Below are 891,609 nucleotides of genomic sequence, written 5' to 3' on the forward strand. Positions count from 1 at the left end.
GTTTTCCATAGTGGCTGCACCAATTTACATTCAGGACACGAGTGTTCCCTTTTCTCCACATCTTCGCCAACACTTGCCATTTGTTGTCTTTTTGAAAACAGCCATTCTTACAGGTGTGAGGTGATATCTCATTATGGTTTTGATTTGCATTTCCCTGATGATTAGTGAAGTTGAGCATCTTTTCATGTGCCTTTTGGTCATCTGTATGTATTCTTTGGAAAAATATCTATTCAGGTCCTCTGCCCATTTTTTAGTTGGGTTATTTCTTTAAGTTTTGTGTGTGTGTGTGTGTGTAGTTGTATGAGTTCTTTGTATATTTTGGATATTAACCACTTATCAGATATATTATTTGCAAATATCTTCTCCTATTCAGTAGTGGCCTTTTCGTTTTGTGAATAGTTTCCTTCACTGTGGAAAAGCTTTTTCATTTTTTGTAGTCCCATTTGTTTATTTTTTCTTTTGTTTTCCTTGGTTGAAAAGAAATATTCAAAAAATATTACTAAGATTGATATCAAAGAGAGTACTGCCAATGTTTTCTTCGAGAAGTTTTATGGTTTCAGATCTTACCTTTAAGTCGTTAATCCATTTAGAATTTATTTCTGTGCTTGGTATAAGAGAGTAGTACAGTGTGATTCATTTGCATATAACTGTCCAGTGTTCTGGACACCATCTATTGAAGAGGCTGTCTTTTCCCCATTTTATATTCTTGCCTCCTTTGTCATAGAATAATTGTCCATATTAGTGTGGGTTTATTTCTGAGCTCTCTGTGCTGGCTGTAGTGTCTCCATACAAATTTTAGAATTATTTGTTCTAGACCTGTGAAAAATGTCATTAGAATTTTGATAGGGATTGCATTGAATCTGAAGATTGCCTTGGGTAGTATGGTCATTTTAACAATATTAATTCTTCCAATCCATAAACACAGTACATCTTTCCATCTGTTTGTGTTGTCTTCAATTTTTTTCATCAATGTCTTATAGCTTTCCAAGTAAAAATCTTTTACCTCCTTAGTTACATTTCTTTCTAGATATTTTGTTCTTTTGGATGCAGTTGTAAGTAGGATTGTTTCCTTAATTTCTTTTTCTGGTAGTTTGTTGTTAGTGTATAGAAATACAAGAGATTTCAGTATATTAATTTTGTATCCTGCAATTTTACCAAATTCATTGATGAGCTCTAGTAGTTTTCTGGTGGTATCCTGAGGATTTGCTATGTATAGTGTCATATCATCTGCAACCAGTGACAGTTTTACTTCTTCCCTTCCAGTTTGGATTCCTTTTATTTATTTCTCTTATCTGATTACTGTGGCAAGTACTTCTAATACTGTGTTAAATAAAAGTTGTGAGAGTGGGCACCCTTGTCTTTTTCCTGATCTTAGAGAAAATGCTTTCAGCTTTTCGCCATTGAGTATGATGTTAGCTGTGGGCTTATCATATATGCCCTTTATCATGTTGGGGTATGTTCCCTCTCTACCCACTTCATGGAGAGTTTTTATAATGAATCGATGTTGAATGTTGTCAAAAGCTTTTTCTGCATCTATTGTGGTGATCATATAATATTTTTTCTTCAATTTATTAATGTGATATATCACACTGATTGATTTGCAGATATTGCAGCCCTGGGATAAATCTCACTTGATCATGGCATATGATCATTTTAATGTATTGTAATTTGGTTTGCTAATATTTTGTTGAGAATTTTTGCATGTATGTTCATCAGTGATATTGGCCTGTAATTTTCTCTTTCTGTGGTATCTTTGTCTGCTTTTGATATCAGGGTGATGGTGGCCTTGTAGAATGAGTTCAGAAACATTTCTTTCTCTGCAATTTTTTTGGAACAGTTTGAAGGAATGGGCATTAAGTCTTCTCTAAATGGTATAAAATACTGGTGAAGCCATCTGTTCCTGGACTTTTATTTAGGGGGGAATTTTTTAATTACCATTTCAATTACTGGTAATTGCTTTGTTCATATTATCTATTTCTTCCTGGTTCAGTCTTGGGAGATTATACATTTCTAGGGATTTGCCCATTTCTTCTAGGTTGCTCATTTTATTGGCGTATAATTGTTAATATTAATCTCTTATGATCCTTTGTATTTCTGGCAGTTGTAACTTCTCCTTTTTCATTTCTGATTTTATTGACTTGGGTCCTCTTTCTTTTTTCTTGACGAATTTGGCTATATGTTTATCAATTTTGTTTATGCTTTCGAAGAACCAGCTCTTAATTTCATTGATTTTTTTTGTATTGTTTTTTAAGTCTCTATTTCATTTATTTCTGGTCTGATCTTTATTTTTCTATCCTTCTATTAATTTGGGGTTTTGTTTGTTCTTCTTTTTTTAGTTCCTTTTGGTATAAGGTTAGGTTGTTTATTTGAGATTTTTCTTGTTTCTTGACTAGGCTTGTATCTTTATAAACTTCCCCTTAGAACTGCTTTTTCTGTATCCCATAGATTTTGGATCACTGTGTTTTCATTTTCATTAGTTTCCAGGTATTTTTTTATTTCCTCTTTGATTTCTTCTGTGACCCATTGGTTGTTTAGTAGCATATTGTTTAGCCTCTTCATGTTTGTGTTTTTTGCAGTTTTTTTTTCTTGTAGTTGATTTCTAATCTCATAGCACTGTGGTCAGAAAAGATGCTTGATTTGATTTCAATGTTCTTAACTTTGCAAAGACTTGTTTTGTGGACTAGTGTGTGATCCTGGAGAACGTTCCATGTGCACTTAAAAAGAATGTGTATTCTGCCCACTTTTGGATGGAATGCTCTATATATAGCTATTAAATCCAGCTGGTCTAATGTGTCATTTAAGGCCAGTGTTTTCTTACTGATTTTCTGTCTGGATTGTCTGTCCATTAATGTAAGTAGGGTGTTAAAGTCCCCTACTATTATTGTATTACTGTCAATTTTTCCTTTTACATGTGTTAATATTTGCTTTATGAATTTAGGTATGCCTGTATTGGGTGCATATATATTTGCAACAGTTATATTTTTTTGAATTGATCCCTTAATCATTATGTAATATCTGTTTTTGTCTCTTGTTACAGTCTTTGTTTTAAAGTCTATTTTGTCTGATATAAGTATTACTATCCCAGCTTTCTTTTGATTTCCATTTTCACAGAATATCTTTTTCTATCATCTCACTGTCAGTCTGTATGTGTCTTTAGGTCTGATGTGTCTTTTGTAGGCAGCATATATATGGGTCTTGTTTTTGTATCCATTCAGCCACTCTATGTCTTTTGATTGGAGTATTAAGTCCATTTACATTTAAAGTAATTACTGACTGTTATGTATTTATTGTCATTTTGTTAATTGTTTTTGCAGTTGTTTTTTGTTCCTCTCCTTTCTTCTCTCGTGATTTGATGACTATCTTTAGTGTTATGTTTCAATTCTTTTCTCTTTATTGTGTGTGTATCTATTACAGATTTTTGGTTTGTGGTTATCATAATATATATATGTATCATAATATACAGATGATTACTTGATATCTGATTATTCTAAGTTGCTGATCTCTTAAGTTCAACAACCTTGCAATTTTCCTCCCCCTCCACGTTTATTGTTTTTGACATCATATTTTACATCTTTTTGTTTTGTTTATATATGACTTAACTACTTATTGTGGATATAGATTATTTTGCTTCTTTTGTCTTTTAACCTTCCTACTAGGAAAGTTACATATATGGTTGATTTACTACCTTTACTGTGTATTTGCCTATACCAATGAGATTTTTCCTTTTGCAATTTTCATGTTTTTAGTTGTGGGATCAGTTTTTCTTAAGTGTTCCATGAGTGTTTATTCACCAGTTATTGGGCACATTTTTCTCTACATGTTGATGAGATCAAGTTTGTTAATTGTGCTGTTCAAATCTGCTATACCCTTGCTGAATTTTTTTTCATCTACTTGATTAATTATAAAATCCCTTACTAAGATGATGGTTTACTCAAACTTTCCTCATATTTCTGCTAGATTTTGTTTTATATATTTTGAAACAGTATTATTAAGCACATGCATATTTAGAAGGTTATTGCTTTCTGGTTGAAATAAAAAACCTTTTGTCAATATATAGGGACCCTCCTTATTTCTAAAAAAATCTTCTTTTTCTTAAAGTCTATTTTATCAAATATATAGATACACCAGCCTTCTTTTTTTTACATGAATGTTTTCATGAAAATACTACTTGTTTTCATGACAATACTATTCATGAAATAAACATGAATAGTATTTGTCTGGTATATCCTTTTCATTAATTTGACTTTCATTTTTCCTGTGTCCTTTGTTATAGCTGTGTCTCTTATAAACAACATATAGTTGGATGGTTGTTGTTGGTTTTTTCCCTTAATCCTGAGATTCTTTGTCTTTTAACAAAGTTTAATACATTTACCTTGATAACTAATGTAATCAATTTTTACCTCTACCTTCTTCTTTTGTGCTGTTTTATTTCTCCCACTTTTTCTTTCTCCCTTCCCCTTCCTTGTTTCCTGGTATAATGTGATTTCTATTGAATAGTCAACCATCAGTCTAACTCCTTTTCCTCTGTAGGAGGTTGATTCACTCATTTTTTCTTTCAGATATGTGTGAGTACATACTATATGCCAGGTACTCTTCCATCTGGATAAATCAGCTAACAAAATGGGCAAAATTCCTGCCTGTATGGAGTTTACATTCTCATGGTGATTCTTTTCTCTCTGGCTGACTTTAAGATTTTTAGTAGCCTGTAGTTTCACTATAACTTGTCTGGGTAGAGATGACTTTTTATTTACTCTGTTTGAGAGTCTTCTGGCTTCCTGAATCTGAAAAGCAATATATCTTTCAACAATTCTGAAAAATTCTCAGCCATAATCCTTTTAAACATTTCTTCTTATCTAGTCTAATATCGCTTTCTAGAATTCCAGCTGGACTTTTATTACACCCTCCCAATGCTCTATATCTCTTAATTTCTCTTTTACATATTCCCATTTCTTTGTTTCTCTGTTCTGCATCTTGGGTAATTTATGTGGATCTACCTTCCAGTTTACTGTCTCTATCTCTAGCCAGATCAATCTGTTACTTTATCCATTGTGTTTTTAATTTCAGATATGTGTTCTTATCATGGATTTCTATTTGAGTCCTTTCCAAATCTACTTATTCATTCCCTACAATCTTTTGGTCCCTGCTTATACTTTCAAGCTTTAAGGGTTTTTTTTCTTTAAAGATACTTTTAAAATTCCCTATCTAATAATTCCAGTGTCTAAATCTTTATGTGCTTATTGCTGCTAGCTTCTTTTTTCATGCTCATACATAGAGTGCCTTGCTTCTTTTTGTGTTTTATAATTTTTTTAAGGTGAGTTCATGTTCCCTGGAACTTTAACTATGGAGATTCTCTCAGGCCCATGTCGAAGTTGTGTTGCTCCCAAGAGGATTTACATGAGCTTCTACCAGTTGAGTATGGGAACAACCCATTCAGGATCACTTTAATTAAACTCTTCACCTGATGTTTTATATCACACAGCTTGCTGCATTAGATACACATATATCTGGAAATATAAAGGCTCAGGAAGCAGAGGTAGGGGGTGAGGAGGAAGAAATAAAAAATTTTAAGGATTGCTGTTTTAAAATATTTTATTACAATCAGAAAAAAATTTTTAGATCTTTAAAAATAGTTGACAAAGGACCTAAGAGATGAGGGGTTCAGAGATCATGGTCCAGCCTCTATTTCCCCAAAGTTTATTCTGAACCTTCAGTAACAAAATTTTTGTGTAAAATTATCTGCATATGCAGATCATTTTATTCTGCTACAGTGTAAGGGACAACACCATTCTCAGGAGCAAGTGGAAGATGCAGTTCTCCTCCTCGGGGCACAGTTCCTTTCTCAGGAGAAAGAAATGAGGCAAGCATCTGCTTTTCCTTTTGTTTCCAGCTGCTGTTTAACCCACATATGTTGCCGTTTCTGTCCTTCTATAACACAAGACTGACAGCACATCTTACTCAGCAGACGATGGCGAGAATTCACTGAGGTAAATTGCAAAACTGCTGGAACAGAGCCTGACATATAGTAAATGTTCAGGAAATGCCCAGACAGCACTGTCAATGCTATTTAATCTGGAGTAAAGCTTCTGAAATTAGGGTAGCCAGGTGTTTCAAAGTAGTAATGATGGTCTCATGTATTAATTTTCATTACAATTGCATTGCACTGTTCTTGGTATGTGACTCAGATTGCATCGAGTGTGATAATACTGGTTACCTTGTGCTACTTGAAAGTCTTTGATTATAAATGTCTTTGATTAATAAAATGGGGAAAATACGCTTGAGTAAAATACAACTTTTTAATATGAAAGAACAAACTAATAAATGTAGCCAGGCAGATTAAAAGTTTCAAAACAGGCTCCATAGGAGAAAAAACATTAAAGTAATTCTCGGTGATGCCTCTCAGGGGGCCCATGGAGCCAGCCCTTTCCTCCTCCCAGGGGACAGTCATGAACAGGATGTCCACCACATGCCAGGACTCGAATCCTCACCACGACTCGAGGAGAGATGCTGTTATGCATTTCACAGAGGAGCTTGCAGAACAGGTCCAAATGTAGATCCATCTGGCCACCTATAGAGCCTAGGCTTTTCCTACCAGGGTTCAATGGCCCCAAAGGAGACATCGCTGCTTATTTTACTACAGTTGGTGATTTCCTGTCCTCAGACTTATCCTCTCTTCTCATACATGGGTGACATGGGGTCCAGGCCTGAGCCTAGTAGGTATTCTGACAAGTTTGGACCCTTCTGCAGGAAAGGCTACCGGAGTCTGTTGATGCAGAGGATTCACCCCAAGGAAAGGCAGAACTGGGACAACTAGTTTGGCCAGGAACTGAGCTTTCATCATTAGAAACCAAGAGAGGAGAGAGTGTTGTTGCCGCTCAGATTGGTCCTTGGTCTAGCCCTCCATGGACACCTGTTCAATGCTTATAGAAAGGGAGCTTGAACAAAATCTGAAAGGACCATCATAAAATCTGAAAGGATCCTTCATCCGAAGTCCTGTAAGAAACGAACAACCCCCAGTAGGTCTATTACGTTCCCTTCCCTTGAAACTCAGGCATTAGACTGAGCACTGGCCTCCCCCTGGGGGAGCAGTGTCACCTTGTGTGATTCAGCACCTGTCCCTCCCCAGGTGTGCACCTCAGCTCAGTGAGCGCTTCCCCCCCAAGTCCCCAGCGGCCCTCAAGTCAGACATTTGTGTGGGTCATGAGCAGTCTGCAGCAGTCCCCTGTGACCCTGCACCAGCTGCAGGGCCAGGTGCTGGGCCCTGCGACCCTGTGACAAGTCAGGCCTCAGCCACCCAGGGCCCCGGGTTGGGCATCTGTTTGCTCCCACTTGCTCATTTAGTTCTCAGCATAGCAGCTCAGGGTGAGAGGCTGTGAGGAAACAAGTTCCTTCTGGCAGGACGAGGCCAGCACCAGCTAGGGAGGGACTCCAGCTCCACAGCCCTTCGTAGCATGTGGGTGCTGCATGACCGAGAATGTGCACCTGCTGGAGAGGACCAGGTCAGCATCCAGGAAAGACAAACTTACATGTTAAGCACAGGTGATGAAGATGCTAATAACTTGTGAGACAGACACAGAACTCAGAAGATGGGTTAAGTATAGCTAATTAGTTAGTTACCTGTGAGACATATTCAATATAGATAAAATAAGTAGAGCACATGCGTGCTAAAGAGCAAGGATGGATGGGAAGACCAAGGAGGCACGTGAAGCTGCAAATATTCATTATACACTGTATGATACCCTGGAACTCCAAATACCACAATACAGTAAAACACATTTATTTTTTTACCAAATATTTTACCAAATACCACAATACAGTAAAATGCGGCCGAGGCACCAAAACTCACTAGACATGCAAGATGTACATGAGGTACTCAATAGTCATGAGTCTTAAATTGGTCACTGTTTTTAAAATGTACCAGGTATGATAAGACACGCAGACACAGAAATGACTGTCCTGAAGGAAGGCATCTTTATACTCACAAATCCCTAGAAACAGGCATGCCAGGCCACATGCGGAAGCACCTAGGTGAGTTAGGAAGTAGAATAAGTGAGGAGAAAGCATGGGCAGGAGGCTTTATTGTAGTTTTCCTAGAAAGAAACAGGCAAGGCAGGGTAGGCAAACTGAGCAGGCAGAGGATTAGATAGTTTGAATAATTTCGGCAGGCTCTGGGCTATAGGAGCAGTCCCTCATCTTTCCAGTGCCTGGCCCTGGGGTGATTTGGGGCAGGGGGATACTGTCCCAGCCCTGGGGACCTATAGACTCTGGATTATTTGCATATCAAAGGCGGGCTCACAAGCAAAGTTGTTGGTGATTTCAAGGAATTGGCTAACGCTGGGAGCAGCAGTCCCTCCCCAGGTTTGCCAGGCCCCAAAATGTCAAAGCATCATACAATACAGAAAAGGAAAAAAACATGACTAATACAACCACCCATTGGTGACACCAATCGGCTCCAGCCTGCCAGGCAAACTCTCCAGCGATTCTGTAGGTAACGGATGAGCACAGCTGTGGCCAGGGAAGCTCGTCCTGCATCTCTCCTCAGCAGAGTGAACGTTAACCTCAAACATCTTCACTCTGCTGAGCCACCTTGCCCATCCTCAGCTCTGGTCCTCACAACCCCACCATCAGTGGGGTGAGCCAATGTGGCAGAGAGAGAGAGACAATGGGATTCTCCGTGGAGTTAATGAAGCTTAAGCTTCAGGGCCCCTCACTCCCTAGACCCCTAGTGTTCCAGGTGGGGAGGGAATCCAGACTGCTCTCCTGATGAACACTGCATAACTGTGTGCTCTTTCCACCCCACCAGTACCCTATCCCGTGTGTTACCCCATCTCGTCCTCCTTGCTTCAGGCTGTGTGTTTTCAAATGATTCAATACACTGTGTCTCAGCTTGGTCTGTGAGCTCTGTTCCTTGGCCTGGGAAAGCTGGCTTAGAGGTGATCACCGGTCAAGGTTGCCTTCCCCTCCCCTGGCTGCTTCACAAAAGGGAGCTCTGGGGCAAGAGACAGCCTTCAGTTTGCAATTATCCATGACTGCCAGTACAGGTTGCAGGGCCTGAAGTCTACGCAATATGAAAGTCAGTGTGTATATAGAATGAGAAAAAGAAGTTAAAGCAAATTACAGTAAGTCCCCTACACACGAACGAGTTCTATTCCAAAAGCGTGTTCATAAGCCCAGTTTGTTCATAAGTCAAACCAAGTTAGCCTAGATACCCAACTAACACAATCGGCTATATACTGCTGCCTTTACACTTGCTTCCGGACATCCTGGGCTTGAAATAGAGATACTGTACTATTGTACTCTATATAGTATTGTACAGTACATTACACAAAAGCACAACCACTTGTAGAGGATGCACGCACATGACAATGTATGCCAGACATGTGAACTAACTTACGTGATTGGACATGCGAATGCACGTTTGCATCTTTGAGAAGTTTGCAGCTTGAAGGTTCGTCTGTAGGGGACTTACTGTACTGGAGTCTCGGAGATTCTGGCTCTTTAGTTTTTGTTTTGTTTTTCAGACCTCTTCAGTCAGTTTACCAGAAATGCGTGCATGGAGAAGCTCCCTGATCACCTCCCACTTCCTTCCCCACCTGGACACTGGGGACCTGGCCACCCCACCTGGACAATGGGGGCCTGACGCTCACGCCTGTTGCTTGCAATGGGAGAAGACAGGGAACATTCATTCTAGTCCCAGCCCTGACATGTGGGACAAGGTCACTTCCTTTCTCTGAGCCCAGTTCCCTCCTCTGTAAAAGGAGGGTATTGCTGCTCCCCAAGGTCACTTTCTACTGGTTCAGTGTAACATGCATAGGCAGCTTCCACATAGGCTCGGGAAAGGTCCCACCTGGCCCAGGAGGTGGGCCTGGGAGAGAGAAGAGCAGGTGATTCAGCGACCCACCGAGGCCTTTCCCCACAGCTCCCACCCCTCCAAGGTGATCCCTGAGTTGCAGGCCTAAGAATCTCCTGGGAAGTTTAAAACACAGATTCCCTTAGGCATTGCTTCCCAATAGACTGAGTCAACAGATCCTATGGACCCCAGGAATATGCACGTCTAACCAACACCACAGTAGGTTCTGACTCAGGTGCCAGCCAACCGTTCTTAATGGAACGCTGGCTTAAGGAAGAATGGGGGGTGGGGGGGGACACAGGAAGCTTCCTCCCCGAACCTGTCTGGGCTGTGTTACCTCAGCTCAAGTAGTGTGGGCCTACAAGGAAGGAAAGCAAGATGTCCTGAGCACCTCGGTGCACCTTTACGTCATCCCATGTAATCCTCACAGCTGAGAGAGAAAGGGAGGTTCTGAGGAATAAACATAACTGGCCCTTGGTAAAGCAAAGAGCCTGGAGACCAACTCAAGTCTCCTCTGAAGCCTGTGCTCTTTCTTATGTCTCAGGTGCCCTGGGAGAAATGGAGAACGTGTTTACTGAGCACCTACTATGTGCCAGGCCGTCTCCTGTACATTTCTTCATGTAGTCCTCATCTAGCCTGTATGGATGTCACTATCCACATTTTAGAGATGGAAAATTGGGACTCAGGAAGATTGAACAACTTTCCCACAGTCAAACAGCTGGTAAGAGGCAAGCAGAGCAGATATGCAAGCCCACCACGACTGGCTCTCCCATTTCCCACGTGCTGCCTGCCCTCCAGCTCTGTCACTTGGCTCTCTCCATCGCTCGCTTGCAATTTCACTGATGCTGACAGTCTTCCCTAAGGCCGCCTGGTACAGCCTGGCAAGGAGAGAGACTACCATTTCCCACACTGTAGGTGCCCACTGCACTGCACTGCCAAAGGATGGAAGTCAGTCAGGAGACTGCACACCATCCATGATCAACCGCTTCATCAGCGAGATGCCAGTTAGCAAGCAGCCTATTGCTAACAGAGCTTCAGGGGTGGACCAAGGATCTGCTGGACTTGAAAACCGCATCATTCTGACCTTATGGGACTGTCATCATCTATCCTCACACAGTGCTTACTGGGTCTGTCCCCAACCCCTCTGTCAGGCCATCTGCAAAAATTTTTGGCTTGAATGGCAAGAAAGCAATAGAGATCACTCTTTACTTATCTATCATTTATCTTCCCTTCTTCTCTAAAATTCTCTCTTTAGCGAATCAGGGTTCTCTAAACCCCACATTTTATTTAGATATTCAACTCCCTGAAATGTTGACCTTATTCCCTGGGCCAGGGGTAAACCCTGATAGTTTTATTCATTAATGGTAACCCCATTCCCCTTCTGGCCTTTGAGACAGAAGTGAAGTCTGCTGGGCGACTCCGAGAAAGTCTTCCTTCCTCTTATGAAGAAGATTGGAAGATACAGTCCTCCTCTTCTTTTGGATGCTCTCATATTTAAAAGATACATGGGAACTGCCATATTGCGTCTAATAGCCTAAAGATAGAGAGGCACAACACCAAAGAAGGCAGAACATAAAGATGGAAAAACTTGGGTCTTTTATGCTTTAGTGAGCTGCTGATCACCCAACCTGGAACTGGTCTCCCTGTGGGTTTCTTATAACGTGAGATAATGTCCTTATTTGTAAGCCACTTTGTTTTTTTGTTTTGTTTTGTTTTGTTTTTTCACATATAACATTTTATTTTAAAAAATTCACAGAAAGATACAAAGTAATAGACCCATGACCATTTCCCCATCCTCCGCCGATATTAACGTTATATGTAACTGTACTATAATATCAAAACTAAGAAACTTACATTAGTACAGTATGTAAAACTTATTTATATTTCACCATTGTACTCATGTGTCTCTCTGCGTGTGTAGATCTGTACCATTTTATCACACATGTAGCTTTGAGTATCCACCACCAAATCAAAATACTCAACGATACCATCACTACAAGACTTCCTTGTGCTACCCTTTTATAGTTGTACCCATGCCCTCCCCACTAATCCCAGGCAACCACTAATCTGTTTACCATGTTTACAATTTTTCATTTAAAGAATGCTGTACAAGTGGAACATATAGTAAGTATCCTTTTGAGATTGACCTTTTTTCATTCAACCTAATTCCTTAGAGGCTCAATTAAGTTGTTTCATGTATCAATTGTTCATTCATTTGTATTGCTGAGTAGTATAGCATGGTACAGATGTATAACACTTTGTGCATCCATTCACCCATTGAATGACATTTGGATATTTTCCAGTGTTTGATAGTTATGAATAAAGTTTCCATAAACAATTGTGTCAAATTTTCTGTTTGAAAATAAGTCTTCATTTCTCTGGGATACATGCCCAAAAATGTAATTGTTGTGTCATATGGCTATACACCTATCAAAAAGACTAAGATGAAAAATAGTAATAACAAAAAATTCTTGTGGGAATGCAGAAACCTGGTCACATATACATTCCTCTTGGGAATGTAATATGATACAACCCCTGGGGAAATAATTTAAGTGGTTCAATTGTAAGCCACTTTGAATTGAGTTTCTATTGTCCAAGCCAAAAGCATCCTAACCCATCCATCCAAACAGCCCAGGGGTCAATCTGGCTTTGGGTACAGCTTTATCCTATCTTCTTAGCTAAGCTCATATGATGTGTCAGGACCCAGTTTCTCCCCATTTCTCAGCTCCACCTCCTCAGTACTGGCTGCAGTCTCAGGCAGGCCCTCGCCTCAAGGTGCCACTATGGCTGCAGCATGGGTGGGCTACAGGCATCCTCATTTGGGGCCAGCAGAAAAGAGCCTGTGTACCAAAGTCTGCTGTGACTAGACCCACTTGGGAAACTTGCCCATCCCTGACCCAAACCCCACAGCCACAAAACGGAATAGGTTGACTGGCTTAAGACAAGATCTCAAACAGGGGTACATATTAGAACTAACCAGAGCAATTTTAAAAATGCATATTACTAAATGAAAGAAGCCAATTTCAAAAGACTATATACTGTATGATTCCAATTATATGACATTGTGGAAAAGATAAAACTATAGAGACAGTAAAAAGATCAGTGGTTGTCAGGAGTTTATTGCCGGGGTTGGGGGGAGGAAGGGATGAATAGACAAAGCACAGAAGGTTTTTTATTTTTATTGGAGTATAGTTGATTTGCAATGTTGTGTTAATTTCTACTGTACAGCAAAGTGAATCAGTTATACATATACACATATCCACTCCTTTTTAGATCCTTTTCCCCACGTAGTTCATTACAGAGTATTGAGTAGAGTTCCCTGTGCTATACAGTAGGTCCTTATTAGTTATCTATTTTATATATAGTAGTGTGTATATGTCAATCCCAGGCTCCCAATTTATCCCTCCCCCCACACAGAGGGTTTTTAGGGCAGTGAAACTACTCTGTATGATACTATAACGGCTGATACATGCCATTATACATTTGTCAAAACCCAGAGAATTACAACACCAAGAGTGAACCCTAATGCTGTAATCAAGCAGAACCCTATGGGGCCTTCCCGGGGCAGGCCCTCCCCCCATATCCTCTGCTTTAGCTCCTCTCTGAAGTATGCACATTTCCTGAGTTGTTTTACAGATGTGAACCGCCCCGCCCTCAATCCCCACCAAATGGAAGACGCTAACTACTTGATGACCATGAGCACGCAGCCCCCAGGCCTCCTGGAGCCTAAGGATTGATAATGTTAACCCCTGTGACACCGCCCTGTTACCTCACCATCAGCCAATCAGAGAATTATGCATGAGTATATTATGATCACATACCCTGTGACCTCCTTCCCTCACCTGGCCTTTAAAAATGCTTTGCTGAAAACTTTCGGGGAGTTTGGGGTTTGGGGGGGGCATGAGCCACCTGTCTCCTTGCATGGCCCTGCAATAAACCTTTCTCTCCTCCAAACTCCAATGTTTCCGTTTGTTTGGCCTCACTACTGGGGTGCACGCTAGCAATGTAAACCATGGACTCTGGGTAATAATGATGTATGAATGTAGGGTCATCAGTTGTAACAAATATTCCACTCTGGGAGGAGATGTGAATAATGGGGAGGCTATGCATGAGTGGGAGCAGAGAAGGGCTAGACGGGAACTCTGTACTTTCTGCTCAGTTTTGCTGTGAACCTAAAACTGCTCTGAAAAGTAAAGTCTATTAAAAAACAAATCAAAAACCTATGCCCAGACCCAACCCATGACAATTAAACCAGACTCTCTGGGGGTGGAGTCCAGTGCTTTTTAACTCCTCAGGTGAATCAGGATTGAGAACCACTGGTAAAGCCAATCAGAACCCATCTCTGGACCTGGGAGTAGGGTCAGTTGATCTTTTGCAAACCTAATGGCTGAGACTAGGGGGAGGGGGTGTTCTTACCAAGCAGCATGAGAAATGAATACTGAGCAGCCGCAAGCACACACCCATGAGAGATGAGGGCAACTGTCAAGGACAACCTACCCAGCTGGATTCCTATTCCATCAGCTGACAGCTCCAGAATTAAGCAAGACCGTGTCCCCCACTGTCACAATGTTGCTGACAGGCTTCTGTTTTGAATATGGAGATAAGCATCCTGACCTACAAGTATGGACTTTTCCAAGAGGAAGAACAGGTCTTGCATTCCTCCATACCTCCTCCCACCCCCCCAGATCCTCTTCGGGTGAACACAGAGACTAGGAGTAATAGTCTGGGGGCTCTAATAGAAAAACAGAATAGTGTATAAATCTGATTGCCCTTTCCAGGTATACAGCTTGCAGCAATGGCTTCTTATTAACCCTATTCTAACTGAAGGTATAATAGAATTAAACCATTAGTTCTGACCTAATGAAATCCCTGCTTGTGGTTTCCAATTTCATATCACTTTCTGGGGTCCATAGATCTGCCTTAAAACAAACAAACAAAAAACGAGACCATAAGCAGCTCCATCCAGCCTTGGAGGGCTGGGGTCAGGGATCTTGCCACAAGGGGGCAATGAGGCTGGCGGCAGGGGATGGCGTTCCAGGCCTGCATTACTTACTAATCCCAGGATTCTTGTAATGAGACATTACACGGGAAGGCATTTTATAAACTGCCCCTATGTAGAAATAGAGCATTATTCAAAATTCTAGTATATGAAGATGTGCATTCTTTTTAAAATTTAGGGAAGTGTTTGCCACACAAAAGAATTCCTCAGTTTGCGAAAGTGTTTACCTAAGAGTCCTTTGAATGACAAGCTGTCTGCTCTTTTAAGATGATTCAGTCAACAACAGGTGCTGGGAAAATTGGATATCCTTACACAGAATAGAATGAAGTTGGACCCTTACTTTATGCCATTGTCAACGATAAACAAATCCAGACATGAGTTAAAGCGACGAAAACATTTTATTCAGTTACTACTGAAAATAAGGGAAAGAGCTGAGCTCTATTCTGAATTGGCAGAGGTGACTGGGCATTTTAAAGGGAGACTGGCGGCGGTGTCAGTGGAGGCAGTTGGCGGCACAAGTGACAAATGACAAAGGGTTCATCAGTGTCATTGTGATTGGTCAGTGTGACCTGAGCAGCTGTGTCTGCTAACTGGCAATTACTGAAGTTAGGAGGGACTGGGAGACAGAGCCCTACCCTTCCTGATGATTACATTTCAAAGGAATGGCTCTCAGGTCCCTGAGAAAGATGCTCCTCAGTTGTAGGAGATAGTTCTACATCTCAAAGAAACAGAGGAACATTCACAGTTATAAACTTCCTTTAGTAAATGCTCTAAGGAGAGGAGGTCAAGGGCCTATCTTCAGGTGTTGGCTAGAACAAACAATAAACTACTTTGACAGCCCTGAGCTTTTCCAGACAGGAACTCAAAAGGGGACTGGGTGTCCCAGGGAAGTAGCTTTAGGTGGTTAGAAGTCACGTTCAAGTTTGGCCAAGTCTCCTAGGACAGGGGTTTGAATGGAGAGTTTTTGCCATTCTTAACTATATACAAAAATGAACTTAAAACAGATCAAAGACCTAAACATATGAGCTAAAACTATAAAACTCTTAGGAGAAAACATTGGGTTTGGCAATGATTTCTTGGATATGACACCAAAAGCACAGGCAACAAAAGAAAAAAATAAATTGGACTACACCAAAATTTAAAACTTCTGTGCATCAAAGGACACAAATCAACAGAGTAAAAAGGCAGCCTACAGAATGGGAGAAAATATTCTCAAATTATATATTTTATATGTATATATAAAGAACTCCTATAACTCAAGGGAAAAAAGTTCAATGAAAAAATGGGCAAAGGACTAGAATAGATATTTCTTCAAAAAAGATATACAAATAAACAATAAGCACATGAAAAGATGCTCAACATCACCACTCACTAGAGAAATGCAAATCAAAACCATGATAAGATTCTACCTCACACCCATTAGGATAGCTACTATCAAAAATATAAACAAACAAGCAAACAGAAAATGTTACCGAGTAAGGGCTTGCTGACCCTCGTACACTGAAGCCAATACTATGGCACCAGTTTTTGAAAAAAGAAAAAGATTTATTGTGAGAATGACTGACAAGGAGACAGGAAACAAGGTTCAAATCTGTCTCTCTAATCCAGGATTGAGGTGAAATTTAAGGGGTTAGGGGCAGAAGCTGATTGGCTAGTCTCTAACCAGTCCATATATGCAGTAACCAAGATATTCAGGGTGCTTGGAAGCTGGATTTTCCTTATTGAAGGACTTCTAGCCTGTGGCTCTGGGAGCAACAGTTCTATTCTTTGAGTTCCATAGATCGAAGATTCTTGGTTCTGGGGTCATCCTAGAAACATGGGTCCCCCTCTTGCACTTGGGCAGTGCTATCTCTGTAAAATAGCTACAGGTTTGATTAATCAACAACCTGTTTTAAGGAAGCAAAACCAGTTTAAGCTGGTCAATGTTTTATGTGCTGTTTCAATAACAAGCAGTGAAGAATTCAAGAAGCTGGAACACTTGCGCTGTTGGTGGGAATGTAAAAGAGTTCAGCCACTATGGAAAACAGTATGGTGGTTCCTCAAAAAATTAAAAATTGAACTACCATATGATCCAGTAATTTCACTTCTGGGTATGTACCCAAAAAATTGAAAGCAGGGTCTTGAAGATGTATTTGTACACCCATGTTCATAGCAGCATTATTCATAATAGCCAAAGGGGAAGAAACCCAAGTGTCCATGACAGATAAACAAAATGTGGTATGTATATACAATGGAATATTATTCAGCCTTAGAAAGGAAGGAAATTCTGATATATGCTACAACATGAATGAACTTAAAGGACTTTATGCTAAGTGAAATAAGCCAAGTGCAAAAGGACAAATACTGTGTGATTCCTTTTTTATGATATACCTGGAATAGTCAAATGCATAGAAACAGAAAGTAGAACCATGGTTGCAGGGGCTTAGGAGGGAGGATGTAACTGAACTGAACTTTGGTCTGCTCGCCTACCATGCAGCAAAGTCACTGGGTTACTGGTGAAGGAAAGTACAGTGTTACTGACACCGGGTTTTGGTGAAGGAAAGTACAGTGTTTATTGCAAGCACCAAGCAAGGAGAATGAGCAGCTCGTGCTCAAAAGACCTGAACTCCTGAATGGCCTTCAGGGAAGGGTTTTTAAAAGCAGCACTTGTGGTAAGGGCTGCAGGGTGCATGACTTTCTTTTGATTGATTGGTGGTGAGGTAACAGGATGATGTTTCAGGAATCTTAATCATCAGCCTCCTGGTTTCAACCAGTCTGGGATCTAGTGCTTGTACTCAGCGTGTAGTCACCATCTTCCAACTGGGTGGGGTCTTAGTTCCTACAGAACAACCCTGCAGATATGTCAGATTGTTATGTAGGAACTAGGACTCTGTTTTATCACTGAACTATTGTTATTACTTTTCTTGCTTAACTGCTTTTCCTTTGTTTCTGTGTTCCCTCAGTCCCCAATTAGAAACTGCTTGTGCCTGCTCATTGGACCTCAGGGAAGGCCTAGGAGACTAAAGCCTTTTTTCTACAAACAAGAAACAGGGGACGTGGAGGAGCTTTTGTACCTGGAAAGGCCCTGCAGGATCCTGCTAGGTTTCAAGGGGAGAATGGAAAGTTGTTGTTTAATGGGTACAGAGTTTCAGTTTTGCAAGATGAAAAGGGTTCTAGAGATGGATGGGGATGGTGGTTATGCAATAATGTGAATGTGCTTAATACCACTTAAAGATGGTTAACATTGATCCCGGGTGGCCTCAGCCTATAGCAGCTTGAAGCAGGATTTCGGTCCCCTGGCCAGAGATTGAAGTCAGGCTGTGGCAGTGAGAATGCTGAATCCTAGCCACTAGACCACGAGGACTGGTGACAAGGCCCTGGCCTGTCGGCTTTGTAGAAATGAATTCCCACAAAGAGACGGAAAGTAGTGAAACAAGTAAAGTGTTTATTAGGAGGAAAAAGGGTATGTGTGAATAGATTCACATGGGCAGACTCAGAGAGAGAGAGTCGTGCCCTTGTGGTAGTTTGAATCACTTATATGGGGCATTTCTTCCAGGTTTCCTCTGGCCAGTCATCTTGCTTGCCTGGCACTGGGTCCATATTTGGTTTATCTCAGGGTCCTCCCCTGTACGCACACACATGTCTTAGCCAAGATGGAGTCTAGTGAAGAGGCCTATGGGTAGGTTGACATCACCTCCTATGGGTGGCGCCCCCTCCCTTTTTGAGCCCTGAGGAGCCTTTCTGTGCATGTGCAGTCGGAAAGGTCTCCTTGACCTCAAGAATTAGAAATATGTGGTCTCTTTATCTTTTATCTGGGCAGGGCTCAGCTCATCTTTCATCTTAGAGTATCTATCCACAGGGGGCAAACTCCAGCTACTCAGCCTGAGGCCCATCTATCTCCTGCCTCAAGATGATACATTTTATGTGTATTTTACCACAATTAAAAGTATTTTTTAAATGATTCAAGTCACATAGTGGTTGTCAGGAATATAGTGTTATATAAATGTAAATAAAGTCTACCTGTACCCCTATAAATCAGATTGGGGGCTGGGGAGGCCTCTTAAATCTTACCTCTCTCCCTTGGCGGGAAACGGCTGCCTCACGTGCCTACACCTGGCCCTCTATACATCCCTTGGAGCCCCTTGGCAGAGCGAAGGCTCTGGAACTCTGAGCGGGTTGGCCTATTAGTGAGCTGACACTCCTCCCCTTGGGCTCCTCAGTGGTAACCCACATATACAGCCTCTCTCCTCTTCTCTTTCAGAGGGTAAAGCATTTTAAGATCTCTCTTGAACACTCTCTGAAACCCAATAGGACCCTGTGGGGCTCTCCTGGATACAAAAGCTATACCGTGTTTCTTGTTTGTAGGAAAAAATGCTTTGGCCTCCTAGACCTTCCCTGAGTTCCAAAGGGCAGATTCAAACAGTTATTAATTAGGGAAATGAGGGAATGCAGAAACAAAGGAAAGGCTGTCAAAAAACAACAGTGCAGCAATAAAGCAGAGTCCTAGTTCCTCCACAAGACATGACAATATATCTTTGAGTTCTACAGGAACTAAGTCCGCCACCCAGCTGGAGGATGGTAACTTCAGGCTGAGCACAAGATTCCTGGAGCCTCACCCTGTTACCTCACCACCGACCAATCAGAAGAAAGTCACACACCCTGCAGCCCTCACCCCAAATTTTGCCTTTAAAAACTCTTTCCCAAAAACCATTGGGGAGTTCAGGTCTTTTGAGCATGAGCCATCCATTCTCCTTGCTTGGCCCTGCAATAAAACCTTCTCTGCTCCGTACTCCGAAGTTTTAGTTTGTTTGGCCTCACTGTGCGTCAGGCACACAAACTTGGGTTCGGCAATATCTTCTCTAAGAAGAACCCCCGGCATCATGGATCTTCCCCCTTGGTTCCCAGCCACCACCCAGAACTCAGAGTTCAGAGCTCCTCAGGAGGCTGACGTCCTTCTCCAAGGAGGCACTGATGGGTGGGGGGACAGGCCTCTCTTTCCCTCACCAGCTCCTTCTTTCAGGCTCCCAAGACCACCGTGGCAGACAGTGCAGGCATGCCAGGCCCTGGGTCCTCTGGTCAGTGGTAAGCCAGAGTCCTGATAGTCAGAGCTCTTGTATTCATCCCAGGCCACAGTCTGGATGGATCTACTTAATCTGGACGTTACGTTTTTTTTTTTTTCCTTCAAGATCAGAAGAAATCTAAACCATGTTAGGACGGGAAATAATTCCTCACATACCAAGTTGCCTTACTTTATCACTGGAGTCAATGAGCTCCCAAAATTGTGGAGAGTAGGCTTTGCTGTCTTTTTCCCGTTCTACCTGGAATAGAAAAAGAGCTACCTTCATTGGCAGCTCCGTTACTTGAGGAAAAGCTCTGAAATGATGACATTCTCCTTTCGGGAAGGGAGATTTTCCATAGGAAAAGTTTACCAGTTTCCCTCATGTGCTTTCACTTGTTCTTTAACTCAATAAGCATACCTCCTATGCACCAGACATTTATCAAATAAAATTTTCTATTTACAAAGACCTTCCAGCATCACAGCATTTCTTTTTCTTTTTCTTTTTTTTCATCTTTATTAGATTATAATTGCTTTACAATGGTGTGTTAGTTTCTGCTGTACAACAAAGTGAATCAGCTATACATATACATATATCCCCATATCCCCTCCCTCTTGCATCTCCCTCCCTCCCACCCTCCCTATCCCACCCCTCTAGGTGGTCACAAAGCACTGAGCTGATCTCCCTGTGCTATGCGGCTGCTTCCCACTAGCTATCGATTTTACACATAGTAGTGTATATATGTCCATGCTACTTTCTCAATTTGTCCCACCGTCCCCTTCCCGCTCTGTGCTCACAAGTATCACAGCATTTCTGATCTATAAACTGCACAGAACTTGAAATAAGAAATATTGTTGCCAAGTCTAAGCTTGCTCTGCTCGCCACACAACAGGCCAATAAATCGGGAGACGAGGTGTTGAGGCAAAGAATATGACTTTATTCAGAAAGCCGGCAGACCGAGAAGATGGTGGACTAGGGCCCCCCAAATCCATCTTATCAGGGTCTGGATGCCAGTTTCTTTTCTAGAACAGAGAGGGGGAGGAGGTGAGGAAGTAAAGTAAAAAGGCCATTTATCTTGCAAAACATCTCTTCGCATGGATTGCATGGGGAGGGGATGTGTTAATTTCTTCTTTTCTGCAACCATTCACAGGTGGGCAGGGTCAGAATGTCTCTCTGTGAGCTGAACAAAGGCACTTTAACAGTCAGGCAGAGGGGCAGGGTTCCCTGTGGCAGGCCACTATGTATGCTTACAGCTATAGACAGTGATTATAATAACAAAAGCAACGAAAAGCAAAGGTTAAAGTAAAAGAAACAGATCCAACATGGAGTCAGAATTGGCTCTTCCCTGTTACAATATATCTAAATCCCTGTTTTGCCATTAGAGGTTAGTACAACCTCTCTGAGCCTGGTAGTCCTTTTTAAAAATGTGGTAAGACTGCCTGCCCTGCCACATTCACAAGACTGCATACAGATGAACATGGGAGTAATGACATTATTATAAAAAAAAAAAGATTTCTTGTTAAAGAGGAAGAAGGGAAGCAAGATAGAAAGGTCAAGCCACCTTTTAGGGCGAAGCAGTCTAGAAACCCCATCTCAAGGCATACAGGGTATAGCATTGGCAAGGACATCTTCCCTCTGGATGCCCACCTCAGGGCTTACCCACGATGATAGCCACTAACTCAAACTGAACATCTCAATATGGTGTCTGCCCATGTCCATTTGTCCACTCTAGTGCAAACTACACAGCCCCCAGCCCACCCCCACTGCCGTTTCAGGGAAGCAATTTAAGTTTCTCTTAAACAGGGGCTTGGACAAGGGGTGGACCCATTGATCCAAAGGCAGCTAGACTCTAGACTGGCTGGCCACCCATGGAGTAGCCTGGCTTCATCCACAGGAACCATGGTAATTACCTGTCAATCAGACCATGTCCTTCAGACCTAGCCAGGAGAATACAGAACAACTGGCTATCAGTGGCGAGAAAGGAAGAGGGTGGATATGATGGGAGGGGGCTCAGGAGTCCCAGAACTGCCTCAAGACCTATGGTCTTCTGGATCCTTACAGCTAACACTTTTCCCCTTGAAGTGGCCTGAGGCAGAGCTACCTTACGGAAATCTGGGGTTAGAAAAGCCTTGGCAAGAGGCAACTAAAAGAGCTTCACTTAAGTGAAGACCCAACCTGACTTACCTCCTCTGGCCAAGAGACATGCTTGGAATATCTGCAAGCATGGAATATCTGCACCAGAAAACACTCAACCAAAAATGGCTGAATATGAGGCACTGCATTTCTTTTTATTGGTTTTTTGCTCAAAGGAAGATGGGATATTGGAGGAGGAACAAGTCACAAGCTGGTACTACTCCAGCCCCAGAAGATCAGAAGTTAAAATCGTCACCATGAAATACTGTAAAATTCCAGGGGGTGGGGTATAATGGGGGAAGAGACCACCAGCAGGTACTTTACCCCAACACCTTGCTGTAGCATCTACACCCAACGGCCATGTTTCTGCTGAATTTGGGCTTTGGCAAGAGACACCTGCTGGTATATCAGCCTACCAAATCTAGTAGAAGCTACCATTCTCTTGGTCTGAGAGGAATTCATTATAATCAATGGCCAGGAGGCACCAATCGCAGGTGAACAGCATTACCAAAAATGTAAGACTTTGTGTGTAAGGGTGAAAATAGGAAGACAGAGGACACACATTAAACCACCATAATAAATTCTCTAAGTTAAACATTTACATTATTCCATGTGCTTATACACAAAGCTGACGTGTGCGTGTGTGTGTGAATGTATCCGCGCAGACCCAGGCACAGTCTAGACCAATTTCCTTAGCCTCGTGAAGAAGAAGTATTGTAGAGGCCACGGACTGTCAGTCAGATCAAAAAAGGCATAGCTACATTCAAATTAAGGATCAGAGAGAATTAATTCTGCTTTAATTTGGCTCTTTCCTTTCTGAAAGAAATAAACCCAGGAAACATTAAATAGTTGGAATTTCTTATATGTTATTCAACAGCACCTCTGTTCCAGTATTTGAAGATTCAGCAACTTGGTATTCTTCTAATGGTTTCTCCTTTTTTTAAATGCTTTTTTTTTTTTAAAGATAGCATTCCTTTTTTTTTTTGTAATTTTATTTATTTATTTATTTATGGCTGTGTTGGGTCTTCGTTTCTGTGCGAGGGCTTTCTCTAGTTGCGGCAAGCGGGGGCCACTCTTCATCGCGGTGCACAGGCCTCTCACTGTCGCGGCCTCTCTTGTTGCGGAGCACAGGCTCCAGACGTGCAGGCTCAGTAGTTGTGGCGCACGGGCCTAGTTGCTCCGCGGCATGTGGGATCTTCCCAGACCAGGCTCGAACCCGTGTCCCCTGCATTGGCAGGCAGATTCTCAACCACTGCGCCACCAGGGAAGCCCTGGTTTCTCCTTTTTGGCCTCTTAGTTTCAACCCCTCCAAGCAAGGAAGATTCCATCAGGCTGCTCCCTATGGATGCTGCCAAGCATCTTGGGATCCCTGGTCCAATCAGCTATAAGGCAAGAAAGCCCCACTGGTTTCCTTATAAGGATGGATGCTGGCTATGAGGCTTAATGGCTTTTCTGGTGAAAATGTATTCCCCTATCACAAACCTATAGAATAATTTAAGCTGTCTGGACGATGCCAGGAATAAAGAAATTAGTAAAAGTACAAAATACACCTAACCTCAATTACAGAGAATTCTGTCCTGTGGGGCCTCCCTTCCCGGCCCCAGCTTTCCTGCCTCTGCCTTGTTTTCTCTGCAGTTCCCAGTTTCCGAGGTTCCTGTCTCGGGATCCCTCATTACTCCCCTACCACTGCAATGAACTAACCACGTGGTGATCCTCCATGCCCACCCTTCCCCAAAGACTGACTCTCTAGGTCAAGGGCATGGGGAGACCCCTGGAAGGCCTCAGGAGCTCCCCAGCGACATCAGCAACAGCAAGTGAAGCACTTGGAGACCCACTGCTCAGTGTTTCTAGTTTGCTAGTTTAAAGGGAGGTTTTGGCCGGGTGGGGTGGGAAAGGAGGACTGTAGTAGGATGGAGAGCGGTCTGGGAGTAGCCCGGAGAGAGAAAATTATACCAGTTTAATAAATACGTTGACTGCGTAGAGCTCTTTCAGTGTACTTTGAGCACTTTCACTTCCAATATTTTACTTTCACCCCCACAGGCCTGTAGATCCAGAGTATCGTTAGCAAGTTTTTATTGATGAGGAAGAGGAAGAAGTTAAAGACCCACTCAGGAGTCTCCCGGATTCCTCTCCCTTTGCACTTTTATGTCCAGCACAAGTTTTCAAACTCCCCCATCCAGCCTCCAGGCCTTGGTTCTAATGTTGGTTTACACGGGTCCATAAACGCCTGTAAACAAAAGATCAAAGCAGAGTTCGCTCACGTTGATGTGGAGTGAAGACCTCAAGCAACCCTCTTTAAAAGAAAAAAAATTTTTTAATCCCAGAGGGCCTGGCTCCAATTGAAGACCCCTGCGGCTCCCAGCTCTTACGTGGGTGTTTAGGGAGAGACAATGGCCCCCTCGGGGCAGCAGCAGGAGGGATCCGGAGGCCTCTGCAGCTACTGCTTTCCGGCTCGGTTACTGCATCGAGGCCCCTGCCCGAGAGAAACAGGAGGACGGAGCCAGTTCACTTCACCAAAACCTCAACACGGAGTCGCTTGGTTTCAAATGCATGTCAACACCCCCACCTCAAAAAAAAAAAAAAAAAAAAACTAGGTTCTTTCATTCAAATGGAATTCGGTTTATTTTCATTTCTTGTCTTTACTAAATGAAACGAAGCCAAAGCTCCGGGTGCAGGGGGCGGGGCGGGGCAGGGTTCCCGGCGGCCGCGGCCTAGTCGCCGACCTGCGCGCGGTGCAGCGCCAGCAGCGGGATCTCCTCCAGCCTCTCGGGCCGCTCCCCGCGCCACAAACAGCGCCGCCTCCACACCGCCAGCTTCTGCAGCAGCCTCCGCAGGCTCGCGGGGCCCCAGCGGCCGCGCTCCTGGGCCGCCGGCCCGGGCCGCATGTACCGGGCCTTCTTCCTGCGCGCACCGCGGGCCGCGCCCCGCGGGAAGAGCCGCCGCCAGCACCACCAGCCCGAGCAGGAGCCGCAGTCGCCGGCCGCGCGCCGTCCCTCCGCCTCGGGCTCGGCGAACGGCGGGCCGCCCCGCTTCAGGCGCGCCATCCTCTCCAGCAGCCCGTGCCGCGCGCCGCCGCGCTGGGGGCCGCTGGACCGCGCGTCCGCCATGCCAGGCCTGGGCCTCTCCTACGTACAAGCGCGCCGGGCGGGGGCCGCGGCCCGAGACTCGGGAACCCAAGGGCCGGGCGGCTCGGCGGAGGCCTCAAGACGCGGAAGGGCCGCTCGAGTCCTTTCTGCCGCCTCCCGGAGTGCGCCCCGCGGCCTTCCCCAGTAGGCGTTGCCAAGGAGACCCGAACGCTGACCCCACAATGCCCGGCAGAGGCCTCCGCTCCGGGTACCGAACGCAAACCCCCAGCCCCAGCAAGTGAGGAGACACCAGGATCCAGAGTCCCAAGTGATTCCTCGGTCCACCAATAAGCCAGCCGAATTCGCTGTTATCTTCAGACATGGCCTCAAACAGACCACAAGGGGCCTAGGAGGTTCCTGAGGTCCAGAGCCACGTTTACTGTATTAGGCGTCGACCCAGAAGGTGGCTGCACAGCCTTCACCAGATCAAGGCTTGGATCTCAGTCCCACGCTTGTGTTGCCCTGGAGGCTTCCAGTATTTTGTGAACTGGTTCCAGGCGTCCTGTATTTTTCGGCCAGCGGGGAACCAGAGTTTCAGGAAAGCTCTCAAAAAAACCTGATTTTCTTCATCTGCCCTCACCTAAACGCCTCTAGCCTTGTAGGATTATGATTGATTTTTTTTTTTCAATAGATTTTTCTGATGGCAAACGTAAGATTTTTGTGGAATTTTTGAAAAACACAAATACAGAGAAGAAAACATCTTTTTTTCCTGCTTCTTTGTACACTTTTTCACACTTGTTAATTTTGTCAAATTCAAGTAAGGAAAAGCTAAAATAATAGCTACCATGTATCGTGCTTATTATGTGCTGAGCACTCTTCCTAACATTTTGTATAATTTTTCTCGTTTATTTTGTAGCCCACTGACAAGTGAGCAGGACCAGGAGTGAGTCTGCCTGAGTTTGAATTCTGGCTCCCACAGTTACTAGCTTTAACCTTGGGCAAGTTACCTAACCTCTCAGTGCCTCCAATGCCTCAGTTTATTCATCTGTAAAATTGGTATAATAACAATCCTACCTCTCCAGGAGTTGTTGTGAGAATTAAATGAGATAAGATACATAAAGCATTTAGCATACACTAGGCAGACAGTAAGTGCACAATGAGTCAATTATTTATACAATCCTCACAACAACTCAAGTGAAGTGGTTCCCAACTGAAAAATTCCCACTTTGCTGACTGAGAAAACTAAAGCCTGGAGAGGTAAAATCATTTACCTGAGATGACATAGCTTTTAAGTTAAGGAGACATGATTTGAACCCCAGATTCTTTGAACCCAGGATAATAAATGACTCTGCTGCTGTTGAGCTTTCAACTATTTGCCCTACCAGTATAGCATGCCTTCTTCTAGTACATTTATCCTCCAGAACACCCACAGTCAATAGTTAGGGGTCAGCATTTAATATTTGTGTAGCCTTTGGATGAAAAAAACAAAACAAAACACAAAACAGGAGGGGGGGGGGGGGAAACCACAAACAGCTATCCAGTCCTTATTTCTAGCAATTTTTAAAATTTCCAATCACCTTGGCAGGAGCCTTTCAGTTCCCATCACCCTTGAGTACACCCTAACGGTAAGTGTCCTTTGTGTGCCCCTCACCTGGGCATGACCACACGGGGCCACCCCCCAGAAGCCATTCCCCTTTAAGAACTGCTTTTATGTTTCATTTGCCTCTTCCCCAGCTCTCCATGGGTGCCTCCTTGTATTCAGGCTGTCTGTGCTTCCTGCCCCCTGAACCAAAGAGTGAGCGCAAGGTAAGTCCTGGCAGATATGGCTGGTAACAAAACAACAAGCCCCAACTCTGACATATTGCTTATATGAACAGTGCAAGGAAGAGCAGCCAAAGATGCCAACTCCCCGCAGCCGAGCACAGGGCAGCACTGAAACAGAAGGGCCAGATGACTGCAACGCAAATGGAGGGGCACCCTGTTGCTGAGGAGCTGACGCCAGGCTGCAGCTAGTTTACAGCCTGCAACTGTGCCCAAGAGCAGGGAGGACAAGGCAGAAAGTCTCATGCATCATGGGAACCTGAGAGGGGAGGAAAAACTATCTCACAACCACCTCCCAGGAAGATAGGAGGCAAGTAGAAAATGGTCTTGCAGTTCCTTACAAGCCTCACATGGCCTCACGCTCCAGCAAGATTACAGGCTGTTCTGCCAAGATGTGGCTTCAGCTACAATTCAAGCCTGGCCCGTGTGGCCTATGTGGATGTGTACGAGGTCCCCAGGGCACCATGACAGAGCCATTTCCCTGCACAAACCAACTCACATGCTTCCTGAATATTTTTCTAGCTGTTATGGGCTGAATTTTGTGCCCCCGTAATCCATATGTTGAAGTCTGAACCCCTAGAACCTCAGAATGTGACTATATTTGAAGATAGGGTCCAAATAGGTAATTAAGTTACAATGAGGTCACGAGGGTGAAGCATAATCCAATATGGCTGGTGCCCTTATATGAAGATCAGAACACAGACATGCAGAGAGGGAAGACCATGTGAAGACACAGGAAGAAAGTGGCCTCCTACAAGCCAAGGAGAGAGGCCTCATAAGAAACCAAACCTGCCAACACCTTGATCTTGGACTTCCAGCCTCCAGAATTGTGAGAAGATAAATTTCTGTTGTTTAGCCACGCAGTCTGTGGTATTTTGTTAGGTGGCCCTAGCAAACTAATACGCTGGCTGACTGGCTTTGCCTCCTATTTTATTCTGCCTCAAGCCCCCTCTTGTTCCTCGGTCACTCCACTCTCGAGACACCAGGAGGCACCTGCTTGGCACCCCTGTGTGCAGGCTTCTCCTTACACAGGTTCACTGAGTGGAGGCTCTTGGTGCAGCTCCTGCCGGGCCTGTGCAACTGCCACTGCTCTCGGGGCCCCCAGTGTCCCCAGGCCACCAGGGGAGGTCTGGGCAGCCTCAAACAGAGCCTCAGGCCTGGCTCAGAGATTGGAGTCTTCAGACACTTGTCACCATGCACAGCCATTGAGTCGTAGAAGACGCTGGGTCTAGGGTTGCCAGAGAAAATACGGGATGCCCAGTTAAATTTGAATTTCAGGTAAACAACAAATAATGTTTTAGTATCAGTATATCCCAAATATTGCATAGGCATACATACACTAAAAAATTATTTCCCTGAAATTCAAATTTAACTGGGCTTCTGTCATTTCATTTGCTACCCTACCGGGGGTCCTGGGAGAGTCCAGGGCACTCTCCATTAAGGCACCTTGAGGGAGTTCCCCAGGTCCCTCAGCAGATGTCCTGGACCAAAAGCTGCAGCACTCTCCACGGCCCAGAGCCCCAGCAGAAGCAGGCTTCTCAGGCCCGCCTTGTCGCAACCCAGGTACCCAGAATAGCCTCAGAGACCTGGAGTCTCCGAAATTAGGAAGAGCAAGAAGGGCCAGCAGATTTGGACAGAGTCAAACCCAGAAAAAGAGGCAGAATAGCATCGTTAAAAGCGTTAGCTTTGGGGTCATACAGAACTGATTCAGAGTTAGCAACGTGGCTTAAGTCGTGGGTGCTCTCGCAACCTCAGCTGTCTCATCAGAGCACAGGCTGCTGCTCCCACCTAACACTCGTCTGTCACGAGGAGCGAACGAGACAGGTCGTGTCGGGCCCTAACGTACGGCCTGGCACAAAACAGGTGCTTGAGAAATGCTAGCGCTGCTGAGGTGGAATCCTCTCCATTTCCACCTGCTTACATCTCCTGCCCTAAACACTCCTAGCAAACACAGGTCCTCCCAACGTGAGTCCCAGCAGGGCCTTTGTTTCTGAAGGCCTGGAGCTAATGGCAAGCTCTGGGAGCTCAAACTCCTGGAAACTTTCCCAGGAAAATTTGGGATGCAGAGATGTGGGGTATGAAACAGATGGCTTTGTTTTCTGTGGTCTGGACAGAGAAAGGTCAGTTAGCTCTGCAGGAGCGAGCACTGTGCCAGCGGGACCCGGACCATGAGAGAGTTGTCCTCGCTTCTATAGCCTAACACTCCCCTGTCTCAGACACCTGCTGACCATGCCACCAGGTACAGGTGGAGCTGCACCAGCCGAGCCCTAGGATTAGAAGATTACATCAGCGCTCAGTTCCAGCAAGGCTGAGTCCAGTGACATCAACCCTGTATATGAAAGGTGACACATTTGTAAGCAGAGACATGAAGTGGGAGAGTGAGATCACCAAGGGTGACCCCTGCCATTACCCAGATAACTGGGCCAGAAGTGGGGTATATACTGAACAAAACAGAACAGATTTTGCCTCTTCTCTTGATGGATGTTGGCCTCATTCTAGTATATAGATTTTACCAGGCGACTGTTTCAAAATTGCTTTTTATTATAAGAACCAAAGTTTTATCCAGATATTTTGAGATAAAATTTTGATGACATAAATGCATCCTAGGAAAAGCCGTATTAGGAAAGTAAATTATGTATCCAAGGACATTGGATAATTACACCTCAAACGTTTGTATGCTATTATAGTGACTATGAGGGAACCAGATTCTCTTTCCTTTACTGTGCATGGGCAGATCCTATCATCAGTATGTCAAGGCTACTGCAATGTTAGTGCAACCTTGATGTCAGACAGGACCACCCCTTAGAAGCCCCCCAAAACCATGGCCTGTGGAAATCCAAAGCATTCTCCCCAGGATTTCTACAAATCCTTTGCCTCCTAATGTTCTCCTCTCTCTGACTTTCACGAACTTCCTCCCACATAAAGCATGAAATGTTCTGAAATATGTAGACTTTTGAGGAAATTTTGGATCAGGAACTGGATAACAGGCTCACAAACCGCAAATTAAAAATACAAATGACTTCCCAGAGGACGCTAAGTGTCAAGGTGTCCACCTCTGTGGAGCCTCCGTGGCCTTCCCCGACTCTCTCACTCTTCCTAGCTCTTTCCAACCCTGCCACTCTCTTCTCTGCTCTCTACTTCTCTTTTCTCTCCTCTTACGAACTAAGAAAAAGACTATTCCTCCCTCTTGTTCAAAAGCAAAGTTTTCCCCTTTCCACTGATACCTCACTACCTGTAGATACCTGACTCGAGGATCTTACCCAGCTTCAGTCAGCTTGGAATTTTCCTACAGAGAGATATCGCCACCTAAGAGAAAACCTTTTCACCACCCTACATTAAGTCCGTCTCTATTGTTACCATGTAGACCTTTGCAGGATGACTACCCTGTGAGATCACAGGTGGTGGGTGGGTGAGTGAGGGAGAAGGAGGAATACTCCTGACCCAGCAGCATCAGAATCATCACCTTTGTCACCGTCAGCATCACTATCATTCATTGACTCTTGCCATTTTCTGCCACACTGTAATATAAGGATATTATAGGCACGATTTCATTTCAGCCTCACAACAAGCCTATGAGGTAGATAGAAACAGTATCCCATTTCACTGACGAGGACACTGATGTGTACTTTGCTGTGGAAGGATCTATGGCTGGCAGAGACATCAGGCTACACCAGGAAAGGCTTGTGAACTAACCCTGCCTGTGGATCGACTGAGAATTTGACTTACCCTCCCAGGTGGAAAACCAAGTACTACCAGGGCAGGGTAGAGGGGGCTGGAAGGTTTGAACCAGGCAGAGGTATGGGTTTGCTTGGGTTTTGTTTCAGTTTTTTTGTTTGTTTGTTTTTATGAGAGAAGAAGCTTTCATAGTGTTCTTGGGGAAAAACAATATACACAATTAGATGCTGTGTTGGGAAATAAGAAGGCCCTGACCCCATGGAGACAGGGAGCTGGTAGGAAAGGGACCAAGACAAAGCTGCACTGAGTTTCTGGGAATAGAATACAGTTTTCTTGGGCTTCCCTGGTGGTGCAGTGGTTAAGAATCCGCCTGCCAATGCAGGGGACACGGGTTCAAGCCCTGGTCCGGGAAGATCCCACATGCCGCGGAGCAACTAAGCCCGTGCACCACAACTACTGAGCCTGTGCTCTAGAGCCTGCGAACCACAACTACTGAGCCTGCATGCTGCAACTACTGAAGCCCGTACACCTAGAGCCTGTACTCTGCAACAAGAGAAGCCACTGCAATGGGAAGCCCACGCACCACAACGAAGAGTAGCCCCCACTCGCCGCAACTAGAGAAAGCCCACATGCAGCAACGAAGACCCAACACAGCCAAAAATAAAAATAAAATAAAATAAATTTATAAAAAAAAAAAACAGAATACAGTTTTCTTAAACCAGGGTGTGCAAAGGAGCCAGGTCTGTGTGCTTCTTAATCACATGAGTCTGTTAGTGTAGGGTCAGGGACCTGTTGTTTGTTAAGATAATTTTGTATAGTCTTTGAGTTATTTGTGTGGCTTTTTCATTTCAATTTTTCTTTTGCTGTCTTTGTAATATTCTTTGAGATGATGCCAGCCTACTTTGTTATAAGGAAAATATAAAAAGGGGGGATTTTTAAATAAATTTTTTATACAATTGTAAAGGCTACTTTCCATTTATAGTTATTACAAGATATTGGTTATATTCCCCATTTTGTACAAGACGTCCTTGAGCTTATCTTACACCCAATAGTTTGTGCCTCGTACTTCCCCACCCCTATATTGCCCCTCCCCCCTCCACTGCTAACCACTAGTTTATTCTCTATATCTGTGAGTCTGCTTCTTTTTTGTTTTATTCACTAGTTGGTTGTATTTTTTTAGACTCCACATATAAGCGATATTATGCAGTATTTGTCTTTCTCTATCCGACTTATTTCATTTAGCATAATGCCCTCCAAGTCCATCCATGTTGCTCCAAATGGCAAAATTTTGTTCTTTTTTATGACTAATATATATATATATATATATCTCACATCTTTATCCATTCATCTGTTGATGGACACTTAGGTTGCTTCCATATCTTGGCTATTGTAAATAATGCTGCTATTGGGATGCATGTATCTTTTCAAATTGGTGGGATTTTTTTGGATATATACCAAGGAGTGAAATTGATGGGTCATATGGTAGTTCAATTTTTAGTTTTTTGAGAAACCTCCATGCTGTTTTTCACAGTGGCTGCTCCAATTTACATGGGGGGGGGATTTTTTTATAGTCACTAGGACAGAATTTTAAATGGAAACTGTAACTTATAGCCACGTGAGGTAATGGCAAAGGGAATCCAGAGAGAATTTCCAAAGGAAAAGCGAAATTCAGAGGGAAAGGGTCTGAGTCACTGACGCAACCACTCTCCTCCATCCTCTGCCCTGAGCTCTCCACTCATAACTTTAAGGTCAAAACAACCAAACACAATGAGTGGACCTTGTCAATTTAAACAAATCTACTGTAAAAGGAGAAATTTGAATATGGACTTGGTATTAGATGGCACTAAGGAATTCTTGTGAATTTTATTTGGTGTGATAGTGGCATTACTATTTATTTTCCAAAAAAATTAATTTGGGGTGCATACGGAAGAATTTAAGTGTGAAACACGATGTCTGGAATTTACTTTTAAATATCTAGGAAAAAAAGAAGGAGGATGGGGAGATGAAACAAGTCTGGCAAAATGTCAGTGATGGTTAAAGCTGGGGCGGTAGACACATGGGGATCATTATGTTCCCTCTTGTTATGCATATTTGGAAATTTTCAAAGAAAAAATATGGAGAGGCTATAGCATAAAAAGAGTTTGTCACTGTGGCCCCTAGTGCAGTGTGATGGGGAAAATAGTCACACTTATCCATGTGATTTGAACAGAAGTTTGAAACCACCTACCTCAACTATCAGCCATTTCAGGAGCAAGTGCCTGAGTGACTGACCTAGGTTTCCACCTAATCCAGCACAGTGTGCAGCCCAGAGGAAATGCCAAGAGGTAAGATGTCAGAGGAGGAAGGTGTGCCCCTCCATTTACCACAGAAGGACCGCAGGCTGTGGAGGCCAAGCCAGCCTATTTGTGTGTACTTCCAGAAACCTAGAGAATGACTTTCTCACGGCACTTGGAGTTTCTAAATCACAAAATGAAAATCATTACCATAAAGTCAGGTTACTTTCTCTTGGTGTCTCAGTTTCCACACCTAAGGGAAAAAAAAAAGTGAAATAACAGTTAAGATGGGGACAACCAAAGTTGCTCCATTTCAAGGACAGCTGTGAGGTTCTCAGAGATAGCCAGCTGGACAATAATTTCAAACCATCCAGCTTCTTGTTGGCCTTTGGCACCAAAGACTTTGCTGCAGATGTTAAGTAGAGGATTGCAGCAGTTTGCTGCGTGGTTCTGTCAGAAACCCCTGAGGCAGCTGGGCAGAAAATTCAGGTGATTCAAACAAACGGGGCGGGACCTAGATGGCTAGGAGAAGCAGCTTCGTTCCAACCTCTGCTAAGGAAACCCAAAACATTTGTTTCAGTCAACAAATTCCTTTTTAAACACTCAATAGCCTAGCAGTTTCAAAAGAAGATATTTGGATGCGTGGATAATGTTGTTTCTGAAAAGAAACAAGGGCTGAAATCTCTGTGGTTTAGACACTGGCCGGTAAAATTTTAGGGCCAGGTACACTTTGGAGACTTTCCCACCCTGTGGGGGTGAGGAGAGGCGATGGGACGTTGGGAGAGGTCGTCTCGGTAAGGCTTTCTTTTGCCCACGGGAGTCGGGTTCTCCCAGCCCTCAGGAGCAGCCCCAGCTCTGCACGTTGCTCTGTTGCCTGCACATCATCTTCAGACCTGACAGCCCACCGCAGGGAAGGCTCAGGGAGGTGGAGATGGATGCTTCTTCCCCAGCCGCCACCTCTCTACGACTCCAGCCCCCAGCCCTCATATTAACTGATCTTACCCCTCCCAGGCCACAGAGCCTAGAACCCAGATTGCATCAGAGAAATTGTCTCACCCAGAAACTGGAACTGGGACAGAGGTTCTTGTCAGGTATGTGTGGGTACAGGACCTGGAAAGTCATGTCCATTCAAGGGTGAGGGCACTGTCTTTCCTAAGCTTTACATATATATAAATGTGGAAATATCTATCTCTTCAATGTGCTCAAAACCCTTTCAGGCAAGGGTCCCATCCGTTCTCATGGATAGGACAGGCTAAGATTTTTCAATGGACACGTGAAGCAATTTCTCAAGGTCATACAATAACTCTCCAGAAAATCGAACTGGAATTTGGTTTTCACAAATCCAAAGTCAACTTATGCCCTATGAATGAGAACAGCCGTCTTCCTTGGAATGCCACACACCCATACCTTCAATTACCCAGATAACATGAATTAAAATGTCTGACAGTACTGTGTGCTAAGCAGCATTGTAACCTGAAAAATTTGGGGGGATTATCAAAACAGCTAGTATTCAGCAGAAAATTACCAGCCCCTGAAATCACTGTACGTGGCAGACCTTCCAAATTATGTATATTTTAGGTTACAAATGTTATCTTCAGCTCTATTTTTAGCTTCGCCCTCCTACAAAAGCATTTGTAAGAACAGAGAAAATCTCTGTGACAGAATCTATTAAGTGTGAAGTGCTTACCCGGTATTTCTGAGGCAGAAACACTACAGTTTCTCAGATTGCACTTTTTTTTATTTTTGGAAGGTAATACAGAGAGATTTTTAAATTTTTACTTCATAGTAGGCTACTTAACACTTTGTAATTGGAACATTCCTCAAGGTCTGTAAATGAAATCATTAACACGTAGTTTTTTGCAGGCATGAAATTGCTGAGAAGTCTGAAGAAATAGGATTTGGTTTCCCTTGCCATCCAAGTTTTAAAACTGCAGAATGGTGTTCACAACAGAGTATCAAGCTGGTGGCTTAGCTTCTCTAAGGAGTGCATCTCATTAGTATCTCCCTGCAGTGGACAAATCACCTGGAGTCCCCCTAAGCACCACATGACCCAGGCTGAATGCATCACTTTCCACTCCAGCAGCTTCGGCACAGAATGGGTGGAGATAATCCATCTGAGGAGTCAAGATTCAGGGAAATGAAAACTGCAACTAGGAAGTTAACTGAGCAACAGAAAGGGGTGGGGGGGGTTCCTCTGGGATATTTGCCCCAGTGGGCCCTGAGAACTGTGGCTCTTCCACTACCGTGCACCTTTCTGGAGGCCAGAGCTGCTTCCCCAGACCCGCAAGTCCCCACAGGCACCAGTCTAGGATGACCGCTTTATGCTACATTTTGAGGATTTATTTCCTTGGAGGTTATAAAGGGAGCCACATTCAGCAGCACAGGGGAGAACACACTCCGTGAGTTTCTCCGAGCTGCCAGATGGCACTGTCACCGTCATTTCTAACCCCTGGGCCACCCTCATGGGTCTAAGTAGGGAAGTCAGGGCCCTGATGAGGCCATAGCTCCACCACCACCCCTGCCACCGCTCACAAGGGGCATCAGAGAAACTGACCCCCAGCAGTGGGTCAGAGGGGCCGCCCCGGCACCAAGGTGCAGCCCAGGACCCGAGACCCGCGGATGCCACAGTGGACAGACAAAGGGTTTGTTTCCAAACCCCGGCTCTGCTACTTGCCGGGGCCAACTTTCCTCCCTTTTCTGTGCCTCAGTTTCTTCATTTGTGAGACAGAGATTATTATAGTATCATCTTCAAAAGTGTGGGAATCAAATGGGAAGCACAAAAGTACTTCACTAGGTGCAATAAAATGTGAGATAGTATTATGAATTCGTGGGGAAACTGAGGTTCACTGTAATATAGTCACACCCAGCACATGATCCTGTACGTAGGAAATACTTAATGCATACCTGAAGACCAGGAGGATGATTTTGATTATTTCAGAGTATGCTGATCTCCACCCTCCCCACCCACACAAGCAGCAGACCAGGGGATGAAAGAGAACACAGGTCAGGAAGCGCAGGGGAGGGGGGGCGTCCTCTGACCTCTCCTGGGGGCTGGAGATTCCCGGGAGTGGTCTTTGGAAGTAAGTGGGAGCAAGAAGCCCACGTGTCAGCCTGCTATAGGTATCGATGCTTTCTTTCCTTTAAAAAACAAAAAAGTAAAAATTTAATCAAGCTTTAGTTTCCAGGCAACCGTGTTCTATTGAGTCCCATGTTTTGGCAGTTCTTTGATGCGTGAGTCATATTTATGGTGAACTGCAGCAACTCCATGCACAGGAACACAGCTTAGACCCAAACTGAGAACTTAGTTGGGTTTCTTAACCTCTTCTGTGCCACGGACTCATTTGGCAGTCTGATGAAGTCTGTGTGGACCTCTCAAGAATAATGTTTCTAGATGCATTAAAAGTAAAATATCAGTACATAGGCTTATAAAGGAAGCAAATCAAATATTTTAAAAATTTGTGATAAATAATCTATTTGCTTCATTATCAGCATATTTAATAGCAAGATAGAGCAGCAGGTCTACTCTAACTATCAAACTTGTGAAAGTGATGGGTGCAAACTAATTCTGGATATCCAAAACAGCCGATGTGTTATAGAGCATCTGTGGGTTCTGCTGGTGTCAGAGTCACAGGGACTGCTGGAGCTGCTGGGGTTTGTTGCCTGCATTTATAACGGAGGGAAGTGCTGGATTTTAGTTGGAGGTTAGTAACTTCCTAAATCCATGCACCTCATGAAACGTTTCCATAACCCCCCGGTTAGGAATCCTTTCTAAGGAAGCAAGCAATTCCAGGTTCTCAATAACTTAGAGAGGATTTCCCTCCCAGCACGGCAGGACCAACTCATATATTATTTATTCGTTGGGTCACGAGGAGCCTCTTTTTTTAATTTTTGTAATTTCTTTAAAAAAATTTTTTTTATTGAAGTCTAGTTGGTTGGCAATGTTGTATTTGTCTAGAAGCCTCTTCTAAGCAGAACCTCAGGAAGCCACAGTGGTGGTGGAGTGTGGCGGCATCACGGTAAGAATTAACACGGAAGACAAGAGGATGATAGCGGGAGAGGAGGAGGGGGCTGCCCAGGGAAAGACACGAGTCCAGACCCAAGAGAACCTGTAGCCCACCCCAGGGCCCACCTCACTCTGATTCTAAGCAGGGCGCTCAGAGAGGGGCTGCCTCAGGAAGGGCAGAGCCCTTTCCTTCATGCCTACAGCCAATGCAGATCAACTGCTTCAAAAATGTTTCCTTTTCGCCTTTTCATCTCCCATCCCTTTGCCCCTCCTAATGCAGACATTCAACATCTGGGCCTGAGTGACAGCCGCTGCTGTCAGGTTGGGCTTCCTCGGGTGGCTTCTCAGAGGTACCTCCCTTTCTGCCTAGAGAAACCTGCTGGGACTGTCCGTTATCACTGGTCTAAGGTCCACACCTCTTTCTGGCTTTTGGGGTCCTCCATAATCTCACCCCATTTTCCCAGCCAAGTTTCTTTCTCATCAGTTCTCAGCAAGTGCCCGATCTCCTCCTGGCACACGTGCACACACACACGCACGCACACACGCGCACACAGCCCTTGTCATGCTCATTACTTTGCTGATGCTGTATTCATACTCTGAACCATTCTCCTCCCACCACTCAGCCAAACCAAATCCTTCCCAGCCTACAAGACCCACCTGGAGATCCATTTCCCCAGCTGAGCAGCACAGCTATGAGGTAACTCACATGAGACAGGCTCTCAACCCTCACTGCCTGAGTTACCTCATAGCTTGGCACTGAAGTATTTCCCATTTCATGTATACTGTCTCTCCAGCAGGACTCTAAATGCCTTGAGGTTAGGGAATCATATTCTCCTATATTTTCCCTGGGTGTATTGCTGAGCATAGAAAATTCATGTCATTAGTCAAGTTACAATGAGATGGGGAAATGTTTATTTCCTTAGATCTTTTTGGGAAGGTGCTGTATGTGTTTGGAAGAAATACTTTGACAAGCTCCTTGGGGCTAAGAGTGAGACCTCCCAGGCATTCTCAAGCAACACAAGGTGTTTGTTAAATTACTACCCATAAGATCAGAAGAGTAGTTTATGGAGCTTCTGAGAAAGAGGAAAAGCAAAGTGGGGATAGGGAATGAGACAGGGACACAGTACATTGTATTACAATGAGCCCCCTACTCCAAATCCTTCAGCAGAATTCTGTTAAAACTCACAAAATTGTTGGTACAGATGGATTTCCAGTGGAAAACAGTGAAGGGGCCAAGTTTTATAGCAAGGATAATGTGACATTATATAAATGCAGCAGCCAGATGGACAGGGAAGCCTTGATTAGCATCTGGATCATATTCCAATAAATGATTGACCTACTGACCAGTGTGGACAGTTATCACGGAAATGCTTGGGAAGGCACCCCAGCCCCAGATGTAGTTTTGTCCCCCCTCCTCCATCCCCTATTATCTATCAAGGACGTGTTAACATGAAAGCCAAGTGGGGCTCTGTATGTAGGATGACAGTCACAAGTCTTCATTGGATAAAACTCACTTTGCTACTTTGAGTTGGGTCTGGTTCTTCATTCACCTCCAGATTAGGTAAATCATCCATTCAGTGAGCACAACTCTGACTGCTGGCTTGGATCCAGGTTTTCAGCCCTGTGCATTCAGGGTCCAGGTGGAATTTTGCACTTACTGGTTCCATCATTTATAACTGTCCTCATTTGGGGAGGCGTGAAGTCTCAGCTAGACTGAAAATGGGAGGTACGTTCCTCTGGAGACCTCCATCTCACCAAAACTATAATCCAAGAAAAAATACAATAGGAAAAATAAGCATTTCATTGATAAGACATGACAGATGCTAGATAAGCACTCCGCATACTCAGCTCAAGTTTGTTAATTAACACAGACTTTGTTCATTACATTAAGTAAAAGTATTGCAAAAGCAAGCAGGGTATGCATTACTCAGGGTTCTTTAGAGAAACAGAACCAATTAAATATCTATATAGGGATTTACTATAAGGAACTGGCCGATTGTGGAAACTGACAAGTCTTAAGATCTGCAGTCAGTGAGCTGGAGACTCAGGATTGCTGAAGGTGTAAGTTCCAGCCCAAGACTCGGACATTTGGAGACCTGGAAGAGCCCATGTTTCAGTTCGTGTCCAAAGACAGAAAAGCCTTTGAGTCTCAGATGAAGACAGGCAGGCAGGAGGAGACTCTGCTCACGCAGATTTTTGTTCTGTTCAGGCCTTCACTGGGTTGGACGGGGCTCACCCTCACGGGGGAGGGCAATCTGCTTCACTCCATCTACGGATTCAAATGTTCACCTCATCCAAAAACACCTTCACAAACACACCCAGATAATGTTTGGGTTTTGTTTGTTTGTTTGTTTACCCAGAATAATGTTTGACCAAATGTCTGGACATCTCACGGCCCAGTCAAGTTGACACATAAAATTAACCATCACTGGGTACAACAACGTATTCCAATTATGTGAAGTAAAAACACAGGCTATTCTGTAAAAGGTCAGGAGAGGGGCCACTGTGGAGGGGCTTCTGGTTAGTGGCAATGTCTTACTTCCTGAGTTGATGTTGGTTACACAGGTGTCTCATGCTGTGAACATTCACTGAGCTATACACTTGGGATTTATACCCTTTTCTGAATGTATGTTATGCTTCAACTCCACATATTTTAAAGAGGGGGTGAGTGGGAGTGGGTACATGCTCTATTGGAAACATCCGTTGAAATGTCCTAGGAGATAATCCTGTTATAAATTCCTTCCATGAAACATGTTTTCTTGGCTAGTATCTTTCAGCCTCTCAAGATTCCTGGATTGGGAACAGAATCCTACAGCTCCTGCTTTGATTCCCTTAAATTAAAACCCAGTTGGGTTGAGAAGCATCTCTTTTGCCTCACGTGGAGCTCCTGACAGGTAGGACGGGGCACGCCCTGGCCACGGGACCCTCACACTACTGCCAAAAACAATGGACTCCGGTCTAATCGAAGTGAGGCCACAGCTGGCAAATCTTGACAAAACTGACTGCGTTGAGGTAACATCGTGCAGTAAATTTTCTTCCATTTTTGTTCCTGTCCTGCTCTCCCTGAGTCTCCTTCTGAATATTCTCGCTTTGAAATTTCTCAGCAGAAAGAAATTGATTTAAAACCTGATTCATATCTGACTCTGGGGAAAAGCCACAGCACAAACAAGCTTTGGATGATTTTTTGAAGATATACTGTCCAAAGAAGTTTTTTTCCTCTTAATTCTTCCAAGTGCATATTCTTTGAGACTCAAATCCAGACGCACCCAGGGAGATAAAAACTGACTGGTTAGGTTAACAAAGGCAGAGAGCCAATCTAAATTATTTAGCCTTCAAATTAAACTTCTGGCCTGAATCAAGTGCCTTGTTAAAATTCTTCAAATTGGGTTTCTCCTTTCGTTTGGTTGAATATATATTTAGGTGTCATGTCAATGACGTCTGACCTGGTATGGGGCTCTAGCTCGGCCACCCACTAGCTGACTGACCTTTGGCATATTATTTAACCTCTCTGAGGCTGTTTCCTCAAACTTGAGTGTAGTGGGATGGATTAAAAGTATATATACAGAGTGCCGAAACCATTTTACTTACTCTGATGACTGATATATATTCATCATCATCGTCGTTATTTCAATATCCTGAGAAATTTGGTGTGGTTCTGGCCTAATGAAGTCAAGATAGTTGAGCTAAAATAAAGCATAAACTCCTTTATTCTTCAGGAAGTTTGTAACTTCCCATTCAACAGCATTTAAATAGAATCCAAACAAGGTTCAAATCATCAATAGGTCTTGAATCTACCAGATTAGAATATTTTTGATTAGGTATGCTTGTCTTCAATAAAATGGAATAAATGAAATCTATTTTAAAATATCTGTATTATGCCCGGCTTGATGCTTGTATTATATTTGATTGGTCCTTTTGATGACATGAGTGGGTGGTAGGAAAGTAGTGCACTTAATTGTTTTTTGATGAACTTATGGATTTTTAAATCTTGATAATCATAATTCAAAATGACAAATATAATTCAAAAATACATAATGAATGTATTTTAGAATAAATATTAACAGTGAAGAAATCTTGGGGGTGGGGCATAACAATTTAACCTTCTTCCTAGCCTTAGAAAAATTAATTTCTTACATAGTAGGTTACAAAGTGTAATAATAACAGTACCAAGGCTGATTTTAAAAAGCATTTTGAAAATGTGATTACTGAAGAATATAATGAGGTTTCTTTCTCTGCAGGAAGGAAAGTTTCTCCTCCTTAAATTATCATGTCAGATAAATCCAAGGCATAAGCTTAAAAGAAAATAATTATGTAATCCCTCTGCTTCATCTTATCTCCTTTTTAAGGAATATAAACTATTAGTAATATACTAGAGAGACTTTTAATATGTGAGTCATAGCCTGTGAATCATAGTAACACATCAAAAGGTTCTGATTGGGAAAAACTGAATTATATTCCTATTCCCACACTAAAATAATAACTCCCTTCCCACAGGGGCTAAAAGAAATACATTGTTTTTCAGCAATGAACGTTAACTTCTTTTCTTTATTTCTTCCCAATTTGATTTTTATGGGAATCTGGTCTAGGATGGCTGGCTCCTTGAAGACTTACATTATTTACGGTCTTCTTCTATCCAGGATGTAATTCACACTCGCTCGCTCTCCCTCTTGAATTTCCTTCCCTCATTTGCTGTTATTTCTACAAAGATAACAAAATACTAACGAGTAATTTTTTTTAGTTTCAAAGCATTTTCATAATTATCTCATTTGATCATCTTAGCAACTTTATAGAATAAGTGTTTCCCCATTTCTAAAGACCAGGAAACTTAGGCATGAGAGGTTAAGTGACTTCCCAAGGCCAATGCCCCTTTATACCAAGTCAAGTAAATCAAGTCCCTCATCAGCTTGATGGACTACAGCCTGCACAACTGTCCCAGCAGGAAGAGGGAGCAAGGGATGGTGAGTTGCTAACAGACAGTAAGTGCACGGAGACTTTCTTTCCTGGCAAAGAGCACAAAAACTTACAAAGACGGCTGCATAGTGCAGGAGAGGAGAAGACAAGGCAGCACCCTTCCAGGCAGAGAGAGGAGCTTCCGACCTGTGCAGGTCCCCAGAGAGGGACAGCTACTCAAAGTGAGGACTCCAGTGGACACGAGGAGCTCACCTCAGCTACTCTCATGGGGCGGGCGGGATGGGTTATACCTCTTCCATCCTGCCCTCCCAATATACACACACACGTCTGCCCCACCTCACCTGCCCATCCTGGAGCAGGACACGTTCCTCTCTGCTCTCCAGCTGCAGGTTCCTAGTGCAAAACAAACCCAGCAAAGTCTCCTGAGGCCAAGGAAAGTGAAAGTTCATTTCCCGGTCATAGCATCCTTCAGCAGGCCCTGGCTTCAAACCAGCTGTGGCTTCAAGGCTGCACACAAACTAAGTGAGTTGATCAGCCATTCACTCAGACTCATCATCTATTGCCTGTGAGTATGTAGTGGAAGATACAGGCATGCAGTCAAAATCGTAAATAACAGTGCTCAGTGCGAAAGCAGGCTTTGTTCTGCTCCCCTCTCCTCTCCTCTCCTTTTTGCTCTAATGATCACCTCTGGGGCCCCTTCCCCAAACAAAGCTGCCGGTGCCTGCGTACAGGAGAGCAGAATGCTTCCTAGAAACTCGCTGGGTGGACAGAGGGGCCACACTGGCCTACAGAAGCCCTGGTCAGCTTGGCCTGGGCTCCCCAGGCCCTGGACCTCCTCCCCTCCTGTCTCACCACAGCCAGAGTCTGGCCCTTAACCGTGTCACTACCAACAGCTGCAGCCTGTTCATATCGCACTCTCAGACCGCCTCTCCTCTCTGCCCAGCTAACCCAGTCAATATCCCAATTCCAACAACCCTATGACCCCACTGAGACCTACCATCTTAAAACCTAGAGACCCGCCCCCCCCCAGCTTCCTCATGTCCTCCCTTCTCTCCTTACCCACCTGCTTCTGTAACTAATCACAGTGATCACTCACTTGCTCATGGCTTCCACTCCTTTGCCCCTCTCTTAATTTGAGGCCTTATGATGAAACCATAACCGTGGTTAATCTAACTCTCCACCTGCTCTGGCCCTGCGCCTCCCAATGGCTGGACAAAAACATACAATCAATGCCACGTAGCACGACCAAAAAAACCCAAAAAACAAAAAAAACCCACAGTCACACTCTCTAGTCACCCTTTAAATTCATGATAAAGTCAGGTGGGACCAGAATGATGCCCTACAAACATACTATACTTACTAGTCTATTCCGTCTCCCACTCCCAGATGATGATTTCATACCCTCTCTTTGTTCTCCAAACGTTCAACACCTCCTCCCCAACCTCCCTCTCAACAACCTTGCTTCCTACATCACCAAGAAAATAGAAGCCATCAGAAAAAGACCTCCTCCACACTCCCCCCACCCCTGCCCCCCACCCCCCCCCCCCCCCCCCCCCCTTCCCGTCCCCCCTCCCCACCCCTCCCCCTCCCCCGCCCTTTCCCCTCCCCCCTGCACCTGCGTCTGCGCACTCAACCTACTCTGCTATTACTATGGTGAACCGCCCCTCTCAGACCAAAACCCCGTCATGTGAGGGGGTTCCACACACCTCACCCACTCAAGGCAGTCACTATAGCCCATCTCTTCTCTCTCCTGCACCATCACGTTTTCTCTCTACTGAACCATTCCCATCAACGTAGAAACATCTCTCTTTTTCCCATCAATTCCCCCTCCAGCTACCAGCCTATTTCTCTTCCTTCCTTTACAACAAAATTCCTTGAAATAATTGAACACACTGTCCTTCTGCCACCCCCGACGTCTCTCCTCTTGTCTCCCTTGAATCTACCACAACCAGGCTTTCACCCTCACCACTCCACTGAGTAGCCCTCAAGGTCACCAGCAAAGTCCTGTCGGCTATCAGCCCTCTTCCTGCTTGACCCATCCGTGAAATGTGACACAGCTGATGTTCTCTCCCTCTAGAATCTCTTTCTTCTCTTGATGTCCAGGACACCACACTCTCCTGGTTCTCCTCCTATGTTTTAGCCCCTTTTCTCAAGTCCTTTCGTTGCTTCTTTTTCACATCCATGGTCTTTAAACGTCAGCGTGCTCCAGGACTCAGTATTGGGACCTTTGCTCTCTTGTATCTATAATCAGTTCTGAAGGACTCTTATATAGTTTTATGGCTTTAAATACTATGTGTATGATGATGATTCTCAAATTTTTATCTTCATCAGGAACATTTCCCCCAAGCTTCGTACCCACTTATCCAACTGCTACTTGAAACTCACTTGGATGTTGAAGGAGCCTCTTAATAGGCCCCAAACTGAGCTCCCAATTCACTCGCCAGCCCTTCTGGCAGTCTTCCCTGTTTCAGGTCAAGGCAACTTTATTCTTCTAGTTGCTTAGACCAAAGATATTCCTACGATCATTGACTGTTTTCTTTTTTTCCCTTTGCACATCAGTTTGTTAGCAAATCTCATTGACCATACCTTCAAAGCATATCCAAAATCCAACCACTTTTCATCCCCCACTGCCACCACCCTCATTCAAATCACTATCATCCCTCGCCTGGATTATTGCAATTGTCTCCTAACAGGTCTCACTGCTTCTGTCCTTGAGTCCCTACTGTTGATCCTCAATACAGCTTCCAGAATGATCTGGTTAAATTCCATCACCCCACTGCTTAAAACCTTCCAGTGCATTCCATTTCTTGGAGAGAAAGCCTTAGCATGGACTACAGCCCCCACCTGACCTTGCCCCTCATCTCTTCACCCTCCTCCCCTATTGCCCTCTTCACTCACTCTGCCCCAGCCTCACTGCTCTCCTTGGCCACAAGCCAGGCATCTGCTTTAGGGCTGGTACTTTCTGCTCCCTCTGCCTGGGAAAAACACTTTCTCTAAACCTCAGTTTCTTAGTCAGTAAAATGGGAACAATGACATCTATTTCATAGGACTGTTGAAGGATTAAATGTAAAGTACTTACTATAGTGCCTGACACATAGTAGGCACTTGGAGAATGGCAATTATTTTTGTTAGTAGTGAGAAAAATTATAGGAGCTACAGGTGCTCGGCCTGGAAAGTATTTCACTGGTAATTTGAAAGGGGCTTGTCTATTATCAAAGGGATGCAGACAGGTTGCTTACCATCTCCACAGAAGAAATACGCTTTAGCTACAACAGAGAAGGGTCACATTCAATCTAGGAAAGGTGCGCCCAGTTTTGTTTTGGTTTTTTTTGGTTGATTTACAATGTTTCAGGTGTATAGCAAAGTGGTTCAGTTATACTTATATATATCTATTCTTTTTCAGATTCTTTTCCATTATTGGTTATTACAAGATATTGAATATAGTTCCCTGTGCTATACAGTAGGTCCCTGTTGTTTATCTATTTTATATATTGTTGTCTGTATCTGTTAATCTCAAATTCCAAATTTATCCCACCCCTCCTCTTTCCCCTTTGGTAACTGTAACTTTGTTTCTATGTCTGTGAGTCTGTTTCGTAAATAAGATCATTTGTATCACTTTTTAATTTTTTAATTTTATTTTTTATTTTTTTATACTTTTTTGGCCGCACTGCACAGCATGTGGGATTTTAGTTCCCTGACAAGGGATCGAACCCACGTCCCTTGCATTGGAAGTGCAGAGTCTTAACCACTAGACCGCCAGGGAAGTCCCTGTGTCATTTTTTTTTAGATTCCATATATAAGTACTATCATATGATATTTGTCTTTCTCTATCTGACTTACTTCACTTGGTATGATAATCTCTAGGTCCATCCATGTTGCTGCAAATGGCATTATTTCATTCTTTTTTATGGCTAATAGTCCATTGTATATCTATACCACATCTTCTTTATCCATTCATATGTCAATGGACATTTAGGTTGCTTCCGTGTCTTGGCTATTGTAAATAGTGCTACAGTGAACATTGAGGTGCATGTATCTTTTCGAATTAGAGTTTTCTTCTTTTCCAAATATATGCCCAGGAGTGGGATTGCTGAATCATATGGTAGTTCTATTTTCAGTTTTTTAAGGAACCTCCATACTGTTCCTCATAGTGGCTGCACCAATTTACATTCCCACCAACAGTGTAGGAGGGTTCCCAAGATGAGTCCAGTTTTAAGAGGAAGTAACCATGGAAGTAGGCTTTTCTAGAGGGGCTGTGACATCTCATTGATACAGATTTTTTTTTTTTTTAATCTAGTCAGAGACATCCTGAACCTTTCTGGTTGAGAAGTCCAAGATCGGAAAAGAGCCACAAACATGGCTCTTCCTTAGAGAGGTTGCGAACTCCACAGCAAAATGGGGCAGCTGATCAGACCTGTGTAAGCTAATAGGGGTACATGGCAATTGCAAAACATTGCAAGTCCCATACTCCATTTGTTAATTCCCTCTCTGCCCTTTTTAAAATCTGTATTTTAAGTCTTTATCTTCTCAGCTTGCATTTTTCCACCTCTCCAGGCTCACTGATGGAATTCAAGCACTTAGCTTTGAAAACTTCAGGCTCTTCTAAGGGCTGGTGAAAGACATCAAAATGAGGAGAGAAGCGTGCCCTCTTTTCTGGAAGCTGGAGAAAAGTAGATGCTCTTCTGCATCATAAACTATCCTTGCAAATATTAACTTCAAGCAAAAAAAAAAGCTGTTATGATCCTGGGATTTCAGAAATTGTCTTGGAAATAAACTTTAGCCCCCAAATACTGATTATCTCACTGAATACTTTGTTCCTTGGTAGTAATTCTATTAAAACTGACATCTGTTTTCTAAACACGTGTGAGTCTCATATGCTAAGCAGGAAGAGGATTATCGTCCTTCTCCACCCACGTGCAAGGAGGTAAAAGAAAACTCGGGATTTCATTGAAGTTTTATTTAAACAACAAGTTTGAAAGTCTGTGTCTCACTTGAATTAATAGCATTAGCAGATCAGGGTGACCAGATCCTCAGCTTCACCTTATAAATCAGTGGTTCTCAGCCTTGGCTGCACCTTAGAATCACCTAGAGGTGATTAGCTGGATGAGCGATTAGTGAGTAGACTTACTAGGAAGTTTAGTCTGGCTCCAGCCTCGGCCAGTTAAAATTAAATCAGAATGTCTGGAGATGGGGTACAGGTACCAGTGTAGTAGTAAACAAAACCCAGATGATTTTAATGTGCCTCCTGGGCTAAGAACCAGTGCCACAGCCAAACTAACATATCCTTGTTATTGGAGCAGAGTTTTACCACTCATTGGTCAGGGCTTTCTGATTTGCCAGGACTTTCTTGACAAATAAAAGAAGGCTCCATTAGCAGAAAGAGACTATAAGATTAACCCAAACTCATGCCATTTACAACTATAGTTCCTTTTATTATTTCCAAATAATAAAAGCCCTTTTATTTTGGTGTTAAAATTTTGTTTAATAACATCCTATTTTTAGAAAAACAATCCTCAGATTTCTCTTTTAAACACTCCAACTTTTTTCTTTACAGTGAGACCTTTGCCTGGTGGGTAAAAATTTTAAAGGTAATTTACCCTCTTCCTCCTCATAAGCAAAAAAAAAAAAATACTTTAATTTATTTAGAGGATTTACTGTCCCAGAGCAGACGTGTCTCTAATGTGGGAGTCCTTTGGTGTCTGTGTTTCTATGTATCCTTTTTTTAAAAACTTTTATTTTGTATTAGAATATAGGTGATTAACAACGTTGTGTTAGTTTCAGGTGTACAGCAAAGTGATTCAGTTATACATATACATGTATCTATTCCTTTTTCAAATTCTTTTCCCATTTAGGTTATTACAGAATATTGAGTAGAGTTCCCTGTGCTATACAATAGGCCCTGTTGGTTATCTATTTTAAATATGTCAATCCCAAACTCCCAATCTGTCCCTCCCCCTCCCCCTTCCCCCCTGGTAACCATAAGTTCGTTCTCTAAGTCTGTGAGTCTGTTTCTGTTTTGTAAATAAGTTCTTTTGCATATTCTTTTTTTTAGATTCTACATATAAGCGATGTCATATATTTGTCTTTCTGTCTAACTTACTTCACTTAATATGATAATCTCCAGGTCCATCCATGTTGCTGCAAATCTATCTATTCTATATAGAGCTGCACTGATACTGTAGCCAACTGTCACATGTGGCTCTTTGAATTTCAGTTAGTTCAGATTAGAAATTCAGTTCCTCAGGAGGACTAGCCACATTGTAAGTACTCAATAACCACCGGTGGCTAGTGGCAACGGTGTTAGGCTGCCCAGATGTCAAATGTTTCCATCATTGCAGAAAGTCCCTATTGGACAGCACTGAACTCAGGAGTGTGACTTAGTTCGTCCAGCTGTTGCAGGAAGGGGCCCAAGAGTGGGCTCTTGTCCAACACTCAGAAATGAATTGTCTGAGGCCCAAGTACTGACAAAGCAAAAGACTATTGGGAAGGGTTGGCTGGGCAGAGAGCAGCAGGGTGAGGGACCTCAGAAGAACTGCTCTGCCACGTGGCTCGCAGTCTCGGGTTTTATGGTGATGGGGTTACTTTCCGGGTTGTCTCTGGCCAGTCATCTTGCTTGGCCCATATTTGGTCTGACTCAGGGTCCTTCCTGGAACAACTCTCAGCCAAGATGGATTCCAACGTGAAGGATTCTGGGAGGTCAGCAGGACACAGGGGCTGGCATCTCCTCCCTCCTGCTTTTGGCCCCTCCCAAATTCTCCCTGTCAGTTTTCAGAGGCAGCGCCGTGTTCTTTATGGAGACCTGTTGTGAGACAACTCAGGCAAGCGGTTGTTAGTGTGCCTGGCCAAGGCAGGCGGTTTCCGGCAAGGGTTCCCTAACACGACCATGTATGGTTTTACTCCTGAACTTTAATGGAAAACAGAGGATCACCATCCCTACGGAAGAAGGGTCAACCTCTCCAGGCCTGGGACATGAGGTGATGACCGAAGTGAAAGTCCTTTTCTTCTGAACAGTTGTCTTCCCCAAGTGCTAGTAATATCGTATGTGTACCAATTGAACTGAAAAGCTGACCACGCTGTCGGTCGAGAGTGCAAGGTGATCAGTTTAGCTGCAAAGACTTTACCAGGAAAACAAATGTAGCCACTGACCCACTGTTCATTCCTCCCCCCTGACTGACCAGGACCTCGGCCATGAAGACGGGAGGGAGGCGCGGTGACCGGGTTTCACCCCGACCTCAACGCACTGCGTGCTGGCGCCTAGACAGACTGACCTGAATGCCATTAGACAAGAGAACCGAATACACAGGAGCCCCTGCTCAGCCCAACATTCGTCAGAGCCGGAAAAGTCACCACCCTTGGTTTATTCCGCCGCTCTGCAGGAGGGATTCCCAAGCGGCGAAGGCCAGGCGGCCCCTTGGTTCTGCTCTGAGCTTTCCTCCCAAGGGCAGCACAGCTCTGAGGGCACGCGCTGCCCTCGGGGCCCAGAAACGCTGGCTCCAGGCTGCGGTCCACTCCCTGGGGAGGCATCCTCCTGACCGGGGCTGCAGTCAGCCCTGCACACGGCACAGAAGTCAGCCCTTTGCAGAAGCGAAATGGGAGCAGTGATACTCCCCAGTCCTTCCCGTCACGGCTATGGAGGGTTTCTGCCTCTGTCAGATGGAAAATCAGATGCATATGTGTGTTCACACACATTACTGAGACTGTCGCATCAGCAGCTCTCTGATGACACATTTTTCCTGTGAGTTAACAGTGGGAATATACCTACATTTCCCTACTTTAAAAAGTGTGCAAATGTTCAGAGGAAAGGAGCTTGGTCCTTGGCAAACTGTTGAATGGCAGGGATTGGCAAAGTGTATTGATAAAAAGGACTGAGGTGGCTGAAGGCGATAACATGGATGGGGAGACCCTCACTGCAAGGGAAATGCAGAGTATGTGTGCCTTTGAGACTCCAGAGGTGTGAGATCTTTGGCTTTGACCGCGAAGGAAACTAACCTCAGATAGCTCCTTCACTGAGGTAGTAATTAGCAGAGCTTGGGAGAAAAGCTGACCCTCCCAGTCAGCTTATTAAAAGAAAAACTCTGCTCAGCCCAGGAGCCCAGAGCTTGGTTCAGGATTCCAAATGTGTAATGACTGGAATGTCAAAGACTTAACTCATCAAGGTAATAATGACAGCTCTAAAAATGTGGTGAAAGGGCAATTAAGTAGATAAATAAATAAAGGAAATAAAAGGTTTCCAATTGGAAAGGAAGAAACCAAATGATCTCTTTTTGAAGATGACATAATCTTACACATAGAAAATCCTAAGAAATACAGTAATAAAGTATTAGAATTAATAAACAAATTCAGCAAGGTTGCAGACTAGAGATTAATATACAAAATCCGATTAGTATGTATTCTATACAAAATCTGTTTCAATGAACAATACAAAAATGAAATTAAGAAAATTTCATTTACAATTGCATCAAAAAGAATAAAATACTTAAGGATAAATGCAACAAAATAAATTAAAAACTTATACTCTGCAAATTACAAAACTTTGTTGAGAGAAGTTAAAGAAGACCTAAATAAATAGAAAGATATCCCATGTTCATGGATTGGAAGGCTTGACACTGTTAATTTGGCAATACTCTTCAAATAAATCTATAGATTTGATGCCATGCCTGTCAAAATCCCAGCTGACTCTGTGCAGAAATCAATGTTGATCCTGTCAACTACAAATTGGCACTTGCCATGGGCACTTGCCATCTACCTCTACGAGGATTAAATCACGTGCTGCTGCAGCTGCTGACCTTCAACACCCCCTGAAGGGAGTTCACAGTGGAGAGCAGAAATGAGGCACTCTGTGCTCTGGAAAAACTGGCAGAACAGGTATTCAGATAGTTAGCTATTTCAGGAGCTGATTTTATGAGCCCAATTCTTGCATCTCCTCATATCTAGAAAAGCACTAAATTCCTTCATGGTGATGTCTGCTCCTCGTGACTAGCAGAAAACTTCTACAAAATATGTGCTTGATTGCATGTACTCCCCCCTTCACAAAAATCACATGTATACTGACCTTCCCCCTACCTCTTTGGAGCAGTCTCTCAGAGCTATCTGAAATGCTGTCTCCTGGGCTATAGTCCTCATTTTGCACCAAAGAAAACTTAACTCACAACTCTCACATTGTGCAATTTTTTTAAGTCAGCAATCCCAAAATTCACATAGAATTGCAAGGGACCCAGAATAGTTCAAACAATCTTGAAAAAGAAAAACAAAATGGAGGACTCACACTTCCCAATTTTAAAACTTAGTACTGAGCTACAATAAGCAAGACAGTATGATACTGGCATAAGGATAGACATATAGATAAATGGAATAGAATTGAGAGTCTAGAAATAAACCCTCACTTTTATTATTGATTTTTTTTTTTTTTTGTCAGTCAACTGATTTTTGACGAGAGTGCCAAGACAGTTCTATGGGGAAAGAATAATCTTTTCAACAAGCTGCACAGGGTTAGATAGCCTCAACCACCAGAGGGCAGACAACAGAAGCAAGAAAAACTACGATCCTGCAGCCTGTGGACCAAAAACCACAGTTACAGAAAGATAGAGAAGATGAAAAGGCAGAGGGCTATGTACCAGATGAAAGAACAAGAAAAAACCCCAGAAAAACAACTAAATGAAGTGGAGATAGGCAACCTTCCAGAAAAAGAATTCAGAATAATGATAGTGAAGATGATCCAGGACCTCGGAATAAGAATGGAGGCAAAGATTGAGAAGATGCAAGAAATGATTAACAAAGACCTAGAAGAATTAAAGAACAAACAAACAGAGACCACCAATACAATAACTGAAATGAAAACTACACTAGAAGGAATCAATAGCAGAATTACTGAGGCAGAAGAACGGATAAGTGACCTGGAAGACAGAATGGTGGAATTCACTGCTGCAGAACAGACTAAAGAAAAAAGAATGAAAAGAAATGAAGACAGCCTAAGAGACCTCTGGGACAACATTAAACACAACAACATTCGCATTATAGGGGTCCCAGAAGGAGAAGAGAGAGAGAAAGGACCAGAGAAAATATTTGAAGAGATTATAGTCAAAAACTTCCCTAACATGGGAAAGGAAATAGCCACCCAAGTCCAGGAAGCGCAGAGAGTCCCATACAGAATAAACCCAAGGAGAAACACGCCGAGACACATAGTAATCAAAGTGGCAAAAATTAAAGACAAAGAAAAATTATTGAAAGCAGCAAGGGAAAAATGACAAATAACATACAAGGGAACTCCCATAAGGTTAACAGCTGATTTCTCAGCAGAAACTCTGCAAGCCAGAAGGGAGTGGCATGATATACTTAAAGTGATGAAAGGGAAGAACCTACAACCAAGATTACTCTACCCGGCAAGGATCTCATTTAGATTTGATGGAGAAATCAAAAGCTTTGCAGACAAGCAAAAGCTAAGAGAATTCAGCACCACCAAACCAGCTCTACAACAAATGCTAAAGGAACTTCTCTAAGTGGGAAACACAACAGAAGAAAAGGACCTACAAAAACAAACCCAAAACAATTAAGAAAATGGTCATAGGAACATACATGTCGATAATTACCTTAAACGTGAATGGATTAAATGCCCCAACCAAAAGACATAGACTGGCTGAATGGATACAAAAACAAGACCCATATATATGCTGTCTACAAGAGACCGACTTTAGACCTAGGGACACATACAGACTGAAAGTGAGGGGATGGAAAAAGATATTCCATGCAAATGGAAATCAAAAGAAAGCTGGAGTAGCTATACTCATATCAGATAAAATAGACTTTAAAATAAAGAATGTTACAAGAGACAAGGAAGGACACTACATAATGATCCAGGGATCAATCCAAGAAGAAGATATAACAATTATAAATATATATGCACCCAACATAGGAGCACCTCAATACATAAGGCAACTGCTAACAGCTATAAAAGAGGAAATCGACAGTAACACAATAATAGTGGGGGACTTTAACACCTCACTTACACCAATGGACAGATCATCCAAAATGAAAATAAATAAGGAAACAGAAGCTTTAAATGACACAATAGACCAGATAGATTTAATTGATATATATAGGACATTCCATCCAAAACAGCAGATTACACGTTCTTCTCAAGTGCGCACGGAACATTCTCCAGGATAGATCACATCTTGGGTCACAAATCAAGCCTCAGTAAATTTAAGAAAATTGAAATCATATCAAGCATCTTTTCTGACCACAACGCTATGAGATTAGAAATGAATTACAGGGAAAAAAACGTAAAAAGGACAAACACATGGAGGCTAAACAATACGTTACTAAATAACCAAGAGATCACTGAAGAAATCAAAGAGGAAATCAAAAAATACCTAGAGACAAATGACAATGAAAACACGACGACCCAAAACCTATGGGATGCAGCAAAAGCGGTTCTAAGAGGGAAGTTTATAGCTATACAAGCCTACCTAAAGAAACAAGAAAAATCTCAAGTAAACAATCTAAACTTACACCTAAAGAAACTAGAGAAAGAAGAACAAACAAAACCCAAAGTTAGCAGAAGGAAAGAAATCATAAAGATCAGAGCAGAAATAAATGAAATAGAAACAAAGAAAACAATAGCAAAGATCAATAAAACTAAAAGTTGGTTCTTTGAGAAGATAAACAAAATTGATAAGCCATTAGCCAGACTCATCAAGAAAAAGAGGGAGAGGACTCAAATCAATAAAATCAGAAATGAAAAAGGAGAAGTTACAACAGACACCGCAGAAATACAAAGCATCCTAAGAGACTACTACAAGCAACTTTATGCCAATAAAATGGACAACCTGGAAGAAATGGACAAATTCTTAGAAAGGTATAACCTTCCCAGACTGAATCAGGAAGAAACAGAAAATATGAACAGACCAATCACAAGTAATGAAATTGAAACTGTGATTAAAAATCTTCCAACAAACAAAAGTCCAGGACCAGATGGCTTCACAGGTGAATTCTATCAAACATTTAGAGAAGAGCTAACACCCATCCTTCTCAAACTCTTCCAAAAAATTGCAGAGGAAGGAACACTCCCAAACTCATTCTATGAGGCCACCATCACCCTGATACCAAAACCAGACAAAGACACTACAAAAAAAGAAAATTACAGACCAATATCACTGATGAATATAGATGCAAAAATCCTCAACAAAATACTAGCAAACAGAATCCAGCAACACATTAAAAGGATCATACACCACGATCAAGTGGGATTTATCCCAGGGATGCAAGGATTCTTCAATATACGCAAATCAATCAATGTGATACACCATATTAACAAATTGAAGAATAAAAACCATATGATCATCTCAATAGATGCAGAAAAAGCTTTTGACAAAATTCAACACCCATTTCTGATAAAAACTCTCCAGAAAGTGGGCATAGAGGGAACCTACCTCAACATAATAAAGGCCATATATGACAAACCCACAGCAAACATCATTCTCAATGGTGAAAAACTGAAAGCATTTCCTCTAAGATCAGGAACGAGACAAGGATGTCCACTCTCACCACTATTATTCAACATAGTTCTGGAAGTCCTAGCCACGGCAATCAGAGAAGAAAAAGAAATAAAAGGAATACAAATTGGAAAAGAAGAAGTAAAACTGTCACTGTTTGCGGATGACATGATACTATACATAGAGAATCCTAAAACTGCCACCAGAAAACTGCTAGAGCTAATTAATGAATATGGTAAAGTTGCAGGATACAAAATTAATGCACAGAAATCTCTTGCATTCCTATACACTAATGATGAAAAATCTGAAAGAGAAATTATGGAAACACTCCCATTTACCATGGCAACAAAAAGAATAAAATACCTAGGAATAAACCTACCTAGGGAGATGAAAGACCTGTATGCAGAAAACTATAAGACACTGATGAAAGAAATTAAAGATGATACCAACAGATGGAGAGATATACCATGTTCTTGGATTGGAAGAATCAACATTGTGAAAATGAGTATACTACCCAAAGCAATCTACAGATTCAATGCAATCCCTATCAAATTACCAATGGCATTTTTTACGGAGCTAGAACAAATCATCTTAAAATTTGTATGGAGACACAAAAGACCCCGAATAGCCAAAGCAGTCTTGAGGGAAAAAAATGGAGCTGGAGGAATCAGACTCCCTGACTTCAGACTATACTACAAAGCTACAGTAATCAAGACAGTATGGTACTGGCACAAAAAGAGAAACATAGATCAATGGAACAAGATAGAAAGCCCAGAGATTAACCCACGCACCTATGGTCAACTAATCTATGACAAAGGAGGCAAAGATATACAATGGAGAAAAGACAGTCTCTTCAATAAGTGGTGCTGGGAAAACTGGACAGCTACATGTAAAAGAATGAAATTAGAATACTCCCTAACACCATACACAAAAATAAACTCAAAATGGATTAGAGACCTAAATATAAGACTGGACACTATAAAACTCTTAGAGGAAAACATAGGAAGAACACTCTTTGACATAAATCACAGCAAGATCTTTTTTGATCCACCTCCTAGAGTAATGGAAATAAAAACAAAAATAAACAAATGGGACCTAATGAAACTTCAAAGCTTTTGCACAGCAAAGGAAACCATAAACAAGACGAAAAGACAACCCTCAGAATGGGAGAAAATATTTGCAAATGAATCAACGGACAAAGGATTAATCTCCAAAATATATAAACAGCTCATTCAGCTCAATATCAAAGAAACAAACACCCCAATCCAAAAATGGGCAGAGGACCTAAATAGACATTTCTCCAAAGAAGACATACAGATGGCCACGAAGCACATGAAAAGATGCTCAACATCACTAATTATTAGAGAAATGCAAATCAAAACTACAATGAGGTATCACCTCACTCCTGTTAGAATGGGCATCATCAGAAAATCTACAAACAACAAATGCTGGAGAGGGTGTGGAGAAAAGGGAACCCTCTTGCACTGTTGGTGGGAATGTAAATTGATACAGCCACTATGGAGAACAATATGGAGGTTCCTTAAAAAACTAAAAATAGAATTACCATATGACCCAGCAATCCCACTACTGGGCATATACCCAGAGAAAACCGTAACTCAAAAAGACACATGCACCCGAATGTTCATTGCAGCACTATTTACAATAGCCAGGTTATGGAAGCAACCTAAATGCCCATCAACAGACGAATGGATAAAGAAGATGTGGTACATATATACAATGGAATATTACTCAGCCATAAAAAGGAACGAAATTGAGTCATTTGTTGAGACATGGATGGATCTAGAGACTGTCATACAGAGTGAAGTAAGTCAGAAAGAGAAAAACAAATATCGTATATTAATGCATGTATGCGGAACCTAGAAAAATGGTACAGATGAGCCAGTTTGCAGGGCAGAAGTTGAGACACAAATGTAGAGAATGGTCATATGGACACCAAGGGGGGAAAACTGCGGTGAGGTGGGGATGGTGGTGTGCTGAATTGGGCAATTGGGATTGACATGTATACACTGATGTGTATAAAACTGATGCCTAATAAGAACCTGCAGTATAAAAAAAAAAAAAAAAAAAAAAAAAAAAAAAAAAAACAAGCTGCACAGGGACAACTGGATGTCCTCTTACTTACACCATACACAAAAATTAACTCAAAATGATAATAGACCTAAATGTAAGAGCTAGAAGTAGGGCTTCCCTGGTGGCGCAGTGGTTAAGAATCTGCCTGCCAATTCAGGGCACACGGGTTCGAGCCCTGGTCTGGGAAGATCCCACATGCCGCAGAGCAGCTGGGCCCGTGAGCCACAATTACTGAGCCTGCGCGTCTGGAGCCTGTGCTCCGCAACAAGAGAGGCCGTGATAGTGAGAGGCCCGTGCACCGCGATGAAGAGTGGCCCCCGCTCGCTGCAACTAGAGAAAGCCCTTGCACAGAAACGAAGCCCCAACACAGCCAAAAATTAATTAATTAATTAATTAATTTTTTAAAAAAAAGAGCTAGAAGTACAAAACTCTTTGAAGAAAACCTAGGAGTAAATCTTTGTGACCTTGCGTTAGGCAAAATCTTCTTAGATATGATTCTAATAGTAAAGCAACAAAAGAGAAAATATATTGGGCTTCATCAAAATTAAAAACTTTTCTGCTTCAACTGATACCAACAGGAAAATAAAATGCCAACCCACAGACTAGAGGAAAATATTGGTAAATCATGTATCTGATAAGGGATTTGCATCCAGAACATATAAAGAACTCTTACAACTTAATAATGAAAAGACAACAGAATTTTAAAATGGGCCAAAGATCTGAATAGACACATTTCTCCAAAGAAGACATACAAATTGCCAATAAGCACATGAAAAGACATTAAAGAATGTCTCATTAGCCATTAGGGAAATGCAAATTAAAACCACAAAAAGATATCACTTCACATCCTCTCAAAAAGTACAATAAAAAAGACAGATAACAAATATTGGTGAGGATGTGGAGAAATTGGGGCCCTCATACATTGCTGGTGAGAATGTAAAAATTGTGCAGTCACTTAGGAAAGCAGTTTGGCAGCTCCTCAAAATATTAAGCCAAGAGTTACCATATGACCCTGGATTCCATTCGTAGATATATACCCAAGAGAACTGAAACATGTCCACACAAATACTTGTACGTGAATGTTCATAGCAGCTTTCTTCATAACAGCCTAAACCTGGAAAAAACTCCAAATGACTGATGAACGGTTAAACAAAATGTTTGTATATCTACACAATGGAATATTATTGGGCAATAAAAAGGAATGAAGTACTAATACATGCTACCACATGCATGAGCCTTGAAAATATTATGCTAAGTGAAAGAAGCCAGACACAAAAGATTACTATTGTATGATTGTATTTGTTTAAAATGTTCAGAATGGGCAAATCTATAGAGACAGAAGGTAGATTGGTGGTTGCCTGAGGATTAAGGAGTCGGGGAGGAAAGTGACCACTGATTTATAGGGGGAGTTCTTTGGGATGATGAAAATATTCTAAAATTGATGATGCTGATGGTTGCATAACTCTGAGTACACTAACACCATTGAGTTGTATATAAAATGGGTGAATCGCAGGGTCTGTGACTTATATCTCAATAAAGCTGGTAAAAAACAAAAATAAAATATCTGGTAAGGCCTCCCTTCTGAGTGCTGGATGCCCATCAGCCCCCACGAAGTGCTAACAGACTCCCTCTTCAAGGTGTGGAGGGTGGACCTGCAGCCTCTCAGGTCCATCCCCGGCCTGTTAAATCTGAATGTGCATATTCAAACATCCCAGGTGATTCCCATGACCATTAAGGTTGGAGAGGCACTAAAAGGCTTCAGACTCAGGAAACAAAATCTAACGTGAGCTAATCATTGATAAAAATCAAGAGGATGTACTTAACTTATACTTAGCTTTTCTATTTCTTTAAATATTACTTTGTCTTTTTATTTTGTGAATCAAGGGCAGTGCTTTGAGATTTAAATGTTTATACTTTTATTCAGACATAACAGACTTGTTCATAACTGACCTCCACTTAACCAGTTCATCCCATTGCCCCTGTTCTCCATTCCTGTTGCAACATGCCCTACCAGTGTTGGGAGCACCTGGAACCTCTCTGTGGTGAGATTGCTCTTCTGGACCCCACTGCGTGTCTGACCCCTTCCAGCTAGAAGCATCCTTGGCTGATGTAAATTGGTTGTTTGCAAACATCCAATTTTGTTACTCACAAATTTATTTATGCTAATCTCACTTATTATAACTTTATAACCTAATATATATATACCAATGACACATTAGGGTAAAAAGTTTCTATGGAGTCTAAGTGGAAAGCTTTGGAAAAACTAGATATAGATGAGTTACTTTTTTTTTTTTTTTTTAGTGCTATCTATGGGAAAGATACGTATCAAAATAAAAGGAAGAAATTGTGACAATCTGGAAGGATTTGGCACGCAGATTATTTAGCATCTGTCTACATTCTTGCTCCACTTAAGTAACCGAAACTGGATACTGTTTATAATGAATTATGAGTGTGGTTTACTCAAGAAATCACACAGAACTCCAATCAACTGATTCATCCTCAAAAAGAAGGCCTTACCCTGTACCAAGAGATCAGCAAAGCAATGTCCATTTTGTGTTTTAGGTTCAAATATTTGATATAGATCTTTGTTCATTTGCTTGTTTGTTTAAAACATCACCAGTATAAAGCAACTTCTTTTCCTTTAAAATTGAAGTATAGTTGATTTACAATGTTGTGTTAGTTTCAGGTGTATGTACAGCAAAGTGATTCAGTTATATATATAATATGTATTATTTTTCAGATTCTTTTCCATTATAGGTTATTACAAGATATTAATATAGTTCCCTGTGCTATACAGTAGGTCCTTGTTGTTTATCTATTTTATATATAGTAGTCTGTATCTGTTAATCCCAAATTCCTAATTTATCCCTCCCTTCACTTTCCCCCTTGGTAACCAAAAGTTTGTTTTCTGTGTCTGTGAGTCTATTTCTGTTTTGTAAACAAGTTCATTTGTATCATTTTTTTAGATTCCACATATAAACAATATCATATGATATTTGTCTTTCTCTGTCTGACTTACTTCACTTAGTATGATAATCTCCAGGTCCATCTATGTTGCTGCAAATGACATTATTTCATTCTTTTTAATGGCAGAGTCATATTCCATTGTATATATGTACCACCTCTTCTTTATCCATTCCTCTGTCATTTAGGTTGCTTCCATGTCTTGGCTATTGTAAACAGTGCTGCAATGAACCCTGGGGTGCATGTATCCTTTTGAATCATGTATTTCTCTGGATATATGCCCAGGAGTGGGATTGATGGATCATATGGAAGCTCTATTTTTAATTTTTTAAAGAACCTCCATACTGATGTAGATCTTTTTGTTAATTCATCAACTACTGATCCTGGTCACATTAGAGGAGAGAGCTTCTACTGTAGTTATATTTACCTTAAAAGAGATTGTTAGCTGGCCCTCATTTCTTCTTGCTTTTCTCAAATTCATCTGCCTCAAGAAAGCCGTTGAGAGGCACTTCAACCTCAAAAAAATGCATCACCATTCACTGCAGGAAAGTTCTGAGGGGAAACTAGCCTTCACAGTATAGACTTTAGAGTTTTCAAAATTAATTCTGTGGTATTAGTTAAACAGAAATTCACCCATTTTCACAGAAGCTTTACTCATAATAGCTAAAAGGTGGAATCAACCCAAGTGTCCATTGAGGGATGAATGGATAAACAAAGTGTGGTATATCCACACAATGGAATATTATTCAGCCTTAAAAAGGAAGCAAATCTAACACAGGCTACAAGACAGATGAACCTGGAAGACATATGCTAAATGAAATAACCCAGTCACAAAAGGACAAACGCTGTATAATTCCACTTACATGTGGTATCTAAATTAGTCAAACTCATAGATATAGAACATAGAATGGTGGCCTCCAGGGTCTGGGGAAAGGGGAAATGGGGAGTTATTATTTATTGGGTATAGAGTTTCAGTTTTGCAAAATGAAAAATTTCTGACTAACAATGTGAATATACTTAACACTAGTGAACTGTGCACATAAAAGTGATTAAGGAGTAGCCCCGAGACTCGACCCGGAGATGAGGCTGCTGCGACTATTGCACTTGAGTGGGCGCCAGGTGATCCTCGGGTCCGCAGAGGTTGCGCTCTGGGGTTTGAAGTCAATAAAAGGAAGCTGCAACAATTTTTGCACTGCTATTTGTAAAGATGTCACTTATATGGAACTTAAAAACCTCTTGAAGTCCAAAAAAATTATGTTAATTGATGTTAGAGAACCATGGGAAATTCTTGAGTATGGAAAAATCCCTGGGTCTGTCAATATACCATTGGATAACGTAGATGAAGCTCTACAGATGAACCCAAAAGACTTCAAAGAGAAGTACAATGAAGTAAAGCCATCCAAATCTGACAGTCTAGTGTTTTCTTGTTTAGCCGGAGTGAGAAGCAAGAAGGCTATGGACACAGCAATATCTCTGGGCTTTAACAGTGCTCAACACTATGCTGGAGGATGGAAGGAATGGGCAACCTATGAATTTTCGGAGAAGAAACAAGGAAATTGAATTTTGGAATACAAGCTGGCCCTTTCCTTGTGTACGTGCAGCCTAGGATAGTGGAATAAGCAAAAGAATCAAAATGTAGCCCTGGAACCACTGGTTAATGGGAAGGGGATTTTGTGTAAGTCAATTATTTGTTGAATCTTTTTCTCACCTATAAATTGGGAATACCACTTCTCCCTGCCTACTTCCAAAGGCTAATGAGGCTTGCTGTAATGTATGTGACTTGCCATGGAAACATAAGGGTTGGGATTCTAAAAATTAATTTTTAAATAGTTTAGTATAGTTCAATAGTATTCCAAAAGACCTGGTTACTTGTACTACCTAATCATAATGTGTGACCACTTCTGTTAATATAGTGTCTATACTCTTCAAAGAGGCTATGAACTAGACCAGTCGATTAAGAAGACTTCACCTTAAAACACCAAGAATCTGGGGTGCAGAAAAGTAGGTGAAATATCAACAATGAAAATACAACATTAGCAATATCCAAAGACTTATGGCACTGTGACCAGCATGGTAGTGATATAATTTGCAGTTTAAAAAAGTAATATTATCCATGGGGATAGTAATCAGAACAGTGGTTGCTTCTGTTGAAGGAAGGAAATTAACAGGAAAATCAAGGAGGAAAATTTCTAGGGTGATGGAAGTGCTCTATATCTTGATTGAGGTGTTGGTACATAGGTATATACATTTACCAAAACTCACTGAACACTTTAAAACTATACATTACCTGTAATTACATCTCAATTAAAAATAATGAAAATTTAAAAAAGTTTAAATGCAAAAAAAAAAAAAAGTGATTAAGATGGTACCTTTTATGTTATGTGTATTTTACCACAATTAAAAATAAAAATAATAAAATAAAAGAAAGTCACTTGAAAAGTATACTACCAACTTAAGGCAATCATGTCATACACGAAAACCACTAAAACTTTCCCAAAGGCTACTGACAGTTCATGATCCCTTTAAGCTCATCTTAGCTGTCTCCAGGGTCCAGGATTTTAACAACACTAAAGTTATGTTGGTGGTATCATAATTTCTCTGAAATGAACATGAACACAAAACACTAACAACAGAATGTGCCCAACATGACTGAAAAGGGTCACATGAGGAGGGTGACAGAATCAAATATGAACAGTAGCGATAGCATAATTCAATATTTAGTTCAAATAGTGGAATATGTAGAACCAGGCAATAGTGATCATTGGAAATGACTCTCAAATATTTTGTTTTTCAGGTGGAAAATCAGAGGCCCATATGAGGAAGATTATAAAATCTTGAAAGGCTTAAAAATTATCTAAGTTAATACTATGCTCCTGGATTAAAAGATTTAATATTGTAAAGATGTCAGTTCTCCCCAGTTTATCTATGATCTTAACGTACTTAAAACCAAAATACCGAGGAGACCTTCAAGATGGCAGAGGAGTAAGATGTGCAGATCACCTTCCTCCCCACAAATACATCAGAAACACATCTGCATGTGGAACAACCCCTACAGAACACCTACTGAACGCTGGCAGAAGACCTCAGACTTCCCAAAAGGCAAGAAACTCCACACGTAGCTGGCAGTGTGGCTGACAGGGTCTTGGTGCTCCGCCTGGGTGTCAGGCCTGTGCCTCTGATGTGGGAGAGCCGAGTTCAGGAAATTGGTCCACCAGAGACCTCCCAGCTCCATGTAATATCAAACAGCAAAACCTTTCCCAGAGATCTCCATCTCAATGCTATGACACAGATCCACTCAATGACCAGCAAGCTACAGTGCTGGACACCCTATGCCAAACAACTGGCAAGACAGGGACACAACCCCACCCATTGGCAGAGACACTGCCTAAAATCATAATAAGGTCACAGACACCCCAAAACACACCAACAGATGCAGTCCTGCCCACCAGAAAGACAAGATCCAGCCTCATCCACCAGAAAACAAGCACTAGTCCCCTCCACCAGGAAGCCTACACAACCCACTGAAACAACCTCACCCACTGGGGGCAGACACCAAAAACAATGGGAACTATGAACCTGCAGCCTGAGAAAAGGAGACTCCAAACACAGTAAGTTAAGCAAAATGAGAAGACAGAGAAACACACAGCAGATGAAGGAGCAAGGTAAAAACCCACCAGACCAAACAAATGAAGAGGAAATAGGCGGTCTACATGAAAAAGAATTTAGAGTAATGATAGTAAACATGATCCAAAACCTTGGAAATAGAATGGAGAAAATTCAAGAAACATTTAACAAGGACCTAGCAGAACTAAAGAGCAAACAAACAATGATGAACAACACAATTAATGAAATTAAAAATTCTCTAGAAGGAATCAATAGCAGAATAACTGAGGCAGAAGAAAGGATAAGTGACCTGGAAGATAAAATAGTGGAAATAACTACTGCAGAGCAGAATAATGAAAAAAGAATGAAAAGAATTGAGGACAGTTTTAGAGACATTTGCACCAACATTCAAATTACAGGGGTCCCGGAAGAAGAAGAGAAAAAGAAAGGGACAGAGAACATATTTGAAGAGATTATGGTTGAAAACTTCCCTAATATGGGAAAGGAAATAGTTAATCAAGTCCAGGAAGCGCAGAGAGTCCCATACAGGATTAATCCAAGGAGAAACACGCCAAGACACATATTAATCAAACTATCAAAAATTAAACACAAAGAAAAAATATTAAAAGCAAAAAGGGAAAAACAACAAATAATATACAAGGGAATCCCCATAAGGATAACAGCTGATCTTTCAGCAGAAACTCTGCAAGCCAGAAGGGAGTGGCAGGACATATTTAAAGTGATGAAAGGGAAAAACCTACAATGAAGATTACTCTACCCAGCAAGGATCTCATTCAGATTTGACGGAGAAACTAAAACCTTGCAGACAAGCAAAAGCTAAGAGAATTCAGCACCACCAAACCAGCTTTACAACAAATGCTAAAGGAACTTCTCTAGGCAGGAAACACAAGAGAAGGAATAGACCTACAATAACAAACCCAAAACAATTAAGAAAATGGTAATAGGAACATAATCGATAATTACCTTAAATGTAAATGGATTAAATGCTCCCACCAAAAGACATTGACTGGCTGAATGGATACAAAAACAAGACCTGTATATATGTTGTCTACAAGAGACCCACTTCAGACCTAGGGACACATACAGACTGAAAGTGAGGGGATGGAAAAAGATATTCCATACAAATGGAAATCAAAAGAAAGCTGGAGTAGCAATTCTCATATCAGACAAAATAGACTTTAAAATAAAGACTATTACAAGAGACAAGGAAGGACACTACATAATGATCAAGGGATCAATCCAAGAAGAAGATATAACAATTGTAAATATTTATGCACCCAACATAGGAGCACCTCAATACATAAGGCAAATGCTAACAGCCACAAAAGGGCAAATTGACGGTAACACAATCATAGTAGGGGACTTTAACATCCCACTTTCACAGATGGACAGATCATCCAAAATGAAAATAAATAAGAAAACACAAGCTTTAAATGATACAATAAACAAGATGGACTTAATTGATATTTATAGGACATTCCATCCAAAAACAACAGAATACACTTTCTTCTCAAGTGTCCATGGAACATTCTCCAGGATAGATCATATCTTGGGTCACAAATCAAGTGTTGGTAAATTTAAGAAAATTGAAATTGTATCAAGTAACTCTTCTGACAACAATGCTATGATACTAGATATCAATTACAGGAAAAAAATCTGTAAAAAATACAAACATGGAGGCTAAACAATACACTGCTTAATAACCAAGAGATCGCTGAAGAAATCAAAGAGGAAATCAAAAAATACCTAGAAACAAATGACAATGAAAACACAACGACCCAAAACCTATGCGATGCAGCAAAAGCAGTTCTAAGAGGGAAGTTTATAGCAATACAATCCTACCTCAAGAAACAAGAAACATCTCAAATAAACAACCTAACCTTACACCTAAAGCAATTAGAGAAAGAAGAACAAAAAAACGCCAAAGTTAGCAGAAGGAAATAAATCATAAAGATCAGATCAGAAATAATTGAAAAAGAAATGAAGGAAACAATAGCAAAGATCAATAAAACTAAAAGTTGGTTCTTTGAGAAGATAAACATAATTGATAAACCATTAGCCAGACTCATCAAGAAAAAAAGGGGGAAGACTCAAATCCACAGAATTAGAAATGAAAACTGCAGAAATACAAAGCATCATGAGAGTTTACTACAAGCAACTCTATGCCAATAAAATGGACAACCTGGAAGAAACGGACACATTCTTAGAAAAGCACAACCTTCTGAGACTGAGCCAGGAAGAAATAGAAAATATAAACAGACCAATCACCAGCACTGAAACTGAAACTGTGATTAATAATCTTCCAACAAACAACAGCCCAGGACCAGAAGGCTTCACAGGTGAATTCTATCAAACATTTAGAGAAGAGCTAACACCTATCCTTCTCAAACTCTTCCAAACTACAGCAGAGGGAGGAACACTCCCAAACTCATTCTATGAGGCCACCATCACCCTGATGCCAAAACCAGAGAAAGATGTCACAAACAAAGAAAACTACAGGCCAATATTACTGATGAACATAGATGCAAAAATCCTCAACAAAATACTAGCAAACAGAATCCAACAGCACATTAAAAGGATCATACACCATGATCAAGTGGGGTTTGTCCTAGGAATGCAAGGATTCTTCAATATACACAAATCAATCAATGTGATACACCATATTAACAAATTGAAGGAGAAAAACCATATGATCATCTCAATAGATGCAGAAAAAGCTTTTGACAAAATTCAACACCCATTTATGATAAAAACCCTCCAGAAAGTAGGCACAGAGGGAACTTACCTCAACATAATAAAGGCCATATATGACAAACCCACAGCCAACATCATTCTCAATGGTGAGAAACTGAAACCATTTCCACTAAGATCAGGAACAAGACAAGGTTGCCCACTCTCACCACTATTATTCAACATAGTTTTGGAAGTTTTAGCCACAGCAATCAGAGAAGAAAAATTAATAAAAGGAATCCAAATCAGAAAAGAAGAAGTAAAGCTGTCACTGTTTGCAGATGACATGATACTGTACACAGAGAATCCTAAAGATGCTACCAGAAAACTACTAGAGCTAATCAATGAATTTGGTAAAGTAGCAGGATACAAAATTAATGCACAGAAATCTCTTGCATTCCTAGACACCAATGATGAAAAATCCGAAAGAGAAGTTAAGGAAACACTCCCATTTACCACTGCAACAAAAAGAATTAAATACCTAGGAATACACCTACCTAAGTAGGCAAAAGACCTGTATGCAGAAAACTATAATACACTGATGAAAGAAATTAAATATGATACAAACAGATGGAGAGATATACCATGTTCTTTGACTGGAAGAATGAACATTGTGAAAATGACTATACCACCCGAAGCAATCTACAGATTCAATGCAGTCCCTATCAAACTACCAATGGCCTTTTTTACAGAACTAGAACAAAAAATTTCACAATTTGTATGGAAACACAAAAGACCCCAAATAGTCAAAGCAATCTTGAGAAAGAAAAATGGCACTGGAGGAATCAGGCTCCCAGACTTCAGACTATACTACAAAGCTACAGTAATCAAGACAGTATGGTACTGGCACAAAAACAGAAATATAGATCAATGGAGCAGGATAGAAAGCCCAGAGATAAACCCACTCACATATGGTCACCTTATTTTTCATAAAGGAGGCAAGAATATACAATGGAGAAAAGACAGCCTCTTCAATAAGTGGTGCTGGGAAAACTGGGCAGCTACATGTAAAAGAATGAAGTTAGAACACTCCCTAACACCATACACAAAAATAAACTCAAAATGGGTTAAAGACCTAAATGTAAGGCCAAACACTATAAAACTCTTAGAGGAAAACATAGGCAGAACACTCTATGACATAAATCACAGCAAGGTCCTTTTTGACCCACGTCCTAGAGAAATGGAAATAAAAACAAAAATAAACAAATGGGACCTAATGAAACTTAAAAGCTTTTGCACAGCAAAGGAAACCATAAACAAGACCAAAAGGCAACCCTCAGAATGGGAGAAAATATTTGCGAATGAAGCAACTGACAAGGGATTAATCTCCAAAGTGTACAAGCAGCTCATGCAGGTCAATATCAAAAAAACAAACAACTCAATCCAAAAATGGGCAGAAGACCTAAATAGACATTTCTCCAAAGAAGATATACAGATTCTAATACATGAACGGATGCTCAACATCACTAATCATTAGAGAAATGCAAATCAAAACTACAATGAGGTATCACCTCACACCGGTCAGAATGGCCATCATCAAAAAATCTACAAACAATAAATGCTGGAGAGAGTGTGCAGAAAAGGGAACTGTCTTGCACTGTGGTGGGAATGTAAATTGATACAGCCACTATGGAGGGAGAAAGTACGGAGATTCCTTAAAAAACTGAAAATAGAACTACCATACGACCCAGCAACCCCACTACTGGGCATATACCCTGAGAAAACCATAATTCAAAAAGAGTCATGTACCGCAATGTTCGTTACATTTACAATAGCCAGGACATGGAAGCAACCTATGTGTCCATCGACAGATGAATGGATAAAGAAGATGTGGCACATATATGCAATGGAATATTACTCAGCCATAAAAAGAAACGAAATTAATTTATTTGTAGTGAGGTGGATGGACCTAGAGACTGTCATACAGAGTGAAGTAAGTCAGAAAGAGAAAAACAAATGCCGTATGCTAACACATATATATGGAATCTAAAGAAAAAAAATGGTTCTGAAGAACCTAGCAGCAGGACAGGAATAAAGACGCAGATGTAGAGAATGGACTTGAGGACACAGGCAGGGGGAAGGGTAAGCTGGGACGAAGTGAGAGAGTGGCATGGACATATATACACTACCAAACGTAAAACAGATAGCTAGTGGGAAGCAGCCACATAGCACAGGGAGATCAGCTTGGTACTTTGTGACCACCTAGAGGGGTGGGATAGGGAGGGTGGGAGGGAGACGCAAGATGGAGGAGATATGGGGATATATGTATATGTATAGCTGATTCACTTTGTTATAAAGCAGAAACTAACACACCATTGTAAAGCAATTATACTCTAATAAAGGTGTTAAAAAAAATACCAAGAGTTTTTCATGGAAATTAATAAACTGACTTTGAAATTTAGAGAGATAAGTAAAAGGCCAAGAATAGTCAAGACATCTCAGGGTGGAAGGCTTCCCTCACATTATGACAAGACTTATTACAAGTCTATAGTTAGTAAGACGGTGTGGTACAGTGCAGTGATAGACCAGTTAACCAGTGGAGTAGACTAGAGAGCCCCGAAAGGCAAACACAATTACATAGATCTTCAATATAAGACAGGGATAATATAGCAGATTTGTGGGGATAGGAGTCTCTATTCAGTAAATGGAATTGGGGGAACAAAATGGTCACACACACACACACACACACACACACAGATGTACCTACACACACAAAAGAAATTAGAGCCCTACCTTTCTCCATATGCAAAAATAAGATCCAGGGTCATCAAGACTTAAATGTCAACAACACTTAAAGGAAAATATTACGTGAATGTATTTGGGGCCTTGAGATAGGGAAGGATTTCTTAAGGTACAAAGTACAAAATATTAAAAAAGGACATTGATAAATGTGACTGTATTAAAATTAATAATGTTATTCATGAAAGACATCTTAAATAAAATAGAAAGATAAGGTACAAACTAGGAAAATATATTTGCATCAAACTAGTATTAAGGATTAGTATTGAAAATATATGAAAGAACTCCAACAAATCAATAAATGCCAGCAACAATAAAAAGGACAAACAATTCAGTAGGGAAAAAAGACGTGAGCAGGAATTTCAGAGAAGAGGAAACACATATGGCCAATAAACATATGAAGAAATGTTCAATCTCATTAACAAATGCAAAATTAAGACCACAATGTGATCAATTTTAAGGGCATTCAAAGGACGAGAATTATGACTAACAATACTCAGTGTTAGAGAGGATGTGTATCAACGGGTTGTGTTACTCATTGCTAGAGGGAGCATGTATTAGTAGAGGCATTTTGAGAAGCAGTTTAAGATAATCTTGTAAAGCTAAACATTTATGTATCCTGCAACCCAACAACTGCATCTTTATAAATATACTCAAGAACACTCTTACATTTTTATACCAAGAGATATGCACAAAAATATTCCTAATAGCAAACCGTGTGAACAACCCAAGGCCCATTGTCAGGAGAATGAATAAATAACCTGTGCTTTGGTCCCACAGTGAAATAGTAGTCCACACCAACCTCATGCAACAATATTGTCCAGTTCTTTATTACTAACAAACCACCCCAAGACTTTACTGGCTTAAAATGTAATTGCTTAAAACAGCCACTTTATTATATTTCAAGATTTTGTGGATCAAGAATTCAGGCAGGGCTCAGCTCCACGTGGTACTGAGGTCACTCATTCAGCTGGTGGATGGGCTGATCTGGAGGGTCCAAGGCAGTTCCATTCACATGTGTGACACGGTGGCAGTGGTGGCTGGAAGACTGGGTTCAGCTGGGAATGTCTACCAAAGAGCCTTCCTTTGGACTCTTCAGCACAGTGGTCTCAGAGTAATGAGATGTCTTGTATGGTGGCCCAGGGCTCCCAGAGTGTTCAAAGAGACAGGAAGTGAAAGTTGCCAGTTTCTTAAGACGTGGACCCCAAAATTGACATGACATCACTTTATTGGTCACAACAGGCACAGCACCTGCCCAAATTCAAGGGAAGGGGCCACAGACTTTTCTTCTCAATGGGGGAAGGGTTAAAGAATTAGTGACCATCTTCTATCTTCTGCAAATATAGATAAATCTTTTCACTCCAAGTTACATCAAGAAGGTTGCCTGATGGGCATATATACACTACCAAATGTAAAATAGATAGCTAGTGGGAAGCAGCCGCATAGCACAGGGAGATCAGCTCGGTGCTTTGTGACCACCTAGAGGGGTGGGATGGGGAGGGTGGGAGGGAGGGAGATGCAAAAGGGAAGAGATATGGGAACATATGTATATGTATAACTGATTCACTTTGTTATAAAGCAGAAACTAACACACCATTGTAAAGCAATTATACTTCAATAAAGATGTTTAAAAAAAAAAAAAGAAGGTTGCCTGTATTTGAAAGTGAAGTGATTTTAATACTAAATCAAAATGACATTCCTTGAGTTTTACTGACATTTCTATGCTGATAAGACAGATGAGTGATTACAGGACCATTGATCAGTCACCAGTTTGTGGATGCCATAAACATAAATGACATGAAAGTAAGCTATTTGACCTTCTAAAGGTCAAGAAAACACCAAAGCCAGTTAGCAGATTTGGGCCAGAAACTGAAACCAAAGCCCAATTTGCATGCATCTTTTGACCTAGAAATCCAACTTCTGGGAGTTTATTCCAACTGTAGGGGACAAATGTTGGCTTTGTTCAGCATCCATCCTTGTGGGGACTTCCCTTGGGGAATTTTTCCTCCTCCTTTTCAACCAGGTGGTTCTGGTGAAGGCTGCCAATCATAGTGCCCACCCTGGATACAGTTGGTCCAAAGTGGGTGTCCACTCACACCCCAGGCCAGAGCACTCAGAGCCCTTTCTGAGAATTTCTACATACTGGGGTGGAGGTCAAGTATGTTCTCCTCTTTGGGGTTTATGATTTAAGATCCCTTAAAGCTGGATCTACCTCAGGGCACATCCCTGACTCATATAGGAAGATTTTATAGACTCGGAGAAAAGGAGACCAAGCCCAGAGAGAAATGGACAGGACAGAAAGAATTCCTTTGAGCCCTTGGGACCAATCAGTCAACCCTGAGGCAGCTCTTCTTCTGTCCATTTATGGAAGCAAATACATTCCATTTTTGCCTCAAGCTAGTTTGAGTTGGGCTTCTGTCACTTGCAACTGAGAGATTCTTATTAATATACTAAGGAAATTATCAGAAATGCACACAAAGAATGTTCATATATTGGTATAATTGCAGGAAAAGAAAAGAGAAAAAGGAAAAGGAAAGAAAACCTAAGTACCTGGTAAGGGGGACAGTTAAACAAATTATTGTTTATCCACTGATGGAATAGTATGTAATCTTTAAAAATTGTGGTTTTTAAAAATATTCAGTGACGTGGAAATGCTTAATGTGAAGTGAAAAGCAAGATACGAAACTAAAACAATAAATACTTTATGATTCTAACTTGTATGGACACACACACACACACACCCCTATCTATATGAAAGTGGAATATTTCTGGTGATTTTCATTTTATTCTTTATAGTTTGGTGTCTTGTCATAATTTTTAAATGTTAGTATATATTATCTTTATAACAAAATTTAAAATAAACAAATTTTTTTTCAAGGCAGCAATAAATGCTTGCAGTTCATTTTCACATTCACCAGTATATACATTGTTTGAACCCCAGAAGGAGTATGTGTGGCTTCACATAATCTGAGAAAACTCAGTAGAAACCGTGGCTACTTTAAGATCAGTATGATCTCTCTAAGACATTACTGATTCAGTAACAGTGGTATCAAGTGGGGAAGACAAAGCAAAACATTATACATTTACCCACAGTGTTTCAGCACCAAGAAATGGGACCTGAGGAAGCAAGTCAGAAGCTAGAGGTCTTCTTTCTTGTGACTGGCCAGTTACAAAGTCAGATTCCATCTGGAGGTAGCAATAGTCAGAGTCACTGAGGATATGTCAGCCTCAGAGATAAACTGTGACAACCTTCCCCTCCTCTCCCCTTCTTCCCAACTCAACCCACCCCTCCACCCTCCACTCAAAGGGACAAGACAAGATGGCTCTTCTTCAGAGGTCTCTCACACAGCCTGTCCTGCCTGCTCTGGGTCTTCCTACATCCGGCTCCCTTCCCCCAGGAAGGCCCCTTCTTTTTCCCTTCCACCTGATCCCACTGCCCTCAGGAGCTTTCCCTACATCCTGCCCACATAGCTCCCTCCCTCCCGTGACAACTTCTGATAGCCTTTGGGGGACTCGGTGATGTCCCCACCCCATCCCCCATCAAGGGCGACTCATTGTCCCAGCTGCCCTAGGCTGTGGGACTCTGCCACAGGGAGCCTCTCAGTCCAAGGTGAAAACTCCGCAAAGGGGAGGGGTGCTGTCCCCACAGGGGTGGACGCCAGACAGTCAACACTGTCCGCTGCAGTTAGAATAGACTCCTTGAAGTGGGATCTCTAGGTCAAAAGCTACATGCAAGTGGGCTTTGGTTTCAGTATCTAGCTCCAGACTGCTAACTGACTTTGGTTTAGTCTTGACCTTTGGAAAGTCAAATAGCCTACTTCCATGCCATTTACGTTTGAGGCATCCAGAAACTGTGACTGATCAGTGGTCCTGTGATCACTCAACTGTTTTACCAGCATAATGTCAGTAATAATCAAGGCATGCCGTTTTGATTTAGTATTAACATTTCCAAGTGCATTTTCAAATATTCTCCCATCTTCTGGTGTAGCCCATATCCACTGCCGATACCTGCAGGAGTATGAAGGTCTAGAAATCTTGGCTCAATCTAAGACATCTCCGATGGCCCTTTCTAGTTCCAGAACTCCCATGGGGGGAGCCGAGGCTGTCCCTGGGCCTAGACCCCAGCTTGCCTTCTCCCTCTGCCCAGTCCAGCTCTGACCCCTCCCTTCCATCCACGCTGATCCCAAGGGCACTGCGAAGTAAGCATTCTGCTCCCCACAGAAGCCTGCCTGCGACACAGCCCTTAGCATCGGAAAGGCCGTTTTGGTCCTGGATCCTAAGTTGCCTTGTGTACTTTGTTTTCACAAGGGCATTTTTATCTCTGCAGGTAGACTGTGAGTTCTTGAAAGTGGAAACTGCCTTACATTCCTTTAGCATCCATAGCACACTTCCCTCACCTTCCATCTCAGCAATCTTTGTCCTGAATTAAACTCAAATATTTGGTAAAGGGGCTTTTGAAAAAAAAAAAAACCAATGTACCCACATTATTTGAAAATCACAATGGGAAAAGTATTATGGACACTTGTCTTAGTCTGCTCGGGCTGATATAACAAAATACCATAGACTGGGTGGCTTAAACAATAGAAATTTATTTCTCACAGGCTGGGAACATCAAGATCAAGGTGCCAGCTAATTAGATTCCTTGCCAGTGCTCTCTTACAGATGGCTGCCTTCTTGTTGTATCCTCACATGGCAGAGAGACAGAGAGGGAGAGAGTGAATCTCAAGTCTCTTCCTCTTTTTAGAAGGACATTAACGCCATCCTGAGGGCTCCACTCCCATGACTTCATCTAATCCTAATCACCTGCTAAAGGCCCCACCTCCAAATACCATCACTGGGGATTAGGGCTTCAACAAATGAACTTGGGAGAGATACAAACATTCAGTCCATAGCAATTTTTTTCTAAAAAGAATTATAGCAATGAAGGTCAAGCATCTAACTTCTTTTACATGTAAAGTCAACTGCAAAGTAGAAAAAAAATCCCCTCTTAACCGTGGTTCCTCTTTCACTGGTCTTCTCATAAAACGTCACCTTCTTCATCGTTTTAATCCTCATTCTACTCTCTGGGCTGTTTCGAGTTACATAATACACATATAAAATTAGCTGAAATATCAATCCTTGGTGAATGTAGTAAATTGGGAATTCACCAATGGAAGAAACACGTGTAAATGTACTATGGCGACACCTGGTGGTAAGATATGCAATAACATCTTGAGCTTTCTGTAATGGAGGATTCCTGGTTTATTCCTGAAGAAAATTACATTAAATGGAAATCTTAAGAAACATTCCACAGAGTTAGCAACCAAAAGAAGAAGTGTATTTGTGAACATGCTTGCGTGTGTGTGTACTTCCCCTTGTGCAACAAAAATAGAAAGGATCTCTCTTTCTACGAAGATGAGAGCTTGATCAAGAATGTGTCATTTATTCCGCTGCTTCTGTTCTGACCTCATACAAGATACTGAGCCATTTTGGGGCTCGCTTTCTCCTCTACAACATAGGTAAATTTAATAATCCCTACGGAGTTCACTAAACAGTATTAAGTGAAAAGTGTCTTGTGAATTGTATGAATATTACGTTATGCTATGCAAATGTTAGCTCTCGGCCACAAATTTTCCCTTCAAGGAATTTTAATATTGCTTAAAGACAAGACAGCATTAGTCAGGACTGGCACCTTACAACAAGTCCCTTTCGCTCAGGGGTTAACTGCTTAAAATTACAATGTGCCAAATCATGAGGGTGGAACCGCAATTTCAAGGGCAGTGGTTCTCAGTCAGGGGTAATTATCCTCCAGGGGACAGTTGGCAATGTCTAGAAACATTGTGGGTTGTCACAATTGGTGGGGAAGGGGGCAGGGAAAGTCTTACCGGCATCTGGTGGGTAGAGGCCAGGGATGCTGCTAAACATCTTACAAGGCACAGGACAGCCCTCACAACAAAGAATTATCTGGCCCCAAATGTCAACAGTGCCAAGGTTGAGAAACCCTGGTTTAGGAAACAGGAGGGAGAAAGTCCAGCCTTCTCTTTCCCTCCTACTGTCCTCATCACCACCGCCACCAACTACAAAGATCGGATGGTGGATCATAAATGAGAAATTCTCCAACACACATGTGCAAGAGAGTTCACAGAGTTTGCAGGCTGAATTTTATTAAGTGGGCATTATGAAATGTTATCTACTGTTTGTAATCCATCTCAACATGGACACAGTTGGTCACATTATTTCCCCTTCTTTTTACAGGAAAGTGAACCTGAGCTTTTGCTGGAGAGACATTGAGATAGACTAATGGTAACCACTAAATGCATAGTTACTTGTAGAATTAAGTCCAAATGAGAGTTAAGAGAGAGTGAGTATAATTTGTAGCGGTCATATGGTCTGACAATGTAGATATAGTACAGCTTGTTTTTTTTCAATGGCGCAAGAACAGGGTAAGGGAGCATACCAAAAAAAGGTTTTTTTTAACTTTTTAATTTATATTGGAGTATAGTTGATTAACAATATTGTGTTAGTTTCAGGTGTACAGCAAAGTGATTCAGTTATACATACACCTGTATCTATTCAAAAAGGTTTTTATTAAAAAAACTCTTTAGTAATCATATTGGCCGTAGTAGTATTAATTTTGTTGCTCTGAGATTGTTGTATGAGTAATAGAGGATAAAGCAAATGAGTGAATGGCTGATTCCTGGTTTGAAGCAGGAAATATACACATTGACCCTTGAAGTATCATCTCGTCAGATCAGATCACAATGAAGCTATGGAAGACACTAGGTCTTTTTTTTTTTTTTTTTTTGCCTGCTTTGCGGAAATGAATTTAATCAGATAGTTATTACGGCATTTACAATTTTTACGGAAGGACTCTGGCGGTTAACTCCCTTCTCCAGCTGCTAAAGGGCCATCCCAGATCTAGAGGCGGGTTTCCCGGAGGGCTCTGGCTGGGCTGCCGTGGACTCCGGGGGCGTAATGATTTCACAACGGTCATGAGGGAGGAGAGCGCCAACCGCATCATTTCTAGGAAGGCCTGAGCCGGCCAGGCCGCGAGAGCGGCCGGGAAGAGACGCTCACATGCCGGAAAAACTGCATAACTCAAGACACTAGGTCTTATAAAAAGGATGCAGGAGCCAATTGGAAGAGGCATTCACTCATCAAAGATGGGGCAATTTATGCTTCAGTATACCAAGGGATTGAAATTGCCTAAATCCCTTTCTAAAATTATATATTATATATATATATTTTAAAATGTAGTCATCATGTTTGGAGAATATTAGAGAACCAATCTTTTATCTTGAAAAACTATACCTAATGGGAAAGAATCAAGCATTTTTCCTGCCTTTCCTACATGAATTGTACCACTGGGTAATGAAATGATAAATGAAGGGAGACAACTCTTTATGAAAGTATTACAACTAATAAATGAAAAAGAAGTGATAGAATATTACCATTTTTGCAACTCCCAACAAATTAATGGATTTAGGCATTAAGCATCAGTGCTTAACTTATCATAACAAAAGGGAGTCAACCAGACATTTATGCCTCCGGATTTTCAAGATCACATCACCACCTATGGTCTTGCCAAAGAGATTGAACCCAAGTCTCAACAGCACTCACTTTGGGGCTTCCCTGGTGGCACAGTGGATAAGAATCTGCCTTCCAGTGCAGGGGACACAGGTTCGATCCCTGACCCAGGAAGATCCCACATGCCGTGGAGCAACTAAGCCCGTGCACCACAACTAATGAGCCTGCACTCTAGAGCCCATGAGCCACAACTACTGAAGCCTGCACGCCTAGAGCCCACACTCCGCAACAAGAGAAGCCACCGCAATGAGAAGCCCGCACACTGCAACGAAGAGTAGCTCCCGCTTGCCACAACTAGAGAAAGCCTGCGCACAACAATGAGGACCCAACGCAGCCAAAAATAAAAATAAATTAATTAAAATTTTTTTTAAAAAACACTCAGTTTGATCCAGCTGCAAAAAGGTAGGAAATCCAGAACATATTGAACTGTACTAAGAGTATGTTGTCAGCAACATCCAGACTGTAGGAAATTTTACAAGTCAAGGGATTCAGGTTTTTCAACAGATAAATTGTAAGGCTGAGAAATGGATCAAGGGGAAACTTAAGATTTACAGACTTAGAATCATATCAAAAATTTTAAGAAGACAAGTATAGAGTCCCAGGGTATTTACTTGGGTGAAAGAACTACACTTGAGTTTGGATTCCTTTTTCTTTTCTTTTGTGTGTATCTATTGTAGATTTTCAGTTTGTGGTTACCATGAAGTTTTGATACAGCAGTTTATATATAAACAAGATTGTTTAAAGTTGCTGGTCTTTTAATTTCAAAAGCATTTCCAATATCCTGCATTTGTGGTCTCCTCTTCTCATGATTGCTGGTTTTGATATCATATTTTTGTGTTGATGATTTCCTACCTTTACTTTATGTTTGCCTTTACTGGTGAGCTTTTCCATTCATAATTTTCTTCTTTCTAGTAGTGGCCTTTTCTTTTCTGCTTAGAGAAGTTCCTTTTGCATTTGTTGCAAAGCTGGTTTGGTGGTGCTGAATTCTCTTAGCTTTTGCTTGTCTTTAAAGTTTTTTGTTTTTTATACAGCAGGTTCTTATTAGTTATATATTTTATACATATTAGTGCATATATGTCAATCCCAATCTCCCAATTCATACCACCACCACCACCACCCACTTTGCCCCTTGGTGTCCATACATTTGTTCTCTACATCTGTGTCTCTATTTCTGTCTTGCAACTGCCTAGAGACTGTCATACAGAGTGAAGTAAGTCACAAAAAGAAAAACAAATATCGTATATTAACGCATATATGTGGAATCTAGGAAAATGGTACAGATGAACCAGTTTGCAAGTCTTTAAAGTTTTTGATTTCTCCTTCAAATCAGAATGAGAGCCTTGCTGGGTAGAGCATTCTTGGTTGTAGCTTCTTCCCCTTCATCACTTTAAATATATCATGCCACTCCCTTCTGGCCTGCAGAGTTTCTGCTGAAAAGTCAGCTGATAACCTTAAGGGAGTTCCTTTGTATGTTATCTGTAGTTTTTCCCTTGTTGCTTTTAATATATTTTTCCTTGAGACACAAAAGACCCAAATAGCCAAAACAATCTTGAGAAAGAAAAATGGAGCTGGAGGAATCAGGCTGCCTGACTTCAGACTATACTACAAAGCTACAGTCACCAAAACAGTATGGTGCTGGCACAAAAACAGAAATATAGATCAATGGAACATGATAGAAAGCCCAGAAATAAACCCATGAACCTATGGTCAATTACTCTATGACAAAGGAGGCAAGATTATACAATGGAGGAAAGACAGTCTCTTCAATAAATGGTACTGGAAAAACTGGACAGCTACATGTAAAAAAAAATGAAACTAGAACATTCTTCAACACCATACACAAAAATAAACTCAAAATGTATTAAAGACCTAAATGTAAGACCCAATACTCTAAAACTCTTAGAGGAAAACATAGGCAGAACACTCTTTGACATAAATCACAGCAAGATCTTTTTTGACCCACCTCCTAGAGTAATGAAAATAAAAACAAAAATAAACAAATGGGACCTAATTAAACTCAAAAGCTTTTGCAAAGCAAAAGAAACTTTAAGCAAAATGAAAAGACAACCCACAGAATGGGAGAAAACCTTTGCAAATGATGCAAACAACAAGGGATTAGTCTCCAAAATTTACAAACAGCTCATGCAGCTCAATATCAAAAAAAACAAACAAGGGCTTCCCTGGTGGCGCAGTGGTTAAGAATCCGCCTGCCAATGCAGGGGACACAGGTTCAAACCCTGGTCTGGGAAGATCCCACATGCCGAGGAGCAACTAAGCCTATGTGCCACAACTACTGAGCCTGTGCTCTAGAACCCGCGAGCCACAACTACTGAAGCCCCTGCACCTAGAGCCTGTGCTCCACAACAAGAGAAGCCACTGCAATGAGAAGTCCATGCACTGCAACGAAGAGTAGCCCCCACTTGCTGCAACTAGAGAAAACCTGCGCACAGCAACAAAGACCCAACACAGCCAAAAATAAATAAATTTATTAAAAAAAAAAAGTCTTCCAACAAACAGAAGTCCAGGACCACATGGCTTCACAGGTGAATTCTATCAAACATTTAGAGAAGAGCTAACACCTATCCTTCTCAAACTCTTCCAAAAAATTGCAGAGGGAAGAACACTCCCAAACTCATTCTGTGAGGCCAGCATCACCCTGATACAAAAACCAAACAAAGATATCACAAAAAAGGAAATTACAGACCAATATCACTGATGAATATAGATGCAAAAGTCCTCAACAAAATACTAGCAAACAGAATCCAACAACACATTGAAAGGATCATACACCATGATCAATGGGATTCATCCCAGGAATGCAAGGATTCCTCAATATACACAAATCAATCAATGTGATACACCATATTAACAAACTGAAGAATAAAAACCATATGATCATCTCAACAGATGCAGAAAAAGCTTTTGACAAAATTCAACACCCATTTATGATAAAAACTCTCCAGAAAATGGGCATAGAGGGAACCTACCTCAACATAATAAAGGCCATATATGACAAACCACAGCAAACATCATTCTCAATGGTGAAAAACTGAAAGCATTTCCTCTAAGATCAGGAGCAAGACAAGGATGTCCACTTTCGCCACTATTATTCAACATAGTTTTGGAAGGCCTAGCCACGGCAATCAGAGAAGAAAAAGAAATAAAAGGAATCCAAATCAGAAAAGAAGAAGTAAAACTGTCACTGTTTGCAGATGACATGATACTATACATAGATAATCCTAAAAATGCCACCAGAAAACTTGTAGAGCTGATCAATGAATTTGGTAAAGTAGCAGGATAAAATATTAATGCACAGAAATCTTTTGCATTCCTATACACTAACAACAAAAGATCAGAAAGAAATTAAGGAAACAATCCCATTTACCATTGCAACAAAAAGAATAAAAAACCTGGGAATAAACCTACCTAAGGAGGTAAAAGACCTGTACTCAGAAAACTATAAGACACTGATGAAAGAAATCAAAAGTGACACAAATAGTTGGAGAGATATACCATGTTCTTGGATTGGAAGAATCAATATTGTGAAAATGACTATACTACCCAAAACAATCTACAGATTCAATGCAATTCAAATTACCAATGGCATATTTTACAGAACTAGAACAAAAAATCTGAAAATTTGTATGGAGACAAAAAAGACCCCAAATAGCCAAAGCAATCTTGAGGGAAAAAAACGGAGCTGGAGGAATCAGAATCCCTGACTTCAGATTATGCTATAAAGCTACAGTAATCAAGACAATATGGTACTGGCACAAAAACAGAAATATAGATCAATGCAACAGGATAGAAAGCCCAGAGATAAACCCACACACCTATGGTCAACTAATCTATGACAAAGGAGGCAAGGATATACAATGGAGAAAAGATAGTCTCTTCAATAACTGGTGCTGGGAAAACTGGACAGCTACATGTAAAAGAATGAAATTAGAACACTCCCTAACACCACAGACAAAAAAAAACTCAAAATGGATTAAAGACCTAAATGTAAGACCAGACACTATAAAACTCTTAGAGAAAAACATAGGAAGCACACTCTTTGACATAAATCACAGCAAGATCTTTTTTGACCCTCCTCCTAGAGTAATGGAGATAAAAACAAAAGTAAACAAATGGGACCTAATGAAACTTAAAAGCTTTTGCACAGCAAAGGAAACCATAGACAAGATGAAAAGACAACCCGCAGAATGGGAGAAAATATTTGCAAATGAAGCAACTGACAAGGGATTAATCTCCAAAATATACAAGAAGCTCAATATCAAAAAAAACAAACAATCAAATCAAAAAATGGCCAGAAGACCTAAATAGACATTTCTCCAAAGAAGACATACAGATGGCCAAGAGGCACATGAAAAGTTGCTCAACATCACTAATTATTAGAGAAATGCAAATAAAAACTACAATGACGTATCACCTCACACTGGTTAGAATGGGCATCATCAGAAAATCTACAAACAACAAATGCTGGAGAGGGTGTGGAGAAAAGGGAACCCTCTTGCCCTGTTAGTGGGAATGTAAATTGATACAGCCACTATGGAGAACAGTATGGAGGTTCCTTAAAAAACTAAAAATAGGGCTTCCCTGGTGGCGCAGTGGTTGAGAATCTGCCTGCTAATGCAGGGGACACGGGTTCGAGCCCTGGTCTGGGAGGATCCCACATGCCACGGAGCAACTGGGCCCGTGAGCCACAACTGCTGAGCCTGCGCGTCTGGAGCCTGTGCCCCGCAACGGGAGGGGCCGCGATAGTGAGAGGCCTGCGCACCGCGATGAAGAGTGGTCCCTGCACCACGATGAAGAGTGGCCCCTGCTTGCCGCAACTAGAGAAAGCCCTCGCACGAAACGAAGACCCAACACAGCTAAAAAAATAAAATAAATAAATAAATAAATAATGTAAAAAAAAAAAAAAAAAAAAAAACTAAAAATAGAATTACCATACAACCCAGCAATCCCACTACTGGGCATATACCCAGAGAAAACCATAATTCAAAAAGACACATGCACCCCAATGTTCATTGCAGCACTATTTACAATAGCCAGGTCATGGAAGCAACCTAAATGCCCATCGACAGACGAATGGATAAAGAAGATGTGGTACATATATACAATGGAATATTACTCGGCCATAAAAAGGAACAAAACTGGGTCATTTGTAGAGATGTGGATGGACCTAGAGTCTGTCATACAGGGTGAAGTAAGAAAGAGAAAAACAAATATTGTATAGCAATGCATATATGTGGAATCTAGAAAAATGGTACAGATGAACCTATCTGCAGGGCAGGAATAGAGATGCAGATGTAGAGAACAGACATGTAGACACAGTGGGTGAAGGGGAGGGTGGGACGAACTGGGAAAATAGAACTGACATACATACACTACCATGCTTAAAATAGATAGCAGGTGGGAACATGCCATAAAGCACAGGGAGCTCAGCTCGGTGTTCTGCAAATACCTAGATGGGTGGGATGGTGGGGGGAGGGAGGTCCAAGAGGGAGGGGATATATATATACGCATAGAGCTGATTCACCTCATTGTACAGCAGAAACTAACACATATTGTAAAGCAATTTTACTCCAATTAAAAAAAATTTTTTTAATAAATAAAATAGATAACCAGCAAGAACCTACTGTATAGCACAGGGAACTCTGCTCAATATTCTGTAATAACCTAAATGGGAAAAGAATTTGAAAAAGGGTACATGTATATGTATAACTGAATCACTTTGCTGTACACCTGAAACTAACACAACATTGTTAATCAATTATGCTCCAATATAAAACAAAAGTTAAAAAAAAAAAAAAAGAACTACAGTTGACCCTTGAACAACACAGGTTTGAACTGCACAGATCCACTTACATGTGGATTTTTTTTCAATAAATACATATATGTACTGTGAAAGTATTTTCTCTTCCTTATGATTTTCTTAATAACATTTTCTTTTCTCTAGCTTACTTTATTGTAAGAATATAGTATATAATACATATACCATACAAAATATGTGTTAATAGACTGTTATGTTACCAGTAAGGCTTCCAGTAAACAGTAGGCTATTAGTAGTTAGGTTTGGGGGGAGTCCAAAGTTATATGTGGATTTTTGACCCCCCAGTGGCACCACTAACCCCAGTGTTGTTCCAGGGCACTCCATAAAGAAACACAATTAAGGGATTATTTTACTGGTTACTTGAGGGAGAAGGATATGATTGGGATGGGGCACATGGAAGGTCTTCTCAGTGGCTGGCAAAATTTTATTTCTTGACCTGGGTGGTAGTTATAAGGTTGTTATAATGATTCATTAATATATGTCTTATAATTAAATATTAATATGTTAACTGTTAATATAATATTGTATCAATATTAAATGTTAATAACAGATGTTAATTTAACATAAATATTAAATTAAATAATAATATATGCCTTACAGTAATTCATTACATTATACATTCATTTTTCTGTGATTTTCTGTATCTGTGCTTTGTTTTCCAACAGAAAGTTTTAAAATAATATAAAGAAATTGCAAAGCAGAAATTTGTGGAATCGTCTCACATCAACACAAATACACAGTGGGTTTTTGTAACTTTGTTTTTACACCTAACTTTAGAGCTATAATGTAATGATAATTACTGGAGTTAGCCACTAGGGTGTGTTATTTGTTGCCCATAGCATCTGTGTTTGCACTGAGAAAAGGGGTTTTTTTAATGTTCATGTAATGCCATGTACGTATTAGGATAAAGCAAGCAATTATTCATTGTCCTTTGATTACAATCTACATAAGTGAGTGTCAGTGCTGGCAATTTTTATTTGGAAAGTTAGATTCAACATGTAAATACAATGTATGTACTGAAAATACTACAGCTTTCTCCTCCTTTAAAAAAAGCCTTAGTTTACTTAATAAGTTATAATAAGGCCTCATAAACCATCATAACAAAACATTAGGACCTAACATGTGGAGAATGAAAGGTGAGACGCTTTCAGTGTGGTCTTCTAATAAGAGATGATAGCCCACTGGTAGGGGGAACAGAGACATCGAGGACTATTCAGAAACTACTCTCAAATATGTTACCCAGCTCCAGGCGGGCAGAGAATAACACAGTGCACCAGCCAGGTTTTCAGGGCCAATCAGGAATGAAGGATGGTCTTTGAAGCACCAAGGCTTAGAGCAAGGGTGAGGCCACTTGTGACTGCTAATCCAAAAACCATCTTTCTACCATTGTAAAGCAACTATACTCCAAAAAAGATGTTAAAAAAAAAAAAATCTTTCTTTATGTGCAATGAGGAAAGGGCTGCTTTCCATAGGATTTTATTGATATGAGCTCAGGCTAAGCTTGACAGTCCTGTATCTTAGGTCAGAAAGAGTGGCTCTCCTGTAATAGCGGGAGAACAGGTGATACAACCTCTTTTTGTTAATAAATCCTGGGCCTCAGCTGCTTTGTATTGCATTAATAAAAAGCTTATGAATTGTTCATAGGTTGAGAAAAAAAGATGCTTTGAACTTTAGAATTTTTCTACAAGGCTGCAATAGATAGTACAACAATAAATCTTAACCTTTAACTCTAATTGTTATTATGGCATTTGCCATACCTTTCCAGCCATCCTAAAGGTGTGATACAGTGTCCGTGGGTGTATATGTGTACGGTATATATTTGTTAGAATGGATTAGAATTATTCATTCTGGTTCCTTTTTGAGATTTCCTGTATTAGTTCATTAGAAACACCTTAAGGTCACATATCCTTCCTACTGTGATGACAGGATCTTAGTGGTGAAGAGGTGGGATGCCAATCAATAGCGAAGAAAGGGAAGTGGAAAGGATGAATGGGCAGGATCACATTGGGAGGGTCACAGATTTTAAAATTTCCACTTGGGTGGACATCGTGTCTTTTCCCAAACCCCTAGTGCTCTTTAGGGACCCCATGCCTCACCCCCAGAGCCAAAAGCCAGCCTCTCTCATGTTAGAACATCCCCAGGAGCCTCTGGAACACACTTTGCCCCAGGCTGGCCCCTGGTTTAAGTCCCCCACGGTGTTCCCAACCTCTCAGCTTCCTCCCCACCCCACCCAGTGCCAGCCTCACACCCCAGATGGCTGCCTCCTCCATGCTCATCTCCTGCTGCATTACGCAGTGGTTAAGCAAATGGACTGTGGCCTCAGAGAGAACAGAGTTAGAATCCCAGTTCAGCCACTTTCATGTGACCTTGGGCAAATTGTTTAACCTCTCTAAGCCTCGGTTTCCTTTGCCATTAAATAAAGACGATAAGGATAATAATATTGGCTTAATATTGATTTTTTTTTTCAAAGCAAACACTCCCCTGTAACCGACTCCCAAATCAAGAAAGAGAAGAGCTGGCACCCAGCACTGCCATCCCCTCCCATTCACTGACCCCTCCCCCCAACTTCTAGATGATAGATTTATCTTGGTTTTGAACTTTATATAAATGGTAACCTACAGCATACACACTTTTACATCTGGCCTTTTCCACTCAACCTTCTATTTCTGAGATTCACCCAAGTTGTCACATTAGCAGTAATTCTTTCGTTCTCATTCTACTGCTGATGAGTAATTGGATTGTTTCCAGTTTGGACTATTACCAAGAAAGCTTCTAGGAACAGGCTGGACGTAGCCTTAAGCAGTAGAAAAGAAACATGCTAAACCTTTACTGAAATGGGATGGAACAAAGTTCTCGACTTAAATTTACACATATTGAGTTATTACTGACAGGTAATGAAGCAAAATGGAAAAGAAGACAGGGTTTTAGACAAGGCACACTTGTGATAAATTCTGGACTTTCCACTTACTAATTGTGTGACTTAAGCAGTTGCTTTACCTCTCTGAGAATCAATTTATTCATCTGCCAAATAGTAATAAAAATATCTCCCTCATTTAGAGATAGAAATGGTCATACAAAAAGGTGTCTGCAAAGGCCATGGCAGGGTGCCTAGCATGCACAAAAGTGACTCTGAAGCATTTTAGGGGCAGGAGAGGAGCACAGGTACAAAGGCAGGAGGCCCTTCTCTCCTGGATGCATCAACTCAAGGTATTTATTCAAACATATCTCCTAGAAATATTTTTATTATAAAATTAACAAAGGGCAGGGAAATTTTTAAAACTTCAAAATATTTGACCAAGTGAAACAAATGAATGAATCTAACCGAATATCAAGTTGGTGGCATAGCCACACAAAGAAAGACTAAAAGACAGTATTGATGGCACACCCCTGGCAGGGTATACTCCAAGGACGAAAAGGAGATAGGTAGGTAGGTAGGTAGATAGATAGATAGATAGATAGATAGATAGATAGATAGATAGATAGATAGATAGATAGATAGGGATAGATAGGGAAAATCATTATACTATCTTAGGAACCAAGATTTTCAGCATAAAAGAAAAGAGACAGGAACATAAAATCCAGAAAACATGAGTAAAAATCCTGTAACCCATTAATATGTACTATTATTTGGTATACAGTAGCTATCTACAAAAAAGGTCAAGAAACAATCACACCTCATGGCAATGAGCATCCCTAGTGCCCAGATTGTAAATGTCCTAATTTGAATATCAATATAAATTCATAATTTAACAAAATTTTTCTTTCCATCTCTGCCCACTGAAAGAGCCTAGATGCAATGGCACCCCAGTAACAGAGAGGCCACATTGTTAGATACAGGAACCAATTCATGGCCAAAAATGGAACAATTTGAGTGTCAAAAGGCTAGTGGCTACAATGGATTGAAAAACAACTAAATTATAAAAATCCAAGTATTTATAATGACACTAATCATCCCCACACACACACACCCAAAAAACCATTTCTTGTCTTTGGAGGTTGCTACGGTACCAACACATTTTTCTGAAAATTGCTAAATGAAGGAAAAGAGCCAAGCATTTATCCTGCCTTCATATTCAGCCTGTTTTTCAAGGTAACTAAATAGTTGATGAAGGAAAGTTCTTCTTTATAGAAGTCTGGTTAATAAATCTGGAGGGAATGGTAGGCACTAATTAAATGAGGTATTTGGGTCACAGTTATCAATAACTACTAAAACCGTCATCTGGAAGGTTGATGAGGAGCTTTAAGATAGTGGGATCAGGTTGACAGCACCACAATCTCACTTGGCCAGTCTTTGAAAGTGAGAAATGAAGTACATGGCACCACAATGAAGTATTCTTGCCAGCAAACCTGAATCTAATCAAGCCTCTGGTTGTAACTACCAGTTTACAGGAAACAGGAGGGTACAGGAACAAGTAAATGAACCAGCAACAATCAGTTAGCCAAATCCAACAGAGGGGAAATTCTACAGGCAAATAAACTGGTTTCTTCAAAAAATACATGTCTTGAAAAAAAATGGCAATTATTAAAATAGATTAAAATAGACTCAAAAGAGATAGCCACCAAAGGGAGTTTGTAAACCTTGTTTGGGTCCCAATTTGAAGACATCAACTGTAAAATGACATTTTTGAGACATTCAGGGAAATGTGAATATAAACTGGATTCTTATTCATGTTACTGGTAGTAATTTTATTAAACGTAATAATACCAATGAGGTTATTTTTTTTTCTAAATGCTCTTATCTCTCAGAGATAGCTACTTTAGTATTTATGGTAAAATAATGCAATGTCTGTGAATTTTTTTTTTTTTTTTTGGCTGTGTCGTGTCTTAGTTGTGGCATACAGGATTTTTCGTTGTGGTGCATGGGCTCTTCATTGCAGCGTGCGGGCTTCTCTCTAGTTGTGGCATGAGGGGTTTTTTTTTTTTTCTCTCTCTAGTTGTGGTGCACGAGCTCCAGAGTGCATGGGCTCTGTAGTTTGCAGCACGTGGGCTCTCTAGTTGAGGTGCTCTGGCTCAGTAGTTGTGGCGTGCAGGCTTAGTTGCTCCGTGGCATGTGGGATCTTAGTTCTCTGACCAGGGAGTGAACCTGCGTCCCCTGCATTGGAAGGCAGATTCTTTACCACTGCACCACCAGGGAAATCCCTTCAATGTCTGTGATTTGCTTTAAAATATTCTAGCAGAAAAAGGGGATGGAGTGATATAAATGAAATGATAGGTCAAAGGTTGATTGTTGAAGCTAGATAAGGGATACTTGAGAGCTCATTATGTTATTCCCTCTATTTTGGGGTATATTTGAAATCTTTCAAAATAAAAAAAAAACTTTAATTCTACTTAGAATTTAAATTTATGTCAGTGGTGTAAACTATAGTAAATCTCATTAATTTGGAGTAGTGGCAATCAAGGCCAGACTAAATTAATTTTTAAATTCTAATTTTAGTATAATTGTATTTAATTTCAACAGACTGTATCTTTATTGCTTATAAGCTGATGCAATGACTTGGACTGAGAAGTTTTAAAGAGTTTGTAAATAAAATATCAATTATTGCATACAGATGTTAAATGTAACCTTTCTCATTGTCAGAGTTTCAGCAAAGGCCCCAGAGGCCAAATATCAATAGTAAACAATAAGTGTCAAGTTCCGCACTTATCAATTGAGACACTGACTAGACTAGACCATCTACACCAGACTTGTGAAGGGCAAAATCCAAGCTAGTTCCACCAGCATTAGATCACCACCCTCTTCTAACCTTATGAAGAGGGCGAGGGAATTTCTTTGGTGCTGAGCTGTGTGTCCCCTCCCATTCCACTGTGGGGGAAGGGCTGAGGGTCCTCCCTTCTCACTCAAGCTTGTGGAGGGGCTCCAAAAGGCCCCTTGAGAGAGCATGGAGCTGGGGAGACGTAAAGGTGGGCATTTGAAAGGTGAGAGGCCATGGCACAACTGCCCCACAGAACTGTCTGTGGGCAGAGTGAGGAGAATCACTTAGAAATGAGCTGTAGAGACCTTCAAGATGGCGGAAGATTAAGACGTGGAGATCAACTTCCTCCCAACAAATACATCAGAAATACATCTACATGTGGAACATCTCCTACAGAACACCTGCTGAACGCTGGTAGAAGACCTCAGGCCTCCCAAAAGGCAAGAAACTCCCCACGTACCTAGGTAGGGCAAAAGAAAAAGAAAACACAGAGACAAAAGAATAGGGACGGGACCTGCACCTCTGGGAGGGAGCTGTGAAGGAGGAAAGGTTTCCTCACACTAGGAAGCCCCTTCACTGGCAGAGACTGCGGGTGGCGGAGGGGGGAGCTTTGGAGCCAAAGAGGAGAGCGCAGCAGCAGGGGTGTGGAGGGCAAAGTGGAGAGATTCCCGCACAGAGGATTGGTGCTGACCAGCACTCACCAGCCCGAGAGGCTTGTCTGCTCACCCGCCGGGGCAGATGGGGGCTGGGAGCTGAGGCTCGGGCTTCAGAGGTCAGAACCCAGGGAGAGGACTGGGGTTGGCTGTGTGAGCACAGCCTGAAGGGGGCTAGTGCGCCACAGCTAGTTGGGAGGGAGGCCGGGGAAAAGTCTGGACGTGCCTAAGAGGCAAGAGACCATTGTTTTGGGGTGTGTGAGGAGAGGGGATTCAGAGCACCGCCTAAACGAGCTCCAGAGATGGGCGCGAGCCGTGGCTATCAGCATAGACCCCAGAGATGGGCATGAAATGCTAAGGCTGCTGCTGCAGCCACCAAGAAGCCTGTGTGCAAGCACAGGTCACTCTCCACACCTCCCCTCCCGGGAGCCTGTGCAGCCCGCCACTGCCAGGGTCCTCTGATCCAGAGACAGATTCCCCAGGAGAACGCACAGCGCGCCTCAGGCTGGTGCAACGTCACGCTGGCTTCTGCTGCCACAGGTTCACCCCGCATTCCATACCCCTCCCTCCCTGCGGCCTGAGTGAGCCAGAGCCCCCGAAGCAGCTGCTCCTTTAACCCTGTCCTATCTGAGAGAAGAACAGACGCCGTCAGGCAACCGACATGAAAAGGCAGGGCCAAATCCAAAGCTGAACCCCAGGAGCCGTGCGAACAAAGAAGAGAAAGGGAAATTTCTCCCAGCAGCCTCAGGAGCAGCGGATTAAATCTCCACAATCAACTTGATGTACCCTGCATCTGTGGAATACCTGAATAGACAACAAATCCTCCCAGAATTGAGCGGTGGACTTTGGGAGCAAGGATATATATACTTTTTTCCTCTTTCTCTTTTTGTGAATGTGTATGTCTATGCTTCTTTGTGTGATTTTGTCTGTATAGCTTTGCTTTTACCATTTGTCCTAGGGTTCTGTCTGTCCACTTTTGGGTATTTTGGGGTTTGTTTTTTTGTTTGTTTGTTTTGTTTTATTTTTATTTTTATTTTTTTAGTATAGTTTTTACTGCTTCTAATCATTGGTGGATTTGTTTTTTGGTTTGGGTGCTCTCTTCTTTCTTTCTTCCTTTTTTTTCTTTTTTTAAATTACTCTTTAATTTTTTTATTTTTAATAATTTTTTATTTTTTATTTTAATAACTTTATTTTATTTCATTTTATTTTTTTCTTTCTTTCTTTCATTTTTTCTCCCTTTCTTCTGAGCCGTGTGGCTGATAGGGTCTTGGTGCTCTGGCCGGGTGTCAGGCTTGTGCCTCTGAGGTGGGAGAGCCAAGTTCAGGACATTCGTCCACCAGAGACCTCCCGGCTCCATGTAATATCAAACGGCAAAAGCTCTCCCAGAAATCTCCATCTCAATGCTAAGACCCAGCTCCACTCAACGACCAGCAAGCTACAGTGCTGCACACCCTATGCCAAACAACTGGCAAGACAGGAACACAACCCCACCCATTGGCAGAGACACTGCCTAAAATCATAATAAGGTCACAGACACCCCAAAACACACCACCAGATGCGGTCCTGCCCACCAGAAAGACAAGATCCAGACTCATCCACCAGAACAAAGGCACTACTCCCCTCCACCAGGAAGCCTACACAACCCACTGAACCAACCTCACCCACTGGGGGCAGACACCAAAAATAACGGGAACTATGAACCTGCAGCCTGAGAAAAGGAGACCCCAAACACAATAAGTTAAGCAAAATGAGAAGACAGAGAAACATACAGCAGATGAAGGAGCAAGGTAAAAACCCACCAGACCAAACAAATGAAGAGGAAATAGGCAGTCTACCTGAAAAAGAATTCAGAGTAATGATAGTAAAGATGATCCAAAATCTTGGAAATAGAATGGAGAAAATTAAAGAAATGTTTAACAAGGACCTAGAAGACCTAAAGAGCAAACAAACAATGATGAACAACACAATAAATGAAATTTAAAATTCTCCAGAAGGAATCAATAGCAGAATAACTGAGGCAGAAGAACGGATAAGTGACCTGGAAGATAAAATAGTGGCAATAACTACTGCAGAGCAGAATAAAGAAAAAAGAATGAGAAGAATTGAGAACAGTCTCAGAGACCTCTGGCACAACATTAAACACACCACCATTCAAATTATAGGGGTCCCAGAAGAAGAAGAGAAAAAGAAAAGGACTGAGAAAATATTTGAATAGATTATGGTTGAAAACTTCCCTAATATGGGAAAGGAAATAGTTAATCAAGTCCAGAAAGTGCAGAGAGTCCCATACAGGATAAATCCAAGGAGAAACAAGCCAAAACACATATTAATCAAACTATCAAAACTTAAACTCGAAGAAAAAATATTAAAAGCAGCAAGGGAAAAACAACAAATAACATGCAAGGGAATCCCCATAAGGTTAACAGCTGATCTTTCAGCAGAAACTCTGCAAGCCAGCAGGGAGTGGCAGGACATATTTAAAGTGATGAAAGGGAAAAACCTACAACCAAGATTACTCTACCCAGCAAGGATCTCATTCAGATTTGATGGAGAAATTAAAACTTTCACAGACAAGCAAAAGCTAACAGAATTCAGCACCACAAAACCAGCTTTACAACAAATGCTAAAGGAAATTCTCTAGGCAGGAAACACAAGAGAAGGAAAAGACCTACAATAACAAACCCAAAACAATTAAGAAAACGGTAATAGGAACATACATATTGATAATTACCTTAAATGTAAATGGATTAAATGCTCCCACCAAAAGACATAGACTGCCTGAATGGATACAAAAACAAGACCTGTATATATGCTGTCTACAAGAGACCCACTTCAGACCTAGGGACACATACAGACTGAAAGTGAGGGAATGGAAAAAGATATTCCATGCAAATGGAAATCAAATGAAAGCTGGAGTAGCAATTCTCATATCAGACAAAGTAGACTTTAAAATAAAGATGATTACAAGAGACAAGGAAGGACACTGTATAATGATCAAGGGATCGATCCAAGAAGAAGATATAACCATCGTAAATATTTATGCACCCAACATAGGAGCATCTCAATACATAAGGCAAATGCTAAAAGCCATAAAAGGGGAAATCGACAGTAACACAATCATAGTAGGGTACTTTAACACCCCACTTTCACCAAAGGACAGATCATCCAAAATGAAAATAAATAAGGAAACACAAGCTTTAAATGATACATTAAACAAGATGGACTTGATATTTATATGACATTCCATCCAAAAACAACAGAATACACTTTCTTCTCAAGTGCTCATGGAACATTCTCCAGGATAGATCATATCTTGGGTCACAAAATCAAGCCTTGGTAAATTTAAGAAAATTGAAATCATATCAAGTATCTTTTCCGACCACAATGCTATGAGACTAGATATCAATTACAGGAAAAAATCTGAAAAAATACAAACACATGGAGGTTAAAAAATACACTACTAAATAACCAAGAGATCACTGAAGAAATCAAAGACGAAATCAAAAAATACCTAGAAACAAAATCACAATGAAAACACAATGACCCAAAACCTATGGGATGCAGCAAAAGCCATTCTAAGAGGGAAGTTTATAGCAATACAATCCTACCTCAAAAAACAAGAAACATCTCAAATAAGAAACCTAACCTTACACCTAAAGCAATTAGAGAAATAAGAACAAAAAAAGCCCAAAGTTAGCAGAAGAAAAGAAATCATAAAGATCAGATCAGAAATAAATCAAAAAAAAATAAAGGAAACGATAGCAAAGATCAGTAAAACTAAAAGCTGGTTCTTTGAGAACATAAACAAAATTGATAAACCATTACCCAGACTCATCAAGAAAAAAAAGGGAGAAAACTCAACAGAATTAGAAATGAAAAAGGAGAACTAAAAACTGACACTGCAGAAATACAAAGGATAATGAGAGTTTACTACAAGCAACTCTATGCCAATAAAATGGACAACCTGGAAGAAATGGACACATTCTTAGAAAAGCACAACCTTCTGAGACTGAACCAGGAAGAAATAGAAAATATAAACAGATCAATCACAAGCACTGAAACTGAGACTGTGATTAATAATCTTCCAACAAACAATAGCCCAGGACCAGAAGTCTTCACAGGCGAATTCTATCAAGCATTTAGAGAAGAGCTAACACCTATCCTTCTCAAACTCTTCCAAACTATAGCAGAGGGAGGAACACTCCCAAACTCATTCTACGAGGCCACCATCACACTGATGCCAAAACCAGAGAAAGATGTCACAAACAAAGAAAACTACAGGCCAATATCACTGATGAACACAGATGCAAAAATCCTCAACAAAATACTAGCAAACAGAATCCAACAGCACATTAAAAGGATCATACACCATGATCAAGTGGAGTTTATCCTAGGAATGCAAGAATTCTTCAATATATGCAAATCAATCAATGTGATACACCATATTAACAAATTGAAGGAGAAAAACCATATGATCATCTCAATAGATGCAGAAAAACTTTTGACAAAATTCAACACCCATTTATGATAAAAAAAAAACCCTCCAGAAAGTAGGCACAGAGGGAACTTACCTCAACATAATAAAGGCCATATATGACAAACCCACAGCCAACATCGTTCTCAATGGTGAAAACCTGAAACCATTTCCATTAAGATCAGGAACACTCTCACCACTTATTTAACATAGTTTTGGAAGTTTTAGCCACAGCAACCAGAGAAGAAAAAGTAATAAAAGGAATCCAAATTGGAAAAGAAGAAGTAAAGCTGTCACTGTTTCCAGATGGCATGATACTATACATAGAGAATCCTAAAGATGCTACCAGAAAACTACTAGAGCTAATCAATGAATTTGGTAAAGTAGCAAGATACAAAATTAATGCACAGAAATCTCTTGCATTCCTATACACTAATGATGAAAAATCTGAAAGAGAAATTAAGGAAACACTCCCATTTACCATTGCAACAAAAAGAATTAAATTAAATAGGAATAAACCTACCTAAGTAGACAAACGACCTGTATGCAGAAAACTATAAGACACTGATGAAAGAAATTAAAGATGATACAAACAGATGGAGAGATATACCATGTTCTTGGATTGGAACAATCAACATTGTGAAAATAACTATACCACCCAAAGCAATCTACAGATTCAATGTAATCCCTATCAAACTACCAATGGCATTTTTCACAGAACTAGAACTAAAACTTTCACAGTTTGTATGGAAACACAAAAGACCCCAAATAGTCAAAGCAATCCTGAGAAAGAAAAACGGAGCTGGAGGAATCAGGCTCCCTGACTTCAGACTATATTACAAAGCTACAGTAATCAAGACAGTATAGTACTGGCACAAAAACAGAAATATAGATCAATGGAACAGGATAGAAAGCCCAGAGATAAACCCACACACATATGGTCACCTTATTTTTGATAAAGGAGGCAAGAATATACAATGGAGAAAAGACAGCCTCTTCAATAAGTGGTGCTGGGAAAACTGGACAGCTACATGTAAAAGAATGAAATTAGAACACTCCCTAACACCATACACAAAAATAAACTCAAAATGAGTTAAAGACCTAAACGTAAGGCCAGACACCATAAAACTCTTAGAGGAAAACTTAGGCAGAACACAGTATGACATAAATCACAGCAAGATCCTTTTTGACCCACATCCTAGAGAAATGGAAATAAAAACAAAAACAAACAAATAGAACTTCCCTGGTGGCACAGTGGTTGAGAATCCGCCTGCCAATACAGGGGACACGGGTTCAAGCCCTGGTCTGGGAAGATCCCACATCCCGCGGAGCAACTAAGCCCGTGAGCCACAACTACTGAGTCTGCGTGTCTGGAGCCCGTGCTCCGCAACAAGAGAGGCCACGATAGTGAGAGGCCCATGCACCGTGATGAAGAGTGGCCCCCGCTTGCCACAATTAGAGAAAGCTCTCGCACAGAAACGAAGACCTAACACAGCCATAAATAAATAAATAAATAAATAAATAAATAAATTTTTAAAAAAATAAACAAATGGGACCTAATGAAACTTAAAAGCTTTTGCACAGCAAAGGAAACCATAAACAAGACCAAAAGGCAACCCTCAGAATGGGAGAAAATATTTGCAAATGAAGCAACTGACAAGGGATTAATCTCCAAAATTTACAAGCAGCTCATTCAGCTCAATATTAAAAAAACAAACAACCCAATCCAAAAATGGACAGAAGACCTAAATAGACATTTCTCCAAAGAAGATATACAGATTACCAACAAACACATGAAAGAATGCTCAACATCACTAATCATTAGAGAAATGCAAATGAAAACTACAATGAGGTATCACCTCACACCAGTCAGAATAGCCATCATCAAAAAATCTACAAACAGGAGCTTCCCTGGTGGTGCAGTGGTTGAGAATCTGCCTGCCAATGCAGGGGACATGGGTTCGAGCCCTGGTCCGGGAAGATCCCACATGCCGTGGAGCAACTGGGTCAGTGAGCCACAATTACTGAGCCTGCGCGTCTGGAGCCTGTGCTCCACAACAAGAGAGGCCGCGATATTGAGAGGCCCGTGCACCGCGATGAAGAGTGGCCCCCGCTTGCCACAACTAGAGAAAGCCCTCGCACAGAAATGAAGACCCAACACAGCCATAATAAATAAATAAAAGCTTTATTTAAAAAAAAAATTTTTTTTTAAATCTACAAACAGTAAATGCTGGAGAGGGTGTGGAGAAAAGGGAACCCTCTTGCACTGTTGGTGGGAATGTAAATTGATACAGCCACTATGGAGAACAGTATGGAGGTTCCTTAAAAAACTAAAAATAGAACTACCATACGACCCAGGAATCCCACTACTGGGCATATACCCTGAGAAAACCATAATTCAAAAAGAGTCATGTACCACAATGTTCATTGCAGCTCTATTTACAATAGCCAGGACATGGAAGCAACCTAAGTGTCCACTGACAGATGAATGGATAAAGAAGATGTGGCACATATATGCAATGGAATATTACTCAGCCATAAAAAGAAACGAAATTGAGTTATTTGTAGTGAGGTGGATGGACCTAGAGTTTGTCGTACAGAGTGAAGTAAGTCAGAAAGAGAAAAACAAATACCGTATGCTAACACATATATATGGAATCTAAAAAAATAAAAATAAAAATATGGTTATGAAGAACCTAGGGGCAGGACAGCAGTAAAGACACAGATGTAGAGAATGGACTTGAGGACACAGGGAGGGGGAAGGGTAAGCTGGGATGAAGTGAGAGAGTGGCATGGACTTATATATATACTACCCAATGTAAAATAGATAGCTAGTGGGAAGCAGCCGCATAGCACAGGGAGATCAGCTTGGTGCTTTGTGACCACCTAGAGGGGTGGGATAGGGAGGGTGGGAGGGAGACGCAAGAGGGTGGAGATATGGGGATATATGTATATGTATAGCTGATTCACTTTGTTATAAAGCAGAAACTAACACACCATTGCAAAGCAATAATACTCCAATAAAGAAGTTTAAAAAAAAAGAAATGAGCTGTACTTCCCCGATGGCAGAGCAAGGGAAAATGTTTCCAGGGATTATATGTGGACCCTATGATGGGGTGGTGCCTGGAGTTATGTAAGGACTTCATCTAAGAGCACACCCAGAAGTGGGACCTCCTAGACAGGAGGTCAGAAGGTCACCTAAGAGCACCAGCTAGAGGTGGGGTCAGAAGGGCCCCCGTTGTGCACACCACCTCCACAGACAACCATCGCCGCACCGTGGCCCAGTTACAGCAGCACCGACCACTGCTCTCTCCCCCATTCCACCCTCTCCTCGATCCAACCCAGAGGGGTCAGAAACTGCTGCCAGTTTTCCAGCCTGAAGTAGGCCCAAGCTCAGAAAGGGGGGAAATTTAGAATTTAAATAAATTTTGAGTTTCAATATTACTCAATGGGATTTTAGGCTATTCAAATGACAGATGTAGAAACCAAGAAAGCTATGGGACATATTCATAGTTTCATCGACAGAATGAGTCCACAGAGTAAGGTTAATTCAAATTACCTACTAAGTCCAGTTTTTTCAATAAACCACTTAAAATACTTCTAAACTCTTGGCAATAACTTTGAGAGTGAGGAGGGAAATGGCATGCATGAGACTGAAAAATTAGGGAAGCCCAGTACTAAGGATTTTGGTTCCTTATCCTAAAAGCAATTAAGAGCCACTGAAAGGTTTTAGGTGGTGGATTACAAGACAGGATTTTATATGTTGTGGCCACAGTGGGCCACGTGGTTTAGGGTGGGGTGGGTGGGAGCTGGGCTGGAGTGGAAGCAGGAAAACCAGTTAGGAAACTGGTAATCCAGCGGAATGATAATGGTGACTCTGATGGAGATGCGGAAGATGGAAAGACATGAGCGGATATTAGACATATTCAGATGATCATATCTACAGGGCTTGTTCATGATTAGCTTCAGGGTCGGGGTAGGGGACAGTTGGGGGGAGCAAAGAGATTATTCCTCGGTTTCTGGATTGAGCACCTGGGTGGGTGTGGTGCATTTTAACAAAGAAGAATACAACAGGGGAGGTTTGGTGGGAAAGGTGGTAAGCGTAGTTCTGGCAAGTTGAAGTACCTGTGAGAGATCCCGGTAAAGCTGTCAGGTAGGAGATGGAGAGCAGAGCCTGGAGTTCAGGAAACAGGGTGGGACCACAGGCTCCACCGGAAGTGGGTGGTGAGTGCAGCCTGGGAGGGCTGGACTTGCTGGGCCGGGTGAGAAGGGACAGCAGGGCCAGAGCCCCAGGTAAATGAGGGGATGGTAGAGGAGATAAAGCCAACAAGAAAATTTCAAAGTACAGGCCAGAAAGCAAACAAGAGGAGTGAAAAAGAATGATGACTTCAAAGTTTAGGGAGAAATAAAACACAATGTTAGATGTTATTGAATGGCCAATCAAAATAAAGACTTAAAAATGGCCTTTAAGAATTCTTTTTTTTTTTTAATTATTTATTTAATTATTTATTTATTTTTATTTTTGGCTGTGTTGGGTCTTCGTTTCTGTGCAAGGGCTTTCTCCAGTTGCGGCAAGCGGGGGGCCACTCTTCATCGCGGTGCGCGGGCCTCTCACTGTCGCGGCCTCTCCTGTTGCGGAGCACAGGCTCCAGACGTGCAGGCTCAGTAGTTGTGGCTCACGGGCCTAGTTGCTCCGCGGCATGTGGGATCTTCCCAGACCAGGGCTCGAACCCGTGTCCCCTGCATTGGCAGGCAGATTCTCAACCACTGCGCCACCAGGGAAGCCCAAGAATTCTTATATTTTTGAAATATATACTGAAATATTTTGGGATAAAGGATATGATACCTGGTATTTCCTTCAACATAATCCCAGAGTGGGTCAAGCAGGTGGGAAGTTGTTAGTTGTGGAAGCTGGGTGTTGAGCACATAGAAGTTCACTGCACTGCTCTTCCTACTTATACATGTGTTTGAAATTTCCCATAACAAAAACATTTATTTTCCCATAATAAAAAGTAGCTTTTGGATTTATCATCACGGAGATCAGTAACCTCTGCATAAATAGTTTTCATGAAGGCAGAAGCCAGACCGAATGGATTAAGCACTGGAGGCAAGAAAGAGATAGAGAGTAGACAGAGAAAGATGTGGGTTTGGAAGAGGATTTTTTCTTTTTCAGAGTTGAGAGACTAGAACTTGGTTATATCCTGATATAGCTGAGCCAGGGACAGGGAAAAGTTGTTGAATACAGAAAGAGCCTGAGAGGGTAGGAGGAGATGGAATGGAAGATTCTAGATGAAGAAGCTGACTTCAACTCTTCCTCTGATACAGAAGAAAAGGAGAGGTGGGCGAGGGCGCAGGAGGCCAGAGATGAGTGGCAGGAGGCGCAGGGCCTGTATCTTCCTCTCATGTAGACAGTGCGGGCGCCTACTGAGCTGGGGAGGGAAGGTGAAGGGCTCAGAGATTTAAAAACGGTAGAGAACATTTGGGAAGGAGAGAATTCTCTAGGAAAACATTGTAGGGTAGTGTTGAGGGTCCAAATGACAGTGGTGAGCATGAAAACTGCTTTGTGGGTTTGTTTTTTTTTCAGCAACACTCTGTAGCCTGGGTCTGAGCTCACAGAAGAAGAATGTCCAGGTTCGTCAGGTTGTCGGAGGTTGGCCAAGGATGCCAATGGAAGAAAAATTGAACACAAGAGTTTAGGACTGTCGTAGATACCTAGAGTTGCAGAACAAATTACCCCAAAATTCAGCAGTTTAAAACCGCAAGCATTTATGGTCTCACACAATAGCACGCCAGCGTAAAACGGTGCCATTTCATAGACTCACCACAATTTCAAATTATTCTACTTGCTTTTGCCCGTCTCCCCTCAATAAAAGGAAGCTTCCTGAGCGAGGGGCAGGGCCTGTCTTGCTCATTGCTGTATTCTCTTGGTGTAGAGGAGTACCAGGCACATAGCAGATGATAAAAAAATCTGTGAATAAATGAGTGAGTGAATGAGTGAAACCCACCAGGGAAAATTTTAGTTTCAATTTAGTGACAAAGTTTTTTTTTTTTCTTGAGGGAGGGATGGAGTTTCCAAGGGCTAATTTATTAGTTTGCACAGACTTTCAATGGCTCCCTAATTTTATGCTACTATTTTTTACCCTCTTCTTTTTCTTTTTCAAATATAATTAGTTTATATATTGCTGCTAGTAAAACAGTTCTCGTTTTGTGCCATTGAAAAATCACCCTCAAATACAAACACAAATATCCTATTCTGAATGCAAAAGATAAGTTCCACAAAGGATTTCTAAAAAGAAAATATCCACTTAAAATCCTCCTTTCAATTCACTTTCTATATAAAATTAGAAATGAGTCTTGGCAACAATGACAACAACAAAAAATTGGTCCCTGAATGAATACAAGCATACTTAATGGCTCCAACAAACTTTTTGAAAACCACATATCTTAAGGGAAAATCCCCTTCTGAAATATTAATATTCAAAATGTTAACCCTAGTGAAAAAAATAGTAATACCTTACACTTTATTAGCTCCGGGGTTTATACCCTTATGCCACCACCCCATCCCCCAGGACTGTCTGAGACAGCAGGTGGTGAGGGCCACAGAGAGGCTGGGGCTGTGTGTGGTTAGGACCAGTATCTTGGGCTCACTGTCCCAGCTCTGCTCTCTCTAGCTGTGTGATCATGAACCAGTCACTTGACCTCTCTGGGCCTCAATTGCCTCCTCTGTAAACTGAGGTGTTCTCAGGGTTGTGAAGGTCAAATGAGAAGCCCTTAGAACACCTGAGATGTGTGAGTTAGCTAAGATTGGCTGTTGTCTCTATTTTTACAGATTAGAAAACTGAGTCAGAAATGTTCAGAGATTTGCTTAAGGTTACACAACCAGGAGGCATCAGAGTTTGACTCATCCCCAGAATTTGCCTCCAAACTGAGTGCTCTTTCTGCCTTACTACAATTATCTCCCATTTTAACAATGAGAGTATACGGCTGTGCTTAGAAAAAGTCAAAAATAAGAATACTAAAATTATAGCATACATACAGTCAGAAACTGACAGTGAGAATAACTGTTTTTACGTTCTCGCAGTGTTCCCATCCTGGAGAGAGCAATCACTGAAGCTTTAGAGATTTAACTAAGGTTTTACCAGCAAAAAAATACCATCATACTTTTTTTTTTTTTTTTTTTTTATTTATTTATTTTTGGCTGTGTTGGGTCTTTGTTTCTGTGCGAGGGCTTTCTCTAGTTGCGGCGAGCAGGGGCCACTCTTCATCGCGGTGTGCGGGCCTCTCACCATCGTGGCCTCTCTTGTAGCGGAGCACAGGCTCCAGACGCGCAGGCTCAGTAGTTGTGGCTCACGGGCCTAGTTGCTCCGCGGCATGTGGGATCTTCCCAGACCAGGGCTCGAACCCGTGTCCCCTGCATTGGCAGGCGGATTCTCAACCACTGCGCCACCAGGGAAGCCCTACCATCATACTTTTAAATTACAGCTAAATACTAGTTCTTTTAGGGACTGGAGCTTGTCTCCATTTTTTAACATCACTCCCTCTTACTTGCCTCTGGAACCAGATGCAACTCTGCAATGTGTTCCCCAAACACAGGTGATTCTCATTCACCACAGTTGTGTTCTATGAAGTCGCCAAGGCTGAGTTAGCAAATTCCTAGGGGAAATACAGGGTTCTGTTCCTGTGAGCCTCCAGTGACAACATTTTTGTCAACCAATCAATACAGAAACTTGTTTTATGCGCCCTTCTGTTTAAAGACACCCCATTTAATAGATATTGTTGATTCATTCACACTGAACTCACGGCCAACCACACTGTAACTCATGCTTGAACCAAGCTTGTCTAACACACATATTTTTCGCCATAAGGCACATCACAGGCTTCTTGTGCTTAGGACACTAGACAGCACTGCAGCACTGCACTTGGGGGCCATTTTAAACAGTATAATCAACAACAAAAAGCACAAAAATGCAAAAAAATGGCATTAAAGAGACCACGAGGACTTGCCTGGTAGCACAGTGGTTAAGAATACACCTGCCGATGCAGGGGACACGGGTTTGATCCCTGGTCCGGGAAGATCCCACATGCCATGGAGCAACTAAGCCCGTGTGCCACAACTACTGAGCAGCGCTCTAGAGCCCACGAGCCACAACTACTGAGCCCACACGTCCTAGAGCCTGCACGCTGCAACTACCAAGCCCACGTGCCGCAACTACTGAGCCCACACGCTGCAACTACTGAAGCCCGCAAGCCTAGAGACCGTGCTCCGCAACAAGAGAAGCCACTGCAATGAGAAGCCCGCGTGCCGCAACGAAGAGTAGCCCCTGCTTGCCGCAACTAGAGAAAGCTCGCGTGCAGCAATAAAGACTCAACGCAGCTCCAAAAAAACGAGACTATGAAAAGGGATGCTTTTTACAGCATTAGAGCTATTACAGGATGGCCGAGTGCAGCCTTGTTCAGCCTCAGCTGGGAACGTGTGCAGTGGCAACTTGGAGTTTCAGCCACTCTGTGTATGGCTATAAACGACTGTAAAAGTGCCCCATGTATTAATTTGGGGGTTACAAATAAATTTTAGCAAGGAGGTGAATTCACAAATATGGACTCTGCAAATAACTATAGGAAAGACGGTACATACTTGGAGCAGAAGGAGGCCGTGTGAAAGAGCCAGAAGCACTGAGGCTGCTCTCCTGTTAAGAGGTGAGTGGACAGGTGCCCTAGTTGGCCTCAGTTCTCTTGCCTGTGATGTGAGAAGCCTGGATTAAAGGGGGTCTACATTTCCTCCCAGCAATAACATTCAGTGATGCAGATAATGATCCTCATACAGGCATGGAACATACAACTTTATGCTGACTATAAAATATATGGATTATGGAACCAACTCTGTGACTCTAGGCAAATACTTAACCTCTCTGAACTTCATTTTCTTTATGAAATGAAAATATCTATCTTACAGAGTTGCTGGGGAAAAAAGAAATAGAATAATAAATAAAATCACAATGTATGCAAAGTACCTAGAACATAGTGAGCACTAAAATGTTAATTCTTCTTTCCTGAAGATGTGTAAACCCTGCTTATTAATATAAAGTTGTTCAACTGTATGCTGGGAAAAAGGGCTGTTTAATGACTTCGTAATGTCAAAGAATGATCAATGAGCAATATGTTTTATCAAGAATTTATTGTCTTCTAAACTGGCAATAAAATATGCCAAGATTGTTCCTGAGTTATCTGGCAATTAGTAGATTAAATGTGGCCACCCAGCCACAGCAAGTAGTCAAAATTCTCTGCCTTACTCATTCAGTGATTCACTCATCCATGATTCCACAAATGTTTATGGACTACCTACTATGTGCCGGGCACTGTACTAGGCCCTGGAGGTAAAGCAGAAAACAAAATAGTTAAGGCCCTGCTTTCCAAGAGCTTATTATAGTCAAGTATATGTGACAGCAGACAGTAATCCAATATCTCATGAAACATCTGGTGACAGTCAGGGTTAAGAAGAAAAAGTGGGCTAAAGGGATAGAGAGCGGTGGAAGGGGGAGTGCTCCCTGAGAGAAGGTGACCAGAGATGGCCTCTTTAAGGAGCTACCTCTGAGCAAAGACCTGACGGTGGGCGGAGAGAACCAAGAGAAGATCCAGGCAGGGGAGGGAATTCTGGGCCGTGAAATCAAGAGTGAGCTGTGCGTTGGGTAAACACCGTGGAGGCCATGGGGCCAGAGTGTGGGCTCAAGAGGGGAGAGCAGTGGATGAGACCAGCGCAGTAACAGAGGCCAGATCGTGAAGGCCAAGGAGGCTGTAATAAGGGCTTCGGACTCCATTCTGAATACTACAGTGAGCCAGCCGGTGGTGGTTGGGAGTAGGTGAATGACTTTTCTGATCTGTTTTGAAAGAATAACTCTGGGTGTTGTGTGGAGAAAAGACCATATGAGGGTTAAGAGAGGAAGCAGAAAGACCAGCCAGGAGGCTGCCCAGTAACCTAGGCTGGAGACAGCGGGGGCCTGGATCAGGGTGGTCAGCTCACACGTAATAGAGCTGGTGCTGGATAAACCATGCTCACTACAGCCACGGGGCATGGATTATATTCACTCACAGCTGGTATGCAAGGGGAGTAGAAACCCTGCACCCAAGTTTAGCTTAAACAAATTTGAGGGAGGAAAAAAAAAAAGCACAAGTTCTCAAAATCACCCCTTTTTCCGCTTTCAGATTTCTTCTCCCCAGTTTAATGGAGTTCTTCTCCTCCAACCACTGTGCCCTCACCCTGCAAAACTTTAAAAAGTGCAGGACATATTTGAGACTTACTTCATGAATTTTTAAAATTTGGGTAAATTTATACTGGATGAATTTAAATTGCTTTCTAAATGTGATGTAAAAAATATTTCAAACTTTTAGAAAGCATAAAATACAATTACCTGGGACTTCCCTGGCAGTCCAGTGGTTAAGACTCCACGCATCCACTGCAGGGGGCATAGGTTCGACCCCTGTCAGGAAACTAAGATTCCACATGCCATGCAGCGCGACCAAAAAAAAAAAAAAATTACCCGTTTGTCACCCGATGAAGTAATAATAAACTATAAAGTAGAATAGAATCCTCTTAGTTGCCTCTCCCCAGTCACATACCCCTCCCTCCCCACAAGAGGAAACCCTTGCCTGAATTTGATATCATCATTTCTAAGTGTATCTTTATGCTTTTACTAAATGTATATGCATCCCTACATAGATACTATTATTTTGCATAATTTTAAGCTTTATGTAAATGGCATCACACTTTATATATTTTTGTGCTACTTACAATTTGTTTAGCAACATCTTTGTAAAAATCATCCATGTTGATATGATACTATAGATCATGTTCACTGATAATGTATATATATAATACACATTTTTTTAACATCTTTATTAGAGTATAATTGCTTTACAGTGTTGTGTTAGTTTCTGCTGTACAACAAAGTGAATCAGCTATACGTATACATATATCCCCATATCCCCTCCCTCTTGCGTCTCCCTCCCACCCTCCCTATCCCACCCCTCTAGGTGGTCACAAAGCACCGAGCTAATCTCCCTGTGCTATGCCGCAGCTTCCCACTAGCTATCTATTTCACACTTGGTAGTGTATATATGTCAATGCTACTCTTTCACTTCGTCCCAGCTTACACTTCCCCCTCCCCGTGTCCTCTAATCCATTCTCTACATCTGCATCTTTATTCCTGTCCTGCCTCTAGGCTCATCAGAACCTTTTTTTTTTTAGATTCCACATATATGTGTTAGCATATGGTATTTGTTTTTCTCTTTCTGACTTACTTCACTCTGTATGACAGACTCTAGGTCCATCCACCTCACTACAAATAGTTCAATTTCATTTCTTTTTATGGCTAATATTCCATTGTATATATGTGCCACATCTTCTTTATCCATTCATCTGTCAATGGACACTTAGGTTGCTTCCATGTCCTGGCTATTGTAAATAGTGCTGCAATGAACATTGTGGTACATGACCCTTTTTTTTTTTTTTTTTTTAATTAATTTATTTATTTATTTTTGGCTGTGTTGGGTCTTCGTTTCTGTGCGAGGGCTTTCTCTAGTTGCGGCAAGTGGGGGCCACTCTTCATCGCGGTGCGCGGGCCTCTCTCGTTGCGGAGCACAGGCTCCAGACGCGCAGGCTCAGTAGTTGTGGCTCACGGGCCTAGTTGCTCCGCGGCATGTGGGATCTTCCCAGACCAGGGCTCGAAACCCGTATCTCCTGCATTGGCAGGCAGATTCTCAACCACTGCGCCACCAGGGAAGCCCCATGACCCTTTTTGAATTATGGTTTTCTCAGGGTATATACCCAGTAGTGGGATTGCTGGGTCACATGACTTAACCATAATTAATCTATCATTCTTCTGTTCAAGAACATTTATGTTTTTCTCAGTATTTTTGCTATTACAGACATACAACTATGAATATTCTCACATATGCCCCCTTTTACACATGAATCAACGTTGAACCTAGAGTGATGCTGTTCAAAGCGTGGTTCCAAGCTCAGCAGTATCAGCATTTCCTGGGAGCTAGAAATGCAGAGTCTTGGGCCTTGCATCAGACCTACTGAATTAGAATCTGCATTTTAACTATACTCCCAGGAAATCTGTATACACAAAACAAGTCTAAGAAGTATTGGTCTAGAAGGAGTAGTACTTCTCAAACTGTCCATGATAAATCAGTTCTGTTTTCATTTTTAAATTTTCAATCTGTTGTGATATTTTGTAAAACACAAAAATCATATGCTTGGATATTTCAGCAATGTGAATGCTACACAGTTTTCTCAAAAGGTACTCTCAGTTTCTGTTCTTACCTCCATTCACACCAGTAACAATCATTTTGTGGACTGGCGGGGGGTCAGCAAACCTAGCCTCTGGACTTAGAAGTGGAATCACTGAGTCATCTGGGGCTCTCATCCTTAACCTTATTGGATAATCACAAGTTGTCTTCTAAAGTGATTGTATCAATACACACTCCCACCAGCAGCATATGAGAATGATGGGTGTGAAACAGTATCTCACTGATATTTTAGTTTACATTTCCCTTATTTTGGAAGACTATTTGACAGTTTGCAATAATGTTTTTCTAATGCATAATCTTCTTGTATGTTTATCTTCATTACTCTGATTTTTAATTATTTCCGAGTTATAATTACATTATTGTTGTGACTACCCGCAACAATAAGGTTCAACCATTGGAGTATGGATATTGCTAAAAATATATGTCCCTTCTGTTGCTTAAAGCAACTATCCCATTCCATTTTATTGGTTTTTCAAACATGCTTAATCCACCTATATTTTAAAATATGCACAATGTTCAGTCTTTTAGGTTGTATGGGAGTATTTAAAAGAGTTACACTCTAAATAAAGCATAAGCTTCTTTTTAAAAAATGAGATTCTTGCCTTATTTTACAGTAAGATTGAAAATAATAATACAAAGTAGCACTAAGCAGATACATTATTAAAGTAACGAGCTGTAATTTCCTTATAGACTATTGTATAAAATAAATTAATTTTTTTTTTTTTTTGGCTGCGCCAGGAGGCATGCAGGATCTCAGTTCCCTGACCAGGGATTGTGAACCCATGCCTCCTACAGTGGATGAGTGGAGTCTCAACCACTGGACCACCAGGGAATTCCCTAAATTGAATAATTTTAAAAGAGTTATGCTTTAATTTTTTGATAAGGAAATGAGAAAAGACTCCCAAACTTGTAAAATTCTGCAACATCTTAGAACTCATCCATGGGTTACCTTAGGAAGTACGTGCTTGAAAGCCATGGGCCCATAGCATGCACTCACAGAAAGCCATTCGAATGAGGTTCCATCTTGGAAGCGTTTAAGAAGCTCTACCTATTTCTTTGCTGAAACCTAGGTATGTAGAAAACCTCCTCTCTCGTTTGTGGCATCCCTTAATCCCTGTTCCCACCCCTAAGCATCCAGAATAATCAGTTTTAGACATAAATCTCAAAGTGTCACCGAGCTCCTAAAATCTTTCTGTGGCTTTCTATCACACTTTGAACAAGACCCAGACTCCCAGCTGTGGCCCCAGCCCTGTGGTCCTGGCCCTCCATCTCTCCAGCTACATTCCCTGCATACCCTGCAACCCACCTCACTTTAGCAACACCAGCCCTTCAATTCCTCCACAGTTTACTCCCACACGGGGTCCCTGCACCAGGTTTTCCTCTTTCTGCTTTTTTTTCCCCAACCAATTTTCCCAGGCTGGCCCCTTGTTATCTGTACCTTCAGAGTGACCTTCTCTTACACACAATCAGAAGTCACCATGAGGCACTGTAATTCACAAACACATTTTAATTCTATGCAAGCCCTAATGTCTTAGTTATACTAACTTGCTTATCATCCATCTCCCCAGACCAGCAAATAAACCCCAGGAACGCAAGGAACTTGTTTGTGCTGCTCAATATTGTATACTAATTTGCAATCCACTGCTAGGCTCAAAGCTGGCACTCAGTACATGGTGCTATATTGATAGGGAACCATTTTTTAAGTTTCTAGGTATACTCAGTTACCTGAACGAAAGAGCATTGTATCAGATGAATGTGGAAGAAAAAAGGCAAAGGCATGGTTTCTGCCCTCAAGGCAACTGGGAGATGACAGATTCAGCGTGAGGAAGCTAATAGTTCAAACTAGCAAATAATCTCCAAGTCAGCGTTCAGTCAAGAGGTACTCTGCGAGTTGAGACAATAATTTATTAACCATTTAGCTAACACTATGCACTGCTGAACACTTTACATCATTTGATTCTCACAGTAATTATAGACAGGGAATTATTATTATCCTCATTTTACAGCTTGAGAGATTAGAGAAGTTCAAAGTCAAAGAGCTGGTAACTCATGGTTACCAGAATGCCCACTCTTTACCATCTCTCAGGAAGAGAAGGGATCACTTCAAGTGAAGGTGGTCTGGGAGGCTTCATGGAAGAGGGTTGGTTGAACTTGCCCTTGAGAGCGTGGCAGGATTGGGACGGTGCAACAGGAGGTGGGAACCTGCCCATTTCAGATAAACGTTTCTGATGTGATTGGAGGACAGACAGTGCAGAAATGTCTACATATGAAATAGGGTAGTTAAAAGAAGACTCCGCCTCATTTGGTTATACTATGTAAGGGTGAAATCAATCTGAGAGATTTGAATAGAAAAAGTAATCACATTTAAAAACACAAAGCTACATCACACAGGGAGATGAGCTCGGTGTTTTGTGACCACCTAGAGGGGATAGGGAGGGTGGGAGGGAGACGCAAGAGGGAGGGGATATGGGGATATGTGTATACATATAGCTGATTCATTTTGTTATACAGCAGAAACTAACACAACAACGTAAAGCAATTATACTCCAATAAAGATGTTAAAAAATAAATAAATAAATAAATACTAAAAATAAATAAATAATAAAAACACAAAGCTATAATTGAACCACTTGGGAGCTATGATCCACAAAAACAACGTATTCTTGAAGGTCCCTACTATGGGAATGACTCCAACTCTTGAGACCGTGTCCTCGGCATGTATTAGGTGCTACAGCGCCTTCTTGGAGAAGCTCGACAACACTGCGTCCACTCACTGCTGGAGATGGAAATCAGTGGTCGTGTTTGGCAGAAGAATAAATAAAAATCTTTGATTCAAACGGTTTATGGAGTACATTAAGTGTTCTTAGACCAGTTGAACCTCCTACTTTGCCCTAGTTTCAAAAATAATGGGACAAACAAATTAGCAAATCAACAAAACAGAATGAAGTAAAACAGCATTATAAGGCCCAGGTCAACGTCTGAGCCTACTGAGACAAATACTCTACTCTGCCTCTTCAGTGAGTTTACGTAGGTAACTTGGTGAAGAACAAATGTCTTCTATCCACGTGTAATACTGCTCATCTTTTTACCTCAGGGCCTTTTACTGAATAAGAATAGCCCCATCCATAGGCGCATACAATCTAGACTCAAATGTTTTAATTAACAAATACCCACAGTGCACACGCGTCTGTTCAAAGGATAGGAATGAGAGAAAGATTTATGGGATTACTCTTTAGCACCTAAATATTTCTAAAATTTTGTTTGTCTCGATTATTTCATAAGGAACTCAGCTTATTTGCTCCCATTTGAACCACTTTACCTCTGAAAATTTAATTATATCCAGAAAGAAGGACACTGTATGCTGGTTTATCTTATGATCAATTTGAGGAAGGTGTCTGTTTTCATATGCACACATAAACCCAATGTAAATGTATCTTGGCTTAGGTGGGAAAAAATCATTTGTAGAAAAAGGAACTATGTTGAAGCCTTTAAATACTGATGTGTTAGTAAGTTAATAAGTATTTTCTCATCAGTGTTTAATAAATTTATAAGAAATATGAGTAATATCTGTGCACTTTGAGATAACCTCAAATTCATACGGATAGATATCAGAAAAGATTGTTAAACAATAAACTGGGGGGACTTCCCTGGTAGCACAGTGGTTAAGAATCCACCTGCCAATGCAGGGGACACGGGTTCGAGCCCTGGTCCCGGAAGATCCCACATGCTGTGGAGCAACTAAGCCCGCGAGCCACAACTACTAAGCCCAAGGGCCACAACTACTGAAGCCTGCACGCCTATAGCCCATGCTCTGCAGCAAGAGAAGCCACCACAATGAGAAGCCCACGCACCACAACAAAGAGTAGCCCCCGCTAGCCACAGCTAGGGAAAGCCCGCGTGCAGCAATGAAGACCCAACACAGCCAAAAATAAATAAATAAAATAAATAACTAAATAAAAATAAACTGAGGAGGGCTTCCCTGGTGGCGCAGTGGTTGAGAATCTGCCTGCTAATGCAGGGGACATGGGTTCGAGCCCTGGTCTGGGAAGATCCCACATGCCACGGAGCGGCTGGGCCCGTGAGCCACAACTACTGAGCCTGCGCGTCTGGAGCCTGTGCCCCGCAACGGGAGGGGCCGCGATAGTGAAAGGCCCGCGCACCGCGATGAAGAGCGGTCCCCGCACCGCGACGAAGAGTGGCCCCCACTTGCCGCAACTAGAGAAAGCCCTCGCACGAACCGAAGACCCAGCACAGCCAAAAATAAATAAATAAATGAAAATAAAAGTAGCTATAAAATTAAAAAAAAAAAAAAAACTGAGGAGTTATAAAAATATGACTGAGATTTTTTTTAAAAAAAAGGAGAAGGGAAGAGAGGGGAGACAGTGATGATGATGGAGAGAGCAGAAGTTCTCATACAACCCGGGGCCCCCAGGCATAGGCAGAATTCCTAGCACACAGTAACAAGAATGAACTGAGAACTCTGCTTACTCATTTTCAGAGAGGTATTTTAACCTACTTTTACAAATATGAGGCCTAAGACTATCCAAGATTTAGTTTTAACATGGATTGAAGAAAATAACTGTTGGAGGTATAATGATTTAATTCTATGTTTAGCAATATAGATTAACATGTGTATACAAAGCATAACTAACTTGAATAAAATTCTATCAATGTTTTTCTTATACTTAAAAAAAAAGATTCATCTCAAGTGGCTTTAAGAAGCAATTTAATCCCCACTGAAAGGAGCATGAGTTCTTTGAAGAAATGGTTGATTACAGGTCTGGGGCAGGGAATGTACAAGGAAGTGCACTGAACATCAAAAAGAATGACCTTAATTGACTATAACACATTAAATAAATAAATTTTGTAAATCCAGAGACGTGAGGAGCTCTTCTTTATAGACCAACGTCAGCTAATAAATGGAGATGAATTCACAAAAATAAGAAAATCCAGGGACTTCTCAGGTGGCGCAGTGGTTAAGAATCCGCCTACCAATGCAGGGGACACGGGTTTGGGCCCTGGTCCGGAAAGATCCCACATGCCGTGGAGCAACTAAGCCTGTGCGCCACAACTATTGAGCCTGTGCTCTACAGCCCACAAGCCACAACTACTGAGCCCGTGTGCCACAACTACTGAAGCCCACGCTCTGCAACGAGAAGCCACGGCAATGAGAAGCCCGAGCACTGCAACGAAGAGTAGCCCCCGCTCACTGCAACTAGAGAAAGCCCACGCACAGCAACGAAGACCCAACGCAGCCATAAATAAATAAATAAATTTATTTTTAAAAAAAGAATTAAAAAAATCAAGGGCATGAAAATGTTCATTAAAAAAAAAAGAAAAGAAAATCCACCTTTTGGCAACCTCCGATGTAATCATGGATTCAAGGCAAGGATCATCAAAAAATGCTAAAACCATTAGGTGAATAGATTTTTGGTAACAGAATATTTGCATGGATTTTTAATTACAAAAAGAGAAGTGTATTTTTACAATGGTGAGTTCTGGCAGTCTCCACCTTAACTGAGGGACCAAAGTTAGCATCACTTATAGTGGAACAATATGTGCCTCCTGATATGATGCAATTTGAAATACACAACAACAGGGAGCTCCCTGGTGGCCTAGTGGTTAGGATTCCGGCCTTTCACTGCCATGGCCAAGGTTCAATCCCTGGTCAGGGAACTGAGATCCTGCAAGTCGTGAGGCCAAAAGAAAAAAAGAGAAATACACAACAACATCTAGAAGTATTCTTGCAAAGAATGTTTAACCTGAATTTAATCAAGCTTCTAGACTAGCACATGTCATTAAAAATATAATGTGAGCTATATATGTAATATTAAAATTTTTAGTAGCCACATTTAAAAAGTAAAAACAACACCAAAACCCACAGGTGAAATTAATATAATAATATACTTTAACCCAACACATCCAAAATATTAGTGTTTCAACATGTAATCAATATTAAAAAAATTAACATTTTACATTCTTTTCTGGTACAGAGTCTTCAAAATTCAGTGTGTATTTTTACACTTAAAGCACATTTCAATTCAGATACTAAATTTTCATTGGAAATACTTGATCTGTATTTAGATTTCATAAAATTTACAGTTGAAGCAGTAGATCTGCATACCCAAGTTGTTCCAAACCTACTTAAAAATTTTCCACTAATGAAATTGAATGAGCCTTTAAATTTATTTTTTTTAATTAATTAATTTAGTTTTTTGGCCACGTGGCATGTGGGATCCCAGTTCCCCAACCAGGGATCAAACCCATGCCCCCTGCGTTGGAAGTGCAGAGTCTCAACCACTGGACTGCCAGGGAAGTCCCTGAGCTTTTAAATTTAAATTCAAATTAATTCAAATTAAATTTTAAAATCCAGTTCCTCAGTTGCATTAGCCGCATTTCGGGTGCTCAATAATCACATGTGGCTAGTGGCTACCACATTGAACAGTGCAGCCCTAGACTAAACTTCTATTTTATAGAAAACAAAGGGGATAGACAAGCTAAATGACACCGAGACAATCCAGAACGTGGGACAGTCTACAAAATAACTGTCTCAGAATTTCTAAAAAGTCAATGGCATAAAAGAGATAAGATAGGGAGACTGTCGTAGACTAAGAGAGATTAAAGAGACATAATACCAAATGCAGTGTTGGATGCTTCTTTGAAAACAAAAAATAAAAACAATGTACAATTGGGGAAGTTTCTTGAAAAATTGTGGAACTTTGAATATGTAGTACATTCTAGATGAATTATGAAATTACTGCTAATTTTCTTAGGTGTGATAATGGCATTATGATTATATAGGAGATTGCTTTATTTCTAGGAGGAATAATAATTCTAGTGGGAGAATAATTCTAGAAATGCAACTTTAACCAAATATCAAAGCTGTCAAGAAAAAAAAATGTTTAGGCATGATGATCTCAAAATATTTACCTTCTATGCAAACTTTTTCCAGGAAGCCACTGGAGGATGTACTCCTCCGAAATGAGGGAGTAAGCCAGGAAAGGGGAAGATGAGGAATTGAGGAAGCAGGTGATTTGGCATAGGCATGAGGTGATGAGAAACCCCAGGATGATGTCTGGGAATCAGTCTTAGAAAGCAACCATAACAGACTGGACCAAGAGGAGACAAGCTCCAGGAGAGATGTCTTTAAAAAAAAAATGACAGGCAGATCATACAATGTTTTTTACTATATTGTGGAGAGTTTTATGACTCTGTAGGTGAATTTATGACTCTGTAGGAGAGAAAAATCAATGACAGGTGCATTCAGTGGTATATTGGTAAACCACCTGTTTGAAAAGGAAAAAAAAAAAGAAAGAAAGAAAGAAGCACTGATTTGTAGCATTTGTTGATGTCTATGGTATAAATAATTCCACCAAAGCCAAATTTAAGTTACCAGGATGAAGTCACTGAACACAGAGTTGGCAAGAGATGTCTACAACTGGCTCTTTAGAGCTAGTAAAGGGAAAAAAAGAGCATGTAATACACATTTGTCCCAAGCGCCAAATGTCCCATGAGCCAAATGAGTATTATACGCTAAAATTTAGATAATCTCTTATGGAAAAGGAAAAGAAAAGAAAAGAAAAAAGAAAAGGAAGGAAGGAAGAGTCAATAAGAGCTAGCTTTAACAAAATTTAGCAAACAAACAAAGCAATTATTAACTCCAGGAAAAATTTTAAATTTTACAAGAAAAGAAATGAAATCATAGTACCCCACACGGCTCAGCTATGACCATTTACATTGCCATAATAACGTACATGCTGAATGCTTATTTAGCTTTTTAAAATGTGACACGACCATACTGAGAGGATGAGGGGGAGGGAAAGGAGTAGAAAAGAGTGATAAATTTTCATTATCAATAGATAATGCCTAAAATTGAAAAATTAAGAAATAGGAGAATGAGCATTTTACTTAGAAATATGAAGGTAAACTACCAGAAGAATGGGCCAAAAGAGATAAAAGTCATTGCCTGTGGGGTGCAGAACTTCAGAACGAAGAGAAGTGTGGTGGAAAACAGCTGGTTTTCTTTACAAGTCCTATAGTACCATTAGACTTAAACACATGCTCATGTGCACACCCACACGGACACACACAAATAGGAAAGAAGAGCAGGAAAATTCAAACTTCTGGTTACAGAGGGCTGATTGAACCCAAGTTTTTGTCACCCCTTCCTCCAAAACCTATTGAAATGAAAAAGGAATATAAAAATAAAAATAAATTGATACTTCTGCTGGAAAGACAGGATAATGTACCAGCAGCAGACCAGGACAGTTAGGAACTTCTGAACGATACAGAGAAGCTGGAATCAGACTGATTATTAAACACAATATTCGTGATTAAAAAACAACCCCACACAAGCGTAAGAGAGAACCTCGAAAAGCGGGTTTGCCAGCACAGCCCCACCAAATCCCTAAAACGATACAACCATTTCACCCCTCACCATCCTGCTGCCTACAGATAACTATTAGCTTTCTAGCGTGGGATTACTGACACCAGACACTCTCTCCCAGATGAGAGGATGAAAGCAGGCACTCGAGGCCGTGTGCCAGGGGATTTACAGCCACCGTGAGAGAAGGAACTCTGAAAGAAGAGTTTTTCTGGCCCCAACTCAACCCACTGTGCTAAACTACCCACTCATTCAGGGCATCTGCATCCACTACCAGACAAACAGGGAGTCTTGCAGCAGACAGCATGGTTGAAAAGCAAAGCACAATAGTAGAAATAAGACTGAACAGGCCATCACTGTCATCCTGGAAAGCCACTCCTTTAGTTCTTGCTATCAAGACCCCCGGGACTGTCCTGGACGTTGTCCTTTTCAAGACCTGACTCTTAAACTCTTTATCAGTTCATTGAGCTTCTCCACGTCTTCCCAATAAATTTCTTTCTTGTTTAAGCTAACTACAGTCAGTCTGTTGCTTGCAATGAAACAACTCTTACCATGAAAAAAAGACAGCTGAATGGCAATTAATAAACTTAATTTATGTTATTATCATATAGTTATATATTTTATATATTTATAATGTATACAATATACTATTATAATGAATAAGCTTAACAATGCTAATATAGAGAATGCATTCTTTTCAAAAGCATATGGAACATGTACAAAATGATCTCTTAGGTAGTACACACACACACACACACACACACAAATAAAAAAAATTCCCCAAGAGTAGAAATACATGGGCCACAGTGTAAAACAAAACACCTAAAAATTAATACCAAAAGCATATCCAAATTTATTTACTTGAAAAGAAAGAAAAGCTGAAATTATAGAAAATTTAGAAAAGAATGGTGATAGGAATATTACCTGTCAAAAATCTGTGACAACATATGATAAAATGATTCTCAGAGGAAATTTTATAGCCTTAAATACAACTGCTACAAATCAAGAAAGATGGAGACTATGTGAACTTAAGTAGTCGATTCAAAAAGAAAAAAGACAACAAAATAGATACCACGTTAATAGAAAAAATGTAAAATATAAAATGAAATAGAAAAAAATAGCCTTGGTCAATAATACCAAAAGTTGGTCTTTTAAGAAATAGGAAAAGAGATAATCAAAATTATTAATGAGAAAGCATATGACAATTATTTTCAAATATTTTTTTTATTATGGGAGTCAAGAAGGCCTTAAGGCCTCAGGAAGACACAAGATCAAAAGCCATAAAAGAAAACACTGACATATTGGACTCCATAAAAAAATATAATAAAACAAAATAGAAAGTTGTTTGAAAAATGAAAGACTCCATAAACAAAGTTAACAAGTAAGTAAATTTTTAGGAAATGTTTAGGAAAAGAATGACTAATAAACATTTGAAAGAATACTCAGCCATCCTAGTAATCAGGAAAGTTTAAAAGCAATCAAGACACCATTTTTCACCCATGAGATCAACAAAAATTTTTAAATATGATATTATGCAGTGTTAAGAATGTTGTGAGGAAACAAGCATTCTCATACATTGTTATAATGGGGAATGTAAATTGGCAGTAGTTTTGGAAGGCAATTTAAGAGTATGTATTAAAATTTTTAATGCACATACCCCTTTGAATCAGGCCATTTCCAGAAATCTATCCTACAGAAATACTTGAACCCGTGCACAAAGATATATGCATAAAAATGCTCATTGAAGCATTTCTTGGACTAGTGAAAAAAAATGAAACTGTCTAGGTCAATCAGAAGGAAAATGATTAAAGGATTGCTGAGCAGCCATTAAAATGAATGAGAATCTATAGATAATTACATGAAAAATTTTCCATAACATAGTGTTAAATGGTAAAAAGTAAATTGTTGAATGCAAATTACATACTGTAGCCATTTAGATATGTGTGTCATATACAGACACACTTGTATGGGGGCAGGTATGGTATAAAGAGACTTTTACTTTTTAGTCTATATTCCAGGGTTGTTTTAATTAAAAAGAAGAGAAAAAAGAAAACCGTTTGGAAAGAGCCGTATTAAACTGTTAGTTGTGTTTACTTTAAATAGGGGAGAAAAAAGGGTGAAAGTGAAAAAGATTTTTGCTTTTCAGTCCATAAACTATGAAAATAAAAAAATAAACAATCAAACATGCTATTTTTGTGAAATTAAAAAATTTAATATAAAGAAATAATGTATGAAAATACTTTTCAAAGACAAATGAAACGGACCCTAAGTTTACCCTAGCAATTTTTCAAAGTTACAATAAGAAATAAAGTAGGATGGCCCTGGTACTTTCCAGTTCTCCTCCCTTTACAACATTATTAGGAATCACTTCAAGAGAATTCCTCACTCCTTTATGGAATATTACTGCCTTAAATATTACCTTCCAGACCAAGAGTTCAAAGCATAGTTAGCGCAAGATTTCCAGCTAAGAACCCCAAACTGGCAGGATATCGTGGGCGGGGTGACGTTTATTCTACTTTCTAATTAATATTAGAGCAGTATGTTAGAGCACTTTAATCTCCCCCAAAGTCACTTATTTAAAAAAACACACACACACACTTTAAGTCGTAAATTGTGTGTTTTACTGGGTGTGTACAAAGGTATTAAATGATCATGAAAGCATAAGGAATAAGAAAACACCTCACTGGCAGCTGATAGCAAACAAGCACCGCGAACCTTATCCAGCCCTTACTGTGCACAGCAGCATGAGTCTGCACAATGACACACTCTAAAGCTTGAACATTTTCCCAGGAATATACTTTGAAATATAAAGGTACATAAACAAAGGAGGCATAATTATGGCTTTGATAGGGACATTTTCCTTACGGTGCAAAAAAAAAAAAAAAATACGGGAAAAGGAATTGTATTGACTTAAGAGGGCTGAGAAAGCGGTCAAGCCCTATCTCACACCAGACGACTGCTGTCTCCAATACGCAGATTTCACGCTAAGTCGCAGTTGTAGGGCGGAGTATACGTGGAACACTACCTAACATTCAAAAACGCGTGTCGCAGGCCTTTTTTTACTTCACCCCGCCTGCCTTCCCCGCCTGCACGGCGGGCACAAACGTCCTGACGCGTCTTCACTGACAAGGTCCTCCCTCCATTTTGTCCCCAGTCTCCTTCAGGCAAACCGAGTGGCGCTATTTTAAAGCCCCTCCCAGATGAAACCAAAGAAGGGAGTAAGCGGTGTGAGCGCTGGACCACACTTTCGCTCGGGGCGAAACGGTGGCTGGCGCTGGGTGGAGCTGCCGGGGTCGCCCAGGACTCGTCCCGGGGCGGGAAGACAAAGGACACGAAGGGGACGCGGGCCGCAAGCCAGTACGGGCCGACTTCCGGGCCGTGGGCTTGGGGGGGGCGGGGTGGGGGCGGGGTGGGGGCTCCCGTCCCCAGGACAAAGCGGCGGCGGCGCGCACGCCCCCTCCGCGCGGCCCCGGCCGCCCCGCCGCGCGCGCCCAGCGCCTATGCACGGGAGCGAGCGCACGCGCGCGGACGACAGTTAGAAATGGCGGTTGGGGCGAGAGGAGGGGCGGGGGCGGAAAAAGGCGCAGCCTCGAAATGCCAAGAGGCCGGGTGCGCGGTTGCTTCACGAGTCCTCCTCCTCCTTCTCCTCCCCTGGTCCAGGCCCTCGGGCTGGGGAGAGCCCCGGTGGAGGAGACGTGATCCGTTCAACTGAACAAAGGAAATGGCGGCCACACCAAAGGCAACCGGCTCGGCCGGTGCTGCTGCCGCGGAGACTGGGAAACGTTCCCTAAAATGGCGGACAGCGCGAACGCAGGCGCGGGCCGGGCTGGCCAGGGCGGGGCGGGGCGGGGCGTCCGCTCACGGCGGCCCGCGGCGGCGACGGGGCGGGGGGGAGGCGCCGACTGTTCCCATGGCGGCTGCGCCGGAGGCCGGAGAGCCCGGGAAGGGGAAGGTAATCCGTGCTGCGGCGGGGTGCGGCGGGGCGCGCGGAGCACGGGCGGGCGGCGCCTAAGGACGCGGCCTCTAGAGCTGGGAGACCCGGGCTGGGAGCACGTGTCATTAGCTTCTCTGTAATCGAACAGGTCCCCTCCTCCCATCCCCCGACATTTTTATCTTAATTGCCATGATTTAAGTGACCCAAACTAGGAGGATGAGGGGACCGGTACCGATAGCTTACTGCAGGTCACAAGACGGATCCCTTTGGAAAGAAAGTTTTGTTGACAGGGGCCTCGTATTGTAATTTACTAGCAAAGAGAGGGATTTAAAAGCTGAGGACAGGTGCCTTGTCTTTAAGGCTGTATACTTCACAACACTTAACAGAGGAATCGGTAAATGCTGAGGAATGAGAACTTGGTTATATTCGAGTGAATTTATATCCAGAGCAGGAGGGTGATGAACAGACTGAGATTTTTTTCCCGTTAACCTTGTTTTCACTCGACCACGTGGAGTATGCAGTATCATTTGTAACCAATAGCTTCGCTGGCTGGCATTCATGTCTTCCTGCCCTGCCTTCCTCGCTTCACCTTCCACAGTCGTCCTTGGGGGCTACCCTGTAAAATGCATAATTCCACCTCTCTGCTTAAAACCAGTCGTAGCTGCCCATTGCTTTCAGGATAAATCCCAATTTCTCGGCCTGTGATACAAACCTCCTCACCTAACTAACCCTAACTGTTCAGGGACGTGTGACTCTTCTCATGCTTTCTTCTCCGGGTGTATTAAAGCTAAACAGGGTTATCTCCGGTCTCCCCTGAAGGGCTTCCCGACTCCTCAAGAGAGACTGAGGTGCTTCGGCTCCTATCTCCCGGACACCTTGTACATTGCTGGATCATTACAGCATTATACTGGAAGTTAATTTGTGTCTTAAGAGCAGGGAACCCAATTTTTATATCCTCAATGCAGAGTAAATAAGTGTTTAAAAAAGGCAATGGAAGAAGAAAGTTTTAAATAGTAAGCCATAGATTAATGTTGGATCAATTAGATTCACAAATATTTACTGAAGACCCACACTGTGTGCCACACTGCACCTATAGTTTTAGGATATTCTCTGCTCAGCTTGAAAATTTTGATCACTTATTCAGTGTTCTTGCTTCTCTGGGGAATTTTCCATCTAAATTTGGCCTAGATCATCAAATGGTTATGAATACATGTTGGGTAAATTGTTTCCATATTTGTTTTCAAAAAAATTTTTGTCAATTTATACACTGTTGGTGCCTTTTCTGTTTTTGAAGTCTCACATACTATTTGGAATATGCTTACTTCAACAAAATGTACCCTTGTTTGAAACGTGCATATTTCCAGGGGCACCATAACTTCAAACACAAAATTCTAGATTGTTTTGTGAGAACACTGGGATCTTGAATGGGGCTTTCATCCTTTTTGTACCTTTGATAGGAGATAACTGCTGTCATTTTAGGGTCATGAGGGTGGCTTAACCCATTGAGAATCAAGAAAAATATGAAAAAATTTTTTGGTTAATACTGTATTTGAAGCCAAAGAAAACGTTTCAAAAACAAATGATTATCTGTGCCACATGTGCTGAGATGTAAAGTATGATGGATTTTGCAAAACGATTGTCTTTTAGAAAACCTCAGTGGTGCTGTTTCCGTCGAGTGCAGCTGGTAAATGTCTGGTTGAAGCAAGTTAAAGGGAGCGTAGGTTTGTAAGTGAAGAAGCACACACAGGTAACTTTAGTTTTGCAGTGACAGGGAACAGAAAAATGGGATGGTGGCTTGGGGGGAAAGGGTGTCAAGAGAGGGGGATTTATTTTGTATGTTTCTAGACTGAAGATTAATAAAAGGAGGAAAAACAAGTAATGCAAATGAAAGATGGGATAACCACAGAAGCAGAGGTCTTTTGAGTGGAGAAAGTAATCAACTGCAAAGTGAGGACTAGTTTTAAATAGGAGTAGGGCCAGTTCCTCCTTTGAAACAAAAGGAAAGGCAGAATATGAGCACTGATGCAGATACATTTAACAGTGGGAAATGAAGTAGCTCTAATTTGATCTGATGTTTCCTATAAATTATTAAATTGGCATTCTGGCTTATAAGTTCCTTTTTGAGCTTCCCTTAATTCCATCAAGGTGTGTTGGTAAGGCTGCCTTTCTAAATCTAAGCTTACCAAAAGTCTAAAATTTTAGTTTACATTTAAAGGCTTTGTTAATAGCAGGTGAACCTTGAGTCTGCAGACAACTAGGGAATAAAAGAGGAATGTTAAATGCCTTGAACATTACAAACATAACTACTTCAAAGTGACTTCAGGCTTAGACTCTTTATATCCATTTCTGAGAATCAAAGTTAAGTGTACTCTCAAAAATATTATATAAGCTGAAGACTTCATTACAGTATTCCGTACTTGCTTTTAAGTCAACAGCAGTCTAAACTCCAACTTTACCAGGAGGTTGAAAATTCCCTACTAGTAAAGGGGAAAAAGTCTTTGTACATCCTTACCCAGTTTTGATACAAATTGCAGATCTACAGTTATGTACTCAGTTCTGTTACTCTCTATATGTGAACCTTGGTGTTTACTAAAAAACCAAAGGGTTAAATGCTGCAGTGGGAATGACAGGCTTTCAGGGTCAGACTGACTTCCACTTCCTCTCTGCCAGCACTTACTAGCCTTCTACTTAAACCCTGAGCCTGTTTCAGAGAAAATGTCACGAAGAGGTTGTAAGAATTAAAAACAAGGGATATAAAGGGCCGGGCACTTAATAGCTCCTTGGCACCTCTAAGTTATGAGATTAGACAAGCACTGGCTTCTCAGCCTTGGCGCTGACATTGACCAAGGCAGTTTTGTAGGTGATACGTGCATTGTAGGGCATTTAGCAGTAGCATCCTTGGCCTCTAACCCACATTGTTGGTTTTAGAAGGTACCACTTAAAAAGGATATGCTTATCTTTCAAAATAAACTGGATTATTCCATTATCTGCAATTTCAAAATTTTTACTTTTCTAAAATCTCTAAAGCAGTGTTTCTCCCAGTCTGGGGGGTGGGTGGTTTCCTAAACATAAATGCCTGGGGCCTATTGAGTCAGAATCTGAGGGTGGGATTTGAACATCTCTAAAAAGCTCAGAAAGTTACCTACCTAGCTGATTTAAACAAACAGCACCATTTCGGATGTTCAGCAAGTTTATTTTACACACTTGGCAAAGAACTGGGGCTGATAATTTTATCCAAATGCCCTCCCCCGCAAAGTTTGCAGATTCTGGTGTATCCTGGGGTCACACTAGGGCTCCATTATGGAACGGAATCCAAATGAAAAAGCCCAGAAGCCTTGAAACAAGTGCTGTCTTTGGCAGAGATGTGCAGTGTTTGGCATGCTGCGGCCAACACTTGATGGTTCCTTTCTTTTTCTCTGCTTAAATGTGAAAGCCATCTTAACATTCTACCCTGTGGTAGAAGCTGCTGGTCTCACTCCCGTCTAAGATCTGACGTTAAACACCACCCCCCATGTCAGTCTACTTAGCATCCTTCCCCCAGGGCAACGGCCTAGCTGCAGAACAGATCACACCCTCCTTCCCCTCCGGGCCATAAATTCCACCTGGCTCTTGACCTGAGGGTGAGAAACAATCATCTTTTGCTAAATTAAACGAAAAGCCTAGAAGCAGAATTAAATCCCAACCTCTTTGTCCATGAAGATTTGTACTAAAGAGCCTTTTAACATTCAAGTCTGCAACTTCAATGAGCACCTGCTGTGTTCATGAAGTAAACATGTTGGGGGGGGGGGGGACAGGCAGAGGCAAAAAAAAAGGAACATAATGATCCAAGAGTATGTAACTTTTGCTTTATTAGGAACCAAGTCACATTGTCTTTCCTGCAGAAGCCTGAGCCAAAGCAAACGCAATACCTTCATGTTTCAACCTTTAATCTGACTTGCCCTTTACTGTCCTTTTCCCATTTCTTCCACTCTTTTTCCTTTACAGTATATTACCATCTAGGTATATCTCATCCCAAAGAATGGACAAGTGGCTTCCTTTTTAAAAGCTACATTAAATGAAAACAGTACCTTAAGTTTTTTTTTTTTTATGAATAGGAGAATGCTGTAGCAAAACATAAGCATGACTTATAAAATTCTGTCCTGCCCTCCCAAAACCCCTAAGTACAGAGTGAGAGTGAGAAGACATTCAAGTTGAAAATGTTATGCTTAAAGTGGCAGTATTTTTTAATGAGGGAGAACAAATCCATAAATCCAATGAAGACTATATGAAGAATTTTAAAACCATTCATTTTAGCACTTGAAGGAACTTAAATTATCACCTAGCTGAACCCCTTCATTACAGATTGCAGGCCAGATAAAAAAATATGTCCTACAGGTTACAGAAGTTAGTGGCAGAGCTGAGAATAAAATCCAACCCTCTAGATTTCCAGCTTTTTTCATCACACCTAGGTGTGGTTACCATGTACTATCAACAAAGAAATACAATCAACAGCAACTTCATATCACAGGCAAGAAACAGACGAGATTTGTCTCAACACAAAGCATTTATTCTTACAGACACACCGATGTGTTGTTACTAGTTAACACAGAAAATCTGCAGTCCTCCTTAAAGGAATTTAAAACAGCAGTATACTAATATTATAAGCAACATGGTTAGGACAGTTTCACTTTGCCCATCTATGCGTCTCAGGTTATTAGCAGGAAATTATGCTTTTAAATTTCAATGATAGCCAAATCCCCAAATGATTTCATACAGATATTTAAAGAGCTCATAAAATAATGTATGCCCTTACCTTATCTCCAAACCAGTTAACAAATTATAGCATAACCATGGTACCATAATCTAGGTTTAATTTACCCTACCTGCTTAGGACTTTCTGGTCAAATTCTCAGGGTTTCCATTTTAGATTCATATTATATACCAAAGCAGGATGATTAAAGATGGTTTTAATCTTTGCCAAACCACCCTAAAATAAAATATTCTCTTGTCCAATCTACGTTTTTTTATTTTTCGTAGCCCTTCAAGCTCCTAGGAATTTTAGATGTTGAAAACATCCCCTGTGCACGGGATTCGACATTGTATGGCTCATTAGGATCTGTTGTGGCTGGCCTTGGACACTTTTTGTTAACTAGTGAGTATCTACTTCTCTCTATGCATAAAAAACATGTTTCTCTGAAGTTTTTTTCCTAGATGAAGTATTATAACATGCAGTGTATTAGTGTTTATGCTTCCTTTTGACAGGTAGAATTAGAAGATCATGTGACGTTGGAATAGGAGGATTTATCTTGGTGACTTTAGGATGCTGGTATGTGTGCTAAGTATTCAAGAAGATCCACGACTGTAATAGGTTTATCTAGTTCCAAAGCACATGCTCCACTCAGAGCAATCTCCCACTGAGATTCCCCACCCTCACTGAAATTTATCTTACAAAATGATATTGCTGGACTGCCTTTAATCTTTTAAATATGTATATATACACACACATTTTGTGTTATTTGTCAAATGAACAGATGAATGCATGACATTAGGCACTGCATTAATGCCATGTCAGGTTTTATACTTCCTTTAGGAAGGTCTCAACCTTTTATCTTATCCTAATGCTCATTTCAATCCCTGCCTATGGCATAACATCTGAAAATGCTACCTTAAGAATGTGTTCACAACCACTGACAGTCATCTGTAAGCATTTAAAAATTTTGATTACAAATTTCAAATTAGTTTCTACAGGTATGTTATATCAATAATTTATTCATGTTCTCATTACTAGGTTCCATTGTAGGTATAATTATGCAAAGCTAAGAATCCAGGAAAGACTTGCCAGAGAAGGAATTAAAAACAAGATTTTATATGAAAGTACCCACCTTGATCCTGAAAGAAAACAAACCAACAGCGGCAGCAGCAGCAGCAATTGAGCAGTCTTGAGCACAGAAAACCCAGATACAACTCACTTCGGTGTGAACAAAGCCGAGATCAACTATAGAAAGCATTTTATATACCATAAGGCTTTCAACCAAGTAAATAAAGTATGTGTAAGTTGTAGTCTTTTTTACATGTGTATGAATATTTACAAACTTATTCTGGCCCTGTATCTACTGTCAGTATAGCACATAGTGGACTCGTACTTAAAATAAACCTTGTGTTTAACATGCTTAGAAAAGTGTTTCCTTATAGTAAGCAGTGAGTACACCTGACGTTTGAAGAAATAAAATCTCAGTTCGATGTTAAAACTTGCCTTAAAAACAAAAATCACAACTGTATTACCGTACCCTGTTAAAAATGAGGGGATACTTTCTGATTTCGAAAGCCAGTGATGTTGTATCAGACTTAAAACTAATGGGTCATCACTTTGCAATTGTTATTTTAAAAATGTACCCATTGCTTGACCCTATTCTTCCACTTCAACAGGTGAGTCACCTCTCAGAAAGTAAAGGTGGTTTTTAGCTGCTCTAAATATTTTTTGGATGTATACAGAGTTTTTATTTTTAAGTAGAACTTAAATATGTACATGGCACACATAAAAATATTTTCAGAAACTTGCTTGGTGCAAAGGAGAATACTGCAGAATTACACACATATTGTTCCATTAATGTAGACATTTATAATTCAATTGGCTGCCATTTAAAAAAAGCACCCAACACCCAACTAAGTCCACAGCATTTATTCATTCATTCATCATTTTTGGTTTAATAAATATCAACATTACTTAAAACACAGGCTTAGAGACCTTTCTGGTTAAGAAATGATAAGTATGAAAGAAGACACCAGTGGATAGGATTGTGGCATTATTACTGGTCCTACTGATTATCACGGTGAGCTAAACAGATCAAGGAAGAGATGTTTTGAAACTTTATTTTGTTCTGAATCCGTTTTCAGGATTGGTAGGGGCCTGCTCCAGTTCACAAGAGAGGTAGCATTTTCCCTCCCATGCTCACCTTCTTATGGCTGTCATTATAAGGGTTAGGGTACACAAGCTATGTGGTTTACCAAATGCCCTATCATGAGTGACACTGTCAAGCATATATGTTCTAAGAGATTTTTATTGATCCTAATCATCTGGCAGCCACCAAAGGAAAGACTTGGACATTAACAAGGGAAGGTTATTAGAAAAGAGAATGAAGTTTTTTCAAGATCATCTGCCTGCCGTTACTGACACAAATCAAAGCTGAGTGCAGTCTATATTATTCAAATTGATCTTAAACAAGTATGTTAAAAATTCCATGTGACAGTCACTCATGTTTTAAAAGGCATGAGTTGGGGTGGGGTGGAGGAATTGATGAGTACTAATCAAATTTGATATTTAACAAGCTGTGCAGGCCACTTACGTTCTCAGCTTCAGTTTGATAACATGTAACATACGAAATCAGGCAAATGGATTAAGTAAGTCAAGTCCCTTCCAGCTCTAGCACACTATGATTACATCTTACCCTGAGTAAGAGAAAAATCTCTCAGCTGGCAAAAATTTCCAAGGCCTTCAATGATAACAAGGTTAGTTCATTTTCACAGCGGAATGACTGCATAAGTTGGAGACCTGGATAAAAACAGAAATTTAAATATAATTACTTATTTGGATTACTTTTCAAATATCATTTCATAAACTTAAATCATTAGCACTTTTTCTTCTTTACCTATTAAAATGATACAAAACGCATTAATGAATTATTGGACCATTCAACATGCCCTAGGCCCTTAAAACATTGGTACCAGACCTCCACGGCCTCCACGCTGATCCTGACACTTCCACTTCTGGTCCCTCCAGTCCCATCGTCTTCCACTCTGCCACCCAACTTCAAGTTCAAACTGCCAAGTTTTGCCAGTCCCATCTCCAGTGTACCTGTGGCCACCATGAACTGAATTCATACCTCTGCTCAAATGTTTTCATTTCACTTATAATGCCCTTCTCCTACCTCCTCTCTATAACCTTCCACTCTCTTGCTCACTAACTTCTAGAATTAGGATCATCACCTTCTTTTAGGCTCTCATACTACTTTGTTTCACGTTCCACTAACAGTAGTTGGCACTTCCATTCGCCACTGACTTGTGCTACAAGAACCCTATCAATTTTTGTCTTTACGTTCCCAATCAAGTGTCTGGTATAAAGCAGTCAACACATGTTAGTTTAATTACTAAATGTTCACTAGTCCCTCTCATCCAAAAGCTTACACTTTCCAAATTTAAGCAGAAAGAGTAACCTACCTTCCAAGCCCACTTGAAGCCTCCAGCTGCACTGCTTCCTTCATTATTCCATTAAATCCGAAATTTCACACTAGGTGATATAGCGGTAGGTACCAGCTAAATAGCTGATTAAAATAGAATTGTGGCAATTAGTAGGTTTAAAACTTTGCAGCTTATCATACCTACTTTAATTAACTACCTCTAAGTGCTTTATGCAGTTCCCCCCCTTCCCTCACCCCTCCCTCTTTGTTTTTCCTTGACTACTTGCTTTACATCTCAGTAAAAGAACCTCAGGGAATTTAAAATTAACTAGCTTTTCTCTGGACTTGTGATTTCTATTGACCAAGTTTGCCAACAAGAAATTTGACTATCCCTAATACCATTATTTGATTTGCAAGCATCTCTTCAGTCTACGTACCTCTACTCCATCGCTGGTTTCCCTTTGCTTCGATTTTATAATGCGAGGAGGTCTATATAATAAATTCAGGATTCCTGTTTATGCACTTTTCAGCAAAAAGCTAGGGATCAAATAGGGTTTGAATCCTTCTATTCCTAGGTAAAAATCTGTGGTGGATGGGGATTAAGACACCCCTTTAAAAGTGATGTTAACGTAAACTACTTTGGGAAAGCAGAATACCTTAATGAGGAAAGTAGAAAAATTACTGATTGCTTTAACTGTGGTTTTTAATAGTACTCTAGAATAAAATCTTTGGGAAGCATCTTAAAAGACGGTCCATTGATCATCAAATCAGGTCAGTAATTATATATAACAATATCCTCTACCACCCAAATACTGGTATCTTACACAGGTTATTTTGTGCATTAAGTTCCATATTTAAACTTTCTTTTAAGACAAGCTTTATTTAAAAACTAAGCTTTTTTGTCCCTAAAGTATTACATTTTAAAGTTCGTAATGTGAGCACTACTGATCAGTGTTGCAAACATGAGTCTTTTCAACCACTCTTTATTTTCTAGAGATTAAAGATGACTTTTTCCAAGTATTTTTATCTTGAGAAAGCTACCAGTGACTATAAGTACTAAATTAAAGGTTTCTACTGTTCACTAAATGTTCACATGGACTCAACAGGCAGCTATCTTTTCTACCCTTTTCTAGGAATAACTTCTACTAAGTTCTGTAAGTTGTAAAACACCTATTATATGGCCTACCCTTAGGGGATTCAAATTTGCATATACTGGTTTCTTAAAGGGTTTTCATAAAAATGTCTTCCCCCTTAGACCACAAAGACCAGTCACATGAAATGAAACATGTTCTACTATCTAAATTCTAAGTTTGCTTTAAAAACATTCTAGTTTATGTTTTTTCTCAAATGAACAGGCTTTAAGTTTTTACCTTTTACTCTAAGTTGTCTGCTCTTCAAAAGTCTTTAGAGATTGCTTTTATTTGACAGAGTAGAACTGTATTTCACTGAGGAAACCCTGGTAGTTATATTTTCAGTCAGTACAGCACCCAAGTCCTCTCACTTCATCAAAATACATTATTCTCAAGTATGTAGTGGGGAAAACTAATTTCTTCTAAGCTTCTTATTAAGTCTTTAAATAATTTCAGGGCAACAAGAAAGTACATGCTCTGGACTAGCATAATCAAAGTCCTTGTCTTAAATTTCACTTCCTGATTTTTCTGTACTTTGATGTAAATTTACATCACTTCATTATCCAGAAAGATCATTTTCCAAGTTATTATAAGCTAACAAAAAGTATTTGTTCATTTAATACAGATGCAGAAAGATTCTGGGAACCCAAGGACATAGGTATCCTAGATATCTCTGTATTAGAATATTGTAAGGAAGTATTTCAACTCTACAAGTAGGGAGGGTATTGAAACAATGTCTTACATAACATTAAATAGAAGGAATTTGAACCATTAGAATAAGGATTTAACCTTAAAGGGACTTGGCTCTATTTGCATGTACTGCCTTTAACCTATGCAAGAGGACCACCAATTGCTAACATATCACCAAATACCTCACATTTCAGGTATGCAAAGGAGATACTAGAGAACCTTTCTTTCCTGTTTAAATCTATGCACCTAGTTACTAATTTCTCCCTTTCCCCTGCCTTTTTAAAGTAAGAGGAGTTCTAATTAAGGTGATCCTGGAAGCCCAGTATAACATGTGTTAAATGTACAAGCAGCAATTAATTTGGAATACCTATTGGAATCACTGGAACACATTTACTTGGACCCTTTTACTCTTCCACACAGCACATTCACATGGACAGACTAAGGAAAAGGAGATGAAATTTAAATCAGCACATTATTTTTTGCTTTATTTTTTCAAAAAAAAAAAAAAGTAAGTTGGAACCTTTCGTTGTTCTTGACCGTGACTCTCCCATCTCCCTTAACTACAGACAACTGAAAGGATACCTTATTAACAACTACTGTAAAAAGTTATCCTGTCATTCAAGTAAGCTTCAACTGTTCTTCTGAGGTATTAACTTTATCTCACTTTCTCTGTACCTCTTTTTTCTTTCTCGTGAAAGCCACGCAAGTTAAATGTCTACAGTGGCCATCTCAAAAGTTCTTGATTGCTTTTGCTTTTTTAAAAAAAACAATTTTGGCTGATACTAATTTGTGGCAGTGCTTCTCAAGTGCTTGGCAAGTATAAAATATATCTTACTAGGCAAAACTAATTTTACTTCCTGTAAGATCACGGAATGGAGTATTAGAGGACTGGCAGAAAAGAACATGCCACAACAGTTCAGTGTTCACAGGTTTTAAACACTATGCTAGCTTTCCAGGCCTGTAGTCCGTTCATAACATCCAGCTGTGCAGATACCCAAGCTGGGCATGCTCAGGAATAACTGCTGTGCCATTGGTGTAGCACTGTGATTGTAACTGAAATATCTGAACAAATTAACTGAACCTTTCCGTAAGACTTTTCTCCATTTGCCTGGACTGGTATTCCCACATCACTTTCAACTAGAATAGTTTCTCATACCCACAGATCCAGTTTTGTTTAAAAGCAAAACCCCTGTTCCTTGTCAAGATGCAAGTATATGTTGATTCCTGGCATGAGAAGGAGAAAAAAATTGTAATACTCCTAGGTGATAATTACAAATTACATATTAAACACACGATTAAGTTCTTGTCCCAGTAACTCACCTAACCAAACGGATTACAGATGTCCTGGCCTATCAGTTACCTGCAACATTTACTCCCCTAATACTGGATCTACAATCACAAGTGAAAGGACCAACTATCTACATAATGCCAAAAAGTTGTACTTATTCAGCTTCCCAGGTGGACAGCACATTCCCAACCTAATTGCACAATTTACAGGTGTTACATTTTTTTGAGTAATTCTGGTTAACATTATGAGTAATATTCCCACCTATTTCCAGTCTACCATTCCTCATGGACTAATTCCTTGGGCAAACTAATTGAACATATCCTATCACCTTGTATCTTTAGTCAGTCGGCTAAGATGTGAAAGTATATATGCCTACTTAAGTATCTTTGTTAGCCATTTCCCTCCTACCTAAAGCTCTTATTTTCTGAGATCCAGCTATCTGTATGGTTGAAATTTACTAAATGTGACCACCAAATAAAATGGCATACCTAATCAGCAAAATACATAAAAATTATATGTTAAGGTAGGTTATTTCCTGTTCAAATTCACAAGTTTGTAACTTAAGATTAATGTTAAGATACTTGGGGATGCTGGTTTTTCATTTTTTTCCTACCTCAACACACTTGGGGACACATACTACCTCAATCAGTACTGTAGGTCATTTCCAAATTCTTAAGGATTTACTTTTTAAACATCAAGATTAGTAAGGATTAATAAAACAAATGTCACTTCAACAGGAGTTAGGTGGACAATGTATTTTTACTATATGTCTTGTAAACATGTACCTGTAGTACTAAGTTAAGAACTGGGGATTAGAGCAGCCTAAATAAAACTCAAGCACTGAACTGGCTAGATCTATTACCTGCATGTTTTAGCACAGAAGTTGTGGAATGACAGGGCCAAAAAAAGTCACATCTGAAAACTACCCAAGATAAAGGCTCTCCACATCACAAGGATATTGCAGTTTTACCTATTTTTTAGTTAAGGCAATTAATGATTTGAAGAAACTGTGGTTTAACCTAATAAATCCAAATTGCTGTTTAGAGATGAGGCAGTTGGTAAGCTTCTAACTCAAAGCACTAATTTAACAGTCCCTTAAAACTCATGCATAAGCAAGAGTTCCAATACATAAACTAAGCATTGCAACTTATTGCCAGGCCACTGCCATTAACATACACCCTTACTTTCATTGACTATTACTAAAATGTTAAAACCTAAACCCATTTTTATAAAGTCCAGAGCCCCAGAAATATGAACAACGACCAAGTTTAGATTCAAACCATTTCAATGTGTAAGAAGGAAATTATGGAAACTAATGATTTTAAGATGTGTTTTATGTCTAATACCAGAAACTATGACTTGACTGAAGATACAAGTTTACGCCTTCCGTATTAAGTTTATTCTGGTTTAGGCTTTTAAAGCACATCAGAAATACCCTTACAGATCTTTACATGTGAAAGATGTCTATACCATTGCCTTACAAGCTATCAAAATGTTTCCTCATTTGTGCAATGGGACGGGTTATAAAAACAATTCTAGGATAAAAGCCAATTTATATTAAGTAAAAGTTCATAGAAAAATGTCAATTTCCACAATTGAGGCAAATACAGAAGAGTCTGTCCATGAACGTAAACTCCACAGGAGGTGAAAAAGAAATACTGAGTTGCCTTTCCTCGAAAATAGTATTTTTTCAAGGAAAACTGTCTTTAAGAAGCTTTAAAATCCTGTTAGTATCCAAGACATCTAGTTCCATATTTATTTTCAGACAGGATCCTAGGCAAATGACAGCTTATCGTTTCCTAGATTTAATATGGCTTCTTATGGTCACTTCAATGTCAAATTGATTTGACTCATACTTCATTTTAAGATTTCATCTTGCTGTCTGGATATCAGGGCCAGAAGCTGGTCTCAGCCTCCTAGGTCAGAGCCAGAGCCCTCCACCAAAGGCTAGACAGGAGTAATAAGGTGTAACCTACCAGCAACAAAGAAAACTTTTTACAGTTCCAGTTACTTTATGATTTCTATCTTAAAGCACTTTCTGTTCTTTCCTGATTAACGTCTTCGTAACCAACCTAATCCAATTCTTGCCTCAGGATGATAGGTATTAAGTAACTATATGCAAAAGTTTCTAATGAAAGCACCCCTTAAACCAACAGCAATCTCACAGGTGAGTTTTCTCAGGGTGTAATTGGGATATCTGTTCAGATAATTTTTGTTTATTCAGTGTTTTGCTTGCCACTGAGGGGAGGTAGGCAAGGGAAGGGGTGAACAATAAACCAAGTTTCTCATTTACAGATCTCATTCTGCCAAACTTGGCATCAACTTTTTTTCTCTTATTTGCTATATGGTGCACTCCCTCTTCTTAATTTCTTAAATACTCTCTAGGATTATTTCACTTCATACAAATGCAGGTGTTACTATAATTCTGACCTTGAACCTGCTTTTTAAAACTTAACATTTTCCTGGGCAACATCTTTATCTATCCCATCTCTCTTCCCAAAATTTTCTGTGCTACACAGGCATGACAGCCTACCAAATGTCACTTGGCCATCACTCTCCCACTGCGATGATTAGAATATGAATTCTTTAATAAGCAATTTTAAGCTAGAAGGCATATCCAAGATTTTTCAATAGCACCTAAATATTTAGGACACAAACACTGATTAGCAACAAAGCTTACTCCCCCCCCCTCCCCATAAGTCTATACAACCCCAGTAATACTGATGTATACTGAAAAGCAGACTCATGCAAATAGCTGCTAGCAGTAAGTTAATTGCTAAAAAGACAAAAGCCCCTGAGGCACTATCTTGTACTGTTAAGTATTCCTATGGTAATTGTAGGGTTATAGGCCAAAAAATTCTCAACTGAACCTACACCATCATCTGAAACTCAACTCCAGCTCATCTTTTAGCAAGAAAATTCCTAGGAGTATAAATAGTTAAAAATCTGATTTTAAATGGCTAAAACAAAAATCTAAGCAGTCAGAAATGTAAACAAACCTATACTTACCAGAAGCAACCTAAAACACCAATGAAACACTAAACTGATGTCAAGTTTTAGTTCTACAGTTTGACTCCTGATTCCTCACCACATGAGTGAGGGTCCTTTAGAAGATTAAGTGTTCTGTGCAAACCCAATAAAATTACAATTAGGGGATCTAATGTTATCACATAACTACGGTTAAGTTAGCAGTGTTGTGTAGTAGTGACTGGCTTGCATGATGGCTTCTAAAAGCATCTGTTCCCAGAGTTTCATGTATTATATAGATGTATATATAATTATCAGTTGAGGACAGCCATTAGCATTTTGTAAAGATGATAAACTGAGTGTTAACTTCTCCCAGCCAGTACCTTTTCCCCTCGTTAAATGTTAAAAGTCATCTGGGCGGGGAGGGGAAGGGAAGCATTCAACTTTACTTCATAATTTAAAAAGTCAATTGTCAGTATACATTTAAGTTTTTAAAACCTAAATGTTCCAAGTACAGAGAATAAGCTGTCCAGAAAGCACACACTTAAATTTTCTCCTCTTGGGAGTTTCATAAAGGGATTTTGAACCTTGATGGCGAGAATCCCAAAACGAGAGTAAAATGAATTCTTTTTATTGCAAACAAACGTCTAAATTAATTTCTCCACCCACTTTCTTTAGAAAGAAAAAGAAATCAGCAGGCTAAGGAGATACCCATTCAAGAACTGACATGATTAAAAATTAAGATATAAATGGGTGACTCACAATTTCATTAGCTTACAAAGATGGTGGAGTTAACTACTACAAGCACACTAGTTATACAGTATTTTGTGGGAGAAGGGCATACAGACATAGCTAACTTCATATAGATCCCATTAGACAACTGGATTTACAACAAGTTTTTTTAATAAGAAATGGGCAAAGCCAGCTTTCTTTTCAGAATCAAAATGCAGAACAAATGGAAAAATTATGGTATTTAACCTTCACAAGTTTGAGCCTCCACAAATAATGCAACCAAGTTTTACATTTTTAACAGCCCTTCTACATACACTCCATCTTCTCTATCTTAGTTCCAAATTTTATCTTCATTCCCAAATATGCCAATTGCATTGTTATTTAAAAAGAAAGAGCCTTCCCAGTTACTGTCAAAAACTACTATTTAGCTTACCCCTCCACTACTCAGCAAACTACAGAGAGGATGGAGTGTAATACGAGCAGTACAGAGTCTTATGCAATTCATGAGGACCACTTAGTCCTTACATGAATCTGGTTGCTAACATTTCTATTATATTGTGACAATAACTCCCGACTGTTATCTCTGAGAAATGGGGGGAGTAAATTCTTAATAAAAGACACCAGGTACAAAGCAACATTTTACTTTTGTTGTGATAAAAAAAAAGTCACATTTTACAGATAAAATGTAGAACCCTGAAATACTGACACATTCTCTTATCGTGCACAATGCTGAGGTTCTCTTACGATTCACTTTAAAACTGCAATTAAAAATGTACAAAAAAGAAAAGAAAAAAAAAAAATCAACCCACAAAGCTTCTAAAAAAGGAACCCGCAGGCACTTCCTCTTGTGGAATGTTTAAAAAGTTAGCCTACTAAAGAAAACAGTCGACTTCTTGTGAAGGTTTTGGAGAAATATGTATCAGTTCGTTTTATTTGGGTATTCAATAATATCCTTGGTGATAATGCTGACTCCATGGCTTCTGACCCCAGAATTGCTGTAAGAGAAAATTTTTTTTTTAAAGAAAAAACATCAATAAGCCACTCAAACTGCTTTTAGGAAATGACAATCTAATTCAGAGTAATTGCTGGAGACAAATTTATACCTGTCATACCTCTGATTTATCAAGCCAGATTTAGTTGGTATTAATATCCCATTATCAATACACATTACAAAAGGAAACACATTATGACTTGGTTAGTTTATACAATTAAAGCTAGCAGTAAAAAGAACCATGTATTAAATACTATTTTATTTAAAAATATTAAGTTACAGCAAACTCCAACCTATTTTGCCTTCAAAAGATATTATGGCTACAACTGCAACACAATTCACACCTTGCCCTGTAACACTTATAAACACTTCAATCCCTGGACAAGATCTTTTTTCAAGATTGACTCTTATGAATTCAAAATACAATTAAATGTACAAAAAAGCACATAAGGAATTACTTACACCCTGCTGCCACTGGTTGTAGCCCTGAGATTGATTTTTGTAGCCACGATTGTTTCCTCGTCCTCTGAAGTTCTACAAAAAAGAAAAAAACCTTTAAGAAGAGCACAAGTTGTTAGGTTTGTATATGGGGCAGGGGAGAAGAGGAGACACAGCCACAGAAATAGATAGATTGCCAGTCAGCCATTAACCCCTGAGCACTCTCTGCTGCATTTGCTCTCAGGTGATTAACTTATTCGTTATGAGACATCACCTGACTTGCTGCTAGTTAATGCACTTGAAAAATCAATATAAATGAAATTGACTCATTTTACCATCACTATGCATACATGCTGTGTTCCTCTTACTGAGGCTGCACAACATATGCCTTTAACTTTCCAGACTAAATTATACAGAGAATCAGTGTCCGCAGGAATCTTAAATCATTACCTGGTTGTAGTTCCCTCTGTTAGGCATTCCACCTCTGTTGTAATTCCCTCTGTTTGAATAACCGCCTCGGCTGGGAAAAACAGGGCCACGAGGATATGGATAGCCAATTCCACCACTTCCGCCACCGCCACCACCTCTCTGTGGCATATTGCCCCTCCTATTATATCCACCACGATTCCCAGGAGCTAAAACAAGAGACGTTTCATTTAATAGTGTGTTGTTATCTTCTTTACACACGACTTAGGGTTCTTCTGGACCATTCCTTTATTTTATGAAAAAAATGTTTAATTTAACCATTCAACATAACCTAGGTGTGTTTACCATCAAATCGCATGAAGTATTTTACTATGGTTACTAAGACAGCTAGGACATGAGGATCAAAAACTTCCTATGTTAAATTCAGCAGAAAAACATACAGACCCAAACTAGAAGATTACAGATTACCACTTGTTTCAACATTGAACCAAATAAATAATACTCAAAATTAACTTGCCTCCTCCTCTGAAATTTCCACCACGCATATTGAATCCACCGCGCCCTCTATGGCCACCACCTCTGTTAAACTGGTTCTTGCCACTCTTATTTTTATTGCTCTTCTTTGAGCCTGTGTTCTGTTTCTTTTCCGGTGGAAGAGCTTTTTTGCTTTCTTCCTTATATTGCTCCAAAAGCTTTTGGGCTTCCTCCTTCTGAAGCTCAACATACGTTATTTCATCAAAGCACTCAGCTACTTCTGGCAGAGTAAAGTTTCCTACAAAACATTAAATCATATTAACCTACAAATCCACTACATACACATTCACAATCCTAGAGCCTACAACTCTCAAGCAGCTTAATTCCTGCAAAGCATACAATATCTACTCATGTTTTAATTACATTTCCTTAAACAAGTGAAGTACGCTCATTTACAGAGTTAACTCCCGAAACAGTATTACTGACACAAAATTTAAGTTCACAGATATAAATCACAGAAAGATATTTAACATAACAGTAGAAATAAATTTCATGCCTTTCATTTTGAGGACTGCATGTTCCGGTAGGTCTTTTCCCTCTACTTCTGCTTTCTTCTGTGTTCTTTGCTTATAGTCTTCATCTTTTGGGCAAACTACAACAGCTTTTCGTTGGAAGCCTGCGAACAGGCACATTTTTCTCCTCTGGGCAGCAGCAGACACATTTGTCTTTAAAAAAAAAAAAAAAAGTTAAGTTTATAACCCCAAACATTAATTCTATAATTATCAGTTACTTTTTTCAATCTCAAGGCTGCAGCTTACCTGATCCAAAATGAAATTTCGCTTCTTACGGGCAGCAATCTCAATAAACTTTCCAAGACACTGTGGAGCTCTCTGCAACAGCGTGTTTAGTTTCCCAGTATCTGCCATTTGCTTCTTAAAACCTGCCACCTATTTTTAAAAGTTAAAGTTTCAAAATTTAAATATTGCCTTTTCCCACTGCTACAGAAAAGGATATTTTATCCTGTAACAACACCCAGTGCCTTCAATTCACTTTTAGCTACTGGATAATCCAAGTCCAAAAACCTTCTATAGGAAAGAGAAGGAAGCCTAGCCATTGGAAGGCAGTTTACCTTACAGGTAAAGAGCCTGCTTAAATAACCAATTTAACTGCCCAAACTCCTCTCTCTAAGATACTAACAAAATGGATAAAGACAGACAAAACGGTTACCCCGAATACATTCTAGTCTTAAAAAATGCTGAAATCATGCCCAATTTACTTACCATCATTTTATCCATTATGGTGTTTGTTCCAAGAATGTTGTATTTACCAGGATTTTCTGCTGCATGTTTAGTAACCCAGGTAGTTTTTCCAGCTCCTGGCAAGCCAATCATCATAACCACCTACAATGGAAAGAATTCTTTAAATATTTTTTTTAAATGCACAAAAGCCCAGTTTACATATCTGAACTTTCACAGCCTTTTAATGGGAACAACATGTATGGCAGTTAGTAAATTAAACAGACCAGCCATCCAACTCTTCTTAATGTCATTTTTGCCAAGCAAAAGCAACCTTCAAAATTCTTTTTTTTAAAGTGACTTACTTCACAATCTTTCTTCTCTTCAGGCCCCTTTGGTCCTCTAACTCGATCCTCCAAGGGGACATTCTGGATAAAAGTATAGTCTTCAGGTATTGGAAAATATGGCTTTTCCTTCTGACCAAAATTAAACTCAACCGCACAGTTGTGGCACAGAACATGCGGGAAGAGTGGTCGTCCAGCAAGAACTTCCTTACTGATTTTGAAGGCAATGCCAAGATCTTGTCCATTCTTTGCATAGGAGAGTTCTACTTCATCACTTTCAAAGTTCTGTTAATTGGAGAAAAAAATTAATGGGTTTTAATCTGCTTCTTATAACACTTCTTTAAAAAAAAACTTCAAAATTCAAGTTAGGAGTGAAGCTTTATCCTGTAGAAAACATATTTAGGTTATACGTTAAAGAGCTTTAATATTTGGTTATATACAACTAGAACACCTATATCCACAAGCAGAAATTAATATTGCCCTAAAAGACTAGATTTTCGGATCAACTTCACATTAAGTAGTTTTCAGTCAAAATGAATTAGTATTGAAAGTTGACAATGATATGTTAAAATACTCTTATCTACCAACTTGCTATTTATATGTAGAAATTTAACTACGACTTACAACAAAACATGTAATCACATCATTTTCATCAAACTTCTCTCCATAATCTTCAGTCTCACAGTTGCATGTTTTTATTCCTTTTAGAGAATACCCATAAGAAAATTCTTCTTCACCTAAGAAAATAATTAACTTTCATGAAATCAATTTTTCAAAACAGTCCAATGACCCATGTACTTTAACATTCCAGATGTAGGGTTCAAAACTATACTGACTTTATACTAGATATAAAGTTAATGAGAGCTAGGTGGTTATATAACTAGCTGACAAATTGCATACCATGGATAATATTCTATTTCAACCATCAGTCATAAACCAAGTAACCACAAAGAAAGAAAAGCTAAAATTTAGCCAGTGTCCATGTTACTATTATTCATCTCTAAAAACAGGCAAAAAGTTTAGAATGCCTTCTAGTCTAACTACTGAAATCAAACCCTGAACACTCATGAGTACATAGATACTCAAATGGAAACTTTACCAAGCAACATTCCACTTGTGGTTAGTGACCAGCCAATCCGAACTTCGTGTATGTCAATATCTTTTGTATATAAATGCCTTACTGGGATCTTCTCTGTAACCTGGAAGTCAAATCATAAATGATTAAACTGTAAACGGAGGAAAATAAACCACTGAACCAACGCTGGTTTATTTCATTCGGGCAATGGGCTAATTTTTCTCCAGCTACAAAGTACAGAAAGACACCAACTCTACTCTTCCCCCTAACATTCCACAAGAACTTTAACAACTGATGTAAGAGCTTTTAACTTGAAACAGAAAATGGTTAAGTACTTAGTTAATTCACGTTTAAAAGAAAACGCTGAAATTACATATTCTCAATACTCAAAACCAACTAAAGTATTCCTTTAACATGTTTTTTCTCTGGAACAAAAACAGGAGCCTAACCAAATTTATTTTCAAACCCATGGTGGGCCTTTCAAGTGCCTGATAAAAAATGAACACTCTAAATAAAAATTAGGCTGGCTCTATATGGCAACTTCTAATATAACAAACATCCTAAACTGTTACAGATCATAGATTCCAAGTCCCACAAAAACTTGAAAAATTACAAGTTCCAGTGACATCTAAGTGTCAGGGAAAAACTCACAAAGGTTCGTAAGGAAAAAAAAAGACACAAGATTGCATTTACCTTCATCTCAAAACAGACTTTGCCTTTCGACACACCATAGGATGCCCTTCCTCCAGCCCAAAGAAAAGCAAAACTCTCCATAGTAAGGGAAGAAGCACTGAGGCGATCTCTTGATATTTTAAAATGTAGATCACAATTATCTGCAATTATATCAAATACCATATTATTTCTTTTGATATCCAATATAAATGTATCTGCTATATAGACAAAACTTTATTAAATTTTCTCATATTTCTTAATGTTGCATACATTTTTACAGATCATGCTGTTGTTCGAATTTTCAGTTCAAGCCCCGCTCCCACCAAGTCAATTCTTGCCAAATTATGAACTACAGCGTACACTACCTGTGCAACTAACCAATATCGAGGTTTAGTATGTGTATTTTAAGTATATAAAATAATCAAGACAATGTGACATTAATACATACCCGCTCTGCTCTTTACCTTGATTTAGAGGCAAGCAGTAGAGGATAGCAGGAAATCAAAGTGAAGCATGCCAGACCAGGCAGAATTTACCAGGGCCACAATAAAACTGAAGGGAGGCCATGATCAAGTATTTTAAAATACGAGTATGAGCTGTTGATCCTGCACCTTACAGGGGTTCTAGATCTTAAATTGTTTGCTAAAACTTGTTAAGGCAGTTTCAATCTGCAAAATTCAAACCTGGTCATCTAATGCTGTTACTACTACAGCATTTTAGGTCCCCTTTCCCCAGACTTGCCTGTTAATCAATACCAATAGGGGATTACACACTTTGGAATAATCCAAATCCAAAACGTCTTTAACCTAGCTACCTTCGGGTCACTGGCTCATTAGCATGCACCTTCTGAGTTCTCAGTCAAGGGAGCACTGAAGTTAGAAAGCTACTGCTGAAATGAAATTAAATCTACAGTTTGGAATTCTCCTTGAATTAGCTTTGCTCTTTTATTCCCGATCATCACTAACAGAATTTTCAATTCAACCAATTGTGTTTGAACCCAATAATGCACTTAAATTGATATCCCTAGGTGAGGAGCTAAAAGCCCTTTATAATAGCATTACCTTGCCGAATCATTGCTTCAGTATCTCGCCAATATTTAAGCAACTGAATTTAACGTAAAACATTCAACTACTCTTCCATGTTTAAGTCTTTAAAAAAAAAAAAACACTCCACTATCTCAACTATGTGGTAAAGCGTATACAATAAGAAACCAAGACTTATATTTACACTGCCTTACACATCTAAATAAAAACCATATGTATTCCAAAACATGAGAATCTAAGCTTCAACTCAGATCTACAGGACAAGTTGACACCTTACCTCTAAGCAATTATTTCTACCCTTTGTTCTATCACAGAAAGAATTGTACTTTCTGATCACAACACCAAACAAACGATTTTTCTTTTGTATTAGAAAAACTAGGAATCTGACAGCCAAGGCCCATTTAGAGGTTTGCAATACTTCCTCATACTCAATTGCAACCCAACTGGGTAAAGTAGCAGTATTTACAGCGCTGCCATTGATACCATTCGCTGCTGAAGAAAGCTAGTGGCCCAGTGAGAGCCCACTGCTGCTGCCCCAGGTCTTTGGAAGAAATCAACTTAGCTTAAAGCAGCAGCTACTGAACTGGAATTGAGAACAAAAGAGCAGTTATTGAAAAAGTATTATTACAATCTTTTAGAATAGGGAATATAATGGCGTGCTAATGGGAAAGCCATTAATATTTAACTAGCCCAAAGAGCTCACTTAACATAATTCCACAAAAAAATAACATTACTTTATCGTAGAAGCCTAAATGGACAAGTTATAAGTAGTCTTACAAGTTTCCATTAGCTAGACAGTCAAATGTTGGCATTAATTTCACATTCCTACAAATGAGAACTTTAAAGCCATACCAAAAAACTTATCAAATTGTTAGAGCCTGTAAAATTATCAATACAACTACTGTACTAAATACTAAGTGCCCAGAATCTGAATTTAAGCCATCATCTTCCTACTTTTATTACAACTGTTTACACGTGTTAAGTTTTCTAATATTTTGTAACCAAAAACCACATTTGACAATTGGGGGAGGAACGGGGGAGAAACAGCTTCACTTACAAGTATCAAGACAAACCACTGTGTCGTCGAAGTGCTCATCTTCTTCTTCAACAGGTGGCTGAGGAGATTTGGCTCTGAAAGACAGAATTGTCTCCTGATACAGCTTTCCCCACCAAAGCATAAAAAACAGGTGACAAGTAACACTACGTTAGCATCCTCTACCTGCTATACTTGTTCTCTTCAATGTACTCAAAATAGCCACGGCCATGATCTTCTCGAGGTCTTTTAACACCTCTCTTTTTATCTCCGCCTTTCTGTTCTGTTTTGCCGTCTCCTACAATACACGACACCCCTTTATAAGAGACCACGCCGCAACACAACAAACAAAAGAACCTCTTCTGTTTTGACGCCCCAAAATAGCTCTACTTGCCCTGTTCATTTTTTTAAGTGTTTTCAATCGACGATTCAAATGAGAATTCAAAGAAAAACCCGCTTGGAACTGGACTATAATTAGTGACGCAGTCTAAGGACATTGCTAATTTTGCCAGCCTACTCGAATATTCGAAAAAGCTAATGAAAACTTAGCGCGGCCCAGGCCCGAAGCCCACGTGTATCCCAGAGAGAGTTCAGGAAGGGGGGAGGGGCTGAAGCGCCCCGCCCGCACTCCCCTCCCCCACCCGGGCCCGCGCTCCCCGCGGCCGCATTGTACTGCTCGCCGCTGGACCCGCCCGGCCCCGCCCGCCGGAAGTGACGTCACGCCGAGCCCGGCGCGCCTTGCACAATACCGCGGCCCGGAGCCGCCACAGCGCGCCGCCGGGGCCCCGGGCCTCCCCTCCCCCCGAGACATGTGCCCGCACTGCGCGCACGCAGCGCGGCGGCGCCACCGCGGCTCCTCCCCCTCCAGCGGCAGCTGCAGTTCCCCCCCCCCCCACCCGCCAACCACATAATGGAGGCCCTGCCGCCGCCGTCACACACCGAGCGGAGGCCTCACGTCTAATCCGGGATTTCCCCCCCCACCCCCTCGCAGAGGCCCCCGCCCCCCCGGGGGCGCCCTCCCGCGGCGGAGCTCCCTCCTCCCCCAGCGGGGCTCCGGCAGGCCTGGGCACGGTCCCCACCCCGCGCGGGCCTCCCGCCGCGCGCAACCAACCACGCAGCACTCACCCGCCGCCGGAGCCCCGGGGCGACCGCCGCCTCCGCCGCCTTCCGCCTTCTTCTTACCTCCCGCCTGCTGCTGGCCCTGCCTCGCCCCGGGCGGCGCCACCGTCACCGCGAACAGCGACGTGGGGCCGCTGCTCTTCCCCGCGGCCTCCTTGGCTGCCCCGCGCTGCTGCTGGGGCTGTTGCTGCGGCGCCGCCGGCGGTTGAGGCTGCTGCTCCCCGTGCCCGTTCTCGTCGCCCGCGGCTTCCTCCTCGTCTCCGAGCTCATCCTCCCCTTCCTGGAAGCCCTGGTCGTCGCCGTTCTCGTCCTCCGAGGCGGCCTCCTCCTCCTCCATCGGGCCCGAGTCGGCCGCCCCCGCGGCGCCGTTCTCCTCCCCGAGCTCCATCTGGTCGCCATCCAGGGCGGCTATCCCTTCCTCCTCCTCCTCCTCTTCCTCCTCGTCGTCATCGCCGCCTGCCGCGGCCTCCTGCTCGAGGCCTGCTCCCGAGCGCCCGGCGGAATCCCCGCCCAGGTCTAGGCTGCCGTTCCCGGGCTCCATGGCGGGGCGGCCCCCGGCCTCCTCGTCGTCCAGCGCGGCCTGGAGACGCTCCATGAGCTCGGCCTTGAGGCCCTTGTCGGACAGGCGCCGCTTTTTGAGCTCCTCCTTCAGCTCCGACACCTTCAGCTTTTTCACATTAACAGGCGAGGAACTCATGGTGAGGCCCCGATTCACCGCTAGGCGCTGTCTCAAACTCGGCTCCGCTCACTCGGCCACTGGCGGCGGCTGAGGCTGCTCCTCGGCCCGGGCGGCGGCTGCGGCTGCGGCTGGAGGTGGGTTCCTGCTGCAGAGCGGATCCGCCTGGTGTCGAACGGCGCCAATTCCTTTCACCGAGTTCGCGAGGGAGACGCGGAGACTCGCCTGGCGCGAGCGAGCACGCAACGTCCTCTCGCAGGGGCGGTGCCGCGCACGTAATATAGCCGCCCCGCCCCTGCGCCGCCTGAGCGCCCGCGCCCGCTCCGCCCCGCCCACGCCTGTTCCCCCCGCTCCCACCCGAGCCACGGGCCGGGAGCGCGGCGCCGCGCACTGCGCTTCCAACTGGGGCCGAGCTGATGGAGGAGGAGGAAACTGCCTTCAGTTAAACCGACCCACTGCAACATTTATTGGCCTTTCCAGATCTTTGGTGGCAGTACTCGTTTGCTATTTGCCTTGCCCGGAGGCTGCTTCTACCGAAATGCTTTCGGTCCTCAAGTTGGCATTTTCAACTCGAATCCAACACCTTTTCTTCCATTTTATATTTGTCGTATCTATTTCTCCAGCTATTTGTTTAGAACGCCCTAAAATTTTATTTCAGTTTTGATTTGTACAACGCAAGTTGGCAGTTACTCTACGTAGGGGATTTTCTTCCGTTTAATATTTGGTTTAATTTTCCTAAGTCCTGCCTTGCGAATTGAATTTTAAACTCGGCAAGGGCCTTCCTTTTGTCTTTCCCATGACCCCTGATGCAGGGTTTGGGAGATAAAAATGCTTGCTTTTGGAACGTGTACTCCACTCCATACTGCAAAGCGTATACTTTACAGGCCTTGTTATGGCACTTCTAGCCAAAGAAGTCATGTAAGCCTCAGAACTGCAATTCTGTGTTTTCTTTACCTACCAAAAAGACGGATCACCTTTAAGATTTATTCTATCCAATTTAGGACCTGGTCATCCAGTTACGAAGTCCCCGTAGTTAACAATGAGGATGAGACCCAGCTAGGTCACACACTTTGATTCTATTACTTTTCCTATAGGAATACTTCTGGCCAAATTATGATGAAACCCTCATAAAATCTCATGAAAAATAAAGGGCTGTGATTTTGTAAAAAGAAAACGATCACTCTCGAAAGAAATGTTATTTTGGTGTGTCTTAGACGTTTAATTTTTCTCTTTACTAAGTAAGAGGTGTGTTATGTTCTTCAAGTTTTAGGTAGGAGTGCCAGAATTTAAATATGTGATAGAGGTGAACGTCTTAAACCCCAGAGAATCTGCACAGTGGCTTGCCAGTGTTCCAGTCTAGTCTATCTCTGACTAAGGAGGTCAGCTATACCCACTGTTTGGTGCTTTAGCTGTCACAATAATGCTGCCCCAATTTTAATTCGAACTTTGGAAAAATAAGCATGTGAACTTTCTCCCATGGGCTAGTATGATTTAACTGATTAATAAATTTTATTTTTAAAGTTCTTTTCAAAAGCTTTTAAGACTCATGCATTTTACCATGCAGTCATATATAAAGATGAAAGTTTAACATTTGTGAAATGATTTGAGTTGAAATTAATGAATTATGTATAGTACTAGTAATTCTCAGTTCAATTTAATGAAGGTGGAAGGGATAGCACCCAAAATAGGAACTTCCTAATGGTGCCAAAAACTCATTTTAGCCCTTGGTTGTAATGTCCTTGGAGCTTATAAACAAGTGACAAACTGGAATTTGAGCTTTTCAAATTCTTTGCCCTTGTTCAAAATAGGAAGAGAACTACAGGGGGCTTAAATGTTCACAAACTGGATAATTAGTCCCCTAATGAATCAGAGTTAAATATAGTTATTATGATGGTCACTTAAGTTTATGTGTCCTTAGATATGATTTACAATTTTAAGTATTAGTGATATGAAAACAATTTCTATTTAACTGGAAAAAGCCTATGAAAAATGTATATCTAAATACCGATTTATAACAATTGTTCTTAAATCAGTTGTAATTATAAACATGAAATATAACTTTAGATGGGCATGAGAAAATTCCATGGCTTTGCCTCCAAGACCTTTGTAACCTGGAGATCATCTTCAGTCTGCTCATTTTATAGCCCAGGAAGCTGAGGTCCTCCCCCCACCCCAGGGTTCTTTTCATTACACTGGGCCTTCTTACACCACATTTAACTGAGAAACAGTTTTTGTAAATGCTCAAACAGCCATCATCTTAACTGTTTGTCCTTTTTACAAACAGCTGAAATCTACCATTCAACATTTTATTTTACCACTTGAAAGTACAAATAGTGACTTCATTTTAATAATTGTTTTTTCTTCTTATACTTTTAATGCTGTTATGATAGTCCTGTTCTAGGGAGACCAGTAAAAGTACAGATCACTTTCTCTAAATTGCTGAGGGACCTATAAGGAACTTGAAATCCCCCCCTTTTTGAAATCCTGGAGACTACCAAGAATACAGAGTGGAAAAGGGGGAAAATTAATTCTCAATAGCAAAAAATGATTAGTGAATTACCCATGGGTAATAGACCTATGACAGGGCGTTAGAGAGTTATAGTGCTCAGAATATATAGCTAACATTTTGAGGTTGAAGCAAAGGCACATACCTGAACCTGTAGTTTGTCACATAATTCACTCAGCAAATATTTTTTAGCACCTTCTCTAAGACAGGCACTAGGAATACAGCAGTGAACTATGTAATTATGCCTTCATTCTCTTAGAGTTAGCCAATAAATAAAATAGAGACGGTAACAAGTACTGCAGGGAAATGTAAAACAGGAGAGGGGCAGGGTGTGCTGCAGCCGGGGGAGATTTTCAGTTATAAATGGGGTGATCAGGAAAGCCTAAGAAGTAAGGTAACATTTGAGGTGGAGGGAACAAAAAGTAGGCCTGAGGGGAAAGATAGACAGGGAGATCAGGCAGGTTAGGGAGAGGAGGGGAGATACAGATTGCCAGCAGCCTTGCCGGTGGTTTTGTAAGGACTTTGGCTTTTGCCTCCAGTGAGAAGGAAGAAACTGAAGGCTTGTTAGCAGTGAAGTGACATGAACTGACAAGAATGCTAAATTCAATGGACTCAAGATGCTATTCCATTGATTCATTGTTTTTTGGTATACACAATCAATCCCAATTTAATAAAAGTAGCATGAAACACACTGAGATACATTTTCCCATCTTCTTACGAAAATATGAGAAGTCACAAGTACCTCCAAATTATTAAGTATTAAAAGTACACTTTCATATAGACTAACAGGAAAGCACAATCAGAAGGCAGGGTGTTTCAAATTCTGGTTAAAAGTACAAGGTTAAAAATCAGACAGACCTGGGTTGCAGGCCCAGCTAGACCACATAGTGGCTGTGTGATCTTGCACAATCTATTTATCTCTCTATACCTGAGAGTACTCATGTCTAAAATGATACCTGCCTCATGAGGTTGTTGGGAAAATTCAGCGAGATAATGTAAACTCTGAGTACAGGGCTGGAAGCACAGTAAGAGCTCAGTATATATCAGTCTTCATTAGCTATGTCGAGCAATTTAATGAACTTAAGAAAATCTAGAGTTGGATTGTTCAATCTTATTTAGGAAATTATAACAATATGTATTTTGTAAATTGTCAATGAATTGTTCATGGTGAGATGTCAGTCTGGGAAAAAGTGAAATGAAGTCTGGGCAAGAGAGTGCAGGCTTCACTGCTAGGCCTGGCACTGTCACCAGCTGTGTGACCTTTGGCAAACTGCACCATCTCCTCTGGATGTTCGTTTTCTCCTCCATAAATGAAGCAGAGCAGACTAGAAGATTTGTAGAGCCTCTCCAGGGAGAACCTTCTATGAGTTTCCTCTTTGCTGACTCTAGGCTGTCAATGGAGGAGCACTGTTGAACTTTGAAATATTGGCTATTCATATGCAGGTTTTTACTTGTTACATTCAAAACTTTGCATGAGAGTCTCAAAGCGTTTTATAATTAATTAGTAGACATGAAATTTGAACTAGTGTATTACAGTTTTTGAATTTTAAATGGTACAAAATACTCCCATTTACTTTAGACTTGGATACCACAACAGGCTAAAAGGTTTAAACTGAATGGTTTCTCCAAAAGCAAACCAGAGTCCCAACGCCATGGCTTGCTGTGCTTCCGGTTACTGCCGCAGTGTCCACACCGGCCCTGCCACCACAATCTGCTCATCTGAAAAATGCTGCCGATGGGGCGTCTGCCTGCCCAGCATCTGCCCACACACGGTTTAGTTACTGGAGCCAACCTGCTATGACAGCTGTCCCCCAGCAGGCCACATTCCTCGGCCCTGTGTGCCCACCTGCTTCGTGCTCAACTCATCCCAGCCTCCCCTAGGCCTGGAGACCCTCAACCTCACAACCTTCACTCAGCCCTGCTGTGAGCCCTGCATCCCAAGCTGCCGCTGACCGATGACTGCCTCACTCAGTGCCTGGCGATAACACCGAAGCTATCTATTCAGCATTCACTTGCCTCAGTAGTTTATCAGATACTGAGGCAGACCAGACGGCCTAGATATGCACAACCTACCTTTCATCTTAATGGAAAGAAAATCAAGAATTTTTAATGGTTATTTGGCTGAGTAACCATTTGGTTCATTTGGGCAGGTGAATGTCATCTATTATCAAAAGTATTGATATCTATAAGACCTCAGACTGTTTGTTTGTTTTTTCTGGCTGCACAGCTTGTGGGATTTTAGTTTCCCGACCAGGGATGGAACCCAGGCCCTCAGCAGTGAGAGCGTAAAGTCATAACCACTGGACCGCCAAGGAATTCCCCAGACTGTATTTTGTTGGTCATGTTGCTTCCTAGATCCCATTTCTTATATTGAGTATTTTCATAGAGGAAAAATAATTTCTTGATGGGTTTTCCAATAAACTTTATTTCTGTGGCAATAAATAAATAAAGTAAATGGTTACTGTTTGAATCATCTCGTCTTTGATGTTATGAATCTCTGTCTTCACATAAATTATATAGCTTCTGTAGAATAAGATGTGCCCATTAGAAAGCTGCAGGAAAACTAGAATAATGTAGTTAATAGTAAGATATCAGGGCTTTTCTGATAACTAAAATATTTACCAGGTTAAGACTAATTAACATTTACCAAAACTTATACCGAGGCAGGTTGAGCAATGAGGAGTTTATAGAAAGTGCACACTATCACACGTTACTGGTGGCTGGCCAGTATCACAGTACCTAATAAGAAAAGGTGAAGAAAATATTTAGACCATCCTGAGCCAAACAGCCAAGAATGAGATGAAAGACTAAAGGGATTATTACCTCATAAGCTCTCACCTTCTACTTGCGACATAATCATCTGTCTCGAAGTTAGTCTAAGTTCCTTGAGGACAAGGAGAGGAACTTGACTTTTCCAGCACCTGTACAGTGTCTTCCATCAACATTCACCGAGAGGGAATTCCCTGGCCATCCGGCGGTTAGGACTCCACGCTCTCACTGCCAAGGGCCCAGGTTCAGTCCCTGGTCAGGGAACTAAGATCCCACAAGCCTGCAAGCTGTGTGGTGCAGCCAAAAAACAAACAAACAAACGACCCCAAAACATTCACCGAGAGCCTGGCACTGCACTGGGGAACAAGATGGGGGCTCCGAAATGAAAATATCCTCTAAAAATGTGTGAACTATACTGCAACCCTGACTTGAACTAAAGGACTCTTGGTTGTAAGAGAGAGTTATCAAAAAATCAAGCAGAGGCTGTAATAATAAGTTTTATTCAGCAGAGTCTTCTTGGCATAACACCAGCAAAATAACTAAATAAATAACAAGTAAATTTCTTTGCAAGCTCGGCTTTCCGCTTAGCTAATATTATTGTGGACACCATTAGTGAACAACACCAAGGTTCGTCAGTGATCCTAAACTAAACTCTTAGAACTACTGAACAGATTTTTTATGGCCATAGATTTTAATTACATGTCCAGGTCCTCCCCTCTACATTTATAGTGTACTGCCACAATGCTTCCATCTAGAAGCAGGATTGTGTTAAAAAACGGATTTCATACTCATGTTTAGAGGAGCCAGGCCCCAAGGCTGTGTAGTCTATTTCTCTATTTTAATGCTCCATCTTCCCTTATCCATTTCCTTGTTAGATAGTAGCAACACAAAGGTAGGGACTTCATATTCTCCATAACTCCAGCAGTATTGCCAAGCACCAAATGCTCAACAAATTTTTTTTTACTTTATTTAGAAGGTTGTATTAGACTATTAAGAAAGTCTTCCAACTCCAGATATAAGTACCATGCAAAAGTATCATCCAGAATCTATCAGTTGACTAGGATCTGGAAAAGCACATAGAGATGACACACAGGAGATTATTTACCAGCGTTAACCAATACAGTTGCCACAGGGTAGCTATTTAAATTAAAATTAATTAAAATTAAATAAAATTAAAAATTCAATCCCTCAGTCACATAACCACATTCCAAATGTTTCATAGACATTGGTCTCATACTGGACAATGCAGAATAGAATGTTTCCATCATCACAGAAAGTTCTTTGGGACACTGCTGTTATAGACTGCTTTGAAAGTACAGCTTACACCAAGGGACCAACTCTAGTCTATATGTGGCTCAACAGCCAGACTATATGGAAAGCTGGCCCCAGGAATTAGAGTAAAAGTGTGTGTGTGTGTGTGTGTGTGTGTGTGTGTGTGTATCATACATTTATAGATATATACACACAGAGTCAACTCCCAATTCATCCTTTTATCTACTTAACAAATATTTACTGAACACGTACTATGTACCAAGTAGTGTACTATGTTCAGGGAAAACAAATATGAATGACACAGTCCCAGACCTCCAGGAGCTTGCAGTTTGGACATTAATACAAGCTATAACCAGGATGCTATGGGACACTGGTACAGCTACATGGGGATCCAGCCATGTTGACCATTCACTGAGCCACTGTCTATAGCGTTCCCATGGTATAGGTCTGTACACATGCTTGCCCACCCACAAACGTTCACACGTGTGAAAACAAAACAAAACCTCACATACACCTTCAAGAAGTCAGTTGTATGACATTTGCAGGTAAGCAGTAATTAGCTAAGATTATCTTATATCATATTTATTATTCCATATACAGAGCTGCCTATCATTTGCAGACTTCTGCCAGATGATAATTAAGTAAGTCTTTCATTAAAAGCTGTCAAGAAGGGACTTCCCTGGTGGTCCAGTGGTAAAGAATCTTCCTTACAATGCAGGGGGCGCAGGTTCAATCCCTGGTCAGGGAACTAGGATCCCACATGCTGCAGAGCAACTAAGCCTGCGTGCCACAACTACTGAGCTTGCGCACCTCAACTAGAGAGCCCGAGTGCTGCTGACTACAGAGCCCATGCACTCTGGAACCCATGCACCACAACTACAGAGCCCATGCACCCTGGAGCCTGTGAGCCACAACTAGAAAAGAGCCCGTGGGCCTCAACGAGGATCCCACGTGCCGCAACTAAGACCCTACGCAGCCAAAAATAAATAAAATAAATAAATAAATGATAAATAAATCTTTTTTTAAAAAAAAAGCTGTCAAGAAAATAAGTCCTGGGGATGTAATATATAGCATGGTGACTATAGTTAATAATACTGTATTATATATTTGAAAGTTGCTAAGAGAGTAGATCTTAAAAGTTCTCATGACAAGAAAAAAGTTTTTTTTTAACTACGCTTGGTGATGGATGTTAGCTAGACCTATTGTGGTGATAATTTTGCATACAAATATCAAATATATAAACTAATATCGAATCATTATGCTGTACATCTGAAACTAAGATAATGTTATATGTCAGTTATATCTCAATTTTTTAAAAAGCTGTCAGGTGTTTAGGGGAAAAATCAAACTAAAAACACCTTCTGCACTGTCTTAATTGCCTAGATACTGTGCGTATACTCTGTGTCTGTATAACCTTTCCTTCTTTTCACTGCTTTCACTTTGGTCCACCCAAGCACACTTTATTTTTTTTAATTTGTTTATTTATTTTTGGCTGCACTGGGTCTTTGTTGCTGTGCATGGTCTTTCTCTAGTTGTGGCGAGTGGGGGCTACTCTTTGTTGCGGTGCACGGGCTTCTCATTGCAGTGCCTTCTCTTACTGCAGAGCACGGGCTATAGGCACGTAAGCTTCAGTAGCTGTGGCACATGGGCTCAGTAGTTGTGTCTCACGGGCTCAGTAGTTATAGCACACGGGCTTAGTTGCTCCACGGCATGTGGGATCTTCCTGGACTAGGGCTCAAACCTGTGTCCCCTGCATTGGCAGGCAGATTCTTAACTACTGTGCCACCAGGGAAGCCCCCAAGCACACTTTAGTTGGGCTATCTTTTAAGTCTGCTGTATTTTGTCCTGATTCATTTATTCGTGATATCAACTGCCAGTTATTGAGTGCCTGCTATGTACCAGCCACTGTGCTAGGCATTTTATACAAAATATCTCTAATCCTCATAGTAATCTCATAAAGTGGGAATTATTAGTCTCAATTTATATATATGGAAACTGAGAAACAGAGGGATTAAGGAACTTATCAAGTTTAGTAAGTGGTAAAGCTGAGATATCAATTCAGGGCTGCCTGACTTCCATGCCCAGACTCCTTCCTACACCAGTGATAGAGTTTCAAAGTCAGAACTGACATGTTCTAATTCCAGCAAGATTTCATAGTGTATAGTATAGGAGAAAGAGACAGCCAACAGTTATATTACAAGAGTAGTATATTATGAGAGTGCTACGATAGTGGTGTGTATTCACTTTGGGAAATGGGTTAGGGGGCTTCTTGGGGGAAAAGGCACCTGAAAAGGTTGACTCTTCAAAATTGAGGAGGTTGAGAGAGAAGGAAGGACACTCCAGGCAGTAGGAACAGCCTCTGCAAATGCACAGAGGTGAGAATCATTGCTATAGCTAGAATTCAGTATGGCTGGAGTATAAAGTTTGGGGGAAGGGGGCATGAGCAAGGGTAGGGGTAAAGGTAGGGAATGGTTATAGGGAACAAAGAGGCAGATTGAAAAGAACCCAGCCAAGCTAGAAGTTGGAGCTTCATCCACTGATAAAGAGGTGGGGAGTGAGGGCACTAAAGAATTTTAATCTGAGAAGTGGCATGATCGGGTCCAAATTTTAGAAAGATCATGTAAGGCAGAAGAGTATAGAAAACTCACATGCCTACAGGTTCTAGGCAGGATATATAAATGAATGAAGAGATCCAGGTGTAAGAAAAACTGCAGTCATGATGAGACACATAAGTGTCACTTGGTCTTAGGTCAGGGGCACCTTGGGAGTGATGAAGATTTCAGAGAACTAGGGCGAAGGACCCTATTTAAAGGGTCCCTATGACTCTATGACCATGTGGGAACAGGACTCAGGATTGCCAGGTTTTCCCATTTTTAAGGGACATGGGAAATCTTCATTTTTCTATGACACCCCCTGAATTTTGGAAGTGGCCAACACTATGCAGGCCAAAAAAACTACGTCTTTGTCCATGTGTTTGTAAGCCCTGGCTAGAGGGTCTTGAAGCGAGCATGGGCGAGAAGAGCAGGTAGGAGGCTATTTCAGGTGAGAAGGGATGAAGGCCACTCTGACAAGGTCAAATGGGTTTGTATCGTCTTGAGAAGGGTAAAGGAGCTGTGAAGAAAGATCACTTAAGATTCTGAGGGTTTTCTTAAATGACAGTGATGTTTATTTGGACTCTGACATGACCATGCAGTCTTGGTAAATATAACTATTGGGTTAATTTTCTAAACAGTGCTGACATTAGAATGGAGGTGGGATATTTTGTGGGAGGGGGCACAGTCTTTACTAAGGGGGAGAAGTTGTGCAATGCCTAGCTTTGGGGGCTTTTTGGGACAAGTATACATAAAGCATTCAACCTCTAACCCGTTCTTTTCATCCAACTCACTCCAAAAATGGTCACAAACAGATTAAGAGACACATGAATTAAGTCATAGAACCAAAGAAAACCTTAGCAACACGTCAGGTCTGGAAACTTGTTCCAATTCCCTCTACTTATTTATACCACTGAAACAGGGTTAAACTGAATATCCAGGAGAGTTCTGAAGAATACAGGATCACAACAGGAAATTTGTAATCCAAGGGGAGGTGATGTGTGGGAGGAAAGCAGGCAGCCTTGATAGGTAGAGCTTAGCTGTCAAGTGGTAGCCCAGTTACAGGACCACGTGGAGAGACAGAGACAGAGACAGAAAATGTATGTATGAGAGTCTTTACAACTTTTTGTTTCTTAGCAAAAAGTAATGATGCTGTATTTTCTACGGGTCATCTCCCTGAGTCACTGTCTAGTTGCATCATCGCATCATTTCTTAATTACTTATCATATATTACACATATAAATATTATATCATTATCTCATCCTCACAGTGATAATGAGATTGTATAAGGCTAGGACTTGCTTATTCTAATATGTTTAAGATTCAGTATAGGTGTCACCTCCTCCAAGAAGATCTTCCTGATTGCCAGCACCAACCCCCCTCACCTTTTATTGTATTAGGTATGCCTCCCCGGAGCTTCCAAAATCTCCAGTGCTATTCTTGCCCCATGGTTTTATGATGATCTGTTTCTGTGTCTGTCTCCTACTGACTGACCTTCTCAAGGGGACACTGCTGTATGTCTAGTTCATTTTATGTTCTTAGATTAGCCTGAGAGGTAAGCATTCAGGACACGTGACATGTGGAATAAATGAGCCTTTGTAGATAGGCATAGCTCAGCAAATGGCTATATCCCTCACAAGCCAGGTACCTTAGGCAAAGTTGCTTCCTTCTTTCAACTTCAGTCTCTTAACCTATAAAATGATAATGTCCTTACAGATGGCCAGTAGACACATGAAAAGATGCCCAACATCACTAATTATTAGAGAAATGCAAATCAAAACCACAGTGAGGTACCACCTCACACCAGTCAGAACGGCCATCATTAAAAAGTCTACAAATAACAAATGCTGGAGAGGGTGTGGAGAAAAGGGAACGCTTCTACACTGTTGCTGGGAATATAAATTGGTACAGCCACTATGGAAAACAGTATGGAAGTTCCTCAGAAAACTAAAAATAGAATTACCATATGATCCAGCAATCCCACTCCTGGGAGTATACCTAGACAAAACTATAATTCAAAAGATACATGCACCCCTATGTTCATAGCAGCACTATTCACAATAGCCAAAACATGGAAACAACCTAAATGTCCATCGATGGAGGAATGGGTAAAGAAGATGTGGTACATTTATACAATGGAATACTACTCAGCCATAAAAAGAATGAAATAATGCCATTTGCAGCAACATGGATGGAACTAGAGATTATCATACTAAGTGAAGTAAGTCAGAAAGAGAAAGACAAATACCATATGATATCACTTATATGTGGAATCTAAAATATGACACAAATGAACCTATCTACAAAACAGAAACAGACTCATAGACATAGAGAACAGACTTGTGATTGCCAAGGGGGAGGAGGGAAGGGAGGGATGGATTGGGAGTTTGGGGCTGGTAGATGCAAACTATTACATTTAGAATGGATAAACAACAAGGTCCTAATGTATAGCACAGGGAACTATATTCAATATCCTGTGATAAATCATAATGGAAAAGAATATAAAAAAGAATATATGTATGTGTATAACAGTCACTTTGCTGTATAGCAGAAATTAACACAACATTGTAAATCAACTATACTTCAATTAAAAATAAAATAAAATGATAATGTCCTATCTATCCCTGAGAGGTGAAAGTCACGTATGTGAAAATACTAAACTATAAAATGTCAATGTATGGTATACATGTAATTATTACTTACTTATGAAACATAGACTTTTGGGGAAAAAAGAAGGGGGAAGTTTTTATCTACCTATCTCACTCTGAAATTGAGTGGTAATAACATAGTGTTTCTTGAGTCTTTACGATTTAAGTTTGATAGCTCTAGGAATAAGATCATGGTATTGGCTGGGTTAATAAGCTACCCCTCTTCTCATTGGGCGTTTGAGACCACGCTCAGTTTCATCTTTCTCCTGGAAGTAAAGTCATATTTAAACAAATAGTCCAGAGAGATTCTTGACTCTTGGATGCTTATCTGTGCACAAAGTTCACAAGCACCCTTCTTGCTAAAGGAAAAAGATAACCAGGGTTGCCTTATTCACCTTACCTTCTGCGGAAGCATTGTTATTATTGTAAAAAAAATTAAAATATTAAAACTGATAAAGGCCACTAAAAAAAAAGAGTGCAGTGCTTTAAAATGTGAAGACAAAGTCACTGGACTTGCGCATCCACTGGTGATGAATGAGCTCGCCATCCACCTGGGATGGATATTGAGGCACTGTCGGCTGAGAGCTGCACAATCTAACGGTGCAGAATGGAGTTTCACCTCAGAGGCGCTTACCTTATCCATGTTTTCCCCTCCAGAAACTGAAATTCTGAACCTGGCCTTTATTACCTAAATAGTAGAGCAGGCCAGCAGTCCTATGACTGATGAGTTTGAAGCAAATTCACTCTCAAATTACAATTGATCATTTTGCCTAGGCAAGCTAATTAAGCACTTTGTAAACAGAATCTTAATTTACGTTTGTCCAGGAGGAACTGAGGGAATTGACACAAATCCCCAAGTTGAGAGACGGCGGCCAGTTCTGTTTTAGGCTCACACTTTGTGTGTATCTGAAAGGTGATATGATTTTTTCCCAACCTAGGGGAGGTGTGTTGGGGTGCAAAATGAAACTAATTTCTAGTTTTATCTTTCATCAGACCTTGAGTCAGGTTATATCGTTTACTTAAATGTGAATTCCCAGAACAGGAACTTTCAAACACAAGTACAGAAAGATTTTACAATGTAAATACTAGTGGGTTTTCTATCACAGGTGTTCAAAGTTAGCAGTACTTGCCATCAGCATGATAAAAAAGAGCTGCAGGGAAGTGAATCACTCATTAACAATTCACAAGAATGGTGAATCTTTTTAAGGCCCAGCTTAAAGCACTTGAGTGGCTTACTGCTGCCCTGGAGATAGAGCGGGGAACCCTCCCGGGCCCTCCAGGAGGTGGCTCCTGCCGCCTCTGCAGTCTTACCTCGGGTTTCTCCGTACTTCATCGGCCTGGCGGGACCCATCTGTTCCCAGGGCCAGCCTCGGTGTCCTTCCCTGTGCTGGGAAAACTCTTGGCTTGGCTAACCCCCGACTCAACTTTCAGGTCTCAACGTAATCCTGATGCCCTGACCAAGTTCTATCCTCCAGACTGAGCTTTATCCCCCATGGCGGTCGCACCTCCCTTGTCCTAACACTTGTTTGTAATACAGACCTACCTCAAAGGAGCACTGCCAATGCAAAGGGTCCGCCGAGTGGCGAGCGATGTTGGCTCCCCACCTGTCGTTACTGTCCTGCTAGTCTCCTTCCCTAGATTGTATCTGCAGGAGTGCAGAATACATCTGTCCTGTTCATTCTGTAACACAGACCTCCCACAATGAGGAGAATCGGGCTGAATTATAGGTGCTCAGTAAATATTTTTTGAATGAAGGAATACATAAAAATGTGTTGAATGGGGGGATGGGGAGTTATTGTTTAATGGGTACAGGGTTTATATTTGAGATGATGAAAAACTTCTGGAGATGGATGGGGGTGATGGTTGTACAACATTGTGAATTGTTTTTAATGCCACTGAACACTTAAAAATGGTCAACTGGTAAATTTTATGTTATGCATATTTAACCACAATAAAACATTTTGTTGAATGAATGCATCAGTAGTTAAGTATTTTGAAGCAGGTCCTATCCATCTCTAATATTTCAATTCGATAAATATTCATAGAGTGCCTGCTACGGGTGACATAAAGGTGCACTCTTGGACTTATTTAATAGTCTGTGAAATACACTCAAAATTCAAACCAGCCACCCTTTGTATGTAAAACATGTTTTCACTAGATAGACTGGTCATATTTATCTTTGTATTCCAAGCAGCTAGCAGCACTTAATATGTGCTCAATTAATGTTTCCTAATTCAAAAATAGGACGTTGACAGTAACATAGTGTTTGTTTAGGGTTTTTCCCATGACCAAATGCTTCCACCAACAGAATCTCATATTATCATAGAGGCTCCTTCACTCTTACCCTTTCTTCTCTTTTCGCTTTCCTTCATATTCTTCATGTTAAAAGCCATCCCTTCCTGACTTTTTGTTGCCAGAATCAACACAGCTTTCTCAGTTTCTTTATCCTTGTTTTACCAACTATTTTCAACTGTTCATCTCTAGCTCTCATTCCCACATGTCCAAACAAATTTTGCTATTTTATACCTTCAACAAAGTCCAAGTCCTGGGAAAGAGTTACACTTGACTCTGGGGTAGAAGACACATTACTGGGATAAGGACAGCTTAGCAGAAGGTAGATTGGGCTCTGTACTCTAGAATCCTGAGAACCCCCTACCCATTAAAAAATCTTTTGAGCATCCTTGAGAGTAAATATTACATATTTCACTTCAAAAAGGAATCACACATTGTTTGTACATAATCTGAAGTTTGCATGATGGTCATGTTTTCTGGTTTCCTCCATAGTTTTCCACTGAATAAATGTCAGTCTTTTTATAATGTAAGGAAGTAGATAAGAAGATACTGTATAATGAAAGGAAACATTATAAAGAGAAGGGAACATCGAAAGTATGAGGCTAATCAGAGTAATAAATAATAATCTGGTTTTCAAGGTCTAACGTCAGCGTTACCACCAGGAGCAAAGTCTTGCATAGACCCCGGCTTTCGATAACAAACAAAATGGAAAAAAGTAGAGAGATGACAATAGTCGGATTAGAAGCTAGAGACCTCATTTGACTTCCACCTACCTGATTCCTTTGACACGTGGGCAAAGTTTCCATCCTAATATTCCTAATAGATGCAATATAGCAGAGTGGTTCAGGGCACAGAATTGAGCCAGGCTGCTAGAGGTAGAACCCTTTTCCCTTTCTTACTAGCTTTATGCGGGGAAGCAAATTTCTTAACCTTTCCATGCCTGTTTCCTCATCTTTTTTTTTTTTAGCCTCACAGCTTGCAGGATCTCTCCCCGACCAGGGATTGAACCCGGGCCACAGGAGTGAAAGCCCAGAATCCTAACCACTAAGCTACCAGGGAGCTCCCAGTTTCCTCATCTATGAAATGAGGATAATAAGAGACACTTATAAAGTTGTCTTTCTTTCTTTCTTTGGCTGCGCCATGCAGCATGCGGGGATCTTAGTTCCCTGACCAGGGATCGAACCCGTGCCCCCTGCAACGGAAGCGCAGAGCCCTAACCACTGGATCTCCAGGGAATTCCCTCATAGAGGTTTTATGAGCATTAGATAAATTAATATTTGCAAAGCACTTAAAACAATGGTAGGCTTGTATTAAGTATTACATCAATGTTTGATAAACAAAATCACAAATATAGTTAATTCACATCTCAGCACCTTATAGCTTGCAAAACAATTTTCATGTACATAATCTCATCAAATTCTCACATTCTGAGATAGTTATTATTATCTCCTTTTTATGGATGGGGAAATAAGTTTCCCTAAGTGTTTTTTTCATTTGTTTTTTTCTTTAACTTAAAGGCTTTGACACAAAGTTGATCAAAAAGAAAAATGAGGGACTTCCCTGGTGGTCCAGTGATTAAGAATCTGCCTTCCAGTGCAGGGGACATGGGTTTGAGCCCTGGTCGAGGAACTGGGATCCCACATGTTGCGGGACAACTAAGCCCACGTGCTCTAGAGCCTGTGCGCCACAGCTAAAGACCTGACACAGCCAAATAAATAAAATTAAAAAAAAAAAAAGAACAATGAGCATTTCATATCTTTTATTTCTTACCCTTTCTCCAAGGGAAAGGATCAGCTCTCTTCTTCCCTAATTCCACAGCAAAGGGAACGGTGGTTAATCACTTAATTGTTATTTGATGGCTACGACAAAAAACAGAATAGTTATCATCAAAATAAAATATAGTTTGTATTCATGATATATGGCGTATTGCATGTCTAAGAACATTATCTATTGGTAAGTCCTTCGTTGCTTAAGGGAACAATATTAATTTTGTACATATTAGTCTTAATGATGTGCATTACACTTAGGCTCCTAGGTACAGTTCAGGCTATCAGCCTGTAGAGAGAAGGTCGTTGTACTTTGGATTGAGAGAACCTTCCTCTTCTTTTCCCAGTACACACCCATACCTGGAGTTATGTAAGAAGTTTATTTTCTGCTGTGCAGTTATTAGCATTTCCTACTTTTTTTAAATTTTTAAATTTTTTGGCCCCGCAGTGCAGGGCTTGCGGGATCTGAGTTCCCCAACCAGAGATCGAACCCTGGCCCTGGCAGTGAAAGCACGGAGTCCTAACCACTGGGCCGCCAGGGAATTCCCAGCATCAACTATTTTAAATAGGATACTATGCATGGGCAAAATTCTCAGGGTAGCAGGATGAAGAAGAAGGGCAAGATTGCCTTCCTTCTCATGCCCTGGGTGGCCCTAGACACAGCAGAATGGTGTTAAATATACAGACTTAGGAGCTAGGAACTGGCCTGTCTGATTTTAAATCCCAGCAATACCATTTTCCAGCTGTGTGACTTTAGGCAAGACACTCAATCTCTCGCCATTTCCTCATTCACAGCATGGCGATAATGGAAGGATCTAGTGTATTGATAGTTGGAAAGATTACACAAGTTAATGAATGTTAAGACTTAGAATAGGTACACTCATGGCAAACATTCAGTAAATGTTAGCGGTTAACATTATGTTCTATTTTACTTAACATTCCTATCATCTTCTTGTCTAAGTCAATGGCTTTCAAACACTTTTGCCCATGACCCTCAGTAAGAAATACATTTTAAAGTAAGAGAGTAGCATTGACGTATATACACCACCAAATGTAAAATGCATGGCTAGTGGGAAGCAGCTGCATAGCACAGGGAGATCAGCTCGGTGCTTTGTGACCACCTAGAGGGGTAGGATAGGGAGGGTGGGAGGGAGGCTCAAGAGGGAGGGGATATGGGGATATATGTATACATATAGCTGATTCATTTTGTTGTACAGCAGAAACTAACACAACATTGTAAAGCATTTATACTCCAGTAAAGATGTGGGAAAAAAAAGAAAAAAAAAGAAATACATTTTATATCACAATCCAGTATACTCACACATAAAAAACTAAATTGAAGTTTCACGAAACACTAATAGTCTTAGTATACACACTGTACTCTATTAATTTCTATTCCCCTTTAAAGAAAAAGTACTGGTAGTAGCCTATGAAATTCATTTCACAGCCCACTAATGGGTCCGTTTGAAAAGTTCTGCTCTTTGATACCTGTAATAGGCAGAATAATGTGTCCCTCACATGTCTACAACCTAATCCTGGGAACCTGTGAATAGGTTCCTTTAGGTGGCAAAGGGAACTCTGCCAATGTGATTAAGGTTACAGACTTTGAGATGGGAAGATTGGACTCTCCAGGTGGGCCCTGTCTAATCTCATGAGTCCTTAAAAAGTGGAGAATCTTTCCTGACTAGGTGGAGAATCTTTCCTGACTATGGTCAGAGAGAGATATGACGATGGAAGGGTCAGATATGCAAAGAGAGAAGGACTCAGTGTGCCATTGCCGGATTTGAACACAGAAGAAGTGGCCATGAGCCTAGGGATGCAGGTATCCTGGAAACTGGGAAAGGCAAGGAAATAGATTCTTCCTTAGAGCCTCCAGAAACGAATGCAGCCCTTTAACACCTTGATTTTAGCCAAATGAGACCCATGTCAGGCTTCTGACCTCCAGAATGGTAAGACAATAAATTTGTGTTGTTTAAGACACTAGATTTGTGATAATTTTTTAGAGCAATCATGGGAAACTAAAACACTACCTAATCCAGAAACCTTGACTTCACCTTTCACAACTCTCTCCTCCTAGCCCCACTCATTTCAACAAATCACCTATTCCTTCTGCTTTTACCTTTGAATATCTCTGGAATAATCCATCTGCTTTCCCAATTTTCGTGGCCACTGCCCTCATTCAGGACCTATTCATCTCTCTCTTGGGCTGTAAAACCTCCTGTTTTCCCTACTTCTGGGCCCTAACCTGTCTCACAATCCCCTCCTTCTGGCTTTCATAGTTAACTTTCTTTTTTTTTTTTTTTTTTTGGCTGCACTGCATGGCTTGTGGAATCTCAGTTCCCCGACCAGGGCTTGAACCCCGGCCATGGCAGTGAAAGCCTGGAATCCTAACCTCTAGGCCACCAGGGAACTCCTCATAGTTAACTTTCTAAACTACCGATATGCTTACCTCTTTGCACTTTTGATGCCTCATCATGTCTACAAAATAAAATCTGAGGTCTTTAGAGTGATATTCAAAGCTCTTCAGATGACAAATCTGAAAGGACACATTTCCCTATTACAATTTTCCCTATTCTGGCTCCTCAGAATATTATATTTATAAAGTTATTTTCCATCTCATTTTATTACAGATGGTTGTTTAACTTTTTTTCTTTTTGTCTTAAAAAAATTCCTTCTTGGGAAACAAAGAAGGGAAAAGAAAGAGCCCTGCCAGTCAGCCAGCTCCTCCTGCATCCCAACTAAGACCTCAGAGTTTGTCATTTATATTATGGCTCTCCAACCACAATATGTTTTATTTTTTCAATTAGGGCGTTAGTGGCATGGGGAACTGTCTTTGCTTGGGAAAAATAAACAAATTCACTAGACAGTATAGTCTTTACTTGCATCTGTTATTTTAACAAGTCTCATTAAAAATTTGTATCCATCTATGCATTAGAAAGGTCCTGCTGGACCTAACGTTAAAATGTGAACGATAAAGAAATGCATGATGTTGCGCCCTCCTGCCTCTGGGGCAAGAGTGTGAAGAACTTCCTTTCAGTCCCATGGGTAAGAAGGAAGCCATTTCTCCAATGGAAACCAAATTCTTCTGTCTTGACCCTGCCCCTAAGGTTTCTCTGCTACTGTGCTTTTTCCAACGCAACCCTTTGGTTTAGCCAACAAAGTCAGATCAAGTACGGGGTTAAGTTTCACCACAGCCAGAGAGAATTTCAGATTACAAACTACACACTGTAGTAGTACGGTGTATTCATCTGCTAGGGCTGCCATAACAAATACCACAGACTGGGGGGCTAGGACAACAGAAATTTATTTTCTCAGAGCTCTGGAGGCTAGAAGTCCAAGATCAGAATAGGTTTCTTCTGAGGCTTCTCTCTTCATCTTGCAGACGGCTGTCTTCTCCCTGTGTCCTCACATGTACCCCCTGCTGTCTCTCTGCGTGTCTGAACTCCCTCCTCTCATAAGGACACCAGTGAGATTGGATTAGGGCCCATCCTAATGCGCTTATTTTAACCTAATCACCTCTTTAATGTCCCTGTCTCCAAATACAGTCACATTCTGAGGGGCTGGAGGTTAGGATTCCAACATATGAATTTGGTGGAGGTGCACACAGTTCAGCTCATAACAAACAGCGCGGGTATTACTTCCTGACACTCAGCCTTGCATAGAGTTCTAACAAATTCCCTCTAGGTGCACCTCAAAGCCTCTGTTATGGCCCTTCTGTTTGCATAGTACATCTCCTTTTTCTAGTCTCAAGGCTGGGCTCTACGCCACAGCCCTGACCGGTCTCTCGAGGAATCACGTCTTTTCATGTGGAGCCTCACACGCCTACCCACGTTCTTTGGTTATAACTGCTTCACGGTCACAGCTACCCCATCATCAACTCAGCTTGCCTAGCACTGCCCTGGAACCCTGTTTTCTCTCCCTTCTTTCTGTCATTTTGACCTGGATTCTTTTGAAGGCTATCCTAAGCCCTTTTATTTGCAAAGGACTTTCTGAGATTTGTGTTCCACTCTTTCCTGCCTTTTTTCTCTATGCCTTTGTTTTCTTTAAAGCAGCTTTTAGAATTACTCAGTTCTCTGCCATGCAGTCACTTAAATCCCACTCACCTTCACACAGCTTGAATCCAGATTCCCAGAAACATTTTCTTTCTAATCAGAAACTCATAAAGATCATTTTCAATGAAGCAAGCAGCACTGACTTCTATTAAACATTTCAAGAATATAATTTGGGAACCCTTCCTCTTTTTCCTCCTGCTTCAATTTATAGCTCATGCTGCTTTGTTTTGTTTTGCACGTGGCACTCTTGCTTCATAGACCAGATTCAAAATTGAGCAATATACTTGGCTACCCAGGAGTGATGTCCTAGTCCTTGGCTGTGGTCTGGGAATAGCAGTAGCTCCTCAGAAGGAGTGACTCTGTGGCAGAGCAATGCAACATCCTGGCAATGGGAACAGATTTGGGCAATCATAGGCTCAAGTTCAATGTCCTCTCTCGGGAGATTCGTGGTTTGTGCAGGTAGATGTTTAGAGGATGGACAAGGGTTGCATTACTAATCTAGGCAGAGCCTTATTTATTTATTATTATTTTTTTAATACTTATTTATTTTCTTTCGGCTGCGTCGGGTCTTAGTTGTGGCATGTGTGATCTTCATTGAGGCACGCGGGAATCTTTCACTGCGGCGCGGGCTTCTCTCTAGCTGTGGCGTGCGGATTTTCTCTCTCTAGTTGAGGTGTGTGGGCGCAGTAGTTGTGGCGCGTTGGCTTAGTTGCACCGCGGCATGTGGGATCTTAGTTCCCCCACCAGGGATCGAACCTGCGTTCCCTGCATTGGAAGGCGGATTCTTTACCAATGGACCACCAGGGAAGTCACAGCAGAGCCTTATTTAAAAGACTTTTGTTTTTGTTTTGTGTTTTAGCCTGGCAATTGTGTGTGTGTGTGTGTGTGTTTTAAGTGGGCATTGAAAAGTCCCAGCCTAAGGCAGAATCACCCTATAGGACACTAAGCGTAACTCCAATTCCAGAGTCTATCCCCTGAAGAACCAAATTCAATTTTCAGGTGCCTGAAGCGTCACATTAAGCATCATCAGTGTCTGCTTTGATCTTGCTTAGTTGAGGTCTGATAAATTGCGTTCAAAGTCATACTAATATTCAGGTAAGGCTAAAATTGCTGAGGTTGGAGAGCCAGTGTACTTGTTAACTACTGTAATTGAGGTAGACTGTGATCATTAATATAAATGACAGTGACTCTCCTTGGTCATCTGGTTAGCAGTAAAGAGCTCTGAAGTAAGAGCGAGGGGTCTGGTTGAAACCCTAGCCCTGTCTCAGGAATTCTCTTCATCTCTCTGACAACATTTCCCTCATTTGCTAGAGGATAAGAGTATCCTCGACACTTAATTTGGATTTTTATAAAAATAACACACACACATTGTTTGAATAGTCAAGTAATACTACAAGGCTTATTACAAAAGACAGCAATTCCCTACCTATGATGGAGTGTATTTTCCAAAGATGGTCACAACGGTATCTCCTATCCCACAGTGCTCTTCTTCCAATGAGACCATGACATTCCCCCCAGGGAGTGGTGTCCATGCTTCCTGCCCTCTAACCTGGGTCGACCCTTGTGACTGCTTTGACTGGTAGAGCAGCACGGCAGAAGTGATGCTGTATTAGGGTTCTCCAGAGGAACAGACCAATAGGGGAGATATATATATATTTATAATAAGTCATGTATTTACAATAAGTCATTTATTTATAATAAGTCATGTATATGACTTATTAGAAATTATGGAGACTGGGAAGCCCCTCATCTGTTGTCCAAAAAATGGAGACACAGGACGGCCAGTGGTGTAGGTGTAGTTCAAAGGCCTGAGAACCAGGAGCTCTGAGAGCAAGAGAAGTTCAGGCCATCAGGCAGAGAGCAAATTCATCTTTCCTTTGCCTTTTGTTCTATCCAGACCCTAAACGAATAGGGTGACGCCCACCCACGATGGCGAGGATAATCGACGTGACTCAGTTTACTGAATCGATTGCTAATCTCTTCCAGGAGCCCCCTCAACGACACGTACAGAAATAATGTTTAACCAGGTATCTGGACATTCTGTGATCCAGTCAGATTGACTCAGAAAACTATCATAGGTGCCATGTGACATCTTGCTCTCTTGGGACACTCACCTCTGGAATCCTGAGCTGCCATATTAGCTGTCCAAGTGCCCTGAGGTCACCATGCTATGAAAAAGCCCAAATTAGCTGCCCTGGAGGGATCCTGTAGCGAAGCCGAGATGACAAGAAGGCAGAGAGAGATACCTGGCCAGGCCCCGCTGCCCTAGCTGCTCCGCCCCTGCTGCTCTAGCTCCAGCTCCATTTCCTGCCTCTGATAGCACAGCTCAGGCTTCATCTGCAACTGCCCAGCAGAGCCCTTACTGAAACCCCAACCCACAGAAACCGGGAGAGAGAATGCAGAAAAGGGTCATTACTGTTTAAAGCCACCAAACATGGGGGTGATCTGTTACCCACAATAGTAACCAGAAGACTTCCCAACCCTTCTAATCCTTCAGTTTCAGTCTTCTGAGAGCAAACTCTTTCCGTTCTTTTAGCTGGCTCTTCTCACTGTCTATAACTCCATAAGAATTAATATGCTTATACCGCTACACACCTCAGACGTATTACAATTGGACTTTATGATTTTGGAAGATGAAGGTACCATACTCTTATATTATCCCACCTTCCCTCTTCTACTTCCAGAATCACCCAAACGTAATTATATAAATGTTCATTAAGTCAATATTTTTTACCTTATTATTACTGTGCAAGTCTTATTTACTGTTGAGCCAATTTATGCATAACCATTATATTCCCTTTCTTATACTACTTAATTTCTCATTTGCTTAATTTCCCATATTATTATTACTACTTCTTTCCACATTCTCCAACTGAATTGAAAAGCCCCAGAACAAGATTTTCTACATGGTCAAGCGCATCAAGTTAAGTCTACCTATTGGTGCCCCTTCTCCCCTGGATGTCATCCTGCTGGCGCCTCTGTCCCTGGGCTACATGGGTTGGGACTCCCCAGGGGCAGCTTCTGTCCTGAGGCTTTCTTCCTCCTCTCTCCTGTGATGGATTCCTTTTTTTCCTGACTCTGTATCCTACTCTTTACTGGGTTACGCCCTCATTTCGGTGGATCTTCTCCTCTAGCGGCTTCCTAAGGAAGGATGTGCAGGAACTAAAAGTGTTGAAATCTTGCTTGGCTGAAGACGTCTTTTTAAAAAATTTTTTAAACTTTATATTGGAGCATAGATGATTCACAGTGTTGTGTTAGTTTCAGACATACAGCAAAGTGATTTAGTTATACATATTCATATATCTATTCTTTTTCAGATTCTTTTACCATGTAGGTTATTACCGAGTATTGAGTATAGTTCCGTGTTGTACAGTAGGTCCTTGTTGATTATCTATTTTACATATAGTAGTGTGCATATGCCAATCCCAACCTCCCAATTCATTCCTCCCCCCCACATTTTCCCCTTGGTAACCACAAGCCCACTCTAAGTCTGAGTCTGTTTCATTTCTGTAAACAAGTCCACCTGCATCATTGTTTTAGATTCCACATATAAGTGATATCATATGATATTTGTCTTTCTCTGTCTGACATAACTTCACTTAGTATGATAATCTCTTGGTCCATCCATGTTGTGGCAAATGGCATTATTTTGTTCTTTTTTATGGCTGAGTAATACTCCATTGTATATGTGTACCACATCTTCTTTATCCATTCCTCCATCGATGGACATTTAGGTTGCTTCCATGTCTTGGCTATTGTAAATAGTGCTGCAGTGAACACTGGGGTGCATGTATCTTTTTTTTTTTTCTAGATTATATGTTTTTTTAACGTCTTTATTGGAGTATAATTGCTTTACAATGGTGTGTTAGTTTCTGCTGTACAACAAAGTGAATCAGCTATACATATACATATATTCCCATTTCTCCTCCCTCTTGTGTCTCCCTCCCACCCTCCCTATCCCACCCCTTTAGGTGGTCACAAAGCACCAAGCTGATCTCCTTGTGCTATGCAGCTGCTTCCCACTAGCTATCTATTTTACATTTACTAGTGTATATATGTCCATGTCACTCTCTCACTTCATCCCAGCTTCCCCTTCCCCTTCCCCGTGTCCTCAAGTCCATCCTCTACATCTGCGTCTTTATTCCTGTCCTGCCCCTAGGTTCTTCAGAACCTTTTTTTTTTTTTTAGATTCCATATATGTGTGTTAGCATACAGTATTTGTTTTTCTCTTTCTGACTGACTTCACTCTGTATGACAGACTCTAGGTCCATCCACCTCACTACAAATAACTCAGTTTCGTTTCTTTTTATGGCTGAGTAATATTCCATTGTGTATATGTGCCACATCTTTTTTTTTTTTTTTAAACATCTTTATTGAAGTATAATTGCCTTACAATGGTGTGTTAGCTTCTGCTTTATAACAAAGTGAATCAGTTATACATATACAATATGTTCCCATTTCTCTTCCCTCTTGCATCTCCCTCCCTCCCACCCTCCCCATCCCACCCCTCTAGGTGGTCACAAAGCACCGAGCTGATCTTCCTGTGCTATGCGGCTGCTTCCCACTAGCTATCTATTTTACATTTGGTAGTGTATATATGTCCATGACACTCTCTTACCCTGTCACATCTCACCCCACCCCCTCCCCATATCCTCAAGTCCATTCTCTAGTAGGTCTGTGTCTTTATTCCCGTCTTGCCACTAGGTTCTTCATGGCCTTTTTTTTTTTTTTCCTTAGATTCCGTATATATGTGTTAGCATACTGTATTTGTTTTTCTCTTTCTGACTTACTTCACTCTGTATGACAGACTCTAACTCCATCCACCTCATTACAAATACCTCCATTTCATTTCTTTTTATGGCTGAGTAATATTCCATTGTATATATGTGCCACATCTTCTTTATCCATTCATCTGTCGATGGACACTTAGGTTGCTTCCATGTCCTGGCTATTGTAAATAGTGCTGCATTGAACATTGTGGTACATGACTCTTTTTGAATTATGGTTTTCTCCGGGTATATGCCCAGTAGTGGGATTGCTGGGTCATATGGTAGTTCAATTTTTAGTTTTTTAAGGAACCTCCATACTGTTCTCCATAGTGGCTGTACATTTCCACCAATGGTGTAAGAGGGTTCCCTTTTCTCCACACCCTCTCCAGCATTTATTGTTTGTAGACTTTTTGATGATGTCCATTCTGACTGGTGTGAGGTGATACCTCATTGTAGTTCTGATTTGCATTTCTCTAATAATTCGTGATGTTGAGCATCTTTTCATGTGCTTTTTGGCCATCTGTATGTCTTCCTTGGAGAAATGTCTATTTAGATCTTCTGTCCATTTTTTTATTGGGTTGTTTGTTTTGTTATTGAGCTGCATGAGCTGTTTGTATTTTTTGGAGATTAATCCCTTTTCAGTCGCTTCATTTGCAAATATTTTCTCCCAATCTGTCGGTTGTCTTTTTGTTTTGTTTACTGTTTTCTTTGCTGTGTGAAAGCTTTTAAGTTTCATTAGGTCCCATTTGTTTATTTTTGTTTTTATTTTCATTACTCTAGGAGTATCCAAAAAGATAGTGCTGTGATTTATGTCAAAGAGTGTTCTGCCTATGTTTTCTTCTAAGAGTTTTATAGTATCAGGTCTTACATTTAGGTCTTTAATCCATTTTAAGTTTATTTTTGTGTATGGTGTCAGAGAATGTTCTAATTTCATTCTTTTACATGTAGCTGTCCAGTTTTCCCAGCACCACTTATTGAAGAGACTGTCTTTTCTCCATTGTTTATTCTTGCCTCCTTTGTCACAGATTAATTGACTATAGGTACATGGCTTTCTATCCTGTTCATTGATTTATGTGTCTGTTTTTGTGCCATACCATACAGTTTTGATTGCTGTAGCTTTGCAGTATAGTCTGAAGTCAGGGAACCTGATTCCTCCAGCTCTGTTTCTCTTTCTCAAGAATGCTTTGGTTACTCAGGATCTTTTGTGTTTCCATACAAATTTTAAGATTTTTTTGTTCTAGATCTGCAAAAAATGCCACTGGTAATTTGATAGGGATTGCCCTGTATCTGTAGATTGCCTTGGGTAGTAAAGTCATTTTGACAATATTGATTCTTCCAATCCAAGAACATGTTATATCTTTCCATCTGTTTGTGTCAGAAGATGTCTTTATTCTATACTCTCACTTGAGTAAGAGTAGGGTAAGCGCGTTTGTTAACTATTGCACAAAGTTGAGAATTCTAGGTTGAAAGATCATTTTTCCTCAACATTTTGAAGGCATTGCTCAGTTGTGTTCCAGTTTTCAATGCTGTTCTTGAGAATTCCACTGCCATTCTGATTCCAGAATCTTTATTCTGAGATTTATTTTTGTTGTTGCTGTTCTATAGAGATTTTTACTATTTGTCGTTATCTCTGGTGTTCTGAAATATTATGAAGATATGACTTAGTGTAGATCTTTTTTTCATCCATTTTCCTGGATGGGCCCTTTGAATCTTGAGGCCTGCTCTCTTATTCTGCAAAATCCTTTTCTCTTATTTCTTTAATAATTTTCTCCTCTCTATGTTCTTTTTCTTAAATTCCTATTAGTTAGCTACTGGACTATCTGAATTAATCCTCTAGTTTAAAAAATCATTTCTCTCTTATGGCCCATCTTTCTATGTTATGGGAAATTTCCTCATTTTAAAAAATTTGCTAACATTTTATCCTATCTCTCTGAGGATACCAATTAGTTTCTGAGGGTTGTTTCCCGTTTCCTGCACTGCCTTTGTTTTCTCCAAGTTTTTTTCCCTATTTGTTTGTTTGTTTTAGTTCCTGTCTTTAATGTGGGAGCCTTCACTCAAATGTCCAGGAATTCTTGCATGACCATTTGCATTAAACGTTGACGCACTAAAAAGCTGAAAGGAAACACAACTGAAGCTTGGTAATGTTGAGCTTTGCTAGAGGGTGATAGGACCGCCTCTCCCCACCAGCAATTTAGTATTTTAGCTCAACAGTTTCTCCAAGGAGGAGTCATTCTTCTACTGAGGATGAGGGTGAGGCTATTACACTCCTGGATGACAGCATTGTGGGAACAGGTGGGGGCAGAGCCTTGATGCACTGTCACATAACCCCCTCTTACTTTTAGCCCAGTGCCTCACTCCTGCTTTCCAGCATGTCAGCTAGTCCTGAGTCTGGACCTCTACAGTTCAATTCCCCAGAAATCAACCTCTGGACTCCTGGGCCTCGGGGCTGGGGCAGGGTAAGGAATAGGATTTTTCACCCGGCTATGTGGAGTAGTGGAGGGGACATGACAGGAAATCTTTTACAGATTTTGAACCAGTTCCTCTGTTTTCCGCCCCACTCAGCAGATGCTGGTCTCTGCCAGTCCTGAGCCTTTCTGGATTCTGCAGAGCATATCAGTACCCTCCTCTGACCTAGTGCTGCTTTTCCCTTTTGATGTGAGTCACCTCCCTTCATCCAATTTCCATGTTCACAAGATGTATTGCCACACCTCATTCACTGTTATTTTCTCTTCTGTTCTCTTTGACCCTATAGGTTTATGCTATTTTCATTTCTTTTCTGTCATTTAGCAGAACTTCAGGAGGCAGCGAAGATGAACCCTTGTATTGACTGGGCTATGTTTAATCAGCAATCTCCCTTTCTTACTTTGTAAGATTATCGTGGGTACCAAATAGGACAATATATGCAATAGTGCTTCACAAACTCTTAAAATGTCATACAAATGTGATTTATTATCATTTGGTTCCTAAGATGCCTTGATAGATCTTTCTGTTGTGACTTTCTTCTTGCTACCTTTGACGAAATGAGCACTTTGGTAATGGTAGCCACCCATTTAGCAATAATCCTTAAAATCTTAATCAAGATGAAAATAAGTAAAATGCTCTCAGTTATATGTGTTATACAAAACGACTTGAAAATACAATACTCATTTGTAACCTGAAGGAAATGCATCGTGCTGGGAGTTCCAGCAGAAGTCTCATAGACTCAGCTCAGGGCATCTGCTCCCAGGAGCCCACCTGAAGCCCTCAGGCGAGTGGACTGCTTCTCCCTGTATCTCATGGCCCCCTGTGTACAGATTCCCTCACAGCACTTCCTGCCCTACTGAGCTTGCTTGTTTTCTTGTTTGTTTCAGCCTCCAGGTATGGAATGTGTCAGGTATGGAATGTGTCTCATTCATCCCTTTATCCCCAGCACCCAGCACAGGGCCTGACATACAGAGGTTCCTGAGTGTTTGATGAAGTGAAACACTGCAGACAAACTCATTCAAATATTACTTTTAGTCTTTGGGGAAATAGTTCCAAGGGTCTGACTAGATATTCCACTTTAAATATTAAGAAAGCAAAAGTCAGAAATTCTTCCTCCCTTATAAAGACAAAAAGAAAATTGTGGGTATGTCTAACAGATTGCTTCATCTCTTCATGCAATGGGAAAAGAAGGGTAGGGAAATAAACCTACCGTCCTGGCAGCACCAGACAGCCCAGACACAAGTGTTGAGCACAAAGGGGGAGGCAACGTGGATCCTGGCAGCTCTCGTGTTCCATGAAAAACACCTGCTCTGCTGGCAACCGGGAAAGAAAGACCCAGAATAGCACAAGCACACCCACTCGAAGAAACACAGGAACTCCCCTGTACTGTAGGCAAGGCGGGGATGTCAGGAGAGAGGTCTCGCGAAGCTGACTTGAAAATTTTACCCAACACCATTAAAAGGACTTGAATTTCCTCTACAATGTAGAAAAAATGAATTTCAACCCCTCTCTTTCTCAGAGTCAGCGAGGCATGCTCGGGGCTCACAAAGTGGGTATGGCAAGCTTGCGGGAAGTGTATAAGCATGCAAGTTACTCAGCTAGGACCAGCCACACACGAAGCACAGGGCCAGGAGGCCATTGAGGGAGGCTGTCGTCACCACACAGGGATGAAACTGCCATCCCTCTCTTGCAGACACCCCACGGTGAGCACTGCACTCTCAGTTCTAGGGGAACAGGCCAAAGTTTGGAGATGAAGGTACTGGAGGCGATGAAAGCTGCAACCAAAACAAGCAAAAGCAAGGAGACCATGAATAAGGAAACAAGGGGACAGAGGCAGAAGCTGAGCCTGAAGACCAGCTAGTTAGCCACCCTAAATGACTCTCCCATGTCTTCTGATTCGTGTCCAAAACAGTCCCTTCAGATGTCCCTTAAGAAAAGGGTCTTGTGGTCACGGAAGTTTGGGAGATGCAGCATACAGGAAACCCCCTTAGGGATTCACAAGGAACATTGGCATCTGCAAGGCCTGGAAGTGTTCTTCATGAAAGGAAAAATAACAACAACAGCATCAACAAAATGTTTTACTTTCTTTATCTCAGGGATTCCCAAATACTCTCTTTCCAGTAAGACCTATTCACATCCTGCAGACCTAGTGCTCCATCAACCACAGAAGGAGACCGCTGTTACACCCAGGCCTTGACACTTGAATCTTGCCTTTGGTACTGTCACACCTTTCAGAATGTTATAGTGAAAGATGGGTTTAGTTATAAAATTCACTCTGTGAAGTTTTAAATCTCCTTTCCTCAAATAACATGTCAGAGTGGGAAATTCACCAAGTTTCTTAAATGTTGTTTTGTTTTTCCAATTAGCTTTTCCTTTAAAAAATAAATTTTATTTTTAAGGGCAGTTTTGGGTTCACAACAAAATTGAGCAGAAAGTACAGAGAGTTCCCATATACCCTCTGCCTCACCCACCATCAACATCCCGCACCGGGGTGGTACATTTGTTACAATCAATGAACATTGACACATCATTAGCACCCAAAGTCCACAGTTTACATTAGGGTCACTCTTAGTGTTGTACATTCTATGGCTTTGGACAAATGTAAAATGACATGCATCTACCGTTGTAGCATCCTACAGAGTAGTTTCACGGTTCCCCTCCTATTTATCCTTCCCTCCCCCCAAACCCTTGGCAAGCTCTGATCTTTTTACTGTCTCCGTAGTTTTGAATTTTCCAGGATGTCATAGAGTTGGAATCCTTGTAATTTTCTGTTGTTGTTAAATCTTATCATATTTCTAGGTAAAAGGACATTTTTTTTTAAAAGGGGAAAATAAAACTTCTTCTATGGCTGGAAGGTCACTGGCTTATTCTTTACCTTATAACAATCTTGACACAACTGACATCTTGGACAGATAATTCTTTGTTTTGGGGGGCTGTCCTGTGTATGTTTATGTTATATGTTTAGTAGCATGCCTGGCCTCTACCCACTGTATGCCAGTACGATCACCCTTCCCAAGCTGTGACAATCAAAACTGTCTCAGATGTTACCTAATATCCCCTGGTGGGCAAAATCACCCTAACTGAGACCCACTGGCCTAAAGTGGACACCTACACTTCACCAGAAAATCTCAAAAGTATTTTATACCTGATTATTTACCTCTGGTAAGCATTTGGTCACCTATAATGTTTGGTAAGGAGAAGCAAGACTAGGTGTAAAGACCAAAGAGTTATGGAGGTTCCTCAAAAAATTAAAAATAGAACTACTGTATGATCCAGCAATTCCACTTCTGGGTATTTATCCAAAGAAAATGAGAATACTAACTCAAAAAGACATCCTGATGTTCATTGCAGCATTATTTACAATAGCCAAGATATGGAAATAACATGTGTCTCCTGATGGATGAATGGATAAAGAAGATGTGGTATATATATATATATATATATATATATATATATATATATATACACACACACACACACACACACACACACACACAAAATGGAATATTATTCAGCTGTAGAAAAGAATGAAATCTTGCCATTTGCAGCAACATGGATGGACCTTGAGGATATTATGCTAAGGGAAATAAGTCAAAGACAAATACCATATGATCTAACTTACATGTGAACTCTATAAAAAACAAACTGAACACAGACAAACAAACCAAAAAACTAAGCTCATAGACAGATACAGAGAACAGATTGGTGGTTGCCAGGGATGGGAAAATGTTGTTGGCGGATGGGGGCAAAATAAGTGAAGGGGGTCGAGAGGTACAAACTTTCAGTTATAAAATAAATAAGTCATGGGGGTGTAATGTACAGCACAGTCACTATAGTTAATAACACTGTTTGCATATTTGAAAGTTGCTAAGAAATTAGATTTTTAAAGTCCTCATCACAAGAAAAAACATTTTTGTAACTATGTACGGTGTTGAATGTGAACTAGACTTATTATGGCGATCATTTTGCAATATATACAAATATTGAATCATTATGTTGTATACCATATAATGTTATATACCAATTATATCTCAAAAAAAAAAAAAGGATCAAAGAGTTGCTGCAGAAACCTACAGTCTGACCAAGAACGTGGCCTTTTTAACTCACATAACAAACTATGAGCCTTTGCCTGGGACAGTACATTAGTAAGTCAGATTATAAGGTCAAAGGCAAAAGAAGAGATTGTTTTCTCCCTGGAGCTGTTAAATACTTGAACTCTCATTTTTGGGTTGTTTACATGTCTTCTCTTGATTTGAAAACAGTTTGGTTCTATTCAAGTGTTCTTTTAAATGTTCATAGAGGGGAAATATTTGCTCTCTTTAAGAATTAAGATGGGCGACAAACATGTGAACAGATGCTCAACATCACTAATTATTAGAGAAATGCAAATAAAAACTACAATGAGGTATCACCTCACACTGGTCAGAATGGCCCTCATCAAAAATTCTACAAACAGTAAATGCTGAAGAGGGTGTGGAGAAAAGGGAACCCTCTCACACTGTTGGTGGGAATGTAACTTGGTACAGCCACTATGGAGAACAGTATGGAGGCTCCTTAAAAAACTAGAAACAGAGCTACCATATGACAAAACAATTCCACTCCTAGGCATATATCCAGAGAAAACCAGAATTCGAAAGGATTCATGCACCCTAACGTTCATTGCAGCACTATTTACAATAGCCAGGACATGGAAGCAACCTAAATGTCCATTGACAGAGGAATGGATAAAGAAGATGTGGTACATATATACAATGGAATATCACTCAGCCATAGAAAGGAATGAAATAGTGCCATTTGCTGAGACGTGGATGCACCTAGAGACTGTCATACAGAGTAAAGTAAGTCAGAAAGAGAAAAACAAATATTGCATAATATCACTTATATGTGGAATCTAGAAAAATGGTAGAGATGAACTTTTTTGTAAAGCAGAAATAGAGTCACAGATGTAGAGAACAAACTTATGGTTACCAAAGGGGGAAGGGGGAGTGGGATGAAATGAGAGATTGGGATTGACATATATACACTACTATGCATAAAATAGATAACTAATGAGAACCTACTGTAGAGCACAGGAAACTCTACTTAATGCTCTGTGGTGACCTAAATGTGAAGCAAATCTCAAAAAGAGTGGATATATGTATACATATAACTGATTCAGTTTGCCACACAGCAGAAACTAACACAACATTGTAAAGCAATCGTACTCCAATAAAAATTAAAAAAAAAAAAATTGGGACTTCCCTGGCGGTCCAGTGGTTAAGACTCCATGCTTCCACTGCAGTGGGCAAGAGTTTGACCCCTGGTCAGGAAACTAAGGTCCTGCAAGCCATACAGTGTGGCCAAAAGTTAAAAAAAAAAAAAGATTAAAAGCTAACACTTGGGGGCTTCCCTGGTGGCGCGGTGGTTGAGAGTCTGCCTGCCGGTGCAGGGGACATGGGTTCGAGCCCTGGTCCGGGAGGATCCCACATGCCGCGGAGCGACTGGGCCCGTGGGCCACAACTACTGAGCCTGAGCGTCTGGAGTCTGTGCTCCGCAATGGGAGAGGCCGCGATAGTGGGAGGCCCGCGCACCGCGATGAGGAGTGGCCCCCACTCGCCGCAACTAGAGAAAGCCCTCACACAGAAACGAAGCCCCAACACAGCCAAAAATTAAAATAATAAATAAATAATAAATAAATAATTAAAAAAAAAAAAAAAGCTAACACTTGGTATAACCATCTTAGACTATAAATTTAATCTGAAAAAAGTCTACTAAAAGAAAAAGAAACCTATTGGAAATTTTGGATGAGATACCTCTGGTCTAATAAAGTGTAGTCAAGGGAGCGAGGGCATACACTAAAAAGTGAACAAACATCCAAGGGGACTCTCACTGAGCCACTCATCAAAAAGCAAAAAACAACAACAAAATTTTTTTTCATGGTATCTCCTTGCTCTAAAAGTCCAAAATCCTTAACCCTTAACATGGCCTACCAGGCCCTGCATGACCTGACCCCTGCCCATCTTGCCAGCCTCTTTTCACATCCCTCCTCCCCACCCCAATCCCCATTTTTCAGTCAGATTGGACTTCACTCCACCTCAGGGCTTTTGCATATGCTATTCCCAATGCCTGGAACACACTTTCCTCCTCTCGTCCCTTTCCTGTTGCCTTGAGAATTCCTGCAGCTCCTTTAGCTCTCTGTTTAAGTGTCACTTCCTTACCCCCAGTGTTTAGGTACATCTGTTATATTCTGGTAACACCTGTACTTCCTCATCACAGTAGTTTGTGTACTTGGAATTAACTAATCATTTAGTGATAATTTATTTAATTTTTTGGTCTCCCTCACCCAACTTTAACCTCTGTGTATTAGTTGTAGTGTGTTCCCAGTGGCTAACAGTACCTGGCATATAGTAGGTGTTCATGATGCACCTGACTGATGACTTAGGTCATTCCTCTTTGGGCTTCTGGTTTTGATTTTGGCTAAAAATGTTACAAAAGTAGATTTTTCCCTTATTAATTCAACGTGTGTCTATCTAGCTTCTGACTCCAGATTCCTGATTTTTCTCTATTTCCTCACCTTCAACTTTTGCCAAGAAACTTCCTGCAGACCAAGGACTGTGTCCCTGGCCTCAGCCCTTAATTTTTTTCAATCAGTACCTCTGAACATTTCCTACCTGGTTTTTGTATTCTCTTTGGCAATGGCAGCATAGTATTTCACCATGTGGATGGTTTATGTAACCATTCCCTATTGAGAAGCACTGGTGGTGTTTCCAACTTTCTAATCATATGAAAAATGCCACAATAAAGATGCTCATACATAAATTTTTCTACATCACTGATTATTTTCTCAGGATGAATTTCTAGAAATGGAACTAAGTCAAAGGGTATGAAAATTTTTTTAAGACTAAAGGCATATTTTGTCCAGTTTTATTCCATTATAGTAAGCTTGCTTTTCATACTTCACTCAGTGTTCATGACAGTTATCCTACTGACTCTCTACCCACCCTTTACTTTTTCTCATTAGGCAGCTCCTTCATCTGCCCAATTTCCTGGATTTTTTACTGCTTCCCAGTTGGTAGCCGCGTTGCTTGATTTCCATGTCTCATTATTCTTTTTTTCTTGAATTTTATTTATTTATTGATTGATTTTTGGCTGCATCGGGTCTTTGTTGCTGCACGCAGGCTTTCTCTAGTTGCCGCGAGCGGGGTCTACTCTTCATTGCGGTGCGCAGGCTTCTTATTGCTGTGGTTTCTCTTGTTGCAGAACACGGGCTCTAGGCTCGTGGGCTTCAGTAGTTTCAGCAAGCGGGCTCATTCGTTGTGGCTCGCGGGCTCTAGAGCGCAGGCTCAGTAGTTGTAGTGCACAGGCTTAGTTGCTCTGCAGCATGTGGGATCTTCCTGGACCAGGGCTCGAACCTGTGTCCCTGCATTGGCAGGCGGATTCTTAACCACTGTGCCACCAGGGAAGTCCCCTCATTATTCTTTTGATTGATTTGTTCACTGAATAAATATTTACTGAACTCTTACTATGTGCCAGAAACTGTCCTTGACAAAGTGAAGTAAACAGCTAACCAAATAATAACAGAAAGTGGTAAGTGCTCTGAAGGACTTTAACAGAATGCTAGAACAATAAGAAAGAGAATAAACCTTCTCTCCTTAGATAGCTTGTTAGCAAAGTCCTTTCTGAGAAGATGAAACCTGAAGGACAACAATAACCAAGTAGTCAACAAGTACATGAAAAGATGCTCAACACCATTGGTCATTAGGGAAGTGCAAATCAAAACCACAATGAGAAACCACTTCATAGCCACTACGATGGCTACAGTAAAAATAAATGTGGGAAGGTGGATGGATAAGAAGTGTTGGCAAGGATCTGGAGAAATCAGAAACATCATACACTCCTTGTGGGAATGCAAAATGGTACAGTTGCTGTGGAAAATAGTTTGGCATTTCCTCAAAAAGTTAAACCTAGAGTTACCATATGACCCAGTAATTTGGCTCCTAGGTATATACCAAAGAGAACTGAAAACATATATTCATACAAAACTTGAACACGAATGTTCATAGCAGCATTATTCATAGTAGCCAAAAAGTAGAAACAACTCAAATGTCCATCCACTGATGAATAGGAAAACAGAATATGGTCTATCCATACAATGGAATACTATTGAGCCATAAAAAGGAATGAAGCACTGACCCATGCTATGACATAGATAAACCTTGAAAACATTATGCAAAGTGAAATAAGCTAGACATAAAAGGCCACCTGTTGTGATACCATTTATATGAAATGTTCAGAAGAGGCAAATTCATAAAGACAGAAAATAGATTATCAGTTACCGCAGGCTGGGGGAGGGGAAAATGGGAAATGACTACTTTTAATGCGCAAGGCGTTTTTCAGAAGGTGATGAAATTGTTCTGTAAATAGATAGTGGCGGTTGTTGTACAACATCGTGGATATGCTTTTAAAAACCACCAAATTGTACACTTTAAGATTGTTTAAATGATGAGTTTTATATTACAGAAATTATTTTTTATTGAGGTGAAATTCACATAACATAAAATTCACCATTTTAAAGTGTACAATTCAGTAGCATTTAAAACATTTATTAAAAAAATTAAAAAAATAATAAATAATAAAAATAAATATATAAATAAATAAACAAAACATTTACAAGGAATATGAGGGAAGACTATACTCACATGTAACCCGTGGAAATAATGTCAGCCTTTCCGTTGCCATTTCACTCACTTTTTAAAAGAACTTTCTGAGAACAATATTACAAAAGATTATTGCCAGGATCTTGATTTTGCTTACAGGCGGTAAAAATTGTGAAGTTGTAATACCAGTCCATTTGGAATTATGTTATGCTGTTATGAATGAAATGATCTTTTAGATATCAAAAGTGCAGAGTGGGTCACCATCAATCAGAAACAGCACGGTACGTCCAGAGTGACAAGGGCTTTTTCACCACAGCTGAGCTGAGCATGGGTGATGCAGGAGAGTGAGGCAAATGGAAGGAACAGGAGCCAATCGAATACCAGCATTCACAGGTGCACGTACATGGGGACTGATACTGCCTTGTACTTTCTCTTCCTTAATATGCTCAACATTTCCAATGTTACACTTTCCATTATGGTCTCCTAATTAAGTCGGTTTCTTTGCACCCAGAGACCATTCCTCTGGTGTATTCTGATGATTGACCCTTTGCTCAGATCAGTAGGAACACAATGAAAAATGAGGTTGTTCACCCTTCCATCCATCCCTCAAGCCATCCATGCAGGAAAGTATTATTGAGCAACAACTATATATGAGGCACATATCATTTAATATATGGAGAAATGGCAAATGGAAAAATGGCTAGGTTGATGGCTAGAGTGAAGAGTCACCGCAGCAGCATCTGTGTGGAAATTCTATCACATGGCCGGGCAGAAAGACTTCGAAAAGCAACACTTGCATGAGCTTGGAACAAAGGCCTCTGCTGTGAATTACTTGCAAAGATCGTTCTCTAGGAGAAAAAAGAAACCTGACAAGATTTTTATATTTGTGTCACTTTGTTGATTTCCAATGAAATTCTTTTGGGTTTTTTGTTGTTGTTGTTGTTGAAACTGAGTTAAGTGTCTAGGTTAATTTGGGGAGAATTGACAGAGTTTTAACATTAAATCTTTCCTACTGGGAAAAGGACATGCCTCTCCATTTATTCAAGTCTTTTGTGTGCTCCAGGAGAGATTTTCAGTTTCTTTCCATACCTAGACATTTTATACTCTTTGGTTGCTATTTTTTTTTAATTTATTTATTTAATTAATTTATTTTTGGCTGCGTTGGGTCTTCGTTGCTGCGTGCAGGCTTTCTCTAGTTGTGGTGAGCGGGGGCTACTCTTCGTTGTGGTGTGCAGGCTTCTCATTGTGGTGGCTTCTCTTGTTGCAGAGCACAGGCTCCAGGTGCGCAGGTTTCAGCAGTTGTGGCACGCGGGCTCAGTAGTTGTGGCTCGCGGGCTCTAGAGCGCAGGCTCAGCAGTTGTGGCACACGGGCCCAGTTGCTCCGTGGCGTGTGGGATCTTCCCAGACCAGGGCTCAAACCTGTGTCCCCTGCATTGGCAGGCAGATCCCTAACCACTGCGCCACGAGGGAAGCCCTGGTTGCTATTTTGAATTGAACATTTTCCCATTATATTTTGTAACTGGCTTATAGGAAAGCTATTTTTTTTAATACTGACTTTATAACCAGTTACTTTACTGAATTCTCTTATTCTTTCCAGCAGTATTTCAGTTGACTCTCCTGGGATTTCTAACTACACAAACATAGCAACTACAAAAAAAGAGGAGAAAAGAAGAATAATCTCTTCCTTTCCTATAATTAGGCTCATTTTCCATTATCTCTTTGATTGGCTAAAACTGGCAGAACAACCTTGAATAACAGTGGTGACAGGGTACACACCTTACACATTTGTTTCAGATTTTTAAATGAATGTAGTGTTTACCACTAAGTACGATGTTAGTTGTTTATTTCAAATAGAAAAAATTGTATCACGTGAAAGAAGATTCCTTTTATTTTTTCTTTACTAATGGTTTTCCAGTTTTGTACTTATTGCAGTTCCTCTTACCAAAAGTAGTTTCCATAAAGCCCCACATATCTCATTTTGAATTAATATATATTATTTAATATACATTACTGAATTTACTAATTAGTAATCATAATTTGCATAATTATTAGGACCTGAAAATATGAAGCCCCTTTTTAATTCATATGGTGAAAATTAAATTCAGGAAAATAAGTATTATACATAAGTGCCACGTGTAAGGCATTTTATTAGATGCATCAGAGCAGTGTTTCTCAGAGAGGGGTCCAAAATTCACTTGTGGTACTTATTTGAAGTACAAATTGAAGAACTGTACCCCAGATACATTAAAAGAGAATTTATGGGACTGGAGGCTGGGAAGCTGCATTTTCAAGGAGATCCCCAGGTGATTCTTATGCATCTTACTGTTTAAAACCCTGCCACAGAGAATCAAAGAACAAGCAAAACATACACGAAAAAAATGAAGAGGATGAGTATATTTGAACTTGGCATCACAGGGTGGCATAGCTCAATTCATCATGCTGTAGTGAATAAACTGGTTGTGAGCCTGATGGGACAGCTCAGCCTCTGCCTACTCCAGTTACTGTTTGTCTAGGCTTAATTCTGACCATTTCCTTTAAATCACTGATTTTTCCAACAGTGCCATAGAGATTCCCATATGGAAACATAGAGGAGGATGAACTGCTGGAATCCTATTTTTCAACTTCAAGCAGAGCAGCTCCACTTTTATCTGTTACATGTTTTAGAGTTCTGAGCAGTATTTTAAGACTAAAAGTTTGCAAATGGCTGATTTATACCCTTTAGCAACATCTTAATTTTACTACAAAGTTTGATCATTTAATGTTGGTGCACGTGATTAAAATAGAAAGGCTCTATTTGAGCAAGTTTGACAAAGTCCCTTTTCTGTTTTTTCTTACTTTATATATTTGTCTCAAAAAATGAAATCTCTTCTGTACCAGGGACCATGATTTTGGATATAATGTGTAAAATGCTTCTACAAATCTGAGGACATTCTAATAGCTGTTTATTATTATTATTAATCAGGAATTCTCTAAAACTTGTATTTTAAAGGTTTTGGAGAGGGAGAAGAAACCAATAAGATAAATAAGGGATAATTAATGTAGGCTCTGCCCCAGCGAACTGGGCCCAAGACTAAGACAGGAGCTGGGGTTTCTGTCTGGGGCACTCTGATCACCTTCTGTTGGTTTTGGTGGATGTCCTCACACCCCTCTGGGTCTCAGTTCCTTCCTCGATAAATTAAAGATGCTGGAATGAGATTTCCAAGATTCCTTCCAGCACTAAAAGTTGATGACTTCTTTGCCTGTCAAAGAATTCAACATACTTAGATGAGTGCACACTGCAGTATTGCAGGCTCTCTGTCATAAACAAGAACAATTTTCTGGTTAATTATCAGGCATAGAGTAATGTCTTATACTGGTATATATTAGGACTATTTTATTCTAAAATTGATTAATTCAGCACAATAAATACTTATGTGTAATTAAAAGCAAATTATTTTAAGGGATCCTAAGATAATCATTATTTTTTTTTTTTAACAAAAGCACAATAAATTAACTTCTTATGTTCTTTAAGGTAACCAGTTCATCATGACAAGGATGCCACATTAAATCAAGCCCAGTACTTCATTTCTCCACTTTAGGCTTTAGTTCTCTTTACAATTTTTTTTTTTTTTTTTTAGAATGAATGCTTTTTTAAAAATATTTATTTATTTATTTATTTTATGGCTGTGTTGGGTCTTCGTTTCTGTGCGAGGGCTTCCTCTAGTTGCGGCAAGCGGGGGCCACTCTTCATCGTGGCGCGCGGGCCTCTCACTATCGCGGCCTCTCTTGTTGCGGAGCACAGGCTCCAGACGCGCAGGCTCAGTAATTGTGGCTCACGGGCCTAGTCACTCCGCGGCATGTGGGATCTTCCCAGACCAGGGCTCGAACCCGTGTCCCCTGCATTGGCAGGCAGATTCTCAACCACTGCGCCACCAGGGAAGCCCCTACATTTCTTTTTCAAGACAAGTTATTTTTCCAGGTAGCACTTTCCTCTCCTCCCACAGCCTCTGCAGAGCTGAATCTTTAAATGTTGTCTTTTCAGTTGTGCTCCATGATATTTCACCAGTGCCCACTACTTATAACAGAAATGAATTAAGCTGAATCATGAACCTTTCATCTATTTAGCAAATATCTCCTGAGCACATCCTGCAGTCTTAGCAGTGTAAAGGACATTGGGGCAAGGAAGGAGAGGGGATGGCCATGGCCTTGAGAAGCTCACAGCCTTCCTGATTAAATGAAGAAGAAACCGTATCCAGCATATTGATGTCATGACAAGGATGATCCTTAACAAATGATCGTTTTTACTTTTCAAACAAAAATTCCTTAGCAACCGTTGTATGTGAACTATACATTTGAAAATTTAACAATATGGTACTGGCCTGAAGGAGAGCCTTAGTAACATTTCTTTGTGGTTGCAGAAACAAATTCAAAGACAAGATAATGAATGGATTGAAGAATTAATAATATTTTGGTATAAGCACCACTGGAAAAGCTGTAAAGGCAAAAGCATGGAAATGACAACTGTTATACATAACTGTATTTTCCCTCACCCCCCCCCATCCTATTTTACTATTTTATGAAGAGAACTATTGGGGTTAGGCATCTTAGAGAAAGGAAAAAAATATGCAGATACAACATACAAAAAGAATTTTTATCTTACTTTTCTCTTCATCCCAGTTTATTCTTTGCCTAGAGATTGTAGCATAGACACTGTTCCCAGGAGGTTGGGTCCCACAGGGTTGGGCAAAATAACATACTTTAAACAATTCTTCACAGTCAGACTTTCACATTGCATTTGGATGTGCAATGCACTTTGTAAGCCCATACTTATACGTATACATGCGGTTCTCTTTGCTGTTCTTTCCCTTGTGTTAAAAGAGATACTTGATAGTGTTTTGCGGTGTTTATCCTCATCTCTCAGCTCCCTCACTTTTGCAAATTAAAGTTAGACGCTGCTGCAAGGTTCTTTGGTTCCTGCTTTGTTGGGAAAGCTTTCAGTGGCAATATCTGTGATCACTGGTGTATTAAATGTCAGGCTTGGAATAATCATTCTGCCCTGGGCTGGTGGTGAACTAGGGGACTTATCTTTTACTTTTCATCCTGTGCGAGGAGAATTCCCTTCAGATTCAACATACACAAGTCAAAAAAGCTCAGGCTCAACTCCAATGTGTATCCCACTCTACCTCTCCCACCCCACCCCCCAAAAATTGAATTCATAGAACCTAGGCTAAATACTATCGTTAAGAGGAAATTGCATTCACCACATTTCCACGAGAATGGCAAAGAGAACCAAGATAAATGCCAGAACACATCTTGGATCTTTCCTTACTGACGTGCCAGGTTGTGGCAGAACTTAGAAGAGCAGGAAAAGATGTCACTTCTGCTCTTCAGGATGAATTTTTTTTTCAAAATTATTTTAAAAGTATTATTTGGTTATTTCTTTTGTGCATTTGAAAACGGAAGTAAATTGAAGAATCCAGTGGACTTTGAAATTTTCCTATACGTTAAAATTGTTTATAGTCTCTCTAATGTAAGCATCTAGGGATCATTTTCGTATTGTAATTTAATTCCTTGGGACTCATGTACTTTTCATGAGATCTCTGAAATAAAATTCAAGAAAAAAAGTAGCAGCGTTCTTAAGCACAAAGTGGAGTACTAAACAACTCCAATTAAACATGCAATACGGTAGGCACTGCCGGCCAGCTGGTCATGTTTAAGAGTTGTGGTTTTCAAAATATATGTTATTAAGTTATCTGTGAAAATGATATCCGAATCTGCCTGCCCTTACTCAGGAATACAGAATTTGACACTGGAGAATAGGAGGAAGCCTATGGCCGTTGGGTTTTCGCAGCCCGCATCAAAAACACGCTCAAGGAAATAATGAAGCAGGCAGCGCGCGATGGGCCCTGCCCTCCCTGGGAACCGCGCCGCTGTACCCAGGGGACAGGCAGGCACCCTCTTGACCACTTCGCGCGCGCACGCCGCTCCCGCAGCTCCCCACGCGCACCCACGACCGCCTTCCTCGCGTGTCCCGACGCTGCAGAACTCGCCCCACTGCTGTGGCTTTTCAGAAATACAGTTCCGTTTCTCCTTTCACACCGACAGGGATTCTTTCTTTTTTTTTAAAATTATTTATTTTATTTATTTATTTTATTTTTGGCTGCGTTGGGTCTTCGTTGCTGCGTGCAGGCTTTCTCTAGTTGTGGCGAGCGGGGGGCTACTCTTCATTGCAGTGTGCAGGCTTCTCATTGCGGTGGCTTCTCTTTGTTGCGGAGCACGGGCTCTAGGCACGTGGGCTTCAGTAGTTGTAGCACGCGGGCTCAATAGTTGTGGCTCGTGGGCTCTAGAGCACAGGTTCAGTAGTTGTGGCTCCTGGGCTTAGTTGCTCTGCGGCATGTGGGATCTTCCCGGACCAGGGCTCGAACCCTTGTTCCCTGCATTGGCAGGCGGATTCTTAACCACTGTGCCACCAGGGAAGCCCCGACGGGGATTCTTGACAGATGATTCGGCTGTCAGATGACAGCTTGCCAATGTAACATCATTTTCTTGAACACGGTAACAATATATTTTAAAGGCATGGCATGTGTGAACACAAGTTCATCTTATATATCGGGGCCAAAAGGTCGTCCATGCACATTCCGAAGTCTAAAAGCCCTGTGTACTCTGCAGCGCTCACTTGTCATACGCAGAGCTATCCTAATCTCAGGAATGTAATGGTTCTGAAACTGGGGGGACTGCATTTACTTACTGGAACTGTTTTAGGTACCCACATTAGGAGGTGCCCGGTGTGACATGTGCCTTGTGACTTTTGTTGGGTTTTCATTTAGTATTTGCTCATTTGGGGAAAAAAAGAATAAATGTTAAGAGTACAAACTACATTTAAGGTAATAGTTGCCAAAAGAGGCTTAATCAGATTCGAATTTTTGGCATGAATACTTCACAGGCTGCACATTTCCTACTATGTCATATCAAGGGTACATAATACCTGGTGGCTTTTCTTTTTGCGATGACAGTGTTTGTTGACACATACTATTTACCTGGTATGTTGGTTATAAAGTTGCCCACCAGCCCTACACCTATGGTTTTAGTAGCCCTTGATAATCATTTCTTAGATACTTTATTCATTAAGGGTTGCAAAATGGCAATATTTTAACTGTATCATCCCTTCTTCATTTATCTGCAGGATCTCTTCTCATTAATTGCTTGATTACCCCAAGATACAGTTCATACAGGAAAGGCAAAATGAGTGCTTGATTCTTTATTTTTATCTACCCATTTTTGGAATAAAGAGTTGCTTCCTCCACAACCTTCAAAGGTGACCGATGAGTCTAGTTTTAGAGCATTACTATGAACCTGTGGATATTATCATACTTGATGTAGCTCAGTATGCTGCAGTTATTTATTTACTTATTTATTTGATGCTCAAAATATCCCAATTTCCTGCCAGTGCTCCTGTGTCTATCTGACACCACCCTAGACATCTTTGACAGCTTCCTTGCTTCCGGTACAACAAGATGTTCCAAGGGTCAGAGGAACATATTAAATGACATCACGGGAATGTCAGCAACATTGAGAATGAGAAACTCTCCAGGACAAACTATTCAGTGTCTTCAACAATAAATTGCAAAAGGGAAAGGAAGGAGGGTGTGAAACCCATAGATGGGAAGAGACTGGAAAAACCAGATAAATGCGATGACTGGACCTTGTTTGGATCCCAATTTAAAAAAAAAAAAAAGCTGCAAAAGAGGTAATCAACAGGGACAAGGATAGCACAAGGAACTCCACTCAATATTCTGTAATAAGCTATATGGGAAAAGAATCTGAAAAAGAATAGATATATGTCTATGTATAACAGAATCACTTTGTTGTACACCTGAAACTAACACAACATTGTAAATCAACTCTACTCCAATATAAAATAAAAATTAAATTTAAAAAAAAACTGTAAAAGATTATGTATGAGAAAATCAAGGAAATTTTAATGCTGGTTGGCATTTTGGTGATACTAAGGAATCTTCATTAAAACTTTTAGATGTGGTAGTATGATTGTGATTATGTTTAAAAAAAGACAATATTTTAGAGATACATACAAAAGTATTTATGGGTAAAATTTTACAATATCTGACATTTGTTTCAAAAGAATCTAGTCAGAGAGGAGAGCGAATGTAGGTGTGATGGAGGTGGAGTAATCTTGGCCATGTGTTGATAACTATTGAAGCTGGGTAATGGATACACAGGGAGGCCCTGTGTTATTCTCTCTGGTTTTATATATGTTTGTTTGAAAATTGCGTAACAACAAATTTAAAATTTATTTTAAAATAGAAACCACCCTAGAAGGAAGCCGAAGAGGAACTGATGATTGTAGAACGACACCAACTCCATAAAGTCTTGCCTCATTCACAGATGTGCTAGCCACCTGCCAGCTGCAGTAGCTGAGCAAGGGGAGAGACCAAGCAAGGAGAATGATGCTCTCCTGTGGTACTGAGGTACGCCCCGGACCTGTGCTTGGTGCTTGGTGTGCATTTAACTCCATCCTCACAAAACTTCATAAGATTGGTGGTATTACTGTAATATCTATTTTACAAATGGAAAAACTGAGGTTTGGAGAGACTACCCACTTGATAAACAGAGATAGGCTTCAAACCACTTGGTCTGTCTCTAGAGCCCATAATAATAAGAGTAATATAAATAGCTCTTAATAGATGCCATCCCTATTCACATAAGTGAATAAGTGCTTCACATCTATACATTCATTTAATGTTCACAACAATAACCCTCTGAGGAAGATATTTTCAATAGACCCTTTTCACAGATGAGAAGATTGAGATATAACAGGTGAAGTAACTGGAGGGCCACACAGCAGACCCTGTGAGACTCTGCTGCCGCTCATACCCTTAGCCGCCCGTCTACACTGAGAGCTATCTGTGCAGGGGTCCTTCCTTCCTGGTTTAACACACATCTGTTGAGTGCATGCAAGAGGCTGCCTCTGTCAGAGGTGCTGGGATATGGGGATGAACCTTTTGTGTGTGTGTGTGCCTTCTAGTAGCTTACAGTCTCCTAGTCCCTGAGTCTCCGGGGAGCTACTTAGGAGATGATGGGGCTACAACTCAGAAGATCATGCTACCTTGTTGACACCTCATTATCTGAAGTTGAATTGGAAAGGGGACTGATCCAGCAGCCCCAAGAAGGCTTCTCCTGAACCTTAGAATTTCTGAGGTGAGGCTCTAAAGGAAGTTGCCTGTGAAACCTATTGCTTCACACTAGGAACCTCCACTGCTGGGGGCAGCTGGTCCCTGGCTCCCAGGACACCACGCTCACTCCTGTCCTAGAGTCTTCTCTCTCCTGCTGGGTTCTGTTCACAGCTCACCTCACCTCTGCTTTGGCTCTCGGTAACCTCCCTTCTCTGAAATCTCAACACCCTTACTGGTTGCCCTAATCAATTTTGTACTTAATTATGTACAAACCTCAGTTGTTACCTAACAGTTTTACTGTGTATATCTTGCCTCTTTGCTTCAGTTGTAAATATTTGGAAGACAGAGAGTAGGTCTTACACTTTACTGATATTCCTCCAACAAGCCCCAAACCATGAAGTGGGCGCTCACTAACTATGATTTAAAGGGATGTCTTTACAACAGTACAGTGTATGTTAGATAGCAATGCACGTAGAATGGTCAAGAACACAAGCTCTCTCTCTTACTAGTTCTGTGTCCCAAGGCAAATTATTCACATCTTTTCTGCCTTAGTTTTCCTGTCTGTAAAATGGATATAGATAATAGTTTCTACTTCATGTGCGTAGGGTGCTTAGCACAGTATCTGGCACATAACAAATGTTTAATATGTTAGCAGCTGGTATTTTTACTATTATTCTAACTGCTTAGCAAAGTAAGGTTTTATTGACCAACCAGAGCACTTTTTTCCTACATGTGAAGTCATTAAATCAGAGGTTGCTTGGTATGCATGATTCAGTTGCCTGGGGAGGCTGTGCAGTGTAGTGGGAGAAGAATGGGCACTAAATTCTTTGTGGAATTGGACCAGAAATCAAATCTCTCCTCTCACATTGGCTGTAAAACTTTGGCTTTTATGAGCCTCAGTTTGTTCATATGAAAAATGGAATTAGGGCTTCCCTGGTGGCGCAGTGGTTGAGAATCCGCCTGACAATGCAGGGGACACGGGTTCGAGCCCTGGTCTGGGAAGATCCCGTATGCCGCAGGGCAGCTAAGCCCGTGCGCCACAACTACTGAGCCTGCACTCTAGAGCCTGCGAACCACAACTACTGAGCCTACGAGCCACAACTGCTGAGCCTGCGTGCTGCAGCTACTGAAGCTCGCACACCTAGAGCCTGTGCTCTGCAACAAGAGAAGCCCCCGCTCGCTGCAACTAGAGAAAGCCCGTGTGCAGCAACGAAGACCCAACACAGCCAAAAAGAAAATAAGTAAAATAAATAAATTTAAAAAAAATGGAATTAATAATAAGTAGCCCACTGGGTTGCCGTATGGTTCAGAAAAATGAATATAAGGCACCTAGCCCAGAGTTTTACACAAAATGGATCTTAAACAAACCATTCCCTTAACGTCATGAAGCCTGTAGTGTTCCTCTCTGCAGAGATTATGTCTGCTTAGTAGATGAGGCATTTGTGGTCGTCTATTGACCCTTCTTTTCCAGGAAGTTCTAGCCCTCTAGACTAACTGTAATATTTCTGTCCCTCTGAATTCTTGCTATTTAACTATACCACTTCCTGTTATATTCTCCCAGGAGTATACACTTGGTACATGCTAGGCACTTAATGAATTTATATTGAATGACTCAACATCCTACTTTTTATAAATGCATATAGACCATCCCTCTTCTGTTAACACAATCTTTCCCAGTTTATCAAGCTTTCAATCCACTGTTGACTGATCTCATCTATTACATTTTGGTGCTTCTTCATGTGGTTCAGAGGATGACCTTCACTCTAGTGCTTCTTTGTTCCACCCACCAGTAAGATTTTAGGTCAGATAGGAGAGAGGACATCCCAGGCTGGGTGAATGATGTTTTTGAAGGGATTAAGGAATGCCAAGTGAATAGTGCTTGAGGGGAACCAAGAGTACAAGGTAGAAAAAAATTCAGAGATAAGAGAGGGTGGAGACAGATTGTGGAGACACTTCATGGTCAGGCTGAAGAATTTGACTTGACATATCAGGCAGTTGGCAAAGCCAAAGTGTTGTTTGTATAAGTTATAATGATTTTTAAATTTAGTTTTATACATTAAAGAGTCAAAACTGCTATTAGACTTATAATTAAAACAGCAGTCTCGGGCTTCCCTGGTGGCGCAGTGGTTGAGAGTCTGCCTGCTAATGCAGGGAACACGGGTTCGAGCCCTGGTCTGGGAGGATCCCACATGCCGCGGAGCGGCTAGGCCCGTGAGCCACAATTACTGAGCCTGCGTGTCTGGAGCCTGTGCTCCGCAACAAGAGAGGCCGCGATAGTGAGAGGCCCGCGCACCGCGATGAAGAGTGGCACCCCCTTGCCACAACTAGTGAAAGCCCTCGCACAGAAACGAAGACCCAACGTAGCCATAAATTAAAAATAAATAAATAAATAAAAATTTTAAAAAAAAAAAAGTTTTTTTTTTTTAAAACAGCAGTCTCCACACTACTATATGTAAAATAGATAACTAATAAGAACCTACTGTATAGCACAGGGAACTCTACTCAGTACTCTGTAATGACCAATATGGGAATAGAATCTAAAAAAGAGTGGATATATGCATATGTATAACTGATTCACCTTGCTGTACAGCAGAAACTAACACAACGTTGTAAATCAACTATACTCCAATAAAAATTAATTTAAAAAAATAAACAATGCAAATAATAGAGAAAAAAACCCAACAGTCCCTTGTTTCACCTTTCCTACTCCCCTGTTCCCACTCCCCAGAGGTAACCACATTGAATTCCTTTAACTGTTTCTTCTGGTTATTTGAATCTACTTGTTTTCTTTTATGCAAGATGATCCCCAACTCTTGCTCTCCATCTTCCCAATACAGTCACATCATAATTTTTTGTTAAATCAATATTTGCAATTTATATTATTATGAATGTATAAATATAGTTCACGACTAATTTAATTTTCTTTCCTACACAGTTTTTCCTAGCTTTAGTTATTGCCTCATTGTTTTATTTACTTAATTTGCTGTGTACTTACCACTAATTGAACCCCAAACGCTTCAGCAAAGATATAAGCTGATCAAATACATTAAACAACCTATTGGATTTTTCTCAACGTGCCATGTGGAACGAAGATCACAGAAGTTAATATTTTGTAATTTTTATAATAGTATTTTCTCTAGGTTATCTTCCTCCAACACTGAAAAAATAACCAAAAGGTGAAATGATTGAGTGAACCATCATTAAGGGATACTGATTAGGGCAAATCCTCAGCTAATTAAGCTGGTAAACAAACTAGGATGGTGAGTGCAAGGAGCCTATAGAAAGAAGGCAGGAGGTTGTGGCTGCTGAGGCAGTTCCCCAAATAATGCTAACCTGAAATGATGTTCCCCTAATTTAGTGGATTCATTTCTACAGTTTACCTGTTCTTATTCACCCCTGTATCCCCAGCACGTGGGCCACTGTTTGATTCCTAATGGGCAATGGATATAGAACTCTGGGAAGTGTCCCTGACACAGAGAAACTAGTGAATATTACCTCTGAATATGTGTAACACACATCATCCACTTAGAAACTTTGTTTGCATTCTAGTTTTCTAGTGACCTTTGTAATGGAAAGAATTTGTATGCAATTGCTAATTTACCCAAATATTTTCAAATTCATTATTTTCACTTGATCCTCAAAGCACCCAAAGAATTAGACTGATTTTGAAACCTGGCTATAGTGCTTACTGGCTGTGTGCAAGTTATCTAATTTCTTTTCTCGTTTTTCTTAAAGAAATTGGGGTAGTTGTAAGGATTAAATGAGATAATCTCCAAATATATATGTTAGCTATTTTTATTGAGGTAAAGCATTATTAACCTATTTGCTGATTAGACAAACCAGAACAAAGAAATGAAGTGACTTGTATTGTTTGCACAGTGTGTTAGGACAGACCTGGGCTTAAAGATCAGCACTGACTGTATCAGAGTACAAGTGTCAGGGAAGAGCTTGATTTATACTCTTGTTCACTGCTGCACCCCAGTGCCTAAAGTAGTATCTGGTAAATAATAGGCACTCACATATGTGATGAATATATCAACGTAAACACAAAGTTTTAGACGTGGAAATGGTCTCCAAAACTTGATTAAATGAACTGATTTTTCAAATAGGGAAACTGAGGCCCAAATACTTTTAAGTGAGCCTTGGGCATGTTTTTTGTGCTTTTGTTTTTGTTTTGTTTCTTTGTGTCTACAGAGTGCTTTTTAAAAAATTAAAGTGGCTGCCAGCTTAAGCTTGGCCATCTCTGAATAGAAAACCCAATTTAGTGGCTTAAATAAGATAGAGGTTTATTTCTCTCTCACGTAAAAGAAAAACTAATGGTGGGCAACTCAAGGTGGTAACTCCAGAGTCAGCAGGATCCTAGGCACTTACCCTTCTGCTCTACCTTTTTTTTTTTTAAGTCTTTATTGAATTTGTTACAATATTGCTTCTGTTTTATGTTTTGGTTTTTTGGCCTCGAGGCATGTGGGATCTTAGCTCCCCAACGAGGGATCGAACACGCACTCCCTTCATTGGAAGACGAAGTCTTAACCACTGGACCGCCAGGGAACTGAATTTTTAACTTCATTTATATTTTAATTAGCTTAAATTTGAAAACAAATGCTCAGTTCAGTTATTGGAAAAAATGTTAAGTATATTTGGGATAACTTGGGTATGTGAATGTACTTTTTCAGCTATAAATTTTGTGCAATCTGAATACAGACCAAGTACTTCTGATGAAAATTTAGCATCTGAATTGAGATGTGCTGTAATGGTAGGTTGCCCAACCTACCGTTCTTTTTTGTTTGTTTGTTTTTAATTAATTAGTTTATTTATTTATTTATTTTTGGCTGAGTTGGGTCTTCATTGCTGTGCGCGGGCTTTCTCTAGTTGCGGCGAGCAGGGGCTACCCTTCGTTGAGTTGCTTGGGCTTCTCATTGTGGTGGCTTCTCTTGTTGCAGAGCACGGGCTCTAGGCATGCGGGCTTCAGTAGTTGTGGCCAGTGGGCTCAGTAGTTGTGGCTCACGGGCTCTAGAGCGCAGGCTCAGTAGTTGTGGTGCACGGGCTTAGTTGCTCCGTGGCATGTGGGATCTTCCCAGACCAGGGCTCAAACCCATGTCCCCTGCATTGGCAGGCGGATTCTTAACTACTGCGCCACCAGAGAAACCCATGCTCTACCATTCTTAACACATGGCTTCCATCATATATCTATATATATTGGCCACGCCACTCGGCTTGTGGGATCCTAGTTCCCCGACGAGGGATTGAACCCGGGGTCCAGCAGTGAAAGCACTGAGTCCTAACCACTGGATGGCCAGAGAATTTCCTCCATCTTCTATATTGTGTTATGGTAAAAAGTGGCTGCTGGGGCTCCAGCCATTTGCATTCTGTCGGGAAGGAGGAAGATGGGGAGGAAGAAAGGGGCACTTTCCCGCTGAGCTGGCCCAGGAGTTTACCTGGACTTCCCACACAACTTCCCTTTTTTATCTCATTATCCACCCACAGTGAAAAGGAAAATGGAAAATGTTATTATTATTATTATTTTTAATGTGGGAGACTTGCTGCCTGGGTTGAAGCAAGGTTCTGGTTTTGTTTTGTTTTTTTAATTTATTTATTTTCGGCTGTGTTGAGTCTTCGTTGCTGTGCGCGGGCTTTCTCTAGCTGTGGCCGGCAGGGGCTACTCTTCGTTGCGGTGCACGGGCTTCTCATTGCGGTGGCTTCTCTTGTTGCGGAGCACCAGCTCTAGGCTGGCGGGCTCAGTATTTGTGACTTGCAGGCCCTATAGCGCAGGCTCAGTAGTTGTGGCGCATGGGCTCAGTTGCTCCACGGCATGTGGGATCTTCCCGGACCAGGGCTCGAACCCGTGTCCCCTGCATTGGCAGGCGGATTCTTAACCACTGCGCCACCAGGGAAGCCCAGGGTTCTGTTTTTTTAAAAAAAGAAGGAAATCATTACTGGGTAGGAAGTTTCTGTCGGAGTTGTCAACACTTTAAAAATAAAAAAAAATTCACATAGAAATTTGGATTTCTCTTGTAAAAATCAGAAGATGGAGCAGAGTCTTGGGCCAAGGAGAAGAGCAGATTCAGCTGGATTGGAAGGGAGACCACATGACATGGAGGAGCCCCATGCAGCCTGGACTGAGGAGAAAGGAGGGAGTTAAAGTCCCAGAACATGATGAGTGATTTGGAGTTCGTCATTCTGGTCTGATGAAATTAGTGTTTTGAGAGGATGAGTCTAGTAATGGTGTAGAGTGATGAGGACGTAGACTGACAATAGCAACAGAAATTCAGTGCAAGCTACACACATAACTTAAAATGTTCTCTTGGCCACATTTTTTTTTTTTTTTGGCCGCATGGTGAGGCTTGTGGGATCTTAGCTCCCTGACCAGGGATTGAACCCTGGGCCCTCAGCAGTCAAATTTCGGAGTCCTAACCACTGGACTGCTAGTAAATTCTCTTTATTGGCCACATTTTAAAAAGGAAAAAAAAAATTCAGGTGAAGTTGACTTTCATAATAGATTTTTCTTATCCAATATGTCTAAAATATTATTATTTGAACATGTAATCTATATAAAATTATCAATGGGCTGTTTTATATTGTTGGTTTTTGTATTGTCTTTGAAATCCAGTATATATTTTGCACTTATAGCACATCTCAATTCAGATGCTAAATTTTCATCAGAAGTACTTGGTCTGTCTTCAGACTGCACACAATTTACAGCTGAAAAAGTACATTTACATACCCAGGTTATCCCAAATATACTTAACGATTTTTCCAATAACTGAACTGAGCATTTGTTTTCAAATTTAAGCTAATTAAGATATAAATGAAGTTTAAAATTCAGTTCCTTGATCATACTCACCTCATTTCAAGTGCTCAGTAGCTACACGTGGGCAGTGGCTTCCGTCAAACAGCACATCCCAGACAGGAAATGAAGACAGAGAGAAAGGATCCAATCTGAGACACACGGCTCATAAAAGATGTTCCTCAGATGAAGTATGTCTGACAATACTCGTATTAGCACGATCCTACAAGAGCATGAAACTTACCATTTTGCACATTCCCTAGACTTGTCAGATCATTTTACATATCCTGTCCCTTCACCCGAACTGCTTTCCCCCTTCTTTTTGTTTTTTCTTCGGCTGCGCCACGCAGCATGCAGAATCTTAATTCCCCAACCAGGGATCAAACCCGTGCCCATTGCAGTGGAAGCTCGGAGTCCTAACCACTGGACCGCCAGGGAATTCCCTCCCCTTGTTTTTCTGCTTCTTTTAAAATTTTTATTGGAGTATAGTTCCCCCTTCTTTTTTGATCTGAAAAATACCTGCTTACCTTTCAAGTCTCCATCCAGAGGTCATCTCTGTGAGATTTACCCCAGGTCTCTCAGGCCTTTTGCCCCATCTTATTTTATGCTTTCACAGATCTGTAATAGTCTTGAGGTAGAGGACCATCCTAATTGTCTCTGAATCCCTAGTACATAGCACAGGACCTTATAGGCTCTTAATAAAGGTTATTGAATGAAGACGACCTTCAGTTTAGCCTAGACCTTGCTTCTCTATTGGCACCTTAGTCTGCTACATTTTAAAAGGATATGTTCAGCTTTCTTAATTCAATTTTTGCTTTGTCTATTTTAATATCATTGGACACATGTCCTTTCCAAATAGCATAGTTCAAGGATGGCTTCTGACTTTATGCCTCCATGCATAAAATCTGCCTGGTGCAGTTTTGTATAAAACTTTCATCTTTTTTAGACTTAACCTCAGTTCACACTGCTGCACTAAATAATACATTTGAAATTAATGTGTGTCTTTTTGACTGTTGCCTTTTATGAGGACAAATCCCAGCTTATAACAGTTCTTGAATGACAATCGCAAGAACTTCTCAAAATGTACAAGGTACTCATTTCAGTGTAACCTACTTGAGCAAGGGTCTGTAAAACAGACTGACAGCATGACAAGACACACCTTCACTTCCCAGGTGATGAGGGATAGATTCCATTAGGTACTTTTAACTTGGGCACAATCAACTTGACTGTGATGGAGTTACTGACCTTCAGTGCAGCCAAATCCACATTGGTTACACATTGCCATGCTTTAGATGGCAAGAAACAGAGTGAGCCTTAGATGACCTCAACTGTTAGGGAGGCAGTTTGGCAACATCTATTAAAATTTTAAGTGTGCATTCCTTTGACTCTCCAAATTCTACTTTTAGGAATTTATGATACAGAAATATTTACATAAATACATAAACATGTGTGGGAAAGGGTGGCTTTTGTATTTGTATTGTGGTTTTTTGAAACTTTGAAACAGGCCCACAGCCATTGGTATCAGATTATTGTGGTTAATAAAAAAGTCAAGGAAATTCCCTGGCTGTCCAGTGGTTAGGACTCTGCACTCTCTCTGAGGGGGCCCAGGGTTTGATCTCTGGTCAGGGAACTAAGATCCCACAAGCCATGAGCCGCGGCCAAAAATATAATAATAAAAAATAAAGGGACTTCCCTGGTGGCACAGTGGTTAAGAATTCGCCTGCCAATGCAGGGGACACAGGTTCGAGCCTTGGTCCGGGAAGATCCCACATGCCATGGAGCAACTAAGTCCATACAACACAATTACTGAGCCTGTGCTCTAGAGCCCCCGAGCCCCAACTACTGAGCCCGTGTGCCACAACTACTGAAGCCCGCGCGCCTAGAGCCTGTGCTCTGTAACAAGAGAAGCCACCGCAGTGAGAAGCCCATGCACTGCAGCGCAGAGTAGCCCCCGCTCACCGCAACTAGAGAAAGCCCGTGCGCAGCAAAGAAGACGCAACACAGCCATAAATAAATAAATAAATAAATAAATTTAAAAAAAATAAGTAAAATATAGTATATGCATACGATGGAATACAATGCAGCTGTTGCAAAGAATAAGATCTGGATGGATAGATAGGTAGATAATTTTTTTTTAACATGGAAAGGTGCTCATGATTTATTGCTGAGTAAAGAAAGCAAGTTACAGAACATGATTTATTAAAATAAATGTGCAAGGTTACCTTTGGGATCTTAAAATGGGAAAGCATGAGTTTTCATTTACACCAACATATATTTCTTTATTGTTTGAAGTTTGTTCAATGTACCATATTTTTAATTTTAAAAGTTTTTTTAAACATATAAGAATACCAGGAAAATAAAGAAACAAGAAAATGTCTCAGCAGCAGAAAATCCAAGCTTCATAAAGAACAGTAATTCTGAGTAATATCTTGTGGGAAACAATGGCAGCTCTAATGACATGGTCATCTTATTTTCTCCTCTGAAGGAGAAGCCTTTCGTACCCTGCTTTAGTGGCACGTCCATACTCATTTTCTCAGATTCGGTTTCTAATGCCTTCTCTCTGGTTCATATTCAAAGTTCCTCGAGATAAATGATCTGATTAGGTTGGCCAACCACTATGCAATCTGGATTACTCCTATTGGGTAGAGTTCTTATACAGGCCACTTCATGGGCTTATATTCTCCCTTTATGGCTCACTGGCTTTGGCTAGAGTTGTCTCATGGTCAGTGGGACCAAAGTTACAGGGTTATATGACACAAAGCAAGGTCACATGCACAAAGAACACCCACATCTTAGAAGAAGAATATGAGCAAGACACAAACGTAGCATTACATGGACCATCCACTATACGCTCTCTTTGGTTTTATACAACTAAAGAGAGAGAGGCTAAGTGGAATCAACAGTCATAGTTGTTACTCTGTCATTAGGAAAGCCAGTCAAGAACCCCTCTAAAGACATCCTTCTGAGTGGAGAGGAGGTTCATCTACACCGTGTTTCCCTGTGGGTCAGTTTGTGTTCCCCGGACTGCTGGTTTGCACCGTGCATGCATGCTTAAGATCAACAGAGTAGATTTCAAAAGTGACCTTCTTTCACCACTTGAAGTTTTCTTTTCATTGAAAGATTAATGGATTGATGAAGAGGGAAAAAAAAAACACTGCTAATGTTTTTGAAGGCATGACATAAGTCACAGTGTTTGTAGGGATGAAAATGCAGCTAAAATCTTTATAGAATCTGGGATTCACGTAATTCTGTACTTTTGAAATATTTCAAAGCCCAGTCTGGGCACCTATTTTTAAACCTTAAAAGGCAGGTCATTCAAACCCTCCAGAATAAGGGAAAGAAAGCAAAAGAATAGGTGCATCCCAAAAGAATGTAGAGATGAACATTTTTCTTTATCCTCTTTAATTTAAAAATAGACAGCTTCAGACCATTAAGAATATTGTTAGTCTTTTCTTGATGGCAAAAGGGCCATCTGTCTTTGAAAACCCATATAAGATGCATATGTGTTTACAATACCTGGTAATGTCCCTATTTCCTGTGGAAGGTAGTGGCAATACGGAAGGAAAGCTATGACGTCATTCATTTTTCTACACCTCAAAGCAGGAAGACCAACTTGCCAACGTATATCTGGTCGAACTGTTGGGTCAATGAAGTTTTATTATTATGCAAAGTCTGTCACATATTTTTTATTCTCAGTGTACCCCTCACCGTGTCTAATATGATTTTATATGAGGATTTCAGTTTATATTAAGCAAATGGATATTGAATATATCTATCTTGTACCAAGCACAGTGTTAGGCACTGGGATGCCAAAGTAAGTAAGATGTATTTCCTACCCTGAAGTTACTCATATCTAGCAGGGAAAGCAGCCCTTTTGACAATCAGCTGTAACGCAATGCAACGTGTGCTTATTAGAGATATGTGCAGCCTGCCACCTAAACCCAGGAAAGGGAGAGGTTACCTTATTTCACCGATTCCAAGGTGCACATTAACATCTCCGAAATTCAGATGCATCTTACAATTGATGGCATCTCACAGTTATTATTGGCAGGGTTTTTTTTTTCCTTAATGACACACAAAACAATGGTGCATCTTACAATCAATGGCATCTTCAATGAAATACACTGTGTCCTAGGGTCACACAGAGATGAGAGAAGGTGATTCTTGAGCTGGGTCTCTGAAGAATGAGCAGGATTTTCGCTAGGTGGAAAAGCAATGTGCTATGGCAAAATCCACTGACTAAGCTTTAGAGTCGGAAAATCCAAGTGCTAACTTCTAAGACTTTGGGCTGTTTGTTGTTTAACAGTGAGAGTGTTGTGAGGACAACAAATAACAGCTAACCCACATTCAGTGTGTGCTGTGTGTCTGGCAATGTTCTGAAGGCTCTAAGGGTATTAACTCATTTCGTCCTCAAAACAAGCCTGGGAGATAAGATGTTATTATTAACTCCTTTGTAAAGAGGAGGAAACTGGAGAGGTTAAATAAATTGCACATGATTACAGAGCAAATAAGTGGTGAATTAAAACCCAGTCACTGGGCTTCCCTGGTGGCGCAGTGGTTGAGAATCTGCCTGCCAATGCAGGGGACACGGGTTCGAGCCCTGGTCTGGGAAGATCCCACATGCCACGGAGCAACTAGGCCCGTGAGCCACAACTACTGAGCCTGCGCGTCTGGAGCCTGTGCTCCGCAACAAGAGAGGCCGCTATAGTGAGATGCCTGCGCACCGCGATGAAGAGTGGCCCTTGCTCGCTGCAACTGGAGAAAACCCTCACACAGAAACGAAGACCCAACACAGTCATAAGTAAATAAATAAATAAATAAAATAATAATAATAATAATTTTTAAAAAATAAAAAAATAAAGAGGAGGAACCTGGAGAGGTTAAATAAATTGCGCATGATTACACAGCAAATAAGTGGTGAATTAAAACCCAGTCACTGAAATGAAGCTCTCAAATGAGTGTTTATCAGAAAGCCTCTCTTCGTGAAGGACAATGTGTCATATAAATGGTAGTTATTAATTATTGCAAGGAAGAGGGCTTTTCAGGTTAAGGGGACAATCTGAGCAAAAGTCACAGTCTTTTAAAGCATTCAGGAATTTCTTTTGGCCAAAGGCTTTTGGGAGAGAAAAGGTTGGTATGGGCTGGAGTACCCCTAGGCAGGAAGCTAGAAAGTTATATGTCAGATAATAAAGTGCATTGTAGTAGAGTATTTTGGCTTTTGGACTTTATCTATAGGCTATAGAGAAGTGTTAAATAGTTTTGAGCTGGGGAGTGACTCAATCTGTCATTTAGAAAGATGATGGCAGTGGGGAAGACGGACTCAAGTGGAGCAGGACTGAAGGCGGGGAGACCAGTTAGGAGGCTGACTCCTTTGCGCAGGCCAGGCAATTAAGGCCCGAACTTGGGCTGCAGCAGTTCAGATGAAGGATAGAGGGTCAGAGTGAGAAACATGACTAGATGGAGATCCTAGTCAACCCAGATGAAGACAAGATTACTTGTCCTTAAACAGCTTGTGGGAGGGATGGATATGTATTATAGAGGGCAGGCAAACTAGCCAATACAGGAGAACAGGGCAAGGATTTGGCATCCATGTACTGCCAGGTAAACCCAGCTGATTCACCAAGATGTCCCATAGAGATTGCTTTTTTGTTTGATTTTGTTTTGGTTTGGTTCTTAATTTGATATGCAGAGAACAATGCTCTAATCATGACCATGCATTACCTTATGTGTTCACAAGCTACCTAGAGTGGTCATGGTGATCTTGTGGCTATTAGGTGACCTGGAAGTAATGGAGTGGAGTGGCCTACACTGGTGGCAAAGACTTCAATTTCCAGAGGAGTCTGGTACGAAGAGATTCCACTGATAGTCAAGAGTAATTGAGTGATCTTTGTGCCCAGAACACCAGGGTAGAGACTAAACAACTAAGAAAGAAGATAGATAAGCTCCTTTGGTCATCTGGGAGGTCAGAAAGTGAACACCTGAAAAAGTACTTTGAATAGCATATTAAAAAATCAAATGAAAAAATGAGCAATGCAGCACAAACTGAGTGGAGAGAAGCAGTTGCCTCTGCCACGTGTGGGTGTGGTATGCACTCTGGTTGGCTTAAGCTGGATGGAGGCTTGAGTGGCCTTAGTGGAAGCACTGGGTATTCCAGGCAGGGTGCTGCAGGAGTGGATTGGGGCTGAAGCAGATTCCTGACAGCTCCCTCAATTGCCTTTGGTTCAATTTTCATAATCCAAAAACTGTTGCAAAAAAAAAAAAAAAAAAAGGTGTGGGTGGGGACAGACAATCTCACCAAGAATCTCTGAATTTGGGAGTGTAATATTTACAGCTCTGTGATTCTGTTCCTTAAGTTCTGGGCCACCATCCCATGAGCCATGGCTGGTTCCTCATTAAACTAGAGAGCCCTTCCTCCACCATCTGACCCCCACAGAGCAGTGGGATGGTGTCATTCTGTGTCACCCTGAACATGTTCTTGACCTGGGATTACCCCCATGATCCTAACGGAGGGATCTAGCCGTATCTAGGGATAGCAATGTGCCATTCACCACCAGGGCAGGGTGGAAGCTGGGGCAGGCAGGTCTCCCCAACCCCCCACCTCAATTTTCCAAGCAGTTCTAAGCGCTTCCTGAAGCCACCTGAGCAAAGGAGAGGGAAGGTATAGGATTTTCTGGAAAACTTGGTCTGCCTAGCCCAGCACTGTCTAATAGAACTATAGTTTGAGCCACACATGTCATTAAACAAAACTTAGCAGCTACATTATAAAAAGTTAAACAGGTGAAAATATTATCATTTCAACATGTAACTAATAAAAAATTTTATTAATGAGGTATTCCACTTAGTTCTTTTGCACTAGTCTTGCACTTCTAGTATGTAATTTGTACTCACATCTCAATTTGGAATAGCCACATTTTAAATGCTCAGTAGCCAGATGTGGACCCCCCCGCCCCAGGTCTGGACACCTACACTTGGAAGCAGTGTAGGTGTCCAGACCTGGGCGGGGGGGTCCACATCTTTGCAGCAAGCAAAACAGCCAGAAATGTTTCTCTGGTTTCCCAGGGCAGAGGCTAGAGTTTTCTCTTCTGCACAGGGGTACCTTGAAGCCCCTCATCCTCTATACTGAGGACTGCACTGCATCCCTCTCACGTAATTTGCCAAACTCTGAAAACTTTCTTAAAAGATTGAAAGGGAAAAAATGTATTTGCGTTTCCAGATTTGTGACATCCAGGCCCTTCAGGACAGGGTTCTGGGCAGGGGCCCTTCTTGCTCTGGTCTAAGGCTGGTACTGGAGGCTGGCTTGGTAACATTATTTCAACTCCTAGATCAAGCCAAGCCAAAAGCCAGTTCTGCCTCTGGACATTGCAGTTGTGTGTGTCCTCTTTTCTGCTTGAGGCAGATTATGAAGGTTTTCTTTCATATATACCTGAGGGCCTCATATTTCCTTTCATGGATCTGGGGCTGGACAATCACAGACGGCCTTGTCAAAATCGCTCTGCTGTTGGTGCTATGCCAACAAGTTACTTTCTGATTGTCAATTATCCTATAGATTTCTCTAATGGTAGGTAAACAGGTACTCACAAGTTTGTTGCATTCAGAAGCCTTTTAGACAAATGTGTATGTTATGAAAATTCTCACTTCCATAGCATTCTTCACTCATTCCAAATGTATGTCAAGCCTGTAAAACATTTCCCCTGGAGCATAGTAAAGAACAAAATCTCAGGAATATGAAAATTCCTGAACATAAAGAATATATTCCTGTTTTTTAAAATGGCATGTTTCTATACACTAACAGTGAACAATCAGAAAAGGAAAGTAAGCAAATAATTCCAATTTCAATAGCATCAAAAATATCAAAATAAACCTAACCAAGGATGTGAAAGACTTATGCTCTGAAAACTACAAAACATTGCTGAAAGAAATTAAAGAAGACACAAATAAATGGAAAGACATCCCATGTTCATAGATTGGAAGACTTAATATTGTTAAGATGTCAATACTACTCAAAGCAATCTACAAATTCAATGCAATTCCTATCAAAATCCCAATGGCATTTTTTCCAGAAATAGAAAAAAACATCCTAAAATTCATATGGAATCTCAAGGGACCCTGAATAGCCAAAAGAGTTTTGAAAAAGAAGAACAACATTTGAAGACTCATGCTTCCTGATTTCAAACATATTACAAAGCTACATATTACAAATCAAAACAGTGTGTTACTGACATAAAGACAAACATAAAGACCAGAATAGAATAGAGAGCCCAGAAATAAACTTTAATATATATGGTCAAATGATCTTTAACAAGGGTGCCAAGACCACTCATGGAGAAAGGATAGTCTCTTCAACAAATGCTGTTGGAAAAACTGGATATCCATTTGCCAAAGAATGAAATTGGACCATTATCTTACACTATATACAAAAATTAACTCAAAATGGATTAAAGACCCAAAATTAAACTCCTCAAAGGAACATAGGAGAAGACTTTATGACATTGGATTTGGCAATCATTTCTTGGGTATGACAAAAGCACAGGCAACAAAAGCAAAAACAGACAAATGGAACTACATCAAACTTAAAGACTTTTGTGCATTAATGAACACTATCAGTAGAGTAAAAAGGCAACTAACAGAATGGAAGAAAAATATTTGTAAATTATATATCAGTTAAGGGGTTAATATCCAGAATATATAAAGAAGTACAACTCAACAACAAAAAAATCAAATAGTCCAATTTAAAAATGGGCAAAGGGCTTGAATGGACATTTCTCCAAAGACAATATACAAATGGCCAACAGGCATATGAAAAGATGGTCAAAATCACTAATCATCAGAGAAATGCAAATCAAAACCACAATGAGATATCACTTCACACCCACTCTGATGGCTACTATTTTTTTTTTTAAAAATTGAAAATTATAAGTTTCGGCAGGGATGTGGAAATTTTGGATCCTTGTGCAGTGTTAGGATTATAAAATTGTGCAACCACCATGGAAAATAGTATGACAGTTCCTCAAAAAATTACAAAAAGAACTACTATATGATCCAGCAACCTCATTTCTGGGTATATACCCAGAAGAATTGAAACCAGGGTCTCAAAGAGATATTTGCACATTTATGTTGAAAACAACATTATTCGCAATAATCAAGAGGTAGAAGCAACCCAAATGTCCACTGATGAATGAATGGATAAACAGTATGTGGTATGCACACACAGAATATTATTCAGCCTTTAAAAAGGAAGGAAATCTTGTCACGTGTTTTAACATGGATGAATCTTGAGGACATTACACTAAGCAAAATATGCCAGTCTCAATGTATAACTCTATCTATATGAAGTATCTAAAGTAGTCAAATTCGTAGGAACATAAAGTAGAATGGTGGTTACCAGGGACTGGAGGGAGGAGACAATGGGGAATTGTTGTTTCATGGGTATAGAGTTTCAGTTTTACAAGATGAAAAATTTCTGGAGATCTGCTTCACAACAATGTGAGTATACTTAACACTACTGAAATGTATTCTTAAAGTGATTAAGATGGTAAATTTCTTAAAAAAGAAAGGTAGTCTGGCTCTTTTCCTTTCTTAATGTGCCTGTGGTTCATTAAGGTACACATTCTTCCATGAACAATGTTACTTTCTATTAAGCAGTGGAGATACACATAATTATCAATTCATGGGCACGTTCTGAGATATTTTAAGGCAATATCTGTTTATAGGTAGGAAGACAGGCTGGTGCCTTTTTTTTTTTTTTTTTTTGGTCCATTCATTATATACCGCATGTCTTTTTTGTAACCTAATTTCTCAGTGACATCACACTCAAAAGGGAGGGAATACACAGGGTGGGAACACCAGGAGGAGGAGACCATTGAGTGCCACCTTAGAGGCTGCGTAACATACTAGTGGACTATTGTTTTAAAGCTATAGCTTTAGGAACTTCCCTGGTGGTCCAGTGGTAAAGAATCCACCTCCCAAAGCAGGGGACGTGGGTTTGATCCCTGATCAGGGAACTAAGATCCCACATGCCGCAGGGCAACTAAGCCCGCACGCCACAACTAGAGAGAAGTCTGCGCGCCACAATGAAAGATCCCGAGTGCCACAACTAAGACCTGACACAGCCAATTAATTAATTAATTAATTAATTAATTAATTAAAATAGTAAAAAAAAAAGCCCTCTCGGTTAAAAAAGCTACAGCTCTGTAGCACTTGTGCTTGTCATGTTCTTTACCATAGCCTTTATTAGGTACTTTAAATGACCATTTCTTGTGGTTCTTCCCATTCTACAGCTGAGTGTGTCCTGTAATTTGTTCAGGGTCACAGAGCAGTAACCATGATTAGATCTCATAGGTCTGAAACTATTAGGTGTTCTATTCCATAAGATATCATTTTATTACTATTAAATGCAAATCATCTTCTTATTTAACATTTATGGAAAAATCAAAGGTGTGCTTTATGGCACTATATAAATAACAGGTTTTGGAGAAATTGTTTTCTTTTTATTTGTTATCTGTAAATTTACTCGTCTTCATATATCACAATTAGTTTATTTGAATCAGAATCCAGACAAGATGTACACATTACATTTGGTTGTTATATCTCCTAATTTTCTTTTTTTCTAGAGTGACCTCCTTCCCTCCTCCCTACTGATTTTTTTAATGTCTTGACTTATGGAAGAGACTAGATTAGTTGTCCTATACAATGTCCCATATTTTGGATTCGCCTGTTTGCTTCCTCTTGGTGTCATTTAACTCATTCTTCCATTAACTCCCCCATTTCCTATAAATGAAAGCTCAAGAAGCTTGATTAGATTCTGTTTCAGTTTCTTTGGTGAGACTATTTCAGAGGTGATACAGCCATTGGTAATTTAATATGTTTCTACAAAATCAAGCAATGTTGGATTATTTCAGGAAACATTTGGAATCTTTCCTAAAGATTCACTATGATAGGCCATAAAGAGCCCTATCCCACCACTAGCTTCAACCTTTTTTTCTGCTCCTTGCTAATGTTGGATGGCAGTGATTACCTATTTTCATCTGAGTGCCTAGTTGATATGCAATGTGTGCTAAGAAAGAGTAGGTAGGTATCCTTCTGGTTCTGGTAAGCAACAGAAATAAACTCTGCCTAACTTAGTACTGAATCAAAAGGATATAGGATGGTTTATAGAATCTGTAGGTAGGCTGAAAAAGGGACAGGCTCAGAAAAGGGACAGAAACCCCAGAAAGCTAGGCAGAAACACCCAAAACCAAGGTCACCCCACAGAAACCTGCTGGATGCTCTGCTTCCACCACCAGCATCAGACCCTCCTGCCATCTGCTGCCCCTAGACCCTGCTCAATGAATGAATTCTAAACCATCCCTTTGTCTTTGTGTTACTTGCTCAAGGTTAAGAGTTCCAGGCAGGAGCCACTAATTTGCCATTTTGGCTCACATGTCTATACCTTGTTCCCAGAGGATTGGAAGAGGGAATATCTGGACCCTTTGGCATCCACAGTGGGACACCTTTTCTACCCTTAAGACTCATAAAATGGAAGACAAATGCTAATAGAAAGGAGGTTTGGAAGCTGTGTAGCCAAAACCTGACAAATATCCATTGCACAAGATGAATTGGATTAATGGTTGGACCTGGTCAAAGGATAGATGAATAGGAATTACTGAGGGGAAGGTAGGTTTTCAAAAAAAACCTGCAATCAAGGTTTTTGGTTAAACACCTACATCTGATGATCTATAATGGTTCTCAAATATTATCGTGCATCAGAATCACCTGGAGAGCTTGTTAAACTACAGGATGCTGGGCCCTACCTCCAGTTTCTGATTCCATAGGTCTAGGATGGGGGTACAAGAGTTTTATATTTCTGACAAGAACCCACGTAATGCTGGTGCTGCTGGTCTTGGGTCCACACTCTGAGTCCCACTGATTTAGCTTCCAGGTCAACAACTCTGTTATGCTCTCGTTGAGATATGTGTAAAAGTTATAATCTGTGATTCAAGCTATAGATGGATAGGTGGGTGAGATAACCTCTGAGGATTCTTCAAACGTGTGAGTCTATGGTCCAGTAATATCCTGTAAATATAGTTTCTTTTCCATATACCATTCAAGTTTTCAAAGATGGCTATCGTGCTTTCCCAACTTATTTTTTTCTAAAGTCCTTAATACCATTACTATACTTCTTATGTCACAGATTTAACTCTGTTCATCACCCTAGTCACTTTCCTATGGATTCTTTTCAGATGGCTATTGTTCCCATTAAAAGAGAGACCCAGAGTTTGCAACATTCTTGATGGGGTCTGACTATTGTAGAGCAAGCACAAGAAATACCCTCCTTATTTTGTTCCCTAATTGTCTGTTAATTTCATTCAGTAGCTATATCGTATTATTAGCCTGATTTTAAGGTTCTTATTCACGAAAAGTACAATCCTCCCTCCCTCCTTCCCTTCTTTCCTCCCTTCCTTCCTTCTTTCTTTCCTTCCTTCCTTCTTTCTTTCCTTCCTTCCTTCTCTACTCTTCCTTTCTTTCACACTGAAAGCCTTGATACCTATATCTTCTCATTGTAAAATCAATTATAGTAGCCTAAGTTTAGGATTTAACATTTATCCTTATTAAATTTCATTGTTTTAGGCTTGACCTATCACATTTGCCTATAATGATACTTTAATTTTAAATTTCCTGTTTGATATAATTATTGCAACTTGAAATTTTGTGACAGCTAAATATATGATTAGCACAATCATTCATTCATTTATTCAATAGGTATTTATATGTCCTACCATACCATAGTCACTGCTCTGGTTCTAAGCATTAATAAAATGTTGATCAGAACAGGGCCAAGGATGGAGCCCTGTTGTACCGACTCCCAGAAGTACATGGGCTGCTAATCAACACTCTGAAGGATATGGTTATTTTATTCATTATCACCTCACCTAAATCTATTTTCACCTAGTTTCCCTGACTCTACTTTGTTTACAAATGTGTCTTCAGGCTTCTGACACATGCCTGATGAAATGAGATCCACACCGTCAAGCATCACATCCTTTTTCTAGACCAGGAGATTTGTGTTTCAAATAACATTGTGGGTCATGTCTTGGGTCCTTAGAACTAGATATGCACCCCAGCTTTGCACTTACTACTTGAACCTGTGGCAAGTCACTTCAGTTCTCAAAGCCTCAGTTTCTTCATCTCCAAAGAGGACAACAAATCCAATCTTGCAAGGTTGTTATGAGGATTCGACCTAATATATTTAAAATGTCCAGTACATTGTATTTTTTGAACTTGGCGTATGAAAAAAATAGTAAGAAGAGCAAGATTCCCAGTGAGGGGAAACTAGATTTTTTCAAATCCTGTATAAATTCATGAAAAGCTTTGATTCAGGAATTTGAAAATTAGAAAATTAAACAGTATATACAAAAATGATTATCAAATAATTAAAATTTTTTTTCTGTTTTTGGCCTCGAGGCTTGCGGGATCTTAGTTCCCCAACCAGGGATCGAACCCTGGCCCTGGCAGTGAAAGCGCCGAGTCCTAACCACTGGACTGCCAGGGAATTCCCTAAAATATTTTATTATAATCTTTAACTTCAATGCAACTAGTTTTCTATTTAGTTAAAATATACGATATGGTCATTTTGGTTATTTCCTTCATAATCTGTAGCAGAGTTTACTTTATTATCATTATTGTATTAATGTATAATAGAAAACTTTCCTAAGGGTCAGAGAAAATAAACAATTTTTATTTTCTCTGCGCTTCATATGTATAATAAGGGCTTTATATAGAATTCTGGAAGGATTATATGCTATGACATTTTTGGGGTTACTCAAAAAGGAAGGTTAAAAAGGCATTAATAAAAATGTATATATATTTGCATCTGGTTTTTTAAAAATAGAGAAAACCAAAAAACTGGTAACTGTATTTAGGGAGAGATATTAGGTTGGTGGAGGACAGGGAGGGAAGGAGACTGTTTTCCACTATTAAAGCCTTTGTACCTTTTGATTTTGTGCCATGCGCATATATTACTGATTCAAAAAATAGTTAGTCCTTTTTAAGCAATGGAAAAAAGAATTTTTTTTTTGGCCACGCCATGCCGCTTGTGGGATCTTAGTTCCCTGACCAGGGATTGAACCCCTGGCCACAGCAGTGAAAGCGCCGAGGCTTAACCACCGGACCGCCAGGGAATTTCCAGAGAATTTTAAATTATACTATCCTTTTCACTGAGAGCTTCTTTTTATAAATTTCAAAGCTTTGAAAACAAAAAATCCAAACTAAATTCCCTGAAAAGTCCCATTCAAATCTGATAATATATATGAGTTAAACCAGTTAAATGGCCGCATTAAAGCCAATTTACTTTATAACAACTGCTAAACTCTGCCTGCTGGGCATTCAAGTGAAAAATACATTATTTCTGCAAAGATGCCTGATCCATTGCAAAAACTCTAATGAGAACATCGAATTTTTAAACATGGACACTTTTAAAATATAACGAGCAGGATAGTAAGCTTGATTTAGATGTGAAAATATTAAAATCTATTTTTTCAAAATTTTGAGTAACTATTACATTTACATATAAAATTCTTTTTGTGGTTATATACTTGATTTTTGCTGGCAAAATTGTATCATATGAACAATCAACCATTTACATAAATCCTGACTGCCTGTTTAAGGCAAATAAAACAATGGTTTTCCAAACAAGACTGTACACAAGAGAGAGAGATTTAAAATATCAACCATCTCCAAGGACTGCTTAGATCATTTAGTTTTATGAAACAAAGTGAGAGCCCTTCACTTTGTAAAATTCCATGCAAAAATACTTGGAAAAATGTTTATCTTGAAGTATTAGACAGCATCATTGAAATTTTCATTGCCCTAGCAACTGCTATGAACCAGACACTATGACAGAGACTTATTTTAGGTGATTTGGGAAATGTCAAAATTCTTGCACTTCAGGAGTAAATAAATACCTGAGGGTATAATCATCTCTTGAGAAAGTCCATTAGAACCTGTGAAGTATCGGAATCAGACTGTCAAAATTACATTCTACAAATATTTCTTATACGTATATTGTGTTGTAGAAGACATGGATTATCAGTGAACTTTCAGTGCAAGATGACTCTTTTTTTTTTCATTTTGTTCAGATAACCAAAGAAAATGATTTGTTTCTTGTAATAGTCACATAAATTTTGCTTTTAAACTACATGTTAAATTTCATGCTAAGCAAACAGTTGGAGGAAAAACTTCCCCCAATTTACCTGTTGCAATGCTACCTTCATTGTGAAGTTTCTGGCACAGTAGTAGGTGTTCAGTGAATGTAAGACCTCTTGTCTCCTTCCTCACCAACTGCAGCAGCCCAGGTCTCCCAACTCCTGCCCCCAAATTAAAGGAACTATATCAAGTCCTCTTAAGAGGACAGTCCAATTGCAGACAGTGGAGAAGACCACACCAAGGGACTACTAGAGCAGGAGTAGGGGAACCAAACCTTCTTTTTCTGTTGGCATTCAGGGAAAATTCCAATTCACAAGGTGTAACCTCAGACCACCCAGAAAAGCTCTAGGTGCCCTTGATCCAGAGAGCATCTAGTACATCTCCCAGAGAACATTTCAGGGGTTCTGAAATCTTCACCTGGTGGTGTCAACTCAGACCCAGTTGGATGTAGATGTGAGAGCCAACGATTTCCCCTGAAGGTGTGTGTAATGCATTGCTGCTCTTCAGTAAGTTGTGTCATGACCAAGCAGACAAAGACACACCCCTCAAAGCTAATATTCTGTTAAACAATTATCAGGACTCACTCATGGGGTTCCAGCAGATGTCTGAGCACTCCCAGGGGCAAAAGGCCCCAATCAAAAGGTATGGCAGTTGTTCAAATGCCACATCAGGTTACTGCAGCACCTTCTAGCCATGCAAATTGAAACTGCTTGGGTCAAACAGTTGTAGGAGCAGCTTAGTGATCCTTTAACTAGCATGTGTCTTCCAAGCTCTTTGATCTTTTCTTTTTCAGGACAGAAAGAAACTCACTCAGAATAATAAAAAAATAACGATAACTACCTTTTACTGTATTGCTTTGTGCCAGACAGTGTATAAGTGCCTAGTATCCTACACCAACACAATATTTCTTCACAACAACTTATAAGGAAGTATTATTTTCATTTTGCAAATGAAAAAGCAGAGGCTCAGAGGGGTTAGGTAATTTGTCCAATTTCATATAGATAACAAGTGGCAAAGATAGGATTTGAGGACTTCCCTGGTGGCACAGTGGTTAAGAATCTGCCTGCCAATGCAGGGGACACGGGTTCGATCCCTGGTCCCGGAAGATCCCACATGCCGCAGAGCAACTAAGCCCGTGAGCCACAACTACTAAGCCTGCGCGCTAGAGCTCATGAACCACAACTACTGAAGCCCACGCGCCTACAGCCCATGAACCTAGAGCCTGTGCTCCGCAACAAAAGAAGCTGCCGCAACGAGAAGCCCGCGCACTGCAACGAAGAGTAGCCCCGCTTGTCACAACTAGAGAAAGCCCGTACACAGCAACGAAGACCCAATGCAGCCATAAATAAATAAATAAATAAATATTGGCTAACGTTGTATTAGGGTCCCTACATCCTAGATATCTTCTTTTTTCAAAAAAATTAATTAATTAACTTTTGGCTGTGTTGGGTCTTCATTGCTGCGTGCAGGCTTCTCATTGCGGTGGCTTCTCTTGTTGCGGAGCACGGGCTCTAGGCATGCGGGCTTCAGTAGTTGTGGCTCTCTGGCTTCAGTAGTTGTGGCTCATGGCCTCCAGAGCTCAGGCTCAGCAGATACGGCACACGGGCTTAGTTGCTCCATGGCATGTGGGATCTTCCCAGACCAGGGATCGAACCCGTGTCCCCTGCATTGGCAGGCAGATTCTTAACCACTGCGCTACCAGGGAAGCCCCCTAGATATCTTCTTAAAAAAAAAAAGATAGGATTTGAACTCAGGACTGACTGGAGTTAATACCCACGCTTATTCCACTCAGTACACAGCTTTATAATTACATGTAGAGTCACAATATGCTTGGTGAGGCAAGAAGTCTCTAGCAACACAGGCTTTTGTTGTTGTTGTTAGTAAATAAGAAAACATGAAAGTACACAGCCTGTTGCCTGGCATACAGTAGGAACTCAGTAAATGTTTATTTTTTAAAAATCATTATCTTACGTCCTGGAACATGTGCAGTGGAGTGGGATAGGCACACAGTAGTCTTCTACAGGGCTTTAAATGGGTTCTAGGGATGACTATTATATATTTAAAAATAGCAACACTCACATGGTTCCATATTAAGTCAGTTGGCCAAGATAAAAATAGTTTCTAAACATAGCAAGAGCAGAAATTCAATCTAAGATACCAAGTCATGGAAAGCAGTGACAGCAGTTGCAACAACAACAAGAAAAAGAAGAACATGCATAAACTGATTATGCATTTGTATAAAATTATCTATCTTCGGTTTCAGGTTCGGTACATCCTTTCTCTACAGCAGAAAATACATATATACATGCATATATCTACATGTGCAAATAAATAAACTAAGGTGATATATTCTTATTTATTTGTCTGCAATAGCATCAGTTACAAACCTATTAATTTTGAGGCTTCAGTACTTAACATACTAATATGCATTTTCTTAAAATCTTTAGGTGGAGAAGAGAGGACAGTTGATGTTACAAATGTTTGGGGTGCAGATGCACACATGGCTAGACTGGTAGATAACTAGAAAGGATGGGGGACAGAAGCTACGTTCATAACTATTCCCTCTGTGTTCAGTAGATTTACAATGGCAGACTTAGAAACTTGGGTTAACACTCTGTCATTGTCATTTGAAACCCTGGGAGCTGGTGTGTCAGATAAAAACTCTTGTCACTGTGCCCAGGACTCATTCCCCAGGACCAGAGTGGCTTTCAGGAGAAGGATTGCAGCTTAGGGCCTCCTTTAGTGCCCTACTTTTAAAATGTTGTCTGGAGCACACAATTAGTTGCTAGGGTGCCCCAGCTGTAGGCATGATTATTTAGGGAAGAAACCATGAATGTGTGTCCTTAAACCATATAATCTTATTCCATGAACATGAAGAAGAGAATGACAGACGGTTATTGTATTATAACTTGAAGTAATGGCACATCACATCAAGCAAATCTTTCCATAAGAATACAAATATAAAAACAGATACATTTTAGGAATGCATGTTTTGAGTACAATACAAAGGATTGAAAAAAACTCACAGAAAGACTCACCATAAAATTGGTTTATAAATTTAGGAACATTAACCTTTCTCCTTTGGAAAATAGTTATAAAGGTTTATTTGTAAAACATGATGCAAAATAGGAGAATTAGGGACAAAACCATAGGAGAGTAGCAATAGCACAGGTTTTAGGGTCAGACTACCTAAGTTCATGTCTCAGTTTGGTCAAAAGACAAGGAATCTCACTTCTCTGGGCCACAGTTTTCTAAAACATCAAGTGGGAATAATCATAGCATATACCTCATAGGATCACTGTGAGTGTTAAAGTCCTGTATGCTAGCTGTGGGCCTAGCACCATAGGATTCTGAATATTAGCTATTGTCATTTACAAAAGTAACAGAGGCAATAGGTATTACTAAGTACCTGAAAAAAGTGGATTACTATAATCAAGGACTGATAGCTCCCAAGAGCTAAGGGAAAAAATAAACATTCTTAGCTCCCTAGAGCTAAGAAACAATAAACATTCATCAGTGAAGACTATCCAAACTTAATAGGAGGTTATTAAATGAACCTTTAAATACAGGACATTGCATGGAATAGCAGATATTTTCAACAGCAGCTTTGCACACCACAGAAATAATTATTCAAGTAAGGCACCTTCTGTCCACTCTCTAAAAGAGTACTATATTATAACTTATGGTTGGGAACTGAGACACAATCCAAGTTCTTTGCCTTCTGATTTATACCAGTAGAGCATGGAAAATCCAGAAAAATGGACAGATGAAAGAATTTCAAATGACTGATATTTTAAGTGTATCTTTAGCAGAACAGGATCATGGTTTATTCATAATTAACTTATTTCAATTTTTGGCTCAACAAGTATCTGTTTCAGGCATTGGGCAAAGATACATGGGTTACGGAGATGAATAAAATGCATTACTCTTTTTGGCCTTATACGTTCCATGTGTGGACTAAAGAAAGAGTCACATGCTTTAGACACTTGAGGTGACAGAGGAAGCCTTATACTGATATAAAAATGAGAGTCAAATGTCTCTTCTCCTCCCAAATAAAAAGCCAGTTCAGTTGGTGCCATGCAGAATGGAGTTGCCTACTGATAGAATCATGACAGCATTTTACTTGAGAAAGAGCTGTGAATTAACTCAAACACTAGGATAAGTTCATGGCTAATTTATCAAATTACAAGCCATACAATGTGAGGAAATTGTTAGAGCCTGAAAAACTTTAAAATAGATTTAATTAGCCCTTCCCTTTATTCACAAATTGGCCCTGTAGATTTTGTCTAATTTCCAGAAATAGTGAAGGTATTTTGGGATTAGATTTAATTGCGCTGCGCTCCCTAACTTCTTGGCATTTCTCTAATAAAATACTTTTCTTATTGTATTGTCTTCCTCCTGTAAATTCTAAGTTTCATTAATTGAGCCAAATTATTTAGAGTATAGATCACAAAAAAGAGTTGTGGGACACAGCCCCACTTGAAACAATTTCTCAAATGGGTTAGTACATTAATTAATCCAGTGTTTCCCAAACCTTATTCAGTTACCCCGCCCCACCCTAGCCCTGCGCTGAGCGGCTTATGGGATCTTAAGTCTCTGGGCCTTTGGCAGTGAAAGCGCAGCAGAGTCCTAACCACTGGATTGCCAGGGAATTCCATGCTCTTTACTTCTGGTTTTTGTCATATCCCTGTTACTTCTATAATTAGATACTTAACATTTTCCTTAATTTGACATAAATTAACTAATTTAAAAAACCAAAGACCAATCTCATCTTAAGCGATGACATTTGTGAAATCATGGGTCCAAGGTACTAGACTTTTTAATACACACTAAAATAAAAACAGAACTAAGTAAAAAAAAACAACAACACATACACACACATATTTGAGCCACTTAAAATAGTCTTCTACTCACTTTGGGAACAAGGGATTACAAAATTAATGAAAGAATGGAAAAGGACTGTTTTAGCTTTTCTAATCCATCCCAGAATTTCACAGAGGTGAAGAGACACAGCCAAAGCTACTAACCAAGGGAAGTTAGGGGTAGAACCTCAGTCTATAGTTTAATGTTACAAGTTTAGCGCTTCCTTTATCATGTTTGGTTACAAACTGTGCCCCCAACTAGCTGAGTAGCCATTTAAATATGGGAATTCTTACCGAATAAAATAACTTTAGTCTGTGTGTAAATGGTGCCAAAGAAATTCTGTCAGTAGCCAGCAGGTCAAACTCCTTACGATCACGAGAATACTTATTTTCTTATTCACCAAAGCAATAGCTGTCTTCAACTATTTAAATGTAATAAAAAAGAATATATTAATGCATGATTTTAATAGTAGGGGAAACTGTGTGTAGAGGGAGCTAAAAAGAGGTATATGGGAACTCTACTTTTTGCTTAATTTTCCTGTAAACCTAAAACTGCTCTAAAAAATAAAGTCTACTGATAAAAGCAAAGAATGGTATTGAGGCCAGTTGTTTAAAACTAGGATTATATCTAGCTGATATCTTTCTCATTCACTTTATTTTAATAGTGATATTTTGCTATGGGGTATAAAGAAGTATTCATTGCCACGATAGCTCAAGACCAGACAGAGATGAGAGTACAACAGATTTGGACGGCATATAGGTGTACACACCCTGGATTGGATATAAAATTTGCTTTTCACATTATGAAGATAAGATAGTGATCCTATTCAACATGTTTGATCCTCAAATTCTGTTTGTGGTGTTACTAGGCAAGTGATAATGAATGGAAGAGATCATAATTCTCATCCTAAGATTTCAGAGCATAAGTGGTAAAAATGTTATACTCATTTTAAAGAAATGGAGGCATAGAAGTCTAATAAATCCACAGAAATTCCAGCAGTAGATATTCCTAAATAACATTAGAGCAAAAATAGAAATAAAATTCAAGATCTTGCGCCTGGCTATCCCATTACGCTGTTCCTTCTTAAAGTGATTATTCTTTAAAAATAACTAATGTAAAGAAAGAACACAGTCTACTGGACACTCATATCACTCACGTTTTAAAGAGAAGGCCATTAAAAAGAAGATACGCTTTAAGCCTTACTTCTGTATAGGCATAGTTATTTAAGATCATCCAGGGAGGGTTTTGTGTTTGTGGACATCAATTTTAAAAGTATTTATTACATTCTTGGTTGTATATTTTTTTCCATGAAAAACATCATCGTATGATTACGATATACACTCCCATATGAGATGTAAGCCATAGTTAGTACTAAATTTCTAGTTAACATTCTACTTAGTTAAAGGTCTATGAATTCAAAGGCCTTGGGACCCACTCCAGGCACTGAAATAAAACAACCTAGTGAGGGACTTCCCTGGCAGGCCAGCAGTTAGGACTCCACGCTCCCAATGCAGGGGCACAGGTTCAATCCCTGGTTGGGGAACTAAGATCCGCAAGCTGCACAGAGCGGCCTAAACAAGCAAACACACAAAAACAACCTAGTGGGCTTCCCTGGTGGCGCAGTGGTTAAGAATCTGCCTGCCAATGCAGGGGACACAGGTTCGAGCCCTGGCCGGGGAAGATCCCACATGCCGCGGTGCAACTAAGCCCATGCTCCACAACTACTGAGCCTGAGCTCTAGAGCCCGCAAGCCACAACTACTGAGCCCACGTGCCTAGAGCCTGTGCTCCGCAACAAGAGAAGCCACTGCAATGAGAAGCCTGCGCACTGCAACGAAGAGTAGCCCCTGCTCACCGCAACTAGAGAAAGCCCGCGCGCAGCAACGAAGACCCAACACAGCCAAAAATAAATAAATAAATAAATTTATTAAAAAAAAACAAACCTAGTAAATAGACTTAGTCAAATTAGTTAAATTTGCAACCACTTATCTCCTGGAGAATAGACACCATTAGTTCAATCCAATGACACAGTTCTATGGTGTTCTGGATAACTAATAATTGATCACACACTGTAGATACAAACCATTGTTGGGTACGCTGAGACTATAGGAAGGGTATAGTACACACTATACATCATATGAAGGAGAAAGTAGCTTTGGTGGGTGGGTATTTGAGTTCTGTGGGCCAATAATTTAGTAAACTTCGGGACCAAGAGATTGGATGACAAAAAACCCAAAAACCCAAACCCCCAAAATTGCTAGTTTCTTTATTTTTTTTGGCCTGGCCACAAGGTCTGTGGGATCTTAGTTCCCTGACCAGGGATCAAACTTGTGCCCCGGCAGTGACAGCACCAAGTCCTAACCACTGGACCGCCAGGGAATTCCCAAAAGATTGCTAGTTTAACACTACCAGCTCTAAAAGTATCTCAGCAAAAGGAAAGCAGCTGTCAGCTATCATGTTTGGGTACTCCCTGTTATGCCTAACAGACCGTCCTGCACACAGGACATAAAATATTCATAAATACTTTCTGATAACTGAATGAAACTTCCTTCTCCAAGAATGGAGAGGGAGGCTAAAATGAACAAGGTCACGCCTCCCACCCAGGAGTTCGCAGCTGCGTTTCTTTCACTACTTGGTGAGGAAGAATTGTGAACATGTAGGAAGAAACAAGAGGGACCAGAGGACTAAGTAAGCCCTTCCCCAGTTAACCAGCTTTCCCTTGGCTTAGCCTCCCTGCACCCACTCCCTGTATGTAATTGACTTTCCCTTCCCCTCCAAGCCTTCCTAAAAATAACTTCCTAACCTCTCTTTCCTGTCACCGCTATTCACTCCCAATCTCACACCTTCCCTTACCTTCTTGAAGATATAGCTGACTTGAAAAAGAAAAAAAAAAAAGTACAAAGAAAAACCCAGCAAAACCTGTGAAGATTTAAAAATCTTTTTATGTTTGTATTGTTTTGCTTAGTGGTATTCTCTCTTGGGGAAGGGGTTGCAGATCTCTGTTCTAGGGCAGTTACTAGATAATGCGGAACTTTTTCAAGGAGTTAGCCTCCAATGCAGGAGAGTGGGCAGTCTCAACTGATTGCTATTCACAGGCATTTTATTAAGGGTAAGTGGCCATAATCACAGGCCAGGCCTACAAAGTCATGATGAGGCACAGCACTGAGTCATTTTCTGCTCAATTCTAAAGCTGCAAACAGTATTGGAATTATCTATAATACAAAATAATAGTATGAACTTACTTGTCAGTATCTGAAATTTAAAAATCCATATGTCTCTCAAAGACAAATATCATATATCACTCATACGTGGAATCTAATTTTAAAAATGATACAAATGAGCTTATTTACAAAACAGAAGCAGAGTTACAGATATCGAAAACAAACTTATGGTTACCAAAGGGGAAACATGGTGGGGGGGAGGGATAAATCAGGAGCTTGGGATTAACTACTATATATAAGATAGATAACCAACGAGGACCTACTGTGTAGCACAGGGAACACTACTCAATATTCTGTGATAACCTATATGAGAAGAGAATCTGGAAAAGAATGAACATAGGTATATGTATAACTGAATCACTTTGCTGTACACCTGAAACTAACACAACATTGTAAATCAACTATAATCCAATAAAATTAAAAAAAAATCCATATGTGTACATAAAACTATCTATCTCCTAGGCTTTAAAATTTTTATTTATTTATTTATTTATGTCCTGCAAGAGCCACCTGGACTATTGTTAATCTGTATAAACTCTGGGAAGGAAAATTAATTTCAGTAGTGGCAGTATTGGAATGGCAGAGTGAAGGAAGAGCCAGGTGTGCCAGGCACAGGCTCTTACCATCTCAGAGAGTGTCAAGAGCTTTATATATCAGGAACTATGTCTGTAAAATTTTTCTAAGTTTCCAGGACGTTTATAACATCCCCATTTGTTAATTTTATTATCCTATCTCTTTCCCCATAGGTCAGTAGTGCAACCCTTAAGATTAAAAAAAAAAATAATGTCTACATGGTCATACCAAGGGTGGCAGGGAAGGTGGAGCTAGAGAGATTGGGATGCTCCAGCCCCCTCACATCCCGCCTCTTCACCTTGTTGACTGGACAACCCCTCCTTCAAGAGGCAGGAAAGCAGTCGTGTCCCAGTGGTTTGTTATAAGGAGGAAATGGAACATCCAGACTAAGGTCCTGAGGAGGCATCTCAGGAAAGGCTTTGGAGCTCAGCAGAGGAAAGCCACCTTTCCTCTGAGAGAAGAAATTTTGGGATCTTAACTCTGGTTTTCTTCATCTTTAAAAGGGAACCATATCAGTGTCTTTCTTATAAGGTTACTGGGATGATGTAAAATGCTGGGCATCGTTCCGAGAACACAGTAAATGCTCCAAATATTATCACTATTGGCCCTAGAGTCAGCAGAGAGTCGCGTGGCCATAGTCTCAAGAAATTAAATCAGTCCAGAAGTCAAGGGAGAAGCAGAGGTGGCCTCCATGTCTCACCTGGTCAATCATCTCCTTACCTCCGTGTAACCTCAGATGTGGAAGCCCAAAGTCATATAGCTAATGAACAGTGGACTGAGGTTCAATCCTGGGTCCATTTACCTCCTAAGGCTACATGCTTAATTCTTCTATACAGTTCTATCTCCTAATGTAAACACGGTAAGAAGTGAAAGTTGAGTTCAAAGATTTATTTTTGAAGCTGGAACTAAAAAAAATTATTCCAAAGTCAATCACCTGTATAATTCTAGCTTTTCCTCTATTTTCACACTTAAGGGGTAAGAGGTTGTATGAGAGATCATGAACATTTTTTGAATCTCTGGGTTAGCTACTACCCTTCCCCTTTCAGGTCTGATTTTCAATGAATAAAGAACAGGGACCCATCAAAAGTTGCTTAGCAATGAGTGTCCCTGAAAAGTGCTGCTTAGAACAGGAAATGCTTAAGCAATGAATTAAACAGTAACTTGTTGTGTCAATGTGTGTTCTTAAGGGAAATAGAAAGAAACATGTACTTTTGCCAGAAGTAGGGCCAGGAAGTTATTTTTCCAAATGCTTTAAGAGTTGTGGTTTCATGTAAGATTTACTTTCAAGCTGCCCCCAAGTGCTGCAGTTCCAGCTTCCTGCTCTGGGTCTCCCTGAAAAGCCTGAAGGAACTCTGGCACTGAATATGCTCTTGTCCAGAGCCAAGGATTTAACACAATTCTCCCTCATTACTGAGAGACCTGAAACCTCAATTTGCAGGAAGGTGGGAAGGAAAGAAAAGAAGGTGAGCAGACCACTGAGGCGCGGTAGAAGAGTGGGTTTCACTTCCTCTCCTGCTAGGCCTTTAGTTTAATTCTTTGTCCACACAAGGACAACATGCATGCCATTATCCGGTTGCTTTAAAGTTCCTAAGAGTCTCTGCCAGTTGCTTTGGTTGATGTTTTGAAGCAGTTAAAAAAAAAAGTGAGGGAGGAAGGTGACAAACTCCCCCCAGAATTTTTGCCCTTAACATTCCTCTCTAAATATTCAGGTTACTAAATAGAATATAACAACGATATCTTACATTTATAAAGAAGCAGTATAGCAGAGTGGCTCTGGAATCAGAACTAGATTCCTAGCCAGCTCTCTTACCAACCAGCTTTGAAACCTTAAACAGGCCATTAATGTGAATATATAGCTTTTTCATCTGTAAAACGGAGATACTATCAGCCTCATAAAGATTAAAAGAGATAATATACACAAAGTATTTAAAGAGTTATTTTTATTATTGTAACTGTAATGAAACTGTACTCTTATCCTGTTGTATTCTACTAAGTTTCTCCTTTTGAGATCACAGGGTAAGGTTACTTGCCTTATGGGTAGGGGTAGTGTAGGAGTAGTGTCTTCCTTGAAAGGCTGGACATTCTTGATGTTAATCATCCAGGGAAGGGACGCATCTTTCATTAGAAAACTGGAATTAGACCAGAGAAGTAACACCATGCCTCTCATTTTCCTGGGTCTAGAGCCCAAGGAAGCTAGATATGCTTAAGGCTGCTCATGCTTGGTAAGATTTAAAAATGGCAAGGTGGAAATCAGGAAGGGGCCACAAACTTAAGATGAAGCTCTATCATGTAAGCTAGATCACATCAGGCAGGCAGCGGATTCTAGTAGGAACCTGTGTAAGACCTGGAGTCAGACCACCTCCCGTGGTGTAGCTGAAGCACTGGAAAAGGAAACTCTCCAAGTCGAAGCTGAATCTCAGAAAAGAAGTTGGGGTTTGACCTCTAAGTACTCCTTCCTACATGGAAGTGGGGATTCCTCGCAAGTTCTCTAAAATTTTCAAAGCTTTCAGTTATATCTATTCAGTCTCATGAAAACTCTAAGGCAAGGAGCTTGGACATTGCTATCTCCATTTTTCTAAGTTAACTAAGTTTTAAAGAGATTACATGCCTTGCCTAGGATGATGAGGTCAGTACAGGGCAATGGCTGAGGAAAATCCAGTTTAAAAAAAAATTATTCCTAGTCCAAGGAGATGTCAACGATCTCCATACCAGGACAGTAAAGGTGCTGTGAAGATTTTTTTACTGTCATTTTGTGTTATTCACACCACTTACCCTTTCCACTTTACCCACACCTTAGGTAAGTGAGTCAACTGTATTCAGAAGAAACATTTCTGTGTCCCTCATGGGCACAGAACAGATGCCTGTGAGAAGAAATTTAACACTATAAATTCAATCACGCAAAAAAGACATAACCTGTACACATCCCTCTGGCCCCACTGATTGGCAGAGTGGGCTTAAATTATCACCTGGATAAACATTTTTTTTCACTTTGTGGAAAGTTTTCCAGAATCATTACAGACTTTTATATCTAATCAGCCAATTAGTCAATTGGAAAGTACGTATTAAGCTCATAGTTTGTGCCCCAAATTGGGATAGGTACTGTGGGTATACAAAAGGTGCATATATTAGGATCCAGTCTTCAAATCTAATTGGGGGGAGGAGTTAATTAACATAAACTTTTTTTACTCATCCAAATTTAGAGAGTGTTGTCTTAAATACACTGTAGGAGTTCAGAGTAGAGATTAACATGGCTTGAAATAATCTAGACAATAAAAAGCTTTGTTTCTTCATAAGTCATTGAGAAGACTAAATTCTGTCCTAATTTTAAAAATGCACATTATTTTAGACATAAACATTGAAAAGCTGTTCTAGGCACTGCGGATATATGGACAAATAAAGCACTTCCTGTCCTCAAGAGCTTACAGTTTGTTAGGGGGAAACAAGTCACTGAAAATCAATGTGATTTGGGTCTACAGTATGGCTATGGTACCTCAGAGTAACGGGTTGAAAGGGAAAGCTTCAAGGAGTGCATGACCTTTAAGGAGGTCACTGACAACAGGGAGGGGACATTTGTGTGTCTGTGGGAGGGTGAATGTTAGGGCAGAGAGAGAGGAGGGAAAGTCATTCTGTAAAAAGGAAACAGAAAGCAGCACATGAAAAGGCACAGTAGGGGGCCTGAAGACTAAAGCTGGGGTTTCCCACGTTTATTTCAAAGGCCTTCATCGTCTATATGGAAAGAGGGGTCTTTAAAAAACCAATAGCTAGACCATGATGACTATGAAATTTAAATATACATGAGTGCTGATGACTACTTTCCCCTATTTTTCGGCATTAAGACCTTACTGTTCACGATTGTTTTCATTTTATGTAAGTATCTATCTTCTAATATGAGCCATTTTGTGAAGATTCAATTGTTTATAGTCAATTTCAGAGAGAATGCTGATCACAGCACCATATATCTTCTACAGAAAAAATATTTTAATAAAGAATATTAGTTTTCTTTAGGGTTTACTGAGGGATTATAGAACCAAAATAATATGAGCGTAAACACTCAGTAAAACCATTAAATACCTTTTATTTTGAAGGCCTCTTAATACTTAGTTGTTTATAATCGATTTTTACATAAAATCAAGTAATTTAAATTAGTACACACATGCATTTAAATAGCATCTAAATCTCGTTTAAAAAATATATATTTGCTTGAACCATACCATGAGGCATATTACTCAAAAATCATTTTTAAAAGAAAATATTCTAGTATAGTGAACTTTTCCTTAAAATGAGACAAAAACTTAACATCATGCCACGGCTTCGAAGTTTTAGAAAAGCGAGATTTAAAACTCTCCTTCCCAGTAATTTTAACTGGAGGTCTTGTCAAATTTCACAAGAAATTTCATGTACGTAACAGTGAGCATAAGATGGGCACGTTTTTGTTGCTATGAGAACCTTCTATTTTGTATCAGAAATCGCAGCCTTGACGACGCAGTGTTTGCGCCGATTTTACACATGTTTTTCTACAGCGATTCCGCTCCTCCAGTAATAACGGTTTAATGGCTCTGGTTTCCTCCCGCGCCGGCCCAGTTTTCCGTCCCAGCTCCAGCTCTCGCCCGCCGCGCAGTCCCCGTCTCTGGGAGCCGGCGGCGAGCACTGGACGGGAGAAAACGGGGGGCCAGAGGTGGGGCAAGTCCGGCCTCTCCGCGGGGTGCGGACGGGAAGGAGAGGCGGTGGGATTGCCGGTTGGTTCTGTCAACCCGGAGCCGAGTTCTGCACCCATCTCTCCAATTGCGTTTTAAAATATGCAGTAAAAAAAATCGAGCAACGCCACATCCTACAAACTGGAGGGGAGGGGGAGAGCATTGTGTCCCCAAATGGATCATAAACAAGGGAAAGGAGGGGTTCGGAACTTTATTATTAAATACTTCCTCCACGCCAGAAAAACCAGGGCTCAGGCCTCGGTACTGAAGGAAGAGGCTGAAGCCCTGGCCCCGGCTCAGTGGTCGCGGGCTGCGGGTCCGGGCTTCCGGTCTCCTGGGCGCCAAGGGTCATGGCGGGAAGGGGGAGGGCGCGCGCTCCAAGCTTTCCCTCCCCCACCCACGCCCAGGGTCTTCTTCCTTCGGGATTCGGAGCCGCCTATCCTCCAGGGCCGACTAGCCGCAGGGCTGCAGGGGGCCAGGACGCCGCGACCTAGCTTAGCGACAGGGCTCTCCCCGGCGACGGCGCCGCAACAAGATGGCGGACGACAGAAGCAGGGAAGGCACAGGTAAGAGGCGCCGCGGGAGCTCAGCCGTAGCCGCCCGCCGCGATCCCGGGCCGCACCGGGGAGCTCGGGACAGGGTGGGTCACCCTATCTCTGGACCCCACCCGCAGGGAGAGGACTGCCCGAGCCAGGTCCCGCCGCCCGCCCTGCGGGGGAGGCCCCCTCCCCTGTTCCTGCCGCCTCGCCTCGCCCCGCCCCTCCGCTCCCGCCAGGCAGTCATTCCGCCCCTCCCGCCCCTCCCGCTTCTCGGTTCCCGCCTGGCCCTGGTTCTGACCCCCTTCCTCGTCCCTTTTTCCGAGCCCCGAGCCTCGCTTCCAGGGCGGCTTGCGGCCGAGGCGCTGGCAGGGGAGGGCCATAATGGCGTCCTCGTTCACGGTCTCGGGGACGCCGCCTCCAATCCCTCGACCCGGCTCTGGTTGCCGCAGGCGCCACGCCGGCAGCTTCTCGGACTGTGGGCCCCGGGGCGGGCCTGCGTGAGGACCGATCCAGCCGCCGGAGTCTGGCGGGCTCCTCCCCTGCCGTGCCGAAACCCCGCCCGGGCCAGCGGGCTGGCGTTCGCGACCACCATTTTGCCTCCGTAATGGGGACGTAGGAGGACTGCCTCGAGGGCACTGCTGCTCCCTCCGAGTCTCCAGGCTCCGAAGTGCCTGCTGGGTGGCCGGCGCTATGCTACCCGCCTGGTGTCTTGTCTTAAACAAAAAAACAAAAAACAACTTTAATAAAGACGAAAGAGCAAACTCCAGAGGGAACTCGTGGAGCCTCGTGCGCTGGCCTGGTCTCTGCTGCGGTACCAGCCGGACCAGCGCGCGCGGTCGCGTCGGCAGAGGCGGGACTGGGCTTCGCGGCGCCGGGGCGCCATATCGGGGAGGGGGGGGAGTTGATGTGCTTCATGTGTGGGGAAGCGAAAACCCGGTTATCCATGTTTAGTTGCAAGACCATTACGTTGTTTTAATTCGGCGGTTTGCTTAAAAACTTGATCCTTGGTTACTATCCTACGTTACTCAAAAATAATTGTTTATTTTGGTAATTGGCGAACTCATCACAAAAACATCAAAAAAGCCATGAAACTGTAGAGGTAAACATCTTAGAAATGAAAATAATACTCCACCTTTGTTCTTTTCTTGAGTGCTTGAAACATCAACATACCATTTTTCTCAGCATGGAACAAAGATGTAATCAGGTTAACAAGTAATATTTACAAGCGTAGAAGCCAGCCCTAGATACTTAGTCACTTGTCACGGTGATCACAGAAAATCAGCGGAGAAACCCACAAAACTGCAAAAGAGCTACCTACTGATGGCAATAATACTATTTGATTTTTTTATGGTACCGTTAATCTAAAAGTCAGACTTATTTTTTACATGTTACCTTTCCTAAGATGTCCTTATAATTTTATCGTGGTGCTTTAAAAGTATAAGGTACATCCTAAGAAAATGATTACTTTTTTTTGTATTAGTTTTAAAACTTCTCCAGAAAACCAGATGACTTACTTTGATTTATTAAATTGTTATTTACAAAAAAATGGAAGAATCATTAGAAGATAATTTTAACAAGTTAATCGTGGATTTTTAAAAAAGATGATTAGGTCAGCCTGAGGGAAAAAAAGCGCTGTATTATGCTGCAAATACAATTTTTTTTCTTCATTTAAAAAAAGTAGATTGAAAGCTGTTTTGATTTTTCAGTTTTCAAAAATACTTCTCTATTTAAAGTAAGCTAATTCAAAGAAGAAACAATTCTGTCTATAGCCATAGAAAAAGTATGAATGTCAAAGCTGGATGTCATTCATTCAGTTGGCGTGTGTTTAATGCCTACCATATGGAAGGCATTCTGATTAGGTTAGAACTTCGGAGGATACAAATACTGAAAAAAATATTTTTTTCTCCCAAGGAAGGTGAGATCAGTAAGGGAGATAAGACATGCATAAATGGGAGGGAACAGTCAGCTGGACTGAGCAGCCTGTCCCCTCCTGCTTTGGGCAGCAGCCGCGTATCCCTGGGAGCTTATCAGAAAGGAAGGAGCTCAGTCCCGGCCCCTGACCTACTGAATCAGAGTCTGCATTTAAGCACACCTGCAGATGATCCACATGCACATTAAAGTTTGAGAAGCACTGTTGTATATCTCATTTACTCCTTTTTTTTGTTTGTTTTCTTTGAATTTTATTTTATTTTTTTATACAGCAGGTTCTTATTAGTTATCTATTTTATACATACTAGTGTATATATGTGAATCCCAATCTCCCAATTCATCCCTCCCCCCACCCCTGCTTTTCCACCTTGGTGTCCATACGTTTGTTCTTTACATCCGTGTCTCTATTTCTGCCTTGCAAACCAGTTCATCTGTACCATTTTTCTAGATTCCACATATATGCATTAACATACGATATTTGTTTTTGTCTTTCTGACTTCACTCTGTATGACAGTCTCTAGGTCCATCCACGTCTCTACAAATGACCCAATATCGTTCCTTTTTATGGCTGAGTAATATTCTGTTGTATATATGTACCACATCTTCTTTATCCATTCGTCTGTCAATGGGCATTTAGGTTGCTTCCATGACCTGGCTATTGTAAATAGTGCTGCAGTGAACATTGGGGTGCATGTGTCTTTTTGAATTATGGTTTTCTCTGGGTATATGCCAATCGTAGGATTGCTGGGTCATATGGTAATTCTGTTTTTAGTTTTTTAAGGATCCTCCATACTGTCCATGGTGGCTGTATCAATTTACATTCCCACCAACAGAGCAAGAGGGTTCCCTTTTCTCCACACCCTCTCCAGCATTTGTTGTTTGTAGATTTTCTGATGATGCCCATTCTAACCAGTGTGAGGTGATATGTCATTGTAGTTTTGATTTACATTGTTTTTTTTTGATGTTTTCTGGCTTTATTTATTTATTTATTTATTTTGGCTGTGTTGGGTCTTCGTTTCTGTGCGAGGGCTTTCTCTAGTTGCGGCAAGCGGGCGCCATTCTTCATCGCAGTGCACGGGCATCTCACTATTGCAGCCTCTCGTTGCGGAGCACAGGCTCCAGACGCGCAGGCTCAGTAGTTGTGGCTCACGGGCCTAGTTGTTCCGTGGCATGTGGGATCTTCCCAGACCAGAGCTCGAACCCGTGTCCCCTGCATTGGCAGGCAGATTCTCAACCACTGAGCCACCAGGGAAGCCCTTGATTTATTTTACATTTCTCTAATAATTAGTGATGTTGAGCAGCTTTTCATGTGCCTCTTCGCCATCTGTATGTCTTCTTTGGAGAAATGTCTATTTAGGTCTTCTGCACATTTTTTTGAATGGGTTGTTTGCTTTTTAAATATTGAGCTGCATGAGCTGTTTATATATTTTGGAGATTAATCCTTTGTCCGTTGATTCGTTTGCAAATATTTTCTCCCATTCTGAGGGTTGTCTTTTAGTCTTGTTTATGGTTTCCTTTGCTGTGCAGAAGCCTGTAAATTTCATTAGGTCCCATTTGTTTAGTTTTGTCTTTATTTCCATTTCTCTAGGAGGTGGTTCAAAAATGATCTTGCTGTGATTTATGTCAAAGAGTGTTCTTCCTATGTTTTCCTCTAAGAGTTTTATAGTGTCCGGTCTTACATTTAGGTCTTTAATCCATTTTGAATTTATTTTTGTGTATGGTGTTAGGAAGTGTTCTAATTTCATTCTTTTACATGTAGCTGTCCAGTTTTCCCAGCACCACTTATTGAAGAGACTGTCTTATCTCCATTGTATATCCTTGCCTCCTTTGTCATAGATTAGTTGACCATAGGTGCGTGGGTTCATCTCCGGGCTTTCTATCCTGTTCCATTGATCTATATTTCTGTTTTTGTGCCAGTGCCATATTGTCTTGATTATTGTAGCTTTGTAGTATAGTCTGAAGTCAGGGAGTCTGATTCCTCCAGCTCTGTTTTTTCCCCTCAAGACTGCTTTGGCTATTCGGGGGCTTTTGTGTCTCCATACAAATTTTTAGAATTTTTGTTCTAGTTCTGTAAAAAATGCCATTGGTAATTTGATAGGGATTGCAGTGAGTCTGTAGATTGCTTTGGGTAGTACAGTCATTTTCACAATGTTGATTCTTCTGATCCAAGAACATGATATATCTCTCCATCTGTTTGTATCGCCTTTGATTTCTTTCATCAGTGTCTTACAGTTTTCTGCATACAGGTCTTTTGTCTCCCTAGGTAGGTTTATTCCCAGGTATTTTATTCTTTTTGTTGCAATGGTAAATGGGAGTGTTTCCTTAATTTCTCTTTCAGATTTTTCATTGTTAGTGTATAGGAATGCCAGAGATTTCTGTGCAGTAATTTTGTATCTTGCAGCTTTACCAAATTCATTGATTAGCTCTAGAAGTTTTCTGGTGGCATTTTTAGGAATATCTATGTGTAGTATCATGTCATCTGCAAACAGTGACAGTTTTACTTCTTTTCCAATTTGTATTCCTTTTATTTCTTTTTCTTCTCTGATTGCCATGGCTAGGACTTCCAAAACTATGTTGAATAATACTGGCGAGAGTGGACATCCTTGTCTTGTTCCTGATCTTAGAGGAAATGCTTTCAGTTTTACACCACTGAGAAGGATATTTGCTGTGGGTTTGTTGTATATGGCCTTTATTATGTTGAGGTAGGTTCCCTCTATGCCCACTTTCTGGAGAGTTTTTATCATAAACGGGTGTTGAATTTTGTCAAAAGCTTTTTCTGCATCTATTGAGATGATCATATGGTTTTTAATTCTTCAATTTGTTAATATGGTGTTTCACATAGATTGTTTTGCATATATTGAACAACCCTTGCATCCCTGGGATAAATCCCACTTGATCATGGTGTATGATCCTTTAAATGTGCTGTTGGATTCTGTTTGCTAGTACTTTGTTGAGGATTCTTGCATCTACATTCATCAGTGATATTGGTCTGTAATTTTCTTTTTTTGTAGTATCTTTGTCGGTTTTGGTATCAGGGTGATGGTGGCCTCGTAGAGTGAGTTTGGGAGTGTTCCTTCCTCTGCAGTTTTTTGGAAGAGTTTGAGAAGTATGGTGTTAGCTCTTCTCTAAATGTTTGATAGAATTCACCTTTGAAGCCATCTGGTCCTGGACTTTTGTTTGTTGGAAGATTTTTAATCACAGTTTCAATTTCCTTACTTGTGATTGGTCTGTTCATATTTTCTATTTCTTCCTGGTTCAGTCTTGGAAGGTTATACCTTTCTAAGAATTTGTCCATTTCTTCCAGGTTGTTCATTTTATTGGCATAGAGTTGCTTATAGTAGTTTCTTATGATGCTTTGTATTTCTGTGGTGTCCATTGTAACTTCTCCTTTTTCATTTCTAATTTCATTGATTTAAGTCCTGTCCCTCTTTTTCTTGATGAGTCTGGCTAAAGGTTTATCAATTTTGTTTATCTTCTCAAAGAACTAGCTTTTAGTTTTATTGATCTTTGCTATTGTTTTCTTTGTTTCTATTTCATTTGTTTCTGCAATGATCTTTATGATTTCTTTCCTTCTACTAACTTTGGGTTTTGTTTGTTCTTCTTTCTAGTTTTTTAGGTATAAGGTTAGATGGCTTATTTGAGATTTTTCTTGTTTCTTGAGGTAGGCTTGTATTGCTGTAAACTTCCCTCTTAGAACTGCTTTTGCTGCATCCCATAGGTTTTGGATCGTTGCGTTTTGTTGTCATTTGTCTCTAGGTTTTTTTTGATTTCCCCTTTGATTTCTTCAGTGATATCTTGGTTATTTAGTAATGTATTGTTTAGCCTCCATGTGCTTGTGTTTTTTACTTTTTTTTCTCCATGTAATTGATTTCTAATCTCATAGCATTGTGGTCTGAAAAGATGCTTGATATGATTTCAGTTTTCTTAACTTTACTGAGGGTTGATTTGTGACCTAAGATGTGATCTATCCTGGATAATGTTCCGTGTGCACTTGAGAAGAAAGTGTAATCTGCTGTTTCCGGATGGAATGTCCTATGAGTATCAATTAAATCTGTCTGGTCTGTTGTGTCGTTTAAAGCTTGTGTTTCCTTATTAATTTTCTGTTTGGATGATCTGTCCATTGGTGTAAGTGAGGTGTTAAAGTCCCCCACTATTATTGTGTTAACTGTCGATTTCCTCTTTTATAGCTGTTAGCAGTTGCCTTATGTAGTGAGTTGCTCCAATGTTGGGTGCATATATATATATAATTGTTATATCTTCTTGGATTGATCCCTTGATCATTATGTAGTGTCCTTCCTTGTCTCTTGTAACATTTTTCATTTTAAAGTCTATTTTTCTGATATGAGTATTGCTACTCCAGCTTTATTTTGATTTCCATTTGCATGGAATATCTTTTTTCAGCCCCTCACTTCCAGTCTGTATGTGTCCCTAGGTCTGAAGTGGGTCTCTTGTGGACAGCATATATACGGCTCTTGTTTTTGTATCCATTCAGCGAGCCTTTGTCTTTTGGTTGGACCATTTAATCCATTCACATTTAAGGTAATTAATCGATATGTGTGTTCCTATTACCATTTTCTTAATTGTTTTGGGTTTTTTTTGTAAGTCCTTTTCTTCTCTTGTGTTTCCCACTTAGAGAAGTTCCTTTAGCATTTGTTGTAGAGCTGGTTTGGTGGTGCTGAATTCTCTTAGCTTTTGTCTTTAAAGCTTTGATTTCTCCGTCCAATGAATGAGATCCTTGCTGGGTAGAGAAATCTTGGTTGTAGTTTCTTCCCTTTCATCACTTTAAATATATCGTGCCACTCCCTTCTGGTTTGTAGAGTTTTTGCTGAGAAATCAGCTGTTAACCTTATGGGAGTTCCCTTGTATGATATTTGTTGTTTTTCCCTTGTTGCTTTTAATAATTTTTCTTTGTGTTTAATTTTTGTCAATTTGATTACTGTGTGTCTTGGAGTGTTTCTCCTTGGATTTATTCTTCCTGGGACTCTCTGCGCTTCCTGGACTTGGGTGGCTATTTCCTTTTCTATGTTAGGGAAGTTTTCAACTATAATCACTTCAAATATTTTCTTGGGTCCTTTCTCTCTCTCTTCTCCTTCTGAGACCACTATAATGCAAATGTTGGTGCGTTTAATGTTGTCCCACAGGTCTTTTAGGCTTTCTTCATTTCTTTTCATACTTTTTTTTTTATTGTGTTCTGTGGCAGTGCTTTTCACCATTCTGTCTTCCAGTCACTTATCCGTTCTTCTGCCTCAGTTATTCTGCCATTGATTCCTTCTAGTGTATTTTTCATTTCAGTTATTGTATTGTTCATCTCTGTTTGTTTGTTCTTTAATTCTTATAGGTCTGTGTTAAACATTTCTTGCATCTTCTCGATCTTTGCGTCCATTCTTATTCCGAGGTCCTAGATCATCTTCACTATCATTATTCTGAATTCTTTTTCTGGAAGGTTGCCTATCTCCGCTACATTTAGTTGCTTTTCGGGGGTTTTATCTTGTTCCTTCATCTGGTACATAGTCCTCTGCCTTTTCATTTTGTCTTTCTTTTTGTGAATGTGGTTTTTGTTCCACAGGCTGCAGGATTGTAGTTCTTGCTTCTGCTGTCTGCCCTCTGGTGGATGAGGCTCTCTAAGAGGCTTGTGCAAGTTTCCTGATGGGAGGGACTGGTGGTGGGTAGAGCTGGGTGTTGCTCTGGTGGGCAGATCTCAGTAAAGCTTTAATCAGCTTGTCTGCTGATGGGTGGAACTGGGTTCCCTCCCTGTTGGTTGTTTGGCCTGAGGCGACCCGGCAGTGGAGCCTACATTCTCTTTGGTGCGGTAATGGTGGACTCTGGGAGGGCTCAAGCCAATGAGTACTTCCCAGATTTCTGCTGCCAGTGTCCTTGTCCCTGTGGTGAGCCACAGCCATCCCCCTCCCTCTGCAGGAGACCCTCCAACACTAGCAGGTGGGTCTGGTTCAGTCTCCTACGGGGTCACTGCTCTTTCCCCCTAGGTCGTGACATGCAGAGTACTTGGTGTGCATCCTCCAAGAGTGGAGTCTGTGTTTTCCCCAGTCCTGTTGAAGTCCTGCAATCAAATCCCACTAGCCTTCAAAGTCTGATTCTCTGGGAATTCCTCCTCCTGTTGCTGGACCCCCAGGTTGGGAGTGAACTGCAGTGGGTGGACTTTTGTGGTATATATATCCTCCAGTCTGTGAGTCACCCATCCAGCAGTTATGGGATTTGATTTTATTGTGATTGCGCCCCCCCTTACTGTCTCACTGTGGCTCCTCCTTTGTCTTTGGATGTAGGGTATTTTTTTTGGTGAGTTCCAGTGTCTTTCTGTTGATGATTGTTCAGCAGTTAGTTGTGACTCTGGTGCTCTCACAAGAGGAAGTCTCATTTACTCTTTACAACAGTTTTATGAGTTAACTAGCTGCAGTTTGAAGGGCATGATGAAATAGAAGTATGTTGTCTGAGGATAAACTAGAGACTCATGTGCTGATATTATCTTTGTATACACATATTCCACTCCTATATTTGATTTTCAACACTTAAGTTTCAGAAATTACGTCTAACTAATTAATAAGAATAGACCTGGCTTTGAGGATTCACACAAGCTAACTAAACTTGTGAAGAGTGATGTGCAAACCTGAGTAATGATTTATTAATTTAAATAGGGGTATGTTGATACATTGATCAGAAAGCTGACCTCTGCAATATCATATATTGTTTTATGTGTATTAAGCTTTTGGAGAGGGCAAATCTATATTTCTAAAGTTTCTTTATGAGCATGGAATCACACAAAAGAAAAAGGATAGTTTTGAAGGATATATCCATTACCTTATAAGCTCCAAGAGGGTGGGGAGATCACTTCTTTGTATTCAGTGTCTTGCAGAGTATACAGCACATGGTAGGAATTCAATAAATATTGTTGCATTCAGATCATTTGAATTAATTAAAAGTGTTTATGTTTTAATCAAAGCATTACTTACTGTTTCCCCAAAAATCTACACCTAAAAGCACATAAAACTATTGTTAGGGGTTTTTTCCTTTTTCTTTCAGGTAAGCTATATGCTTTTATTTCATCTGGCTCAACAAACATTTTTTGAGATCCATGGTGTTCATTGGCATGTCTTTAAAAAATAAAAACATACATGTATTTTGAATTGTTCATATTTAATCTTGAATTTTTTTAAAGTTGTAAAGGAGGATTAAGTTTCTGGATAGCCATCACACCTAGCTCTTCTTCAACATTTAGGGATTAATCTTGATACAAGTAGTGAGAATACTGGTAAGGAAAAGTAACTAAATCTATGATGGGTTATTTTGCTCTCTTTATAAAATTTTTCTGTAAGATTATATACAGTGAAATCATGCTTATTTGTAGCATTTTTGTACTTTAACATAGTATAACTTATCTCTTTTCCTAGATTAGAAAATGTAACATAGTTATGTTAGCAAATAGAAGAATTAAAAATGTTATAATCAAGTTAAATTTTTTAAAAAGGACTTAATTTTATTTGTTTTACTGAAAGGGGAATTTTTGAAATGGGATAGGAAAAATTATTTTTGAATTTCTGTCATTTCTGTATAAGTTTCCTCAGCCAGAGCATTATTGTTTTTTGTTTTTTGGTTTTCTCTTCTGTTTTGTTTGTTTAAAATGGAGAATCAATGCAGTTGTTGATTATTTGGATCTTTAAATCTTATTTTAATGTTTCTGTCTCCTAGAGAATTTTATGTAAGACTGGAAGGATCTTCTACTTGTGATTAAAGTCATGTCTAGGAAACAGACTGCTTAGGAATAACATTATAATTTTTGGCAGGCCAGTGAGCTTTGGAAGGTGTGTCAGTTTTTTTTTTTTAAACAAGCCTCAGATACTCAAAGTTCTTTCTAGGATTTACTATTTTTGTTTATATTAAAATATTCTTTTGACTTTGCATGCTTTGATAATATTGCTTGGTAAAGTGCTTCCAATTCCTTATCAACTCCTAGATGTCTTTGAAGTTTTACAAGTTTTTTTTGTTTTGTTTTGTGTTTTGTTTCCCCATATTGTGTCATTCCTCTCAAAACCCAACATTTGGAAATCTAAAGTAAAAAGTAGAAATTACAGGTGAATATTACTTTTTAAAAAGTGAACTGTTGATAGTACAGAGCACAGTATGGAATAGTAGAAAACGTGAGCTTTGGAGTAAGATTTGAATTTGAATTACAGCTTTCTCAAGCTGTATCTGATCTTAGCCAACATGCTAAACCTAAGGATCTTCAGGTTTCTCAAATGTAAAGTGGGAATAATTATATCTATTTCATAATATTGTTGTAATGTGGGCAGTATTTTCTTATTCATCCTTATACCCTCATCACCCCACAATGCCTGGCATTAAAGGAATGCTGAATAAATAGGAAGGAAAGTGGTTGGTGTATTCTAGGGAGTTAGTGGCTGTTTAGATTAGTAGATTCTATATGCATGACATGGAATCTAAGGGTTAAGAAAAACTTTGTCTTACCAATTATTGCTCACACATGATGCATTCATGCATATTTGGGGGCCACTTAATAAGTTTTCTCCGTATTTTAGACTGATTAGCATTCAGGGAGAGACTAACTGAAGAAGAAAACTAACTTATAGAAACCTAATTTGCTTCCTCTAATTCTGAATTAGTAAGTTTGGAGAGGAAATTCCCTGGTGGTCCAGGGGTTAGGACTCTGTGCTTCCACTGCTGGCATCCTGGGTTCGATCCCTGGTCAGGGAATTAAGATCCTGCGAGCTGTGTGGCGCAACCAAAAGAAAAAAAAAAAAAGAAAAGTTTGGAGAAAAATTGGACTGAAATTTATTTGTACTAACCTATAAAAATTTGTCAAGAAGATTTATAATTTAAAACATCAAATGGACATACCCGTTAGGATGGCTACTATAAAAAACAACAGCAACAACAAAATAATGTATTAGTGAGGATGTAGAGGAATTGAAGCCCTTGTGGACATTTAACTGGGAATGTAAAAAGTAAAATGGTGCAGCTGCTGTGGAAAATAGTATGGTGGTTCCTCAAAAAATTAGAAATTGCATTGCCATATGATCCAGCAAATCCACTTCTGGGTATATACCCCAAATAATTGAAAGCAGGAACTTGAACAGATATTTGTACACTTGTGTTCATAGCAGCATTATTAACAATAGCTGAAAGGTGGAAGCAACTCAAGTGTCCATCAGTGGATGAATGGATAAAGAAAGTGTGGCATATACATAAAACTAAATATTATTCAGCCTTAGAAAGGAAAGAAATTCTGACATATACACTGCATGGATGTATATGTTCATGCGTATTTGAGGACATTTTGCTGAGTGAACTTATCCAGTCACAAAAAGACAAATATACTTTATGATTCCACTTCTATGAGGTATCTAGAGTATTCAAATTCATAGTAGAATGGTGGTTGCCAGGGGAAGGATAAAAGGGAGGTTGTTGTTTAATGGGTATGATGCCAAAAACTCGGCCTTTGTACACCAGTGCCAAATTGAATCTCGGAGACAGAGTTTTGGACAAAGTAGAAAAGAATAGCTTTGTTGCTTTGCAAGGCAAATGGGGACACAGCGGGCTTGTGCCCCTCAAAACTCTGTGTCCTTCCCCAGGAGGATTTGGTGAGGAGTTTTATAGCAGTGGTTCAAGGGTAGGGTTGCTGATAAGGATTAGGGTGTGTGAAGGGCCTGCACTCCTTTAATCTGGCCTTAGGTGATCTGATGAGTTTCTGTGGTTCCTTTAATCTGGCCTCAGGTGTTCTCTTGAAGAACTTCTCTGGTTCCTTTAATCTAGAATGAAGAATGCTAACATCTTCCATTTATTGGGGGATTTAGTTCTGTAAAGAGCTCAAAGATGTTATGTGTATCCCTTGAGGAGGAACCAAGACCCTGCCGCACCATTGTTTCTTGACTGCTCCTCCCTTGTCTCTGCATCCCCTCCTTTCCCTGATTAGCAACTGTTCAAATCTGTCCTTTGGGCCTCTGGGAAGGTTGTGGAGGCTGGAGTCTATTCCCTATGAACAAGAAATGGGGGACACAGAAAGGCTTCTGTGCCCAGGAGCCCCACAGAGTCCTGCTTGGTTTCTCTCCCCCCTTTTCTTTTATACTCCTCAATCTTGAGAACAGATGCTGGACAAGGAAAGGAATAATCATTTTGGATAGAAACAGTCATAAACTTGGCAGATGAACTTTGTTTTAGGGGGGATTCAGTTTTAATCCCCCTTTTCAGTTTTATCTTTCCCCAAATCTTTCAGGGAATGGGGTTACTGCCACTCTGGCTACTTACTGCTGAAATGGGGTGCAGTCCTGCCTAAATTTTGCGGAATGGCTACCAAATTAAAAATATTTTGAGTTCCAAGTCCTGGATCCGAGTCTTGTATTGCTTAAGATCTCATTCCCTTGGTCCACCATTTTGGTGCAGCAGACCCAGTTAGAGGTAGGAGGAGTGACAACTGGAACTTCCACAATGGTCACTTAGTTTTACCTTGGATATCTGAACCATAGTTATTCCATTTTGACCTTCAAATGTATTCTCCTCCTCAATGGCCAGAGCAGATGTACAATGCATGTCCAAAGGGCCACAAAATAGGCCACTTTTTAAACTTAAACCATGTAGAAGCCAGAGTGACTTCCCCATACCTCAATACATACAGATTTTTTTTTCTTTCATCATTTCCTCTTTTGATTGCAAGTCTTTCAATAGAAAACATTGAGGATCAAAATATTTGTCCCTCGATGCTGGGGTGATTCAGCTGTTTGCTCTGGGTGTAGATGATGTCCCTTGGTGCTATGCCTCCTTTATATTTGCCTAGGTAGTCCACATTGGGGGAGAACTGATCAGGTATCGTGAATAAGCTCAGAGGTATGTTAATGAGGAAACACTTTGTAGACCATACACTTTATCGTTTATACCCAGTTGTTACACAAGCATTGTACATGTGCTTTTAGCAGTAGACCCAGTTCAGCAGTGTGATGTGAAATTTATCAGAGACCTGTATTTGTCAAAAGGGTCCTTCACATAAATCCTCTTGAAGATGAAGCACTTTGCAAAAGTATCAGAGTATAATAATAACTGTCTATAAATCACAGAAAGACTTAAAAAGTCATGGTTAAACATTTAGTCACAGTGATTGACAAAAGAAACTTAGTTATTGCTGTGACATACAACATTTACAAATAACTAGAATAATGACTGATAAAATTTTACCAGGACATACTACATTTTTAGGAATTACTCAGCGACAGTGCTTCCCATGTAATTTAACATGTTAATTTAGTATTTCTCTGAGATGCCTCAAGGTTCCTCTGAAGCACCTAAGTTGGCTGGAGGTCAGAAGAACTTTTAGAATCTGCCAAACAATACTTATTTACTTAACCAAAGTGAAAAGATTTCAAAGGCAAATACAGATCACTTAAAGGCAAAGAAACTCATAAGCTGTTATCAAAATATTCCCAGAAAACTTTGGAGGGAGAAGCCAAATCCGTTCTTGCCCCAGCCCACTCCCAGCAAAATCCATTTACGCAAATAGATTTAATCTAATGTTAGAAAATCCTGATCATGCACAACTCTTCTCAGTGTCCCTTTTTCACACACTTTCCATCACATTCTTCATCCATATTATTTTGTCCCTTATTTTTTTCCCCATTCAGAAACAACCAGCTCTAGGACAAAATTATTTTCTTTTCTCTTTGTACCATCCTCCTATTACCTTACTGTTCACTTTCTTTATTATGTAGCTGCATGAATGCTTGAACATACAAAATTCCTCCTGTCTTTTCGTTCCTGTGACAAAACAACTCTAGCTGGACGATAGTATGGTAATTTAGGCTACCATTCAAAGATCACCTTTCCTCATTTTCAAGAATGTATGTTGCCCAAACAGAATTACAATAGAACCTCATTCCTTTTTCTTAGTCATAGGTTTATAACTATAGGTCCACCAGTCTACCAGGATTTTCCCCAGGGGGCTATCAGATGGAATTTAAGAAGAAGCGCTTCCCATGTTTGACTGATAGAACACTCATGTGTGGACTAAGAACAAACCAAAATCCTTGCCAGCAACAGAAGCCTCGAACCAAAGAAACCAAAAACCAAACAGAAACTAAAAACCAGATAGCACAAGGCTCAAATTGGCTTCCAAGTCCCAACTTAGCCTGTGACCTCTGTCCAAGCAGTGTGCCTTCCAAATGGGATTTCCCAGAATAAAAAATCCCTCAAATGGGAACCAAGGTTCCTCTAAATGGACAGGGCCATAGGGGCCTCGGACTGCATGCCAGGGGACGTACCACATGCTGGCTGAGGTATCACGACGTCCCAGACACTACTTTTCTCCTTCCCCAAAATAATTCCTTAGAGTAGGACATTCAGGTCGTCATGGGCAGGAAGAAGAGAGGAATGTTCTTGAGATGAAGATGGCCTCAGCGGCTGCTGGGATGGTCCCGCTTCCTCCATCTGCTCCTGCCTGGGAGTTCCAGCTGCCGGGATGGTGGAATGGGTATGACTGGGGCTCGGCCTTTCTAGGCAAGGGTCCCAGGTGATCTGGCCTTTAAAGGAATTCTCCAATCCTTTGCTCTCTTGAAAGAGGCTGATGTGGAGAAAACCTTGGAGTGTCCAATCCAACCAGGGGCCCCCCCCATGGGGCTGTCCGCAAGTCAGCCCCATGTTGGGTGCCAAATTTGATGCCGAAAACTCGGCCTCTGTGCACTGGTGCTGAATCAAATCTTGGAGACAGAGAACTGGGTGAAGTTCTCTGTCTTGGCAAAGAATAGCTTTATTGCTTTGCTAGGCAAAGGGGGATACAGCTGGCTTGTGCCCTGAAAAACTGTGTGTCCCAACCCGGTGGGATTTGGTGAGGAGTTTTATAGCAGTGGTTCAAGGGTGGGTTGCTAATAATGATCAGGGTGTGTGCAGGGCCTGCATTCCTTTAATCTGGCCTCAGGTGGTCTCCTGATAAGCTTCTTGAGGTTATCAAACTGTGACCCTCTCTCTGGAACATCTTCCATTTGGTGGTGGTTTTAGTTCTGCAGAAGAGCTTAAAGATACAGTAAGTCCCCTACATACAAACAAGTTCTATTCTGAGAGAGCGTTTGTATGTCCAATTTGTAAGTCCAACAAAGTTAGCCTAGGTACCCAACTAACACAATTGGCTACGTAGTACTGTACTGTAATAGGTTCATAATACTTTCCACACAAATATATAAAAAGCAAACAAATATGAAAAATGAAGACATTTTTAACCTGACGGTACAGTACACTGAAAAGTACAGTAGTACAGTAAAACAGCTGACATACAGGCGCTGGCATCGAGTGAACAGACAAGAAGAGTTACTGACTGGAGGAGGGAGAGGAGGTGGGAGATGGTAGAGCTGAAGGATCGTCAACAATAGGAGCCAGAGGGCAAGCTGCAATTTCACTCATGCCTGATGTTGATGGAGTGCACATTCGCATCTTTGTAAGTTTGCAACTTGAAGGTTCATATGTAGGGGACTTACTGTATGGTTATGTGTATCCCTTGAAGGGGAACCAGGACCCTGTCCCAAGGCTGCACTATTGTTTCTTGACTGCTCCTCCCTTGTCTCTGCATCCCCTCCCTTCCCTGATTAGCAACTGTTCGAATCTGCCCTTTGGGACTCAGGAAGGGTCATGGAGGCTGGAGTCTGTTCCCTACAAACAAGAAATGGGGAACACAGAAAGGCTTCATGCCCAGGAGCTCCACAGGGTCCTGCTAGGTTTCAGGTATAGTGTTCAGTTTTGCAAGATAAGAGTTCTGGAGATTGTTTGCACAACAGTGTGAATATCCTTAATGCTACTGAATAGTTAAGATGGTTAAAATGGTTAAGATGGTTAATTTTTTGTTATGTCTATTTTACCATACTTAAAAAAAGTCAAATGGAAATGTTTCATCCAAAAAAAAAATTGTCATTGTTTTTGGAAGGCACTTTGGAAATTTGTATTATTTAAAGTTTTTTATAAATTTGGAGACTTTGATAAAATCTACTTGTCTGACAAATGGGGATACAAAGTAAATTGTTATGTATTGACTTGTTGGATTGTAGCCATTTAAAACCATATAAAAATTATGTGTGTAAATGTGTAAGAATGACAGGGGAAAACAGAAGAAGATGATATCAGGGTGGTCAGATTTTTCCAGGGGCATTTATTTTTAAAGAGTCTCATACTAATGTCGTTTCTACAAAATTTTAAGACCCACTTAGCAACTATTTTTATATTTTAAAATCTGAATGCTAATTATAAATTATTCTTACCCATTTGTGAAAACATATTTACCAAGTCCAATACTTGACAATGCTTTATAAACCTCTAGTATGGACTTTTTTAGATATTAAGAGTGTAATAAAATAACTTATTTTAAAAATGTAGCATTAGGACTTCTCTGGTGGCACAGTGGTTAAGAATCTGCCTGCCAGTGCAGGGAACACGGGTTCGAGCCCTGGTCCAGGAAGGTCCCACATACCGTGGAGCAACTAAGCCCGTGCACCACAACTACTGAGCCTGCGCTCTAGAGCCCGTGAGCCACAACTACTGAAGCCCGCGCGCCTAGAGCCCGTGCTCCACAACAAGAGAATCCACTGCAATGAGAAGCCCGTGCACTGCAACAAAGAGTAGGCCCCGTTTGCCACAACTAGAGAAAGCCTGTGCGCAGCAATGAAGACCCGAGGCAGCCAAAAATAAATAAATTCATTAAAAAAATAAAATAAAATGTAGCAATAAATTTGGAGCCTAAGACCTGGGCTTGAATTTGGATACTGCTTTTTTTCAGATTTTACTTGGGCATGTCACTTAATTTCTTTAAACTTCAGTTCAAAGAGTTCTCAGTCTAATGAGCACTTTGAAGTAGGCACTGGGCTAAATATTTTACGTGAATTATGTTATTTAATCCTTCCAACAAACCTATGTGGGAGATACCTCTTTTATCCCCTCTCTACAAATAACAGGGGCTTGGATGGTAAAGTGGAATTCCAGTTTCAGCTCCAACAGGTAAGAGCTTGGAAGTCATCACCCCTGTTGCCATAAACTGGAAGAAATACTTGGTAATTTTGGTGAATAGCTGATGGCTCTGTGGAGGCTGTGTAAATGAGAAACTTCTGGGAGCCTACAGTCTTGGGAGGTCCCTCACACTTCCTTGGGTTTTACTTCCAGGAATCCCACAAGGCTATCTGGTAAAGTGTCAAGAAAGACCTCCTTGTTGCTCTAGCAGGGAGGAGGGAGAAACTAACCATTTTGAAATCTCCAGAACATTCTTCATAGCAAAGATCTGCTCTCCAGGAGGAAAAGACCTTACCAGAGCTTTGTCTTACCTATCTTTATTTAACCAACTCCAGTGCCCTGTAGCCTTCCTGTCTCATCTAGGAGGATGGGGATAAGCTAAAAAACACTTAAGACAATTAACAGTTAAGAGACCTGGGTCCATTAAAAAACTGAAATTTAATCATGAGACTATAGAATGCTTTTCTTCACTTACAACTTGTCACCACATCAACAGGGCTACAGTACAATAACACTGGATTACAACTGAAAGATGTGTGAGATGCAAACTGTGTTTAAGGAGGAATTCTCAGAGGAATCTGGCACCTACAGCTACAGCAAACATTAAACACACCCTATTCTTAGTCAAATTGACATAAAGCCTCACACTAATGATCTTCTGTCTCAGTTCCTGTTACCTGATTCATCACGTGTGGTTTTTAACCAAAAGTTACAAGGCATGCTAAAAGGCAAGAAAAACAACGTGAAGAGAAAGCAAGCATCAGAACCAGACTCAGATATATTATACAGATTTTGGAATTATCAGATAAAAAATTTAAGAGCTATGACTGATATGTTAAGGGCTGTAATGGAAAAAGTAGACAAAATGCAAGAACAGATGAGTATTGTAAGCAGAGAGATGAAAACTCTAAGAAAGAGAAGGAAATGTTAGAGGCCAAATGCAGTGTAATGGAAATGAAGAATGCCTTTGATGGGCCTATCAGTAGATTCAACATGGTTGAGGAAAGAATCATTGAGCTTGAAAATGATGTCAATAGAAACTTCCCAAACTGAAATGCAGGGAGAAAAAATGAAAAGCCAAAGCAAAACCCAGAGCATCCAAGAACTGGGACAATTAAAAAAGGTGTAAAATACACATAATTGGAATTACCAGAAGGAAAGGAATCAAAGAATGGAGCACAAGAAATATTTTAAGTAATAATGGCCAAGAATTTTCCAAAATTAATGACAGACAGACACCAAACCAGATCCAGGAAGCTAAGGGAACACCATCAGAGTAAATAGCAAAAAGCTATGCCTTGGTATATTGTATTCAAACTGCAGAAAACCAAAGATAACAAGAAAATCCTGAAAGAAGCCAGAAAAAAGAAACACCTTACCTAGGCTTCTTGTCAGAAACCATGTAAAGCAGGATAGAGTGGACTGAAATATTTAGTGTTGAAAGACAGGTAAAGCAATGTGACCAAGGCCACTTAGCTAAGTGTTGAAGCAAGGACTCCAAAGCCAGTGCTCTTAGCCTCTATACCCCATATAGAGAAGTCAAGGGGAATTTTATATAAAAGGAAGGGAAAATTGGCCCCTGATCTCATTATTTAGAGCAGTAGTTCTCAAACTTCAGTGTACATCAGCATCACCTGGGCTAGTTAAACCATAGGCTGCTGGACGCCATTCCCAGAGTTTCTGAACCAGTTAAGTCTCGGACGGCTGAGGTGGGATTGGGGGCCCGAGAATTTGCATTTCTAACAAGTTACCGTAGGATGAGGATGCTTTTAAAAAAACCATTGATCTAGAATCTAGAGTAAAATTTGCCATTTTAATATATTTCCTTCCAGGTTTTTTCTAGGCAGATTTGTATTTTTTTTGTTTTACAGATTTGAGATTACCTTGTATACAGTTTTATGTCCAGCTTTTCCACTTACTATTATAAGCACTTTTTCATATCATAAGTATTTCTCAAACATTATTTTTAATACCTGGCATTCATTATATTTATGAAATATATTTAAGCTTTCCCTGACTGTTGGATGTTTACATTGTTTCCAAATTTTCTGTGCTATAAATAATGCTGCAGTGAATATTCAATGAATGCCTTGTGTCAAGAATCTTTTGACACAGCTTTGATCCCCACCCTCTATCCCCTTTGGAAAAATGATTTCATTCAATCTTGTCTTTGTTGGTTCTTACTAGTTATAATACTTAGGCGTTACAGAAGATAATCTAATTTCTAAATTCTGTGAGTACCTTGTTGTGATTCTTTTGTACTACTTACATTATTTTCTTTTAAAAATGTTTAATTAAAGATACATAATTGTCAGTCAGCTTATGATCAGGGTAAGATACATCTTTTTGCTTATTGTTTGTCTGTCCTTTTATAGTGGAAACTCCATGAAGTCAGAGACTTTATTTCACTTACTGTTTAATCCCTGGAATTTGGAACAATTGTAGGAGGTAGTAGTCAGCCTGTAAATATTTGTTGAAGGAATGAATAAACCAGGAGTAACACATTGAGTAAAGAAGTTTAATGTCACCCTGCATGGTCTTATTATGGGTAAATGTATTTTTCTGTTAACCTTCTAAAAATATTGAAAATAGCTCAGAGTTACCCTCATTACATTTGCAGAGGCACTCAGATTGGAAATTACATATTTAATCCAACCTCATCATTTAAACAGCTAGAATGGCACTTCCACTTCAACATGATGATTGAGCACCCCTTTATTTTTATCCTTTCTGAAACCCCACTAGAATGACAGTAAAGGAAAAAAAAAAAGGCATAGACTTACAAAGATAAAGAGAATAGGAGAGGAGATAATAGGGGTTTGTAAAAAGACATTACTCAAGAGGTAATAAATTATTAAATTGATGGATAAGTGGCCACTAACTTAGCAGAACCAAAGAAAATAAACGTAAGCCTATAGAGGAGGGAGCCTAAAAGAAACAAACCAAGTGGAGCTGTAAAATCCTGGAAGGGCAGCAGCCGTCTCTGATGGCCTGTGTGTGGAGTAAGGCTAAATTTGGGAGGTTTGGATGAAAGTCATAAGGCAGATGGTTGGATCTGTCATCCCTTGGAGTAACCAGCTGATAACTTCCCTTCCATCCATGCAGAAGACTGGAAGTTTACTTTAAATCAGAGAGATTTAGGACTTAGGGATACCTGGCACAGTTGATGGTAGGGGGTGATGTGCCATGATTTTTACCAACTTTGATAATAGTAGCTGAAGTACTAACATTTGTATTCAATTTGATATTACCACATAGATTAAGTACTTCTGAGTAGGACCCAAGATAATAAATCTGAAAAGTGGTAGTATGTCTAATAGGATGTCAAAGAGATGGGGATTTGAAATTCTTTTAAGATCTTCATTAGTAATGAGGAAGAGGAGCTATGTACCTCTTTAATTGGTTGGTAGATTTGCATTGGTAACAACATTATAAAATAGTATAAGCACTAAAAGCTTCAAAAGAAGAGTGAAAGGGAATTTAGAGATTAAAAAACTTCAGGTGAAATCAGTAAATGAAATTTCATAGAAACTGTGCAATAATAATGAAATGAGAGGGAAACTGTTTCAAATGTGACTTCAGTTTCAGTGACTTTTTAATCTCCATTATACTTCAGCTGCCCACTCTCATGGCCAAACTGTATATTGCATCATCTAGAATTGTGCCGCCTCTGACATCTTAAATTCAGATATTTTATTCTTGAACTACCTTCTTATTCAGCACTGATTATTTTTAAAAATAATTTTGTATAATAATTCTGTGAAATAATTTCAAATTTACAGAAAAATTATAAGAATAGTATAGATATTCCCACATTCCCTTTACCCAAATTAACTAATTTCAACATTTTGTCACATTTTTATCACTCTCCTTATCATATACATATATTAAAAATACATATTATGTATCTATAATATATGTATTTTTTGCTTGAAACATTTGAGAGTATGTTACATACAATTGTGTCACTTTATTCCTTAATACTTTTGTATGTATTTCATAAGAAAAAAGATAATCTCTTATGTAAAATCTCAATGAAGTTTAACTTAGATACACTTTTTTTTAAAAATTGAAGTATTCACAATATTGTGTTAGTTTCAGGTGTACAGCAGTAATTCAGTTTTATATATATATATATATTCAGATTATTTTTCATTGTAGGTTATTACAAGATATTGAATATAGTACCCTGTTCTTTTTTTTTTAATTATTAGCACCTTTAATTATTATTTATTTATTTATTTATTTTTTGGCTGTGTTGGGTCTTCGTTTCTGTGCGAGGGCTTCGTCTAGTTGCGGCAAGCGGGGGCCACTCTTCATCGCGGTGCGCGGGCCTCTCACTATCGCGGCCTCTCTTGTTGCGGAGCACAGGCTCCAGATGCGCAGGCTCAGTAGTTGTGGCTCACAGGCCCAGTTGCTCCGCGGCATGTGGGATCTTCCCAGACCAGGGCTCGAACCCGTGTCCCCTGCATTGGCAGGCAGATTCTCAACCACTGCGCCACCAGGGAAGCCCAGTACCCTGTTCTATACAATAAATCCTTATTGCTTATCTATTTTATGTATAGTAGTTTGTATCTGTTAATCCCATACTCCTAATTTATTCCTCCCCCCTTTTCTTTCCCCTTTGGTAACCATTAGTTTGTTTTCTATGCCTGTGAGTCTGTTTCTGTTTTATATATAGATTCATTTGTATTACTTTTTAGATTCCACATGTAAGTGATATTATATAATATTTATCTTTCTCTGTCTGACTGACTTCACTTAGTATAATAGTCTCTAGGCATTCTTTTTTATGGCTGAGTAATATTCCTGTGTGTGTTTGTGTGTGTGTGATTCTATTTTTAGTTTTTTAAGGAACCTGCATACTGTTTTCCATAGTGGCTGCACCAATTTACATTCCCACCAACAGTGTAGGAGGATTCCCTTTCCTTCATACCCTCTCTAGCATTTATTATCTGTAGACTTTTTGATGATAGCCATTGTGACCAGTGTGAGGTGATACCTCATTGTGGTTTTGATTTGCATTTCTTTAATAATTAGTGATGTTGAGCATCTTTTCACGTGCCTGTTGGCCATCTGTATGTCTTCTTTGGAGAAATGTCTTTTTAGATCGTCTGCCCATTTTTTGATTGGGTTGTTTGTTTTTTTGATAGTGAGTTGTACGAACTGTTTGTATTTTTGGATATTCCCCTTGTCGATCACTTTGTTTGCAAATATTTTCTCCCAGTCCATAGGTTGTCTTTTTGTTTTGTTGATGGTTTCCTTGTGCAAAAGCTTTTAAGTTTGATTAGGTCCCATTTGTTTATTTTTGCTTCTATTTCTTTTGCCTTGGGAGACTGAGAAGAAAATATTACTAAGATTTATGTCCAAGAATGTTTTGCCTGTGTTCCCTTCTAGGAGTTTTATGGTGTCATATCTTATATTTAGGTCTTTAAACCATTTTGAGTTTATTTTTGTATATGATGTGAGGGAGTGTTCTAATTTCATTGATATATAGGCAGCTGTCCAGCTTTCCCAACACCACTTGCTGAAGAGATTGTATTTTCCCCATTGTATTTTATTGCCTTCTTTGTCATATATTAATTGACTGTAGGTGTGTGGGTTTATTTCTGGGCTCTCTATTCTGTTCTATTGATCTGTATGTCTTTTTGTGCCAATAACAGGCTGTTTTGATTACTGTAGCTTTGTAGCATTGTCTGAGGTCTGGAAGGGTTATGCCTTCAGCTTTGTTCTTTTTCTTCAGGATTGCTGTGGCAATTCTGGGTCTTTTGTGGTTCCATATACATTTTAGGATTATTTGTTCTAGTTCTGTGAAAAATGTCTTGGGTATTTTGATAGCGATTGTATTAAATCTGAAGATTGCTTTGTGTAGTATGGCCATTTTAACAATATTAATTCTTCTAATCCAAGAGCATGTGGTATCTTTCCATTCTTTGAATAATTTTCAGTTTCCCTTATCAATGTTTTATAGTTTTCAGCATATAGGTCTTTCACCTCCTTGTTTAAGTTTATTCCTAGGGGGTTTTTTTTGACACAATTTTAAACGGGATTATATTTTTACTTTTTCTTTCTGGTATTTCATTGTTCGTGTAAAGAAATGCAACAAATTTCTGTTTATTAATCTTCATCCTGCTCCTTGCTGAATTCATTTATTAGTTCTAATAGTTTCTGTGTGGAGACTTTAGGGTCTGTGTGTAGAGTATCTTGTCATCTGCAAATAGTGACAGTTTTACCTCTTCCCTTTCGACTTGGATACCTTTTATTCTTCTTGTCTGACTGCTGTGGCTAGGATTTCCAGTACTATGTTGAATAGAAGTGGTGAGAGTGGGCACCCTTGTCTTTTTCCAGAATTTAGTGGGAAGACTTTCAGCCGTTGAGTATGATGTTAGCTGTGGGTTTGTCATGAATGGTTTTTATTATGTTGAGATATGCTACCTCTATACCCCCTTCAGTGAAAGTTTTTATCACGTATGGATGTTGAATTTTGTCAAATGCTTTTTCTGTGTGTATGGAGATGATCATGTAATTTTTGTCTTTCGTTTTGTTAATGTGGTGTAGATACACCATTTTAATTTAATTCAGTGGTCCATATTCCAATTTTGTCAGTTGTCCCAGTTGTCAGTGATGCCTGTTATAGCATTTTCCCCTTCTAGTACAGATTTCAGTCCAGGATCACATATTGTATTTAGTGTCATGTCTCTTTAGTCCCCTTTAATCTAGAGCAGTACTTTAGTCTTTGTTATCTATCATGACATTGATAAACATTAACTGATTCAAAAAGAGTTTGGATCATCTATATCAATTCATGATCTTATATCTCTAATTCCCTCATTACCCTATTCACTGTTTCACTGATATGGCAGGGAAAATACAAGCCATAAAATAGAAACTCCCTCAATTTCCTGACACATACACATTTACCTGCATCTACTGGATTATTGCAAAAGCCTCTTAATTGTTTTAATTATTTTCATTTACTGTGTTGAAATCTGGTTATCTGGTGATGTATTCTCTGTTTAAAACCTTTTAATGTTTTCCCATTGCCTTAGGACGGTCTCAGCTGTAGCAGAGCAGACTATGATGTTTTATTTCTCCAGGTTTTTCTCTAATCACGAGTCTGGTAGGTACCATCCTCCATGCGTTCTATACTTCACCGTAATGAACAGTTTGAAAGTTCCTGTAATGAAAGTACTAAGCCTGTGCATATATTGTTTTCTCATCCTGGGCTTCATTGAATAAATGGTATTGCTTAGTGGTTAAGAACATGAAATCTATAGTAACTGTTTATGAGTTCAAATTCCAGCTCTGCCACTTAAGAGCTGGGTAACTTTAGGCTAGGTACATAACTATTCTAACTTCCTCACATGTCACGTGAGGAGTATAGTAGAACCTACCTCATATGGTGGTAAAGCATGTAGCAGAGAGCTTCACATGTAGTAAGAGCTCCATACATGTTACCACTCATTACTTATTGTGTCAGGCACTATGTTGGACATTGGAGAATAGAACATATTTGGGCCTTACCCTCTTAGAGGTTATATACTGTAGAGGAGAGAACCATACTTACATAACATTTAATGATATTTGGGGTAAGTTCGAAAAGTTCCAAAAGAGGGACTCCTGACTTTTTTCTTACTTCAGGGGCTTTGAGTGTGGCATTCCCTATACTGAAAAACCTACTAGTTTTCAGCTAAAGGAACTGCAGATTTAAAAGCCCAAATAAATAAAGGAGCATGGCTTATTAGAGGCATTGAATATAAGGGCCAGTGTAGCTGGAGTGGAGAGGTGAGGGTGGGTAAGACTGTAAGACTGTGAAATGAGGTTTATAAGTAGACAGAGGCCATACCTATTAGATGACCAGGTCAGGGGTGCTGACTTCTATCCAAGAGCAAGAGGAAGTCATTAAAGCCTTTTAATTAGGGAGATAATACAGTTCAGTTTGTGTTTTTAAGACGTCACTTGCCTGCACTGTGGCAGATTGGACCAGGGCAAGAGCAGATGATGATGGTGGTATCTTGGACTAGGTGGCAGCAGAGGAACTAGACAAGGTTTTAGAGTCTGGAGATTCTAAATTTCTTTGTGACTGCATGCTGAGATTTGGAGGAGAGGGTTATGGATGAATTAACACCTCTCCATTTCAATTTCTGACTATTTCTTCTGGTCTCTACCTAAGTCCCGCCCTCAAAACTGAGTTGGGTGCCACTTTTGTGCTCCTATAGTACTGTCTGCATACTTTGCTGAGTTTTAGCACATCTGCTGTTACAGTTTACTATAGCTTGTTTGTTTCCCTTTTAAATTAAAATGTATTTGTGGTAGATGATCAATAAATATTTGATAAATGAAAGTGTGTTAACATAAAGCTAGATGATGAGTGAATACAGTATTTTATTTTATTTTATAAATTTATTTATTTATTTATATTTTTTATTTTTTGGCTGTGTTGGGTCTTCGTTTCTGTGCGAGGGCTTTCTCTAGTTGTGGCAAGCGGGGGCCACTCTTCATCGCGGTGTGCGGGCCTCTCACTATCATGGCCTCTCTTGTTGCGGAGCACAGGCTCCAGACGCGCAGGCTCAGTGGTTGTGGCCCACGGGCCCAGTCGCTCCGCGGCATGTGGGATCTTCCCAGACCAGGGCTCGAACCCGTGTCCCCTGCATTGGCAGGCAGATTCTCAACCACTGCGCCACCAGGGAAGCCCCGGTATTTTATTTTTAAGCCAGGTGTTTTGGTGGTATATTGTTTTTGGATCAAGTCGTTTATAAAATAAGAATTCATTTAGAACTCCTTCTCCTCCCCAAAAAACAACTTAATTGGGTCTTGACTTTTTTTTTCTTTTAAACAGCATGTCTCTGGAAAAGGTATTGGCATTACTTGGGTCAAATAGAACAACAACATTATTTGTACTTCTAGTTAATTAACCTGGAATGCATTTCTTTACCTTCTTTGTTCTGTGTTTTAAGCAGTTCTCATGGTAAGGATTCCTCCTGGGGCTTATTATTTTCTCTTCATTTCTGCAGGTGGGGTTTTGAGTACCTAGTTAAATATTTAAATATGTATACAGACATCTTAGCTTTAGAAAAAAAACCAGCTGCACTGTTTAAAACCTCTCTATTTTCTTAGGCAGTTTGACATATATTTTGGTTAAGACAGCTCCCTCTGTATTTATTATCATTAATTTCTTCTTTTGAAATTAAATGTTAAATTGTTTTGGTTTTTTCTTTGTATGGTTTGATTTTAACTTGGTATAATAGATAGTTTTTAGCCTTAGCGTTTCCATTGCTGAAAAACAAATACAATGTCAAATTGTTGGCTTTGGTAATGCCTAATATGGTAAGAAGGAAAAAGGAATTACTGTGTAATGATATAACTTGCCTCTGAGATTTCACCAATTAAAAAGCATTGTATTATGATATATTAATTTAGTTACATTTACTTTATAATAAAGAAGTCTGCTGTATGCTTTTGTGACCTAGAAGAGTAGGAACAACTAAGAATAATGTAAAGATATATTTTTAACAGAGTATGAAATATATAGTTTTATTTAGTATTTTAGAAAAGATGATTTACATATCTAACCTGATATAATAATTATAGTAATTACTAGTTCGAAAAATATTATTAGTGAAATACCAACAGATTCTAGTAAGGTTTATGACTTCATGAAAATTAATGCTAATAATCCTGGGTGTGAAATTAGATTTTTGCCTTTTTTCTCTTTCTTTATATGTTTCATAAATGAGTACAGTTTACCCTTGAACAATGTGAGGTTAGGGGTTAGATATTTGAATATCTGCATATAATTTATAGTTGGTCCTCCTTCCAGACGCGGTTCCCCCATGTCCACGGTTCTGCATCTCAGATTCAACCAACCATGGACCATGTAGTACTGTAGTATTTACTGTTGAAAAAAATTTGCATGTAAGTGGACCTGTGCAGTTCAAACTTCTGTTGTTCAAGGGTCAACGGTAACAGAAAACTTAATTTCTCTCAATCAAATCTATGTAACTTACTTTCCTGAGATACTAAGCAACTTCCCCCAAATTAGAAAAAATTAGACTAATAATGGATAACTTTTATTGAATATTACTGTAGTTCAGGTAGTAGCTTTCAAAACAACCTTGTGACGTTAAGATAGCGTTGATACCTTTTTACGGATGAGAGAAACTGAATAACTGAGCATACCTGTCCAAAAGGTTACAGAGCTAATAATTGGTGGATCTGATCTTTAAACCCAGGTAGTCTGGTACTAGAATCTGTGATCTTAACCATTATACTGTGCTGCAACCTAGAAATGGTGGCAAAACTTTTTCAAAGTAAGATGTTAATAAAGTAATTTTTTTTATTACCTAAAGCCATACTTTATTCAGATTTTCTTAATTTTTACCTAATACCCTTTTCTGTTCCAAGATCCCATCTCCGATAGTACATTACATTTAGTTGTCATGTCTCCTTACACTCCTCTTGGCCCTGGCAGTTTCTCAGACTTTCCTTGTTTTTCATGACCACTTTGACAGTTTTGAGGATTAATGGTCAGCTGTTTTGTGCAATGCCCCTCTGTTGGAATTTGTACGATGTTTTTCTCATGATTAAACAAGGGTTATGGAATGTGGGGAGGGAGACTACAGAGGTAAAGTGCCATTTTCCTCACATCATATCCAGGGTACATACTATCAGTATAATTTATATCACTGTTGAAGTTTACCTTAATTACTTGACTTAAGGTAGTATTTGTTAGGTTTCTCCACTGTAAGACTCTTTTTTCCCCCCTTTCCATACTCTACTATTTGGAAAGAAGTCACTATGCACAGACCATACTTAAGGAGTGGGGAGTAATGCTCTGCCTTCTTAAGGGCAGAAAATCTACATAAATTACTTGGAATTCTTCTGCACAGGAGATTTGTCTCTTCTCTCCTTTTTTTTTTTTTAAATTATTAGCACCTTTAATTATTATTTATTTATTTATTTATTTTTTGTTTGTGTTGGGTCTTCGTCTCTGTGCGAGGGCTTTCTCCAGTTGCGGCAAGCGGGGACCACTCCTCATCGCGGTGCGCGGGCCTCTCACTATCGCGGCCTCTCTTGTTGCGGAGCACAGGCTCCAGACGCGCAGGCTCAGTAATTGTGGCTCACGGGCCCAGTTGCTCTGCGGCATGTGGGATCTTCCCAGACCAGGGCTCGAACCCGTGTGCCCTGCATTAGCAGGCAGATTCTCAACCACTGCGCCACCAGGGGAGCCCTCTTCTCTCCTTTTTATTTGTTTCATCAATCATTCGTTTGTGTCAGTATAGCCTCATGGATATTTATTTTATACTTTGGGTTATAATCCACTACTACTTTATTTATCTTGTTGCTCAAATTCTTCCAGCTTTGGTCATTGGGAGCTCTTCAGTTGACTCCTGTGTCCCTTTGATGCAGTCCCATCAATGTGAGGGTTTTTTTTTTTTTTAATTAAAAAAAAAAATTAAAGCACAACCTTACTTTCTGACAACAAGATACTCTGGGCTCGTCCTTTATATTTCTTACCCCAGTCCTAGAATCAGCCATTTCTCCAAAGAACCCTGGTTCCTTTTATTGGAGAATGGTATTAGAAACCAAGATCTAGGTTCTAGGTGTTCTCACTGCTACTGGGGTGTTGTTGCTTCTAGGTGCTCCTCGCTGACAGAGCAAGGAAATATATGTGTTTACACTAACGTGTGTGTGTGTGTGTATATATATACACACACACACATAGAGGTATATATATGTGTGTGTGTGTGTGTGTAACAGTATCAATATTAAGCTGAACATGAGTTCATATTGATATTTCCAACTCTAATCCATTATTACATGGATCATTCTAACATCCTACTATTGCTTATCAGTAAATTTCCACTCTGACAGTGAGAAACCTGGCTCCCACCATACACTATGCATTTACTTTATTGTTCAGTTTCAGCATACATGTATAGCAGTGTCAGATTGTTAATTCATATCCCCATGGGAAACAGCTTTGTCAGCTGGGGGACAGTGCTTATGTGCCGTTTGTTACTTTTGTCTTTAGTCTTACAGATCCCACTCATTTCTAAAATTACTTAGGTCAGCATCTTTCCTCCCCCGTTTCCTTCAGTGAGATTGTTTCATACATTTATAGTACAGTTTCTTTTGTCACAATCTGCATCCCATCCTGGGATTGCCTCCACCTCCTAAATGTTTTTCTTTGTAATTGGCATACATTAAGGTTCATACTTTGTGTTATATAAAGTTCTGTGGCTTTTGACAAATGCAATGTCATGTATCCATTGTTATAGTATGCTAAAGAATAGTTTTACCACCCTAAAAAATTCCATCACTTATTCAACCATCTCCCCCTCTCTTTCTTTGTGTTTTATTTTTTAATTTTTTCTTTTTTAATTTTACCCACTCTCTTTAAAACCCCTGACAACTGATCTTTTTCCTGCCTCTATAGTTTTGATTTTCCAGAATCTCACATTATTGGAATAATATTGTATGTAGCCTTTTTAGACTGGTTTCTTAGTAATATGCAAGGTCACTACATGTCTTTTCATGGCTTGAAAGTTTATTTCTTTTTTATCACTGAATAATATTCCAATATATGTATGTGCCACAGTTTATTTTATCTATTCACCTATTGAAAGACATCGTGGTTGCTCCCAATCCTTGGCAATTATGAGTAAAGCTTTTGTAAACATTCAAGTACAGGTTTTTGTGAGGACATAAGTTTTCAACTCATTTGGGTAAATATCAAGGTGTGTAATTGATGGATCATGTATGTATGGCTATGTTTACCATTGTGAGAAACTACCAAACTGTCTTCCAAAGTGACTGTGCAATTTTGCATTCCCACTGGCAATGAATGACACTTCCTACTGCTCCACGTCTTTGTCAGCATTTGGTATTTTTAGTTTTTTGAATTTTAGCCATTCAAATAGGTGAGTAGTGGTGTCTCACTGTTTTTTTTTTTTAATATCTTTATTACAGTATAACTGCTTTACAATGTTGTGTTAGTTTCTGCTGTATAACCAAGTGAATCAGCTATATGTATACATATATCCCCATATCCTCTCCCTCTTGCGCCTCCCTCCCACCCTCCATCCCACCCCTCTAGGTGGTCACAAAGCACAGAGCTGATCTTCCTGTGCTATGCAGCTGCTTCCCACTGCAAGTGGCATTATTTCATTCTTTTTTTGTGGCTGAGTAGTATTCCGTTGTATATATGTACCACATCTTTTTTATCCAGTCATCTTTCAATGAACATTTAGATTGTATCCATGTTTTGGCTGTTGTGAACAGTGCTGCTATGAACATAGGGGTGCATGTATCCTTTTGAATTATAGTTTTGTCTGGGTATATTCCCAGGAGTGGGATTGCTGGATCATATGGTAATTCTATTTTTAGTTTTCTGAGGAACCTCTGTACTGTTTTCCATAGTGGCTGTTCCAACTTACGTTCCCTAAGGACGCCACACAAAAACTACTAGATCTAATAAATGAATTCAGCAAAGTAGCAGGATACATTCAGAAATCTGTTAACATTCAGAAATCTGTTGCATTCCTTTACACTAACAATGAAGTATTAGAAAATCTGTTGCATTCCTTTACACTAACAATGAAGTATTAGAAATCTGTTGCATTCCTTTACACTAACAATGAAGTATTAGAAAAAGAATATAAAACAACAATACCTTTTAAAATTGCACCAAAAAAAACGCAAAAAAGAAAAAAAAAAACCTAGGAATTAACCTGACCAAGAAGGTGAAAGACTTATATGCTGAGAACTATAAAACATTAATAAAGAAAATAAAAGAGCATTCAAAGAAATGGAAAGATATCCCATGCTCTTGGATTGGAAGAATTAATATTGTTAAAATGGCAGTACTGTCATTGTTATAATTTTTAACTCTCTGATGACACATGGTATTGAGCATCTTTTCATATATATGTACATGTAGAGAGAGAGAGAGATGAAAATGCCCATTTTTGCCCATTTTGGGTTATTTTTTTCTTGTTTAGTTAATAAAATAAATTTTAGTGGACATTTTTCTGTTTGGTATTAGTCTTCCTGATTATTATTCTGGGTACATTATTGAGAGCTTGTTTACTATGAGCCAACTTCAATATTTATCTCTTTATATACATTATTATACTTAATCTTCATAACCACTCTATGAGGTATTATTCTCGCTTTATAGATAAAGAAATAGGCTAGTAGGAGGCAGGACCTGTTTGATCAAATATATAGTTAGTAATAGGCAGGGCTTATGCTATTACCTGCTATTTCAAACTTTTATATTAATGCTCCAAATTTTTAGAAAATCATGTAAATAAACATCTTGACATTTATTTAAAATCAGGAAATGAGTATCTGTAAGGAAACTATGTTTTTTTGGTCACTCTGGTTTTCATAGTGCAGAAAATAAAGAAAGCTGTTAAAATTGACCAATTAATTCAAGAAAAAAATCAGTTGAATTTTATAGAAGGCGTTTTACATTTTGTGACTGTGTGTTTTAAACCACAGCAAAAAACAGAGATAGGAATAGCTGATGGGAACTGAAAACTGCAATAAGCTTTCTTCTAAACCATAAAGTACAGTTGATAGACATCTTTTTATAGATATGCCTGTGATTGCACACTGTTTTTAGGCTTGAAAAGTTTTTCATCAAGGAAAAACTTTCCTTAAAATTTGTAAAAGCTGTTTACAATAAAATAGCAAACTATGAAAAGATAGAAACCTATCCAGCTCATTTTAAAGCTAAGTTGGACCCTATTTTCCTTAAAATGCAGACCACAGCAGCAGTGGAGCACAATTTAGTATATGTTTAGTGAGTAAAAGTTTTTTAACACTACTTCCAAAATAATTTTTCAAACTTTAAATTCTTTATAAGATTTAGATAATGACAAACCCAGATGTGAGAGAGAAGGGAAAATAAAACTAATCAGATTTAGCAAAATTTGTGAAGCAACTAGGATTACAGAAATAAAGGAATGAATTCAACATAGTCCCAGTATTAGTTAATTATTGCTGTGCAACCAATTACTTCCCCAAACTACCAGCTTAAAACAACTCACACAATTTCCAGATGTAGCTTTACTGGGGGACTCTGGCTCAGAGTGTCTCACAAATCTTGGGCTCACTTACATGGCTTTTGGCAGGAGGCCTCAGTTCCTTACTGGTTGTTGGCCAGAGGCCTCAGTTTCTTGATGCATGGGAGTCTTCTTAGGCCATCTGAGTGTGCTTATAACCTGGCATCTGCCATCCCTCAGAGTGAGTCATCCAAGAGACAGATAGAAAGACAGATAAAGACAGAAGCCACAATAGTTTGTATGACCTAACCTCTGAAATGGCATACCATTATTTTTGCCATATTCTATTGGTGACATCACTGGAATAATGGTGGAGACAGCTACACAATGGTGTGACTGCCAAGAGGTGGGGATATTTGGGAACCATCTTGGAAACTACCGTAGTCTTCCCTCTGGTCCCCAATGATTCAGATTCTTCCCACATATAAAATATTTTTACCCTCTTCCAAGATCCACCAAAGCCTCATCCCATTTTAGCATTAGGTAAAAGTCCAAAATGTAATATCTAAATCAAGCCCAGGTGTGGACGAGGTTCTATGGTACAGCTCTTCAAGTATAATTTCTGTCCATCTGTAGACTTATGAACTAAAGAAACAAGTTATTTGCCACTTACCACCTGACATGAAATGGTGGAATGGGTAAAGAATAACCTCCATAGACACTTCTCTTTAAAAAAGGTGAAAATAGGAGGCACACAGGAGTTACTGGTCCATAAAATCCAGCAGGGCAAATTTTGGTAGGTTCTTGATTAGGACCTGGCCCTATTGACCAGAAATGATTCTAGGTGGCTTTTAGCTCAGCCCTCTGGGCTCTTGGTTATATTCTCTTGTCATCCTTAATTTTATGAGAGATGGTAAATGTTTTCAGCTAGTCAGTTTTCTAAACCTGTTTTCTGTCAATAGAATTTTTGGGAGTTAAAGACTTTTTTCATTTTGTACTGTCTTTATCCCCTTTTATTCCAAGATGGAGGTGTTTCTGCAAATATAAATCTCTTAAAATCTTCATGGGCCACCTATGAATCTTATTGTCCATTAGATAAAAGCCACATACACAAATTTGAGATAAGCCATTTTTAAAAATATTTATTTATTTATGGCTGTGTTGGGTCTTTGTTGCTGTGCGTGGGCTTTCTCTAGTTGTGGTAAGCAGGGGCTATTCTTCGTCGCGGTGCACGGGCTTCTCATTGCTGTGGCTTCTCTTGTTGCAGAGCACAGGCTCTAGGCGCATGGGCTTCAGTAGTTGTGGCACGCGGGCTTCAGTAGTCGTGGCTCGCGGACTCTAGAGCGCAGGCTCAGTAGTTGTGGTGCGTGGACTTAGTTGCTCTGTGGCATGTGAGATCTTCCCGGACCAGGGGTCGAACCCGTGTCCCCTGCATTGGCAGGCAGATTCTTTACCACTGCGCCACCAGGGAAGCCCAGAGATAAGCCATTTTTTACTTTGAGCTTCTGCTGAGAGAGCTGAGAGACATTAAGCTTCTTTCAAAACTCTATTGTTTGATTGAAAGGGTCTGTGACACCCTCAGACTCTTTAGAGGTTGTTTTGCTAGTTCGAATGGTGCCCTGAGGTCAAATATTTGATCATTCTGAGGTCTTAACAAAGGATTTTACAGCCACATAGTTTGTTTTATGTTTAGACTGTGTTTTCCTGGCAGCTCCAAATTTGATCTTTGCCCAGAAGCCATTTCTTATCTTCAGGGGCAGGGGGAGAGTGGGAGGGAGGGAGAGAGGGAGAGGGAGGGAGGGAGAGAGGGAGAGGGAGGGTGGGAGAGAAAGAGAGAGAAAAAAGAGAAAGAGAGAGAGAGAGAGAGAGGGAGGGAGAGAGAGACTACAATAAAAGCCTAATAATGGAAGTGACATACTGTTATTTCTGCCATGTTCTATTGGTTGTACAATCAACGCTGGTATAATGTGAAAGGGGACTATACATATGAGTGAAAATCAAGAGGCAGGAATCATTGGGAGCCATCTGGAGGTTGTTTACCATGTTTGTGCCTTTAAGAATTTCATAGTGTAGTGAGCGTTTATTAGTGCCTACAGGTTCTAAGCACTGTGTTAGATAGCCACATGTTCATTTGGTATTTACAGTCCTGAAAGGAACTGCTACCCCCTATTAAAGCTTAAAGAGATCAAGTAAGTTGTTCAAGAACTCAATAGAGAACATAGATTTTGAACCTAAGTTTGGGAAAAAAAGACTTGGGAGCCTAGGCCTTAGATAAAAGAGTAGGTAAATAGCCCATAGGATTATTGTCTTTGTATTTAAATATGAATTTTCTTCAGTATACTTATGTTCAGCAGTTGGTATTTGACTTTCGTTTCATAGGTGGACATCTCTGATCAATTATCCTTTTTTGTATTCCCTTCTCTATATAGCTCTGACCTTATCCTTCTGACTTCTTCTCACCACGTTCCGTGGAGTCCTTTGAAGCCTCAGACTTCTTCTTTTTTTTTTTTTCTGCCTTTTTACTTTTATTTATTATTATTTTTTATTGGAGTATAGCTGTTCCACAGTGTTGTATCAGTTTCTGCTGTACAGTGAAGTGAATCAGCTATATGGGTACATACATTCCCTCCCTTTTGGACCTCCCTCTCACCCGCCTCCATCCCACCCATCTAGGTCATCACAGAGCACCAAGCTGAGCTCCCTATGCTGTACAGCAGGTTTTTTGGAGCCTCAGACTAATTCTAAAGTAAATAAACATCCTTCACATCTCTTACTTAAATTAACCCTGGCTTTTTTTTTTCTTTCTGGAATACCACTTCTTTCGGGGCCATCTTGAGTGAGGGCTATTCATTGCCCTGTGTCTTTTTGTCTTCAAGTAGGAAGTTGAATCAGCCCACTTCCAGTTCCAATTCTCATTTACTGTTGTATAAAAATTCTTCTTCCTTTGAAATTTGTTCCACATTATTCAGCTTCTCTCTTTGTCACTGTCATTTATCAATCTCCCTCTAGTTTACTCTTTGTTGGTCAAAGCCTTTGGCACTCTTTATCAGTTTTCTCTCCATTCCAAATTCTACCGTCATTCTGGGTAACTTCAGTGACAAGGTTCATTCATCTAACACACTGGTTTCATAATTTCTTGTTATTTTCAACTTCAGTGACCTTCTGCCCCTCTTCAACATCCTATTCTCATGGCTAAACCCTGTGAGACACTTTGAAATCTTTACTTTTTCATTATATTGGCCAGCTACAATCTCCTAGATTTCCAGTGGTGTTCTGCTTCCTTACATATAAAATACCTGCTGTTGGATCTTATCAAGACCTCTAGTTTTCTTGATTCTTCTCTCCCCTTCCCTCCTCTCAGTTTATTAATCAAACAAAACTGATTCTGGCTAATGTAAGTAGAAAAGGAATTTATTAGAAGATAGTGAAGAGTTCACAAAATCAACAGGAAAGCTGGGAAACCAGCTTGGACAAAAGCACAAGAACCAAGGAGGCTCAGCAGCCTATACCACAGCTAAAGTCATGCTATAAGGACAATCTGGTTAATGTGCCACTGCCCTGGACCACTGGTACTAAATTCTTGCTGTTATTGCTTCTGCCATTCCCATAAATAATTTAAAAATTATCTCTACATTTTTGTCTTACTTCCTTAAGATTCAAAAATCCTGCACAAGAACATCTGATTGGCTGAGCCTAGGTCACATGCCTGTTCCTTTGTCACCAGAAGACTAGGAGAGGGAAGATCTATCCTTTTTGACTTACTTAGTGAGAGAGAGAACATTGTATTCTGCTAATACTATATACAAAGGGATTCTCTCCAAGCAGGAAGAATTTTTGGATTCTGGGTGTGAAAAAAAATGAAGAGGAAAAGGAGAGGAAGAAGAGAGAAAAAAAGATGGAGAAGGGGGAAGGGGAAGGAGGAGGAGGAAAAGGAGGAGATGGCAGCATCCACAAAGTCTACTTTAGCCTAATACTGGCTTGGGGATTGGGGAAGTCTGCCTTTAAGCCATCTGATCCAACTTCAGCCTCTTTATTCTCAGTAGATGATCTTGATTGTATTTAAAAAATGGTAGCCATCAGACCTGAACTCTCTTAACTTGTTGCCTCTACCTATAAACACACTTTCATCAGCACTCTCCTTTCCCACCTTCCTTTAGTTATCGTAATAGAAGAGCTGTTCCTACTCTTGTTCAAGGCTAATTTTCTCATTTGTATTCATGATCTCATCATGAATGAGGTACTCCAGGACCTTCCTTCATTAATTAAGCCTTGCTCCCCTTTAGTTAAGATTATTTATTAATACCTCTTTTATGCCAGACATTGTTGAATGCCAGAAGATATAAAGATGAATTTGATATAGCTTTGAAGGACTTCGTATTTAGTGGGGGAAAGACAGGCACAAACAATTGATTGCAGTGCAATGATTTAATCACAATTATTTGTGTAGTTTGTTTACGACTAATTTTCCATTAGATTATGAGCATGTTTGTTTTGTCCTACACTGTGTCTTCAGCATCTAGTACATAGTAGGAGCTCAATGAATGAAGAGAAGGAAGTAAGTACAGGATGCCATGGAATCACTGAGGATGTGTTCTTGGCTCAACATAGAGAATGAAGGAAGGAAGATTTGCTTTCTGCATCTAATTGGTTCCCGGTTTTATGTTTATCTTAGTTTAGTATTTAGAGTTTATTATCATTGTTAGAGTTGTTTATTGATTTGATTGCTCTCTTCCTTTTTTTATATATATATATATATTTTTTTTCCTTTTTCTCTTTTTGTGAGTGTGTATGCATATGCTTCTTTGTGTGATTTTTGTCTGTATAGCTTTGCTTTTACCGTTTATCTTAGGGTTCTGTCTGGTTTTTTTTTTTGGTTTTTTTAAGTATAGTTTTTAGTGCTTGTTATCATTGGGGGATTTGTTTTTTGGTTTGGTTGCTCTCTTCCTTCTTTCTTTTTTTTATTACTTTTTAATTTTTCTATTTTTAATACTTTTAAAAATTTTTTTATTTTAATAACTTTATTTTATTTTACTTTCTCCCTCCCTCCCTCCCTTGCTTCCTTTCTACCTTTTCTTCTGAGCCCTGTGGCAGACAGGGTCTTGGTGTTCTGGCCAGGTGTCAGGCCTGTGCCTCTGAGATGGGAGAGCCAAGTTCAGGACATTGGTCTACCAGAGACCTCTCGGCTCCATGTAATATCAAATGGTGAAAACTCTCCCAGAGATCTCCATCTCAACGCTAAGACCCAGCTCCACTCAACGACCAGCAAGCTACAGTGCTGGACACCCTATGCCAAACAACTAGCAAGACAGGAACACAACCCCACCCATTAGCAGAGACGCTGCCTAAAATCATAATAAGTTCACAGACACCCCAAAACACACTACTGGACGTGGTCCTGCCCACCAGAAAGACAAGATCCAGTCTCATCCATCAGAACACAGGCACCAGTCCCCTCCACCAGGAAGCCTACACAACCCACTAAACCAACCTTAGCCACTGGGGGCAGACACCTAAAACAATGGGAACTATGAACCTGCAGGCTGCGAAAAGGAGACCCCAAACACAGTAAGTTAAGCAAAATGAGAAGACAGAGAAACACACAGCAGATGAAGGATCAAGGTAAAAACCCACCAGACCAAACAAATGAAGAGGAAGTAGGCAGTCTACCTGAAGCAGAATTCAGAGTAATGACAGTAAAGATGATCCAAAATCTTGGAAATAGAATGGAGAAAATATAAGAAACGTTTAACAAGGACCTAGAAGAACTAAAGAGCAAACAAACAATGATGAACAACACAATAAATGAAATTAAAAATTCTCTGGAAGGAATCAATAGCAGAGTAACTGAGGCAGAAGAATGGATAAGTGATCTGGAAGATAAAATAGTGGAAATAACTACCTCAGAGCAGAACAAAGAAAAAAAGAATGAAAAGAATTGAGGACAGTCTTAGAAACGTCTGGGACAACATTAAATGCACCAACATTTGAATTATACGGGTCCCAGAAGAAGAAGAGAAACAGAAAGGGACTGAGAAAATATTTGAATAGATTATGGTTGAAAACTTCCCTAATATGGGAAAGGAAATAGTTAATCAAGTCCAGAAAGTGCAGAGAGTCCCATACAGGATAAATCCAAGGAGAAGCAAGCCAAAACACATATTAATCAAACGATCAAAACTTAAACACGAAGAAAAAATATTAAAAGCAGCAAGGGAAAAACAGCAAATAACATGCAAGGGAGTCCCCATAAGGTTAACAGCTGATCTTTCAGCAGAATCTCTGCAAGCCAGCAGGGAGTGGCAGGACATATTTAAAGTGATGAAAGGGAAAAACCTACAACCAAGATTACTCTACCCAGCAAGGATCTCATTCAGATTCGACGGAGAAATTAAAACTTTTACAGACAAGAAAAAGCTAACAGAATTCAGCACCACAAAACCAGCTTTACAACAAATGCTAAAGGAAATTCTCTAGGCAGGAAACACAAGAGAAGGAAAAGACCTACAATAACAAATCCAAAACAATTAAGAAAATGGTCATAGGAACATACATATCAATGATTACCTTAAATGTAAATGGATTAAATGCTCCCACCAAAAGACATAGACTGGCTGAATGGATAGAAAAACAAGACCTGTATATATGCTGTCTATAAGAGACCCACTTCAGACCTAGGCACACATACAGAGTGAAAGTGAGGGGATGGAAAAAGATATTCCATGCAAATGGAAATCAAAACAAAGCTGGAGTAGCAATTCTCATATCAGACAAAATAGACTTTAAAATAAAGACTATTACAGGAGACAAAGAAGGACACTACACAATGATCGAGGGATCAATCCAAGAAGAAGATATAACAATTGTAAATATTCATGCACCCAACATAAGAACACCTCAATACATAAGGCAAATACTAACAGCCATAAAAGGGGAAATTGACAGTAACACAATCATAGTAGGGGACTTTAACATCTCACCCTCACCAATGGACAGATAATCCAAAATGAAAATAAATAAGGAAACACAAGCTTTAAAGATACATTAAACAAGATGGACTTAATTGATATTTATAGGACATCCCATCCAAAAACAGAGGAATATACTTTCTTCTCAAGTGCCCATGGAACATTCTCCAGGATAGATCATATCTTGGGTCACAAATCAAGCCTTGGTAAAGTTAAGAAAATTGAAATCATATCAAGTATCTTTTCTGACCACAACGCTATGAGAGTAGATATCAATTACAGGAAAAAAATCTGTAAAAAATACAAACACATGGAGGCTAAACAATATACTACTTAATAACCAAGAGATCACTGAAGAAATCAAAGAGGAAAACAAAAAATACCTAGAAACAAATGACAGTGAAAACATAATGACCCAAAACCTATGGGATGCAGCAAATGCAGTTCTAAGAGGGAAGTTTATAGCAATACAATCCTACCTCAAGAAACAAGAAACATCTCAAATAAACAACCTAACCTTACACCTAAAGCAATTAGAGAAAGAAGAACAAAAAACCCCCAAAGTTAGCAGAAGGAAAGAAATCATAAAGATCAGATCAGAAATAAATGAAAAAGAAATGAAGGAAATGATAGCAAAGATCAATAATACTAAAAGCTGGTTCTTTGAGAGGATAAACAAAATTTATAAACCATTAGCCAAACTCATCAAGAAAAAAAGGGAGAAGACTCAAATCAATAGAATTAGAAATGAAAAAGGAGAAATAACAACTGACACTGCAGAAATACAAAGGATCGTGAGAGATTACTACAAGCAACTCTATGCCAATAGAATGGACAACCTGGAAGAAATGGACACATTCTTAGAAAAGCACAACCTTCTGAGACTGAACCAGGAAGAAATAGAAAATATAAACAGACCAATCACAAGCACTGAAACTGAGACTGTGATTAATAATCTTCCAACAAACAATAGCCCAGGACCAGAAGGCTTCACAGGCGAATTCTATCAAACATTTAGAGAAGAGCTAACACCTATCCTTCTCAAACTCTTCCAAAATATAGCAGAGGGAGGAACACTCCCCAACTCATTCTACGAGACCACCATCACCCTGATGCCAAAACCAGAGAAAGATGTCACAAACAAAGAAAACTACAGGCCAATATCACTGATGAACACAGATGCAAAAATCCTCAACAAAATACTAGCACACAGAATCCAACAGCATATTAAAAGGATCATACACCATGATCAAGTGGGGTTTATCCCAGGATTGGATATGCAAGGATTCTTCAGTATACTCAAATGAATCAATGTGATAAACCATATTAACAAATTGAAGGATAAACAGCATATGATCATCTCAATAGATGCAGAAAAAGCTTTCAACGAAATTCAACACCCATTTATGATAAAATTCCTCCAGAAAGTAGGCATAGAAGAAACTTACCTCAACATAATAAAGGCCATATATGACAAACCCACAGCCAACTTCGTTCTCAATGGTGAAAAACTGAAACCATCTCCTCTAAGATCAGGAAAAAGACAAGGTTTCCCACTCTCACCACTATTATTCAACATAGTTTTGGAAGTTTTAGCCACAGCAATTAGAGAAGAAAAAGAAATAAAAGGAATCCAAATCAAAAAAGAAGAAGTAAAGCTGCCACTGTTTGCAGATGACATGATACTATACATAGAGAATCCTAAAGATGCTACCAGAAAACTACCAGAGCTAATCAATGAATTTGATAAAGTAGTAGGAGCAAAATTAATGCACAGAAATATCTTGCATTCCTATGCACTAATGATGAAAAATCTGAAAGAGAAATTAAGGAAACACTCCCACTTACCATTACAACAAAAAGAATAAAATACCTAGGAATAAACCTACCTAAGGAGACAAAAGACCTGTACTCAGAAAACTATAAGACACTGATGAAAGAAATTGAAGATGATACAAACAGATGGAGAGATATACCATGTTCTTGGATTGGAAGAATCAACATTGTGAAAATGACTATACCACTCAAAGCAATCTACAGATTCAATGCAATCCCTATCAAACTATGAATGGCATTTTCCACAGAACTAGAACAAAAAATTTCACAATTTGTATGGAAATACAAAAGACCCAGAATAGCCAAAGCAGTCTTGAGAAAAAAAATGGAGCTGGAGGAATCAGGCTCCTGGACTTCAGACTATACTACAAAGCTACAGTAATCAAGCCAGTAAGGTACTGGCACAAAACCAGAAATATAGATCAGTGGAACAGGATAGAAAGCCCAGAGATCAACCCATGCACATGTGGCCACTTTATCTTTGATAAAGGAGGCAAGAATATACAATGGAGAAAAGACAGCCTCTTCAATAAGTGGTGCTGGGAAAACTGGACAGCTGCATGTAGAAGAATGAAATTAGAACACTCCCTAACACCATACACAAAAATGAACTCCAGATGTATTAAAGACCTAAATGTAAAGCCAGACACTATAAAACTCTTAGATGAAAACATAGGCAGAACACTCTATGACATAAATCACAGCAAGATCCTTTTTGACCCACCTCCTAGAGAAATGGAAATAAAAACAAAAACAAGTGGGACCTCATGAAACTTACAAGCTTTTGCACAGCAAAGGAAACCATAAACAAGATGAAAAGACAACCCTTAGAATGGGAGAAAATATTTGCAAATGAAGCAACTGACAAAGGATTAGTCTCCAAAATTTACAAGCAGCTCATGCAGCTCAATATCAAAAAACAAACAACTCAATCCAAAAATGGGCAGAAGACCTAAATAGAATTTTTCTAAAGAAGATATACAGATTGCCAACAAACACATGAAAGGATGCTCAACATCAGTAATCATTAGAGAAATGCAAACCGAAACTACAATGAGGTGTCACCTTACACCAGTCAGAATGGCCATCATCAAGAAATCTACCAACAATAAATGCTGGAGAGGGTGTGGAGTAAAGGGAACCCTCTTGCACTGTTGTTGGTAATGTAAATTGATGCAGCCACTATGGAGAACAGTATGGAGGTTCCTTAAAAAACTGAAAATAAAACTACCATACGACCCAGCAATCCCACTACTGGGCATATACCCTGAGAAAACCATAATTCAAAAAGAGTCATGTACCATAATGTTCATTGCAGTTCTACTTACTGTAGCCAGGACATGGCAGCAACCTAAGTTTCCATCGACAGATGAATGGATAACGAAGATGTGGCACATGTATACAATGGAATGTTACTCAGCCATAAAAGGAAACGCAGTTGAGTCATTTGTAGTGAGGTGGATGGACTGAGAGTTTGTCATACAGAGTGAAATAAGTCAGAAAGAGAAAAACAAATACTGTATGCTAACACATATATATGGAATCTAAGAAAAAAAAAAAGGTTCTGAAGAATGTAGGGACAGGACAGAAATAAAGACACAGACATAGAGAATGGACTTGAGGACATGGGGAGGGGGAAGGGTAAGCTGAGACGAAGTGAGAGAGTGGCATGGACTTATATATACTACGAAATGTAAAATAGATCGTGGGAAGCAGCCACATAGCACAGGGAGATCAGCTCGGTGCTTTGTGACCACCTAGAGGGGTGGGATAGGGAGGGTGGGAAGGAGACACAAGAGGAAGGAGATACGGGGATATATGTATATGTATAGCTGAATCACTTTGTTATAAAGCAGAAACTAACACACCATTGTAAAGCGATTATACTCCAATAAAGATGTTATAAAAAATAAAAAATAAAATAAAGGAGTAGGTCTTCCCTGGTGGTGCAGTGGTTGAGAATCTGCCTGCCAATGCAGGGGACACGGGTTTGAGCCCTGGTCTGGGAAGATCCCACATGCCGTGGAGCAACTGGACCCGTGAGCCACGATTACTGAGCCTGTGCTGTGCAACAAGAGAGGCCACGATAGTGAGAGGCCCGTGCACTGCGATGAAGAGTGGCCCCCGCTTGCCACAACTAGAGAAAGCCCTCGCACAGAAACAAAGACCCAACACAGCCAAAAATAAATAAATAAATAAATTTTTAAAAATAATAATCTGTTAAAAAAATAAATAAGTAAAATAAAGGAGTAGACTGAATTGGCCAGTAGTGGAGAAATCACACTAGCCTGTTTAAGAAGTGGTGGTGTGAGCAAATGGCCCATAGGCAATTATAATTCATAGGGCCTTCCATCTGTAGATGGATAGAAGTTCTGATAGAAAATCAGTTTGGTTTTGGATAGCTTGAGTTTCAGGAGGTGAGATATGTAGTAGAAATATAGGACTGTCACTTGGGTGAGAGAGGGCTTAAAATTAAACAAATAGATGTGCTAGTCCACAACATGAAGTCTTCAGACTCTGAGAGTGTGTAATTAATGCATTAAATTCATGAAATATTTTTGTAATAATTCATATATTTGTAGTTCTTTATTTTTTGAAAACAAATTCTTCCACTAAAGGCATGACAAGTATATCATGAAAAGTTTAGTTTATCATGACATATTATAATTTAAAATTATATAAGGGGGAAATCCCTAGTGGTCCAGTGTTTAGGACCTTGTGCTTTCACTGCCAGGGCCTTGGGTTCTGTCCCTGGGTGGGGAACTAAGATCCTGCAAGGCACATGGTGTGGCGAAAGAAAAAAAAGATTCAGTTTGACTTTGGTTTGGATCATAATCATATGAGACCCTCCCATATGGTTGCATTTTACTAAAATAAAAAGCACTAAGTCCCTTTGTATATTTTCTGTAATCCTTCCATTTTCTGTGTGTTTTCTATTCAAGCTGTATTTTCCTCAGTTTAGTTTTTCTATTCATTCTAATTTTCTTTTCATTGCTTTATTCCCTACTAAGTTGTCTCTATTAAAGAATGAGAACCAACCTAATTCTGTTTTTTAAAATTTTGGGTTGGGAATTCCCTGGTGGACCAGTGGTTAGGACTGCATGCTTTCAGTGCCTAGGGTGCCAGCATGGCGTAGCCAAAAAATAAATAATATTTTGGGTTAAGTTTTTACTGTTTTTCTTTGTTTGCTTGCTTTCTTTTTGTTGTTATGAAATGTTCCCTGAAGCTGGGTAAGCAGAAATATAATAAAATAAAACTTGCTTACAATCTTTCATGTCTGGCTAGAACCCCCATTGTAGTATGTACGTGACCTGTAACTTTTAAGACCCTGTGATGGAATCATGTTAAAAATAGGCTATACTCTATTTACAATAGCCAGGACATGAAAGCAACCTAAGTGTCCATCGACAGATGAATGGATAAAGAAGATGTGGCACATATATACAGTGGAATATTACTCAGCCATAAAAAAGAAATGAAATTGAGTTATTTGTAGTGAGGTGGATAGACCTAGAGTTTGTCATACAGAGTGAAGTAAGTCAGAAAGAGGAAAAAAATACTGTGTGCCAACACGTATATATGGAATCTAAAAAAAAAGACCTAGGTGCAGGACAGGAATAAAGACGCAGACATAGAGAATGGACTTGAGGACATGGGGAGGGGGAAGGGTAAGCTGGGACGAAGTGAGATAGTGGCATGGACATATATATACTACCAAATATAAAATAGATAGCTAGTGGGAAGCAGCTGCATAGCACAGGGAGATCAGCTCTGTGCTTTGTGTCCACCTAGAGGGGTGGGATAGGGAGGGTGGGAGGGAATATGCAAGAGGGAGGAGATATGGGGATGTATGTATATGTATAGCTGACTCACTTTGTTATAAAGGAGAAATTAACACACCATTGTAAAGCAATTATACTCCAATAAAGATGTTAAAAAAAAATAGGATATAAAAGTGGTCACAGTTGGAACAGTTATCTTCAGTAGGAAACAAAAACTTAGGACCCCTAAGTCCTATTTCATTGTGCCATATATTAATGTAAAATTATACAATTTGTTGTGTCTTTTTTTACAACTATTACAAGCATTATAAAACTTACACATGAAAACATTTCAAAGATTCAAAGCTTCCTATTATGCAGAATTACAGATATATCAATCTTAAATGCCAGCTCTTGTATATGATAATATTTATTTATAACCTAAGCAAGTTTTTAAAAACAATGAGGAGAAGAGTAATGTAGCTAAAAGAATAGAATCTTTGAAGCCATACAGACTTAGGCTTGAATCTTTAATTTCTCATTTACTAGATATTTGTCCTCAAGTCACTTATTTAACTTTTTAAGCCTCAGTAACATCATCTTTTAGGTAAGGATATTAATGCCTAATCCAGATGATTTTTGTGGGAAGTAATTATAGCAGCTCACACCTAAGAAGCACTGTTGTGTGCCAGAGTCTCTATATACATTGTTCCCTTTAATCCTCTCAGCAGTGTTGCGAGGTAGTTGTCGTCATCGTCATCATGATCATCACCATCGCCCCCACTTTATATATGAGGAAACTGAGCCTTAGGGAAATTTGGTAATTTGCTGTAGCTAGTATGACCTTGTGGATTCAAGCCAGTTCTCTCTGATTCCAGAGCTCTAGCTTTTAAATAAAATCATGTATATAAAACCCTTGGATCTGATATATATAGTACATGTATAAAATTTGTTCAAACCTATTCTCCATACCCATCCTGCAAATGAAGCTAAAATGTTCCATAGTTCACATTTTTGGATACAAAGTAAAGGCAATCCCCAAGTTACAAATTCCCAATGTAACAGAATAAAAATAGCTTACGTTTTTGAGTGCTTACTGTGTGCCCAACACTTTACATAAAGCATTTAATGCCCATGGTGGCTCTGTGGAATAGGTAGCTTTCATGAACTCTATTGTACAGATTGAGGACTAGAGCACAGAGAGGTTAAGTGACTTGTGCAAGGTTACATACTACCTTGGCAAAGATGGGATCTGAGTAGTGAGTCCAGAGTGTATGGACTACATTATTTACAAATATTTTAAAGAATACAGTGCCTAGTATATAAGGGGTGTTCAACAAATATTTGTTGAGTAAATGAATAAACTAATGAATGAAACAAACATGGGCTCTCCTTTACCCTTTTCACTCTAAGCCTCCAGTTAGTAACTAACTTATTCTGGAAACACCATCTGAAATTATCTGAACTACTGTTTCTTTCCCATCATCTTCTTCATTCTTTCAGGAATTATATAATTGCTGTATTTAAGTTCTCAAATGTGGCTAAATATGGTGGTGTATATCTGTAGTCACAGGTGATTAGGAGAGAAAGGCTAGAAGCTTGTCTGAGCTATAGAATGCAATGCTTATTGGGTATTTGCATTAAGTTTAGCACCTATATGGTTATTCTTTTTTTTTAAATCATTTAGTCATTCATATAACAACTTTTATTGAGCACTAAGTACCCACTATGTGTCTGCTTTGTGCTATGGCCTGGGGATATAAACGTGATGAGAACAGATGAAGCCTCTGACTTTACAGAGTTTACAGTCTAATGGGTGTCGGCGTCTGGGGCGGGGGAAACAGTCAAACAATTACAAAGTTATGGGGAAGCATAGGGCACAGTGAGGATACGTTCATCATCTCTTCTCTGGATCACTGTATGAATCTTCTAACCATTTCTTTGCTTCCAGTTGGGTTTTCCTCGTAGCAGCAAGAGTGATCTTCCTTGATTATAAATCTAGTCTGATACTCCCTACTTTATAAATCCTAACTTGATACCTATTGCCCTTAGAACAAAATCCAAATTCCTTTAATACGTCTTACTAAAAACCACCCTTAATAATGTCAAGTTTGTCCCCACCTTGCACTCTCTCTTCTAGTTACATCCAGTTATAAGGAAGTAAAGGAGCAAAAACTTGAACTTTTCCTTATGCTTTTTAATTTCTTTTCTGAAACTGTAGTACAATTTTGTTTCTTGTTACTTTGAATTACTTTTTAAGGAAGAGAAAAATAATTGACCAAAGTTAACATAAAGGATATGATTTTTTTTCTTTTTTGTCCTCTGAGGCATTTTATTTGCACGTACGTATTACATCCCTAGAAAAAGAATCCAAGGATTTTCCCTCCTGTGTGTTTTCGTCTTCTTCATGGTCCATGATGCCAGCTGAGGTTGTCAGTACACTGAAACCAAACTGATGGGATGGGAGCAGGTTATTCTGCCATTTTTCTAGATCTTTGAGTTGCACATCAAACCTGGGGCTGATCACACTACTTAGCCTGCCTGTGAGGTTCACAACAATTTTCCCAGCCCTGTGATCATCGATGATTTCAAATTCGCCAATGTAACCATGCTTCATCATCACAGTTAGAAACCTGACGATGACTTTGGAGCATGACCTAATAAGAACCTGTCGTTTGCCTCTCTTTTCGGCATTGTCGATACTCTTGAGAGCATCAGCCAGGACATTCATGCGCACCATTATGGCGGCATGGAAAGATGGTGGGAAGAGCAAGGATATGATTTTTAAAAGCACAGTTAATTAGTATTAAGAATTCATGGGAAATGGAGGGTACACAACAATTGAAAAAAGTATTCCTGTTTGTTGACACTCCTAAAAATACTGCTAAGATTCTTATTTTATCAAAATAGATAAACCTTCCATCAGTATACAATATATTTAAAAATATATAAGATACTCTGACATATATTACAGTTGTTCTGTTATAAAAATGTGCTTGTTAACTAGTATTTCTGATATTATTTCATCATCTGACCATCTTGTAAAACTGCTTATTTCCACATATGGTCATTCCATATTTTGCTAAATGGGCACTGTATAAAAAGTAACATTTTTTAGAACACCTGCTGAACATGACATTTCTGTGAAATTAAATATATTCTTGCTAATATTTTCCCCAAGCTTCACAAAATTGCATATACCTTACTGAAAAGTTGCATATTATATTTTAGCTTTATTTAATTTTTGAGATAACGTTTATGATATTGAATTAGATGTAACCATGAATTAAATAGACAGAGTTACTTGGATTATCAACCAAGCTTTTTTTTTTTTTTTTCCTGGCTGTGCCACACAGGGGATCTTAGTTCTCAATCAGGGATCAAACCCGGGCCATGACAGTGAAAGCACCAAGTGCTAACCACTGGACCGCCAGGGAATTCCCAAGCATTTTTTGACATATGTTAAAGTTATAGTTTAAACATATTCTATAGCAAGAGATTTGTTATTTCCAGAGCACGTTTATGAATTATGACTTTACTTTTCTATTGATATGACTAATAAAGAGTTAAGTTTAAATGAGACTTTGTGCCTTATGAAGGAGAACTGTGTATGGATCTTTTTTTGTTTCTTTTTTAAGACCTATGTAAACACATTTTTCATTAATGGTAGCCTTGGTCAATGCAATGCTTCTTAAAAACAAAAACAAAAATAAGTGATTAGTCGACAGTACAGAACAATAAACCAAACCCTGATCCATGACCACATAAACACATTTCAGAGGGAATTTTCCCATTAGTTGAAAGGGCTACATGACTTCTAAATTTTCTTTCCATTCTACATTCTGAGGTTTTTAATTGATTTTTTTTTCTCTAATGACCTAAATATGTCATCAGCCAAACACTTCATGGAAGTTTCTCAAAAATTTGCCTAAAATCTTAATCTGGTGTGTTAATAACTAATGAGCACATAATGGGCCAACTTAAGTTAAATTAGTACCAACTTACAATAATGTTACATACACACAGATTTATAGAGAGAAGTACTTTGATTACAAAGATACTTTTAAAAATTCGTGATAACACACTTGATCACATTACATTTAATTTTAATAAACTTATAGGTAAAAAAAATCTATTTCTTAAAACATAATCATTTCCTTAAGTACCTCATTTGTTATATTCTAATAATCCTAAAGATTTTTTTCCTGATAGAAGTTATTTTTCCATAAAATATTTTAAAATCAGAGACATTATTTCCATTGTTGTTTTGAAATATTGATTTGAACAATGTAAGTTGCCAAATATTTTTGGCAAACATTCACATCCATTGTTGCAAAGACACATTGTTGTACTTTCATTTAATTTGAATAGTTTAAATATATTTTTTCTGACAACAGTATAACTTTTTAAAGCTTCCATTAGGCTGTCAACATGAAAATAGTTTAATAGCTTTCTGACTTGTTACTATGGTATTTTAGCCCTATATGATGAGGCCAGATCTTATATTTTGGCAATAATATACACAGTCTGGCTTTTTTATTTTCAAGATGAAGAATCTAAATAAATAAAAGAAGTCAGGGATACTTCAAAAAAAAGATCACTAGTCAGAAAAGGGCAAGAAAAGGAAAGTGATGCTTTCGTTTTAGCTTGTCGGTTGGCTTAACTACCTGGAACCTTGGATAATAGTATTCAGAAGGAGTATTAGAATTGTTAAACCCACTTTATTCTCTAAAATATGTATGCCCTTTAATTTTATAACCAACAAGACATTTGAATTAGAATGAAGTGTATTATTTACTGTGGTGTCTACTGTATTTAAGATCTGTTTTTCTTACTTGTTTTGAAATACCATAGGTGCTATTTTCTTCTTGAGCTCTGGGTTTACTCTTTCAGGTAGCATTGTCAGCTACCAGCAATATATAAAAAGAATTATACATCACAACCAAGTGGGATTTATCCCAGGTATGCAAGGCTGCTTCAACATTCAAAAGTCAGTTAATGTAATTCATCACATCAACAGACCAAAAAAGAACAATCACACATTCATATCAATAGATGCAGAAAAAACATTTGACAAAATCCTACACCCATTCATGTTAAAAACTCTCAGTAAGCTAGGAATAGAGGGGAACTTCCTCCACTTGATAAAGAACATCTACAAAAATCTACAGCTAACATCAGACTTAATGGTGAGAAACTTGAAGCTTTCCCACTAAGAACAGGAACAAGGCAAGGATGTCCCATCTCACCACACCTTTTCAACAAGATACTGTAAGTGCTAGTGCTATGGTCTGAATTTTTGTGTCCCCCACCAGATTCACATGTTGAAATTCTAACTCCCAAAGGTGATGGTATTAGCAGTTGGGGCCTTTGGCAAGTGATTAGGTCACTCGTGTGGGATTAGTGCTCTTATAAAAAAGATCCCACAGAGCTCCCTAGCACCTTCCACCATGTGAAGCTACAATGGTAAGTCTGCAACCTGAAAGAGAACCCTCACTGAACCATGCTGACACCCTGATTTCAGACTTTCAGACTCCAGAATTGTGAGAAATAAGCTTCTGTTATTTATAAAATACCAAATCTGTGATACTTTGTTACAGCAGCCCAAGTAGACTAAGACAGCTAGCTAATGGAACGAAACAAGAAGAGGAAATAAAAGTTTAGATTGGGAAGGAAGAAATAAAATGGGCTGCCTTCACAAAATTGTTAAAAATTGCATTAATTGGCATATATATATTTTTTAATATTTAATTTTAGTAACTTAAAAAAATACACACATTATTTATTAGAATAAGAGAAATGTTTACTTACATAATTATCTTCCCTGTGAGTGTAAGAATTATAATATCCCTTCCATCTTTTTTAATAGCAGCTTTATTAAGATATAATTCACATACCATGCAGTTCATGCTTTCGAACTATACAATTCATTTGTTTTTAATATATTCACAGATATGTGCACCCATTACCACTATCAATTTTAGAACAATTTCATTAGAATGGTGGGTTCTTTTTTCTTTCTAACTTTGATTTTTAGGATTTTTTAAAAACCATTCTAACCATTTAAAAATGCACAATTCAGTGACATTAAGTACATTCACAGTGCTGTGCAACTATCACCACTATCCATTTCCCAAACTTTTCCTCATTCCAAGCAAAAACTTTGTACCCATTTGACAATAACTCCCCATTCCTCCCAGCTCCTGGCAAATTCCTCCCAGCTCCTTGCAACCACCATTCTACTTTCTGTTTTTATGAGTTTGACTATTCTGGGTTTCTCATATAATTGGAATCATACAGTATTTGTTCTTTTATATCTGGCTTGTATCACTTAGCATAACATCTTCAAAGTTCATCCATGTTGTAGTACGTGTCATAGTTTCATTTCAAGACTGAGTGATATTCCACTTGTATATATATGCCACATTTCACTTATGCATCTATCTGTCAATGGCTATTTGGGTTGTTTACACCTTTGGGCTACTGTGGATAATGCTGCTATGAACATTGGTGTACAAATACCTGCTGAGACACTGCTTTCAATTCTTTTGGATGTATACCCAGAAGTGGAATTGCTGGGTTGTATGGTAATTAGATTTTAATTTTTTGAGGAACTACTGTACTGTCTTCCACAACAGCAGCTGTACCATTTTTTTTTTTTTTTGGCTGCACACGGGCTTTCTCTAGTTGTGGAGAGTGGGGGCTACTCTTCATTGCGGTGCGTGGGCTTCTCATTGTGGTGGCTTCTCTTGTTGCAGAGCACAGGCTCTAGGCGTGCGGGCTTCAGTAGTTGCAGCATGCGGGCTTCAGTAGTTGTGGCTTGTGGGCTCTAGAGCGTAGGCTCAGTAGTTGTGGCGCACGGGCTTAGTTGCTCCACGGCATGTGGGATCTTCCCGGACCAGGGATCGAACCCGTGTCTCCTGCATTGGCAGGCGGATTCTTAACCACTGCGCCACCAGGGAAGTCCCTAGCTGTACCATTTTATATTTCCATCAGCAATGCACAATAGTTCCAGTTTTTCCACATCCTCACCAAGACTTGTTATTTTCTGTTTTTATAATAGACATCCTAATGACCATGAAGTATTATCTCATTGTGGTTTTGATTTGCATTTGATGACTAGTGATGTTGAGCATTTTTTCAGGTACTAATAAGCCATTTGTATAACTTCTTTTGAGAAATGGCTGTTCAAAGTTTTCATATTTTTTAACTGGGTTGGTTTTTCTGTTGTTGTTTAGTTATAGGAGTTCTTTGTATATTCTGGATATTAATTCCTTATCAGATAAATGCTTTACAAATGTTTTCTCTCATTCCGTGGGTTGTCTTTTCACTCTTTTGGTAGTGTCCTTTGATTCACATAAGTTTTAATTTTGATGATGTCCAACTTATGTATTTTTGGGGTTGATATTTTTGTGATATTATAAATGGAATTTTAAAAATTCCTTTTCAGATTGTTTGTTTTTATTGTATTGAAATTTTTATTGTATTGAAATGTGACTGATTTTTGTGCGTTGATTTTATATCCTGCAACTTTGCTGAATGTGTTTATTAGCTCTATCAGGTTTTGTTTGTTTTTGTTTGTTTTTTTGTTTTTTGGTTTTTTTTGGCAGAGTCAGGGTTTTCTACATATAAGATTATATCACCTGTGAACAGAGATGATTTTACTTCTTCCTTTCCAACTTGGATGCCTTTTATTTCTTTTTCTTGCCCAGATCATCTGGCTAGAACATCCAATACTATGTTGAATAGAAGAGGCAAAAGAGAGCATCTTCGTCTTATTCCTGATCTTACAGGAAAAGCTTTGTCTTTCAGCATTGAAAATGATATTAGCTGTGGGTTTTTCATATAAGGCCTTTATCATGTTGAGGAAGTTTCCTTCTGTTCCTAGTTTTCTGAATATTATTATCATGAAAGGGTGTTGAATTTTGTCAAATGCTTTTTCTATATCAATTGTCCTAATCATGTGGCTTTTCTGCCTTCATTCTATTAAAGTGGTATGTAACTTTGATTGATTTTTGTATGTTGAACCAATCTTGTGTCCCTGGAATAAATCCCACTTGGTCATGATGTGTTATCCTTTTAATATATTGCTAAATTTGTCAAACACTGCATTTTACTGTCTGTCATTTTGTTATACTACCTTAATTCTTTCCTTGCCAATTTCTTACCCAACAGATAATTCTCTTGTTATACAAATTGTTCTATAACATAGAAAAAAAATTAAACGTTACCTAGTTTCATTATATGAAGGAAATAAATATAATTCTGTTAATACCCAACAAAACACCAAAAAGGGAAATTGTGAATTGTCATAACCAAATGGGATATGGATTATCTCACATGCAATTATTAACTATTTAGTAAGCATTTATTGAGATTTTAGTATGTTCCAGGCAGTGTCAAAGTTGTTCTCAAGGTATTTACAAGTATGGAAGGGGAGACAAATAAGTAAACCACTGATTACAACACAGTTTGATATAATATTATAATAGAGATATCCATGGATGCTACATGATTACATAGGAGGGTACCTAATTGAAAAAGAGGATGAGGGTAGCCTTCAGAAAGGTGTGTGTTACTCTTAAACTGCCTTGAATGATGAGTAGAATTAGCCCGGAAAAAGGAGAGGACTGTTCCATACAGAAGGACTATCAATCACAATGACAATGAAAAAGCATATTAATTGAAAAACTACAAAGATTTTCAAAGTGGAGAATCTGTATGGGAACGTGCTGAGAAATGGCATTTTTGAGATAAAAAGGGGGCAAGGTTGTAAAGGGATTTGTGTACCTGATTAAGGAGACTGAATTTTTTTTTTTTAAAGACGTTGGGAACCATTGAAAGATTTTAAACCAGGAAGTCATATGAGCAAAGTTTTGTTTTAGAAAGATCATCCTAGCAAAATGTGGACTATGGTTTCAAGGATGGAATGGGAATGGAGGGAAAGGAGACTGAAGGCAAAAAGACAGGAAGTGACTGTATTAATCCAGTTCAGAAGTGATGAAGGTCTAAACTTAAGCAGTGGCAGTGGAAATGGAAGGAGGGAGACAGATTTTAAAAGACTTTAATAAGTGGAATCAAAAGGTGTTGATGATCAAATAGAACTGTGAGGATGGGTTGTTGGAAACTGAATTAGTTGGGGTGATAAATTTGGAGGAAAGTGATCAGAGACTCAATAAAAGACAGCAATGAGAAGGCGTAGCAGGTGATATGTCCTGAAGGAATGAAACTTAATGGAGAAGTAGTTTTTTAACATGAAGGTGAAACAAGAACTGCTATCAGACAAGTCCAGAACGTAGGACATTTTATAAGACATTGCATAGCCTGGTCTCTTCCACAAGCTAATTTCATAGGGGGATAGGAGACTAGGGAAGGATGAAGGACTGTTGTAGTTTAAAAGAGACCAAAAAATATTAAAACCAAATGTAGTACATAAACTTTAATTATAGTGTAAGTTGAAAAAATAACTATAAAAAAGACGTTATGGTACAATTTAGAAATTTATATATTGAATAGATATTAGATGATCTTAGTGAATTTTTGTTAATTTTTAAGGATGTCATAATTATATTGAGGTTACGTAGGAGGATGTCCTTATTTTTAGGAGATGCATGTTGAAGTATTCAGGGATGAATAATTGTAATGTCTGCAATTTACTTAGAGACAGAGACATAGGGAAGAAGCAAAAAACGGCAAAATATTAGTCATAGTTTGATACAGGTGATGGGTATAGAGTTGTTTACCATACGAAGCTTTCAATTTCAGATTCAAACTTGAATTTGCAGTGTGCCCAGCAACTATTTATATAGCATTTACATTGTATTAGATATGATAAGTAATCTAGAGGTGATTTAGCATATATGGGAGGATGTGTGTAGGTTATATGCAAATACTATGCCATTTTATATAAGGAACTTGAGTGTCCTCGGATTTTGGTATCCGTGGGTCCTGGAACCAATCTCCCTGTGGATTCGAGGGATGACTTTTTTCAATTCCTGATCAGATTTTTAAATATAAGCTCCTCAATTTTTGATAGTTTATTACCAATGGGAAACTTTATGTAAAAATGTAAAAGTATTTTTCTCAACCACTAAAAAATTTAAAACAGTTGAAATTATATTTATAATCTCAAAAATGTATCCTTTTTAAATTGAAGTATAGTTGATTTAAAGTATTACATTAGTTTCAGGTGTACAACATAGTGATTCAGTGTTTATAGATTATACTCCATTTAAAGTTATTACAAAATAATGGCATATTTCCCTGTGCTGTATAATATATACTTGTTGCTTATTTATTTTATACATAGTAGTTTGTGTCTCTCAATCCTATAGCCCTGTCTCACCCCTCACCCTTTCCCTCTCCCCACTGATAACCACTAGTTACTAGTTTGTTCTCTATATTTGTGAGTTTGTTTCTGTCAAAGACTCCTCCTTTAATTAATAAATATAACTTAGAAAATTTTGTGATATAATGCAAATGGTTTTTTAATCCAGTTGAACTTTCTCGTATCAGTTATTTAAAAATAATGGTGAAGATTTAATTTATATAACATGTATGTGTTGTTAGAGCCATGAAGCAGGCTTGGCTGATACTAAAAGGGCACATCAGCTGCACAGGGATAGAATTAGCCAATATATGTGAAGATAAGGATTGGGGGCTGTTTCTTAGAGCCACAAGCCTCCTCAGTCCCAACACTGGATTACATATTATGTTCCATGGACATGTGGAACACGAACTATTCCAGTGGCTCCATGGGTTCCTTGTCCATGGTGAGCAGTGGTGCATTTGATTTCTGGCTTCTGAAATAGGAGCCCATATGGTAGATCACCTTCATGGCAAGTGTGGAGCAGTGGGTACCTGATAGCATTTGTTGCGCTTGCCACCTGTGTGACCAAGGTACTTGCCATCAGATCCTGTACTGCTTTGAGCCTCCTGCTAGGAAGCCCTGGAATAGTTGCGTTTTGCTGCCCAACCTCGACCTGGCCACACTGAGAAATGAGAGGATCAGTATTTTTGGATGCCCCTGTAATCCATTCACATCATACCTGTGTCCAATGGGTGAGGATTCCTGAGTTAGAAAAGTTCCAAATGTCAATTAAAGCATTATTTATTCCTGACAGATGACAATTGGAAAAAGGAGATTCCATGATCCAGTAAATTTGGAAAATGCTGCATTAAAGTTAACAAGTTTCTTTAGAATATCTCAAAGACTTTTTTAATTTTTATTTATTTTAATTTTTGGATGCGTTGGGTCTTTGTTGCTGCACACGGGCTTTCTCTAGTTCTGGCGAGCGGGGGCTACTCTTTGCTGCGGTGCACGGGCCTCCCACCACGGTGGCCTCTCCTGCTGCGGAGCACGGGCTCCAGGCACTCAGGCTTCAGTATTTGTGGTTTGTGGGCTCTAGAGTGCAGGCTCAGTAGTTGTGGCACATGGGCTTAGTTGCTCTGTGGCATGTGGGATCTTCCTGGACCAGGGATCGAACCCGTGTGCCCTGCATTGGCAGGCGGATTCTCAACCACTGCGCCACCAGGGAAGTCCCTCCCAGACATTTTTGATCATTGAATCCTTTTATTGAGAAGCACCTTGCGGAATGAGTGTGAAACAGAACACATTTTAGAAAACTTAGAAAATATTGATAAGAGGTTGTTAAAAGTTAGTAACTGTTTTTAATATAAAAATGTAGGCACAGGAATGGAAGAATACTGCCTTAGATTTATTAGTAATACCTATTTCAAAACACAAGTCAGCATTATATTTACTGGTAAAAGACCAGTATTCTAATCTATTAATGTTTTTAAAAAGCAAGGATTATCATTATCATTTTATGAATTAAATTTGTTTTGGTAGTTCTGGCCAGTGTCATAAGTCATGAAGGAGAAATAAGAAGTATGCATTTTGGAAAGAAGAGACAACATAAATTATCAGAAAATACAAAATAATCTACTGAAAAGGGATTATGAAAATAAAATTTTCGGGAAATAGATGGATATAAGATCAATAGCAAATTTTTAGAAATCAATATTTACCTCAACTTCTAGAATTTCCAAGGTTTCCAAAAAGATTCCTTCATATATCCACAAAATTCCTTAAATACTGAGGCGTAATCTTCTTGGAGAATTTGTGTGTGGCTTATATGAGGAAAGCCATAATACATAACATTTAACTTAGAGATTAAAAACAGGCTATATAGCTAATATGTATCTCTTAGATGTGAAAATTATTATTATTTTTTAATAAATTTATTTATTTATTTGGCTGTGTTTGGTCTTCGTTGCTGTGCACGGGCTTTCTGTAGTTGAGGTGAGCGGGGGGCTACTCTTCTTTGTGGTGCACGGGCTTCTCATTGCGGTGGCTTCTCTTGTTGTGGAGCACGGGCTCTAGGCATGCGGGCTTCAGTAGTTGTGGCACGTGGGCTCAGTAGTTGTGACTCACAGGCTCTAGAGAGCAGGCTCAGTAGGTGTGGCACACGGGCTTAGTTGCTCCGTGGCATGTGGGATCTTCCCTGACCAGGGCTTGAACCCGTTTCCCCTGCATTGGCAGGCAGATTCTTAACCACTACACCACCAGGGAAGTCCAAAAACTATTTTAAAATGTTAATTCTTTCTCAACATACAGCCTCATTGCAATAGCAATAAAACTCCCAATGGAGTTTTATTTGGAATTTCTAAATTTTATTTGGATTTCTAAATTTCATTCGGAAGAATACACGGGTGAGAATATTAAAGAACATTCCTAAAAGAAGGCCAATAACAGTGGTAATAAGTATAATAGGATGGTAATGGTGTAAGACTAGAAATGCAATTCAGAATGGAATTGATAGAATAGACAATAGAACTAGTCTCCATCACATAAAGGATTATAACACATTACAAAGTAGGAGGAAAACTCAAGTGCTTAGTAAATTAAAAATTACTAAAATAAGATTAGAAATTAATCTTTCACTTTGAATCATGACAAAATAACTTTCAGATGGATTTAAGAGTAAGTATATTTTTAAATTGTAGACGAAAATAGAATTGAGTATTCACCAAACCTATAGAAAAAGGATGATTTTCTCCCTCTTTTGGTGGTCCTTTCAAAGGATATGTTTCTAAACTTTAAAGGATGAGAAGAAATCTTAACAGATGTGACTAAAATAGAAATAAAAGATAATGTACTTTAAAAAATAATCTTAAATTTAAAAAGCAAACATCAGCTTTGTGCAATGGCAGTATTATAACCAGTGAGATTTTCCCAAGGTACTATTAAGACTAATAAGAGCCTTCCCAATATCTAACACAAATTCAACTTATTGTATTTCAGCGAGATAATAAGACAAATGCACAAAGACAAAGTGGGAAGAATGGTTCACTCAAGAATTATTGTAAAAACAAAAAAATTGGGAACTACCTAAATGTCTACAATTAGGGAGTTGGTTTAATAAATTATAATAAAGTTCTATAATGGAATATCAGACACTAAAAATTATAATGTAATAAATTTTGAGAATAAAAAGATGCTCACAGTTTATTGTTGAGTGAAAAATTAGAGGACAACATTAAGAGTAGTTAACTCTGCATGGTAGGATTTGAAGTGGTTTTAACTTAGTCTAAACTTCTTTCACTTTTTTTTTCTTCAGTAATCATGTTTGATTTTGGTGATCATAAAGGAGATGGAACTGTTTTCATTTTAGGAAAACAAATGAAAACAACTGACCTGGAAAATTGTTTTCAGTAATCATGACATAGGGTTAAGTCTTTATTATTTAAAGAGCTCATACAAATTGTTAAGAAAAAACAGAAAATCGCAGTAGGGATGAGCAGAGAACATGAACAGACAATTCATAACATAGAAAATAGAGGTGGTAAACAAGCATAAAGGATCGTTATTTAGACTTACTTGTAAGCAAAGAGCCGTAAATTTAAATAATGAGATAACACTTATTTGCTTATTAAACTAGTGGAAGTTTGCTGCCATGTTATTTATTATAATAAAGAAAAATTAACACTATCAATAAATTATTACATTCCTTTGGTACTGTTCAGAATTGAAGGTTATGTTGCAACCTGGAAAAATAAAACATTTCAGTGAAGTAGTTAGGAGAATGAATGGTAGTTATAAAAGGTTGTGTACGAAGAAAGGAAAATACAGCAAAATGTTATGTTAGTGGTTATGTTAGGGTAAAGGGAATATATTTATAATTAAAATAATTATCTAAACTCATACTTAATCTCTCCCGTTCCACTTTTTCTAGAAAAACTATTTGTTTTTCAAATAGTAAGTACAATATTCTCTCATCTAGAATATAGCAATATCCTCCTAACTGGTCTCTTTTCTTCTATCCTTGTTCCTTTCCAGGGTATTCTTAACATAATAGCCAAAGTGAATAGAAGCCAGACCATGTCACTTCGCTGCTTAGAACCCTCCAGTGGTTTCTCACCTCTTTCAAAGTACAAGACACCGTCCTTAAAGTAGCCTGCAGAGCCCTTATAGAATCTGTCCCCACCCCCAAACTCATACCTTTCTGACCTTATTTCCTACCATTCTGCTTTTCTTGTTCTCTGGCTAAAAACTCTTCCTGCAGATATTTACAAGGCTGGCTCTTTCTCCTCCTTCTGGTCTGTGCAGCTGTCACCTTATCACTTAGGTAGGCCTTCCCAAACCACCATCCCATCCCATTCTCCCCTACCCACATTGCCAGCGCCCATGTCCCTTCCCTGCTTTATTTTTTCTAGCACCATTTGACTTACTGTGTATTTTACCAAGTGTGTATAAGCTTATGTATCTCCCCCACCACACACAAAATAGCTCCACGGAGGCAGGAATTTTTGTCTATTTTGTTCCTTGCTCTAACCGTAGCACTTAGAATAGTGTGTGGTACATAGTAGGTACTCAATCGATATTTACTGAATAAATGACGTTTTAATTGTTTCATCTAAGTAAGTTTTAGTCTCAAAACTAGTTTGAAAGTTTTTTGAGCGAGTGTAACATGTTGCTTTTGTATGCCTCCCACTCCCCAATTTCCATCCTCCTCAAGCATAGAGTAAAGCAAGACAGGTGGACACACTAGAGAAACACAATATCTGTGGCATTGGATTCCTTCTGCTTCTCAGGCTAGGATCTACCCAAACTGAGATGGAAGATAGGCTGGTGCTGGGAATGTTCTATACTTTGATCTGGGTGGTAGTTCAGCTCTATGACTATATACATATATAAAAACTCAGTAAGCTGTGTACTTGAGATCAGTGCACCTTTGGTACTTTCTTGTTTGTGTATTATGCCTCAGTAGAAAAGTTTAAAAAAAAGCTCCATTCTTTGAGCTCTCTAGAGGAAGTTAAACATGCCAAATGATACATTAAGAATATTAGGATATACCATGTTCTTGGATTGGAAGAATCAATATTGTGAAAATGACTATACTACCCAAAGCAATCTACAGATTCAATGCAATCCCTGTCAAATTACCAATGGCATTTTTACAGAGCTAGAACAAATCATCTTAAAATTTGTATGGAGACACAAAAGACCCCGAATAGCCAAAGCAGTCTTGAGGGAAAAAAACGGAGCTGGAGGAATCAGACTCCCTGACTTCAGACTATACTACAAAGCTACAGTAATCAAGACAATATGGTACTGGCACAAAAACAGAAACATAGATCAATGGAAAAAGATAGAAAGCCCAGAGAGAAACCCACGCACCTATGGTCAACTAATCTATGACAAAGGAGGCAAAGATATACAATGGAGAAAAGACAGTCTCTTCAATAAGTGGTGCTGGGAAAACTGGACAGCTACATGTAAAAGAATGAAATTAGAATACTCCCTAACACCATACACAAAAATAAACTCAAAATGGATTAGAGACCTAAATGTAAGACTGGACACTATAAAACTCTTAGAGGAAAACATAGGAAGAACACTCTTTGACATAAATCACAGCAAGATCTTGTTTGATCCACCTCCTAGAGTAATGGAAATAAAAACAAAAGTAAACAAATGGGACCTAATGAAACTTCAAAGCTTTTGCACAGCAAAGGAAACCATAAACAAGACTAAAAGACAACCCTCAGAATGGGAGAAGATATTTGCAAACGAATCAACGGACAAAAGATTAATCTCCAAAATATATAAACAGCTCATTCAGCTCAATATTAAAGAAACAAACACCCCAATCCAAAAATGGGCAGAAGACCTAAATAGACATTTCTCCAAAGAAGACATGGAGATGGCCACGAAGCACATGAAAAGATGCTCAACATCACTAATTATTAGAGAAATGCAAATCAAAACTACAGTGATGTATCACCTCACACCAGTTAGAATGGGCATCATCAGAAAATCTACAAACAACAAATGCTGGAGAGGGTGTGGAGAAAAGGGAACCCTCTTGCACTGTTGGTGGGAATGTAAATTGATACAGCCACTATGGAGAACAATATGGAGGTTCCTTAAAAAACTAAAAATAGAATTACCATATGACCCAGCAATCCCACTACTGGGCATATACCCAGAGAAAAACGTAATTCAAAAAGACACATGCACCCGAATGTTCATTGCAGCACTATTTACAATAGCCAGGTCATGGAAGCAACCTAAATGCCCATCAACAGACGAATGGATAAAGAAGTTGTGGTACATATATACAATGGAATATTATTCAGCCATAAAAAGGAACGAAATTGAGTCATTTGTTGAGACGTGAATGGATCTAGAGACTGTCATACAGAGTGAAGTAAGTCAGAAAGAGAAAAACAAATATCGTATATTAACGCATGTATGTGGAACCTAGAAAAATGGTACAGATGAGCCGGTTTGCAGGGCAGAAGTTGAGACACAGATGTAGAGAACAGACATATGGACACCAAGGGGGGAAAACTGTGGTGGGGTGGGGATGGTGTTGTGCTGAATTGGGCGATTGGGATTGACATGTATACACTGATGTGTATAAAATTGATGACTAATAAGAACCTGCAGTATAAAAAAACAAACAAAACAACTAAAAAAAAAAAAGAATATTAGGAAGGGGGGAAAAAAGTAAATTGCAAACATCATAACATTTCACTCTTAAAGAGTTCGGTGTGCCTCTCCTAAGCGTAAAGACATTCTCCTACATAGCCTCTCCCCCGCCGAATAAAAAATGTTAGGAAGGAGTTCTGCCATGTTCTTCCTTCCTAGAATTTCTAGTTATTGAAATTTTTGTTTTGAATTTAAAATTAAAATAATTTTTATTTACTTTTTCTTTTGCAGAGACAGCAGTAGCAGAATTTCACAAAAAAATCAAAGAAGCTTTTGAAGTATTTGACCATGAGTCAAATAATACAGTGGATGTGAGGTTTGGAAATGTTTTCTTCTAATTCTAAATTGCTGATACAACTTGTAAAGTAGAAGAGGGTTCATTCTCTTCTATTTGCATTCTTTGGATTTATTATGCTATTTAAAGTACTTATTTTTCTGTGCCCTGTAAAAGGTCTTTTCTATCTGTTGCTTCGGATCAATACTGTTTCTTATTCTTCATAATCTGGTGGAAAGAATATATATCCACATTGCCTATTCTAACCTATAGACTAAATTCTGTGAATGAGGCCAACTCTACTATAGCTTTAGTACTAGACACATAGTTGGCACTCAGTGTGTATTTGTTGGGTGAATGCACAGAATTTGCTTTTAAAATACATAGGTATGGGGACTTCCCTGGTGGCCCAGTGGTTAAGGATCCACCTGCCATTGCAAGGGACACGGGTTCAATCCCTGGTCCAGGAAGATCCCACATGCCGCAGAGCAGCTAAGCCCGTGTGCCGCAACTACTGAAGCCCGCGTGCCTAGAGCCCATGCTCTGCAACAAGAGAAGCCACTGCAGTGAGAAGCACACGCACCACAAGGAAGAGTAGCCCCTGCTCGCCACAACTAGAGAAAGCCCACGCGCAGCAATGAAGACCCAACACAGCCAAAAATAAATAAATTTTAAAAAATAAAAAAATAAAATACATAGGTATGTATAATCAAGCTATGAATGGGATATTACAAAGAAGGATTAATAATACTTAAACATGATACACTCCTCAAGTAAAATAACCAAAAGAACCAAAAGAACATAAAAAGGTGAGAAAAAGACATGAATACTGGTAGATCTAGAATGGAGGACAGGAGACAAAGAATAGTGTGAAGAAAGAAGAGGCAAAAGGTAGAGGAGATTATACATGCATATAACAGAAGCTGTAGAATCTATGCCACATATGTACATCAAAGAAAGGCAATGATACCATTGTTCCAGGAGACCAAGCTGAATGAGGAGTATTTGATGGGATCACAATCTCAAGAGTCAGAAACTAGTAGTACAGAGGCCAACAAAACAGTGGGAAGTGACTAAGTGCTTTTTTTTCCCCCTGCGTGGCTTGTGGGATCTTAGTTGCCAGACCAGGGATTGAACCCAGCCCCTCGGCAGTGAAAGCACAGAGTCATAACCACTGGACTGCCAGGGAACTCCCAGGACTAAGTGCTTTAAATTTGAGCTAAACTGAATGAACAATAGGAGGTTTTATGTATGACAAATTGTAGCTACGGTCGTCCCTCGGTATCTACAAGGGCTTGGTTCCAAGGCACACCCCCACTCCTCCCCAACTCACCCCCAACCCCTCACCCCTCGAGGATACCAAAATCTAGGGATGCTCAAATCCCTTTTAAAAAGTGGCATAGAATTTGCATATTACCTACCTACATCCTCCTGTATATTTTATTTTTTTATATATAAATTTATTCATTTATTTATTTGTTTGTGTATTTATTTATGGCTGCATTGGGTCTTCGTTGCTGCGCGCGGGCTTTCTCTCGTTGCGGTGAGTGGGGGCTACTCTTTGTTGCGGTGCGTGGGCTTCTCATTGTGGTGGCTTCTCTTGTTGCAGAGATCGGGCTCTAGGTGTGTGGGCTTCAGTAGTTGTGGCTCACGGGCTCTAGAGTGCAGGCTCAGTAGTTGTGGCGCTCAGGCTTAGTTGCTCCGCGGCATGTGAGATCTTCCCGGACCAGGGTGCGAACCTGTGTCCCCTGCAGTGGCAGGTGGATTCTTAACCACTGCGCCACCAGGAAGTCCCTCCCGTATATTTTAAATCATCTCTGATTACTTATAATACCTAATACAGTGTAAATGCTATGTAAATAGTTGCCTGTGGCATGTGGCAAATTCAGATTTTGCTTTTGGAACTTTCTGGGGTTTTTTCCCCCAGTATTTTACATCTGTGGATGGTTGAATCTTCGGATGTGGAACCCACGGATATGGAGGGCTGACTGTATATGTATTCCTTAGTCTCTCACACCTGAAGGTACAAGGTGCGATTGCAGGAAAGGAGAGTGATAAGTTCAGTCAGTTTCATTACTTTATAGTAACACCTTACAAAGTTTTGTTTGGTACCTCAACTATGTTTATGGGCTTTACTGCAGTGGATAAGGTAGAGAATGGAGTTAACTTGAGCACTGCAACTGTAGTCGCCCTTGTGGGAGCCTTGGCTCCGCCATTGTCAAGGAAGTGTGAGGGTAACCTGCAGGGCTGAGCACTGCACAGCTCCAAGTGGCGCCAGCCTCGCTGCGCGCATTGTGAATGACACTCCGTAGTGTGCGCATCCTAGCGGGAAACTGGGTGGGACAGTAGTGGTGGTTGATAGGCTTTGGGATGGGGTGGGGAGCTTACGACTCTTGCCTGCAATTTGAATTACTAAATATATGGATGGCACGTGCCTTTACCTCAGACCTCTCACTGGAGTGGAAGGGTTCTCCCTGTCAGAGAAGTCAGGGAAAGTGCAAGAAGAACCAGGATAGCTTTATGAAAGAGAGGGGGAACAGAGAAGGGAAACCAGCATTTACTCAAGCCTTGCTCTCTGACGTCTACCTATAGTTGGGTGCTAAGGGTTTTTGTGTACATTACCTCATTTTAGTCTTTTTTATTTGTACGGTAAGGGTTGGCATCTCCAGTTTTTGGAGACTAGGAGAAGGTAAATAGTTTGCTCAAGGTCACGTCAGCGTTTCTCTAATTCGGTGTCTTGCTGGGCTGTGCCGCCCCCTCCCTCCCTGCTCCCCTCCACCCCACCCTTCATGGACTTCGTGGGCTCGTCTCCTGCTCTGAGGCTTCCTGAAAGTAGCAGTGAAGAGAAACTTTCCCAAATCCCTTGGAGCAGTGATGCCAGGCCTTTTTTTGATAGAAGGGCCAATTCACGGGAAATAAACATGTTTAGGGGATGCATCGTTTACCCATTCAGAGTTAAAATAATTGTACTGAGGCCCCGAGGAAAAGTGTATGTTCTTAAAATGTCTACTTTATAAAATAAAGTTACTAAGAAAATTGGCATTGTTTTTAGCACTAAAATATTAATGCTAAGCATATCTGAGTGGTAGGAACATGGATGAATGCAATTTCTAGTCTATACCCCTTCTGCTAATTTGTGTAGCACTTTCAAGTTTACAGTGAGTGTTCTCATGCTGCAGGTGTCATTCCTGTCCACTCTTTATAAATCAGAAATTAAGGACCAAGAAGCAAAATGACTTGTCCAAGATCGAATAATAGGCTAGCCACAGAGCTGAAACTCAGATTAGTTTCTTCTGTTTGGGGCAGCTATGCCGCAGCCCTGGAAGAGGCCTGGGGATGCAGTGCTGAATAAGGTCTGGTCCTGCCTTGCCCAGCCTCAGCAGGCCCCTGTATTTGTAAAAACAGTTCATCTAGCTAGAATTTATTTTGGCATGTGATTAAAAGTGAAGGTCTAAATAGATTTTTTTTTTCAAATTGCTAAACAGTTCAGTTTATTTACTTCTTGAATTATTAGATCCACTTTATAATGTACTGCATTTTCTATAATTGAGTCTAATTTAGGCTATGTATTCTGATCTATTGCCTTACCTCCTGATCATATATACTAGGACAATCCTATATTAATTGCTATCAATTTATAGTATGCTTTACTATCTGATAGAACTAGTCTCTTTATTACTCTTCTTTTTGAACATTTTAATTAAGAATTGAAGGCAGTATTCTGTGTAGACTGAATGGTGTAAGGAAGGGTCTGAATGGAGTAAGAGTTCCAGAGACAGACATAATAGCTCGGTTTGGAAGAGACAGCTGTTTCTTGAGAGGCTTCCAGGGCATTTGGCTATTCCTGCCCTAATGTGCTTGATCCCTCAGTGACGCTGTTTCCCTTGAAGGGCAGACCGGCACCCCTTACCTCTGCTTTGCATGAATTAAAAGATTTAATTTGAAATTTTAGCACATTAGGTGGAGTGGAGGTCTGGTATTGTGACTGCCAGGCAGCCAGTGGGTTTTGTTTAATCATTATGTAAAACATTATGAAATGGGCCCCTGCTGCTTTCCTCCTGGCTCTGAGGGGCAACCCTGGGGATTGGAATCAGACTTTCTGGGTTCATTCCTAGCTTTGTGACTGTAATTTATTTATTCTCTCTGTGCCTCAGTTTTTACATTTGCCACATAGGATTGATGTAAGTAAGTAGTTCTCAAAATGGTTTGGAGACCCCTGTGTATCCGCAGGACTCTTTCAGGGGTCTGTGAAACCAAAACTATTTTCATAAAAAATCTGAGACAGTATTTGCTATTTTCATTCTCATTTTTCACAAGTGTATATTGGAGTTTTTCAAAAGCTACATGTGTGATATTGTAACAGATTGAATGCAGAACCAGATATGAGAATCCAGCTGCCTTCTGTTAAGCCAGACATTAAAGAGATTTGCAAACATGTAAAACAGTGCCATTTTTCTAATTAAATTTATTTTTTGTTTTGGAAAATATAGTTATTTTTCATAAAAATTTTATTTATGTAGGCATATAATGGGTTTATCATTATTTCTAAATGAATTAGTAAATAAATATTTTTAAACTTTGAGGTTTACTTTTTAGTATGGTAAATATAGATAAATATAACTCACACAAACAAAAGCTCTTTGTGGGTCTGAATAATTTTTAAGCGTGTAAAAGGGGTTCTGAGACCAAAAAGTTTGAGAACAACTGTTGTCAGTGGACGTTTTTAAAGCTCTTAGAACAATATTAACTTGGAATGAATGAGTTTGGGATTTAAAGCTTAGAACAATATTAGCTGGTATTATTATTCTACTTTATATTCTTGAAGTACATAATTTAGGTTTGTTTTTCCTCTATTTAATCTGGATTAACAGTGTTATATTTTACTCTCATAAGAATTTTTACTTATATCTGGGTGTTCTGTTTTGATCTTTTAAGTTCTGAAGCAGTTCATTTTATTTTCCATTTTCCTTGTTAAATAGTTTTTGAAGGTTGCATCTTGAAAAACATTGAGGCAAGTTTTCAGTAGCATTAATTAGGGGCATTTTTATTTTTCCTCATACAAAACATAGACCATAATACATTTTGACTTATATACATTTTCCTGCTCTGTGTTCAGATTTCAATCAATAAGTGTGATTAAAAATTATATTTTTGAATAGATAATATATACACATGGGGTAAAATTCTAAAGGTACAAAGAATATATAGTGATAGGTAAATCTCTTCACTTAGCTGTCTGGTTCCCCTTTCTAAAGGCAAGATTTATTATAAGTTTCTCTAATTCTTCCAGAGATAGTCCATGCAAGTACAAGTGTGTGTATGTATGTATGTATGTATTTTTTATTGTGGTAAATATACATAACATAAAATTTACCGTTTTAACCATTTTTAAGTGTATAGTTCAGTGGTATTAAGTACATTCACATTATTTCCATCCATCTCCAGAACTTTTTTATTTTCCCAAACTGAAACTCCATACCCTTTAAACAATAACTCCCCATTCTCCCCTCTCCTAAGCTCCTGGCAACCACCATTCTACTTTCTATCTTTATGAGTTTGAGTATACTAGGTACCTCATGTAAGTGGAATCGTACAGTATTTGTCCTTTTGTGTCTGGCTTGTTTGACTTAGCATAATGTCTTCAAGGTTCATCCATGTTGTAGCATGTATCAGAATTCCATCCCTTAAGGCTGAATAATATTCCACTGTGTGTATATAACACATTTTGTTTATCCATCCATCTGTCCATGGACATTTGGGTTGTTTCCACCTTTTGGCTCTTTGAATAATGTTGCCGTGAACACTGATGCACAACTGTCTTTTCAAGTCCCTGCTTTTAATACTTTGGTTGTGTAACCAGATGTAGAATTGCTAGATCATGTGGTAGTTCTATGTTTAATTTTTTGAGAAACCACTGTACTGTTTTCCACAGTGGCTGTTCCATTTTACCTTCCCACCAGCGAAGCACAAGGCTCCAGTTTCTCCACATACTTGCCAATACATTTTGTTTTTTAAAATAACCATCCCAGTGGGTATAAAGTGGAATCTTGTGGTTCTGATTTGCATTTCCCTAATGATTATGATATTGAACATATTTTCATGTACTTATTGGCCATTTGTACATCTTCTTTGGAGAAATGTCTACTCAAGTCCTTTTCCCATTTTTAAACTGGATTGTTTGTTTTTTTGACATTGAGTTGCAGGATGTGTGTGTATTTTTACCATAAGTGGTGAGATATTATATAAATCACTATGCACTTTGCTTTTTTCACCTATAAATATATTTTGGTGACTATTCTTTATTAGTACATAAAGAGCTTCCTCATTTCATTATATGGATGTACCATAATATATTGAATTAATCTACCCTTGATGGATATTTAGGTTGTTTCTAGGCTTTTGCTATAACAGTCCATGTTGCAAAGAATATCTGAGTATGCATGTCATTTTGCAAAACTGAGACTTTTTCTCTAGGATAAATTCTTGGAAATATGTCAAATTGCATGAATATTTTTGGTAGGTGTTGCTATCTTGACAATATATTCTCTCGCATCATTATACAAGCATGCCTATTTCCCCACTCCCTCTTAAAGTTTAATTATCAAACTTTGGCACTTTTGCCAATCTGATATGTGAAAATTAGAAACTCAGTGTTAATTTTCATTTCCCTAATTATAGACATCTTTTTGCATGTCTAAAGACAATTTGTATTTCCCTTTGTTTGAACTGGCAGTTCATGACCTTTCCCCATTTTTCCATTTAGTGATTTATCTTTTAATACATGAAAGATCTTAGCCTTAGGCTGTGAAATGTATGCCATCTATTTTTTGACTATTTCTACTTTCATGTATTCAGAAATTTTAGAAAAATTAATCATATGACACACCTTGTGAGTATGGATTTAAGTTTTGGAAACAAAAGTCATTAGAGTAGTTTTAACAGAATAAATTTAATTTACCCTGAATAAAGCTAGTTTGGTAAAAAATAAGGCACACTCCACAAGGAATACCCCTAAAGTAAGGAAGCTTGAGAGTTTCCTGGTGGTCCAGTGGTTAGGATTTGGTGCTTTCACTGCCATGGCCCAGGTTCAATCCCTGGTTGGGGAACTGAGATCCTGTAAGCTGCAGAGCGCAACCAAAAAAAAAGGAGTAAGGAAGCTAATTTTTCCATGTAGCTGATAAATTTAATTTGAAAGTAGCTCTAATCTTGTTCACAAACATATCTAGTTTTTATTTATTTATTTATTTTTGGCTGTGTTGGGTCTTCGTTTCTGTGCGAGGGCTTTCTCCAGTTGCGGCAAGCGGGGGCCACTCTTCATCGTGGTGCGCGGGCCTCTCACTATCGCGGCCTCTCTTGTTGCGGAGCACAGGCTCCAGACGCGCAGGCTCAGTAGCTGTGGCTCACGGGCCCAGTTGCTCCGCGGCAACCAGGGCCCAGGACCAGGGCTCGAACCCGTGTCCCCTGCATTGGCAGGCAGACTCTCAACCACTGTGCCACCAGGGAAGCCCCATGTCTAGTTTTTTATAATCTATGTTCTTTTCATCTTTGATTCTAGCAATAAAAGTACACTAGAAGTCAATAAAGTCAGTTGCTGGCTCTATCAGTGTTTTTTACAATAGGCCACCTCTTTTTATTTCATTTTGCTTATTTATAAAATTGAAATAATAATACCTGCATGACTTAAGCCACAAGAATATTGAGTATCAAGTGAAAAAATATGACTTTTGAAAAGTATATAAAGTTAGATCAACATATACTTTTAAACACTCAATTTTAATCAATTCCGGAACAGACTGATACTCAAGAATTTGGTGAACAAAAGTGAGGTAGAGTCCAATGCTGGTTTTAAAAGTTCTAGTCTTTCCGTTTTCTCCAGCCAGATCCATCTGAGCCATTCCTAAGCTTCAGTGCTTTTGCAGAGTGACCTTATTGTTAGTATTCCACACTATTTTGTGTTTATTTTATACCTGCCACATCTATAAGAGAGTCTTCCTAATATTTCCTTGTTTTTTTAGTCTTTAGGCAAACTTATGCAGTCTAGCAGCCTCAGGTATCCTTTTGCTAATGCAGAGAGTCTTTTTTTCACAGCTTTCATCTCAACTCAGCATGAGTCTCTGGGGGCATGCAACACCCAGTATTCATTTGTTTTACTGATAAGGAGACAGGTTTCTTAAGCAGTTGGCAAGAACCTTAAGTGTATTAGATCTTGTCTAAAATTCAATAAGATATAGGTAATAAGAACCTTTTTGTAATGATTTAGAAATAACTCTTCCTAAGAGGACTGGAGGTGCCATAAATATTACTTGTACTTCTTCACTTTTTAAAATTTATTAATTAATTTATTTTTGGCTGCATTGGGTCTTTGTTGCTGTGCACGGGCTTCTCATTGTGGTGGCTTCTCTTGTTGTGGAGCATGGGCTCTAGGCGTATGGGCTTCCGTAGTTGTGGAACATGGGCTCAGTAGTTGTGGCTCACGGGCTCTAGAGCACAGGCTCAGTAGTTGTGGCGCACAGGCTTAGTTGCTCCGTGGCATGTGGGCTCTTCCTGGACCAGGGCTCGAACCCGTATCCCCTGCCTTGGCAGGCGGATTCCTAACCATTGTGCCACCAGGGAAGTCCAACTTGTTCACTTTTAATACTGTTTTTGAAGAGAAGTTAATACAACATTTCACAATTCATTTTTATCAGGTAGTAACAAGTGTGAGCAGTGTGGAGAAATGGCATGGACAGTTTCCCCAAGCAATTATTACCTGAGAAAGCTTGGGGCCACTCAAAGAGCTTTTGAAAAACTGCATAGGTAAATGGGCCTGCATTTTGTGGAATGGAAAAGTATATTTTAAAAGAGGAATGGGATTGTTGGACCCACAGACCCCTTGATAGGGGATGAATTTTTATAATTTTATTCATACAATGATAATTCACACACATGAATAAGATAAATGATGAAATAAGACTACGTGAGTAACTTGGATAAATTTCAAAAATAATGTTGAGTTTAAAATACTGCAAAAGGAAGTGAACATTATGATAAACTGCATAATGTAAATTTTAAATATACAAAGTGATAGTCTATTGTTTATGAAGACAAATACATGCATGAGAGTGATAAACATTATCCTTAGAAGAGTGGTTGCACCTGAAGATGGAGGGAGAGGGATGAAGACTGGAATTTTAGTTGTTTCTGCAATGTTTTATTGTTAGGGAGCAAAATCTGAAGCAAATAAATGTGGCAAAATGTTAACTTCTGTTAAATCTTGGTATTGGATATAAGGCTGTCTGTAATTTTTTTGGGGGGCGGGTGGGGGCACACCGCGTGGCTTGTGGGATCTTACTTCTCTGACCCGGGATTGAACCCAGGCCCTTGGCAGTGAAAGCGCAGAGCCCTAACCACTGGACCACCAGGGAATTCCCTGTAATATTTTTTTCTGTACTTTTCTCTGAAATAGTTCACAATTATACATAAAAATAAATATTCTTAAAGAGTGGTTTATATCTTATTTCACCGTCTCACTTTGAAGTCGCTTTGTAAAAAACTGGTTTGCTTGTAATAGTCCTTCTGATGAACTGTGATTAAAGAATCACTTAAAGTTTAAAAAAATTATCCCGAATTCTACCTCTTGAAATAACAATTATTAATGTCAGAGAACTATTATTCTAGATCTTTTTTATCCATGTGTAATAGGATAAGTGGATAAAAGGGTGGGGAGTTAATAAGAAAGAAGGAAGGAGGAAAGGGAAGGAAGGAAAAAGAAAGAAATTATGGAAGAAAAAAGTCTAGCGTATAATCTCCACAAGGACAGGGGTTTCTGTCTGTTTTGTTCACTGCTGTATTTCAGCACCTAGAACTGTGTTTGGCACGTAGTAGATCACCAATAAAACTTATTAAATGAAGGAAGAGACTATTCCTATAAAAATAAGATCACAATAATCATGGTCTTTAAAAATAAAAGTATTAATTTTACTTGAATGTAACACAAGAAAAAAATTAATTTAAATTGAAGAAATTGTGTAACCTCAAATGTTTGTTAGCCATGAGAGACATTATGTTAAATTCAGAAAAGATAACAAGAAAATCATTAAGAGGTTGTAGTCACTGTGTTTTTTAAAAAAACTACCCATTTCAAATATAAAAGTATCAGCTGACTTCCTGCTGTAGAAGATGAAGGTGTTAGTACTTTCAAAATTCCTTCTACTTTTTCTCCCTCAAGCCCCCACCACCCCGGTTTATCTTAGGTATGTTATTATTAATATTTTTACATTGACAAGGTAGAATGTTCACACTTTAGTATTCATGCAATCTTTTAGTATATTTTTCCCACAGTTCAGTGGAATTTCTGCTAACCACCATTTCCTCCTCCATCCTTGAATTCCTTGATTTATTTCTGTTGTCTAGATTCTCTTGTTTTGTTTTTTTTTTCAGTAAGTGCTCATGGGTATTTTTCCCTGAGTTCTTTCGTCTTTATTTTATTTTTTAAATTTTTATTTTATATTGGAGTATAGTTGATTTACAATGTTACGTTAGTTTCAGGTGTATGGCAAAGTGATTCAGTTATACATATACATATATCTATTCTTTTTCAGATTCTTTTCCCATATAGGTAATTACAGAGTATTGAGTAGAGTTCCCTGTGCTATACAGTAGGTCCTTGTTGATTATCTATTTTATATATAGTAGTGTGTATATGTTAATCCCAAGAGTTCTTTCATCTTTAAAACATTTGCTTATACTTGAATACTTTGTATTTAAATGACATTTTATAAATTTATATTATTATTTTTAATGGCTGCAAGGCATTTCATAATTTTTCATTCTCCTAATTTTGGAAATTTGGGTTATTTGTGATATTACATTACCATTGTATCAAGGCTAAAATTATTCATGTGGAATTGTTCAAAGATTTTATCCCTTTCCTAGAATGCCAAAAAATAAATCCTGTAAGCCCAAGTTATTTTTTACCTTTTCCTAAATAGGAAGATTTTTATTATTGTTGCTGGGAGATAGGGTATTTTGATCTACATAATTAAATTTTGACAGTAGGATGGTGGAGAGGGTAAATAAGAAACTGCTATGGTCTGAATGTTTGTGTTCGCCCAAGTTTCATGTGTTGAAATCCTACCCCCCAGTGTGATAGTGTTTGAAGGTGGGGCCTTTGGGAGGTGATTACGTCATGAGGGTGGAGCCCTCATGATTAGGATTAGTGCCATATAAAAAAGACCAGAGAACTAGTTCATCCCTTCCACCATGAAAGGTTACAGCAAAAAGATGGCTAACTAGGAAGCAGATTCTCACCAGACACCAAATCTGCCTATGCCATGATCTTGAACTTCCTAGCCTCCAACTGTGAGAAATAAATATATGTTGTTTATAAGCACTCAGTTTGTGGTATGTTGTTATAGAAGTCTTAACAAAGACAGAAACTCACTCTGTGAGATTGAAAGAAGAGTTTGTTAAAGATGTTAAAGGAGAAAGAAAGTAAGATTTGAGGGAGAGCAGTGGATCTTAAACAGTTACAGGATATGAAGAGAATAATCAGGAAAGGGAGTTAAAATTTGTTTTGAAAAATATTTTTGAATAGCTAATATATTCACATGGTTAAAAATTGAAAGAGAACAAAGTACAGAGAAAAGTCCCTCTAAGCCCCTTCCACCAGCCATTCAAAACCCCTCCAAACTATATTAACAATGAAAGTACTAGTTTCTAGGGATCACCCCAGAAATATGCTATGCATATACAAGGAAATGCATATATATTATTTTCTTGCCTCCCTGTTTTTTTTTTACTCATATGGTTACATACATGATAATGTTCTCATGGGATGGGGTCAAACCTGTGCTGAAGTTTATTTTTATGGCTTCTCAGTGGCATTCAGGAGTCTGGAATGGATGTAGTTCTCCAGTTAATCTTAGGCTGAGTGCATAAATGTATTGGAGGGCATCAGAAGGGGTGTGGGGTTCTAGGTATCCCAGTAAACTATGTCTCAGGCTTTATAGATGGAAGTTGATTAATATGATGGCATTGTGACATAAAAATAACACTTGGGTTCGGGCTATCCTGTTCAGGGTACTTAATTGCCTGTTTTTATAAAGAAGGCTTTTTGTATTTTATCTTTGGAGGTCAACTTTTCTTGACTCTGGACTGTAGGTATCTGTCTGTTGTACTTATTGTTATTATCTAGATCAGGTGCAGGGTTTGCTGTGTGTCTACAAAAATTGGGAGCCAGAGGCTCTCTGAGTATCGGTGGTCTCAGGGAGTGTACTTCCTGGGGCCTCTGGGCATATAATTCCTGTGGCCTCTGGGTGTGTACCCTCTGTGGCTTCCAAGTTCGTACTTCTGTGGCCTTAACCTGTTCTCTTTAACATCGAAATAAAATATTGGTTTCCATTTGAAAACTGTCAGCATTATTAAATGTGGAAGACTTGATGCAAATGCATAACAAAGGACAGTTCATGGCAGTATCTTCATTAGCTTTGAAAGTTAGAGGGGACACACCCAAGAAGCATTACTGTCTGCTCAGATAGCCACAGGCATGTTTGGAAATCTGGCTCCCTGTCATCATTCTGTTGGTTGCACTCTTTCAGGTTGCATGGGACCAGATAATCTTTTAAGTTTTCTTAGTTACTGAAGGGTATTGTAAGGATCTATTTGGAAATAAGTGATATAAGAAGTAATTATTTCTTATAATCATAAGGAATAAGCAAAAAACTGACTGCAGTGCATTCAAGCCTCTTAGCTCACTGGAGCGACATTTGTTGCTGTTAAGGGAACACAGGGCACTAGTATTTCAGCAGTCACTCTGTGACTCCACTTCAATTCCACTTCTGGCAGCCTAACACGCTGGTGATTTGACTCATACACTTCTTCTTTTTTAAATTTTTATTTTATACTGGAGTATAGTTGATTTACAATGTTGTGTTAGTTTCAGGTGCTAGTTTCAGCAAAGTGATTCAGTTATACATATACATATATCTATTCTTTTTCAGATTCTTTTCCCATATAAGTTATTACAGAATATTGAGTAGAGTTCCCTGTGCTATGCAGTAGGTCCTTGTTGATTATTTTATATATAGTAGTGTGTATATGTTAATCCCAAACTCCTAATTTAGTGCCCCCCACACCTTTCCCCTTTGTTTACTCATATACTTCTATTCCCTCTCTTCCAGATTCTTCTTCCTACTTTGCTACTGACTAATTTAACCTCCGCTGTGTGTCTCCTGTCCCTTTGCTTCTACTTACTCATGGCTTCTGATGCCTTCTGATTCTGCTGTTTTCTCTCTCTCTGTTATTCCTCTTCCATCTCTCTTTCATCTGTATCTCTCTCTGTTTTTCTTCCTTTAAAACTCCCAAGGAAGAAGAGAGAAAAGGCCGCTTTGGCTATTTGTCAGTATTGAGTAGAGAGTGCTTTTGTTGAGCAGTGCTCTTGCAGTAGACAACTTCATAGGCCTCTCTTTTGTAGGCCTATAGAGAGAGAGATCATTTTTTGGTTAAGTAGCCATCTCTGGTTAAAGCAGCTGTGCTTAAGGAGGCGGATCAAATGGTATAAAACATAACAATATATACACTAAGAAACTCTCAGGAAGACTGTGGATCTGTCAGGTACCTTATTGCCTGTCTGGTATGGTGACCCCCAAATCCTGATGAGGTTGTATAAGCCTAATATTAGGCCATTCCAACCCAATTTCTAGGCCACTGGGAGCTCTGTGATAAACTCACTGGTTTCTTAGCACCCCCTTTCCCTGGTAGTGCTAGGGATTCATGTCATTTTGGTCGACTGTGGTGGAGATTGGGTGGTCTAATTCTGTTTGCTGTCTTCCTGAACATGGACTAAACTATAATTCCTGGAATCTCTTGCAGATACAGGGAGGCTGGGAATTATGACTGAGTTTTGGCCAGTGGGATGTAGGTGGAAGTGATGTGTGCCACTTCTAGGCCTGATCCATAAAAACCTCCACGTGTGATCTTTCAGGCTTTTTCCCCTTCTAGCTTGATACAGGCAAGCACAGTGACGTTGGAAGTCATGTATTGAAAATGATAGAACCAGAAGATAGAAGGAGCTGGGTCCCTGAACGATTTTTTTGGAGGAAAGCCACCTATTGATCAGGAAAACTCATTTTGAATTTAATATAAGCCACTTCTGTGACAATAGTATTATGCCACTGGATGTTGGTGTTTGTTATAACAGTGACCATTATCCTCACAGATTGTCCTTATTGAATTTTCTTCACAGGAACTCAAGGAAGGCTTTGGGGCCCCTAGGTATCTTACTAAGCTATGTCCTAGGCTGAATGAAGTTGGTTGATGGGGTGGCCCCTTCAGAGGGGGCTGCTGGGGTAGAGAAGAAGAGCCATCATTGTTTTGCTACTCCAGTCAAGCATGACATGAAGAATGTCTCCCTTTAAGACTTCTTCCACAAATCACAAGTTATGGATATCAGATTGTTTGAAATTGCCGCAAATTTAGTTGGAGGGCAGTAGGCGTAACTAGTGGTTCCACCTTGAACACAGAGCAAGTAACTTTGTCTAAACTGTAGTCAATTGCAGCAGTGGAATTGAGTGTTCTATGTATTCTAGATAGAGTGAATGACAGAAAGTGCATCCATTTCATCTACAGAGATAATAAGGCAAGATGTCTAAATCTGTTCTTTCCCTGGGGGGAGGTGAGAAAGACTAGACAGGTATGGGTTCTATTCAGGTGGCTATGAAAGGGAGAAGATTCGGTTACAGTAGCAGGGTCCCAAGGAGCATGGGAATTCATTATTTTTGTCTTTGAAGGATTCAGAAACAAGTGTTAGAGGTGCCACTGTATAATGCAGAAATGAAACCAGGCCAGAAGCCAGGCCGTAAGCACTGTAATTCAAGGCAGCTCTTGGTTTATTTAAAGGCATGGTAGCCACACCAGCTCCTAACCCATTGCCTTCTTCTATTTTAGTGTTTGAATTACTGAGAAGTGGCACTCAGATGTCTACTTTTTTCTGAAAACTAGTGATGCATTTTGTAAGAGTTTCTAACCTTGAGAGCTCATTTTAGGTTTTCCTTTGCTAATTTAACTCTAGAAGTATTTATATTTTTAACTGAAAGCTTATAGTCTTGTCTCTCCTAAGTTATAAACTTACTAAAGACAAACCTATTTAATATTTGGGTTCTGTAACGTGTGCAGCATTGTCTGTCTATATACAGCAGCAGGTGTGTAACTAGTTGTGAGGAGTTATTAGGAAATGCATGTGTAAAGGTGGGTTAGGGGCCAGAGAGTGATTATTCGCTGCCCTAAGGAGACTGGATTCAGTTGTGTAGGCAAGATAAATCCATAAACGCAGAGAATTGATAAGACTAGACTCGGGTTTTTAGAAAGGAAATTAGCTACAGGATGGTGGGTAGGTTGGCATGTGGACTACAGCAGTAGTTCCTAGTGCTGGGTGCACATTAGAATCACCTGGGAAGCTAAAAACCTGGGAAGCTAAAAAACCACAGAAAAATGAGCAGATTTGAACCAGAAACTTGAAGAACAAACTTCAATGCTACAAAGTCTCACAGCAGCAGGTATAGACAGGGGTATATGGAGCAAGAGGGATTCCCATACTGTGCTCAAAGGAATCTTAATTAGAGCTTGGGAAAATTTTTGGATGACTGTGTCTGTGCGGTGGCCTTACAGAGCTGTCCATAATACGCCCCGGTTGTTAGGACTGCAAGCGAAAGAGCAGCATAGAGCTGGCGCTGAGAGCTCTCCAAGCTAACAAGGCCTGGTGGCTCTCCTGAGCACATGGCCTAAAGCCAGGCAGAAACAAGGAGGTCTCCACAGGGGCAGGCATGGATAGTGTAGGTGCCTTAGCCACACTCTCACAAGTAATGATCCCTTTCCATAACTAAGCTTTCTTTGGCATTCACCTTGATCTCTGTATTCTGCTGAGTTATCCTCTCCCTGAGGCAGTGAACTTGGAATGCCCTAGCTGCCTAGGTTGGGGGAAGGGTACAAAGAATTATGGATGGAAAAGCCTCCATTATTATTCTAAACTACCCCACTGCACAAATGTCTCCCATATAAAACAAAAACAACAGTTAAAACTTCTACCCAGTAACCCCCACCCCAGCTTATGTTCATTCGTTGTCTTTCTCTTCATAGCTAAGAATCTTAATAAAAAAAGGAGTTTGCTTTAGTGATAACCTTCACTCTGTTCATTCTTCAACATGCAGTTTGTAATTTGACTTCTATCTACCAACCCCATTCCCATTCTAACTGTGTTCCCTGAGGTCACCAATTGTCTTGTCCCTTGTTTTCCATGACATCACCTTTTGTTTTCATCCAACATCTCCAACTTGACTCTTCTTCTTCGCTCCTTTTGGGGACAACTATCCCTCTATTTGGCTTATTAATGTCCACCAGAGTTTCATCTCCATCCATCTTTTTACTTTACCCCCTTTCCTGGGAGATCTCATTCACACCCAAATTTGGAGCTCAACCTAGAAAAAATTTAAAGTCTATACACAATTCTTAGGTCAAAGGGGAAATTTTAGAACCATGAAATTGAAAACTTCTTGAAAATAACTATAATGGAAATGAGGTATGAAAATGGAAATGACATCAGAATCTATGCGATATAATCAAATCAAAACTCATTAAATGCCTATATCAAGAAAAATAAAGGCATAAAAAAATGAATAGGACATTCAACTCAAAAAGCTAGGGAAAAAGGGTAAACTGAGAGAAAGCAAAGGGAGGAATGAGAGAAGATAAAAACAGAATTAACGGGGCTGGAAATCAGGGAAATAGTAGGAACTAATAAATAAAATGAAAAGCTGTTTTTTGGTAAAAGGCTAAAAAAAAGATAAACCAATGGCAATTTTTTTTTAAAGGAGACACAAATGCACAGATGACTTTGTGGAAATAACCATCAAAACAGAGGAAATTTTAAAATATCATAAGAGAGTGGTTTGTACAACTTTATAAGCAAATTTGAAAATCTAGCTGAAAAAGGGAACTTTCTAGTTAAATATAATTTGTCAAAGCTTATCCTAGTCTTGTGTACCTGGATTGGAACACTTAATATTGTCAAGATGGCAATACTCCCCAAATTAATCACCATATTCAACACAATCCCTATCAAAATCCCAGCTGCCTTTTTTTTTCTTTCAGTAATTGACAGGCTGATCCTAAAATTCATATGGAATGGCAGGGGACCTAGAATAGCCAAAAACAATCTTGAAAAAGAAGTTGATCTCACACTTCTTATTTCAAAATCGACTTCAAAGCTACAGTAATGAAGACTCTGTGATTCTGGCATATGGCATAAGGCTAGACATGTAGATCAGTGGAACAGAGTTGAGAGTCTAGAAATAAACCCTTACATTTATGGTCAATTGATCTCCAGCGAAGTTGGCAAGTCAATTCAATGGAGAAAGTATAGGCTTTGCAACAAATGGTGCTGGTACAACTGGATATCCACATGCAAATGAATGAAGCATACCATATACAAAACTTAACTCAAAATAGAGGAAGAAACATAAACTCTTGGAAGAAAACATAGGTGTAAATCTTTGTGACCAAGGATTAGGCAGTGGTTTCTTAGATATGACATGTGAAGCATAAGCAACCAAGGAAGAAAAAATAGGTAAGTTGGATTTCATCAGAATTCAAAACTTCTGTGCTTCAGTGGACACCATAAAGAAAACAAAAAGACAGCCACAGAATGGGAGAAAATATTTGCAAATTATATATCTGATAAGGGTCCAGCATCCAGAATATATAAGAACTCTTATATCTCAATAATAAAAATACAAATAACCCATTTATAGAGTTGGTAAAAGATTTGAATAGATATCCCTCCAAAGAACACATTTAATGACTAATACACACATAAATATGTGCCAAACATCATTACTTGTTAGGGAAATGGAAGTCAAAACCACAATGAAATACTACTTCAGATCTACTAGGATAATTTTAAAAAGTAAAGTAACAAATGTTGGTGAGGATGTGGAGAAATTACAACCCTCATGCTCTCTTGGTGGGAGTCTAAAATGGTGCAGCCACTTTAGAAAACAGTTTTGTAGTTCTTCAAAAATATAAAGTTACCATATGACCCAGGAATTTCATTCCTAAGTATATACCCAAGAGAAATGAAAAAATATGTCCACATAAAAACTTGTGTATGAATGTTCATAGCAGCATTATTCATAATACTCCCAAAGTAGAAACAATTCAAATTTCCGTCAACTGATGAATGGATAAAGAAATGTGGTATATCCACATAATGGATATTATTCAGCCATAAAAAGTGAATGAAGTACTGATACATGCTACAGCATGGATGAACCTTGAAAGCATTATGCTAAGTGAAAGAAGCCAGACAAAAAAGGCCGTATATTGTATGACACTTATATGAAATGTCCATAATAGGCAAATCCATAGAGACAGACAGTAGATTAATGATGGCGAGGAGGTAGGGGGAGAGGAGAATGAGAAGTGACTGCTAACAGGTATGGGGATACTTTTGGAGGTGATGAAAATGTTCTAGGATTAGTAGTGGTAATGGCTGCTCACCAATGTGAATATACTGAAAACCACTGAATTATACACTTAAAAAAAAGTCAATTGCCGAAAATAAAAAGCAAAACAAAACAAACACACAGAGAAACTGATCCCAGTAATGGTAGAAAATCTAAACACACTAAATTACATAGAATCAGTAGGCAAGTTTTCAGAAAGCTCTTTCACAAAAAGGCTTCAATCCAGATGGTTTCATAGAATTTTTTCAAACCTAAAAATATTTTACTCCCAATGGTACTTAATCTCTTCTGGAAAATAAGAAAAGAAGGAAAACTTCCAAATTATTTTTCTGAAGTGACTATAATATTGATACCCAAAACTTAATAAAGATTGCATTAAAAAACCCTACAAAACAATCTTACTTATGAGGCTCTATACAAAAATTATAAATAAAATACTTGCAACAAAATGCAATAGCATATTAAAGCAAAATGGGATTTATATCAGGAATGAAAGAATAGTTCTATGTTGGGAAGTGTATTAATGTATTTCATCATATTAGTAGACCTGAGAAGAAATAGCATAGGATCATATTTATAGATACTTAAGAGCATTTGACAGAATTCAGCACACATTCATAATTTTAAAGACATGTATATCTTTAAAATAGAGAGAGAAGGAAAGAGAAAGAGAAGAGGAGATTTATTTTAGGAATTGGCTCATGTAATTATGTAGGCCAAGAAGTTCCATGATCTGCCATCTGCAAGCTGGAGAATCAAAAAGCCAGTGGTGTAATTCATTCTGAGACTGAAGGCCTGAGGACCAGGAGGATGGTTGTCCAAGGACAGGAGAAGATGCATGTCTCAGCTCAAACAAAGAGAACAAATTTGCCCTTCTTCTGCTTTTTTGTTCTATTCAGGACCTCAACAGATTGAATGATGCCCACTTAAGTTGGGGAGGGCAATCTTCTTTACTAGGTCTACAAATTCAAATGCTAGATTCTGGAGACGCCCTGACAGATACACTCAGAAATAATATTTTACCAGCCAACTGGGCATCCCTTAAGCCCAATCAAGTTGACACATAAAATTAGCCATCACACTCAATGAAATAGATTTTGAGGAAATAGTTCCGTAACATGAAATATGTATATCTCAGCCTAAAATCCAGTTTCTTACTTAATGAGGACACACAATCAGCATTTCCATTAAATTCAGGAACAAAATAAGAATATCCATATTCCCCATAATTATTTAGTATTATAGGCTTTAGCCAGCAGTTAGACAAGTAATAACAGAGGCATAAATATTGGACACAAAATGGTAGAACGTAGAAAAGGTAGAAGAAACAGAACTGTCTCTATTTGCAGATATGAAATCATGAAATATCCAGAAAACCCAAAAGATCAGTGGAAAAATTACTGCACAGAAAAAGTTTAATGAAGTTGTAGGAAATGAATTTAATGTACAGAAAGCAAAAGATTTCAATTATACCAATAATGACCAGTTAGGTGATATAATGAAAGGTAAGACCCATTTACAATAGCACCAAAAAAGTTAAAATGTATAGACATAAATATAACAAAAAAATACAGTGCTACATTAGGAAAACCTGAAAAATATATAAAAATAGACTTGAACAAATGGAAAGACGTACCGTGTTTTTGGATAGGAATACTTGAAATCACAAAGATGTCAAGTAGTCCTAAATCAACTTATAAACTTAATATAAACACAGTTAAAATACCAACAAATTCTTTTCTGGAGCTAGACAAGTGAATTTAATGTTCATATGAAAAAACAGATAAGCAGAATGGCCAAGAAAATGCAGATAAAGGAGAGCAAGGAGGTAAATTTAGCTTTATTTGATATTAAAACATATTACAAATCCTTTACAATTAAAAGAGTATGGCATAACAGACCAATAAAATAGAACAGAAAATTCAGAAATAGTCCCAAGTGCCAATGGAAAGGTAATACATGATATAGGTGACATCTCCAGTAAGTGGGGAAAAGATAGACTTAACAACTAGATAGCCATTTAAAAAAATATAAAATTAGGTCTGTACTTCAGGTTGTATACCAAGGTAAAGTCTCTATGCAACAAAAATCTAAGTGTAAAACATAAAATCTTACAAGTATTAAAAAAATATGTGGATGAATTCCTTTATGAACTTGGAGTAGAGAAAATGACTCAAAATAAAATCCAGAAGTAAAAAGATTGACACATTCTGCTTCAAAGTTTTTATCAAGCTAAAAACACATTGAAAAATCAAGCGATAAATGACAACTTGAGAGAATGTTATATTGCAAATGGCTAACATCCCTAATATGTAAAAGTGGTAACTCTTTAAAAATATCTGATTAACCAGAAATCTCCATTCTTTGCCCATAGAGAAAAAAGGAACTTAGTATGCCACTATTTTAAAATTTAATCTTTTTGATGTTTTAAAAAACATTTTATTTTGAAATTAATTTTAGAGTTACAGAAATGCAAAAATAGTACAGAGTTTTCCTGTGTATCCTTCAACCAGCTTCTTCTAATGGTCATATCTTCTATAACCATAGCACAGTTATCAAAATCAAGAAATTAACATTTGTTCAAAACCATGAACTCCACCTATAGATCTTACTGATTTGTACCAGCTTTTCCACTAATCTCCTTTCTCTCTTCCAGGATCCAATGCAGAATCCTGTGTTGTATTTGCTTATTGTATCTGTTTAGGTCCTCCATTCTGTGACAATTCTTCAATCTTTCTGTCTTTCATGACTTGATACTTGTGAAAAGTCTTGCTCAGTGATTTTGTAGAATGTCCCTCAGTTTGGGTATGTCAGATGTTTTGTCATGCATAGATTGAGGTAATGCATTTTTGGCAAGAATACCATAGAAGTGATTTTGTATTTTTCTCAGAGCACCATGGCTGGGGTACTTGATGTTGATATATCTCAGTGCTGACGTTAACCTTGCTCTCTTGGTTAAGGTAGCGTCTGCCAGGTTTTCCCCACTATAAGGTTGTTATTTTCCCCTTTGTAATTAGTAAATATCCTGGGGAGATATTTCAAGGCCATGCAAACATCCTGTTTCTCCTCAATATTTGCCCACTAATTTTAGCATCCATTGGTTGACCTTATCCATAACAATGATTACTGTAGTGTTTGCCCAATGGTGTTTCAGTGTTATTTCTTAAGCTTTTTATTTGTTTGCATTGTTTGGGCAGTGAGCAGCCATTTGGCAGTGTTGAATTTGGAATTATTTAGCCCTTTTACAACAATGAAAAATGTTTTAGTCAATTAATTTAGTAAACATTTATTAAACCCTTGTTATAACCAGAACATCCATGAGAAAAATGCAGAAGGCATAGCGATTCAGATCTGCATCTGAGTCTTTTTCTCTGTCACTACTTTTCATCCCAAATTACACTAACCACCATGATTTGTTCTAAGAAGGTGTTATTGCCAAGAATGCTGAGAGACAGAATCTCAGGAGTCAGAGGAGGGGGACCAGCCTCCAGTTCTGCTCCATACTAGTCATGTTCCTATAGTGGGTCAAGTGGCTTCTCTGAGTTCCAGTTTCCTTATTTTTAAAGTGGGTATTATAATATGGATTGATGTGAGAATTAAATGAGTGAATGTATAGAAAAGTATTCATTTATTATTCAACATATATTTACTGAGTCCCTATGAGGTGTGAGCTCCTTCTGAGTGTTGAAATACAGCAGTGAAAGGCTTCTGTCCTTATGGAACTTGTATTTTAGAAAGAAGAGACAGACAGTATACAAGCAAACAGATAAATAGATATAATTTCACATAGTACTAAGTGCTATGAAGTAATTAAAACAGGATGAGGTAATAAAATGTGCTATAAATTAAAAATAGGATGATGTATTAGAGAAGGAGGGGTGATTAGGTGGGATGGAACAGTTTAAACATTCTGGTGGGGGAAAGTTTCTCTGGAGGTAATTTTTGAGTTAAGATCTTTAAGATTAGGAGACAGCCATGTGATGAACTGGGGGAGAGCAAATATGAAGGCCCTATGAAGAGAAGGGGTTTGTGTGTTGGAGAAAAGCGAAAAAAAAAACAATGTAGCTGTGAGGAGAGTGGTATAAGATCAAGTCAGAAAGGTCAGCAGGGGCCAAATTATGTGGAGCCTTGTAGGTCATGCAAGTGAGTTTAGATTATCAGTGCACTGGGGAGCCACTGGAGGGTCTTAAGCAGAGGAAATGCATGCTCTGGTTTTCACTTTTGAAAGATTGTTCTGGCTGCCGTGAGGAGAATGGGTCGAGGTGGTTGGTAAGAGCAGAAGCCGAATGACTGCCTGAGGGCTGTGGCAGCAGTCCAGGCAAGAATGGTGGTCAGAGAATGATGGTGGGAGCAGGAGTATAGTAATAATTATTATTATTGTTACGGGCTGAATTGTGTTCCCCCACAAGTTATGTCTCCAGTGCCCAGCACCTCAGGATATAATCTTATTTGGAGATAAGGTCTTTAAAGAAGTGGTTAAGTTAAAATGAGTGCATTAGGGCAGGCCCTAATCTAATCTGATTTGTGGGCTTACAAGAAGAAATTTGAACACACAGAGAGATGCCAGGGATGCAGGCACACAGAGGAAAGACCATGTGAGGACACAGCAAGAGGACAGGTATGTGCGAGGCAAGGAGAGAGGCCTCAGAGGAAACTAAACCAGCCAGCACCTTGATGTTGGACTTCTAACCTCCAGAACTGTGAGAAAATAAATTTCTGTTCTTTAAGCCACCCAGTCATGGTATTTTGTTATGGCAGCTCTAGTAAACTAATACAGTTATGACAATGATGATGATGATGATGATGGTGGTGGTGGTGATGGTGATTTCTTTTTTTTAAAAAAATAAATTTATTTATTTATTTATTTTTGGCTGCGTTGGGTCTTCGTTGCCGCGTGCGGGCTTTCTCTAGTTGTGGCGAGCGGGGGCTACTCTTCATTGTGGCGCGCGGGCTTCTCGTTGTGGTGGCTTCTCTTGTTGCAGAGCACGGGCTCTAGGTGTGCGGGCTTCAGTAGTTGTGACACATGGGCTCAGTAGTCGTGGCTCGAGGGCTCTAGAGCGCAGGCTCAGTAGTTGTGGCGCACGGGCTTAGTTGCTCCATGGCATGTGGGATCTTCCCGGACCAGGGCTCAAACCTGTGTCCCCTGCAGAATCTGCATTGGCAGGCAGATTCTTAACCACTGCGCCACCAGGGAAGTCTGTGATTTCTTGATAGTATTTATCACTGCCTAAAATTATCTCATACTTATTTGTGTGTGTGTGTGTGTGTGTGTGTGTGTGTGTGTGTGTACTTTCTCCTGATTGTGAGTTCCATGGTTAGAGCAGGGACCTAGTCTATTTAATTCATGACAGTAACCACAGTGCTTAGGGCAGTGTCTGAGCCATAGCAGATGTAAAAGTAAAGATGTCATTAACTTATTTATTTATTATATCTCTCTCTATAATGTCCAATATTTTATAGAGCCTTTTTTTTATGAATACGCAGTAGATCCAGAGTTCCTCATTTGGAGGCTGTGAACTGTAGCTCATAGGAAAATATAAGAAATAACAGAAGGTTTTCAGAAAGCATATTTTAGCAGTGGAAAAATGATCCTCACTTATTATGGGGAACTTTGGAGAAAGAGGCCTTTTCTTTTTTCTCTTTTTTTTGGCTATGCTGTGCAGCATGCTGGATCTTAGTTCCCGACCAGGGATCGAACCTGCGCCCCCTGAAGTGGAAGCGCAGAGTCTTTTTTTTTTTTTAATTCAAGTATTTTATTCACAGCAAAGTGATTCAGTTATACATATATACATTCTTTTTCGTATTCTTTCCTATTATGGTTTATCATAGGATATTGAATATAGTTCCCTGTGCTATATAGTAGGACCTTGTTGTTTATCCATTCTACATACAATAGTTTGCATCCGCTAATCCCAAACTCCCAATCCATTCCTCCTCCACCCCCCTCCGCCTTGACAACCACAAGTCTGTTCTCTATGTCTGTGAGTCTGTTTCATAGATAAGTTCATTTGTATCATATTTTAGATTCCACATATAAGTGATATCATATGGTATTTGTCTTTCTGACTCACTTTGCTTACTATGATAATCTCTAAGTCCATCCGTGTTGCTGCAAATGGCATTATTTCATTCTTTTTATGACTGAGTAGTATTCTGTTGTATAAATGTATCACATCTTCTTTATCCATTCATCTGTCGTTGGACGTTTAGGTTGTTCCCATGTCTTGACTATTGTGAATAGTGCTGCATGAAGTCTTAACCACTGGACTGCCAGGGAAGTCCCGAGGCCTTTCTTTGAACAGAGTAGTTCTGTTAAATAAGGAGATGAGGCATTATTTCAGCTTCATGTCATGGCTTTGCCAAAATAAGCTTAGTCTGTGAAAAAATGCCTTCCACAAGGCCAAGGTCTTTGTTTTGTTTTCTATTCTACCTGACACATAGTAGTGTTCAAAAATATTTATTGAATAAATAAAAATCATTTTCAAATCCTACTTTGTTCCTTCTTATACATTTTTGAATTGCTTTAAACATTTTCTCATACTTAGCCTAGTGTCAGCTATTTCATGGAGGAGGTACAATATTTTGCCTATTCTTTTCTCCCTTAGAATTGCAGTTATCCTGAATCAGGTTTTCACTTTGTGGTCTTTTTGACCTTAGACTGCCCTTAAGCTGAAGACTCACAACCTAGCTCAATGCCACTGGCTCCACCTTGTGTCAGGAACATGATACTGCACTCACCAAAACGCAGCCTACCAAGAGCCAGCCTGCCCCTGGCCAAACATTTTAAGTGGTCCAATTGCCGTATGTAAATTAAATGATGATGCCACTATTGGACAACCTTATTGTGACTCATTTGTTGTGGAATGATTTCACCTCCATATCTACTACTCTGTATATAGTGCAGCTATGGAAACAAATTCTTAACCAAAGTTAAACCAGTATTTAACCAAAAAAGCTTTTGGAGTTAGTTTGCAGTTCTTATCAACGTAAGAGAAATCTACTCTGATAAAAGAAATGTCTCTGCAGATTTTACGGACTTTATTTTTTATAAATGTATTTATTTATTTTTTCAGCTGCGTTGGGTCTTCGTTGCTGTGCACGGGCTTTCTCTAGTTGTGGCGAGAGGGGGCTACTCTTCATTGTGGTGCGCAGGCTTCTCTTGTTGTGGAGCACGGGCTCTAGGCACATGGGCTTCAGTAGTCGTGGCTCGCGGGCTCTAGAGAGCAGGCTCAGTAGTTTCGGTGCACGGGCTTAGTTGCTCCGCGGCATGTGGGATCTTCCTGGACCAGGGCTCGGACCCTTGTCCCCTGCCTTGGCAGGCGGATTCTTAACCACTGCGCCACCAGGGAAGTCCCTCATGGAATTTAAAAAACATTACCAACACCTCAATTTTGGTAGGGCTTTCAGAGAAAATGAAAATCAGTTGTTTAACTTCAAGTCCTTAAAATCGGACTTCCCTGATAAAAGTCCATGAAATTGATTTAAAAGGAAGAAAATTTTTTTTCCAAAGGAAAAAGTTTTTTGTTTTGTTTTTTACGTAGGTTGTATTCGTTTCTGGTTTGTGTATATGGTAGAACACTAAGTGAGTTGGTCCTAACCACGCTGGTTGTTCAGGAGATGCACCTGTCTAGAGATGGCAGGGCAGAAGTCACTTGACCTGTTGAATGACGTGGCTGGGACTCACAGGATCAGTGGTGTGCTGGAGTGAACTCATGTTGACTTGTACCAGCTCACAAGAACCGATGAGTAAGTTTTCAGGAATGCTGCAAGCCACTGTCAAAACCTAACTTACAAAAAATAAGTTATAGGGCTTCCCTGGTGGCGCAGTGGTTGAGAGTCTGCCTGCCAATGCAGGGGACACGGGTTCGAGCCCTGGTCTGGGAAGATCCCACATGCCGCCGAGCAGCTGGGCCCGTGAGCCACAACTACTGAGCCTGCGCGTCTGGAGCCTGTGCTCCGCAGCAGGAGAGGCCGCGATAGTGAGAGGCCCGCGCGCCGCGATGAAGAGTGGCCCCCGCTTGCCGCGGCTGGAGAAAGTCCTCGCACGGAGACGAGGACCCAACACAGCCATAAATTAATTAATTAATTTAAAAAAAAAAGATGACTTGCTTATAAAAAAAAAAATAAGTTATATAAACTTACAAGTAAATGACACTTAAAGCAAATGTGCTCGCGTGGGCAGCACTTAGGCTAAAACTGCAATGGCACAGAGAAATTAGTGTGGCTCCTGCACGAGGGTGACACACAAACTTATAAAGCATTCTATACTTTTCCAAATTGTTCTATGTAAAATGTAAAATAAGTATTTTTATTACCAGTGAAAAATAACAAAATTAACAAATACTCAAAACTTACCACTTCCTAATTACTCTACTATGTTTTTGTCTTATTTATGCTCTGGAGATGATTTATGTCTCCTGTATGGTGAGGATACCATGTGATGGTGTGCTATTGTGCATCTCTTCCCAGCTCCGCCTTGAGTGACGTCAGATTGGCAACTTTAAACTGCCCAATAGAGATACAAATGCTCCTGATCAGGGCTTTTCCTCCTGAGGAACAAGTTGACCACATGCACACTCCTGTACACAAATGAGTTTGTTTATGCCTTCTCTCTCTCTCTACTCTTCCAAAAGCCTAACAGAAAGACTTCAGAAGAAATTATTAAAATTTAAAAACTGTTTTAATTTTACTTTACTACTTTGACGTCAATATGTTTTTTAAATAGTTTTTTTAAAGGTGACTTTAATAATTTTAAGTACTTTAATAATTTTAATAATACTAAAATAATTTTAAAAGGTTACTTTAACATAATTTTCAATCAATTCACTTGATTCAAAATCTCATTCAGTAGAAGTTAAATAGGTTAATCAGCCTTAATATTACATATAATTCTATCAATTACTTTCTTATTTCATATTTTTATTTCATTTTCTAGTTCCTGTCTACTATCTTATTTCCTCTTACTTCTGAACTTCTTTCTTTTATTTTCATTAAGCTTTGACATTTCTATTCCTTGTCTCCTAAAACTATATTTTCACCTCTTTCAGTGTTTTCTTACGTTTTCCTTTTTAGATCTCTTCCTTTTCACACCTCTCTCTTCCCAAAAAATTAATGACCTGGTCTTTTTCTGGCCTCTATTCTTTCTTGCATTTCTCCTTTTTTCTTAGCTCACCTTTAGGAGCCTTACAACACATGGGGCTGAATGTTCACAATATGGTTTTCTTCAGAATGGCCAGGATCTCTGTCCCACCCAGATCCATCTTGAGTTCTTCAGAGCCCACCTGACCCCTTCTGCTGCGTCCCGTGTTCTTGGCACTAGGATTATAACGTGAGAGGAGCCCAGGGGATCATTTGGTCTTTGGTGCCTCAGGACCTGCGAGAAAAAGAGAAGCTCCGAGTTACCTTTGCTTCTGCTGTCATTGCCGTTTACTGTCCTCTTGAGAACTCCATTTAGGAACCCAGGAGGCCTCTTGAAATATGATACCTCATCCGGTATCATTTGAAGAAAGAGCACACAAGAGAGGAAGGGGCTATGAGTATTTAAACATCACCTCCCTTCTCCACCTCACTTGCCTTTGCATTATTTTCTTCTCCGTCGCCCTCTCTGTGGCTTTTACAGGGCAGTGCAGTAAACCAATGGCCACAGAAAGCCACCTCTCGTTGAGCTGCCTTAAGGGTCAGAAGCTGATCCGACTGTTCCGCTGGGACGTGCTACTCATCTTTAGAGAGCTTGAGCCCAGAGCTTGTTAGAGTCACTCACAAGGGGCAGGACAGGAATAAAGACGCAGACGTAGAGAATGGACTTGAGGACACGGGAAGGGGTAAGCTGGGAAGATGTGAGAGAGTGGCATGGACATATATACACTACCAGTGTAAAATAGATAGCTAGTGGGAAGCAGCACGGGAGATCAGCTCGGTGCTTTGTGACCACTTAGAGGGGTGGGATAGGGAGGGTGGGAGGGAGACCCAAGAGGGAGGGGATATGGGGATATATGTATACATATAGCTGACTCACTTTGGTATACAGCAGACACTAACACACCACTGTAAAGCAGTTATACTCCAATAAAGATGTTAAAAAAAAAACAAAAACAGCCCTTTTCCTGCAGCAGCAGGAACAGTTCCCCGTGCTGCCTTCTCATTGTTTGGTCGAGGGATGAAAAGGGCTCCATCTGTTTCATACGCTTTTCTTTTACCTGAAAGAGTGGTAGACTGGTATCCAGCTTCACCTCTGCCTGGACTCCATGAAACAGAATACTTTACATCTATCATCTTGCTAAGTTTTCAATATTAAATTCTAAAATACTGAGGAAAAACGTTGTAACTAATATATTTTATTGTGAAACTGAGGGCGAAGACATCCTTAATGTCATAATGGCTTTTCAAGCCAAAATGGTAAAAATAGTATAACATGAAAGAACAAACTGTTTTATGAATAGTTTATACAAGGCAGAATTTCTTACTACTTTGGTTTTGATTATGAGAATGAAATGAAGTCTAAAAAACTTCAGGCTTATGGACGAATAGTAAATGGTACACTGAACCCTTGTGTACTTTAGCTTAGATTCGCCAATTTTTAACATTTTGCCACACTTGCTTTTGATTGTGTGCACTTTCTCCATATATATGTACATACATATTAATATGTATGTACAGGTATATATTTATATGTATGTATTTATGCATTTTATTATTATTTTCATTTTGCTGGGCTCTTTGAGAGTAAGTTGTAGGCACTGGGACCTTTTCCCTTAAATACTCCAGTGTGTATCCTCTGAGAACAAGAACATTCTCTTTTATAAGCCACAGGTTTTGTGTGTCTGTGTTTTTAAAAATAATCTTAGAGTCAGACCACTTGGGAGAACTCTAAGAAGCCATTTGGCTCCTTCCCCTGCTTCTTGCAGGTGAATTCCTAAACAGTACAAAATTGATATTTTCCGGGAGTGATGAACACAGGTTCCTACATAGACCGGGCCTGTAATATAAGTGTGTGAATCAGAAGTGTAGGACAGTTCTCATGATATTTATGTATGTCCCCTCTAAACAAAGAAGCAAACCAATGCTATGCTAAACAAAACCTTATCTGAGGGCCACATTTGTTCTTTGGGTCATCAGTTTGTGATCCCTGGATCTATCTTCAAGGCTCTCATAGGGTGGCATATCCACAGCTTTATTTAGAAGCACCTTGTTATAGTCAAGAAGTTCTCCTTTAAGCCTAACTAAATGCTCAGTTGAGATATATGATAGACAGCAGTGTGCAGTGGTTAAGAGTATAGATTCTAGCTTGTGTATGTCTGAATCCCATTTCCACTATTTACTAGGATCTTGGGAAATTTACCTGATGTTTCTGTGGTTCGGTTTTCCTCATTTGTAAAACAATAGTACCTACCACACAGAGCTATTGTGAGGAGATATTTTTTCTCACATCCGTACAAATCATGATCGTAGTATAAGGGAGATGAGTGAGATGTGAAGTCTATTCTTTCTAGGAGTCTTAGAGGAGATGTCCATTCCTAAACCAAAAAGCTAATTCATCTAGTTTTCTCACATCGTGAGAGATTTTGTTTCTGTTCTCATCCCCATTCTCTACTTAGCCCACTTGTCAGACTTCTCCACAGCTGCCGAGATTTCCCTAGTCCTGAGGAAGTCGTTGCTTTAACATATTGGCTATATGTGACCTCAGGCAAGTTCTTTAACACCTTTGGGATTTAATTTCTTCATCTGTAAAATGGAGATAATAGTAGTACCTATCTCATAGGGTGACGAGGATTAAATGAGTTAATATATGCCCTGTGCTAGAATGTGCCTGGCACAGAGTAAGTGCTGTGGAGCTGTGCCATTAGGTGTGACATGCATTCTCTTCAGTAGGCATCCTCCTCAACTGTGTATTCTGTACTTGTGGTCTAGACTTTCTTACCACTAGCACTCTTGGGGGCAGGGGGGGCAGTTCTCTTCCTCTCTCCTCTGTAAGTGCTGTTATTAAGATACCAGTGGTCTTCTTTTTGTCCAAATCTAAGATACTTCTTATTCTCTTAGCCTTCTGTAATATTTTTAACAGTAGAGATCATCTTGCAAATAAGGGTACTGGGCAGGGGACACTTAAGGGGGCTGTAGGAAGAAGAGAGGGTCAGATGAAGATAAGGAAGGGAACATGGGAGTGAGAGAGAGACATGGACTGATTGATGGGTTGAGACCCAGTGATGGCAGGATTTTGCAGAGAGGTTAGGTGTGGAGTGGATGAGTGGGAAATGGAATCGACAGTTACAAGATAAGTAATTTAGAAGAAGTATTGTGATAGCAAAAGGAAGCTGAGAAATAGAATGGCTGGAGGTGGTAGGGCACCTATCAGAAATTTTTTCAGGATAAGGAAGATATGTGAATGTTTTACAGCAAAAGAGGAAGCAACTAATAAAGGAAAAGAGTGAAGATGGTGAGAGAGGCAGGTGCGTCAAGAATAAGAGCCAAGACTGGAACTAAGAAAAACTGATAAGGGTTAGCTTTATTAGGAGGAGCACTTTTTATTCCTCCAAGGTTGAGACTGTAAGGAAGGGGGTATGTACATACTTCTAAAGTGGTGTGAGGGAAGTGCCTGGAAAGGTGGTGGTATGAACTGAATGTTTGAGTCCTTCTCAAATTCATATTCATATGTTGAGGTGCTAACCCCCAATGTGATGGCATTTGGAGGTGGGGCCTTTGGGAGGTGATTGGGTTTAGATGAGGTCATGTGAGTGGAGCCCCCATGATGGGATGAGAAGAAGAGGGAGACCAGAGCCTGCTCTCCTCTCCTCCCACCCTGTGAGGACACAGCAAGAAGGTGGTTGTCTGCAAGCCTGGAAGAGGGCTGTCACCAGACCCCGAATCCGCTGATGCCTTGATCTCTCAAGACTTCAAGCCTCCAGAACTATGAGAAATAAATGTTTGTGGTTTAGGCCACCTAGTCTGTGGTGTGTTGTTAGAGCAGCCTGAGCTGACTGAGCAGGTGGTCGGAGGGTTGGTGATGGTGCCAGCCTTAGCAGTTTTCATCTGTTCAGTGAAGGAGGTGACAGGGTTTTCTGCTGAGATTAAGGGAGTCAGTGCTTTGGAGCTTGAGGCAAGAGAGGCTTCAAAAGAGCTGTTTTGGGAGGCGTTTTCTAGGGAATCAACAGGAGATGAAAGAAAGGATTGTCGTCAGGTGACGTCCAGGACACTTGATGCTGGATGGCATGAAGTTGTAGTGGGCCATGCTTGATTTGTTTTGTTTTTTGTTAATTATTTTCTTCCAGCAGTGCTTTGCAGGAACAGGAAAGTAAAAGTTAGAGCTGCTCAGGGTTCTGGATCATTAGAGCAGGCAGGATGGAAGTTAAGGGGCCCAGAATCCAGGATGATGGTAATGGCAGTTTTGAATGGTTGACTATAGAATATTGAACAACCATATGTGTAGATTAATTAATTGCTAAACACAGCTGCGTGAGTGAGCCCAGGGGAAACCAGTGGAGGAACCGTCCAGCCAGCCCACAGAATTATGAAAAATAAGAACTCATTGTTGTTTAAGCCCCTACGTTTTGGGCAGCATGTGACCCAGCAACGGAAACCTGCAATGCTCGGCCTTGAGTTGGACAGCTGCAGCCGGAAGCCTGGCGCCAAGGGAGCCAGTGCAGTAGGAGGTCAGGCCCGCAGGGGGTGGAGCAGGAGAAGAATGGAGAGGGGTTCTGGAGGGGCACCCAGAGAATATGCAGTAGAGCAGGTGAAGCACAGGCTTTAGAGTGTGAGAGCGAGGGCCGGGCTCGCCGTCTGGAAAATGGGTGCCTAGAGAGGCAGGTCGTGGTGGTGAGTGGCAGATGAGAGCCCGTGCCTCCCCATTCACTCTTGGCAGAGGACCTTGCCTTTCCACACAGAGGCGAGGCAGGCCTTCATATCCCACTCCCAACCACAAACTAGGCTTACAGATATGAAGTGCTTGGTAGCCTAGAGGAAATAGATGTGTCACATTTCTGTATTTTTCTAAATCTCATCAAATTCCATTTTCCCATGTGCCAAGACCAGGCAAAGTTCAACATTAGCAGTTCGTTGGCCCCTCCTCCTCCGCTCTCATATTGTACTGGGATCCCAAGGCTAATGCAGTCTTCAGGAAAAACAAGAACAAGGAAAATCACTGTGCTGCTGAGATGTCGAGGCCGGAAGGCGGGGGTAGCATCACCTTCCTCTGTGCCAAGTTCAGCCGAAGGGATCCCGACCACAGCTTCCAGAGCCCCGGAGCACAGAGGAAGAGGTTAGCTTTCCACAGGAGGCAGGGTGGGTGAGCTAGCAGACCTGTTGTTTGTGTACAGGCGAGCTCTTGAGTTTTGTATTGTTCTTTAGGCCGCTGTGGACTCATCAGCCGAAGGGTCTTTGCCCTTTTCTCTTATATCATCAGGCCTTTGTGTTTCAGGACTAGAGAGAAGGAAGTTTCTTGATGCTTAGAGGACATCATTAGGCTTTGTTTTCTGTGGTCTGCGTAGGCAAAGTGTGACAATCTAGCTAGATGCACTCAGAAGAACAGAAGATGGTGATAGGTTCTTCAAAGGGAAGTAGAAAGAGGGATAGAGTAAAATTTTCTAAGCCTGCGAGGAGGATCCTGCCACCCTCTCACAGGTAGCAACTTGCTGGTGGCAGGACCTCAGATCGGATGGCTGTGTGGACACAGCACTAAGCGCCTGGCCCAGCCCTTCCCACCTCCTCTGGAAGCCCACCTGCTCAGTTGACGGTGCCCTCCTCAGCCTTCTACTTTGCACTGGCTCATTCCCATTGGTATTAAAACATGGTCACCTCTTTCTGGTCTTAAATTAACCAAAAAAAAATCTTCCTTGACACCATGTCCCCCTCCAGACATCTCTTCTTCCCCTTCACTTTATAGATCCATCTACCTCAACCCAGTGCAATCTGATTTCTCCCCCACTTTCAAGTGAAACATCCTTGATCAAAAATCAGAACTGATTTCCTTCTTTACTAAATCCAGTGGACATTTCTCAGAACTTGTCTTACTCGACCTCTCAGCAGCATTTGACACCAAAGATGACTCAATCTTTCCATCTCTTTCCTTAGCTTCCGTGACACCACCGTGTCCTGAATTTCTGCTTACCCCCGGCTCCTCTTCCCTGTGTCTAGTGCAGGTACTAGACCATTGTGTCAGTGTAGGTACTCTGAGCTCTTCCTGGCTCGTCATCTCTTCCAGCCGGGATACTCTTCTTAGAGGAGCTCTTCTGCTCCCGTGGCTTTGTTACCAGATCTGTGTTTCCAGCCCAGATTTTCTCCTGTGCATCCGTATACATGTCAAGTCTATGGTTTGCTTTTATCCCCCTTGAAAGCTAGTAAGTTAGTCTGTTACTGTTTCATAGATGTTGGCAGAAGACATGAGACCTGGGTCAGCGACAAAGGAATTCATTTAAGTGTGGTTGAGGGACTTCCCTGGTGGTCCAGTGCTTAAGACTCCACGCTTCCACTGCAGGGGGCATGGGTTCAACCCCTGGTCGGGGAACTAAAATCCCACATGCTGCCAGGTGCGGCCAATAAATAAAGAAATAAGGTTGAAAGTTTCTCAGAGCAGCACAAGGAGGGGATTGATTACGTTGCTGACACAGCGCAATGTAATTCTAATTTTCTCTTTATGTACTGTACTTGTCTTTGCAAAGTGTGAATCAGGATGGCAGCTATTGCCTAGAAAAGTACCATCAAAAGGAGTATTACACATATAATTTAAAATTTTCTAGTAACCATATTTTAAAGAAGTAAAAGAAAGGGCATTTTAACAATATGTTTTATTTAACTGATATGTCTAAAATATTATGATTTCAACATGTAATCAATTAAAAATTATGAATGAGATATTTTACATTTTTTTCACACTAAGTTTTTGAAGTCCGTGTATATTTTTTACTTAGAGCCCATTTCAGTCTGGATTAGTCACATTGCCAGAGCCCCATAGCCAGATGGAGGTAGTAGCTACGGTACTGCGCAGCTCAGGCCTGAAATTTCTCTTTTTCCCCATCCCACCTCCCTGAGATTTCTAACCTGCAAGGGCGTTCAGGCCTTTCCCTCCTCCTTTCCCTACACTCCCTTTGTTTCTGTGAGTTAAGGAAGCCTTTATTCTTGTCCTGCCGAGTCTGGAGTAGAAGCAGTTCTCTGATTCGAAGAACAGAAGGCCTAGAAGGTTACGGAGGGGATAAATCTGTGAATACTTCTCAAATTATATTTTTTGTCCCTGCCTCATTAACTGTTTGTTCTAATGTATGCAATAGCCCCGTCTGATGTTACAAGAACATTACTACATTGGTGTTAGCCAGTTTCATGGGTCATCTTTAGGGGCTTCTTGAGAGAAAGTATAATCTCATAAAATATTTTTAGCGTCTAGTAGTAGCATCATGTTCAGATCCTGCCTCAATGAGGGCTGTGGGCATGAAAAGCAGTGCAGAGGTGTTGAGCCTAAGGTGCTCAGGGAGGTGTGAAATAGAGTTGGCGTGAAGACCTTACATGTTTAGCTGGCCTTCAGATCAATCAGTGAACGTCGAGAATCCTGTCTTCCACAGTTACTGACTTTAGGTTTTTCTCTTAAGTTGATACTCATCCTGCAGCCTCCTTAAGTGAAGAACTTAAAAATTCTTATTTAAAATATTTTCTCAGTAAAATAGAGAGTAACTATAACACCACCAATATTAGCCAGAATGGTAAAGAAGCTAAATGTTCTAGTTAAGTGAATATTTGTGAAATTAACATTCAAAATGTCACAACTTTTTAATCTTTTTAAGTGGGAATATTTAACAATCTATTATAAATCCTCTGTCTCAGCACCCAGGGAGTACTGAATATAATTTCTACTTTCCTTAGGCCATTTGTTGAATTGAATTAAATTACCATGGGGCGGGGTGGGGAGTAGCTGATATTTACTGGGTGGCTGCTCTGCCGAAAGCTGTGCGTATGTTACGATGGCTCTTTGCCCTTAGACTGCTCCCAGTCTAGTTCTGAGTATTTCAAGGGAGATACTGGGTTTTACCTACCAGGCAGGATTATGTGCACAGGGCTTAACCTGCCCAGTCTAGCAAATTGCGGGGCTGGAGTTTGAACCCTAGCAGTCTGCCACTAAAGCTCATGCTTTTAGGTTCTCTGCCACTAATGTAGACTTCACCACATTACAAATTATCATCCCCAGTTTACAGATGTGGAAACTGAGGCTCAAAAGAATTAACGAACACTTAAAGCCAGTTAGTAAGTGGCTGACCTTTCTTTTTCTTATTTCTCCCTCCTTTCTTTTCCTTTTCTAGAACTTTTGGATTTTGGCCCAGGCAGGGCTTGCACTTGCCAGTCAACACAAACACTTCTTTCTTCTCTCTTGGGTTCACTTGTCTGCCTTTTCCTTTCCTCAGAAAGTATCTTCCATCCTCTTGAGGCAATATTTATTGTATGACTTTGTTTGCTATGCTACATCTGCTCTGAAATAATTTAGAGAAATATAGCACTTGTCTTTTCAGAGTTTATATTCTAAAGCAATTGACTGCTTTTTTCCCCAGAGAGATCGGAACAATTATCAGGTCATTAGGATGCTGCCCTAGTGAAGGAGAGCTACATGATCTGATTGCAGAGGTAAGTCGGGCTAAGAAAGTTCCATTCAGCAGACTCTCTGCGCGACTCCATCTTCTTGTAATTAAAAAAAAAAAATCCTTACCTGAAGTGAAAAATGCCCTAAACTACCAAATGTGCTCAGTGAAGACATTAGGACAGCTATATGAATTAGCAAATCAACAGGATCTGCAAGAATTAATATCAGATCTTGAAGAAGTGTTTATGACCAGGTAATGCAATGGATCAAGTAAGGACCTCACTTTAGATATTACACACTTTATAATTAGTTGAAGAAAGGCCGGTAGACACAGGGGACTGACTATATGCAGAGGGAGTATTGACAGGTGAAGGAATATAGTAAATAACGTCAGTTCAAAGGGGATAGAAGCAGTAGAGACTACAGAATATATTTGGGGAAATATAACTAACTTTCAGAAGCAGTAGTAAATAAAATAATAACTACCTTGACATTGAATTTTGAAAATGCTTATTTGTAATAGTGTAGATGAGTTGCTGGAGGGAATTATCTCATAAAGCGGTGATGAACAGCCCAAGACCAGAGAGCTTCATGCCCTGTTTGGTTTTCCAGAAAAGTGTCCAATCTGATTTCAAGTACAGCTTTCAGTTCAACAAGGCAGAGACCTAAAGGGGAAAAAAACTACCTGGGCAACCACCAGGAGAAGAATCTTTTCAGAATAGCTTATCTAGGTATGTGGGTTTTGGTGGAGGCCAGGGATCAACAAAGAGAATAAGGAGAAAGGCAAGGAAGTGTGATTTTATTTATCTCCTTCTTTCTTGCACCCAGCACAGTACTTGCTTGTTCAGTGTTACACAGAAGAGAAGGAGTTGCAACTCAGTGAGTCGCTTAACCTCTGTGAATATCAGTTTCTCCATAACGACACCTACTTCAGAGTTTGCTTCAAAGATAAATGAAATAATGTATAAGAAGACATGTTTTGAATCCTAAAGCACATGGAAGATTAGAAAGATGGCTCTGTTGCTCCACGTTAGCATTTTGATAACTAAAAAGAAGTACCAATTTTTCATTAGCATTTAAAAGTATTCGTAAAGCAGGAAATTGTTTTTTCATTTTGGGATCCAGTAAAGGTATTATTACTGAGCAGAGGGGGAAAAAAAATCTGTTTTCCTTCATTGGTCCTCACTGTTTAAAAAAAAAGGTTTTGATCACTCCCGTAAAGTGATTATCATCAAAGCTAGAGTTTGTGTTAGGGAGAGGAAAGTTGGCACTGTGGAAGACCTAGGAACTGGAAGATGAATTTACAGTGAAATCATAATTATTGTGTGTAATTGAGTAGAGTAAGGGAGCAGTAATGAAAATGTCTCTGAAAGTCAGTAGATGAGAAACTTTAGAGCCTAATTCTTTTATGGTTTGCTTGTATGTTTTAATCTGTAGCAGGGATCAGCAAACCACAACCCCTGGGCCAAAGCCCCTGGGCCACAACCCCTGGACCAGTCCACCACCTGTTTTTGTAAATAAAGTTTTATTGGAACACAGCTAGACTCATTTACTTACATATTATCTATGGCTGTATACTTACTACAAGAACGGAGTTAAGAGACCATATGGTTTGCAAAGCTTAAAGGATCTGGCCCTTTACAGAAAAAGTTTGCCAACTCCTGATCTATAGGTTTCTCTGGCAAAGTAGAGCAAATACCACATCTAGTGTCAGGAGATCTAGGTTCAAATCCCATAGCTACCACTTACGGCCATGTCGCCTTTGGTGAGCCACTTAATCTTTCAAAGTCTGGTTCCACATCTGCAAAAGGAATGCCACAATACCATAGTGTTTTTATGAGGATTAAATTTAATAACTGTGAGGAATCAGCTGTTACTTTGTGGGCCCTCAGTGCATATTTGGGTTTGCTTGCTCTGTAGGTGGCTCTCTACCAAAATGCCCCCATGGGTTTGGGCAGTTAACCACAGTAGGTGCTCAGGTCCCAATGTTTTATTTTGTCTTTACCATTTTCTTAGGTACATTGACACAACGTTTGAAAATTACAGATATTTAGAACAGTTATGGACCAATAGGGATCACTGAGCTGCCTAAGCCCATAAATGTTTTTCTATACTTGCTCACAACACAGTTTATTCAGATTAAATTCTAGCCAAGTGCTTAAAAAGCTTTGGGTGTGACTACCCTTTTTGAAGTTTCCCAAATAACTGAGAGGAAAAAAGCATGTAGATATTTGTATGATTCAAATACATTTAGAAAATCAAAGCTACATAATAGTAAACATCTAGGGGTAAATGTCATATTGCTAAATGCTCTGTCATAGTTTCAGAACTGAAACTGTTTCTGCCTCATTTGCTCTGAAATGAAATAATGACTATGCTTTAAAATTCTTCTGTAAAAAATTGAAATCTGTGTGTGGTTCTCTAGTTGTCATTTACTTGAATTTTAGTGTCGATGCATACTAACTTTCAGCCCTCCACTTCCTGGAGATCAACTTGAAATCCGATGTATCTCTTGAAATAGATCATTTAAAAAATCACTCAGCATTGATCCCTCCACTTAATATTCTGTACTTAGCCACTTGCCCCAAATAATCTCTGCCTGTTTGGAATATCACAAAACCCAGCAACTGTGAGAAACGTTAATAAAAATTTTGCCAACATACAGGTTACTAAACAATTCTTCCTTTAATATTAATTTAGAGCTATCTAGGATCTTCAGTGTGCAAGAGCTGGGAGGAGATAATGGCATTTTAGTACAAGTGGAAAGGATATTTAGAGGTCTACATCCCTTAAAGTTCAAACCTAAGTGGTATTATGGAGAATTTAAAGTAATTACAAAGGAGAACTAAAAGATGTTTGGAAAATAATACCAATGTTGGTGAGATTATTACATTGCACAGTGATTTTAAAAAAAGGTCAATTCGGGCTTCCCTGGTGGCACAGTGGTTGAGAATCTGCCTGCTAATGCAGGGGACACGGGTTCAAGCCCTGGTCTGGGAAGATCCCACGTGCCGCGGAGCAACTAGGCCCGTGAACCACAACTACTGAGCTTGCGCGTCTGGAGCCTGTGCTCCGCAACAAGAGAGGCCGCGATAGTGAGAGGCCCACACACCGCAATGAAGAGTGGCCCCCGCTCGCCACAACTAGAGAAAGCCCACGCACAGAAAGGAAGACCCAACACAGCCATAAATAAATAAATAAATAAATAATAATTAAAGGTGCTAATAATTTTTTAAAAAGGTCAATTCATCAGGAAGTTTTAAAAATCATAAATGTCTACGTACCTAATAACAGAGCTTTAGTATACAGGAAGCAGAAATGGACAGATTAGAGGGAAAAACAGACAATTCCACAATCACAGAGGAAGATTTCAGTAACCCTCTCTAAGTAATTGATAGAACAGCTACATAAAATATCAGCAAAGATATAGAAGATACAAACAACACCATCAACCATTCTGACCTAATTGATATTTATAGAACACTACCCCCAACAACCACAAAACACATATTCTTTCCAAGTGTACATGGGATGTTCATTAAGATAGATTAAGTACTGGGCCATAAAACAAGTCATAACAGATTTTTAAAAATTAAAATCATACAGGATATGTTTTCTGATACCAAAAAAAAAAAGAATTAAATAAAGATCAACTGAGAATAATATCACTAGGAAATCCTCAAATACTTGGAATTAAGCAACATACTTTTTTTTATTTAAGATTTTTTTAATGTGGACCACTTTTAAAGCAATACTGTGCTACAGTATTGCTTCTGTTTTATGTTTTGGTCCTTTGGCCCTGAGGCATGTGGGATCCTAGCTCCCTGACCAGGGATCGAACCCGCATCCCCAGCATTGGAAGGTGAAGCCTTAACCACTGGACCGCCAGGGAAGTCCCTAAGCAGCATACTTCTAAATAACGCACGAATCGAAGAAGAAATCACAAGGGGAATTAGAAAATATTTTTCCCTGAACAATAATGAAGATACAGTGTGTCAAACTTTGTGTCATGCAGGTAAAGCAGCACTTAGGGGACAGTTTACCACTTTAAGTGTTTATATTAGAAAAGACAAAAAGATCTAAAAGTAATTATCTAAATTCTCATCTTAAGAAACCAGAAAAAGAAGAGCAATGTAAACCCAGTATAAATAGAAGGAAGAAAATTATAAAGTGCAGAAATCAGTGAAATACAAGATGAACAGAGAAAATCACTGAAAGCAAATTACTGGTCTTTTCAAATACAATTGATAAACTTATAGCTAAGGACATCAAGATACAAATTACCAGTGTCAAGATTAAAGGAAAGCACAGGGAGCTATACTCAATATCTTGTAATAACCTATAATGGAGAAGAATCTGAAAAAGAGTATATATATATATCTATCACTTTTCTATATACCTGAAACTAACACAACATTGTAAATCAACTATACTGCAATAAAAATTAAAAAATAATCTTTCAATTCAATTATGAAATTTCCCTTCTACCAATTCTTAATAGTATGAGATCTGTAGTCACTGGTCCCTGCTTCTTGAAGCAAAAATTAAAGAGTAACTTCTGTGTAAAAAAAAAAAAAAAAGATAATGGAGGGGTTATCATTATCCTTCAAACATTTTAAGAGGATAATAAGGAAACATTATGAAAAACTTTATGCCAATAAATCTGGCAACTTAGATAACTGGACCGATTCCCTGACAGACAAAAATTACCAAAACTGACCCAAGAAAAACTGGAGAATTTGAATAGTCTCATATCAATTACCAAAATTAAATTTATAATTAAAAATTTCCCACAAAGAAAGCTAGAGATTCAGATGACTTCACTGGTGAATTTTCTCAAACATTTATGGAAGTAGTACCAATTCTATACAAAAATCTTTCTGAAAATATTATAGGAAACAACACTTTTCCAACTCATTTTCTGAGGCTAGTATTACTCTGATACCAAAACCAGACAATCATATTACAAGAAAAGAAAACTATAGACCTTATTAACATAGATGCAAAAAATCCTTAATAAAATTTTACCAAATCAATTTCAAAAATATGTTAAAAAGGATGATACATCTTGAGCAGGTGGGGTTTATCCCAGAAATTTAAGGTTGGCTTAACATCAATCAATGTAATTTACTACATTAACAGGACAAAGTAGATAAACCATATGATCATTTCAGTAAATACAGAAAAAAACACTGAAAAAATTCAACACCCATTGAAGATAAAAATATCCAGCAAACTAAGAATAAAGGAAGCTTCTCAACCTGGCTGAGGACCTCTACAAAAAAACCTAAGGCTAACATCTTACTCAGTGGTGAAAGCTCAATGCTTTTTACCTAAAATCAGGAATGTCTATGTTCATCACTCCTATTCATCATAGTACTTGAAGTCTTAGCCAGTGCAACAAGGCAAGAAACAATAAAAAATACACAGTTTGGAAAATAAGAAGTAAAACTGTCTTTATTTCAAACAACACGATTGTTCATCTAGAAGATCCTAAGGAATTTACTAAAAGCCATTAGAACTAATATATGAATTTAGCCAGGTCACAGGCTACAAAGTCAACATACAAAATTAATTATATTTCTATAAACTAGAAATTAACAATTAGAAAAATGAAGTTAAGCAAGCAGTTCCATTTACAATAGCATAAAAAGTGAAATAATGAAATTTAACAAAGGTGAGACTTAAACACTGAAAACAGCAAACATTATTGAGGGAAATTAAGATCTAAATAAATGCATAGATATACCTGTTTGTGAATTAGAAAGCTCAATATTTTTAAGATGACAGTTCTTCTCAGATCTATAGATTCAGTACATTTTCAGCCAAATCACAGCTTTTTTGAAGAAATTTACAAGCTGATTCTAAAATTTGAATGGAAAAGTGAAAGACCTAGAACAACTGAAATAATTTTGACAAGAAAGGGCAAAGTTGGACTTACACTACCTCATTGCAAATTTACATGAAGCTGCAGTAATCAAGACAGTATTTTATTTGTACACATATTCTGTGGTATTGTGCACAGTGTGATATTGTGTACACTGGTCTGATTGCTGTGGCTAGGACTTCCAATATTATGTTGAATAAAAGTGGCAGGGGTAGGCATTCTTGTCTTGTTTCTGATCTTAGAAGAAATACTTTCAGCTTTTTACCATTGAGTATGATGTTGGCTGTGGGTTTGTCATATATGGCCTTTCTTATGTTGAGGTATATTCCCTCTATACCCATTTTATTGAAAGTTTGTATCATAAACGGATGTTGAATTTTGTCAAAAGCTTTTTCTGCATCTATTGAGATGATATGATTTTTATTCAGTTTTTAAATGTGGTGTTTCAAATTGCAAATTGATTGATTTGCAAATATTGAACCATCCTTGCATCCCTGGGATAAATCCCACTTGATCATGGTGTATGATCCTTTTAATGTATTGTTAATTTGGTTTGCTGACATTTTGTTGAGAATTTTTGTGTCTATGTTCATTAGTGATACTGGCCTGTAATTTTCTCTTTTTGTGGTGTCTTTGTCTGGTTATGGTATTAAGGTGATTCTGTCCTCATGGAATGTTCCTTTCTATTCAATTTTTTTGGAATAGTTTGAGAAGGATAAATGTTAACTCCTCTTTAAATGTTTTGTAGAATTCACCCGTGAACCTTCTGATCCTGGACATTTGTTTGCTGGGAGTTTTTATATTACTGATTCGATTTCATTACTGGTAATTGGTCTGTTCATATTTTCTATTTCTTCCTGATTCAGTCTTGGGAGATTGTATGTTTCTAGGAATTTATCCATTTTTCCTAGATTGTTTATTTTACTGGTGTAAAATTGTAATCTCTCATGATCATTTGTATTTCTGTGTGCAGTTGTAACTTCTCTTTCATTTCTGATTTTATTTATTTGGGCCCTCTCATTTCTTCTTGATGAGTCTGGCTAAAGGTTTATCAATTTTGTTTATCTTTTCAAAGAACCAGCTTTTAGTTTCATTGATTTTTTTTTTTTTTTTTTACTCTATTTCATTTATTTCTGCTCTGGTCTTTATGATTTCTTTCCTTCTACTAACTTGGGGTTTTGTTTGTTCTTCTTTCTCTAGTTGCTTTAGGTGTAAGGTTAGATTGTTTATTTGAGATTTTTCTTGTTTCCTAAGGTAACCTTGTATCAGTATAAACTTACCTCTTAGAACTGCTTTTGCTGAGCCCATAGGTTTTGGATCATCATGTTTGCACTTTCATTTGTCTCTAGGTGTTTTTTTATTTCCTCTTTGATTTCTTCAGTGATCCACTGGTTGTTTAGTAGCATATTGTTTAGCCTCCATATGTTTGTGTTTTTTTGCAGATTTTTTCTTGTAATTGATTTCTAGCCTCATAGCACTGTGGTTGGAAAAGATGCTTGATATGATTTCAATTTTTGTAAATTTACCAAGGCTTGTTTTGTGGCCTAGCATGTGATCTATCCTGGAGAATGTTCCATGTGCCCTTGAAAAGAATGTATTCTGCTGCTTTTGGGTGGAAAGCTCTATAAATATCAATTAAGTCCACTTGGTCTTATGTGTTATTTAAGGTCTGTATTTCCTTATTGATTTTCTGTCTAGATGATCTGTCCATTGATGAAAGTGGGGTGTTAATGTCCCCTACTATTGTATTACTGTTGATTTCTCTTTTTATGTCTGTTAATATTTGCTTTATGTATTTAGGTGCTCCTGTGTTTGGTGAATATATATTTACAGTTGTTATATCTTCTTGTTGGGTTGATCCTTTTATCATTATATAATGTCCTTCTTTGTCTCTTGTTACAGTCTCTTCATTTTGCCTAATTCTCTTTGTTTATTTCTATGTATTAGGTAGGCCAGTTTTGTTTCCCAATCTTGGAGTAGTGGCCTTATGTAGGAGAGTCCCATGGGGCCCAGCAGCACAGTCCCCTCTGGTCACCAGAGCTATATGCCCCCCTATGTGGGCTGCGTGTGCCCTTCTACTATGGCAGGGCTGACTACTGTGGGCATGCTGGTAAGCGGGGCTGGTCCCCAGCCCAGTTGGCTGCAAAGCCCTGCCTCCTGCAGTGGCTGTGGTGCTGCTGGAGGGTGGGGTAGGCTTCCTGTGTGGTTGGCTGAGCAGCCTGGTGAGGGAAGGCAACCGCTGCCGGCCCACTGGAGGGCAGGGCTTGGTCCATCCGAGGCTGTCTGTATGGCCTGGGGAGGGGCGTTAGGGAGGGGCTGCTGCCAGCTCACTGGTGGGTGGATAAGCCCCCAGCACGAATATGCTAGAGGGAGGATTCCAAATGGCACTTGCCGGTGCTGGTGTCATTGTGGTAGAAGAAGCTCCCAGAAATGGCTGCTGCCAGTGTCTTCATCCCTTGGAAGTCCAGCTGCTTCCTGCCTCTTTGAGATGCTCTCCAAGATTAGCAGGTGGGTCTGACCCAGGCTTCTTTCAAACTACTGCCTCTGTGCTAGGATTCGGAGTGTGTGAGATTTTATGTGTGCCCTTTAAGAGTGGAGTCTCTGTTTCCTAAAGCCCTCCAGCTCTCTTATACACAAAGTCAGACATTCTGGGGGCTCATCTTCAGGGGTGCAGGACCCCTGAGCTAGGGAGCCCAGCATGGGGCTTGAACCTTTTGCTCCTTGGGGGGAACCTCTGCAATTGTGAGTATCCTCCTGTTTGTGGGCTACCTACCTAGGGGTATGGGTTCTGGCAATACAGTGTCTCCAGCCCTCCTACCTGTCTTGTTATGGTTACTTCTTTATATCTTTAGTTGTGAAAAGTCTTTCCTGATAGTCTTCAAATAATTCTCATAGGGAGCTGCTTTGTAAGTAGTTGTAATTTTGGTGTGCCTTTGGGAAGGTGTGAGCTTAGGGCCTTCCTACTCTGCCATCTTGGCCACACCCCCAATCCATCACCTTAATATAATCCTTGTTAGTATTTCAGTGCGCTTCCTCCCATATTATTTTCCTGTACATGGTTTTAACATGACAGTAATCTTATAGTACATTTCGGAATATACAGTTTTGAACCTTGCTTTTTTCCCTAATTATATCACAACGATTTTCCATGTTATTACAAAAATTTCATTATTTAAAAAAATACATGCTGATTAAAATTGGACAAGAAAAAAGTAGGGGAGTGATCTCTCTTGTATCCATCACTCGAACACAACCATAATATTTTACCTTTTTTGCTCAATATTACATCAAGATGATTCTTCCATACTATTATCTAATTTTTAAAAAGTAACATTTTAAGAAGGAAATCCTGTCATATACAGTAACATGAATGAAACTTGGAGATATTATGATATGTGAAAATGCTAGTCACAAAAAATACAAATACTTCATGATTCCACTTACATGAGGTATCTAAAGTAGTCAAACTCTTAGAAACAGAAAGTCTAGGGACTTCCCTGTGGTCCAGTGGCTAAGACTCCATGTTCCCAATGCAGGGGGCCCAGATTTGATCCCTGGTCAAGGAACTAGATCGCACATGCCACAACTAAGTGTTAGTGTACCGCAACTAAAGATCCCGCATGCTGCAACGAAGATCCCACATGCCGCAACGAAGACCTGGCACAGTCAAATAAATAGATTAAATAAATAAATAAATATTTTAAAAACCCAGAAAGTCTGTTGTTGAAGATACGTAGAGAGTTTGAGTAAAATTGCTTCATAAAATATAAACACAGTGATATTTTTAAATTAACATGTTGTTATAAATGTGATTTTAAATATATCTATGGACCTAATAAAGTTTATACAGTATTTGCATATTTATTGTGCTAACCAAATCTTAACCAAATCTCAACCCAGGATAGAGCTTTTCCTCCAGTCTTATTGCAACACAATTTTAAACAATTGCTTTTGATATAAATTGGTAGGGGATTACCTTAGTGGTAATTGCTTCAATACTTACTGCCTCTGTCAAATAGGAGAGGGCTCTACTAGGAGTAGGGAGGGACACTCAGTGCCTCCGTGGAGAGAAAATGAAACTGAAGGGTGTGAAACAATTAGTGTAGCTGGAGCCTCTTACCCTCCCCACCCCAACCCTGACCTGAGGATAAAATGGGGAAATTAATGGCTTGACAGCCACTGAACTCCCCCCATCGCTTCAAATTATAGAAACTTACAGTTGGAAGGGACCTTACTGATCACATGGTTTAGCCTCCTGTTGATTCTTAGACTCTCTGATAGTCCAGCCAAAAGATGATTCAGTCTTTTTTGATACTTCCAGTACTAAGAAAGAGACTTATTACCCCAAAGAAGTACATATCCCAATTTTTACACAACAGCCTCTGGAATGTTTGGAGTAAATAATTTTTCTAAAGTAGGTAGCTTTCAGGTTTTTTATTTGTGAAGATAATATAATTGGCAAATGCCAGTGAATTTTTGTTATTATTTTATTCTATCCAAAGTAGAGAAATATTTTCTAAATTGTATTTGTGTTTTGGTTTTGAAACGTGATTTATGTCCAAATTTGTATATGTGGTATTCAAGTCGAACTTGAAGTATCTCCTTATCTCCTTGTTTTTATATTTTTTACTATAAGTAGTTTTAAAAAATCATGTGTGTATCTTATTTGGTGACCTGGAGCTAGATGAAATGTATGTGCTTTATAAACCATCTTAACTACTGGTGTTATCTTGCTTTCTTGAAGCATGAAATAGTTCAGTTTATTGACTGATTGTATGTCACTGGGGAGAAATGAATTTTCACTGTGTTTTATTATACCTATCAGTGAGTTCAGCATTAAAATAAATAATGCTTTAATGAGAAAAGAGATGGCCTGATGATTTCACTATGGGAATGGGAGAAAGAACCCTGGGCTATGATCCCATCAGAACACCTGACCGACTTTGAGGACCAAGATAGGCACTTCACTTCCCTGTGCCCGAATTTCCTCAGAAGCAAAACAGATTAAGAAAATTGACTTTTACCAAAGTAGAGTGAGAAACAGTATTTGCCTCGTGCTTTGAAACTTAGATAAATGTTGCTTTTAAAAAAATATCCCACAGTATTTACGTATTTATTGAGACTTCTCTGTATTGGGCACAAGGATGCAAAGAGACTGTGGACTGTCTGAAGGCACTATGCTAGCTAGCCTTGTGGAGGTAGCCCTTTTGTGTAGCAAGGAGGCAGTGTCTTCAGGTCGCCTCTACCACCATAGTTCTTTGGAGGAGGAGAAGCCAGGTGTATCAGGGCGGACACCTGCTGGCAGGCTATTAAGATGAATTCACTATAAATGGTACTTGAAGGCTAAGCTGAGGATCTTCCTGCAAAGAGGTTTTATTTCCTTTGCATTCATAAATGCTACTGAGGTTACTTTCTAATTATTACCTCCTTTCAAGCTCATAAGCCTTTCTCTTAGATGAAACAGACTAGATTATAATTTACTTTGCCTCATTCATGTTTGTAGTAACAAGGTATATTTGTTTTGTTTGTTTTTGTCTTTGAAGAGGAGGGAGGTGTTTGGTGGCTGTCTATTACTCTCCTTCTCCTATCAGTCCAAGAAGCATGTAGGGGAACAGCAAAGGTGGAGACATCACTGCTGCTAATCCGCATACCCTGTCCTCTAGGCAGGGATCCAGGGCTCGAGGGACAAGATATTAGCCCAGCAGTTTAATACATTCACGTCACATTCCATGTGACATTTTACAGATAGGAAGCAAGATCAAACTTCTGTAAAAAGTTAGGTCCATATGGTGGGTCAAGGAGGATGTGTCTAAAATTTTAGCACCAGAGATTGATTCTTTTCGGATGAGGTATCTTTGCATGATATAGAATCAGAAGTGTGTACACTATTGATTGAAATAATGATAATCATAGTAATTCAAGGTTCACAAAGAACCTTTATGTCATATCTCATGTAAGCTTCACAACAATGTGCGTGTGTGTGTGTTTGTGTGTGTGTGTATAAAGTTTGCTAGAGCTGCTGTAACAAAGTACCACAAACAGTGGCTTAAACAACAGAAGTTTATTGTCTCACAGTTCTGGAGGTTAGAAGTACAGAATTAAGTTGTTGGCAAGGTTGGTTCCTTCTGTTGGCCATGAGAGAAGGATCTGTTCCAGGCCTTTCTCCTTGGCTTGTAGATGGCTTGTCTTCATGTTCACATGACGTTCTCCCTGTGTGCTTGTCTCTGTGTCCAAATTTCTCCTTTTTATAACGACGTCAGTCATATTTGATTAGGGCCCACCCTAATGACCTCATTTTAACTTGATTACCTCAGTGAGTACCCTCTCTCCAAATAAGTCACATTCCGAGGTACTAGGGGTTAGGACTCCAACATATGAATTTTGGGAACATACAACTCAACCCATAACTCTACCTATCTATATATGTATATATACAATATAAAGAATGGTTCAATATTTGATATATTTCTATTAAATCTTAAAGGCATTTTAATATGTGGATTTAAATAATCATTGAGCCATCATTGCATAACATTTCTAGAAAGTAGTGTTTTTGTCCTGTCTTACTCATGGCCTCATAAAGTTAACTAGTTTGTCCTGCACCAGAAATAATAGAACCACCTCTTATCCTCCCTCTACCCACTCATTTCCAGATTGCCAAGAATGGTATTCTACCCTACTCTTCTTGTTTCTCTTTTATGGTAGAGGAATGTACCAGATTTTTTAAAATGCCTTTTATTTTTTTAAACTTAACTTATTTATTTTATTTTTACTTTTTGGCCATGCTGCACAGCTTGTAAGATCTTAGTTCCCTGACCAGGGATTGGACCCAGACCGTCGGCAGTGAGAGCACAGAGTCCTAAGCACTAGACCGCCAGGGAATTCCCTAAAATGCCTTTTAGAAAACCAATGGAATCCAAATAAAGCATAAAGTTTAGTAAATAATAATGTGTCAGTATTGGTTCATTAGTTGTGACAATGAACCAAGTATAGTTGTCCCATAGTAAGGAAAGGGTAAACAATAGAGGAAACTGGGGCGGGGTGGGGTGGTATATGGGAACTCTCTACTATCTTTGCAAGTTTTCTGTAAATCTAAAACTATTCAAAAATAAATTTATTTAAAGAATAAAAAACTTTTTATAATATAAAGTAGTATATAGTGTATATTATACAGTTCATTAATGCTGTATTTAGAAATATCATATAATTGTATTGTTTTTATGCCATTGCTTGTACGTCTTTTAGTACAAAAGAACAGATTAGATGTGGCCTCTAGAGGACAGTGTTGAGTCATAGAAAGATTTTCACAATCTGCCCAAGTTGAAGATGGACTTACACATTTTTTCTTCTTACTTTTTTTAACCCCAAGTCCCCTGTTTGTTCATTATCCCTCTTTAAAAAAAAAAAAAAAAAAAAAAGCTAAGGAAAATGTATGCCTCATCTGCTATCCTGATTTAGTGGAGATTTGCTTTAACTTATTATTTTTGTGGAGTTTTGGGTCTACACAGATCTATCAGGCCAGAATGACCTGCAACATTTTCACCCATGTTCAGAGCACCAAGGGCTTGTGGAAGTTGTGCAGGAGCGTGGCGATGGGGGCGAAGCATTATGAGGCACATAGTATGTGTTTGTGAATTCTCATGTGATGGAGAGAGTGCTGTAGAGTTGAACTCCCTTTAGAAAAACTAAAAACAGTTTGTAGGTTAATGAGGATGCTCAGAAATTAAAGAGGAGCTTTGATCTTTCAAGGTCAAGACTGTTTGCTCTGCAGTGGTTTGTTGGGGGTAGGGAAAGGGAAACAAACCATTGCTCTAGCTTCTGGAACAGATTTCTGGATTAATCAGAATAGAAACTCAACATTGTAATTTAAAAATTATCCCTCCAGCGGCAGTCTCATGAGATGGACATTTTATTTTTAAGAGGCTTGTGGGGTTGGGAGTTACAGAGTGCTACTCAGGCACATCGGAGCCATATGAACCTTAATTTGCAAAAAGCTTGCCTTGGATCTAGAGGCAGCTGAAAATAATTGTTCGCGTATTGGTGGGCTCAGAAGTTCTGAAACACGTCATTCTGTCATTAGATGGATGACATTTTTTGCTGATAGTGGAGTCCAAGGGCTTCGCTCATACTAGGTAAGAATCTAGTATAAACATTCAAAAATAGTTGTCATCTGATGACAGTGTGTTCCACTTAGCAGCACCTATAGATTCCTTATCTTTTGCTCAAAGAATAAATCTTTAAAAATCTCCACTGTTGAACTGGGATGTGTGAGCCTTTTAATAGAATTTTTGAAAGGGAGTGGAAAATTTACAGCCCCTCATAGATAGCGTGACATGAAAGTTAAAGTCAATAGCGTATTGTCAGCCACACCATCCAAGTTGAACCTTGTGGGCATGAGTCTTCCTCATTCTCATCTAATGGTGCTGGGTACCAAAAATTCTCTTAATTAGTGGTGATATAACAATGTTCCACAGGCCATCTGGCTATTTAATAAATATTACAGTGATTCGATAGATATTTTAGTCCTTGAGATTGAGATTGGTCCCCTAACCTGGTCTCTTACCCAGTGTTCCTTATCTCGGGGAAAAACATTACTCCATCCCATTTGTGCAAGTCAGAATCCTGGGAGTTGTCCTTGACGCCTCTTTTTTTCTTATCCTTGCACTTAATAGATGCTGCGCCAGGTTTTACTGATTTTACTTCTTAAATATTTCTTGAAAGCACCCACTTCTCTCTCCATGGCCACCACTCTAATCCAAGCCCTTGTCATATCTGCTTAGACTACAGCAGAAGCTGCCTCACCTACAACCAGTGTGATCTTTCAGACACACATCTATGAGACCTTCAGTAATTTAGGGTAACAGTGTCTTAGGTTAATAACCAAAGTCACTTTCAAGGATGGTAGCGCCCTGCATGTTCTGGTCCCTGTTTCTCTCTCCAGCCTCATCTGAAAATATTCTGCTCCTCGCTCCCTGTGCTCCAGCCTCCTGGCCTCCAGCGCATCCCACAGGGTCTTGTAATCTCATCTCCCTGGGAGCGTCTTCCCTGCTGTCTTTGTCTGATTATCTTCTACCCTCCTTTATAAGTCACCTCAAGTGTGATTTCTTCATGAATGCCTTTCCTGATGATTTGGCCCAGAAAAGTTTTCTTTATTCTATGCTCCTTTACTTCATTGTACTTAACATAAACTTATAATTAGACACTCAGCTTTGTTGTTTGTTGATGGATATATGTCTCTACCCCCAGCATATAAATGCTGTCAGTGGGGACCATGCCCAAGGATGCTCATTATCAAATCCCCAGCACTTGGCACAGTGCTTGGAAAAAAGTAGTTGTTCAATACATTTGTTGAATGAATAAGTGGCTATTTTTTATTGAATGTTTAGGTGGAGGAAGAAGAACCCACTGGATACATTCGATTTGAAAAATTTCTTCCAGTGATGACTGAAGTACTACTGGAAAGAAGGTAAGAAAATAAGTGCAATTGTCAAGGTAAGGTAATGATTGGACTTGCACTAATTTCAAAACACTTGGCTTTTTCACTTTATATGTTATACTCAACCAATATTTATCATAGGATAGCTTCCTTCTAATTTTCCTCTATACTTCTGAACTGCTGGTTGGTATGTGCTCCGAAGTATCAACCACTTCAGTATTAATCTAATAAGCAAAGTGTAATTAAACAGCAAATAAGCTGCAAAAAGCATAAATCAACAACATTCTTATTATCTTCTGTTTTGAATTATCAATGATAAATAAGAATTAACCCTAATTATTTTTCTGGAGAAAGTGTAGCATTAGCTTACCATAGTTGGTTTACTGTAGAAATTTTGTTCCCAAATAAACAAAAATAACCAAAGTCACTTTCATGGATGGTAGCGCCCTGCACGTTCTGGTCGCTGTTTCTCTCCAGCATCATCTGAAAATATTCTCCTCCTCGCTCCCTGTGCTCCAGCTTCCTGGCCTCCCGTGCATCCCACAGGGTCTCAGTGCATGTAACTTCATCTACCTGGGAGCAGATAATAATGGGAACAAGTTTTGTTCGGATTATTTTCCACAATAATGAAAAAGCTAACAGATAACATCAAACATTCCAGTGATTTTTGACTAAGTGTTCCTTGTGGGTGTGGAGTACTTTCAACTTTATCGTCTAGGTATCCAAAAATATTTCAGTGCGGGAAGTATTATTAAATATCCTAGTATGTTAGCAGCTTTTTTTTTTTTTTTAATGTGATCATTTGTTACGTAGAGACTGAGCTAAATACTGTGGCATTTACTCCTTTTATTGCATAATTAGATATAGACCAATTCCGGAAGATATCCTTCTTCGAGCTTTTGAGGTGTGTAAATTCCAGATTTTATATATATTTATATTTACGTGAAAAATTCATCATGTAGAATTTATTCACCAAACAAAAAATATAATATCTATCTTTTCTTTCCCCCTAGGTGTTAGATCCAGCTAAACATGGGTTTCTTTCTAAGGAAGAATTGATCAAGTATATGACTGAAGAAGGTGAGAGTGATTTATTACTTACCTTATAACAGTAAATTATTTAAGTGATTAATAATTTAAAAACAATTAGGCAAAAATTTAGGGGATACTTTAAAATCAGTCATTCCAGTTAAAAGGAGTTATTTCCCCTTCTTATTATTTTGGTTTCGGTGTGGTTTCTGATTTGTAGGGGGTAAGAGGGCAAAGAGTAAGTTAAGCGGAGATGGATTATTGCCTTACAGGATTTTGTAAAGTATAATGATACTTCTATAAATTGAAGTCATTCCGTTCACTTAGAGTATTTCCAGAATAAAGGGTATGCCACCAGGAAAAAATGAACTTTCAATCACTATAAATTAGTGCTTGTTACTAGATAGAAGATTTGAATTGGAGTCTATGAAAATTCCTTTTTTAAAAAACTTTTCAGTTGGTGAAATTAGGGATAATACATCCTCAAATAAATATGAATTCACATAAAATTTTTCAGTTTTTTATGCTAATGGTACCATATATATTTGCTTTGCACTTGAACTGTGCACACATGCATGCACACACACACATGCACACACACACATACATGCATATATATGCACACCTATATATGCCAACATATTTCCTTTAGGAATTCTCTCTGCTTAGGCTGATGTGTAAATCTGTTTTCCCCTGAATGTCAGTAGCCTAATGGACATTCTTTTGAAGCCATTCTCATATTGGTCACTCCCCCCCTTCCTGTATAAAGTTAGAGCTCTGTCTCTGTTCAGTTCACTAGTTCATAGATGAGTCCTGAATGATTCAGAGTTGCTAATCACTTGAGACAATCAGAAGTGCAGGGAATTTTGAGTCGGGAAGATTAAGACTGCATCTCCACGTGCCACTGATTGGACCATTTTTGACTTGATCCACCGTTAGGTGAGAATACAGGGGGTGAGAGTAAGAGTGGCATGATCGTCATAACTGCCATCCAAGAACTCATGACCTTGTTAAAATTATCTTAGGGGTTAACTTTGATGGAAATGTTATGTTTCAAAGCACCAGCCTAGGAATTACTTTAAGGGAAGTAAATCCTAGGTTATATTAGGCAATATGGATTTCGTCAAAACAGCCGAAACAGTTCAATGTCATTAGTATGACACTGTGTAGGTGAGGGATACCAAGCACAGCGAGAGGTAATGATACTAAAATCGGCTCCCTTTCTCAAGGAAATTTATTGGAGGAAATAAAACCAACTTATAAAACAATTCAAAATATAAGACAGTAGAAAAAAGTGAGTATCAGAAGATCAATGTGGGCTGGACCAGCCTGGAAAGCTTGGTCTGGGAAGACTTAAAGAGAAAATAGGTTTGTTAAGATGGTAGAATTCCCTGGGTGGGTTATTGAGAGCAGGGGTAAAATCTTCCGCATTGTAGCACCTCCCACGCATAGTAAGTCTCAGCGAATGTTGGTTGAATTAATGAATGAGTGAGGAGGTGAATGTAGAATGGGTGAAGGGGCTGAAGAGGGGGAGACATAGACTGATAAAAAGTATGAACAAAAACTGGGAGGTGGGAATGAGCACGATATTTCGGGAGCCTGTGAGAAGACAGGGCCCAGAGGGTCTTGTTGGCAAACGGTAGGAAATGAATCTAGGTCGATTGACCGGGACTAGACTGCGGAGGCCGGGGCTCAGGAGCATTCATCCTGCGGGCAATGGAGAAGCATCGTAGGGTTCTGAGCAGGTGAATCACACAATGCAAGAGAGATTGTGGGAAGGTTAATCTGGTGCTGGTAGGTCTGTGAGATGAGCGAGAAAGAGGAGAGACTGGGGAGACCAGTTAGGAGGCTAGTTCAGCATTTTGAAGGGCTGTATCTGGCAGTGGCAATGGGAATGGAAAGAAGGGACTGATACAATAGGACTGTCTACAGAAGGATCCACAGGTCGTGGTGAGTAACAGAGTGCCGGGGATGAAGATGGGAGCTGAGTCAAAAGTAACAAGGCTTTGGCCTGGATGACGGGTATTACGGTAGTGCTACTGACTGAAACAGAGGAATCAGAAACAGACTGCAGTGGATACAGAGACAGTGCAACTTTTCAGTGTCCATAGAATATTAATCACTTTGAGAATGTGCATTCTAAATGCCCAGGATGTTGTATGGTGAACATAATAAATCACATAGAATCAAGTTCCTACAAGATAGAAGTCCACATGTGTCCAGGTATGTGTATTGTGTCAGACAGCATTTAGCAGCAGGGAAGATCTTGAAAAAAACTTTTTGAACAAACACATATTGCTGCCTATGTGCCAGGCAATGTTCTAAGTGCTATTCAAATAATAACACTTAATTCTCATAACAAGCCTATGAGATAGGTAGTATTATTATCATCTGCATTTTACAGACAGGAAAACTGAGACACAGAGAGGTTAAGTGACTTGCCTGGGGTCTTAAACCTAATGAGACAGTAGAGCATTTGAACCCAGGCAGTCTGGCTCCCAAGCTTGTGCTTTTAATCCTTAAGCTGTTTTCCTCCCATCCTTAATCAAATACTATGTATCTCTTTCCTTGCCTGAGGAAGCAGTGACCACCTTCCGTATTTCACTGTGAGCAAAACCTTGTTCCAAGCAGTCAAGTGTGGGTCCTGGACCTCGAGTTGGACTGCTAGCGTGCAGATCCAGTTCCACCACTCACTGGCTGGGGCTGCCTGCCTGTCTTCTGTGTGTGCTGGTGTCCTCAGCTGAAAGTGGGGGTAATAGTTCTTACCTCTCATGAGGTGGTTGGGAGATTAACTTAGTTAATATCTGTGAAGCACTGAGATCAGTGCCTGGCGCACGGTAGTTCTCGATAAACGTTTATTGTCAGTATTCTCATAAGGACTTACATGCCCAGCAAAGTTCATTTGCAGTGGATTTAGTATTTAACAATCAGTTTATAAGAAAGATTCAGGAATTGTCTTTTTAGGCATTTTAGGCATTCTTTCTTTCCTTAGGACGTAAACATGATTTCAGAAGAACTCAAGCACGTTCCCATTGTTTGGTAATACTATCATCATTGTCATAAAAATTCCCACTTGAATAATTTCTGTATTATTAACTGAGTTCCACCTTAGAAAGCGTTGTTTGTAGTGGCAGGTGACAAACTCAGAAGGTAGGTAATTCTCAGGCCTTAGTAATTTACCTGCTTGGATTAAGACTCTTTAGGGGTGAGGTGGTGATTTGGATGTTTCTGTATTTTTGTTTAATATCAGCACAAAGTTCTATCTTAAATAAATGACAGTGTTTCCAATGTTCTTCCTGAATTTGCTTTTCATCTTGGTGAAACCAATATCCAAGATGGCCTTCAGCTATTATCTGAATCCAACTAAAGCCCACAGATTTTCTCTCCAACTTGTGGTTTCATCTGACAGCAGCACTGGACCAAACTATAACAAAGAGGACTGTTTTGAAATGGCTGATGAACGCATCTGTCCCTGGGTGCAGCTGGATCACTAGATTGACCTACCCTGGTTAGAGAATATTCGTAGACATTGTTATAGCTTAAACCTCTGTTATCTCTTCTTCAGCATTTCTGCATAGCAACCAGTTAATCCTTTCTTCATACCCTTACTAAATATAATGATTAGACTCCCTGTAAAACTATGACTTCAGGTTAATCCTTGGGCAATTTTAGTGGTTTTAATTTAAGTAAATAAACAACCTTATTTATGATGTTTTCATGTCCTCCTGCTGTTTTGGCTGAAACGATTGATTCTATAGGTTGCTTGAGATACGATACCTGCAAGGTAAAATAACTCCAGAATTTGCCAGGGGTCCAACAGCGTGCTCTTTGAACCTCTGGACTGTCATGATGTGCTGGCTTTATGGCCCCAGGGAGAGTAACTAGAGGCACAATGGGGGATGGTGGGGCTCCACGGCAAGTAAGTGGGCTAGTGGAAAGAGAAAGAAAAAAAATCAGAGGATTGTAAATGATGAGTTTCCCTTCTTGTTCCTCCTAGGTGAGCCTTTTTCTCAGGAGGAAATGGAAGAAATGTTGTCTGCTGCAATTGATCCAGAATCAAATTCAGTTCATTACAAGGACTATATAACAATGATGGTGATAGATGAAAATTAAACACTCTACAGACTTCATTTCTAATTGAAAGATCATTTTAAGAATTGCTTGTCCTTGTTAATTTCACATTTTATTTTATAATCCCTACATATTGCTAATGAATGCCTTGTGACAACTATTTCAAGATATTTTGTTTTTTTAAAGGTGATCATAACAGTTTAAAACACAAATTTATTTAGTATGTCTAGCCCTATGGAATGACAAACTGCTAATTATTTTAAAACTATTCTTAAAATATTTAACATTATCCATGGATTGTTACTAATTTTCTACAATAAAACCCAGGTTACTTTCAAATTAATTAAGCTGACAAAATGAAGAATGATTAGAATGACCCAAAGTTTTGCATATAAAGATCTTGGGTTGGGGCAGAATGACCATAAATTGAAAATGAGTAGTAATGTGATGACAGCTTCTTTTTAAAACAGCAAACACTTCAGCAATCAGAATGTGGAAGGAAAGTCATTGAAATGGATATTAATAATTAATTCCTTATGAGTGCCAATTACAAATCTCATTTGAGATGATAGTAACTTAGCATAAAAATTTAAATTTGCTGATCTAGCATGTTACCTACCATTTATGGAATAGCTAAAGGAGTTGAGATAATTGAACCTTGAGAAAAGAAGACTGATTGGAAATTTGTAATGTAAGGAAGTGGCAGTTCTCTTGTGGTCTTTAGAATTCTTAACCTATTCATACCATTCAACCTAGAATACCTGTCATGAGAATATTGTCCTGAATACTGAGTAAGAAAATTGAGAAATTTTATGGGGTGCAGGAGGTACAGCTGTTGAAAGAGCGGGATAAAGTTATCTGAGCACAAAGAATCACAGTGGAAAAGCAAAGGGGAAAGTAAGATAAAGGAAAATGAATAATCTTCCATAACCTGTATCATTCTTTCATACACACACACACAGTGATCTCTATTTAAAGATGCTTCACCACTACATGTGCCTATATATACATATAAACATTTAGTGTTGCTTGTGATTCTTCCTCCTAGGCATGCAGGGGGCTCCTACTTAAGAGACTCCATCATTGTTCATTCGTTCATTCATGAAACATTTGCTGAGAATTATTAGATAATGTACTAGGAACTGGAGTTGCACGGTGAATCAGTCCCTAACTAGTCGAGATCACAGTTTAGTGAGGGAGACCTGGAAGTCAATCAGCAACCACATTTCAGACAGGGCACGTTCAGGGCCTCTAGTTGCTTTCTGAGTGAAGAGGACGGTGGTAGGTTACAGAGCTTGAGGAGAATGGTAAAATTTGGCAATATCTCTTGTGGGAAATGGGAGAAAGAGTTGAGAAAGAGCCCATGTAAGAATTTCAAGAAATCCTGGAGGATTTTGTTCAGTAACTCGGGCCCAGGAGCAAAAATGATGGATTGTTGGATTGATTCGGGGTTAAGGTTTGTCATCTGAGTGAGATGGAGGCAACCAAAGGTCAAGGGAGTAGAGGAATTCACAAGAAAGCAGTTGTAACAACACTCTCTGGAGTCTGAGTATTAGAGATACATACAGGTAGAAGCGGGCTCTCAGACTGAGAGACGGAGGCAGGGCCTCAGGACCTCCAAAGGGGCAAACAGTTGTGCAGCGGGAGCGAGAGATGATGGGCTTTCCTGCCATTCCTGAGTAATTACATGCTTTGCTTGAAATTTGACTTCACTGTGTTTTTAGAGTGTTCCTTCATTCTCCTATGTTATTATTATAATTAATAATAATAGCTAACATCTGGGGACTGCTCGCTATGTGCCGGGCACTGATCTAAGTGCTTTTTATATATTAGCTGATTGAATCCTCCCAGCCACCCAGCGATATGGGTCGCAGCTATAAGGGGTTGTATTCATCAGTTTGTGCTAGGTTATGCTGTGATACCAAACAACTCAAGAGCTCAGGGCTTACTACAGTACGAGTTCTTTTTTGTTCATGTTTTGTGTCACCTGGGGTCGGCTGGGACTCTGCTTCATGTGTCGTCTTCATGCAGCTCAACTACTTCCTAAGCAGGGTGACCATGTGTCTTGGGTTACCCAGGGTGGTCTCAGCCTACATTTGTTGTCCCAGTGTAGTTGTTAATAGATCTCCCTCTTAGAAGTGTCCTGGTTTAAATGATTAATATGTGGTCATCCCATTTGAAAACTAGTGAATAAAAATGATGCTGAGGAATCATCATTTATAGAAGGTTTTATGAAAAATAACCACAGAAGTGTAGTAATGGGAGGCATTTCTTCCTTCTCTAGTGTCCCGAGATTATGCCAGGGCGAGAGCCAAGTGGAGGCCTGATGTGCCACTCACTCAGCCGTGCTTGTCAGAATCACCACCCAGAGATGAACATGAGCCACATGCCCTTAGGCCAGGGCAGAGAAGTATGAGGAAGGGGGTGTGGTGACCCCCAGAGCTTTAGCAGACAGGTGGCTTATGATAGGCGACACACTGCAGCCGGAAAGGAGGGTGCCAGAGACATGAACACCCTTGAAGGTGGAAGTATACCCAGAGGCATATCGTTTGGCAGCAGGGGCCGGCACCAACATGTAGCATGAAAGCGTGTGCTGGTGCCCGACACATAAGCCCAGGCACGGACTTGTTCGGAGCCCACAAGGCAGCTCTGAGTTGTCTTCTCTAAGCCCGTTACCCTGCATGACCCTGGTCATACCAGAGAAGTACAGGCTGGTGAATTAGCCCCAGTCTCTTCATAAGTGGTGATATCATATTCTTGTCTCGGGAAGGATGCCTCAGGATTGGGTACCCCCAAGTCTCACCTTCTAGAATTCTTTCAAAAGTTCTGACTGATGTCAAACTTCACACCCCGTCTCTAGGAAATACTATCTCTTCGGTAGTCATAAGAGTTAGCTTTATGGAATATGATTCACTTTAGCACAAATTTGTTTTTATAAGGCCATGAAAAAGTACAACAGGCTTCCCACAGAAATCTCATCTTTATCTCCTAGCTGCAGAATAAATGTGGCATATTTGCAAAAGGAACACTCTTCTTTATACTCTAACCATTTTGATTCATATTTTACCTCTTTTCACTCGTCTTAGCCCTCAACATCCAATTTAAATCACAATGGCATTTTCCTGGCAAGAAGAGTGCTCGGTCTCCTGTGTAGATAGTTTGCTTGTCCTTACGACTCTGGGCTTCTGCAAAGCCTGCCATACCAGGCCCTGTGGAAAGACAGGTCCGTTCTCACACCTCTGGGCTGGGGAAGCTGCATGACTCAGGGTCCAGGGTGCAGGCCTGGCAGTCTGGAGATCCTTGCACCCTGATCTAGGCTTTGCTTGTGACTCACTCTGGATCAGGTGCTTCCCTCCTGTGCATCTGTCTGGAAAATAAAGAGCCCAACTCTAGTTCTTCTTCCACCTTCCAAAAGCAGGGCAGATGCAGTCCCCTTTGCAGGTACCAAATGTCCTAGTGTCCAATGGTAAGAGATTAAGAAGAATGTCTGAGACGACAGGCTGGTTGGGATTTTCACGGGCAGGATTATTTTCTGTGGAATGAGGTGCGTTTAGAGCTTTCTCTCCTTCCTTCCTGCTTTCCTTTCTTTCCCTTTTCTAACTGCTTCCAGTTAAGAAAGGACCTTGTTTATATAGCCAGTTCCCTATAGAAGATCCATGTCACTCCATTGCCCCTTCTGGGCAGGTTAAATAAGCAGAGATCCTCATGGTCACATGTGCCCTGCCTGTGCCAGGCGTGGCCGTCTCCGAGGCCTGCACATAGTGAAAGTGTAGGTTACTAATCGCCTGCTTAGATGCACCTGGGAGGGGGTGCTTGTTAGAAATTCAGACTCCTGGGTCCCATTCCAGACCCCGAGAATAGACTCTCTGGAGGTGGGACCCAGGAACCCACATTTTCACAGATATTCCCAGGGGAGTCTTATGCATGCTCCAGTGTAAGAACCACTGTCTGGGGCAGTGTTACGTTGTGAACGTGTGGGATTTGGAACTGGGCTCTGCCACTTAGTGATTAGGTGATTGGTGCACATGTTTAATACTGCTGGGTCTCTGCGTCTTATTCGTAAAGTGGAAAGAACACCTACCTTACAGGGCTGGTGTGTAAATGAGATAATGAAAGTGAAAATTCTTTAAAGATTAAAGTGTGACAGAAATGATTATTTACAGGAAAACAGCAAGGGAGGGAGAGAGGAAGGGAAGAAGCAAAAGGAGAAAGAGAGGGCGTGGGAAGGAAGGGAGAGACAGACAGGCCAACCTGCTGCCTGGGTATAGACAGAGAGTGTGGGACTGTAGGTAGATAATACTATGATCTATGGGGTGAAGGTGATGAGCCACTGGAGGTACTGGTGGAGATACCAGGAGATTCGCTATCGTCGTGTTATTAGTTATAAGCGGTCATGTTTCTTTCTAGAAAGTGCAATTAGGAGATTTTAGGAGGTGGTTTGTCTTTTTTTTTTTTTTAATTGTAGTAAAACCCAGCTGGCATAAAATTTACCATCTTAGCCATATTTAAGTGCACAGTTCAATAGTGTTAAGTATATTCACGTTGTTGTAAAATAGATCTCCAGAACTTTCTCATCTTACAAATCTGAAATACTATACCCATCAACCAACTCCCCTTTCTCCCTGCCCCCCAGCTCCTGACAACCACCATTCTACTTTGTTTCTATGAGTTTGACTACTCTGGGTATCTCATATAAGTGGAATCATACAGTATTTGTCCTTCTGTGACTGGCTTATTTCACTTAGCATAATGTCCTCAAGGTTCAACCATGATGTAGCATGTGACAAAGTTTCCTTCCTTTTAAAAGCTGAATAATATTCCCTTATTTGTACATACCATATTTTGTTTATGCATTCATCCACTGGTGGACACTTGAGTTGCTTTCACCTCTTGCCTATTGTGAATAATACTGCTGTGAATATGAGTGTGCAGGTATCTTTTTGAGACCCTACTTTCAATTCTTTTGGATATATATGGGTAAGCGAGATTGCTGGATCTTTCTTCTTTTAAAAAAAAATTGCTATCAGTCATAGTGCTTTTAGAGCAACATGAATTATTCATCTCACCTACTGGAGAAAATGCTCTTATTCATTTGAGGAAAGGTGTTTTATTTTTCTGAAAAAAATATTCACAAAGTTGAAAACTTGGGGCCAACTGTAGTTCTTTGGAGAAGGAGATAAGATAAAGCGGCACATTCTGAAATTCAGGACATAGTTTTAGATGAGTGACTGTACAAAGTGCCAAATATCTCTTGGTACTTTCCTAGTAAGTCTTCAGCTACTCAGTAAGAAATCTTGAAAGAGGCTTCTAACCATTTATCGCTGATTATGAAATTTATTAAAGCATGGATTGAGTATCACCTGACTCTAAGTATAGCTTTTAAAATGTCTAGGTTTATTTTTGTGTTCTGAACGCTTAGTTTCTAAATGTCTTGCTAATTATGATGGCTCCATTCTGAACCTGGTTACCTGCTCAAGGCATGATATTTATTTACTTAGGCAGAGTTCATTGTTAGTGATAGTAAAGGTAAATCTATTTTCCAACCATTCTTCTTGATAATTTACAATATTTCTTAGTTACTTCTCATCAAATTGGATTAGACTGTCATAGTTTTTACCTTGGAGGAGAATTGTAGCTCTGCCATTTTCTTGAAGTTCACTTCTGTTTAGAGTCTTAGTATTATTTTCAATTCAAGGTTACTTTGTAGGAAACTATTTTAGCCTCTTACCAGTTTATTAGGGCTAGTTTTGTCAAAACTAGATAACACCTGTGAATCCTCCACTTACCTGACACCCATAAAATTAGTAAGACCACTGCACTGAGCGAGGTGAAAGTGTGTATGGGAGTGAAGGCACCCACATGCTGCCCTTGGGACACCTGCCTGCCTTCCTGATATGTGATTGCCTCACACACAGATCCAGTGATAATGTTAGTGTCCATCCGTATTACATGTTGGTGAGCTCTCATTCTGATTTTGAAGATAGCGTATAAATTAAAATAGAAATTCTAATTTTCTTGCTGCACCCTAATCAGTTATCTCAGTTTCAACGTAAAATGTAAAATACTCTGAAAATTGTTATGGTATTTTTAAAGCAAATTGGAAAATACCAGTAAGCAAAAAGAAGAGAAAAGCCAAGAATATGTATCTCTATATAACTTCTTCGGAGTATCACTATGGAAGCCATCAGTTGGAGTTCTTGGACTATAAGGACAGAAACAAGCCTGCTTAACTGAAGCAAAAGGGGATTCACAGGCTGGTACCTTGGCTGAGGAAGGGGTGTTCACAGAGCCCACAGGAGCCAGGGGAGCCAAGCTCAGGGCAGACAGGAGCCAAGCAAGATTCTGGAGGCAAAGAAGCAGGGAGCAGGACATAGCAACCATCTTATAACTGGCACAGCCTGTCAGGGGCCACTGCTACAGGGGTGGCCTTGCACTGACTCAGGTCAGGGTCCTGGGAGAGGCAGCCCGGGGAGCTGAGGAGGTGGGGGGTCATCCTAAGAATCATCCCACAAACAGCTACACTCAGTGAGGGGGAGAAAAGACTCCAGTAAGAAGTCAGGTTGCTATTGGAGAAATAAATAAACACCATGAATATTTATTATAGGTTCATATTACACATGCCGTTATATAATCTGCACTTTAATACCTCATGAACAATCTTTCTCTGTTAATGTATATTCACCTAAAATATAAATTTTAATCACTGAATAGTATCTAATTGTTGGGACGTACCTTAATTTATTTAACTAATTCCTTATTCCTGGTTATTTAAATAATTTTCAAATTTTCTCTGTTATAATAAATTGTTACATACATCCCAGCAGTTAAATCTTAATTTATTTGCTTAGAACATATTCCTAGAAATGGAACTGTTGGGTCAACTTTAAAGAGCTGGGAACCTTTTTAAAAGCCTATTGTTAATGTGTTTTCAGGCTCTCCCAGAGGAAGATTGTTCTCATATCCCAAACCCTCATCAGCATTTTTTTGTTTGTTTTTAATTTTGCCAATTTGATAGACAAACAATAATCTCATTGATTTTTTTGAAATTTGCATTCTGTTGATTACTTGAGCTTTCTAAAGGCTCACGACCATGTATACTAAAGAATTCAATTGGATTAGCTCAAGGAGGCACCAAATTTGAACCTCACAGATTGTTTTGTGTCAGAAAGAAGAACCCCTCTGGTCGCTGTGAAATGGATCCCACAAAGCACAGCATTACAGGCAGAATCTGAATTCAAGAGGTACTCTCTTTCATTCTGAACGATTTTCACTCGGAGGAGGTGATTGGTGAGAATGAGCCACTGTTGCACAGAACAGTTAGCAGGAGACATCGCAGATATCCAAGCAAAGAAATAGCACCTGGGGAAATAAACATGCAAATGAGAAGTGAGGAACGATCACCAAAGCAAGAACGAGGCCCCCACTGGCCATCTGCTCCACTACCCACTTGGGATGGGAATGTGTTTCCCAGTGTAGTTCATTTGCTCATTCAGTCAACATTTATTGAATTCCCACTACATGCCAGACACTGTTCTGGGCACCAGGGGTGCCGAGATGAATAGGAGACACAGTCCTTGTCCTTGAGAGATTTCAGTCTTACGGGAGAGACAGCGAGACAAGTAATTATAGCAAGGGACAGTTGTTCAGCAATGCTAGCAAAGTGCTTTGGCATCAGCGCAGAGAGCAGCCAGCTCTGCTGGTGGCGCTCACAGAGTACTTCATGGAGGAAGTGATGAGATGAACCACAAATGGTTTCTGTGCTCATATTGGCAGTATTGCTGCCTGTCCAGGGTGGGAGAGAATGTTCCGGAATGGGATGGCTCGAGGCTCCTGCTAAAATAGAATTATAGCATGGCTTAGGGTGAAAAATGGGCCTGCTTTTGGATTACAGCTGTGCCAGGTACAGGACCTGGGAAAAGTCATTGATGCGTCTGTACCTCTGTTGCCCAGCTATGAAATGCCAGTAACCATATCTACCTTATAGGGTTATTCTGAGCATTAAGGGCTGCCTGCACAGGAGTTGATAATGGTATCTACAGCACTCAGTAAATATCTGTTGAATGAGGAGTATAAATATTTTCTCTATATTCTAAATCTTTTAAAATTATATAATGAGGTTGGGTCCAGATACTTGTAGGATTTCTGGGAATAAGAAAAGCTGTTTTCCTAATCTAGTGACCTCAGGGATTTCATGGAAAGGATTTCCATGGATTTCATGTCATTTTAACTTCATTCATCTCATAAACATTTATTTAGTGGTATTCCATGCTAGGAACTGCTCTAGTAAACAAAACAAAGTCCCTGCCCTTATGGAACTTAAATTCTCTTTGGGGAGATCAACAATAAATCAATAGATACATCTGTCACGTGGGGATAAGCACTGTGGAGAAAAACAAAGCAAGATAAGGGGTAAGAGAGTGATGGGGTATTGTTCTGGCTAGAGTGCTGTGGACGTCCTCTCCAAAGAGGTGATGTGTGAACAGACCTGGAAGACAGGAGGGAGTACTGGGGATGAGCATTCCCTGCAGAGAGGACCTCAAGTGCCAAGCGTTTGGCAGCCTGAAAGGACAGCAAGGAGGCCCTGGAGGCTGTGGTAGCCTGAGTGAAGGGAGAGGTAGGAGCTGGGGATGGAGAGGTAGGCAGGGCCCAGGCCCTGTGTGGGCAGGGAAAAGGCCTGGATATTTGCTACACGTGAAGAGAAGCCATTGAGTGCTATGGAATGAGCTAGTGGGCTGTCAGGTGGGAGGTTGTGTCTCAGACCTGAGTGATAATGGTAGATGTGGTGAGAAGTGGTTGGATTTGGGATCCATTTGAAAAGCAGAATCAAAAGAATTTCCTGGCGGATTAGATGTGAGTGGAGAAAGAAATGTCAAGGAAGACTACAAGGTTTTGGCCCAAGTGACTGGGTGCCATTAGTTAAGGTTTAGGGGGGAGATGGAGAGTGTGGTGGGGGCCATGTTAACACTGAGAGGCCAATTAAACATCCGGGTTGACTGTCCAAGCCTGGAGCCCAGGGGAGAGGCTAGGCTTGGAGCAGTCAGTAGATAGATGACGTTTAAAGCCATGGGTTGGATGGGATCCCCTAAGGAGGGAGCGTGGGTAGGGAAGAGGAGGGCTCTGAGCACTGAGCCTGGGGGCAGTCCACATTTAGAGATAGGGAGGAGGAGCAAGGTCAGCAAAAAAGACACAGGCGATCCCAGAGCCTACTGTGTCCCTACCCACCAGTGCCACTGAGGGCCTCTGTTCAGACTCTCACCCAGTTCTTTCTGTTCAGTGGTCCTTCAGATTACCTGAGACAAACTGGACTTAACCCCGATTAGAAAATACTACAAGTATTTTACATCCAACTCAATGACAGCTCCAGTTTTTTTACTTGCTTGTGAAATCTATTAAATCTCCTTTTATCTCATTCTGAGCGAACTATCCTGATCCCCATGATTGCCTGAACTTCTTTTAAACTCTCTTGATCTTCGGTTCCAATCACCATTCTTATCCAGGCGGAAGCGGGTTGAGGCAGGGCCTGATTGACATTGTTTTGGGGCTGCGTTAGAAATTAAAGGGGCTAGATCTCAAGGAGCCAGTGTGGTACCAAAAGTAAGCCATCAACAAAAGTTTTGTGTCTAAAGGTAAGTGGAAAGAGATTGGGGGTTCTTAATTTTATAATAATTCAGGAAGGAAGGAATGGATAATATGTGACTCTCAGGTGTGACAGGCAACCATCACACTCTTGTGCCTGAAACATGACTTCGTTCTTCTAGATCAGGTCTGGCCCCAAGCCCCTACTGGCCAATCATGTTAGGAAGAGCCCTCAGTTGACCTTGTGTCACACAAGAATCTGGGCACTTACATGGTACCTCTAAAATCTAACAATTTTTGCCAAGAACATGACAATCATTGAACATCAAAACTGACTTCAATCATTGTCATCCCCACCTATCACCACCTGACAAGTCCTGTCACCTTCTCAGGAAAACTAGAATGACCCTTGTGAAAAAAACGATGGGCACCCGAGCACATTCTTTAAAAATAGAGCTTGGGACTTCCCTGGCCGTCTAGTGGTTAAGACTCCGAGTTTCCACTGCAGTGGGCACGGGTTCGGTCCCTGATCAGGGAGCTAAGATCCAGCATGCCACATGGCACAGCCAATAGAAAGAAAAAAAAAATAGGGCTTTTTCGACAGACTTTTAAAGGGAATATTTATTATTTATTTTTATTGAAGTATAGTTGATTTACAATGTGTTAATTTCTTCTCTACAGCGAAGTGATTCAATTATATATATATATATATATATATATATATATATATATATATATATATATATACACACACACACATTCTTTTTTTATATTCTTTTCCATCACGGTTTATCACAGGATATTGAATAAAGTTCCCTGTGCTGTACAGTAGGACCTTGTTGTTTATCCATTCTATATATAATAGCTTACACCTGCTAATCCCAGCCTCCCACTCGATCCCTCCCCTATCTGCCCTTCCCCTTGGCAACCACAAGTCTGTTCTCTATGTCTGTGAGTCTGTTTCTGTTTCGTAGATAGGTTCATTTGTGTCATATTTTAGATTCCACATATAAGTGATATCGTATGGCATTTGTCTTTCTCTGTCTGACTTACTCACTTAGTATGATAACCTCGAGTTGCATCCGTGTTACTGCACATGGCATTATCTCATTCTGTTTTATGGCTGAGCCCTATCCCACTGTATGTATGTACCACATCTTCTTTATCCATCAAGGGAATATGTTGACGTGAGGGTTGTTAAGACTGTAGTGAAACTGTAGCAGAGAAGGCTGTGTGAAAGCCAGACCATGGAGAATGGGAAGTTCATTTCCCTCCCGACTGCCCACCAGCCAACAGCAGAGCCCCGGCAGCACATACCTCCTGACATTAGAACCTGATGGGGGTCATAGGTCTACCTCTCCTGCCTTCCCGCTTCCCAGGCCCGGAGACCACCTGCATTCTCCAGACAGGTCAGCTGTTTGTTTGTTTGTGTAAAGGCTTTGATTCTGCCACGTTTGCAAAGGAAGCCCAGTTCTCTGGGACTCAAAGCACAATTTGCCCTCTTGAGGGAGTGGGCGTCGTGGAGGAGAGGACGAATTCTTTTTCTTTTTTAACAGCGGTAATAACAACAACAACAACAAAATAATAACTCTGTAAATTGTCCTGCTAGGCAGAGAGGATCCTCCCACTTTCAAAAAGACTCCGATACACATGTTTTTGTGGTGTTTTATCCTGGAGAGTCAACAGGCAAAGGTACGATGAACCCCACGTAGGATCTCCTTCCTCGGCAGCCGTCGGCTCAGGGCTGACCCTGTCTCCATCTGCTGGTATCACTTCCCCCTCATTATTCTGCAACAAATGCGAGACATCATTTCATTTCATCCATAATTTTTCAGCATGTATATTTAAAAGATAAGGATTCTTTAAAAAAAAAAAAACACACACAGTCACAATACTATTATCACCCCTAAAGAATTATAATTTCTTAATATTATCCATTATCCAGTGTTCAAATGATCAGTTTTCCCACAAATGTGATGAGTGGCTTTTAAAAAAAACAGTTTATTTGAATTAGAAATCAAATGAGATTGATTGCATTGTGATTGGCTGGTATGTTTTTAAAGTTTCCTTTGACATTTAGTTTTCACCTCCAAACTTCTTTTTTCTTGACACTTAATTATTGAAGGAACCAAGTTGTCCTGTAGAGTTTCCCACAGCCTGGATTTTGCTGGTTGCACCCTCTGGTATACACGTAGTTGAACGTGTTCCTCTGATTTCTGCAGTTGGTAAATTGGCCGTTGGATCTAGGCTTGATCAAATTCAGCTTTGATGGGGGGGGGGGCGGGGCAAGATGACTTTTTAGGTGTTATGTCCTTCCATCAGGAAGTACATGGTATCTGGTTGTCTATCTATGATGTCAGTGCTGTTATTGATGAATGCTGGGTTTATTAATACATCAGGGGCTGTGAAATGGTGATAATCTAATTCTGTCATTCTTTCTTCACTTATCAGTTGAAATTGTTTTTAAAGAAAGGTATTTCTCATCTACTATTCAGTTACCCTGTGGTACAGTCCTATAAGAAAAGGCAGGATAAATGTTTGAATATTTTCCTTTATTTACCAATTTTCAAAATAATGATTTGGCCTCCTAGCATTCTCTAACAGTGATCAGTGTTTTTAGTATCATTGTAAACTTATGACTATTTGGTATGTTTCAATCCATTATAGTTATTTTGCTTACTGATGCTCACAGTCTTTGGTTAGTGAAAGCCTCTCAGGTTGGCTTCTGAGCACTTCCTAGGTGTATGATATAATGATGTTTTAAGTTGATCTTGTATAGTATTTAGTTTTTAATGACATGTTGTCAATCTTCAGTGACCTGAAATCAAGGCCAACAGTGGCCTTTTCTAATGATGTGTTATTAGACAATAAGTAGAAGAAGAAGAGTTTGGTTTGTGTTAGAGATTTGCAGGTCCCCTTACCTGCTTTTCCATCACAGTTCTACATAATAGTACACAGGCACAAAACTCACCGGGTAAATGGGGATCAAAGACATCTCCAGGACAGTTTATGAGCAGCCTAATAGTTTCTGATGCTAGAAGGTAGATTGGAGAATGTACCTGGAACCTGAGGCCAAAGTGTGGGCCTCTTTCTCAAATCAAGATAGGATTCGTCTATGGGGAAAGCAGTGCATATAGAACCTCTGAATCCATTGTTATGATCTGTGTAATAAATGACTTTTACATCCCAGTGGCAGAAGGATTTATTGGTTGCCTTAATTTTCTGTTTGTTGGTAGAACAAAAAATACAGGAGAGGCAGGCCCAGTACAGACTTTTCAAAAAAGTGGTAAAAAGCAGTATAAGCAAAGCTCAACACATACCCTTGTCTGGGACCAATCAGATTTGTCTTCTTCATAAGGGAAGGACCACGTTAGCAGTTGGAGACAGCCAGGGTTGTTACTGTAGTACTCGACCTCCGTAATGAGGAGGAGGATTGCAGGTGTTCCTCTCCACAGGTAGGAGGGTGAGACCAGACTGAGGAGGTCTGTGGACCACCGCTTGGCTTGGAACTCCCTGGTACCAGGAGCAAGACCCATTGAAGAAATGTGAACATAGGAAGAGTGGCTATGTGTAGAGTGGGCTGTTACAGGCTGGCCAGAGGGTGACGGCAAAAGAAGTCATGTTCATGGTCTAAAATCCATAAAAATAGACCTAAGGAGGGAGGGTGGGTTCGGGAATAGGACAGAGTAAAAATAGGCAGGGGGCAGTAGACTGAATATACAGAGCCAGAGACAATGACCAATTGGTTTCAAGGGCCTTTATGGGGACATTGGAAATAAGAGGGGGTGCTTTGATGGAGAAGGTGGGGACATGAGGGAAGAGTCTTTGGATGGAGCACAAGCAAGTTTAAGTTGCTTTGGAACTACCTTTGCAACGGACTCAGCAGCAGTTTAGGTGATTAAAAAAGGACTTTCTGTTAAGAAATTTCAACACAGAAAGAATGGGGTAAATGGACCCCCATGTATCCATTACCCATGAATCTTGCTTTATCTACTCCCCCTCCACAGTTTCCCTCACCTCCACCCTCAGTCCTGCTGGATTATTTCAAAACAAATTCCAAACATCACATCTGTAAGGGCTTTGATATTACCATTAGCAGATAAGGATCTCCTCCTCTTTTTTCCACACAACCATGAAACCATTATCATAACAAAAAATTTAACAGTGATTCTTTAATATCATCTGATACACAATCATTGTTCAAATTTTCACAGTTGTCTCATGTCTTTTTACTACTGATTTCTTCCAATCAGGATCCAAACAAGGTCCATACACTGAGTTTGGTTAATGGGTCTTTTAGTCTTTAACACTCCTGTCCACTTTTGTTCCTGCTCTTTATTTGTTGAAAACCCTGGCCGTTGATTCTGTTCTATTTCCCACATTTTGGGTTTGTCTGATTGCATTTCTGTGGTGGTATTTGACATGTCCCTCTCTTCCCTGTATTTTCTATTAGACCCATTGTTATACCTAGAGGCTTGATCAAATTCAGGGTCAGTTTTGCTTTTGTTTTTGCTTTTTTGTAAATCAACTTCGTCAGAGGTGGCATATTTTTATCGCCTTCGCACAGGTGGCATGTAATGTCTGAGTTGTCTCTCTTATCATCACTTGCTCAGGTTCAGTTGCTGTCAGTGTGATCCAGCCAGTATAACGTTCCCCATTAACCTTTCCCTAATGCTTGCCTATAAATATGATTTAGTAGGAGTTGTGAAATGGTGATTTTTAAAAAAAATTCTATCATTCTTTTTGCATTTATATGCTGGAATTACTCTATTTAGGATAATTTTCCTTCAAGGGCCATTTGGTTTCTTTGAAATGCAGTATGTACAAGCAAGGATATAGCAGTTCCCTTCATTGTTTTGTTTAAATTTTCAAAAGAAATATTTCTTGATTTCTTTTCAAAACATGCACTTTATTTTTATAATTGTGTGTGTTACAGGTGGGGCTTGAAATTGCCTGTGTTCTTATCAGAAGTGTAAGCCCCCATTTGGCACCTATGCCAGCCAAGTCTACATTGGGTAACATTCTTACCTTATTATTTTCTGGCATTTACAGTGTTTGCGTTAGCATTTACACTGCTGTTTCTGTCACGGTGAATCTATCTTTTCTTGAATGTAGGTGGAAGTGAAGTGTTTGGGTTTGACTTGCCTTAATAAAGCTGTTGCAGTTTGATAAAACAGGTTTCAAAGATCATAGGGTTATAGGGAAAAAGATTTAAAATAACTATATAAATAATAGCACAGCAAGAATTCATAATAATTCTGAATATAATTCTTCCCCAACTAAACACATTAAATAATCAACTAACACACATATATTTTTGTGTATTTTGATATTTAATATATTTGTTATATGTCAAAATAACATATACTGAAAAATAAGAAAATCACCCACACAACTCATTTGCAACTTGTTATTACTATTTCTTCCACTTTAAATTTGGTCATTCAACAACACACATTGGTTACCACTGAATTTGGAGTTGTAAGCCAGGTAGAAATTTGGGTTAATTTCTGCAATAATCAGGATTAACCAGATATTTTTAAAATTCTCTTTATCTAGCTATTAAGAATTCATATGATATAGGAAATAGAACTATTTCCAAACAGTGGTAACCTAACTCCAAAGAAAGATTGCATTTCTAATTCCTGGATGGACATTATCCAAATACATGGCTAAGATCCAGGCCTCGGCGTCCTGAGAGCAGTGAAGCAATAGTGGGGGTGAGTGGGCAGGGGTCAGCACTACCTACAGAGAGAAGTGGGAACCATGGGCCTAAAAGGGAGACGCGAGGCACAATCAGTAACAGTTGAAAACCGTGCTGGGAGGAAGGTGACTGGGGAGTCATTCCACCAAGTGGATATGGACACCGTGAGACCTACAGGGCGCCATGCCGGGGAAGGTCAGCACCAGGAGTTTTATTGGCTTTAGGTGTTTGCAAGTTGCAAAAGTGGAGGTGGAGCCAAGAGTCAAGATGTGGAAAAGGAAATGTGTGTGCATTCGGGTAACAGACTTTACAGAGCCAAGTGGGCATCAAGCTGTTCACTGGCCCAGGCCCTCTGAGACTGCACACTGCATCCCATCATTGACCTCCTTAATCAACACGAAGTCAAAGGCTGTTCCCGATCTTTGCAACTCTTCTCCAAGTTCCTCCCCCACCCCTGGGCCTTCTGATCGGAGGACCTGGCCTCTTATTTCACAGAGAAAGTACACCCTTAGGCTTGCACACTCTCCAGTCTCGCTCATCTAAGACCAAATGGCACCTTTAAGATCCGGGGCCAGAAGGTGCAGATGCCAGGCAGGGATTGTCCCGGGAGTGTCTGCTCCTTGGGTTTGGCCCCAGCACCTGCCTCCCTATTGCCCTCTCCTGGTGCTCAGGTCCCTTAGTTCACAGGCCTTCAGAGTTCTCACTGCCCCCCACTCCACTGCTGCCCAAGCTCCTAAAGCAGCCCTTTAATTCCTGACACTCTCCATTACCAACCCGCGCCAGCCCAGATTCCCTCTATGTGCAGCGTGCAGTCCTCTTAATCTCTAAATTTACCTTTGTTTTTACTCATCCCTACCTCCTACCCTCATTTTCAGAAGCCCTCACACTCTCTTCAAAGCCAGCTTCCTCCTATGCAGTTGTCCCCGCTCCCCGGTTGTATCAGTGCTGACCTTCCTCTATCAAATATTCTCTTTGTCCTTTTAGCTTTATCTTTATCCATGTGCTTATTTCTCTCAGACCATAATCTTATTCAGGTCTACGCCATCTTTTAAAAGACAGCTTCCCTTCCCTTAGATGTGTTTCCCTCGCCCCCACCACGTCCATGGTCCCTCTGTCTCCCTCCGGTCACCGCCCAGCAGTTTGAAAGAGAGTTCCATCCTGTCTGAGCTCACACCTGCACCTCTCTGTGTCTCTCCGGCTCCTGCAGTCTGCCTTCCGCCTTCATCACTCTACTCAAGCTGCGGTGGAGGTCACCCCCGACATAGCAGTTGCCAATGCCAGTAACCTTGTTCTAGGCCTTAATCTGTTTGAATTCACTACAGCATTTCCTGCTTTTTGGATTCAAAGACATACTCATTCCAGATTCTCTCCTTTCTTGTTGATGACTACTTCTTACCTTTGACCGATGCCTCTTTTTATTACTATCCTTAAATATTTAGTGTCCCCAGGATGCTAATCTTAGCTTTTCTTCCTTAATCCTCTCTCCACGTGGCCTTATTCATCCCTATGGTCCCATTTACCACTTACAAGCCAAGAACTGCCATACGTAAACCTCGAGATCCAACCTTTCGCTGAGGTTTTCACCAGTGAATGTCCTGCAAGTCCCTCATATGCAGCAAAACCTACAAGAGGAGGCTCTTCCTCAACTATCTTGTTTGCCCAACCTAGACCACATGCATCAGTCACTCAGGACCTGCCTCACTGTCTCTGGAGTGTCCCTTCCACTCTACTCCTGTAATACAATATGGTTCAAGCCCTCATCATCTCGCTCCTAGATTATTGCAGTGGTCTCCTAACTCTGCCTCTAGCTCCACCCAGTCCAATCCATTCTTCATCTGCTTCAAGAAGTATCTTTCTAAACAGGTAAGGTCATGGCACACGTCTTAGTATGGGTTTTGTCAAAAGTGGCCCTGAGGGCTTCTCTGGTGGCACAGTGGTTAAGAATCCGCCTGCCAATGCAGGGGACACGGGTTCGAGCCCTGGTCCGGGAGGATCCCACATGCCGCGGAGCAACTAAGCCCGCATGCCACAACTACAGAAACCTGCGTGCCTAGAGCCCGTGCTCCACAACAAGAGAAGCCACTGCAATGAGAAGCCTGCGCACCGCAACGAAGAGTAGCCCCCACTTGCTGCAACTAGAGAAAGCCCACGGACAGCAACGAAGACCCAATGCAGCCAAAAATAAAATTAATTAATTAAAAAAAAAAAAGTGGCCCTGAGACAAGGATTCTGGTCCTTGATTTATTTGGGAGGTGATCCCAGGAAATGATACCGTGGGAGTAGGGAAGTGAGATGGGAAAGGGAAGCCAGCCAGTAAGGGATGTGTTGTCAAGTCAGATACCAGTGTGAGTAACTGGAGCTGAGTACTGCTGGGGAACCAGTGGAGTCACTGTGGAATATATGCCTCAGATTTATCCCACCTGAGGGGTGAGAGAGCTGGGGTATTTATACTCCAGCTCTCATCAGGCATTGGTTGGGGTTGGGGAGAGGTGCCAATTCTGCAGCAGTTCATGGCCCTCCTGCAGTGCTTGGAGGCAGGGAGCCTGTGAAGCCCTCAGACATGGAAATCAGACCAGCTATTAAAATGGTAAGACCCAAGGGACTATGTGAGGGGCACAGATAATGTCTCCTCATCACCCTCCTGCTTAAACCCTCCACAGGTCCCCACTGCCCAAAGACTGCCTTTCCAGCCTCCTCTCCTGCTTCCTCCCTGCAAGCCTTCCCCTCCATGCACACGGGCTCTCAGGCTCTTCCCAAAGAACACAAGAGCTCTCGTGCCTCCACCTTCATGCCTTTGCACATGTTCTTGTCTCTGTGTCACCTTTCTCTTTTAGGTTAACTGATAACACTACACTGTTAACATATATTGAGCATGTGCTACAAGCAGGTCATTTATTTATGTTAGTTTATTTAAGGTAACCCTTATAATAACTTTATACACTGACTTTTTAAAAATTACTGTCTCCATTCTACAGGTAAGGAAATTGAGGCTCAGAGAGGTTAACTAACATGCTTCTGGCACAAAGCTAGCAGTGGCAGGGCCATGTTTTGACATCCAGGATCCCTCTGCTCCAAAGTCTGTGTTGTGGGTTAACCGCTAAGATGAACTGCCTCATGCTTCTGGACTCAGCTCAGTGGTGACCTGTCCTTACTCTTTCCATCTCCACTAGATATTCTCTCCTTGTCTTCCCATACTGTGCTGTACCTTTATATATGTATGTGGTTTTTTTTTTAGCAGGAGTCATTTTGTAGCACAGTTATTTATTCATTCATCTGACTTCCCTTTTAAACTGTAAGTCCCTCATGTTTCATCTTGAATGCCTGGCCCACTGCATACCTTGGACTAAGGCCTTCATTAACTTTTAAAATTAAAATTAAGCTGAATTAATATTAAAATTCGACTTTTAATATCATGCACACAAACACTGAGGAATGAAACTTCTTAAAAAAGATAGGGACCTGTTTTGACTTTTCCAGACATACTTTGCTGGGCAGGAAAGAAAGAGGTACAATAACTCTAATGGCGCACGGTTTCCATCCTCTGGAAAGTGACCTGAAATATTAGGTGGCTTTCCATCTACGCAGTGTTTCCCCCAAGGGACAGAGGCAAGACCCTTACTCAAATCAAGGGAGAGTCTATCTGTTTTCTTCTTAGTTTATGCACAGAAGACCAAAACATTAAAAAAAAATTCCTTAAAGCTCTTAAGTCTCTGTGATTTGGAGCGCATTTTTAAAAATTGTGGTAAAAAACATGTAACATAAAATGTACCATCTTAACCATTTTTAAGTGTACGGTTGTTATATTCACATGGTTATGAAACAGATCTCCAAAACTTTTTAATCTTGCAAATCCGAAATGGTATACACCCTTTAAACAACAACTCCCCTTTCTCCCTGCTCCAGCTGCTGGTAACCACCATTCTCCTATTGTGTCTATAAATTTGGCTACTCTAGATAACTCACATAAGTAGAATCATACAGTATTTGTCTTTTTGTGACTGGATTATTTCACTTAGCATAATGTCCTCGAGGTTTATCCATGTCGTAGCATATGTCAGAATTTCCTTCCTTTTTCAGGCTGAATAATACTCCATTGTATGTACATATATTTTGTTTATCTGTTCATCTTGGTTGCTTCCACCTTTTGTCTGTTGTGAATCGTACTGCTAACAATGCGTGCGTGCACATGTTTCTTCAAGAGTCTGTTTTCAGACGGTTCTGGGTGTACTCTGATGCTTTCGCAAAAATGTTCCTATCAAAGGGTTTCATCTTCAAGGAATTCATGGAAAAGACTGACAAGTACAGATTTCTGGTAACTGACTATACTGCTGAACTGAATGAAAAAGCATTTTCAGAACTCTAATGGAAAACTGATGAATTCATAAAAAGTGCTAACAAAAGATCAAGATGAAAAAAAATTATGTGGGGCTGAGTGAACAGATGAGGATGATTATAATTTTTGTGACTTTCTGTTTGAATAAAAAAAAAAATCCCACAAGGACTCAGAGGCAAAAAATATACAAATCAATTTTCACTGCAAAGTAAAGGAGCTGTTACACTGGAGGATTACTGGACTGAATGTCAATATTATGACAAAGTATGAGTGTGTTTCGTGTTTGGTAATTGCAATCATTGTTGCTTTTGTTGTGGTCATCCATTTACAATGCTTGGTGTCAGTTTCTTTATCTCTTGTAAAAATAAAATACAGTGTGTGTGAGTTGTGAAAAAAAAAACAGAAAAAAAAAGGAAACTTTTAAATTCCTGAAAAAAAAAAAAAGAGTCTGTTTTCAGTGCTTTTAGGTATATACCCAGAAATGGGACCTCCGGATGATATGGTAGTTCTATCTGTAATTTTTTGAGGAACTGCCATACTGTTTTCCATAGTGGTTGCACCATTTTACAATCCCACCAATAGTTCACAAGGCTTCCAATTTTTTTCACATCCTTTTCAACACGTTATTTTCTGTTTTTTTGATAGTAGCCATTCTAATGAGTGTTTTGATTTGCATTACTCTGATGATTAGTGATGTTGACCATCTTTCTGTATCCTTGTTGGCTACTTGTATATTGTCTTTTGGAGAAATGTCTATTCAAGTCCTTTGCTCATTTTAAAATTGGATTATTTGATTTTTTTGTTGTTGAGTTGTAGGAGTTCTTTATATAGTCTGGATATTAACCCCTTATCAAATATGAGATTTACAAATATTTTCTCCCATTTTGTAGGTTGCCTTTCACTCTGTTAATTTTGATGCACAAAAGTTTTTAAATTTGACGTAGTTGTACTTGTCTGTTATTGCTTTTGTCACCTGTCCTGGGCATGTTGATAGGACATGTTTGAGTCACGCTGACGGTGGCTTGTGGCCACAGAAAGGCAAAAAGAGGAAATGTCAGTGGACAACTGCCCCTCCAGAGCCCTGCCATCTTTGCTCCTTAAAAGGCTATTGAACTGACATAGCCAAAGGGGTTTAAGGTTTTAGTGTGGACTTATCCACCCTAAAATGGGAGGGAGAAAGCTTCTTACTGGGAAGAAACTTCCACCCAGGTCCAGTGTAATAGACTAGCTTACAGAGTGGTGAGGAAAAGGATACTTTTCTCTTTAATAAAAACAACAGAAAAGAACTGCATGTGCAGACTTGTAAACACCCGACTACACAATCATATACTGAACCTGCTAATAAATATATCGTAAGAAAACAAAGACCAAAAAACACAGACTTTGCTGCTAAAAATTAACTTTATAATTTACTTTCTGGCAATAGGGGATAATGAGAAAGAGCAGCAAAGACATAAGAAAGACAGAGGGGAGACAGCCTTCCCCCTCTTTCTTCACCCTTTCCTGGGTGGGTGTTTGGCACGTGTGCGCACTGTGCTGAGAGCACCAAGTGCGTGTGGGTGGGTTGGTGCCAGGAACTGAGGGTGACCTGCAGAGGACAGCGGTGCCCAAGCCCCTGCCCTCTTGCTGACTGCAGGGCAGAGTGATTGTAAAAGAAAAGCATGGCTCTCTCACCCCCTCGGTCTCCCATGAGTCATTTGCAGAAAAAGATGGAGCTATGAACAATTTCTTTGCAGTGCACTTGGACTTTTCTAGGGCTGCAAAAAGTAAGACTAATGAAGGTGACATGAATCTTTTAGTTTCATGATTTCTATGGTTTTTGGCTTTCTTACCTCTTGAAAGTATTTCCAGTGCCTACTTTCTTTGTCTCTCTTCTCTTCACTTTCATAAAAGACAGCTTTTCCCTTCTGACTTTGAAATTTCCTGTATAAACAATGTGCTACCTCTTGTACCTGAGCCCATTTAAGGGAACGTAACAAGAAGCCTGGAGACCTCCTGAAAGCCCTGTGGTCCACCAGCTGATTTGAAGGATTTGACTATGATTGTTTTATATGAATGATCCTTATTACTTTAATTATTTCATTTAAGGTCATCCTTAAATATTGGAGTTTAAAAGAGATATCTGTAGCTGAGTGAGACAAGGTCAGTGCAAATTTTATATATGTGTGTTCATATGTTTAGAGAGCTGTGTGAAAGCATGTGATTTTCAAACTTCTTTATACTCTTTTTTTTTTACTGTGGTAAAATATACATAACACAAAATTTACCACTTTAACCACTTTATGCACACAGTTCAGTGGCACTAGGTACATTCACAATGTTGTGCAGCCATCACCATTGCCCATCTCCAGAAGTTTATTATTCTAGACTGAAGCTCTGTACCCATGAAACAATAACTCCCTGTCCCTGCTTTATACTTTGAGTGTGATTTTTATAATAAAGGCTAATATTTTGAGAAACAGAACACATTTAACCTTGTTCCTTAAATAACGTTTGCTCATTACGCTGTGTTTCCAAGATTATTTTTTCTGTGAAGTCTCTCCCCACCCCTCCGCCAGCCTTGAAAAGCTCATCACAGTGTCTTACAAGCAAGTCAGCCAAATGAGACACAATTGAAGCAAGTCAGCCAGATGAGACACAGTTGAAATGCTAGTTTTATGAGGTTTCCAGGTACTTCTCCATAAAGCTTCTGAGAAAGCTATTAAGAATGTACCTAAAAAAAAAAAAAAAAAGAGCATGAAGAACCTAGTGGCAAGACAGGAATAAAGACACAGACCTACTAGAGAATGGACTTGAGGATATGGGGAGGGGGAGGGGTAAGATGTGACAGAGTGAGAGAGTGGCATGGACATATATACACTACCAAACATAAAATAGATAGCTAGTGGGAAGCAACCGCATAGCACAGGGAATTCAGCTCTGTGCTTTGTGACCACCTAGAGGGGTGGGATAGGGAGGGTGGGAGGGAGGGAGATGCAAGAGGGAAGAGATATGGGAACATATGTATATGTATAACTGATTCACTTTGTTATAAAGCAGAAACTAACACACCATTGTAAAGCAATTATACTCCAATAAAGATGTTAAAAAAGAATGGGCATCATAATTAACACTTAACTGAAGATAGGCATTTATGTTGTTTTAAAACTCAATTAATAAAAATAAATTTCCAAAGGGGGGAAAAAAAAAAAGAACGTACCTAGAGTTACTTTCTTTGATCTTTACTCAATTAGTGCCTAGGTTGTTGATCGCAGGTCATGTCTGCTGCATGGACTATACCCTCGCATTACTCTGTTGTCGTCTCACTTTTTTTTTGGCCACGTGGAATGTGGGATCTTAGTTCCCCAACCAGGGATCGAGCCTGTGCCCCATGTAATGGAAGCGCAGAGTCTTAACCACTGGATCAGTGGTTAAGTCCCTCTTTTCACTTTCTTATATTTGGTTCAGTACCATTTTATAAGGCCCACTGTCTGCTCTGCAGTGTACCAGGTACCATGGGAAATATAAAAGTCAAAAATGTGATTACCACTTGGTACAATAATGCAGTTCCTTGGGGAAAAATGCAATAGAAGGAGGACATTCATTTAGAGCTGGCCACCAAAAACATGGTGATTTGCAGTCTAAAATTAATATGCCACTTATGAACATACAACTTGAACATTAATATGTTCCGATATGAAGACAGAACTGAATTCTGAAATATTAGCGTACTAACGATAATAATGGTGTTAACACTTAACAGTCTGAGCATTAACCACGTGTCAGACACCACACTAGGCACTTTACTCATGAAACTTCACAATTGGTTAGTGTTATTATCCCCATTTTACAGTGGAAAAGGCTGACACACAAAGAGCTTAAGGGCATGGTACTAAGAAGTGATGAAATGGGGATTCCAACCCAGAACTGACTCCAGGGACCAAGCTTATGTCCGTCACTGTTGTTGTTAGGCCAACCATTGGTACACCATTTCATCATATGGGATGTCTGGTTTGGAAAGAAAAGAGAATTGATTTTGCACTTTATATTTTATTTTTCATTGAAGTGAAAAAGAAAAGGGAGTAATTTATTAAAAGAGCATCCAAAAAAGATGACATAAGGTTTTTTATAATATAATCCTTGGTCTCACCTGCCAAGTCCCTCATTAGTCTCCATGCCAAGTTTCTTTTTTTAAAACTGTCTTCCTAGGCTGTCTCTAGATCCCTTCATGTATACCTTTCCCGTGGAAATCACCATGCAAAGCTCAGTGGTTGTCCAGAGGCCCATTTCCGCCATTCTTGTTCAAGAGGATATTCAGTGACGCTTGAAGAGCATGCCTGATTGTATGGTAAAATATGGTGGAGTTTTCATGTCTTAAAAATGTATTAAAGGGAGACGCTATCAATCAAGTAATTTAAATTATTATTTTAAAAAATTATTGCCCACTCTTTATCAATGGGAAGGAGGAGAGTTACTTCGTGGATCCTCAGGAGGGGCTGTTACATCTGGGAAGGCAGTTCTCACGAGTGATACCAGAGGTGTGCTCTTAAGTGGAGTGGTGCAGCTGGCGGGACCTGGCAGCTGGTGACAACTGATTTATCTTTCCCCAGCCATCTGCTTGCCGCCTTTGACGTGTGTATCTCATTCAGTCTTTCAGTCACTCACTCATTCATTTATTTGTTCATGAGTAAGCTCCTTCCTTGAGTGAGGCACACCAAACTGTGTAGTGGGCCTTAAAGATTACTCCACAGAGCCTACCCTCACAGGGCTTGCTGTGTAGTGAGGGAGACAGACGTGTGAATGGGTGAATCACAACACCCATGGCCAGTGCCCTGGTCGAGTGATGGTCAAAGTATGGCTGGAGCACAGAAGACAGAGCAGCAACCCTGGCTTGCGGAGTCTAAAAATTAGGAGGTGACATCTGAGCTGTGTCTTAAAGGATGAGTAGGAAGTTTCCAGACAAGTGGTGGAGAGGGAAGGTTGTTTCAGGTAGAGATAGCACTTGCAAGGGCACAAACTTCCGGAGCCAGCTAGCTTAGGCCTCCTCAAACAGGTGCAAGCGTCAAAAACGAGAAATCTACTAGGGGCAGAACAAAGTGCCTGGGTTTCTTGTTTCTATTTTGTACTATAAGTACAGAGTCTTTATTTATATTTTTCTAAAGCTTTCGGACACCTTGAGTATCTGGCTAAAACCTTTCTTTGTCTTAATCTATAGACACAAAGATTAATGTTGTCAAAATAGCATGAAAGCTGGTCTTGTAGAAATATTTTATCAACTAAATACATGGACGAACTGTATAATAATATCCTGGCTCTTTAGCTGTGCGCCGTGTGGTACAAACTATTTTGTTTTTGTCTCTCTTCTTGTGGCTAATACTTATAAAGGCAGCAATGATCTTATCTGACATTCAGAAATATCAATGGAAAAGCCTCTAAACCCTGTAAAGAAAATTCCTGTTTTTCTTCATTCTTTTCACCAGTTTTGAGAAGCTCCCAAAGATATCCAGTGTTAAGCAATTTGCAGAGAGCTTGTTGTCACTGAATCTGGCTTCCTTTTATTGGTAAATGATAACAGCGAGACTAAAGCACATCCACTTAGTTTTTAAATATGCCTCAAGTGGGAAATAATGACTGCCGGGCAGGGGGATGGTTACTCAAGCAGATGCCGCAGTTATGGCACACGAGGATGAGCAAAATTTGAATAATTTTGAGGCTATGGGGTGAGCTGATCTGCTCTGCTCCGTATTTAATTATATTGGCAAATATATTGGCAAATGAAAGATCCTAGAGTCCAAAATATCCAAGATCTGCCACGAGACATAGATGAGAAGGGAATTAGAACAAACTATGACACCTGTACTGCATTTTTTGAGATTGAAATTGCAGACCAGTCTCTTCCGGGAAACCATTAGTAAATCTTGAAGAAAAGGGGCCAAGAACAATGTGAGGGCAGGTGGACTGAGCAGAGCTGGTGAGGAAGGTTGTGAGGTTTCCTGCTTCGCCTTGAAGTTCACCCTCCAGCTTCCTCTGGAGAACTGGGAAAACCCTACTTACCAGCTCCCAGGGCTTTTTAGAAAGCTTTGATTGTAGCAGACATTATATAAAGAAAAGATTGTGTCTACCCGGGGACAGCTGACCAGGTCCTCAGCTGGGAGAGGGGAATGATTCACTCACTCAGTGAGGAGTTGGGCCCAGGTGGCAGAGAATTGGGTGCTCTCGGGTTACTGATGGCTATGAGGTGTTGGCCGAGCCCGACGCATGCCTCTGGTTAGTGTGTGGGGATGGGAATATTGGAGTTTGCTAAAACCATTAACCTTCTAGTGACCTACTGGTAGCAAGAAGAGAAATTATGGGTAGGTTTACAGTCTGCTATACTAAGTGCTTCTAATTAACAAGTAGGAAAAATGAATGAAGGAATAAATGAATGAGTAAATAAATAATGTGGATTATTGACCAAGGTATAATCATGATTGCCAGGTAAAATTATTTCTCACTTCTGATAACTTTAATAATAATGACCAGCCACCAACTTAAATGTAACATTTAAGGGCTTATTAACCCAAATTTCCTCCATTAGAAGGAAAAATACAGGAAATTGAAGAGGTGATTTCTTTTTTATACTGCAAGTGACCATTATGAGTAAGGAACTGATCCCAGTGTGTATGCTGGGGCCTTAGAGGGGCCTTAGAGAGGCTGTTCACCATTTAGTTAAAGAAATATGGATGATCATAACCTAAGGAGGTAAAAATAATAAATTATCTAATTATTTTTTGAATGAATAAAAATGCACTTGTTACAAAACTCAAAATGTGTGAACGCTCAGAGGGTAAAAATGAATTCTTTCTTAGAAACCTTTCCCTCAACCACTCAGTTCCCTTTCCCCTGTGTTCACCAGTTTGGGGGAGTTTGTGTCAGTGTGTAGGCAGGTAGCATGCTTTATGCATCTTTATACATCACACTTTTTCACTAAGCAAGAGATCCTCTACATTCAGTTCATAAATATCGTGGGATCCCAGCTTTTTCCTTATTTCATTTGCCTGGTAGTTTTTTGCTCATACTTTATTTTCAACATTGCTTAAGCATTTTGTTTTGGGTGCATCTCTTGCATAGTCAAGCGATAATGGTGACATTTCCAGCAATTGCTATAATTTTCCATTTTAGATACAGAGACATCTGTCACGTAGAACATCGCATGAAAAGCTTCCAAGCTAGTTCCTGGGATGGGAAGGCCCCTAGAAGCTGATACATGAACTGTGTAATGCAATCTGGGTGGATTACAGGTAAAGAGCGATGCTGGGCATGGCCAACTTTGACTTGCAGCCCACTAAACTCCAAAACAACATGGCACCTGGCTTCCTACAGAAACCAAATGGTGGACATGTTGACAGGATTGGTGTTAATCCAGCTCTAACTTGGGTTTGCCAAGCTTAGACTTCTATTTTCAAAATATTTAAGGCAAACACAAATCAAAATTAATTTTGTCAGTTACATTTTTCTTCAGTTTTGAAACCTTTATGGATTTGTGTTAATTATCATGAAACCCAGACAAATATTTCATAAGCAGAATTTTCAGGAGGTTTTATGCCCCTTTTTATAAACCTCTGATAACGAAACTAGTAACATAGTAGGGGGATAGTAAGGTGTATTTTGCACAGTCTCTGTACTCTCAAACATTATCACCTGACCATAGATGTGATCTTTGCTGCTCCAAGTAACAGAAAGCTCAACCCATAAAAAGGAATTAATTGGCTCATATAATTGAATTGTCCAATAGTAGACAGAGCTTTAGATGCAGCTTGATCCAGGGCTCATGTCAGAATTAGTATCTTGGGTTGGTTCCATTTTTCAAACCACTTCTTCCCTCATATTCTCAAGATGGCTGAAGGCAGTTCCTGGACTTTCCCTCGCAGAGATATATCACCAGGAAACACTGTTTCCATCCCCAGTCACGGAACAATAGTCTTGGACTTTATTCTGACTTGACACACTAAGTCCTTCTCGGGACCATCACTGATTAGCTTAGTTGTGAGGCAATGCCCCACCCCTATAACCAAAGACTTTCCATGCAGTGTATGAGCTGGGTCAGGGAGAGGTACATATCTGAACATAACTAAGGATGGGAGGCTGGGAAGAAGTTAGCAAATATCTCTACAGTCCCCATGCCTCTAACGGGAGGAAAATCAGCAGGTCCTGCCTTCTGGCCCCCCTGCCCCAGATACCTCTAGGAGCCACAGCTCTCAGGCTTCTCCTAGTTAATTCTTGATCTAATTTTTTGCTTCCTTAATTCTTGATCTCCTCTCTGCATCTCACCTTGTGTGGCTGTCTGCTTTTCTCCATATTCACCCAAACACAGAACGTCACTCTTTTCCCTCAATTTGCTTTAAAGTGTTCTAACAGAGACAGCGTATGTAGTAGTCCTTAACTGAAGGTTGGAGTAATGAGAATGAGTTACTTAGTAACACATTACAGCAAACAATTTAAATTTGAATATTAGCTCATAAAAATAGCTTTATAGATGTAGTTCATACACCATAAAATTCACCCTTATAAAGTGTACAAGTCAGTGGTTTTTAGTATATTCATGGCGTTGTTCAACCATCACTACTATCTAATTGCATATCATTTTCATCATCCCAGAAAGAAACCCTGTACCCGTTAGTGTTCCCCTTCATTTCCCCCTCCCTCCATCCCCTGGCAACCAATAGTCTGCTTTCCGCCTCTATGGATTTGCCTATTCTGGACATTTTATATAAATGGAATCATACAACATGTGGCCTTTTGTGTCTGGCTTCCTTCACTTAGCGTAAGGTTTTCAAGATTCATCCATATTGGAGTATTTATCAACCTCATTCCTTTTATGGCAGAATAATATTCCATTGTATGGATATATCGCATCTTGTTTATCCATTCATCTGTTGATGGACACTTATGTATTTCCCACTTCGGTTACTATGAATAATGCTGCTATGAACGTTGGTGATAGTAGCTTGTTTTAAAGATGTCTTCACCACATCTGCTGTGGGGAATTTCTCACTGGCTCTGTCTTCTCTTTGTACCACAGCCTCCCCCCAGGTTTTGTACCTGTGCGACTGTGATGATAGATCTGCCATCACAGAGATGATGAAGTCGGCAGGGGGACCAGCCTTTGGAATGATCAGCCAGAGTGGGTGTGCGATGTGTTAAGTGTGGGACGGCTACTAGCCGTCTAAGTGGAGATGTCAAGAAGAGAGTCGGACATAAGGGTCTGGGGTCAGGGCAGGAGTCATCAAGAAATGGAGGTACTCAGAGCCATGAGCTTGAATGAGACCACCAAGCAGGGGAGAGTAGATGGTGAAGAAGAGAGGACTGGGTTGAGACCTGCATGCTTCATCCTGAAGAGGGCAGGGAGAAGGGAAGGAGCCGGCAGAAGTGACCAAGGGAGTGGTTGGTAAGGCGGGAGGAGCCAGAGGGAGTGTGGGGTCCTGGGAGCCACCGTGTGTCCGGGAGGAAAGGGTGACCAGCCGTGCCAAAACAGAACAGTGCCCAGCACCCAGCAAGGGCCCCATAATTAGGAGCTTGTTCTGGTTTTTATTAATATCGTAGGTGGGAGGAAGCAGAGAGAAGAGGGCTGAAATTCCATGCATCATGACACAGAGTGAAGAGCCAGTGTCTAAAATGGATAAATGAAGAAGTGGCAGAAATAACAGTATAAGCATCTTTTAAAAAATGGAGATAACTGCCTCAAGAGGTTCAAAATTGGCGCCCCAGGGGAGAGGGGCACAGGTGGGGAGTGGGGCAGAGGAATTGTAAAATTAGCTTTGGATATTTGATTTTAAACTATTTTACATACATTTCTTTGACAGAGAAAATTTAAAGGACGCAAAAAGAGGAATTTTGCATGTGTGCGTGCACAACACACACACACAAAAGGTGACTTCTGAGTGGTGTTTCGCCAGGTGAGCCCTGCTGTGCTGGGGGCCTCCAGCTCTGGTTTGATGACTTCCTACACTCATCCTACGTAGCTAGGACATTTTACTCTTCATTCACTAAGCTCTTTTCTGGCTCAGTGAAAGAAATGCAGAGCCCCAGAAGGGTAGGAATAACACAGGCTCCGGGGAAGAACCCGGGAAGGAAGTCATTAGAAATCTCTCCTTTCTCCCAGGTGCTGTCTGCTCTGTTTACTCCCTTCTGCTGAGGGTCGGCAGAAAGTGGGGTGATGCCATCTTGCCCCCATCCCTGTCACACTGTAATCTCCCCCAGCACACCAACCTCCTGCACCACCCAGGCTCACCAAAGACGATGAGGCCTTTCTATTCCGGAAAACGAGAATTCTCAGAAGACCAACAGAAACGCATGTAGAAAATGACTGAAATTACTGGTTATCAGGAGAGATGATGACCTGAAAGAGAAAGAAGATGTGGGAGGTGAGTGGATAGGTAGAGGGCTAAGATTCTCTACTGACATGATGAGTAACTTCTTGCTTATTTCCTGTGGCTTTTGCTCCAAATGAGAGGTTTCAGCTCCCACACGGTGAAGTGTGCAGTATAAACCCAGCATTCATCACGGGGGACTTTCAGGGGGGGAGGTCCAGAGGTGCCACTGGCATGATGAAGCGAGGTTAGGAATAGTGGGACCCAAACCAGGAAGAAACAGTAAGAAGCAGAAAGAAAACAGAAAGGTGGAAAGGGGACTGTTATGGACTGAATGTTTATGTAACCCACTCTCCCCTGTGTGATGGTATTTGCAGGTGGGACCTTTGGGAGATGATTAGTCATGAAGGTGGAGCCCTCAGGAACGGATTACTGCCCTTATATGAGGCCAGAGAGCTAGCTTGCCCTCTTTCCACCATGTGAGGACACAAGGAGAAGTCGGCAGTCTGCAACTTGGAAGAAGTCACGAGAACCCGACATGCCGGCACCCTGATCTCGGACTTCAGCTTCCAGAATGTGAGAAATACATGTTTATTGTTTAAGCCACCCAGTCTGTAGCATTTTTTATGGCAGCCCACACTGATACAGGGACTGAAAGGTAGAAGGTGGGAGAGAGGAAAGCCAAGTAAGATGGGGAAAGGGAGATGATTTTTTTAAAAAGACATAATAGGAAGAGAGGAGACTGGCTGAAAAACTGGGTTTGGGTGTCATTTGGGGACTGATACAATGAGTATTAGTATTAGTTTCCTGTGGCTGCCATAATAAATTACAAACTCGATGGCTCCAAACAGCAGAAATTTATTCTCTCACAGTTCTGCCGTTAGTCCAAAATCAAGGTGTTAACAGAGCCACGCTCCCTCCAAAGGTTCTGGGGGGTGGGGATCCTTCCTTGCGTCTTCCAGCTTCTGGTGGCTCCAGGAGTTCCTTGGCTTGTTGCAGCATCACTCCAATCTCTGCCGCCACCTTCACATGGCCCTCTCCCCCATTTCTCCTCTGTGTCTGTGTGTCTCAGATCCCTCACCAGTCATTGGATTTAGGGCTCACTCCACGTCCAGGATGATCTCCTCTTGAGATCCTTTACTTAATTACATCTGCAAAAGCTCTATTTCCAAATTAAGTCACATTCACAGGTGATGGGGGAGCGTTAGGTCTTGGATGTATCTCGTCGGGTGCCGAAATTCAACCTACTATAGTTATCCTTGTTTTGACTTAAGTGGGAGGGAGGATTTCTCAGGAGTATTGGACAAAATTTAAAGTTCTTTTTTTGTTTTTGTTTTGTTTGGTAAAGAAGTAAAATGAATGGGTCAATAATAAGATATTAAAACTATGGAATGGGACTGAGAAAAAACAGGGCAATTGAGAACGTGAAAGTTAATACAAACCTACGATAAAAGTTGACGTGTTTTTTCTGTTGTCTCATTGGATTTTGTGTGTGATAATACAAATGATATGTAGCAGGCATAGAGCAAGGAAACGAATATGATACTGACATTTCCAGGAGTCCCTGTGCTGAGTGATTTTCTAGTTATATATTTGACTCACATAAATGATTGTCTTATCTGTTCATTGATTTAACTAACTTTGAACCCTAAAGACTCGTGTCAGGCCCTGTGAGAGGAACCAATAAGAATGTGACTGAACGGTGCCCTTAAAGAGTTCATGGTCTGATAGGAGAGAAGGACCTTCTCACAGGAAAGGAGCCCACAGCAGACAGTCACGGGGATTTGGAGAAGATAGTGCATCCAGGTGGAGGGATCAAAGAAGGGCTTCCTGGAGGAAGTGGCATTGAAGCTGGACATTGTAGGAGGGAGAACTGAATATATGGTGATAGGACGAAGGCCATTCTAGGCAAAGGCAAAAACAGATGCATGGGTGAGACGTTGCACAGTGTGTGTGGGGGGAAATAATGAGGGGCTCAGCTTGGTTGGACGTTAGAGTGTGTGGAAGAAAGTAGTTGAGATTAAGTGTGGAGAGGTTAGGTTGGGGCCGGCTCAGGGAGGGCCTTGAAGGTCACGCAAAGGAGTTTGTTGTGCAGATCCATCGTTCCCAGATTAGGAGGGAACACACAGCCCCAGGAGGGTGGTTTGAGAGTCTCCAGGAGTGGAGGTAGTTGGAAATAGCCCCTCCAAAAGGTGTCATATGTCCACTGAGCCATCCCTCCTACCCAAGGACTGATGCCCTAGAAAAAAGGGACCGTTAAACTTCTGAGCAGGGGGTGATTCGTCTGCATCTCCTTGTAAGACTTACTGGGGTGGGGCAAGACCAGAGGCAGAATCCTGTGGGGCCACCACCACCAACACCCTAGTTATGAGGAAATGAGTGCTGACCAAGGGGAATGGTCATGGGAAGAGAAAAGAGGAAAGCAACTGGCTCTGAGACCTTCTCTGTGAACAGGGACTGAACTGTCAGGCTCCAGGGCCGGATTCGGTGGGAAAGCTTTCCTTGCTGACGCTCACTCTTTATTTAGGTTGAGATAATGTGTACAAGATTCTCTCAGCATCTTATCTTGTAGCATTTTAGTTGGTGAATTGCCGACTCTGAGGGTGTGTAGATTGGTGACTGAGATGCTCGTTTGTTCTCTGACAGTGTTCTTAGACTCTTGAGTTGTTTTCTGTTTCACTGACATTGGGGGAGGGCAGGATGAATGTCAAGATCCTCCTTGTTTCTTTCATCTGGATGATGGAAAGATTTAAATGTTTCACCAGTCCCTTGTTGACACAGCAGCTGTAGTGAGGCCCGTGAGGTGCTGAGGGCAGGAGTGGGAGGGGTGAATGGGATGGGAGAACATGCTGCAAGGGAGACACTGCTGTGGGCTGATGTATTAGCTCAGCTTTCCACAAAGTATTCCCTTCATCCAGCTCAGGTCAAAAAATCTAGGAATCGTTCTTGCCTCCTCTTGCTCTCTCTTCCTCATTCAGTCTGCCAAATCCTACCTTCAAAACATGGCAGCCAACAAGGAGAGCCTTGAGGACATTATGCTAAGTGAAAAAAGACAGTCACAAAAAGGCAAATACTGTGTGATTTCATGTGGATGAGGCATCTAGAGTAGTCAAATCATAGAGACAGAAGGTAGAATGGTGGTTGCCAGGAGCTGGGGGGAATAGGGAGTTAGGTGGGTACAGAGTTTCAGTTTGGGAAGACGAAAAAATTCTAGAGGTAGATGGTGGTGATGGTTTTCAACATTGTGAATGCACTTAGTGCCACTGAACCGCACACTTAAAAGTGGTTAAGATGGTAAATTTTATGTTATGTATATTTTACCACATTTTATGTTATGTATATTTTACTTTTTTAAGAAAGTGCACCTACACATAGATTCCAAGAAGATAGGCAACATGGTCAGCACTGACCACCTCCACGGCTACCAGCCTGGTCCAGGCTGCCTTTATCTCTCATCTGGGCTATGGCAACAACGTTCTACCTGGTCTCTGCTTCTGCCTTGGCCCCCAACTCTCTATTCCCAACGTGGTAGTCAGAGCGATCTGAATGAAACATAAATCAGATTGTGTCACTCCTCTGTTTGAAGACCTCCAAATGGCTCCTCATCTCACTTGGAGATGCTGGGCTAGCTCCCTGTACCCCTCTGCAGTCACTTCTTACTGTTCTCCTTTGCTCTGACTTTGCAGCCGCAGTGAGGCTTGACTCTGCTATTCCCTGAATAGGCCAAGCACCTCAGGGCCTTTGTTCCTGCCGTCTCCTCTACCCGAAGTACTCTGCCCCAGATAGCTACATGCCTGTTCCCTCATTTCCTTCAGGTCTCAGCTCAAATTTCACCTTAGCAAGGAGCCTTCCAGGGCTACACTATAATAGTGCCCCTTACCCCATCCCACACTGTCTGTCCTCCTTGCCCTGAACTTATCAACCCCTGCCATATTTGTTTGTTTACTCATTTATTTCCAGTATGTTGCCCCACAAAAATGTAAGTTCCAGGAGGGCAGGTCTTTTTTTGGTTTGGTTTGCTGCTGTTTTCCTAACACCCGGAACAGTGCCTTGACTGTCTTAGGTACTCAATAAATAACTGTTGAATGAATGAGTATGTTGAGACTTCTCACTCCTTAGGCAATGAACCAATCAGGAAAACAGAAACCACTCTAGGTATTTCAAGCAATAAGAGACTTAATACAAGGAATAGAGGGCTTGCAAAATCTCTGGAAGAGTGGAGGTATAAAGGTGAGGGAAAACCATCATGAGCGCTCAGGCCCACCACTAGCTTATGGAAAATCAGGAAATTTCAGAACCTGCAGGAACAATTGCCAGTATCACATTTGCCTGCAGCACGGAGGCGGGCCTTTACTGGGGAAATGTGTGAAGGCAAAGCTCATGTTTGTGGGTCATGTTTGCCTGTTCCTGACGGGGGAGCAACGAGATTGCTTCCTTCTCCCAAATATCACACAAGCTAACCTGGAATCCTCCCGGTTGGTATGGTGGAAAATGTAGTCCCCAGGTTTCTAGCCCCTGCTAAGGGGGAATATACAAGAGTAGAGAATGCGGCTGAAATTCCATCAAAGGCAGAATATGTCCACTTTCTTTTCTTTTCCTGCTTTCCCCCCAATTATACTCTTTTAGTGGAAGAATTTCTCCAAGAAAGAGATCATTGAAGCAGACTGAGTGATTTCAAGGACTGAGGTCTGTCAGACTTTGTTGTCCCATGTGATAGGAATGTTCTGCATCAAATTATCAAAAGGTAATGATTATAATCTAAAATTTATGCAGCTTGTAAATCCACTATATGTCAATAAAAAATTAAAAAGAAATTTGTGGAGCTATCTGCATCAAGCACTGTACTAAGCCTCTCATAGACATCACTTAACTGAGCCCTCATGAGGTAAGCATTATTATTCATCCCCATTTTATAGATGAGGAAAGAGGCTAAGTAACTTGCCCCAGGTTACATAGCTAGAATTTGAGTCCAGGTCATTTGACTTTGGAGCCTGAGTTTTTAACCATTCGATCACTCCTCCCCGCCCACCCCGTGCCCCACCCTAAGGAGCGTGAACACTAGTTCTGAGGCTCTCAGCTGTATGAAGGTGCGCGAGGAGGGAACAGTTTTGTAAGTCTGGGTAGATTTGTCAGTAACATAAAAATAAAGGCTATTCGAATGTAACGCCTGGGAGTTTGAAACATGAGCTGGGAGCAGGTCTCAGGAAGCATGTCCTCTGGGTCAGGGAATCCTGGAACAGCATCGCTTGCTCACTGTAGCAAAGAGGGGGTAAGTAGAGAAGGATGGTTTGTGATTTGGAAGGCTAATCCCTTCTTTGCTACTTTAACTTCTTTTGTGATGTTGGGCATATCATTTAGCCTTCTTGTGTTTTTGGGGCATCTCACCAGTGTAAGTGAAATAACTATGCCAATGTTCCTCGTAGAAGAATAAGGGGTGAAGGGGATACTAATCACTTGGTATAAATTATTCTGAAAACCCAGCTGCTAAAGAGTGATGTTCTGTGCTGGCATAGAACTGAATATTGGACTAGAGGGTCATCCAGGTGTCACTGAAAATTCAACAGTGAAGGGCTTGCCTCCAGTAGCTAAGGGAGATGATTACACAGTCTGCTGGATTTCTCAGTCATTATTTTTGCCTTGAAAGCCTGCACTTTCTTAGCTCTAATCTAAACCCATCACTCCTAAATCTTAATCTCCTAGAACGAGGTATATTCCTGTCCTTGTTCTCACCCCTGGAAATGGACTTACTGAAAACGGTCTTGTTTTACCATAGTTATTTTTATAATTACTTGTGATTGCTCACTACATTTGTCTTTTGGGCTGTAAGACGTTCGGAACAGAATGCAGTGTTCAAGGTAAATTTCAAGTGACCTATTTCACATGAAAAGCGCAGCACTCAGATAGCGGTACACATTCATTTCCACCATACACATGTATTAAGAGCCACACCCAGCACCGTGCTGAGTGTTAGGGACATAGAGATTAAGGATGTGTCCACTGGTCTTAAGAAGCTCATCATCTAACAGGCGTTGTGCACACAATTTTGAAATATTAAATGGATGCCCCACATCTTGAGTTGGAGCTCTGTAGTTAACAATCATGTTGCACCTTAGCACTGCACTGTGGCTTTAGAACTCTTTAGGAGTAATCCATTTAACAGAGAAAAGATGGCAACTGAAAACAGATACATGGATAGCTCATGTGTACTTATATTGTTATAGAGCTATCTGCTTAACGCTTAGTAATTAGGGGTATTGGGAGGATAAGACTACAGTCTCAGAGAGGCTGTAGAGAATGTAAGTTGGACTAATTGGGAGAAGCTTCCTGCAGGAGGTGGGTCTGCTTTAATATAGCAAAAGTTTATATTAATTCTGAGCCTATTATCTCTTGCTTGTTTTTTAGGGAAAACTTCTTTCTAATTGTCTACCATTCAGAATCTGGATTCAAAATCTATCTCCTTGATGGAGGAAGTTTGCCGTTTTGGGCTTGCCTTTGTGCTTTTTATTTTCTCACACTTTTGAGATTCTGCATTTTCACACGTTATTTCACTTTTTTCAGGACTGTTGGCAACACCTCTCAATTTAGCACAGCTCTGTATTTCCCTAGTCCTCGTTTACTCCTCCTTAAAGATCACTCATTAAGATGACAACTAAGGCCTCAGGCCTCCCTGCCTTAGGACTGTGGGCCACACGTCACATTTTGCAGCTCAGAACCCTGGGTTGTACTTTCAATCCATGCACCAGGGTGCGTCTGAGAGATGAGATTTGCTAGGATTTGCTTCAGTAAAAGCTTTATCAAGGTAAATACCTGTCACCTCTTGTGGGGTCTCTTCATCTGTCAAACAAGTGGAACTCTCCAAAGGCAATCTTGTGTGCTAGGCTTGGCTTCTGTTCTGTAAGACCTAGGTGTTTATTGCCCCTCATTCTTCTGAACCACTGGAGGAATATTTTTCTTTCTTTAGTATATGTTCAGAGTTCTGGACAGGTAGTGAAGTTGGCCATATGAGAGACCCATTGAACCGAGGCTACACAGTATTTCTTCGTATCCCCTCCACTAGGAACACTGAGGCCTCTGGTTTTTCTTATTGCTCCTTTAGTTGCCTGTGGCTCTGTCCTTATTGTCAGGGGCCTGAAAAAGCACACTAGCAGGACCCAGCGTGCAGGAGGCATGAACTGATGACTGGTCTCCCTCGTGTACTCCAGGCAGCCCTGGGACTGACCTTTCACCCTGCTGCCTGCTGTTCCGTGGACAGTCAGATTAGCCAGTTAGCCAGACGGCCACGGTTTCTCTGGGCACATTATTATTATTCTCCTGGGACTTGGTTTCCTCATCCTTAATGTGGGACTGAGAAGGCGGCCTCTTGCACAGGTGGCTGCAAGGAATTAGAAACCAATAAAGGGATTGCTTAGCATATGGCTGAATGTCAAGGGCAATAGAGATGCTTAATTTCGTTTATTTAATAGTAGTTGGATGGCCACGTGAACGTTGCTGTGGAAACCATAGTTCCTGAATTCTCTGACACTTATCTGTGTTTTGCTTTTAAGTGAGGCTTTACATTTAAATCCTGTGGGTTTTTTTTTATATTAGGAAAGTAGCAGGAAGGATCACAGCTTGATCTCAATCACAACCTTTTTATAAGAAACAGTGTGGGCTGCCACTGCTTCCCCACCAAGGAGCATCTGTTGTCCAGTTACTCTCACCTGATCACTCTTTTTTTTTCAAGGTCATGTCTCCATCCATCCATCTATCCATTCATCCATCTATCCATCCATCCATCCATCACACTGCATTTCCAACTCATGAGTTGAATGGGGCAAATGCAAGTAGATCAGAACTACTGATTTTCTAGCAGGTATAGGACGGAGAGGGTGTCTTTGGTGATGCAGATGTGTGATGGCAGATCTCGTAGAAGGTGAGATCACCTGGTGAGATCAAGGGGGGTGGGGGGCAACAGAGGGCGTGGTTGCAGTGAAAGTGGAGGCTTCAGCAGTTCAGAGGACCAGAGGCTCCTCAGGCTGGTGCCCAGGGCTCAGGCAACACATAGCTGGGAGATGACCATCTAGGGTGTGGGCGACAACAGCACTGGTTAGAAAAATTGGTCTTGATTCTAAGCTCTCATTGGAGGAACTTGTGGAATCCCACATCTCCTGCAAGTGCCTCTCTCCCTCAAGCAGGAGCCTCGTGTGGCCACCTGTCCTCCACGTGGGCTGTGAAGTCCTCCCCTGGGCTGCGTGTGCCTCTCTGCCCATCACCTCCTGCGGCTGACTGTGGAGCTCGTTCCCAGCACCTGCTCCCAGCCACTCCTGCCCCTGCCGACGCTCGCTCACTCCCTCCTCCCAGCCACAGTGACCCTCATCTGGCAGTTCCTTACAGAGACCCTAATATCACAACTGTTTTTCTTAAGCACATATTCTCAGTTTTTTTCATGGCCCTTCTATTCCCACCAGTGGTCAGCCAGGGTCTCTTGATGTTCTTCCCAGTGCTGGTCAATGTGAAGAGAGACCCTATGGGATTCCAGCTGGAGCTGCCGGAATTCCTGAAGTGGGCACACAGGTCAACCCTCCCTCTGGGAATTTTGCTTCAGAGGGAAAATGCAATTGGATTATTGTGGCTATATCTTTTCTAAATCAAACACATCATATTCCTCCCATTTTCCTTGTTGTCGAAAATGCTATTTCAGCTCACATGCCTGAAAATCACCCTTGACTCCTCAAGTTTCCTCCTTCCATTCGTTTGGTTTCTAAGCTTAGCTGATTGAGTGCTGATAGCCCTGAAACTAATCCCTCATTTACATCCCATTTTACCTCTCCCATCACTTTTTTTTTTAACAGTTAATGCTTAATATTTATTTATTTGCCTGCATCAGGTCTTAGTTGTGGGCTCTAGAGCACACGGTAGCCCCGTGGCATGTGGGATCTTAGTTCCCCAACCAGGGATCAAACCGCGTTCTCTGCATTGGAGGGCGGATTCTTAACCACTGGACCACCAAGGAAGTCCCTCCCATCACTTTTTAAAAACAGCTTTAGTGAGATATATTTTATATTTATATAATATATTATATTTATATGAATTTATATAATAAAATTCACCTTACACAAGTGCACTTTTTTTTGATAAATTTACCGAGTAGTGCAGCCATCACCACAAATCAGTTTCAGAACATTTTCATCACTCCAGTAAGATCCCTCATGCCCACAGTTAATCCCTGTTCCTAACCCCAGCCCCAGGCAACCACTAATCTGCTTTGTGTCTCTATAGATTTGGCTTTTCTGAAAATTTCATATGAATGGAATCATAAGATATATGATTTCTCATGTCTGGCTTCTTTCACTTAGCCTAATGCTTTTGAGGTCCGTCCACGTTGTAGCCTGTATCAACACTTCCTTCCCTTTTATCGCTAAATAATATTCCATTGTATGGATATACTACGTTTCGTCTATCCCTTCACCAATTGACGGACGTTTAGGTTGTCTCTACATTTTGGCTATTACGAATAATTCCACTATGAACTTCTGTATGCAAGTCTTTGTGTGGGTGTATGTTTTTATTTCTCTTGGGTAGATACTTAGGAGCAGAATTGGTGGGTAATACAGTAATTTTATACTTAACTTTTTGAGAAACTGCCAAACTCTTTTCCAAAGTGGCCACATCATTTTACATCCCACCAGCAATTGTATGAGGGTTCCCATTCCTCCATATCCTCAGCAAGAGTTGTTATTGTCTGCCTTTGTGATTATACTCATTCCAGTGAGTATGAAGTGGTATCTCATTGTGGTTTTTAATTTTCATTTCCATAATGACTAAGGATGTTAAGCATTGTTTCATGTGGCTTATTAGCCACATTTATATAGCTTTGATGAAACACTGTCCATATCTTTTGTCTTTAGGTTGGTTGTTTCCTAATCATTGAATTCTAACACCTCCCATCACCTTTTACCTCCTAAGTGGTATGCCTGCTTCCATGTACTTTTTTTTACAAAGTGCTACCAGATTAATGTTATGTGTGGCCTAGGCACTGTTCCTCACTTACTCGAAACCCCAGTGTTCTCCATTGCCTGAAGTTCAAACTCCTAAACTTGACATTCAAACTATTACACGATGTGGTTGCCTCTCTCCATACTCCCACAGGCACTCTGAGTTCTGGAAAAATAGCTCACTTGTGACCTCTCTGCCCTTTCCTTCTGGGTGTTTTGTCTCGTGTCTGATGTCTTTCCCACCCTCCTTAATCTCTGACCCACCCTGCAAGGCCTAGTCAAGTCACCTTCCCAAGGGTCCCCTCACTGACTCCTCCTGGGGGACTCTCCCACCTTTCTCTGACTACCCTGACTCCTTGTTTCCTTTGTCCTGCTGACCTGCTTACCTGGCCTGCCTCTAAACTGAGTGCTGTTTCAGAACTTTTAAATAAAAATGTTTCCCAGCACCCAACACATAATGATATTCTGCTCCAGCTCTGTTACAAGTTCATTGGAACAGTCATCAAATAGATAGGCAGTGGTTCTGTTTTACTTTATGTCCTGGACTTCATAGCCTTTTATTTATTTATTTTTGGCTGCATTGGGTCTTCATTGCTGCACATGGGCTTTCTCTAGTTGCAGCGAGCGGGGGCTACTCTTTGTTGTGGTGCACGAGCCTCTCATTGCGGTGGCTTCTCATTGCAAAGCATGGGCTCTAGGCATGCGGGCTTCAGTAGTTGTGGCACATGGGCTCAGTAGTTGTGGCACGCGGGCTCTAGAGCACAGTCTCAGTAGTTGTGGCGCACGGGCTTAGTTGCTCCACGGCATGTGGGATCTTCCCGGACCAGGGATCAAGCCTGTGTCCCTTGCATTGGCAGGTGGATTCTTAACCACTGCACCACCAGGGAAGTCCCTTCACAGCCTTTTAAAGTCTCACCTGTCACCAACATGTGCTGCACCTCTGATCCTGCGACTGTGTGTGGCTCCCGGTTGGGGACCAAAGAAGGGCCTGTGTTTCCTTCCTGGTGCTCCGCCAGATGGATCTCTGTCTTGGGCAAGTCACCTCACCTCTAAAGGGCTCTGGGGTCCCCCTCTTATATTCCTAACTCCAAATTTAGAAAGTTGTAAAAGATAAATGTTGTATGATTATTTTTTTCTTTTTTTTGGTAAAGTGCTCTGAAGTCTTATTTTGTTGTAAAATATTTTTTATTTTTTTAAATTAATTAATTTATTTATTTTTGGCTGCATTGGGTCTTCGTTGCTGCGTGCGGGCTTTTCTCTAGTTGCGGTGAGCGGGGGCTACTCTTCGTTGCGGTGCGCGAGCTTCTCATCGCGGTGGCTTCTCTTGTTGCAGAGCATGGACTCTAGGCATGCAGGCTTCAGTAGCTGTGGCTCACGAGCTCTACAGCACAGGCTTAGTAGTTGTGGCGCACAGGCTTAGTTGCTCCACGGCATGTGGGATCCTCCCGGACCAGGGCTTGAACCCGTGTCCCCTGCATTGGTAGGCGGATTCTTAACCACTGTGCCACCAGGGAAGTCCCAAAATATTTATTTTTAGTCATCAATATTCTCTACCCATCTCTCTCTCCATCTATGGTGGTTTTTTTGTTGTTGTTGTTTGTTTTTGTATCCTGGCTTTGACTAGGGATGCAGGTACGTGTGTGTGTGTGTGTGTGTGTGTGTGTGTGTGTCTGAACAGTTATGGCCACGGATGTTCATGGGGCACCCACATCCTTTACCCTCTAGCTCCTTGTGATTACTTTTCTAAAAATTGAAACTTGCTTTAATTTCCTTTTTTTATTTTAGTAACTTTTCTTATAATAATAATAATAATGATGATGTTAAACTTCTCTCAGAAAACATAGAATTGGAAACTCCCAGAAAGAGCTGTTATACTCTTAATATTTTGATGCTAGATTCTAGTCTCTTTTTTTCTGTTGCATATATAATTTTCTTTTGGTTTCACTGAATTATCATTATACTGTACATACTTAACTTTTTAAAATACTTAGCACTATGATATCATCAACATCTTTCCATTTTTTCCAAAAAATTATTCTTTTATGAAAACATTTTAAATGGCTGCATGGTATTCCATGGTCTGACGACTGTAAGTTATTAAACCTATCCCCTACTGATACACACGTAAGTTGTTTCTCTTCCTTCACTGTTATAAACAGTGATGCATAGGATGCTGTGATCTCTTTCCAAAGCAGGCTACTTCTTGTGATAAGTGGCAGCACAGTCCATGGTCATCACATCTGGTGCCCAGTGTCAGTGGGCAAGCACTCATTGTCTGATCTTCCTCTCTGTTTTTAATAATTGGTCTTTTCTCCCCCCGCCCCCACACAAACCAAACCAAAAAAAAAACCTCTAGCCACACAAATTTGGTTCACACCCTTTCTCTTTCTATACCTTTATTTTCTGAACTGTCTGAACTTTGGACAGGAATCAAACTTGGAATTTAGCATGAAAGGAATTCATGAGCATAAAATGATTAATGATTGAAATGATCATCCAAGAGTGGAAAGCCTTCCTTAGCTCGCAGGATAACAACCCTTCTCTTGCAGTGGCCAAGTACACAAATTAAAGTTATCAGCTTGCTGATGACTCTTTGGCAGCCCACACGTGGTCATATGGTTCCCCAGAACACCAGTAGATCATATGCAAATATTGTTTGCATATTCATCAAGATACCACATGGACGGTGTAAGCTGCTTTGATTCTCTTTCAAGGAGAAATGCAGGCGCCTCTGGCACATGCACTCCACTGGCTCCGTTGGCATGTTGGTGCCTGAACCAACATGGAAATTATTCAAAAGAAAAATACTAAAGAGGAGAGAAATCTATCATAGTCTGCCCTCTGCTTAGCAATTAGAAGTTGCCAGCCTGATTTTGGTTTTTTATTTCTGATTTATACTTTTAGGCTTTCAAAAACATGGTGACATAATGTATTTTAGCTATAAAATTTATTAGCTACTCACCCCCCCTGAGGTATAAATAATGAGAAAGCTAAATTGCATTTTCTGAAAATATAAAAGTCCCACGAAACACTGCCAAAGAAGTTACATCTGTTTAATAAGTAAGCAACAAGGAATATGGAATAAGAATTTCATTCTTAGCCAGGTAATGGACCTTAACTTTTTTTTTTTTGAACCTTGTACTTATAGCAGGGAGATACTGTTTTTCACCCAGGGGTATCAATGGAGTAAATAAATTTGTGTTAATAGAAGCTCTGGGTTTTTGGAATCCAGTATGTAATTTTTTCATTCATAAAATGAGTGGGTTTTTTTTTAACCTAAATCTTGAAGTAATTCCACTAACACTCTCAAATATACAAGCACACCTAATTTTACTGTGCTTCACATATAATGTTTTTTTTTTGTTTGTTTTTTGTTTTTTACAAGTTGAAGGTTTGTAACCCTGCATTGTCAGATGATACATTTTTAGCAGTATTTTTATAAATTAAGGTATGTACATTTTTTAAACATGCTATTGCACACTTAATAGTCCACAGTATAGTGTAAAGGTAACTTTTATATGTACTAAGAAACCAAAACATTCGTGTGACTCACTTTATTGCAATATTTGCTTTATTGCGGTGGTCTGGAACTGAACTGACGCATGCCTACATAGATCTAGAGATTTCTATCTATCTATCAGTGAGGGCTTGGGTTGCATCATTAAAAAACTTCAGTTAGATAGAAAATAAAATTATAGCTAGTTTCTTTAAAGACTAACTCTTTAGGCTGCTAACTCACAAAATAAAAACTACAAGAATTCTGAAAACCTAAGGTCAACTTGAAAAAGCCACCATTAAGCTAAAATTAGGGAGTGCTTTATATACAATTGAATTTCCAAAAGAAAACAATTACAAGCTGGAAAACAACAACAACAAAAACCTATTTAAAGGCACTGGAGAGTGGCCAAAAGCAGGCAGAGACTGGAGGGGATTCAAGGATTCAATCCTTGAAAGAAGGGTTACATGGGTTTTTCCAGTCTGCTGGGCACAGTGGCTATAACTCAAGGTGAAAGCCAGTCTTATTGGTTAGAGGCATTACATGGTGGAGTTCAGGGCTGTAGCTGGAAAGGAAGGAGAAAAATCCCAGAAAGGAGAGAGTCAAAGTGAGGCAGCTCTAAAATCCACATTTCATTTCTCTCAAATCCTTGGCTGATATTTTTGAATTTTGCCTACGTGGAAGAGCTACAAGAAGTCCAGGGGAAAGAGCATCTAGAAGCTGAAAGAGTTGAGCAGAGACTTCAGCTGCTATCACTGCAGGGGAGCAGAGCTTGGAGTTTAAGTCCTTAGTTAGAGGGGCCTGGTAAGCACTTTAGACTTTCCACCAAAACCCCAGAAGGGCCATACTTTAGGGGTAAAGAACAAGTCCCAGGACTAAGGGCGAAAACTAAACAGAACTAACTGCTCTAACAAAGTATAAAGCCAAGCCTCTACAAGTTTAAGGTGACCCACCACTAACTTAACTGTCTACTAGAACAAAATCAGTACTTTTCAAAGGAAGATAATAGAATCTAACATCTCTATGATGTAATATCCACAATATTCAGCATACAGTTAAAATTTAGTGGATATGAAAAGAAACAGAAAGATGTGATTCAGAGTCAAGAGAAAAATCACTTAATAGAAAGGGACCCCCAAATGAGCCAGATGTTGGAATTAGCAGGCAAGAAATTTAAAGCTGTCATTATAACTATGTTCACAGATTTAAAGGAAAAAGAAGCAGAGAAAGGGAAACTATGTACGTATATATTGAAAAGTACAGTATCTGAAATGAAGAATTCATTGGATAGGCTTGACAGAGATTGGAGATAGCAGAAGTAAGGGTCAGTGAACTTAATAAAGGGTCAATAGAAAGTATCCAGTCTGAAGAATAAAGGGGTAAAGATCGAAATAATTAACAGAGCCTCAGTAACTGGTGGGACAATTCAAATAGTGTCATAATATACATGTAATTGGAGTCACAGAAGGAAAGAAAAGAGAGAATGGGACAGAAAAATTCCATAAATAATGGCTGTAATTTCCCCAAACTTGGTGAAAAACTTACAGGTCAAGTTATAGGTCCTAGAAATTCAGCAAACCCTAAGCAGGATAAATAGAGAGAGAACCACATCATAGCCAAACTGCTGAAAACCAGTGGTAAAGAGAAAATCTTCAAAGCATCCAGAGAAAAAGGACACATTACACATAGGGGAATTCCCGTAAGAATTAATGCTGGCCTCTAATCAGAAGCAAGGAAGGCAATGCCTTCTCTAATCTGAAGGCAATGAATGACATCTTTAAAGGGTGGAAAGAAAAATAACTGTCAACCAAAAACTCTGCATCCAGTTAAACTATTCTTCAGGCTCAAAAGTGAAACAAAGACATTTTCAGATAAGCAGAAGCTGAGAAAATTTGTTGCCCAGAGACCCTCAGTATAAGAAATGCTAAAGGAAGTTCTTCAGTTTGAAGGGAAATGACCCAGCTGGAAAGTTGGCTCTATAGGAAAAAAATGGAGTTCCCCAAATGATAAAATTGGGTAAATATAAAAAACCACATATTTAAAATGTTCTAGTTTCACTAAAAGACAACAAATTGTTTAAAGTAAAATTGAGAAGATTGTATTATGGGTTTTACAATGTATGTAGATATAAAATACATCAAATAGTAGCACAAAGGAGGGAGGTAAAATGGAATTATACTGTTGCAAGTTTCTTACATTTTAGGTGAAGTGGCACAAAGTTAACTCTAAGTAGCCCAAGTTAAAGATGCATATTATAATCCTTACAGCTAAAAGGCCAATAGAGGGATGAAAGCGGAATACTAAAAAAAATCAATTAACAAAAAGAAGGCAGAAGAGACAGGAATGAAAAACAGAGTACACACAGAAAACAGATCGATATTAGCAACAACATGAAGCTCGAAAACCTCACGTTAAGCAACAAACGCCAAACACGAAAGAATACACACTGCATGGACTTTATCGATAAAAAGTTCAAGATCAGGTGAAACTAATTTATGGTGATAGAAATCAGAGCTGTGTCTGTGTACGAGGGATGGGGATCACCTGGGAAGAGGAAGGTAAGAACTTTCTGGAGTGATGGAAATATATAACTTGATTGAGGTGGTGGCTTACCTGGGAGTGTACAGTTATCAAAATTCATAGAATTGTACACTTAACAATTGTGCGTTTCACGGTATGTAAATTTCACATCCATTTTTTAAAGCATCAAATCAAACTCTCTTGCGGGGCTTCTGGTTGTAAACTTTGATCGACAGAGGGCGCTCCGAACTCACCAAACACTCTTTGGAGCCCCAGCTACTTTGGGATGCAAATCAGACCAACTCGGGTCTCCTCTGTCTCCAAGGTGAATCTCCCAGCTCCCCAATACTCTTTGTCGACACCTCTCCTTCCCCACCCGCGGCTCACTGGCTCCTGCATTTCACCTGGCCACACGCTGATTTTCGGCAGATGAGCAGTGCGTAGCTAATGGCTATGCTATTTTCGCAGCATCTCCGCGGAATTCAGATGCGGATGGAAGCTGGCTGGTGTTGCCCGGGGGTGTACCTGCCCCCTAAGGTCTTCTCTTGATATGATCACTTTTAAGTGGGAAGTAGGAACGTAATGGAAACTTCCACACTGTTTTCGACATCTACATTTTGACCTTCTTACCTCGCTTTAGTGCCTGTGAAACATTCCCACGCAAGGGCTGCGGCGGGAAGGGGTGGGTGGAGGGCAGTGCGAGGGATGCGCGGAAGGAATTTTCCCTGAGGAAAGCAGGTGTGGGGCGGCGTTGCCACAGGGCTCCAGCACCCCAGGATATTGTCTTCCTGCCCCCTCCATATCTCAGAGGGAAGCTAGAGGCTGGAAAGCCCCAGGCGTCCTTTGCGCCCTCGTATGCCCCCAGGCCCGGTCCCTCCCGGGCGCGGAGATGCCATTACACCTCACGTGATCCCCGCACGGGGCCGGTCCTTTCAAGAGGCGTCTCGCGGGGTGTTAATTAAAGGTCACAACAAAACAGACAGACCTGCGGGCTCACCAGAAGAAACGTCCTCCCGGGAGATGAAAAATGACACCCTGGAGCAGCTACGTGTGGAGCCCGGCAAATGCCGGCTTCCTGCGCTCCAGGCTCTGCGCCGGGGGCCGGAGGGGGACTGGAGAGGGCGATGACCGGGGACTCCCGGGACACGGCGGGCCCTGCGCGCTGGAAGAGCAGGAAGGGGGGTGCCGAGGGGACCCCCGGCCGAGGCGAGGCCAAGGCCAGCTTGCACACACCCCCTTCCAGGCCCGCGCCGTCTGTGCCGAGCGTGTGCCGCGCGGCGAGTCCCTCAGTTTCCCTGCCTGGCGGCGGCCCTTTGCTCCCCGGGCTCGCGCGTCCCAGCCCTGGGCGGCTAGACACAGCGCACACTGGGTCGCGGGCGGGCGGGGGCGAAGGACCTGTTCTCCCGCTGCGCTTGGGAGGTTGGCCCCCAGGCCGGCCGGGCTTGGTAGGGCAATTCCAGAAAAGGTTTGCAGGGCAGGTCTAGGAGAACAAAGGCCGGGGGGAGGACCCGGCATATTTGTGGACTTGTTTGTGACTCAATCCCTCTTACACGGCGTTTCAAAGGCAGAACTGCAAGCCTTGCCAGGAAGAGAAAGAACTTGGGGGCGGGGAGGCTCGGGCGCATTTCTGTCCGGTCGCGCTCGCGCGGCGCTGCCCCCAGCTCCAGGCTCGCGCAGTGCTGTTTCATTAGAGCCCTGGATCCGGGCCACTCACCAGCAACTTCCCCGCAACAGGCGAGATTTACGACCCCCTCCCCCGGCTCTGGGCCTCGCAATGTCAGGCAGGAGCGCCGCAACATAAAATGGATCCCGGCAGGCGCGGCGGATGCAGCCAGGCGGCGGGCTCTCCGGCCGGTCCGCTGTTCGCGAGGCTCCGCGCTGCGCCCCGGCGCACACGCGCGCCCTGACCGCAGACGCCGGCCGGGGCACCCCGCCGGCCGGGCCACGCCGCCGCCCCTCTCTGCTCTCGCGCAACTGTCAGGCAAAGCGGGCCGGCGCATATTGGCTCCCCAACACGCCGAGGCTCCTCCCCGATCTGGATCTTTATATTTTGGGAGAATTTCTTTGAACTCAGTTACCAAGCTCCGCGAAGGAGACAAGTTCCCAGAGCCGGCTCGCCGGCGGAGGCGAGGCGGGGGGCTCGCCCACCTTGTCTGCAGCTGCCGTGTGCCCCGATTGTACTCGTCTTTTCCTCGTGGAGGAAAACGGACTCCTAGGCTGAGGAGAAGGCCAATTATCTGGATGTGACCGTGAAAAGAGAACGGGTGGCTGGAGAAGGCAGAAGAGGAGGAAAAGCATTATTTGAAGAGAAGAATAAACCAGGCATTCCAACCTTTCTGCAAATTAGTGCTGTTACTTCTGGGGTCCATCTGCTTTTATCCCCCCGCCCCCTTCAGTAAGAAACCTTGACTTGAGGGCCAAGAGACAGCCCCCTACAACTGGATACCCTTCTGGGTTGGAAGACCTTTTGGATGTAGCGTTGGTGGAACATTTAGACACTCTCTTCTGGAAAAGCCACCATGAATTCGGTAGCTGGGAATAAAGAGAGGCTTGCAGTCTCCACCAGGGGCAAGAAATACGGGGTAAGTTGGCGGAGACGCGTTACCGGACTCTTCCCGGCCAGGGTTCCCCTTTCCGGGTAACGTGCAGCCAGGGCAGGGTGGCCCCGAGCTCTCCTCCCGCTGCTGAGGCGCCTCGGCTGGGCCAGCCCGGCGTGCGCGCGCGGAGGCGGGTCCGCCAGCAACGACGCCAGCGCACTCGCCTTGCCCTCGGAATTTCTGCAGCCCTCTCGTTCCTTCCCTTCCCCGCATCCCTAACTTTTGCAGCATTCCTGCACTTCCAAGCAGAGTTAAGCCGAATGGGAGGGTTTCCTACGATTTCTCTGCTGTTCTTAAGGGACCGTTTTCCTGGAGCCGGGAGAACCTTTCATTTACCTTCAGGATCCGGAGGGCCTTGCCCTGAATGAATAAAAATCCGAAAGTCATAGACCCCCCCCCCGCCCCCCGTCATCCAGGATCTTAAAAGTGAGGTCCTGCTGGGATGGGTACCGGGTTCAAAAGCGCGGGGAGCTGAATCCGTGGGTTCCTCTAAAGAAGCCATCGAAATTCCCTGAGCGAGTGAGTCCCTCTCCTCCAAACCGGAGGAGTCCGCCGGCTCCCGGGAACCCGTGCAGGGGTCACCCGGGCGACGGGGATTCACTTAAACACAATTAACCAGACATATGGAGGCAGATTTGGCCGCAGGGTTCACAGCGGTCCCTAAAGTGCTCCCGTGGGCGCTCGGCTGGGCCCTCGGTGGCGCGCAGGTCCCCGGGCAGGCGGGAGGGCGGCCCTGGGCAGGGGCGCGGGAGCCAGCCGCCCTGCGGCCCCTGATACCGTGTGTCTCCCCCGCAGGTGAATGAAGTCTGCTCGCCCACCAAGCCCGCGGCGCCTTTCTCCCCCGAAAGCTGGTACCGGAAAGCATACGAAGAGTCGCGCGCCGGGAGCCGCCCCACTCCCGAGGGCGCGGGCTCGGCGCTCGGCTCGTCGGGGACGCCGTCCCCCGGCTCGGGCACCTCGTCCCCGAGCTCCTTCACGGGCTCCCCGGGCCCCGCCTCCCCGGGCATTGGCACCAGCTCGCCTGGCTCCCTGGGCGGCTCGCCAGGTTTCGGCACGGGCTCCCCGGGCTCGGGCAGCGGCGGCGGCTCCTCCCCCGGATCGGACCGCGGCGTCTGGTGCGAGAATTGCAACGCCCGCCTGGTGGAGCTGAAGAGGCAGGCTCTGAAGCTGCTCCTCCCGGGGCCCTTTCCCGGCAAGGTGAGCGCCGCCGGGGACAGGGCTGGGCGGGCAACAGCTGAGCGCCTCCCTGCGGCCGTGGATCGGGGGACCTGCGGCGCTGCGCGCTGCTCGGTTCCGGAGAAGGCGCTGGCCGAGCCGGGTCAGCTCCCGGCCTCGGGGCGACCCTGCGCGTCTCCCCCGCCAGACCTTCCCCGGACGCAGTGCTTGGATGGTGCGTAGGCGGTTCCAGGCCTCGCCGCCCACCGGGGCTGCCCAGGTTATTCTTCCTGCTGCCCTCCACTCCTCAGAGTGCCCTTTCTGTGCCCCCAGCACTCGCCCATCCATCCCGTTGGTCCCGCGCGGTGCTGCCTTCGCCCGAGACCCTCTTCCCGCGCGTCCACAGGCCTTTGCCGCGTCGCAGGCCGGGGACACGCTGACACCAGCTACTGGGATTCTTTCCTTTCCGCGCCCCCCTGCCGGGGCGACTCCTTAGATTTTTCTCCCCACCCCCAACCGTGATCATTCACAAAAATGTCGGAGGGAGTAGTAAAAGCGGGCTGATATTTAGGAGTTGGCATTTCCCATTGCCTATTTGTGGTCCTTCCTTCCCAGGGCTACCAAAACAGAAACACGTATTGGAAAGCCAGCATTTCCCCCTAACCTCTGTGTGTCTATCAGAGGAATATTAAGGGGTGAGTAGTTCTTTGAGCGGGGCTCCCTCCTGCCTGCACCAGCGCTGAGCACGTTGGTTCCTCCATGGCAACCCTGCCAGCGCTGTGTGTCCCCAGAGTGTAACACAATGCAATTGTATTTGCACTGTTCGGCCTAAGTACTATCAAATGATAATATTTACTCTTTCACTTCAAAGAGTTTTTATCAGTGCTTAGAGAGAAATATCAAGAACACAGCGTGAATTGCTGTAGAGAATTCTGACACTGTTCAGTGGCACTTTCTGATTTATATTTCTGTGACTTTTGAAGTGAAATGTGATTTTGAGTAGTGGAGTTTAGGAATAGCTGCATCTGCTTGCCGTTTCTGCTTATCCAAATATACACACATTGATCTTTTCATACGCAAGGGTTAAATTAAACAAATACCCGCAGGAGTTGTAAAATTTTAAATGTGGAAAATTGCCACCAAGAGAATTGGTTTTATGAATCCCGAATTTATCTCAAGAATAATTAACTTGTAGATTGTTATCAGTATGCCATTTTCGTAGTTTCATAATAAATCTGTCAGGACACCCCTAAAAATAAATCTCAGGGACTCTAAAAGCTTATTTCACTCTTGCATGCCATATCCTCCGATTTAACACTCTCTCCACTCACAGATTTATTTACTCTTGTGATTGTTTATCAATATTATTTGATTATCTACTACACTCAAGGAAGTGTGTTAGGCACAGCAATAAAATAACAGGTACACGCTGTCCTTGTCCACATGGAGCTTATATTCTAATGGAGGGTAGAGACGTTAACCACAAAATGCACAATTCATAATTTGTTTCCATTTGCGGTGAGTGCTACAGAGGAAGAGTGTGGGATGCTGTTAAGTCTGTATAACCAGACTAGACCAGCTGATAAATTTTGAAGAACTTTGGTTCTTAAAGATATATTTTTGGCAATACTAGTAAGTTACAGCCTACCAATTTATTCTAGAACATTCTTGCAGGCCTGTTCTTACAATAGCTTCTTTGTGTTGTTGAATGCTCCGTGTGTGCAAAGGTAAAGTAAAATATACTCTTTTCATAAAAGTGGAGGGAGGAAAGGAAAGCTATAGGAAGAAGAAACAAATGTTGAAACTTAAATGCATCCATCATGTCTTGTGGAGTCATGTGACAAAGTAGATTTTTGGCTTTGTTGAAGCAGCCTGGAAAATTCATTCACAGTGCAATAGGAGGCAGCTTGATATATTTGACAATTTTATTTATGTGATGAAATAAAAGTGATGCTGGGAAACTGATTATATTATCAGAGTGATGGCTCCAGAGGAAACGCTGGGTCTGGGGAACCTCAATGCTCTACACCAATTTAAAGTGATCCAGGCACATCTAGAGAAGAGCTGTCAGTCTTGGGGACAGTCACATGGGGTCACTTTAAGTGCACACATGAATTTGCGTGGGGTTTAGGATGTGATGTAGCACAGTGAAACATGACATTTGGTGCAGGGGAGAGCATAAGACTTAGCCAGAAACAAGGGTTGTTTGGATGACCTCACTGTTAGTAATGAGGTATGGGGCCAGAATTTAACTACCAATCCTCTACCTGTCTCTGGGAATAATAATTTTAGGGTTTTTTTCTTTTTTAAATATTGGTACCCTCAGGTAATATTTCCATTACACCTTTAAAGTTTGCAGCATTTTTTTCTTTTTAAAGTTTGCAGCATTTTAACCAAACAAGTGTTGTGTTCTCTCAAGCACCATGGATGGAGGCCCATGTAACTCCAACACAAGGCCTTTCTTCTTCCCTGAGCCAGATTTATGAGCAAACTGTGGACTTCCATAGCCCTCAGGCACAGAAGGAGTTAAGTTTCATTAGAACAAGAGAGGTCATTGTGACTCCAACATGTAGTTTGCCCTGAAGAGTAAGGGTCTGGAAGATAAAGGCATGTTTTTGAGAGGTAATTAGCAAAAATCATCTTTGTAATTCACTTAAGATGCTTAGCTGTATCTGGGGACTCTTTTCTTACATGGAGTATTACATGCTGTGAGGTGGTATTAATAGTTTCCTCGGTAGGCATTTAAAAGTCAAAGGCAGAATAGTACATCCAGGAACCTTACAATTTTAGGGGGGATTTGGTTTTAGTTCTTTCTCTACCACTGATTTATTTTGTGACAGTGAGTAAATCAGTTTTCCTCTGTATTTTAACTTTCCCATTAATACACTAAGGAAAAAATGATTCAGACTCTAGAGGATCTTTTAAATGATTAGAATGTCAGAAAAATTATTTTAGATGAGGCTTGAAAAGTGCCTCCATTCTTTAGAGAAAGAGGTGAAGGTTTATTTTTTATTTTTTATTTTTTTTGGCTGCACCGCGGAACTTCCCTGACCAGGGATCAAACCCGCTCCCCCTGCAGTGGAAGCATGGAGTCTTAACCACTGCACCACCAGGGAAATCCAAGATGTGAAGGCTTATGATTATTAACTAGACAAGAGTCTATGGGATTTATGTTTTACAGAATTTAGGGCTTTTCTTGCAAAATATTATCCACTTTCAGTTTCTGATTTCATCAGTACATTTCCCAAATATCATTTTGCCATATGAATTCTCACATCATGCCCACTGGTAGGTAGCCAGCGCTGTTGAATTCCCCCAGTTTTGTCTCTGAAACAGTTGGTTAAGGAGGGGAGGTAAAGTGCTGGCGGGCCCATGCAGGGGTGTCGGGCTGGTCCCAGGAGTTAGACAGTGGCTCTAGTGGCCTGAGGTGTGACCAGCCCGTTCCGAGCTCTCTTAGTACTAGTCATGTGTCCACTGGAGAATGAGACTTCATGGCAGAAGGCTACACGGCTCGGAGGTTTCTAGCTTAGGTAACTGGGTGGGTGGGGTAATGTTAACTGAGGCAGGAAATGGGAGGAGATACAGATTTGGGGGGAGCTCATAGAGAAAGATGATAATGGATTTGGAAGAGATAGAGAATAAAGGCAGATTTAGGAATGAAACAGACTGAGGAATGTAGAAGGGACAACTGTGACCTCACATAACTCTTAATGATGCTCTGGACCCAACCTTTCAAATAGCAACTCACCTGAGTGAGTCAAGATTTTTGCCTGGTGACAGACTGTAAACCATTTGGATTGACTGTTATTACTTCAGTCAGTAAAAAAAGTACTTATTGGTTTTATATCATTTCTTTTCTAGGACTAGTAAGTGGAAGTGGTCAGATAAAAGGAAAGAATGTGGTTTTGTAAAGTCTTGGGGTTTTAAGTGAAATCAGTCCTTTTACCCATTGTAGTGTCCCACTGTGTAAATATAAAACCATTTCATATCCATTGGCCAGAGCATCTTTCCTGTTTTATACACAGTCAAGGCACGAAGCCAGAAATGGGGGCCAAGGAACGAATCTCCCATTTTGGGGCTATCCTAGATCATTTCGAGATCTGTTACAGAACTTTTGAATTGACAGTGTAAGCCCTATGAAACATCAGCCCCAAAGAACTCCCTGGGGTAAGTAGAAATGTTCCAGGTTGGCAAAAGGTTATCAGACCTCTATTCATTTCCATATCAAGAAAAGAAAATCTTTTATATAAAAAACAGTACAGAACTACATTCCTAGCTGAATTTTTCCCTGGTCACATATTCTGGGTCCATTTATGCCCCAGAAATATCAGGAAGATTAGCCAGACATACTGAGAAGAGTGGCCAGGAATCACAGAGATGAAAGAGAGGAATGTGTCAGGGGGTTTAAGAACACCAAACGTAGACTCTAAATAGCCAGGGCCCAAGTAAGTCTATATATATATATATATATGTATATGTATATATATATATTTTTTCCATATTTTTTCAGTTCCAAAACAGGAGTATGAAAAAATAACTCCATTTAGAATATCCCCTAGAAGCCAATGTAAGACTCTTTATAAATAGATACTGAATTTTAGGTACTTATTAATTATGAGAAAATTCTATCGGAAATCTTTTTAAGAACACATGGCTGTTTTCAGAAATCTTCATTTGAATCTTTTCCATTTCGGAAATATTTTAGATAAGGGATCAGCTAATAGATAATATTGGTAATGAAAAAGTCCGGTAGCATTTATCATTAAAACATTTCTGAAACATTTTAGGTATTATAAAAACATTCCCAGTAGAGACATATGAGCAGTAATATCTTCTTTAAGGCTTAGTAAGCTATGGCATAATTGCATTTCATTCTACCAGACTTTTAATTGTGAACCAACAGGGTCAGTTTTTTTTTTTAATTAAAAGAAAAATTTTATTGTATATATATTTTTGGCTGCTTTGGGTCTTCGTTGCTGCGCTCGGGCTTTCTCTAGTTGTGGCGAGAGGGGGCTACTCTTCGTTGCAGTGCCTGCTTTTCTCGTTGCAGTGGCTTCTCTTGTTGCGGAGCATGGGCTCTAGGTGCGCGGGCTTCAGTAGTTATGGCACGTGGGCTCAGTAGTTGTGGCACATGGGCTTAGTTGCTCTGGGCATGTGGGATTTTCCCAGACCAGGGCTCGAACCCATGTCCCCTGCACTGGCAGGCGGATTCTTAACCACTGCGCCACCAGAGAATTCCCATGGTCAGTTTTTATAGTGATTTAATTCACTTTGTAAAAATCCCTGGCCTGTAGTAATTTCTTCCACACTCATTGCAGATAGTATTATTGCATTAGAAATGTGATTTTTAAATGGCTGAGCCTGGTAATTTGTCAACATTTAGAAGGATTAAGTCAATAAAATAGGCAACATCAGTTGCTCTTTGGCATTATATCACAGATCAAACTGAACCATTCATCAGCTAATAATAATGGTGATGGTAATAACAATGATGATTATAAGTGGCTAACAATTATCATCCTTAGTATGTGCTAGGCACTGTACTGATATATACACACATACATACATACATACATACATTCATAAAATCTCATGTAGCAAAATGAAGATGAACCCGATTTCTTTCCTTTACCCTGGAATTCCAGGTGATTGATGTGGTTCACGTCACAAAAGGAAGTATGAGTAAAGGTGCAAGGAACAGAGAAATCCAAGGATGCTTCTCCCCCTCTAAAGCCATTGAGGGTGTTACACTATTAGAGTAACTGCCTGAGTGGAGACCCTTGCTTGAGGGAGAAGGTTGTGGTTATTTTTCCTGGTAACTTCACTTTCAGGATGGGGGGAAAATGTGTGACGTGGTCAGGACCCTGAGCTGAGTAATTTGCTTGGCTGGAATGTATTGGAGGGGGCAAAGGAACTTCCTTATATTTATATTCACTTGGCTGAGGCTGTTGTCAGCCCTTTCTGAAAAGCCCTGCCCGAGGGACCTGTGGGGACTGTCTGAGAGGACATGTTCTTTAGCTAGACCTTCTGTGCTGCATCAGCGGGGCTGCCAGCCTCCACTCTGTTTTGTCCCCGCAGAGACTGGTGCAGAGACCACGTGCACGCCGGTGTCTGTGAGTGTTCCCAGTCTCTTTTCAGGAATACAAAACTAATTTCCTTTTTACCAGTATCTTGAGTCACAGGCTGATCATAAAATTCTTTCCTTTTTTTTAAAAAAATCTCCTGTGTGGTCTTATTGTGGCAAAGAAACACTGTTTAGAAAGGGCTCCCAATGATCTTTCAGACTCAAATGCACCAATCAGAAATATCTTAAACGTGTATTTGTGTAGGTGCAAAAAGACTGGCGATACATCTCTATTCCTAAATTGCTTTTGAAATATTAATCAGAATAGTGAATCAGTTTGTATTCATCATCCTGCTTCCCATTGCCTTTGGGATGCTCTAGAACCCATCTAAGAAAATTGGATTTTGAATTATGGTTAGAAAGGTTGTCTGTCCACCTTTTCCAGGTTCTAAAGGAATTCCCCTATGTTTTCTTTGAATATTTGTAAGGTTTTCTTTCTAATAGTTAGATCTCTGATCCACTGGGAGATTATTTTGGTATATAATGAGAGGTATAGATCAATTTTATCTTTTTCTAAATGTCTATCCAGTTGTCCCCAAACCCTTTATTAAAACATTCATCTTTCCCCCATTGATTTGAAATAACCATTATCATAAACCAGATTTTCAGTACTTGGGTCTACTTCTGGACCTTCTGTTATGTCCCATTTATCTGTCTTTTCATGTACCAATTCCATACTATTTTAGTTACAGAAGCTTTGGAGCATGTTTTAGTATTTGGTAATGTTAGCTCTCTCTCTTTCCCAAACAATGCCTTTCCTTTCTAGTAGTTTCCTGGTTATTCTTCCAGACTCTTTTCCCATATGAACTTTAGAATCAACTTGCCTAACTCCATAAAATTTTTTAAAATTGGGACCATGTTAAATTTATACATTAACCTGGGGGATATTTGGCATCTTTATGATGTTGACTCCTTCCCAAGAACATGGAATGTCTTTCCATTTGAACACATCTACTTTCAGCAATTTTAAAGGTTTTTCTCATAGAGGCTTTATTTCTTGTTAAGTTTATTTTTAGGTATTAAAAATACTTTTTGTTGCTATTATAAAGGAGCTCTTATCTTACATTATCTCTTCTAATTGATAATTGTTAATATATAAGAGGGATATTATATATATCTTATATATATATATCTTATATATATCTTATATCCTATTATTAAATTCTATTACTGTATTCATTAGTTTTTAAATTGGTACTCTTGGATTTTCAAAAGGATTTATCTTCTACAAATAGAGATAGCATCTCTCCTCTCCTTTGCTAATTTTATTCCTCTAATAGTTTTCTCTTGTTTGTTACGTTGATTTATGCCTCCAACACAATGTTAAATGGTAATGTATGGTGGGCATATGTACAGTTTTTCTCACTAAGTAAGATCTTGGCTTTTGGACTGAGGTCTCTATATATTTTTAAAAGTTAAGGAAGTATCCATCAGTTCCTGTTTTATTTACTGTTTTTCATCAGGAATGGGTGTTATATTTTGCCAATGTCTTTTCAGTATTTAGGAAGATGATCATATGATTTTTCTCCTTAGATCTATTAATATTGTGAATTATTATCATTGCTTTCCTAATAATGAACCATCCTTGCATTCCCATAATAAACCCTACTTGGTCACAATGTATTTTTTAAAATATGCTGCTGGATTCAGTTTGCTAATATTTTATTTATTGTTTTTGCTTTCATATTTGCATGCCATAAGCATTTTTGATTCCCACTCATGTACCAGCTACGGTACTATGCCACATTATAACCAAGATATGAAAAAGAATAAAAATTCCTTTCCCGGAGCAACTCCCAGTCTAGTATTAGAGACAGACAAAGAACCAAAGAGTTAGGGTGCAGCATATTAAATACTGGACCATGGGCTGGGGCGGCTGATAGGAAGCAAAGAGAGGTGAGGCTCGAGCTGGCTTTGGAAGAGTGAGTAGGAGTTCAGCATGTGAGCGTGGTGAATCACCCGCATTCCAGGCAGAGGGAATGGTGAGAGCATTAGGCACAAAGAGGTTACGCACACTCAGTGTCCTGGGGGAACTGCAGTGGTGCGTTGCCGACATAGTGCAGTGTGTGCATGGGTGAGTGACAGGCTGGAGAGGTGGCAGGGAGAGGACGAAGGGCCTCGTAGGCTAAAGAATCTGGATATTATCCTATAGGCTGGGTGGCCATTGAAGGGCTTTCAGGAAGGGAGTGAAGTGATCAGATATTCATTTAAGAAAGATTGCTCTGATAGGGAGAGAGAAACTGGATTCGAAGAGTGGTATCATGGAGTTCAGTGGAGAGGCCCCTCGCCGTGGCATCAGTGAAAGATGGTGCAGACCTAACTAAGGCAGTAGCAGTGGGAATGAAGAGGCAGACTGGCCCTGACAGATTTTGTACATAGAAAACCCGTGGCGGATGGCAGCTGAGAAATGGGGCAGGAGCGAGAGGAGGAAGATTTCTGGCTAGGGCAAGTGTGAGGGTGCTGCCGCCGTTAATTGAGATGGAGAATACAGGCAGAGAGGGGTTTTTTGTTACGGTGGGTCTGATTTTCAAGGATGGGTGTGAATACTAAAATTGGTTTGGGTTCTCTAGAACTTGAGGTGGAATGTTCCAGTGGGGTCCAGTGGGGCTCTAGAGTGGATTCAGAGCTGGAGCCATGGATCTGGGAAATGTCAGCATGAGGAAGGTGGTGGAATCCACAGATGAGGTGAGCTCTCCCCGGAGGATGTGTAGAGTGACAGACGGTGAAGTGTGGAGCTGTGGGACCCATTGACGTTGAAGGGAGAGGCAGCCTGAGGAGCCAGGAAGACAATTCAAGGAGAGACCAGAAAAGGGGGAGGAAAATAAGAAAAAGTGGTATCATGGAAACGGAGGGAGGGGTGAGCTTGAGAAGGTAGGGGTGATGAAAGGTCAGATACCTTGGAGAGGTCAAGGAGGTAAGGACTGAGGTTTCCACTGAATCAGTAAATAGGAGGTCACTGGGGATCTTTGTTAGAAGTTTCTGGCACCCTGGAGAAAGGCAGGCAATGACAGTGTGTCCAGGAGTGATGGAGAGGTGAGGACATCTGAGGCAGCTCAAAGTTGTTGAAGACACTGAGAGGTTAAGAGAGATTCATTTTCTGAGGCTCTTATGACCTTAAAACATGAAGATCTGGGGTCAACAACTTGGGTGCAAAACTAGGCTGCATCACTGAGTGTGTGACCTTGGGCAAGTCACTTAGCCTTTCTGAACCGGGTTATTCTCACCTTTACAATGGGGGTGGGCTTCCCTGGTGGCGAGTGGTTAAGAATCTGCCTGCCAATGAAGGGGACATGGGTTTGAGCCCTGGTCCGGGAAGATCCCACATGCCGCAGAGCAACTAAGCCCATGCGCCACAACTACTGAGCCTGCGAGCCACAACTACTGAGCCCATGTGCCACAACTACTGAAGCCTGCGCGCCTAGAGCCCGTGCTCTGCAACAAGAGAAACCACCGCAATGAGAAGCCCGTGCACTGCAATGAAGAGGAGCCCCGGCTCGCTGCAACTAGAGAAAGCCCGCACACAGCAATGAAGACCCATCGCAGCCAGAAATAAATAAATAAAATAAATTTATACAATGGGGGTAATGTTGGGGCCCTGCCAGGGTTGTTGTGAGGAGGTGGTGAAATTGTGAGATGATATCCAACCATCACTTTCTGTTTTATTCCAATGATGCCCCACAGGAAGTTGAATTTTATGAAAATTCCTTCCTTTCCTTCTCTCTCTCTCTTCCCTTCCTTTCTTCTTTCTTCTTCTCTCTTCCTCTCTCCCTCTCTCTCTCTTTCTTTTTCCTTTTGCCAGTGATCTGACACCAAAACAGAAAAGCAGTTGTCAGAGAAGGTGGAACCATTAAGCTCGTCTCCTTTCCCATTTCCTCACCTCCAAGTGAATAAAGCATCTCCTACTTATTTATTCATTTGTAGGGTGGCTCCACAGAACCAGGAGAGCTCGGTTGATGAAAATAGCTACTCCTTGTAGTTGAGATGCCATGAATATGGATTGAGATTCTTTGTCACAGATGGAAATCCCCCCTTTAAGCCCTGCCCCTCTCAGAGGCCCCCCAGGGAGCACTGCAGACACCGAACTTTGCAGTTCCGCTTTGGTGAGTGTGGGAGAGCAGACGCCCCCCAGTGACTGCACATGCAGTGTGCGGATCTGAGCGGCATTGGGAATTTGGGCTTATCTGCCTCCCGATCCAGTTTTATCTTTCTCAGACAGTTTTCTTTGCAGTCATACTTTGCTGATCCTATCGCATCGATTCCGCCCAGGCCCTGTGGAGAAGTCTGGAAATAAAGACACTTCCCCCCCACCAAGCAGTATTTCCTGCACATATCCCTGCTCTCGGAGCTGGAGCTGCCCTGGGTAGAGTGTGTTCTTGTAAACGCTTCTGTAGAAAGAGTCGATATCCTCATGCTGCTCTATAGGTGAACATTTCAGAAGGCTCTGGGGTAGAGTAAGTTCTTTTGATAAGCAGAACTGTATCGAAATATATCTTAAGTGTTATAGACTAACTTACAGCTGACGGGCTATTTTTATTCATCTTTTCTGCTGAATGGAGTTTAAGCTCGATGTTGTTGCTGGCCACAAAAAGTGCTTGTTAAAAGTTTTAGTTCTCCACACAGCATGTTTTTAAGATCTTTGCTAGTTCTTACACACGAAATGTTTTTATTTTTAAAGCATGAACTGCAAATAATCAGTTTAAATCGACTTTGCCACCACAGGGGTGAAACATGTAAACGTTGAATAATTCTTTATCTAATCTGAGTGATGTCTGGGATTTGCAGTTGCTAACTAAGGATTTCTTCTAAGATAACATAGGAATTTATAGGGCCTGAGATTTTTCTGTGAAGGAATTCCATCTTTTAATTAGCGGTGGTGAGCAGCTACACTTTCCCATGAAACGTGATCGTCTTATTTATAGTGGTTGCTTTCTTTAGAGTTGTAATCACTGCTTCCCTACTCCCTGCTCCATCTACCTGGTGGTTTCATGCAGCTGTAGGAGACTTACTTATTACCTGATTAGAAACCATCACCACCACCAACAACAGCCAAAAGCTATTGAGCTATCTAACCAAAGAATTATACAGAAAATACACAGTTGAATTCAGGCAGATGACTAGTAACTGCCATTATTTAATGAAAAATAATCACTTGCCTGGTTCGGTTGTGTGTCTTTTCGTAGAGGGATGTCTTGGTCCTGAGCACGGCAGCTGAAGAGGTGGCCTTGAATGTCTTCCCTGTGGGCCCACAGCTGTGAACTGGAGCATCGCTTGTTTCCATCGAGCCAGGCGGTGTGGGGATAGAAGGGAGGGGAATAAGAGTGATGGGAGTAGGAGGAGGAAGGACAAGAGAGAGGGTGAGAGAAACAGAAATAAAAGGGTGGGTGGCTGGTAGGCATTGGAGGTTGTCCCAGATATTGAGGTGCAGTCCCGCCTCTGGCACTAATTAGAACCGTGGCTTTGGGCGAGTCACCTAGTCAGCTTGTGCTTTGTTCCTCTTTTGTAAACCGAGAAGAGGGAGTTGGTGGTCTCTAAACTCCTTCCAAGCCTGCAAGTCTTAAGGAGCCCAATCTCTGACCCCAAATTCTAGAGGGATGTGCTTGACAAAGTCTTAGATGGATTTCTGGCTGAACCTGGAGGCTGAAGCTGTTCCATGGGTTGGCACACCTGTGGGAATCCCACCCCCAGCCAGCCAAGGTGTGTCCCCCCTTGTTTGCCATCCAGGTGAAGGTACTCACTGGCATTGCCATGGCTGATATTTCTGCCTTTGGAATTTGGATCATAAATTGACTCACTAGATTCTTCCTATTTCTTAATGAAGCTGTTTACTGTCTTCTGTATTTGTAAGCAGAAATAAACTTGGGCAAACAAAAGGACAATTGATTTTATAAGAGCAATTTGGTAAGGGATGTTTGAGAAAAAGTATTGCCTTAGATATAAAGACTGCTTAGAGTTAGTGTTCCATTAAAAAAATCTGCCATATTCATTAAGAATTAGAAATAATTTGTGGGGAGTTCTCCCTGGATAGCAATGTAGAAACACCAGAACTCCAAACATTTTATTCATCATTCTTTAAAAAATTCTACATCTTAATTTTTTTGAAACCCTTTTTGCCCCCTTTGCTTTCTCCTTCTCTTTTCTGCTTCTTCAAATATCTAGACGAGACCACAGTTACTTAGACCAATACTTACGCAGCCCACGCCCATGACTTGGGTGTAATAATCCTCTCATTTGGATGCTGTGGTCTGCAAAGGAGATGGCAGGTAGCAGATGCTGAGTCAACGAGACCCATTCAGTTATTATCAATTTTATTTTTCATCTTTAGCACTAGCCTAGGTTGCCTCTTTTTAAAAAAATTTAATTAATTAATTAATTAATTTATTTTTGGCTGCTGTGGGTCTTCGTTGCTGCACGAGGGCTTTCTCTAGTTGCGGTGAGCAGGGGTTACTCTTCGTTGCGGTGCGCAGGCTTCTCATTGCGGTGGCTCTCTTGTCGGGCTTAGTTGCTCCACGGCATGTGGGATCCTCCCAGACCAGGGCTCGAACCCGTGTCCCCTGCATTGACCGGTGGATTCTTAACCACTGCGCCACCAGGGAAGTCCCCTAGGTTGCCTGTTTAAATTGTCTGCTTCCTGTGAAATGTTTCCCTAACTCTTCTTTCAACTACAATAATTTATATTTTTGTTGTAGTCTAAACGCAACTCAGGGAGCACAGGTATTGAAAGCAGGCCTTCATTTGGCCTTTCCCAGCCCAGAGCACATTAGGACTTGGGGGCAGACACAGTGAGAGCAGCCGGAGAGCAGAGGAGCTGCAGGCACGCCCCTTGTCTGCCTCGGATGCCTGCAGGCACGGCAGGGGAGCACTGACAGAGCGTCCTGCAGCCCAGCACACCCTCCACGTGTCTCCCTTGATTCTGTTCTCAGATACCGTATCCTTTATTTTTCCTCTTGTTCTTTCCGCCTAAGTTCACTCATGTAATTATTTGTGAAATTTCTAGGGAGAAGTCTTTCTAACGGGCTGTGCGTGTGTGCGTGCATGTGCACACTTGGCAGGAGCCCTGCAGGAAGCCTACAAGTTGATGACACGGTAGACATCCTGTCTCAGGTTTCAGACGTTGTTAGGCCGAAGCTTTTATTGGAGGTCAAGGCAGCTAATAAAGTGGGGTGTGCAATTAAAAGGGCATTCAGCACAGAAGGACGGCTAACTGTCTCTCAGGCTGGGAGTGCAGGGAGGGTTGACAGCTGTGAGTCTGCTAATGATGGCTTTACAAGCATATTTTGCAGCCAGGGTGGTAAATGTAATACAAAGGCACGGTTTTCATGTGCCTAATCAGCTCTCTGCTTCCTGTGAGAGGTACCCACTTGGGGAAGGAAGTTGCCGGTTGTGGGCATTTTTGTGGTGGTAGTTTGTGCTAATTGACTTTTTTAAATAGAGTACTTGCCATTATTAGTGATTCTTCATGATGCCCCTTTATGGTGGTCAGGAAGGAGATTGCAGAATGATGGCAAAGGTTTAGGAGGCTGGCCCAGGGTCACCCAGAAAACCTCGGGCTCCTGACTCTCCATCAGGTTCTAATAGGATTTATTTATGCAGTTGTTTTGCCCATGTGGATCTCCTGGACTCTGAACCCTGGGAGTACAGTCATCCTATCTTATTAATTTTACCCAGTAGACAGTAATTATTTTCTTGAATACATGAATTCTCCAAAAATTTCTGGCCTTTTGGAAAAAAATCTTACCACTGCTATGTAAGGACAGCATCACTGGGGAGGAGGGAAGGTGACAGAGGAGGGGATGCAGGCAGTGTGTAGGGGGTGGGAGGTGATGCCTGGATTCGTCCTGGGAGGTGGCAGGATGCTGTCCCACTGCCATGGCCTCCTGTTCTCTAGGAGAGTGAAATCCACAGGGATCAGAGTGCAAGCAGCTTCTACATCTGAGTGGATCTTGGTCTGGGATTTATGGGTTGGCTAGTTTGGAGGGCCTTAAATTTCTTGTTAGTTAACAAGTCCTTATTTTTGCTCAGTTTAATGTGGTTGCGTTCACGTCTCGTCTGGCAGAATAAGAGAAGGTGGGAACACTCACTGGTCCCAGGTATTCAGGGAGGAAACTTATTAGTACCACCGGAACTAAATTGAGAGGGCCGCTCGAGACTACTTCCCCAGACACTGGTCCCTCCGATTTAATCTCTTCCTTCATCTGATAATTGATACTGCTCAGTTGGTGCCACACTGCCGCCGCTACTTGGTGAGATGGTGACACGTGATCACATCCAGGATGGAGGAGGGTCTGGAGTGATAAAGGAATCTCTCCCTTTAAAGGCTTGGAACTGCCTCAGTTTGACGTGAGAGGAGAAATGCAGTAGGTTAAGAACCTGGTTTTCAGTCATTCAGTGCAGAGTAACAAGGAAGCAGGGTGGATTTTTGCATAGACATTAATGGTGTCCTGATAATTCTAGAAAGAAATGGAGTAGTGTTCATCACTGCATTTAAGGCACCCATTTTAGTATCTTTTTTAGTAGGATCATGGGGTTTCCAAACCCTCTTTATAATTCTCACATAGGGCAAAAGTCAATATAATATGTCAGGTTAAATGGATGCCATTATTTTTAACATTGTACACCTCCTGGAGGCTTCAGAATATCCTTTTTAATCATTAGCATTTTATAATCATAGAACAAGAGCATAGAAGGAACCTTAGAGGTTATGCAGCATTACATTACTTTTGTAATTAAAAGCCCGGAGCCAGACCATCTGGGTTTGAATCTTTGCTCTGTCATTTATCAGCTCTTGAACTTGAAGGACTTACTGCTTTCTGCCTCAGTTTCGTCACTTATGTAATGGTGTTAATAGCTGCTTCATAGTGAAGTGAATAGACATTTTTCCAAAGAGGACATACAAATGGCCAACAGGCACATGAAAAGATGCTCAACATTGCTAATCATCAGGGAAATGCAAGTCAAAACCGCAATGAGATATCACCTCATCTGTCAGAATGGCTGTCATCAAAAAGAACATAAATAACAAATGTTGGTGAGGATGTGGAGAAAAGGGAACCCTCCTGCACTGTTGGTGGGAATGTAAATTGGTGCAGCCACTGTGGAAAACAGTATGGAGGTTTCTCAAAAAACTAAAAATAGAACTATCATATGATTGAGCAATTCTTCTCCTGGTACATTCCCAAAAAACCAAAATCACTAATTTGAAAAGATACATGCACCCCGGTGTTCATAGCAGCATTATTTACAAGAGCCAAGATACGGAAGCAACCTAAGTGTCCATCAGCAGATGAATGGATAAAGAAGATGTGGTACATATATGTGTGTGTGTATATATATATATGTACACACACATATACAGACACACACACACACAATGGACTACTACTCAGCCATAAAATAGAATAAAATTTTGCCATTTGCAGCAACATGGATGGATTTGGAGGGCATTAGGCTAAGTGAAATAAGTCAGACAGATAAAGACAAATACTGTATGATATCACTTATATGTGGAATCTAAAAAATACAACGAACTAGTGAATATAACGAAAAAGAACAGACTCACAGCTATAGAGAACAAACTAGTGGTTACCAGAAGGGAGAGGGATAGGAATAGTGGATTAAGGGGTACAGATTATTAGGTATAAAACAAACTACAAGGATATATTGTACAACAATATATAACCAATATTTTATAATAACTATAAATGGAGTATCACCTTTAAAAATTGTGAATCACTATATTGTACACCTGTAACATATAATATTGTACAGCAACTATACTTCAATAAAAGATGTATTTAAAAAAATAGAAAAATAAGATTAACCATCAAAAAAATTGCTTTGTAGGCATGTTTTGTTTGGTACATAGTAGGCATTCATTAAATGGAAGTATTCAAACTGCCATCTTAGAGAAGAGAAGAGTAAAACTTACATATCTAGACAGTGACCTCCTTTTCCAGGATTGATTCCACAAAATTAACATTCGGTTTATTCATTTTTCATTCTCTCATCATCCATCTCTCTATCCACCTATCCGTTCATCTGCCTGTCCAACATTTCTTTGGCCTTTACCGTATAGGTATATGGTCCTGGACTCAGTGCTGAGGCTAGAAAGATGATTAAGACACAGTCCTGCCCTTGCGTCTCTCCCAGCCTGGTGGGTGGGGTGGGTATGGAAACGATGTGCTGAGTGTGGAGTGAGGGGCAGACAAGGAGCAGCCTCCGCTGCTTCAGGCCACTGTGCGGGACTGTTGCCACTTCCTTTTCACAGCACCCCTTTAAGATGTGTCATGGCAGGATGTGGCGTGGAATGAGATGGTTTCCTAGAAGAGGTGACAGCTGAGTTGAGGCTAATAAGATGGGTAGGAATTGGTGAGCGAAAGAAAGCTGAAGAAGGTGAGGCATTCCAGGGGATCTCATGAAGAAAGAATAAGCCTCGAGGGTCTGCCTGACCCCTGATAAGTGCAGTATTGCCAGACATAGTGTCCAAAAAGGGTAACCAACCACATTGCCTTCATAAGAGGTTAAATGACAACATTAGATTTATATACCGGTATTAACAGGTGATGACACCAGGTAATACATCAAGATAGCAGTATAACACCCATGTTCATTACAGCATTATTCACAATGGCAATCCAAGTGTCCATCAATGGATGAATAGACACACAAATGTGGTATAGACACACAGTGGAATATATATATATATATATATATATTTTAAAATATTTATTTATTTATTTATTTTTGGCTGCGTTGGGTCTTTGTTGCTGCGCGCAGGCTTTCTCTAGTTGTGGCGAGCAGGGGCTACTCTTTGTTGGGGTGTGCGGGCTTCTCATTGCAGTGGCTTCTCTTGTTGTGGAGCTCGGGCTCTAGGTGCACAGGCTTCAGTAGTTGTGGCGTGTGGACTCAGTAGCTGTGGCTTGCGGGCTCTAGAGCGCAGGTTCAGTAGTTGTGGCGCACGGGCTTAGTTGCTCCCAGGCATGTGGGATCTTCCCGGACCAGGGCTCGAACCTGTGTCCCCCGCAGCGGCAGGGGATTCTTAACCACTGTGCCACCAGGGAAGTCCCCACACAGTGGAATATTGTTCAGCCTTAAAAAGGAAGGAAATTCTGACACAACAGGGATGAGCCTTGAAGACGTTATGCTAAGTGAAGTAAGCTGGTCACAAAAGGACAAATTCCACTTATATGAGATACCTAGGGTTGTCAAGTTCATAGAGACAGAAGACTGGTTGCCAGGGCCTGGTGGGGGGAGGGGGAGAATGGAAAGTTGTTGTTTAATGAATAAGGAGTTTCAGTTTGGGAAGATGAAAAAGTCCTGCAGGTGGATGGTGGTGATGATTGCACAACCGTGAAAATGTACTTGATGCCACTGAAAAATGCTTAAAATGATCAATTTTATGCATTGTGTACCACACACACACACACACACACACACAGATAGCAGTACGAAGTGTGTCACAAAATAGTGTTTTGAGGGATGAGATATCCCTGTGGCCTGCCTGAGCAAGGAGATTTCATCCAGTAAGGGCTCCTGAAGGGTAAACATGATAACATTTGTCGATCTAACACTGGACGCTTCTAAGCACGTTATGTGCAGTATCACATTGAGTCCTCACAGCCACCCCAGGACCGGGGTGCGGTTACGGTCCCCACTTTTACAGGTGAGAAAACTCAGCGAGGTTAGGTATCTGGGTCAGCGTCCTCACCCCCTCCTTACCCCCTTCACGGTGAGCCCTATTCGAGCCCCTCAGGGGGAGAGGGGAAGGTATTGCAGAGGCGGGCCCGGTGATTGGCCTGTGGAGGGATGCAGGAATACCCCTCACCCTTTCTCTCTTTTCTCTTACTTCCACTTACCTTCTGAGAAGGGGACTGGCCGTGGCCAGCCAGGAGCCTGACAGCTCCTTCGTCTGCATTTGATGTGGGAGGGCGTGTGTCACGGGCAGGACCCACGTTACCCTGTGCTGCAGGAACCAGCACAAAGCAGTTGTTTTATTTGTGCCTGTAATCGTTTGAAAAGTTTTACGTGAGCAGTTGTCATCACTGGGTAAACACATTAAGCTGGTAAAGAAATCTTTGTGAGGGCAGCACATTGAATGGTTCCCTGAAAAATAGTTACTAATACGTTACTATAATTGCATTGTACATTTTGCAGTAAACTCCAAAAAACATGACTTATTAGCTCTTGGGTACTTGACAGCAATATGTTCAATGGCAGCATCACTTTTCCAAATTTGCTAACACATTTTGTGTGTATCGCTTTTTCGGAGTTAGACCAAATAGACCCTTTTAAAGATCAGATGAGTTAATAAAACCTTATATTTATATAGTTGCTTTCTTCAGGTGACTGTACTGGGCCATTGCCACTTTCCCCCTTATTTCTCACAGCTTCCCTTTAAGGAATGTCATAGCTGGATGTAGGGTAGTCTGTCTTAAATTCATTTAATAGGCAAAAGAGAGACCAAGAAGCTTTTTTTTCCCCATCGATTCAACAACAGTTTATACAGCAGCTGCTCTGTGCCAGTCACCATTCTAGGCCTTGGACTCTTGATCAATGTCACCAGCGAGCTCAGGTCAGAGCCTAAGACTCCTGCCGTTTCTGGAGCAGTGATGCTCGGAGTTTATGGGATTTCAGGGGTTATTGAAATACCTGCCTTTTTACAGGTGTCTGTTGAGGAAAGGGAATTGTACCATAGCATAACATACCTGATGACTCTGGCCACAGATGAGGTTCTACAGCCATCAGACTGTAAAGCATCTAAGCTTTTCTTGCAAAGGGCCCTTCAAACCATTTTCATGGACTCTTGCTAATTGGGAGTTTCTTTTGGGGGCCCATTGCTCATTCCTTGCTGCCTTTCCTGGTTGAGGCTTCCCACAAGAATGAAAAGCTAGAACAGTGGCTTTTGTCTTAAGCAAGGCCATAGATGGTACAGTAACTGCTTTCAGATGCTGCTGATGTGGCCCAGATTCAATATTGTGACCCAGAGGTGAAAGGCTACATATTCTATTACAGCTGGGAGCCAATCAGCCTCCAGACTCCAGTGCATTTCAGCAGAGAAAGGAAGCAGGATAGGGTGACATAACACACTAGACAGTGGCTAGAAATAGGTATGCGAAAATCAGGAATGGAGCTTCAATTTCTAGAAATGTTTTTGTAAAAGGCACCACTTATGTTAATGTTAATACAAAAATGCCAGTGATGTAACTCTATATTCCTGGAATGTAGGCTGCATATGGCTACAATCTATATTACATGTGAATGTATAGAGTGGGCATATATATGAATTACAAAGTACTGAGGTTCAGATCCCCTTTTTTTTTTTCTTTCCCTCCTACAGTTTTGAGAAAGGATGAAATCTTAGTTAACATTGTTTAGCTCTGAGTACAGTTCTGAAATAAGAGTCTTAGAAGGTTGAAACTCATTTCCTTTCCAAGTCTTAGGGTGCACCGTTCAGGCTCATTCATTATGGGTGGCTAGTAGGTCACCTGTGCTATGAGCATGATTATGTTGGATGACTCAGCCAAGGTGGTGACATGAACACAGAGGCCTAGAACAGGGAAGTTGGAAGAGGGAAAGTGAATAGGAGGCAGGGCTGCCTTTTTATTTTGAGGTACTAGGTGATTCTCTTTACGAATGCCAGCCAAGGGCAAGTTTCCATCAGCTGAGATCCTTTGAGATTCCATCAAGTAAAGATTTGGGGAAAAAAAAAGGTACAGGATGGGGCTTTCCTGGTGGCGCAGTGGTTAAGAATCCACCTGCCAATGCAGGGGACATGGGTTTGAGCCCTTGTCCGGGAAGATCCCACATGACGCAGAGCAACTAAGCCTGCGTGCCACAACTACTGAGCCTGCGCTCTAGAGCCCACGTGCCACAACTACTGAGCCCATGTGCCTAGAGCCCGTGCTCCACAACAAGAGAAGCCACTGCAGTGAGAAGCCTGCACAACGCAACGAAGAGTAGCCCCCGCTCGCCACAACTAGAGAAAGCCCGCACACAGCAACGAAGACCCAACGCAGCCAAAAATAAAATAAATAAATTTATTTTTTAAAAAAGGTACAGGAATTAGAAAATATAATTTTGTGGCAAAGTGTAGAAAGTCCAGCCATGATTGGAAAATAACAAAGAGGCCATGATCCAAGTTTGAAGATCTCTTTTATTGTATTAATGTTTCCTCAAAAGCCCCTTTTTGTTTGTTCCACTTCTGATTGTTTTCTCTTCCTGTCTAGAGTTAAAGGGAGAGCCGTGAGCATGGAAGCATGATTTTAAAGTGGTGAAATTTTATCCTGAGAAATTTTATCTCAGTGTTTATTCCCTGTGAGACATTGGCATTCTTTTTCAAAATATATTTGTTTGGGGGACTTCCCTGGTAGTCCAGTGGCTAAGACTCTGTGCCCCAAAGGCAGGGCGCCCAGGTTTGATCCCTGGTCAAGGAACTACACGCCGCAACTAAGAGTTCTCATGCCACAACTAAAGATCCTGTATGCTGCAATGAAGATCCCACACACCACAAGGAAGATCCCGCGTGCCGCAAATAAGACCCGGTGCAACCAAATAAATAAATAAATAAATAAATATTTTTTTAAAAGAAAAAAAAAATTTGTTTGAGAAGAAATAGTTTCAGATCTATGAAGGTCATACCAGAATTTGCTAGTAAGTAGAGTATCATATTCTATGGAAAAGGACCAGAGAGTTCAGGAAAGATGCATCCTTTGGGTCTATCATAAGATTTTGTCTCCTTCTCTTTCTGTGTCCCAGCTGGCATCCAGGATCCTCCTCCCCACTTTCCGCACGTGTTTGCTGTAGTTGGGCCTGTCTCCAGGAGGCAAAAACTCTGGTCCTGGTGTAGTCTGCACCCACCCCTGTTAATTTCCTTGATTAAGCTGCGTGCTTTTTTTTTTTTAAATTGCAGTATAGTTGATTTACAATGTTGTCTTAGTTTCTGGTGTACAGCAAACTGACTCAGATATATATATATATTCTTTTTCATATTCTTTTCCATTATGGTTTATTACAAGGTATTGAATATAGTTCCCTGTGCTATAGTAGGACCTTGTTGTTTATCGATTTTATATATAGTAGTTTGTATCTTAAGCTGCACACTCTTGATGTGAGCCTGGCAGTTGAAGGCATAGAAGGTGGGGAAAGTCCTGACAGGTGTTGTATAATAAGTCATATGTTAGCTACCGCCCCCAGAGACACCAGATAGGCACGGGGGTCCCGTTCAGCTCTTTCATGCTCGACATAAGGGCTTTAGGGACACCTGGTATGTCAACTCATCCTTTAACTGTACCTTCAGCTGCAGTGGAACGAATATGGCTGACAGGATGGGCCAACAGTCCTCTGGGCCCTCTGGATTTCAGATGATTCTTTCTGTGACTTTTGTAGGTAATGTTTACTTCTGAATAGAACGCAGTCTGAAGCATTTAACGCTCTCTGGGACTTTTGTGAATAGGTGGTTTGCAGAGAGCTCTGCTGTAACTTTTGCATGGACACACAGGGGTGTGGCCTCTCCTCCTATTTTTTAAAGAAAGATAACACAGTCTTTATTGATCCCTAAGGTCCTCTAAGATAACACTATCTCAATAAAAGAGTAGTGCTAAGTAACCCTATTTAGGGCTTTTTTCCGGGGAGAGGACTGTGGGGTGTCAAGCTTATGAAGAACCTGGGCTGTTAACATGACAGTGCACATGGCTGACACTGATGAATGTCCTGTGAGCAGCTGGGGCAGCCTGACAGCCTCCTCCTGGGCCCTCTGTGTGAATGCTGTCTCACTCCCTGCGACACGAGGGGGTAGGATTCATGGCCCATTGGTTTTGATTTGCTTGCCTTGGCACGAGTGTGTGTGTGTGTGTGTGTGTGTGTGTGTGTGTGTGCCCCTTGCCTTCTGGTGATGGATATGTAGGCAGTGGCTGGGCCTGTTTCTCATTAGCACAGCAACCCTTCAATGAGAAAGAGAGACAAGCGCTCTCCAGAACCTCCGGAACCTGCAAGTTTAATGGCCTCAGGTCCTGTGCGCTTAGCTGAGAAAAGGAGAGACTTGCTGTGGGGAATCAGTTTTTTGTTTGGGGAGAGGGTAGAGGGGTTACAGTAAGCGCTGGGCCAGGGGTGGGCTTGGAGCGGCTTCCACTCAGGGAGGAGACCCCCGAAGGTGAGGGCGCAGGCAGCAGGGAGAGCTGGCTCTGGCAGGGGCTGAAGGAGCGTCTACGATTTCGTCCCTGAGGGCAGTCCCACCTGGAGGTCAAATCTCACCACCTCTGCCCTGTCCCAGGAGAAAGGCTTGTGCACCTGAACGATTGCTTGAGCCACTTATTCAAATGATTCCAAGAACATTCAGGAAATATTTAGAGCACCTACTGTGTGCTGGGCATTTCGTTAGGAGCTTGGAACTTTCAGGTACAAATACTGACTTTGACCCTGGAGTTGTTACCATGATCACGGGGCCGCATTTTAAAATAAGAGGAGCACCATCCTTACAGCTCTGGTTTCAGTGCAAGTGCTTTTCTCTTAGTCCTTTCAGTGAGCGGATCTTGGGCTGTCCCTTTAGTCCGAAGTCTCCTGGCGCTCTTTATTCTAAGTTGTTTCTTTTTTTTTTCTTTGGCCGTGCCCTGCGCATGGGGGATCTTAGTTCCCCGACAAGGGATCAAACCCGTGCCCCCTGCATTGGGAGCATGGAGTCTTAACTACTGGACCACCAAGGAAGTCCCTAAGTTGTCTCTTTTTAAATTGTGGCAAAATGTACATGACATAAAATTTACCATCTCAACCACTTTTAAGTGTACGGTTCAGTGGCATTAAGTGTATTCACCTGTTGTGCAACCATCGCCACCATCCTCTCCAGATCTTTCTCGTCTTTCCAGACTGAAACTCTGAACCCATCAAACAACTCCCCATCTCCCACTCCCTGCTCTACATTATTTTGAAGTAAAATAGCATTTGGAACACTCCAGAGAATGCTCTAAGGAGAGAGACCCAAATGACTTCATTAAAACTCTTACTCACATGTTCATTCCTCAAACATCTACTAAGCTCCTAATGTGTGCCTCTACAGCTTCAGAAACAAATGAGATTCAGACTTTGGTCTCAAGAGGTTTACCGACTGCTAGGGGAGAAAAGGGTGTAAATAAACAAGCCCTCAGCCGGTTACGATGGCTGTGGGGCAGGTGTGGAGGGTAGAGAGGAGCAGCTGAGGCGGTGTCAGGAGGACCAGGGTGGACCCTCATCGGAGCCTTGACAACAGAGGGGGAGGAGGGCATTCCGGAGAGCGGCCGCTGTGGGAGCAGAGGCGGGGGCGCATCACGTGTGCGGGCGTGGTGGCCAGGGCGAGACGGAGGTGAGCACAGGTGCAAGGCCTTGTGGGCCTGGCGGAGGACCGGACTGCATTTTTTTTGGAGGATTTTCTTTATTGTGGCATTTTATTTATTTAAAAAACTTTTAGTTTTATATTGGAGTATAGTTGATTTACAATGTTGTGTTAGTTTCAGGTATACGGCAAAATGATTCAGTTATATGTATAAATATATCCATTCTTTTTCAGATCCTTTTCCCATATAGGTTATTACAGAATATTGAGAAGAGTTCCCTGTGCTATACAGTAGGTCCTTATTGGTTATCTATTTTATATATAGTAGTGTGTATATGTTAATCCCAAACTCCTAATTTATCCCTCCCCCCCTACGTTTCCCCTTTGGTAACCATAAGTTTTCAAAGTCTGTGAATCTGTTTCTGTTTTGTAAATAAGTTCATTTGTATCATTGTTTTAGATGCCACATATAAGTGATATCATATGATATTTGTATTTCCTTCTGCGTTTTAAGCAGGGGACCAGATCTGTGCTCTAGCGTAATCGCTGGCAGCAATGAGGAAAAGAATTGGAGGGATGCAAGACCTCAGTGCACCCAGCAGGAGACTGTTGTGAGATTTTAAAGGAATATCTTGCCTTTGAAACATTTGGTTTCACTGGAACTTCTGTTTTCCTATGAAATATTTTGTGGATGTCAGGTCCTCGTCATTTCTAAGTGTGGGAGGGACTCGTGTCTCTCCTGGGGTTGGACATTCAGCTTCAGATGCTGGAGGCTGTAGAGATGAGTGGCTAAGAGAGGGGATTTGTAGGCACTTTTTAAAACGTACAGATCTGCTCATGCAGTGCTGAGGAGGTGTACAGTTCATGGGCCAGTGGTTACCAGGGAAACAGTAAGAGAAGGGAAGCAGAAAGAACCAAACCACAGAAATAGTCACACACTTGCTCACCACCAGAGCAGCGCTTGGGGTCCTCTGGAGTCAGTGCGTAGATCCTTTTCTCTATTGTGGGGAAATGGGGTGGGGGCCATGTGCCCTCCCCTCCCCTACCCCAGCCTGTCCGACGACGTTGAGAGGCCAGAGAGTCCCAACAATTACTGTGCCAGCGAGGAATTTGCCAGAACACTCAGCGTCTTTCCACAGTAAAGTTTCTTCTCTTTATCTCGTTCACACACAAATTCAAACCCTTTTTTTCCTTTAAATCACTTTTGTGCTGTTTAACCTCTTTACCCTGATTCTTCCCCCTCCTGTCTTGCTCCTTTTATAGTAGTTTCCTGCTAATGGATCACCTGGATAAGATTGCCCCTGGCTTTGTGAGAGCGGCAATTAGTGCTCGCCCTGAGAAGGCGGCGCTCAGCGGCCTTGGTGTGGAGATGGATTGGGCCTGACTCCTTTCATCTGAAAGTAGGTTATCGATTAGCACGGATGCCAATTTACTGCACAGGCTCTTGCCAACCCCTCTTGATCTCATTATGGTGTAAATTTTCAAGATTGTATCACATTAGCTCAGGAGAATTCAGGAGAGAAACATGTAGTAGTAAAGTAAAAAAAAGAAAAAAGTCACAGGCTTCCCTGGTGGCGCAGTGGTTAAGAATCTGCCTGCCAATGCAGGGGACACAGGTTCGAGCCCTGGTCTGGGAAGATCCCACATGCCGCGGAGCAACTAAGCCCGTGCGCCACAACTACTGAGCCTGCGCTCTAGAGCCGACGCGCCACAACTACTGAAGCCGCGCGCCTAGAGCCCGTGCTCCGCAACAAGAGAAGCCACTGCAATGAGAAGCCCGTGCACCCCAACAAAGAGTAGCCCCTGCTCTCCGCAACTAGAGAAAGCCCGCGCACAGCAACGAAGACCCGACACAGCCAAAAAAAAAAAAAAAAAAAAAAAAAAAGGCAACAAGAAGATGACCATTTCTTTCGTTTTATTATAATCCAGATAAAAATAATCATGGCTTCACCTGGCGATTTTCTGAGACTGTGGTGTGCGTGTGTGTGTAGGTGGGTTGTTTATAAGGCATGGTGACACCCAGCGACAGGTTTTAAAGTACTTTACGTCTTTGGTCTCTTCTTTTGATTCTAGGATTGATTTTCTTGGGAAATTATGATTTTAGGGAGAAGATGAGACTGTCAGGTAGGTGTATTTGCTCTGGCAAGACTCTCCTAGTCTCAGCTTGAGACGCTGAGATGGCAGAGGAGGGCGTGCTGGCCACCGTGGGCTGGCTAATGCTGATTCTGTAGGCCAGACAGTTTGTGTGTAGGCCAGACTTTGGACAAGTAGGAATGTGAGATTGTTCTTTTCTGTTTTTAAATAGCTTTATTAAGATACCATTTACATGCCATACAACTCGCCTGTTTTAAATGTACCAATCAGTGGATTTTAGTATATTTCCAGAATTTTGGAGCCATCAAATTTTAGCATATTTCTGTCACTCCAAAAGGAAATGTGTCCATTATCAATCACTCCCCATTCTCTTCATTCCCTCAGCCATAGCATACCGCTAATCTACTTTCTGGACATTTCATGTACATGGAACCATACAATATGTGGTCTTTTGTGACTGACTTCTCTCACTTAGCACAATGTCTTCAAGGTTCACCAGGTTGTAGCGTGGATCAGAACTTCATACCTTTACTGCCAGATAGCATTCCATTGTGTGGATACGCACATGTTATATGTCCATTCATCAATTGATGGATATATGGGTCATTTCCAGTTTTTCACTATTAGGAAAAATGCTGTTATGAACATTTGTGTATCAACCTTTGTGTGAACATAGGTTTTCTTTTCTCATGGGTGGATACCTAGGAGTGGAATTACTGGTTCTTATGGCAACTCTATGCTTAACATTTTGAGAAATTTTCAAACTGTTTTCCAAAGTGGCCGCACCATTTACATTCCCACCAGCAGTAGATAAGGATTCCTTTCTCCACGTCCTCTCCAATAGTTGTTATTGTCTGTCTTTTTTATTCTAGTGGATATGAAGAGGTATCGCACTGTGGTTTTGGTTTGCATTTCACTGATGACTAATGAGGTTGAGTGTCTTTTCATGTGTTTATTGACCATTCATATGTTTTCTTTGGAGGAATGTTTAATCAAATCTTTTGTCCATTTTTTAATTGGGCTTTTTGTTGTTGCTATTGTTACTGAGCTGTAAGAGTCCTTTATATACTCTGGATATAAGTCCCTTATCAGATATATAATTGGCCAGTATTTTCTCCCAATCTTTTCACTTTCTCGATGATGTCATTTGAGGCACAAAAGTTTTATTTTTGATGAAGTCCAACTTACTAATATTTCTTTTATTGCTGTGCATTTAGTGTCATATCTAAAGAAATCATTGCCTAACTCAAGATCATGAAGATTTATTTTTATATGTTCTTCCAAGAGTTTTATAGTTTTAGCTCCAACTTAGGTCTATGATCCTTTTTTTAAAAAAATTTATTTATTTTATTTTTGCCTGTGTTGGGTCTTCGTTGCTGCGTGCGGGCTTTCTCTAGTTGCGGTGAGCGGGGGCTACTCTTCATTGCGGTGCACAGGCTTCTCATTGTGGTGGCTTCTCTTGTTGTGGAGCACAGGCTCTAGGCACGCAGGCTTCAGTAGTTGCAGCACGTGGGCTCAGTAGTTGTGGCTCACGGACTCTAGAGCGCAGTCTCAGTAGTTGTGGCGCACAGGCTTAGTTGCTCCACGGCATGTGGGATCTTCCCAGACCAGGGCTCGAACCCATGTCCCCTGCATTGGCAGGCAGATTCTTAACCACTGTGCCACCAGGGAAGCCCTATGATCCATTTTGAATTAAGACCATTCACTTTTCCTGCAATAAAAAATTTTCCCAGACTCATTGAAGGTTCAACAAGATAGATTTAAAATACCATTGTACATTTTCTTTTCCATTCCTTATTTTTTAACAAAACATGCATGGTGGCCATCACATGCTGGGTAATCAGGACTGCAGAGACTGACGTGAGAGTTGGCACACGAGCAGGCAGGGGTGTAGATCCTGCCAAAGTCTCTAACACATCTTTGGAGGGGTGGGAGAACTGTCACACAAGCAACTTGGAGGTGGGAGATGGACTTCAGGACCTTAGCACTCAGCACAAGAAAGCTTGACCTCTTGACCAGCCTCAGAGGTGACAAAGCAAATAAGCCATCAAAGAGAGGCCTGGTGGCATGGCACAATTAAGTCATTGTGGTACCAGGGCAGCCTGCCAAGTGAGCTGTCAGAAGGGCAGACAGTGATCAGGTTTTTTGCTGGTGTGCTGTCATGTAGTTATTTGATAAAGCTGTCTCTCCATTCTTGCTTTCGGTGAGTTTTTTTTTAACACCCTATCCCTCACCCTCCTGCAAAAGGTACAGGAGGTTTCTTAAGCACAGCTCTGGTTTTCTTCCCGAGTCCTCCAAGGATCAGATATGACTTTGGGGGGATGTGGGGGAAGGTGAGATGCTGGCCATATTTTTACCAAAAACCAAGACTAGTGACACAAGATGGAAGTCACTAGATGCAGTGACCTCATAGTATGTTCCCTCTTGCGGCATAAATCGAAAAGGCAAATTGAGTGGTAGCCTGTTAAGATGAATTTTAATACTCTGTAACTTGAGCTCCAGGCCAGGTCTCAAAACACTTCGGGCACATTGCCAGAAGTAGCTTAGTCCTACAGTGAACCCGAGTGATCATGGAGAGTGATTGTGGGTTGGCCTTAGGTACTGATCTCGTCCACACACTTGAATCATCTGCACACACAAGTACACCCTGTGTGCATCTCCAGGGAAGCTGGTTCACGTTTAATGTTCTTCCAGCCACCATTTGATTTTAAAATCTTGGGGGAAAGTATTGAAGATCGAATGTATTCATCTCTCCTGCATAAAAATAAGAAAAGGCCACTATTTAAAATTCTGAGTTTATGCAACAAATTAAATACGGAGCATCAGTTCTCATCACAAAATGATTTATCCATGGTTTACCTTTAGAGAGCAGTTTCTCCTTGGTGCAGTTGAGATGGACTTCTCAGGAACTCTTTTATTAGGTATAGAAGTGCGCCTGCACCTGATCTCCCAGGGGGCAGAGGCTGTGTAAGTGCGTGGTGGACAGTTTTTAGCAAATATGGCTGTTTGGTTTCTTCCTCCTAAACCTGAGAGGATTGATGGATGTTTATTACTGCTGCAGCAGATAGAGATGTATTATTGAACATGTCTCTTGTCTGCACTGAAAAAGCCTGTCCAGAGCAAGAAAACGTTTCTCTGGGTATTTACATCCCAGTACGATGGGAAACCGTATGATTCTAGATTGGAATCCAAGACACTCAAGTCCACAGTTAATTTTCAGAGCCAGATTTTTTTATATTGCTTCTCTGGGATTAGGCAAATCATCCAATACACATTCAAGTCAACCCACATTTTTGAGAGTCTGCTGTGTGCTAAGGCAGTGGAGATACTTAATAAGACCTGCGGTTCCAGCCTTCAAGAATAGTATAAAGAGGGGGAGAGTCTGGACAATATCCAGAGGCACAAGTTGTTTTGGGACTAAGTGACTCTAAACGTCCTTTCTAGGTCGCCTCATTACTCTGAACATAAGCTTTGTTCTCAGTCAACAACACTCTGGTCTCTCTTTTCTCTCTGCAAAGCCAGAGGGGTAGCACATTCCTTATGTCACAGGAATAGGCAGTCATCTGGCAGTTTAATGACCAACATGAAGAATTCCATTTGCCACCAGTTTACTTGTATTTCTAGCATTTACATTTTCTCCTCCCCTCCCATGTATGCTAGTTTTCTAAATAATAGCAACAACGACAAAATTCCCTCGTCAGTAAGGCGCGGACTGAGATGGGTTCTGGAGATGCTGATCCCCTGGGAGCTGTGTGAAATCTCCTTTGGTAAAGCAAGGGCCCTGCTTCTCTCACCTCAGGGTAAGTGTCCTCCCACTAGCCCCCTGACTGAGTTTCTTCCTTTTCTGCTTTATCCGGGTGCAAATGAAACCAGCTAAACAGCCTTGGTAAGTTATCCTCTGGGATGACCTCACTGTGTCTCTGAGGTAAGAGAAATTTCACTAACTTTATGGTTGACAGGAGTTGTTTTTAGAAAGTGACCCTGAACGGCAGTAGGAGCTGAGAGAGGGAGGTCACAGGGTCAAGAGTCAGGACACCTGGGGAGGGGTTCTAGTCCCACTTTCGGCTCCGAGAGCCGTGTGGTAAGTGACTTACCTCCCATGTGGTCTTCTGTAAAGTGGGAGTCTTAATACATGTCCTGGTTACCTTTTAGGCAAAAATCAAATGTGGCAGTGGAAGTGTCTACTCAATAGAGTGACATCATTGTTAACCATCATCACCGAAAGAACTACGATAGTCCTAGACAAAAGGTCCAGCACTTTTCTAACAATTTATTTCTCCACAGTAAAAGATGATAAGACCTGTGGATAACTGGTGCTTTGGCTAATGAAGTGGAGTGTTTCTGTGGTCACTTGCTTTTCACCAGCCTGACAAACAGGAAAATTGATGATTCAGGTTCCTGTCTTGACCAAATACTGAACACATTCATTCGTACTTTAGGAGAATATGGATTGGAAGGCTCTTGGTATTTGAGTTTTGTGAGTGGGGATGGGATGTTGGGAGGTGATGAAATGGTGACTCAGCTTTCATGGCTTACTAGATAATATTAAACAATTATTAGAGCATTTATTAGTCACCTGATAGGGTAAGTGGGTTAAGGGCCATCTTTGCCAATAAGCAAACGACGTGGAATTGATTAATATTCTCGAGCTTAAGAGTGAGATAATGAAAATTGTGGTTGAGGATTACTTTTCAGATCTTGGAGAAATTCAAGTTTGAATGATGAACATCTGAATGAGGATAGCCAACATTGCAACAGGAATCAAGGGGCAGATTTAAGACACTGTAGAACATAGATGTGGCTAGTGAGCTGGGCGAGTGGGTGGGAAGTGAGGCCACTGCAATAACCAGCAAAACCCACCTCCCTCTCTGAGAGCCTCTGTTTGTTCCAGGATCACATTTTCATACTGTCATGTTTGGGTTTGATTTAATAGCTCAATTTAGGAGAGACACTTTAACTTTCCCATTATGCTTTGCAAACTAGTGACAAGAAAGGTTTGTTTGGTTTTTTTTTAAATTTTTGGCTGCGTGGGTCTTTGTCGCTGCGCACGGGCTTTCTCTAGTTGCGGCGAGCGGGGGCTACTCTTCATTGTGGTGCGCGGGCTTCTCACTGCGGTGGCTTCTCTTGTTGCGGAGCACGGGCTCTAGGTGCGCGAGCTTCAGTAGTTGTGGTGCACGGACTCAGTAGTTGTGGCTCGCGGGCTCTAGAGTGCTGGCTCGGTAGTTGTGGCGCATGGGCTTAGTTGCTCCGCGGCATGTGGGATCTTCCCGGACCAGGGCTCGAACCCGTGTCCCCTGCATTGGCAGGAGGATTCTTAACCACTGCACCACCAGGGAAATTCTGACAAGATAGGTTTTGAGAAACTAGCTGCCAAGTAAATTCCACCAACAAAAATCTTTAAACTTTAAAATTGTGAACTCTTGTGCCTTGCGGGTGGGAATGTCATATGGTGCAGCTGCTATGGAAAATGGTATGGTGGTTCCTCAAGAATTAAACATGGAGTTACCATGTGATCCAGCAATTCCACTTCTGGGTATGTGTCCCAAAGAATGGAAAGCAGGGACTCAAGCATATATTCACACAGCCACAATCATAGCAGCTTTATTCACAATAGTCAAAAAATGGAAGCAACCCAAGCATCCACTGATGGGTGAATCGATTATATACCACAATAATATATCTTGTTGTGATGGTAGCACAACAATGTGAATATACTTAATGCCACTGAACTGTACACTTACAATGGTTAATATGGTAAATCTTATGTATATTTTTACCACCGTAAAAATATAGTGAACTGTTATCTTGCACTGGTGATTTTTTTCTTGGAAAAGAAATCTCCTGGAAAATATAGATTATAAAAGTCTCTTCTTATGTTATTCCAGCTCTGGAAAGTTAACTATGGTTGTTCTTTTCTTTTTAATGTCATTTGCTCTAAGAAAACAAAAGATAATGATGTTTCCTGGGCCAAGCACACCTTCTTAACACGTTCATGACAAAACAGCTAAGTGTAATTTAAAGTTTATCTCACCCTATTATATTGTTAAGCTGCAAGGAAGCAACATTTACCTCAGGTTTGATACTAACGATTGGACTGTCTTTAAAAGTGTGTTTGCTGTGCCCTCGGGGCTTCGTGGGCCTAAGGCTGTGGCAGTGTTTGGGTTCTAGATGTCTGCTGAGGGTTTTCTTTCTGAAGGAGCCCCTAAATTAAAGGTAATAAACCTTATCCCTCCTGTGTGATGCTCGAGAAGTTAGAACTTTGGGGGCCAGGAAGAGCATCGTCTTCTCTAGACTTGCAAGAGTGTTGAGGGGAAGTGAAAGGCAGGGTAAGGACCACTCCGCAGAAGGGGCTCGTGGGCAGCTGCTCGGATCCTAGGGCTCACTTGCCACGAACCCCTCCTCCTTTTAGGTATCATCAGAATCAAGCCATTTGCTTGCTAACTTTCCATGTAAGACTGTCTACTGGATCTTTAGCCCAGAATTACTGTGTGGTCTGGATTCTGTAGACGGGAGGGTGCAGGTCAGCAGCCTTACACTGCCGTTAGTACACCCTGTAATCAGTCACAGGAACCCTGGCTCCATTGAAAACAGGCTCTCGTTTCCCCAGGAGCAACTCTGCCGATTTTGAAAACACCGGTTCCTCATTCCTGTGCCAGTACCCGTTTTCCTCTTGTATATAGGATGTCTTGTCCTGTAAGTTTCCCAAAAGAATTCTCTTACTTTTCTTGTCACTAAAACTTCAGCACCTTTGTAAAACGCTCTTTGATTTGAAGGAAGTGGCCATTTTCCCTTAGTCTCATGATGCCTTAGTCTTGCTATAAAAAATAAGTACCAAACATGTATAAATATAAACATTTGTTTATTTGTGATCCTGGTATTTCCTGTGATAAGATGCCACCAAAATTTGGGAAGAAACTTGAGAAGTTACCTCCCAACATAGAAAGTAGTAAAGTCAACACCTAATAGATGATGTTATCCATGTGTAGAAAACCTTCAAACAAACCCATCTGAAGAAATGATTGATCAGGGATGAGCTTGTACGGCCAGGATGTGCTCTCTGGAAGATATGACTGTATTATTTTTTAAATAATTAATTAATTATAATTAATTAATTTTTGGCTGTGTTAGGTCTTCATTGCTGCATGATGGTGCATGGGCTTCTTGTTGCAGTGGCTTCTCTTATTGAGGAGCACAGGCTCTAGGCCTGTGGGCTTCAGTAGTTGCAGTGCACGGGCTCAGTAGTTGTGGCTCGAGGGCTCTAGAGCACAGGCTCAGGAGTTGTGGCGCACGGGCTTAGTTGCTCCGTGGCATGTGGGATCTTCCCGGACCAGGGATCGAACCCGTGTCTCCTGCATTGGCAGGCAGATTCTTAACCACTGTGCCACCAGGGAAGCCCCTGTATCATCATTATGAAGAGGAATTTATAATCAACTCAATTGTATTGTAATATCTGGCCATTAACTGATGGTGCCATGGCTGACCAAAGGAAAGGAGAATTGGGTGGTATTTGTTAGTGTGCCTTACAAACTTCCAAGGGTGAGTGTGCTTGACAATTGGTTATAATTATCCCTGGAAGTAGGGCAGATACTCAGCTGCTACCTACCAGTAAGGCTTACCTGGTTGTTTATGGCCATTGTCCTTCTTGATCCGTTGGGTATCTTTTTTTATGGGTTGAACATGCCTTCTAATTATGATCAGTCAGGGACTAGGTAGCACCAGCTGTTAAGTATTTTGACTATCACTCCTGCTAGAGGTACAATTCACTAACCAGAACTTCTGCCTCTTTAAACGATGATTAAATAAACACTGTTGATTAATTTTTATTGTGGTAAATGTACATAACATAAAACTTATTATTTTAAGTGTATAATTCAGTACCGGTCATGGCCTGTTAGGAACCAGGCCGCACAGCAGGAGGTGAGCGAGCAAAGCTTCTTCTGTATTTACAGCCACTCCCCATCGCTCACATTACCACCTGAGCTCCGCCTCCTGTCAGATCAGCAGCGGCATTAGATTCTCATAGGAGCGCGAACCCTACTGTGAACTGCGCATGTGAGGGATCTAGGTTGAGCATTCCTTGTGAGAATCTAATGCCTGATGATCTGAGGTGGAGCTGAGGTGGTCCCATCACCCCCAGATGGGACCATCTAGTTTCAGGAAAACAAGCTCAGGGCTCCCACTGATTCTGCATTATGGTGAGTTGTATAATTATTTCATTATATATTACAATGTACTAATAATAGAAATAAAGTACACAATAAATGTAATGCGTTTGAATCATCCTGAGACCATCTCCTGCCCCACGCCCCACCCCCAGCCGGTCCGTGGAAAAATTGTCTTCCACGAAACCGGTCCCCAGTGCCAAAAAGGTTGGGGACCGCTGGCATTAAGTACATTCACTGTGTTGTGCAACCGTGGCCACCATCCACCTCCAGAACTTTCTCATCTTCCCAAACTGAAACCCTGTACCCATTAAACAGTAACTTGTCACTACCTCTTTCCCCCAGCTGCTGATAACTTTGTCTCTGTGAATTTGCCTATTCTATGTACCTCATACAATATTTGTTCTTTTGAAAACACTGTTAATTTTACAAAAAACTATTAACTTAATCACCTTAATAATTATCTTAACATTCCATTAAATTGCTGTTACTATTGTCCTTAAGACATAATTAAAATACTATATACTAAAATAAATGGTAAATAGATAAGAGAATTAAATGTAAGAAAAAATAAAAAAATAGGAAAAAGTATAGATGATTAATCAATGGATAGAGAAATTTCTAAGCTTAAGAGAATGAAAGGCTACACCTTAAACATATACAATGTTATGTGTCAAATATGTTTCAATTAAAAAAAGAAAGTAAAAGAAAAGAATGGAAGGTATGGCAAGAGAAAATAGGGACAGGTTTGACTACATAAAAATTAAACTCTGTATAGCAGGAAACAGCTGGACATTTGATCAATAAAATCAATCTGCAGAGGAAGTAAAAAATTACAACAAAGTGTTACTATACTTAATATATAATTTTTTATACAAATTGTTAATATAAGCAGTAAGAGCCCAATAAATAAAGGGACAAAGTTAATGAACAGACTTTGCAAAAGGGGAAACACAAGTGGCTAACAAATATAACAAAAATTGTTCAACCTCATTAGTAATCAAATAAATGCAAATTAAAACAATATTGAGATACCAAAAATTGACCTGGCTTAGTGAAAGTTTTAAAAAAGTGATGTTCTTTCACATAGCAAAGGGTAAATTAATACAACTATTCTAGAAAGCAGTTTGATGTGTCTTAAAATTATTCTTTGCCTATGACCTAGTACTTTCACCTCTAAGAATCTATCTTAAGGGAATAATCATAACTACAAAGATTAATGCATAGATATTTCCTCAAGCATTATTTATGATTATAAAAAATTGAAAAGAAGTTGCATGTTCAGCATTATGGGAATGATTAAATAAATTATGATCAATCTGATCAAATACTATGGGGTCATTCAAAATGACATTTAAAAAAATTTCCAGTGTTTCAGGGAAAATGCTCATGATATAATTACGCTAAGTGAACATTAAGATGTACCATGGCGTATGGAGTATGTCCTGGTCTAGACAATTAAAAACTTCTCAGGGGAAAAAAAAGTGATTGCTTGCTAAAATCTTAACAGAGAGCAATATGGATGGCTGCTAATCTCCTGTAAACTGTATTCTAAATTTTTTACAAAGGGCATATATTACTTTAAAAAATATTTAGGGACTTCCCTGGTGGTCCAGTAGCTAGGACTCCGCGATCCCAATTCAGGGGGCCGGGTTCGATCCCTGGTCAGGGAACTAGATGCCACATACATGCTGCAGCTAGGAGTTTGCATGCTGCAACTGAAGATCCCACATGCTGCAACTAAGACCTGCCACAGCCTAAATAAATAAATAAATATTTTAAAAAAATATTTAAAATTTGGTTCATTTTGTAAAAATTTGATTCTCACATATCGTTTTCTGGGAATCTCTCTATTGTATAAACCATCCTATGAGAAAGTTACATAGTTTTCAAACTGCATCCTGCAGAGTGAGCATCTATACTGATGACTTTTGAAAATAGTGTAATCTTCCAGAAGAGAGGGAAGGATTGTGTTTATTTTAGGGGCCTGCACTGCCTACAGTAACTCTTTCCTTCAGGGAAAAGGAAGCCAAAGATAAGTCACCAGGCATGAGTTTGTGAACTGTCATCTCTGATGTACTTGAATTCTTAATGCCACTGTATTCACTGCCCTCATAATCAGATATGATGCAGTCTATTTCAATTGGTTTTGTAAAAAGAAAGCTTATGCTTTACTTTTAAATAGTTTTTCCCCCTAAATTCTATATTTCTTCCCTCATTTTAGGGAAGCAATAAATAGAGCTTATTAAGAGTTTATTAAGAGCCATGTCCAGTTCTGAGCACTTCATGTGTGTTATATCACTTATTGTTCACAGCAATCCTGTGAAGATGGTACTGTTATTATTCCTGTTGTGCAGATGAGGAAACTGAGGCACAGGGCAGTCAAGTAAGTGGAGAAGCCCGTGTTCAAACCCAGGTAATCTGACTCCAGAGTCTTTCCACCGCTGTGCCGAGTCTGTTGATGATTTACATGTACTTTATGAAGGAATCAACTCGGGCATAGAGCGGCCAAGGCTGGCATTTGATGAAGCATCTAGCAAATTGACGGCAGAGAGAGATTTGGAGCAGAGATATGGCTGTGTCCATTTATCATTCGAGGAGCTGAGCTGCGTGAAGCTAGAGAATTACATCTGCACTTGAAAGTTTCTTTTTGCTTTAAAATGAACGTTTATGAGTTTTCCATAGACTTTTGAGAATACCCAAATAATACTAACATAATTGTTAAAGCAGTCCTTGCAGGATGCTGGGTAATTTGATTGTTGTAGGAAGAGAAATAAGGTAGTTTCTTCTATGTAAAGTTCTGATCTCCTCTTTTAGCCTCAGTTCTGCCCCAGTTTAGCTTTGGAGATGACCGAATTCCTCATCTTCATGCTAAATGCATTTTGAAAATTCCCCCCTTGTTTTGGAATTGATTTGGAGTTTCACTTTGCATAGATAGCTTGATGCAGGAGTCCGTTATGGAAAGGGAGGCCATCCCTGGGCATGTTGCATGGGATTAGAGCTGTGTAGACTCTAGTAAAATTGTGACACTGCAAACTCGGTGTATGGAAATAACAAAATATTTCATTTTTCACTGTTGAAATTGACATTTTAGCCTGAGAGTTTTAACAAGGCTTAACTGATTCAGATGAAAAATGTTGGCCTGGGTGCCTGTATACCCAGGAAAGTAAAGATGTTTGTAATCAAGTATTGCTGTTTTCTTTTTCTTTTGAATTTTATTTTAATTATCTTTCTATACAGCAGGTTTTTATTAGTTATCCATTTTATACATATGTGTATACATGTCAATCTCAATTCATCACACCACCACAACCACCCCCCCCGCCACTTTCCCCCCTTGGTGTCCATACGTTTGTTCTCTACATCTGTGTCTCAATTTCTGCCCTGCAAACTGGTTCATCTGTACCATTTTTCTAGGTTCCACATATATGTGTTAATATACGATATTTGTCTTTCTCTTTCTGACTTACTTCACTCTGTATGACAGTCTCTATATTCATCCACATCTCTACAAATGACCCAATTTCGTTCCTTTTTATGGCTGAGTAATATTCCATTGTATATATGTACCACATCTTCTTTATCCATTCATCTGTCGATGGTCATTTGGGTTGCTTCCATGACCTGGCTATTGTAAATAGTGCTGCAATGAACATTGGGGTGCATGTGTCTTTTTGAATTATGGTTTTCTCTGGGTATATGCCCAGTAGTGGGATTGCTGAGTCATATGGTAATTCTATTTTTAGCTATTAAAGGAACCTCCATACTGTTCTCCATAGTGGCTGTATCAATTTACATTCCCACCAACAGTGCAAGAGGGTTCCCTTTTCTCCACACCCGCTCCAGCATTTGCTGTTTGTAGATTTTCTGATGATGCCCATTCTAACTGGTGTGAGGTGATACCTCATTGTAGTTTTGATTTGTATTTCTCTAATAATTAGTGATGTTGAGCAGCTTTTCATGTGCTTCTTGGCCATCTCTATGTCTTCTTTAGAGAAATGTCTATTTAGGTCTTCTGCCCATTTTTGGATTGGGTTGTTTATTTTTTTAATATTGAACTGCATGAGCTGTTTATATATTTTGGAGATTAATCCTTTGTCCGTTGATTCATTTGCAAATATTTTCTCCCATTCTGAGGGTTGTCTTTTCATCTTGTTTATGATTTCCTTTGCTGTGCAAAAGCTTTGAAGTTTCATTAGGTCGCATTTGTTTATTTTTGTTTTTATTTCCATTACTCTAGGAGGCGGATCAAAAAAGATCTTGCTGTGGCTTATGTCAAAGAGTGTTCTTCCTATGTTTCCCTCTAAGAGTTTTATAGTGTCTGGTCTTACATTTAGGTCTCTAATCCATTTTGAGTTTATTTTTGTGTATGGTGTTAGGGAGTGTTCTAATTTCATTCTTTTACATGTAGCTGTCCAGTTTTCCCAGCACCACTTATTGAAGAGACTGTCTTTTCTCCACTGTATATCTTTGCCTCCTTTGTCATAGATTAGTTGACCATAGGTGCGTGGGTTTATCTCTGGGCTTTCTATCTTGTTCTATTGATCTATGTTTCTGTTTTTGTGGCAGTACCATATTGTCTTGATTACTGTAGCTCTGTAGTATAGTCTGAAGTCAGGGAGTCTGATTCCTCCAGCTCCGTTTTTTCCGCTCAAGACTGCTTTGGCTATTCGGGATCTTTTGTGTCTCCATACAAATTTTAAGATTTTTTGTTCTAGTTTTGTAAAAAATGCCATTGGTAATTTGATAGGGATTGCATTGAATCTGTAGTAGTATGGTCATTTTCACAATGTTGATTCTACCATTCCAAGAACATGGTATATCTCTCCATCTGTTGGTATCATCTTTAATTTCTTCATCAGTGTCTTATAGTTTTCTGCATACAGCTCTTTTGTCCCCTTAGGTAGGTTTATTCCTAGGTATTTTATTCTTTTTGTTGCAGTGGTAAATGGGAGTGTTTCCTTAATTTTTCTTTCAGATTTTTCATCATTAGTGTATAGGAAAGCAAGAGATTTCTGTGCATTAATTTTGTATCCTGCCGCTTAACCAAATTCATTGATTAGCTCTAGTAGTTTTCTGGTGGCATCTTTAGGATTCTCTATGTATAATATCATGTCATCTGCAAACAGTGACAGTTTTACTTCTTCTTTTCCAATGTGTGTTCCTTCTATTTCTTTTTCTTCTCTGATTGCCATGGCTAGGACTTCCAAAACTGTGTTGAATAATAGCGGTGAGAGTGGACATCCTTGTCTCGTTCGTGATCTTAGAGGAAATGCTTTCAGTTTTTCACCATTGAGAATGATGTTGGCTATGGTTTTCTCATATATGACCTTTAATATATTGAGGTAGGTTCCCCCTATGCCCACTTTCTGGAGAGTTTTTATCATAAATGGGTGTTGAATTTTGTCAAAAGCTTTTTCTGCATCTATTGAGATGATCATATGGTTTTTATTCTTCAGTTTGTTAATATGGTATATCACATTGATTGATTTGCATATATTGAAGAATCCTTGCATCCCTGGGATAAATCCCACCTGATCATGGTGTATGATCCTTTTAATGTGTTTTTGGATTCTGTTTGCTAGTATTTTGTTGAGGATGTTTGCATCTATATTCATGAGCGATAACGGTCTGTAATTTTCTTTTTTTGTAGTATCTTTGTCTGGTTTTGGTACCAGGGTGATGGTGGCCTCATAGAATGAGTTTGGGAGTATTCCTTCCTCTGCAATTTTTTGGAATAGTTTAAGAAGGATGGGTGTTAGTTCTTCTCTAAATGTTTGATAGAATTCACCTGTGAAGTCGTCTGGTCCTGGACTTTTGTTTGTTGGAAGATTTTTAATCACAGTTTCAATTTCATTACTTGTGATTGGTCTGTTCATATTTTCTGTTTCTTCCTGGTTCAGTCTTGGAAGATTATACCTTTCTAAGAATTTGTCCATTTCTTCCAGGTTGTCCATTTTATTGGCATAGAGTTGCTTGTAGCAGTCTCTTAGGATGCTTTGTATTTCTGCGGTGTCTGTTGTAACTTCTCCTTTTTCATTTCTAACTTTATTGATTTGAGTCCTCTCCCTCTTTTTCTTGATGAGTCTGGCTAATGGTTTATCAATTTTGTTTATCTTTTCAAAGAACCAGTTTTAGTTTTATTGACGTTTGCAATTGCTTTCTTTGTTTCTATTTCATTTATTTCCGCTCTGATCTTTATGATTTCTTTCCTTCTGGTAACTTTGGGTTTTGTTTGTGCTTCTTTCTCTAGTTCCTTTAGATGTAAGTTTAGATAGTTTATTTGAGATTTTTCTTGTTTCTTGAGGTAGGCTTGTATGGCTATAAACTTCCCTCTTAGAACTGCTTTTGCTGCATCCCATAGGTTTTGGATCATCGTGTTTTCATTGTCATTTGTTTCTAGGCATTTTTTGATTTCCTCTTTGATTTCTTCAGTGATCTCTTGGTTTTTTAGTAATGTACTGTTTAGCCTTCATGTGTTTGTGTTTTTTATGTTTTTTTCCCTGTAATTGATTTCTAATCTCATAGCATTGTGGTCAGAAAAGATGCTTGATATTATTTCAATTTTCTTAAATTTACCAAGGCTTGATTTGTGACCCAAGATGTGATCTGTCCTGGAGAATGTTCCATGCGCACTTGAGAAGGAAGTGTTTTTGGATGGAGTGTCCTATAAATATCAACTAAATCTATCTGGTCTATTGCATCATTTACAGCTTGTGTTTCCTTATTAATTTTCATTTTGGATGATCTGTCCATTGGTGTAAGTGAGGTGTTAAAGTCCCCCACTATTATTGTGTTACTGTCCATTTCCTCTTTTATAGCTGTCAGCAGTTGCCTTATGTATTGAGGTGCTCCTACGTTGGTTGCATATATATTTATAATTGTTATATCTTCTTGGCTTGATCTGTTGATCATTATGTAGTGTCCTTCCTTGTCTCTTGTAACATTCTTTATTTTAAAGTCTATTTTATCTGATATGAATATTGCTCATCCAGCTTTCTTTTGATTTCCATTTGCATGGAATATCTTTCTCCATCCCCTCACTTTCAGTCTGTATGTGTCCCTAGGTCTGAAGTGCATCTATTGTAGGCAGCATATATATGGGTCCTGTTTTTGTATCCATTCAGCAAGCCTGTGTCTTTTGGTTGGAGCATTTAATCCATCCACGTTTAAGGTAATTATCGATATGTATGTTCCTATGACCATTTTCTTAATTGTTTTGGGTTTGTTTTTGTAGGTCCTTTTTTTCTCTTGTGTTTCCCACTTAGAGAAGTTCCTTTAGCATTTGTTGTAGAGCTGGTTTGGTGGTGCTGAATTCTCTTAGCTTTTGCTTGTCTGTAAAGCATTTGAGTTCTCCATCGAATCTGAATGAGATCCTTGCCGGGTAGAGTAATCTTATTTGTAGGTTCTTCCCTTTCATCACTTTAAATATGTCATGCCACTCCCTTCTGGCTTGTAGAGTTTCTGCTGAGAAATCAGCTGTTAACCTTATGGGAGTTCCCTTGTATGTTATTTGTCGTTTTTCCCTTGCTGCTTTCAATAATTTTTCTTTGTCTTTAATTTTTGCCAGTTTGATTACTATGTGTCTCGGCGTGTTTCTCCTTGGGTTTATCCTGTATGGGACTCTCTGCGCTTCCTGGACTTGGGTGGCTATTTCCTTTCCCATGTTAGGGAAGTTTTCAACTATAATCTCTTCAAATATATTCTCGGGCCCTTTCTCTCTCTCTTCTCCTTCTGGGACCCCTATAATGCGAATGTTGTTGTGTTTAATGTTGTCCCAGCGGTCTCTTAGGCTTTCTCCATTTCTTTTCATTCTTTTTTCTCTATCTGTTCCACAGCAGTGAATTCCACCTTTCTGTCTTCCAGGTCACTTATCCATTCTTCTGCCTCAGTAATTCTGCTATTGATTCCTTCTAGTGTAGTTTTCATTTCAGTTATTGTATTGTTCATCTCTATTTGTTTGTTCTTTAATTCTTCTAGGTCTGTGTTAAACATTTCTTGCATCTTTTCGATCTTTACCTCCATTCTTTTTCCGAGGTCCTGGTTCATCTTCACTCTCATTATTCTGAATTCTTTTTCTGGAAGGTTGCCTATCTCCTCTTCATTTGTTGTTTTTCTGGCGTTTTATCTTGTTGCTTCATCTGGTACATAACCCTCTGCCTTTTCATCTTGTCTATTTTTCTGTGAATGTGGTTTTCGTTCCACAGGCTGCAAGATTGTAGTTTTTCTTGCTTCTGCTGTCTGCTCTCTGGTGGATTAGGCTATCTAAGAGGCTTGTGTAAGTTTCCTGATGGGAGGGACTGGTCAAGTATTGGTGTTTTCTTGAAGAGCGAAAATCTGCCCACAATAGAAATATCAGTAATTTCCTCACTCTGTGGGGTGTATGTGTGTGTGTGTGTGTGTGTGTGTGTTGGGAGAGGGTTGTAGCTTTTAACAATTGACCATAGTTAGTATCTAGTCCAAACATATTACATAAGGCTCCAAAGCACTTAGCATGTGGGGAAAAGTGAAAAAGAGACTCTGGTATTAAAGGCAGCTACTGAGGAGGTCTCAGTGATTGTTGCCCTTTGTGGGCTCCTCGAGGATTTTATGTAGGAACCAATGTCATATGGGTGGGGGTGGGATTTCTTAGCAGACCACCTTTGAAAAGCCACCATTGTGTTCCTGTGTAGTTGCTGTTGATGTGTATACCCCATACGTCTCCTTTCTCCACCTACAACCTAGGCAGAAGTCTGCTATGGCATGTTGCTTTTCCTCAAGTGAACAAAAGTTGTTCACAGCAGCATCTTCAGATTATGCCTGTATTTTCCTACTGTTTACTTGGCACCCAGTTAGGGGAGTCTTCCTCTTTCTGAGGTGGGAATAACATCATTCTTTTGCCCTCCCTCCATTCACCATCATTTAATAGGGGGTGTGCAGCAGTGGTGGGGAGCAACCTTGTTCCCACCTCAGGTTGTGAGATGTGCTGGGGGGCTTACAGTCTTTGAGCTGCACGTTTCTTGAATTCCTTAGGAAGAATTAGTCACATAAACATGAACCTGTGATATTTTTTTTAAGGATTGGGTATCTGCATTTCTACTTCTTAAATCCTTGCCTGTGATCTTCCCAGATGGATCTTATTTGCCCCCTGGGCTCCTCCTCATGGCTGAGGGAAGGAGGCCTGTGTAGGATGTCTTGGGGAAGAGCCATTGGCTTGTCACTCTCCCTTATGGGAAATGGAGCGATTGGAGCCCTTGCTTGGAGCCTGAGCTTCTCTTCCACAGCCTTTCAGGAGGTCTTTCTGAGGAAAGAGGATCCTGGAAGTATATGCTTCCAGTCTTCTGTTGTCAGGCTTTAGGACCTTATATATTATGTTTAGAGATAGGACACAGTGATTAGATGCTGTCCCCATGGCAAGACCATGGTATTTAAACCAATAGTGATTTACCAAAACCACTATTCTCCCAGTCAGTGAGATTTAAAATATAATGTTTGTGTGTGTGTTTTTTTGTCTCCTTCCCGGCTACTCTGTGGCCAAATCAGAATTCTGTTGATTTCCACTTTGCAATGATTAGCATATCAGTACCTGTCTCTTAACTTAGTACTGGGGTACCTCCTACCTGGTCTCCGTAAGCCCATTTTCTTTCTGCTCCTAATGGCTTTAAATACAACTTTCACTGTGTTTTTAAAGTATATTTTCAAGCATAGCTCTTAAAATATCACTGATTTTTCTCAGAAACCTTCTTTGGCTCTCCACTGAATGGTGAGCTTGGTGTAAATTCCTTAGACCTCCAAGTTTCCTACCCACCTGTCCAAGGTTTATTCCCTTCGTGTGTACTGTACTCTAGGCCAGTCGTTTTTCAACTTTAGCTTGCTCCAGAATCACTTGGAAGACTGGTTAAAACAGAGATTGCTGGGCCCCAGCCCCAGAGTAGGTCTAGGATGGGCCTGAGAACTTGCATTTCTAACAGGTTGCCAGGTGATGCTCTGAGAACCTCCGCTGTAGCCACACTAGACAGTTGTAGTTTAACAGACCTCAAAATTCTCCATTGAATTTCTCTTTAGTGCTCTTCCTTCACTTTGAATACTGTCCTTGGCCCATTCTACCTGTCAAAATCCTACACGTCCATCAGAACTTTTCCTAACGTCACCCTCTTATGGAAGTGATTGCCAATCCCTCTGAATGACCCAGAGCACACCCTCCTTTGACTGAGCATGATCCTATTACCTCTTTCATCAGAGCCTCTCATGTGCCATAGTTACTTATATTCCACCTTATTTTCCCCTCTTGGATGGTAAACTCTTTGAGAGGAACAAAATATAACTCCTTCAGTGTTTGGTGGAAAAACAATTTTTAAGATAAGAAACCTTACTTTTAGTTGATTCTGTTCTGCATTTAAAGATTCTGGCAAGTGCTTTGAGACTCCTAAAGGGCAGAGATTATATCTTATTTGTGTTTGAATCCTCTGCAGCACCTAATTCCTTGCCCATAGTAGGCCCATAACAAATATTAGTTGAATGAATAGCAAGCTTAAATACTCAAGATGTTGCAGGCCTGAGAAATCAGGAGGAAGTTCTACATAGCCTTCTTGCTTTTATGCCTGTAATCCTCTTAGGAACTGTGGGTCTTCTAGGAGAACATTTATTATTTTTAATGAACTGGTGTGTGGCATAGTTTAAACCTATTTATTATCCTTCATCCCTTAGCCTTGAATAGTATCCATCAGCCAGGAAGATCTGAGGAGGGGTGGGGCACGCTTTATCCCCAGGTTATTACTTTTCCAGAGGAGAGCACTTTGAAGAGGGCAGTGAAGACTGATCTTTTATTTTAGCTCAGTATAATTATAATAACCTTGTTCTTCAAAACACACACACACACGCTTCAGAAGTTGCTTACGGCCAGTGATGGTGGCTGTGTGCTTACCCATTGAGAAGAAGATTGGAGAATCAGGGACAAGCAAGGGAGAAGAGGTATATGTTTTTAAAGATTTATTTTTTAGTACTTGATTTAAAAAATTTATAAAAGTAATTCATGTTCATTACAAACAATGAAAACAGTACAAAAATAGGTAGAGCCAAAAGTTAAAGTACCGCTGGGGAAGTATAGTTTTGTAATTTAAAGTGACATGTAGAGAGATTTTGACATTTTAATGCCTCAAAAGTAAAATAAATGATGTTCACAATATAGACAACAAACAGCTATAGTTTTGTTACCCAGGATAATCACTGTATGATTTTTCTGATGTTTCCAAAATTATTAGCACTCCTATACATAGCTGAATTTTACAAGTATGTTTCAGTTTCTCATTTGATTATTTCCCAGTGGTTTCCAGCCTCAGCCAGCATTCTCTCAAGCAGGTGCCGTTAATCAAATTGTGGGAAAGAAAAAGCTAAGGAATGAGATCCTCTTGTGATTCCCCCCCTTTCTTTCCTTCTTCCTGCAGATTATCACTGAGTACTTACTCCATGCTGCCTCACTCAGGCACTTTGCCAGGCATCAGGGGTACAGTGGTGAGCAAAAGACCCACTGCCTGCTTTTTTTGGAGGTTCAGATCACGATAGCAGTGTCAGTGCAGTCTCTGGAGCCAGATGGCCTGAGTTCAAGTCTCACATCAGGCACTTACTAAGCTGTGTGTACTCAGACAGGTTACCTGTGTCTCTGGGCCTCAATTTCCCCATCTGTAAAATGGGAATGATAAAAATACCTACCTCAAATGTTATTGTAGGGATTAAAATAAATAATACTTGTAAAATAATTAGAGCAGAGCCTAATTTTTGGTAAAAGTTCAATAAATGTAAGTTATTATTTATAATCAAGGTGGAGGCAGACATTAAACAAATAATAAATAAATATGAAGTAATAAACTGAGATAAGCTCTGTAAAGGAAAGGTGAAGGATGAGAGAGAGAATAGCAGGGGGTTCCAGTTTAGACTGGGAGGTCAAGGGAACATAATGAGCAGCTGGGGGTGGGAAGGAGGCCTGGGTGGCAGGGGAGGAGGGGGTAGGGAGGGCGTGTGAACTGAGGCTGGAGTCCCAGGCAGGGACAGACTGTGCGGGGGCCCAAGGGCATCTAGTTCACTTCATTCATGTTAGAGATGAGGAAACTAAGGCCCAGAAAGATTATTGCTTTTCCCAGGTCACAAGACCAGTGACAGAGCTAAGGTAAGACACAGGTCTCCTTCCTCTTAGAAAACCCTTTACCCTCAAACTTTTATCACTTTCAGTTCTCACCATATGCAAATCTAAATGTCCTTAGACTTGTGCCTGGTAGGGTGGCAGGTCCTCATACAAAAGAGGGCAAAATATTAGTGAATTTAATATACCTCCCCCTCCCAACATGCACGCATGTATATACTTCCTTCCCTCCTTCCTTCCTTGGATGGTAGGGCTCAGAAGTGTACATTGGATGGTAGTGGGTAGCTGAGTAGGGGAGAATTCAGGCTGCTCCTTTGTTTCCAGATTTAAATCATCTGATCCGTATGTCTCTACATGCATCTCTCATTCTACTCATCCATCCATCCATCTACTTGTTCATTCATTTATTCATGCAATCCACAAATATTTATTGAAAGGCAGCTATGAGTCATGCATTTGTGCAAGGTGTATTTGATAGTCAACCAAACAAACCTGGTTTCTGCCCTCATATAGTTCATGGTCCATCAGTAATACACTTGATATGTGTTATCAATGGCTATGGGATTCAAAAAGTATGTGAGATGGTCCTGACCCCCACAAGTAATGAACAGTCTTGTTGATCCCACTGGGCTGTTTTTTTACTGGCTTATTTATTTTTAATTTCCAGGATAGGGGTAATGATAGTCCCAAATCTCATTTCTCTCCTAAATCTCATTTTCACAAATGCTCAATGAAGGATTGGGAGACTATTGTAGCAGCACATGGCAATCAACGAGGAACAGAATTTCATGAACCGTTTTTTATTTCCCTTCTGGTCTCTTGAGTCTGGTTGATCTTGTCTAGAGCCCTGGTAATCTCTGAGACAAAATATTTAAATCTTCTGCAGCTCTAGGGACTTTGAGGAAGGAATGTTGTGGCTGAAATCCTAAATTTTTGGAATATAATTAATGCAAGTGTTAGCAGGTGCTGTTCAGCACAATCTCCATCCCAAGAGAATGTGTCAGTATCTTTGTATATGGAAATGTACATGTATACTCATAAATTTCTCCAGCCTCCCAAATATGTCTTCCTTTCCCCTTTGGGCCTACCCCTTATGTTCCTCCTTCAGTCCCTGGTTACCTTAATATACATTTTTGTCTTTGATTTCAGAAAAGGATGAAAAATTGTCACTGTAAATGACTGACAGAGGCTTTAATTATTATTGTATTTCTTCCAGGGGAACTTGCTTTTTCATAGAAATCAAATCTTTAATCCAAAGGAATGACTCTCTAATTGTTGAATTTCAGATGTGGGCAGGACTGATTTTGGAGTAGTAGGACTTCCCAAGCATTCTTGAAATCACAATGCGTATGCATAGGCATAACACTGGTTGCATTGGTGAGGCTATAGTGCTGGGCATTTTTCAAATAGGGTGAAGACCACTGTGCTATTGCCTCTTTATTAAAGAGACATATTTATATGAGGCATTGTGTCGATGCTTCTTTATTCTTATTTTGTGGAAAAGGTAACAGGGTTAAAAGGTAACCTTTTTAGAAAAAGGTTTATTAATCCCATACCAGGTGCCCAGTATCATCCCTACAAGAACCTGAGAAGGAGGCTTGTTATCTTCATTTTTACAGGTGAGGCAGCTAAAGACTACAGCAATTAAGGGACTTGCTCAAGGCCACATGGCTAAGAATTGGAGTTGGGCTTGAGACCGGGGCTCTTGGGTCTGGATCACCGACCTGAGTGAAATACAATCTCAGTATCACCGCTGCCTCACCTCCTGATTTTCAAGTTATTACAAGTTAAACATACAAATAGGCCGGGTCAGTTCCATTTTGAAATAACATAGCTGTTAGAATATAGATAATACTACGCTCGAAATGAAACAGTTCTGTCAACAGAGCAAGCACAGTTACCTGCCTTAAGATTTATTAGTAGAGAGGATGCAGAGATCTTTGGGTGCCAGCCAGGGTTGTTATGTTACTGGGTTCTGAATTCTTGGCGTTTTCAGATTTATCCCATTTGCCTTCTGATGTTCAGCTCTGCTTGTGGTTTCTTCCATGACCACTGGAATTCTGAATTCAGAAAGGTTATTAGCCACCTGGATAATTGCACCTTTATAACTTTTAAGACAACCACCTAGAGGCAGAGGATAACTACAATAAATGACTTGTAATTCTAGGTCTTAGATCTTTGCTTTAACATAAAACCAGCTTTCCACTTCCTGAGATTCACAGCCTGAAGAAATCAAAGCTAAACATTACCAGAAGCCATTATCTACTATTTAAAGTATGTTCTAAAATGGAAACAAGCCTCCTTTTTAGGGGCGAGTGGGGTAAGGGGATCCATTTCTAATTTTGCCATGCTTCTGTAGGGATTTTTTTAATAGGGAGAATTTTTACCCTCAGCTATTTTTCACCACAGGGGTATGATTGTATCTGAGAAGGCAGCTTGACTTTCTGCTTCAGGGAGAAACATTTTATTTCCTGTCAGGGTTTTAAAGTTGCTCTTGTTTAGGTGATTGCTGTTTTATAAGTCTGCCTGAATATTGAAAGGCAGGAGGCTTGTTGGTCTATGTTATGTTGGCCTTGGGGCATTAGAATTACAGAGCAGCTTTATTTAGGATTGCTAGGCAGGCCATATGTACTCAATTATCCCATTTTGAACGACTTGGTCCTTTGTACCACGTCTCCCCCAAGCTCTTCCGCACAGGCTGCCACTCACTGTCATTATGCATCTTCAGTAAGACCTGGGAACTGTTGTCGGCAGGGAGAGCTCAAATTTATGTCACTGGTCCCTCTCAACACTCCCCGGCGTCCTCACTGCAGAAGGCAAGCTCTTGTGCCCCTCTACCTGTACTAAATTTACTCCAAGAAAATGATTGAAAAGTTCCCTTACACTGGAGGACACGGACTCATAGGGTTTGGTGGAAAGAGCGTGGGCTTTGAAGTCTGGCAGATTGAGGTCCAAATCCCGATCTAGTTGTCTGAGCTTGGAAAAATTACTTAACTTTTCTGAACCTCAGTTTCTCCACTTGAAAGTGGGTTGAAGTTACAAGGAAGCTGATTTTGGTGCCCATAAGAAAAATGGGCATAATGATAGTTGCTTCTTGCATAGGTTGTCATGAGGATGGTTTCTGACACCGTAGACGTTTAATACATATACATTATTTCCCCTCCACCTACTTCTTTCATAGATTTTTACTCAGCAAATATTTATTGATCGTCCTATGGTGTTTCGAGATGGGTACCTTTGAATTTTCACTGGGAAAATGCCGTAACAGCAAGGATTTCAAGCTGTCACAAGAGACCATGGGGCAGATATTTATGGTTGTGTGTGGAATGCATTATGGGACCCCCAGTTACCACACAACTAGCATTTGTCCACGTTTAAAGATTGAAAGATTTTCTTGCCTTTGTTTTATCTTGAGTCGGGAGGTGGACTTCTTCTGTCCAGCGCTGTTTCCACGATGCACTTCCTCCTGCCTCTCCTGGGGGTGCAGCAGGAGGGCATCTTTACCCGAGGCCCTAGCCTCCCTCTCCAACCCTGACTGTCGGCAGCCAGTGTCTTGGCATCTCTGTTGTGTCATTTATTCCAGCAAATCTGAAAATGTTCTGAATGCTTTGTGGCCACGTGCATATTCCAGTGGCCAGAGCCCAAAAGAAGCAGAGGAGGGTTGGTGCTGCTACGTGAACTTAAGTAGTTAGAGCTTATGGGTAGAGCTTTCATGGGAATTGATGTCAATGAGAGCTTCTTGGATGTAGTTGGGAACTGGGTCCAGTTCCCGAGAGGAGTGTAAATCCCCATGCTGTTCATGCCAGGGCACAAATAGCTTGCAGGGAGTCAGCAATTAGCTTACATCTTTACACAGAGATATTTTAGGTTCATTTCGTATATCCTTCTGCAGTCATTGTCAAGCCAGGCTTGGATGCCAGTGAAACGGAAATGATGGGGCCTGTTTGTCCCTGGAAGGAGGGACAAACAAAAACCACAGTGGAGCTTCACGGATGATAATAATTCATATATGAAATATTCCAACTAAAGCCCTAAGTATAAATACTACTTGGAACATCACCCTAGAAACTATTAATTTCAAGCTGTAGTGAAATGCATCTTATGTGTTGTAAGGATCTCTTAAATTCCTCTTGTGGCTCTGTTTCAACCTCAAAGCAAATAGTTCCCCTTAAAATTTCAAGTTTTTATCTTTTTCTTGTACGGGACTTTGGTGAGGTATTTCATAATTGTTCATTAACAGCCTTAATTGGGGTAATAAAAGGAGTCAATGTGTTTGTTCAGCATCCGCTGTAAATTCAGGCCACTAGTGTACCTACTAGCTCACAGCCTCCCTAACACACCGGATTGGGTGCACGCCAGGGTACTAAATTCTGTTAAAAAGACCATTACTATAGGTAATTTTTTTTAATAATGCAGTTTATTGTTAGAGTATGCCAGAATTATTTCTATAATTCATAGTGATTATCATTGTGAAGGTGTGTGGAAAGCATACTAATTCCTGTTTATCCTATAGGATAAAACAACTAAAGCACAGAACTCATACTGCTTTATTGAATCTTCTCATAACAATCTATGGGAAATAGTGCTTGAAGTACACAATAATAATAACAATAATATGCTCAACCAGCAACACTAATTACCATAAGAATGATGTGGTCCCAAACTACATTTCCTCAATAATCAGACAACGGCTGCATTCCGTTGGGAAAGCAAAACAGCCCTGTGACGTTGCTGGTATAATAGCAAGCAAATCTTCCTGTGTAAAACTACTTCCAAGATGGTCCCAGCACCGTATCTCATTCTGGGCTAACGGAACAGAGCAGCCTTCCCAAGGAAACTTTTCTGAATTCAGACTTTGCTGTGTTCAGAGAATCAGGCAAGGCAGCCAGAGTTCGTCTCTGTTGGGCGCTCTACCATGGTTGCTCTCATGTTTATTCAAACTCAGTGTCCTGAAGTATAAGGAGCCCCTGCTCACTCTCCAGCTCCCTGGACAGGCTGAAGGCATAACTGTGACAATCTTTTGCTCAGGTGGGGAGACACGGGGTTACTGGGTACAGAAACGGGGTGTGAAGCCTGGGACCTTCCTCGTACCTGCGCCCAGTGTGGTCTCCACTTCTTCCACTGTTGGCATCTGTCCCTGGCAATCTCCCCGCTCCACCCCTTCTTCCAACAAAGGATAACGCATTTCATGTGATATGTCTTAAATCGACTTTCTGGTGAGCGGGGAAGGGGCGTGGGAGTCGAATACAGTTGTTAAATCAAATACTGTGTTTTCTTCATGCGATAATATGTTCTTGACATTAGAAGAGCAACTTCAGGCTGGGGAGTACCCTAAGGCGCCATTGCACAGAGTGATGTAGGCAGTTACTGATCTGAAGAGTTAACCTCAATGGCTGCTTCAAGGAATAAGACGAATCTCTGTTGAAGGAGGCCGGGAGAATCCTGCAGAGTGTCTGGACACATCGCCTCTAACCCTGGGTTGCGATGCTGCTATCGACTGCAGCTGTGCAGGTCCGTTGTGCCTCAGGTGAGACTGTCACGAGGCAGGACTGGCAAATTCCCACAAACCCTCTGACTGCAGGCCACTTCTGTTACCTTGTGCTTTGCTCTTTTAGAAGTAAATATTATATTTCTTTTTTTTTTAATTTAAACAATTTAATAGTAAGATGTAACAATTTTAATGGTAATCATAATACCAAGGATAAATAAGTATATAGTAAATCCTTTTTTTTTTTATACAGCAGGTTGTTATTAGTCATCAATTTTATACACATCAGTGTATACATGTCAATCCCAATCGCCCAATTCAGCACACCACCATCCCCACCCCCCCACCGTGGTTTCCCCCCCCCTTGGTGTCCATACGTTTATTCTCTACATCTGTGTCTCAACTTCTGCCCCGCAAACCGGTTCATCTGTACCATTTTTCTAGGTTGCACATACATGCGTTAATATACGATATTTATTTTTCCCTTTCTGACTTACTTCACTCTGTATGACAGTCTCTAGATCCACCCACATCTCAACAAATAACTCAACTTTATTCCTTTTTATGGCTGAGTAATATTCCATTGTATATATGTACCACCTCTTCTTATTCCATTCGTCTGTCGATGGGCATTTAGGTTGCTTCCATGACCTGGCTATTGTCAATAGTGCTGCAATGAATATTGGGGTGCGTGTGTCTTTTTGAATTATGGTTTTCTCTGGGTATATGCCCAGTAGTGGGATTGCTGGATCATATGGTAATTCTATTTTTAGTTTTTTAAGGAACCTCCATACTGTTCTCCATAGTGGCTGTATCAATTTACATTCCCACCAACAGTGCAAGAGGGTTCCCTTTTCCCCACACCCTCTCCAGCATTTGTTGTTTGTAGATTTTCTGATGATGCCCATTCTGACTGGTATGAGGTGATGCCTCATTGTAGTTTTGATTTGCATTTCTCTAATAATTAGTGATGTTGAGCAGCTTTTCATGTGCTTCTTGGCCATCTGTATGTCTTCTTTGGAGAAATGTCTGTTTAGGTCTTCTGCCCAGTTTTGGATTGGGTTATTTGTTTTTTTAATATTGAGCTGCATGAGCTGTTTATATGTTTCGGAGATTAATCCTTTGTCCATTGATTCGTTTGCAAATATTTTCTCCCATTCTGAGGGTTGTCTTTTCGTCTTGTTTATGGTTTCCTTTGCTGTGCAAAAGCTTTGCAGTTTCATTAGGTCCCATTTGTTTATTTTTGTTTTTATTTCCATTACTCTAGGAGGTGGATCAAAAAAGATCTTGCTGTGGCTTATGTCAAAGAGTGTTCTTCCTATGTTTTCCTCTAAGAGTTTTATAGTGTCCAGTCTTACATTTAGGTCTCTAGTCCATTTTGAGTTTATTTTTGTGTATGGTGTTAGGGAATGTTCTAATTTCATTCTTTTACATGTAGCTGTCCAGTTTTCCCAGCACCACTTATTGAAGAGACTGTCTTTTCTCCATTGTATATCTTTGTCTCTTTTGTCATAGATTAGTTGACCATAGGTGCGTGGGTTTATCTCTGGGCTTTCTATCTTGTTCCATTGATCTATGTTTCTGTTTTTGTGGCAGTACCATATTGTCTTGATTACTGTAGCTTTGTAGTATAGTCTGAAGTCAGGGAGTCTGATTCCTCCAGCTCCGTTTTTTTCCCTCAAGACTGCTTTGGCTATTCGGGGTCTTTTGTGTCTCCATACAAATTTTAAGATTTTTTGTTCTAGTTCTGTAAAAAATGCCATTGGTAATTTGATAGGGATTGCATTGAATCTGTAGACTGCTTTGGGTAGTATAGTCATTTCCACAATATTGATTCTTCCAATCCAAGAACATGGTATATCTCTCCATCTGTTGGTATGATCTTTAATTTCTTTCATCAGTGTCTTATAGTTTTCTGCATACAGCTCTTTTGTCTCCCTAGGTAGGTTTATTCCTAGGTATTTTATTCTTTTTGTTGCAATGGTAAATGGGAGTGTTTCCTCAATTTCTCTTTCAGATTTTTCATCATTAGTGTATAGGAATGCAAGAGATTTCTGTGCATTAATTTTGTATCCTGTAACTTTACCAAATTCATTGATTAGCTCTAGTAGTTTTCTGGTGGCATTTTTAGGATTGTCTATGTATAGTGTCATGTCATCTTCAAACAGTGACAGTTTTACCTCTTCTTTTCCAATTTGTATTCCTTTTATTTCGTTTTCTTCTCTGATTGCCATGGCTAGGACTTCCAAAACTATGTTGAATAATAGTGGTTAGAGTGGACATCCTTGTCTCGTTCGTGATCTTAGAGGAAATGCTTTCAGTTTTTCACCATTGAGAATGATGTTTGCTGTGGGTTTGTCATATATGGCCTTTATTAGGTTGAGGTAGGTTCCCCCTATGCCCACTTTCTGGAGAGTTTTTATCATAAACGGGTGTTGAATTTTGTCAAAAGCTTTTTCTGCATCTATTGAGATGATCATATGGTTTTTCTTCTTCAATTTGGTAATATGGTGTATCACATTGATTGATTTGTGTATATTGAAGAATCCTTGCATCCCTGGGATAAATCCCACGTGATCATGGTGTATGATCCTTTTAATGTGTTGTTGGATTCTGTTTGCTAGTATTTTGTTGAGGATTTTTGCATCTATATTCATCAGTGATATTGGTCTGTAATTTTCTTTTTTTGTAGTATTTTTGTCTGGTTTTGGTATCAGGGTGATGGAGGCCTCATAGAATGAGTTTGGGAGTGTTCCTTCCTCTGCAATTTTCTGGAAGAGTTTGAGAAGGATGGGTGTTAGCTCTTCTCTAAATGTTTGATAGAATTCATCTGTGAAGCCATCTGGTCCTGGACTTTTGTTTGTTGGAAGATTTTTAATCACAGTTTCAATTTCATTACTTGTGATTGGTCTGTTCATATTTTCTATTTCTTCCTGGTTCAGTCTTGGAAGGTTATACCTTTCTAAGAATCTGTCCATTTCTTCCAGGTTGTCCATTTTATTGGCATAGAGTTGCTTGTAGCAGTCTCTTAGGATGCTTTGTATTTCTGCAGTGTCTGTTATAACTTCTCCTTTTTCATTTCTAATTTATTGATTTGAGTCCTCTCCCTCTTTTTCTTGATGAGTCTGGCTAATGGTTTATCAACTTTGTTTATCTTTTCAAAGAACCAGTTTTAGTTTTATTGATCTTTGCTATTGTTTTCTTTGTTTCTATTTCATTGATTTCTGCTCTGATCTTTATGATTTCTTTCCTTCTGCTAACTTTGGGTTTTGTTTGTTCATCTTTCTCTAGTTCCTTTAGGTGTAAGGTTAGATTGTTTATCTGAGATTTTTCTTGTTTCTTGAGGTAGGCTTGTATAGCTATAAACTTCCCTCTTAGAACTCCTTTGGCTGCATCCCACAGGTTTTGGATCATCATGTTTTCAATGTCCTTTTTCTCTAGGTATTTTTTGATTTCCTCTTTGATTTCTTCAGTGATCTCTTGGTTATTTAGTAACGTATTGTTTAGCCTCCATGTGTTTGTGTTTTTTATGTTTTTTTCCCTGTAATTCATTTCTAATCTCATAGCGTTGTGGTCAGAAAAGATGCTTGATATGATTTCAGTTTTCTTAAATTTACTGAGAATGTTCCGTGTGCACTTGAGAAGAAAGTGTAATCTGCTGTTTTTGGATGGAATGTCCTATAAATATCAATTAATTCTATCTGGTCTATTGTGTCATTTAAAGCTTCTGTTTCCTTATTTATTTTCATTTTGGATGATCTGTCCATTGGTGTAAGTGAGGTGTTAAAGTCCCCCACTATTATTGTGTTACTGTCCATTTCCTCTTTTATAGCTGTTAGCAGTTGCCTTATGTATTGAGGTGCTCCTACGTTGAGTGCATATATATTTATAATTGTTATATCTTCTTTTTGGTTTGATCCCTTGATCATTATGTAGTGTCCTTCCTTGTCTCTTGTAACATTCTTTTTTTTTTTTTTTTTTTTTTTTTTTTTTTTTTTTTTTTTTTTTTTAATAAACATCTTTATTGAAGTATAATTGCCTTACAATAGTGTGTTAGCTTCTGCTTTATAACAAAGTGAATCAGTTATACATATACAATATGTTCCCATTTCTCTTCCCTCTTGCATCTCCCTCCCTCCCACCCTCCCCATCCCACCCCTCTAGGTGGTCACAAAGCACCGAGCTGATCTCCCTGTGCTATGTGGCTGCTTCCCACTAGCTATCTGTTTTACATTTGGTAGTGTATATATGTCCATGACACTCTCTTATCCTGTCCCATCTCACCCCACCCCCTCCCCATATCCTCAAGTCCATTCTCTAGTAGGTCTGTGTCTTTATTCCCGTCTTGCCACTAGGTTCTTCATGGCCTTTTTTTTTTTCCCTTAGATTCCGTATATATGTGTTAGCATACTGTATTTGTTTTTCTCTTTCTGACTTACTTCACTCTGTATGACAGACTCTAACTCCATCCACCTCATTACAAATACCTCCATTTCATTTCTTTTTATGGCTGAGTAATATTCCATTGTATATATGTGCCACATCTTCTTTATCCATTCATCTGTCGATGGACATTTAGGTTGCTTCCAGGTCCTGGCTATTGTAAATAGAGCTGCAACATTCTTTATTTTAAAGTCTATTTTATCTGATATGAATATTGCTACTCCAGCTTTCTTTTTGATTTCCATTTGCATGGAATATCTTTTTCCATCCCCTCATTTTCAGTCTGTATGTGTCCCTAGTTCTGAAGTGCGTCTCTTGTAGACAGCATATATATGGGTCTTGTTTTTGTATCCATTCACCAAGCCTGTGTCTTTTGGTTGGAGCATTTAATCCATCCACGTTTAAGGTAATTATCGATATGTATGTTCCTATTACCATTTTCTTAATTGTTTTGGGTTTGTTTTTGTAGGTCCTTTTCTTCTCTTGTGTTTCCCACTTAGAGAAGTTCCTTTAACATTTATTGTAGAGCTTGTTTGGTGGTGCTGAATTCTCTTAGCTTTTGCTTGTCTGTAAAGCTTTTGATTTCTCCAGTGAATCTGAATGAGATCCTTGCCGGGTAGAGTAATCTTGGTTGTAGGTTCTTCCCTTTCATCACTTTAAGTATATCATGCCACTCCCCTTCTGGCTTGTAGAGTTTCTGCTGAGAAATCAGCTGTTAACCTTATGGGAGTTCCCTTGTATGTTATTTGTCATTTTTCCCTTGCTGCTTTCAATAATGTTTCTTTGTCCTTGATTTTTGCCAATTTGATTACTATGTGTCTCAGCGTGTTTCTTCTTGGGTTTATCCTGTATGGGACTTGCTGCGCTTCCTGGAATTGGGTGGCTATTTCCTTTCCCATGTTAGGGAAGTTTTCGACTCTAATCTCTTCAAATATTTTGTCGGTTCCTTTCTCTCTCTCTTCTCCTTCTGGGACCCCTGTAATGCGAATGTTGGTGTGTTTAATGTTGTCCCAGAGGTCTCTTAGGCTGTCTTCATTTCTTTTCATTCTTTTTCTTTATTCTGTTCCGCAGCAGTGAATTCCACCATTCTGTCTTCCAGGTCACTTATCCATTCTTCTGCCTCAGTTATTCTGCTATTGATTCCTTCTAGTGTAGTTTTCATTTCAGTTATTTTATTGTTCATCTCTGTTTGTTTGTTCTTTAATTCTTTTAGGTCTTTTTAAAACATTTATTGCATCTTCTCGATCTTTGCCTCCATTCTTTTTCCGAGGTCCTGGATCATCTTCACTCTCATTATTCTGAATTCTTTTTCTGGAAGGTTGCCTATCTCCACTTCATTTAGTTGCTTTTCTGGGGTTTTATCTTGTTCCTTCATCTGGTACATAACCCTCTGCCTTTTCATCTTGTCTATCTTTCTGTGAATGTCTAAAAAGTAAATATTATATTCAAGTAGGAAATTAAAGTCTCTCTGTTTATAAAAGTGATATCTACCTATTATAGAGAATGTGGAAAATATAGAAAGAAACCAAGTACATAAAATCATCTATAATAACACCAGACAGAGACCACAGAATTAAGAGTCCAGGTGATTTTGACTGGCTGGAATGATCAAGTCTGAATCAGCATGATGACATTTTTAAAAAATTTTATTTTATTTTATTTTATTTTATTTTAATTTTTATTGGAGTATAGTTGCTTTACAATATTGTGTTAGTTTCTACTGTACAGCAAAGTGAATCAGCCATGTATATACATATATCCCCTCTTTTTTGGATTTCCTTCCCATTTAGGTCACCACAGAGCACAGAGTAGAGTTCTTGTGCTATACAGTAGGTTCTCATTAGTTATCTATTTTATGAATAGTATCAATAGTGATATATATGTTAATCCCAATCTCCCAATTCATCCCACTCCCCCTTCCCCCTTGGTATCCATACGTTTGTTCTCTATGTCTTTGTCTCTATTTCTGCTTTGTAAATAAGATTGTCTATACCAATTTTTTCAGATTCCACATATATACATTAATATACGATATTTGTTTTTCTCTTTCTGACTTACTTCACTCTGTATGACAGCATGATGACATTTAATTGGGATCTCAGCCCAGCTCCTCAACGGGAGGCGCCTGTGGCCCTGAAGGCTAGTGCGGTGCTGGCACGGAGAAGGGGAGAGTAGAGTGGGCTGAGCAAATGAATGAAGCAAATGAATAGAATGCATGGAATTAAGGCAGGACTCACCATAGGAAACATGATAGAATTTCTGGGGTATTCACGTGGAATGAGACCATAGAATGGTCTACATTCTAACGGGTTTGGGAACTTTTCCCTCCTCCATGCTGAGTTACTAGTTTCCACTTCCCACAGCCCACCTTCCCACAACTCCTCCAAAACACACACAGAAACACACACACACAGACACACCCATTTTTCACACATCACATTTTTACCATCCTTTCTGGTAAAGAAAAGCATACATTTCTGTCCTGCATTGGTCAGTTTCTCACCAGGTGCAAACACCGTCAGGTCTGCTAGAAGATGTAAAGCAAAAAGGAGCTGCAGCAGGAGGGAGCAGCAGAGAAGGGCGTAGCCCTTCCCTTTGCTTTCTGGCTGCAAAACCATCTGGGAAACTGATGCAGAAATCATGCGAGGTGGGCTTTGCAGCTGGAGCACTGCCTTGGCGAGACCCTCTCTGGTTTCCTTTTTCAGCTGTTTTCTTTTCTCTACAGATAATTCTCTGTTAGCTAATCAAGGGCTCCTCGGATGGAGCTCCCTCTTCTATTCTCACCTCTGTGCCAGGGACATTTTCTTGGCAATGGAAACCAAAGCGATAGATTGGCAGTGGGACTCTACTTGGCTAGGGGTAAAATAACCAATGATTGCACATAATTGCAGAAAACAATTTTGAATTTTATTAATGAGGTGCTTTAAACAACATCTTTTAGCCCATTGTCCCACTTAACAGCCAATTCACTGGAGTTCAGTGAGCTGTAATTTACATTTATCTTCCCCCATTGACAGCACCAGGCCCTTGTATTCTGTAATTGACACAAGTTGGTCATTTTCAGTGGTGGTTCTCTCTCTAAGGATATAAAATAAAGAGACTTGTTGGAGAGCTGCATTGATTTAGCCTTCTCCCGAGGGCCAGTTGGCTGCTTCTGCTGGAGCTTATTTTCTTTCCTGGGGAGAGGTGAGATAGGCACAGAAAGTCCTTGGGGTTAGTGTAATTGAGGAAGAGGCTGGGAGAGGTAAGGGAATATCTCTATTTACAAAATTATACTTCTTTCCTTTCATTTGCTTCCTTCCACCCAGGGTCCAGCATCTCCAGGTTGATTTTTAGGGTACAACAGCGAGGTTTCTGGGGTAGGGATAAAGGTAACGTGGGGGGACAGTTTGCTGGAATGGCCATAGGCTACTGTTTCCCTCAGTGTCACATCGAAAAATATGACACATGTGGGTCACCACCATAGGTCACTATGAGCTTGGCTAGCCCAACTCCTTCCTTTCGATATGCTTGCAACCGAAACCTGTGACTACGTTCAAGTGCTTCATTGTGGCCATCTCCTGCATTCTGGGCACTCAGGGAATATGAAGACGAGACCAGTTGTTGCTGTTTATTTCCCAACCAGACTGTAAACCCCTTGAGGTCAAGGACCTTGTCTTCCCTGTCCTGTCTTTGGATTTTCTACAGAACCTAGAACACAGTAGACACTTAGAGGGCGTTAGGAAATGGATTAATCTAACGGAGGAGAGAAGACAAGTATAGACATAGATGCAAAACTGGAAAAGAAAAAACACATAATGAGGCCTCCAGAAGGGTACAGAAGGGGTGTTAGGACTCACACAATGAAGGTGCCCCTTTTGTCTGGGGCGAGCCAGGAAGGCTCCCTGGAGAGGCTGCCTGGAGGATGGGTGAGATGTTGACAGGAGAGTGGAGGCTGGGCATTGCAGGAGTAGATTCAGAGAATGTGTGTACATGGAGGAAACAATGCGAGGCGCCCCTGGCTTTGATTGAGAATTAGATATGTGCCGAGAAATAGCCGTAGGTCACAGGGGAAATGCAGGTTGGAGGCAAGTCACGGGGGTCTTGAATGTCCGCCTAAAGATGGACTTGATTCATTGACCATGAGGTTTTTAAAAGGGTTTTGAATGTCAGGTCATGTGATCATTCATATAGCGTGGTAGAGCCTAGGGGCCTTTGTGGAAGATGGAAGGAGGGTAGCGATCTACCCTCTGGACTGTTTTCAGGCTACGCCAGGAGCCACAGGAAGGAGGACACTTCTTAGGCAAGGCGGAGGACAGGGACCCTTAGAGAAATATCTGGAATGAAGAGCCAATATTCTCTTGTTTGGGGCATTCTGTTTTCTTTCTCAGCAGAGTTCAGCGTGTCCTCATGTCAGTTCTGAGGACCAGGGTCAGGTCAGAACTGAAGCTGGAGGATGAAAGCATTTGCAGAGAAGGTTATCACGAGGGAGGAGGAGCTGGGCTCACGGAGCCTGGGAGCCTCTGAGGTTCACAAGGGCTCTTTTTGCCTCCGTCCTGGTGAACTCGGCAGGTTGCAGAGCAGGGCCCCGGGGCAGTTCCCAAGGCCCTTCTCAGATGCTTCTGTGCATTGCAGGAGCTAGGCTCTTCCCGAAGAGGTGCTCAGAGCAGCCAGGTCTGGAGCTTTTTTCTTCCCCGGAGAAACCTCCCAGACCTAGGAAATCCTTTCAGAAGACACATCTGCCTTCTGCAGTTTCACCCTCTATTCTTCGCCGCTGGTGACGTTCATTTCTCCTCTGGATACCACAGCCCTGTTTGGTTGTTTTTCTTTTTTTTTTTTAAACATCCTTATTGGAGTATAATTGCTTTACATTGTCGTGTTAGTTTCTGCTGTACAACAAAGTGAATCAGCTATACGTATACATATATCCCCATATCTCCTCCCTCTTGCCTCTCCCTCCCTCCCTCCCCATCCCACCCCTCTAGGTGGTCACAAAGCACCAAGGTGATCTCCCTGTGCTATGCGGCTGCTTCCCACTAGCTATCTATTTTACATTTGGTAGCGTATATATGTCCACGCCACTCTTTCACTTCGTCCCAGCTTACCCTTCCCCCTCCCCGTGTCCTCAAGTCCATTCTCTACGTTGGCGTCTTTATTCCTGTCCTGCTGTTTTTGAGACCAAAAATATATCCCGGGGAAATATGACAGTTTTAAAAGCTCGCACCAAGGGAATGTTTGTACAGGCTTTGTGTTTTCTTGTGGTGGTGTTTCCCAGCGATGGGCCTGAAAGAAAAAGACTAGCCAACTGTTGCTAAACGCCGTATTCCCTTGTGACTGAAAAGGCCCAGCTTCCAGCCAAACCAGGGGCCGCTTGGCTGGCATGGGATGGGAGCAGTCATCACAGGATCCCCAGATAGCTGTCTGAGCCCCTGTGTGGCCCGAGGCTCTCCCATCAGCAATGCAGTGGAAAGTGTCTCCCTGCTGAGATCCACCATCCAAAGGCGTGGAGCAATCTCCCTTCCCACCACAGCCGTCTAGCTTTCTGCCTCTTGAGGGAACCAAAAATGATCTGGCTCTGGAGGCCAGCCTTAAAACCCAAGGCAGCTGAAAGGCATGGTAACCTGTAGAATCCCACTTCTGGTCTGAGCTGGGGCTCTTCCCTGTGTACCTGCACGGGGCCTGCTCAAGGACGCGCCCCTGGCGAGGGCCTTCTGATGTGGGTACATGTTGTTCGTTGTATTTTACTTTATGCTCCTTTGTATTTCTGGCAGAGTTCATGATAACTTTTCATAAAGAAAAAAATATCCTCTTTGCTTTCTCTTGTCCTCCTCTTCCCTTACTTTACCCACAAACAACGAAAGAACTCTCTATCAGGAACTGTTTAGTTCTCTCTTGGGAGCAGTCTTTTCTTCTCTGTTTTTTAGAAAATACAGTCTGACTTCTCGTTGGCACCAAACCACATCACTTGTGCATTTAGCACGCAGCCCTGGAGGTGGGGTACTCAGGAGAGGGCCTGAGGCCTGGGGACCAGCGGGAGGGGAGCACACCTCAGTCATGCCCCAAGGTCACTGACCCCCCCCCACACACACACACACAAGATAGTCTATCTGGAAACTTCGAGTGGAAATGGGAGATGGCTCGGCCTCTGGGGCAGTGCCTGGTAATAGTGCATGTGGGGCGTTCCATGGTGGAAGCACTCTCCCAACATCCTGTTTGGGAGAGAGGTGTGCTGTTTGTCTCCATTTTAAAGGGTGGGAATTGGGACCCAGAGAGAGTAAGTGGCTCCCTCATGATAACAGGAGGTGGTGGAGCTGGGACCGGAAAAGCTGTGTTCTTGCCGGACACCCCGCCTCGCCTCCAGCCCTGCTCTCCTCTTGTGATGGATACACATCCTTTAGGCTCCTTTCTATCTTCTGCTCCATTCCCCACAAGTCTAGGGCCCTCTCCCATTCCCCTCCGTGTTGGCGAATAGGTTGTCATGCCTGGAGTGAGTTTAGAGGGAAAAACAGATGCAGGTTTTCTCTCCCTTCCTCCCGCCGGGACACAGCGTTGCCCCAGATCCTCCTGGGTGACCTGGCTTTGTCCTTCTCCTCTGAGGCATTGAAGGGCGGCAGCCCAGTCGGCTGCATTCAGCGGTCCTGCTGGCGTGAATTCAGAATTTGCCGTAGTTTTGGAGCCAAAGTCTGCACACTTGATGTAACTTTGCATGAAGTCACCAGAGAGGTGTCGCTGGGGCAGGACCGAGCTGCGGGCTTGCATCGTCCTACTTTACCCCGTCACTATTCACCTGGACCGCAGGGTTTCCTGATTGGGGATGGAGCCTGGGGCCACCTTGAGGTAATTGTGGCACAGTCGTTATACCGGAATGCAAATCTTTCTAAAATTTGAAATCTACAATGCAGTTTCTTTCTGTCCATACAGTAAGACTCCCACAGCACTTCTGTACCCCTTCCTATGACATTGTTTTTTCTTCAGAGGGACCAGAAGCTGAAACTTTGTTAGCAGGGAAATCTGTTTCAGAGGAATGAAGGACCTGGAGATGGTACCTACACACCTGAGTTTATAATTTGGTGGATACCTGAGAGATGGGAGGGCCCTTTGAGACAGAGGCTCAGTGGCTGAGAGTCCCGGGGCCACCTGTGTTTAACACTGCCCGCTGCACACCCCAGTCTCCCCACTACTTAGACAAATCCTCGTGTTCTTGTGTGTGCAGTATCCGGACCACAGGCATCACAGAAATGCCCACACCCGGAAAACTATTCTCTCTGTAACTGATTAGAAGTCTCCCCACTACTTAGACAAATCCTCGTGTTCTTGTGTGTGCGGTATCCGGACCACAGGCATCACAGAAATGCCCACACCCGGAAAACTGTTCTCTCTGTAATTGATTAGTAGTCTCCCCAAGGTCTGGGCATGTTCCTTCTGGAGATTGGTACCTCCTCTGCCTACATGCCTGACAGGTTTGCACAGCTCAGGCCTAAGTTGGAAGCACAGTTTGTTTTAGGAGCGCAGTTTCTGTTTCCTAGTCTCTGTCTCCAGGGGGTTGGCCTAGCATTGTCCATGCCTCATATGGCAGCTAATGTCCTGTATTAAGGAAAGAGAACACCCAGCAAAGGCGACTCTTTAGCCTTCTCTGTAAGGTGAAGGAGCTTAAAGAATATGGTCACAAACCCATTTTGCATTCACACCAGTATACCTCTGTTATTTCATTCTGAGCAAAGTATAATATGTTTTTCCTGCCTGGTAGAACTCTAAAAACAAGTTATATTTGAACAGAATTGACTAGCAACTTGAAAGAAATTTTAAGAGAAAAGCCTTTTCCCACCATGAATGTATGTTGCTCTTATGTGACCAAAATGATCCTGTTTTTACTGAATTGACTGACGCTGCTCTGTCAGGTGTTATTTTAGCTCCGCCTTCTCTAGCCTCTGAGGTCATGTGGAATAGCAGTCTCTGATATTGGTGTATATGGGTTGCTATAATATTCTGACATGAAAATTAAAAGGAAATTAACATTTGTATTTCTTTCACTTTCTGGTTTGATCGTGTTTTATTGTTTTTCTTCTTTTGGTGCCTCTTACCTTGATGTTTTGTTTTTGTTGTTCCATCTTCCTTTTATTCTTTTCTTAAATGATTGACATATAGCTTTAGTCCTATTTTTCCTAGAATTTTCCAGACTCTCTCATAGTTTCCAATTTGTTTCTGTCCTTCTTTCATTCTCAATTTCAACTTAATTTAAATCAGTAAATATTTTTTAAGTGCCAATCATGTTCCCGCATGACCTAAAAAAATAGGAAGATGAGTAAGATGTAGTCCTGTCCCCGTGAAGCCTGTGGTTTATCGAGGTTTTGGAAGAAGAAAGCAAGTGCATAAAAAACTGTAAGACAGACTATGGTAGGTGCTAAAAAGAGAAATGCTGACCAACAAAATTCAGCTCAGAACAGGGAGGCATTCTGTCTGCTGAGCTGAATTCGGAAAGGCTTCATCAAGAGGGTGACTTTAAGTCGGACCACACTGAGGCTGCCGGGGTTGCCTATTTTCTTCCGCTTAAATCTTTTTCCTCAGTCCTTCCCTTTCGTTTCTCCTCCTTTTCCCAGACCAAAACTCTCCACCTGCTGTGTATACTCTACTACTCTCAGGTTGTGATGGAAGATGTCCTCAGGTTCGGTTTATGCTGGTGCTGGATGGTGGCACCAGTGGAAGCTTCCTCGGTGACGTGCCAGGTGCCCTAACCGTGACATGGTCCGAGGAACCTCGCTTCACTGGAATGTTGTGTGGACGTTTGCAAGAATTCCTGTGAAGAGGATTCAGTTTCTGAGGAGAACTGATCTCCCTGAGTAGTGAACAGGCCTCTTGGAGACTAGGGTGGCGATGGTGCTGGTCACAGAGACGGTGCCTCCTCAGGTTGTGCAGAGACAGAACTTTGTTCCAGAAGCCAGTGGAGGCGTTTCCTTCTCTGCGGATTCATTTCATTTGTTAGTTCACTCACTCACTCACTCACTCACTCGTTCATTCCTTCAAAACATATTCATTCAGTGTCTGCCCTCTCCCAGGCATTAAGCTCCAGGATACAAAAGGGAATCGGGCCTGGTTTCTACCTGAGAGCCTTACAGTCCTTTGAGGATGTACTTTGGACCTGGGAAGCTGGGATAGTAGAAATTGGTTCTCTGTGTAGCATCTTTGTATTTCTGTGTTTCTTTAGAGACTTACATAACCAGTGTCTTTTTGGATGAATCATGTTAACTCCTTAGATAATTTGATAATGTGCTCTATACCTTCATCATTTAGAATGGCATAATTTTGGCATGCCCTAAGCTTCCTTTCAAGATATCATAATATTTATAAAAGGAGTCAGACCACAACATGATAGTTATACTACTCATTATGTTTTAAAAGAGAAATCCCGTCTCCTTGAGTTCCATTTTCATTGGCATTACTTGCTTAAAAAAATGAAGTAATACGTCAAAGCCCCCAACATTGCCCTGATCGCTTAGGAAGATAAACCACAGTTTCTTTTAATGAAGCTCCTTGCAAGAGCAGATGTATCTGTGACAAAGACAGGAGCAGGAGAAAGATCTCGTGCCTATGCTCACCAGTGGGGTGAACTCAGCGAGTGACAGCCCTTTACCCCACCCTGCCCCCAACCTGTCCTCGAGAGCTCCTGAAGAACAAAAGGCAATTCACGTCGCAGAACATTACTTCTGTCACCATAGCACCAAACCATTAAAAATAAAACTGTCCCTCAAGGCAAAACATTTCATTTATTTTCCTTTGAATGAGTAACTTGTTTATTAAGATGAACTAAGTGGCTAAATCTAGATTGTACACAGGCAAGAAAAATTGATTTATTGTAGCCTTTCAAAGAGTGTGCTTTATGTTCTCAGGAATTATCTTTGGATTTTAAATGAAGAAAACTCGTCTAATCGGCTGGGGAGCCGATCCCCTGGAAACACCCATAAACCAGCTCTGCAGTGGGTAATGCAGTGGCTGACCTTTGTTCTTTGGCAGATTGGTTCTTTTGGAGCAAGTCAGGGTATTGAAAGATTTAGCGAGGCTTAGCGATCTTCAGGGGAGGCTATATTCCTGCCTCAACTGTGACTACAGTTTTTTTAGCTGTTTAATATGAAAATGTTTCACTTTTGCCTTTTCTTCGTGTCTGAGACCATTATATCACTATATCCATGGCGCTTCTGAGAGGGCTGCGGCTTTGTAGTTCCTGACGCAGCCCAGAGGCATTCCCGCCGCGGGGAAGCATGTTTGTCTCTGCAGGGAGGTCCCCCACTGCTGTCTGCTCATCTGGGGACAGAGATGTGATGGCCAGTTCCCCTCTGACTGAGGCCCCATTTGCTCTAAACTGTTGGAACTCAAAAGGAGACAAAGGTGTAAATGGTTAAAAAAACAAGAAAAGCCCGCACACCCAATTTAGCAATGAAACAGGACATTTTGTGTTGAGTAGAGAGGTTTCTAATTCTGAAAAATTTCTTATCTTCTGTTTAGTTGTAATTTTTCCTTTTAACATTGCAGCACACATGTTATTTCTATATGTAATCTCATGGCACCCCCGGCCCCCCAAGAATCCTGAGTTGTTGCCTGGTAAAGATTATTACCTCCATTTTCAGATGAGGAAACTGAAGCTCAGAGCAGCTTTGTGACTTGCTCAAGGCACGTGCTTAATGGTAATGATGGTGATAGCTACCCGTCATTGCACACCTGCACACACACTTCCCCACGCCTCCTTATGAATAGTTATGGCGATTGTCATTGCCCTTTTTCTGACCTCATTTGGTTATCACTACCTTGCCAATTAGGTTTCAATATCGCCCCAGTTTTACAAATGAAGACCAGAGGCATCAGAAGAATACGTGAACTGCTTGAGATTAATTAACTGGTGGCAGAACTCAGACTTAGTCCAGTGTTCTTCCCCAAATCCCAATTTGGTGACACAATATTTGGGCACTCTGATTTGTCGCTTTTACACGGTACCTCTGAAGAGAGCTGACCACATAGATCCGGTGCAGGGGACAGAGGGCTGAGGCCATGGCTGGGACCCCCAGGACCCTGAGGCTCTTAAGTCCAGGGCAGTCCAGCTTTCTGCCTGTGTGTTCGTGTCTCCTGAGCAGTGAAATCAGGTCCCCGGGGGCAGACCGAGCCTGTGGCTTCTCAGTGGGGTGCACGACTGTCACTTCAGGCCCCTTGGTCTGGTTTGTGTAAGGTGAGCAGGCACAGGATTGGCAGCTGCTCCCCAGGGGAGCTCAGGTGAAAAGAGAAGAAACCCCAGGGCACTTTTTCTCCTCCCTGCTTACCTTTCTGTGCATCTGAAAGACGGAGAACAGAAGAGGGCGAGTGAGAAAAAGCAGGGGGGTGTTGGTTATGGGGCCTGGTTATGGTTTTCACGCAGCCAGTGGGAGATCTGAGTATTGACTATCTAAGGGGGAACAGGAACAAGGTTTCCACCTTGGCCCCATTTCCAGCCTGGGTGAGCCCAGCGGAGCTGGGTGTGCTCTGTGGTGTGCTGTGTGGGACTCCTAAAGACGGGGCTGCCTAGGAAGGGACAGTTTCACTGTGTATTTCACATGTGGGCTCTAGATAAGAATTTAATAAGCAGATAAGCATTGTACCTTGCTGTAGGGGGGCTTTAGATTTCCAAACTGATGAATTAATAAATAGGCTGAGCCTTTTTAAAAAGAAAGCTTGGGGCAGAATGAACCACCAAAAAGTGATTGGCTCTTTTTTTTTTTAAATAATGGCTGTATTTCCCTGTGCTGTACAATACATCCTTGTCGCTTATCTTTTTTTTTTTTTTTAATTTTATTTATTTATTTATTATTTATTTTTGGCTGTGTTGGGTCTTCATTTCTGTGCGAGGGCTTTCTCCAGTTGCGGTGAGCGGGGGCCACTCTTCATCGCGGTGCGCGGGCCTCTCACTATCGCGGCCTCTCTTGTTGCGGAGCACAGGCTCCAGACGCGCAGGCTCAGCAATTGTGGCTCACGGGCCCAGTTGCTCCGCGGCATGTGGGATCTTCCCAGACCAGGGCTCGAACCCGTGTCCCCTGCATTGGCAGGCGGATTCCCAACCACTGCGCCACCAGGGAAGCCCGTGATTGGCTCTTAACTCCTGCTTTTTGTACATCTGACAAGCTTCTCTGGGCCAGACCTGGCACGCTTTTCCCAGCTCCCGCTGGCGTTTCTGCCTTTGCCGTCACGATTTGCAGGAATCCTCCCGAGACCACGTGTGCCAGGGGGGAGCATTCTGCATCCACACTGTTTTCTGGGAAGGTGCCCCTTCCTGAGGGTGGCGAACGTCTGACCTTGGGTTTTTTTTTTTTTTTTTAATTTTTTTTATTTTTTTTTATTTAATTAATTAGTTAATTAATTTTTGGCTGTGTTGGGTTTTTTTTGTTTCTGTGCGAGGGCTTTCTCTAGTTGTGGCTAGCGGGGGCCACTCTTCATCGCGGTGCGCGGGCCTCTCACTGTCGCGGCCTCTCTTGTTGTGGAGCACAGGCTCCAGACGCGCAGGCTCAGTAGTTGTGGCTCACGGGCCCAGTTGCTCCACGGCATGTGGGATCTTCCCAGACCAGGGCTCGAACCCGTGTTCCCTGCATTGGCAGGCAGATTCTCAACCACTGCGCCACCAGGGAAGCCCTCCTTGGGTTTCTTTATGTCTGTCTGAGAGGTGAAAGCGCCGTCAGCACAGGAGATATCGAACACCTACTTGTATTGGAAACCAGAGCACCAGCTGTGTCTTCTCAGCTTTCACCCTGATCGCCGCTTTTCCTGTCACTCCCCTCTTGCCAAGCAGAGCTGGTTGTGGTGGGAGAGGGCAGCGACCTCCACCCAGGGCGCTGGGACGGCCCCATCTAGGTCTCAGGAGGCGTTTGGGGTTGGAGAACATCCCACTTTATTTCACTCTTCTGAACAGCTTGATCAGCCCAGACTCTGGCGTGCTCCCTCATCTGCTTTTGCAGGAGGCCTGGTGAGGCTGGCCTTCCAGAGGCCAGGTTCTTCCCATGGAGCTTCTTGGCATCTCTCCCAGCAGCACGTTGTCCATTTTGCACTGAAGGCCAGTGAACAGTCTGGGGGCGTGGGACCAGAAAATAAGAATAGGGCAGTGTTTTCGCCCTTAAGAATTCTTTGTCTTCCCCTTGACAGTTTAGACAAACAGTAGTAATAACCACCACTATTAAGTTGTACTGATCAGTTTAAGTCTTTCATATAAGCTCACCTTTCTCACAGTAACCCTTGGGGGGTGGGGTTAAAGTAAGAATTATTATTATTACTGGTTCCATTTTTCACAGATGCAGGAACTGAGGCTCAGAGAGGTTAAGTGACCACAGGATTAGAATGCAGGTTCCACTGTCTTCACATCCTCTGCCCTTTTCAGCCCTCCTCTAGCTTTGGGTGTGAGAGCCTTGTCTCCCAAGCTTGACAGGTAGTCCCATTGCTTTGGAGTGGAGAGTGGTGGGTGGGAAGGAAGCGGGTGTACACTGTCACTGCGGGTGGTCATCTGCGTCGGCTGCGGGAGGACGAGGGTGCCTCACTGAACAGCAGGCCGAGATGCAGCGCACCCCTCTCCAGTGAGGCGTCTAGAAGGGGTGAGATGTGTGACCGCGTGCCGTTCCAGTGAAGTGTGTGTGTGTGGCCGGAGGTGGGTGGCTGTGTGTGGGGGTTGAGATACCTCCTTTGGGGCATAATTGCTGTCTCTTGCCAAAAAAAAAAAAAAAAAAAAAAAAAGGTTGCGATTTTACAGCTGGTTTTCTTTAACTACCAGCAACACCAGCATTGTTTCGGAGAGCCGCAGAATTTCCAAACACAATGGAAATTCCAGGAGTGTAGGGTGTGGGTTTTGGGGCCTGGGGTGGGTGTGGACAAGCTTGGGGAGGGAAGACCACAGCCTGAGCCGTTTTGTCCTTCCTCGGTAATGAATTTCACAGGGCTCCACTGTCCTTGATTTTGTCTGCGGGATGTTCACATTTAAGCCTGGGAAAGAAGGGGATCAGGAAGGAACAGGCCCCAGGGATTAGCAGAGGCCATAAAAGCAAACGTCAGCCAGGGCAGCCCCATTTGGCGGGACCTCTAATGACTGCTTTCCTATCAGCTGGGAAAGGCACAGGCCTGAGGAGGCGCACGCTGCCAGTGAAGGTCCAAAGAGACACTGGTATATGTAAGTTAGTTAATGGGAAATGAATTTTTCCTCTCCAGTCTTAAAAAATATGCAGTCTGCATCCAAATATTTTCAAAATAGCACCAATATTCACAGTAAACAGGGGAGCTAATGTCACCAACAGGTCTTGTGAGGTCAAACCCAAGAAACAAAAGGAATAAAGGAGCAGGACCCACAGCACCATCTTCGGAAACCGTTTCCACATTCCTGGAAGCACCGGGCAACATGTATAACAAGGCTTCCGGGGTCAGAGGTGGCCCGACTGTCTCTGAAGTTTGAAGGGAGGGGAAAAAACCTTTTCTCGATCTGCTCCTGCTGTTACTATTCCTGCTTTGCCCTCTGCATTTACGTTCATCTTTTCAGCTGACAAACTCAGGCAGCCTTACCAAATAGCTCAGTAGCTGTGAGAGTCAGTGTTGGGTTTTCAAGGACAATCTTAAAAATGCCTTTGTTATCCTTTGAAGCACAAGGAAGTCAGGAGCCCTGGGTTCTAGGTCTGGCTGTTCTATGAATTAATTGGAATTTATGGCCTATCAGTCAGCGTAGCCAGACATATGTACACGAAGAACACATACAAGGCAGGATGTGGTGAAGGCTGTGAGGACAGAGAGAAGGTGAATAGTAATCCTTCCAAGCTGTGGAGAGTGTAATTCGGGAGCATCTTCTCAGTTCTCTTGTTTGTAGGGAGAGGTGTGTTGGAATGGTTAAGAACTATTACGTGCCAACTTAGGGAGGGGAGATAGAATCTCTTCACAAGTGGTTCTGGAATGAATAATGCTGAATACCAACATATACTCCAGAGGAATTGAATGGTTGGTTGTAGAAAATGAAACTCTGAAAGGACAAGGAGAAAATATAGGTGAATTTCTATCTGATTTCAGAGTGGGGAAACCCTATCTAAATATGACAGCAAAGGAAGGAAAATCAATGAGTTAGCAAGACTGATAGATTGAGTTACAAATTACATACACAGGCATATTCATAGGAGCACAGCAGCAGGACCTTGAAACAACCCACGTGCCTATTGAGAGGGTGATGGATAAGCTATAGAATTTTTCACACAGTGGAATTTTTATAACCAGCCAAAATTAATGACTACCATGACATACAATAATATGTGTACATTTTAACAATGTAATATTAAGTGCAAAAAAGATTGCTCACAACACAATAGCATTTAAAAAATTATTTATTTTTAAATTGAGGTATAATTGACATATAACATTATGTTAGTTTCAGGCAGACAACAAAATGATAGCATTTTTACTCCAAATTTTAATATGAAACATTTCAAACGCTAAAGTTGAAAGAATTTCACTCACAGTGAACACCTGTACACTCACCATCGAGTTTCTACCATTAACGTTTTACTATATTTGCTTTATCATATACAGTATCCATCCATCGTTCCCTGTCGTGCAGCGGTTCCCGATGGCGGTGGGTGGGGTGGGGCCTGACTTTGCCCTCAGGGAACATTTGGCCATTCTGGAGGAGGAGTGCTATTTGCATCCAGAGGGTAGAGACCAAATGCTGCTCAACATCTTACATTGCACAGGACAGGCCCACCACAAAGAATTATCCAGCTCCGAAGTTCATGAGTGCTGAGGTTGAGAAGCCCTGCCTTAATCTATCTTATTTCTTGATGCATTTCATAGAACGTTGGCGACACCATAGGGAACATTTTCATTGCCTCAGAAAAGTCCTCTCACGGTTCCTCCCAAGCCAAGACCCTCAGACTGCCCCGTCAAGGCAACCACTGTTCTGATTGTTTCCACCATAGATTACTTTTGTCTGCCTTAGAATTGCATATAAATGGAATCATAAAATATATATCCTTCTGTGTGAGACTTCTTTCAAGTACGTAACACAGCAGTCCTTAAAGTGTTTTGTGGATCTCTGGGAGTATCTAAAGCCCTTTCAAGGGGTCTGGATGTCACAGTAATTTCATAATAGTACTGAGACTCTTTTCACCCTTTCCACCGTGGTTGACTTTTACACTGATGATGCAAAGGGGATGGGAGGAAAGCTGCTGGTGCCCGAGTGTGAATCAAGGCAGCGACACCAAACTGTACATAGTTATTGTTCTTCACCTGCACCTGTAGAAAAAGAAGCCAGTGTGATCTAAGAATGCCTCCGCTGAAGCTGTAGAAATGATAAAGCTTGGCCCCTGAGTACATGCCCTCTTAGCATTCAGTGACAAAATGGGAAGCACGCTTGCAGCGCCACTGCTACATTCCACGATTGTCGCCAGGAACAGCGTGTGTACCGTTATTTGAGTTGTGAGCTGAACTAGTTTTTTTTTTTTTTATGAGTATCATTTTCACCTGGAAGAACAAATGGCAGGCAAACTTTGGTTTAGACTTGAGTATGTGGCAGAGGGAACCTGTCACTTGAAATAACTAAACAGTCTTTGTTACTATTGATAGAACTTGAGCCTTCAGATAAAAATGAAAATTTTGGAAACTTGTGTCACCATGAGCTTGATAGCTTCCCAACACCTCAAGGCTTTTCTGATGAGATTGGTGGTGATTTTAATAAATGTGATTTTTGAAATATTGTGTCATGACATGCATCAACATTCGGGAATTCTGCATAACTCAGTGAATCCTTATTTTCCAAATGTCCTGTGTATGATGTTACATCAGATATGGGTAAAAGGTCCATTCCAAGTGTCAATAGACCAATGAATTTTCATGTAACAGAGAACGAAAAGCTTATTGATGTGGTTTCAGGTTCCACATTACAACTAATCTTTAAGAAGCAACCACTTGTGAGGTTTTGGTTTGTATCAAAGATGAATAGCCATAATTATCTGAAAAGACTATTAAAATATGCCTCCATTTTTCAACTACATATCTGTGTGAGGCTGAATTTTCTTTATATACTTTAACCACAGAAACTTATCACAACAGCTTGAATACAGAAGCTGATATGAGATCTGACCTATATTCTATTAAGCCAAACATTAAAGAGATTTGCAAAAATGTAAAAAAAAAAAAAAAAAAGGATGGGGCCGTTCTCATTTTTGTTTTTTGCTTGGGAAAATATAATTATTTTTCTCAAAAATATGTCAATTTATAATAGACTTATTATAAATTTAAATAAATTATTATTTATTTAATAATTATTATTTATTTATTATTTATTTATAAAGCTTATTGTTATATTTAAATAAATTAATACATATACTGGAATTTTCTCATTTTAATTTCCGTTGCTATAAAATATAACCCACATAAACAAAGGCTTTGGAAGGTCCTCAGTACTTTAGAGTGTAAGTGGTCCCAAGACCAAAAACTTTGAGCACGGCTGACTTTGCATTTACGATGTACCACGTTACTGTATCGGTCGCTTATTCCTTTTTATAGTGAGTTGTATCGCATCGTGTGAATATACCACAGGTTGTTTGTTCTCCTATTGATAGACATCTGGCTCCTTCCAGATTTTGGCTATTATGAATAAAGCTGTTATGTACACTCTTGTACAAATTGTAACCGAGCAAGTGGGCTTGTTGCCCTCTGCACAACGGAAAGGCTAAATACCAAGACAACTGTGTTTTTCGGAGAGAAGAGTCTTTATTGCAGGGCAGCCAAGCAAGGGGACAGGAGGCAATGTTCAGATCTGTCTCCCCATCAGCTTTTGGGGGGGGGTATTTATTGTGGAAGTAGGGAGTAAGAGGGGGAGGGGGCTTGGAAATGATTGGTGGGAAGGAAGTAAGGGGAAGTTTCAAGAGTTCTTTGCGTGGGCACGACTGTCCTTCACGCCTCTTCATGGGTCACACGTGCAATTTCGGGGCGGGGGGAGGTTCTGTATGTTACATGCGGTGGATTTTCAGCCTGTGATGTCCAGAGTTCACTATAAGTCATTGCACCCTCAATGCACCTGTGTGATGCTCAAGCAAAGGGGCTGTCAGCAGGTTGTCTCCACATCTGCAATTTCCCTGGTCCTCTGCAGAACAAGCTTCGGGCTCTCAGTTAATCATTTTGTTTCTACGTTATAGGCCTTGAGTGTGTGAGCTATAGGGTATGGTTTCCAGATCTTTTTGTGAACATGTTTTTATTTCTCTGGGGTAAATACCTAGGCATTGAATTGGACTAGTCATAGCATAGGTGTATATGTTTAGTGTGTAAGAAACTTCCACATGGTTTGCCAAAGTAGTTTACTATTTAAATCCCCACCACAATGTATGAGAGTCCAATAGCCTTTTTATAAGGTTAAAACAGCAAATCTCTCTCTCTCACACACACACACACGATTTCAGAATTCATGTAGATGAAATAATACTATATAAACAGGAAAGCAAGGGAGTGATGAGCACAGGATTGCAGATGACAGCGATCCTGGTGGGGGAGGCAGGGAAATGGAATGGGGAGGACTGCACAGCCAGGTGTAAGGCGTTGTCAAGCTCTGTTAAAGCACCGTTTTATAAAACAAGGAGAGGGATACCAGGTAGGGGGCTCTTTCTAATAGAAAAACACTTCCCAGAATATCAGTATCTGTGGCAGCAACGTGGCCACGGGCTTTATTTTACTGTCCAATCTCTGTGCATCTAAGTCTTCTGAAGCTCCAGATTTCTATGAAGAGCATCTCTGACCTTCTGCAGGAGGACTAATGGAGAAAACAGGCTTCTGCTGCTTACATTGGCTGCATCAGGCGAGAGGAATGGGCCTGTTGCTCCCGCCATTTAATAATTCCTATTGGGAATCAGCAACTACTTTTCTGTTGGGCTTCCCTCACTCATCTAAGTCCTGGAGTTCCTTGCTGTGGATTTTCCCTCTGGCTTTGAAGTCCTGTGCAGGTGGCTTGAGGCCAGAGAGAGTTCTCGCTTAGCTATGATCAGAGGCACCTCCCCACCTCTAGTCCATAGGGGACAGAAGGGTTTAAGCCAGAGTTTATCTACCCTTAGCAAAACAGAACTAGCTTTTATGATGATGATGATGATTATTATTTTAGGACTTGGGGTAAAAATGCTCATAAAAATGAGAGCATAAAATAGCTTTTACTGAACAAACATTATGTTGATTTATTTGTGAGTGAAATCTGAACCATATGGGGGTTCAGGATTAAGGGAACAGGCACTTGGCAAATTTGTTTTGTGTTTCACTGAACATGATGCGTTAAAAAAAATAGAACAAGGGTGCTTGTTGGTGCTCTATTAGTGGTCTCACAATCATTGAGTGCTCACTGTGTGCAGGAAATAGTGCCTGGTGATTTACATCCATTATCTCACTTAATCTTCACCATCATCCAGGCACTTGGGGTGGGGGGGTGGGTGTGGGCATTCCCTACTGAGCCCAGGGTCCTTATTACCTGCAGGAATTTTGGACAAAATGGGGAAGATCTGGAATCCAGGCCTTGTCCAACGGTGACAACTTTTCCTCCTAAAGTCCCCCGACAGGGAAAGAGGTGAAATGGAAACTGAGGACATGAACTTGAGGCCTGCAGATTAGCTGGGCTTCTCAGATTCCGGAGCCAACTGCACATTCTCTCTTATTTAACAAGCTCTTCCCAGCTGAGACTGAAAGCAAGATCTTCCCGAACCATCAGGGAGCGTGTTTTCTGTCTTGGTCACTCTTGCCCGGGAATCTCAGCCCCGAGTTTGTATTCCTGGGGAGCGTGCATCTCTTGGAATTTTGGAAAGAAAAGGGCGTTGCAGAGTCACATGCTGCTGCGTAGTTATCATGATGATGTCATGGGTTTAAGCTTCTAATTTGCCATAAGAAAGCCCAGAGACCTGCCCTCTGCCCATAAAGGTGGCCTAAGGAAACCAGTTTGTTTCTGTTCTCCATTAGGCCCCCCACAGACATCCGGTTCCATGTCACTGGTTTGTCAGGTGGCATTTTTCAGATTCTTGAAATACAAGCAGTTTGCTCTGAATGAACTGTAGAGAATGGTAGGCTGTGAACTCAATCCCCCCTAGAGTGAGCCAGTCCTATGTCACTTTTTAACATATTCTAGGGAAACTGCTTGTTTAGTACCAGGCAACATTATTATCAAGATCCAGTTGCTGAGGGGCTTGCATTCCTGGTTGAGCTGAGCCATGGACAGGTCTGAAAGGAAGGATAGATGTCCCTGTGATGGGATGAGTCACTATTTACCTACCTGTATGGTAAAGAAAAGAAAAAACCCTTTCGTTCCACAGCCAGAGAATTTCAAGCCTGCTGAAATCAACAGCATAACACAGGCTTGCATATGACGTGGTACATAGCAGCAGGTACACCAACATGATAGGGAAGCCCAGCTGTGTCTCTGTACCCAGGCCTGAGGCTGTGGCCTCCATTCTCGTCCCTCATCGCTCTCTCTTCTTTCCTTCTTACCCCGTTCATGCGGCACTTTGATGATGGTTGTGCATCTTGGATTCCTTGTGTACAAAGCCAATGCCATCTCAGCTTGCTCTCTGCTTTGGTCCAGTGTGTGGAATTTAAAATCAATAATGACAGGAGAATAGGAAGAACACCATTAAAGTTTTAGACACATTGTTTCCTGAGTCACTAAATGTAGTAGGTTTTGTTAATTTGGGTTGTTTTCTAAAAATCCTTCTGTAGTTTATTCTTTTTAAACTCACTCTGACTGTATTTATCCATGACATAAAATTCTTAGACCTGCCTTCAGAAGCCATATGTACTAGCAGGGTCATATAAAGTGCACCTATCACTTTATAACATAGATTCTATAGCAAATTGGGTGACTGGGAAGGCATTTCTCTTCACTCTCCCTTGCTCCTTCTACCATCCTAGCAGCTCCTTAGTGGGCCCTCTTTATTTTCTTGTATACTTTGTATATTGTATATTTGTATATATTGTATATTCTCTTGTATATTCACTTGTATATTTCCATAACTGAAATCACCTTTGTAGCTAAATGTTCGTAAGAGCTATCCTAGGTCCATATCTTCCCATGTGTTCTGAATTAAGAAACCAAGGTCAATTTCTCCTTTTTAATTATAAAGTTTCCTTTACTTATAATTAGGACTAGAGGAAAGAGTAATGATAATGTTAATAATGGAAACAAAACACTGGCAGTTGTTGAGTGCTTACTCTGTGCAGGAAATAATACTTGGTGATTTACATCTGTTATGTCTCTTAATCTTCACAATAATCCTAGGAGATAATGTCACCCTCGTTTTACAACTGGGACTTAGCAAAGTTTCTTTTTTCATTTTTCCCACTCAGATCTCTCTTTTATTTTATTTTTTTTAACATCTTTATTGGAGTATAGTTGCTTTACAATGCTGTTAGTTTCTGCTGTATAACAAAGTGAATCAGCTATACAAATACATATAGCCCCATATCTCCTCCCTCTTGCGTCTCCCTCCCACCCTCTCTATCCCACCCCTCTAGGTGGTCACAAAGCACCAAGCTGATCTCCCTGTGCTATGCAGCTGCTTCCCACTAGCTATCTATTTTACATCTGGTAGTGTATATATGTCAATGCTACTCTCTCACTTTGTCCCAGCTTACCCTTCCCCTCCCCGTGTCCTCAAGTCCATTCTTTACGTCTGCGTCTTTATTCCTGTCCTGCCCCTAGGTTCATCAGTACCTTTTTTTTTTTTTTTTTTTTAGATTCCATATATATGTGTTAGCTTACGGTATTTGTTTTTCTCTTTCTGAATTACTTCACTCTGTATGACAGACTCTAGGCCCATCCACCTCACTACAAATAACTCAATTTTGTTTCTTTTTATGGCTGAGTAATATTCCATTGTATATATGTGCCACATCTTCTTTATCCATTCATCTGGTGATGGACACTTAGGTTGCTACCATGTCCTGGCTATTGTAAATGTGCTGCAATGAACATTCTGGTACAGGACTCTTTTTGAATTATGGTTTTCTCAGGGTATATGCCCAGTAGTGGGATTGCTGGGTGGTATGGTAGTTCTATTTTTAGTTTTCTAAGGAACCTCCATACTGTTCTCCATAGTAGCTGTATCAATTTACATTCCAACCAACAGTACAAGAAGTTTCCCTTTTCTCCACACCCTCTCCAGCATTTATTGTTTCTAGATTTTTTGATGATGGCCGTTCTGACTGGTGTGAGGTCAGAACTACTCACTGTAGTTTTGATTTGCATTTCACTAATGATTAGTGATGTTGAGCATCCTTTCATGTGTCTGTTGGATCTGTATATCTTCTTTAGAGAAATGTCTATTTAGGTCTTCTGCCCATTTTTGGATTGGGTTGTTTGTTTTTTTGTTATTGAGCTGCATGAGCTGCTTGTAAATTTTGGAGATTAATCCTTTGTCAGTTGCTTCATTTGCAAATATTTTCTCCCATTCTGAGGGTTGTCTTTTCTTCTTGTTTATGGTTTCCTTTGCTGTGCAAAAGCTTTTAAGTTTCATTAGGTCCCATTTGTTTATCTTTGTTTTTTATTTCCATTTCTCTAGGATGTGGGTCAAAAAGGATCTTGCTGTGATTTATGTCATAGAGTGTTCTGCCTATGTTTTCCTCTAAGAGTTTTATAGTGTCCGGTCTTACATTTAGGTCTCTAATCTAGGCTTTAAGTCCCGGCCCGGGACTTGGGTGGGGAGCTCTGCCTTGCAGTCTGTGGAGGTCTCCCAGGTCCCACTGCTACCTTGCCACACCCACTTGTTTCTGGGAGCTAGAGGACCAGGCAGGGGAGTTTTCTCAGCACAGTGGGTGAGCATTGCTGGTAAGAAGCAGTGTTTTCTGGGCCTCCTGTGAGCAGGCCTGGGTGGGGAAACAACCCAGAGCTTTGGTGCTTCCTGGGGGTTTGCAATGAAAAGAGGGAAAGGGGGAAAGGGCCCTGAGTAAAAACCTGCTGTGTTAGAACTCTGTGCCCTCTACCAGCCTGGTGGCCCTCAGGCCCACTTGGCAGGGGGTGGCCATGGCCTCCCTGCCTTTCAGAAGGCAGAGTGGTCCTGAGGAGATAAGTGGGCTTTGCCACACTCCCATCTGGTGAAATAGCTGTGAAGTGTCATGTGACTTTTTGGTCTCCCTTCTCTGCTCCCCACACTGCGTTTAGCTGTCTGTGGAGGGGCAAACTCTGTACGTTTCTTTGCAGAGTTGATGTATTCAAGGAAAATATTTGTATATGTTGGAATTTAGTAAATTAGATCGTTACTCTCTTACTTTAAGGTTGTGCTTTAAAGGCCACGGTTAATTAGAGGTCGATGTCCTTTGCCATTCAAAGTGAAAATTTATATCAGTTAAATGAGATTTGGGTCCACAGAGTTTTGTTTTTGTTTTCTTTTACTTATTTTTTACACAGCAGGTTCTTGTTAGTTATCTATTTTATACATATTAGTGTAAACATGTCCATCCCAATCTCCCAATTCATCCCACCGCCTCTCTCCACCGCCACTTTCCCCCCTTGGTCTCCATACGTTTGTTCTCTACATCTGTGGGTCCACAGAGTTTTGAATGACTCGGTATTGTGATGTTGGAGTACCGTATAAAGATCCTGCAGTAGTCACTGTGGTAACTGGGAACCGTGTGTGCAATTTTAAGGCGTGTAAGTGAAAAACGAGGTTTATCATTTGGGTAGGTTTTTGAGTAGTTAAGAAAATGCCAATTGCCTTCCCCAAACATCACCACCACCACTACAAGATGCTCGCACACATTATATAATTTACGTTTTGATGGGCAAAGTATGTACAGGTAAGAAACTTAAGCGTGTAAATGCTAACTTCTTATCTTGGTCCCATCATTTATTTACCAGCTGTGGGTCTTTGGGCATCTTAGTCTTAAGCTCATTCAGCCTCAACTTTTTCCAGCTATAAAACGGGAATGAGATGTTACCTTCATCACAGGCTTGTTGTTGAAATTAAAGGATATTGTATATGAAATAGCTTGGCACAATGCCTGGGACATAACTGATGCTCGATAAATGTAATTGCTAATAAGTGAACTACAGGATTTATCATTTGAATGAACCTTGAAATGAATTCCTTTATAAATTTATAATGTTAACAATCAGCTCTGAATTATATTTGTTTTATAAGTTAGAGTTCTGGCGTAGTCAGTTTTCTTAAAGAATATCTGGTTTGCTTTGTATAATGCATGATACTTGGTTTTTCCTTGTTCTTTCTTATTTTTGGTAAAAAAAAAAAAAAAATCTAAACCTAAAAGCACTAGAGGGTAGAAATACAAGTACACGATATGGAGTCCTCGAATGCTAGAGCTAGGGGGAGGGAAGAGCGAGTCTCCCTGGCTGTGAGCCCACCACAAGGGCAGGGACCCTGCTTGTTTTACTCAGAGCACATGGTAGATACCTAATAACTGTGTTGCCTGATTAAACTCACGAGATCACATCGCTCAAAACTCTCATTTTGCAGATGGAAAAATGGGGTACAGAGGCGTGAAGTGACTGCTCAGTGTTACTTAAGGCAGAGATGGGGCGGTCAGTGCTGACGATCACAAATGCTTCTGTGGGTACAGAGCAGCTGAATTCCTCGGAAATGAAGCTTGTGACGCCCTAAGCGACACCATGGCTGGCTGGATGCTTAGCTTCCTCCCTTCCACCCTCCCTCATTCCCTACTTCCTTCTTCCTTCCTCCCATGCTATTGCCCCTGGTGGTGTGTCCTTTGCCAACACCAGGACTCAGACAAAGACAGATGTGACCTACAGGTCGATCTCCTACCATGCGCCTCTGAAGACCATCCTTGGACTAAGCCTGTAGCAGATGTGGGCATTTAACCTCCCTTCTTTATGGACAGATGGCACATTCATATTTCTCTGATAGCAAGTCTGCTTTCCTGCCACCAATTTCAAGGTGCCATTGGTTCCTGGAGGCCAGCTGGATGGAGTTTTCATGATGGGGAAAGTGCTTCTCCAGCACCCAGGAAACCTTGGGTGGGTAATGGTGCCAGCGATCACTCGACTGTGGTGAAGCCTGTTTCCCTGGCTTTGGGAAACTGTGCCCTGGTGAGTTGTGATGCGGAAGCTGGGGCCCAGGGGCCCATGAACATCAGGGACTTCGCAGTTTACTGCTTCCAGCTTTTTGGAAACAAACACATTTCCCCCCATTCTTTGCTGGCAGAATCTTTTGCGGGCTATCTTTTGAACAGAGTGCTTTACTTTGGATTATTCCAGGGAATCTGCAAATTTCTGTGCAAATAGGAAAATCATTATTTGAAAGTTGCAAAATACCAGTCTTTTTAAATGTTCAGGAGTCACAGAGGGCAGCACTTCCTAAACTCTCTGTGGTGAAGGACCAATTTTAATAATTTCTAATATGTTGCATATTAATACATTTAGAAAATACAATAAAAATACTAGAAAAATGAAATAAGAAGCCTAAAGACATATAAGCCCCCATTAAAAAAAATTTATTTATTTATTTATTTATTTGGCTGCACTGGGTCTTAGTTGCAGCACGTAGGATCTTAGCTGCAGCACGTGGGCTCTTAGTTGAGGCATGCGGGATCTAGTTCCCTGACCAGGGTTCGAACCCGGCCCCCCTGCATTGGGAGTGTGGAGTCTTAGCCACTGGACCACCAGGGAAGTCCCAAGCCCCCAGTTTTTTTATGATTGGAAACAACAGATATATTTTATATTCAAATTGCTACAAAAGATTCTAAATGCTTCCCTTTAATGTCTATACTTATCTCTGGGCGTCAATAAACTGTCTGCAGACATGACTTGGAGTAGCCCTTAATGTGGAGATATGGCTTCTTATCTCAAAATTTGTTTTCCACCATTTGCTAAAAGCGTTTTATTTTCTGCCTCACTTCCCCCTTCCCCTCCCAATCCATTGATTTTACTTCCCTGATCTTAGAATGGCCCTTGTGACCAGGAAGCCCATGACACTTAGTGGAAGACGGAGGTGGGATGGGAGGAAATGCCGTTGCTTCCTGCTGCAGTTGGCTTGTTCCCCCTGAGAATGAGTTCCTGTCCTTCTTTCATCTATGCAGATATTTAGCTGAAATCCCATGGAAAATAATGATACTGCACATAGCAAAAAAGGAGCTATCCACATGAGATCAAGAAAAAAGATCATCTGATCACGTTCCAGAAGAGCTACATTTTAGTGATTTACTAGGAAATTAATTTTCTTTGCATTGACTTCTATCAAAAACTTAGAAGAAATGCCATAATAGGTGACTGGAACCAATTTTGGATCCACTGATTAGGATTATGGTCAGTACGATGATCTGAATGTTTTTGTGTTTTTCCATCCAAAAGTTATCTTTCCTGACGGTGTACTTTTCTTTGCCACATAAAGAGTTCCTTCCTGTGAAAGTCACACCACTCTCCTTGATACGCAGGAATTATTCTGATGCCTAGTGTCTTCCTGAGTCCACTTTGCAGTTTCCATTACCACATTTTCTTTATTTTTCTTTCCTTGGGGGGAGGGTGAAGGCAGTGTGTCGTCATGGTAACTAGGAGAGTAGAGTTGCAACATCACCTTATTAGTACGTGTCTTAACGTCGAAATTCCTGAAAATTGTCATTTCAGGTTGGTAGAATTAGTTCTCTATTTCATAAACCCTGGAATTTGAAATCTGCATTATTTTGAGTGTGTTTAGAATAATGTGCATATATGCACATGTGCACACATGCGTGCGTGTGCGTAAGATTACTTTGGAGAAATACCATTCTCCTCAAACTCTTGTGTTTCTATGTAGTCTTTTCCCTTCTAGGGGAAGCTTTCAAAAGGCAAAAGGGGGCTCACAGTATATTAACTCTTCTACCAAGAACTCCATTAGGGCTAGAGGTGAGTGGGCAGCCAGCAGGGAAGAAGAGCAGCGGGGCAGTTTGGGTGAGATGGTCCTATCAGCAAGGCATGTCGGTGGAAGCAGGAACGTGTTCAGAGAAGCCAGGAGCAAAAGACGCCATCGGGGAGGAAGGTAAAAAGCTCCTGGGAGCTGCCAGGGGGAGGACGGAGGCTGCAGGTTGGTGGCACAGGGAGGGTGGAGGTGGGTCAAAGCTGTCTGGGAGAGAGCCCCAGGGGACTCAGGAGAGAACCTGCTTCCTCTGCGCCCTGATGGAGCTGGAGGACTCTGGCCCGGCCCCAGGGACCTGCCCCAAGCTCACCTCCTGTGGACCCTGGATCTTCACTGTTTCCTGTTCTTGGGTCCTACAGGGCATCCAGAATATCGCTGAATTTTACTAAGCAGCTCTTCCTGGTCTCGGAATTTTTCTGTCAGAGGAATGATAATCAGTAGTGAGGATTGTCTTCCCTTGACGCCAATTAGTGTCAGTATTTCCTGAGTGGCTCCGGAGGATTTGGGGGTGTCATTGCCACTGAGAGAAGCAAGGGACAGGACGTGGAATGACCGTGGGGGCCAGAGCCTGGAAGGGGCAGCTGGGAACGATGACAAAGCCTGAGGACTCCCAGGTGGAGGGGAGGCCGTCGGCAGGTTTTCTATGCTCATTTGACCAACGGGAGCCAGCAGACCAGCTGTCGTGCACAGACGCAGAATCCCAGGGCCCTTGGGGGTGGAGCAGGGCTCCCAGGTCACTGGAGGCCACAGTCCACGGCCTTGATCAGTGCTGGCCCCAGCCTCCTTTACCTTGCAGGGTGAGGGCCTCAAGAGACGGTGACCCACCAGTGTCCTCCTGTTTGGACCTGGGGACTGCCGCAGGGCTGTGGGGACAGTGGCCACGGCAGGCTCTGGGGCCCAGGGCAGGTGCTCGCGGCAGCAGTGGCAACAGGAGCTGTGTCTGATCAGTACTTGCTTTGGGACTTGGCCCCAGAGGCCTCCCTTTGCCCGTGGCACGAGCTCCAGCCACATCCCTCAGGTGGCCTCCAGGGCTCATGTGTGACCTGGCAGCCTCAACTGCGGCCACTGGAGATGCAGGGGCTTACTTGCCGTTCCTTGAATTTCCCAGGTATTCTAGAACCTCTGTGCTTTTCAACATGCCTTTCCCTCTGCTTGCCATGTCTTTCCTTGCTGAGGAATCAAAAGAGAAAAATGCCTGTGAGATTTAAAATAGCATCATGAAGTCCATGGTTATTTTTAAATAGTGCAAACATATAGATAAGAATAGAGAATCACATGTTGAATGTCCATCACCAGTTTTATCAGATCTCAGCACGGTGCCACATTTGCTTCAGGCCCCACTTTATTTTAGAGAATTAAGGTGATAAAGATGGATCTGAGGCTGTCTGCGCTCTTTCCTGCTCCTGGTCTCCTTCTTTAGAAGTGGTAGCTTTGCAAGTCATTTGTGGTTACCCTTCCCACATAGGGTGTTCATGTTCTAGCTGACAGATATTAGCATACATAATTATAAGTATTAAACAGTTGTATATAAAACGGTGTTAGTTTGTGTGTGGCATTCTTCAGTTTGCTTTTTCACTCAATATTGTATTTTTTAAAATTAATTAATTAATTAATTAATTTTATTTTTGGCTGTGTTGGGTCTTCGTTTCTGTGCGAGGGCCCTCTCCAGCTGCGGCGAGTGGGGGCCACTCAGTATCGCAGCCTCTCTTGTTGTGGAGCACAGGCTCCAGACGCGCAGGCTCAGTAGTTGTGGCTCACGGGCCTAGTTGCTCTGCGGCATGTGGGATCTTCCCAGACCAGGGCACGAACCCGTGTTCCCTGCACTGGCAGACAGATTCTCAACCACTGCGCCACCAGGGAAGACCCTCAATATTGTATTTTTGAGATTTATTCAACTTGATAGGTACACAGTATTAGCTGCTGTATAGTTTTCCATTGTGTAAATATCTGCCTTAAATTAGTAATCTCTGATTTAGGGGTTTTCCCCTCTGTTACCTACATTGCTGCTGTGTGCATTCTTGTATATGTCTTCTTTTGCACCTATGTGGAAGTTTCTATTGGTATATTGAGAGAGAGAGAGATACAGAGAGACAGAGAGAGAGAGAGGGAGGGAGAGAGAGAGAGGGAGAAAGAGAGAAAGAGAAGAAGAGAAAGGAGGGAGGAATTGTCAGGTCATAGATTGTACATGTCTTCAGTTTTACTAGTTATTACCAAATTGCTCTCCAAAGTGATTGTTCCAACAACACTCCCATCCTGTTTCTCCCCTGCCAACACTTGTTGTTGTTTCTTTTTCATCAAACTTTAAATTCTTGCCAATCATATGAGTGAGAAGTGATGTGTCATTGTTGTTTTAATTAGCATTTTCCTGATTCCTGGTGAGATCATCATCATGGCATATGTTTATTAGCTATTTGGAGTTTCCCCCTCTATAAACTGCCTGTTTATCTCCTTTGCCTATTTTTCCATTAGATGCTTGTTTTGTCCTTATTGATTTAGGAGTTGTTAATATATTCTAAGTAATAATCTTTTGTTGGTTATGTGTGGCATGTTTTTTCTCCCAGTCTGTGGTCTTTTCATCATGCTTAGTCTTTTAAACTTCAATGTAGTCACATTTACCCATATTCTTCTGTATTGTTTTTGCTTTTTGAGGGTCTTATCTAAGAAAATTCTTCCTTAAAAATCTTTCTGTATTTTCTCCTAAAAGCTCATTTGTTTCATTCGTCTGAGAAAGACAATCCGAGATATTTCAGAGTCTCTTCTTGAGAAATGCAGAATAGTATCTTGAATATTGTCATGGTCTGTAGTTGACTATGGCAGAATCAATAAAATTCATGAAAGCTCTGCGACTGTGGGAAGGGCTCCATGGGCTTCGGCCACAGTTGGGAAGGACTTCAGCTGTGGGCTGCTGGCCGAGTCCAGACCCATCCTGTGGTGCTCGGCTGAGTCAGTGAGGAAGGCAGATGCAGAGTGGGGGGACGTTTATGTCACAGTCACAAGGGAGGGTCATGGGCACGTCCAGAGGCCCACGTCTCTCCTGACCTCTCTTCTCATATTGCTGTCTTAGGTGTTCATTATGGCCAGATTCCAATCTGCATAAAAATGTGAGAGGAGACACACACACATGTGCGCACACGCATGCACCACGCTGGGATTTGCTTTGGACTTGGATGCTTCTAGTTCTTCTGTGATTACTGTTAGTGATCCCGTCTGGTCTCCCCGGTCCCTTCCACAACTTGGCAGAGAGGGGCTCAGAGTGAGGGTCGCTTCATCCATATCATGAGTCAGAGGGTAAAATCAGGATGAAATTTTTAGCTTTCAGTCATCTCAAGACTGAGCTCTGTTGTTCCTTTCTACGTATGTCAGGTGTAGGACTTCACACCGGGGCGCATGAACCTCAGAATGCTTAGAAGGAAGGAACGGTGGCTGATGAAAGACTAAGAATAGAAATTAACTCGTGATGGAGACAGTTGTCTATTTAGCAAGTGGGTCTGGATGACACGACTGAAAGTCTGCGGAAGCCAGGGCTGCCCATGGCTTCATCTGGGGTCTCTCTGAGCTGTCTGGCTTTCGTTCCTAACTGCCTATCTGTCTGTGCATCACGGTTTGTGTCCCTGAGATACCATGCAGGTGGCCTGCTGAGGAGCAGAGCCCTTGACTGTGGTCCTGCTGTCATCCCACGGTTGCGTCCCGAGACGGGGAGTTTCAGGAATGCTGGGCCTGGCTGTCACCTTGCAGGATGGGGTGATGCTATAGGACCGAGTCCCATTTCCCAGCACGTGTATTTACGGTTCTCAGCAGAAGGTAAGCCTTTGGAAGACTCTAAATTCACACCCCTCATCCCAGCCCGCAGATTGCAGACCTCCGGGAGGTTTGGAGTAACTTTGTATAGTTTTCTGGATCCATCAGAGGTGGATTTAAGATTTACAATAGAATAAAAGACTTAAAGGTGCAGCCTTGGAATTTTGTTTTTCAGAGGTCACTCTTGAAAAATCCCTCTCAGCAAAGTTCCACATTTTATTTATTTATTTTCAGTTTTGTGACTTTGCCTTTTTATTGTAATAAAACATAAATAGCACAGATTTTACCTTGTTAACCATTTTTAGGTATAGAGTTCAATGTCATGAAGTACATTCCCATTGTTGCACAACCATTACCACCATACGTCTTTATTTTTTTTATATCTTTATTGGAGTATAATTGTGTTACATGTTGTGTTAGTTTCTGCTTTATAACAAAGTGAATCAGCTATACATATACATACATCCCCATATCTCCTCCCTCTTGTGTCTCCCTCCCACCCTCCCTATCCCACGCCTCTAGGTGGACACAAAGCATTGAGCTGATCTCCTTGTGCTATGCAGCTGCTTCCCACTAGCCATCCATTTTACATTTGGTAGTGGATATATGTCAGTGCCACTCTCTCACTTTGTCCCAGCTTCCCCTTCACCCGCTGTGTCCTCAAGTCCGTTCTCTACGTCTGCGTCTTTATTCCTGCCCTGCCACTAGGTTCATCAGTACCGTTTTTTTTAGATTCCATATACCACATTTTATTTTTATTATTTTATTTTAATTGAGGTGTAGTTGATTTACAGTATTATGTAAGTTTTAGTTGTACAACATAGTGATTCAGAATTTTTAAAGATTATACTGTTTATAGTTACTATAAAATAGTGGCTATGTTCCCTGTGCTGTACAATATATCCTTGTAACTTACTTAGTTTATACATAGTAGTTTGTATCTCTTAATCCCCTACTCTTATCTTGCCCCTTTCCCCTTCCCTCTCCCCACTGGTAACCACCACTTTGTTCTCTATATGTGAGTCTGTTTCTTTTTTGTGTATTCACTAGTTAGTTGAATTTTTTAGTTTCCACATGTAAGTGATATCATACAGTATTTGTCCTTCTCTGTCTTATTTCACTAAGCATATCCAAGTCCACCCATGTTTTTGAAAATGGCAAAATTTCCTTCTTTTTTATGGCTGAGTAGTATTCCAGTGTGTGTGTGTGTTTGTGTGTGTGTGTGTGTGTGTGTGTGTGATATGTCCTGGAGTGGAATTGCTCTGTCTTACGGTAGTTCTGTTTTTAGTGTTTTGAGAAACCTCCATACTGTTTTCCACAGTGGCTGCACCAAGTTATATTCCCACCAACAGCGTACAAGGGTTCCCTTTTCTCCACATCCTCGTCATCACATTTGTTATTTGTGTTCTTTTTGACGATAGCCATTCTGACAGGTGTGAGGTGATATCTCATTGCGGTTTTGATATGTATTTCTCTGATGCTTAACGATGCTGAGCATCTTTTTCACGTGCCTGTCAGCCATCTGTATGTCTTCTTTGGAAATATATCTATTCAGCTCTTCTGTACGTTTTAAAATCAGGTTGTTTGTTATTTTGTAAGTCCCACCTTTTAAACATTAGCCCAGGCTACTTAGATGCCACCTGACTCAAGACTCTGCTCTTTTGAATCATCATTTCTTCCAGGGGTGGGTGATATCATTTTCCTCATCACCCTTATCTTCAATAGCATCAACAGCAGGACTGCTGTTTAGCTGGTATACATATGCATGGCCACACTGGTTGTTAAAATACTGAAATACCATCACACACGTTGGTTAATAGCTGCTGTCCTGAGTCCACATCCACCCCACCACCCAAGCCACTCCTGTAGGATTTCTAGGACCTCCCTACAATCAGCAACTAAAGGGTTAACACCTGATACAGCAGGAGGTCTCCAGGGCCCCGCTCATACTCAAGACTCTGGCTGGTTCATATTCTAGTAGGGAGACAGACAGCCTTACCTCCCCACACACCCTCACACATGGTCGCTGAGAAATCTATTTTGATTGATAGGTGCCCATGCCACAATAGTTATTAAACATCGTGAATATCAAAACATCATAAAACAAAATGTGGGCCCTTTTCTGTGGTTAGAGGACAAAAGGAATTTCATTGTATGCAGAGCTGTGTGCCACCTTATTTAGAACCCCTATAATAATAGATGGTGCATGAAAAGCTTGCTTGTCAGGGCGGAACACACACACACACACACACACACACACACACAAACTTAAAGAAGCAGTGCATCACCATGTTGACACTGATGTAGAACACAGGTGCTGAGGGGTCGGAGAGTAAAGACACAGCCAGACTGCTCTGAACGATTTTCTTTGTGTGATCTTTATAGTGCCTGCCACTGTGGCTGCATAGGATTTTTAGTAAATATTTAAAAATGTAATTGATTGGAGGAATATCAAGTAAGTGAATTTTTAAGGCAGGGCAGGTTGGTGGGGAGAGAAGAGAGGCGAACACTGTGGATGAGGAGAAGGGCCTGGGCAGGGGGTGCGGCTGTGGGCCATCACAGTGGTGAGGTTGGCTGGGAGGCGGGTTGTTTGTGAGAGTCATGGTCAGTGGGCCCGAGGGATGCAGAGGGCGCTGGCAGGACCCTGAAGACTGGACACTGGGTTTTGGATTTAATATGAATATCGGTAAGAATTCCATGGTGAGGAAATAACCAGCCACCCCTTAAGTTAGAGGGTGGGCTCCTTGCCCCAGAACAGTTAAAACTCACCTTTTTGGAGGAGCAAGGATGCAGAAGGAGGGGCCCTTGCCTCAGCCACATGTATCCACATCCTGCAGAAAGCTTTGCCCTCTTTTCTTTGGCTCCATGTACCTTTCTGAACTCCTTTGCACAGAGATGTCGTGGCAGATGTCCGCAGCTCACCAGCGCCCACATTAGCCCTGGTTCGAATGCTCGGTCTCGCTGCGGGGCCGGGCTGGAAGATAAGGGAAAGCATCTTCTATTAGTCACACCACCAGCGGTGCAAACGCTGCCATGAACATTCAAATGGCTTCATTATCCTCTTAACATCCTGGGTGAGTTTGAGGCTTATAGCTACGATACATTACTTTTTTTCTTCCTGTGATAAAAATGCTGACAGTAGACTTTTTATACCCCAAATAACTGAGTGTCTTGACAAAGATGCTGAGACCTACTTGGGACCGTCAGCAGTATCACTTGGAGCGCTGGCTGGCTCTGTAGTGGAAGGAGCCTCTGCAGGGGCTGTCCCCAGAGGTCTGAGAGCCAGTGTTCACTCAGTCACCTGCTGGCCTGCAAGAGGGAAGAAGGATCTCTTAGGTTACTCAGATTCCTCTAGATTCTCACTGTGTTTCCATGACTGTTTTAGAAGAGCTTTTAACACATGCAGATGCCTATGTTTGGCCAAAGACTGGACTTAGGCTGCTTCCTGAACTTGGGAATAATACCCAAATCACTCATTTTAATGATTATCGAAGAAGTGTGCTTGCTTTTGCATGCTCCACCATCATGAAAGTTGTAAGTGCCAAGAACTAAATGGTAATGAGCTTAAAATGCTCATGTGTGCTTCACAGCAGGGATCTAGGCTTAGATAACACTTTGTTGTTTTTATGGTTAAGCTCTTTCATAAAATCTTTCTTTAAGCTAACACGTGATTATCCCCCAATGTAGTTTAAACTGAACTTGATTTGCGGATTTCCTTATTTTCTCTTTTCCGTTGAGATATTTGTCAATATCTCTGACATAGCTTCTCCCGTGAAAATGAACACTAAATGACATGTCAAAGAAATCAAGTGTAAACCGGTCTGTACCCTAAGTGGAAATAAGTTGTTGGGATGTGAATAAATTTAATCTTCTATTCTCTCTCTCTCTTTTTTTTTTTCATTGAAGAAGGCTTTGTGGAGATTTAGTATCTCTGGAAAAACTTTAGATTACTGTGGAGAGAGATGCTTGAATTTAGGACAAAGGAAGTGATTTTGCTTTAGCTTAGTAAGCTAGGAGGGCAAGAGGAACAGTGAAGGAAGAAGCAAGGAGGCAACTATACACAGATGGAGCAGGATGAGTTTCAATGGCCAAACGGAAGTCCTGTCTTATAACAATGACGTGTCAGCTTCCTGCTTTGTGGATATAGGTTAACACAATTTAATTTAGATACTGAATCCACAGAACTGATCTGGGAAGCATCACTTTGTTTTAGGGTTTATACAGGACAGGTTAGAATAACAGTTACATTTGGTCTGACAGCAATCTTAACTAGTATATCTATAAATTGATATACTGAGAAACTGAAGAAATCCTATTTTCCCAACTAGTAGAAGGTCCTGTAACTATCTGTGTTGACTATTAACCTCCAAATGTCTACCATTTTTTAAAAATTGAGAAATATTTCAAATATTTAACTCTACAGGAAATGAAATTATATGATCCATGTAGCTTTCATCCATATTTGGCATTGCCATATTTGCTTCAGATGCATTTTTAATGTAATAAAACATTATTGTGGAAGGCTTCCCCTTCCATTGCCCTCTCTTCTTCCCTAGAGATAATGGAAATTAGCCTCATCTGTGCTTTCATGGATAACTACATAGCTTTGTATGTAGGAGTATCATATAGTAGCAATGTTTAATGCTGTATGTTTTGTGTATTTTAAAGTCATTCATAATGGTAGCATACTCTACATACCCTTTGAGAACTTGCTATTTCACTCGATGAAAGCTTCAGGATTTATCTGCTGATTTAGTTTCTTTATTTTAAATGTATAACTGAATGACTATACCATAGTTCACTTAGCCATTCTTCTTTTGATGGACATGAGGTTGTTTCACTCTTACAAAAGATGCTGTAGTAAACATCCTTGTGCATTAATACTTCACACATATCTTGCTCATGTAACATGCAGGCTCACAGGGTACGCACCACTTTAGCTTCACCAGATACTGCCAGACTGTTCTCCAAAGTGGTTTGTCTACAATCTCACCCTCACTCTATGTTTTCATACTCTAAAATTTTGCCTGTCGGATGGGAATGAAGGGTGTTTCATTGTTTTAATTTGCATTTCCCTGATCACTAGTGAGATTGCGCATCTTTTCATAGTTTTATTAGCCGTGGAATTTTTCTCTTCTAAAAATAGTCTGTTCATAGCCTTTCCTCATTTTTCTCATTGTATTACTTGTCTTTTTCATATCCATTGGCACAATTGAATTTTAGGAGGTTTGAATGTACATCTTTGTTGGTTATTGTGTCCAGGGTCCCCTGTGACCAGGAGCTCAGAGGACTCAGAACAAAGTCTTATAGCAAAGATTTATTACAGCCAAAGGTTACAAAGAAAAATTAACAAAGGGAAAAGGAGCATGAGGTGAAGTTCAGAGGAAGCCAGGCACAAGTTTTGAGGACTTCCATTCCTGTGGAGTCACATGGGATGTGCTTAATTCCTCCAGCACCAAATTGTGACAATAAGTGTGAAGTGTGAAGGCTCCCAGAGGGAAAGCAGATGTTCAGCATAAACCACAATGCTTGAACAAACAGGTTAGGCACAGTGAGCCACTCTTAATAGTTCTGGGAATGGTGGAACCCTCCTGAAATCCAGGTTCCCAGATGCCAGCCAAGGGCCAACCTTACAAGGAGTCCTTTTGAAGGACAGTAGTCTCAGGTCTGCTATGTTAATTGTAATTTCAAATATCTTCCCCTAATCTGTGTTTATATTGTCTTTTGTCATAAAGTAGTAATATCTATTTTTTCTTCAATGGTTTGTAATTTTAATGTTGTACCTAAAAACATCCTTGCTTAGCTTATTCATAAAGGTAGTTCCTTATATATTTCTCTAATAGATTTTACATATTAATGAGATATGTAGCAACCTGGCTGAACTCTTTTATTAAGCCTAATACTTTGTGGATTCTCTTGAATTTTCTGGGTAGATAATCATATTATCTGCAGTGATGACCATTTGTCTCCTTCTTTTCTTTTTTCCTCTTGTTGATTTTTCTTGTCATACTCTTCTAGCCAGTTTCTCTAGTACCATGTTGAATGGGAGTAGTGATAGTAGGCATCCTTGTTCTAAAGTTTTTAAGGAAATGCATCTAGCATTCAACCATGAAATGTGATGTTTGTTGTGTGATGTGGGTAGATATCCTTTACCAAGGTAAGGAAACTTTTGTCCCAGTTTGCTAATATTTTTAAAATTTTGTGAATGGGAATTGAATTTTATAAAGTGGCTTTCTACATCTATTGAGGTGATTATACTTTTTATCCTTATTATTTAATGGGGGAGCAACTTTAAGATATTTTCTAATGTTAAGCTATTCTTATAGTATTTGCACTAAAGATGCTTTGGTTATCATCATTATTTTTTAAAATATATTGCTGGGTTTGACTTGCTAAAATTTGTTTAGGAGTTTCACATCTGTGTACATGAGTAAATGTGGTCTATAATTTTCTTTTCTTGTACTGTTCTTACCTGGTTTGGTTTCAAAGTTATAGTAGCTTTGGTGAATGAGTTGGGGAATGTTTCCTTTTTTTCTATGATCTGGAAGAGTTTGCTTAAGATTGGATTGATAAAATTTTGTAGAATTTGCCTATAAAACTATTTTGACATGGGGATTGTTGTTGTGTCAGTTTTTAACCACTCATTTAATTTTTGAAAATGATTATAGGACTGTTCAGTTTTTCTACTTATTCTTTAATTGTACACAGATTTAGAAAATTTTTTTGATTATATTGTGTATGGAATTTTAAGTCCTACTTTTTTCCTTTAATATTATGGGCATTTCCTATGTCATTAAAATTCATCAAGAAGGTGGCTTTTAAAGCATTTACTTTAGCAATGGTTTTTTTTATGAATAACTTTATTTCTAGAATTTCATAAGATTACATATGTAACATACATAAGGTAGCATAGCTAGTAGTGCTAGGCACATAGTGGACACAATAATTTCTGCTAGACATTGCACCCAGAACTAACCAGGTATTGGAACTTTCCAGAGCAAAATGCTGGAATTTCCTCATGCTTTACAGAGTGAGGGTAAAGGCAATTCTACGAAAATTAACAAAGGGGGGGGGTTTCCTTTTTGCAAAAGGAAAAATAACACATTCTTTTTGAATGATGACTTATCTTTGAAACACATCCTGCCCGAACTGATGAGCTCAGATTCCTAGGCATGGGCAATTTCTGTTGAAAGACATTTACAGAAATTTCCAAAGTATATATAAAGGTGGCAGATTCTTAGTTCTGGGGGAAGAGTAACCTGGGGAGGAAATTTTTCCCCTTTTATTGATTGCAGTTTATATGGCATAGCACATAACTTTTCATGGAGCTGTTCTTGATGCCACACATGGGGCCAGCACCTTTGCTGCAAGTGCATTCTCAGAGAAGCTGCACATGGAACTACAAAGACAGCTGCCCTTCGCTGGGTTTATGCAATGCCCATGTCAAGTTTGGAACTTTTGGACCCTTTCAGTGCTTAGCTTAGGACATAGCAATTATATTTCTTAACAAAACAAAACACTCTTGCCATTTTGAAAGCTCTAAAAGCTTTTCTTCCATACCTTCCCCCACACCCATCAAAATTAGTTAAGTGTTCAGAGTCACTGCAGCCAGTGTCCTTCGGAGAAGAAGTCTCTGAAAACTAATGTAGAGTTTCCCGATTGGAGCTGTGTGTAACCCATTTAGGTTGAAACATGGTCAGGCTTGTGAGTTCTCCTTTTTTTTTTTTTTTTAAATTAATTTATTTATTTATAGCTGTGTTGGGTCTTCATTTCTGTGTGAGGGCTTTCTCTAGTTGCGGCAAGCGGGGGCCACTCTTCATCGCGGTGCGCGGGCCTCTCACTATCGCAGCCTCTCTTGTTGCGGAGCACAGGCTCCAGACGCGCAGGCTCAGTAGTTGTGGCTCACGGGCCCAGTTGCTCCGCAGCATGTGGGATCTTCCCAGACCAGGGCTCAAACCCGTGTCCCCTGCATTGGCAGGCAGACTCTCAACCACTGCGCCACCAGGGAAGCCCGAGTTCTCCTTTTAAAGAGCCCTCAGATACATACTCTTTCTCAAAAGCGCTTTCTACGGCCATGTTTTGTGTATGTTTTCTGCTCAATGCACTTATTTAGCCTTTTACAACCCACTGCCCACAGGTGAGCTGAGCCGGTGGCTTTGTGCTGTACCAGGAGCACAGAAGACGGTGCTGCCACACTTTCTTATGAAAAGCAATTTGGCTTCTTTTGAGACATTCCTGTCTTGATTAGTTTAAAAAATAATTCTTTAAGGTGTATGCAGAATGATCTGCATATGTAAAAATCTAACCTTTTAATTAAAAATTTTTTTTAAGATATGGGCACATGGAAAAATTCCTTTTTTCTTTTTAACAAGATGTTACCTCTAATGTTTTCTTCTCTCTCTCTCTCTCTTTTTCCTCCAGAGTAGCAGTTTCTAAATTGTTAGACATGGTGCTTCTTTGGTTTCACATAACCCATTTCTTTATGGTACTCAAAGTTAGCGAATGGTTGAAATATTTCTTTGCGAAGTAGAAATGGGGAAGCATAGAGGATTAAATGAGTCACTTAAAGTCATCCTAAGTCTGTTTTTCTTTTTGTGTTTTTTTGGTTTTCTTTTGCTTTTTTTTTTTTTTTCTTTTCTTGATCTCCTGTTGCTTAAACCCTTTCCTTCTCCCCCTCCCTGTGCTGGAAAGGCCATTGAACCTGGGTGAGCCCCTTCCCAGTTGTATGACCTTGAACAAGCTGTTTGACCTCTCAAAATCTCAGCTTTCTCATCTATAAAATCTAAGATCCCATCTCTTCTAAGGGCCAGTGAATTTTTGAAAAAATTTAAGCCCTTAGGTCACCAATGCTACAGGCCAGGAATATTACCAACATTTGGGGATTTGACATGAAATCCTGATTTGCCTTGCTGTAACCTGGGTCCACGCACGTACCGCGTGACATCTGTTAACTGCAAACATGAAACTGACATACGTGTTTTCATGACACTTCGAGGCAGGTGTCAGCGTTAAATCAGGAAGGCACTGTCACCTTCACCCTGTCCATTGGTCTCATTGTCCCGGTGAGGAAGCTGAGGCCCAGGCCATCCCTGGAGACTGCAGCGCTGAGGGGAGCGGCGGTCGCTCCCCGCCAGCACTTCTCAGCCTCCCCCATCTTAGGAGTGTTTGGTGACATTGCTTGTTTACAGGTCACGTGTGGATTCACGGGTTAGATCGCCCACATCTGGCCAGTACGTGGTGAGTCTCAAATGCTATCTCCACTCACCTCTCAGCTAGTGGGCAGAGACTGATGAACTTTCTTTTCTTTGCCCTGAAATTCTTGTCCTGGTCGAGTGAAAGGCCTTGCCACACGGTGGCCTGGCCCAGGGCTGGAAGCGTTGCCGTGGCGGGGTCTCAGGTGACACAGGACCCAAGTCCGGGTTTGTCATCAAGGCCGTTGGTCAGAGGGTTGTCCTACTTCACACACTCTCTGGAGGCGAGTTGGCAGCTGCCCAGGCCTGGGGCCCTGGGGCCCTTGGTAGGGCTGCTGTTTTGTGCTGTGCTGTTTTCCTTGTCATTTCCTCACCACTGTCATCACCCCATCTTCTTGGAGGCTGCCGTCCTAGAAGGCAGGACCAACGCATAAAGATAAAAACCACACTAGGCCACGTGGGCCAAGTGAAACTCAACCTTCGGGGGCCAAAGTGCACGGGGAGGAGTCTCGGGGTCCCCTGGGAATGAAGGGGGCCTCACTCCCGCCCTGCCTTGCTCGCCGCGCTTCCTTTGCTCACCGCCGTGGGCAAACGGTGCTGTTGGGCTTGGAGCGGGATCAAAGCTCATTCCTCGCTAACCTGCAGACGTGAGCAGGTAAACAGACGGGAGCCATAAAGTAGAGAGAGACTAAAATGAAAGTTTGTCTCACTGTGATTAGCAGCTGGACCCTTTCCAAATTCCACCTGCTCTGTGTGGAGCTGCGAGGTCTCATTCCAAGTGTCTTCTCACAGCGCCTGACCCGGGGCCTTGGGTAACAATACACTGGTGTTTGCCAAGGATAACAGTGGCAGAGCTGTTATCCAGGAGCGAGGCATCGGGGGGCAGCGTGAGACCAGAGCCGGGGGGGCCGAGGGCGGGGGTGAGGACAGCGGCTGAGGCAGAGGCCACCCCGGCGGTTTCTGACTCACCACGTGTCTGGGAGGTTCCCCAGCCCTCTCTGCTCCGCTCTCCCCGTGTGTGAACCCACTTTAGCGCTTGGCATGTTAACACGCCCGCTGGCATAAAAGGTAAAAGCAAAGCTGCGTTGCAATCACAGATGCCCCTCATTTTATGCCACAGATTTGTGTCAGTCAGACTTTTGCAACAGTCCTCCAGTTGCCAAACCTAAGCCGCCCCCTCTGCGGGGGGTGGAGGGCAGGTTATCGGGTGATAGAAATAGTAATGGCTCAGGAGATAGTAGACTTTAAGCTCTGCCACTGGCCAGGGGAATTTGGGGACGTCACACCTCTGTCCTGGGCCTCACTCTGCTTACCACTAAAAGAAGAGATGTTGTTGGATTGGATGATTTCTTAAGATCTTTCCCAGCTTAGGTCTGTTCATGTGTCCAACTTGGAGCATAGCCCTGATCGCTGCTACCCAGTGATGGGACTCGAGGCGTAGAAAAGACCACACACGCCCTCCCCTGTCTTCTCTCCCTGGCCCTGCTGGGCTCCACTGCGTCTCTCCCTGTTGGGCAAGGACTGGGCCCCAGCCACTGGAATGTATAGGTGTTGCTGGGCATGGGGCATTAGGGTCAGTTCCCATGAACTTAAATAGCCTCATCAGATTAGGTTTCTGAATTCTGGAGAATAAGGCCTAGGAAGTAAGCTCATGGAGACTACAAAATGGGGTAGAAATGCCCTGGGCTTTGGTTGTACCTGGCCACTAAATGCAAACGTCACTTCCTGGGAACCTGGAAACAAACCTCTCATAATGTGAAGAAGCCTTTTGTGATATTGATAATAACTGAAAAAAGTTCTTTTTTAGGTGAGTCTTCTCTGCTGAGTTTATCGAAGTGCAGTGCAGCTGGGGTCCAGCACGGCAGGATGGGATGCTGTTCGTTTGCTCTCTGAGGGGTTTGTTTTTTCAGGGGTGCTGGGGGTAGAGAGGCAGGAAGGTGGAATAAAGCACTGATGGAGTTGGGCTCTCCTGGTGGGCTATTTGCCTGCCCCTTGCTGAGTTTCCCATGGAGTCCAGGAGAAGCTCGGCCTCCAGAATCAGGAAACCGCGTTTGATGCTCTGTGAGTGAGCAGCACCCTCGGTCCTTTCTGTCACTGAAGAAATGTCATTCAGGTCTGTGCAGTGAAGCGATGTGGGTGTGGGTAGGGGCCACCAGGTGCTTGGAAGTTACCTCAGCTTTTCTTCCAACTTCCTGTGTAACCCAAGGCAGTCGCTTAACTTCACTGGGGTTTGGGTACCTATAAGAAAGGAAATGAGAATGTTTGACTCTCCCTAGAAAGCTGGAAAGAATATTGAATAAGAATGCTTTGATGCTTTATAAACTTTTTTTTTTAAAATAAATTTATTTATTTATTTATTTATTATTTTTTTTAGCTGTGTGGGGTCTTCGTTTCTGTGCGAGGGCTTTAGTTGCGGCGAGCGGGGGCCACTCTTCATCGCGGTGCGCGGGCCTCTCACTATCGCGGCCTCTCTTGTTGCGGAGCACAGGCTCCAGACGTGCAGACTCAGGAGTTGTGGCTCATGGGCCCAGTTGCTCCATGGCATGTGAGATCTTCCCAGACCAGGGCTCGAACCCGTGTCCCCTGCATTGGCAGGCAGATTCTCAACCACTGCACTACCAGGGAAGCCCTATAAACTTATTTTTAATATAAGACTTCAGTGAGGCCTATAGGATTAACAGCGTTTGAAGCTTGTGTACTGGTTGCCTGTCACACTACCTGGTGGAATGTCCTTCCCTTGAATGGCAGGAAGAGGGAAGCTCTTCTCACCCGTCTATTACCTCTGGCCAAGTATGAATGTCACGCTGGTATCTGTGCTGCGCCTGGGCGGGATAGGTGCTCACCTCAACAAACACAGACCCAGGCTCCTGACTAGGGGTGTACATCACTTAGTCAATGGACTTCAGATGCAGCATTTTTGCTATTAGATTATTGGCTCAACAGCCATCTTGTCTCCTACGTTCCTGTCTTCTATTCTCCGTGGCACCTAGCCCAGGGCTGTGAACGTCCACAGATGCTTAGTGATGGCTGGTTGACGAACTGTGCAGTCTGAGCAGTTAACCCTTGAATTTCCTGATGGTTCTTTATGTGCAGAATCTGAAATCTGGGAGCTATCAATCATCTCTGGATCTAACATTAAGATCATCTCTCTCCACAGCAACTTGCCTTATGTTCTTTTGGTCCCTGAGAAGTGTGGCCAACATTTTTCAAATATCCTGTCTGAACTGGGGCATGAAATACTTGAGGTGGAGTACAGTATTGCCGCTGCTTCCCATGCTGGCAGACAGCTTGGTCCCGTCTGTATGTTTGTTCTTGGAGAGCCCTTCTTTCCCTCTTTGTAATGTATACATCTAAATGCACAGGGCTCAAAATTATAAGAAGTATAGGAGACAGCCACCTATCAAAGTAAATGACTGAAGAAAAGACCAGGGGTGGCTAAGTTTGATTACTTGTAATTTTGCTTTGTATACAATTTTATTTCCTTGGTCAGACCTCCTTCTTTACCTCCTTGTTGACTCTTAAGAGACATCTGCCTGTGCTTCACTTCTTAATTTCTTTTCCAGGTGGTGTCCAGTGAGAGGATGATTTCCTAGTGGGGCCTCTCAGGAGTCTCACTCTGGAAGTAGAATGGACTTTTTAGAAGGATGGAAGACAGATGTTCATTTCATGTACCCACCCACCTGTCCGCAACTGATATCTCAACCAGTGTTTAGGGTTTAGTCAGAAAGAGAACTTCATCCTCATTAGTTCATGTGTATGTATGTGAAAGCCCTCAGAACCGTACCTGGCACAAAACAAAAACTGCAAGTATTCGTTGTTCTTGTTATTATTATTATTATCATCTTTTACTTCTGGTCAGGGTTCCATGTCAGGCAGCAAACAGGAGAGTCATGATAAGGGAACTTCAGAAGCCTCCCTCTGACTAACCAGCCCCTGCTTTTGTAGCCCCAGTACAGGAGGAGAGTCATGACGGCAGGTGGGGGAGCCCTCCTTAGTAGTGATGAGTGGCTGCACTACTTCTTCTGACCCGTTCATTCTCCTGACCCCTTGTGCCTCTTTACCCATGAGTTCACATCTGCAGTTGCTTGCTCCGATCTGGAGAGAAGGTGGAGGGGCTTGCATCTGAAGTTATGCCTCTGTCACACACGCTGCGTCAAGCTCTAGGTTGGGTTCTGGTGTTTTAATGCTCCCTCCATACTCTCCAGGCACAACAGTGGCATGTGTGATGAACTGACATGCTCTAGTGAGCAGTTCTCAGAGTATAAATCGAGGCCTTTGTAGAGAGATTTGCAGATACATCTCACAAACGCTGATTGAGTACTTAGTATGTGCGGGGCACTGGGACAGGCACTGGGGACAGAAAGCTAAGAGGCAGACTCTGTTGTTGCAGATTTCATCTGCATCCTGCCCTCAGGAGCTCGGGCTGATTGGTCCAGGAGCCAACAGACTTCCCAGACCCGTTGGGAGATATGTGACTTGTAAGATCCATTTCCTTAAAAAGCATAATTATTGTGGAGGACTCTCTTCCTAGAGTCGAGCATCAGTCATTTAACGTCTGGGTGATACCAAAAAATTCATTTGGAAAAAAGAGAAGCACAATTAGTTAACAGATGTCACAGTACTAAATAACTGGTTTGGCCGACTTCAATGAGCTGACTAGTTCTTTTGTCATCTTGCAGCCACAGTCTGTGTGCGTCTGCCCAGCTTTCTTATGCTGAGGCTTTTCCCTCAGGATCATCGTCAGTTTTTTCCAGTATTTAGATGATTAAATTCACAGATGGCAGCTTCTAAGTTATGATGCCACTAATTAAAGAATTGTTAAGGCAGATTTATTTCTCTAAATACAAACACATGCAAAACTGAGATTTTGGCCAAAACTTTGCTAGACACAATAGTGCATTGTTTCTCTCTTCAAGATGTATTTCGTTATATCCCTGTGTTATAAAACAGCAGTGCCTGGCATTTACATTATGGTGTCTATCTCCAAAGAGCTCTACGCTCTTGACCACAGCTTTAAACAGATACTCAGTTCCAGCTTTTTCTTCTCCTTTCTTCCATGGTCACCAGCATTCTTAGATGTGTGAATGTAGGTGAAGCGCTGCATTGCATATAGTGGATGCTCACTAATTCTGATTATTGTCTTCATCAATAATCTGACAAATGTATTAGTGTTAAACATGCATGCTCCTTGCCCCACATTACTGCATCTTTTTCTTTCTTTGGGGGCAAGTAGAGAAACTGGAGTTCGTTGCAGGCTCTTCCCTGTGTCCTGTTAAAGTGTTATTCAAAGAAAATGGAAATTACTGGTCTTGGTCTCATGGCATCTAGTTTCGAATTATTGTTCTTAAAAAAAATAAAAGCACTGTCATTATTTTGTATGAAAAATCACCTCTCCAATTGATAAATAAATTATTAATTTAATAAAAGAGTTTATCAAGATTTCTGGGTTCAAAACCAATTTATAAAATTAAATCGTATTTATTTATATCTCCAATAGTTTGCTAATGAAAAGTACCCAGGAGTAAATCTAACAAATGATACATAAAATCTCTATGGAGAAAATAATAAACTTTTTTCAAAAGGCATTAAGAATTCTAAAAAATGGAGAGTCAATACCGTATTCATGATAGGATGACTCGATATTGCAAAATGTCAGTTCTCCACAAAATGAGCTAAAGATTCAGAGCAATTCCAATCAGAATTACAACAGGCTTTTGGGAGAGGAGGATGTGATACATTGATTCTCTTATTTATATGAAAAAATTGAGAGACAAAGGGAGACTCATTATAAAGCTATATAAATAGTTAAGGTAGCATGGTATCAGCACAGGGAGAAACAAATAAACCAATGAACAGAATAGAGAGCTAGAAACAGACGTGTACATGGGGAAACTTAGCTTAGGATAGACAACGTTGTGGAAAAGTGGGAGAAGGAAGGATCATTCAATAAATAGTGCTGAGACAACTTGAAAATAGTACAGGAGGGTAGCAGTGAAATCAGATCCCTACCTTCACCATATACAAAAAAGTAATTCCAAGTGGATTAAAGACTGAAATGTGAAAAGCAAACTCTAAACAATTTAGGAAAGAATATTGGAAGATATTTTATGACCTTGGGAGTAAGGAATGACCTTTTGAAGAAGACATAAAAAGCATAAACCATGAACTTAAAGAATGATAAATTTGACTCTATTTGACTAAAAACATCAGTTCATCAAAAGACACTCTAGAGAAAGTTAAAAAAAAACCCTACAGACTTACAGAAATTATTTGTAATATATATAACTGAAAAAAGATTAATATCCAGAATATGTAAATACTACAAATAAATAAGAAAATGATGGATAATTCAAAAGAAAATGGGAAAAGGACTTGAACAGGCATTTCAGAGAATGGAAAAGAGGAATAGCTAATAAACATAGGAAAAGGTGCCTAACCATCAGAATTTAGAAACTCCTAATTAAAACCATAATGCGATACCATTTTAGATCAGCCAGACTGGAAAAAATATGTCTGACGTTATTACGTGTTGGTGAGGGATGTGGGCCAGTAGGGATCTCATACATCACTAGGAGGGCTGTAACTTGGGCCAGTGGGGATCTCATACATCACTAGGAGGGCTGTAACTTGGGCCAGTGGGGATCTCGTACGTCCCTAGGAGGGCTGTAACTTGGGCCAGTGGGGATCTCATACATCACTAGGAGGGCTGTAACTTGGGCCAGTGGGGATCTCGTACGTCCCTAGGAGGGCTGTAACTTGGGCCAGTGGGGATCTCATACATCACTAGGAGGGCTGTAACTTGGGCCAGTAGGGATCTCATACATCACTAGGAGGGCTGTAACTTGGGCCAGTGGGGATCTCGTACGTCCCTAGGAGGGCTGTAACTTGGGCCAGTGGGGATCTCGTACGTCACTAGGAGGGCTGTAACTTGGGCCAGTGGGGATCTCATACATCACTAGGAGGGCTGTAACTTGGGCCAGTGGGGATCTCGTACGTCCCTAGGAGGGCTGTAACTTGGGCCAGTGGGGATCTCGTACGTCACTAGGAGGGCTGTAACTTGGGCCAGTGGGGATCTCATACGTCACTAGGAGGGCTGTAACTTGGGCCAGTGGGGATCTCATACGTCACTAGGAGGGCTGTAACTTGGGCCAGTGGGGATCTCATACGTCACTAGGAGGGCTGTAACTTGGGCCAGTGGGGATCTCATACGTTGCTAGGAGGGCTGTAACTTGGCACAACAACTTCAGAAAGCAATTTGTTTTTACCCCTATTATCCAAGTAATGGGCTCACAGTCCTACCATTCGACTCCGTGGCATAGACCCTGATGGGAAGAGAATGAGCTTTGGAGTCAGACAGGCCAGGACTGGGACCCCCGTTGTATCATCTCCTAGTTGTATGACCTTGGGCATATGACTTTCTGAATTTCTTTATCTGTACGATGAGAGTAACTAGAATGTTAGGTATAATGACAGAAAAATCCTGGCACAGAGTAAACCTCACTAAATGGCAGCTATTTTTATTAATATCTAACTGAAGGGCATTCCTGTACTGCCCATTGTGGGCAGTAAAGGCAGGTTTGATTTGGATTTGCAGGGTCTCCACGGAATGCCTAACTCTTACTCTCTGCATTTAATTCTACGCAGACCTCCTTGCCCCCTGCCACCTCCACGCCACATGCAAGAGGCAGCCATGGCATTAACCCTTAGCCAGTAGTGTATACATTCAGACCACAAAAGGTTCTTAACGCTGGGAGGATGTTGCTTCTTTATTAACGGATGCCTTTAATGCATCTTGAAAGTTACAACCCCGGCACTGTGAAGAACAGAGGGCTGGTGTGTGGATGGAGTCGAGGCATGCCCCAGTGACCCTCTCTCAATGCAGCAGTCTCCGAGATAAATTTACTTCTTTCTGAAATCTCCTTTCTTATATTGGCGTGTGCAGGGAAGCTCAACTGTAGTCACCCGTAAACTCGGGCAGGTGTGATTGCTGTGGCCAGCCGTATAGTATTAGAATCAGCTAAGAATGGATACTGCTGGTGGCGTCTAAGTATCATACAAATAGAAAAAAAAAAAGATAAAGAGGCAATGATTCGAAGTGAGTTTCAAATTGCAAGGACTTGACAAATTCTGAGGAATTCTTAAATTGAGGCTTTCAGGTAAGAATAAATATTTTGACCACTTAAATGTTTTGGAGTGACAGGTATTTGTGAGTTATAAGAGAGATTTTTAGGAAACTTAAAGAATGAATTCAGGAGACCTGGGACCTGATGCTGGTTGTCTCTCCATTGTTGGGAGGGGGCTTTCTTATATTTATATCCAAGCTTTTTGTTGCACCACAAAGGTTTGAAAGCTCATCCTCATTGCCGTGAAGATACTTAAAGAGTGACAGTAAAGACAGAACTTTAGACCACTGAGAGGGAATAAGGGCATGGCCCTTTGTGTGCCTTTCCTGTCTCACAAGTTGGGCCATCCATGAAGCCATGTTTCCAGTGCCATGCTGGGACTACTGTTTGAGGTGAGATGTATAAGTCAGCACACAGAAATCAGAGCCCAGGAGGCTTAGATCTGACCTCTGAATTGGTCTGGGCCTTCTGCCCAGGTATCTCCTTTTCCTCCAGCCTCTGAATTTTAATTTCTCTTTTGTAAACACCATGTTAAAAATCCACGTGTTTCTGAGCCAACACTAGGATGACCAGGCATCTGGTTTGCCTGGGACTGAGGGTTATCCTGGACGCAGGACTTTCCGTGCTAACATCGGGAGAGCTCTGAGCAAACCAGGACTGTTGGTTGCCCAGCCAACACCTGCCTTGCACACCTGGTGCAGGTGAGCCATAGCCGTGTGTCCGTGCATAGTGGGTTGAACAGTGGCCTGCCAAAAAAAGATCTGTCCACTGGAGCCACAGAATGTGACCTTATTTGGAAGAAGCGTCTTTGCAGATGTAATTAAGGTAAGAATCTTGAGATGAGATCATCCTGTATCAGGGTGGGCCCTAAATCCTTTATAAGAGACAGAAAAGGAAGAGACACAGGGGAGAAGGCCATGTGAAGATGGGGACAGAGAATGGAGCGATGTGTCTGGAAGTCAAGGAACGCCAGGGATTGTCAGCAACCACCAGCAGCTAGGAGAGAGGCACAGACAGATTCTCCCTCATAGCCCTCAGAAGGAGCCAGTACCTTGCTTTCAGACTTCTGGACCCCAGAACTGTGAAAGAATGCATTCCTGTTGTTTTAAGCCAGCAAGTTTGTGGTGATTTGTTACGGTAGCCCTAGAAAACTAATACAACGTGGGAAGTGAGTTTGGGACTTTTACTGCGGGAAGCCTGGGAGGGGGATTTCCGACCTCAGCAGCCCAGCCTCCTTGCTCCAAGTGAGGCAGGCTCAGTCTGCGGCTGTCATCTACACGGCTGCTTGGTGGGGGGCTTCTGTTCGGTAGTGCCCGACTGCACTCCTCAGTGCCCGGGGATCCCAGGGGGTGCCCTAGGGGCTGCGTGGTAGGGAGTGTGCCAGCAAAGGCTGAGCCCATGGGCTCCAGATCCTGGACCTCCTAAGCCAAAGCAACTCTGTCTTAGGTGAGCTATTTCTGCCACTTAAGAAAGAAAATAAAAGAAAAAGAAACCTCATGAAATCCCTACAGGTTGCATTCTCTCTCTCCTTTCTCTTCACATGCCATTCTCGGCCCCTTTCCAGGCAATACCCTTTAGGGGCTCAGCAGCTCCTACCGTCCAAGGACTTGATGATTCGGAAATGGAGGGGGGCTTAGAGCAGAATCTCTGGGAGGACGGGGGTCTGAAGAATCCCCCGCGCTTCAGATAAAATCCCAAGGAGCAGCTGCCCTCCCCCCTTTCCCTCTCATGACCAGTATCCTGCAAGTATTCCCATGCAAGGCTGATGTCTCAGGTTTACTGATGGCCTCTGGCAAAGCGCGGAGGGTGGGAAGGGGGTGGGGTGAAATCATTAAATACAGCAGGGTGGGGAAAAGTGGGCAGGCAGGAAAATGGTTTTAAAAGGGTTAGGGGGAAAGGGAGGCGGGGTAATAGCAAAAGGAAAAACCGTACTTACATTAGAGTGCTATAATTTTCCCCCAGTACTGCCATAGAAATCGCACTTCAGACTCTCCTCCACGCATAAATTTGAGAACAATTTACCTGCATTGTTCACGCTGTCTCATCAGCATCCTCTTCCTCGTGGATCAGTCAGCAGGACTCATTTCGTACATTATCATCTGATACTGTTGAGTGTTCATTTCTTTGCACTGATTTTGCTGCCAAAATGTCCTCTTTTCAAGTCATGGACATCATTAAGTACACTTTTTATTTTACATCACTTCTCATTTTCAGAGCTCCTTTATTTCATTACTTTGTATTCAGCATTTCAGGCTTCCATCAATAGCCTTGACATAAAGGCAGGTCCCTGCTTTCTCTGTTTGGCATTAGCAATTCCTTTCCTGAATCAGAAATTTCTTCTTCTCTCCAGAAGTCCGCTGTGGAAAATAGCATACTTAATATGTCTTGATTTATTAGCAGGAAGGATGGGGATAAGAATGGGTGATGAGAGTTCCCTATAAGCGGACTCCATCTACTTCTACCCCCAGCCATTCTTCAGTGCCTTCTTGCACTCTGTTCCTTCCTGCAAAGAACAGAGGCTTGTGCGTGGGACCCGTGTACCTGGGCTATGAGGTCCAGCCCCAACTCTGCCACACGCCTGAGCTCTTAGTTAACTCGTCTTTCCATATTTTCTCCTATGGAATGGAGACTCACTGAATCTTTGGGTAATATTGTGATTGAGGAACTACCACGTGACCATCATGAGACGCACCGCCAGGCGGGCATGATGGTGAGTCTCAGACCAGTTGCCCACGAAGCCTTCAGTTCAGGCCCTCCTCTGATTCCTTCTGTTTGGAACCTAGCTTCCTCTCAACACGTCTGGCTGCCGGTTCATGTGAGGCCTCTCCTGTGCTCATGGAGCAGGGGGCCCTCTTGAAGTCACCGGAGAAGGGCAGTGGGATGTTACCTCTGATCCCATGAATGGCACTGTGCTGGGAAATAAGAGGTCCCAGGTAGTCTCTGAGCTGTATGTGTCTGAAAAGAACTCACAGGTAGCTGGTCTTCTTACGTTTTCTCCATTGTCTCAGGCACTTATGCTCATCCGTGGACTTCCTTGGTTACCCATGAGGCTGAGGAGGCATGGCGGGGTTAGTGCCGGTGCTTCTATTCTGTCTGTGTGAAGTAGTGGCAATGTGGACCTTCATCAGAACTGACTGTTCTGGGCTTCCCTGGTGGCGCAGTGGTTGAGAATCTGCCTGCCAACGCAGGGGACACGGGTTCGAGCCCTGGTCTGGGAAGATCCCACATGCCGCGGAGCAACTAGGCCCGTGAGCCACAACTACTGAGCCTGCGCGTCTGGAGCCTGTGCTCCGCAACAAGAGAGGCCGCGATAGTGAGAGGCCCGTGCACCGCGATGAAGAGTGGCCCCCGCTTGCCGCAACTAGAGAAAGCCCTCACACAGAAATGAAGACCCAACACAGCCAAAAATAAATAGAAATAAATAAAAATGAAAAAAAAAATTATAAACAAAGGTTACTCTATATTTAAAAAAAAAACAAAAACAACTGACTGTTCTCATTTCTCCCCAACTAAGCAGTTCTCAACCTCCCATGTGCTTTCGTGTTAAGAGTTGCTCCCCAAACCGATGATGGTGAGGCCTTAGACCATCTGCTTTCTCTTTTCACCCACTTGGAAAAGAGAAATGCCTGGCCGTTGAGAAACTTGCTGGCCATGCTGAGTCGAGAGTACCCAGGCTGGGCTATAGGCAGTCGGGGCCTGGGCAACCTGTCTCTCTCTTTAGTTTTTATCGTAGAATATGTGTGTAAAACAGTGTGTATGGTAGAAATGGAGAGTTTAAAGAAGAGTAGTGAAAGAAACACTCATGGGACTTCTCCGGTGGTCCAGTGGTTAAGACTCTGTGCTTCCACCGCAGGGGGCATGGGTTTGATCCCTTGTCAGGGAAGTTCTGCAGCCCAAAAAACAAAACAGAACAAAAAGAAAAGAACACTCATGTCCTTTCCAGCAAGCATAAGAAATAGGATATTATAGTACTCTCGAAGCCCATATATGAAGCTCCCTCATTGTACCTTCCCCTCTCTACCCCCTGAATTTAGTGCTATCAACCCCTTGAGAGTAATATACCTTTTATCATACATTATACATTTAAATAACGCATTGTCTAGTTTTTCCTGCTTTTGAACTTTATATAAATGGAATCATACCGTTTGCCTTTTTCTGCAACTTGCTAGTTTAAAGTTTTTTTTAAAAATTGTGTTGATTTAGTTACAGTAATTTTCTGAGAGGGATTCATGTTCCTTATAATTTCATCTCTGGGGAATTTTTGAGTCTTGGGTTTAAACAACCTTCTTCCAGAAGGTATTTGGGTTTTACTTTTCCAGGTACTTGGATATGGCATGTCAACTAAATTTGTTTATTTTTTTTAAGGAACACACAGGTAGTGTGAATTCTGATTCAAACCCCAAATTTAGGTGAGACGTTCTGCATTTCATCCATTCCACCTGGAGTCAAGTCTGAGAGAGGTGTATATGTCTGTAGTTTTCTTCTGTGGGGCAGGTTTTTGTTCTAGCTCACCCACTGAGGGTGTCATCCTTCGGGGAGCCCTGTTTTCTATGGAGTTCTCTCATTTGGATTCCTACACTTCTGAAAGTATTAGGCCTGGTATACAGGAATAAAACAGTAAAATGGATATTGGTTATCTGTTGTCACAGTGGTGCCACATGACAAGCTACCACAAAACTCAGTGGCTTAAAATAATGCTCATTTGTTCTTTTTTTTTTTTGAAAAAGAAGGCTTTTTTTATTATCACTGACAATAAATACAATAATTATGATTTTTCTTGAGTGTTTTGTTCTGAATTCTTTTCCACCAATGCTGTACATACGTAGTTGTCTATATCATCTTTTCTTTTTTAAACTGATTTTTAAAAAAAATTTATTTATGTTATTTATTTATTTTGGGCTGTGTTGGGTCTTCGTTGCTGTGTGTGGGCTTTCTCTAGTTGCGGCGAGCGGGGGCTACTCTTTGTTGTGGTGTGCAGACTTCTCATTGTGGTGGCTTCCCTTGTTGCGGAGCACGGGATCTAGGCATGTGGGCTTCAGTAGTTGTGGCATGCGGGCTCAGTAGTTGTGGCTCGCGGGCTCTAGAGTGCAGGCTCAGTAGTTGTGTCGCACAGGCTTAGTTGCTCCGCCGCATGTGGCATTGTTCTTGCTCCTGTGCCTGGGAAGTCGGCTAGGGTCTGCTGATCCAGCTGGGCTCAGCTCAGCCCGCTGCCCAGGGGAGCCCTGGGTGCAGTCTGCTCCGCGTGGCTCTCATCCTCCATGGAGCAGGAGAGCATTTTCTTCTCATGGCTGGGGCAGAAGTAGAAGACTGCTGGGCGAAAGATGCCATGCCTCTTAAGGTCTAGGCCTTGCGTGCTTTGTGTCTGCCCATATACCATTGACCAGAGCAACTCACATGGCCCCCAGTGGGGTAGGAAATCTATTCTGCCTTCAGTGGAAGGAACTGCAAAATCACATGGCAGATACAGGTAAAGAATTTGGAATAATAGTTCAGTTTACCAGGGATATCACTCTCCTTCATGTTTGTCAGTGTGTGTGGATCTGTGCTCATTGAGTTTATGCTCAAAAGTTTAAATCTCTTGAGGGTTGAATTTATCACTCAAGTGTGTTCATTTTTACCCCTGAGGTCTCTCAGGTGGGATATTCCAGATAGGATGTTTCTTAAAATTAAAAAAAAGAAAAAAGAAAATCAGAGGAACACTAACTCAAATGGACCACTACTTCCTCCTGCTTTACTGCTTCCGGAGGGTAGGGCACCTGAGAACAGAATTCATGTGGCAGCCTCAGCCCTTAAAACTTACTTCTCACAGGCCAAGGGTGTCACCTGGTCTGAGGAGTACCTGAGCGTTACCTGGGGCTTCTTAGGCTGGAATGGGTAGGAGAAAGTGAAACAAAACCCAAACTCACATATTTTGGACATTGCTCCTTAAGCCACTGGTGAACCATATCATAATTCTGCAGAAAATTACTGGGATATGAATTTGTCCCATTTTTAAGATATCTAGATATTTGGCATATTTATAAAAAAGATAAATGGTGGTGGCTATTCATACATGAAAGATTCTTCACTTTATAAAAGGAGTCGGTACAAGTAAATTAAGTAGCAAATTTTTTCAAAACATTTAAAATTTTTTGTTTTAATTATTGATTTTCTTACAGCTTTTCAGAATTTTCTTTTAAATCACATATAACAGGAAAATCTTTGCAAATCTGGAACTATTTTTCCTCTATGGTGTTCACTATATATTTTTAACTATTCCATTTAATTTTTATTTTTAAAAAATGTTTAAGGATTCATATATGGGTCATTTTACACACTTGTTCATTTCTATTACTTTAAGTCATTAGATTTTCATGTTAAGCAGGATATAGTAAATGTCTTAAAATTGGACTGTGTTGGCATATTACTTTATCTCCAGTTTTTCAAAATCTGTATAAATGTGGTTTTTTCCCCCCAAATCATTGGGATTTGACTCTATTTTCAGTCTAAGAGATTATTGCAACCTGCCTTTTGGTGGGCTGGCACTTTTAACACATTAAAGAGATCACATGATTAGTCGGAGCCTGTGATCTGAGGATCTCTGAGTGCCATGTCTCTTTACTGAGACACGCCCAAGAAAGAGGAAGGAATTCCTAATTTCAATGGTAATTTAGGATTTTGTTGAAAAGTAGCTGTTCCTTTTCCTCTCCCCATCTTTATTTTTCCCACCAGCTTCTGGATTTTGATAATTAACTGTTGAGTGTCCCAATCATACTATTATAGGTTTTTAAAAAGATAAAAAGAATGATAAGAGAAGGAAACAGAAAATCCACCGACAAAGTCAATTTCTGTGTCCCAAATTATTTCCTTTCACTGTGCCATCCCTTCCTCCCATGCTTTTTTAGTACTGAGCATTATTCCTGGGAAGAACTTTTGTATTTTCTAGGGTCCATCTGCTCTTACTACTTATCTCCCACCTGAAGCTATAATGTTCCATTCCAAGCATCGTAATCATTTTCACAGCAACTAAATGTGATTTCACACACAGCAGATTATGACCTCTGTGGAGAGTGAGCAGTGTAAAATTATTAACCCCTTAGGACAGGGACCCCATTTCTCACTAATCTCCTTAGCAACCAATGTAAGACAGAAAAATGGACAGCATAAATGGATTGAGGATAATACAGCATCCAATTTAATAATCTGTTCTAAATGCCTCCAGAACATAATCTCAATGAGAAATTATAGCTGACATGAAACAGTACTGAGCAAATTTCCCCGGAAAAGGTGGCACTCATGTGGTGAAAGGACATAGGAATGTGTACCATAAAAATGAGGATTGGGTCCATCGAAGATGAAGTCTTGCCTGACGGTGGTGGACCAGTTGGCCAGTAGGATTCCTAGAGAGACAGCATCACAAGATGGATGACAGGGTTCTCAGTCAGTTAAGTCTGAATGAGTTGATTCTAATTTATGTCTAGTTTCCTTGTGTTTTGAGCAGGAAGAGCTATACAACACATAGAACTAGATCTGTGAGTTAACACTTACAGCCTCCCTGTAATTAACAGCAATAAGAGTAACCCAAAGGTCTTTATTTCTTGCCCAAAGACCTGTAACATCCATGACAGTTGAATACCATGTTTTTAGTTCACTGTTGCTACTTCAAGGAAGGGGGTTTTATCAACAAGAGGAAAGTCAGTCCAGATAGGACAACTATTTTTTTATACCTGCCGTGTATAAGACGCAGACAGCTACTGTAACGGGCTCCATCGTATTTGATTATGTCTGAGATTTGTGCTACTTTTTTATATATGACTTACATAGAAAAGAAAGCTGTTGGAATTGGTGGCTAAAAGTTGCTCAGAAATAAAATATTTCCCTCTGAAGTGACAGTAATTTTGGAATCCTCTCTGTAAATGATTGACCAAGTCAGACAACCTTCTTCATAAAATGCAGTGAAATTGAATTTTGGTTTAATCATAGATATGGTTATAGGGTGGGGTTTGAAAGCATCCTCTGCACCTTGAATAGAAGACTATCATTGAAAAAATTACTAACAATTTATAGGAATCCAGACATCATAGAACCCTTCTATTACCCCATTCAATTATTATTATTGTGATTTTCTACTCAGCAAGTGTATGGGCTTGAAAAAATCATCTAATAAACATTTATTAGTAGCCACTGGATGCCTGATAGCAGAAAATTAGAAGGAACCAGATGCACTCACTTTAATTAATTGGTGTAATCAGGAGTGGTATGCAACCTCAAGGGTGAAAATTGCTAACTTAAATTGTGGCTTTGTGGCTCAAATGAGTTTTTGCAGTCTCGAAGTTTTTTTTTTTTCCTCCTTGAATATTTAGAGTTTCTATGTTTTCCTTTCCCATCTAGCTGAAAAATTTTCCTTCTTTTTGGAAGGTGGGAGGGTGTTCAATTAAAACTCTTTTTATGGAGTAAGAGGTTCTAAATTGCCAGTTATTCTGCAGGAGAGTTGGGAGTTTAATCCCTGAGTTTTCTCAGTTCATTCAAAAGACCAATAAAGAGAGGAATAGCATCAGGAGATGTAATGGAAATAACACAATACATGTTATTCTCCTTTTGACAATAAGTAGTACAGATTGGAAATGTAAGTATCAACCCTCTGCCTAGAAGAATCTTCTGTTTTTCCTGGCTAAATGTGCTCATTCCTCAGGGCTCTGCTTAGACATCATTTCCTCTGGAAAACCTCCCCAAACTGCCCCCCTCTACCCACAATCCTACTTCCAACTCTGTTAGGTTTCCTTACCCCTGTCTTAGTACTTAATACACTCTATTTTGGAATTGTCTGTTTATTGTCTCTATTCTCTATTACTGTGTCTTGTCACCTTTATATCTCCAGCTTTAATACAGAGCCTGGCATTCATTTAGGTGCTCAATAAAACCTGTATCAAATGAGTGAATGAGTGAATGGAAATAGTGTCTGTCTCACCGAGGTGGTGGGCTCTTCCGTACGGCATTCACTTCTGCATCCCCAGTGCTCCTTGGTGTATCAGTTATCTATTGCTGCACAACAAACTGCTCCAAAACTTAGCGACTTAAAATGACAGTCATTTATTCCGCCGTGATTCTGGGCTCAGCTGGGTAGTTCTGCTTTTAGCTGAGCTCCCTCCGGTGTCTGTGTTCAGCTTCCAGGTCAGCTGGGGGCTTGTGCTCTTTTATCTTCCAAAAGGCCAACCTGGGCTCGTTCAAGAGGCAGCTGGGCAGGGTTCCAAGAGAGTGAGCAGCAGTGTGCGTGGTCTCTAGAGGCCTGAACTGGCATGGTGCCACTTCTGCTGTGTTTTATTGGCTAAAGAAACCACAAGTCCAGCCTAGATTTAAGGGGAGGGGAAATAGATTTCACATTTTAATGGTGGTGGTGGGGAGAGCTGCAAAGTCTCACTATAGTGGGTCAGGGATACAGGGGAGAGAATAATTGAAGACAAAAATGTCTTCAAATATTTTTGCAAGCAACCTACCACACTTGGCAGAAAGTAAGTGTTCTAAAAAAAAAAAAAATGCTTGAATTGAATTAAATCTGAAGAGTATTAGATGTAACCAAATCGGGAAAATCTTTCAAAGAAGAAAACGTTTCTCTTTGGTTCCGTTCCACATCGCTTTTGTCATCCTTCTCCCACTCCCAATGGCGCTACTCCACTGTTTTTTTTTAAATAAATTTATTTATTTATTTGTCTATCTGTTTTTGGCTGTGTTGGGTCTTCGTTTCTGTGCGAGGGCTTTCTCTAGTTGCGGCGAGCGGGGGCCACTCTTCATCGCGGTGCGCGGGCCTCTTACGGTCGCGGCTTCTCCTGTCGCGGAGCACAGGCTCCAGATGCGCAGGCTCAGTAGCTGTGGCTCACGGGCTTAGTTGCTCCGCGGCATGTGGGATCCTCCCGGACCAGGGCTCGAACCCGTGTCCCCCGCATTGGCAGGCAGATTCTCAACCACTGCGCCAGCAGGGAAGCCCCTCTACTCCACTGTTACAAGTACTCAGGCCTTTGTGTTGCCCATCAGTGCCCAAGTCCTCCTAGTCAATTGACAGGTTATTTGTTGGGCCCCTATGGTTCTCTTGAGCACCTAGTATAAGCCAGACTCTATACTAGGAATACAGCAGTGAGCAAGTGAAACGTAATTTGTCCTGTAGTGGTGAAGATATTTGAGTAGAAATTACAAGTGCGATTAGTTACAGAGACATGTAGGATTGAAGAGAACAGCTAACAACTGACCTGTTGGAGACAAGATGTTTAAGGTGAGCCTGAAGGGGTCAGTTGGAGATGGCTGACCTGGGATCATTTACAGACAGAGAAGGGGACGTGGAGAGCGGAGGGGGGGGCGGGGAAGGGGAGGAGGACAGAAAGGCTGGAGCCCTGGGGCGAGGGCGGGAGGGTGTGGAGAGCCCAGTCTCCCAGGCTCGCAGGCCCTAAAGGCTCTTTCCCAAGAGATAGGAGAAGCTGTTGAAGGGTTTTAAACAGGGAGGGAGATAGGACCCAATTCACTTAAAAAAAAAAAAACTCTTCCTGGGCTTCGTAGAGAATAGATTAGAGGAATGCAAGACTGGATACAAAACCTACTCCCTTCTCCACCATCCAAACGCCATACCCAGCATGCCCTTGGGAAGAAAGCAGAAGGACTAAACCGAATCCTCACTAGTTATGATAATCTTGTCTGTAGTGTTTCTTCAAATACATTTTTTAAAAAAATATTTACTTATTTGGCTGCGCTGGGTCTTAGTTGCAATGTGCGGGATCTTTAGTTGTGGCATGCGGGATCTATTTCCCTGACCAGGGATCGAACCCAGGCCCCCTGCACTGGGAGTCTTAACCACTGGACCACCAGGGAAGTCCCTCGAATATATCTTTGATGTGCACTTTTAGAGTCATCCTGAACCCAGGGCTCCACAGTGACTTCTCAGCCTGTGGGTATTGGAAGTGAGGGGACAGGGAGGGGCTGGGTGGCTTACTGTGGCTGCATAAGTCCTCAAACAGGTTGAAGAGGCTGATCCGCCCCCCCTTTTTTTTAACCCTTTTATTGGGGGTCATTTTTAAAACTTGGCAATGTGTCAGAACCTCTTGCTACTTAGGGCACCTGGTTCGCAGGGTGAAGCAGATGTTGCTTGTCGTGGGTGTGTCTCTAAGCCCCGCCTCACCAGCTTTGCTGTGTTCTGGGAGGAGCTGACAGACCTTTGTCGATGCAGTGAACCAAGTATGTCTTGCAAGCAGATTTCCCTTTCCAGCTCCATTCAGTCCTCGGTGGGTCACAGAAGCAGTGTGTTAACCAGCCAGCTTCTGCCTGATACGTTGACGGCCTCTCTCTGGCCAACAGTTCATTCACCAGGTGGCCTGAGTGCCACTCCTGTCTTGTCCCCCGCTCCTGAATGTCAACATTTGGAGTTTTCTTTAAAGCCCATGATTTCTGCTTATCAATCACGTTCAGTATCGGGTTACTTAGAGAATGGAGTTATTATCTTTAATGTTTAATAACTTTGCCACAAATATAATATAATAAAATCCAAGAAATATAATTTACAGAGGCTTTCAACTCAGACCTTACGTGTGTGTGTGTGTGTGTGTGTGTGTGTGTGTGTGTGTGTGTTTAATCTTTCTTAATCCTATCCTCAGGGCTAAGCAAAACCTTGTTTTCTCTGTCTTCTGCTTGTGCTGTCCCTTTTATTTTGTTCTTGTTTTTGCTTGACGAGGTCCTGATGGTCTGGGTCGTGCTTCCTGAGTGTGGGCAGCTGGAGTGGGAGTTGGTGGCAGAAGTGGAGCGTTGCGGCGCTGGGGTCTTTGCTCTGGTTGCAAATGAACTGTGTGCACATGTCTCCTGGGTGATTTTACTGATTCTTCCGAGCCTGAGCGGCTTCGGGGGCTTTCCAGACAGAACTTAGCTTCACAGCAGATGGATGGCTCTTAGCAGTGAAAAGATTCTTGGGGTAAAAGCGTGGCAATGAATAAGGAAGATCTCTTTCTTTTTATTTTTCTGTTTAAGAACATGCTTAAAATTGAATTTAATCATTCGGATCTGTCTTCTCAGAAGAAGCATCACTATGAATGATAGTCTTTGAATTTGCAAGTTAAAACTCTGATTTCCCGCAGGCAGAGTCCCCTTGAGAAAGAAGGCAGTTAGACTGCTTTGGGTTCTTCCTTTAAGGAATATAGACCATAATGGTGGCCCTGTTTTGTATCCTGAGGGGCTGCGGACTGGAAGCCTATGACGAGGTTCACAGAACATTTAGAGCTTTCTCAGAGAAAGGAGCCATAGAAATGTAAGGCGGTACAGCTGTGTTGGAAACCTCCCACCGTCTCCAGGCTCTCGTTTCACCCTCAGTCATAAAGAGAGAGGATCTGTAACAAACTCCCCCCACCCCTTACTCTGTTCTCAAGGAAAGAACCAAAGGATCAGATTCTAACTATACACGAGGATCCTTCCAACAGTTAATCCGCATGGTCTACCTCTTACATACTTGAAGGAGTAGGGTCGCTCCCCTCTCAAATTTTCCTTTTTCTGAATTGCTTCATATATCATGAGCTGACTTGTCTTCTTAAGGAGTCGGAGTTAACAAGGCTACCCTTGAACAGCATAAAACTGAATCAGGTACATAGCAGGCATTTGCTTTCTCATCTAAATGATTGAATTTCTCTTTCAGGTCTATTTATGTTGGGAATAGAGAAAGGAGATGAGGAAAAGGGTTGAAACTAGTTCTTAAAGGAAATGTTCTTAAGAAAGCCAGGTTTGAGTTCTATGGATACTCCAGTTTTTGACCGCTGTGATGTTTTCTTTTTTTTTTTTTTTAAAGAGATCTTTCTTTTTTTAAAAAATTCTTTATTTTTTATTTATTTATTTTTGGCTGTGTTGGGTCTTCGCCTCTGTGTGAGGGCTTTCTCCAGTTGCGGCAAGCGGGGACCACTCTTCATCGCGGTGCGCGGGCCTCTCACTATCGCGGCCTCTCTTGTTGCGGAGCATAGGCTCCAGACGCGCAGGCTCAGTAGTTGTGGCTCACGGGCGTAGTTGCTCCGCGGCATGTGGGATCTTCCCGGACCGGGGCTCGAACCCGTGTCCCCTGCATTGGCAGGCAGATTCTTAACCACTGTGCCACCAGGGAAGCCCCTCTGATGTTTTCTTAAATATATCCTGGTCTCCTTCAACTCGTGGGGAAAGATGGCAGAGAGAGCCCAAAGTAGAATGTCACACCCATCGAGACATAGATAATGAAGCATAGATGTATTAAAAACCTTTATTGGGAATGCAGGGAAATTATTCCTTTTCAAACATTAGATACGACTCCGTATATTCCAGGGAGATGTTTATACACACCATTGGTTTAACATTTTAACTGAATTAATTAGACACTTCAACAAATGGTCAATTTAGTTAGCTTCCTAATTGATTCTTAACAAAACCGAGCCAGTCAGCTGCTTGAACCAACTGGTCATTTGTGTGATATAGACACAGGCCTAGAGTAACAAGGTAAGTGGTTAAGTCTTTACTGGAAAAGAAAATCAAACTTAAGGAAGAGTCAGAGAACTTGAACCATGGAGCCAGACCAACATCTCCTGAAATAATAAAATGAAATCATAATCCCCACTCCTCCAGGTCTCATCTGACTTCACATTAAGTGGTGTTTTCAATCCATGTTGAAAAGCACATGAAAAGATGTAGACACATTTGGATGAGTGACAGGCCATAAAGGAGGTAATGAGAGTGAACTTTCCGGAGGCAATTTGGACATTAGAGATGATGATGCTATTTAGTATTTTCCTAAGTCCTTTTTGGAAACATTACTTTTCAGGGACTTGAAGTAATTGAAAGAGAGATGTCCATTAAGTATGTTTAGAAAAAATTTTCTGTCTAGTTTTGAGTATATGGATCTGCCTGAGAGACTTTTTTTGGGACTTTATTCAGAGACTGGCTTGGGTGGATTTGCTTTGACTTGATGGCTTTGGGATATAAGGAGACCTGAATGAGTGTGAAGATGTTTTGGGAATTTACGTTTGCCTAAGACAGCTCTGGTTCAGACTTGAACTTGTGGAGACTTCTCTGCCTTTCCATTACTCATCTTTGTACCCCTAGTATCTAGCCTAATGTTGCTCATAAGGTATCCAATAAATCTTCAGGTTTGGTTGTTTGCCAGTCTATAGCCCTTGAGTTGAATGAATAAATTGCATTGGGCTCAATTTGCTGTTAAGACCTGTGGCTTTGGGGAAGGAAGCTTTAGGGTCCTAGAAGTTTTGATGTGTTGTCATTTTTTTTTTTTTTCTTTATGGGCTGAAAAATTTACCCTAAGCTCAGAGAACAAGGAGGGTAGGTGTTGTACATGGTGCCTCCCCTTTAGGAGCAAGTGAGGAGTGTCCATGCTGCTGGCTGAAGTCTCTTCCCTCAGTTCTGTGCTGAAGAACCATCTTTGCAGTTGACATCCTGAGTCTCCATATTACAGGCTAGTGCCATTTAATCCCAGAGGCAAGCAGAACAGTCAGAGGTGTGGGTAATAATCCAAGTGGGGGTGATAAGGGCCCAAAAGGCAATGCAGTCAGGAAGTGGGTCTGGATCTGTCCGATGTGCACCAGGGTTAGCCCTGTGGACTTCTGATTGAAGGACCTTCCTGTAGCATCTAGACTCGGGCGCCTCTGCTGGCACAAGTCTCGATGGGATGCCTATAATGTTAGGTCAGGAACAGAGCCCTTGGTTAGCAAAGTCCACCTTATGTTTCCCTGTCCGGCTACTGGTTTTCACCTCCCCACCTTTGTTATCTCTATGTCACTTGCCCAGAATTCCATCCCCTCTTCTCCTGGAAATTCACCCCTATCGCTTTCCTCAAGGGCCCAGTCAAAACTCAGCTCTTCCAACATTCTTTTTACGGCCTCGCCTCGGTACCGTGTAATTTTGTACTTATTCTGCATGTACCTTGTAAGTGTTCTTTAGTCACTTCATTTATGTTTTGACTTCTTAGCACACTTAAGAGTGTTTGTACGCCCAAGCAAGTAGAACTGACCTATGCACACTGAATTGTATGAACCCCCTTACATTAACATTCAGTTTGGGGGGGGGGGGACAGTTATTATTATTTCCATTTCCAGATGATGAAACTGAAGCTCAGAGAGGTCCGGTGACTTAACCAAGGTCACACAGTCAGCGGCAGAGTGGGATTTCAATCCTTGTCTTCTGACTCCATGGGCAGTATCCTTGCCACAGCTGCTCACTGCCTCTTAGCTTGATGGAGCAAATAAATTCTGCCTTCAAAAAAGTAGAGTCACAGGTTTTTAAAAAACGGAAGCCTTCCTTAGTAGAAATATCCTTCTGAACAGTATGTCTTTTTCTAAAAGAATAATTTGACTTAGAGTAAAAGGGTAGGCTCAGCCTTCAGAAAAAAGTGTTCTCCAGGTTTGCTTGTTCCTTTGTGAGGTATTTGTCAAGGGCCTGTCCTGTTCTAGGCATCATACTGGCTGATGGGAATGGGAACAGTGTCAGATGAGACATGGTTCCTTCCCCTCCCAGTCTCACAGACTAGTGGCTGGGAGGTGGGACACCAAGGTGGCTAATCTCCTGTGTGCTTGTGAACCTGGAACATTGATGCCTAATGTTGCAACTGATTGGCAGATTTGACCTTCATTCACTACACGTGAGCTTATATGATACAAAAAGTCGTTTCCAGAGTGCTTTGCTGGCTGAATGGATAAACTAATACCTACAATGGAATATTATTCAGTGTTAAAAATCAGGAAAATTTGCTACATGCTAGAGCATATAGCATGAACCTTGAAGACGTTATGCTAAATGAAATGTCAGACACAAAAGGACAAATATTATATGGTTCCACTTATATGATAGGCAAATTCATAGAGAGAGAAAGTAGAATAGAGGTTGCCAGGGGCCAGGAAGAGGGCAATGGGTGCAGAGGTTCAATTTGGGATGATGAAAATGTTCTGAAGATGGATAGTGTTGATGGTTGCAAAACAATATGGATGTACAATCAATGCCATTGATTTGTATACCTAAAAATTGTTAAATTCGTGAAGTTCATGTTAATTATATTTTACCACACACAAAAGTTAATTTTCCAGAATATTGTCATATTATACTTATATACTTATAACTTATAAACATGTTTAAGACAAGAGGAAAATGGAACTGGCTATGGCACAGTCTTGGGAACGCAGAGGAGACTCTACGTCACCAACTGGTTTTCAGAGTGCAGAAAGCATCGAATGGACAGCCTTCTTGTGATACAGGAGCTGCTTCGCTAGTATTCAGAGCAGCTCTGGCGAGGGCAGCAGCTCTGGACCAGGATCTGGGTGATTCTTTCACAGTTGATTGGGTAATGAGAAGAGCTGGTCTCAGAGAAACGAGAACATGTGTATTGGAAGGCTGCCTTTGCTTAATGTTCCACATGATCTAGGAGGCCAGATGGCATTTTATGTGGTTTTCACAACTGTGATTTTGGATTGATTACCAAACCTGTTTGTGTTCCTAACCCAGCTCCCTGCCTCCTGCCTGGCTTTTAGCTTAACCCGCACTCTCAGAGCTGGGTTTGAACCGTTGCATTATTTTTTTCTTTTCCTTATTACTATTGCATCGGTGCCAGCCTCTACTACCCAGAGTCTAGCATGGTAAATAAAATCCTTTTTCCAACAGGTCTGATCGAATGAATGGCTTTCACTTTGCATTTATGTTCAATTCTGGATTTATTTTTTTCTAGTTTGGATCATCTGCTTGATGTGTTATGAGAGGACAAGTTCTGATCCCATGTTGACTTTTCCTTACCCGGCTGGCTTTCCATCATCAGACGGTGTTTTCATAGGAAAGGCAAATTTATTTTATGTTTAATGTAAGAAAAACATAATACAATCATGAAAGTAATAAAAGTTAATATTTGAATTTTCAAAACACTTTTCACATAAATAATCTCTTTCAATCCTGACAACAGTTCCGAGGAGTTGAGCAGGTATTCTCCACTTCATATGAGGAAACTGAGGCACAGAGACGTTAAGTAGTATGCCTAAGATTGCCCAGCTAATATTGGTTAGAGCTGGATCTGGAGATTATAGCTTCTGGGTTTACATCCAGAATTCTTTCCACCATCCCACTCTACCTACTGGAAAAGAAAATCCAATTTATTGTACATAATTACAGCATTAGCCACCATTTCGAGCTACTTACCTGGTCATTGTTGTCCTTTATTAAATAAGTCATAGTGACCTTTTAAGCTTTGCAAAATCCTCTCTCATGCTCCTCGTTCTCTAGTAACTCTTGTGACAACGGTCTGCACTTGACGCACTTTAACAGACTGGCAAAGTGAGTCAGAAAATAAGCAGCGTGGGAGGAGAGAGCCTGAGATAGGGAACTGGGCTCCGGATAGAGGACCTGCTTTGCCTCTTAAACTGGGTTCCCACCTCCCTGTCAAGGAAACTGAGGATATCAGACATTGCAAAATCTACTTCTGTGAAGCCTTCTGGAGATTTCTAGTAGTTTTGGGGAAAACACTGTGTCCTGCTGCCCAGCTGAAATTCTGGTGTGGCTTGAGGAGGGAGTGTATCTTCTTCAGTCTTCTGCTTCTGGCACTCTGCCAGTGCTTGATGCAACAGGAACTCAGTTAACTGTGTGTTGAGTAGAGCCTCAGAAGATACCAGTTTCCTCCTGTGAGGCGTTACAATACATGGATTTGCTCAGTGAAAATTCATTTGGTTAAGATTTCAGACATAGCTCATTCATAACTTCTTCTCCCCCTACTTTTAAAGGAGGTTTCTCATGTCTTTAGTTCAAGTGCCCCCTAAAACACCACCATCATCCTTGCATTGGTAGAGGCACAGATGAATTAAAATCTCGTTGAAATGACAGTGAACTGTGATGGCTCTACTGTGAGCCCCCTCCCCTGGTTTCTCTGGGCCCTCCTTCCTCCCTGCTCCTGAACTGTGCAGGAGGTGAGGCCGGGGCTCCAGGCCGCAGTGCTCTGGGTTATTACAGTGATATATCTTAGAACTGAGCTTGAGCAGGGATCTTCCTGTTTCCTGCTGGAATTGATTTTCTGTCCAGCTTTCATTTCCTATCGTGCATTCCTTTGGGGTCAGAGCAGCTTTGTCAGACAAAAGCAGGGCTTTCTCCTCTGGAGATGTTCCTGGATTCTCTTCAGCTGTGTGTTTATATAAATGGACAGGCAGGCAGTGCAATCAAGTGGCTGCCCAGCCAAATTCTGGCTGTACTGCCTGGTTGGATTCCGGGGGTTGGAACTCAATAGGGTTCTAGGACTTGGCCTAGAGTCCCAGGTCGTCCTGTCCTTGCCCTGTGTCTTAACGTTGTAGGCTTTTATTCTCTGAAGCCTGAATCAGAGAGCTCTTCAGAAGAGAGGAAATGTTATATTGCTGTTATCATTTCAAATGTTTACTGGTTAAATGAATCTGGTTCAAATCTTAACAGCCTGTTGGCTGTTAAGCTGAATCGGATCTCAAAGAAATCCCTGACGAAGGTTTTTGCCTTCCACTGCCTGATTACTTACTAATCAGTGTTAAGATGGCAACCTCCAGAGTATTCAACAGTTGTCAAGATGTGTGAAAACGGAATCCGTAGCACCATAAGATGCTAAGTAGAATCAACCCAGTCGTTTCACTTTCTGTGTCTTTAGTTTCCACTTCTTTGTTGCTCTATCCCACCCCCATGGTCTCTGCAAGTGTTCTAGGGTGTTTTAATCAGCTGGAATAGCAATGTCGTTAAAGTACCATTTTATTAACTTTACCAAAGATGAAGAACTTTGTTTGATCTGTGATTGTGACTTCCATCAGTACATCTTCAAGCAATCATTTTCCATCATATGTTTGGATTTATGCTTAGTATACTACATCAGTCCATTTGCTACTTCACCATCAAGGCCCTGTTTGTTAGTGTGTAATCATAGCAACAGGATTATATCTGTCAGCATGTTATTATCAGTAGTAGTCAGAAAAAAATCTAATATAAATTTACTGTAATGCCATAAAGGGTGCCAGCCTTTTGGGCCTAAATAATCTCTTGTTGGGAGAGCAAGCTGGTGATGTGGTAAAGGATTTGAAGGACTTGTTTTGGAATTATTTCTAAAACATGATGGTTGATAGTACACAAACATGTCCAAATGAACTGAGTCATGTGAAAGCATCCAGTTTTATTCAGCCGTAAATTGGATGTTGTATTCTCTGGGTATAGGATTGGAGGAAGGTGGTTCCATAAATTCAGCAGCAAGGGAGGTAATAGCGAGCTTATGGCTCTAATCCCCACCCTTTTTATGTGTCACACAAGCAGCAAGAAACACTGAGGATTTTCCCAGTATATCAGGGAATTGTGGTTATTTTTCTTCCAGAACATGAAGAACTATGTGGTTATTAGAGATGGGGAATGGCCATCTGCACGGTGATTAAGAAAACTAGAATAAACCAAGAGATTTGAGTTCTGTTCTCAGTTCTGCTTCTAACACGTTCAGGGACCTTGAGCAAGTCTCTTCACCTTGCCAGACCTAGACTTCCTTATCTGTGAAAAAGATATTGTCAGACTAAATATCCCTGAAGATCCTTTTCAGCTCTGACTTTGAACTCAGTACATCAACTCCCTTCATTTATTTAGTCAGTCTTTGCAGAATGAATTGGGGTTTGTTACTTGTTTGCATCTGGGTAATTACTGCTTGCACACCTGAAGAATAGAGTAGTCGTGGTTTCCAATGTTAATTTAAGGTGCAGAGAAGGAAACGTGAACCACCCCCCACCCCCCAAACTAAAACTAGAAGCAACTTCTCTTTTAGAGCAAGTGCTGATGGAATATACATAAAGGCACTATAGCCAGGCTGGGCCCTTCTGCCCCCTTCGAGTTCTGAGGCTTCAGAGTGGTTCCTGGCTCTTGTACCATGAAATGACATCCTGTCCGGCTTTGTGACAAGATGTGAAGGGGGAGGAAGTGTGAGGCTGTGAAGACACTCCTACAGGTGCCGGCTTCACCACAGAGCAAATGTGATGCTTCTCAAGTTAATGACTTGGTTGAAAAGCTGTTCAGCTCCGTAGACTACCCCTTTCAAATGAGGGTCCCTGGGGAAGTTCACAGAGGTGCAGGTCACCTTACACCAAAGAAAAATTTAAAACTTTCCAGTTCCAGCAGTATAAACCAGCCACATACACAGGGAGCAAAATTGGCACTGGCTTTTGGAGAAAGGAAAAGCACTAATAACAAATAATTCTGATGGGGTTTCATAATGATTTCAGTCTCATTCTTTTGTGATGCCAGAGAGCTAAGTTTTGATCTATTCCCTCTGGGCGTGATGGAGGCTGATAGCACAGTATCCCTGCCTCCTCCCTGATCAATCCAGGTACTAAACGAGACCAGAGAAAGGCTCAAGAATTGATGGCAAAACTGATGAGGAGTCAGGAGGGTGTTTTATTCAGGAAGGTATATCTGACTACTGGTACAAAATGGAGTTGGTATCGTTTTATTTTATTTTTTATTTTCACTTTTTAAAAACATCTTTATTGGAGTATAATTGCTCTGCAATGGTGTGTTAGTTTCTGCTATATAACAAAGTGAATCAGCTATACATATACAGCTATACATATATTCCCATTTCTCCTCCCTCTTGTGTCTCCCTCCCACCCTCCCTATCCCACCCCTCTAGGTGGTCACAAAGCACCGAGCTGATCTCCCTGTGCTATGCGGCTGCTTCCCACTAGCTATCTATTTTACATTTGGTAGTGTATATATGTCAACATGTCAGTGCTACTCTCTCACTTCATCCCAGCTTACCCTTCCCCCTCCCCGTGTCCTCAAGTCCATTCTGTATGTCTGTGTCTTTATTCCTGTCCTGCCCCTAGGTTCATCAGAACCATTTTTTTTTTAGATTCCATATATATGTGTTAGCATACGGTATTTGTTTTTCTTTCTGACTTACTTCACTCTGTATGACAGTCTCTAGGTCCATCCAACTCACTGCAAATAACTCAATTTCATTTCTTTTTATGGCTGAGTAATATTCCATTGTATATATGTGCCACATCCTCTTTATGTATTCATCTGTCGATGGACACTTAGGTTGCTTCCATATCCTGGCTATTGTAAATAGTGCTGCAATGAGCATTGTGGTACATGTCTCTTTTGAATTATGGTTTTCTCAGGGTGTATGCCCAGTAGTGGGATTGGAGTTGGTATCATTTTTGATTCTTCTCTTGAATCCTCAGAAATATCAATATTTGCCTTCACTGACTCTGAGGAAGAAGTATCCCTTCACGTCTTCACTCTTCTCCTCTTTGGTTTTGGATGTCCTTTTCTATTTTCTCTGGGAATCTGCTCCATCTGATTCTTTATTTGTTTATAGACAGGCCCAAGTTGAAATGAAAGTCAAGTGTCCCCTCATCCTGCAAGCCCCTCTTACTGTTGTCCTAATTCTCCACCCACTGTCCAACTTTTTGGAATGCAAAATATCCATTTTGGATATAGCAGGTATGGTGCATTTAAAAGTTGGTACTTGCCACATCTGCTGCCTCACAGCTAACTCACTCCTTAATCTTTTGCAGTTGGTTGTAAATTCCTTACACTGTCCTGAAACTGCTCTATCAAATATGGCCAACAACTTACTGGGTACCAAAGCTAATCACCAATTCCGAAGCCATTTTGTGGGCCTTCAATGTTTTTGACTTTTTTTTTCTAACAGCATCTGACACTGTTGACTCTGTTTCCATTCTGGAAAAGTTTTTCCTTCTCTGGCTTTCTCTCATAGGGCTATGATAAGTCTTAAGTCAAGTGATGTCTAGAAAGCACTTAGAAACTGCTCACATAGACTCAATAAATACTTGCTCACATAGACTCAATAAATACTAACTGCTGTTGTCATTATCCTGGACCACTGTGCTTTTATGCTGCCTGTTGTTTTTTAATTTAATTTTATTTATTTATTTATTTATTTATTTATTTATTTAGTATTCATTTATTTATTGGCTGCGTTGGGTCTTCCGTTGCTGTGTGCGGGCTTTCTCTAGTCTCAGCGAGCGGGGGCTTTTCTTCATTGTGGTGCGAGGGCTTTTCATTGTGGTGGCTTCTCTTGTTGCGGAGCATGGGCTCTAGGCACGTGGGCTTCAGTAGTTGTGGCTCACAGTCTCTAGAGCGTAGGCTCAGTAGTTGTGGCGCACGGGCTTAGTTGCTCCGCAGCATGTGGGATCTTCCCGGACCAGGGCTCGAACCCGTGTCCCCTGCATTGGCAGGCGGATTCTTAACCACTGTGCCACCAGGGAAGCCCCTGCCTGTTTCTTTTATTTATTCTTTCTGCTTGTTAAATAGAGACGTCTCCCTGTGCTTTTGTCCTTAACCGTCTTCTCTCTTAAAAGGCACACAGAGTGGACTTACTATTAAATTGATGAAGTTTAAACTTCAGGGCCTCCCACTAACATGGGCCACTTCCAAGGTGTGTAGGATCCTTGCCGTAAGTTTTTTTCAGATTTTCAGTTGAGCTATTTAACTACCGTTGTTTAAGATCACTCCTCTTTACACCCAACTTTGCCCTTCCTCACACTTCTCCTGTCAGGTGGTGGTAGAGTAGCTGTGGGCATTTTGACTCGAATGAAAAAGGCAGACAATATGAAATGTTGGCAAGGATATGGAGAAACTGAATCTTCAAACACTGCTGATGGGAATGTAAAATGGTGCAGCCACTATGAAAAATACCTTGAGAGATCCTCAAAAAGTTAAACGTAGGGTTACCATATGCCCCTAAAATTCCACACCTTGGTATATATATACCCAAGAGAAAATATGAAAAAAGGTCCTCACAAAAACTTGTGCACAAATGTTTATGGCAACATTAATCATAATAGCCAAAAAGTGGCACCAACCCAAATGTCCATTGACTAATGAATGGCTAATCAAAATGTGGTATATCCATAGAATGGAACATTATTTGGCAGTAAAAAAGAATGAAGTAATGATACATGCCACAACATGGATGGACTCTGAAAGCATCATGCTAAGTGAAAGGAGCCAGACACGAAAGACCACATATTGTATGATTCCACATTTATGAAGTGTCGAGAATAGGCAAATCTGTAGAGAAAATAAGTAGATCAGAGGTTATCAGGGGCTGAGGTGGGGAGTGACAACTAATGGGTATGGAGTTTCTTTTAGGGGTTGAAAGTGTTCTAAAATTGGTAATGTTTGCATAACCCTGTAAACATATTAAAAACCCAGAATTGTACTCTTTAAACAGGTGAATTGCACAGTATTTGAATTGTATCTCATTAAAGCTATTTGAAAAGTGTAGGAAAAAAGTATTAACGATGTGTGTCTGTACTCTAAAATTTATCCATTGCCTTCTAAATAAAGTCCAAACTCCATGGCTTGGCTTTTGAAGGCTTTTATTTATATGGAACATTTTTCTCCCTTCATCTATACATTTGTAAACCTTACGCATCATTCAAATGCCGTAGTTCGTCAAATTGGATGTGTCTTCTCCTTCTAGATAGACATTCCTTTCATCCCTCTCCTGTAGCCCTTAGCACAGTCTGCCTAGTTGTACTTATTTCTGTATTTGTTATATTATCTCCTTCTGATGGAGAGCTCTTTAAGGCCAGAGAGGGTGCCTGTTCATGTTAGCAACGGGCCCCTAATCTTGTCTGGCTGGTACATAATAAATGTTTATCACTTGATAGAATGAATGGATTATGAAATTATTAGAAGTGACCCTGGATATGACACTCTCTTTACCTACCTCTTTCACAAGGGTCTTTCAAGAACAATGAGATATCAAACATATAAAGACATTTTTGGAAACGCTTAAAACTCTAACTGTGCAGGGTATTATTATTATCTGTAATCCTGGTAACTATTCAAATTAGTGTCAATTAACTTTTGGCGGCACTCTGAAGATTCTTCATCGTCTGCGTTAGTTTGTCAGATGAGGTAATGCACTTTTTCTGGGTACAGTTGTCACTGAAGAGATTGGCAGCATTTCATAGTTGTAAACAAAACTGTCTCATGTGCGCGATCATGACAAAGAGGAAATAGGATGCCAGAAGCTCTGTGAAAACACTTCAGTCCATTTCAGCAAGAAGGAATTGTGATCTGGTAAGTAAATTAGTGTTCTGCTCTGTCCTTAGCTCCTGCTAATGAGCGGGCCCCAGAGACTCCTGGTCCTGGGGGATAAGCCCCTGGTACCCATTCAGGTTTGGTGAAAGCTCCTTTTCTCTAGGGATCTTTGTTTAAAAGCAGAATTCTTTAAGCAAATATATTTATCAGATTAGAAATATTTCAAATATACAGAAATGCACAGAGAGTGTTATAACAAACCCACCACTCATGTTTAACAAATGCTAGCTTTTTGCTGTATTGGCTTTGTATTTTTTCTTTTTAATGAAAGACATTTCAAAGACAGTTCATTGCATCTCTTCTTCCCCTCCCCAATCCCACTTTCCTTCTCCCTCTTCAGGAGTAACTATTCTCTTCTTCCAGGGATCTTTAACTGGTTAATCTTTCAGTCCAATTTTGATGTCAACTGTTAACTTTTGAGGCCAGAACTGTCGTTTCCAATATTGAGTCCACCTTCGAGCCCATTAAATGAGAGTTTTCCCTGAGTCGGTTTAAATCAGCCCCTGGGTAAGGGGAGGACAGTTATAGAGTGACACTTATCACCACATTCCTAGAATTCTGGGAAGAGTAAAGAAAAGCCAGTGTGGTCTTGTCTTTGAAATGTGAAAGTTAGGTAGCAACTAGGACATTTTGGGTATGGCAGTTATGGTACATTTAACAGGCTATCAAAATACAGAGCAGTCTAATTCAGTAGCAGTTTTGGGGAAAATGACAAGGCACTAGGTCCTGGAGAGAGGAAAATGAAATAACCTATGTGGGGCTGTGTGTGTGTTTACACATATGCAAATGGCTTATTTATGTGTATACCTGCCTCATTCAAGAATAAACTTGAGATGTCCTTTTAAAATACATGCAGTGGAACAAAAACAGGGATGAGGTCAGGAAATGAAGATGAAGGGAAGATGAGGATGGGAATGTTAAGTTCAACTCTAAGATAAGACGAGCACATGGAATACAGGCTCTTAGGGGTGAAGTTTTCTCTAGAAGAGGCCCACAGATCTGGTCATGAGCTTCTCGGTAGACAATGAAAGAAGTTAAGGGGATCAGTGACACAATTAAGGGCCCTGAAGGTAAAAGCAAACCAGTTGCCCAAAGAAGAATAGCTGTTTCTAGCACAGAAGCCTGAGAGCCATTTCCCTGAGGATGTGGTCCTCACCTTTGATGGAGTGGAAAGGTGGACCAACCAGAACATTGTAGAAAAGTATGCAATGCTCCGGAGTGGTGTGTACCACGTGCGGGGAGCTCAGCTGAGGGACATAGTGGTCAGTGTGTATCAGGAATGCCTGGAAACCAAGGGTTGTTAGTGCCGATCATGTTGCCATTGGCATTGTGATGGTTCATTTCATATGTCAACTTGTTGGGCCGCGGGTGCCCAGATATTTGGTCAAACATTATTCTGGTGTGTCTGTGAGAGTGGTTTTGGATGAGATTAGCATTTGAATCCATAGACTGAGTAAAGCAGATTGCTCTCCCCAGTGTGGGTGGGCCTCGTCCAATCAGTTGAAAGCCTGAACAGAACGAAAGGGCTGACCTTCATGTGAGTAAGAAGGAACTCCCACCGCTCAACAGCCTTTGATCTGGGACATAATTTTCTTTTTTTCCTGCCTTCAGACTAGAAGTGAAACATTGGGTCTTCCTGGGTCTTGAGCCTACCTACTGACCTTCAGACTAGCTTCTCCCTGTGTAGGAGTCGTTCTCACCGCCTGATTTTTCCTTTTTGATTATCCACTTTCCGTGATCCCACCTCAGCTCAGAAGCAGTGGTGCTCCGTGCAGGGCCAGAGAACCCCAGCACGGTGGCAGCCTGGCTGACTCTGGAGCCAACCACATACAGGTCTGTGCTCCATAAAGCTGCTGCTGACGCCTAGGCTGGTCACCTTTTTGTCATTGTCTCCTCCTCTGAAACGGTCTTCAGTCTGCTTTCTGGAGGAGTTGGCCTTACCTGCTCCATCTGAATCACCCCCCTGGCAGGATCAGCCAAGCTGGACTGGGGTGAGGCTATAGGTGTAGCATATTGAGAGCCTCTTGGGGTGGTGGGCCGGGTGGGAGGGGACACAACGTGTTCACGCTGTGAAGAGCCCAGCCTCCGTCTGCACAGCCAGGTCTGCCTCTAGGGTGGAGGTAGCCGTCTGGGGACAGTGGGCACTGGGATCGGAGGACCCTGCCGATTAACCACTTCCTGGCTTGTCCTTTCTGCCACCTCCCTCCCCACCAGGTAAATACTGCTTAGACACCCAGGTTCTGATTAAAGCTACATGATGAAACTTGTACCAAGGATACAACTGATGGTCCGTGTCAGCTTGTCGGAGTTAAAAAATATATTTTAATTTGTTTAGCTCTCTGGGGAAATTATCTGAGGCTGCATGTGATTATATCAGCTTTCACATGAGCTTTCAAAAACCTGAAATTATTCAAGCCACAAAATGAGATTTTTTAATCTACGTGAATACAGAAGTCTTTTGCCCCCCACCCACTTTTTTTTGAGGAGGGGAGATTTAAAAATGTCTAATTCATTCCTGCCCTTCTCCCCCAGGACACTATCATTAGCAGTTGTAAGAAAATGATCACACCAGTAGTACCTTGGATGGCATTTTCACATACATTTTCCCTTTTTATTTTAAACTTTATACCAACTCTTCGAGTTGTAGCAAGTATTGCTCCCCCTTTTATAGGAGAAAGTGGTCTCTGAGAGCTTACGGGATTTGCCCAAGTTCATATGGCTAATGGGTTGCAGAGTCAGGATTAGAACCCAGTTCTTTCGGCAACAAGCTCAATGCCCTTTCATCCCACCAGGCTGCCTTGAATAGTAACTGTGATAAAGTATTTATAACAGAATGGAGTTTGGGACTAAGATGGATTTATATTGTACTCCACCTGCATTAGTCAGGATAAGTTAGGCTAAGTTGTGGTAAGACAAAATTCCAGTGGTTTAACTTCTTTATACAAAGTCCTCTGTGGGTCCAGGTGACTCTCCAGGGCAGTTGTCCCCCACTTCTCCAAACTGCTTTGATCTCATGACCCCCATGTCAGCATGAAGCTTCAAGGGTGCTCCGAGGCAGGGAAAAGGGTATGGAAGAGTTGCATGTTGGCTTTTAGATGCTTCAGCCCAGAGGTAACAAAATTTAATGCCGGTTTCATGGCCCTGCCCGACTGCACAGAGGGTGAGAAACCTTGTCTTCTATGCGTCCTGGAAGGGGAGGAAAGCCAGCAATACTGGTGACCACCAGCAATGACCGTCGCTCCATCCACAGGCCGAAAGGTCTGTCCTGTGGAGTAGGACCCCTTTGGACGAACATCCATGTCACAGATCCCGAGGAAAGCGTTCATACTACTGGAAATTACTTTGGAAGGACATCCAAGTATTTGACAGATATTTAACAGATATAAGCCATGTAACCTCTCCTAAACATCTGTGCTTATGGTTCAAGGAGGGTGATTCCTGTTTTATAAACACCATTTTCCTGATTAAACCTTCAATGATTCCCCATTGTCCTGAGGAAACAGTTAAAACTCCTTAACACGACTAAGGCCCATCCTGATTTGGCCCCTGACACCTTCCCCAGGTTCATTTTTCACCGCTCCTCATACGGTATCCAGGGTAATGGACCTCCCTTTATCTCTGCCAAGCGCGCTCACTCTCTTTACCTCCTGGCCTGTTCCGTCTGCCTTGCAGTACTTCCTTCCCCACTCACTTCCTTCTGGCTACTCCTACTCTGTATCATTTTTTTTAGGCCAGGCCTCTCCTGCCTGTGTTAAACCCCTTCCTTTTTGCTCTGTCAGCCCTTCTGTTTAGCTAGTGGATCTTTGTAATGTAGTACCCTGCTCACTTCTCTGAATCCCCAACTAGATGGCAAACTCCTTGGGGTCAGGAAGTGGGTGGCAGCACTTGCCCTTAAGAGTTTATCCTCAGCACTGGGCTTAGCCAGTACACGGAAGCAATTGACTACATATTTAATAAATAAACAAAGGAATGGACATATGAATGGATGAACGAGGCCTCACGAAAGTCTCTGGGTCTCACGTTCTTCTCCATTGTCTGTGTGGTAAGCCATAGTCAAGATGGTCACTTTTGAGCTTTGACCACTATTTCCCATGCTCTTGGGGTCAGTGCACATTGGTTTGTCTCACTTTGCCTTGTATTCCCACCGTTCTTCCTTAAAAGTGGGAGAAATATCTTATATTTCTAATATTAAATCATCTTCTGTTTTTCCTGCAAGGTTTAAATTCATGGAATAATCCACAGTGGTTGGTAAAGTGTCATTAGGTACCTGAATTACTTGGCTCTAATCCCCACTAGACTTATTGTTTAAAGGACAGGTATTGTATGATTCCACTTATATGAGGTCCCTAGAGTAGTCCAGTACATAGAGACAGTAAGCAGCCCTAGTGATGGCCAGGGGCTGGGAGGAGGGGGAGAGTGAAGGGAGTTATTGTTGAATGGGTTCAGAGTTTCATTTTGGGATGATGAAAAAGTTCTGGAGATGGATGGGGGTGATGGTTGCACAACAACATGAATGCACTTAATCCACTGAACTGTGTGGATTTTCAACACTTAAAAAGAGTTGAAATGGTAAATTTTTTAAAAAATTTTTTTAATTTTTGAATTTTATTTTATTTTTTTATACAGCAGGTTCTTAGTAGTCATCAATTTTATACACATCAGTGTATACATGTCAATCCCAATCTCCCAATTCATCACACCACCACCCCCACCCCCCAGCCGCTTTCCCCCCTTGGTGTCCATACGTTTGTTCTCTACAGCTGTGTCTCAATTTCTTCCCTGCAAACCGGTTCATCTGTACCATTTTTCTAGGTTCCACATATATGCGTTAATATACGATATTTGTTTTTCTCTTTCTGACTTACATCACTCTGTATGACAGTCTCTAGATCCATCCACGTCTCCACGAATGACCCAATTTCATGCCTTTTTATGGCTGAGTAATATTCCATTGTATATGTGTACCACATCTTCTTTATCCATTCATCTGTCGATGGGCATTTAGGTTGCTTCCATGACCTGGCTATTGTAAATAGTGCTGCAGTGAACATTGAGGTGAATGTCTTTTTGAATTATGGTTTTCTCTGGGTATATGCCCAGTAGTGGGATTGCTGGATCATATGGTAATTCTATTTTTAGTTTTTTAAGGAACCTCCATACTGTTCTCCATAGTGGCTGTATCAATTTACATTCCCACCAACAGTGCAAGAGGGTTCCCTTTTCCCCACACCCTCTCCAGCATTTGTTGTTTGTAGATTTTCTGATGATGCCCATTCTGACTGGTGTGAGGTGATGCCTCATTGTAGTTTTGATTTGCATTTCTCTAATAATTAGTGATGTTGAGCAGCTTTTCATGTGCTTCTTGGCCATTTGTATGTCTTCTTTAGAGAAATGTCTATTTAGGTCTTCTGCACATTTTTGGATTGGGTTGTTTGTTTTTTTACTATTGAGCTGCATGAGCTGTTTATATATTTTGGAGATTAATCCTTTATCCGTTGATTGGTTTGCAAATATTTTCTCCCATTCTGAGGGTTGTCTTTTCGTCCTGTTTATGGTTTCCTTTGCTATGCAAAAGCTTTTATGTTTCATTAGGTCCCATTTGTTTATTTTTGTTTTTATTTCCATTACTCTAGGAGGTGGATCAAAAAAGATCTTGCTGTGATTTGTGTCAGAGTGTTCTTCCTATGTTTTCCACTAAGAGTTTTATAGTGTCTGGTCTTACATTTCGGTTTCTAATCCATTTTGAGTTTATTTTTGCGTATGGTGTTAGGGAGTGTTCTAATTTCATTCTTTTACATCTAGCTGTCCAGTTTTCCCAGCACCACTTATTGAAGAGACTGTCTTTTCTCCATTGTATATCCTTGCCTCCTTTGTCATAGATTAGTTGACCATAGGTACGTGGGTTTATCTCTGGGCTTTCTATCCTGTTCCATTGATCTATGTTTCTGTTTTTGTGCCAGTACCATATTGTCTTGATTACTGTAGCTTTATAGTATAGTCTGAAGTCAGGGAGTCTGATTCCTCCAGCTCCGTTTTTTTCCCTCAAGACTGCTTTGGCTATTCAGGGTCTTTTGTGTCTCCATACAAATTTTAAGATTTTTTGTTCTAGTTCCGTAAAAAATGCCATTGGTAATTTGATAGGGATTGCATTGAATCTGTAGACTGCTTTGGGTAGTATAGTCATTTTCACAATATTGATTCTTCCAATCCAAGAACATGGTATATCTCTCCATCTGTTGGTATCATCTTTAATTTCTTTCATCAGTGTCTTACAGTTTTCTGCATACAGGTCTTTTGTCTCCTTAGGTAGGTTTATTCCTAGGTATTTTATTCTTCTTCTTGCAGTGGTAAATGGGAATGTTTCCTTAATTTCTCTTTCAGATTTTTCATCATTAGTGTATAGGAATGCAAGAGATTTCTGTGCATTAATTTTGTATCCTGCAACTTTACCAGATTCATTGATTAGCTCTAGTAGTTTTCTGGTGGCATCTTTAGGATTCTCTATGTATAGTATCATGTCATCTGCAAACAGTGACAGTTTTTCTTCTTCTTTTCCAATTTGTATTCCTTTTATTTCTTTTTCTTCTCTGATTGCCATGGCTAGGACTTCCAAAACTGTGTTGAATAATAGTAGTGGGAGTGGACATCCTTGTCTTGTTCCTGATCTTAGAGGAAATGCTTTCAGTTTTTCACCATGGAGAATGATGTTTGCTGTGGGTTTGTCATATATGGCCTTTATTATGTTGAGGTAGGTTCCCTCTATGCCCACTTTCTGGAGAGTTTTTATCATAATTGGGTGTTGAATTTTGTCAAAAGCTTTTTCTGCATCTATTGAGATGATCATATGGTTTTCATTCTTCAATTTTTAATGTGGTGTATCACATTGATTGATTTGCATATATTGAAGAATCCTTGCATCCCTGGGGTAAATCCCACTTGATCATGGTGTATGATCCTTTTAATGTGTTGTTGGATTCTGCTTGCTAGTATTTTGTTGAGGATTTTTGCATCAATATTCATCAGTGATATTGGCCTGTAATTTTCTTTTTTTGTAGTATCTTTGTCTGGTTTTGGTATCAGGGTGATGGTGGCCTCATAGAATGAGTTTGGGAGTGTTCCTTCCTCTGCAGATTTTTGGAAGAGTTTGAGAAGGATGGGTGTTAGCTCTTCTCTAAATGTTTGATAGAATTCACCTTTGAAGCCATCTGGTCCTGGACTTTTGCTTGTTGGAAGATTTTTTTTTTAATAAATTTATTTATTTATTTAATATTTGGCTGTGTTAGTTCGTCATTGCTGTGGGCAGGCTTTGTCTAGTTGTGGTGCGCGGGGGCCACTCTTTGTTGCAGTGCATGGGCTTCTCATTGCAGTGGCTTCTCTTGTTGTGGAGCACAGGCTCTAGGCACACAGGCTTCAGTAGTTGTGGCATGTGGGCTCAGTTGTTGTGGCTTCCGGGCTCCTGAACGCAGGCTCAGTAGTTGTGGTGCACGGGCTTAGTTGCTCCACGGCATGTGGGATCTTCCCGGGCCAGGTTTCAAACCCATGTCCCTTGCATTGGCAGGCAGATTCTTAACCACTGCACCACCAGGGAAGCCCCGCTTGTTGGAAGATTTTTAATCACGGTTTCAATTTCATTACTTGTGATTGGTCTGTTCATTTTTTCTATTTCTTCCTGGTTCAGTCTTGGAAGGTTATACCTTTCTAAGAATTTGTCCATTTCTTCCAGGTTGTCCATTTTATTGGCATAGAGTTGCTTGTAGTAGTCTCTTAGGATGCTCTGTATTTCTGCGGTGTCTGTTGTAACTTCTCCTTTTTCATTTCTAATTTTATTGAGTTGAATCCTCTCCCTCTTTTTCTTGATGAGTCTGGCTAATGGTTTATCAATTTTGTTTATCTTCTCAAAGAACAAGCTTTTAGTTTTATTGATCTTTGCTATTGTTTTCTTTGTTTCTATTTCATTGATTTCTGCTCTGATCTTTATGATTTCTTTCCTTCTGCTAACTTTGGGTTTTGTTTGTTCTTTCTCTAGTTCCTTTAGGTGTAAGGTTAGATTGTTTATTTGAGATTTTTCTTGTTTCTTGAGGTAGGCTGTTATAGCTATTCCCTCTTAGAACGGTTTTTGCTGCATCCCATAGGTTTTGGATCATCGTGTTTTCATTGTCCTTTTTCTCTAGGTATTTTTGATTTCCTCTTTGATTTCCTCAGTGATCTCTTGGTTATTTAGTAACGTATTGTTTAGCCTCCATGTGTTTGTGTTTTTTATGTTTTTTCCCCTGTAATTCATTTCTAATCTCATAGCGTTGTGGTCAGAAAAGATGCTTGATATGATTTCTATTTTCTTAAATTTACTGAGGCTTGATTTGTGACCCAAGATGTGATCTATCCTGGAGAATGTTCCGTGCGCACTTGAGAAGAAAGTGTAATCTGCTGTTTTGGTATGGAATGTCCTATAAATATCAATTAAGTCTATCTGGTCTATTGTGTCATTTAAAGCTTCTGTTTCCTTATTTATTTTCATTTTGGATGATCTGTCCATTGGTGTAAGTGAGGTGTTAAAGTGCCCTACTATTATTGTGTTACTGTCCATTTCCTCTTTCATAGCTGTTAGCAGTTGCCTTATGTATTGAGGTGCTCCTATGTTGGGTGCATATATATTTATAATTGTTATATCTTCTTCTTGGATTGATCCCTTGATCATTATGTAGTGTCCTTCCTTGTCTCTTGTAACATTCTTTATTTTAAAGTCTATTTTTTCTGATATGAGTATCGCTACTCCAGCTTTCTTTTGATTTCCATTTGCATGGAATATCTTTTTCCGGCCCCTCACTTTCAGTCTGAATGTGTCCCTAGGTCTGAAGTGGGTCTCTTGTAGACAGCATATATATGGGTCTTGTTTTTGTATCCATTCAGCCTGTGTCTTTTGGTTGGAGCATTTAATCCATTCACATTTAAGGTAATTATCGATATGTATGTTCCTATTACCATTTTCTTAATTGTTTTGGATTTGTTTTTGTAGGTCCTTTTCTTCTCTTGTGTTTCCCACTTAGAGAAGTTCCTTTAACATTTATTGTAGAGCTGGTTTGGTGGTGCTGAATTCTCTTAGCTTTTGCTTGTCTGTAAAGCTTTTGATTTCTCCATTGAATCTGAATGAGATCCTTGCCGGGTAGAGTAATCTTGGTTGTAGGTTCTTCCCTTTCATCACTTTAAGTATGTCATGCCACTCCCTTCTGGCTTGTAGAGTTTCTGCTCAGAAGTCAGCTGTTAACCTTATGGGAGTTCCCTTGTATGTTATTTGTCGTTTTTCCCTTGCTGCTTTCAATAATTTTTCTTTGTCTTTAATTTTTGCCACTTTGATTACTATGTGTCTCGGCGTGTTTCTCCTTGTGTTTATCCTGTATGGGACTCTCTGCGCTTCCTGGACTTGGGTGACTATTTCCTTTCCCATGTTAGGGAATTTTCGACTCTAATCTCTTCAGATATTTTCTTGGGTCCTTTCTCTCTCTCTTCTCCTTCTGGGACCCCTCTAATGCGAATGTTGTTGCATTTAATGTTGTCCCAATGGTCTCTTAGGCTGTCTTCATTTCTTTTCATTCTTTTTTCTTTATTCTCTTCCACAGCAGTGAATTCCACCATTCTGTCTTCTAGGTCACTTATCCGTTCTTCTGCCTCAGTTAATCTGCTATTGATTCCTTGTAGTATAGTTTTCATTTCAGTTATTGTATTGTTCATCTCTGTTTGTTTGTTCTTTAATTCTTCTTGGTCTTGGTAAACATTTCTTGCACCTTCTGATCTTTGCCTCCATTCTTTTTTCGAGGTCCTGGATCATCTTCACTATCATTATTCTGAATTCTTTTTCTGGAAGGTTGCCTATCTCCACTTCATTTAGTTGTCTTTCCTGGGTTTTATCTTGTTCCTTCATCTGGTACATAGCCCTCTGCCTTTTCATCTTGTCTATCTTTCTGTGAATGTGGTTTTTGTTCCATAGGCTGCAGGATTGTAGTTCTTCTTGCTTCTGCTGTCTGCCCTCTGGTGGATGAGGCTATCTAAGAGGCTTATGCAAGTTTCCTGATGGGAGGGACTGGTGGTGGGTAGAGCTGACTGTTGCTCTGCTGGGGAGAGCTCAGTAAAACTTTAATCCGCTTGACTGCTGGTGGGTGCGGCTGGGTTCCCTCCCTGTTGGTTGTTTGGCCTGAGGCAACCCAACACTGGAGCCTACCTGGGCTCTTTGGTGGGGCTAATGGCGGACTCTGGGAGGGCTCACACCAAAGAGTACTTCCCAAAACTTCTGCTGCCAGTGTCCTTGTCCCCATGGTGAGCCACAGCCACCCCCTGCCTCTGCAGGAGACCCTCCAACACTATCAGGTAGGTCTGGTTCAGTCTCCCCTGTGGTTACTGCTCCTTACCCCGGGTCCCAATGCTCACACTACCTGTGTGTGCCCTTCAAGAGTGGAGTCTCTTTTTCACCCAGTTCTGTTGAAGTACTGCAGTCAAATCCCACTAGGCTTCAAAGTCTGATTCTCTAGGAATTCCTCCTCCTGTTGCCAGACCCCCAGGTTGGGAAGCCTGACGTGGGGCTCAGAACCTTCACTCCAGTGGGTGGACTTCTGTGGTATAAGTGTTCTCCAGTCTGTGAGTCACCCACCCAGCATTTATGGGATTTGATTTTACTGCGCCCCTCCTACCGTCTCATTATGGCTTCTCCTTTGTCTTTGGATGTGGGGTATCTTTTTTGGTAAGTTCCAGTGTTTTCCTGTTGATGATTGTCCAGCAGCTAGTAGTGATTCTGGTGTTCTCGCAAGAGGGAGTGAGAGCACTTCCTTCTACTCCGCCATCTTGGTTCCAATCGAAATGGTAAATTTTAATTTTTTATTTCTATTATTTTATCACAATAAAAATTAGATTCCCATTATAACATGTCATTAATTCCACAAATTCAAACAGAATACCAGTCTAAATAAGTGCTCCAAACATGACTATAGACTGTGCAGTATAATGTTACCTAATGAGACCACAGTCCGTTGCACGTCACCAGGCTAGTATGTGATTGCACTGCAAGGACGTTTCCCGAGGCTGAGTACATTGTGGTTCCCTGGCTGCTTCTTATTTAGGAAAATTATTCCCAAAATGAGACTCATTTTGGCTCAATAGAATAATTCTCCACCTTTTCTCCCAAGATGAAAACCCAGCTTGGTGATTTCCAAATCTTTTTTGAACCATCTTTTGTTATTGTTTTCTCTGATACAATTTGCTTTAAAAAAGTTTTAAGCTATTTCCTATTCCTGCATTTATTAAGGAACAATTTATTTGTCTCCCCTCATGCCCTTGAAAATATCTAGACACATATAACCACCCAGCAGTGTTTGTATTGGCCTGGATGACCAGTTTCTCCACATTGATTTGATATAATTGCTGCATTTGATATAATTGCTGCATTTGATATAATGCTTAAGTATGAATAAAAGTGTGATTTCCATGGGGCTTTTGACATACACAAACTAGCTCAAGGACCCCTATTATCACCTTCAAGGAAACCAGGTAATCTGCATTTCACTTGTTTCCAGCACGTTTCCTTTAAGATTGCTGGTGCCCAGATTGTCCAGCCATGGTGGAGGGGCTCCCAGAGGCCTGGTGATGGATGCCCTAGTCAGGAGTGCATATTGGATCTGTTACGTGGTGGTGATATATTATTTCAACATTTCAGGGGTGATCTGGATTTTCTGTACTCCTTGACTGGAATTTTGCTGCCATGTTGTTTTGTGCTTTACTGTTCAACAAGAGGAAAATTAATCTAGAAACCTGCTTAAAAATGGGCATACTGTATTCAATTTTATATAATTAAAAGATCTTAAATGCTAGGCCTTAATTTTCTTATCTGCAGAAGGAAGAAATTGAACTAAGATCCCTTCTAGCTCTAGAAATTCTAAAATGCCAGCTAACAAATAGCAATATTAAGGGGTCCTAATAGCCCTTACATTTTTCTCATCTGGCAGGCCCAGAGGGCTCATTGTCTGTGGGTTTTCAGGGGTTGCTGATTTCCCTCAGGGTTGATTGATCTGTTTATTCTAAGCTAGGGGCTGGAGCTAGAAGGGAGGCCGTTTGTTTGGGGCACTGCTGAGAAAAACAGCCTAATCACCTAAACATCACCTTGGGGAATGAAGTGACTCCAAAAGAGATGGAACGGGGCCTGTGATCTGATTCTGAGTGAGTACGGTGAATGGGGTGGAGGAGGCCAGGGGAGACCTGGAGAGCTATATCTTGTGGCGCTGTCATGACGGCCAGCAGAAAGGGATTTGGTTTCCTTAAACGTCCAGGGGTGGGACCCCCATCCAGAGCTGACTCCTCTGCACGTGTCTGGTCACTTCCCTTGAGCTCCCCCAGACCCTGGTGCTGGCTCAAGGGGCTGCCCCCGGGCAGGTGTGCTGGGCAGAGCACGGCTCCGACACTGGGAATGTTAGCCTTTCTTGCCAGCAATTGGAAGGTTTTCAGATGAAAAGGAAAAAACCCCAAACAAGGAAACTTTGCTAAAGTAGAATGGCCACTGGGTTTTATCTTTCTATCTTCAGTGGCCCTGAATGATATGGGGACAGATGGGAATTTAACACTTTTAAGCAAGTTAGTGTCTCTAAGATAAAGCTTCCACTCCATCTGATTTCTGGGTTAGAGCAGCGCCAGACCTTTCTCCAGAGGCAGACTGATTGAGAAGTACAGATGAGGCAAATCTATTGTTTTTCTTCTTCGTTTAGATTGCCTCTATCCCAAGGTCTAAGAATTCTGAGAAGAGAGCTAGGAGATCCTTCAGCATAGTAAGATTTAACTCTGGGTCAGGTTAGCAAATATTTATTAAGCACACACAAAAGGCAGGGCACTGAAAGACAAAACAAATCAATTAAACAATATCAACACTTGTCACTGGTCAGGCGAAAAAGGCAGTACAACGAATGGCTGGCAAATACAGGTGTGAATTCCACTTAGTCTCAGCAAGATGAAGGAAGAGGAAGCTTCTGGAAAGAGAGAATTCTACCAGCACCAATCTGAGTATCTCTCCGGGGTTTGACTATTCACCCCCATTGCTTCTCCAAGGGGCCCTCTTTACCCTGGGAGGTGTACAGTCTGATAGATGGGCTTGCCTGCTAGTGTCTGCTTGATTCCTGAGCTGTGGGTAACAGACCAGTGCTGGAATTGTCCCAGAGCTGAGCAGTGTCATTTCTGGATGCAGACCTTTCCCAGCAGGGGCCTTGCCATGACTTCTTAAGATCATAGGGCTAAGTCAGAAAGCAACAAGCATAAATTTGGGGTCCTGGCATACACATTAGAGTCCCAGGGTGAAAGGTGGTTCTGAAAACTCCACAAACTGTGTATAACTTAATTCCCCCGCCTGCTGGTGTGTCTGTCATCCCTGAGATTCACCATGGCCAGATTAGGTCCACAGGGGCTAGTGAGGCAAGATCAACAAAACAAAGTGAAGAGAAAAGGGTTCCTTAATAACAAGGACAACTTTTACTATTTGAGGTCAGCCTAAACCAAGATTGACCAAGAAAAAAAACACTATTCCATTTTATTCCTAGAAAGAAAGACACTTTTCGTAAGTAGGAAGAATATAGGAATATGTAGATCTCGGTTCTTTTGAGGATTTATATCAACTCATATATCTGTATCCTCCGGTTAAGAAGCATCTTCAGCTTAGAGGAAAAATCTAAGGTTCACGAAGTATCATACACCGGAAGAAAAAGCTCGGGGGTTTTGGCAGTGGTGGAGAGAGACGGTATAAAACTGAGTCTGCAGTCATTCTTTTATAGGAAAAATGCATTCTGCGGTGCCAGAAGATTCAAGGAGAGGATGAATCTCTCCTTCAGAAGTTAGAAGATCCGGCAGAACTATGCTCTTCTCTGCAAGAGATAAGAGCTCTGTGAAGGTCTACAAATAGGCATTGAGAGAGGGGGGTGGATGGGAGGGCAGGCAACTGAGAGGAGCTAAAGCTGGTGGAAAAGGTCTGTAGGCCATAAGGGCCCTTAGTTAGAATGGGACAAACCGACCAGATTTTCTGATGCCTATGGTTTTGAGTTTGATGTAATCACTCTACTACTAAGGATGTAGACCCAAGAATAAATTCCGTAGAGCCATGGGTATTTTTTCCTTTAAGTTATAACCGCCAGGGTGTAAACGATAGAAAGCAAAACACAAGCTGAGCGGATGTCACAGGGCTGTATGATAGCATGCCCAGGTCCAGATCACTTACGCACTCAGACTTCTGGGACCTCTGTCCTCAGGCTGGACTTTCTGACTTCTGAGGCTTTTCTCAGCTGTCACCATTTAGTATAAATAACAGCCTGCTGAAGAGCCGGTGACAATGTGGCACTTTGTGGGACCACTTCTTGCTCAGCATTCCTCGTGAAGTCTCCTGTTGCTGGCCGTGTGCCAGGCCTGACAAACAGCCGTGAAAACGACTTGGCATAAAGTGATTTTTAAAAATTATTGTTGAGGCTACTTCATTATTACATCTTCCATGCTTGGCAAAATAATTACTATGCTTTTTTTTAATCAAAAGTTAACATTGATAGAATGTTTTCCCATATCTGGATTACGGAACGTTCCATGATTTCTGAGCTTTGTCTTGTGTGCATCTCACACAATCTCTGTCCTTCCTAAAAAAAAAAAAAAAAAAAAAAGTGTCCACAAATTCCTGGGGATGAAGCCTGGTTAGAGTTGCTGGTCACTTCCCAGGATTTTTGTGAATAACTTCATTACTGTAATTCTCTACTGATGGGGTCTCTGGCCCATTGCTGAAGACGGGTTGGAGAAGAAGAGACTGTACGTGAAAATGCAGCCTGTGACTTTGAGAAACATGTGAGTGGAAGCATTTTGAGGCTTAGACTCATGAGTTCATGATATTTTTCTGTTGCATCTTAGGCGTGGATCCCTCAAGTGGGAATGATTTAGGAGCATGAAAAGACAGTCTCAGTGTTATCATTTGGTCTATTAACACTATAGAAAATATATTTGTTCCTACCAATCTATAAGAACTTTTCATAATAATGAAACCACATTGTATTTTTAGAAATAACTATAGCTTAAATTTATTCAGGATGTTACTCTTCACAAAGTGCTTTTATGTATATGACTTTGACTATTATATCATGATGGTCAGCTCTGTGAGGTAAATCAGCTATTGTTATTCTTATTTGTTCCAAATGAGAAACTGGAGACTCAGAGCAGTAATGTGACGTGTACACTGCCGTGTACTTAGTGCTTAGGGCCAGAGGCAGGCAGGCTGGAACCCAAAATCCCTCTACTACTTTTTTTTTTTTTTAATTAATAGATTTTTTTAAAAAGCAGTTTTGGGTTTATAGAAAAAAGTGAGTAGAAAGTACAAAGGGTTCCCATATGCCGCTTCCCCAACCCCCAGCTTCCCTTGTTATTAACTTCTTGCATTAGTGTGGTACACTTGTTATAACTGATGACCCAATACTGATACATTATTATTACCTGAAGTCCACAGATTACATTAGGGATCACGCTTTTTGTCGTACATTCTATGAGTTTTGACAAATGTGTAACAACATGTATCCACCATTCCGGTACCATCCAGAATAATGGTTCCACTGCCCTAAAAATTCCCTGTGCTCTGCCTGTTCAGACCTGCATCCTCCCTCACTCACTCCCAGCAACCACTGATCTTTCTACCGTCTCCGTAGTTTGTCTTTTCTAGAATGTCACATAGTTGGAATCATATGGTATCCTTCTACTGCCTTTTAAAACTCTAATGTTTTCCCTTCATTGTTTATATCAACAAGAATAACAAAAATTTACTGTTTCTTTCTATTTGAGTTGAATTATTTTCATGAAATGTGTACATAAAGAAGCCTCCTTTTTTCTACCACAATCTCCTATCCGTGGTCTTACCACTGGTTGGAATATTGCCAGTAGATTTATCTCTTGGTTAAGATGTCCTTGCCTTATATAACAAACCTAACTGCATGTATCAAGAATTTTGCTCCTCTGGGGAAAATCAGCAAAAATCTAGTATAGCGTACCTGTGATCTACTCTCCTGTAAACCTGTTTTACAAGAGAATGTTACTGTAGCAATCGAGAAAACTGGGGTGTTGAAAGAGGAAAAGCCTTGCCCAAGTGAAGATATTAAGAGAAGAGAAAATGAAAGCCAAGTCTTCCTTATTTCCATTTGAGATGCTGCTGAATTTAGCTGTGATTGGCCAGTGCCCCCAAAGAGACACATGGACAGGAGAGACCGTGTCAGTTAGCTCAGCCATTTAGCACAGAAGCTCTGACTATTGTGGATTTGATCCTCATAGAAGTTAATGAGTTACCTTGGAACTCACCTTTAATTCCTGGAAGCTGTGGGGACCAAGGTGGAACTACTGGGTTGTGAGAGGAACCAAGACAGTAAGTTTAGATCTCATTTCCCTCTCACCCCAAACCCAGGAATAAAACAGGCCAAACACATGTTCTACCAGAGAAAGATCAAACACATGTTTTTGTGTTTGTTGGTTAGTTTTGCTTGAAGGGATTGAGTACTAGTATTGGTTGATGGAAGAGACTACATTCTGAAGTCATTTTATAGTGGAGAGAGGAACAAGAATGCACTCAGTAACTGATGCATTTGCTTGGCATTCTTAATTATTATGGGTTCTCTGTTGCTTGGGTGGTCATTGTTTACAGTATTTAGAGTGACAAAAAGATGAAGGTTCCTAAACATTTAAAAATCCTTCTTGCTGTTTAACAAGGACAGAGTACCTTATTAAAAAGATAACCAAGGATAAGATAACTAAGGATCAGATAACCATGGATGCATCAACAGCTAATGCACTCTTCTAAGTGCTGGTGTAATAAATATGGGTGTTTTTAACCTTGTCAGTTAGGTGGCAGCATAGTCTAATAGAAAACAGCTCTAGCTTGTGGGTCAAAATTTCTCCAATTTGCTCCTAAGTCGCTTATTGATATCATATTTGGGTGACCCTGGGCAAGTCACTTGACTTCTTTTGATCTCCCTTGCCAGGTCTGTAAAATGAGAACAATCATAGTGATACTTGGCCCTGACTTAGGACAAATGAGGTAATAATACTGAGAGTTTTGTGCTGTCAGTATACAACTTTAAGCTATTATGCAGGTGTCCATATTAAAAGCATCTTACCATTAATATTTTATATGGCATATGTATATATTATCTTGTATATGGCACATGTATATATTAATATGTATTACATATATCCTAGTAGTGTTCAACACATAAATGTGTGTATATCCACATATACATATGGGTGTGTGTGTGTTTCTTATGTATGTGTCCTGTGGTTTATAGTTTTTCAAAGTTCTTTTGCAGATATTACCCTCATTTGATCCTCCCAATAATCTCTCAGAAGGGGGATGTTTTTGCATTCATGTTATACATGTTGTGGAGAGAAGTTATGCTTTCTGAAACTTGATACAATTACCATGATTTTGAAATAAAGGAAAAAGACCTTCGGTGTAGACAGAAGTCACAATTTTAAGTGCTTTTGTAACCAAGTTGTGAACAGGTGTGGAAAAATTTAAAGAAATTCATTAACCGAAATCAAGAAGATCAGCCTTTTGTTTTTGTTTGTTTGTTTTATATATTTATTTATTTATTTGTTTGTTTTTGGCTGCGTTGGGTCTTCGTTGCTGCGCACGGGCTTTCTCTAGTTGCGGCGAGCAGGGGCTACTCTTCGTTGTGGTGCGTGGGCTTCTCATTGCGGTGGCTTCTCTTGTTGCAGAGCACAGGCTCTAGGTGCGCGGGCTTCAGTAGTTGTGGCACGTGGGCTCAGTAGTTGTGGCTCACGGGCTCTAGGGCGCAGGCTCAGTAGTCGTGGCCCACAGGCTTAGTTGCTCCGCAGCATGTAGGATCTTCCTGGACCAAGGCTCGAACCTGTGTCCCCTGCATTGGCAGGCGGATTCTTAACCACTGTGCCACCAAGGAAGTCCCAGCCTTTTGAAAAAGGTCTTTCTTGATGCAGAGACCGAACAGTGTCTTTCACTGAACCATAAATTTGCATGTTGGATGAGATTTCCCAGGAAGGTTCTCTTCAGGATGGTGTCTTTCACTCGTCCTGAAAGTGCTGCTTAAATTTGTTACTTAAGAAAGGCTCCACACCATTATTTGTGTTTTGGCCATGTAGATATCCTTTTATGTAAAGTGCCTGTTCAGTTCTTTATTTTAATTGAATTATTTGCTTTTATTGATTAGTAGGAGTTATGTCTATATTATCAATACAGGTCATTTGCCAGATGTATGTATTGCTAATGTTTTTGCAGTCTGTGACTTGACTATTTCTAGTGTCTTTTGATGAACTAAGTTCTGAAATTTAATAAAGCTCAGTATCAATGTCAAAAAAAAAAAAAAAAAGAAAGGCTCTAAAAGGCCCCCACTCTCTAAGGTACCACTTGTTCATGATGTAGTTGTGAATTTATTAGTCAATTCATCTAATCATTTATTCATTCATTCACTCAAAAAGCATTTACTAAGCTCCTACTGTGTGCCCTCAAGGACCAAGCTGAAGTGGGAAGCAGACAGTGTAGATGGAGTTGGTCTGGATGTTGCACAGTCGGGCTGAGAGGAAGCACATTTTCAGAGCTGGGATAGGTCCCATATGGTGGACAGAGTTGCTGGAAAAAAGTAAAATCAAGATATATCGTTTAGGACATCTGATCTTCAAGACATACACTCTTGTTCTTATAGAACGTTGAGGTGTCCTAGCTGGGTGGAAAAAGAAGTCTTTCAGTGGAAGCAATAAACAGTGATGGTGTTTCACACAAAGTTCACAAGGGTCGTAGGAAAACCCCTCTGCAAGGGGCTGGGGAGACCTGCAGAGAGACGTTCCCCACATGGTGAAACTGCAGAGGCCGCATGAGGTAGGATGGAGCTGGGTGCTCTTGGCGGGGGTTTATTCATTTCTGTCTTACCATTTCTCCTTAGCTTAGTGCCCAGCTCACTTGTCTATCATTTCCCTTGACTTGAGACGTCTCCTGTTGGCAGCCCTGCAGTTTTTGGAGTGTGCAGTATCCTGAGATACCTACCACGGGGCCAGCCATGCCTCAAGCACACCACTGCTGTGATCTTGCAGGCTTGTTAACACAAGAGGAGGATCCAAAATACCATGTTCCTAAAGAAAAGTGATATCTATTGCCCACCGCCTCCCACACGTACCTGAGGTTGAATTCATCATTTCCTCATAGCAATTTTTACATATATTAATTTGTATAGGAGGTATACAACTTATAGGAGGTAGATGGGCCCCTGGGCTGAGCAGCTGGAGTTTGTCAACCGGAGTGAAATTGGAGCTTTGTCTTGCCTAGACACTCCAAGGACAAAGTTAGTGGCAGGAACTGAGCTCTGCTGAGTAAAGAGATAAGATGACCACATCTATCACTCCTGAGGTCAGGGAGACCTCCCCAACTGCACACGTGCAGAAAGGCTCCTTGGGGGTCAAAAGGGAGGGGGTGCCACCCCATAATAAGTGTTGTGAAACCTCCCAGAGGCCTCTGTGCTGGAATCCATCTTGGCAAAAAGATCACACGTATATTGGGGAGGGTCCTGAGGCAGATCAGGTGTGGAAAAAGAAACCAGATAATTGGCCAAAGGTGAACAAAGACCCGGAAGAACTGACCTATATAGATGACTTCACTGCCTCTTTACTGCCTTCCTCCTCATTAGGGAGGACGCCCACACCCTTGCTCTCCGGGTGGGCATCTCTGCCTTGCTTCTGTCTTAAGTAAACAAACTGTTTCTCTGTGTGCTCTCCCACGTGTTATGCTGTGTCTCTGATAATAAACCTTGTACCTGCTTTTGCAGTTTTTGCCTCCTTGAGAAATTCATTTTTCAAATGGGGCAAGAGCCAGGGCAACTTTCTCTCTAGCCTCTAGCCCCTGGTGTACTAGCAGCTGGGATTCCTGATTTTCACCCAGGCTACCCAGGTTCAATTTCTGGGCAGGGAACTAAGATTTCACTTCCAGCCACTGCTCACTGCCGTGTCTCCGAGAACAGAACCATATGAAATTGCCATTGTTCACCATTTTGACCCCAAAAATGGCAGCTTCACATAGTTCAACCTACTATCTGTGTTATTTAGATTGTTTATGTATATTTTTGTAGATAATGGGATGGGATCACTTCATTGTTTATCCTTGAATCCATATCACTTAGCAAAGTACCTGACACACAATAGACGTTTAATATGAAATATATTAAAAGCTGGAAAGAGGCTGAAAGTTCTCCTGTACATTCTGTTGACTAAATGACAAACTGTTTGGTTGGGTTTATTATCCAGCAAAGGAAAAGGACATTTAAGAAAATCAGAATTACATAAGTTAATCATACTCATCTGCAGATTTATACAACTCTGCACTTTATAGGTATAACCATAATATGTATAGATTTCTAGAGCATTTATGTTTTTAAAATACTAGGTAGAGGTCCTTCCTTATGACAAAATCACGAGTCCTGTTGGAAGTCATTCCAATGTGGGGAGAAGAACCTGCAGTCCAGTGGAGGGAAAAAGTATCATGTTAACTATGAGCAGCCTCATTTGTTGACATGACCTTCAAACCAAGGCTTTTCCATTGAATACCACTTTGCCCTCGGCCCAGGAAATCATATAGACGAGCCTAAGAGTCCATTTCGTCCCAGACTTTGGATTCTAAGAATATGAGCTTCAGTTCAGCCCAATGAATAGTTGAGCAGCTTTCCTTGTGTCAGGCCCAGGGCTAGCTGTAGGGTGTAAGTTGTGATGGAGATTTTCCAACCAGAGCTGCCATTGCAGGCTTGACGGTGACCTCCCACTCCTCTGAGGGCTCCTTGGAAACCATTGTCTCTGTTGCTGCTCCCTTGCTTATTGTCAAATGGAGAGAAAAGTGAGGGAGATGGTGAAAATGAAATCAAAGTGTATGGTAAACTGGATCTGATTCAGAGATGGGCAGGAACACAGAGAACTTCACCTCCGCTCCACCTCTCCCACCCCTGCCCCAAAGAGTATTTGTGTCTCCATAAAGATGAGAGGTACCTAATGAGATCTTTGTGAATATGAATTAAAGTGAGGTGGGTTCTTTGCAGGGTGCACATTTAGAGCAGTTGCAGTAAATCTAACTGATGTGTTTCAGATGTAAATAAAAGTCATCAGGCAGCAACAGTTTATCTCCTGACTTCACTTTTGTTGTCACAAAGGTGTTCTGTTTAGAAAGAAAATAAGCTGTTAGAATATTCCAACAGAAATATCAGGAACATGATTTAGTAGGTGAGTTATTTCGGGTTACTTGGCAAATAGCGTTTCTGGACAGTGGTAAATTTGTTTACCTCCTCATACATTCAATGAAATGGCCTTTTCTTCTTCCCACCAAGGTAGTTATGCTGTCCTCAGCCCAGAGACTCAATTTCCAACGGCTGTTGGGTTTATTCCAGGGCAGCCAAGCGCAGGTTCTGAACCATTTTCTTTTTCAATTCCTGTGGCCTCATAATGCTCAGAACTGTTGTCTTTCACAAAGAGGCCACGGAAAGCTCTGCACATGTGCCAAGGCTCTGGCTGTGGGCTTTGGCACCGGAGAGGAAGCCGGTGAGGAATGAGAGCAGCGGGCCTTCCGCGGCGCACGTCTCTCACAGAAACTAGTTCAGGGCAATCTTGTGGGTTACGTAGATCTAGCAGGCATTTCTCTGTCGCTAAGAATTATATTCATAGTTGGAAAAATCCATCCATTTATTAATAAGTGGGAAACACCGTAGATACGGAAGGTGACTTGAAAAGCTCTTTGGGCCGGATTCCAGCCCAGTTGCCCCCTTTGCAGGTGAAGGATCGGGCCCGGAGGGGCCAAGTGATTAGTGGGAATCCTTCTCATCTTCACGCGCATCTCTCAGCTTTTTTCTCTCGTATAGTTTTCCTTAATTCCTCTGCTTTCTCTTCCCATGCTTTATGGTCTGAAGAAGTTAAAATTGTGATGGTCGCAGCAATGTTGGGACCAGGGGCAGAACCAAGTTTTGTGAGACCTTAAGTGTTACACAATGTGGGGGACCTTCTTTAAGAATAAGAATTCAGTTAACTAACCTAATTGTGGAAAATATTTTGCAGTATATACATGTATCAAATCACCACATTGTTATACCTTCAATTTACATAATGGTATATATCACTTACATTTCAATGAAGCTGGAAAAAATAAAGAGGAAGAATGTAGATAACCCTGGGCATACATTGCCGGGCCCCCCATCCCCAGGTCCTGGAAAGGACCCCTGCAACTGAGGGCCCCAAAGCTGAAGCTTCCTTTAGCTTTACGGTGATTCCATTTCTGGTTAAGGTTTCTTATTTCATTTCCCCCCTCCCCCATGCTTTATGTCAATGGAACAAGTTTGAATCTCTCCATTTGACAATAAGCAAGGGAGCAGCAACAGAGACAATGGTTTCCAAGTAACCCTCAGAGGAGTGGGAGGTCACCGTCAAGCCTGCAATGGCAGCTCTGGTTGGAAAATCTCCATCACAACTTACACCCTACAGCTAGCCCTGGGCCTGACACAAGGAAAGCTGCTCAACTATTCATTGGGCTGAACTGAAGCTCATATTCTTAGAACCCAAAGCCTGGGACGAAATGGACTCTTAGGCTCGTCTATATGATTTCCTGGGCCGAGGGCAAAGTGGTATTCAATGGAAAAGCCTTGGTTTGAAGGTCATGTCAACAAATGAGGCTGCTCATAGTTAACATGACACTTTTCCCTCCACTGGACTGCAGGTTCTTCCCCTCAGATTGGAATGACTTCCAATAGGACTCGTGATTTTTTCATAAGGAAGGACCTCTACCTAGTATTTTAAAAACATAAATGCTTTAGAAATCTATACATATCATGGTTATACCTGTAAAGTGCAGAGTTCCTTTATAGAGTGGTACCATTTCAGACAATCAGGGCGTGTGGAATAAATGTAAGCAAGCCCGAACTACTCTGATTGGTTATTGCACAGGTTGTTTTAGTTGCTTTTCCTTTCTTGTTTTCCTCCTTTGTGTTCTGGATTCTCCCTCCTCCAAACATTTAGCTACAGCCTGTCTCTAGAGGTCCACATTTGCCGGAAGGTACAGCAGGGGCTCTTGACCTGGATCTCAGAGGGTTCTGAGACCCTGGAAGAGTCGAGAACCATTGTTGCACAGCATTTACCTACCCTGGAGGCGTCTAGCCTCTTATATCTTTTCTTATAAGATGACTGCAAAACATCAACATGTTTGTAGCCATGTTTTCCATTAAATGCACATTCCAGTGCCTTAAGACAGTACACCAGTGGGGAAAAGTGAGCATTTTATATTTTTATGAAGGTAGTTTTTTCGGTGGTAAATGGAGTTTATCAGACCTCAAGAACTTGTGACTTCCAGAAAATGATAGTGGGCTAATCTGGCTTTGGGGGAATGCCTTTATCCTAGCTACAACAATAAACCCTTAGCCAGGTTGGAGGGAAGAGTGGCAGTGGACAGGACTATCTGGTCCTGTCACAGCTGTCGGGGGAGTGACAGGTGAGGAAGGACAGGGAGGCCCCGAGTGAGCAGCTCTGCCGATAGGGCTCTCCTTAGCTGGGGAGGGTGTGCAGGGGAGCTGCCTGCACCTGCGGCAGGAGACCTGGCTTTACTCACTCCTGTGCCACTTGGAGCATGTCAAGATGGGGAGTCGTTCATTCCTTTTTTGGGGTCTTAGTCCTAACATTTGCAAAAATAAGGGATTCTGCTAGGACTAAGGGTCCCTTGTAGTCCTCTGTTTTGTCATCCTTCGATCTATTTATTCTTATTCATAAATATATCTGTAAAGTTGGCCAAGATAATGAGTTAGTAGTTGTAATTTTACTTTGTTAGACTTTCTCTTTTGGGTATCTTAGGTTCATTTTGTCTCTTAATTACCTGGATATGTTAAGCATACAGCGAAACTGAATGCCTTTGTGTATAAGCTGTAAGCATCCGGCCTTAATTCATGCTGTGTCTGTGGTAGAGTTCCTACAGCTCCCAGAGTGGCCAGCCGCACTGTGCCCACCACCCGACACTACGCTTCTTCTAGCAAAGACCAGGGGATGTGGCGATACACTTAGTCGATTTATAAAGGCCCAGCTTCCACGAGAGGGGACGAGCATGGCACTCATTGCAGTGCCGTGACCACCCTGCACCCGGTCCCCACACTGGCAGGGCCTTTCTCATCACAAGGTTGGGTGCCAGGGTATCATCAGGGAGTTGTCTCCCATGGGGAGCTTGTGAAGACAGGCGGGCGAGCAGCAGCTGGGAATTAGCCAGGAGATTTCATTCGTTCTGCAGTGAAAGCTGCGTCCCTATTGCAGCCTTTTCTGTCCACGCACCTTCTGTGATGCGTTGTGTGTTATTATTAATATATTATAATCTATTAGAGGGTAATTTTCTCTAATTTTCCATCATTTTGCAGTTCTGTTCAAAAGGCATTGAAATGTGGGCATCTGGATATCACTGGAAAAAAAAAAAAACCAGCTGAATTCACAGGCTCTCAAAGTGGCAGTATGTTTGAAAAGCTTTAACCATGTCTGTGATTTTCCTTTTTGTGAAGGTGGGAGTAGGAGAGGAGGCGGCCACTAGTCCCTAGCGAATATTCCAGCAGCGTGTTACTCCGTGGAGACGGTTTTCATTGACTTAGTCTCAGGGTTGGGCTTCCTTCTAACTCCAGCTTGGCCGGGTCCCAGAGAAGCATCTGAATTTCAGGGCTGTCAGCCCACCACCTGTCACTAACTAACACCAGTCAGAGCGGGAAACAGTCATCCCAGTGCAATGAATTACAAAGGCAGAGACAATTTACACAAATACCCCGTTATCCTTGACTGTGGTTGTAAAGCTCCACACACTCACCCGCACTGGTTCTCTTGGGATTTGGACCACAGACAGATGAGGTAGCCAGGATGAGCTGTGGGCTGCCGGGAGCAGTACCTGGGAAGAGTCTGGGGGTCCAGAACATCAGCCTAGGGTGTGACACCGTTCCATCCCTTCCGTGCCTCCTTTCCAGGGGCTGGATGGCTGGAGGCCATGATGACGTCCCTCATGCACGGTCATTCACTCACCATTCATTGCATTTCTCCATCACTCCCTTCCCCCCAACTCTCTCTCTCATGTATGACCTAGGGGTTCGTCAAATGATATCACAGTAGATACTAATTAAATATTTGTCCAATAAACAGTGGAGTGATATGTATATGATCAATAAAACCAAAGAATTTTGATATTAAGAGCCTGCATTTTTCTCTGGCTGCCAGGGTCTGTGTGGTGAGCGGTCCACTCTCAGAGCACAGAGCCCCTCTGGGCGGGCCTGAGAAGGGGAGTCGGGAGTAGGGATGCTGTGCTCTCCTAGCGGACAGGTGTGGGCTGGGACCGCTCAGGTAGGGCCGGTGATGAGCAATAGCTCTCCATGGGAAGTTCCCCACAAAGGATCCCAGGCAGACGGCTTCGGAGAGGCAAGCTGGCAGGCCACCGGCGGCAGGCTGCCACACGACACGTGTGAAGATGAGCAGTGGGGACAACGGCATGGGGGGAGGGGAAGCAAGGGTGTCGGATGAAGTCTGATCTGTTCACTCATTCTCTTAGTGATTTCAAATTAAGTGATAAAACAGACATGCTCATAAACGAGGTGGGGGAAACCTTAACAAAGACAGAACGCCACGTAAGGAACAGGAGGGGTTAGAGATTCTGAAGAAGCAGGCTGGAAAAATGCAGCCCGAGGTGACGGGAAACCACAGTCCTGAAATGCTGACATCCAGGAGGGAGAAGCCTCAGAGCAGGAATGCCGAAGTGCTTCAGGGCAGGTGGAAATTTTCCATAGGATGTGGCAGTGGAAAGGGCCTGGGCACTTTGGGGTGACAGAAACATAGCTTCTCATTCTGCCGTGAGTGACAGAGAGCCCGGAATCCCATCCTTGCCGGAGAAGTCCAGGCCCTGGAGGGATGTGCACAAATGCCAAAGGTTCCTGAGAAGCACTGAGCCAAGTTGTTGGGGTCATGAAAGGTGAATTTTAGAAGAATTTTAGAAGCCAGCTTTGAGGAGCGACAGGCCCAAGTTGAGAAAAATTATAGCCCTTAACATTCTGTATGTTTAAAAGAACCAATAACTCAAGGGGCTCTTAAAGAAATCCCTCTTTCATCCAAGACTTCGACTGAAAATACAGATCTGGAAACTGATGAAGGAAATTTGGGTAACCAAATTTGCCCAAACATTGGGTCCATCCCAAAATAAGGTGCTGTCTGTGAGACAGAGTTTCTGGGGAGCCCGAGCCTGGGCTTAGGGACTGTCCCTTGATGGATGGCTGCAGAGGAAGGACTTGATTTTTCCACAGAGGCCTGGTTGGCTGTGAGATTTTAGATCATTAACTGGATATTGGCGAGAGATGGATAGATTATCTACACTGTAATATTCACCATATACTATTAGCTAATGTATAGTAATACAATAATGCCCAAAATGTGATACTGTACACTTCTTACATAGGGAGGAAATGCAGGGATTTTTAAACTCAGATTTTGTGTTTAGACTAAAATGCACATTAGGAAATAAGGTAAAGTGTATGATTATGAGCTGGATTAAGCTGCTGGGGAATCTTCTTCTGAGGATACCCGTGTATGGGTGGTTGGAAGAGTGTGTATGTAAACCGTTCTCTGAACAGTTGTAAATTCATTCAGGCAGATGACTGAAAATGACAGAAGCCCTACAGTCTCCCAAGGGCCAGGTGAAAGGTGGGTATAACATTTCAGGACAGAACAGGGGTTCTCACTATTAATGAGCATTCACTCCCTAGATCTGCATTTGCAGTTTGCAGTATGTTCTTTCTTTAGCTTCCGAATGTCAGAAGTAAGCACTTCCTCTTAAATTTTATTTTTCCCCAGAAGATTCTTTACTGAAGGAGCTTTTGTCTGGTTAACCTTCCTTTCGTGGTTAGTTTCAACCCCTCCACCATTCTCCTGCCTTCCCCGCCCTGGACAGCCAGCCCGCTCCCACTGCTGACCATCCCCCCCCCCCCCATTATTGTCCCCTGGAAGCTGCAACTCCTTTAGGTTTCACAGAGGTGATGGGGCCCTCACATCGGTCTGTTATGCTTGTCCGTGCTTCACACAAGACAGGGAGGAGTCCTGGCTGCTTTGCTAGCTTCCAGCACTGTTATTGGCTTCCACTTATGGCTCAACAATTTGCTGTTCTTTGGGAGGGGTGTCTAGCTTTTATGCCAGCATACTGCCTCTCCTCTGCACTGGGGCTCTGTTGGTTCATGGCAGGGGTGAGAGGCAAGTTCAGAAGTGAGAGTGAACGTCTCAGGAGCATCTCCTGGAGAGACTGTGTGTTTTCAAAGTAGGTCTATTCAATAAACTCCACAGAATCAGGGCACAGTGTAAGCTAGGGGTGCCAACAGGAAGCCATCACTCTGGTACAAAAGGATATATTGGGTAGCAATAATCAGAGGACTAGTGGAAAATAAGAAAAAGTCAACATGCAAGAGAAAAGCAGGACAGAGACGCTATGGATGGTTTAATATAAGATTGGAATACCCCCCCCCCCCCAGATATTTGTACACCCATGTTCAGAGCACCATTATTCATGATAGCCAAAAGGCAGAAACAACCCAAATGTCCATTGATAGATGAACAGATAAACAAAATGTGGTATATCCATACAATGGACTATTATTCGGCTTTAAGAGGGAAGAAAATTCTGACATGTTAGAACATGGATGAACCTTGAGGACATTATGCTAAGTGAAATAAGTCAGACACAAAAAGACAAATATTGATGATTCCACTTATATGAGGTCCCTAGAACAGTCCAGTCCTTAGAGACAGAAAGCAGAATGGTGCTTGCCAGGGGCTAGGAGGAGGGGGAGAATGAAGGAGTTATTGTTTAATGGGTGTAGAGTTTCATTTTGAGATGATGAAGAAGTTCTGGGGATGTGAACATTAAGCAGTGTGAAAGCGCTTAATGCCACTGAACTATACACTAAAAGGTGATTAAAATGGTAAATGTTATATTAGGTTATGTCTATTTTACCCCATTAAAAAAAATATTGGAACTCTCCATTTTCTATTCTTAGATCCTTAACTTTTAACCTCTCCAGATCTTTAAGTATCTCCCCATGAGGGTGTGTGGAGGTGGGATGGGGAATTTATTTGGGACTCAGAAGGAAGCAGGAAAGGAAAGTTGGGTGGTCTCCTGTTACCCATACACTGAAGTACAGGAAACAGCATGTGTGGGAGTTGGTGATGGCCTCTCTTGTTTTCATTTTGCAGAGGGAGTGGTAGTAGCTCCCTTTAAATTCACCTTGAATTCTGCAAGGCAGCTTTAAAATCTACATTGACATGTATCAAGGAAATCCATAGATGCCTACTAACTTAATTTGTGTTTCGCTCATTCCTTATCACCAGGAATGTTATTAAAATGTTCTTTCCTGGCCTTAACTAACACTGTTCAGTCCTTGCAGCCTGGCTGATTAATGGCAGGGTAATTGCCCTTCATTTCTTTGCCTTCAAAACAGTGCCACCTGGGTCTTTACCGCCCTCAAAGCAGATGTCTTCTGCAGAGAGTGAAATTCCTACCAGTTCAGCCCCTCCTCTTACAACACGTAGGTGAGAAGCCCCTGAAGTGCGCAGGAAGGATGCCAAAGCAAGCAACCCTGCTGGAGCCTTCGGAAGAGTGACCCCAGCCCTTTCCCAGATTAATTATCACTGCTTGAGTTGGGGCCAGTGCTCCCCAGAGGATCGGCAGAGAAGGATCATCTTCTAGAGAGGAATATGGATGCTGCTTGACTAGGCAGAGAAACAGAAACAACCCCCAAGAACGAGGAGTGAGTTTGCAATACACAGGTAGTGTGTGGCTGTTAGTCTGTCCTCTACTGATAATGACGTTTCTGAGCAGTCCCTATATCTGCCTCTGCCAGGCACTTCCCACAGTCTCCTTCCTGTCAGCCTCCTGTCGCCCAGCGAAGAGGTGTTCCTTCCCTTCCATTTTGTAGATGCGGAAACCAAAGTGCAAAGAGGCAAGTAACTGGACCAAGGCCGCAGGAGTTTTTGGTGTCAGAACTGGGATTTGAACCCAGATCTGTTTGACTCCAAAGCTCATGCCCCTACACAGAGTAAACACTGGGTCTAATCTGGAATCCCCAGCATGTCCCTGTAGGTCTATGGTTTCTGTTATCCTTGAGAAACTAGGATAGAGACAGAGACAGTTGGGCCAGTGGAGTGTCTGCCCTCTCCTGCCCTGCTCACTCACGGCTACTTCTGACCATCCACCTGACCTCTGCCCTGTGCGGCCCAACTGGCCCTTCTGTGCTAAACGTGAAGGCATACTTGGGCTAGCCCAGCCCACAGATGGGCCTCGCTTCCCAGGGCACTGTGTGTTTGACCTCCTAGGTATTCTCTCAACCCAATCCCAGCCCTGGAGTGCCCCTTCCCCGTAGGGCCTTGCTGTGGCCTCCCCAGGCCTGGCATCCCAGGCTCCTGCATCTGGTTTACCAGTGAGTGGTTGCCACTGAGTGAGTTACCCCTCTGGTTACCTGTGAGTGAGAGGCTTGGGAAGTGAGTCAGAGCTGGAATTCCCTGCTCACCTATTCCCAAAGGAAAAGAAAAATCCTCCACTGAAAAATCCTGCCCCACTCTGTGTAGCTCTTGCCTTTATACTGCAAGGGGGCTCTCTAGAAGAAGCACCATCCTCTGTTCCCAGGAAGAAGAAAGGGAAAGGAGGCTGGGGGGCCATAAAAAGAAGCACTGCTGTACAGGGGGCCAGTGGATCGATGTGTAGGACTTAGGGGCACATGGCAAGACTGTGGGTCACAGCCGTTTATGTGCGCTTCGTCCTGGATGCTGAACGATTGATCTGGCCACTTGGTGACGGTTGTATCCTTGATCTGCGCTGGGGAGGGATGCGATTTTCCCTTCTCCACGAATGTGAAATCATGACCCCATGGACTGGCAGGAAATGTTCTCTCTGTAAGATGATTTGCTTCTCTGTAGGCATGGGCGGTGGCAGATCTGTGGCAGTAGCGCTTGGGAGAGCTCGTGAAGGGCCCTCGGGGTTTAGTCATTTCCTAGTTTTTCCTGTTCACCCTCTGGATCAACAACATGCTTTTTGGCCTTGCTCACCTGAATGCTGCTGATACCCTGTGAGCTCTTATCCTTTCTTTTCCCAGAGTGCTCAGGGACCACAAAGCCAGCTTCATTAAACTGGAAAGACTGGCCCTTTGCTAAGTAGTCAATTTTAGATGAAACTGAAACCCGGGCTAGGATTTTTGGTTCACCTCCCAGATCACAGGAACGTATTACCTCATTACCAGTCAAATAAGCAGTTTTAAATGATCCAGGAACAGGCTGACCACGTGGAATCCCAGGTAGTCTGTTAGGTCTTTTTGCTGGTTTGTGACTTACCTCTGCTTCCAAGGGGGTCTGCCGCTGGGGCGGGGAGGCAGGAAATGAGATGCAGGAGAAAATCGGAGTGAGTGGGCATCCGGGTTTATCAAACAGAAGTAACTTTACCTGTGTGTGGAGGAGGGAGGCATTTAGAGGTTTTGTAACCAAAGATCGTTAGTCATTTAACCTGATGACCTACCAGTACTTAGGAAGTACGTGTGTGTGTTAAGAGCCATGTGTCTTTAGTGATTTAGATCCATTTGTACTTGAGGACAAAGGTGATGTATCCATCTCCCACTGCTGTAATGTAAGCTCCTCGATGGCTGTTTTTGTTTGTTTGTGTGTATGTTTATTTCGGTTTTCTAACCTCTGTTCTCTAATGTATTCCGAGTTACTTAGAATTGCACAGAGGAATGCAATAAATATTTGTGGAACGAATAATAAATAACTATGGATGTGTGTGTAGGTAGGTGCACCTACACGTACAGGCCAGAGTAACATCTCACCCATAAGTCATTTATCTAACAACCTTGAGTATGTAAAATAAGTGAAGAATTAGAACATAGTCCAAAGGGCCATGGAGTAGCCACGCCTGGGGGTGACAAACCTCGTGCTTGTGTTTCTCTACGCATAAGAGAGACGTTTGGTCCTTCACAGCCAGGCCTACTTTAGATAGTGTTCTTGGCCTGGAGCAGATCAGAAATGGCATATTGCAGACAGAGACAATCACAGAGAAAAAAGCAACAAAGTGATGGCTAACAGCTTGACAGGAGGAGAGGAGACAAAAAACAGACCTGTGTAATCTACGTATGGCCTCCTGGAACCAGTTGGTTTAGGGGCACACAGCCTTTTACACTTTACTATTCCATTGCACATTATGTTATATAGCATGGTATGAAATTAATTAATGTTTATAAGTAGACACTGAATCATCAAAAGCTTAAATTATGTCTCATAACTATAAGAAGACAAGGTTGTCTCTAATTCTTTAGAAAGAGTCCTTTGGAATCGTTTAAATAACTGTTTCTTGACAAGTATATTCTTCCATTATCTATACCAGGAGGCAGAAAATTATGGCCTGCAAGCCAAATCCAGCTTGCTGCTTGCTTTTATAAATAAAGTTTTATCAAAAACAGCCATGCTCGTTCATTTACATATTGTCTATAGCAGCAGAGTTGAGTCATTGCAACAGAGACTATAGGGCCTGCAAAGCCAAAAATATTTATTGTCTAGTACTTTATAGAAAAAGTTGGCTGATCCCTGATCTACATGTTGGGTTCTTCCTGGATGTTAGTTTCTACTCATGTGTACATCTGATATATTTGCATGATTACTGAGTGATCCATATACATGAATGTGTATGCACACACATTTCTGTGTGATAGTAGGCACAGCTAAATACTAAGCACCACATTTCCTTTACTTCTAAAACATAGCTCAGTAGCTCTGTAAAAGACTTTTGAGTCCAATTAGCCATTACTCTTTCTGCTTCACTCAACTGATGGTGTGTTGTGACCTCTGACTCAAAGGGCAAAAACATTCTGGAGAGCTATAGCACTCTTAGAAACCTCACGGCACGTTAACTGCCCTCTCAATAGCTCCTGGAGTGTAGGCATATTGATCGCACTCAGCTTTTATGACAGATGTCCTTGCAGTGTGAAGGATTCCATGATTATGTATCCCAGATTACAGAGGGTCTTGTGGGATATTTAAATGGTACTGGAATTCGAGTACAATAGCAAGAAATATTGTATAGTTCATGGATTATAGAATTATAATTTTCTATAAGATATAGAAAAGATTATATCTTTTCTAGATAGAATTTGCTTTCAGATTATTCTTGTGGCCTTTGCCACTGATAATGGAGAAACTTTCTCCTGTGAAGGCAGTCATGCTGATTTATTATTCTGTGCTGATGTGGCTTTTCCACATTAATGTTAGCTTTTACTAGTTCTGACTTCAGTGTACTCCTTGCTCAGTCTAGCTAATATACTTCACTTTGTTTTATTAATTTTCGAGTACCAAGAGCCAATATTCATTATGGAAGGTAGGCTTCTAAGATTATAGACTCCTATGGGTAAAATATTTATATGTATCATTAAAATGAGCACTAAAACATGGTTTGGATTTGGGGTGGTGAAGGGAATGCCTTTTTTATTGAGACATAATAAAATTGACCCTTTTAAAGTGTACAGTTCAATAGTTTTTAGTATATTTACAAAGTTATACAGTCACCTCTTTTTTTAATACACAAAATATTTGGTTTATTTTTGAGGAACTCTATGTAATCCATACAAAAGTGGCTGTTAGAGTTGCACTGAAATCCACACATTTATGCTTTGTTGAGATTTACCAAATGGCCTGTGTGCCATGGGATTTGCTGAGTGTGGATTCTGACAGTCCTAGGTCCCCTGAGTTATTTTATACATCATATTGTTCGTTGCAGTTGGGCAATGTCAGAGAGAACACCAGGGCCCAGTGTCCCAGACCTTTGTCCTAACCTCAGACCTCACAGGTTTGATCAAGCTTTTTCCCTCCATTATAGTGAAACCAGGGGAGTATCCTGAAAATGACACGCTGCTCTGGCTGAGCTAGAGTTATCCTTTGAGTCTGTATTGGGATGTAAATGGACCTGCCCTGCCTTTGTCTAGCCCCATCCCTAAGTCTGTCCTGAATGACCCTGTGCAAAGAGACCAGTCATTTGTTTATTCATTCCCTCATAAGTACTTGTAGCAATACTACACCACATGCTAGACCCTGAGAATACAGAGGGAAGATAGACAGGATCCTACACTCAAGAAGTTTATATTCCAGTGAAGAAAAGAGACATTAAATGACTAATTACCCAATTAATTCTGCAGTCACAGTTGTGATAAGTGCACCAAAAGAAAAGTACAGGGTCTTGGGATAGAAGAGTACAACATGGGGTCAGACTTAGTTTGCAGGCAAGGAAGTGTCTCTGAGGGTGTGATATTTTTTTAGCCAGATCTGAAGGATAAATATGGCAAGGGAAGGAGGAGAGACAGAGGTAGGAGCTACATCACAGATGGCCTTGCAGGCAAAGGGAGGGTTTTGGATTCAGCTGTGGGAATTCCTGAAGCTCAAAACAAACAAACAAACAAAACAAAAAAACCACACCCTAATTGCTCTGTGTGGAGGGAGCTAGTATAGAACAGGGAGATTTATTATAGTCACCCAGGTGGGAGATGATGGTGACCTCGATCACTAGGTTGGGGACAGCAGTGGATACGGAACGTGAATTTGAAACATATTTAGGAGATGGAGTCGACAGGACCTACTGCATCTCATTCTTTATTTTTTTCATTCCTACAGTTAGATCCATCCTTCTTTCCCAGTTCTAGCTCCTTAGATGTCCTTATTCTTTGGGCTGAGAATACACTGAATATACACTAAAAGTCATTCAATGTCCTGGAGTGAAGTGGGAGTCCTCTTAGGGGAGTTTTGGAGCTGTGTCTATAATGCTAGAGACCTTGAAATATAAAAGGGTAGGTTTTCCAGATTTTTCACTGGAAAAGCTGAGGGCTCTAGAGAAGGCAGAATCTCCAGGGGACCTAGAGAAAAATCATGTGGATACAGATTAGTCCATAAACTTGCTTCCACCTAGCAAACCACATTCTCCACATTGAAAAGTTCCTCCCTCTTTTTAGAAGCATCCAAATTACATGTGTCTTGCTTCCTTGCTGGCTGACTGGCCACTGGCTGGGAGGCAGCACAGCTGTGGGAGGCCTGAGCTCCCGGGCCTTCCATCATCTCCCTCCAGGGTTAACATGATGCTTTACTACCCGGATGTAGATTTTCTTTTCACTTCCGTTCTGGATTTTCAAATTCACAGGCTACAAAATGAGTTGGGAAGTAATCCTTTGCTTCCTCCTGAATGAAGAATAAGAATGTGTCCTCTGGAGACCACCCCGGGTGCTGTCAACTAGAAAACATCCCCAGACCTTGTTGCACTTTGGGAGAATGCATTTGATTGCCTCTGAGCCTTTGGTGGATGGCGTAGGGATTGTGTGTGCATTAGTAGTCCTGACTGCTTAAGATTTTTCACACATTTGACCAAGTAAATAGCTTCTTTTTTTTTTTCTAATCATTGTTTTATTTATTTTATTTATTTATTGTTGGCTGCGTTGGGTCTTCGTTGCTGCGAGTGGAGTCTATTCTTCGTTGTGGTGTGCAGGCTTCTCATTGCAGTGGCTTCTCTTGTCGCGGAGCACGGGCTCTAGGCACACGGGCTTCAGTAGTTGTGTGTGGACTCAGTAGCTGTGGCTCGCGGGCTCTAGAGTGCAGGTTCAATAGTTGTGGCGCATGGGCTTCAGTATTTGTGGTGTGTGGACTCAGTAGCTGTGGCTCGCGGGCTCTAGAGTGCAGGCTCAGTAATTGTGGCTCACGGGCCTAGTTGCTCCGTGGCATGTGGGATCTTCCCGGACCAGGGCTCGAACCCATGTCCACTGCATTGGCAGGCAGATTCTTAACCACTGCACCACCAGGGAAGCCCTGACCAAGTAAATAGCTTCTTGCCTTCAGTGGGTTTTAATTTCACAACCAGCAACCATTGCAAGATGAAGAAATTCAAGAGTCGAAGGTGTTAGAGTCATTCAGATAGAGTCATCCAAATCCTACTTAAGTTGGAGCCCAGGAGAGAAAAGTGCAGAGACAGTTGTCTTCAGTGTTTTTATATAAAATTGCTTTTTCAAAAACTAAGTTGTCGTTTAATTGAGAGTATTGATGATATGGATTCAAGCAGGGGAGGGCATTAGAGATGGGAAAAATAGGTCTCTCATCCAAGGCGGCTCCTCAGTCTATGGTCTTTAGTCATTTTGCTTCTAACTTTCTTCTGAAGTTGATACCGTTTTATTTTATTTTGTTTTTCCCGAGGAACTGAAGGGACCATTGCACAATTTCTTAGTAATCCAGGCCATTTTACCAGGGTTGAACTCAGTGCTTTAGAGCCCTGGGAGAAAGCGATCCAGCTGAGTAAGACCTTTGTATGAGGAGATGGGGAGAGAAAGGAGATGGAAGAGAGGAGGCATCAACTTAAGTAGGATTTGGAGAAGAAGAGTCAGAGACTGAGTTTAGATTCATGTTTAATTTGGAAAGAAACAACCATAAATATATATTCCAGGTATCTGCCTTCGCTATTATGTTGCTTGTGGCTGAATTAGGAAAATAAATTCCTTTAGTATCTTTAGTATATTAGTTGCTTGGGTGTGAATTGTTGGAAGAAAGAGTTAATACCTTTCATATGGGGATCATTTGAGATTTAAGAGTGGAGCTGGCCAATGACTTTATTGTATAAAAACTGTTAAAAATATTTAGAAAGTTCCATAAAATCTATTTCTTCCTACCATGATATATATATTCAAGAGAATCTCCATTTGCCTCTGCTTTGCCAGGATAATTAATACCCTCTACACGTGAAGGTCTGTGTCCAAATCAGCATGATGAAACCGCCTGTGAATATGAATATATAGTTTTCACAAAGTTCTTGCTAAATTCTTAAACTTTAGATTTTTTTTTTTTTTTTGCTTTTAGCAGTAGGCTAGAGGTAGGAGAGCAGTCATCTTTGGAATTGACAGTAAGCACATATTCTTTGCTCAATTGATAAGGACCTCGTTCATGGCCGCTGTGAGATCTGGTTTATTGTTCTTGTCAATGCTTGACGTTTTTGACAGGCCACAAAATCTCAAGTGAGATAGATATATTTGGGCATGAGATGTTGACTTGTAATTCATGAAACTACAACATGCCGCCTGTAAAGGAGAGGAATTGGCAGAGGTGTGGTTTTGATTTACGAGGTGAAAGCCAGAGAACAAACAAGAAGACCTTTGTTGTGCTGTCACAGCTGCTGAAGATAAGTGTTAAACAGAAATCCAGAATGCTTCCTACACATCCAAAGAAGGCCGAGGGCTTCCTTGGTGGAATCGCTAGGCTGTCTTGGGGTGCAGGTGGGGCTCTGGCCCTGCCCTGCTTTAACCAGAACTACTGTGCCCTCCCTCTCTCCCTCTCTTCCTTCCTTCCTTCCTTCCTTCCTCCCTCCATCTCTCTCTTCATCCCACTCACCTTACAAAACTGCAGCCTTGGTAAAATCCTGTTCTCCACCAACGTTGCCCACGTATTTGCCCAGCTGAACCTGGGTAAAGTAAAACACAAAACCATGGTGACTGTGTTCAGTTTCTGACCGTTCACCTCAAGCAGGCTCTTGGTCCCTGCTGGCAATTGTACTGTTCGCTCTCCGCTCTCCTGTTAGACTATTTTATGCCTTCCTCTTCTTCCCAGCCTCTGACACCGCCTTCTCCATCTTCCCTCTCAGCTGAATTTCCTAGGCTCCCACCGACTGCCCACCTTCTCTACCCTCTGGCTGATACTTTGGGTGAACTGCTTGTTCTCCACAAGGCTGCGGGCATCCTCTAGATGCCAGCCCGCTGACTGGCTCAGTGACACCCTCCAGCGGTTTCCTCTTCTTTCTGTATCATGTCTTCCTTCTCTATGGGATCGTTCCTTTTAGAATACCAAAATGCTGTTATAGCTCGCAACTTAAAAAAGAAAATTAAGAGGTGTCTTGACCTCATATCCCCCACTGACTACTGTCCCATTTCTTTGATTCCCTTTGCAGCAAATTTAGTTTTAAAAAAGACTTTTTGTACTCTGTCTTCAATTTCTCATCTCTACCCTTTCTTTTTTTATTTATTTATTTATTTATTTATTTATTTATTTATTTATTTATTTTAATGCTATTCTTCTCTGCTTACATTCTTTTTATGTATGTATGGCTTTGTTGGGTCTTCGTTTCTGTGCGAGGGCTTTCTCTAGTTGTGGCAAGCGGGGACCACTCTTCATCGCGGTGCGGGGACCACTCTTCATCGCGGTGCGGGGGCCACTCTTCATTGCGGTGCGCGGGCCTCTCACTATCGCGGCCTCTCGTTGCCGAGCACAGGCTCCAGACGCGCAGGCTCAGTAATTGTGGCTCATGGGCCGAGTTGCTCCGCGGCATGTGGGATCTTCCCAGACCAGGGCTCGAACCCGCGTCCCCTGCATTGGCAGGCAGATTCTCAACCACTGCGCCACCAGGGAAGCCCTCTACCCTTTCTTGAGCCCACTCCATTCAACCTTTAGTTGCCATTACTCAGACAAAAGCTCAAAGGTCATCAGAGAAAATAATGATAGATGGATAATACGTGAGATGTGATAGACACTAATCGTGATATGATCCTTTTGCTACATTCATTCTTTCAACAAGTACTTGTTGACCACCTACTATTCCACACTGTTGTAAGTATTTTACAAATATTAATTCACATAAGCTTGTAAGGTGGGTGCTGTTATTATCCTCATTACATGGATGAGGAAACTGAGAAACAGAGAGATGAAAGAGTTTACCCTCTACGCCATACATAGTATACAGTGATGACTTTTCAGCCCTCATTTTACTTGACCTACTTGCAGTGTTTACCGGTTAATCATTCCCTCCTTCTTGAACTACTTGCTCCACCTCATTTCTGAAGAGCACTCTCTTTGGCTTCTCCTTTTACCTCATTATCTGTTCCTCTCAGTATCTTTTGCTGATTCCTTCTCATCTCCCCTAAATAGATGCTGGAGAGCTCAGTCATCACACCTTTTCTCTATCTACACTCACTCCCTGTGTGACCCCTCCCAGTCCCATGACTTTAAATGCTATCTATACACTGTTGGCCTCTGAAATGCTGTCTCTAGCCTGGGCCTAACCCCTGAACTCTAGACTTGATATTCTCCCTGACCTCATGACCTCATTTTCAATCGTTCCCCTCCTCACTCACCCAGTTGCAGCCATGCAGGCCTCCCTGCTGTTCCTAGTTATGCTAATAGTGCCCCTACCTGGGGGCCTCCGCATGTGGACCTGGCCTCTGACTGGGATGCTTTCTGGAGATACCTGCTGGGGCCCATGACCTTGCTTCCTTCAAGTCTCTGTTCAAGTGAGGCCATCTCTGTTCAAGAGAGGCCATCTCTGCCCGTCCAACCCCAAAAGTCCCTTTTTACCTGCCTTGCTTTATTGTTCTCCACGTGTCACCATGGGGCATGTCATGTATTTGCTCATTATTCATTTTTCTCCAGAAGAGAGCTGCAGGCGGCAGAGCTCTGCAGAGCTTTGTTCTCCACTGTGTCGCCAATGCAGGGTGTGTAATAGGTGTGTAATAAATAGCTATTGAGTGAATGAATGAAGTCATCGCAGGAAACATACAGACAGATGCCTTTTAGAAGTCCATGTCTTTAATTTTTTTTAAGTAAATTGATTCACATTTACAAAATGAATGAAATAATAAATGTATAAATGAGTCGTCTTTCCTCTTCCCTTAAGTTTTATGACATTTATAAATTCACCTGAAATTGTAATAAAAGATTCCAGAAGGTTTTACAGCATGTTTTCAGTTGATGATAATAGCCAGAAATAGTTTAAATAACAACATTAACAGGTTATGGTTTTCCTAAAGGACCATGAAAGTTGGACTATGTTTGTTTTCCAGCACCTATCAGAGAACCTGACACGATTAGGTACCTAGTAAGTGTTTGATAAATGAATGAAATTAGTGAATGAAGAGATGAATGAGTGAATATATTGAATGAATAGATAAATGGGGCAAAATCTACCTGTCTGCATTTGTATTGGGAAATACTACATGTTCAAGAGTTTTAAAACATGGCCATGTATGTGTGGGAATATGCCCTCAGTCTTTCACTGCTTCTGACTTCCTGTTAATATGGAAGGCCCGAATCCAGTTCACCATGTTTCTTAAAAATTTCTCAAATTTTATTGGAATCTATAATCAAAATTAAAATTTGTTTTTAAATGTGTTCTAGGCTCTTATGCTCTCATTCCTACTTCTTTAATGTTACCTAGGAAATGCCTGGGGCAGAGTTTTGCACTCTAATCCCTTATGGGACACACAAATCACTGAATGAACATGTCTATAGCTAACTTTCCACACTTGATTCTGAGGAGACCGACTAGAGGCAGGTGTGGGGAGGGGATGAGTTTTCTTCCCACCCTTGGAAATTTTAATTCTTGAGCGTGTCTTATCTGTACTGCTTCCCCTGAACCCCCCCACCGGAGTCATCTTACTAGTTTCTTCCAAGGAAGATGTATATTTGTGTGTGTGTGTGTGTGTGTGTGTGTGTATGTTCGTGCGCACGTAGAGTGGGGAAGACGGGCAGTGTGGCCCCCTTGCACTTTTTTTTTTTAATTTTTTTAAAAAATTAATTTATTTATTTTTGGCTGCATTGGGTCTTTGTTGCTGCGCAAGGGCTTTCTCTAGTTGCAGCGAGTGGCGGCTACTCTTCATTGTGGTGTGCGGGCTTCTCATTGCGGTGGCTTCTCTTGTTGAGGAGTGTGGGCTCTAGGCGCGCGGGCTTCAGTAGTTGCGGCACACCAGCTCAGTAGTCGTGGCTCGTGGGCTCTAGAGTGCAGGCTCAGTAGTTGTGGCCCACAGGCCTAGTTGCTCCGTGGCATGTGGGATCTTCCCGGGCCAGGGCTCGAACCCATGTATCCTGCACTGGCAGGCGGATTCTCAACCACTGCACCACCAGGGAAGCCCCCCTTGCACTCTTAATGCATTCCTAAATGCATTGCTCCTTCCCATTGAGGCTGTTCACATTCTTCATAAGATTGACACGTCAGAGATTTTGGTGAGATAGTTGCTGTTGTCATAAGTTTCTTACACAATTAGTTTACATACATAGACAATGTACATGAATTGACTGATTCAAATCCGTCTTTTGTAGGGCCTGTTAGTCAAAAGGCCCCCTTAAAAAATATGAAGATAAATGAATAATTTAACAGTATAGCAGATAAGTACAACTGCACTCTGTCAAATGCTAGGCTCCCATGTGCCAGCATGAGTAGAAGCAGCAGAGAGTGCAGTCTTGGTCTGCTCACCTCTCTCTCTTTCTAATACTAACTTGGGCTTGTTGTGGTTGAGCCTATACAGAAGCATCTAGAAGGGCTCATTCAAAATAGACAGCTTCAGCTTTTGCTCGGATCTTCAAGATATGCTGTGTCAGCTTTCCCTGCCACAAAGGTCCTCTGAGAAGCCAGGAAAGATTGTAGCCCTGAAAGAGGTTCAACTTCTGTTGGTGGGGTTTGGTAGGGGTGGCGCACCTTAAGGAGGGTGCCAAGTCATGGTACAGGCCCATGGGCATGTGTGGAAATCCTCAGCTGCCCTGCAGTAACCCCTGGTCAGGACTGAGGAGATGGGAATCTGAACCGAGGCTGGCTGGCTGGTCCTCTGACTTGTGTGTATGTAAATAGTTTGCAGTAACTGGCTTCTCAGGAATGACTGTTATTAACCGAAGCTGGCAGAGAGGCTGGGTAAAGCCTTCCTGCCCCTCCTGAGCCCCCAGCCCTCCCATCCTACGACGTTCATAGCTTTTTCAGTGATTTTGCTCATCTCAGTGACTTTTCAGTTCAGACTGTCTCACTGAAGATCATTATGGAAGAAAGAAGGGTAAGAGGTATTACTGACTATTCTGTGATTGATCTATTCCACCCTGAACAAGGAAACAAATGTCTAATGATAGATGGTTAAGTTCTAGGCCTCCAAGCCCAGATCTTATAACTAGGTCTTGGAAGTTGTTGATCTGTTAGATGTTTCCAGGACTCCCCCTGCCAAGGGTGTGTGACGTCATCTCTAATGTATCATGAGTGGAAACAGAAATGTCCCGTCGGGTCCTCATCCTCTCAGAGTCTCCTCCAGCCGGGGGCATTTACGGCCAAAGCCTTTGTGACTTCCCTCACCAAACCCAACTGGCATGGAACCTGGCACATCGTTTGTGCTATATATTAAATGTGGTTTTCGCAGGAACAAAGAAATCTCTGGTCTTCTCTATAATTGCACCAAATTACATCTCAGAGATGACTTTTTCTTGTCATGCCATTGGTTTTCTTTCTCCAAGAGGGAAATTGCAAAGTTACCATGATGTGAAATCTGGCCAGCGGCTTGAAGGGACTTCGTAGTCATAGCAACCTCAGCAGCACCCTCTCAAACCCGGGCAGGCGGCAGAGCCAGGGGTGACTGAGCTCCGCTGCAGCCGCCTGAACCCCGACCGGATTCACGGTTTCGTGTGGTCAGGACCTTGGGGCTCACGTCAGCCTTTCCCACCACACTCTTGGAAACAGCGAGTGGTCCTGTCGGCAGTGCCCGTTGCACCAGGAAGGGCAAGGGCATGTGACCCAGATGCAAGAGAGGCCCGAGGCTGGGGGTGGCAGAGTGAGGGGTTTAAAAGCCTGGGGCCAGTGCCCGCCCTGGGTTCGTCCACCCGCGCACACTGTGCTGGCCCGCTTGTTGACCACCACCCAAGAGTCAGCATAGAGCCTGTGCTTTTTAGAGTTTAGTGTCTCCACACTTAAGAGAAAACGAGGTAGGTGAGAGCCCAGATTAGCTTCTGGATTTAGAACACCCCCCTCGTGATCCTGCATAGAGATTCCTAGGAAAGCGTGTGAGAAGGAAGCAGGGAGAGGGCTCAGGCCAGGGTTTCAACCTCGGCACAACTGACGTTTGGGCCTGGATCCTTCTTTGTCATGGGAGTTTTTTCCTATGCAGTGTAAGACATTTAGCAGTATCCTTGGCCTCTACCTACAAGATGTCAGTAGCCCCCTCCCAGCTGTGACAATGAAAAATGTCCCCAGGTATTTCCAAATGTCTCCTAGGGGTCAAAATCACCAGGGGTTGAAACCACTGGATTAGGGAGAGAATTTGGTGAAAAGACATTTGCTGATACCTCTCTTGGGCTATGTCCCAAGAGCCATTTATCATTGTCTTGAATTACTGTCTAGAAAAAGGAGAGGCCTGAGGTTTTCAGAGGAGTTGCAATCCATTGGCTGGCATGGAGAGGTCTGCAGGAAATGGTCAGCTGCTCTTCAAAGGCCACAGCTAGGCTTAGATACTTGAAAGGGAGTGGTACCTCTTCCTTCTTCTCCCTCCCCATCTCCTCCTCTGTGATATTGAATCACTGAATCACCCGGGAGGCTTGTTAAAATGCACCCAGAGCTCCACTCCCCAGAGATTCTGATCCAGAGGATCTGGGAGGGGGCCCGGGATCTGCCTTGTTCTGAACTTCCCAAGTGCAAGGGCAGGGGTATGGGGATGGGGTGGGGTCTGGAGGCGACACCTTGAGAAACAAGGCCCCAGAGGGATGTCAGACACAACAAATGCTCCCAGTCCTCTGAGGACACTAAAATCTAGCATGAAAAATAAGGAAAAAACAAAGACTTCAGCACAAAGCAAAAAGTGATAATCCGTAAGAAAGATGAAGCTAATAGATATAGATAATAGATAATAAGGGGTAAGGGAACCCCTTACACTGAAAAGAGACTCACTCACTCACTCATTCAACAAATACTTTCTGAGTGCCTACTCTGCTTCAAGCATTGCTCTAGGCATGAGGGAGTCAGCAGTGAATAAAATAGACAAAAGTCCCTGCTCTCATTCAGTTTATATTTTGTAGGGGAGACAGTGAACAGACTTCCTAACTATAGATCACGTAGAGAGAAAGCAGAGCAGAGGGTCAGGGAATGCTGGGGGTGGCTTGCAGCTGTAATTAGGGGGTCAGGGAGGCCTCATTTGCAAGGTGATATCTGACCACCATGAAGGTGATAAGAGACAGTCAGGTGCATATGTGTAGGGGCAAGTTTTCCATGCAGAAGGAAAAAGAAGTACAGAGTCACTGAGGTGACCGTGAACATTCCCTGTGTGATCAAGGACCAGCTCAGGCTCTTGTGGCTGGGGCAGAGTGAGTCAGGATGCAGTAGCAGGACCGGAGGTCGGAGAGCGAGAGGAGGCCAGGTCCTGCAGTGCCCAGTGCAAAGACCTTGCCTTGACTCTGACGGAAGTCGGGTGGGGCTGCGGGAGGATTTTTAGCCGAGGAACGCCAGGATCAGATTTAAGACTTACAAGGATCACCCTGGCTGCTGTCTTGAGTAGACTCCAGGGGGGCAAGCGTAGAAGTTATCATTACTGTTGAAATTATGGTATGGTTTCTGCCCCCTAGGAATTTACCATGATGGTGGAGATAGAGCATGTACAACTCTAACTAACAAGGAAGTGTTTGCTAAGTGATGTGAATCACTCAGACCAGAGAAGTGTGATGGAAGCGCCTTCTGGGAGTCAGACTTCATGGACAAGTTGGGCCTTACGATGGAAAAACAAGATTTCTTTTCAGCTTAATGAGTATATGATTGACATTTAGTAAAGGGTACGCATCTGAAGTGTACAATTTAATATGTTTGGTCATATGTATATACCCATGAAACCGTCACCACAGCGGTGAACATATTTATGACCTGCCCCCCCCCCAAATTTTCTTGTGGTTTACAGGCAGGGTGGGAATTATCATCAGGGAAGGAAGGTAAGCAAAGGCACAGAGGCAGGGAAATGCAGGGGCTTCTATGGGACAGAGGGAAACCCACCCTGCCTGTCCTGCAGGGTCACATGGGGAACCCGGAGAAAGATGTCTGACAAGACAGCCTGAAGTAAATCACATGGGGCCCAAAATACTGGGTTGCAAGGGTTAGGTCACAGGGGGACCGGCAGAAGTGTTTAAATTTGTTGATAAAACAGAGTTTATCTGCTAAAATTTCATCTTTTAAAAACACCAGCAACAACATCAAATTTTAGGTACTTTATCTTTTTGTAGTAAGTCCAAGGAAACATAGCCAAGTAAATTTCTGCAGTGTTTCATGCATACAAAATCAATTAAAGAAAAAAGAAACATTAGGCCATTTCATAATTAGATAATTAACAGATTCCTTAATAACCTTATACTAAGACAACTACTTACAGATCGAAAATAAATCCATTTGCCACCTGATGGTACATTATAGCCCACACATAAAAAATACATCTAATCTAGATAGACTTCAATAATTTAAAGGTAAGATTTTAGCGTGTCATACTAGAATCGTGATTAGTGCTTCATATTTGTAAAGTCCAGCACATTATTTTCGTGTTCATGTTGAACATGAACTTTAAAGTTAAGGAAAACATTTTAAGTAGGTGTTATGAGTCTACTCTCCCATCCTAAGCTCTTAAACTATTTATGAATGGATCCTGTTTCCCCAGGGCCAAGAGGTAGACTGGAGAGCAAGATTTTCAGGTTTGAAAGATAGGTTTGCTAATGTGAAATCCTCTTTTTCTCCATCTCCCGGGTGGAGTCTGGCAACTCCTTGGAGGCGCGGGCCAGTTGATGGCTCTGTGATTCGGCTTGAACAATCAGCACCGGCTCTGGTGCATCACCCACTCCTGAGGGAGAAACGAGGAATACTTTTCAGCGAAAGGCATCACGGTCTCAGGTGCATGGAAATGAATGACTCTTGGCTTATTTCACCTCTGAAGAGCGAAGGCTGGGGGACATCCAGTCCATGCTCAGGGATATCAGCTCAGGAATTCCAGGGACCCACCCTTATTTTGGTTTCTTTCAAGAAGACCTGACTTCCTCGAATGTAAGAGGTGGTTAGCTGAAGATCGCAAGTTCTCTTACCATCCCCGCACCTCTGAATTCCAGAAGTGCTCGCTAAATCCTCCTGGATATAAGTAAGCCCCAGGTCATTGTTGCGTCATCATCACCACCATCTGAAGTACCGAACTGCTATAAACATGGTACTGCTTTGGATACTGAGAAGTGAAGCACTGATAATAATCACCACCATTACTGAGCATTCCCAAGGGCCAGGACTGTGCTAAACGTGTTGCACGTATAATCCTTACGTTACTCAATAAAATAGGGACTCTTATCAATTCCCATTTTTACATGTAAGGAGACTGAAGCTTGGATAGGTCACACAGCCACTAAGTGATGGAGCCCTGTCTCGAACCGTCCATGCTCGCTACCAAACGTTTTCAAAAGAATCGAGACATTGTCTGTGCCATCCAGTGGGAAAAGATGAGAGGCATAGACATAAAACATTTCTCTGGTCATTATGAGAAATACCTCACCTATTCTTTTGAGTAATTCATGAACGTTTCTTAATCACATTAAGTTCCAATGAAAAACCTCCCTTTTCTTTTGAAGCAGATAAGTCTTATCATCTGCAACACTTTTTCACACGTTGCAGCAAGCAGCCCTATTAATTGCATCCCGCCTGCATCTGGCGCTCCCAGCAGCCTCCCGTGCTGAAGAGAATCATTCAAACTGAAGTGCACGTGCGTCTCTAATGGACCCGCATCTCTCTGCTTGTAACCCAGGGCAGGATTGCTTAGGCGGTACACAGTCACTACGGTCCAGGTTAATTTGGTTTCTCGTGTAGAACAACTTTGGTCTGACATTTAACATTTCTTCCTTTGACATTTTTTTTTGGCCTCTCTCTGAGCTCATTATCCAGCATCTTTTACATTCATTCTTTTTTACACACTAGGATCAGTGCTTGTGTCCAATAATGATGAAAAGCCTGGGGTTCGGATGAGGCCTGGAAGGCCAGAAGGAAGTTTCACGTTCATGGAGCCGGTCTGTGGGCCACCTGTGATTCCAGGGCCTGGCCCAGCTGCTGTCACTACAGTGCTGGTTGTTTGGGCTGTCTCAGGCCTCACGGGAGCAAACTCTAATTGTAACGCACCTGGTCACCTCTTTCATGCCCCTCTTTCTCCCTGTCACTAACTTTGGAGAATGAGCCCTGCTGTGTGAAACTGAGTGAAGCACTCAGGGATTTTGAGTTTGCTCCATGTGTCAGTGAGAATGGCAGCCCGTGAGGGTGGTCACTCTTCTCTGCAAAGAGTGTTGGGATGTCATTGCTTGTGACACAGTCTTAATTTGTTCCCTGGCTTCCCTCCCAGGTTGTCATATGCCTTGTTTGTGGGTCTGGGAACCCTGAACAACAGGAGTAAAGGATACTGATGTTTGTCAATTCCTGCTGGGTAGGTTCAGCATGATGGCTGGGTGAGTAGAGTCTCATGCAAGAGAGACTCTGGGTTCCCCAACCCTTTGCATCCCCCTTGATCTTGCACATCCCATCAAGCACGTGTGGGCAGTGAGATGCAAGATCGGGGACTGATGAGCACGGAGGAACCAAATCTTCCTGGGGAAGAAGTTACACCCACTGGTTGGCATTTTGAGGGTATCCTTAAATTTCAGATTTTAAGGTCTCCTTTCTGCCAGTGGCTAAGTGAAATTTGTTTTTTCTTCTTCTGAAATTACCAAGGTGAAACAAACCCAGTTCTTTTGAGAGACCTTTGAATCCAAATATTTGAATGTTTCACTGTGAATGAGAATATTTGTTTTCTTAGGTTGGATTCACCTGAGCTTTGCTACCTATTGTTTTGCAAACTTCCAATTTTGCAGTTTCCATTAAACACAGAGGATCATTCATATTGACACGTGGCTTTGGGGACAGAACTGCTGGGAAGAATGCTGAGATTCTTGAGAAAGAAAGGACACAGATAGGGAAGGCGGCAGGAGGTGGGGAAGGGGCGGGGGATGCAGACCCTCGTGTGGAAGGATTACAAGGCGTGTGAGGGTAAATTCCCTTGATCTTCTGGGAAACTGCCCGCGGTGGGGAACAAAACATTGCATTCTCAGAGTTCTAGCCATCATTCTGGGCCTCACGGGATAGCATTTATGGAAGAAGAAAGTTTAGGAACAAAGTGGAAAGAAACTGCCTTTGAAGAACAGCTTAAATCTTGTTAAGCTTGTCACTAGAGGCTTCTAGAATAATAAACCGGGAGCAAACATCAACAGGAATTTGCACAACACATGCTGGGCGCTGACTCCAGCTGTTGCTTTCCTCACAGACCCAGAGGCTTTGCGGAAATGCACTCCAAGTACTCTTTGGGCTAAAATAATCTGGAAAAAAAATCCTGTCCTTGCAAGTGGCATGAGTGTTTATTGCCAAACAACCCATCCCTCAGAGGATGAAGTGGGACAGAAAACAGTGAGGACGCTAGTAAACAGCTTGGTTTGCCTGGGCGGTAGTTCCTGTTTTCTTGCTCGGGTTCCAGAGTCTCCACCCTCATTAGCGGCCATGCCTCGCGTGTTGAAAGCTGGCTGCTGGCTCTTGGAAAATAAGCGTGCTACCTACTTGCTGGGGGGTCTAACCCTGCTGGACCAGGTGTGTAGTATTTTTTTTTTTTTAAAGTAAGGTTTCTTTTATTTATTTTTTTATGGCTGTGTTGGGTCTTCGTTTCTGCGCGAGGGCTTTCTCTAGTTGTGGCAAGCGGGGGCCACTCTTCATCGCGATGCGCGGGCCTCTCACTATCGCGGCCTCTCTTGTTGCTGAGCACAGGTTCCAGACATGCAGGCTCAGTAATTGTGGCTCACGGGCCCAGCTGCTCCGCGGCATGCGGGATCTTCCCAGACCAGGGCTTGAACCCGTGTCCCCTGCATTGGCAGGCAGATTCTCAACCACTGCGCCACCAGGGAAGCCCAGGTGTGTAGTATTAATCTGGAGTTTTCCTTTAGGTAAATTTCTCTTGGTTTCTGCTGATGAGCTGGCCTGATGGTTAAAATTCTTTGCATATAAATATTGTTTTCTTGGGAACTTAGGAAAAAGAGTAATAATAGATTGTGCATTGAGGCAAGAGAATAGAGAATCTATTTTAATAGTTTAAGGAAGATTCAAATAAAAGGAGGATATCCAGATTATGGTTGACTCACATTAGGCTCTTTAGCCAGGCAGAACAAATACAACTGGAAAACTATATCAACCCTAGAGTTGAAGGAGTTTATTTCATGACAATTTCATAAGAAACGACTAGCTCACTTAGACAAAATAAATGACAGATGGACCAAGACCAACTTCATTATTGACTGTTTTTGCTTTGGTTGAATTCTTTCCATTTATTTATCTCACAAATATTTGTTGGGCCCTTACTGTGAAGTAGACACTATTCTAGACTTGGGGGAATTAAAGATGAAAAGAATATTTCCTCTTAGGGAGTGACAGTCTAACAGGCAAATAGTTCTACAAATAAAAACTACAGACAAGAAGATAGCCCTTAGAATAGAGGTGCAGGAAAGCAGGATAGTGACATGATCATATTTGCATTTTAGTTAAATCCTTTTTTTTGTGGAGGGAGGGTTTTGAGGTCAAGACTAGAATCAGGGAAACCATGATGATGTGAGAAACGCTGAAAGCTTTCTCATGGCAGTGGGCATGGAGAAGAGGGACAATTCAAGAGCTTTTAGGAAGGACCATCAACCACACTTGGTGATTGGATTGGAGGAAAAGGGAGGAGACAAGGAAGGTTCTAGACTTCTAGCCTGGGTGCCTGAGTGGATAATAATACTGTTTACTTCGATAGTGACTATTGGAATAAGAATAGGATTAGGGGAAAATAAAATTAATTTTGAATTGTCAGTTTGAAGAGTATTTATCTGGATGATGCTTTCTAGGGGGCTGTAAGACTCAGAGTTCAGGAGAAGGGCCAGGCACGGATGGAGGTGGAGAATTCCCAGTCACCGGGATACACATGGCTATGGAAGCCGTGGGTTCGGATGCCCTTGCCTGAGGAAGAGAGATTTAGTCATGATCTCTTAGAGCAGTCTGCCAGAAGACATGTGAGTCAATCTTTGAGAGCCATTAGATTACGAGAGCCCTAGGGGACATGGCAGGACACCTGTTTCCTGAAATGCCCCTAGAAGAAGTGGAAGAGCACTAAAGGGATTGGAAAACCATTTTCTGGAGTTTTCTTTGTTCTTTTGTAGCAGTCACTAAGTGGGCAGATTTAGATGTCTGCACATTAACTTCATTTATCCCTAACCTTCCTTCTAAGAACCTTTATCAGTTTCCTGAGTGTTTTCTTGAATTCCTCTTCATGGTACATGTGGGATAATAACAATTTTGTATTATTTTTGAAAGATGAGAATCTTTTGGGCACAGAACACTTACATTGAAAGTTTAGGATGAAAATGTTGCCTAAGTGCTGTTAGCCCATTTTCAAAGGTGCTGAAATAAAAATTATGACTCCAAAAATGGAGGTTTAGCCGTTCATGGATTCCCGTTATTCCCATTTGACTATTTTCTGAAGTCACAAGATGAATCGGGACTAGACACTATGAATGTGTTTGAAGCCCATGCACTAGGTAGCATGCCAGACTGCACGCTTAACTCATTCCTTCTCTGAGTGCAGGATTCTTTTGGTGCCAACTAAACCAGAGGGCACTCCCACAGTTCTTCTTGTGTCCATGTGAGGAAAGCTCAGTAAGTGTGAGCCGTCCATGATTCTGAAACCTTCTTTTCTCCCTGTTTATTACTACTCTCCTTGAAGCAGTATTCCCTTTGTTCCAGCACTTACAGAAAGCTATGTCTGTTGACCATTCCTCTTCGAAGTTTTGAGTTGCACTGAAATATTTATAGTGTGTAGACCAGCACTTGAAAGGGATTTTAGTTTCCATAAGGTGTATCTTTTGACTTACTGAAGCCTTTTGATGATAAGAACTCACATAAAGTTTCAGATCAAGGGTGGCTTAATTTAGGGAACACCTCTTTGACATCCGTCAGCAATTGAAGACTCATTAAAGCATTCATCTCCTCCCTCTGGATGAGACAACAGTGGGCTCTGGGCTCTGCCACTTGCTGGCTGTCGGGGGGCCATTCTGGTGGTGGGCTCAGCTCCGGTGCTCAAGGTGATTTTGTAGACCCCTCGGGAACCGGGAGGGGAGCGCTGAGCTGCATGGGTCTGAGTGTGTGCCGATTGGTCCCAGACTAGAGGTGGCAGCAAGGGGGCGTGGCATTTGGCAGTCCAGGAGCCAAGTGGGTTCCCTGGAGGGTGAACTCAGAACAGGAACCCATCTCATGCATCCCAAGATCCTTGGCCTGCTGTGTGGCCTGGCACATTGGAGGCCAACATGCATTGCTTGTGGCAAGTCGAGCAGCAAACAGCAGTAGGCTGAGTGAGGAAGGAACTGCTTCAAGGGAGAGCAGTGAAAACCAAGAAGAGGAGAGAAAAGGAGCCCCCAGCACCAGGCTGTTTATGTGGAGTGGATGTATCTTTTCTGCTCCAGCTGCAGATGTCAGAGTCACATCTAGATTCTACAAGGATCTAAAATAAACTATGATGTGTGGATGGGACTGATCTTATTGCTGCCTTTTTTACTGTGATGCTTCCTCCAGGTGATTGGGTTAACCAAAATATTCTAAGTAAGCAATTAATTTGAGGTTTCTTGAGACCAAATAGTTTGGGGCCTTAAAAGCATAAGCCATGGGTGGCAGATTGCTTTTGAATGCCAGTCTCTGATTTCTCACGCTGCCTCTAATTATGTAGTAGACCTGGGAATAAAAAAGTGACTTACAAAACAGCTACAGGATAAAATACCATGTGGTCATTAAAAAAAAAATCACATTTTCAAATGACATATATTGACAAGGGAAAATTCTCATTATGTGAAAAAGCAAGAATCTTTTTTTTTTTAATTTAAATTTTGTCACTAGATGCTCATAGATCCAATTCAGCTCTTTTTTTTTTTTTTTTTAAGAATTTCACTTTTTTATCTATTTATTTATTTTTTTGGCTGTGTTGGGTCTTCGTTTCTGTGCGAGGGCTTTCTCTAGTTGCGGCAAGCGGGGGCCACTCTTCATTGCAGTGGCAGGCCTCTCACTATCGCGGCCTCTCTTGTTGCAGAGCACAGGCTCCAGACGTGCAGGCTCAGTAGTTGTGGCTCACGGGCCCAGTTGCTCCGCGGCACGTGAGATCCTCCCAGACCAGGGCTCGAACCCGTGACCCCTGCATTGGCAGGCAGATTCTCAACCGCTGTGCCACCAGGGAAGCCCAAGAATCTATATCTTGACACATATGGGGGCCCAGATATTTCCTTTTGAATAAATGAACATTTCGTAGATGAATGTGGCAAAAGCCTTAAGTCTGGGCAAAATTATGAGTCCATTGATGAATATGGCTCTTTGGCTCTTGAAGGGGAAAATCATAGACTAGAGGTCAAGAAGTCTGGTTGTAGACCAAGCTTTTAACCGTTTTGAAGCTCAGTTTCCTTATCTGGAAACTGAGGTGATGGTCTGCTCTAGAATGGTCCCTAAGGGGCCCTTTTGGGTCCCACACATGCTGAGTTTTGATCAGGGACTCTGGACAAAGCAGCTCTCATTGAGGAGGGCGCCGCAAGCACGTCTCATGTGGTTTGCATCGCTTCGTCAGCCAGACCTGATCACCCTTGACCTCCTATTGTTTCCCATCATTTTCTATGACCGTCTTGAGTTTCCACCTCCTGAGCCACTCCTCGCTGCTGCTGTGTAAAGAGACCTCTTGATTTATTAATCAATTAATCAGTGCACGCTGAAGAGTTGTTCAGGGTATTTAAACAGGGGAAACAAAATGCTGGAGCCCATAATCAAGATGGATCGTAATTAAGGGTGACCCTCTCACCGCTGATCTCCCTTCCCACCCACAGCTCATCAGACTCCAGTCAGCCCTGATGGGGTTTCCACCCCAAAAAACTCCAGCAAATTTCGGAAGGGAAGCTTTTCTTCCAATGTCCTAAGGAAAATAGGCCTTGAGATAAGCCTCATCAATTACCTGCAGCAATTGTGGAATCTCAAAAGTTCAACCAGGTCCCCAGAATAGCACAGTGGCTCCGTCCATATATGCAGACACTGTCCTCTCCTGTCTCCATTTCCCTACACAGAGTCATGGAGTTGGAAGGACCTTACAATAAAGACAGGCCACGGCCTTGCGTGACAGATGCGAGGTTCAGTGAGGCTACGTAAGTTGTCCAAGGTCACACAGCTAATCGGTAGCAGAACCAGAACTAGAAACCAAATATTTTGATACCCAGTTAACACACCTAGTGCTTATTTCTCTGTGCAGTCTTGCTTTCCTATAAAAATTAAAGCAAAGTAAATGAAAGAAATCATCCTCATTAAGTTCACTTTCTTTTAGATTTCTTTTAGATATGCGCTTCTGAACGAAAGAGTTTTTAATAGTTTTAGATGAAGTTTCTGGGGAAAAGTATCTTGGACTGTTTATCAAGGAGACATTTTTCTTTTGATGGATCAGGATATCAGACACATGGGTACAGGTATGGCCAGCCTGCCATGGGGCCAATGGTAAACAGAGTGAATCTGTAGGGGTTTGCTGGGCTGCTGGAGAGGCTAGATCTCTGGTCCAGAATCTGTTTAGTTTGGTTTTCTTCCAGTGGCACTTAGCACATGGTGTTAATGAAGCTAGGATTTTCTTAGAATAGAATCTCTGTTCTGGGTCACAAGTAGTACCTCCACCTGCTGCCAACTTTCCGTAGTTCACGGGGGCCCACAACGCATTGGTCCAGAGTGACTGCACTCACCCCTGCCAGGCCCGGACAACCATTTGTATCTACTTAATGACCACATGGGAGCATCCAGGTATAGCTATAATTCTTTAGTGGACACAAGGGGAAGAATCTGGAATGTTCTTATTTGACTGGCCTGGTAAGGAGGATGCTTAGAAAGCTTTTTTTTTTTTTTTTAATTCCTTAAAGTCTCCACTATAAAAATCTTACATTTGTCAAATGTGTTTGTCAACTAGAGGCTCGTCTGCCAATCTGGCTGCTCATTTTTGCTGGATGTCAATCAAACAGTCAAACTCTTTGGATACATCTAGGGCTTAACTCACAAACCAGGCATCCGAATTGCGCTTACCAGCCTTGATTGATAGGCTCTCCTTATTTTTTTGTTTGTGTGTTCTCCAGGACCCTGCTTTCTCGGCTGTGATTCACGACAAGCTCCAGGTCCCCAACACCATCCGGAAGGCATGGAATGACAGGGACAACCGCTGTGACATTTGCGCCACGCACCTGAACCAGCTGAAGCAGGAGGCCATTCAGATGGTGCTGACCCTGGAACAGGCGGCTGGCAGTGAGCACTTCGATGGCTCACCCGGCTCGCCCCCAGCCCTCTCCAACATCCCCACTCCGGTGGGGTCCCGGCATGTGGGGGGGCTCCAGCAGCCCAGGGATTGGGCCTTTGTGCCCACCTCCTATGCCTCCTCCAACTACACAGCCTTCATCACCAATAAGCATAGCAGCAAACCCAACAGCCTCGGGGTCAGCAATGGGGCGGAGAAGAAGAGTGGGTCTCCAACCCACCAGGCCAAGGTCAGCCTCCAGATGGCCACCAGCCCCAGCAATGGGAACATCCTCAACTCAGTGGCCATCCAGGCTCACCAGTACCTGGACGGCACCTGGTCCCTGTCGAGAACCAACGGGGTCACCCTCTACCCCTACCAGGTAAGTAACCTCCGAGCAAGAAAGGGCAGGGCTGGCTACAGTTAAAGCAGAGAAGTGGGCAACACTTCCTGTCTCTACTTTGTCCTCCTGGGAACACCCCAACTCAGAGCCTAATGTTTCCATGTAGCCCTGCTGAACAATGCTAAATAGAGATAAAATATATGAGGAACCAGTGATCCAAGATAGCGCTCTGTTTCCATTGTCTCTACCCTCTGAAGGAGAGGTGGACTCCCTTCCTAATCTCTCCCAACTTGATAGACCTTAACCCTTTTCTATTTGCAACCCACCTTAAATACTGTGGGATTAGGTAACCAACCGCGTGTTCCCCTTTTCTTATTTTCTCTTCTCAGTTATTTAAGTTAGCATGTACTCTCAAGTTTCCCTATAGAAATAAGAGAGCAGGTCTTAAATCTGCCAAGGAATCTAAAATATTTGTCTTAATTTTGCTCATGTGAGTTTTCTGTTGGAAGAGGGTTGGCTTTACCATATGTGTTCTCTGCGTCCCTTGAGTCACTCATGTGGGAAGCAGCAGAAAGTGTTGACTGTTGCTCTGGGGTGGAGAGGTGACCAAGGTCATAGAGTGTATCAGCTGGGGTAGGTAATTGGGGCGGCAAGTGGTCTCGAGTTGTTTCTCGCTTGTGTCCCTGTTGTATGGGGTGTTTGGTGGGTGACATTCCACTCTGATATCAGAACTCAGCCTCCTCCATCTAGCACGTCACCCTTTTCCGGAGGCCTCAGAGTCTTCCACCAGACCTTGTACAACCAGCCAGGAACTGGAGGAAGAGAGAGGGTGGAGGATCTCACAGGGACATGTGGGCACCCAGCCTGGAAGGGGCAAGAGTTCAGTCTCCTGGTCGCACCTTCTCTCAGGGGAGTCTGGGCAGGCCGATCTGTCCATATGCCCAGGAGAAAAAAGGAACACGTTGAGTGAACACATAGCATAGTTTTTGTTTCATGGGGCAAGGGTACTGGGAAACATAAATTGAGCTAAATGTGGCTGATAAAATTCCTGGTGAAATTTCTAGAGTGTAGAAGGGAATATAGATTGTTCCTCTTGATATCTTGAAAGAAAGTGGGGAGCATGGATCATTATCTTAAGAAGTTAGCGTTCTTGGGCTGCCAAACTTTTCATTGCTGGATGCTTCGTAGTTTATAAAATACAGAGCACACATCATTTTGCTTAACCCCCCAGTAGGCCCGTGAGGTCGGCAGGGCAGATGTTAGATCTTTCTTCTACCAATGGGGATCAGGATGCTTAGAGAAATGGAATAATTACCTGTGGCCACAGAGCCGGTGCCAGGCCAACACCAGCTCTCCCCTGCCCAGGAGAACGGCTTTCCCTGCCACGGCTGCTTCCAACTTTCTTAGCTTACTCCAGAGCAATCTCTGGTCAACATCTCTTCCAGATATGGTTTCTTTTCAGACGTGGTATATACCGAGGGAGAGGACTCCTCTTTTGACTTGTGGGCGCCTGGCTGCCACTTCACCTTTGGACAGAATTTTCTGGGTTATAGATATAAATATAATGAGGAACCACTTGCACCCTGGGTGGGGCTTCATAGTCTAATGCTTGAACATAGCCATCTAGGGCAGGAACAGAATAGCTTCTTTCCACTGTTGAATAATATGCTTTTTTTTTTGGTTTGTAGTTTAAAAATAGACAATTCTGAAAATTATAAAAAAAGAATACATGTCTGTTGTGAAATAAAATTTAAAAAGTATGAAACAGTTTAAGTAGGCCTTTAAAAATCAACATCACCCAGAAATAGACTACCTAACGTTTGGGTGTACTTCCTCCCAGGATTTTCTACGCATGCAGTTTCTAAAATTGTGATTATGTTCAATTCTCTGATCTGCTTTTCACTTAATATACTAGGTGCATTTTCCCATGCCATTATCTATTTTTCTAAAATATGATCTTTAATGGTAGCCTAATATTCCATTATATAAATACTACCCATTATATGAGTATGTCCTAATTTATATAACCAAGCATCAATTATTAGAGCTTAGGTTTTTGCTACTATAAATAAAATGCTCTGGTGCACATCCTTCTACCCAGGTCATATTTTCTACACATCCTGGGCTGTGCTAGCCACATACTCATGTTACACGGACAACTCACATTTCACCTTCCAGCGCCCCAGAGCACTTGTAACGTGTATCAGGTGCTAGTTAGAAGATTCAGCTGCTGCACAGCACTGATGAGTGAAGACAGAAGAACTTGGAACTGGTGCTTTCATATAAAATATTCAAAGTGTGGGGAAAGTTTGTGTAAGGGGGAGAGCTAAAGATGCAGCTTAAAAGGAAGATTAGGGAGTATTGGTACATTTTTAAAATTTGCGTAATAATTCTTTCTGCTCCTCCTTTTTTCCCCCTACCTCAGATGAAAAAGAATTTCCTGTACAATAACAAACGTTTATTAAGCTCTACCAAGTGCCAGGCACAATGCTATGTGTTGGTGGGGGCTTCTGCCATGGTCTGGAAACCCAGGCTCCTGTCCTGTGGCCCTTAGGGTAGGAAGCAGGGGAAGGGTGCGTTGTTTTTTTTTAATAAATTTATTTATTTTATTTTTGGCTGCGTTGGGTCTTCGTGGCTGCGCGCGGGCTTTCTCTAGTTGCGGCGAACGGGGGCTACTCTTCGTTGCGGTGCGCGGGCTTCTCACTGCGGTGGCTTCTCTTGTTGCGGAACACGGGCTCTAGGCGCGAGGGCTTCGGTAGTTGTGGCGCGTGTGCTCAGTAGTTGTGGCTCGTGGGCTCTAGAGCGCAGGCTCGGTAGTTGTGGCACACAGGCTTAGTTGCTCTGCGGCAGGTGGGATCTTCCTGGGCCAGGGCTCAAACCCGTGTCTTCTGCATTGGCAGGCAGATTCTTAACCACTGCGCCATCAGGGAAGTCCCGGAAGGGGGCATTATAAGCCAGGGAGGTGAGTGCAAGACAGATGCCCCGTCTGCTCTGAGAGCCTGCAGAAGGGCTCCCAGTCCAGCCCATGGGGCAAGGTGGGTTGATGTGGCCAAAGCCAGATACAAAGGTGATTCCCGTAAGCTACCAACTTGAGATTGCCCTGGGTAAATTGGATTGCTTCTTTCCAACTCAGAACAGGCTAATTCCTGCATTTCCCCTGAGCAGTAGTTAAAGCGATCAGAGGAAATCTCTCTGGGATCAAGAGATTTGGTGCCTGGCTGTGAACCAGTGTCCCCGTGTCATGACTATGTCTTCCTGATGCCCTAGAGGGGGGGCTCTGGGTCTGGCTAGACTGAATGGCTCCTGTTATGGACGTCTCCCGGCAGTAAATATTCTGCAGTTCACAGTCTGGCCAGCTCGGCAGAGATGGTTGACTGCTCTGAAAGCTGACCTCACTTTTCCTGCTCACCCTTACTCCCATATCCCTCCCCACAGAGCAGATGGCCCTCTGGCTGAGTGCCAGAGCTGTTCCCTGGGCAGAGAAGCATCTAGACTTTGTTGCTGCCGCTGGTGCTTCTCCACAGCCACAGACCCGGAGCCTGTAGAAGCAAGGGAGAAGAGGACGCTGCCCTTCTGCCACTTAAGTGCAGGGAGGATGACAAAAATGAGGGCAGGCTTTGCGAGAGTGAGCAGGGTAAAACCTCTGTATGGGTGATAGAAGGGTCTCCCTCAAATCCCTCAAGTCCCCTGTTTCCTACACCACTGTGTAGCAGTCTTCAAAGGCTGCAATAGGAAGATTTCTTGATTCTCTTTTGCTGTATCCTTCACGTTTCTCAAATACCTCCAGAAAGAGAGGGAACCTATAAGCATCACAGATAAATATGAACCTATCCAGAGAGGTAAGAAAAATAGTAAGTTAGGAGACATTGAGATTATATCAAAAATGGCAAACAAACCACAAAGATAATTTTTCATAGCAAGCTGATTTCACAGAAGTTGTTAAGATGGACTGTTTCAAAGAAAGACTTTCTTTTATTAACTTGCAGACATTTAACACCATCAATACATATATATGGAAAGCAGAGAATGCTCTAGAACTTTCATTTGATCACATGAGTTTTGACTTTGAAAAGACATGTCTGGATTATTTCCTTGTAGTTCACAACAGATTAATTACCTCTTTTGAATGACAACTGCTTTTGCCTGATTTACATTTATTACAGTAAGTACGTGCAGGAAAGATTTTACATAATGCTCATAATCACAGAACGCTGGTGATTACTATAGGATGGTAATTGCCTTTTGCATCATGGTGGGAGATTTGGAGATGGTCCTGCCTAATTCAAGTCCATGGTTCCACCAACTGTTGAACCTCATTTTAGTAGCTTAACATTTTAGTCTATTTCCTTATGAGTGAAATCCCTACCTTGCAAGATAACATGGAGAACAATTAAGAAAAAAGTATGAATGTACTTTGTAAACTGTAACGCAGGGAAACCACTATCAGCTCTCTTTCAGCTCCCTCATTGCCAGAGGAGAAACCCAAGGTTGAGAGGTTGGAGGTGTCTTTTGGGTAGAGCTTCCTGATTATGTCTGATGTCTTTTGCTCATTGAGAACATAGATTCATTTTATTCTCCTGTTTCTGACAGCAACTGACATATAAAAAAATGGCTGCTCATTAGGGAACGCTCCAATCTCAAGGAAACACTAAAGCTGTTTCTCCTGACTGGCCCTAGATTTAGGAAAAAATTCCAGGCTATAAGACCTATCCAGACCTCAAGGTTTTTGGTGGAAACCCCCAGTTAATTGGCTCCAAGCTAATCTTTAACCTGAAGCATCTTAATGATAGTCAATAAATCCTTGGAGGCAATGAAAGTAGTCCAGGTAGCTTTTTGATGTCCCCCTCAATACAGGGGCACTTGAAAGGGTAGAAGAACTTTATTTTATAGGACTTTGATAAATTGAACTTGTCAAGAAAATTCGAGAAGATGTTAGATTAATACATAAGTAATAAATCCGTAATGAAGCCTTAATGTGATGAAGTATTCAATGCTCATTTCTTGATTTGAGGGAAAATGAGTTTGATAAAAATTATCCTGCTTTCTCAGACAACAACCGCTGGAATCAATGTTAGAGATAATTCCAGGCTGAACTCTGGTTGAAGTCAGTGAGGGATTGTCTTAATTATATCTTGAGGAATTAATTGTGCCTAGTGAGCAAAGGCATTATTAGAGTTTGTATTGAATATTTGAAGATGCGGGCAAGAGACAGGCAATAGTAGCACCAACCTGGAAACAGCTCCAGGTTTGCTGAACCGAGCGGTACCTAAGCCTTGCTCTTCAGAGGTCAGAAGCCATGGGAGGACTTGGTGCTGACCCTTTTATGGAGGACTTCCAGGGGCCCTTGGAAGAGGAAGGTGGACTTTCGCTCACTAGTGCTCCAGTACTCAGAGGCTTTGACTGTGATGGATCTGTGGAACCTGGAAGCACGTGGGTAGTACAGCTGATGCCTGCAGGGTGAGGTGCACATGTGCTCCTTCCTCACTGAGCCACTTTTCACGAAGGATCAGGGCAGGTGTTTGCAGTGTGTCAGGAGTGGAGGATTCCCATTCACATTCTTTGCAGCCCTCCAGAGCTCAGCTGCCTGTTCCTGAAATATGCAAAGTGCCCTTCTTGGGCCAGCCCGAGTGCCAATTTGCTGCCCATTTGCTGCTGCTCTGTCCAGCCAGGCCAATAGCATAAGATGTCACAATCTTTTAACATCATGGGTTTTTGTTTTTTCCTGTTTATAGATGGCCAAATGAGTGTTATTTATCATCTTTATAAATTCTGACAAATGCTGAACACAAGAAAAGGAATCAGTTTGTATACTCAGTCATGGACAGAGCATTTCTCAAGAATATGGTGCTCAGGGTGAAATTCCAAAAAAGTCATAACCTCTTATAAATACGGGCAGGGCTATGGGCTGAAGGGAACACCCAAACTTCATCAGGAAATTACAAAAATGTTTTTTATCTGGTCATTTACTTGGGTGGTAGGCTGAATAAGGGCCTCTCAAAGATGTTCATGTCCTGATCCCTGGAACCTATGGATATGCTACCTTACAAAGTAAAAGAGGTTTTGCAGATATGATAAAGTTAAGGATCTTCAGATGAGGAGATCATCCTGGATTATCTGTGTGGGTCCAATGTAATCATAAGGGTCCTCATAAAAGGAAGACAGGAGGATCAGAGTCAGAAAGAGCAGATGTAAGGACAGAAGCAGAGGTCAGAAGAGAGAAGATATAACCTTGCTGCCTTTGAAGGGGGAGGAAGGGGCTGTAAGCCAAAGAGTGAAGGCGGCCTCTAAAAAACTGGCAAAATCAAGAATCAGATCCTCCCCTAGAGCCTCCAGAAAGAAGCAGCCCTGCAAGCGCATTTTAGATGTCTGACCTCCTGAACTTTACAGAATAGAGAATAGATGTGTGCTGTTTTACGATGCAAAACTTTCAGTAATTTGCTTCAGGAACAGGAATAGGAGACTAATAAGCATCTGGTAGCTGAAAAGCTTGGTAGGAGAAGCTAATGAGGTATGCAGACCAAGGAGCTGCTGTGGAAACCTGCAGGATGGCCAAGAACGTGGCCTCTTCATCGCACACAACAAACTACGTTACCCGGTGGATCAGACAGTACATTAGCAAGTCAGATTATTTCATTTGGGTGCCTCCACAGAATGAGAGGTTACTCATACTGCGCGGATGGTTTTCAATTGTCTCAGATTTCCCTATTGTTATAGCATCATAATAACAAGCATATCACAGGCACTCTCCATCGGGTAGCTAGTAATTACCGTTATGTAAGTATCTCATATGTTGCAACTGCAGAAAACATTCGAAGCCGGGGGTGGGAGCGTTGTGGAGAGACTTGGCTGGAATATCTATAGAAGGAAGCTCATCTTCTCTGTAGGGTCTGCTGACCAGATTGTAGGGGTTTCATAGAACTGCCCCAGTATTCCTTCTTATGTCATCTGGTGTTTCGAGGGTTCACATGAATTTGAAAGCACCTTGAACATTGCAGAGCAGAAGGTAAGTGTTAGTTGCTCTCGTTTTTTAATTTGGTAGGCAGAAGACAGCCACTGGAGATTTCAGAGCAGGAAAATGGAAAGATTTCCTTGCTTGACAGCAGGAATTCTCAAACTTGGCTGCACACTAGAATTGCTTGGAAGCTTTAAAGAAGAATACCAGCGTCTAAAGCCATACTCCAGACCAATTAAATCAGAATATCTCGGGCAGGACCCAGGCTTTGTTTTAACTGCCATGGCAAAGAACCACAGCTTTAAAGAACAATTTATCTGGCAGTGGTGTAATAAGTGTAAGGAAGGGAACAATGAAGATGGATAGATAGATAGATAGATAGATAGATAGATAGATAGATAGATAGATAGACAGAAAGATAGTATATCAGTTTCCTAGGGCTGCCATAATAAAATTACCACAAACTAAGTGGCTTAAAATAACAAAAAATTATTGTTTCATAGTTCTGGAGGCTAGAAGTCCACAACTGAGGTGTTGGGAGGGCCGTAGTCCTCTGAAGTCTCAATGGGAAAATTCTTCCTTGTCTTTTCCAGCAGGTGTTCTTTGGCTTGTGGCTATGTCACTCCAGTCTCTGCCTCTGTCTTCACAAGGTCTTCTCCTCTGTCCCTTCCCTCTTATTAAAAGGACACTGGTCATTGAATTTAGGACCCACTCTAAGGCAGCATGATCTCATCCCAATCTTTCACTAATTACATCTGCAGAGACCCTAATAAGGTCACATGCTGAGGCTCTGAGTGGACATGAATTGGGGGGGGGGCACTAGTTCCTCTCACTACATATAGATAGATGCCACGTAGATGCCAGACAGACGGATGGGTGAAAGGTGAAGGTAGCGTTGCGGAGGTGAGCACACCCATGCTTCTTCCTTGCTGATCCACTTCTGAAAAACGAAGGAGGTGCAGATGTTCACAGCTGGTCAGCAGTGGACCATTCCCATTCTGTTCTGTGCAGGGAGAAAAATTAAGGGAAGGGGAAAAGATGCAAAGGGCAAAGCCAAGAAAGTGAGGGAAGAGTTGTATCCACACACACCCATATCCAGATGGAGAATACCTCAAAGAGTCAGGTGAAATGAAAAAAAAAAAAAAATCACACATGAGTTTTTTGTGTGTTTTTTTTTGTGTGTGTAATAACCACCCCCTCTGCTGAACTTACATACTACCTTTAAAGTCAGCTGTGCTTTCACAACCATAGGTGTAAATGTAAACAGTACTTCCTGGAGCGCTCCCTGGGGTAGCTCAGCTTACGCTGAGGACCTAATTTGACTAGTGCTGGAAAGGTTCTGTTCCTTTTCTACTGACCAAGCTGATCGTTTGGGTTAAGTTGGTGGAATGGTCTGTGCTTTTGTTTTTCTCCTTCAGAGATATTTCTAGGCCCTAGAAAGAGGCTAGAAATAGTGAGTAAGGTGCTATGTGGCTTAAAAGTGTTTCTTATTCTCCCCTCGGTCCTTTGCATGTGTGGGAGCTGAGGGGTGTGGGAATGTGGTACTCTCTCTCAAGCAGAGGGAGGCTGACTCACTCCTCTCCTCCAGCTCTCCGAGGCCAGGCTGGGGTGGAGGGCAGAGCTGAGGATTGCTGCGCGAGGGAAGTGAAATCATGCCAGAGAGAAGATTCCCTGGATGTGACCCTTTTTCACAGTTATCTTTGTTTTAGGCAGCATCTCACCTCCTCTCCCATTTGGCCATCCTCCCCAGCCCTGGTTTCCTCAGGCAGAATACTCGCTTTCTCCGTAGAGTTGAGGAAAGGAACCAAGCTCACTGTCTGCAGTGAGCTACCCAAGGGGGTAACAACGGCTACTGCTTTTTTTAAATGACAAAGTACACAGATTTTTTTTTTTTAGGAACTCTGAGGCTGATACTTATCAATGAGTTTATCCAAGTCTCAAACAATGAGGGACTAGATGTTGGGTCACGCTAGATTTGCTGCTCATGCACCCGAAATAAAAGTCCAGCTTCCTTGCTTACTGTGTGACCTCGAGCAGGCATCTTACTGTTATGTGTCTCTATCTTCTCCTCTGCAAGGTGGTCCATTGCAGCGCTGTTATGGGCATTATATGAGATGATGTATGTGGAACACTTAGCATCGTGTCTGACACGTTGGTGACCCCTCCGTGAAGGGACTTGAAACTTGAGGGCATCTCCTCTTGGTCAACGCAGATTCCACAGACTCAAGACTGAATGGAATCAGGGCCCTCTTTTCCAATATAAGAACCAGTGGTGGATGAAAAAACAAGACCCAAACCACACAATGATATTAAACTCATGAAATAAATGTTATCCGGCAATGTCAGCCACCTCCACGTATTACCAGAAACCAGCTTTCCGTACGTGCACCACATCTTACACGAGAAGGTCATATTCTAAACAGGATGATCTCATCCCAGCATTAGTGAGTAAATTGATAAAATGTTGAAAGGCCCATGGACCCATTTTTCTCCATTTTTGAAGACCTTTTTAAAGGAGGAGGGGCGGCAGTATATAAACATGAATCACTTAAAATTCTACAGAGTAGTAGAGGGTAGCATTTAAATTAATTCAAAAGAGTAATATCTCATTATTTTGGAGTTAACTCCCATTGAAAGAGCACTTTGAAATAGTCCTCGGGTCTCTCATTCTTGCTTTCCTTAGTTTACACCTTTGGTAAATGTAATTGTAATACACTTGCATTCTTATTATTCACTTACATCTTTATTTATAAAATATGTTTTTCTTTTAAAATTATTTTAAAATTATTACATAATTTGGAATCTTCAATAAATTGGAAACTTCAAGTCTGCTCTTTGCCTACCCCACCGCAGGCACACACCTAATTAATTTTAAATTGAAATTTTACTGTGCTAACTGTCTTCAGCGTGACAAATTACCATGCTTCTGTCTTATGGAGTATTTGTGAAGATTAGTTAATGAGTCATATATTTCTTATGCCTAAACCATTCCCAGGGAGTAATTTAGGTGTTTAGGAAGCATATTAGTCACCATTTTTAGGACTCTGGAGACCATTTAGTGCATTGCTGCTGCACCAGTGTCCTCAAAGTGTTAACGTACCCCTTCGGAAGCTTATCTGAGTGCCTGGGAGGGACTGAGATTCTGGGGAGGAAAAAGGTACCAGGTGAAAAGCAAACATATCAGCAGCCACGTCCATATTAAAGGCTGTGACCAGGAGTTTTCTAATTACTAATCGGAGCCAGTCTGGCAGTTTCCATCACCTTAGCAAGGCTGGTTTCCCTCAGTCCCTGTGGCTCAGGCTGTGAGGAGTAGTATCAGTGCGAAGATTGAATTAGCCTGTTCGTGACAGGTTCCCTTTCTGTTAAAGCAAACAGACCCCAGAGACCCTAGTGGAAGCAAGATGAGAAGGCTGCCCTTGTGAATTACAGATGGCAAACTGAGGCCCAGAAATGTCAAGTGACCCGCCCATGGTCACGCAGCTAGAACACGCCGGAGCTGGGATTCAAAGAGTTTTCTTTGCACTGGCTCCTCCCCCCAGGGGAAGGGGCCAGCTCCCCAAATTTGTTCAACAATCCACTTCATGGGGAGAGCCACTCGTAGCACACTCTGCTAACATTTCTTTGGGGCAATTCTGAGTCACTAGGAATTGCAAGTCCACGTTCATGTTGTATTGCTGTGCACAGTCGTGTAGAAATAAATGCCCTGTGTTACATGTTCTCGCTGGGAGGTGGAGAGGCCGATGGGGACAAAGCTTGAGACAAAGATGGGCCAAAAACGAACAAAAAAGGCTGTGGAAGCAATGCTGCCATCTAGTGAGACATGTTTTAGGTCATCTGAGAGACAGACTGAACACGCCTAATACTGAGACTCTCATCATGAATTATATTAATATCCTAAGATGAACAAGAGGCCACAGGGCCCTTTCCTTGTCAACACTGTGGTCTTAATTGAACAGAATAGTATATGTTTAAACTCAATGTCCTAACACACATTCTTTAGAAAGGACCCCGTTGGCCAAGATCTCCGGTGAAGATGGAACTCGGTTTGGGGTAGTGGACAGGGTGCCCAGGTCTGCATGGAGGTCTGGCTCACCTGCTCATTAGCTGAGTGACGTTTTGCCACATAAAATATCAATATCTCCTTTTATAGTGTCTCTCTCCTAAGATTGTTTTAAGGATTAGGTTCCTTCATTCTAAATTTTTTTTTTTTTTTACCTCTAAGCACTGGATTTTAATGAAATTTTAGGCGCACACACACACACACACGCACACAAAATGAGACCCCATACTGAGAAATTCTACAAAATCAGCCTGATCGACTCTTCATACAGCGTGACCCTCTGCCTACCTGCAGCCTAACGGGACATTTAAAGGTGAGGTAGCCATACCTGGAACAATGCGCATAAGCCTGAAGGAAATGGTGGAACTGGTGATCAGAAGACTGAGGCATCCCTGTATCTGAGCTCAGCTTCCAGCAGTCATGACATGATGACCACCTTGAACATGGCTGTTTCGCAGGGCTCACTCTGTAGCTTCAAGATGCATGCAGAACCCACTTCAGCTAAGATTGTGTATCGGAGATTTTGCTGAAGACAACAGTTGTCTTGTTTTCCTCGAAGAACAGATTGCACTTTTTCAACTAAATAGCCTTTTTGGTAGAATGCTCCAGTGGCGTAGGTGCTTTGAGGGATTCATTGCTGCCGTCAGGTTAGGTGGACCACTCCCTCCAGACACTCTGTTCAAAATTCAGGGCTGAGTCACCGTTTCTGAAACTGGCCATTTAGAAGCAGCAGCCACGTTGCTGAGTCCCTTAGGAGGTAAGAGAGGGACAGAGAGCAGAGATATGAACATTCTTGTCCACAAGTAATGAGTAGAAAAGATCAATGGGGGTAGCTGGTGCTTTGTGGAAAAAATGAGGAGCAGGGGACGCTGGCCTCTAACAAGGGTAGTTTCGAAGCTTTACTGTTCTAGAAAAAGGGCAACAAATCCACTTGCTACCGAGGAGGGGACACTGATTGGTGGCTGAGAGTGTGGCTGGTTGGCTAAAAAGGGCAGGAAGTGTTCCAGCCATCGAAATGACCTTTGCTTTGGGGACCGTGGAGACGGTAGAGTGCAATGAACCACAAATCTTAATTCCATCCCCACTTCTGCCACTTGCTTCATGACCCTGGGCAGTTTCTCCATTTACAGAGAGGAAAACTGGAGCCCCATTCTACCCTCAGCTGTGTCAGCCTGTGAACAGACAGCTGAGCTTTTAACATTTCACACTCCCCTAGCGGGGTGCTCATCCTTTTTCTGGTTTGGTTTCTCTCCAAAGTTATCAAGTTCACTGTCTCTCAACTTGCAATTCAATATGCACATATTGAGCCGTATGTGCATGTTATTGATTTAGTTTCATAGTAATAAGAATAATAATTACAGCTAACACTTACTGAGTGCACACCATATGCCAGGCACGGTGCTTGCTGCTTTGTGTGTTTTCACTCAGATAAGCTTCATAACAGTCCTCTGAAGTAAGGAGATGGTTATGCTCATTTTAAAGACGAGGGAACTGAGGTACAAATTAATGTGAATAGCCAACCCCTGCACAGAGGAATCCCACACTTCTGAACTCTGAAAAATTTAGTCAACAAATGTGTTATTCAGCATGAACTTAGTCATTTGTTGGAATTAAGAAGTTTGGTAGATAGCATTTCTACAAGTTAATAATAGTATAAGTTTTATATTAATAGTAAACTTGATGAGGCAGTTCTGGTTTTATCTGACTTCAATTTAAGCAAGTCCTATCCTGACGATTGTCCTTATTTAGTTCCTAGTCTTCGGTCTTCATTCTCCTCACCTCGCCCAGTGTCCCTTCTCTCTTTTTCTTTCTTCCTTTTTTTATTTTAAATTACACAATCACCTCTTGAGACTTCTAAGACTTAATTACTTGGGTTGAAAATTATTCATACGTTTCCCCTCATTCTACCGTTATATTTTCATTTTAACACAGTTTATTTGTGTCTCTGAGAAAGGGTGGGCAAAGGAAATAAAAGGACTTGCAGTGAAAATCAGTCAATTCTATCACTTGTTAGCAATTTATAGAAAATATTTGGCAGAAAAGGCAATGGAAACTAAAATGGACTAATTAAAAAGGAAGTCACGTATTTAAACATCACAAACCTTTCAACCTCTTCAAAGTAGCTGCTAACTTCTAATTATGCAATAGGCTCAGTGGAAAGTGAACCAACACGGCATTTGGGGTTAATTGGTGTAAATGTATCAATTACAGTAACTACTCATTAAATGTTTTATAAGGTATATATGTTCCTAGCATAATATCTATTGAATACACATACACTGAATACATATATATTGTAAACATGTAACACCTATTAGAACCAAGTATTTAAACTCTCTCGCATACTGTTACTTCATAGCACCCTGAATCTACACCCCTGCTTGTTATCATTAGGAAGGCACATCTGGGGACAGGATTACAAGAAAGTGGAAAGAAGAGCAGATATGTGAAGGCACAGTGATATCGTGAGAATGGTGTGTTGCGGGCTGGCGAAGAGGCAGAGGACCGAGGTGACATTGAAAATGGGCCCCGTGTGGGCTCCATTCCTATGCACTACGTACAGGGCCCTGGTAGTTAGGCAATGAGAAGCCACATGCAGATACAACTCTTTGGGTAGTAGGGTAGCAATGCTACTGCTAACAGGGAGAGAGAGGGAGGAAGGCAGAGCACTGCTTTGGGAGGTGGTGAGGCCTGGAGAAAGACAGCAGCAGAGGGCTTGGGTGAGGGATGACTGATTCCACGGATGTTGCGGATAAAGCCCCAAGACCTTGAGGACGGTGGGACAAAGAAGAGGAGAGTTGAGGAGGACACCTGGGTTTCTGCGTCGGGTGCCACATGGTGGTGAGCTTTTAACTAGTTCAAGGAAGGCTGAAGGGGTGAGGCTGAGGGAAGACACAAGGAAAGAGTTCAGGTCTGAACACCTGGCCTCCAGGATATCTGTGGGACCCTGGTCCAGAGGCAGATGTGAATGAGAGTTGGCAGGGTTAGAGGCAAGGCTGCATTGTATCTAAGAGGTGGGTACAGACGAGGCTAGGCGGTAAGAGAAGCGGGAGAAGCTATTTCTTCCAGAGCCCAGGCCTTCCGGCTTTGGTTCAATGTCTTCTCCACGGTACTATTCTGTCGTGTCAGTACCTAGACATGAAAAGCAGGGTCATTATGTTATAACCACACTGTGTTAAGTCATACATTTATTCATCCATTCAGCAAACATTTTTTGAGCCAGACACCATACTAGTTCCTGGGGATACAAAGCACAGTGCTTTAGACAGCTGAGGTAGGGCTTTGCCTGTTCTCAGTGTGTCTTGGTGTCGGAGGTCAGTGAGAGATGATGGGCTATTCTAATTGGCTGTCCTTTACCTGCACGTGTCCTTTACCTGCACGTGTGTGTGTGTGTGTGTGTGTGTGTGTGTGTGTGTGTGTAGGGGGGCAGCCAGTAGTGTTCTTGTTTTTTTATTTTTATAAATTTATTTATTTATTTTTGGCTGCGTTGGGTCTTGGTTGCTGCGCGCGGGCTTTCTTCGCTGCAGAGCCCGGGCTTCTCATTGCGGTGGCTTCTCTTGTTGTGGAGCACGGGCTCTAGGTGCGTGGGCTTCAGTAGTTGTGGCCCGCGGGCTCAGTAGTTGTGGCCCACGGGCTCTAGAGCGCAGGCTCAGTAGTTGTGGCGCACGGGCTTAGTTGCTCCGTGGCATGTGGGATCTTCCCGGACCAGGGCTCGAACCCGTGTCCCCTGCATTGGCAGGTGGATTCTTAACCACTGCGCCACCAGGGAAGCCCAGTAGTGTTCTTAAAGTGGCACTGAGTGACTCCTGTGGCCTCGATGGTGGGCAGGCTCTATGACCCTAACTACTGGGCAGTGGGTTCAGGGGGCTCCTGACGCCCAGCTGGGCTGCAGCTATGGAGGAGAACTGGACCCTGACCACCCACAATGCAGAAGAATCTTGCCCTCCCCCTCCTCCACCCTGATCTTGGTGTCCATAAACACTGCAAGGGTCACAGGGATCCCACTAACTGGCTTCACAACCTGTATTAGCATTGTTTCCTACTTTAAACAACCTCCTTTTTAATGCTATCCGTTGATAAGATAAGTGATGAGTAACTTCATCAGCTTAACCTATGACAAAAGTCACGAATCATTTTGTCACTTCCTGATCCTGGGAGGAGAAAGACAGTTCAATTGAAGAATAGATTCAAGTCAGTATTTCCTTTCATTCAGTGTTCTGAGACACTCACAATATGCCAGGTGTCAGGGACTGGGAAGTAAAGATGAGTGAGGCTTAGAGCACAGCTCTCTGATGAAGGTCAGACTGGGGTCAGTGCCAGGGCAGAAGCACAGGCGCCATACTGTGGGAAAACAGGGTGGGACCCAGATAGGAATTCCATCCGGGTATCTGGAAAAATGCATCTTAACATTGGTTATTTATATAGCTATGGATTAGGTGAACTGTTTATCTAACTGAGCAGTAATCCAGAAATAAATAGTAGATGTTGTATTATTAGAGGAAGCAGAGGTATATTACCCTGTCTAGCTCTTGATTCCACCTTTAGAAATATCTCTCTGCTGCCCTTGTCTGCGTGTATTAGCAGCAGGCAGAGCTGCCCCGACACCTCCCCCCGAGTGTACCTGGGCGCTGCTGTGACCCTGTGCAGGCAGGGCAGAATGGGAAGGCACCAGAGATCAAGTCCAAGTCTCACTTTTCTCCCTCATCCGCTCCCAACCTCTGGTTATTCACCCAGGAAATGTTAAGAGTCCTGGGCTGCAGTTACCAACTTTGGTCTAATATGTGCTTATATTTTTGAGGCTCGAATAGGCCATTTTGAACCCTTGAGTTAAAAGGTCCTCTGGTTCCATGCCGCCCCCTTCAGACACTGAGCAGCAGATGAGTTACCGCTCTCCCTGCTGAGTCTTCCATGCTCATCTGTGTGAGACCGAAGGTGTGACATGGAAACTATGGCGACTGAGATGTTCTGGCACATGAAGTTCACGTTTAGTATTTGGTGAGAATTAATCTTACAGGACAAAGGCCCATGATCTGAACATTTTAGTATTTTTATTGTAGGATTAAAAAAAAAACCCACCTTCTGAGAAGATTTACATTATAACGTTCTGGATCAATACTTTTTGAAGAAGTAGAAAAGTAGATAAAGTAGCTCACACTGAAAATATTTTTCCTCGACAAATAAGACTAAAGTGACTATTTGAATAATGCACTTTTAATTACTGAAGAAAAAAACAGCTACTTTAAATGCCTAGTCACATAAATGTCACAATCCTGATTTGCCCAGATTTGCTCTTTTTTCTCTTACCTTGCACATGTGATGCTGTTAGCATTTATTGCTGTGTTTGGAAACTGCCAAGATAATGACTGTGTTAATTAATCTGGTCCAGTGTATTTTCACCATAAACAGGAGCATGACTGAGTCGTTCCTTCCACATCTCTCTCCCACCTCCCCTGGAGAAGAGTGAGTCTAAGTCATCATGGAAAGAAGGCGCTTGGGCTGTTCTTCCTGGGGACAGGCTTACCAGCCCTCCTCACATATCCTTTTCTTCACCGTTATGAATCTAACCTTTCAATTCCATTCGTCCAAAATTGTATATCTGTCAGGAATGCTGCTCTAAGTCTGTGTTTATTCTAGGGGGGAAGATAGCCAATCAATGGGTTGGTTCTGAACCTTGGACCTACCCACAGAAAAGCTACCGTGGGGTGTGAAGTGTGCGCCCGTCCCTATAAGTCTGTCTCTGTAAGGTGACTCTGGAACAATGAGCATTGGGGAAGAGAGGCATTGACCCTCTTTGAGTGAGTCTTGCAGTCAGCAAGAAAGCTTAATCCAAAGGATGTCATTTCCTCTCAGATGGGGGAGGATTTCTGTTACATCTAGTGCTTAATAATTCAAGAGTTCACACTGTCCACTCTCAAAAAAGGCTCATCTTCATGTATGCACACTCACACGTGCACACAAGCACACAACTCTCCTGGCAGAACTGGAATAAGTTATAATTTATCTACCTCTACTACTAGAATTGGCTGACAAAGAGCTATAGCTTATATCACATCAACATTAAAAATGAAACATTTCAAGCTCATTGTACATAACCATGTTTATCCATTGAAGGCGTATTCTAATCCTTTGTGTATCTGAAGCAGTAAATTGTGTTTTGGAAGAATGCTTAAATTACTTACGATGTTTAAATTTTTTTAAAAATTGTCTTTTAATCAGTTTTTAAAATCTAAGTTATACATGCACATAAGTTAAAGAGTTAAATCATTTGACAAGACTTGATATGAAGGACACCAGTCCACCACTGGGAATGCAGTGGGCATTTCCTGCTTCCTGCTTCCATTAATATCTATTTCCATATCATATCATTCCCGTGTTCCTACTAACTTGATATAGTTAGTTTTAGATTACCTATTACAGCAGCTCTCAACGTGTACTCTGTGGACCATTTGAGTCCCAAGATCCTTTCATTGGGTCCATGAGTTCAAAACTATTTTTATGTAATATTCAGACATCCTTTGTCTTTTTTTTTTTTACTGTGTGGACATTTGCTCTGATGGTGTAAGACAACGATGGGTGAAACTGCCGGCATCTGCATGAATCAAGGCAGGGGCGCCAAACTGTATTAGTCACTGTATTCTTCATCTTTTAATTACTGAAGAATTACAATTACACATTTGGAGGTTTTTTTTAAAGTACATTTCCACTTAAGAATGTCCTTGATGAAGAAATAAAAATGATTAATTTTATTAAACCTAGAAATGTGTGTTGAAATGTGAGGTACTTCAGTGATGTGCAATGGTTGTCTCGGGGGAAAAGCACTTATGCAGTTGTCTGAGTTGCAAGCTCCTGCCCTTTTTCCCCCTGTGGAATACATTTTTACTTGAAAGAATAACTGACAGACAAATCATAGTTATTCAGACTTAAGTATTTTGCAGACATTTTCTCAAAAATGAATGCAAGAGCTTGCTGTTTAGAGAAAAACAACTGATGGGGTAAGTTTACCAGTGAAAAAATTTGAGCTGTCAGTTGAAGGCTCAATTTTGGAAAACTTGATTTTGCCACCATGAGCCTGAAAGCTTCCCAACATTTAAAGACTTCTCTGACAAGATTAGTGGTGATAATAACAAATGTGATTTTTTTTATATTGCGTAATGGAATGTATCAACATCTGGAAGATATGTATAACTCAGTAAATCACTATTTTCCAAATGACCATTGCATTATGTTACAAAATCTTGTAACATAATATCCATTCAAAGTGCAAGGTAGCCTAATGGATTTTAGTACAATAGAGTACTAAACATTTATCAATGTAATTTCAGATTGCTCATTTCAGTGAACCTTTAGGAAACCACCATTTGTCAATTTTTAGTATAGTATCAGAGAAGAATATCCACAATTATCTGAAAAGGCTATTAAAATAGTCCTCCATTTGCCAACTTTATATCTGTATGAGGTTGGATTTTCTTCATATGTTCAACTGAAACAACATACCCAGACATAATCCACAAACCAAAACAACATAAGCCAAACATTAAAGAGATTTGTGAGCTAGTGGGAAGCAGCCGTATAGCACAGGGAGATCAGCTCAGTGCCTTGTGACCACCTAGAAGGATGGGATAGGGAGGGTGGGAGGGAGACCCAAGAAAGGGGGGATATGGGGATATAAGTATACGTATAGCTGATTCACTTTGTTATACAGCAGAAACTAACACAACAATGTAAAGCAGTTATACTCCAATAAAGATGTTAAAAAAAAAAGAGATTTGTGAAAATGTAAAACATCAACCTTCTCATTAAATTTTTTAACAAGGGAAAATAAATATATTTCATAAAATATGTTACTTATGCCAACATATAATGAGCTTATTGTTATTTTAAAATAAATAAATGCATATATATTTTAAGTTTTAGTTTAATTTCTAAAATGGTGAATATTGATAGTTTTAAGAGAGAACAACCTGTCTAGACTGTGCAGGTCATAAATCTGGGAAAGAAATCTTGAGAAAGATGTCATGATCATTTTAGCTGATATGTTTGAACATTTTAAGGATAGAGTTATAGAACACAGAGGAGAGTTTGGGGTTGAATTAGTGATAAATACACGGAAAACTAAGCAAATTGAAAAACAGAAATATTGTGTAATAAAAGAAAGCTGTTTGGGATCCTCAATAATTTTGAGATTGTAAAGGGTTCCTGAAACTGACCAGTTTGAGAATCACTGACCTATTGCTTAACCGCTGAGGAACATGAGGATTTAATCCTCTTTCACCACCACCCACCCCACCGCTACACCACAGATATGCTCATTTCTTGTCTTCCCATTGCTCCAACAATTTTGGTTCAATTATTATGACTATATAAAGACTATATAAAGGTATTGCTATGACATATAAAGGCTGCTTGCAGCTGACCCATATAACTGTGATTACTTTTCCTTTAAGTATGCAAGTGGGGCAAATTTTTTGATACTGTGGATCTGAAACATCTCTGTTCTTTCTTGACACTTGATAATAATTTTTGGCTGGGTAATAGAGTTCTAGGTTGGAAGTCATTTTCCCTCGGAATTTTAAAGGCACTTCTCTAATGGCCTTTTAGCTTCCTGTGTTAATGTTGAAATCTGTATCTTGAGCACTTATATAGAACATTTCTCATCTCTCTCTGTCTTTCTCTTAAGAAGCCGTTTATCCCTAGTGTTGTGAAGTTTCGCAGAGATGCATTTTGGTATGGATCTATTGTTATCCGTTGTTCTGGCACCCCGTGGGCCTTTCCATCTACAATCTCATGTTGGCCCATTCTAGGACATTTTCTTTAAATATTTCTTTGATAGTTTTCTTCCCCTCTATTTTCCTTGTTTATTTTTTCTGGAGCTCCTATTATTAGGTCTTACGGTCTGGTTTAAAAAAAAATTATGTTTGCTTTCCTATCTGCCAAACTCTTCTTCATTTTCCTGTATTTTCTGGAAGATTTCTTTAATTTGATCTTTTAACTATTTTAGTAAGGTCCTCATTTCTGCTATCATATTTTTAATTTCCAAGAGCTTCTTTTTGTTGTTGTTACTGTTCTTCTCCAAATCTTCCTTTTTTAAATGGCATTCCATTCTTGCTTTACGGATATAATATTTTCATTCATCTCTCTGAGAATATTATTGAGAGTGAGTTTTGTTTTGTTCTGTTTTAGTTTTAGTTTTCTCTATAGTGTCTCTTTCCTCAGGATGGCTTTGTTTCCTTTTCTCTTTTGTATTAGATGCTTTCCTCAAATATTTGGTGATCGTTGGCTGACTGATCTTATTTATAAAGGAGGCATAAAATAGCTGAATGGAGGAGCATGGGAGGGGATTGAGTGTGGTCTTACCTGTACAGTAACAGGTCTTACCTGTTACCTGAAGGAGACATTTTAAAATTTTTCTTCAGTTCTTTTCTTTGGAGAGTCAGAAAAGACTCTTCTTCTAGCCTGGTGGGTGCCTGTTTTCTGGGACCTGAGAGGAAGAAGACAAGGGAGATCTCAAATTCAGTATGTAAACTTTGACTTAATTGCTCTTTTCTTAGTTCCTTGCACTTAACTGTGCCTAGTGGGTTTTGGTCTAGAGACCCTGGGATTTATCATCTCAGAGAATAAACCTTTAGACTCTGCCAGGGTGGGAAGGTGCAACCACCCAGAGCAGAGGAAGGGATCTGGAGCTCTAACTACTTCTTTTTTTTTTTTTTTTAAAACATCTTTATTGGAGTATAATTGCTTTACAATGGTGTGTTAGTTTCTGCTTTATAACAAAGTGAATCAGTTATACATATACATATGTCCCCATATCTCTTCCTTCTTGCGTCTTAGACAGAGTTTAAAAACCAATCCCTTTGCCTTAGCTTCCTCATGCCTACTTCCAGCGGTGCCATCAATTCTTGAGCCTTTTAAGGGTTTTGACGTGTAAACCGGGTTGTTTGCAGCTAGCTTGCCCATCACTGGCTTGGGACTCATCTTTCTTGGGTCTGCTAACTTAGTTACTACTCACCAATCTGGGTTCCAGCTTCCAAAATTATATTGCAGTTGCTTCCTTTCCCATTTTCTTTGGCCTTGTAAGTTTATGTCCTCTCCAGAATTCTTTATTGTCATTTTATTAGGGTTTCAGGAAAGAGCAGTCCTAAGTGCATGTATTGAACCCACCATCCTTAACCAGAATATGTTTTTAATATTTAAAAAGCATAAAAAGTATCTTTAATATTTAGTATTAAAATAAAAATATCTTTAGCATTGTATTAGTAGGTGAAATTGCTAATAGTAAGAAGCATTTATTCAGACCCTACTACTTCTTGAACAAAGTTATTTTTTTATTTTAAAAAATTTATCCATATCTGCAATATTATAGACCTAACAAAAGTAAGCAGTTCCATTTTGGTTCCAACATTGAACAATCATAATGTAATATCAGGTTCAAACACAAGTAGATCTGGGCACATGTATGTGTTGAAGATAAAGCAACTACTGGGGTGTTTTAAGGATGCTCTGGTTTTTCAGGATGGAATTTTCTATGGTCTTGATTTACTTGACTTGGCCAATTCTTTTCCTTTACTTTCCCAGAAACAGGTCACATTATGACATAAAAGTAAAAGTTCGGTAGTATAGCGGGGACACAATGTCAGGAAAATATGGAACTTCCTTGTTCACTGGGAAGTGAACCAGGTGCAAGTAGACTTCCTTGGACACTGCTACCTGGGAACAAGCCCTGAAGACCCAGTGGTGCGCTGGAACCCATGCCTGGGCCATGGTGGGAGAATGTACACCTTAGAAATGGGCAGTGCTGCAAATCAAGGTATTTTTTCCTGGTTTTAAAATCCATACCAGCACATCATGCCTAGACCTGACGTTACTCTCAGGGCAGTCTGGTGTACTCCCTGTACGTAATTATGTACATAATTATGTCATTATGTACATTATAATTATGTCATTAAGTCAACATTACAGACATTGTATTTACTTGTCATACTGTGACCCAGGGAAGCCAGGTGATAAAGTGGGAAAAATACAAAATTCGGAGCCAGACAGCTTGACATTTCGATCCTTCCACGGCTACTTCTAGCTCTCTGACCTTTGACAAACTTTTCTCGGCCTCATCTTCACTTTCTGAATCTGTAAAACAGGGAAAACCAATTTCTACCTAACAAGATTGTTATAAAAATTAACAACAGTGACAGTTATTGTTCCGTCTACATCCTCCCCAGCTACATCCTGCAGAAAGCCCTGGCTCTGTGGGCAGGCACCTCTGCGGCCTACTTCTGTTTCCCAGCAGGGCTGTGACATCATTAGTTAGTATCCTGATTTTCATAACAAAATACAAACTTTACCTTTTGTTTATCTGGTCTCTAAATTTTATGAAGCTGCTTATTCAAGAATATAGGATCAGTGTACTTCAGACTCTCATGAGAGTATAGCCTGAAGCTTTCTTCTCTCCAGGGCTCAGAATCCCGGAGAAGGAGGTTTGGTTAAGGGTCAGTAATTTAAAACACTACTTACAAATTATCCAGCTATTCTAAGTTACATCTTGGAGTAAATTAAAATACTGAAGAAGATATTTACATATTTGGACCAAATCAACTTAACCCTTTTTGTAATCACCCACTGTGAATTGTGTCTTGATCTTCTACCTTCAAGCTTGCATCAGGAATTACTACAAAAAAACAACTATTTTAATTTTGCTCAGCATTTGCTGTGGATTTTGAGTAGGAACACTGATTATCCATTGCACGAGTCAATGTCCCTGGTTTACAATGCCCTACACAAGACCTCTGTCCTTGATACAGGCAATCACCTTTTCTCTCCCAAGGAACTGGTCTGTTTCATCCTCATAATCCGGAGTTTTGAGACTCGCAATGTTTCCCTATTCACCTTTGCAACAGGAACATTAGGATCAAGTTTTGAAATTAATCATGAAAACAATGTAAACATTTTGTTTGGCATGGTAGATCTCTCCAGACCCTATTTTCTGCATGATCATTTCTATTTTAGTAATTTTGTTGCTTTTGTCTTTGTTTTTTTTAATGACATGACAAATTCCTTTTGGAAATAGATGAATAAATAAATGAATGAGTTGTGAATGAGTGAAGGAAGGTTAGTGACAGTTTCATAAACTGTAGTGTGAGGCACAGTTACGGGAGTTGGAGGATTTTAGGCTGGACAGAAGACAGAGGCGGACATGAAAACGTCTTCAAGTGCTTGAGATGCTGTATCTTGGAAGAGACAGTGGATGTTTTTTATTGCTTGGTAGGATAGAAAAAGAGCCAGTGCACAGATTATCCATTAATTGAGTCATTTATTCCCAAGTTATTTCTTGTGTGCCTGCTGTCCAGGCACTGATGAAGGAAAGTTCCCTTTCCTTTTCCTGCTTTCACATTTCTTCCATTTTAGGGAAGCAGTTTTTATCTGACTGCAAAGGAGAACTTTCTAAAAATCAGAGTTATCAAATCGTGGATATGTATGTATGTATCAAATACATCTATTGCCTTGCAAAAAGTAGGGAGCTTCCCGTCTCATCTCTGGAGGATCCTGAAAAGGGGCTGAATGACCCAGTAGACTGAAAGGTACCCCTGCATCAGGGGAGAGGATGGATTTGTTGACCTTTAAGGTTTGGCCCTGCTCTGCTTCCATGATTCTCTCTGACTTGGAGGTTTTGATGCTAAGATTGAAGGATCAGTTTGTTTCAAAATAAGTAGGTTTTCAGGGGGTGGGGAGAGGGAAGGCAGTAAAAATGCCTTCGCAAGCCAGTTCTTTTACTCGGTGGCCCCGGGGATTCCCACAGGTACCTTAACCCTTGATAATCCGGGCTGCCGGTGGCGGCAGTGTTGGCAGCCAGGGTTCCAAGGAGCCTGTGGTTATCTCCTTACGGAGAGTCTTATCAGCTTTCAGAGCCACTGTGAGCATTGCTTTAACCATTGACAGAATCATCTTGTATCTCCCCTCACCCAACCCCGGAAATGAGAGTGTGAGAAGGACATCTGGGCCGATAGGAGACCCAACGCCCAAAGCCCACATTCTTTCTATGGAGAAGACGGGAGGAGGGCCTCAGGCACGTGGCTGGAGCCAGGGGTGGGTTGTGGAGAGGCGAGCCCTTTACCAGGTGGGAGTCGGGTCATCGCTTTGTGTCTTCTACAGTCAAATCCAGAGGCTTGCTGTGGGAATTAGGTAGCGAAGACAAGGAACTGTGCAGTGTAAACTCCTAAAGGAAATTTGGCTCAGAAGAATTTTTTCCCCACCATGTATATTCACTCTTAAAAGAATTAGAATATTTTTGGAAATAATTTTTAACTTACAGAAAGTTTGCAAAAGTAAGTACAAAGGATACCCATATTCCCTGTACTTAGGTAACTATTGTTCACTTTTTTCTGAACCATTTCAGAGTAAGATGCATACACCATGGGCCTTTATGCCTAAATACTTCACTGTGTATTTCCCAGGAAATAGGCTATTCTTTTGTGTAGCCAGAGTGCAGTTATCAACTTCGGTAAAATTAACTTTGCTGAATAACTTTAATCTACCATCCATATTCCAGTATTTTCCAGTTGACCCAATAATGTCCTTTAGTATAGCACTGTCTTCCCTCCAGTACAGCGTTTAGTGTAGATTAGTTTGCATCTAACTGTTATGTCTCTTTTTGAAGATCTTTTAACAGTGACATTATTACAGTTAATTGATTGTCTTAGTGCCTTATTCTAAATCTTTAGATGAAAACACTTCTAAACTTAGGGTATATTTCACTTACCACCATCCTTCCGTTCACTTGAAAACCAAGGCAGGATTCTCTGGAGTCAAAACCCACTCCCATTCTAGAGAAAACGTGAGGTCGAAGGGAGAGGGGGTGAGGAAATTTGAGTGTGCATTTTATATGTGGTTGTCTTTTCTTTATTTGATTTAAAACACACAAAAACAGATCAGGGACTTTGAGAGCATCCTCTAATTCCCCTGTTGTCAATCTGACTTATTGCCAAGAAGGTCTTTCCTTCATCTTGGAGGAGAAAATAAAAACATCATTTCAAGATTCTTTGTTTGATCTTGAGACAACACACTCTTATGAATCTAGAAACAAAAAAAAATACATTTACTCAGAGCCCTTATTTCAGCACGTGCACGCATTTTATGAGGCAACAGCAGCAACACATGGGATAATTAAGCATTTCTATGCATGCAGTGCTTCGGTTAGCTCAGCCAAGGGTATCGTCAGCAGTTCTGGTCTCTGCCCTCCAGAACAACTTGCTTAACATGCATCAGTATGCATTATTAAATATAATAACACATCAAGTAAAAATATGACTAACGCTTGCAAGACATAACACAGACTTAGAATTATTGGGGTGATTTTTTTTTAAGATGGCAACATTTAACCACAGAGAAACAGTAATTTGCCAAAACTTAGTTTAAAAAAATCAGAGATACAGTACCGACTTTTTGGTTTAAACCGTCACTTTAAAAACACCCTATATGGGGACTTCCCTGGTGGTCCAGTGGTTGAGACTTCGCCTTCCAATGTAGGGGGTGTGGGTTCGATCCCTGGCCGGGGAGCTAGTATCCCACATGCCTCGGGGCCAAAACACCAAAACATAAAACAGAGGCAGTGTTGTAAGAAGTTCAATAAAGACTTTAAAAATGGTCCACATTAAAAAAAAAAAAAATCTTAAAAAAAAAACGCCCTGTATAAATGTCTTTTTTAGTATCTACTCTAAGAAACAGAGGGATGATGAAAGAGTAATAGAAGATAGCATTTTTTTTAAAGGTTACAGAAACTTAGTACATAGCTTCTTTGAGGGAAAAAAAGTTAAGTGGAAAAAAATTTAGCTTCTCATTTTCCCAAGGTGCAATTTTATACAGAAGAGACTTCACAGTGGTCTGTATTTAAGAGGCTGCAGGGGCTCTGAAGGCTGGTAAAGGATCTGATTGGTAACACTTTCTAACTTACCTCTGATAACTGTTGACATAGACTCTTTTTGGCTGCCCGAAGTATTTTGCCTTTTCACCTGGATTGCTTTACCTTTGCTTATTTTACTATCAGTTATAGACAGGAAAAAATTGGACTTTTACAATAACATGTAATTTTAATGTTTTCTGAGTTTATAATATGTTAGATTCACAGTTATAATCCGGGGGAGGTGTGCCCACAGGGTACAAAAGCAATCATATAAATCATGAATTCTTTGAGATTATCTTTCCCAGGCTGGTCAACAATTCTCTAGACCTTTGTTGTCTAGCAGGGTAGCCGTCAGTCATATGTGGCTATTGAGCATTTTGAGATGAGGCTAGTTTGAATTGAATTGTACTGTAAGTAAAATACACATTAGTTTTCCAAGACTTAAGACAAGAAAAAACAATGTAAAATATTCCATTAGTAAGATTTTTTTTAGATTGATTACATGTTAAAATGACAATATTTTGTATACATTGGGTTAAATAAAATATATTATTTAAATTAATTTCACCTGTTCCTTTTTACGCTTTTAATATGGCTACTAGAAAATTTTGAATTACATATGCAGCTTGCTTTTGTGGCTCCCATTATGTTTCTATTGGACACTGTAGATATGGAAAGAAAGAAAATATAGAGCAAAAAAAAAAAAAACCCACACAAAACCCTACTCATTCAGTGTATTTTTAGAGTACATTACTGAAGGAAAAGCTGAAATATCTAATGATCCAATTTTTTGGGGGGGGTTAGATTTGGATTTCATTAAACTTCTTTAATTAAATCTATTGTAAATCTGCTCTAAGGTCCCAGTTGGGAAGAGAATTGAATCTTTTTGTTTGCTTAAAAATTTTTTCTAAGAAAATTCTGAACTCATTTCAAAAGCGATTTATTTTTAAAAGCTTTGTAAAAAGCTTTCCATTTACTGAGATTGGAGGAATGATTAATACTGAGCTCTTAGGAGGCTAAAAAATTATGAAAATTATCCAGAAACTCCTGAAAGGACCTTTCTGGTCTCCTGGAGAGGCATCCAGCGGAACTTAAGGGCCCTTAGAAGCCACAGATAGTCATACACTTCTGTGTTCACACCTTCCTTTCAATAAACGAAAACATTGGGAAAGATAAAATATTTATTCCTAAGGGTCTATAACTGAATTTATGGATATAACTTGCTGGATATTATTGCCTGTGTAAACCCATGTAACCGTGCACGTAAAGCATGTTTTTATTAGTTCCTACATAAAATTTTTATGATAATGGCAAACAAAGGACTAATTTAGTTTAGCTGAGTCTGTTCTTATTACTCCAGCTTTGAATAGATAAGGAACAGCACAAATAACATCAGTCACCCAGGAAGAGGGTCGGATCTCCCAGGGCTGGGTCTCCTGGTCAGGAAGGCTGAAGCAGGGCTGCCTGTGGGGAAGCCCTCAGAAGGCCTGGCTGGGAACCTGGTAAAGGGAGGCCAGTGGAGGCTGCCATTGGCTTTCAAGCCTGTTGTTGAGCAGTTATACTCCGAATTGGTAACTGTGGAGTATTCAAATTTAGTTTCTGAAAAGACCTGCATAACTGCTATTGAAAGAACTCCCACATACTGTATTTCAACTGGGGACTTACAGAGAAAAAAGTTCAAGTGGCTTATTGTGGGTCATCTCCCACTCTGGGATTTAAACAAAGCACAAACAGAACAAAGTTCCTTTAAACGGGGTGCCTTCATCTGAGTGCCTCCTGTCTGTGGTTTGGCAGGCTTGCTGGATAGAGAGGGAGCCCACGCCTCTTATTCCCACTACTGCCTTTTTATGTTTGACCCTTGGATGTGACAAATGATCCCCATGCTGACCTGGATTGGAGGGAAGTTTTTCTAGAATTTGAAGATAAAGCATCTTTCATAAATACTGCCTTTTCCCTCCTGATGACTAGTTAAAAATTGAGTCTGCAATCTAGAGCAAACATAATTCCTGAATCAAAATTCACGAGACAGGATTGGACACATGTAAATGTACTTAGGAGGCCAATAGCAAGAAAAAGTTTTAATTGAATGAGGCTGAAAAATGCGAGCTATATGATTGTCATAGATATGTAACACTAAAGACTATCTAAGAAATCAGCTGAGAAAGTGGGTAAGCATGGTACACATTAGGTTTACTCTGAGCTATGGTCTGTCTGAGACATTAATGAAATGATAATTTGGTAGTTAGAGGGCTGCAAAAGTTTAGAGTCTATGTATTAGAAGTACCTACACATCAAAGACTCCTGCTTGGGAAAAGTTTTCCTCTAGACATCTGGTACTTCTCTCCCTCTGCGTAGATCTACACTGGAGCCATTCTAGACAGCTGGCTACTGTGATTGTTCTTAAAGGTCTCTATGGTAGGAAGGTGGGTCTGTAACCTCCTGCAACCCCACTTTCGGGATGTGTTCCTTTTAGGGCCAATCTAATTTGAGGTTATTTATTCTATGTATTTCCTCAGTGGACATGTTTACTGATTCTCAAATGTGTCTTTGTATATTTCAAAAGTTTCTTCTTAGCGTTCTTTCCCCCAGAGGAGTAGTTTTCATTCTTTCTCAAAGACACTGCTGGACAGAATTACTCTTCCAACAAGAGCGCTTCTGGGGTGTGTGTATGTGTGTACACACGTGTGTGCTTGTTTACTTTGGCCTCATCTTGGGCTCTGGGAAAAAAACGATCTACTAAATCTTAAGCTACTATAAAATGTCTACGTGTTGTTCTGCTCTTGCCAACTTTGTATGAACGTGCTGGTGGTAAGCCCTGTGGGAAGTCAAATAGCAGAGTTTTCAATACTTACTCCAAGAGGGTTGCTCAGAGTTGTAAGGGTATTCCAAAGGCAAGACTTATTTCCTGCCTTCCTGGAACTGACCTTCTGAAATGGGTATGTTGCCGTCCATGCTAATACGGGGTTACTGCAGCCTCTAGGTATTCTCAATTTGTGTTGAAAATCGCAGTTTTGGGCCACCAGCTTCTTTCTACGATGGCCTTGCTGATTCCACACTCTGGATCTCAGAACCCGGCTCTGTTTGTATGGTTGCCCCAGACGTGGAAGCCCTGTAGACTTCAGCGTTACTTTGTGTTACGGGTAGAGTCAAGATTTGGGGAGTCGAGGAAAGACGACAAGCAGACTCAGCTGAGATGCTGATGTTTTGTTGCTTTCCCTCAAGAGGTCGTTAAGAGAATAATTCAATTTTGGGAGAATTGCAACCAGACTGATTTTGTTAACACAGTTTAGAGTCTTTTAACTCAGGATTGGATGAATAGCTTTTCAAGTGTGTATGAAAGACAAGAATCCCAAAAGATCAGCTCTATTTTAAATGGCAGACTCCAGGGACCCAAGGTTTGTAACAGAAGGGCAGATATGGAAGAGATGAACTCCCGGGTCCAGCTCTGTGTGAGAATAAAGCACGGCACTGGCTGTCATCCCTGAGATGTCGGGGTCTGCCAATCTGGCTGGCTCTGGGTTGCTAGCTGGGGGAATCTAGTTAGATAGGCTCACAATAAGTTAGTTGGTATTGACTTTGCTGGGCCTGACCCATATTATAAAGTTCTAACAAGTGGAAAGTACAGCTGAGCTTTGGGAAAAGCCATAGCATGTACAATGGAAGAGAAAACCAACATCTTAAATGAACAGAGGAGAAATTTGAGCAGAACCACCAAGTGAAGAAATTAGGGCACTGGATGGAATGTCGCAGCCGAAACAGAAAAAAAGTAGATATTTATTTAGTAAAGACACATGAGATTGTACAACTTTGGCTTCAACTCACACAGAAAGTCTTTGTCTCTTGGCTAATGATGTTCAAAGAGAAGAGGTGCTGAGAAGATGACATGGACTTGAAGAAATCAGACAACAGCAAAGTTAATATCAGAATTTCATTTTACAACTCATGAGGCCCGGGATTTTTAAATATCCCTGAATTTGAGAATTCAGGGTTAAGGATGTAAGGGGTACCCAAACATTATTAAACTTGTAAGCATTCTCAATGTTATTTTTACTAGTGAAATACACAATGAAAGCATGCATATGTAAATAAATGTATCTTAGTAAGCATCCAAATCCCCTGGGTGAACTGATTTAGAAAACCATCAAATGCAGTTTGTCATAGGTCTGGTGACAGGATTAGGATCTGTCCTGATTGGGATTCATGATCCAGAGTTTCCCAGGAATCAACCCTGCTGAGCCGTTCTCTGAAGTCTGGACATGTAGGAACACACAGAAGTGGAAATTACCAGCCATATAGAGTGAGTGATCCTAAACTCAGAAGGGACTAGACAGAGGAACAGTTCCACACGTCTTCACAGGATTATTTTAGGTCAGCCCACAAATGTTTGCCTACTCCTGTTCAGCTTTTCAACGAGAGACTCTGAAGCATCGGTTTAGAATCTTAAGCCGTTGTTATTTGAGGAGAAGGACAATTGAGAGTGTTTTTATTTGATATTCCTTCTGGCAGATCCCTGATTTTGGAGACTAGGTTGTAGAGAGGTTAACTGACTTCACAAAGGTCCCGCAGCCAGCTGTTTGGCTACAACCAAGCCCCTGGCTTATTGCTGAACTACAGAGCCTGGCTCTCTCTCTCTCTCTCTCTGTATGTATTTCAGGGATTTTCAATCATTTTAGAGTTCTGTTGTCCTATTGTTAGCTTTTTGATGTGTATTTAAATAAGTGCTGCGATTGACTGGCAGTGCCACAAACCAGATGTGTGATTTTGGACAACTCAGCTCACCAGTCTGGACCACAGTGTCTTCATGTTTACACATGAAAGTTGACATAGACTCTATCTAAGGACTTTTCCAGCTCCATTGAAACATTTTTGTGAAAATTGCTTTTTGGCTGGTGTAGGATTTGGCATTTCTGCAACTGGTAAACAGAAGATGTGAGGTCAGTTCAAAGCTGGAACTGTGAAAATCTGTGCATCGCTTTGGAACAACCAGCTGACCCTTTGAGAGAATCAGCCCCTTGTTCACCATTGATGGTTTGGTACAGTACTGGGGAATGCTTTCTGTTTTGTTGTTGACATTGACATATTTGTATGTTTTTGCATAATGGCCACACAAATGTTAAATTAGGGACATGCTTTAAGGTGAAAGAGGAATATTTCTAAACATCCCTGCTTTATATTTGATGATGACTTTAGGAACCACAGAGCACATTCAGTGCATTATCTCATTTCACCCAAGACACAGATTCATGAGTTCCCCTCACTGGGGAAATTAGGGCTAAGAGAGGGGAAATAACTTGCTCCAAGTCCCTCATGTTGTCATCAACCAAGCCAGACCCAGAATTGGATCCTTTCATTCAGTGCAAAGCTTACCAAGGGCCTGATGCGTGGCATACCCTTTCCTAGGCACTGGGATTACACTGGCAATTCCATTTGGTCCAGCCTGTCTCCAGTCTGGGCATCTCTCCTTTGTGGCTGTGGTGTGAGCAGGATGAATCCTATAATCTAGAGCCAGCCTCAACGCTGTCGGCTTCCTTGAAGGACTCCAAACAAGGACGAGCCCCTTCCCTGGTGCTGGAGCCCTGCAGACCTGGCTCTCATGACTCCTGGGTCAGGGCGCCAGCAGCTGCCAACCTCGCCCCTTCTTTGTGCAGACTCTCTGTCTACCATCCCAGCATCCTGAGGGCTGTGTGCGTTCCTGTGTGTCTGTGTGCGTGCATGCACGTGTGTGTGTGTGTGTGTGTGTGTGTTTACACATGCCTTTGTTTGTTAAGTTCCCAACATTGTCCCCTCAGTTTTGCCCAGAATACAAGGTTGCTTTTGCATTTAGTGAAGTGGCTGTTCTGCAGACCTTGGTGGGTCACTTACAGCAAAGTATTGTCTCAGGTCCCTCTTGACTTTTTCTCACAAGAGCTCAAGGAAAATATGAGGAAGTAAGGTGCCTACAAGGAATGCACTGTTAAAATTCCAGGCCATTAGGTGCTGCTGGTTTTCTTGAAAGTTTTCCAAGCATTAGCCAAGACAGGTGAAGAACAGCAGCGTGCTCTAGGAAGGGACTGCTTCCTAAAGCTGCATGACCATGTACAGACAAACACAGCAGGTCAGGCATGGATGGAAAGGCCATGATCTGTATTAGAATTAAATGCTACATCAGTTCTGTAATCTAATGTTCAGTTTCTTAATCTTACTGTGTTTTCTCTTGGAAGCATAACTAATAAACAATGCCATCTGTAAAAGTTACATGAGCAAGTATTGAGATATTCAGAAATTCTAAGCCCTTTTTTTTTTCAGAAGTTAGAACTATGGTTTTTTTTTTTTTAATTGGAAAAGGGTGAGAGAATGGCTCAATTTTGTGACATGGGTCTTTAAACTTCTTCCTTCACACATTTTATCCTCAGGCACCTCAGGGTTCTGTGTGTAGCTGAAGGTCTTGTCTGATACCCGGAAGAGCTAAGACAGGCAATGGGACTTCAGCCTCTAAGCTTGATTCTGTCTCTCCTGGAAACCATGTTCCTAGGATCGCTTGCCTAATATTCCAGAGAATTCCAGCTCCCTAGCTGTGGCCATCACATGCTCACACTCAAGCTGGCTGAAAGGCACTGGTCTCCTCTCCTTTTTAAAAATCTTTTTCTGTAATTTCTTTTTGTTTTTCTCTTTCTTCCTCTTTCTCCTGTTTCTCTCTTTTTTTTCTTTGTCTCTGTCCCTTGGCCTCTTTGTTTCTTGTTTGCCTTTTCTTTCCCCCACTCCAGTCATTTATCTCACCAATATATTGAACAAAGTGTACCCTGAGATACCTTATATTTTTTGAATAAAGCTTTGTCTAACCTGTTCATAATTTTTAAAATCAGGTGAAAATAACCTTTATCCCTCAAAACCAAACAAAACTCAAGCAATGCTAACGCAACTAAATTAAGTTTATTTTTATTTGTATGTATTTGTTAATTAATGTATTAATTGATGTATTTATTAGATATATTCCATATCCAGACACTGTGCTATGGTGGTAATACTGAAGTGAGCAAGACCCAGTCCCTCTCCTCACAGGGCTTGCTATCTAGCTGGGCAGAGAGACCAGTGACAGGCAGTTACAAAACAAAACAAATGCTCTGATACAAGGGCAGCTGTGGGGACCATAAGGAGGGGTGGCCCTGATCATCCAGGGTGGGGAAGAGTGCTCAGGGCATTCCTGGGGCACTGGCTCTTGGAAGTGTTTGGGGTGGGGTGCAATGGTAACCTTCCCCCAATAAAAGAGCAGCCCACGTGATTCAGTACATGAAAAAATCCTTTAGTTCTTCCAGGTTTTTGGAGCTGACCTTGGGGCCCAACCCTGATGCCAGGGTTAGGTTGATGAAGGTTGCTCTACTCAGTCTGAATTTGCTTAGTTGCAAATGGAAAGTGAGATCAGTTACATCAAGATTCAGACCATTTGATTTTGCTTTCATTTGATCCTAAAAATCACAAAACATTGGATAGAGCAAGCCTGTGTGCATATTGAAAAATTATTCAAATGATCCTTTTCTCTGCTCTTCATCAACTCTTTGGCTGTTAACACTTTTTCTGAATGGGGCAGCCACAGTTGAAGAGCTGCACATTCTCTGGGTGATGTGATCAGTGCAAGATAAACTCAAGGATGGAAAGAAAGGAAACCCGGCGGCAATACTTCCTCCAGGGTTTTTCCCATGTGGCAGACAGAGTTAAAGCTATTATTTGGTGACAGTTGTGCCTCGTTCATAGGGTTGCTGTCAGGATTAAATATGGCAGCATATATACAAAGTTCTTAGAATAGACCCTGACTCAAAAACAATAATGAGTATGATGATGCCCTATGAGGATGCCTGAAGTCACTTCTCAACGTTCTCTCAGGCTGAAACTAACTTCATCATGTCAGCTAGACACCTGGTATCATTGTATGTCTTTGAATGTGTCACCAAACCACCCCACAAAACATAATTGAGCACTAAGTATTAAAAGTATTGTCAGTCAACCTATTTACATGTATCTATATGTAGAAATACTACAAGCTTTATGGTAAGACTTTATCATTTGTTTTAAGATATTCTTTAAAAGAATATTTGAGCTCTGCCTTGAGCTGCACATCTCAGAACTAATATAGATCAGTGGAACAGGATAGAAAACCCAGAGATAAACCCACGCACCTATAGTCATTAATCTATGACAAAGGAGGCAAAAATATACAATGGAGCAAAGACAACCTCTTCAATAAGTGGTGCTGGGAAAACTAGACAGCTACATGTAAAAGAATGAAATTAGAACACTCCCTAACACCATACACAAAAATAAACTCAAAATGGATTAAAGAACTAAATGTAAGGCCAGACACTATAAAACTCTTAGAGGAAAACATAGGCACAACACTCTTTGACATAAATCGCAGCAAGATCTTTTTTGACCTACCTCCTAGAGCAATGAGAATAAAAACAAAAATAAACAGCGGGACCTAATTAAACTTAAAAGCTTTTGCACAGCAAAGGAAACCATAAACAAGATGAAAAGACAACGCTCAGAATGGGAGAAAATATTTGCAAACAAAGCAACTGACAAAAGATTAATCTCCAAAATATACAAACAGCTCATGCAGCTCAATATCAAAAAAACAAACAACCCAATCAAAAAATCGGTAGAAGACCTAAATAGACATTTCTCCAAAGAAGACATACAGATGGCCAACAAACACATGAAAAGATGCCCAACATCATTAATTATTAGAGAAATGCAAATCAAAACTACAGTGAGTAGTTCTGACCTCACACCAGTCAGAATGGCCATCATCAAAAAATCTACAAACAATAAACGCTGGAGAGGGTGTGGAGAAAAGGGAACCCTCCTGCATTGTTGGTGAGATTGTAAATTTATACAGCCACTGTGGAGAACAGTATGGAGGTTCCTTAAAAAACTAAAAATAGAACTACCATACGACCCAGCAATCCCACTACTGGGCATATACCCTGAGAAAACCATAATTCAAAAAGACACATGCACCCCAATGTTCATTGCAGCACTGTTTATCACAGCCAGGACATGGAAGCAACCTAAATTTCCATCGACAGACGAATGGATAAAAAGATGTGCCACATATATACAATGGAATATTACTCAGCCATAAAAAGGAATGAAATTGGGTAATTTGTAGAGATGCAGATGGACCTAGAGACTGTCATACGGAGTGAAGTTAGTCAGAAGGAGAAAAACAAATATCGTATATTAACGCACATATGTGGAATCTGAAAAAATTGGTATAGACGATCTTATTTACAAAGCAGAAATAGAGACGTAGACGTAGAGAACAAATGTATGGATACCAAGGGGGAAAAGGGGTGGTGGGATGAATTGGAAGATTGGGATTGACATATATACACGATTGATACTATGTATAAAATAGATAACTAACGAGAACCTACTGTATAGCGCAGGGGACTCTACTCAATGCCCTGTGATGACCTAAATGGGAAGAAGGAAACCCAGAAAAGAGAGGATATATGTATATATGTAGAGCTGATTCACTTTGCTGTCCAGTAGAAACTAACACAATATTATAAAGCAACTATACCCCAATAAAAATTAAAAAAAAAAAAAGAAATCTAAGGGAAGAATCCAAAACAGAAATGCAGCTGGCCCTTTGCTGTACCCTGCACCTCAGTCTTTTCTAAAGCATCTGGGTGGCCCTGCCCCTTTACCTTCTAGCAACACAAAGAATGAAAGAAGACAGTCATGTGCACTGAGGGGCCAGATTTAAGCCCTGATAACGGGTATCATGAAACACTGCAGCCTCCTCTGTTTGCTGACTCATCATACAGGGCGGAACCCTGATGAAGGTGAGGCTGTAAATCCAGGGTGAGGAAAAAGGCAGCTCTCCTAGGCCCCGGTAGCACCAGTGTGTGGAATTCTCTGTGGCAAGAGGTCACTGAGTCAAATGCTGTGGATGGATAATTTTATGGCCGCTAATAAAATTTATAGCCAAAGCAAGTTAAGATAATAAGGGTAATCAAACATCTAGCCGTGGGACATAAGAATCCCATCATGGCCCCTTGGTGCTGGCTGGGGGGAGGGGGTAGCTGGACAACACAGGGCAACTATATCTGTGTGACTCAAGGTAGCCGTGGGGGTCTCAGAGGTGATCCGTGCCCCATGTGAGTCACGAGGGCTAGGCCAGGCCAGGGACCAGGTTCAAGTCAGGCGGCATTGCCTGTGCTCCGGGGACAGCATGCCAAGGGCTGGAGCGTTAACCGGAGCATTTAAATGCCTAAAAGTCACAGTAGCATGGGACAGGATCTGAACCAACCCAGTTCCAGAACACTAGATTACGGAAAACATGTTAACTGACTGTTCGGGTGTGACATGGCAGGAATGAGGGAAGATGAGGAGGGATGGCGTTTGACTTGGGCACGTGTACAGAAATCAAATGAGGTTTAATCCAAGAGCCCAGTTCCCGTGGAGGCTTTCTCCAACCCCTCCCAGCCTTCCTGGTCTCCCCTCCTTCCCGTTGCTCCCTTGTCGAGGGCTCCGGCTCACCCCATCTCCTGCAGGCTTCGGGCATAGGCTGGTGGGGTCCTGTCCCTGAGACCACCCTGCAAACTCACTGTCAATCCCTGGAGGACTCGGCCCCCTCCTCTGACTCGGGGCCTCCACACCCAGAGTCCTCATGACGCCCTCTAAAATGACAAAGCAGGCGCAGGCCACCTGGGACAAGCTGAAGGGGATTAACTCTTTGGTGTTGTGGCGTTTCTCTTTTGTTCCTTTTTTTTTTTTATTGTGGTAAAATATACAGAACGTAAAATTTCCCCTTTGATGTTTCTGAACAGAGAATCTTTTGTCCCTTAGGTGAGTTTCACAAGGAGGTCAAATCTCACCACCTCTGCTTTGTTCCAGGAGAGTGGCCTGTGTACCAGAACAATTTCCAACCCTTGAGCTACTTATTCAAGCAACTCTAGAAATATTTAGAGCACCTATTATGTGCCAGGTATTGCATTAGGAGCTCTGAACTTTCAGATACAACCAGATAATTGACTTTGACCCTGGAGTTGTTATCATGATTACGGGGCCGCATTTTAAAATAAGAGGAGCACCGTCCTTACAGCTCTGGTTTCTATCCAAGTGCTTTTCTCTTAGTCCTTTCAGCGAGCGGATCTTGGGCTGTCCCTTTAGTCAGCAGTCTCCTGGTGCTCTTTATTCTAAGTTTTGTTTTGTTTTTTTTTAATTGTGGTAAAATGTACTATATAAAATTTACCATTTTAACCATTTTTAATTTACCATTAGTTCTGTAGCATTAAGTACATTCATGTGTTGTGCAACCATCACCACCATCCATCTCCAGAACTTTCCCATCTTCCCAAACTGAAACTATGTACCCGTTAAACAGTAACTCCCCGTGTCTTCCTCCCCAGGCCTATGGCAACCGCCATTCTACCTTCTGTCTCTATGAATCTAACTACCCCAGGTGCCTCATATAAATGGAATCATACAATATTTGACCTTCTGGTTTTTTGTTTTGTTTGTTTTGTTTTGTTTTTGTTAAAATATCTTTAGATGAGATTAGTGGAAAATCCATTTTATTGCTCTAGTTTTCAGTAGCTTTTCTTCAGGCAAAAAGAGCCAGCAGTAGTTAACTTGCTGCAATGTCTGCTGAGACTTCTAAGCACCTGTGTTGCAATGTGAGCTCTGCCCCTTTTACAAATCCTGCTCAGGAAAGGTGCTTACTACCACTGCGCACGGCTCCGGAGCCACCTTTGCAATGCATCACTTCAGTTCTGGGTAGGTCTGGTTTCCAGGTGGAGAACGGACAGGCAGGGTGAGATTAAAGTTGAAATGAGATCAAGTTTGCCCAGTCGCTCAGGGGCAGAAAGCACTGACACGAAAAGAGTGCAGTGGAACAACTTAGGGAGGGCTGAGGCCAGCACAGACACTGCAGGAGAGGAGAGCATTCTGGCTTCGGAGACGTCCCAGTACTTCCCTCCTGAGCGGGGCATTCCTCTTGTTTCTCTGCCTGCCAGGATCAGATGAACATAGCTCATAAAATGAAGCATTTTGGTCCCCAGAAGGAGGGGTACAGAAGTAAGAGACATGCGCCCATGGCTGTTCCAAGAATCCTCTGTGCTGCTCCGTCCCTGGGTCACAAAGGGCAGCTGCTCCCCAGGGGGATCCTTCAGGGGAGGGGGGGAAGGGGGCCCCTGGCCAGATGCTGTTAGAGCCAGCCCCAGAAGTGACTCAAGTGGGGACTGACACATATTCCTGCAGTGCAAGCGAAGGCTCATATACAGAAAAGGATGGAAAATTTTCTCTCCCCCCTACACTCTGATAGGAGCAAAAACCAAATAAGTTAATGGGGGCCTATCTCAGTGCAGTGCGATTACTAGAGGAAGATGCTGTTCTGTGTACCGCCACCAGCTTTCTGTTACCCTACGACTGAAATGCAGGGTCTGCAGGGTCAGCTGTAACTACTTATCTTTGGTTTGGGGATGCATTTGTTGATCTTGTCCTTTGCAGATTCGCTTACCTCGTTTATATTCTACATAGGCTTTTTGAAATTGTATTCTGCTGTCCTCATTCCCTAAGAGTGCAACCACTGACAGCATAGACAATGCCAAGGGTTGACCTGTGTCCAGTCTTTTTCAGGATAACTGTGAGTTGGTTTGTGCTAACACACATCAAAAATATTTATTGAGCACCACTGTTTGCAAAACATATAAAAATATTAAGTAACAGTGTAAGTAGTAATAACAATAAAGGAGATATCCCAAAATAGTGAGATACAAATTGCCTAGCAGAAAATGCTTTATGTGTTATTTTCTGGGATTTGGGGTCATAATGCCATTAAATATAAAGACTGAGTGGGATGCATTTGCTGTCCTTAGATGTCTCTGCACAGGAAATGGATACTGTTGGTGTTCCCTGCTGCCTCGGCAGAGTCCAAGGGAGGTGGCTTTCTGGGTCAATAATGCCATTTAAGATGAGCCCCCAAGCTGTCACACTCTGGAAGCTCTCAGAGTCCTTCCCTTCAGTGGGGAAGTTAAAGGTCAATGGTTTATAGATTGCGATTTGCCGTGTGAAAGCAACCTTGGTTGATAACAGCCAAACATCTTTTTTGTCTTGATTCTGTGGTCAAGATCATAACTGAATTTAAGATTCGAGATTTCTTTGTGAACAAGTATATGGCTCCTCATATGGAGGTATCAGTGCAAAAATGGAAATGTTGTTGAAAGACGTGAATCTCGCCTAGGATGACAACGGAGTGAGCGGCTTTATCTGTGAGGTCTGTGAGAGGCAGCTCCCGTGCGCACTGAAGACCCCACGTGGAGAAGCACACGCGTGTGCAAACACACAGGCGCCCCCCGCTCCCTGTGCCTGGTCCCTTTACTGCCATCCCGTGTTTCATGGACCACCACCCTCGGGATGTGATGTGGTGTTTTGAAAGTCACAGATACTTGTTGCTTTAGTGAAACCACCCGGTGTAACCGAGATGGAGAGCTAGCAGCAGGTTTTAATCAGAACTAAAGCAAACGAAATCCTGTGGTGAAAATCTAGTCCCCCCAAAGTTAGTGATTGGGACCCCCTGGCAAGTTTTCAGCTGCTGCTTCTAGACTATGACATACACACATAATCAAGATAACGAATCCTTTCCCCCAGAACTTTACCCTTTTCAGATGTGTTAGATGAAGAGATTGAGGCTTTTTGAATTTTCCCACGAAGAGTCTTGTAGCTTTCACAGTATCGTGAGAGAAAAAATTAAGTCAGGACAGTCTGAAAAGCAGAGGTAAACCATAGCCCTCTACAAAGAAGGCTCTTGATTGCAGATTGTGCAGTGAAGCTAAGGTTTCCGGGAATTCCTGCCGTTTGGGCGTTTTCTCTTACAGTGTATTGCGGGGAGGGGGCCGCTAGAGCTGCCTTGAGGGGGCAGTTAAAGCGGGAATGGGGGTTGGACTGGGGGGGGAGGGCAGAGTGAAAATGTCGCAGAATCCAACAAATCGGGGTCCAGTCTTGGCCCCTGCTCACTAGCTGTTTTCCCCTGGGGAAGCAGCCCCAGGTTTCTGACCCTCGGTCTCTTAGAATCCAGCTTCTGCAGGACTGCCATGAGGGCCCTGGGGGGAACCGACCACGACAGCACACCCCTTAGCCCCATCTCACCCACATCTTAGCACATCTCACGTGCTGCCCACCAGGCCTGGGAACCAAGGGTAGGGGCCGCTGCGTGACTGCAGAGGGACTTGGGGTTCTCGGCGAGCTCATCCCCTCGCCCTTTGGAGAAGCCAAGTCTTCCGGGCAGATTCTTACAGGACAGAGCCTTCATTATAGCTAGCAGCAAAAAAGCAGGCCCTTCTTAGAGAGACTTGCTTTTGAAGTGTGGGGAGGCCGCCCGCTGGTAGGAAAGGCCACTGCCCTGAAATGAGATTCGGAACCAGGGGCAGAGTGAGTGCTGCTGAGTAGGTGGTCTGCTTCCAAGGGGGGGGGGTCGGCTAGGGAACACAGGGTTGGGGTAGGTGTTAGTTTTGTCACAAGGATGATCAAGGAAGGGAAGCTCCTCAGATCCCTTAAGGGCTGTAGGGTCTGCCCCACGTCGCTCCTGAGACCCCATTCTGGCGTGGAGAGCTGTGGGATGGAGGGAATTCACGGTGAGGTTTGTTTTGGGACACTGTCCAGGATGGCATCGTGTACCACCGGTGCTTCATAAATGCCATTTCGTGGTGACCACAGTGTGCGTGCCCACGGCCAGGTCTCCGGTTGTTTCAGCCGTCCCCTCCAGCATGCCGCACTCCTCCGGGCGAGTGGTAGCCGGTTGAGGGGAGCCCACACCCCACGGGCTGCAGAGGAAGCCCAAAGAGAGGTGACACGGGCCCTCTGCCTGGGAGGCAGCCCCTGCCAGCGCAGGGAACGTCCTCCAGGCCATTGGCTGCTTTTGCTGCTTCCTCTCCCGTTTCTCTGATGTGGGTTCACTTTCCTTACAATGCATTGAATGAATGAGAATAAGAAAGTGTGTATTGGCAGAATTACAGCTGGATAATGCCAAGGCTTTCCAAGTCAGAGCATGAATTTAAGCAGAGCAAAGTTTCAAGTCCATGGGGCTCAAGAGCGATTGCTATTCTTCTAATAATGAAAAGTACAAATGTTTTATGTTCAAAGGTTAACAAACGGGACCCTTTCACTGGCCTTCTGGACTGTTCAGCACAGAGGGGAAACTGTTCCTGATCTTTGCCTTATTGCACTTGTATTTTCTAGGCAATTAGAAGCATTTTCCACTCAGCATTTAAGAGGTTTGAACTGGCTGGAGACCTTTTTTTTTTTTTTACCCCAAACTAAAGTTGCCTTTTTTTAAAAAAAAAAAACTGACAGTTTTTCCTTTTTGCAAGTAGAGTGAAGTTTTAAAGTAACAGGCTTTCAAAATAGCACACTTAGACTTGCCTGCATAATTATTACATTTGTCATGGGATTAGCACTTTCCGAAAGTATATTTCTATACCAGTATCTTACTTTGCCCAGAAGTATGGTTCTTCACAGTATATTATGTGCATTTAGGCAAAATAGACCCAGCCCCATTCACTAGAATTTGCATTATAAAGGCAATTATTGCCAATAAAATGGAAGCCATTTATCTTAATGAACCAGTAGGAAAATTAAGTCTGTTGAAATGGTCTAAACCTTCCAAGAAAAAAAAAAAAAAAAAAAACCATTGGTAATTCATGGTGGGCTATATCTATTTTTATGAGCTTCTCTAAGTCATCTCTTTGCTGACTGCCTACAGCAAACAACAACAATACGCAAATAGTGTTTTGCTTAATTTCTTATGTTCTTCATTAGCTGGTTCACTTCTCCCTTAAAAAAATGATATCTTTGCCCCTCTTGTCCATTTGAGAGCATTTAGGGCCTTCCTAGTAAGAAACCAGCACTAGTTGGTCCAACTGGTCTGGTCTTGGGCTGCAAATAGTGTGGTTAATGGCTCCTGCTCTCCCCTCCAAATGGAGGGGAGACACAGAAGTCACCGAAACTTACAGTGTCAGGGGATAATTGTATTCCGTTATAGTTAATACAAACGAGGAGGTATTCTAGCTAACATGCAGGAAAACGGCCTTAGAGGAGGCCATGTCGCGTGCCGCTGAATGCACGTGGGGACGTGTCCCCTCCCAGCCTCACCGCCCCCTGCCCCGCGCGCGCTCTGGCCCCGACCCCAAAACAGAGGTGCTACCGGTGGTAGTCAGGAAACGCCGTGAGCCACAGGTAATGAGCTCGATATCCGTGTTCCTTGCCAGATCTCCCAGCTGATGACAGAGCCTGGCCGGGAGGGCCTGACAGAGGTGGCGCTGAATCGCTACAATGCAGACAAGCCTCCGGCCTGCAGCGTCCCCGCCTCGCAAGCCTCCTGCGTGGCCAGCGAGACCTCCGTGGGCACCTCGGTGGCCGCGTCCTTCTTCGCCAGGTAAGAGAGGTGTCCAGACCCTCGGTTCTTTCAGGTGAGCCCACCCGGTTAGCCTCTCACGTGGACCGGTTTAGCTGAAACACTGGGAAGAGTTTGGGGCTGTTCTCTGACTTCACTCTTTAGGACAGGCTTTCTCAACCTCAGCCCGTTGACATCGGGGGCCAGATAACTCTCTGTTTAGGGGGACTGTCCTGTGCGTATAGGATGTTTAGCAGCATCCTTGGCCTCTACTCGCCAGATTCCTGTGGCACCTTCCCCGGTTGTGACAACCCAAAATGTCTCCAGATGTTGCCAAACGTCGCCTGGGTTGAGAACCTCTGCTCTGAGAATACGTGGCTCTAAAGATGGTCTCCACAGGGGGAGGACTTTTGTGGGTTCAGCCCCATGGCTGGTGTTTCCAGATATCTCTTCTCATTACAGAAAATGAACTGCTTAAAATTTAGCTATTAAAAATAGATGGCAACTTTCTTCCTTCTTGACAGACTAGCTGGATAGTTGTCAACTATCCAGCTAATTTCAGAAACTTAAAAAAAACCCTGAGAAGCAAAAAAGAAAGGTATTTCAACAATGTTTTCTGCCTAATTTTAGCAACACGGCAGAGACAGGGCAGGAGACATAGGACAGCTGGGCAGGAAGGCACTTCAGGGATTGTCTAATTTGATCTCCTTATTTTATGAAGAAGGAAACTGAGGACCAGGAAAGTTAAACTGTGAGGTAGTTTATAGCAAAGCCAGAAATAGAAACCAGATTCCTCTGGTTTTTCCTCTGTGACTCATTCTTTACTTGATACTTGGAACTTAACCTTAGAAAACTTTTTCTGTACCTAAGATTCGCGAGCTTCTGAGTAAGCAGTGTGTAGACTAAATAGCGTCAGATGTGAAATCAGAAGACCCCTTGGGTTTGAGTTCCAGCCCTGCCTCAGTGTCCTCATCTATCAAATGAGGATAATACCTGTTCCTCAGGGTTGCTCTGAAGATTAACATAAGATGATTATAAATTATAAAGTATGTGCTATACAAATGGTAATTCACTATGGACTTAACTAGTGTGTCAGTAAGAGGGAACGTTGTTTGGCTTTTCCTGTTGTCCTTAGCAATGGTAACATCCAAAGCACAAATCTGAGGAAGGGGCTCTGATTAGGAAAGGAGCAAGTTAGAGGAGGAACAGAGGCTGACATCCTGGATTAAGACACAATAAAGGCAGCACACGGGGCTTGTTGGAAGACTGGCTTTGAGGTTCTGGTTGTACCTTGGTGCCATGTTTATTGTCCTATGAACAACTGGGCCACCTTGCATGTATGGGAAGTAACAGGAAACATGTGTGTAGTGGCCACCTGACAACAGAGGCCATCGTGTTAGCTCTGTGTGTGCGTGAACTTCTGTGTTGTCTGGGACCACTGAGCAAGCTTACTGGGAGGTCATGTCCATGCCACACAAGGAGAGAATAAACAGATGGAATAGGATATGACAGAATGCCACAAGCACAGAAGATCCCGGGACCTAGGTAGGCTATTAGAGCATGTCTACGGGAGGGTGACTAAAGTGGTGAGGAACTAGGAGGCCAAGTCCTGGCAGGCTTAGTCTGGAGAAGAGAGCCCTCAGCTGTCTCTTGGGCCATCATGTAAGAGAGGGATTTGGATGGTTGTATAAAAACCCAAGTATGTGGGCAAAGGCTGAATAAAACCTCATGATGAAAGAGACTGATCTCCCAGCTCAGAATGAAGGAGAACTTGCTCACAATTCAAACTGCCCCAGGAGACAGTGAGGTCCCCATCACCGAGGGAGATCAAGCTTGCATTGGGTGACTACCTGGCTTCGTTGCCGGAGAGAACATTCAGTCCTCAGATGGTGGTTGATCTCCTGAAATTCTGAAATGTCCAGAGATTTTTACAGATTGACTGACTCATAAAAAAAATCCAGGGCTTCCCTTGTGGCACAGTGGTTAAGAATCCACCTGCCAATGCAGGGGACACGGGTTTGAGCCCTGGTCCAGGAAGATCCCTCATACTGTGGAGCAACTAAGCCCGTGTGCCACAACTACTGACCCTGCATACCTAGAGCCCGTGCTCTGCAACAAGAGAAGCCACCACAATGAGAAGCCCATGCACTGCAATGAAGAGTAGCCCCCGCTCACCACAACTAGAGAAAGCTTGCATGCAGCAGCGAAGACCCAACACAGCCAAAAAAAAAATAAAGTAAAATAAAAAATTTAAAAACAAAAGAAAAACAGAAAAAAGAGTTGAAGCAGGAAGAAATAAGAGGTGCTATGGTCCCTGATGGACAGTGTTTAGGGAGAATAGTGTTCCCTGCTGGGGAGGAAACCAACAGTGTCATCCGAGTCAGGGAGATGGTGTCAAGATGGGATAGACCAGGAAGGCCTGAGTGCTGGACAAATGGTGTATGGAGGCCAGCTTTCACGTGGGTCAGAGGAGGATTTACAAACAAGCGAACAAACATCAGGGAAAAGAATGGCGAATGACTGGCAAAGACAGTCTTCCTGAGAGTTTTGCTTGTACACCAAGGGGTAGAATGGAAACACCAGGGTGGACCCACCTGAATGGGCCAATGATGTCGGTTGGGGGAGGCCCTGCGGATGATGTTAGCGATAAACAAAGAACACCTGAATTCAGAATTGCAAGGGCTTGTGGTATGAGCTTTCAAAGAGTTAGAAAGGATTCAGAGGGCTACCTAAATCCTTGTCATTGCTTTGTGGTGAATGCTGATAGCTGATAGCTGGAGCTTAGTGGGTTAAGACATTAAAAATACATAGTTTGTGTTTAGAGTGTTTACAGTGTAGAGTGAGGGGGGAAGTACCATGAGAAAAAGAATAATTCTTTAAAAAAAAAAAAAAAAAATATATATATATATATGGACATGGGGAGGGGGAAGGGGGTAAGCTGGGACGAAGTGAGAGAGCCGCATGGACATATATACACTACCAAATGTAAAATAGATATCTAGTGGGAAGCAGCTGCATAGCACAGGGAGATCAGCTCGGTCCTTTGTGACAACCTAGGGGGTGGGATAGGGAGGAGGGGAGGGAGATGCAAGAGGGAAGAGATATGGAGATATATGTATATATATAGCTGATTCACTTTGTTATACAGCAGAAACTAACACACCATTGCAAAGCAATTATACTCCAAAAAAGATGTGAAAAAAAAAGTCAAAAAAATAAAGTTCTGAAAAATTTGAAAAAAAAAACCCATATATATATATTTAAAGAATTCTATATGTATATTAGAGACTGAATATATATATATTCACCCCCCCCACACTCATTACGCGGTTTGCCCCGCTGCTCTCGTCCATAGTGGTCGGGCTGTCATGCCTCCCAGAGAGGATGGCAGCAGACTGACAGCCTCCCTGTCATGGACGGAGACTGAGAGCAGAAGGTCGGGTGACCTGCCCAAGGTCCGTACTGTCAAGAGAGAACCAGGGTTGTACCTCACCTCTGTGGGTCCCCAAAGGCCCACCTGAGAAGTCAAAACCAGCCCAGTTACGTTGTCAGACAGTAAACTGAGGTCGCGTCGAAGGAGCTTTCTGTTTCAGCTCAAGCAAAGCTGTGTGAGGTGACGGTAGGGGTGGCTTTTAAGAAGGGTGGAATCTGGATCTGTTGCTGGGGCCAACATTGGAAACACGTTAGTGGTTATGGTTTTCGTGGAAGGATAGGAGAGTCGTTCCACACAGGGACTTGGGGGCAGGGTCAGGTCCTCAGATCTGTGTTCACCACTTTTCAACTCGTTCTGCTTGACTGTGCGATTGAAACACATCCGTGAGTCTGCAGGGCTCTGGACTCCACATAGCTCCAAGTGAGGACAGGCTGGACAGCCCTCAAGAGCTGTGCTGGGCGTCATTTCATTGCAGATAGGAGCAGCGCCATTTGCCAAATTTGTGGCCAATGTGGCTGACATCTACTGAACACTCAGTGTGTATCACTCACTGCACTAAGCTCTTCATATGCAGAATCTCCCTGAATCCTCAGAGTAACCCTGGAACGTAGATCCTGCCATTTCCCCTGTTGGATGGATAGAGAAAGAGGTGTCCTGAGTCAAGTCACCAGCCCAAGGCTGCACAGCTGGGAAGTGGCAGGGTGGGGAGTCCATCCTCAGTTCCTCTCACCTGTGAGCCTTGTTGCTGTTCTCTGTGCTAAGCAGGCTTTTCCCATCATAATCATGAACTAATCATCATCGCTGATAAAACCCATGAAGTAAGTGGGCCCTGCAATCAGTTTGAGAAGATAAGCAGAACAGCGACAAAACCCTGATTTGTTGAGGGCTGCAGGTGTCCACTTTTCTCTGTGATACAGGCCTTTCTTTTAAAGTGTTTACTTTCCAGAGCTATGGGTAGAGGTCTGGGTGGATCTTGTTGCATTTCAGATTCCACAGCTATAAAATAAAAATTCCAGTTCTGAATAAGCAATGACACTTTCGACCAGGGCTACCCCCAGTGTGGTTTGTGGACAGCACACACTTACTGGTCTGTGATAAGTGTGGAAATTCAGAGGAAGCATTTAGAAACTTCTGTAGCAAGTTGACAGAGTAAGTTTATGCCTATTGAATCTAAAAATCAAAAAGTAGGTCTTATAGTTTGAATGTAATTAGAAATAAAAGAAAAAAAGTGATTCCTTCACCACAGATAGTTTGAGAAGTGCTGCTTTAGAAAGTGTTGAAGCCCAAATTGCTTTCCTTCTACATATCTTTCGCCAGAATTTCTTTATTTAATTAATTTATTTATTTGGCTGTGCCGCATCTTAGTTGGGGCATGTGGGATCTAATTCCCTGACCAGGGATCGAACCCAGGCCCCCTGCATGGGGAGCGTGGAGTCTTAACCACTGGACCACCAGCGAAGTCCCTCCCTCTTTATTTCTTTAAATATCAGCATTTTGGTGGACTGCCTTTGCTTTAGAATTTCAGTACTCTGCTTTTGGAAAAACTTTTTTTTTTCCCTTTGGAAAAAAGTAGTAACAGTGAAATAGTAACACTAATACTAAAAATATTAATAGTAATCTTCACCAAAAAAAGAGATTGGCATAACTGATCATCAAGTTGGTTAATTATCATGCTTTGAACTTTTCAAATGAGGGGATCTCCTTTGCGTGATTCCCATGTTAATATTAAGTGGGGGGCTTCCCTGGTGGCGCAGTGGTTGAGAATCTGCCTGCCAATGCAGGGGACACGGGTTCGAGCCCTGGTCTGGGAAGATCCCACATGCCGCGGAGCAACTGGGCCCGTGAGCCACAACTACTGAGCCTGTGCTCCGCAACAAGAGAGGCTGCGATAGTGAGAGGCCCGCGCACCGCGATGAAGAGTGGCCCCCGCTTGCCGCAACTGGAGAAAGCCCTCGCACAGAAACAAAGACCCAACACAGCCAAAAATAAATAAATAAAATAAAGAATTATTAAAAAAAACAAAACAAAACAGAGCAATAGCCAAGAGAAATTGTTCTCCCAGACATTTAAAAAAATATATATATATTAAGTGGTGAAGTCAGGTGTCATTAGATTTCCCATTTGTTGACTATTCACTTTGAATAAAGATTTACTTTTTAAAAAGACTGTCATGATCTTGTTTTTTCAGTTTTATTGAGATATAACTGACATATATTACTGTATAAGTTTAAGGCATACAGCATAATGATTTGATTTACGTATACTGTGAAATGATTACCACAATAGATTTACCCAACATCCATCATCTCATACAGAAACAGATACCAAAAAAAAAAAAAAAAAAGAAAAGAAAAAAATTTTTTTTCCCTTGTGATGAGAACTCTTAGGATCTACGCTCTTAACAACTTTCAAACATACCATACAGCAGTGTTAACTTGAAAACTGGATGAAAGTGGTCAAAAGGTACAAACTTCCAGTTATAAGATAAGTAAGTACCAGGGATATAATGTACAACATGATGACTATAGTTGAAATTTACTTAATTATGTACTTTGTGCTTTAAAGTATGAAGTGCATGAAACCCTATAAAAACTCTTGGGTGAACCTCAGCTTTGTAGGTTGAGGTGGTAGAATCCTCATTTTAATTTGAAGAGCTGTGAACAAATTCTGGATTACGCATACAATTGCCTGGAGCTCTGGTAAATAAAATGAATCTTTCAGATGATCTCCTATCTTTGCATTGATGTTCTTTCCCAAATAACCTTACCGATAATCGTATTGTTGTTGTTTTAATTCATGGAGAAAATGAGCTTCCGGAGGATTTTAATCTACATTCAGAGCAAGTATGGGAAAAATAGTGAAAATTGCCAGCTATCACATGAGCTTTGCAAAGGCAAGTTCAAGTTTGGCAGAACCGGTGCTGCCATCTCTGTGGAGTTGGTGAACACATGGATTTTCAGTTCTGTCTTCAGACGCCACTTCTTATCGTAATATTATTTATTTACAGCTTTTACATTTAGTTCACAACCTTTGTAAGACCATAACTTTTTACCAAATTCAAATGAAATTTTCAAGTAAAATTATATAAAGGTCATTTTTCATTATTATTTTTTCATTTCTCTATTTTCTTAATGTAAGTAAATGCCTTTACATCTGTTTTCATAGCTTTTGATTACTTCAGACTACTCAACGCCTTCAAATCCTTACTCTCTGTCCATTTGCTCATTGTTGGATCAATCACATTAGTTAGAGCTTCTCCCTCTCTTTTTCCTCTGTTCTTTTTTTTCCAGGAACGGGGTTATTTTTTATTTACTGACTCTCTTCTTGAAGATTCTGACCTTTACACAATTTTCTGTTGTTGATTAAAAATACATATCTCCCGGGTTTGGAATTTTCTGCGTAAATTTTGATGTTCACCTCAGTATTGGGTTGCCCTCAGATTGATTTTGTGCGGTCCACTTGCTCTGTTTTCTCTCTCTCTCGCTGGCCAAGCTGCCCCTCATTTCCTTCTGCTAACTTTTTGCCTTTTGCCTAAACTCATTTTTTTCTTAGGGACGTTATTATATTTCTGACTATCTCCACCTCTTGTGCAATTTCTTCCATCTTTGTTATTAGACCGTTGCTTGTATCACCTGACAGGCTTCTCCAAGACCCTGTTATGCTGTTGACTCTTATGACTGATTTAACCGGCATCCCTCTGAGGCCAGAAGTTGCTGTGACATTAAACCAAGACCAGCTCGGGTCCTGAATCAGGGGCTAAGCTGAGCTGAGAGGGCCAACTCCCGGCTCCGAGGCCCTGCCCTCAGACCGGTCCCTCCATTCATCAGCCTCCTTGTGGGACCTGCTCCTAAGTGCTCTGTGTCCACGCGCCGCTGTACGCACAGCTCCCACTGCTACAGAGAAGGTCCTCCTTCAAAGCCATTCCCGCATTCTCACTGACAGCCAACTCAAATAGTGCCTTTCACTGGTCACAGCAGATGCTTTTCGTATACAATCTTGTACAGCGAAGGCTTCCTTTAGTCCCTGGGCGTGCTGACACATAACAGTAGGAGTTGGTTATTTGTGAGGAGCTTATTAAGTCAAAGAAGGATGGAGTGTGAAACTGCTCATGGTTCTTTTGTTCTTCCATCAGGTCCAGTTCCCTTAGGGATGCTCACATCTTCCCATTATAAATACACCAGCAATTATTACCAGAGAAGAACTCTCCTAAACACACCACAGTTGGTCTCAGGTGATCTAGGGGGAGAAAATTGGAGCTGGGTGCACAGATCCAACTCTTAAGTTGCTGATTCTCTGTGGAGAGATGGGGCAGACTTTCTGCCTCCCGTTTTACAGATTGGAAGTTAATTTCCAGCGCCATGTCTGTTACTGTAGAATGATATCTCTACAAAATGAAACAAAAAACACTAGGAGCTTTTAGGAGCTCATATTGTGGAATTTCTCTTGTATGATTATTGTATTTTTCCTGTTTTGTTTGCATCCAAGTATGCACCTTTGTCTCCTTACTCCTTCTAGGGTCTCGTTCTGACTTAGTGTCTATCCCTTTCCCCTTTTCTCCCATTACTCTCCTCCTTCCCCACTCCACCTCCCTGTCTGCCTCTTCCATGGCTCCCGTGGAAGTGGGGCTGCCGTTGAACCTTGTAGGGAACACCTGTGGTCAGGGCCGACATGCATAATTGTGCCGTTTGCTGTTTGGCCAAAACTCTACTGGTTGAGCTGAGACGCCTCCCACTGGGCTCCATCCATCCAAAGGGACGTCTTTTTCTCAACTGCCCAAAGGCACTGTCTGGGCTCGTGTCTCACCGGCTGCTCCTGCCCCTTCCCTGGGGGCTAAACAGTGTCAGGGCAGCGATCTTTGAAGGCCTGAAGTGGAAACCAAATCCCTACCCTCTGAATTTCTTGTTTACTTATTCCTGGCAAGTCATAGCTTTACTTTTCTTAGAAAAGACTCCATGGACTTCTCAGAAAAGAAGGGACTCTTGCTCATGTATATTGATGCAGTGAATGTTTAGGAATCATAACTATATGAATATAGTTTCGCTTGAACACACACCAGTGGCAATATGAAAGGAAAATACTAAGAAGGAGCCAAATGTATATTTAGTGCTGTCAGATTTCAGGGGCCCCAGGAAATAGTTTCAGGTGTTTGCTTCATGAAGAAGTAAACACTTGATTGCTTATGAAAGACAGAGAAAGCACTGAAGAAAAAGTGGCCATAATTCAATGTCTACACTGTGATCCTTTGTGTTCAAAAAAGATCCTAAAACACTTTAAATATATAACCCTAACAGCCAGTACCCTACCCCGGCAACCCCAAAACCCCTGTTTTGGGGTGTGCAGACCATAATAGAAATGGCACTCATGGCTTGGCCCACGCCATTCTGAACTGGTGATCTCTGCTAAAGAAAAGGGTCAGTGTTTGCTGCCCCATTCCCATCTCCTGCTGCAGGGAATGTGTAAGATAGCGCATTTTCCAACTTAAGTCCTTTGTTTGACGGATGGCCAGTTGGGGTGCTGGTAATCAGCTCCCAACATCTGGGACTCATTTGTACAGCTTTGCCTCGGTTGAAAATCCAATTCATGCCTTGGTGTGGATGTTTGAAGGCAAAGCAATTCCAGTGAGCCTGAAGGACCCCGGTGATTCTTGTCAAATATTCTCAGGGTTAGGCATTCTGGTTCTTACTGAACAATTGAATGTCTTTTTTACTGATGCAGGGGTGAGGGGAGAGGAAGAAGTGTACTGGATAAAGCAAAGAGAAAGATGGAGTGGCTTGTGGTTGCATCCACAGCCTGCCACTGACATTCTGACTTTAGGCAAGTAACTTAAATCTCGCTAGCCTCAGTTTCTCCTGTTAAACAGAGATCATCGTATCTACTTCATAGGATTATGGTGAAGATTAAATGAAAATGTGATAATTCTTTGTAAACATCGTCTAAATCCTAGAGGTGACGTTAAGATGGCATTTGCTATGAAAAGGATGGAATTCTACCCTCAGCGGGAAATCCAATGAATTCTCAACATTCCCTTTAGAGTGGGTGACTTGTGTTGTGCGTACCTTTACAGTGTGTTTACGTGCCACTTTGTAATCCGGTCTAATGACTACCTAGGACCTCCATGGCAATTGTAAAGATCAGGCATCACGCCTCGGAGAGCAAAACTGCCATCACGGCGGGGGTGGGGGGGCGCCGAAGATCACAGCTGGCTCTTAAAGCCTTACCTGGAAAGAACCAGGTGTCACTGGTGATTGAAAACATCAGGGACCAGCAGAGAGAGAAACTGCCCTCTCCTGTGGAGCTCCAGTTAGCTGACTACACACTTCTAAATCTTTTGAAGGGTTTCTTTTTGTAGTTTTATACCCCTAGAAAAACTCTCAAACAGTGAGAAAGAAAACAAAAGGAAGAGAAGGAGGAGCCATTAAGAATTCTATGACCATATAGCTTGGTGGTGACTGCAGTGTGGGAGCTGGAAGTCTGCCATGACACTGACAGTGAAAATGAACCAAAACAGTAAATAAAATAGAAGTAAAAGAGGGAAATATTCGCTCTCTTTGTTAATACCTTCATGATTTGAATTGGGGGCTGAAGAGGGAAGATACGGTGGCATGGAGTCAATTCAAAAAGAACAATGGAATGACCTGTGTCCTGAATGAGAAAATGGATGGAGAGAGGATACAATTTTATCTACTATATATTTGATAAAATGTTTCCTTGACTGCACTTCTGCCCCTGCCCTGTTGCAATACCTCTGTAACTTGTTCCTTTCTTCAGTACTTACCCATTTAAAAATAATAGCCTACATTTATTGAGGGTTTTCTATATACCACACACTACTCTGAGTTCTTTACATGAGTTTAAACTTCAAAAGCCCCCATGAGTTGGCCCTCTTATCATCCCATTGTTTAGATGTAGAAACTGAAGCACAGATTGGTGAGGTAACTCGATCATGGTCAGACCGCTAGAAGGAGATGAGTAGGTGCTTGAGCCAGGTTATCTGATTCCAGAGCTCATGAGCCAGAATATAAGCTCCATAAGGGTGGAGATATTTGTCTCTTTTTTCTTGGCTGAACCCCTAGTGCCTAAAAGAGTACCTAGGAAATGTTTGTTGAATGGATGAACAAATGCTCTTAGCTACCGAGGCAGGAGGTAGGTGGGCTCCAGGTTAGGCATTTACAATCAGCCTCCTGTTTGCACTTCGAACTAGAAATAACAACAGCAACAGGGTAAATAACCAAGCTTTGTCTCCTGAGGACACTTTAAGATAACAGTCCTGGCAGGAACAGAGAGGGACTAAGCCTTGTTTGAGTAAAGGATCAGGAGGTCATATATTCCCCAACCCTGGGGCAAGGGAGACACGGCACATGCGCAGAAAGCCTCCTTGGGGGTCAAAAAGGAGAGGGCACCTCCCCAGAATAGGTGATGCCAAGGCCGTCCCCTAGGCCTCTGGCCTGGAATCCATCTTGGAAAAAAGCTGCACATGCATGTTGGAGAGGGTCCTAAGGCGGATCAGGTGTGGAAAAAGAAACCAGATAATTGGCCAAAGGTAAACAAAGACCCGGAAGAACTGCCCTATATAGATGACTTCACTGCCTCTTTACTGCGTTCCTCCTCGTTAGGGAAGACGCCCACACCCTTGCTCTCCGGGTGGGCATCTCTGCCTTGCTTCTGTCTTAAGTAAACAAACTGTTTCTCTGTGTGCTCTCCCGCTTGTGCTGTGTCTCTAATAATAAACTTTGTACCTGTTTTTACAGTTTTTGCCTCCTTGAGAAATGCATTTTTCAATGGGGGCAAGGGCCAGGGGAATTTTGCTTCTAGCCTCTACCCACTGGTGGACCAGCGGCTAGGATTCCTCGTTTTCACCCAGGCTGCCCAGGTCCAGTTCCGGGGCAGGGAACTAAGATCTCACTTCAAGCCACTGCTCTCAGTGCTGCCTCTCCGAGATCACTACTATGCTCTCCTGCCTCCAGACTCAAAATGGGTTGTGATGGGTGGGCATTCATGAAGTCTCAACACAAGGATGATCAGTGAGACCATAGTAGAGGAGGAATGCAGAGCTCACCACTGAAGACATAAGGGAGAAACATTTTGACCAACTACTCTATTCTTCTAATTTTGTTAGTTACTAAAATATTGCTTCCTGTCTCACTCAGAGTAAAAGTTAAATGTTTTTCAGTGGCTTGCCAGGGTCTCTCTACAATCTGCCCTCCACGCTCCTCTATCACTCTCCCTCTTGCTTGCTCTGACCCAGGCACACTGACCTCCTTGCTTTTCCTCAGAAAGTGCCAAGACCATTCCTTCCTCACAGACTTTGCTCTTTCTGTTTCCTCTACTCTTTCTCCAGGTATCTGCTTGGCTCAGCCCTTCCTTCCTTTCAGATCTTTGCTCAAATGCCACTTAATGGCAAGGCCTTCCCTGACCTCCCTACTTAATATTACAGCTATTCTGGCTCTTCATCCCTCTTCCCGCATAATACCTGTTGTCTTATGAATATCTGTTGAATGAATGAATCTCAGACTCAAAGGGAGATGGGCAGCTAAGTCTCCAGGTTGTCTTCCACTGAATTTCTTTTGAGAAGCTTCCATTTTTTTTCCCACTAAATTCAAACTACCTGCTTAGGAATTAAATTATTCTTTTAAATCTAGGATGTTTGGGGGAGATAACATTGTCACAAAGCATGGAAAAAGGCGTTGTTGGGAAATGGAGATTCATATGAAAATATAAGTACCTGCTTGTCTTTTCAAGAGGAGGATTTGTAGAGACGGGTCAAGAGGTGCTGCCTGGGCCAGGAAACCAAAGAAAGAGTTAAAGCACAGGAAAGACTTATGAGGTGTAGGTCTAGCACAAGGAAGCAGGGCTCTCCATCTTTTCTCCTGTCTCATTGAAAAGCTGTCTTTTCCTCCCTTGAATAAACCTCTTTGCTTTCTGTCCTGTGCTTTGATTTATTATTTTAATTCTATAGCTGTCTTAGTGAAGTATGTAAAGCATTTGGGGGTAAAATCATGTGGAAGACATTACAGAAACTAAAGATGTATTATCTTATGTGGTATTGGGTAGAGGCTCAGTGTGCTGAGGGATCCTATCCTAGATGAAAACACAAATCGTGTCTGTGGCATTGTGTATTGACTAAGAAACTGACTCCTCATTGAGGGTGTAGGAAGGCGGAATTTCGGAGGTACTGTTGTAATAATTTGGTGGGAAACAGGTGGAACTGAAGCATAAAGAGATCTCACTGAAGTGTCTGCTTTTCATAACTGAGAGATATCCCTGAGGGTGGGATTTTTATTTTCTTGCCTCTGAAGTGGACATAATGACTTTTTCTTTTCCTTCTGTCTGATTACTAAGGTGTAGATTTCAAGAGAACAGGAACTGTGTCTAATCCCCTTATTGCATTTAGCACTGGCTGGTACAGAGTAGGAGCTCGGTACATGAATGTTGAAAGAATGAATCAACCACGCTTGAAAACGTAGGTCTGTCCTGCTTCTCATAAGCATGAACGACTCAAAAGAAACTGTGGGATTATGTAGCCTCAGAGCTATCATCGTTCCAAGTACTAGTATTAATGGTAAAAATAGTTCTGATGGATAAAAAATAAATGGAATATTTTTCATGATTGATTTCCACACAGTTAGATTCAGCAGGACACTATTTCTAATAATCATCTTTTTCTTTAGCTGGTGCAAGAAGGATTTTAGCATCACACTGTAATTAGATGCCTTTCCTGGCACCTGGTGTGCTTGTTGTTCATGAAGTACCCTGGAATTCGGGAAATATAATTTCACGAGCCTCGATCATAATAGACTGTGTCATTTTCTTGGCATCCTCAAAACCAAAGCCTTAAGAGTCCATAGTTTGTCCTTTTCAACTCTAGCAAAAGAAAGAAAGGGCCTTGGCAGTGACAAAGAAAGAGAAATTCTCTCGGGGTCTGTAAAGTAATCAGCACCAGGCAAGCCACTTGAAATAAAAAAATGAGAAAACATAAACCATCACTCAAAATTTATTTCCAGTCTTTTAGGTGCTTCAAAAAATAATCGTGATTCATTTTTCTGAAATAAATCTTCATCTCTTATTATACCTGTCTAAAGTGGCAAGGTGGCACTTGGGGGGAAAGCAGAATATTCCTGAACAGAATTTTAGGGGCACTTTCTAGTGATTAAAAAAAAAACCTAAACAGTCTTTCTTATATCACTATATATGCTCTCACCACCTACAAGTGTTTAAAAATCAAAATAAGACCTTGTTTCCACCCTCGAGGAGTTCCAAGCATCAGGTTAAAACTGAGAGAGGTGAACTTCCCTGGTGGCGCAGTGGTTGGGAATCCGCCTGCCAGTGCAGGGGACACGGGTTCGAGCCCTGGTCCGGGAAGATCCCACATGCCGCAGAGCAACTAAGCCCGTGCCACAACTACTGAAGCCCGCGTGCCTAGAGCCCGCGCACTGCAACGAAGAGTAACCCCCGGGCGCATGCGCTCCGCGGCCGTGGGGCCTGAGTTGCCTCGGTACACCTTGCAGACCGCTGGGAGTCTGGGCTGCTGCCCTGCGTGAGTCCTCCCGCAGCTTTCCCTGCTGTCCGCCCCTCTCGGCTTCGCGATGCCGGTGGACCTCAGCAAGTGGTCCGGGCCTTTGAGCCTGCAGGAAGTGGACGAGGGGCCGCAGCACCCGCTGCAGGTCAAATACGGCGGGGCGGAGGTTGACGAGCTGGGCAAAGTGCTGACACCCACCCAGGTTAAGAACCGGCCCACCAGCATTGCATGGGATGGCCTTGATCCAGGTAAATTGTATACCTTGGTCCTGACAGACCCGGATGCTCCCAGCAGGAAGGACCCCAAATACAGGGAATGGCACCGTTTCCTGGTGGTCAACATGAAGGGCAACGACATCAGCAGTGGCACGGTCCTCTCCGATTATGTGAGCTCTGGGCCTCCCAAGGGCACAGGCCTTCACCGCTACATCTGGCTGGTTTACGAGCAGGACAGGCCACTGAAGTGTGATGAGCCCATTCTCAGCAACCGATCTGGAGACCACAGTGGCAGATTCAAGGTGGCGAATTTCCGCAGAAGGTACGAGCTCGGGGCTCCGGGGGCCGGCACGTGTTACCAGGCCGAATGGGATGACTATGTGCCCAAGCTCTACGAGCAGCTGTCTGGGAAGTAGAGGAAAGCCAGGAGACGGACACGCTCCCAGAGTTCCCAAGCAGTGTTTCAGTTTAGTGATGCATGTAGATTTCTCCCCTTCCCGCTGCCTGAGCCCTGAGCGGTCAGGTTTAGGTTTAGGGTGACTTTTCCTTCTGCCTGGCCTCTGTAATTCTAGGGGGTTTACGTTTTGATCAAATTTGAACTCTGTTTTGGCGGGGGATATTTTGGTACTAGGATGGGGTCTTCAAAATGTTAATATAAGAATAACAACCCAGACGTTAAAGAAGAAAAAAATTCTGGTAAAAAGACCAGGTCTGCAGTATTAGAACAGAGCATCAAAGAATCTTTAAGGGAGGTTGAAAAAAAGAAAAGGTTGATTGCCTCTGCCTTTGTGAGCCCGAGCCCAGGACTATCTGTGACGGCATCTTCTGGCATGTGTTTTCACGGCCCTGTCTCTCACTAAGACAACCAGGGGCCGGCACGTCAGCTAGCCCCCCATGTGATACATTGCAGGCTGGTTATTGGGTGTCAGTGTCCCGCTCTGGCTCCTTTAAAGAGCAATACTGGAAAAAGCAATAGGGAGAGAGTCACTTTGCTGTTAAAGCTTGGCCATCTAGATGAGCTGCAGGGCTGAGTGGGAGGTCATCAGAAATCCGAAAGTCTGTGCCTGTTAAACTGATCACTCTTCAGTGTAAGAAAAGCCGGTCTGGAGTTGCTGAATGTTGTGTTAATTCTGCTGTTTGCTTATAGTTGAATAAAAACAAAAACATTGCGTAGTTGAAAAAAAATAAAATAAAATAGTAACCCCCTACTCACCGCAACTAAAGAAAGCCCGCGTGCAGCAACGAAGACCCAACGCAGCCAAAAATTAATTAATTAATTAATTTAAAAAAATTGTATAGACTTTATGTGTGGTTCATTCTCTTTTTAAAAAACAAAAACAAACAAACAAACAAACAAAAAACTGAGAGAGGTAGAGAGGGAGAGCCAAGGATTACCAAGCCATGTGTCGTCAAGTCTGACCAGGCCGGTCAGGATGGCTGCAAAACCTCCCTTCTCCTGCTGCCTGTGCAGCCCCCTGGCTGCACACCACTGGCTTCAGGTCCCCCCAGGAATTCACCAGCTGTGTGTAGCTGGCTGTAGCAGGTACTGTTGGCCCCCACGCCCCCATGCCCTTCTTCTCATCATTCTCTAAACAAAACCTTGCAGCTCCCAAGGTCCAGGACTTGTGACTGCCCGAGGGTTTTTGCTGGCTGCCAGAGCCCACTGCATTCAAGCGTGGGACGGCCAGATTGCCAGGCAGGTAGTCCTGTTGGGAGCCGCTCCCAAATAAGTCTGACAGGAGTTGGTGGATAAATACCCCAGCTCCCTTCCTCCTTGGTTGGGATAACACTGAGACAAGGTCTACCCTGTCTCCCTGATTTCCTAAGTAGGACTGAGCCCCAGTTGCCCACGTCAGCAATCTGCTTGATAACGCATCCTCTGGTCATTTCCTTCCCTCCCTGTCTTGCTTTCCCACTTCCCTACACCGCTTCCTGGAATCACCCTCCAATTAAAGCTACTGGCACTCTCATCCTTATGCAGGGATGCTTCTAGGGAAACCCAGCATAAGCTATTGGCAATATATCCTCGTTCACTCACCCATTCATGTATCCATTCCTTCATTCATTCACCGGGCATTTGGTAAGCCCATACTGTATACCAGACATTATATTAGACGCCAAGGATGACAAAAGGGCAGCCACTGCCACCAGGGAGCTCCCCGTCCAGAAGGGCAGCCAGTCCCATTACTGGAGAGTTATAAACAGCATGGAAGTCCAGGACAGAGCAGTACAGGAGAACTCCCAGTATCACTCTCCCCGAGTCTTCTAGTTGTTTGGAAGGTAATGGTGACTTTGCAGCGTGTAGTATTATCAGAAATTGTCTTATCCATTCATTTCCTGTCTCCCCTTCTAGAATGTAAGATCCATAGAAAGAGGCACTTGTCTGTCTTGTTCCATCGTTGCAACCTCAACTCTTAGAACGGGGCTGGGGCTCAGTACATATTTGGTGAGTGTGTCTCAGGAGCTTTAGGAGTCTGCTGTGGAGAGTTCCTGCCAGCCTTCTCCTGTCCCTCCTCAGGGAGTCCTCCTGTGTCGCAGCTCACTGAATTCCACTGTGGAAGTAGTGTCTCCAGTACAGAGTGACAGCCTGTGCTCAGGGCAGGAGAGAAGGAATGAGTGCTGCCTGCACGGCACTGCGCCTTGGGGGTGGGCTCTTCTTTCTGGTCACTTGGAACTGAGTACTTTGCCCCACCAGGCACCTGAGGTGAGTGTTTTCCTTTAACGTAATGGAGGGGCATCTACTTCAGAGTCTGTTGACTCCAATGTGAATCACATCTGAAAAATACCTTGATAGCAGCATCTAGGCTGGTGTTTGACCAAACAACTGGGCGCCATAGCCTGGCCAAGTGGACCGTCACACCTAGAACCAGTACTCAGTCTAACTTGAAAATACTTTCCATTCTGTGCAATTCGCCAGGCTCCTACTGACACACCCTGAGGTTGCTCCTGGCTCTGGTTTCTTAGCACTGGGGCTGTGCCTGCTGGTCTTCAGGTGTGCCTCCTTCCCTCCCTCTGCCCACCTCCCATCTTTATCCTTTGCTCCTCAGGGTCCCCACCTGTGGACAGGTGTAGTTTAATCCTTGTGTCATTTGGATCAGTTGGAGTGTCCCATATCATTTATTACTGAAGATGCTGAGCATTTTGTTTTAGCTTTCACACTAAAGGTAGAGAAAATAAAAATAGATGTTATTATTCTTTATGCTTCTCCTGTGGTCCTAATCACCAACCACAGCCTCAAAGTCCTATGGTGGATTACTACTTTGCATGTTCTTTATCTCCTTTAAAGCTAGGCACATGAGGAAGATTGATTTATGGAGCCTAGATCCTGCTTAGTTGGTGGGGGGGGAGGGAAGCTGCAGTAAATTTAGACATCACTAGTGTTTCTTTACAAATTCAGGAAAAAAAAATTAACTTACATCCATTGCTACAGAAGCTCATAAATTAAAAAATACCAAGTCTCTTCCCTATACACCTGGAACTTCAAAATTACAATCCACTCATTCTGTGATTGCCTCCTTCACAAAAGAGGCATGGGGGTGATGGCTCAAACAGGATTTCCCAACATAGCTTTGATATCCAAGCAATGACTCACCCATGTCTTTTGACCTTTGCTTAAAAAATATTTCCGGGTAAGGGAATTATTTACCTAAAGCATAGACTCTAAGAATTTAGTCCCATTATCTTTTTCCTCTAACCTTCCTCTTTTATTACTCTTTCTTCTTTCTCTCCCTTTCTGTCTTGAGTTTTGGTTTTGGTTTGTTATTTTACATAAATTTCAAAACAAGTCTAACAGCATCAGAAACAAAACACAGAAAAGTCTTCTTTATTTTCCATTCTGTTCTGAGCCATAAATTCCTCCATGTACTCAAATAATACACCCAAGAGGACTGGTAGAATGAATTTGATTAGCCTCTTAAATGTTTTAGCACCTGCACACCACAGCGCTTCCAAGAGTGGGGAAAAGATTTTTCCTCCTATCCCTAAGGGATGGCTTGTTACTTGGGCCGTGTAGCTGTGTATGCCACTTTACTGAGGTTAAGGTTGAGTAGCCCTGGTGGAGAAAGAAAATCCTAAATAAGTACAGGTACAGCTTCGAGGCCCCATATGTTTTTGTTTTTGTTTTAATTTTATTGAAGTATAGTTGATTTACAATGTTGTGTGAGGCCCCATATACTTTTACTTCTTAATTTTGTTCTTTGAGAACCATGTTTACTTTTTTTGAGAAAAAGGCATAAATAAAGGAAAAAGAGAGGCTATACTTTATTTAGATTTTCAGGAAGCCTTTAAAAATATGTCATACTGGAAGCAGTAGAAATGATTTTACACTACCCTTCCCCCAGTTCTTCAATCGTAGGTATTTTTACTGAAGAGAAGTTAAGGCATATGCTCACACAAAGACTTGTCCATGAAAGTTCACAGCAATATTATTCATAATAACCAAAAACTGGAAACAACCCAAGTGTCCAATGGGTAAACAAAATGTGGCATATTCATATAATGAAATACTACTCAGAATACTCAGACTATTCATATATGCACCAACATGGATGAATCTCAAAGTAATTATAGTGACTGAAAGAAGCCAGACTCCCCCACCAAAAACAGAAGACAACGTACAGTATGATTTCATTTATATCCGATTACGGACAATACGAACTAATCTATCATGACAGAAAGCATATCAGTGGTTGACTAGGAATGGGGGTGGGGAGGGACAGATAACAAATGGGCAGGAGGACGCTTTTAGGGGTAATGGATGTGTCCGTTATCCCGCGATGGTTTCCCAGATGTATACATGTGACAAATCTCACCAAACTGTAAATGTGTACAGTTCATTATATATAAATTATACCTCACTAAAGCTAAATAATTGAGTTTTCTTGGGATTAGAGACAGTGTTTTGAGATGGAGAGAGAATTACCTTAGAGAGTAAATGAAGAGTTGGGATAAATGATCCTTTTCTCTGGAAGGAAAAGGGTTTATAATAGGAACCCCTAAGAAGGCATGTTGAACTGGCTTTATTTAACATTTTTTTCAAGGTCTCAAGATAAGAAGTACCATAGGAAAATTTCCAACTTTGTGCACGGAACTAAGTTCTTCTAGGTAATAAAAATATCATCAAGGTAGGATGAGCAGGAGATGAAATGAGCAGAGGAGTTCTAATGAGAGCAGGAAGAAACAGTTCGGGTAAAATAATTCAAACTCTTCTATGAGATGGAAGACTCTGAGAACTGATGATCACTGTGGAAGAAAGCCTAAGGACTCCGTTGCCTGAAGGTTCAGTCTAAGATTACGACCAGGAAACCAACACTGACAGAATTTGTTGGACATTATCACAAGGGATATTGGAAACAAAGTGAAAGGTATTGTCTTACCCTTGGACAAAATAGAAACTTGTTTGAACCTAGAAGTTCTTATGAAGTTTTGATAAGTACGCCTTAAAATACAAGAGGGAAGCAAAACCCATCGAGGGGGAGGAGGAACTTCCCGTTTGAGAATAGGCGGTTGGAAGAACTCCTCAGTCTGGAAGACATGATGTGGCAGGGAATCTGAGTAGCTCATGTAACATGTGTATAGATTATTCACTAAATCTTGAGTTAGCTCTGAAGATTGAGAAGAAGCAGCGTTAGGGAAAAATAAAGCAAGCTGTCCTCCACATCCTAAGACACGGTACTGACTGAGACTATAAATCTGCAGGTCCAGATTCATTCACAGATGGTAGGCTGATGGGAAGCCGTTAGCCAGAGTTGTGGGGTGGGGAGCAAATCCCCAACTTCAGATGCCGGAGAGGGTAACAACCTGCCTGTCTCATGCAGGGGGAGATGGAATTCTCAGCTCAATGCCTCAGGACTCCGGTCCAGTATCATGGCTGTTCTAATCTGTTTCTGAAGTGGTCTTTTCTACAGCATTTTAAAAAGTGGCTGCATTATCCTGAACATTTTTATCAAGTAACAAATCAGCTTTTATAAATGCATAAAGTTGGCTGAAAGCAGGCCAGGATTTCAAAGCCCCCTTTGGCACGTCTAGGTTGGGCACACATCATGGACCCTCTCCTCTGGACGCAGACTCAGGGGCAGGCTGGTGTAGAGTGACTTCTGGCATCCGATGTTTCGGATATGAACGTCAGCATAGCAGATGCTAGGCAGTTCCCCCCTGCACCTGGATTGTTTCATGCCCAAAAGGAAGGAATAAAAATCCAAATCAGTGCAGTCACTCAGAAAGAGGACGGGTGATGGCCTGGCGTTCTCTCCTTGGCTTCGTGTGGAATTGCAAAGTACCGCTTTAGGACTGCGAACTCCAGCCACCTGCTTGCTTGGATCCTGGAGAGCAATACTGCTGGTATCTGCCGCCCTACTAAAGAGGGCGCAGAGCACGGAGGTGCTGCTATCCGGTTCCTCACCGGCGAGATGCTGGGCTTGGGAAACGCGGGGAGGTTCACATTTGAAAGTGAAGATGCAGGAAGCCTGATGGCTCCCAGAGGACACCGCCGCCAGGTTTCCTTTGTAAAAGAAACGGGACTGTATAGTTTAGAAAACACATTGTGACAGGGTGAGAGAGTGTCATGGACATATATACACTACCAAATGTAAAACAGATAGCTAGTGGGAAGCAGCCGCATAGCACAGGGAGATCAGCTCGGTGCTCTGCGACCACCTAGAGGGGTGGGATGGGAAGGGTGGGAGGGAGGGAGATGCAAGAGGGAAGAGATATGGGAACATATTGTATATGTATAACTGATTCACTTTGTTATAAAGCAGAAGCTAACACACCATTGTAAGGCAATTATACTTCAATAAAGATGTTAAAAAAAAAAAAGAAAACACATTGACTTTTTTTCAAGATGTCTGCGCCTCAACCACAGCTGAATAAAAGAGTCTTTCTCTGTTGCTGGCTTCTTGTTTGCTGTCATCCTGTAATTTTCTGATGCTCATGACCATCGGTGGTTCTCCGGCGTTCTCCTTGTCCTCCCCCCGTCTGTCTGCTGGCTCCTGGGAGCAGGGGTTCCAGCCTCCCTGGCTAACCAGCATGTGATTCTGACAGTAATGAGCCACATGGGGAGACCCCAGGAGAGGAACAAGAAGAGGTCATCCCTATATTTTTACGTGGAGATTGATAATCAAGGCTAACAATCCCGGCAGAAGGTGAACAACACATTAAACAGAGGGGAAAAGATAATAAAACATCTCCTGCTGTTTAACAGTCGTTGGGTGGAAACGTTCCCTGGAACTATCCAGCTGTTGCACTTGATGGCTCATAAAGCCTCGGTAACGTCCGTCAAGGGCCTTTTTTCTTGGTGAGGGACCATTTTTTTTCATGCAGTTATGATAGCATCTGGTTCCTGTCCCTGGAAATGCAAAGAATCCACAGGCACAGGCAGGCAGCTGCCGGGGAAGAGCCGGACTGCAGAGGCATCTGGCTCCTTTGATGGGTTTTGGGTCACTTCTGATCTAACGGGCACCATCAGAATGTAGATGCAGGTTCAGCGGGCGGTCTGAGCATCTGCTATGTTCCAAGTTATCACATTTAGTCCTCACAACTGTGAGGTAGGGATTATCACCATTTAAAAAAGAATACCATGGAAACCAGAGCCCTGGAGTCTTCGAGGAAACGTACCCAGGTCACACTGCTGCAGGTGACAGTCCGAGATGTCCATATCTGGTGGCCTTTGCTCTGTGCCACATTGCTGCAAAGATGGAAGAAGAGAGGAGTTGCTTGCTGTGTGTGCTCTGGGTACGTGTGAAATAGCTCTGCACTTGCTTCTCCTACCTGGTGCTCTTGCACGTGTGTGCTGAGAAGGGGTGACACTTTCCAGAATACTCAGAGTAAACCATGGGAGTACTAAGTAACCTGCTGTTTTAGGTCAGGTTTCCCAGGAGCAGGTCCTGAAGTAAGGAGCCCTGTGCAAGTGATTTATGAAGAACGTGGTCCCCGGGGGACCTGTAAGGGGGTGAGAGGGGCTGGGAAGGGAAGAGAAAGGGGAAGCCAAAGAAAGGTACATCTTCGCACCCTCCCTCCGGCAGAGGTTGGCTTTCAGCATCAGCCTGGTTCTGCTGGGGAACTACACCTCAGAGCTGTCCTGAGCTGGACAGCAGAGCTGGGGCTGTAATACTCCCTGACCGCCTATGAGAGTTGCAGGAGAGCAGGAAACCCTAGAGACTTCTGGCCAGCTCTCCACTCAAGCAGGCAGAGCAGGCTCCAGCAGCCCAAGGATAGGCCTTTGGAAAAGAGCATCAGGTGCTGACTGTTAGAAACAGAAGTGCACTCAAGGGCAGCACACAAAATGCTGCAAGAGCGCTGAGGGGCCCTGGGCTCTGCACCAGCCTTGTCACCTGCACCTGCCCTTTGTCACACCCAGCTGGCAGAAGAGGAGACTGATGAGATAGGAAGACAGCAGGGAGATGAATCAGGGACCCCTGGCGTTTTCAAGCAACACCATAAGCTCTATCTCCACAAGAAAGAGTGTCGATTTTCCTGAATTCTGGGAATGGTGTTTTTTCTATCACTGAGTTCACATGTCTTTGATCAGTGAGCCACTTTCAACCCAAGTCAGCACGGAACAGAATGTTGGTTTATTTCACGCTGGATGATATAATTCACGTGGACAAGGCAGATCTCTTGGGAGTGAAGGGAAGTTGTTCCTAAGTAAACGTCCATGTTCTCTTACGAGGTGGGAAAATAAAAAGTTGGGGGTGCCCAAGACAGAGAGCCTCCCCATCTGAAACCATGCTGTGACTTGAAGTGCCGCAGATTCCAGGCCCATGTGTGTCTTTCTTCAAAACCAATAGCTGCATGTGAAAAAAAAATTATATAGTATGTGAACCCATAGCAATAATATTTTAAATGAAAACAGATTTCTTCCATTTAAAAGAAATGTCACCTCTTTGTTTTGGGGTATGGGGGTTCCCCACATGTGTTCCAGCTGAACAGGAACACCAAATCCTGATGTAGTTTATAGCCGAATCTGGTTCTGTCCTTAGCTCTCTTTGTATCTGTCACAGACATCAGCATCGAGGACTCTAGACGCCAAGTACATTATGGTTTTAATGCTGTGACTGAGCAGAGACAGGAACGAATCTTCCTCCTCTTTGGGCTGTTTGAGGGCACAGAGGGTGAAATCCAAGTGTGGTAATCAGGGACTACAGTGGACCCGTGCTTCTCTTATTATGTAAGCCTAGTCTTCCTGGCAACGCCAGCGTGGGGAGAACCATCAAAGGGGCATGGGTGAACAGGTAATGAATGAAAATGTTTTATGATGATAATGGAATTACAATTTTTTAAGTGTACTTATTCTTTAGAGACATATACTGAAATATTTACAGAACGAAATGTTACAATGATGCAGAAGAAGAGAGAAGTGTTGGGGGGAGTATACATGGAATAAGACCGGCAATGAGTTGATAATTGTTGAAACTGGGTTTCAACACAAACTGTTCTATTTGTGTATATGTTTGAAATTTTCCATAATAAGAAGGAAAAAAGGTCATGAAACTAGTTTATACATAAGGATCCATCCAGAAGGCTCTTTGGAAGCACAGCCCTGCTGGTCCCAGAGTATACCTTGCATTCTCCCTGGTGACTATAATTATAGCATCTGCTGCAGGTCTGCTGAGGACACCTGGCACTCCTGCCACCACCCCACTCCTCCCAGGATCCCTTTCCTCCAGGCACAGGGCCCCAGCGTTACGACTCTAGTAGGCCTCCTCCCTTACTTCTTGCAAAATTAGTCTTTAAAAAAACTTTTAAAAATTGAAGTATTGTTGATTTACAATGTTGTGTTAGTTTCTGGTGTACGGTAAAGTGATTCAGTTTTATATATATATTCTTTTTCATATTCTTTTCCATTATGGTTTATTATAGGATACTGATTATAGTTCCCTGTGCTATACAGTAGGACCTTGTTGTTGTATCTATTTTATATATAGTAGTTTGTATCTGCTAATACCAAACTCCTAATTTATCCCTTCCCCACCTCTCTTCCCCTTTGGTAACCATGAATTTGTTTTCTATGTCTATGAGTCTGTTTCTGTCTTGTAAATAAGTTCATTTGTATCGTATTTTAGATTCCACATATAAGTGATACACATGGTATTTGTCTTTCTCTTTCTGACTTACTTTATTTAATATGATAATCTCTAGGTCTATCCATGTTGCTGGAAATGGCATTATTTCATTCTTTTTTTATGGCTGAGTAATATTCCATTGTATATACATACCACATCTTCTTTATCCATTTGTCTGTCATTGGACATTTAGGTTGTTTCCATGTCTTGGCTATTGTAAATAGTTCTGCAATGAACATGCAAACTTACTCTTGACATGAGTGCCAGGGACCGAGCTAATTTGAGCAACACTGACTATTACAATTTCGTTGGCCCTCATGACATTCCCTTTTCTCAGAAAAAAAACATTAAGATAAACACTGGGTTTGTTTGCTTCTATAGAAGGAGCCCAGCTAAATTTTATAGTGCTAGTTAAGAAAAGTATAAGGAGCTGTGATTTAGTCCCAGACATCTGCAGCCTTGGAAACAGAGTGGCCATGTGGGCAACTAGGCCTAGAGCAGGCTCAGAAAAGAATCAGGCCTGGATCCCAGCCTCTTGACTCCGAGGTGGATTTTTATCCCCCAAGGCCACCTCCTTTTGGTAAGTCTGGAGGTTCTAGAGTTTAATTAGAGGAACATAAAAACTGACCTCTAGGTTTAAGAGTAATTTAAAGAATAACCAAAAAAACCTATTATAAAGCAGCTAACTCTTATGTGAATGGTTTATCTCATGGAGGTGGTATCTGATACAATTGCAAATCCTGCTGTCTTCCAATTTACAAAACATCAACGTGGGGCTTCCCTGGTGGCGCAGTGGTTGAGAATCTGCCTGCTAATGCAGGGGACACGGGTTCGAGCCCTGGTCTGGGAAGATCCCACATGCCACCGAGCAACTAGGCCCGTGAGCCACAACTACTGAGCCTGCGCGTCTGGAGCCTGTGCCCCGCAACGGGAGGGGCCGCGATAGTGAAAGGCCCGCGCACCGCGATGAAGAGCGGTCCCCGCACCGCGATGAAGAGTGGCCCCCGCTTGCCGCAACTAGAGAAAGCCCTCGCACGAACCGAAGACCCAACACAGCCAAAAATAAATAAATAAATAAATAAATAAATAAAGTAGCTATAAAAAAAAAGAAAAAAAAATTATAAAAAAAAAAAAAAAAAAAAAAAAAAAAAAAAAAAAAAAAAAACATCAACGTGAACTCTAGCCCCCACCATTTTACACAAAGACAAATCATTACTACTCTCACTAGGGAGTTCCCACAGACATTGACTGGGTTCTGGAGGAGAAAAGGAAATTCCATCATTTGGGAAGTAAATTTCATTTTCTTTCATATTTGGAGGTACAGTTTCTGACTACACCTCTGGTCTCTTTCATAAAGATATGTGTACCGTGAACGCTAACAGATTCTAGGATATAATCTGATTGATTGATTGGATGGTAATATGCTCTGCAGTTGCAACTCTCAGCTCTGTTTTATTTGCCCTTTCACCTTACGGCATGTGGGGTGGATCAGGCTGGCTCTTCTGGAGCTGGTGCATTGCTAGTAAACTCCATGCTGCCGCTGTGCTTTCGTCTCCTCTCCTCAAGGTCAGCTGGTACTGATCAGGACAAGGAGCTCATGGCTAATGTTCCAGCCCTGATGTTTTAATTCATTCTGCCCAACTTATCTTTCGTTTTGAGTATCTACTAAGTGAATAAGAATATGCGTAGTACTGGGAGGACAGATCATAACTCTTAATAAGGACTAATCTCAGAAAGAAGGAATTAGTATAGATCTTCTGGAGGGCTGGCTGATGCTTAGAAGCCTGGAGGAGACCTGGGAGTTCTCTCAGTTACAGAAACAGCCCAGGGCTCTTCTCAGCTTGGTGTGCAGACAGATAGCTATCGTTCAGATTCAGAATTGACATCGCAACCTATAAAGTGTTGAATCCTCTCTTGCATTCCCAGAGCTACCTTGGATTTTAATAACTTCATGTTCTCCATTCATTGAAAAATATATTTATTGAACATCTATGGATTCCAGGTCGTGAGGTCTGCTAGGCTTCGGCTAGCTTTGTGGTTTTTAAAGCCAGAAGCACCCAGCAGCTATTAAATCCTTCAAGTAATACAAAATATATGCATATTCTCAGAGTAAAAAACCTTCAATGCCTGGAACAAGGAGACTGTTCAATTTAGCACACCTGTACTTGAGGATTGATCCCTTGTTGCTGTTCTGGGTCTGCAAGTTCAGGATAACATTATGTGGATTTTTGAACCAAAATGAATACAACAGACAGTCCATCACGATAATAGAAGGATGCTGGAGCCTGCAGATGCCATCCACATCAAGGATTTTGCTTTTATTGAGCTCTGCAACCCCGTGGATTGTTGTCATACGGAAGGGGTTGGGGAGAAAAGAGCCAAGACGTTCCTAAAAATCAGGGAGAGCAGTTTGCAAGCCTGAGTCAAGAAACAAGCTCGATACACCACAAAGGAAATTTTCTCAATAACTTTTTTTGGAGGAGGTTTTAGATAACTTGCCTTCGAGTAACATTTGTTTATCAAGTGTCCAGTAATCACTTCCAGTGTAGCTGGAGCAGGAGGGGCTGTGTTTTCATCGCAAACCTAATTCCCATGATTCAATGTGCCGTAAAAGCTCCATTTTTATCGCCCTTTCTATGGCTGACATACATTTGCACTTTGTACTACTGTTTATCAGATAACTTACTACAAGCTGGGAAGTGCATTCACTAAACACCTGGCTAGCCTCAAGCTCTTTACATTTGACAAAACAGGAGACAGAAATTATAATGACTTTTCTATTTTAGACTGAATTATGGAATTTCGTAATTAAGATTGCTTTGAAACCCTTGGTTGAATAAAGAGGTAAAATATCCTTGATACTTTACTGCTGGGGGAGGGGTTTATCCAACAAAAGACAAAAATGTAAATTTCAAATTACAGTTTGTCTCAAAGATATGCCTCTACCATAGATGCTTTTTAATCTTTTTATAGTCTAATTGATATCTTATGCAATTATTGTCAATGCTTTCTGCTAATGGATTCATTGCAAGTAGGTTTACCATACATGGAATCTACCTTTTCTTGTGTAAGCATTTTTCATTCTTATACATGTGAGGTGTGTCCATACATGATGGATGTGCCATTTATTGATAGGAGAGAAAAATGTATCAATAGGGATTGTACATGTATTTTGCCTTGGGCAGCAGCAGCATTGCAATATAAAACGTGGTTGGTGTATGTCTAGGCAGAATGCGGTGGGTTTCCTTGCTCTCCTTCCATTGAACCCCTTCCAGCAATCAACTGTTTCCTCCAGTTGGTATTTTTGGTGGCCATTTTCTCTCACTCTTCTCCGCTGCCTTTGTTTTTCCATCCGCAAATTGCTTTCTCTGTCTAGCTTGGAAGCAACAGAGTGGCTCCTCCCAAATCACTGAGTTTACAGGGCTAAAGGAATTTGCTTGCTACCTGTGTTAGTTGCCTGAGATTAGAATTTGAACTTGAAGACTGGGAGGACGGGCACCATGCTTCTCTGAAAAGATTTTCACTGTTGCTCCAGGTGTTCTGAAAAGAGGAAATGAGTCACCTTCAGGCAGTTTTAATGCTACAGGGAGAAAGGAGTCGTGTTAACTATATAGGAAAATAATCTAATCCTTTCTATGTGGTCCTTTCAATAAAGTTTAGGACACTCTCCAGTGGGTCCAGTGGCTCTGAGAACAATAATGTCTGGTGAATTATTGTTCCATCTCTGCTACTATTTGATTTCCGTGCTTTGGTTAAAAAAAAAAATTCACTTCATGGGGCTTCCCTGGTGGTGCAGTGCTTGAGAATCCGCCTGCCAATGCAGGGGACATCGGTTCGAGCCCTGGTCCGGGAAGAGTCCACATGCCGCGGAGCAGCTAAGCCCGTGCGCCACAACTACTGAAGCCCGCATGCCTAGAGCCTGTGCTCCACAACGAGAGAAGCCACCACAATGAGAAGCCCGTGCACCACAACGAAGAGTAGCCCCCACTCGCCGCAACTAGAGAAAGCCCACGCGCAGCAACAAAGACCCAACGCAGCCAAAAATAAATAAATAAAATAAATAAATTTATTTTTTTAAAAAGTTAAAAAAAAAAATTCACTTCATTGTGACAATCTTTTGAGAAAACGAGGAGGCCAGTGGTGCTATACCTCTTGTGTAGGTGTATTCTGTGGTAGGATTTAGAATGAAAGAGTGTGAATACTGAAGGGATCTTCTCAGACTGAGGTACCTGAACACCCAGGCATAGAGAGTGATGTGCCAGAGTCTCTGAGAAGCTGTTGGGTATGTGGCACATCTTCCTGGGGGCATTAGTTTTCCTTGAAGTCTTGGGGGTTGGGGGAGACCAACTTTTTAACTGTAAAACACAAAGAGATGTATTATGGAACACAATATGAAATTTGGATGAATTTTTAAGATAAAGAGTGAACTTCTAAGTAATTTCTTGCTAGACTTAGACTGTTTGGAGTTATGTCTCCACCATGGGAACTAATTCACTCTGTCCATTGCCATTAGATTTACTACAGGGAAAAGTTTCTTTTTCTATTTTTCAAAGAACCAGCTGCTTGATGTATTTTTTTCTTGGTTCTAGTATTTTTCTATTTGGTAACTCATTGTTTTCTGTTTTTAATCTTACTATTTCTTTCCTTCTGCTTTCTTTCAGTTTACTTTGTTGTTGGAATTGGGAATTAATGCATTTGTTTTTATTGATATAAATATTTAGGCTATGAATTTTCCACTCATGATGGCTTTAATGGTATTTTATAGACTGATATGTAGTGTTTTATTAACATTTTGTTTTAGAAATTCTGCAATTTTGGTTTGTATTTCCTCTTTTACCTGAGAATTATTTAATATAGATTTTAAAAATTTCCACTGGAAGAACATTTTCGTTTTATTTTTATTTTTTTTAACATCTTTATTGGAGTATAATTGCTTTACAATGGTGTGTTAGTTTCTGCTTTATAACAAAGTGAATCAGCTATACATATACATATATCCCCATATCTCTTCCCTCTTGCATCTCCCTCCCTCCCACCCTTACTATCCCACCCCTCTAGGTGGTCACAAAGCACCAAGCTGATCTCCCTGTGCTATGCAGCTGCTTCCCACTAGCTATCGGTTTTACATTTGGTAGTGTATATATGTCCACGCCACTCTCTCACTTTGTCCCAGTTTACCCTTCCCCCTCCCCAGGTCCTCAAGTTCGTTCTCTAGTAGGTCTGTGTCTTTATTCCCATCCTGCCCTTGGGTTCTTCATGACCTTTTTTTTTTTTTTTTAGATTCCATGTATATGTGTTAACATACAGTATTTGTTTTTCTCTTTCTGACTTACTTCACTCTGTATGACAGACTTTAGGTCCATCCACCTCACTACAAATAACTCAATTTCGTTTCCTTTTGTGGCTGAGTAATATTTCATTGTATATATGTGCCACATCTTCTTTATCCATTGGTCTGTCGATGGACACTTAGTTGCTTCCATGTCCTGGCTATTGTAAATAGAGCTGCAATGAACATTTTGGTACATGACTCTTTTTGAATTATGGTTTTCTCAGGGTATATGCTGAGTAGTGGGATTGCTGGGTCGTATGGTAGTTCTATTTGTAGTTTTTTAAGGAAACTCCATACTGTTCTCCATAGTGGCTGTATCAATTTACATTCCCACCAACAGTGCAAGAGGCTTCCCTTTTCTCTACACCCTCTCCAGCATCTATTGTTTGTAGATTTTTTGATGATGGCCATTCTGACTGGTGTGAGGTGATATCTCATTGTAGTTTTGATTTGCATTTCTCTAATGATTAATGATGTTGCGCATTCTTTCATGTGTTTGTTGGCAATCTGTATATCTTCTTTGGAGAAATGTCTGTGTAGGTCTTCTGCCCATTTTTGGATTGGGTTGTTTGTTTTTTTGATATTGAGCTGCATGGGCTGCTTGTATTTTTCAGAGATTAATCCTTTGTCCATTGCTTCATTTGCAAATATTTTCTCCCATTCTGAGGGTTGTCTTTTGGTCTTGTTTGTGGTTTCCTTTGCTGTGCAAAAGCTTTTAAGTTTCATTAGGTCCCATTTGTTTATTTTTGTTTTTATTTCCATTTCTCTAAGAGGTAGGTCAAAAAGGATATTTATAGGACATTCCATCCAAAAACAATAGAATACACTTTCTTCTCAAGTGGTCATGGAACACTCTCCAGGATAGATCATATCTTGGGTCACAAATCAAGCCTTGGTAAATTTAAGAAAATTGAAATCGTATCAAGTATCTTTTCCAACCACAATGCTATGAGACTAGATATCAGTTATAGGAAAAAATCTGTAAAAAATACAAATACATGGAGGCTAAACAATACACTACTTAATAACCAAGAGATCACTGAAGAAATCAAAGAGGAAATCAAAAAATACCTAGAAACAAATGACAATGAAAACACGATGACCCAAAACCTATGGGATGCAGCAAAAGCAGTCCTAAGAGGGAAGTTTATAGCAATACAATCCTACTTAAGAAACAAGAAACATCTCAAATAAACAACCTAACCTTATAAGTAAAGCAATTAGAGAAAGAAGAACAAAGAAACCCCAAAGTTAGCAGAAGGAAAGAAATCATAAAGATCAGATCAGAAATAAATGAAAAAGAAATGAAGGAAACAATAGCAAACATCAATAAAATTAAAAGCTGGTTCTTTGAGAAGATAAACAAAATTGATAAACCATTAGCCAGACTCATCCAGAAAAAAAGGGAGAAGACTCAAATCAACAGAATTAGAAACGAAAGAGGAGAGGTAACAACTGACACTGCAGAAATACAAAGGACCATGAGAGATTACTACAAGCAACTATATGCCAATAAAATGGACAACCTGGAAGAAATGGACAAATTCTTAGAAATGCACAACCTTCTGAGACTGAACCAGGAAGAAATAGAAAATATGAACAGACCAATCACAAGCACTGAAATTGAAACTGTGATTAAAAACCTTCCAACAAACAAAAGCCCAGGACCAGATGGCTTCACAGGCGAATTCTATCCAACACTTAGAGAAGAGCTAATACCTATCCTTCTCAAACTCTTCCAAAATATAGCAGAGGGAGGAACACTCCCCAACTCATTCTACGAGGCCACCATCACCCTGATACCAAAAACAGACAAAGATGTCACAAAGAAAGAAAACTACAGGCCAATATCACTGATGAACATAGATGCAAAAATCCTCAAAAAAATACTAGCAAACAGAATCCAACAGCACATTAAAAGGATCATACACCATGATCAAGTGGGGTTTATCCCAGGAATGCATGGATTCTTCAATATATGCAAATCAATCAATGTGATACACCATATTAACAAATTGAAGAAGAAAAACCGTATGATCATCTCAATAGATGCAGAGAAAGCTTTTGACAAAATTCAACACCCATTTATGATAAAAATCCTCCAGAAAGTAGGCATAGAGGGAACTTACCTCAACATAATAAAGGCCATATATGACAAACCCACAGCCAACATCATCCTCAATGGTGAAAAACTGAAACCATTTCCATTAAGATCAGGAACAAGACAAGTTTGCCCACTCTTACCACTATTATTCAACATTATTTTGGAAGTTTTAGCCACAGCAGTCAGAGAAGAAAAAGAAATAAAAGGAATCCAAATCGGAAAAGAAGAAGTAAAGCTGTCACTGTTTGCAGATGACATGATACTATACATAGAGGATCCTAAAGATGCTACCAGAAAACTACTAGAGCTAATCAATGAATTTGGTAAAGTAACAGGATACAAAATTAATGCACAGAAATCTCTTGCATTCCTATACACTAATGATGAAAAATCTGGAAGTGAAATTAAGGAAACACTCCCATTTACCATTGCAACAAAAAGAATAAAATACCTAGGAATAAACCTACCTAAGGAGACAAAAGACCTGTATGCAGAAAACTATAAGACACTGATGAAAGAAATTAAAGATGATACCAACAGATGGAGAGATATACCATGTTCTTGGATTGGATGAATCAACATTGTGAAAATGATTCTACTCCCCAAAGCAATCTACAGGTTCAATGCAATCCCTATCAAACTACCACTGGCATTTTTCACAGAACTAGAACAAAAATTTCACAATTTTTATGGAAACACAAAAGACCCCAAATAGCCACAACAATCTTGAGAAAGGAAAATGGAGCTGGAGGAATCAGGCTCCCTGACTTCAGACTATACTACAAAGCTACAGTAATCAAGACAGTATGGTACTGGCACAAAAACAGAAATATAGATCAATGGAACAGGATAGAAACCCCAGAGGTAAACCCACACACCTATGGTCAACTGATCTATGACAAAGGAGGCAAGGATATACAGTGGAGAAAGGACAGTCTCTTCAGTAAGGGGTGCTGGGAAAACTGGACAGCTACATGTAAAAGAATGAAATTAGAACACTCTCTAACACCATACACAAAAATAAACTCAAAATGGATTAGAGACCTAAATGTAAGGCCAGACACTATAAAACTCTTAGAGGAAAACATAGAAAAAACACTCTATGACATAAATCACAGCAAGATCTTTTTTGACCCACCTCCTAGACAAATGGAAATAAAAACAAAAATAAACAAATGGGACCTAATGAAACTTAAAAGGTTTTATTATTTTGTTATTTATTTCTGGTTTTATTGCATTATGATCAGATAATGTTTTTATTATTTCTACTTTATGAAACTTATTTAAGTTTTCTTTATGATTTAAGATACAGTCAAGTTTTATGAATTGCATATGAGAAGGGTGTAGTCTTTATTTTTTGAGTGCAACGTATGATATATATAAAGAAAATCTATCCTTTTTTTTAACATCTTTATTGGAGTATAATTGCTTGACATTGTTGTGTTAGTTGCTGCTCTATGGCAACGTGAATCAGCTATATGTATCCATATCCCCATATCCTCTCCCTCTTACATCTCCCTCCCACCCTCCCTACCCCACCCCTCTAGGTGGTCACAATGCAGGAGCTGATCTCCCTGTGCTTTGTGGCTGCTTCCCACTAGCTATCTATTTTACATTTGGTAGTGTATATATGTCAACACCACTCTCTCACTTCGACTTAGCTTACCCTTCCCCCTCCCTGTATCCTCAAGTCCAATCTCTACATCTGCGTCTTTATTATCTATTTTTTAATAAAGTTATTTTGGAATAAATATAAAACATAAAATCTGCCATTTAAACTATTTTTAAATGCATAATGTAGTGGCATTAATTACATTTGCAATATTGTACAACTATCACTACTATTTGTTTCCAATACTTTTTCATCACCTCCAACAGAAACACTGTACCCATTAAGCAATAACTCTCTATCCCTCAACCCCACCCCCAGCTCATGGTAACCTCTATTCTACTTTCTATCTCTATGAATTTTCCTATTCTAGATATTTCATATAAGTGAAATCATTCAGTATTTGTCCTTTAGTCTCTGGTTCTTTCACTCAGCATACTGTTTTCAAGGTCCTCCCAAGTTGTAGCATATATCAGAACTTCATTCCTTTTTATGGTCAAAAAATATTTTGTTATATGTATATACCACATTCTGTTTATCCATTCATCTGTTCACAGACACTTAGCTGTTTCCACCGTTTGGCTACTGTAAATAATGCTACAATGAATATTAGTGCACAAGTAGCTGTTTGAGTCCCTGTTTTCACTTCTTTTGGGTATATACCTAGGAGTGGAATTGCTGGCTTATATGGTAATTCTATGTTTAGCTTTTTGAGGAATTGTCCAACTGTCTTCTACAGAGGCTGCATCATTTCAAATTCCCACTAGCAAAGCATAAGGATTCCGATTTCTCCACATCTTTACCAACATATTATTTTCCATTTTGTTTCTTTGTTTTAAAAATGATAACTAGTATAATAGGTATAAAGTGGTATCTCATTGTGGTTTTGATTTGCATTTCTCTAACCACTAGTGATGTTGAGCTTCTCTTCATATGCATATTGCCCATTTCTTTGACAAATGTCTATTCAAATCCTTTGCTCATTTTTTAAAAGATTTATTTATTATTTATTTATTTATTTAATTTATTTTTGGCTGCGTCAGGTCTTAGTTGCGGCACGTGGGTTCTTCGTTGAGGCATGTGGGATCTTTCTTTGCAGCACGCGGGCTTCTCTCTAGTTGTGGCGTGTGGGCTTTCTCTCTCTATCTGTGGTGTGCAGGCTCCGGGCGTGTGGGCTCCGTAGTTTGTGACACAAGGTCTCTCTCGTTGAGGCGCGAGGGCTCAGTAGTTGTGGTATGCGGGCTTAGTTGCCCTGTGGCATGTGGGATCTTTGCTCCCTGACCAGGGATTGAACCTGCGTCCCCTGCATTGTAAGGCAGATTCTCTACCACTGGACCACCAGGGAGGTCCCATCCTTTGCTCATTCTTTTTTCTTTTTTTCTTTTTTTTTTGGCTGCATTGGGTCTTCGTTGCAGTGTGCAGGCTTCTTACTGCAGTGGTTTCTCTTGTTGTGGAGCACGGGCTCTAGGGCACATGGCTTCAGTAGTTGTGGCTCATGGGCTCTAGAGCTCAGGCTCAGTAGTTGTGGCACATGGACCTAGTTGCTCTGCGGCATGTGGAATCTTCCCGGACCAGAGATCGAACCCATGTCCCCTGCATTGGCAGGCGGATTCTTAACGACTGCCCCACCAGGGAAGGCCCCTTTGCTCATTTTTCACTGTCTTTTGTTGTTGAGTTGTAGGAATTCTTTATATCATCTGGGTATTATCTGATACATGATTTACAAATATTTTCTCTCAGTGTATATATTGTTTTTTCACTTTCTTGATAGGGTCTATGATGCAAAAGCTTTTAATTTTGGTGACATACAGTGTATTTTTCTTTTGTTGCTCATGCGTTTTGTGTTAATAGCTAAGAATCCATTGCCAAATCCTATGTCATGAAGATTTACGTCTATGCTTTCTCCTAAGAGTTTTATGGTTTTAGCTCTTATATTTAGGTTGTTTATCATTTTGAGTTCATTTTTGTTTATGGTATGAAATAGAGGTCCAAATACATTCTTTTGCATATGGATATACAGTTTTCCCAGTACACCAGAGATTTATCTTACTGATCATATTGTTTAGGTCTCCTACAGCCTTAGTTAATTTTTTGTCCTCTTGAATTATATTTGGACCAAGAGTGGCAGGTTAAAGCAGTGCCAGTGTCATGCTAAGCTATATTGGAGCCTGGGGCAAAAGAAAAAATCAGTAATACTGCTCCTATCTTTATTTTAAAATTTCAAATTTTATTCATTATAGGTTGTATGCATTAATTTTTATTTTTTAAAATATTGCATTAAAATATTTTTTATTTTGGTTCCTGAGTTTTGGGCACTCCGTATAATGGTGCGTCTGAGGAAAGTGCCTCACTCACCTCACCCTAGTCCCAGTCTTGGGTTAAAGGCTCCTATTATTAGTGTGTTTCTGTCTATTTCTCCTTGCAGCTCATGCAGTGTTGTTTTTTGAAAGTGGTTGCCATGTATTTGATGCAAAAGAATTCATAAACGTTATACTTTTGTTGTGCATTGTGGCTTTTAGTGCTACAGTGTGATTTGTCTTGTTTAATGCTTCTTGACCTGCATTCTACCTTGTCTCATATCAGAATCACAAACTGTAGGGGTGAACTTGAGATGCTAGCAAGTCCTCAATTTACCAGTGATGAAACTGAGGCCCAAAGACTTTGGAAGAAGTTGGAATAATTATGCCTATTAAGTTAAAAATGTTCATTGCTTTACTTCTAAGTACTGACATAGCAACAGCCTCAGTATACTTCCATGTGGAAATGGTATCATTCTGAAATTGTGTAAATCAAAATTACAGTGAATAGCCTCATTACGTGTAAGCACCACATGGGCCACAAACCCACCTGAGGTTTTAGGATGGGCAGACTCGAGTAAGCTCTGGGCTGAATGTGGTACCCTGTGAGGGAGCTGAAACTTGCACCGGTGTGAAGGATGTGAGCTGGAGGAAGGCCAATTCGTTGATTTGGACGATTCAGCCGAGTCAAATAGTTCAAAATTTTGGCTTTAACAACAAGATCCTGGGCCTCGTTTTTGAGCTCCTGGAAGTTGTATGAGAGAAGGGAATTGTTTTGCTGCACTTTACAGAGTCGAGTCTCTTACAGCCTCTACATTAATTAGCCTGGCTTCATTCAAGCAGTTCCGCAGCATTTGAGACTGGCTTCTTACTTTTCTTCTAAGTGGTTCTCGTGTCTGTGTCTTGGAGCATTCAGGGAGGTAAATCTGAAGACGGGTGGAAATAAAATATGGCTCAGTTTTGGCCTTACCAGCCCCTTCCGAATGCATTCATGCTTCTCTCTGTACGCCTTGTTATGTGAATGGGGAGAAAAAGTGCATTTTGGTACATCAGGTTTTCTTCCCTTTGTCTCCTTCTGAGGTGTTCAGAGGCATCAATAACAGATCAGGAAAGCCCTGGCTGAACAAAACTTGGTATTTTCCTTTGATACCTTCCATTGGGAGGCTTCATACAATGCACTTTGTCAGCAAGCCCCTGCTTCAGGCAAACATTGAGAAAACTATTGAGGAGGCTTCAATGGAAAGGATCTGATCTGCCCTAGAAACTGCCCTAGTTCTCTATCAGGGGAGCCACCAGCCCTAGAAGAGAAGGTTGCCCCACCCCCCAACAGTCTTTTTTTCTTTCTCCTTTTTAATCTCCTTTCTATTGTAAGAATTGTGGGAACTCTCTTTAAATGAAAATAACTCTCAAGCTGGGCTTTGTTTTCCAACATGGATAAATGCCTAGATATCTCATATCCACTCTGTAAAACTAGAGTCTCAACTTCAGATTATAACAAACTTACTTGGGACAAATGTTTGAGTTCAAGGTGAAATAAGCACTAGATGTTGTGAGTAAGGTTTTTTAAAGCACCTAAACATTAAATACTTGTTCATCACCCTCCTGCTAGGGAACCCTCTGGCCCCTCCTCACTGGACTGTTTGTGGGTCTGCTCGAAGCTGGCTCAGTACCGTATTTGCATTGATCTCCAATCTCTTGCCATCACTCTTTGCTTGATTTTAATTGATTTTAAGTATTTCTGAACTTCTGAAACATCAGTTACTTTTTAAAAACTATACCATGTTACTTTCTTTTTTTTTTTTTTGTTACTTTCTATTTTCAGTTGCAGCTTGTATTATAAAGCAAATCCTTAAGGTGGTGACGTCAAGAGAAATAAAATATCTATTTAGCTACCTTTTCCCAATCATTGTGATAAGCCCAACTGCATACAAGTGGATAAATATTCCGGAAGTGAGAGAGCATGGGCATTGCCCAGCGCGCTCGTTCACGGAGTCTGGCAGTTCTGTTCTGGCAGGACCACTGGGGCCCAGCAGAGGCCTTGCTGCTCTTCTCCGGGGCTCCCGCCGGACATGGCTGCCCAGGCCAGGAGCCCGTACGGCCACTGTCTCCCCATCTATAAAAATGAAGGTCCTTCCTAGGTCTCAATTTCTGTAATTATCTGATCGTTTGTGTTTTAGGCTAATTATAAAATAGGCCCATTGAAAAATATTTGAAAAAGATTATAAAAAGGTTATAAAGCAAGAAGATACCCATGATCTCAGGAGCCAGAGAAAATCACTAGTGGCTTTTTAGAGTGTTTCTTCCAGTCTTTCTCCAATGCATGCAGTTATTTTGCAGAATTGGATTCATGCGTATATGCGGTATTGTATCCTTTCTCCACTAACATTATCTCTTGAACATTTGTCCATGTCATTTAATATAAATTGAAAAATATATGAAAATATGTATGACGACTGAAAATTATTATATCAGGTGGATAATATTTTATTTAATGAATACCTTATTGTTACATGTTTAGTTGTTTTGCTATGATAAATGAGGCTTTAGTGAATATCTTTGCACATAAATCTTTGTGCACATCTTCTGTTATTTCCTTAGTATATAATCCTGGTAGGAGAATCACTGGGTCAAAGTGTATCCATATTTTTAAGGCCCTTGATACATAATGCCAAACTACCCACTGGCAGTATGTACTAAGTGCCCATTTTCCTGAACCTACGCCAATATTGAATATTACCTTTGCCATTTGATAGCTTAAAATGATATCTCATTTTAAATTTTGTTCGTTTTATTGCTCATTTAGTTGAATGTTTTGCGTGTCTTCATCAGCCATTTAAATTCTTCTGCTAAAATTTTTCTGTGTTTTTCATTCATCCTTCCATTAGGGTGTTTGGGTGTTTCTTAGTGATTTTTAAGAACTCTATAATTCTATTATTATGAAGTATGAACTAAGTTACCAAAATATTTTAATTTTAGTGAAGCTACAATAGCTGGTATCCTTTTATAATTAACCCTGTTTTCATTTCTCAACCTTTGTACCTGGAACAGAGCTATCTATACAAGGGGCTACATAAATTCTTTTTAATGAGAGAATGATTCATTATCTAAATATGTTGTTGATGTACAATGTTGGTTAGTAAAGCTAAAATGAGAATTTTTAGTCTGTTAGGAGTTATCATAAGGAACTTATTCTTTTATAATGGATTGTCCCAGAAAAGAAAGATGGAAGAGAAAAAGTAAACTATATTCATATATATGACCTCAGGCTAGCAGAACATCAGAGAGAACAAATTTTACAAATCAAAACAAAAGTAGAGCTCAGAATTTTTTCCAATTAAACAATATTTTATTAATGTAAAATGTTAACAGAATGATATAAGAAAGACTTTTACCAAATAGGGTTTTATCATTTTTTTAAAGAAGTAAAACATCACAGAATAGTTAAAGCCCCCTGTATTCCCTTCTTCTATATCATTCCTCTTCTTCTCCAGAAGTAGCTATTCTTGCCAAATATTCTGAATATGGTACTTTTTTATTTGAGCACATGTTTTATACTTTTATGACACAGGCATGTATCTGTAAGCATATGAAAGATTGTTTTACATTTTTAACCCTTTTATAAATGGATCATACTGTAAGTTTCCTATTGCAGCATTTCTTTTCTCATTTAATATTATGTTTTGGGGATACAAACATTTTATTTTATTTATTTATTTATTTTATTGGAGTATAGTTGCTTTACAATGTTGTGTTAGTTTCTGCTATACAGCAAAGTGAATCAGCCACACGTATACATATATCCCCTCTTCCTTGGATTTCCTTCCCATTTAGGTCACCAGAGAGCATTGAGTAGAGTTCCCTGTGCTATACAGTCTGTTCTCATTAGTTATCTGTTTTATACATAGTACTGTGTATATGTCAATCCCAATCTCCCAATCCATCCCATCCCCTCTTCCCCCCTTGGTATCCATACGTTTGTTCTCTATGTCTGTGTCTCTCTTTCTGCTTTGCAAATAAGTTCATCTATATCATTTTTCTAGATTCCACATATATACATTAATATACAGTATTTGTTTTTCTCTTTCTGACTTACTTTACTCTGTATGACAGACTCTAGGTCCATCCACCTCACTACAAATAACTCAATTTCATTCCTTTTTATGGCTGAGTAATATTCCATTATATGTATTTACCACATCTTCTTTACCCATTCCTCTGTTGATAGACATTTAGGTTGCTTCCATGTCCTTGCTATTGTAAGTGGTGCTGCAAATGAACTTTGGGATACATGTATCTTTTTGAATTATGGTTTTCTCTGGGTATATGCCCAGGAGTGGAATTGCTGGATCATATGGTAGTTCTATTTTTAGTTTTTTGAGGAGCCTCCATACTGTTCTCCATAGTGGCTGTATCAAACATTTTAATACTATTCTATCTTATGGAAATTTCACAGCTTATTTATCCACTCTCCCATTGGTGGTCATTCCAGTATTTTGCATTTGCAAATGTTGCTTCAACGAATGCTGTTGTTTGTGTCCACTTGTGAGTTTCTCTAGGGTAGCAATGGAATTGCTGAGTCATAGGTAGGTGCATCTCCTTCTTTTCTAGAAATTAGAAAATTATTTTTCATGTTTTTAAGGTATTATATAAATGCTTGAGTCTTCCCCATGGACATTTACATAAATAGCACCAGTAAATATTTTTTGAGTGCTTACCGTGGGCCAGGAAATGTTCCAAGGGTTTTTACATGATTCAACACATTTAATCCTCACCTCATTTTTACGCTTCACTGGTACAAAGACATCAGCTAGTAGCTGACAGGAAACCTCTGAAGAAGGGAGCAACCCTACTAGAGTATTACTGTCTGCAGATCGGGAAGAAGAAACAGAATCGTTGCTTAATTTGTTCAAGGTCCACGGATCAGTGACTGACTGCAGGCTAAATCCCAGGCTCTGGATGCATCGTACTGGCCATGCTGTCTCTGTTCAGTGTCTCTCTCTCTCCACCTGTGTGGAAAGGTATGAAGCTATATCTTCATGTGCTTTCAGTTTCTTTTAGTCTAGGGTAGACAGCTCTCAATAGAAAGGTCAAATAATTTTTTTAGGAGTAGTCATGGATATAATCATGTCAGTTTTAATTGCAGCACTTTAATCCCCATTCTAAGTGCCACATTTCAGGATTAATATGTTACATCTGACGGTAACATGGTACTCAGTCTTCTGACCAGATTCTTTGCCCAAGGCCCCTCATTTACTAATGAGTAATCACTGCAATTTTCAGAGAAAATGCTACTGGTACAATCACGTTTGAGTATTCATCAAATATGACGTGAGCCCAGTGAGAAGAGATGTTAAGCATCCTTCGCCTACAAATAAGGGCATGGAATTAAATCTCCCTATGCTATAATTTTCCTGGTGTTATTACTTCCATCAGTGTTTGGAACAGCTGATGATGAAACTACTCGTGGCCTTAGAGCTCAGTTGATAGGACCGTGTCATGAGTCAGGCTTACAAAATGGCTGGCTGAAGCCTGCCTTCCATTTGCCTGTTACTGTTCAAGCCCGTTTTGGAAAGAGAAGGCAGAGGTGGAAGAGGAGGCTCTTCAGCAGGAGTGCGTTTCTCTTTGTACACACATCATAGACACACGGCACTGACAAACTAATTACAGCTTGAGGTTGAGCGTTTCCTCTTTCTGCATTTTGTTTGCAAACAGCCCATTATTTCCATCCTGTGTGCTGGAAAGACACAAAGACGAAGTGGGCTCATCGGTTATGTTTCTGGTTAAGTCCAGCTGTCCACGTACCACCCCTCTTTTGGTTTCATTGTTTTCAGATTGGGTTTCTAACTCCTCTTCCATCCCTACCCAACTATTTTTTGAATCTTTCTAAGCTGCCTTCAGAGCAGTGGTTGGAGTTCCAGGTTTATGTTATCTTACCTTTGTTCAGCCTTATCTACTTTGGAATATACTGAGAGTCCACAAAGCCACATGCCTTATACCTTCCTTAAGAGGGCAGTGACACCTACTCCACTGCGTGCATGGCACATCCTCTGTATGCGAGGCGCTGTCATTCCCAGGAGGATGGGGTGAAATACAGAAGTGAATATGACCTTGCCATAAAGGACCTCAGGACTGACTGAGTCGATAAAAGAATGACTGGGTTCTTTGGGGTCACCTGAACTGTAAGAGAACTAAAGAAAGCAGCAAAGCCCGAAAGAGATGTGAGAGGGAGATAAAACCCAATCCTGCAGATCTGGGGCTGCGTTCCCGTGCTCTGTTACAGCACATAAAAGGATGAAAACCTCTGAAATCTGGATTTGTGATCCAGGTTGCAGCGTCATGTAAAATCTACGATTCAGGGTGTCTCCCCCTCCCGCTAATTCTTTTTTCTGCCTGTGACCTATGGTAGAATGAGGAAGTCAAGGAATGCCCTAGAATTAATTCTCTCCAGAGTTATCTTCAGAGTTTTCTTAAAGCAGAATGAGTTTATCATGTTCTCTCCAGATCATTTTTCTCTCAGATCAGGAGTTAGCAAAGTATGGCCCAAGGGCCAGGTCCAGCCCAAAGCCTCCTGTCTTTGAAAATAAAATTTCGTTGTAACACAGCTACCCCATTTGTTTATTGATTGTCTGTGGCTGATTTGGCATAAAAACACTGGAGCTGAGCAGCTGGACAGAAACCATATAACTTAAAATATTTACCGCTTAGCTCTTTGCAGAAAGAGTAGCAAGAAAAAGCCTTCAGAGAATTCCAGTGTAGGAAAGCTCTTGAAAAGTCATTTGGTAAAGGAGAGTTGTGAGGAAAAGGTGTATATATTGTGAAAGAAAGGCAGACAATATGGACAGCCTGCCTTTTCTTCCAGCGGCAGGGGGCGTGGCGCCATGGCGTCCGTGTGGGGGCATCCGCACAGCTCTCAAATGATGCCACCCATTCAGAGTTATTTTGGCCATAATGGCCCAAATCCATTCAACAGACTTTTCTTGAAAACTTCTGCGCTCAGAACAGAAGATACAAAGATGGAGAAGGCGGAAGCGGGCCCCTGCTTCTGAGAAGAGGGGGAGGCAGACATGCAAACAAATCTTGCACACAAAGTTACCAACGTCAGATACCCCAGAAGAGCCCTTGCAGAGAGGAGCAAGGTTGATGGGAACCCAAGGAAAGCAGCTTGCTCTGCCTGGGAGAGCTGAAGACCCAACCCTGAACTTCTAGGGTCTAGTTCCTTTCATTCTCATTAAAGAATCTGAATGGAAACCAAGAGCCTGTCCATTCACTGAGGACACGAAGCGTCCAATAGCCATCTTCCCTGTCATGGCTAAGCAGACATTCAGGAAAATGTACTCTCACCTCAATTTTCAGGCAACGTTTGGGGACCCGTTAGAAGCCTGGATTGCTGAGGGGTGCTGTGCTAAAATCTGGACTGACTCTTCGGTTCTGCTTTCTCAGAGTCAGCTGAGTTTTCGCCATCTTATAACCAATGAGATTGGCTAATAATGTGTTCTGCAAGGCTAGCGCTCAGCCGACAATGGTCAGTGGTAATTTGTTGAGAGAAGCTCACTGAGGAGGAAAGAAATTAATACCCATCTTTCATTCCAATTACCTCGAGCTGCTTGAGCCTTGACTAGAGCTGAGGGGAACCTCCCGGAGACACTGCCCAGTGGTTCTCAGGGAAGCAGAGGGCTCCGCGTTCCATCTTCCACTTGCATCCGTGGTCTCGGTCGTGTTGGCCACGGGAGTGGTGCTCCGAGTGGAGCTCTTTCCAGACAAGGACGAGGTATTAGTGGAGATGGAATGCAGATATTCATATGATTGCACTATTGCCTCAGGAATTTGATTTTAGGTGTCTTGAAGACAGGAGATTTTAACTGGTAGTGGTGGAAGAATTTTGTAGAACTCCACGGAATCTACCTTATTCCTCAGGAAAACCATTGAGAATGGAGTTACATCAAAACCTGAGCAAATGGAATGGCTTCAAGACATACTGAAAGAATGCTGTTACACAGACATGCTTATGCTTTTCCCTAGATAATATATTTTTTTAAAGTTAATCTCCAAAATGTTTTAAAGTCAAATTTTGTGGTAACTTCTTAAAACATACAGACTAGGCATATTTTACATTATGGAGTATTTCAGCCAGTACATCAAAGCCAAGAATGGACTCCTGCTTTGAAGGAGTAAGAGGAGGTGATGGTCATGGCAGTGGACCTTCGGTAGCATCTTCACTGTGTATTCACTGTGTACCCACAGTGTAAGTGATAAGACCCAATGTTTACTGGGTGGCTTTCAAGTGTCCGTCTCTCTTCTAAGAAGTGTTTTACAGACACCATCTTCCTTTGTGCTCACAGTATCCACATGGGGAAGCTGAGGCAGAGAATATAAAGTTAGTGGCCTTAAGTCCTTTAGGGCTGGGATTTGAACTCCAGTGGACATACTTTAGAGGCTGCCCTCTCAACCTTTACCCAGTGCCTCCTGTGAAAGAATCAATGTGAATAAACTAATGAGTCACATCTACTGAGACAGGCTCTGGGGGACACAGAGAGACAACTCTTGCCCAACGCTTATGACCAGGTTGGGGAGATAAGGCTTGATACCAAACCCACATAAATGGAACAGAATGGATAACTGGATAGCAAGCGATATGAGATGGGTCACATGACGCTGAGGAAACTCTTTCTATCCTCCACCCATGCTCCCCAATGGTGCCCTTTTCAAGAAGGACCCAGTGGCATTTGGATGCCAGTGTAGGTCAATAGAGCCATATCAGTTCCTATTTATTCCTTGCACTCAGCCCATTACATACATGACCATATCCAGTCCTCATGCCAATCCCATGAGATAGGGATTATTATTCCCATTTTATAGAACAGACAACTGAAGCTTAGAGAGGTTAAGCAACTTTCCAGATCTCACAGCTGAGTAGCGGTAAAGTCAGGATCCATGCAATGGTGTGGCAGACCACAAAAGCCTTCAGAGTCCCATGATATCTTGTGTGTCCCATGTATATATACTTCAGTATTGGGGTGGGTTTTATTTCTTCCTAGCTGGAATGGGCAGCTGGGGGCTAGAGTGCTCAGTAAGGTAACAGAAGCAAAGTCATAGAGCTGAAGGCATTTGCACCATCAGGAAGTTCACAGACTTCCTGGGACTATGCAATCAGTGGTTGCAGAAATTACTCTAGATCGGGCTGTTCTGGAACCTGGGAGTCCAGCACATTCTCCACTCATGTGGTGCAGCTACCATTGGCCCACCTCTGGGGACCAACAGTCTGTCTGGATCGTGATTAAAGAGAGAAGAGGAGGCAGACCCAGGACGGTGTCGTGTACTCTGAGTGTAGTGTGACTCTGTTACAGGAAACTGGGGATGGAGGTGGGAGTAGGATTCCACCATATACACACACCTCAGAGACAATCCATCTTACTCATTTCCTACCTGGGGATATTGTGCTGTGAGGTCTGTTGCCTAAGGCTTCCCCGTAATGATTTTTTTTTAAATGATTCATTCCTCAATTAGTGATGTTTTATTGCTGTACCACAGAGCTTTCAAAATCATTACCTCCCCCTCCTCAGGAACACGTGACCTGAGGTCCTCCTCTGACCACGCTTAATCACGCCGTCCCACCCTTTCTAGTCTTTCCTCAAACTTGTGCCAGTTCCTGTCTCTCTGGCGCAAGTCGGATGAAAGGAGCATAAGTCAGTAGCAGGAAATAAACACCAAGAGCTAAATGCACATTCAGAAAAGTGTGCTGGTCTCTGGTTCCAAACATGCCACGGTTGATCTGTCGGAGACAGCTCTGGGTTGTCTTTAAAGCAGTGATGGGGGGTGGCTGGATGCCTCAGGAGGTGGTGGGCCAAACAGAGCCAAGCGGGTCCATTTCCCCCACCTGTGAGTGCACGTGTGTGCAGGGGTATGCATGCACAAGCCCAGCCCAGGGTGTTTCTTTTTTTGTGTGTGGTGCCAGTATCCAGAAGACAAACACCCAAAGTTGTGTCCTAGAGAGGACACCAATATCAAATTTAGCAAATTACATCCAAAGCAGTTCACTGATCAAGGGGCCCAGGTGAGCAGAGGGCAGTGCCATGGTGCAGAGCACGAGGATGGGACTGGCTGACAGATGGGAGCCCAGCACAGGTGCACGGGGCTGCCGGCCACCCAGGCACCAGGCCCACAGGTTACCTGCAGGACCGCATCTCTCCCTCCAGCATCCTATGGGCTGTGGACTGTTCTTGTCTTAGTTTCACAGGTGAGACCTAAGGAAACTGCCTGTGAAGCTGTTACCTCTTAGCCTAGACCCACACTCAGATGAGAGGGGAAAGCAGCATCGATGCTCCAGCAGGAGCACCCACGCCTAGTGCTTGGGGTTCATATAAAGGCACCGGGGGTAGAGAGATAGTAGCATCAACCAAAGGATGGGAAGGAACCACAGAGCAGCCGTCTTTGGGTTTTCTGCCCAGTTACCTGGAGACTCGATTTTTAGTTTTTTCTAGGTTCAGTTTCCTTCAAATTTGTACAGATTGCTTTAACATATAAATATTCATAACCCCTTAGGGTCATCAACCACTTAAACATTTTTGGGGTCCTGGCAGAAAAAAGATGGCACGGTCTGTAGAGTAAACAGTTTAAAAGGGGGCTGTTGATGAAGCTGTGGCAGGTGTAGAGAAACCATGAGGGATGCTTCTCGAGCTGGGAAGCCCGTGCTCCTACCATGGGCAGGCCTGAGGGCAAGCAGGGGGTGCTGCTAGCACCACGCAGAGAGGGAGGGCCCCTGACAAGAGCTGGGACCATCAGCTGGGACACACGGCCAGCCTTCTGTGGCCCCCCAAGCCCTGTCCTCTCCCACGTCCTTCGGAGTGCCCCATCATCCTGCAGCCAGAAGGCAGTCTGTCTGTCCGTGCAGTGTGCATCAGTCCACCCCTGGCACTGAGGAGGGGGATGCTGGGGACGGACCTAGAGGGCAACATGGAAGACCCCCCAGCAGGAGCATCTAATGAGAACAATAGGCCTGCTCCTCAGAAAAATGCCCAAACACGCAAAATGTTGCATATGTTTTTGGAGAGTTTTGCACTCCTTTCAGCCCATCTCTGGACCTCTCAGGGTGAGAGGTTTTTTTTGGTTTTTTTTTTTAGATGCAAAAAGTCTTTTAGGTGCTCTATTCATACCCTGTAGTCCTCACAACAGCCCTGCAAGGAAGAAAGGGCAAGAACAGAGCAGAGCAGAGTTCTAGCATCAGGGGAAGAAAGGCTAGGGACAGAACTGGGTCAGGGTTTTGATGAAGCAGAACTTATGCCGACAGTTGACAGGGCAGCAAATATGGAGGAGGAAACAAAGGCTTCTCCTTTTTCTCACAGTCTCTAAGTACCTTAGTCTCTAAGTATGTCTTGTTTTCACTCAGTTTCTCTTACGTCTTTTCATCAGAGTCTTAAGAACAATTATCTTCTTTTCTGTTCCAGTAAATGGCACCATTTCCATTCCTTTGTGTAGTTCAGAAGCCTAGATCATCTGTGACTCCTCTGTGTTCCTCATCTCTTCCCTCCCAGTCCAATCCATCAGCAACTCTTGTTGGCTCTACATTCAGAATATGTTCCAAATGTACTACTTCTTTCTCCAAGGGTAAGAGTTCTTGACGGAGATTGATGGGAATAGCTTTTTCCTAGATGGAAAAACCTTGGGCATGTGCACTCCCTGAAGCCTGTAACAGCTGAATGAACAAATGGCCAGCACATGGGTACACAGGTCAAATGTGCAGTAAGCAGGCGCTTCTTTTCTTGTTTCTACATAACAAAAGAATAAGTCAGCCCTTTAGAAGGAAGGATCAGGTGAATAGAATACACCCCTACATTATTTCAAGGGAGCGTTTAAAGTGACGGCTATTTAAAGGAAAATTGTGGCTGGGATTTACAAGTAAATAAAATCAACCATAGGAAGGAAGGGAAAGATATTAAACCAAAAACATTTTTCCTCTACTTGGTTTACTGAATGAAAGGCAAATGTGTAGGCAGACAATTGTGAAGATCTTGACTTAAATGCTTGATTGCCTTTTCTCATAAAGGCTTTAAAAATTCTCTGGCTCCTTAAATTATTGGCGTTCCCTTAAAGAAGAAGGCTTACCTAACCCTCAGCTTTAGTTTTGCATTCATTTGGATAATAAAGTCACTTGGGGTCTTGGGGCCAACAATGTACCACTCTGCTTAAAATGGTAAAAATGACTTGTTTTTAAAATTTTTTTATTTTATATTGGAGTATCGCTGATTAACCATGTTCTGTTAGTTTCAGGTGTACAGCAAAGTGATTCAGTTTTACATATACATGTATCTATTCTTTTTCAAATTCTTTTCCCATTTAGGTTATTACAGAATATTGAGCAGTGTTCCCTATGCTATACAGCAGGTCCTCGTTGGTTATCTATTTTAAATACAGCAGTGTGTACATGTCAATCACAAACTCCCAATCTATCCCTCCCCCCATCCTTTCCCCCTGGTAACCATAAGTTCATTCTCTAAGTCTGTTAGTCTGTTTCTGTTTTAAAATGACTGTTTTTATTCAAAAGATATAAGACTGGAAGTTATGAAGCTTTGGAACTAGGGCAGTTGTAATTACCTGAGAATTCACCTAGACACTAATATTTTGAGCATTCCATAATAAAATAAATTCTCCTAAATATGAAATATTTACACCACCTGATGGGTGGTATAAAAGAATGAAGGAAAAAGTAGTGATCAAGATGATGCAAGCTACACGGCAAAGAAAATCATCAACAAAATGAAAAGGCAACCTACTGAATGGGAGAAAATATTTGCAAATCATATATCTAATAAGAGGTTAATATCCAAAGTATATCAGGAGCTCATACAAGTCAATAGCAAAAAAACCAAACAATCTACTGAAAAATGGGCAGAAGATCTGAATAAACATTTTTCCAAAGAAGACATACAGATGACCAACGGGTACATGAAAAGATGCTCAACATCACTAATCATTAGGGAAATGCAAATCAAAACTACAATGAGATATCACCTCACACCTGTCAGAAGGGCTATTACCAAAAAGACAAAAAATAACAAGTATTGGCAAGGATGTGGAGAAAAAGGACCCCTTGTGCACTGTTGGCGGGAATGTAAATTGGTGCAGCCACCATGGAAAACAGTATGGAGGTTCCTCAAAAAATTAAAAATAGAACTGCCATATGATCTAGCAGTTCCACTCCTGGATATTTATCCAAAGAAAGTGAAAACACTAACTCAAAAAGATATCTGCACCCCCATGTTCATTGCAGCATTATGTACAGTAGCCAAGATATGGAAACAATCTAAGTGTTCATTAATGGATGAATGGATAAAGAAGATGTGGTGTATATATACAGTGGAATATTATTCAGCCGTAAAAAAGAAGGAAATCTTGCCATTTGCAACCTGAGTGGACCTTAAGGGCATTATGCAAGTGAAATTATTCAGATAAGTGAGACAAATATTGTATGATCTCACTTGTATGTGGAATCTTAAAAAAAAAACCCAAAAACTCATAGATGCAGAGAACACATTGGTGGTTGCCAGAGCTAGGGGTGGGGAGTAGCCAAAATGGGTGAACAGGGTCAAAAGGTAAAACAAATGACAGGAATCTAACGGACAGCATGGTGACTATAGTTATAATACTGTATTGCGTATTTGAAAGTTGCTAAGAGAATAAATTTTAAAAGTTCTCACCACAAGACAAAAAATGTATGCATGGTGATGGACGTTAACTAGACTTATTGCAGTGATCATTTTGCAATATATACAAATATTGAATCACTGTTTACATCTGAAACTACTATACTATTACATATCAATTATACCTCAATTTAAAAATTTTTCAAAGGATGATGCAAGCTATTTATTCTGTGTTTTCAGTTTAATCATTAGGATGATGCTTCATGGAGCTTTGTGTAGGTGGTAATGCCTGTTGTGTGTCATTTCTTAAAATACTGGTTTTTGGTTGCTGTGAGAGTTTGAGATAAAAATCTGGTTCCTTGAGAAAAGGGTTTTCCTTTATTACTGGAGCACATCTGTATTTGGTGCTGGAGTATTTGCAAACAAAAGGAGGCCTTTGTTTCCCAGTTCTTTCTCCCTCGTGTGGCTCTGAGATGGAAACCACTGGATCTGAATTCCTAAGAGGTGCCACCAGGCTGATATTTTAATCAGTCTGGCCTAAAACTGATTAACAATGGCTCTCATGCCCGTGGCCCCTGCCTTTAATAATGGCTTACATCATGTGTTAGAGCCAGGTACCTTTGTGAAATGTAAGTGAGAAACAGGTAGAACACTCCTGAAGTGTTTGTCCTTTGACCTATCGAGTCACCTATACCTTTGAACTTCCCCAGGAGGAGGGGTGGGCATTGGGGATGGGTAGCACCAACCTAGAATTCTTTAAATTCCTTTCTAATGATTTGGAATTTTTGGAAACTTCCACGCCAGCTTCATTTCTGCCTTTCACCCTTCCCCATCCCGCCATCATGAGGACATTTTTATCCTCCACAAAGGATCTGCCCTGGGGAGTTAACATAAACCACCTTTCCTTGGTTACGGATAGACAACCCAGCAGAGGTGGTCCTTGGTCTGAGAAGGCGAGGGAGGGAGAGTATCTGTGTCCTTCTGTCCCCTTACCAAGACCTCACTTCTGCAGACCCCCTTCCCTGTGCTCTCCTCACAAAAGAGGTAATTACCTTCATCCAGGCTCTTTTTATAGAGCAGGTGGCAACCCATCGGGGTAGTAGTGTTTCATTCTCCTGAGAGTGGAACTTCATTGCAAAATGTCCCAGGAGTCATATGCCATTTGTACGAAAACCCAAAGAGGTTAGAGAAAAGAACAAAAAGATAAGGAAGCTTTTGCTGAAAAGAAGGGAGCTGTTTGCCAAAAGAGGGAACTCGGGTTTAGAAAGTTACTGTTTGAAATTCTTATATCTTAAAGAGACCAGGGGTTGGGCCGGGGGGAGCCCTTGTTATTGAGTTGAGTGACATTTCTCTTTATTATAAAGTTGTAAATTCTGGGGGTAGAACTGCCGATAAAGCTCAGTTATACACTATGGTTTGGTTTGGTTTTTTGCCAGCTGTGCTTTTTTAGCAGTTTGCCTTGGAGAGTTAAATTAAGGGTTTTTGCAGGGGAAATACTTCTTATTGCTTTAGCAAGTGAAACTACTTGCTAAACTAGTTATTTTTAAATATGTATATATACTTAAAATATGTATATTTTAATATATACATACATCATATATATGTAGTGTGTGTGTATGGTTTTGATTTGTCTTTTAACATCAGCTGGGGTAGAAAGAGAAGAGTGTCTTTGCTGTAAGCCTTTCCCCAACTGGGTCATAAAGAAGAGTCTCTGGCTCCCTCCTGCTCCCACCAGCATGGCCCCCTAGTTTAACACCAACACCAGGTTTCAGGGTAGAAAGATCACACACACACACACACACACACACACACACACACACACCACACCCATATTGTGGCACACAGAGAAGCACTGGTCCCCAGGGGAGAGTGGTAGGAAGGGATGGCCTGCCTAGACTTGAAAATGCCTTTTCTCTCATCTAAATTATACTCAAGCTCTTAACTTGGCTTTAATGTGGAGATTTTGTGGTTCAATTTTCTTCGGTGGTATCCATTAAAAAAAGGGGATTGATGGGTAACAGAATTGATTGGCATAGTCTTCGGGTATTTCGTATGTATTATCAATATTTAGTATGTATTATTAACATTCCCTACCTGTAGCAAGAACTATTATGGCTTAATCAGAGTTATCCTTTACTCCAGAATTAAACCATGTTTTCTGTGGTTACCTGAATTCCAGGTGGGACTAAGCACAGCTAAGAGTATCTAGTAGCACCTTCAAGTGACTTTTGTATCAGCCAAGCCTTTTAAAAACTGGCACACAGACTTGTAAAAACTTATACTTCTCTTTATCCTTGTTTGATTGGCATTGTCACCATGCATGTTTATTTTAGTGAAATGGACAATCTACAGCCCTATTGTGACACATCCAAAACCCAGTTGACTTAAACAATTAATTAAAACTTTTTTTACTGTCTACCTGCAATGTGTATAGTACTGTGCTTCACCCTGTGAAGGGGAGATAATCTAGTCCCTGATTTTTAGGAATTCAAGATCTCATTGAAAAGAATAAAATGTGCACAATTAACTAGATGCAAAAGGTAGTCTGTGGAGACATGCCAAATGAATAGTACCAGAAGGGAATTCTATAGGCGTTCAAAGAAAGTGGAGGTCGCAGTGGATTAGAGTTGGGGAGGAGAGTCTTCAGGGGTTTGACTTAGGCCTGTAAAGAACCAAGAGGATTCAGATGAGCTAGAGGAGCTAGAAGGGTGTTTCCCACCACACACTCTGAGAGTTCAGGATTTGGGTTGCTAAGCCCAGGGGCCTATGGAGGGAAGGTGGGTCAGCCAGGCTTAGATCTTGTAGACTTAGATCTTAGACTATGCAGGGGGAGCTTCCTGAAGGATTTTAAATACTGAAAACCTGGCAGTCCTAATGGATTAGGCAGAAAGCAGATGAACTAGGCTATTGCAGTAGTCAAGATTGGGGTGACTGAGAATTTGGTTCAGGAAGACATGAAAAGAAAGCAATGGATTCAAGTTATGGGGGAGGAATTGGCAAGGGTTGGCCAAAGAGTTCATGTCTAGAGAAGCACTGTGGTCTGAAGCATAGTGCCACTTTGATTCCACAGTCTCCATCCCCAATCTCCTGAGGGACAAGATGGAGATAATTCCCCTGTTTGATAATTTCCTGCCAATTAGTGCATAATTTGAAATCTTATCTATGTAACTTTCAGATGCTCATTTCCTTCTGTATTCCCCAGCACAATTTCATATGCGGTCTCTAGCTCTCTCTTTCTTTCTTTCTCTCTCTTACATAGATATACAATATATACTTGATTTGATAACTGGCTCAAGAATTTCGAGATACATTCTGTTCCTGTTTAGCTGGAAGCATTTTCAAGAGAGCTGAAGCCCATTCTTTTACTGGCTTCTAAATTTATTGTTTATATTCTCAAGTAGGACAATGTAAAAGTGATTACTAAAGTTGAGCCTATTATTCAGCTTTTGATAGTTATTTTTTAACTCTTGCTGGCCAAAAGGCACCTATGAAGATACAGAAGTCATTAGTGTGTTGACAAACACCATTACAGTGTTTTCAATATCTATTCACATAACAAAAAGTTTTGTTTTACTGCATTGAAATATGTTATCTCTATTAATAAAAGTGCATCCTCATTAGTGAATTCTTTTCATACAAAGCTCTGTATCTCTTAGGGCTATGTGTAGGCATTTTCTGTCTAGATATATGATATTCATATTCATGAATTAATTAATTAGTTATATCAACAAATATTTATTGAGCCTTGCCTGGCATGGTTCTAGGTGACTGAGTACAATGGGACAGTAAAAATAAGCTTCCTGCTCTCATAGATCTTACATTCTGATCAGGGGAGACAGACAATAAATAAACCAGAAAATATCTGACAGTCAAAAAGCTATGATGAAATAAGCCAGGCAAAAATCTAGAGGGAGAGCATTCCAGGCACATCTCTACTCATATAAGATGTACATAAAAGCACATGTGCCTTGCACATGGGAGGTATTATTGATGCATTTATTGAGTGAATAAATGAATGGATGAGTGCATTTATTTTCCTGCTCATAAAACTTTCACCAGTAGACTGTTGGCTCTTAGAACTTTATTGTGCTAATAAAAGTGATATTACCTTACGTAGTATTTTCCTTCCAAAGAGACTTCATGGAGAAGCGAGTGGCTGCCTTAGTTGGCCCTCTGTCTCTGGGCTCTCTGCACCCTCTCACCCTCAGGTAATTAAAACAAGTCAACTCCTCCTTACCTTTCAAGGCTATAGTTTCTTCAGGGAACCTTCCAGATCTCTATGGACCTATACTGAAATTAGAGTTTATGTGCCTGTCTCATTCTCTAAACCAGGCTCCTCCAGTGTGGACACAGGAAGTTATTTTCCTAATGCAACCAAGAAGTAGATGCAGGGGAACTATTTTCTTTTGAGATGAAAGTCACCGAGCCTGGCCATTTACCTCTGCATGTATAGAACTGTGGTGTTCCCTTAGGTCTCTGCTTCCTGCCCTCATGCAAATTACCCTTTATTTAGGGAAAATAAATAAAGCATAAACAATAAGAGAACATTTGCAAACGAAGATGGTAAAGACTTGTGGAGAAATTCAGAGGGGATGAGAGTAAGAGAATCAGCTGAATGAGTGGATGTCTCTCACCATGGTCTCCTTGACTTGCTCAATAAAGACCATTGGACCAAAGAAGGCCAATATCCAGTCTTTATCTTCCTCTAGTCTTTACTATTAGAGGCAAAGACATTGTTTTGAAAGAGCAGTATGCAATGGTTTTATGATGTATCTTTTATATGATAGTTCTTATTGTTTTCAATATTTTAATTGATGTCTTCAATTTGCCTGAGAGCTTTAAATATTTTATGATCTTGAAATGGCATGTGAAGGCATCAGGGCTTATAATTGATGCCTGCCGTTTTCATTTGAGTGAGGTGGTGCTGTTACTGGAGTGGTGGTCATCTGGGTGAGTGTGCCCTGTCAATGGAGGAGATGGAAGAGCTTTTTAAAATCTGCACTATAAGCACTTACTCTTGCACTCACTTTCTTTCTTTAATTACATAATTAATCCATCCTTAATGAGAGGGATGGAAACAAAGGGGGAAGGAGAGTAAGGCAAAAAGATAAAAAGTTAAACATTCATAATCCCAGCAGCTACTATTTTTTTTCTTTTTTCTTTTTTTTGGCTGCGTTGGGTCTCCGTTGCTGTGCACGGGCTTTCTCTAGTTGTGGCGCATGGGGGCTACTTTGCGGTGTGCTGGCTTCTCATTGTGGTGGCTTCTCTTGTTGCAGAGCACGGGTTCTGGGCGCGAAACCTTCAGTAGTTGCATCACGCGAGCTCAGTAGTTGTGGCACAAGGACCCTAGAGCACGGGGGCTCAGTAGTTGTGGCACGTGGGCTTCAGTTGTTGTGGCTCGCGGGCTCTAGAGCATAGGCTCAGTAGTTGTGGTGCACGGGCTTAGTTGCTCCGCGGCATGTGGGATCTTCCCAGACCAGAGCTCGAAACCATGTCCCCTGCATTGGCAGGCGGATTCTTAACCACTGCGCCATGGGGGAAGTCCCACCAGCAGCTACTATTAATATCTCAGTGTAAGGCTCTAAATACTTTGAAAAAAATATTTCCTTTTAAAATTTTACCACAGAGAAAATTACAATACCAATTTTCTCACTAACAGAGAACTTCCAGGTCAATAAATAGTTTTCAGACTATGTTCCAAGGAGTGGCAGGGGCCGCCCAGCTCAAGAGAACAGGGACCCTGCAAAGGGCCAGGGGGCCCATCTGGTTTTCTCTCCTCAGTGCAACTCTACTCTTACTGGAATATATTGTGTAAGAAACAATTATTTTTGGTAACAGGGTTTCATTGCTCATATAAATAGCACCTGGTAAAAAAGTCACATTTCCATTGAGTAGAGTACTATGTGCCCATCCAAAGTTAAAAACTCTGATAAACACCTCTGTCCATATGCCCTCCCTCCCTGGATGTTGGGCTTTTGCTTGGCCCTGGAGCAGCCGTCTGCTGTGCCCTGCAGAGACTGTGGCCACCTCTGCCTGTTGGACTGAGCTGTGCAGACAGTTGACCTGCTGGATGGGAATCGGCTCACAACTGTTCATGTTTATCAGGGGCGCCATTGCTGGCCCCAGCTCAGCTGAGGAAGTGTTGGTTGACTGACAAGTGAGTAGGAGGAACTGCATGGTGCCAGTTGCTGAGAAGGCAGTAGGGGCACCATGAGGTATCCTGGGATGGGCCCAGGCTGGGGGTCAGAAGGTCACTGGGTGGATGGCAGTAATAATCAGCAAGAAGAAGGGGAGAAATGTTTACAAATCAAGTATCCGATAAGGGTCTAGTATCTGGACTATAAAAAGAACTCTTACAATGCAACAACAAAAACACAAACAACCCAGTTTTTAAAAGGGCAAAGGGTTTGAATAAACATTTCTCCAAAGATATACAAATGGTCAAAAGCATATGAAAAGATGCTCGACATTGTTAGTCATTAGGGAACTGCAAACCAAAACAACAATGAGATACTATTTCACACCTACCACTAGGATAGCTATAATAAAAAAGACATGGTGTTTTTGTGGTGTTTTGAGTGTTGGCAAGGATGTGGAGAAATTAGAGCCTTAGACATTGCTGGTGGGAACGTAAAATGATGCAGCCACTGTGGAAAGCAGTCTGTCAGTTCCTTAGCAGATTCAACATAGAGTTGCCATTTGACCCAGCAATTTCACCTTTAGGTGTATACCCATGAGAAATGAAAACATACGTATGTTCAGAAACTTGTACACAAGTGTCCAGAGTGGCATTATTCATAAGAGACCAAATGTCCATCAATTGATGAATAAACAAAATATTGTATATCCATACAATGAAATGTTATTCAACCATGAAAAGGAATGAAGTACAGATATATGCTAACAAGTGGATGAACCTTGAAAACATGGTAAGTGAACTAAGCTAGACACAGAAGGTCACATGTGGTGAGATTTCCAGAATAGGCAAATCTATAGAAACAGAAAGTAGATTGGTGGTTGCCCAGAACTGGGAGTGTTGGGGGAAATTGGGAATGACTCTTTTGGGGGGTAATGAAAGTGTTCTACAGTTGACTGTGGTGATGGTTTTACAGCTCTATGAATATACTAAAAACCACTCACTTGTACACTTGACATATAACATTATATTAGTTGTAGGTGTACAACACAATGATTCAATATATGTATATATCATGAAATAATCACCACAGTAAGTCTAGTTAATATTCATCACCACACTTAGTTACAAATTTTTGCATGTGATGAAAAGTTTTAAGATTTACTCTCTGTGAATATACTAAAAATCACTTACTTGTATACTTTTCGATTGTGAGCTTTATGTTATGTGACTTTTAACTCAAAAATAATTTAAAAATCAGTGAAAGTCAAGTTTACATTGTTTTTGGCTCCTAAGAAACTCCCTTAAATGGGCTTCTTACACTTGATTATGGAAGAGTAATTAAACAGCCAGAGTATAAACAATACATACACCTCCATAAGTCAAAGGGAAAATGGAGTGTACGTGTGGTATACCTGGGAAAAACAGACAAAAATGTTCTTCATCTGAAATAACTGATAGGAGAGGTAGAGAGAGAAATCTCAATGGGTATGGGACATGATATTTTTGAGAGTGAGCCGGTACATTTTTGGCAAAAAGGAAGCATTTAGCAGGCCACTAGTTTGTAAAACTAAACTGTAAAACTGGAGCAAATTTTCAACATTATCTTCAATGACGTAGGGTTAGTAACTTGTATGGATGCTTTCTTAGCTGTCCTTAGCAGTCCTGTTTCTTTTTTTCCAAATCATTGTTCTAAATCCCAACTTAGAAGGTGCATTTTTGAAGCTCAAGACACAAGATTCATTCATTTAACAAATACCTTTCAAGCTCCTACTCTGTGTGGGGCAGTGTCCCGGGCACATCAGTGAACAAAGACAGATTCCTACCCTCACGGAGCTTAGATTCTAGTGTGTGTGGACACAGCCCACAACTACACGCATAAGTCAGTCAATCAGGCAGTAGATTAGAAGGCGATAAAAGCTGTGGAATAAAAGGAAAGGGAGCAAGTGTTAGGAGTGGGTTGGTGCAGGTGGTTGTATTACATAAAATGGCCCAGCCCCGTTGAAAGGTGAGATTTGAGCAAAGATATAAAGGAAGTGAGGGAGTTAACCAAGCAGGTGTCTGCGTGTCTCTGAGAGAAAAGCATTCCCAGCAGAGGGAACAGCAACACAAAGACTGAGAACGGGCCTATTATGTTCAAGCAAGAGCAAAGGGTCTGGATTGTCTGGAAAAGAGCCTGAATCCGAAAGGAACTAGGAGGGTCAGATGATGCAGAGCCTACCTAGGGGGCCATTGTGAGGAATTTCCCTTTTTAAAATTGAGATATAATTCGCTTATCAGAATATTTACCTTTTTAAAACATACAATTCAATGGTTTTCGGTATATTCTCGGCTGTGCAACCATCACCACTAATTCCAGAACCTTTTCATCACCCCAGAAAGAAACCCTGTACCCTGCAAGCAGTCACTTCCCATTCCCCCCTCCTCCCCAGCCCCTGTCAACCACTAATCTACTTTCTGTGTCTATGGATTTGCTTTATTCTGGACATTTCCTAATAATGGAATCATACAATATGTCAGTTTCTGTGTCTGGTTTCTTTCACTTACCATAATGTTTTCAAGGCTCATCCACTTGCAGCATGTATCAGAATTTCAGTCCTTTTTATGGCCAAATAACATTCCATTGTAAGGATATGCCGCATTTTGTTTATTCATCAGTTGATGAACATTTGTGTTGGTTCCACTTTTTGGCTCTTATGAATAATGCTGCTATGAACGTTGTGTACAGGTTTGGTGTGGGTATATGTTTTTATTTCTTTGGTATATGCCTGCGAGTGGAAGGACTTTGTTTTGTTTTGTTCTGGGTAAAATGGGGAGCCACAGCAAGGTTTTGGGCATATCCGAGGATCACTCTGGCTGCCTTGTTGAGAAAAGACTGTGGCGTGAACAAAAGGGAGCCTAGTCAGAAAACTGTTACGTTGATTTAGGTGAGGAATGATGATGGCTCAGACCAGGTTGGGAACAGTGATGGTGGAGAAGTGGTCAGATTCTGGATGTATTTTGAAGGTAGCCAGTATAATTTCTCTTCGAGTGAGAAAAAGTGAGGATATAAAGATTAATCCAAAGGTTTTTGGTTTGATCAGCTGTAAGGATGGAGTTGTCATTACGTGAGATGAAAAAGGCTTGAGCAGGAGAGCAGGAGATCAGTTTGGATATATACTGAGGTTGAGGTGTTAAGACGTCTAAGAAGAGCTGTCAAGCAGGCAGTTGGATAAATGAGTCTGGAGTTCAGGAAGTAGTCTGGGCTGGAGATATAAATTTGGGAGTCATTGACATCTAGATGGTATTTAGAATCATGAAATTGAGCAAGATCACCAAGGTTCCCATTTACTTTAAGGGCAAAATAACATAAATATAGATAGAGCGTGGTAATAGTTTCTGTTTATTGAGTTCCAGCAATGAGCTCATGTTATAACTGAAAACACACATCATGAGAGAAGCTTCTCTAGAAATGCACATTTAATGTGGTGACGCTACAGGCACCCAGCGTGTATATAAGAAGTCATTCGCTAACGCCTTAGGGGCGTATGCATCGATATCGTGTGAAGTCTCTTTTGTTCTAATTATGCTTTCCGTTTTTTGGTTATTTTCCTGTTCTCCCATGTACACCTCAGCTTATGATCGGTGTGAAGGAGTAGGAATGGTTGTGCTGTTGAGACATTACCGCCCCCAATGTTGGTGGTAACCTTACCTAACTTGACTAATTTGCACTGTTCCCACGTAGAGAAAGTCGTTTGACAGCAGAAGGAAGAGGATGGTAAAAAGCACCTTTACATTGTTAGATCACTGACCAAATATTGAGTCCATCCATAAGAGGCAAGTAGAGTGCTGCCTGGTCCAGAAACCACCTCAGGGAGGAGTAATTTCAGATCTGAGGGGGTTGAGCCTGGAGGAAACCGAGAGGAGGAAGGTAGGAGTTATACTGAAATATTTGAAAGGACCCAGACTTGTATGTTGCTCTAGATAGAACCAGGATTCGTGGGTAAGGATTGCAAATGGACAAACTTCCATTTAAATAGGAAGGAACTTTCAGATCATTAAAGCTGCAGAGCTATATGCAGGGTATTGGGTGCAGTTCAGCAGCCACTTCCTCGCCTGCTATGTAGGAGGGGGATCGTCAGTCAGGGTGCCACCAGAGGGACTCCACGCTGGGCTCGGACCTCTGAGCGCTCTGCCAACTTGTAAATCCCATGATTCTCAGGTAGCGTGGCTTAAAAAAGAGAGGATGGACTTGGGAAGGGCCTCTGAGTGTTTCTACATTTCCGTGATGCAAATAGACCCTCGTTCTTCAGAGGATTTTAGTCCAGTCTGGTATTGTTTAACCAGCGATTCTCAGGTTGAAGTGAATGGTTGGGTTGCAACAGTGCATTCCAAGAGTTAGAGCACGTGAGTGATCGGCTGGACAGACTGAGTTTGGGCAGGTTTTTTAGAAATACACTGCACTTCTGTACATGGATTGTCCTTCATTCTGTAGAGACCTTGGGATTCTTTGTTCTATTTATCTTATGTGTTCCAAATGCTGATGTAGTTTAATCCTAACACTTTTAGAGGGTTGAGAAAAGAAATGTTTCAAGTTTGAATACAAACCCTTGGAGTCATAAAATATTCCCAGTGAAAGCAACCACAGAGGTCACGTGGTCCCATTTCCTCATTTTATAGAAGGGAGGACGCAAGGTCTACCCCAGAGCAGTTAGTTGATTCAAACCTTCTGTTCTTATTCCTGCAATAGTGATTTATCCACAGTTACTTTATATTTAAGATTCGGAAACAACTACCTTATGAGAAGTACTTATAATATGCCAGGCACTGCACATGCATTTTCTTATTTAAAATATCACCTGTAAGTGCTATCTTGGAATATTCATGCTTCAGGAAGAAGCATCTGCTTAGAACCAATGGTGGACCAAATGGCTTTTCTCTTATCTTTTCTACCATGTGGGTTTCTCCATAAATGATAACTGGCAAAGGCTCTCTTTACAGCTCTGTGGCTGTCCCTGGGCTTAGAAAATGCCCACAGCCACCAGCTCAGCTGGCACAAAAACAGTTTTGGGTCCTGTTCCCATGTTTCAGTCAATCTGTCTAGAGAACAATGGAACTCCTGAAACATTCTAATGCTCAAATGTAGTGTAAAGAGGACAACAGAAAATTTCAGGCTTCCGTGTTTGAACTACACCCCCGGTAATGGTTGGGGACTTGTCATTAAACAGGAAAACTCGATGTGTGCCCCAGCATCACTCAGTGTTCCAGTTTCCATGCTGTAGAGAGATGTAACGCTTATTCCTATTCCCAGATCTTTCACCTTTTTACATGAGGCTAATATTTGAAAATTCTTTCTTTCCCTGGAGTGTCAGACCTCCTGTCAATTCACCATAAAGACAAGGAATAGATTTCCTTTTTCAACAAGTGAGGACAGCTGTGGCCAAGTGTTAATGATTATTGTAAGAGAGGAATACAAATGTTACCATTACTGAGCGCTAAGCTTTGTTTATTTCTCCAGAATTCCCCAAGAGTCTCTAGGCTGGGAATCTTGCCCACAGACCTGATGAACGTCCTCTGCCTCTTTGAAGAGTCTCTAGTTTGATGTGACAGCGTGTGGCAGCCTTCCCTCTTACCAGCAGCATAGCGGCATCAAACCAAATTGCACTCCTCTTGGAACTGTGTGTATTTTTACTGTCCTCGCTAATGAGGCCCATAGCGAAGGAAGAGAAAAATAACAAGTGGGCAGTGCATTTGATTCTAGGAGAACTGCAAACCAAGGGTGGAGATTGTCAAGAAGTCAATTCAACGGGGAGAGATGTTTATTTTTAAATAAGAGCTTCCAATGAGTAATCCTTTGTAGCCAACATTAGAACTAGATGCCTCACTAGGTGGATGTGTATTCAGAGATGTATATCGCTTTATATGAAAATCCAGAAGGCCGAATATAAACGTCATTAACCAGGTTCTTCTCAGGGCTTAGGAAGAAACTGTCCGAGGCCACCCTGCTTTCTGTGTATATGATATATTCCATCTGCCTGAAGCCCTCCTTTGCAATGAGAAGTCTCACTGTTAGGTGAGATTGAGATGGGAAAGGGGCCAGTGGAAAACTCACTTCATTGATGGGCTGCAGAGCCCTAATTAATACGTTCCTCACTTGCCTCATACCTGGGGTGGCTGATGATTACCACCGGTGTCCCCACCAATGAAGGGTTCACCCAGATGCCCATGTGGATTTCAGAGGAAGGCGTGTGCCATGAAGTCCAATTCTAAGAGACTAATGAACACACACATAGTCTCCAATGTTGGAGCCTTGGAGTCTGGGAGTGTGGTGTGATGAATCAGGGTAACAAGTGCATGGTTTGGGGGAATATGAAATTTCATCAATTCAAGTCCAAGTCATTGAAGAAAGCTTCCCCTTTGGGTACAAGGAGGCACAAGTGGCGTGTGCTAGGTTACACTCCCAGGCCTAGTTTCCTTTGGAAGGTGGGGAACTAGGTGCCAGCCAAAGCTCTGGGTCATCTTCTTTTGTGTCCCCTCAGATCTCGGGGGGTTTCATGAGTGCCTGGGGTCTACACAAACATTGATGTTTCATGTAGAATGCAAGAGCCTGGTGGAGAGAGGCTATCTCAGAATCAGTTGTAATAAAAATAATATTTAATAATTGACATTATAGAACATTTACTTTGTCTCAAGCAGGGCATCATTTCTTTTCATCCTCACAACTTCTATTAGTGTCCCCTTTTATAGGTGAGAAAAATGAAGCTTAGAGAGATCAGGAGAGTTATCCAAGCATATTCTGGCATTGAAATCCAGAGTCCCAGGGCTCAAGCCCTGAACTGCTCTGCCTCGTTCCAGAACTGGCTTAAGTGCCTGGAATGTCACAGTCTCTTTTTTAAAATTGAAGTATAGTTGATCTACAGTGTTGTGTGTCATAGTCTCTTTTACCACAGATACTTACACCTGTCTTGGGGGGAACAGGGCAGGTGCAAGAATAAAGTTTAAATTGCTAACAAGAAATTTCGCTGATTAATTTTGGGAGGACACGCTGAGCAAGTCTGAGCACGTTGCTACAGGTGCCATCGCAGGTGGGCACAGATTAAACACGTGCAGGGGTCACAACAGTGGAGCTACCAGAAGGTTAAAAAGGAGAAGGTAACTGGCAGAGCTGGAACATTCACTTTGCGAATTTTGTCAGGTTTGGTTTGGGAACCCCAAATTCTCATTACACAAAACAACTACTTGGAACTGAAGCAGAAAGAATATTTCTTTCTATCTTAGTCTGTCAAATGTTTTTCTCTTCCTTTTCAACTTTTAGTAATGTATTACTAACATACTGATATAAAAATCTATAAGTTAGTTTCCTCATTGCATCTTTATGTTTTTGCTTATGTCTTTTCTTCATTCTAATACCTTCTCCTGAACTGAAGCTCTTCGCTGAAACGGTGCTTTGTCAAGTATAACAGTCAATAGCCTGCTTTTTATTTCTCCTGTTTTATTTCTACTTCCACTCCAAAGATTTCCAGCTCCATATCTTTTCTCTCTTTCCCTTTACCTCTGACCCCTCTGCCTGTGCTCCCTTATTAAGTGTTCATCATTCTGGGTTGTAATTTTGCTCATTCTGGGCAATATTCTGAATCTTACCTCACTAAAGAAAGTGCTAATGAGATACTCCACATTATGCATCTGTGCTCTCCTACAGGTGCCAATAAGCTCAAAGCAGCTGATGGAACCACATAACTGCATTCATCTGAAGCCCAGAAACAGTGAATGAAGGCACATAACCTTGGTCATCTGTCAGATGTACCTCATAACACTGTACAGACACTGAATAACTTCTCTAGTACAGTTTAATGATATAGATGGGTCCCTCTGCTATTCCATGTAGTTTCTGGGATGGATTCCTCTCTGAAATATTTGGCTTACAAATTGGATTGATGGAAAAGAAATTTTGTTGCACAATGAAACAGATTTTGAAGCATTGTTCAAAGGTTGGAGATTTGGAGATTGTTCTAGCAATTTGGAACTTTTTTTTCTTTTTACTGTGGGCCGTTAACTAACTTTCTTCCTCTCTCCCTCCCTCCCTCCCTCCCTCCTTTCTTTCTTTTTTTCTCCCTCCCTCCTTTCCTTCCTTCCTCCCTCCCTCCCTCCCTCCCTTCCTTCCTTCCTTCCTTCCTTCCCTCCTTCATTTTTCTCCCTCTCTCTCTTTTCTCCAAAGAAACTTGCAACAGAGTAGATTTCTGTGACAGGAGACCCCGAGAGTTGCTTTTCTTCTCTGGATTAAGTGGGATGACAAAAAAGCAGACACCTTGGTATTTTAAGTCTGTTTTTACAACAGAAGCCGAGAAATTAAAACAATGCTGACCAAGTATCCATCAATAGAGGAATGAATGGATAAACAAAATGTGGTATACCCATACAATGGAATATTATTTGTCTATAAAAAGTCATGAAATTCTGACACATGCCCCAACGTGGATGAACCTTGAAGACATTATGCTAAGTGAAATAAGCCTACCACAAAAGGACAAATATTGTATGATTCCACTTATCATGAGGTACCTAGAATAGGCAGATTCATAAAGACAGAAAGTAGAACAGTGGTTGCCAGGAGTTAATGGGTACAGAGTTTCAATTTGGGAAGATGAAAAGGTTTTGAAAGTGGATGGTGGTAATGGTTGTCCAACATTTTGAATGTGCTTCATGCTACTACAATGCACACTTCAAATGGTTAAAATGGCAAATTTTATGTTCTATACATACTTTACCACAATAAAAAATTTTATTCAAAAATTGCTGCATGTGAAGGTAGCCTGAGGAGAAAACTCTGCATCTTCTTATAAATTGGTGACCCTGTGTAGCCTTTTCTCTGGGATCACAGATACTGTGGGGGCAAGACTCTTAAGGTGGTGAATGGTGACCCTTCCGCATGAGTGGTATTGACATTTTTTCTATTGCTGTGATGAATAAATGAATAAAGGAAGGAGTTAAGATTCCATTCTGCTTTGCGTCTTGATCGACTGTCATTCTATCTTCTGGTTAAATGTGAGCATCTTTCTTTGCAGCAACCTCCCCCCAGCTGTTCTTCTTAAATATACTGGCATTTACTTAGACTTGACCTTTGCTAAAGGAGCTTTAAAGAAATCCATATACCCTGATTAAAAATAGAAGACTGTATGCCTTCTCAAGGGTTAATGTAGGCAAAGTGAAGACACCTAATTTCAGTGCCTATTTTTCCAGGCTCTTTTTGTAACACATTCCTATGGTATCCTGTCCATCCATTTGGGCTAACACTGCTTCACTGAGCATTTTGTAAAATCACTGAGAAACTCTAGAAAAAGATTCCTGCCTTTTTTTTAAGAGGGTCATATTTGGAACAAAGGAAGGAAGAAAAACATCTCTCGATTTGATAAATCTTTTCCAAGAAAGAAGTTGCGGCAAAGTATAAGACTGAGCAGACAATTCAAGGGAAAAAGAGAGAGAGAGAACATTACATACAGTACTATAAAAATGGTTCTTGTTACAGAACTTTAACATACCTAAAGTAATTTAATTCCTAGTATCTCATTAATGCTCACAACAACGCAGCAAAGTAGTTATTATTTTGTTCTGAAGTTTCAGCTTTCATAAACAGCTCGCTCAAAGTCACACAGGCCACAGGAAGAAACCAAAGTCTGGCAGAGCCTGAGTTCATGTGTCCCAAAGTCTAGAGTCCCGGGCCTGAGGGCTGGGTTAGTTGCAGAGGGCTGGATCCCCATAGTTAACCTTTGTGACTCTATGTATATGCAGAACGAACCCTTAATTGTAGAAAACTGAGCTGGGGGGGTGTTTCGAGTTCCTTGAAGTATTTCACCAATGCAACTCATATTCTGCCACCTCTTTCTTTGTGCACTTGTAAATATGATCCCACCACGTGTTTCTGAAATGGTCTTTAACATATGAATTTGAGATTTTAAATTTGACAGATTTAATAGATTGGTAGCCTATACAAATCTAAAAGAGAAAAGTGCCATGCTAGGACCCACTGTATGATTTGTGCGGCCCAGTGCAAAAGGAAATGTGGAGCCCCTTGTTCAAAAATGATATAAAAATTTCAAGATGGTGACAGCAGAGTATTTAACCAAGCACGGGGCCTGGAGAAGCTGCAGCCAGTTTTGCAGACCTGCTCCTTCACGTGCACCTTGGCAGCTGCTTTGGCCTTTCCTCACACTCTTACGAGTAGCCTGGTTACATGCCTTTCTCCTTGACATCATAGAAAGTGAAGAGGCAAAGGAGCAGTAGTAAGTAGTCCTCAGGCCTGAATTCTGTCCTCTAACCCATATTTTTAAATTGGATGTTTGTTTGTTTTGTCTCCTCCAAACATGAAAATTTTCCATTGGTAGAGTGCCCTCTCTCTTCATTGCTTTGGTGGCAACTCTTAGGCTCTCTTAACTTAAAAAAAAATCCTCTAACTATCGTTAAAAAATGAGCAAACCCACCTGACATTTGGCCACAGTTTTGACAACAGACCCCAAGAGTAGGTACACTCCCTGAAAACCCTACCAAATATACACTCCTTCTCACAGTGTAGGGTTGTATTGGAGGATGTGAGGAGACAGGGACCTGACTGTGGCAACTGTCACAGCTCCGTCTGAGCAGTGCCACACAGCCTGGTTCCTGAAGGAACAACCTCTACAGAATGAACCACCCTTGCAGCCTGGAAGAACCTGGCGCCTCCTGGTCTGTCCATTCCTGGGATTAGATCTGAACCACAGGCCATGTCACTCCTCTGCTGTGGCCCCATCCATCCCCCGTCTGGATTTTGATGAATGGAAGGCTTGGGTCTGGGCTGACTGTAATGGAGACTTATAGGAGAGTGAAGCATTTTAGCTTTAAGAAAATTATTATAAGTATCTCAAGGCACTGAAGTGGTGCTCCATTTGCATTGCAGACGCTAAAATCAGAGGGCAGATCTATAAGAGGTTAATTTTTTGAGTGAGTCCTTAATAACAGAGGCACCAAGATGAGATTCTGTATGCCTTCTCCTGGCTTTGCCGTTGGAAGATGCAAAATATACTGATAAGATTAAAGCTCTTCTAGTGACTCTTAAGGGAGCCTCGTGCTCTTTTATTTGCAAATGACCTCTACCCTCCATCTCAGAGGACTCCCTGGGCTCCAGCACCCTGGCTTCCCTTGCAGTGGATCCTGTGGATTTGTATGGGCAGGGAAGCAGATTCTTATCTCCTACAAGTCGCTGTCAGACATGGAACAGCTAGTCTAGCTTCCACACTCTGGCAGCTAGACCTCTTTGCTGAGCCTCTAGGTAAAGACCACTGATGGATCATTATAAGTCCATCCACCATAAAGCAGTCCTTCTGAATTTTAGGCCGTTCCTTGAACAAACTTCTTGAAACAACAGCCTAAGGAGGACTAACACATCCTTTTCAACCCTCAAGAGCAGATATGAGAATGCAGCATCATTTGCTAAACTGCAGTTGCGTGTCCCTTATGAATAAACATGAATTGGATACATGATGCAAATATAGAAAAGATATTTATATCTCATGGAAGTAAATCTGATGGCTCATTTCATTTTAAAATTATCCAGTCTATGATCAAGTCCTGGGGTAGAAATCTAAGAGGTGTCAGGCCCCATGATGGACTGAAGTGACTTTGGGATAGCCCGCAAGTGTAATCTCAGCCTGTCATTTTCCAAGACAGTCAGATTCAGTACATTTTAACCATAGTGCTGTATCCTTCTTGAAAGATTTAATTTTAGTGTTTGCTAAGTTTGTAATTTTTTTAAAGCAAAAAAAAAAAAAGATTTATTTTCCATTTCTGATTCTTCTTTGGGATGTGAGTATGTAATGTCCAGGGTTATCTAAAGGAAGAAGCAAACTTTCTGCCCAGAAGGTGTCATAGTATAATATGGTGTAACTTAGTTTAATATAGACCAGAACTCTTTGTTTCTTTAGACACTGCTAATGCTATTTATATTATTCTAGGACTACTCATAATAGCTAACATTCACTGAATGCTTACAGTGTGTGTGCCACTTTGCTAAGAACTTTATACTAATTATCTTACTTAATTTTTACAGAAACATTTTGAGGCAGATACTGTTAATATCCTAATTTTACAGAGGGAAGAGACAGAGGGTCAGGGAGGTTAAGTAACATGCCCAAGAACAGCTTGCTAATCAGTGATTGAGCTGTGTATAAAGCCCGTACTTGTAACAATTGGACTGTTGTATGTAGAGCTGTCTGACTACCTGGGATAGTAAATCAGCTTGCTTGCCCACGATAATCAAATGTTGGTCTCTACCTTGAATATTGAACTTGGCAGGACACAGTGCTATCTGTGATTGATTTGTGATTATCTACAATGGGTAGATCCAGGGAAAGGAAAGATGCAACTCGAGCTGCCATGCCTATATTAGATTATTCACAAACATGAGGGACTTCTTTGTGGACCACATGCCGTCTGGGCTTCTGTAGAACACATTTTTAAAAACTATTTATTTATTTATATTTTTTTATTTTTGGCCGCGTTGGGTCTTCGTTGCTGCACGCGGGCTTTCTCTAGTTGCGGCGAGCGGGGGCTACTCTTCGTTGGGGTGTGCAGTCTTCTCATTGCGGTGGCTTCTCTTGTTGTGGAGCACGAGCTCTAGGCACGCGGGCTTCAGTAGTTGTGGCTCGCGGGCTCTAGAGTGCAGGCTCAGTAGTTGTGGCGCATGGGCTTAGTTGCTCCGCGGCATGTAGGATCTTCCCAGATCAGGGATCGAACCAGTGTCCCCTGCATTGGCAGGTGGATTCTTAACCACTGCGCCACCAGGGAAGCCCCTAGAACACATTTTTATTACACAGTCTATATTTGTATTTCTAGCCTGTCAGTGGGCTACTTACTTAAGAGTAGGCAGTTTCATATTAATGTCTTATCAAAAGCAATGCCCATTTTCCATAAATTCTACTTTTGGATTTGTTTTCTTTCTCAATATTGAGTCCTTGGAAAATGGTATGTACTATGAAAAATATTTGAGTGGTTTATTGCTGTATGTGAACCTTTCGCTCAAGAATCCCAGGTGCTTGTGATTTCCCTGTTTGTGAAGTATATTGTTAACTCCAGTTACAGCTGGAGAAATAAAAACAGAGCAAGTAAATGCTGTTTCAAAATATCTGTAATATTGGCAAATATATCAGATCCTCGTAATTCTTCATTTTTACAGGAAATTCAAACACATATCCACCTCTTCAGTGATGAAGAATTTTTGCTCTTTCATTTTGTTGCTTAGATTGGCATTTGTCCCATGAGAAATCACTGAACAGATTTAATTTTGTTTATTCTTTCTTTTGAGACAGCATATTTATTCTCCACCAGAATTATCCAAAGAATGAAATGAATTTCAACCAGAGATGTAAGGACCTAAAAAATTTAGGCCAAAGCTAACATATAAGTCACTTTGTCTTGCTGACATCGGTCTTTTCACATTTCTCTTCTGAAAAGAAAATAACTATATATTGATATTTCAGAATTAAAAGTAGCCCACATCACTTACTGAGGTTGTTTCCTGTTACTCTGATATAAAAATTTCTATTTTCTTCATCTAGGGCATTCTGCTCATATCCAAGACAGCTGGATAGACACAGGTAACCTAAAAGTTCTGTGCTGGATTCAGAGTATGGTGACCTAACTTGGGCTAGGTCGTACAAGCTGGCCCAGGGGAAATGTTACTATAGCCGAGCGAGAGCCACTGGCCTCCAGGAGCTCCTTATGAAGGACAGAAAACAGGGAGCCCTAAGCAGGACAGTAGATTAAAATCTAGTAAACTGAATTCTGGGTCAGGCCTTAACTCCTGAGTAATTTTGGCTAAGTTACCAAATTTCTCTTGACCTGTTTCCTTGATTATAAAATGGAAAAAATAGACCAGAAAATCTCTAAGTTCCTGCCAAATTTAGGAGTTCAAGGATCCCATGGTACTCTGTGCCGGGGACCTTCCTGGTGTCTGCTGTCACAGGAGGGCAATGAAACAGCAATGCTGCTTCACCCTCTGCATCTTGTTGGGGGGGACATTCCCACTGAGCCCCCTGAACACAAGGGCTGAGCACTGTCAGCTCTTTCCCAGGAAGCAGTTGAAGTGCTTCACAGTTCTCAGAAATGCCGCTTTGGTGGCCTCTCTAGGTTCTTGAGGTGTTTCATTGAAGGAGGATTCAGGTTCTCTAATGTTTCCTTTGCTTAAGATGATATTACAAGCTTTGTATGCTTTCTTCTGATGGGGAGAGGGAAGAGTTCAGTTCTCTTGAATACAGTTCACCTGTCAACTTAGAAAGACTTTTCAGTAACCTTAATTCCTTCTGTGTGCAACTAGGGCTGATAAGAGAACAGGGTTAAACTGGGCCATGAAAAAGCCAAGATTATCATACTTCACGATATTTAAAAAAAAAAAACAACAAAGGTGGAAAGCCAGAGCAAATGATAAGGCCATCATGGCCACTAAAGGTTTGCACTGACTTGTGAAGCAAAGAATATTTTCCAAACTGCCTTAGGCCAATATGGTTATCTATAATTATTTTTGGTAGATATCTTAGCTTCCCGTAGTTCAAGGTAAGTGGGGCCATAGGTTTCCTCCCACAAAACATTTTCAGGTGGTATTATAAAGAAAATAAACCTTAAACTAAACTCTGCCAGAGTTACAAACATGTGTTAGCAAGCTGGCAAAAAAGTTATACAATCTGTTTTGTAAACTTGATGAAGAGCCACATCATTGTCCTTTCAGGCACACACTCCTTCAGCACCTTGCATAAAAGATACTAGTGTATCTAGAGGCAGGTGTGGTTCTTTGCTGATGACATGATTCATCTAGTTAAAGTTGGGCAAAAAATTCCTCCTGTAAGGATCTGAACAATGGACCAATTGGATTCTAATCTATAGACTAATTGGGCTTGCTGGATTCTTATGTACTGTTTGTGTAAGAGCAAGATTACCTACATAATATTTCTATCCAATCCACATATTTTTAACACAACCATTTTCACCAAAGAAAACCCATTTCTAACTTGCATTATTTTAATTATCAATGTTTCTGCTGTTGACCAGTAATAAAGGTAGCCAAACCAATTATAGTGACTGCCTCTGGACTGTTACCTTCCAATTAGAACCTCTCAGATAATAACTTGGGCTGTCACAGGCACCGACCAATCAGAACAGATTCTTGTCTTAGCTGATGCTTAATTGACGAAGGCCCCTACTGAGCCAGAGTTGTATCAGAGAGTTGCCAAGGCAATAGGACTTGAGTAGCTAAGATCTGAGAGAGAAGGGAACTACAGAGAGTTGAGAAGATGCTTTTCTTGCTCAGGTCATCTGCTGAGAATACAGCAGACCTTTTGGCAATATCATGGGAATTTGTGTTCAGGGCTGCTAAGGTAGGCAGGACTTGAGAGGTCAAGATCCTGGAGAGAAGGAAGTTATAGAAAAGTGAGCTAGATACTCCAGTATATTTTCTTTTGAAGCATTTGACAAATATTACTGTACAGAACAAGAAACAAAGGAGCTAAGTAAAAAAACACTGAAGAGTTTTCAGTATCACAATGCTGACTAAAAAATATTGACATTCAAAGCCCACCAAGGAGAAGAGGCATGACCAGATACCCCTTTGGGATCCTTAGAGAGCTACACCCAGGAGTAGAGGTAAACCCAAAGTAGACCAAGCCATACAAAAACTCAGTAAGTCTTTGATTGGGTTATGGTGATCACCCCCATTCTGCCTACCAGAGTATAAGGTCACTGAAGGAAGAGAGTATTTTCAAGAGTCTCTAAATTTTTCCATGTTTTTTTTCAATAAAGAATTACCAGGCATACCAGGAAACAGGTCCAAGAGAAAAAAATAGGCAATGGGAAAAAAAAAACCACCTATAAATGACCCACTTATTGGTGTTATCATTCATAGACTTTAAAATAACTGTGATTGGTATGTTTAAGAAAATGGGTGACATGATGAATAATTTCATCAGAAAACTGGAATTTTTAAAAACCAAATTCTTGAACTTAAAAAATGAAATAATGGATATTAAGAGCTCAATAGATGTATTTAACTGCAGATTAGATGCATTACAAGAAAGAATTTGTGAAAATGGAAAACAGATCAGTAGAAAATATTCAAGTGGATGCATGATACACAGAGAGCAAAAAGGATGAAAATACTGAAAAGAGCATAAGAGACATATGTAACATATATTACTCTACATAACAACATGTGATTGGAGTCCCAGAAGAGGAGAAGAAGGAATAAGGCAGGAACAGTATTTTCTGAAAATGATCAAAGACATCAAAACATGGATTCAAGAAGCCTTGCATGCCCCAACGAGGATACATGCAGAGAAAACCACAACTAGTCTCAATGTAGTAAAACTGCTGAAAACAAAACCAAAGAGAAAAATTGTGAAAGCAGCCAGAAAAAAAAATTCATTAATTTCAAAGGAGCAACAATAAGACCAATAGCTCACTTCTCAGAAGAAACAATGGATGCCAGAAGACAATGGAATGTCATATTAACAGGTTGAAAGAATATAACTGCCAACCTAAAATTTCATAAATCCAGCAAAAATATTCATCAAAACTTGGCATGAAATAGACATTTTAACACAAACAAAACTTGAAAGAATCAATCACCAGTAGACTAACATTAAAAGAAATACTAAAAGTATTTATACATGTAGAAAGAAAATGATCCCAGAAATGCAAGAAGGACTAGAGAGTGACAGAAAAGGTGAATATGTGCTTAAGTTGAAATATATTAAAAATATAAAATGGATTGATAGCTGGATAGAGAGATGAATAGATATGTAATAAAGCAAATATAGAAAAATGTTGATTAGAGAGTCTGAATAAGGGTTATATGGGCATTCACTATATAATTCTTCCATTTTTATTTTTGAAAAATACCATTTCAGAATAAAATGTTGAGAAAAATATATGGACAAATATAAATGAATATTGATCATACAAAACAACAAAAATGAAATCTCATGGAGTCTAAAATATATGTAGGTTAAATGTATGACCAAAATAATACAAAAAGTGGAAGAGGGCTAAATGACGTTCAAGTGTTATAAGGTCACAGCAACATCTGGAAGTACTAAAAGTTATAATTTTATTGTACTATAATAAGTCAAGGACATGCATTGTAATCTCTAGAGTAACTAGTAAAATAATACATAGAAGGGGAAATAGAATGAAAAATACTTGATTAATCTAAAAGAAAGTAAGAAAGGGGAGAAAAGGGAACATAAAAGCAGGTGGACCAATAGAAAACAATTCTAAGATGTTAACTATAAACAGAAACATATCAGTAAGTGAATTAAATGGAAATTGACTAAATACTCCAACTAAAAGATAATTATTATCCTACTGCATTAAAAAAGAACAAAAAAAAATCTATATACTGCTTGTGAGAGACACTCCTTAAATAGAAGGACACAGAGAAGTTGAAAATAAAAGAATGAGAAAAGATACATCTTGTAAATACCAACCAAAATAAGCTGGTGTAATTCTACTTAGATCAGAGAAAATAGATTTTAAGGGAAGAATCATCATTAAAGATAAATAGGAACATTTTATAATAATTAAAGGATGAATCCACAAGAAAGTTACAATTCTAAATTTGTATATATTTAACAACATAGCTCCAAATGTAAAAAGCAAAAATTTGACAGAATTAAGAGGATAAATAAATCAATCCATAATCATAGTGGGAGTCTTTAACACCACTCTCTCAAGAAATAATAGAACAGGCAGACAAAAAATTCAATAAGGATAAAGAAGATCTGAACAATTACTATTAATTAATTTTACCTGATTGATGTACATAGACCATTGTACTCAATATTGACACAGTACAGGTTTTTTTTCCAAGTTACCAGAATTGACCATATGCTGGCTCATAAAGCATGTCTTGACAAATTTCAAAGACCTAAATTTATTCAGAGTATGTTTTCTTGACCAAAGAGAAACTAAGCTAGAAATCAATGACAAAGAAAATAGAAAAATCGCCAAAGGTTTGGCAAGTAAGCCATCCACGTATAAATAACCCATGGGCTGAAGAAGAAATTTCAGTGGAAATTAGATAACATTTTGAAGTTCAATGATAATGAAAATTTGACATATGAAGTGCTAACCAATCATTCCTGAAGTGTGTATTCCTGATTAAGGCATTTAAAATGTTAAGTAACTTTCCCTATAGTGTAAATTAATACTAACTCACATATATATCACGCTATGTATGCTGAAGGACTGTATTTTAAAGCAAATCGCTGACAGTGACAGGAATGGAGATAATTATAGTAATGCCAGTGCTTTATGTGAAAATTCCAATTTTTAAGTAAAAAGCAATGCTTAGATGAAGCTATTTTGAAAACACAGTTGTTCTATCATATTATATTCATCCATCTAAAAAAGTACAAAAATACAAAATATGAAAATAATGCACATGTAATTTCCAAGGTGATTTCTCAACATTCAGACATCATTTATTAAACATCAAATTCCCATCTTCTTCCATTTCCCTGTGTATCTCTTTCCCACATGGAAGTCTTCCTGGCAGCCGAGGGAGGTAGGAGGGATGAAAACCTGGGCTGCCATACTGTATATTCTCATATTTTCAACCCGATGGCTTTAGTGTGCTCGGAGAAGCTGGAAACTGAATCAGAGACCTCAGGGGCAACCAAAGTGATGAGTCAGCCTGGATGTGAAGGTTATCACTGTTGGCTCCATGTGCTTAATTAGAAGCTAGTGGAATATTATCATCTACTCTACCAGCAAAAATCTTCACTTGAGAAGCAAGTGGGTTAAGTAAGAACATGCTGAAAACAGAGTTCGTGAACCATAACTGAAAACTGTTTATCCACAGCAACCACCAGCAATAGCGAGGGTGGGAGAAAGTGCAGCCATTGGCAGTCTTCGCACAGAGCCTGTGTGTAAGCAGCGGGTAATTTCTTTGAAGCTGTATCTGATGGCACTCAGTCCTGTTCGCTGGGCTTTCTTCCTGAACAGATAGTTTAAATCTGTGTGGATTGTCAAGTTTTCATCTTCCTAATAATGTAGTCATTAATATTTGACTTTCTTTCAGCCTGAAATTTTCAATAATTTAATAGCTGCCCTCACCAGCTGCCTGTGAGGAAGGTCAGTCTTGCCCACTGCCTTGTGGTTCTGTGCTTCAGCAGGGCAGCTCTGAGAACACCGGGCAAAGAGGCAGGAACGAGGCTGGTCTCCCCTCACTCCTCTCTCTTGCCCACCTACATTTCCTTTACTGGCTTCCATTCTTCTTTTCCTCCACCTCTTCTGGGCCCTGGGGATGTGACGTCACTAAGTCCTAGGCTGGATAGAAAGAATCCTCTTTGGTCATCAATGGGAGGGAGGTGGCATTTTAGCTCCAGAAAGAAAGGAGCCAGGCTGTTGAAGGAAGTGAATTTCACCTTTATCCTTACCCTGACTCTTGTGGAAGATACAAATCAATTAATTCACCCCGTTCTTATTCAGCATCTTGCCATCCTGAGGTCCCTTCCCAACTCTTCGGAATTCCTTCTCTAATTAAGTACGGTGGTAGAAAATTCAAAGTTTTGCTTGTGTGTGTAAGGGGCGGGGGGGGATGTCCTTCCCTGGAGAGGGTCCTAACACTTTACAAAAATAATCTAGATTAATTCAACATCATCAGAGTATGAAGAGGTTAAATAAATCAGCCTAGATAGACTAAGTGATGTAGCCAAGGCCACACAGTGAATTTAGAAGTAAAGTCAGATTAAAGATAGAGTCCCTACTTCATACTGACTTTTCCTGCCATATTCCTTGGGAACTATGAGATATGAGATTATTTTCTGATTTTATTTTTTCCGGACAGGTTAACCTGGCTAAATAGCTGGGGGCACACGACTGACTCATAAATAAATAGGTAACTGTTAGTGGTATAATTTTTGTGACCCGAAAAGTTTCTGCTCACAGATTTTCTATATCTATAATTTACTTACAAATAAATCAAGGTTCTGGGAGGCAAAGACGACAGCATCGCTTCAGAAAGCATGTGTTTCTTGGAAACAGCTTATTAGTATACATGGCTTTCAGATTAACCAATTGATGTCCTGGGCCTGAAGGGATGGGAAACTGCACAGAAGCCTTGTTTTGTTGGGCTTTTGCTTGTGGTGTTCAGGCTGGTAGGTCTGATGCCTGGTAAAGTGTGGAGGTGATTATGGATGCCAGGTAAACAGTGTGGAATGTGTGAAGAGGCCATTTTCCTTGGGGGAACTCTCCCTCCCTCAAGATTTTGCTGGGGCTTGGCCAGGGTGAGAGCATCACTTTCTCCCCAGCTCTTTGACCTTTCAGTGCGCACTGTTTCCGGCTGGGTGGCTGCGCGCCATTAAGTAGACTGTAGACAGACGGCCCCCACTCTTGCTAAGAATATGGCAGTTTGGGGGACTGTGTGTCTTAGACTTCCATTCTCTAAGCCCCAGAGCAGAGTATTCAGAGGCATTCCTACCAGTTCTGAAATTCCTTAGGATGAAGTTGTGGGTTTACCTCGGAGAACTGAAAAGGTAGAGCATTTCGCCAGGGTGCTGACCTCACACCTGTGAGCTTGACTGGCTGAGCCCTGGGAGTGACATCTGTCCCAATCTTCAGCTTTATAAAGTGATTATTTGACTTGAAGAAAGAGCATTGATCATTTGGCCCACATCCTGATTCCTAAATAAGACTCGTTTGCAATAAATGTATTGAATATCTCACATTTGAGGTCTGAGTTCTTCACACATTCTAAGCTTTCTGAGTTGGGAAAAATACATTACTCTGTAAAGTACAAAACCTGTAACCCTATATAACCCAAAGAATAGGTTGAACACTGGGTTCATTGTAAATAACATATTAAGGACACCTGGTATGATACCTGTGAACATGCTCAGTGCCTGAAGCAAATTGGCAGGAATGTCTTCTTCTTTTGCCAATAACTTGTCAAAAATGGACTTGGAGTTCCTTCCAAACTCCCAGAAAAACATTCAAGACAAGGTAACTTATGTAGCCTTCAGACTTCACAAGGGCAAGGGCTGGCTCCTGGCCCACTTGAAAAGCCACACTGAATTAGAGAAGGAATTCCAAAGAGCTGGGAAGGGACCTCAGGATGGCAAGATACTGAATAAGAATGGGATGAATTAACTGATTTGTATCTTACAACAAGAGTCAGGATGAGAATAAAGGTGGAATTCATTTCCTTCAACAGCTCAGGCTCCTTTCTTTCTGGAGCTAAAATGCCACCTCCCTCCCATTGATGACCAAAGAGGAATCTTTCTATCCAGCCTAGGACTTAGTGATGTCACATCCCCAGAGCCCAGAAAGGAAGGCAGGCAATGCCAGGTCACTTACAGGTATTCTTAGAGGAAGAATGAACTACTTAGCCCAATGGAGACAGGGTGCTGAGGAGGGATTGGGCACTGCCTAATAATTAAAATAGAGACCAAGCCCATGTGATGTGCCTGCCAAGCACTTTTAGATGTTTTATCTTAGACATCCTGGCAATCCTTGAGGTCAGAACCATTATCCCCATTTCACAGATAAAACAGTAGCTTAGAGAACTTAAATAATTTACACAAGGCAGTCTAGTGTAATGTGTGATGGAGGGGACTCTAAAACCACATCGAGTGGGTCCAATTCTTGGCCTTGCCACTTAGCTGTGTGATCTGGAGAAAAGCTTTTAACTTATTTATGTTTCCATTTCCCCATCTGTGGAATACAGATAATAATGTTATGTACTACACAGAGTTGTGATGAAGGTTAAATAAGCCCTTAGACTGGGCTGGCACGTGACAAGTACTGTTCAGCATCTGTTGTGGTGGTTGCTTGTTTGTAGCTGTGCTGAGAGATTTGAACCTAGATTAATTTGATGCTAGGGTTCTTTGTTGCCTGTTGTTTTATGATTTTATAAACTCAAGTGGAATAAAGTTCTTCTTTCTCTGGCATCTAAAAAGAGATGATAATCCTGCTTTAGCATACAAAGGTATCATGGAGATTCACATTTATCTACAGAGCACTTTTTAAAGGGAAAATAATTGCCATCCTGGGCTAGGAGTTAGAATTCACATCAGAATTAGACTTCGTGACCTGAAGTGTCAACGACTGCCTTTTTTCTAAGACTAGCCATACATTTAGAGGCATATGGAAGTCCGAAATAATCCTGTTCCTTTACCAACACACAGAGGATTGTCAAGCCTTTTGCTAAATTTGGCGCTGCTACACTTCTGTCTTTAGAACTAGCAATTGCTTCATCATGCACACATTGTGTTTCCCTGATATTTTGGTAACTCTTGCACTGCTGCGCATTCATAGGATGCCAGCTGTACATCGATACAGTTCTCTGAGCATTTGGCCATTGAGGATCCAGCTAAGGTAGCATGCACTTCAGATAAGACGAACTCCAGACCCAGGACAGATAACCACATTTTGCTCTTCTGATAAGAAAGTCACTGTGTCTATTGTTTTATAACTACTTGATACGAAAGGTCATTGTAGCGTGATTTCTTCCAACAAGAGATTTTAAATTTAATGAAAAACTAGATAAAACATATATACTTTCTTACATCTTTTCGAGAACAAGGTCGAATAAGGGGCTGTTATGTTAAAAAAAAAAAGCAGCAACAATTATTCTGGAAAACCAGGACTAGTTTATATTGGATGGCAGGGTCCGTAAGATCAAAATTAGGTTTGTCTTGTTCCAGGGGTTTAATACATATTTGTTTGATTGAATGAATGTATGAAAATAATAGTTACGATGATAGACATTATCTGAGTATGAGGAGAATGCCCTCTGGATAAGGAAAGAGAAGTAAAATGGCGGGGGGACTAAAGAACACAGGGCATCAGCAGGTACCAAATCCTTCCTTGTCAGGAGCGGTGTCTCCCTGAAAACCTATCTGTATTAATTGGAAAAGAATTTTATGCTGAGCTCTTTTTTAAACTACACATGCATTGTCCTAATTTATCTTTTAAAAGTTACATCTAGATTTTCATGTATCATTTTTCCTCATGCATATATCTGATTAACACACAGCTTTCATGTCTATTTGGCTGTGTATGATATGAATCAAACTTCTGATTTTTATAAGGTGCCATGATTTTCATGCTCTCTTTGGGTGGTGCCAGCCACCCTGTGTATACCACATGTCGAGTGAGTTTTTAAGATATTGGCTTTTCCCAAATTCGGCATTTACATTCTTGAAAGCGCTTCCTTTTTCCCACACAGATCTAACTAAATATTAGAGGTATTTGACCTTTCATTTCAAAACATGTTTGATGTTCTGACTATTTTCAACAAAGATCTCTGTTCTCAAATCCATTCTATGGAGAGAAATCCTCAGTTCTTTTGAGAGGGATAAAAATCCTCTCTTAAGTCCACAAGACCGAAGATCAAGGCATCAGAGCCCCACTTATCTGCAGAGTGATCACTGCCCGTGAAAGAAGGCTCCATGGTGATGGGAATGCTTCAACCCTTGGATAGACCAATGGGTCTGGAGCGAGAACTTGGGAGTTTTACTCCTGGCTTTGCCGCGTGGTGGCTGTCTTGCCTTGTGAAGGTTTGAACATCAGTCTCTTCTCCTGTAAGGCTCTTGTAGTTTTCCAAGGCCGACTCAGCTGTACTGTGGAATTTGATGTCACATGGCTCCACCTGGACCCACCCCAGGCATTAGCCAGAGGCATTTCCTAAGATGTTCTGGAGATGATTGCCAATGGACGTCCCCTAACTGCCAGGTGCAGCCAGTGCGAGGACTTCCCAGGGAAAAGAACCTGGTCCTGCTTTGGTCATTTTCTTCTACCCCTAGAGACTACTTAATGAAACACCAATTTCCAAGCTTTCAGAGCTGTCCTGTCCCCTCCACACACTGTTTGAGCAGCGTTGGTGAGGACAGGCCAGGAAGGCAGTGCTTCAGATGTGGGGAGAGAGGAGGCCCTGGGCTTAGATCTGTCTGGGAGCTTCCACCCACCATTACTCCCTCCGCTCCTCTGGGCATAGATGGCCCCATGCTAGGGCTTCCTCTCCAACCCCTCCACCTGCCTACCTGTGTACTTTGCTCTCCCCTCTTTTCTCTCTGCTCTTTCCCTCCTTCCTCTCCTCGGTTCAAATTATACCTGTGACCCAATTTCATTCCTTTTTATGGCTGAGTAATATTCCATTGTGTATATGTACCACGTCTTCTTTATCCATTCCTCTTTTGATGGACATTTAGGTTGCTTCCATGTCCTGGCTATTGTAAATAGTGCTGCAATGAACATTGGGTCATTTGTAGAGACGTGGATGGACCTAGAGACTGTCGTACAGAGTGAAGTCAGTCAGAAAGAGAAAAACAAATACCGTATATTAACACATATATGTGGAATCTAGAAAAATGGTATAGATGATCTTATTTGCAAAACAGAAATAGAGACACAGATGTAGAGATCAAACGTATGGATACCAAGGGGGAAGGGGGGTGGGACGAATTGGGAGATTGGGATTGACATATATACACTACTGATACTATGTATAAAATAGATAACTAATGAGAACCTACTGTATAGCACAGGAACTCTACTCAGTGCTCTGTGGTGATCTAAATGGGAAGGAAATCCAAAAAAGGGGATGCTGATTCACTTTGCTGTACAGTAGAAACTAACACAACATTGTAAAGCAACTATACTCCAATAAAAATTAATTTAAAAAAACTCCAAATGGATTAAAGACCTAAATGTAAGGCCAGACACTATAAAACTCTTAGAGGAAAACATAGGCAGAACACTCTATGACATAAATCACAGCAAGATCCTTTTTGACCCAGCTCCTAGAGAAATGGAAATAAAAACACAAATAAACAAATGGGACCTAATGAAACTTAAAAGCTTTTGCATAGCAAAGGAAGCCATAAACAAGACAAAAAGACAACCCTCAGAATGGGAGAAAATATTTGCAAATGAAGCAACGGACAAAGGATTAATCTCCAAAATATACAAGCAGCTCATGCAGCTCAATTTCAAAAAAACAAACAACCTAAACCCAAAATGGGCAGAAGACCTAAATAGACATTTCTCCAAAGAAGATATGCAGATTGCCAACAAACACATGAAAGGATGCTCAACATCATTAATCATTAGAGAAATGCAAATCAAAACTACAATGAGGTATCACCTCACACTGGTCAGAATGGCCATCATCAAAAAACCTACAAACAGTAAATGCTGGAGTGGGTGTGGAGAAAAGGGAGCCCTCTTGCACTGTTGGTGGGAATGCAAATTGATACAGCCACTATGGAGAACAGTATGGAGGTTCCTTAAAAAACTAAAAATAGATCTACCATACGACCCAGCAATCCCACTACTGGGCGTATACCCTGAGAAACCCATAATTCAAAAAGAGTCATGTACCACAATGTTCATTGCAGCACTATTTACAGTAGCCAGGACATGGAAGCAACCTAAGTGTCCATCAATAGATGAATGGATAAAGAAGATGTGGCACATACATACAATGGAGTATTAATCAGTCATAAAAAGAAATGAAATTGAGTTATTTGTAGTGAGGTGGATAGACCTAGAGACTGTCATACAGAGTGAAGTAAGTCAGAAAGAGAAAAACAAATACTGTATGCTAATGCATATATATGGAATCTAAAAAAAAAAATGGTACTGATGAACCTAGTGGCAGGGCAGGAATAAAGATGCCGACGTAGAGAATGGACTTGAGGACACGGTGAGGGGGAGGGGGAAGCTGGGATGAAGTGAGAGAGTGGCATGGACATATATACACTACCAAATGTAAAACCAATAGCTAGTGGGAAGCAGCAGCATAACACAGGGAGATTAGCTGGGTGCTCTTCAACGACCTAGAGGGGTGGGATAGGGAGGATGGGAGGGAGACGCAAGAGGGAGGGGATTTGGGGATATATGTATACGTATAGCTGATTCATTTTGTTATAAAGCAGAAACTAACACACCATTTTAAAGCAATTATACCCCAATAAAGATGTTAAAAAAAAAAGTTGTATGCATATCAACAGTAGATAATCATTGTTCAACACACTTATCTGTATAAAATTATATTGTATCTTTACTATTTTAGAATATATTAAAGAGTTGTTTCATTGTCTAATGAACTTCTAATCAAGTAAATAATCCAAAACTGCCACACAAAAAAAAAAAAACAACTTAACATTAAATAAATAAATAAATAAATAAATAAATAAAATTATACCTGTGGCCTGGGCTGTCCCCATCTCATTATGCGGAGGCTTGGAAAACATGGGAGTACAAAAGACTACAGGAGGCTACAAAAGATATTGTAAACTTTAAATATCTTAGATGAACCAATCCTTAACTTCCTACTGGAAGATGAACTGCAGAATGATTTAACCTTGGAAAATTAAGCAATAACTCATAGTATTGTTTAAAAAAAAAAAAGAAAAGCAAAAAGCTATACCAGCTCCTACATGCCTGACTGCTCGAAATAGTGAGAGAGTTTTCTCATTAACAGACTCGGGATCCACACTGGTGGACAATTGAAGTTTTGAAGATGGAGAGGATTGTATACAAGGCACTATGTACCACTCTCATTACATATTATAATATTTCTTCATTCCTATGTCAAAATGTCTTTTCCAAATAACATGGATCTTGAAAATAATGACCAAATATAAACATTTGGAAAATGTGTAGATTTGTTGGCACAGCACATCAAGAAACATAAATTACTTTTTAACCATCTCTGCATTGCATCTCCAGAATATATATGCTTTGTTTCAATATGAGTGTCTTTGAATTATTAAGGATTTTCATATGTTTAGTATTTCCCACATGGAAATTCACAGGTAATTTAGATATGATTCTCTTTTTAGAGTTTTTTTTTTTTCATTGTTTATAACAATTTGATAACCATTAAACCTTCTTCCTTGCATGTGAATACATACAGTTTTATATAAAATGTGTCACTAGAGTTTTAGCAGCTTGGATTTCTTTTCTTTTCAATCATTTTCATTGGAATAGTATTTTCTTATAAAAGGGAATAAGGAAACCACTCTCTCCAGGGCCTACTGCAGAGACAGTGCAGCCTAATTTCTTGTGTCCCCCAAGATAGGCTTAGTCACATACCCGACATACTGTGTTTGGGGCTCAGAATCATACTTAACTGAACGCTCTTTCCTTTATTTTGCTGTCTTAAATCCTTCTGATAGCTCCATAAACTAATAAATTTTCCAAATCCTCTGGGAAACTCTTCTTAATTCCATCATCATTTGTATAGTTCCCTATCTGTCCAATAAACCAGAATTTAGCCTTAAAGTCTTCTGTCTCTTAATCTATATCTTGGCTGTATGTGTGAGTTGATTTGTTTTTCCAGATCAGTGGATGGCCTTAGGTACCATGTTGTTATTCTACTTTTTGGTGTCCTCTGAGGACGGTAGGAGCATCATAGAATGTTACAGATGGGAGCTGTCTATGGGATCAGATGAACCAACGCTTTTCAAAAAACAATGTATAACTGTAAAGCTCCAATTTCAAACGAAATCCTCAATGTATAAAATAGATAAAAGCAGAGCTACTCTGGTTGAAGGAGGCTCTGACTTTCCTCGTACCGCCCAGGTGGCACCAGGGCTCCACAGCCTCTGATTTCCTCTAGATGAGGGAACTGAGACCTGGAGATCAAATCAGTTGCCCAGCACTTTGGTGGAAGAATAAGCTGTCATTGCTTTGAAGCTTTGACATTACTAGAGGAGATGTGTGTGGAGACCGCTGGTAGTAAAGCCCAAACAGAGCACAAGGACACCACTGCTTCACCCTGTGGCCTTGCAGGTTCAGTTCTCTGGAGGCCAACATGGAGCTGGACTTGGCCATGAAGGATGTTTACTAGAGATTAAGCCTGTAGAGATGAGGAGGACGATGCAGGATTATATAGAGGAAAATGTCAAACTGCCAAACAGGCCCAACAAAGCCTCCGTCAACCCCACAGGGAAGTTCTGGAGCATAAATGGCCATCTTGGTGACCTGTATTGGACTTAATGGCTGGACCCTTGAACCCCCATCAACCATTGAATGTGGGTCACCCTGGGAAGGCCATACTCTTGGGTAAAGTGGCTTTCTGCGGCTGAGGCAAATCCTAAAAGAGCTGACAGCTGGAGGCTGACTGCCCACAGCTGGGGCAAGAAGACCTCCCTTGAAGAAAGATCTAGAAAGCACACCTCCACGTCCAGTACCCATGGCCACTAGTGTTCTGGTGAACACAAGAGATAGTGGAGAGGCAGGTGGTGGCAGCAGCTTTCCCAGCTGTCTGCCAGGCCACTTCAGACTTCTCATTAGAGTCCCAACTCCATAGTACTGAGTATGATGCTTGCTGAATAAATGTTTTGACAAATAGACCAGTCCTTAAGATAGCTTCTCCTTTGTGTTTTAAGATGGAAGCCTTTTAAGATGGAATTCATTTCCATCTCTGTTTCACAAAGTTTAATGACCACATTCACCTGTTGGGGCTTAATTTGGTACAGTGGGAAATGCAGCAGATTATGTGTGGAAAGATCTGGATTCTAGATCTCGTTTTGGAAGTTATTAGCTGTGTACTGAGAGCAAGCCATTTAACCTTTCTGAGCTATGATTCCTTGTTGTAGATGGGGTCTTGATACCAAACGAAACACTTTAAAATGTATTCAACAGTATTTAAAATGCCCCTTAGATAGTGATGTACCTCAGAGTTGTTGTGGGCCCTTTTCCTTTAGCACTCCATCCATCCATCCATCCATACATCCAACCATGTATTCATTCATCCATTCATTCATTCATTCATTCAATTATTAGTGTCATTCCTAACTTTCAACTTATAATTCCTCCAAACTTTTTAAGCTGAGTAAATGGGAGATTCTGTTCTCTGCTAATTTAAGTGGTCCTTCTCCAGGAGATTTAGTGCAAGCTCTGTTCCCACTTCTTGCATCCCATCTCTGTAAGGACACCTCTTTGCCACCGTTGATTGCAAATGTGACAACTTTCTGAGTCCCAAACACATCAGTTTATCAAAAACCAACTCCACTATATAGTATATCCCACTGGGTTCACCTCACCCTGGTGCTTTCTTTGCTCTTTTGTCCTGTTAACCTCCTTTTTAGGTTAGCACTTGGCAAGTTTTTCTCTTCATTATTCATTAAGACCTAACTTTCTGACTAAGTCCCAGACGTTATGACTTATTTAAATTTTTTTCTCTATTGTTAAGTGTATCATGCCTACAAAATAATATGTGAAACGTATTAAAGACCAAAAGAGCAAACATCTATGTAACAACCACCCAGGTTAAGAAATACTCTTATGATATATTTAGCCACTTAATTAATGCACATTTACTGGGTACCTACTTTGTATCCAAAATTTGGGGATGTATAACAATGATTGAGAGATCATCGGTTTCCATTAAAACAACTCACCACCATCTACTAGGGAAGAAAGAGAGAGGCTGATAAATAATTGCAATGTATAAAGGTACTTGCAATAAGAAATACAAACAAAATGTGATTGGGACCATTTCCTACACCTGAGAGAGATAGAAAGGCTTCTAAGAGGATGTGGCTTTGGACTAGGCTTGAAGGGACGGTTTGTCTGGGGATGAAGAGAATTCTAGGCAAAGGCAACAGCAGTGTAGTCTCAGAGCTGTGAAAAGCATGGCACATCTGGAAAGTGGCAAGTCAGTCCTTCTCATAACTCTCATTTTGTTTCTGTGACACTGCTCTCTCCCGGTTCCCCTCTTACCACTCCAGCCACGCATTTTCAGTTTGTCTTGTCACCCACCCTCCATCAGTGTTGGTGTTCTCACAGGTGTCCCATTTGGATTTCTTCTCCTTTCATTCACTCATTTACTCACTCCACACTGATGAAGAAACGAGTCTTCAGAAAGTCCAGCCTGCATCAGAATTGTTAAGATGCAGATTCCGGTCCCCAGCCGCTCAATCAGACTCTTTGGGGTAGGTCCCAGGATCTGCAGTTTAATGCTGTCACCAGCTATTTCTAATGCAGATGATCGGGACACTTGGAGAAACACGGTGAAGGGACTCCTTGTATGGAGAGAGGAGTGTTGTAGAGAACGTTGAGGAATTGGTCAGAGATGGTCTTGTGCTGTCTACCTTCAGGCTTATTTTCCAGCCAGCCAGCCCCTTCCTCGCGTTAAGCTGCCTGCTTCAGATCCTCTCTTCCTGTTGCTTCTTCCTCCTCATATGCCTCCACCTGTTCCTGGCCATCTGCAGAGCCCCGTGTGTGTGTCACAGCCCTGCTCCATGCCACTGCCTCCCTCGGGCGCAGTCTGTGTCTGGGCTCTGTCTGTGGAGTGCCCCAAACAAAGGAGCACGGCACACAAAGTTGACAGTCACACTTAAAGCCCCTGACTAGCCTCCTACCGTCTTCCTTTTGGGGGCTTCTTTCCTGAGGCAGGAAAAAAGAAACAGGAACCCCCCTAAAAACCTGGAGAAGGCGGGATCAGGGATGGCATCAGAGGCAAAGGGCGCTGTTGGTCTGATTTGCACTTCCATCACTGAGAGCATTTGAACAGTTTTAAGACATGTAAACTGTGAGACTAGACATTTTCACTGAAATATATGAATGTAGATATTAGTCTCATGGGGATGTACGCCTGCATCTGTTTGTCTACAAGTGTTTGCTTGCAGAGTCACACACATATCCAGAACCTTGGTTCTCTTGGCTTTGTCTGCACCAAATGTGTATATGGATGTATAATCAAAGATTTTAAACCCTTGGTTTTGATAGTCTGTTTTGCAGCTGCTGTGCTCAGAAAATTCCTCAGCTACTGTGTGTTAATGAGAGTTCTAGCAAGTGTTTCTCTGCTGCTTTCTTTTCGTGAAGCTCCTCTCTTTCCTCTCTCTCTCTCTCCCCCCTCCCTCTCCCTCTCTCTCCCCCTCCCTCCCTGCCTGCCTCTGCTCTTCCCTCCCTCTCTCTCTCTCTGAGATAGCAGACAAGAGAGAAACTGGAGCAGCTTCCCCTGAGAAGCGTGCTTGTGTGTGCGGATTGGTAGGATCCCGTGAGTTCCTCTTCCATCAATGCAGTGTTCTTGGAGGGAAATGCAATGTTGGAGCAGGGGCTGAGCTGGACCAGGAAGGTTGCTGGAAGCTCAGGGAGGCTGGGATCCTGGTTTAGCCAAAGGCTGGAATCACAGGAATGTTTCACCAGGGTCTGCTCTGAGAATTCCCAGACCCCCATGGATTTTAGAATTTCCCAGCCTTTTCTCCTTCACCTTCGCACTCTCTTACTTCCTCCTGAGATGGCCCCAGATCTGCAAGAGACATTTGAGAGAAGCTATTTATTAACAGATGTGAAGAAATGGATTCTGCACTTGATTATTTAGCCATGATTTATCAATGATGATGGATTGGAAAGCGGTGTAAGTAACAGTTATATATGTACCTGTAGTTAGATGGTCTGTTTTAGTTGCTTTTTTTTTTTTTCGCTTTAACTTTTCTGGTAAATTTCCTTTTGACAAAAGTGAAAATAAAATGTATAAAGTATAGAGAAGTTAGAAGTTAGGAGGGTCCAGATTATATGAGCTTTCTCCCTTTTCAGTTGACTTGCAGAATACATCAGCTATATCAAATGAGACACACAAACTACCTACAGAGAATCTGCAAACATCCCCTGGAGGATGTGGCTAGAACAAGAAATAAATGAACCGGGGATTTGAACTGACAATCATTGCTATAATCAGACTTATTCGGAGGTGCTAAGAAATTTGACATTGGCTCATTTTAGAATCAAAGACAGAACTCACATGTGCTCTCTTCACAAGATCATAAAAATGAAGTTAGCCCGTGGCTTTCGGAACAGGTTCTTTCTGGCTACATAAATATGAGATGGATTTTTTTCCTCTAATGTTGTTCAATGTTGATTATATTTACCTTCCGTTTCAGCTCTTCTTGAGACAGAACACCTCCCATTCTAGAACGTAATGTCTGGTCACCCTAGGGCTGTATGACACTGGCATTTTGAAAGCTAGTCATTGCCAGTCAGAGGATTTTCCATCTTTCTTTCTGATTTTTCATCTTTCTGGGCTTGATTTAAGCATGTAATTTCTAGTATTTGGTGGGCAGGGGAAGAAACAACAAGTCACTTGAAGACCAAAATCAGTTCATTTCACAGGAGAAAGGACTAGCTATCTAAATGATTAGAAATTGGAATTAAAGAATATGATTTGCCTTTTTTTCGAAATTTGAAATGAGGTTAATTTTGTATTGAAAGAGTAACAAACTTTGTTGATTTAAGAAAAGAAGCACTCCAAAAGAAACTTTTTTAATATCATAAATCACTTAGGTAAGAACATCAAAACAGATTGCTGGTATTTTTTTATGACCCGTTGCAACTTTTTGTTTTAGAGTCTATACAGCAGTGTTGTTACAAATATGTCTGGCTTAAAACTTGCTTAAGTTATTTGGAAGTGGGATTTCTAACAAGGACACTGTAACGAGCTTTTCTGAGTGATCTTTGCCTTTCTCTCTCATCACATCCATACCCCAGGCAGGGCTGTTGCCCTTCCCACCCACTCATCCCCCTGCCTGTCTCCCAGCCCCCATCCTTCCCTCTGAGTCTTGGAACATCATGAAAGACCCTTCTAAAGATTCCCTTTAGCACTCCCTGCCCAGCTCTGGACAGAGGGTGTACTGTAATGCAACACACAGGGCTGCCAAATTTGGAATTGAATGAGCTCAGTTGATTCCTGAATATTAAATCAGTTCTGTGCGCCATTGAATGAGATCATATCTTACAAAGCTGACCCAAAGTGTTCCTAACTTTATTGATTGGCATTCAAGGGCTGCAGCCCTGGGCACCTGAGGGGACCAGCCTAAAGCCAAACAAAATCCCCAAACTCTCTCGGATTCCTGCTGGTCAAATATACCTAGAGCCACGCCTTTTAAAATATGTCCTTTGTTATCAAGGGAAATCTGAGACAGAAAACACATGTTGGCAGTGTCACGTGAGTGCCGCTGCACATGAAGTGGCTGTATCACAAGGGGAAATGCTTTCGATCTTGTGCTGTTTTGTTTTGGTTTCTTGTTTATATGGATTCTGTCAGACTCGAGCATCTGGAAGAGGTTTGGAGGGGACTGAAAAACCTAAAGCAAAACATGCAGGGAAAAGGGAAATAATTTGAAAGCAAAGTCAGCCTAGAAATGGACTCATTCTCTTACCCAAATTTCATTTCCCATCCTTGGTTTTGGTTTCCTGTTAAAGCAGACACCGATCATAGCCTTCCTGGGTTCAGGGAGATAGAAATTCTTTCATACTGCTTTTAGATTTTGAGCAAAGGAGGGCGATCTCTCCAGAAACAGAAGAGAAAAGCCAGTGAGAAACAATCTTTTACGTGTCTGCTCACTTAGAGGCAGCAGCTACCCTCCCCGTCCCCATCCTCCTCCTGCCCAGCCCAGGCTCTCTGTGCCTAAGAAATGTCCCCTGGAACCTCATGTGTGTCCTATTAAGACAAAAAGGTCAGCTGCCAAGGGCAGGGTTTTCGTGGAGGGTGAGAGTGCTTTTTAGTGGTGAATGAGCGGGGGGGGGGGGCCAGTAACGCTCACACCTGCAAACAATCTTTGAGAGAGGCAGCTGACTGGCATCAGTAGAACTGCTGAGCAATTAAAAAAATACTGGAAGTCAAGGTGAGAGAAAGAGGAGAAAGAAAGGGAAGGAGGAGGGTTGTCTCTGAGGAGTTTCAGGCAAAGTTCTGTTGAGTACCCAAAAGGTCTAAATAACACCCAATGTTAAGGTAGTCTTGAACTCATCAATACCTTGCAGATGGAACGGAACCTTCATTGTGGCCCAAGGTTCTGCTGAAAAGCTTTGCTGGAGACGCACTGCCTGTTCTCTTGCTCTGCTCAGCGGCCCCTTCTCTGACAGCGTGGGGCTCTGGATCTCCATCTTCCCCGGGGACTGCTTCTGCTCTATGAGTGGGAGCTTAAGGAAGCTTCTAAAGCCAAGGATGGTCCTCAGATCTGTCACTGAGGAAAAGAGCTTCCGTTAGGGTCCTCTTCACTCTTCTTAGCAGACAGCTCACCTGGGTCTAGTTTGTGCCTTTGGTCTGCACTGATGGGCCTTAGCTTTACACCTGTCACAATTCTTCTCGCCTGTGAGCTCCCTCCTCCCGGGTCTCGCCTGTACTGCAGGGAGTGCCTCACGCTCCTGGGGCATTTTGCCGCAGAGCCATGGCCTGTTGACACACCGTGCCCATTCTTAATCTCCTCTGCCCACCCGCTCCCTTGGAGAGACTGCAGGGGAGAAATGTGTCTGCAGTAAATGTGGAGAAGGAATCTGCCAGGTGAAAAATGTCTCTGCAAGCTTTGCTAGTAGGAGGAAGGACTTGCCTTCTGTCGCTGCCTCCCTCTAGGAGTCCACGGAAGAGCTGCGGTTGGATTACAGCTAAATTCAGCAGGACCCACAGTTACTCTGCACATTTGAGCTATTGGCCAGTAGATCACTCAGCGTCTCTAAGCTTCTCTTCTTGGCCTCTGTAAAATGCATGCACAGCTTACCTCCTCAGGTTTTGCGAGAGTTAAATGACGATACGTGGTGCTTAGCACGGTGCCTGGTCATGTCTTTGGGAAGACGCTGTCCTCGTGTTCGGCTGGTAGCCGTGGGCCTGTCGGCCAGACACTGTCAACAGAGGACCCACGTCCTAAGTGATGGGGATCCTGAGGAAGACAGTGTGATAGGACAGAAAGAGAACTGGGTAGGAGTCAAGACCTGGGTGTTTTAGTCCCAGCTCTGTTAGTAATTGCCCTGTGACCCTGAGGAAGGTATCACCCCTTCTCTGTGCTCCGGCCCTACTGAAACACTTCCCTGTCCCTGAACAGGTCACTCTGTCACTCGCCATGCGTCAATGCATGCCGGTCCCTCAGGCAGCTGTCCTCCTCCCCTCCTGCTCTTGGCTAATTCCTTTCTTCTCTTTCCTCTGTGAGATCTACCCTGATGCCCTGTGCCAGATCAGGGCCCCCCCGTCTGCAATTCCAAGGCACTCCCATCAGCAAGGCTTCACCTCCCCTGCCTTCCGCACTGCACTGTGACCACCTCTGTCTGAAGCTGTGCACTTGGTGTCAAGACCAAGATGCTGCTCCGTAAACACCTGCGGAATGGATGCGTGAGTGAAAGAAGGATGAGTGAAGGGTCCCTGCCATCACCGTCGTAGGTCTCGCGTGAAGAAAAAATGAAAGAATGTATGTGAAAGGCTTTGATGAGGAGAGACGGCCTTTAGTTTTAAGTTTGTAGGAGGCACAGTGTACCTTTAGTACTAGTATTTTAAGTTGGTTTCTCATACTAGGATGCATAAGTTTTAGTGAAACAAAAAAGCATTCTTCTTCGGTACTGTCCTCGTAGTACGGACCCATTCTTTGTCATAGAAACAGGACAAGCTTTATGTGGGCCAGAGGCTCTGATGTTTGAAACTGTGAGCAACCGAACTTCTCATTCCACAGGGAGAGATAAGGTTCTGAAAGCCCGAGCCCCTGGGGGGCAGCCCTGTGTGGCTTCACTCTCCCGGGCATGAGTGGGCGGGGCAGGTCCCAGCCGCCCAGAGGACGCAGGAGGGAAATGGGGTTCTCAGAGCAGAGGTGGGGAGCGAGGAAGAAAAGGGGTCCTGGGGCACAGAAAATCAACATCGTCTACTTCCTCGGCTTCATCACGGAGGCAGCTCAGGCAAGGAAAGATCAGGGACTCTGGAGTCTGACAATCCTGAGTTTGGATTCCAGCCTCATATGTGGGTCTTTGCTGCATTCCATGAGCCTTCTCGCAGGAGGTTATGGTTTCCCAGAGCAATGCTTGAACTCTGGCCCATGATGAAACAGCTCTTTCTTGGTGTTAGGTCTGTTTTTCCTTCAGAAACTGTTTTTTTATTGCATGAAGAAGAGAAAGCACGTTTAACAGGAATAGTCGTTCCCAATGGCCAGTCCTGACGCAGAGCTGTAAGGTGGCCAGAGATGACATGAGATCATGTCCATGAGTGTGCTTTGTTAACAGACAACTCTGTAGGGATGTATATATTCATATATATATATGGAAAAGCCCCACTGCAGCTGCCTTTGCCGTTAGAGTGAGTGCACTGTGGCTCTATTATTCACCTCTTCAGGTCCAGCCCAGGAGTTGTGTAGGCTCATTTTCCCCTTTGCTCTGACCCTCGATGTCTCCACAAATGAGCCACCTGCTGCATCTTGGTGTGAGGGCGGAGATGTGGGGTAACGTAATGAGCCTGCAAGGCCTTCCTATGCCTATTGGCTGCTCTAAAGGGAAGTTGAGGGATACTGTGAAGCCACAAATCTGAGATGTCAGCTCATAAATATGTAAGCTCCTCGCTTAGGTAATAAGCTCCTTGACAGCCAAAACTGTCATTTGCACATTCTAGTCGGCTGAACACCAAGTTCCAGTTGCCAGCCTGTCCCTAGATACTGGGGACTGAAAGCTGGTGAGTGGAGAGTGGGGAGGGAGGCTGGGCTGATAGCTGCCCTCCGTGGCTGCTGTCCTCGCCCCCCGCCCCACCATCGGGGGCTTTGTCTCGGGGTGTTTTGACTACTAAGTGTGGGGAAGAATTCTGCACTTGGGATAGCAAGAGGGTTAAATGTATAAGTGGGGACAGGAAAAATAGTTGCCAGCATTTAGTTTTTGGCAGCTGTGACTGAATCTGTCCAAATTTCAATCTCTGTTGTATTATGTTTCAAACTCTACTGGGAGTTTTAATAAAAATCAAATCAGTAGTTTACGCTATGTATATCTCATTTTAAAATATAGGCCTGCAGTTCAGATTCAGAGCGGGAAGCAGCTATTTGGTATACACACATTTACTGAGCGCGTAATATGTCATAAGCACTCTGTAAGTTTGGGGGATTCAAAAGTGGATCAAGGAGAGGTATGGTTAGGACACAAATTAATCCTAGTGTAATACACCATATGATAAGCCACGGAGTTGCTCTATTGGCAAAATACGATCAGAACATATGGAAGAAAAGGATAAATTCTCCTTTGGGTGGTAGGGAAGGAGTCCCAGGCATTAGAGCTGGGTCTAGAAGGATGAGTAGGGAGGTGGCAGGGAGGGGAGGGCATTTTAGACAGGAATTGGCTGGAGTCTCCATTCATACACAGAAGCATGAAATTGCATGGGTGTCATGAAATGATCTTCATATTACATGGTTAAAACAAAATCATTTTTGGAGTCTCAAAATAGGCAGTGATTAGTAATAGATCCCATTAAATAGGGATTACAATGATGATGAACTAACAACTGGTATCAGACAAGATTCGAAATCACATCACATTTTCACAGCTGATTGGAAACAGTAGAACATGAGTCAGGTAGTATTGATACAAGGGAGAGGATGTATAGGAATGGCCGCACCCTGTGTTTAGAACCTTGGTTCTGTGGCTGGGTGGGTGGGTGGTCTCAGACTCCTGGTTAACTCATGGTATCTGTGTATCCATTTCTAAAAATCATTGCTTGAAAAGGAAGAGCTGCTCAAGAGAGAGAACAGGAGATTGAGTCCAAACAACTTGAATTCACTTGAAAAGTCAGAAAAAGTCACTGGGAAAGTATCTATATTAAAAGTACAGGATTACTTTTCAGGTAATTCAAAGTCTTTTTACAGTTGTCGTAAGCAGCCTGCCTGTTAACCAGTTACTTTACTAAGGTACAGGCCCCAAATTCATGGTAGTGGGAGAGATACTAATGAGCCTTCTAAAACCCCAAAGAAGGTCGGGATAATGTTTTAGATGCTTTTAATAGTAAGTCAAAGCATCAGAGTGGTTACAGAAGCATTTTAGCATTGGGAGAGCCCTTAGGGATCATGTGTTTTGTTGGCTTTTAAATCTTTGAAGAATGGTGTTTTGGAAAAGGAAACTGTGCGAAGTGTCTGGGAGCAGAGTTAGTGAGAACCACCGTACTCTGACGTACTCACTCTTGGGTCCACATATGCATTCATTCGTTCATTCACATGTTCGTTCATTCACAAATGTTCATTCACAAATGTTGCCCTTGCAATGTGGGGGATAAATATTTGGATAAGATACCAGCTATACCCTCCAGGAGCTTACAGCTTTGTAAGGAGGTAAGACATGGAGGTAAAGAATACAAATGGGAAGTTATTTTTAAAATAAAATGAAAGGGAGCTATTTAAGTTCAGAAGACGGAAACTTATTTCCAAGTAAAATGGATGACTGTGCCCTGAGATAGAGAATTTGCTATATTAAATCAGACTTACTCACATTTGTTTTAAGAAGTTTTGAACATCCAATAAGGGGGAAAAGTTAGATAAAATTAAGTGTTTGACTTCACCATGTTTTTTTTTCTGGGGAAATGCAGAGCAGGATTAAAATTGAATTGTTGAATTGTCATTTGTTGACAGCCTAATAAGAACGTATTATTCAAGTACAAGAAAATTATTGATTTAATTACATTGAAAATATGATTGTGACGAATATCTATTTTTCTAAAAAAATCAAAGATTCATCAGTTAGCGATAAATGTGAGCAGTATTTAAAGGCATCTGGCCTCAGAAGAACTACCCCAGGGATAAGCCAAGGAAATGTGGACTTGGAGCCCCCTCTGGAGGAAAGAGAGAGAGCCCTCCCCTGTTGGTCTCGCAGCAAATGGTTTCTTTTCTAAAGGTCAGAAATGGAAAAAAGAAACATCTAATCAAATGACTTTGGAATTAACCTTATGAAACAGAAGTCTACAACCTTTAACCCATGAGAACCCAGTGAGGATATTTGTATCAACAGGCAACTTCAGAAACATCCCCCCCCCCACCAAAGGCTTGCTACAACAAATGCTGGACACAGACTAATAATGAGCACAATATATGAACATGATAGCTTGCAAAATCCCATTCCACAAAATATTTCATGGATTATCATCATTTAAGAAGCAAGCAAAATGTAAAAACAAACCCCCAAAAGTCTATTTATTCATTCATTCGTTCTACAGTGTTTATTGAGCACCTACTGTGTACCAGACCCCATTATTGGCAAGAAATGAAATAAACAAAAGCCCTGCATGAAACTTATGTGGGAGCAGGAGATAATTAAGCACCAGCTCTGACCATATGCCTTTCCTTAGGGAACACAGCAGGATGAGTGAGGGTGTGGGTATAGAGTCAAAGAAGCAAAGATACTGGTGAATCTGGGAATTCTCAGGTTAGACTGTGCCAAAGCCTTTAAAAAGAAATAGACAGAACCTTATTTTAGTTCCCCTAAAGATAAAAATAATCATCTTTCCCACAGATGATGAAGAACCTGTTAATGTAAACTGACAAGCTTGTTTTGGAAGATATTTAGAAATGTAAATATATCAAAATATGCCCCAATGCATAGCCCTGCAGAACCTCTGGGCTGGAGGAATCCTTAAATATAAATCACCTCCACCTAGACCAACGTTTCCAAAGTTTTCTATTGGTAAGCATATGAGGACCATAGGGCTGCCCTATCAGGAAGACAGGAAGCCAGACTTTCTTCTTTAGTGTCATTAACTTTGGGCCACCTCTGTCCATCCATCCATCCATCCATCCACTTATCCATCCATCCATCCATCTATCCGTCCATCCATCCACCCATCCATCCTTACATACATGTTTATGGAATGCTCACTATGGACTAGGCAATGTTGGGAACACAATTGTAGGAAAGACAGACATGGCTCCTGACTTTATGGAACTTTTAGTATTATGAGGAAGACACAGTAATCATAGCCAATTGTAAAAAGCAGTCTGGCAAGTCACGCTTTTGGTCCAGTGCTCATCTTGACTGGGGACCACACTGGCAGGTGCCTGGCTGGTGTGAGAGACATGGCAGTCTGGTTCTATCAGCCTTTGTGCAGCAGAGACAACTTATTTCCAGTGCATTAAGGAAAATGATACTGGCTACACCCAGTTTAAATTGTGGGCCAGTTTAAACAGCTGTGTTAGTTTGCTTAACACAGTATTTTGGGTTTGCATATGTATTGATTTTTCTAAGTGCCCCCAGGACACTGCCTTATGTGTCTTGGGGAGGGTGAAAATTCGTTGTCCTGCACTGGTCGTTCTGTCACATGGTTGATATAAGAATCTAGTTTCAGCTGGTGGTTTTCAGGCCAAAGCAACTGCGCTGACGGAGATTTCCCTGACATCTGATTTAAGGTTGTAGAAGACCCCGATTTATCGACTGACATTGCCCTCTTTTCTGACCTTTCTTTGCTATAAATAAGGCCCTCCCAGCCAATAGCACAACCAAAACTTCCATTCAAGATGCCCAGGACTTGAACACATCAGATTCAGTATCATAGAGTCAGTTGCAATAAGCCCTGGTGGGCCGTGTTCTGAGTTGACTCAGAATGTAGCAGGGCTTAAAGCCAAGGCCTCTCTTTTACTTTGCTTCTTATGATTTATATTTTAAGAAGCTTATGGGAAAGGATCTCTAAAAAGAAGCATTTAGATATAGCTTTCATATTAATATTTTATTGTAATAATAATTGTAGCAAGCAGACATTTCTTGGGTGTTTACTATGGGCCAGGAATTGTTCTAAGACATATGTTCTAAGAATATGTATATTCATTTAAATCTCACAACAACCCCGCGAGGTGGCCACTCTTGCATCCCGTTTTACAGTTGAGGAAGCTGTGGCACAGGAAGGTCAAGGAACTTGAGGAAAGTTGCAGAGCTATGAGTGTCAGACAGAAGATTTGAACCCAGCCAACTTGGCTCTGCAATCTGTACTCTGGACTGTTTCTCCTTTCTGCCTCTTGAGGGAACTCTGAAATACTACAGTACTTAATGCTAAATCAGTGTTTGTTGGAGCATGTATTGAATCACACGACTTCCTTTACATAAGTCTCTTCTCCACCCAGAGACTCTTTGAGGCCTGTTTAAATCATAGGCATGAAAGAGCCTGGAATGTTGTAATATGTGTTAGTAAGTTGAGATAGTACTTTAAACTTACATGGTTGCTTAATGTAATCCTGCTCCAAATTCTGCAAAAATGGTGATCACTTAACTTAGGATTCTAATAACTAAGAGTAACCACAGCATAAGAAATTTAACTTTACCCATTTTAAATTTCACCTACCTAAAAATAATAGGCCCACTAAAGTAAACAATAGTTAAATGTGCAGTTTGACTTGGCTCAGGTTTCTTTACGGAGTTAACCAGGAAATTTGAACTAAATCCTTGTTGTATTTTGACAGATTTCTCTATTGCCTACAATTTATTTCAAAATAATTTTTTATACCAGTTTAATTGTTAATTGTTTGATAATTGTTTTCAAAAATATTTTTTTTAACTACAAGACAAAAAAGTAACTATGAAGAATGTAATAAAGACTTTAGCTGAGAGAGATGTGAATTACTTGGGAGGAACCCACTGCATTATCTTTTTTATTATTCTATATTATTTAATTTCTTTATTATTCTTCCTGCCTTCTCCCTCCCTACCCATGCTCCATATACATACACACACACACACATACGCACACACACATGCGTGCATGTCCAGACCCCAGCAATCCCAGGCACAGTGTTAGAGAGAATAAGTGCAATAGGGGAATGGGAGCGGTGGAGAGCATCCTTTCTTAGCGGTCGAGTCCACGTCCTGGCAGTGGAGATGGGCATCCAGTCCCACTTCCTGTTCCCTTCCCAGGCTACTTCATAGCATAACTGCCTTGCTTGTGCAGAAGTAATCAAATAAGCAAGTACATGCATCAAAAAGTAACTCATAGGTCTTTGTTAGCAGCTTTGATGCAAAGTCACAAAAAGAATTACCCCTATAGTTTTGTTGATTTTTTTTTTTTTTTTTTTGGTGCTGAACCCCAGGAACGAACCAGCCCCTATAGTCCTTTTTGTTTTTTCTAATATCTAAACAAAATTTTTACTGTGGTAAAGTACACATAACCTTAGCCATCTTAACCATCTTTAAGTGTGCAGTTCAGTAGTATTAAGTCCATTCACATTGTCGTGCAGCGTCATCACCACCCATCTCCAGAGCCCTTTATCTTGCAAAACTGAAACTCTAGACATGAAACGGTAACTCCCCATTCCCTGCTTCCCTCAGTCCCTGGCAACCACCATTCTGCTTTCTGTCTCTATGACTTTGACTACTCTAGGTACCATATACAAGAGGAATTATACAGTATTTGTCTTTTTGTGCCTGACTTCTTTCCCTAAGCATAATGTCCTTAAGGTTCATCCATGTTGTAGCACATGTCAGAAAATGTCCTTAAGGTTCATCCATGTTGTAGCACATGTCAGAATTTCCTTCCTTTTTGCCACCCCCTATAGTCTTAATAGGCCATGATTACTGTAGATCCTTCCTACTTTCACAAGTTGTTCTGCTCTGGAGCAATCTCTCATCTAGGCCGTCTGCTCTTTTTTTTTTTTTTTTTTAAACATCTTTATTGAAGTATAATTGCCTTACAATGGTGTGTTAGCTTCTGCTTTATAACAAAGTTAATCAGTTATACATATACAATATGTTCCCATATCTCTTCCCTCTTGCGTCTGCTCTTGACTTTATTGAAAACAGAAGCTGCCTCCTTTCCTCTGCTTCACAGCCTTTGAATGTGCACTCTATTGCAGTGTGCTGTTGCCATGTTTTTCAGGGATCTGCACAGACTCCCTCCCAAGTGACCTGCCAGTAAAGTAAATAGGAGAGTCGGGGCTGTGAGTTTCTACCTCTCTCCCTCTAGTGGGGCTGCTGAGGTACCGACAGTCTAAAAGATTGCCCTGGATCTGGGGCTGCCTGGCCTTGCAATAGAGGGCGTGGAGGCAGGCATTCTGAGCCACTGCTGTGTCTGGTTCATATTTTTTTAATGCAGAGACTCCTTACAAATTGTTCTTGGAAATAACTTACTTAATGATTTCCTCATATTTCAACTATACTAAATAATTTGTTAAATAAAAAGAAATATTGATATTAAAGGGGAAAAAAGAAATTACTTCCATTAGCAAACAAAACTTCCATTCAAATTTAATTAACCAAGAAGCCCCCAAACCACAGAGTGTGTCACCCAGCATTGACAATTAATTAGCTTTGCTCTGAGAGAGCTACAGGTATTGAGCAAAGAGTTATGGATTAAAGGCTTTGTTTTCTTCGCAAACGCTGTCCATTTCTAGCCATCACACCTTGATAGCAGCTCGCTGCTTCAGGCAGCAAATTATATCTGAAGTATGTAATTTCATGTCAGTTTTTAATTTTACATGATCAAAACATGGGAAAAATGAGAAAAGCACTGTTTCTTTGAAAATTAAGACATTGAAAGTGAACAACACAACTGCTTTTCAGTTTCTTATGCTTTTCAAGATAATTTTCTACCAAACAGCTAAGGAAGATAAATATTAAGGAAAACTAGGGAATTAGTGGTTACCCTTGGCTTTTAAATGGGCTCTCTGTTTATGGTAGATCATGCAGTTTCTTTCTTTGAACATTACATTAGCATATGTATAAATGATTTAACTAGAAACTACTGACATTAGCATCTAAAAGGCCACATGATGTAATGAAAAGAACATTAGATTCATTAGATTCTTGAAATCAAATTATCTAGAATATGCGTATTCCTTGAAGGAATCATAATTTTAGTTGGCTATTTCTTGCAATGTAGTAGATATCGATACATATATTATGGACAATTGTTTCTCTGCAGAAAACTCAGACACTGGCATTCCACAAGGAATGGGCTTTAATTAGCCTATGATTGTCTTTTTCTCTGTATTTATAAGCAACTGAAATAGCTAGATTGTAGATACATGGTTTTTATCAATTCCATTCAAGAAGACCAGCCAATTCTCAATTATTTATGTTCGTGAAAGACAGCAGTACTAGCAATTAACTACAGAAAACCTGAACCAACTTTTTGGGGATGGATTTTTAAACTTACAATTGCACTGACTTGGGTCTGGTGGCCTAGGTGTTTACTGTTCTATTTTTGGCTGTGTTGGGTCTTTGTTGCTGCGCCCGGGCTTTCTCTAGTTGTGGCGAGAGGGGGCTACTCTTCTTTGCGGTGCGCAGGCTTCTCATTGTGGTGGCTTCTCTTGTTGTGGAGCACGGGCTTCAGTAGTTGTGGTGCACAAGCCTAGTTGCTCCGTGGCATGTGGGATCTTCCCGGACCAGGGCTCGAACCCGTGTCCCCTGCATTGGCGGGCGGATTCTTAACCACTGCGCCACCAGAGAAGCCCTACAGTTCCTTTAGTTTATTCACTGAGCCCAACTTGCAAAGGTCTGGCTCTGGAGGAGGTTGGAAGCGCCCTGGTTTCCCTGGTACTAAGCAGGCTTGGGTTGGGTAGATCAGGCCAGGGACCTAAAGCTCTGCAGCAGGGAGCATCTGGTCAGAAGGGACTGATGGCCAGACGGTCAGTTGGCACAGGGAAAAGTGCATGAGGACCTTAGTGCAAATAAGGAAGAAAGACACGGAGATCCATCCAGGCTGGGGTAGACGGCTTCTAAGCTGAAGTTAAGTTGGGCAAGCAGAAGCCAAGATGCAGGCGATCAGGAAGCCAGGTTAGGAGTCTGGGAAGACCAAGACCAGGGCTTGGCACAGGCTATATAGCAGGATCAGGAGCGGGGAGAATTGGAGCGCAGCTGGGGCTGAGTCCTCAAATCAGGTGCCTGGCCACTGTCACCAGGTCAGACAGCAGGCAAGGCTGTGTCCCACAGGGATAGGGCAGTGTGCTTGCCCTGTGCTTTACCCTCACGTGGCCTCATCCAGGGCATCTGTAGTCAACACCCTTCAAGCAGAGTGCCCTGGAGGCGCACCTCCAGACTTCTGTGCCCGTTCTGCTTTCTCCCTACTCGGTAAAGTTCTTAGGAGTGTTGGAGTTGGAGTCTACCGCGCCAGATCAGCAGGCAGGAAGAAAGTGTAGCCTTGCGTGTCTGCGCGGAGACAAGTAATGAAATAAAGAAGCTAACAGCTATGGAGTCACGAGCTCAAGTGTATGTCACATGGCATCAAAGGCAGCTTACAAATCAGCAGTATGTTCCTTTAGACTTTTGTATTACACATCAAATGAGAATAAGTTTTGTTTTATTCGATCCTCCAGTGTCCTTGAAAGAGTGGGCTGCTCTCTCTTAAAATATGAAAGATTGATGAAGCCTGAAGCAAGTTGCATTTTTCTGAGGTCACTGATTGTCAGAGACAGAACTTCCCTGTTTCTGACGTGTTTTCCTCTAGGGCTTGACCAGCGCTGGTTGTCTCGGCAGTGTTCGGGTCTGACTTACTAGGTTTGCTGGACACACAGAAATAGAAAAAGAAGGCCCACATGTCCTCAGGCTACCAAAAGAGTGCAGCCCCAACTTGTCAAGTCCTGGATGAGATTAAGTTCGTTAGGAGTTTGTCGGGAACCTCCTCTTGGGCCCTGGAACCTAGCCTCCTGCAGATGGCGTCTTGGCCATTAGTGAAGGTGCTCCCTCAAAGCCCCCGTCACATGAAATATTAAAGGAAGCTGCCAAGATCAGCCGCGATGTCTGGTATCCCGCTGCCACGCGGCCCGAGGTGAGCAGAGCTTGGGAGACCACAGAGTACTGAGCAGCTGCTGTATAATGAGCTGAAAGGGCTTAACCCCTGGCAAGACAAGTGGAAGAGTCTTTCTTAAAATGCTCCAAATCCCAGTAACCACTGAGGAAACTTACCTGAGCCCTGAGAAACCAGAGCATCAGAGAGACGGAGACAAAGGGCCTCGGCAGGTCATAGATTCTGCCACTGACACAGTGTTTATTTAGTGTTCCTAAAATCCAGATTTCCACAGCCAGGAAATAACACATTCATGCTTTGTACTCTTGTTTAGCCTTCCATGCCAATGGCTAATTCTTTTATTATTAAATATCTCCCGCTTTATTGGGCGTATGAAAGTATTTCTATTTTCACCTAAGGAGCTTGTCTCAGCAAACACTTTCCTAGGGACCTGACTTTCAGCAAAGGAGAAGATTTTACCTTGAATAGCTTCTGTAAAAAAAAAATTAGTTTATGAATGGGCTCCTTTTCATCCTGTTGTTTTTGCCTTCAGTCATATTTTCATTTACCCATAACATTCTCACTTGGACCATGAAAAACCCAGAAACGAATGGATTAGCAATATTCACCAACAGTATGGTGTTCAAATTTTGCTTTTTACTTTTTTTGTACCTCTAGGCATGAGTGAATGGTGTGCAGTTCAGGAAAAGCTTCCAGCTTCTCCAAGCTTCTCTTTCTCGGCTGCTGGGGAGCCAATAGAAAGTTCTCAGTAACGTTGGGTGGTGTGGACTCTTCTCATTGCCGCAATTTAGGAGTAGACTCTTGAACACAGAGCAGCTGCGGGGTGATTCAGAGATGACTTGAGTGACATGCATAGCCTATGGATTGCATAGTTCTTTTGTATATAGTTGTCGTTCAATAAATATTGATTGATTGATTGAGTTTCCAGAACACAGTGATGCTTTCTAAGCAGCTTCCAGCATTCTTTTTGTGTCTGTAGAGGGAGAGACTGCACGAGGCGGTGGAGGATGGTACATAGAATGGTGCCTGGTGGTGGTAGCTATTGTATTGTAACTGTCATGCAAGGACTCCCTCCGGGTTGGGACTATAGGAACAGAGAAACCATTTTCATATAATTTGCCTTTCACATCCTAATTCTGGGCATGACCTGACTCACTCAGCTGAGACATTTTCCTCCTGTGATGTGAAGGTATGTTGCCAAGCAACCGGATCAGTAATTGGTAAATGCTTATCTATGATTTGGTTTGAGTTACATACAAAATATATATAACTGCTTTTTCTGTCTTCATTTTTAGGCAAATGATTTTCATTTGGTTTTATATTGCCCAAACAAAATAAAATAACTGCTCCTATTTATCAAATTGCATAACAGCATGAAGTGGTAGACCGACCCTGAGTCTAAAGCAGAAAACTCAAATCCTAGATCTTAGGTATGAAGATCACTAGTCCTGTGACTGTGGATAAAATCAGGTAACTTCTGTGCCTTCATTGCTTTTTAAATCTGTAATTTGTGGTACAAACACCTTCTCTGCTTGCCTCACAGGGCTGAGTGTGATGGATGTGACAATGTGTGCAAAATGCTTTAGAAAGAGTAAAACATTCCAAGGTCTAAGCATTTCTAGAACTCCAGATACATAGTCTTGGGACTTTGCATGTGTTGGTGTAACTCCAAAGGCTAGATCAATTAAGAAGCCTTGAGTGGGTGCACACTTTGCAAAAAGGTACAAAGCTATGGGGCAGGAAATAAGCTGCAGAAGAAAGGAAACACGTATGGACCTTCAGTGAGTTAATAATTCAGTGATGGAGGCAACACTAATGACATTCAGAAGGAAAGACCCCACTGCAAAGCAGCATCTCTTTAAGTGTTACAACATAAGACATAGACTCTCAAGACCAATTGCTGAGGCCTGAAGTAGTTGATGAGGGCAACTTGTAGAAGCTTTGATGAATGGGTAAATTTTTAAGAGAAGAATAAGGGCAAATTCATAGAGATTATCACTATGGGTTAATGCTGTGCAGTAAATTGCCAAAATCAATCCGTTTTCAAATTATAATAGTGTCTGGCTGTAGTGTTTTAACACAATATTGTTTGAGGTTAACGGTCAGCCATGTTTTGTCTCCTAGCAGTAAACATTTGAAGTCATGTCATGAATTATCTTCCTACACTAATGAAATGGATCATTTACATAAAAATCAGAAAAACCCCAAGACCCATATGCTTTTCAGTCTCTGGAGACATGGAAATGACCTCAGTGACAGCCAATTAGAAAATGGAAAGGTGAAGGAGGACGCTCTTTATTCCCTGTTTGGAGAGTTTCCAAAATGACTAACATGCTTCATGGCAGTGCCAGAACACTTTTAAATAGGTGTTATTTCAAAGTGAAGCATAACTGGTATTTTTTTCCATAGAGATGGATATCTTAATTGTTTCCAGAAGCTTTGCCTCAGACCACTGGCTCTTGTCATATAGCCTCCCTATTTATAATCTGTTTTATTTTCTTCTACCCCTGTGTCACTGACCCCATGGATTTCCTGGGAGCTGCTGTGATCTGTCACGTCATTGCTCATTATCAGACAGTCTTAATCCTCAGAGCATTGAAATATTTTATCATGACACATAAGCCATCGGAGCCCGGCCACCGTCACATTAAATTGCAGCCTGGATTGTCTTTTACCTGCTGACGCTGGAGATTTTACCGCTCTCGTCCCCCTCCTGGGTCAGGACCCTCTCTGGGCAGCAGATGTGGCAGTTTTGAGGGCCTTACCCTGCCCTCCTCTTGAGCAATTTTTCAGTTGATATCTCACCAATCAATCACCCGGGTCCCATTTAGTAGAGTTTGCATGACCTCTTAATTTTTATAAACCTTTTACCCACCTATCCAAGCATCTCACAGTCGAACACCACCCTCAGACAGGATGAAATGCTCTCAGGATGTGGCCAGCAACACATGGTGCATAGAATTTTTTAAAGGATAGAGAATTCTTAAAAAACGACTGTACTGCCTGATATTCCTGCCTGGTATTCCCTAAGGAAAGTTCTATTCTTCATGAAGCTAATAATTCTTAAAATGTTGTTAGGTCAGTATATTAGTAATCCTTAGACACTAAGGGTGGTAGACCCCCAACTTAAGTCTCATGGGATGCACTTAGAATGAAGCGCTTTCCATTTAAACACTCCGTAATTCTGAAAATGCAAGGTCAAATAGTCACACAAATGCAAAAAAAAAAGAAAAGAAAAGTCAGAAAAGCCCCATAAGTTTCCCCTCTGATCTGTATAATGGAGACCTAAGACTCTCTCCCACCTAAACCAATTAAATTTACTAGATAATTATTTGCCTCTTTCTTTTAAACCCAGGTAGATCTGGCCAATGAGAACAAGGAACGGTCCCATGTGAAGGTCATCTCAATTCTAAACTGATTCCTGAATTCAGATGGCAGCACACTGATGTGTTAGGATAATTGTCTCCTGTATGAGATGAGTAAGGCAATGGAGAGAAAGGGTAGAGCCCAGAGCAAAAAACTGAGCTCACCAGCTTTAAATTCTTGCCAAGTTCACATCATTGCTCCTCTCCCCACAGTCTGATACTGCTTTAGCATGGCGTCACTTTCTTTATAGGAGTTTAGTGAATATTAATTTCATCCTGCTAGAGAGGCCACCTTTTTTTCTTGAAATAAGGTTCAGAGAATTAAATGAAGCCCATGGGTATTTAAAGATGTGTGCAGGGATGAATTGCTCTAGGAAATATGTGATACTGTCCATGGTAGGAATGAGACAAGTGAATATTACTTATAATAGCTTTTTAGGTTAATTTTTTGTTGTTTAAAATCTTATAAGACAACCCACTCATCTGTCCCTTTCCTTATGAAGAAAGAACTTGTGTAAGGCATTAATAACACAAAATACACTTCTAGCCCAAATGTCTTTTCCTTTTCAATTCTTTCATGATTGTTTCTCCTTTATGTCACTGAATAATACAATTATACATGAATGATTTCTGTACTTCAACCTTCTCCTATCTGCGTGTCATTGAAGTACTATATAAAAAGATCAGAAGATGCTGACTTCCAAGAAATTGGAACATATAAAATAGAGATCAAATAGTTGGTTATGATGATGTCAAAATTAAAATAAAATGTTCTTATACACTATATGGCTCTAAAATGTGATTTCTACTGATTTCTAAATTCTAGAATTCTTCTAATATATTTATTTTATATACCTGTTTTAAGAAGAAAGTAAGAGACCGTACAACATCATTCCCACCATATTCTGTTGGTCAAGGCAATTTCAGAGTTCTGCTTGAAATTGAAGGGAAGGAAAATAGATTCCACCTCTCAATGGAGAAGTGTCATGTCATAGAAGAGCATGTGGGAGGGGATACATGTTGGTGCAGCCATCTTATAGTCTGCTATGGTGTGCAGGTTAGGTTCATTGATAAGGTATCATTTGAATGAAGATTTAAAGGAGGTAAGGGAGGGAGCCGTATGCCTATCTCTATCTAGGGCAGAGCATTCCAGGCTGAAGCAAGAGCCTGTGCAAAGGCCCTGAGGTGGGAGCGTACCAGGACTATTTCGAGGCTGTTATGGCTGGAGCAGAGTAACTGAAGAAGAGAGTAGTAGGAAAGGTGGTCTGGGAGATATGAGGGAAGATATACGGAAGGCCTTATAGGCCATTGTAGTTACTTTGGCTTTTACTATGAGATGAGAAGCAAAATGGAGGGTCTTGTCTGGTTATGTTTTAAAAGAATCAGTCTGGCAACTGTGTGGAAAATAGACTGGGCCAGTTCAGTGGGAGGTGGCAGGGAAAGTAACAGAAGAAGAGAGACAAGTTAGGAGACTACTGCAGTAATCCAGGCAAGAAAGGTTAGTGGCTCAGACCAAGACAGTATCAGTAAGGGTGGTGAGAGGGGTTAGATCATAGATTTATTTCGAAGTTACGGCCAACAGATTTCCTGATGGATTGGATGTTTGGTGTCAGAAAAAAAGGAGGCAAAGATGTCTGAGCCATTGTAAGGATGGAATTGCCATTTTCTGAAATAGGGAAAGCTAAAGGCATACAGCTTTTTAGGAAAGGATCAGGAATTTAGCTTTAGAGATGCAAGTTTAAGATACCTATTGGATATCCGAGTAGAATCGTTTTAGTGTGTTTTTGTTGTTGTTTTGTTCTATTGAGGTATAATTGGCATACAACATTATATTAGCATCAGGTGTACATCGTGATTTTTATATTTGTATAAATTGCAAAGTGATCACCACAATAAGTCTAGTTAACATCTGTCACCATAGATGTCCTGGCACCTAAAGAAGAAAGTATAAAAAAGTAGAAGGATATCGTCAGTGCTCTGATTGGTCAGGTAAGATGGGGCTGAGAACCATGACACTTATCAATGGTGGAGGTCATTCACGGCCTTGACAAGAGCTGTTTCAGAGGAGCTATGCGCCACATGCCTGACTGCAATGAGCTTATAGGCAAAGGGAGGAGATGAACTAGAGAAAGCAAGTATAGACAACACTTTCCATGAGTTTTGTTGCAAAAATAAGCAAGGAAACAGAGCAGTAGCTGGCTGGGTAAGAAGGATGAAGAGAAGGACTTGTGCTTTCTTTTTCGAGGTGGGAGAAATAATAGCATGTTTATATGCCTTTGGGAATGATGCAGTAATACAGTGAAATTTTGATGTTATAGGAAAGAGAGAGAGGGAGAGAGAGAGGGGAGTAAAGCGCTGGATTGCTGTTCCTGGGAATGTCCTTCATATACTTTAATTTCAAGGACCCTCACTTTCCTCCTCTTCAGGGTCTGTGTGGGGAGGGTAAGTGGGCATGGGTAGTAGAGATAAGAAAAAGGAAAAAAAAGCCAGCAGGCTACTACCTCTTCTGAGCTGCCTTTGAGTGTCACTCCTCCTCTCTGTCTCCGCATTTGGACTGGGAACCCACAGCAACTCCTTGATCCTTCTGCCACCATCCAAAAGAATCCTAATGTGAATGGATAAACACCACCTTTCCGTTCCTAGCAGACCATCATCTTCCGCCTTCTTTCTAACTCTCCTTTGCCTATAGGCATTCTGACTTGAAAGCAGTAAGGGGTTGCTGAGCAGAGGCGTGAGTGTCAGAAGAATTCAATGCCCACACCCACCTCTGGATGAGTCACTGTTTGTTCAGGGAGAGAATCTCACAGAATAATGAAAACTGCCAAGAGAGGCACCAGACCAGTCACTGAACAATTCCACTTCACCTTTAATTTTAGAGAGACAGCATCAGGAAGAGTGACAATGAAAGCAGGAGAAAAAATTACTCCTAGTTTTTTCTTTTTGCTGTTTGGGAAAAGAAAGCATTGTGGAAATCTCCTTTTAGTGCCTTCATTTTTCATCATCCTACAGTAGAGTCACCATAGAGGTCCCTAAGTTTGGCACATGGCATTGGGACTGTTCGGGTATCATTCCATCAAAATCTGTCATTCCTCGTGCATCCCATTCCTCTGTATTTCACTCTTGTGAGATAGATGTTCAGTTTTACAGCTAAGGAAAATTAAGCTTTGAAGTGGTAATTCTATTTGCTGTATTTGTGCAGTGGCCATTTTGTAGCTCAGGGGATTTGTCAAAAGCATGGCAATTACTGATACAAAATTAAAATTAACCAGTCCAGAGCTTAAGATTCAGATATTAAGGTGGAAGTTGGGGGGAAGAGAGTGCAAACAGTGCTGGTTTAATCTTTTTGGCCTGCTTTGCTTATGACCTGTTATGCAGTTGGTAAGAACACAGATGGATTGTAAGGTTTTGATGTGTAGAATGAAAGTCACGGTAGCCCATTTGTTTTAAGCAGCAGCTAAAATGTTTAATAACCTTTGGTACGGAAATTGGAATTCTTAGAACATGAGTATAGTGTGAAAAACACCAAGAATGAACCCAGAAGTGAGTATGTTACAGTCTGTGAAATGCCTTTGCCTGATTTTCCCTTCTTCTCTATGATAAGCTTGTCATGTTTCAGGTGTTGCAGAACACTTGAATGATGGAAGATGTGATGTGAACAATCAATGTTATTAACGATGCGGCACCTTCCCTCCCACCTTTCTGTTTGCGTCCTCTGCCACCTTTGTGGGTTCTGACTGTATCACCCCTTGCACTGGCCCGTGAACTGCATTTTGTAGTGAAAGACCACCCTACATAAAAGCCTGTTTTCCACATGAGCCACGTCTAGTCTCAGAACCCTACACCTTGGCTGGAGTTTATTCTGATTGGGTGTTATGTTTCTAAAACAGTTTGATTTGTATTTCCACGTTGCGCTGGGGTGTGTGTTTTTCTTCCAGCATCACGTCCACAGCATGCCTTGAGTGGTCACTGCGTGCTTCCTCCTCAGACTGGTTTGGATTTTACAAGGTGTTAGAGTTTCTAAAAAACTCATAAGGTCTCTCACACTTGAGTTTACACCAGAAGTTATGGAGTGATTAACCTAATAGGTGCTGTGTATCCCCAAAGATGGCCAGCTTTATTCATGCTTAAGCTGAGTGTTTGTGGATAACCACCAATTCTTTGTAGATCGCAGCTGCAGGACCGTGCAATGCTGTGGTGTCGCTCTGCCGTGTAAGTGATCGGGCAGCTCCCTGGGTTCACTCGGTTGCAGTCAGGGGCTACCACCAGGCACTCGGAGGAAGAAGAGAGAACCGTTTAGCTGCAATCAGACCTAGGGGCTTCTTTAAGAGAAAGAACATAAAGTGACCCTAGCATATCTGATTGCATATACTTTTTCCTTTATTGTCTTTTTCTGAATTTTTCCCTCCAGGGCTGCCCAGAAGTTAAATCTTTCTTCTAAAAAGAAGAAACATCGGCCTTCCACTTCTTCCGTTGCCGAGCCACCTCTCTTTGCCACCAGCTTCAGCGGGATTCTGCAGACTTCCCCGCCCCCGGCCCCGCCCTGCCTGCTGAGGGCCGTCAGCAAGGTGAAGGACACCCCAGGCCTGGGCAAGGTAGGCACCTGTGCCGTGTGCCACGGTGGCTCTGTGTGTGGGGTTCTGCGTCAAAGGCAAGGACGAGAATGAGGGCTCGGTTTGTTTGCTAAAACAAGAAGGTGACAGGGAGAGAAGGAGAAGAAATGAAAGTCGTTTGGAAGTACTGTAAAATTTTCTTTGGTTACGTACACTAGTAGTCAATTGAGACATTCCAATTATTGGAGATGTGGTTTGATTTTGGCAGAAAGAAAACAGCCTTGTATTGTTTGACAGAACTGTACCCAATTGAAGAAAAGACCCCGTAACACAAAAGACAGAGGCAGAGGCAGGAGGGACCAAGAGACACGGTATAGGAATAAGACATGAAGATGCTTCGTCACTTCCCTGGCACAATTTCATTGTTCCTCCCCTTCAGAGAAATCACAAGCTCTACTTTTGAACCAGACCACTGATGGGATTTCTGGGGAGCATTTTCTGTGTGCCATTCTAGCCAAGAAATGCAATTTTGAATTGTTACAACCACTTAGAAAGAGATGGGGAACATTATGATGAGATGTAGAAACACCATCACGACACCTGGCTCAGCTATGTTTGGGGTAACTTCGTTTTTAGATGTTATCTCTTAACTGTCTCTTCTGAGATAAACGTCTGGGTGAAGTAACTTATGGTTTACTCTTCAATGGGTAAATAAGCTGTGACTTATAAAAACATTTAGTTGAAGAAAGCGGTGGCTGTCTTCTTTCTTTTACTTTCATCAGAAGGAGGATGGTACACACCACCTTGCCAGTTCCCCGCCACCGACTTAACAGGACTCATTTTCGGGAGGTTGCAAGTCTTGCTGAAGGGAGCGGCTGCTCAACTATGTGGACGAAGATTTTACTTATTTAGGTCACTGATTCCCTGTCCCCTTGACCCTCAACATGATTATTCCCGGGTTCACAGTCTCCAGTGGCCTCAGCCTCACCAGTGGTCCTTCTGGAGTTTACCCCACACCCTCTGTCCTTCTTCCTTGGTGCTTTTCTCCTTTTTCTCAATGATTTCTCCTGCCTCCTCCCATACCCTCCCACCCCCTATTTCATCACCCACTGGGAAAGTCCTAACGTGCTAAGTTACTCCTTCCAACAGAGTCTACATTTTAAGATTATGTTGACTAGAGCAATGTTTATTCTTTTTTTTTTTTAATTTGTTGTATTTTATTTATTTATTTATTTATTTATTTATTTATTTTTGGCTGTGTTGGGTCTTCGTTTCTGTGCGAGGGCTTTCTCTAGTTGCGGCAAGCGGGGGCCACTCTTCATCGCGGTGCACGGGCCTCTCACTGTCGTGGCCTCCCTTGTTGCGGCGCACAGGCTCCAGACGCGCAGGCTCAGTAGTTGTGGCTCACGGGCCTAGTTGCTCCGCGGCATGTGGGATCCTCCCAGACCAGGGCTCGCACCCGTGTCCCCTGCATTGGCAGGCAGATTCTCAACCACTGCGCCACCAGGGGAGCCCAAGCAATGTTTATTCTAATGGAAAGCATCCAGTCCTGGAATGTTCCATGGCATTGGGCGGGGCTTTCCCAGGCCCAGAGGTAAAGTAAGAGACCAGGCAGCCTGCGAGGGCTGCTCTAGCATCGCTGGCCAGGGAGGGATATGGAGGAGACCACACGAGCAGGACTCACGCTGGTGGGAGTGGCATCCCCGCGGGGGCACACACACTGCGGTCACAGTGGATGGCTGAGAGGCTGCCTTCTAAGGAGGGTGGGTACAAGGAACTGCAGGGCTTTCAAAACTGTAGAAAACAATTGAATTGTGGTAAGGTACACATAACAGAAAATTTACCTTCTGAGCCATTTTTAAGTGCGCGTGGACTTTGGTTTTGCTAAGAGGAGTTTGGAACTTTGGTGCCAGAGCTGAACCGCCCTGGGCACAGTGACATCGAATGTTTCCACTGCAGTCTCCTTCTCCTCTCCTGCTCTGAGTGACACCCTACTTCTCTTCTGAGTACATGTGAACCAATATTTAAATGCTGTCGCTCTAAAGAGGTACCAGACTATTAGCCAACCTGGAGTACTCATACACCCCACTACGGCCCTGTCTGGGACACCTCGAAGTGAACCACGTAAGAAACTATCTTCCTGCATCTATAACAGTGGCCCAGTCTCTGGTTCCTAAAAGGGTTGATGCAGATACATCTTCAGGTGGGCCTGGTCCCCAAGCCTAGGGCCTTCTGTCCCTTCCTTCCCCCATCCCTACCCCCCCGCTGGAATTCTGAGACAAAGGGATCAGGGCACCAGGCAGGGTCTGAACCAGCAGAAAGACTGTGTCCAGCCAGGGTGACCTGGGACTTGCACGAAAATAATCTGGAAGGCACTGGTCTAATCTTGGTTTCATGATGTACTGTATGTAGTGACCAGTTAGAAGTATAATTATAAGTAAGACAAGCAGCATAAAGACCAGGTATAACTACAATTAATATTATCAGCATTCACAGACTAAAGCTTGCAAATCACACACATGTTTTTAACGTAAAATACTATCCCTTTCTCTCATTTGCAGTCCGATGTGATTCTTTCAATGGGAGAGAAAGGGTGACATTAACCAGCCAGGAATGCAGGAAGCCCGGAGTTTGTCCATGGAAGTGGGGTCACCAGACTGGGTGTCACAGAAGGTGACAGAAGGTGTGACTTCTGTCTGACGAGTGGCCTCACGGCAGCTGTCCTGCTGAGCATGGGGGTTGGGGCATTGGTGGCGAGAAAGTGACAGTGGGAGGGGGTGTGCTTTCTGGAGGGCAGTGTAATTATATACTTTTACTTGAGGACGTGTGATTGAAACCAGAGGTCCACGAGCACACCTCCCATCACGCCTCCTCCTGCTGAGACGTGCTTCACAGAAAGCCAGACGGCCTGGCCTTGACTCTGCCGCGGAGGCGCCAACCGTCTGAACTTGGTGGAGGCCCATTTCCCAGACTCATGCTTCTCCCACCCCGAGAGTCCACTACAATGAGGAACTGCATTCCTCTTACCCATATGGAAAAATCCCCGTAGGTTTATCTCTGTTGCATAATTTACATGTTAACGTTTCAAAGAAATACAGTGGAGTTTCATATAGAACATAAAAGAACTGGCGCTATACAGAGATCATTACATTTGAAGTAGAAAACCTTGATTGAACTGCCAAAAGCAACTTAATTGTTTAACCTGGGCGGGGCGGGGGGGCTCTTGAGGCGGGATTGGGGAGCCAGCCCAGCGCAGCTGACGCCACCTCGCCCACCTCTTATCCTTAACCACCAAGGACGTCCTCGGGAGACCTGAAGACAGGCTTTTGTGGGTTTGTTTAGAGCTCTCCTCTCATTTGTAGACAAGACAACTGAGGCCCCGAGGGAGCAGGAGATTTTCCAGTGCCTTCTGAGTCAAGCCCAGAGGTCAGGACCTGTAAGACATTTTATTCTCTTCCATCTCACTGGGTGGCCTCTAGATATACATGACCTTTAAAAATCTGAGTGGAGACAAGAATGTAATGGGACCATAATGGTAGCAAAATAAATTGGGAACCAGTCGCCTCCATCCAGTGGAGAAGGACATGTGTCCCTTTTCAGAGTCACGGATGGGAGAGAAAGGGCAGTGACAGGCTATGGTAGACACACAGCGAGTCAGAGGTGCTCCACAGACCCCTCCCCTCGTCCCACTGCCGGTGATTTCCAGCAACAACTTCCTGCCTCCCCGCACCCCTTCCTCCACCCAGAGTCATTGCTGGCCACCAAGTGCATCTTGAGGCAAAAGCTTTTCTGGAGGCCACAGTGATGGAAGAACTTGGGGTAACTTCAGTGCACTTGGAGCTGAATCACAGCACACTCACAACACAGGAAACACCTCGGAATCCCTAGCACCTAGAGCAGTAGTTGGCACACAGCAAATATTTATTGAGCATCTTCTATGTGTCAGGCCCTGTGCTGGGCACTAGGCTTGCCCTGATGGACACACAGGCAGAATGCCTGCCCCGACAGCACTTATAATCTAGTCATTATAACAGTCAGCCTTAGACATCTCACCGACTTGGACCAATATGAAGGACTATTTGACTTCAGGAAAAGTTGGAATCACAGACTTCAAATAATTCTGCCTAACTTTCGAGTTATATAAAGAAGCTATAGTAATAAGTGGTCTTGTAGAGACATTTTTAATGAATAGATGAAGATGATTAGTGGATCAAAGCAGCTTAGTCCCTGTTTATATTTCATGGGTTTGGCTTTATGTAAATGATATTTCTAATCTGTTTGAAAATGGTTCCTTCTCCTAAGTCAGTAAAAGCTCTTCATGAAATTTGTTTGCACAATTAATTAACATCCATGTTTAAGGTTCATTTGTTCGTGTGTCAGAGATTAATGTCAGAGCTCTTAGTATTGGATTACAAGCTTCTAGAGCAAAGCATCTTATCTGTTTAACTCAGTATTTGGCTCTGCAGCCCCACCACGGGTGCATAAATGCTTTTTTTTCTTAAACTCTTTTTTTTTTTTTTTTTTTAATTTTTGGCTGTGTTGGGTCTTCGTTTCTGTGCGAGGGCTTTCTCCAGTTGTGGCAAGCGGGGGCCACTCTTCATCGTGGTGCGCGGGCCTCTCACTATCGCGGCCTCTCCTGTTGCGGAGCACAGGCTCCAGACGCGCAGGCTCAGTAGTTGTGGCTCACGGGCCTAGTTGCTCCGCGGCATGTGGGATCTTCCCAGACCAGGGCTTGAACCCGTGTCCTCTGCATTGGCAGGCAGATTCTCAACCACTGTGCCACCAGGGAAGCCCCTGTAAATGCTTTTAAAGGTGAGAATGGTAATGGCCACTGTCACATTCATGATGATGACAATTTACCTTGTTAATTCTCCTCTTCCTGGCAGTATTCCTGAAGGGAAATAACATGAAGCATGAAGGGAAAAGGAGCCTTCTTTTCCTTCATAATCTCCAGGAATGCCTCAAAAAGATGGAATCATCAGCACTCAGCCTTGGTTCCCCCAGATATGTTTTGGGAATATAAGAAAACTCTTATAGGTGGGTGCTAGCAACAAGAGAAGAGATTCTATAGAATTTGAAAAGATCATAAAAATTGGATGAAACAAACATGAATAATTATGGAAAATTGAGCTGGAGACAGGTTGAGGAGGGCTTGTCCTACTCGATTCACTCGGTGAATATCTGTAGACATACTGTGTTCCAGGTACTGCAGGAGGTGCCACTGCTGGGGACAGTACACAGAAGCTGGTTGGCTGCTCTGGGCCACATGCCTGCAAAGGAAGGGGGGGTGTATATCCTGATCTCCATGAACTCTAGGCCCCTGTGAAAATGCCTGCCTGGCGTTCAGCCTCAGCCATCACTCCTGAGCTACAAATGCTGTTTCCTTCTCCTGGGGACCCCTGCTTAGCCCTAGTCTGGGTAGAAGAAGGGTTGTGTGGTATCCGTCACACTGGATCCCCATCGCCACTCATGCCCATCCGTCTGAGCATTTCCGAAGTGCCTCACTGAGATTTCTCCTCTGTAGACAGTGCAGCCCCAAGGCAGACGATTCCGCGGAGTCCTTGGAGTTGCGATTTAGAAATAGACTTGCTTGTTTGGCTAAATTATCTTTCTTATGCTATAAAGGCTGGAGCCATTATTCTATTTTCTTCACAGTCCTCGATTTCAAGTCATCTCCCTCTTATTTAGCACTACTTTTCAAACCTGGTAGCAACATATTTTGACCTTTGTTAAAACATAAAACATATATTCTCTAAATAACATCTCTCCCCGCAACACACACGTACACACACACACACTCACTCTCACTCACTACTTCGCTCATTTACCAGGTCCTATATTATCTAGGTTTAGTTTAATTCTAAACCTGTACTTATTTGGTGGTAAACTAATAGCATGGTAAAAAAATAAATGAACCATGTGCGCTTTTCAGTAGAGATTCTTTCCCTTTACAGATTTCTTAACGTTTTTAGAGCAGAAGTCATTCGATTACTAAACCCTTGTTACACTGTAAGGAAGAAGAAGCCAAGATAACTGTTCAATTTATGTTCTCATTACAAGAGGAAAACAATAAGATAGAAAAATTAGATTAAAATAAGATTTTTTTAAGGTACAAATGTAGCTCTTATTCATCTGTTCAACAAGTAGAAATGGCTGATGTAGCTCTCTCTTGTTCAGGAAGTGATGCCAGGTTATACCAAGGAGAAAATTTCATGCCTTCCAGCCCACCAAGGTCCGGGTTATTTAAATAGTATGCAAATTATCAAATTCCTCATTATCATTTCTACTATTCCTCATCCTGAAGCTTTATCAGAGAGAAAAGATTTGAGTCAGTCTGTAACATTCATTTCCAGTATTCTAATGTGATGGAAAATTCTTGATCCCACTACTCACTCACCAGTGATTACTCCCCCCTTACACACGCCAGACAGTAGAAAGGAATCGTGAGCTTTCTATTTTGGTGTGCTTTGTGGGGGTAGGGAGAAATAGACTGTGTAAATAATACATGCACATTCATCAGGATAGCTGGCCTGATAGCTTTGAAAATTGAATTGTTAGCTCTTCTGGGAAATAAACTTGTGTGACCTTCCACTCCCTAATTGCAGTTCTTTTCTGTGCTCTGTTGATTGTGGTTGAGCCGACTAAGCTCCTGTAGTTAGAGTTTGGTTTTTTTCTCCTTCCTTTCTTTCGTATTTTGACCCTTCCTCCAACCTGCATCTCCAGAGAAAGGAGACTTAGAGAAAATGTTCTGACTCATTAATCTTCTTGGTTTCTTCTCCCCCACCCCCCGCCGTGTATGCAGAGGTGCACGCACCTGTCCTAGAGCCCGACCCCCTCCGCCGCACATGCGCAGCATGATGCGCCGCTACCGGAAAGCGGAGCTCTGGAAATGCAGGTGCCTCTGCCCGGAGCGCTGCTTCTGGAACCTGACCGCGCAAAGTGATGGGGAGAGAGTTTTTTCTACACCCCCTGCCATGCCACTCTTGAATTTATTAGGCTCATTCTTGCAAAGACAGGGACGTATTAGGAAGATGTTCTCCATTAAAGGCCACTGGACAGAAAAGTCGTGGTAAACCACGTGTAAAAGAAAGCACGGCGGCCATTGTTGTTCTTCGTTATTAACATGACTGCCTTTAAGACAGCTGATCAAGTTGTATGGATATAATTTTCGGTTGGCTTCATTATTAGGTCGAGAACGAGAAGGGTAAGGAGCACATTTCAGTTTAATTACATCAGATTTCTGATAGGATGGCACATTATATATAAAATACTCATTTTCTGGTTTTCCTTGCCTGAAATATCTACACAGAGCAAACTGTATGAAAGGACTCTTGGGTAAGCAGGGAGGAAGTTTGTACCCTTTCAGTGCCAGATTACATAAAGGACACCCAAAAAATGTTGAGTATTTTAACGTAATTCTATTTAGTACTAGGCATCCTAACTGGGCATTCAGCAGTGTGTAGTGCTGAATGATAGAGCTGCATGATAGAGCTGTTGTAATGAGGCAGAAGCACCAAGAGCATCTAAAGGACAAGACCCTAGTGGTCCTTGGCCCTGCTTATTCCTCAGCACCTGAGTTGCCCTGGGAGGGTGACATCGGGGAGGTGCTGCTGCCTAGTGCTGGCACCCTGGCGATGTGCAAGCACCATCAACATCCCTCACTGAGAAGTTTTCCCAAAGACCATCTTGTCCAGGCCTCCCATTGTGCATAAGAAGAAACTGAGGCCCAACAAGATGAAGTAACTTGTCAACCCATTTTTGTGGGAGAAGACAAAAATTTAAGCTTTGGGGTGTGAAAGATCATGAAAGTCATGAAGACTTTAAGGCAGAATTTGAGTGATTCTTAAGCTTTCCCCCCATTTTGTGACTTTCAGCTTCAATTCTAAGACTCTATTTTTTTAGGTATTAAGTGGAGATGATAGGGGTGTGTGTGTGTGTGTGTGTATGCACACACATGCACACACTTGTGTGGAAGGAGGTGGAAGGTGATTTTTCTAAAAGAGCTTTTTAAAGGCTATAAACCTTTACCATAATTGGAGGATAGGTTTGGGGCCTCCCTGAATACCTGTAATCCCTAATTAGCATCCTGACTTACGGAATGAAAACACGAGATAAAATGAGGGAATTCTCTCTGGAATCAATGTCACTTTCTCAATTAAACAAAGGGCAATAAGATGGATGATAATGCCAGAATAGGGCTTTTGATCATTCTTTGTCCAAAAACCACATTTTAGTCAGGCTCAGCACAATTAGACAATTACTGATGTCAAGAGTATGGGACTAGTAGGTATATTTTAAGCTAACATTTCTAACATCTTATCTTTCTGCGTCTTTCTCTTGCTAATGGCTGAAAGAGAAGTTAATCATGATTTGCTATAATTATCCCATTAAAATGGGATTGATAGTAATGTTTTATAAAAAAAAAATGGTGAGTCCAAACTGCTGAGTTAATTAGAAAGTTGTCCTTTGTGCCTCAGAGTAGGAAACGCTCTTCTTGCCTACTCAATGACGAGCATAACAAAACATTTGAATTCCTTTCTAATGCTTCACTGAACTAAAATGTATCATTATGGAGGGGGAAAATTGTTCTGATACATTCTTAAAAGCAAAACATATCTTGCTTAGATTATTAAATAGTTTCTGAAATAAAAATCCTCTAGCTCCTGACAGCCACAACTAAGACTTCCTACGTTCTCTCATATTGCTTTCCAAGTTCAGTTTAGCTCTGTTCTGTGATGCTGTCTTCGTCTGTTCCATCTACTATCACAAAAATACCATAGACTGGGTGACTGAAACAACAAACACTTATTTCTCTCAATTCTGAAGGCTGAGCAGTCCAAGGTCAAGGTTCTGGCAGATCTGGTGTCTGATGAGAGCTCTCTTCCTGATTTGCAGACAGTCACCTTCTTGTTGTATTTCACATGGTAGAGAGCAGAGAGAGAGCACAAGCAAGCTCTCCTGTCTCTTCTTATAAGGACACTAATCCCATTCATGAGGGTGCCACCCTAATGACCTAATCACCTCCCAAAGGCCCCACCTCCAAATACCATCACCTTGTGGGTTAGGATTTCAATATATGAGTTGGGGACAGGTGAACAAACATATGGTCCACAAGCCAACCTCTAAGTTCCAGCATTGAATCTGAGTATTTGACTTTCTAGACGAAACAACAGAAATAGAACCATGGCAGTAGCATTTAGTGCTAGGGACAAAATTCCTTCCAAGTTTCTTTTCCTGTTCCCTTGGTCTTGCCTGTGTGTTCCATGCTACAGCCAACTATTCAGATAGAAATTTTGTCTATTTGCAGCTTAGTTGAGATCTCCTTACCACCAACAATGAATATTTGGTGGATTCATTAGTGGAGCAGTGTACCAGCTGTAGCTAATCAAATCGTGAACTTGATCTGTTCCTTGTTTTAAGTATTTTGAGAAAACATTTTACCATATTTGTACCAGAAGGTTTTCAACGAAGGGCAAAGTTTTAAAAACCCAATCAGTAAAATACTCCCTGCACTGTGTCATGTAAAGCAGTGGAAAGTTAAAAATCACAGGAAATGGGAAGATCAGAGAGCAGGATTGTTGGTCTGCCTTCCCCCACGCCATCCCCCATTCTATAGAACACGGTAAAAGTAGCACCCTACAGGGGCCCCAAAGGACTCCAGGGCGAATAAAACGCCATTCAGACTAGCACCAGCTACACGGCTCTGAAATCAGGCTGTCTGCTCTGGTTCTAAGTGCAAGTGGCCAGAGCCTGGGCAAGAATGGCACCAGCAAACTTGCTCTTGTCTAGAGGTCATGCTGTTTCTCTGCTCAGCTTCTGCTTGGCTGGTTCCTACCCATCCCAGGGATATCCGCAGAAATGCCACTTCCTTGGGGAAGATTTCCCTGGTTAGGTGCCCCACTACATGTTTTCATAGCACCCAAAGTTACTCTTCGTTGCATTCATCACCCTATAGATAACTGATCTCTATAGTTCCATATTTAATGGGTCTCTTTATTGTCTGTGAGCTTCATGAAAGCAGGGCCATGTCTCTCTTTCCCCACTTTGAATCCTACCCAGGTGCTCAGTAAATAGTAGGTGTATTAGTCAGGGCTCTCTAGAGAAGCAGAACCAACAGGATGCATGCATGTGTGTGTGTGTGTGTGGAGAGAGAGAGAGAGAGAACACACAATTATGGAGGCTAGCAAGTCCAAAATGTGTGGGAAGGCTGGCAGGCTGGAGACCCAGGGGAGAGTCTGCTGGCAGAATTCCCTTTTCTTCCAGGGAGGTCAGTCTTTTTCTATTAAGACCTTCAACTGCTTGGATGAGGCCCGTTCACGTTATGGATGGTCATCTGCTTTACTCAAAGTCTGCTGACTTAAATATTATTCCCATCTAAAACATACCTTCACAGAAACATCTAGAATAATACTTGGCCAAATATCTGGGTACTGTGGCCCAGCCAAATGGACACAAAGAATTAGCCATCATACTAGGTGAATGAATGGATGGATGGAATCATGACCTGGGTCTCCATTCTGCAATCATGATCCTTCACATCTGTATAAGGCTTGTGGCTTACATTTCCTTTCATCCATATTGTCTCTCTTGATCTTTCATACAGTTCTAAGAGGTGGGAAGTAGGGGGCAGGGGGGAGTGTTAGGTCCTCCTGATGGATGAGATTCAGAGAAGGTAAGACTTTTCCCAGAGGTGTCACGGCTTTTCAGAGTGGATGGGAACACCCTACATCTTTGTTTCCAGTATTCTTTTCCTGATCTTACAACATATATTGGCCATTTCTTAGTGCCACTGAAACACCGTTCTGAGTGTTTCACAGGTATTAACTTGTTAAATCCTAATTATGAGTCTGTGGGAAGGGTCTGTTATAATCACCCCCATTTTACATCGGAGGAAGCTGAAACAGATGTGAGGAATCTGCCCGAGGTCACATGCCTGGTCCGTGGTGGGACTGGGATATATATACGAGCCCTGGTTCTGGCACTTGTTCTCTGGATGGCTACATGATGCCGTCTCTCTACACACTTCATATGTAGTCATTTGGCTTCAGAAAAGACCCGGTAAGCAGACGTCCCTGGCTGTCATGGGGCAGCTGCGTTTGCAGGGTGGTGAACATGGGCGAGGCAGGCACCAGGGCGTCCTCTTCTGCTACCAGCATCCTGCCGCTGTCCTCTCCACTCATCATCTCAGAGAGCTTTGTAACTGTCACCGTGGTGTTTTATCCCTTGTATTGAAAGCTCTAATGGTTTGGATTGTCTTGTGTGGCTCCTATTTCCATGCAGTAAGCAAGCCAGTGAAAGTAAACTAATATTCCAAATGATTTTTAAAAGGCCAAAGCAAACCAAAAAATGTCCTAAATTCCATGAGAGAAAAGTCCATTGTGCTTTAGCCGTATTCCAGAATGACAACAACTCTGGGTCAGAGCTGGGTGGGACAGGACCCCTGGCACTGACTTAACAGTGAATCTCATGCTACACTATATTGAGCCATGTGGGTGACTGAGTCCCGTGAAAATTCTGTGTCTAGAACACTAGCTCAGTGCCGATAGAAATGTTTGAATGTCGACTTCTGTTTCAGGAGGTATGTTGTAGGTATTTATTGAGCAGTGGTCTGTGGAGACAGTGCTGGGAGAGGCAGCGCGCCCTGAACCCATCCTGCCTGCCCTCCCTGTCTGGCTTCTGCTCTTAATTTTCTCTCATAATGGACCACTCTCTCCCCTGTGTCCACACCCACCCCCTCTTCCAGAGCTGGCTAAGTGCCTGCTTTCGTCAACATCCCATATCTATTCCCCAAGCCGGCTCCCTGGATTCTCTGATGTTTTGTACCATGTACTACCCGTAGCACAGATTCTGCTCATTAACGATTTACTGCTTTATATTGCTCTCACCGTTTTATGGGTATAATTTATCTCCTCCACTGAGTGATTAGTCGTGAGAGTGGGGATCTTGGTTTATACTGCTTTCATATCCCCACAAATGCTTAGCCATATAACAGGCAGATAGAACTTCCTGCACTGAAAGACATTAAAGTATAGAGTATAACAGTCATTTTACGATTATTTTTCCTGCTTTTGCCTACACCATCCCTCATTCATTTATCCATCATCCATCCATGCATGTGTCTGTCCATTGGTTCATTCATAAGGCATGTATGATGTACCTGCTATGTGTTGGTCACTTTGGGAATACACAGATGAGTTCAAAATGGTCTCTGTCCTTAAGAATCCCCAAAACTGCTATTTGGAAGAGTTAAAAATCATTCTTTAGGTAGACAACTCAAACTAAAAATACCTGTTATTGTTATCATCATTCATAAGGCTGAAATTTGTACAAGATAATGGGCTTCCTGGTGAGTTTTCTCCCTTCTTCCTTTTTACTGAATACACTATCATATTCCTAAAGTATTCAGATTGCATTGTAATGACAACTGATAGTGCAGCAGGCGGGGAAGGATGTGCTTTTGTTTCGTGTTTAACACTTTGATGTACTACCTGCAATTTCGCTGCGATTAGTTCGTATGAATGAATCACAGTGGCGTGCAGAACGTTTGTGTTCCTACAGACTCTCTTAAGAGAACTCACGTGTCCTTTACTTACAGATAGAATTCCCCTGAAAGTATGTGATAAGGAAGTTGTACTCATCCTCTCTGAGGTGGGCCGAAGCAAGGGGCTTTGTTCAAGGTGGTAGAGAAAGCCGTCTACCATCCTGGGTTATGCTCCTCCGTTGCCTCTGCATTCTCCATTCTGCTTTTATCACCGAGGGAGCCGCTTCCGACCTTTCAAAATCCCCATGTTGCCTGGTTTCTTTTGAGAATGCTCCTATTAAGATATGAGACTAACATCGATGATCGGTGAGATTCTGAAGTTATCTTGAAAAATATGTGTACTCGAAGGTGGTATAGTCTGGAGTGGGGATGAGCAGAGGGGACTAAAGGAGAATGAAAGGGGTTTGTATTAATTAGAAGTCTTTCTAGTTTCAAGCAACAGAAACTCAAACTGTCAGGAATGGGAAATGACCGGAGGGATGTTGGTGTCTATGGCCCCAGACCCGGGAAAGTCAGGAAGGCCTGGAGCTGGGTCCACTGAGGATCCAGGACTCTCTTTCTCTCTCTGCCTCTCATTTGTGCTTCCTCCGCATTTTGGCTTCATTCTTCAGTTCAGACCAGCCTTGGCCCTCACACAGCTGCTGACAGCTCTAAAGCGTCATTATCTTATAGCTCCCACCAGCAGACCCCGCAGACTCCTGTGACCCTAAGCTCAAAATTCCAGAGAAGGGCTGGAGTTGGCCCTGATTGGGTGTGGGGTGTGAAAAAGTGTCTGCTGCCATCGGAATATCAGGATTGGAGTGGCGAGGAATATGTCCAAGTAGAAGGAGATGCTGCCCCACAGGAGTGGACAAAGGAAAGCCATCCTCTGCACTTTCAGAGGATTTGCAGGAAGGTTCAGTGAGCATTTAGCAAGAAAGACTAATGTAGGGGATGACATGCCTCAAATTAAGATGCGACCCAGTCAGTAGTTACTGAACTTTTGAAATAAGGGTTTCTTTGGGAGTTCATTTTGTGGACCACTCATTTAGCAGTTTCTAGGGAAGAGTGACATGCATATTCAAGAGAGCTTAGAGAAAACGGAAAACAGGCATAAGCTCAGAGAGTGAAGTGGGGAGAGGTGCATGGGGAAGAAAATCTAAGACCTTGGAGACCTCAGAGGAGGACCTCAGCATCTCTGTGGCGGGTGAGCCCTGACAGTCTTGTGGTTCTCTCTGAAGAGACAGAGATGCAGCCCCGAGGCAGAGCTCCAGCTTGCAGGCGGCATTGATTCTAGATGAATGGTCTCACATCTACCAGTTAATGCTGGCCACAACCTGCTTACTCCGTAGAGCAAGGATTGCACAAAAATGCCCAAATTTGAGCACATTCTTCTTCATGAAAGTGTTTCGTTTCTCTCTTTACCCCGCTCCCACTGTGGCTCCCCACAGCCATCCCATTTCCCTAGTAGTGTGGAACTCACTGCCAGAAGGATGCACTCTCCCAAATTAACCCCATCCAGAAGTTACACTGTGAAACATACACCTGGAGGGAGGCTGTAAGTGACATCTGTCTCACTCTAGGCCATGGTCTAACTCCCAAGAAACACTCATTCAACCGACACTCCTGACTGCCTACTCAAAAGTACCAGGCACTGTGTGGAAGACACCAGCTATGTAATATGAGCAAAAACAGATAGAGGGTTTTTTTTTTTTTTTTAATTTTATTTATTTATTTATTTATTTATGGCTGTGTTGGGTCTTCGTTTCTGTGTGAGGGCTTTCTCTAGTTGCGGCAAGTGGGGGCCACTCTTCATCACGGTGCGCGGGCCTCTCACTATCGCGGCCTCTCTTGTTGCGGAGCACAGGCTCCAGACGCGCAGGCTCAGTAGTTGTGGCTCACGGGCCTAGTTGCTCCGCGGCATGTGGGATCCTCCCAGACCAGGGCTCGAACCCGTGTCCCCTGCATTGGCAGGCAGATTCTCAACCACTGCGCCACCAGGGAAGCCCGAGGGTTTTTTTTTAATTTTAGGTTTCCAGAATTTTCCAAATATCTTGGATAGTATCAATAATATGTGTTCATATATATTAATCTTTAGTTAGCAGAAAATCTGAACAGGATTTTAAATGGCCTTGAATTGGCAGTCCAAGAGAGAATCCAGATCTCTTTGCAGAGGGGTAGCCAGAAGGAAGCTCTCACCATCTTCATCTTCACTTTCTCCATTGTCATCACCACCAGCAGTGCGATGAGTTAATGAAGTTAAATGCGGTGTAGTGGAAGGAACATGGATTAGAGATGTGCGTCAGAATCCCAGCTCTCTTCCTTCATTTGCTGTGTGGCCTGAGGGACTTTCTTAGTCTGTTCAGGTTGCTATAACAAAATACCACAGACTGGGTAGCTTATAAATGACAGAAATTTCTTTCTCATGGTTCTGGAGTCTGGAAGTCCAAGATCAGGGTACCAGCATGGTCCGGTGAGGGACCATGCAGACTTCTCATGGTATCCTTACTTGGCAGAAGGGTCAAGGGAGCTCTCTGGGGCCTCTTTTATAAGAGCATTAATCTCATTCATGGGGGCTCCACCCTCACAACGTAGTTGCCCCCCAAAGGTCCCACCTCCTAATACCATCATCTTTGGGGGTTAGGATTTCAACATACATTTGGGGGGGACACAAACATTCAGACCATAGCAGGAAGGGTTCTCTGGGCCTTAAGCTCGTTATTTGCAGAGGGGGGGAAAATAATCATACTTTGTCACAGGGTAATAGCAAGTCTGCGACAACTGTGCTTGAGGAAGCAAGGCCTGCAGCTAGATTTGGACTGTGGGAGAGCCTCTTCTCGTGGTCCCGTGGAGCTCAGGGCATGGTGGGATGTTCCAGACCAAGAAAGGTTGGGACTGAGACTCCCAGTGATCCATCGGTGTGGAAGCCTTAGGTGGGCTGTTCACGAGATGGGTATAGGAGATGTGAGTTCATTTTGAGGTCTCAAATTGCATTTAAACCTATCAGGGGAAGAGGCACAGGTGAGATACAGGCATTTTTGGGGAAAGGTCCAGATTGAGGCCAATCTCGGGGGATGTCCATCCAACCAGAAGTGAGATATTTAGTCAACAGCCCTCCAAGGTTGAGGAGGAAAGGGGATGACATTGAAGGGAGTAACACTGGGTTTCAGGGACAAGAAATCCATCTTGGATACTAAGAAGGCCCTTGATTCTTAGAAAACTAGGGTCCTAGGGTCACAGCCAGAGCAGCGTGGAATGAATGACCCACCATCTAGATGCAGGGCCAGCGGGTGACCACCTGCAACTTCTCAGGGTCCTCTTGTGAAGGACAAGAGTGGTTCCCAGGCCCGCAGGGGACTGAACCTGGATTGTACCAATGCCTGCCCAAATTCTCCACCCCACTCCTGTCCAGCTGATCACATGGCTTCCCTTTTAAGCTCACCCTTGCCCTCAGCTGAAAATCCAAAACACTCAGCTGGGAGCTACCTGGGGCTGCTCCAGCCCTCCAGCCTGGCCTTTCCCTGCTGGCCCCTTTGGACCCCACGGAACGGTTTTCAGTGCTGCAAGGAGGGTGCTTCCTCTCACTTCCAGGCCTTTGGCCCTGCTCCCACATCTTCCTCCTTGGTTCTTAACTCATCTTTCTTCTTCAGGCTTGAATTTGGGCGTTATTCTCCCCTGGAAGTTTCCCTTGGGCCCCCCAAGCCTCTTGCTGTCCTCACAGCAGCCCGTGGGCCTCCAGTTCAGTGTTCAGTGTTTACTTTGTTGTGTTGGATCTGGCCCACTTCCCCCGGGGGCTCTGAAGGCAGGGACTTCATCTGACCATGTCCAGGCCCTGCCCTCCCTGCACACAGTAGGTGCCGGCTAAATGTCCGTTCACTGAGGATCAGAGGGCAGGGTGCCCACCATGTTTCCTGCCTGCCCTCTCAGAACATTCAGGTTGAATAATTTCAGTCACCATTTACTTGCATAGCAACATAACGCTTGGGAAGGATGCATTTATTTGCAAGGCCAAATGCATGACGTTGTCACTCACGAGACCTCAGTCTCAGTGTCTCACTTACCCAGGCTTGGAGAGAGGTGAGAAGGGGAGAGGGTTAGTTAATGCATTTTCTGTCTAGGCGATTTAGTGTCACAGAAGATGCTCTCAAATCTTTGACAGGAGTCGAGGCAGAATTCTTGTCAGATTATATAAGAAAAACGACTCATCATTCTGCTACATCCACTGGGATCTATTATGGGTTTTCTTAAAGCCTTTGTGTATGCAGTCTCATGGTACTTAAATTAAAATTTAAGGAGATCTGTTTTTACTACCAAATGGGCAGTGAGTAACAAGGGTTTTTGATTTGTTCTTGGGTAAGTCTGTTTTTTTCAATCAATATTTTCAGCATTTGGCTGCAGATTTCATGCCACATTATATGTTACTGACGTGCCAGGCCCCTTCGAGGTGCCTCCCTGTCTGTTCACCTGACCTGGTCTCTGCCAGGGATGCTTGTCTCCCCATCACTTGCTGGCCTGGAAAAAATGCCATTCTTCCCTCAAGGTCCAGCTCCTGCATTACCTGCCACCTGCAGCTCCTCTCCCTTGTCCCACCTCCATGCACTGTGCATGTGCCCCTGTACGGACCATGAACGTGGAGGAAAGGGGCTGTATCTTACTCACCTTATTGGGGGGGGTGTTTATTCATTTGAATACACAGATGCCTGTCACTTCAATTCATTGAGCATCTCCCATTTGCCATCTCCTCGCTTGGAAGGAGACTCAGATACCCCCAAGATGCAGATCTTGCCTTTAAAGAGCTTTCCTTCTGCTAAGGGAGGAGAGAGACTTGCTGAGCTACACATGTGATGCTGGGCCTGGCAACTTACTATTTCATTTCTTTCCTATGAAATAAAATTGTAGCTTATAGTATTACTTCATTTTAATTCTGCCATGGTATTTGTTTTAAAATTTAGAGATGATCAGATGTTAATCCTCTATTCCTTTTACTATATTCTGTTCCTAATTCCATTAGAACAAAGAGGGAACTTGGATTATGTGTTGCTTTCACAGAGTACAGAGGTTTCAAACATCTCACTTCACATCATGAAGGTTCTCGGGGACCCCATAAGTTTCTGGGAACAGAGAAATGCAACTCTGACAAGCTGTCAGTCTCTCCCCTCCTGAGGAAGTCTGATGTGGGAATCTCAGGTTGTTACACCTGCTGTCAGGTGCTCTGTCTCCCCTGAAGACATCCTTCCCTCCAGCTGTAAACTCCCTCTCACCACCCCTCACTCCCTGCCCCTACAGTGTTTTCATCAGACAATGGTGACAGACAGACCCTATCTCCACCCAGGTGGCCTCCCCCAGACTCCCCTGTGCTCTGAAGAGAATAGATTCTGGACTTCGGTGTCTCTCCTTCAGAATCACAGCCCCCAAGGGGAGCCATGCTCAAGTATAATGCAGCTTGTACCCTCTTCCCGTGGGAAGCCTGGTTGATGGCAGCACAGATATGATAGAGGGTGGCCCCGATCCCTTAGGAGAAACCAAAGCACCTTAGAGAGGCAGCAAGTGCTGCCCCCAGAAGCCAGTCACCTGGTGCCCCAGATGCTGGGAACGTTTCCGGCTCATGGGCGGCTGTGTATCATGAGGGGCGTTAGACAGACAGGAGGCAGTGCTGAAACCCCACAGCACAGAGCTATTTCCAGCTTGGTCTTGGCCTGTTAATACTGAAACAGCAATGGTGCAGGCACAGACCGACAGACAGTACAGGGGTGGTGGAGGAGGAGAGCTGGACATGTGGGGAACAGCCTGGGCAGCCGCAGATACAGAGGGAAGCCATGTGGCGTGTGGAACGCTACCCTCCCGGGAGAAGAACAGACCTGAAACGAGAAAGGCGGGGTCATGTGCCCACACAAACCAAGTGAGTGAACTGCTTGTGTAACTAAGGGGCAGGTACGTTCGCTGTGGAGAGAACCACTAGGACCATTCTCTGTAATTCTGACTCAGCATTGATTTTTGGATCCCAGCAAAAAAGGGAACAGCATTCTCATTTCCACTGTAATAATAATCGTAGCTAATACTTACATAGTGCTAACTGCTGAATACTGTTCTAAGTGTTTTGCATACATTCATTTACATGAATGATACATACATAATACACACAATATACTTACATGTAGTAACTTATTTACATGTATGATGCACAAAGGTGTGTTTACATACATTAACTCACTTACAGACATAGTACATTTATGTACTGTCTTAGTCCATTGGGGCTGCTATAACAGAATGCCATAGACTCGGTGGCTTAAACAACAAACATTTATTTCTCACAGTTGATTGATGAAGACGCTGGCAGACGTGGTGTCTGGTGAGAGCCTGCCTCCAGGTTCATAGATGACCATCTTCTCGCTGTGTCCTCACATGGTGGAAAGAGTGAGGGAGCTCTCTGGGGCCTCTTTTGTAAGGGCACGAATCCTATTCATGAGGCCACCACCCTCATGACCTAATCACCTCCCAAAGGCTACACCTCCAAACACCATCACACTGGGGGTTAGGTTTCAACATATGAATTCTGGGGGACACAAAGTTTTGGTCCATAACACATATGTTAGCTCATGTACATACATAATACATTTACATACATTAATTTAAATCTATTTTACTGGTGACAAACAGGCACGGAGAGTCACACGCCTGAGGTCAAACAGGTTAACTCTGGCTCCAGAGTCTTAGCTCCTGCCGGCTCTGCATCAGCTTGTGCTGCCTCTCATGGTGTGATTTGGATCAATAGCATGTCTGTGTGCATCTTACCAACTACTACTAGTAGTTTCATCAGCCCACCGGCCCCTCACAACAGACCCACAGAGCATTTTACAGATGAGGCAGAAACCGAGGTTTCCTAGTCATGGAGGGATTCAGTGGGGACGTGAGGGCTTGTCCAGCTCTGTGGCCTCATCCTCCTGCAGCACGTGCTTAATACCACCCCTCCAGCTTTTTCCCCCAGGGCTGCGGTGGTCACTGTTGCACACCTGGATGGCTGATGGGGCAACTTCAGGAGGGACCACGTCCTACCGGCAACTTAGTTCTCCAGCTCTCTCTGCCAGACTTGGCCATGAAACCACCTTCCAGCTGTGTGAGTGGCCACTGCCAAGAGCCAAGCCCAGAGATTAGGAAGGGCAGAGGATTGGGGGGCGGGGGGGTGTCAGGAATCCTACAGAGAGGATGAGACGTGAGAGGGTAAATTGGTTTGTGACTTTAACCTTTTGCACTTAATATGACAGACTTCAAAAAACATAACCTGGTGGCAAAAAAATGTCAATTTTTAGGTTTTACCCTTAAAATAGGAAGATCCTCACATCGCTTAAAAGGGGTCTTCAGGGAGAAACTTACCAGAACTCTCACTGTTGGCTCTGCTGGTTCGGCACATGCTCATTAGGAAAGCCAGGCCAGGCCTCAGGATTCGAGCCTCTGTTCCCAACTTTTTTTTAATTTATTTTTATTTTTTTATTTATTTATGGCTGTGTTGGGTCTTTGTTTCTGTGCGAGGGCTTTCTCCAGTTGCGGCAAGTGGGGGCCGCTCTTCATCACAGTGCGCGGGCCTCTCACTATCGCGGCCTGTCTTGTTGCCGAGCACAGGCTCCAGACGCGCAGGCTCAGCAATTGTGGCTCATGGGCCCAGCCGCTCCGTGGCATGTGGGATCCTCGCAGACCAGGGCTCGAACCCGTGTCCCCTGCATTGGCAGGGAGACCCTCAACCACTGCGCCACCAGGGAAGCCCTGTTCCCAACTTTTATGCACACCGATTCCTCTGGTGTCTGCATGACTAGTCATTTTCCCATCTGTCGACTCAGTTAGGCAATCTACCTGTTAGCACAAGGCTGAGACCCCGGCTTCTCTGCTCTCTGCCTGGATGACCCATTGCTCTTGGAGAAATCCTCGAGAGCCCCCAGGAGGGCGTGATTCCCCCTGTCTCTGCCCCTTTGTATGCACTTATCCCACTGCGTTATCGTTCATGACTTGTCCAACTTCCCATCCGACGGTGAATTCCTTGTGAGAATTTGAAAAATCATTGCCTTGGCAGTCTTTACATGGGCCGCCTTCCCACCTCCCAGCACAGAAGCTGGCACTTAGTACATGTGTGTTCAGGGAATGAATGTGAGCTCCTAACAATGGATTCTGAAAGGAGACTATTAAAGGCAGAAATCAGCAAAATTCAAATATTTCACATAAAATTCCATTCTCTTCCTGAAGACACCCCCTGAGTGCAATGTTGAACCTGTCCTTACTCCTTCCCACCCTCCCGGCCAGGCCCCAGCATCCTTCCCGGGACTTTTCCACAGGTTCCTGTTTTCTCTACTGGTCAACGCATCCTCCTCTTTCTGCCCCCTCTTCAGTGCGTCCTCCCAACCACAGAATTATATTCCTAAACTCCAAGTGCGATCATTACACTTAATTACACTGGATTCCATTAAACAGCTGTGCAGGTCATGCTAGGCTCTGCACAGTTCAATCCCAAATACCAGTGAGGCTCCTGACTTCGCTCCTACCCCCAAACGCCACCACCCACATCACAGCCACACTGAAGCCTCAGTGTCCCCGGGCAGACCCTCTGTGTCCTGGAGTCTTCGCACCTGTTCTCTCTGCTGGAATCCACTTCCCCCCGTTCTCAGCCACACAAACTGCTAATCCTCTGGACCACCCTTCCCCAGGCAGAGTGCACTTGCACTTTCCTCCTGTCTCTGCCAGGACTTCTTCTTGGCCTCTCTCTGTTTACTACTGCTGAGACCTCCTCCAGGGCAGAAGCTGGTCATGATTGCATTTCCTACTCCCGGCTTGATGCTGGAGTTGCTTCCCCTGCCCTTTTAAATGTGAACGGCTGTGAGGAGGGGACAACATTTTGAAAGCTTGGGCTTAAGTCCTGTCTGCAGTAACTCAGAAAGATAGGAAAAGGACCACCTCAACTGTGCATCTTTATATGAGGCATCAACAAAGGCTTTTCCATTGAAACCCAGACCTCAAGATACATACACGTCCCCTCCCATTGCGGCAGAGGTCACAGACCCCAGGGAATGGTCTCCTTTCCAGAATAACGTTATAAAGAACAAAATTTGAATGCCCGCAGTTTTTGGAGTTCACTGTGGTGAAATACACTAATTCAGACGTCACTGTCAGGAATGACGGACCCTCGCAAGTCATTTGCACAGTGTTCCTTAGTGTGTGTTCTTGCTCAGGTGAGAAATTAAGGTCATGACATCGGTAATGTCAACAGTATTCCACCTCTGAAATAGATCTACATGGAACAAGGGAGATGATTTAATTTGCCTCTGTGGCCCTGCTTTGAAGATGCTCAGAGTTAGTTCGTGCAGATTATTTTCGCATTTGCTACAGGAAGTCAGTGAGCCGTTTTCACGTCATGCGTGGAATAGGTAAGCTGGCTGTGGGGCCTCTCTTCTTTTCAGTTCAGCCTTTACCCCACTTGCCTCCCCCCTTCCAGCTAGTATAATACCTGCACCCAAAGGGCCGCACGTTCCACTCCTCAAGTTCCATTCCTTCAGGGTCCTGTAAGTTAATGACAAATTAGATGACAGTTGTGTGCACTGTACAAAATCTTTTCCAGAATAAGGTAGAATATGAATGAGGGAATGAATGAATGCATGAATGAATACCAAACAAATAAATGCAATTCCTTGTGCTAAGATTAAAAACAAAGAAAGGAAAAAAAGAAATTAAGGGCAAAACTAATGATTGTATCTCTTTCCCCAAAGCAGAAGCTTTCAAATGCAACATACTGTTTTCTAAAACTTGCTTCTCTAGCCATACTCGAGCCAAGAACACAAGGTCAAAGTTAAAATGGCTGTGTGCACCCCCATATCCTGGGTCCCCAGAGTGCATAGCCCTGCCCCCCAGCCCGGGCACAGGGTCAGAAGTAGCAAATGATGATTAATCAGGTGCCTCCTGTCTTAAGACACAGTCAACGTTTACTGTCTCTGCAGACCAGACTGTAGAAATAAGCAGACCCATAAAGGCCTGCAATTACTGTTTCCCCGGAGATATTCCAGATGCTGCTGGGTAAACTGTGACAGTGGCAGCGCGCTTCCTGCCCCTGATTTATTCCATCCTGGAGGAGCTTTCCTTACATGGGCTTTTCCATAGAAGTGACCGCTCCTGGCTTTTCAGGAGCTGTTTCAAGTCTTCTTATTTGGCCACCCTTTCAGTGACTGGTGACGGACAGAGTCCTACCTTGCCAAGTGGTGGAGCGGCAGACTTGCCTTCTCCGGCCCCCTGCCAAGCCGGTGCACCCTTCTTCCCTACCATCCCCAGGAGCTGCTGAGTAGGTTTGATGGGAGAGAGACACTGGCTCGAAGGGACCTATCCCACCCCAACCAAACGCTGACATTTTATTGTGACCTCCAGTGGCGTACAGAGATGACCAGTGGCAAGAATACCACTGGTTTGGGTTGGAAGGGCTTTCTTACATTCTTCAAACCAAACCGCACTGATAATTCAGTGGTCCACCGTGACAAACTCTGAAAAAACTGGCCTGTTTGCTGAATGGTTCCCACTAGCTGAGCTCTGCAGAATTTGGGGATGTTGTGTAGCTGGATCTCAGGACAAAACTCTCCTTTAAATACTAACAGTGCAAGCAGGACGGGGTTGTGTGGGAGCATGATGATGTCATCATTCCCTGTTCAAGAGTTTTCATCTAAATTAACAGTCTTGGGTTAGAATTCAAAGGGGAAAAAGGCTCTCAAAGTCTTGCTTGCAAGGCTTGAAAGCGTGTGAAACGTCACATAGTTGGAGGCATTTCCCTTGGCGTGTGCAAAGGCATGAAAGGGAACAGGGAGCTAGGGGGAGCATTTATTGATTAGTTGCTGGTCTGGGCCAGCGACATCACACTCTGGTCCTGGGGTCACAGGGTCTCGTGGGGCTTCCTTGAGGGAGTTCTTAAAAGAAACTGAAGTCATAGAGAATTCGTTTATTTTGTGTCTTCACTTGCAAGTTCTGACTCTTCACTCAGTGTCGTAGCACCGGTAAAGGATATGAGAAATAATAAACAACATGATCTCCGAGTCTTAAAGCCATTCATCCAGGCTGTGCTTCTGAAGTGAACCGATACAAGAGGAATGATTTTAAAACTGGAGATTACGTTCTGTGACTTCCCTACTCTGAGCCAGAGGAAGTTAGACACTATTACCAGGTTTAAGACGATGAAGATGATTGGGTTTGCTCCATGCTCACTGGATTAAGATGAGAAATAGGTTTAAGGGGCACTAAGAGAGTTTGGTTGGGTGTGAAGAATATTCCCTAGTCAGTGAATAAATGTTGTGATAGGCCACCAGGGAAGGTATGGAGCTTCATCCCTGGGAATTGAGTTTGGATTTTGGAGCTAGAGGATTAAGCAAATGACCACTTAAGTTCTCCTTCTTTCTCTGTGTATGATTTACTTATAATTTACTCCACTGTCTATTGATTGTGTTCCCAAAGTATCCCTCTGGGCCTTAAGGGAAACTTCCCCTCAAAGAAAATAGAATGAAGAATCCAGATAGGGTCTTCTTGAATGGTCAAGAGTTCTTTTTGTCTTATCTTTCCCTTGAGGCAAACCTGTGAGTTGGATAGGGACAGATGTTTTTAATTTCCACTTTATAGATGAGAAAACTGCAATTCAAGGATGTCAAGTGATAATTCCACACAGGTTTGAAACTTTGGCATCATTTTTGTGTTGATTCTGCTCATCCCTCATTCAACCCATCACCAAACTCAGCTGAGTTTTCCCTTATAATGTTACCTGCATCTTTTGCTTTCTCTCCACATGCACTGTCCCCCTTTAGGGCTGTCATCACCCCATGCCTGGACCATTACATTGGTTTCCTGCATTACCTTTCAGATGCCAGTTTTGCCTCCTCCTCTATGCTTCCCTGAGTTTTGGAATCTTAGGAATATGAATTCACGTTTGTTCTGTTCATTTGGCAACTCCCATGGGTTGTGGGCACAGAGCTGAGGATGCTTGTGGCAGGAAAAGTTTCTGAGAGATTTCTTAACATACTGTGCCTTTTGTACCTCAGCGCTAACTCACAACAGTGCTCAGTATTTGCTTTCTGTCTGTGGACCTCTGTTTATGATAGACACAGAGTTGTATGAACGTGTATTTCCCCTTCAATGTTACACGGTCACTGAACGTCAGGGCACGAAAGTCAGGGAAAGCTCAAACTGAAGTTGTTTTGTTTTGTTTTCCCAGAATGAGGATTCACTGGTTTCGTTGCAGACTGGGGATTGAGGCAACATTATCCATGCTTGCAATTTCATGGTCACATTTCACAAAATTACAAGTAATTTTTAGCCTCTTAGTTACATCTAAAATTTAAAAACCTATCATGTTAAAATATATCAATTAGAATAACACTGCCTGCTTTATGATCCACGTTTTCATTGTTTGAAATAACAAAATTGCATTATATCCTATTTGGTTGCTTTCATGCCCCCTTTTCCAATTGGGTTGTAAGTCTCTCAGTGACAAAGAACCATGCTTGTTTATGTGTTAGGTACTAAATAAGACACTGAGTAAGTACCCATCACGTGGAATGCCCCGTACTTACCTGTGGTCCTATAGGAGTCACGTTGCTTGATACCAGTGATGCACCAGGGTGGGGAGGTGATGGTGTTGGGACTGAATGGGGCTCCTGCTCCCAGCTCCCACCTGTGTTTACGCCACGACACCGCACCACTTCCAAGTAAACGTGTTGACTGTGAGAGATCTACTCAGCTGTGAAAAGTTATTTGATCCCTAGATCAGGGTGCAGATAAGTCCGATTTCCAGTGGATAGAGCCTCTTTGTCCTCCGAGCTCTGCCCTTCCTTCCCAGATGAGAAAGTGGTCAGAGGCGATGCAGTGTTCACTGCTCCGTGATTCCATATTCATTGGCTTCTCTTGAGAGGTGTTTGTCCATTAGCTTCACCTTCCTTTTGTCAAGCTCTGTAAACACTTCCAGTGACAGAATTAATTAAGCCTTTCTCTTGATTTTAAAAAAATAAGCAGAGCCTCAGAAGAGGCGTCATCCTGACACGCTGTCTGTGTGCACAGTGGAGTCTGTAGTATGGCCTCTGTCTCTCAAATGCTCACGTTCTGTTTGGTCATATGTTACCAGGGTGTCTTCGGTGTATTTACACGGATTCCATTGTGAGCCTCCAGATCCCACCCTGTAAGGACATTCATCCTTACTGCCCTTGACAGACATAGGAAAATTATTTCCTGGTGAGAATCAGGTGCTTGTAAGAGCCAGCCTTTCAGAGGGGAATCTACCGTCGAAAGGGCTAATCGTCCAAATGACGGGTACACATGGCTGGCTTCCCTCTGTACACCAACTTGATTGCGACAAAATGAGTGTGCTTCTGGCCTTAGCAATGGAGAATTCCGTGAGAATAGCATCCTCAGGGAACAGCCTTTATCTGCTAAGTATGACAAGTGTGGCAAATGCACACAAAGCCCAGATACCTTGGCTGCAAGACCAGGGGCCTGTGTCCCTGCTCCCGCAGACAGGTGACTCTTCCTCCGTTCCTGTAGGAATGGTTTGCCCTTGGGCAGGCAGGATCTATTTACCTTTTGTCATTTGGCCTGGAATGCGGCATATCACCCTTTCACGCTTGGCTGTGGCTCCCATGGCAGGAGTCACTTTTGGAGACTGAAGGAGGTAGGTGACATTTTCCTCTTTGGACACTGAGAGTGTTGAGGTTCTGGGGTTTCATCACTTGGCCTCTGGCTTTTCATGGGGACAGAGGGGCTGCCTGACCACGTGCTCAGGTTTTAGGGTGTGGCCCTGAGAAGGAGGCTGGACACGCTTCTGTCGCTCCCCTCCGTGCTGGCACCTCAGCCATCACTAACTGCTCGGAGGACCCTCTCACGGGCCCAGACCTCAAAGACAGTCCGCCATCCGGCCTCCTCTGCACCCGTCACCATCCCCAGGACAAATGGGGATGTTGCTGTGGCAACCGTTTGGAATTCCCTTTAAACAATCATTCTCAGACATAACCGTAGAGGCAGGCAGTGGATTAGTGGATGCCAGCGGGTTAGAAGAGGGGAAATTGGGAGTCACTACTAAACAGGTATGGGGTTTCTTTCGGGGTGATGCAAGTATTCTGGAATTAGATAGTGGTGATGGTTCCACAACATTGTAAATATACTTTTAAAAAAAAAACACTTATTTCTCCTGGTTAAAATGGAAGATTTTATGTTATGTGAATTTTATCCCAAAAAATTAAAAATAAAATTAAAAAAACTAAATATTCAATCTCATCCTCAGAAGGAATCATCCCAGGAATACTATTCCTTACTTCTCACATTCATCCCAATTCTCACATTCTATTGCCCACATTTATTTCAAGATACATCATATACGTATATTATATATTTGTCCTTGTTTAGCATGACCCTGTGAAATGCCCATCTGACAAACGTAATCAAGTTATAAGACCCTTTAGTGGCTCAGACGTGTTTGCCGTGAGAAAATGGCTCCGCCTCCTCTGTTGGAAAGGGCGCCCCCTAACACAGAAATGGAGAAACACACCCTCACCTCTTCCTGCTCCTACTCTGAGCGCTTGGAATTCTTATAAATACACATATCAGTAAAGTTCTTGACATTTTGCCCAGTACCTGAGGAGGAATAAAACTTTTCTAACCCAGATGAAACACACACAGAATAAAATGCGAAAACAAAAAAGAAATACCAGGAACACAGATGAAAAACAAGGGATGTGCTCTGCCACATCCCTGAGATGATTACAAGTGGGGGTCATAGATGCAAATTTTATCTAAATTAAAATATATATATTTCACATTAAAGCCCCAACGTTTGCCTAGGCCACGATGCTTTTTAAATTAATGACAATTATTTTTCCCCTGACAATTTTTTCTGTATCATCTTATTGCTTATTTTTCTTTCAACTTATTTGATATCTCACTGACCCCTCCCCATTAAAAGGTTGGCTCTTGCTTATTGAAAAGTGGCCAAGGGAAAAAAAAAGATCAATTTCTCATATAAGTTTTTTTCTGAGAATGAACATTGACATGCTTTGGTCGGGGGCCAATTTTAGAACAAACCTCAGTAGTTCTTAAAGACCATTTAATTTGAGTAAGTATCCAAACAAGTCGGGGCTGAGGCTGGGGAGGTGCTCCTGGAGCAACCAGAGCAGGAGCCTGGACGGACAGCAGGTGTGGCGGGGAGGCTGGACGCCTCACTCCAGCCATCCTACATCAGGGCTGGGGTCTCCCTGCCGAGGTTCCAGGGCTCAGTCTGCTTTGTGGCCCACCTTTTGCCTCTCTTGTTTGTGGGCAGAGCCATCAACTTCTCTTGCCTTAGTTTTGGTGGCGCTAAAGGCCAGGGGAGGTACCGCCTCTGCCAGCCTCGTGGCTGTAGGAAGGGCGGGGAAGGGGGGGGAGAGGTTTGCTGTTGCTCCAAATGTGCCTTTCCCTAGTCCTTGCACATCGCCATCCTCCTTTTCAAAGAAGGGTGATGTTTGGGAAGATTATCTTTCTTGTATATTTTTCAAAGTATAAAATACTGACACAGTTTTGAACTCTGTATGGTCCAACCGCAGATATGTCAGGTTCCTGGAGTTGTGGCTGTACTCCCCGCTGCCTTCTCTAACTCCCCCTCAGAGAGTGACTTGGTTCACATCACAGGGCCTCCGTCCTGTGGGTGAGGATGTTGGGGAAATGAAGATTTAAAATCCATAACATTATTAGCATTGTCAATACAATAATTTAATAAATGTTCCTGGAAGGAAACCAGGCATTGACAGAGGCTACCTTTTCTATCAATTTTCTTTTCGTGTGACATTTTCCCTGAATGGCTCTTGCTGAGTTATGGAAATGAGGCAGTTGTCGGGGAGAGTCTAGGGGCTGAACTCTTTTTTTTTTAAATTTATTTATTTAATTAATTTATTTTTGGCTGCGTTGGGTCTTTGTTGCTGTGCGCAGGCTTTCTCTAGTTGCAGCGAGCAGGGGCTACTCTTCGTTGCGGTGTGTGGGCTTCTCATTGCGGTGGCTTCTCTTGTTGTGGAGCACGGGCTCTAAGCATGCTGGCTTCAGTAGCTGTAGCACGTGGGCTCAGTAGTTGTGGCTCGCGGGCTCTAGAGCACAGGCTCAGTAGTTGTGGCACACAGGCTCAGTAGTTGTGGCCCACGGGCTCTAGAGCACAGGCTCAGTAGTTGTGGCACACGGGCTTAGTTGCTCCGCGGCATGTGGGATCTTCCCGGACCAGCGCTCAAACCCGTGTCCCCTGCATTGGCAGGTGGGTTCTTAACCACTGCGCCACCAGGGAAGCCCCACCTGAACTCTTTCTTGCCACCACTGGTGCCCCTTCCTTAGGTTTGCCTGGCGCCTTTCATGACCTGGAGCTGAGGAAGCATCTTCTGGGCACATCCAGCCGCCTGCACACAGCGGGGAGGGTCAGGATTGCCATCAGCTTCTACGAGTCAGTCTTTTCAGGCTCTGACATTTGAAGAGTCCGACTGGCTCTGATATGCCCCATTTTCCGCAGTCTGAACGTTAGAGAATGAAATGTAAACATTCAGCCTCTGAGACTCATAAGCACAGGTTATTACTGAGGAGGCCACAGAGGGGTTTCTAGGTAACCCAGACTTCCCTTGAAAACAGGCCTGGAGTTACCAGGTGTCCGTCTCTACGTGGAGTGTCATTGTTGTCATTGCTGGAGTTTTTTCTCCATCGTAAGCCTTTCCCTGTTCCTCAGCTCCCCCATCCTCCCAGTAATCATATTTGCTGTCAGCTATCTTTGTGGGGATTTAGTGACTTTTTTAGGGACGAATGCCAGCCCTGAGGCCCTGCAAAAGGACCTGTGATGTTGGCCTTTTTCTGTGTGACAGCCTGATGGGAGAAGTGCCCTGAGCTACCAGCACGAGCTGATTGTCACTGTGTCGTGGCCACCTCTGAACCTGCACCCCGAGTGTCTAGGCATCAAATAGGTTTCCCTGGTGCCTTCCCAGGCCTTTTCTGCCTTGTTTCATGGATTATATAGCTAGCATTTCTTTAGAGCTTGGGACAGGGGGTACTTTACTGCAACTCCTCTAAAAACCCTTTTCCACATGAATCACCTCTGGCCTTTTTCTGTTTGGCACATTGTTTAGACAAAGAGGAGTTTGTCTGTATCACTTCCCACCAGACTCTCCTAAGTGGAAGCCTTGGATTTGGAACCTGGGATTTTTTCTGCCCTCTAAATGAATGCCTTGTTGGCTAGGTTGTTGATAAAGTGCAGTTTCTTACAATTTCATAGCCTGAGGACTGCCTTAGCTACAGGCCGCATTCCCTTATTGTTACTGATATGAGCTACCCTATTTCTACTTATATATTTCAGGGTATTAATTTTTGCTTCTCAGCATCATTTATGATGTGATTCACATCTAAATTTAATATAAGATTATTTACTTCCCCCAAAAGTTCATCTGCGCTTCAGAATCTTGTCTCCAAAAATGGTTTTTTAGATGATCTAATGCAAACGTCTGGTTCTACAGCTGAGAAAACAGAAATCTAAAGCAAGGTGTCTTGCGAGCGGCACTGTGACATTGGGGGCGAGCTAATTCTGGCTTGTGGGAGGCTCCCCGGTGCCCTGTGAGGTGGTTAGCAGCGTCCCTGGCTTCTACCCTCTAGATGCCAAGAGCATCCCCCAAATTGTGACAAACAGAAATGTCCCCAGACATTGCTAAATGTTCCGTGGTTGGGAACCACCGGTCTAGAGGTAGACGCACAGCTAGGCTGTGACAGAGTCACGAGTAGGACCCAAGTGTCCTGACTCCCAGATCCACTCTGTCCAGGTTGGGCCACAGAATTACGTTCTCAACCTGCCCAGAGCTCTAAGTAATAGTCAAGAGAGCTTCCACAGCTCTCGAGGGAGAGAAGAGGGCTTAGGAGACTAAGGGACCAGGAGCAAGGAAGAGCTTTGTGGAACTCTGGGCAGATGTGTTCCCTTTAGCCATTCTCCCATCTACTAATAGAACCTGACCCAGTGACTCCTTGACTCAACCTCTATGAGTGAACTGGACAATATGTCTTAGAAAATCATAAGATGTATGTCCAGAGAGAACAGATTTAGGGGAGAGAATCCAAGAGGCAGAGGAATGTTTCTCCTGACCATCCACACACCCAGAACCTGGGACCAGCCCCATGGCTGAGGCCCCGTGAGCCTCATGCAGTAGAGCCCCACGCATCCTCAGCCAGGTAGAGGTCAGCTGGGCCCTGGTCTCCATCCTCTTGTGGAAGTCCTGACTCACACAGTTTCTTTGGCATTTTTTCCTAAGGTCTAACAAGCATCCAATTTGTACAGGGCTCCATTCTTCTCCTTTAAATCTGTGTCACTTTTCTGTCCTGGCCATGGGCTTAGAGAACACATATAGCACTAGATACGAGGAGTGTGGCAGCTAATGCATGCCCTGGGGTATTGCCACTTGCTGATGGAGGCAGACAAATGTAAGTACCAGGGAGTTCATAGGTGAGAGATCAGAAGTTTTCATGCTGGCCCTGATTCTGGGGCCTGGTATGAACCTGGGTTTCCACTGTATCAAGGTAAGAAAACTCCACTGCCAGGGCTTTGGATTCTAACCTTCTAACTTTCCTGTTCTGAGCTCTGTCCTTGGCTCACTGGGCTCCTTGGAGCTGGTCCCAGATGACTTTCCTCTAAACACAAGACTTCATTAGGTGGCTGTACCTACACGCAGAGCGAAAATTTCACTCAATTCTCTGAGACTTTTATTTAAATATGCTGGAAATGCCAAAATAGAAACAGAACTTTTGCATGAAATTACTTTTGGGTAGTTAAATAGGCTCTAAGAGCATAGATTGTGGTTTTATTCTAATAAATCATTGCTTTGGAGAAAAGTCCTTTCTACACTTTTCCTGTCCTAGTTCTTTTTTTATTCTTCGAATGAACAGTAGGGGTACTCTGTGTGTTTCTGAGTTCTTCCCTTCCCAGCCACCTGGTCATAATCCAAAGGGAGGGACAAACTAGACTGATTCTGTGAGCTGTACTTCATTGCCATTGGCATGTGGATCACAATGCTCCATTTTCCACCAAATAAAGGAAGAACACTCTGGAAACTTTGCACAAAGAAAAATTCATGTTTATCTCTACAGTTGAAGTTTCCTAGGGCGAAAAATAGCAGCAAATCAGATAAAAAGGAGCCTCAGTTTTCACTAATACCAGTCTGTGTTTCTGAACGTTTTCTTCTTTGAGGAAGCGTTGTGTCTCGTCCTGCTCAGCAGGCAGACTGTCTGATTGAGGGAAAGAGCTCACTCTCTCTGCCGCATTTCTCCAGCTGTAAAACGGGGATAAGAGCTGTACCAGCTGTCATTACGCTGATGCTCTGAGCAGAACTGCTACACCCGTTGGGGAAGAACTCAGACTCTTAGGGAAGAAAGTCATCTCATAACAAAACCCCAACGTGCCCACCCAGTATTTAACATTAAGCGGCCTCTTCCCACTCCACCACTTACATTCTTCCCTTTGCCATAGATGTCAAAACTAGAGTCTTCTCTCTCCTCCCCTTCCCCAAAGAGCAGCCACTGCCTGCAAACTGAGGGAAACGCAAGAGAAAAAGATACTTCCTGAGCAAACGGGTGTATCAGCAGGATCCTACTAGGAGAACGGCATCACACTCACTTATTTTGAAAAGAGTTATGGATAAGGTGTAGAAAACTAGAAAGGCTAATACAGTAGCCCAGGGCCAGTAATAGCAGAGTGCCCATATCCCTAGGTTTGAAGAACAAAGGGAGGGAGCAGCTTTCTGAGCCAGGGAAAAGGAAGGGTGGAGAGGTCTCCTGACTTGCCTTCCTCCCTCTGGAGTGTGAGAGTGTCTGTTGATGTGGTCCAGGCAGGCCCACCTCCCTGGCACAGAGCAGGATGGAGAACGTTGGAGAGTGCATCTGGAGGGCAAGGAGGGAAATTGGCCCAGCATGGATCAGAATAATTCTTTCAAAATAGCCCTCCTCACTTGCTGAGACTAAAAGGCCACCCCTCCTTGTCCTTGGCTGGATGTGGCTTACACCTCCCACCCCCTGCCTCACTTGTCATTTTCCATCCTGTTTGTTGCCCTCATTCCTTCTTCTGCCAATACTGTAATAATGGTCGGAAAAACTAAAGGTTATTTCAGATCATCTCTTTTGCTGCTGACAGCATGAGGTTTGTTCTGCCAGTAGAGTGACACAGACCTAGGATGGGCAGTTTACTCTGAGCTTACTGCATTCATCTTTCTCAGTAGCCACTGCTTGACCAGATTCCGAGTGTGTGGGACACAGTGGCACAGCAACAGCTTTGGCTCACTCACTAGCCAGGTTGCTAAAATGTGGATTCCACACTGCACGCCTTTTGGATGTCAACCCTTTTGATCCTCTTGAGTCACATTTAGAAAATTATTTCTCCAGATATGTTGTCAATGCCCAAGAGACCTGCAAGAGCTGATGCTACCTGGAAAGGTGTTCACAAGGCTCTCTACCTCCAGTTTTTTCCCGGGTTCAAACCTAGAGCTATTGATGAGGCTTTGCCCTTGGTCAGAATAGCACTGAGTTTTGTTGCAAATACATTATTGAGCATTATAATGATAGGGAGAGATGATAGATAGATAGATAGATAGATAGATAGATAGATAGATAGATAGATAGATAGATAGATAGATAGATAAACAGACAGGTAAGTAGATAGAAGTATGCGTGTGTCTGTGTGTCTTTTGAAGACTGGGGTCAGTTTCCTTCTGTGAGCCATCCATATTCCTGCCTTGACCTAAATTCAGACAGCTGACTGTGATTTCAGTCCTAGGGGTCTTCAGTTCCTGTAAGAGTCCACAACCACTAGCTTATTGACCCCTTTCTTCCAAGTGGAAAGCTATTAAATGAGAGGTAAGAGGCATGGACTCTGTAACCGGTTCACTTCATCTAACTGTTGAACTTGCATATGTCACTTTACCTCTTTGGGTCTCAGGTAGTTTACCTGAAAATACAGTAAGCATGAAATGGTAGTTCCTCTCCAAGTGAGAAATGTGGAATAACTTAGCCATTTTACTAGCACTGAATGTAACTGTTACTTCCAGGCAAGTACTGAGACTTCAGTGAAGACCTTTATGGCCTTTGGAAGTCAGATCTATTGGAAGGAAGAAGCGTACTAAACTTCACGTGACCGTCGTACCATCCTTAGTCCTGCCCAATGTGTCTGCAGAGTGATCGGCAGATCTTCTTAATGGAGGACTGCATGAGCTGAGAATTTACCACGAGTCCACCTAGGGAATCATCTTATCCCTCAACCTGTCGATAAATTACACAGTAAAGATTTGAGTGATAGAGCAGAACAGTTTCAAAGGACTTGTAACAATCTATCAAGTCAATAACTTACAATTTTAGAAAATCCCTGAATATAAATTTACAAAATTCTGAGCCATTTTACAACTTATCAGGCCATTAATCTAAGTTTTAAAAGTCCCTTAATATACTTAATCATAGTTGTGCTTATTTGTTTATTTATTTTTTGGGTTTTTTTTTTGTTGTTTGAAATACAGAATGGTTTTTATTGGAACATTCATAAATTCATTAATTTAGCAAATACATATATCTGCTATTTGCAAACCAATGTATCTGACCTGTGGAAGGAGTTAATAACTACTATATGCTGAGTAAAACATTTACATATATTCTTTAAATACATGGGGGTTTTTTTTGAAATTTATTTTACTTTTTTTTTGAATTTTATTTATTTTTTTATACAGCAGGTTCTTATTAGTCATCCATTTTATACATATTAGTGTATACATGTCAATCCCAATCTCCCAATTCATCCCACCACCACCCCCACCCACCGCTTGCCCCCCTTGGTGACCATACGTTTGTTCTCTACAGCTGTGTCTCTATTTCTGCCCTGCAAACCGGTTCATCTGTACCATTTTTGTAGATTCCACATAAATGCGTTAATATACGATATTTGTTTTTCTCTTTCTGACTTACTTCACTCTGTATGACAGTCTCTAGGTCCATCCACGTCTCTACAAATGACCCAAATTCGTTCCTTTTAATGGCTGAGTAATATTCCACTGTATATATGTACCACTCTTCTTTATCCATTCGTCTGTCGATGGGCATTTAGGTTGCTTCCATGACCTGGCTATTGTAAATAGTGCTGCAGTGAACATTGGGGTGCATGTGTCTTTTTGAATTATGGTTTTCTCTGGGTATATGCCCAGTAGTGGGATTGCTGTGTCATATGGTAATTCTATTTTTAGTTTTTTAAGGAACCTCCATACTGTTCTCCATAGTGGCTGTATCAATTTACATTCCCACCAACAGTGCAAGAGGGTTCCCTTTTCTCCACACCCTCTCCAGCATTTGTTATTTGTAGATTTTCTGATGATGTCCATTCTAACCGGTGTGAGGTGATACGTCATTGTAGTTTAGATTTCCATTTCTCTAATAATTAGTGATGTTGAGCAGCTTTTCATGTGCCTCTTGGCCATCTGTATGTCTTCTTTGGAGAAATGTCTATTTAGGTCTTCTGCCTGTTTTTTGATTGGGTTGTTTGTTTTTTTAATATTGTTTCCTTTGCTGTGCAAAAGCTTTTAAGATTCATTAGGTCCCATTTGTTTATTTTTGTTTTTATTTCCATTACTTTAGGAGGTGGGTCAAAAAAGGTCTTCCTGTGATTTATGTCAAAGAGTGTTCTTCCTATGTTTTCCTCTAACAGTTTTATAGTGTCCAGTCTTACATTTAGATCTTTAACCCATTTTGAGTTTATTTTTGAGATGGTGTTAGGGAGTGTTCTAATTTCAGTCTTTTACATGTAGCTGTCCAGTTTTCCCAGCACCACTTATTGAAGAGACTGTCTTTTCTCCATTTGTATATCCTTGCCTCCTTTGTCATGGATCAGTTGACCATAGGTGTCTGGGTTTCCCTCTGGGCTTTCTATCCTGTTCCATTGATCAATATTTCTGTTTTTGTGCCAGTACCATATTTTCTTGATTACTGTAGTTTTGTAGTATAGTCAGAAGTCAAGGAGTCTGATTCCTCCAGCTCCATTTTTTTTCCCCTCAAGATTGCTTTGGCTATTCGGGGTCTTTTGTGTCTCCATACAAATTTTAAGATTTTTTGTTCTAGTTCTGTAAAAAATGCCATCAGTAATTTGCAAGGGATTGCGTTGAATCTGTAGATTGCTTTGGGTAGTATAGTCATTTGCCCAATATTGATCTTCCAATCCAAGAACATGGTATATCTCTCCATCTGTTTGTGTCCTCTTTGATTTCTTTTATAAGTGTCTTATAGTTTTCTGAATACGGGTCTTTGACCTCCTTAGGTAGGTTTATTCCTAGGTGTTTTATTCTATTTGTTGCAATGGTGAATGGAATTGTTTCCTTAATTTCACTTTCTGATTTTTTGTTGCTTGTTTATAGGAATGCAAGAGATTTCTGTGCATTAATTTTGTATCCTGCAACTTTACCAAATTTATTGATTAGCTCTAGTAATTTTCTGGTGGCATCTTTAGGATTATCTATGTATAGCATCATGTCATCTGAAAACAGTGACTGTTTCACTTCTTCTTTTCCAATTTGTATTCCTTTTATTTCTTTTTCTTCTCTGATTGCGTGGCTAGGACTTCCAAAACCATGTTGAATAATAGTGGCAAGAGTGCATATTCTTGTCTTGTTCTTGATCTTAGAGGAAATGCTTTCTGTTTTTCACCATTGAGAACAATGTTGGCTGTGGGTTTGTCGTATATGGCCTTTGTTATGTTGAGGTAGGTTCCCTCTATGCCCACTTTCTAGAGAGAGTTTATCATAAATGGGTGTAGAATTTTGTCAAAGGCTTTCTCTGCATCTATTGAGATGATAACATGGTTTTTCTTCTTCAGTTTGTTAATATGGTGTATCACATTGATTGATTTGCATGCATTGAAGAATCCTTGCATCCCTGGAATAAATCCCACTTGATCATGGTGTATGATACTTTTCACTTGTTGTTGGATTCTCTTTGCGAGTATTTTGTTGAGGATTTTTGCATCTGTATTCATCAGTGATATTGGTCTGTAATTTTCTTTTTATTGTAGTATATCTCTCTGGTTTTGGTATCAGGGTGATGGTGGCCTCGTAGAATGAGTTTGGGAGTGTTCCTCCCTCTGCTATATTTTGGAAGAGTTTGAGAAGGATGGGTGTTAGCTCTTCTCTAAATGTTTGATAGAATTCGCCTGTGAAGCCATCTGGTCCTGGGGTGTTTTTTTTTGGAAGATTTTTAATCACAGTTTCAATTTCAGTGCTTGTGATTGGTCTTTTCATATTTTCTATTTCTTCCTGGTTCAGTGTCTGAAGGTTGTGCATTTCTAAGAATTTGTCCATTTCTTCCAGGTTGTCCATTTTTTTGGCATATAGTTGCTTGTAGTTATCTCTCATGATCCTTCGTATTTGTGCAGTGTCAGTTGTTACTTCTCCTTTTTCATTTCTAATTCTATTGATTTGAGTCTTCTCCCTTTTTTTCTTGATGAGTTTGGCTAATGGTTTATCAATTTTGTTTATCCTCTCAAAGAACCAGCTTTTAGTTTTATTGATCTTTGCTATCGTTTCCTTCATTTCTTTTTCTGATCTGATTTATTTCTGATGTGATCTTTATGATTTCCTTTCTTCTGCTAACTTTGGGGTTTTTTTGTTCTTCTTTCTCTAATTGCTTTAGGTATAAGCTTAGGTTGTTTATTTGAGATGTTTCTTGTTAAGGTAGGATTGTATTGCTATAAACTTCCCTCTTAGAACTGCTTTTGCTGCATCCCATAGGTTTTGGGTTGTCATGTTTTCATTTTAATTTGTTTCTAGGTATTTTTTAATATCCTCTTTGATTTCTTCAGTGATCTCTTGGTTATTAACTAGTGTATTGTTTAGCCTCCATGTGTTTGTATTTTTTACAGATGTTTTCCTGTAATTGACATCTAGTCTCATAGCACTGTGGTCAGAAAAGATACTTGACATGATTTCAATTTTCTTAAATTTACCAAGGTTTGATTTGTGACCCAAGAAATGATCTATCCTGGAGAATGTTCCATGAGCACTTGAGAAGAAAGTGTATTCCACTGTTTTTGGATGGAATGTCCTATAAATATCAATTAAGTCCATCTTGTTTAATGTTTCGTTTAAAGCTTGTGTTTCCTTATTTATTTTCATTTTGGATGATCTGTGCATTGGTGAAAGTGGGGTGTTAAAGTCCCCTGCTATGATTGTGTTACTGTCGATTTCCCCTTTTATGGCTGTTAGTATTTGCCTTATGTATTGAGGTGCTCCTATGTTGGGTGCATAAATATTTACAATAGTTATATCTTCTTCTTTGATTGATCCCTTGATCATTATGTAGTGTCCTTATTTGTCTTTTGTAATAGTCTTTGTTTTAAAGTCTATTTTGTCTAATATGAGAATTGCTACTCCAGCTTTCTTTTGATTTCCATTTGCATGGAATATCTTTTTCCATCCCCTCACTTTCAGTCTGTATGTGTGCCTAGGTCTGAAGTGGGTCTCTTGTAGACAGCATATGTATGGGTCTTGTTTTTGAATCCATTCAGCGAGCCTGTGTCTTTTGGCTGGAGCATTTAATCCATTCATACTTAAGGTGATTATCAATATATATGTTCCAATTACCATTTTCTTAATCGTTTTGTGTTTGTTTTTGTAGGTCCTTTTCTTCTCTTGTGTTTCCCACTTAGAGAAGTGCCTTTAGCATTTGTTGTAAAGCTGGTTTGGTGGTGCTGAATTCTCTTAGCTTTTGCTTGTCTGTAAAGCTTTAGGTTTCTCCCCTTCGAATCTGAATGAGATCCTTGCTAGCTGGAGTAATCTTGGTTTTAGGTTCTTCCCTTTCATCACTTTAAATATATGTGCCACTCCCTTCTGGATTGTAGAGTTTCTGCTGAGAAATCAGCTGTTAACCTTATGGGAGTTCCCTTGTATGTTATATGTCATTTTTCCCTTGTTGCTTTTAATAATTTCTCTTTGTCTTTAATTTTTGTCAGTTTGATTACTATGTGTCTTGTCATGTTTCTTCTTGGGTTTTTCCTGCCTGGGACTCTCTGTGCTTCCTGGACTTGGGGGGCTATTTCCTTTCTCATGTTAGGGAAGTTTTCAACTATAATCTCTTCAAATATATTCTCAGGTCCTTTCTCTCTCTCTTCTCCTTCTGGGACCCCTATAATGCAAATGTTGTTGCGTTTAATGTTGTCCCAGAAGTCTCTTAGGCTGCCTTCATTTCTTTTCATTCTTTTTTCTTTATTCTGTTCTGTGGCAGTGAATTCCAGCATTCTGTCTTCCAGGTCACTTATCCGTTCTTCTGCTCAGTTATTCTGCTATTGATTCCTTCTGGTGTATTTTTCATTTCAGTTATTGTATTCTTCATCTCTGTGTGTTTGTTCTTTAATTCTTCTAGGTCTTTGTTAAACATTTCTTGCATCTTCTCAATCTTTGCCTCCATTCTCATTCCAAGGTCCTGGATCATCTTCACTCTGAGTATTCTGAATTCTTTTTTTGGAAGGTTGCCTATCTCCACTTCATTTAGTTGTTTTTCTGGGGTTTTATCTTGTTCCTTCATCTGGTACATAGTCCTCTGCCTTTTCATTTTGTCTGTCTTTCTGTGTATGTGGTTTTCGTCCCACAGGCTGCAGTATCTTAGTTCTTCTTGCTTCTGCTGTTGGCCCTCTGGTGGATGAGGCTATCTAAGAGGCTTGTGCAAGCTTCCTGAGGGGAGGGACTGGTGGTGGGTAGAGCTGGGTGTTGCTCTGGTGGGCAGAACTCAGTAAAACTTTAATCTGCTTGTCTCCTGATGGATGGAGCTGAGTTCCCTCCCTCCTCGTTGTTTGGCCTGAGGTGATCCAGCACTGGAGGCTACGGGCTCTTTGGTGGGCTAATGGCAGACTCCTGGAGGGCTCATGTTAAGGAGTAGTTCCCAGAATTTCTGCCGCCAGTGTCCTTGTCCCTATGGTGAGCCACCGCCACTCCCCCGCATCTGCAGGAGACCCTCCAACACTAGCGGGTAAGGCTGGTTCAGTGTCCTATGGGATCACTGCTCCTTCCCCTGGGTCCTGATGCACACACTACTTTGTGTATGTCCTCTAAGAGTGGAGTCTCTGTTTCCCCCAGTCCTGTCAAAGTCCTGCAATCAAATCCCACTAGCTTTCAAAGTCTGATTCTCTGGGAATTCCTCCTCCCATTGCCGGACACCCAGGTTGGGAAGCCTGATGTGGGGCTCAGAACCTTCACCCCAGTGGGTGGACTTTTGTGGTATAATTGTTCTCCAGTTTGTGCATCACCCACCCAGCGGTTATGGCATTTGATTTTATTGTGATTGCACCCCTCTTACCATCTCACTGTGGCTTCTCCTTTGTCTTTGGATGTGGGATACCTTTTTGGTGAATTTCAGTGTCCTCCTGTCGATGATTGTTCAGCAGTTAGTTGTGATTCTGGTGTTCTCACAAGAGGGAGTTAGTGCACGTCCTTCTACTCCACCATCTTGAACCAGTCTCCCACCTGTGCTTTTATGAAGTGCTGAAATATGTTTTAGCATGCTGAACCACAGCAGTACAAGGAAAAAATGACTTTACGGAGTCCCACAAAACCTGCCAAGGCAAGCATAAATATAGTCAGTGTGAGGTCTGTTTTGTGTACAACATACATGCTCTAGGTTGGGCTTGATCTAAAGAGTTTGTATTAGCCCTCTTGCCTTGTCTGCCCAGGGAAGCAATTGTGGTAGAGAGGAAAATGTATACGACTTCCACCCAGAGCTGGGTTTGAATCCTGTTTCTGCTACTTATTTTCTATGAGATTTTAAGGAAGACATTTTGCTCCTTTGAACCTATTTCTTCTATGATAATAAAAGGCCTACCTTACAGGGTAGCTGGGAGATTTGGCAAAGGGCAAGGCAGAGGTAAGTCCTCAAGAGAGGGTTGTTAAATTGAAACCACTTGCAAGAGCTGACACTGAGCAAAAGGGTCAACAGCATTCTCCACCACCACCACCTCCAAAAAACCCCTACACACCCACAGTGTCCCTCAGAGAGGCCAGCAGTCAGAATGCACTTACGTCCATATCTTTTGTAAATTCAGACACACCCCCACCTCCCAGTCAGCATAACTACCACCTCCTACCCACCCCCTAGAAACAGAAGAAGAAAGAGTTTAGAATCTGGGCAGGTTGCTTTAAAAGCATTTCCAACCCTGATCTAATTTGTTATTATTAATTATAGAACAGTCTTCCTCTTCCTTCCTATCGTCTTTCATTTTCCTTTGCACCTGCATCCAGAACCTTCCCAGGAAAGATTCCATTTCCAAATACTTCCATCTCTAATTTCTAAGTCTCAAAGTAAAACCTTACTGTAGAATTGAGCTCCAACTGGGTGAAAGGCACCATCAGTGATATTGAGGATATGAAGGTAAACAAGACGCAGGCTCTACTTCAAGACACTCATAGTCTTACAAATTTGAAAATGAGTTTTTTGCCTTGAACATAACTGCCATATGTAACTGCCAGATCTTTGTATCAGCCCCTGGGCTCGGCCACCTAAGTCTCTCTCTTAGCTGCACCATCATGTCCTACCCAGACACCTCTACCCTACACTCAGTCTTCTGGGGGAAATTCACCATAGTCTCATTTACTCCCTTTTTATAGATGAATTTTTTTTATCATGCATGAGAGTTTATTAAATCAGTTCATTCTAAGTAGAGTTCACTAGAGCTTTCTCTAATGTTGCCCGAGGGCCCATTGCCATCTGGTCTGTGTTACAGGTAGACAGTATTATAATGAGATCTTCTGGTACCTAAATGGGATTCAAGTTGGATCTGGGTTGTATCATCATCCTCACTTTGAGTGCGTCAAAGCTGGACAAACTGGCTGGAAGGTTGCCAGTTTTCACCTACCCAACAAAGCAAAATTTGCATTTCCTCTGCCCCACCCAGTGAGTGTTACATGTTTTTAGTGACTAGTTTATTCTGAAACACTTCCATCAAATTCAGGCATTATTCTGGATGAACTGTGATCCAGAAGCAGAGGATCCTTCCCTGGTGAAATTACCCTAAGTCTTCAGATTTTAATAACTGTTTTCCACATGAAATAAATATTGACCACTCTACCCAACCATACATGCTTTTTGATTCTAGAAATTGTTCAATGAAAGTGTTAAACATCATCCTCAGATATACTCACACTCGTCCACACTCATGCCCATAGAGTCACACACATTGCAGAGCCAGGACCATGTTCTCCAGGAGGAAAAATGGTCTCAGAACAATTGCTGACTTCCCTTCATGTTGATTTCTTTATGAGTATAATTTTAATAAGATCCCAAATAATTGTTTGAGGGAAGAGGGAAATAAAAGAACTTATAGGAAGAGTTGGTCTGGATTTTGTTGTGGGAAGCTTATGCTTCTGTGACAGTAATAAAAGCCGGGGGGGGACTTCCCTGGTGGCGCAGTGGTTAAGAATCCACCTGCCAATGCAGGGGACACGGGTTCGAGCCCTGGTCCGGGAAGATCCCACATGCTGCAGAACAACTAAGCCCATGCGCCACAACTACTGAGCCTGTACTCCAGAGCCCGCGAGCCACAACTACTGAGAGCCTGCGTGCCTAGAGCCCATGCTCTGCAACAAGAGAAGCCACCGCAATGAGAAGCACGTGCACCACAATGAAGAGTAGCCCCCACTTGCCACAATTAGAGAAAGCCCGCGTTCAGCAATGAAGACCCAATGCAGCCAAAAATAAATAAATAAAATAAATTTATATTAAAAAAAAAAGAAACTATGGGGGAAAAAAGCTACAGAACAAATAAGTATAAATGCAAGATTTGGGCTACTTTTAGGAGAAAGTTCCTTAACCTATTGATCCTTCCGTAGGTTAGCACTTATCATTTCACTTTAGAACTTTTCCTCAAGGAGAAATATGGAATAGAATCAGAAGCTACTTTTATTTTGACAGCACAAAAACATTCTTTCTTTAGCTCCCAGAGTCTTTAAAACTAATAAGACTGTCATTTGCCTTGGATTTAGCATTCACACAATCGTGTCTTTGATCCACAATGGAGTTTGAAAGAAAGATTCCATGAGGATGAAGCCAACATGCCTCCTGAGCAGTGGTTCTCCAAGTGTGAGGCCCAGACCAGCAGCAGCAGGAGCTTGCTAGAAATGCAGATTCTCAGGCCCGCCCCAGGCTTCCTCCTGAATCAGCAACTCTGTGGGGGGTGGAGGTGTGGCCAGCAATCTGTGTTTCAACAAGTAGTTTAAGTTTGAGTAGTTTCCTGTTTTATTTGTTTCTTTTGAGTATCCTCTTTATTTATTTATTTTTTAAAATCAATTTCGTTTACTATTTTTTTTTTATTTGGTTGTGCCGGGTCTTTGTTGCGGCAGGCGGGCTCCTTAGTTGCCACTCACCTGCTCCTTAGTTGTGGCATGTGAAATCTTAGTTGCGGCACTCATGTGGGATCTAGTTCCCTGACCAGGGATCAAACCCAGGCCCCCTGCATTGGGAGCTCATAGTCTTAACCACTGTGCCAGCAGGGAAGTCTCTAGTTTGCTGTTTGTAAGTAAGAAAACATGAGCTTCACCTTGCATGCTTATATGAAATCAATTCCTGGGAACATGGTTACTGAAAACAAAAATGTGCAAGGGAGACCGTAGCTGGTGGCCAATTGCCTCATGCAAGTTTATAAAGAAAAGAATCTGTGTTGTGTCCCTTGTGTGATTGATCGATAGAAACCCAGTCACTGACTGGGAGCGTGAATCAGCTGCAGGACAGAGTAATAATGTCCAATAGGTGAGCTAATACGGGATCCCGAGGGTGGAGGAGCCAAGGCTGCAGATTCTCCTCTACTAGGGAGAAAAGAGATGTTCTTTTCTGTCAGGTAGTTCCCTAACTACCACCAACATAGTCTGTTCCGTGGTAGAACAGAGCAGTCTACATCCTGTGGATTTATGTACAACTACCGTACAACAAGCGTTCTCTTCTTGAGAGTTCTGAAGCAGATATGTCTGGCTCTTTCCTTGAATGCAAATGTTTTGGCATACTTTGCTTTCCTAGGTAAGGAGTGTGCCTTCCTCATTGGCATTTTAATAACTATTTATTTGTTGGTTGACTGGTTCATTATTCTCCTTGTCAGGTAACGTGGCTGCTTCTAGCACCAAGTTCACACGCATACAGCAGCCTCCTAACTCTGCACAGAGTTGTGATCTACACAAGCCCCACAGTAGACTCATTGACAAGTGGTCGGCATGTCTAAAATGCTATGCTATTAAAGTGCTAGTTGCATAAACGCTCTCTTCCTTAACTTTTGTAACAGCCCACAGTGGAAGAAAGTTGGTGGTGGTGTTAGCACTGGTTTACAGATGGAGAAATCGTGACTGCAGAGCTGTTGTTCTGTTGCAGAGTGATGGGAACCTCCCAGTTACTTTCCTTCTCTGTCCTTCAATGGCTTCCCATTGTCCCAGTTCAGTACAAAGTTTTTAGTTTGGAAAGGAAGTCTCTCCACAATCTGACATCCACCTATTTTTCCAGTAGAGTTTCTTACCCCTCCTCCACCCTGCCCACCCTAAACAGCAACAGAGTGAAATCATAAAACAGTAGTCACTGAGCCCTTACTGTGTGCCAGGCTCTTTGCCAAGAGCTTCACATGCATCAGCTCGTGTAATCCTCATAAGAGCTTCCATGAGGTGTAGGCATTATTACCACCTCCACTTTATAGATGAGGAAACCGAGGCACAGAGAAGATGAGACACTTGACTCAAGGCCCCATAGCTACTTGCAGGTTCCAGCACACCAGTCAGCCTCTGCCCACACGCTCCCTCTGCCTGGGTGCCCGCGCCCTGCCTTAGGTGCCTAGCTGACCCTGACTCCTCTTCCAAGGCTCATGGATCATCATCTTCAGGAAGCCTTTCCTGGCCCTGCTCCCGTAGTGGAAATGTCCCCTCCCACTGGATCCTCATGGTGTCCCAGGTCAAAGCTCTTTTGTACCACCTGGTACACTTTTTATCTCACCTGATACACTAAGCCCTTTGAAGACAACAGCTGGTTTTTAAGCTCTGTAACCACAGAGCCTGGCATGGTACCTGGCTCAGACTGAGATGTGCTCAACAGATGCTGAAGGAATGAATGGATGGAGGCTTTCTGATTCCTGCTCTGGGTGTTTACCCACTAGACTAGTTGGGGAGTGGCCAGGAGTCTGGGAGAGTCACTGGTCATTGCTTTGTCCAGTCCGTGTCCCTTGGGCAGATTTCTTCAAGCCTGAGGTTTCTAAGTCCAAACAAGATGAACTGTGCACCATGATCTGTTGAGGGGACAGCAGCTCAGGCTCTTTGGAAATACAAATAGGCAGTTTGTGGGTTCACCTAGAAGGCCTAAAACAGCCCTATGTAAGCTGGAGCCCAGGAACAAAGTTCCCTCATGGGGATACCTCCCAGTAACAGAGCCCTGTGGCGGTGTCCATTCTACGGAGCCATGATCAAGCTCCCCCATGCATTCTGGTCTTTGAGGAAAAGCTGGTTCCACACAATGCAAAAGGACCTGTCAAGGGTATCTGTGGGACCTAAGTGAAGTTCACTCTCATAGTTTGGCAAGCTGTAGCTTCAGACCATCCATCCCAGCACATGATAAATGCTTCTGACGTTTGCTTCAGACACAGCATGCTAGGACGGCTTTTCAATTCTCAAATGCAGGAGTGCACCTTATTGATCAAGTGTCTTTCATTAAAGGTTGCTGAAGGCCCTCAGCCACAGGAGTAATGCCCCCCCCCCAGGCCCTCTCCCCAGGCCCAGCCTTCTGGGCAAGGAGGATTACTGTTGTTGGATTATGGGTATATACCTGAATTTGTTGGGGTTTTTTTTTTTCAATTCTTACCATAAGCACGCTGGAGAAGACTGCCATTAGGTAAATCTCACATTTACTTGGTACTTCTCTCCCTAAACTCCATCTGATTCTTCATACACACATTTTAAGAAAATAAAGAGAAAGCGTGTCCTCCAAATAATCCTCCATATTAGAATTTACCACTCTGCTTTGAACCTGTGCCCTGCCGCCAGCGAGGGCTTCCCTGCCAAGGTAGAGCCAGTTAAGGGAATTAGAGGGGGTCAGTGGTTTGCCTCTGGCCAGAGGTGGCGGGAGATTTTCATTAGCATTTGCTCCTTTGCCCCCCACTGGGCTTCAATCACCCCCTCCTCTTATCAGCATGTCCTTCACCTCCAGGGGCTGCCCAGGTTTATCAGATCCCATGGAGTTCTTCCAACAAGAAGGCAGCATGAGCTTGGGGCTCTTTGGAGCTAAGCCGAGAATTCAAGTTGCTTTGGTTCTAAGCCTAAAACCTGAAAATAAAGTAATCTGAAATGGAAATGCCACCTTCTCCCTTTTCTGTTATACGTAGTCCTGACTTCCTCCACCCTCCCACCTCCGCCTGTGCCTCCCTTCCTCAGCCCTGGCCTGGGCTCTGTGCATAATGTGCGTTTCATACGTGTTCAGTGGAATTGGACAGATGCACTTCTGAGTAGGGAGGCCTTTCGGAGGAACTCACGGCAAAAGCATTGGAGTAATTGTGGCTAGTGTTGCTGTGATTGAACTTCCTTCATATTTTTATTGAATGAGAATGAAAGTCTCTAAGACTTATTAAGGGTCCAGGGTTTGGGGACCGAGGTACTGGCGTCACGTCTTCCTCCCGCTTCCTTCCTCCCTCTCCTTCCCCTCTTTTAGCGTGAGAAGGTCAAGAGAATGTGGAGTTGGGCATGGCAATCCACTGAGTATGTCAGGCTTCGATGAGAGTTACATTTACCCTGACTGTCAGCTAAGACTGTTCCAGATTTCAACCTCTTGGCCCTAAAGATCCCTCAGGTGCTTTTTCTCACAAGGACAAGTCCCTCCTTCTTCTCTTTCCTAGAACTAGGGCTGCAGATTTGCAGGCTGGAGAAACAGCCCAATCCTGGAGTGTGCATTCATGCCCACGGCTTTTCCAGGAGGGGACTTTTCCAGGAGGGGACTCGGTCCCCTGCATCGACCCCGACCTCCCCTGGGGGCCTGGAGAAGGACGTCTTCTCTCCCAACACCAAGCATGCAGTCCTGTGGGCCTGGAAAAACCTCAGTGCTGAGCTTGAGGGGGTTCTGTGCTGGCTTTCCTGACATCTGTCCCCAGGAAGCACTGAGAAGCCGGGCTAATGCTGGTACCCCTAGGTTCTACTCAGGTCTCATCCATACGGAGTGCTGCCAGGAATAAAATTATCATCCCCTGAGAGATGCACATATGTAACGGAACTTGGGAGCAGCATGAACAGTGTTCCTAAATGACAGTTTTATAAAGAAAATGGACTGAAGTGATGAATGCCAGAAAAATACACAGCTAATTATTAGATGATCACAGCTGTTGCCTTTTTTATTTAGATAACTACGCTGTTTATTATGGTGCTTTACTAAATTCCATGGTGGACCTGGTAGCTAGTATTTCTGGATAGTCCCCTGACAGGGTGATTTGACTTATTTTCAGAGTTCTGGGTGTTATTTATCTAGGTCAAAGGCCAGAAGCAGTGGGATAGTGAAATTCCTGGGACCAAGGAGAACTCAGTAATGAGGGACAGAAGACACTAAATCAAGTGTCAGGTTAGCAAGCTGAAGTCTTCATATTTATAATAAACTGGGCTGCAGAAAAGAAAAACAGCTTTTCCTTGGCCCTGTTGGTGGCCAAGCTGAACAGCATCTTTGGTGACAGACGAGCTGGCATCAGCAGAGGCAGCATTTCTTGAATGCTCGTGATTAACAACAGCTCTATTAGTTAGCTCTCCAGTCGTAACCCATGAGTGAGCTTTACGGTAAATGGGCCCTTTATTAACTTATTAGTGCCCAAATCCAAAATGAGTCCACCTGAAAGAATTCTAATATAAGGAGTGCCCATTGCTGCTTTTCTCAAAAATTTCTTCTCTGATCTTTTATCTTTTGAATGGGTATTTCCAAAGATAAAATAACCACAATCACCAGAAACTAACCACAATAGTTTTCCTACCCAGTATTCAGAAAAATCTCCATTTGTCACTTACCCAGGATTTACCAAAAATCAGGCAGCAGAGAGAGTGGGTGGCAGTTGGAAGACCTAAGCTAACTTTGTATCTATACAGATTGGGCGGCCTTGGGCAAGCCTTGAAGCCTCAGCTCTGTAGTGTATGGTGGGATGATGCTTTCTCTCTGTAGCTCTCTCTTACGGACACAAACGATTAAGAATCTAGTGACTAGGTCTTCTGAACTCCCAGGTCAAAGGTGGTTAAAGGGAGATCTGGGAGAGCAGAGATCATCGGCTAGATTCCTGAGGACACCGTACAGCGCTGTCATGAATGAGGGCTCAGTGTGATGGTAACTATTATTTATTGAGGACGTACTTTGTGCCAAGTACTTAGCATGATTATTTGCTTAATAATCTTATAAAGTCCTCCAGATAGGGGCTATTATCTCCATTTTATTGTTGAGGAAACTGTTAAAATAATATGTTGCTAGTCACACAGCTCGTAAGAGCCGGGACGTCCTGACTTCAAAGTTCATGATCTTTCTAGATGTGGCTTGCGGGAGATTAAGTCACTTGTCCACAGATGCACATCAGTAAAAGGTACAACCAGAACTCAAACCCAGGCAGTGGGTCTCCAGAGTGTGTGCTCCGAAGCTCCAGGCTGTGCTCCACGTGGTCAGAGGCAGGACACGCAGACAGTGAGCGTTCTTAATATTGGAGAGGGTCAGAATCCCACATCCCACTTGACAGAGGATGCCTGTGTCTTAGGATCTTAGGATGTAGCTTTTCTTTTTTTTTAATATGTATTTATTTATTTATTCGGCTGTGCCGGGTCTTAGTTGTGGCATGCGGGATCTTTTAGTTGCAGCATGTGGGCTCTTAGTTGCGGTGTGTGGGATCTAGTTCCCTGACCAGGGATCGAACCCAGGCCCCCTGCATTGGGAGCACGGAGTCTTAACCACTGGACCACCAGGGAAGTCCCAGGATGTATATTTAAACAGCTTATCCATTTAAAATAAATATCCTAGCACTGAACTAAGCGATGGGCCTTTTCTAACAGGCTGCTGTCAGAGTCTCAGTCCTTGCTGACAGACTAGCCCCTGAAATGTGCCCATCTCCCTCCTCGAATCCTGGCCAGCTTTTTTCCCAGCCTGCTAATTGGCATAAGGGGCCCCGCTCCCAAAGGCTGCCCGGCCATGAGCCTCACGGGAAGGGCTTGTCCCCTGGCTTCGTTCTCCCTCCCTCCAGCACTGTGGTCCCCTGATGGCTGCCTGGTGACAGATGCTGGTGATGGAGGGCGTCAGGGAATCCCCCATCCCCACTCCCCAAAGCACTTCTTCGCTGAGCACCTCTCATTACGACCCCATTTCTGGTCTCGCACGTGTTCTCCCACACTTAGCTCTATTATGCCACCACTTGTCTCCTTTCCCAGCCCGGCTGTGAATAATGTAAATCTTTCCTCTTGATAGCATCGCTGCTCATTATTTTCTGTCTGGCACCACAAGAGCTTACCCACTGGTACCTCTGAGAAGCCAGCCACCCACAGTGCAAGGACAGTCCCCCCCCCCCCATCTCTGTAAAGGTGGTTCAGTGCGGGCCCAGCCCCAGGTGGGAGAGGTTCAAGCCCTGCTGGCTTTGGTGGGAGGACAGCACTCTTTCTTTGGCTCCGACCCAGAACACTCTCTGTAGGAGGAGTGGGTCAGGGGCCATTGCCCTTTCACCTTCACCAGGCAACTGGCTTTGGACAGGTCACTTGAGTACCCTCTACTGAGCGATTGATTTTACCAACACAGGGCAGGTGCTGCCCCCAAACAGGCCCGGAGTGCCCTCAGCCTCCTGAAGTCTGCCCTCTGCCCCCCAAACTCAGCACTGGTTCCAACTGCTCTGGACCTCCAGGTGAAGATAGCCCATGGTCTTCGAATATGTCATGTAGGATTATTACTGTGGTTTTATGCAAAGAAATACACTCCAATTTTGTTCTGTAAGTAACAACTCAACTGTGCCTAGAATCTCCGGAGTCCCTCAGTGTGACCCTGTGATTCTGTAACGGTAACGATGTTCAGTGGAATAATGACTTTGTAACCTAATGTTTAAAAGCTCCCTCTGTAAATTTAGGAAGCACAACCTGCTTGGTTCTCCCTGGACTTCCCAGTATCGGAGTTATTTGAGACCTCCAAGATTATTACTATTTGGAATTTGATTCCATGGTCTCCTTAAAACTTCTGGAAGCTTTCAGGCACATGAAATCATCAAGATCTTCCTCTAGAAAAAGTAATTTCAGATTATTTCTAGAAATTTTACCAGAAACGTGTTTAAACTTTCTCCTGTTCTAAAACCCAATTTTAATCTGTTTCTTTACAAAACATCTTTGCCTGTCTCTCGTATCAGGTTAAGCAAGCACATTTGGCAAATCAAAAGGGGGAAAGAAAGTCATATTTGTGGCTTTCAGTGTGCCAGTGGTGGATTAGCAATAGAATCTTACATTATATTATCAGGAGGAAGCCACTCTTTAAATAATGGCTGGAAAATCACACCCTTAATCCCTTGCAGTGTGTTTTAGAAATTGGCACTATTGTAAAAATCTCTTACAATAGATTTGTCAGAATGTCCTAAGCATAGAAGAATATGGAAGGTTGCTGAATTTCTTGGTAGATCAGAAAAGCAAGTGTGTTGAGAAGAATACATATTGAGAAGTATATACTGTTTAAGATTCCTGTCTCTTCAGTCATCTTACTTGGAATGGTTGGAGAATTTTCCTGAAGTGGCTAACGTACCATAAGTAGACAATGTGAGTACATCTATCACGTGTGATCAAGACAGAAAAGAAAGGAATAAAATAAGGTAAATACCTCATTTAGCTTTTAGAGCCTCAGATCAAATTCTACATGGATTACTCACCTTTACAGAAGATGTAAGTAGACTGTATATTCTTTAATTTAGGCGGTGGGGGAGGAAGAAGGAGGATATTTTATCCTTTGTCTCTCTTGTCACTGTGGATGCGTATGTTCATTAAATTTTTTTTTCCTTTAATTAAAAAAATTAAGCCTTGGAGAAAGGCTTCTAATGCCATTAATTTGATGTAGAAAGTCTACTTTATACTAGTTGGTTTGAAGAATATGAATTCATTCTTTTTTTCCTCCCTTCCTTTTTTCTTTGAAGAATGATATTTTACATTTGTATGTTGCTCTAGAGTCCATCTTTATTTCTTTATTTCTTCACACCTGTCCTGCAAGGGAGGTGACACAACTGGCCCACTTTAGGGGTAAGGAAACCAAGGCCCCTGCCTTAGATGAAGAGCCACACCATGGTGGTGATGTTTGGATAAGAACCCAGTCTCCTGGCTCCTAGTTTACGGCAGGCAGTGCCCATCACACCTGGAACCTGTAAGAAAGGAGATGTACTTTAGGTACAGTGGACCCTTTTGTTATCCCTCCATGTTTTTCCCTCAAGAGCTGAATCCCATCCAAACATACGTAGAAACCAAGGAAGGCTTCCTGGGCTGCGCTGAGGGCAGCGTGGCACTGCCTCAGCCTTCCCCGTCGCTGTCATCAGGCAGGGCGGGACGTCAACTCAGTCTCTCGCCTGGGCTTCGCTCTCACTCATCTGAGGCTAAATCGCCCTTGAGAGATGGGACGGTGGATATTGACATGGCTTACGTTCACCACCGGGAGTCTCAGTGTCACCACCGCTGCCACTCTGCCTCAGCGAGAGGGACACAGGACTCTGGACTGAGTCGCCAGTGCTCCCTGGCTCTGCAGCTTGGCTGTTCTGTCTCGGGGGATGGCTCCTTCGGGTCTGGAATCCCTTCTGATGGTCTCACCCGCCCTACTTGCCCCACCATCCTTCCTGCTGGCAGATTTTGGTGAACCCATCTCACATGCCTCTGTGTGCCTTGGAGAACAATTTCCAGATGTGTTTTAGGAACTTAAGAGTAGATGTGGAAGGTAAAGATAATTCTGATACTGAGGATTGCTGTGTCCTCTCTGTGTCCCACTACCCCACCATCGTCTGTAGTCTTTCTCTGACTGGTGAGGGACCCTTCGGATGGTCAGATTTGCCCCCAGCCCTCCTGGGCCATAGAGTCTGAAGAGAGCCTGCGGCCGGACAGCTTGGGGGTAGAGAGATAGGCAGTGAGGGGCCTCCCTGGTCCTCACCGTGCGCTTGTGCACTGAGCCTCGGGATGGGGGGCGTGGGGGGGGGGAGGGAGTCTGGGTGACCACGTGGGCGGATCTGCCTGTCAGTGGGCTGCCCCGGAGGCTGTGGCAGCCGGCGCTGCTTCATGTTGATGGAGAGTCTGTCCAGTTCAGGCGCAAAGCTCTGCGAGTCTCACATATCCGCTCTCCATCAGTCCTGCCAGGCCGTCCAGTAGGAGGCGCTGGAATGCTTAATGAGCAAGACAGGAAGACAAGTGCTGCCTGGAGCAACAGCTGTCTGCCACCATCCACTGAATAATTAGATAACTGCGCCAAGGCGGGGTCTCAACCAGGGAGAGCTTTGGTAGGTGAGGTGCTAAGCTAGTCCCAGAGAGTCAGGGCATCAGGCCCACACTCCCCCACTTTGGGCCTTTCTAGCTCCTCTGCCGCTGGGCCTAAAATAGTGACCCTTGACCCTGAGAGCTGGGGAGAAGGCTATGCATGGTGACAGCTGTGGGTACCCTCTACCCAGGGCAGCAGTCAGAGGGAGGGTTGACGTACATGTTGCCAAGAACCTACCAGTGTTTGCAACAAAAGCACAAACTGCTGGCAAGAAGTCGGGAGACTTTCTTGATCACAAGTGGTATCTCCTAAGCACTTTAATTACAGAGGATTAGCAGGAAGTGGAGTGCTGGGCTCAAGGAATAATGACACAAAGAAACGAAGCAGAGAAACCCAATTTCCTTCCTTTAAGGGGAAAAAATTATCCATTTATTTAAATGAATTACAAAGGAGAGAGTGGAGTGTGGCATTTCCCTCAGCCCAGAATTCAATGGATTTTTTAAAGAGCTGCATATCTCCTTGGTCAGAACAGAAGCTGGGATCTGCAGCCTGTCTGCAGAAATTGAACTGCAGGCTCGGAACTTCATTAAGATTCAGGAGCCTTCCCCCTGGACAAATGACTCACTGATCCAGCCCCTTCTCTCCTGCTTCTCCTTGCGGGCCCTTGCCTGGCTTAGCTCATATTTTACATTCAGCACCTCTAGTTACCCAGAAATTGCATGCAAAATTGTGAAATAGAAAAGCAGTGGGCCATGTGACTCCATCCGTTCTGCCTGGGGTTGCATCATCCTTGACTTGTAGTGTTCAGGGGCTGGGCTAGGAGGTTTGCTTACAGAAAGACCAGAGGCCCCAGACACCTACCAAAAGCTGCAGTTTGAATACATGCTCTTAGCACACCTGCTGTGTAAGTGGGGCAAATCTATAGAAATGAATGGAACTGAAATAAGATTGGAGACATTCATGGTGAACAAGAAAATTGCCAGAATGGAATGTAGACAGAAGTGATGGTTACTGTCATATACACAGTGACTATGCGTGAGACTTGACGGGTTTTACCAACAGGAGCCTTTTAAGGCCCAGCGCTTAATACCCAGCTCCATCTGCAGTGATTCCCCCATGGCATCCTGTTTGTGAGTCCAGGGCAAGGAGTTCTAAAGCCTTATCATTCACACTGTGATTGGAAAATGCTAGGATATCGTGATTCAGACTGTGGCAATACAGGGAGGAGGAGGAGAAGGAGAAACAGGAATCAGGCACCCACCCTGTGCTCAGTACTTCACATGTCAATTCATTTCATTCCCACAACAGTCCCATGAGATAGGTGGTGTTGTCCCTAATATAAAGGTGAGAAAACTGAGGCTCCGAGAAGTTTGACTATGTACAGGAGGCAATACTTGGCGTAATGGAAAAAGTATGGGTTTTGGAGTCAGAGGTGGGATCAGAGCCTAGCCTTACCACCCGCAATTTCTGTAGCATCTGTTTTCTCATCTATAAAATCTGGACGCCTATGCACTGGCCTGTTGGGAGGATTAAATAAGATACCATAGATAACAGCACAGCCTTAGCACACCATAGACCCTCAGGAAAAGGCAGGTACCATTGTATGACCTCAGAGAGAAAACCAAGAGGTGCACCTTGAGGGGTCAGCCTCATCCCAACCTTCCACCATGACCCCGGCCTCCGGATCCACACCTGAGTACTATTCTTAAGTGATGAGAACAAGCCCAGCTGGGACACAGTGCGGGCCCATCCGATGAGCCCAGTGCCCTAGGAATTCTTTACCTTTCAGCTTTGCCCACTGCAGATGAGTTCCCATGCCTCAGCAGACACGGCTGAGATAAGCAGGAGAATGACCTCACTCGGTATGCACAGTGTAGATTATTCTCTGAGCACTTCTGTATGTTTGAAATCCTTTATGTAAAATTTTACAATCCCTTTCCCCAAAATTGCATGACTGAGATTTCATCAGGCCTGAACATTGATTAGACGAAGAGGGCATGACACAGAGAGGAATTTAAAAATAACCCTGAATATAGCATCAGGATTTGCCAAAGTGTATTACAAAAATCTCCTGTCTCTGTGTCTGTGTGCCCTGCTACTCTGTGTATTATGTGTCCTTTGCATCCCCAGGGCCTAGCTCAGTGCCTGGCTCATAGAGTAGGTGAAGTAGCAACGCAGTAACAAAGAGCTGGTAAGGGAGCAAATGCTGGCCATTTCCCCGGGATTTGAGCCTCTAGAACTGTGTGTGTGGCTTCAGCTTGACTTCTGCTCACCTCAGAACTCTAGGGCAAGCAGTCCATTCCCACAGGTACCCTGGTCAGCCCTGGGGTGGGGCTGAGCTGGGCTGACCACTAGAAATGTCCATGTTTAATGACTTAGGAGGTGGGTTAAAGGGGCACTGCCGCCTGTTTCCCACAGAGACGCACTTTCATCCCTTGAAACGATCATTTCTCTGCATTCACTTAATGGGATCCCAAAAAACATGTTTCAAACAAGTCTTTTATCACTGTTGCCCCTTGGAACACATTTCAAATGCTGGCCATTAAAAACAGGCCGTTTCACCGGCTTCTAATGATGACACTAATAACTGTGGGTTTTTGTCTCTAAGAGTCCTGATGGGCAAGACTCAAGGAGTAAATTACGGAGCTAACTTTTATGTCCAGGGTTTATTGATCTGTGAGCTTCAAGGGAACTACGCCAGCCCCCAAAGTTTGGCAGTCCAGATTACCTTTTCATCTAAGTAATTGGGCCACCTGGGTACAGTTAATTTTCTATTTATATTAACAGGAAGACAAAGAACATGATGTGCCAGTTCTGTAATAAAGTAACAGACGTATCAAAATATTCTACCTGGTAATTATAAATAAATTGAGTTTTCCCATGACCCGCTGAGGGTTATGTTGCTAATTCATTGTGCATTTTATCATAATTCGTCGCGAGAAGATTCCACGCTGCCATGTATACTTGTGTCTCCAGAGTACATAAAGGTGCTCCATCATAAAGTATCCAACTATCTTAATTCCTGTCATTTCCTGCTTTTGTTTCTTAACAGGTGAAAGTCATGCTTCGCATTTGTTCCACGTTGGCTCGCGATACCTCGGAATCCAGCTCTTTCTTAAAGGTGGACCCACGAAAGAAGCAGATCACCTTGTATGACCCCCTGACATGTGGAGGTCTAAACGCCTTCCAAAAGAGAGGGAACCAAGTTCCTCCTAAGATGTTTGCCTTTGATGCGGTTTTTCCACAAGATGCTTCTCAGGTGGGTACAACCCCTTCTCAGGCTCAGGCAATATTGATCAGTTTCAAGAAGCTTTAACTATTCACTAGGACCCATGAGCTGGGAGGGTATCTTCCAGAGCACTCTGATGGGTCACTTCCACTGTCTACACAACAACTTTTGGAAGCCAGTTTGAGTTCCATTGAATAGTTCAGTCCTTTTGAATCGCTGGTGTCACACCTTGGGCAGGACTGTTGTGCCAGGACTTCAACAAAACATACGCTTGGAGAGAAAGAAGAGCGAGCCAATCAGTGAATGGCAAACAGAAGCAGGAAGAGAGCAGGCAGAATTGGAAGTTTCAGGTACAGCTGCATCGAGGTGCTGGCAACTGGTCCATTATGACCCCACTCCTGCCTGGGCTTCTGGGTGTGAGCATGTAAGAAGGGAAAAGATGTTTCAAGGAGCTGGGTTAGAATTAGGCAGGGTTTGGGACTTCCCTGGCGATCCAGTGGTTAAGACTTCGCCTTCCAATTCGATCCCTGGTCCGGGAGCTAAGATCCCACATACCTCTTGGCCAAAAAACCAAAACATAAAACAGAAGCAATATTGTAACAAATTTAATAAAGACTTTAAAAATGGTCCACATCAAAAAACAAATTAAAAAAAAAAGAATTAGGCAGGGTTCTAGGGCTCCATAGAGGGCAAGTCCTACTGAGGACCTGGAGTGCTAGGCAGGGAAACTGAGGCTGACGTGCAGTCCTGTGGCCTGGGTCAGGGGAGCAGAGAGGAAGAAGAGAGGCTAGGGATAGCTGGTGTGTTAGTTAGCTATTGCTGCATTGTAAACCATCCTAAGCCTAGTGGATTAAAACAGTAAGTATTTATTACTGCTCATGAGTCTGTAGGTCAGCTGAGCATTCCTCCGCTCCTAGCTTGGCTCACCTGTGTGTCAGTGATCAGCTCTGGGTTGGGTCGGCAGCTCTACTGATCTTGGCTGGATGCTATCACATGTTTGAGGGTTGGCCAGTTTTAGGCTGGTCCAGAATGGCCTTGGCCAGGTCACCTGGTCTGTCTTCCATGTTGTCTCTTATCAACCAGCAGGCTGTCTTGGGCTTGCTCTCATGGCAATGAGAGGATCCAAGCTTGCAGGTCTGTTGAGGTCTAGGCTCGGAATTGACACATCATCACTTCTGCTGAATGCGACTGGTCCAAATTCGAGGAGTGGGGAAGGGGCTCTGTCTCTTGATTGGAGGAGCTGCAAAGTCACATTGCAAGGGGCAAGCACACAGGGAGGGGTGGAGAATTGTGGCCATTTTTGTTAGTCTGTTATGAGTATAATTTGGAGGCTTCTTGGGGGCCCAGGGTGCCAAGATTCCTTAACCAAGGCTCCTGGAACCAATCCCAGTAAGAACAGATGTCTACTAGAAGATTGACTTACACCATCTGGTGCAATTCATCCGCAATGAATTGGTACAACTGGATCTTCTAGTAGATATCTATAACCCAGGTAATAGGTGTACAGTGGGCTACTTTGCCTGCATTTTGGCATCAGACACCTGCACCTTCCTGATAAATTTCCAGCACTTCCCAAGATTTAAACAAAACAGTGTGCACTTGGGTAACTAATAACCTAGAGCAGAACCTGAAGACAGGGTGCTGATGGCTACCATTTGCAGCTCTTGCTAATTTCCTCCATGCGGTATCTGAGTACAGGAAGTAGCAATGTTCACACAGACACCATAGGCACTTAGCACATATTATAGGCTCCATTCATTAGCAAGCTAAGCATGTGGTTTCCCCAAAGAGTTTTACCATGAGAAGACAAAGTACTTTATGAATAAGTTCTGTAGTTTTTCTCCTCATTACATTTTTTGTGTGTTGTACCACCCAGTGGGCTCACTAATCTAAACCTGACACTGGGTCTAATAAATGGCCTACAAGTAATTTAATTAACACAGTTAAAACTTTTCAAAAGCGAATCTCCCTAAGTTGTAAGAATTCCAAAGCAAACCCTAAATTAAGTGTGGACTATTAATGAGTTTTAGATTTATTCCGGAAAAGGGAGCCATTTTTATTGCTAGTCTTTGCTTACATTTCACACTTGGTTCCAGAGCTCATATGCTCACTCTTACAGTTGCTCTCGCTTCAGAATGCTTGCTTTTGTTACATTTCCAATATAATAAATTACATTTCTATATGAATTTGTAGTTTTCAAGAAGTTTCATATACCTTAACCCATTCGACTCTTCCTGGAATTCTGTGGTATTGAAAAGGGAGGTAGTGCTGTTTTCACATTACAGACAAGGAAACTGAGACTCAAAAATTCAGTCTGTCATTCACAGACTCTTTCCTGAGTGGACATCTGTCCTGGAGTCTTCCTATTAACCAATCCGCGTCCTGCTCAGGATGGTGTTGTATCTTTGCCCTCTCGCCATTTCATCCACTATTTCCTAGCAGTGTGTCCTTGGGCAAGTCACTCCACCTCTCTGGGCCTCAGTGTCCTCATCCATAAAATGAAGACAAGATCAAAATGTGCCTCACTGGGCTACTGATTCACTGTGTGGATACACGTGAGGTGCTTAGAGCAGAGGCAGAACACAGTGAGTGCTCAACAAATGCTACCGTTTTTACTATTCTGTTGTCACTGTTAATAGTAGTATCATGCTGCCGGCGTGGCCAGCCTCAGCCCCCTTGAAGGAGCACCCTCTGAGCCTCCGAAGCAGGAAAGCAGGAAAGCGTACAGGATGGGCCTCTGCTCTCAGGCCCCTGTTGTTGGCCTGTGAGGCAGCAGCAACCACCGTGGCCCAAGGCGGTCATGAACTTTGCTTTTACACGGTCTCTAAGGACATCAGCTTCCTGAAGCTAAGCAGTGATTAGAACAGTCCTTGCTCCTCCTTATAAGCCACACTCAGTACCCTCAAGTGGCCTCGGCAGTCATCAGCTGCCCATTGCTGGGGCATACCTCTGCTGGTTCTGGCTTTGGGGAGGCGTCTTAGTCCATTTTCTCTGCCTTAACAAAACAGCACAGACTGGGTAGCTTATAAGCAACAGAAATTTATTTCTTACTGTCCTGGAGGTTGGAAGTCCAAGATCAAGGAGCTGGCAGATTCAGTGTCTGGTGAGGGCCCCTTCTTGATTCATAGACAGATGTCTTCTCACTACGTCCTCACATTGTGGAAGGTTCAGGGAGCACTCTGGGGCCTCTTTTATAAGGGCACTAATCCCATCCACGAGGGCTCCACCCTCATGATTAATCACCTCCCAAAGGCCCCACCTTCAAATACCATCACACTGGACATTCAGTTTCAACATATGAACTTGGTGGGGTAAGGGGAACACAAACATTCCATCATCACCAGGAAGGGTGGGCAGGAGGACTGAGTCCTGCCGGTGGGTAACAGGCTTTCTGCACACCCAGCCCTGCCTGTGGAGTCCACTTGGGAAGGCTCCTGCTTCTCTAGGCTCAAGGGGAAAGACAGCAAAGGGCCTCCAGGGGCCATTGTCAGCTAACAAACACCAGATGGACATGTTGCTGACCGCTGTCTTCTCAGTGGACACTGGGCAAGAATTCTGCAAGGGGAGGCCTGCCCACCCTGCGCCCTGTGAGGCTGCCCCCATTTCTCTCTGTCCTCAGGCCTTTGGACGGGTGATTCAGTAATGTGTGCGGATTTGGTCCACACACAACCGTCTTTCTCTTTGCTGACCTTGAATCTAATACAGTTTGTTTTATGTATGGCTCAAGGTGAGCTCTCAGCTTCCTAACCCCCATCTCACTTTATGTCTGAGGAAGGCAGAGTTCATTCGGTGATAACTTCTCCCGGCTCTGCAGAGGCACCGTTAGCAAATTCCATCAAGATTCCACCTCAATCTCAGGGTTTAGCTCCGGACTCTCATTGCCTAGGCCCTGGGGGTGAGACAGATCCTGTGGTCCCCACCGCAGCCTCATCCTGCCACCCCCTTCGTTCAGGAGGAGCCCCCAGCAGAGCTGCTGAGGCCATCACCAGAACAATTGACAGTTGTTAGGACTGTGGTTTTTCAATTTCGGTTCGGGAGAGAAAATTGATTTTCGAACACTTAGGTTCATTGTGCTGTTGCAACCTGGAGCTGAATAACTACATTCAGTGCCGAGGCTGCAGTTCTCAGATTCCCACTGGGAGGCACGTTGCTCTGATGCCCGCTGAGCCCCGGGTTTGCACATCCTCTGAATGCTTCCAGATCTGACTCTGGTGCTGAGGGAGAAAGGAAGGTGCAGCACAAGGTGAGTGATTCTGTCCTCCTGCTGCTGTGAAAGTCTCAGATGCTAACCAGAGAGATTTCCCAGACCCCCAAGTTGGTTCACAAAATTTATTTCCTTATCATTTGCAGAGCGCTGTATTGGGTGTTAATGGGGAAATAGAAAATGTTACCAAGAGACTGGCCTCTGTCTAAGGATGTAATAATCACATTGGAGATGAGACACATAACAGGCTGAAGACCACCCATTGTAACATACTGACCAATGGTGATTAATAGTATATACATTGAATGTATCTAGAGAGAAAGAAAGAAAAGGCTGGTTTTGAAAAGAGAAGGATGTAGATGGAGAAAGAGGAGAGAGTTAGGAAGACAAAGCAGACATGCATCACAAACCTCCTGCTTAGATTAGAACTATAATGTATCCCAAGGTCACTTTCCTGAAATGGCACATCACCCTTTACCCTCTAACAAGCCTAGCCATTTCATAAGCTCTGAGTGTGTGTGTAAAGGGAGGATCTAGTTAGCAGAGGTTGAATGGAATATTTAAATACTTGCCCGGGGAGGAGGCCAGGATGGTGTGAGGTCCATGAAAGCACTCTGCGTTCCCATTCCAGCCTGTTCGTACCTGGTCTGCAGAGACAGCAGCTGAAATGTACCACAAATTAGCAGAAGGGTGGCTTGCATTTAATGTGTGTAATGCTCAGGCTTGCAAGGGGGTGGGAGGTACGAAGGGTTCTGTGCACCTCCAGAACTGCGTTAGAGCCGACCCATCTGGAAATGCCATGGCTCTGGGACCCTGAGTCCCAGGAAAGCAGGTGCAAGTTTCCATTGTTAACGGTCGACTCACAGTTTGTGTCTCCTCTTGTGTCTGCCAGGCTGAAGTGTGTGCTGGAACCGTGGCAGAGGTGATCCAGTCTGTGGTCAACGGGGCAGACGGCTGTGTGTTCTGTTTCGGCCACGCCAAGCTGGGTCAGTGAGAGCTTTACTTTTTCATGCTGCTTGCTGGATTTCCCAATCACTTTATCCATTCTTCTGTATTGTACCCAGAGTCCTCGGATGAAGGGAAAGGTGGTTTCCCGCAGGTGCTGAATTGAATAATCATGAATAACCATTTCTGCTTCTGAAATATAGATGCTCATCCTAAGTGGATTCCCAGTCATCTAGGAAAGCCTTAGAGTCCAAGAGATGCACAAAAGGAGTAGTGGGGTTGTTCCCACTCGGTCCAGGTCAGGATCACGCCCAGAAAGCCAGCAGGAAAATTACATTACCTGAGCAGGGGTTGCTGGGGAGCAGAGAGGACCCCCCTTCCCCAGAGGACTTGGGTTCAACATAATGCTAGAGGAGAAGCCACCAAGCAAAGGCCAGACCACATTAGCACCTGTCTGGGGAGATCAGTCTGCCAGCATCCTTGCCTCCCACCACCCAGCTGTCGGGAATCCACCTGTGCTGAAGCACCTGGGAAAGGCGGCCGCCACACACCTCTGTGAGGGTTGGATGACTGAATCCCCTTGAAGTGCCTTCTTAATCCTGACCTGTGGCCATCTGCTCACCAGGTCTTACTTTACATGCTTGATAAGTTAGTAATTTGGCGAGTTCCAAAAAGTGTCCCTGGGCAGAGCTTCCAACAGCAGCTTTGCAATGATGGAGCCAGTTCTAGGCCAGATCGGAAAGCCCATTTCATCTCACTGCCACTTCGGTCTTCTTGATCTCTGATCAAAGCAGTGATCCAGATTTTAATGGAATTTGCCCATGCAAAATATATACAGCATTTAACTTGAAGAAGGATATAAAGTATAAGTATGTGGAGTGAATCTGTGGGGTGGTGATAAAAAGAACCATATTAGTGATGAAAGACTTCTGCCTTCCCACCATGAGGAAAACAGTATGGACACTGGATAGCTTGTAATGTTTCGGATCCTCCTCAAGGTCAATTGTGATTTAATCTTGTCATTAGTCGGGGCTCTCACATTCTTTATTATAGCTATTCCATCAATACTACTTGGAAATGTCAAATGTTTAATATTTCTCTCACCTTTTCATTTCCTTTCTTCCCATTCCCCACTCCCCATGCCTTTCTTCTGCATCCTTGGCATCTATTCTTGAGACTATAGAATGAGGCCTGGACACTCAAGCTGCTTTTGCTTCTTTCCTCGCTCTCCCAGGAAAATCCTACACCATGATCGGAAAAGACGATTCCATGCAGAACCTTGGTATCATCCCCTGTGCCATCTCTTGGCTCTTCAAGCTGATAAATGAACGGAAAGAAAAGACTGGAGCCCGTTTCTCGGTGCGGATCTCAGCCGTGGAGGTGTGGGGCAAAGAAGAGAACCTTCGGGACCTGCTGTCGGAGGTGGCCACGGGCAGCCTGCAGGACGGCCAGTCTCCGGGCGTGTACCTGTGCGAGGACCCCATCTGTGGCACGCAGGTGATTGCTTCTGGGGCTTGGCTGGCTCCGAGGTGGCTCATCCCTATCTCAGAGGCTGGGGTAGTTCACCTCGTGACTCACTCAAGATGTAAACGGGGGAGGCTTGCAAGTGTTTACTTTAAAGTGAACTGAAACTTTACGGCCTGCAGCTGCAGGGCCAGCTGCTCGCCCAACCTAAATATTTGTACCTTGAATCTAATTGACAATGAGCAGGAACCGCAATTGTTGCAGCATTCGGGGGAAATTGAATTCACTTTCTTTACGCCCCTTTCAAAAAAAAAAAAAAGAAAATACAATCTTCCTTTTGTTTAGCAACAAGCAGAAATGTTTACTGCTTTGCACAAATAGCTCCAGCCATTACTGGGGTTGTTTATGGCTCTATAAACTGTGTTTCTGGCACTGGTTTACAGCCGGACTAGTAATGCTGTAGGAAAAAGTAATAACCACTTTCTAATTGGAACCATGATATAATTGCTGGAACCATGGAAGCCAAGAGAAGCTCCAGTTCGCCTTTTCAGGATGTCATGCCTGTTGTGAGTGTTTCTCCCTCGCTGTTTGACAGCAGAGGTGGGAATGACCTGGGAGGACCCTGGTTCATATCCAGAATAATCAGTTTTTCCCAGTCTTTAGCTATAGGCTCTATTTTCTAGTTTTATCAGATGCCTCCTTTTTAGGTAGGTGTTCATTTTGGTAAGCACCTGCCTCACCCCAGGTGGGACTGTTTTCTCGGGTGAGGATACCCACTCTCTTACCCCCATCTACTCACACCTGGCCATGTTCTTCCCCTGCTTAGAGCACCTCAGATCCTTCCACTTCCATTAGGAATCCTCGTGATTCGCAAGGGGCCCTACACAACCTTCCAGCATCACCTGCCACCACTCCCCTCCTGCCACTCCTCTTAAATTACATTTAGGTCCCCTAAGAAAGCAGTGCCCCTCAAACTTCAATGTGCATAAGAAGCACTGGAGATCTTGTTAAAATGCAGGTTCTGGTCCCGTAGGTCTGGGATTGGGCCTCTGATGACGCATTTCTAACGAGCTTCCCAATGGCGGACCACACTTTCAGTAGCAAGGCTCTAAGGTACCAACCATCCTCCCTCTTTTTACTCTGGGCCTTTGAACATCCTGTTCCCTGTGCACAAAACGCTGCTGACTCCTCTCCTCTGGCTCTTCATCTGGCTAACTCCTTATTTGTTGGGTATCAACTAGTTGGCACTTCTTCCAGGAAGCCCTCTTAGATGTTTCTCCTGACTGTCGATTGTGATTGCCTGGTTAGTTCTCAGCAACTCCCAAAGGTCCATACCATGTCTGACTAAAATTGGCTCTTCATAGTTTTAACAGATGCATCAGGTACCATTTGGCTATGAAACCTAATTAGAATGCAAACTAAGTGGTCATACAAACATTAATCCAGGGGCTCTCAAACTTCAGTCTTCATCAGAGTCACCTGGAAGACCTGTTAAAACACAGACTGCTGGGCTCCACCTCTAGAATTTCTGATTCAATAGGCCTGGGATAGAGCCCTCAAATGCGCATTTCTAACAAGTTCCTATGTTACGCTGACGCTGCTGGCCCAGGGACCACACTTTGAGAACCACCAGTTTGGAAGCATAAGATATGCTCAGACCATATCTACACAGCACCTGTGATGGAATCAGTGTCACCCTACCCACTGCTCCCACTCCAAGCATTACTTAGACATTCAAATATGCTATAACCTCCATTCACTTTTATAACTCCTTTAATGAAGTTCCACAGAGGTGAAAGCTCTGGTTAACTGAAGACTAAGAAAAAGAGGAAGAGACCAACATCCTCTTTACCTTCTTGTTGAAGAATCTTAAACATTCTTTGGGTTATCTTTTCTGCGATAGTATGTATAAAACAACGAGCACCACAGAACCTCTCTTTGAAGTTTGAGGATTTCGATGGTCTCAGGTTCCAAATATCTACTCTCATGGTTCAGAATTGCAGGTGCAGTTAGAGTCAGAATAGAGGACTGTCAAAATTTGACCCTAAGGCACATACTCCAAATCATTTCTTTGAATAAATCAGAAATATTAGTTTACTTTTCTTCCCTCCCACCCCCAATAAAGGAGTGCTGGTCAAATGCTGATAATATTGCTCTGAGTAAGGTTTACTATAATTGCCAAGGCATCTCATAGGATTTAGACACGTGGCCCACAGTCCTTCTTTAATCAGTTAATGAGTATGCCATGAACATGAATTTAGCAACTAAAGATAAAATAGATAGCCCTTAAATGATATAGATGAGACATTCAAGTATCTTGGGTGTTTTCATATGTCTTTTACACTTACTCCTTATTTATAACTATGCTAGTAAATGTGGCCTAAAATTGGCTCTAATTAGATAGCTGGGAAAATTGAGAATTGAGTTAAAGCTAACTAAGTTTTTTCACTTCTTTGTGATAGCAGTACTATCTGGACTAAAATCACACTTTGCAACCCACCTGCTTCTAAACACTCTAATCTTTGAAATCAAGATGCGGTCACATCCCTCATGTTTTCTTAGGTACCTGGATTGCCCAGGATGTTGGTTTGCTGGCCTCTGCAGAGGTCAGGGTGGGACACCTGCCCCCATGGATCACCCAGATACAACCATTTGCTTTTCACACCTGATACTTACAGATTCTACTTCGGTTGTAAAATGGGTGAAAATATGTTTCATCCAGTAAGCGTGCTCAGTGTTAATTTTCAGATATGAATAAATTAAGCTGAGAATTGCACGTCGGTAGAGGCCCTGGTTCCAGAAGGACGTCCAGCCTTCAAGAATGAGGAATGGACAGCCAGGCCCCGAGTGGCAGGCAAACCGCCCGCCTGCAGCTTCAGTCCTTCCCTTGTGTCTTCCAGCTGCAGAACCAGAGTGAGCTGCGGGCGCCCACCGCGGAGAAGGCCGCCTTCTTCCTGGATGCTGCCATAACCTCCCGGCGGGGCAGCCAGCAGGACTGCAATGAGGACGACCTCCGCAACTCCCACATGCTCTTCACGCTGCACATCTACCAGTACCGCATGGAGAAGAGCGGCAAGGGGGGAAGTAAGTCTGCCTCTGCCCTCGAGCATCCTCGGCCCTCCCTGGAGAGAAGCCTCTCCTCGAGGGCAGCTGTGACCTTTTAAAATGTAGTACGATCTGACCAGTGTGGAGTGTACCGATGTGTCATTCAAGACCGTTGTGTAGTCTGGGCTGACGTTTGCTTTTGAACAACCCAGGGGAAAGGGCTCACTCGGTAAAGGTGATTTACAGATGTAATTGCCATGGGAACGTGAGAGAACAAATGTTAAAAAGAAAAACAGCTGCTTCATAGTATCTTTTTGTTCAAAAACCTTAAAGGTGCTTATCATGAAAGACCAACATGTATCTACCAAAGCACCCTGGCAATGTTACTAATCAGTAGCTTGAAGCCACTATATGGACCGGAAAGAAACAAAACCATGTCTTTTAAATAGTCTATAAATCAGACTTCTGAATAACGAAGCAGATTCTGGTTGCCTCCCTGCCTCAGGTAATGCCCAACTGTGACATTTCTCTGTAAAAACCTATGCCCAGGGCATGCTCTGTGAGCAAGCTGCACTGCCGGGAACCCGAATCAATGCTTATACCGTCCGCTCTTGGCTGTTTTCAAAGCAGGCACCGACCTCGGTGCAGCGCTCCATCCTTTGTCTGCCAAGTACTATATACTCTATGCTCAGGAGCTGAGTACCAGCACTCAGCTGAGTGTCTCAGGTGGGATCCTGGGCAGTGGGTAAAGTAGTCGGTGGACCTCACTGGGCTTTTCTAAGGCAAGTGTGGGCCACAGGGCTGGGCTGGCTGGACAGCAGCTTCCAGAGTCTCTCTCTGTCCACTTCTACAGGGCTTTCAAAATGTAGGCAACTGACCCCCAGTGCTCTCCAAATGATTGCCTCAAGGACACTGGATGCCAGTAAAACAAACAAAAACCCTGAGTTAGGAGACTAAGCCTGGTGCCTAGAAGTTGTGCAGCTAATTGACTAATGGGAGGCAATCAACTAACCTAATTCCAGACATGCGACTGGGACCTGTGGATGGGCTCCCCAATTTGGGCTCCTTGTTGCCCAAAGACTTGGAAACCGGTTTTCCTGGAGATACCTCTTGGGGGCTTCTGTTCCCCCTTTCCACATGGGGGAAGTGGAAGCTCCCTCCTCCCCCCATCTCAATGCCTTTGTTGACTCAGTCTTCTGTTATTGTTCCTACTCCTTAATTGTTGTTATTTAGTTCAGGTTTATGAGGTATAATTTAAATTCCGTAAAACTTACCCTTTTTATGTGTTGTTAAATGAATTTTGGCAAATCTATTCTGTCGTGTACCCACCACCACTATCAAGATATAGAACAAAGTCATGGCTACAGAAAAGTCCCTCTTGCCCTACTATTCAGTCCCCTCCCCAGCCCCTGGCAACCACTGATCAGATTTTTGTCCTTATATAGCCTTGCCTTCGTCCAGAACAACATGTAAATGGAATCATGTGGTCTATATGTGGCCCTTTAGTGTCTGGCTTCTTTCATTGAATATAACGCATTTGAGATGCATCCAAATTGCTGCGTGGATCAGTCATTCACTTACATTGCTTGCCGCCTGCTCCTTTAGTTTTGACTGGGCCCAGAGATGCACCCCTACCCCACCCCCAGGCCTAAAATCTCACCAGATATCCTCGCTGGGGTCAGAGTTCCACTAATGCAGTCTCAGACCCGCTGCCTTGGCTACCTGCACTGACTGCTGCCCAGGAATCAAGAGGTACTGGCCCTCACTTGCACCCAGGGAGGTGTACCATCCGCAGATCAGATCGCTCTTGACAACCAGTGATGGTGATAAAGGTCTGACTGGGGATGAGCAAAACATTTTGAATGCGAGTCTTTCAGGGGAGATTGATTCTCAATGAAGGGCTCGCGTTATGTACAGCACTCCTGTTTAGAATAACTTGCTTATAGAAGGAAGCAAGGGATTAGGATAGAGATGAAATGATCCAGAGCTTTAAAATCTGTAACAGAATTTGATCCACAGTTCTCCTAACAATCTGGGAACTGGCTTTAAATCCTGCCCTCACTGATTTTTCTGAGTTATGTCTTAGCAGCATGAATGTGAGAATCTGAAAAATGTTTATTTTATTCTTTTAAGCTACCAATAATAATCATAATCAAAGCCTGCAGTGGATTCTTGTACTCGCAGCAAAGGGTGGCTTTTAAAAGATCTGACTCTGGAGCCAAATGGCTTCCAAATGGCTCTGAGCAGAAAAGCTCAGGAGGGAAGGATAATCCCTCCTTCTAGGTTTCTAGCCAAGTTAAAACAACTTGCTTTCAGTTTTTCACTTTCTTTCATGGTTCTGCTCTCAATTTGGAATCTGAAAGTAGGGAGGAATCTTGAAAACAAAGAAACAATTGAATTATTTCAACTATAAGAACTTAACGTATAGCTTCCACAAAAGTGTAGGTTAGGACATTCCCTAAACCCAACAATCCACCCAAGTCCTCACCTAACAAATCCTGGGCACTTATTAAATATTAAACATCAAATTCATTTTCTTCCTATTTATAAATTGTGAAAGTGAATTGCTTTTAAATAATAAATTCAGGTTAAAAGACAAGGCAGATACTATTAATGGCTTCCAAAACCTAGTGAGGTACTTTCTAACGTATCTGTAGATGAGGACAAAGAAAAGGCAGGCATCCAGGCTGAGGTGGGTGTTAGCCCCGAAGGACCTGGGGGCATCACCTGCCTGCTACAGTACCTGGCTTCCGGTGAGGAAGGGAATCCAGGCCAGAATGCACACAGCCTCCTAGCCCACGGCTTGCTTGACTTCAGTGCACTTATATCTGTTTAAAATATAATGAGGAGATTTGGAGTGTTGTTTAAAGCGGAAATTTTGTTTACTTATATATAAGCAATAATCCCTGTGGACCCGGCAGCCAGAACTCAATTAAGGAAAAGTTTATTAATTAGTCACCCTGCAGGGAAACAGAGCAGAGCGAGCTGCTGGTAACTGCCCATTAGAGGCCAGTGAAGATGCTGGATTCAAAGAGGTCTCTGCTGCAAGAACTAAACACCATGTGTATATGGGCACCTGGAGCTTACACACATATATGCATTTTATAAACACACACATACATACACATATGCACATATAAGTGGACAGACAAAAATGTTTACAACATGTCCAGGCAAGGTAGAAAAGAAAATTCTGTGTGGATGTATCACTGCTTTGCAGATTGCACTAGGTTAAGCTTAAAATATTTCCTGCTTTAAACATTTTTGGAGCATTCGTGGGGCTGGTTCTTCACCTGTCATGGAGCGTTCCCCTGCTTTGCAAAGCTATATCTGTGAAGGCTTGAGATTCCCCTTGGGAATTGCAGCAATGGGGAAGGGGACCCTAAAACCATGACAATCAGGAGTTGCTCCTCATAAAGATGAGTGAATTAGGAGTCCAAAGCCAGATGCTACGAGTGATACTTCAGTGGAATACGTTCACAATACAGAATTTTCCAAGTCCTATTGATTAAGATGGTTTTTAAAAGCCTCACTTTGGTGAGTAATCTAAGCTTGCAAGCAACTATTGCCCAGAGTTAAGAATGACACTAGGTCTCTGATTTGTTCATTCACTTTACTGCCTCCAGAGGAAGTGTAGAGGCCAAGTGGGGACTGGGCTGGCTGTGTGTGCACCTGTGTACCAGCACCCGGGCGTCCATCTGTGTGTGTGCACATGAACCACCGTATGAGGATGCGGACGGTCATCTCTGCCTGCACTCATCCGTTTACAAGTCTTAATCTTGGTTTTCTTTTGACCACCAACCCCTCTTTCCTATGTCTTGGAATGGCTTGAATCAGCTGATGCCCTATCCAGGGCTGTGCTGTCCATAGGACCCTAGAGATCCATTATTTGGGTGGTAGATGTAGGAAAAGGGACCTAGGAAGGAGCACTGCTTCTAAACGATGCAGAACTGGGCCTCCGCTGTGCCTCATTGCAAAGCCCTGTGCAGCGAGGATGGCCACACATGGTGGGGCTACTTTAGGGCTCTCATGTTCCCCTTGGTCAACAGTGAAATGACAGTTTGATGGTTTTAGATTTCTATAATACAGTTTTTAAAATATTTGGCCAGGAGACGATTTTCCAAACCGTGCAGTGTGGAACTCCCACAGTGGTCTCTCATGGCCTTCCCACCACCTGCATCGGAGCAGCAGTTCCCAACCTCCTCTGGAAGCCTGAAGCCCCTGCTCTACCTCTTTCAGCAGATAACCAGCTTCCTGTTTAAGGAGAAGAAAGTCAGTCCGGCTATGACCTCAGCTTCTGTCCTCTTAGCATCCAAACCTCCTTGTACCTGTACCTCTCTTTCCCTCACTCCTTTCCCATAGGTCTGCTTCCTCCCATCTCCTTGCCTTCTTTATCCTGTCCCCTTCTGCCTTTTCTGGGACCCCACCAATTGGGACCCCATCAATTGTCTTTTTGTGCTTTTATTTTCAGTCTCTCCTACCACTGAAGTCAGGGCTGTCTCATCTTGGAAGGAAGGAACAATAATGTCAACAATAAAAAACCTTGTCTGTACCCCACTTCCCCCTTGAGCTGCCTCCCCATAAGTCTTTCAGATTCTCCCCTCTGTGGAATATCTTTCTCCTTTAAGTCCCATAGCAGTTTGGGGGATGTTAAGCCACTGCCTTACTCACCCTATATCTCAGTCATTCTGGGCTTTCTAAGCCCCATCAGACTACAGGCTCCCTGAGGACAGAGTCCCCTGTCATCTGGCCCCCTGTCCTCCACAGCCTAGAGGTGTGCCTGCACATCAGACCTTACATGTCACACCACATGAAATGTGTGCTGTATGTTAAACAGTGAGTGAATTTCTCGATTACATAGTTGCAGCTGTTTCAGAAAGAGAGAGACCATTCAATTACTTTTTGGGTAAGCAGGTGGTGTGAGTTCAGAGAAGCCCTGTTATACAACACGGTCAGAAGGAGTTGATCAGTTAACGAGAAAGTTAAGTTAAAAAGGGAAATCATATAAAAGGATACATTCATGTCATAAAACATTTTCAGCTTAAAACATACAATTGTGTGTTTATTCATTGGTCTTCTGATACAGGGCTATGGCTTCCTCTTTGAGATGAGTTTTCAACTTTAGATTCTGACTTTTATAAACCACACTCATATTATTAATAGACTGGTTTTTGCTTTCAATTTCTTCTGAGCGATTGAAGAACTTAAGAGACACTTGTGCAGCTAACTGGGTATAGACGTTCCCTAGATTCTTAAAACTTTTTCTACTCTGTGATTTCTCATTCACACCTGATTCAGCATCTTTTTTCAAAAATTAACTCATTTTAATCACATCTTTCCAAAGCGTTGATTTCATTTTTTTTTTAGAAATATTAGCTCTCTTTAGATAATCATATTTTATTGGTTTACATAATATTTGATTATATTTTTATTTATAATATCAAGTACAAGTGGCATAATTAGGTTTAGGAGGAAACCCAGCTGACCTGTCGATAAGTGTACAGCTCATGTTTTTGGAGCAAAAGTGCATAGACAAACTGGGAACAGCCAGCACACCTCACAAGCATACAACGTGCTGTGGGCATCAGGCAGCGTGCCTGACACAGCTGATGGAGGACCTTGGTTAACCTGGCCAAGTGGCAGGACCATGGTTCCCAAACTTTGCTGCACAAGAGAATCACCTGGGGAGATCTTCAGCTAATCCCAGTGCCTGTGTCGTACTCCAAATCAATTACATTAGAAAGCCTGGGAGTGGGAGCCAGGCATCCATATTTTCTAAAGATTCCAAGGTGATTCTGATATGCAGCAAAGTTTGGGAACCACTAAGTTATAGCAAAGTGAGTTAAAAGAGTTTCTACATGCTTTATAGTTAGCTCTGGATTTTTGTCTTAGATTCAGCATCTGTTTTCTATGAGATCGTAAGTGATTTATTTAGCAACTGTGAACCTCAGTTTCCTCATCTGTATAAAATAGTGCCAATTCTTGCACTACAGGATCGTTGTAGGAATTAAGTGATTTTAGGAGAATTTAGCATTTCCTGGCACCATGAACGTGAGATGGGAGAGTCACTCAGGAGTGAATTAGTATATTGTTTCCTGTGGGAGAGTAAGGCATGTGGGTAATTTCATTTGGTCAAAGTCTAGACTTGAAATATACATATTCAAATATAAATAGTCTCAAGGCAGACTGGGTTATGTTCTAAACCTTGCAGCTGTGACCTCAGAAATCTGAAAAGTCCGTGAGGAAACTGCTTCTTACCTGCTATTAATTATCACCTATTTTGTTCATTGATTCTAGAACTACTTTCTCTCCAGCCACCTGCAGTAATGGTAATTTGTGGTCACAGCAGGTGGCCTGTGCTCACTCACTTTGTACCATTTCAGATTCAGCGCCATGTGTGAAGTTCAGAATTCTGGGACTACTGAAACTCCAGTGGATATAGAGCAAAGTTGATTTTCCATTGTTTAAAATGTGACTCTCATTTTGAGTCATGCAGGTATAATTATAGGTATTTTAAAATATTATTCTTCAGCACAGTCTAAACTGTGCCTTTTGTTCTCTGTGTTCTATTTTACTACATGCACATTATGCATTTTATTCCATTACATCAAACGGACTATTAGAGTCTGAAGGTCCAAATTGGTCCCTGTCTTTGCCCTTTAATCTGCGGAGCGAATGAAATATCTGAGCTGCTTCTGTCTGTATAATTAGGTTTCAAAACACATGATATTTTGCTTTAAAAATAACTATTTCCCTTGCACACTGCCGTGGACTGATCTTGCATGATACAAAATGGGATAAAAGAGAAGTAACATATTATGTCTTTCCTTTTAAGGATTTTTTTAAATTAATTTTATTTATTTATTTTTTTAAAATCTTCATTGGAGTATAATTGCTTTACAATGGTGTGTTAGTTTCTGCTTTATAACAAAGTGAATCAGCTATACGTATACATATATCCCCATATCCCCTCCCTCTTGCATCTCCCTCCCTCCCACCCTCCCTATCCCACCCCTCTAGGTGGTCACAAACCACTGAGCTGCTCTCCCTGTGCTATGCGGCTGCTTCCCACTAGCTACCTATTTTACATTTGGTAGTGTATATATGTCCATGCCACTCTCTCACTTCGTCCCAGCTTACCCTTCCCCCTCCTCATGTCCTCAAGTCCATTCTTGAGGATTCAGATGTAGATCTGCATCTTTATTCCTGTCCTGCCCCTTGGTTCTTCATAACCATTTTTTTTTTTTTTAGACTCCATATATATGTGTTAGCATACGGTATTTGTTTTTCTCTTTCTGACTTACTTCACTCTGTATGACAGACTGTAGGTCCATCCACCTCACTACAAATAACTCAATTTCGTTTCTTTTATGGCTGAGTAATATTCCATTGTATATATGGGCCACATCTTCTTTATCCGTTCATCTGTCGATGGACACAGGTTGCTTCCATGTCCTGGCTATTGTAAATACAGCTGCAATGAACATTGTGGTACATGACTCTTTTTGGATTATGGTTTTCTCAGGGTATATGCCCAGTGGTGGGATTGCTGGATAATATGGTAGTTCTATTTTTAGTTTCTTAAGGAACCTCCATACTGTTCTCCATAGTGGCTGTATCAATTTACATTCCCACCAACAGTGCAAGAGTGTTCCCTTTTCTCCACACCCTCTTCAGCATTTATTGTTTGTAGATTTTTTGATGATGGCCATTCTGACCGGTGTGAGGTGATACCTCATTGTAGTTTTGATCTGCATTTCTCTAATTATTAGTGATGTTGAGGATCCTTTCATGTGTTTGTTGTCAATCTGTATGTCTTCTTTGGAGAAATGTCTATTTTGATCTTCTGCCCATTTTTGGATTGGGTTGTTTGTTTTTTTGATATTGAGCTGCATGAGCTGCTTGTAAATTTTGGAGATTAATCCTTTCTCAGTTGCTTCATTTGCAAATATTTTCTCCCATTCTGAGGGCTGTCTTTTCATCTTGTGTATGTTTTCTTTTCCTTGCTATGTTTTCCTTTAATTTTTTTTGAATTTTATTTATTTTTTATACTAATTATAAAAAACTAAACTAAAAACAGGTTTTTACTAGTTATCTATTTTATACATATTAGTATATATATGTCCATCCCAATCTCCCAATTCATCCCACCACCATCGCCCCTCCACACCCACTTTCCCCCCTTGGTGTCCATACGTGTGTTCTCTACATCTGCGTCTCTATTTCTGCCTTTCAAACCGGTTCACCTGTACCATTTTTCTAGATTCCACATATATATATTAATATACGATATTTGTTTTTCTCTTTCTGCTCTTTGTTTATTTCTGTTTTTATTTCCATTTGTCTAGGAGGTGGGTCAAAAGGATCTTGCTGTGATTTATGTCATAGAGTGTTCTATTATTTTCCTCTAACAGTTTTATAGTGTCTGACCTTACAATTAGGTCTTTAATCCATTTTGAGTTTATTTTTGTGTATGGTGTTAGGGAGTGTTCTAATTTCATTCTTTTACATGTAGCTGTCCAGTTTTCCCAACACCACTTATTGAAGAGGCTGTCTTTTCTCCATTGTATTTTCTTGCCTCCTTTATCAAAAATAAGGTGACCATATGTGCATGGGTTTATCTCTGGGCTTTCTATCCTGTTCCATTGATCCATATTTCTGTTTTTGTGCCAGTACCATACTGTCTTGATGACTGTAGCTTTGTAGAATAGTCTGAAGTCCAGGAGCCTGATTCCTCCAGCTCCATTTTTCTTTCTCAAGATTGCTTTGGCTATTCGGGGTCTTTTGTGTTTCTATACAAATTTTGACATTTTTTGTTCTAGGTCTATGAAAAATGCCATTGGTAGTTTGATAGGGATTGCATTGAATCTGTAGATTGCTTTGGGTAGTATAGTCATTCTCACAATGTTGACTCCTCCAATCCAAGAACATGGTATATCTCTCCATCTGTTTGTATCATCTTTAATTTCTTTCATCAGTGTCTTATAGTTTTCTGCATACAGGTCTTTTGTCTCCTTAGGTAGGTTTATTCCTAGGGATTTTATTCTTTTTGTTGCAGTGGTAAATGGGAGTGTTTCCTCAACTTCTCTTTCAGTTGTGTCATCATTAGTGTATAGGAATGCAAGAGATTTCTATGCATTAATTTTGTATCCTTCTACTTTACCACATTCATTGATTAGCTCTAGTAGTTTTCTGGTAGCATCTTTAGGATTCTCTGTGTATAGTATCATATCATCTGCAAACAGTGACAGCTTTACTTCTTCTTTTCCAATTTGGATTCCTTTTATTTCTTTTTCTTCTCTGCTGTGGCTAAATCTTCCAAAGCTATGTTGAATAATAGTGGTGAGAATGTACAACCTTGTCTTCTTCCTGATCTTAGAGGAAATGGTTTCAGTTTTTCACCATTGAGAATGATGTTGGCTGAGGGTTTGTCATATATGGCCTTTATTATGTTGAGGTAAGTTCCCTCTGTGCCTACTTTCTGGCAGGTTTTTATCATAAATGGGTGTTGAACTTTGTTGAAAGCTTTCTCTGCATCTATTGAGATGATCATATGGTTTTTCTCCTTCAGTTTGTTAATATGCTGTATCACGTTGATTGATTTGCGTATATTGAAGAATCCTTGCATTCCTGGGATAAACCCCACTTGATCATGGTGTATGATCCTTTTAACGTGCTGTTGGATTCTGTTTCCTAGTATTTTGTTGAGGATTTTTGCATCTTTGTTCATCAGTGATATTGACCTGTAGTTTTCTTTCTTTGTGACATCTTTGTCTGTTTTTGGTATCAGGGTGATGGTGGCCTCGTAGAATGAGTTTGGGAATGTTCCTCCCTCTGCTATATTTCGGAAGAGTTTGAGAAGGATAGTTTTTAGCTGTTCTCTAAATGTTTGATAGAACTCGCCTGTGATGCCATCTGGTCCTGGGCTTTTGTTTGTTGGAAGATTATTAATCACACTCTCAATTTAAGTGCTTGTGATTGTTCTGTTTATATTTTCTCTTTCTTCTTGGCTCAGTCTCGGAAGGTTGTGCTTTTCTAAGAATTTGCATATTGTTGCTTGTAGTAATCTCTTGTGATCCTTTCTATTTCTGCAGTGTCAGTTGTTACTCCTCCTTTTTCATTTCTAATTCTATTGATTTGAGTCTTCTCCCTTTTTTTCTTGATGAGTCTGGCTAATGGTTTATCAATTTTGTTTATCTTCTCAAAGAACCAGCTTTTAGTTTTATTGATCTTTGCTATTGTTTCCTTCATTTCTTTTTCATTTATTTCTGCTCTGATCTTTATGATTTCTTTCCTTCTGCTAACTTTGGGGTTTCTTTGTTCTTCTTTCTCTGATTGCTTTAGGTGTAAGGTTAGGTTGTTTATTTGAGATGCTTCTTGTTTCTTGAGGTAGGATTATATTGCTATAAAATTCCCTCTTAGAACTGCTTTTGCTGCATCCCGTAGCTTTTGAGTTGTCGTGTTTTCATTGTCATTTGTTTCTAAGTATTTTTTGATATCTTCTTTGATTTCTTCAGTGATCTCTTGGTTATTAAGTAGTGTATTGTTTAGCCTCCATGTGTTTGTATTTTTACAGATTTTTTTCCTGTATTTGATATCTAGTCTCATAGCATTGTCGTCGGAAAAGATACTTGATACGATTTCAATTTTCTTAAATTTACCAAGGCTTGATTTGTGACCCAAGATATGATCTATCCTGGAGAATGTTCCATGAGCACTTGAGAAGAAAGTGTATTATGTTGTTTTTGGATGGAATGTCCTATAAATATCAATTAAGTCCATCTTGTTTAATTTATCATTTAAAGCTTGTGCTTCCTTATTTATTTTCATGTTGGATGATCTGTCCATTGGTGAAACTAGGGTGTTAAAGTCCCTTACTATTATTGTGTTACTGTCAATTTCCCCTTTTACGGCTGTTAGCATTTGCCTTATGTATTGAGGTGCTCCTATGTTGGGTGCATAAATATTTACAATTGTTATATCTTCTTCTTGGATTGATCCCTTGATCATTATGTAGTGTCCTTTTTGTCTCTTGTAATATTCTTTATTTTAAAGTCTATTTTGTCTTATATGAGAACTGCTACTCCAGCTTTCTTTTGATTTCCATTTGCATGGAATATCTTTTTCCATCCCCTCCCTTTCAGTCTGTATGTGTCCCTAAGTCTGAAGTGGGTCTCTTGTCGACAGCATATATATGGGTCTTGTTTTTGTATCCATTCAGCCAGTATGTCTTTTGGTGGGAGCATTTAATCCATTTACATCTAAGGTAGTTATCGATATGTATGTTCCTATTACCACTTTCTTAATTGTTTTGGGTTTGTTATTGTAGGTCTTTTCCTTCTCTTGTGTTTTCTGCCTAGAGAAGTTCCTTTAACACTTGTTGTAAAGCTGATTTGGTGGTGCTGAATTCTCTTAGCTTTTGCTTGTCTGTAAAGGTTTTAATTTCTCCATCGAATCTGAATGAGATCCTTGCTGGGTAGAGTAATCTTGGTTGTAGGTTTTTCCCTTTCATCACTTTAAATATGTCCTGCCACTCCCTTCTGGCTTGCAGAGTTTCTGCTGAAAGATCAGCTGTTAACCTTACGGGGATTCTCTTGTATGTTATGTGTTGTTTTCCTCTTGCTGCTTTTAATATTTTTTCTTTGTATTTAATTTTTGATAGTTTGATTAATATGTGTCTTGGCATGTTTCTCCTTGGATTTATCCTGTATGGGACTCTCTGCACTTTCTGGACTTGATTAACTATTTCCTTTCCCATATTAGGGAAGTTTTCAACCATAGTATCTTCAAATGTTTTCTCAGTCCCTTTCTTTTTCTCTTCTTCTTCTGGGATCCCTCTAATTAGAATGTTGGTCCATTTAATGTTGTCCCAGAGGTCTCTGAGACTGTCCTCAATTATTTTCATTCTTTTTTCTTTATTCTGCTCTGCAGTAGTTATTTCCACTATTTTATCTTCCAAGTCACTTATCCATTCTTCTGCCTCAGTTATTCTGCTATTGATTCCTTCTAGAGAATTTTTCATTTCATTTGTTGTGTTGTTCATCATTGTTTGTTTGCTCTTTAGTTCTTCTAGGTCCTTGTTAAACGTTTCTTGTATTTTCTCCATTCTATTTCCAAGATTTTGGATCATCTTTACTATCATTACTCTGAATTCTTTTTCAGGTAGGCTGCCTATTTCCTTTTCATTTGTTTGGTCTGGTGGGTTTTTACCTTGCTCCTTCGTCTGCTGTGTATTTCTCTGTCTTCTCATTTTGCTTAACTTACTGTGTTTGGGGTCTCCTTTTCGCAGGCTGCAGGTTTGTTGTTCCCATTGTTTTTGGTGTCTGCCCCCAGTGGCTAAGGTTGGTTCAGTGGGTTGTGTAGGATTCCTGGTGGAGGGAACTGGTGCCTGTGTTCTGGTGGATGAGGCTGGATCTTGTCTTTCTGGTGGGCAGGACCGCATCCGGTTGTGTGTTTGGGGTGTCTGCGAACTTATTATGATTTTAGGCAGCCTCTCTGCTAATGGGTGGGGTTGTGTTACTGTCTTGCTAGTTGTTTGGCATAGGGTATCCAGCACTGTAGCTTGCTGGTCGTTTAGTGGAGCTGGGTCTTAGTGTTGAAGTGGAGATCTGTGGGAGAGCTTTCGCTGTTTGATATTTCATGGATCTGGGAGGTCTCTGTTGGACCAATGTCCTCAACTCAGCTGTCCCACCTCAGAGGCACAGGCCTAATACCCGGCCAGAGCACCAAGACCCTGTCAGCCACATGGCTCAGAAGAAAAGATAGAAAAAAAAGAAAGAAAGAAAAAAATAAAATAAATTTATTAAAATAAAAAATAAAAAAATTATTAAAAATAAAAAAAATTAAAAAGTAATAAAAAAAGAAAAAAAAAGATAGAAAGAAAGAAAGAAGAGAGCAACCAAACCAAAAAACAAATCTACCAATGATAACAAGTGCTAAAAATTATACCAAAAAAAACCCCCCAAAAACCAGCCAGACAAAACCCTGGGACAAAGAGTAAAAGCAAAGCTATACAGATAAAATCACACAAAGAACCATACACATACACACTCACAAAAAGAGAAAAAAGAAAAAAATATATATATCTATATATTTTTAAAAAAGGAAGAGAGCAACCAAATCAATAAACAAATCTACCAATGATAATAAACTCTAAATACTAAACTAAGTTAAAGATAAAACCAGAAACAAATTAGATGCAGAAAGCAAACCCCAAGTCTATAGTTACTCCCAATGTCCACCGCCTCAATTTTGGGAAGATTCAGTTGTCTAGTCAATTATTCCACAGATGCAGGGTACATCAAGTTGATTGTGGAGATTTAATCCACTGCTCCTGAGGCTGCCTGGAGAAATTTCCCTTTCTCTTCTTTGTTCGCACAGCTCCTGGGGTTCAGCTTTGTATTTGGCCCCGCCTCTGCGTGTAGGTCGCCTGAGGGCATCTGTTCCCCTCCCAGATAGGACGGGGTTAAAGTAGCAGCTGATTATGGGGCTCTGGCTCACTCAGGCCGGGGAGAGGGAGGGGTACAGAATGCGGGGCAAGCGTGCAGTGGCAGGGGCCAGCGTGACATTGCAACAGCCTGAGGTGCGCTGTGTGTTCTCCCATGGAAGTTGTCCCTGGATCACAGGACCCTGGCAGTGGTGGGCTGCACGGGCTCCCAGGAGGGGCGGTGTGGATAGTGACCTGTGCTTGCACACAGGCTTCTTGGTGGCTGCAGCAGCAGCCTTAGCGTTTCGCACCTGTCTCTGGTGTCCGCACTCATAGCCGCGGCTCACGCCCATCTCTGGAGCTCATTTAGGCAGTGCTCTGAATCCCCTTTCCTTGTGCACCCCGAAACAATGGTCTCTTGCCTCTTAGGCAGGTCCAGACTCTTCCCGGACTCCCTCCTGGCTAGCTGTGGTGCACTAGCCCCCTTCAGGCTGTGTTCACGCAGCCAACCCCAGTCCTCTCCCTGGGATCTGACCCCCGAAGCCGGACCCTCAGCTCCCAGCCCCCACCCACACAGGCGGGTGAGCAGACAAGCCTCTCGGGCTGGTGAGTGCTGGTCAGCACCGATCCTCTGTGATGGAATCTCTCCACTTTGCCCTCCTCACCCCTGTTGCTGTGCTCTCCTCCGTGGCTCCAAAGCCTCCCCTCCCCCATCTCCGCCAGTGAAGGGGTTTCCTAGCATGTGGAAACTTTTCAGCCTTCACAGCTCTCTCCCAGAGGTGCGGGTCCCATCCCTATTCTTTTGTCTCTGTTTTTTCTTTTTTCTTTTGCCCTACCCAGGTACGTGGGGAGTTTCTTCCCTTTTGGGAAGTCTGAGGTCTTCTGCCAGCGTTCAGTAGGTGTTCTGTAGGAGTTGTTCCACATGTAGATGTATTTCTGATGTATTTGTTGGAAGGAAGGTGATCTCCACGTCTTACTCCTCCGCTATCTTGAAGGTGTCTCACCATTTTAAGGATTTTTATTGAGGAATAGTTGGAGGTAAACAAAATATAACATCCTTAATGTGGAAAGTTCTTTCCCACAGGTGTACCAGGGTCACTGGAGGGCCTGCGATGAAATGTTGTGCTTTCTGTAAACCTTCATCAGTGTTTTTCTCAGTACTAGATGTGGAAGTTGAGGGTGGGATGGGCAGAGACAAGGTTGGGGTCAGGACAGTGTTTCCCAGATATTTTCCTTGCTCTCCTGCATCAGCACTGTCCTGTGGACTCTGCCTGCAGATGTGTGAGCTTCCAGACACTGCCCGCATGCTCCTTGCACACGCACCGGAACCCAGACGCACCCTCATCCCACCCCCTGCATCAGCCTTCTCAACCAACCCCTTTTCCACCTTGTCCCAGGTGACCTGGCTTCCACAACAGCTTTGTGAAGTCACCATTTCTACCTTTGCTGTTTTCCTTCCATGCAGAGTAGAAAGCAGAGGGAATAGTGGCTGTCCTAGAGCAATAGGAGGTGGGCCAGTTCTGATGGTGTGGGCTGGGTCACCCTGGAAAGGTAGGAATCCAGAGGCCTGAGAAGTAGGAGTCTGCTGCTGCCTGGGGAGTGGGGGCAGGAAAGGGAGATGATCCAGGAGCTCGGGTGATGTGCTGAGGGCCACACTCCCCTGGGCCAGTGGGGTCTGGGACAAAAAGGCAACTTGTAGCTCCTGCTGTCCCCAGAACTGGCTGAGGCCACATGGTGTAGGATGAAGAGCACATGTCTTAAAAGTTTGAATCCTAGCTCTACCAGTGACAGCATGATCTTGGGCACGTTTCCTTTTTTTTTTTTTTTTTAATAGCTTTAATGAGATATACTGTAGATATAATAATCTACACATACTTAAAGTATATAATTTGATAAGTTTTGTCATATGTATAGACCCATGCAATCAAGATGTTGAACATATTCATCACCCCCAAAAGTTTCTTTGGGACCTTTTGAAATCACTCCCTCTAGCTCCTTTTCCTTCCCCCTCCCCATACCCCGGTAACCACCACTGAACTCGGCTTCAGTTCCCATACATTAGTTTGCATTTCCTAGAATTCTATATAAATGGAATTCTATCACACAGTCTGTACTATTTTGAGTAGCTTCTTTCACTTAGCATAATTAGTTTGAGATTTACTTTGTTGCATGTGTCAATAGTTTATTTATTTATATTTCTAAGTAGTAGTCCATTGTCTGGATGACCACAGTTTGCCTGTCTATTCATGTGCTGATGGACGTTTGTTTTATTTCCAATTTGGGTATTACAAATAAAAGTACCATACACATTCATGTACAAATCTTTACATGGACATATATTTCCTTTTCTTTGGGGTGAATACCTAGACGAACTGGAATAGTTGGACCATAGATGAATTTATAACCTTTTAAGAAACTGCCAAACTGTTCCCCAAGATGACTACACCATTTTATATTCCCACTAGCAGTACGTGAGCATTCCAGTTCCTCCACATCCTCACCAACACTTAGTATGGTCAGTCTTTTCAATTTTAGCCTTTTATATAATAGATATGAAGTCGTATCTCACTGTGGTTTTAATTTGCATTTCATTAATGACCAGTGATGTTTAGCACCTTTTCATGTCCTCATTTGACATCCATACATCTTCGGTGAGGTGTCTTTTGCCCTTTTTAAAATTGTTTTTTGTCTTATAGTTAAGTTTTGAGAGTTCTTTATATACTCTGGTTATAAGTCCTTTATCAGATATATGATTTGCAAATACTTTCTCCCAGTCTGTGGCTTATCTTTTTACTCTCTTAACAGTGCATTTTGAAAACTATGAATATTCAAGGTTAATGAAGTTCAATTTATCTATGTGTCTTTTATGAATCATGTTTTTAGTATCATATCTAAGAAATGTGTGCCTAACCCGAGATCAAAAATGTGTCATATTATGCTTTCTTCTTGAAGTTTTATAATTCTATATTTTACATTTAGGTCTTTGATCCATTTTTAGTTAATTTGTATATATTTTTATGCATTAAAGTTTTTTTATATGGATATACCATTTGTTGTAGAAACTATCCTATCTATACTAAATTACCTTCTCAACTTTGTCAAAAATTGTCCGTATTTATGCGGGTTTATTTCTGGACTCTCTATTCTACTCCATCGATCTATTTTTTTAATCTTTACACCAATACCACACTGTCTTGATTATGGTGGCTTTATAGTAAGTCTTAAGATACTGTTAGCCATAACAGTATGAGAAAACCATAATTCAAATAGAGTCATGTACCACAATGTTCGTTGCAGCACTATTGACAATAACCAGGACATGAAAGCAACCTGAGAGTCCATCAACAGGTAAATGGGTAAAGAAGATGTGACACATATATACAATGGAATATTAGCCATAAAAAGAAATGAAACTGAGTTATTTGTAGTGAGGTGGATGGACCTAGAGTCTGTCATACACAGTGAAGTAAGTCAGAAAGAGAAAAACAAATACCGTATGCTAACACATATATATGGAATCTAAAAAAAAAAATGGTTCTGATGAACCTAGGGGCAGGACAGGAATAAAGACACAGACGTAAAGAATGGACTTGAGGACACAGGGAGGGGGAAGGGTAATCTGGGATGAAGTGAGAGAGTAGCATTGACATATATACACTACCAAATGTAAAATAGATAGCTAGTGGGAAGCAGCTGCATTGCACGGGGAAGTCTTCTCGGTGCTTTGTGACCACCTAGAGGGGTGGCATAGGGAGGGTGGGAGGGAGACGCAAGAGGGAGGGGATATGGGGATATATGTATGCGTATAGCTGATTCACTTTGTTATACAGCAGAAACTAACAGAACTTTGTAAAGCAATTATACTCCAATAAAGATGTTAAAAAAAGAAAAGATACTGTTAGCCTTCCAACTTGGTGCTTAGTTTATAAAGTTGTTTTGGCTATTCTAGCTCCTGTGCATTTGCATATAAAGTTTAGAGTCAGCTTCTGAATTGATTTTGTAGAATCACTTTCTACCAAAAAAGCCTGCTGGGATTATTCATTGGGATTTCATTGAATCTATAGATCACTTTGGAGAGAATTAACATCTTAATATTGTCTTCCAACCTATGAACACAGTTTATCTCTCTATTTTTTCAGGTCTTTATTAATTTTTCTCAGGTGGGTTTTGTAGTTTTCAGTATATGTATCTTTTGTCAGATTTATCCTTAAGTATTTAATATTTTTGATGTTATTGTAAAAGATATTTTAAAATTTCAATTTCCAGTTGTTTGTTACTGGAAATTGTATTTAGAAATTGTATTTAGAAGTTGTGTTTAGAAATACAGTTGATCTCTGTCTGTTAATCTAGTATCCTGCAACCTTGCTAAACTCAATTATTAGTTCTAGTTGCTTTTTTGTGGATTCCATTAGATTTTCTACATAGATAATCATGTAATCTGCCAATTAAGACAGTTTGACTTATTTCTTTCCAATCTGGATATGTTTTATTTCTTTTCCTTGCCTATTGAACTGGCTAGAACCTCCAGTACAATGTTGAATTGAAATGGTCAGAGTGAACATCCTTGTCTTGTTCCTGATCTTGGAAGGCATTTAGTTTTCTACCATTAAGAATGCCATTAGCTGTAGGTTTTTCCTAGACACTTTTTATCAAACTGAGGATATCACCTTCGATTTATATTTTGCCGAGCATTTTTATCAGTAATGGATGCTGGAGTTTGTTAAATGCTTTGTCTGCATCTACTGAGAGAATCATTTTTCTTTTTGGTTTGTTAATATGGTAAATTATAATGATTGATAGATCAATTTTTTTGTTAACCAACCTTGCATTCCTCAGATTAATCCCACTTACTCATGGTATAAAATGCTTTTAATATGTTCCTAGATACAATTTTATAGTATGGTTCACTAATATTTTGTTTAGAAATTTTGCATCATTGTTCATGAGGGATATTGGTCTTCAACTTTTTTTCTTGTAATATCTTTGTCTGTTTTTGGTATCAGGGTAATCCTGGCCTCATAGAATTAATTGGGAAGTTGTCTCTCCTATTTAATGTTCAGGAAGAATTTGTATAGAATTGATATTATTTCTTCCTTGAATGTGTGATAGAATTCACCAGTGCAGTTAAATTCACTGCTTTCCCTGTGGAAAAGTTGTTAACTACAGATTCTATTTCTTTAATGGATGTAGGGCTATTCACATTATCTATTACTTCTTGAATGAGCTTTGGTACTTTATCTCTTTCAAGAAATTTGTTCATTCTTCCAAGTTGTCTAATTTACTGGTGTAATGTTTCTTTATTGCGCTTTTTATATTTGTAGAAACTGTAGTGAGGCCACCTCTTTCGTTCTTGACATTGGTGATTTGTGTCTTCTCTCTTTCTTTGCTGATCACTCATGCTAGAGATTTATCAATTTTATTGATCTTGAAGAACCAGCTTTGGATGTCATTGGTTTTCCCTATTGGTTTTTTAATTTTTTATATCATTGATTTCTGCTTTTATATTAATTATTTCCTTTCTGCTATTTAGTCTGTAATTTGCTCATCTTTTTCTAATTTACTAAAGTGGAAACTGAGGTAATTGATTTGAGACCTCCGTTGTTTTCTGATATAGGCATTTAATGGTATAAATTCCCTCCTAAGTACTTCTTTAAAGGCATCTTACTAATTTGGATATGTTGTGTTTTCATTTTCATTCACTTAAAAACACTTTCTAATTTGCATTTTGGTTTCTTTTTTGACCCTAAGTTACTTGGAGCTGTGCTGTTGAGTTTCAAAATATTTAAGGATTTTCCAGATATCTTTCTGGATTGACTTCTAATTTAGCTCTAGTGTGTCAGAAAACATAGTATGAATGATGTGAATCCTTTAAAATTTATTTAGACTTGTTTTATGTACCAGAATATGGTCTATCCTGTTAAATGTTCTGTGTGCAATTCAAAAGAATGTGTATTCTGCTGTTGTTGGGTTGAGTGTTATACAAATGTCAAGTAGAACGAATTGGTTGATAGTTGTTCAAATCTTCTATATCCTTACTGGTTTTCTGTCTACTTATTATATCAATTATTGAGAAAGGGGTATTTGAAATCTCCAACTATAATTCTGGACTTGCCTGTTTATTCTTGCAATTCTATCAGATTTTACTTCATGTATTTGAACTTCTGTTATTAGATACATAAACACGTTTATTGTTATGACCTCTTGATGAATTGTGCCCTTTATCATTATTAAATGTCTCTCTTTCCCTCTAGTAATATTTTTTGTCCTAAGTCTCTTTTGTTTGATATTGATATAGCCGCCACCAGCTTTCTTATGGCTACTGTTTGCATGGTATAGCCTTTTCCATACTTACATTTTCAACCTATTGTTTCTTTATATTTGAAGTGCACTTCTCATAGGTAGCATATAGTAGAGTCTTGCTTTTTTATCAAATATGACAATATCTACTTTCTAATAAGGGTATTCAGACTTACATTTAATGGGATTCTTCATTTGGTGTGTTCCAAAGCATTATTTTTCTGTATGTTTTCTATTCAACCCATCTGTTCTTTGTTCTCCTTTTTATTTTATTTGCTTTCTTTTGAATTTATTGAACACTGTAAATGATTCTACTTTATATCCTTTGTTGGCTTTTTAGTTGTAACTCTTTATTATTTAGTGATTGCTGTAGGATTTATTGTATACATCTTTAAGTTATCACAGTCTACTTTTAAGTGATATTATACCACTTCATGTCTAGAATAAGAACCTTACAAGAGAGTACTTTCATTTCTCCACTCCTAACCTTTGTGCTATTGTTGTCAAACATTTTAATTTTGCATATGTTATAGCCCATATGTTACATTGTTGTTATTTTTACTTTAACAGTCAATTAGCTTTTAAGGAGATTTAAATAAGAGGAGGATAGCATATATTTATTCACATAGTTGTCATTTCCAAAGCTCTTCATTCTTTTGTGTATATCCTTTGTGATGAATTCTTTCAGCTTTTTTAAGTCTGAAAAAGTCTTTATTTCCCTTTTATCTGAGAATGATATTCTGGTTGGGTGTATAACTCTAGGTTGGCAGTTTTCAGTACTTTAAAAATGTTGCTCCATTGTCTTCTCACTTGTATTATTTCCAAGAAATCTGCCATCATCTTATCTTTGTTCCTTTACATGTAACATAATTTTTTTCCTCTGGCTATTTTCAAGATGTTTTTCATCATCACTAGTTTTAACCCATTTGATTATTATGTGCTTTAGTGTAGTTTTCTTCATGCTTCTTGTGCTAGGGGATCATTGAGCTTCTTGGATCTGTGGGTTTATAGTTTTCATTAAATTTGGGAAAGTATTGACCACTGTTTCTTTAAATATTTTATCTGCACCACCCTCTGTGTCTTTCCCTTCAGGGACTTCAATTGCACACATATTAAGACACTTGAAGTAGTCCTATAGCTCTTTTTTTTAATCGGTTTTTGGTTGTTTGTTTTAAAATTTTCTCTCTGTACTTCATCTTGGATCGTTTTCATTGCTATATTGTCAAATTCACCAATCTTTCCTTTTGCAGTGTCTAATATGCTGTTAATCCCAACCAGTGTATTTTTCATCTCACACAATGTAGTTTTTATCTCTAAAGATTCAATTTGTATCTTTTTAATACATTCCATGTCCCTATTTAACTTTTTTAATGTTTGAAATGCCATCATAACTGTTTTAATGTCCTTCTCTGTTGATTCTAATATCTATGTCAGTTCTGGGTTGGTTTCAATGATCTCTTCATTATAGGTCTCATTTTCTTGCTTCTTTTTGATTGGTTATTTTTGATTGGGTGCAGGACATTTCTATATTTTTTTAATGTTTTTAAGCTTTGTTTGGGGTTGCAGTTGTTTAGAAACAGTTTGATCCTTTATGGCCTTACTTTTAAGATTTGTTAAGGTGGAAACCAGTCAGTTCTCAGTCTAGGGCTAAGTGTTCCTGACTAGTGAAGCCAGACCCTTGTGGGTACCCTACCCAGTGCCCTGTGAATCTTGAGGTTTTCTAGTCTGGCTATTGGGAACAAGCACTATTCCTGGCCTTGTGTGAGTCCTGTGCACTATTACTTCTAATCTTTTCCAGTGGTTAGTTCCCCAGCCATGGGTAGTTTCATCACTCTGTGCTGATCAGTACTAGGTTGAATACTTGAGGAGACCTACTACAAATCTCCAGAGTTCTCTCCTCTCCAGCACTCTGTCCTGGAAATGTTGCTACATTGGCCTCCCTGGACTCTCAGCTCTAGCTCCTCAGTTCAGAGAGTCTGCCAGTCTCCACCTGAGTTCCCTCTCTCTGAGCCATGGCCCAAAAACTCTCTCAGTGCAGTAAGCTGGGAAATGGCTAGTGCTCACCTCCCTTACTTCCCACCTCTCCAGGATCACTGTCTTTTGCTGTTTGATGTCTAGTGTCTTGCAAACGGTTGTTTTACACATTTTGTTCAGTTTTTGGTTGTTTCAGGTAAGAGGAAAAATCTGGTCCCTGTGACTTCATCTAGGCCAGAAGTGGAAGTTCTCATGAGCAAGTTTGTGATTTTCCAGGGGAACTGAATGAGACTGATGTTTGTGCAGCACCTGGCACTTGGCAGATACTCAGCAAATACTTGGGTCTTCCCTGACTCTGCACCTGGTTGTTAATTCTTCCTGGTTTTACTTCGGGTTATCAACCTGATTCCTGGCTGAGCTTTAGGTCATGATGTCTATGACAGTCAACCAAAGCGGATAATCACTTATGGGCTATTTATGTTTTAATATGATCAATTTCAGAATTCTGCTACACAAAGAAGATGAAGGTAAATGTAGACACTTACCTTCTCTGTGAAATTTCGTCTAATTCAGCCTGCATGAATTATTCACTTATTTATAGTAGGAATATCAGTAGGTTTTAGAAGATCAGTGATGTGTGGTGGACAGAATTGAAGAGGACCATGCTATTTGTTACCCCTGCATGATTTTGTAGGGGTTTCCTACTAGGCCATTAACTTCAACGTTTTTTATTTCCTCTTTTTTCCCATCAGATTTCCCAAGGAGCTATATGAAGGACAGATGAGTGTTTGCCAGAACTTAACCACTTCTTTCTTCTCTTGTCTTCTCTCCTGTGACAGTGTCTGGAGGCCGCAGCCGCCTGCACCTCATTGATCTTGGCAGCTGTGTGAAAGCTCTTAGCAAAAATCGGGAAGGAGGCTCAGGGCTGTGCCTCTCACTGTCTGCTCTGGGCAATGTCATCCTGGCTCTCGTCAATGGCAGCAAACACATCCCATACAAGTAAGTGACTCTTCTACTCAAAGAATGGGATGAGGAAAGCATGGTGCGAGGGCTGTGTGTGGGATTCTCTGTCCAGTGACATCTGGGGAGAGTTGTACTACAGAGGTACACTATGGACCACACTGTTAGTTCAGTGCCAGAAATCAGACTTCACTAACAATTGTGTAATGCATGATCTTCCAAATTCAAAAGCTATGGAAATACTTAAATTTACCCCAATGCTAACATTAGGCTGCTCAAGTCAGAAATAATAAGAAGTTATCTCAGCTGAGGTCTCCAATCACAATTGCCATTGGTAGATTATTGTCACCATTGTACAGATGCTTAATAGTGATGAGAGCAAGGGACATAAGATTGAATTACCCTTCCCTTAGGAATAGGGCTGCCATATTTAACCAATAAAAATATGGGATACACAGTTAAATTTGAATTTCAGATAAACAACAAATATTTTTTAGTATAAGCATCCCCCCAGTATTGCATGAGCTATATGGGCATTCTGTATTTTATCTGGTAGTCCTATTTAGGAGAACTTAAAAAGCTAGGGGAATTACCACCCACCATCCTATGCAGATGTTTATTTCACTCCCAAGATCCTTTTCCTCTTTCTGTTGCTGCTCCAAGAAGATGAAATTAGAACTTCTCCTATGTCTGGAATACCCAAAGACTTGCTATATCATCTGTGCTCATGAATGACCCAGCCCTGGAGCCACCCCTCACCACCATCACCCCAACTCATCTTTGTCATTGGACAATGTGATGATGAGATGATGGGTACTCTCCTGTATTTTCAGGCCCTGCCAATGTCCAGCTGCACCTTCCACTAGCTATCTGAACCTTCCTTCACATCTCATAAACTGAGGGTTATAGCTATATATCTTATCTATATCACAAGGATAAAAGGCTCAGAGTGATATGCGTGTGAAAGTTTTTTGTAAAATGTGTAACACTATAGTCAATAACCGATAATGATAATGTGGTTGAGCCTATCCCCACCTATTTAAATGGAAATAACACCTACCTTACAGAGTTGCCTTGAGGATTAAGCAAATATACAGTACATAGAATCATTTTTGTTTAATCTGTAGGATCCTACAAAATATAAATTACTGTTGTGTAGGACGGAAAAGGTAAGTTGGGCAGTTTGTTCTACACTAGCTGAGGTTCAGGACGAGTCCTCGAGTTCTCCTTCCCCTCTGCCCTAAGTTGATGCCAACACTGTGACTTTATTCTCCACCAGGAAGTCCATTACTAGACTACTTTAGGAGCTTAAATAGAGATTATAGTCCTGTCTGTCTCAATTCTTGAAATTTGGACTCCTAGGATAAACCCAGAAATGGCTTTTCTACCCCTTGTGAGGATTCTTTTCTCTGAGAAAAAATTCAAGTAGAAGGTTTATATAGTTTCATTCAGTATCATTTCTGCAGTTGAATAAAATCAACTTGTGATTACAAGGAAAGAGAGAAAGAGAGGAAGGAAGGATGGAAGGAAGGAAGGGAGGGAAGGAGGGAAAGCAGGAGGGAGGAAAAGAAAGAAAGCAGAAAGAAAGAAAGAAAAAGAAAGAAAGAAAGAAAGAAAGAAAGAAAGAAAGAAAGAAAGAAAGAAAGAAAGAAAGAAAAGAAAGGAAGGAAGGAAGGAAGAAAGAAGGAAAGAAAGAAAGGAAAGAGAGAGGGAGGGAGGGAGGAAAAGAAGAAGAGTCAAGACAAAAAGAAGCAATTAATGAACGAATTCTTTCAATTAAAAAGTCCAAAAATAACTCAAGGAAGATAGAGAGAGCTCATGTCAAAAAAAAAGGTCTGCAGAGGTACTGTCAAGGTTGGAGATCTTAGAAAGGAAAGAGTTATCAGCCCTCATTGGTTTCCCTGTCCATAAAAAGGGAACCATGTCTATTAATGTAATAACTTAATAGATCATGGCGTAGACAGAATTCAAAATACCACCTTATGAGGTCACTGATTATGTATTTTACTTATATATCTCTCACATTGTTTCTGTAAAGTGACATGCTTTTATGATTTCAATAAATATTTGTTGAATTGATGGTGGGAGGGAGGGATGAATGCAAGCATATGAAATTACTTTTACTTTAGATAAAGTAACTTCCTTTCGGTTCCAGTTGGGTTTTATTATAAACCTAAAGGGAAACATTAAGAATTGTTTTTATTAGTAGTTCAAGGTCTCTTGTTAAATTAAACATATCTAACATCAGCTAGGCACAACGACCAGCTACCTGCCCACTTGGGAGGGCTGACAAAGTGTGAAAACTCCACTCACCATTCTCTGCAGACATCTGTCTGCTTCAGTTCCCTTCCTTCCCTTCTGGCTCCGAGGGAGTGATGATCAAAGCGTTTCTATGTCTGAAGTCGGCACAGACTTAACATAAATGTGGTGTCTATGTAAGACACAGGCATAGCGTTGTCCCCCACATCAGGATCCTTCTAGGGATCTTGCAGAGTTGCCCACTGCTTGATGCCAGGAAACATGGTGGCCTGGCCATCTGGCCAGCTCTGTCCTCCCCAAAACATCTGTTGGCAGTGCACTTGTACAGCCAGTTCTATCAGCCCTCACTCCTTAATGCCCATCATTGTGTGTAAACTTTCAAAGACCCTTGCTGTAATATTGTTTCAGATTCTCAGCCACAGCATATATTCAATATTTGGTTCTGCAAATATATTTGCAAAGTGATTAATCAATTATCTTGATTCTTGAAAGAAGAAACTATCTTCTTTCAAGGTACAGGAAGATAAGGCAAAGATTACCTGAAATCACCCAGCCAGCTGGTGGCAGGATCAAACCGCATCACTTTTTTTTTTTTTTTAATCAGTCATCAATTTTATACACATCAGTGTATACATGTCAATCCCAATCGCCCAATTCAGCACACCACCATCCCCACCCCACCGCGGTTTTCCCCCCTTGGTGTCCATACGTTTGTTCTCTACATCTGTGTCTCAACTTCTGCCCTGCAAACCAGTTCATCTGTACCATTTTTCTAGGTTCCACATACAAAACCGCATCACTTTTCACAGCCTCAGAGACCTTGGCAGTTCGTTGCCAATCCACTCCCCCCAACCTCATCAAGCTCTGTAATATATTAGCTGCCTTTGCTCTGCACAGCATGAGGTCTTCAGCACAGCAGGATGGCCCAGATTTCTTTTATCAGTTCAGTCAGCGCTCCAAAGCCACATCACACGGCATTTGTTAGCGTACTAAACACCTTTCCCATGTTAAACCTTGTCTTTGCAGTAGGTTCCTAAGACAGGGAAGGTTTTCTGCCCTTGCAGTTTCCTCTTATTCCTGTTCACTTACAGGAAAAAACGGAAAACCAAACTCCACGTTCACTACCTTCCCCCACCCTTCCAAAATACAAAAACCCACTCCGTTTGTCACCCTGGACACTTCTGTGCTTGGAACCTCCATCATTTGTGTTTGCTTCTGGGAAATTAACTGGAATGTGCACAGAGGGGATATAGCCTGTCCTCGTTTCTCTTCATCATCGTGCCAGACTCTGTCATGTGAGCAAGCCTGAAAGCGAGTTTGTATTCATTACCCATCCCAGGTGCTCCCACGGGCACCCTAGGTGTGCCCTCAATGGTTTTGACTTTGCAAATGATATTGCCTTTAGATATGACAGATGCAAGTGCAGAACAGGTTCCCAGCCTCAGCCACGACATAGCACAGGCTCGCTGACCAATCCAAGTGCCATAAATCAATCCCAAATGGTGACACCATTCAGAAAAGCATTCGGGGACAGCAGGGAGACCACCAAGGGCTCCAACCCCCTAGTCAGTTCTGCACTGACAGGCTGCACAAAACTCCCTAACTTTGGGGAACCTCTTGTCTAGGGGAAGCTGTCATAGTCCTAAGCATTTTGACAGTGCATTTGTCAATTTCCTTCTGTCGCTCAGCCATTTGCTATTCCTCACCACTTCTTGGGCACTAAGGTTGTAGAAGCCTTCCCTTCGATAGTGGAGAAAAATTAGGCAGAGATGTCGAAATGAATTCCCATGCCAAAAACAAGTGTTGCAGGCACACACCACTAGAATTGGTGCCCAGAAGGGCAACCACAAGAATCTGGCAGTGTGCACTTAGCTTTGGCTAAAGTGCTGTTATGTCCCAGCTGATCTGCAGGACTACAGTCTTTCCAGAGACTTGGAACTTCTAATGACCACCCAGTTCTCTGGAAATAGAATTTTTCGTCCCTTTTAGATGTCTAGTAAGGCGAAGCATACCCTTCACACTTACTCTAAGCCTGAAACATTTTTCCTTCATTTGTAACTGTTATTCCATTTGGATAAATAATTACTTTAATAGGTCAAATGGTCTATTTGATTATTTGCCAAAAAGATGCTGTCCTCTGTTTCTAAACAACAGATAGTTATAACGTCCTGGCTTCCATTGAACAAGAGGTCATGGAAAGTCATTCTGTGACCCCCTCGTGTTGTGTCTGTCTGAGATGCTATTCCCAAGTAGCTTGAAGCATGGTTCTGCATGAACAATCCCCTGATTGAATTGGTGCTCGATGCCTTTCTTTTATGGTTTTGGTCTGTGGTTCAGACCAAGACCAAATCCTTGTGTTTTGGAATCTGTCACTGACATACTCTGGGGCTCAGGCAGCTGACTTCCTCGTGCCCTTCTTCTCTCTGGAGAAGCAGGTGGAGCCTGAGGCAATTTGTTGTCATGAGCTTCAGTCTGCAAGCAAACACCACTGCAGGGGCCACTTTAGAAGCGGTTGTTCTACAAAAGTAATAAAGATGCCTATCATCAGGGTCTGGAACGGGAGCACTTTTCCTCCTAAGGCCCTAGTGAGGAGTCAGGAGCTAAGGTCACGTTTAAGAGAAAAGCAGCATCAGAGCACAGCATTTCATTCAAACCAGCAAGCATCCCTAGAGACTCAAATTCAAGTTGGTGACTTGTGGAGAAATGAGAGTTTGTAAATAGAGGCAACTTTTTCAAAATGTTAACACCTCTTCTCATCCGTGCTGGAACCTGCAGGCCTAAGATTTCATAAGGCCTTTACAGGACTTGCATCTCTGAAGAATGTGGACATTCCCATGCCTTGCTTTGAGAAATATTTTCCCCCAGTAGCCATTTAGATACTGGGTTTGTCTCTGCTTTCTCAGAACTGGAAACCCACTCAGTGTCTGGGAAGCTAGAGAAAGGAGCTCATGACCAATATGAGCTACAATAATACTCAGTTCCCCTGACTCACATAGGAGACAAAAGATTTGTTCCTCGTGACTCAAATGCATATTATTTACAAAATGAAATTAAATAGATATTTTCCAGGAAAAATGCAAAGGAATATCAATTCTCCAGATTTACTTAAGATAGCATGTAATGGAGAGAAGCTCTGTGTAAGAATCTTCGTGTGTGTGTGTGTGATATGAGACACATATATATGCATATTTAGCAACCTTTAAATGTACATTAATGCTGTATTATCTCCTCCTGATTTACAGGGAGAACATCAATTTAGAACTATTTGCACAAACTCCAGATACCAGTTTATAGCATTCCCTATTTAGAAATAAAATAACCAAAGTCTCAGGTTGCCAAGCAACCGCAGCAATGATAATTCTTAGTGTTGCTGCTTCAAAAATATCCATTTTTATACATTTTAATGACTGTTAGGATGCAGAGAAAGTAAGTTCAGAAAATCACTGGGACGTAAGTCTCTTTTGTATGAGATTTTAGCATCTCTTTCCTTTCATTCTTCCCTCCTACCTCTATTTGCTTCCCTGGCCAGTGGTATCTTCACATATAATTATGAAAATTTTCAGAGATTGATATTATTTTCTTAAGAGTTGAGGCATCAACTACCAGTAAAAGAACTCTGCCAGGTTTATCACAGAAGCATGCAGGTCACTCAGGGGGAAATGAGGCTGTCTGGGAATCGGCTGGGACCACAAGCCCTGGGTTCAAGCATTGGTCCTTCCACCACTGGTTTGACACATAAACTGTGCTCATCATCCCTTTTGTTCCCAGGAGGACCCCTTTGTGCCCCCTCACAGAGCAGATTGTTAGGCCCCCAACTCAGTCATGATCCTTGGCAGCAAAGCCATGGCATATATTTTTCTTTGTCTACAACGGCTAGTCCCTCTTGGAAAACGAGCTTCTGGTTTTAGGACTGAGCAGAAATCAGGAGGTTTCTTCATTTCCCTTTTGGCTTTTCAAGAGGTTTTCTTCCTTTATGTTCAATTTCTGAGAGTCCTAATCAGACTGTCTTCTCTCCAGATTCCGAACCAGTTGGCAAATAGATACAAGAGTATGGCTGGGAATTAAAATTCTCCATCTGCTGAATCCCAGCAGAGTGGAAGGAGGTCTCCTCCTATCCCCCCACAAGCATAGACCCCAGGACTCAGGAATGGGCAGAATCGGATCAGCAGAGCAATCCCTTACCCATACAGCCGCATGGCTCAAGAGGAGGGATGTGTGTGACCTACAGGGGGACAGACAGACAGACAGACAGCATTGGGCTGTACATGCCCATGGCCATGTTTACCAGTGCCACCAGTCAGACCTTTTTCCTCCTGTGAGAAGAAGTAAATAAAAGGGCAGAAAGAAGGATGGGAACTTTGTTCTCCTTCTTTCCAAGGGGTTAGAGATTCCTAATTTATGGACTTGCTGGGTCATAGGGAGAAGGAAAAAATCGTTTCCGTTACTTGTTTCCTGGGTTTCCAGCTCCGATCCAGGTGGTTAGCGTGTGCATGCGTGAGCTCTGGGTGGGGGCTCCTCCACGGTGCGAGCGTAATGACAACAGTTCGTAGTCATTGTTTCCTTACTGTGCATCCGGAGCTGCTCTGAATGCTTCCTGGGTGTTTAATTCTGCCGAGAGCCTCATGGCATAGATACTTCTATGGTCGTACTCGTACTACAGATGGAGAAATTGCGACAAGAGGAGGAAGTGACTTGTCCATGTCTACACGGCTGGTAGGCAACAGGGCTACTCCACTGTTTCCTGGTATATCACCACTTCCTAACACAGTGTCCGGAATGCTGTGGTGCTCAATCAATATCTGTTGAAATAACAAATGAGGCCAGACAGTGGATCTAATGTATCTGCAAAGCTTAAATGTGTGCAGTAGGTTGTAAGTGAAAGCGTTGAGCCCCAGGCGTGGGACCACCTGTGGCCAGCTGTCCATTCAGGGTCATCTCCTGGCCTCACCTTTTCTGTGACAGTGAGGCTGGACTGACTACCAGATACTTGTGACAGTGAGGAAAGTGAAATACGGAAGATGAGGATGGGAAAGAACTCTCCCTTCCAGAACCTAAGCCACTTGGCAGGGCTGAATCAGAGGAGCCCAACAGTCCCAATCCCATATTCTGGGCACCTCCAGCAGACAATCTCAGCAAATCTCAGCTATTTCACAAGTCTTCTTCTCTTTCTTAATTTCTGTCATCTTTCTCACGTAAGAGCCTGAAAGTTCATGCAGCCATTTCATGTACCCCATTAATGGGAAAAGCTGCAGGAGGCTCTGATGCTCTCTTAGGATACAGGACCCCCAGACAGCCCTCCTGCCTGGCCTCCAGCACGAAAAGTGTGACCATCTCCCACGCTGGAGACTGCACACGGGCACAGCCTCCTGATAAGACAGTTTCCAGCCCTCTTCCCCCTTGGTGGCAGCTTCTGTAGGTGCGTTGAAGCATTCCTGAGTGGATAGATTCCTGTCAGAATAGGAGAGGTCATCACCCAGTCTGGGTCTTGAAGTTCTGCTGAGCACAAGAAAGGTAAGGAAGGGAGAGGCGAGAGGTGAGGTTGACAGCAAGGCTGTCAGGGCATGAGATAATGAGCTTCCTCCGACACCTGGCTAATGAGAGAAGCTTTGGGCATTTCCACAATCGGCAGATGAGATAGTCAATCTATCAACTGGAATTTGTGAAGTTTCTTCAGGCTGGGCTCCCAGAAAAGTATGTGAAGTCAAATATCTGCGGTTTCCGAAAGAGATGAATTGTGACACGCGCCCAGGAGGTGACACTGAGCCGAGACCAGGGAAGCGTGGGTCCTCGTGCCAGGGCCACTGCCCACCTCCGAACACTCAGACGCCCTTCCTGCGCTTTTCGTTCTCCACCAGCTAAATCAGAATAGCCATCTTCTTTACCCCAGAAACGTGGTAGGTACCATTGAGACAATGTCTGCGATAGCCCTTTAAAGAAACATGCTTCAAAGGCAAAAATAGGACTGTTTTAATATATTTCAAAACATTATAACCCAGACTGATCTGGCACTATCATATCTTTTTGTCTGTTTCTTGATTTTAAACATATGTGTTGCTTTTGGCCAAGTGGATTATAATTACTTTTTGTTGAAACAGAAGCTTCATGCATTTTTCAACAAGAGTTTGTGTGCCTAATGTACAGGGTCGCTGCCAGATACAGACATCTAATTTAAGAGAACACAACCCTAAGTACTCTGCACGAGGAGAGAAGTAACGGTTTCCTTAGGAAGTGAAGGGCTCCACCTGCCACCTCCCTCAGTGAGGCCATCAGGCCTGAGAGTGGGTGTAGGTTGCGGGTGAGTAGAGGGAGGTACCTCTGTACACCCACAGGTTGTGCACCCAACTGTACCCCCCGTTGTATCTGTCTGGCCCACTGACCACTGCCATTCATATGTTTAAAGATGCAAATTTTTCATATAATACGGCCTTTGAATACAAGCCACGTCCTCTGGTGCTCAGCCAGAGATGGTGATGTGTTCCAACCGTGACTGTGTTAGATTTCCTGAGAGAAGTGTTTCTCTTCCAAAGAGATTTTTAAGGCTGACCTTGATGATACAAATTTTACCTTACACTTGAGATCCCAAGTGATACATAAAGTTTATTATTCATGAAGCACAGTGCTATTCTGATCAGCAAGGTGAATTTTGGCCCAAAGGACCCAGCTGAGTGAGGCGTTTAAGCACCTAATTTTGTTACAAGTCTGGTGGAGGCTAGCAAACATGTACAGGAAATACTTTGAGAAATACCTAGTAGAGTATCTGTAAGTTCTTTGATCCATTTAGTCATTCATTATCTATTAATTAAAAAATACCTATTGGAACCCTACAATACACAAGACACTGGAAATATAACAGAGAAACATAGATGATCTCCACTCCTGGACAATTTACGGGGAGATAGAGACATAAACAGCCAAGTCCCACACCTGGTAATACGTAACACTGGTGCTTAACCCGCACCGTGGAAAGGGGGACCCAAGCAAGGCTGAGGGAATCAGAAATACTGTAGTAAAGGCTGTCTGGGGGGACTTCCCTGGCGGGCCAGTGGTTAAGACTTCACCTTCCGATGCGGGGGGTGCAGGTTCGATCCCTGGTTGGGGAGCTAAGATCCCACATGCCTTGTGGCCAAAAAACCAAAAACATAAAACAGAAGCAATATTGTAACAAATTCAATAAAGGCTTTAAAAATGGTCCACATCAAAAAAAAAAAATCTTAAAAAAAAAAGGCTGTCTGGGCAGAGGTGGTGATTCTGAAGCTCTCCTCATCGACTCCCACCCTTTCTCCATTCTCACTCCTCTGTTTTCCGAAGTTTCCCACAGTCCATCCTTAAATGCTTGAGCCATTTCACAGCTGTTCTGTCATTCCCTAGAATGATGTAGACATTGCCTGACACAAATCATGATAAACTACTGGGCCAAATGCAAGACTCCAAATCTATAGCTAATTGTTATCTTTAATGATAACTAATCATCATATCACAAGTCATGTTGCTACCAGGAGAAAACAGCCAAAGGGGGAGGGCTTTAAGTTAGTTCGGGGCCAATGCACGTAGAGCCCAAGATGCCCTCGGGTACGCACAGGGCTCCGCGATTAGTCAAGGATAGCTTGATTTAGGCACAATTAGACATTAGAAGGGATGGAGCATACAAATGAGTTGGGGCTTAATTCATTTAAAAACTGTCTTGAACATTAATAGAGCTTCAATCAGAGTATCCAACCATAAATTCTCACCTGTTTCACAACTGGTTCAGGCTTCATTGAGCATTAATAGATTTTTTTTTGCCCATGCAAATGAGGTGATAATTCATTTCATGTGTAATTGAACAATTTTCAAATAGTTATATTCATGGAGCAGTTAAGTTGTACCAAATTGTCTAATGTACCTAGCAATTTTTTAAACTAAAATAGAGCTGAATTTTATTTTTGATATAATAAAGAGAGAACTGAAGAAATAGAGATGGTTATGGTACATTTGTTACTGCTTTGAAGAGTAGCAGACTTTAGGAGACTTTACGATATTCCTTTGGGGCAGTAACCACAATTGCTACTTATTTTTGTTTTTCCTTATCATTCTTTCTTATCCTACTCCCTACCAGCAAAATCAGTAAAAATGTTGGGGGTTTCTAGGTTTGGATGAAAGGAAGTAGTGTCAGGGCCCACAGTTTATAAGCATGCGTTTCCTAGTTCTGTGCCGCAACATGCCAATTTTACCGAGGGTTAAATACGTCTGTCCTAAAACTACTGTGTGAGCTCTTTCCTTCAGACCACTTACCTTATGTCTCCCATGAACCTTGCATCCCCGAGCATGAAATCCTACGCTGAGGACTAGTTGCAATTGTTGTTTGTATTGAGAGGATTTGTATGTAGTTTTCTTGAACAAAGTCCAGGGAAGGCCCTAAGGGCACATGACATACCCACTATTTCCTTCTGAGGATTCTTTCTGGTGAAGGCAGAGAAGGCTTTAGTTTCATCTACCCTCCACACAGCTGCCAGAATGTGTTTTTAAAATGCATTTCTGATGTCACCCCCTTCTTTAAATCCGTCAATGGCTCCTTGTCAGCTACAGGTTCAAACCCTTTTATGGCCTATGAAGCTCTTTATAATTTGGGCCATGCCCACCTTTCTGATCATGGAAACTCTGTACCATCTCCTGAAGCGCCCATGCCCTCTCACACTCCCAGGCTTTGTAGATGCTACTTCTTCTGCTTACAGGGGCCTTGTCCATTCATTCATTCATTCATTCAATGAATAGTTACCAAGAACATGCTATATTCCAGGACTGGCCTGGATCTCCCTCTCTACTTAGTGAGTTTCTGCCTATTTCTCTTACATGTTTTAATTGTGAACTGTGCCATATATACAAGTGTAGAAGCACACTTGCCCAATCTATAAAATAACAAGTTAAATACCTGTGTGCCCACCACCCAGGTTAGGAAATAGAACATTTCAATGCCTCGGAAGGCCCCTGTGCACTCTTCTGTGATTGTGCTGCCCTCCCACCTTTCCCAGAGGAGACCACTGTGCTGCAAAAATTTTGTGTTTACAATCCTTTTGCTTGACTTACAATTTTACCACCTAAATTTGTATCCCTAAAAACTATATTGTTTAGTTTTGTCTGTTTTTGAACTTTACATACATAGAATCATACTCTCCCTGGCCCTTCTATAACTTACTTTTTTCAATTAATATTTCATTTTGACATCCATATTGATGTGTGTAGCTATAGTTTATTAATTTTCATTGATGTATGAGTTTTTCATTGTGGGAGGATACCGCAGAGTATTTGTTCTTCTGTTGATGGATTTCTAAGCAATTTGAAAAACTTAACTGTCGAATTTTTGTCTAACCCATGTCTAAATCTGATGAGAAGACCACATGGCTTTACTCCTTTAATTCTTTAATATGGTAAATTACATAAATCAAGTTTCTAATATTAAAAATTCTGGCATTCCTTCCTGCCTCTCCTTCAAGGCTTATCTCAAATATTATCTCCTCTTTGAAGCCTTCTCTGATCTCTTTTCCTCCCTCCCAATTCTTTGCTCCAGAAAAGTTGTTTCCCTCCTCTAATCCCCTATGGCATTCTGTAGGTATTTCACTGTAGGCACTGATGTTATATTTTAATTATTTGTTTACATGCATATCTCTCCTACCACATGAGCTCATCAAGATAATGATAAAATCTTTTTCTTCAGGTTCCTTATTATTTTTGCACTAATTTGAATTAAACTAACCTGATCTAAACCCTACCTCTTAGTAGCAGAGATGAGTCAGACATCTGCCTTCAACCTTTGATGGCCTGCCTCACTACCTGGAGGATACTGTGGGCCCCCAGACTTGCATTGTGGCCATCAGAGCCCCATTCTCAACTAGTACAAAGTGCATCTTTTTGCAGTAGTGTCAGCCGTTTTGGACAGGCACTGAAGGAGAGGCACTGAAGCTATAGCCCTACTTTTTGAATCAGATATAGAGCAAAATTATATTCACTCTACTAAGTTATTTTGACAATTCATCAAGCATCTATGATGTATAAAGCATTATTCTAAGCATTAGGGCTGATGCACAAAGCTTACAGACGAGTTGGACAGAAGAAACTAGTACATAAATTAGAATGCAAGGCATAATAAAGCAGTTAAAAGCCACATGATAAAGCACATTCAAGGAAGAGGTGAGAAGTTCCAGTAAGTCATCGGTGAATATGCCTTCTCTGACGATAACAAAATAAATACTGGATATGAATATAGATTCTTATTTACTACTACAGCCCTCCAAATGTCTAGAATTTTGCAGAAGCAAATATGCCTTAGGGTTCATCCAAGAGATTTACTTACTCAGAGACTACGTCTTTATTATAATCATTTCTTGCATGGCTTTGAAGTTGGTGCCCTACGGATCTAAGTATAGGGAAGTTCCAGGAATGCATTAGAACCCTAAGGAAAGGCTGTCGTTGTGACTAATTAATGTCCCCAGGTTTGGGAATGGCAGCCCATCTTTTGACAATAATGTAAATTTTGAGCTACATCTAGAAAACCTTGTACCCTGGTGCCAAGAAGGACAGTTAGGCTATGTGTGGATGGGGCTTCATCAGCTCTTGTGATTAACTTTTCACAATAAGGGAGATGGTAATCTCTCCTTTGTAAAGTCCAGGAAGTGCCTGCAAGCCCTTCCAACTTCTGCATAATTTAACCTCCGCCCACTCTAGGAAAATGGACAAATTCATAGCCCAGATCTCTACCCACTGTGGCCTCCTTGACAACCAAATTCTGAAAAAGCAAACCTCCCTGCTTGATTACTTGCTGGAATAATGAAACCCATCTTGGCCCCTGCTTGATGATTTCCTTCGGAAAAGGAGAATAGCCACTTTCAAAAAACCATACAATTTGACCTTTACAAAAGCCAAAGGTTTTTGCTCACCAAGGTCATTCATTTGAGCCTATAATTTGTAAATGAAAGGAACCAAGGGACTATTCCTCTAAAAGCTTTTTGGATGAGTTGGAATCGCCCTTTGGCATTAAGTCGTCTGTTCAAGACCCATTTAAGGACCCGTTTCACATGGTCTTGGAACCATGGGTAGTGCGCAAAAGCAATAAGAGTAGCAAAGCTACCACTTTTGGAGTATTTGCTAGGTACAAGCCCAGTCTATACAATACAAATATTCTGTTTTCATCTTCACACCAACCCTAGAGGTAGACGCTATTGTTTCTCCCATTTTACAGATGAAGATCCTGAGACACAGAAATGTGAAGCAAATTGACCTCCTCCTCCTCCTTCTCCATCATCATCATTACCACCACCATCATCTAGTGCTTACTATGTGCCACTGCCTATACTCACTTCTTTGTATTTATTTTTTTAACTCATTTCATCTTCGTGACAACTCCATGGAGTCAGTACTACAAATTGACCAAAGGAGGTTTACTCCAAATTTCCTTTGTCACGGCAGCCAGGAGCATGCAGAAGCAGATAACAGAACTCTCTGTAGCCACATATGATTTAGCACTGTTAGTGGAGCTGGTAAGGGAAAAATTATAAACAAGCAAAGTTTGACTTCTGAGTCAAAGTTTGACTCCAAAGTTTGGCCTCACTACCACCTCTCCCCTCAATTCTGTGCCTCTTCCTCCCAATGAGTACCTCCCTCACCCACTCCACAGGTACACTGTACATTGGTGATGTCCGGAAATGCCCAGTGCCTGCCACTCCACCACCATCCTCCTGGTTGTACCACTGTTAAGAGCCCCCAGTGCCCTAGACCTCATTTAACTCTATACCTACATCAAAACTGATCTTCCCTGTGGCCTCTCCCTTCACACCTTGCTCCACGGTAAGATAATGTGCTCTCTTAGGTCAAATTAGAAAGGTAGTATCTAGAGAGAGCAGAAGCAAGAAGAACTACAATCTTGTAGCCTGTGGAACAAAAACCACATTCACAGAAAGATAGATAAGATGAAAAGGCAGAGGGCTATGTACAAGATGAAGGAACAAGATAAAATCACAGAAAAACAACTAAATGAAATGGAGATAGGCAACCTTCCAGAAAAAGAATTCAGAATAATGATAGTGAAGATGATCCAGGACCTCGGAAAAAGAATGGAGGCAAAGATCGAGAAGATGCAAGAAATGTTTAACAAAGATCTAGAAGAATTAAAGAACAAACTAACAGACATGAACAATACAATAACTGCAATGAAAAATATACTAGAAGGAATCAAGTGAAGAATAACTGAGGGAGAAGAACGGATAAGTGACCTGGAAGACAGAATGGTGGAATTCACTGCTGTGGAACAGACTAAAGAAAAAAGAATGAAAAGAAATGAAGACAGCCTAAGAGACCTCTGAGACAACATTAAATGCAACAACATTCACATTATAGGGGTCCCAGAAGGAGAAGAGAGAGAGAAAGGACCAGAGAAAATGTTCAAAGAGATTATAGTCGAAAAATTCCCTAACGTGGGAAAGGAAATAACCACCCAAGTCCAGGAAGTGCAGAGAGTCCCATACAGGATAAACCCAAGGAGAAACATGCCGAGACACATAGCAATCAAATTGGCAAAAATTAAAGACAAAAATTATTGAAAGTAGCAAGGGAAAAACAACAAATAACATACAAGGGAACTCCTATAAGGTTAACAGCTGATTTCTCAGCAGAAACTCTACAAGCCAGAAGGGAATGGCATGATATACTTAAAGTGATGAAAGGGAAGAACCTACAACCAAGATTACTCTACCCAGCAAGGATCTCATTCAGATTCAACGGAGAAATCAAAAGCTTTACACACAAGCAAAAGCTAAGAGAATTCAGTGCCACCAAACCAGATCTACAACAAATGCTAAAGGAACTTCTCTAAGTGGGAAATACAAGACAAGAAAAGGACCTACAAAAACAAACCCAAAACAATTAAGAAAATGGTAATAGGAACATACATATAGAAAATTACCTTAAACGTGAATGGATAAATGCTCCAACCAAAAGACACAGTCTTGCTGAATGGATACAAAAACAAGACCCATATCTATGCTGTCTACAAGAGACCCAATTCAGACCTAGGGACACATACAGACTGAAAGTGAGGGGATGGAAAAAGATATTCCATGTAAATGGAAATCAAAACAAAGCTGGAGTAGAAATACTCATATCAGATAAAATAGACTTTAAAGTAAAGAATATTACAAGAGACAAGGACGGACACTACATAATGATCAAGGGATCAATCCAAGAAGAAGATACAATAATTATAAATATATATGCACCCAACATAGGAGCACCAATACATAAGGCAACTGCTAACAGCTCTAAAAGAGGAAATTGACAGTAACACAATAATAGTGGGGGACTTTAATACCTCACATCAATGGACAGATCATCCAAACAGAAAATTAATAAGGAAACACAAGCTTTAAAGAACAAAATAGACCAGTTAGATTTAATTGATATTTATAAGACATTCCATCCAAAAACAGCAGATTACACTTTCTTCTCAAGTGCGCATGGAACATTCTCCAGGATAGATCACACCTTGGGTCACAAATCAAGCCTCAGTAAATTTAAGAAAATTGAAATCATATCAAGTATCTTTTCTGACCACAATGCTATGAGATTAGAAATCAATTACAGGGAAAAAAACGTAAAAATCACAAACACATGGAGGCTAAACAATACGTTACTAACTAACCAAGAGATCACTGAAGAAATCAAAGAGGAAATCAAAAAATACCTAGAGAAAAATGACAATGAAAACACGACGATCCAAAACCTATGGGATGCAGCAAAAGTACTTCTAAGAGGGAAGTTTATAGCTATACAAGCCTACTCAAGAAACAAACAAAATCTCAAATAAACAATCTAACGTTACACCTAAAGGAACTAGAGAAAGAAGAACAAACAAAACCCAAAGTTAGCAGAAGGAAAGAAATCATAAAGATCAGAGCAGAAGTAAATGAAATAGAAACAAAGAAAACAATAGCAAAGATCAATAAAACTAAAAGCTGGTTCTTTGAGAAGATAAACAAAATTGATAAACCATTAGCCAGACTCATCAAGAAAAAGAGGGAGAGGACTCAAATCAATAAAATTAGAAATGAAAAAGGACAAGTTACAACAGACACCACAGAAATACAAAGCATCCTAAGAGACTACTACAAGCAACTCTATGCCAATAAAATGGACAATCTGGAAGAAATGGACAAATTCTTAGAAAGGTATAACCTTCCAAGACTGAACCAGGAAGAAATAGAAAATATGAACAGACCAATCCCAAGTAATGAAATTGAAACTGTGATTAAAAATCTTCCAACAGAAGAAGTCCAGGACCAGATGGCTTCACAGCTGAATTCTATCAAACATTTAGAGAAGAGCTGACACCCATCCTTCTCAAACTCTTCCAAAAAATTGCAGAGGAAGGAACACTCCCAAACTCATTCTATGAGGCCACCATCACCCTGATACCAAAACCAGACAAAGATACTACAAAAAAAGAAAATTACAAACCAATATCACTGATGAACATTAATGCAAAAATCCTCAACAAAATACTAGCAAACAGAATGTAACAACACATTAAAAGGATCATAGGGCTTCCCTGGTGGCGCAGTGGTTGAGAATCTGCCTGCCGATGCAGGGGACACGGGTTCGAGCCCTGGTCTGGGAGGATCCCACATTGCCGCGGAGCAACTAGGCCTGTGAGCCACAACTACTGAGCCTGCGCATCTGGAGCCTGTGCTCCGCAACAAGAGAGGCCGCAATGGTGAGAGGCCCGCGCACCGTGATGAAGAGTGGCCCCCGCTCGCCACAACTGGAGAAAGCCCTCGCACAGAAACGAAGACCCAACACAGCCAAAAATAAATAAATAAATAAATAAATTTAAAAAAAAAAAAGATCATACACCATGATCAAGTGGGATTTATCCCAGGAATGCAAGGATTCTTCAATATACGCAAATCAATCAATGTGATACACCATATTAACAAATTGAAGAAGAAAAACCATTTGATCATCTCAATAGATGCAGAAAAAGCTTTTGACAAAATTCAACACCCATTTATGATAAAAACTCTGTAGAAAGTGGGCATAGAGGGAACCTACCTCAACATAATAAAGGCCATATATGACAAACCCACAGCAAACATCATTCTCACTGGTGAAAAACTGAAAGCATTTCCTCTAAGATCAGGAACAAGACGAGGATGTACACTCTCACCACTGTTATTCAACATAGTTTTGGAAGTCCTAGCCACAGCAATCAGAGAAGAAAAAGAAATAAAAGGAATACAAATTGCAAAAGAAGAAGTAAAACTGTCACTGTCTGCAGATGACATGATACTATACATAGAGAATCCTAAAGATGCCACCAGATAACTACTAAAGCTAATCAATGAATCTGGTAAAGTTGCAGGATATTAAAAATAAAAATTTATGCACAGAAATCTCTTGCATTCCTATTCACTAATGATGAAAAATCTGAAAGGGAAATTAAGGAAACACTCCTATTTACCATTGCAACAAAAAGAATAAAATATCTAGGAATAAACCTACCTAAGGAGACAAAAGACCTGTATGCAGAAAACTATAAGACACTGATGAAAGAAATTAAAGATGATACCAACAGATGGAGAGATATACCATGTTCTTGGATTGGAAGAATAAATATTGTGAAAATGACTATACTACCCAAAGCAATCTACAGATTCAATGTAATCCCTATCAAATTACCAGTGGCATTTTTTACAGAACTAGAACAAAAAAATCTTAAAATTTGTATGGAGACACATAAGACCCCGAATAGCCAAAGCAGGCTTGAGGGAAAAAAATGGAGCTGGAGGAATCAGACTCCTTGACTTCAGACTATACTACAAAGCTACAGTATCAAGACAATATGGTACTGGCACAAAAACAGAAATATAGATCAATGGAACAGGATAGAAAGCCTAGAGATAAACCCACACACCTATGGTCAACTCATCTATAACAAAGGAGGCAAGGATATACAATGGAGAAAGGACAGTCTCTTCAATAAGTGGTGCTGGGAAAACTGGACAGCTACATGAAACAGAATAACATTAGAACACTCCCTAACACCATACACAAAAATAAACTCAGAATGGGTTAGAGGTCTAAATGTAAGACTGGGCAGTGTAAAACTCTTAGAGGAAACATAGGAAGAACACTCTTTGACATAAATCACAGCAAGATTTTTTTTTTTTTACAGCAAGATATTTTTTGATCCACCTCCTAGAGTAATGGAAATAAAAACAAAAATAAACATATGGGACCTAATGAAACTTAAAGGCTTTTGCACAGCAAAGGAAACCATAAACAAGACGAAAAGACAACCCTCAGAATGGGAGAAAATATTTGCAAATGAATCATCGGGCAAAGGATTAATCACCAAAATATATAAACAGCCCATGCAGCTCAATATTATAAAAAACAAACAACTCAATCCACAAATGGGTAGAAGACCTAAATAGACGTTTCTCCAAAGAAGACATACAATAAACAAATGGGACCTAATGAAACTTAAAGGCTTTTGCACAGCAAAGGAAGCCATAAACAAGATGAAAAGACAACCCGCAGAATGGGAGAAAATATTTGCAAATGAATAATCGGACAAAGGATTAATCTCCAAAATACATAAACAGCTCATGCAGCTCAATATTAAAAAAACAAACAACTCAATCCAAAAATGGGCAGAAGACCTAAACAGACGTTTCTCCAAAGAAGACATACAGATGGCCAAGAAGCACATGAAAAGCTGCTCAACATCACTAATTACTAGAGAAATGCAAATCAAAACTACAATGAGATATCACCTCACACCAGTTAGAATGGGCATCATCAGAAAATCTACAAACGACAAATGCTGGAGAAGGTGTGGAGAAAAGGGAACCCTCTTGCACTGTTGGTGGGAATGTAAATTGATACAGCCACTATGGAGAACAGTATGGAGGTTCCTTAAAAAACTAAAAATAGAATTACCAGATGACCCAGCAATCCCACTACTGGGCATATACCCAGAGAAACCCATAATTCAAAAAGACACATGCACCCCAATGTTCATTGCAGCACTGTTTACAATAGCCAGATCATGGAAGCAACCTAAATGCCCATCAACAGACGAATGGATAAAGAAGTTGTGGTACATATATACAATGGAATATTACTCAGCCATAAAAGGAACGAAATTGGGTCATTTGTAGAGACGTGGATGCATCTAGAGAGTGTCATACAGAGTGAAGTAAGTCAGAAAGAGAAAAACAAATATCGTATATTAACGTATATATGTGGAACCTAGAAAATGGTACAGATGAACCAGTTTGCAGAGCAAAAATTGAGACACAGAAGTAGAGAAAAAAACGTATGGACACCAAGGGGGGAAAGCGGCAGGGAGTGGTGGTGGTGGTGGGATGAATTGGGAGATTGGGATTGGCATGTATATACTGATGTGTATAAAATGGATGACTAATAAGAAAATAAATAACTAAATAAGCATTTAAAAAAATAAAATAAGAAGTCTACAAATAACAAATGCTGGAGAGGGTGTGGAGAAAAGGGAACCAAAAAAACCAAAAAAAAAAAGTAGTATCTAGTAATGGTCTAACAATAGACGAGAGTTCCCTTTCTTCCCAGCCTTATCAATGCTTGTATTGTCTGGTTTAAAAAATATTTGGCCATCAGGTGGGTTCTTAATGGCATATCATTATAATTTTAATTTGCATCTTCCAGATTACTAATAAGGTTGAGTATCTTCTCATGTTTGTTAGTTATTTCTCCCCTTTTGTATAGCTCTTATTCAAATCTCTTGCCTATTTTTCTACAGAGTTGTTTATCTTTTTGTTTCTCGATTCATAGGGATTCTTTGTGAACTCTGGATTCTACTATTCTGCAAATAGTTTCTCCTCACACCATTTATTGAATTCCCACTGATCTGCAGTGCTCCTTTGGTCATATAACAAGTGTCCAAATATGTATGTGTTTGTCTCTGGGCTCCCTATCCTATGCCAATACCAGACTGTCTTAATTATTTGCGCTTTTGCAATTTTCTTTATAGTATGTTTGTTCTTCATTGTTTTAATTTCTGCTCTTTACTATTTCATTCCTTCTGCTTTACTTTGCTGTTCTTTATCTCCCATCTTAAGATGGCTACTTAGCTTTAACAATTTTCACTCTTTCTTATTCTATAAACACTTAGTTCTGTACATTACCCACTAAGTACTGCTTTGTCTATAGCCTCAAGTTCTGATAATGATGATTACTTTCACTATCATTAGTTCAAAATATTTTCTCTTTTTCACTATAGTAACTTTTTTGATCCATGGGTTATTTAGAATAATTTACTAATTTTCACAATTATTTGGAATCAATTTGTCCTTTTTGAGGCTTGCTTTTAATCAGTGCTAGGGCAGGTACAGAGCACCTAGGGTTACTTTGACCACTATTAGAAGACTCTAACATTCTTCTTATTATTGGCCCCTTTGGAGCACTCTGTCCAATGCTCCATGTATTAGCAGGTCTTTCCCCTCTGCTTAAACATAAATTATTCCCAACCCCAGGGGACAGACTCTCTCTCTTTCTCTCCAAGTCTCCTCTTTCTTTCTATATTTTGCCCTGAAAATTTTAACTGTCTTGGCCTCCCTAAATTCTAAACTGTTTCCTCAATTCAGCAAGGTCACTGCCTGGCTCTGTTTGAGCCCCTCTGTTCTGTGGCCTGGAAGTCCTCCCTGGACAGTGAACTGGGCAAGTACAGGGCCCACCTCCTTTGTTTCCCTTCTCTCAAAAGTTACTTTCCTCTGTTGTCCATTGCCTGGTATCCAAAACCCCTTTTTTTCTAATATTCTGTTTGGTTTTCTAGTTATTTAAGGCTGGAGGATAAATCCAGGTCCTGTTTTTCCAACATGGCCAGAAGCAGAAATTGGTCAATCCTGATCATTTCTTTTTTTTTTTTTTTTTGCTTAATTTATTTTATCTCCTTAAACATCTTAATTTCCTTAAACACGTTAATCCACTTTTTGTTGTTTATCTGTAACCTATGTTTGAATATCTCTTTCTGCCATCTGTTGTTTCTGCTGGGTCTTTCTCATGATGCCTTGTTTCTTTGTGTGTTTATTTTTGCCCAGGGGAGACTCATTTTCGTTGGCATTTTAGTTGTGAGAATTCTTTGAGACCTTTTATAAAGATGGTTTACTTTAGCATTTGTATTTATTTCTACTTGGTGCCTGGGATTACTACCAGTTGAGGATACTCGAAATAATATTCTCAGCTTGAAACATTTTGGGCCACCCAGGTATTGAGAATTAATTAAGACTGCAAACCTACATTAATTCAGCCTTTGGTTTCAAATTCTCAGGATAATTTCTTTCTTCTTTTCTCAGTGCCATATTTCAAGACAAATTTCTTGTGTATGTGAGGGGGCAGTTGTTGTTGAGGGGGATTTTCCTATTAAAATCTTCATGTTGGGCAGACTTTGGGCTTTGTCTCCTATTTTCCATGCCCTTTGAAGCCGTGTAAAATGAAGCTTGAATATCACTTGGTTCGGCAAATGTCTTCAGGGTAAAAGCAAACTTCAGTGTTCTGCTTACTTCTCTTGAGTTCCCAACTTCATATATACTTTTTTGCCTAAAAATTTCTTACTCTTTTACAAGTTCAGCAATGCATTTAGTAAGATTTGTGAAAATATCTTATCCATAATGTTTAACTGTATTTGATAAGAAGATCTTTTCAGGTACCTAGACTACCATATTGCTTTTTTGCTACTTTTCTGTATTTTTCTGTTACACATCTCTCCCTGTTCTAAATTATAAGTAATGGAACCACATAATTTACTATCCAAACTGAGACACTTTTGAGAGTGAAAAAGGGGTAACCAATACTATTAATTATCTAAAATTATATTAGTGGACCTATAAAATAGTTCTACTCGAAAATCACCCTCAAAAATACAATATTTTCTTATAAAAAATTTCATGTGCACCAAAGTAAAAAAATTAAAATTTTCTTTCTATTGTTTATCAAGACATTAAAATAAGCAGAATAATTGTTCTTGATACCGCTTTCTGTATTTTAGTCACCTTCACCAAGTCTATGTCTAATGTCATGTCAATGCTATTTTTCTTAAGACTGTTTTTTTCTAGTATTATCTTAGAGCCACAGCATTTTTCTTCAGTTATCTAACTGCCTACCCATATATTTATGTATATATGTTTGTTAACATATAAAACTATCTATGTATTTTGATAACTGCAGCTTCTATTTCCCTTGACAGAATATCACAGGCTGGTACAAAATTATTAAGAATTTATTTAACAACAACCAACTATAAATTCGTTTCAGTAAAATAAGTTTCTCAATTCAGTAAGAATATTCTGTGTTCAAGTTTCAGAAGATCTTCCTCCAAATCAATTTTGGAGCATAATTATAGAATTTTAAAATTTAATCTTTTATATTGTTTGTTTCCTGCTGTCTGATACTCGTTTAGTTCCTCCCTTGCTTTTGCAGGGATGTATTTCATGTCCTCCCCGTTTGCAAGTTTTATTTTATTTAATAATTGCAACTTTTTACAGGCTTCAGAGGCTGAGATCTCTGTGTTTCAATTGTTGAACACTTGATTATGGATTTATGACTTTATCTTGAATAAAGTGCAATCAAATTTAGAAGATCTGTCTCTAAAACTCCTATACTTTTTTGTAGGACACTTAGGTAGATTCATAAAGTATGTTTTGAAGTTAAAAACTGTCTAATGTCAGCAATTTCATATCATTTAAGCTAGTTCTTTAAAGTCGCAAACATTTCTCAAATCCAGTTGATGACAGGCAGCAAGAGAACTGCTTACTCTCTGATGAAGTCGGTTTTTATTTAACATAAGCTTTATCACAACATTTTTGTAGTTCAGTTACTCCAACTCTACATGTGTAAATTTTGCTAATTTTGACAATTATGGTTTGTATTTCTCTGGTTATAAGTAGAACTGTCTTTGAGCACAGTTACGAATTATGTGTGTGCAATAACCCGTCAGTTGCCTTTCAGCACAAGTCTCTCCATTCGGTAGGAACGTTATGTCTTAAAATGTGAACTCTGTTCACTGCATGTATCAAACACATTGCAAGATGGGACCATGGAAGTAAAGAGTGAAGCTCTGCCCAACTCTTCCCATCTCATTTTTTAAAGTCCTAATAATAATACTTTGTTTTAAAAAAAAAAAAGAAAAATCCAGGAGAAAATAAACCAGACAGATGCAGGATAATAGGCATAAACTGCGACTCTTCTGGGCAAACCAGGACCTATGTCCAGCCTAATTACAGCCCTACAGACCAGGGGACATGTCTCATTTGTGTTTGCAATTCCAGGGCCAGCAGAGGGCCTCCCTGTATCCTAGGTTCTTTTTTTTTTTTGGCCGTGCTGCGTGGAAGTGCGGAGTCTTCACCACTGGGCCGCCAGGGAAGTCCCTATCCTATGTTCTTAATACATGCTTGTTGGGTAAACTACCCAAAATAGCATATTTGTTTGCCTAAGACTTTCTGTGTATTAGTGCAAAGGAATGAGGATGGGCAGTTTCTTTGTAACAAGACCCTCCAAAATCCCACCACACAGGGAGCTGCTTCCTCTGCTGAGACTTAACTGCAAGCAGATGACCCCTTATTGCTATTTTGGAACATCTTTTCTACAAGCCAAATGTATTGAACTCTGCAAGCTGGCTTTTTCAGTTCTTTTAACTCATACACCCTGTGAAACCTAACGTGTTTTTGCTTTTGAGACCTTCATGCTGTGTGGTATCAATCTAAGAAGAGCCCTGGGGTCGTAACACAGACACAATTAGCAGACTGACCTGGCTTGACTTGGCCAGAGTCTTGACTGAAATGAAGGGCATATCAGTGGTTCTGACTGTTCCTCTTTGGGGGACGTTGTTGTACACATTTCTCAAGACAGGCCTGACAGTGACCTTGGTGTGAATGTCTCTTCTATGATCTACCCTTGATGACTGTGAGCTGTGCATGCCTGAGTAGGCCATGGCTTGTGTTCTAGAACACTTAGAGGGGCCGGAAGAGTCTCTCTTGCTGTACATCGGTGAGACTGTGAGTCTTGTACTGAGCACTTGACACCCGTTCTAATCCAAGGCAGTGTCACCTACCTTGGTTTTATTCTGACCATAGCTCCTATGAGGTAAAAAAAAAAAGTAATGCTTTGGAAGTTATGGAGGTAGGAAGCTGGGAGAGACTTCTTTTGATGGAGAAGTACCCACTAGATAGTTATTTAAATATTTATAGAAGGCAGCTCTCTGCTGCGCACCGTGTTAGACATGATCTCTGCCCATCTTATGCAGTTCTCCAAAAAAGCAGGCATCATTAGCGGCATTTGGACCATCCATCTAACCTAACCCACCAGGAGCCTTTCATAGCACTTTGGGAAAGCACTGAGATGTTTTGAAAATTAAAAAAGTGAGGTCAGGGGGCAAAGAAGTGTCACAGGAAGTTGTGATTGATTCCTAATTTGCAAGCCTCTTGTCACCGGCAGGACTTTGAGAAAGTGCCCAGTCAGAGATCTTGCAGGGGTGACAGGGAATAGACTGAACTCAAACCACATTTATCCCATGTAAGGAATGAATAGCTATTTGTGATTGAACTTACCAACTTAAAAGATGCAGAATTTGTGCTGCAGTAGCCTTTTTTTTTAAACAAAATAAGTATCACTAGAAAACTCAAATGTTTCTTAATTCTTTTTCAAAAAATGCATAATTCTTTCATGTTTTTCATGTCATTCCCCAATAAGATTTCATGTATGAATTATGGCCTCTGTGTAACATCTTTTCTCAGACTTGGACCAGTAATGGAAACCATTCTTAAACTTAATTTCCTTTTAATTCCTTCCAATTACTAGGCACTGGTCTTTGTGCCAAGAGCCAATCCAGTTGGTACATTTTGTGAAGAGTGTGGAATCATGTTTCTTTAAACCACATGTGATACCCAGAAGGCATTCTAACAGAGTTACCCTCATCAACGTCCTTAGAGTAGGTTATTCTTGATTTCAAAAGTTTATCCCCAGGCAGTCCATGGCACATGTGCTTAACAATAGTCTTTTAGGTTTTCCCCATCTGCTGACTGGTTAGTGGCCTGCAAGTAACAAGGACCGTATTGGATAAGTATCTTAAGCACAAAATAGCGTAAGAAATCTTTGGTAACTCTTATCGGCAGGCTTATCATAGGAACACCAAATATTGGAAGGCTTTTGAACCACAGATGCCAAAGAAAAATGTTAGTTAAAATCTAAGACTGATAAAGCGTTACCAAAAAATGAAATGGTACTTTTGTACATCAAAGGACACTATCAAGAGGTTGAAAAACAACCCACAGGATGGGAGAAAATATTTGCAAATCATATATCTAATTTAGGATTAATATCCAGAATATATAAAGAATTCCTACAGTTCAACAACAAAAATCCAATTCAATTCAAAAACGGGCAAGAGACTTGAATAGATATTTCTCCAAAGAAGGTATTACAAATGGCCAATAAACGCATGAAAAGTTGCTCTACATCATTAGTCAATAGAGAAGTGCAAATAAAACCACAATGAAATAGCACTTCACATCTGTTAGAAAGGCTGTTATCAAAAAATGGAATATCAGTATTGGCAAGGACGTGGAGAAATTGGAACTTTTATGCATTGCTGGGGGAAATGTAAAATGGTACAGCCACTGTGGAAAACAGTTTGACAGTTCCTCAAAAAGTTGAACATAGAATTGCCATGTTATCCAGCACTTCCACTCCCATTTCCATAGACAAGAGTTAAGTAAAGGTCATTCCAGGCTGAAACCTGGGATGAGCACAGAAGCAGGAGAGGCACAAAAGTCCACACTTGTTCAGGGAGTAATGACTAGAGTGGGATGGCTAGAGTCCACAGTGCAGAAAGGCACCTTAGGATATTCTGCAGCTTCTTCCTCATTAGGCTGCCCAACTCCGGGTTCAAAGCCACCAGTTTGTCTTTATTGTCATCTTTTATATGGTAAGGAGGAAGCCTCCTAGACTATCAGTCAATGAAGTAACAAATGGATCAGAACTATGGTCATGCCAGTGTGCAGCCCACAGGGTGAGCACCCAAGGGCTCTCATCTCGGTGAGTAATGGACTTTGTGGCAATGGTGCGTCACTCTTGCTCCTGGAACCACTTTCAGTATCCCCCACCTGAGACTTGGAAAGGCCACTGGTTAGGAGTAGGGAGCAAGTTTGGAAGCAGAGGGCACAAATGGCTCATCTTGACCTTGACAATCAGAATCTTGTTTTAAGCTCCATGCTGCTGCCTTCAAAGAAAAGCCACTGCACAGGAAGAGATATGAGCTTGAGATCACAGGAAGGACACATTTAATCATCTAATCCATCCTCCCAAGTACTGGTCTGAATCCTTCCCGACAGGGTGATATTCTGTACCACTGGCTTCACATAATAAGCCAGCTTCATGTCACCTCTCTCTCTACAGCATGTCACCTCTCATGTCACCTCTCTCTCTACAGCACAAGGGGTGCCCACTGATATGCAGTCTGATGAGCAGAGAGAGATTAGACTTCCCTTTCTTCTGTGTGCACAAGATCAGAATACAGTCAAGTGAATGCAAATGAAATGACTGCTAGGGCTCATATTTGCCTTTTCTCTGTTTATTTTATTTTGATAGAGAAAAAACATGGAATTGGCTAAATTGAACTCTGGAGACTGGAAATAGTCATGATTGTAATGCAGTGTAATCATCAAGCCCAGACTCCTTGTCTAATGTTACTTAACTTCTTTTTGGCCTTCCCAAGGAATGTGGTAGAAGAGGGGTTCATCTGGGTTTCCAGTGTTGGAAAATAAAAGCCCCATAATTCACCTAGTACCCTCATTGCTCTGTCATCTTAGTGTTTTGCTTAGGGAGTAGGTTAAAAAAGTAGATGAGACCCTTCCAGATGTTCCCCTGCCTTTTTTTGGTAAACACATTTCTTTTGAAAGAAGTCTAAATACATATGCAGATTTTTCAAAGCCCAGTTTCTGCACAGTTCTAATAACCCTGAAGGGTGATCACAGACTAAGCTATAGAAAGAGGCACCATCGAAATGACACATCAAACATAAGCTTCATGTAAGTTTCTTACCTGAAGTAAACATTAAAACTCATGAAAAAGCATAGGAATGTTCTAAAACTATAAGTTAATCACTAAGGCGATATAGGAGGCTTGGGGATGGTGTAGTGGGAAGGCAGTGGGAAAGATTTGAGTTCAGGTGCTAGGCAAAAATAGGATTTTATTATATCAAGAATTCCATTTGCAACTTTCATTTTCTTTCTTCTTGAGAATTCTTTGAGAATCCACGGAGAAGGAGGGGGTGAGCAGAAATCAGGGGAGAAGCTCTGGGTTACCATGACAACATGACTCTTGACTCCATCTCTGTCACCCATCAGTGCCTTTTGGATTACTGCAGAGATCTCTGACATTGGAATTAACACATGCTCCTAAACCTGAGGATGATTTAAAGCTGAAGAATAGCAAAGTTTCTAAATAGTACAATGAGCTCATCTTTACTCAAAAGATGTGTAATGCTCATAATGCAACATAATTGAGATATTTCCTTATCCCTCCCCCAGTAAAGCTGTCATAAACCACTCCAAAGGCTCTATAAAAAGTGACAAGGCTATAGAAATATCTGTTGCAGAACATTGGTAATTAATCATAATGGTTTGGGCCAAATAAATTTTTAAAAGGAAGTAAAACTTCAGATAATGTGTAAAATGTCAGAGTAGTATTTACATTCTAAATTGCAGTAACAATATAAACATTATTATTACTCCTAATCTCATCCTGCAGATGGATTAAAAAATGAGCATGTATCTGTACAGACCAGTCTTCAGAGTTCACTAAATGCTTAATGAACCATTAAGCACCCCTTTATAGTATCTCAAACTTCATTAGCATACTCAATTTTTGGTAGTCTGTTAATTCAGGGGAAACCTATGGACCTATTATTTTCTATTTGTCTATAAGGGCTACTGATTTGCCTTCTAAGTTATTGTTTTTGTTTTGTTTTGTTTTTCATCAAAGGGATGACATTCCTAGCTCTTGATTATGCTAAACTAAGTAAAATATAAGATCTTTCCCTTTCTGTCCCAGAGCTAATAAGTCATAAACATTGTTTGAATTACTGTGAAGAAAGATCAAAATAAAAAGAAAGATCAAAATAAAAGCATAGCTCTTGCCCTCAAGGACCTTGTTGAAAAGAGCTACCTGGAATTAACCAAACTGTGAGGTTTGAGGGCACAGTCCTTGGACTGCCAAGTCTGCCCAAGACTTCTGACACCAACTGCAAGGAGTTAGGGTCCAACTACAAAATTAGAGGAAGAATCCAGAGAAGACTACTCTCACTTCTGACACCAACTACAAGTTTAGAGGGTTCCCAAAATCACCTTCAGGTTTGATAATTCATTAGAAGGACTCAGAGACTCACTGAAAGTACTCACAGCTACATCTTATTATAGAGAAAGGATACAGATTAAAATCATCCAAAGGAAGAGATGCAGAGGGCAGAGTTTGGGAGGGTTCCAAACATGAAGCTTCCATTGTCTTCTCCTGTGGAGACAGAGTGTGTTACCCTCCCGTTGTCGATGTGTGACAATATACAGTGAGCTTTGGTGTGCAGAGTTTTTACTGGGGCTTCATTATGTAGATATGATTGATTGATTGATTTCCAACCTGGTTGAACTTGGTCTCTAGGTTGACTAATACCACATGACCCAAAGCCCCTGACCTAAATCACATAGTTGATCTTTCTGGCATGGCCACCCCCTACCCTAAGACTATTTGGTGTGGCCCTATGATCTGCTGTGGCCAGTCCCCACCCTATACAAAGATACCCCCAGCAGATACAATACAGATTACTTCCCAGAAGCTGAGGGCAAAGGCTAGAGCTCTTTGAGCAAGGCCATATTCTTGACTACACAGGAGTCAAGACAAGTCTGAGTGAAGAGGAAGTACTAAATTATGTGGTAGGTAGAGGGGGGCTTAGTGTGAGCTTGGATGACCAACCAAATATTTGTAGAGCAATGGAAGGAACATGGACTATTCCCAAGCAAGAGAACATTTAAGGAGGACATGATAAATGTCTTTCAAAATGTGAAGGGCCAGTGTGTGCAAAAGGATTATTCTTACCCTGTGTGCCCCTAGAAAACAGAGTTGAGTGTCTGTGGGTTAGAAGTATAAGGAAGATATAAGTTCAGTATAAGAAAGAGCTTTCTAATAATTGAGGCTATTCAAAAATATTACACAGGCTGCCTGGGAGATGGTAAGGTTTCAGTCATTAAGAATATTCTGGCCGAAAGCAGATCACCTGTAACAGTGGCAGTCCTGTTATTAGTAAATGCAGTGACCCCTAAGAATCCTTTCAACTCTAATACTCTATGGTTCTAAAAAATTATTTTTCTATTTTTTCTTTTATTCTTAATTAAGAATTTTTATTGAAGTATAAATGACATAACATTATATTAGTTTCAGGTGTACAACATAATGATTCAATATTTGTATATATTGCAAAATGATCACCATAATAATTCTAGTTAACATCTGCCACCATAAGTTTAAAAATGTTTTTTCTTGTGATAAGAACGTTTAATATTTACTCTCAGCAACTTTCAAATATGCAATACAGTATTATTACTAATTATAGTCACCGTGCCATACATTACATCCCCATAACTTATTTATTTTATAACTGGAAGTTTGTACCTATCTTTCAACCTTGTACCCTAGAATCAGTGGACTTTCTATATTGTGATTCTAATTACATGAATTATCTTTAAGATGTCTTATGTTATACCTGAGTGCTACAGCCTTCAAATGAATGTACGTTTTCCTGAGCAGAACTTAGATTTAGAACACCAAGAGTAATTCACATTCTAGTAACTGAGTGATTGACGACTAGACCAGGATGGAAATTTTTTCTTGCTCTAGATAAGAAGGAATGAATTGTTAAGCAAAAGAATAATATAAGAAAGTTTTCATGAAACACATTTAATGTATATAAGTGAACCCGTATTTTTTATTTTTTATTTTTTTTTATTTTTTTTAAACATCTTTATTGAAGTATAATTGCTTCACAGTGGTGTGTTAGTTTCTGCTTTATAACAAAGTGAATCAGCTACACATATACACACGTTCCCATATCTCCTCCCTCCCGCATCTCCCTCCCTCCCACCCTCCCCATCCCACCCCCCCAGGCGGTCACAAAGCACCGAGCTGATCTCCATGTGCTATGCGGCTGCTTCCCACTAGCTATCTATTTTACATTTGGTAGTGTATATATGTCCATGACACTCTCTCACCCTGAGTGAACCCATATTTTAGCCACTTCAATAATTGCAAATGTATCTCAAGTGAGATCAAAGCAGATTAGTTAGGATTTTAACTTGAAACCTTCTGTTAGCTATAAATTCAAGTTACATTATAAACTTCTTTTGAAATATTCTGAGTCTATTCACTGTTTACAGCTGGTCTTTCTCATGAAGTGAGCTGAATTAATGTGAATTTTATCTTATTCAGATAAACAGAACACTGATATCCAAGATCAAATGGATTCATGTAGCCCAAATTTCCTTAGATTTCATCTTCCTATGTGTACAGGGGTAAATGAGTAAAGTCGTAACTCAGATTTCCTTGGCCCCAACCCATCCCTATAGTTTAAACCCTCTAGTTTATGTAAACTGTCTTTCTATCCAGATCCTTTCCGATGTCCCTCAGGGAGCTCTCGTGAATGCTCATCATGTAGTCCTGCTGGGGGCAACTCCTGCTTCACCTAGAATAGAGGCCCCTGTTGGGCACCATCACCACTCTCCTGCCTCTCATTGGGTACAGCCACCAAAGTTGTCAAGCCACCATGGTGCCAGCCCTGAATAAACAGGATGGCATGGGGAGAACACATCTCTCCCATGTGCTACCCTGCATCAGAGGCGTCCCCAAATGGTGCTGTTTGTGCTAAGGGTTCTATAGTCTTTACTAAAGAGCTCCATGAGAGAACAGCTAGGTTAACCTTGACCCCTCTTAGGACCTCCACCAACAGGTGGTCTTCGGTTAGGTAAGGCGTGAACTCATACCAGGTAGCATATCAGTCAGATCACAAAGGCTGGTCCTTCGGCTGGCAGTGGGTGGTTCTCTGCAGGGTCCTCTTCTAAGCTGTCCTCTGATGAGTGGTCTCATCATCTCCCACCCTGCTGCATGCCAGTGCTGGCAGAGGCACCTCTAACACACGCGCCAGACGCAGGCAGCTATTTTCGCCAGTGCTTTATTCTGCAAGCCAGAGTCACTCTCATTGGAAGACCTGAGAACCATGCTTCTCTATCAAGGTTGCCAGGATTACGCACTCTCCTTCCCAGCGTCCCACAACACAGACCTGCTTGTGCCATTTGCAGTACAAATGGAGTAATATCTGAAACTGAGCCGAAAGCCCTTTAACTTCATGAACTCCTTTTGAAAATGCCATTAGGATAGCTTGGCCTGTACCAAGGTTTGGGCTGTTCTCTAGTACCAGAAAACAGAAAATTCATGTCCTAAAATGTTGGCATCCTTGAGGGGAACATTGCTGAGAAAAGGCCACTCGTGCAGAGCAGACAGCTTCCCAACCAAGAAGGCGTGTAAAGTCTTCTCCCAAATATGTGAATGTCTGTGAAGCAATCACGAACAGGGCACCACCAATCCCTTACAAATAAATAAACACAAGGGAAGTGATTTTTCCCTTGTGGATGTATGTATTTCAGTGTCACAACTCAATAGTGTCACAAGTAAACATACTTGCTTGGGACCTAGAAGACAGACAGAGGCATGAGAGTTTGCCCTCACCCAGGGGGCCTGGTGACTCAGTCTGCTCTCTGCACAATGCTCTTTCTCATGAAAGAGAAAGAACTGTACTGATGTTGCCCACCTTGGCCATGAGCACTGGGCCATAGATGCTGGTGTCTTGGGACCCTTGTCCCCAGACCTTGGGATGGTCTCCAGAGGACAATGGTGACCCTTCAGGCAACAGTCTAAAAGGATGTTCACAGACCAATAGGATGTGAATGGAAGGAGACAGGGTCAGTGGGAGAAAAGGTGTAGCGTAGCGAAAAACTAGGCCAAGTTCATGATTTTAGCCTACCTCTGGTCCTTCTTTTCCTTTCTGTTCTTTCTTCCTTTTCACTCTCCTCTCCCCTGGTGATCAGTGGGTGGATGCCGGGGCCTGGTGTTTGGGGGCTAAGGCTGGGAGATCAGAACTCTTAGAGCTGGCTCGATCCCTGGCAACTCTTGCCCAGCATCTCAAGCTCTCTGTTTGGGGCTCTACGATACAGTCTGGCAGTTTACAGGTAAAGTGGGTGGAAAATGGGATAGGTACTAGAATGCAATGTAGTTCCAGGGTCATATCCTTAACAATGTGAGTGATACCAACATTTTCTTGACATGTAAACGTTGGTTGTTATCTTGATCTGAATATCTGACACCTGTAAGAATTCAGTGTATGTGGTTTCCATTCTTGAATGCCAATGGTGCATTGCTTAAAAACAAACAAGCCCTGTCTCCCTTTTCTAAAAAAGAGCATGCTTGTGTGTATATGCCTGGGTGGACACACGTGTGTATGTTTATGATTTATACGTCTGCTGCCCACACGAATCCTTCTCTTGCAAATTGTTCTGGAGATTAATTAGTTTTCTAGATTAACTAAGCTCCTTTCCTTTCATTTTATTAAGAATTAACATAACTCATCTTGCTTTCTTCTGTGCCCTCATTGTGTTTGCATTAAAGGAGGCACATTTTTGACAACAGACGCATGTCTGTAAGTGGACATTTATGGTTCTCTCTCACAAGAAGCAGGCCTTGAGGAAGGGCCATCCCATGGTCCTGTAATTGGGTTGCCCCACTTGGTGATTCAGAGCTCACTACTTTTTTCTCCTTCAAAAGAACGTGGTCCGTAGATGCCTTTCTTCCTACTTCCGGAGTTCTTCAACTCGTTTCTGGGGAAGAAATATATTTAACAGCTCTCATGAAAGGAATGGCTTTTTTCTTATGAAATTACCTGGCCAACATTGCAAATGTGTGACTTTGGACATCTCATTTCACTGGCGGCCCTGTACCAGATTACCAGTTGAGAGAGTTTCCCAGCTCTCAGGGTCAGAGAACAAGGAGCTAGAGATTCCAGACTGTCCTTTCAGAAAGGAATTTAGAATTCTGTTGGGTGTCTTGGGGACCTCAAGCTCATACATCCCTGGATGCCTGCCACGTAGGAGAATCCTAGCCAAGGAGACGGAACCACACTATAACCATCAAGGTCTGGGTGTTCTCTAGCCGTCAGGGAGTTAACAGTGATGGTGGAGACACCCCGCAGCCTTGAGGGTCTTTCCTTACCATGTACTGTTTCAGATTTGTTCTTCTGTCCTTAGCTTTAATGGATGGTATGTGTGTTTACATATGTGTCTCCCTCACTGGATAGCGGGCTTCTTGAGGTCCTCTAGGCTCTCTGCCCTGCACATTCTCAGCGTCTGCAGGGTGGCTTCCTGATGGTCGGAACTCACCAAATGCTTCTTGAGTGAGCTACTGTGGACATTCACAAGTTAACAAGTTGAAGGAGGGTGACCAACCTCACAGCCCCCTTGAGAAGGACAGGCTCTGCATCACATAGGAAATGATTGGGGCAGCTGCTGATAGCTGTGTCCTGATGGTCAAGTGATTTCTAAAGCCAGCATTGGTTCCTCTGCCTGTTTCCATGCTGCTGACTTTAAAAACTCTCCCTTCGTGAAACATCTGAACTGAAAGAAAGACAACATAGACAACTATCAAATCAGAACAAGATTATTGAATAGTAAGGAAATTAAGACACACCTTTGTGCTCTGGTTGGTAACTCTTTGGCACTCTGTATAAAATGAAACCACCTTATGTCATTACTCTAGAGCACGGGTCAGTGGGCTTTTTCTGTAAGGGACCAGATAGAAAATATTTGTGGCTTTAAGGGGCCATATGGACTCTGTCACAACTACTCACCTCTGCTGTTGTAGCATGAAAGCAGCCAGAGACAATATGTTAAAAAAATTGGTGTGGCTGTGTCCCAATAAAACTTTATTTACAAATACAGGCAGTGGGCCAGATTTGGCCTACAGGCCTTAGTTTGTCAGCCCCTGTCCTAGCGTACTACATTCTCTTCCATGCTCTTGTAAAATTAATATTATTAATTAAAATTCACTCATTATGCCATTTTTTGGTGTCCTCTTGCTATGTCTAATAAAAGGTTGACTTATTTTAAAAAGTAAGACATTTTTCCAAAAGTCATTTTAAAAGGTGTGTACAGTTGGGGTGGGAGGGAGGTGGAATATGTGTGCATAGAACATGGCTGCCTGAAAGAATGGCATGGCTCTTCCCAGACCCCAGTTAGCTCTGCTCTGTCACCAGTGCTTTCCTCTCCCACCCAACCCATCTCTCCCACATGGCCCCCGATTCTAAATCCTTGTCCAGCCCGGCCCTGAGGCTCGGTGGCCGGCAGCTCTGCACCTGTGCTCTCCTCTTCCTCTAGCCTCAGTCTGCATGCAGAGTGCAAACTGAGTTTGTGCTGACCACTGCCCTAGAAACTCTTTTGAACCTTTTTTAGTTTCCTCCCAAAGACCCTGAGTTAAACCTACAGTTTTCAGCCTTTAGTACCCTGTCTGTTCTTTCACCTTCCCTCCCCAACTTAATTGTCTTTGTTCCAAGTTAAAGGATCATGAAGAGGTGGAAAAAACCAAAGCTTTATAGCCACCATCTTTCAGTCCCATAAGCTATGTTTTAGTGTCTAGAGAGGCCCACATGAAACAGTCTTGCTGGCAGTTTTACTGGCTTTCCAAAGGAGAGCTAAAATGCTGGTTGCCAAGCAACACACATGCCCTGGCTTCTTCCAACAATGTGGACTTAAAAAAATAAAATTGTCCTATGACTGACTCATGAATGGGCAATCATGTGGAAATACACAGGGCAAACAGTTTGATATAACAATGCTATATCTGTTTATTCTGTCTTTGGTATCTTTTCCTGAAGACTTTACAGGGTCACATGGAGAAATAAGTGGGGTGTGCCTTCAGCAGAGTGAAACTGATGAACAAAACTTATCATTAGGAACTTCATAGTACAGTCGGTCCTTGGAATCATTTGCAGATTCCATGTTGTGTATTATGTTCAAAATCCATACTTTTCTGTAGTTTGCAGACATGCTTAGTAGCAAAAACTTTGAGCCACCCAATGCACATGTTTCCAGCTGAAACTGGACAAGGCAACAGCCCTGCCTTCTTGTTTCACCTCTCTTCATGTAAACAAGGGTCCTTTTTGCAGTCTATTTAGTGACACAATTTTTTAGTATTTCTGTGCTTTTTTTGGTGATCTCACTGTTTAAAGTAGGCCCCTAGGTGTAGTGCTGCAGTGCTGTCTAGTGTTCTTTAGTGCAAGAAGGCTGTGATGTACCTTACAGAGAAAATATATGTGTTAGAGAAGTTTCATTTGCTGTTGGTGTGAGTTCGGTGTTAATGAATCAACAATATGGCACATCCAGAAAAAGGAAGAGGAAATTCACCGATGTATATCAGCCTGCTCTGGAAAGTACTCAGGTTACGTCTAAAGTGCATAATGAAGCTGTAGAAACAGGCTGTATTTGTGGATTCACAATATGACCAGTTTTTTTAAAAAAGCATAGTGGACAATACTATAAGGCTGAAAGCCCAAGAAATTTATGGTCATGTTACCCAGGGTCAGGGAAATGTTCAACCCGTCTCAGCTAGTGTTTTATTATATAGAAAGTATATATAATTCATTATTTATAAGAAATAGAAATTAAGGTGTCTTTAAATAGATATGCACATAAAACAAGATTATGTATTGATCCATTGATGAAATATTGTGACCAGAGGGTCTCAGGAACCTAAAACCATGTATTTCCCCTAGGAGCATGGCTCAGCATTCACTAATTCAGTGTTCATGGAGACTTAACAAAAATAACTATCATGAATAATAAGAATTAACCATATATGATCACAACTTAACCCTAATGGAATCTATCTTCCACTTCCCATATGGAAGACAAAGTCCTAAACTCATCCAGGTGCAGTGTCTCTGCTGAGAATGTGTGCCAGGAATGGGACTTGACTTCCCCATCTGGTCGTCAGCTCTGGTGGTATCCATGATATTACTGATAGACATTTTGAAGAAAGTTAAATGTTTAGAGCCAGGAGCTAGGGCTGGAGGTCTCTTCCTCCACACCCCACTTACCTTTCTGTCCAAGTCAGTTCAGGCTGCTGTAACAGAATACCATAGACTGAGGGGCTTAGGTAACAGTCATTTATTTCTCACAGTTCTGGAGGCTGGGAATCCAAGATTAAGGTGCTAGCAGATTTGTGTCTGGTGAGGGCCCACTTCCTGGCTCACAGGCAGCTGTCTTCTCACTGTGTCCTCACATGGCAGAAGGGACAAGGAAACTCTCCAGGGTCTTTTTTATAAGGGCACTAATTCCACTCATGTGGGCTCCACCCTCATGACCTAATCATCTCCCAAAGGTCCGACTTCCAGATACCATCACATGGGGCATTAGGTTTCAACATATGAATTTGGAGGACACATAAACATTCAGTCCATAGCACTCTCCTTCCATCACTTTTATCACTGATTATTTTGCTCGAAGGGAAACCCTGATATATTTTTAAATTGCCCTGGCACTGAGCCATAGTGATCCCAGTATCCCTGAACTGACACCTTAATTGGTCCCAGAAAACTATTGCTCTCACACCAGTCTTTCCTCCCTGAAGGCCTGATGCAGGTCACATGTGAAGTGGTTTCCTGTCTCCAAGGTCTAATCTCTGCTGACAGCGGCCTGCATGTCACACTGAGTCTCCTGAGCTGGACAGTCTCTCTCCAGAGAGCTGAGTTGGAGGGGTGGGGGGAAAAGGAGGGGATGTCTGGCTAACAGTCTGATGGGGACACAGGCGTGAGGACAAACCCCTCTCATCTGGCAAAATAAACTCAACACAGGGCGTGGGAAGCAAAGAGTCTCCCTCAGCCTTTGGGATCAGGGGAGTCTCCAGAGATGAAGTGACATTTGGCAGCAGGTAAGATGATGACGTAAGCAGAAGCCTCTTAAAAGCAAGGCAGGAAGAATGTTGGGACAAGTATAGGAATGGAAAAACATGAGCCATTCCTCCAGACCACTTTTTTTTTTTTTTTAACTTTGGGTTTATTTATTTATTTATTTATTTATTTATTTATTTATGGCTGTGTTGGGTCTTCATTTCTGTGCGAGGGCTTTCTCTAGTTGAGGCAAGTGGGGGCCACTCTTCATTGCGGTGTGCGGGCCTCTCACTGTCGTGGCCTCTCTTGTTGCGGAGCATAGGCTCCAGACGCGCAGGCTCAGTAATTGTGGCTCACGGGCCCAGCTGCTCCGCGGCATGTGGGATCTTCCCAGACCAGGGCTCGAACCCGTGTCCCCTGCATTGGCAGGCAGATTCTCAACCACTGCGCCACCAGGGAAGCCCCAGACCACTTTTTAAAGAGCCTAGAAACACCATCTGTAAACTCCTGGGCCTCATTATCACCCCTCAGGGCACTGGCCCCACGCAGCACCTGCAAAGTCCCCAGAGGAGTCCCTTCTAGAAAGTTCTGCTTTCTGTTGCTGATTGAGTGAGTGCTCGGGCCTATGTCTGTGTGTCCCCAGTAATAATCAGGAATATGAATACATTTTCCCTCATCACTACCATGTGCAGATAGGAGTTAAGAGACAATGGCAATAAAGTGGGTGCAACTCCTTGGCAAAAGAAACCTTGCATGTATTATAAACCCATAGATCTTCAATACAAGTTCATGGCTGGGGAAGTGCTCTTTGTTGTGAGGATTGCCTGGTGCAGAAACTTGCAAAGAAGGGCCGGGTGTGCAGCTAGCACGCCGAATCACCGATCACAGAGCTGTTCTCTCTCCATCCCTTCCTCTCATTTCTATTCCCAGGTCTCATTATGTGCAATGTCATATGCACACACGCAGACACAGGAATACCCCATCACAGCCAGGACGGTGATGCCAGGGGAGGTGTTTTGCATGAATTCCATCCTTGGGCTTGGAAGCACTTGCTCAGCTGTCAACTACAAATAGCCTCATGTAGAAGATGATGTTAATTAGTATGCCATTTAAAAAATGGGGAATAAAACCCCCACTGCCCACAACAAGCCATGTAGGGGCCTGAAGCCCTACCCTGACAGCCAAAGTGAAGCACGGCCCGCTAATGCAGCCTTAATTCACTTTGTTGGCAGAGAAAGCAAGCTCACCATGCTGCTGCGGGAGTCCCTGGGGAACGTGAACTGCCGCACTACCATGATCGCTCACATCTCGGCCGCCGCCGGGAACTACGCCGAAACTCTGTCCACCATCCAGATTGCCTCGAGAGTGTTGAGGATGAAGAAAAAGAAAACGAAGGTAAGGAGCTTGCAGGGGGTGCAGGTGGCTGAAGGAGCTTTCGTAGCCCTGCCCTGGAACTGAGTCAGAAAGAGCCAAATCAATATTTCTAATCCCCCAGCACCAGGGGCATGGTGAGCGTGGCCGGCTGCCGCTGGCCTGGCTCAGCACCCACCTCGGGGCAGGAACACTTTCTGGCCGATACAGAAGTCACTTCCCCCCCGCACAGCTGGTGCTTTCCTCGGTCATCCAGCCTGGACCCCTAACAGGGAGTACTTGGTCCACTTTAGATAGTTTAAATGGATTGCTACTATGAAAATTTTGAGAGAGACGGGAACTATTCATAGTTTATCTCTTGCCTACCTTGGTCCTTCAACTGACTGACCCCTCCTTGCTCAGGTGGCCCTACTTCCCCTGCATTTCCAGGAGGCATTTTCGGGCTGCTGGGTGTTGTCATGTTAATTCAATGGTTTCTGGTTGATGCTGAGTCTGCTAGAAACCACTGGGCTCGTTTTCTCAGGCCGAGGCAAAGCCAGGACAGTGGTGGTGTGACAAGAACATTTGAGAAAATAATCATGATTGTGGTCACTCTGGTCCATAGCCAGCTGGTGATTTGTGGGGGGCTTTCCCCCTCCTTTTTGTATCTTTCTTTTGTTTTTGGTCAAAAACACATGTTTCCAGTGTTCCGTGGCACAAGTTGTCACAAATGGTTTGGGTGTGCGAACTGGTGACCCCTCAGTCCTTAGGCAGTCAGATGGGACCTGGGCGGGTCACCCCGTTTCACGAGCCGCCTCTGCTTCCCCAGTGCGCCTCACAGGGCTCATCCTTCCAGCATGAGGCCACGACGCGCACAGCTTGGGTGCCTGGCCGGGCACACCCCGGGTAACAGCCCAGAAGCAGGGAGGCCCACCGGGGTCTGGAGCCAGTGGCCTCCAGCAGTTGCCCCACGAAGTCAGGGTCCCCGGGAGGGCTGTCTTGGAAGGGCGGCCCACACTGACGGTTCCCCTCTCACTCACAGTACACATCGAGCTCCTCCGGGGGAGAGAGCTCCTGTGAGGAAGGCAGAATGCGCAGGCCCACCCAGCTGAGACCCTTCCACGCCAGGGCCGCCGTGGAGTCGGACTTCGCGATCCCTCACCTGTCCAGCGACCCCGACTACTCCTCCAGCAGCGAGCAGTCCTGCGACACGGTCATCTACGTTGGGCCAAGCGGCACGGCCCTCTCTGACAAGGAGCTCACCGACAACGAGGGGCCTCCAGATTTTGTCCCTATCGTGCCGGCCCTGCAGAAGGCGGCCAGGGGTGACAGCCGGCCCACGGAGGCCGGAGAGGCCACGGCCAGCAAGTCGGAAAGGGACTGCCTGAAGTGCAACACGTTCGCCGAGCTGCAGGAGAGGCTAGATTGCATTGACGGCAGCGAGGAGCCCAGCACGTTCCCTTTCGAAGAGCTGCCGGCCCAGTTTGGGGCAGAGCAGGCAAGCAAGAGTGTCCCGCTAAGCCAAGCAGCTGGGGCAAGCCCACTCTGTGAGTCTGATGAGGAAGATGATGGGTCAGATGGCCAGCTGACAGCCGGAGAAGGCAGTGAGCCCCCGGGCTCCGAGGTGCAGGGGAGTCACTCCCCTGTCCCTGCTGCATGGCTCACCAACAGCCCCACCCCTGCCTCCCCCAGAAGCATCCCAGGCAGCAGCAGCCAGCACGGTTCTTCCCAGCTCGTGCAGAGCCCCAGCCTCCAGAGCAGCCGGGAAAGCCTGAACTCCTGTGGCTTTGTAGAAGGCAAGCCCAGGCCTATGGGTTCCCCCAGGCTGGGCATCGCCAGCCTGTCCAAGACCTCAGAGTACAAGCCGGCCAGCTCTCCTTCCCAGAGGTGCAAAGTCTACACCCAGAAGGGTGTCCCGCCTTCTCCTGCCCCCCTGCCCACCTTCAGCAAGGATGCGGGCATGGTATCTAGTGCGTCCCTGCTGCAGCCCAAGGTACGTACCCCCCCGGTTGGAATGAGCCCCCAGGTTTTGAAGAAATCCATGTCTACTGGGAGTGAAGGGTTCCCAGAAACCGCTGTGGACGCCGAACATCAGGCAGCAACTTCTCCAGATGCCAAGAAGGAGATACTGAGCACCACGATGGTGACAGTGCAGCAGCCCCTGGAGCTGAACGGTGAGGACGAGCTGGTGTTCACGCTGGTGGAGGAGCTGACCATCAGCGGGGTCCTGGGCGGCGGCCGCCCCACCAGCATCATCAGCTTCAACAGTGACTGCTCGGTGCAGGCCTTGGCCTCGGGCTCCAGGCCCGTCAGCATCATCGGCAGCGTCAGCGAGGACCTGGAGTGCTACTCAAACGTGGCTCCTGTCTCCGAGGTCAGCATCACGCAGTTCTTGCCCCTCCCGAAACTGAACCTGGAGGAGAAGGCCCGGGAGGCAGGGAGCAGGCGTTCCTCCATCAGCTCCTGGCTGAGTGAGATGAGCACAGGCAGTGACAGCGAGCCGCCCTGCCACAGTTTCATAGCCCAGACGTGTTTCGGGCACGGGGAGGCGATGGCAGATCCTCCGACCTCGGAGTTCGTCAGTGGCATCCAGAACACCGCTGTGGTGTGCCGAGAGAAGCCCAAGGCGGGCCCCGACAATTTGCTCATCTTGTCGGAAATGGGGGACGACTCCTTCAACAAAGCAACCCCCATCAAAGGCTGCAAGATATCCACGCTGGGCAAAGCCATGGTCACCATCTCTAATACAGCCAGCCTGAGCAACTGCGAAGGGTACATCCCCATGAAGACCAACATTACGGTTTACCCCTGCATCGCCGTGAGCCCCCGGAACGTCCAAGAGCCCGAGGCGTCCCTTGCCACCGTCAGCTCAGTCCCCAAAGCAGCCCGGTCTCAGGAGAGCAAGGAAAGTGGTGCAAAGAAAGAGATGAAATTTGAGGACCCCTGGCTGAAACGAGAAGAGGAGGTAAAAAAAGAGAATGCCTGTCCCCCCGAAGCAGGGATTAGGCACGAGACTGCCACAGGCCCCCCAAAGCCTGAGGCCAGAGCAGACCAGGACAGGAAGGCGAGCCCCAGTGACGGGCTGAGCAGCAGCGGCGGTGAGGTATCTGCCTCCCCCGTGGCCGACAACTTCAGGAGGGTTGTGGATGGCTGTGAGATGGCCCTGCCCAGTGTGGCTGCCCAGAGCCCTGTGCATCTCAACAAAAGCCTGAAGTCGAGCAGCCTTCCCAGGGCTTTTCAGAAAGCCAGCAGGCAGGAGGAAGTGGACAGCCTCTTCTCTCACTGCCCTGCCGAGACCAACGGCATCGGCCCGGCTTCCAGCACCCAGCCCTCCAAGGCCACCCTGGAGAGGAAGTTGGCGTCACCCAAGCACTGTGTCCTGGCTCGGCCCAAAGGGACTCCCCCGCTGCCCCCTGTCCGAAAGTCCAGCTTGGACCAGAAGAACCGGGCCAGCCCCCAGCACAGCGCCTGCAGCAGCAGTTCCAGCAGCCCCTTGAACCAACCGGCGCCCTTCTCGGCCAGCTTCCCGGACGAGCCCAGCGGCAAGATGAAGGATGCCGGCAGCAGCAGCAAGCTCTTCGGTGCCAAGCTGGAGCAGCTGGCCAGCAGGACCAACTCTCTCGGCAGGACAACAGTCAGCCACTACGAATGCCTCTCGCTGGAGAGGGCCGAGAGCCTGTCCTCCGTGAGCTCCAGGCTGCACGCGGGGAAGGACAGCACCATGCCCCGCACGGGGAGGAGCCCGGGCCGCAGCGCCGGGGCCTCGCCCACCAACCCGGGCCCCGCGCAGTCGGCCGGGGCCTCGCCCAAGGCCAGCCAGTCCAAGATCTCCGCCGTGAGCAAGCTGCTCCTGGCCAGCCCCAAGGCCCGCAGCCTGTCCACCTCCACCACCAAGACCCTGAGCTTCTCCACCAAGTCCCTGCCGCAGGCGGTGGGCCAGAGCTCCGGCCCGCCCCCCGGCGGGAAGCACATGTCCTGGTCCACCCAATCGCTGAGCCGGAGCCGGGGCTCGGGCCTGGCGTCCAAGCTGCCGCTGCGGGCGGTGAACGGGCGCATCTCGGAGCTGCTGCAGGGCGGCGCGGGCCCCCGGGGGCCGCCGGGGCGCGCGGGGCCCGAGACGGAGGAGCGCGCGGCCCCCGCCGACGAGCGCCCGCCACCCGCCGTCCCGCTGCCCTCGCCCTACAGCAAGATCACGCCGCCGCGCAGGCCCCACCGCTGCAGCAGCGGCCACGGCAGCGACAACAGCAGCGTGCTGAGCGGGGAGCTGCCGCCCGCCATGGGCAAGACGGCGCTCTTCTACCACAGCGGCGGCAGCAGCGGCTACGAGAGCATGATGCGCGACAGCGAGGCCACCGGCAGCGCGTCGTCCGCCCAGGACTCCATGAGCGAGAACAGCAGCTCCGTGGGCGGGCGCTGCCGCAGCCTCAAAGCCCCGAAGAAGCGCGCCAACTCAGGTAGGCTCGACGGGTGGAGGGCGGGCCCCAGGACTCGGGGATGGGCGACCCTGTCCCCAACCGCCTGTCATCTGCTGGGGGCAGAGCCATGGAGGGCTTCACTGTCACACCACAGGCAAGTGCAGACTCTGGAATGTTCCGGTCCAAATGTAGGGGCTGTGGTCAATGCACATCATAAACCATTTGTTTGCCTCAAATCAAAGAAACCAACCTCAAGGGACCCATGCAGTCATGCTGTAATTCTAGATGTTATGATGTAGATCGCCCCATTCACCCACCCCATCACAGATCGTGAAATACGATGAGGAGGTTAGCCTCCCAGCATGTTCAGGAGTCATCGCGGCTGTCAGAATTTCGATGTCTTTATTTCCCAGGCCGTGTATGCGTCAGGCTTTGATCTATTTTGACGGTGCTCTACTTCAGACCCTCAGCCCTGAGTCTCAGCAGCAGACCTGGGAGCAGAACCCCCCGTATAAGACAAGTGGAGAACAGAAATCCATTCAGTATAACATGACAGCTGTTGGGTCCTATTTTCAGGGTCAAGGGCATTCAAATGTATTGATAGCAGTTACTAAAGATAGCAAAGAAGTTTACCTAAGCCAGAGCCTTTGACAAAAACAAAAAAACAAAACTGGCCTTCCCAGTAACTGGTTGTTAAACCTTATTATTACAATCTACCCAGTCTTGGTCTTCAAAGTCCAGATTATCGTGTGACGTTTGCTATGTGCTCACATGAGTTTGAGTGTCACAGAGTGCTTTCACATACTCTAATTTAGCATCTTGAATCTACCAATCCAATTTATTCTTACAATAGCTTTACTCTTTTTTTGACTTGTATTGTTTGGTTTGGCTGTTACACTGGAGTAAAGAGGAAGAAAAACTAAAATAACCACTTGGAGAGTGGACCACAGGCTCTACACGTGTCCTTGCTTGCTGCTACCTCCTTTTGTAAATGCTGTTCTCGAGGGTCCCTTGTTAGGTTAGGCTGTTTGTGTAAAATCAAAGCACCAGGCTGGGTGCCAGAGATGGGATTTAATAGAGAGTGTGGAGGGCATCGGACTGCCGTGAGCAGCTGCCGTAGATCCCAGGCTCCATGATGGATGTGGCAGTGGAGATATGCTCCTTGCAGGCTGGGTGACCTTGTCTCGCTTATTTATGATTATTATTAAGAAAAATGCTGGCTGTCAGACATGATCAGCATAAATCAAAAACAACTTCTTTAAGAGAAGCCATAAAACTCCTCAAAGGAAATTCCTAGCTCAATGGCCTGATTTTACAATCACTAGAGACATTTGGAACTGCAGAGGAGACAGGCAGTTATCTGTTAGTGGAGGTTGCTTTAATGCTTTGGTTATTTCCTTAGTGAAAATGAACTAGAAATATACTGCCAGGAAGAGAACCTTGAGTTTTCTGAGTGCTTTGTAGTACAGGTAACAGTGGAAACAACCAAACATCACGATGGTTCACTTCTCCAGTCCCATTCCTGGAGATCCATGTCGGCGGAGAGTGTGCAGAATTCGACCTGGTGCAGTGGGATGATTGATCTAGAAAGCAGGAGACTTGGGGTCTTGGGCTGTGTGACCTTTAGGGAATAACTATACTCTCTGGGCTTCAGTATTCTCACGTCAAAGTAAAATGAAGGGGTTGGTAGAAAACCACCATGGTCTGCTCTGATGCTCATGTTGTAGAAGTTGGTGCAAATAATATAAAGAATATTGGTGGTAATATGACTTCCTTTCCATAAGATGATCCGTAGTCAATGGGATTTATTTTTAAGTTGTTAAATATTGATCAGGCCTCTTCTGTGCAGTTAGAGCTTGGTGATATGGAAGTTGCAAGTGTGGTTGGGGAGGAGCAGGCAGCGTAGAAGACAAGGCCACTGTGAGAAGTGTGTAATCTCATTGGCGAGCAAGGATGAAGAGTGTGGAACAGGGAACAGTGAACCATGAACCAAGGTGCCTTGCCAAGTGCTGAGTGAGGTCGTGAGAGCTAAGGGTAGGAAGTATTTAGACAAAGAGGGCCCAGAACACTGAAGAAGGCTACAGGGAAACATTGGGATTGAGCCAGGCCTTAAAGGATGCTGGGACAAAGCGGGTAAAGGGCATAGTAGGCTGAGGCAGTGATGGGAGCACGAGCTTGAGGCAGTAAGAGCATGGTTTATGGATAAAGAGTGGGATTAACTCAACAAGGGGGATATTCTTCTTTTTTTTTTTTTTAACTTTTTTTTGGGGGTTTATTTATTTATGGCTGTGTTGGGTCTTCGTTTCTGTGCGAGGGATTCCTCTAGTTGCGGCAAGTGGGGGCCACTCTTCATCGCGGTGCACGGGCCTCTCACTGTCGTGGCCTCTCTTGTTGCGGAGCACAGGCTCCAGACGCGCAGGCTCAGTAAGTTGTGGCTCACGGGCCTAGCTGCTCCACGGCATGTGGGATCCTCCCAGACCAGGGCTCGAACCCGTGTCCCCTGCATTAGCAGGCAGATTCTCAACCACTGCGCCACCCGGGAAGCCCCAAGGGGGATATTCTTAATGGATGTAATAACGGACAGAAGATGTAAGCCCAGATCAAGTTATTCCTTGAACATCTGGCAACTGTGACAAGAATTATTGCAGTTGGCAATGGGGAGTCATCATAGGTTCTTGGCTGAGAGTGTCATAAGGTGACAGAAGCTGTGGGCTGCTTTCTGTAGATGGATTTTCATCAATCCCTCCACCGTTCCTTGCCAGCTCCCCCGTGGTAGGTACACGAATGTGTACATGTAGCCATTAGCCATGAAGTAGAGTGAAGACAGCCAGATCGGGTGGGGAGCGAATGTCCACCCTGCCCAGAGGGCATTCAGTTGCTAAGAGGATGGAAATCGGTGATGGGCAGTTTATGGCATGGTTACATCAGCTTGGCCCCCCGAGGCCCCATCCTTTCAGTGATAGCTCTTTGGTATCACGTATCATGTGGGCTCTCCCGGACACTCTCTCTCTTCTTCCTCATGTTCCGACACTTCACCCCAAACCTGGTGTGTTACCCCCTTGGCTTCTCTCTTTTTTTTTTTCCTTGTCTCTCAGGCTGGCTGGGGAAATATGAAAATTAGATCAGCACCTTGGTCTGAGTGAAGTTCATTTCCACTGTAGCAGGCCCGGGTGTGGTGTGACACAGCATCCAGAAAGCCCAGGAGAGAAGCCAGCCAGGGAGTGTGTCGGTTCTGAGATGCACCCAGGGCTTGATCTGCCTGGACATGAGCTCCTGAGAGGCCTGTTCGGCACTTGACTCAGCCTGTTGGGTCCCCAGTGCTGGGCTGGTACAGGTTACCATGAATCAGTTGGACACCATTGATTGATGGCATTTGTTGGTTGGCTGGCTGACAGTGTGGTCCTGCAAGTTAGCTGAGTTCTTTTCTATGTACTTCTCGTATCTCGCCCTGCTGGTGACCCGTGTTTTAAACATTAAGCCTATCCTCTATTTTCTTTCCCACTCTAAGCACCAAACACTGTGCCTTCCCTTCTCTGGGTGCCAAGTAAACATTACTGACCGAGGGGTTGCCGGGTTCAGTTAGCAGATCCACTGCACCAAAATCTGTGACCAGTTACTCCTCCAAAGGGCCTAGAGCACCATGGTTCACTCTGTCCGTACCCCTCGGTTCGTTCGGTTCTCAGGTGCAATCTTATTTTGTTTTAATGAATTCAGGAAACACAGTGGTTCCTGGCTTAATGAAAACGGGGATAAGGCAAGCAGCTTCTTGGCAGCTGTAAGATTTCTAGAGTGTTTCTAAGAGACTCTACCTAGAAACAGATGAGAAAGGGTTCCAAATGAGATAGCCTTTTTGACTATAAGTTGGGAACTACTAGAAAAGTAATTGGCTCCCTAGGACACCGAGGAAGCCCCTTAGAGTGGAGAGTGGGTGGAGGCAGGTATGGGGCTGAGAGGCCTACAGCAAGCGTGTGAGGGGCCTGGGCTCTGCGGATGGGCCCCTCCCCATCTCCTGTCCAGCCTGGGAAGGGTTCACTCTTCAATTCAAGCTCTCCAGCAGCCCGTGCAGCCCCATCCTCATTCACCTGGGAGGCCGCGGAGCTGGCTCGTGCTGGCCAGTAAATCCACACACGCTGATCTTTCCCCTCCCCCTCCTCACCGCGGATGCCTGTGGGTCCTCCCGGCGTTCGTGCTTTCTGCTTTTTGACTCAGTGTCTTTCTAGTGCCTGTACCCTGAGTCGGAATGAAGACGGAGGGTGACGGAGGGAAAGCTGATGAGGGCAGGTTCTCAGGGGCGGGCACTGGGGATGGACATCAGTGTGTTCCCTGAGGAGCGTTGTGAGTCCTCGGCGCTCAGAATGCCCATGTTTCCTGACATTTGACCTAAGAAGCAGCATCTTCAGACTCCGTGTGGACACCTCTTAAAAAAAATTTTTTTTGGAGTAGAGTTGCTTTATAGTGTTGTGTTAGTTTCTGCTGTACAGTAAAGTGAATCAGCTATACGTATACATATGTCCCCTCTTTTTTAGATTTCCTACCCACTTAGGTCATCACAGAGCTTTGAGTAGAGTTCCCTGTGCTATACAGTAGGTTCTCATTAGTTATCCATTTTATACGTAGTGGTGTATATATGTCGAATGTGGACATTTTTATCTGCACTCAGTGATGGTAAAAATGGAAGGCCCAACATCAGACTCCTCACTGGGGCCATCAGTGCTGCGGAGGATAGAGTGGGGTGTGACAGGCCGGGGGCCCCTCCTGCTGCACGCAGGTGGCAGCCAAGCCTGGATGGGGAGGGGAGGGGGTGGGCTCAGGTCAAATCGGGGCCATTTCATGCAGCAAAGCTATTGGCATTTATCAGCTTAAGTGCTTTTTTTTTTTTACACACTTGACGTCTCCATGTCCAGACTGAGTGCTGAGCTGATGAGCAGGGAGTGATAGAGAAGAAAAAGGAATCCTGACCCAGTGGCATCAGGACGTGTGATCCCAAACCAGACAGCTGCATCTGACGGGGCCCCGCACCGCTGTTGCCCGACTAAGGCGCTTCCCCACAGCTTCTACAGCGGACACTTCCCTGACCTTCCAGCAACCTTGAAGGAAGTGGTTGTTGACAGGAACTAGGCTCAGCAGAAAGCTGGAAGCATCTGCTTGAGAGGTGGAGAGGGTGGAGCATGCTGAAAATCCAAGAAATCATATTTCTGTGGGGACCCAGACAAAGGCCCTGTGGTCAGTTCTCTCGTGGTGATGACGTGGCATTTGGGCACCGTTGTTTCCTGTGCCCTTTCCAGCAGTGTGAGGGTGCCATCTCTCCCTCTGAAACTTCCTTCACAGCATTAAACTCCATCTCCTCTGGTGTGACCACATTCCCCTGCCCCTGCCCTCGGCTTTCCCCATCACACCCCAAGTAAGGCTCCCAGTGTACCTCTGGAGGAGACGAGAGGGGAGGGGCGGCTCTTCAGTGGTGGGTGCAAGACCTGGACGATATCAGTTCATTCATGGAATTGATTTACCAGTGACCAAATTCAGAACGCTCAGAAAATGCAAGATAGCCGTTCACTACATGCAGGAGAAACCCCCAGACTGCAACTTACCCGACACTGGGCACTCACTTCCCACCCTGGCAGGGATTGATTGACGTGGTGAGGAAGTTGAGAAGATTGCAAAAAAGCATGGAAAGAAGGCAGTGGGAATTAGATTGCCTTCAGGGTATTTCTATTAAGCTACGATAGCCCAGTGGAATGTCATTCTCCATTCAGGCTTCTTTACTTTTCTTTCCCCAATCGGGGTGATCTCATAGGATGTCCTGGAGTGGTTTGGAAGGAGATAGAGAGTGACCCTTATTCCTGATACGTTCCCATCTGATCACATCCCATCTGTGGTAACCAGACTCCTAGGTAGCCCCCAATGGTCCCTGCCTCCTGGTATTCACCATTGCTTTGTCCCCTCCCATACTATACTAGCGTTGGTCTCTGTGTGCAATAGAATAAGGTGGAAGTGAGTGATGGTATGTCGCTTTCAAGATTAGGCTGTGAAAGACACGGTAGCTGCTCTTTCCCGTTCTGGGTAAACCAGCTGCTATGCCATAAGTAGCCCTGTGGAGAGGCCCACCGGGCAATCAACTGAAACTCCGGCCAACAGCCACATGAGTGACCTTAGAAGTGGATGCTGCAGCCCTAGTCAAGCCTTCAGATGATGGCAGCGCCATCTGACAGCTTGACTGCAGCTCACGAGAGACCCTGAGCCAGAACCGCCCAGTTAAATAAGCTGCTCCCAGCTCCCTGCCTCACAGGAATGTAGCTGCTGGGTTTAGGCTAGTTTGTTACACGGTGATAGGTAACTGATACACCACCAATCCCATGACCCTCCTCAGTTCCTCCCCTATTTCTCACATAAACAGATCCTTAGAAGAGTCATCCCAGAAATGTCTGAACACGTGCACGCAGTGGATTAAACGACTGAGATGCCCATACGTGACTGACCTCGCTTTTAGAGGGGCTGTTGCTCCCTGACTTGTCCTCGGCGTCAGGGGAGGTGAGGGGGAGGACCAGTCACCCTTCCTAGGGGCTGAGTACACGTTATCCAACGGAGGGGAGAGGGCTTCCTGGGAGCCCCATCACGAGTGTTTGCAGCCTGAGGAACTCGGGCTGCCTGGTGGCCAGGCCCGGTCTCCACCTGAAAGATGCTCAGACTCTCCCTGCCTCCGAGAGCTGGACATCCTCCCACTGATGCTCAGCGTTCCTCGGCCTCCCTGCATGTCCTGCAGCAGCCCCATCTGACGGGGGCTGGAGCTGAGCCCACAAAGGCAGAGCCGCTTGCTCAGAGTCAGCTAGCTTGATCAGACCGATTTAAAAAACCCAAAACTATCAGCTGGCTTATTTCCATTGTCAAGGAGACAGAGATTTACTTTGCTTCAGTGGTTGACACTTCCTAGTTTTCTAAGTCAGTGTGTGTGAGTGTGTGCGCACACACGCGCATGTGCTCGTGCGTGCAAGCATGCATGAGATAAAGATCTGGGCCCAAAAAAGTGAGATTTGATATGAAATCAAGGAGCCTATAGGACAGAGTATGCTTTGTAGAGAAGATTAACTATCAATATGTACTTAGAGTCCCTCGTCGTCTCCTGAAGGAAAGCCCACCCACCCGTACTCTGAACAGTCCCGCGCTACCCGATCACCACCAGCACCTGGAGCTGCAGGTAGTGGCTTTTCACATTCCTAGCTCCCTAGGGTGGTGAGAAGGTCGTCCTGTGCCTTGGCCCCCTGATTCTATACCGAAGAGTTCTGGCTCTTTTTCTCTCTGAGCTTGTGGTACTTTAAGCTTTCTTTAGCAGTCAGTGGATCTCTCAAAGTTGGAGAAAAGTACACTGTCTTTCTTTCTGGAAGGGTCATCAGGCCACGCAGGCCATGGTGACCCAGCACTCGACAGGCAGAACCCACTGGAATTAGGGGGAGGAGGATGGAGGGAGAGCGGGGCAGAGAGGCCACTAACTCCTCCGGGGTTCCCTGAGCACCACGGGGATGGTGCTGTAAGGACCAGTGCTTCCCCCAACAGTAGCCCACTAGTGATACAGCCCGTCTCCCAGGTCCTCCAGAGAAACCACCAGACTGTGCATCCTTTGCATTCTCGGCGTTCCTCGGCCTCCCTACGTGTTCTGCAGCAGCCCCATCTGACTGCTGCTGTATCGTGGCGTGCAAGCTCTCTTGCTCTCCTTCACTCTCGCTGAAATCTGACTGGATGGAGTCCACTCTATTTAAAAGCAGAATCAGCCCAGACTCTAAGTGCAGGTAGCCACGGCTTCAGGCAGACTCCGCCTTCTTTCCTCGGACTCAGGAGGGACCACATATCAATCCTGAGTTAAATTAGATCGGGCTCCCTTCAGCGTCAAGATAAACCGGTTGGGGTGGTGTCACGTTTCCCAACCATCCTCCTTCCAGGAGAAAGCAAGCTTCCTAGATGCCCCTTACTAGAGAGGGGAGCTGCCAGGTGGGTGTGCTTCAGCAGATGCAGCTGTTTGAGGGAGCACTGCCACCTACAGGCCCAGGCTTCCCTCCCAGGGGGCCAGGCCTGCAGCCTCCCAGCAGGAGAGGGGCCAGAGCCAGGGGAACAAACATGGTAGTTGCCCGAAGCACGAGGCTAGATCCACTTCAGATGTGGGTGAAAAGATTAGGCCCCGTCCTCAGAAGCCAGGGCCTGGCTTCACTCACTCATGCCACCAGTTACCAGAAAATGTGGTGCTTGGTGCCGTGGTGCCCCCGGCCCTGCCAGTCCTATGCTGATTGCTTTTATAATCCTCTAGAGACCTGCCTCTAAGGGCACAAATCTCATGTTATCTGCTGGGCTGCACCCCGCAGGCCTGCAAGCCTTGTAGTTGTCCAGCCTCGAGACCGAAGGAAGAGCCCAGAGACAGCGACAGAGACATCAATGGTGTTTGGACAGGGGATCTTACCCAAAGGGTCCTGGAGCCACACCCCAGCTTGTTCGGCAGGCAGGACACGGAAGGAGTCTCCACTACTCAGGGGAGAAGGAGGCTACCATTTATAGAGGGAATTGACGTCAGGTGGGCTCATCAGGACTGAGTAAGCCCTCTGATAAAGAGGATTGAATAGTCACGTGAGTGAAGCAGGGACCGGGCAAGCAGCGGATGTACAGAGAGCAAGAGAATAGCTGTCTTAAATGGTTTCACCATACAGTCTACCGTACATACCCTGCACCACCCTTACGATCTTGGTCCACCCCTCTTCTGTGATATCCCTGGCGTCAGGTGTGCAGAGGTGCCCTGCAACCAAATACCACAAATGCAGTACAGACACCAGCAGCGAAAGAGTATCAAGAGCCCAAGAGGCGGGCAATCTTTGGAGCCAGGTGCTTATCCGGTCGATTTTTCATAGAAGTTCACAGGAGGACGACAACGGCGTCTCGCTGTAGACCCAGCAATCAAATTCATTTTGTAGTGAGGCCATCGTTGTCACCCAGTCCACAGACAGATTACCTCCGCTCAGACTAGGGATGAAATGTAAGATGTTTAACAGACGGATTACAGGGAAGATCGTGATCATTAGGCAAAATACAAGCAGTGTCAGCATCCTGAGATATCACCACCCCTGCCTGTGCTTTTCATCCTGGCCTGCAGTACCATATTGCCTGTCCACCCCCAGTCCTCACAGCCGGTGCTGAATACTGGAGAGGCGATGTGATAGAATGGTGCCTTTCTCCAGTAGGGGCCCTGGATTAATTCCCTTAGTAGTCGGGGGAGGGGGGGAGTGCAGGTAGAAGACAGGTAAAACCTGTAGGTCCCTTTCTAATCCTATTCCCCACGAGGTAGCAAACCCAAACCACCAGGGATTTACCTGCCAGTCTCAGGGCCATTTTATAACGTGTTCCCCTGGGGGTAGGTCCTGTGGCCGGGGCCAAAGTGAGTTGTTGTCCTGACCAGTAGTTGGCAACGGTCATTTGGTGGGCAACTGTTGAACTCAGGTTGTGTTGACTAGTTTCCACTGGGTTAACATGGCGTCGGCACTGGGACGATTGCTCCTGGGATGTTCAGTTATAGCTCCTAGGGCTGGAGTTAGTCCCCTGGCCCACATGTTGAGAGAGCGAGTTCCCATCTCAGTTGTTGTTTAAGTAGCCCAGTCATCCTTTCCATTAGCCTGGCAGCAGCGGGGTTGTAAGGCAGGAGGAAATGCCAGTGTATGTCATGTTTATCGGCCCATTCCTGAGCTGCATGGCCCTTGGTCACTGTCAATGTCCATGGGGGTCCCATATGTCATGCTCAGCTGTCCTAGACGCCAGATAGGGGTTGTTTGCATTGCTGGGTGCCTCGGGTAGGCCTTCTGTAACGTCTTCCACCTGTTGTAACGCACTGTAGACGGCAGATAGCTGTTGCTGCCACCACACTGTTTCATTGCTCTGCCTCCTGCCAGAGCTGGGACCAGAGGCCCAAGGGCGCTCTTATTAGTTTGCCGTTGCCATGGGCCCCAACGAAACCCTTCTGGGTAACTGGCCACATCCAATTCACAAGCCAGTTCCTGAGTTAATATCCCTAAAGCCTGGGCCTGTAATCGTTTAGGCATGGTAGGTCGGGGGTATGCTTGTCTTACCCGACCAGATAACACCCTTGGTAGGTAATCCAGGTCCTTGCATTTTGTCTGTATTCACCAGCCATCCTTGGGCAGTCAGATGAGCCACAAGCACGGGGCTGCTACTTTTAAACTGGAAGGAGATCCGGAGGTTACGAAGAGAGCATTTATATAATGGAACAGAAAGACATCTCTCACAGTGGACAGCTGCCACGGGGCCCCACTGCGGGGTTATCCCTGCAAACTTTGGGCCCTACCATGTTAGTGGACAGCCTCCTTGGGATTACCCCTGCCACTTTCCACTCCCGTCCTTTTTTCCCAACATCTCAGCACTCACAGGAGTTTCCTCGGTCTCCCAGCTATGCTCACCAGTTCTTGGGCTACACCCTGCAGGCCCACAAGCCTTGCAGTTACCCAGCCTCGAGACCGAAGGAAGAGCCCAGAGGCAGCAACAGAGACATCAGTGGTTTACTGGTCAGAGGGATCTGATGCAAAGGGTCCTGGAGCGACACCCCACCATGTGCAGCAGACAAGATATGGCAATAGTCTTCACTACTTGGGGGAGAAGGAAGCTACCACTTATAGGGGGAATTGATGTCAGGTGGGCTCATTGGTTATCAGGGACTGATTAAGCCCTGTAATTAAGAGGATTGGGTAGTCATATGAGTGAAGCAGGGACTGGTCAAGCAGGGGATTTATAGAGAACAAGAGCACAGCCATCTTAAATGGCCTAACCATACAGTCTCTATGATTTCTGTGTGTTTTTCATCTCCTCAAACAGATTATGAAGAAAAACAATCAAAAGGATATTCATGTTCAGTGAGCACCTACTAGGTGCCAAGTTCTGTGATGTTTAATCATAACCCATCCTTTGGGGAAATCGTTTATTATCTGATATTTTTATTTTTTATTTTGGTGGAGAATGTGGGCAATGGATTTTTTAAACAAGGGAATACTGAGACTTTGGGCAAGTTACTGAAGTCTTTTGTTCCTTAGTTTCTGCTTCTGTGAGAATTAAATTAGATACTAGGCTTGTCTGTGACAGAAAACCCCAATAACAATATAGAGATTAATTTCTCATGTAAAAGTCTGTGTAGGGGGTTTTAAGGGCAGTGAAAATACTCTGTGTGATCGTATCATGGTGGATACATATCACTGCACATTTGTCCAAACCACAGGATGTAAACACCAAGAGTGAACCCCAGTGTAAACTATGGACCCTGGGTATCCATATGGATAATGACATGTCAATGTAGGTTCAGTTGTAACACATGTACCACTGTGAAGGTCTCCAGGGTGTCAGGAATCCAGGTTCCTTCTCTTGTTTTTCTGTTGTTTATGATCTTCATGTCATGGACCGGCCAGCAGGCCCATATTCCATCCGGGACAAAGGCGAGAGGACGAGGAGAGCAGACCTCAACCTTTCAGGACACTTTCTAGCTGTTACACAGGGTACTTCTGCTTCTATTGCACTGGTGGAGCTTAAGTCACATGTACCACACAGGGTACACCTGGGTGGCCGTGTTCCCTGCTCCAACTCGGGGTCTTCTTCAGAGGAAGAAGAGGAGGGCAGGTATTGGGGGGGCAGCTAGCAGTCTCTGTCACAGTGTGTAAGGCATGATAAGTAGGGCCTGGCATAATCAGTGCTTATTCCAGTGTTGTTGTTAGAAGCAAATAAACTCCTCCTACCACAATACCAAACACTAGGATCTTTTCTCACTAATGGAACATCTCTAATTTCACGGTAACCCTTGTCCATGCTGAGGGTGTGGCCAGGGTGACTCTCAGTTCTAGTGTCCTCCAGCCCGTGTGTTTCAAGGGGGAGACCACAGGTGGCTCGACAGGTGAGGGGGGACATCTGAGCTTGTGGAGGTAAATGCAAGTGCCAGGTAAGGAAGTGGATGCTGAGGCGGGTGGTGGGAGGTTGGGGGGGTTCAAACACAGCTCTGCCACAGGCTCCGACAGGGCTGTCACGCCGCCACCCCTTGCATCAAAAATACATTTAATATGTCCATGCCACTCTCTCACTTTGTCACAGCTTACCCTTCCCTACCAAATGTAAAATAGATAGCTAGTGGGAAGCAGCCGCATAGCACAGGGAGATCAGGTTGGTGCTTTGTGACCACCTAGAGGGGTGGGATAGGGAGGGTGGGAGGGAGACGCAAGAGGGAGGAGATATGGGGATATATGTATTTGTATAGCTGATTCACTTTGTTTTAAAGGAGAAACTAACACACCATTGTAAAGCAATTATACTCCAATAAAGATGTTAAAAAAATATTGAATGCATATAATTAAACAATGAAAAAAAATACATTTAAAAGATAGAAATTCAAAACGATTAACTTTAGGCTTAATCCCCTGCCTAGGTTCCCAGAGACGGAGGCTCATCCCGGCGCTGTCCCTTGACACCCCCTCCCCTGTGAGAAAACCGGCCAACAGCGCAGGGGTCCGTTGGGTGGACGGCCCCTTGCGCAGCACCCAGAGGGGCCTCGGGGAACCTTTTGAGATCAAAGTCTATGAAATCGACGACGTGGAGCGGCTGCAGCGGCGACGAGGGGGCAGCAGCAAGGTGCGCCTCCCCCTCCCCACGCGGTGGCGGTCCCCCAGCAGGTCCCCGGGCTGACGCCGCGGCCGCGCCCGAGAGGAGGGCGCAGTCCACCGAGACTGCCAGCGGCTTCCGGCGGGAGGCGGGCCCGTGCGCCCCGCTCGGGAGAGCAGCCTGCTTCTCCGCCCGGAGACCTCTGAAGGCTCAAAGGCCGGGGGAGCTGGTGGTCTTCCAGGCTCTCCTGGCTCCAGCTTGGAGCGCCCGCCGCCTTCTAAATTTGAGATGTGCCAGTGATAGCCCTACCCCGTGAGGGGGCTGTCTGAGCTGAGCCCCCAGCTCCCTCCCAAACTTCCCAGTGACCTGCTCCTTTTGCACTGACCATAAGCACAAGTATTCCTTTCCAGAAGAGGTTGCCTGGGCTGGATTGGAGCTGAAGGTCCTTTCTCCTCCCCCCTCCACCCCCATCTCCTTCCCATCTGTGTACTAGGAGGTCATGTGCTTCAACGCAAAGCTGAAAATTCTGGAGCATCGCCAGCAGAGAATTGCCGAGGTCCGAGCCAAGTACGAGTGGCTGATGAAGGAGCTGGAGACGACGAAACAGTATCTGATGCTGGATCCCAACAAGTGGCTCAGCGAATGTAAGGCCCGTCACTGCGACTCCTGGGTTCACCAGTTAAACAGGCCAGGCTGAGAGGGACACAGACGCTGTCTGAACCCGAGGGCCTTCCATGCCCACTGGCTGGAGACGGCCTCCCTGAGCGCAGGTGGGGGGGCAGGTGGGAGGGGTGTGGGCGGCAGCAGGGCAGTGAGTATTGCTCTTGCACGATTATTTCTTATGTGTCTCAGTCCAAAGCACCTGAAAATGAGATTTTTTTTCCCCCTACATGTGGTGGACGATCACCCAGACATGAAGGCTATATTACCAATCTGCTCCCCGGCCACAAAAATCACATTGCATATCTAGCCTGAAAGAGACAAGAATTTATAGAGTGCTTAATAGGGTAGAATGTGCAATCCTAGAAAAGCCTCAAAAAGAACCCAGAAAGCAAGAAAAACATTTTTGAGTGAAAAGAATAACATTCACAGTGTTATTTCCATTTAATAGACAGCCCAGGATGACAGTAACCATCTAATAACAATTCAGAACAATTCTGCTCTCTTTGAAAGATGGATTCAATTTTCTTATTTATTTGTTTCTAACCATTCCATTTACCACAAAATAAAGCTCACATCTGGTCCCAACTGTTTCACTGATATGGGGCCCAATGCTAGACGACTTAGTCTCTGAAATAAAGTACATTACTTCCACTAAAATTCCTCTCCCTCCTTTCCTGGCCGGCACTCACCAGCTCTCCCCTCCAGGCCCTCAGCCTCCCTGTGCCTCCCTCTCTTCACGACTGTCCCCTGGAGGTCACATCACCCTCTCCCCAGTGCCGGGAGCATGACAGGCAGAGTCTGGGGCTTAGGTTTAAGAAACACTGGGTGAAACGATCCTGGGCAAAGAAGAAAGGACAGAATTTGCCGGTCTTCTAGCTGTGCCCTGCCACTTTCACAGTATGTCTTCAGGCGGCTTCCTTTCCATAGCACTGAGGTAATAACATCTCCCCTGAGTACCTCATGATCAAAAGAACCTAAAGGGAGGACAGGGCACTGGGACCAGTCTGTGATGCATCTTACCTTGTTGAGTTGTACCATTTGTGGTGACAACCGCCGTCCTGCAGACCCACTTTGGAGGCTGGCTGTGAGACCTTGGGTAAGACACTTAACTTCTCTGAGCCTTGATTTCCTTAACTGTCAGATGGTAGGCACATAATGGTGCCTACCTCATAAGGTTGTTGTGAGAGTGAACGAGTTACTATCAGTCGAGTGCTGGTTACGCTGCCTGCCCATGATGAAGGAGCAATGTCTGGTAGTAATTAGTGTTCGTATTATCCCAGAGTTAACAAAATAGCCATCCTCAACAGGAGACATTTCCTCAGCACCTGCTTGCATGATGCAGCAAGGTAGGTCCCTTGTTAGAAATCTGGACAGAGACATGAACTCCTGCTCTCCAGGGTATTTCCATCTAAGGCTGTGATAGGGCAGACAAGACACGAACAAGGACACTAGCTGAAGTCTGGCCGCGGCATAAACATGGAGCCTAATGCTATGTTTCTCCCACGTGTGCACACCCTTTTCCTTCTTCCGTGAATCCTCAGGCACTTCGAGATCCCAGGGGTGCCCATTCAGCAGTTCCTCTTCCTTTTTGCTGTTTTCATTAACATTTTTTGAGAGCTATTTATGCCTAAGGCAAGCTTGATAATTGTCTTCGTCTTACAAAGTCACATTTTTCCCAGGATGGGAGCAGCTTAAACGTCGGTACATATGTAGATGCTTCCAGGAAACGATCCCTTCCTTCTTGCCTTTGTTCATGTCAGGAATCAGGGATTTTTTTGATGCTGAGAAAGGTAATGAACAGAAGGCTACGTGAAAGGAGAAACACAGATTGTTTCTTCAAGATGAAGTGAAACCAAGAATGACCCCCCCAAAAATCAATGAGACTGTATTCTGACTATTCCCTGGGTGTGGGTAATAGGCTGGGTGTTGGCTAGAAAGAAATGTTCTGGAATCCATTTTTTTAAATTTCCAAGGTGATCCAATAATATAGCTGATGTGGTTATGGTATGGTGAGGGGTTTTGTTTGGTTTTTAAATATTAGACTGGTATTCAGGAGCCCCAGCCTCATTCCCAGCCCCGGTCCTTACTAACTGCGTAACCCTGCACAGGACGTCTCACTTCTCTGAGCTCAGTTAAGTCTCCTATGAAAGAAGTCAGCCTTGATTTCAACCCTTGATGTTCCTGTAGCTTATTACAGTTCTCAGACCACATCCACATTCATCGTCTCTTTTTGGTTCTACTCTTCATGGCAACTCTAGTTAGGAAAGTAGGCAGACTAGGGATTATGACTCTCCTGTTACTTTTAAGGACCCTTTGCCAGCAAAGATTAGGCATGGCCGACCTGGGAGTCAAGTGCAGGTCTCCTGCCTTGGATTCCAGGGCCACCCCCACTGCCCTGTCCTCTCCATGCTGGGCCCTCTGTAGCAGCCTACCGCCCTGCCCAGTCACCACTGGACCAGGTAGTGGCCGGGGGCCAGGAGAGGGTGGCCTCAGATAATTGCCCTTGAGGAACTGAAGGAAACAGACTTTTAACTCTGTGCGGGCCTGAATATTAGGGACAGCATCTGGGTCCTAAATCTCAGCTTCTGAGGACAGAATCATAATTATTATTATTTTTAATTAAAGTATAGTTGATTTACAATGTGTTAATTGCTGCTGTACAGCAAGGTGATTCAGTGACACACACACATACATCTATATTCTTTTTTATATTTTTTCCATTATGGTTTCTCACAGGATACTGAATGTAGTTCCCTGTGCTATACAGTAGGACCTTGTTGTTTATTCATCCTATATATACTAGTTTGCATCTGCTAATCCCAAATTCCCAGTCCATCCCTCCCTACCCCCCCACCCCCTTGGCAACCACAAGTCCGTTCTTTATGTCTATGAGTCTAAGAATCGTAATTATTAACATAGATTCCATCATCACCCTAGTTCCCAAAGGACCAGTGAGTATATGAAACTGTACTAGGAAGTGCCAAGAGGCAGTGTCACTGCTTAGAGAGGCAGCTGCACACAGCTGTGTGAAGGACTAACCAGAGAGCAACACACTTACATCAGCAGGCAGAGGTATAAACATCGTTCAGGTGAGTCCCCAAAAAGGAAGGGCTTCTCCACACCTCAGCTTGAAGCTTTATTTATTTTCTAGTTAATAAAGAAAATGGTGCTGGTAGAGTCCCAAATCCTGTCATGGAGATGGTGGAGGTGGGGAGAGCTTGATGTCACTTTGTCCCTCAGTAGAGTCGCAATAAAATGCCAGGGGTCTAACGTTAGCGTTGGAACGAAGTAGTAAAGTAGTACAAGTAGTAAAGTGTTCTGTTCTCGACCTGAGAGCAGCAGAGGGTTGGGCAGGAGGGTCGCCAGCACTGCCTAAGACCTTCCGGTGCAGGCGCAGGTGCAGGTACAGGTGCAGGTGCAGGTGCAGGTATAGGCGCAGGTGCAGGTGCAGGTACAGGTGCAGGTACAGGCACAGGTTCAAGTGCAGGTACAGGTGCAGGTGCAGGTACAGGCGCAGGTACAGGTACAGGTGCAGGTGCAGGTGCAGGTGCAGGTACAGGCGCAGGCGCAGGTACAGGTACAGGTGCAGGTGCAGCAGCCGCGGGCCGGCACGGCTGAGCCGTCCGATCACCCTTCCCCGCTGGCCGCGCGTCTCCATCGGGCTTCTCCTTCTTTGCAGTTGACTTGGAGCAGGTTCTGGAGCTGGATTCCCTGGAGTACTTGGAAGCGCTGGAGTGCGTGACGGAGCGCCTGGAGAGCCGCGTCAACTTCTGCAAGGCGCACCTCATGATGATCACCTGCTTCGACATCACCTCCCGGCGCCGCTGACGGGAGCCGCCGCCCGGCCGGCCCTCGCTCCCGATCCGCAGGCAGCCGCGCTCGGCGGGCCCTCGGTGCTGGCCGTGCTCAGTGACCACGGAAGGAGGACGAAGGTCGGTGGCAAGTCTGGAGTGAGCGTGGAGCGGAAGGCGATTTTTCTTTTGTTTTCTGTAGGAAAGGTGCAAACACCAAACACGCAGGAGAGGAGAAAATGATGGGAAACCCAAGGGACGTGGAAGCCCCCGTGAGACTGAAAAAGCACTTTGAGGAACTTTAAAGAACTTGTTTGTACATAAGAACTGCTGGCAAAAGAGACCTCACTCTTCTCCTGGTTTGTGAGAAAAGGCGAGGGTGGACGTGGGATTGCTGTGGAAAGCTGAAACAAAACAAGTTACTCCGAATGACTGATGAAGTGCCTTGCAAATCTTTGTTATTATCCAAACATTTATGTTCATACTTTCTTGTGTACAGATGGTGCTAGTCAAGATGAAAACAACAAAACGAACAAAAAAGAAAATCAAACACATTTTTGCAATGTATTTACAGCCCGTTTTCTCTTGGTGTTTTATCCTATTTCTGACTTGCTGTTTCTAAGTAAGTTGTGTTTGTAGAGCTATTTCCTAATCGGTATTGCATATGAATAAATGTTAACTGTCTGCTATGGTTCTGCTGGGAAGGCCACTCAAACAGAAGATAGAGACTTCCTTCCAAAGAAGGTTGGAACAGCGGGTGATGCTCAATGCCAGCTCCTACGAGTGGCAGGGTCAGCGGACAGACTCGGAGGTCGATCATGGAGCAGGTGCACGTGAGCTTGAGAGAAAAGAGAGGAGAAAGGGCTGCGTCTCTAGGGGAAAAGGAGCCTCTATGACCTGGGCCCTACTTACCCTTTGGGTGGGATGTTTGTTCCAAGTAGTTTCCCCTCCAAATCCTGAACGCATATACTAGTTCCTTTACCCATGAATCCAGGGTTTTCATGGCCCTCATAACATTTTTCATATTCATTTTTATTCCAAAGACTCTGGATTGAAACCTTGAACCAATTCAGCAGAGCCATATTTTTTTGCTCCCTAGTTTTGCAAATTTATTAGAGCAGAGGATTTTTCCCAGTTTGGAGACCTTCTTGGGCTTGTAGATGCTCAGAGACGCCAACAGTATTGGTCCAGAACAAGGATGGATGTGAGGTTGCACAGCTTTTCTGTTGCCCAGGGTGCTGCTTAAATGCAAGAAGTCCCAGTCCTCGTGTGAACCAAAGCCTCCATCCCAATAAACAACTAGGCTTGGCCACTCAACCTTGACACCTGAAGGCAGAGAAAGTTTTCCTGTCATACATCACACACCTGTAGCGAGGCAGGGCACAGAGTTTCATGCATATGGATGTACAGGGCTTGACTTCGGACCTCATTCTCAAATTGAGATGCCCACTGGTAGAGGTGCCCAGGGTTTTCCCTGTTCTTTATGCCCTCAAATGCAGCATATCTTCATGAGCCTATTTCCAGGCAAGGCAGTCCTGGCTAACCAACTCCTCAGCCCCAACTGCTCCCCAAGGAAAAGGAACCTTTGCATTTCTTTGACAGTGCTCTTCAGGACACGTGTAGCCCAGCATAGCTCAGCTGAATTCAGTAAGTGGGAACCGTAGTCTTGTGAGCTTCACAGTACCAGTCCTTTACTGGTCAGAACAGGGCACAGACGGCCCCATTAGCTTTGTTTGGGAAGTCAGCCCCCTAGACTGGAAGGCAGCTCCATGGATGACAAGTCTGGCTCTGTGTTTGGTTAGAGCACGCTCCTATGCAGAGGTGCACGTAGAAGCTGCACTCCCATCTGACAGCTGCAACGGGCTACAATATGGTGAAAAGTTACTCCAGAGCGGATCATTTCCCCCTCTAGTTTAACAAGTGTGTCTGTCCCCTTGGAAGGCAGGGCTCCCACACCCTAACCTCATTCTGCAGGGCAGCCCCACGGCTCTGGGTGCACCTCTGGTCTCAGCACTTGTGTTAATGGCCTTGTTCAACAGCAGCATAATGGAAGCTTCTGGACCCCAGAGGATGCCAATCTGTTGAGTTTGTTTGGGTTTTCCATTCGGCACCTCTTTGGTTGCTGGTTTGATACACACCACTTCATGAAAAGCCTTTAATTGAGGGATTGTCACAGGTGAGTATCCTAGTCTTTGCTGGAAACAAACGCACTTGATTAGTAATCAGTGTCCTTAGCTTTTGCCCTGGCCATGTCTTTCCCACAGGTTACCTCACTGTGCTGACTTCCTTAGCAGGCCAGCACTGGGGCCTTCGTGCCTTTCCTGGAGTGAGACTAAGTGGAAACATCTACAGAAATTAAAATCTTGATCAGTGGAAACTTTGCTAGGGGAGTGGCCTTCTGCTTGCCTCCTGCCTAAACCTGCTTTATATGTTTGTAGCAACTTTATGAGATAGATAGCCCAAGGGCTGAATGAGACCAGGAGCTCTCTTGCCAAGTCAGATTGGCCTCGCAAGATGCCACACCATGGAGCCTCTCACAGGATGCTTTTGGCCGTGGTGTAGGAGAACAACTTGGCATGGAGGTTGTCCACTGGCTTTTTTCCTTTTTTTTCTTTTCCTTTCTTTTCTTTTCTAACGTAAGTAAGCTACAAACATCTTAACACACCAAGTATTTGTAAACCATGTGAAGAAATCATGATTTTTATGCTATAATGTGCTTATTCCTGGTTCTACCTATAAGTTGATTGTACAGCTGGTCAGCTGTTCTGTAGCAGTTCTAATAACTGAAGAACACCTCATTCAATGGCCAGGTGTGAAGTAGGTCCAGGTCTCCTTGTGGTTTTGGTGACAGATAACCTAAGAAGGCAAAGGGAATGTCAAAGAACCCATTATTCCATTTTATTATCCACAAATGAAAGGACCAGAAAAATATTTATTTGAAATTAACATTTATACGTGGAAGCCTTAATTCTTTGTCTGAAATCTGTTCCCCTCTCCAAATAGTTTAGTGTAAGGTGGAAGCAAAACTCAGAGCCTAAAAGGGGAATAGTGATGTTGTTTCTGGGGAGTGAATCCATATTGCATTTCATGATGGTGTTTCATGTTGCCACAGAGTGAGAGTTTGCTTTATCCTGGGCTTTCAAGCCCCACCTGAGAGCTGCAACTTTTGATCTTGTCCTTGAATTCCCCTCTACATCATGGGAAAGCTGTCACTAACTTTCATCTCTTTCAGATCTGAAATCGAAACATCCTGTCTGTTGTTTTATCTGCAGTTGCTATTCTGAAGGTGGGGAGCTTGAGATGCAAATGCAGAGGTTGGTCCTGTGTTGACTCAGGTGGGGCTCATACAAGGGACCCCATGCTGGGGAGAGGAGAGAGCTGGGATAAAATGCCACGCAGCCCAGAGTGGGGAATTCGGCAGGCAGGAATCTCGCCATTTGTCATAAATTAGTCTTAAGCTTGGAGTCTGTGTTCCTGGAAGGTGGTAGTGACTTCATCATAGCCACAAAACCCATCCAGGGCAGTGGTTCAAAAAGTCTGACACACACACATATATATCTTGTGCCGGTTCTCGGATTTCTGTTCATGTTGAGCAAGAGCCCTTTTTTGGGCTTCAGATTCTGATGCTGATCATGAATTTTGGTTAATCCATCAGCCTTTTAGGTGTTACTATTCAAAAGCAGCTGTCTGATCTGGGTTTCTTGGGTTAGAGGCAGGGCTTGCAAGAGCCCAAGCATTTGTTAGCCTGGCTCTACACACAGTTGCCTGTGTCATTGGCTACTGCTGATCTGTAATCAAGGCTCCCACCATAAATAATGATGTGGTGAACGTTTTTAAATCCCTATTCCAAGAAGGGTTTGGGCTGTAACAGAAATTACTAAAGATGAGTTAATTTCAAAATTGAAACCAGAAAAATTCATGAATTTATTCAGTGTTCTTTTCCTGCTGGAAGATTAGCCCCACTCCTTGAGCACATATTTAAAGATTTCCTCACTTTTAAAGGCAGTGTATTTTAAACCCTGAAACCATGCAAGTAAGAAACACGTTGAAAGCCCTGTTCTTGACAAACTGATGCTGAATAAATCATCCATTGGCGCTGGCCCTGGGGCCTGCCTGCCACCACACAGGCAGTACAGCCCATCTTCCCCCATAGGACACGCTCTTCAACACTGTCACGCTGAAACTTGACTGCTCAAGAAAGGCCCGTGCAGCCCACTTTTCTCTATGCCCAGTGAAGCAAAACTGACACTCAGTTTCATTGACAAATGCCAGCAAATGTTCTAAAAAAATTTGTTTTTCAGGGGGGCAGTAGTGGGAGGACAGGTAATAGAATATAGTGTTCCTTTGGGTTATAATCTCTCTTTCTCCTCCTCCAGCAAAGATCTGTCAACACTTGTGGGTAAAAACTCACAAATTGTGTCCCTTAGCAATCTTCCCGACAAAATACATATCTATTCCAAGCTGCTTATCATTTCCAGATAACAGCATAATTCCAATCCAGGAGAAGCTCATCTTCTCAGAAAAAGTGTTTGCAAAGTTTTAGAAGCTGCTTATCCATCCCCAAACAATGCCTTCTGCTTTGGGGTGGCCCTGCTCGGAAACCAGAGATGATGTCATAATATCGGACATACTTGAGGTGCTTGAGGTGGCATCAAGCCTTTAGTGCATATAATCAATATTCTCTAGATGCAGTTCCCAGCGCCCATGTGTGTAGGGCGAGTGCTGAAATCCTGGCACTCACACATCTATTTTATGTAGATGTAGAAATTACCTTCGATCCTAAAGAGGCTCACTGTTTCATTCCCCATACTGCTAACCAACACCCCACATTGTCATATTCAGTTTATGAAGAAGTTATAATTTATTTGTAAACTCAGGATGTTGTTTTGTGGCGCCTCGTGTTTTATAATTTATTTATACACCATGGTTGGAAATGCTATCCAAGTGCTATGCATCAAAGTGTAAGTTTGGTGGATCTGCCTATGGCTGTTTTTTCTCCTCACTGTAGCAAGCTCTGTTAACAGAGACACAAGCAGCGGGGAGGAAAGAGAAATAAAACAGGAGAATAGGGATTAGGATCCAATCCTCAAAGTACAGGGCTTAGTTCAAAATCTAATTTGTTTCTGAAGTAAGTAGCTGAAAAGGAAAAGATCATTTCCTTTTGAATTTGATGATAACGGTCTTGGAAGTCAGCCTCCACAGGCCTGAGTGAAAGAGGATCCAGCCTCCTCCTGCTGGTTCAACACTAAATTTCTGAAAAGTGCAGACAGTATTAGGTTCCTACATTTCCCTAAGACGTCCCACCTCCCACCCCTGCTGTTACTGAAGGGGTTTGGAAAAGGAAACTGAAGTTCCTTACCTTGGATATATATAGTACATGTTTTTTCTGGACAAACCAAAGCACTTTAGTGAGTCTTACAACCCATAATACTTAAAGCATCTTGTCCCCTCACTGGATCCCTGAGAGGCCAGGAGGGGCTGGGGTCAGTAGTCTCATTTGAGAGGCAGCTAAACCTAGGAGAAAAAGCCTTGAGCTCAGAGTAAGGAAACCAGGCTCCAGGCCTGCTTTCCTCACTCGCTATGCAACCTTGGGCAAGTCGCTTCGCTTTGTGGGCCTCGGGGTCCCCGATGGAAGGTTGGGGGTCATAATAGCTGCCCTTCTGGGAGAGTGTAAAGAGAAAATGGTATAGTTGTTGGTAAGTGCTTTGAAGAAATGAAAGCTCTGTTCAGGAGCTGGGGATAATCATTTTAGATGAAGAAACTGAAGTCAATAGCCAATGATTGGCCCAAGTTCACAGAGTAGTTTTATAGCAGAACTGGGATCTGAGTCCGGCATCTCGGACTCTTCCCATGACGTGCTGTTGCACCAGGTCTGTGTGGATATGTGGACACACACCACACCGATGTACTGACGTGTGTGTGCATGGGGGTGTATACGGATGCATGTGTACAGAAGGTATGTGACATGGTGGAAGAACATAGGACAGAAAACCTGCGTTCTAACTCCAGTTTTGACAATAGTCCTATGGCCTTGGATATATTACCCAACGTTTCTGGAACACAGTTTTCTAATCTGTAAAATTAGGACAGTGTGCTAAATGATCTTTGTGGTTCCTTCAGCTCTAGTCATGTATGTATGTGTATATAAATATGCTAATCTGTAGAAATGGGCCAATTTGAAAACTGGAGACAAGACCTGCCCAAGTGCATTCACTGTGTCAGAAACAGCAAATTCATAAACAAGTTCATAAACTCTTCCTTTAAATTCAATGGTGGTATTTAATGTCATTGTTTTAAATTCACTATTTGGATAAAAGATTGGTGCCATTTTAAAAATTCAGTTCATAGCTTACAAGTGTTTGCTGTTAAAAACTTTTAATAAAATTCATTTGTTAAAGTCAGAAATTCAACTATTCTGTACTTGGGTAGGTCCCAACAGCCTATTTGCAAACAGGCTGGTTTTGTGTATGGGCCTTCGCATAGCGATATAAGTTAGCTGTTGGCTTGATCATGATAAATGTGAGCAGGCTACCTGGAGAACAGTCTGGAAAAGAAAGTTATAGTTCTCAAAACCTGGTGACATGACTTCATTAAGCTGTGTGCCATTTCCAGTGTGAAGACATTGTTTGCTGGCTACGATCTCTGACTTTTTGTGGCATATGAGGTGAAAAACGTTGTCGAAAAAGAATCTGGTGTTTAAAAAGAATCAAACTATGGTGGCATTAAATGTTCACTTTTCTCCTACTCAGAGTCATGAATTCCTCTATCCAGTTCATCCTTCTGAACAGAGGGGGAAACAATTCAAGGCCCGGGCGGATCCCTCTCACTAGAGCAACACCTTGGCTGAGAACTTGCTCCCAGGCCCCAGGGCCTTCCTAGGATGAGACCTGTCTCTTCCCACTGTGGGGCTGGCCTCCAACAAGTTCAGAAGCTCGGGCGGGGGTGGGTGGATGTTGGGCTCAGTCCCAGAGCCCTGGCATTGTCCTGTGTCCCTGAGAGTCACGGGGCTGGTGATCACACATGAAACGTGTCAAGAAGCTAGGTGTTGATCTGGTGATGGCTTTGTTGGACTGGTGACTTTCCCTCAGTCCAGTGCCTCTGGGGCTGGCACAGAATAAAGGCCTTCACGGTCACTGTGGATTGCTTGGGCCTGGACACACAGCCCCTTGTTACAACTGTACTTGTCTCACCTGTAACTGGATACACTCAGGTAAGAAAGCAGAAACAGGTCAGAAACTGGAAGAAGGCCTAGGGTTCCCCACCCTCAAGGACAGTCTCTTTCCCTCCCCTGAAGATACTCCCTTGGGCAGCATGAGGCACTTCCCGAGACGCTGGTACCTCGTCCGTCCAATCAACGAGTGCTCCACAGTCCGAGAGAGAATGCAGCAGCCACTCCTAGCAAATCATACTCTTTATTCCTGGCACTGCCCTGCTCTGAATCCGTATCTCCTACTTTGCTGATCTGGCCTGGACACGCACAGCTCCAGCTACCCCTTTCTTTTGTCCCCAAATGCTAGACCAGACCCTCCTGGGCTCCCTTTGGGCCACTGTAGCAGAAGCCGTGAGTTCTTAAGAAGCCAGGAGCCATAGGGTTTTCTAGACATAATGCCTTCAACAGAACAGCTGGTGGAGTGGCCACCTAACTCTGACCATCCCCTGGGAGAGGAGAGACCATAAAGGCAGCACCTAGAACTGCTTCTAACCCCTTGCTCTTCCCCCTCCCTCAGGGGAGGACTACCAAATATATGACCTTATTGCATTTGTCTCCTAAACCATTAAAATCTCCAAATTGTTATTAACATAGCTGTTATGCTTTTCATCCTTTCCATCCTGTCTTCTGGTCTCAGGGAAGACATAAACACTCTGTCTACCACGGCACTGTGGCACACCCCTCCAGACATGGGGGCTGGAAGGACGTAAAAACCAAAGCAAGGTGACACCACCTTCCAGCAGCAGCAGCAGATTGGGCCATCCCTGCATCTGTGTGGAGAAAATGCCGTCCTGTCTCACTTAGGGCCTGTTGCATTGTCTGACGCTTCTGCACTCTCTTCTAGTTGAAGGCTTTGTTTCCAGAAAACCTTTATAAACATACAGAGCACTTGAGTGTAAACACATTGGCCTGGCAGCAGCCAATGCGCCCCAGCACCCATGGGTGTCTCTTGTTCTTCTATATCCCCAGCGTCTAGAACAGAGTCTGGAACATGGTACTCAAACAATACTAGTTGAATGCGTGAATGAATGAATGAATGAATGAAAGGATCATCTTTGGAAGAAGAAGAGGAAACAGAAAAAACCTGGGCAGGAGTCTGCAGAAATGTCAGACTTCTTTAACAAAAGAACCAAAGGTCTGCATTGCAAATGCCCCGTTTGGGATTAAGTCCCTGATTCACAATGGACACCAGGCCCACACCAGGCAAACCCGTGCCCTTGCTTTGCCATACACACAGACTTGACTTCTCTATCACTGAGCAGCCTTGGCCTTCAGGCCTCCTAGAGATGGAAGAGTGGTGTTCAAGCACACGGATGCCTACTCACCATTTACAAAGTCATCACGGAACAAATCTTTAGCGAGCACTTGCTTTGTCTCACACACTGCTGGGGCTGATGAACAAAACAGACACCGGCCTCCGAGAACTCAGTAAGTTGACAACACCAGCTGGCAAACCGAAGCCCTAGTACAAAGAGGCAAACACAGCTCTCCTCAAAGTAGGGTGCAAGCTTCTTTTGCCAACCTCCGACCACACCACATGCCCCTTTTCCTCTATTTGGGGCCTTGGGCCAGGCCTCACCTCCAGAAGTCTTCTTGGGTCCAAGGTTGGGAGGGCAAGGAGAAGGGAAGGAGGGAGAGAGAATAAGAATAGGTCACCCTGCAAGTCACTTTTTTTCTGCGATGGAAATTCACTCCCCATGGAGCCCCCCACCTGTCTGCTGGGCCTGGCCGTCCCTAGTGCCACTCAGCTGGGTCCTCCAGCCCTTGCTCGTAAGCCTTCTCCCTGCATTTGCCAAGAGTTTGAGAAGAATCCAGGAGGCCGAGGGGTTTAGGAGTGAGGGGTAGACTGTCCCCCCAAGCCACCTGACCTCTCCATCAGGGGAAGTGACCTGGAGGCACCCAAGGAAGTTGCTCTGGGTACCTCCTGTGTGCTGGGTAAACAGTGTGTCATCTGTTTATTTTTCATTTGTAATTGTTAAATTGCCCTTGTTCTGCCCGTCCTTTGGGCCCCTTCCCTCCGTAGCGGTCCCAGGTCCAGACGTGTACATTAAACCATTTTGCCTGTGCTCAGAAGAAAAACTCAAAATAAAGGCTTTCCACCAGACCACAGAGCTCCACAAACCCCAAGTTCCCTAAAAAGCCAGCAAGAAAAAGGCCTTTTTTTTTTTTTAAACTGGGCTTTTGAAAAGCTGGAAGTTGAAAATTAAAATTACCTTTAATCTCACTCCAGAGAACCACTGTCATAATAGACACACACAAACACCTTTACAACTTTTGGATAATCACAGACTTAACCCTTTTTTGGAATCTGCTTTCTTCCCCCTTAATAATTCTACCATACACATATATTTCCCCAGTCAAAAACATGTGCTCTTACAACTGATTTTAATGGCTGCAGAACATTCCATTAGGTAGATTGACCATCATTTTAGTACTACAGTTCCCTGCTATTTGACCTTAACATTGTTTCCACTTTTTTGCTATGATAAGTTACACTATAATAAACATTTTGAACATATAACTCTTTTTTGCCTCTCTGGCAAGTCCCTTAAGATAAATTCCTAGAAGTGAAATAGCTGTAACAAGAGGAATAAAACATTACAAGTCGTTTTATACACATGGAGAGTGGCCATTTTTAATCATCCACCCAGAACAGTACTTCGAGGCCTCCCCTGATGGCCCCATTTACAGTCATCTCTTCCTCTCTAAACTCCTATTTCATTGATTCACTTATTTGTTCATTCCACAAATATATATCAAGGAGTTCCAAAGTGGGACGCACTCTTGCTGTAAAATGCACCAAGTTCTTACTATATTCCTTTGCATCTAATGTAGGACAGGTGTATCTGTCCCTAAATATTAAGCTCTGGATGTGTAGCAGAGGCAAAACTTTACCTCGACTCTCTTAGGGTCTACTGCTGGGCCTTAGAATTAAATTGACATAAGACAGATTAACAGGAGAAAAGTAAACACATTTATTTAATATAAGCTTTAAGTGCCACGGGAGCCTTCATAAAAAAATGAAGACCCAAAGAAGTGGCAAAACCTAAATGCTTTTAAGCTCTGCTGAAGAAAGAGAGGCAGCTGTGGAAACGGAACTAAAATATGTCAGGAGGCTAAAGGAAGATGAGTTATTTTAACAAGTCTGTTTGTACAGATTTCTCTCAGCCTTGACTCCCTATCCCTGATGATAAGAACGTTTCTTTTCTCCTGGTATTGGGAGGGCATTTTTCATATGGGAGTTATATCTCCTGTTTTCAGGAAGAAAGGGGGAGATCAGAACATCCTTCTTGCATCTGCTGTTTTTCAAGCAACTTTAGCTCAAAATAATCCTCATGCTGAGCTGGCATGTTTTGGGCGGCAGGTTCTGCAACTCTTCCAAGAGTAGAAGATTTTTCTATGGCCCCAGGTGTCAACCACAGTGCTGGGCACAAAATAAGTATTAGGATACAGAGGGTTTGGGTCATCACTCTCAGAAAGGAACTTTTATATACATTATAAATATACATGTTTTGGGAACACTTCCCTGAGAATTCCGACATATGTCTTCACTCTTAGCCAAGAAGTCATGAAGCCTGGGTGCTGGTTTGAGAACTGCGTCCCTCAGTCAACTTTGAGGGAGTCACAGAACATCTCTGGGCTCAGATTCCTTGTCTGTGTAGAAGGGAAGCCTCATCTGTGTGGCCTGGGTCCTTCGGGCTTGCTCTGAGGATGAAAGGAGACACTATGCGGGAGGATGTCAGAATCTGCTAAGTGCTCACCAGATGTAAGGTAGTAGAGTGCTAGGCATTTGTTCTAATAATTAGAACAAAGACCCTTCCGACAGCCTTCACTTCTCCCATTGGCTTCATTCAGCACTTGTCCATTCGTTTATAAATGTCAGTGGCCTCCATCTGTTAGACGCAGACGGGCTGGCTGTCCCCCACTCCCTAAACTCTGCTCCCAGGTGGGATGATTGATGAAGGCCCAGGTGGTGGGATTCTGTTACACGTGTAACTTTCTTCCCGTGGCCGCGCCTGCTCTCTGTCCTCGGGCACTCGGAGGAGACCCCGATCGAGCGGGGTAGGCAGCCGGCTCCAAGAGCCGCCAGCCCTTCCCTGAGTGGAGGGCACACAGGACCAAGTGGAGGCCCAGATCCAGGGCCTCGCGCCAAACGGACAGGCCTGGCTTGCTGGATGCAGATACCCACGTCAGGCCATGATGGTCCAGCTTATGTTTTTCAAGTCGACCACATGTCTTCAATCTCTCTTATTTTACTGAGAGAAATAATTTCAAAATGCCTTAGTTATTAATTCACGAGCCTCCTGGTTCGATTCAGATAATGAGATTTAAAGTGCTTATTACGGGGGCTTCTTTGGTGCGGATCAGAGTCCTTCACGTGCTGACTAGCCCTGCTGGATGGTGCCTCCAGACTTCGCTGCAGAAGCGGACTAACTACCCCGGAGGTGTTCACTGAAACTCCCAGGCACCGCTGTTCACACCGAACGCTTTAAAGTACGGGAGCAGCCCGGGAACAGCACAGTGCGCAGGCGCTGCGCCGGGGCGGCCGGGCCACTCTGCGCACGCGCCCGCTCTCCCAAGCGGAAAGGACAGGGCCCGGCGGGGCAGGGTGTGGGGGTAGCTGCCGGGTCTGCGCTCTCGACTCTCCCGCGGTCGCCGCGCCACGGCTGACCCGGATGCGGGTGGTGATGGAGTCTGTCGAATACCAGTGCCCTGAGACCGCACTGTACTCGCACATGCCTGTCAGAGGAGAGGCAACCCCACCCTCAAGGCCTGTGCGGCCGCCGAAGAATCCGACGGCTTGCAGAAGTGACGGGCACGTAGCGCCCGGGTCCCGGCTCAGCCTGGCGGAGGGCGGGGCGTCCCAGTCCAGCCGTGGGCTCCGACGCAAGGCGAGGAGGACGGTGTGGGGGCGATGCTCGCCTCGGCGCACGCGCCAGGGATCGGCCGTCTTCCGTGTCCACCAAGGCACGGAGCTCTTGGGGGCGGGGACCGCGCTGCCGCAAGCCCCGCGCTCTAGCGTCAGCCTCAGCGCACCCCACGTTACCCGGCAACCCACACCCGCCCGGGCGGTCCCGCTGCCCTCGGCCTGAGCAACTTCAGTGCTGGCTAATCAGACGACACCATCCTCGGGTTGCTGACCTTTCTGGAAAGTTTTAACTGTGGAGGAGAAAGGAAAAGTCTTAGCTTTAGAAGCTAGGCCTGCCTTGAGGGAGTGGCAGACAGGTTGAGGGGCCTGGATCTCTAAGAAGTAGAGAGGAGGCTGGAGGTAAGAAAGGTTCCAAGGCTGAGAGGAGACCCCGGTTTTACCTTCTCCACAGTCTCTCTCAGCCCACGAGCTCCTGCTCCCGGAGTTTCCTTTTTGGGCACCTGAAAAGCTGAACTGACTTTACCCGCCCTCTCGCGCCCCCCCTCCCGTCCCCCCCATTCCCGGGGAATATTTTCATCCATCCCGGTCCTTGTCTGTTTCACTCAGCATGACGTGCTTTTTAATAGGCAGGGGAGGCTGTGCTGTAAAATGGCCGAGTAAGCGCCTTAGACAACGGGCACTGCACCAGCCCGGAGAAGGGAGCGACTTGAGCCCTCAGGCTTCTCACACCTCTCATGAGGCCACTTAGTATGTCTGTGTCCCACAGCAGCTGAGATCCTAAGTCACAGCAAAGGATTGGGGACTTTTCCGTTCAGGGGTTCTTGGGACGGAAGTATCTCCTTGTCCCTGATGGCACGTTTCGAGTCACTCAGGCACAGACAGGCCGAGGGGCTTGATCCACGATGCATCTCTCTGCAGCCTCCTGAGCCATCTCAGGCTCCAGGCCAGTGACGTTCCTCTACCGGCCCCAACTCATGATTTAAGCATGGTTCAGCCCCTCCATACTCCTGCAGGACCCACGGGGTGAATCCGCATCCTTTTTCCGTATGTACACACATCCTACTGGTTTCGTTTCTATGGAGAACCCTAATACAGGCTGCCTCCCACCGTGACTGTGGAACTCATTTTTCTCTAATAAGAGGTCCCTTTGGGAGAGCTCAATAAGAAAAAAGAAAAACCCTCATTAGGACTGTCCACAGGAGCAGTGACTGCGTGAACCCTAATTACTGCCCTTGAATTAGTCTTTTCTAGTTGCAAAGGAAGAAACCTCTAAGGTCCTTATTAAAACGTAGGAAATTTCTAAAGAATGGTAAATTGAGAATGCTTGAGTCTTTTTTTTTTTTTTTTTTCCTGCATCGACAGGAACATAACAGGTCCTGAGGGCTTCTGGACCCCAACCAGTTCAGCCCAGCACGGCTGCACCCAACACGTCCCTTGGAAGGGAAGAAGCGGTAAGTAGTAACTCGTGTATAGAGCACTTTATACTATACTAAGTGGTTTCATATTTATTAGTGCCTTTGATCTTCAGCACCACCCGCTTTGAGGTAAGTATTAGCTCGCCTCTTTGGACAAGTCAGAAAGTGAGAGGCGAGGTGGGAAAAGCATGTGAAAAGAACAGAAAGGAGGACCTGGTTGTTAGTTCATTCATGCACTCATCGCACAAATATTTATTGGTTACCACAATGTGTCACGTATGCTGGAAGCTGTAGAGACATCAGTGAATGAGGTAGTCGTGGTCCAAATCCTTATGGAGCTTAGAGTCTAACACACATTTCTTCCACACCTGCCCCTGGCAAGGTACTGTTGGCGAAGTCCAAGTGTGAGGCAACCCAGCTTAATGGAAGGCTTTCCAAGTCGGAAAGGTGCCCTCCTGTGAGCTTCCTTATCAGCTCTAGCTCACCTCTGCCACAGTGTTGCTCACTTTCCCTTCCGTGGCAATTGCCTATTTAATCATCTTTCTCCCCTTGTTGGCCTAGAACTCCCCAGGAGCAGGATCATTCTCCACCCAGCCCAGCACAGTATCTGCCCCACAGTTCTTAAGGCATATTTATCCACTGATGACCTATTATAAGCCAAGCACTGTGTCAGTAGCTGAGGCTGCAGAAAAGGAAGAAACCCAGGCCCTTTCCTCTAGAGATTTGGAGTCTAGTGGGGAGAATGAGAAATATAAAGAAGCAATTATGTTGATGTGAAAAGATTTGAGGGGAATGAATAGATGCTCAAGCAGCACAGAGGAGGAAATACTTGGAAAGATCAGGAAGAATGAACAGAAAGTTTCCAAGGGCATCGGGGGGAAGGCAAAAGGGCATTTGGCATAGAGTAAGTAGCATGAGCACAGGGACATGAGGGAACAGACTGCCGGGAGCTTGGCTTGGCTGCAGGGTAGGAGGCTTCTGGTCAGCTGGAGGAAATGAGGCTGGAAGCCCTGTCAAAGGCCACAGGCTGGCAAGCACAGGGGCAAATAGTGGGCAAGGGCACTTGGCACTGGTGGACAGGACTGAATCATTTTTGCCCTTTAACCTCATGGTAGGAAAAAAATGCCCCTCAGACATAAAAATCACAAAATGCTTGTGTTGGAAGCGAACTCAGAAGTTACTCATTTAGTCCAGTTGTCACTGGATGCAGAGGTGATTTACCCAAGGTCACAAAGCTTATGGTAGAGATAGGACACAAGAAGTCTCCTGGTCTTTTTCACAAACATCCTATACCCTCAGGCGATGCCTGCACTTTCATATTCTCAGGAAGAGCTTTCAACAAACAGTCCCTTGTTTTTCTAAGATGCTAACCTCTCTAGCTCCATCAGAATCTTATTCTCATTTATAGAAAACTCTCAAGAACTGTCTAGTGTGTCAACAACTTATCTCAGATAATTAGGAAAAACCCCTTTTTGTCCTGTACTTGCAACTTTTCTGGAATTTTGAGATTGTTTTTTAAAAATCCCAATGGGAGGAGCTTCAAGATGGCAGAAGAGTAAGACGTGGAGATCACCTTCCTCCCCACAAATACATCAGAAATACATCTACATGTGGAACAACTCCTTCAGAACACCTACTGAACGCTGGCAGAAGACCTCAGACCTCCCAAAAGGCAAGAAACTCCCCACGTACCTGGGTAGGGCAAACGAAAAAAGAAAAAACAGAGACAAAAGAATAGGGATGGGACCTGCACCAGTGGGAGGGAGCTGTGAAGGAGGAAAGGTTTCCACACACTAGGAAACCCCTTCACTGGCAGAGATGGGGGGTGGTTGGGGGGAAGCTTCGGAGCCACAGAGGAGAGCGCAGCAACAGGGGTGCGGAGGGCAAAGCGGAGAGATTCCCGCACAGAGGATTGGTGCCGAGCAGCACTCACCAGCCCGAGAGGCTTGTCTGCTCACCCACCGGGGCGGGCGGGGGCTGGGAGCTGAGGCTTGGGCTTCGGAGGTCGGATCGCAGGGGAGAGGACTGGGGTTGGCTGCGTGAACACAGCCTGAAGGGGTTAGTGCGCCATGGCTAGCCGGGAGGGAGTCCGGGGAAAGGTCTGGAGCTGCCGAAGAGACAAGAGACTTTTTCTTGCCTCTTTGTTTCCTGGTGGGCGAGGAGAGGGGATTAAGAGCGCCGCTTAAAGGAGCTCCAGAGACGGGAGTGAGCCGCAGCTATCAGCGCGGACCCCAGAGACGGGCATGAGACGCTACGGCTGCTGCTGCAGCCACCAAGAAGCCTGTGTGCGAGCACAGGGCACTGTCCACACCTCCCCTCCCAGGAGCCTGTGCAGCCCGCCACTGCCAGCGTCCCGTGATCCAGGGACAACTTCCCCAGGAGAACACACGGTGCGCCTCAGGCTGGTGCAATGTTAGCTGGCCTCTGCTGCTCGCCCAGCACTTCATACCCCTCCCTCCCCCCCGGCCTGAGTGAGCCAGAGCCCCCGCATCAGCTGCTACTTTAATCCCGTCCTGTCTGAGAGAAGAACAGATGCCCTCAGGCGACCTACACGCAGAGGCGGGGCCAAATCCAAAGCTGAAACCCAGGAGCTGTTCGAACAAAGAAAAGAAAGGGAAATCTCTCCCAGCACCCTCAGGAACAGCGGATTAAATCTCCACAATCAACTTGATGTACCTGCATCTGTGGAATACCTGAATAGGCAACGCATCATCCCAAATTGAGGAGGTTGACTTTGGGAGCAACGATATATATATATTTTTCCCTTTTTCTCTTTTTGTGAGTGTGTATGTGTATGCTTCTGTGTGTGATTTTCTCTGTGTAGCTTTGCTTTTACCATTTGTCATAGGGTTCTGTCCGTTTTTTTTTTTTTTAATAATTTTTTTTCTTTTTTCTTTTAATAACTTTATTTTATTTTATCTTCTTCTTTCTTTCTTTCTTTTTTTTTCTCCCTTTTATTCTGAGCCATGGGGATGACAGGGTCTTGATGCTCCAGCCAGGCGTCAGGGCTGTGCCTCTGAGGTGGGAGAGCCGAGTTCAGGACACTGGTCCACAAGAGACCTCCCAGCTCTACGTAATATCAAACGGCGAAAATCTCCCAGAGATCTCCATCTCAACACCAAGACCCAGCTCCACTCAATGACCAGCAAGCTACAGTGCTGGACAACCTGTGCCAAACAACTAGCAAGACAGTAACACAACCCCCTCCATTAGCAGACAGGCTGCCTAAAATCATAATAAGGCCACAGACACCCCAAAACACACCACCAAACGTGGACCTGCCCACCAGAAAGACAAGATCCAGCCTCATCCACCGGAACACAGTCACTAGTCCCCTCCACCACGAAGCCTACACAACCCACTGAACCAACCTTAGCCACTGGGGACAGACACCAAAAACAACGGGAACTATGAACCTGCAGCCTGCGAAAAGGAGACCCCAAACACAATAAGTTAAGCAAAATGAGAAGACAGAGAAACACACAGCAGATGAAGGAGCAAGGCAAAAAACCACCAGACCTAACAAACGAAGAGGAAATAGGCAGTCTACCTGAAAAAGAATTCAGAATAATGATAGTAAAGATGATCCAAAATCTTGGAAACAGAATGGAGAAAATACAGGAAACGTTTAACAAGGACCTAGAAGAACTAAAGAGCAAACAAACAGTATGGACAACACAATCAATGAAATTAAAAATTCTCTAGAAGGAATCAATAGCAGAATAACTGAGGCAGAAGAATGGATAAGTGACCTGGAAGATAAAATGGTGGAAATAACTACTGCAGAGCAGAATAAAGAAAAAAGAATGAAAAGAATTGAGGACAGTCTCAGAGACCTCTGGGACAACACTAAACACAACAACATTCTAATTATAGGGGTCCCAGAAGAAGAAGAGAAAAAGAAAGCAACTGAGAAAATATTTGAAGAGATTATGGTTGAAAACTTCCCTAATATGGGAAAGGAAATAGTTAATCAAGTCCAGAAAGTGCAGAGAGTCCCATACAGGATAAATCCAAGGAGAAACACTCCAAGACACCTATTAATCAAACTATCAAAAATTAAATACAAAGAAAAAATATTAAAAGCAGCAAGGGAAACACAACAAATAACACACAAGGGAATCTCCATAAGGTTAACAGCTGATCTTTCATCAGAAACTCTGCAAGCCAGAAGGGAGTGGCAGGACATATTTAAAGTGATGAAGGAGAAAAACCTACAACCAAGATTACTCTAACCAGCAAGGATCTCATTCAGATTTGATGGAGAAATTAAAACCTTTACAGACAAGCAAAAGCTAAGAGAATTCAGCACCACCAAACCAGCTTTACAACAAATGCTAAAGGAACTTATCTAGGCAGAAAACACAAGAGAATGAAAAGACCGACAATAACAAACCCAAAACAATTAAGAAAATGGTAATAGGAACATACATATCAATAATTACCTTAAATGTAAATGGATTAAATGCTCCCACCAAAAGAAATAGACTGGCTGAATGGATACAAAAACAAGACCCATATATATGCTGTCTACAAGAGACCCACTTCAGACCTAGGGACACATACAGACTGAAAGGGAGGGGATGGAAAAAGATATTCCATGCAAATGAAAATCAAAAGAAAGCTGGAGTAGCAACTCTCATATCAGACAAAATAGACTTTAAAACAAAGACTATTACAAGAGACAAAGAAGGACACTACATAATTATCAAGGGATCAATCCAAGAAGAAGATATAACAATTGTAAATATTTATGCACCCAACATATGAACACCTCAATATATAAGGATAATACTAACAGCCATAAAAGGAAATCAACAGGAACACAATCATAGTAGCAGACTTTAACACCCCACTTTCACCAATGGAGAGATCATCCAAAATGAAAACAAATAAGGAAACACAAGCTTTAAATGATAAATTAAACAAGATGGACTTAATTGATATTTATAGGACATTCCATCCAAAGACAACACATTCTTCTCAAGTGCTCATGGAACATTCTCTAGGATAGATCATATATTGGGTCACAAATCAAGCCTTGGTAAATTTAAGAAAATTGAAATCGTATAAGTATCTTTTCCAACCATAATGCTATGAGACTAGATATCAATTACAGGAAAAAATCTGTAAAAAATACAAACACATTGAGGCTAAACAATACACTACTTAATAACCAAGAGATCACTGAAGAGATCAAAGAAGAAATCAAAAAATACCTAGAAACAAATGACAATGAAAACACGACGACCCAAAACCTATGGGATGCAGCAAAAGCAGTTCTAAGAGGGAAGTTTATAGCAATACAATCCTACCTTAAGAAACAAGAAACATCTCAAATGAACAACCTAACCTTACACCTAAAGCATTTAGAGAAAGAAGAACAAAAAACCCCCCAAAGTTAGCAGAAGGAAAGAAATCATAAAGATCAGATCAGAAATAAATGAAAAAGAAATGAAGGAAATAATAGCAAAGATCAATGAAACTAAAAACTGGTTCTTTGAGAAGATAAACAAAATTGATAAACCATTAGCCACACTCATCAAGAGAAAAAGGGAGAAGACTCAAATCAATAGAATTAGAAATGAAAAAGGAGAAGTAACCACTGACACTGCAGAAATACAAAAGATCATGAGAGATTACTACAAGCAACTCTATGCCAATAAAATGGACAACCTGGAAGAAATGGACAGATTCTTAGAAATGCACAAACTGCCGAGACTGAACCAGGAAGAAATAGAAAATCTGAACAGACCAATCACAAGCAATGAAATTGAAACTGGTTAAAAATCTTCCAGCAAACAAAAGCCCAGGACCAGATGGTTTCACAGGTGAATTCTATCAAACATTTAGAGAAGAGCTAACACCTATCCTTCTCAAACTCTTCCAAAATATAGCAGAGGGAGGAACACTCCCAAACTCATTCTACGAGGCCACCGTCACCCTGATACCAAAACCAGACAAAGATGTCACAAAGAAAGAAAACTACAGGCCAGTATCACTGATGAACATAGATGCAAAAATCCTTAACAAAATACTAGCAAACAGAATCCAACAGCACATTAAAAGGATCATACACCATGATCAAGTGGGGTTTATCCCAGGAATGCAAGGATTCTTCAGTATACACAAATCAATCAATGTGATACACCATATTAACAAAATGAAGGAGAAAAACCATATGATCATCTCAATAGATGCAGAGAAAGCTTTTGACAAAATTCAACACCCATTTATGATAAAAACCCTCCAGAAAGTAGGCATAGAGGGAACTTTCCTCAACATAATAAAGGCCATATATGACAAACCCACAGCCAACATCGTCCTTGATGGTGAAAAACTGAAACCATTTGCACTAAGATCAGGAACAAGACAAGGTTGCCCACTCTCACCACTATTATTCAACATAGTTTGGAGGTTTTGGCCACAGCAGTCAGAGAAGAAAAAGAAATAAAAGGAATCCAAATCGGAAAAGAAGAAGTAAAGCTGTCACTGTTTGCAGATGACATGATACTATACATAGAGAATCCTAAAGATGCTACCAGAAAACTACTAGAGCTAGTCAATGAATTTGGTAAAGTAGCAGGATACAAAATTAATGGACAGAAATCTCTTGCATTCCTATACACTAATGATGAAAAATCTGAAAGTGAAATTAAGAAAACACTCCCATTTACTACTGCAACAAAAAGAATAAAATATCTAGGAATAAACCTACCTAAGGAGACAAAAGACCTGTATGCAGAAAATTATATGACACTGATGAAAGAAATTAAAGATGATGCAAACAGATGGAGAGATATACCATGTTCTTGGATTGGAAGAATCAACATTGTGAAAATGACTCTACTACCCAAAGCAATCTACAGATTCAATGCAGTCCCTATCAAACTACCACTGGCATTTTCCACAGAACTAGAACAAAAAATTTCATAATTTGTATGGAAACACAAAGGACCCCAAATAGCCAAAGCAATCTTGAGAACGAAAAATGGAGCTGGAGGAATCAGGCTCCCTGACTTCAGACTATACTACAAAGCTCCAGTAATCAAGACAGTATGGTACTGGCACAAAAACAGAAATATAGATCAGTGGAACAGGATAGAAAGCCCAGAGATAAACCCACTCACATATGGTCACCTTATCTTTGATAAAGGGGGCAAGAATACACAGTGGAGAAAAGACAGCCTCTTCAATAAGTGGTGCTGGGAAAACTGGACAGCTATATGTAAAAGAATGAAATTAGAACACTCCCTAACACCATACACAAAAATAAACTCAAAATGGATTAAAGACCTAAATGTAAGGCCAGACACTATCAAACTCTTAGAGGAAAACATAGGCCGAACACTCTATGACATGAATCACAGCAAGATCCTTTTTGACCCACCTCCTAGAGAAATGGAAATAAAAACACAAATAAACAAATGGTACTAATGAAACTTAAAAGCTTTTGCACAACAAAGGAAACCACAAACAAGACCAAAAGACAACCCTCAGAATGGGAGAACATATTTGCAGATGAAACAACTGACAAAGGATTAATCTGAAAAAATTACAAGCAGCTTATTCAGCTCAATATCAAAAATCAAACAACCCAATCCAAAAATGGGCAGAAGACCTAAATAGACATTTCTCCAATGAAGATATACAGATTGCCAACAAACACATGAAAGAATGCTCAACATCATTAATCATTAGAGAAATGCAAATCAAAACTACAATGAGATATCATCTCACACTGGTCAGAATGGCCATCATCAAAAAATCTACAAACAATAAATGCTAGAGAGGGTGTGGAATAAAG

At 42.0% G+C, this 891,609-nt stretch overlaps 6 protein-coding genes, 1 non-coding gene and 2 pseudogenes across 11 annotated transcripts; 7 read left to right on the forward strand and 2 right to left on the reverse strand.

The window, feature by feature from the left end:
• The first annotated feature begins 60,376 nt into the window (after positions 1-60,376).
• LOC118900320 (thiosulfate sulfurtransferase/rhodanese-like domain-containing protein 3) lies at positions 60,377-61,064 on the forward strand. The gene has a single exon (XM_036862723.1). It carries the CDS (start codon positions 60,390-60,392, stop codon positions 60,867-60,869), a length of 480 nt encoding a protein of 159 aa, XP_036718618.1. The 5' UTR covers positions 60,377-60,389; the 3' UTR covers positions 60,870-61,064.
• Positions 61,065-117,146: 56,082 nt separating this feature from the next.
• On the forward strand, positions 117,147-123,703 carry LOC118904407 (cytochrome c oxidase assembly protein COX20, mitochondrial). Of its 2 annotated transcripts, none has more exons than XM_036870485.1 (4): positions 117,147-117,268; positions 122,267-122,381; positions 122,496-122,555; positions 123,018-123,155. In XM_036870485.1, the coding sequence occupies exons 1-3, from the start codon at positions 117,227-117,229 to the stop codon at positions 122,522-122,524; spliced, it is 186 nt and encodes a 61-aa protein (XP_036726380.1). In that variant the 5' UTR covers positions 117,147-117,226; the 3' UTR covers positions 122,525-122,555; positions 123,018-123,155. The 2 variants fall into 2 exon arrangements, with proteins under 2 accessions (XP_036726380.1, XP_036726369.1); XM_036870474.1 differs by having other exon boundaries at positions 117,149-117,268; positions 122,492-122,555; positions 123,018-123,703.
• A 7,261-nt stretch (positions 123,704-130,964) lies between these two features.
• HNRNPU (heterogeneous nuclear ribonucleoprotein U) lies at positions 130,965-141,984 on the reverse strand. Of its 2 annotated transcripts, none has more exons than XM_036870460.1 (14): positions 141,124-141,984; positions 140,128-140,239; positions 139,966-140,039; positions 137,887-138,026; positions 137,218-137,317; positions 136,743-136,855; positions 136,140-136,403; positions 135,820-135,939; positions 135,358-135,486; positions 135,096-135,264; positions 134,583-134,837; positions 134,090-134,274; positions 133,664-133,735; positions 130,965-133,205 (listed from the first exon to the last, which is right to left on the reverse strand). In XM_036870460.1, exons 1-14 carry the CDS (start codon positions 141,755-141,757, stop codon positions 133,152-133,154), a joined length of 2,421 nt encoding a protein of 806 aa, XP_036726355.1. In that variant the 5' UTR covers positions 141,758-141,984; the 3' UTR covers positions 130,965-133,151. The 2 variants fall into 2 exon arrangements, with proteins under 2 accessions (XP_036726355.1, XP_036726345.1); XM_036870450.1 differs by having other exon boundaries at positions 141,067-141,939.
• Positions 141,985-142,216: 232 nt separating this feature from the next.
• Positions 142,217-146,672, forward strand: LOC118904412 (annotated as a pseudogene).
• Positions 146,673-221,424: 74,752 nt separating this feature from the next.
• On the forward strand, positions 221,425-340,925 carry EFCAB2 (EF-hand calcium binding domain 2). Of its 3 annotated transcripts, none has more exons than XM_036830908.1 (7): positions 221,425-222,550; positions 284,256-284,335; positions 320,315-320,387; positions 335,617-335,696; positions 336,528-336,570; positions 336,680-336,746; positions 340,693-340,843. In XM_036830908.1, the coding sequence occupies exons 2-7, from the start codon at positions 284,313-284,315 to the stop codon at positions 340,806-340,808; spliced, it is 402 nt and encodes a 133-aa protein (XP_036686803.1). In that variant the 5' UTR covers positions 221,425-222,550; positions 284,256-284,312; the 3' UTR covers positions 340,809-340,843. The 3 variants fall into 3 exon arrangements, with proteins under 3 accessions (XP_036686803.1, XP_036686800.1, XP_036686796.1); XM_036830901.1 differs by having other exon boundaries at positions 221,433-222,550; positions 284,256-284,340; positions 340,693-340,925; XM_036830905.1 differs by lacking the exon at positions 320,315-320,387.
• On the reverse strand, positions 269,383-269,787 carry LOC118883772 (annotated as a pseudogene).
• LOC118887136 lies at positions 310,962-311,067 on the forward strand. The gene has a single exon (XR_005017897.1). It is a non-coding gene; the product is annotated as a U6 spliceosomal RNA (small nuclear RNA).
• A 47,387-nt stretch (positions 340,926-388,312) lies between the features above and the next one.
• KIF26B (kinesin family member 26B) lies at positions 388,313-871,011 on the forward strand. Its single transcript, XM_036823698.1, has 15 exons — positions 388,313-389,279; positions 390,090-390,491; positions 571,191-571,727; positions 613,838-614,004; positions 722,518-722,701; positions 777,691-777,897; positions 782,964-783,057; positions 784,251-784,513; positions 787,381-787,564; positions 810,062-810,221; positions 848,706-848,868; positions 849,866-853,277; positions 865,681-865,883; positions 866,347-866,497; positions 870,196-871,011. The coding sequence occupies exons 1-15, from the start codon at positions 389,217-389,219 to the stop codon at positions 870,342-870,344; spliced, it is 6,339 nt and encodes a 2,112-aa protein (XP_036679593.1). The 5' UTR covers positions 388,313-389,216; the 3' UTR covers positions 870,345-871,011.
• Positions 627,904-628,557, forward strand: LOC118880198 (phosphatidylethanolamine-binding protein 1-like). The gene has a single exon (XM_036823710.1). The coding sequence runs from the start codon at positions 627,979-627,981 to the stop codon at positions 628,540-628,542; it is 564 nt and encodes a 187-aa protein (XP_036679605.1). The 5' UTR covers positions 627,904-627,978; the 3' UTR covers positions 628,543-628,557.
• Positions 871,012-891,609: the final 20,598 nt, after the last annotated feature.

This window comes from Balaenoptera musculus, chromosome 1, assembly GCF_009873245.2.
Source record: "Balaenoptera musculus isolate JJ_BM4_2016_0621 chromosome 1, mBalMus1.pri.v3, whole genome shotgun sequence".
Lineage (NCBI taxonomy): Eukaryota > Metazoa > Chordata > Mammalia > Artiodactyla > Balaenopteridae > Balaenoptera > Balaenoptera musculus.

Coding starts and splice junctions, on each gene's coding strand:
- EFCAB2 (XM_036830901.1), top strand. CDS start 222,520: ATGGCGGACGACAGAAGCAGGGAAGGCACAG. Junction 284,341..320,314: donor AATAATACAGTGGATGTGAG/GTTTGGAAATGT, acceptor TTTTTTCCCCAG/AGAGATCGGAACAATTATCA. Junction 336,571..336,679: donor TCCTTCTTCGAGCTTTTGAG/GTGTGTAAATTC, acceptor CTTTCCCCCTAG/GTGTTAGATCCAGCTAAACA.
- HNRNPU (XM_036870450.1), bottom strand. CDS start 141,757: ATGAGTTCCTCGCCTGTTAATGTGAAAAAGCTGAAGGTGTCGGAGCTG. Junction 136,856..137,217: donor CACAAGTGGAATGTTGCTTG/GTAAAGTTTCCA, acceptor TTATTTTCTTAG/GTGAAGAAGAATTTTCTTAT. Junction 134,838..135,095: donor TGCAGTCCTCAAAATGAAAG/GCATGAAATTTA, acceptor AATGTTTTGTAG/GAAACTTTACTCTGCCAGAA.
- LOC118904407 (XM_036870474.1), top strand. CDS start 117,227: ATGGCGGCTGCGCCGGAGGCCGGAGAGCCCGGGAAGGGGAAG. Junction 122,382..122,491: donor TGGACACTTTTTGTTAACTA/GTGAGTATCTAC, acceptor TCCTTTTGACAG/GTAGAATTAGAAGATCATGT. Junction 122,556..123,017: donor TTGGTGACTTTAGGATGCTG/GTATGTGTGCTA, acceptor TCTCATTACTAG/GTTCCATTGTAGGTATAATT.
- KIF26B (XM_036823698.1), top strand. CDS start 389,217: ATGAATTCGGTAGCTGGGAATAAAGAGAGGCTTGCAGTCTCCACCAGG. Junction 390,492..571,190: donor CGGGGCCCTTTCCCGGCAAG/GTGAGCGCCGCC, acceptor TGTGTTCTCCAG/GACCCTGCTTTCTCGGCTGT. Junction 865,884..866,346: donor GACGAGGGGGCAGCAGCAAG/GTGCGCCTCCCC, acceptor TCTGTGTACTAG/GAGGTCATGTGCTTCAACGC.
- LOC118900320 (XM_036862723.1), top strand. CDS start 60,390: ATGAGGCTGCTGCGACTATTGCACTTGAGTGGGCGCCAGGTGATCCTC.
- LOC118880198 (XM_036823710.1), top strand. CDS start 627,979: ATGCCGGTGGACCTCAGCAAGTGGTCCGGGCCTTTGAGCCTGCAGGAA.